Source organism: Coloeus monedula, assembly GCF_965178545.1.
Source record: "Coloeus monedula genome assembly, chromosome: 1".
Taxonomy (NCBI): Eukaryota; Metazoa; Chordata; class Aves; order Passeriformes; family Corvidae; genus Coloeus; species Coloeus monedula.
In genome coordinates this window covers 154,918,241-156,071,673 of record NC_138781.1, presented here as the reverse complement: position 1 = coordinate 156,071,673, position 1,153,433 = coordinate 154,918,241, and the positions used below count along the sequence as shown (strand labels likewise).

The 1,153,433-nt window shown below is 41.5% G+C and overlaps 6 protein-coding genes across 21 annotated transcripts; 4 read left to right on the top strand and 2 right to left on the bottom strand.

The window, feature by feature from the left end:
* The first annotated feature begins 56,620 nt into the window (after nt 1-56,620).
* PTK2 (protein tyrosine kinase 2) lies at nt 56,621-250,737 on the top strand. Of its 13 annotated transcripts, XM_082284813.1 has the most exons (37): nt 56,621-56,761; nt 72,186-72,244; nt 98,041-98,067; nt 98,808-98,941; nt 141,227-141,453; nt 153,763-153,929; nt 159,874-159,961; nt 173,620-173,699; nt 175,199-175,261; nt 179,871-179,925; nt 183,543-183,683; nt 184,408-184,485; nt 185,478-185,585; nt 186,526-186,643; nt 193,179-193,209; nt 195,643-195,695; nt 204,169-204,252; nt 205,408-205,425; nt 209,096-209,152; nt 210,523-210,543; nt 211,590-211,687; nt 214,401-214,485; nt 217,277-217,377; nt 218,659-218,774; nt 219,582-219,682; nt 220,567-220,656; nt 221,941-222,145; nt 228,213-228,324; nt 230,544-230,630; nt 231,794-231,931; nt 233,232-233,363; nt 240,600-240,662; nt 243,528-243,567; nt 244,235-244,341; nt 247,891-248,046; nt 248,502-248,582; nt 249,497-250,737. In XM_082284813.1, the coding sequence occupies exons 5-37, from the start codon at nt 141,259-141,261 to the stop codon at nt 249,704-249,706; spliced, it is 3,279 nt and encodes a 1,092-aa protein (XP_082140939.1). In that variant the 5' UTR covers nt 56,621-56,761; nt 72,186-72,244; nt 98,041-98,067; nt 98,808-98,941; nt 141,227-141,258; the 3' UTR covers nt 249,707-250,737. The 13 variants fall into 13 exon arrangements, with proteins under 13 accessions (XP_082140939.1, XP_082140933.1, XP_082140938.1 ...); XM_082284807.1 differs by lacking the exon at nt 98,808-98,941; XM_082284812.1 differs by lacking the exons at nt 98,041-98,067; nt 98,808-98,941.
* Nucleotides 250,738-251,612: 875 nt separating this feature from the next.
* RPLP1 (ribosomal protein lateral stalk subunit P1) lies at nt 251,613-252,883 on the bottom strand. The gene is made up of 4 exons (XM_082286123.1): nt 252,700-252,883; nt 252,531-252,605; nt 252,309-252,426; nt 251,613-251,730 (listed from the first exon to the last, which is right to left on the bottom strand). The coding sequence occupies exons 1-4, from the start codon at nt 252,769-252,771 to the stop codon at nt 251,651-251,653; spliced, it is 345 nt and encodes a 114-aa protein (XP_082142249.1). The 5' UTR covers nt 252,772-252,883; the 3' UTR covers nt 251,613-251,650.
* A 7,692-nt stretch (nt 252,884-260,575) lies between these two features.
* AGO2 (argonaute RISC catalytic component 2) lies at nt 260,576-317,707 on the top strand. The gene is made up of 19 exons (XM_082289410.1): nt 260,576-260,808; nt 278,279-278,474; nt 282,260-282,380; nt 288,143-288,324; nt 289,599-289,735; nt 289,874-290,008; nt 291,116-291,203; nt 291,884-292,031; nt 292,220-292,339; nt 292,470-292,592; nt 294,277-294,410; nt 296,728-296,912; nt 298,782-298,941; nt 301,562-301,652; nt 302,738-302,932; nt 304,103-304,237; nt 304,977-305,078; nt 305,437-305,636; nt 305,987-317,707. The coding sequence occupies exons 1-19, from the start codon at nt 260,778-260,780 to the stop codon at nt 306,093-306,095; spliced, it is 2,592 nt and encodes an 863-aa protein (XP_082145536.1). The 5' UTR covers nt 260,576-260,777; the 3' UTR covers nt 306,096-317,707.
* A 1,918-nt stretch (nt 317,708-319,625) lies between these two features.
* CHRAC1 (chromatin accessibility complex subunit 1) lies at nt 319,626-322,128 on the bottom strand. The gene is made up of 3 exons (XM_082293361.1): nt 321,965-322,128; nt 321,220-321,346; nt 319,626-320,468 (listed from the first exon to the last, which is right to left on the bottom strand). Exons 1-3 carry the CDS (start codon nt 322,100-322,102, stop codon nt 320,323-320,325), a joined length of 411 nt encoding a protein of 136 aa, XP_082149487.1. The 5' UTR covers nt 322,103-322,128; the 3' UTR covers nt 319,626-320,322.
* Nucleotides 322,129-326,991: 4,863 nt separating this feature from the next.
* On the top strand, nt 326,992-802,406 carry TRAPPC9 (trafficking protein particle complex subunit 9). 4 transcript variants are annotated; one of them, XM_082277955.1, is made up of 23 exons: nt 326,992-327,035; nt 328,662-329,262; nt 338,282-338,427; nt 340,558-340,686; nt 345,843-345,869; nt 347,018-347,139; nt 348,821-348,946; nt 354,610-354,826; nt 356,999-357,142; nt 371,572-371,698; nt 376,144-376,289; nt 382,481-382,566; nt 389,705-389,831; nt 391,405-391,537; nt 392,784-392,944; nt 399,916-400,068; nt 409,339-409,463; nt 496,449-496,591; nt 507,301-507,411; nt 553,679-553,832; nt 562,557-562,647; nt 792,011-792,234; nt 799,298-802,406. In XM_082277955.1, the coding sequence occupies exons 2-23, from the start codon at nt 328,679-328,681 to the stop codon at nt 799,475-799,477; spliced, it is 3,456 nt and encodes a 1,151-aa protein (XP_082134081.1). In that variant the 5' UTR covers nt 326,992-327,035; nt 328,662-328,678; the 3' UTR covers nt 799,478-802,406. The 4 variants fall into 4 exon arrangements, with proteins under 4 accessions (XP_082134081.1, XP_082134082.1, XP_082134080.1 ...); XM_082277956.1 differs by lacking the exon at nt 326,992-327,035 and adding an exon at nt 327,037-327,106; XM_082277954.1 differs by lacking the exon at nt 326,992-327,035 and adding an exon at nt 327,160-327,248.
* A 58,279-nt stretch (nt 802,407-860,685) lies between these two features.
* Nucleotides 860,686-958,454, top strand: KCNK9 (potassium two pore domain channel subfamily K member 9; the record flags this gene model as incomplete). The annotated part of the gene is made up of 2 exons (XM_082296081.1): nt 860,686-861,271; nt 957,613-958,454. The coding sequence occupies 2 exons, from the start codon at nt 860,686-860,688 to the stop codon at nt 958,452-958,454; spliced, it is 1,428 nt and encodes a 475-aa protein (XP_082152207.1).
* Between the last annotated feature and the right edge of the window lie 194,979 nt (nt 958,455-1,153,433).

Sequence of the window (1,153,433 nt, the reverse complement as noted above, 5' to 3'; positions counted from 1 at the left end):
CACACAGGTGCCAGACATGACCACCTCTCACCACTCGTGCTGTCCTGCTGCAGCTGGAGCAGGATATTTTGCCAGGAAGGAAATCACCTCCTCACCCCGGTGGGATTTCACCCGGTATGCAGATGGCTCTGGTGTGATGAGAAAACCCCACCACTTCCTAAGCAATTCCTCATCCCCCTCCTGTACCATCAGCTGCTGTTACCTCACTGCTGAGGCTGCCCACATTTTACAGGGAGTAAAAGGCTGCTGGGCAACTTTCTCAGCCCTGCCCAGGCAGCAGGATCTGTGGGATGAGTGAGGATCTGGCTACAACAAGGCGATCATAAGGCCTTTGATTTATGGTTGAGCTCTAGTACTCTGCCAAGAAAGGATTTCATTGAGTTATGTTCAGGACCACTAATTAGACTGTTTCCAGATGTTGCCCAGAGAGGAACTGTGAAGGATGAAAGGAGGTGGTGGATTTGGTATTTTTATAAAAGGGAGAAGTTTGTTTTCTGACAGCTGGATTGCATTTAAACAGCTTGGCAAAACCTTACCTTAGTTTTAAAGACACGCTTTACTACAAAGCGATTTCTGCTACAAAAAAACTCCACTGGGGAAATAGGTTGGAGTTTATACAAATATTTCAAATTATCATTCTAGCAGAGAAAGTGAGAAAAAGACCAGCTCAAAATTTCACATTGTCTTCTCCATGAATAATCCATCACTGTCTGTCACACACAGTACAGGTGGATGGGAAGGGAGGAGATGAGCTCCTGCTGGACCAGAACATGAGAGTTCAGACTCAGAAGAAAGTTCTTTGGTGTTATGGTATATGGAGACAGAGCTTTTAGCCAGCAGTGATGTCCCAAGAGCACAGAAAACCACAAGATTTTAATAACAAAGACAGAATTGTAGCCATGAAGAAACAGCTGGTTTAAAGGACAGATAAATTACAGTCTGGCCATTTACCTGAAGCCTCAAATCAACACATTAATCAGGTGGGGAGAAAGGAACAGATCCCAGCATGAAGGAAGCGGACAGTGCCAAACCCAGGTCTATGAAGATAAATTATCACAGAAGAAGAACATGAATATTAATTTAGTAATGAATATTAATTTGTGTACATGTGGTTTTTAGGTGCTTGAGATAAATCCCATTTGAGATGCATTACCAGAGTCCTGTGCAGTGCTGGGGAATTTGCTCCTTAAATTCAAGGCTGATATCAGAAACACTGTGTTCATACATATGAGAATTTTTGTAGATAAATAGATAGATAGATACAGTTTTTCACTTTGGAGAGATGGCAAGTATGGTCTGTAACAGCTTTAAATTGCTTAAATTTTATAGTGGACTGAAAATATGAGGTGAGGGAAATGGGCTGGACAAGGACGAATGACTCTGGACCAAAGGGTTTGAGTAAGGTAACTGAAAGTAAGGATTTGAGTGAGAGTTCCTAAAATACTGTATCAGGAAAAGAGGTCAGGACCTGGGAGATTCCATGTCAGAGCATTACTGTCCTTTCCATTGCAGCTGAGATAGCAGTCTCCAACTTGAGCTGTAAGCATGGGAGCTCATTCCTGGTGACAAATGTGTTTCTTTCTGTCCACCCTGCTGCTAGCATCCTGCATCACCTCTCACGTGGCTTTTGGACAGGCCCTGGAAGATGCAGCACTTGATGGTTCTGGTTGTGAACTGCCTCATGACTGCAGAAGCACCTTGTACAGGCTGTGCTGAGGTACCTGCCAGACTACCTGCCCTCATCCTTCTCCAGGCAGCAGCAGACCTTGCCTTTTGTGTGTGGGCCCTTCGGCATGTGGCCTCTCCCTGCTTCCTGCAATATGGAGGGAGATGATCTTTTCCTCTCCTTGGGTCCCTTCCCTTCCTCCCTCTGCATGGGCGTTGCTGCCCGCTCGTTGCAGCAGTACTGGATACCAGCACTGTGAGTAAAAGCTGGGAGACTACCAGCAGAGGAAATGCTTTGAAAATGAGATCTCCTACTTCTGTGCAGAGGAACAGGCTATTTTAGGAGCAGATTGTGTTGGAGATATGGGCTGGGACAGGATTACTGCAGCTGCTGAGGGAAGTGCTGCTGTATCCAGAGCTTCCCAATAAGCAAGGCAATAGATATCTCATAAAGAAACTCTCCAGTTCATCAGCTCCTCTCCTCTCTTTGTGGCATGGCCTCTGGACTCAGATGTGGTTTTCCCAACCACAGAGACCATTGCTGGTGTACAGCAATGTAAGAGACCAAGCCCACCATTCGTACCTTCCCAAAAGAATACAATTTCCACACAAGTTCCAAATTACAGCAGAAAGAAAGGGTTGTCCTGCTGTCAGTCTGAGGGCAGCACAAAGGAGCATGGTAACACAAAATTCCAGCAGGTCTGGGCACATTTAACAACATTATTAAGAAAAATTCAGTCCTGAGCAGCTCTGAAGGAAGTAACACCCCATTGTCTGCCTCAGATTCACAGATTCCCCTTCTAACTGCAGCTCCCCAGCCATTTAAATTACATCTGATAATTAAACATGCTGTGAAAGCAGCTTCAGTGCCTGTCAAAGCTCTGTTGAGTTTCACCACAGAAGCTTCAGCTGAAGCCTTCAGTTCTTAAATTTCTGGTAAGTGGTCTGTTGGGACTGGCAGTGCACATACGTTTGTCATCACCTGTATCTTCAGTACACAGGTCTTGCCTGCTGAGGCAGTGGTCTCCAGCCTGCAGTACCCAAATGCAATGCCAGTAGCCTGACCTGGTGTATAATTCTCTGAGCTAAATCTACAAGCAGGAGGAGCTGCAAGCCAGGCTGCAGAGGCCTGCAGACCTTTGTCGGTCAGTGTGCTGAACAGTCACTCCAAGAATTACCTGCAAATTTATTGCCCTTCACTGTAACTTGAGAAGAACGTTGCTGTCTCTATTCTCACAGAGATTTACAGCTCATTCTGACTAGAAATGGGGCTTTTTCTCTTTTTTAATTGAGTGATCTGTCTTTTGGAGAAATATTTTATTTTGTGCTGCATGTTTCAAGGTCTTTCACTGTGTCACTTCCACTTTATTTAGCCACCCTGTCACACCAGCCTTGTGCACTCCCTGGTCCACTATCCATGGCAACATTCACTGCTTGTACATTTATTTTTCCTTTACGCAGCTCCGTGATTCTTCCCAAACTGACTCTCAAGACTGGAATGTGGCCCTAAATTAGGACTTATCTACATGGGAAACCATTCCAGAGATTTTGGGATAACTCCTCTCTGTGGAAAGCCTTGGTGTAGCATACGTGTGCACAGCTGGGAGTTATACCACGGAGCTGTCACAGTTCAGTGTGCCTTTGTGCCACAATAAATTAGGATAAGCACTGACTCAGGAAAAGTCCTTGGCTATTACTGGAGAAAGGTCAGTTGAGAATTGCGTTCGCTGTGTGGCCGCATCCAAAAAGCAAACATAGATGAGGCTATATAAAGGATGGGATGAAGGGTTATATAATTCAGTTACACAATGTATGTGATTGCTGTCATCAGAAGACGGTCTTCAGTGCTTGTTAGTCTGCTTCAAAAATAAATAATGGGATTGGGGAGTTCAGGGACAAGCAGCGTTCTCACAGCCATAAATAAAAAAACCTAAAGGATTGGAACCATTTTTCTGGGAAGGAAGGATAAGATGTGATAAATCAAACTATGAACAGTCTAGGACACATGGATTAAGAGTGCCTGTCTTCCCTTTCATATAATAAAAGAGCAAAGTGTCATTCAAAGAGATGAGAAATAGCAAATTATGATTTTACAGAAGCACTTGCTCAACATAGTTACAAAACAAAGAGCACTGGAATTTACTGAAAACCAAAACATGAGAAATCTTGATGTGGTAACAGGAACATATGCAGTTGCAACATTGAAAACTAAAAACTTAACCCCCAAATCCAGAAGGGAGATAAATGCTTTGGTATCTATTTTATATAGGGAATTCTATTACACCATCAGGAAAAAAGATATCAGGGCTTGTTTCCACCCTCTATTGATATCTCCATTACTAAACACTCAGAAACAAGTGATCCCACCAAATGGCCATGGATCCAACAGTACAGTGATGTCTGTGTTCCCAAGGAACAATAACAGCTGTGAAGGCAAAGGAGCTGCCTCTTATTTCCAGAAATGTGTAACGTCTGTCTATTGTGCCCATGCTGGTGCTTGACATGGCCACACACACCAGAGCCACTGTTCAGAAACAACTTCCAAAGATGCCAGTTCAGTCGGTGAAAAATGTTATGTCTGAAAGAGCTCGAATTTGGTGAACTTTCATCAGAACTGAATTCCAGCTCTGGTTGCCCTGGAAACACTGGGATGCTAAAGACACCTCATCTCAGAGCAGCTTTGTCCAAGGGGTTTGCTCGGCACTGAGGCTCCTCTCAGCCTCTGCAGCACTTTCTGGCACATTGACTTCAGTTTGACTCAGCAACTGCAGGGTGGGTCATATTGCTCCTCCCTGGAATTAATACTGGTTCATATCCAGCCCAGACCTTTTGAGCTGAGTTTTCTTAGTTCAAGTGCACATCTGTGCCATATGGCAGCTGCACCTGACTTTGGATTCCTCACTCCCCAAGGTGGGTGTCTCTTATTTGCCTGACAAAGTGGCAGAGGGAGCTCAGACTGTTCAAACCCATCCCAAAAGAAAGGGAATGGTGAATAGCCTTCTGGCCACTGTATCACAGTTTGCTACCAAACACAGCTGCTCTCCAGTTGCATTGTGAGATGGATCCAGACTGACTCTGCTCAGCTCCATTATGAGTTTCCCCCGATCTTTCCAGCCCCCTGACCTCTGTGCTACGTGAAGCTGAGAAACTGCAGGATTCATAGATTTCATTAGGAGTTATGTGTGCTTGGTGCCTCTTGGACCAGGACCATCTTTTATCCTTTTCTAGAGGATATTTTGTGGCCAAGTTTCTCCCTCAATCCCAAGGTTTTACAAAACTCTAATGACAAATTTATGCAGCCAGAATCTATTTCCACCAGACATTATAGGAGTTAATCACAGAACCATTTAGGTTGAAAAAGACCCTTAAGATAATTGAGTCCAACCATTAACCCATCATTGCCAAGTCCACCACCAAACCATGTCCCTAAGTGCCATGGCTACATGTCTTTTAAATACCTCCAGGAATGGTGAACCCACCACTCCCTTGGACAGCCTGTTCAAATGCTTGACAAGCCTTTCAGAGAAGAAATTAAGAAATTTTTCTTAATATTGAATTTAAACCTCCCCTGGTGCAACTTGAGGCCACTTCCTTTTGTCCTCTCACTTGTTACTTGGGAAAAGAGGCTGAACCCCACCTGGTTACAACCTCCTTTCAGGTCATTTCAGAGAGCAATAAGGTCTCCCCAGAGCCTCCTTTTCCCCAGGCTGAGCCTCCCCAGCTCTCTCAGCCACTTCTCATCAGACTTGTGCTCCAGAACCTTCCCCAGCTCTGTTGCCCTTCTCTGGACATGTTCTAGCACCTCAATGCCTTTTTGTAGAAAGCATCAAGTAGCTCAACCTATTCCTCATCCTTTGTCATTTATGTTTTCCCCTGCATCCAATAAAAGATGAAGATTCTTCTTAGGTATCCTTCTGTTATGAATTTATTTACAGAAACATTTTTTATTGTCTTTTACAGAAGTAGCCAGATTAAGTTCTAGCTGGGCTTTGGCCCAAATTAGACATTTTCTCCCTGCATAACCTCACACCATCTTTGTGGTCTTCTGGAGTTGCCTTTCCCTTCTTCCAAAGATCATAAACTTTTTTTTTTTTTTCCCCTGAGTTCCAGCCAAATCTCTCTGTCCAGACAGGCTGGTCTTCTTCCCCTCTGTTTTGTCTTTTGGCACATGGGAACAGCCTGCTCCTGTACCTTTCAGACTTCCTTCTTGAACAATATCCAGCCTTCCTGGGCTCCTTTGCCCTTCAGGACTCCCTCCCAAGGGACTGTGCCCACCGGGCTCCTCATTTTGGGCCCTCTGTCCCCCTCAGAAGGGAGTCTCCTATGACAGTGACCCATCTTTATTTCTTTATGGAAGCAGCTTTGACTTAGGGTGACTTAGCCTTGGCAACACTTCCAGCCTGGAGAAACCATTAGCTCAGGAACACCTCCCACCTAGAGAAACCATCATGCTCATCATTGTTCAGTTCCACTTGCAGAGCCTCCTACCTGTTACACTGGGGTACCTGGGGAGGTGGGGCAGTCACAGAGGAGACGTCCCTGCTGTGCCAGGCAGGGGCTTAGTGCCACTGCTCCCCGTCTCTTAAGTCACTCAGTTCAGCCAGGCAGAGAGAGGACAAGTAATCCTCTGTGTCATCTGTCCTGTCTGCCTCTGGGCCTGTCCCAGGGAGGGTAGAGTGTGATTCCAACAGTCTGTTTCTCTCTCAGACTCCCTGATAATCCTCAAGCTCCTCCCCTCCTCCAGGAGCTCTGTCACTGGGGTGTCTCTCTACCCAGGCACACTCCCACAGGGATGTTCACTGGTCAAGCTGGCAAAGTCACAGCACCCTGCCACATGACTGCCTTAATTAATCATGATAATTACTGTTCTCTCTGGAGGGCCTTCCACTCCAGAATTTCCAAAAGGTTTTTCTGCACTTGTTTAATTGATGGCCCTGCTCTGTGAGGTACTTGATGCCTGTGACCATGGTGAGTCCCACGTTGATAGAATGAGGTTAATAACAACATCCTATTTCCCTGGCAGAAGGTTTCAAGATTATGGGATGTTCACCTTAGAAGAAGCAGTAGACCATATCAGTATCTAAGTAAAAAGAATCATGGAGGAAATAGAGGCAGAGTAAAGCACCGGAGTGGGAAGCTTGACTGTCCTCACTTGCTGTCAGGCCACCCCAGTGGCACACCAGCCAGAGGCCACCCAGAGGCAAAGTGGAATTGGAAACTCTCTGCAGGCAAGGTTTCCACAGAAATGTTTCTGGTAAATGCATTCAGACCAAACAGTCATTAGGACTAAACACAAGCTTTGGTTTAGATTTTTGTTTTCTCAACCTATCCAACCCAACATGGACTTCCCAGTTGTTCCTTAGTAACCAGTCCATATGTCAGGATAGTTAAGATTATTATGTATGAGGTAAAAAACTTGAGATTCAAACAGCAGCCCATATCTACCTCATTTAGTCAAGAAACGCACAGAATTTCCTCCATTTTTATTAATTCTTTTACATAGATGGGAAGAAGTATCATGGATTAAAAATCATGAAACTGTCATCTCTGCTGTGGATTTATTGTCTGGGTAGAGAAAGAAGCAATTACAGTTAAGGGAATAGTATGAAAAATAACTGCTTCTGAATATTTCTTTCCAATTTTAATCAATGTTAGATATAACAGTGGAAAAGTCAGTGTTTATATTTAATGTCTAAGTTCATAACTCTGCAAATTATAAATTTATTTTCAGGTAAAAGCATTGATAGGGAACACATTCCACATTTAGGATGAATGGCTAAGATCAGACAGCTATGCATGCTTGATCTTTCATGCCCTTGAATATGCAGGGAATGAAAACAGCATCACATTACTTCTCCAACTAGGTGGAAATAACACAGCCCTAATGTTGAATCAATTCACAGAATAAACCCTGTGAATAGCTGCTGAGGAAATCAATAGGAGGAAACAGTGAACTGAACATCTATTCTCCAAATGGTCAGAAAAAGGAAAAATAGATTGTGGCTGTCCTGGTTTTGGTATCCCTGGAAAATCTAGGCCTAAAATCCCCATCTAGATTAACAAACTAATTAAGAACCAAGTGAGGAGATGATGAAGAAAGAAACAAAGGAAAAATTGAAAATAAAATAACATAGAAAGAAAAGAAATAAAAATAAAAGAAGAAGGATGATGGAGGGAAGCTGGGAAGTTACAGAGAAGCAGTAGAGATGATGGGAGAAGAGTATCAAGGGAAGAAACTGTTCAAAAGAGGAGGGTTCAAGGCAGCAGGTAGAGAATAAGTTCAATATTTTTCTTTCTGATAAAAGATGGGAGTGCCAGCAGGAAGCATCCTGTAAGAGAAAAAACTGTGAGATGAAGAGGACAAGACCTCTGAGAAGGTAGAGGGAGAAAAGTGCCAGAAATAAGCCAGATGTGACCACTAGGTTTTATGTCCTATATAGCACAAGCCTTAAATTTCACCTTCTGCCCTCTCCCTTTTTGACAAATGGCAGATTTTCCTGAGGTGATACGGTCTTAAAGACCCAAAGAGCTGGAAAAATGCCTTGCATAGCTGTGATCTTGTCTGTGATAGATGAAGGATTCCAGGGACAACATGACCAAAAGAGGAGGACAGGACAAAGATGGTTGAAAGGAGTGAGAGTACTCAGAGGTAATGGAAGGGGAGGGTCAGAAAAGAGAGAAGTGTCACAGATGGGTCAAAAAAACTGAGTGTAAATAAGGTTTGCACTGGTGGGAAGAGAGGAGGAATGAAGCTAAGAAGGAGAGAAGGAACAGATGACTGTTCTAATGTGAATTAAGATGACATCAGAAAAACTGTCTGTGCATTGATACTTACACAGCAACCAGTTTGCCCAGGCTTGAAGCAGATGATACCATCCTTTGGGAGCTGCTGTTCATCAAAGCCCTTTAGTACAACCCCAGAAACTGCCAGTCTCTCCTTGCCCTTAATTTGTTTTAATGGAACACTTTTCCTGCCTCTTCCTGTGTTTTTTAGCAACTCCTTGCAATCTTTCTTTATCCTCAGCACCTGAAGCAAGTGATAAGCTGCTGGTAACCTTGTTTGCAATTTGCAGTTCATTAGAAGTTCAGCCTGCAAGGGCAGCACTTGTATGCAGGGTGAATTGTTGAGCAGGTTGTTTGATCTGAGCTTTGTCTCTGCCAGCCACTTTAAGGTGCTACCTAATCCTGATCCGTCAGCACTCACTGGGGTTTCCTGGTCTTCAACTCTGGTGTCAGTGGTGATAACCATCAAAACGGGGGAAACCCCCAAGTATTAGCTGCACAAAAAACACGAAGTTCAACACAACGTCAGTGAGAAAAACAAGGGGCAGCCTAAGATGAGCAATAAGATTAAGAGATTTATATATGAAAACACAGAGAACCCCATCTCCACCGGGTACACTGCCCTAATCATATACACAGTGTCCTGATCATATATATATATTGTATATATGTCATATATACAGCGTTCTGATCATATATACTGTGGCTTAGTTGTATCCAGGCAGAAACCTAACACCCTTCTCAGCCATTCTGGTTTCCACTGTTGCTCCCCAAACAACATCTTTAAGCACTGAAAAAAGATGCCAGAAGGAACAGAGGCAGCTCCCTCATACCCTGAAAGAGATGCAGGGTTTGAGCCTGTCACATGGAAAATGTGTCCTCCAACACAGAATTTCTAGAAAAGCTGTGGCTCAGCAGCACAACTCCTTATCCATAATCTGTGCAACAGATGCACCAAGCAAAGCATCTCCTATATTGTCAGCTGTTGCTTTAGACTCTTGTATCTCCACAGTTTGCTCTTTTTTCTTTAATCTGCTGGATGGAGGTAATGAATATTTAAGTACTCGGTGTAAACCCGTCTGTCCTGGCGGAGTGGCTGGAGCTGCACAGAGCTGCAGAGCCAAGGATCATTGTAATCTGCTTGATGGGTGGTTCTGCCTGTGGCCAAATGGATTCCATATGTGAGATCATCTGTCATGCAGAAGGCACCATCATTAGTTCCCTTTCTAGGAAGTCCTTCTGCTCTCCTAGGTGAAATACACTGTCACTGACCCCTACATGTTGATTTGCCATGACAGTGCCTTTATGGAATGAGCTCTTTGGTGGCTTTTAAAATTCAAGTGCTCCTGTTCATTTTTCTGGACTTCAGGTAGAGAATGTTGCTATTTCATTAATTTTATTCTTGATGCAATTTTAAGCCTCTGCACAGAGATCATTGCAGTGTCCAGATATCTTTGCAAAACATCACCTTGGGTAAGGAGAGTAGGCTGGATTAAAGATACACCATACCTGTGCTTTTAATTTCAGGCTTACATCATTACCAAAGAGCAAGAAGCTGATATTCTGCAGATCTGTGTAACATAATGGACAGTTTATAGAAGCCAACATTTTCACCCTTATTTCTCTTTTTATAGGGAAGGCAGGCTCTCTGGCCCAGAGCTGCTCGGAGGATTGTATATGAGAGTGGGCAAGTTGGCTGTGGAAAGGGAGACTGTAAACCACTCTCCATGTCTCCTGGGAGTGGGTCAGGTGTAATGAGTTTAAACTGAAGCCAAGTGGTTGTTAGAGATGGCAGAACCCAGTTTGCTAGAGAGGACAGTGGATGTGTGTCTGGGAAGAAAGAGTGTGAAAACTCTGGCACTGGCAGTTTGTCCAACCTATCTCTCATCTCCCAAGGATTAATTGGGAGCTATTTCATTTGGATGTTTTACCATCCAGGTTTTTAACTCTGCTTTCCACTGTTATTTAGTAGCAGATGTTCAGATTCTGATTTTCCAAAGCTACCCAGTTGTTATTAGGTATAATTAACACCAACATCCTTAATCCATAAGCCTCTTTTATGTTCGATTCAGTCCTATTCTGTTTACAAAATAAAATCTTCATGTGAAGACCACCTCTTCAAAAAGCAATTAGTAATCCCAGCTCCTAGGCCCTCCCTGTGAGGAAGAGAAATACTTTCAGAATATGGAAAGCAAGGAATATTACTAGGGCATGTAGCTGTTTGCTCTAACAGCAGTACAACCTAGCTCTTACAAGCTCTCCAAATTTATAGTGCTGAATTAATTACTTATCCATGTATCTAAACTCAAGTATTTAGTATTTAGTTCAGGGAAGTGATTAATATTACTCAGAAATACCAGTTTATGGATCATTGTCTGTAATCAGGCTGTGGTAGTTGAACAAGATCCCCATTTCCTGTGGTTGACAAAGGATTATTCACATAGGATGTGCAGCATAATTGAGTTAAGGTTATGGGAGCAAACACACCTTCTGGAATTTGCCCAAGCTGAGTCACATAGTTTGGTAAAGATAAAATTGCATAATTTAGGGGTATTTTTAAGCCCCTGCACTAAACAAACACCATGGTCATGCATTCTGAAGAACAACAATGTGATAGGAGCAGTCTGTTCACTCTAGGATCTGGTTAAATAAATTGGAAGTGCATTGCAGTGTTTCAGAGGTTTCAGTTCTAAAGCTATTTCAAGAAACCCATGAGGATTTCACTAAAAATCTGCAGCTGCAGTATGTACAGGCAAACAGGATGCTGTTCTATCACCAAAGGAATAACAAACAATTCCAAAAGAGGGGATAATTTAGTTAAATATAGCACTTGAAATAATATACCAAGAATTCACATCTTTTGTGATCATTCTACCTTTCTTATGCAGTGGATAGGAGGAAAATCCTCAATCTTCTAATGACTGCAAATGGTGTTCCCATAAAAGAAATGAAAATTTGGAAATAATAGGCCAAAGGATGGAATGAGCACAGGCTGATGGAAATGAGCTGAAAGAAAATAGCACCTGAATGTCTGAGATCATTGCATTATCTGCTTCCCAGGCCAGGTCCTTGAGGTCTGTGCTGGTTTTGCCTGGGGCAATTTTCTTCATAATAGTGATTATGGGGCTGTGTTTTGGATTTGTGATGAAAACAGTGTTGATAATTCAGGGATGTTTTCATTATTGCTGAGCAGAGCTTACACAGAGTCAAGGCCTTTTCTGCTCCTCATCTCACCCCGCCAGTGAGTGGGATGGGGCTGCACAAAGAGTTGGGAAGGAACACAGGTGGGACAGCTGACCCTAAGTGACCCAAGGGACATCCCATACCATAGGACATCATTCTCAGCATGTAAAGCTGGGAGAAGAAGGAGGAGTGGGACATTCAGAGCAGCAGAGTTTAACTTCCCAAGTCCCTGTTCCATGTGCTGGAGCCCAGCTTTCCAGGTCATGCCCAAACACCTGCCCATGGGAAGTAGGGAATTAATTCCTTGTTTTGCTTTGCTTGCATGCACAGCTTTTGCTTCCCCGATTAAGCTTTCTCTGTCTCAACACACAAGTTTACTCACTTTTCCAATTCTCTCCCTCATCCCACCAGGGAGGAGTGAGTGAGCGGCTGTGTAGGGCTGAGTTGTTGGCTGGATTAAACCATGACAAGGTTTTAAATGCACAGCAACACTGAGAAAAATGTGCAACACTGACCACTGTGAAGGTGCTGATGGTCAGCGCATGAGCTTAGTCCCTGATTTAGTGCAGCCCAAGAACCAGTTGTCGTCTCTAAGATTCCTTTTCTTATATCAGCCAAAGCAAATGCTTCGGGAAGAGAGTAAAAAGCAGACTCCCTTTTTGCAATCATGTGCAGTTCAGGGACTTCCTGAAAAGGTGAACTTGGTATGTAAATAGCCCTCAATCTCTCTTCTCCTCGAAGAGCCTGCTTGAAGGGGTGCTTTTGAAGCCCCATCAGCTTTTAGTTCCCCGCAACACACTGTGGCAGGAAGTTCCAAAGTTTAACTACAGGCATGAAGAGTCATTTCCTTCCGTTTCCTTTGAGCTTGTCCTCTCCCACTCAAAATCACTGCTTCCTTCTTCTTTTATTGGAAAGTGCAATGAGAAATCAATCTCTTCACCTTCTCCATGATGTTCATGATGTTATAGATTTATCCTGGTCATCTCTTAAATTGAAGAGATAACTTATTTAGCTCTTCCTTACATTGAGTAGTTATGTACTTCTTATCAGCCTTTTAATCCTCTAAATCCTTTTTCATCTATTGTTTCCTTTTCAAGTGAGTGGACCAGAGCTGCTCACAGGATTCAAGCTAGAAGAGCCATAGATTTATGTATTTATATAATAATAAATTATAATTTTTTAAAAAATTTATTTATTTAGCAACATTCTCTGTTTTGAGCTCTGTCCCATTTCCTGACAATTCCCAACATTTTATTTGCTTTATTGATTGCTACTATATACTTAGCTGATGTTTTCATGGAACTATCTGTTGCAGCCCCAGCTTTTCCCTCTTGGCCAGCTCAGAGCCACGTGTGAGCTGAGGGCTGCTTTTCCCCTCAGACATCGTTTCTTTGTCCAGTCACTGAGATTCTGCAATTCTTCCCACTTTTGATTCATCTTTAATACCCAGAGTACTTTAATATCATGACTAAATCTTGTCACTTTACTGTTTACTCCGTTCTGGTTCATGAATGAGTTTGTAAGAAAATAGCCCATACCTCCAGGGGACACCACTGCTGATCAGCCTCTACCACAAGACCTGACCATGAGCTCCCACTCTCTGTTTCCTGTTTTTTTAATTCATTCCTTTTTTATTCATCCAGGGACCTTTCCATTTACGCCTTGACTTTTCTTAAAAGCCTTTGGTGAGAGATGCTGTCTGCAGCTCTCAGGAAATACAAGCTGGTTATATCAACAGGATATCCTTTATCCAAAGGCTTGTTGACACCTTCAGAGAACTCCAGGGACTGTGGCAGGACTTCCCTTTATAAAAGCCATGCTGACTTCCACAGCACATCACAATTACCTCTGCATCCAATAATTCCTTTTTTTTCTGCTTCCTACAAAGCAGAAGCACAATACCAACCCTCTCTTCAGCTCCTTATGCTGTTGAAGAGCTTACACCTCATTTTAAGCTGAGGGGCTGGGACAAAGGTGGTCCCACTGGATCTGTATTTTCCAGACTGTGACTTTCAGGTGCTGGAAGTACAGGAGTTGGGATATTGTTTCCAGAGTTTCCCCTTAGTGTTTATTGTTGGATTTGGTCAGGTATAGAAGTGAGTGCATGGCACTCAAAGAGCATCACCATTTCCCCATGTCAGGATTCCTCTACCTACCCCAAAATTTTACATGCAAAATTCCATGCTGCAGTCAGTCCTTTCCATTTTGTCAGAACTGAAAGATGAGCACTTGCTTCCCTTTGTTTGCACCTCCAAGGGGCAGGAAATGCCTCTTTCTCACCATGTCCCCTAAACACCTGGGGGTGGGGAGTCCTGCCAACGAAGGGAGGAAACACCAGACAAGTTGGTTGCTGGCAGCTGCTGGTTGCAGTCAGTCCCCAGGGAATGAGGTTATTTAGAGTATGCTGGAATGAGTCTGCAGTGAATCAGGAGCACAGTCTCAGCTCCCAAACAGAAAAACCTCTCCGTCCCTTTTCAGAGGGAATTTCATGCAAGTGACAGTCTGGTTTCATCGAATAAGCCAACATGAATTATTTCCTGATCATATCCTTGATGATTTTCAGTTTTGAGAATGCTTATTCATCAATCAATTTATCTGCACTATTTGCCTGGCTACACCATCTTAGCAGTCTCATACCATTCTTCTTCTTGGGGTGGTGTGGTTATGACTTCTTTAAATTTTGAAAAATATTGAAAGAAAATAAATGATGGAGAAATAACAGCTGCTAAACAGCTCAGAAAGGTCATTTCCTCAAAAATAAACCAGAGAAAGGCAAACAAGCATGCTCCCTTCCCATGAGGAATACATCTCATCCTTCTTTAAGTTTGAACAATTTTTGAATGAAGTGAAATACCAGCACTTTTGAGATTTGCACTGACTGCAGAGATCTTTCTGGACCCCTGAGCTGCCCAAGGAATGTATTGCTTTGAGTCTTCTTCCAAAACCCATTCTCACATATTTCACTGGGCTCCCATCACAAAGCTGACCTGCCTGGGAAGTCTGAAGAGGTGTAAAAATTTTAGCAGACACTGGTAGGAACCAGCTGCCACACTGCAGAGTGACTCAGGCTACAGAGCTCTGCTGGCAGGAGCACAGATGTGCAGGAAGCAAACCTTGGTCAGGCTGAGTAATCCAGATGAGCACAAGAGCAGCACCTGAAGGCACGTACGTGCTGGGTGTGATGCACAAGGTTGTACCCCTGTTTCCTTGGAGAGATGATTTCAGTGGTCTGTGTTATGGCTGCCCAGTACTGTGGCTGTGAACCACTGTCCCCTGTCATGGAAAGAGCTTCCACCTGTCTGCACCAAGGGAATCGTGTCCTCCTTGCCTGCCATTCCTTCTATCTTTCTCCCAGCCCAGGGATGCTCTGATTAGCAATTCAAGAATCCTCTGGTTTGTCCCAAAAGTTCCTGAGATCAGGGTAGGCATGGGAGGCTGTGGGGGACATAGGATATGAAGGTTGGCAAACCTCAAGACTCACTTTATTGCTTATCTCATTCCCTTAAGAGGGGCAGAGGTAGCCTGAATACCACCTGATTTACCATCTCCCAAAGAAGAGAAAAGATTGCATTTGTTGAAACAAATTATTTTTGAAATCAAATTCAATACCTCACTTCTCACACTGGAACTAAAGGGCAGCTGTTACAGGATACGCAGCTCCATAGGGGTCTGGGTAACTGTGATTTTATTAAACACTGGAGCCAACCTACTTTTATGTACTGCCAAGAAGGATGTCCGGCTTCCTGATGTTGTCCCTGACCCCAACATGCATCCCACAACTTCCCTTTCACCTCACTGCTATGTCTCTGACCCACACTGTGCCAGTCCAGGGAGCTAAACCATCACAGAGCCTTCTGTGGTTTTGTGCCACAGAAGGTTTTTGCTGGTGCAGTTCCCAGCACCAGCATGCAGCAGAATCAACACATAGGACTTAGTGGAAATATGCAGCCTGGTAAGCTTGACCATCCTTTCCAACAACACCTACCTGTTAATTAGGATCACAAATATAATTAAATCTCACTCTCAGCCTCCTAATACCACTGTGCCATGCAGAGAACAGCAGTGGATGCCAGGGAAGAAGCAAAGGGCTGTAAGGGGAAGGAACATGCACTCATGAATGACTGTGAGAATTAATTTCCACCATAAAATATGGCTCATAATATGAAATGTCTGTGAACCATCTCAAAACCTTGTCCTCTAGCAGTTAATTTTAAAAGTATTAGTTATGGCTTGACATCACCTGGGAGCAGGGAGATGCCTCACTGCACAGCCTGACCAGGGCTGCAACCAGGGGAACCTGCAATCCCATTAAGGTGTGGGGGCACAAGGACCACCAGGGAGAAAAGAGGAAATGAAGGGCACCGGGTGAAGCTCCTGATGGCAACAGGTGCCAGCATGTGGCTTAGTAATGGGCACCATGTAATGGTTTGCTAGACAGGGAGGAGGGAGACCATCCCATGTCTGGGAGTGAAGGAACAAGGGGAATATCTGCTTGAAGGTTTTCTGGGAGCATTTCCTACTGCTTCATCTCATGGAGACAAGTGGAGAAAGGGCAGTTGTTAGGGAGGAATCTGAAGGAAAAGGGTCTGCAGTGTGTTACAGCAGGGATACTGCAACACATGTATCAGACAACGGGGCCCTGGAAAGAAATATCTATGGACCAATTCTTGATAGATGTTTCAGACAGATGTTTATTTCTGCAGCCGCATGGCCGGGTTCTGCCAAGGAGCTGCTCAATCACGGGACCCGAGGGTCCTTCTGCCCGCGCAGGGGAACACAAAACAACCACTGGGGAACGAGGCTGAGCAGGGGCAGGGAAACCCCGTGTCTGTGCCCTCAGGGCCCCTCTCCCAGGACCCCATGGCAGGGGGAGAGACCCCGACAGCCCTGCTCGCCTGGCTCCCAGCAATACCTTGTGCTGCTGCAGGCGTTGATGCAGAAAGCAAAGTGTGCCGAATCAGTGTGCAAACTAGGGGGTGACAGGGACACATCTGCTGCCTGGAAAACTGACCTGGAGGGACAGGGAGGGACATGAGCAGCTGGATGTGTGAGCATGTAGCATATTGATTAGTGAATGGGCTCCTGGAGCCATCACAGCTGCAGCACAAATTACTGAGAGACACTTCAATGAAGAGGAAACTCAGTAACCAAAAGACCTTTGGAAATACCATCAGAAGATGGTTATTTATAACTTGCTGCCAAAACCATTTCATATTGTTTGCATAAATTACCTTGGCTTGAAGCCGAAAGTTCAGAAGCTGCCAAGGGCAAAGCCAGACACAGGTGTGAGCTCACAAGAGGCTGCCAGTCCCATGGAGTTAAGCTGGTCCCATCATGGACAGGAAAGATCTAAAGAAAAGCCAGGGTGTGAGAAGAAGGTGCACGGGGCTACCAGCTTCCCTTGGGCATGGTGCTGAGCTAGGGGCTTTGTGTGGTGACAAGAAACACCTCCAGGGGAGCAACATGGCCTAATCCTGTGTGTAACAGACACTGTGCATCCTTTACATGCAGCCCAGTGGATCAATGGTGTTATTCTGCTCCAAGCAGTACAGCAGGAGACCACTCAATGCAGACACACTTTTACATTCAAATCATCCCACAAAATAGGAGGCTTGCTGTCATTCTCAGACATGCCACTAAAGTTGCACTCAACCCCCTAACCCGTGTTTAAAGAGAAATGATTCAGGTTTCTCCATTCTACTATTAGGCTTAGGAATAATCTCTGCTGCACACTTGCATCATCCCCAAGGTGTATGTGCTTTTCAAAGTCACCCAGTTCTGGCTCTTAAATAAGCTGTTATGTACTGACATCCTCTAAACCGAACCCAGAAGTGTTTACTGGACTGAAAAAGACATCACCAGATGGCTCCAATATCAGCCTAGAAGGATTTCTGTTCTTCAACAGGCACTAAATGTGTCTGAAAAAGCAGCAGGCTGCAGAGCGTCTGCATAGACAAATCACCTCTAAGAGGCTTTGTAATTGCATTCAGTTCTGCTGTGCTGGAAAATGAGGATAATAAACTCAATGTATTACACTTACACTGGGGCTAGACTCCATATAGAGTGGTAACAAGAAACACAGGCTGAGGTTTTAACTGCAGTTAGTGGGGCTCAGCACTTTGCTTAGTGGAAAAGGAGATGCCAAGTTACCTTAGTTCCCTTGAGAGTTACAACCATGAGCTCCTAGGTTCCCAGAAGTCCCCAGAGATGGAGGGTCACCTATTTCAGAAAGAATCACAGGCTCATAGAATGCTTTGGGTTGATACTCAATTTTACTATTTTTGTCTTGATTTGCCTCACTTTCATTTCTAGCTTTTATTTTCCAGCTCTGTGCACGTGAACTGCACTGAGGAGTTTACTAAGAGTTTTCCATACGATCCGCCAAGAAGTATTGAACACATTTTCATTAACATCTTCTCTGTGCATCAAGTTCTTTTCAACAAAAACTAAAAAAGAGCTGGTCTTCTACTATTTTTAGTCTGTTTTTACTGCACTGGCGATGGAGATCTGGGTGGATAAGTCAGTAGTAGGTAAGTGAGTGAGTAGACAAGTGAGTGAATAGATAAGTCACTCCAGTGAGTTTCACTTCAAAGGAGTCCTTTCCCTGCATGCCATAGGCTGGCAAACACTTTCTCTTGCTGCTATATCAATTTGAGCAATCCCAACATCTCCTCCTGCTGCCCACTCAGTTGTGTCAGTACAACATTCCGTGGCCTGCCCAATAAATCCTGCAGAGATCGATCTGGGATAATAATAACCTGACCAAACATGACTCTCTTTTTTTTTCTTAAGCCCTTTTAACCCTCATTGACTCTACTTAGCTCAGTGCTGCCACTGAAAAATTACACACCAAGCTGCACCAAGAGCAGAGGGGAATAAATTTGAAAGTTGGTTTCAAATTACCTTTGTGAGTCAACCAGCCACATTGTGGTATGGAAATTCAGTTCAGTCTCCTGTTCTCATTTACCACCAAACTTGGGTCAGAGAATCTGCAGCCCCACAAACTCGCACTGTAGTTGTAGCTCTGTTCCAGGCAGAGCCTATTTTTATGTGCCACAAAACCTTCAGCAAAATTGGTCCCACCACGGAAGCAAAAGCCCAGTGAGAGATGCTGAAATCCTTCTGCAGCCCCTGGGGAGAGCAAGGCATTTTGTACAGACAACATGACACCACAAACACTAACCCAGGGGATGGGTGGAATGAACCAAGAGGAAACACAAAACCCATGGCTGCACCAGAACATCATTAAGGTCCCTTCCAACCCAACCCATTTATGATTCTAAGACCTCCCCTGTGCAGCCCATGAGCTACAAAATGGGTCCCTCTTGTCAGCCTGGATTTTGAAGCTGCTTTCCGAGCCCCAGCACCAAGGTGAGGAGTGTGGTGTTCACCAAAGTCAGCTGGTTTGTCACCCTAAGTGCTCTCTCTGCTTTTGCTTAGGGACATTCAGAGGAATTCTGCAGAGGACTTTTCGGATCAGGCAATGACACTTGGAGTATGATTCATCTCACCTCACTTTAACAGCTCACGAAATGCAGGGCTGGGGTACAATTGTCCATCTGGACACCCAGTGCCATATGGGCTACTCTGTGTCACCCCAGACCTCTATCCAGGGCTGGCAGGTGTGACACTGAACACACAGGAGACCTGCACATTCTGCAGTGACAGCCAGCACAGCTTTTGTCACCTTTGCTGAGGCACTTAATGTCATCCAAGACATCCACATCTGAACTAATGGTCTGGGTGCTCATTAAAGATAGAAGTGGTCCAGTCATTAAGTATAGAGTATTGTTCACACAAACCATGCAGGTGTCTTCTTCAGGACATTAATTACACCCCGTGTTCAACTGACAGGTGCCTCTCACCCTACTGATTGCAAAAGTGACCAGGGTGAGTTCCCAGGACCCACCCTGTAGATCCACATTTAGTCAGATGGATTCTGGCACTGGAACAGGCCCTCCAGGGCAGTGGTCAGGGTACCAGTCTGCCAGAGCTCAGGAAGTGTTTGGATGATGCTCTCAGACACAAGGTGTGATTCTTGGGGCTGTCCTGTGCAGAGACAGGACTTTGAGTTCAATGATCCTTGTGGGTCCCTTCCAGTCCAGGATATTCTATGATTCCATGATTTTATGATCCTCTGTCCAGAAGTTTTCAGGATGGGGTAGCTGCTTAGGTGGGGCTGGCTGGACTGTAACTCCACCAGGATCATTGCTTTAACCAAGAAGAATTTGTGGCTCAATCATTTGAACCTCTCAGGTCACAGACTATCACCAGCTGTGATGGCAGTAAAATTGGATGTCTTGTAGTGGTCTTCAAAGCACTTGGCAGAGTTCACTACAAAGACAGTGCCTTATTCTAAAATAGTTGGCTGAACTAATTTGCAAGTTGCTGGTTCCAGTGCAGGACCCTCTGAGGCCTTTGCTCCTTGGATGTCAGAGGAGAAGGTCATCTTGGGTCTTTAAGTCTGTTGGTGGCTGTTACCTGACCACTGCCAGTCCAGTGCTCCTGAAATTGTTGACATGGGCCACAGAAGGTCAGGGTTCCTTTCCCCAGGCTTGACTGGGAGATCCAAAAAAGCCTGCAGAGAAAGTCAGCATGAGGTGCAGGAGCCACTTCTGACTTAGAATTCTGTCCAAGTTTGGCAGTTGTGCTCTCTGGGGTTTTCACCCTTCACATCTCCTTCTACGCTCATTTTCTCATCTGCACTGTATAAAACACTACAGGATCTCCCAGTGCTCAGAACTTGGATGATCTTTCCATTGCACTTACCTGGAGTTGCACTGCAGCCACCAGCTCATCACTGGAAAGTTTCCAGCCATGCAGCTCTCTCATGCCCCACATTTCCTTCAAGCTTGTGGGATGTTTCTGTACAACCCAGACTGTAAGTCCCTGCCTAACACGGACTATTATTACACTGCCTGCATCATCCGTTTGCGTGGCTCATTCGAGACAAATCAAATAACTGGGTACTGCCTCATGCTGCAGCTTAAATTAGAAAGAATAGACCACAAAACCAACTGCAGCGGTAGCAGAAGTGCCTATAAATAAAGCAAAATGTTTCTCTTAGAAACCTTTGTGCCACAGAGGGAAATTGTAGAAGTGGTCCAGGATATTTTTGTTGCTGCTTTTTAATTTGAAATTTCATCGTTGGAAGCGCCTGCAGACGCAGAGGGTTGTGCAATGTTTTCGCTGCAGTACGGCAATTGCTAAGATTAGCACAGTAACAGATCTTTTCAGAGTAAATTGCATATAATTAATAGGAAGCAGGAGGAAAAAAGGAATAATTGTATTTAACCCAAATGCAAGTTCAGTTCTCCCAGAAGGTGGAACCAGCACTAAGGCCATGCTGAAGACGGGCCCGTTCCATTCAGCTGGGTAAGGAACAACCATTATGTGCCCATATTGCAAATTTTCATTTCCAATTTGTTTTAAAAGTGCAGGGATGTTCAAGCTGGACTTTATTTTAAGCCTTTCCTAGCAACGGTGGAGATTATTGGTTTGTGCTTCTGGCTTGTCTCCTATCCAATGTCAAAACAAGTTAAAGCATTAAAACAGCATTTCCCTGTGAAAGAGCTATAAAACATCTGTGCAACACAACTTACATTTTAGCCAAACTCTTTTGGAGACCATGGTTAATAGGGGACCTAAGTGTCCAACAGGTCACGGGAGGTGATTCTTCAGTGAGACCCCCCACCTGGAGCACTGCATCCAGCTCTGGGGTTCCCAACAAAGGAGACATTGTCCTGTTAGAGCAAGTCCAGAGGGGGCCACAAAAATTATCAGAGGGCTGGAGCCTCTCTGCTCTGGAGACAGGCTGAGAGAGCTGGGGTTGTTCAGCCTGGAGAGAGATGGTTCTGGGGAGACTTTAGAACCCCTTCCAGTACCTAAAGGGAGCTTATAAAAGAGAGGGGGAGTGACTTTTTTTACATGGGCAGATAGTGAGAGGACAATGGGGAAGACCTTTAAACTAAAAGTGGAGATATTTAGATTGGATGTTGGAAAGAAATTCTTTACTGGCACTGGCACAGGTTGCCCAGAGTAGTTGTGGATGCTGCATCCCTAGAAGTGTTCAAGGCCAGGTTGGATGGGTCTTTGAACAGCCTGGTCTGGTGTAAGCTGTCCCTGCCCATGGTTGGAACAAGATGATCTATAAGGTCCCTTCCAACCCAAACCATTTGATGATCCTATGACCTGTTCTGAAGCCTCATGCCACATTGCATGATGAGCTTCCATCTTCCCTCCCACTGAGGCACACAAATTTCCCAGTGGATCGTTGTGTGCAGCAATATGGAGGGACAAGTCTACACACCTGCTTCACTCAACACATTTCTCAGCTCTTCATGTCCCCACACTGACATTCCTCCCTGAAGCTGCTGCAGCATCCCAATATTGCCAGATGCACAGCTCAATAAAAGTACCAAAATAAATCATTGCAGGCAAGGTTTCACTTAGCTGCTGTTATTAATCATTAGCAATAGCTATTGCTAATTAATGTCATTACACATCATGACTATTAATCACAATCTGCTGATGCAAGACATATTGTCTCTAGTAGATAAAGAGGAAGAAAGCAAGTGAGCAATAACCAAACTCGAAAATTTTGATGGGCAGCATTGGCAAATTCACATTGCATACTTCATGCTAAAACATATCAGACAATGTCCCTGCCTTGGTTACTGCATCTCAGCTGTGCTCAAGCAATGCCATTTGTCACAAACCCAACAAAAATGGGCATACAGATTTAATATATTAACTTAGTAGATGACATTTTTTGATGATACAAGCTCTTAAACCATGGGGGAATGAAACTTCAATTAAGCTATCTCATCGAAAGCACTACACTGCTTCCCTAAGAACACCCCAGTGTTGTCACCTTTACATCAAGGTCTTTCAAAAAGGATTAAACTGTTCAGTTCTAATACAAGCTGTTGGACTGTATGCAAAAATCCCCAAGGAAGTGCCCACGACATCTTTGCTAGGTAGAAGGTGTGATTAGCTGACCCTAAAGATCATTTGATCCATGAAGTCCACAAAATGCTATGGTGCAGCAAATCATAAAGTGCTGGGTCATTAGGATGTGTTTGTCATTAGGATTTAAGCACTCATTAATCACTTTCTTTTTTTCATTATAAGGAAAGAAAGGGAAATTTCCTTCTTTTTATAGTTTAATCTCAAGTGAAAATTTAAATGCAAGACTGGAATCAATTCTGTAGCTCACAAAATTGATTTGCCCCAGACCTGAATTTGCAATATTCCCCTTTAAGCAGGCAGTCAAAGCTGCGAGCACTCCTGGTTTCCCTGTGGTACTAGAGAGAGCTCATACAGAGCCTTCAGGTACCTGCCTTCACTCTGATGGACATGGACACTGCCTGCTCAGCAATGAAATCGCTATGCAGGAAGCTCTTGGTAGTGTTTATACAGCAATTCTCTGCAGTAGGAATCTCACAAAGGTGCAGTGCAAAGGGCAGGGCACATCTGCCGGCTTTGGGTGTGCAGACTCCGGGGGAATGCGGTGCCGAGGACAGTCATGTGGAGGAAAAGGAGTCAGCCCTCTGAAACGAGGTATTTCTGCTGCACGTTCGGACGGCCACGTCTCCATCTGCTGTGGGAGAAAGGGCTGTTGGTCACAGTGGTGAGCTCATTAAAATGAGATCAATAGAGATTTAATCTAATGCTGCGGATTACTCGAAGTGGAATGCTCAATTAAGTGTGGAGAAAAAAAAAAAGTAACACATCAAATGAATGGCCGGCTGATTCCCCTGCTTTATTTGGATTTTAGCCCAATATCGAGGAGGGCTGATAAGCTAAAGCAGAGCTGTGAAAAAACAGCTGATGCTGGGGGTAGCGGTCACCAAACACCAGTTAAATATGCCACATCATTACTCACACATTTTGCAGTGAACTCCACAGGTACAAAGAGTTTTGCTGGGATTATATACTTCCAATTTCCACTTCTGTTCACACCAGTGGCTCTAAGAATATTTGAAAGCTGCTAAGGTGAGGATTTGCATAAACAGGATTTGCCACGGCTTTTGGAAAATTGGAAGAGTTAAGTGCGGTGAGACAAAATTTGTCTTTTCTTTGCAGTTCTTCTGTAATCCAGCCCATTTCTCCCTCCCTGCTCCTCCACCCCCAAAACTGAAACTGCTGCCACTTCCCCAGCTCCCTCACCTCTCTGAGCAGCAGCCACGCGGGGACAAAGAGGATTCTGTTTTGAATGAAATATTTTATTCTCAAGGCACGAGAATGCGGGACCAGGCAGAAAGCCAGGAAAAAAGAGAAGAGAAACATATTCTTTAATTAAAACAAGCATTGCTTGCTTTGAACTATGAAAATCATGTTACAAAAAAACGGAGCGATGAATTCCTGCTTCTGGAAGAGAAGAACGCTCTCCAGCCCCACTAAACTGCAGTGCTGCAGGAGCAGGGAGGAGCACGGGATGCATTCCCCAAACTCCGTAATTGGCAGGCACGGGGCCCCCGTGCTGCTCACAGAGAGAATTCATCCCAACACGAACAGCTCTGTGGCCCGTTGGCACAATTTCACAGCATTTTTTTCTTTCATCAAGTCGCATTTAATCTTTGCCCAGACCTTTCAAGGCAGAGCTGTCTTATTTCTCCCATTAGGGCAGGACACCTTCCCACGCCATTCCCCGAAGTCAGAATTTTTGGGAGCACAGCAGGATGAGGTCCAGCCAGTCACAACCTCCCTCATAAGTCTTCTCTTCCTCTAGGAGCCTCACCATCCCTAAGGCTTATGATTGCCTCTGAGAAGCTCAGCAATTTGTCATCCTGAGTATTCTGCCCAAACTTTCTCACTCTGCCCCCTCTTCCCGACCAGGGGGGTTGAAAAGACCCTGAGGCTGCACACTGTGAGCAGGGGATGAAGCAATGCTGCCTCTGAGGTTCTCCATGTTCCTCTGTGTCCTGGGTGGGAAAGGCCAAGCACAGAGTTGTCTTCTGCTGCTGATTGCCACCTACCCATGTGTACTAGTTTGAAAGCAAACCACTGAGAGACTCAACATCAGAACTACAATTTAATAGGAAAATTAAAAATAAATGCAGCAGTACAGAAACACTGACAGAGTCAGGATACAACCTGACACCCTGTCGGGCAGGGTGGTGGTAGCAGTCCGATGAAATGGTGGCTGCAGTCTTCCTGAAGTGATAGATGTGGTGCTGTTGAAGCAGTGATCCTATAGAAGGGTCTGATCTTCCTCTGAAAGTCCAGTGGTGGTTATGTAGCTCTCGTCTTCGGGGAATCCAGTAGGTAAGGACTGACTGTGGTCTTCCAAACCTCAGATTATATCCAGGTAGGAATGCTTAGTTCCTCCCCCTGGGCGGAGCACCTCACAATGGGATGATGTAATTTTAGGAGTCATGCGGTGAAGCTGGATGGCCCATTAACAGAAGGTGTCTCCCAGAGGGAGTTACCAGGGATGTGTCATGGAAGAAATAAAGAACACTGCCCCACCTGGTTTTAACAGATGGTGATAGAATACATACTTTTGGTTACATCTTACATTGTAACCTGAGACACCATGGCTATTTCTTTTCTATTTTTCACTGTTGTTATGACTATTTATCACTATTATTGTCATTTCAATTTATCTGTGGTCTGGGGTGTGCAGCAGGAGTTTTCCTCCTGCTCCCCCCCTGCGTTCCACATACTAAAGAAGGAGTTTGTTTTCTAGAGTGGTTCATGATGGGCTCATGGGTAGGAAAGCCCAAGCAGCACCTGTGGCTATAGATTCCTCAAAACAGCTGACTTTGGTATGTTTTGTTGCAATTCCCCACCAACTGGGAACAGTAGTTTTGCAGATCCCCAGCAGCAATCTCTCCACTGTCTGTTCTTCTGCAAAGTTTTTCTAGAACTTTTGACAAAGTTTTTTTGAACTCAGAGGGACAAGAGCCACACTGGCACCAGGGGGTTGCCTTACCCCATCTGGCCCCAAACAGGGCAAAATGCCTGTGGTATTTGTCGGCTCTCCTGACACTGCTCACAGGAGCCTCTCAGCTGATCCTGCAGAGAAGAAACTGTTCATCTAGGATTACAATGCAGAAGGTGCTCAGATGGTTACTCCATATCAATGTCTCTATAGCAAGCTGGCAGAACAGCAAATGAAAAAGAGCTGTTCTAGGATGAAACAGAGAGATTTGATAGAAATTTCGTCCAAAGTCTTCTCATGTATTTACATGGAGGAAGAGTATCCTGTATTTGTGGGGTAGAGCATCCTGCCTTGTCCTGGCACTGCTGATGTCATGGGACCTGCTAAGCCTTGAGAGGAGCCAGCAGGGACAGGGAACCTACCACAAGAGTTTCAGTGGCAAAAATGTCCCCATCAGTGCTTCTGGTGTCAGCACACTGTCAACAGTTTGTAAAGCCTGGGCTAAAAGCTCCAAATAAGAATGACATTTGAAATGCAAAAAGAATTCCTACATTTCTTGAATCTAAGCTCCTTAACCCCATGATGAACACACTCCACATGCCAGCAGGTGTGATACTTTCTGTGACATGAATAGACATGCAAATGGAATTCAGCAGGACCTACTACAAGGTGCAAGGAAGAAAAGCTTGAGGGACTCACTAGTTGAGTGATGGTGACTACAAAACCCAGAAGGCTCTACCTTTGTACAAATAAAACAGATAAATTCAAAGCAAACAGTACTCCGTGGAAAAACAGGGTAAATTATGAGGAAAAAAAGCACAGCAAGATTTATATATAGCATAGATCTGCATGCTTGGTTTTTACAGTCATAAATTCAAGACTTTCTGTAATATTCTGGCAGTGTTTTGTCTCAGGGTTATTTTGAGGCTGTTAGGGACAGAGAGTGCCCAGATTTGATGAAATTTGAAGCGGAAGTGAAGGGTTGCTGGTTCCACCCTGACCACGCAGTCACCTTGCAGTGGCCAAAGAGAATAGGCACCGGCCCCAATGCCTGTGTGATGTCTGTCAAGTGCCAGGATCAATATCTTCATGCAGCAATACCACTGTGGCTCAACACTCCTTTAGGCAGCTGAGCAGTATCTGATGCTTCCATTCACCGTATACTTGCCAGAGTCAGCAGCAGGGGAAGCTTTAGGAGATGAAGAAAAATGCCCAAGCCACGGTGTTTTCAAGGAGAAGAATAAGTAGCAGGACTCAATCCTGAATTGGTACAGAATCTGGTAGGTCTGCACAGCCCCAAGCACCCTGCATTGTCCCTGGTCATGCAACTCTTTAAAAACAAGCAACTTTTTGCAATTATTTGCTGGCACTCCATGAAAAGCAATGCCTCCTCCAATTCTTTCTTTCTGGGTTTCTTTATTGAAACCAGACATTCAAAAAAATCCATTTCTATTGGAAACAGGACATGAGGACAGTTTTTGCCTGTGTGGCAATTTTCTTCTTGCGATTCGCTCCTGGGGACAGCCTATTCTTCGCCAGGACTTGAACAATGAAGGTCTCAAACAAAGGCGGCTCACACAGCTGGGGAAAGGATGCTCGAGGTCAGGGTTCCTCCCTTAGCCCCTGGTGATGTCAGTGGGATGGGCTGTGCTGGTCCTGCTTTCCTGGGTGAGACTTCTCAGGGAGCTGCTTCAGCAAGCACCAGGGTGGGAATTCCAAGGCACGAATTCCAAGGTCTCCTGCAAGATGGGGTTCGCAGTGCTCTCAGACCTGTGGGGTTCAGGCCCTTGTGCTGCAGAGAGGTCACTTCCACCAAGGTCAATCCTGGGCTGAGGGGTTCCCTCCATCACTGTAATCTGACTCCTCTGTAAGAGTAATTTTTAAGCCACAGGTTAGACTTTCTGTCTGTGTTGGGATTTTTAAACGTTTTCTAAGCCAAATCCACCATTTAGGAAAACACACACATACAGAAATGCACAAATATATATTTTGTGTGCAGCACTGGAATACTTAATAACACTTTTTTTTCCCCTTTGGACTCCATGCCCCTCTTTAACATGGAAAACCCATTTGTCTACCTCATTGGATACTGAGTGGATAAATACATTAACTGCTTTGAAGCACCTTGGCCTCTTTTTTCCCTAGTCAGAGCATCAGCAAATCTGCACCTCAGCCAGACTCTGGAAAATCAGTGAACCACGTAAACCACCACACTGTGGGGAGACTCAAGTGAGCTAATGCTCAGTTCACACAAACCATGTGGTTATTGAAACTCAAGATGAAAAAGAATTCAATGACAGAGCCAGGTAAAATTGGCACGTTTCAGTGTATTCGTGTAGTTAAACTCCTATTTTCCCTGGCAAAGCAAGACACATGGCAAAGACTGTCATTGCTCTCTCTGTTTTTATTTCATCTCTGTCATTCAGGGCCAAAATGCCATGTTTTGTGGGAAACTTTGTCCCTTCCATCCAAACCGTGGTGCCTGGTGCCTCCTCTTGCTGCTCTGGAGCCTTCCTGCCTCAATTTCACAGGTGCAGACATTTTCATAAAATAGTAGTGAGCAAAATCCCCAAAACAACCACCACAAGCAGACACATTTCCTTCTGCCATGTGACTTGGGAGGGACCTTGCACTTTCAGGACAATGATTTCAGTCCCTGGAATCTTCCATAGCGGGAGTTCAGCAGGACCTAAAGACACTTCTGTCATTTTCTAAGATGATGTGATTCAGGTGTGCAATAGAGCAGATTCTTGTGGCTTCATTTGGCATCAGCTTACTTTGAAATCTGGATGTTGATGCCCTGTAGGGGAGTTTTTGACTAAAGGAATGACCCAACATTAGGCATCACGTAGCTTGGGATGGCTGTGCCGTTATTTGTAGATAAAACCCTGGGTGCTTTCAGCTTGCACTCAAAGGACCCCATGACAGATAACAGAAGTCCAAAATGGTAGAAAAATTAAGCATTTTAAGCCTTTAACGTGAGAAGAATTTTACCCCAGTCTCCAAGTGTACAAGCCTGCAGGTATGCATTTATGCTGTTAAAGTTGAGGGGAAAATTCCCCAGTGGTGGTAGAAATAAAGATTCCTTCAAGCTCCTACACCTAGAAATGCTCTTGACTTAAAAAAGAGCGTGTCTGGAGCATGATCCTGCAGTTCAGGATGGACAGATATGGAGATGCCCTGTATTTGCCCCTGGCAAAGAGGTTGAGCTTTTTACTTGCAGCACTATTTGATATAAATATCCATTTTGTGGCAGCAGAAGTAACCTACAAGTCCTGGAGTGGCTCCATCCCAGCTTAGGACTCTCTCCTCACCTCTTACATTTGTGTATAGCTGGAGGCCAAACTGGAAGTATCCCATTCCCAGTGAACTGCTATCACAAAACCACGTTTATTTTTCATCCACTGTGTTTGCAAGTGGGATGTTTTGGTTCTTTCCTTCTGTATATTTAATGTATTTTTACTGCTGTGACAGAAAGGAGTTTGCTATCGCCAATGCATCAAAAATCAACTCAGCACTGGTGGGTTTGTTACCTTCTGGTAATGTCCGTGTGAAGAGTGCAAGAGAAATACTGAATCCCTGAGCAAAAAAAAAAAAACCATTCCTGCCTGCAAGGACAGGTCTCCCAGTGCCTCTTTTTGATGGTGCCAGCCCCAAAGCAGGTGACAGCTGAGCAGACAAGCATGGGGCTTCATTTCTCTGTTCAGAACAGAATGTGAAATGCAGTCACTTCTGCTGGTCGGGGGCTGCCTGTTACTCCTAAATTTTTTAATAACCTTCTCAACTGGAGCCAGCTTCCCCTTTGATGTGGTGCTGCTTTCATTAGTACTCGTTCAAGGTGAATACCTGATTAGCCATGGGGAGCTGAAGGGGTTTATTCTTCCCCTTTTTCTTTCAACTTTGATAACTCCTACTACAGACAAAGAGCCCCTGCACCCTTCCTGTGTTAGAAATAAAACAAGGGGTGTTAGGCCAGAGTGAGTTTGTCCATGTCTGGCAGTACAAATGAATTAAATCTCTCAGCCACAGATGAACTTTTTGTGCAAGTTTCTTCCATGCTGCACTTGGTGGTGTTTTCAGTCTTTTGGGGCTCTTCTCTCTCAAATCCAGGGCAGAATGGCTGGAAACAAGTATTTCAGTGCCCCTCAGCACAGAGGCACTTCTGCACGAGGACCATGAGGGATTTGTGAGCACACAAGATCTTACTGCAGGTCTGAATTCTACACCTGTAGGAACTGAGCTCTGCAGATGGATGAGTTTCAGCAAGGTCATTCTTCCAGTTTTCTGAAACAGACCTATCAACCCACTGGGAAATAGCCCTTCTGAAATGCCAGAGAGATCCTAAATGTCTTTTCATCCCTCCTTTCCCTGGGAAAGCACTGTAATAAGAGACAGATTATACAGTATTATATGTGAGTTCAAGGAAAGGGCTGCAATTGGGGGGAAAAAAGATAAGAAAGCTTTGTTTACCAGAGAACTCCTAAGAAATAAAGTCATCTGACCCCTTGCAAAAACTTCACAGATTTCTCTCTTTGATTTCCTTCATGATTTTGAAGACAGAAGACATAGTAACAAGTACTCAGAGGCTCTCGGAGATGCTACAAGCTGTTGCCTGAATTTCAGGCCAGTTTAGACATCATTTCTTCTGCCTTTCCAGAGCCCATCAATGTCTCATTCTAGATAAGTTCAATTATTGGTGCAAAGGGAAAGAAACTTTCTCCTCTTTTGGAATCATAATGTAACCACAACAGCAAGCACTTAAAGAGCCATTCTGCACAGTGCCAATTTGCTCTTTAAAATATTGTGTTACAGCCAGGCAATGGACACATGGGAAGCTAGTGATTTGCCTGTTGCCACTCAGCCTCAGAGATGAGGATACAGGTCCCCTGAGGGGGATGTAGTGGCATAGCTAGAGGCAGCTTTGTGTAAAACCTCCAGCCTTTTCCACAATATTTTGCCATTTCACAGTATTTCTGATTCTGAACTTATTTTTCCCATTCTCCTAGTAACATGCCAAGACTCCAGGACCCAAAATTCCCATCTACTGGCTCTAACATGGGGTTTGAAAGATAAGAGACTCCACACAAAAGCAGAGAGCTCGTTCCTCAAGTGCATCTTGCTGGAACCAGCCTCACCCAGCACCCTGCTGAGTCTGTTCCCTGTGGCAGACAATGCTGCATCATTCCAGGAAACAGTGTGGAACATTGAATAAACTTTGTATAATCAAATATCACCAGTGTTCTTACCAGCATCTCGCAGATTCAGAGGACCACCAGCTTGATTCCAAGAATGCACAGCACAATCCCCTCCTCTAGTCCCATTCCCGACCTGGTTACCTGGTGCTTTCCCCACAAAGCACACAGACACAGATGGGATGTCTGCCCTTGGCTTCTCTTGGATAAACTAAACAGACAGAGCTCCTACATCTGGCTACAAAGCATTTCTGGTGGTCTTTGGTGTTGTCTCCATCTTCCCACTTCCACCAACACCAGCTCAGCCCAATCTTCAACCTTTTCTAAACCTGAACATACAAATGGGATGCAGCATTTCAGCCATCAAAGGCCAAAATTCCCCCTGAGCTGCTCCCCAGCTTTCCCTGGCAGTGTGGGGATAGGGTAGCTTTGCATCAGTCCACTTTAATGTAGATTTTATTTGCCCCAATCAGTTTATTAAGTCATTTATCTCATACTGAGTGATATCCTGCCTTTTTGCAGGATGGGATTTTAATTGAAATTGCCCTCTCACATCACTGTGAAATCAAGGTGGTTGGTCAGCTGGTAAAATCCTCTTATAGAAAGCCCACCTTTCATTCTTTTTATGCTGCTTCAATCCTGGGAAATTATCCCTTTGGAGCTACCCAATATATTCATAACTGTGCCTGTCCATCCTCTGCCTCTGTTGAAACGGAGTCCCAGCCATATGTTCCTCAGATACCAACCAATCTGTCAAAATGGAATCTGAAATACTGTTATCTTGTGTTGGGTGCAATATCTCCTGGGCTAGAAAATGATCACACATCATTTGAGGAACTTCAAAGAGATTTATTTCTGGTTATATGAGACTTCCAGCATACATCTTTATGATTGAAATCTCCCATTACCTGGTATTTCTTTCCATTTATTACGGATAAAAGCTCCAGGAGCAGCTCACCTCTTAATGTGAACCCATGGTCTGTAATCCCCTTTACAGGCACCACACACTCACCTCTCACTACACCCCCCCCCCCCCCCAACTTTGATAGTTACAGCTTTAATATCTCTGCATTTAACAACTAAATGGGTCATGGTCTCTTTTCCTTTCTTTTTCCACCTTTTCTCTTAGGCACACTCTGCTTTTCACACACAAGTTTTAGTCAGCAGTTTTAATGCTCCAGTCATACACATCAGCATCCTCTCACTCCATTTTGCCAATTATATCCAATTTCTTCTAATTAACAAATATTTGCAATTCCTGTCATTGTCAGAAACATGAAGAATGAAGGAGCAAAGTGTTCCTACAGCCACTGGAAATTAAACTATTTGCTTGGGCACCTGAATTGCCTCAATGGATGAAACAAATCTGCCAGTGGCATTTTGGAAGTTGCTTTCAGGCAAACCACTGCCTGCTTTCAGGCAAACCCTGCTGCACCAGGCAGGGTGATTGAGGAGTGCTATTAAACATTGTCAGTCAGACATCTGGGGAGTAATAAATAAAATTCATAGAAGAAATAGGATAAAAGTAGAGAGCTACAGGGGACTCTACAGCATCTGCAGAAGACATTCAGAGCCAACCTTCTGAGCATCCTGCTCCAAGGAAAACCCTTTGCCTTTGTTTGGGCCCCAGCAGGAAAGGATGTTTATAGGTTGTGTCTTTTAAAGTACACCACCACTGAGTCAGAGCGTGTGTTTACATTTGGTTGTTGGGTATTTCAAGTATCAGCACAAAGTCCAAATAATAAATTACTACAATGGGAAAATAAAGCAATGCAACTTTGTACTGATGTGACAAATTTTAGTACTGCAAAGCTGATGGGCAGCAGGACAAGTCTGTGCTTGGTGATGCACCTGGTACAGTGCATCTGCAGTGGTTTTGCTCACAAAGCTGAGCCCTGGCAGGTCCATGGGATTTAGGGGCAGAAAAACACGTATGGTGGTACCCAACACCACCTTATCAATGGCAGCAGATGTAAACTGGCCAGAGAGGAGGTGTAGCAGTATTCGCTCCAGGAGTGGCAGGCAGGCATTACTGAAAAAACCCAAACTTCTCAAAGTCTCTGAAAACACTCTTCATAAGCACAGCAAGAAGGGAATGGGACCAGTTCAAACCAGCACTACGCCAGAAACTGGTATCCCTCTCCCTGAGGAGAGCTGGCGAGTAGTTCTCTCTTGTCAGACCAAAGCATCTTTGAAATCCTCAACCAGACCAGGAAGAGTTAAAATCTTACTGCAATTCATGGAATCTTAAAACAGTTTGAGTTGGAAGGGACTTTTAAAGTTCATCCAGTCCAACCCCCATGCAATGAGCAGGAACATCAACTAGATCAGGTTGCTCAGAGCCCTGTCCAGCCTGGCCTTGAATGTTTCCATGGATGAGGGATCCACCACCTCTCTGGGAAATATTTCTCTGTGTTTCATCTCCCTCTGAGTAAAGAATTTCTTCTTAATATCTAATATCTGTTTTATATCTCTATTTTTTCTAACCAGCTTCCAAGAGCCTGGGCCCATCTCAAGAGAAATTGGTCTCACCTTAGTGGAGAGGCTTGGACATTGTGAAACACAAATAAATGGGCAGCAGAACCAGGTAAGAGGGTTGGAGGTGAGATCTTTAAATAAGCTGGCCCTGTTTTCATCAGGACGGCCTTATGCACTGTTCAAAATTACTTCCTTCTGTTATGTTTGTTTTATTCTGTGTTTCTATACACCGCTGATATGGTGGAGCCCTGCCAAAAAAGGATGTTAAAATGCCAAAAGAAGGAGATGTTCTGCTGCAACCTTTCTAAATCAGTGGGAGCCAGGAAGCAGGGAAGCCACAGGCACTTCCCTTTGTGCACAAGTTCCAGCCCCAAAGTGCTGGCTCCAGAAGCTGCATTTTAGCTAACCATGGAATTAAACCCATAATGGTTCATCACAGCTTTAAGCAGGTGCACTTTTAGCAAGGCTACAATTGCCCTGAGAGAGCTGCAGCCCAAAAAACCTAAGAGAGTCCAAATCCCTCTGCGAAGCACTAACACTCAGTACTAATTTCACACAGAAGACCTTTTTTTGTTTGTTTTTAACATGAATACTGTCCTTGGCATCCTATAAGACATGCTACATTCCCATGGGGATAAATGGAGGTTTGTTGCAGCTTTGACTGGTCTCTTGTCAGACACACAACATCTAATTCACTGCAGTATTTCTACTTGTCCTGCTCTGGTTGGATGTAGATACTCCCACCATTACACTACTCCTCCTAGCTGGGAGGGTTCAGATCTTCTTTGATTACTTTATCTCCTGTAAAGCAAATGAAAAGGGAACGGAGCTGGAGATTGGTGTGTGGCTCAGCCCCAAGGCTGAGGCAACATATCTTGAGGGACCTTTCTGTTTTTACAGAATGGTATTGTGGGGTTTGCCCACAGGGAGCACCCAGTCTCTCTCCTCTCATCCCAGCCTGCAACTCTTCTATAAGTGTCTACATCTAGATTTGGTTTATGACTTAATCAGGAAAGAGAAGCAGGTTCAGGAAGGATGTGGTTCATCTCATCTTAATTTTGGTGTCTGAACCTGTTTGGGTGAACTGCCCCTGGGATGAGTCTTTGCCATCATCAGTGAAAAGGGGAGTCCAGCTGCTCAGATGGGGCTGTTCTCATTGTAGACCTCACTTTTAGGTTAGGTCTGAGGGAAAATGTAGAGACCTGGCCTCTGATTGTCCTTGCTGAGCTGGGAAAGAAAGACTCTCAGACACAGTGCATAAAACCCTTCCCTTCCCACAGCCTTTTCCTCTCTTGTCAGTGAGATGACATTTATATTCACACAGCACTCAGCACAAGGCACCCCCACCCCATTTCATCCTTGGGCACCGCTCTAGTAAAAATAATAAACAGCTGAGTGTGGCAGTGGGGTTTGGGAACGATTCCAGCTCACAGTTGAAGGACAGACCCGGTCATTCCTTGATGAATAACAGCAATTACAGAAGGCCTTTCACCCTGAGGTGCTTCACAAATTATAAACATATATCGCCACATCACAGAACAGGCTAAACAGCCAACTTCAAAGTTTCAGCTGGGAAAATCCCACAGCCAGCCCAGTGCAGGGAGACACCCACCTGCCAGATAGCAAAAGGCAAGGCAGTCCTACACACACGGAGGGGCTGCTGCTAGACTGGAGGCATGTCCAAGCTGCAAAGTAGACCATAGCATTATCTTTCTCCTCTCTGGAAGTTATTTGTATGGTCTTTAAACGCCTGTGTTTAAACAATGTCACTCCTCAGTGCCAAAGTTGAAACCATCAGTGTTTTATTGTGTTTCAACATGTCTGTGAGGTCCATGTGATTGTTCACCTTTATTTCCTCTCCAAACAAATGCTCCTCTCCATTTCCCTCACACGTTTGCACCAGCCACAAACGACTGCTGGTTGCTGCAACTCTATACCAGTGCAAAGACCCGAAGGAGAAACTAAAAATATGCATAAAAGATATATAAAAATGACAACTACAGGAACTTTAAAAAAGATGGCTCAGGAGTTTTAGCTGAGTGTGTCAGGAAAATGCAGCTTCCACAACTCATTGTTACACCTTTGAAAACCTCAGAGAGTGAAAGAGCCTGAACCTGAATATGGAAGTGAAGAGTGCACTCTGAGGGTGGGTAGGGAAGGACTTCAAAACCATCTGTTCCAGGGATCCAGCACCTTCCCTCTGACAGCAAACACGGGACTGAAATGTGGATACTTTTCAGCATCGACCATCACTGACCACCCACGTGTTTGTCCAGCTGTCTTCAGGAACCTGGAGAGGGATCAGCAAAAGGAACCTCATGTTCCAATTAAGTGACATTTTTACAGAGGAACCACAGGATAGAAAGTTTTTAAAAAGCCAGTGATCCAGAAAGAAACTTCAGCATCCAACTGGTATCCTTTAGTTTGCATCCACCAGTTTATACTGGGACTTTTTGCTTTCTACACAACCTGTCCCAGTGAAGATCAAGAGGCTTCAGAGCTGGTGGTGAGCACAGAGCTTTGCAACTGGGATTTTTCCCATTTTAGGTAGCACAACACAGGTTCATTCATTCTCAGCTGCAGCAGACTGAATCAGCAGACAGATGAGAGAGTAGCAGGATGCCATTATTATTTCTTTATTATTCCCCACTCAGGAGCAGATGGGGAATAATAAATTTAAATATTTGGATGTAACTGTCCAAAGAAAAATGCAGGTCATGCAAAAATAAATGCTTCTCAGGAGTGTAATTTATGAGACTAAAAAATAATCACAGAAATGCAATATGGGAATCCCCAAATTTGAGACATCTAGAAACCATCTGACCACTTTCTTCCCCCTCCTAGTTTTTCCCAGTGGTCTGACTGCACAGTTAGTTCTGCAAGGCCAGGTTTGGTTTGCGAGTGATTAATGATTACCAGTAGCAACAATTCTTTTCAATCCCTTCTGGAGATCAGGGGAGGAGAAAAAAATGCAGTTCTGCCTCATGATTCCTGCTCTCAGCAGAGTGGGACTCTTGGAACACCACCGGGAGCTACAGGTGCAGCAAGAAGATCACCAGGAGAGGTGATTTGCTCCATCTCCCAGCTGACCCACCTGCTTCAGAGCTGATCTTCCTTTTCTTCTCTGTTATTTATATGAATGAACTCCTCCCCAAAGAGTTTGCTGAGTGATAAGAACACAGATCATCCATTACCCACCTTCTGTTGGGTGGCTGCTGTGGTTGGAATGAGATTTGCATGTGGTCAGACACATGGTCCTGCAATCACAGCCTCCCCTAATTGCGGATTAGCATGAATCAAAGCCTGGCTGCAGAGATGTTGCCTTCCTGTTTCGTCCCTGTAGTGGTTTCTGTTCTGGCTGCTGCTGCTGAAAAATCCTTGCTTTGCAATCAAGCTGAACATGAAAGTGTTATTGGGCTTCACCAGAAACGAGTCAGTTCTAGGCAGCAGATCCAGTTCCCAGTGGAACAGCCTGGCCCTTGCTGAGTTATGCTCCCTGTGCCAGAGTTTCCTGTTATCTTATGGTCTTTGGAACTTTAAGTTATATACAAGCATTAAATCAGAATTTAGGTACACTAAGAAACATTGAAATTATAAATAATCTCATGCGAATAAATGTATAGAAATAAATAGCTATGGAATATTGAAAAGGTATCTCTAGAGTCTGTCCTCAGTGTAGCACAGTGTAGAAGACATGATTATGCATTCTTGTGCCAAGAAGTGAGACCATGTCATGCCTAGACATTATCTCATTAGCATCCTGTTCATTCTCAAATCTAAATCCAGATAACAATTGTTTAATTTTAATTTTGTGTCTATATATAATTTGTTCACTGTCTACCTTTAGGTGAAGTCAAGACATCCAAGGCTGCTGCAAACACATGAATTTCATTCCTGCAGCAGACGAGCAAATTCTACAAGTCCTTTCTCTGGGTTCAAAAGGTGTCTTTGAAAGGAACAATTTTTAAAATTACACTCTTTGCACTCAAGGAAATGACTGAATTTGTGCTGACCATACCACTTACACATCACTAAAATATGTACCATGACCTAAACCCTATTCCTTCCTTCTCCATCAGGGCAAATACATTAGGAGCATATCATGCATGTGAGATGCTGCTATAGTTGGAGAAAGGAAAGACAATCTGATTAATCTAATTCCCTGATAAAAATCACACCAAACACCCTTGGGGAAGAGGATAAGCATCCTGTCTCCAAGTTTCATTCCACTCATGTTGCCCTCCAAGTGCTGGAGCAGTCACTGAGGTGCTGCGCTATGTTGATACCTGAATGGAAGGCTGAGGTTACCTCCAACATGCCAGAATTTCTTTTTTAAACACCTTCAGCTCACAAATCCTTTATGGAATTACAAAAAAGAGGTTCTCTGGTTACAAAGGGGTGGCATTAGTCCTGGAAAATCAGGCTCTCCTCCAGGACATCTCTCCATGGATCATGTGGACCAGCTTCTGAAGAGAGAGCCTGAAACACCAGCACTGTCTGCAGCAACATTTCACTTTGCCAAGAGCAAGGCTGTGGGGGCAAAGATAACTTTTATAATACTGTGCTGCTGTGCCCACCTTGCTGCTGATACCCAAATGTGGCAGTTTAACTCTGTATCTCCCATTACCCCGGTTTTAATGCAGCTCAGGGTGGTTTTGTGTTAGATTTCAAGTCTGACTGATGAGGGAATTGATGTTGGGCTTCTGTAAGAAATTTGTCTTGTAACAGTACAAAATGTTGATGAAGTAACTAAAACAGTACAAAACCACTGTGAAACACATTAAGTGGATTAAGATTTGGCTAACTTCAGGTCTTAAATATTATTATAACCAGACAAATTTTCTTTGAGTGGGTGTGTGTTTGGACAGATCCCGTAGGGACTACTTCTTGGCTCTACACTATTGTATTTTATCAACAACTTAGGAAAAACCCCTTTAAATCATTATCAACAAATTTTTCAGATGAAAAAGGCTGGGAAAATGGTCAAAAGAAGGAATCCAGGTCACTGATGCCAACAGGTAGTTAGCAATCTGAAGGTAAGCAAGTACAACCAAGTTAAGTCACAACATTGGCCTGGTGGGGCTGTGGTGGTTCTATACTGGAAAGTCATGACCAAAAAAGGGTTGCAAGTCATGGTGAGTAATCAACTGTCCATGAACTGACCTAATCTTTGTATGTGTAAGCAGAGGAAATCCAGGGAGAAGAGGGTGATAATGTTGTCTGGGTATTCCCCGTCTCCTGAAACTGCTGCCAACCCATTGTGCCCTGCTCTTGCATCCGCAAAGCAAGGGGAGGCTGAAAAGCTGGAGACAATTCAGGAAAGAGGCACAAGAATGTACACAAGTCTGAGAAAGATGACTTTCAGGGAGCGATTTAAGAAGCTTGGTCCATTTAGCTCGTCAAAAGAAAGCTAAGGGGTGGCTGGACACTGATCCAAGAACCTCCAGGGAGAAATTCAGTATCAGTTGTCTTTAGTCTCACTAACAGGAATGTCCCATGCCACCAGCCTTGGTCTGAGTTCCCACACCAGGTGCACAGCTTGGCCATGTCCTGCCACCTTATCAGGGGGACATGCTGGCATTTCTCTCAAAGAGAACTCCAGGTGCCTGGTCCAACCAGAGCTACAGCACATTCTGACAGGTCCTCCCAGCTGATTCAGCCGGGGACCAGGAGCCTGTTGCACACCAGATTTTCAGTGTGAATGTGGCCAAAGAATTTGGGGCCAGGATTCTCCAGCTCTGTTTTCATTCTGTGGTTTTTGTCTCTGTTCTGATCCCGGTGCCAAAGAAATGTTGCATTGTTTGAGAGATGTGAATCTGGTGGCATAGCCCATCTCAAGACAAGCACTCCCAAAGCTCTTGTCTGATCTCTCAGGAGAGTAGCTAAACCAGGAGACAGAGATCACGGGCTCAGGCAGAGAATTGCTGTGCCTTTTCCCCAAAATCCAGGAAGGATTAGGCACTGACCATCTTGAGCAAGAGAAAAAGGAAAAGGCTGGAGAGCAGCAACACTTCAGAACGCTGTACATGAGAAAGACATTAAAAATAAGTTATTTACTGGCCCCATAGCATTTATTTCCCTCATCCTACCTGCCCCTTTTGGAGACCTCTTATCCCATCTCTTCAAAGGCCAGTAGCCAAACACGACAGATACACAAAGGTCAGACGGGTGGTTCACATCAGGATGACTCCATCTGGCTGCAGATCCTGCCTGGAGTGCAGTCCCTCCCTTTGTGTGGGGGTTTTCTTCTCAACTCTACTGGGAGATGGCTGGAAGCACAATGAGGGGAAAAAAAACAAAAACGGTGAATATGTAACAGGAACAATTTGTTCTTGGATTTAGGGCTGTCCTCGGACAATATGTAAGGCAGTGTTTGAGTGAAATATTTGACTAATGATCCCTACAAGGATTGGAGTAATTAACTCATAACTGGAAGTGATACACAGGGATATGGAGAAGTTGGAAGTGGGTGTAACAGAGTGGGATTACGACAGTAGCTGAGAAAAGCCCACACCGTTGGAGGTAGCTTTTCATAGGAGAACAAACTGTGAAGAAAGTACGTGTCGAAGAACAAGCTGGATGCTTTACCACACTTTAAAAGTGTCTTTAACACATTATAAGAATGTGCTAAAAACAATGTTCCTGTATTTTGCAAGCTGCATATTTTTAATTGCAGCAAATTACTGACTTGCACAAGCTTTAGGCAGCTCTGCTGAAACTCAGGCTGTTATACTTAAGAATGATTGCATTAACTACTTAAATATTCAAACACTGGTCAATAAACAAGTACTGTTCTTTGTAACTTCTCAAGAAATTGTTGCTTCTTCTGGTTGAACCTTGTGCTGACTGTAAAGACAACTTTCTTATGGCACTGCTAAAAGCTTCTGTGCAAGTGCAAGAGATAATTTGAGGACTTTTTCCTTAACTGCCCACTCAGCTGAATCCTCCACAACTGCTACATTCCAAAAAGGGCAAAATCGGAGCTGTTTGTTTATTTTCTCTTCAGAGGGAAAACGAAGCTTTCCAGGGAGGAGCAACTGCAGCTGAAATGAATTCAGCATCACAATGGCAAAACAAGAAGTGCATTCATGTAGCAGCACGTTCGAGCCCCTCCGCAGTGTGGTTGCTATGGCGTCTGTGGGTGGTGGTGGAGATGACAGGAGATTCTCAGCAGAAATGCCAAACCACGCTCTAATATATCTCATACTGACCTGCTATTAATTCAGTGGCTGCTCTTTTATCATAAAAGGAAAAAAAAAAGATCAGCTCAACTTTCACTTCCAGAACGAATGTGAAATTCAAACCAGCAGTGGCTGCAGGGGTGTAAATCATATGACAGAAACTTTAAAGGTTGGGTTTTTTTGTTGCTGGGGCTTTCTGAAACCATAGAAGGATTTTAAGGAAATGGGAATAAGCTGATTGTCACACTAAAAAGTGTGACAGTGCACTTGCCCATGGATTTTGCCATAAAATATAATGATTGCAAGAAATGTACATTAACTGAAGTACGATGTTTTACTTCCTGTGAGTTTTTCCTAGGTGGATATCAAACCTGTAGCAGAGCTGGGCATTTCTTTGGTCCCATTCTCTTTATTTACAAAAACTTAGGAGGTTTCTTTTCCTTGATCTGGAGAAGAATCAATAAAAAACCTTAATTCTTGGTCCTTTTTCTTGTGACTATGCTTACCACCTTTGTGCCAGTGGCTGTGACTTCTTTTTCAGCGCCATGGAAGCTGTTTTCCATCCATGTGTCCTGCACATGCCTTTGTTTGGGCAGGGACAGACATAGTTTTGTGTAATTTCAATCATCTGTATCTTTAACGAAGATGACTGGCTATTTACAGTTATATTAACTCTAACACAGCTCCACACCAGTCTTGTGTATTGAAACACAATTATATAGGAAGCAGAAGGTATGGATTTGTGTTTTCTATCCAGGTTATCCTTCCCATGAGCATCCTGTTTGGACCATTCTAGTGGATGATGGCTTTGTGCACGCAGGGAGGTGACACCCTTCCTGCAGGCACACATTTTGGAACTGCTCTGGAGTCTGGTATCAACAGGAATTCAGGTTCTGCTGGCACTGGAATCTTCCCAGGAGAGCAGCCTGCCTTAAGCCTGGGCTTCTCCGATGGTTGCGAGAGGCTGTTGTGTGGTGAAAGGTGAGAGTAGGACATTGGTGCTGCTTGCTCTGGGGAGTAAAACCACATAACAAATCAGCTCAGCAGAGGATGTGAAACCAGCTCAGAGGTGCCAAGGCTTGTCCTGTCTTTCCCTGCATAATTTCCTGCCCAGCAGATCCTGATCAAGGTCACAGCCCGGGATTTGCCTGTTTCCATCAGCCCCCAACCCTGGAGCGAGCCTGAGCAGGGAATACTGGCACCATTCACAGAGAGCACACAGGCTCACTGCACAGAGGCAGCCAGGGATTCTCTTGTTCTGTACAAGCATTTCAGTTCATCTGCCTTTTTCATTCAGGAGCATTAACCTACAGTCTAATACAATTATGTACTATATGCTCTTAAATTTTTAATTAGTTACATGAACTTGAGAGCAAATGGTCCCTTTTTCCCCTGATACACACATAGAACTCCTCTCAGCCTTAATAGGGATTACATGGGTTTATCAAGTGATAATAAAAGCCTAAACATTGGCTTCTCCTGACATTTACTGGGTAATTCCTGCTCTCAGCACACAGGGAGTGTAACTGGACACTATTAAGGGCAACATAATGAGGAGAAAAACCATTTAAGGTTAATGCTCAGCTTTACCCATGTTACATATGTGGTTCTTTTGGAAGTGTTACGACAAATCTCACAGAAGGAAGCAAATCATAGGAAAAACTGAACTAAAAGTCATGGGTGGGTGTTTTCTCCCCTGCAAAGGGCACATCTGTACCTCAAAACGTCTGGGTGAGTGTCTGTAGGAGGCTGTGTGTTGGAGGCTGCAGGAGCAGAGCGGGAGGCTCCATGCAGCACATCGCTCTTGCTCTGGGGGGAAACTTGAAGGGATAACAGCAGCTGGGCTGCTTTGAGCTATTTTCATGGGCCTCCAGTCTCTTGTCAGGCAGGCGTGAAGCAACAAGTCCTTCAGTGCTACCTCGGCATTCCTTGGGGCTGGAAACAGGGTTTGTTCCCAAAGGGTGGGACTTACCTCTCCCAGCTTCAGCTCTCTGCAGCACAGGTGCCTCCCATGTCCCTAAAGCCTTCTTGTCCCTAAAGCATCTAAAGTCTTTGCCCCATTACTAAGAAATGAAACTATTGCACCTAAAGTTCAGTGACAACAATTCCACCTGAACTGTGCATGAGTGTCCCTGGCTTCTCCATGATTTCTAGCTACAAAGCCATGGCCTGTTTGTCCCCCTGGAAGCACCCTGGTTTTTAATGGTGAGAAGAAACTGCTACAAATGGGTGTGCACAAGAACTCCTGTTCTGTCCAGGCAGCTTTGGGACAGAAAGGGCCACATCATAAACTGGATTATTGAGACACAGCCATTGCCACAGTTGTTCAAAACAAACCATTTAAAAATCTTTTCTTAATACCAACATTTTTTAATGCTTTGAGGTCTGAATTTTGTATTAAGAACTTACTTTCTGTGAGGGTTTCTCGTGCAACACATGGAAACATGGCCTGGATGTATTTGCTATGCAGGTTAAGTGCGGAGTCTCAATATTGTTCTCCCAGCCATTTCTGATGTGCCACATCAGAGCTGACTTACAGAATAACAGAATGGTTTGAGTTGGAATGGACCTTCAAGATCATCCAGTTCCAAACCCCTGCCACGGGCAGGGACACCTTCCACTAGACCAGGACTTTCAAAGAGGAAGCAGGATGGGAAGGGAGCACAGAAACACAAGAAAATGTATTCACTGTTCGTACAAACTCTAGTCACTGCTTAACCACCTCCCAGAGAAAATCAGATTGGTGTTAGCAACACCCTGCAGATCTGTTTATTAGAAAAATTGAACAGGAAAACCTCTGCAGTGCATGACTCCTCCAGGCTGAACTGCTGTTGGACACATGCTGAAAACTGATCTACCCAAGCACCCCACAGCTAGGAGGGACACACATTTATTGTGACGCCGTAACACAGCTCCATGGAATAGCCATGTGATCTGCTGCCTTTTATACAGTGGCTGAAATAAAACAGGAGAGGATTGGGGTTTTTTTAAACTTTCATATTGGAAAACTTGCCTGTTCCAAGGGGAATGTGGTGCAGGCTCAGCTGCAGGCAAATACAGCCAGAGGCATCCCACACACATACCAGCACATACACAGGGAGCCATACACAATATGCAAACACCTTGAAATCCCAAACAAATATCTCGAAAATCAGTTGTGCTCTAGAGGGAAAAGGGGCCTGCCCACACACACAGAATTAACAAGTTAATTAGTGTTTAAATATTTCCTTGCAAGCTCTGGCACTATTACTGCTCCAGTGAGTGTAAAACTAGCAGGAACAAGTGACTGGTGGAAGAAGAATGACTCTGGTTTTCAATATGCTCTGATAAATGATAAAAATCATGCAGGCAAACCGTGCATGGTTTTTATTACAGCTTTACTGTGGCATGATTGGGAATTGAGGGAAATGCTTCTTTTTAAAAGCATATTCCTTTTGATCTAGCAGTGACCTTTTAATATGTTCAGGTCCCTGCAGGGGAGACAAAGGTACTTGTGGTCTTGTGTAAGAAAGGATGAGGAAAAAAAGGCACTTCAAGATGACATAAAAGCAAGGATCAGCCAAGGGGAAATAAATTTTCACCCTCTGAAGTATTTCACCAGACCTGATGATTTATTCACTTTGATACATTCCCCTGTGTGACCTCAGGGTGGGATGGGGTTTGTTGGCTCTGCCAAGAAGACTCACCTGGAGCTAGAGGAGATTGGGGTATCTCTGTTCTAGCTGTGGGCAGTGAATTACTGCTCACCCCTTCCTGCAGTTGTTTTAATATTTATCCACTTGGGAAGGAAGCTGTGGTTTGTTTTGTTATCTCCTTTGAGTGCCACCAGCTGAGGTAGTGCTGGGAGAATCAGAGATGTGCACAGCACCTTGCTGAGGTTTTTACTCTCCCTTTACTGCTAGTGAACAACTCCCATGGGAATAGATGGATGGTGGAAAAGAGCATGGATTTATACCATAATCACCACACCTTGGGCTTTTGTAGTTTCTTTTTTTTTTTTTTTTTTTAATAGAATAGAATAGAATAGGACTATTTCAGTTGAAGGGGACCTACAATGAACATCTAGTCCAACCACCTGACTAATACAGGGTTGTCCAAAAGTTAAAGCCTATCTTAAGAACATTGTCTGAAGTTTTTTAACTCATTGGTTTTTAATTTACCCTTAGTTTGCCATGTTTGTAGGTTGCCTCTGAAGCAACCTTTTGCACCACTTGTGCTGCAGATATTGAAGCTGTACATTTCTTTTCAGGCCTCTGGGGATTGAGTTATATTTTAGGTACTTCTACTTTCAGAAACATGACTAGCAAGTCAAAATGCAGTGTCCTTGAATACTGCATTTTAAAAAAGCATGAGCAGTGAAGGGTTTGCAGGCTGAAGCACTCTGTGACCAGAATATGTGCTTACTGAGCTAAGAGTCTGGCAAATAGTTTTTCCACAGGACCAAGGCTTTATAGAAACATGCATCAAGGAGGGAGAGGGAAAACATGACCACTTTAGTGCCTAGCAATTGCTGCCTGCATTACAGTGGTGACAGCCCAACACTTCACAGTTTGCTTCTCTCGAGGGCTGATAAATGGTTTGATTTTATGTGAGATCCTTTATCTAAAGAAGTTCCCTCGTATCCACAAGAATCAGATCAATGTTCTGAGCACAGCTGCAGCAAGTCAGCTGGCTGCCATCAGGATGTATTAATTCACCTCTCAGTGTTCTCCAGCTTCGCCACCAACTCTTTTTCTGACCTTGAGCAAGGCATTTTATCCATTCAGGTACCTCCTGATGTGCCTGCAGATGGGCACATCAGGATGGGTGTCTTCCTTCTTTCAGTGACTGCTATCCATTAGCTAAATATGAACCTATAACGTGCTTTGAACTCTTCAGATGACATATCACAGTAGTGCAGGTGTTACTGAAACATGCAGGTAGAAGCACTGGATGAAAAAGTCTTTCTGGAAATGACTTTCATGGCCTCGATTGCCTGTGTGCAGGATTTGTCCTCAGTGGATTCTGGACACAGAGGTCTGAGTCTGGTTTTTTTCTTTTAGGCAAGAAGAAGAGGATCAGCAGTGAGAATATGGCCCAGAAAGCAAATTGTGTCCTGAGCTGCATCAAAAGCAGTGAGGCCTGAGCGAGGGAAGTGATTCTGCCCCTCTGCTCTGCTCTGGTGAGACCCCACCTGCAGAGCTGCATCCAGTCCTGGGGTCCAGCACAGAAATGGCATGGAGCTGTTGGAGAAAGGCCAGAGAAGGCCACCAGGATGATCAGAGGGATGGAGCAGCTCTGCTGTGAGGAAAGGCTGAGAGAATTGGGATTGTTCAACCTGGAGAAGAGAAGGCTTTGGGGTGGCCTAATTCGGGCCTTCTAGTACCTGAAGGAGCCTGCAGGAAAGATAGGGAGAGACTGCCAGGGCCTGGAGTGACAGGACAAGGATAAATGGCTTCAGACTGAAAGAAAGCAGGTTTAGATTGGATATTAGGAAGAAATTCTGTATTGTGAGAGTGTTGAGACACCAGAACACGTTGCCCAGAGAAGCTTCCCATCCCTGGAAGTGTTCAAGACCAGGCTGGATAGGATTCTGAGGAACCTGGTTTAGTGCAAGCTGTCCCTGCCCCTGGCAGGGGGATTTGGATCTGGATGATCTTGAGGGTCCCTTCCAAACCAAACCATTCTGTGAATCTATGATTCTGTGCATATTCCTTAATTTTATTAGAAAACAGTTCATCCATTTAACTGTAAGATAAAAAGTAAATAAATGGAAGTAAATCTTGAGAGTTTTCTCCTTCCTTCTGGTTTACACAACTGATAGGCACACTTGTGGGCATTTATCTTAAACTTTTAATTATATTTAAGAATTCTATAAGGCTGAGACATACAGTAATTTTTTTTTTTTGCCAGACTGGCTCCACAGCCCAGTTCCCAACCCCGTCCCTCAAGCATCTTTACTGACACTGTTACAGTGCCCAGGGCTGGAGAGAAAAGCCAGGAATGAGAACACTTTAACTGAGTATTACTTTTGAGGACTTAATATTTCCAAACCCTGTCCCAAAGGACTGTCTCATCAGGAAACTGCAGGCTCAAGAGCACTAAGGGTGCAAAATGTATCTGCCACAACGAATGATCCCTGACCCTACACAAGGAAGGCAGGAACAGGAGAAAAGAAGGGAAGGGAAAGAACTGTTTAACCTGTACAACCTGGGGGAAAAGGCAAACACAACGCCACAGACAGACTGTTTAGTGGTTGAATTCCAGTTCAGGATCAGGCTCATCCCATGAGGTGGTTGGTGGCAGCAGGACACTGCACCGATGATTTATGAGCTTCCTTTCAGTTCCAACACTCAGGATGGTCCCAATCTATGTCTGCCAAACTTTTATCAGGATACAACCTCAATCCCAAGTATTTCCTTGCATAAAGATAATAATGGATGCTAAATAGTAGCATTTATTGTAAAATAAATAATAAATATGAAAAAAAGCAGAAGATAAAAGTCTTGCTCCTCAACTGGGATGAACAGGGCCAGCTCTGCTCGCTTCTGTGTCCACACTATGGCAACGAAGGATTTGGTTCAGATAAAATTAAGCACCAAAAAAGGACTTGATCTTCTTTCCCTCTAGGAGTATCATTAGCTCCTTCCTTAGTCCTTTCTTCCAAAATTCTGCTGAAGAAGAGAGGAAAATGGATGAGTCATTGCAAAGCTGCAAATATTTGGCCAGTCTAACAGAGTAAAAGCCGTTCTCCTATAGAATCTCTTCCTCTGTGGGCTCACTGCGGTTTATTTTAGCTCATGAATGAATGTATCAAGTTGTCTCTTGAAATTCAAGACAAATACTTTAATTCAAAGTGAAAAGGCAAAATAATGAAGGATTGTTGCTCTATGTACTTAAAAATAAACATCATCAAGCCTGTATTTAAGGATGTCAGATATTCCACAGGTGACTTTCCGGTAATTCTAATACTTCACACTACAGCTGCAGCATGAGAAAGACAACAGAAGCCCAAATTCCTCATTTATTGTGGTCAATAGCCATGCATTTGTGTTATTTTTCTGAGGCGACATTGTTCAGCACAGTAGCTTAAAAATAACACTCCTACTGCTATTGAATTTGTTCTTTTTCATTTTTGTTTCCTGTGAAGTATTTCTCAGGCAGAGACTGACTGAAGTGGGGCAGGGACTGGATCTATCCACAGAAGAACAAGTGCTGAGGACTTTCTCCTAATTTCTACTAGATATAAATAAAACTCCTGCAACTCTTCATCAGCCCTAGAGAAAGGGTGTAGTCTGTGCTACAGGGAAATTACAGATAAATGTGAAATTCCAAAAGCTCCACTGCCAAACTTGATGTTTATAAAATTCTCTTCTCTACCTTTCCACAACCACACTGCTTTCAAATAGGCCAGTGGTTAAATCTCTCAGGTGCTGCATTAAAGCAACTTGTGTAAGAGAGCAACCCTGTGCACAAAATATTGGAAGTTAGACTTCTTTTGGGATACAATTACTTAGGAAAAACATAAATAATTGCTTTGAAACTTTTCAACTCACAAAGAGAAATCCAATGGTAAGAGTGAACACATGCATTTGCGATCAAAATAGCAACAACTGGAAAATTAATAACTATTTATATTAATACATTTTTGTAAAAGAGGAGTACTAATTTATACCATGAGTAGCTTTAAATTGAAAGAGAGCAGGTTTAGGTTGGACATTAAGAAGAAATTCTTTACACGGAGAGTAGTGAAGCCTTGGCAGAGGTTGCCTGTGGATGCCTCATCCCTGGGAGTGTTCAAGGCCAGGCTGGACTGGTCTTTGAGCAACCTGGGATAGTGGAAGGTGTCCCCACCCATGGCAGAGGAGTTGGAACTGGATGATCCTGAAGATCCCTTCCAACCTAAACCACTCTGTGATTCCATGATTCTATGAATGTGTACCACTACAGACAAGAATTTGCATTTTAAGCATGAAATCTGCCAAATGTCTTAACAGGATTTTTAATGACATATTTATACATATTTTGTAATATATTTATTACTTCTCTTTATTACATTTTGGTCACATTAATCTGATTTAAATCATAGTGCAAGACAACACTTAACAGGAGCATGAAAAATCTCTACACTTGCTGCACCTGCTTGGTAAATAAACAAAGCAGCTCAGCCTGTAACTAACTCAACATAAACAGATTTTTTAAAAAGTCTGATACAGGAGCTGATCTAGCAGCCTCAAAACAAAACAGTAAGGAAATCTTTGCTTCTCTGTTACACACAGCTCCAGTACCTCACTGAAACTAGAGGAGGGTTTTTATTAAGAGAAAGATAAGAGGGTTGGGAAAACAACAACTGTAGGAAGAAAGAGAAAAAATCTGACTTGTACACTTCGTTTTCAGTGTTCAGCAGCTTCAACCACTTTTCTGAACCTCTCCTAATTGTAACCCCTGGTATCTTCCCATAGGATCACATTGCTATGCCCTTTTTATGGACTAGAACCAGAGGCATCAAAACCCTAAATGACATTTAAGACCGCATGAAGTTCAGAGCAGATAAAAAGACCTAACACTGCACTGCTGGTTCTAACTTGTAAACAATGTGACAGCTAAAATCCTGTGTATCTGTTATGCTGAGAAGTAATGCTCTTACAAAGTTAATATTGTGATGTGTAAAAAACATGTTTCTAAATAAACAGGGTAACACTTCAAGAACAGAGGGAGAGAAACATTTCATGAACAACTTCTGATTAAAAGCTTTATTATAGAAGATACACCTGCTGTCAATTCACTTTTCTATGGCTAATGGTGACACTGATGCATGAATGTTAGATTGCCACAAAGTGCAAACCTTCAGTGCAAACTGAAATGCTCCTGGCAGGGTGAGATGATCTTTCAGGTCCCTTAGCACTCCATGTTTCTGTGATTTTAAGTCAAACCACAGGTCTTCTCTCTCACCTTTTTTTTGGTGTGCAATATTCTTGCTACAGAGTAAATAAACTCAGGTGAGGTATTGAGGCAGTCAGACACAAAGGCACTTCAGAGAACACCTCGGAAAATTGTTCTGCCTGTACTGAAAGAACCAGGGCAGAACTGTGAGCTACATGGAAACGAAAACGATGTCTTCTAAACATACCTGCTATGGTTTTTACCTCCATGCTTTATCTGTTCCAGAGGCTCTCTTCAAAAACTTTGTTTTACTGCAAGAGCAGTATCCTTTTTCTGCAGAACCCTAAATGAGAATAAATGATCAATTTTTAATTAGGCAACTGAAGAGCTCAAGACACAATGCTCTTTTATTCCATTTTGATTCCAGCTGTTAAAGTAGCACAGGATGAACAAATTAGAGGAATGAGAGAAATCTTTCTCCCTCCTGGCTAAGTTAAATTTATGAGGTTACTGATTCAGTGGTTCCCAAGTAATGATTTCAGGTGGACAGCAGGAACTCTATGCAGCCATTGTAAAATTAACTCATACAGGTCAGCAGCATCTTGCCCAGAACTTCGAGTAACTCTTTTTAATAAGAGGCGACTGTAATGCAGGAGGATTTTTTCTGAAACAGGATAGAGGATAGGAAACCCTGAGAGCTGGAGAGGGGCTTTTTCCAAGGGCATGTACTGATAAGAACAAGGGGGAATGGCTTCAAACTGACAGAAGAAATAAATTTGTAGGTAGTACAGATGAACAGACAGATTGGAAAATAAAGAAAACATTGGAAAGATCAATATTCATCTGCATTCAAAATCATTCACTAAGTGTGAGATTGATCAGCAATGACCACTAATTCCCACAGAAAATAGTCTCCCTACTTAAAGTATTTGGGTCTGTGTTTGAAAATAAATTTTCAGAAAATGATCCTCTGGTACCTAAAATGTCATTTGAAGCGTCCAAAAGAATTGCAGAAAGGGGATCTTTCCTTTTGCTGTTTGCTCAGATGTTGAAAAAAACGTGGAAGAAAAAAAAGACAAGTTTTCTCAGATGTGGTCATTGTAACCTTTTAGCTGATGGGCATTCAGAACAAGTTAAAATTATCATATATGGAGAAAGCTTAACACAGTCTTAAAAATAAAGAAGTGGAAGTGTTCTGCACCAGTCATCCCTGCCCTCCTTGCTCGCTAGATTGATGTCCCGGGGGCCCAGTGGAGATGGGAGGATTGGATCCACACACTCACATCTGACTGCTGTACGTGTGCTGAAATTTGCATTAAGTACAAGAATCCCTTTGATCAAAACATCGCACACATTTTACACATCAAGGGGCTCTAGGAAAAGTGTAAGCTTGCAGAGCAGCTGGAGGAATTTGGGGAGGGATTTGACAGAGAGCAGAGTATGATGCAACTGTCACAGTTCGTGCAATAACCTGACTTGATATTTTAATGACAAAGAACTGGGACAGCATAAGGACAAAATACATTTTAAAAATTAGATTTATTGATAGCAGTTTGAATAAATAAAAATAAAATAATCTCAGGTTGGCTCAGACCTGAACAAGCTGAAAGGCTATGTCTTTACTGGGAAAGCCACCAAGTGCAACCCTGGAATGTAAGCCCTGGGGCTCCAATGCTGGCAGTCCCAGGAGTGTGCTCCACCGACTGGGCACAGTCCTGAACACCCTCCTTCCCTCCTGAGCCTTCCTGGGAACAGTGGGCACCACAGCTCAAGGCAGCAAAATGACAGAAAACAGCAGAATGTAAGCCAAAGAATTCACATGTTTCTAAATGTCCTTAAGACCTTTGTGTTGCTGGGTCTCTGGAGAATGCAGTTTTAAAGTACATGGCTTGATTTGGCTCAGCAACAAATTTGCCTGAGGTTTGGTTGGGAAAGAAAAAAAAAACCCAAGAAGTTGACTTCAGTCTTGGAAGACAAAATAAAACACAAAGACATGATTCTGTGATGGGAAGTTCAGCCCTTCAGGATAGATCATGGATTTTACTTCCCTTGCTGTCGCACCAGGGCTCCACCTGAGAGAGTCCTGACTTCATTCCTTCCTTGGAACCAGTCTCACTAAGCCAGTGTGGGATCTTTCCTTTCTTTCTAGGAATCAAAGCTACCAGTCAGGAGAGGGATTTTGTTTGATTTTCTGGAAAGATAAATAAACTTCTGGGTCCCATGACTGCACCTGGTCAGCTGTGGGGTCAGGTAAGTGTTGTATGGTACCACTGGGGCAGTGATGCTGCAAACCCACATCAGAAAATGCAGACCCAGTACTGGGAGGGTTCCCTTCCTGCCATGTTTGGTTTCAGCCAGTTAAATCCAGAACAGAAATTGTCTTGTTTTTGTTTTGTTTTGCTTCCCACTGGGAAATCTAGGAGGTTATTACCCTGCCTCTAATTAACACATTAACATTTGCTTTGGAGGTCTTAGTTAATAACAGCAACTCATCAAGTGGGTCCCCCAGCTGCTGATTTGTTTTTTTTCACACCAAATTTTCTACCTGAAATTTCTTTCCTGATTCTGTGTGAGTTTTCCAGTTTCCCTTGAAGCTTTTCTTATGAATTTCTTTGTGGTTTTTTTTGTTTAATAAATTAGAAAAACCTCCACTGGTGACTTTCCATTCAGCTCCTACTTCAGGCACTGCCCAATGCTGATACAATGTTTTATCTTTTTTTTTTTAATCCAAAAAGAAGGATAGATGTATAAACATTCACATTTTGGTGCCTTTAATTTTATTTACTACATACTTTTCCTTCACCAATGCCAGAGTACTATGTAGACTCCTTATATATGCAGTTGACTTCTTCATCTGAGATTGAGTTAGGTGATTTAAAAAAAAAAAAAATCCTCTTACAATGAAGGATGTTCCTGTGTATTATGTGAAATATTTACCATCTTGCCATTTTTGCCTTTTTTTTTCCCCCCCAAATCCCCCTGTATTTCATCAGCACAGCTTGAAATAGCCCTGCAGTTCAGAGCTACCTGCTTGTTCTGGTTCCTTTAATGAATATTTACCATCCTGCAGAAAAGTGGAGGATGCCTGGCTGCAGCTGTGCTCCCAAACACCGGAAAGAACTCGTTCTCTTCAGAGCCATTACCCCCAGCTCCGTCACTTAATAGAAGGAAAGACAATACATGCTACAACATAATGAAATTTCCTACCTTTTTGTTTATACCAGGTTTAATAAGCCCTGCAAATTAAATGAGGTAATGGCATGGACTGCTCAAATAATACCAGTAGTATTAAACTAAATGTCTTTCCTCCATATTAATCATTTCATAATTAATTATAGGGGACAGTTGTCTTTTCCACCTACCAACAACCTCTGTGTAGACAGAGCAGGCAAGAAAATAATTTTACATTTCTACACAAGTTCTCAAGAATCAGAAGAAAACAAGGATCTTAGAAAACAGAGGAGCAAGTCACAACTTAGAAAAGTTTAGCTGAGTCAAGATTTGGGCTGATTACCAGGGCTCTCCCTCAGTTAATTGAGAAAAATAGGGGTAATCAGACAGCAATTCATTGGATTCTCAATAGGCTGGATGGATGGATGGATGGATGGATGGATGGATGGATGGATGGATGGACGGACGGATGGATGGATGGATGGACGGATGGATGGATGGAGAGATGGATGGATGGATGGATGGATGGACGGATGGATGGACAGACGGATGGATGGATGGATGGATGGACGGATGGACAGATGGATGGGTGGATGGGTGGATAAGCTACTGGAAGTGCCCTTCTCATAGGCAATTAGTTTGGATCAGGCCCTAAAGTTGGAGGGAAAAAAATGGCAGAGTTTTGTACATGGCTGCCTTGTAGCGCTGACAGAATCCCTGACTATCGCCCTGCTCGTGCCTCAGGAGTTTCTGCTGAGATATCAGTTTGGATAATGAAGTAACTTCACTGGACATCACCACAGCTCCCCTCTCCCACCTGAGAGCTCAGATCATCAGCTTTTATGGAGCTTTCTCAGCATTTGACTGAAACCTGCATTCTGTAACACAAAGGAGATTCCCTCACATTTTTGTCGAAGTCAGTACGTTGCTGAAGGCTTCTGCTTTTACAAGCAATTTTCTGATGAAGGAAAGGAACAAGAAACAAACAAAAAACCTGTCACCAGAACCTGAAATAGAGACTTTTCAGGATTTACTACAAACCATCAATTTGATAGATTATTTTGGGCTTGCCTTCATCCCATTAGAACCATTGGGAAATCTCCCAGGGACTTCAGACAACCCCCTTTTTTTTCCATATGAAAAAGTGAAACTATTAAAAGATAGAAGAGAATGTAAGGATCAGACTCACTGCTCTGGATTTAGTCTCTCTCCTCCATAAATCACCTAAATAAGTCTTTAATAGTTTTTCCACCTGCAAATTGGAGAGAATTGGTACCCTGATGTTGTCCAGAGAATCTGCAGAGCATAAAGTTCTAAAAATACAGGAATAATAACTATTTATTAAAGCAAGGACATTTGAAAAAAAGCCTAAATGAAGAATGTTTATTAAACCTTTATATGAGATCAATAGGACATAAAATGCATGACAGAAAGTAGGTATTGCTGCTGTCCCGAATGCACAGAATACAGCCCTGGAGAGGAGTTGTTTGCTTTTAGGCCTGTTCATCCAGGGAATTATGTGTGTTTTTGGCAACTCAAATACTGTCTCAGCTTTCCAGTGTGAAAAATGGGGATAAGTATCTTCTTCACAAGTTTGCTCAGAGGCTACAGCACTTTGACATCTTTGGATGAAGGAAGAAACAGAGGAGAAATGATCAGTAATTGGGATCAAATGCTGGGAAGGGTCATTTAGTGCAATTCCCTGCTGCTGGTAACAACTGTATCATAAAAATTTATGAAGCTCCACTTTCCCTTTCATTTTCTGTTTCCAGTATTTATACCACCCCTTCCCTGTATATTAATCAGAGCACACACTCCTATTTCACTCAGTCATTTCCTTCCATTTTTACCATTCCGGTCCTTAGAAGCATTTGATTTTTCTGGTGTGTTACCATGAATATCGTCTTTATTGATGTCTCCCAACTTTCTGTCATCAGTAATTTTAATTAGCACATTTCTACCTTTTCTGGCAAGAGCATCAATAGTGATCCCAAGACCGATAATTATAAAATAAATGAAATAATTTTTCCCTTCTTCCTTCCTTCCTTCATTTCTGCATAGTGGTCCAGCTTTGGTGGAAAGGGTAGAGTGTATTTGGTATCCTGTCTCCAGCATATCCAACAGCCTTCTGGTTATGTCCCAGCATTTCTGTAAAAGATGAATGGGGATTGCTGTACTACTGTTTAAAAGAGAGTTTCTAGGAATCATTTTTATATGGTGCTCAGTGCATTTTTATTATGCTCAGAGCTTACCTAATGGATTGGCTCCTGGAGGGGCTTGGGCCATTTCAGGTGGGATTCACCTTAAAAACTGTGTTTGCAAACTAGGTCCCTACATGTTCCATGTCTCCCTTGAGTTTCCTTTTGGTGCCTGGTAAACTAAATGTAGGTAAATAAATAAATGGAGGTAAGTTTAAGAGTGGGACTTGTCTTACCCTGAAGTAACTGCCCAGGTTTGATCAGTGAAATTCACATTCCAAACACCATTGATTATATTGAGTAGTTCTCCATCAACCTTTGTGAGATGCAGTCCAGGAGCTGGACTTGATGGTCCTTGTGAGTCCATCCAGCTCAGGATATTGTATGATTCTGTGCCCCTGCCTCCAGTTTCCAGACACACTGTAACTTCCAGAGGTGGAAGTCTGGGATCTGCTCAAGCTCCAGCTGCCTGGGGCAGGCAGGAGAGCAAAAACTGAGTTCAGCTGCCATGAGAGATAAGGGAAAGATTAATAGAGACATTTATTATTTCTGGCTCTTTCCCAGAATTACTGAATCATTAAGGTAGGAAAGGACCTCCAAAATCATCAAGTACAACCTTTGACCAAACACAACCACGTCAACTAAAACCACAGCACTGAGTGCCACATCCAGTAATTTCTTGAGCACCTCCAGGGATGGTGATTCCACCACCTCCCTGGGCAGCCTCTTCCAATGCTTGACAACCCTTTCCATGAAAAAATTCTTCCTGATGTTCAACATGAACCTCTCTTAGTGCAGCTTGAAGCCATTTCCTCTTGTCCTGTCACTGGTTGCCTGGGAGAAGAGGCCAACTCCCACATTTTATCTGGAATGTCCAGCTCTGGGCTCTTCAGTATGAGACATGGAGCTCCTGGAGTGGGTTCAGCAGAGACGATGAAGGGACTGGAGCATCCCTCTTATGAGGAAAGTCTGAGGGAGCTGCAGCTGTTCAGCCTCGAGAACAGAAAACTGAGAGGGGACCTCATCCCTGCCTGTCAGTGTCTATAGGGAGGGGTCAGAGCATGGACCAGGCTCTGCTCGGTGTGCCCAGAAATGGGACAAGAGGAACGGGCAGGAACTGATGCCCAGGAGGTTCCACCATTGCCCAGAGAGGGTGTGGAGTCTCTTTCACTGGAGATAGTCCAGAAACGTCTGGACACAATCCTGTGCCATGTGCTCTGGGATGACCCTGCTTGAGCAGCAAGGTTGGACCAGATGACCCCACTGCGGTTCCTTCCAACCTTTCCCATTCCATGATCCTGTGATTTCAGACTTATGTTATTAAATATACAGAATGACTGATGGGCACTCAAATGCTGCGGTCATTTTAAAGTAAATTCCAAGTATTTCCTTGAAAAGAACTATCACAGAGTCACATAACCACAGACCGGGTGAGGTTGGATGGGACCAAGTGGATCACAGAACACAGAATATTCTGAGATGGAAGGGACCCAAAAGGATCATCAAGTCCAACTTGGAGTGGCCCATACAGGGATCGAACCCACAACCTTTGCGTTATCAGCAGCAGGCTCTGACCAGGGTCATCTGGTCCGACCCCCTGCTCAAGCAGGGTCATCTCAGAGCACACGGCACAGGATCGCGTCCAGACGGCTCTGGGATACCCCCAGGGAGGGAAACTCCATAACTGGAATATCCCAGTGTTAGAACAAGGGAACAACTGTGCCAGCTGGTGCCACTGAGCGAGGACAAGGCGTCAAACTTCGTCTCTTCCCGAGCAAATTCGCAAATCCCGTCAAGATCTGCGCTGCCTCGGGGAAGGAGCGAAGGAGAGAAAGAGGGAGGGAGGGAGGGAGGGAGGGAGGAGAGAGCCCTTGAGGCGGGCGCGGCGACGGGACGCGCCTTCTCCACCTCCTCCACCCCGCTCCCTGAGGGGCGGCACCGTGACCCCCCCGCAGCCATGTTGGGGGGGTAGCGGCGCATCCCATGGTGCAGCGCGCCGGGAGGGCGGGGAGAGAAGGACGGAGGGAGGGAGGGGAAGAAGGAGGGAGGCGGCACTGCCCGCGCAGACCCTTCGGAGCCTTCTCCTCCTCCTCGTCCTCCTCCTCCGCCGCGGCTTCTCCTCTTCGCCGCAGTCCCGGAGGCGGCCGTGCCCGCGGCGCGGTGAGTGCTGGTGGCGAGCGCTGCCCGGGGAGGGGGCGGGCGGAGCGGCCCCGATTTACATCACGGGGAGAGGGTGTAGGGGGGCAGCGGTGTCTCCTTCTGTGTCCCCCGCCCCAACCCCCGGCTTGGGGAGCGGCGACGGCTCCGCAGGGAAGGGAACATCGTCCGTGGTGCCGCCCGTTCCTGTGTCCTCGGGGAGGGGCTGCCGCGGACACCGGGGCGCAGGAGGCACCGCGCGGTGGGCTGGGGGGTCTCTCTGGGTACGGCCGCTTCCCTCCCCGGGAAGGCAGAATGGGAAGGGGATGGGAGAGGAGGAGGCTGCGGGGAGAGGTCATCTGGTGCCCCGCCTGCCCCGTCCCCCTCCCCGGGGGATCCGGCCGCCCCCTGCGCCCTGCCCGCCCCGCAGCCCCGGCCGGTCCCACCGGATGTGTCGGGAGGCGGCGAGGTGGAGCGGGACGGTCCGTAAAGTAAACAAAGGGAAAGGGAAGGGAGGAGGAGGAGGTGTCCCCTCGCTGCCGGGGCCGGACCGCCTGGCTTTGCCCCTTCCTCTCCTCAGGCAAGCGCGTAAATCAGTGGCTGCCTCTTGGAGCCGGAGCGGGAGCGCAGGGGAAGTGGTTGAGGTTTCTTCTCTTTAGGATTTGGGGCTTTTTTTAGGTGTATGGGCTTTGGGGGTTTATTTTTGGTTTGTTCTGGTACTGCGCTCGCTGGGACCGTGTGATCCAAAGAGAATCGGGGCAGCGCTCCGGTCCCTTAACCCGGGGACAGCCCCCGGCGCCTGCAGCGGGGAAGGGGAGCGAGTGTCCCCTCAGCCCGGCTCATAGTCGGCCCGGAGGTGCCACAGAAGTTGGATCACACAGAGGAGCCTTTGCACTTCTTGGAGAAATCTGATATCTTTTCGTTTTCCGGTTGTAAACCTGATTTTGGAGTACAGTGAGAATTGCAGCTGTAACAGAGAATCGTTCTCCTCAAATCCCCGCGACTAATTCTGAAGCATATGCTGTACATTTCCAGTTCTCACATTCATTCTCTTCCCAGACCTCCTGTGCTCTGATGATGCTTTTTTTTGGGACAAGGAGTAGACTTTTTTCTTTGATTTCCCGTTCTTTTTTGTTGTCTTCTGGCTGGAACAGTGTTGGCTATGTTGTTTCTGTGTTAGCTGCCTCGCAGTCAGTCCTGTTCCAATGCTTTGGGAGCAGAGTATCCTGCAGGCCCTGGCACTGGAACAGCATCAGCCTGGAGCCCAGTTTTTGGCAGTTTCACTGGGATAAGAGCAGTGCTGTAGTAAAGGCATTAAACAAAAAGTTCACTTGAAAAGAGAAACATTTGGGAATTCATATTGAAGTATTTAATGCAAATGTTAGTGTAAGAGTGAAGTGATATTGCACCGTCCCTTTAAAATTCACATTCCTTTGGCATTAAGTTGCTTGATATATTTTTTCCCCCCTCGTGGATTAATTGGAAAAGTCCTACATTCCTCGAAGCTAATCTGCCTTTGTCGTCTCTGGTTCTGTTAAACCTGGGTAAGGTCAGGAGTGCAACTGGATTTGGGCCAGAAAATATTAAATGTTACACAGTTATTTGGAACAGTTTGTTATCTCACTGATGTTGTCCACGTCCAAAGTTCCACCGCTTCCTTTCTCTGCCTGGCCCTTTTTTTGTTACCCTTGAAATCAGGCTGTTACCCTACCCCCCTTTGTGGGAACACCTTTGTGGTGTGATTTGTGGATGGGGAACACAGCCCTTGGGTTTCTTAAAGCAGGGTTTGTGGCTAAGATTCTGTACAGAATGTGTGTGCGTCTGTGTATTCTTCGAGATCGATCCATGCAGGAAATTTAATGGTCCTAAAATCTGGGATCCTGTTAACAGAACAAAAAGGGAAGAGGCACTGGTTGCTGGAAAAATTGCCTCTCACAGGACTGTAAAACTCTACAGGCAACTCAGCAAGAGAAAAACAGTTCTGAAATTAATTTGTCTTTTGTGCTATTATGTCTTAAATGCAGTTTTCGTGGAACATGGCTGGGATTTATGTTTGTGTTGGTTGACCTTTTATTTTGCAGGAAGGTTAAAATGTATACATGAAAGGAAAATGACACAGTGCTTATTTGTCAAAGGCTCTAAGCTTTTTTTGGCCTCAGCCTTGGGTATTATTAAAGGTACTAAGCATGTGTAGTGACACAGCAATCAACTAGTAGCCTGTTGGAATACTTCATCCAGAAAGGAATATTCTTAGAATAGCACTCATGTCTTGAATGTGTAATTTGCTGAAATAGCTTTAAAAATTCTTTCAAGATATCTAGTGATGTGACTTTGCTTCAGACTTTGTTGTGGAAAGGGCTTTTTTTTTTTTTTGGTAATATAATGGTTTGCCATATGAGTAATAGTTGAATGGGGGATCTCAGTATTATGAACTCCACCAAGCTAATAGATATTTTGGGGAGGATGACAGGAGGAGAGAAAAGCAGGAGTGCTCTCTAGAGATTAAGTAGTACAAGAGGTGGCTTTAATGGTTTAGGAAATTATCTTCTGGTTTTTTTATGCATCTGTGAATGTGGTGGTTTGGAGGTTTTTTTCTCCACTAGGAGGGTAACTCAAAAATCAATAATTTATTTCTTGCCATTTGTATAACAAAATGATCTTTTTTTTTTTTTTTTCCTGGTAGGGACTGCTGTGTGTAGTAGAATGGTCTTTATTTTGATATAATTTGTAATAACAATACAGGCTTTTCCCATTCATTTTACATCTTTTAGGATTTATGGAAAAGTCCTTTTCCCTATGAAAAAGAACCTTCTGTCTTCTCAGAGCATAGTTTTGAAGACTATTGGTAACTATAAGTAGGTTGTAATTTTGCTATTAAATCTCTGTAAAAACATACAAGATTCGAACAGTCTCATGTGGTTTTATTTGTCTTAAATTGGACCTTTGTACCTTTGCGTTTTATGTAGATTATTGCCTAAAGTGTATTTTCACATTCTGGATAAATACCAGTAAATGGGCAGGAGGCAGTTTAAGAGGACACTCTCGTACTGGATTAATATTCCAGATCTATTTCCTTGTGTGACTGATATTTAGCTCCATCAGATGTGGATTCCAGACTAAAGGTGTGTTTCCCCTTGTCTCATGTTAGGGTAATAGTAAAGTTTCAAGTACCTCTGAAAACATGGACATACTGACTTAATTTCTTGAGAAGGTTTTGATTAGAGGTCAGAATTTTAAAAACTGCAATGAAGAAATCCTTACTGCATCACTTTAAGTCCTTGTATGGAATAAGAGCAGAAATGATGGAGAAACATTCTGGAAGGCAATTTAGAATGCATTTATTTAGCACCTGAACTACAGTGATCCTTGTCTCCCTGAATGATAACTTTTGCAGGATAGTTGTGTGCTAAAAGCTGTCTTTGTAATTCTAAGTGTGGAAAAAACCCAAACCTAGAACCTTGATGCAGATTACTGCAAGAGCAGAGTTTGTTGATTGTTAGCGATTTCAGGTGAATCTCTTGGTTTGTATATAATGCCACTTAAAAGCCTTGAAAGTTGTGTGTTCTACTAGTGTTCAATGAATGTGGTTTATTGTGTCTGTTACAAAGACATGAAGCTGAAAGAATGGGAAATTAAGTGGAAAACATGGTATCCATATAGATACCTGGTTTTAAATAGGGTTCTTTGGGTGTGGGAGAGGAAGAACTTCTGTGGAGATAGAGTAGATCTTTCTGAAAGCTTTCATCCTTGTGTCCTGCTCTCCATATTCAGGCAGTGCTTGATGGCTAATATGAAAAACTGTTGAAGAAAGTGGTTATTTAGGGGCTGAACAGTTTAAAAACCTGCAAGTTTGGGTTTGTAGGTTTAAATTTTTATGTTCTCTGTCCCATTCCTGTATAACATCTGTGTTCTTTCCACCATGTAAGCTTCCAAAATAGGAGTTTGTTGCTTGTTCAGCATTGTGTTCCTGGTGCTGGGATCCAAATCTTGTATTTGGGTAGACTTCTGAGTGTTAGGGCTTTTATTTTAAAAAAACCCACAAAAATATAATCAAACAACCAAAAGCACAAAAAACTTCGTGTGGCTTTACCTGGTTTTCTGGATTTGTATTAAAGCAGGTGCAAAAGAGACAGCTGTGATTACCCAGGTGTGTGGTAGCTTTCCAAGCATCTCCATGCAAATTTTAGCAGTTCGTGCACCTTTCAGCACATCAGAGGGATGTGTTCTTGGAGGGAGTTGACTCAGGGAGTTGTGTGTGGAAGAAAAAGTTTCAGAGGCGGCAGAAGAACCACAGAAACTGATTCTCTTTGGCTCTGACAGTGCTTGAAACGTAGAGATGCAGCTCAGTGGTGGTGTCAGTGGTTCAAGAATTGAGAAGAAAATGGAGAATAGTTTCTGAAATCTGGTTTACAGGGTTTGAATGCAACTTCTGTCAAGTGAAAATCAGAATGGAAGAGGTAATTAACAAATGCTGAAGGCAACAGGCTTTGTTAGAGAATGCCTGATTCACTTGCATTAGTGTGAATTTTGGCTGCATTTAAATGTTCTTCAGCTCTGCAACTGTCCATGGCTGAACTGGAAAAACTCTCCTGGTTTGGATTTCGTTTTTTGCCTATGACTTCAAGACTTTTTTCTGCCCTCTGATTTTCTGCATCATTCCTCTGCCCCTTTTTATGATGTTCAGTGCAGAAGGGGCATATGGAAGAACTTTAAAGTAGTTTTGGTTAGCTTCCTGTTGCATGGAAGCATTACTTCTTGTTTTTCTTCTGGGAAGGTGACCTCAAGCACTCAGCTCTGTTTCGTTTTGCTGCAGGGTTCCAACTTGGTGAGAGTGTAATATAGGTCAGTTTAGAGTTAATCCCTCTAATGCTGACCCTTTCCCTGCCCATGGAACTGTAATTTAACTCATTTCAAGATCCCAGACTAGTTTCCTTGCTTTTGCCCAGAAGCGTGTAAGCAAAACCTGTGCGTCAGTGTCCTGCAGCCACTACTGTCGTTCCAGCTATGTTGAACAATAAATTTGGAAACATTTAGCCTGTGTATGTGTCAAGAGTCCTTAAATGAGGCACTTGCTGTCTTTGCAGAGATAGAAGTGACTGAGCTGAAGCTGTTCCACTGCTTGGGACAGCGAGAAAGGGGTCAGAGGACTCTGCTGATTCTGAACTGCTCCCGCTTCCTGCTGCCATGCTCAGACCTTGCATTGTTTACCCACACATAAAAATGTGCGATTCCTGCTTTTGTTTTATTTTGGTTTGGAGGAGGGGAGAGGGAGAAGACTATCTGAGCCTCTAAAGTGTCTTTGGAACGCAGAGATAATTTTTTCCTGTAGTCCCATTGAAGTTTGTAGGAAGGATTTAAAGCAGCAGGGTTTTTTTCCCCCCTTTTCTTTTTTCCTATTTTCTTGCTGCAAATGATTAGGTTTAAAGGGGATACCAGAAGTTTAATTTAGCAGAGGCTCAGAATGAATTAAATGATGTATTTTGCAGCTGTGAACGCACCTCTTTAACCAGGTATCCACTTCTTTTCTAGGCCTTAAGCACACCTGGAATCTTTACTGATACAATCCATGGGATGTATAGTAGCCAGTAAGGTCTCTGCTCCATCAGCATATAATAGGTAATTTTCTAGCAGTGCATCCAAGGTTACTGCTATTGAAGGTACTGGTGAGAGACTTAGAAATCCCAATGTCTGAGTTACATCCAGTGGTGGAGATTTACATCAATCAATACCTGTTTTATCCCGTCTGTTGTAGGTTTTATGTTCAGCATGAATGCTGAGGCAAGTTTGTTCCCAGTAATACTTTGCAGCTCTGAGATTCAGAAATTCTGTGATCTTCAAAAGAGAATTTCCTCTTACTGATTTCAGGCAATCTTTTAAATTCTTTTTCTGTGAAAGTGCGAATACATGAAATCTGCCACCATTTTCCTATTTGCACACAGGTACCTGTTCTTGATTTCTTTTCCTTTGGAATTGGGCAGTTCCAATCTTTCTGTCTTCAGAGGGGAAAATAGTCTATGTTCTGGGTTAGTATGCTGGAATTTTTATTGCCTGCTTTTGTTCAAGTAAAGGTTAATACAGAAAGAAGAAAAATAAAGTTAGTGTTTAAAAGAGTACGGTTCTTTTTTATTTTTGGTTAACCAACCAAGTTGTTTACCAGTTTTTCTCCCTGCTGTTTCTAATACACTTTTCAAGTACAAATTCCTTTTGCTGGCAGCTGAATGCTCTTGTGGTTCTTTTATGCCTGAGTGTACCTCAGATTTTAGCAGTCTCCTCCTCCATCCCCTTTGCTGCTTTACAGATGCTCTTGTAGTGGAAGCTGTTTACAGGCGGAGGTAATTGTTCACAATGGATTTCACAGTCTAGGCACAAAAGGGATGTATAACAGGGACCTTTGTCATTCAGTTGGTGGAACTAAGTTTTTGTAAAGAGGTGAACTTCATACTTTATTGTATAAGTCCTATCCTTTCTTCACCCTTTTCCCTCACCAAGTTCTAGAACTTGGTGAAGGTGTTCTTGTATTTTTGCCACTGTCTAGGGCCCTTCATGCATGGTAATGCTGGTTTTGTCCACCAGTGGTGCAGAGAGGTGGGAACCACCCACACAGCTGCAGTGTCAAAAGTTGAGATGATTTTATTTCTCCTCCTGTGGCTTCTTCTTTTCCTTTCAATGGCAGAACCAATTCAGCTGCTGTGCTGTTGTTTATTCCCCTTTAATATAAGGGCAGTGAACCTGGCACAAAACCACCTCATTTCTGAGGTGCTTCCTGTGGAGGGTTTGAAGTGCCCATCACAAGGAGAAGCAGAAACAATTGTGTTGGATCCAAGTTGTTGATTTAAGGTGCCATCTTACAGCTTGGAGTGAACCATGGCATGGCCATTGCAGTTAATTCATGTTTGTTGGTGTGCTCGTTACCCCTCCTCATGCCTGACTCAGAACTGCGTTTGCTAAATAAAATACATTTTGTTTTACAGGTATGGCAGAAAAAAGGCTGATAAATAATATGTACATACAGTTGTACCTCCTGAGTAATGAGCCACAAGTTGGAGAGTTTTAATCTCTTGAGTTCCATTTTTAATTATATAAAAAACTATTTAATACTGTTACATTTTTAACTTGTTTTCCATTGCCAGCTTTCACCCAGGAAACCTTCACAGACTGCTGACATGTGTTGGTCTCTCGCTCTCAGTGAATCTCTTTGCAAATGTTACAAATTACAGTTTCAGTTCTTACTCTGGTGTTAACAGCTCCATTATGGGAACACTGTTAATTAATGGCTAAAGAAGTAATTCTGAATTTTTATCAGCTCTCATTTTCTATTTCAGGCTTAAGCGCTATATCCTAGAGGCTTCTAGATTTCAGTTAGTTTATTAATTATCTTGTCATTTCCACTTCAGTTTGTATAAATCACAAAGCCAGCTGTTTTCTGCACTTCTTCAGCTCTACAGCCTCTGTTCCTACTGTGTGTTTAGTGCATTTTGAATTTTGTTGTTCAAATGTTCTGCTCAAAATACACTTTTAAAATCCTACAGGAGCTGAGTGAACTGGGGAGTGCAGGTGATTGACTGATTGATGGGTGCTCAGTTTGTGATTAACCTTGTTCTGCTGGTGCAGGTAACAAAATGCTCTGCTGTGGTGTAGTGGGGGGGGGGGTAAATAATTTTTCTGCTAGATTCAGCACTGGTAGGTTTTAGTTAAAATTCTGTGTTCAGTTTTGGGCACTGGACATCAAGAAAGGTGTTTCCTCTTTTGGATGCTTTTAGTAGTAGATGCCTGAGAATACAACATCCAAGAACTGAACAAATTAAGATGTTAAGACTACAGAGAGATAAGAAGTTATTCCCATGTGTTAGGCCACTGTGAGGATGAAGATGATAAAGGATTAAAGGGACTAAAATGAGAATTAGTTGACTTAAATAATAGGACCAAAGACTTGGGCTGCTACTTGGGGAGGAAGACATCTAATTCCAAGAATAACAAACCACTGGAATAGATTAGGGAAGGGATTCATCAAGAACAAATTAGACAGCAGTCAGAAAGGGGATGCTGTTCATTCCTACCTTAGGAGTGGCAGTTTGACAAGGTCACCTCTTGAATCCTGTCCAGCACTGGTTTTAGTGATGAGAACAGGTAAAGAATGTGGGGTTATTTGCAGAACTATGGTGATAATCAAAAGGTAGCTGACAGTAACCCCAGCAGCTGAGAGTTCTCCCTGAGCTCATGTGCTCTCTGTTATCTCTCCGATTGCCCCAGACTGGGCTGTGGAACAGGGCTTCGGTGGGTCGATGCCGCGTTTGTTCCTGCTGGGTCCCTCATGGACCGCTGAGGCGGCGCTTTGCCAGCACCCACACGTGCACACAACCTCACCTTTGAGGCAGTCGCAAACAGCCGCTCACACGCACAGTCTGTGCACGAACGTTCTCTGCGTGCGATTCCGAGGTGTTTAATGGCAACACACCCGAAGAGAGCAGAGGCAAGAAGAACCGCCAAACCAAAAGCCTGTGCCAGTTTTATCCCGAAAACTCCCAAAGGCAGGCAGAGCATCCAAAACCTATAGTCTGAGGGGTAGGGGGCAGAGGCAAGGTTGAATGACATAACAGGGGCCAATGGGAAAAAGGATGGGAGGGGGGAGAGGACCAGCGACCAGCAGAATCCAGACAAAGAGAGAACTTTCTAGCACAGTGTTGTAAGGAGAGACCACTTTTAAGGCAACTTGGGGGGTGTAAAGTGGACTTAGCCACCGCAACACAGGGCAGCTTTGATGTGAATCCGTTGAAGGCAAAGCAGGTTGTGTTTCCTTTGTGGAAGGCTGGAAAGGTCACGGGGAGTAGACCTTTTCTGTAAATGAAACTGTAGTGTTCTACAGATGCAGATGTTACCTAGATATGGCTTGGAAAACAGAATTATAAACTGGTTATTGATGTTACCACAATTAATTTAGTTGCTGTTTAGATCCAATTTCAAGGAGTAAAACAGGTGAGACTTTTAAATTGTACAAACAAGTTGATAGAGTGGCCTTAGGATGACTTTTCTTATTTCTTTTAGTATTGTCCTTTAATTAATCACAGTATATTATTACATATTAATAAGAGGAGCTTTGTTTTCAGAATAATAGGAATTTCTGTTGACTCTTTCCTTTGTTTTTCTGTCAGTCTCTCACTCTTCAGTATAATTTGTATTTGATGTTTTACCACTAGGCTTTGTCTTAATCATAACTCACATGAATCTGTTTTAAATCAAGTCAGAATGTTTCTCTGCATTTTGCCATGGAAGGAACAAGTTGCTACTGACATTGGGAAGCAGAATTAAGTAATCTTTAGTGGAAATGTGTATGAAGACAAAATGTGGTGATCATGGCTGGCTGTACCTGGTACAGCTGCTGCTGAAAGCTGGGATTAATGGAGCTGCCTGCATTTGAGATGATCCTTAGGAAGGAGTAAATGCATGGATCTGGTAGCTTTTTAATCACTGTGTTAAAAATTAGAGGCAGAAGCTGTTGAAATTAACACTTCAGTGCTGCATCTGAGTCTTCATGGTGCCTTTAGGCTAAAAGGTGAGGCTAAGAGTGTGCGTCTGTGCAATGTGTGTGAACTTGTGTAAACTGCTGTGGTCTGGGGAAATAAATGTCATTTAAGAACCCCTGAATTGGTGTGGAAGTAAAGGGAAGCCTTTTCTTGTCATCTGCATTAAAACCTGTTTAATCAGTTCTAAAAACACATAGACTAGGTACCAACTCTTCATTATCAGGAAAATAATAATTTCAGATTTACTTGGTTTTTTTGTTTAGGATTGCCTTTGTAAATTGTGGGACTTCGACTGGTGGCTTGGGGAAATCTCCTCCAAGGAGGATTGCAGTTACTATACTCTTCAGTGCATATGCACAGAAACTGTTTTGCTCGTATTAATCAATGGTTGTCAGGAAAAATCAATCAATTTCCATAAGTGAATAATACTGTTTTTATTTTGCCCATGTATTTTGATGGTGCAGTTTGAGGATTGAAGTTTATAAGAGAAACAGTGGAAAAAAAAGTATATGGGATGTGGTTCTCTGGGGGAATATTCTGACCCGGTCTCTTCTTGAACACTTTGTGGATATTAGATTGAGTTTAATATCTCTGTTTTTTGAGTTGTGGATGGAAAAAAATATAGGTCAGAACCTCTGTAAAACTTAGTCAAAGAATGGAGTCAAAAGGAGGAGTGGGATATAAGACTGAATTCACTTCTGTTCCATTTCCTGCCTGGAGTTCCTGACAGTATTTCATTTGTATAAGAAATTGAGCTTCGGTACTGTGAAAATTTGCTACCTACATGAATTTATTAAACAACCAAGTGAATATTTTTAGAAGATTAGGTCCCTTTAGAAGAAGCTGGTGTGCGGTGCACATGATTAATCCTTGGCTGGAGATTTAAACGAAGTGAAAGTTTAGTTGTGTCATAAGCCCCAAGCCCTGCTCATTCAGCTCAGTGAAGGGAGGGTTTCTTTGTGTGACGGCAGCACTGCTCGTCTCACGCTGTTCCAAGGCTTCCAGCAGCCGGTGTTGGGCCTTGCTCTCCTTTCATCAGGAGAGGAGAGGGAATTCTTCAAGACAGGAGTGTGTAATGTTGGCTTCATTGTACAACAGAATCAGCTTTTTCTTCTCGTAAAGGCAAACAAAACCTTTAAACTGTTTCACAATCTGAAGAGAGTATTGAACAGAGCTTCCCTTCCTAGGAAACAGATTTTGGAATTCTATAATCTATTTATCTGTGTGACTTTTTGGTGTTAAATGGGAATTGCATTGAAGTTCTCTCTTTCAAAAGCCTTTGTTACCTCTGTTGAAATAGATACTGAGCCCCAGTATTCTCAAGTGGAGTAGGAACATTGGTCATATTATACTGAGGAAGAGATCATAGAGTGAAAGTACAAGAAGGGTGAGAACCGCACAAGTTGTGAAAATAAATGTACATAAAACACATTTCCTTTAATACCTTACTCTTGAAGTTGATAGAAGTAGAAAAACAAGGCAAGACTTTGTGGGCAGCTGGGTCTAGGTCAGTTTTGGAAAGGCAAAAGGTGAGTTAGAGAAAGGATTTGGAGCACAGTGAAAAGGAAGTGGGGAGGGGGAGAGTGGTGCCCATGTGCCTATAATGTGAGTACTTAATGCACAGCTGTCACTTGAAATATGATCGTTTTTTGCACTGAGTCTGTGTTGCAGCAGTTTGAAGTGTTATGTTGAACTTGTGTTCTGTGTTGTTAAAGCTTTGTCTCTTTGGCTCATTTTTTCTGATTACTCGTGAATAGGGAGTGTTAGTAAGTATGGACTCTTTTTTTTTTTTGGTGTGTTTTTCATATCATATGGAATTGACATCTTACTGAAATTTGCACTTCTTTCTGTGGTTTAGCTATAGTTAAAAGTTTCTGCAGAAGTAGTAGTGGTGTAGCTGACAGTGGCCATAGGGGACTGTCTTTTGGGGTGATGTGCTTAGGCTCTGTGTTTGGGTCCAGTGAGGTATCCAGGTTCTGCTATATGGACTATATCCTTCTGGTGACCAAGCCACTAAGCAATGGCAAGATGAAATTAGTGCTTGTGTGCTAATTATCCTGAAGCAAGACTATTAAATGCTCACAGCATTGTCCATGCAAACACTGCTTTTGAGTCGGTCTAGAATTCAGTAACTGCCCTGACTGTTCTGGGGCTTCTCCTGAAGGCTAGTGGTCATTTGTTCATAGATTGTTCTCAGGGCTGTGTTGTAATTATTCTTTTGCATGGGTGTGTTTTTGGTGCTGCTGCTGAAAGTGTTCCAGGCAGGTCTGCTGCCCTCATTGCGTGAGGTGTAGAGGAGTAGTGAGATAATCTATGGTTTCGTGTATGTACAAGTTGGAAGGCACCCAAAAGAATCACAGAGTCTGCCTAAGGCTTGGTGCCATGACTGCTTCCTTGGGGAGCCTGTTCCAGTGACTGACCACCCTCCCTGTGAACAACCTTTTCCTGATATCCAGTCTGAATTTCCCCTGATGCAGCTTCATCCCCTTTTTTTGTGTCCTATATATATATATGTTCATCCAGTCTGTATTTTTTCAAAACACCTATGGAATGCTTCATTTCTATCTTGTTAAAAAACTAAAGCTTAGTTCCTTTCTGCTTCCTTAAAACAAGTGACTGGAGAATAATTCCCTGTGAACAGTGTACAATTCCCTAATGGAAATTTGTTTGTGGTTGCTCAGTGACTGCCAAAGTTCACTTGATTCAGTTGTTTGTGCAAGATACAGGAGAGTACAGCTACAGGAATAATAACATTGCAGATAACTTGGCTATAGGTGTCTCATCTCTGCTAAAGAAGATATTACTTGTGCCCAGCAGTTGCTGTTCTCTTCTTTCCCTGCACTGACAGAGCTCTTCAAGTCTTTCCTGTCTTCTGTGATCTTTGTGGAGTTTTCCTTTGCCTCACTGTAGAGCCAAAGGGGCATCATCAGAGACCAGATTAAATGCTTTGTAAGGATAAAAACTTTGCATTGCATAAAATTGTTTATTTGCTTTCTTGCTGTGGATCAGAGTTAGGAGAGGGAAGTGAAACAAATAATGTTGGTCTTTAGTGGTCCATCTTTGGTTTTGTGGACATTAAGGTCATTGCTGTGTTGAAGTGGAGTGGAGAATCTGGGAAAGCGTTGAAGGAGAGGTATTTGTGCGTGAAGAGAGTGAAGAGGACAAGTTTTCTTGAAAAGTGTGATCAAAGAGCTTTAAAGCTCACTGGAAACATGAGGAAGCTGAGGAAGGAGCTCCGTGCCTAGAAGATAAATTTAGATTTTTACTCCTGGATACTGGTAATTGTCTAATAGCTCAGTGGTGTGGTTGGGGAAGGAGTCAAATTGGAAAGGGAATAGAATGATCCTGGAGGACAAAACTTAAAATTTCAGGCTTTGTACGTGGATGTTTAGATCTACAAGTAAATTGTCTTTTAATTACAATTAGGTAGGATTCTGCATTGATTTTAAGAGAAGAATAAGGTATTACAGTGATAGATAAAACAGAACAAAAAAAAAGAAGGAAGCAAAACTGGACCAAGTGGGTTATTTGCAGCTGGTTGGGAAAAGTCTTAAAAGGAATAGTTTTATACCAGAAAAAATCATTAAATTTAACATTTAAATATTGTCACTTTACTTTACTTAAAACCTTTCCCATGTGGAAAAAGGTAGAGAAATTTCAAAAGCTGTAAAAAATCCCCCTCCCCTCTAATTTTTTCCCCCTGAGCAGATGTACTCGTTTGTTTTTTTTTTTTACTTTAAAGAAACCATTTTGTAAGATAAGTAAGTTTTTTGTTTGGTTTTTTTTTTTTACAAAAGCTTGAAATAAAAGCACAAATCTTCAACCCAAACCATTTTTTACATTTAATCTCCTTTTGACCACTTTAGAAGCTTTCAGCATTTTATCCCTATTAGGAGGAGACTAATTGGTGTTTTAAGAAGTGTTAAAACTGGTGGGACTTGAGTTTAGCATAGGAGAGTTCTTGTCACCACTTGCTTCCTAAGTAATTGATGAATGAAGTAAATCAATAAGTAACCAGTGAAAACAAATACAGGGAAGGTATGTCTGGAAACGGCTGTTGGTGTAAGGGGGAAGAGATGATCAGTGTTTGGATTGTCCTGAATACCTTACTCGTAGCAGCTAATGAGCAAACGAGAGGCCCTTTATCTGTCCTCTGGGATTGCCTTCCAACATCAAATCAAATCACAGTGCCATGCATTTGTACACTGAATTTTACACACATGGGTGATTCTATTGAAAATCAGTGGGAGAATTTGTGTGGAAAATTTAACATGCCTGTAAGTGTTTGCATTATTGATGCCTCAGCAATTAAAATAATATTTTTCTAGTATTTGGTGCTTTTTTGCTGCTGCATGTAAGTCCCATGGTATTACACATACAATTATTTTAACAAATGTTTTGAGGGTGCTACTGATGTAACTTCCCAGAGCAGGGAAAGGTCATTACTACTGGCCTTGGAAATTAAAAGTAGCTTTTGCCTTATCAGAAAACATCTTTAGTTAAATCAACAAGTGCACGGGTTTCTCAGTGTGAGAAATAGTCTAATGAGCAATTTGCCTTTTCATAAAGGACTTGATATCATTCCCATTGTGTTAATCATTGGTGTTTTTACAAATTGTCCCAAATCATGACTAATTCCACAGAAATGTTCAGAGCAGACGTGATTCTGGGGAAAGCTGTCGTTTGCCACTCAGTCTGGCAGAGATGGTGGGACAATCTGACTTAGCAGATTCTGTGTTAACCATAAATCAGTATTTGGAGGCAGTGCCATTCATCTTATGTGTCACCATAAGAGCAGCTCAAGTTCCTGCTGATTTTTTTTCTCCATGGTGTGGATGTATGTTTCAGGTAAATGTCTGTGACTCTTTTTTCTGGTTTTCATGTTGAAATTAAAAATTAAATTACTTTTCTTCTGCCACCAGTTTATTACAGCTTAGATGGAAACTTAAACTGTGCTGATTTGAACTTTTTATGTTACGTTATGTCATGAGATTCTTTTGTGGATATCTTTTGGTGGCCTTTACGTGTGTGGAAAATTAAGTATCTAAGATGAATAAAGTTTGGGAAACAGTTCTTAGAAATCTAATTTTAAGTGCATAATATATAAGCTTGGGCTTTCTAGTGGTACTACCTTTGTCCCTATAGTATATATTTGTTTGAAAGGGAAAGAAGAAAAACAACTAGCAAAGGAGTAACCTCAACTCTCTACATTACTTGGCTCTGGATTTCTTTTAGATCAATTGTTTCCTTTTAAGAAACAAACCCACAACTTTCTGTGTATTATGTCTGTATTGAGCAATATCTGTATATATTTGTTACTTCAGCTGAGAACTGGCTTGGCTGCCCTGTGATGCACATACCCTGAGGAAATAAATGCTTTTCACTAGTTCCTCCCACACACTTTTTATTTTCCAGGGAAGCACTTTCTAATTCTAGATCTGGATGCTGCTAATGTTTTGAATCACCCATCAGGGTTTTCAGCGCTCACTTGTTTTTGCCATTAAATGTATATTATCAGTAATAAAGGTTCATTTCAGAATCCTTTAACCCTTCTCCTCCTTCAAAATAACAAATCCATATAACTTGGGAAATTTTTAGTTTGCTTTCATGGGACCAACAGGATTTCAGGCAACTTGCTTTGTAAGATGTCTGTTTTGAGTTCAAATATAAGTCCCTGGCTTCTACTTATACAAACTTCTTCTGTGTTCTGTTCTAGGGTGGGGTTTTTTTTTTTCTTTTCCTAAGGATTTCCAGCTAAATAATCTGCACTTGTAAAATAGGATATGTTCTGCAGCTGGTTCCTTAGGGAGGTTATCTTGTCTTCATAACAAGAATATCAGTTAATTTGCTCTTAAGTTTTTTGGATGTTTGAGTATTTTGACATTAGTTAAGAAAATATCCTAATGAATTCTAAATGTTTGTTTCAGATTGCATGTTTCGTCCTGTATTGAGCACCTGCTGCTGAGAGCTGGAAAGTCTACTTAGGGTATGTACAACAGCTAATGATTTCAATTTCACACAGAGGTTATTCTGGGTAAAGCAGGTCAAGATGAGATGTTGTTGTTCTTTCCTTGTAATTATTGTTGAAAATCCTGATTGTTAAACAGTGGGTGTTAAAACAGATTTTTTTTTTTTTTTTTTTTTTTTTTTTTTTTTTTTTTTTTTTCCTCCTGAGCCTCCTGGAATTGGCTTTTCTCTGACAGCCTGTTCATGGTCCTTCCATTCAGCCTGAGGGTACAGAGGTGGGCAGACCTGTGCAGCAGTTAATTTATGGTGTGTGGGAGGAGTTTGTAAGGTGTTTTATCACCTGCCAAAGTCCCGTGGCTGAAAATTGTCTGGCCAGTCCCATGTGCTGCCTTTTGAAGCAACATACTAGTAATTCTCTAGTTCTCATGTTCTGCTTTTCTGTAGTACAGAAAAAATGGGTCTTAATAAAGTAAAATCTTTGCTGTAGGGGCACTTGGCCTAATGGGAAGAAGTTTAACTGAAAGCAGGAGTAGAGAAGCTACAGTCACAGTATTCTTTGTATTATAGGAATTTATTCCTGTTCTGCATATTTTTTGATTCCTTTTGACCCCACCCCTCCCAGGGTGGATGTTTATACTTGCAAACTTAAGTTTTACTCCTTAGTATAGTTGGTATTTCTAACTTCTGCCTTTATTGCTGCTCATATAGATGGATGTTTGGAATATTCTTAGGTTTGAGTGTGGCTAGAATAACTTGTTGGATCCTTATTTTTTCTTTGTGGTTTGGTCCCCCCCCCCCCCCCCCCCCCGCTTCTGCAACCTTCCCTGTGGTTGGTGGTTTGGGAACCTGTATTAAATTACTGGGGGTTTTTTTCCTATTGCTTAGGCACTGGCAGGTAACAAAATTCATCTCCTGCTACTTCAAGAGCGCTTCTGAATCTAACTTGTGCTTGTGGTTACCCTTATTTAAAACTTTGATATCACCTGCTTTAGAGTTGTTAATGTTCTTGCCTGGACTGTGATACACTTGAGAACAAAGGAGATGTGGCTGCTTGCATTTCACATGGAGCAGGCCCCTAATAGGACTTCAGGCTGTGATCTTGTATCCATATTTTCATCTTCAGGAATCAGTAGAGGGTCATTTAATGTTTCCTGACCATCTAAATTTGCAGGGGTAGGTATCTTTATTCTTCAGTAGCTTACTTCTGGATGTTGTCAGCCTTTTTAAAACGTCAGTTTTCAAGTTTATGGTAAATAATTGCTTCTCCTTTCCAATTTCTCCCTTCCTTTTTCTGGTATGGGATAATGTTTGTTTATATTACGCAGTTAGTTTTTTCCAAGGAATTCCGTCTACTCTCATCACTCTGAAGAACAAGTCTGAATGGTTTAAAAAATAGTAGTATTCTGTTTTGTCACTTAAATGGGAAAAAACCCAAAGTATTTCAGTTGGAACCAGTACTGATATTTTTATCAGTTAAAACCAAAATTTGTAGCCTTATGCCTCATGTTCATTCTGACTTATGATTCAGATGGAAACCCAGACACTTGAAAAATATTTCCTCGACATGGAAAACTAATAGTGTGGGAAATCCAGAAAACAAGGAGTTGGGGGGGTGGGAGCAAAGCATTTTATCATATATAAAGGTGTGCAAATCAGATCTGTGATTTCAGGGGGTTTTAAATGCTTCCTTTAATTTTGTTTGACCTTTTGAAAGGAACAGCTCTGACTGTTGTGATATCACAAGCGAAAAAGTGCGCTTGTATGTTTTGTGAACTGAAGCCATTTGCTCCCTGGAGTACATGGTTCCAAGTGAGTCATATCCTGGTAAAACCATGACAACAAAGTATTTATTGGTCTGTTAGGTAAATATCTTGCAGTACCTGCCTAGATAAGACTTTATAGAAAACCAGCTCAGTGAATAATAAGGTTGTGTAATATAACGTAGAGTAAGAGGAAACAGTGAAAAATTATAGATGTAAATTGCAAGTACTTCTGACTTGTCAGGTTTACACTGAAGTCTGTGTTTTTTGGGTTTTTTTTCTGGCTGAGGATTTGGTAGGAGGAAGGAATTAGTGCTACTTGCTCTTTGAAAGTAGTATTGTATATGCAAATACTGAAATGACAGTTTCAGTGGAAGTGACAAAAAAATGTACTGCTTTATAAACTGTTACTTTTTGTATTCTTATTGCAAAAAGTCAAGCTGTTCCTTGGACCATGAAAGTCTTTTCATTATGTGATCACATGCTTTGTTCCACAGAATCACGATCTGTTTACTCCCGAAATACCCTGTCTATTCATGGCAGTCTTCAAGCCCTCCTCTTACAGGATGGAGTTTTCCTGTTAAGTGTGCTGTGGTAGTACTGCCTTCACCCATTCATCTTATGGCTTTATTAGTATTTGTACTGGATGGAGTCACAGAACTTAGGATAAAAGGTTTCAGCTTTGGGTCTGTGCTCTGACATGCCTGCTTTTGTTGTAGCATTTAAAATTTGCACTCAGAGCAGATCTCTTGCTGATTTGAACAGCACCTGAAATCACTTGGCAGTTCTGTGTTTAACTTCCCAGGTAGCAAGGCCATAAAAGAAAGCAGGAAACTTGACAAAATGACTCTGCTAACATCATCCAAAATCCCTGAATGCCTGGAGAAAAGGAGGCTCAGGGGGGACCTTATTGCTCTCTACAACTCCCTGACAGGAGGGTGTAGCCAGGTGGAGTCAGTTTCCTTTCCTGGGTAGCAAGGGAGAGGATGAGAGGAAATGGCCTCAAGTTGCATCAAGGGCAGTTTAGATTATGTATTAGGAAAAATGCCTTCACCAAAAGAGTGGTTAAGCATTGGAACAGGCTGCCCAGGGAAGTGGTTGAATTCCCATCCCTGGAAATATTCAAAAGATGTGTGGATGTGACACTTGGTGACATGGTTTAGCAGTGGCCTTGGCAGGGTTGGGTTGATGCTTGGACTCAGTGGTCTTAGAGATCTTTTCCAACCAAAATAATTCTATGATTCTCAATTAGTAAGTGCAGAAGACACATTATCAATAGGAAGAGATTATAAGCAGCAGTTCTGTTTAGCTTTATAATTCTGACTTATTCTTCAGGCCAGTGTTTGAGCAGGGAATTGGTGCAGGCATTCTGTAGATAAAAGTAGGTGTAATTTTATGTCTACTTATTGTGTGATTTCGAAGATGCTGGTCAGCCACTGACAGTAGGTGCAGCAGCACTTCCACCTAAGGGGCAGCTTCCAAAGGATGTTCTCTGGATTGTATCTCTACTGCAAGTGACTTCAGGTGCTTTCCAACTTCATGGTTTTATTTCAGGTGGAATTAAACTCGTATTGGATGAGAAATCTTGTATCCAGCATAGCACTTGTTTAAATACAGTATTGCAGATAGAGAAATTAATGTTCCTTTTTATCTTTTATGGTTAGAAATATTTTCCTAGTGAAATCTCAAAGATTGGGGTTCTTTATGTAGTTTGGATGTTATGCATGTTTTAATTTTGTTTTAATACATTCAGGGCTTTTTTCTTGATACAAAATTCGTTTCAGAAGATTTCAGTTGGCACTTTAAGGTGTAAAGAACAACCACTCTATTCTCAAGTATAAAGCTAATTAATGGATGTTGCTCCTTGCCAGTAAGACCTACATGCTTATAGCTCCTCCTGGCTTCTGGAAGTGGAATTTTGCTGGGCGTCCTGACTGGTTTGTTATTCTGGACTTCTGGCTCATTGCAGAGAGATTTACTTTGCCACCAAGGTTATGATAAACTTCAGCTTCTTCCAGGCAGGCTGGGCTCACACGTGTGCGAGTTCAGTACAGAACATCCTCTTCTCTCAGGCTGGGCCCTTCCAAGGGCTCTGTGCTCTGTCTGTGCTGACAGGCACCACCAGGGTTTTCAGAGCAATGAGTGTGGATGTAAGGAACACAAACCACTCCATGTGGTGCCTGATGCCTTTCTGAGCTCTGTCCTGGCTTTTGCTTGGAAAATAGCTGATACTCCTCAGCCTGTCCCCAGAGCAACTGTTGTCTCTTACAGGGAAGTAAGTGGGCTTGGGGAAATAAATTTCGGTGTTTGGGGTATTCTCCTTCGTTGTCTCATCCCTCCGTGGAGTTCAATAAAACTTCAGCCTGCCTGGAGTATCTTGGAGTATGTTACTGAGGTAGAATGAAGTAGAGTTTGTCTTCCCTCTGAAGGTGCCAAAGGTCTTCTGTATACCAAACAAAATATTTGTTTTGGTTGTTAGCCCACTGGTAAATGTGAAGAGGGAAACACCAAGCAGAAAACAAAGTCTGACTCTGTAAATAGTACTGCTTTGTAATGCAGCTTGGATGGGCCTGTAGCAGCACATTCTGATGATGCCAGGGATAGACATACAGTGCTGGTGCTGCTCCTTTCCAGGCTGTTTGAATGGCAGATTTAAATAATGATATTCTAGTTAATATTTGAAGTAAAGTTTGTAGCTCTGCTTCTTTGAGAGCACATAGCTTGCTCAGTGGTAATGTATAGTTGGCCTTTGATCCTGCATCTTGGTTAATGGGCTATAGTCTGTACTGGCTGTTATTTACTGCAGGAAATGCACAAAAATGTTTAACATTGGCCTAGGAAAGTTTCTAAAACAGCAGGATATTCTGAATCTTTGAACAAAACCATTCTTGTACAAAATAATGATAATGTGCTCCTCACTGCTAGGTGGTAGATTTCTTAACTTTCCAGTATGTCTGGATTTCAGATGCTTAATGAATCAACTCCCTATCAATCTTGCTCATCCAAGTATATTACCTTGATTTTGTAAAAAGAAAACCTGAAGAGAATTTTCTGAAAACATAAAAAGACCAAAATTCAAACCAGATGGATTCAAAGCTTTTCAAGGCTTCAAAATTTCATTTTTACCTGTAAAACTGAGTGAGGCTTTCCAGTCTTCCTGTTCTCTTTTATGGCAGTGTTTGTTACTGGTGTAGCATCTTGAGTTGTAGTTACGTGACACATTATAATGAGTGTCCTTGCAAGAGAAGGAACATTAGGAGATACAAACGTACTGACCTGTCATAAAATATTTGGGGAAAAAAACCAAAAAAGGCCAGCTTGGTAGGCAGCAGGATCAGCAAGTGACAGCCCAGGGGCTGCTAAGGTTGGTTTGTGTGTGCTGTGGTAAGGGAAGGATCTGGGTTATTTCCTGGCAGACATTCATGGAGAACTTCCTCTGAAGGGAAGCGGGCTCAAGTGCACTTCCTGAAGTGTGTTTTAATTAGTGCCTCAGAGGCAGGGAATTTCACTCCTGGTATTTTACCCTAGCCCTTATCAGCACTGTACAAAGAAAAACCATTACTTGTCTCCCTCCTGTTTGGCACACCCTGTTGACAAGTACCAACATAAAACTGCTTTTATATTTATTTTTCGCTTTATCTCAGTAGTCTCGTTAGAATCACAAAATACTCAAGTTTGAAGGAACGCACAAGGATCATCTAGTCCAACTCTAAAGTGAATGGCCCATATGGGGATCAAACCCACAACCTGGGTTTTATCAGTATCAAACCCTGACCAACTGAGCCAATAGTCCTTGTTCCCTTTTGATTTACTAAACCCTTTCTGTTTTCTCTGGTATTACTGTCTTGCTCATAATCTCATTTTGTTCATGCAATGTTGGTTATTCTTGCTTAGTTTTAAAGCTGATGGAAAACCATGGGATGGTGCTGGAAGCTTCTGATGTGACTCCTTTCCTTCTCGTGAGTTTCTAAAACTCATCAGTTATTTGTGAACACCCAGTGTAAAATGTTTCAAATCAGCCTGATTCCCCTTCATGCATGGATGCCTGTAGATAATTTGGTTTGGTTATTCTCTATTCCTTTGAGACATTGCATAGGTCTTCCTGATGGATCACAATTCCTTAGATGCCAAATTTTTTTGAAACTACTGCATTTTTGAAAGAATGCAGTGTTTTCATGTGCTTGAGTTTCATGAAATCCATTTTTAATAACAAGAATTAGAAAAATTTTTTTTTATGCTTTTGTGTCCTGCCTACACTTACTGCTGTCTTGGGTATAGAGTAGGACTATGAAAAGTGATTTCCTTTATTTCTTTCTGACCAGTAGCTGTGTATCAGTACTTTCTTTTCCAGGCAAGAAGTAAAGCAGACAACTTGAATTCCCTGACAAGAGTCCAGACAAATGCAGCTTGGGCAGCATTTTTTTATTAAGAAGGAGGAAGAATGCACAAGGAGACAGTAAGAGTCTATAACTGCACCTGAAAATGAATGCGTTAAATAAGATGAAAGCTTCCGTACCAAGAGGGAGCCTTGATCACCTAGCAGGAGTTAATAGCTGTTCCAGGTGCCACTGAAATGCTGCCCTTTAACAACAAGTGGAAGGTTTATTGTTAACAGTCCACTCCCAGCTGTGTTTTGGAAGGTGCAGTCTTTAAATTGCTAACCAGGTTTCCCATTAAAAAAAAGGTCATTTCTTATTTTAGTATTTAGATTGTGCAGAGCAAAAGGGCACATAAAAAGCCATGGTTGTCAACAGGACTCCAAGTTTGGCATTCCAGGTTATTTTTGTATGTATTGTAAGCAGGTGACTGTGTTGTCATTTCCCTCTTTCAGGATCAGTCTACCCAGCTGAACTTTTAGGATAGGAAGGTAAAAGCTTGGCAGAATTGTAGAGAGTTTTAAGGTCCAAAGGAATTGGGACGCTGTAATCATCGAGTTCTTCCTTCAGCCTATTCCTTTATTCCAAATGATCTCTGTTAAGAGCAATATACAAAAGGAGTGGTAGGATTTTTCTAATAGTAAAAATACATGAGTATTATACTTCCTTCTGTTTCTGAAACTCTTTTTGTGTTGTTTTGCTAGCAGTAGTATTCCTGGTAGTCTAAACCATATTGTATCCTAGTTATTTTAAACAGAACAATTCAGCTGTATTCCTATGCCTTAATGTGACTGATCCTGACTCTCATAAATCCCTCTACATATAAATTTGCACTGGACTTTTAATATGGTGAATAATTTACCTTAGAAGCCTCTCCATAATTATTTTTGGTTGGAAAAAATCCCAAGCAAGCAGGATGTAAATTTGCACCTCCCTTTTGTGTGATGTTTGGGGGTCTGTATGAATCCTTCTTTGATATCTTAAAAAAACTTCCTAGGCATTGGCTGTATTCGTATCCAGTTTGAGACTTATGCTTCTACTCTATGCTAAATCCTAAACAGGAGTGACCCTAAATGAAGGTGGTCATTGAACAGTGACTTCTGCATCTTCTTTTTGGGGGAAGGCAGTTTTTTTGGTGACTTTGTTTTTAATTTGAGGCCCACTTTCTCCAGCAGATCTGTAAGTAGTAAGTAGTCAATGATCTGTAGGAATGTAAGTAGTGAATGAAGAATAGAACATTTGGTGTTGGTGGTGAAATCTGGGCTTCAGTTCAGAGTTTTCCTCTTGATAAAGTCTGAAGAGAAGCCAAGCCAAAGCTACCTGGAAGATTTTCTTTGTGGGGGTTGTATGTGTGTATAAACATATGTGGTGTGAAACTTTCACCAGCTATTCTTCAGCCCTTTAAAGGGAAGGGTTAAGTAAGAGCTCCATAATAAATCCGGAGTTAGTGACATAAAAATCACTGAATCCTGGTATTAATACAAGGAATTTGTGGTTTTGGTGTTAACTTTTGGTAATAAACACTTACATTTGAAGACATTAACCTAATGCAGCTCTCCCCCCATAAAGGAGAAAGAAGGACATAAGGGAAACAGTAAATTACTTTGCTTAATGTCCTGAAGGTCTCTGTATTCATATATCCATATGTCCAAAGAAACCACGGAGTGCTGCTGCCATCTCTGCATTATCTGTGTACCAGGAATGTGAGAAGTAGGGGTCAGAAGATGCCAGTTTAGCTTTTCTGACTAAAACTCCCACTGAAGAATTAAAGAAGATGTGTGATTGTCATATTCAGGGGAGCATCACAGATTGAAAAAGTAGCTGAAATGTACAAATAGAGAGTTAATTTTTCTGTTGGCATCTAACGCTTTTCTGATGAAAGTTCTGCATTCCGTAATTTTTAGTGGGCAAGGTGTGGAAGCACAGAGGTGGGGAAAGGGTGTTGCACTCAGCTGGATGGCTCTACAAAGTCACTTCTTTAAAATTCCTCACCTGGTTTATATTTTTAAAGAAAACATTTAATTCCTCAATTTGCATCTGAAGTGTGAAATATTTTTGTCAGAAGAAACCCTAATTTCTATGTTATTTTGGTGAGCTAGGTGAAGTTTAAAATCGTTGCTTTAGTATGTACCTCTTTTTTCTGTTTTTTTTGAAGTAATTTTTCACGATAAATTAGTGTGAACCTGTGGACATTTGAAAAGCAGTTTGTAGGAAGGACACAAAGTTTGGCCTCAGGTCTAAAATTTTTCTAGTTAATTCTGGAAGATTACAGAAGCTGAACAAAAGGCTGGTTGCTTTTGGGGTGGTAGAATTACTATTTTTCTCAGACTCTCAAGTGGCAGCAATGTAGAATTTCTGCAAATTGGCCCAATTCAGTGAATCCTGGTTTTCATGTCTTCAAGCATCCATGTTTCTGTGTAGCTGATCTGGTGACTAATTGAGGTCACACATAGTCTGTTCAGAAAATCCTGGTAACTTTCCATTTTCTTATTTTTACAGTTCTCTTGTATCATTAAAATTGCCTAAAATGTGTTTTGAAGCAAGGACATATCTTGATCTGCCTGCTGTATCTCAGATTTCTGAAGAATGCAGAAATTTGAAGGAGGGATGGGGTCAGGGATGTGAACAGCCCAAGGACAAGAAAACATCTCCAGTCCTATGATACTCCTTGTGGTAAAAAGAGAAATACACAGGAAAAATATGGGCTTGGATGATGTAAATAATGATACACATGAACCATTTGTAACTTAAATGTTGTGGTTGTTCACATATATTTGTTAAAATCAGGAGGTGTTAAAAGAAATTACATTGAAATATTCATCTGTAACTGCTGAGGCTGTTGGTAGTGCATGTTGGTATTTATTGTGTTTTGTGGTTTATAATATATACTTTGTACATAGCTTCTGATACATTTTTAACTCCTACACTGACTGCAAATTAAATATTGATTTGTGCATTGCTGGGTTTGAGCTTCAAAGCACTTCTGAGTTGTGGTTAATTGATCTCCAAACTAACACATGGAGGTTCTGAGACCAAGGCATCTGAATTACAAATTACTGTATGTCCTACACATGTGGTTCATGTATTTAACCAGTTTCACAAACTTAAGATTAACTAGTTTTGTTGTGCAATTTGTTCTTTGAAATGCCTGTAAATATGAAGGGAAAATAAGAATAGAACAAAATAAGACATAAGCTACCGCTGGCAAGTTTTCTAATACAAAAGTAATTTTATTTGCATGTAAAATACTTGAAAATTGCACACTTTTACCATTGACACTGTTCCTCTTGTGTCATTCAGTTTCCTAAAGACCTCAAAAGTCCTTGATTTTTCTGGAGCTTTCAGTCACAAATGTCAGTATTTAGGCAGTAATCAGGGCTACAAATCCAGGAATGTTCCAAAGATAGGTTTCCACTCACTTACTCTCACGACTTAATACACAGGAATTAAATAAATTTAATCATCTGTCATGTTTTACTTGAATGAGAGGATTTTGCCCTAAAAATAAATTTTTTTAGCTGCTGAGGCCATGAGAGTTGTTTTTAATACTTTATGCTACTTTATTTGGTTCTTAATAATGTTACAGTTGGCCAGAGGACAACAGATGTAGCGCCGTCCAGTAGCAGTTTATAAGGAGAGAAAGGTGTCCATTCATGATCTGTATGGAAGGGGGCATCATTAAAACTGTTTTGTGGAAAAAAGTCTGTATTTGCTTACCCCCACTGCAAAACGCAACATATTTGCATTTTGAATGACCATAGTTTTAGGGTTTGGCATAGAGGCTGAGGAGACAATGAGGAGTCAAATCCTGTGGAACTTAAAAGTCCTGGCAGAATAAAGTCAGTCCTTTGTTTCTCAGTGTATCTTGGTATTTTTGTACTTTGAGGAAGATATGGAGGAGTTGGAACTTGATAATATTAGTATTAACTTCTTCAAAAGCCAAACTTTTCAGAAATGGACATTCTGGATGTAGGACACTTCAGGAAGGTGAAACTCAGTGGTTTTTGCATTCAAGTGCTTTGGCAAGAGCTTTTGGGTTGAGTGGCAAAATCACTGCCCAGCCTCAAAGCTGCACTTTGTGATTTTTTGAACAGTGTCTAATTAATTTGTAGACTTTAAATTTTAGAGCTGTAGGTAAAGCTGTTGACATTGTCTAATGTCTACAGACAGATGTGACAATGTCTTCATTAGAAAATTCCATGTAGGAAATACCTAAAATCTTTTTGGTTTTGTTTTTTCTGAGGTGAACTAAATGAGTTTTAGCTGGTACACTGTAGTCATACATCACTGGGTTAAGGCTTTTAGTGTCTGTTCTCTGTCAGAGGTAGTTTGGACCAGACGATGCCCTTGTTCCCTACGCAGAAACTCCCTCAGACAGGATGAAACAACTGCAAGTCACCACCCCTGACATCCCACTTTGCCTCTCTCTATGGTTGTTTATTTATGACAATATTGTCTGTTACCTTGGTTTCCTAAATAACGAGGTTTGTGCTGCTTACCATCTCACTGTTATCCTCTCCCCCATATTTTTTTTGGCCATGAGCTGGTTCCTACCAAACTCTGCACAGAGGCAGAAGCTTCAAACCACAGCTGAATGGAGCTGCTGATTTCAGGCTGCTAACAGCAGCATTCACACCCATGATCATGGAATCATTTAGGTTGGAAAAGACCTCTGAGATCATAAGTTACAGAGGTCTTTTCCAACGCAGATGATTCTGTGATTTCCCCTTGGATGTCCCCAAAACTTGGTACACTTGGAACTTTGAACCACCCAGAGCACTCTGAAGGAGGGGGTTGGGGAGTCAGGTGAGTTTCATGAGCTGTGCTGGCTTTGGGATAAAGGGACCACAGCAATGCTGGTGGTGCCTTCTCCTTGCTCAAGGGTGTTCTGAACACTGCCATGGTGTTGAATATAAGGGTGTGGTAAATAATGCTTTGTTAATATATTCAGAAAATTTTCTCGATTTTAAATTTAAGTTTGGCATTTTATAAGAATGTGCTGAAGTATTTTAATATTTTAAGGAGGCAAAATCATGTTGGTGGTGAGGCACCGGCAGAGGTTGCTCAGAGAAGCTGTGGATGTCCCATCCCTGGAAGTGTTCAAGGCCAGATTGGATGGGGCTTGGAGCAACCTGGTCTAGTGGAAGGTGTCCCTCACTGTGGTGGGTGGGTTGGAACTTGGGTGACCTTTAAAGGTCCCTTCCAGCCCAAACCATTCTGTGATTCCAGCCTTGCTGCATTACTGGGGAACGCTTTAGGCATCTGAAAGACCTAATCCAGCTGGGTCTGTTCCAAGGACCTGAGGAGTTCAGAGGTCAGAGTTGCCCAGTATACCCCAAACTCTTCTAGCAGATTTCTGTGGTTTTTCTCTTGGCTATGGAGGCACACTTCATAGATTTCCTTTGGGCCTCATGACTTTTGTTACTCTGTGATTCAGGAATTGGGGAAAAAGGAGATAAATGGGTTTAGTTAAATTGCGTTGAGGTGGCAGCAGAGTTAACATCCGTGTCACTTTGGTTGAAAATAATTCTTTTTGGTCCTTTGAACTTCCTGTGGTTTGCTCTGAGCTTTCAGTGTCCTGTTATTAAGAAACTTGTGCATTTCTTCTTCTGTGGGGCTGCAGCAGACAAATACAAGTAGAAATTATTCCAGCTCCAGTTCTCTGACAAGTCGTTTGCATATGCAGCCTGAAATTCCTTTGTACTGTCACAAATGCTTAGTTTGCAGGATGACAAAATAAATATTAACTGTACCAGAGCTGACACTGGCATAAGTACACACTGCAGTTCTCTAATTCGATCTCTTTCTTCATATCAATTAAAAAAGATGTGTTCAGAAGTTCCTGAAGTACCGGCATCCTTGTGCAGTGCCTCCTTGATTTTGTGCCAGAATTACTTTAATATATTCAAGCAAATCTAAGTTTGTGTCCACTCTGAACCTGCTTGGATCTTGAAGGGCTTGAAAATGAATCTCTTTAATAATTGTTGGAGATTTGAGTAAGGTTTTTAGTTTGGACCATTTTCTTTCTCATTTATGCCTCAAGCTTGAACTCACATGATATTTTTCAGGGTGAGTCTTATGTTCAGGAGCAATTTGGAGAGGGAAGATTGGGGAACTGCAGACCTTGATGAACTCAATGTTTTTTCAATATTTTAATTTTAAAATTTTAATAAGCATTGCATATGTATTCTGCACATTATGTGAGGCAGAATATACAGTTACAATGTATGCTAAATAATTTAATGTGCTTGGGGTACCTGACACTTCACACATGATAAATTGAAAACTAGAACATAGAGTAATTAGAAAATGTTCACCTTCTTCACGTTACTGAGGTTGGAAGAGCGTGAAACAACTGTCAGTTCAGCTCTGGATCATCATTGTGACTAAGTTCAGTTCTTTGTTCTCACTTGGGTGGGATTCAGTGGCATCTAACTCTGTCCAAGTTGGATCAGAAGCAGAGAAAGCTGGATCGGTTTCTTTTTGCTTATCTTCCTTGCTTCCGTGAGCAATGAATGATCAGAAATGGAAAAGCTTTTTAGAGAATAATCCTCAAATAATATATCCTTACTTGAAATAACCAAAGAGGTGAGCTGGTGTTTTTTCATTCTTGTGAAATGGTGGGGAAAGGAATAAACTACAGTATCAGTGAAGAATTTTAAAAGCTTACCAACGTTTTTCTTGGTTTAGGCCTTATTACTGTTGCTGTCCTTTCTTACGGATTATACTGTGGTACAAAAGATTTACATTTTTCTGCTTCCCAGTACTCATTGCTGAGGCAAAAGCCACATTTATACTGTACACTCCTTTGTGGTCTTGAATTCTTATCTTTGTGCAGAAAATACTTGTTCACTGAGTTCAGCCTACACAGGACTGTACGAAATATGCTTATATAATTAGGATATTTGTGGCTCTTTTCTGTTTATTCTTAAAGGACTGCATCATGATTTGCTTTATGCTCCAGCCAGCTTGGTTTACTGATAAGGAGTTGTTACACATCAGCAGGGTAGGTATTCACCATTAGTATTGCATTTTATATATCAACAAAGCAAGTTGTAGTAAGATGTAATTATACAAGTGTATATGCTATGTAATCCCTTGACATAAATTGAGAGACCTGTTACTGAAGTATTTGTACTTTTCAAGTGAAGCAGTGCTTTTTCTTAACATCAGCAGGAATAGTAAATTTCAGATTGTTTTAACAGTAGATGCATTTTGTATTTGATTTTTCTTTTCCAAGAAGTCATGTCTAGGTACAAAATTATAATAACTTTAAAATCCATTTCAAATAAACTTGTAATACTCTACTTAAATACTTACAAGGCAAGTCAGTTTCTAAGGGACTTAGTGATTCTTAGCTAAGAAAGTAATGAGTGTGCTTTGTGAGCAGCATGCTGTCAGGATTCCTCTCCCTGCCGCTGCCCTTTAAGTTGGCTTGTTAGTTATTTACGAGGAAAATTGGTTTGACAGCCCTGAAGGCAGAAGTGTTCCATTCCCAGTACAAGTAGTGCTGTCGTGCTGTAGCCCTGGCCATGGGATGAGAGGAGCTGCTTCTTTGAGAATCAGCTCCAATCCCAACCTGGGACCATTTGGGTACCTCCAGCTCTGGGGCTGAACTGTGGATGTGTCTGCTGAAACTTGAGTTATCTTGGAGCTTCAGACTGTCTGTAGAGACCTCCAAACATATTTATGTGGCAGCTTTCTGTCACTGTCTTTCCACCTTCTGTGGATAATTTAACTAGTTTAAATTGAGTTTTGGGCAGGGGTGTAAGGTGTTTGTTATTTCATCCTGGACCTAGAACGTGTTCTGTTCTGACCTGTGCCCTCATCCAACCTGAGTTTTGCCAGGAACCTACACAGGAGGTGTAAAGTGTATATAAATGAGAAGTTGTCTTTGCTGTCCTTGTTCCTTTTCCCTACTGTCTGTGGAGTTTGTCAGCATTGTACAAAACAGTGTTTTAGGAGATGTGATTTCAAAAATCACAGTCAGGGCTCGTGTAGGAAGCGTGACTTGGGTTAGCTGCTGGGGGGTAATTGCAGCATTAACTAAAACCCACAGCTTTTAGACTTAGAGTTTATAGCATATCTAATATTTATCTGCCACCCAACGTGTAATGAATCTTAAATCTTTCCGCAAATATTTCTGGTGGTCTTAATCTGTTTCATGCCAGAGGCAGGGAGAAATAATGCTTTCAATTTTGTCAAATTAAGTTTTTACTGTGCATTAAATTGATTAAATAGAGCAGCAGATTAAGGCGAAAAATACTATCTTAAGTTGCAATTCAGGGCTGATAGAATCTTAATGATGCCAAGCTGAAATTTTTCAGTGGGTTGTGGAAATGAGAATCCATTAATCATATGTGCTCAACTTCGCGTGGTGCCGAATTGGAAACAAACTTTGCCTTGTTCCCTTTGCTGAGATGAGTAATGGCTGAGCTGGAAAGGAGCAGCCAACGGGATATGGAAGCTGCACGTGTGTTGTGTTCTGTCAAACCAACTGGGTCTCCTGTTTGATCAGGTTCTTGCAGAGAACAGATGTGTTGGGGGGTTTCCTGTTACACCAGCGCTGCTGTCTTCTGAGTCGCTCTCCGACGGCTACATGACAGAACCAATTAGGAGAAGAAAGCCCGTCTCATGTTGTGTGCTGCAGTTCTGTCTGCACTCCTGTTCTCCCACTATCCCCTCTTTACCTTCATAATCTAGTGTTGTCAGTCATCTCTTTGGGTTTCTTTGTCCTGATGTATGTGTGTATTTTTCTTTTCATGATTTTTTTTTTTTTTTTATTTTGCCCGTGGTTTCTCCCTGCCTCACTTGTCATCTTTATTTGCTGTCTTAATTCATTTTCTGTCTATTTTCCATCTGAAAAACTTTATAAAAGGGGTCAGAGAAAGCAGAGGAGATGCCAGGGAAAAGCTTTTTCTCTATTTCTGCTGGTGCATCAGCCTTGTGGTGTGAGGAGGGAACCAGCCTAACACAACTAACATGCTAACATGCAACATAATAAGAAAAACCAATTTTGTCGGTTTAGATGAATACATAATGTATTGCTCTGTAATGACTCTTCTGCCCTTTCTTGATTTGTTGTCTTTACTTCTGTTGCCCCTAAACTCCTGTTTACACCCTGACGTAGGCTCTGTGTCTTTTTGGCTTACAAAGAGTTGTGTATTCTTGTGTAATGATAGAAATTTGGTTTTATCTCCTTGCTAATTCTTGTTGCCTTGTGTCTGCTGTGGTGTTCAACAAATAATTTACTTGATCTATATAGTTCTTGAATCAATGTGTTTTTGTAACCTTGGTTTTGGAAATATTTTTTGACTTTTTATTTAAAAAAACAAAAACAAAAACAAGCAAAAAAAAACCAAAAAAAACCAAAAAAAACCCAAAAACACAGAAAACCACCAGAATGACAGCTTGCAGCATGTTATACCTCCACTACAGTAACTGGAAGCGGTGTAATCTGTGTCCCTGGGAGGATGTGTAAGACTTGCGGAAACACCCAGATGACATTAAAGGAGTTGTTCCTGTGCATATGGTGGTGAATTTATTGGACTTTTTCTAGCACACTGAGTGTCCTCAGTTCTCTTATTTCTTACATGGTTAAGATCCAAAACTGTCATGTCTCACTGCAGAACTGATTTCAGCCTCTGTAGCTCTGGCTGTAAATGCCCATTTGTTGTGAAGGGATGCTGTGCTTCACTTTGAGAACAAGCTCCAGCTGAAGCAAATTCTTTCTCCATCCATAGTGTCACCGTTGGGCTAGGAAAACCCCGGTATTCTTATTAAAAATAGATTTCATCTTATTTATTGGGGCAGGTTTCTGTACAGAGTAAAACTTGTGCAGCTGCTGTCAAACTCACTGTGAACACTTTGGAGTAATCCCACTGTGAGCAACAAAATGTTATTTCTTAGGCACTAAGTCACTTTTTTCATGGATGGAAATGTTAAGCCTCTCCCCCCCTGCCCCCCCCCCCTTTTTTTTTTTTTTTTTTTTTTTGGTAAGAACAATGTGTGTGCAAAGGTGATAATCTTGTTAAACTTCTGACAAACTACTTCATATGTGTTCTTTACTGGAAAACTTTTAAATTTTTTCTCCCTTGCTCTGTGCTGGCTGCATCTGTTATCTTCAACCTCCTTTTACCCATCTGTAACTTCAAATAAGAAAAATTAAAACTTCAATTCTAGCTCCTGAAAAACTGCTGTAACAATGGAATCCATGTGTGGGCCAGAACCATGGAAACAGCATAATTTTACAGTGGTGAAACATGAAAGGAAGTGACTCGCCCAACTTTCTAAGAATTTGTGTTTAAACGAAAAAGCCACCCAAAACATGCAAAGTACTGGTCTAGTATCCCAAAAAGAAACTTTGGGTATTTTTTCTGTTATATTGTTAATCTGTTACTCTAAATCTTTCTAAATAGTTATCATTTTAAAACCACATCAAAACCCTCACCTCACCCCCTCTAAAAAAACTCCCAAGAAAGCAGTTTTCTCTTACCGTGTGGTCTGGGATGTGCAGCTCTGTTTTGAGCTTTTTAATATTTTGCCCGAGGTAATTTCTCCTCGTTTTCTCCCCTTCCTGGTTGTGCCCTTGGCACTCATTTCTGTACATGGAAACACATCTATTTTACATTCTGGAACACCTCCGTGCTCTGTGCTACGTTCCTGTCATACCTAAAGCACAAACCAGCCTTCGCTGACATGCAGAGCTAATTTGTATTTCAGTGCAGGAACTACACAATCCTGTCGCCTTTTGAAGGCGTGGGTGACTTGTGGTGGCACATTGTGTGTCACAAGTCCTTCACAGAAAATGACAAGGGAGCTTCAATCATAGCAAGCAATGTCAAGACAATGTTTCTTGAAAGAAAAACATCCACTAAAGCTATCACTTGGAAGAGCAAGCACTCTGTAGTACACGTACGGGGTAGCAACACACGTATAGAATACATGTCTGTAGCTTTCCCTAAGCCTGCCTGAGGGCCTGAATTGTTATGTTCATAAAATGTCACAATATTTCCATCAGGATTATGTGATCACAGATCACAGTGCTGGAGATATTCCTGATAGATCTGAACTACTGCCAGCACACACATGTCCCTGCTTAAACATCTTAAGTGCTTTTAAAGTTTCCTGGGCTTGTTTAAACACATCTCCTTTTGTGATAAGCCATTAAAGGGTAAGAATATTCCTGTAATGTGGCTGAAATCCTTAGAACAGTACTTTGGAATGAGTAGGTGTTCTTATAGTTGATGTTTAAACTTGTGAGTTCACAGAGCTACAACATGTTTAAGAATATGAGAATCATAAAATTATTTTAGTTTGAAAAGACTTAAGATTGTTAGTTCCAGCTGTTAACCCAGCAGTGCCAAGGCCACCACTCCACCATGTCCCCAAGTGCCACATCTACACATCTTTTAAACACCTCCAGGGATGGTGGCTCTGCCCCTTCTGTGGGCAGCCTCTTCCAGTGTTTGACTGCCATTTCTGTGAAAGAGTTTTTCCTAATACCCAGTCTAAACCTACCCTGGCACAACTTGAAGCCATTTCCCCTTGTCCCCTTGTTTTTTACTTGGGAAAGAGACCAACCCCGACCTGTCTCCAGTCTTCTGTCAGGGAGTTGTAGAGAGCGATAAGGTCCCTCCTGAGCTTCCTTTTCTCCAGGCTGAGCCCCCCCAGCTCCCTCAGCTGTTCCTCATCAGCCTTGTGCTCTAGCCCCTTCCTCAGCTCTGTTCCCTTCCCTGGACACGCTCCAGCACATCAATATCCATCTTGTCATGAGGGGACCAAATGTGAGCAGAGGATTCAAGGTGTGGCCTCCCCTGTGCCCAGCGCAGGGGGACAATCACTGGCCACAGTGTTGCTAATACTAGAGATGCTGCTACATCAGAGCAGTGACTGCCCAGCCCAGCACTGGGCCTCGATGGCAGAAGAAAATGTTATTTACATAGAGTTTGCATGCTTGGCCCAGTGGCTGGTGGCACCTCTCTCCATGCTTTCTCTTGCAGGAATTGCAGGGAGCTCAGTGCCAGCTGTGGGGAAGGCACTCTTACTGGTTTAAACCTAATCTCAAGTAGTTTCCTCAGATGCTCCCTACTGCTCAGACTACCAGGATTTGTTGAATGGTGGTGCTGCATCTATTTGCTATTCCTCTTCTTATTTTTTTCCTCTCTTCTTCCTCCACCCCCTCCACTTGTGCTGTGATCATGTTCACCCTGAGCCTCATGTCCTCCCTGCTGAGAGGCCCCAGATTTGATAATCTGGCCTTCCTTGGCAGCTGTTCCATCCCTCAATTACTTCAGCTGCCCAGCTCCCGACATCTCTTCCTCCTTCCGGTGCAGAGACCAGAACTGGACACAACAAGTTGATGCTTTATTGTTTTGCACAGTAATATGTTTAAGTACCATGTTTTCAATGCCCTTCCTAATGAGACACAATGTTTTATTGCCTTTGGCCAGCTACTCCAGTTTGAGCTGATGATTTCAGAGAAAACAGTGAGTCAGCCTTCCTCCCGCAGTTGGAACTGGAGAAAGTGCAAGTGTTACTTGGTTAAGGAGGTATTGCTCAGAATTCTTTCCCTAGATGCATTACATCACCGCTCTGTGCTGAAGCGTAGCTGCTGTCTTAGCAACTTGCTTCATTTTGTGAGATCCTTGTTGGTTTTTTCCCCCCATTAATAAGACTTTTGCTGACCTATAAGAGCTTAATATCACCTGCAGACTTGCAGAGTTCACTTACCCATTTTGTGATGCTGAATAAAACCAATTATTGGGGAACTACTCCATCCTCTTCTCTATCCAAACCTCTCTTGCCCATAGGCAAAAGGTGCATATAGTACTTGTGTAGATATGAGACTAAATTCTTTATCTGAGTTGCTTAGATACTGCATGTTCTGTAACTCAGTATGTAATGAGATTGATCCCGCCTGCCCTGAGTAATGACTGAGTGATTTCTCTTGCTCTTTGTAATCTCCTTAAATGTAACTTCCACCAGAACCTTTTCATTTAATATTCTACCGTTCAGTGTGCCTGGCTGAAAATTTGGCTCCTGGTGACTGCACGGATAACTCAGTGGTCATGCTCAGTGATGTGGTATAAATGAATTTGAAGTGTCAAGGTGCATGCAGAGTTCAGCTGAGATGGAGGAAAACACAGGTGGATTATTCTGAGGGTCTTAATCAGAGTTTGGATTTTCTCAATTTCAAAAATTAGTATTTAAGAAGCATAAGCAGAGTGATTTTGGAGGAGTATCAGTAGAAGAAGGCAAATTGAGATTTGAAACTGTTGCATGATTTTATTTTTTGTGTAGATGCTATAAATTAAGGAAACTCAATACTGATTTTGTTTTCAAATGGGCAGAGGAAAGCAGGTACAAACAGAAGAGTGGAGTAGTGAGAGGAATGTGATAAACTGACAACAAAATGAGAAGTTATTGAAACACATACAAACTGAAGGTGTTCCCGTTCCCCCATATGGGGCGAGTTAGCTGATGTGGTTTTACTGGTGTAAATCCTCAATGCTTTTGCATATTTTTAAAGCCATCTGACGTATATCACGATGTGGTGATCATCAAACCATAGACGTGCCTAGTACCTGTTTTATCAACGAAACGTATAATTTGAAAAAACCCTTAGTGTTCTGTGCAGTATTTCAGTTGGTCCTCTCATTTTTCCTTGCTAAATTCTGTGTTCCTTTTGTGTTTCAGAGGCAGCAGCTTGCCTTAGAACTAATAACTGGTTAAAGAGAACTTCTCAAAAGCACAGCACAGGCTGTGCACGTTGCAAGGTGTCACAGCAGTTCATTGTTGCCCGCTTGCTCATTAACCTTTTCAGCAGACAGAAATGAGAGCATTAAATCATTACTGCTGATACTCACAGCTGAAGCAAAGATTTAAACCAAGATAATAAGGAACTCCAGTGCAATGTGGATCTCCTGTGAAGTAGGGCTGTAAACACAAGATGTGTGGTTTTGTATGCTGAATTTCTTCTGATCAGGCCAAAGCACAAGAAAATTGCTGCCAGGTTTAGTGGGTGGAGGTGTCTGTCCTACAATTGTCCCCCTCCATCTCTCCCCAGGGTAACAGATGAAGATTTGCAGCTAAGCTGGATGTTCAGCTGCTGCTGTGCCTAAGGCAAATGCAATAAATATGTCAATTGGGGGAAAGACTCTAAGTAAGCAAATGGTGGTTTTAGTGCTGTTATGACTGACATATGAATACTGTGTCAGGTATTGGTGTTTGGAAATCGGGGCAGCTACTGAAAGCCAAAACAGCTGGAGCATTAAGACTTGTAAAGATAATAAAATGTTTAGGAAAAATGGGCCTTTACAGTGAGGCACTTCTGCTTCTCATTCTACATAGCTAGTATATGAAAAGATTTTATTGAGTTGCATTGAAAATTGCCCTAAAAAATTGTCTTAATGTGAAATGATATAATAAAAGGTTGTTAACATTCAGCCCTGCAGATTGCTAAATTAGAAGTAGGTTGGATGTAGGTTACAAATGAGATGCACTTCTAATGATGAAGGGGAAAAAATACATATATGGGACAATGCAACTGGTGGTTTATACAATCTTTTAATCATACTGTAAAACTTTTTAATAACTTTTCCTTAGTGGGTATGCTGTTAGGATGAATTCATTGCGTTTCCAAGGTCTTTGTTCGGTAGATCTGATGGTCATGGATAAATCCTTCAGTTTTTCAACAAATGTAATTTTACAAAGCATTTTTCTTGAAAGATGACTTGTGTTTTCTGCTTGCTTATTTGCTCTGTAAAAAAAAATTTTTTTTACAGATGATGAGATCTCAACTTCGTTAAAGATCAGAGGAACATCCTTTTTAGCCTGCAAGAGAATATAGGGAAGGAGGCTTCGAGGTGGTTGGATCCAGCCTCTAAGACAACATCCTTCAGGACCAGCCACAAAAGGCTAAAAGCTGAATATGCATCTGTATTCCTAAATTATTTTGGTGCTGTGGCTAAATAGGAAAATTGCATTTTATGTTGAGTCTGTGATATTCCTCATTTAGCTGGAAGGATTGTTGTCCAATGACATGTGCTGCTTGGCTTCTTGGAGACTGTGGTCTGTGGTTCCTTGTGTGCTGTGAGCCTTCACTCTTCCCTGGAAAGAGAGATGTTTGTGAACTGAATATCTGAATTAATTTCAAGGGAATGCTGTTAGGCTGGAGTCAGCCAGCTCCTGCTACAGGAGAACAGGATTAAATTTCTTGTGGTCTCCTGCTTACCACAGCTCTGGAAGGAGATCAGTGCTGCAAATGGGGCAGAGTCTCTGGAGTTGTCCATGGAGCCATACTCTCATTTTATCTTGAGTCAGGAATAGGAAGCTTGTTGCAACGGGGATGTTGCAACACACATATCAATCAACGAGGCCCGTGGAAAAGAAATACAAGGACCGATTCTTGATGTTTCAGAGATGTTTATTTCTGCAGCCGCATGGCCGGGATCTGCCGAGGAGCTGCTGCAATCACGGGACCCGAGGGTCCTTCTCCGCACAGGGGAACACAAAACAACCATTGGGGAACGAGGCTGAGCAGGGGCAGGGAAACTCCGTGTCTGTCCCCTCAGGGCCCCTCTCCCAGGACCACATGGCAGGGGGAGGGATCCCAACAGAAGCTCACAAAACATTCCTGTTTGTGATGATTAGATGTTACTCTTGGAAGGAAGATTTAAAGTTGCAGCTCCATTTCTAAGAAAACATTCGGTGAAACTCTGCAATGTAAATGGCATAGTTTTATAAAAGCAAATACAGTGGTAGAGAGATCCGGTCCTCAGGGCATCCATAAATCATAGAAAAAACTATTGGTTCTGGAATCCACACAGCCTGTTTGAGGATTGTAGTGCCCCAAACCATCTCAGTGCATACAGAAGTAATAGTAGTATTCTTTCTTTAAAATTCTGTCCTTTTTGTTCCTCGGTGAATTAATGGATATAACTGGTTTACTTGGCAAGTTTTCTTTACCTGAGGAACTTTGTTATTTTGTAGCACCTCTAAAGTAATTTCAGCTTGTTCCTGGTCTGTTATAATCATCTGTGTCCAGTATTACAGAAACCTTGCTTGGGAAGGAGCTCTTGAGGCCATCTGCTCCATCCTCCCAATATCTACATGGGGATAGAACCAGTTTCCTCTGAGAACTGATTAGCCTTTACAAAGTATGTAAAAGTTTGGCTATGATAAAGAATATGATGTGAAAGTAATTTTTCTTTCTGCCTGTTCAAACTGGCAGTTTGCTCCCTGCCAAGTAGCACAGTGAGATACTTAAGAATATAAATGCAGAACACGAGTGATCCCTTGAAAGGATCAGTAGGAGCAGAAGCACTTGAAATATGATTCATTTTAGATTTCACTTTGAAGAACTACTTTGGAGCAGATGAAAAAGTAAGATTGGTTCATGTTGTACAGCTGCTGTAAATGTGGTTTGTGTGACAGCGCTCCAAGCATTCAGAAACTGAGTTGTAGGAGGGAGAAAAGTCAGTCCAGGCCTCCCTGATATGAGGGAATCCTTCCCAACAGGACAGCTCTCCAAAATGCTCTCAAGCCTCTCATTTTAGTCACAAACCAGATTAAACCCCTAACTTTGGGTTTTCTCCTCTTCAAATCTCAGCACTGGTTGAATTTCTCTCTAGAGATTGAAATGCTGTAGTGTGCTTCAAAAAGAGGGAAGTTTTACACAGCAGAGGAGGCAAGTTTGTATATGCAACCTGAAATGAGTAGCAGCCTAAGTGTGTACTCTCAGTTTACCTCTCCATGAAAGAAGTTTTTAAAGTGTGGACAGAATCCACTTGTCTTTTTTCAGTGTTAGATGTTAAATGAAAAACCATATTTGAGAATAAAGCTAAGAGGTTTCAAGCCAGAAGAGAGTGAGCTGGGGAGATGAGGTAAACTCGGCAATAAGAAATTCCTAAAGTGACTCCACACTAACAGGAACACCTGAAGGTAATGAGCATTTCACTTATTGTTGTGGTGTCTGTATACACAAAGGAGCGGAATTGTTACTTTTATCCTTGGAATTGTGAAGTATTTATTTAATTTATGCTGTTATGAATTGACATTTCTGTAGTGGCTGGTGTTTGCTAAAATTAAGATACATCAGCCTGTAAGGACTTAGTGCTTAATGGAAATAATAGAGAAATACCATACAAGTAACCTGCTAAGTGCATATATGCAGTTTTGAGTATACTGATAGGACCTTCAGGCTTCAATTTCTTCTGTCCAACTTGTTTTTAGATCTAATGTATGTCAGTTAATGGCAGAAAACAGTCTCTTGCACTAAATTGTAATAGAAGAAAGTGCAGTTGCAGGAAGCTGTTCAGCAGACTTGTCCCAGAGGTGCAGGAGCTCTTCAGTTAATGCACTTGTGGGACTAATTTGCAGTGGAACATGGAAGTAAGAAATCTTCACAGTGTTTGACTTAAATATAGCAGCAGTGCTGATGGTGTCAGTGCCCCATTTGGGAAGGTCCTGGTGCAGTAACAGGATCTGTGTGAGAGCTGGCAGGGAGAGATCACAGCGGAAACAGCAACTCAGGTGTTAGGAACAAATGCTGGGATATGATCAGGTCTTTCTTAAAAATATGTGTGTGTGTGTCTTAGCTGCAGAGCTTTTCCCTGTTTAAATCCTGAGATGTAAACGATTGTTTTCTGCCTGTGTGTATATAATAACAATAATAACATATTTTTCTGGGGGTTATGTTTACTGTTATTTTCCTGACATCTGTTGTGTAGGCACATTTAACCAAATAATCTGCTTCAAAAGTAATAAATGCTGCGATAAAACATTCCCAATACACAAAAATTAAAATATTTTAATGCACTTTTAAGTGTTTGTAGTAACTTAAATCATTTGATAGTTGTTAATTATAAATTGAATTTACACATTAGTTTCTATCACTGTAGAAAAATTAAAATCAAAAATGGCATTTTCTAATCCACAGTTTTAGATGCTTTACTCATGTGGCTGCAGTTGTATTGTGTAGCCTAGTGACAAGCAGGAATTTTTTTGTGACTTCATAAAGAAAAAGAGCATGGAAACAATTAAACTTATACAAACTGAAGAAATGATGCAACATTTATCTTCATGTAACTTTCCAAATTAATTGTCACTGTAACATCTCTTTGTGATGGAAGAAAGCTCCATTCCGTATGTGCTGATTTGGATTCTGTGCAGGAGCTGTTGGGTTTTTTGCTTCCCCCAGTTCTTGTGTCTCCTTGGCTGCATTTCTCCTGTCTCGAGGCATTTCTTACATGTAAGATAGTTTTGTTCCTAACTAGACAGCATGATGAACATCTTTAAAATGTACTTTACTATCTTTTTAAATATTGTGTTCTACCAGACTAAGGCATTCAGTATTTTCTCTGGGGGCTTTTTGTGATGTCCTGTTGCCACTTTAATTTCATGCTTTAAGTGTGTTTCAACTTTGTGTTGCTGTTTCATCATCTCCTCAGAGCAGTGCAGTTCATTTTTGAAATGTTTAGTGGGCTGCCTTTAATTTCAGGTGTAATTCTCTTTGGTATTCACGTTTCATCATGTTTTCCAGCCACAGACATGAATTGTAACAATCTGTTGGTGAGAGCAGGGCTAATAAATTTATTGAGCCTCGTTATTTCTTCAAATAGGTAGCAAAGCCGTCACCATCTGCCCCGATAATCTCTGCATCTGTTTCAGCTGCTACACCTGTGGTTAAAGTTCAGTTTCCATGTGGATTTTGTACCCAGTGTGACAATTTATTACTCAACTTTGCTGTTTCCTTTAACCAAGTAACTGTGCAGACCTTTTCCTTAGGTTCAGTTCAGTTTTTCTCTCATTTGTTTTATTGGTTCCCCTTTCTCATCCCCTCTCACTTGTATTTATTTTAGTTTTCATTAACCCCTTGACCTCTGTCCCCAGTCAATGTCCTTACAGACTTGAGTAATTCTTTCTTTCTAGTTCTTTATGGGTTCCAGTTTCTGTTCTGAACTCTGATGGGCACCTCAGGTCCCAGTCATGATGATGTGTACTGAGAGGGCAATAGAAAAGCAGGCAGGGACAATATAATGACGTATAGAGTTTAATATAATGTATACTTCTTTAGTGTATAATTTTTAATATGTTCCATTTAGACTCTGAGACAGTTGTTATTGTTTGTAGCTCAAGACAGCCTTAGCATTTACCATAAAAATGTTCAGCAACTGTGTCTAATGTGCCTTGGTGACAAAAATCAGCATCCTTTCTTTTAATATTATTTCTTCTGTTCTATGCTTGTCCACTTGAAAGCTTAAATCTTTCTCTAAAGATTTAAGAATAAAGAAAACATTCTGTAGAGTCCTCTTTATTTGCAAAGACTATCCCTGACACTTTTGAGCTCTTAAATTTTGTAGGTGATGATGATGAACTTTGTATGTAACACTTAATTTGTGCGTAGTGACCTGTATTCTGTTGCAGTAATTACACTCATTGCCTTCAGTATAATCTTTGTCCTTCAGTTAGGTGAGCAAAGCATAATCCTGTTAATGAACAGGGTGAGACAAGGAAAATGCTTTTGATTTGCATGTGGCATTCCTGGCAGCCAGCAAATTGCTTCAGATAATGTGCTTTATTAAACAAGTATGGCCTTGCAGAAAAATTATTAGGCTAATGCAATTGTAGAGCTATTTTTTTCTTCCGTTTCCAAATGTATTTCTTTATTGTTACAGATATTTCAAGACTTCCCTTGCCAGCAGGTAAGTTCTCCTTTTTTCATTTATGTCTTGATGTGACAGCAGGCAGCTTTTAAGGGCTTGCTTACCATATAGTCATGCTTTTATATAATCAGAATATCGGTTCTTACTGGCACTGTCATGGTACTTAGTCATGTGAGGATCCGAGGTCAAAACAAAACCTGTTGAGGTAGAGATTTTTTTCCATTTAAATGGTGTATTTTGACAAGGGGAGGAGGTAACTGAGGTGTATTTATAGGCGGTTGTTAAATATGCGTGTGAGGTAGTTAATGCTTAAAGCGACTCAGCACAATGTGGGATACAGCTGTCAGGGGAGCAGATTAGGAGCAGCCACAAATAGTATCAGTGGTGGTTCAGAGGGACAGTGTGCAAGGAAATGGGGATGGGAGTTTACGGATGCAAGGAATTTCCCCAGGTTATAGTAGGGAAGGTAACAGAGTGTTCACTTGGCTGGGGTCACAGGTGACTTGTGTCCGAGCTGCTCTATTGGACTCTTCTATCAGTGGTGTTTAAAAATTAAAAAAAAGCCCTAAACATAAAGAAAGACAATAAAACCCACCAAAAACACACACTTCACAAAAAATCCTAACCCTGCTGACCTGATTTTTTAAAATAGCATTTTTTATTTATTGTTTGTTACATTTGGTCTTTAACAAAGTTTTACAATTCATGCATCCGTTTGTGCTGTGGGCTCGAGTTGTGATGCAGAGCTCAGAGTGAGGATGTCTCCTGTTCTGTGACAGATGGAATTCGTTCATCTATTCCTTGTTTGTGCTGTGGAATCCTGACTAAAGTGCACTTCTACTCCTGGTTGATCAAGGGATTGGGTGTTAGGCCTGCTGCCTTTTATCCTTGCCCTCTGCCTTGGTGATTTTGCGTATGTACCCATTCTTTCATTTCTCCTTGCTGATATTAATACCTGCTCTGAAGGTAGCTGCTCTTTCCTTTTGGAATCAAATGGCAATTTCAATTAAAAGCTTGATACATGGTACTTTGTAGTCTTTTCCACAAGAACTTTAGAGCAGCTCTTTTGCAAAAAAAATCATGTTTTCTTGGAGCAGTGAAGTCTAAATGTGAAAGTTTTCTTTTAAGGAAGACGTCTTCAAAATGATTTTGAATGCTGAGAGTGATTGTCAGGCAGGCAAGTGCTTATGGAAAATATTGGAAAAATAAATACTTGGTGTTTAGGTCAGGTTGACAGGAAGATACATATTGTTGTACGGGGTTTTTCTGCAGCTTCTAGGACAAGGATGTATGATGAAACAACTTCTGAGTTTATATTTGGGACTTGAAGAGTTTGGCTGGTGTGAATCTGAGTCACAGTGAGATTATTCTTTTCAATTTGAGTCTCTGTGTGGGAGTGTCCTAATTGTACTCCTTAACTGTGTCTTGGAAGTACTGATAGAGGGCAGAAGGTTTCCCAGGATTTCGAAAGGATGAGCTTTTCCCATGGCCTGGCAAGAGGCCTTTATAGAGGGTATAAAAACTACACACCGTGGCTTACCTGTAGCAGAGATCTGGTAGTGCCCCCTGGTAAGGGAACTAAGGAAACTTGTTTTAAAATCATGCTTAAAATACTGTCAGAAGGGAAAGATGGAGTCCCACAGAGGTCTGAATTGTCCTGTGGTATTTACAGTATTTTTATTAATGACCATGAAAATGGACATGTTGTGCCTTTATCTGCCAGTAACACCCAACACAAAGAGTTACGAGTGCACTGGATGATGTGATTAAAATTCAAAAGAAATTTGATAAATTGAAAAAGCAGCCTTGATAAAAGATATAATATAATTGAATAAAGATGAGGTTCTGCATTCAGATGGGAAGTTTTAATCAACAGAACTCATCTTTGCATTAAATAATGGTATTTTCTCATTTCAGGTTTTGAAGAACTTTTTTCTACTGGGTGCTGCTTTCAGCAGTGGACAATAGATGTCACTAGAAATGTTCTCACTTTGCCACCTGGTTTTAGTGCTCTAAATTTTCATCATAATATGGGGAGGTGGGGGCTTTTGCAGTGTTTGAAGACTTTGCAATAAGGAGGAGACTACTTCAGGTGGTGTCTTTATTGTAGTGTCTTCTTTGAGGTTGCGTTATACATAAATTTGGTATAGTCAGTGATATATCAAGGTCATCCAGAACACTTATTTCATAGCAAAACCTTGTAAAGAAGGATTGTTTCTGTGCTGGAGAATGTATTAGTTGATGAGGTCGTTAGTTAAATCATTACTCAGGAGAGTTATCCTGAATTAATCTGTATCCCTGCTTTGAAGTTCATGGGTAACTTGGGTTTTTACTGCCTTGTAATTGAGGCCATGAAGATGAGCTTAGAGGATTTTTGGAATGTGAACCAGGAGGGGCTTGGAGAACTATTTGCTAAAATATTATCATTTTGAAGGTGGATAGAGAACACAGTTCTCCTGTCTGTAAGGGAAGTTCTCTTGCAACACAAGTGTGTTCACAGCATCCCTCAGGGCATGGAAGACTGGTTTCCTCTGGTAAATGCAGTTAAACTTTCTCTGTTGATCCTGTTGGGATTAAAAACAATCCCTCCTGCATTTTGTCATGCTCTGAATTCAAAACAGCTCTAGCATCTGTGTGATGTAGGTGACTTTTCCTAAGAGCTGGTCTTTTGTTCCTGATCCTGCAGTGCAAATGTGTCTTCATTACCAGAATCAAGAAATAGTAAGGAAGCAAGAAACTGTATCAAAGAACTAGAGGAAAATAAAGACAAATATAAGAAATAAGCATATACTGGAATTTCGGTTAAAAATTCAATAAAACATTATGCCAAGATTGAATCTCAGGTACAGTTGTTTGTTCTTGATGACTCCTCCAGATAGTAGCTGGTGAGTCAAATAAAATCTTGCTGACTCCTAGCATAAAATATCAAAAAATTAATAGGAAATAAGCATCCTTTGCCTGGTTCTAATTTCAGATATACAGCACATTTTAAGTCTGATGGTTTTGTGTTCACTTTTTGCTGTATAATGTACAGTTTAGGCGTAAGCATCATTTGCACACAGTCATTGTTATCTTGAAATATTAAATGGTTTTGTAACTATTTTTACTTCCAAGTTCTCATTTAGGACAAAAAAAAAAGTTACATAATTTCAGCTCAACCTAAAGTTGTTTCTGAATTAAAGGCATGTCCTCATTCAGTCTGTTGCTGTGTTTGGCCTTGCTGCTTACACTGGGCCTGCTCCTGATCCACTTAATGAAATCAGATTCATCTCCTGGCACTTTCCACAGCCTTGGAACAACCTCCTGCTACCCCTTCCTCTTACCCACTGGGCAGGAGATGGGGTGTTTAATGCTGTGCTGTGTGATAGATCTCCCTTACCCTAAATCTACACCTGCCTGTGTGATGAACCTAAATACAGCAACCAGAATTTCCAAAGCCCCAAAGGGTTGGGTACTTCCTATGATGTTAAAAGATGGAAAATTAAAAATCGGTTGAGGTATTGCCAGAGTTGCAGTAGGCAAGAATTGACAGAAATAAGGTTATGCAGAATTCTTAAAATAAATGTTCACATGTATTACAGAGGGTAATAAATTATGCAATGATTATTCATGCAGCTGAGAATAAACTCAGTAGCATGAGCAGAGAACTGTTGATAATATCCCTGTTTAAAGGGGGGGAAAGGTAACCAACTGTGTAGGCAGAAGTGAAAGAGTATAAAATAGTGGCTTTTTGATTTGTCACTCCAGTTTTAAGTAAGAATTAAATACAAGCTGCACTAAGACTGAACAGTTCCTCTCATTTCAGAATGCCTGGCACTGTGCTGAAGGAACTATACGAGGAAACATGTACTTTTCCCTCTAAAAGCTGTATTTTCAGTAATCCCTTCAAAAGCCAAGTATTTTTTCTTCTAGGAATCGTTGTGAATGTTACTAAGAATTCTGATTTTCATGCAACAGTAAACTTAATTTTCATATATTTTTAATGGCTTGGGTTATGACTTTTATTTGTGTGATGAGTATGGAACTGAAGACATCTTAGTTTATGCAGTATTAGTGCTGTCAGAATAGCTGCCTGCATACCCTGTACAGCTCTGAAGATGTGAGAAGACTTTTCTTCTTTTGATGCAGATGTGCCCTATAGCTTTAATTCTTTTCACTACCAGTGAGGCAGGTGCTATTTCTAGATTTCCAAATGCCATATCAGGAAACTGCTATTACTACTGGATGAGGTTATTGCTGACAAAGCTTCAGTGTCACTTGGAAGAAGTTTCTCTTATTTGTGCATTAGATCTTCCTGTTTTAGAGTTCTGTTGAACAGTTTTAACAGGTTAATAATCTCTACCTCATAAAATGCATTTTCTTGTTGTTGTATACCTCTGATATTTGGAAAAGCAATGTATTTATCCCTTGTAAGCTATCACTGTTGATTATCTCATTTTTGTGTTGAATACTTGGGAAGATGACCACTAAGATCTTGACATGAAATCTGTGTATTTGCCAGCTTTTCCAGTGAAATTTTCTTGCCTTATTTTGGCTGTGCTTTTGACACTGCCCTCTTCCCTGCAGTCCCATCCATATTTTATGGCTAATTGCCCAGACAGGGCAAGAGCAACAGCATGGTTTGGTAAGAAAAACATCTTTATTAATGAGGCTGAGCTAAGTAGTAGTATTGAGGTGATGAGATGTATTAAACACCTAAAAAAATTTTAAGTTAGCTAAGTTTTAGTGGTTTTCCTTTAGAAATTTGAGCCTGACAGTCCAGACAGTTTCCAGGCCATCTCACTGTTCATTTATTCAGTACATAACTTCATCAGTTTGTCTGTCAGGATGTTGTCATGGGAGACAGTGTTGAAAGTCTTGCTGAAGTTAAGAGAAATGACAACTCTTCATTTGCCAAGCTTGTATTTTAATCAAAGAAGTTCATTAGGTTGATCAGGCATGTTTCCCCTTCCATAAATCCCTGCTGACTATTTCTGATCACCCTATTGTCCTCATTTGTTTAGAAATGGCTTCCAGGGTTGTTTGTTCCATCAGCTTGTCAGGAATGGAGGTAAGGGTGACCAGCCTCAGTTATCCAGATCCTCCCTTCTTCAAGTTCCATTTGCTTTCTTCTGGCTGTCAGGAACCTCCCCCATTTTCAAGGGCAGTCTGTAAAATGATTTGTAGTTAAGCAACTTGCCCTGGATGCAGAACATTGTTTTTCTGGGAGTGCGTATAGGGAGGGATGGAGGAAAAAGGAGGAGAGGGAGTAGAAGAAAAGAAGTTTCAATATAGAGAATTGAGAGTAGTATTATAAAAAAAAATTCAGGACATAAACCAGGTGTATTGGGAATGATGTGGCACCCCTGGTATCTGCTCTAGTCTTATTTGATGCTCAAAGAAAGCGAAATTTGATATATTGGTCTCTTAATCGGACTATGACATGGTTGCATGAGGGGTAGGGAGTAAGATTTGATGACATGAAAGGTCCTTTGAGTCCTCTGCCCCGTGTCCCTATGTATGTTAACAAGCTGGATCAATAAAGTCTGACACTTCAAAATAAACAAAAAAGTCAGCAATTCAGCACATTCCTCTACCATTTCCTGTCTGTAGCTCTGGCTTCCAAGGTTTTGGAGACATACACTGCTGTGAGGATTGTTCTTGCTTATTTCTGGGCAGTCATCTCAAAGTGGAAGAATTCCAGTAATCAAGGGTGCATCACATGTAAATGTATCACTTGAATGTATAGTATCAAAGACTTTTTGTTTGTTTGTTTGTTTTAATTTCTGGTTTAGGACAAATGGGAAATTATGCTTCTTTAGAAAATGCTTCTTTAGAAATTGATATTACAAATTATGTCTTTAGGAACCATGCTGTTTGGAGGGATAAGGGTACTTTTCCTAGGGAAAATTGTTCTACTTATTTTTGCAAGTGACAAAAAAAGGTATGGCTGCTCCACCCTGGATAACCTGAAATATCCTGAATTACAGTTATGCAGCTCAGCTTTGAATTAAGTCAGATGGACATACGCTTCATTCTTTTAAGTAGGGTATGTGTATTCCCTAGTTTGGGAAGTTTGTTTTAGAAATAGTAAGATTATATTTATTTTCTCGCTGAGGATCATGGACAAGAAGCTTGAGCCTCAGTGTCATGTGGGTACCTAGTGACACTCCTCAGCCAGGTTTACCAGGAAGAGGCTTGTTAGTCTTTCATCTGAGAGGTGGGTAATTTATGTCTTGTGTAAATAATGGTGTAGGGAATGGGGATCATCTAGTGCTTTATTTTAAACATCCTAATAGTTGGCATTCTTCTAAAAAAAATTAAATAAAGCAAGTTTTTGACAGAACTTTTGGACAAAATATAAAAGAAGAAAACCTTGAAAATTCTTAGGGGGTTATTTTTTGAGTGGGGGGCAAGGGGACACCTAGGACAGAAACTATTGAATCTGAACTACAGATTTTTGTTGGTACAATATCAGAGGAATTGCAGTGGAACTTAGAGCTCTGTACTACATGCTGTCAAAAAATAAATAACTTGTAGTAGTGTTTTGCTTGGAACAGGATGCTTATGTACTCTGAGAAGATGTTTACCTGTTTTGGTGTCAAAGGAATACAGAGTGAAAATGGTTCCTTGTGGGTTCTGTGCTATTTAGATATAGGTGGATATCCAGGACCTGGCAGTTCACACTCAGCTGAGGCATTCCCTAAGTGAGGAAGGTTCATTGCACTCTGTACAGCCACATGTATGTTCTTGCTGGCAAACTGGCTGGTGGTGGTTGTGCAGAAACAGCTGGAGGGGTGTTGGTAAGGGTTATTCAAATGATGTACCTGGAGATCTGAATTAAAATTTTTTCTGGTGATGCGTTAGGTTTTAACTTTCATATTTTTGAAATCCTGTACTGCCTGGTGTGTAACTCTGAAGTTTCTTGTAGCCTGTTGACTTCTGCTCTCTCATGCTAGGTAGCCATAATAAAGCCTCTCCAGGCCTGCTCTGCAAGGGCACTCAGACCGTCCTAGGCCCAAAAAGTATAAACCAAAAGCCTCTAAAGGGGGGCAAGCTTGGGAAAAGTACATCATTAACTGAAGGATAAACTGGAGAATGAACCCTGATATGCAAATGAACCGGGCTTAGAAAAGTGTGAAGAACCTGTGACCTGTTGTCCATCTTGGGGTCCATTTTTGGCAGTAGCCTCTGGGCTCCCCAGGGTGTACCTTTGAAGGCCCTTCAAATGAATACCTACCTTTATTCCCTTATTCTTGTCTAGTCTCTGTTTTTAGGTGGCCACTTCAGGCATCACTGGACTCTTCCAAAGTACAAAAATGGGACATTGTATGGTTGCAAATTTTAGAAGGACTTTTTAAAAGGGTTTTTGGTAAGTGGTTAGGAATTTCAAAATTGTTTTTTACTTTCATAGTAGAAGGTTTTTTGGTTCATAAAAGTTTTTGGATAGGCAAGTTAGGGGATGTGTATCTGCTAAGAGTGATTGGAGAATTCATCTATCTTCTTTTACAGGAGGAAAATCCAGAGCAGAGCCAGCCTCGCACATGGAGGGCAGTGAGCTCTGATCAGGGCATCAGGATATTGGGAATGAGACTCTGTTGCTCCTTTACAGCACACAACTTTCAGTGGCAGTCACTGAAAGTGTCTTGTTCTGCTGCAGAATTACTTAAGGAGAAGATGAAATTTGGCAAACTGAAGAGTCCAATAATCATGGTACCTAAATATGTGTTCTTTAGTCTGTTCTGCTGATGCCCATGATGCATTCACTCTGTTTTTATACAACTGTTCCACAGAAAGTGCAGTTTCTGTGAATTTCTGTAACCCCTTGCTGTAGTGTTGGTGTGTTACTACCCAGGGTTTTCACAGCAACAGCTATGGAGTAAAGGAAGGGTGGGGATAACAGTATGACTGAAAGAAAGAATTTGAATATCAAGCTGGATCTTGTGTAGTTGTGTGTGTTTCATTCTGCGAGACCTGGGCTGGGAGTGGCTTGGGATCTTCTCCCAAAATACACATGAGCTTGTTTGAAGAGGAACATCACTGACTACAGTGAACCAAGAGGAAAAACATTGCATGGTGAACTTTAATCAACTATTTTGTTGTAAGTTACGCCTAAAATGACCATAAATAAAGGATTATATGATCTTTCCTTTAGTTTATTTTTCTATCCTTTACAGCTCTTAATGTATGGTTTGAATGCTCTCCTTGTGTCCTTAGCTCATAACTTACTTGTGCTGGCTTTGTTTGCTCATCAGAAGAAAGGAAGTAATAACAAAAATTGTTACCTATGGCTTCCCCCCCCCTTCCCTTTTTTATTTTCAGAAGTTTAAGAATTTTAAAGTTCTTATTTAGGAAAATACCCCATCACCTTATGATAGCTGTGGTGTCTCTCGCAGGTCTTTTCCTTGGGGATCACTAATTTGAATATGAAAAACTGCAAAAATTATTTTGTCAGGTATAAAGCTGATGTTCTTCAGGTTTTCATGTAGAAGGGTCAAACTTAAAAACAACAAAATCTGTTCTTGTAGCAAGTACGTTTTTCCTCAGGACTTCACTCTGACGAAAGGTCAGGATAACAGAAGTGGGCTGTTAAATGCCTGTGCTTCCATTAGTGCGCTGGAATTACACTTGAGATGGATGTGAAACTTCCTAAGAATTTCTTACATTGTTTAACTCTGGCTCAAAGATGTTTTCCAGATTATATCTTCATGCACTAATTATTCCTTTAAGAAGATCATTAAAGGTTCTAGTTATTGTCCATTCAGATCACTTACTGGAATGGTTTCACATGTTTTTGTTGGGTTTCTTTTTTTATGGCAGTCTGTGAGAGTTATCTGTGATAACTCTTTTTTTGAAAGACTTTATACAGAGAAATACTAGAACTGTATTTCCAGGATTAATAGATTTTATGTTGTGATTCACATTGTCTTCAGATGTCTTAGTGGAGCAAATTTTCATGGATTTGAAGAGCAGCTTAACTAATATCTCTGATCTCTACTACAGATCTCTGTGGTGACAGTGACAGGACCCGAGGGAATGGCCTGAAGCTGTGTCAGGGGAGGTGTAGGTTGGATATTAGGAAAAGATTCTTCACCCACAGGGTGGTTGGGCACTGGAACAGGTTCCCCAGGGAATGGTCACAGCACCAAGCCTGACAGTTCAAGGAGTGTTTGGACAACACTCTCAGGCACAGGGTGGGATTGTTTGGGTTGTCCTGTGCTGGGTCAAGACTTGGACTAAATGATTCTTATGGGTCCCTTCCAACTCAGGATATTTTACGATACTAATGAAAGGTTAGAATGCTACTAAGGCTTTTAGTCCCAGTAAAAAAACATTGATTGATGAGCACTGAAATTCCTGCTGACTGTTCCCTGGTCATCTACGTGTCCTCCAAGAGGTGGAGTAAAAGGTATTACTGAAATTTGGGGCTTTACTATAGAGAAGGGTGAGGGAGCCAAATGATGCAGTGAGATGTTAGAGGCAGTGACTACCACTGAGGTTCTGGAAACATCAGTAACGTAATTATTGAGATTTTTATACAGAACTCCTTAAGGTAGGGTATTAAATAGAAATTTTAAGGACAGTGATCAGGCTTTGTCTAATGACCTGCATCCTTCAAGACTTGAGGGGGTGAAGGAATTCTGCTCTTCTACCCCAAGAGAGATGTAACTTAAGTCATTCCTTGACGATATTTAACCTATTAAGATGACAGTTTCACATCAACTTCTGCAATTTAAAAATTCTTACTGTGCATTTATTTTAGGGTTCTTGAACTTCCCTATTCCCAGTTTAAGTTTATGACACTTATTCTTCACGTCTGTGTGGCCGGACAGGGTTTATATTCTTCCTCTGTTTATACATTCACTGATTTTTTTTTTTTTTTTTTTTTTTTTGTCCTGGTCTCATGTTCACTTAAAAGCTTTAGTACTGAGTCTTGGTTGAAATCCATCAAATGGGGTTGTGAAGAGCAGTACCAGAGGTTTTTGGAAGTTGTGTTTTGCAGCTCAGAACTGCACAAGAGGTGAGCTCTTGGCCCTGTCAGATGCTATTACATGCTGACAGTGTTGGCCCTGTGATGTTGGGTAAAGTAGGTCATTCAGGCTGCCATCAGAAAGGGGTTTTTTTGTTTTTTGATGTTTTGTTTACCATCTGAAGGCATAAGGTACTTATTTAACATCCTTTCTTCAGATCTGAAGAAGGGCTGTGCCCAAACATCTCTTTCCCAGCTGTATGAGTTGGTTTTGTACATCTTGGTCTTGCCTACTTTCATTTTTATAACAGCATTCTTGCACATGTGTTTTCAGCTTCACCAGAGCGCTTCCTCTTGTGCTGAAGTTGTCAAGTCAGTGGGTAAAGTTTACTACACTTCAAGCTCAGCTGAGTTTGGAGCTACAGAGCAGAGGTTGCATTGGTCTGCTCATCAATTTACTGCTATGAAAGGATGCAGAGAGGGGATATGTGCTGTCTTTGACACACTGAATGTTGTTTCATCGTGTTTCACAGCTGGTTACCTCAACTGAGTTGAGTTGCATTTGGTGGTGAACTCCTGGAAGCCTTTTTTAAAACGAAGCAACAAGTTCTTGTGTTTCTGAGCTCTTTGATACCACTCTGCCGGCATTTTCCTAGGTAAACAGAACTTGTTCAGCAGAACTGTGCAGTCTTGTGTAATTGGAGGAGCAAATGAGGCTAGGTGGTGGATTTTGCATTGAGTAAAAGATTTTGTGTTAGCTGAGGATGACCTTTGATTCCCTGTAACAGCATAAAATGACACCCTGAGGAGCTGCTCCTTGAAAGTTTATTGCTGTTCTCATGAAGCAGCGATGTAGCTGAAAGCTCCTGAAAAGTATATGTCCCTTCTTGGTACAAAATAGGAAGAGGGGTGATTAAATTGAACAGGAATTGAATTTTCTGTGGCTTAGAGGTTCAGCTACACCTGGCCTCTACTAGAGGTTCTCCTAAACAAAGCATCAAACTATTTTTTGGAATTTTTCAATCCAAATTTTGCAAATTACAAAGGGAAAGGGGGATTTGTGCCTATTTAACAATATTTTCTTATTTTTTTTAAATACGCTTTTCTTTGCTTAATAGCTCAGGCACAGAATTTGCTTGGTTAAAAGAGCAGCCTTAATGTTAGTGTTATAAAACTTTAAAAAGATGTGTAAAAATTAATAATTAATTTTTAATTTTCTGTTTTCATAAAACTTGAAGGGTATGAGCACTAGCTTGTTGATTTATTCTGTGACTCTGGAATTTTAAACTTAAATAGCTCTTTGTTTCAGCTATAAGAGTTTGTTTATACATCAGGGATTTATGCTATGCTCATCCATCACTAAGAAATACGATATGAACTGCTCCACCAGTGTGTTTTCATATATAAATTGAATAATACTGCATTATTGTGAGGTCATGGGTTACTGTTTTATTCAGTTTGTAACGGCATTTAATAGTTTGGGAGTCTGAGGAGTTGCCGATGTTACATCTGTGGTTTATGTAACACTGGGAGTCAGGTATAACTTTTTGCTAGAAAGATGTTTGCAACTAAAAGTGGTTCGGTGAGCTGTTGTTCTAACTTTGTATTTGGCATCTGGAGGAGAAGCAGGACAAGGAAGACACGTCCAGATGACACCATTTCGGGTAAATAACTGGGCCCTACCTAACTGCACAGCTTTCTTACTTTCTTTTGTGCAATTGGTTCTTAGATGAGAGAGAAAGCCGCCCAGATACACTGAGAAGAGACACTGAAGAGATTTGCTGACCCATAAGCAACTTCATTTTCCTATATCCCTCTCAGAAGATGTGGCTAATTATTTCTAGGTTATCCTTGAATTGATAAAGGTTGATTTTAAGAAACATTTGTAAGGTCAACTGATCCACTCATGGATTCCTTCCACTGAACAAAAGTAATCCTCACAGAATGCAATTCCTTTAAACAGCATCAAAGGGCTCGGGTCCTTCCCCTTCAGATACCTTCTGCTGTGTTTACCTCATAAATGGAAGGTTTTCACCATAAAAAAGGGAAGTTTTATAAGGCTATAAGTCAAGAAAGGTTCTGGTGACCATTTGGATTGCTTTGTCTCATTCCTTCTCCAGTCACCCCACATCAGAGAAGCCAAACTGATAAGCACTGTGAATCTGTCACAGACCAGAATGATCAGATTTTATTTTGCAGTAAAGTAAGGAATGCTGTGTGTAGGATTCACTTTTTCTCTTTTTTTCACCTCTTCTCTCCAGGTCTCCATGAAGCAGATTTTAGCTTTAAGCAATGGAATAGTGAATGAACTTCTCAAAGATGTCTTGAGGATAGAAATGGTTTTGTTGGGTCGATTTGTTTTGTAAATAGCCTAGAATAAGAAGAAATAGAGATTTTGAATCAGTGTCCTAAGGAAGGAGTAATTTTAAACCTTTTTCAGCTTTCATGGCATTGACTTTATCCTTCTCTACAGTAAAGCCTTCAAAAAAGTAAATGGAAGGAAGTGGGAGAAGATGAGCGGCTTAGTCCACCCACAAGGAAATCTGCTACAGCTTTCATGCCTGAAAACTAATACAACCCATATGGGTTTAAAAAAATGGCTAGTCTTTATTTATGGAATAATAAAAATAAAGTTAACTTAGTGGTCCTTTTAACATCTGGTGTCTTAACAGCATAGGCTGGGAGGCTGCATTGCTGTCTGCTCTGCTGCACAGCATCACAGGATCCCTTGGGAAGGGGAGATATGGGAAACCTCATTAACGCTGCATTCCTCCTGCTCTCTCCCAACACCCTGATCTGTTTTGCTCCCCACCTCACTACTACCAATAGGTTAAGATTTGAAAATAAAACCAGTGAATTCTGTCAACTACTGTTTTGAAATGTAGCTCAAATGATCATAAGGCTAAACAGGTGATCGTGCTCCAGAAGGTTACAAAGTGTTGTTTTAAAACCCTGCACTTTTTGGGAATACCAAAAATTATCCTACTATTAAGCTTACCAAATGGAGAAATACAACAATAAATTCAGTATTGGACTGACTTTTTGCCAGAAGAATGTCTTAAGCAGAGATTCTCAGCAGTTTATATTCTAGAATGAGTTTATGTAAGTGGTCTCTATCTTTTTTCTTCAGGAGAAAAATGGCCTAATGTATTCTGGAGCATGGAATTAGAGTTTGCTCATATTGCAAAGTTTAAAATGAATTCACAGTGGTGATGCTGCTTCTCAGTTGCGCTGAATCATTTCTGTTGAAAAACTGGGCTTGGATTTTGACACTCAGAGTAAAAGATCATTTTTCTTTCAGTTCTGCCTGTCAGAATGCTCATAGTTAAATAAGAAAGACCATCTCTGGTGGCAGGGTAATGAGGACGGAGCTTCTCAGTCTTCAGAGACCCTTGGAGGCCATGGAGCCCATCCCCCTGTTCTCCTCTGTGTTCTTTGGCAAAGGGTGTGTAGGAGGGCAGTGAGCTAGAGAAGGTATGGGTGGGAGGGGAAAGGGGTTGCTTGTGGGCAAGGATGATAGCTTTAGAGACCAGGTAATCCAAGGTAGATTTCCAAATCAGCCTTAGCAGACCTGAGCTTAGAGTAAGGCAGAGGTCAGTTGTTGTTTCGGATTTGTTGTAATGGCAGTGCACCATTTCTCAGTAGTTCCTGTGAACAAAGATGATGCTTGTGTGACTTTGGCTAGGGGAAACTTAGGGCAGATAATATTTTCCCCTTCTAAATAATGCATACACCCAAAGAACAATTAGAATAATTAGAAAAAACCCACACAAAGAACTAACTTGAGGGAGTGAAGATGAATGAGGATTATGGTGCAGTTACAGTGTCTAGACAGCATGTTTGGGGAATTCTTGATACTAACATGGAAAGCAAATTAATTTGGATGCAGAAGATTGTCACTTGATCAATAAAAATGTTTTAATTTTTAGAACATTAATCAGGCACTCTCAGCTTTACAGGCTGCAATTGTCGTGGTAGAAAGCATTTGTGGCTTTACCAAAAAAATCCTGCACTTGTCCTGAGGGTAAACTTTGTTTGAAAACTTTATCAGCAAGATGAATGCAATGAACTCATCTTCCATCTCCTACATGAATATGCAGATCTCCTTCAAAACAATGCCTTTGTTCTTCAGCTTCTAGTAATTACTAGAGGGATGAACCAGTAGCCCATGAAGTGGCTAAGACTATGAATTATCGAGTCCAAAATAATAATAAGCATCACCATCATCATCACAGAATGGTTTTGGCTGGAAGGGACCTTCAAGATCATCTACTTCCAACCCTTACGGACACAGTCATCTTATACTAGACAAGGTTGCTCAAAGCTACATCCAGCCTGGCCTTGAACACTTAATAGGATGTGGTATCCACAATTCCTCTAGATGTGTATCATCATCCTCACAGTGAAGAGTATCTTCCTAATACTTAATTTATACACATATTCTTTCAGTTCAAAGCCATTCCTCCTTGTCCTATCGCTATGTGCCCTTGTCAAAAGTCCTTCTCCAGGCACTGGAAGGGGCTCTAAGTCTCCCTGGAGCTTTCTCTTCTCCAAGCTGAACAGTCCCCACTCTCTCATCCTGTCTCCAGGGCAGAGGTGCCTTCAGCCCTAGTGCTGCTGATGTTATTGCTGTGCTCTGGGCTGTAGCTCTTCATTTTTGTCATTACAAGAGAATGGGCTGCTCTTTTCTCTCTTGGAGGAGATCTCTGTTGCTGATACGTTCATCTGGTGGCTGAGGTGTTGCAGAAGAGGAACTGAAAAGCAAATTTCTGTTCTGCTGTCCAACACTGCTGTGGTACCGATCTGTCTGTTTACATCACAGTTTCCAAATCCTGAGCTGAGTTTTGTTTCTCAGGGCAGTGGAATTTGGACAGGTATTCTCTGTTTGGTTCTGTCCTGGTCTCCTTCCCAACAGTGCTCCAACTTGCCAGCCAGTTTGATCAAGATTTGATGAATAGAGATATTAACTGATGTGAAAATATTCAATTGAATAGCAGAGAGTTCCTAATAATGCCATTTACTGAGGGAGAAGCCATGGTCAGTTCTGTGCTGATGAGACCTCTGGGACACCCCAAGGACATAACTGTGGAGAAAGCCAAGGTTTGCCAGTTTGTCTGATGGGTGTTTTAGAGCTTTATTTTTGTTTGGATAAGCTTGAGTGGAAAAAATTAGACAACCTTTTATGTGTCTTGCAATCGTTAAAAAAAACTCCAAAACCCCCAAAACGAAACAACAAAAACCCCCAAACCAAAACTGTTGAACCCTTTGTTCCCCAAAGCTTTGTGATTTTTGAAGGCGACATTCAATAGGAGATAGGCTCAGTACTGCAAAGAAAATGAAAATTAAAACTAAATACCTGGATACAATTAAAAAAATGCTTGTGACTTTTCTCCTCCCCTTACTTTCTAAAAGATGATGCTGATAGTCAGTAGTCTTTAAAAGCAGGCCGAAATTGAGCAACCAAAATCATAATCACAGCAGAAAAGTCTAAACTTGAATTTCCTTGGGGCAAAATGCCATTTCTTAGTTGACCTTGGCCTGTCTGTTGTTATTGGGGTAGTCTGAGCATTTTTTCTGGTTAGAATGTGTGCTTCAGGAAAATGGCCAGTGCTTCTATATGTTCTTAGTAAAAACTTAAGCATTCTTTTTCTATAGTAAGTATTTTTTTAGGATTTTCTTTGATAGCTGCTATCATCATCGCTTACATAGAGACTACTATGCAGATACTATCAGTGTGTGTCAGCAGATGCATCTTGCACAAGAACCAACATTCCTGTTCCACAGTCCTAATTTCTGACAGATGTTTCTTACCTCAGTAAATGGTATAATCTGATTGGCATTACTTAAAACAGATTACTTTACATAAATGCTACTCAGATACGTACTTGATGAGCAGTATTTATAAAATTTTGTAAATACTCGATATTAAGTGTACTGGAGATGTATTTAACTTTTCAAGTTTGTTTTTTACTTTGTGCCTTGTCTGTTGCTCCATCCCTCCCTGACTTCCTCCCTGCAGCTTGGAATTTTGGAGTTTCTGAATATCTCCAGAATATAAATTTTATATTTTTGGTCTTTTTTTTGTGCAGGAGAAGATTATCATGTTATTTGAAAGAAGAGAATGAGCATATGTCTACTGTGTGCTTCTTACAGTAACAGATATTAAGTATTTCTTTAAAATCTTAGCATCAAGGAAGCACTTGGTTTATGTGAAAAAATGCATCTTGAGAGTGTAAAATTCTGGATAGCTTCTAAAATTTAATAAAAAAACTCTCATGCTATGAAGTACTTAGTTTTCACCTTCATTTTGTAGTCTAATACAAAAACAAGAAGGTATGTCCTTGAGAAGAATGAATATAATACTGGTATTATATGAGCAGGCAGTATCTCTTGACACTTGGATTGATAATCTGTATTAGCCTCATCTGTTAAAAGTGTAAAGAATACAGAGAGTCCACACATTCTGTTTATTAAAACTCTCCTTGGCAATGCACTTACCAGTTGATATCTAAAGGGTTTTGTTTTCATGAATAGAATTTAATTTAGACCTTCCCCGTTTTACCTCTTGATTTTTCAATCTGTTTTTCTGGAAAACATTTTCTTTTTATGGAAGAAACACTTTATATATACTTTTTTTTTTTTTTTTTTTACACCCTAGAGCACAGATCAAACCAACTTAAGGAAAACTGAAGAAGTATCTGCAGCTTTCCTTTTTCTAAGGAAACAAGTCTGACTTGCTCAAGGTCACCAGGGAAGCCCATGGCTGGATGTGTAAAAAGCAGCTTTCCTGCCCTGCCAGCTGCAGTGTGAACCAGAGGGGCACCGAGCATGTCTGTGCCCCTTCTGTACCCACACAACTACAGCAATTGGGGGTTTAAATATTACTGTAGCATGTTTTGCTTTATTATTGAAGGTAAATCTAATCGACCTTGTCGCTGGAAGGGCTTGTCTGTCTGTGTAGCACTGAGGGGCTTGGAAAACTTCATGGTGGGGGGAGGAAGGCACCCAGGCATGTCTTCTGTTCCCTTTGGCTTTCTTCAGCCCTAGAAAGAGCTTTGTGCCTGAGCAGTGATGCAGAACATCTGATGGGCCTGGTTGTGGCCTAATCTCTCTTTCTCTTTTTTTTTTTTTTTCCCAGTGAATATTTTTTCTCATTTAAATAGAGAAGCAGACAATACTTAAATGGAGTTGCTGCTTCTTTTCTTCTTTTTTTTTTTTTTATCAAGGATTTTGACATACACCACTAATTCTGCAAGGCTGGTCAGTATATTGAGAAATGAGATGGCAGTAAAGAATGGTAATTAAACATATGCTGTAGACGAGTGCATGCTGCTACAAGTAGGCAGATAGGTTAAGTTGAAGGCTGCTGGCTTTAGATTAATTCCCTTTTGGTTCTAGTCTTGGATAAGCCTTATGCCTTACTGCTGAGGGCTGGGAGTGAGAAGAGATTACCATGGAATATATAAAGAGCTTTAATGATAAGTGTGAGTTTGTTCCTGTTGGTTTTAATACGTATTTTAGCTGAATCAGTTACGTATAATTTTTGTGAAATACTTTGCTGTTAGTAAAACGGATATTTGCTTTATTTCCACATACACATTCTGCCTGTGTTTATTGTAAACATAGGCTTTCACAGTGTTTATACTCACCATTTTAGGAGAAAACTGTTTGTAAGCAGTTTTGATGTTAGGTGCTGCAAAGTTAAGAAGAAACAAAGGCCGTTCACCATCTGGGGGGATTGTTTGAGGTGACCTTTGCCTTCTGATGAGAAGTGAATAAAGAAGCCCCGGGTTTAGAGGGGGCTGGATGTGGTGGCACTGAGTAAGGACTGGCGTGGGCTGCAATATTCATTCTTTAAAGGCAAATCAGCACTGCTAGGGTTCTTCCATCCATAATCTCGTGGACTGAGGCAAGTGCTGATGGAGGGTGTGACCCCTATTCCTGCTGAAGTTTGGGGAAGTTCTCCAGGGTTTATAAGGAAATTCCCGTGCGCTTATAGGGAAGTTTTGCGCTTTTAGGATGCCTGGCGCTTGTGTCAGTAAGCGGACACAGCAGATGTATAAAAGCGATGGCAGAACGCGGGTGCGGGAGGGGAGGGGGCGGTGCGGGGCAGCCGGGAACAGGAACATCAGCGGCGTCGAAGTGAGGCCGGTCCGCAGCCGGGCTGGGCGGTATTTCCAGCGCTCCCTCCTTGCGCAGAGGGTGAAGCGGAGGCTGCCGGGCGCGGGCAGCAGACGGGGATTAGCATATTAATGGCAGCCGGGTAATCGCCTCCCGCCCCTGCCCGCCCTCCTCCGCAGGGCTCACTCCGCCTCGGCACCGCTCCCGGGGAGGAGGAGGAGGACGAAGAGGGAGGAGGAGGATGATGATGATGATGATGATGATGATGATGCTCCGGGGCGGGGGGAGATGAGGCAGCGGCGCGGCTTCCCCGCTGCGGAGCGCGCTGGAGCCCCGGGCGGGCCGGGGGACCGCGCTCCCCCCGCAGCCAGGTGAAGCCGCACCGCCCCGGGGAGGGCCAGGGCTCCCTCCTCTCCTCGGGATCCGGCACGTCCAGGCGGCTCCAGCCTCCCCCCGCAGGAGCCCGGAGCGCTGAATCGGGACATTGTGTGCCGGAGCTGGCCGGCATCGAGCACGCTCCGTGTATGTGGCTGCTGGAGGTGGCCGGGCAGCAGCCCCCGAGGCGGGCAGGTGCGGGCTGCATGGAGAAAAGCGGCTGCAGCCCATTCCCCATGTGCTGGGCTAAAGGTACATCGACCTCTTATTTACATATAAGTGCGTGTGTATATATAGATGTATGTATTTTCCTCTCCCTCTTTAATTGAACGTTTTACCACCTGTGGTTCTATGGGGTTTTTTCCTATCAAAGCCAAGCTAGAAAATAAAATATTCTGGTCATGTGCTTGCAGTGCGGAGCTGCCCCTCCGCAGGAACTGCTTCACCTGACAGCTGGGATGCTTCGGGTTTTTTTATTTTTTCTCCCTCTGCCTTTAGGAATGATTTGAAATGAAAAGAGCGCTTGAGCTGTTTGGTTTGTACTTGCCACTGATGTGAGGATCTGACGGCTTTGTTTGTGATCTTGGTATGTTTAAAGCTACTGCGAAGATGACTCTGCTTTCACTCACCTTTTAGAAGAAGTAGTTTTTTAAGTGTCTGATCCTGATCGTAGGGAGCGTTTACAGTGGAAGACTCACATCTTTTTACTTGATGTCTGAATTTGCTACCCCTGTTATCCAACCCCAAACCCAGACAATAAGTAGCCACAGAGCATGAATTTATTACAATGAGAGGGTTGGACTTGAAATTGAGGCATAACAATAGTTAGATGGACATGGGAAAGTCGTTCACGTGATAATCTTATTTTGCAGCCCAGGACATTAATATTTACCGTATTATCATCTGGACGGTATTTGTATATTGGAGTTGTGGGTGTGAGTGTACAGGGATTAAGGTTGAAATTCTGTTAGTAGCCATAGAATCAAATCTTCCTTAGATGGAAAACAACTGTAAAAGGTTGAGTGTTGCTGGTTGTAAGCATAACTTGCATCGTGCTCGCTTTCATTTCAATGTACTTTCTTTTTTGGAAGAGAAACTGGCAGTGAAGTATTGCGTCACCGTAATCTTGGATCACGGACAGCCAGTTACTTCAGAAGTTCAGGGCAAACGTATTTGAACTCAGGATGTAATAAGCATAGCTGTAGGCATAGCTGATGATTAGTTGTCTTGGGAAAAATAACATTAAATTAATTTACAATTTTTATTATCTCATGATTAGGAGGACACACGAAGAAGCATTTAACACTGTCTTTGTCTTGCCTGTTTTCTGCACCTTGCAGAAATATTCAGGCTAAACTAATCTTAGCCACACGTTGACATATTACAGTAGCACATAGAGTAGAAGTGACTTAGAAATGGGAGAACTTGAAGCACCACACCCTGGTCTCATGAAGTGCAGAACCTGTCAGCTCACTGGGGAATAATAGTTAGTAAACAATGAGTAATGGTAGCTGGAAACAAAGCTAAAACACAGTGTGCTTTGCTTTTAGTAAAACTTGTTTACTGTGAAGGGGTAACAACAATGCCAGATCTGTGTACCATGAATTGGATAATGAAAGTATTGGATGAAATTGGGATTCATCTCCCTGGACTATTGTGAGGGTCCAGATGAAGGTACCTCCCAGAAAGTAACTTTTAAAACTAGGGAAGAAAAATCTTCTGAAAGAAAAAGCAAGATTTTGCCGTCTGGTATTAAGGCTGGTTGGTATTGAGGTATCAGTTTTCTTCCCCTTACTCCAGTCCCAGAGGATGCCCCCAGCAGGGGATGGCTGCATTGGGCCACGATAAAAGGTATTGATTTCCCCCCCCACCCATTCTAGCAACTAAAATGAATGAAAAATGATCCCACCTCCTCCTCTGGTCGCCTGTGGTCTCAGAATATAACTTCTTCAGGGAAGATTGCTTATCCATCCCCTCTGCTCCAAAATACGGAGAGCAGCCCTGTAATCTCTTGGTTTTCATGTTGCGGGAAGAAGGGGGACACCAGGAGTTGCATAAGACGACAAAGGCACCAGGATCCTCACAGCTGCCAGTTGTGATGATTTCTAGAAAAAGCTACATTGCAGCCTCCCAAAAAAATAGGACAGATGAGAAATAGCTTGAGCTATATTTGTCATTGAATGGTGGCCATGCCTTAGTTGATGATTACTCTGTGTACTGTTCACCGGCTTAACCTTAGGGAAATGAGACAGATCTGGCCTACTTTGATAAGGGCTGTGAGATATCTGCAGTCCAAGAAAGGTAATATATTAATGAGAGAACCATTTAGTTCTGATGTCTTTATTCCGACTCTTTGGTTTTTCTGCTAAAGCTTCAGGTTACCTGTAGCAAAAAACGGATAAAACTTGAAAAGTATTTTATAATGTCTTAAAAAGTTATCTTGATGTGTATATTTTATTATCCATAACTTCTTTCTAAGTGCTCTGTTCTCTTTTGAATTGGACAGGTTAAGCTTTCATTGTACCAGGTGGGATCTCAGCAAATGTTTGTTCTTTGAAAATGCTTTGAAATATTTCAGTAAGTCTGTTCATATGGAGCTTCCACTTTTTTTTAGCATTCTTAAATCTGAAATTGTCAAATCTTCTTAGCGATAGCATGGGATGACCTAATTGCAGCCAGTTCTGTGGCTCTGTCTGTCGGACTGCACCAGAGAATAAGATATTTGCTTGTTTTAGAAAGTATTTGTGTAAATCTGTGATGTTGGTTTTTTTGCCTCCTCTTCACATCTAAATCTAATCTAAATAGTGTTACTGAATTGAATAATTTAGTCTGGATCTGCACACTCCAGATTTGAGGGTATTCTGATGGGTGAATGAAGGGGAAGTGTGTGTTTTGTTGCTGGTGTTTTTCTTCTCAGTAAGTCTGTATTACTTTAGTAAGGAAAGGAGTAAGACATTTTTGGCTGCTTCCTCCCTCTCATTAAGTAATTTGAAACTTAAAATCTTAGGCCTTGTGGAACAATCATCCTGAAGCTCAGTTTCAACTTTGGGGGATGCTGAAGTGGGTGTCTTGATCCCTGAGCAGTCACTACTCCTTTCCCAGCTAAATGCTGAAACTTTGTGCTGGGATCATACAGTGATGTTTCCTTTCTGCCTGTAACAACAGACTGGAAAGTAGTCATGGATCATTAAAGACTTTTGTCTAACATCTCTGAACTTTTTTAAGATCATTAGTACCATAATGTATTGCACTTTGACTTAGATACTTTTGCTGGTGAACTTTTTTCTTGTGTTTCCTGTGAATTCCTGCCACTTTAACCTTAACTATAACTGAGTGGAAGCAGTGTAAATGTGGCAGCCAGGCATAGTTGGACAGCTCTGCTTCAGGCCAGTGAATTATCCACCCCAAGGAGGAGGAAGTTTCTTTTGAAGAGTTCTGTGTAGTCATTTATGAAGAATTAATTGATGTAGTTCAATGTGTGGCATGTGAATTATTAGTGCAGGGTGACCACAGTCCTTGAACTCAGCCCTTCAAACTAACATGGAAGATCTATAGTGGCTTAATAGAATTAAGCCAAATTCAGTCAAAAACCTTGTCTTGATTAAAATAAATATTAAAAATTTTAACCTGTGTTGTGAAATGTATCCAATCTACTGGGAAAAAGTTTTGCCCTGTCTATTGCAAATCTTGCAATCTTTTTAAAGAGAGAAGCAGTTCCAAGTTAAATGTTGTGGGTTTATTTTCTGGTGAGCCCTGCTGATTCAGGGGGTGTGTTCAGATGGGACCTGCTTGAGATGTGTTGAATATAAGCAAGACAGTTGGATGCATAAGAGAAAAGTTCGGAGCTGTTTCTTTTTCATCTCCATGTCATAGATCTCTGCTGTTTTGCTAACAGAGTGATAACTTTCAGTCCAACAGGCCCTTAGGTTTTTAGGTGATAGGTGATCACTAAGAGGGACACGGTGGTAGGAAACAGAATAAGGGAAGTTGCTGATACCTTGTAGGTTTCAACCTGAAGGTTGTAGGCAGGTAAATAATTTCTAAAGCCAGGTTTCCTGCTTCTTTGACACAGACACTGTATATGTACCATAGAAACATAATGGCTTTTGTGTATTGGAAAAGGAGAAAAGCCATTCTGTTTGTATGAGTGTTCTGCTGCATCTTCACAGTGAGCTTCAGTTGAAGTGACTGGTGGGAAGCATCTACTCTTGCACTTTTAATGTATCTATAGGTACAGTTCAGGAGTGACATAAGGCGCTTTTTCTTGGTGTCTGGGGGCATTACAACTAGGAAAAGTCTGGTCTGTCATTTGACAGTGTTGTTGACTGACTACATGGGCTACATCATTCATTTCCTTCTAAATCGAAAACTTGTCTAAACTTTTGTTAAACTTAATATTAACTTTGTAGCTTCGTGGGCTGTGAGACTTGCAAATCATAAAAAGCATCTCTTCAAATCCTGGGGTTTTTTGGAGGTTTTTGTAGAAAGAAGAAAAATAACGTTAATCTCATCAAACCACTAATTTTCAAAGGCGGTTGAAAAAAGTTCATAGAATCACAGTAAGGTTTGGGCTGAAAGATCATCTGTGTAGTTCCAACTTCCCTGCCATGGGCAGAGACACCTTCCACCAGACTGGATGGCTTAGAGTATCACATTCCTGATAAGCCTGCATATATTTAAACGTGGAAAATAATCTGGAAAAGCAAGGGGGGTTCTCCCCTTCAGTGTTACAGCACAGCATGTGGTAGCTCAATATTCTTAAAAATATAGGAACTATGCAACTCTGGGAGTCTGCTGCATTCCCACCAGGGTGATTTGTTCCTGTATTCAGAGATGACTGGAAGATGGAGCTTGACATATTTTTACAAGAAAGGAAAGTGATTGTTTTAAGGACTGGGGGAGCATTTGGCATTCCCTGGGTAATGGAGATGTGTGATCTTATCGATTGTAGCACCTGGTAATGAGCCAGTGAACCAGCTTGGAATGAAATCCTGAGCTGCTTGGTAAAAACCTAAAACTTAAGTAAGGAAAACAAAATGTTGTAATATCTTTTTAAAGAAGCATTAGAAAAAAAGGCCTAAGAGAAAAGTGTGGAAGTTGGCACTCAAGTGAATGTTTCGTTGTTGGAAATGATGCATTAAGCAGAAAAGTTAACCAGGAGTCTGTAGCCCTAATAGCTTTCTTATTCAGTTTATATTTGAAATTTTTTTATCACAAGTCACATTGTGTGTGTATATATTTATTTTCTGTATGTAAAATACATCTACAGACATATGCATACTTTTCCTTGCCCAGTTAGCCTGGCAACAGTTGCAGTATTGCAAAATTAGCATCTGTAGATCCCAAAGATGATCTCTTACCTGTTTTTGTGTTTCTAGCAAATGCAATTCATTGGGCAGCTCCTCTTCCAGCAGAGCTTTTATTGAAAGAACTATGGTACTGAAATTAGCTTTTGTGATTGGTGTTACATTTGTAAGAAATGTATTAGCTTGTCTCAATCCTTCACATGCTGTAGTGTTGCTGAAATAGAATAGTTGCAAATTCATGTCTTGTAAAAATTTTGACGTGCCATCAAAGAGTATGTACTTTTTATTAATTACCTGGAAAAAAAACCCTCACTAATATTCCTAAATTCATGACCTGATATGGATTTCTCCATGTAATTATTAAAAACTTGAGACATTATAGATTAATATACACTATAACAATGCAGTAGGCAAGCCTGTACAAGCTGCTGCATTCTATAACCTGGCACAACAAACAAAAGCCAGACACAAGGAAATATTTTTGTAAATGTTACATTAAAAGAAGCTTAAATACAGGACATCATAAGTGTATTTGGTTATAGGAGTTAGAAAAATGTTGTAGCATTAATGAAGATTTCATTGTCATGCAAAATCAATGAGATCACTGCAATATCTCCTGTTGAATCCTTGTTGAGAACTGCGAGTGCCAGTTTTTCCTGTCGGGTTGTCAAGGGCAGAGGTTGCTGAGGTATGGAGGTAATTGAGGGGTTGCTGAGGTATGGAGGTAACTGGTGGTTGCCCAGCACTGGGTGATGCTGTATTTATTGGCATATGGAAAGAGGGTTGGATTTTCCTCTTCTGGTATTTAATGTAGCTTACATAGATAGTAAAAAAAGCATTTCTGTGTGTATTCAATCCTGCTGAGTCATTTCATTGAAAATAGCCTGTAAACAAGCTCACTTTTTTCATTTATTTGTTTGATAATCAAGGTTTGTTACTTTGCCAGAAGGGAGATTGCTTAATCCTTTCCCAAGCACCATCACTGCTTTCTGAAGTAGTGTTTCTCCTGCCAATGGTTGCAGATCCATAGCAGCAAGCACTAGGGGTTTGTGCTGTCCTTTTTGTTTAAATTGGAATCTGCAAATGAAGTATTGTCCCTTGTTTTACTGAGGAAATATCTAAGGAGAAACAGCTTTTTCCTAAGTCTCCTCATCTTGAATAAGTACAGGAGTAAAATCAGTGTGACCTTCAGTTCTGCTGTGACTTGGGACAGCTGCTCACAGCAACTGAGCACCTGTAATGCTCTGGACAGGGAGACATTAACAGGGGATGAGTGTAAGGACCGAAGTGTGGCATTTTGAGACTGAAAGCTGAACTTTTTAGTTCAGTTTGGTGTGCTGTAGAACTAAAAGTAAAACCAGACTTTCCTCACTTGAACAATACCTCTTGATGAAGCTAAATCAATTACTTAATTGCTAGTATTTGGTCATGGATTCCCATACTGGTTGAGTTTTCTCCTTTAACATCCATATAAAGGTCATGGAAGCAAGGAACATTTTCATCATAAGTGATCGCAGGGTGAGTAATGGTCTGTGGTCCTGTGAAATCTTTATTTCTGGGAAGGAGAGTGGGAAGGAACTGGGTGTGTTCCTGCAGCTTCTTAGCTGATTTTGGAAGATATGGGGCAATAAGATTTAAACTCTTCTCATAGGCTTTCTACTAAATGTTTGCAAGTCAGCAGTGATCTGTTCTTGCTGGTATGGGGAGATAGTAGGAATCATGTTCCTGAAATCTCAGTGTATTCAGCTCAAAGGAGGTTTTGTCTAGTCTGTGTCAGGATGGTTGGTCAAGATAATCTGAAGAATTGCAACAAAGATACTTTAGAGTAGAGCAACCTTTTCAATTTGATCCTAACAAATGATTCCCAATGCAACAAATTGCATTGCCAGGGAGTTGAGAAGCAGCTTTTTGTCCATTCAGGTGTGTGATTGCAGCAATCTTGACTCATCCTGGCAGAATTAAAACCAGATTTATGGTTGTATGTAGCTGTACCTGTCAAATAGGAGCATGTGTGTGGTGCAGATAACCATCCCAGCCCCTTCCCAGAGGGAAAAGGCACTGCTCAGGTGACAGGGAGCTGTGTATCTGTTCCCAGTACAGAGCTAATTCCTGTGTCATGTTTATCACACGAGCGGCAAAGAAATTAGGGTTTGCTCCCCAAGATGTTCAATCGGTGTCCTCTGGCACGGAGGTGAGATGGGCACGTAGTGGTGTGGTGCCTGTCAGGTCAGTAAGTTAATGTTCTATCAACTAACCAGATTTAGTAGAAGGTGGGCTTTTCTGCATGTGTTCTGAACCTAAAATTAAAGAGATTTTGTTCTGCTTATAATTGTGAGGACTTAATGCCTGGGGTTTTCTTACACAGAGTTGGGAGGATGTCATAGAATCCCAGAATGGTTTGGGTTGGAATCTCCAAGATGATTTCATTCAAACCCCCTCAGCCATGGGCAGGGACACCTTCCACTATCCCAGGTGGTTCCAAGCCCCATCCAACCTGGCCTTGAACACTTCAGGGATGGGGCAACCACAGCTTCTCTGGGCAACCTGTGCTGGGGTCTCATCACCCTCACTGTAGAGAATTTCTTCCTTGTTCCTGTTCTGTCCTTGAAATGAAAGATTTGCCCCTTGAATCTTTTGCTTTTACTTTTATATTTTTAAAATAGATAACACATAGTATTTCATAGAGTATATAATACAAAATATAAAGTATATTATATACTATAGATACTGTTTTATAGACATAGGATATATAAACTGAATATATGGATGCAAGGCATCATCAGTTCTTCAGTAGGAAAATACCCATTACTTGTCTTCTTTTCAGAGTAATTTTGGTGGTTGTATAGGTTCTGGTTTTATGTGATACTGAACAAACTTTTTGGTGGTTTCGGGTGCACTAATTTAGTTTTCCTGGAACAAGCTGTGTGACCTGCATTGACCAGTAGTGTTGGACTTCATGTTTGAAGTACCAAATCTGCACATTTAATATAATTTAAATATCTTTTGTCAGTCCGGAGGTGCAGTAAAAATGCATTTGGAATAATGCTGTTATCTGCCACATCTCACTTCTCTTCCCAGCTCTGGCTGGGATACATTTGTGCAGTTTAAGTACAGTGTCCCACACTGATGAAAACCAAGGTCTTGCAGTAGGAACAGGAGCACTTGTTGTGTCGGTCAAATAATTTCTGTGATAAACCCTCCTTCAAGTCATCTTCCACTCAGAATTATCCAAGTCTTTATTACTCATGCTGAAATCAGTCTTGAATCTCTGAAATTGCTCATCCCTAAAATTTGAAGGGAAAATAGTTGTACTTTTTCTGTGTCTGGTCTGGGAGGGAGCAGTGGCTGTTGGAGATGGGAGTAAGAATGAGCTGGAATTGAAAATTATCTGAAATCAGTAACAAGCACACCCTGGATACTCCTGGATATGCAGCAAGGTCATGTTCAAAATTCCTGTTTCATCCTGTAGGAAAAGCCGGGCAAGTTAAAACACACTTAATGTTTATCCAGTATAAAAAAGCAATGGCAGCCAGTCACTTCTGTTTAATCCGGATTTATCTCCAGTTTGGTTTTTTAATGTCAAGCCAATGTAAAATAAACCAAGGTGGGAGGTTTTGGGTGTAAATATCTCAGGAACAAGAAAAAAATCATCAAAATGGGGTCAAATCTCTTGTATTTGAAACTGGCTGTAAGATGGGCTCATACTTGGGTCTGTATTTATAATTACACAGAGGTCAAAATTACTGGCGGAAGGATTTTTACATTCAGATGTCTCTGGTTACTTCTGTGGCTGCAATGTCTTGTGCATCTTCAGGAGAATAAGAAATGAAGGCAGCTTTGAAACTTGCAGTCACAAATCTTCTGCCTTTCCTTAGCATGGTATTGGGAAATTCAGGAAAGTGTAGTTATGAGCACAGTATTTGGAGACATCAAAACAAGACGGAGAACACCAAACCTCAACTTGAAATGGTTTTTCGTGTCTGCCAAGAATAATAATTTTATTTTATGAATCAGTCACTGATGCCTCGATCCCATCAGTATTTTCCTGTTCAGTGGTAGCAACATAAACAAGAGGTTGCAATTTTTTGGAATAATGTTACATATTGGGAAGTGGGAACCATTCTCTTTCCCTAATGTGGGCATTATCATGAATTTCAGTTTTGTTTCCGTCCATGGTACTCTTGATTCTACAGCCCTAGAATAATCATACAAAGCAGTAGTTAATCTATAACTTTTTGTAGGTTATTTCCATAAAATTCGTGAATATTTTTCCTTCTCTTATTAGGACTTTCCTTGCTCTGTATATCCAGTCTGAACTCACATTATTAATGTTGCTCCAGTTTCCTTGTAAATGGAAATAAAAATGTGCTGGTCAACTTCTTTTCTCAACTAGGAAAAGTATTTCTCAGATCAGGCAGTAGGCAGGACGTGAGCTGTGCCCTTGTCTGCTCACAAGGACAGCCTCCTGCACTGCAATAAAGTTGCTCATAAAATGTGTCCTTTGTAACTGACTGGGCAGTTTTTATAGGGCCGGGTCCTTTCAGGTGCTGAATGCTTCCTCCTTCCTCATCCATGTGCACTCAGGTATTCCAGCACTGGACACCCATCCATTAACACACTTGTGTATTCCAACCTGCTGGGAATCCATAAGGATGGGCGTTGCTCTGCAGAATTAAGGCCCTACTGAAGAAGAAAAGTGGACCTTGAACACTTTAGGTTGTTGATTTGTTAATTATGGCCTGTGTTTTCTTTGACATTGGGGGTCCAGTGTAATTCGGCACTGAATTTTTAGATGGACTATTATTTTTTGCTTTAATTATTACTTCTTTATGTGGTTTTTTTTTTCCTCCTTCCTTTCAGGCCACAGAGGTGCTGTTTGTTTTATGACTGTGAACTGTTTTGTTTAGTGTGTAAGAGAAGATTATATAAATGTTATAATAACTTGATTTATAAGTTCAGAGATTTCTGTCAAAACAACATGTTCATAGGCATAGTCCCAGCATAATTTGTTATCGCTCTTTAATCTTAATTTTGTTGCATTGAAATAAACAAACAAGGAATTTAAGCTCCTCCTGCAAGATGTCCTATAAGAATTGACAAATTCCATCCAAAATAATTTCTCTGTAAATACCTTATATTGGTATACACCTTTGCTAGGTGCCTTTTAAAACATCAAGATCAATCTGTAAGTTTAATATATGCTGTACAGCAATATATTGTCTTTTTAAAATTAGACTATGAAAGAACAAATCCAATTTTAAATTTATGTCTTGCATCTAGAAAATGACGACAAAAGTAGCATTTTTTTTCTGGACGTTTGTGCTGTTTATAAAAGCAACAACTCTGATTTTAGGTTGTTCTTTTGAATATCAGATTTTGCAGGTGACAAAACTTAACAATGAAGACAGACACACCAGTGAAACAGTTTAAATTTTTTCAGGTCCTGTCCTTTTAAATGCTATTACAATGACTGAATTGCAGTAGACAAGGGAAGATGGATAAGAGATGTTTTTCATAAATTACTTTGTGTATCATAAAAGTGAAGTAAATAGAAACTGAACCAGGGTTGCATTTAGTTTTGGTATTGTTGTCTAAGTCTCCAAAATCTTCATGGTTTGAGTTTCTTTTAATTAATTAAAACAAAGAAGAATCTTGAGTTGTCTAGTTAAAAAAAAAAAAAAAAAAAAATTGAGCATGGATTGGTGTTGAGAAAAGTCTTCCACAGTTCTAGTTGGGTGCAGAAATTTCAAATCTAATGAAGAATTCTTGAAAGAAATGGAGCTTTCTGACCTTGAGCGTGGTAGAGGATCGTTAAAATGAATGGGGAAATGGGGGTGGGCTGTGCTGCCCCTTCTGCAGTGGAGAAACTGTCCGGATCTGGTCCTGGAGGGGTTTTATTTCTTAAGGCATCACCCTTTCTGTGCCTATCTCACTTCTGCTCGAAGTGTCACAGTCTATGCAGCTCAAGTTCTTGCTGTGAAAAATACTTTTTCCACTAAGAAGGGTGGAACAGGGATGTTTTCAGTCTCTGACATCTTAAATGAGGAATTAGTGTTGCCCATTAATGAATCAGAATTTGCTCTTTCTTAAAACTTTTTAAATGCGTAGCATTGCAGCAAGTGGAATGTAGTGGCTTGGGGGTGTTTGTTTAGGGTCTTGATCTTTATTTAAATTTAAAAATATATATATTTATTTTGCCTAAAGGGGTAGAGTAAACCATGAAGTCTCATCAAGTATGCTGCTCTGTACCCTTCTTTGTATTAGTAAAGGATTCTTCTGTTCACCTCTCAAAGTGGGAAAACTAATTTCCTTCTGGAGTGTGAAAATCATTTGCAGCTCATTTCTTCGGAGCAAATCATATTAACTCTTAATGTCTGATTTTCCTCTGAGTGGTGTTGTCTTTGACAGAAGAACATATCTGCGTTTTAAGTGAGCTTTTCTCGTCGAATTCCTGTCAGCCATAAAACTCACTTGCTCAGTGAAATATTCTGCAGCTGATTAAAATGTAATGAAATCATGTTTCTGACAAATGCTGAGCATCTTTAAAGACTATACTTTGATATTTGCAAAATAATGGGAAATAATTAGAGGTTAGTTGTGCTTATGCTGCCGTTAACTGCGCCAGGCATCGCTCAAATTAACCTTTTCCTTTACACTTCATTGTAGTTACTTGTTCCAGCATGTGTTCTAATGGTCTCTGGCCAAAAAGAAACACCGCATTACCTGTTAAAAGTTACTATCACCTCTTTAAATTCCAGTGCCTGGCACCTGTAGATGGTGCTATGATAGTCAGTGATCAGCTGTTTCGTTGATTTTGGTGCAAATTACAGGTGTTCATCAGGTTCCTTGTATCAGATGCAAACAAGCCTTACTTGTCTATTCTGTTCCTGGAGAATTCCATCAACTTCTGCCTGTGTTAAAGATTCTTGGGTTTTTTTATTGACATCTGTTCATTTAGTTGGGCAAACTTGTCTGGGTACCAGATAATAGTTGATACATGTCTTTAAATAAAGAGGAAGAAAAGAAGTTTGAAGTTGAAAATGACATTCAAATTTTCAATACTGGGATTTTAACCAAATTATTTTTGCCTTTCTTTAATTATTGCAGTGGAATAGTTTCTCTTCCTCTCATACCTGTTCTCTGTTGTCCCCCCCCCCCCTTTGTCTCTCCTCTTCACCTCCCTCTTGAGCAGGTATTGAAAATCAGTAAATGTTATTTAATAGTTTAATATTTGAGGCTCAGATACATCGGTTTTGGACTGTGAACCCTAAGCAAAACTAAACCCCCACCAAAACCAGAAAAAAAGAAGCCTGGACTGATTTATTCTGTCTTAATGTGTAAAAGCAACTCGAAAATCATTTAAACAACAGCAGGAAGACTCAGAGGGAAGCAAGGGCTCCATGGTTGGGAAAAGTGGATGAAGAAACCCTTGGCAGGGAGGAAAAGGGTAGCAAGTTCTGCAGCTTTGGCAGCAGCAAGGACAAATTATTAAGTTGGTGAAGCAGCCTGTGGTGACAACTTACTTGCCTTTAAAAAATTAGCTCAAACCTCTGTACAAATACACTCTTCAGAAATAATCATATATCAGTTTTGTAACTTCTTACTGAGGCATGTCTGAGAAACCAGACAAATTCCTTTATTGGTATTTGGACATCAAACTGTACATGAGAACTTAAACTGTGTGCAAGAAAATATTTTATATTTTTCTAAAAACTTGGAAAATATTGCATGAGTGATGGGACATCTTTAATTTTCTTAGGGCTTTTTTAAACATACTTATATGAATCCTTTTAAGGATTAGAATATACAGTGTAGGTTTTTGGATGTGTTCACAGATGGGCTTTTTTTATAGGGTTGATTATTTTTCTGATTTTTTCTATAATAAAAATGTTACTTGACTTCTTTTAATTTTCTGACTCAATGTCAGGCTTTTCCAAGCCTGGAAATCATCATCTTGCACTGGCAGCTATTGACTTGATAAATGTAGTCTATGAGAAAGCTGCCAAAGCTGGTGTATCTGTATTTTCATCTGAACTTTTTGGAAGCCCTAAGGGTTATATTTGACCTTTGGAACAAGTCCAGGGGAGGCAACTAAGTTGATCATGGAGCTGGAGCACCTTGGCTATGGAGACAGGCTGGGAGAGTTGGGAATGTCCAGCCTGGAGAAGAAAAGGTTCCAAAGAGACCTAGGAGCCCCTTGCAGTGCCTAAAGGGGCTCCAAGAGAGGTGGAGAGGGACTTGGGACAAGAGCCTGGAGTGACAGAACTCAGGGGAATCACCTTAAGATGAAGGACAGGCAGTTTAGATTAGGTATTAGGAAGAAATTCTTTACTGTGAGGGTGGTGAGGCCCTGGCACAGGTTGCCCAGAGAGGTTATGAGTGTCCCATCCCTGGAAGTGTTCAAGGCCAGGCTGGATGGGGCTTGGAGCAACCTGGTCTAGTAGAAGGTTCCATGGCAGGGGGGTGGAACTGGATAATCTTGAAGGTCCCTTCCAACCCAAACCATTCCAGGATTCTGTATTTCAGCTTCAACAACAGAAGCAAAAAGTTAAGCTTTTATGGATGTTCTTAATGTAAAAAATTTATCCCATCAGTGATCCAGTCTCTTGGACAGCATCTCCTACTTGTGACTCTCTCAGGAGACTGTGTGAGCAAGACTGCAGTCTGTCCTTATGTTTCTTCAGTATCCACTGCATTAGAGACTTTTAGAGAATCTTTTAATATCAGTTTATCCATCCTTGTGGATTTTGTAAATACTGATCAAGCTCTTGTCTGGAGTCCTGCCTTTTTTAGGTTCCCTTCACAAGGCTCCTGCTCTGCCCCTTCATTATTTTAGTTGCACTTCTCTAGACTTTTGGACAGTGCACAAGATGTTCTGGAAATTCCATTGACTTTTCTGTTGCACCTTGAGGCTAAAATAGAAAAAACTTAATCCATAATTGTCTATTGGCAAGGGGTTGTGTGGTGCTGAAGATACTAAACACCCACCCCTTGCCTCTAGTAAGCACTGACAGAACCTTTTCCAAGTCACAAAGATCCCAAAGACCCAATTTCAGGCTAAAATTAGTAGTGTGATGAAATACTGTATTCTTTAGTTGGAATACTTAATAGTTTCATCTGTTTGTACAGTTTTTCCTAATGCTAGCTACTGTTGTTTGTGTAGGAATTTGAGTGATTCTAGGTCCCTCTGACCTGTGAAATTCTTGCTGCATGTTTGTAGTGTGGAAGGTGTATTGCCTCAACAGCATCCAGGTTTTGTACAGAAATACTTTTATACATATTAAAGGCCACATAGTCCTTGCTGAAAAAGATTGTTCTTCTTTTTTCTCTCTAGCTACTATGAAGTATTTATTTTAAAATAAATTCAAGCACATTAAGAGCACAGATTGCAAAGATGTAAAAACTGCTTCCTGAAGCTCATGTGCAAAGGTGTTTTAATTGCCAGATCCTTTTGGATTGTATTCTCAGGCCAAGTCAATTCAGCATTTAAAAACTGCATGTGTTTAAGTGCATCCCCCTCCCCAACTAATATTCCTGTATGTTCTAATAGAGGCTTGAAAGAAGATGGATTGATAGCTGTGTTGGCTTACGGAGGTGTCTTGTTTGTGTAACACCGACTTAATTTATTACCACCTGCTGTTTCTGCAAATGGTGAGATTGTCGCACACAAATTGCATATTTCATCACTGTGATGGTGGGAATTGATTTATTGTTTCCAGGGAAATAATTGAATAGAAGAAAAATGCATTATGAAGTAAGTTGCATCTTATTGAGCTCCTTAATGCCTGTCCATGATCAAATATATTCTAAAAAGGTGCAGTAAATTCTTATGGGGGTAGTGAAACCTGCTGACTTGATGTCTTCAGGTTTGCTTGAATTTCTCATCCATGAAGATGTTCAACCAGTCACCCCCTGTCTCCTTTGATACCCTCCCATGATGAGGGTACATGCTGCACACTCCGGTGGTTTGGGACCTCAGTACTGGTAGGTCTGTGCTGGTGTCTGTGCTGATTCACCACAGATGGGCTGTCACAGAACCCTCCAAGACTCGATTTTACTCCTGTTTTTGAAAGCTGTAACAGTTGAATTGGATATTTCTGATATTTCTGACCCCATTTCCTGTTGTTTGAAATTATATAACTGCCACTAATGAATAAATATCTCAGGGTTATCTCAGGTGGAATGAGATGGACTAGATGGAACGACCCAAACAAGTTGCTTTAATGGAAGAGGCTGACGCTGGTTTTGGCACAGGCTGGGTTGTATTTATGGCTTGTGTGTTGCAAAGCATGATGAGGTTTTGACCCAGGATGTCTCCTGTCAGGGGAGGTTGGAGAGGAGATGAAAATAGTGCCACATGTACCGTGATGGATTATTCTTGTGGAGTTCCTGCATAATTCCTTCCACAATTGGAAGTGGCAAAACTGATGAAGCTTAATTGTACTGAAACTTACTGTAGGGATTGAACCCACCTCTTTCAGGTTCCAATTAATTTTTTTATCACAGATCAATATTTTATCCTTTTAAATACTAAATTTTACTTTCATAGAACTTTCTTGAAGGAGGCCCTAAAATAAATGTGTTTTGACTGGTTAATACAAGTTGGAATGGCTTTCTTCCCCTGGTTTAAAAACTTCAGGAAGTAGTGACCCAGTTGGAAGTAGAATGGTGTAATTGCAGCTGTTACCTTATTCAGCTCAGAAGTTTTAACCTTTCTGATGGTTTGTGTCTCATGCAAAGCAAAATTTTTAGCTGATGCAACATACATGTTGCAGATTGTTCTAGAAAAAAAAGAAAATACGTTTTCTAACATCACTTCTTTGGTAAGCTGTTGTCTGACTCCTGTCTCTGTTTACTGCATGTTGAGGAAACCCCCAAAACACACAGTGAATCCACTTTATATTGTAATCAGCTCATTTAAGTGAGAGCTTTCCCTTAAAATGGTGAATTCCTTATTTCTCAGTGCAGTGTAAATGTTGAACTTCAGGACCTGTAGTATATTAAACATGCTTTAATCACTCTAAACTCAAGGAAGGTTCAGTAGCCCTGTGTTAGTAGATTGAAGGTAAAAGACTGAAAAATGCTTTGGGTGGAGGACAAGGGTGTTTTCTTGGATGATGCCAATTTTTAGAGCTTTTCAGTGTTGATGGTTCAATTCAGAGACTTAATGAAGCATTCACTGGAAAACCCCACAAGAAACCTCACAACTTCATTTGGATTAAAAAGAGCAAAACTAGTGAATGCCTTTCCCATTAGACATGCAGTGCACAGTACAGAAGTCCCTATTTTTGTGGGGAGAGTGTGGGGACAAGAGACCATGTCCAAGGGAGAGTTCCAGCTGCAGTGAGGTGGTGAGTCCTGGGGTTAGATTCAGCCCTACACAGCACGTCAGGAGCATCCACCTGGGATGAAAGCCCTGGTAGGGAATTCATAAATCCTGTTCTGATACAAGGTGGTATGGAATCATTGGTGCTGACTCCAGAAGTCTGAAGAGGGCCCTGATGATCTGTTTGGAGTGGATGAAGTGTTTTAAATTGTTTTTTTAAGGCTTTATTATGTTTTGTTGGTTTTTGTTGTTATTCTTAATAAAAATCTTGAAATGGTCCATACAATTTATGTTTATCTGCTTCGAGCTTGACTTAGGTAGAGTACAGAGTAAAGAATCACTTTATTCTTCACTTCTACCTGTGTGCCAGAGGTTGTAGTAACTGGCTTTGGAAAACACCTGAGCCCAGAATAGGCCTAAGGAAAACTTCCTACAGGTCATTGAATTTTGTAATAGGCCATTGTCATGCAACAAAGCAGCCAGGCTGTTGTCATGCTGTCCCTCTTGAGCACTTAACTGCCTTTTATCTGATGGTTAAAATTATTTAAGAGGGTTAAAAATTAAAAGATAGTTGGAACATTTTGAATTATAGACCGGGATGGTGTCATTCAGTAATGCAAAACTGGGAAAGCCAGGGTAAAATCAAATGGTGGCCAAAGCCAAATGTGTCAAGCCTTGATGGTGCATAGCCAGGGTACCTCTCTGCTCTCCTCGGCAGCTTCAGGCACTTCTAGTTTTTCATTGCAGAGAGGCACACTTGCATCATCACCAATTCTCATTAGTTTTTAATATTTTAGAAAGACAAACTCTTCCTGCTTGTATTTGCTTCTAAAGCTGTTTAGAAGAAGAGCTTGGGCTATGTGGGCTCTCCTTGGAGCAGTATTTCAGTAAGGAGTGTTAGGAAAGATTATTTGAATTCATACAGCTTACTTCAGTCTCATTTCAGTGTTCATAGGAAGGGCTGCTGCCAATAAACAGTGCAGCTTCAAAATATACAGAAATTATTTTAATCTTTATTTTAAAATTGCACAGTTGTTACTTGCTCATTTCTGTGGTGACTTTAGAAAGAAAACTGCACCCCTCTAAGTCTCTAGAGCTTGCTAGAAGCAAGCAACAGAAAATTGAAGGGGAGATTAGTGTTTATTTGAATTTCAGTGGTGCCAAGGGACCACAGTGAAAGTTCAGAGTGCTGTTGAGAAATTAGACAAGTATCTAACTGGATACTGTGTTCTAATTAAAGCTTGTACAGACATTGATTTTCTTGTATTCCCAACATAACTGATGTTTCCTCACTATTTAATTTTTTAATATTAAAAATAGAAAATGGTGTCAACTCCAAAGGGAATTGCTGGTAGCACAGATTATGTAATGTTACAATAAAATTGGGTTAAACTGGGTGTTTAAAGGTACATTAGGACTTAATCCTGTGGATTTTTAGTGAAAAGGATGGATGGTGTTTTGAATGCAGGGTGGACAAGTACAAGACATCTTGGGACATTTGAAAAATTGCTGCTGGACAGGACAGTAGTTTAACCGTTGGTTAAACTATTTCAGTCCCCTGAAACTTTCTCAGTCCCTTCATCCCAAGGTGCAGCTACGCAAGTACCAGCTACTGCTTCTCTGGCACTCAGCAAAATCCACTCCAAGTTCTTAAGCAGCCTTTGTCCCTAGCAGCTGTACAGGGAATATGCCCTTGTTTCATTTAAATTAGGTGATATACTTATTTATTTATATTTTTATTAACTGTTGATTTTTAGTGAGTTACACTCATCTTACATTTACAAGCCCAGGATTGCCATATTGCTTCACTTCATGTGGGTCTGGTAGTTCACTCTGTCTCTGAATTCCTCCTTCATGGTCCCCTGAACATTTAATCTACTAAAACATTGTTATAATTGAAATAAATGTTCCCATATTGGCAATTTGTATTGCTAAACTTGTTTTGACTTTGGTCTGTATTATCTTTGAACTGTATTGAGACATAGATTTAGTAACTGTTCAGCAATATTCCCTGAGGGGGAAAAAAATGGGATTGCCAGTACTGTTTTTCCATTTCATACTGATATAGTGAAGTACTTACTGAGACGATTTAGGCTAAAGTAGATACTAAGAACTTGATTTTAAAATTGTTTTAATGTGTCTGGCTTTATACTTTGACCTGAGAGCCTTGATAAATGCTTTTGGCTACAACTGTTATGCTTGAAAATGCATATATCTGGAGGAGTGGGGAGAAAGCAGTGACCAGGAGAGGATTAAAAAGAGGCAGCAAGATAAATAAATGTGTTCTTGGATGTAGTCATAGTGAATATAACCAAAAACAGTGAACACAGCTGAAAGGCAGGGTAAAGTGGAACAAAGGATTGCTCCTTTTTTCTTCTGCTTTTGAACATCAGCATTAGCTGAAAGAAAAAGTACGAGAAAAATAAACTCAGCAGGGAACAAGCAGGGACATTCCAACGTGTCTTATGGAAATAGCTGAAATTACTGAATGTCTTTGAAGGCTAAAGTGATGATAAGAGGAAAAAAATAGCCCTTCTCCTTTCTTTCCACATTCGTCCCTAATTTGAAATCACAAACCTAATGGTTTTCTCAAAGTTTCATCCTTAAATGTGTAACAAGATGTTGACATCAAGGAAATGTTCAAAGAACTTGTTGCACACCTGGTGCATTTGCTGCTTCTTTCCTGTGGCATGATTGTGTTTGTATCAGGCGATGGAATACCAAAAGTCAGCAATGTGCTGACTCTCAACACAGGCCCCAAAAATACAAGCTTTGTCATGGGGACTGTAGTTAAAATTGTATTTAACACCTTTCCTGTCTGTGAGGTTGAGATAGTCAAGTTAATATTGGCAAGGTGAGTTACAACAGGATTTAATACGAGCTGTGAAAATGGATTGAGCTTGAAATGCACAACATGTTTACTCTCTGATGTGAGATGTATTATGGATAATTTATGGTTTTAGAGTGTGAAATAAATTCTTAATTTAGTTTTTATCGCCAAATAACAAAATTTCAGAGGTTGCAAGGCACCTGTGGAGGTCTGTCCAATGACTCTGCTCAGACCAGGGTCAGCTACAGCAGATTGCTCAGGACTGTGTCCAGGTGTGATTTGAATATCCACAGGTGGAGATTCCACAACCTCTGGGCAACCTGTTCCAGTGTTCAGCCACCTGCGTAGTGCAAAAACTTTCTCTTAAATTTTAAAATGGGAATTCCTGTTTGTCCCTTCAGGGCCATTGCTTCATGTCCTCACTGGGCATCACTGGGAACACTCTGGTTCCATATTTACTGGTATTCATACACATCGGGAAGATCCCCCTGAGCTTTTCTTCTCCAGGCCAATCCATCCCAGCTCTCTGAGCCTCTCCTTGTGTGAGAGATGCTCAAATTCCTGAATTGTCTTTGTGGTCCTTCTTTGGACTTTCTCCATTATGTCCTTGTCTCTCTTGTACTGGAGAGCCCAGCACTCGGTACATCAATCCCACCAGTGCTGGATAAAAGAAAGAATCACCTCAGCCTGATGGTAACAAAGCACAGAAGCCTGGTGGTTTGCTGGACACATTGCTGGCTCATGGTTGGCTTGTTGTCCATCAAGACCTCCAAGTCCTCTGGAAAGCTGCTTTCCAGTCAGTCTGTCCACTAAAGCAGCATTGTTTGTCAAAGGTACAAGCAATCTAAAGACTTCTATTTTAATAATTGTAATATTTGAAAGTATTTTAGGTCTTGCAGAAGGATTATTACACCAGGACCAGAGAACGAAATGAACTCTGAATTTTTATTGTACTTTTATACCTTCTTAACTTTTATAATAGATTTTATGGATTCTTGCGGATTTGTATAGGTTTGGATTGAGATGGACCAAGTTACTTTGCAGAAATGCCACCTGGAAGGGGCTTTAGCTCATAGATGTCAAATGCCTTCAAGCCTAAGATGGGGATCAGAATGTGGAGGTTAAGCAATAATAAGATTTTGTGATATCTACAAAGGACAACATGCAGTCACAGTGTGAATAATTACAGCTTGGTTCCTTGTAACATGAACTTGTTAGTGCTGCATTGTTGGCCATCAGCCAACACAAATAAGAGAAAGTGTTGTATATTTTTTTAATTATTTCTATTGTATTATCAAACTGCTGGTGTTGAAGACATTATTTACGTTGAAACCATTTCCCTTATGAGATGACTCTACTATCACTTTATTAACCAATTTGCAGTTAATTGATTTAAATATTTTTTAATGACTTCTGACTGTCTCATTAGTGGAAATTATTTAATTTCTTGAGTACTTGAAGCTGGTAGTGAAACGTGACTTCGAACTTTGATTGTGCTACTGGAAGTCGTAACACTGACTTCAGCAAATGTGGGAATGTGTCAGGAGGAGTCACATTGAGAGGGAATGACTTCTAGAAAGATTCAACTTGCCTAAATCTGCCACCACAGTACAGAAAATCCATCTGAAAAATAATACATCTTGTGTCGTAGTCTGGTAGCAACTGAAGCATCTCAGCAGACTCACTCCGTATCACCAGGCCAGGGCTGCCTTGCTTCACTCCTTCCCCAAACTTGGAATAATCCTTGACATTACTGAGAAATCCTGTGTGATTTCTCTGAAGTGCAAGCACTGGGAGAGCAATAGTCTTTCCCCTTGGAAGCTCAAAGGGATGCTGGCACAGAGCCTTGCATACAAAGTTTGACCATGCTTGACTTTAGACCATTAGCCTTTTATACCACAATATCCAATAAAATACAGTAGAATTAAGTCATAGAATCATGGAATGGTTTGGGTTGGGAGAGACCTTGAAGATCATCTAGTTCCAACTTCCCTGCCATGGGCAAGGGCTCCTTCCACTAGTCTGGGTTGTCCTGTCCAGAATTTCTGATTTATGTCTAATCCAAATCTGCCTTCTTTTAGCTGACTGTTGCTTGTTTCTGGCCCATGGCAGCACACACTGCTTGTCTTTAATACCAAGAGGACTAAAGCTGCTCATTTGAACTGAGATGTGTAATGGCAGCATTACACACCAGTCTGGTTTGAATTTAGAACAGCCCGAATAAGCACCGTGGTGTTGTTATCTGAGCTTGCTTTGTATTGTAAAACAACCTGGCAGCTCTTGTAAAATAGTTATTTAACAGCAGCTGTGTTTTACAAAGTTTTGGCCTGGGGCAGAGTTTTACAGTCACATTACAAGCTCAAACCCAGGGGCTGGTTTTAATGGGGATGTTAATAGGTCCATAACCGGAGATATGGCATGTGTTTCTATACCTGGAGCTATCAGATTTATTGCTGTTTTGGTGTTTCATAAAGTAAGCATTGGGCTTTGTAAAAGAAGTTACAAGGAACCCAGCAATGATCAAATTCTGAAGGAAAACTGCTATTCTAATTTTGTGGAGGGGGTTGTTTAACCTTAAAAATAGAGGTTTTAAAAATCTCTGTGAAATACAACCTTGTGAAAACTGACCCCATACCCAGTATTGTCAGTCTGATGTCTAATTCCACATTTTGATAAATATAGAAAAATTATAATAGTGTTTTGCCTGCCTATTGAAATTACACCTTGTAAGAGCACTTCAGTGTGTAGGTACTGGAGTCTTGAATTGCTCTTCTGTTTGCTGCTTCCAAGGGATGTAGATTGTCCATATTTAAGCCTGTGGCCAGACATCTAAATGCTTGGTTTGGTGTTTTCCCGCAGCTTTTCTCCCTATTTTTTCAGCCACATAAAACCTATGAATGTGTGTATTAAGTGGATGAAGTGTAGTGAATTAATACAAAAGCAAGCATGCTTTTGGTTGTCCTCTATGAAAAGATTACTCATTTTGCTTCACTTTTCCCTGCTGTTGGCTTATGTAAACTTTAAATAAAGCTCAGCAGTTTCACCAGTGACCTTGAGGTAGGGTGGGTTGTTACGAAGGAGGCAGAACATCCTGCACAAAGTCAGTGGCCTTGTCTGAGCCTGAAAACTGCAATTTCATTCCGAGCAGTTGGACTGTTGAAGGGCTCTGTCTGCCTGAATGTGTCCTGGTGAAACTCCCCACCCTGCGGACCTTTGGGGTTTAGCAATGGCTATTTTAACCTTACAGGAAAGGAGCCCTGCAGTTTGGAGCTTGCACAGTCTTGTCGGCTTGGTGTTAGTTTGCCAGAGGGGAGATTTTTGTGCCTGTTTCAGCTTTAAAGTCAATGTTTGTGTGAAAACAGCTCGCAGGCTCCTTTGGTGAGGAGAAGTCAAAGAGTTGCTGAGGGGCTCCCGGCATTTTCAGATCTATATCTGTTTGTGAGAGGTGAAGAGGAGGAGAGGCTTTAATGTGGGTGAAAGGTTGGCTTAATACATTTGTATTGATGGCCTGAAAAGAGGAACAATAAAGATGTAGTGGTTTCTTGAGTTTTCACACAGATCTGAAATTCTGGCAGGTGGGGGAAGTCCCTCAAGGGTCAGACACTGGGGGAGAGTTTGGGAAAAGTGTCTCCTTGGCTTCTCGTACCATCTTCCCTGAGGGCAGGACATTAGAGGCCTTTTGTCCGTCGGTGTTAAGTTCTTACAGTTCTGTTGGTTGAATGCAATCCAACCATTTATTCAAGAGGTAAGGACATCCTGCCTAGATGGGCTGTTGTTTCTTCTTCATCTGGTGAGTCTGAATTAGATAGATGCTTAAGACTTCCAGTCGGGTTTTAGCCTTGCAAATGTTGTTATCTACAGTCTGAAGATTTCAAGCCTTGATATTGCCGGTGCTAATTCCTGTTAGCTGAGCTCATGGTGTGTTTTGACGTGGCTGGTGTGATGACCAGCTGCTGCTGGGGGGGAGATGCTCTCGCTCACCGTGACTGCCGGCTGCTTCTGCTTCTCTTTCTGTTTGGCAGCTTCAGGCAGCCGTGGTATGAAATTAAGCCAGCCTTGAAAATCAAATCACCTGTTTTTATGGTTTGGGTTTTTTTCCCCCCTGGTAGTTTCCTGAGCCAGTTTTTGGGGAGGTCAGCAGAGCACCGTGGCGGGTGGCAAGGCGGTGGCTGAAGCTGTGAGGGACAGCCAGGCATTACGGGAGCTCAGCTGGAAGCAAGGATCTCTCTTGCGCCTCTCAGTGAAGTAAGCCAGGGCTCAGGCGTTCAGTTTACTACCAGGAAGGCGTTCAGAGCACTATGCCAAAAAGATCAAGTTGAATTTATTTTTAGCTTCTCCACATTTTCAAAACTGCCTCCCCGCTGGCTGCTCACTCTGAGGAGGAGGAGGAGGTATGGAAAGCTCTGTGCACTTGTCCAAGCCCTGGAGCAAAGCCCTGCTGTCCTTTGCTCTCTTCAGCCAGCAGACTGGAATGATGCTTTAGACTGGCAGGCAGGGAAGAGGTACTCTTTGCTCTTTCTCTCTTGGATTGCATTGATTTTGCAGACGCCATCTGCTTGTGGCTGACTAATTAGGAGCAGTAGCCAAGAGCCAATTTTCTTCTCTTTCCTTCGACATGCAGACTTCATAACATGATCTGTGCCTTTTGCCACCAGATTTTGAAATCAGGCTGGTGGAAGATAAAACTTAGTCACTTGTTCAGGAATTGTTGAGAGGAGGGATAGCTGTGTTCTTAATGGTTCCTCACTGAATAATGAACTTAGATCTGGATGGTTTTGTGTCCCCCTAGTTCCTAACATAGCATAAAATGAGTGAAGTTTTCAGTGTTTTAGCCTTGGAACAGGAGACCCTGGTGTTGGTGTGTGGCTTCTTAGTGGAGAACCTCCAGTTCAGTGCCGGGGTTTCCTTATGCCTCTTTAGAGTTGTAAGACCAGACTTGGCAGATTTTAGGGATGGAAACTCCTGTTCAAACTGAAAGCTGGTGTTTGGTCTTGAACTTTTTTTCTGGGACCCTGGGTTAAGTCATTGAGAAACAAACGGAAGAGGTTTTGCGAAAGATACCATTCTGTAAATGATGGTGTTGTTCAAGTTCAGGTCACTTGCTCCAGGAGGCTTGCAGTCCCTCTGATAATCAGCTGGGTAGGTTTTTATTCTTGTAGATATGTAATTTTTTCAGTTGCCTTCCAAAAAGGAAGTGAATCTTCATGGTTTTCCAGTACATGCCTCATATGAAGCAGTATAAGATTCACGTATAACTACGATTAATTTCTTTCTTGTTTCCCTTTCCCTAGAATATGACAGATACCTAGCATCTAGCAAAACCATGGCAGCAGCTTACCTTGACCCGAACTTAAATCACACCCCGAGTTCAGGTGCAAAGACTCACCTCAGTACTGGGATGGAGCGTTCCCCGGGGGCCATGGAACGAGTCCTAAAGGTTTTCCACTACTTTGAAACCAGCAATGAACCGACCACGTGGGCCAGCATTATCCGGCATGGAGATGCTACAGATGTCCGAGTAAGTCTGTTTTTAGCATTCTTGTGCCATTTTTAGGTTGTTAACTTAAAAAATGGGAGGTAAAAATCTGGAGGCAAAACCACTAGAAGTTTTGTGGTTTATTTTAAAAGAATATTGACCTGTTGTATATTTTGAGTAAATTCAGAAGCTTTAAGTGGTACCAACCTGTGTGACACCTCAAGGCAGGAATGAGAGCTGGGATAAAAGTGACATTAAAAACATTTTGCATGTTTTAAAAAAATAATAAAAAATGAATGTGTTTAATTGTAAGATGTGTGTATTTACATGTTTAAAGTGTTTAAATATAAATGTGTACATCACTTAGGGAAAAAAATACTGTTAGGAATATTCCCCATAGTGTGGGAAAACGGAGCTCTGAAGAGTCCTTTTTTCCCCTCAGAAAGTCCATTTGTCCATCCTCTCTCTCCTGGTGGTCACCTGCTGCTTGTATTTTTACAATATTGTTCTTCAGTTCATCTATGGGAAAAACCCAAAGGTTGTAACTTTTTAAAGAATAAGTGTCTGTAATGTTAGAGTTCTGTGGAAGTGTTATATATGCATGAAAACACTTTGTGACCTTAGATCCTTTCGAATGCTGAGGTTTTACCTTTTCTGCATTTATTTCAATTTTTGAGGTATTGTGGTATCTAAACTGTAATGAAGCCCAGTTTAATGTGTCAAATGCTTTTGTGGTTTGCTTGTTTTTTAATTATCCTCCCAAAGCAGAATCTTGCAGGGTGGTAGGTGGTGTGTGGGGTTGTTCTCTGCTGTGAGGCTCTTGCTGTAGAGGCAGGTTCCCATCTGCTCCTTCCTTCCAACAGTGCTTCAAATGCCACTACAAAGATGTGATTCTGCTGGAGGGAGAGAGTTGTCACAGAGTTAAGGAGACTTATTTTCTCCTTTTGCCCTCTATTAAGTTTCCTTTGCGCAAGAGAAAATGAAATTTTAAAATAAAAAAGAGTTTTGTGTGTTTATCTCCCTTTCCCACTGTTTATTTCCTATCATGGCTGCTTGTGGGAAGGCCCAAGAGCATTCCTCAGTGGAGTAGGTCTTGTGATCTTGATCACAGACCTGTGAAATCCAGGGATTTTCATTGGTGGTGATCAGAAAATCTGTTTCTTGTCAATTCAGTAAGCTCATATCTGTGGTCAGGGATAATTTGGTGAGTGGACAGATCAGAGAAACAACAACCAGAAGCATTATCATCAATCGCATACATTTATTTTACGTGGAATAAGGTTTTTTGGGTGCCACTTGAAACGTTTTTGCTCCCTGGCTTACGTACAATGGTTTGCTATCTCTAATCTGATTCATTTGTTTCATAAAGTGCATTACTTGGTACAAGAGGAGAAAAACTATCTCCGTTTGTTTTTAACCTCGCAAACCTCTCCTGTGGATAAATGTCCAGGGCTCTTAATGTGGTACTTTCAATAGAGGCTATCTTTTCAGAGAAGTATGTAAAATCCTGGAAAACAAAAGCAGAGATTAAATCTGTTTCTTTCCAGCTCAGAAATACCTGTGGTTATGGACTTTAAGGATACAAAACTTACAGTTGCTGTAAGAAATTCAGTGCTGGGTTCAGTTCACAGTTGTGTATCATTGTTTAAAGCAAGAATATGCCTTTTTTTATAAAAGCACGATCAAAAGAACAGGCAAGTAGCAGTTACTTGAGGCTTGCTTTAATTTTTAATTTTTACATGTACTTTTAATTGGATGGATGTTTCCAAAAGGAGTGGGATTTTTGTATTGTTCTGTCCTGATAAAGAACGTGATGGGTAGCTGTTAAGCTTCCTTCTTTTAACAAATGTCCTCCTTTTGTAATTTTGTTAAACTAGGACAGTGACTGTTGAATGTGAATGTGCAGGTAGTAAAGGTCTAGCACTGATGTATTACCATGACATTTATTTTAGAAACAGTAAACCCTTGTTGGAGTACAAGCCTACATTCCATTGGAATGACTGCTCTTCGACCAAGCTGAATAATTTAAGATGAAAATAGCCTGTAAGGTTTTTATGCCTCCTTTTGTGGAGGAGACTGTCTGCCATAGAGCTTCCAGTTCTTCTGAATTACAACCTGAGGGAGGAGTCTGGAGCTGGATTTGTTTCCAAGGAGCTCTGAAGGAATATTCAAAGGTGAATGTCTTTGAGACAGCTCTGCAATTAAAAGGAAAAGAAAAAAGGTCTTTTGGGACTACTCCATGGTCAGCACAGCTGCTGGGACGATAGCTAGGGAACATTTCCAGTATTTGGGGTACATTCCCAGTGTTCAAAGTCACACTTTGTCTGAAATCTCCAGATGAGCCAATTAAAGGTGTTTCTGCTGCTAAAGTCAGAGGACTTTATAGAACGTACCCAGGGAAAGTAAAGTTGGAGTTTTCTTTCTAAAAAAGAAAACTAACGAAATCCAGTTTGCTTTTTGTGAATGAAAAGGATGTGTTTGACAGCAGTGAGGAAAGGGCATTTTCCTGTCAAAAAGAAAAAAAGGAGGAAAAAAAATTACATCCTAAGAGCAGAGTAGAAACAGTGATTTAGCTGTATGCCTTCCGCACAGAAGAAGGCTATAGTCATGAAGGAAACACTTTTCATTAAAACTCAGGTGGTTAAGCTCATATGAACAGAACTCAGCTTTCTCTAGGAGTCCCTTAAAAGGCTACACTGTGATTTCCTTGCTGTTTGTCTTAGAATATCTTTCACCAAAGCAACAGTGTGGCTACATGTAGGCTTTGCTTTGAGGAGAACTTTGGGCTGTGGACTTCTGCTTATTCTGGACACATTTAGTCCCTTAAAGACAGCTGTTTCCTCAGAGGGTTGAAGGCTGTGTTCTGCAGTGGATGCAAGAGCAGCTTCTCAATTCTGGGAAATGCTTTCTTGGATTTCAAAGAACTGGCATGCTCTCTTTACCCTCTTTTTCTTTGGTGTTATACTAAAGGCATTTCCAAAAGAAAGAAAAAACTTTTATGAATGTGCAAACAGTGGTCTTCTCCTGTGAATGTGTATGTAGACACAGCCACGCATTTGCCAGGGGAAGAAAGGTTGTTTATCTTCATTGTTTATGTTGGTATGGCTTGTTTGGATGTGGTGTCTAGGTGCTTATGCACAAAGAGGGATTTCCAGGCTTCGGGCTTGGAGAGAATGCAGGACATGCTCTGCCCTGCTCCCTGCCTCAGGTGTGGCATGTGAGGAGGTGGGTGTTCCTGAGATGGAATTTTTTGGTCTCAAGTGCACCCTGAAAGTAAACACTGCCTCCAGGTCTTGATCAGCACTTGGGAGAATATGACCTCTGTTTTCAGATGTGGTTGAAGCAGAATTGTAACCGAATTTTTTAAAATAAAAAAAGAAGAGTGCAATGCATTTAGCAGATTGAGGGGGTAGGGAAGAGTTGGGGTTTTTAGAAAACAGGCATTAGGAAACCTTGTGTGAGTCCTTACAGGTGGCTTTTGGTGAAGTGCAATCTTCTGCGCAGTCTCCTTTTCCACCCCAGAGGTGGCCAGCTTGCATCCATTACACCTCCTTTTTTTAAACTTCCAGCCTTTAAAGCTTGTCCTTGATTCTTCACTAGTAGTTGTGAGAAGTAAAGACATTATTTATGTGGAAATAACAACCACAAACCTCAAACCAGGTTATTGCCAGACGTGCGTCGTACCTTGATTCTCAGAAAGTTGTGTTTTCTTCCAGTTTTGCTACACTGTCTAAAACCTAAGCTGGATAGAGATAGCATGAAAACTTTTAACCTGTCAGCTTTGTCCTTAGTTTTGTAGTTGGGAGAGAAACATGGTTAGAGCTCTTGAACAAATAGAGATAGTGTTCAGGGTTCACTGTTCATAATTCAAATGTCTTTTTTTTCCTTTTCTCTGCAGTACCACCTTGAAATGTCAGCTTCCTTAATATTGACAGAATAAGAACTTAAAAAGCGGAATTAAAAAAGAACATCCTTAGCTAACCTTAAAAAAATTGAATGCAAGGAGCATGCTTTGGCTATGTCCCATCCATCTAGAAAAAGACCAAAGCAAATTCATCAGCTTCCCTACCCACCTGCAAAATCTTACTTCTCACAGGTAGAAGGCATGGATGCTTGTTGGAAGTTTGTGTATTCCAGTCTGTTCCCTAAGCTGAGCTTTTTAGGGGAAGGGCTGAAGCACATTCAGCTGGGTCTTCACTAAAGCAGTTTATTCAGCTGTGTTACTGTGTTCGTATGTGTTGCGTCTTTTTTCCTGTTTGCCTCTCCCATTCAATGCATGCTGTACTTTCATCTATTGGCACAGGAGAGCAGACTATTTGATTGGAGATCCAGTTTATGGTGGAGGATTGGAAAGATCCTGTAGTGCAAAGGTCTGTGGTTCAAATGCTATCCTAGTTAAAATGCGTGTTTGATCTGGCAGCTGTGCCAGCTTCCTTCTTGCTGTTTGTTTTCTCATGCTACCACCGTAGTTGTGCTGGCATAGGTGGCGTGGCTGTTTTGGCAAACTCAGTCCAAGTTAAAATGAATTATTGTTTTGCTGATGTCTTAAATCCAGATCAGTTCTGTAATCTTGTTAGCTGCATTGTCTTGCAGACTAACACAGCTGAGAAGGCTGAGGGGGGGAGGAAATGCCTGCTTATGCTGGCACAGTGCTGCTACTGCTCCTACTGCAGCACGAGTGAATTGAGTATTAAAGCCTTATTGATGAACATCCCTTCTCATCCACAGCATCATTCCTGGTTTCCAGCATTTCCCAAGAAGGATATTGTCTGTTCGGGAAAAGGGCAAGAGGCTTGTCAGCCCATCCTCAGTTCCAGATGTGATTCCACTCGTTCACCTTCATCTCTGTCCTCCAAGTCTCTCCTCTCCCCCTTTTTCAAACCCATTTTATTTAGAGCCAATATCTGGACAAAAGGTGCCAGACATCTACTGTGGCTAGTCTGGAGCAGAGCTGGGCAACACAGTACTGATTCTGACTGACTGACAGGTAGCCAGAGGTTGAACTCACTGCTACCCAACTGTGGAATGGCCAGATGTGCTTATCGCTTCTCAGTTCCTCCCAAGCCAGAAGCTTGAAGAGGTGTAGGAGAATGGGCATGGGGTAGAGCTGCTCTGGTATATCTACTCCAATCTGTAAAGGAGATGCAAAAGTATTAATTGGATAAGTTTTTATCTACTGGGTTTCTCTTTTAAAATGGATTCTTATTAGATTTAGTAACAGGAGTAGCAAGTTGGTCACACAAAGTTCTGTGGAGAGAGGCTGTGAGCACTGGCAAGAGTCAAAGCTGGGTTGATATTTTTGGTGAAGTCCGCTCTTTACAGCACCTGTTGTGTATTCAAATCTCATTTCTACATGTGTACAGTGATACACGTGCTTTGAGGCAGTAGAACTATCTGATGTATTGAAGCAGACTGGAGTGCAGCGATTTAAACATCAAATAGATGTGTGCAAAAATGTATAAAATCATTCCTGGTGTAGTATAAGAGCTAGAAATTTGGTACTATTTACCTTTTTTTCCTTCCTTTTCTCCGCTGTGTGCCTGCATAAATTGTACCAGGTAACAAGGTGTGGTTGTATTGTTATTTTGTAGGTGCCTCCCTTCTGAGAACCTGAAAAAGGTAACAATAATTCAAAATGATGGATCTTGAAATGTAAACAAAAGGTATATGGTACCATGATAATCAGTATATTACAAGACAAAAGTACCCTTGGGCTTTAGAATGCCTCTTTTACTTGTGCAAAATACTCATGATACCCTTAGATGAGACACACATGCAAAATAACATTTTAAAGCCAATCTAAATAGCCCTTCGGCATTTTTCTGAAGAAATCTGTATCTGTAGATGGCTTCAAGTCAATGTCCTGCATCAGTGTTTAAGTGTACAAAAACTGGATCCAAGGGGGCTCTTAGACTTTGCAAGTTCATCTGAGGATAGGGAGTAGTGAAATAATAGAATCACAGAAAAATCTGGGTTAGAAAGGAGATTTAGAGGTTATCTATTCCAGCCCTGCTGCAACATTCTCAACTAGATTGGGTTGCTCAGAGCCCAATCTAACCTGGCCTTGAGTGTTTCCAGGGATGGGGCATGCACCACCTCTCTGGGCAACCTGGTTCAGTGTTTTATCACCCTCATTGTAAAAAAGACTTCTTCATAATATCTCGTCTAAACCTACTCTCTTTGAATTCAAAGCCATTTGCCTGTATCCTGTCACTTCATACCCTTGCAAAAAGTTACTTTCCAGCTTTCTTGGAGCACTGGAAAGGGCTTCAAGTTCTCCCTGGAGCTTATCTTCTCCAGGCTTAGCAGCCTCAACTCTCTCAGCCTGGCTCCATGGGAGAAGTGCTCCATCCCTCTTACCATCCTGGTGGCCTCATCTGGATTTGCTCCATCAGCTCCATGTCCTTCTGTGCTGGGCCGCCAGAGTTGGATGCAGCTCTGCTGGTGGGGTCTCTCCAGAGGGAGCAGAGGGGCAGAGTGCCCTCCCTTGCTCTGCTGCCCACGCCGCTTTGGATGTTAAGCTTCTGGAAAACTAAATTTATGGTCAGCTTTTAAAACAGCATTGCATTTATTTGGGAAGTGTGCAGTAGGATCAGAAAAGTGCTGATTAATCCAAGAAGACTAGAAAGCAGGGCTGTACCAGCTCTGCTCTGTCAGCACTGTCACCGTGTGCTTGGAAGGTTCCTTGTGGAATTCTGTGTGGGTGTGGAGGGGTATTTGGTATGACAGATACGACTGTGGCTTGAATATGAAAAGCTCTGAGGCACTTGGGTGGATGTGTCGCTTGAGCTGAGGTGTCTCTGTGCTGGAATGGCGACAGGATCCTGGCCACCAGGACAGCCTGTGTTCAGGCTGTGGTTTTGATATTAACTTGTTGGGCTTCAGGGGCAGAGTTCTTGTGCAGCTGCATCAGTTTCCCAATCTTGTTTATCATGTGATACACAAATGTGTTTGGTGGATAAGCACAGTAATGAGAGAAAGAGGAATGTGGGCTTTTTGCTTTGACTGTCAGACACAGTGTTATCAGAGGACAGCCCAGATTTTGGTGTTGTGAGCATGTTCTAGAGTTCTTCTTTATGGAAACTATAAATTAATTTTCATCAGACTGTTGCCATTTACTTTTGTTCAGCTTTTCATTTAAGCCCCCCATATAAATCTGTCATCAGGACTTAAAATACTTGATATATTAAATATTGTGTTTGACATACTTGAAGTGCTGCACAAACATTAGTACGCTGTGCCTATGTCAGAGTTGCTACTTAAAGACTTTTTCTGGTGCAAGAAACTTTCTCCTTCCTACTAAATAAGGAAATTAGGTTTGTAGTCACACTGGGAGTATATTATTCTGTCTTCAGTTTATTCATAGTAGCACATCAGTCCTGTTAATTTGAAAGCAAGCAATTCATTTTGACTCATTTACAGAAGCATGAAGTATTATTGATAAATACTGGGAGAGCCAAGGGTACTGTGTGCCTTTCAGCCTTTCTTTGGTCTGTCTTGATTTTTCAGCGTTCTCCTTGATGTACTGTACTGTAAATTCTATTTTTGGGCACATCCTCCTAATTTAGGGCAAATATTAATCTATTTTTTAAATTAGCTGTGATGTGTATCTGTGGGTCCTTTAGACAAATGAGTAGAAGTGAGTGCAATCCAGTTTTCTACCTATAGAAAAAGCTTCTTCTCTCTCGGGTAAAGGGAAGGAAAGGTCAGCTATCCCTTGCCTGTTGATAGGAAATTCCTGTGAAGGCTTCCCACTCTCTCTTGCTCAGCTGTACTAGTCTATTTTATGTTCAGGATGTAAATGTCAGCTTCAGAAACCTAATTAAAATCAGTGTGATTACGGTAAACCGCAGTCAAGTGGCACATGATTGTGTGACTGCCTTGCAGTTGTAGGGAGCTGCCAACAGACACATGAAAACTCCTCATGGGAATTTATATTCATGTCGGGATCCCCTGTACCCAAAGTGAAATCTCATTCTGGATTAGGTTTCTGCTGGAGTCAAGCTCTCCAACAAGTACTTCTAGCTGTGATTGAGGTCAGAAGTTTGTAGTCCAGGTTCAAACTGCTGGTCCTTACCTGTTTTTTTCCACTCAGTAATCCATCTGAGGAACTTCCTGAGCTGCAAGGCTGGTTGCAGTAGAGTCTGGAGAGATTTCAGATTTCTTTGGCCGTGTTTCCAGTTAAAAGATTGTGGTGACATGTCTCAGCAGGATGCTGTAGCTGCTACTGTGCAGTGGTTAAGCAGTTAAATTGTTAGTCTGGAAACTTCTGATTAAGCATTCTCATCACTGCCACAGAGAACATCGGGCTGCTTTGGCAGGGCTCCTCACAGAGCCACCATGGAAGGCACAGAGGCTGTCACCCATCCTGGAGTGATGGCAATGGCCTTGTTTGACACTTCAGGTGTCTCCACTGGGTCTGTGGAGGTTGCCCAGGACCTGAGGAGATGCAACATGTTATTTGCTACTTAAGGGAGTTAAATGCACTGGCCTGATGCTGGGTGCAGCTCCAGTGCAAGTCTTGGGGATTAATCTTGGACTGTTTGGAAAGAGCAGTGAGGACTGTGCGAGTCCCTGGGGCTGCATGAGCTGCCCTGTTCTGCTGCTGGGTTCTCCTGATGGGATGTGTGGCTCTAAATGTTTGAAAATTCAAATTCTCTGGTTTATTAATAAAAAAAGGTATATAAGCAAATAGATGTTTTACTAGAGAGCTCTCCCTTGCAAACCAGCCATTTTGAGCGTTTTAATCACCATGTTTCCTAATTTCTCCAGTTTTTGATTCTGACTGGGGGTTGATAGCACCTGGAATGAGCTCTGCAGCTTTCCTGAACAAGAGAGAAGAGAAGCACTTAATGTGTTTGTTTCACATAAAGCATCACTTCTTCCCTCCTGACAGTACATGGCTTTTTAGAGTATATTTTCCAACACCTGCACTTGACCTCCTTTGCACCCATTCTGCTGTCTCCTTAGTGTTTTTGCTGACTTTTTCTTGAGTTGCAATATGTACTAATTGTTGCCAATTATTTTCTTGGGGTGACAGCAGCTACCTCGCCACATACCCTTCTTATGTAATTCAGAAGATATGTCTATTTTTATTTTTTATTTTTGATTCTGTGATAGGTTGAGACTCACTTGATGATACAAAAAGGACAGAAGCTTAAAATCTCGCTTGATTTTGGCAGGAATTAGGACACCTGACTTCTTCAGTCCTTTTGAAATCCCAGCCTGAAGACTAGAGAGGGTCTGAGGTGCCCATCTTGATTCTTTCCTGAGTAAACACTAATGGTTTCAGCTGAGCCTTATGCATCAGTAGTCTTAGTGGTTCATGGTCATAGATAATTTTACTATAATTTTTTCCTTTCCAAAGCCATTTCTTATCACAGCAGGCGTAACTATCATCTAAGAACATGTACCATTTTCATTATCAACTGACAGTGTCAGAGATGGGGGGAGGGATGGATTTCCAAAATGTAATGCTGTATGTTACACGCTCTATGCAGGGTGCAGGAAGATATTAAAATGAATGAGTCTCTTCTGTTTGCATGTAGAAGAGCTGGCACCGTTCCCTTTGGATGAGAGCTGGCCTGCCAAAATGTTAGGCTTTACTAACTAAGCAGAGATTGTCCTTTGGGTGAAGAAGAGGTTAAATATGCCTCTGTTGCTTCTGAGAGTACTTGGTGGTGGTGAGTGTTTCCAGGGATACAGGCAACTGTTCTCCTTTGTAGTTTGCTATACAAAGAGCCTCAAATGCAGGCAAGAAACAAACTTAAACAATTTACATTTAATTCAGATTTAAAACCGTTCACTGATCTGATAATAGACCTTTGGAATTGCTGGGGAAGGTTGCAAAAAGTGAACTGCTTTAAGAGGAGACAGGATGAGTAATTGGAAGAGTTTCATTGTAGGCTGATGAATGACAGAAACAATGCTTGGCTTGGGAAATCCAGTGGGATAAAAATAGTCTGAGGTTAGGAGAGCACTTGGGGGAAGTGTTCTGTGTGCTTGCCTGGTGTTGCCTCATCCCCTGGCACCCATCTGTGGCCACTCCGGTTCCTCCTGGAGTTGTTTTACTGAGGTGCCTGCAGGGAGTTCTTGTTTGCATCAGACCTTTGTTCTGGCAGCTTGGGCACCTTCTGGCTGTCGGACAGGCTGTGGCTGGTGAGTCTGTGGTGCTGCCAGCTGCTTGAAAGCTTGGGTTTGCCAGAGTGTTGTGAAGTTCCCCTCCCACACAATACCATTCTCTGCAAGCCTCCTGCTTGCTTTGCTGCTGCTGTTCATCTTCCTTCAGGTCTGGCCTCGCCATCCACTTAGCACTGGATGTCCAGCTCCAGGGCATGGGAGACAAGGGAAATTGGAGGCTGTGGGTTCTGAAGCAAACTGATGCTTCTGAGGATGCTCACACTGCTGCTCTCAGACACAGGGTCCTGTTGGGCTTGATGGAACCTCTTCTAACTCAGTCCCCATGAACTTACTAAACATGGCTTGTGTTTCCTTCCTGTAGGCTTGAAAGAATTGTGTTTTATATTTCTCTGTGCACTGCGTTGCTTCTGAAAGATTATTTAAAGGTTGCAGTTTGAGGGGATGTGTGAGCTGATTTAACAGCTTGATATCACCTCACCAACAGCATGATTCCACTCCTACATGTGTCATCTTCCCCCTCTATTCAGATTTAGTGCTTCCTTAATTCTCTTTTTGCAGTTAGTTTTTTGCTTGCTTAATTTGTAGAATCAGGATTTTAAACAATTTCTTTGGGGTATAAAACAAATTTTGGGAAGCAATCAGAGTCATTTAGGTTGGGAAAGACTGCTTAGGTCATCAGATCCAGCTATGAACCCAGCATCACAACCAAGTTCACCACTGAACAATGTCCTCAAGTGCTGCATCCTCATGTTTTTTGCACTTCAAGAGTTGGTGACTCCACCACTTCCTCAGGCCAGCCAGTTCCAAGGCTTTTACCCTTTCAGTGAAGAAATTGTTCCTAATACCCAATCTAAATCTGCCTTGGCGCAGCTTGAGGCCATTTCCTCTCATCCTGTCCCTTGTTACCTGGGAGAAGAGTCTGACCCCCACCTGGCTACACCCTCCTGTCAGGGAGTTGTAGACAGCAGTAATGACCACCCCCCACACCCCCCCCCCCCCCAGGCCTCCTTTTCTCCAGGCTGAGCCCCCCTCAGCTGCTCCTCACCAGACCTGTGCCCCAGACCCACAGTGTCATCCTATAGAAAACCTCTCTAACTCACTGCAGAAGGCTCCTCTGGCTCCTGTAGAACTTCCACTGGTTATGTGGTGATGTTTATCTGGAATCCTGAGCAAGAACCAGCAACTTGTGCATCTCTGCGTGCATCTGTGTGCGTGTGTGTGTACTTATATGAGTGTTTTCAGTAGGAAATTTTCAGACCATTACAGGCCCAGAAGCAAAGGCCTGTGAATTCCTGAAAGAAGTGTCTGGGAGCAGCGATAGCCCCTGCTCCTGCTGAGCTCTGAGCTCCTGCCAGCAGGATCTGCTGTCTTGCAGGGAGACACGGCTTCCCCTTGACGGGGTTGTGAGGCAGCAGCTCGGAGCTCCTGCTGGCTCCCTAATCGGGATAAGAGCAGGACAGCCTGGCACGCTGCACCTGAAAGGTTGCTCATCCCTGCTCCACTAACACATTCGATTTTTAGTTACTGCATGTCAGATCTTTCTGATGTCTGACACGGCAATCTGCTACGGATTTATGTAAAAGGTTCCTTTCTTGGGCAAGAGATCCTCAAGCTCTGAAATCTACCTCAGGGCAAACAACCTTTGTTGTGTTTGAGAATGTTCCCAAATAATTGTCTCTTGCTTAGTTTTATATAAAACAAGGGATCTGTGCTGCATTTCAAATGAGTTGGGGAAGGAGGGGAGAGGAAACCAAGGGGCTGTGGTGTTACCTATGAAATCCTGGCTGTTGGGGCACTAAAGAGGATGAAAGTCCCAAGATGATTTTCTGCTTCTTGATGGAGAGCAACTTTTAAAGGCTGCTGGTGGGTTTTCTTGAGCTAATAAATCGAGCTTTCATCCACAAACCTGCTTTTAATATTTTGGCTTTTATGTTATTCTGTTTTACATAGAGGAAATGCTGGCCTAAATCTGATAAATGCATGGAACATATTTACTGATGTTTTCTGAAGCCGTGCTAGGAAGATTTCAGCCATTGTAACTAGATGTGTGAAAGAGTAGCTGACAAATATGTTTAGTATTCTTAATAAAGTTTCTATCTATGTGCTGCTTAGTGTTTTGTGTAGGGTATTACATGGTAATAATTAAAATTTAAAAATTTATATATATATTGTATTTTACAGCTTGTGAGGAGTGTGTGTTTTCTCTTTTAGGGCATAATTCAGAAGATTGTGGACAGTCAAAAAGTGAAAAATGTGGCCTGCTATGGGTTACGGCTCAGTCACCTGCAGTCTGAGGAAGTTCACTGGCTACACCTGGACATGGGGGTGTCCAATGTGAGAGAGAAATTTGAATTAGCCCACCCTCCAGAAGAATGGAAGTAAGAGTATAAATCTGTTCAATGTCAGTCATAAAAGTCTTTTTGCTTTGTTGTAAAAAATATTCTGTAATTTGTTTTACTAAGAAAGATCCTTTTGTAGTGGAATAGAGGTGATGGAATGGGGGAAAGCAAACCCACCAAACTTTTCACTAGGAGCTGTGAGCAATGTTTGGTTTGCTTTCAGAGGTTTTTGTTGTTGTAAGGGGTTTCCTGCAAACTGAGGAGAAACCTGGGATTTAGAGGAAGCATAAAATAGGAACAGAAATATCCTAGTCATTTGTGCTGAAATCTGCAAGTTTTGTCATACTTAAAAGTTTTAGGGCAGGAATGCTATTCCTAGTTGTGGTATAAGCACACAGCTGCAATTTTAAAAGGATAAATCTTGTTATTTAAATAAAGCCAAAAGGATATTGTTAAGTACTGGTTGTACTTATCTATAGACTGAGTAGGAGAAATGTGATTTGAAATGAGTGAAATGCAGTCAAAAATAATTTTATCCCTCTGCTGTTGAAAAACTTTTCGGTTGTTAAACTAACTTACATTGTGGCCCAGAGCAATAAGTGACCTCTGCCTGCCTTCTGACTGTGATCTTCTCAAGTTATACCAGGAGCAATGAACAGTAGAAAGATAACTGCAGAATTTTGGGGTTTTTTTCATAGCCTGGGCACATTTGCTGAGGTTTTTCATGATGCTGGTTAGTTGGTTAAAAGAAGTCTCATGACCTAAGTTTCTTCAGCTTTTTAGGAGGGTAAGCTGGTGGTACACACTCAGGAGAGGAAGGGTGGAAACTGTCCACTTTCCTGGTAGAAGGACAAGAGGAAACTAAAATTTATTTGCAGAAACACACAGTAGTCTACTAGAGAAAATGGGGAGCTCACAGTTGTAAAATACCAATAAACCAAATAGAGATTAAACCAAAGAATAGATTACTGTGGTTGCTAGTTCATTGCAGGGGTGTTGTGCATCTATTTCAGTGGTTTATGTTCATAACCACAATTTGTGCACAAGTTGCTGGCTATTTTAAAGGCTGCACATACCTTCTGCAAAATTACTGTAAATATTCTATACTTAATTTCTCATAAATGGAGTTACTATATTTTAGCAGATTTCACAGTTGGCACGCTTCAGTTTATAAATTCTCTTTAGGGTCCCAGTTTTAACAAATTCCACAAATTCAAAGAAATGAGGAATGTTTAAAACCTGGGCTTCAAGAATGTTGCATATTCTCTTCCATGCATTGTTTCTGTGATCTACATGGATATTTTCCCTCACAATAAGTTTTTCATTGATAATACTGTGAAATCACAGCTTAGAAAGGAGGAGACTCCTGAATTCTTCCCTTGCTAGTGGTGCTATCACATGGTAGATGAGATGTGAATAGTTAATGGTGTGGAAATTTGTTACTTAGTGTACCAGTCTCAGTTCCATTTTTATTAGGCAGTACAACTTGCATGGTACACATTGCAGAACACACTTAATTGGTTTTAAAAACAAAGTCAGATATTGTTTTGAAGCTTGTGGAAAGGAATTACGTAAAATGCTCATGAAAGAGCTATGATAAGATGTAAATTATTCAATACCTTTCCAAGTGTCATTTAATGTGTTATCGAATACATGCTGCCTGACATACCTTTTAAACCCTGAGAGATTTGCTGTGCATAATCAAAATGCTGCTGTCATATTTGTAATGCCATAACACAAAGTGTCTAAGTTCATATGACAGTACTTGTAGAAATATTTAGATTACTGAAGGGGAAGTAGTCTTGGAATGGTTCTTAAATTAAAAGCTTCCTATAGTGTTAGTAAACCACTAAATGCCTCACATGCAGTTATTTTATTTTTATCATCTGAATTAAAGGGTTGTGTATTCACAGTGTTCAAAAATTAGATCTTGGAATTCTCCTGGACTAATCCAGTTGCATGAATTGTCAGTAGGTTGCAGACAAAAGTTACCAGAATAAAATCTATCACTCATCTGGGTGAGCCAGAGTTAGCAGGATCTGGGGCTCTTAAATCATAGATAACACCAACCCTCATCATTTTGTGTAATACTGGGCCTTGAACAGCAGTCACAGCTGCTGTCCTTTATGTCTCCAAAACTGCTGTGTGCCAGAGCGCTGTTCCTTTTGCTGGTCTTTTGTGTCACACAAAACAAATACCAAGAGGTTCCCATAACAAGTTGTGTGTGTTGGAACACCCTGTTCCCCACAGGGCAGACACCTTCTAGCTCTCTAGTTCAGGTTTGTAAAGCAGGTCCCTGTAACCCAGCTGTGGCTCTGACAGGCAGGAGACTCCCTATGCTCAGCAGTCCTGGACTGTGAGTTTTGGTAGCTGTGATACAAAAGCCCTGGCAGAGAGGTCAGATCACCTGTGGGATGGTTTAATGAGTTGACCAAGTTGATCTAACAGATCTGTCCCTCTCCTCACTGCACTGTCTTCTCTCTTCTATGACTTCCAGTTATCCAGTCCTTTTCCTTTCCTTCTGTGAGCCTTAATACTTCTCTAATCCTTCAAAGAGCTGATTGAGTTCATTAAACTCACACAAGGCTTCTCCTTTGTCCACCCTTTTTGTTCTCATTTTCTATTCTGATTCCTTTCCTGTTGATGTGAACTGAATCAGAACCTGCTGGAGGCAAGGTTGGCATTGGCAAGATGATTTCTTTCAGGGGCACAAATTCTTAAGAGTTGGATCGTCCTTTTGTTTTTGGCTCCACCAGCTGCCCTGGTAATGCTTGTTGCTGACAGGGAAGCTCCCAGAACTGCCTGGTGGTGTTCACTCTGCTGTGGAGGGTTCACTTCACTGTACAATTTGTGAACTCAATTGATGCCCACCTTTGTGAGGAGTGGCAGAGTGTTTCTGAACTCCAGTACAGGGGCAGAGCAGTAAGAAGAATGGTGATCTTCTGGATATAACTTACCAAACATTAGGGGAGTGATCATCAGGTGAGATACTTGCTCTGAAAGCAGACCTGGTTTGTGAGAAAGGGACATGTCATCCTTGTCAGTTGGCTGCATTTCAAAGACAGTGAATTTAGAGGACATTGAATCGAGCCCATCCTTGAGTTGGCCTTTGGAAGTCGGCTTCTTCATTCCCACAGGCCCAGGCAGAGATTAGGTTATAAATAGGTAATGAAGGTCACTCACTGTGACTGTCCCAGCTGAGCTGCTTTGCCTTACCTGATTTTCTCATGAGATCCTGTTGCAAAAACCAGCACTTTCATGGCTGATCAGTTAAGAAGACACGTCCCTGTAGAGGAGAGAGATTGATTTTCATATGTTTGGTTTTTTTGGTTTTTTTTTAATCCCAGAGAGTAATGGTGTTCTGCATCCTAGAATCACAGAATCATTTGGGCTGGAAGAGACCTCTAAGGTCATCAAGCCCTGTGGTTAACCCAACTCTGCCAAGGCCACTACTAAACCATGTCCCCAAGTGCCACATCTACATGTCTTTTAAATCCCTCCAGGGATGTGATGCCACCACTTCCCTGAGCAGCCTGTTCCAATCTTTGACAGCCCATTAAGAGATTTTTTCTAATATCAAATATCCAATTTTCTGATCTGTAATCCAGTCTAAACCTCTCCTGGTGCAACTTGAGATGGTTTCCTCTTGTACTGTCTCTTGTCACTTAGGAGAAGAGCCTGACCCTTACCTGGCTACACTCTCCTGTCAGGGAGTTGTAGAGAGTGATATGGTCTTCCTGAGCCTCCTTTTCTCCCTCAGCTGCTCCTCATTAGATTTGTGCTCCTGGGGAGATTTTGGTTGGATATTAGGAAAAAATTATTCATGGAAAGTATTGTCAAACACTGGAACAGGCTTCCCAGGGAAGCAGTGGAGTAACCATCCTCGAAAGTGTTCAAAACAAGTGTGAATATGGCACTTGAGGGCACTTGTTTAGTGGTGAACATGATAGTGGTGCTGGGTTGATGGTTGGACTTGAAGATCTTAAAGGTCTTTTCCAGCCTTAAGGGTTGTGTTGTTCTAAAATGCACTGGATTATAAAGCCCCCGAAAAGGCAGGAAGTCTTTTACACAGACTTGGTTTTTTTCCATGTCAGTCTCTGCAGTTGTGTTCAGCAGTAGATTTTAGTGGATATGGCAGAATAAAAACCAAGAGAGGCTCTGCTTTTCTGCAGTTGGATAGTGTGCTCATGCTGCCTTCTCTCCCTGACACATAAATACGTGGAGGTACAATTTGGCTGATACCTAAATTTTAGTAAATAACTAGTTATCTGCTGGGGATCATGAAATATAAAGGCTGATCATCAATAGAAGGTGATTTCTGTGCTTCTTCACAAATGAGAGTTTGTCTTAATTGTGACTTTGAGTCTTTTTTTATCTGTGTCTGTTTTATTGTGTCAGAGAATGGTTTGGTTTGAAAAGGACCTTTAAGGATCACCTAGTCTAACTCCCTGCCATGGGCAGGGACACCTTCCACTATCCCAGGTTGCTCCAGGCCCCATCTAACTTGGCCTTGAACACTTAAAGGGATGGGGCAGCCACAGCTCCTCTGTGCCAGGGTCTCACCACACTCAGAGTAAACATTTTTTCCTTACGTGCAGTGTAAATCTACTCTCTATCAGGTGTTCTCAGCCTCGCCTGCATTTCAGTCTTTAATTTAAGAACATGTTTTCTGTGCACAGGAATTATGAAATATATTGCCATACTACAACAAGACCATTCTAGTATTCTTTGTTTATATACGGTGTGTGTGTGTGTATTTACAGTTTCCAAACTTTAATGGCTTCTAACAGGACAATGTATTTTCAATTTTTTCAAAGCAAATAATATTTTATATTTTTTTATTAGATATTGCAACTTCTGCTTGCAGTGGAATCCTAGGCAACACTTACCCCTAGGAAATTTTTACCAAATTGCCGTGTACATCTTTATTACAGCTAGATCACTTGCTGAAAAGAAGTTCTTGTCCTGCTGAAACCAACAGATTGAAATGTTGTAATATTTGCTCTTATCACAGGCAGATTGTTAAATATACTTACTTCGGGAAGCACTGCTAAGAGTGTTAGAATATGCTGTGTTGGCACAGCCCAAGGGATGGAGACATTTATTATTGGACTTTCATTGAAGGAATGTGTCAGAGGAGGAAGCAAACAGTCTGTGTCAAACATCGTGGGCTGTTACCACAGGACAAGCAATTATACTAAATTTAAGGATTGAAAGCAGAAGTTTAGGACAAGAAATAATACTAAATTTAGAGGTTGAAAGCAAAAGTTTAGGTTTGATAAGGGATACAGATTTAGTGTAGGTTATGGGTCAAGGCTCATTCTGAGTTTCCCTCACTTCTGGTGTACAGTTAACTTGAAAAATATGACTGTCAGGTTCAAAACTGTTTGGTTTTTGCATGTGTCTTGATGATAAATAGGGGAGCAGGAAACCTTTTTACAGAGAAACCTCTCCAAAACCTATGGAAAATCCAGAGGTGAATATTAGAGCATTGATCAGAGAAGGAGCGGAGTCCTGTTCCTTGTTCTCCTGTAGGATGTGGCTCCCTGGTGAGTGACACTGTTTGTCACTCCTGGAGCAGCGGGATCAGTGTTTTAAGTACCTGCTTTTGAGAACCAGAGATAAAAGCTGTTGCCAGGGGTCATGTCAGTGGTTCTGGCAGCTCATCTGTTGTCACCTAACTGGGGCCTCCCTTCCCATGGATCTGGAACTTATCTGCTCCAAGTCCTCGTGCTTCAGTCCTGTCTGAAGCTCTGAGAAGGCAGCAGAGCTCTTAAGTTTGCCTCTGTTACAAAGGTCCTTGGTAAGCATCTCTATGAAATGTCAGGTACAAGATAAATGCCAGTTTTGTTCTCTTGAGTAATCAAAAAGGAAATTTTCCATTAGTTTTCTAAGTTTGTTTTGAGTTTGTTTGTATTTTTAAGAATGTTGGGAGGAAATATTAATACTAATTCTTCTCAACACTCTTCTTCTTGCTTTTCAGGTATGAATTGAGAATTCGGTACTTGCCAAAAGGATTTCTAAACCAGTTCACTGAGGACAAACCAACTCTAAATTTTTTCTATCAGCAGGTATGTTCAGTTCTACTGCTTTGTCTTTTGCTGATTTTGCTGAATTTAGAAAGCTCGGGATTTGAATATGTGGGTAGGATATTACTGCAGAAACAGAAAAATGGAAAAAATTTAAGGTCGCATATATATAAAGCAGAAAGGCCACAAATCCCATGACATCTTTCTCCTTGAGAAGTTGTAAGGAATATGTTCCAAAACCAAGATAATTCTGCAGGTAATAATTGTTTAGATTAGAATTGACTGTTGTTCCACTGGCTTCTTACAGTTAATTCACATTTGATTAAACTGCTGAATTTCTTTATTTTTGCAAGTGTAACTGACAATTGCACTACAAACCATCAAATGTTTTTTCCACTCACATGTTTAGGTTATTTTTTGGGGTTTAAAATCTCTTCTGGATTACTAAAACTGCATAATAGTCAAAGTTTCTATAAACAAAGCATGAAATTCTAATTTTATTCAGTTAAATGATTTTAATCTGCTTTTAGACTGACAAGTTCACGGTAAAACTTCCTGGGGATATTTTTTAGGGGAGTCAGGACTAAAATGGCTACCCTGTCCTCTAACTTCAACAAGCACAATTGTGCAACGCACATTCTTGTCTTAAGTAAATGACTTTTAATTTTTTTTACTGTGTGATGCAGCTTTTGTATTGATATGATATTGATACTGATAGGATGAAGTTGACTTGTGGAAAGACAATTCTCTTGCAGTGCTTCTCTGGACTTAGCATTCTAGTTTAAGTGATTTGTGTAACATGGTTTCAGCCTAAAAATGTCTGGGTTTTGGTGAGTTTTTAGTGTAGTGCTGATAGGGCTTCTTGTACAAACAACAAAATCATGTTCCTTTTTCCTTTAGCATCAAGGGACTTCCTCCATACTGGCTTTAAACACAGATTTGTGTTTCCTGTGGTGCAAAAGTGGGTGATGAGCTCCACAATAATTTCCTAAACTCCATCACTTACTGTTCAACGCTGGCAAGCCTGCAGTGTCCTCTCGTTTCTGCCTCAGGGAACTGTTTCTTTAAAGCAAGGAGTTTGAAATCCCAGAGGAGTATTTGTTAACTTTTAACTAAATTTGTAGAAATTATTACAAACAGATACAAATGGCTCAGATAGAAGGTTTTTGAAGGTCATCAGGACCAGTAGGCAAAGCAGACAGCTGCTTGTATTGGACAACGCCCTGAATCACAGTGCTATTACAGAGTGAAAATCAGATTTTCTTCTCTCCTTGCTCTGCACACCATCCCATTTATTTTCTTTTCCCCTTTCTTCTTCACCTTATAGTGACGTATTTCTGAATCCAGTTCTTTAAAAGTCACTGCTCTTTGTTTCGGGGTGCTGTAAGGTATTTGGGTCTCTGTTGTCATGGAAATCAGGTGCAGAACTTTCCAGAGCTATCCATGATTCTGCTTTGCTCCATGAATTTCACTTGTCCTCTTGGATAAACTAGGACAATAACTTTTATCTGATAAAGTGTTGAGGCAGCAGCAATGACGTATGAAAAGAAGACAAGAGAAGAATTTGAGCAGTAAGTCTGCATCATAAACCAGATCTACAACAGAGGAGGGGTTAAAAGAACAAGGAAAGATGATTTTTCACATTCTGTTCCTATATCAGTGTCATTCCTGCAACATTTGAACATCTTTCGGTAACAACTGCTCAGTCAGACACATCATGTTGTGTGTAGGCAAGAACAACAGAATGAACAGAATTCGTATGTGCATACATAGATATCCTGAGCTTTCTGCACAGAAGTAACTGTCAGAGATAAGGAGCTAGAACCCAGTTACAAAATTTCAAAAATCTAACAGAAACACCACTTCTGTAGTTAGATTGGCTTTTCTCAATGTAAAAATCAAATACGTTGTTATCTTGGGTGTTATAAATGAGTAAAAAAAGATTTTTGTGAGGACCAGATGCCTGTGACTTTCTTGTCAGGATGAGACTGGGAACCTTATTGCTAACTTGGTAACATCCAAATGCATGTTTTCTGTCTTATTAAAAATGTATAGCATCAAATTGAAAAGTTCATGGAGAAGGAAAAGAAACATGGTTACCTCTGTCACCCATGGATTTTGAAATTGTAATGATTTTGTTGAATCTGAGTTGCACAGCTGCAGCACTGTTGAAAAAGAAAGTTTAAATCCTCAAGTGATCTTCATCTTCTGGAAAAGCACAGAACATTTTGTAAAGATAACAAAATGTTACCTTAATCACTGTCAACAGACAGGGTTTATTCATCCAGCTCACCCAAACCACAATTATCAAGCTGTTAAACCCAAAGCTGGCACACGTTTGTGCCCTCACATGCATGACTACTCCCATTCACTTCAGCGAGTGCACTGCCCTGTGCAAATTGGTGCATTTCAGGCTTCTCAGCTTGGGCTTGATAGGTGAAATCACTGTTTTCTCCTTGGTTTTTGACTGTTTTAAGGATGCTGTGACCTCTCTTAGTTTTCAAATATTCCTTATCTTCAAGAGTCTCTAACAAATCAAGAACCTGTGATCGTGGCGGTCGTTCTGCCATCTGCGGTGGGCGTGAGCTGCTCTTAATTGGAAGTGTAAAGTAGGGCACTTAATGAGACCTTTCATTCTGCAATCTGTACAGCAAGGGATTAAAATTGGTGTGTGAGAGCAGGGGGAAACCACACAACTCGTTAATAGCATCAGAATCAGTCCCACTAACGATGCCATGCAGTGCCTCTTGTGCTCAGGCTGTGCCTCAGCTTTGAGGCCAGAGATGGGGAGAGGCTGATCTTTAGGTCATTCCCCTTCACTGGAGGAGCTGTGTGTTCTAGTCATGTCATTTCACATCCCATTTGAGAGCTCTGATCAACAAACTAATGTTGGAACTGTGTCTTTTTGTTTTGTTACTGCTCTCTTTGGCAGGTGTCAGAGGTAGTGGGTGACAGGACTTCAGGGGTGTCTTCTCTTTTTTCAATCTGTGGAGCATTTAGGTGGCAATTCTGCATCAACTGCATTACTCCCCTGGGCCTAACTGCTTACAGTTTCAGCCAAATTAGGCAAATTGGATCCCACCCAGTGCTGTTGGAATTGTAAGGCTGAAGTATTCAAAAATCAGGAAAAGCCAGATTTATGGTTGTCTGCACAGTTGGCAGATGCTCACTGCATTGGTTTTGTGTGCCAGCCTTCAGTTGTGTCCTGTGGTATTGAATACCCAAATCTGAACCAAAGTTAGCTCTAATCCCATCCACAAAACCTTAAATGTGAAGTTCAGTGAGTAAAAATACTGTAAGTTAAGTTTTATCAAGAATAGCATCCTTTTTTTTGCGTGTGTGTGTTCTGATGACTGTTTTGTAAATCTCTAATGAAGATACCTGGTTTTTTGTATGATTTTTAAACATTTTTCAGAGAAAACAAGTGGAAAGGTACAAAAGGAGAATTTAAAATCGCAAGTTTTGAGTAATTAAATAGGATTTCACCATTTTCCCGTCCTTTTTGGGAGCATTTTCAGTTGCTTTAAGTAAGAGTTGGTGAAATTCATAGTGTCTTCCGTTCCCTGTGTTCCAGTGACATGGCTGTTGGGAAGTGGAAATAAAGGGGACAGGTTTGGTTTCTCTAATTTGCCTTAGTAGCTGAGTGAGGAATGAAAGCCATATCTCAAATCAAGATAGAATACAGCTTTTAAAAACATTCATGTAATGAGAATCAGACGTAAGCTACTTGAATTGCTTTCCTTTTGTTGTGGGACGAGAGCCTGCACACATTTATCCTTGAATAACATGTTAGCCTGCAGTAATTGGAGATGGTTTATCCCTTGATGAAAAGGGAGTAGGCATCTGTAAGGGGGGTGGGGGCAGCTCTTGGCATCAGCTGTTCCATTGTTGCTGTCCTTGTGCTTCTAACAGAAGACTTTTAAAGTAACTTTTTGGTGGGTTTTTTTAGATCCCAGTGAACAAGAAAAAGTTGTTTTTATCAATGTGGAATTTTTCTCTGCTGCCTCTTTTAGCCTGCAGTATGGAGCTACCCTGGAGATGTTCATATATATAATAAAGGAGACCATAGGACTGAACTGTGTTTTGAATTTGCTTTTTAAAATGAACCAAAGTTTGTGTAATGCATTAGAAGGAATTGCAAGCAGGGTGTGATCTCGAAGTTAGGGCAGGTCAATGATGCCCTGAAAAAACTGAGCTGAATTCTGTGCCACAAGGGCTCTGTGTCTCACCAGGCAAGTACACTGCAGGCTCATTTTCATAAGAAAACTCCTTTTAAAAAGAAAAGAAAAAAAAATTATGCTTTTTGTGATTAAAAAAAAATAAGGGAAAAACATCCTGTAAAAAGGAGGAGAAAAAGTTTATTGTGGACAATTGGAACTTTCTTCTCTATCCCTGTAGTGTCTGTAAAGATTATGTTCACACTCAAAATGTATTTCATTAAATGAAATATCTCTTTATATTGTGGCAGATAAATACATCATGCAAATTAAATTGTGTTTATAACTCTGTCCCTGACACATAGGAAATTTTAAGTCCAGGCAATTACTGTAATAACTTAATGATTAAAGTTTTATAAGGCTTAGGTGCATGATATGTAATTTGAAGTGCAGGCTGGGAATTAGACCCTTTAACCTAATTAAATAACAACATCTCTTACTCCATAATAAAAATAGGAGACCTAAAACAAATGACTTTGACAGGAAAAGCTTTGTAGGAAATGAAGGACATTGGGAGAAAAGCTGGCATTGTTCCTGATGTTGGCAGCCTATTTAAAACAAAAAGCCCCCAACAAGAAAAAAAACAAACCACCCAAAACCCAGCAGATCTTTCATGAAGGGTTAATGGCTGAGACATAAACTGCTCTACAGGGAGGTGGCAATCTAAGAATTGCAGCTGATTAAAAAGTTACTAAAAATTTATTTTTTGGTAAAAATACATATCAAATGGAACCTCTCCTGTCCTGCTCTTTACAGCTTGAAAAGACAATTTTAAGTGAGATTTCCTTGACCGGGTAGGTTTCTGAAGTTGCTGAAATTCACAGTACCCCATAAAGTACTAATTTTTTCCTGTAAAAGTTGATTTACACCCTCAAAACTATGCTGGTATTCTTGTTTTAGGCTCTGCTGTTTGTATAGTTGTGGAGCTACTTTGGCTACAGATGTTCTGTGCCCAATGTCTGCTTTCCCTTAGTGCTGTATGGTAGGAATGTGAAACTTCCTTGTATTCCTTAACACCTCCTAAACGGCCAGCCAAGCTCAGGCCAAAGGGAAAGGGCTGCGTTGGTTTAAAATTTCCACCTGTCAGCCAGAGTGGGCTTTTCTTGAATTGCTCATAATTCAGCATGATAACTTGAAAATGCTTGGGACCAGGTTTCCATGTATTGATGCGTGGATATGTCTTCATTAGTAGTCTGGAACAAAATGTTACTACAATTAGTGTATTAAGTTGTGTGTAACAACAAAACAAACACATAAAAAAAGTTGATTTATGTTGATGCTTGGACTTGCTTGATCTGGAAACTCAAAATTTTTTGTTGGAGAGGAGAAGTATAAAATTAGCTGAGAGCAAGGCCTCTTTAGTAGGTTGAGTTCTATATGGCTCCCAAGAGTCCAGTCCTACTTTGTGGAAAGTCTGCAAGGCAGCAGTGTCTCTTGCAGTGACATCTGGAGCTCAGCCCACTTGGACAGACGGCAGCATTTTAGCTGCTCTGCTCCTAACAATGCCTTGTTAGAAGTTGGTTTTCCCCCCAGCCCATCTCTAATGCCCTTATTATTAACAGAGGACCTTCCAAAATTAGTTAGAGATGTCAAAGATCACCCCGAGATAATATAGAGACTGTGACCTTGGGACATGAAGAGGAGGAGCAGCTGAGGGCAGATGGCAGATGAATGTTATCCTGATACTGGATCTGGGCTTTTAACTCCCCTAGATGAGGCCAAAGCCCTAATTTTCCCTAGTATTGACTTATCTCCTATAGCAGATTTCAAATGGGTAAATAGGGATGGGAACACATGTGTTTCCCTCCTGTGTGTATTTTAAAAACTACCATTATGATTATTAAGGTGGCTCCTAAAAATACTGATGACATTAGAAGCAGGCATTGGGCTTTTGTGCATATGGGGCTTCATTCAGAGCAGATGAGGCACAAATCTTTCAGGGTTAATGCTGCATTAGATTGCTGAAGCTGTAGTAGTGAGGGTTGGGACCCTGTTCTTTCAAGCTGATTTTGTAGTGATGAAAATTTGGTGTCCCACATGAACCTGCTGTTGGAAAACAAGGATGGAGGAGCAGTTTGTTCCTTACAGATACCAGGATTTATACTGGGTGACTGTTCCGCATTAACCCAGTCATGTGTCTGTCCTACTGTAATTCTGTGGTGTGTTTACCACTACAAGGAGCATTACGGCTGAAACCAGAGAGCATTTGAAATAATTCTCTTTGGTGGGATACCATGGAAGGAGCTTTGTCATGGATTGGGGTGGAATTGTGTGTGGCCTCTGCTGCAGGTGCAGCGCAGTGCAATGTCCTTCATTTTGAATGGGAAATTCTGGGGAAAACAAATGTGCTGTATACTTGGATTTTTATCTTGGTCACAAAAGTAGTTGCTGAAGATCCGTTTTTCCTATGGATATATTGAGATATTCTGGTCTTTCATTACAGAAGCTTGTACTGGTAAATTGCAGGAATCATTTCTCTTGATTATGGTAGGATGGGTGTCACCAGAAGTGTTGTGTGTTAGTGTAAAACAGAGATACTGTTTGAACTCTATAGTGGCTGAGGATGAACTATAACATACAATATCTAACACCAAATCTAACACCTCCAGAGTTAGAAACTTGAGTGTTTAAAAGCAGGTACCAGAATATACCTGAGCTGTTGAAAATAAATTCAGAGAAATTACTGAGAACAAATAAATTATTGCATATACAGGACAATTAAGAGGAAGGTTGTATATTTTTAATATAAATGACACCAACTAAGCAGAAGTACATTATTTCCCAATATTCAAAAGCACCAGCTAAAAATATTTGTGTAGAACAAATTGATAAGGAGAAAATGATGGAATATAAATCCTTGTTTTCCTGCTTCATTAAATGACTGTAATTACTATTTGTGTGCTATGTACTGAATGGAGTACAGAAGACATTTTCTTTGTTTGGTTGTTTATCTAAATATCTCATATGTTGTGATGATTCTTTTTGGGTAGGGTCTTAACTCCTCAGTAGGAGCTTAGTCACTGAAGGGTTGTTTAAATGCAGTGTTCAAAGCAGTGCAAGTTTGGGAAAAAAATAGAAATAAAAAAGGACTAAGTTGTTTAAGTAGGTCATAGACATTGAAAGAAAAGCAAGAGAAATAGATTGCTTATTTTTAAACTGTCCTCCTGAAAAATGGGAGTTTATCCTGTGGGAAATTTCTTGGTAACATTAAGCTGGGAAAGCCAGTAGTGGCTAATTATTGGTATTTGCCCTTTTTGAGACACCATTTGAGAGTACTGTTGTTAAAGAATTTCCACAGTATTTATGCTTGAAAACTCAATGTCAAGTTTTATAGTTTTATTTAATAATTATAAGGCTATAAACAAGTTTAAACCTGAAATATCTTTTAAAGATACAGTATCTAATGGCTTTTTTTTTTTTTTTTTTAAATCCCTAAACTGGAAAGCATTTGCCAAGTTCAGAATTATTTTACTGTTGTTCTTAATAAAGAAGTCTAAATCGAGCATGGTGTGTTTTTATGAGCTGCTTGTTAGCCTGGGTGAACCTTCTTCTGAAATACTGCAGCTGCATAAAAAACTTGTGTGCAGGAAAATGAAGCAGATGGCTTTTGAAAGTAGCAGCTGGTATATAGAATACGAGGCCAGTGCTAGATTTCTCCTTAAATCATAGCATAGGGCTGTTCTCTAATTTCTCCATCTTCACAAACGTGGGCTTTCCTCTGTTTGCAATTTTTATTTTAAATTGTTCAGTCTGGAATTTGCTACCCGTTTCTGTAGCTGGGAAACGGCCCATTATTTCTTAGTAAATTTGGAGAAGTTAGAAGTGACACCATCAGTAATTTCCCCATTCAAGTAAAAGAACAAATATTTTACAAGTCTTGACATCAGAAATGAAACTGGGCTTGTGTTTATGTGCCCAACTTCCATGTGGGAAAAGCTTTGTAGTTCACGTTGTGTTCACCTCCTTTCTTTTGTTATGATTTAGGAGTATCTTTGAACTTTTAATGCCCAAAAAACTGGAGATGGAAGAGAGATTTCTGTTCTGGCTAAAAGATGAAGAGTGATAAAAAAGTATTTTTAAAATATTACTAAGAATAGAAAGTATCTTAAATGAAGTGACTTGTTGAATATCAGGACAGTAATAAATCAGAAAATATGGTGTAGGATTGTGTTGGATTTCAAAATCCTTGTTTTGCTTTGGATGTGACTATCGCGGGGGGTCCGATGTTGGTCAGCACCGGTGTGGCGCGACCTTCCTGGAGAGCGTCCTGCAGGGAGCAGCTCTTCCAGGGGCGTGGCCGGCCTCGCCGGGCAGCCGGGGATTCCAGCAAGTGTAGCGATTCCTCAGCTACAAGTGATTCCAGCTCTTGTGATTCGGCTCTTTGTGAAATCTCCCGAGGTGGACTCGGGGACACAGATACCGGAGCCTCGTTTGCCTGTTCCGCAGAGGCAGCTTTTATTGTCCAGCGGCCCCTGTGAAGGGAAGGCCAGGGACAAAGGCTCCCTTCTCAGGGGCAGAAACAGGGGCTTTTTATGGGAATGGCAGGGGGTGGGGTAGAAACCGATTAGCCAACTGGGTACAGGCCATTACCATATAGAAACAAGGGATGCTGGGCGTGGCTCACTTCGTCACCATGACCCAAAGGAAGGTTGCTTATCTCTGGGGAAAAGTCTTTTTGCCCTCAGGCCTCTCTCCTCGGAGGGAGTGCAGAGGGCTCCTGCGCCAAGGGCTCACAACCCTCCGCGTATTACTGCCCTTTCTAAGCATGTATTCACTGATGGTGATGTGGATTCTTTGTGTGGGGGCAATGACAATTTTGTTTCATTTTTTATTTTATCAGAACATGTACAAGACTTCTTTTTCCTACCTCTGAGAGGTGCTTTTATGCTTGGCATTCCTATTTTCCCCACGCTGCAGCCCTTTTTTGTATCAGGCTGTTTGCAGATGTTGTGGCCAAGAAGTCAACTCCAAATATGAAGTGTAGGTTGCACTTTAATTCTTATTTGCCACCCTGTGAATGAGCAAATTTAGGTAGAGTTGCTTCCTCTGACACTGGCACTGCAGTAGTACTCGCCTGGAAGCCTGAAGCAGTTTTTATTTCCATTATTCCATGTTTAATGGAACTTAAGTAGACTAATCCTTTCTCCCCAAAGCGTGCACCTGCTTGACTGTAAATCTGATTTAAACTTGTTAGAACATACTAAAAAAAATCCGAGGGAAAAGGTTCTTGAAATCAACACAGCAGTTTGCAGCAATAAATTATTTTTGTCTCTTATCCTCCTTTTAACTGTTTTCCAATGTATTTTTCTCAGGGAGTTGAGATAAGCACATTATGTGGGAATACAGAATTAGTAAGTCAGTGGAAGCAAATGTGTTACAAGCAACATACATCAAAGTGACTCACTTCAGACATCATATTTTGGGTTTTGATTGTTACCAAATAAAAAATATATAGGATTTTAGCAGTGTTGATACTTGAATTCTTAATCCTAGTGTAAATCCAAGTGTTTGCCGTGTTGATATTTTTGCATTTTTATTGCTATAACATTATGACTATAAAGTATTGGAGATAAATACAGACTTAATGTAATTTTATCATTGCCAGAGCATCTGGTCTCTAGTATGGGGTATAAATGAAGTAACGGCACACAGGTTTAACAGCAACACCTTAAAGGCTTTGTTGGGCTCGTGAAAGGGATCACGGGTTGCTGTTTTGGTTTCTTGTTTGGCCACTTGGGTTTTTGGGGTTGCTTTTTCAAAACCAGATTTGTGTGACAAGTTTATATAAATTACTTTTGTCTTACAACCTAGGTAAAATTAAGGTATATTAAATAGCATCCTACATTTTTTTTCTGGTTTAGCCTTTGGAGAGGTCCCATTCTGAACAATTAAACCGGGGAGGAGACGTGCGGCAGTGGTGCTTGATCTGCTTGAAAGGGATGTGTGTGTGTATATATCTATCTGTCTGTCTATAAATAAATGTATTCTTCAGCTTCTCCAGGTATTGCACACTGTTAACTGAATTTCCAAGCCGTAGGTTAAGGTCTGCACACACTGTCAAGGAGTATGACAAGCTCACAGATAACAGGATCTCCAAACCCAACAGAGGAGGATTCATCCTCCCTCTTTAACATACTTCTGAATTTGTAGTTAACAGAAAAGAACTGATAGATTTTGTTAGATTTCTAAGAGTTCATTTTTTGTGCCTTTGTATGTATGTAGGCTTTGTGCTCTTGAACATGGGGCCTTTGTTTGTCTAACCCAGAAAATATTCTCATTTCTCTCAATTATATTAACAATAATAATAATAATAATAAAAGTTATAATTGAGCAAACACAAAAGACTTCTTGGAAAACTATTCAATTGCCTTGTGACGGTGCATTTAATTACCATTAAATTATCTCTTGTCTCTTCCACTTAATATTTGCTCAGGCATTTTCCTTAGGAGGTTGTGCTGAACCTCCTGTGAAATTCTGATCTAATCTCTGCACAGGCATTGGTTCATGCATTGATCTGATGCCATCTCAAAGAGAATAGTCAAGCAAAATTAAAGGTGATAAGAGAAATTCTCATTGGTATTCTGGGAGTAGAAATTGAATCTGCCTATTTTCCTTTTTTCTTGCTGAAATGGAAAGCAGAATATGTGCAGGCAGGTTTATGAAGAAAGGAGAAATATAGTAGGACACTGTTAAATCCAGACCACTGGATTCTGGCCACAAGTTTCCTGAAGCTTACAATCTCTCTTTATAACTCACAAAATTTAAATACTAAAATAAGTGGGTGTATATAATATAAAATACGTCTTTTTCCCTTTCCATTTTGTTGAAACAGGGGATGGTCTTTTACATTTTCTTAGTCAGTATCTGATGCTTGTAGTTGCAGAGTCACACTAGGAACATGACTGGACAGCTCACAAGCCACAGGGCAAGAGGAGATAAACCCCAAACTTTAAATACTTGGGTAATGTTGCTTATTTATTTATGGAACAGTAGGCTAGCAGTGTTTTAAAATCATGTTTGCATGAAACTGGAGATGCTCTTAAGCTGTTTAGTTTAACAAATTGAGTACTGGGATCCACAAGGCAATGAGTTGTGAAGATAAATGAATACACATTTGATCATGATACACTGGGTCTTAAATTAGCATCGTTCCTGCAGGTGGAAGTTCTGTGTGTCAGGACTTAAAAATACTTTGCTACAGCCAGTTCTTCGTGGTGTGGGAATGGGAATGGGAAAAGGAATAGATGGATAACAGCTCTGAAATTTCCTGGTGATGCAAAATTGTTGAAATGGTTCCCAAAATTGAACGTGTAGTTTAAAAAAGAAAAAGTTTTTTGAAATACAAGGAATCAGTCAATTGGTATTTTATTTGGGTGGGTGTAAGGCGGGTTGGCCAAGGGATTTTATGAACAGTTTTACTTGCTCGGTGAAGTAACTTTGACTGTACAGGAAGGTGAATTCTCAGGAAAAGGACATGAGCATTTCTGGAATTTGGGTATCCATGTACGATCTGAACTCATGTTCAACACTTCCTCTCCTTTTGAAGTATCCCCATGTAGAGCTGAGGGTGAGGAGGGCTGTGCTGTTGTTCACCACCCATGTGTGTTTGCAGAGGTCATTTATGGCAGTTCATGGAGCCTGAAATTCTATTCCTGATTTACCTGCCCTGAGCTTGTGTCTGACAGTTTTATGCAGGACCAGTTTGATGTCCTTTCTCGTGAACAGAGATCCTGGTGTAATTTATTACATTTTGCTGTTTATAGGATCATAGAACCGTTTAGGTTGGAAAAGACATGGAATATCAACCATTAATCCAGTGCTGCCACATCCACAACTGAACCATGTCCCCAAGGGCTCCATCCATACTTTGAATGCTTCCAGAGATGGTGCTTCCACCACTCCCTGGACAGTCTGTTTCCAATCCCTGACCACCCTTTCAGTGGAGAAATCATCCTAATATCCAGTCTGAATCCAAGTATTTAAAATTGTGAGCATAATGAAGAGGAGAATTATTAATTCATATTTTGTGTATTATTACTATGGGAATACAGAATTATTATTTCCATATGTGTGTACAAATAGCACACTACATGGTGCTGAAGGGCAATTATTCTCCTGTCTCATTAGTATTTGTAGGAATTGAATTGAGAAGAGTTAAAAGCTCATTATTTTGTCATGTTGAGTGTCTGTATGAATTCAAATGCAAGAAGCTTTTTTCTCATGTTTAAGCCATTGTAATAATTCATTTTCATTTTCTCACTCCTGCACAGTTTATCATATTTCTTCTTTCACGTCTTTTAATAACAAATTAAAACTTTCCATGCAATTCAGACCCAGGAAGTTTTTAGGGATTTGTTACTTTGTAGTTTGGAGCAGGGCCCAGCTGCCACACTGGTGCTGAGGGAATGCTGTGGTGGATTCTCACGTGTTCTGGGGAGAATGCTGAGTGGAGAACACCTCCAGCTGTTGGATCCATTGCTATAATTTCTTATCTTTTAAATTATGTATTTCCTAGCAGTAGTAGTTTGAAATAGTTGTTCTTACAACTTGTCATCACTCAACAAACCCACTTGGTGAAGTGTGTTGCTTTCATAGTGCATCATCTCCTCTTTGATCTGCAAGTCAGTCACGTGGATTTTTGTGGTATTTCGGGCCTTGCTGCAACTTTAGGATCTCAGTAGCAACTTGATGTTTCCATAAGAGGATAACAGCAGCTGTTAAGGAAAAACTTGAGATTTGTTACTGGTGCAAGATTTGCAGTGAAGTTCTTGGGCACTGGTTCTGTTCTCTCTTACTGCCTGGGTTTTTTTGTTGTTGTTAGTTATTGCATAAATTGCTTACTCTAACATGGTGAAAGTATTACCTAAAAAATAGGATTCTTCCCACAACCATGTTGGTAAATAAAAAAAAGTCCACGACATGGTGATGAAGATTTGAAGTGTTTGCTACTGTAGATTGTCATCATCCAGTGTCACTCTTGGTTCTTCTTGCTAGTTCAGTATTATTTTATGCCAGTGTGCAGTACAGTTTGCACATACTACTCTATTTACTTTTATTTTTATTTTCACTGTAATTCCCAGGCATTTATCAGTTTTATTTGCATGATTAGATCCACCTACACAATTAAATACTATTGACCAGGATGATTCAAGAACACAGCCTGCCTTCTCCTAACTGGAATGCAGGTACAACCATCTGCTCAGTCCTCTGTGAATTTTGATTATATTTAATAAAATGTAGCCAATATTGACATAGATAAGGAATTTTTCAATCAAGTTCATTGCAGTTCAAATGTGTTTCTTCCCAAAGTGCCGCTCATTTGTGGAGAATGTAAACACAGATTCTTTTTTCTCTCCCTGGACTGTGAATTGTCATTCCAGAAAATCAGGATGTATTCATTTGGAAGTTGTTTGGGGAGTATTTTAATCTGTGTTGGCACTGACCTTATCTTTCTGTGATGCTTACCTGCTTCTTTTGCTGTAGGTGAAAAATGACTATATGTTAGAAATAGCAGATCAAGTGGACCAGGAAATTGCTTTGAAACTAGGTTGCCTTGAAATCCGGTAAGCTCATAATTTAATTTATTATTCAACATCTTTCTGACTGAATATATACAGTAATTTTGAAACTGCTTAAAGTTCATCAATTTCTGACCAGTAGAATTGAATAAAACATTGCAAGACATTTTTCTTCTACAAAGCAGTTTGAAGAAAAACTGAATAGATTGTATTGTAACTAATTTTTAGTGATTCTTAATTAACATTATTTTAAAATTTTAATTAATTACCTCTTGATACTGCCTTTTGGGTGAATTCTTCGTCTGAATAATTCAAAGGCCTGTAGAGTACATGGAAATATGCTTAAAAAAAATGCATCTGTGGTGTTATTTAGCAAATAGTCTTGTGATTCTGCATATATAAATCCTACAGCTAAAGAATGTAATTATAGATAAATGCTGCTACCTTTCCTCTCTGTATTTGCTCAATTTTTAATGTGCTGTTTTGAAATGATTAAATCTTAAGGATCCTTTTGGGTGTTTCTGGTGTTCTTGTCAACTGTATAGACAGCTGGAAAATAAAGATAAGTATATCAGATTAAGAGATCCTTGAGAGAGTTCCCAGCTTTGAAATGCTTGTGTTGGGTTTTGCTAATTTATGGAGAATTTCCAGCCTGAAACATTTGTTTTAGTTATGCTGATGTCTCGAACAGGGAGATTAGGAAAGAAGTAAAATTGATAAGAAATGAATGACAAATGGAAACTTGTTAGGAGAGAATAAAAGTGTCCTTTGAACAGTTCTTTCCAAATTAAAACAAAATTAACAAAATTTAGGCTTATGAAATTTTCCAGGTATCACAGGAGAACCTGATGCCTTTGTTAAAAGTTTTGCTGGTAGCCCCAGAGAAAACAAAAATTCTTTGTGTAACTGCAAACTCCTTACGCACTTACAAAATCATTGTGCCCTATTTCAAAACATGTAATGAATATAATAATCCACGATTATGTTGTCAGCCAAGTCTTACCTTCCCTGGTTCTCAAGCTGTGGCTCTTCAGAGCATTTTGATGAGATACTTCTTGTAGATGAGCTACTGAGACTCTTAGAATGAGCATTACTGGTCCATTTTTCTCCCTGAAAATGATAATCTCAGCCTTCTCCTAACAAAGCTTTCTTATTTATTCATTTATTTTTTAATGTGAACGTGTTTGGATTGAAGCAGTTTTCATCACTGCCTGCTTCCCCTGGTTCTCCCTGTTCCGTGCACAGAGGACTCTCACAAAGAAGTGCAGGTAGTGCAAAGAAGTGAGGTAGAAGGAGCTGCTGAAGGGCAGCTTAGGTCACTTCTTTTTGTAGCAGCACTGGTTTAAAGTCGTTCTGAAAATGCGATTAATTTGTAAAATAAAAATCTGATCTGTTGAGGTAGAATAATGTACTTAATACTTAGCTTTTAATTCATTCTGGCAATGTTTTCTGATGCTGAGTAGAAGTTTTGATTATGTTGGTGTTGTAGTTTTAGGCTGAATTATCCAATAATTGTTGCTTTCAAATATTTTTCCTGTCTTCAGGAGATCCTACGGAGAGATGAGAGGCAATGCATTAGAAAAGAAGTCCAACTATGAAGTGTTAGAGTAAGTATTGTGTTCTAGCTTGAGGTTTGAACTATCCCTTCCCTGCATCAGAAACAATAAATTCAGTTCAATAACAGAACGTTGCTGTTGTAGTTTTCCTATCCCATCAAGTTTAAGATGCTTTAATATAAGAAAAGGATGATGAAACCCATTGAGGTGTAGAAGTAGGAAAAGTGCCTTTAACTCTGGTCCAATGGAACAGGTTTGGAGTTGTTTAAACTTGATCAGGAGGCTTATTATGATTTTCATCAATTTTCCTAATGTTTATGGGCTTTGCCAGCTCTGGTTGTAAGGTGATTTTGTTCCTCAGTGTTTTTTCTGTGCCCAGTTCCTAAATGTTCTTCTGTGCCCAGTTGCATTCTTCAGTTGTGACTCATCTGTGGTAAAGTTTGAGTTACTTGAAAATGTTTGTGGTATTGTTTTTCCTTCTGTTTGCTCCGTGTGGGCTTTTTCTGTGTTGTTACCTTGCAGTTAACAAGGTTAGTGTTTATCTGTGTATCACAGATTTTGAGGAGACCAAGGAGCATCCTTGTACTGAAATATTTTGTTTGCTTATTCATGTTGGACATGAGATGACTTCAGTTCAAACAAGCCAAAGTCCTTGAGAAGCTTCAGGGATTGAAAACTGGTTTTATTTGGATTTATATAATGGATAAAGTTTCAGACATACATGCACCAATGATATGCTCATCACTACTAATTACCCTTATGAAAATATGCTGTACAGTTGAACACAAAATTGGGATAAAAGGTTGGTGCGGCAGTGAAGTCTTTATTTTTTAAATCTTGTTTTTAATAACACGTGTGCTAACTTTTGGAAGTGTGAAATTGGAGCATTTGGAGGAGGAAGTTAAGATTTTATACCACAATGAACAAGTTTACAAGAATTTTTGAACCACCTATGATTTTAATAGGTAAAGATAACTTTGAGGAATAGCCTGCTTATTTGTAGAGTATTTGGTATTTCTGTAGTGCTCCTGTTTTATGCAGATTTTTTTTAAAGCTTTGGGTTTGTATGAATTAGGGATTTTTTTTAAATTAATTTTTTTAAGGACTTCAGTTTTTTGCCTGTAGCCACTAGTAGAAACATCCTGGTTGAGGAAACACATCACAAAATGAGAAAGGACTAATAAAGATAAAGGGGGTGAGCAGACAGACAAGACTAAAAGGGGATATAAAAAAGATCTGAAAGTATGTGAATTATGGTTGGTGCAGTTTACATATATATGTTCAGTAAGAACTTGAGCAGACTATTTTTAAGTCAGTTTTTTGGCAAGTCAGAAGCTACAAGCATTAGTAATTAGGTTAATGACTTTGGAAACAATGAGACAAAAGAAAGCTGGGTCATAACAGGTCACACAAAGTATAAATTAATAATTGTAACAGCTGAGAGATCCAGGACGTCTCATTGTGGTGCTGCTTCCAGTTTTACAGTGATTTCTTTCCTTCAGTCTCTGTGTTTGTTAAACAGTGACTGCTTTGGTAGGAAATAACTGCCTTGCTGCTGTGAAGGACAAAGTGAAGCAAAACCTTGATATGCAAAATGTAACAGCTTAAATGCCATACAGAATTGGACATGGAGATTTTGCATTTCAAGAGTTTTGGGTTTTTTTGAGAAGCAATATGTCATTTGTATGGGATTTAGCTGGGAAAGATGAAGGATAAAACCACCTTAAAGTGACTATAGTAAAGATAATTACAAACTGGAAAGGGTCTGCAAAAAGTGCCAGTGATCCCCAAAATGCATTAATTTGATCTTAGCACCTTAATAACCCATAAATGTTTAAGTGCACAAGTAATATTTATTGCTCAAGTGAGGCCTTTTGGGTTTTTTGAGAGGGGTGTTGCTAGTTTTAGTACATCATGAGGCACTTAACCAGCTGAGGGCAATTTTTAAATGGCCCTTTTTTGCATTGGGTGTGATTGCTCCTTGCCTGCCTTTGTTAGATGTCTATTTGATGTATATTTGTCTTTGATCAGATTGTCATACAAGAACAGATCTGGATGGGAAGTGGTGGATAGGATCAAACTGTTAAGTAGCCTTTAATAGTTGGGCCTTCATGGAGTGAAAGAATATTTTTTTCATAATAAATGTGAAGCCTGTTAGCAGAGAACAGGGATAATTACAAGTACAGAAGTGGGAGCTATAGGAAGGAACAGGTGCAGCCACAATTTGGTAAAAAGCATGTTAAAGTCTATTATGTTAATCTAACATTACTTTTTTTGTTGTAACTTGAATTGAGGTGAAAAATACATTATATATGCTGCCTAAAGCTGCTTATCATTGTAAGACAAGCAGTATCACCTATCCATAGTTGGTATTTTATTAATCGTATTGAAGTTTGTACATTTAAAAAATCGAATTTAGATTTAAGCCCACAAGTAGGCTGGAGTAGATGAGGTTAAATACAAAGCTGTAGTAGAGCTGTATGAACCAGGCTCTCAGTGCTCGTTATCTCTTGTTGGCAGTCAGAAACCAGATGTCTGAGTTCTTCATCCAGAGCCCTGAGTTGGTGTCTCCTTTGTTGGCCATTCCACCCCCACACAGCACAGCTGGGAAGGAGTTTGTAGGGTTGTGTGTGTAAAACTGTTTGTATGTTCCAATTTCCAGTGCTTATGCTCTTATTCATAGGTACCCTTAGGTTGTTGTTGGCCAAGGCATTAAATCTTTGTGGTTCTTTTGTTGAATTCTCCTCCAGCAAATAAATTTGCTGTCTCAGCTAAACACAGGAAATGCTTTATTAACAAGTTTTGTTAAGAGTTTTGGTCTGTTGTACTCTGCATAAGAATTTCTTCTCAGTTTGTTGCACCCCAATCTGTACAAAAGGCTGCTCTACAACTTGTTCTAGTAATGAGTCAAATGAGGCTGTGGCAGCTGTGTGCTGCAGGACTGTTAAGATGAGGGATACCAGGGTGATGGAAGGTGCTTCATTTCAGAAGCACCATCTCTCTCTCAGATGCTTAATGTTAAACTAATATATCCCTGTCAAAATGTCTTTGCATATTATTTAGATGGTAATAGTGTGTTAGAATCATTTAACTGTGTGGGATGATAAACCGAGTATCATTTGCATTTGAGAAGAAATGCATGGAAGGAATTAACATTTATGAAAGTTTTATAATCCTGCAGCTTACTGTCATTTCACAGATGCCAGTGCTGCACATGAAAATTCTGCTTCTCCTGGTTGAGGATGTTTTTAGTATGAAATTGTATGCTACTCATCTGCAGAGAGCTTTAAAAATACCCTGGTTTATTCTTCTGAGTGAGCTTTTTGTATTGACTTTACTGTTGGCTTTGTTCTTGTGCTGTTAGGTAGCAGTAAATAAATCCTGAGTATCTCCGCTTGCTAACGGCTTTTCCTTTCTTTGCCAAATGTAAGAATTCCAGATGTTCTTCCGTGTATGTTCAAAGCATGCAGTCATGGAAAGCTCGCTTTCATACTTGTTCCAGAGGCAGATAAGAATGTTTGAAAGAGATGGTAATGTCCTAAATTTAAAGGAAAAAAGTCAGTAACACCTGTGAACTATAAATCTTTTTCCTGTTTATACTTTTCTCTTAGTTTTTCCTTTTTTGAATGCAAGTTTTTTGCCCTTGGTTGTACAGTGATATCTTCTGCCCTAACATACCACTGGCAGCTTCTCGAGCACCTTGTTTTGAAGCTGATGTTCAGCTGTAGAGACACAAATGCATATCAGACATAAGCTATGTGCAGCACGTCAGAGCCATAGTAATGTTTAATGGCTCTGGCTTTCAGACCAGGGGTACAACCCAATTTAAAAGCGTGAACGTGAGCTTGATAAATTCAGTTTACAAAATCTGAGCTCACAGTCACCTGATTTACAGTTGCAAAAAGTGAGATTACTTGCAAGAAAATGCTGGTAATTTTAATTTGCTCAGTATGAGTTAAAAATAAATAGTAGAAATTTAAACAACCCCTTAATTATAATGCTTCAAAGGGTAAAACAGTAGTGAATTGCACTCAGCATGCTTAGTGAGGTGATATGATGAGTATTGCTCTATGGATTCCTGGATTCCTTAGGCCAAGTTGGGGCTCTGAGCAACCTGGTCAAGTGGAAGGTGTCCCTGCCCATGGCAAGTGGATGTTCATTATGGTTCCTCCCAGCCCAAACCATTCTCTAATTCTGTATCTCCTACTTCATTCTAATAGAGGTTTATCTGGGTTTTCCACTTTCATGTTGTTCCCTTCTCACCTGACTACAAGCTCTAAGAATATTTGTTCTGTATTCTTTAAATTATTAAAACATGTACAAAGAGCAGTTTTTATTCTCAAAACTCCTCTGTGCCCAAGCCAACATTTAAAATAACAGACTTTCCACACAGGTACCTGTTCAAATGCAAAATCCTTTGGGATTTTAAACTAGAAGATGCTGCTGTCCCACATTTGATGTGGAGTAGCTGTAGTTAGAGTTTTAATGGTACTGTGTTTGTTACTCTGAGATTGTCAAGGACATTGCTGTGAAGATTGTTTAGTAATGTATATGCTGGTTAAAAAAACAAAACAAAAAACAGACCCAAAACACCAGCCTGAAAAGAGAAATACAATATTGCACAATGGTTTTGATATTTATGCTGTATTTTTTCTTTCAGGAAGGATGTTGGTTTGAGACGGTTTTTCCCGAAGAGTTTACTAGATTCAGTGAAGGTAATTACAGCTCCAGTCAATCCTATACTGCTGTAAAGAAAGAAGTGTCAGAAATCTGAAAACTGCATTTTAGTTTTCACTGTACAGTCCTAAGGGAATTGCTGTGCAGTTTTGCTTTGTGAAAAAACATCCAAGCTGTCTGTCGGATTGGTGGGATCTAAATCCCAGTAATGTAGCTGGCAGGACAAGGATAAAGTGATTCACATGGCCTTGCTGAGCTGCTGTGAGAGGGGCACAGCTCTGCCTCTCAGACCTTGGGGGTAAAAGTACAAAACAAGTCCTTGGAGCCTCTTGTATCAAATAACTTTTTTTTTTTTTTTTTTCTTCCCTAAAAGAAAAATGAGACTTCTGGAGAAAGAGGAAGGGGACTTGTAAGAAAAAAGAATATTTTACTGGGAACTTGATAAACCATGTTCTGCCTTCCTTGCTCAAGACTATCCAACTTATTCAAGGAAGATTTCCAGTAATTTCTGCTTATGTTAATCCTAGCTGAGACTATTAACATTACTTGAATCTCGTTCCCATTGAAGTCCATATGTTCTCAGAGTAAAAAATGCAAATTTTTCTCAACTTGTGTTGAAAAGGAGAATTAAGAATGGTCACCAAGTATTTTACATTTATAGGTGCCTCGATATGAATGTCCTGGTAAAATATCTCTTACAATTCATACATGAAAGTATAAATCACAAATTGCTATTTTGGAGCTGGTTTTGGTAAGCAGTGCTTTATAGAAAGACTAAAATTCAACTTCAGATTTGGAAAGAATCTGCATTGTGATTTAAATGGGTAAACACAAAAGGTCTGTCATGACAGGGTTTTGTTTCAAAAGACTTGAAAATCAGAAGCTAATGAAGTCAAGTGGATTTAAGTAATCCCCTCTGCATTTTAATTTGAGCAATTATCTGAAACTGTATTTTCTGCTAACGGGAAAATTGTGGTAAAAGGCTCCAGACGTAAAAGTATGAATAACTGTCTCAAAAATAATATTATGGAGCCAGAAAACTGACTGACCAAGAAAACTGCACTTTGGAAATCCTGAACTGGGGAGAAAAGAAGTAGCAAGAATTGCCAGAAGGTAAAGCTGAGTGGAACCTTGTAAAGACATGAAAAAAATTGTTGGACATATGAAGAAGAAAAACAAGGGAAGGAAAAATGTGTCTGCTTTTTAATGAAAATGAAATCCCTATTCAAAATAACACAGGATTGGTCCAAATTCTTAAATTACTCTTCCACTTTGTGGAGACCAGGGAATTTGAACTGGCAGGCAAAGAAGGGTTCCTGATAGCCATGAAATATAAAAAAAATTATTTCTCTCAATTCTCTCTCCTTGAACAAACACAGAGAGGGAACAATGGTTCTTAGACATGCTTTTAAGAGCAAGTTTTTAGTGCATTTTGCTTGAAGTTGCCATTTGCAGACATTTCTGATAGATGCTTCTGTTGTGGAAAAGGTGTGTTTTGGGGACTGTTCAGCCTGGAGAGGAGCAGGCTCTGGGGAGACCTGAGAGCTCCTTCCAGTGCCTAAAGGAGCTAAAAGAGAGCTGGAGAAGGACTTTGGACAAGGGATGGAGTGACAGGACACAGGGAATGGCTTCACACTGACAGAGGGTGGGGTTAGATTGGATATTAGGAAGAAATTCTTCCCTGTGAGGGTGGTGAGGCCCTGGCACAGGTTGCCCAGGAAAGGTGTGGTTGTCCCATCCCTGGAAGTGTTCAGGGCCAGGCTGGATGGGGCTTGGAGCAGCCTGGGGTAATGGAAGATGTCCCTGCCCATGGCAGTGGGGTGGAACAAGATGGTCTTTAAGGTCCCTTCCAACGCGAACCAGCCTATGACTCTAATGGACTTTATATCTTTACACCTTGCTCATGATCCTAAAATTTAAAGTGACCAATTCTTCTTGGTGGACTGAAAAGAGTCAGATAATGTATGCCAGTATTCCTGGCAGTAAAAATGATGCTGGAATTGGTCAGGAAAACATGGGCAGAGCAAAGTATGTTTCATCAACTGAGTGGCTGAAATACTTGGGACACCTTGAGCTGGCAAATTCTTTCTTATTTTGTTGTGTCTTGCTCCTGGTATTTGCCAGTGATAAGCTAAGGCTGAGGGTTGCAGTTCCCTTGAAGTTGGTTTTCTCTGTAAAAATAAAGATAACAGGGAGGTACAATGGAGGGTGTTTGAGTCCTAACAAAGCCTGAGGCAGCTCTGGGTGCACGAGGGAAGTTTCCTGGCTGCCAGGGGCTTTCTTACCCTGTCCAGTTCTGCAGCCACCTTAATGATCCACCTGATAATTGGTTCTGCTAAATTGACACAATAATTGGAAATTACACCAAAGTCACAGATTTCTTTGTTAATTTGACAACATAGTATGTGGTAGAGGGTTTTTTTCCAACCTATATGTGCATCATTGCAAAGCAGATCATTTTGTGCATATGCAACACCCTTGGATCACTGCTACTGGAGTAACTCCCCCTGAACACTCCACATAAACATTTCTGGCTGTTTTGACTTCTGAGCGTTCTGTAAAGGCTTGCTAAAAATGAGTGCCTAATCTGGCTGGAAGTGCTAACGACAAAAGGAAGTTGGTATTTGTGTAGTGCCTGTAGCTGTTAACAGGCAGTGTGGGAGAATAAAGAGTTTTACTGCCGTTAAAATGGGACATTCAGATATGTTTGGATGGAGGACCATTGGTAATTCCTGTCTTAACCTTGACATATTGCAAAGAAAAGCATGGTTTTGCTTTCTGTCATTATTGTTAGTTGGAAGATGTATTAGAAATGGGGTTTTAAGCCCATTCAGTCACTTTATGCAGATGTTTTTATTCATAATTCTTGTTGGCTTGTTCAGTGGGGGAGCATCTTAGAGATACTGCTTCTCAGATCCTGTTTTTATTTTCATATGAGTGGCTGCCTTTCCAGGGATTATACATTATATACAGGCAGATAATTCACTTTTTTAAAATCTTAGTTTAGCTCTTCTTTGTGCTGCTCTAAGTGGTTATTTCTACCCTGAAAACAGTTAATAAAATGCTGGACAACAGAGTTAATACAGTTTAATTTGAATGTTAAGTTTACTTTTTACATGCAGTCTACTATTTAAATTTCATCTTTTTATATTGAAGCTTTTTTTCATATTATCAGACTGAAAGAGTCCACTTTATTATGGATAGTCTAAGTCATTGTGTGCAGAAATTAAGATACAGCTACAGCTGGCTTGTTATTACCAGCTAAGAGAGAGAATGGTGATTTAGATTTAAAACTTCATATGAAGGTATAAATTGCTGTGGTTTTGTATTGGGACACAGTTCAGAAGGTGGGAGAAATGAGGAACCTAGAGCAAATACTCCTGGAAGGGTTAACATGTGGTCTTTATTATAACTTACTCAAGACATTATTAGTTAGATATCCTTGCTATAATATAGCAGAAATAATTTTGATCTTAAGTACAAGTTAAAAGGCAGACTTGCTCCTTACATTTTGAAGCTCTTTTTTTTTTCCTTGAGAATTGTCTGTATCTCATTGATAAAGACACTGGTAGTGCTACTAAGTGACCAAGACCCTTAAAATGTCCCTCAGTGATTAGGTTTAAAATAATTGTTCTCTAAATGTTTCAATACACAGGCCAAAACACTACGGAAATTAATCCAACAAACATTTCGACAATTTGCCAACCTCAATAGAGAAGAAAGTATTTTGAAGTTCTTTGAGATCCTCTCTCCAGTGTACAGATTTGACAAGGAATGCTTCAAGTGTGCTCTTGGTGTAAGTAGAGGAATGTGACAGTCACCAGAATACGTTCTGGAGTTAGAAATCTAATTGCTTTTGCTTAGTTCTACAGTAATTGCTTGCTTAGTTCCTGTTTTCATATAGAAACATTAGCAACATTAGCAACAAGTCATATTTATTGATTTTATTTAGAACTTTCTCTGTTGACTGCTTAAAAAAAAATGCATCGTTCATTAGTTGGGTAAGAATTGTATGTAAAATTAAATATTTTTATTGATGCTTTGTTTGTGAAGGTCAAGCACTTTTTCAGCTGTTTCCATGAGGAAATGAGACTTCCCAACTTCTGTTTGTAAATTTTTCTCTAATGCCTGTTGATCTCTACCTATTTCAAGCAAATTTTGAGGAAGGGCCCTAAGTCTGGAGGGTTTGTGAAAATGGAGACTACAGCAGAAATTAAAACTTGAATATCAGTGTCCACGAGAAGAGGAAATGCAGGAAATCCATAGTTCTCATGTAGACCTAAGATAAAACACATGGAAATGCAGTTTGAGTAGCAGAGTTCCCCAAGAAACCAGTCATGAGGGCTTTTGCCACTTACAGAATTACTTGATTTTAATATAATTTTAATTTGTTTGAAGAATTGAAAAGCTTGTAGATATTAATTACTATAACCTGTAATTATAATTTTGGAGGAGAGTATTCCATAGCAAGGCCTTGTCTTACTGTTGAAATTTTGCCCTTTCTCCTTTTGACTCTCAAGTCAAGCTGGATTATTTCAGTGGAACTGGCAATTGGCCCAGAAGAAGGAATCAGTTACCTGACAGACAAGGGTGCAAATGTAAGTCTGCTTCTGTTTTGTGGGGCTTTTTCTCAGTCACTGTGTTAACAACCACGACCTGTTGTGAACTGAACATCACAGAAAGGGGAGTGACAAGTGTGATCTCAGGGTTAAACACAGCTGAGCTGGGAGCTCAGCATGTAGAGCTCTTAGTCAGATATTAATTTGTGATTTGGGATCAGAGGAGAGGCACTGGTGTTAGGTACAGAGTCAGTGTCAGCCTTAGCACTGAATTTGTTGGCTTTTCTACCCAGTGAAGTGCTCATTTGCAGAACTTGAAGCATTGGTGGGGACTTTTTACCAATGAAACGTGAATTATTCTGAGTTTTTCTCCTTCTTAGGAATGTGTAAATGCAGAGCTTGTTTAACCAGTTTGTGTGCCCATTTGTGCAGGCCCTGCTTATTTACTTTCTTCATACCCTTCTCAGCCTTTTCCTTACCTGATATTGACTGTATTGCAGTATTTCCTGTGCACCCCCACGGTGCAAGGGAGCTCTGTCCAGACAGATCCTTCAGCAAAGTGTTTGGGAACTTTACAACCACAACTTAAGCTGAGCCCATGTCCAGCTTTCTATTGTAATGAATTCAAAAGTAGTGAAAAGATGGGGGAATCAGGAATACACAGCTAAGAACATACCTTTTCCAGCAGTCTGGAGGGATGTTGGGAATGTGTCAGCACGGGTTCCGTGTGGCTTTTTACGTGTTTAGTTTTCTCTGTTGACATCCAAGAGGTTGTTCCCACTTCAGTGTGCATCTGGTGTTACTCAACAGTGACCTCTGTGGGCACAGCGGAGCTGGGCTCGTTTTCCAGACACTGGATATTTGTGTGTTGTTAGCCAGTGGTAATGAAACCCTAGAAAGAAACAGAGAACAGATCTCTGCAGGTGTAGTTTGGAGATCAAAGTCTCCCTGTGCTTTTTCAACACCAGGGATAAAGGCAGGCTATTTTGCTGTATTTTTTTTTCCTCACTTTTTGCACTGTCTTTCTGCAGCCAACCCATCTAGCAGACTTCAATCAAGTGCAAACCATTCAGTATTCAAACAGTGAAGACAAGGACAGAAAAGGGATGTTGCAACTGAAGATAGCAGGTGCACCTGAGGTATGTTATTGACAGTGGTGATAAACTTGCAACTGACTTTGTTTTTGCTTGCAAGGAGTGGGATTTAGTATAGTCTTAACGTGGATATTCTCTGTATTGGACTTTTGTTCCAAGTTTGGTTTTAAAACAGATTTAGAGTTCATTACATGTTTTAGGTTTTGCATCTGGTGCTTGTAGACTTTGGTATTCACAGAACAAGCTTGATATAAAACCAGTATCTCTTAAATGCAGTTTAATAGCAGCCTGTGCATATGTACTGCATCCTAGAGAGGAAGCAGCAATTCCACTTTTGTGTAAAGGGGAAATGTGAAAGAAGGAAAATTTGTTCCCTCATACTACATGGAGGCAGTGCTGGAAGTGAAATCAAATCTTTTCCTAGGTCCAGTGCACCAGTAAACAGTGGTAGAGCAGGATTGAGGGAGAGTGGCAGATCAGTGAAGAGGATGATGAATGTTGGTGGTATTAAAATTAATAGCTTGTCTGTGTGTCTCTCATCTCTTTTTCTACTGTACATATTTCTTCTTTGAAATTGGGAAGGGTTGTTTTTAGGCCAAGAATAAATTGCTGCAGAGGGCGGGGAGAAAAGATACCACCTGTAAGAACTTTAAGGAAAAAACAGCTCCTTCAGAGTTGTCTTAATTACAAGCCTGAAAGCCATAGCAGTTGTATTCAACAGTGATTTACACTTCATAAGCCCAAATTAACACTACATTTAGGTGGAGGGTTTTACCAACTGTGCTTTCTGGGCCTCCTGTTTGAAATTTGCTGCACAAAAGGCAAAGCAAGAATCTCTCTGGTGGTTCCCTGCTCACCCATATTCTTCTGTTTACGGTTTGCAGGCGTGTGTAAGGTTCTGATGCAATGACACAGCTGTTCCCCTCAGTGTTTGCAACTACAATAATTCCTCTTTGTTGGTGCCTTGTTTTTTTCCCTTCTGTAGCCTCTGACAGTGACAGCACCATCCTTAACCATTGCAGAGAACATGGCTGACCTGATCGACGGCTACTGCCGGCTGGTGAACGGAGCCACGCAGTCCTTCATCATCAGGCCTCAGAAAGGTAAGGAGAGCTTCATCCTCACGGCTACTCAGAGGTTATTTTGCATTTGAATACAAGACAAGAGGTAGCAGCAGGACCCTCACTTGGAGGCTCTTTTCTTTCTGGGAGGAGCCATGAGAAACACTGATAGTAAATTGTCACTCCATCAAAAATTGCTTAGTGGTTGATCGTTAAGACTGGTTTCAGTAATCCATGCTTTACACTAATTCCAAACTTAAATTGAAGAAGTAAATTATAATAATTAAAGGCACTCCTAACAAGGGTGCATTATCTCATAAAATGATTCCCTAATATACAAGTGGAAATTCAGAGAGGTTGGTTAGAATGCATTTGGATAAGGTTCTGACTGGTGATAATTATGTCGTTTCTGCCTTTTCCTAGATACTCAAAACATCTCCATTTAAAAAATAAAAGATCTTGAGAGGTCTCATGAGTTTCTCTCATAAAGTAGAAGTAAAGCAGAGATACATTTTATAGTGTCTGTCAGTTGTTTTTGTAGCAACTCACCAGGTAGAAGCAGTGAGATGAGGTTACAGGTACACCAAGTTTTAGAGAGAATTTAATTAAATTTATTAGACTTTTCAGACAGCTTTAATTAATGAAAAATTCTCAGGCAAAACTGTTTAAGAATGAAATTTTCTTCTTCCCTGTTGTTCTCCTTTTTGCTCGTGGAAATTCATCCAACTTTTCTGCTTTCTAAAACAACAAACTATTTCCTTCTTCCCTCTTTTAAAGGGAAAGAAGAAAGGACATAAACTATCCCAGCATCTCTTCAATGTGAAACTGAGTCTCTTTTAGCCACGTTCTTGCTTTTTTCTGCCACAGGTTTTCCGTGGGGTCATGTTGTTAACATAATTCAGGTCTTTTCCAGGTCCATGTATAACATCCTGCCTGTGCATGGCTCAAAAACTCCCCAAACTTACATTTGGTCATTCAGTAAAAAAGAGATGTGATCTTAGGGTGTTAGATGTCTTGACAGAAAATGGCAATTGTTCAAATTATTCTTAAATTTGCATGGATTTTGGTATTTCTGACCCTTAAGTGTGTGTGAGTGGCCTTTAGCTCCAGCACAAGCAGCTAAGTTAAAACCTGTGTTAGTTGTGCAACCTTACCTCCACACAAATGAAAATCTTCCCCCTCCACACAAGTGAAAATCTTCCCTCAACACATACTTAGCTCTCCAAGCCAACCTGGTGCACAACTCAGTGATGATGAACCATTGGTCCCAAAATCTGACACTAAAAGGATAAACTAGCTATCAGTGATAATAATAGTTTATTGTTCTAAAAATAAAATAGGCATCACAATCCAAGATCTTCATGTCACTAGACTTGTCTCTGGCTGTGAGTATAGGCCTTTTGTGTCTCTTGTTTTCTGAGAAGTCATGGTTTGGGGTTTCCTATAATCATTATTCACTCCCAGAACTTTCCTTCTTATGCCACTGGATTGGCTTGTTTTCCAACCTGAGCTGTTGTAGCCACAGTTGGTCTTCTAAAACTTTCTCATGTCTTTACACATGACCTCTTCCCTGAATTAATGGATAGCTCTGACTGTCTCTGCTTTTCCTTTAGGGGCACATGTGGACTTTGTTGGGTTCTTGCCACTTCCACACTGGTGGTGGTGCCCATCAGAATTGACTTGTTCATTTGCAGTTTTTCTTCCTAATTCCTGTCTTGTTCTGACCTTTCTTACTAGCAGCTGTTACGTCTTCTAGGCTCACTGAGCTCTCTGAGGGGCATTATCTCTGATTTGCCTGTGCCTTGCACTGAGGTTTGCTGGTAGGTGTGAATGCAGGATAAATCAGTGCATTTAATGCAGGGTGTTTATTTGTGTGCTATTCTTACAACACAGAAATTTAACATGGAGCAAATGAGCAGTGATTGAACAGGAACATCAGGTAGCACTTTGGGAATACTCCTCTTTATGCATACATGAAGAGAACCCCTCTAGTTAAAATAAATTCTGAGTTTCTTTTGTCTTGGGTTCCTTTTTTTGAAGTTCATATCAATACTCAACATATACATTAATCATTTTATGGGAGAGCTGTCCCCATCATGGTCTGCATTCCCAGATCCCTCCCACAGTGACCTTTGATTGTATAAGACACATCAGAAACAAATCATGAAGCAACTCTTGATCCCACAGATGTTTTATCCCCTTTTTGAGCTTTCCCATCCCTTCTTTGCTGTGAATTTACATTTATTGCAAGTGTCCTCGTAAATTGTCCTTCTTTATTACTAACAGAGCCTGTTTTTGTGAGACCTGTCATGCTATCCAGTAATGATCCAGTCCCTCTTAATTTGGGGAGAGCACTTGGTAATATTTAAGATGTGGACAGTATTTGGCATTTTCCCATTCAATTTATTTTTCATAAATATTTTGATAGCCCGGTCCCTTTAGACCAATATGGAACCGTTACACTTAACATTTTTATTTCCATTATCATACCTCTTACAGGCCAAGAACACAAATGAAAAAATTCATAAAAAGTTGAACTGATTATCAGCTTTTAGGTTATGGAGTGTTTATCACTCTCTACAACTACTTGAAAGGAGGTTGTAGCCAGATGAGGGTTGGTCTCTTCTCTCAAGTAACAGGACATGAGCAAACAGGCTCAAGTTGCTCCAGAGGAGGTTTAAATTGCATGTTGGGACAAATTTCTTCACCAAAAGTGTGGTTAGGCATTGGAGCAAGCTGCCCGTGGAAGTGTTCAAAAATACCAAAACTAAATAGTTCATGAAGTTATTCATTTAAGTGCTTTTTGTTTTACGCAGATTTATCCTGGGCATCATTTTCATTTTAATGGAATGGCAACATGTGTTTCCATTCTTAGGAATGTTACCTCTTTACCTCTGTTACCTCTTTAGTTTGACCCCTCACTGATTTTGCTTTCACAATAATTTCAGTCAGATGAGGAGAATTTACATTCCTCCTGGCTGGGGCCACTGGAGCTGCCTGGGACCTGCTGTGTCCAGCATGGAGCTCTGCTCCGAGTGGAAACACCTGGACAATCCAGTGGAAGCCCCACTACAGCCATGCATATCCCATTTCTTTAAAAGAATATAGAATTGGGCAAAATTGTTGTGGGTTTCAACTTGTGAAAAACAACATATGCCTTAACTGGGATGCTGTTAGTAAGAAATTTTGACTTCAGACCTGCAGGGGTACTAATGAATATTTGGTCTTTTATTTGGGATATAAACTGTAAAAGGATGAGCACCAAGTTGGGCAGCAACTCCTGAAGTGAGCAGTTTGTATCCAGAGAGCGCGTAGGCGTCTGCAAGATCAGGAGTTCCATGCAGATTCTTTTTTTCTTTAATTATATCCAGTGATCGAGGAGGGGAAGAATCACAGAAGAGTGACAGAATAGTTCAGGTTTGTGATACTTTTAAATTTCATCTAGTTCCAACCCCCCCCTGCCACGGGCAGGGACACCTTCTGCTATCCCGGGTTGCTCCAAGCCCTGTCCAAGCTGGCCTTGAACACTTCAGGGATAGAGCAGCTACAGCTTCTCTGGACAACCCCGTTACTACTCCTCTGTGCACCTCTGGTACTACTTAATAGTGCATGAGGTTTTTTTGATTCCTGGATGCCTTTTTGTGTTTTTTTTTTTTTTTTTCCAAACATCTGCCTGCTTTTTCAGTTTCCTTTGTCCTTTTACAGCCCTGCACTTGACACACATCTTCAGCAGCCGAGTGGGATGTGTTGTCCCTGTAGCCAGTCCTTCTGCAGGCACCAGGCTGTGGCTTCCAGGCAGTTCTGGGTGCTCCTTCCTTCTTCCCAGGGCTGAGCCTGCTTTGTCCAGATCTGTCAGCCCCATCAGCTCAGAGGACAAAGGTCCAGATCTGTTGCTCTGATGGTAATGAGCACAAAGCCAGTTATATCCGGTGGAATTCAGCTGAGGATGGTGAACAGGGAGATGATCAGGTGGAACAGTTGTGGATATGGTGGCCCCATGTGTGCTGCTCGGTTTCCCAATGGATCTGGAAGCAAATAACTCATTTAACTTGGGTCAGTCTTTGCTTTTCTCTGTCTATCCCTGTTTTTTCCTCACAGTTTTCCAGACTGCTTCAATGCTTGTCACCTTTCCTTCACTTCCTTCACTTTTCCTTCAATTCCTTCACCTTTCGCTTTTCATCTTCTTCGAACTCATTGAATGCATCATGCTATTACTCAACTTACTGTGTAAGACCACTTCTATTCACATTCTCCCTATCTCACAAAGTGCCTAGAAAGGATTTGCTCTTACAATGGAATCGAGATTTGGTTTTGTTATGATTTATTATGTTTTATTACGATCCTTGCTTTGCATTTTTCACTGATAGGAAGCTGTTCAAAAAGTGGAATGAAGGCTTGCAGGAACAGAATGAGATTCTCTTCCTTAAGGAAATTTAATACCACACTGGAAAGTCAGATTCTCTCTTTATCTCCTTTAGATCCTCTTTGATAGGTAGTATTTGACTTGGGCACACACTAGCAGTTGCCACCTGTGGTATTTCTCACTTTCTTAGGAGGCTAGAGAAGGGAAGAACAGTCAGATCTGATCTGAGCTCAGTACTTTGAACATATGAAGCATTGTGGCCCTGCAAGTATTATGAAATAATTCCTATCAAGTGTAATGAAATCATTCACTGATCTTTCTGAAGTCCCCAAATATGATACTCCACAAAAAAAAGCCCTAGGGGAAATTAAAATTCCATCTTTAGAATGCAGTTTGAATACTGTGCAGTTAACACGCAATAGAGCTACATATTAAAGAGCAAGGAGAATTATTTTGAATAGCTGCTTATTAATTGTGCATCCATTACCTTGATTTAAAAATACAGAATGATAAGGTTAAATTTACAATTTAATGAAGTTCTTTTAACACAGAGGGAGACTCAATGTTCCACCAGTAACACGTGTGATTAAGCAGCACCATCTAATCCTTAAATCCGTTGCCAAGTGTAGGAGCAGTGTTGGAATAACCAGCAGTAGCAGCATAACTTGGTGTAAACCAGAACACAGGATGATTTCACAATTAATAACTGCCAGTTGTAGGTGTGACATAGAATTTAAGGTTCTTTTGAGTGTTCTTCACAGCCCTGGGGAGGTCTGCCTAGCAGTGGGCAGGCCTCTTGTGCCTGTTTCTTCAAACTTGATGTCCAGTTTTCCTCCAGGTTGAATCCTCTCGTGCCCATTACAGTCTCTCTTTTTTGGGTACCTGCACTCCAGTCTTTCATTGCCAGGCTGCACCTTCACGCCATTGGTCTCTTATTTGTCACTCCACACTGCCTTGTAGGATCTTTGCCTTTTGTTTCCTTCCCCAAAAGGTATCATTTACGCTAACATACCACAGTACCTTTATCTTGCACCTGCTTATATAATCTTACTGTCCTTGCTCTGCCCCCCAGTTTCAGGTGCTTGCTCTTGTCACTTTGCTGAGCTGCTCCACATCTTCCAAATTGCAGCTTCTGTTTTCCCTTCTTTTCTGCAACTTCCCTTTCAACATCCCCCATCAGACAGATCAAAACAGACTGATGGTGCTGAGCCAAATGGTGCTTTTCTACCTGTAGACAGCAAAAAAATGTACCAAAACAGTGTATTTTGCCACTTTGAGTGTGGCTTTTGGGTATCGAGCATTTCTCTGCTCAGTCCCTTAATACACAAAGCTGAGACTGTCATTTACATCTATAATTTCTGGAAATTTTAATTTGTGAGAAAAGTGAGAATTTACATGATTTTGTGCAAACAGTGTATGTCACTATTTTCTGCAAGTGTGGCCATTCTCTCAGGTCACTTTATCAGAGCTACATTGATTTAGAGAGTGAAATACGATTTAATTACCCATCTTCTCTCTTCTCTCCCTCTCTGCATACTCCAAATATAGTGAAAAGGTGTTTTGCTAAAGGATTAGTAACTTCCCCACAGGAATACCAAGTGTTTAATCAAATCCAATAGGAAAGAAACCCTTTGAATAGGTACATCCAAGCTTTTATACACATTGCCATTTTCAAAGAAAGACTGGCAAGGATTTGAATATAGTGTACAAAAAGCTGACTTACTCCCTGGCACAAAACATTATTATTCTATAGTCTCAACCCAGTGTGAAATCAATATGATAATATGTGCTTTAATGATTTATTTCAGTTGTCTTACTTGGAAATCCAAGTTGGATTCAATTGTTTTATTTATATGTTAGCACTTAGGACATCTTGGAGATAAAAGAAAAGCATTTCTTACTAGAGAGATGAGATAGTGTCACACCTTCTGCAAGTGATTTATTGGAGTTATTTGTTAAGAATAAAAAAGAGCTTTTATATTCTGTGTATGTTGTTTCCTCAGATGAGAGTTTGCCTAAAGGTCTGTATCAATGGGTAGAAGGAGTTGTTGATATGCTGCTCTTTATATATGTATAGAGCATTCTTTTGAATCACCTCCGTTTCCCTGAGAGGTTGTGATGATTATTGTTTCAGGCACGTATATATGTCACTTTGAGAGAGGTTATTTGAAAACTTGTAAAAGCTTTAATCCTGTTTTCTTCTTGTTTACACAGAAGGTGAAAGAGCTTTACCATCAATACCAAAGTAAGTTCTGTGCTTTCTTTTCTTATGTATTAAAAAAATTGTTTTGAAAAATAGTAATACTTTTGGAACTTTCTGCATGTGTCTAACTTTTATTGTTGCTTTTGGATTCCAGGACAAATAGCAGGTAGGGCATAAAAACCTCACAGCAGTGTTAAACTACAGGGATACCAGAAAGAAAATCTGAGACAAAAAGTGCTTAATGCATCCATCATATTTGACAATAACAAAAGCAGGATGTTTTGGAAAAGACTTGACTGAGATTCAGGCTATTTCTTTTGAGTCCATGAGTAAATTTAGTTTATAGGAGTGATGCTGAACAGTTTGTGAATTGTGGTTTCAATCTGTGAGTCAGTCTGTGGTCATCTTTTTCCTAATTGTCCTCTTTTTGGCTTATGTGAAATACAGAAAGTACTCTTTTTGCTGCTATCATAAATCTGTCATGTGTCCTTCTTTTAATAAAACTTCCATAATGGGGCCAGTTGAAATTGGGATATAGGTTCAGTGTAATAAAGAATAGCAGTTATTAAATATTCATATTGCATAGTAAATACCTCATTATTATTTTAAATATAGAAAAATTCTTCTCCAATAAAATTGTGGATGCCTAGAAAACACCAATCCTATGTCAGGCAAACAGAGATGCATTTTTTTCCCTGGTTGGTTTTATGGTGATACTTTATTAAAGGTGTGCTGAGACAAGTTACCTGCAAGCATCTAATAATTCTTAAAAATTATGCTAAGACACCTCTCTGCATTTTTATTCTTCCCAGACTTTAAGGTAAATAAGAATAAATTTCTGATTTAGCTCTGATTCAGACAATTCCTTCTGTTGTTGGAGTTGTTGGTCTCTAATGTAGGCAAGCCTTTAATCCTTCCTGATGATTGTCTACTCCCCTGGTGTCAGTGGCTGGGTCTCCATCCTCTCTGGAAGCTATCATGTTTGTCTCACCTTTCCATGGGCAGTTCCTTGTTGTGGCCTCCTAAACTCCAGTCTTTAAAGCAAGACACTTTTTGGATTTTTTTTCCTTTTTTTGTAATCTGACTGTTCTCAGTGGCCACATCCAAACTGAGTTGAGAGTTATACATCAGCAGTGTCCTCCTGGAACTTTATCAGGTGGTGCCAACCCCTGTCCAGTAGCACGAGGTAACTGCTGAAAGACCCAGTGACATTTAGTGGTTGATGGTGTTTTACCTCCTTGTTTTTATTTTGGGACACAGGGGCTGTGCCTGCTTTGACCCAGTCACCTCATTTCTTCCTTTATTTCTGAAGAAGTTCAGAACTATTTTTATTACTTTCTTAACTACTGGATGGAGCATGGAATACAGTTTGTTCCTGAATTAGTGATTACACACAGGTTCTGCTGCAGCCCTCACTATTAGGCAGCTTTCTCATGCTGTAGAAAGAGAGAAGTTAAAATTCAGGGTAGAAAAGTTGAGGCTGGAAGCAGTAAAATCAGTAAATTTAGTGTGCACTCAAGAAGCAGGAAGACTTCTATTTACTTAAATAGGCACAAGTGAGAAACACAGGATAACATTCTAATTACATAAAGCTTAACCCTTATTTATTTGTAAGGATTTCTGGGGTAAAATAAAGTTTGAAGGAAAAGCTTCTTCTCATTTTTGGAGCAGTTTACCAAAACTAAATTTGTGCACTTGAGTCTGTTTAACAAGAGTACCACACATGCTCTGAGTTTGGCAGCAGAGCTTTTATCAAATACACAAAACTACCAACCAACAGCATCTTGCATCTGGGAAGATTTGCCTTTGACAGATGAAATTCCTGATTTCTGAAGGCATGAAGTGCAGTGCTCTCTTGACCATTGAAAATTTTGGTTATATATGTAAGTGATGAAAAATTGAGACTTCGTTAGAATTTCCTTTTGCACATTTATGTGTCATATAACATATACATAACATATACATAACATAATGAACATTTAAATGTAATGAGCAATACATTTACACATAATGAACAATATATAATATCGACATAACATAGTGAACATTAAAACATAGCTACATTTAAATGCAATTGGTTTTCTTTATTTAGCTGACATGCAAATTAATTCAAAATAGTCCAGGATAAGTAATCTTACAGACAGAAACTCAATTCACACTCTGTTTCCCACAGATCACACAGAAAGTAGAAGCACAGTCAGATTGCACACATCTTGAAAGTGTGCAGTTTAGGTTTTGTGTTTTCCTTCAAATTCACTTGGTTTCTGTGAACCATGCTAATTAAAAACCACTCTGGCTCCCCCAGACGGGATGAAGTGGTAGATTCCTCTCTGCCTTCTCTCCCCCTCTCATCCTGTGGCTGGGGGAGGTGGCTCAGCCCTGCTAATTACAGTAGGTGCCTGTTGGGATGAATTCCCAGTGTTAGTGCCTGTGAAGAATGTACAGCATTCAGCGCTTCCAACCTCTGTTTTCCAGGCTGGCCAACAATGAGAAGCAAGGAGTGAGGTCTCACACAGTCTCTGTGTCAGGTAAGGCTCATCCAAACCCAGGACCTGAGTTCAGTTCTGGAGCTGGCAGATGTGCAGGCAGCTTTTCCACTCGCTGCTGCTCCAGGGCTACTGACTGCTCCAAACTGGAGCTGTGCTGCCTTCGTAGAGCAGTTTCTAAAGAGAAACTTTTATGCAACAGCCACATCTGTGCAGTTACTTCAAAGCCAGGCTGCTTGTCAGTATTTCCACTTAACTTTGTGATGAAGTAGAATGTCGTCGGCTAGAAGTGAAATTACCTGAGTATGTGCTAATTGTGAAGGAGCAGCTTTGAAAAGGGAAAATATGCAATTAAATATTAATCGTTGCTTTACAGAAAGGAGAAACTTAATAGCTGTTTTTCTGTAGCTGTTTAGATAAAAGCATTTAAGTTTTGCTATTGAAAATGACAAGTTAATTGAAGGATGGGTATGTGAGGTAATACGTGTTATTTCTGTACCTTATAGGCTTCTAAGAGTCCTCTAAGTTACTGTGGGGTTTTTTTTATGCCTGAGGGAGAACATTTTTCTGTTACAGAATCTTAAATAATTTTGAAGAATTGATTCAGTGTCTTAGTAGGAAACTGTATTTCTAAATGGGTATACAAGGGGTATATAAGGGGACTTTAATGCAAAAATGTTTCTATATTATGATCTATTCCTATAGGTTTCTAGTATTTGGCCACAAACTTGAGGAACCAATACTGTGACTCAGTGGATTTCCCACCCCTGACTTAGAGGGAGGCTTCAGCCCCACTTTAACATTTACATGTGCACTTAGTGGCAAACACTCAAAGCCCCAACACATTTCATACAATGAGGAGGAAAGACATGTAGACATTTGACTAATTTCCTGCTTCTCAGATTCCCTTTCCCACCCTTACCCACTTTTAAAAGGTGTTTCAGATTGGCTCCTTGGCATAGGAAGCTCAAGTAAACAGACATGGCAAGAAAATACGTGAGAGGGTCTGGAGTTAAAATGAGGATAAAGTTGTAGTGGGGTCATAGAGCTGCACCAGTTACTGTGGCCTCTTGGAGTCAAATAGCAGCTCTTCTTCCTTCAGTGCCTGTCAAGCAAGTATAGTAAATCAGGTAGATAAGAATAAAGCATGGGCAGCATGTTCTCTTTTGATTCTTATATATGTGGTTCATTTTAGCTGTTAAAAAAGTGGAAATTTCTGAAGTGATTAGCACTGTGCTTTTAATTATTCCACTCACCCTCAAAAAGGCTGATCTTCAGGATGAAAACATCATACTGTCTGCAGCCTCAAATTTTCACTCCTTCAGTTTTCTGAGAATGCTGATAATACTTTTATTAATAAAACCAGTAATAAATGCTGACTTCACAATCGTTTCTTGCTGTCACTCTGACTTTACAAATTCAGGTATCTTCTGCTGATGTTCTCTGGCATTTCAGAGCACAAACACTTCTCTTCTAAAGCAGCATTTTGAAATTAGTATAGGGAAATCAGTTAGAGTACCCCAGCTCTGGCATTCAGGGCATCACATGAAGGTGGATGAGGGGGAAATGAGAGCTTTCCTGTAGCACCACAGAAGAAGCAGAAGTTGCAGTGCTGGAGGTGAGCTGGTTGGTCAGGTGAATGTCAGGGACACTGAGCTGCATAGCTGGCTCCTGTTAGCAGTGCAGTAAAATTAAACCAGAAAATATCATTCTCATTCTTGCCAATATCAAAATCAGAACCAATTAGGTATTAATTCTTGTGTTGTAGGAATGTTTTATATCTTTCCACAGTTAAACTACTGTTCTTGATGCTGGTTTTTATACCATGTTACAAACCACTGATAATGCTGGAAGGGTTCAAACCAGTGCATTTAATATTCAGTCTCAAGGGTTTTTTCTTTTTGTAATATAATGACAAAGAACATAAATATCTTTTTTGTTGTTGGGTTTTTTCCCCTCAAATTTATTTGAAATACATGGAGTATGTCATTGTATTAAATTTAAACCAGAGGCAGATTGCTGAGATTAACTCACATGACAGGGGTTATTCTCAGGAGCTGCTTTCTGTAAGAATCTCTTGAATCCCCAGAGGAATCAGTTTGCTATAAATGAAGTAATACTTGATGTAGATGTGGAGAAGTGTCACTCCTGTTGTCAGATGGAACCGATCCATCAGTGTGGAACAAGGGAGGCACCAGCCGTGCACGGTGCTCAGCTCAGCCCAGTCCCAGGTCAGCAGAGCCTGACAGCAGCCAGGGCAGAGCCAGCCGTGGGGGTGCTGCCGTGGGGTGCAAAACAGGAGCTTTTCTCTGGTGACATTGCAGTGGCTCAGAGCCAAAGGTTTCAGATAAGATGAGCTTTTGTAACTCTCTGACATCTGTTAACGGCTCCACGCCTTTGATGGTTTAAATTGTAAATTAATTCTGCTGTTTGATTTCACTGACATCACTCCCCTTTGTTTAGACCTCTCCTGATGCTGAAGATAAATAGCAAAAATCTAAAATAAAGATTCAGCAAAAAAATTAAGAAGTCAGGTATATTTATAGTATTAACACGCTTAGTTCAAAAGGGAAGTTTTACAGTGAGTTCCTCGCCACAGTTTGGGGAAACCAGCAATATCCAAACCCAGCTTAAAACATGATTTGTTGGTCTGAAAGTTCAGGTATTTGTCTGAAGCTTTGCAGGTTTAAAAAGGAACCTGTTAGTGAAAGACACCTTGTCTTTTTGTAATATTTATTAACACACCTTTAAATATTTCTTGTCTAGTGAAGTAAAAACTTGGGCTTTTCCAAGTGCTCCAGTATTCCAAAGCACACAATGATAGAAGGTTTGTAAATCCTCTTGATTTTTTTTTCCCTCCTCTAAATAAAGGCCTTTTCAAACTAGTGAAGGATGAAGTTGGTTTCAGGAATCCAAAGCAGCAAATTTCTGGATCTGGGAATCTGTGTGTCACTGAACCAGGTTTCACCACACACCTTCTGCTGCTTCTGTTTCTTCTGATGTTGTCTACCTTGCTTCCTCAAATTCTCTGTTCCTGCGGTGGACACTGTGTGCATCTGAGATGCCTGCCAGATTTCCCCTCTTTTTAAAAGCATATTTGTGTGGGTATAACATTAGAAGTAACTACAAATAAGCTAAATTAAATTAGTTGGATTTTAGATTTCTTTGGTAGTCATCTGATGTTTTCGCTGAAGCTGCTGTGATTTACCAGAAACAATGCATGTTTTTAGCTAATAAGTAATTGCAGCTTTTACCTCCTTGTCCCTCTGCATCTGTCTTAACATTAAAAAAGAGTTCTTTGTACTGAGCCATGAGTGTACACTCAGGAAATGGTAAGGCTAAACGATTTGCTCTGTGCAAATAGTATATCAAATGTGTAAGAAGCAGCACACCAGTTAACTCTAATTTTATTGACTGTATTTCCACTGTTTGGCTTGGAGACACCTTATTAAAATGCTCTGCTCTAGTCTAAAGGAACTTACTTTGGCCAGCAGTTTGTTTTTAAATAGCAAACATTAACCTTGGTAAGGTGATCTTGTATTTCCAGATACACATAGTTCCAAAAATAATAACTTACCCGGTCAATTATATATTACAAAAAGTTCTTCATAAAATGAAATCAGTACAGCAGTAGCTGCTTTCTCCCTTTTTACATAAATTCCTTCTGACACAGTTCTTTGGTTTCTTCTGCCCCTTCTGTGCTTATGTAAATATGACTAGGAAGAATAAATATGCTTTTGCATCCCTTGGCTAATCGCTGTGCCTCCTTTGCCCTAGAGAATTAATGAATTTTTTTAATCCTAGCTCAAATGCTACTTTCCATGCAGTGCCACAGAATATGACATTTCAGGCCCGTGTGTTTCAGTGAGCATTGAACAAGCAGAGTATTGAACAAGTCTTGGCAGGTTCGTAGCAGTGCTGGGGTGATGGTTGGACTCAATGATCTTAAGGGTCTGTTTCAGCCTAAAGGCTCCTGTGATTCTAAGCAGTCCCTCCTGGCATTTGGATATTCAGGTACTGTTATAAAATGATGTTTTTGTGGGGTGGGAGCTGTGAGTGGGAAGGTGGCAGGAAGGGAGAGATCAGCTCAGTAGCCAGCACAAGGAATGTGTCTGAAGGGGCTTTTAGGATGTGCCACAGGGTTAGTCCTGGTTAAAGCAGGTGCTGATTTTACAACTTTAGTATGGGCTTATTTGGTGAAGGAAATTAAAAGGTCTCTGAAAATATGGTCCCTGTTTCAGCTGATAAAGCAAAATGTTCAAGGCACCTGAGTAGCAAACCCCAGGACACATACCTTGAAGAGGGAACTAGGTATATTAAAGAGAAACTGGGTTGTTACTCTGTTGCCCAGCTGGTGCAGATGCTGTCACTAACATAAGCAACATTTTAAACTCAAAGGGGCATAGCTCTAAGTGCATCTTGAAATGATGGTAGGAGTTTCTAACAATTCTAGTTGTGCCATTGCCCCTCTATCCCATGGTTTAGATATATTCAGTAACATGCCCCATGAAGGAGAAATATGATCTCTTGGAACAAGTTTCTGTATAGGAGCTGAAGGGTTTTAATATCCTGAAAGAGGGGCTTCTCATCGAATGTCCAGGTTCTGCTTTAAAATCACAAATTTGTAACATTATATTGTTGCACTTAAATCACACTGTGATTAACTCTTGATCCTGGCAGTGAAGTGAGAGTTCTTCTCTAAGGTGCTGCTTAGGAGCAGATCCTGTTTAAGGGAGCTGCCAGTTTAGTAATGCCATTCACCTGAAATTTCAGTTTGACTGGAACAAAAATCCTGTTTTGAAGGAGGTAAGCCTGATTTAAGTGAGATTTTATCATGCAGAAAAAAACCTCTGTGGTATAGTTTGCGAGTAAAAGAGACTTTCAGGAGGTTTCCTGTAGAGCAGAAGCCAAATGTGAAAACACAACAAACAGGAGAGGAAAAAAAAAAAATCTGTTCACCTGATGTCAGTGTTACACCACTTCAAAGTGCTCTGAATGAAGGAGATGTTGGCATGTGAAAGGACCGACTGTCTGTCCCGGGGTGAGGCTGATCAGCAGCAAAGCTGTGAGCAGGGTGGAAAGACAAATACAATTTTATTGAATCACTTCTGCTTGCAGAGCACAGTGCACGCTGTGTGTCGCGATTCCTGTGCTCCAGATGAAAGTCTGCCCTGTGCCCAGGTCTAAAAGAGTTTCTTGTGTAGGACTTGTATTACTTAGTTCCTTTTGAGTTAGTTGGTGGGGAAAAAAAGTGTCCTTTGCTTGAGGTTGAAAAATTGGCAGTTTTTTAGTGTCCGTTTTGTCAAGACACTCTAAAAGCTGAGAAATGTAAGTAAATTTTTAGATGAAAAAATGTATCTTGAACACTTAGGACTGTGTCACAGCTCAGCTGTGTTGTACTCCACAGCTCACTTCTGAAAAGAAAGACTGAGAGTCTTGCCATAAATTACATAGTTATAAATTCAAATTAAGTAGTTATTAAGTAATTTGAGGAATATAAAGACTTTGTTAGAGCTGTAGCTCTGCCATATGGTCCCAGCACTGGGAGACATTCAGGCTTAAGGTTTACTGCAGATTAATTTTACAAACCTTGAGCAAGTCATTAGTCTCCAGGTTCATGGAGGAGGGAGTTGCTTCTTAACTCACCCAGCTATTTCACTGATTAATAAGATAATACAGTTGAAAATGCCCTTAATGCTAATAAATTGCAGTATTTCAAATTCCCATGACAGTTGAATAGACTGGTGCTGTTATTTTTTTCTATTTTATTCTGACTAAAAGGCTTCTTTTCATGCTTAAAAAGACCAGAATGAATTCTGGTAACATTCTAAAGAGATTCCTTCCATATTGGTGTACAGGAAGTTCCTGCATTGATTCCATCAGCCTGTGGTGCTGGTTAAGGAGTTCTTACTCTCCTGTGCTCCTCATTTGTGAGCCTCTCATTGCATTTGAGCAGACACTTCTGCTTTGCAAAGAGTGGCAGTGTAGTATGGCTGGAGAAATGTTCCATGCAGGTTTGGGGGTTTGTTGTTTGCGTAGAAACATATTTGACGTGACAACCCCATAGTGCTCATTTTAGTTCAAAAGCTCAAAAATCAGTAGATTTATTCTTTCTGCAGGTTTTTTTTCCAGAGTTTTTCCTTAGACTGGTTTAAGAATGTACAACCAAAGTAGAATGGGATATTATCAGGTTCAGCCTTCCAGTATTTGCTATCGGCTCATACAAGGAGCTCCAGTAGTAACTGTCCTGTAAACAAAGGGCAGTAAAAGCCTGGTTTCTTTCTTTCTAACATAGTTACTGCATAGCAAGTGATTTTTGCCTTATTTTTGCCATTTTTTTTTAACACAATAATTTTAGTGAATACTGAGTAGAGGAACTAATTAAGTAAAGAAGTCCTGTGCAGTTTTCAGCAGCGTTCTTGGGCACCAGTGATATCCCAGCTGGAAGCTGGTGAGAAATGGTGGAAATCCTTCTTAGTAGTACCCATTTCATTAAGGTATTTTCTAGACTTCTGGGAAAGTGATCGAGCTTCTGTTTTTAAAAATTTAAAATCAACTCATTCAAATCGACTTTCTTCTGTAGCTAGACTTGCAGATGTGGTAAGTTTAAGACATCTTCATTTAAAGCATCTTCCATTCAGTGTGACAAAATAGTTGAACAAACTTCAGACAGTAAATCATAAAGGCAGAGTTTGAAAGGCAAGGGAAGAGTAAGACCATCACATCACAGGGCATCAGGGCATGCACATGAGGAATTAAAAACACCTTTGCCTTTGCAATGTTCCCTTCATTTGAAATAGGTTAGTCAGGTTTCAGCAGCTTCTGCCAGCCACCTATCAGTGTGAGGGTGAGCAGCATTTCAGCACTTCAGGCTTAAATTAGCTCTGTCGCCTGAGCAGGCAGGTCAGGAGTTGAAACATCTCTTTCCTTTTAGATGGCTTGCAGTGACTCTATACCTGTTCTTCTATTTCAGTACAGAGTGTTGGGTTCCCTCATTCTCATGTCTACACCTTTTCAGTAGTTACTTAAACTAGGTGCAGTATTTTTACCTTTTCTTTCGTAGTATATCGGAAGCTTTTTTTGAGTGTTACCTGAGGCTTGTGCTAGAATGACAGTGCTGAAAATTGTCTGTCGTGATGTTAGGAAGAGAAGTCCCTTTGGGAGTATCAAGGGGGAGAACTCAGACTGTTCCCCCTTAAATTGTCTTAAACCAAGACAAATGGAAGTACTGATACACTGAGTCAAGCATTTTGCCCTCTCCTTGCACCTCTTTTAGTTTTTAACACTGAATCTGATTAATGTTCTGTCTGTCTTTCTGATATGATCATTTTCCCACTAGATTAATGAATCCTGTTTGCTCCATCACCCAGCAGTTTTTATGATGTTTTTGTTGGTTGTTGAAGTTTTTTTAATTAAAATGTAATTCTCCTTTTCTACCTTTCCTGCACTCTTCCTGCCACTGACTGGTTCACTGTCCCAGTAGCTGCTGCTGTGGTACTGGGCTTGTCTTTTAACACCTGAACCCCCAGCCTGTGTAACTCCAAGTGGCTGGACCTCACTCTTGAGTTTTGGCTGTGAAGAGCTACCAGCAGCAGGATACAGGTTTTTTATTTAATTGGCTTTTTAAACCACTTCTCACATTTCCTTAGAGAGAGGAAAAAGGGGGAAGCAGAGAGGAGCAAACAGGTAACAAGAGAAATAAAAGGAGCAGGTATCCTGAGGTGCTGAGTGTCATCTCGTGTCCTTTCTCACCTCATGGAATCAGTTGTGGCTTCTTTGTATTTTTTCCTACTCCACAATTTCCCTCATCCTGATAAGCATTCCTGATAAGCACTTTGCTAAAAAATGCAGTGGGGTGACTGGGAAAGGGGGCAGTGAGGACAGTGCTGTGGGGTGTTCACCCAGAGATCCTTGCAGAGCTAGAATATCCATTGGCAAGGCAGGTCTGCACTGGGAGTAAGACACCAGTGGCAGATTTGAGATCATAAAATCTGTCAGTGCTGTATTTCAGGAGATAGAAAAACCATGTCTTTTCTTGTTCTGTGTAACCCTGCTATGTGAAATACTTCCTTTGTGTTGTTTTAAGGGTTCAGATAGTCAATACATACATGTTTAAGTCTGGTGGCTGCCACTTGAACTGGAATATAGCTGTAACACCATCTGACAGAATTTAGATGGGAACCTTGGAAAAGAAGGTTGCACTTCTGGGGTAGACAATATTCTTTGTGTTGTTGATGAATGGTCTTCATAGTTGACAAAAGCTGACTTTTTAATGGATTCTAGTCTCACTTTTAAAAACTGAAATATTAATTACTGTAGAAAGGAATTTGAAGGAAAATACCAAAAATGCTTTAGAGTTTCAGCAACCTTCGTATTTTCATTTGGGTATACAGAATTGTAATGTAAACCTTTATGTTCGTTCATTGTAGATGTTCTCTTCAGTCTCTTCTCTTTTATTTCCAAATAATTTGTTTCTGTTTTTTTTTCTCTTTCCTTTTCTTGCCTCTTTGTAAAGGAGTCAATCACTGTCAGCATAAAGTAAAGAAAGCTAGACGCTTTCTGCCTTTCGTCTTCTGTGCCCATGAGTCGCCGCCCAAGGGTACTGCTCTGCTCTTTGTCTAGGCTGCCTTATTAACCCAAAAGCTGGATATACTAACTCAGTTACTGTTTGTAAACTACTTTAGCCTCCGGTAAACAGAGTTCCAAGAATAATTTCCTTATGTTTTCCTCCTGTTGGATTGGATTTGTGTGCAGCATCACCAGCTTGCTGGTCCCCGTTTTTATGGGGAACTTGTTTTCGAGCATCATATGCTACAATGACAAATATAATAAATTATTTTCTTTGTTTAGTTACGCAGCCCTTGTCTGCTGTCTTTTTTTTTGTTAATATATTTTGACTTCATTCTTGGACCCCTGATACAGCATGCTTATGGATGAAACAGAATAGCAACAATAAGCATCAGCTGAGATCACTTTGAATTAAACACAGAATACAGTGATGCTTTTGGCTGCGTACTGGTCCAACCCTGGTCTGGACCAGTTTGGCTTTATTAGGGGTAAGAAGAATTTCCTATTATCTATAAAATCTGTCTAAAATACTTGCCTTAGCTTGTGCTGTGGAGTTTGGTGTGCAGTAGGGCTGCTGCAGTACACGTGGAATCCAGTGTTTGTTTGAAATCTTCCTTGTAGATTTGCTCCCTTTCCCATAGTTTAAATTTCAGCCTTGTACAACTGCACAATGCTCTGTGTCATTAAAACTTAGATGGTTCCATTTCTTACTCATGTCTTGGTGATGTCTCAGGAGTGCATTTCTTCTGGGAGGGTCAACACCAACTCTGCTTATCCAAAGTCCTCAGTGTATGTGCAGAGTCAAGTTCAGCCAACTCATACGGCTGTAGGAGAACTGCTTTAAAGTATTGAATAAACCTAGAAATTGACTTTTCTTAGCAATGCATTAAAATAACTAGTTCCAGTTCCAAATTTAATTTTTGGGTACCTTTGTGTTTGAGAGTCATTAACTCTGTTTCATCATAAAAGCTTCTTAGAGTGTATCTCTGTCCCTTGGGTTTTAGGTGAGAAGTCTTAAATTCTGCTACTTTTCTGGTTTCTCTTGAGTCAGGTATATAAAATAACTACAGTCTGAATACTTTTGGATTACTCATGAATTTAATAGTATATTTTCCCCTCCCCCTTCTCTGTCCCCTCTCTCTCCCCCTCTTTTTTCTCTCTCCTTGCATGCCACCTGGATCTGCAGATGAAATTAGTGGGGACGGTAATATGTTTTCTAGTCTGTGTGTTACTAACGTGCAATATGCAACTCTTATCTCCATATACCACTTAATGAACTTTTCAGTAATACATTTTATACAGCTTTTAATGTTAAAAAGTGGTCTGCTTTGGGTATTAGATGATAAATACTGTACTTTACAGGCTGTGCAACTAATGCTTTCTGCTAAGCTGGAATTGGAAAAGGAAAAATTCTATTTCAAACACACAGAGATGTGGTGGTGCATGTGTTTGCAATGAGATTTGTGGCATGATGCAAAGGTTTAGAGGTTTGCAAGAGTGTCCAGTTTGATTGAAATGGTTATATCATCATTAATTTGGTCAGTTGGTGAGATCAGTGGATGTAACACCTGAGAAATGAGTCTACTGAGTAATGCTTTAAAGGCATCAAAGTGCTCCTTGCATTAAAAGAATCTGTACAAGATAGATTAATGCAGATAGAATACATGAATATGAACCAGGTTTCAGCTATTCAAACTAATTATTTTAAAGACAGATTTTAATGTTTGGGGTTAAAAAAACTTTGAAACTTACTACAGAGTATTTGACTGCTGCAGGCTTCGTAAGTCTTTTTTCCTCTGAAATCAAGTTGGGTTTTGTTTTTATAAAAGAGATTTTTAGCTATTTTTCTAAAGGATTCCATCTGATGTTGGGAAAGAATCAAACTGCTGCTACTGATAGCATATATATCTTTATTCTTCTAAGTAGGAGGCACTAAAAGGGCATAAAAGCAATATGCAAAAGAGGGTGATAAGAGGAAATAGAGATCACGTCTTGTGACCTTCCTTTCAGTAAAATATGAAGGGGGTATATTAACTTTTCATCTCCTTTCCTTCAGATATAAACTAAATATTAAACCACACAGTTTCCTTTCTTTTCTTAAACATCAAAAGGACATTTTCTGTGTCATAAATTTAAAAATTATATCTCAGATACTACCCCTACATAGCTTTTTATTGGAACTTACCTTCTTTTATAAATTACGAGCTTCGATAAATAGGAAAAATGATAAAAAAGGGAAGTTCAAAAGTGTGGTTAAGGTCATGGATTAGCTATTATGGGTTTAATACCCTAGGATGTTTCTCCCTACAGTTCAATAAATGCATTCAGACTTAGTAAAGCTCAAATTGGCTCATTCACGTGTGTGACCACCAGTACCTTTTCCTGAAAGCAACTGTTCATTTTGCTATCTCCAAGAATCATAACAAGTGATGGTGCTGGGTTTAAAAATCCAGGAGGACAGCAGTGATGAGCCCTGTTGTTAAATCTGAGTTTTTCTAGACTTGCCAAGGACATCTGGAATTGCTGCTTCGTTGGGAGTTTTCAGCTGTTGGGAGTGCTGTAACACATCCTCCTTTGTGGAGCAGCCTGGAGAGCCTTGCCCAGCTCAGTTTTGCTTTAGGCTCCATGTAGGTTCTGGAGTATCTCTAAGCAGACACAGTTCTGGATTTAGGAGAACTGGTTAGAGTCTCAGTCTATGATTAATCCTGGGCTCAAGCCCCTCTGTGAGGGAGGTCAATTCTCTTTAATTCAGAACACTTTGAGTCTATCAGTGTGGATGCCTTGACTGAATTTTCCTCTAATTCCCAGACACAATGCCAGATATATAAATGAATTAATTTTTTATATATTCCTCTCCAGAGTGCTAAATGTGGAACAAGAAATATTTGTGTAGTGAATTGTGTACATTTAATTTATTTGGCTTGATTATGAAGACACTTCTGGTTTCATGATGGCTTTGGGCAATGTATCAAAACCATGTAAAGTGCTCTGTGCTGTTCTGCGAATGCTTTTAGTATGAATTAACTCATTAATTTAAAACAGAGAGATGAACAAGCCCTGCCATTGATCACATTCTGAAAGCGCTGTTCTGTAACCTACTGTGACAAGCGTGCGGGTTTTTTTAAGTGGCACCAGTTCTGGTTTCCAAACTTTGAAAATTTTTCTTAAGTATGCTTAAAATAGCTTTCATCCAGCCCAATTTTAACATAGATAAAGAACTTTCTGATACTCTCAACAAAATCCTATCACAATATTAGAAGGAAGTAGAGTGATTTATCCCCATCATGTTGGGGATTTTTTTTTAAAGCTTATTTTTACAAAAAACATTAGTTTATAATGTAGGGAAGAAAATATAATACCAAGAAAGAGATAAGTGCCTCTGGAGCGTGCTGCCTGTTCGGAATTGTGCACTGTCTTTATAATTTACTGCATTTTTATTAGGTGACTTGTGTTTTGCTATGTCCCAAATAGAAATTGCTGAGCAAAAATTTAACTAACATGAAATTTCCCAGTTCTGCTTTTACAACACCTGGCATATTCCTACAGGAGTTCAAAAGAAAAACCAGCTTTAATTTTATTTAAGTAGTAAAAAACTAGAATCATAAAATTGCACTAACTCTCTGAAGTGTGTTGAACTTCAAAGGTTATAGGCAGCCTGTAGTTTCCTAATCATTGAATATTCAATTTACCTGAAAACTGAGCCTCTTGCTTATCTGTGTGTGTAGTGTTGATGAGCCTTGCTCTGGTGTCAGGGTTGGCTTGAGCTGAGGGACGATCCCATCCTTTTTCCCACTCACTGTAACTTTGTCCCAGTCCAAGCCATCGCTCTAGAAACAATGCCAGGGAGCTGTAGGGATGTATCCATATGCTCCAGGGCAGATGGGGGAAAAGGGGGAGGAAATAATGGCTTCCAGAGGCTTTCCAGTGTGTGATCACCTGAAACCAACCACGAAAACTAGGTTTGAAATTACTCAGTTTTGAGAACTTCTCTTTGCATTTGAAGTTGGTGAGTAGAATTTGACAGCCTTGAAGTGAAAAATGAACCCACTGTTGTGGACTGGCTTTAAAACTGCTGGAGGAATTGATCTGATCTTTAGGAAATGACCTGCGCACACACACTGGAAGTTCTTCAGGGCAAGAACCTTCTGATGTGACTTGACACCATTTAAACTATTTTGAGAACAGATGATGTAAAAGTTGCAAGTTTTAAACAGAGGAAGAAGTGCACTGTCCTTTTTCTGATAATTTTGGGAAGTTGTTTCCAAAACCTGTCCATGAAATCTTGATTCTTGACAGCAAAACTAGTGGTGAATCTCCACTAAACAAGTAAAATTGCAAGACAAATGGTTGTGAGAGTGTGGCTTTAAAAGGTCTTTGTGCTCTAGAAGACTCTGTGGTAAATAACTCACCTGGCCACACTGACAGTAAGGGGATGCTGCCCTGGAACATCATTGGTGTCTTCTGCCTGTTTGACGTAAAAAATAGCAAACTGTTATTCACACTTTATTGAAGGTAAAGCAATTTAACTCATTAATAATTTTTTCTTCTTACTGCAATGGAATTCGCTGTTAGAAAGATTCTAAGTCAACAGTTTAGATGGGTCCCAATTGCAACACTTGAACTTTTTTGAATACAAGTGAATCTCCCTTTTCTTCTTTCTTTAGTGTATCTATGTGATGTAATAAAATTGGCACTGAGATCATTATCATACCATAAATTATGCATGAGCAAGTTTTAGTCATGCTGTGTTAAGTGTGACCCAGCAATGCTGAACTTGGGGGTTGGGACATATCAGCCTTGATAAATTGGAGATGTTGTTCTGGAGAATTGTTTTCATCTGCTTTTCCCAAAACTCTTCAATTCCTCCTTTGCAGAGACTGATGACTATGCAGAGATTATAGATGAAGAAGACACTTACACAATGCCCTCAAGTAAGTGCCGTGGTTAACTTGGGAACTTTCCTATCCAAAAGCTTCCTTGGTTTAGCAGGGACTGAAATATTTCAGCCTTATTTAATAAATGTGCAAACAAAATGTTCTGGTTTCCTGCTCTCTGTGATTTCACAGTGAAATTCTTTTTTTATCACAAAATGTGGATTTTTTTTGATTGTTACGCTGAACATAACACTTAAAGATTGGATAAGATCTCTGTGATAAGAGCAAACAATGTGGCAAGCTCTGTGCATTGCTGTCTGGCTGTATCTCACCTTGCTCTGTGACAGACATGGCACTCTCCAGTTCCATGAGAGAGGAAAACTCAACTGTATCACATGGAATTTTGTTAAAGATGAAAGACTTGGGGAACAAAAACAAAAATTCAAAGTTCTGCTGAGTCTTCATCTTTGAAGTAAAAGCAGTGGTGCTGTAGCCACCACAAGGATTTTGTGTTGCAGCCTGTCTGAATTGTGATACAATCCTAAACTGTCAAGGCCAGTTCATTTAACGTGAAAGTCCAATATTCTGATTTTAAAAGCTGCATCTGGGAAATTCCAGTTGCATTTGGGCAACCAAGGATTTCTCTGGAAGCAGACAATCCATTGATGCAGAATCCTGCCAAAACATTGGGTTTGGTCAGTGTGAGAGGGGGATGGTGCTGAGCTGGGGGCACGTTCTGCTGAGGGACCATGAACTTACACGGATTTCTGAGCTCACCATGGGGCAGAATGTTTCATGATCACTTCAGTGTTCACAGCATCGTTTCCACTACTGTGGAAAATCTTTGAAAAGCAAGAATATATGTTTTGAAAAACATATATATATTTGAACATCAGTATTTGAAAAGCAAGAATATATGTTTTCCAGAAATAAACAGAGCATTTTTACTGTCTTGCAGCTAAGTTACTATATGATTCTATTAGCATCATTTCAGGATCAAAACATACTGTGATAAATTACATCCTTTATTTTGGTTAACAGATTCACTTTATGTAATTTATTCCCCCCCCACCCCCCCACAATCTTTTTATTTAAATTCTTATGGAAGTAATTACTTGTGGGCCCAGCCCTGGATGTGCTGAACACTTGAATATGGCTTCAATGCAAAACCCATGAGATGGGCTGTGGAGGGAAATTTCATTAAATGCTTTGCTGGATTGAAGGGGACTCAAGTGTTCAGCTCCCAAAGGACTGAGTCAGTAAAGATCACAAGAACAGACCTCTGACTTTTGCTAATGTAAACTTAAAATTGCATCAGTATATTTCTTCTTTTTTTTTTTTTTTAATGTTAAAAATGTTTGTCCTGTTTTGATTTTAAGAAGCTCTGTCTAAGTAAGCATTTGATTTTTCTCTTAATTGCACTGCAGAAAGCTATGGAATAGATGAAGGTAACAGGAGACCCTTTACCCATCCCTGTATGCTTGCAGTTTGGAATGATGTGGAATTTTTAAGCTTACTATTCACTTTCATTTAATAAACATTATTTATTTATAGTTAAACCAGTTAGCTTTGGGATTTTAAAGAGGAAAATGCAGTAATTAAAAAAAGAGATGAAAAAGGCATCACCTTGTTAGCCAGCTCTAGATAACATTACTTCTGTAGTGTTAATGATGTCAAAGTCAAGGTTATGAAGTGCTAAGCTGGTTGGTTATATTTTTTTATCTGAATGATACAAGTGGAGATGAAAACATATACTGTGCATGCTTTTCTGCTATTCCTGAAATATTTTTTCATGTCTGCTAGAAATTAAATTGCAAATGAAATCATTCAATTGCAATTGATTAAATGTTTTGCTGAAGTACTGAGCCATTTTTATCAGTAATATTCTCAGCCTGTTAAACCATGACATTAACAAAATTGCATAAGGCCACCAAACATCTCAATTCCACTTCAGTTGCACACTGGCAGAGGTGTAGTGCACTCAAAATTTCAGTCTTTCATTTTATTCTTATTTGCCATGCTCTTGTTCCTGTACTTTTTTTCTTGCAGTTACCTCTTTAAAAGTTCTCTGGGCTCTTTTGATGGTTCCAAAATCTAAAATACCACATGGTGGAGTTCTCTTAAACAGCCAAAGGGATGTGTGCTGAGGCTGTGTCTTTGGTGTTGCCCTGAACTGTTCGTGTGCTTTGTCTTTCACCAGCTGTAATTAAAAAGGATTTAATTACGGTAATTGCACTGAAATAAGTGCATAGTTAATTTAACAATGTTGATTTCACAGTTCCTTTCCCGTTGCTTTGGTTCAAACTTCTAAGAGGTTTGAGAGGTCTCCACTGTGTGTGTGCAGCATCTCTATAGGTTGGTGTGCAGCAAATGTTAATCTTAGTTATTCATATGTGAGACATTTGAGTGACTTACTTTGAGTTTTGTGTCTTGTGGATTATTTTCTTGCCCTTCAGCAAAAACTTAATATTTCAAGTCTGTTACATTCTTGTAGCCAGAGATTATGAAATTCAAAGGGAGAGGATTGAGCTGGGGCGCTGCATTGGGGAAGGACAGTTTGGAGATGTGCACCAAGGAGTTTACATGAGCCCGGTAAGCCTCACTTCTCAAATGAAAATAAGCAATAAAGCTTTTCTAGGTTAAAAAAAAAAAAAAAAAAAAAAAGTGTATTCCTTAGAGGACTTGGTCTGAATCTTCCAGAATGAATAAAAAATTGCTCCAGCGATAATGTCACCATCTCTCTCACAACAAAGCCTAATAAAGTTCCTATGTTTTACTGAAATAAAGTACAAAATACTTGAACACTGATCCAGCAAAATCCCAGTGCACAAGAATCACCTCAGTCAAACCAGGGAGGTTGGCAGGACTTGTGTAATTTAGGATGGTGCTTATGAGTTTTTCTAGAAAGACTGAGATTTCAGTATAAATAGATCAAAAAGGTTTGTGTAAAATGGTAAGAGAAAGCTGCAAAAAATAGTTAATTTCACCAAATTTCAAGGCTTACAATAAAACAAATATGTGATTGTAAAATGAAGATTTATTTCATGTTAGAAGAAATTGCTGGAATTTTTGATACATTATATAGGAATTCTTGTAGACAATAATCTAATTCTAACTTCAGAAACAGCTGGTTAGAGTCCTGGGCTTGGTGGGTTAAATAAGTCTTCAATGCAATATTTAAGTAAATAAGGGTAAATGTTCTGTTTCAGACAAGTTTGAAGTCTGGTCTGATACCCTTACTTAGAAAGCACATCTAATATACTTCGCATTGAGAGAGATTCTTATTTTTAATTTAATTCTGTCCAAGTTAACAGGAGTACCAAGGAGTAAAGTTTCACTCACTTGGGCCATGGTGGATAAATCTAGAGCACTGTAAAACTAATTAAAGACTCTTTTCTTAGGGACTGTTGCTTTGAAAATGTTGGCTGTCTCTATTATTTTTTGTGAATTGGAAAACAGATTTTACTCAGGCATCTGTTACAGTGGTATCCCCACTGTAACAGGCATCCTGTGCTGACATTTTTGAAGAACAGCCTGTTGATTTCTTTTATTAATAAAAGTTTACTACATTTAAGGCACTGGAATATGTGAAGGTGAAACAGAACAGTGATGTCATTAAATTTTAATGTTCTGGTCACAGAGTGTAACTTACACTCTGGGAAGAAATCTTACAATCAATGTAAGATTAGTTCCAGTAACATGGTAGTGCTTCCATGTATATGTTCAGCTTGAGTGCAAAGATACAGGGGGTATTCCATGCCTCTTGTTCTGCTAGCTCAAAGCTGAGTCTCAAAAATTCCAATTATCCCTGTTCATTGCACTTGTAAAGTCCTGATTCCAGTGACTGTGCAGCATCCACCTCTCCTGGCATGCTGCTTTCTCCCAGGTATTCCTGAAGGATCAGAGCCAGACTGTAAGTGTAGGGTACTGAATGGGAAATTGGTGTATAGATACAGGATCCTATTGGTCAGCTGTAAGCAGTCCCAGTAAGATTGTCTTTAAAGGCTGATTAACTGTGGAATTAATCCCAAAGTGTTATTTAAAGTACCATTTGCTGCTCAATACAGAAAGCGTGGCCAGTCTGATATATCCTCACTGGTTTGTGTCTTTATCCAAAACCAAAAGATAACAAAACCCCAGTATCAGGCCTTTTCCAACATTTATTCTGCAAAATGTCTTTGCTGGTTGCAGACACTGAGATTCTTCCTTTTGCTCTTGTTGGTTAAAGGATATTTCAAAAATTTGATGTGTAATACCAGGATAGGGATGGGTCTGGCAGGCATCCAGAGGTCTCATCCCCAGGCTGATTGTTCAATCCTGGTTTCATAAGGGAGTAAAATAATGATTTGCCATCAGTTTTTTTAGTTAGTTTATGGGCATTTGATGTGTGAGAAAAGGATTTAATCAATGTTTTCCTGCAAAGTCAACTTGAAGATCTCTTTTGTGAGCAACTTTGAAAATAAGACATGTAGCCTGCAAAATATAAATACTATTCTAATTCTGGTAATGTTTGTCTGTAAATAGATTTAAAACAGAGCAAGCATGAGCAGGCATAGAACATAACTCTGAATCTTCATCTTCTACTGGCCTTCAAAATTGGATGAGGGTATTGAACAAGCCCATACCTATTGCAGAAGCTTGGTTTTAAAACACTTCAGCTACTCTCAACCCATCAAGAACTTCTCATTTTTCAGTATTTGGAGGGTGAGAAATCAGATGGGAAAGTCCCTTTGATTTTAAATACACGTTGTTCTGTTCAACTTGGTTTTAAAGCCTTGATCTAACTGATTGTGAAGATAATAATGTAAAAATCTTTGGTTTACTTTCTATTGTAGTTTGAGTTCACAGTTACAGCCAGTCTTTCCTCTGAGAGTGCCACAGAAAGTCCTTCATTTGGCTTTCTGGGTTTCTTGCTTGTATAAGCCAAGTGTGGGTTTTAGCCATTATCTCTTTTTTTTCCTCTGTTTTTGCTAAATACTGTTAAGATTTTACCATCCTCAATGATGCTAAAAAGTTTACAGTACTATTCAGTTAAACTTACCATCTTTTGTCATAATTTTTCCACAATTTAACATGGTTTAAAACATATTCAATATTTCCAAGACACATTAGATGTAAATACTGTATGCAAGGTGTCTTGATTATAATGGTATTTTAACACTGAAGCTTTCAACATGTTATTTCTCAAATAGAGGTATTTTATTTAATAGTAATTTTTTCCAAAGCAGTTTTGCCAGAATTTTGAAGGATGAAGAATTTTGTTTGATGGGTTGTATTTCAGCTATTTCTCAATAATGTCTTTCAGGAAAATCCAGCTATGGCTGTTGCAATCAAAACATGTAAAAACTGCACTTCAGACAGTGTTAGAGAAAAATTCTTACAAGAAGCCTGTGAGTATTAAATGACTTCTTTTGGGATCACTTTTGTAACTACTCCTTGCAAAGACTGGGGCCACCTGTGCCAGAAACTTCTAACACTGATGTAAATATTTTATTGATATTTATTATGCCTGATGTTCTCCCCTCCTACAATATGTGCCAGGGGACTGCTTTACATCCTTGCATTACTACCCATGTGTATGATTGGATGTGGGTTCTTTAATTTTCCGAACTGAGTGGTGATGTCTGACTCCTGTAGGGCTTTAGAACCAGTTTTGGAACATGAGATCTGATCCTCTATTTCCTTCTTTTTTCCTCAATGAATTAAAAGACAGAGCAGTTTCTCCACTTTATTGCTTTGGAAGGTCAGGTAGTTGTCTTTGCTAGAAATGTTGTGTCTAAGAGAGATCTGCTTTGAAAATTCAGAATTAAAATCTGTGCTAGAATAGACCATTTTTCTAAATAATTGCCCACAAATGTTGCATTCCCCAAATAGCACATTTCACATATGGAGGAAGGCTTTTTGTTGAGGTGAATAGGAACAGAAACTTTTGTAAGAATATTGAAGTTACTGATTCCTTTATTGTTTGGTTTTGCTAGCAAGTTCAGATATGGCACTTAGGCCTCCATTTTTGCCTATTATCCCCTGCTGTTGTATACCTCTAAATGTTGTAAAGGTATTGTATTTTATCAATAAAGTAATTGGTTATGGTCAGATGTTACAGTATATTTTATTCACTAGTCCTTTATTCAAGGATTTTTTTCAACTTGTTCAGATCTGTGTTCATAGCTAATGGATTCTTATTTTTGAATGTCAGATTTTTTGTAAATTACTGTAATTTTTTCCATTGCATTTCTGTCTGTTGGAACAGTAAATACCATTGCTTACAGTAACAACTCAGCAGTCACAGGTAGGCTGCTGTCTCTTGGCAGTGTAGAAAATAATTGCTCATTGAATGCTGCTTGTTATGCTTCAAGTTTAACAGATTAGGAAATGCCACTGTAATCAACATGTAAATAATACTTTTCAATTTTGATTTAATAGTTTTGCCATTTCTTCTTCCTCTTTTTCATTCTAATTCCCATCTGTTGCCTTTGTCTTGTGTTCAGATTGCAAACTCGCTCAGAACAGTTGGTTATTTCACTGAATTAATAAATTTATTTCCTAGTATTTTAATACTAGGAATATTAAGATATTTTGAGGTTTGCCTATGGTGGAGTTTTCAACACTGAAAAGATTTAGCAGCTGTTATTGCCTGTATGACATTTCACCATGTTATTTATTGCCTTTTATTAATGTTTTAAGCTATGTCAATGATAGGGATGTTTGCTTTATTGCTTTTTTCTCTGTATTATTCATAACATTAATATTTTAAAGAATATATGAAGTTAGCCTATGGAGTTCCTTTGCAGGAAAGTATGTTACTAAATCATTACAACTTCTAGCCCTACAAACAGGATTGTTCAAGGATTTTTGTTGGGGTTGCTGTGTAACCATGTACAGAAGTAGAATTCAGAGCTCATCAGAGCAGAAATCCAGAAACACCTCCTGGTTTTTAGCTTGTGGTTAGTTTAAATTTAAGGCAGAAGAAAATGGGTTTTATTCCTGCCTAACTTGAGGCAGACTGAAGCAGACTTTGCAGTTTGGTAATTGCTGTGTATTTCTGCTGACACTACAAACTGCAAGTGTAGAAGAGATTCTATTGAAGGGTCAAATGAAGGATGTTTGTCAACAATACATAAAGGATGTTTTTACCATGCCTGTGTTGGGAGAGATTCTGCCCCTCTGCTCCTCTCTGGTGAGACCCCACCGGCAGAGCTGCATCCAGCCCTGGGGTCCCAGCACAGGAGGGACCTGGAGCTGTTGGAAGGAGTCCAGAGGAGGCCACAGAGATTCTCCAAGGGCTGGAGCACCTCTCCTGTGAAGCCAGGCTGGGAGAGTTGGGGTGTTCAACCTGCAGAAGGGAAGGCTCTGGGGAGACCTTGGAGCACCTTCCAGTGCCTAAAGGATGCCTACAGGACAAATGAGGAGGGACTCTTTATCAGGGAAGGCAGGGATGGGACAAAGAGTGGTGGATTTGCCTGAAAGAGGGCAGGTTTAGATTAGATTTTTGGACAAATTCCGTGAGGGTGGTGAGGCCCTGGAACAGGTTGCGCAGAGAAGTTGTGGCTGCCCCATGCCTGGAGGTGTTCACGATCAGGCTGGATGGGGCTTGGAGCAAGCAAACTGGGAGATTGGAACTGACTGATCTTAATGGTCCCTTCCAGCCCAAACCATTCTGTGATTCTATGATTCATATGTCATACTGCATAAAACATACTGAGACTGCTCTGCTGGGACTGAAATTAACTCCAAGGAAAATCAAATGATGTAATGATTAAATAAGATTTTTGTTTATGTCATAATCTGGCAGACATGTTTTTTCCAGTAATTGAATTATACTGAGTGTTCCTTCCTACCTCCTCTTCCAGTAGAAAGACACAGATTAACTGGTTGTGCACTGGTTTGAGAGGGTATTTTATTCACTTAGGTTAGAGGCGGAGCCTGACCTGACTGGCACCTTCCGCTGCAGTTTTCATTTTTGTGAGTGAAGAACAGCACAGCTCAAGCAATGAGTGTTTCTTATTGCCCCCAGCACATGGAGTGACCAGACATTACTGCTTGCAACAGTTGTTTCAAGTTGTTTCAAGTCCTGCGATTATATTCTCTGGCCATGGGCTAAATGCTTCTTAACCAACAGCTGTATTTTTGTTTTTAAAAACGGTTTTATGTAACACACTGAACTTTTTGATTTCCTTTCAGTAACAATGCGTCAGTTTGATCACCCTCACATTGTGAAGCTCATTGGGGTTATTACAGAAAACCCAGTCTGGATAATCATGGAGCTCTGTACGCTTGGAGAGGTATGAAAAATCCTTGTGCAGTCTGGTCTCTTTTAGCTCACTGAAAAGGCTGAAAAAACACAATACTAACCATACTATCAAGCAAGGTATCTTACTCCTTTGCAGACTTATGAACTCAGAAACAGGAGTGGCAGCTTTTGACTTTCTCCTCTACCGGGAGAACTGCATCAGCTCATTCCAGAGTGATTTAGTCAGAGTTTTCAGAGCATTCAATTGCAGTTCCAGAGTGAGAGCATGACCTCTGTCAAGCTGATGATAATGTGATAATCAGTTAGACAGCATTTGCAAACATACCTTCCAGAAGTGAAACTGCACATCTTTTATTCTTCCTCAGTAATGCTGCATTTTCCCTTGAAACATTGAATTTCTTACCTTTTTTTTCTTCCAGTAGAATATCTGCAGCAGAGGCCCTAGATAAGATGACTTCCCTCATTATTATGTTTTTTGGATGAATGCTTTAAAGAAAACTAGTTCTCACTTTTTATAATTGATTCGTTTTCTTTGAGCCACACGTTTCTGAAAATGTGAGCTGCGATGATGTTTCATACAGCATTATATGATTGTCATTGCAATTACCAAACCGCAATACATTTAAAAATAAAAAAAAAACAAAGGTGGGATGGGCAGAGCAACCTGTAGTGGAGAAGTCATTTTCTGTCAGTAGATTTCCTTTCCAGTGCCCAAGTCACTTTTCAAAGCCTTGTTTTGATTTATAAGGACACTCCAGTGCCACCTTCCAGGAGGTCCTGCCTGCCTTACACTGGGAATATAGCTTACAAATATTCTGCACTGATACTGGCTACTCTGAGCTAAATACGGTTGTTTCAGCACATGTAGGTTAAAACGAATTATTAAAATAAATGCTTCTAAAACAATACTGATGAATCTGTGTTTGGCTTGGCCAGGTGCTGTTCAGTTCTGAAGTGGTTTAGGCCGTAAATGGAGGCTGCACTAAGGGTTAGAAAAAACAAAGTCCAGGAATGCTTCACCCTGGAACAGCAACAGCAGATGCTTTTCAAAAGGAAACTGAAAGGAATGCACAAGATTACTAGTTATTTTTTTAGTTTAACAGTTTTCATGTAGAAAAACTGCTTGAATTCTAATGCAGTCACAGTTGCTCATGGGAAGTGGTTTTCTTATCCAGCCTTTAAGGGAAGGAAGTCAAACTCGTTATTTCATTGATACTCATGTAAACCTTGCAATTTGAAATATGCCTTTTTCAAATTTCTTATTTTTTTTGTCCTAATATCTTTCTGGTTTTTTCCTTCTTGGTGCAAAAAGTTGAGGTCATTTTTGCAAGTAAGGAAGTACAGCTTGGACCTGGCCTCTCTGATACTCTACGCTTACCAGCTTAGCACAGCTCTTGCCTACTTAGAGAGCAAAAGATTTGTACATAGGTAAGACTTCATACATATATATTGGTATTTTTGTATGTCACTGCTTAAAATTTTAGGGAATGTCAGTTTTGCAGCGGTTTCCACTAGAATTACACCCTTTTCAAGGGTGACACCTGCTGGTTCACTCCTGGATTGACTTGGAGCTGGTGCCGGATTTCAATCAGAAACGTTTTCAGTTGTTGCTTTGTGGTTACAGTATTTTTTCAAGCTGTGAGTCAACTGTAATCTTTCAAATACAGAAAAGCAAAACAAGGGCAGATGGCTTCTTAAGTAAAGAAGAGGGGAAGTAAAATATTTATAAAATACAAGTATTTGCTTAAAGAAAACGAACCTAAACTTCCTTTACGGTGTGTTTTGAATTTTATTCCCTTGAATGTGAATGTGAGTTTCTAGGGAGAAGAGACTGGCTTCAGCCTCTTACTGTGTGCAATTTATAGCTCACAGCACTCCAGTTGTTAAGTACAATTAATTTTGAACTTAAGAAATTTATTTGTGTTTAAATACTCACTAATTCTGTATATGTGTTATGATAATGTATATGCGAACACTTACATATAAAGTAATAGCTTTGCATATATATGTAGATATTTATATTAAAACATTGCAAAGAGCAATGGGGGAGAAAAAGAGGCTCTGGGAGGACCTTGTTGTTCACTGCAGTGAGAATTTGAGCTCCTTATTAGGAAACCTCATGCGAGACTGAGCTCAGAGTTCCTTACCTTTGCAGGGCAAATTTTCTTCAGGTGATGATACTTCACCACTTCATGTTTTAAAGTTGCTAGAAATACTGTCTCCTCTGTTTGGCAGGGATATTGCTGCTAGAAATGTGCTGGTATCTACCACTGACTGTGTGAAATTGGGCGACTTTGGTTTATCCCGATACATGGAAGACAGTACTTACTACAAAGGTGAGCTGACCCTCTGGATCCTTCTTGCAGGCCAGTGAGAATACGGTTGTTTCTCACATTACTGAGGAATTGACCAGATTTCCTTGATCTAGCTGTTGCATTTGTCTAAAAAGGCAAGTCATTCAACAGTTGAATGATGGCAGTAAAGTCCTGCATGTGCTTAAGAAGAAGGATCACAAGGTGTGATTTAAGGTGCAAAAGGTAGCAAATTCACATGTAGGTACAGATAAATGTTGAGTTTGTGTTGTCATTGTATGCTACATATTTCATATGCCACTGCTCTAGGGAGATTCAGTACAAAACTGCCTTTGAAGCCTACTTTTTTCCCCATTTTGGATGGAATACTGAGCTTTGGTGTCTCCAGCAGCTGAGAGATGTCCTGCAGTGCCTGATAGATGGGAAATGCAGCAGGAGAATAGAGATTGCGTGTTGGGTAGCATTCCAAAGCTGGTCTATATTATTAAACCATGAGTACATAAATCTCATCTTTAATATTTTTCTGGTTTCATATATTTTAAATTACCCATTATCTGTCCTCTTACAATGTGTTATGTTTCCTTGTTTCATTTGTCTCACTTTGCTGAGCTACATTTTATCTTTTTAATTGCAACGGTGGAAAATAATTTTGACGTGACTGTTTCTCGGTGTGTTTTGGGGTTTGTTATTGGGGTCTTTTAGGGGAGGTTTGGGGGATTATTATTATTATTTTGGGTTTTGTTGGTTCATTTCTCTATTTCATGTAAAGCCAAACAACCTATTATATTGATATTTTAAGTGCTTCACTTGAGATTGGTTTTGCCTATGAATTACTGCGTTGGGAACAAAATCTATTTTTGAGATTTGTAGTGAGGATAACAGCCTGCCCTTTCTTGCCTTCCCTGTAGCTTCCAAGGGAAAATTACCCATCAAATGGATGGCTCCAGAGTCAATCAATTTCCGACGGTTTACCTCAGCTAGTGATGTGTGGATGTTTGGTAAGTGAACTCCAAATGGCAAGGGTTCTTTGTGTCCTCTTGGAGAAGTTCAGTGTTTCATTTTAACTGCTGTAAATGAATAATTTCCAAATATTTGTCACAGTTTTGACTGTACATTCTGAAAATCCAGTTTCTTCCAGCATGTTCTCCATCTCTGTATTTTTCTTTCCTTTTCCTGCTCAATAAGCCTGAATTTTCATGGGCCTTTTTACCTCTAGGAAGAAGCTGGCAGAAATGAAGGTACAAGGAAATTACCACATAGTTATAACAGAGATTATTTTTATCTGTTGGTTTTGGTTATGTTTTTTTGTGTTATACTGTTGTCCTTTGTTGTTTTTCTTTTACATTTTGACTTCTTCTTTGTGTTCATACATGTTTCCTTGCTTAATGTGCAGATCATCCTATGAGATACCCAATTTCCAGATCCTTAATGCTAGATTCCCACTTAGCTTGTCTTCTATAGCTCCTGGCCTCCTACAAAATACAACCAGAAGCTCATTAAATATAAGGGTAAATGGACATATCCTGAAACCTTGATCTTTTTTCTCAAATATACATTTTATATGAATCTGATGAGCTGTGCTCAAGCTGGTGCTGACTGCTGGCCTGTACAGACAGAACACAAGTTGTGTTCGGGAGCAAAGGTGATGAGATTTGGAATAAGAGCAGGACAGTCAAGTAACAGGCTTACTCTCTTTACAAATTAAAATTTGAATGTTTTTAAGTGAAGGGTTTATAATAGTTTGAACAAAACTCTAGTACTGTCAGAGTTAGAAAAATGAAGCCTATGGAACATTCTGGCCCATCCTAAACTGATAGACCATGTTTCCCTTTGAGCTTTTAATGCAGTTTCAACAGAAACTGGTTTATTACATGTTTTCAGCACAAAAAATGTGGATCAATGCCAGCCCTAAAACACCCTCAAAGTGAAAATACACTTTACGTGTCGAAACAAGGCACTTGGAAGGTGTCAGAGGGAAAAGCAAACACATTCTGCCTCATAAGAAAGGAGATTTGAATATGAGCAAGCACTGATTTAGGGCAGGTAAAAGGCTGTGTGAGCCAGCTGTGGGTCACTCTGCCTCATCCATAGGTGAGGCTGGTGCTGTGTGTGTGATCCTGCTGTAGTCACTCCCCTGCTACAGGTAAGTCCAAAACGATTCCCTAGCTATATATTTTGGAAGAAATTGCATTATTAGTACAAAATTGGGGTTTGTTTCTCTTTTAACAGGTCTCATTGTTTGCTCACAGTGAAGAAAACGTGTTTTTGTGTGTGTTCCTCAGGTGTGTGTATGTGGGAGATCCTCATGCACGGGGTAAAGCCCTTCCAGGGAGTGAAGAACAATGATGTGATTGGGCGGATCGAGAACGGTGAGCGGCTCCCAATGCCTCCAAACTGCCCTCCCACCCTCTACAGCCTTATGACCAAGTGCTGGGCCTACGACCCCAGCAGGAGACCCAGGTTTACTGAACTTAAAGCACAACTCAGGTAGGGTTTGACTTCTGACAGGTGATTTCCTTTGTTCGGAAATACTTTTGTTTTACCTTCTGTTCCAGTGTTTTGGTTCTGTGGAAAATGCGAGGCACGGTGTATTGAGTTTTTATCTTCAGAAGGCCAGGTTGTTGCTGGTCTTTGGGAAAACTGGGCCTTATCTGTTAGAGAAAATTCGTTTATAAATTCAAATAACTGGAAATATGAATCACCTCCTTTCTCTCCCAAGAAAAACTCCATGTCTGACTAGCACTTCATTTATAATTTTAGCAACAGTCCTTGGGGAGTGAGTTAGAAAGAATTAAGAGTGATTATCTAAACAAACATGCCGTGAGCTTCTGGAGTAGAGGTGTATCTTTAGTTAAATAAATGAAGCATCAGGTGAATGCTCTTGGGATTTCTTTCCATGCCATGTAGCACAGGAGTTGCACAGAGACAGCTGTCCCAGGGCAGTTGCAGAGCCTGCAGTAAATGCAGCATCACAGACAGAAATTCCTTTGCCCTTTGTAAACCAGGATATAGGCTGCCTTGTGTTTATCTTGGAAAGAGTGTGAGCACACACCTTGGAGAGCAGTCTAAATTCACACCTTAGTTTATTCTGCAGCAATATATTCCAGTGTCCATATCTCCTTTCACCAGCCCCAAAGTGGGAATGATATTGAAACTTTGAAACATCACTGAGATAATGTGCAGGCACATTCGGTATTTGTGACCAAATTGGGTCACAGACGTGACTTTTGGATTTTATGACTGCTCAGGATGTGTTTGCATAAGTCAATACAAGCTTTGAGTACCACATAGGTTTTGCACACTGACAGTCCACACTGGGATTTGTTGTAATTCATTGCTTAAATTATTTGGTTTTATTTTAGGTCTTGCTTCAAAGTTGTGCTTTGTGGCATGTTTTATTTTCATAATATCATTTTTTTGCTTTCACTGAATGTGCACGGTTCAAGATAATTCACTGGTGATTAAAATGAGGAACAATTTCAATATATTTATGACGCTGATTCAGACCTGCTGTATGGAGAACTTAAAGGCCTTTAAAGTTCTTTACTAATTCTTAAAATTTCATACAGTTCCACCATCTGTTACTCTGGGAGCTCCTGTTTAGACTAGTAATTTGTAGAACTAAGGGAAGACAACTCTTCTCACAGATAACTTCCCATCCTCTTCACTGTGTGGAGTTAACACAAAGGGAGGAATGTCAGGGCTGGACAGGCTTTGCAAGGAAAAGATGTGACACAGTTGTGTGATTTAGGTAATAGGTGGAAATGGGTAATTCACTTGCTTTTTCTCTTTTTTTTTTTGACTCTGAAAGTACAGGATGATTAATAATTTGCAGCCAGTTGTACTGATAACTTAAAGCTGGTTGGCACAGATGAGAATGAAGCCCTAAAAAGTGTGACTGGAAGATGGCTGTGGTGTGTAACCCCAAGCCGGGAGTGTCTCACCAGGAAGGAAGGAGGATGAGTAAACCCAGAGTGTGCCCAAGAGCCTGGCTGTCCTCAGAACCAGCACTCAGGGCATGCAGGAAGGCAGGGTCTTGTTGGTTACACATGAAAATGTTTCCCAGTGTGCATGGGTGAGGTCTGAAACAGGTCACCCAGAAAGACTCTGGAATTTCCATGCTGGCAGATATTCAAATTTTGATTAGAAAAGGCTCAGAGCAGCTGGCCCTTGCTGTGCAGGGAGCCCAGCTTCACCAGGAGACTGGACTGGAGACCTCCAGGCATCCCTTCCATCTCATTCTATGTGAAAGTGTGGAGGGGTGTTTGCTCCTCTGGTCATGCTGGGAGATTGAAGCATTGTTTTGAGGGCAGCCTCTCTCCTGCAACCCTAAAAGTTTTTACTCTGTTCCCACAAAAGCATGGAGCTTTCTGCCACTCCAAACCAGTGACCTTTATCTCCCAAAGTTAGGCAGCGTGGTTGTCCTTAGGGCTGCTTTGCTCTGCTCCAGACAGAGTCAGCCTCTCACTGGAAAGGTTGCCAATTCCCTGATGCTGAGGCAGTCTCAGGCAGCTAGGGAAGATTGGGTTTCAAAACTCAAATTCCCATGAACTTGCAAAAACAAGCCATTTCCCTGGTGGCCTTTCCCTGTGGTGTTGCTGCTGCTCGTTCTGGATGCTGTCCAGAGTAGTCTCTTCAAGCTGAGAGCAGACTGGATGTTTGCTTGGAGCCAGATACAGCACTGCAGCATTCATTCCTCTCTGGTTTAATGAAAAAAACTCCTTGGCTTTGGGAAAAATCTTCTGCATCTGGAATAGCACTGATGGGAGCATAAGAGTTTCGCGTGCTCTCTGTTTTTTGATGCTTTTCCCGTCTCATAGTAACAGCTGCTTTGCCCAAACTGTATTTGCAGCTGATTGTGCAAGGCAAAGGTGCTGATTTCTGCACAATTTATGTACTGTTGTTTGTTGCTACATATGAATTTAAGTACTGTTATTAGGGTAGTAATTTTATAGCATTTGATCTGTCTGAAGTGGATGTGGTTGAGTCAGTCTTCCCAGCAAACACAGAAACAAATGGGTAGATTGTGGATTTCCAAATGTAATTTATCCTCGCATTCCAAGTCCCTTTTCAAGTGGTGGAGGGGGGTTAAAAGTCAGATTAGGTCAGGGCAGTGAGGTACTACCCTGCTACTCCTGCAGTTCTGACTTGGTCAGAATTAGAATATAGGGCATTTTTGATTGGGAAGCGTGTGTTGCCTTGCTGGTTTTGTGTAGAAGACATTTTTTGTCTTGCACGACATGGTAAATAATATAAAAGGATTTTGATTTTAATTTTAAACTTTCAAATGAATGTAATTTCATGACATTTTTCACTCTATCACTGGAACAAATTTTCTTTAAAGTACCTTTCATGAACCCTCTCTGCTACAAATAGCAAAACAAGCAGCAGTTGCATCATTGTGGAGATGAGTGTCCCTGTTGCCCATTGTTTTAACAGTGCTTAACCTCACTGGCATCCTGGAGCTGCAGGTTTTCCCTCCATAAAAAGAATGGGGGGGAAAAAAGAGACAGATTCTATGCTTTTAAAGTCTGGTTTTATGACAAGAGTGAGATAATTAACTGATGAGAACTGGACTTGAGCTTTTTGTCACTGCATTTGATGTCGATCCTGAAATGTTGCTTATAAATGAAAGAGAGAAAACTGGTAAGAGTGGAGGCAGTTTGAGTCCTCTTCTTTTATGGCATCCTGACAAAAAAATACTATAACACGTAATTGAAATACATGATGGCAGCTGCAAAATGCTTTGTTATTCTTCTGTTCTTTGACTGTGACCATTAGGAATAGTCCATAATCCATGTAAGAGTGCTTTCAGATTAGAACAGTATGTGCAGATATGCTCATCTGCATCCAACTTTGCATTTCTGGTGGCAGAGAGAGAGAAAGAAAGAAGCTGCTTGTTGGGGGTCAGCACTTAAAGTAGGTTCCCACACCACTGTAGCAGGAGACACTGGTGCTGCTGTGCCTTTCGGAATATGAGGATGCAGTTTGTTGTTTTAAATATTCCTACACTGAAAGTCCCCATAAATGTTTCCTTTTCACTGTCACAGGCCAATTTCAGTAAAAAGTCCTTTGTAAATTATATAAGTTAATCAATTATGCAAACTTGTAATAGTTGAGATTTTTCTTGAGCCTCCACCTCTCCAAGAAGCTGAGTTAAGTTTGTATGTGCTACCTCAAGGTTTGCTAGGGGAAGCATAGGGATAGAATTCCCTGCTTGCTCCTCTTTGCTGCTAAAAATATGTACAGTTTGGGAAACTATGCCTAGATCTGACTTCTCCTGACCTTCTGCAAATTCTAATAAACTGTTCAGAGAACTTGAGCAGCTGCACTGAGGAAACGTCAAAAATATCTCTTGGCACACTCTTACTTCATCCACAGACCGGTCTTCCCTTTTGAGAAAACAAAGACCTTTCTGTGAGTCATTTATATTCCTTGTGGCTTTTTCGAGTAGTGCTTCTCTGAGGCATTTCTATTTTATATTCTTGTCAGCAGAATCAAGGGCATTCAAGTACAGATGCTGCTGCAGCCCATCAGCCTCTGACCAGGCTGCTCTGGGCTGCTGGGAAAGAACCTCCTGATGGCGCAGGCAGTGGGAGAGCAGGGAGGATGAACTGCAGTTGTAAAGCAAAAAGCTGAGCCTGTGTTAAGAAAAAGAAATAATTTCAATAGAAATTTTTCATTTCTGGTGATACAAGATGATGGTTTTGGACACTGGGGCATCACAGATAAAATGCCTTTGATAGCAAAGCAGAGAGAGTATTGGGGTTTCATTCCTTTTTATGGAAAACCAGGACTGCGCTGTGACAAATTCCACGCATGGCCCCAAATTGTCAATAAGCCATCTCTAAATTTAGCCAGCTGCTACCAGCCAACTCTGGTTTTTTTAGCTTTAGCTCAGATTAGAGCAAATACTGTATCAACAACCTGGTTAAAAATCTGTATTTTCTTCATTTTTCATTCATTAATCTGGGCAAATTTTTTTTGTCTTGTTTTGTTGTGGGTTTTCTTAATCCTGAGGCTTGTCTTGAAAGATGATAATCATGGTTCATGGCTGTGGATATGTGTTGGCTGCTTTCTCACGCTATGTAAAAACACTGGATATCTGAAGTGTGACAGCTTTAAAGCAGGGCGTTTTTGCTGGTTCTTCATGGGTTCAAGTAGGAAATCTTGCATTTTCCTTACTCTGAGGGAAGAGAGAGGTAAAATAGAAAGATTCCCTCCGTTGAGCTGTAGCTGTGTTTCCATGGTAGTTCTAGCAAGGGTGACTCTTGCAAATAACTTGTCTGATTTTGCTTTTGTTCCACATTCTTGTGTTGCTTCAGCAGTGATGGGTTGAAATTGCAGCAATAGTTATAAACTTGATTTAGCTGCAGTGAGACGAGATGACTTCTCTGCTTTTTAGAAGTGGCATAGTTTGGGGTTTTTTTGGCTGACTAAGGAGAAGCAAAGTTCTCGTCTCCAGCAGGAATTTATTCTTGAAATAAGCAGTGAAGTTCCACGATGAGAATAGATTGCTGGAGTTGATCTCATCCCCTCAATGAGTAATTCTGGGTGGTTGTTTAGCAGACTGAACAGGAGACTATAAACTCAGAACTTAGCTTTGTTTCTGGAAACTCCTGAGTGATAAAGAAGCTGGAATAGCTCCTCCACAGGATTGTCTTTACCCTGGGGATAGCGATATGGAAATAATCTACCCTGCTCACATCTCCAGACTGTCCGCGTAGCGTGCGGCTCCAAGGAATTGGCAGCTCCCTCTTTCAAAGCTTCATTCTGAGTATTTTTCAAATGGCAAATATCCAACATTAATAAGCCACATAGCAGAGCTGGGAGGAGGCTGGCTGTGGGGGCAGCAGGAGCACATTCAGCTTCAAACAGGCTTTTTAATAGTCAGAACAGTGGTGAGTAGCAAACTGGTTTTACTACTGTCTTGTACTTTGTGAAAATGCAGCCTTTTGACCTGAATGCTTAGAAGCTGAGTGAATACTGTCAGATCTTTCTGTTTTGCTAAATTGCTTTGCTGAATGTGTTCCTGGTTAGGCTAAAACGTAAGAGCCGAAGAAGTATTTTTGACTGCTTTCTTTAAAAAAGGAAAAAAAAAATCCCAGTGATCTGAAGCTCTTAAGTTTCAGTAAAGAACATTTTCGGTTTGTTTTGAACCTTTGCAGCAGTTCAGTAGAATATTTTCTTGTGAAGATAAAGCTTTCATGCAAGTAAGTGCTTGATTGATTGTCTTTGGGGACTTCTCTGTGTAATTGCACATAAAAAGAACTGTTATGAAAAAAAAAATGTGTGCAAGATCAACCACAGCTTTCTGAAAATTTGATGCTGTTTTTGTTGTTAAAACACCCTGGTAATCCTACGGAAATATTTCTTTCTGATCCTGGTTTTCAGAAACAAAACCAGCGTATGTAAAAGAAGTTTGGTTTTCAGTAATTTTATAGCATTTCAAGTTAAGTAGTGTTTATTATTCTGAAAAATGCAGGAGCTGTGGGGAGAGGTTTGTTAGTCACTGAAACTGGAGTTCTACTTGATTACAATATGTTTTCCTTAGTACAATACTGGAGGAAGAGAAGCTGCAGCAAGAAGAACGAATGAGAATGGAATCCAGGCGACAAGTCACAGTATCCTGGGACTCAGGAGGATCAGATGAAGCTCCTCCCAAGGTAGCTAAGACTGCAAATTACGTGTGTTTAAAAAAAACAAACAAAAAAAACCCCAAACAACCAAAAAAAAAAAAACCAAAAACTTTTTCTGTTCCGTTTATTTCTTCAAAGCCTCCCCTGATGGGTTTGTTCAAACCATGGCATTCTGGCCAGTTCTGTCCCATCTGGGAATCCTTGCCTGAAATGACCCAGCTCTGCTTGAGCTGTGCTTAGAACTGAGCCGGGCTAGGATACTGCATTAAAGATTTTCTGTTTCTTCTCTAACTTGTAAAAGACACCCATAGCTGCCACAAAATCGTTTTCTGGCCTTTCCTTTTCCCTCCTTTCTTGTAGCACTCCTGTAAATTGTTCGCTGATGAGCTCTCAGGCCAGCGTGAAGTTTATTTATAACACATTAGTGACGGGACAGAAGTCAGCTAATTGCATTTTCCTTCTGCTGGACAGAAAATTAGGGGTGTGTTTCCAAGGAACGTACGTGGTTTAGTTTCCACTTAATTTTCATTTCTGTCCTGTTTGGATGTCACTGATGTGTTCTGCAGCTGTGGGAGTCCAGCCTCACCAGTTTCTGAGCCCTCTTCCCTCTAAATGACTTGTCTGCTTGATCTCAGAGTTATTTTTGCAAGTTGTTACTTGAAAGTTTGAGCCTGTATTTTGAAATTTAATTCCATGCAGTCACCACTGCATTGTCTGTGTCCTGAGAGTTTGTGGTGAATTCCTGGAGTTGTTACACCCAGGCTCTGGAGCTGATAATAATTCCAGGAGTACTTGTGTGGCACCTTGTGCTGTGCGCATTCCCCAACACTCAGAGAAAGGCAACTTTTTGGTTTTGGTTTGTTTCCTTTTGTTTTGTTACGTTTTGGGGGGAGGAGGGTGGTGGTGGTGGTGGGGGATTTTTGTGTGTGTTCGGGGTTTTTTCTCTTTGTTTCTGGGAAACAATGTTCCAACTTACAGAAGCAGATAAACTGCATAAATTGGACCAATATGCTGTTAATTTGAAATGAGCACCTTTGTGTGTGATGTATGAACTGAAACACTTGACCAAAGGTGTGTTAAAACTGCAGTTAATTCTGCCACTGGAGTTAATCTGTTTTGAAGGGGTCACTGTGTCCTCACTGTGTATATCTGATGCTGTTATTGGTTAGGTTTTTATACACTACTTTTGTGTAAAATATGGATGTGCTTAATAGTGGCATTGGAACAAGTTGAGTTTTGTAAATAGCAGTCTTTTAATTATTATCTAATTTTCTCATGGTGACAACTGATTTTTTTTTTTTATTCTTGTGATGATCCACTGTAAGAGTTGCATATGATTATAGGTCTTAAACTCCTACACATCCTCAAATAATTCCCAGCTATCACAATCCATACTGTGAAACTACTTGCGTCTCTCAGTGGTATTTCTGTTAGAAATCTAAGACAGAAAACATCCTAGTCCAGAATGATAATGAACTTTTTCCTCAAGCAATGATAAATTCTGCAGTGTCCATTAATGTGGTTGCCTTTAACTGCCAGAAGGACTGAGGGAGCCCTTTGCAGAATGTTGAAGTTTGGGTTTTTTTTTCCCCTCTTTGGTTGATTTTTCTCTTCCTGAAACATCCATCAGTGCTATTCCTTATTCATAAAGAAACCCTCAGCTGTATCTTTGGAGGTTCAGAATAGGATAAAAAGCACTTTCCATCTTGAGGTAATTAGTTACACAGAAGTTAATTATCAAACTAACTTCATACCTCAGAATACCACATGGAAATAGCCGTGCAAACAAACCAGTTTGGTTTGTGTTATTCTTACTGAAGCAAAAGGATTTACTTTTGGGAACAGTCACAAAAGCAACAAACTACCAGCAAAAATTGGAAACAAAGTTGTATTGCACCTGGAAATTTATTAAGAATTATGTTCTTAGCTGATGTTCTCTCTAGAGTTAAACAGCACAGCGCAGGTCATGGAGTGCAAGCAATTAAATAAACACAAAGAATTCACAGAGCAAGCATTATTTATTGACATCCTGAGCAAACAATTCAGCTTCATCCATTGCCAAGCAAAAATGGAGGAAAACTTACTTCTAGGTTTTTTTTAAAAAAAGTGTTTGTAATTATAGGAAATCTGTTTTGGGTTTTTTTTTGGAGTTTGCCAAACCTGTAAATATTTGTCTCACTGAAACATAATTTTCTGGTTTTAGTTTTGTGTGTTTAGTGATTCTAAAAATTCCTTTTTGTTTACAGCCCAGTAGACCTGGTTACCCTAGTCCCAGATCCAGTGAAGGGTTTTATCCAAGTCCACAGCATATGGTACAGCCAAATCATTACCAGGTATTACATTTAATACCGTGCATGTATTTTTTTTTCAAATGTGTGTTCTCCATCTTAGTTACAGCTGGTGGGATTGATGCACTTCTTTCATGGTTTATTTTAATTCAGTTCTGTTCACAGAGTTTTGTTTTACATAGAAAAAAAACCCAAACTGAGCCTGGTAGTTTTGCTCCAGATGGCAAATATTTCCACATCTGATGTAGTGCTCAGATTCCTGAAACGAGTGAAACATTTCCATATTTATTGATGGAATGTGGTGTTCATGTTAACATTTGTGCTGAGCTATGAAATCACTTGCTTTATAAAATGGCATTAACTGGGGGCCTTTCCTTGGGGTCATTGGTATTTCATTTTCTGTGTCCTGATAGCTGCTGCCTTCAGCTCTACCACGTTGTATACTCACAGGTTTTGCCTTTCTTCCTAAAACTGCTGAAGAAATTTAGAACAAAAGTTTGTCGTTGTACATCGTAGAGCAATTTTAGGTTTGTTCAAGGCTACAGCCATATACAGCTGTCTCAGTCAAGGGGATTTTTTCCATTAAGAGAAGGAGGTTTTCATTGATTTAATAAGTACTTCAGGCTCATTAAAACTACTTGGATTTTCCTGTGGAGAAGTTCCCAGGCCACTCAGCTCAGCACACTAATTAGCTGCCACTCAAGCCTTAAGCCTGTAACATACAGCAGGGGGTACATTTTTATGGGGCTCTGTAGGGTGATGTTTGCAGGCTCCTGTTAACTGGAACATGAGCCCTGCATGTGTAGCTCTTATATATGTATCTATAGATTTTGTTTTGTCCTCGGAGGGCTTTGATCTCCTCAACTGCAGAGGTTAGAGCACGTTCTGATGCCACTGGCTTGATAGGCACCATAAAACAGTTATCCTCAAAAGCTGTATTTCTGTACTGTTACACTTATTCTAAAATAGTTATGTTATGATGGGCGTCCTCTAAGACTTAAAACAGAGGTGTCATATTTTGGCTCAGCTTCTTTCTTCTGATGTTGCTTCCCCTTCCTCATCTCAGTGACTGCTTGAATTGAGTCATTTCTGTGCTTTCATGTTTGTTGTCTTGAGGGGGATGTTTTCATTATGGGGAAGCACAGGTCTTACTGATATCTCTGGTTTTCTCTTTGTTTTTGCCTGGGTGGGGTTTTTTGCCCCCAAAGGTGTCTGGCTACCCTGGTTCCCATGGGATACCAGCCATAGCAGGCAGCATTTATCCTGGGCAGGCTTCTCTGCTGGATCAAGCAGATTCCTGGAACCATCGGCCTCAGGAAATATCAGTGTGGCAACCAAACATGGAGGTATGGTGACCTGACACATCTGTTACTGTGTTCTGTACCGTTAAATACACTTTTTATTATTATAAATTGTATTACGTCTGTTATTTAGGTAGATCTGTTATAGGAAAATTGAGTTGTTCTGGTGCTTTTTAAAATCACCTCACTGCAGTGGGCTGGGAGTCAGGACTGAATTGTTTTTTAAACAAATCCTTCTATGTGAGGCTGGCCATGAGGTGTCACCTCACGTGAATTCTTGATGAAGTTGTTACTACTTACCTTAACCGAGTGATAGCAAATATTTGGTGTTAAGAGAAGGCTTTACTGGAACTTTGTGCTGTTCATAGAGTTGGGAACACTCATGTAAAAATACCTCTTGGGAGATATCCAGTACAGCTGAAGGATTGAGTCTTCTCTGTAACTTACCCAGTAGAGAAGATGAAATGGTCTGAAAGACTGTTCCTGAGCTGAATTCCTTCTGGGTGCTCTCCAGCCTGTCATGATTGCACTGAGCTGCTGAGGAACATCGAATTAATTCCCCCTTTAACCTCGTGTCTTTTTTTTTCCCTTCTCCACTGTTGTACACTTTTTTATTCCATTTTTTCCTTTCACAAAGATTCAGTTTCTGCAGCTTCTGTTTTAAATATTTTTCTTCTCTAACCAGCTCTATTCCCTGTGTTCCTGATAAACATTTAAGTGATAACTGAGATCTACATGTTAAATACAGGGAAGTTTGTTACCAAATTTCCCTTGGCTTTTTTAAAAATACTAACTTATACACTATTTCCTAATGATTTCCAGACAGCATTGGGGTATGGTGTGTGGAGTATTTGTAAGCTTAAGGCAGGCATAAATATTTGGTCAAAAATTCATTTAAAAATGCTTTTGTGACATGTTTTGCCAGTGTTGGCTAACACGGAATAGTACATTTGTTTTGATTTTAAAAAATGTCTCTTGCAGCATTTAATAACTGGATGGTTACATTATTGCTCAAGACCAAGAAAACAACATTGATATATCTGGGTTTTTTGTCCAACTTAAATGAAGTGCAAATACAGGAAGTGACAACATTGCTGAAAAACAGAACAGAATCTTTCAAATCATTTTTGGTTGCAGTGACTAAGAGCAAGGCAGATAAAAAAGGGATGGAAAGAGTGTCTTCTGCTGCTCTGCTTCAGTTTTTGAGGAGCTGAAGAAACTCTGCTTGACTGCTGCTGAGAATTTTGGCTTCTAAAAATCTTTTCTTTTGTAATCTCTTAAGTTCTTGCACCTGTTTATACAACTTTTAAATTGTGAGACTGAACAAACTTCCTCTGGATTGTAGGATTCAGGCACTTTGGACATCCGAGGGATGAGCCAGGTTCTACCCACACACCTCATGGAGGAGAGGTTGATACGACAGCAACAGGAGATGGAAGAAGATCAGCGTTGGCTTGAAAAAGAAGAACGGTTCCTGGTAATTCTTTGTTTCACAGAGCTTCTTAATTCCTCCTGATTTTTGGTTTTGTATTGCAGCTGGCTAAAACTGGTCACTTCTGTGGACTGAGAAAATTTACTGGACACAGGAGTTGCTACTAAAATGTGGGTTTTAAAATAAGTGTTCAGCTAGTGAGTGTGGTTTCAGATACCTTGAACAGCTGTGGCTTTTGGTGAATCTCATTTTATCCAGTTGAGTGTTTGTGTGGGGGAAGTTGTGGGTATAATTCTGTGCCCATCTAGAGGTTGCCTGTTTGCTCTTAAAGAGATAGATCTGTGTGTACTCTATCCCTAAAAAAGATGTAACCATCAGCCATCTAAGGGCCCTGGCTGTGCTCAGAGTTGTAACCAGTCTTGCCCTGGAGGAATAATGCCACATGTTAGTGGGAAGAAATAGTATAAGAGGGAGCTTTGTGAGGAGGGGAAAAGCTCTGAACCTCACCCGGAGCAGGAAGAAGAAATCATTGGTAATGGGATCTGCTGATGCTGTTTCTTTGCAATTCCAGTTCCTTGTTGTCAGTGCCACTGGTGTACGTTTTTTGGTTCAGCTCTGGCTATCCAGTTGTGAAAATTCGAGTTGTGTGTTAAATTTCTCCTACATGAGGCTGATGGCTACATATGGAGCAGAAGGTTGGAGTAGAATGTTACCAGGAGCCTGTGAGTGCCCGAGCCTCACAGGACAGGTGGATAATTCACAGTGCTGTGGTGTGGGTTGTGACAAACATCAGTCCTGTGCTTGATCTTAGGCATATTTCAAGGAATGTTTCAGTTTGGAAATCTCCTCTGTGTTAGCTACTGGTATATGCCCCCATGTCCATGACATCATCTAGCTGAGATCCACATTGTGCCTGAGCTAAGAAGTGACTTTTGATTAATGGGTGTTGAAACTGGTTTCCTTGTAAGTCCACATGGGAATTTGCAGTTTCCCATTGGGATGACAGCAAACAAACCACTGTACCCAGATTGCTTGGTCTGAAGAGAGGGAGGGGAAAGGAAAATTTCTTCCCTAATTTAGGCATTAGCTTTTCCAGTCTTATGTGGCACCAGTTGCTTGTGACCTACACAACCCAAGTCAGACTCATCCCACTGATGGTTAAAACTTTAAAGATGACCAAGAACTTTTTGTGGAATTATGTGTTTTCTGGGAATGAGGCATTGACATTGCAGGTGGTGGCAGTAGGTTGTGTGGGAACTTTCTGCAGAAAACTTCCTGATTTTTTCTGCAGAATAAATGATGATTATTTGTAGTGTTTGTTGATTCAGTCTCTGCACCATTAGGGTGTTTATCATCCCCTAAATTGATGTTGAGAAGGAACTTGCTGATTTTTTCTTTCATCTGTAGTACAATCGTAGCATCTGTTTGGAAGAGATTTGCTGTGTTTCCATTTTGTGTTAGTTTTATTGTGAGGAAACACCATCTCTCTTGCATCTATTCTGTTGAGGAGTTGGAATCCATAAGAGACTTCAGTTCTTTTTCTTTCCACATTAATATGTTGACTGTACAGACTTTGGGGTTCACCCTTGAATGCCTGTTACAGATTTACACCTCATGTCAGGAGCCACAAGGTGCCTGAGCCCATAGCAGGATGTGTGTCAGGGGAATCTTCAGTTTATAGATGGTTGTTTCTTGGAAAAGGAATGTGGCTGAGTTTCTAGGTTAGCCCTGAGGAAATGAAGATGTGGAAAAGTCATTGTGGGGAGTCACTCTTGGAGGCCTTGCAGATCTGCTGAAGGATATCCACAATTCAGACATGAGAGCTCAAACATGTAATAATAAGCCATTTATTGAGGCATTAAGGCCATATAATGATATCCAGCATAGAAATAAGCCAGATATTACACACACATGCTCCTTGGCTGCTGTCCTCTAGTCAGTGACAATTAACATTTCTGCTCTTGGAAGAAGAGCCTTCCCTATTTTCATTTCAAGTGATGTAGGGAGAAGAAATCTGGCCCTCCCTTGCCTGCTTTAGGCAGGCTTCAAAGAATATTTATCCTTTTGAGCACAGAGAATAACAGAGTAGAGCTGGATAGTAATATTTAACTTATGGAACTATAATATTTAACTTCTGTAACCATGTGTAGTGTTTTCAATGTAAAGTGTCTACTTCCAAAAGCAGCTCTATTTACTCAGTCCTCGGGCTCTACAGCACATCCCACTTGTACTACTGAGAGTTGGACTCACAGGAGATCACTGCAAATCATTTAATGTAAGACACTGCAACAAGATAAAAAAATCCTCTGTGGGTTTCTGTTAGTACAATTTTTGTTTCCCCAGAGTAACACCAACTTGCTCATGACTTGAAATTTATTGCTGCTTCTGCAGGGAGAAAATACAACTCACAGCATGTTATACAGGGATAAACAGCACTGATGCTGCTGAAAGGGACTCTGCAGATGGGGAATTCAGTTGCAGTGGCATTGAAATGGAAATGTGCAGGTCTTTGGGGAAGTTATCAGTGTAAGCAGTTTGCCTGAAACCGGTCCTTGGAGAACATGGGGATTAGTCAGTACTTGAAAGGATAGAAATGTTGTGCAAGCTGCAGCCTTACAGAATCCAGAATTGTGGAAATTCTGCTGTAAAAAGAGAAAACAAACAGGTCTCTCCTCGTGGGAAGCTCCTGAACAAAACCAAATCTATTGTGTAAAAGCTGAAGAGTGAAGAAGTGCTTAATTCTAAATTGTACCAAATACACTCATTGGGAAGTGAGGAGAGAATTGGTGGGGTTGATTTTGGGGGATCTAGGACTGACAGTCCCTCACACCCCCTGACAGGGAGGGGAGGCAGCACTAAGTCTGGCAGCTTTGATGGATGTTGATTAAAACTTTTGATGATTAAACTTTCATGCTGTCTTGATAGAAGTGCTGTGGAGGTGATCCTCTCCAGGAAGGACAGAAATATGTGAATTATATTTGGGAAAGCTGAAGTGGAGACACACAAAGCATTACTGCACCTAAAGTTTGATAGAGATCACTACAGGACACAGTCTCTGTCCAGGGCACATTCAGGTGGAAGATGAAATGCCTGCACTACAAACAATATAAAACAATAAAAAATTATCTTTGAACATTTTACACTTTTCTTCTTCTAGGCTTATTTAATTGCCTGCTCCTTCCTTTATATGGAGTTTCCAGTCTGAACCTTTCTTTCTAGCTGCACTGATGTTATGTGCATTATTTTTAATCATATAAATAAAGATATGTATGTGCATGCCTATTAGTAACTCCTCAGCAGACAGAACAGTTTTGTACTAAGAAATTTATAGTCCTTTCTGGGATGGCTTAAGAAGAAATAACTCACATAGTTTCCTTATCATGCTTGGGTTTGTTTTTTTTTTCTCTGAAATTCCCACATAGTTGTGGTTTTCTCCTATTTTGACACTGAGAACTGCAATTCAAGTGTAATTGATGTGAACTGTTACTAAAATAAGAATTTAATTTTTAGCCTGAGAAAATCCCACCAAGACATTGCAATTCAGCATGTCCTGAGAACTCCAAGGCTTGCTTACATGTTATTTTATTAGCAAGTAACCAGAAATACTGGAAATAAAGTAGATTATGTCCCAGTTTGTCAACGTACACATCCTGTCTGAAAATTCCTCTTGACATTTCCAAAGATTTCAGATAGTAGGCTTCTTTATTAGAAAAAAAATCCATTTACTTTTGAAGGACTTTGTTTTTCTGCAAGATTTTAACAACATATAGTTCTCCCTCTATGTGGTTTTTTGAGTGTCCAGAGCCATGGCAGGGACTGGAAAGATGGCAGGGTGTTCTTTGGGGCTGTGAAATGGTGTGTGAAGTACAGAACAGGTTTGGTGTGAGGCTGACTGTTGACCTAGAGAATGTTGCATTAAACAGCTCAAAGATCTCAGTATTAAAAGTTCAGCAGTGCATTGCTGTCATGGCAGCATGGGGGGCTCAAATTAAATCTCTTGCAACTGCACAAGAGTAAGAATTGCTGCTGAATAATACTTCAAAATATGATGGGAGTTTGATCATCAGAATCACCTTTACTGTAAAATAGTTTGCCTTCTGACATTTCCACATCTACACAAAAGAGTAAATCAGAATATCATTTAGTCAAATGGGAGTCGTTAGAATTTATTAGAACACTAAAGTCAATAAATATATAATTGTGCCTTTTCTTAGTCATTGGACACAAAAGTTGAACACTTTCCTGTTTTTCCACATGTTCCTGACTGCCCAAGTTTTGATGGGGCAGAGGAGAATGTTTGTGGAAGTTGAAAGAAGCTTATGTACTGCTAAAGGATTTTTTTCCTTATTTCTAAGGTGTAGCTGTGCAGGTCACAGGGGTGCAGCTGCTTGGGGTCCCTCAGGTTTGCCATCACCCCCTGGCACCTGGGATCTGCAGTTTAGGATCAGGTTCTTGGAGATGCCAGGGCAGCATCACTGCCCTCCACAGTCTTATTTTTGTGGGGGTGGTCAATAGGACTTGGTTTGGGTTTTTTTGTAATGTGTGAAGCATTTGTCAAGTTAATAATCATAATTTTTGTGATATTTTATGAGCATTTGCAGCCTTTCTGTGCAGCAGTTCCTGGGCTGTGGGTTGTGTGCTGTCCATGTATGGGGTGTCCTGAAGGGAACTCAATGTGCTGCATGTTGGCTGCTGGTGGAGACTTGGGGAATGGAATTGTTGCTGTGATGTGGAGACTTTGGATACTGGAAGGAGGGACCTTCTTAGCAAGATGAGGAGGAGGAGAGATGGATATTGTGTCTGCTAATTTAACTTTTTGCTTGTATTACTAGGAAAAAAACCCTGTTATTTGGACTAGTGTGCATTTTTGTGCTTCTGACTCTTTAAAAACGCTTAATATTTCATTGTCTGTGGAGTCTGGTCTGAGGGACATGGTCTAGATGGTCCAGGGGAAGGTGTCCCTTTCCATGGCAGGGGGTTAAAATGAGGTGATCCTGAAGGTCTCTTCCAACCCAAAGCATTCTATGTTTGAAGGTGCATCTTTTGAGTAATAAACTGCTATCAGTGCAAAGAGCATTAAAGACCCCTGTGATAAAATAGCCTTTGGTTATTTCCAAAGAGTTTGGACACTTTCCTGGCTAGAAATGAACATGAAATGATGACAAATTGTGAGCATCAGTGTAACAGAAATGTAGTTTATCATATGCTTTATATGGATATTTAACAAGGATAGCTGTCGCTGTTATTCCCAGAGAGATGGCAGCATCACGAAACAAGTCCAGGTCAGATGATATGGCCGAAGCAACCTCGTTTAATCACCCATACCTTTTATAGCATGGTTTGCAAAAGAGAAATTACATGATTGGCCCTTGGCTGGCCACCCACCGCAGTGAGTGGCTGAGCGGTATAACCACCCATTTCAAAATATTATTCCACAAGACTGGAAACAATTCCACTGTTCTCACAGCAGCCTGCAGGTGTAGAAATGGTTTACATTCTCTCAAACTGTTGTCCATCCACTTTGCATGAGAGTGAAAGCTTTCACAGAAAAGCTGTGAGAAGCTGGATTTCTCTGTTTCTCAGCTAAAGCATGAGAAAGGAAAAACTTCACAAATGCTTCAGTAGCTGAAAAATTCCTCTGCTCCTGCCTTTTAGCATCCACGGATAGCTATGTGCTTTAGCTGAAAAGTACGATGAGAATCACGACTTTACCTGTCTAGTGAAGTTTCAAGCATACTCATGTCAAATGAGACTTTAATCAGAAAAAATTCCTTCATCATAATAAGGAAATAAACTGGAGATTAGTCAGCGGTCTGTTTCATCTTAAAATCTGCCACAAATTCCTGGAAAAACATTAGGAGACCACTTGTGTCTGTTTCAGTTCTTAGTGTTTAAGATGGGGTTAAATATTTCCCTGTCTGATACAATTTGTCTATTTTTAATCTGCAAGTTCTTTCAGGGAGTGGCTGTCTCTGTCTGTGCCTCACTGAGTCTGCAGAACACTGAATGAAAACCCCAAATATAAGCCCTCTGACAGCCTGGCAGCACAACTGGACTATTTTTAATGACAAAAGATCAATATCAGTGTGTTTTTGCAGGTTCCTTCTGCCCTGCTGGCTTTTAGGGTCATTTAGCAGGATATGTGAGTTGGAATTATTCTTTAGTGTTCTTAAAGGAGGAAGGGATCTCAAATAGCTTTAAACAAGAAAAGGATATATTTGTCCCCTGAAATTAGCTCTGAGAGAACATGGGGTCAGTTCAGTGTGTTTAGTTACACTTACCTTTCTCTAAATAAAAAATGTTTATTCTCATGCTGTTTGTGACCATTTTATCCCTTGAGTTATCAGTGACTCCTCATCCAGTCTCATAGGAGAGAGTCAGATAAATCCTGGTTTTAAATGCCAGAATTGGTGCACTAGAAGCACACTGTAATTCTGCTGAGCTTGTGTCTTCAGATCAGTGTTAACCTTGGCTTCACATCCTCTATTCCTTTGTCTTTCCATGTAATCAGTGTTGTCCTTGAAGAATAAATATACCTGTATTTGCTGTAGAGATGAGTGGGGTTTTCCTGTGCAGGCCCAGGAGCTGAACCTTAGGGGTTCTTGTGGGTCCCTTCCAATTAAAGATTTTCTATGAAAAAAAATGAGTGGTTTCTGTGGGAAAAAAAAAAATCAAAATTGATGTGGTTTTATTTTTCCTTTTAAAAACAACCAAGCCCCGGGTTTCTGTATTGTGCTTAAAACACAGAAAATAGAAATTTGTTTGTTGCTTATATGGGGAGAAAAGGGCATCTGGATAGCTTTGCTGGCTGGCTGTATCCAAATGGAGTGTTTAGAGAGCTCCAGTAATTGGCCCCATTTGCTTGGAGAGGGAGCCAAGTACATATAAGCCATCCTGGGGCAGGAAGTGGGAATTAATGTGCAGCATTTCTCATCCTGTGGTTGGAATTTTGCTGTTGGGAAGCAAGCTTCTTTTTAGAAAAAAACCCAACTTTTGCTGCCTTTGAGAAAACTAAAATGCAGGTTTTCCAGTATTGTGTTAGGGCAGTGGTACTATGGCTATTTAGTAGAGCATTTTTACTCCTGTGCTGAGGGCGGGTGCTGGTGGAGCAGCCGAGGCCCCGGTGGCGGCAGCGGGGGCGCAGGGACTGCGGTGAAATGACATCTGCATTTGTCAGTGTGCATTTTTAACGGGATTTCCCTATCTTTACACTGCCTCCAAGCTGAGGGCACAACTCTGGGTAAGCAGAGCACAGAGTGAAACGTTTGATTTTTGTTTCAGAAACCCGATGTGCGGCTCTCCAGAGGCAGCATCGACCGGGAGGACGGAGGTCTCCAGGGCCCAGTAAGTGTGGGGGGGATCTTTTCCTCTCCCAGCTCTTCCTCCAGTTTCCTGGTGGAACATGCTGTCCACTGTCTCGGGTATGGGAGATGATTTAAAGGTTTTGCTAAACGTTTCCACTGTTATTACATGGTTGTACAGCTTTCCAAGAGGCTCAGCTTCTGTGGGAACAGCAGCCACAGGAAAGTGGTTCATGCAGCACAGTTCATCAGTTTGGGGGATTTGGGGTTAGTTGGTTGGGTGGTCTTTTTCCCCCCTGAAACTGTTCTTGAAACAAATATTAAAATGTTTCCACAAATATGTTGCAATAAGTGCTCATGTGCTGTAGAATTGGGCCTTTTGTTTAAAAATGTGGATTGTTTTCTGCAAGTTCTGTCAACAGGAAGCAAGATAAAAGTAACTTTTGCAGTTGTTTAAATATCTGAAGGGTTTTCTCACAAGGAATGTAAATGTTGCTGTTGTGTTACCCAGAAATGTGTTTGGGGTAAATGATCCACTATGAAACAGTTGGAATAAACTCCACAGCCATTCCTGTATTCCCAGACAGCAGCTGTAGCTTGGGTGTTCTTCCTTAGTGGCTTAACTCCTGTCTGTTTAACTAAAACCATCTCTTCAATTGTTTAATTGCCATTGGAATCTCTGGATCATACCGATGGAAAAGGGGGATTAGGCTAGGGACTGTTAGTAACACAAACCTGGTGCTTCATCCACTGTTTCTCCCCAGGGGTCACCTGTAAAGTAGTGGATATTTTAAATTCACCTTCCTGTTTCATTTGGGATACGACTGTAAACTCATACTTCGGCTTCAGCATTTCTTCACTACTTAAAAATTTAGGGATTCTTCCTGCATTTGCAGCCAAGACACAGTCATGAATGAGTGTAATAATGACACACTGCAGCATGGTCTCTGGAGACATTCATGTCTGGAAGCTCCTATCCATGAAATTTGAGAAGACTGTTAGTTACTGTTAGGTCTTGGCTGTTGTTGCGTCTTTATATAAGAGCAAGAAAAGTGTTGCTGCATTTTGTGCTGCTTGTGAAGATGCTTTGAGATGCCAAGGAGATTTTGAGGTCTTGTCACAGGTTACAGCCCCAGATCCCAAACTGTTTCTAGGGGAAGTCCTATCTGCCCAGGCAAGGTAGTACAAAGTAACACCCCATTTGAAAGTGTGAAGAAAACACTTCGTGATCATGGACAAAATGGGTTTTAAAAGAGACTCTAATTCATGTTAACTACGTTTCTAGTAATTTGATCTTGTAGTTCTCAGTAGATTCAGAACATAACTCTGGCATCATTTGCAGTGGGAAATGCCTAATGCTGCTGTGAGTCAATATGAGTTTCTGACTGAGAGGATGAGAAATTGGGCAGTGATACAAATGAGAAGTTAGCACTCACATTTTGGTAGTTCCTGACTGATCACATTCTTTTGACCTCTACTTTCAATACGCAATTTTGTGGAAGTACAAATGCAAGAATTGTTTTAGTGGGATTTTATTGTCCTCCCTCTCTTGCTCCCTTTCTTTTCCCGTGGGGTTATCAGATTTGAAGTAGGTTAACAGCACGAATCAAAATTAATGACATGACTGAATGTCTCCACTTTGTGTCCCTGTTTGTGAGGTGACCAACCTCACTGAGCAACAGACCAGTGTAATTTCTGGTTCTCCTATTGCTGTTGCAGTTTTTAAAAAGCCCTTTTTGTGGTGTTGTCCAGGTGAAACTGTGGTCAAGCTTTGTCTCACAAGTTCTCTCCCTGTGGTGGTGAACAGCATCTATGTAGGGATGTCACCTGTCCCTGTTTCTAAAGTCTGTACACTTCTTTGTCCACCTAAGTGCTAGAAGATCCCATCTCTGCCAGGCCCTGTTCTGTCCTGCGTGCTTGACTTCCAGCAGTCTGGAACTTCCCACTCTGTGCTCTTAAAGGATGGCTCTTAGAAAGCACCTGACATCCATGGACTCCAGTTCCTTCAAAAGCAGATTCCCAAGGGATGTCACTATTTCCTGGAAAGAACCCAAAGTCCGCTCTCTACATAGGAGAAAAAAATCCAGCAAAACTTTTGCTATCTCCAACAATTTGAAACTCAACTCCTTTGTGGTCACCATGACCAAGGCAGCCACTACTCACCACTTTGCCCAAGAGTCCCTCTCTGTTTACAAACAAGAATTCCAGGAATCACCTTTCCTAGTCAGCTTCCTTAATACCTGCACCAAGAAGTTACCTTCACAGAAATTTCGTGGACCTCTTTGTGTCCACTGTATGATATTCCCAGTTGAATTTTGGAAGTTAAAATCACCCCCAAGGGCAAGGGCAGTTGATGCAGAAATAATTTCTTAATATTGTGCTGACACTGGAGCTGCTCACCCTGGTGAGCGAGGTTGGCAGAGAGGATGTATGAATGCAGTTATCAGGGAAAGTCACTTCCATCTGTTAATAAATTCTTCCAAATGAATAAGCAAATGGACCTTGACTAAGAGCATTGCAACAAAACTAAAAAGCAACAGCAGGAAGTTCTGGAGCCTCTCGTTGTGTTGCCATTTCTCCTTCACCACCATGACCTCTACAGTTGGATCTGTGGACACAGACTAAAAATACCTGTGACTGTCCCACCACCTTTGAGTAGTAAGGAAGGGTGAACTGTAATGTCGAGGCCGGGGGTGTTGTGAGCGGTACAAAATACATGCAGATTCTTTTCTTACTTTCTAAGTAATAGACCTGTAGTGAAGGACTGATGATGGTGAATCAGGATGTATTTTTAACTGGTGGGAAATATGCTGAGAACTGTCTGCTCTCAGTATTTGAGATTGAGACAGTGCTTATGAAAGCTGTGAGCACTGCAATAACTACTTTATATGTTTATTTTATTTTATAGGCTGGTAACCAGCACATATATCAGCCTGTGGGAAAACCAGGTAAGCAGTAAATGCAGATGCTTTTGAATCCTTTTTTGAATCCTTGATTACAAATCTTGCTGCAGCAGTAATGAACAAAAGTTCATGGCAGTATTTCCATACAGGGTGAAACTCAGTTCGAGGTACTACACATTGATGTTTGTGTGCTGTGTGTTCAGGTTCCCCGTGCAGGCCTCAGACATACAGTCAGCAAAGCCAAGGAAGTGTTTAGATCAACAAGCAGGAAATGTCTAGAGGAGGCTGAGTCAGAGTGGGAATTCACCCAGTGTGGAGTTCAGACATGTGAAACAGCAGTAGAAACCTAAAGCTGGGTTTCTTGGTCTCAAAAGTGAACCACACCCAGGGTTGCTGCCAGGAAGAAGTCCAGTTTCCCCAGGCACACACAGCATGTTGGCACTCAGCTGTGGTACCAGGGGTGACACAGAGGTACCAGGTGTGCCCAGAGCAGTAAGCAGTTGCCCCACAAGAAGAGTTTCAAAGTATTTTACTAAAACAATCCTGTTCTCATAAAGTGCAGCTCCCACAAACAGTGGGTTTACTGCAGGATGCCTAAAGATGTCCACCTTTGCAGAGGAGGGCACGTGCAGCCTGTGCAGTGCTGGCAGACCAGAGGGTGCAGGTACATCTGACACGTTGGTGCTCTAAAACCACGTTTTTTGTCGAGCAGATCACGCAGCTCCGCCAAAGAAGCCTCCGCGCCCCGGAGCCCCCGGGCACCTGGGCAGCCTCGCCAGCCTCAACAGCCCCGTGGACAGCTACAATGAGGGTGTGAAGGTAGGTGAAACACCCCCAGCAAATGGAACATTACCAGGGCCACGTGAAACACCCCCAGCAAATCAAACATGACTGCTCCGAGGTAGTTTGGTGTTCCTGAAGTAGAGATTGTGGAAAGCAAAAGGCAACCAAACTTCACAAGTTAATGTTGTCGTGGGGCAAGTGTGCCCTGGCAGCTCTCCAGGGGAGTGGGGAGGGAACTCAGGTTCTCTCTGGCTGGGATTCAGTGTGTTCCTCACCTAGAACCTGCCCATAAGGTGAGCTTATTTCTAGTTTAAAGAGTGTATGAAGTGACCCAAATGGACCCAGCTCCCTGCTCAGGAGGAAGGAGCACACCCAGGGATCCCAGGGCGTGGTACCCAAGTCTCCTGTCCTTGGTCACAGGGAGATGAGATCTGTCCAAACTGTGGTGCTCAAAAAGCTCTTGCTGCAGCACCAGGGCTCCTCAAACCCTACCAGCTCTGGGAGACAAGGGAAGAGGGGAAATGGGCTGTCTGACCTGAGAGTGAGATACTTCCTGATGTCTTGTTTCATCTCCCATAAATAGCAGTAAAGCCAAAAACTGAAACTCAACAGCAGTTTTGTAGCAGAGGTGCTGCAGGGTGCTGTGTCCTGCCCCTGCTGCAGTTGGTGTCCACAGAACTGCTCCTTAGGAGCACTCCCAAATGTCAGGCACTCCCAAAATTATCCCTTTGTGTGCTGTTCCCTGCCTGTGGGACTCTGCCACCTTTCTAATCTCCAGGAAACAGCCCTGCCAAGCCTGTAGTAAAGAGCAGGAATCCATGGTGTGGTGGCCACAGCAGCTGGGATAAGTGACCCTTACTTTAGGTGCTTTAAGAAAATATAGAAAAAGCCCAGTTCATCTGAACATGAAATTCAAAACCTGCCATCAGAGCAGTGTGTTCAGCACAACTTGATCCTAGCCACTGCCAGCCTGTCTCAGTCCTGCTCTTGTTCTGGGATTATTGGAATGTTTAAGAATCAGTGTAAATGTCCAGCAGTGGTGAATTTGAGCAGGATTATTTATTATAATCTGATGCCAGTGCTTTATGAGCTGCCAAGCCTCAAAAAACGTCAAAAAGCAGTAACAGATGTGTTACTAAACTTGGCTTCTCTAAAATTTCCTTTCTAAATGCTGATACTGGAACATAAAAAATGTTTTTTGAAATACGTCCTTTTGAAAACAAACAAACCTGAGCAGCCAGAGACATCAGTAATGGCAAGTGAACAGGATTTGTGTACTAAATAGCTTTTTGAGTAGGAAAGAATGGCTGATTTTGTTTTTTTCTGTCCAAATTTTCTTGAAATTGGGTTATGTCCCTTGAAAAAAACAGCCCATTACTTTTTGGCATAGCTTTTTTAATGGCTGCAGTCCTTAAACTGAAGATGCTTCTAGGGTACATTTCAGACTCCCTTTTCTGTACACCCAGTTCAGACTCCCTTTTCAGGGAGAACACAAATTAAGAGGATTGGAGCTGCCTGCTGTCGGGAGCCTGCAGGGCAGGCTCTAGGGAGCTCCTGGGTGAGGCAGAGTCAGCCAGTTCCATGAGGAAACTCAGGACTTCTGCAGAGCAGTGGTGTTGGTTTTGGGGATAAACAGAGAGAAACCAAGTGCGAAGAAACACACTGTCCATAGTCTTTAAAGTTTAGGGCCTGGAATTCCAAGGGTTTGGGTATCACCTAGAATGGGTTCTTGGTAGTTCTTCACCAAGATTGTGATGAGTTACTGTGAACAAGCCCTGCACAATTAAATGACCGTGTATTTCCCATCATAACTAACCTAAACAAAAAGTTTCAGAAGGATGAATACAACATTTTCTTAAATGCATCGAGTCCTGGACTGTTTGTGTAGAGGGACCAGCAGTGCTCCCAGGACAGGTGGTTTCCCAGGCCCTCTGCTCCACTCACCACTCTGCTGCTCGCCAGACTGGCTTGCTCCTGTCCAGCTTTGCATGATCTCATGCCCATGTGTTTAGTCAGGAGGAAGCATGGGGTGCATGGCAAACCCTTCCACTGCCCACACGGGTGCACAGCAGTCGCTCTGTCACACAGGACCCAGAGCTAACCCGAGTGGCTGCCGGTTCTGGTGAGGATGCGTTTTCGTTGCAGGCTTTTTAACTGGTCTCTTATTGCTACACATATTTTGGGTTTGGTTTGGTTTGGTTTTTTTCTGTTTTTTTCCTGCTGAGTTTTATTAATACTGTTTTTCTTTTTTTCCCTTCTTTTTGGTAAATTTCTTTAACTTCCCCCCACATTCTGCTCAACCATAGCCATGGAGGGTAAGCAGTGCGTGAGCGTGTGTGTACGTGCCCTATTCCAAAATGTCTTTGCATGTGACTTTGCCAAATGACTGTTTTAACTTCTTGATTGCTGAAACTGATTCAAATCACAGTCTTTTCCTGCTGATTGAGGAGATTACAGTGTTCTTTCTCCTAAGGTATTTTCTGATCAATGCACTAGATTGAATCGCTGTAATAGCTGTTGGTACCCACTTAATGAAATGCTACAAAATGGAATCAAACCATGTGCTGAATGCTGCACTCCTTCGTTAGAGAAGGTCTCATCCAACTATTTCACAGTTTCCTCAGGGCAGGGTATCAGGTGCTTGCAGTGAATCATTTCTGGAGCTGGGACCAGTCCTGAGAGCAGCAGTAACCCAGTGTAGGGAGCTGAACCACCACGAACCATCTCAGATCCAGGAGAAAATCAGGAATTCTTTAACCCTCTCACACAGAGTGGTTTGGGCATCCCATAGTAGGGAATAGCTGCAGGAAACTGGGATGGTTATAGTTTTACAGTTCAGAGATACTGAAGGCCTTACAAAGGAAGTTGGCAAAGTTTCTTTCATTTTGGACCTGGGATTATTTCAGTCTGTCTTGGATTTAACTCCAGACATATCCGACTTTGTTGGAAGTTCTGCTTGAGTAAGGACCACAGGATTTTTAACTTACTAGTTTTTTTCTGATCTCTTGGAAATCAACTGTCTAAAAGCATTCCATGTTTCCCGCCTGTATTGGTGACACCATATTTGTTAACCTGCTGTAGATTTTTCTCTAACAATAATAGTATCATAGAATCATGGAATTAGGGAAGGGACCCTGAAAGATGATCTCATTCCAGTTCTCTCTTTAACATATCAGTATGTTACTATGTGCTCTGACGTTATTTTGGAGCACAAAAATCCCTTCTGGAATGAGGAACCTGACACCTGTTGCCCTCAGTGGAACTTGAACCACTGAGACCTGTGAAGTACTCAGTACTCTCATTCCTCAAATTATTCACTTCTCTGTTGAAGGAGTTATACTGGAAGCTTTTCAGGGAAACCCTGGTAGAAGTTGCCCAGTGTCTTTTCACAGGTTCAGTCAGAAGAACTAAAAGAAACTTCCATCAGCCTCTGGAGCGAGCGTGCTCGGCCAGCTCAGGGCAGCAGCGGGGCCGGGCGGGGGCTGTGGGGAACACGGGGAACCTGAGCCCCTCCCGGCAAGTTGGGAAGAGGCTGAGCCCCATCTGCTGGGCAAGGGAGGTTCAGCAGCCCCTCTCTGCTTGCAGATTCAGCCGCAGGAGATCAGCCCTCCTCCCACGGCCAACCTGGACCGCTCCAATGACAAAGTCTACGAGAACGTGACCGGGCTGGTGAAGGCGGTGATAGAAATGTCCAGTAAAATACAGCCGGCTCCGCCCGAGGAGTACGTGCCCATGGTGAAGGTACGGGGCAATGCTTAAAGTTGGGGTTTATTCCTTCCCTGAATGAGGTCTTCAAGTGGTGTGGGAGAAAATGTCTGGAAGGCTGGAAGTAGAAAAGCTTTCTGTGTTCATGGGATGGGTGACTTGTGGTCAGAGGTTGGAGCTTTGGATCCTGTTCCCAGTATTGTGGACAACAGTGCTTCATTCCCAGCTGGCCTGTGCTTATCCAGGGTGTTGAGTTGTGTGCTGTCTTCTCCACCTTTTCACTTTTTTTGAGAAAAACTTGCTATTAACCCTTTGGCATCTTGTTTTGATGGTGATAGACAAAATTGCAGGTGGGATTTTGAAGTGCCTTAGGCGTGTTCCAATTCACTCCTTATCCAAATGAGGAGTTAAATGTATCCACTGTCTCTTGCACTCTTAAAATTCTGTCATCCATTTCTTCCAAGTTTATTTCTTTAATCTTTTTTTCGTAGGAGGTTGGGTTGGCACTAAGAACTTTACTGGCAACAGTAGATGAGACCCTCCCAGTGCTCCCTGCAAGCACCCACAGAGAGGTACGTGGAGCTCTGCTCACCTGATGCTCAGCCATTGCCTTCCCACTCAGCCTCAGCCACTTGGGACAGGTTTTGGTGCTCCCTTCTTGGCACAGACACACTTTTTGGCTCCCTGAGCAGTCTGTACTCTTGGGTTATAATTCTGCATTAAATGAATTTTATTAAAATTGCTGCATGGACTTAGGCTTGGTATTAGTGAGGATTTTCAAACTGGATAGAGGTGTCACCCATAGGAAGGTGACATAAACCCCAATATTCCAAGGCAGGGAGACCATCTGGGGGTTAATTCTTAGCACAGATGTCATCTGTCATTTGCTTGCAGACCACGCCATTGAGCAGGTAACTGAGCAGAGCTTGGTGCAGCTGGAAGGTAGCCTGTAGCTCTGGATGAGGAGTGACTGAGAGCTTTCAATGAAGTTCAGGAGTAAAACAGTTTTTCTCCAAAACCATGAACAAGTGTGGTACTGAGAAAGCAGAGAATGGTTCTGGAAGTGCCATCTCAGAGGTTCATCCTGACTTAGCCATGTGCTTAAGCAACCTGTATCTGCCTTCTTGACCCATTTTATTTTTTAGAGCTACTTCTATGCTTTAGAGCTGCTTCAGTAATAAAAAGAGTGATGCTAAAAGGGACATGAAAACCCATAACAAGCTGTTAATGCCAAGTTGTGGTTTAAAATCTGCTACTTGGGTGTTGGTGCTGTTTTACAGTGGGTGGTTCAGCAGCTGGCAGGGCTGCTCCTGATCTCCACCAGGCATGGAGCAGCAGGTGCCAGATTCCATCTGCTGCTCCACGTGGTGCCCACAGAAACAGCCCAGTTTCAGTCAGGAATCCCAAGCAGGGGCTGTGGCTCTGGGATTGCTCTGAGTGCGGTGCTTCAAACACCCCCTGGGCTGATGGGGTTGTCTCGTTGCAGATCGAGATGGCACAGAAGCTGCTGAACTCAGACCTGGCTGAGCTCATCAACAAGATGAAGCTGGCCCAGCAGTACGTTATGACCAGCCTGCAGCAGGAGTACAAGAAGCAAATGCTGACAGCTGCTCACGCCCTGGCTGTGGATGCCAAAAACCTGCTGGATGTTATTGATCAAGCCAGACTGAAAATCAGCCAGTCCAGACCGCACTAAGCACTGAAGGAAGAGCATCATCAGCCTCGGAATTCTGCTTGTGACAGGATGTTCCTTCACCTTCCACCAGCAGTGAGGATTAACCCAGTGCAGTCCTGGCCTTCCAGCGCCTCTCGCTTCCAGACCTGCCCCACGGCCGCTGGTTCTCTCATTGCAACAGTTTAACCAAGTCTTTCTTGTGGAGCCGAGCTGGGCTGGGATTTAGAACGTGGCATTATCAGCAGATGAGGTTTGTACAGCAGCCCTCGGGCACTCAGAGCCGGGGGCACAGGGCAGTTCACACCATCGCATGGGACACGCTTCGCATTGAGCTGCCACCGGGTCCCGGTCTCGGAGCCAAAACTGTTGGAGCAGCAGATGGGAGAAAGATATTGTGAAGTGAAGAATTCGGGGAAACCTCAGGGCTGAGAATTCTTGCCCACAGTATATGAACTATCCAGACTGGAATTTTTTTATTAGAACACTTACTTCGCAATATGCTAATCACGATTTACAGAGAAAGAATAAAAAGCTATATTTTCAAGACTTCAGTCATTTCAAGACAAACTAAAGCCCTCTTCATCTTCCTGCCTTTTACTTTTATGTGACTGTGTGAAGCATTTGTTTGGAACTAGCTGTAGGACACAACCGAACACTCGTCTTTTTCACCAGGATAATGTGCCAGTTCTTTTGTAGCAATGTTGTTTTCCTTGGAAGTGAAAATGCTGCTTTGTACCAGAGCAATTCAGAGCTGCATTTAGAGGAGATCTGTAACCATTCATGTCCCCCATTTTTATATAATTTATGAAGACAGATTAAAGCCATGACGACTATTTTAAACCCACTGTAGTTAACTAACCCACCCTTTTGTCTTTCTTGCCTGGGAGGAGTTACAGTAGAGCAGTGTAATTAGATTTTCCTTGGTTTTCCAGTTATGCCATCTGTTCTGTTAAAATAAAAACCACACTCCCTTTTTGCTGTTGAGGGGTATAAATTATTCTCAGGAAGAATATAATGAACTGTACAGTTACTTTGACCTATTAAAAAGGTGTTACCAGTGAAACTCTGAGTCTGTTATTTTGTGTGTGTGCACTGCAGAATTCTTCCCTCGGTACCTGTGTCTTTTTATAAATGAGTTGATAATACAAATACCTACCATAGCATCATAAAGTTGTTATATAAATGTAAAAGATGGGACAGTGCAGAGTGCATCAGTGTTTGGTCTGGATGTGGAACAACTCTCCCCAACTTTGGAGCCCTTCTTACACACCTGGAATTTTGTAATGCCTCAATGCTTTGGAATACGTATTTGGAACACAGCCCTTACTTAACCTTGTTCAATTGCTCTGGAAAAGTCCTGTTCAGAAGTTATTTATGAAATATTCTTTTTAAGTAGCTCCTTTCTAGTGCAGCATTACATCACCTCCCACACCCACCCTTCAAACCAGTTTTCAGACTTTTAAAAGTCTGGAAAGGTAAATACATTCTACACCTTTCAGAACCTCAGCCCTTCACCTGAGAATTGCAGCCTTTTCCCCCACTGTGAAAAGCCCCCGACTCCGCTGTGCCACTGCTGCCCCTGCACAGGTGCCATGGGAGTTGCACTGCTGCTGAAACCAGAGATGTCACCACAGAGGCTGCAGCACTAGCAAACCCTCAGCCCTTTTACTGAATACGATATCCTGCAGCTCCAAGCTGTCACCACATCCCCGCGTGAGCTGTGCTCACTGGGATTTCATTCCCACCTTTGTCCAGAGGCTGTGGGTGCCTTTAGGAGCCTTAACTGTACTTCTGAAGCACCAAAAAAAACCTGACAAGTTGTAAAGCCCCCTGCTGAGGACTCATGACAGCGATTACCAGGAGCTGCAGGTAACCTGGCCATCGTCCACCCAGCCCCCTTCACAAACATCCACCTGAGAGGCACAAGTACAAGTAGATATTCTTTATTACAGGCAGGTACAAAACTTAGTCAAAAAGACCAAAGCCCATGTCATCATCAGATTCCTCTGATTCTTCCTTCTTTTCCTCTTCTTTCTTCTCCTCAGCTGGAAAAGACAAGATTTATCTTTTTATCTGCTCACAGAAGTCACTTGTCACAAAGGATTTCACATACAATGACTGTAACATCAAGCATGAAGACCTGAGCAGTCCTAACAAGCTAAGCCAGCAGCCCAAGAATAGTGTCTGCAGTATTAGCAAAGTGGCTTCAGAATTCATTTCTATCAAACCTTTAAAACTTTAAGAAGAGATGCTAATGTACGATCCTGATGACATTACAGGAAGAGCAGTCTTAATTCTGAGGGAACACTAATCCTGTACACTGACTTTATGTGCCAGCCTTTCTCAATAGGAGGGTGCTTTGACCGAGAACACTCACACAGACACTGTAAGGCAAACCTCATGAACACAGCTTGTGTCACTGGTTCTTGCAAGGCTGTGGCTGCCCCATCCCTGGAAGTGTTCGAAGCTAAGTTGGATGGGGCTCAGAACAGCCTGGTCCAGTGGAAACCGTCCCTACCCGCAGCAGGGGGGTTGGAGAGATACGACGTTTAAGACCCTCCCAACCCAAGCCGTTCCATAGATCCACGTTTCCGTGCCTCGCTCGGACACGGCCGCCACTTACCGGGGGCGGCTCCGCCGGCGGGCGCGGCACCACCCGCGGGAGCGGCGGCAGCCGGAGCCCCTCCACCGCCCGCTCCCACGTTACAGATCAGACTCCCGATGTCGATGTTCGCCAGCGCCTGCGGAGACCGAGAAGCGGCAGCGAAGCCTCGTTAACACGGGGGAAGTGTGCGGGAGAGCCCCACACGCCGCCCCTGCCCGGCCCGCGGCCCGTCTCGCCCACCTTGGCGAAGAGCCCCGGCCAGAAAGGCTCCACGTTCACTCCGGCCGCCTTGATGAGCGCGTTGATCTTGTCCTCCTGCAACGAGACAGCGGGGCTCAGAGCCCGCCCGGCCCGGCCCCTCAGGCGGCCATGCCGCGCGGCCGCCGCCATCTTGTGCGCCCGCACTCACCGTCACGGTGACCTCGTCGTCGTGCAGGATGAGGGCAGAGTAGATGCAGGCGAGCTCGGAGACGGAGGCCATGGCGGGGCGCGGTGCTGGTCGCCGGGTGGTTCGGCCTTAGCTTCGTACGAAGGACTCAGCACCTTGGGCCGCCGCGGAGCGAAAGGGGCCGGCCGCGGCGGCCGCGCATTTATAAGAGCACCGCGTGTTCGTCATCGGTGACGTCACCACCGAGCCGCCGCGCATGGCGGGTGCGGGCGCGCGCTCCTTCCGTTTTCCCTTCCCCGCCCCCCCCGCCTTTACCCCTCACCGCCCTCACAGGGAATAATTCATTCCTAAAAACCACAAACAGCCCTCCCCCAGCCGCTCCCCCAGCACTGCTAGGCCCACCCGTGTCCCCAGGTGCCACATCCACACGGCTTGTGTATCCCTTCAGGGGTGCGGACTCCATCGCTGCCCTGGGCAGCCCGTGCAAGGGCTGGAAAACTCTGGGGAGGCAATTTTCCCAGTATCCAAACTAAACCTCCCTGGCACAGCTTGAGGGACCCAAGCCCCTTCCCCCCGCCCCCCATTTCAGGTCTCACTGGGTCGCTAAACACTCCATTTTCTATATGTAATAAAATGGGAAGAAAAGGTGCAGAATAAGCCCTTGGTACAGAACAGTGTAGCCTGATTTTTTTCCACCTGAACATAAGGAACAACTTCTTTCCTGTGCAGTGACCAGGCACTGGACAGATTGCCCAGAGAAGGTGTGGAGTCTCCCTCACTGGGGATATTCCAGAACTGTCTGGACACAATCCTGTGCCATGTGCTCTGGGATGGCCCTGCTGGAGCAGGGAGGTGGGACCAGATGACCCCATGGTGGTCCCTTCAACCTCACCCATTCGGTGGTTCTGTAATTCTGCTATTCTGATGAGCCTGAGCTAATTCCAGAGTTTTGCTCCAAAGGAATCATCAGATTGTGAAAAATAAATATTCTCTGGGGGTTTTTTTTGTCTTCTTGACAGATATGCATTTGATGAGCCTTGGTGGCTGGGTAGATCATGGAACAGATTTCCTAGAAGCTGTGCTAAGGCACTCCTGGAGGACAGGGAGGTGATTTGGGACAGCCATGGCTCCATCAAGGGCAAGTTCTGCCTGACCAACTGAGGGGCCTTCTATGATGGAGTGACCACATCGGTGGACAAGGAGAGGGCTATGGATGTCACCTGTCTGGACTTCTGTAAAGCCTTTGACACTGTCCCCCACAACTTCCCTCTGCCTAATTGCAGAGAGATGGATTTTATGGGTGGACTGTTCAGTGGATAACTAACTGGCTGGATGGTCACATCCACAGCACAGTGATCAACTGCCCAATGAGATCAGTGATGCATCCCTCAGGGGTCTGTTCGGCACCAGTATGACTTAAAATCTTCACTGAAGACATGAACGGGGGGATCAGGTGCACCCTCAGCAGATTTGCAGATGACTCCAAGCTCAGTGGTGTGGCTGACATGCCTGAGGGACAGGATTCCATCCAGGCTGGACAGGGCTCTGAACATCCTGATCTAGGTGAAGGTGTCCCTGCTCATTGCAGTGGGGCTGGGCTATCTGCCTTCAAAGGTACCTTCCAACCCAAGCCAAGTAAGTCAAACTATCAAAAATAAGGAAAATTATTCTAAAAATTGCAAAAAACTTGGAAGCTCAGAATCCTAAAATGACAATTTTCTATTACCAGCAAAGTGTATCCAACAGCCTGTTTTTGAAGTGCTCCTTTGTAGAAATCTGAGGATTTATTAGACTATTACAAGTAAAAACTGAGGTAGGCAAGAAGGACTTGACCTCTAGTATCCATCCCTCCCTAAGGATCAGAAACAACTGCGAATTTCACTAAACAAAGACCTAACACTACTCACTGCTGGAGATGATAAATGCAGAGAGTTGCAGTGCTTAACTTGTGGGTGCTTATACCTATTAGGGAGGTCACCAGCTCTGAATTTAAGCATTTACTTAAACTCCTATTCAAGGCACAGGGCAATTGTCTACATTTTTATACCTAACTCAAAGTAGCAAATAAATGCACTTTTCCATTGGGATGTAATATCCTGGACCCTCTGTCATTGCTGTGTGCTTGAGGATAGGATTTCACGGGGACTTGCATGAGCGTGCCTTGTCTGTCCCTCACTCCAGGGTTGCCAAGGTCTCTTGTGCAAAAGCCCTCAGAGCTGTCCCAGTGGTCCATGAGATGATGATCTGACTGAAAAGTAGCAACAGAGAAATAGATTCCTTTTCAATCAAATAAACTTGCAAATGATGCTGGCCTGGGAGATGAGTACTGGAAGTGTGCAAGCAAACAGTGAAATACAGGTTTAGTAGACATGGTTTTGTAACAGTTCTGATGTAACAGTCTTTAAGGTAAAAATTATTAGAAATGCTGATGGGTTGTTAAAAAATAAAATATGAAGACCTAAAATTTAAATGTGGCATTCACATAAGCTTAGGCTTTGGCTGGCAAAGATGTTAATTAAATGAGATTTGCCTGCATCCTTGCTTCATGGCTGTCTTGCTGCATCTATTGAGTGACACTGATAAAGCTGCTCTGTAGGAGCCCAGAATAAAGTTCTGATGAAAACAAATCACTGTATAATAAGAAAGAGAAACACTGAAAGAAGCCCCAGTTTGCTGCTTCCTAAAGTTCTTGGGAGAGTAGGTATCTGATCAGGATTGCTGGTTAATAAAGCTTAATTAATTAATAAATATTTAAAGCTTAATTAATAAAGGCAGTTAATAAAGCAGACCAAGGATCTAGAAATTTGCAGTGGTGTGTGCTTTTCACCTCTGATCCTGTAACAGTCTGTACTTTTAGTGTCTAACATTGCCATCCTTTTGGAACAGAAGTCTCTGTTCTGGATGAATCTACAAATAGATGAGGCTTAAAAAAAGCAACAAAACCCCCTTACATTCTTCTGTGTATTCTACAGTCCCAGGGTAGTGAGTTATTTCCAGGGTGGTGAGGTTTAGGACGATGACACAGCTGTGTACTAGCAAGATGTTGCAGGGTCACACAGGGCTGTCTTCATGATAAACAAAACAAGTAACTTGGCTATGAAACTTCCCTGAGGTGGATCTTTGACACTTGGAGGATGGATGGTAAAGAGCAGTGGCAGAGATCTGGCTGGATGCACTTGTGCATTGCCAAGAAAGATGAAAACATCAGCAAAATCCGTCATTATTGTACAGAAAGCAGTCAGTCCTTAGCACCTCGTCCTAAATCATCTGTGAGTGTGCAGCACTACGGAGCTGATGCCTGATCATTAGAACATGACCAGGGCCACTGGTGGTCATCAAAATGGTCAAACTCAAGAGGTCTTTACCAAGGACACCTGAAGTTTATAGTTCCTTTCTCTGTCCTTGCTTAACTATTTTGTTGCTGCTTATAACCTTCCTGAGGTGACTCTTCCCTTCTTAAGTCGCCTCTCTCTGGCTCTCAAGGCTTCAGTTTATCAGTGAGCAAAGGCAAAGTGTGGCCAGCAGGACCAGGGCAATGACTGTCCCCCTGTACTCAGCACTGGTGAGGCTACACCTCGAGTCCTGTGTTCAGATTTGGGTTCTTTGCTACAAGAAGGACATCGAGGTGCTGGAGCCTGTCTGAAGAAAAGGAACAGAGCTGGGGAAGGAACTACCTGACAGGAGGCTGTAGCCAGGTGGGGGTCAGTCTCTTCTCCCAGGTAATAAGTGACAGGATGACCTCAAGTTGTGCTCAGGAAGTTTAGATTCACTATTAAGAAAAATTTCTGCATGGAAAGGATTGTCAGGCATTGGAACAGGCTGCCCAGGGAAGGGATTGAGCCAACAGCCTTGGAGGTATTTAAAAGACATGTAGGTGTGGCACTTAGGGACATGTCTTTTTCTTAGTGAACAGTCTCAGGTACAGTATTTGCTTCTTTAATCTTTTTGGAAACTCCTTTTCGTTCCTAGTTGGGTGTTTTGGTTGTTTTGTTTTGTTTTTTTTTCCTTGTAACCAGGTTATTACAATGAAGAACAAAACTCTGGTACTGCTTAAAACTGTAATAACCAGCATGTGTAACACATCCCCAATAGGTGGTGCTGCATCTTTTCCATCATGTTGAATTGTTGCATTGTTGGCCCTGATCATTTGGAAAAGTTGTGGGTTTGAGTGATTATTATCATTGGTAATCTAATGAGAATAAGTATTTTTCATTGGTTTTGTTTTTTAATAAATAATTACTGCAATCCATTTGACAAAAGAAATCAAATGCAGCTTTGTAACTTAGTAGTTGGGACAGTCATCTGATTATAGAAAGACATAAATCAGGTTTTGGTCCCTCCACCATGGATTAATTGTGGTTAAATAATTACTTGTTAAAATAAGAAACAGTTCCTGAGCAGGGGACCAGAACCCTCAAAGTCTTTGTAAAATGTGAACACATTAGAGCACAGAGCCATGGACTTCTTCACTTTGGTTCTGATTTTAAATTCTTATGCAAAGCAGAACACAGAATATATGACAGATCTAATGCATGTACTCCAATATAGCATCTTAAAAGTTAGGCCAGTTGAGAGATGGCAAATATAAGCTTAAATCCCCTCCAAGTCAAGAATAAAATTTACATCTTTCAGCTCTGAGCAGAAATTTTTGCTGCTGTATCATTGTAAGCAATGACTGCCAGACATTTATAAACTTTGGGGTTTTAATATTAATTCAGTTGAAAATGGTAGGGGTTGTTACTTAGGGAGGTCAATGTATGGTTTCTCATCAAAAGAAAAGCTTTATCATTTGTCACTGGCCTATTTGTATATAAAATATTTTCCCTAGATTGCTGCTGCTGCTATAAATGATTTTAAAATGCTGCTCCTAAATACCATCTTTGCTTCCAGAATGATTAGAACATTAACATGCTTTTTTCCAAAATTAATAATTTCTTCTGTGACAGCTATCAGTACTGGGAAATGTCATCTTGAAATCCAGCAGTTAAGACAGGTATTGTGCCCAACAGTCCCTCACTTTTTTTTTCTTTAGAAAAACCTAATTTTAAGTGTTTAAGCATCTGTTCTTATACTACCATATAATTGTTAATACAGTTTATAAAGAGCATGCATAAAAGAATGCTGTTACAGAGCTTTCAAACCTCTCTTTCAGAATAAACCTTTTCAAGAACTGAGGCCTTTTTTGAGTGAAATGGCCCAGTAAGACATAATTAGGTTTCACTGTGCTCCCAAACAGCAGTTGTCAGTGACAGAAGGCATTGGAAATAAAACAAGTGACATGGCCCAAAATGAGTGTGTGAAGAGAAGCAGAAGAAAGTTGGAACTCTCTTTCCTCAGATGCACAGAAATGGTGCTGGAAGTGCTCAGTACCATGAAAATATAGCTGAGGAACAGCAGCACTTCCACATGGGAGAACAGTGCCTAAATAAAACAATTTAACTAATTCATTATTTAGCTGAATGTGTAGTTCTACACAAAAAAAAAAAAAAAAAAAAAAAAAGAGATCCCTTTGCTTATGAAGTGCTAAATCCAGAGAAATCAGCTTTAAATCAGTACGAGTAGGTTGCACTCTAGGATGTTTGAGGCATTAATTGCCATTTTCAGGATCTCTATTTTTCAGGGAACTTCTGAAATCAATTGTAGAGGATCCTATGGAGCCAGAGAGAAAACCTCCTCTTATAAACCTCCCCTTATATCTCACCTGTCTTCTGAGGCTTGTTAGCTTGTTATTTTCAAACTGCTAGCACAGTATTGTAGTAGACTTTTAGCTTCAGTGGAAGTCAGTGCTGATAGTCAGGGTGACCAAATTAGTCCAGTGAACATTTCCAGAGAGTTGTCAGTGCATTTTTATGCCTTTTTTTTTTCTTAAATGCAGGCCTAACAGGCATGATAGAAAGTCTGATCTTAGAGGAAGTTACATTCCTAATCAGGTTGAAGAGATTGGTTTAAATATAGCATAAAAACCATTAGATGTTGATATAGAAAACTGCATGTTTTCCCCCTGCCACCGCAGCAGAAAGGCCAAATGTGCCTCTGATAACTCTCTTCTGGCTCTTGTTTCTGGGGATTTCCCCCCATCCACCCTCTTTTTCAGCCTCTAGTAAGGTTATATAGCATAAACTGGAAATTGTTGGTGGTTGTGCAAAAATGTTACCTAGCTCCTCTGAGAGAGGAAAACAGCAACCTCTTTGCCAGCTCCAGCTCCCTTGCTTATCTTTTTGCTAGAGCTGCTTGGCTTTACTTTAAAACTAAAGTTGACCCATAATTTTGTCCTTTGTTTATAGTTACGGGTAAATCTTTACTTCCCAGCAATTTGAGAAGCCTGGAATGGAGACAAATCCAAAATCACTCCAGTGGAAACTCTAGTGGTGACAATGGTTTCAGGAACAGTTTACTTGAAGTGAAAGCTGAGCTGTTAATAGCAGCCCTTGAATATCTGCAAGTTTGACCCAAAAGGAAGAGTAATATTTCGGAACAGTGAGATGCTTCCATATCACTTGAAATATGAATTGATGAAGAAGGATATTAATTGGCTTGATAAACACTACAAGCTGTATGTTTGCCTTGTCTTTTGGCAGATAATACTTGGTGAAGGAATTCAGTTGACTTTGACGGGGCTTGACTGTTCTGGATTGAAAACTGCATCAATTTTTTAAAGGCTTCTACATCAACATGGAGGAGGTGATTGAAAGTATAGATCATGGCTATGCTGGAACTCTGTAAGTAACTCTAGTGGAAGTGAGCATCATTAACTTGCTTTTTGCCTCCTTAGCAGGTTTAACTTTATTTTTCCTACTTTCTTCTCCTGAAAGGAAGAGGTACCAATTAGGTGAATACAAAAGGACGACAGTTCCTGCAGGAATTATCATCACTGATGTGGAATCATAAAATCATTTAAATTGGAAAATACATGTAAGATTATCAAGTCCAACCATTAACCCAGCACTACCAGGCTCATCACTAACCCATGTCCCCACATGCCACATCCATGTCTTCTAAATCCCTCCAGGGGTATCACCAGGTTCTCAGTGCATCATACCGATCAGTACTCTGCCCCTTTCACATAACTTCTAGTTTGTCTCCTGCAGTAGTAAACTTTACATGTGTACAACCAGACATTATCTTGTTGTACTAAACTTTACATGTGTACTGTACCAGGCATTATCTGGTTGTACAAGGCAATAAGGCAACCCGGCCACAGCTGGGCTTCATAGATATGACCAAAAGTGGATGTGGTATGGAAGTGTGGGATCCATGAGGTAACCAAGCTGAGGTTTTCACAGCAACAGGAGGAATAAAATAAGTTAAACAATCAAATCCAAATTTAATTAAAGATCCAGTAGTATATGTAATAAATATATAATATATATAGATATAATTCCAGCATTCCTTTCAAACGTAACAGGGAGAGGTAGCAGAGAGAGTGCTAGAGGCACACCGTCATTTCCCAAGGTCTCACTGAAAACTCCAGGATGACAGGACATAGTCTTAAACTGTGCCACAGGAGGTTTTTCCACAGCAAGGGTGACTAAACATTGGAATAGGCTGCCCAGGGTGGTGGTGGAGTCACCATCCCTGGAGGTGTTTAAGGAAAGACTGGACATGGCACTCCGTGCTCTGGTCTGGTTGACATGATGATGTCCGGTCACAGGTTGGACTCGATGATCTCCGAGAACTTTTCCAACCTGCCCGATTCTGTGACTCCGTGGTCAGAGCTCGGACGAGGCTGCAGGCGGGGAGCGGGGCCCCTCAGCTCCGCAGTTCTGCTGATCCTTCTCCTGCTGCCGCTGCCGCTTCCCGCCCGCCCGGGCCGGAGGGCGGAGCGCCCCTTCCCCGTGACCCCGCGGCTCCTCCTCCTCCTCCCCTCCCCTCCCCGCTCCTCAGTGCCGCCGAGGAACCTGGATTCCCGGCCGCCCTCCTCCTCCTCCTCCTCCTCCCTCTTTATTTTCTTTTTTTTTTCCCTCCTCTCCCCTTTTCTTTTCCTCCCCCTCCCCTCCCCTCCCCTTCTCCCGACAGCATAGCTGGGGCTCGGGCTCGTTCCCTCCCCCGTGCCCTCCCCTGGAGCCGCCGCCGCTGCCTCCGCCGCCGCACACGGAGACATGTACCCGGGAGCCCCCTCCGCCGGACCCGGTGAGGTTTCGCCCGGGTTTGTTTCCCTCCTCCGCTCCCCCTGGGGCGGTTTTCCCGGTCCGTGTCCGTGGGGAGCCCCGGGAGCGCCTCGCCCCCCCCGGCTCAGGCCTGGCTGGAGCGGCGGCCGCGCTGGCCGGGGAAGGAAGGAGGGTCAGGGCGCCGCCGCCACCTCGGGCAGGGCCGCGTGTCCGGAGGCCCCTCTGAGGGGAGGGTCGCCTTCCCTGCCCCGCTCCCCCCTCCCTCTGCCGAGCCCTGAGGCCGGCGCAGCTCCCGCTGCGGACCGGGGTCTCCATTTCCTCCCTCCCGGCTCCATCCTGGGATTCCCGGCTGGCCGCGTGTTCGTCAGCGGCCGCGCTGCTGTAGTTGTGCTGCGGAGGTGCGGGTGGAGCGTCCGCCTGTCGGGAGGGCTGGGAGAGGTGAGGGGCAGCGTTGGGTGTCCTCAGACTGTCGTGTGAGTAAATCTGGGAGCAGAGGAAAGGTGAACGTGCAGAGCAAGATTACCGACTCTATTAGAGACGTTTAATATTACTTTGGGGAAATACAGGTTAATACTGTGCGAGTTTGTGCAGTTCATATGAGACAGTGTTTTTTCCTTTTTAGTGTTGGGCTGTTTCTGTGGTGAGAATTCTTATGTAGAAACAACAGTGTTCGGGTGACTAGCACCTAGTTTTCTTCTGGAAAAGTTCCAAAATAAATGGAACTTTATTTTATGCTACTATTCTGAAGGGTTTGGCATAAAGTCTCTTTCCTTAGACGGATAATATAGCAAGGAATAGTGTAGGGAAATACAGGACCTGTAACTGAGATGTCTTACTGCTTCTCTTACAGACGTTTCTGTAAAAGCATTAATGTCTTGGGATCCGCAGTTAGGTGCTGGCTTTTTTTTTTTTTTTCTTTTTTCTTTTTCCTCTGATTTGGTTCTCTTGAAGGGCAATAATCAAGAAAGACAATCAGGATGATTATTTTCCTCTTGAAATACAGCTCCTCTGTTTTTATTTTCTCACCAGGCTCTTGCTAGCACAGCAGAGAGACAGGTCTCTACAGCTCTGTGTGTCCAGACTGATGTTCAAGATTCTGTTTTCATATGTAACATCTTTTGCACATTTCAGTGCCAGTAACTGTGTAGTGCTATAGATGTAATCCTTTGGTGGCTTCTGGTGTCGGGTTCTCTTGCTCAGGCACAGGTACCCTTGGAGTTTGCAGGTGCTCATGGTGGCTCATGTCAGGCTGTTGCTGTGTTCACCTCCTGGTCATAGATCCTGTTTGAAATTGTGCTTAAAGAGAGAGATAATTAAAAATATTACCAGCATATGGGCTGAGAGTAGTTTCATGTGTGGGAGTCTCTTTATCTTTATTTACTCTCTGTCCAATCCTACCACTTTCACTTGGAATGATCTCCCAGTTGGTGGCTGCTGTTTGCCATCAGAGGCCCATGTTCAGTGTGAAAGAATGTTTTCCCCTTCCTGGAACAACAACCTTTTAACCTCGGGCTCCTGACACTGCTGTACTTTCACCAAGTTCTAGGTGGCTGTGTGTTGTCATTGGTGCGTGTCTCGGGCTTCTGCTGTTCCGCTGCCTCCAGCCAAGCTCATCTTGTGTCTTGTTTACTTCCGAGTTTATCAGTGTGGCTCAGCCCTTTCCCCCTGCGCGGTGCTGGGCAGTGGCCGTCTCTGTGCCGGCGTAGGAGCTGCGAGTTGTTCTCCACATGGTGAATGAGGCTCTGCTTCCTTCCTGTGAAATCATCCACCGAGAGCCTCAGCAGCACGGTGACTTCTGGCAGCCCAGGCAGCTTCCTGCTCCATTCCACACACAAGGCAGGGCATCTTGGAGATTTTTATTATAGCATGGCTGTTCTGTGAAGCAGCCTGGAAGCAGGACTGGACTGCTGAGTCCCCTTCCACATGTTAATCTGAAAACTACAAAACCACTGTATGTGAAATCCTGCTCGGAGGAGAGAGCAGAAACGTGGTTTACAAGCTGTTCACAGCCAGAGCTGCTGTGAACATACGAGAGCTGCAGCCTCTCCAGGTCTGTCAGCACATCCTTGACACCAAGGAAAGGCTCCATTCATCTCTGCTGTATCCGGATCCTGCCGCCGCTGCCCTCTCCGCACGCTGCTGATTCGCGCGAGCTGCTTTTGCTCTCCCAGCTCCTGTTGCCGAGCTGGACTCTGCAGCCAAGCCCGTTCCGAGGGTGCCCCTGGTGCTGGCCTCCTGCCAGAGGAATCGCTCGATTTGCCACAGGGCTTGCTATTTTAGTCTTAAATCTTTTTCTGGAAACAGCATCAAGCAAGTTAGGAGGCCATATCTGACAGATTTCAAAAAGTTGCTGCTGAACGTGGAAAGTTTGTTCAAACATGATGTTATGTCAGGAGTGAGATGGGTTTTTTATATGTGAAGGGGTTTTCATGAAATCACTGTTTCCATAATTAGGAAAATAATGATCCCTTTTGCTTTCTCCCAAATACTGTCTGAATTCTTGACTTGGTGTCAAATTTGCTGTGACATAGTGTCCATACCCTTTATATTTAGCTTCAAGAAATTGTGAAAAGTAAAAAATCTGAAAATCTGAGAGGGAATTTTTTAAAGAAAAATTTTGCTGCTGCTACTTTTTGGTGTACCTTTTCTTGGACAAAAAATATCAAAGTGGTATAATAAAAATACTGTCATTCAGTTAAAAGACTTGAGTAAAAGCTGCATAAACTTCTGAAACTTGCACTTCTAGGTCTTAATGTATTTATAAATTCTAAACTTTGCACACCACAGATTTCTCTTTTATTCTTTGAAAGATTATGTGGGTTTTCCTGATGCTGAAGGTCTTAATTTATTGTTGAAGCAGCAGTTGTCTGAAAAAGAATGTGAAGTTGATTATGGCTTTGCATGTGAAATACCACCTTTTTTTCTTGGTACAAGAAGCAATTTTATCAAATCGGTGGAACTGAAGTTATTTTCTTGTCATTTAGTTTTAAGTTACTGTTTTAAAATTGTGAATAGACTGTTGAAACTTTTTAACTTTAAACTCTTTTGGTTTTCAGTGCATGTACTTGTTTTTACCTTCCATATATTTTCTTGAAGATTTTGGATGTTGGATGTTGTTTCTCTTTGGGAGTCTTCAGTCTCAAAATGTGGTGCAGGGAAGTGTAGATGCTGAAAGGGCTGGCAGAGGGATTTTCCTGTTTTTTACAGCTGCCTGTGGAAAGTCTCTTTTCTCACGATAACTAGCTGGGAAAACGGTTTGAGATTTTGTAAACTATATTGCAGGTGCAAGCTGTTTGTGTCGTTGTTTTTCACACTGGGAAAAATATTTTGGAAATGGGTGTTATGCTGTTCAGCCAATTGCTCTGGGAGGCGGATGGTCAAGCACCCCATGGCGTTATGCTACTCTTGTGAACAAAGCTATATGAGCTGATTTATGTAATTAAATATAGCCACTTCTGGCCTTTGAACCCGATCCTGGACTGTGTCGTTCCTGGTACAACAGCGACAGGGAAGGGTGTGCTCATGCCTTGACTGGGATAGTAGAAATGGCAACGTCTTCATCTGGTGGAATTTAACTCCACTAGTGTCCTCTTAGCTTGTGTTTCAGTGGCAGCAAGAGCTCCCCTGTACCTCCTGCTAAAGGTCTGCCCTTCTCTTCTTAAAAAGGCTTTTTCTGTTCTTTTGGGGGTGTATGTGAACCTGGTTCTGAACTCTGCTGCTGGTATCACAGAGTCATCCAGTTTCTTTGGCTTAATTTGAGACAGTACATTAATGCTGAAACTCCTTGTAAGCTGCCACACATAGAAGAGGGAATGAGAACTTCATATACAGCCTCCGATCTCTTCCTTTTTGCATGAGGGATTTGCTAAAATTAAAATTGCATTTGACAAAGTTACAGCCTACAAAACACAGCATGACTTTTTCAAATGTGTTATTGTCGTGATCAATATATTTTCCTAAGGAAAGAAAAATTCTGTACCATTATGTTGCCTCTGTTGTCTTCAGGTGGCTTAAAGATGAGGTGGTTTGATGGAAAGATAATTGGTGGCATCAGATGTGTCACCAGAGTTTCTCCTTTCCCTGGTGAACTGAACTATCCTAATTGCTCTTGAAAAGTGAAACATCTTTTTTTGCAGTGATTCTCTTCCTGACTGTGCAATTATATGGGATTTTGTGCACTTACTCTTACTTCATCTTGAAGTTTTTCACTTTTGTGGAATTGTTGCGTGCTTGTACGTACTTAGTAGTGCATTGTAATGTGCAGAAGCAGTGCAGAGGAACACCCAAACCTTCCTGACTTCCAGGAAAGTTCTTTCTTCACAATTTGTACCCCTTCCTTCACTGCTATCACCACCAGTCTGCCTCTCTTTGACAGAAGGGTGGGAAAGGCACATAAATGCTTTAACTCAATAAGAGGAGTTCTTCTACCCCTTAGAGCTGTATAGGAAGGCGAGATTTTTCCATTTCAGAAACCAGCCCTCCTGGCCTTCCAGAAATCACAGGGATCGAGCCGATGAATGCAGTAAACTTCTGCTAAATTGGCTTTGCAAATACAGATAGTTTTAACTAATTAGGGACTTTGCATGCCTGATGAAAGTCCTGGTCACGTTGGCTAAGCCTGTACTGACAACACCTTCACGGAACTTGTAAGGTCTGTCAAAATTTTGTTGTGTTTTGCTTCCCTTAGTTCATGTTTAAGCAAAATACTTGGTCCTATTTTTAGTGATGAAATTTCTAATACTCAGCCTACCAGAAATTGTTGCTAAATCTGAAAATGAAGAAAAGCCTCCACTATCTTATTTTTGGTAAGTTATGAACTGGAGGGAAAAAAAAAAAGCTGGTGGAAAATGTTGCGTAGTTTTAACTGTAGTGGCTGTGGGTAGGGATCTGTTCCATGCATTGTCCAATTAACTTGTTTTAAGTATCTTGCATCCTTTCTGATGTGCTCACAAAGCAGCCCACTAGAATGTTAAAATACCTCTTATCCTATTGACTAGGGAAGCACAACACTTTGAACTCAGTGCAAGGGGATTTTTGGTTTGTTTGGGTTTTTTTCCCCTACATACATTGCAATACCCAAATTTGAACTTAAAATTTTCATATATGTTTTATACTGCAAAAATTGGGAAAAGCCAGACCTGAACAATATCAACCCCAGGTAGACTGCATTTGTGTAGTGTTTTACACCAGAGCTGTAATTTGTGAGTCCCTTTGGTAGCCTTTTCTAAGAAGTTGTGCTTTGAAGGGACTTTCTAGTATTGTCCAGGAAGTGGAGTTTTTTTAACTCCTCGAGACTGAGGTGATGCCTGTATTTTTATGTACTCAGGCCTGTTTTAAGTGGTGTCTTTTAGTCTGTTAACTGAGCACCACAGATTAGTGCAATTCATTTTAACCTTTCAGTTTCAATTGTTTTGCTTTTACTTTTCTCTTTTCAGAGTAAACTTGATTCTTTCAGATAAAAAGTTTTAGTGTGAGCATTATTTCATCTGTTTCTGTACTCTCTCTTTGCATTTCGTATTAAGCAAAATTACTTCTCCTAAATACCCTGCTTTATAGCTGTGCTGCAGCTGTGAAGCCACGTGGTACCTGCTGCCCAGGCTTTCTAGGAAGGAAAGTTTGTTGGTTTTTTTTTTTTTTTTTACTGTCTGACTTCACAAAAGTGGATACAGCCATGGTGGAAGCAAACCATTAATTGAGATGGGAAAGTACTGTGGATCCTGGCATAATCAAATCAGTCCAAAGCTTGCTTTTTCTTTTGAATTGGGTTCTCATTGAGCTGTCCACAGTGCTACCAAATTTTGTTACTATTTGGGTTGCGAAACAGATTTATTTTTTTAATCACAGGTGTGGCAAGAGTAATTTGTTCTCTCCTATTGTAATTTGTTTGTCCTGTCCTGTTCTGTTCTTTGTAGTGCTGCTCAGTTGTGTTCTGTCTTGTTGTATGTGAGTTTATTGCCATCTGCAGTGAAGTTGCTGGGGACCAGGTCCGAACATTAATAAGTCTGCAGTCATGCAAGTCTCTATCTTTGGGAGAAGCATTAAAATATTTAACTTGATGCAGAATAACTCCAGACATCTGTAGTTTGGGCTCTGCGCTTTTTCCCAAAAGCTCTTCTAGCACAACCTGATTTAATTCCCTTGTACAAGCTCCTTTATAATGAGAAGGTGGAGAATATTCTTAACATTAACTCTTGCACCTGTGTCAAGAGTTAAATCCCATAGCACATCATTCCATAAAATATGTTAAGTCTGAAGACTGTGTGTTTAAGTAGTACTTGAATTTTATGCCTCATTGTGTCACTTCCAACCTGGGTTGGGTGTGACAAGAGGGGATGCAGAGCAAAACTGAAGTTTTCATTTTTTTGAGAAATAAGCTAATCTCAGCATGTTGTCTCGGGAAGCTTGAAAAAACACTTCTGAAACTTAGGTGTATCAAGTGATATTTGTGATTTTATATATAGTCCAGGAAAAAAGTAACTCTGCGGTGGCCGCTGAGGAGCTGCAGTGGCAGTGTTGGACACCGTGGGTGGCTCTGTTTGAGCTGCTCATGTCAGAGGTCAGAGCATTGCAACTTTTTGTCTCAGTGATGCTTTTTTATGTTCCTAGTTTAGTCATGAAATTTACAAAAGCACTTATTAATGTGAGAAAATAATGAAATTTAAATTTTAATTTAGTAGTAGGAAGTGTGTGTGGATGTGCTAATTTAGATTTTTTTTAAATAAGCCAATTTTAGAAGAATTCCCAAGAGGGGAGGTTTCACTGGCTTAGCTAGATCAATCAAAAAATTGTTTGAAGTTAAACCTGCCATGTAGATGAATAAAGTTTTAAAGCATAATTATTACTGGGGCCTTCTTATATACCTTCTAAAACTTGTTTAGCAAGTGTTTGCTATTAAAGGACAGGAATCTGTTCATACAGAGGGTGAATTCCTGTCTAAATGTTGCTGTGTTCTTCTCTTTGATAATGAACTTATTTCATTGTCCTTTCATACGGCTTGTGGTTTGCACTGAATGCTCCCTTCTCCTGTTTTTTTTTTTTTTTTTTTTTGTTTTTGTTTTTGTTTTTTTAAAATCAATTTCCTCTGTTGGTTGTACAGTCTTGCCCCATCATATTCCTCCATCATCTCTGAAATCCTCACAGAGGACAAGGCTTTGGGAGAGCAGGGGGTTTCTTGTTTGTGGTTTTTAACCACCAGTGAAACCTAAGGTTTCTCACATTATACTAGTCAACTTCAGCTCTGCTGACTTACATACTTCTGTTGAGAAATCTACTGAGAGACACAGGTTTAAAAAGAAAACCCAAAAAACCACCAGCCCTGCAAACCACAAGCAAAACAAAAATAAAATAGAGAAGAAATCCAGGTTCATGTAGAAATTACAATGCAGAAGAATTAATTTCTCAGTGAACCAATGTGTTTCATTTTGGGAAGACCTTCAGTGTTTAATGAGGGAGTGCTTAGGAATAACTCATAGGGATTCATAATATTTGCATAAGGGTGTGTTGTTTAAAAAGTCAGAGCTTCTTTCAGAAGGAGGAAACTTCCCACCAGGGCAAGGAAATGAAGCTTTGTTCCCTGCGTCTCGTTATGTGGTAAGAATACAGTAGTGGTGGGTTTTTTCCTAATTATTTGACTTGCAAATTCCCTTTAATGTCAAATTTCAGGGAGACCTCTCTGTAGCAAACTTGTATGTAACTTTTTTTACCTTTCATAGCTGAGTTTTAGTTTGTATCGAGTAATATGAGAACATCAGTTGCTTACGAGAAGCAGGTGGAGGAAAAAACCCTGAGATGTAATAGGAAAAAAAATTCTGCTAGGGGAGTTCTGCTGCCAGCCTACGCTCTGTAATGTCTCAGTTATTCCACTGTTAGGAACCTGCACTTTGCTCTCTTTGCAGTGATGCTGAAAACCACAGCCCTATCTCTGGAAACCACAGGAGATACTACTGGATTTTGAAGATGCTGCTACAGCTGCTTTCACTATCTAAAATGATAAAATAAAGCATAACCTCAGGTCTTAACTGGGAATTTTTCTATTCTGAAACTAAACCATGAGAGTGTTCCTGTGTTTGTAGATTAATCTAGTGTGGGTATGAGAAAAGATTTTTTTTTTTTTTTTTCAAAGAAGACATGACTTCTTCTGAGTTACAGCTCTACAGTTGAATTTTTATATTAAAACGTTTTTAGGAATGAAGACAACTTAATTTTTAGTTTTAGATTTTACACAAAAACAGTGCCAGCCAAAGTCTGTATGGGTATGAGATCTGATTGCAAAGGTAGAACACAAAACAGACCCATCCTAGCTTCTTGCTTTAATTAGCTGAGGACAAATCACTTCTGTGTTTCATTAAGTTGTGCACAATGCGAATCCCACAGGGAACTGGGATCTGGGGCCTCTGTGGCACCAGTTCCCAGCTGGTGAGGCACAGCACTTGGAAAACCACGCCAGTGGCCATGGAATAGAGCCTGAGCCATTAGAGCTCGTTAAGTTTAGTGGGGCTGGTGTGCATGTGGGCACTTTTGGCTCTGAAAGTGCAGGAGGCTGCAGGAGAGGCATGGGGTGTGATGGCCGGGGAGGGGAAAAGTACTGGGGGAGCAGCACTGCTGAGACCTCTGACTCTGGTTCAGGTGATTTAATCTATCCAGCATCTGCTAGGAGGCTGTAATGCAGAGACCAGTCCTTTCTATTTCTAAGGAAGAAAAATAAAAATCTCTGAGAGCCTGAGATGTGGAGGTAATGGGGTGTCATGGTGAGCTGTACAGTTCTCACAGTGTTATGTGATGGCAGTTGGTGTGTGCAGAAGGTGTTGAAGTACCTAATGATGGGGCTGGGGCCGTGTAGCCCTCGCTGAGCTCAGCTCTGCACCTGGCAGCAGCTGGATTGACTGTGGCTCCTGGGGGCTGAATGAAAGTGCTTGTCTGTCTCACATTCACACCAAGTAGTGATGGAAACTTCAATCTTGTATGTTAAATTTTTTGGGAGGGTCCGTCCTGATGCATAAAGAAGTCATGCTTTACCAGCCTTGTAGTGACTCAAAACAAAACAAAAATAAGTAAACACAGTGAAGGGTGGGTTAAGCTGTTTCCTACATACCTCTGCAGTTCCAAGTGTCAGGTAGCACAAAAGGAGGGGGAGCCACATTTCTTTCCTAACCTAAATGTAAGCAAGGGGGTAAGGGAAGCATGATGTGGGATAGTGAATTTGGAATTTCTGGTCTTACTTTCTTTAGGGGAGAAGCAGCCTGAAGGGAGCAATAGGTGCTAGTAGGTGGATTGGGTTTTTTTGTTCCCTTTTAAAAGATGTGTTTATTCACTTTGGGTCTTTCAAAATGGCAAAGAACAGAGATTGTATTGAATGGAGGCATTGCTCTTTATGAATGCAGAAAATACCATTATATTCTGTATTTCAAATTGTTAGGAAAGACATTTGGAATTAGTTCAACATAATTTTCTGAGGCATGGAAAAGGGAATGAATCATGATGGTCAAGTGTGATAAATAGCGCTAAGAATGTTCTCCATTTCCCCCTTCATTGAGTAGAGGTTTGTCTGAAGATGGAGTTTTTTTGTACTTTGAATTCACATTTAACTTCAGACTAGGCTGCTGACTTGTGGGTAAGCATCCCTCCATTGTTTGGATGAGGCTTGCTGTTTGGATGACTTAGTTCAAACTGCAGCTTGTAATTAAAAGCATTTCCCTGTGGCCCTTACGAAGGGTTGTGGTAGGACTTGGTAAAACTCCACGTGCAGGGATGGGTTTAGGCACCTGGTTTGTGAGCAGTGAGGATGGAAGTTCTGCACTTGGGTGCTCTGGTGGTGCTCTGCCACTGCTCACCCCACTTGTAGGTGTGGAGAAGCAGCTTATTATTCAAAAATCTGGAGGCTGACTTTGAAGGTCAAGGCTGCAAGAAGAATGTGGGAGGAAAGCAAAGTACTAACACTTGGTGTCTTTTGCTAGTTGACATTGTCCAGAAGCAGCTTGTGGGCTGGAAAGAACCATTCTTAGTTTCTTTCCTGCTGCTTTCTGCTGGAGCCTTGATCTCTTCCTCTTCAGTTCTTTTGTTCTTACATATTCTTCTTTGAAATGTGTTCCTGACTTAAAAGCAAGCTGGATTGATGTCTTGCTTCTCCCTTTGATCTGTGACTGCAGCTCACCGTTGGTGTGTGGGAGCGATTCTGGTCTCAGTGGATCACATCACTTGCACCGTAAGAGATTGTGTCTGTGTTTTACAGAGGTCAGAAAGGAATCAGGGTAACCAAGGGAGCTGTAGATCTGTAACTGCTTTTTTATTCCAGACGAAATAATCATGGAATGGGTTGGGTTGGACCTCTAAAGATAATCCTGTCCAGCCTGCCTGCTGTGGGCAGGGACATCTTTCAGTAGGTAAAAAGATTGGCTTCAGAGTTAATCTTGCTTGAATTCTTTCACAGGAAGTGAAAATTAATCAATAAAATTATGTCTGAAGTAGTCTACTGACCATAATGAGATTACAGTTACGAAGGAAGTGCTGTTTCTCTAATGCTTTTACTCTTTGTTAAGGTATTTTCATTTCATACTACAGCACTAAGAAATTGGAAGCAATCTGGCAGAGTAGCATCAAACATCTCAGTAGTCATGCAAGGAATTTAAAATATGAACAATTATGAGGACAACTCCTTCATTTTTGGTCATCAGTATTAAGCCAACCCTTTTTCTTGTGGCCCACCTTGGCATATGCGATGTGCTGTGGTTAGAAAGTGTGGTAGCTGCTCACTGAGAGAACCTTTAGAGAGGGGTTTCGTCAAAAATGATAACTGAAAATCTCATTACATCGTCTCCTCTGCTGTCCTTGTGATTTGTTGAATTCTTGGAGATTAATAGACAAGTCTGTAAAATTTTTTTATTGTGCATTATCTAATCAAGAATGTTACAGCTTGACTGTAGAGCTGCTGGTTTCCATGCTCTGAAACATCCTTAATGAGCAGCAGACAGACTTACAGGTTCCTTATAGATTCCTCTGCCCCCAAAATATCAAGGGACTATGAGCTGCAGCTTTGGGTTTCCCTTATCTCATAGAAAACACTGCCAGCCTCTCTCCTATCGTTCCCTAACGGATCTTAACAGAAAGCCAGAAGTTAAACTTCTTTGTAAAACCCAGACTGTCAGAAAACTTGAAGACAGCCCCAAGTTTTTCTTTAGTTGAGTCCTAAAAAGAAAAGGCTGAACTCAGTGTGTTTTGTTTTCTTGCTCTGACTATATATGTGTAACTAAAATACATAAACACTCTGTGCAGATCCTGTCAAGGATCTGTGCTGGGTGTTTTCCATGTTCTTTCTGAATGCCCTCTATTACTGGTAGTTGAATAACTATTTGTGGAAGTCCTGTTTCCCCTGATGTGGGCTGTCCCCTCTCCAAGTCTCCCTTTCTCCCAGTTCAAAGAGCACTTCCAGAAGTGGATATGATCCTTTTGCAGGCCCTGTGACAGGGCACTGAGGCAGCAGGGGGAAGGAGCACATAGCACACACCAGGAGAGGCGAAGGGAATCAGGTGTGTTCAGCCTTAGGAGAAGGAGGGTAAAGGATGATCTTCCAGCTTCTCCCACTGGCTAAGGGGAACCTTTGGAGCAGATGGAGCCAGACTTGTGTCAGGTGCACCAAGAACAGGGCAGAAGCTGGAGCACAGGAAACTTCACTTGAGTAGAAGACAAGTTTATTTTACCATGGGGGTGGAACAAGTTGTAAGATGTGTTGTGGAAACTCTGTCCTTTAAGATACTCAAAACTTGACAGGTCAGCCTGGTACCTTCCCACCTATGTTGCTCTGTGTTCATGATCTTCTGCTCCTCTGCAGCAGCTGCTGGAGGCTGTTCCTTTACCAGTCTTGGTTCTTTTTTGGTCATGATGAACACATTTGTCATTTTATTTATTTCCTGCAGTACTGGAGGCAAAATAGCTGCTCAGTAGTTGAAGACAAGTTATTAAATCCCTTTTTTTGCCCAAGGAGCAATGTATCCCTTCTGGATCTGTGTGATGGCCTCCGTGACTGACCTCGAGGCAGCAATGAATGTGCACAGTGTTTGTACCTGAAATCACCTGTAGTGATGATCTGAGAGAGCAGCCCCATTATCTGATATTGGAAACCTTAACCCAAAGTGATGCTTTCAAATAAGGCTTCCTTCACCTTAGTTTCATTTAGAGACTGTATTTTTAGAAAAATGGTTTTAGAGAGTCTTCCCCTTGGCAAACTTAGATTTCATGAGCCCAATGCTAAAACCTACGGAGACTTGTGAAAACATCACCTGATTATTAAATATGCGTTAGGACTTGCCACACAAGGAAACTTATTGATATAATTGCACTGGTATAATTATGCTCAGATGATTTCCTGTGTCGACAAGCCCTTCCATGCAACTCGTTTGGCCCCTTCTTATTTAGTAACTCATTAGGCCTCTGACTGCACATTAAAATTGCATAATTCTGTGCTAAAAAATCTCCAGTGTGCAAGTTTAATGCTGACTGGCAGCACTTCCAGCATGCTGAGCAGGCCAGCAGTTAAGCTTTAAAAAATGGTGAAGGACAAAAGAAATGAAGGCTCCAAATCTGGGAAGTGGTTATGGAGCACATGGTCCTGAAAAACCATCATTACATAATTGTGTGAATTTTGGAGCAGAAGCTCATCGAAGTGTGTGGCTCATTCACACCTTTTATAGACTAGGAGTGTCTTGGCCTGCTCACTCCCTGAGTCACTCTTATCTCTGATTTTGATCCTCAGTAATGTGCAGGAGTAAGAGCAGCCAGCCTTGTGTTTTTGCAATAGTTTTCAATTTGCAAAAATTATTTTTACTAACACAGTATTTCTGTGATTGTCCAGGTTTCCTCTACCTTCACCTTTCTTCCCCTATCTTTTGACAGAGTAATTTTGCTTGATTGTTAATTTTATTTAATAAAACTGCCACAAGACTTTTTTCTGATACTTTTCTTCTCCAGTCTTTTTTTTTTTTTTTGTAGAAATTGCTGCTTTTAAGATTGATAGCTATGAACATTTAGTTTATGTAAATGGGATGAATTATAATAGGAAGTCTGGATTCTTTCCTGGTAAAAGTAAGCCTAAAGACAGCATACGGGCACCTCATTATTCCACACCCAGCTCACCTTAATTCACACCTTGAAAATGGGGCTCTTGATGGTCTCAATCATCATATCAAGGCTGAAATGTTCTCATTATTCGTTTTATCATCTGGCAAATGAGTAAGGAGCTTCCAATACTTACCACATGGATGCTCCAGTTTAGTAGTCTTTCATCTTTTTTCTAATCCCTTCTTTCCTTGACAGCACTTTAAAAGTAAAATCTAGGAATGCATGTAAATTTTCCAGTGCTTTGAAATACTGTCTCCAGAAGCAGCATCTGTGTTCATGCAGGTGTCTCTGCATGAATTTTGGCTGGGTTCCTTGGGCAGGGCATCACTTCCAGCTGAGATGTCCAGTGATATCCTCTGTAACACACCTCACCAGGCTGCAAAAGCTTCCTAGTAGGAACCTTGGCACTAAGGAAAATATTCCTGTATTGATACAGCTTCTGTCACATTTAAAAGTGAGTGATGGGAATTCTACAGGGAGTGTTTGAACAGGGAGATGGGGCAGCTGTATCATTTTGAATGCAGCAATTGTGCCTCATGATCAAGGCTGAAGGATTCTATCATGTTTTGATAGAAGGTCAAGCCTTATTTCTCTGTTCTGTCAGCACCAAATTCAGTATTTTGTGATTCTACCCTTCACAGCTGCTTGCTGTAATAAGTTCTACATAAGATAGTTTGATTTTGCATTCTTAATTTGAGGCAGTAGTCCAAAAAGTGAATTCAGCTCAGTGGTTGCAATATTTAGTTCTTTTCCCCTGAAGTTTGGTTCCCACCCCTCAGCGCTATAGTTGACACATACGTGTCTGTTTTAGGCGGCAGAAATGTAGGTTGAGCGCTTATCGGGTCACTGCTGCTGTTTAATAAACACTACTTATCTCCTTGAAGCAACACCCTGCCCTAAATAAGTTTTGCCTTGGGAGTTGAGCCAGAAATAGCTTTCCCCCCCCTTTTTTTTTTCTTTAATTGGATCATAAAACCCAAATAATTGAAAAAACTGTTTAAAATTAAAATAAAGGGTGGCAGTGGTCGTGCTTTCTGGACAGCTTCGTGCTTTTTTATCTCTGTGAGTCATGCAGGTTATAAAACTGCGTTCACATCTTTACCCAGGAGTCTGTGCTTCTTTCAGCATTTCTTATTCTCAAAAATGTGGCTGAACCTTCACTTTTATTCACTGTCACTGAAACTCCAGTGGAGGAATGTAGTGGTGTTGTTGAGCAATATGTGTTCATGTTGATCCCTGAACACTTACAGATATGGCTTTGTTACACCCCTGTAAAGCAGTAAACAATCCCATTTTAAAACAGGAGGAGGATGTATTGCTTAATTACAAAATTACTTAATTTGGCAGCATAAGTAGCTTGGGGATGTGTGTCCCCTTCCCTCATGCTTGTCTTTGTACTTCCAATTTTTAAGTTTAAATTTTTTGTAGTTTTGAAAATCAGTCATTAACAAATCTGGCACTGAAAAGGAGGGGCAGTGGAATTAGAATGTGCCAGTAATACAGAAATTTAGAAGGCATAAAAATCATCAGGAAAGAGAAGGGATATCAATATATTGATAACACTTGGCCAGGTAATAGTGGTAAGGCAATGTGTGGAATGCAGAGTGTGGATAAGAAGAAATGGAAATGTTAAAATACAGGAGCCTGGACAGAAAATTAAAATGTTTTCTAATGGTAATCATGGAAATACACAAAAATCACAGAATAAAGTTAATGACTAGGACATAATTTTCATGGGAACATTGCTTTACGGAAAGATGGAAATAAAAATGTGTGCAGTGGTGGTCTGTGAAGGATTTGGCAACAGAGTGACTGAAAACATATGTGGGAGACACATTATTTTAAAATTTTTTTGAGGGGGAAAAGTGATGGCAAACAGGATTCTGGAGGAGTAGAGGTGGCTGCTTTGTGCACATCCTCCTGATGAGATTTGGAGGTGGATCGCAGAAACCTTTGGTGTATTGCAAGTACAAATATTTGTGGGAGTAATTTTTCTGTTCCTTCCCAGCTATAGTGATAATGCCATGAATAACTTTGTTAGGTGTCCTATCTACAGCAGAGGATTCTTTTCCACCTAATGGCACAGACAGTGTGAATTTGTCACACCAGACAGTGGGATATGGTGACTGCAGGGCCACCTGATCGAGTTAATCACCATCAGAAAAATGTAAAGTAAGCAGAGGGCCTGGAAGTGTTTGGAAGAGATGAAAATTGATGTCTTAGAAGTCAATATGTGTAGGAATTTAGAAAAAAAAAAAACCTAAAGGTTGAGCAGAATCAGTGAGCTGGGTGTTCTGTCTTCCTTCAGGGTTGGAGGTGGATAAGGTCAGATGCAGAGGCAGATGGGCTGCTTGTGGCAAGACTGGGTTACAGTTAAGAGCTAAGGTGATACTTGGCTCCATTTTTCAGGGTAGCTGTTGACACTGCAAAAGCAATGTGGATGAATAATACTCAAATGAAAATTGCTGTATTGCCATTGAAGGCAAAACTGAAGTACTGAAACATGAAGTTTTATGTCATGGAAATGCAGATCTTCAGCAAGAAGTGACTTTAATGTGTTGATTGAGTTAGTGTTGGAGAACCAGAGTCTTTAATGGCAATGTTTCTAAAAGGGAGGGGAAAAAAGGAAATTGGATTTCAGTAGCTTGAATTAAAAGGGTGAACGCCTCAGAATATGTTTGGGAGACAAGATCAGAAACAAGATTTTCAAAAAATAGTAACAAAACCGTCTATAGTTTTCCCACTGTCAAATCTGATTAAGTATTTGGTGCATGGGGAAATAGGTGCTGACAGTTAGTAGGGTGGTAAAAATAAGGAGATACTCATGAGTGGAAAACTGGGCGGTGTTGAGGGGTAAAGTGGGGAATTGATGCTACTAATGTCGGGAATGGCCTTACTATTTCATTAGCAAACATTGCATAAATTTTAGGAATAAGTACATGAAAATTCATCAAGAGGTATAGGAGGCATTGTCAGGAAAAGGAGAATCTGAGCATCATTGAGAAAGAAGCAGGGTAATAGGTATGGATTAGAAAAGTAGGTATATTAAAGACAATGTAGCTGGGAGTTAATAGGGAACTGAGGGATGATCATCAGCAACTGAAATGGGTGCACATGCACTGAGTGGTCGCTGGATGACCTTTACAAGGCAGTGGTACAGCAGGCAAAAGCAGTTTAGGGCTCCTTAATCTGCCTTTTCCAGTTGAGAGGTGGAAGCAGCAGTGTGGTTATCACTTAGTCTTCTCCAGGAAAGGTGAGCTCAAAATGCACTGGCTTGAAAAATGACTGGAAGGATGAGAATGATGAAGCCTGATTTATGAGCAGGGACTAACAGAAGGACTATACCCTAGAATTTAGTATTAAATGGGAATTTGGTTTGAATCTGAAAGTACAGTGAGGAGTACTCAAGATGAAGGCCAGCGAATATAACCTACCAATGAATAAATTAAAATGGAAGGATATTTTCTGAGCATTAGAGCATCACAGTTCTGGAACAGCTTTCCAGTAGAGAAATCCGGAGTGGAAAAGTGGTGACAGATGTGTTAATGAAGGCATGTGAATTGTTTTTGGTGCCAGCAGAGAACTGAATTTGATAATCCAGGAAACCACACCTGGATTCTTACATAAGTAATGAGAAACCTCCTGGGTTATTTCACATGTGAAGAGTTTGCTGCAAGTTCTTATTGCTCCAGAGCACAGAACACCTGAGCACTGAGGCTGCAGGAGTTTTGAATACTCAGTTGGTACCTTACACACTTCTCTGTGGATTTTTAGTAAACTTTCCTGGATTGAAACAACAGCAAGCGGCCATTGTGCTTCTGCTTCATGTTGTCTGAGCAACAGCTGATGTTTGAGCTCAAGAATTGAGCACAGCAGCAGTAGAGTATTTGCTCTGTTTTGTGTGTGAAGGAAGCAGTAAGATATAGTTTAGTTCTAATACAGGCTTTTGCAGAGAGCTGCAGCACAGAGGAACGTGGTGGAAACTCCATTTTATAGGTGTTTGCTCGAATAAATGTGGCTAGGTCTGTTTCGAAATGAAGATTCTTCCCTGCAAGGAAAATCTTGTTTCTTGCTTCCCTGCTTGGCCTGTGAAATTCCTACCCAGCTGACTTGTGGTATAGGAAAATGCAACTGATTCTAAGATTGTTTTCAGTAATTGAGTCTAGGAAATACAACAAATGGTGAACCAGCATGAGAAAGAAAGAGGAAAAAAGGGATTCATGGTCTCCTGAAAGTGGGGTTTGGGGTTTTTTTTTTTATTTTTTAGGTTGTTTAGACTCATGGTTTAAATGTGCTGAGCTTCACTGCCCATAGCCTGTAAATTTGTTGAAATGCCAATTTGAGACAGCTGATGGCTAACTTGTGCTTTCTCTCTTTTACAGTGCTCACACCTCCTCCCCCATTGCCACCACCAATACAGGGATATGCCTTTAAACCTCCTCCTCGACCAGATTTTGGCACTTCTGGGAGAACAATCAAACTGCAGGCCAACTTCTTTGAAATGGACATTCCTAAAATAGATATCTACCATTATGAGTTGGATATAAAGCCAGAAAAATGTCCTAGAAGAGTTAACAGGTAATGCTGTGCTTTGCCTTTCCTCAATTTATTTGCAGTCTTGTTTTTCTTTGAAAAAGCTGGAGCCACGTGCCCTCAGTGATGTCTGGGAAGATGTCTGGCTTTAGTCAGTGATTGTACTGATCACTTCTAAGTTTGCATATCCATCAACAAGATATGCATATCCTTTTTTATTTTTTTCCTCCAAATCTTTATTTGGATTGAATTTGTCAGAATCTTAAGGAGCTGCTGATTGAAGCCACTGGTGACAGATGGATAAACTGTATTAGCTCTGTTGAAGCTGGGTCAGTATAAGCCAGCTTGATGAACATGATTTAGTATTGCCTGGTTAACTATTGGAATGTAATTGGCTGAAATCTTTCATCAGGGAGCTGGTGTTACCAGCTTGTTTTCCCACCTTTCCCTACTCACAAGGGGAGGCAAAACCCATTTATTTGTGGGAGAGGATTGTGGAGTTACTAAAGCATGTAAGAAATTATCCTTCATCAGTAGATTCTATGTAAGGGAAAACTATGCTCCTGAAACAGATAGCAAGGTGAAAACACAGATCAGTTGGCCAGCGAAACAAGCAGCCAGGGCTTGAATTTGGCATCTGTACCTTCTTAGTCAGTGTGCAACTTCATTGACTTGAAAAAGAGTGGCATTGCCAGAAGTGAAACTTGAGAATGAGACTTGGCACCAACTGGAAACCACAAGTGTCATCATCATAACTGCATCTTGACTGTAGAGGATTGGAATGGTCTGTTTATATCTTCAAGAGCAAAGCCTTTCCTTGTTGAAAAAGGTCACATGGGTGGAATATGCAGTCATGAGAATGAACAAAGTGTAGAGTCAAAAAACGCAACCTGAAAGCCACGGTTTTCCTAACGTGAATTACTAAACCTGAGGGCATTCTTCACTGTTGCACTGAGGAGTTGGTAATGAGTGTTTTCACAAAGCAGCATCGCTGTGCTTTTCTGCCCTGTTTTTTTTTTTCCTATGGTGATCTATTATAAGTTTAATTTTTCAGCTAGTTGAAAAGTGAGGTTAATTTTAAAAGCAAACACCATTGTTAAGTGTATGAAGCTGAACTCTTTTCTTGCCCAGTTTTCTTGCTGATTTTACTGAGATGCCCTTTCTGCATTGGAGCACTGCAAAACACTTGGAGCAGTCACTTTTTTCAGAGTGGGAGCCGTGAGAGCTTTGCTTTCCTTAACTGATATTCTTGCCACCACTCCAGCCCTGCCAGCTGCTGCTGGCTGATCCCGATGGCCTCTGCTGCTCCTCTGGGAGCCAGGTGCTGCACAGCTTGTGTGTCTTCTGTGTGATCACCTCCCTTACAGTCTAGTGTATGGGTGCTTGCCATAAAAAACTAAAGCAGTTTTTCTCACTGGAAAGGCAGATTCTGTTCAGTAGCAAGGTCTTTCTCCAATGCCAGCTAATGACCTGCTCTGCTTTGTCAGGTTAGTCACTCCTCTTTTGTGCTAACAGCAGCAGGTACACAGATCTATGCAGATTAAACACCTTTTGCAGTAAGCAGAGATGCCATAGATGCATTCAGCAGTGGTGTGTTGGATGTTTCTCAGTGCAGTGTGGTGAGAATACAAGTTGGATTCACTTACTGAAGTGTGTTATATTTATTTCTTTTGAGTGCTTACTGCTCTGTGCTGTAGATGTATCTGCACTCACCTGCACCTGGGTTTTTGTGAGCTGTGACCTCTTGGCCCTGTGTCTATACCTGTACTTCTGTGTGTGCTTATATATAAATATATATATAGGATTATGCAGGATGCACATCTCCAATTCTAGATTGTTTTTTTTTACAGCTGGCTTACATGTTTCTAGTATTTTGGTGATATAATTCACATGTATACAGTAAGTGGTTTTTATCATTACTTCATATGTTGTAACCTCTAGAAAGGAGAGAGAGAGAGAGAGAGATGTTATTTTTTGCTCTACTCCCTCATCTGTACCAGCTTTGTTCTTCAGTTTTACTCCAGCTTGTACTGTGACCCTGCAGACCCCACTGCAGGGTGTATCCACTGTACATGCGAGTTCCACACTGAGGCATGAGCTGAAGCAGGACTGGAAAACACACAGCTGGGACAAAGTGCTCCTGAATTAGTACAGTCTGGCTACAATTTTGTACATGTGGCAGAAAGGCCAGATATGTTTGGGTAGTTGAGCAGGCAGAGTGGGCAATGTGAGTTTGATTCTGCACTATGGGTGCTCTCAGTTTAATTTTTGAGGACTTGTGCAAGGTGAACTCTGCCTGCAGTCGCCAGCCCAGGGTTCTTGGTGAGCTTGCATGAGCTTGGTAGAACAGTAGTCCCAAAAGGCTGAAGTTAGTGAAGTGGTAAATAACTCTTCTTTTAACTTCACACGTAGAAAATAGCTTATTTTTTATTAAAATACCTCCACCCACAGCTGAGAAGCACCGTTGCTAAATGTGGATGTGGTTTGAAGCCTGAAAACATTAATTAAGTGGAAGTGTTCATTTTTTATATAAAGCAGTTTACAATCAGAAGAACTTGCTCAGGAAGAGAGTGGGGTTTCCATTCTCAATCTTAAACTCAAGGTTGAAAAGTACCTACTTCCTCCCACCCTCCCAGTTATGTACTTGTTCAGTAAGATACTCAAACCTGAGGCAGATGTTACTGGGTCATGTTTGATTCATGCTTTGCAGGAGGTCAGAGTTTCTTTCAGTGGGGACATCTTATTTTAAGATAAACCCTGGGACACAGCAAAGAATTTGCCAATTAAAACAGTCTTAATTCTCTTCTTGAATGAGTTCAGTTTCATCTCAGATTTTGCAGCACTGTAGTACCTACCTGACTGCTGGGTTAATCACCGTGCCAAGTCAGGGTGCATGAAAGCATCTCTGAGCTGGTGGTTGTCAGCAGTGCTGGAGGAACAGTGGTTTCCTTCCTGTGTCACTTTAACCTCTTAATGCCCTTTTGCCCCTGGCTGTATGTTACGATTGCAGACTGCTGATGGATTTTGGGTGTTACAGGTAGCCTGAAGGATATCTCTCTGGGATATTGGGAACAAAAGACCTTCGGCATCAAAGGGTGTTATTATTCCAACTGACCTCTCACTGGCTGCTGAACTGCTTTGAATGACCAGTGTGTAAACACTGTGGTTTGACAAGAGCTGTGTGAGTGGTTTCCCCATTCATACAAACATGCAACTTAATTCCAGCTACTCTTAAATGAATGTGTACTTTTAATATCCACAGGTCCCACTGAACGCACATACCCAGTTCTGTTGGATGGATCCCAGTTTTGTTGTGTGTATGAAAACAAATGCATTGAAAAGTTATTTTCCTCAGTGAGCTGCAAAACGTTTCACTGTCATTGTTGGCATAAACTGTTGTCCTGGCACTGGGGCTGTAAGCTGGGATAATGATATTTTTGAAAGCTGCTCAGGCTTCTGAGCCTTTGGTCCAAGGTCCTCTGCAGAAAGGGCTGTGGGACGGGGGAGCTGAAGCCCCAGGGTCTACCATACACCTGTTTTGAGCTTGAGAGAGCACGAGCTTTCACTTCACCACTTCCAGTAGGTCACAGAAAAGAGGAAGGAAAGTTTAAATCTGAAAAAAACTAAAAACAGCAGCTTTAAGAAAACAGTCTGAGAAAATCTTACTTTCAATTCAAATCAGTCAAACAAATCTTGCCTTTAATAGACAGAAGTGGACAACCCTTTCAGTTACCTAATGCCTCTATTGGTAAATATTAGTGTTAGTATTTGTCTGCTACTTAACATTCAAAGTAAAAAGTTGGATTAACTTAATCTTTTTGCATTTTCAGAGAAATAGTGGAGCATATGGTTCAGCACTTTAAAACCCAGATTTTTGGGGATCGCAAGCCAGTGTTTGATGGAAGAAAAAACCTTTATACAGCTATGCCACTTCCCATTGGGAGAGATAAAGTAAGTTTTAAATAGAAAAATTTCTAGAGGTGTGGTTATTTGCAGAATATTTGCAATAACTAATAGAAACTGATTGTCTGTTTCTGATTTTCTATTTCTGGAATAGATGTCTGTATTGTTGCCACTCTGCTCAGGGTGTGCTTTACCAGGACACAAGCGTGAGCTTGTTGCTATCCCAGTGGTCACTGCCTGTTCTATATCACTTCATTCCTCCCTCTCTTTCTCCCCAGTGGTGTGGTTTCTTCTGCTTTGGGGAGCTGAATCAGCTGTCCCAGACAGCAGGCAAGCTCCAGAGTGGCACTAGGGAGAAAGTGAGAGCACTGTTAAATTTGGGAGAGAGGGAAAATGCTGCTTTGGGCAGCAAGAAGCTGTTGTGTCACCTCACTAATCTCATCAAGGCCCACTCTAAGCTTCTTCTCACTATCAGTAGCTGAAAGAAGCTCCTTCATCTCTCTGCTGCTTGTGTTGGAACCTCTCCTCCCTAATCCTTTATGACTGAGAGCCAGTTTACACCGCACAGGTTAAGACCTGCAATCTTTGCCCCGGGGCAGCTGGGGAGGACTTGGGTGGGGTGGTGACCTCTTTGGGCACTGGTTGTGGCTGCTCCTGTGCCCATTGACTGCTGAAGCAGAAGGGACTCTGTTAGAACATGCTAGCACACAAGCCCTAGAAAATAATTTAGTCTATGCACCTGTGATCTAATACCAGACTGAATTTTCTGTGCCTTTTTTTCGTTTAGGTGTGTCCCTGAGGGAGGGCACAGTCATTCTTGTTGGTACTACAGTAGTTCCCTTCTGCTGTGGGTTACACACAGTTACAGAGGAGGACTGTTCTATCTCATAGGAGTTGATTGCAACTTAAGTAGACAAAAATAGAATGTAAGGGGAAAAGGGAAATACAGAGAAATGTGGAAACTGGGAACCACTCAAGCCCTCTGAAATTCAGCTGCTGTGAAATAGTTCAGACTGGTCTTTGCTGCCTCATATTGGATGCCTGTGCTATGCTTGACAGAGTTAATAGGTCTATCTGAATCAAGCTCTTAATCTCCTATGTGTAATTTTTATTTTCCCCCAGTCTAAGTGAATGCCATGCAGTAAAGGTCAGTATCTACTCCAGTGTTAATTATTTTTCGTTAACTGATAAGGTAATGTCTGGGAAAGCTATAAAGGAATAATTAAAAGTCTTAGAGATTTTCTTCCCCTTGCTTTCACGTACAATATTCCAGTTCTTACAGGTTTGGCACACAGGATTGCAAAGTATTTGCCAAAGGTGGAAGGATACTTGATGAGAGTCCCTTAGGGGTTTAAACAACTCTGGATGCATGCAGAGTTGCCTTATACTTCACAAGCTATGGATGAGTAACAATAGACGTTATGACTAGTTCTGCATTTAATAAGTAAAGTTAAGTAAAAAATGGTTTATCTATAGAGGATGAACAGGGATCAAGTTAATTCTCAGATCTAATGAGACTTTATGAGATGCAAGTTGATCCTACTTGCTCTGATAACCATTTTGGGTGGGACAGAGTTAACAAAATCTTCAAAGCAGCCTTTTCCCAGGTGTAGGTTACAACATTCATTTGCACAGACACAAAGGAATTGGGGCATCAAGAGCATTTCCTGCTGGCACACTGTCCCTAGACGTCAGTTTTACCACATATAATTTAGTGTGTGTGGGCTGTAAAATCCAAAGCATCAGGAATGGAGTCCGATTTGGTCATCAGGCACAGACAGAAGGAACATCTCATCATTCCCAATCATGCCAGAGCAATGCTTATTTGGAGTGGGTGGTCACTGAGGAGAGTGTTTGTTGTGGAGTTTATCATGAGGGTAGTTCAGGTTGGTTTCATCTGTGGCTCACATTTAGGCTCACTTTCAATAAACTCCTAATTTTTCCCTGTTTCCCATGGGTATAGGGCTTTCTCAATTGTTCTGCTCTACATATATTAGTGTTACCCTGGAGGAAGGAGCTAATAGAGATAAATCTTGAGCTGTTTTAAATCAGATGTGGGGAAATTTAGCTTAATGAAGGGAATTTTTACATGGTGCTAAATTGGTTTAAGCATGATTTAAACCACTATAAAGCTTGTAGGTATTAGGACTTTCCTCCTGCATAATTAGATTAGGTTTCTTTGGTGGGTTTTTTTTTGACTGTTCTGTACATAACAAATGTAGCAAGTTTACTGCACATCTGATTACATTTAGGATCGTATTGAAAAGATTCATGAACATACAGTGATTAATCTAAGAGGAAGATCTTAATTTACTTGCAGTATACATTGGTAATGGAAGAACTGATGCTAAACAGAGAGGGCTGACACAAAATTGCCAAGGTTTTTTCCCCTCCTATTGCTCTTTTAAGTTAATTAATGCACTCTGTCCTCATCTCTTGTTGATAGTGGTTGTTCTGTGCTCGTATTTTTGTCCTTGCTGACAGCTCTGCTTTTTTTATAACTTTTTCTTGTATAGAAACACTTCTCTGCTTTGCTTTTATGGTTATCAAATCTGTTTTTATTCTTTCCTTATCGTACCTTATTTTCACTCTTTAATGTTTTCATTTTTTTTTACCTTTCAGAACAAATATGGAATGTGTAAATATTAACATGATCTTTTCTTACTTTTTACTTGTACACATTGAGAAGAAGGAAGTGTTTAGGACACTGCCAGGGTAGGAAGATATTAACAGTCTCCTCTTTCCTTGTAGGCTCTACACAGCAAACCCAAGTCACCTCTAACAGCAGCTGTGTATTCAATTCTTGCTCTACTTTTGTATTTCCCTAAAACGTCCTTTTACAGTCAAAAACTGGAATTTAATTTTACCTGAACTTGGAAGTTTTCTCACCTAGCAAGATTCAAGAGCAACTGATGTATCTTAACCTACATCTTAATTAGTCTTTTATTAGAAAAACAGTAATTACGAATGAACAGAGCAGCAGTTTGATACAGAAATCCTATGGCTATTCTCTTTTCCAGAAGGAAAATGTTAATCCTGTCTGTGGCCACAGACTTGGTCCTCTGACTTTGTCTTTCTGAAGTACTGCTAAAGACTCTGCACATGACAGAAGCAGAGCTCATTCCTACATCCATAGTTTGTTGTTAATCTGTTTTCCTCTGAATCCCTGGGAGGGAAAAGCTCTTGGATTAGTAGAGAAAAGGTACATTGTATGCTCAAAGCATGATAAAGTAATCATGTGATGTTTCATGTATTTTATGGAGAAGAAGGAATACTAAGAATTCCTCAGAAACACATGGTCAGGTTTGATCTTTATAATTTTTAAGCAGTGATACATTGATTTGTGTGGCTCAATTCAGACCCCATCAGCTTCAAGACCTATTCTTTTTAAGAATGGCTTTGACGTTTTTCTACAGGCTTAATGATTTTTCACATCCTGACAGTAAAATCCCTTTCATTTAGCTCCCTTAGCTGCAAAATTGTCAACTCTGTTGCAGTTTAGCAGTGGGTCTACAAGGTAGCAGGTTAGTAACTTTTTTTTTTATTTGGCGATAGATAATAAAACAAATCTTAAATTTTGCTTTAGGGTTTATCCCTAATAGTAAAGGAGATAGTAAAATTCCCATCTAAAACTACTTTGTCTTAATTTTTTTGTGTTTTGCTTACTTTGTCAAACATGAATGTGTTACTTTGTCCTCAAAAGCACAGAGTGGGATAAATAAAATATTACTGAGAGACAAAAAATTCTGATTAGCAGTGCTTAAAAGTATATGTGAACTTTTGGATGTGGGATGTGGATTAAGGACTTTTTTTTATATTTTTGAGATTTTTTTTTTAAATAGGGTGAGATATTTAATTACTAAAAAAAAAAAAAAACAAAACAGGAAAGTTGTATTTAAACCTTACTTATTTGAGCAGTAACTCTTAATTCAACTCATTTGGAGTTAGACCCAGCAGCAAAACTGGTCTGGGCCAAATTCAGCAGTCACATCTCTGCTAAAGTTAACTGGTGTTTGCAGTTGGGCACCTGGAAGAGATCCTGGGCTTTTTATTTCCACCAGGGACACCTGCAACACAGGTTCCTTTTCATCTCCCATTCCATCATAGTGAAGGAGTTTTGCAAATTGAAAACAGAAGAGGAAAAAAAGTAAAATTAAATCCTTTCTTTAGGTTAAGGGCACCATAGTGGTTAATAGTCAGATGAGTTGTGTATTAACAGTACTGGGAATAAGTATAGAATGGTTGGGATGGGAAGGCACCTTAAAAGCTGTCCTGTTCCAAACCCCTGCCATGGGCAGGGACACCTTCTTGCTCAAGCAGGAATTCTGAAACTTGATCTGGAGGAGAAGTTTAAAGGAAAATGCAGGTCAGGTGCAACAGACATCTTCCATCTGCTGTAAATGAGATGCAAGTTGAAGACTTTTTGATGGTGTGGTGGAAAAAAAGACTTCATGGAAAGCTTCCAGCATGTGTGAGCTGAAGACCTGTCCCTTTCTTTGCACAGCTTTCAGTAGGGTTGACCTTCTGGGCCAGACTCTCAGCAGTGACCCCACGATTAGACTCAGCTCCCAGTGCTCTCCCACAGCTGTGCAGCTCCTTCCTCTGCTCGAGTCTCCCTGGGGAATGGTGTTTGTGCTAGAGGAGAGATGCAGCTGTAATCTTAATTTTGTGTGCCTACAGTAGATGGTCAACTCATTTTTGGGGGCACACGGGAAGGCTTCTTATTTGTGTTTTATATTTCCTTCCTATTTTTGGACCGAAGAAGCAAATTGCTGAAGAGGCCAGATGTTTGCAGATATTAGTTTGCTGTTGGCCACCTATTATTTTTGCTAATTGCAGTTTGCCTGTTAAGTGGATGCCTTTTATATTTAAATTGCAAACTCCCTAGCAGGGGAAAATACAAGGTTTTTGTTTGTATCCAGTACAAAGGATACTCTGATCGTGGTATTTCCTGTAGTCACTCGCAGACGTTCTGATCATTTCAGACAAGCCTTGATTTTAGTCGGCTTAAGAACTTTGGTGCTCAGACTTTCTTTGTTTTAAGAAAGAGGAGAAATCAGCATTACAAATAATTCCAAGTAATTGGCTGAAGTAATTTACCACAATGTAGTTTGCCACTGTTTTTTAGACAAAAAATTCAAAGTAGGGTGTACCATGGGAAAGAAGTGCCCCTGTTTCTTGCCTGTACCATCACTGGTACTTGTGTTGTAGTTTATTCTTTCTTGGGTATTTAAAAGTAAGAATTTCGGCTTGGTAGGTTTTGTGGTTTTTTTGTTTTATTTGGGGGGTTGGTGATTGTTTTTTTGGTTTTGTTTTTCTATTGCCTATCTTCTCTTGTTTGAACTGTGTGTTCAGCAGTAGTATGTAGAGCACTCTGGTGCTCTCGAGAGCAAATACCAGAAATTCATGAATCTTGGCAGGTGGTGACAGCCCATGTTTTATTTTAGGCATGCAGGAGCTGACACGAGCGGTGATGCACTGGGACGTGTTAGGGATCTGCAGTCAGGTTATTGGGTCTTCACTGAGACCTCCCCATTGATCCAAGCGCCTCCAAATTCCAGTGTTGCCTCACAGAGGGAGAGAGATGCCAGCTGGGAGGCACTCCAGGCTTCTGAAATACCCCTTTGGGAAGATGTAGCTGTAAAAAGAGGCTTTACCTAATGTGTGCTGTTGCTTCATCATTGCTTTTTGTCTCCTCCCCTGCTTTGTGGCGCTGTTCAGAAGAATCCATCGTCCCTTCCGAGCCCCTTCCATTTTCCCCCCTTTCAATGGAAAGAATCATCTTGGTTTGTTGTTTGGTATTGTTGCAGGTGGAGCTGGAGGTCACACTGCCAGGAGAAGGAAAGGACAGAATATTTAAGGTGGCTATAAAGTGGATGTCCTGTGTGAGTTTGCAGGCTTTACATGATGCTCTCTCTGGCCGGCTGCCGAGTGTCCCATTTGAGACCATCCAGGCGCTGGATGTAGTGATGAGGCACTTGCCATCCATGAGGTGAGGGGAAGACCTTGATGTGGTTTAGGTGTGATGTGAGTGCTTTGGTGGCTCTTTGGGTAGGAGGTGCTCCCATAGACCAGCCACAGTTGTGGCCGTGTGGCAATGGCAGGCTCAGGCAAGAGACAGTCAGTGCTTTCCTGCTCATCTGGTGGAATTCAGAACTTCCAGCCTGGACCCAAGTCCCTTTCCCCAGAGGTTTTCAGACTGGGCCCATGTTTGTGTGCTCTCAGGTCAGGGGGGCTCTGCTATCTCCCTCTTTCCTCTGTAGCCTTGGAGAAGGAGGCTCTCCCCAAGTGGGAAGTGCTTGGAGGCTGGTAGATGTGGAAGGGTGGTTTTAAGACAACTTCTTACCCTGTTCCTGTGTGTCCTTGGGCAGATATTTACTGCCAATTTTGTATAAACGTTACCATGCTAGGGGGACATTAATGTCACCCCCTGTGGCTATTTTGATAGGAAAGAAAAGCTTGAAAATTATTTGGTTTGTTTTTCAAGTGGGACCCACAGCATTTTCAGTCATGCCCAGGAGATAACTGGGCTTAATTCTGCTGCCATGGAACAAATCACTTAAGACCACTGTGCAAATGATATTCAATTAGAAGCTAAAGAACAAAGTTTAGTAGGGCTGAACTTTCCCATATCAAAGCTCTAAACAGGTAATATGAGTTAAGTATATGTAAATGACTTTAAATAGCCTTATAGTATGTTGATTTTACCCTCAAGTTAAGGATAAAAAAAGTGAAATTACTTTAATCAGGTTTTACAGCACAGAAAACAGCCCAAACTGTCAGATACCTTTGTTCAGAGGAACACATTGGCTCTTGATATGATTTGTTTGCTATTAAATGTGAAGTACTTAATTATCAAGATGAAAGATGGATCAGAAATACTTGTTATATCACTTATTTACCCTCACATAATGTCTATAATGCGGAGTATGGGGAGAAATGATTACATTGGTATTTTAATAGCAGAGACTTTTAATTCTTTTCTTACAGAAGCCCAGCTGAAGTTATTAATGCTTTTCTGTTGGAATTAGTAGATATGTTAAGGGGTGTACTGAAAATAAATTTAAACTTGAGTAGTAGCCTATTTCTTACTGTAACAAGCTGGATTTTGAGAGGTGCAACCTGAGTCCTGCCAAGAATCTCAGATTATTGGTAATTTTAAACACTGACATTTCTGTGCTTTTTGAAAAGGAATTTCCATTAGTTACGGCTTTATTGCAATTTTTGCTTTAGTTTCCTGATGTGGGTTTATTTGCTTTCTTGCAGGTATACTCCTGTGGGGAGATCTTTCTTTACAGCATCAGAAGGGTGCTCAAATCCTTTGGGTGGTGGCAGAGAAGTTTGGTTTGGCTTCCATCAGTCAGTCAGACCTTCATTATGGAAAATGATGTTAAATATTGATGGTAGGTAGTACAAAATGTTTTCTTGTTTCTTCTTGCTCCTTAATGGAAAGGCAAAAATTTAGCTCCATTTGTTTTGTTGGATTTCTTGAGAATTTCCTCTGTATTGTTGTAACACATCATTAATGTTTTTGTCTGCAGTGTCTGCAACTGCATTTTACAAAGCACAGCCAGTTATTGAGTTTGTCTGTGAAGTTCTGGACTTCAAAAGTATTGAAGAACAACAAAAACCTCTGACAGATTCCCAAAGGGTAAAGTTTACCAAAGAAATAAAAGGTAATAAATTATATAAAGCTGTTTTATTCTGTCTGATGTGTTACCACTGCATTTTAAATATTTTCCACAGCAGTTGCCTTATTGGGAGACAAAAATTTCATATTTTTCGCTTTTGAAACCTATAAGTAGTGCCAATTGCAGTTTCATGGCAAAGATATTTCAGTTCCTAATCTGATGATTCTAAATGTTTACAAATGCTGGGATTTCATGCTTTTTTAATTACCCAATCTTAATTTTTTCTAGTTATTGATGTCAGGGTTTTCATATTTCAGATTTTACTTATAATTTAGCAATGTGTTTTTGCCTACTTAGGCATCTGTCCTGCATATACTCTTCTGGAAGTAAATTAGAGTTATTCTAGTGTGTAGTGTCTGAATCAAAGAGGAGGAAGAAATCTTACTGGTTTTGTTCACTGAAGGTTTCTTCTGCAAAATGAAGATCCTTCCTTCCCAGTATTCCTGGTAGAAAGCAAGCAACTTTAAAAACTCCACAAATCCATCCTGCACCTTCCTTTTGTGTTTCCAAAAAATGTCAACAAAATTATCTTTGCTCAACCAGAAGTTAGCAAGGAAAGTATAAATAAATCTTGAGTTTGCATTGGTTGTAAATGTTTTGAAAAAATAATCAGGCACCAAATTGCTTCACTGTGGCCTCATTCCCATGAGCTCCTAGAGAGGCTGTTTGGGGATTCTGCTCCACCCACACCCCCAGTTCATTAGCTCAGGCTCAGTTGCAGGAGTTGGAGGTCTTACAGACACCGTATGTTTAGACAGAAAGTATAAACAAGGGGTTTTGTTTCAAGGTTCTTTCGCCGTCCTGGGCTTCCTTAGAGGTACAGAACTGGAATTTGCAGAATGTGCTCAGCGTCATCATTGAGCTCTGGGGGCTTTGGGATTTCTTCTTGGCTCTGAAATTCTGGGTTGAACTTTGGCTGAAGCTCAGGAGTTTGAATTTTAAGACTGTAGATTGCTTTTTGAGTTCTGTCCGGGCTGCTGTTAGGGGCTAAATAGAATGGCTTTATTACACTGTTTTACAGGTCTTTTGTAGCAGTTTAGGGCTGACACCTTGATTTTGGAAAAATGGTGATTTGTGCTTTCTAATTTTTAGGTCTGAAGGTGGAGATAACACACTGTGGACAAATGAAAAGGAAGTACAGAGTGTGCAATGTCACCAGACGACCAGCAAGTCACCAAACGTAAAGTATTTTCCTACCTTTTAAGCATATGCTTCATCTCAGGCTGGAAAAATACCTTGCCTGCCTTACTGAGGTGGGAAAAGTTGCCTTGAAAAGTGATGCTTTCTTTGGTTAATACCCTTAAATATACCTCAAAGGATTTTCCCAATTTTGCTGTTCTTTTTGTTCTATTTTTATACTGTAATGAGTATCAGGGCATTTGAACCAATTGCTTTGGTTTAGATCTGGGAGGTTTTTTTTGGTTGGCTGGGGATTTTTTTCTGTCATTTATGGATTTCTTCAAAATTGGAAGAACAGGGTGTCCTATATGTAGCCTAAAGTTTCCCACAGCAGGAGTAGAAAAGTGGTGCCAGCTGGGATTGGTTTCCTAATGTTGCTTATTGGCAATCTATTTTTCCTCTGGAAAAAGTGTTTCTTTTTAATCACCAGCCCGAGATTTGCAGGTAGCTTGAATATGGAGGCATTGACTCCCATTTTTAAGGAAGTAATATAACAAACAAAACTGATATCAGCTTTATACAAGAAGATAACGGCTCAGTATCTGAATCTGGTGTTTAATTGCTTGGGCTTTGTTTCATCCTCTTCCAGTAGGCTTAACTTGTGCCCAGAAGTGTACTAAGGAACTGTGGGAAAGTATTTTGCATGGAGTAATAGCTGTTTTCATATTTGCTTTCCAACAGATTCCCACTTCAGCAGGAGAATGGACAAACAGTTGAATGCACTGTAGCTCAGTATTTTAAGGACAGGCATAAATTAGTTTTACGCTACCCTCACCTTCCGTGTTTACAAGTTGGACAGGAGCAGAAGCACACATACCTTCCTCTGGAGGCAAGTAAACTCATAGAGAATTCTGGGGGCTGGGGGAAGGGGGTCAGAGGGAAAAAGGGTTCAAATGTTGGCCAACTGTTTTTTTTGAGCAGCCAAATGTTGAGAAATTCTGTAGTGCATCAGTGAAAGAAAAGCCAAAAAACCAGTTGGACTGTGTTTATAATTTCGTTTCTGTGGGGATATTTCAGGTGTGCAACATAGTGGCAGGACAAAGATGCATAAAGAAACTCACTGACAATCAAACTTCCACTATGATTCGAGCCACTGCCAGATCAGCACCGGACCGGCAGGAAGAGATCAGCAAATTGGTGAGTGTTGTGTCAAATGGGAGTCAGATGTAGGAATGGGCTTAATTTTGCTCGCCCTTAGCAGGGCCTGATGTGTTTGTGCACTGCACACAGGTTATGAGCTTGGCTCTGTATATTTTTACAATTTCAGATGCGGAGTGCGAGTTTCAACACTGATCCTTACGTCCGAGAATTTGGGATAATGGTCAAGGATGAAATGACAGACGTGACTGGCAGAGTCCTACAGCCTCCCTCAATCCTCTATGGAGGCAGGGTATGTCCAGTGGGTTCTGTACAGTCTGTGATGGCTTCCAGCATCAGCTGGACCTGGTAGTGGCCTCTGTAATGTGTTTATTTTAAATTAATTGTGTTGTGTGCCATGAGAGAGCTGTCATAGGTGTAATGTTTGGAATTTACATTTAGGTTCTCAAAGTCCTTAAATGTATTGGCCATTTTGCATCTCCCTCAATTGCTGTTTTATTTCTGAAAGTAAAACTGGGTTAAAAATGCCTTTTTTTGCCTCAAACACTCTTACACTGTGTGTTGCAAGAAGCAGCCTGCAAATAGTGGTTCAAGTCAATGTGTATGGAGAAGAACAATTTCAATTATCACTATATATATTTGAAAATATACCGAAATATTCCTGAATTTCTGGTTGGTTTTGAATATTCTGGGTGGAGCAACTGTGTTTAGGGCAGCTGTCTTAAGGTATCATCTCTGTCTGCATATCTTTCTCCAGAGTCATCCCTTCCTGTTGGAGTATTTACCCACAGGTTTTTATTTTACAATGGCTTTTCAGATCGCCTTTCTGACATAGTCTTTCTCCTGTGATGTCTTTTAAAATAAGCTTGAGAAACAGGATTTTCCATCAGTTATATTCTGGGACTTTTATGCAAGATGAAAGCTTTGATAACTGGGATAACTTCATTTGTGGAGGCTTTTGATGAACCTCATGCACTGCCAGCTGAATATAATTCTGTCCCTGTGCACAACAGACTCTGGTGCCTCTGTAACCAATCATGGGAGAGGATCTTGAGTCTTTTGCCTAAAATTCTTTGGACAACTCAGGCAAATTAGCTCAAACCTCCCTTCACTGGCAGGTTGAGGTACCCCAGGCCTGACCCTGGTTAGGGGAGTGCTTTCATGAACTATTCTGGCACCAGCAAGTTGGGGGAACTTAATGGCAGATGAATGTTGGAAAGTCCAAGTGGGGAGGTACTGCCTTCAGCAGACACAGCTCTTTGCAAGATCCATTATCAAATTCATGTGTGTGTCCAGAAAAATTCCCAGAAGTTTTAGCTGTTGCTGCTAGGTGAGAAGAAAGACATCATGGTAACTTGTCTAAAACATCTATCAATATTTATTAATGTAATTAATATCACCAAAATTACTTCAGCTGCTTTATAACATCTCTTGTTCTCCAGATAATCCATCCCAGTAATATCTGCTTGGTGGGAGAAATAAAAGTGTTGGGCAGGGCCAAGTTGAATAACTGATCACCTTTCTCAGCTTGTTCACATTTTTTCTGGAGTTGTGTGAATGACATTGAACCAATATTTGCTTCTACTTAGTGATGTGTAAAATATTCACAGTACTTAAATGAACTTTTCCCCTTTGGAAAGTTCACTGAGCAGTTGTAAAGTCACGGTAGAAATTTAGGTTCTTGTTAATGTTCCATACCAAGCATGAATCTTACTTTCCATATATAAATACAACCAAAGGCAATGATCAGCAATAAAAATGAACAATGTGAGCTTTATTTTTCACCTGGCTAAGAAGCTGTCTTGCTACAGTGATAAAATGATTGTTACAAGATAGGATGGATGTTTGTTCAGGGGAGAGAATGACCTGAGAGTATAAATCACCTGCTGGTTGGGGGGAAACAGAAGCAAAGCTAATTTTTGTTTAGCATCAACCAAGTTTTGCATTAATGTTTAATTTTTACCTTCCACTTCCAGAATAAAGCAATTGCTACACCAGTTCAAGGTGTCTGGGACATGAGGAATAAACAGTTTCACACTGGAATTGAAATAAAGGTTTGGGCAATTGCCTGCTTTGCTCCCCAGCGCCAGTGCACTGAAGTTCATCTTAAGTAAGTGTGTTGTGTAAGATGGTGATTTTATCATTTATTATGGATGTAAATGTCATGATTTCACTTATTTATGAAGAAAATATTTTTGGCCAAATTGTTTAACATATGGCAATACATCTTTAACAGTGCTTTCAAAGTTCTGTCTCTGTGTTTTGCATGATGCCAGTATGATTTCAGTGCCAGCATCAGGAAATCCTCCAAATAAGACTTAACAAAAGCTGTTTGTGCTCTATGGCAGGTTTCTGAGCAGTGAGGCCATAGGATAGAGTTTAAGATAACTGAAATGATGTAATGATGGGTGTTTATCACTAAGTGTTTCTCAAGAGTCAGAGCTAACGTGTATTCTGTTAGGTTCCTTTCCTGGTTTTATGGAGTGGATTTATTCATGCAGAATTTCTTTAGAAGGAAAATTTTTCTCTAAAACTTCTTCCCCTTCAGAGTTCCTGGAATGTGCAAGTTGAATGGCTGTATTTGCCAGATCAGTAGGACTGGTTGTTCTGTTGACTTGAAGAGTTTGAGTGAAACTTTCAGATTTGGTTTCTTTGCCTTTGGATGAGATGTGATTGTTCAAAGCCTATTGTTAAAAGTGACATCTGCCATTGGCTCAGGGAAGGTGTGCAGGCCCAGATCAGTGTCTGATTCCTTCTCTCACACGCAGCTGCTTTCCCTTCGTGCATGGACAAGTGCAGCCTGTGGAGCTGCCCTGGCAGTGACTCACCTGCTCTCTGGGAGGTGAATGCAAGGCAGGGATTGCTCATGCCAGTGGCATTGCCACAGCAGTGTTCCTTCAGATGATTTGCCAAACAACTTGGGAATTTTTCCCTAACAAGTGATGAGCAAACAGTGAGAATCTTACTTTTTACTGCCCGTTGTGTGAGGAGGGGAGGGACTTGTTCTCTCCAGGCACATGTCAAGAACTGGGCTGCCATAGAATTTTCCCTTCCATACTGCTGCTTCTTGTGGTGGAAATGCTCTGTAATTCAAGTTACTCAGTTTTGAGAAATAGGCAGAAGTCTTCAACATAATGAGCCAAAATAAAATTATTTGAATGGCTTAGAATGAGTCTGTGCTTACCATGAAAGGACATTGCTTCGTGCTGGGAAAATGGCTGCATCCCGTACCACCTTGTGGCCTCTTGTTATGTCTTGTTGAGCAAGTTGGAACTCAAATGCTGTTGATTTACCAGAGTAAACATCTTCAAATGCCCTAAAAGTCTTCAAAATCGCCCTGCTTTACCTGTTGGGAACAGGGAGAGAAACTTTCCTCATAGGCATTGTAGTTCCAGATGGACTTTTAAAGGCTCAAACCTTGAGCTATTTTAGACTTGAATGTTGAAATCACAGAAGGGTTTGGGTTGGAAGGGACCTTCAAGATCATCTTGTTCCAACCCTCTGCCACGGGCAAGGATACCTTCCCCTATCCCAGGTTGCTCCAAGCCTCTTTCAGCCTGGCATTGAACACTTCCAGGGATGGGGAGATGTACTGCCATACTCTGCTATAGTGGGTGCTTGTTTTTCCGGAGGAAATACCCATTTTCTGCAAGGAGCCTCAGGCTGCAGGGCTGAAGCTCACAGCCTGTTATGATTCATGCAAGTTAACAATGGGTTTGGAAGAAACTAAATCTTCACACCCTCTCAGTCAGTGGCATCCTGTGGTGAAGATGAGTAACTTTTAAACACCTGTGGAGGGGCCACCCAACTTAATAAAAATGGGCTTTTATCAGTGAGCTAAAGAGGCTCACAGATGGAAGACTCTGAAGGAGTTAGGTTGTCTTCATATCTGACCAATTCCATCAAAGGGTGACTTTTTTTGTACCAGCCTAGGAGAAGGTTTGCCTTTAGCTCTGGGATACACATTTTCTCTGGTGTCTGTGAAATTGTGCATTATTATGGATGCTGAAGCAATTCACTGAAACAATTGCTGGTAACTTGGTTGCTTTCCTCATCAAGAAAAAAGGGAGGAACTCCAGCCCTTTTTTTAGTGGTAACACATGGAAGAGCAGGCTATCCTACATCGTAATTGTTGCAGTCTTTTTGCAAAAAGTAGTTTATTCTATATTTCCCATAGAAATCGGGTAGAATTTTCTTTGGAAATGAGTTTTTTTATTAATGGTGTTATTTATACAGCATATTTCCTGTCTTTCCTTCAGTGACTACACAGGCACTGTCAATTAAAGATGCACTTGGGGTTAAATTCCCAGGTTTTTGGACAGCACAACTCTGCAAGTTTAACAGGATTGTTCCATTAAAAATAAGATCAAATATCAAGATGGGTTTTTACTACCTGCTAATGTAATGTATTTGTTTGCATTCCTCAGGTCCTTCACAGAACAGCTGCGGAAGATTTCCAGGGATGCTGGAATGCCAATCCAGGGGCAGCCCTGCTTCTGTAAATACGCCCAGGGAGCTGACAGTGTGGAGCCCATGTTCAGACACCTCAAGAACACTTACACTGGGCTGCAGCTTGTCGTGGTCATTTTGCCAGGAAAAACACCAGTCTATGGTCAGTGAGTGGAAATGGTGCATTTCAGTCACAGTTCGTGTGGTTTTTGTGAAGTACCCAGAGGAGAGAGGTTTAATGCTGGTTTAACTCTACAAATTCCAGTTAGGGAATAGGCTGTAAATTAATTTTGTTGTTTTTCTTGTGCTGCATGGTGTTTTATATTAAGCCCTAATTATTTTCATTATTTTTTCTGTGCTTTTAATTTGCTTTTCCCTATTCTTCCTGCTGGTTGCATTTGAGGTGGAGGTTGTGAGAAAGCCAACCCAGGGCTTTGGTGAGATTGACATTGATAGGTGGTGAATTAAAATATACTTAATAAAACTTGTGTGCTGAAAATTCCAAGTGACTGAAGAAGTAATGACTTCAAGAACTCTGTAGCTTTTAGAACATCTTTGCTTACTCACACAATCTCCCTTTGGCAAAAAGTGTCGAGTGAAGGAGATTTCTGTCTATTTTTCCTTTTATTTCAGTTTTTAAACTCGGATTGCGAGGATACAGATGCATGGAAAGTGAAAACTCAGCAAACTAAACTGTTTTTTGGAAAGAGTGACAATTTAGTGCATTTTACATAGCATACACACATGGGTTTTAATATGTTTTGTATAAACCATGCATTTTTGTTTTAACCAGCTCTTCCTATAGGCAGGACCACTTGTTTTCCTGTCCTCCCTCCCTCTTTTTTTCACTTAACCTTGCCCAGCTGGAGCAGCATCCACTGTTTTTCTCTCATAGCTACATGGTCTCTTCTCCGGTGGATCAGATCTACCAAGCAGCTGCAGAGTTGTTTTATCCCATCCCTCACCAATTTAATATAGCACAAAATAATTTTCTTACTTTATTATTATCTCTTACAAGATGAAAAGAGATTAAGCAAGGAATCTTAAGGAAATAGTACCTTTTTCTTCCCCCTTGAATTCAGCCTTGCAAAGGAGGTGGCTCGTCTCTAATTTGTACAATAGAAATTTGGTGCAAAATGACATTTTTACTATTCCTGCTTGGCATTAAAAGGGAATTCTTTTCCTCTACTTAACCACTGAGAGGATGTGGTACCGCTCTCATCTTCTTTCCTTGTCATTATATTTAATTACAGTTATTTCTGCCCCCTCTAATCATCTCTCCTTATTTTCTCCCTATGCTCTTCCATACCCTGCACTTCCTATACCCACAGTCTTGTCTTTTCTCTTCTTCCCACCCTGCTCTTTTCCCCCTCCTGTTGCCAAAGAGAGGGGTTCATCTTCTCTGAGCCAGTCTTGGAGCCTAGATTTCTTCCCAGAGTGTGAGAGTATGGGGCTCTCTGAAAGCCTTCAAGTCTCATTTTTATTGTTAACAATAGGATTTGATTTAACCTTTGGAATTGTACAGTATTGAATGAGTTTCTTGGGAGTTCTTATGGACCATTGTCTGCTAAACTGGCCACTTTTCTATGCAGGTGATAAACTTGCAGTGATGAACTGATGATAAAACTGCTTGGCTGAATATTACTCAGCACTTTACTGTTAGGTTTTTGTTGCTAGTCCTGTGTTTAATAATGCAACAAGTGCTCATCATCCTAATATCCACAGTACCCATATCATTAGCCAAAGCTGATGATATAATGCTACATTCTAAACTAAGAATTAATTCAAAAATTCTTAGTTAATATAAGTGAACAGTGCCTTTAGTTACTGCATTTAGGACCCAGTTAGGTGGAGCAGAGCAGACCTGGGGGGAGGTTCTGGATTTGGGGAGTAGGATTCATTGTGTTCCTTTAAGCTTAAGCACCACTTTGCTAAAACTCCAGGTGTAGTGAATTGGCATCAAGTTTAAGTCTCCTCCATTGTTTGATTTGCAGTTTGCAAATACTTTTTTCGGTTTTTCTCCATTCTGTAGCGGAGGTGAAGCGCGTTGGCGACACGGTGCTGGGGATGGCCACTCAGTGTGTGCAGATGAAAAACGTCCAAAGAACAACACCACAAACTCTGTCCAACCTTTGCTTAAAAATAAATGTCAAATTAGGAGGTGTAAATAACATTCTACTGCCACAGGGAAGGTAAGCCATCTTTCAAAGGGGAAGAGGTTATTGTATTGCAGAGAGGGTGTGTGTCATGCTGAGATAACTGGGAGCTTTCATCTGCAGCCATAGCACTGTGGCTTAAGTGACTCTTCAGACAAACTGTTTTGGCTTCTAATAAATAGTCCTGCAAAAGTTAAGTTATGAAGACAGGAGAGGAATACTTGTTTCTGTTGAAATTTATAATAAAGGTATTGTTTTTACGATCTGACCACTGAAGTACACAGCTGTCACTAGAATGAAAAATCTCTAATATTCTATTTGCTCTGAGTTTTCAGAAACAGAGACCATCTAGAACAGTAGTGCCTTTTCTTTTGGTCCACATTCTTCTCTTTGAGACTCTTAACCACAGAGGAGATGTGAGCCTGCATCAGGCCCTGGACTGTGCTCTCAAAATTCCTGAGTTTGCTGGCTGTGGAGCCCACTGTCTCTCGGGTGTCCTCAACATTCAGTGTTGCCATGAAGGTGGAGTATTGGGATGGCCCTAGATGTGCCAGGTGCCCCAGTATTTCCCCTGTGACCTGACCTTGTCAGGGTCATTATCGTGCTGTCTGTCCCTTCCAAAAAGTACCTCTAGTGCTGCCACTTCTCTCAGCTGTTGGATCCCTTCCTCAGTGGTCTTCCAGGGCATTCTGTGATGGTGCTCCTACAGTCTGTCTCTCTGAACAATCCTCTCTCTTACATTCATTAAAAGTACCTCCCAGAGAGGAAGGGGTCCTGGCTGCCTCCCGAAACCTGATCAGTACTTGAGTCCTGGGTCAAGGATGCTTTAGGTGGAACCTTTAGGTGGACAGTTGTAATCTCTGTTGGTTCCATGGCTGCACCATCGGACTTTCCCTCTTTGAGGCAGGAAGAGGGCTTCCCACCAGCTGAGGAAGAGTATTCCCTCAGCACCCAGCCTGTCTCCTCCTATACCCCCATCCAGTCTGGGTGGTTCATTTCTAAGGTGGACTGTGGGGCAGGATCAGGCTGTGGGGCAGTGTCCCTGGCCCCTGTGGCCTGCTCCTGGGCAGCATCCCTAGTCTCTGGGGTAGGTGTCAGGGTGGTTACCCAAAACAATCCCCCCTTATCTCTAAATGCTAAATAGATTAGGCCTATCAGCAGCACCAGCCATTGTATGGTATCATGAGCATCTAGAGAAAATTTGAGTGCTTCAAAAGCTGGTGGAGTGCGTCCAAACAAATGGGTGAAGGATTGGGGAAACCCCCCTCCCCATATTGCTTCCTCACAATGGGTACCATTATTAATGAAACCCCAAAGACAATCTCGTCTGCGATACTCATTTAGCTATGTGCCCACGTTCCAGAGGAAGTTTAAAATCCATGAATTCCTCACCTTATTGACCCATAGTGCAAAGTGTAGCCTTAGTCAGAGGACCCATGCTTAGATAAGGAGCTGCAAATGGGAAAAATGTAGCCACAACCATGTGCCACCTGAAGCAGGGTAAGCTGGACCACAAGGTGCTGCCTAACGAGGTTTCTATATTCAGCAAACAAAAATTAGGTTACCTAGGAACTGTTGCTCCTTTTTCACCCTTTCCTCTCAGTGCCCTCAAGCCCCACATTGGGCACCAAAAACTGCTGGTTTAAGAGACAAGTGTCTGCCAAGGAAAGTGGGAACCTTCCTGGAATGGAAAAGATGACCCCCTCACTCCAAATTATTGTAACTTTGAAATTACGGGGGCTTTCAGGCAAAGATATGGGTAAAGTAATAACAGTTCTTTACTTGGATATATATATATATACACACAATATATATGTAATATATATATATATATATGGACAAACAACCAACAGTAACAGCAGTAACAAAAAAGCCCCAAACAACAGCAAGAAACTAACAGAATTCCAAGACACCCAGCTATGTTTTTTGTCTCTTAAGTACAGTCTATTCATCATCTTTTAGGCAAAAAATGGGAAGAAAATTCCCTGAGAGAAAAAAAAAAAGAAACAAGAAAAAAAAAGCCTAATCCCCAACATTCTCAAGATTTCCTGTATGAAACTGTGTTATTGAGGAATAGAGTTGAAGCTTAAAACTTGTGTTGTAGTGCTTTGGTGTTCCTCTCTAGGTGCCATGGTTTAATATCTTAACCTAAATATTTGTTTAAAACTTTCAAGCACAGTTTTAAAAAAATGTACTTTGCAAATAATGACTTTGATACCTACAAGTTTTGGACTTCCTTACCAAGACTGTTTTTTATTTGGAAAAAAAAATTTTATTCATAGGTTCTCAATATGTCCACAGTCCTTCAATTTTCTCAGATGCCTTTTGTTACTAAGGGATCAACCTTTACTCCTTTCCACGATCCAGTTAATAAAAACTGCAATTCTGAAAGGTAGAAAAAAACTAGATACATTTTTAAACTAATTTGTAATAAGAGCTACAATTAGCTATGCTTTCAAAATCTGCCTAAGTATTTAGCATGAGAACCTTAATCAGGATTTTTAATTACTGCCACAGGACAAGTGACCAACTCTGATCAAGTGCCAGTTGTTGATGAATTCACTGCAGGAGTACAGAGTACTGTTTATTTGAGTTTTAATGTGCTTTATTAAGCATAAATCTTGCTGCTCTTACAAATCTCCCTTCTCTTTGCCAGACCCCCAGTATTCCAACAGCCTGTCATATTCCTTGGTGCAGACGTAACTCACCCACCAGCTGGGGATGGGAAAAAACCTTCCATTGCTGCAGTGAGTAAATTGTGTCCTGGTCTTTCACCCCAGCTCCCTCCTGCTGCTCAGCTCTAATGCATTTTATTGCTTTCATTCCTTTTGTGGCCCATTGCATCTGATTGCCTAATTATAGCACTGTAAATTATTTTTCTGCAGGAATTTAATGAAACTTCAGAGAGCTTGCTCTGATGCTAATTACTTATATGTGTATATTAGCTTGTAAAATGCCAGAGCTGCTGATACACAGAGGAGCTTTTCTGGGAGCTGATATTTATCAGCAGCCTGTAATGAGCTGGTGCATGTTTTAATCTGCTTCTTCAGCACTTAGAAATGTTCAGAATTTCTTCATTGCTGATAGGGAACTAGGGTGGCTCAGTTGTGGTTTCTGGGGACTCACGCTTCCAGAAAACACAAAATGTGCAGTAATCTGTTGGAAATGTGCTTCTTAACTACAGGGAATGGTCTTTAGTTTGTGTTATGTAAACACCAGTAGTGGCTACTCAGGGTTGTTTAATAATGAAGATCTTTGGTGATGTTAGGCATCTGTTTTAAAAAGTTACACCTGTGTGTCCAGAGAAAGCCAGGTGGAGATATGCTCAGTGCTGGCTTTAATTTTTTTTTTTGTCTGTTTATTTTTAAGTCCCATTCCACTTTTACAGTATATGAATGTTGATGTTTCATAAACAGAAAAATCCCTTCCTTTGGTGAACAGTGTGGATATTTCTGTGGTCCCTCACCATTTCAGTTTGATGGATCCAAAAAACAGACTTGGTCTCCCAGAGTTCAAATTCCTGTGCTGTAGTCTGAACTAAATTAATGGTTTCATGGTATCAGTGCTCCAAACTGTATTTGATTTTTTAAGTGCTTGTAGGTGGAAATAGGGAATGAGTCTTTTAGATTTAAAACAAGTTTTCTTTTTCAGCAGGGTGTGCTGCCACAGGTGGACTAAACCCAAAGCTGTTTCCAAGCACATTTTGATTTCCACTTCATCTTTGCCAGGCCAACCACTCAGCGTGCAAGATACTGTTGAAGACAGTGCAGTTATCTCATGAAACACCTTTATTAAAGTGCTTTTTGGTTTGATGCTAAGCATTTTTCCCCAGGTTGTAGGAAGCATGGATGCTCATCCCAACCGTTACTGTGCCACCGTCCGGGTGCAGCAGCACCGCCAGGAAATCATCCAGGATTTGGCTGCCATGGTCAGGGAATTGCTTATCCAGTTCTACAAATCAACAAGATTCAAACCAACTCGCATCATCTTCTACAGAGATGGTGTTTCTGAGGGGCAGTTCCAACAGGTGATATTTGTCTTTTTGAAATTCTGATGGTGTAGTTTTGTGGTACTAATGGAGATTTATATAAGTCCACCTTTGTGGTTGGAGTTACAAAAAGAAGTACAACCTCAACAAATCTTCCTCAACAAATTTGTTGGATTCTAACCAAGCAGGCAGGAGAAGTGTTTCCATATTTTTCATGTGCTTTTTAAAATACTTTCCCCCTTTAAAATATTTCCCTGTTACAGAATTATAAGTGAAAAGTGTAGTTTTAGCACTCAAATTATGTTCCACATCTGCTTCCTATTTAGGATCTATTAGTCAGACTGTATCCCATGGAACTTAGGCAGTAAGGAAAAATAATGTGTTTTTTTTCAACCAGGAATAATAAATACTGGATTTTCAGTCGCTTTTATTCTGGATAAAACTCATCAGATACTTTGTCATATTTATTATGTTTGCTTGCAAGTACCATATTTTATGAAATATTTTTTAATATATTTTGAAGACCCTTATATACACTTTTCTTTCCAGTATTTATGTATGTAAATAAAAGATACAGAATTGAGTCAGCTTCTCAAAATCCAGGGGGAAGAGAGGAAAGGTCACTTGCTAAACTTGAATTGATAAAATCATCTTTGTATGAGATTTTGATGTATCCTTTTTTGAGTTATCACTGGTCTTCACTGAATTTTTCATGCATAATTAACCCACATTCCAAATCATTGCTTTTTGGTTTGTTCCACTTTCCTTATTATTGATGTCTGTAGTCCTGCACGGGATTGCACAGAGCTGGGAAAGAGCAGCTGAGCTCTTCTGGTTTTTATCCCTTGTACTAGTCTGAAAAATAATTAGTCTGTTGTGTATTCAGCAGCCTAATTAAATGTTCATTTGTATTTGGCAGTTAAAAAGATTTTGACATGCAGCTTGTTAGTTTGAAACTCGTGCTTGGAGCTGAACAAATATGGAAGCAGCTCTCTCCTGGCTCAGGAAACGGCTGATGTAATTTGCCCTCATCAGGGGAAGAAATTAATGTTTGATCCTGAAAGCTTTGACATCCCATTACTCTGAGTGACAGTGCAAGAAGGAACATGATAAATTATCTGTGGATAAACAAACCTGTAGATAAATAAGAGTTATTTGTATGATAGTAATGGTTCATGTTTATCACACTTCTCTCTGTGTGTGGCTCAGGTTCTCCACCATGAGCTGCTGGCTATCAGGGAGGCTTGCATTAAACTGGAGAAGGATTATCAGCCTGGCATCACATTTATAGTTGTGCAGAAAAGGCACCACACCAGACTCTTCTGCACGGATAAAAACGAACGGGTACGTTCTGATTGGGACCCACAAACATCCAGCAGGCAGCCAAGTCACCAATTCCTGTTTATTCTTGGTACTTACTGTGAAGAGGAGACTCCCAAAGTGCAGGATGGAGCTGTTGCTGAGAATGGAGAGTTCCTCATGGCAAAGCTCTGCTCACAGACTGGGCCTTCCACATTGTTTTTCCTTCTGCCAGGCTTCTCTGTGGGAGCACTTGGAGCCCACTAGGCTTCAAGGCAATAGTTAGTAACTCCCAAAACTGACATGAAGGTGGTTGTTATATTAATAAATGCTGTGATTATGGATGTTAAATTGTTTGAAAGTTAAGAATATTTATACATTCTGCTTTGAAGAGTTTTTGAGGGAAGAGGTGGCCTGTCTGACAAGGAAGGATTGTCCCCTCTCACATATAAACAGGAAAAGTTACTCCTGTCCTGGAGTGGGAAGGTGAAAAGAGTTTGAAAAATCAGTTGCAGGAACTTCTTTTTACATTATTCAGAAAAAAAATCTTTTTAGGTAATTTCTAAGAAGATTTTGCTGCTTGTCTCTTCTTTTCTTTCTCCATAGTAGAGACACTCCAGATTGTAAGCTGGAACAAAATTTCAGTTTTGCATATTCTTTCTTCACTTTTCTGCTTTTTATAGATGTTTTCCTTGTGTTTGTTTTCCTGGCTATATAGCTGAAAAGAAAAAAAAAAAGCCCTTTGTGTTGTGCCTCAGTGTCTTTGTATGTCCTGTTCACACAGGTTGGAAAAAGTGGAAACATTCCAGCTGGTACCACAGTAGACACAAAAATCACCCACCCCTCAGAGTTTGACTTCTACCTGTGTAGTCATGCTGGGATCCAGGTAGGACATTTTGTGTGGCATGGTAACTTTTTAGCTGTTAAAGTTTGGCCTAAAGCTGCTTTATCTGATGGCTTTTTGTCCGGTCTGAGGTTTTCAACATGAAATTGCATTTCAGTATGATCATTTAATTTCAGAGATGAAATTCTGGAAAACAATCCTGTCAAAGAAAAGGGGAAGGGATTAGTTTGATGGGGAGCAAGGAAGGAGGTGGTTTGCCTTTTGAAGGAAAAATTAGCTGAGATGTGTAGAACTGCTCCCTGTGACTTCGGAGGAAGCGGCTGTTTCACTGCAGTTCCCTGCAGGGGTGGAAGTTAGGAGATGTTTTGGGAATGCTGACTGCTCTGTGATCTGGCTCCAGGGAACAAGCCGACCTTCTCACTATCACGTGCTCTGGGATGACAATCGCTTCTCCTCGGATGAGCTGCAGATCCTCACCTACCAGCTGTGCCATACGTACGTACGCTGCACGCGCTCCGTCTCCATCCCTGCACCAGCATATTATGCACACCTGGTGGCCTTCAGAGCCAGGTACCATCTGGTGGATAAAGAGCATGATAGGTGAGTTCAGAGGTTTGAATCACTGCAGAATTGGAAAGCAAGGAGGAAGGCAGTGGGCTAATTAATTCTCAGATCAGTGGTGTCCTCAGCAGTTTAAGGGTGAATTTGCTCTCACCACTTAATTATGCTTCTGAAACAAAGCAGAAGATGTTCCTGTATGTGCTGTGTTCTGTTTGTTCTGTTTCAGAACCTCAGTGGTGCTTTAAGGGTAATTAATGTTTGACCATTCTTTTCAGAAGAAACGAATGATACAGAAACATGTCCAAAGAGATGCAGATTAAATAGGATTTCTCTCCCCGCCCCCCAACCTGTTGTTTTTTGTCTTCCCCTGCCCCCCCCTTCTCTTTCAGTGCTGAAGGAAGCCACACTTCTGGCCAGAGCAATGGCAGAGATCACCAAGCACTTGCTAAGGCAGTCCAGGTGCACCAGGACACGCTGCGCACAATGTACTTTGCTTGATGTGTTTCAATGTTCAGCGGCTCCGGACAAGGCAGGATTGGATTCACACCAGAGCAGCTGCACTTAGACCAACAGATGCCCCAGCCCAGGGACAGCCAGCTACGAGTGATGCATCTTAATTCCTTTCTTTCCCATTGCAAGGAAGCCTTCCGTCCAGAATTTCAGACTTGATCACAAACTGCATTCTTCTACCAAACCCTCCTATTGTCGGAAATGTGGTTTGCCAAAAATCTCTGAGCTGCTTGCTATAAAACAGACCCAGATTTTATAATTAAATCAAGAGCTGCGATCTCAGGACTTAGGGAAGAAAAACAAAAAACCAAACCAACAACCCAACCCACAAAACTCCTCATTCAGTTTGCTGTTCATGGAGTTGCTTTTGATAATTTGGAAAGATCTAATTCATACTAAGATTTGATGAGCTAAAACGCTGTGAATCAGCTTTTAATACAAAGGAAAGCAAAGCATCTTTTGAGTATTTATGAAGCCTTGATTATTCTGGATGCATTTACAAAATTTTTATTTTCAAAATAAGAGCGTGACAAAGTTCTGGTTTCTAATTGTCTTATAAAGATTATTCTCAGATTATTCTCTGCGTGTCTAAGGGCATATGTATTTTCTGAAGCTTGTTCTTGAATGTTTTTTATTGTGCTGCATTTTAAAATGTTTTTCATAGACTAAAGATGAATATAAAAAAAAACCAACCTGTAACTAAGCTTTTAATAGCTCCAGTTAGATCGGCAAAAGAGAATGTGCCATTCAAAAATTTGTAAAGTTTTTTTTAAATCATACTGACAGCTAACTTTAGGATTTGTCATACAGGACTGTGACACTTACTTTCCAAAGTCTCTAAAGAATACGGGTCTGTGGTGATAAATACAGTACAATCCTTTTTCACTGTTGTTTGAGTTAATGTAAATTTTATATATGTTTCACAGTATTAATGTGATAGACTAGATGCTATTATTTATTTTTATTTACTAAGGAGTGCTCATCATACTTCTGTTAACATATCAAGAATGCTTTGAACTTAGAAAGTAAAATCCTTTTTGTGGGGACATTACTCTTCAAATGCAAAAAAAAAAATATGCAATCGATGTGGTGAGAGGTCAGAGATGCAGCCAGTGTCTGTTGTAGCTTGGGATTTGCAGAAAGGCTTTTTCAACATGCACACAACACAGCAGGTTTTACCTCTGCGGTTCAGACGCACACAAGACCGACATCCTCCGTTCATTCAAGCACAAAACAATTGTATTTTATTTATATGTTGAGTAGTGGTGAAGCAGGAGCTCTGCTAGAGGAGAGTGGCTCGCTGGAAGTTAGGCAGAAGTCAGAGAATCTATGCAGTAAAGATAAAAATTAGGAAACTGAAGTTTACTTAGGGAGGGAGGTGAAACTCTCTTCATTATGCATAAGATCTGTAGGAGATGTGAGAGTTTGGCCATTCTCTTAGAAGAAGCATTAATTAAAACTGATAATTATTAGACAGATGCTTCTGTTAGTTTGCACACTGGATTCATAAAAACCATAACACACATGTAAACCATTGCACTAATGACAATGCCATGAGCAGGTTTAGCAGAAAATGGAAAAAGCCCAGGAAAGTTGTTTATGCTGAGTTGATCTTGTTTGTTTTTCCATGGGATAACTGAAATGACATGCTGAGAGGCAAGTTGGAAAACCTTTATTCTCTTCCATTGATGGATTTTGCTTTGTCTTTTCCCTTTTCTCTGAGCAGCTGCTCAGTCTCTGTTTGGACACTTTTACCTCTGGCCACTGGGATGGGCGAGTAGCTTTAACCCATGCAGAGCTCTGGGCCACAGAGCAGGTCATCTGCGACTAGGTGGTGTTGGATAAGCTAGAAAATGCCCAACCTTTGCTGCATAAAGATTTTTAGGTACATAATTCCAGTTCAGATCTTCCCCTTGTAGCAGTGTGTTGGTTGTCAGTGTTTTGTAGGTGAAATGTAGAACCTGTTAATGGAATAATTGTATTTGTTTCTCTTACTATTTGTTACTATTACTGTTGTAATAGTATCACTATTCTAATTGGTGATCAGGCTGCTGGCTCAGAGTGTCTTCTTGGTCATAGTTCTATAAATTCAGATTTCTGTAAATTTGAAGCAAATCCTAGGTAGCATTGTCTGTCTTGCTGTGTGCCAGCGAGGTTGTACCTACCTCCCCTCAAGTACCCCTGAGCTGCAGATCCTCCCCTTGGTGGGTGTGTTGCACTTCTCTGTGTTTCCTTGAGAGCTTTCCTATTTCAGTGAAGATATTAATTTGGCAGAGTTTTATATAAGAATTATTTTTATATGGATTCTTCTTATCAAATAGGATAAAGATCATCCATTTTAAGACATCATTTAACTTATTTGCTGTCTGTTATGCAGAGACCTTTTGGATGTGAAATTCATCCCCCTCTTTCCACGGAGATCTGGGACAAAGGAATTGTACAGGTGGTCAGATGGGGTGAGGAGACCAGGATCTGTCTTGACCTCAAATCTCATTTCTGAAGCAGCCTGGGATTGCACTGCATCCTGTTTAAGATGTTTCCTTTGTAAGAGAGTTTTAGGCAGCTCCTTAATCTGAGAGTAGTTGTTGTTTGTGTATCCTCTTGGAATGAGCAGATATTCTGTGTAGCTTTCTTTCCCTAAGTATGAAGAACTTGGGATGTTTATGTGCATTTCAGGATGTTTTTACCTTTTACAGATCTTTCTAAGCCTCTAATACTGCTAATCCTTTATGCCTTGGTGTCTCCCTCCTTTTCCCTCCCACCAGTGGTGAATTAGTGAATAATTTAAAACGTTAAAAAAAACCCCAAACAAACCCACTGATTAAGTACATGCTTTGTAAAGTACAGCATGCTGGCAGTCCAGCAGCTCTCCTTCTGGGAGTATTTTTAATATAAACTATGTATTCAAGAATGTCCAGAAAAACCCACCACAAACACCTAAGATCCTAGTATTATTTTTTATTCTGTACCTCCCACATGTCTGGTGTAGAGCAGAAACATCTCAGGTCAACACAAAGGTCAAGAAGTCTCAGTCTCCCACAGGTTGCTGCTGGAGAAGTGCCAGCTGAGGTCACAGCTCTGAGTCTCTGGGTCACTGTGTAGCTCAGGTCAGCAATAACCAAATTTGTGCCACCCTTGGGCACTTGGGGCATTTTCCAGCCCATGCAAAGGAGTCCCACTGCAGAACCCCCAAAACCAGCATAGGAAGTGTGAAATGCTCCTCTTGGGAGGTGGCAAGTACTGTCAGAAGACATGAAATACTGAAAAGTTAGGTTTTTTTTCCCTGATGTGCAAAATCTAATGCAATAATGAGGTTTGCTTAATGGTGGAAATTTCTGCTCCAGTGGCTGAACAGAGTAACGAGTCCACTCCATCTGTTCTAGCACCCAGGAAACAACTGAGCTGATCCTTAGGAGCAATGTCCTGTTGGGAAATGCTGGAAGTAGGTGGATTTGTCTCTGCCTGTATGTGGCAATTAAGACAGCCCTATGCAATTTAACACTTGTGTATGTGTGTGTGTGTGTTTGCACTGATGTACAGTGTGAGATGAGTTGTTTTATTAGAGCTCCTTATTTTGGCTCGGTTTGCTTTAGAATATTTAACTTAGTGAATTACAATCAATGATCTTCCATGTAGAAGCTTTGGCACAGGAATTCCCTTGTTTCTTGATCTGTCAGGTAACAAATACCATTGATCTCTATCCAGGCCCCCAGGCAGCGTTCCCTGATAGTAAAAAAAAAAAAAAGGTTGTGAAGGTTTGGCTTTGATTCTTCCTCTCTCAATAACTCCTGCAGCCTTTGTCCATTGTAACAGAGTCTTGTTCTTGTTGGATCATTTTTATAAGACGAGGTATTTCCACAAGGATTTTCAAATTAAAACTTTTGGAGAGTAGGTGTGAGGAGTTCAGGGGTTTTTCTGAAAAGATTGAATTTTCTAAGATGCTTCTTAGTTTTTGTTTCTGACTCAAGTCATTGGGGCCCAAAGGCTTTTGATTAAATAGCAGACTCAGTCAAATAAGCATCTCTGGTGGCATAAATAACCCATAAGGGACCTTTTTTTTTAAAGACATCTTTGACATCTTTTACACATTAACTAAACGAATGTAAGAAGAGTTCTCAGTATTTTTCACACTTGAGACCAGTGTAATTAAACTCACTTGTTTTCCTGTTTTTTTAATACTCTTCTCCTGCCATAGCATCTCTCTTTGTGTGGCTTTCCCCATTCCTAATGCAGGGCAGTCCTTTGTTTTTTACTTTCATATTCCATTTGGTAACATGCTTCTTGATGCACACATGCCATCTTTCCTAAGGAAAACTTCAAGTAGAAGGTAATTGCACTGATTTTTTGGGTTTTTTTAACCTCTCTTTTTACTGTAAGATTTTTTTTTTTTTTGCATCTGTTGTGGCTCTTTGAAAATACTGTAAATAGTGCTCTGTACAGCAAATACTGAAATGCTGGGGATACCATTCCTTGTTATATATTCCAGAATCCTGCCATATTTTCCAGTGTTGATATACGAGCTTTGGTGTCAAATGCTGTTAGCCTTTGTTTGCATTATAGTGTTAATCCAAGAACGGCACAGTTGCTTTATGACAGTGGAAATATTTAGGGTTTGTTGGAATTTATAAAACATTTCTTCCCTCCCCTGTGCACATTCCTGCCAGGCCACAGAGATGCATTTTTTCAGCTCTCGCTGTGCTCGTTGTCTGTGCAAGGTTCAAATGCCAATTTTGGTATCAGTTAGGTGACTGATGGCATTAATGTAATACCTGGATCATCAGCTGTACTCTCACAGGTTTTCCTTGGTTGCTTCAGCATCTGATTCTAGTGTCGTAGAAGCAGAACCAGTGGATGTGGCAGAATTAGTGGAATTACAGGGATTTGGGATCCAGTTAGGATGTCTTGCTGTCTGTCCCTGCATGGTGTGGGATTGGGGTGTGCAGTGGATGTTTCAGTGCTCTGAGCTAAAGGAATGGTGTCACCTCTGCCCATGGATCTCCCGTCCATCAGCAGTTGCCTTTTGCTTCCATAACCCTCGGGGACAGGACAGACCCCAACTCCAGCCCCACTGTCTGAAGTTAGGATGCAAACCATCAAGTCCTGCCTTCCGTTTCTGAGGGTAAATGACTGGAAAGATGCATTTTCTGAGAGGGTTTAATCCAGATTGTATGGGAGAGGGGTGCTGTGTGTGCTTGGTGTGGCACAGAATCTGTTTAATCTCATTTAGTGTTTCAGTTGCTTTGTCACTTCTTCGAAGTGTTAATTTGAATGTAATTGCTTGGCCAAATCACTACAAAAGTGGGTTTGTGAGAATCTTTAGTTACAAAGCAGGTGCAGTTCAAGGCTACCTCCAGTGTTCCTTCACAGAAGAATTCATTGACGTGAACCTCCCACTAAGCAGCCAAAATGCTCCCAGAGGGACTGGATTTGTCCTGGTCTGTTCCTTCCTGGGAAGTGGCAGTGCCATACTGTGATCCTGGGTGGCTGCTCAGCCTTCCCTCTGTCTTCCAGAGGTGCCCCTGTGTATTGAGAGGGTACCAGACCTGGCAAGAGGCACGTCTGGCACATCTGCTTCTGCTCAGGGTCAGTCCATCGCAGCAGTTCCCTCTGTGACCTGTCCCTTTACTTGAGTTTCTATACTGTTGTTTTCCAAATGAAAAATGTTTCTGTTCTTTACCTGTTGGCCAGAAAATGTCAGGTTTTCTCTGAAAGTGACGTGAAGGTGCTTGAAATGTATTTTGAGTCTGAGGCAAAAAGTAATTTAAAAATTATTTTTAAATGTGTTTTTTAGATGAGTTGACATGCGACTGTAAGAGTGAAAATACTTTATTCCTTGCTCGGAAAATTAAAAACTTTAAAGTGCAGGAAAAAAACCCAAACCAAACCACCAAAAAACAACCCCAAACCTGAGTATGTTCATCTTGGGACTGTTTAGTGTCAGTTCTGTGCAGAGCCTTGGCCAAAACTCAACCCCGACATAAGTGCACATGGACTGAGGGTGCTTTAAGTGACCTGAAATGAAACTGTAGAAAACTGTGTTAATACATCAGAATTTTGTTTACAATTATTCCAGAAAAGCTTCCTCATCTCAGAACAAACCACTCTGCTGACAGAAATACCTGTTGGAGCACCGTGTGCTGGTGTGGTTTTGTAGCAGTGTTAAAGTTGATTTTTATTTAGAGGTAACAGGTCTTTGTGCTATGGATTTTGGCCTATCACAGTGAGTTTCCTGGGATTCTGTGCTCCCTGCAATTTCCTTCCCTTAATCTCTGGCTGTAGACACTAATGGAGCTCATCCATGGCAGGAGATTGCTGATGTCCTGACTTTCGGGAGCCCAGATTTTGCAAGTGACTGAATAAATTATAAATCAGCTCATTAATAACTGAATGGGGCAAAATCCTGTCAGTTTGGTTCAGTTCTCAGTCATGATTTAACAAAGCCCCCCCAAAAGTGTGAAGTGCAGGGTAAATGGCTGCTTTGGAGATGTTTCACTATATTCTGCACTGCAGATCGAGGACACTATTGCTGGCAGGGCTTGCACTGTGCAGAGATGCTGAACAGCTCCTCTGTCTCTGATGGGAGCAGAGTTTTGTATACAGACAAGGCAGACCTGGGATCATCAGGAAGTTTAAGGAGCCCTGTGCTTGGTGCTGCTCATGCCATAGAGAAAAGAAAGACTGGGTACCCCAGCCCTTGGGGAAATGAGATGAGGAAGTGAGGGGAGACATTTCCTTGCAAAATTGCCAATTTAAGCACTTGTTCAGGTGACAGTTTAATTCTTAGTTTTCCTTCTGGCTTCCCTGCAAGTGCCCCTCAGAAATCCCCCCTGCTGCACCCATCTGCTGGCCCCATCCCAGAGGGGGAAGGTTGGTAGGGAGCTCCCCAAGTTGGTTTGTGGTGTCAGGGAGCTCTGACTTGGTTGGGGCCAGGACAGGGAGGGTTGAGAGGTTGGCAGGAGTCAGTTGTGGGAGTTCTGTACATGGCAGCACTACAGACCTGCAGCACCAGGTAAAGTCTGGCTGCTCCTTCCTCCCACCTAAAAATCCCCCAAAAAAGCAATTCCTTTGGATTTATCCATGCGCTGCCTCAGCAGATGCATCCTAAAACTGCCTGTGGCTGCTCTTCCACCAGCCAACCTCCCTGTGTGGTTTGAGGAGCCTTGGCTTGCAAGGCAGTTCTGTATCAAAGGCAATAATCCTTTCCACGGGCTTCTTAGGAGTGCACAGGTTTTAGTTGCGTTTTTCTCCTCACATTTTTAATGTGCTGTTGTACCACGGGCTTTAGTTTTGTTATTTTTTTCCTCCCTTTAAACACAACTAAACCACCTCCTGGAACAGCTGCTCTCTGCTCATCAGCAGGGATTGCAGATGCTGTCTGACCTGGGAGCAAGCCTAGGAGTTGTCCCCAAAATTTAAATTTGAACTTTTCTGGTCGTTTTATGGGGTTTTTTTGAGTGTGCATGGCAAGTGTGAATGGTGAACAGGTCAGCAGGCAAGCTTGGGAGTCTCTAATCCCCTGGCTGGTGCTGTTTGTGTTTGCTTTGTTAGGTTGGATTTCCTGTCAGAAAAAAAAAAAAAATTAAATAATGTGGACTTTTTTCTGTGTTTGTCAGCTTTTCCTGGTTTTAAAGCCATGAATAGAGGAAGCTTCACTCGTGCCATTATTTGTGAAATTGCATATTTTTGCCTGCCATGTACTTGGCTCAAAGCAGATGCTGTCTGGGCTTTATGAGCACCCCAAAACCTCAGCTGCTGTGGGTTGGATCAGACCTCTCAAGTACCAACATGAGATCCAGTGAATTTTGTTTCTAGATTTCCCCAAAGTTAATTCTGCATCAACTGTGAGGTGCTCAAACCTCACTGTTCTATAGCACTGTTTCTATGCTATAAAAACTATAAGGATTTGACCCAAATTTTGTCATTCCTGATACATTTTCTCGTGAAACTTAACATGACTGAGCCCTTCAATTGCTCATCTCATTTACACATGACGACTTTGTAATTGCATTTTAAAGAAAATAAGAGAAAAAAACCCAACTAAACCATCAAAATCCATTAAAAAGTAAGTTTCAGAATTATTTATCTTGGAAAATCAAATTTTCAGTGAGGTGCAATGAGGAATTACATCTGGCAAAGCTCTGTGCTGTCCTGAAGACTGTTACCACTTGCTTTCTGTAATTTGTTGATGAAGTTTAGTAGATTTGCTAGATCTGTGTGTGTGTCCCTTGCTGTGTGTGTACACACGTGTGTGATAGGAAAGGGGACAGTATATAGGCTGTCTGTAAAAGATAAAAAGGCAATATTTGGCTGGAAATAATAAGCACAATTTCCGTGGCTTTTGCAGTATTTTATTAGTTGAACAATCACAAAGACTTCAACATTTAGGGCAGTTGATAAGTAAAGGTCCAGCCCTGGATTTCTGTGCAGCAGAGTGGTTAACTTGATCTTGGGAGGGTGAGATAGAAAACAGAATGTATTGATTAAATCCTTTTTTTTTTTTTTTGCTTTAATTTTGGTACATTGCAAATTTAACTGACTTTATCTGCTAAGGTTTTTAATCTTTTGTTTTAATAGTATCAATTTTTAAAAATTATTTTTTATAAAATAACTGAAAAAAAAGAACCAAAAATCAATCCAGAAGCTTAATATTGTAAATGTTCCCTCCAATCAAAATGTTTCTATGACCATATAAAGTTTGCTTTTTTTTTTTTTTTTTTTTTTTTTTTTTGAGAAAAAAAGAAAAAAGATACGATGTTAAGGTTGTTCCAAGTGGTACTAAATGTGTGTTGAGTAGTTTTGTGTGTGTGTGTTGCATCTCTGTGGAACTGTCTCGTGCTTGCAGTATATAAATGATGTAGTGCTGGCTGGGGGAGAGTAGCACTTGTAATGCAAAAACCAGACCCAGAATTACTCTCAGCTGACTCTGAAGGGTATCCCTGGCACTGTAGGATTTCCCGTGGAGGTTGGAGGCATCACTTGGCAGTGCTGGGGGGTCACAGGGGGGTGGAATCAATCCATTGCTTCTCTCGCTGCCGTAGGTGAGCACTTGCATGATGCTGTGTGGCCACGCCACTTTAAACTAAGCCTTAACTAAATGATAAATGTGTCAGATTTCTCTCTCAGAGTATGCAAAAATACTGTTTAATGACAGGAGGATGTTCCTGTAGAGCTTCAGTGTTAGTAAAGGAAGTCTCCTGGCCTGAGAAATAAGGGATGCCTGTAGCTGTCTGTACTGTGATGCCTCTTTGGGCACTGGCTGTTGAGGCCTCTTGGGCCTTCCTCCAGCAGCTGACCCCAAACAGGCTTTCCCAAATCCCAAGCTTTTTGTTGTCCTTGTTGTCAGACATATTCTTCTCCCTCCCCCTGCCAGCAAATCTCTGCCTGAAGGAGGATTGTGATCTAACACTTCAAATTTTACATCCCAAAAAAAGCCATTCTTGAGTTCCGTGCTTGCTTCGGGTAGGTGCCACCGATTCCATTTCTTATGACTGACATAGGATCCTTAAAACATTTTAAATAGAGGCAAAAAAAAAGTGTTGGGGACCCAGCTTGCTTTTATTTTAGTATTTTTTTTTCCAATTTGGATCTACCTCATGTAACCAGTTGGGTGCTAATTACTCAAATTGTCAAGGAGATTTGACAAAGGCGACCAAATCGACCCCAACCATGGCCCAAAACCTTGGGTTTCTTGTTCTGAGACAACAATCTTGGATTTGAGTTCTATTCTTTGTGCCTTTGTGTTTTTTTTCCCCAGTGCACAACAATCAAAACTCATCTTGATTAAAAACAGCAAATGGATTTTAACCATGCCACAAAAAACTGAATTTGAAAATATTTTTCAGTGTAGCAAGTTGTAAAATAAAGTATCACAGCTGACCTAGGCAAAGAGAAATACCCAATAAAGAAGGTTTTGGAAATGTTTAATCCTGACCCCAGATCTCTACATCTCTGTGTCTCTATGTATGCATATAGCACACGACTTTGTGTGTGTATGTGTATATATATAAATTTGATACATGTGTAAGGGTGAGGGAATAAAACATCATTGACCTTTCCACAGTTTTGTATGTAACAGTTTACAACAATGTGTAACTTTTTTCTACTATGTGAACCTTTTTTACTCAAAAAGAATTCCTTTTCGGAAAGCTTTAAGTTGTGATATGCTATCATTTTTTGAAGTTTAATAAATTTTTTTAAAATCCACTTTTTACCAGTACCTACTACACAGGGGGACTCTTTGCTGTAAAATTGTATTTAGTTTAAATATTAAAAGAAAAAAAAAAAATCTATATATGGGATTGTAAAAGTGCTGACATTCCATCATGGCAGGACTTCCAAGCTGTTTCCTAAGGCTTTCTGTTGCAGAGAGACTCGAACAAAAGGAAAATGCCTCTGTTCAGTGTTTTTATAAAACTGCTCCATCAGGTCTAGACTTAAGCTATATTTTCTAAAGCCTAATCATCCTTTAATATGCTGCAGATAAATGATCAGCATGGTTGCACTTTCTCAGTAATAATGTTTGCCCTGCAATTGGCTCGTGATAAGAACTTTAGTTTTTTAACAAAACCAATCGTACTTTGGGCAGAAGGTAATATTTATATAGGTACCTCAAGATAAAAAAAAAAAAAAAAAAAAAAAAAGAGCCTGAATATGCTGCATTTTGTTTCTTTAACATTTTTCATGTAGCATTTGTTTGGTTTTCTGGTTTTTTAGGAGATGACTTAGCTACCTGTTTGCTTTGGGGGACCCCAGTAGCATTTTAGGCCATTGTATTCCTTGGGTCTCGCAGAATGTAGTATCCTGCCTTGGGATCATGCAGAAGTTTGGGATGGGATGTGCCCTGCAGTGTGTACACACAGGGAGGGGGACCATGGGAATTCGCTTTGTAGACTTCAGGAAAAGGAGGAAAAGGATACTATATTCCTAAAACAGACAATACATGTTCCTAATCTTAATTCTGTTGTATTTGGTTTTGCTCTTTCTGCTTTCTTGCCTCTTTTCTCAAATACGAGTGTGGAAAGGGGCAGTTTTTTAATGGGGACACAGTGACCTGCCCCATTGGTGGATGTTTTGGGGGTGATTCCCCAAATCCATGGGTAAGAGCAGTGCCCCATGCTGGAGCAGGACTCTCCTGCTCTCTGCCCACTCCCTACTGCAGGTCCACCCTCTACTCCTTCATTTCCGAGTCGGTGAAAATCTAAAAATGTGCAGAGATGGGGAATTTTTTGTTGAGAACTGTTGAAGGAAGCTTCAAAGGCTGTGAAATTGAGCATTTATTGTCATGTTTTTAAGCTTAGGTGGGTCCTTTTCCAAGTTTGTTTTACAGCTTGCAAGGTAAAATAGTTTGCACTACTTTTGCAATAAACTCATGAAAAACCTAACAGGTTCTGTTCTGGTTTCTTACTGTATGTATACAACTAATACTAAAGATTTAGCAGAGTGTTTTTCACCTCAAAACATAAGACTTGTAACAAGCTCAGAATGCTGTAATTCCTGACAAAATAATGATGTGAATGATATTTTATAAAGTTATTTTGTATGGTGTCAATTTTGTTTTGCCTCATAGTATGTCAATAAAATAAAATTCCTCATCTTTACAAGAGATTGTTTCATGTCTTTTCATTTAATATTTGACCATTTTCTGCAGTTAACTTGTGCACTGTGAGACTGTACCAAAATCCCCGGTCCCATTGGCCTCCCTTGCATTTCACCCCTTAGTTGTGTTCTTGAAGTTTCCCTGTGCTCCCACCTGCTCTGTGCCCAGCCAGAGACAATCCTTGCTGCTTTAACTGCTTATAAGGTGTAATCCTGGAGTTGTTTATGGAAGATGAACATTTTGGAAACCACTTGCTTGAAATGCCTTTTTTTTTTTTTCCCTGAGTGTATCCCTACAGTGATCAATTTTTAAATGAAGAAGATGTAGCACCTGGTGGTGATTATAAAGCATCCAACAGCATTGCAAAGATGCCAAGGAGCTTCCTTTGGGAGCCCAACTCTGCAAACAGATTGGTTTTACTCAATATTATGAAATACTGTCAGAGCTGTCTCTTCCCTTTATTTTTTCCCTTGTTTTTGAACCGCTGCTTTGAATTGGATGAGGTTTTGCTCTGTGTCAGGCTCTTGGGGAAAACAAATAACCCTTCACTGCTTTGATGGCAACAAGCTTTGGCAGATGCAGGGCCTTGGAGCAGGCTGTGGCAAATTTTGGCTGCTCTGACATTCCCGTTGAGGATTCTGGCTGAATGAATCCAGAAGGGTGTGCAAATTCTTTTGGTCTCAGTAATTCACAGAATATGTTCATCATCCCCCAGGAAACTTCTAAGAGGGATGAAATATGGCAATTTATACTTACTAACCACAGTTCTTTCGTCATTTTGGCAAGTTTAGGAAACTTCATGTCCTTTGAGCAGCACTGGCTGGGGAAGGATCTCCCAAGGTGGTGTTGTAGGGGGAAAAAAGAAACGTCTATAATAATAATAATTCATTCTGGCAAGCGTCCCCTGGCCTGTGTTCCACTGCCTAAAATTCCAGAACACCTTAAACAGGTCAAGATACTTGGTCACTTTTGAGGAAGTTCATGTTAAATGATGCAGTTTGACAGAAGAGAGGAAATAGGATGAGAAAGCTCATGGGTTGAGATACAGACAGCGAGCTCACTGAGCAGTTGCTGTCATGGGCAAAACAGACTCGACTGGAGGGAAAATTATATAATTTACTGACATTAAATGGAATCATATGGTGAGAAACTAAGTCAGAAATTAAAACCCCTTTCCACCCCTTTTCCAGACAACACTCTCCCCTTTTCCCTCTTGCCTCCTCTCTCCAGGGCGCAGTGCTGGGGATGGGGCTGTGGTCAGACCCCTGCCAGGGCTGGGAGGACGTTCCTCTCTGTGGCTGTGACCCACCCAAGGTAACCATGGTTCAGGTTTGTTTGAGGGCAACAGAGCTTGTTGCCCTCATCCCTGTTTATGCTGGAGAATTACTGTGCAATTTTGTGCTGGTTTATCTCTTTTTCTTTCCCAAAAAACTGTCACCCCCCCAAACAGCATTCCATGCTCAGTTTCCCCACACATTTCCATGCACTTTTAATATTTAAAAAAAAAGCACAAACCAGCTCTTTCAACAACGGTGTAGTTCCGCCTTTACCCACTTGGGAATATCCCCAGGGATCCAGCCCCACTCAGCACTCACTGCAGCATTCCTGCTACAGTATGATTTTCATTTATGATAACTTCAGGAAATTTTTTTACAGTGCAACATCCTCTGATCTTTACCCTGCCCTCCAAATTAGGGTGTTGCTTGAGTCAAATTTCCAGCTGGTTTTCTGCCCAGCTTTTTTGGAGTGGGAGGTTCTTATTCCCTGTCAACAATCCAGTACCTACCTGGGGCATTCCTCACACCGGGGAAGAGATCTCAGTCACTTCTCTCTCTCTGAGTGACCGTGACACTGCAGACATTGCCACACTGACCACGAGTGTGACTGAAGCTGGAAAGAACTACAGGAAATTTCTGCATCCATTGTCAGTTTTCATACAAAATGTTTATTTTAAAAAGTTGCATGTAAAGTTCTGCACAAGATGGTTGCCACTTCTGTAGTATTAAAAAAAAAAAAAGAAAAACAAACCAAAACCAAATGAAAAATCCATCTCTCTCCACATGGCAAAGGAGCTGCTCATTCTGAAGAACCCACAATTAACAGACTTCAATGTGCATTTTGGCAGGAGAAACTGCAGAAGTGGAGTTCATTCAGGAAAAGGGCTCTAGATGCAAGTATTTACATAATTTTCTATCCCATTTACCACCACAGCTACAGAACCACATTAGCCCTTGGGATGGATCTCCTCTAACACGTTTTAGTGCACACATGGCTGTTTTTACAGACTTTTTTCATGGACTTGGTCCACTTTTGGAGCTTTTGAACTGAAATCTGCTCTAAAGAAATTTTAAATTTGGGTAATGATTGTCTGACAAAGCAACTTCAAATCATCTGACCAAGCTCTGCTGTCAGGTTTGCACTGTCTCTTCCTACCCTGCCGTGTTTCTGAGGGAAGAATTCCATTCTCCAATGAGTATGAAGTTCAATTTCTAAACTTCTTTAAGCAAAAGCAGATGGCTCAGTGTATAAATAAATCCAGCATCTGGATTCTCAGTCACAAAAATAACATCCTTTATACAATAGAAAATGGATCAACTATGAAACAATTTTCCATTGGCCTTAAGATCCAACACTGTCACCAACAGCTTCATCTTCATCCTCTTCCTCCTGACCCTCGTCATCGTCTTCCCTCACTTCTCCATCTCGCTTCTCTTTTTCAAGCATTTTTAGATACTTGCTAGCTAGGATCTTCTTTGGCAAGATATCTGGAAGGCAGAATTGTGGCTTTTATAGTCTGTTTGAACACTTGTATTGCCTCATTAATATTATTGCATCCAAACCACTAATGAGCCAAAAAGAAATATTAATATTTTTAACAAACCTTAAGTGAACAACCAGGTAAGTTGGTCTGACTTACACAGCTGTAAGAGTAGGAGGGAGCTACCCACTTATGGTACAAGTAGCCCAAGATAAGGACTCTATTTAATGACTGATTACTGGTAACTATCTTTACAGTCTGCTAATGTAAATTATTTGATGTAAAACTGAGTGCTCAACTGCCTTAGATCCAACAAGCCATTAATATAAAACCCAAGTATCAGTAAAAACACATGTGTGTGTTTATATCTAAAAGGAGAGAGGGACCATACAATGAAGCTCTTTTTCTCAAAATTTACAGATTCCGACATGTCATTTTTGGTCCACATAACTTCTCACCTAAAGATGTGCAATGATCTTCTTTCACAGGCCTAAAGCTTTCAGATGGAACTGCTGGAATTTAAGAAATGCCTAAGGTAATATCCTGAGAACTGTATATAGTATAACTGCATAATTTAGAGGCAAGCAGAAAAATCCCCATTCACAAATAAATGTTCTCAGTGACGTAGTTTATGAGTTCCAGTTGAATGCTATGCAGGAGATCAATGACCAGTAGAAAAAATGGGTCCTCACAGAGCATTAAGAACAAGATTTCATTTTCCAAAGCAGACACTGGATTTACCCTTATGCTATCGATACCTGCAAGGAACTGAAAAGTCTCACACTCTTCTGCTGTATGAGACAGGTCAGTGTAAGTCAGAGCATTCTTCTCCTTCCCTCTGCCGTGTTTGTAGGAGTATGTAGCCAAATACTGAACAAAAAGCTCCTAAAAATTAAAACAAAACTGAGCAGTCAGACTAAGAATTCACATATATAGTTGATCCCTATCTAAAGGCAGAAGCACCATATTTAACTGCACATACACTAGGCACAGTGCAGAAACTCATTAAATTTCAGTAGCTGAAGGGAGTCTAAAGGAAGGATGGAGAGAGACTACTTGCAAGAGCAAGTAGTGACAGAACAAGGGGGAATAGCTTCGAGCTGACAGGAAGTAGGTTTAGATCAGATATTAGGAAGAAATTCTTCCCTGTGAGGGTCGTGAGGTCCTGGCACAGGGTGCCCAGAGAAGCTGTGGCTGCCTCATCCCTGCAAGTGTCCAAGGCCAAGTTGGACGGGGTTTAGAGCAACCTGGTCTAGTGGAAGGTGTCCTTGCCCATGGCAGGGGTTTGGAAACAGATTTCTTTAGTTCCTCCCAACACAAACCATTCTGTGATTCTGAACTCGGGGCAGCTTTAAGGTCAGTTCAGTCTCGGGATGCGGACAGAGAAGGGAAGCGGGAGCCCGGCCCGGGCCCGCGGGAGCGCTCCGGAGGCAGAGGCCCCTCAGCCGGGGAAGGGAGGCGCGGGGGAGCCCGAGGGCAGGGCAGGGCAGGGCGAGCCAGTACCGTGGCCTTGGCGGTGAGAAACAGCGCGTCCTGGTTGATGCTGGAGACCTCCGGGGAGCTCTTCATGATGACCCGGATCCTCGACAGGGGCAGCGACACCAGACGGTTCTCGGTACCGCTCAGCCGCGCCGCCGCCATCTCAGCCCGTCCCCGCGGCACCGCGGGCACGGCCCGCCGGGAGCTGTAGGCGGCGGCTGCCGGGACTACAGCTCCCTACAGCACCGGGATCCGCCCAGGACCCGCCCGCCCCCGCCGGGACTACAGCTCCCTACAGCACCGGGATCCGCCCAGGACCCGCCCCCGCCGGGACTACAGCTCCCTACAGCACCGGGATCCGCCCAGGACCCACCCGCCCCCGCCGGGACTACAGCTCCCTACAGCACCGGGATCCGCCCAGGACCCGCCCCCGCCGGGACTACAGCTCCCTACAGCACCGGGAACCGCCCAGGACCCGCCCCCGCCGGGACTACAGCTCCCTACAGCACCGGGATCCGCCCAGGACCCGCCCCCGCCGGGACTACAGCTCCCTACAGCACCGGGATCCGCCCAGGACCCGCCCCCGCCGGGACTACAGCTCCCTACAGCACCGGGATCCGCCCAGGACCCGCCCCCGCCGGGACTACAGCTCCCTACAGCACCGGGATCCGCCCAGGACCCGCCCCCGCCGGGACTACAGCTCCCTATTGTACCGGCGCCCGCCCGCAGCCGCGATTACGGCTCCTTGCAATACAGTTCCCCCACACAGGGACTCAGCGCCTCCTGTCCGCGGGTCCGGGGGCACCCGGGCACGCTGAGGCTCCGGCTGCCGAGTCCCTTCACAGAATCACAGACTCAAGTAGGCTGGAAAAAGATCTCTGAGATCATCGAGTCCAACCTGCGACCGATCACCAGGTGCTTGTAGAATGATAAGGTCACACGCCTGAGCCTCCTTTTCTCTAGGCTAAACACCCCCAGCTCCCTCAGCTGCTCCTCATTAGACGTGTGCTCCAGCCTCTCCCCAGCTCTGTTGCCTTTCTCTGGACATGCTCCAGCACCTCAATGTCCTTCCTGAATTTAGGGGCCCAGAACTGGACTCAGGATTTGAGGTGCGGCCTCACCAGTGCCCAACATAGAGGAACAATCACCGTCCTGTCCTGCTGTCGACACTGTTGCTGTCACAGAATGCCAGGACGCAACCGGCCTCCTTGCCCACCCGGGCACATGCCAGCTCATGTTCACCCGCGGTCAACCAGCACTTCCAGATCCTTTTCTGACAGCTCCTTTTGTGCTGAGCAGCTTTCCAGTCACTCTTCCCACCTGGATGGATTCCTGCTGCCCCAGCGCAGGTGGGAGCAGCCTTGGGGCTTCCCCTTCCTCACCCCCTCATCGTGGCTCTTCAGCCCAAGGCTGGCACAGGAGTGTGGGGAACTTGTTTTTAATGGCAACTGGGCATCTCCTGTGTGTATTCTGATTACAGGCCAGCTGGCCACAAAATTGTTAACCAAACTGTAATTACAGGATGCTCAACACCTCTGCTGCTGTAGTACAGTACCAGGGAATGCGTCTGGTCATCCTGACACTTGTTAGAGCTGTGGGGAGGTGTGGAGGGCATGTGTAAACTATGAAGTGATGATGGGGCTGCATCTTCAGTATTAACACATTCACCATGTTTATGCTGTGTGCCTGCTGCATAGGAAGGTTGTAACATGCTTGTGGATGGGGTTTTGCTGCTGGGAACGTTGGCTCCAGAAAGTCACCTGTGCCTGTTTGGGTAAGAGCTGCAGGGCGAGTGAGCACTTCCAGAAGTGGTGACACATCATTTGCATCAATTCATTAATGGTTTCAATAAAAAAGTTTCCAGTATGCTTTACAAACAACATGCCTGATGGTTTGTATTGGCAAGAAATCTGCTAAGGCCATTAAATTACCTCTACTTAGTATGAGAGAGAAGAGCAGGAGCTTTTTCAGAATACACAATAATAATTCACATGGAATTTAGGGGAGAAAGGAGCGTACCCATAAAGAATCATTAAATGGAAAACACAGGGAGTTTATTGACTGAATGTTATTATCTTATATAGAATTTGCCCAGTGCATAAGGACAAGGCTACAGATGATACTGATTCATTAATAAAATATAGCACCATAAGCAGTTGCAAGCACCTTGGTGCAAGGATAACACAGTATATGATAAAATTCCAAAATTATTGTATTTGGGGACATCATTTATAGTTAGCTATTGCTGATTATCTCTTAGGCTGTATAATTCCCTTGAGGTTAGAACTTTTGTGAGGCCATTCTGTGTATGGTATATCGGAAGAGAAGCACAAATATCCTGGGATGCTGCATGGATGTCTGGAAAGCTTGGTTTCTTTCTTCATCCTTACCGTCTTGTGACATCTTGTGGAGACAGCTGACATTACTCTTACAGTGAATTTCTTATAAATACTATCAGAGTCTGTTATGATTTCAATTTACAAATAAACCCTCGTCAAACTACCAAGATTTCTGAGGGTATTGAGCTTGGTGGTGGGAGAGCACAGGGGAAGGACCCTCTGAGCGGCTCAGAGCTCCTCTTTGCCCTGCTGCCAGCTGAGAGCTTGCCAGGTGTAGTTGCCTCTGTTGAGTCACTGTCTCCCAGCAAAGGGACAAAGGGAGCAAGAGCTGCCCCTGGCAGAGAAGGGAGGCCCTGAGTGACCGGGCTGAGCACACCCCATCCCTCTCTGGCCCTGAGGCTGCGCTGCTGTTGGGGTTGGTCAGCCTCTGTCTGGGACTGTGAGTCCAGCTTGTGCTTCTTGTCTCTCCTCCTCCTTTCCCTCTGGGCAATGTTGCCCATTTCTTGGAAGATAACTGAAGGTCAAGGCTAAAGCTTGTTCAGTTCCTTTTATGCTGTTGTTTCCCACACGTCTCTCAAACTGGGGGAGCCCAAGGGGAGAGTAGAGACCTGCCAGGAGCCCACAGCTTGTGCCACAGTGGCTGAGGAGACCTGAAAAGAGGTTGTAGCCAGGTGAGGGTTAATCTCTTCTTCCAAGTAACAAGTGACAGGACAAGAGGAAATGGCCTCAAGTTGTGCCAGGGGAGGTTTAGGTTGGATATTAGGAAAAATTTCTCCACCAAAAGGGTTGTCAAGCATTGGAACCATCTGCTTAGGGAAGCGGTTGAGTCACCATCCCATGAGGGATATGAAAGACATGTAGATGGGGCTCTTAGGGACATGGTTAGATGTGGCCTTGGCAGTATTAGGCTGGACTTGATGATATTCATGGTCTTTTCCAACCTAAATGATTCTATGATTCTACCTAAATGCAATTGCTCACATAAATTTTTCAAACACTGCAAGTTCTATTGAAGTTAATCTGTTGGTGTGCCACTACTTTAAGTCATGACATTCCCCCTAAGGAAAGGCTGCAATAAGGCGTTCCTGGACCCTTCTCTTCTCCAGGCTGAGCAACCCAAACTCTCTCAGGCTGTCTCCATAGGAGGGGCACTTCAGCCTTCTGACCATTTCCATGGCTTCCTTTGGACTTGCTCTAAGAATACCATGAGTTTTTTGTGTCCTGGGGATACCAGACCTGGATGCAGCACTGCAGGTGAGGTCTTGTGGATACTAAAAAGCTAGGAGCAGAGGAATTTTCCAGCTGCTGCAGCATCCTGTGAAGTTTTTCTTTCTCATGCAAGCTAGCTGAGAAACAGTTTGAGGTTTTTGTAAACCAAGGCTCTATCTTGCACCTGCAGACTTGTTTTCCAAGTATTATCATGGTACACTGAAGAAAATATTTTGAATAGGTGTTATAGCATTCCAGCAATCACCGTGAGATGTGGATGGTCAAGTGACCAATGGTGTCATACCACCCTTGCGAACGAAGCTATATAAACTGATTTATATAATTAAATAAGGGCCATTTAGCCACTTACCCTGAAACTGGACTCGTGTCGTTTTTCACCATTCTTGGTACAACAGCGACAAGGTCTCAGCAGAGCAGAGCAGAGGGGCAGAATCCCAATCCCCTCCCTCACCTGATGCCCACACTGTGGGATCAGCCCAGGTCATGTTTGGCTCTCGGATGCAAGAGCACATAGCTGGCTCCTGTCCAGCCTCTCATCCACCAGCACCCTCAGGTCCTTCTTTTTGGGGCTGCTCTCAATCCACTTATTCCCCAACCTGCGTTGATACCAGGAGGTGCTGACCCAGGTGCAGCATCTTGCATTTAGCCTTACTGAACATCATTAAGGTTCCCACATCCTCCACCAGAAACGCACCTGAACTCTCATACAAGGTTCATACTTTGGAGTTTTCATATTTCCAGAGTTTTCAAGATTTTTGCATTTAAGCTACATGACTGAGAAATCATGAGTTTTCAAGATTTTTGCATTTAAGCTACATGACTGAGAAATCCTCTCAGAGGAAGATCTCTCTTCTCAAGGAGGCTCAGGGGAGATCTCATTGCTCTCTACAGTAAGCTTAAAGGAGGTTGTAGTGAGCCAGGGTCGGTGTCTTCTGCTGTGCCAACAGTGTGAGGACCAGAGGAAACAGACTTAAGCTGAGACAGGGAAGATTCAGATTAGATATTAAAAAAACAGGGGGAAAAAAAAATCACTGTTCAGGTGGTCAGACAGTGGAATAGACTGCCCAGGGAAGTGGTAGAATCACCATTCCTGGAGATGTTTAAAAGGCATTTGTCTGGCAATGTGGTTTAGGGGTTACAGTGGCAGTGCTGGGTTGACAGTTGGACTGGATGATTCTATGACACCAGACCAGTTTCGGGTTTGGGAATGCCAGGAAGGATCACTTCGTTTTAAGAGCTAGAGCCCTTTAAGTTTTCAGAGTCGGCTGGAATTCACCACCCAGAAGATTCAACCATTCATTCACTCGTCCTAACGCGTTCCTCATGAAGGAACGCCTCGTGTTTACAGGCAGAGCCTTCCAGTCCCCGTGGAAGCCCCGGGACCGACACCGCGGACGACAGCGGAGAAGCGCCGCGCTCCCCTCACGGCCCTCCCGCCACGGCCCCCCGCGCATGCGGGGCGGAGCGGCCACTGCCGTCAGTTCCGGCGGCAGCGGGGCGGCAGCGGGGCGGCTCCTGTCCCGGCTGTGAGTGCCGCTTCCCTGCTTACCGCCCGCCAGCCGCGTCCCCCTGTCCTAGAGCGGTTCCTGTCCCGGCTGTGAGTGCCGCTTCCCTGCTTACCGCCCGCCAGCCGCGTCCCCCTGTCCTAGAGCGGTTCTTGTCCCGGCTGTGAGTGCCGCTTCCCTGCTTATCGCCCGCCAGCCGCGTCCCCCTGTCCTAGAGCGGTTCCTGTCCCGGCTGTGAGTGCCGCTTCCCTGCTTATCGCCCGCCAGCCGCGTCCCCCCGTCCTAAGCGGTTCCTATCGTGGCTGTGAGTGCCGCGTCCCCCCGTCTTAGAGCGGTTCCTGTCCTCGCTGTGAGTGCCCCGTCCCCCATTACTGCCCGTCCCCGCTGCCCAAAGACCGGCTCCTGCCCGGGCTGTCAGTGTCCCTTCCGCGGTTACCCAAAGCAGCTGCCCTGCGCCTTTCGCTGCCCGAGGGGTGTGCGCCTCTGCTACGCTTGGCTCTTCTGCAGTTTACTCCTTTTCCATGCTAAACTTGGCGGGCCCAGCGCGGGATATGCCCGGGGACAGGGAAGAGCGGGAGCTGCCATTCGCCCCCTGCCCGCCCGCTGCGGCCCCTGCCGGGGGGAAGTGCCAGGACGGTGCTGCTTCCCTGGGAATGGGGCTGCACGCTGGGAATGGGGCTGCACGCTGGGACTGCGGCTGCTGGGCAGACCGCGGGCAGTGCCGTGGGAGAGGGGAGGTACAGTCCATAGTTCTGAGGAGCCCTTTTCTTCAAGGCAGCTGCCTGTCTGTGCCCCCGTGGGGTCGGAACTCACTGTTCGGCTTGCAAAACCGATGTTGTCAAGTCTAAGCTGGGCTGTTTTTGTTTTGTTTTGTCCATGTGTTTGGTTTTGCGGAGAACTGGTTTGTTTGTGTTTTTTGGTGATTTTACGGTTCAGGGTGTGCTTTGGAGCTGAAATTCACCAAGCGATCCGTGGGGTCCAGGACATGAAAGGACTCAGGGATGTGCATCTTCGTTCAAGACCCAGCTGCAGTACAGTAATCAGTTTTAGAGAGCTCAGGAGAAAAGGAATTCTAAATACTTAAATGTAAAGGTAGAAAACATTGCCTAGTCCTTACCTATGTGTGTTTTGAGAAAGCAAGATTCCACTTTTCTTCAAAAATAGGTGTTCTGGCCCTGATTTTCCTCTGCTTGACCATGCACGAGCACTGACAGCTGTGTAAAGTTTGGTGATCCCAATTTGGTGCCTGTTTACATCTCACTCCACACAATTTTCCATATTTCCCCAAGAAAATGGGACTGAAGAGCCTGAATCTGACAGGCTCTTCTGAGCTGGTATTTCTTCCCAGTGGTTGTGGTAGAGACTCTGCTGCCCCATATGTGAACTGGCTTGTGTAGCTGTACAGGGAGTGAGGTTCAGTTGGAAAACCTTAATTTACAGATTTTTGTTTGACAGGTAACTAAAAGTACTCCTTGTGCGCAGTGTAACATCAGTAAGCTACATGTTGAAGATTGAATAAAATGATGAAGCAAATATTAGTATTGCAGCACATATATTCAGGATGGAGAAGTGTTTAGCATCTGTTTGATACAGCAACCCCGTGTACTTCTGAATGTTAAGAAATAACATGCGTTTTTCTTTCACTAGCGTGCAGTTGATGCAAAATGAGTGTTCCTGACTACATGCAGTGTGCTGAGGATCATCAGACCCTCCTGGTCGTGGTTCAGCCCATTGGCATTGTACCTGAAGAGAGCTTTTTCAGGATCTACAAGCGGATTTCAGCTGTGAGCCAAGTTAACGTGCGCGACTCGCAGCGAGTGCTCTACATCCGATACAGGCACCATTATCCCCCAGAGAACAACGAGTGGGGGGATTTTCAGACACACCGCAAAGTCGTGGGGCTGATCACTATCACAGAATGTTCTTCTGCCAAGGAATGGCCTCAGACTTTTGAAAAATTCCATCTTCAGAAGGAAATGTATGGCTCTACTCTCTATGATTCCCGGTTGTTTGTCTTTGGGCTTCAAGGAGAGATTGCAGAGCAGCCCCGCACGGATGTGGCGTTTTATCCCAGTTATGATGAGTGTGAAACTGTGGAGAAGAGAATAGAAGATTTTATTGAGTCCCTATTCATAGTGCTGGAGTCAAAGCGGCTTGATAGAGCCACTGATAAGTCTGGAGACAAGATCCCCCTCCTCTGTGTTCCTTTTGAGAAGAAGGATTTTGTAGGTCTGGACACCGATAGTAGGTAAGCAGCTACTTTTGTCAGCTTGCAGGTCTTAGAAACATACATCTGTGGCACGTGCCAGCCTTTAGAATAAGCCTATTAGAAAGGACAAGGTGAGCTTTATTCCAGCAGAGGCTGTGTCCTGATCTTACTGTGTCTGAGAATTTAACTTGTAGTCTCAGCATATTTGATGGTCTGAGCTTGTTTACATATATATACATTTAATTGATGAAGCTCATCAAATAGTAGGAAGAAGTCACAGGAGTGGTTTGACAGATTCTGTTGTAATGAGACTTTTGCTGGAAAGCTTCCAATGTTTTAAAGATACACAGTATTAACAAAAAAAATTCAGTTAGCATCAATTAAACTATTTTTACATTATGTTGAGTAGTATTTGACTAATTCTACTTACTGTATTTTTTCCTCTAAGCCTCTGTCTACTTTTTCATTCTATGAGACTGACTGTTTATTTTGATTATGAAGTCCAGCATCTTTCCCTGTCTTTCTTTGTTTCATGTAGTTATTTGTTACTGCTTTTTACCTGTCATGTTTTGCTACCTGTTTGCTACAACTGTTTGGTTTTGTGTATGTTAGAGTTCCCCCATTTTTCCTTCCTCCTCATTTGCATACTCATCTGTCAGATTTGAGTGTTGCATAGTTCTTGTGCAAGGGATAAGTAATTCTGGCTTGATAGCTACAGGCAGATGCAAAATCTGTTTGACTCTGCTGTTGGCAGTCAAATCCAGGCGATGGAAGCAACCACCTTTTGTCCTGGCAAAGACAGAGGTGTGGAAGCCCTATCAAAACACAGGGTGTGTTTGGAAGCAGTAGTGTTCATATCTGTGTTGTACTGTAGGGATGCCAGCAGAGGTTATTACTGTGTGTAAAAGCTCAGAGGTGTCCAGGCAGGGTTGTCCAGAGCTGTCCAGGCAGGGTTGTGAAGCTTTTAGATCACATGAATCAGCTCTGCCTGCATAGTTAGTCCTGGCCTTGGAAATGGGAAGAAAGCATTCCAGATTACTAATTAGTTTGAAGCCTTTTGTTAAATTATCTGTGGGTGCTTGAAGGACCAGCAGTACTCCTGTGCCCTGCTCCTTTTCGTGAGCACTTGAACTGGCTCTGACTTGTTGGTCCCTGGTTTGTCCCTGCGCTATTATTCAATTATCAGAATAAATTACTGTGTTGCTGCTTTTTGTACGTGGGTGGTAAAGTTGTGTACGCTGGACAAGCCTTTTTAGAATCCTGTCTTTAATTACTCAGTTTGAATGAAATTTGATTGAATGTAATCAAAATTTCCCATTCCAGTTAGATAGAAAATGAGAACTGTTGGCCAAGAATCTCAAAATCAGAATTAATTCTGCTGTTCAGTTGTGTCTTCTAAAAAACTGTACTTTGGAAATCGATTTCTTAGATAAATGACTTAATTCTGAGCAGTGGCTGTGCTGTAGCTAGTGGGAAATAAATACTCTTTGTGAAGTTCTGAACTGGTGGGGAGCTCGAGTGACAGCAGAATGTGTCCACACATCTCCAAGCAGGTGTTTTATGCTGTTGCAGTGAGGAATTCAAACAGATTCAGGGTGATGCTTCAGTTCTTTACAGAATGGAAGGTGTGTGACCCTGCCTGTGTAGACACAGGGGTTTATCCAGAGTTAATCACTGGCTCAGCTCTGCACACACCCTTGCTGGAAGGTTTGAATACCAAACAGGTTTTCAGTAAGTCTGGATCAATGGGTGTACTTGAAATGTTTGCTGCACCGAACTGCTCAAGGAAAAGTTGCTAAATACTCTTAATTGTTCCGTTCAATAGTAAGAAAGTTCTTCAGTTTTATTTTGCTGTGAAGTTAGTACTTCTGATTGTTTTAAAACTTAGGATTTATACATTAAAACTTCAGAAAGCGGAATGAAAATATATTTTTAGCTTCTCTGCACAGGAACCTTTCTAGGCACCTTTCAAGTAGCCTGATGCATCTCCTACCTCTGTGTTGTAAAGCAGAAATTCAGGTTCATGGAATATGGTTGAATTCAGATCAGTTTATTAAACTAACTAACACTGTCAAGCCAAAGTCTTTGGATGTGAACTAGTGATAATATTGCATTTTATTACTTGGGAGATTTTTATTGCTTGGCTTGCAGTTACAGGATTTTATTTTAGCACATTCTCTTCTGTAGTGACAGATTCACTAATTAAGGGAAAGCACTGCGTACCAGGGAGGCACAGGGCTAGGAAGGACCTTCTTCAATAGAAACCAGTTTCTGTTTTTGCAAGACTGGATGTAATTCTGTTCAGGGAAGCCTCAAGGTTGTTTGAGTGCAGGAAGTGGGTATGAAAAGATCTGGTAGAACAACTTTTGGTACTTCGTTGGCTTTGAGTCTGTCAGCATAGTAATTTTACAGAAAGAAAGAAAAACATGGTATTGAGATATTGAGGGAAATGAACAGCTTTTTCTAGAAAAGGTGGAAATTTCCCAAGGGTTAAAGGCAAAGAAAGTACCTTGATCTTTCTTCTACAGTTTCTGTCCATTTCCAATTTTTTTGTATGACGTATCCCAACCTCTGAGTCAGTGTGCAACCAATTACTTAAAAAGCACAAAAGTTCTATATTAAATAGATGGCAGAGAAGACACACTCTTTATGCTTGTAACAGAGAGTGTCTCTGCTGCTGTAATTGTGGATGCCTACTTAGGCTAAATAAGCATCTCTTTACCTATAACTTCTAAAATTGAAGTTAAATTTCAGTGTCTAGCAAGGGTCTCATTAAATGTGTGGTGCTGCTGTAACCTGGAGATATTGGGATGATAGATTGAGGGTAAATATGTTAAGAATTTACAAGGGACACAGTAATTCTGATCATGGGATGTGAAGACTAATTAAAACTGCTGAACATTGTTTGTTTCTTAAAAGATACTAGTCTCCAAATATTTTATTGTCAAATACTAAGGTTAATATTTAAGTGATGATCAGGGCTATATATATAAACCTGATCTTCTCCCTCACCCAGTTAGAAGACTTTCATTAGCTTGGTTACATAATAATTGCAACATGATTGGTTTCTTTTAAGATGCAAAGTTCATAAATTAGGAAGGTGAATTATTATGCTGCATTTCAAGTAAGTTAATTCTTGGAAAAAATGAGGATGATCTTTATCTTTTGCAAGTTGCTTGTGTAATGAGCAGGAGAGACACATTCCCAGAACTGGTACTGAGGTGACAGCATACTCACTGTTTTATGTGTGAATAAGAACTTTTTATGGCTGGTAGAAAACTTCCTGTATGAAAAATAGTGGATTAAGTCCTAAAAAGTTTTGAAGAAAGGTTGTTCTGTTAAACAGAAATTGTAGGACTGAGAGGCTGACCTTGGTTTAATTCCTGGGGCATTCAGCCAAGAGGGGATTTTGGCAAATTGATGTATTTTTTCTTTCTGTTTCTTCAGCTGTAAATTGGGTAAAATATTTATGTGGTCCCAGGGCTCCTGAGGACAATTGAAAAAGTTTCTGAAATCAGTTGTGCTTGATAGTTATTCATAGAGGCTGGGAGATTGATGGAGAACAATGGAAACACATGTTCTCATTATGATAAAAATGTCCTACCAACTGAAAACTAGGAAACATGAGCCAGAAATACTGAAAATCCCATTTAAGTTTTCAATTTTATTTCTGTTTTCAGCTAAAAAAATGAACATACTTAAGTATGATTGTAAATCTACTCGGATAAGCTCATTTTAATGTTGTTTACAACAGTTTGTGTCTTAGGTTCTTTCTATTTTAATACTGGCTTCCATTTAATGCTGTGGAGTGATGAGAATGTAGGGCCCTGTTTATAGATGCGTTTTTCTCTACACGGTGACATAGCTGGGATTTGAGCACTGATTTATCAAAGTTGATGATCTCAGTATCTGTATGTGGCTGTTAATTTTCTTTCTGTTCTCTGTCTTTCTAATTTCTGTTTTGTTCCTTTCTGTTTTTTTTCCCCCTTCTTCTCTCATACTGCCCTGTGAGTTTGTTGTTGGGTCTAAAAAGGTAGGCTGTGATTGTGTATCTTTGAAAATAGTTAGCTTTTTTCCCATCTCCTGCCTCTCCACTTTGCCTTCATTGCATATTTTAGTGTTGCTTTTTATCTTTATTTTTTCAGTACACACAAAAATAATTGCTGCCTGGAGCCTCACCACTGCAGTTGTCCCCTTTTGGTGCATTTGGCAATTATATTTGGTAGCAATGCTGAGTTTTTTTGTAGGACACACATAGTCTGCTTAGGTGGCTGCTGGCCTCTGGAATTTGCTTTATTTTTTAAACTCCAAAGCCATGAAGCTGTTGCTGCCTGTGTTTGGTTTCCAAAATCAAAAGTTCTGGCAGTTGATCCAACGCTGTAGCTGTGTCTCTTTAAGTCTGGATAATGTTATGATTGGTGATATCTATAGCTCTGCATGCTAACTGGAATTAGTAGAACTTGATTGATGGAAATTTTTTTTGGAGCATTTTGCATGTATATACTTTTGGAAATTGATTTTGCATGTTTCTTGTTTGTAAATTTAGCCAAATTTTGAGGATCCAGAAATTCTGTCAAACCCTGTTTCTGGATGGTTTGTAGTGAAAATAAATTCTGTCGTGAAATATAACACTGTTACACTGAATTTTCCTTCACATTATCCTGGGATCCTAGAAAAGAGCTGGAGATGAAAGAATAAAGCACATATCCTGTAGAGCAAATGAGTCAGAAATGGAAATTCAGTAGTTCTTTGTAGTTCCTTGAACAGATTCATTGCCCTCTACTTTGAAGTAGTAGCAGTGGTCACTGGTCATGATTGTGGTTATTCCTGTCAATATCAGAGTGTGTTTGGTAGAGAATTAACCCAACTAACTTTAGAAAATAAGATTTTAAAGTAGTTCTGTAGTCAATGGAATTTTTCCCTGTGGTGAGGACCTTCAGAAGAGGAGTTTGGGTGACTGACACCAAGGAGCATTCCATGGGTGGTCCTGCATGACGTACTGCCTTCCCTGGGGATGTTTCTGAGTGCATCACACTCAGGAAGGAGTTTGTAGGGGCAGACTTTAGGTGCTTCTTTGAAATTTAATGTTGTAAATGATCTGGTGGAAAAATTAATACGAACTGCTCTTGGCAGTAGGGTGCTACAAGGAACTGGCCTAGAAAAAGCTTGTGCTCTTATCCTAGAGGAAGTAGTTGTTAATTTACACGGGCTTCCCGTCCCTAAATAGATTAGGATGAAGCAGGAGAGAGCCAAAATATTTAAACAGTGTTTAAATAAAAAAATAAATCAGAATATATCTGTAAACGTCTCACTTTCAGGTTCTTCAGCTAAAATTGTGAAGCAAAACTAGCTCAGTATTAAAATGAGCAATCATCATTTTATGGTGATATATATATATCTAAAAATATATGTGAATATATATGCATATAGGACTTTTTTCCCATTAAATTTGCACCCCAGTACACACTGAAGAAACAATGTGTCACTTGGATGTGATTTTAAGGGCCTGATGTAGATACTGGATTTTTTTGAAAAGAGGCTTCCCAAATGTGAAGTAAATTAAGTTTTGCTGTCTGTGGAGAGTGTTTTTTGTCTCATTGAAGTCTTTGCCTTCTGTCTTTTTGGACATTCTTGAAAGAATTTAATTCATTGTACTTAATTGTGAGTGCCTAATTAAGACACAGTTTATACATCTGTTTGGTACTCTGTCATTAGTAAGAAAACATCTTCCAAGAGGATGGCAAAGACTTGCGGGGACTATAAGAGATGGATCCTGTCTTGGTAATACCTTGAAGAGCCTAAAAATAGGTGGAGTGAATTCAGTCTTTGAATAATTAATAGTAAATTTCTTCATCACTGGGAATAAATTATCTGTTTGTCTATAAATAAGGAGAGTTTCTCAAAGAACAGTGGTTTTTATGAGCAATGTTTATTGATGTCTGGGTGAATAAATGCCTTCAAACTTCACATATATTGACATGTGCATAAACCAGCAGCAAAATGAGGTTAGGAAGAGCTGTTGGTGAGGCAGCGTGATCGAAACGATTCCGGTATCAGGTCCTGATTTAGAAGTCAGGCATCATCTCCTTTCCTTTGCTCTATGACTCATATTTATGAACATAATCATATGTTAGCTGGAAAAACACTTACAAACTACAGTTTTGAGAGAATAAGAAATTTAATTGTCCATAAACATAGAGATTGCTTGAAAGTGTAGAGACAGGGAGTTGGAAGCAGTGGCATCTTTGAAAGGAATTATAGCTGTGTAAGGGAACAGTGATTCTCCAATCCCACTACTTATGTGAAAAACAAACAAAAAAATTAAAGCAATATAACATTTAAAATGTTATTGTCATTCTGGAGTACAGACATTAGGAAAATCTGATTTATAACCAATTTATATTCTCCTGTGCAATGAAGATTGCAAAGGAACTTTTTTGATGGAGTTATTTTTTTATAACTCAAAGCTCAGACTGAAATCTTGGTAAGATTTGGTGCCCTTCCATAGTTCATACAGAGCAGTTTTAGTTTTCACTTTAAGTTTCTTGTATTTTTTTCTTATACAGATCTATTAAATATATGCTTGTTGAAAAATAAAATATAAATATTTCAATTTCTTGACACATCTGAAAGATAAAGAACAACAGTTGTATTGAGCTTCATTTAATGTCAACACCTTCACATCAATTGTGAATATGGTGTGATAGATCAGAGAAGTGCATACATTTATATAGGAATTATTTTTAACTTTTTAGATGGAGAGAAGCAATAGGAGACATACTTCTTGTCTCATTTTATTATTTCCATTTTTTTTGTAGACAGTAATACTGGTTCCCATAGTTTTTCTCTTTAGTTTTTATAAGGCCATTGTCTGTACTTTATATATATTTTCTCTTTTTAAATTTCTGTCCTGATCCATATAAATCAGTTACTTTCTCTTCATCTCCTTCTTCCAAACCAACTGCAAGGAGTAAGACATTATTTGGTGCCTGAAAAGTTGCTTCTCTTTGGCCAAACTAACAGCCTTGAAGGCAAATAAACCAGTAACATGAAATTGTTTGGATTCTTTACATTTCCCCTGGCCTTTCTGCCTTAAAATCTAAGGGAAATAAATGAATATCCTTATTCCTACCATTATATTTTATATGTTCCGTGCCTCTTTCCCTTTTTTCATTTCTACATTACAGACTTCATTAAGACAATCTGTTCAGATGCCTTATGGAGATTATTTCAGTGACACTTCAGTTCATCTCTAGGGTCCTCTGGGAAGTTCTTTGCTGGAAAAAAACCCCCACTGCCCCAAACCTGGTTTCATTCTATAATCTTGGCATTCCTCTTATATTAAGTTCTCACTCTAGGGAATAAGAGTTTAGTATCTGGAGAGTGGGTGTTACCCTAGGTTTTTTGGGTTTCTTTTTTGTTTGAAGTTGTTAAGTTCAAATAGTCCCGGTAACTTTTTAAAAGATCACAGGCTGGTTTGGGCTGGAAGGGACCTTCAAGATCATCTCATTCCAATCCCTCTGCCACGGGCAGGGACACCTTTCACTAGACCAGGTTGCTCCAAGCCCCACCCAGTCTGGCCTTGAACACTTCCAGGGATGGGGAATCCACAGCTTCTCTGGGCAACCTGTTCAACAGCTATTCTGATGAACTTAATTAAATTGAAAAAGTATCACTACATCTAAAAGTGAAAAGTTTAGAACTATGTCAATCCAAGATAGCTCTTTATATTTTTGCCAGATTCTTTGGACTTCATGTATACAATAAAGAATGACATCTACAGCAATTATTTTCATTACAGTTTCATTTCTGATAAACTTTTATTTTAGTTTAAACCATCCAAAGAAATAAAAGTCTATTTTTCCTTGGTGTGATGTGTGGAAAATCAATTTTCATACCCCTATGTACTTAGACATTGTTAGAACAACAGGACATACTATTGAAAGTAACAGATAAATTAATAAAATATCTAAGTTGACATTTAAATTTCTCCCTCATAAAACAGTTTTATAATTATAGTGCAAGGGCATTCTTGCCATGGAATACTTTTCCAGGAGAGAGAACAGGAGGATTGCTCATAGACTTGGGAGAGCAGAGTTGTTCTGAACTGTCACTTAAACCATGGGGTGTTTTCCAAGTCCAGTGTATCTTGCTTTACATCTCTTATGTTTCTTTAGCTGAAACTTACTTAGAAAACAAATAAAGTAATAAGGTTAGTGCTGTTATCACACAGATTTATGCCCAAGTTGCCTTTTCAGCTGTACCAAGGTGTCTGTTGAATATCTTCAGTAGGCTTTGTCTGTTCATTTGGAAAGAACATCACCATTTATTTTAACATGTAAAAAAAAGAGGAGGAAGAGAAATCCTGTCAGCTGTTGCCTGAAGTGATTGTGCTTTTTCACTCATCATCCCTTTAAAAGAAGGGGCTGGGAGCAGGGGGAGGTTTGTGAGGTCTGGGGGGGTCTGAGGAGGTTCTGGGCCCCTGACACCTTTGGGCTGTGTGTGGAGAGGGTCCCAGCAGAGGAGGGCAGAGGGCTGGAGCAGGATTTTGGAAAGGTCACCTTTAATATGCTCAGAACCAAAATGTGAGGAATTCCATGGGAAGCATCCATGGAATGCTGGGATTTATTCAAGAACAGTTTCCCTAAGCACAAGAACAATCCATTCCCTACTGAGGGAAAGAAAGAAGGCAGACTACCCTGGCTTAACAATGAGCTTTTGGGTGTACTGAAAAAGCAAAAAAGCAGCATATCAGCTCTGGAAAGGCAGCCAAATACTCACTGTAGTCTGCAGGAACCTTGCTTTGGAGCTTTTCAGGGGGTGTGACTCTAGCTGTGTGAATGCCGTGTAGCCAAAACGTGATACGTTGCTTTTTTCCTCAAATGTATCCTCAAATTGTTGGTTCTTTTGCATATTACGTTAGTTAGCATTCATATTTGCTCAGAGAGTAAATTAATGTTGATCTGCTATTAAAGAGGAAAGAAAATGGACTTCAGGTGTTTATTACCTCAAACAAGCATTCCCTGCCAGTAACTGAAGTGCACCTTTCATTCTGCAGACACTACAAGAAGCGCTGCCAGGGCCGGATGCGGAAGCACGTTGGAGACCTGTGTCTGCAGGCTGGAATGCTGCAGGATTCCTTGGTGCATTATCACATGGCAGTGGAACTGCTGCGCTCTGTCAATGACTTCCTGTGGCTTGGAGGTAGGGTTAAGTGGTGGTAGTTGCTAAACCCAAGTAAATCAAACTATGCCCTATCATTTCCTTAGGCATCGTGAAAAGTAGGAATGATTTTGGTGACCAACATCTGAATATCAGGTGTAACAGTTAAGTTGAAGCAAAAATTGCTTAATAAAGATATGAGAAAGGAATGTGTTTAGGAAAACCTAAACAGGATAAAGTGTGTTACTGTAGTAAAGCATGTATTTAAAAATTGTGCCTGACTTTTTAATGATTCCTTGGAAAGTATTTGATTTCCTTCACTGGCTTGTACAGGTATTTTAAAAATATTTCCTATGGATGTCCAGTGTGGACTGTTAGGAAAAGATTTTTGCCTTTCCATCTACCAAAGCCACAAGTGTTAAACTTCCACTGGCATGACTTCCTTTCATAGTATGTCCTAGGATTTGCTTTTTTTCCCTGCCTTTTCTCCATCCTTTCCTTTTTTTCTGCTTTTTGTTATTTATTGGCTATACAAATGATCTTTGAGCACAATTTCTGCTTCTCAGTTTCACACCCTTTCAGGACAATCACTGTTTCCTGTTCTGCTTTTAGCTTTCTCATTCTATGTGGAAACCCATTTATATTCCTAATCGCCCTGCAGGTTACATACTATGAAAACCTTAACACCTTTTGACCTCCCACTTCTTTCCTTCTACAATTCCAAAAATTTAAATGGTCAGGATTCCTCAAATTATACTTAGAGGCCTCCAGAGGACTCTTCCAATCCAAATTATTTGATAAGTCTGTAAGTCTGATCTCCTGCTTATATCACATCCAGTTAAATCAGGTTGTTGAGGGACCTGTCCAGTTGAGTTTCAGGTATATTTAATGATGGAAGTTCTACAGTCTTTGAGCAACCTGTTCTAACATTTTGCTGGTTATAATTTGGAAAAACCCAACAACAAAACATAAATTAGTCCTACCTTAAAGCAGAACTTCCTGTGTCAGCTTGTGTTGACTCTCATCCGATCTCTGCACCTCTGAGAAGTACCTGCCTCCATCTCCTCTCTGCCTTCCCACTGGGTGTTTCAAAGGCAGCAGGGACATTGATGTTCAGCCTCTTGTTTAAGGCTGAGCAAGCCCAGTTCTCTCTGCTTCTCATATTCTCTGCTTCAGGAACTCCAGTCCCCCGACCCTTCTGATGGCCTTCCACCAGCCTTGCTTTGGGATGAGGCTCCTGTCAGGCCCTATCTCCAGCCTGGAAAGTTCTCTCTGCATTGAAGGCCTGCCCTACTGTTCCCCTCAATTTGGTATCACCCAGGAAGTTTCTGGGTGTGCTCTGTGCAATCATCCAGGCAGTTAATGAAGGCATGAGTATTGTCCCCCTGAGGGACACCACTGGTCACAGGCAGCCATTTGGCTGATCACAGTCCTTTGAGTGTGGCTGTCCAGCCAATTTCCCACCTACCTGATAGGCCAGCTATCCCAATCTTCCCGATTTGGCTGCAGGCATTCTGTGAGAGAGCATGTCCAAAGAGGTTTTGAAAGCCAAAATACACAACATCCACTGCTGTTCCTTTGTCCACTGAGCTTATAATCTCATTACAGGAGGCAGTGAGGTTGCCAAAGACTGACTTATCCTCAATAACTCAATGTGTGCTGTTCCCAGACACCTTCTTTCACTTCATGTGCTTCTAGAAGGGTTTCTGTGTAGCCTCTCCAGGGAGCTGATGTTGATCTGTCTGTACTGGTACTTCCTTCTCAAAGAAGATGACATTTCCCTTTTTCCAGCTATTAGAAACTTCCCGCAATGGGCATGAACCTGCTGGAGGTGATGAGAGAGTGGTCTCACCTTGGTCAGCTCTTTTGGCATCTTACCTGGTTTTGTGGAATTGCATCCAGTTGGATTAAGTGCTTTTCATGTGAGCTTCCTCTACAGTGACAAGTTCTTACTCCTGCAGATTGTTTTAGTAGGGTTGGGGCAGTGGGAGTTCCGAGGGTGAAACCAGAGGTGAAAAGCACATTGAGTATCTCAGAATTTTCTGTGGCCTTTGTCATTAGACCTCCAATTTCAGGTATATTTTGTTTGTGCAAATGGACTTTATGATGTGATACTTCACTTCTTGTAAATGTCTCTGCTAATCTGTTGGCTTTTTTTTCTTTTCTCTGCAGCTGCCCTTGAGGGGTTGTGCTCAGCATCCGTCATCTATCACTATCCGGGTGGCACTGGGGGTAAAGTTGGACCTCGCAGAGCTCAAGGAGGTTCTCTTTCTGCTGAGGCAGGCAACAGGCACAGGCCAGGTAAGAATGGCATTTCAGTTTTATTCTGTTTGCCACCACTGAACATCTGAAAAACTTCTCCCTATTTCCTAACTCTAAAATTATGCAGATGACAGGATTAATCAAAGGAGGGACGTTGGGGGAAGAGTTGTTGGGTTTTTTTTAAAGATTTTTGCAATTACGTTTCTGTTTTGGTGTTAATGTTAAGACATGTGCTTTGCATAGAATTGCAAAGCTTTTGATTTCTTCACCTGATTGTTAGTAGTGTCTGTGTTAGTTTGAATTTTGCTAGACGAGATGCAGACAGTTTTCATAAAATATGACATGGCACAGCTGCATGTATTAAGAAAAATAAGTTGGGTACATTTTATTAATAGTTTTTTTGCTATCCTAAGGTCAACGTGTAATAAATAAATAGATTTCATTAATGAAATGCCAATAAACCAGTGTAATTTTTAATGTTTAGTATACTTTTTCTAAACTCTTGGATTACAAAAGAGATGGCTGAGGAGAAACATGAGAGTTATCTGTAATACAGTGAACATTGTGGAAGAGGATGGGTAGGGATCGAAGGTTCAGTGTTTCTTTCAAAAGAAGAACTGGAGGACATCAGACAGCTTAGCAGATGTCGAAGCAGATGAAAGGAATGACTCTTTATCCAGCCTATAGGTATGACATGAAACTCCTTGTCATTCAGAGTGGTGTGACAGAGGCAAGGCTGCTGTAGCTCCATGTCCCCAGGTCTCGGCAGATAGGAGGCTGAGCAGGAATTCCCAGCAGGCCTGGAGCAACATAGAGGGTACACACACACAGCCTCAGTCTGTCCAGGAGCTGGCCACTGGACTGCACCAGTTGCTGGCACCTTGACCCACGAGGCTGAGACCCAGAGCCCATTCCCGTTGTTGTTTCTTAGACCAGCACACACACAATGCACTCCCCTCTGTTTTTCCACGCTTGTTACCTACGCTGCCTCAATCCCTCCTTCTTCTTGTCTTGGCTCATACCCTACACCCCAAAAAGAATCTTGTACAGTTCTAAGATGTTCTTTCCCTATAATGAGCCCCATATCCCTGTAGGCAGTGACCCCCCCAGTCTGTAAGAGGATCCAGAGAGCTGCCTGTGTAACTGAGCTGCTGGGCTTCACCCCCGCACAGCTCTGCTGGCTCTGATTTGGTTACTGGGGTTCAACTGATGGTCACTGATCCTCTCTGCTCCTTTGTAGTTGTGCAGATCAGCCTGTCACATAACCTGACACTTGTCACATGCTGTTACGGCTCCTGAAAGTTTCTGTGGCTTCCAGGAGAGGCTGGGCTGGGGTAGGGAAGTGAAAACACATTGACTAGTGTGAGCTGCAGGGCCTTTGGGCTAACCCAGCATAGCCGCTGCTTTGTATGTACTCACCCAGGACTGAAACATAGCTGGGTTTAAATGCTGGTGTAAAGTTCTCTTGCATGAAATGTGGTCAAAATTAAGTCCTTAATCTAAAGGAAGCAACCACCCATCTTACTCTTTTATAAGTCCTAATGTAGTTGTGGTTTGACGCTGGTTAGGCACCAAGCACCACAAATAAAACAAAGTGAAATGAGGATTGTTGAGGAAAATGGAAAGACTTCAAGGCAAAACAGGTCCACACTTAAACAGTTATAGTATAAAGAAGATTAATTACTAACAGAATTAAAAGTAAAAAGAAATAATAAGAAATTAAAGCAAACTCCCACACCACCTTTCTCTTCCAGTACCTCCCTCTTTCCACCAACTCGCGCAAAGGACACAAACATGGAGTTGGGTTCAGTGTTTAATTTCTTAAGAGTCTTTCTTTATGTTTTTGGAAAAGAGTTTCTTCTGCTGTGCCATGGGATTCATCCCATGGAAGATAGTTCTCTGCAAACTTTAATGTGGTTTCAAACTTCCACAAACAACAGTCTGCCTGAAATCTGCTGCAGTAAAAAAATATCCCTCCCATGAATCTTGCAGTCTTTCCACACTGCTAATCATGGGTCATAACAGTCATGGGGTTTCAGTCTCTTAAGGATGAGCTATTCCAGCCTGAAAGTAAAGGCTCTCTTCTCAATCTCTAAAAGTCTTTCACCGCATCTGTATACTCTGGTGTGAGTATTTCTCATGAACTACATGTGGATTTCTACATCCCCCCATGTACATCATCTTATGAATTATAGGGAAAACAAATTGCTATATTATAGTCTTCACCAAGGCTTGCAAGGAGAATTTTCAGCTCTGGTGCTGGGAGCGCCTGCTCTCCTGCCCTTCCTTTACTGCCCTTGGTTCCGCCATGTTGGCTTCATCTCACATGATCTCACTTTTCCTTTCTCTCTGACGTGGAAGAAAGCGGGTGCCTGTTAAGTTGCGGCTAAGAAGTTGATCGTGTTTCTTGTCCTGGCTCCGTGCTGGGGAGAAGTCGCCATGTCTCTCGTCGTCGGCTGCATGCTGTTTCTGCTCGGTTCGACACGAGCCGCGCTGGCTGCCCGGCAGGGGCCCGCCGGCCCCAGAGCTGCGCTGTCGTTTCAGGCTGGCCTCGGCTGCCTGCGGAGCTGGGACGGCTTTTCCCGACGGCTTTTCCCGGCAGCTTCGCCCCGCGCCAGGGGCACTCGGGCCCGCTCCGGGATGGGGCCCGAGGGCCTCCCGCGTTCGCCACCCCAGAGACTGCAACAGGGGGGGAAACAGGAACAAAAGGAACTTCTCGTCCTTGCTCTTTCTTTAAATATGTAAATCGCAGAGGCGGTACCAGCTTTTTCATTTGTTTAGCAACCTATCCATCGAACTAAATTTAAACTACCACACTAGTAAACACCTGCTGTGTATTATCTTTATTAAGAACCGCGTGTGTTGAACCCAGATAATTGACAGTAAAATTACCTTATTTCAGGACAGAATACTAATTTTTCATACAATATCTAGTCATTAAAACCTGTGTATTTGGTCCCATGACCTATGAACGCATTTTATGTTGGTTATTATAATTTCACCTGGTTAGTGACCTTTGTCTACTTTTCAATGAATATTTAATAGGAGATGTTGCGATCTATTTGTTTGTCATGGGTACTCCTTGTTACTAAAGAAGGTAACAAGTCACAACTATCAGAATAATTGGATATATTTTGGGTATATTATTACTGGGTCTCTACTTAAGTTGAGACTTAAATCTCTCTATTTCAAAGTCCTGTTTGCAAACTTGTTAGTGTAGTTGTATTTTATAAATGTTTTAGTTTCATATGACAAAATTTTTCAAAGAACTTTTCTGTGGAGAAAAACTGATCACAGTTTTTTTTTTGTCATCCTCTGCAGATGAAAATATTACTTTGTGGCCCATTAGATATTGTTCCCTAACTGCAGTTATGATCTCTATGATTTTAAGTCTGCACTGCTGACCTCTCTCCTGCACAGCTGTTGCTGTGATGTCATTTTCTTACAAAGTTTTCTGAAAGTTTATTTTTATTACCTTTTCTTGTCTCTGCCGTGCTTTTCATTTAAAATATTTTCAAACTGCACTTTCGGTTATAATCTGTTTCGCTGTAATTAATTTTGTGAGGACTGTTTAATCTGTGGAACAAATTCCACTGTATCTTTCTGTGGGATAAAGCCAGAAAAAAAAGGGTTTCCAAATTCTGCACAAATCAAGAAATGCCACACTTGGAACTGACATTTGTGCCTAATTTTGAGGCATGTAGATGAGAGAGTTACTTGTAGTGCATCCTCTTGTACCTGGAATCACACCTCTTCTTGTGCCTGTACTTCAGCCTTCACAGGATGAAGTTTCTTGCCCAGATCCAGACAAGAGAAACATCTTCCTCTGGAATCCATTGTGATTTCCATCATTTGACATTTTTAGGCTACAGCACAGGACCTGGCTGCTCAGCAAATATGGTGTCTGCTTTAGATAGAAACAACTTTGGAAAGAGAAGCTCCAAAATACAAATGAACTTCTGCTCTATACTGTGGCTGCCCATCCCTGGAAGTGTTCAAGGCCAGGTTGGATGGGGTTTTTGAGCAGTCTGCTCTAGTGGAAGGTGCCCCTGCCCATGGACAGGGGGTTGGATCTTGATGGTCTTCAAGGTCCCTTCCCATACCATTCTGTGATTCTGTGACAAGGCAACTTTGACTTCTCCGGTATCTAAACCTTTTAGTTTGCATGGGGACAGGTTTAGGCCATGTCCCCTTGAATTCCTGGATGTGTCTTTGCAGCCTTCAGTGTAAAGGAAGATTCTGAGTTTGCCAGTTCCTCCTGGCCAGGAAGTCTGGCTGTGGTCTGTCAGTTATGGGATTTGTATGTCAAACAAGATGAGTCTGGTTTGCTTTATGCTTAGGTCATTGTCTGTTTCGGGTTTCTCCACTGGATTTTATTTGTTGGGAGTTCTAAGCTCTTGATTTTGTTGCCTGACCTTCATCTTTCCCCAGGCACAATTAGGACACTTGAGTGAAGTGTTGGCATGTCTTTGGGTCTAGATCTAAATCTCTGCTTCACTTGTCTGGAATCCAAGCAAATCAACTGAAGGGAGGGCCTGTCTTGCTGATAAAATAATTGTTTTTGACTGCTTAACCCTTGATATTAACAATTTTATTGCCATGTTTAACCAAAGGTTAGGGCAGTGACGTGTTACATAACCTGATAATCTTAACTCTGCAATACTCTTGGCAACTCTTACATGGACAGTCTGGCTTATTGGGTTGACATGACTCAATTATTCAGAAAGTTTGACGGAGTGAAATTAATAACAATTAAAAGGGATAAAATTACTTGAAAATGTTATTCTAGAGTATTGTGCAGATTAAATGAGCCTCCCACAAGGAGATTTAAGTACTGTAGGTCCTGGTATTAAAATATACTAAGTGGACTGTGTTGGAAACTTGCGAACTAAAACAATAAAGATAAAGGAAAAAGGATATGGCTGTAAATGATACACTGAAAATTCTGCAATTCTTCTTAATGTATCTTAGAATTCATTGCAAGTTTATGGGACTTTTTACATTTATTTATTAACAAAATGAGATTTAACATACGGTGACTACTTGATTATAATTGGTAGTCCTTCAAAATAGCAGTGATGATCCTGATAAATCTGATTATTTTGTTCAAGCCTGATGTTATAAAACATTTTAAGAACTTACTTTGCTGGCTCTATTTAAGGCTGAAAAAAAATCATTTTTGTTCCTCCTTTTAGGGGCACAGGAAGTTCTCATTGATCCAGGTACATTATTTTCCTGCATGTTTCCAAAGTATTTTCTTCTATTACTTGATGTGTTTTGCTATTGTATAGATATTGCCACTTGCCAAAACTAGATTATAAATCTGGAGAAATTATAGAGACCGAAGGGTAACTGGCACAAAATAAATACTGTAGTTTGTGATTGTGTTTCCATAAATTCTAATCAACAGGATTTCTTTCCATGAGTAGTGAGGATTTAAAAATATTTTTGAAGTGACCAACCTGAATGGTCACATGTAGTCCTGTAGTGTCATGGTGCTCTCTCAGTCATCATGAACAAACATCTTTCGCTTCCCTAAAAACATTGTTAATCTACAGATGTGCTTGGTCTGATTCCTCAAGGTTAATAACCATATGAAAAAAGTTGCCTTAGCATTTAAGTATTTAAAGAAACATTCTTTCTGCTCCCTCAGTATATTCAGAAATATCTTTCACAGTAGCTTTTAGCTGTCTGTTGAGAGTTAGGGCCAGCTCTGAAACACAAGAGATTTTTTTTTTTACCATCTTAGCAGGGAAACTTCCTGGAGAAATAAATTACTGTATAATCCTAAATAAATTAGAGTAAAACCCTACAGATTAAGCAACACGTAAGAAGGTATCGAGCCTTGCCAAACCTTTGATGTATTTTCACTTTTATTATATTAACTCCTCAATAAAATCAAATTCTATAAATAAATTTTTCATGTTCTTTCTAATACCCCAGATTTCCTTGGCTTCCACTTCGCATTCTTATCCGTTATATAGACCCTTTCTGTCTCTTGCCTTCTTTCTTATGTAAGAAAACCAATTTCTTAGTGTTTTGTCTGAGCCTGTTTCCCCCCTAAGGTGTGCTTTAGAAACACAGTTGTAAAGTAGAAGGAGGAATAGTTCAGATTAAAACTGCGTATTCAGATGTAGCCATACTATAATTTTAGCAATCTATTACTTTATTCATAAACACTCAGATAAGTGCTAAAAATCATGAATATATTTGGTTTTTATTAAGTGAGAGATTATTTCCTTTTTTCTACGTGGGGCAAGTGTACTTTGTGTATTCTATGTCAAACCTACAGCATACCCTAGTTTGCTTTTTAGGTATTTAGCATTTGCCAAGAGTCATTGTGCTCATTTCTGACCTTGTTCTGTTCTAGGTGCTCTGACTTCCAACGGGATAAATGCAGATACCAGTGCTGAGATAGGACGTGCCAAGAACTGCCTTAGTCCTGAAGACATCATAGAAAAATATAAAGAAGCCATTTCTTACTATGGCAAGGTAATCCTGGTTATTTAAAAAAAAAAAATCACTGAGGTTCTTTTCGACAGTGAACTTCTGTGGCTTTGGTTTTGGAAGATCTTCTAAAGCAGTGAAATTTGTAAAACAGTTTCCAGCTCTCCTGGAGGAATTTTTAGGTTTTTGTGCAAATGCTCAGAGCCTGATACGGTAAAGGAGCTTAATGTGTACATTCATAATAGGAAAAGAAAAAGAATTATTTTGTACCGTGAAAATAGAGGCTCAGTGTTCACATCAACAGTAAAGCTAAGTTTAATTGTATTGCAGTGGAGTTATTTAACAACTTTTTAATTTCAGGTATTTTCAAGTATCTTTAGACTAAGCTTGTAAATATTTATTACAGCCATTTTCATGTCCAAGTTGAAGGGAGACTCTCCAAATGAAACAGGTTCAGTTGTGTGCATGAGTTAATTTATGATCAGGAGCAATTAAAGGTGATAGTTCTGGGCATAGTGTCAGATAAATTTGAATCGTTCAATAAAACAGTAATTGTCAAGGATGCAGTCAGCTTTTTAATGTTACCTTAAGGGTACCTTGCTCATCTAGAAAGAGTACCATGTCTCTAGAAGTATAAAATTATTGGACTTTGTTGGGCTTAGGGCAGGATATTTATATTTTGTTTATTTATAATATGCTCTATGCTCGCAACAAGTAATAACTGTGCTTCACTGTAGCTTCACTTGAAATAACAAAAAGCTTTGTGCCAGGACTGATTTATAACCCTGCAAGAAGTTACCTTCTGTCTGTTCCAGACCTACAGACAGAGTAACTCCTTGCTCTAATGCTGAGGAAGCAGCACTTTCTACATATTTCCTGCATTCTCACTGAGCTGAAAAAACTTTTGTAGCACTTTCTAAAATAGATTAAATCTCCAGTGATTTGCTTTTGCCAATATAAATGCATGAGAGAGGAATATGGGACAGCTTTGCTGGCGTAACTCTTGCATTTTGTTATGAGCTTGCTTTCCCCCATTAGTTTTCAGATATAAATACCTGAAAAGAGCTTAACTTCAGCAGGAGGTGGGCCAAATCAAATATCTGGTATCAGTGTTGTTTGAGGAAATCACCAGATCAGATTGTCTGGCTAGAAAATTGCCTGTTTGTTGTCTGAGCACAAACAGTTCCGTGGGTATCTGCATTGTCTCTTTACCTTCCTTAAGCAAGCTAAATCACTTAACAGTCGTTTACAGCAAGGTTTTGCAAACAGATACTGGAACACTCAGATTGGTTTCTAATTCTCTGGTCGTCAGGAATATTGTTTTAACTAAAGAGAAAATGGATGCAGTAATAAAAATATTTGCACTGTGAAGGTAGAATTTATTTGCAGATGCAACAACCACAACCAACCATTTATATGAGGTTATCCCAAAGGGTACCAGTATTCCCAGAGTTTCTCCTTGTCTGAACTTTCAGACTGAAGCTGTGCTGTGTCTCAAGAGAAGTGAGTGAAGAGGCTGAAAATGCTTGTTTTGCATAATAATATTTTAGATAACACCTTAATTTTCACTTGGGCATATGTTGATAATTTAACACTGTAGTCATTAGCATTAAGGAATTGCTGGGTTTGGACAATGTGACAGCTGATTTATGTGCTGAGCAGAAATGCTTATAAAATCTAACGGGTGCAATACTTCAATATTATTTTAATTTTCTCCCTCTCCAAGTACAAGAATGCTGGTGTGATTGAACTGGAAGCTTGCGTGAAGGCAGTGAGAGTCCTGGCAATACAGAAGAGGAGCATGGAAGCCTCTGAGTTTCTGCAAAATGCAGTTTATATCAACCTTCGGCAGGTCAGTTGGAAAGTCCAGGTATTTTTTTCTTTGTCATTCAACAGAATTTACTGAAAGTTACTTAGACTCAGGAGACTCCAGTTTATTTTCTGTATCACTGCCTTCCTTCTGATGAGAGCTTGACTTCTGAGGATTTTCACATCTGTGAGTCTGGTTTGCAAGGTATTGACAGTTCATCTAAAAACATGAGGACTTAGTTTGAGATTAAAGACTCTCTTGCTTGTTCTCCCTTGTGAAGGTAAAAAAAATCCATAGTTGTTCTCTTGTGATGTTGTATTAAGGAAAAACAGCTGCGGGGGACTGATCTGCATTGGATTTTTAAAATTTTCTTGATTGCATCTCCTTCAGTGAAACTGAACAAATCAGGAATGGCCTGTTGCAGAATGAGCTGAAGGGTCTGATTAGTGTTCTTAATCAACTGAATCTTTGTTGTGTAGTGCAAAGTCTTAATTAAGCCAAATCAGAAAGGAATTCAGGGGGGAAATCAGTGTTTGGAACTGTGGGGAAAGTGCTCAGTGTCACCACAAAACAACATTAACACTTGATCAGTGTCTCAAGCTTAGTGTCACTGCTCACAGAGAGACTGCTGTGTTTGAAAGAACTAATAAAAAGTTGTTAGGTTTCTTACTGATTTTTGCTCATTACATCTTGGTAAGATGAGCAGTTTAAGTCCACACCATTGACCTTATTAAGCACCAGGCAGGGACAGCAAATACATGATGGGGGTAGAATACTTTCTTTCATTTGCAGAGAATCCTTTCTTTGGCATCAATTTTCTAACAAAGTATAAATGAGACATTATTTAATTGATAAGCTGTCATAAAACTCATCAATTTTGTTACAGAGTCCCTTAATTGCCATTATCCTTGTAGCGCTAAGTGCCTTCTCTTTGATTCTGTAACCTGTTTTTTTGCTGGCAGTTCTGCACCCTTTTTTGTTCACCTGTCGTGTTCTAGTGCTGTTATTCTTGTTGCCTGCAAACTCCAAAATTGTTGTTTTTTCTTTTTCTGGAAGCAATTACTGCCATTGTTCTCCCTGACACCACTGATACTGCAACTTCCACTTTTTATCGGAAGAAAAATGTAAGACATAGTGTCTTGGTTTGAAAGGGAGGTGTCTGTCAAGGAAGGAAAAGAAAATGTGACCCCCTTCCCTCCAAATTATTATAGTCCGAAATTACGGAGCTTTCAGGCAAAGATATGGGAAAAGGAGTAACAGTTCTTTACTAATACATACATATATATTTGTGTATAACAAGGCAAACAAACAACAACAACAGCAGCAACAACAAACCAACCCAGAAACCCAGTGCCTGCCTCGCTCGGCTGTCGGGCCCTTTCCCCTCGGGTGCAGTCCCGCTCGCAGCCGGCGGGGGCGCTGGTGGCTCCCGGCTGGGCAGGGCGGGTGCGGTGATTCCCCCCGCGCCTGCAGGGGGCGCTGTGCGCGAGCTCAGCCGTGTCTCCCTGACGGGGTCATGGCGGGCAGGCTGGGTGGGGAAAGGGGCTGCAGCAGCAACCCCGCAGTGGAGGTAGGACGGCAGGGACAAGCAGACAAAATGTAACAGAAAACTCCACAGCCTCAGCAGGAGCCACGGGGGTTGGGTGGATACGGGTGCTGGGTTAGAGTGCAGCAAAAAAGCCGAGGCAGTGGCAGAAAGCAGCGGGGCTGTGCAGCAGCAGCAGCCAGGCTCCTCTGCAGCAGCTGTCGCAAGCAGCCTGGGAGATGCGCCCTCTGGGAATGGGGAGAGGGTCGGGGTCCCTGGTTTTCCCAAGGTACCCGAATAGATGGTGAGGGTCCTTTCCAGTCAGACCGGGTCTTAATAAGGTCCCAGTACAACAGCTGATCTAACCAGCGAAGCTCCACTCATGGTAGAAGACAGCAGGAGACGGAACCCCGCAGTAGTGGCGAATTCTTCCCACACCGACCACAGCCTGTCTCTCCTCCAATCCGAGAGACAGCAAGGAGCTGAGCCCAGCCCCTCACCTTCTGGCCAAAATCTCAGGGTATCTTTGCCCTTGCAAAGAGGAAACCCCCAGGTAAGAAAGGAGACAGCTGCACCCTTCCCCAGCCTTGGCCATTTCTTCTGTCTCTCTTAAGTGCCGGCTGTTATTGTCTCTTAGCAACAGATGGGACAAAATTCCATGAGAGAAAGAAACAAAAGGAAAAAAATCCTAACCCCCAACACCCAGTAAATGGCAAAGTACTTGTCACTTCAATAGCTGATAGCTATTGCTTAATAATACACAAGCACAAACGTTGGCAACATGAAAAACATGCCCTAAGCTGCCAGTGAACTTGCAACCAGTACAGCCTAAACCAGTACAGACTGGGATCTCTGTGTGGCTGGGGAGCAATGTCGCATTATTATGTGAAATAAGAGTAGGATAATCTTTCCTGGGCTCTCTCCAGGGCTGGGAAATGCATTTTCCATAGAGAGGTATGGCTGAAAATTTTATTTACAGCTTTTAAAAATTTACTGTATAAAATGGAGACAAATAATAGTTGTATTTATGATTTGGACTAACTCAGAGGAGGAGTCATCCTGTGATAGCTGAGGGAATAAACTGTAGGACAGTGTTTTTCACTTGCAGGTAAGTAGAACACCAGCACAACCAATATTCTACAGCAGTAAAAACACCTCACAGGTTAAAGTGTAAGACTCATAAACAGGAAAACTAGTTCCTATCCATAAATTCAATTCCATACTCAGTCTAGTAATATTATGTACTGGTATTTTCTGATGAGCTGCAGGGTAATAAGACTTAACTTTGCATCCAGTTATGAGGAATAAATTATAAAATATAATTACAGAGAAAGCGAGATTATAAAATTTTAATGTAGTAAGGAATAATTAAAAAACAAATAAAAAGCTGCGTTCTTGAAAGCCTGTCCTGAAACAAGCCTTAGAAAAAACCAGCTCTACTACTTGAATAGTGACCTACAGCCTTTCCAGGTGCAGTTGTAACTTGGTTTGGTAGAGCAGTTAAATAAAAATTAACCAGGTGGAAATGATGCTGTGCTTCAGGTGGTGGCTGTTTTGCAGCCACTTTACAGGCATTAAGCTTTAATAAATTTGTAGGGTTTGGAAAGATGTTTGTGAATGCTACATCCATGGCATGCAGAATGCCTGCTGCAGTCTTCCCAGAATTAATTACTTGGAGTATCTGTGTGGGTTTTTTCTCCTTTTCTCTTCTTTTAAATTCCTGAATGGTAGCACATAACTGTGTGTACTCAGGGAAAATGCAATTTTGCTGTCTTTGTGGTGATGAAAAAACAGTTTCCTGCAACTGAGGGAAATGCTTGAATAACTTTGGGAACAACCATTAAGCAACAAGTTGTGTAACAGTGTTAAAAACTTACATATGATGAAAATAAAACTTCTAGGAATCTGCTGCCTCTCTCACAGTTCCAATTATTAGTGAGTGCTCTTGGCTACCTAAATAGCATGACTCTGTCTTTCCTTATCTTGAAGAATTTAGTTGCCGTAAGTGTGTGAATGTTGTCAGAATTTGTATTTAAGGAATAGCTTTTGATAGGGCTTTTAAAAGCTTTTTTGCTTTATTTCCTGACTATGTGCTTGTGCCCTTTTCAACTCTGCTGCCTTATTTTTTTATTGTTCTAACGTGTTAAAAATGGCATAAATGGGTAACTAAAGTGTGACACCTCATGTTCTGAGTGATTGCTTTTGGGAACTCTGATAAGCTTCTTTAAAATTTTTCTGTATTTTCTTTTTGTGCCTTCTGTTCCTTCCAGCTGCACTGATTTCTGAAAGTGTTCACCTTGGTGCAGTTGCCTTTTTTCACAATTCTTGGTACAGGGCTTGGTCTTTTTCAGGGATGGCTGGTACTTTTGCATCTCTCACCGTCTTCTGTTGTCAGTTCTGAAGAAAATAGCAACTTCAGCTTCAAAAATTGTCTGAAATTCTCTAAAATGCTTTGCTACTCTCTCTCTTCATATCCTGAAGTACAAAGATTTGAACTGTCAGAGAAGGTCGTGGTGCCCTCTGAAAACTCCTTGTCGATGTCTCATACCCCTTTGCCCAAAATTAGAAGTGACCTTTGAGAACAGACTACTTTTTGTAATTATATCAGGACTTAAGTGACTAAAAGACATTTTGAAGCTCTGCTTACTAGACCTAATCATTTATGTAAAAGCCAACCAGTGTGGTGAGCAGCTTCCCTTGACTGTCCAAGTCTGTAAGCGCCTGAAGTTAAACACACTGATTGATACTTCCAGTTTTGAAGAATGAATTGCTGTTTCTGTCCTTTAGGGCTATTTTTGGGTGAAGTTTGTCACTTGAAACGCCTTTGCAAAACGTGTTGGCAGCTTTAGAGTAATTTAAAGTACATCTCATTGCTTTTGATTGTGCCATATCCTGTGCACTAGGTGTCAGCATTGGTCTGCACTGCTGGTTCCTGGGACACAGAGTAGGAATCATCCAGAGTTTCTGTGGCAGTTTCTTCTTGGCTGGCTGACTCCAAAACAAGATTATCATCCAGGCCAGAGGCAAAAAGAATTAAGTTGCCTGTGACTTACGCCAATACACTGATAAGCTAAAGAAGCACATGGTGGTAGTTCCTTACCAAGTTTGTTTCAACTTTAAGCCTAACGGAGCTTTAACTAAATTCCACCTCACTTGTTGGCAGTGTGCATATGTATCATGGAATTCTTTAGGTTGGAATAGACCTCAAGGCAAATCATTAACTCAGCACTGCCAAGCCCAACACTAAACCATGTCCCCAAGTGCCACATCTACATGTCTTTTAAAGCCCTTCAGGGATGGTGACTCCACCATGTCCCTGGGCAGCCTGTAACAATACTTGACTCAGTGAAGAAACCTGGGTCTGTGTCTTTCTATGACATTTTGCTACTTTGACATTATTTTTCACATAGTTGGGAAAAGCTCCCATTGAACTCACTGCTGCCCTCCAAAACTTGCTTCATGCAAGGCAGTGGTGAGGCACTGGCACAGGTTTGCCAGAGGAGCTGTGGATGCCCCATTCCTGGGAGTGTCAAGGCCAGGTTGGACGGGGCTTGGAACAACCTGATCTAGAAAAAGATGTTCCTGCCCGTGGCAGGAGGGTGGAACAAGATGATATTTAAGGTCCCTTGCAACCTAAACCATGTTATGATTCTGTGATTCAGTCTCACAGTGTATAAATCACAGTACAGTTTAGTGGAATGAAAATTTTGTGGTTTACAAGATTAGAGACATAAAAATTGAGACAGTAGTTTCTTGCTTTCATAGCCTGAGATTTTAAGATTAGATTTAATCTTAAAGGGATGAAAATCTTAGTGAATCAGTAAATCTTGGAAGTGGCATATTTGTGCACTCCTTTCATTCACATGACTGTCATGTTAAGTATCTTCCATTCCATGTGGAGCTGTTTAGCTGCTACTGTTTTCACTGTTTACTTGTTAGTACCACTTACAAATAAAGTTGAAGCCGCAGAACTCCATCTTTGCAGTTTTTGTTAACAGCTGAACCGAGCTTAAGTTTTCCTGGCTGTAGAAGCTGTCATGCCTGGGTGTGTGCAAATCCCTGGCCTTCTGCAGCGCCAATGTCTGCTACTGCGTTTTGCCTCCTGTTTGTTTTTTTAAACTCAGCACTTGAAATCTTTGATTAAAAACCAGTCCTTTTCTCTTTTCCCTTCCAACTCCAGCTCTCAGAAGAGGAGAAGATCCAGCGTTACAGCATCCTGTCAGAGCTCTACGAGCGCATCGGTTTTCACCGCAAATCGGCGTTTTTCAAGCGCATCGCAGCCATGCAGTGCGCGGCCCCCAGCATCCCCGAGCCCGGCTGGAGGGCCTGCTACAAGCTGCTGCTGGAGACTCTGCCTGGCTACAGCCTCTCCCTGGACCCTCAGGACTTCAGTAAAGGTCAGTTTGGATTACCACAGTTGGGCACTTAGCTGGCTTTCCATAATAATTTCCTTGAGAGATTTCGTACTAAACCTAAATTATTTACTAATCTGAAACTAATTCCAACAGATAAAGCAGTTGTTTAACACTATACCTTCACTTTCTCTTAATGTTGTTCCAATAATTCCAAATTTCTGTGAGCCACTGCTGAACCTGTTGCTGTGGTTCTCTGTTTGCAGGAAGTAATTGTTCTATTTACAAAAACTTCATTTCTAATGTTTTTCAAAAATGTCTTTGTTTTGATAATATGCTTCTCAGTACATAAAAAGGTCAATATATTATTTTGGATTTTTTTTCAGTTAAAGTGCCTTCAGCTGTTGGCATCAGAAATTGTATTTCTTCTGGTTTTGTAGTTGTTTGATCTTATAATGAAAGATTAAAAGGCCTTTTACATATTTTTATATATAGACACACATAAAGGTTATTTTACATATTTTTGTATGTAGACACACATACATACATATAATGTAATTAACAGGGTCAAGTAGGTCACATTTTCCCACAAATTAGATCAAAGACAACTAAAATGCTGCTTGGCAGCTCCTTTTGAATAAACCTTTCCAAAACTTTGTGTTGTGTTCTATAGCAGCAGTTTTGGGGACCATTCTCTAAATGTTGTAACTGCAGGAGAGGAGCAGGAAGTGATGGGCTGAGCTTTATTTGTGGATGGTTAGTGTTGGTTTTTTTTAACCTGCTGCAATTTAGCAGTCCAATTATATGTGAGGGGGGTAGAAAATGCCACGTGGACTGGGTGGAAAAATGCAGTGAATCTAATCTAGGAAGAAGGAATGTGCTGGGAAAAATATGCTGTGGTCTGGGATGGGACTGTGTTGGGAGAAGAGGTTGTGGAAGTTCTGCAAGAAACGATGATTTAAAAGGCAAAAAAATGACATGATTGGTGTTTATCTTTCATTTTTACCTTTCCTTCATGTTGCACTGAAATGCTTTGTCTGATTTTCACCCCCAAAATGGCACTTTTAGGGACATATGGAAAGATCACTGTACACTCTAAGATAGAAATGACATTTCACACATGAAAAATAATGAGACTCTCAAAATATAAACTCTCAAGGTTTGGTTGCAGTAAATATTCCTAAAATAGTTTGCCAAATGCTGATGGGTGATATTAGAAGGAAGGCTGTTGAAGTTTATGAAGTATTGCACTTCTTGAAATATCTGTTATTTAAAAATTACTGCTCTTGCTTACTACTAAAAGCAGGTTAAGCTTCATTAAGAGTGTTTCATATTATGGTTCTGAAAGGAAGGTTATGTTATGATCTATTTATTCTTTCCACAGATACTCTGCAAATATGAAGTAATTCATGGTCTGAAACTTAGTTTTAAATACTGAAAATCAGGATATGTGCCTCATGTTCTAAAGTGTTAACTGCTTTTATTGTTCAGGAAAGCATTTAGAGAAAATATCTCTTGCTTGATCTTTAAAGAGAGTTAAGAATTACAAGTTGTTTTGTTTTTTTTTTTTACAAAGACGTGGACTGACAGGACAAGGGGGAATGGCTTCAAACTGACAGAGAGTAGGTTTAGATTGGATATTAGGCAGAAATTCTTTACTGTGAGGGTGCTGAGGCCCTGGCACAGGGTGCCCAGAGAAGCTGTGGCTGCCTCATCCCTGGAAGTGTTCAAGGCCAGGTTAGATGGGGTTTAGAGCAACCTGGTCTAGTGAAAGGTGTCCCTGCCCATGGCAGGGAGTTGGAAATAGATGATCTTTAAGGTCCCTCCCAGTCCAAACCATTCTATGTTTCTATGATTTCAATTTCTGTATGAAATCTCATGTGCATTGTCCAGAGAATTTAAAAAATACATAAAACTTCAAAGGTTTTGCGTACCATTTTGGTTTCTGGGAAGTGTTAACTTCATCTTCTGCATTTTAATGGTACATTTCTTAGTCGATAGACAAGCACATAAAACAAAAATTGGTTTCATGTTTAGATATTCAAGCAAACACAATCCTAATTTTTGTGTTGAGTACAAGATTTGGATTTGTAACAACCTTTGGGTGATTGGTGTAAGTGCCATAAAATACTGCTTAGCATATGAAGAAAACCAAAATCAATGGGTTTGTGATGACTTCCAGGTTTAAAATATATTAAATACCTGTATTTTTTCCAGGAACTCATAGGGGATGGGCTGCAGTGCAGATGCGTTTGCTCCATGAACTTGTCTATGCTTCCAGGAGAATGGGCAATCCTGCCCTGTGTGTCAGGCATCTCTCCTTCCTGCTCCAGACCATGCTGGATTTCCTTTCTGACCAAGGTATGACTTTTTAAAGAAGAATATGTTTGCAGTTTCTATTGACCCGCAGTCAAATAATGTGACTCTGTTTTGAAATACAATTAATTGGAGAAGTAATGGAGAGCACAGAAGTTGGGGAATTCTGTGTATGCCTGAGGTGGGTTGTTGATGGTAATCAGTCAACAGAGAGTTGAAATTAGATGATCTTTAAGGTCCTTTCCAACCCAAACCATTCTGTATTTCTAACTTGTAGAGAATGAACATGATGGACCTGAGTTAAACAGTGTTTAGCTGTGACAGTGGCCTTAAATTTCTCTACATTTCTTCAGTTTCTATCTTTTTTTTAATCAGCAATAAATTTCAACAGGATTTTAATACATTTGTCTAAGGTTGACAATGCAAAGTGTCTGTGGATGATTTTCAGCAATGGGAATTTACAGAATCATTCACAAAGCCAAAAGTGACAACTGTTACGTTTGTATTACATTTCTTAAGAAAAATATTCCAGACTGACCTATCACCCAGCTCAATGAGACCAGTGATCTTAATTAGTGCTGAAAGATTTTAAAAATTGGTTTTGCTTCTCAGTAAGCTAGGTAAAAAAAAAGCATTTTTTTCCAGTTACTCCTTTGTTTACAATAAAGAGGATGGAAGTGAAAAAGGATAGGGTTTATTTTTTTTCTTTTCTCCTTTAGTTATGGCCACGTCTCCCCTTAATGACTCCTGCAGCCAAGAACTGTATTGGCAAACTTTAGGTTTTTGCTTGATTTTTTCCCTCTGTTTAGTGGCTCAAATCAGTGCTGGAGGAAGGAGAGGAACTGGACTAAAATGGATAAACTGGACTAAATGTGCTTTCTGCCTGTAGATCTTATTTGCTGTTAAAAGGTCCTTGGATTTTCCTGGACTTACAGTGAAGCTTTGTTAAGATGTGTATGGAAGGTTGTGCTGAAGACAAGGTTTAAGCTCTACCACTCTGCATCTCCACATGTGACATTGTTAATCCCTAATCCTAAAAAGGTTTGAACTCTTGAAGAAAAGCAACTTTTTTGTTTTTTGCCTTCACACATTGTATGTCTGAGTAAAGCCTCTGGTTTCATAAGACCTATAATAACTGAGATATTTAGTGCCTTTGAGAAATCAAACTGAATGTTCTCCCATGTGTTTGAAAAATATTTTTTCTCCTTCTCTCCTGAATACATCCAAAATAGAGCTTGCTGTTGAGTTTGATGTATTTTATTGATATGCTCTTGCTCAGACATGATGAGTGGTGTTCCAAAGGAGCTGAAGTGTGGATGACAGTGCCAGAAATGTATTTCTGGCTTGTAATTTTTTTGGTAACTCTTCTGAGATTGGTACTGTGTGACCATAGACTCATTAAGGTTGCAAAAGGCCTCCAAGATCATCAAGTCCAACCTGATGTTGTGCAAGGGTCCATTTAGCATAGAAAATTACTTTAAATAAATAGTTCTTTTAAAAACATCAGAATATTAGGAAAAAGTAAACCAACAAACACCCTTCAGTCTTGAGCTGTGGTAAAGAACAAAACCAAGACAATTGAAGGCAGAGGGTTATGTTACTGTTTTACTCACTGTGAACTGTTCTCCTTATAAACTGTTAAAAAGGTGTCATTAGTATTTTTCTCTGATAATCACAGTGAAACATCCAGATTTTCTTAACCAATTGAAGGTTTAATTAGAAAACAGAAATAATGCAGTGGTATTGGAGTTCAAATGTGCCAAGATTTTACTGTTCTTCTGTATGCTGCATAGAAAGTTTCCAGTTACCAAGGGTGGAAGAAAACTCACTGTTTCGAAAAGTCAGTTTTTTGAATGTTTTCTTTCCTAAATAAGCTTCATATTTTTAAAGCTTGTTACTGATTATGTGCTAAATCCTATTCTTGTATTTAAAGTTTGGGTAGTTTGGAAGTCATTGTAAAAATTAGAATAAATGGAAGTGCAAACTCTTAAGCTGAGAGGAAGTTACCAGCTAAACATTTGGCACTGGAACTTGATCTTCTAACCTTTTTCTCTCAGGATTAGCTGCCTCTAGACACAGAAAAGGAATATTTTCTATTTTTTTAATCTAATTCTGTTCATTTACTCGTTCAGTTGAAGTTGTTACACTGGGACTTCAGAGAACAGAAGAAGATTTATTCTCCAAGTAGAAATTCAGCAGATGAGATTTACTTGTTCCAGTGAAATCTAGATCTATTAATTAGAAGCTCTTGCTTCTATTAATAGAACACAAATGCATAGTCAAAACTCGTTTGTGTTTAAAATAAAATTTAGTGTTTTAATTGAATGACACATTTTAAAATACAACTTGTCTATGTTTACTTGAATTTACTTGAACCTCCAACCATGCAGCCTGGCAAAGCTAAATAAAGAGTATCATCAAGTAAATACGAGATGTCAGTCACTATTTTAACAACATGGAAGCTAAAAATTTGATACAAAATTAAGCTAGTTACATAAATACGTAAAATGCAGTCTTCTGCTAAGCAAAAAGAGGTACTAAATTCTGCATATAACCTCTAATCTCAAGCCATTATGTTTTAATGTTACCAAGCCCTTAAGAATCACTTTCTTTAAATAAGAATTAAAATATGCAGTTGCAAAGTTGCTTGGAATTAAACCTGTCTTTTGCATAATACTTTTTGAAACAAAACTGTGTACAGCTCCGTGAATTTGAATTGAGTAATGTCAGATATTTGGAAAAAAAGCTATTCTTTTATTGTGGCTCTTTACTGATAATATCCATACTAGTTGAAAGGACTGTGACTTGCACTGAGTGCAAATAATTCTGAGTTGGCTCATCTGTTAGGGCCTCACAAAACACAGAACTATTTGGAAACAGCTGCTAAGGGAATGTGACTGCCCACTGACCAAAGCATGTCCCTGTGGTGAAGGAGTATAAAGTTGGGAATGTGTCTCCATTGCCTTTTCGAAGATTTGAGGTTTGAAAGCGAAAGCTGTGAACTGCTTTACTTCAGAAAACGTGGCACCTGTTTGAAGGTCATTGAAAGACCTTGTAGTTGATACACCAGGGGAGTGAGCAATAAACTTTGGATACATCAGGCGAACTTGGCGTGGATACCACGGAGCAGCTGATGGATTTTAGGGGAGCAGAGATGAAGATCATCAAAGATGTGCTGTGACTGAACGGGAGGTTGTCACTCTCAAAACCCTCCATAAGCAAGTGCCCAGCCTTCCAAAAGTTTGGGAGGTCTACAAAGTGTTGGAGTTTTTGCTGTCTTGGCTGCCCTGGCTGCTCCTGCGAGGCTGCTCTTGCCCCATCCCACTGGTGCTGCTGCTGTGGCTCTGCTCCCTGGCTGGGCAGCTCTGGGAGGGACCCCGGGGAAAGCCCCATGGCACCCATGGAGATCTCCCCCATGGCACTCTGGGGGCCAGCACTGGAGCAGTGGTGGGGGTAACCCCTTTCCTGTGCTCCTCATCATTCTTGGCATTTTCCTACTTTTCTGTTCTCTCTTTCTTTCCTCTTTTATGAAAAAAGTTAGTGCTTTGGATCCCAACATTTAATTTCATTTGTGTTTTAATCCCACTTTTGGGTATGTTTAGAACCTTATTCCTTCCTGCAGTTGTGGATTAAGGCAAAACTTGCCTCTCCTCACCTTAAGTGGATCAGGACTGTCCCTCATCCGTGCAAGTTTATAGTCTTTCAGACGTTCAGCAGGTTTCCAGCTGTCATTCCTGCTCTTTGCTTCTGTGGCAAGGATCTTGTGCTGAGGTGACCTTTTCTCACCCACCGTGCATAGCATGGGATGAAACTAGGAGTATTCTATTCTTTTTTTTTTCTTTTTTTTTTTTTTGGGGGGGGGAGCACGGAGGGGGCTAGTTCCTTAAAGACCTTCAAGGTTCTTCTGTTTTGTTTTTTGGAAAATAATGTGCACTTTTCAGTGCTTCTCTGCCAAGATCTTCCTGTCTTGTGGTTATTGTTGCTGCACTTGAGTTCTTTCCAGTCTTGTGGTGAGGTGACAGCCTTCACATCTGAGATCCCAACTGCTCTGTCAAGTACTTAATGAATTAAACTACTCACTCTGTGACGATTCTGCATTAAACATGCAGAAGCAATTTTTCATCTGTTGACCAGGGGTTTGGATTACTCTTGAGCTGTAGGTGATGGAGGGAACAGTACTTCCCAAAATATCCTGGTGTGCCTTTCTGTCCTTCCTCTGTGTGGTTGATTCTTAAATCACTGGATTTAAGAAAGGTGCTTTTTCTCAGCCTTTAGTGAGATCATTGTAACTGATGAAGAATTTCTGCCCAAATTTCTGCTGAATGCTGTTTCAGTTCCCCTCATCCTCTAGATGAGTTGGGATGGACTTGTCAGTGTTGGCTGGGCAGGCCACCTCGATGCCTTGACAGCTTGGTAGGCAAGGGACTTCACACCATTAATCTGAGAGCACTTTCAAAACTTTCTCCTTTCAAGCCTGCTGTGCTCAGGTGATGAGTGAGATGTCAGCTGCCAGGGTGAGGATGTGCCTTTTGCAAAGAAGTGATGAGTTTGATCTAAGAAAGAAACTCCCAACCTTGTTTATCTTCAGAAATTATGGTTAAGCCGGGACTAAGCATAGTTTGATGATGTCAGATGTGGTGTCTTACAACTCTTAAAATACGTCTTTCGATCTTGCAGTTTGAAAGAGGAAATTATGCAGTATTTTAGACATTTTTATGTATAGAACAGATTGCATATGCATCCCCTCAGTGTCATTTAAATTTCAAATTACTATGTAGAAGTACGGGAAATAAGGAAGAATATTAAACTGGGCTCATGAAAATTGACAGCTAGACCACAAGTGAATGTGGAAATGGACTTTAACCCTTTGTAAGCCTCCTGCCCAGCAGCCATAAGGACAAGACTCAATTTCTGAGGATCTTTACTTAAAACTGTAACGTTGTCCTGAATTTCCGTCCAGACCTGGGAAATTGAAGTGAAGCTGCACAGGCACTTGGTGGGTTTTACCTCCCTGCAGAGATGGGACTAAATGGCATTTCAGTGGAGCTGGGGATAGGAGCCTATGAGCCTATAAATTAGTTTTGGGCATGGAATGATTTAAAACTGCATCTTTTTTTGAGGGACTGCTGGAGCAGCTTGCGACTCTGTTCACCTTACTGCCTCCTGTTCTCTTGCTCTTGTCTTGCTGTGACTTTCTCATTTCCCCATGTTTACAGAGCTGTAGCCAGAGTTGTTGAGCGTTTCAGCTCATTTCAGTTTGAGCTGGTTGCTCACCATTTCTCCCGTTTGCCACTTCTCCTGCCTGTTCTCATAATGTTGCTCTTCTTTTTTTTCTCCTGTTTTTCATATTTAGGTTAGAGGAAACAAGATTATAAATATTACAAATAAAGACATAAGCCCAGAAAAGATTTTGAGGTGTAACTTGCTCAACTCATGAAAAATAGTAACTTCACACAGAAGCAGGAAGCCTGCCAGAACTGAAGGATAATTGAAGTATGGAAAGAGACACTCAGGGAAGATTGAGCTGTATCAGAAAATTTGGATCAACATTTTTTGCTTAGGAAAGAAGATTCCAGTGCTGGTCCTTCCTCTACAGGGAATAAATCTGTGAAATTATCTTGAAATGTAATTAGAAGTGGTTTATGATAGGGAGTGATCTGAACTGTAAAATGAGTAGTAATAAATTTCAGGTATCAGATAAGGTTCAAAGATGCCAAAAGCATTTTAATTTTAAACAGCTGAACTACAGTTGCAGTTAATTTCTTAAACTTGTTTTTATCCTCACTTTAAAATTACAAATGGCAAGTGTATTGCTGTATTTTTTTAAGAGTTCAGGGAGAGATGGAAGTTCTTCCAACTGATATATATCTATGTCATAGTCTTCCTAATGACCCTGGCCATGCCAGTGGTTCTCTTTACAAGATTCATCACTCCCCTTATGCATCCATGGCCGTCTCAATACTGACTAAGTGACCCTTGTCATTGATACTTCTCTTGAAGTGAGGTAAATCAAATTCCATCCTTTGAACCCCTCTGGAGTTCAGTAAATTTGGCCTCAGTACTCAGAAGCTCTAGTAAATAGTAGTAGGTGTATGGATAATTGTGATATAATAGGAAGAGGTTGGAACATCTTTGAAGCATGACTTATTTTCAGGGAATGATGGAGCATTTAAATGAGTGTTTAGTTAATACAGTGTTCCCGAATTAAAAAGGAAAAACAAAAAAACAAACCAAACCAAACCAAACAACAGTTATTGGTACATTAATTCATTAATGATTAGAAGAGATAAAAACAATAAGTGAATGAGTTTAGGGTGTTGAGGAAGGAGATTTGTAGTCATGTGCTCAGCAATAACCAAATCATCCCTGTATTATCAACAGTTTTCAGCACAAATCCAAAACACAGCCCCAGCCCAGCTACTGTGAAGAAAATTAACTCTACCCCAGCCCAAAGCAGCGCTTGTCAAAACAGATGTAAGCTATTCGGGAACTGGCAAAAGTGACAATATCACAATTTGTTGCTGAGTTGGTTATTTAGAAGAGTTTCTAGAGTAGACTTGACTGTGATAATGTTACTTGAGAGTGGAGAGTAAGAGATCCTGTGTTGGAAACGTGCTCTTAGAGAGTCTGCTGATGCTGTCACAGGTAATCCCCCAGATCTGTGTGATGAAGGCACCAACTGCTCTGCTCTACAGTTCTGTTTGGTGCTGCAATGCTTAGAATACTTTAAACTGCATTTAAATTAGGGCAGCATTTCTCATAGGATCATCTGTAGTGTGTAAATTAATTTTTAGAAGGGTAAATGTTACTGATTGCAAGGGCTAAAAGAATGATGCTTTAATCAGATTGAACAGAGAATAAATGCAAGTTAAAACTTTAGAGTTGAACTCAGGTTTACTTAACTGACACTGATGAACTGGTTTTAATGCACTGTATTGTATTTTAGGTGACAAAGTACCTGCAAGTTGGTTTTGCCCAACCAATAAGCCTTTCAAAAGGGAGCTACTTTGGTTGGTCTTATAATATTCAGATTAACTGATTTCAGGATGAGGATGGGAATCTTCAGTATAATTACCAGGGACTATTTGTAGCAGCCTGGGTAGTTCTTAGCCATTACTTTGAAATATTTTGAAGCTTCACCATAGTGTCATATCCTGCCATACATATAAATAAGTGTACGTGTGTGTATGTGTAAAAATATATTAAATAGACTTGTCACCTCGTGTGTTTGATGTATAGCAGTGGCACAGTGTGGTGTAAGAATGAATATATTAAAAAAGCCTGAATGGAAATGCTTTCTGATGCGTTGGAATAAAAGACTTGGGAGATTGTATATGAAGTAAAAGGAAGCTCCTTAGAATCCAATTAACTCTTATTCATCATGGTACCATGACCTCAACTCTTGTATTCCTGCTCCCAAAAGTTGTTAATCTGTGACACTTCTTGCTGCTTTTTTGAACTCCTGCCCTTTAAAAATGTCCCTCTGGAATTTGTATTTTGTAGCAACAAGCCAACTTACTAAAAAACTTTCCTCAAACTGCTTTATTAAAAGGGTGTAATTTATTTTCCTGAATTACATGTCTTTTAGACTTCTAATTTTTTTTAGATGGAATAAATAAATACAATGGAGTAAACTGAGTAAACTAGCAACAGGAATAAAAGATTTGTTTTCTTAGATATGAAAAGCAACAATTTTTTAAGTCTCATGTTATATGAAGGAAAAAATTAAGTACTGTGAATCAAATGTTTAATATTACAGACAAAGCTGAAAGTCTCACACGTGATTTACCTTTGCTTAGACTTGAGTGTCAGTGAGGTACAGACAAAAACTCCAGCCAATGCCACAGCCAGATTCTTAGGCTACAATTAGCAGATCAATTGTTACAGTAAAATAGTGCTTTTTTATGACAGAAAAAAATCTGTTAATTTTTTTAAGGTCACTCATGAACAAAATGAAGTCTTTGAGCTTTAGCCCAAAATTCCTGTCTTCATGTAGGCAGCTCTGATCTTGAAGAAGTCTGATTTCCCTCAATTAATTGAGGGAAAAGATACAGGTGGGCAAATGGAGGCACATTGCCATGTTTTTATTCCAGAAAAAAAATTCCTTTGGGGAAGATCTGCTTTAATTGGCAAGATGAAGACATGAAGAATTAGTGCTGTATTATTAAGTGCTAATTTTTTTGTACCAAAGGAAGCTATTTTAGGAGGTGCTATGTTACTAAAATTCAAATACATTTTATATGACATTTAACAGACTCAATACTGCTCTCTCACCCTAAATTAAAATTAAAGCACTGGAATCAAGGTTGCTATTGAAATTGGCACTTTATATGGAAAAAGAAATATCCATGTTTAAAAATGGATCATCCATGTACCTTAGTGAACTTCCCCATAGGATGTCCATTGAGTGTGATTGGATGTGCTATGAAAAGATGAGTAAGATAGGAGTGATACTGAAGAGATGTTTTTACAGAAGGATGGGAAAACTCAACTGTACATAAGGAGAGAAAGCTGCCATGTTTTGATTTTAAGTTTTCAGACAGTTTTCCAGCTTTTTCAACAATTAAACCATCCTTTTCTCAAGCAGGCATTAAAATTTCGAATCCTTGTAAACCTTCCTAGCTAAATTCCTGTGACGTTGTATAACAGTATATTGGGGAAAATGTTCTGCAGAAATCAAGTGTGTTGTTCTTTCCATCCTCTGTCTCTGACTTTCCACACAGAATCCAGAATCAGATGTGTTTAACAGTTGTGCCATTGTATCTGCGAATATTTACAGAACCTACCTTGCCCAGCAGCAGCTTTGCAGCAGTCCTTAACTTCATTTATCATTATAGAAGTTAGCCTAATTTACTCCACTTTGTGTAGAAGTTGGACTCCTGGTACTCCTTAACATGAAAAAATTATTACTGATTTCAGTGGTTTACATACTGGTTTTGTGTGTACAAAATATATTTTTTAGTATTGAAAGTATGCATGCAGACATCTGAAGTTCTGAGATATGGTGGAGAGCCAGACACTGAAATTTTAATGGTGTCTATGAACTCTGTCTTCAGCTATGTTGATTTTTTTAATGAGGTTTTAACAAGAAATATTTTTGTTCAAACTGGCTGGGCCTTCATGTGTACACATTTTAAATAATTATTAAAAATCTTGTAATGGAAGACTGTGATGTGTTTAGTCAGTCTCTTCCCATTCTTTTTCTCTGTGGCAGTCACTTTAGAAGCTGAAAACATTCTGCTTCTAAAAGACAGCTATTTTTATTAGTCTAAAATACTATTTTCTTCCCCCTTCCTGCAAAGTTAGCAGTAAATTGAGAACTTAGTTTTCGAAGATGAGCTATTACACAGCAAATAACTGAATCCTTTGTGTGGATGGAGTCAGTCTCTGTAATATAGTTCATGATGCTCTATTCATGAAAGGAGGTCTTAATCTCTGGGTAGCATAGAATAATTATTTTCCTGTAGTTTCTGCTCTTTTCTGTGTCAAACAGTGAATTTTATTTGTCTCTGCTGTGTTTATTTAGAGATTTATGTTGCTTGATTTCTTAAAGAAATGGGATTCATACTCTCTGCTGACTGCCAGTGCCTTTCTCCGTAAGAACAGCTTTGGAGTCTTGTGTCGGGAACACACACATTTATTGCACTAGACAATGTTGGGATGAACACCCAGGGTTCCTGTGTTGCTTTCAAAGCAGCTTGTTCAAGTACCAGATTTCTGAGCACTTTGAAGTTGTGGTTTCTTGCTCCATGTATTTTTCAGAAAAATATTAGAGGTGCTGTTTGTTACTAAAACTGTAGAAAGTGCCATCACCCAATCCCCATCAGAGTTAATGGGGTGGAAAAAGCAGGTGGTGCTGCCTGCAGATGAGAGGAGCTGCTCTGTTCTGCTGAGCTCCCACAGCCCAAGTGCTGCAGGAGTGGATTGATTGTGCAGGTCTTGCTGAGGTGCTTTGCTCACACCTCTGTCCTGGTCGAGCTTGGGAAGGGGGATGCCCTGAGTACACAAATGTGGTGCTCCCTGTCTGTCTGCATCTGCCCAAACCAGAGCTCAGGCACTACCTGAAAGGGTCTGAGGAGCTTTGCACACCCCTGCAATCTGTGATTAACTGCAGAGTAAAAAGTGTGTGGTGGTTGCTGTCCGTGAATACTCAACTTACACTGCAGCTTTTGTGAGGGTCTTAATGTAGTTTGTGGCCTTTTTGAAATTCTTTAGACAATACACTGTGTCTTGATAGTAGGGAAGCAGATACAGACTTTTTTTCTTATCTAGTTGTCAAAAGGCTCACCAAGTAATTTTCATTTTTTGTGTGTGTGTGAAGGAAATATCACAGAATAGTTTGGGTTGGGATGGACATTAAAGATATCCCTGCCATGGGCAGGGACACCTTCCCCTAGACCAGGTGGCTCCAAGTCCCATCCAACCTGGCCCTGAACACTTCCAGGGACAGGACAGCCACAGCTTCTCTGGGCAACCTGTGCCAGGGCCTCACCACCTTCAGTAACTAGTTTTTTCCTAATACCTTATCTAAACTTGCCCTCTGTCAGTCTGAATCCATTTCTCCTTGTCCTGTCACTACATGCTCTTGTAAAAAGTCTCTCTCCATCTTTCTTGTAGGCTCCCTTTAGGCACTGGAAGGCCATATCTATGTTTATGGGTGCAAAAACTACTTTTTCTCTTTTTTTTTTTCTGTCATTAGACTGACTTTTCTGTCTTGTTATATATTACTATTAATTTATTAAGGAAATGTTTGAGTCTTTCCTGAAAGAGTTGGGTCGGGACTGTTGCAGAAACGCCCCTCAGACTTCTCCTTTGTGACCATTATTCAGTGTTTTCAAGGGAGAAGGAAAAATCTCAGGCAGCACAAAGCACCCGGGCAATGAGGGCTTTTGTTAAAATGTTGATTCTGTGCCTATCACTGAGGTAAAATTGAAGTCAGAAGGTATTTAGCTATTTGTTTTCAATATTTTAGTGAGCTGCATGAGGAAATGAAGTTGTTCCAATGTGATTGGTGGGTAAGACATGAAATGTTTCCTTTTTTTATTCCACCTGGCTCTAGGTGTACTGCAAGGGACACCATGATTCGATCAACACAACTTCAACCAGTTGTTGCCAAAGGACAAATGCTGCATTTTTACTATTTGCCTTAGTGTTCAATGGGTAGTGCCTGAATCCGAGTACAGCTGTTTTAAATTTTTTCAAATATTAAAGATCTAAAATGTACAGTTAAAGCAGCTGTGTTCTCATTTTCTGTGTTATCTGTCAAGACATGAACTGCTGGTTGTGTGATACTGTTAAATCACAGTTGCTAAAGGGCTTAAAAATGTTAGTCTATAACTGACCTTCTGTCCTGTCCTGGTCTGATTTTTTAGTGGCTCCATTATTGTGAAATACTGCTCCACATGACTGTGAAATGAGGAGAAAGTTGTCTTTTTCACATTTAGTAGCTTTTAATCACTAATGGTTTCTGACTGTGCACCTGAAGCTCTCAGATTCTTGTGTTCTCATATTAGAAGAAGGTTTGAAGCAGCTTGGACACAAACCCAATGCTCGTTATGTTGTTGTGAAGTAGTTAAGCAATGAAATTCCAAGAATATGGGTGGACTTGCTAAATTTCCAGTGGTCAGAAGCAGTCAAAACCAATTTGGTATGCAATGGGGAAACTACCATGGGGTTATACTGATCAAACTGAGCAGAATGTGTTCGAGTGCCAGTGCTGACAGTGGCTTTGCTCAGCTTTATTTGGTTACAGCCATTCTGTGATCCTGGTCTTTCAGTGAGTCTGGAGAGAAACTGCAGGGAAAAAAATTGTGAACATAGTTAATCCAGATGAGAAAATAAGCTGTCACTCCTCACTCAGTAAATGAGTCTCTAATACCTACACAACAGTATCCAGTAGTGCTCCCAGCTGCAGGACAGGCTTTTAAAGCTGTTGAGGTGAATTCACAGGTCACAGGATCAAGTGGTGGTTGCCTTCCTGCTGATCTGTACAAGCATGAAGGCACCAGATGGGTAAAGACCTCCAAGAGCAGCTGGTTTTTGTCTCTTCGAAAAGGTAAGTGCTGGGGGTAACAGCCACAGAAATCTCCTAATTGTGGGTCAGGAAGGCGGTTGAGGAGTTCAATGCATCCTCCCAGGAGATTCTATCAGAACACAATGACAGGCAGCCAGAAGCTGTGAGAATTCAGAGCTGCAATTGTTGTAGCAGGTTTTTGGCAACCATTAGGCCACACAGATCAGGGAGCTGAGGTGCTCCTCGAGGGAGAAGGCTCCAGTGTTTGCTTTCAGAACTGGCTCTCGGGCAGGATCAGGCAGCTCTTTTGCATCGTGAATACTTCTCATTGTGTCCTGCTGATGTGGATTCCTTCAGCATCTTGGCTGAGATGTGGTGCTAAGAAAAGCAACAGAACTGCTGGCCTGGCAGCCAGTGTTTAAAGCTGTGCTTCACACCACATCAACATGGAAAAATGGTTTGGTTTAGCTTTGTCTTCCCAGAAAGTATATGGAGCTGCTACCATGAAATCACCGCACGACTCAAAAATCTGTAAACAAATTCTTTTTACAAATGGCAGCCTGCTTTCTTTGAGCATGTTTCACACTAGGGAATGAGCCAGTGCTCTGGAATGACAGACCTTCGGTTTCAAGCACAATTAAGCACATTCTGTAGTGTTACCTTCATCATGTCTGGTAGCTTTGAAGATTTCCATCTCGCTGGAATCTGCTTGCACTATGTGCCCTTGCTCCTAATATGGCAAATAACCTGAAATTTTGATGGTAATACTCAGCCTTGAACCATGACAACTCCTGACTGTGCTGTGCTGCTCTGAGTGTATGTGGATGTCTAATTAATGTGGTTTTGGGAACATTTCCTACAGGCAATTAAAATGTGGGGAATGGCTCAAGAGACTGTTCAGTGAAACACAGATACAAACAAGGCAATTTGTCAGTTATGTGGCATTAATTCCATAGTGAAGGGGATTATAATCAATGTTTATTTGCTTTGAAGGAGTGTGTACTTGTGGCTGTAGAACTCACAGACCAAGCTGGATTGATGTGGGCAGTACAAGCATTGCTGGATGTTTGCGCTTTTCAAGGGCCAAGATGGTGTTTTAGACAGGTTTTGGTATTTTTGGCATGGTTTACAGGATGTTTCTTTCACATTTTTCTCACTTCTCCCTCTCACAGCTGCTATGCAGCATTTTTTACCCTTTCTTAAATATGTTCTCAAAGAGGTGCCACCAGCATAACCGATTGGCCCAGCTTTGGGCAGCAGCAGATTTGTTTTGGAGTTGACTGGAATGGGCTCTATCATGGAGATACCCTGGTGTCTTCTCCCAAAGGCCACCTCTTGCTACCAAAAGCTTGCTGCATTACCCAGTACACCTGTCTTAAGCAGTTTTTTTGGTACTACTAGTGATAACTACTTGTTATCACCCTCCCCTTTCCTATTTAGTTTTATCATTGAGTATTTTGATCTTTTAAGTATTTCCTAGAAACAGTTTAGATATTGAATAATTATTTTTATTGGTAGCACATATGTGGAACAGCCTGGTTTAGTGGAAGGTGTCTGTGCCCATGGCAGAGGGGGGTGGTTGGGGTTCAAGGTGCCTTCCAACATTCTGTGAATGTTCATTTTAAAATAATACAGGTCTTTTCAGCTGCCTCATTCTTCCTTCTAAACAAACACTCTCAGGCTTTTGTCTGTTTGCAGACTCCCATTTAATCAGAGAAAGAGGTAATCATAGAATCATAGAAAGGTTTGGGTTGGAAAGGACCATAAAGATCAAGTATCAAGTATAATTTTGTGCTGAGGCTGTGTATTTCCAAATAGACTTTTTTTTTTTTTCTGGAGACACAGATACATTGTTGAAAATAATTGCTGGATAAAGCTAATAAGCAGTCATTGCACATTCTTGAAGATAACCCCAATGATATATATTTATTTAAATGTTCTTATACTTTTAAGCAAAACCAAAGAAAACCTTTCTTACCAGTTGTGATAATTTAATAGCATAACACAGTACAATTATTTTGAGGATTAGATGGTTTTCACACAAGTTAACATCGAATGTAATTTGTTTCTCTTCATTGCCTTTGATATTATTTCATCTAATGTTTCAGAGCAGGGCCTGTTCCCATAGAATGCTACTATTAATAATATGTGTGAGGCTGATTGCTTTGTTTGTATATGAAGGTTTAATAGATGAAATTGTAGAAACTTGTACTTTGACAGTAAAAAACCTAACCAAAAGTAAGTATAGACTGGCACTTGAAAAATACTGAGAAATCTACCAAACTCTTTTCCTTAAGGTCACTTAATTATATTTGATCCATCTGTTGAGGTTGAGCTTAACTCCAAGTCCTGAATGCAGAAATTAGTTGGCATGCCATTAGAGTTATTTTGTACAAAAAAAGGCTATAACCTCATCATAATTAAATGTGAGCTTGAAATAATTTTAAATTTTATTTTCTAGAAAAGAAAGATGTCACGCAGAGCTTGGAAAGCTACACGGCAAAATGCCCTGGGACAATGGAAGTCATCACTCTTCCAGATGGTTTGAAGCTACCTCCTGTTCCCTTCACCAAATTGCCTATCGTGAAGTAAGACCAAAACACAATCTTTGACTTCTTCACAGTACCTGTCAAATTTTAAAGGATACTGAAAGGATGCAGTCATCTCACTTTATGCATGTTGATCACAGGAACATGAAAAAATCTCAAAATGTCAAATTGTTTTGAGAAGCTCTTGAGCAAAAATAGAGCCTTTGACCAGAAAATACTTCATGGCCTTTAGTTTCAGAAAGAGATAAGTTTTGTTTTTTGAAGAACTGTCCTTCAACGGTGTCTTGGTTTGAAAGACAGGTGTCTGCTAAGGAAGGCAGGAGCCTCCCTTGGAATGGCAGATGTGACCCCCTTTCCCTCCAAGTAATTATAATTTTGAAATCAAGGGGCTTTTAGGCAAAGATATGGGAAATAGGAATAACAGTTTTTTACTATTAATATATAACCAGTCAAACAAAACAACAACAACTATGGCAGTACCAGCAAACAATCCCAAACCCAGTCCCAGCCTTCTCGGCTGTCGGGCCCTTTCCCCTCGGGTGCAGTTCCGCTCGCAGCCGGCAGGGGCGCTGGGTGCTCCCGGCTGGGCAGGGCAGGTGCGATGGTTCCCCCGCGGCTGCAGGGGGCGCTCCGGAGCGAGCTCGGGGAGCACGCGGGCAATGGCGGCCTGGGATCCCGGGAAGGGATGGAACAAAGGCCTCACAAACCCCTGGGCAGCCGATCCCGGTGTCCGGCCGGACCCTGGGGAACAGCAGGCTGGAACGGCAGGCTGGAGCGGCAGGGACGGATCCCAGAGGACAGATGAGATGTATCCAAACGGGGAACCGCCCCGGAGGTCAGGCAGGCAGGGCAAGCACGGCTACAGCGTAGCAAAGGCTTGGAACAGCAGCAGCGGGGCAGGGTGGCCACAGCCCAGCCTCCAGCAGGGCAGGGAAAACAGCTTTGGGATCCCGGGGTTTTTCTCCAGCAGAAGGAAAAGCAGCTGAAGAAAGCAGCCTCTCTCTCTGTCCAAGCACCGGGGACCGACTGCCCGCACACCCAGGTGAAACGAAAGAGTAGCCAGATGCACCCCACTTCAGTGGCTAGCTCTTTGTTTTTCTTAAGTACCCAGCCATTTGTCCCCCTAGCAACACTTATGGGGAAAATTCCTTTAACAGAAAAAAAAAAAACAACCAGGAGAGCTCCTAAAACCCCAACAAACAGTTTCTTAGTCAATTGAAGTAAAGTATTTTGCTGAGATTTTAGTTGGATACTTGATCACTTCAGTACTGAGGATCCATGAGTTGGATGCGATCTCCATCCATGGAGCTTGGAACTCACCTGGAACTGATGCTTTTTGTTACTCTCCCTTTCCAGATGCTGCATTTTCGAGCTGGCACCTTCACTGACCTATTCTAAATCTCAGTTTCTTTCTGTGCCCAGGCACATCATACAGTCAGGCTAATGAATTATAACTTGTTTAGGTTAAAGCCTGGCATGAAGCATTAGAGAGAGTCAGAGAGAAAGCAGCCACTGGGCATCAATAATAGAAGACTGAAAGAAAATCTTTCCTTTTTGAAGGAAAGATAATGCTATTCAGAAAAGAAGATGCTGAACTGTGAAGAAAATTCAAGTCTGGAAGATGAGGCAAATGCTGATTGAATCCTTTTTTATAGGAGCCATGCATTTAGAATAATGGAATCAGAGAACCATGGAATAGTTAAAATTGGAGAAGACCTTTAAGGTGATCAAGTCCAACCATCAACCCAGTATCACCACCATGTTCACCATTAAACCATGTCTTCAAATGCCACATCCACACATTTTTTCAACGCTTCCAGGGATGGTAACTCTTATCACCTCCCTGGGCAGCCCCTTCCAATGCCTGACAACCCTTTCCATGAAGAAAATTCTTCTAATATTGAATTTAAACCTCCCTTGGTGCAATTTGAGGCCATTTCCTCTTACCCTGTCACTTTTTACCTGGGAGAAGAAATTGGAAGAAGAGCCCAGGCAAAACTGTGTCAAGAGATTCCCATGACTTCAGTGGGAGAGACTTTGTGTCATTTAAAATGTTTTGTATGCTGAGAGAAGGGGACAAACACATTCACTTGCATTAGCAACTTGTCTTGACCTGGCTAGTCTTAGAATGTTGGGAGTACTTGCTTCTGTTTTGCCATGGGGAGGGCAACCCAGCATCAACTTATTTAACATTTAAGAATTGCTGCTCCTCTCCTTCTCGTCTTTTAAAAGTTCTATAAATCCACAGCGATAAAAATTCATAGTCCAATAAAATTGTGTTTAGATATAAAGCCTCTGGTTACATCTACCCAGCAGATCTGGTGTTGTAGAGCTCTCCAGCCCATTGGGAACCAGCTGTGCTGCAGGACTGCAGAGCTCTCTCAGCTAAATTATGCTAATTTTTGTGACATCAATTATAAATGTGTGGAAATGTCATTTTGATCAATGTTGAATAACTTCAGCTTATGATTCAATCCATGCTAGAGCTCTCTAGAAACACACATTTACTGATGGGGATGACTTCTATTTACTGCTGGCATTTCATGGTCTACAAGTTTTAATCCATTTCATGTGGGGTGCTTATTTTGCATGTGGATTTCTTAATCAAAATACTGTCAGACATGGAAATGCCGCAGTGAAATAGGATCGCAGTGGCACTGTTACCTTTTCTCCCCAGTACTTCAAAAGCAATAGACGAGATTTGGCATGGCAAAACCTTTGTATTCTGTTACTCATGTTCATTATGAAATCATCTTCTAGTATTTTCTCAGATAACAAATGCATTATTCCCAGTTTTATAATTTACCTGTGTTAAAGGTAAATGTCTTACTAATATACTTAAAAGCAGAAAATTTTCTTCCTTTTCACCACTGCTGCTTTTAGTTGTCCTTACATACTTTTCTTACTACTTCGAATTTACTCAGTGACAGTTTTTCCCTTCCCTCTGTTTACTTAGTATAGTGAGGTCTCTTAAAAAAATATATTTTCCTTTCCCCTCTAAGTAAGGTTGTTTTTAATTAACATTTTCCAAATACAAGATTTTGATCTTCTCGGTAGCTAGTGAAATTAGTTAGTAATTCTTAATTGTCCCTCATTTGCATTCAGTGGTGTCAGGCCAGGGGACATGACTGAAGCTTTTCACACAAAGGAATTAAAAAATCCGCCATGTTCTATGTCTGACCTGTGAGGGTACAGCTCTCTGATATGTGGTTGAAGAACTTTCCTTCCACTGTCATGCATTCAGGTAAAGCAGGTTATCCACCAGTATTTATATAGTAACTATGAAGGAGCCAAAGCACTTTTCTCTGTATATAAAATACAATTCCTTTTTGTTACCTCTTTATCAAATTCAATGTTTCTTTCCTCAAATAAGTATAATTCACATTTTTGCTTTAAGTTGCATTCTAATTTGTCAAAAAATTCTATCAGAAGAAGTTTTAAATTATGAAATATCAGAGGTCTCTTACAATTTCTTTCTTATTCCTCAAGTTCATTGCCTGTGATTTTGCATATGATCTCGATGCTGACACTAAGTATCACCAACACATAATATATGGATGTGATTTATTTCTTGTTCCAAACTACTTTTAGTGTTATTTAGTAATTTCTTATCAGGTGTTTTGTTTCACAGAGAGAACTTGTCTCTGTAGTGCTACTCTTACAGCTTCATTATTTTTCAGGAGAAACATATTATCTTGGTTTCTTGTGTGCCTACTTTCTCTTAGTGTGATATTTATATATGTTTTTTATTGTGCTGAGTTCCTGATTTGAAGTAATTAGGTGTCCTACAGGTTTTTATAATGCTGCAGATTTTACTGAATATTCACCAATTTATTGCTTGTTCATCTGCCCAAAATTCCATCTTTAATTTCCCCTCAGCATTGGAAGAGCAGTGATTTCCTTGCATGGCATTGTAGGGAATTGAGTCTAACAGGGATGTAATCTAATAAATAATTTGTTTTCTGTCTATTTGTAATTGCTTTCTGGTTGTTTAACAAACCTACTCAAATTTCTGGGATATTTCCTTCCTTCCTTCCAGTAGCAACTCTGCATTTTCACTGTATTGAAATCAGCTTTATTCACTGTGGAGAAGCTTCTTTATTTGTGTTATGTTGTCCAGTGAAATTTTGTCTGGATTCTAGTTTGGATTTAAGTTAAATATTCAGCTGCTTTCTGCACTGGAGTTGTGGTTCAGACTGCACTCAAAAATTAATAGCTGGATTTCAGAACACTGTTCTGGCTAATTTTGGTTTTGTTGGTTTCTACAGAAGATTTTTGCCTTTGTTTCCTGAGAGCTTTCTGAATCTGCAGTTTCCTTGGGTTGGTGTTACTTCCTTTTGTATTGTAGATGTTTGCTTCAAGTGTTCCATTTCAGGTATTTTATTCTCAGGCTGGCATTTCATATTTGTCAGTTCATTTTTAACAGAGTCACCTGTTATAAAATAGAATAAATGAAATAATTAGAAATTATTTTTACTCAACAGATCTGTGAAGCTCTTGAACCTCCCAACCAGTCTCCGACCTCACAAAGTGAAAAGTTTACTTGGTCAGAATGTATCAACCAAAAGCCCCTTCATATATTCTCCAATTATTGCACACAGTCGTGGGGAAGAACGAAATAAAAAAATAGGTAAGAACAATTTGCAGTATTTTCTGTTATTTTGTTAAACGAGAGAATCTTCTGTGGTCAAGGAAAGCAAATCTGAACATTGTTGTCTTTTATTTGACATAACCAGTTCTTTAGCCTCAAGTGCTGAAGGAACAAATCTTTTTTCTCTGGGGCACAGTTTCATATTCAAAACAGGAATAAAGTCTCATAGATGATAACACTGATTTTTGAGAAGAGATAAACTAGTTTTATTTCCTTCTCAAACAAAAGAGAATTCAGGGAAAACTTAGTTCTGACATGCTCTGCTTGGCAGCCACCACAGTTTCAGCGCCCTGAGCAAAATGCACTGTCATGGTTTTTCCTTTTCCTATTCTGATTTAACATAAACTCAGAATGCTGAACTGTCTGATTAGTCCCTTTTACTTAAGGACAGTTCAGACAAGAAAAAGTTTATAAACCCTGTTAGGAATATTAGTAATTTTCTTTTAATGAAGATTATAAAGCTTTTCAGTGTAATAATCATGCCATTGAAAAAGATTAGAGGTTTGTTGAAATCCTGGATTAAGTTACAAATATTGGTAGTTCTTTCTGTGGCTTCTGTGTATATCACGTGCGTGGTAATTTTTACCACAGGCATTAATGTCAGCACAGAAAAGATTCGCGTGACCGTGGAACAGGACTGATCATAAAAACTTCAGAAATTTGCAGCATGTTTTATCTTAACTTGGCTCCTTGTTCATCTGGACTTTGCCTGGCCTGCAGGGCCAGTTCTCAGAGAATCTCTGTGTGGTTTCCTCATTCCAACATATATGGGCTATGCCCCTGCTGAGGACCCTCATTATGCTTAAGGTGATATCCCTCACCCTGGGAGGAAAATAGGCATGTTTTTTAGTTGGGTTTGTGGTGGTGCGTATTTTCAGTAAATAGCTGAAACAGGAACAGTTGGGATATGCAGAGGCAGGGATCATTATCTGGCAGTTTGCATGGACTTGGCTCAGTGTGACTTTGCTGCAGCACTACTTCAGTTTCAAAAGAGAAAGGATAAATTTAAAAAATGTACACATAGGGGAACATCTTAAAGTGCTCTCTTGATTTCTCTTAATAATTTATTGGAAGTTTGATCACTATTAAATTTTCAACATTTAATCTCTTAGCTATACTGTATCATGGTTTTTTTCATTTAAATTAAGCCTTATTCCTAGTTTTGTCACACAGTTGTATAATGCAGTATTTTCATTCCTTGATGGATACAAAAGGAACCTGCATTTTTGAACTGGTTAGGATCTGTTTCGGTGCTTTGTGTACTGTAGGAGATTTACATTTTTACAGTGAACTTTCTTCTTCTAGGTTTTTATTTAGCCTAAGGAGATGTCTGACTATTTCTGATCCTGTACAGCATTTGTCTTTTGAAGTATATACACATTGCAGTCACTGCTAAAAGCCTCTAATGTTTTAAAGTTCAGCGAACAAAAGAAAATAGAAAATAAAAGCAGATACTTCCTTTGAAAGAAGCTGAGGAATTACTAACTTCAAAATTAATGAGAGTATTTTAGTGGCATGTATTTAACATTAATTAAAAACAACAATAACGAACTGTTTTTCTTACATGGAGATACTACTCCATATTTTGGTTAAATTATTGTTTTACAGCAAAGCAAATCAAGCACTGACAAACCAAAGGGAAACAAAACCCATTTAGAAAGTCTTGAAATGTTTTCAGCTTTCAACTTGATAAGCTTTTCTGATTGGAAACAATAACAGGGATAATTATATTCTAGTTAAATTGCTTTAATAGCATGCTAGTTGTGAAAAATAAACCTACTGATTTTTGACATGAAGTGTTTTGTTGGTTTTGAGTGCTGATAGTCTAAAGCAGAAGGAATATATAATACAGTTCTGTTAGTAAATCCAGCAACTCTGTCATACCTGTATTAGCTGATACAAATATAGCTCATTTTACCTTTTCTTTCAAAACCTTTTCCCCCAAGGAAACAATTCTGTAGCACTGCCCTGGCACATTTTTCACAGGGGATTTCAATCTCATCTCAAAAACCTGTATCGATTCAGACTCCATCATGTCCCTGGGGAGGTTGTTCCACTGAATCACTGTTCTTACTGAAACAAAAAAAAAAATTAATAAGAAAATAAAACCTGTTTCAGTGCAACTGGTGTCTGTTACCCTTGATCTTCTTCCAGTGACTCCTTGTGAGGAAAGAGCTTCTGTCCTCTTTGTTGCAGCCCTTTAAGTACTGGAATATTGTGATGATATTGGCCCTGAGCCTTCTCTTCACCCCAGAGAAGAGATCTCACTCCTTTATTCTTTCCTTATCACTTGGGTTCCCCTGTCCTTTGATCACCTTTGTGGTGCTACTTGGGATCCTCTCCAGTCTGTGTCTTTCCCAACTGTGGGGATGTCGTGGTTTGACACTGGCCCCATGCCAGGCACCCAGGAGAGCCACTTGCTCACCCTCCCCTGCCACAGCTGGGCAGAGGAGAGAAAGAAAAAAAAAATTTATGAACACTTCATGAGTTGAGATAAGGACCTGGAGAAACACTTCAAGGGCAGAACAGGCTTAACTTAAAGTTACATAGTGAATTTATTACTAACAGAATCCGAGGAGGATAATGAGAAGTAAAATAAGACCTTAAAAATACCTATTCCCCCCAGCCCCTCCCTCCTTCCCACAGATAGCTCAGGGAGACAGGGCACGGGGGTCTGGTCAGTTCATCACCGAGATTTCCTTCCACTGCTCCGGGAGAGGAGTCTTACCCTGTGAGGCTGTGGGGTCCCTCCCACGGGAGACAGTTCTCTGTGAACTTCCCCGGCGTGGGTCCACTCTCAGGAGCAGCAGCCCCACCACCCCTGCTGCAGCCTGAGCCCCTCCCACGGGCACACAGCCCTCTCAAAACTGCTGTGCCGTGGCTCTCTCCTTCCACGGGGTGCAGTGCTCCAAGGACAGGCTGCTCCAGCCTGGGAGCAGGGCCCTCTCTCTCCACCGGGTCTCCCACTGGATCACAGCCTCCTCCAGGCATCCACCCGCTCTGGCACAGATACCTCCCCCACGGGCTGCGGGTGGATCTCTGCATCCCCCGTGGATCCCCAGGGGCTGTGGGTGGATCTCTGCATCCCCCATGGACCCAGGGGCTGCAGGGGCACAGCTGCTTCACCATGGGCTGCACCACGGCCTGCAGAGGCACCTCGGCTCCGGCGCCTGGAGCACCTCCTGCCCCTCCTTCTCCGCTGACCTTGGTGTCACCGGGTTGTTTTCCCTCACATGTTCTCACCTCCTCCTCTTCTCTGACTAGAAGCAAAAACTCCCTGACTTTGTTTGGATTTTCTTCTTAAATATGTCATCACAGAGGTGTTATCAGCCTCTCTCATTGGCCCCATTGTCGCCAGCGGCATGTCCACCTTTCAGAGCCATCAGAGATTGGCTCTGCTGGACATGGTGGAAACTTCCAGGAGGTTCTCGCAAGAGCCACCTCTATGGCCCTCCTGCTACCAAAAGCCAGGCTGAGCAAAACCAATAGAGGGGACCAGAACTGGACACTGTGCCTGACAAGCACAGGTTATAGTAGAATGATCACCTCTCTGTCTCTGCAGGGGAGAAGCAGATGGACTCAGAACCCACAGGGTGATGAGCTGAGGGACTGTTAGTCAGGGGTCTGTTACAGGTGAAGGATGGAACCAGGTTACTGCACGTATCAGGAGGAAGGTTCCTTCCCCTCCTCAGAATTTTACAGGTAGGACTGGCACCTTCTACAACAGGGGTGAGGCTCTGGAATGAGAAGGCCAAACAACTGATGAGGTGGGTGAAAGTCCTTCTGGGACAGAGGGGCCTCCTAAAGCAACACCACCTGGAGCCTGCATCAGAACCTCCTCTGTTAACAGAGAAGGGTGGTTCTAACAGGAGATTCCCTCCCTTCTAAGGGGAGCGGAGGGCCCCATGTGCAGACCAGACCCAACTCACAGGGAAGTCTGCTGTCTCCCAGGGGCTCAGGTAAGGGACATTACTGGAAAATTCCAGTCTAGAAAGACACTCTGATGACTGTCTCGTGTTGGTTGTTCAGACTGGCAGCAACAAAACAACAAAGAGAAGTCTGAGGCCAATCAAAAGGGACTTCAAGGCCCTTGGACAGTTCATGGAGGGATCAGGAGCACAGGGAGTGATTTCCTTGATCCTTCCAGTAGCATGGAATAATATTGATAGGAACAGGCAGCTCCGTTAGGTTGATGCATGGCTCCGAGGTTGGTGTCAATGGAAAAAATGTGGGGTTTTTTGACCATGGGATGATCTATAAGCACCTGGCCTGCTGTTACCTGACAAGATGAGTCTTTCTCAGATGGGAAAAAGAGTTCTAGCACAGGAGCTAGTAGCACTCATTGACAGAGCTTTGAACTAGCTTGGAAGGGGGAAGGGGACAAAACCAAGCTCTCCAGTGATGAGCGATGGGATTTTGTGCCAAAACTTGAGGATCCTAAAGGGATCCTTCAGTCTGCTTCACAAGGTACCACACCTGAAATGTTTCTACACTGATGCACACAGCATGAGGAACAAACACCAGCTGGAAGCTTTGGCCCAGTCCCAGAGGTTTGACATCATTGGCATAAATGAAACCTGGTGGGATGAGTCCTGTGGCTGAAGAGCCCTGTTGGATGGTTGTGTTTTCAGAACAGACAGTCCACAGTGTGGTAATTGCTAGAATGTGGAGATTCAGGACTGCAGTGCTACTGCAGGTGCCTCTGTTGCTGTAGTAAACCACGATGGTTAACTCTGTACCTGTGCAGAGCAGTCACTGGCTGTTTTGGGGGCTGCAGAATGTATAAGACATCATGGACACTAATAAGTAATTAAATAAGAAATGTACAGAGTGTGTCTTACCATGGTGAATTTGAATGTTTTGTTTTAATCAACAGTTTTGCTTTTCAGGTTTCAGGTAATATAACCCATTAACATCTGTGGATGTATGTGTTTAATTTCCACTAGCATTAATTGGAGTTAAATATTTGCATTAAGTATATCTCCCTTGAGCTCTCTAATATCGCTTGCGAAATGTAATCAGATAGTAAATGATTGTGAATGTACAATTAGAGTACAGATGGCTTCAACTGTGCATTAAAGTCTTAATATTGATAATCCAGGTTTTTGCTGGACATTTCCTAATACCCTAGTAAAAAACTGTTAGCAATGTATGTTAAAATCATTGGGTAAACTAGTAAAAACGAATCCATGTATGTTATAATTCAGCTTATAATCATGATTTATTTAACAAATGTAATTAAACCACCTTTTGTTTACTTGGACTGCAGATCCTCAGCTTGCAGGGAGAATCTTGCCACATTGAGTTTGAAGCCTGAACTTCAGGTGCATGTGGTTCACTGTGAGAAATCTGGAAGGTAGACAAGAACTTGAGGGCTGAAAAGATTATGAAGTGCTGATATAAAATAATCTTTCTGCATTGAACAATTACTCAAAATTTACATCTCTGCTGCTGACCTTCATAATCTCCCACAGAACCACAGAATTACAGAACGGTTTGGGTTGGAAGGGACCTTAAAGATCATCCAGTTCCAACCTCCCCTGCCATGGGCAGGGGCACCTTCCACTAGTCAGCCTCATCTCCTTAAATTATGAAACTCAAGAAAATATTAAAATTGTCAGAGTGAAGTATCTTTAAAGTTGAACATGTCTCTTGTGGTGAGATATAAACTGCAAGTACATCTTTTTACCTGACACACTTTACTTCAGTGTCTCTTTATATACTCCATATCATCAGCTGTGTCTATAGGAGGACTTGTAATTTCCTTGTTCCTGGTGTATTTATTTCTAACCTGGTTGATTCTTATGCAAGTCTCCAATGTCAAGGCCCTGTGTGCTCTACCTAACTCCAAGTATGGAAGCCTTGAAGTGTTGAACATGAAGAATGTGTTTAAGTAGTGTTTTGAATTGATGCCTGAGTTAATTTTGCCAATGAAGCATTGGGTCCTTAGAGCACTATTGCTGTGTTAATGAATGTTTCCAGTCCTTTAACCTATCCTTTGCCTGGGATTTACAGCCTGTGCTGCACAATGCTCTTGAGTAGTACTTGGGCTGTGAAGATTATAGAGAGATATTAAGCATTATAGCAATCTGACTGCTCAGCTGCTGCTATTTTTTTATAACACTATGATTAGGTAATTCCTGCCTTAATTCTGTGATTATTTCTTGTAGACTTCCAGTGGGTCCAGGGAGATGTATGTGAAGTTCAGTTGATGGTGTACAACCCTATGCCTTTTGAGCTCCGGGTAGAAAACATGGTATGCATCTTTCTAAATCTTCTCTTTCTGCTATTTTTCTGAAGAAGAATCTCATTTAGACTTCCAAATATGGTTTTCTATAAATACTTTTAAAAGGTGGTTTAAGCCAGCATAACCTCAGTTTAACGGTGTGGTGTTGTCAATTTTCTCATATTTGTTGGTGATGAGGTATTGAAAAGAAAAATTTCTGCCACTCAGAGTGTTTAAGTGCTTTACTGGCACTGACCCATAAATCAATTCTGAACATTTCTGCATTGAACAGAATTCCTGCTATGTGATTTACATATACTGGTTTTCAAGTAATAATTATATCCTGAAACCTAATAATTATTGTACACTTGCTACTGTAGTTTAAAAGCCCGCATTCATCCTTCCTTTGCAAATTCCTGTTTTGACCACAATTTAAAAACCTGATGAACTGAAATAGTTAGGTCTGAGAAGCTTTGGGTTTTAATAAAAACTACAGCTCATGGATTTGTTGTTCCCAGTGATTTATGTTATTTGAAAACACTTTAATGTCAGATGATCAGAAGGGAGTGAAAAAAAGGCTAAACCACTGGAGAAATATGTGAGGTTAGAAGGATCAAGCCCAAGCTCTCTACTGCTTCAGTTGGCTGCTTGCACTGTATCCCGAAAAAAAAGGCAGTTGTGGTAGATTTTTTTCTTTCCCTTCTTTATTCCAACTAACAGGATTTATAAAAAAATGTTACCCATTTAAAGGTTAAAAGTTCTCTAACTACCAGACCAACTTAATAGCCACTCAGTCCTAATCCAGCTTTTTCCTTTATTGTTAACTGTTCTTACCTTTAATATTGGTTTAAAAATAAATCACATCTCTTAGAGCCTATTGTTCTGTCAAGCTAATTGAATCAGGGTACATTTATTTGCTCATGATTTTTGTTTGGGTTTTGTTTTTATTGATATGTCTGCTGTGGTGTCTGGTCAAGCAAGTTGACCTAAATTACTGATAATAAACCACATATAATGAAGTGTTTTTCCATGGGAAATGAACATGCCCAAAGATTTTGTTTTTATAGCACAATAAAATTAATTTTTGGAAGCTTACATGCCACTTTCTCCAGCAGCATTTTCTCTCACCCTCACAGAAGTACTCAAATTTTTTAGGAATTAATAGAAAAAGTAGTTGTAAAGCTTCACATCAGAAAGGTCTCTGTGGGAATTAATTGATTAAGAACATTTTGATTTACAGTCTAATTTGTATTGTGTAAGAAATGATGTAGTTCTATATTTTAAAAACTTGGACAGTTTCTTAATGAGGAAATTTCTTCCAAGTGCTTACACACACTCAAGAACTCAGAATGCAGTTATTTGCATAGATCTGCACAACATCCATTCCCTGAGCAGTTGAGCTGTAGTATCACCAATGCTTCTCTTCACTGTTGTCGTGATAAAGTTCTGTCTTGGAATTAACACTGAATTCCAGTTCCAGTGGTAAGCACAAGAGGAATTAATTTGCAAACTAGATGCAAATAATTGAAGTGATTAACGTAATCAGAAATTCTGCTCTGCACAAATGTGGGCTCACTGGAAGAAATTGGTTGATTTTGGTGGATTTGTCTGCAGTATCAAGACTGTAGCAAGTTGAGGAAAGTGCCTGCTCCCCTGGATTTGGAATTCTAGAGACAATTTCTTTGGAATTGAGGCCAGTTTGGAGCTCCCCAAATGACAGAAACACTGACATCTGTTGAGTCTGTAGAGGAGAAGAATATTGGAGTAATTCCTACTGCTCTCCTCAATCCCAGGATGGGAAAGTGCAGTAAAAATGGGAGTTGGGCTCTTCCCAGAGATGCCCAGTGTAAGGTGAGAGTCATAGGAAACTTTTGTTATAAAAACCCTCTGTTTTTCCAAGCATGAGGGGGATCATACACTGGGACTGGATGTCCAGATGGGACCTCCATCTTCAGGAATCTTTAAAACTTGAGTGAACAGGATGTGAAAAATCTTAACTACTACCAAAGTTAGCCCTGTTTTGAGCACTGGGCTGAACAAGATAACCTCTACCCTTTCCTTCCAACCTAAGTTGTTGATTTTCCAGTCTCATCTGTGAACTTTCTAGAATGTGGGAATAGATACTACTTTATCATAAGAATAAACTCTTCTGTTTTCATTTTAATAATTCAAAGTGTTGTTTAATATTTTAAAAGGGTGTGTTTTATTATTAACATGTACTCATGCCTGCAGTCTCCATACCTTTTTCTTGTCTAATTTCTCATCACATACCACATTCTTTCAGATTATTGACTCTCACAGACTCAGTTTCATAGCCAGCATGTCCTTTTCTGTCATTTAGTGGCAGTTTCAGCTTGTTTGTCCCACAACTTTTGTCCTTCTGCCTGACTCAGCACCTCACCTTTGCAGGATGACTGCTCATTCAGGCCTGTTTCCAATCTTCCTTGAGTTTGCTCTTGCTTGGTTTCATTTTTCTTTGTCGTTTTCATGGTCCACCATTCAGCCATATGTAACTGTCCTGAAATCTATAATCTTACTTCTTTTTTACAATTTTCCTCTTTCCTTCAATTTAGGTTTGTTTGTTTTGATAGATCACTCATTCCATGTTAAATGAAATCCAAGCTTTTGTCGTGGTACTTTTCCTGCTATGTCTTTCTGTTTGTTGAATTTCTATTGTGATGGTAAACAACTTAGTATTGAGCACAGGTTGTTAAGGAGAATGATTCCCCATGAAAAGGCTTTCTGAGCTTTTTCATTAATTGAAGTATTAATGCTGAGTCCATGTAGGTTAATTGAGGTGTGCTTAAGTAAAAGGCATTGAACTTCTAGACTTGACATGAGGCTGTGGACACAAGACTTTGATTAGTGTAGCTCAGATGATAAACCCTGAAAAATCGATTTCTTTGTTGTTTTATTTTATTGTTCTCAAGGATCTTGGCCCATCTTTGTTGTTTTTACTCTTTATTTCCTGTCATGAATATTTTTGATTTGGGACTCTCATGAGGTATTTATTCTTCATTCTTGCCTGATTTCTGTGTTCCTTTTCTGTCTTTTTCTATTTCTTGTTTCTGTTTTGTCCATGTAGTTAGAAGGCTGATCCAAAGAAAGGTGCAGTAGTGTTTGTAAAATGACAAATGTTTAATTATGGAGCATGGAAGTGATTGGGTCCCACAACTGTGTGAGTCAATAAAGTGAAGTAGGAGAGATCTTGGGGCTGATCAGAACAAATGCTTTAATAAAACACTGCAGATAGCTTAGCACAATGAGAGACAAAAATGAGCCTTACTAGAATTGGCTGTGATAGATTAGACAGAATATTCTTGCCGTGCTGGTGCTGGAGCTCAGGTCACCTGGAGATGTGATGTTCAGCTGTAAATAAGTGCCACCACTTGGCCTTTTCTGCCAAGAATATTGATTTCTGTACAGACTTGTTCAGGTATGTGAGTGTTGGCCTCCAGCTTTTTTGTAGTTTGTTTTGCAGTTTCTGCCATTACTTTGGTTTTCTATGCAGGAAAAAATGACCTTCACATTTCAGGCCTTCAAAAAAATCCAAAAAATTCTGGGAAATCTCCAGTGGATTTATTCTGTATCTTGAGACAAATGCTTAAAGCAGCAAACCACAGTACAGTGCGGTGAGATCTACTACTAAAATACATGTGAAGATGCAGTTCAAAATACGTTAAGTTCTTTAAGATTTTAACTACTTTTTCATCTTTGTTTATCAAGTTTACTATTAAAACCAAGAAAAAAAAAGCTGAGAAATTTTGAGGCAATGTAACATATTGAGGGAAAGCATTTTCTCTGCTCCTACTGTAGAAAATACAGCCATGGTTCCAAGAAAGCTACAATATCTACAGACAGTGTAAACCATACTTAATAAATAGATATCAAGAAACAAAAATAAAACCCTAACCCATGAGAATATTGTAATTTATAATATTTAGTCTTTATTCAAGATTTAAGTATTTGTTCTGTAGTTCTCCCTCTGTTTGGACCTGTATTTAATTGAACATGATTAAGTGTGGTATTTTGATTAATGATGCTTTAAAAATGGCTGTTGCCTTTTTCTTTTTTTTTTTTTTTAAACTTCAAAACTGTGCTATTAGGCCAGAGCTCTATGTTGATGTTTAAAAATACCATCTAAAATTGATGGTTTAAATTGTTTCCATCAGCTGCTCTTTCCTGAGTTCCCATCTTTTGCTGTTTCTGCCATCTTGAGAGAATATTTACTTACTGCTACGCTGCATTTAATGGAGACTGTATTAGTCAAGAATGTACACAGAAAGGTGAAGGGGAAAAAAGAATAAAAATGGTTGTGTTTGGTGTTTTTCTAAGTCTGCTTAAAACAACCATATTAGAAATAGTAGGAGAAATTTCCCTTTAAATAAATATTTGACAGTTTTTGTGTAAAGTATTTGACAACATCGTATACAAGTATGTTCAGCATGAAAACTAACTCTGAAGGTCGTGTTACTTTAAAAAAAGAATGATTGCATTTTGGGATTGGTAAGTAAAGCCTAAAAAAAGCAGTTACATACTCATGTTATTTTAACAGCATCCCCAAATGCTGCCATTTACATGCAAGTTGTTTTGTTCCTCTAAAACTAAAATGAGATTTGAAGTGATTGAAAGACATGCTGTGATAAAAGCATGCATATATTCACTCTAAGACAATTTAAATTGGTTTGTAAGAATACAAAGAAATGTAAACATTTTTCCTGTGTGTGTCACTCATACATTCCCTGGAGGAAACCTTGGATTTGGATGATCTTTTCCTATAGGGTCACAAAGAGAAATGATTACTAAGTGATGACTAAATGATTACTAAGTATTACTACTTGAAATAACGTATAAAACTCTCAGGAGAAAAAATCTAACACATCTCCCTACTTTTGGTGGTGTGGCTGATATGTTTTATTTAATGGATGTGAGAGTACTTCAGCCTTGATTAGGCTTTCACTGTTAAACTGCGAAATTTTAGGCACCAGGGGGCAATGTTGGGCAAATATTGCAGCAGAATCGTCCGATTCAGCAAATTACGATCTTGAAATCGTCTTTCAGACGTTCTAAGATATGTTACTGTCTTTTAAAACTGACTTGTGTGGCCTAAGTTTTAACGGTAAGTATCTTGATTTCAATTTAGGTGTGGAAATCTGAAGTCTAGTTGATTTTTTAATATATATTTTTTTTTCCCATTTCAATGAGTTTTAATGCTTTCTTAATATCTTTACTTTTAAAAAATTGGAAGTTTTACTGAACAGTAGAAGTCTGAAAGTGGGGGAATTGAATGCTGCTTTCTTCTTTCTTCAGGCTCTTCAGTTTCTAGCCCAGGCATGTGGCCATAGTTTAGTGTGTGCTTAGTGCAGGTGTTTTGGCATTTGCATTGTGTTTGTTCTCTAAAAAATCCCTTTGTTTTCATGGTTTGCATTATATATTAGAGAATATTTAAGGGTCTCTGTCAGTTTTGTTTGTTTATATTTGCTACAGCTGATAGTAAACAATATATTGGAGGGCTTGTGGGTTTTTTATCACTGATTTTGCAGGACTTTAAGTCCTTGGATGAAAGTTTTTAGTTGAGGTGAATCCTGAATAATTCAAATGTATTTGAATATTAGGCCATTTGAATATAGGTGATAGATGATGGTTTTGAGACTAAAATAAAAAAAGCCTTCTGTACCTGTTTTAAAAGTGAGTTCTGGAGAGTGTATGGGGTCACCTTTTGTTTGTGTTCTAAGATTTACTTCAGCCAAAGCAAAAGCAGCAGGACTACATCAGTGTTGAAGTGAGAATGTTCATCCCATTTCTGTGGGGTGAATCCCGCTGGAAGGATTAATGTGGGAATCAAAAAGTCTGAGTGCTCTGGTACACTGGGTGGTGAATATATAGAAAGACAAAGTTAGGTTTTACTTATGTTTTTGTGGAATGTTTCTGACAGCTGAAGTCTCCACGTGAAATGGGAGGAAAATGAAAGTTCAGTAGAAATGAGGGTGTGACAGAGTATTTACTTACAACTCAAGTAAAATGGTGAAATGGAATTTTGTGCAGTCTCAAGGACAGAGTTCTCTAATGCAGTTTTCCACAAAGCCAGAGTAGCTTTGGGTGAATTAGCTGTTGCCTCAAGACTGTCAAGTCTACAAAGAAGTAATTGCTAGGACAAAGATTTTACAGATTTTGTGTATGTTATGTGTTTTTCTGTGGCTCAAACCATGAGTTTTTTTCATCTGTCTTCACAAAAGTAGCATGTTCCTCTTTAATAGAGTTCTCAGTTCTCATGAAGCATCCACATGGAGTTGAGATTTAATCCAGTTGTGCTTACTGCTTTACTTGATGGAGCTCTTTGTGTAACATCTTTATTTAAAAATAAATATGTGTATAGAAAAACAACTGGTAACTTTCCAAAATCAAATTTACTTTCAACAGTACATTCTATGCTCAAGCATCTTAAATTCATTAACCAAGCTTAAAGAAAACTTGCAGTCTACTAAGAACAGTAATGCTGTGTTCAGAAGTTTCTTCAATGTTTTTTTTTTTCTGCTTAGTTTCTTGTTTTGTCTCATGTTTTAAATTTAGGATGCTAAAAGATTTCTCTGACACTAAAGGAGTAACTGCAGGCATTTAGGCTTGAGAGAAGATCAGTTCAGCAGCTTTATTCCAACTCACTGAAATGTTTAGGTTGGATGGTTAAGCTAAACTTGCTCTGTTATCTGTAAATAAAAATATTTTTTTCCCCTTAGAAAACATATTTTGGCCAGGTAATTAAAGCTAAGCAAGACCTGCTATTGATGTTTGATTTTCACTGCCCAAAATCTATCACATATTCAAGTTGAAGTCACAGGTACAATTAAATGTAGGTACAAAACAGCACCATGCGGATGATATCTCTGACTTTTTTACTGTGCTTGGGTATGAATTTTTATTAGTTTTTCATACATCATTCCCAGCTCAGTTCCTGAAACATGTTTCCATGTTGAATACAAATCCTGCTGTAATTCTGGATGCACACTGCAGTCACTGTGACTTGAACCCCAAAATAACTGCTATGAGTAAATTGGAATAAATCATAAAAGTTTGGCTGATGTAATGCATGGGATTAAAATATAAGTATGTAGCATAAAAATGTAAGTGTATATCATAAATGGATTTATCTGTGTAACGTGTTTTTTTTCAGGGTCTGTTGACAACTGGAGTAGAATTTGAATCTCTCCCTGCTGCCCTTTCCCTCCCTGCAGAATCTGGTCTCTACCCTGTGACTCTCGTTGGTGTTCCCCAAACCACAGGGCAGATCACTGTCAATGGTAAGAGATGGCTCCAGTCGCTCTGCGTGGGCAAAGCAACCTGAGTTTTGTACCTCTGTGGCTTGCATGGCTTTGTTTGCCACGTGTGTGTTCACCACTCTGAATTCTCCTCAGTAAGTAAAGGAAAAAAGCAGAAGAGGGAATCTGTTCCCTGTACCAGGCTTCATTAAAAACAGCCTGATGAATCACTTGGTTGCAGCAGCAGTAACAAGCACATTCTTGGAGTATCTCATGTGTGAGAGGACGAGGATAATGAAATCCAGCTCCCCTTTATTAATGCTTTCATTTGGAAAGCTTCTGAGGAGGATTACTTGAACTTTTTTCTTGAGAATGCAGAAGATAATCTTGCAGGATTTTTTTTTTTCCTTAATTAATTGTGTTCATGTAAGATTACAGAAATTTTTGCCGATTGCTTCCGTGGAAACAATTTAGCCAGGGTGTATGGCCTGTTGTAGTCAAGATATCATTTCCTTAATAAGCCTAAATAAAACGGTGTTTGTAGTAAGGAAGAAAATTAAAGACCTTTTACAAAAGATGAGCAGACCTAGAAAAGGAGGCATATGTGGAGAGGATGGATTCAACATGTAGTAGGAGTGAATCATCTTACCAAATCACATTTTTAAATATGTCTTCCTGGAATACAAAGTTAGGATACAGGATAAGAACCATTTTAGTAAAGCTAAACACTAAAAGATTATGGCTTTGAACTTGAAGAATCTCTGTTCTCACTGAATTTTTCTTAAGTGCTTTTGTGTCTCCTCATAAAACAATTTTTCATGTGATTTTTTTTTTTCCCCCAGAAACTATTTCAGTGAATACAGAATAGCATCAAAGCATTCAGAACATTTGTACTGTAGTTGTCTCCTTTGAGTTCCACGTACTAAAAATGTATTGCAAGTAGAGGAGTTGATTTCTGTACTTGGCAGCTTTTTGTGTGTCAATGTATCAAATTTTCCTTCAGATATAACTCATAAATACTGCCTGGTAAGGAATCAGTGGAGAGGTATTTTTCTACTAAATTGAACTTTTCAGAAGTTGTGGTCTTCTGTGGCAGGTGTCTGTGTTTATGCATGCATATTTTTTCCATCAATAATTTCCTTTAGGATTCTTTTATCCTTCTGGATGCAGTTGAGATTCTTTCCTATAAACATTTTTCTGAGGAAATAGGGAACGTATGTTGGAGGTTGACATGTTTTATGTGCACCAGTGAGTTTGGTGATGAGGTATAAAATGGTGTCCATGCTATGACTTGTGATGTTGATCTTGTACAGAATTCTGCAGAAGTTACTGTAATGCAGAAATCAGAGGCTCTTTACAATTTCTTTTATTTTACATGCCACAGATGCAGAGGTGAACACATGTGTTGTTTGTACATTGTCAGGTACTTATAAATGTTGTTATTTCAGGGGTTTGAAAGTCCTGTACATATTATGTGTCCTGAGAAGATTTTCCTGTAGAGAAGGTGGTGTTTTGGGTAGCAGATGCACTGACAAGACCTGACCAGTAAACTTAGTACTTAAGACCTGCCAGAAAGCAGTAAAATTCACAACTGATGTTTTCTTCTAAAACTCAGGTTATCATACTTCAGTTTTTGGTGTCTTCAGTGATTGCCTTCTGGACCATCTGCCAGGAGTGAAGACCAATGGCTGCACTGTCGAAGTCATTCCAGCTTTGCCAAGGGTGCAGATCAGCACCTCCCTCCCAAGGTGAGAAATTAAATTAAATGATGATTTTGTTGGGTCATTTTAAGTGTTAGTCACATGCTGAATAAAAACTCTGCCATCTGAGTGTATAATCAATGCTTGACAATAAGACATAATCTATGCCTGGGTTCTTTGCTTCAGAATGCAAACCTGAGTTTTTTGTTCTACTGCTTGAAACCCTGGAATTTTATAGAAATATGCGGAAATAATTTGACAATACTCTTGTGCTCAAAACCTTGGTTTTGGGCAAAGAGGAATGCATCAAGCCAAGAATTCACAGTTTATATTTTAACAATCCAGTCCAGGTGTCCTTGTTAATTCAGATCAATTATTACAGAAGAAAGAAAAAGAGAGAAAAATACATGGAAGAATCACTAATGAATACATGTACATTTATACAGTGACTGAAAACATGATTTTTTTTGCTTTTTAATATGCAATTCCATGATACTTTTTTCAGAATATGAAGGGAAAAAAAGAAATTCCTTCTTCCCTTTCACTCCACATGCCTAAATTTCAGAGCCCTGAAATGCTAACAGTACATGACAGTACATTCTGTATGATCAAAAAATACTGGTTTGAAGTCCTCATCACAGATCTGTTCTGAAAGACTGAAATCTGCTCCTGTTTGTGGAGGCTGCTTGTCTTGTGGTAAGGAAAGACAGGATCAAAGGGAAGGATGGCAGGAATACCTGCAAAAAGACGTGGAATTATCGGTCATTAATCTCAGTAACTTTTGTCCTTGTATCCTTGATGCTTTCTGACCACTCTGCATTAGCACAGAAAATACAGTCAGGAATGGAACCTCTGCCCATCTGTCTTGTTCTGCAACCTCCTTCCCTCATTCATGCTCCAAAGAGTTCATTTCTAGTCCTTGTTTCACCTTTCACACAAGGAATTTTTCCCAGGATCCACTGCCCTGAGGTTTATGCCCTGCACTGTCCACTAAACCTGCTCATTGTAATGACCTGCTCTTGATTTTCTTTTTCCTTTTCACTTTCTTACAGTTTTTACAAGTAGTTTAACAAGCTTTCAGAGTTAGAATATATATTTTGTATTGTTTAAAATCTGACTTGTCTTATGCATAAATTATTAATTTTTGTCCTCAATGGTTCTAAAAAATGGGAATGGAAAATGGTATCTGGTATCTTCAGCAGAAGTTTCTGAGTCTTCCAAGAACAGTGAATACAGTAACCTGGACAGGCTTTTAACATTTTCATCATAATACTTTGTTTGGCACATTTTGTAGGTCTGCTCATACACTTCAGCCTTCTTCAGGGGATGAAATCTCCACTAACGTGTCTGTCCAGCTGTACAATGGAGAGACCCAGCAGCTCATCATTAAATTAGAAAATATTGGAACAGAACCGTTGGAGAAACTGGAGGTGACAGCAAAAACAGTCACCAAGGGTGTGTATGCTGATTTATATTTGGAAATAATCATGCTGACTTCTTCTCTGTTAAAAGGGAGATTATTTGTGTTATACTTCTTTTAGGTCAGTTTAGAATAAATATCATAGTCCCTGTTACAGAGCTGAAATAATTCAGTTTGATTTTATTGTAGGAATATAGGAATGAATGTAAAAGTGTAGAGAGATGAAAGGAATTGTAGAATCATCTGTGTGTTAAGGGTCACCTGCTTTTCAGAATTCTAGATCTAATTTCAGTGTTACTTGGGAAAAAAATCCTGAGGCAATTACTTGTAAAGAGGAAGAATCTTGGGTCTAAATTATTTTCTCCTTATGTCTAAATATGCTGATTAGTTCATTAAATAAATTACTATTAGCAGTAATGTTGTCCTACTTGAGGGAGTGGAATTAAATAAACCTGTTTCTATCTACTCAGTGAGCAGTAGGAAAAAAAATGGAGAGAAGACTTTAAAAGACAAAGCAATAAATAAAATAAGCTATTGAGAGTTAAAAGAATAATTGAAGCTCTGGAAGAAATACAGCACATCCCCTGTGTACACTTAATTCTCTTGAAATACTCAGGCCATGTTAGTATTAAAAAGTTGTCTGATAGATGAATCCTGCTTTTGTTTTGTGATTTTTTTTTTTTTTTTTTGGTTTGTCCTCTGAGGCACTGTTATGAAAATGATCTTAGCAGAAGAACTGCAGGTGACAAGCAGCATAATCTTTACTGACAGTAGAAATACCTTACTTTATTGCAGGTTTTATTCTGTCAGTGTCAGAGCATTAAAATGCAGTGTGATACGTTGTGATTTCTGTTCATTTCAGTATTCAAGCTCAGAATTTTTTTAGAAGAGAGTATCCCCCCCCTTTCTACAACATCAGAGAATAGGAGTTGCCAATCATCTCAAAATAGATTTTCGGTCTGAGACTTGTTACCTGGAATAATTTTAGGAGTTGAAACATATGATGACTTACTCTTCGTATTTCAGAAATTCCAACATGCTCCTCCTGGGCCGGGGGCTGTATGTATGGAATGGAGAGGACAAATACAGCATTCAGGTGAAATGGAAACATTGATGGAATGAAGTGTATTAAATGGTTGAATATATGGGCCTGTGAATCACATGTAAATCAGAATTCTTGTATGTAACATTACACAGTTAATGGGTTCACAGTGTTGAAAGAGAGACTTATGTCAGCTTTAAAACCACCATCTCTCTATGATAACTTCTGTTAAAAACAGTGGGGGAAAAGGAAGAGTTGATAGACTCGCCTCTAAGTTCAGTAAAACTTTTAATTGTAGTTCATCCTGTATTTTCTTTCTCTGTAGAAGATGCTTACAACGAAGTCCCTTTGTGTAGCTGGCAGTGTTTCAGATGTTATTAGGCATGATAACTGTCTATCAGAAAAAGGAAGATTTCTGATGAGTAAGCTATAAGCATGCATGCTCAAAAAATGCAATTTAAATCCCTATCTCAGAAAAAAAAAGGAATGAGTTTTGAGAGGCACTGAATGATATTTGTTCTGACAGTGTGAGAACTGTGCCATCAGAATCATGCAATCAGAAATGTCTGTGTGGGCAGAGACCTCTGGAAATCATCTTAACCTTCTTTTGAAAGCAGAACTTAAGGTGATCCAGGGTCCTGTCAGGCAGAATGTTCAGTTTCTTGCACCATCTCACAGAAGTGAAATGCACCCCTGTATTTGGAACTGTGTGCTTGAGATGAGCTGTTACTGGATGAAAAAAACCCAACTTAAATAAGTGTGACTTTTTACATGACTGTGCTGTGGAAACAATGTAAAGCACTGGAAAAGGCTGCCCATGCAAGAGGAGCTAATGGTCTACATTAAGCATGCAGTAATTATGTTATTTCAAATGTGATTGCATGGAGGTGTTGCAAAGTGTCATAGAATCAATCACTGAATGGTTTGGGTGGGAAGGGACCTTAAAGACCTTGGAGTTCCAATTCTCCTGCCATGGGCAGGGATACCTCCCACTATTCCAGATTGCTCAGAGCTCCATCCAGCCGGGTCTTGAACAGTTCAAGCGATGGGGAGTCCACAGCCTCTCTGGACACCCTGTGCCAGGGCCTCACAGTAAAGAATTTCTTCCCGATACCTAAGCTAATCCTGCCCTCTGTCAGTTTGAAGCCATTCCCCTTTGTTCTGTCACTACATGCCCTGTCCAAAGTCCCTCTCCAGCTCTCTTGGAGCCCCTTTAGGCACTGGATGGGGCTCTAAGATCTACCCAGAGCCTTCTTTTCGCCAGGATGAGCAACCCCAACTCTCTCAGCCTGTCTTCGTAGCAGAGGTGCTGTGAACAACTTAGTGGCCTCCTCTGGACTTTTTCCAACAGGTCTTTCATGTCAACAGGTCCAGCATGTCTTTCTTGTGTTGGGGATGGACCTTTGCTGTTTTTCATTTTAAGTCTCTTCCATTTTAGTTATGGCTCTCTTCCATTTTAGTTACGACCATAAATTTAAACAAATGCATAGGGATGGAGTGATGGTACAGTGACATGGGCTTGTGGTGGTCAACAGGGAACTAAAGTTTTGTAATGTCAGCAGCTCTGTTTGGTCTGTGAATACATGCATGGAACTCATGAAGGCATGACATTAAACCATCTCTAACAGCATCACAAACTCTTGGTGTTACGCATCAAGGTGAGAGGATATGCAGGTGCTTATGAACTATCCATAGTGTATTAAGAAGTTGTCTCTTGGTTATTCTGTACTATTCCTCACTGAAATGTGCCTGTTCAAACTGCTCAAGGTCTCCTTGAAAGCTGGTGGTCACCTTCATCTGCCTGACCACAGCTTGCCTGTCAGCTCAGGAGCCTGTCAGAAGCTGTTGTCCCATTTCAGCCAAACACACAGAGCTTTCAGTCAACCTTTCTTTCACCTGATTTCCTTTGGTTCTTTTTGTCTTGGCAGTTGCTTGTGAATCTCTTGCAACTGCTGCCTGCCTGACCCATTTCCCTACTTTCTGTGTCTGGAGCCACAGCTTTTAGTACAAAGATGAGTGTTGTAAATGGCAAACATTATCTTTTTTATTGCTGTTGGATTTACTGGATGGGATTTGCTGTTGCAGTGCAGTGACCTGACCCCCCTCCCTTGTTATGTTAGCATTTATAGCCAGTCACTTTCCTTGAGGAAGCCAACTTCTCTGGCATTGTTTTGAGTGGTGTCATGTTAATGAGAACCTCTGGAGGTAAGACTTTCACACTTGCCTTCCTTACTTCGTCTCCTCTGTCACTCTCAGGTGCAGCTCTTTGGGTTTTCCACCCTGGCCCTTAGATAAATAAGAACTTGAACCCCCCCCCGTGCAGTTCATAAAGGGCATCACAGGGTTTTCGAGTCCTTCAGCAGCCGTGTGTTGTGGAACAGATCCTGAGGCAGCTCAGCAAGAGGGACTTGTCATGCTGCCACAATAGACACGTCTGTCATGGCTTTTAGTGTCTCACTGCACTGAGCCAGGCTGTGGCATCTGTAGGTTGGACATCACATGTCCATACTGTCAGGGCCAACTCTGTGTCACCTTACACTGTCCCTCACCAGGTCAGACAGTTTAATCCTTTTTTTGGAAAGATGACCTGTGCAGAGCTGGATGCCTTCCCACCCTTTGGCTGCAGTCAGCTCTTGTTAGAAGCTTGTTATATCTCAGTTGAGGGAGTGCAGTCCAAAGGCTTTGATAAACCAGCTATTTGATCCACTCAAAATCCACTGGTTTTGAACGTGAGGCTTGAGAAGAGCCCATCAGGCAATCTTAGCACAAGTGGTGAGCCCAGCTACACAAACTGAATGAACCCGGATGATGAAGCAAATCCTCATTGATCTTTCCTAGAAGTGACTGACCTCTGGAATTTAAACATAGAGAAACAGGTTCAGCTGTCCAGCTGTATTCTTCCCATGGCCTTTGAACACATCTGCCAGACCACAAATGAAAAATCTACTCTGAGGTTCAGGAAGAACTGTGAATACCCAGGACTAGATCTATTTACCTTTTTTTTAGCTAAACAAAACTTCGTAAATTCTTTCAATTTGGAGTTGGGTTTTTGTGGTGGATTGACCCTGGCTGGATGCCAGATACCCATCAAAGCTGCTCTGTCACTCCCCTCCACAAATGGCCAGGGGGCAAAAATATAATGAAAGTCTCATGAGTTAAAGCCCAGGAGAAATCACTTACTGATTAGTGTCACAGAGACAACAGATTCAACTTGGGGATATTAATTGAATTCTATTGCTAACAAAATTGTATGGGATAATAAGAAATAAAATACATCTTAAAAACACCTCCCCCCTCCACCCCTCTTTCCCAGATTTTCCATCTCCTTGCACAGTGCCACTGGGAGGTGGAGATGGGGGTTATGGTCAGTTCATCACACATTCCTGCTTCTGTTCAGGGAGAGGAGTCCTTCCCCTGGCTCCTCCCTGGAGTTCAGGGGAACCTCATCTCTGGCACCTGGAGCATCTCCTGCCCCTCCTTCTCCACTGACCTTTGGTGTCTGCAGAGTCGTTCCTCTCACATATTCTCATCTCTCTGAGCACAATTACTTCTGTGCAATAACTTTTTTTTCTTCTTAGTGTCTTATGACACTGTAAAGAACGTAACAAGTCCTGCAGGTTCATTTCTATCTACCAGGTCTAGGAGAAGTCAAAATGTATGAATGCCAATGCCTGTGCATTTAGAACTGATAGTTATTTTGAGTTTATAAAATAAACTATAGCAAAAAGCCAGTTTTACCAGGGGATTTAAGACTGAAAAGAACTGAGGTTCTTGTGATCTCAAAAGAGTTTTCTATCAAGTTTCTCTATGTAAAATGTCAGAATGGATTTTTTCCTTGGCAGACCTTAAAATCTATTAAAAGTTAGATTGGCCTGGGATAACCCAAAGTTGGTTTCTGGGTAAGCTTTTACATTGTATTTGTTAGGATTTTAGTGATTTAGTATCCAGTAAAATGATGAAACAGGTTGCTATTTACAACTCCTGATAGCAGTTGCTTTTAACTTCAGATGTTTGCTAAACACAGATTTTGGACTCAAGAAAGACCTGAATGCAGGCTTGCCCCAGATTAGCCTTCCACTGAACTGAAAGGTCTGAAGCCAGAGTATAATTCACTGTAATAGTGATTACTGAACAGGGTCAACATTGTTAAACTATAAACAGTGTCAGATAAATATAAATTAGGTGTCTCTCTACAGTGTAGCTTTTAGCTCAAGCATTTAGATCTTGTATTGTAATTACTAGTGTTAATTAGAAAATATCTGCAAGGGCTATTCTCACTTCAAAAGTCTTTTCACTTGTAATGTCTTCAAATAAATCTCATACTTAATGAAAACATGTTTTGGAAACAGTTTGGTGCTCCACTGCTTGGGATAAGTCCTTCTTTGTTTACACTGAGGGAAAACATTCCTTTAGCATATTGGATTTTCACTTGTTAGGAAAAGGGGATAGAGATTGCCGTACTTTTTTTCTTGAAAGTAGAAGAAAATAATCAGAATGGTGATATGGTTCCAGCTAAATCATTGGATGAGGTGGAGGTGACTTTAAGGAAACAATTATTGGGAGGATTTTTTATTTTTACCTCATCTTTGTGTTTATGAAGAAATCTGTTCTATTGATTTGATGGGGAAAGACAACACAACACCTGGTGGTCTGTGAGAAGAATATATTTCAGGCAAAGCTGTTATTGTTTAGGTAGAAGTTAATGGAAAAAAGATTCTCTTGGTTTTCTCCTTCCCTAGAAAGGGAAACCAAAAGTTTCTGTGCAAATCAACATGATTTGGACATAATCTGGAATTCTGATTGCTGTTTTTGAAAGATCCTTTATTCCAGGTTTAGTTGTAGAGGCAGTCTGCCCACCCTGTCCCCTCACATGTGGATCTTAGATGATGGTTTTGGAAAGGTGCTGAAATCCCAGTGGATTTTAATTACCTTGCTCTTCCCAAGTAGCCTGGGAGGATGTAGAGATGAACTGTGTGACTTTCAGTGGTCCCTGTTATGCAAAGCTGTGCTCAAATAGCGTTTAAATGAGCTTTTAGAAGAATTCCCCAATATACTTTGGCGATAACATACATTGCTGTAATAGATTGATGTATTTTTAGGACTCTCCCAGTCAAACCGTCACTTTTATTTTATGTATCAATAGACTTTCTTGTAGTACTTTGCACGGTATGGTTGCATATATGAATCAATTTATGGATGGGGTGGGTTGACCCTGGCCAGAACTGAAGACCCAGTATAGATGAACAGTAAATTCTGGGGGCTTTTTTTTCTCTTGTTTTATTTTCTGGCATGTCAGGCTTATGAGGGAGGACTTACAGATCCCCTATCTCATATGAACCAATGATAAATAATATATTAAACAAATTTTCTTCTGTCACAGAATAATCCTGTCTGGCAGCATCCTTAATGTTTGGCTCTAGTAAAAAGCTGCTTCTCAGCTTTAAGGAAGGACTTTATAAAAAGATGAAAGCCAGTAGTCTTCATTGCCTTCTCCAATACTCAATAAATAACTGAATAATGATGTTACAGCTGTTTCAGAATTCCAACTGATTAAGTTTGGTGTATTTTGATGAAAAGTGCTTTGCATTCATGTGACACCTCCTGAGCTGAACTGTGTAAGATTCAAAACTACATGAACTTTTAGAACCCCTGCAGGCTATATTTAAAGTTTATATTTAATGCTGCCTATTGTGCAATTTTTTTTTTCTTCTGGTAGTGGTCTTCTTCACTTAAATTCGTATTTTGAGCTTTGTGATCTGTATGATTCCAGGTCAGTGTCAGTATCCAGTAACTTCTCTATCCTTCTAGTGTTACATTACATTATTTTTTAATACCTTAATTCTGAATATTTTAGATTTTAAACAGGACATGACAAATTGGTTCATCCTCTCTACAGCAGTTCAAAACTGAAATTTCCTTAATGCAGGACTTACGCTCATGAAAGATTTACTTACTTTGTTACAGAGAAGCTGTATGGAGATTTCTTGAGTTGGAATCTAGAAGACACCCTCTGCCAGTTTCCTCTAAAACCTGGAAAGATTGCAACATTTACTGTAAACATTAAAGTGAAGCTGGACTTTTCATGCCAAGAAAACCTTCTTCAGGATCTCAGTGATGGTGAGTTTTTCATTTCTCCTTGTTTAGGAGGGTTGTATGTGCTGCTGGAAACGCTTTTCTAACTGCTGTGCCATTTGTGTTAAACTGATTTGTGATGTGGCTGCGTGTTTGAATATTTGTGTCTTGTAAAGCAAAGACAACCCTTGGCTGAGCTCTACAGATTGAAGGGTGAATTTTTGAGACAGCTGTGGGCATGAGAATCTCACCCAACTTCCCCATCATGAGACCTTGCCATGGTATCTGTTAAAATATTTTTTGACAGTGTTTCTGAGGTATCTCTTTGTATCCTTACCTTATGAAGGTAAAGAAAAATAATTCACAAACATTAGTGGGATTTAAAGAAAAATAGCATTGAGTTGATTATTTAATTATCCAGGATTGCAGAATTCTGAAAGATTGCTGAGTGCAGTTTTGCCTAAAGTGACAGACTGAAATTTAAGGCATAATCCCCCTAATATTTGTACTGCAGAGAAAGTCTCTTCTGCTTAAACTTATTTTGAATAAAAGGAAGCTGCAATGTTTGCTTCTATTAGAATTATTTGGAATTACAAGTACCAGGTAACTTGTAATAAGGATTCCCTTTTTATGATAAACACACAGTGTTGCTGGAGTAATTACTCAGTAATTTTTTCGTTTGTCTGCTATGTTTACACTGATTAAATTAACTTGACAAAACAATATATTTCTGTATTAAAAACTCTCTGTTACTTGAATTTTTCCCCAGTACTCACTTGCAGGGATGCATTACCATTATAAGTAGTCTTTCAGTATAGAAAAAAATACAACAAAATTGCATGCAGAGCTTATTCAGGTTGAATAGGAATGATTTCTGCGAGTTACCTTGCAAATGCATGTAGACAAAAATTATAGTAATTGTTAGTAATGATTGAAAGATTTTGGTTTTGAAACCTCCCTAATATAAAATATAAAGGTACTTTAAAAATATTTTAGGACTTAACTGCACAAACCCTACAGTGTTGCTATACTAAGGTTCAATTTAGAACTTGCTGAAAATGCTGATAGTGAAGGAAGAGCACACCCTGATATTGTGAAAACACAGGTGCCTGGGAATTGAGACTTTGAGAAATGCCCTTGATAGCAAGTGAAATTATGTAGACTATAGATATGTATATATAGATACATAAACACACATATATATAACATTTCTTTCATTTTCCCAGTGTCCAAAAAGCTCTGAAGCTGCACTTGTCTAGGAGCTTTTCAGACGAAATAACATAAATCCAAAATATTCTGTAGGAGATAAAGATAACATACTTCTTGGTATGGATACTGAACAGTTGTGGGATTTGGGATCTGGATTTCAGCCTCTGTTGTTTACCTTTATCCAACTCTTATGGGACCACAGATGAACAAAATCTTTGAAAAACATTTTTACCTTACCATTTCTGCTTCCTGCTTCTCCGGAAAATTGTGTAACTGGAGCCTGGAAGCAATTCAGCCTTTCCTCATTCAGTGATGATAAAGGAGTAGGATCCATTAGTGCTTTGTTGGAACTTTGGTATCTGTGGGTGCTGTGTACTCTGTGTCCTTTGAAAGTGTTATTAGAGATGCTAAGTATATTGACTATTTAGTTGCTACTTTATTTTTTATGTATTGCTTTTAACTTCACAAATGCTGTACTTTCCAAAGAGTCAGGTAGGAGCCTGATGGGAAAAAGAGTAAAGAGCTAGAAAAATCAATGGCAACTATGACATGGCTTTTAATCATAGGGTAGCTGTGGTACCTTTTTCTTTTGAAGACCAACCACATTTACAGTGATGATCAAAATACTTTTGTCTTAAAAGTAATGTCTTTGGTAGGGCAATTTTTACTTTCATGTCTTTTCATTTGCTGCTGGAATTGTTCCCTTTTGTGCTGTTTGTAATCAGGACATGGTGCAGAAGGAATAAATTACTGATGTTTCTGATGATACACGTTCATCCAATTGGAAAGTAATCCAAGTTATCAATCAGAATTGGCTGATGTGTGTTGATGCTGTGCTGTCTCACAGAGAAAAATGTTGGGTGTGTTTCTAGATTAAAGGAAGCAAAACCACGAGTGGCTGTACAGGATCAGATCAGTGACCATCCAGTCCAATATCCTGACTGTGACAGTGGCTGAGAGCAGATTTCAGTGGGACAATACAGGAAAAATTGTGCACATACTTCTGTTTTCCTCTAGGCTTTTGGCCTCCAACTGTTGTTAGCTCAGGAGCTTCCAGGGCTGAATATGGTTTCTCTGGTTTTACGCACTGTTAGTCATCTTTAGTGGGTTTCTCTTTCCTAAAATTCTTCATTCTTCCTGTCAGCACTTTACAATGTGCCGTGGCAAGAAGAGTCACAGCCAAATTAATTTTTAGCAGCTTTGCACTTCCTGGTGTCCTTGTGTGTACAGGTTTTTGTACTGCATGAGAGAGGTAACAGGACGTCTTCCAAAGACGGTTCCTGCAGTGATTTGATGCATTTCCCCAGGGTATTGTCACAGCAGACTGGAGACTTCTACCTGGCTTAGTTGTCCCTGTTATGGAAACTGTTGCACATGCCAGCCTTGTCTCTTTGAACTCTCAGTTCTGTATGTTTGAGGGAGGCCGTACGCACTATTTGAAAGGTGATCTATGACCTTATGGTGCTCTTTATTTTGGTTTATATTACTTTCCTTATAATCATGGGGTAATGCACCATTTATCATTTGCTTTTTTGACTGTTGCTGAGCATTGATTTGGGAGATTCATGAATATCTGAACCATAGCTCCATGATCTTGCTTCTCAACAGAAATGATATGCTGAGAGCCTCTTATTACATGTATATGCTTAGGATTTTTTTTCCCATTTATTTATGCTAAATTTTGGTATTTTATTGGGTGTTTTCTCCTATGCAACAAAAGACAAGATGAGAAGAAATGGGCTCAAGTTGCACCAGGGGATGTTTAGATTGGATATTAGGAAACATTTCTTCACTGAAATGTTTGGAAAACATTGGAACAGACTGCCCAGAGTGGTGGTGGAATCACTCCCTGAAAAGTGTTCCAAAAAAATGTATGGATGTGGCACTTGGGGACATGGTTTAGTGGTGAACATGAAGGTGGTGCTGGGTTGAGAGTTGGACATGATGATCTTGGAGGTTTTTCCAACCTTAACAATTCTGTGATTCCATGTCTTAAAGTCAGTTGACCAGGATTTGGGAGATCCATGCAGAACATGTGTTTGCTGCAAATTCTAGCAAAATTTTGGATCTCTTGATCCTCAGCTGGATGGTGCAGGGTTCCTTCTCTGCATGTCCTTGGCTCTCTGGCCAGGAAGGTCAGTGTGGGTATTTAATTTTATTCTGGGGTAGCTACACTGAGTGAAGCAGGGGGAAGCCATCAATCTGCCCAGTACAGCCAGCTGTAAGGAGCTGAAGCAGTGAGGTCTCTGTCACCTGTTAAGGTGACTAAAAAGGTCAACAGGATACTCACATTATGAGCATAATGAATTCCCCTTTCCAGCTATTATACTGTAATTTCTGAAATTCAGCCTTCCCCTGACACTGAATGGGGTAAGAACAATAGCTGCTCTTTCTGGACTATAATGTACACGGTGACTTGTTTGAGGATTTTAAAAAAGCTCCTGTTACGTGGGGACAGTGTTTTGCAAAGTTAATGAATTAATTTACAAGGAGTACTTCATTATGTAGAATGTTAATGTTCATTTATTCCCTGTATAGGGAACCTAAAGACAAGTGTGAGAATATTTAAATTCATAAACTCATCAAAGGAACTAATTAATTACATGTTGAGAGAGAAGCAAATCTATGCCTTAAGTCTCTCCTTCCCTTCTCGGGGGGGGGGGAAAGGTTGCAGAGAAATAATAGCATATTTCTAGAAGCACTAATCTTGAATATTTTTTAACATTGTTTTGCAAGACCAGTGTATATTTCATACTCACTTTGTTGTTTTTCTGCTGAAATGGCCAGATTTTATCTACTTCAAAATGTCCCTGCACTTACATAGTGTATAAAGCATGACAAAGCTTTTTTTTTGTTGGTCGGAATGAAACTTGGTTTGGAATTTAAATGTGCACTTGACAGGTCTTTCAAGAAAGTAGCCTGGAGGACTTTATTAGGATAATGGTATCACTGATGATGAGGTCCTCAGAGATGTCCTCAGCGATAATACTCCTCAGAGTATTATCATTTCCATGTTACTCTGCTTGGTAGCCTTTGAAACACTTAATCATTCCGAGTATTCTTCTGAAGTGACTTCATTTCTAAGAAGTTTTTTTGTCTCTGTAGTTTGAAGATGTCAGGTTGCTTGTACTGTTAAAATGAGTAAATGAGTTTTTTCCTTCTGTTCAATTTTTAAAATACAAATGCTTCTGTGTCCTCCATAAATTCATCACTGTGTAACTTCAAAAAATATTCTTAATTTTTTGAGAACTTCTCATACAGAATTATTGAATTCCAGCTTCAGTAACTACAGAAGATAATTACAGAGGATAATCTTCCAACTGCCTTTAAGACAGATAAATAATCTTGTCTCATGATTTGACTAATATAGGGTGGGATTTTTTTAACAGTATATAAGTGCCATAGTACTTCAGCCTATACCAGTTGTACCAGCCACCAGACAAATACACAGAGGGACTGGTGTTTCAGACCCCAAATCTTGACAGTGTAAATCTCTAAGACAGACATGAGGCAAATTACAATAAATTGGTTATTGGCACATACAGGCTAATAAACCTGCCATCCTGTTATGCTGTTCCTTTGCTGAGGATTTTATTTTAGCATCTAATGTAATCTGCCTAAATAATCTCTAGTGTTTATTATGAATTTCTTTACACTTCCTTTGTTCTCTTTCATTGCATTCACCCTTATTGTAAATTTATCTCCCAATTTTAGTTCAGTTCAGCAACCTCAGGACATAAATCCTTTCTTACAGTGCATTTGTTATTGTTAATTATTGTCTTCAAAGGTAGTGGGGTTTCAAAGAAGTGCTCAAGTCTGGTACATATCATCTGTGCCCTGCTCCTGGGAGCCAGAGAGCTGATGCATTCCCAGGAACTTTGCCTGGAGTGCTGCTACCTGGGGTCCCTCCTTTGACAGTCTTGAGCATGTTCTTGTGAGAGGGAAGGAGCTGCATCTCAGTGCCCACCTGAAGGGTGAAGGGGATTATATTGCCTCAAACTGTATTCTGGTGTTATTCTACTCTTTGTTGCTGCACACAGCAAGTTTCTAGAATTCTGACCACTTCACAAGAATACAGTTCTTTTTCTAAGGAAAAAAAAAGGCATTCAAGTTCAGCAAGCAGAGTCTGTCTCCTGTCTCGAGTTGTTTTTTTTCTATTTTTCCACATGTTTAAAGTACTTTAAAGCTATTACAGTGTTCTTATGAGATATTGCATACCAAGAGGGTTTTGTTTTGAAATTTCAATCAGGGAAGGATTGACAAAATAAACAAATGGGCTGAGGTGGCATTTAGCTTTCATATGTTATGATCAAGCTGTGTACTTTCCAAAACCTCTAGGATTCTATGACACAGCATCATAGAATAGTTTGGATTGGAAGGGACCTTAAAGCTCATCTCATTCCAACCCTCTGCCATGGGCAGGGACACCTTCCACTATCTCAGGTTGCTCCGAGCCCTGTCCAACCTGACCTTGAACATTTCCAGGGATGGGGCATCCACAGATTCTCTGGGCAACCTGTGCCAGGGCCTTACCACCCTCTGGGTAAAGAATTTCTCCCTGTCAGTTTGATGCCACCCCTCCTTGTCCTGTCACTCCACAGCCTTGCAAAAACTCCCTCTCCAGCTCTCTTGGACCCCTTTTAGGCACTGCAAGGGGCTCTAAGTTTTCTGCAGAGCCTTCTCTTCTCCAGGCTGCACAGCCTCAGCTCTCCCAGCCTGTTTCCAGAGCAGAGGTGTCCCAGCCTCCTCTGGACTTGGTCCAGCAGCTCCACGTCCTTCTGATGTTGGGAGCCCCAGAGCTGGATGCAGCACTCCAGGTGGGACCTCACCAGAGCAGAGCAGAGGGGCACAATCCCCCAGGAAACATCCCTGGGCTGCGAGGGGGATCCCTGCTCTGGGCCAGCAGACCCTCCTGCCCTCCCTGGAATGGGCTGCTCAGGAACGTGGTGGAGTCCCCGTCCCTGGAGGTGTTTCTGGAAAGACTGAACGTGGCACTCCGTGCTCTTGTCTGGTTGATGTGGTGGTGTTCTGTTGTAGGTTGGGCTCAATGATCTCTGAGGCCTTTTCCAACCTAAATGATTCTGGGATTCCTCCTCCTCCTGCCCCTCTTGGGGTCCCTGTGCTGCTGTTCAGGAAGCTGCAGGAAGCAGATCTGCACTGCTGTTGGATTGTATGAAATTCTCCTGGAAAGAAGGAGCACTTCAGCCTAAAATCTTCCAGTGTTTCCATCCCGTGTGACATCGATTTATTTGCCTGGGCACTGCCTCAGAATCCAAACCTCTCTGAAGTCCTGCTGTCAGTGGGACAGTTTACAAGTGTTTCCTTGCTGTGGAGTTTGAGACCTCCATAGCTGTGATATACCTGTTGGAAAGTGTATCCATTTTTGTCCCCCGGATCAGGCCAGTGATCCTTGCACAGCACAGGACAGGAGCTGTCCCATGCCACCTCTTCCTTCAGTGCTCAGTTACCATGTTGTAAATCTACGGGTTTAACTCCCTGAATGCACTTCACCTCATTCAAATAAGAAATTGTGTGGGATTCTTCTGTGCAGTGTTGCTGGGAAAGTGGCTAATGAAGCTAAATTGACAATTTACTTAACATTTGAGAGGAGAGAGGAAATGCTGGTAAGAGATTTTGCTCTGTTGTGACAGCAGTGACTGGGATGTTAGAAAGGCAAGCTGTGTTTTTGCAGTTACCATGGAAAAAGTGTTGGTCATATGCTGTTACCATGGAAATATTCAATGTGGATTGTTGAAATTAGGAAAATTTCTGGACAAAGTAGAAAGACAATTATTCTTTTTACAGTACAAGGCTGCTCAGGCTGTTTGACAGTAGGGATTGACAAAACTATGGAGGATTTAGCATCTTCATCTCTTTAAACTTCATGAGAGAAAATAAAACATAGGAAGTATCAAAAAAGATAAGTATCAGTAATCTAAAACTTCTGGAGAACTGCTTCATTGATGCTCAGTTTTCTCCTGCCATCATTAAGTTCTGCAGCCTACCAGGGTTTTTAGCAGGATTTCCCCTCTTGTGACTAATGTATTGCAGAGAAGCTGGGCAAGGTCTTTCCACCATTGCTGCCTGGTCAAAGAATAGAAAAACCAAAATAATTTAAAAAATAAATTGTTTGCAGCAGAACGTGATTTTTTTTTTTTTGTCCTCTGGAAGAGAAGTTGACTTGAGCAGTCCAGGCTGTGAAGGGCTGAGTCATTTGCAGCATAACAAAATGCCTGGCACTGGCTCTGTGAGAGTGACACAGACTTGAGACAGAAAGTTCAACCACTACAAGTTACCTTGGACTTCCCTTTCATCCTGATGTCTCCTTTCCTAGAAAACCTCAGTTTTCAGATACAATTTAGAGATTAAAAAAATCTCTTCTTCCCAGAGAAAAGTTTTAAACTATTGTCTTTTCTTCCCCCCCGCCACAGAAAACAAAAATGAAATGGGGTTTTAAAGAATAAAATAATTAAGAAAGGCATTAGTTGTATGTCTGTGATGTTGTTTTAGGTATTATCTATTCCTCTCTCAAAGAAAAGAAAGCTCACGCCATATAAAACATGGAAAATCTGATTAATGTCATGCAGATTTTCATACTTGGTTCTTTTCATGTTTTAATTTGTAATTTTATGCACCAGTCAGTGTCAGTTTTTGTTCTAAATATAGAACTAGTGAAAATCATTTATCAGTTGGAGAAGAATATTTTTCCTCAATTAAAACATCTAATTTTCATTTTGAAAGAGTGGCTTTCAAAGCCTGTGATCAAATGTAGTTCTGTATTTATTCCTGTGTTTTGTCTCATTCTTGGGCCTGCTGCATTGCCACGGGCAGGGTACTCTCACCTGCCTGTCCTGCTCTCCCCCAGGAACTGATACAAGAGGATATTTATTCAGTGCTAAGGTGCATTTTAGAAGTAGTTAGTGAAGGGAGTTGCCAGTAAGGGAATGTGGGAATTTTCCCTTTGTTTTCTCATTTGGACACCTGTGAAGTTTAATGAAGCAAAACCCCTTTCAGGTTCCATCTCATTCTTATGGTTTCTTCTTTTGAGGACCATATCCTCAACATGTCCAGATTTCATAGGAGCAATTTAGGAAATATGTTTGGGTTTTGTGTAACACTTTGGTGTTTCCCATGCGTTCAGCTGTATGTGTCTGCTGCTGTACATGAGATCTTGCTTGTATTTAATTGTTGTTTGTGGATTGCAGTTGCTCTGCACAGCATCAAGGAACAAAGTCCTGCTCTTCTTTGGATGTAAATCTAAATAATAACAAATACTGAATATAGTTTTACTTTATGTTAAAGCTTAATTATTTTAATTTTCTTGTTCTTCTTTTTTTGATTCAGCAGTAATTTTCACACATTTTAAGTTTGTGCTGAGAATGTAGCCTTGGTTGGGCTGAGAACCCCAAATATGCTGTGGTGCATTTATTTACCTTCAAGTTACAGCTTTTTGGCAGTAACAGACACTATTAAGTTGTTCTGTTGTATCTTGCTGCCATCCTATGTGCCTAGTACCCAGACTGGGAGTAAACACCAAACTGGGGATTCCTGTCAGGGTATTCCTTAAGCTTTTTTGTTGACTCTTACAATGAAAATCTTAAGTTTCCATTTTACCTCCTTTATAAATGAGAACTATTTTATTTATTTTTATATCAGAAGCTGTACAAAATGTGACATCTCTATTTTCTGTCATTTTCCACAATATATGCTTGAAAAAGAAATCCTCATACCAGAAATTAAAGATCCTAAGGAGCTGATAGGGTCACTGTCATGGAAATCCACAAACTTTTATCTTTATTTTAATATTGTAAATGTTAAAATTAATTTTACATTATTAACTCTGACATCTCTGTTGTGATATTTCAAATGCAGTTGCCATCCTTCCCTGTGATCTTCACCGAATTTTTGGTGTGTTCAAGTTCCATTTTTTTTGGTGTCCTGGGAGAAACGGCCAAATAATCTTTGTCTTTTGTTTTGTCTTTTTGTATAAAAGGTTAATATTATTTTTTGTGTCTTTTCTCTCCCTTTGATAATACAGATGTAAATTAATTGGAACAAAGGATAGCATTAGATAAGCAAAGTAATTCAGTTTATTCTCTGTTCCAGATGGAATCAGTGTCAGTGGACTCCCACTCTCCAGTCCTTTCCGGCAGGTTGTCAAACCAAGAGTGGAGACCAAACCTCTTAATCCCCAAGAAAGCAGCAAAGTTGGTGATTTCAGTCACGTCAAGGTAAGGGAATGACATCAGAATAAGTAAATCCTGTGGTTTTTCGCTGTACTGTGCTATGGTTTGTTGTGTGATTAAAAAACAAAGGTTTCCTTGTCTCATAAATATTTCCCTTTGGTTTCCTTTAGCACAGCTTGATGTTCTGAGTTTGCATTGTTATATTAGAGCCAACAAACAAAGAAGATGAAGAAAGATCAGGCTAACAGTGGAAAGTGCAGAGTTGGTTATCACTGTGGTGTACTGGGGGAGCTGTCAGCTCACCTCATGGTGCTTTCTCATGCTGTTTACTCTGTAGGAAGGTGCTTCTCTATGAACTCGTGGCTTTCTTGCAGTGAGGTTTTTTCTAGTGGTGTGGATAAAGTAATAAAACAGAATAGTTGAGAGAGTCAAAGGAAAAGTAAATAAAAGTAGCAGGGTGGAAGGAAGAACAGTTGTGTAGGTGGAAGCTGCACTTTGCTTACCAAGAGTCTGCCCTGGACAAAGCTTCTCTTTGCTTTTTTGTGGCAGATCTTACCTGTTGAAGGTGTAAAGTTGTTTTGAGTATGAAATAAGTTTAGCTTCATAATAGCCAGATTTGAAGAAGATATAATTTAAGATGAAAATAAGAAAAACTATGTAAAAATATTTTGTAAAAATATGGACTGCAGCACTTCATTGGTCTCTTCCCAGGCTTTGGTGAATGTTGTGTTGTGTGCAGTATTTGATACATTCCCTCCACGGATCCGTGTTCTGCATCAGCTCATCCCATCAGGAATTAGAGCAAGTGTTGTACAGTGCAATATTTGGCCTCGCATGTGTTTGGCTGGGAAGCAAACACAGGCTCTGCTTTTCTCAGTGACTTGCTTTGCCTGTGAATTTGCTTCCTTCACAGTGAGAATATTCACAATTCTATCTGAGCAAGAAACAGGTGAAAATGTTAATTTGTAAGTGTGTTTCTTTTGGACCATTAGCACTGCTAATTTGTCATCAGTTGATTCTGCAGCACAGAAAACATGATTGCAGCATAGGAAAGGTGTTAAAAAATTCCTAAAGCCTTTGTATTTCATGACATAGCAATGTGTTTCCTAATTGTTTATAAATCAGTATGACTGAGGAAATAATTTGCTATTTAAGTGAATAAAATGTCCAGCATTAATTTTCAAGTTCAGAACTTTGTGTAGAGTGTCTGACCTGTAAATACCTCTGAGCCAAGGCAGCAAGGGGAGTGTTACTTCAACATAGGATTAAAAATCTAGAAATGGAGAATTTTGCACCAAATACATGAAGAAAAAAGCATTTTGGTGCACTTTTTACTTGTCAATCAGTTGTCCTGGCAACCAAGAACTTGCAGGTTCCCAATGATCTGTGTGATAATATTACAATGATGTTGGAGGGCTGTGAAGCAGAAACTTGGTTTTTAACAGTGTGTAGCAAAACAGTGTGATGGGAAGGCACATGCTGGATCCTGTTGCCAGGTTTATGGGATGAATTTTGATTTAATTGGTATTTTGTGATGGAAGAACCATTCAGATGATCAAAACTATGTTGAGTAGAGAATGCACATTGCAACAGCATCAAAGGGTTCTTTGCTGAGTAGATGTTTCTGTGTCCTGAGCCTGCTGTGTATGACTGCTGTACAGAATCTGTAGTGTGCCTGGAGTTTGTCCCAGCAATACTACTATAAACTACTATAAACCAGTAATTTGATCTGCTTGGATTAAAAATGCCTATGGAGCTCAAAACTGTTTAGAGCTATCTTAGAGAAATGTTTTTTGATTCACTGGACTATCCACATAAGTCTCTGTGTACATGGAGAGACACAGAAGGTAGTGGGCAAATGACCAGAAAAAATTACCTGTTGCAGCTGAGGAGATGCATTTGCCTGTTCAGCTGACTGCATTACCTCTGACTGGTGGTCATTCTGTGATAACAAGGTTTATCCAGTTTTGTACATTCACTCTTTCTCTGTAACACACGTTATTTCTACTTGTGACTTCTCTCTGTTTTGGCACTGCTCTTTAGTAGGAAGCAGCGTAAGAACCACCAGTAGCTTAAAATGAAAGCGAGGTAAGTTCCAAACCATAGCATCAGGGAGTTACTGTAAACAATCCAGTCAATTAAGCATTTAGAGATACAATTAGAATGTGCTGTGGTCCAGTTTTCTTGGCTGAGTTTTGAGAAATTTGCTGTGGTTTTGGATTTGATTCTCTCTGTTTTAGGCTGAGTGTCTCTGAGTACATGAATTATGTTTATTGTCAAATGCTTTTGCTCAGACATCACTGTCTGAAATGGAACAAGCTGGGATCTTCACACGAGAGATGGTCCCAGGTTCCCTTTGATACTGAGTCTCAAAATATTTGGTATTTATGAACCTTTTTGAGTTCCCTAGAACCTCGTTAAAAGATCCTTGGGTTTCTCCCTGTGGCAGCAGAACAATTTTGTGTGCTGTTGGTTTGTCCCTCACGGTGCAGTTCGGGATGAGTGCTGGGTTACATTTGGTTTATAGTTGTGCCAATTAGAGTGGTTTGACAAGGACTAATGTAAGAAGCAAGTGGGAGTTTTTAAGTTAAGAAGCAAGATGGAGCTTAAACAATTTGTATGTGTGGTGAAAACACTCTGCTGTCACTTTATTCATGATTTAACAATAGGTGTCTGATGTGAATATTCAGGAGTAGTGGTTATTTTTCAATCCTGCATGCTGTGCATAAGCTCATCTTCAAATAAAAGTGAATATCTGCAAATGAAAGTGAATGTAAATCAATGTTTCTCATATTGCTGATTCTGAAATGTCCTTGTTCAGATATTTATAAGCCTCATACTTAAACCTTCCCTCCCTACTTGTTTGCCTTACAATTTTTGTGCTTCAGTCTTGGATATTGCAGTCAAGCTTCTCTGCAATCTCCGTTTCCAATTTTGCTGCAGGCTCTCTCCTAATAAACCGGTCACTGGCTTCTGGAAATGACTGTTACAATGAGCTCATAAATTCAGTGTAAAAATTGCTTTATGACCTCATCATAAAGCTTGCTTATACCCTCAAGCTGAATAGGATCTCACAGTGTAATATTATGTTCAGATACTCTTTTCTGCTGTTCAGTGCTGGCTAGTTGTGCTGAGCCGTGTCTAAACTCCTTGGTTGTTCTAGGGTGTATCTGCATGAAAGGATGAGTTACCCTGCTTCTCTCTGCATTGCTGTGGTGATACTGGTGTACAAATGTCAGTTTGGAGGCTGAATCTGTTACTTTTTGAGTAACACTGCAGTGCGTTTAGAGATATTAAACAATTCTGTGTCTTAATGCAAAAGCTGCAGTGAGAAATTTAACCAGATGTCATAATCTCTCAGCAAACACAGTGTCAGTTTTAACCTAGGGAATTCTGCACTGCTTTTCATGCTTGGAAGCTGAGATTATGTGGTGTAGTCTAGTTCTTGTCAGTGATGGAAGAAACACGCTGGCACTTCACTCCATATTCCAAATGGACTTGAGCTTTAGAGATCTGTCTGACCCAAATGAAAAGTTGAAATGGACAACTCTTTTACCTGGGTCATGAAAACTTTGAAAGCATGTTGTGAGTTTTTTAAAACCTTGGTTTAAGCTGTTAAAAACACCCAGTGCTTGCCGGCCAGTTGCTTGGCAGACAGGGCTGGTTTATAATTTATGAGGGATTTGGCTGATTTCTCTATTTGTTTTGAGACTTGTTTGTTCAGGAGAATTTCCCTCAGCATCCTGAATGTGAGCTGTAACTCTGGAGATTCAGCTGCAGAAGCTGGAGAGATTTAAGGACTCTCATAAAACTGCTCTGTTCCTGCACTATCAGTAAATGGTAGGAAGTGTTAAAATACAGTATGTAGAGCTAATTTAATTTAACACACTGTCTTAATGTATCTTTTCTGATTTAGTCAGCAGTGTATTAAGATGAGATACAGGCCTTAATTGGATTTTTTCCTATTCAGTTCTCAGGCTTTACTCTTCTATTTGAAAGTGTGCTGCTAATAGGGATAAACTTTATATTGTTGGTACTTCAAGCTCTAACTCCTTTTACTCATAAGCCTTACATCTATTCTAAGTTTTAAGCCCTTAAACAGAACAAGTGGGATTTTTCTGTTGTTTAATTTTTAAATAATTTTGGGTGCTGCTGAAGTTAGTGTGGATGTTGAATCTATAGAATACAACTGAAATTTAGATTCCTTTTTATTGAATAAATGTGAATATAGGAATGAGATCTTAGGCACAAATATATAACCCAGTTTAGATGTTCTACTTCCACACTGTCCTAACTTGGAATTCAGTACTATGATTGTAAATTTCATGGCCCTGAGTTCTCCCTCAGCATTAAACATGTCAAGTCTTATGCTTCTATCTCTTGTTTCCCTAATAACTTTCAAGACGGTAGAAGAGAAGATAAAAAGTAAACAAAGCTCTTTCACTTCCAAATCTGATTTTTATCAAAATAATGCATACATTATTTTTTATAATTGACATTTGTGGTATGAGTGCCAGAAAGCCACTCACATTTCCTGAAGCCTGCTCAAATTGGAGCCATGAGCCACATCAACCTTTGCCTGGTCAGCAAAGTGTTTTTTCTTGCCTTCCTGGCCAACAATTGTAGTTTTCTTTGAGATAAAGTGGATTATAAAAATAGAGCCATTCTGCAAAAACAAGGGAGAGATGATTTTTGGCAGTTGGTACCTGTCTGGCAAAATTTGATTATGATCTGGATCTAGATGAAAGCTGGCAATTTCTGAGCTTTTCTGGGTCTAAATGCTTTGAACTTTCCTTCCCTGACCAGTTCAGCATTGCTTACCTTCCCTTGGGTTATATAAATAGTTGAATATTCCACACAATTTCTGCTCACCAGTCCTCTTCTTCTCTTCTTTTGTGAATTGTTCCGTCAAGAAAGGAACAGGCTGTTGTGCCCTAGAGAGGGCTGTAATTCAGAACACTAAGAAAATGTTTTACTAAAGCTATTCTTTAGAGCCAGAGGTGGAAAAAACTCTACTACCCCTTGGGTTTGGATAAATTCAATTCATTCAGCTTGTCTGGTGTTTTATATTCAATATTACCATAGTAGTATCTGCAATTTCAATGCAATATCTTTTAGAACTTGCCATTTTTCCCATTTTATTTGACATGAAAGAAGAATTAAAAATTTTATAAAGTACTAATAGAAAATTTTGGATAGATTCACTGCCTACCTGTCAAAAGCACTGTTTCTGTGGACTTTCTTCATTGTCACTTGGAAAATAAGTGATGATACCCTGCTTATACCCAAACCAATCTCTCATCAGGAGCAGCTGCAGGTTCAATCTCCTGTATAAACCACACTTCACCTCTCTTTCTTGTCTAAAGATGAACAAAGAAAAATTGAAGTTGACACCAACACAATAAACAGAGCTTATGTGAACAGCTGGAGGTGGTCACATCCATAATGACATTATGATGAGAAAGCAAAACTTAATACTGAGGTTGGCTTTTGTAGGAGGGTGTTGACTGTATAGAAAGTGAGGGGAGAAAAGGAGGGGAAGTTGCCTGGGTTAGAATAATGGAGAAATAGTATAGATGGGCTCATGGGAAGACCTGCTGAGCTGGAAACTTGAAGCAGAGGGAGGGTTGGAACAAACATCTGGAACAGGCTGGTGAAAGTTGTCAGCTCTGTAAGAAATTTTAAGAATAATTAGAAATGGAGATGTTTTCTGAATTCTCTGCTTGCATTGGATGATAAATTTTCTCACACTGTTCTTCCAGAGGTCAGAGAGCCCTTGCAGCCTGGAGCTCTCAGAATGTAACCTGCTGTGTGCCCCGTGGTCAGGTGTCACAAATTCCAAATCCCCTTGGGGTTTTAAACATTAATTTTGCACTTGCAAGTTCTTGCATGTTTAGTTTCCCTCTTTTAATGAGAACAGATGAGGTAGGTCAGGCACAGGGTTTGGATCAAAGACCACTCTTTATTTCAGGTGCCTTATTTACTTGTTTCTTACCTGTGTACATTTACACTGTTCGTGTTATAGATCCAGACATTTACTGCTGAAGTTGGTTTCAGCCTCATGCTACATTTTTGCTTAAATATTGCTCATCCTGCATATGATAATATTTTCTTGCCAAATGTTCAATGGAACTTTTTTGAAATTCCATAAATTTTACTGATTTAATAATTTTCTATGGTGTTTTACCCACAAAACTCAGTGCATTGACAAATAATGAAGAACAGCTTTACTGCAGGCTGTGATAAACACTGTGCCATAGGCTTTTCTCTGCATTTGAGAATAACTAAATCTGCAAGCAAGTTCAGTTTCTTAATATTTCAAGTAACTTTTTTTGTTGAAGTGTTTTCAATTCCTCCGTCACAGAGGCAGATCATAGTAAGGGTTGGAGTTTTGTTCTGATTTTTGGGCAGCTGGCCAAAGGAGATAAAGAGCATCTTGATTAAAAAAAAGTAGAATCTTTAGACTGCGAATGTTCTCTGTAGCTAGAAGTGGCATTTTTAATAGCTGCCTTCTCTGGGACTATGAGAAAGAGAATGAAGTTTAGTAATTTATCACTGTGGGGACTTCAGAAGAGTAGGTCAAATGTGGTAGTTTTGCTCAGAAGAAATGGGAAGTGCAGAATGTGATGGCTGTAATTGATGCCAAGGCATTTTTGAAAGGGCACCTCAGAATCTGCTTTACCAACTTCGTTTCACTGAGGGAAACAACAGGATCATCATCACAGCAAGCTCCACATTTGCTGTTTATGGGTAAACCAGGCTTTAAATGTCATAGCTTGCAAGTTTGTAGTAAGGTGGTCTGGAAGAGGGATTTCTTAAGAGAATTTCAGTTTATTTATGAGTGTGTTTAAAGCTTTTTGATTTAGTACTAAGAAGGATGATGTGCTAAATTTATCATTGATCAGTCAGAGGCTGACTCTTTGTTAGGGGGAATAGGACAAGATTGAGTTCAAAATACTTAAATTTCCAAGCAATGAAAACTATCTAAAATTATCAAAAGTAGAGGAGAGGAAATTCTTTGTAAGACAAACTCTGAGACTTAAATAAATGCAGCTTTTAATACTGTTTTAGATAAAACAGATCCAGCTCATATTTTGTTGGTCATTTTATGAAATTGGCTTCTCTGTGTTGTCATGAAATTGCTGATCTTGCTGTATATTGCAGTGACTGATGTGAGAGAGGGAAAAGCAGGTGATGAAAAAAATATGATGTGAAGAGGGAAGGTGTAGGAATTTGAGGATGTTGATCAAATAGAGTGTAATTTCTTAGATGTTTCTCTGTGATTCATTTAGACCTGATTTTCTGTAGGTGTAATCTTAGAGTAAATTAAATTCCTAATGTTCTTGAGTTTAAATGGAATAAAAATCTTGTTCCCTGGTAGTAGAAGAGAAAAAGTACTGTGAATATTACATTGGGAAATTGATCCTTTATGCTGGTGCATGTTATTTTTGTGTGTAGTATTTTCTGTACCACTTAGAGGTGTGTAGTTTGATGATGTATTGGTATAAATATTACTGCTAAGTGACTCAGATGTGCTTCAGCTGTCTGTAGCCATTAAATACAGTGAGCATAATGCATCACACTTTGCAGATTGGTGAGAGTGGAGAACTCAGAATGACTTGCTAATTTTAAATCTGGGGCTCTTAAAACATGATTGGTTTAGCTGAAATAGCTCTGAGAAGAGAAAAAGGCAAATGACAAGAAGCAATTAAAATACATATTTTGTAATAAAGTTAATCTGTGGAGCCAGGAAGCTTCTGGATTGCTTCATGGCAGTAACTCGTGTGTCTAAATTTTATCCAGTTTACTTTCAGCTAGGTTATATCTTTGTATCAAATGCCCAGGAAGGTGAGCAGTCCATGTCAGTAACTTTCTTGAGTAATTCCATGAAATTCCACTCATTTTTGGTTAGACATTGTGCAAATGCAAGTAATAGACAATTTTATTACTACTGATGCTGACAGTCCAGAACAAGGAATAAATTACTTGCCCAAGATCACACAAGATGTACAGTTGGGAGTATTGTCAAAATAACCGCCAAATGCTCCAGCCCATGATGAGAGTGAGAAACAGGTCATGTAATCTTCTTTCTTAAGAATATGAAAAAATAATCTAAAAGCTTGCATTCTTCACTGCTGGAGAAATTCAACATTAGGTTTTCTTTGCCTAGAACCTTGATCTTTTACCAAAAGCCATTTCTAGATTTTGCCCCCTGCATGGTGCTTGTTCCCAATGGGCAGCTGTCTGTATCTGTTTAATTCTTCCATGTTACTCTTCATTTGTTTTTCTACCTCTTGTTGGTCAGTGCAGTGCTGTGGGCAGTCCAAATCCTCTCCCTGTGTTTATCTGCTTGCTTAGTAATCACCTGTAGACTACAGGTGCTCCAGGCTAGAATAATGAGGGGAATAGCTACAAATGGAGAGCAAATGAGTTGAATTATAAAAAAGATGGAATGTTATCCAGATGCTGGCAATCTATTCTTGTAGCCTTGGTGGAAAACTTCCTACTGATGATCCATCTAATCTGATTCTCATAAATTTACCTCTGAGCTTCTAGCCAAGAACTCTGAGCTGAAACAGGCATTTTTGGAAGTTAGCCAATTTTATGGAAATATTTCAGTGGCAGAAAACTTTCTACGTCCTTGCAGCAGTTCCTGTAATGGTGAAATAGCCATGCCTTTCAAAAGTGCATTTTACCATTACCTCTAATTTGTCTTACCTTCAATTTCCACCACTGGGTTTTAAAGCAAATAAAGGGCCTTCTGCCCTAGGTATCTTTTTTCTCTACTTATTTTAAATGAGATAATGTGGGACCAATTATTTTTAGAATTTTATTCAGAACTTTTGTATATGACAGAAATGTCAAATTCCGAAGGAAGGAGGACACTGCTTTTCCTTCACTATTATACAGCTCAGTGATGATTGCCCCCAAAGTGCTGGTTTTGCTCTTGAAGCTGTATCTCTGTAAAGTTTTAAAGTTTTATGAACGATAACGAACATTTTTTTTTTTTTATGTTTCGTTTTTGAAACTGACCTTTCAGGTTTCCTTTGTGGTGGTACTGTCATGCAACTATAATGCATAACTTCACCATGACAATTTTTCTATCACAAAAGAAGTAAAATAATTTGAATTGTAACTGCTCTTTGTACTTGGTATCCAAGTGTGGGTTATGATCTCCCAGTCTGGATGGAATGGAGCTGAAATGGTGGGTGATCATTAGATTTTTAACTGAAAAATTATTAAAAGTAGAAGCAATTTCATTATCATGGTCTATACCACTTACTTCAGTGAATATTCCTGTGAGTGATTTTTATTCATATTAAGAGAGGTAAGTTGAGGAAAAGAAAAAGCTGTCCCCAAATTTGAGCAGTTATAACTATACTGTATAACTGTATTTCACTAATAACTTTGAAGAATAACTGACTATAATGTCTGTGAAGTAAAAATACTCAAACCCCCACAAAATCCAAACAATTCAATCCTCAGGTGTTTGTGTAGTGGCAGCTCTGCTCACCTCACCTCCTTTGTGAAAGGTGAGCAGAGTTTTAAAAGGTCCCTGATGGAAAAGGTAACACAATGAGCCTGTGGACATTCTTTCTTTATTTACTGTATACAGGGGACCTTGTTTCCCCCTGGATTGCAGACTTTATGACATAACTGTGTGCAAAACAAGATGTTTTCTGCACTGTGCAGTGCCAGGCTAAGTCCTGCTGAGCTGTGTGTTCATTACACCAGGCTCTCCCAGTTGTGTGTTGAATCTCCCAAGGAACAGGAAGGCATAAATAGGGGTCTCTAATTCCAGGAACAAACATCTAGGGAATATTGGCTGAAAGAGAAAGGGAGGAGGAATCCAGATCAACTTAATCAACTTAATAATTTTGCATTGAGAAAAGAACACATTCTGCATTCTGGGCAAAATTCATAGATGTTTCTCTAATGTCCATTATCATAATACCCAGCTCACTCCAGTGGGGAATGTATTCCTCATTATTATGAAAATAATACCAGCAGGAATCTCAAATATCTCTGCTTGCCCATAACTTCTGATTGCTGCTGTCCAGTGACAGGAGAAATGGCCTAGAGCAGTTCTGGTACCTGCAGTGTCTCCCATGCACAGGGAAACATAAGGAAGAGCAAGGGCTGTATCATTGATTTTCCTCCTCTGTAACACTGACTTGTTTCTACCTTTGTCTAGAAATGTTTTCGTTAATAAGTCACAACAAGCTCTTTGAAGCTGTTCTGTCCTTTTTTTTTTTCCCTTTTTGTTTATGTCTCTTCTCATCTCATAGTATTTTCTACTCACTGTTGCTTTGCCATGTACAAAATCCTGGCTGGCTTTTTCAGGAATTTTGCCATCTGTTGAGTACCTTGTACCAGCCTAACGTGTGAAAGTCAGTAAGGCTCAGCTCATGCTCTCTTTTCCTCATTTGTTCCACTTACAGACTTGCATCTTACTCAGAGAGAGAATCAAACTATGACCATCAGGCATTTTAAGGATATGTAGAAGAGCATCAAATGGAGATAGAAGTCCATCTGTGATTCTGATGTAGTACATTTTCATTTTGCATCTTTTTACCTTCCTTCCTCAGAGCAACAAAATCTCCCCATTTCAAAATACTCACAGTGTATATCAGGAAAAATTTATTCACTGAAAGAGTGGTTAAGCATTGGAAGGGGCTGCCCAGGGAGGTGGTGGAGTCACCATCCCCGGAAGTGTTCAAAAAACAACTGGATGTGGCATTTTGTGGTGCTGTTTAGTGGACATGGTGATATTTTGGTCAAAGGTTGGACTTGATGATCTTGGATTGGTAATTCTGTGATTCTTATCTGGCTCATGTACCTGCAAAAAAGAACTAAAAAGTAAAAACTTTGTGCAGTTGTCTCAATGAATGAAGGTTTAATTTGCCTTCAGAAGAGTTACACAGTCTTTCTGTGTATCTCGGGAAGGAGGAAGCTGCTTGGCCACTGCTCCCTGTGCTTTCCCAACAGAAAGTCTGAATTTTACAGAAGTGGAACTTGCTTTTGGACACCAAAACCTTCAGGTTACAGGACTAGGAAAACAACAGAAAAAGTCCTTTGTAAACTTAGTCTCTGAGACAAGAAAAGCTTTTTCTTTTGAAGGAGTTGAAAAGAAAAATTCAGAATGCAGCCAGCAAAGTGAGGAGCTGTTCATCCTTTGTGCTCAAATGGTTAAAATCTCCAGAACAGTGAAACACTTCATTAAAATTTTGTCAGCCAGGCTGAAGTGTTGGCCTTGGACTAACCTAAACAAATGTGCTGGATTGGCTCTGGAGCAGCGTGGAGTGCTACATCTCAGCACAGTTTCTCAGCTTCTCTAACATCTTTTCCTTTTCCCCTCTTTTTTTTTCCCCCCCCTTGCTGCATTCCTATGAAGGAAGGTACAGATTATTTTAGTCATTTAGTTCCTATGTTTTAAAAATATATTCCTTTCCATTTGCATGGTTACCTGTTTGGAGTTGTGGTGGGCGTTTTATTTTTTGGACCCTTAAAAATAAGCGTTGAATTTTAGCTCATCACTCAGGATAAACCGAAATTTTCCATACTTCTCTCCCTGCATGACCAGCTTGCTGGTTTACATTTTCCTGCTGTTTTATGAATTGGGAAAATCCTAAAGAATAGCAGCAGGTTTGAAACAGTGTTTTCCATGTTATGCTCTGTGTATAGAGGTTTGTCTGTGGGTTTTGTTAGGATCTATTTGATTTGAAAGCAATTAAATGAAAAATAGACACTACAGGTTTAGAGTTTCTCTGCAGCGTTTAATACTCGGGGAGTAGGTTTGGATCTGGAGTGGCTGCTCTGAAGTGATGGAGAAGATCAAGTATGGATTTTCATTATTTCAATTTTTAATCTAAGCACCAGGTTCTGAGCTTTTTCTAGGGAATTCTAAATTGAATGGAATATGGATCAAATCAAGCCTACAGTTAAATGAATTTTTAGGTGAAAAGATGGTGAATATCTGTATGTCTGTTTTTCAGTAATACATTCTTTATATCTCTAAATACTATTTTTTTTTTTTTTTTAAATTAAGAGACAGAGTGACCAAAATTGCCAAGACAGGAAGAATAAGAAAGGCTTTTCTGGTTATTGTCACACAAATCTGGCTACAGCTGAGGTTTTTCTCCATATTTGACTCCAGGGCATACACAGTTCCTAATCTGAGTAATGCTTTATCTGTGACGAGGCAAAGATACACCTTTTTTGTGAACTAACAGTATCAGGATGATGCTTCTCATCTCCTCTTTGTATTCAGTTCAGGATGTGTTTTCCTGGGTGCTTATCCTTGCTTTAGCTCAGTAACAATCAGTGGGAATAACTAAGGCTGCAAAGAAAATAAACAAGAAAATCTGAAATCTGAGTATTACTTGCCTTTTCCCTTATGTTCTGTGATAACGTCCAAGTTCTTTAAAATACTTCTGATTGCTTCTGGTTTCTTTTTTTAGTTTTATTTTTTTTCCTCCTGTCTCAGGAATTTCCCTAATTGCCTGCCAGTGTCACTTATTCAGGTCTTTCTATCTGCTTATGATCATATAATTTATTAAAAATTGTTTTCCTGCATCTTTAATGAATATTCAGAGCACAGAGTGAAAACAAATCTATGACATCATAGAAGGAATTAAGATTTTTTTTCTGCAGCTAGTGGTTTTAAGCAGTAGTATAAACAAAACTATATAGCTGCAAATAAACAGAAGGGAATTGTCAACATTCCCCTTCTTGATTGCATCGCTTCCCTTGCTTCTTTCTGGGAAGGTTTTTACTTCTCCTTTACTTTTTCACTTGGGGACTTAGAAGAACAAATTAAGGCTCTGAAACTTCTATAGCTCTGTATGGCTGCTGTGCTAACAATGTGCTGTTAAAAATGTCAGCAGTGTCCCCATCCCTGTGGGTGGCTCTACCTGTCCATGTCACAGGACCTCTCAAGGCTGGATCTTGCCGGAATCGTTCTTGGAAATGTAGGGATGCACCTGTTCTGAAATTAATTCAAGAGGACATTTCAGTGTTGTGGCAGTCTTGGCAAGTGTTACATGTGTTAATCCATATGTCCCACCAAAACTTGTGTGCTATTTGGATAAAATTCAGTTTAAATTATCACAGCATCCCAGCAACTTCTGGGTTTTTTTCCTTTTCCTTCTTGGCTTTTTTTTTTTTTTTTTTTTAACTGGAATCTGAACCTTCTTTTAAAGAAATCTGATTGAAAGTTAAGCCTTTTGTTTAATATGCCACCGTAATGAAGTTTCCCCACATTTCCTCATAGAGAGTTTAATTTTAAATATGTTTTTATTTTCCATTAATACACGGTTTAAGATGAAGCTGAGTTAAAAAATAATTAGTGACTGCTAGAGAATGCATGTGTAAATTAACTCATCTTTCTCTCAGTCAAGATATCCATGACTGAGTTCATGCAATTTACAAAAATAAAATCTTACAGGATACCTGAATTCCCAGTGATTTGTAACTTGGATGTTGCCTGTTCTACAAGCAACTCGTGATAGATTTTGAAGAGAGGAAATTTCAGTTTCTGTTGGAAATTGAAAAGATTTGCTGCCTACATGGAATTGGACCTTATTTAAGTTAAGAAATTGAAACATAATCTTAGCAGGAATTCCTAATATGAGTTTAATATTTCAAGAATGGAATTTAGACATGGTCTAAATATGATTTCCTCCTATTAATTAAATACCACAAGGTGGATAGTACTGTGAATGGTAAACTTATGTCATAAATACATGCAAATGTTTCATGTGGATGATTTGTTCACACTCTGTTGAAAGTAGTTTATTTTCATATCCCACATACCAGAGCGTGTGTTTTAAATAAAATGGATTTTGTGTGTGTCTATTGGAGGTTTGTACCATGAAATGATGGGGAAAACTCCAGAAATAACAGAAAGAGAGATCTTTTTCAGCAGACATTTATGTTTCTCTTGAAAGTACTTGATCTGTTGGCTTTTGAATAACGTTAATGAAAAAGACTGAAATTAACAGTTTTAAGGCCTTTATGCGTTTCTACATTTCTAAGACTTCAAAAAGCTGAAGAATATAATGCACTAAACCAATCTGGGAATAGTCAGACTGCATAATATGGAAAAGTGTTCAGAAAGATAATTTTTCTTAGATTCCATTACATGCAAGAATTGAAATAGCTCCATTTATTTAGTGCCCAACCCTGTAAACCCAAGTAGTTTACACTTTGTGATACCCCTTTGTGATTCCCCTCAGTTACTCAAATGTTTGAAGATCTGTAATATAAAAATGCAACAACAGAGTTTGCAGAAAGAAAACCACAAAGCAAGCAAGGCTTTGTGAGCACACAGGAGATAAATTTGAGTGAGTACAAATGTTTACGTGTGGAGCAGAGAGATTTGGAGCTGTTTATTTTTGAGGAATATTAATGAAGGCTACCTGGTTACTAAGCTGAGATGGGTGCTTGATGTAGCCTTCATGTTCTCTTGTTGTGTCCCATCTTTTTTTTCATATAATTCCATGCTGTATTCCCTGGAAAATTGTACTACTTTCATTAAATATTTGTATCGGTGCTTTTAATGTTCTAATCTGTGGCTCAGGTTTTGAGCTGCATAAGCTACAAGTAACTTGAAAACTGCAAGATAAAATTAATTCATTCAGCATTATGAAACACAATTTAAACTGATTAATGCCAGTTAAGATAGTATATAAACATGGAGATTTTAAAAAAGAGAACGATAAGTTCAGCAGTATGAAAAACAATTTTAAACTAATTAATGCCAGTTAAAATTGTATACAAGTAGGTAGACTTAAAAAAAGAAAAATAGAACATGCTTTTATAAATGAAAGTGAAGATATTTCAGTCTTACTTGATTTATATTTAGAAAAAAAAAATACTGTGACTGTTCTACCGCTTTCAGCTGTCATTTTTGCCAGTTCTTAATTTACTTCTTTCCAAACAAGTTTACAAATTTGTTCATTTAAAATGGAAAGTTGACTGCTGCTGTTTCTGTTTAACACATGCTTGAAAATGTGATACTTTTGAAGATGCTTCTTTAGGTGAAAGCTGAAGTCAAGCATTTGAGCTTGTTTACTTTCAGAAATCTGTTTCAGTTGCTGCCTGACAGCATCTTCCAGTGTTCCTGTTTGATTTTAACTTGAAAATGGAATTAAAAACAACCACCGTTATTTGTTTAATATGAATGTGGGGCTGTTTTATTTCCACTGAGTAAGAGATTGCATGCAGTTCTATACACGTAGATGTAGAAAGATTCTTCTCATTTTCTTCTGGGAAGTCCTGAAAAGCTCAATGAATCCTCACCCTGTTAGAGTTCTGTGAAGTGAATTTTTACACCGAGGTTCTGTGCTGAATGCTTTAACTGTGAAAGGTGACACGATAGGTGGTGGTTGGGATGTCATAATTTGAACGAAATTTTGTAACTTCCTCTTGTAAAGAGAAAATTTCTTGCTTTAACAGGCTGCTAATGCCTGGCACATGAATGGGCTGGTAATAGGGCGCTTGCTTGGAGTGCTTCAGCTTGAATCGAGCAGGAAAGGCATTTTGAATAGATTTTTCATTCATTATAAAAGTGTACTTTAAGGGTTGACTTTTGTTAACTGTTCTTTCTTGATATAAATATTTCTGAGGACTGTAGAAGACCCAGAATCTTACACAGTAATTTTGGATCAAAAGTCTCCTTTTCAAGACCGTAGCCCAATTCAGGGCAGTACACTCTCTTTGGAGACTACTTTGCCATTTTAGTGTGGGTTGCTCCATGCCATTTTTCATCCAAGAACTTCATGGTCAAATTGCTGAATAGGAAAAAATGGAAAGACATTTTTCAGAATCACACTGTATTCTTGTAGTTGTGTTATCATCTTACTGTTTTTCTTGAGTGATCTGCAGCATTCCTGTAGCATTTTTCACCGGTACATGAAAGAGTCTCAAGAATATGTGGTGCTAGGTATACTGAACATCAGTCATCACTGTTACGGTGAAAAACATAAGTAAAAGTACAAAACTGGAACTTTCAGGTTCTGATTCATTAAGGAAAATTAGCAGTTGCATTACAGAGTTGTGTTCATTGGCTAGGAGCTGCACAGCAAAAATGAGAACAGTATCTGCCCCAAATATAGCAGAACTGTAGGTCTAAGATAAGGCAGAAGAACACAGCACGGGGAGTTCAAGGAAACATTCCCATGTCATTTGTTTGTTTATCCCTCTATTTATTTGTAAGGCATCATTCACAGAATCAGACTCAGAATGGTTGAGGTTGGGAGGCACCTCTGGAAGTTACCTGATGCCACCCTTTATTGTTTTACAGCCAACGAAAAAGTTGCATCTTACATTGCTAAGCCAGTCCTTTAGTATTCGTACAGTACTTAGTATTGAAATTGTAACCTTTTAGTCATTATTAGTCCAGATTTAATCATTACAGGAAGACTAATAATACAGCTGGAATTATTACACACTGAATTCATAGCATAGGAAAAGGGGTAGGAATTATGCCACCCTCCCAGTGCTGTAGGGTTGATCTCTTCCTAGTGCTGGTGAAGTGTCCTTCACTGGCAGGAATACACCACAGGTGGTTTCTTTTCTAGGATGCACTTTCTAATGTGTTTTTACACCTTGCTTTTTCTTCATTGGTTTATGGTTCCTTGTTACATCCCAAATCAGTATGTGTTAGATGTTATTTGTTCTTGTTGTTAGCCCTGACCAGGGTTTTGTCCAGCTGAGTATCTGCATTTCTTTATCTGATTGTTGGTGAGTGATTTACAGCCTTTGGGGTTTTGCCTGTGCAGCTGTGCTGCAACCACCTCTCAAAGTGTCCCTCATCACACAAGGCCTTTATTTATTTATGCCACATTATTATCTCGTTCATAAATACTTCATCTCCATTGAATAATTGCCTTTTGCAACTCTGTGTGTAAAGCTGTGGGTGTCCCATGCAACTAAAACAAATTGGACATGGTATCCTGATCAGTTGGACAAATTGTTGTGGCAGCTACACCTCACAAAATAAAGTTGCAGCCAGGTCAATGAGAGCAAGCTGAGCAAACCTCAGTCCTGAGGCCTTGTGAGCTCAATACAATGCACCAGAAATACAAATTCAGGCCCTTCCCTGGCTAGGACACTGCAGTGTTACAGAACTGCCCAGCCTGGATGAGACTTGTTTGAAATGATGAGCACATGAGGGGAGTGGACATGAGTTCCAGTCAGTTCTCTAATGAATATTCATTCAAGTAAATAGAAAATGGTTCTGTGGCACTCTGGAATATTAATGAAAGAGAATAGATGAGTTTAGTTACAATTACTTGGGAAAGATTGGCTCTTTTTTCCCTCCAATTTATCAAATAGTTGTGTATTCTCGTTGTTGTCAGGAGTGGGTTGTATTACCGTTGAAAACCAAAACTGCTACCTTTTGGGGGTGAAGTCCTTTCTAGATAACAGTAAATAATGGCAAAATTATTAATAATATGGTTTATGGAAAGAAAACTTAATCAGAAATTGTTGATCTGCATAATACATTCAGAACAGTTATGCTTTACTGAGTGTGGAATGAGAGCGGTTTCTTCCAGTGAAACTATTAGAAGCAGCAGATTTGGGGTTTTGAACAACAGCCTTTCCTATTTTATGCAGTGAACTGCTGAAAGTTCTTCCCTAAATGGAATGTAACAGTGTCTTCCACAGAAAAATAGGAAATACTTACTCTCTCTGAGCATCCCAGCTGTTTTACTTACGAGATAGTTGAAGCATTTTGTTATTACTGGTACTGGTAGCAGCTGAAGTAATATTTAATGTTTTATACACAGGATTCCATGTGAATATACTTAATAACAAAAGAGATATTGGACTGGAAATTGAGGTAGTATCAGTGCTCATAAGAAACAACAATATGAATTAATTTTCTAACTCATCAGGTATGCAGGTTTATTGCATATGAAGTTGGTTATGCCTGTTGAAAGCCTGAAATAAGTGGAATATTACATAGAATCCTTTCATTCCAGAAGGAAGGAGAGACAGAAGTCTACTTATAATTTGTGTCCAATAGCTGCCTTTTGTTTAATATAACAGTTTTTGGCTGCATAGAATCATAGACTGGTTTGGGTTGGAAGGGACCTTGAAGATCCTCTAGTTCCCATCCCCCTGCCATGGGGCCTTTGAGGAATTGTCTCTACGGCCTTAACTTCTAATCAGGTATTTTTCTTACAGAATTATTTTATTAAGGAAAAACAGTGCCAGGTATAATATGTGTTCCTCTTTTATAGATATGCAATGTATTACAGTCTTGTCACTTATTTGGTTGTGAGAAAGGGTGAAGGTTGAATAATGATGGGAATATTTGTTGTGAGTTTGCAGAAGGGGTAAAACTAAAGGTTAACACCAACATAATTCTTTCTCCCATGTTACTGCCTTCATCAAATTGTTAGAACTTTGCTCATAACTACTATAAATTGTTAAAAGAGATAAAATATGTAACAAGCCTGGGAAGTCTACTTGAGTTTTTCATATGAGGACATAGTAAGCTGATCAATAAATTTAATACTTGATGCTCCAATTTATGTTCACTAAATTAATTTATCTGCCATTTTTCAAAAATGAATGCTGTGATAACTTTAGGAGTGGGACTTGAAAAGGAGTTTGTGCTTTTGCCCTTACACAGCTGGCTTTTAGAGGCCAAATTCCAGGGAAAAGCAAACAAAAAACAAACCCTTCCATGTATCTTGTTCTTGAGACCATTCTCTTAATTTCCAGCAATAGAAACTTCATTATTTTAAAGCAATATTCATATGCCTTAGTGGTTAAAGTCCTCTATGTTCCTGATGAACTTCTCATTTCACAACAAGAACATGCAAAATGGAAATCTTGAATCATTCAATTTCCCAGAGAACTGTTCCTGTCCTCACTTGCAGATCAAACTTAGGAGGAGGTTAATGGATGACATGAGGTGGTTGGATGAGCCTAAAAGATACCATCTATTAAAATGTATAAGAGTATAAATAGTCACCAGATGGCACTGTGACTGAGATAAAACACAGCACCCATAAATATAGTCAGCTACAGCTCGGAATAAATGTTAGTTTGCTCTGAAGTTGTTATATCAAATAGTGGTAGGGGTTTTTTTATTCATTTTTTTATTTTTTCTGTCTGTGTTGAACTTCAGTTGGCTCTGTTGGCTTCAGTAGCTTGTGCTTAGAAACTGCTGCTTTAACCAATCAAGACCATTTATGTCAATGGAGCCAGCCAATTGATACTTGGTAATGATTAATTTTAGACTGTCTGATTAAATTATAATAAATTCAGGCAACTTTTGGTATTCTTGTTTTACTTCTAGGGGAATACATGCAACAAATTACTCGAGGAGGAAAAATAATTTTGATCAGTCTCACTTCAGTGCCTGGTAAAGTTACGGAGAAGATTTTTCTGGGAGGTACTAAAATCCACCTGAAAGACAATGCAGTCATTGGTCACAGCCAGCATGGCTTCATGAGAGCAAAGTCCTGCTTATCGAACCTGATTGCCTTTCATGAGCATGTCACCCACCCAGCTGATCAAGGGAGGCCAGTTGATGTCATCTTAGTGGATTTCAGTAAAGCTTTCAGTGCTGGCTCTCAGAGTGTCACTCTGGACAAAATGTTCAGCCCCCAGCTGGGTAAACACCCATGGGATGGGTGAGCAACTGGCTCAAGGGTCGGGCACAAAGGGTGACAGTGATGGGAGTGACATCAGACTGGGGACCTGTCTCTAGTGGGGTTCTGCAGGGCTCCATCCTCGGCCCCGTGCTCTTCAGCATCTTCAAAATGACTCAGACACACGACTGGAAGGGACACTGAGCAAGTTCACAGATGATACAAAACTGTTGTTGACTACAACTGAGCTGTTGACTCCCTTGAAAGCAGGGAGGGGGAGGCCCTACAGAGAGACCTGAACAAATGGACTGGGCAATCACCAGCCATATGCAACTCAACAGGGGCAAGTGCCAGATTCTGCACCTGTGATGGGGCAACCCTGGATGTACAGACAGACTGGGGAATGAGGGGCTAGAAAGCAGCTGTGGGATGGGACCTGGAGGTCCTGGTTGATGGCAAGTTGAATAGGAGTCAGCAGTGGCCTGGCAGCCAGGAGGGCCAGCCCTGTCCTGGGGGCATCAGGCACAGCATCACCAGCTGGGCAAGGGAGGGGATTGTTCTGCTCTGCTCTGCACTGGGGCAGCCTCACCTTGAATATTGTGTGAGGTTTTGGGTGCCTCAATATAAGAAAGGTACTGAGCTGTTAGAGAGCATCCAAAGGGGAGGGTAATGGAGATGGTGAAGGGCCTTGAGGTGAAGCCACATGAAGAGTGGCTGAGTGTTGCAGTGGGGTCTCCTGCAATATGCATTAGACAGCGAGGCCCATGGAAAGAAATAGGGACCAATTCGTGATAGAAGTTTCAGAGATCTTTATTCTCCAGCCACATGGCCGGGGAACCGCCGAAGAGCTGAGCAATCACGGGACAACCAGGGTCCTCCCCGCGCAGGGGAACACAAAACAACCAATGGGGAACAGGATTGGGGTACATGTGACCAGGGAGCAGGGAGACACCATGCCTAGGCCATGCCTCTACCCCAGGGTCCCCTCTCCAGGACCCCAATGGCAGGGGGGAGGAACCCCAACAGCTGAGGACACTTGGTCTGTTTAGCCTGGAGGAGAACTGAGGGGAGACCTCGTTGCAGTTTCAACTTCCTTTTGAGGGGAAGAGGAGGAGCAGGCACTGATCTCTTCTCTGCAGTGACCAGTGACACAACTCGAGGGAATGGCCTGAAGTTGTGTCAGGGAGGTTTAGGTTGGGTATCAGGAAAAGCTGCTTCACCCAGAGGGTGGTGGGGCACTGGAATAGGCTCCCAGGGAAGTGGTCACAGCACCAGCCATGGCAGAGCTCAAGAAGCGTTTGGACAACACTCTCAGGCACACGGTGGGATTGTTGGGAATGGTGTTGTGCAGGGCCAGGAGTTGAACTTGATGATCCTTGTGGGTCCCTTCCACTCATTCTGTGATCCTGTGAAATGCCACTTTTAGATTTATACAGTCATAAAGCAATAGTCATATAGTATTCTGTTTAAATTTGTGGTACACGTTTAATTTGAGCTCTTAGCGAAGCTTTTACACCCTTGGAATAACAGCACTTTTGTAGCTGACATTGAAGTTAAGTGGAACAAAAATTAATTCTCTTTGAACAGAGGTTTAATCTAATTTTTGTTTTATTTGTAAAAATCAGTTACCTAAATGATGTTTTAAAGGAATGGTATCAGTCAAGCTATTGCTCTTTCTAAAGCCTTGTTCTGTCATTAACTTCTCTGTTTGAAGAAGTATCATACCAGATCTGGCATCACTTTTCTTTAGTCCTCGGCATCACACTTTGACTGGTTGAGTAAAGTCTTCGTGGTGGTAATACCACTTGGCAGATACTCAGAAATCCTCGAGACATGTGGAGTAGTACTGTCAGTATTTACATAAATTTTCAGAAGTTCAGAGTTGTAATGTGTGCTCTATGTTCTAATTCCCCTGTGATCAATCTGGAAAAAAGATTGGAAGTGTTTAAACTTTAAAGAAAGTGTAGTTGATAATGGAAAAATTTGAGTAGGAGTGTTACTTCTTTTTGCCTTGCAGCCTGAGTTCACTGCCATGGTCAAGTTGATCCATATGCCTTATGAAAACAGCAGTTCTAATTATCCCAAGAACTTAATTTTCTAGCCTGAATATTCAAGTCTAATACTACGATCGAGCTGACTTTCATTATCTAAGTTTTATATGTCAGATTACATTCCCTTACCAAAACCAAGCTTTAAAAAGGATACAACAGGTGGCAGTTGTTCTATTTAAATTGTAGTTCATCCTTAAATAATCCTCAAGAAAGATGGAAGGTGTAACAGAAACCTGTTTTAGAAGCTGCATTTAGTTTTGGCTGGGAGATAATTTTTCTTTTCCTACAGTCTTGTTTTCCCTTGCATTTTGAGGTGTACATGAAAGGTCTTACATTTACTGCTGAAGGACACAAATTCAGTGCATTTTAAGCTGTGTTTAATTTTTTATTTTTAATGTAGCTAATACCCTTCAAAACCACTGTTGATGAAACTTTATGCATATATATATATATATGCTTGTAAAATAAAATAAGATACTTACCTTGCACTAGGCAATGGCACAGGCTGGATGCTGACTGGATAGAAAGTCACTTTGCAGAAGAAACTGGATAGACGTTGATGGAAGAGGAGTCAGCAGAGTCTGTGTGCCTTTTCAGTGAAGGCCAACTCCACCTGGGGTGTACCAGGCAATGTGTAGTCAGCAGGCTTGGGGATGATTCTTCCCCTCCGGTCAGCACTTGGGAGTTTTGGGTTCCTCGGTGTAAGACGGACAAGGAGATGCTGGAGTCAGTCCAGTGGAGGGCAGTAGGGTCCACAATTGATGTGGTGAGTGCTGAGGTTTCTGCAGCCCCAAGTGGAGGAGGCTGAGTGCGTTACCTGATGGCAGAGTGTAGAGTGAAGGGAGCTGGGCTCATCTTGGAATGCAGAGTAAAAAAATAATAACAAAATCACAGAATGGCTGAGACTGGAAAGCACATCTGGACAGCATCTTTGTTCCACTGTGCTCAAGCAATCAGGCATCCAGGATCGTGTCCAGTTGACTTTTGAGTATGTTTAAGGTGGGAGACTCTAGAGCCTGCTGGGAAACCTGTTCCAGTGCTCTCACCCTGTGCTGGTTTTGGCTGCAGTTTGTTCATAGTGGCTGGTGTGGGGCTGTGGTTTGGATGTGTGCTGGAAACAGGTTGATAACTGAGGGATGTTTCCTGATGTTCAGAAGGAACCTCCTCTGTTTCAGTCTGTGCCCACTGTCTGTCACTGGGCACCACCCAAATTACAAGCAGTAGGAACAAGCTGGAACATAAGAAACTGCAGTCACATATTAGGGTGATTCTTGTTTACAGGGAGGGCACTCAGACACAAAATGGCTGCTCAGAGATGTTGCAGAATCTCCATTTTCAGAATTTGGCTCGATGAAACAACCTGCTGTAATTTAGCCCTGCATTGAGCAGAGAGCTGATCAGAGAACCTCCAGAGATTTCTACTCAGCTAAAATATTTTATGCTATATGACATGGTTTACTCTGCAAGCACTTCTTTGTGGAGACCTTCACCATTCATACCTTTTTTGGGTTTTTTGGATGAGTCACATTTTTGAGTGTACAGACAATTATTAGGAAATTAGCGGTCTGCATTTCTATTTGATAATTTATAGAAATGCAAACATTTCCCTGATAATACAGGATACTGGTTAGTTTTTCATCAGCTGGCTGAACTGGTCACAGTAGCATTACTGCACTGGTATCAACTGGGATTAAAAAGCAAGCAAAAGGTATTAATTGAGAATGTATGTCTGAATTCATTAAATCTTCTGTATTTAGAAATATGTTTTGAGACAATTTTTCTTCATATTGAGTGGTGTCTCATACAGTTGTTAGTAACAACTGGGTAACCATCATTTCCCTGTTCCAGTTCTATGGAATTGTATTAGAATGAAGTTGAACTCCAGCAGCTCCCACAGATTATTTGTGTGCTCTTGATTGCCATATGTTCTGTTTTTTCTCTCCTTGAAAAATCATTTTTGATTCTGCTTTTGCTTCATGTACTTTGAATTCTAGGCATCACTTCATGTTTTATAGCAGCCTTTTCAAGATTGTTGCTGTTGTGCTTTTATTTGTAGTGTTCTAGGGGGGAGGGAGGTCAAAAAAATGTCACACCGTCTGTCTCCTGTGTGCCACAGAAGTTCATTTTCAGCTTCATGCAGGAAAAAAAAATTGAAATTCGCTCTGTGGATGTGACAAAGTGTTTCTGAGGACAAGTGTTCAAATGCAATATTGTCAAGCTATTTTTAGCCAACTGCTGTCCCTATAGTGCTGTTTAAAGATTCAGCTCAGGCTGCTAATAGATATATTTATAACCATTCTGTCAACTGCCACAGCATGAGTGCTGTTACAGATGATAATTCTATTCTTGGAAGCAGTGCCATGGTTACCAGTCCCTGAGCTGCTCAAATAGAAGCTATACATCTGTACACACTTAGTAACATTTTAATATCCCAACACATTTTTACATTGCAAGAAAGAACAAAGCTAGACATGGTAATCAAAGAAATGATACATGCAGAAAAGCACATGAAAATTAAAATCAGAAAGAAAATACAGTAACTTCTCAAGTATTACATATTCTGAAGTCTGGGTGTGAAACAAACTGTAAGAGGTTTGTTACTGCATTTTACTGGTATTTATTGTTAAGCAGTTTGATTTCAGTGGGGTTTATTTCATGTCAGATTGGTAAAAGATTGACACCAAGTACAGCATGAATGTGTGTGGGCATGTACTTGGTACTGTAGAAAGTCATTATGCTGATGAGGTTAGTGTTGGGCCTTTGGAGAAATAACAGAATTGCACTAAATTAGATTCGTCTGCGTTATGGGGACATTTGATATGAAAGGTTTCCCATGGCTGGACATTCGTGTGTTGTGCTCCAAGCATGGGTTCTTGAGATGCTCTTTGCTGTGGAGTGTCAGCCGTGGCTGGCTGTGGCCTGGCACCACAGCTTGTCTGAGGCTGGGTATCCTGTGGAAGCCTTGGATACGCCTTCATTTGGGCCTAAACTGCATGTGATTCAAGGTCCTCTGCAGCTTTCTTATCTGACTCCCCATCCCTGGAGTGTTCCATGATTCTGTGACTCTTTGGGGTAAATATTTGCTAAGTGATAATACAGAGCCTGGAACTCGGCTGCTTTGTTTGATTTGTCTGAGCACGGAGAGGCTGAAAGTGTGACTGGAGTGAGGACATCAGGTCCCACGTTTGAACAGACTCTGTTTGAAATGCCTGCCCTGTAAAGGAGCCTGCAACATTGCAGCATGACTGAAAAAGACACCAGAGAAGACAGCGCAGATCCGCGTGGTAGTGGAGCTCTCAGGGCTTTGGAGATCCTTGGTGTATTTTTGTTCTGCTTGTGCTGTCAGGTTTGCAGGGAATTGCACTGTGGGACCATGAGTAGCAGTAACAGGCTCTGAACAATGGTTGTACTGGGCTTGGGATGATTTGTTATCATCCACCATGCTGGAAAGAGATGACTCAGTCTGGTTTTACTGCTGTGGAGCTGGGGAAGGGGCTTCTGTGATTCATGGACAGCAGTGGTAGATTTTAATTTGCTATTCAATTTTTTTGGTACAGATTAAAAAAAAAGCTATATTGATTTTTATACAATGACTGTAATCATAAAAATATCTGTGTTTTTTTAGTGCATCATCATTGTCATTGAATGTATCGAATTTCTGCTAGATGTTGGACATGAAATACATATCCCACCTGCCTGAAAAATGGAAACTAAAATTAACTTTGTTTTTGTAGGAAGATTTGTAGTAATACTAATATTTGGAAGAACACAGCACCAGTATTAATAGATTTCTTCAGCTGTGGTGAAGTTTTAATATAATCAAAAGGAAGTTTGTTTTCACAATGTGCATAATGTAAATTGTAGAATTCATTGTTGCTAGATGTTAGGAAGGCCATGACAATAGACAGGTTCAACATGGAACATGAGAAATGGAAAATTGGATTTGCTAGATAGCCTGCTATCCAGATGATCCAATGGCAGTGTCTGTGCTAAAAACTTGTTGGATACTGAGTATAAATGAAAGTGATAATTGTTTCATGCCTTACTTGTCATATTTCTCCTAAGACAGGTACTGCTGTCCAGTGTAGGATGCCGAGCTATGGGAATGCCTGGTTTGTTACAGTAACAAAAGCTCTGTATTAAGACCCAGAGCTACTGGGCTTCATGTGACCAAAGGACTTCATTACAAAAATTAAGAAATGGTCACAAGTCATCCAGTATATCAGGAAGCATCTTGCTAATGTTATATATAATACCAAAACCAAGTTTGTTTGGTTTGACTGCTCAGAAGAATTTTTAAAAAAATATTTTTCATGCTTTTTGCTTTTTTTCAGTTAAGCGGGCTTTGTCAAATCTAATGAATTTTCTGAGGAGTTTATTTCTTAAAAAAAGATAGTGCAGTGGCTTGTTACTTAATAATTTTACTTTGTGCACAGTTTTCAACAAAACTTTCAAAAACATTGAAGTAATCCAGATGTTTTTATGTAGCTGATAGAGCAATTATGTGTTTAACTGGTGTTCTTGGCAATAACTTTTGTTGTAATCAGTGAAGGCAAGTGGTCTGTGTCTTCTAATAGTGAAGATGGTAAGGAGTGAACAAATGCAAATCCAGATTCTTTTCATGGGTTTGCTCAAATTTTGCACCAGAAATGTGAATCATGCTGCAGTTCATCTTTCTCATTCAATACTAGAATTGTGATGTGCCTGATTGTGTCTAGAAATGAAGCAGATACCCAGCTTCTTATGGGAGAACTTGGTGTTTAGTCCTGGGAATGTATAGAAAGAGAAAGAAAAAATGTCTGAAGATGAAGTTATATTAAAACACAAAAAATCTGTAAAGATGATGCTGGAGGGCATGAAATAGTGTCTTGGTAGAGAGGGGAATTCTGAAGTAAAGTGTTACTTTATTGCTGAGTAGCATTCCATAGATGGCATCCAGGTGTGATTTTTGAGGTGATGCAAGCAATTTTTTCTTGAAGTCTGATGAAGGGCAGGGTTTTTTTCACATTGAAGGGACGAAATATTTGAGATTGGCGACTCAGGAAGGTTCCTGATGACTGAAAAAAATTCTATTTTATCTAAAGCAAAGATAAGGAGGCAGATTTGGGGTTGCATAGGTTGCTCAGCCTCACTGGAGTTTCTGATGAGATGATGGCGCTTTTCCAGATACATGAAAGAGAAGAACATAGTTGAGCACAGTCAGTGTGGAGTTACCAACCTTCGCTCAAGCTTGACTGACCTGTTTGTCTTCTTGGCAGAAATTGCTGATTCTTTGATGATGCTGAGGCTGATACCATCCAATACATCAAAAATCCAGATGGTGAAACAGAATGTGTCCTCAGCAAATTCCTGCATGAGACTTGAGTGTTGAGTAAACATTGTAAGTGGTAGAGATTGAGTGCAGAAGTATCTTGGGAAATTTGAGGCTGGGACCAATAAAAATTTCAGAAGTTCTGCAAGGAGAGACATGCAGAGTTCCGATGAAATGGTCTTTCTAGTCACAGTGGATGCCAAGTTTAGTATGAGCCAGGAGTGCATTCTCACTGGGAATTAGGGACAGCTGTTCCTGCTTCTTTATATTATGGAGTGTTATGGAGTCCTTTGTGAAGGTAAAAAAGTTTGATCATTGTCAAGTTCTCAAACACATTTCATCTACTTCCTCCAAACATGCAGAAATCACACTGGGTTTATTGCTTAATGGTATTATATTGCCAATGGGGGATGTGAAGCACAAGTGCTTTGTTTGGTTTCACTGGTCATGAGAGATGGTTGCCAGGTCTCCATGTTATCTTAGTGTTTGGCAGTTCCATGCTTTAATTACTCTTTTTTTATTCTCTTCCAGACAACTGAGTTATTTGAAGCAGTTGTTTCTTCTCTTCCAGAAGCTTTCTCATGGAATTTTTTAGATTCCTGCCAACTGTGCCTTTTATGTGAGACTGCAAAGGAGGTTGTGACAGATTGGTTTGCAGTTTCATCAATATGCTGCTAATACTCATTTTTACGTCTCTCTTTCATGCAACACAGATGGTCAGGTTTTTCAGATGATTAGTGTGTCACTGAAATTGGGTTTTGGCTAAGAGTGTTGGCTGAAACTCATCCTAACTGAAGCAGATGACAGTGATTGACTAAGGGGAAAAGATTAAAAGGTAGGAATTTGTTTCTTCAGGAAGGTTGTGTAGCTATTTAATTGTTAAGACATAGGGTGCTTGGCTTAGGTCATTGCTTTTGCTTTTCAGATATGAAGAAGAGGCATCCAATCATATTTCGTAATGTTAATTTTAAATGCAACTTTCTGCTTTTATTTTATGGATGAGATGTTGGTTTTAGGTGGTGGCATCAAACGTCATTTTTGTGGGTTTGTCTTTGGGTGTACTGAATTCCAGTTACCAAGAGTATCTGTGATACGGCACATACCTTCCTCTGTTTGGTGTTGTGCAAAGAACACATTATATACAGCCTTTTGCAAAGAGCATCACCTCTCACAATGGGTTTTGCTTCTGCTTGGAGTCCTAAAACAAACTTCATTTGCATTTGTGTATCTCAGTTTCCTATTTTCTTGACTGAGAACAGATAGAATCCTGAAGATACGGTTTGTAGATTGAGTTGCTGTCATTCATCTTCTGCTTGGCATATTAGTTGCTTTCCATTTAAGAAATAATAATTTCCATCACTCACTTACCGACGAGTGTGCACGGCCGACAGCAGTTCGTATCCCCTTGTACTGAGATGTTCTGGATGACGTTGGTTTTGGGAGCATGTAAATGCCTACAAGTATCAAGCAAATAACTGGGAGAATCCCTGTATTTGAACTGAGATTTAAAAGAGATATGAAGTTATATGAGAAACTTGGTAAGCCTAAAATATTACTTAGTCTTTGAAAACATTACTGACTTCATAAAGGGGTATGCAATTCTGTGTATTGGAGTCACGCATCAAGAGTTCCACCTGTGTGTGCATAGAAATGATCATTTTTTAGGCAACTGTGGCTGAAATTTTTAATGTACTTAGACAAAGTGGAAATTTAATTTGCAAAACATTCTTTGACAGGCTGTGTCTGGTTTCTGTGGTGATTTTTTTTGTGATCTGTTTGGTATAGAACATTGACAATTATGAAGGGATCCAAGGGAACAAGTCCTGTACTTTCTGAATGCTGTGGAACAAGTTAAAACCTATGAAACGCAGTCTTTGGAAAAGAGGAGGAACGTGACTCTCACCCTGCAGATATGGGCCATATTTTTGCATGCTCTGCCTAACATCACAAAGGCCTTTCTCTTCATCCTGGTCTTCTAAAGAAGATTGATGGACTACTGGGTCAGATTTCTTTCAGGTCATGAGTTAACTGAATAGGGTTCTCAAAACTTTTTTCTGAATGTCCTCTGACAGTGACACCTAAATTTTGGCATCCGCATGCACTCTTCCAGGAACCTTGAGTTCCCTGCTACATTTTTTTCTAGCAGAACTTGGCACTGTGATATTGCAAGAGAAATCCTGCAAATGATTGGTTGTCCCACTGCCCAATTCCTCTTAGTTTCAAAAATCCATCATTGGCAAGTTCTTGTTTGTCTGAAAATTTGTGGCCAGCTCAGCATTTATCTGGTCTATCTATATTTAAGAGATGATTATTGCTGCCAGACTCCTTTTAAGGACTCATCATGGTTTTTTTAGGCTGTTGGTTTTAGGATTGTTAGTGGAAGCACTGCTGATGAAAGCTGAATGCTCCATTATGAGAAAAAGGAGTAAGCTGCTTCCGAACGCTCTGACTCATAAGTACAAGAAACTAATTTTTATAGCCTTAACGAAAGGACATCCATCTTTCTTCTTGATAAAAGAGCAGCCAAAAATACACTGGTTACTTGTAAGTGCTGGGTAAGCAGATCAGTGCAAAAAGTATGTGTTTTACCGAGGTAAAAGTGTCTCGGTTTTGAAAGACAGGTGTCTGCTAAGGAAGGCAGAAGCCCCCCTTGAAGTGGCAGATATAACCCTTTTTCCCTCCAAGTTATTATATTTTGAAATCAAGGGCCTTTAGGCAGAGATGTGGGAAATAGGAATAACAGTTCTTTACTATATATATATATATATATATATATGTATATGTATATAACCAGTCAAACAAAACAACAACTATGACAGTAACAGCACACACAAACCCAGTCCCAGCCTTCTCGGCTGTCGGGCCCTTTCCCCTCGGGTGCAGTTCCGCTCGCAGCCGGCAGGGGCGCTGGCGGCTCCCGGTGAGCAGGGCAGGTGCGATGGTTCCCCCGCGGCTGCAGGGGGCGCTCCGGAGCGAGCTCGGGAAACACGCGGGCAATGGCGGCCTGGGATCCCGGGAAGGGATGGGACAAAGGCTTCACAAACCCCTGGGCAGCCGATCCTGGACTCTCAGGAGCAGCAGGCTGGGAACGGCAGGCGGGAGCGGCAGGCTAGAGCGGCAGGCTAGAGCGGCAGGGACGAACGCAAATCCCGGGTGGCAGGCGAGATGTATCCAGATGGGAGAACCCCACGGATGCCCAGGCAGGCAGGGCGAGCAGGGCTACAGCGTAGCAAAAACTCGAAGCAGCAGCAGTGGGTCAGGGCAGCCACAGCTCGGCCTCCAGCAGGGCAGGGAAAGCGGCTTTTGGGGTCCCGGCGTTGTTTCCAGCAGGAAGAGAAGAACGGCCAAAAAGAAAGAAGCAGCAGCTCCTTTCTCTGCAGCTTCTCTCTCCGAACGCTCAGAGCGAACTGCCCCCACACCCAGGTGTAGACAAAAAAGTAGCCAGGCCCGCCCCACTCCCTTTTTGTCTTTCTTAAGTACAGCTATTTGTCCCCTAGCAACATGCATATGGGAGAAAATTCCTTTAACAGAAAAAAACCCTAAGACTAAACTAAAACCCCAACATTATCCACCCCGAATTTTTTCCCATACTAACATGTTACATGAAACTTAACTTTTTTTTCTTAACCATATAAATCTATGCATTACCCAAATTATATACAAATATACATGCTGATAGTGATACAAGTACAGAGCCATGGGTAGTTCACCCTAAAACAAGGTCCCCTTGAGGTAAGCATCGGGTCTCTCCATCCTTTTGCATCACCCACCAGGTGCAACCTGGTCCCTGAGCAAAAACGACCCCACGGATGGGTTTGTCTTTGCTCAAGGCAGACTTTACCCAAACAGTTTGTGGTATTACAGTTTCTTACCACGGCATGCAAGAAGGTTTCTTTTAAGCTGCCCGCCAGAATCGCGGCACCGCCCTCTTTTCTCCCACCGCCATTTCCAGCTCCGTCCCATGTGACTCACTTCTCTTTCTCTCTGACTGACACTGCCATGCTGAAGAGTGTTTTTGTTCGGGCTTTACGGTGGGGAAAGCCTCGCTCCCTCTGTGCTGCTGGCTGCGTGGTGTCTTCTTCAGTTCAGCACGAAGTGTGCTGGCTGCAGACAGGAGGCTCGGCCGGCTCCCGCTGGCTCCGCCGGCTCCGCGTGGAGAGGAGAGGGACCCGCCGGTCCCCAGAAGCCGCGCTGGATGGGTTTAGCTGTGAGCAGTCCATGGCTGGTCTTAGCTGCCTGTGGCTCTGGGACAGTCCCCCCCAGCCACCCAGGGTCCGCGCCACAGCGTGGGGAAAGGGGGAAAGGGGCAGTGGCCCCGGCCCGGCCGAGCCCGGCGGGGCCGGGAGGCCCCGAGCTGCCCCCACCTTCCAGCAGGCGAGCTCCGACCAAAGGGAAGTCCCGCCTTTCTGTGCGGTTTAAATATGTAAATTGTGAGAAGCGTAATTGGTCTTAAAGACTGTCCATCAACTCAGGGTCAACCCAATACAAAAAGTAACTTGACATACAACAACAGTGCTTCTTTAGACAGAGGGAAGTTTCCAAAAGATTAGAGAAAGTAGGCCTGTCCAAGATCTGTGACAAAAAACTACCCTTTCCACAATCCAGAAATCTCATGGACTTCTTGTGTCCTGCAATGTTACCTTCCTTCAGTGGATGCTGGATGTTTTTTGTCCTCCATTAGAAGGAGGTGGAAGGTGACTTTGATTTGTTTAAATAAGACTATGTCCACTCCAGGGTGAGTCAGTCTGTGTTGTAATGTCAACGAATCATGGAATGCGTCAAGTTAAAAGGGACCATAGTGGGTTGTCTGGTCCAATCTCCCTGCTCAAGCAGGGTCATCATAGAGCATATGGCACAGGATTGTGTCCAGTCAGTCAGTGCTGGAGTATCTCCAGTGAGGGATACTCCACACCCTTTTTGAACAAACTGTTCAGTGCTCGGTTACTGCACAGTAAAGAAATTATTCCTCACGTTCAGGTGGAACTTCTGTGCATCAGTTTCTGCCTGTTGCCTCTTGTCCTACTGCTGGGCACCACTGAGAAGTTCTGTCCTCTGACACACTGCTGAGCGACAGTGATAAAGAACCCTCTCAGATGTTTCTTCTTGATGCTGAACAGGCACAGCTCCCAGAGCTTGTTTGTAAGAGAGATGCTCCAGTCCCTTAATCATATTTTGTTGTTTTCGAGTGGACATACTTCAGGAGCTCCATGTCACTCTTGTCCTGAGGAGCCCAGAATTGGACACAGCACTCCAGATACCCCTCTCTAGGGCTGAGTAAAGGGACAGGATCACCTCCTTTGACCTGCTGGCAATGCTCTTCGTAATGCACCCCAGGATCCCATTGGCCTTCTTGGCCACAAGGGCCCTGCTGGCTCCCAAATACTGCGATGACATGTTCTGATGCAGGATGAGCCTGTAGAAGACCCTCCCTGTGCTGTTCCCTCTGCTGCCTGCAGCTGCCTGTGGGTCACCTGTGGGAAGCAGGAGGAAACACGGGATGGAGGTGGCTGTGCAGGCACGGTATCCCCCACGTGCCAGCAAGCCCGGCCCTGGCCCCGAGGCAGGTGCTGGCCACGGCAGCCAGGCTGGGCTGGGTTGCCAGCTGTGCTCGCTGCCTCTGGGGCATTGCTGTGCCTGGCCCATGCCAGTGCTGGCTCCCCTGCAGAGCAAGGCCTGGTGCCAGGCCTGGCTGTCTCTGCAGCCTCTCCCTCAGGAAAAGGCTGAGGTACTTAATGCCTTCTTTGCCTCAGTTGTCAACAGTAAGACCAGTTACCCACTTGGCATCCGGTCATTAGCGGTGTCTGCTGGGCCCAGTCATGTTAAGCATCTGTACTGCTGATGTGGACAAGGAGACTGAGTGTACCCTCAGTAGTAAATTGGTGACCACACCAAGGTAGGTGTGGATATTGACGTGCACTGCAGGGGGATGTGGACAGGCTGGCCGGATGGTGTGAGGCCAGCGGGATGAAGTTCATGAAGAGCAAGGCCTGGGTCCTGCCCACGTGTCCCAACAAGGCCCTGCAGTGCTCCAGGCTGGGGGCAGAGTGGCTGGAAAGCTGCCCAGCAGGAAAGGCCCTGGAGGTGCTGGCCAACGGCGGCCGAACGTGAGCCTGAGTGTGCCCAGCTGGGCAAGGAGGCCGGTGGCCTCCTGGCATTCTGTGTCAGCAATAGTGTGGCCAGCAGGACTGGGCCGGTGATTGTCCCTCTGTGCTGGGCACTGGGGAGGCCACAGCTCAAGTGCTGTGTGCAGATGTGTGCCCCTGTTCAGATGCGGTTAGGGAGAGGCGCCTCTGCCCGAATTAAGGTGCCAAGGGAACCATCTACTAAAGTCAACAACAGGGATTGTATTTAACAGTGTATGTGGGGGAGGGAGATAGGGATAGGAAAGAGGAGGGTGAGAAGGGAAGAGGGGGAAGATTGGCAGTGGGGTGAGATGGGGAAGGGATAAAACAGAAGACATTCCAAGATGCTCGGCTCCAGCAGCGTCCTGTCAGTCCTTCCACGCTCTGTGATTCTCTGCACTGGGAGTGCCGGTGGTTCTTGTGGAGGTGAGAACCCTGGGTCATTCATCCGGGGTTAACACCTTTCTCCAGTCCGTCTTGTGGGTATCCAGGGAAGCATTTTCCTATTTGCCATGTGAAAGGAGTATGGGCCTTCATTTCCCTGCAATGCAGAGGCCCAAGGAGCATTTCTCAGCTCCTAAGGCAGCCTGGGGACAGGGTGGGGATGCACTCCCACAGTGCAGCCCAGGCCTGAAGTCAGCTTCTGTGGGGTTCTACAAAGACAGCGCTGCAATCTTTCCTCAGGCGGCTCTCCCTGACCAGGCTGCCTTGCTGTTATCTTGGGGGTGAAGGGCTGGGGCCAGCAGCAGGACCTACCTTTGGCAACTGGTTGCCTTGGGCACCATCCATCCATGCATTGGTGCCTCCAGTGTTTGTGTCCCTCTCCAGTGCTGTTGCCTCCGGTAGCTGCTGTTGCTCCTGGGAGCGGGGCATCCTCAGCATGAGCCGGCATCTTTGGGGATCGTCCTGGTGCTGGCAGTGGGGCTCACTCCTCCAGCCGCCTACTGAGGCAGCTGAAAGAGAAGAGCCGGCGCAGAGCCCGCCGGGCCGTCTTGACGACGGAGCGCCATCGCCGTGGGGCCGGGGGCCGCGGGACAGTGGCCATGCCAGCGGGGGGAGAAGGGCCACTGCGTGCCAGGGGCTGGGCAGGCAGCGGGCAAGCTCCTGCCGGCGCCCCATCCCGGCAGGGCTTTGCCTGGGGAGGGGCGGCCTGGGCACGGCCAGCCTCCGTGCCTGCTGCGTCGGCCTCGTCCGCGGGATCGGCAGGCGAGGCACAAACCGCAAACAGCTCTGGCTCTCGGGGCGGTGCCGTGGGGAGAGGCTCACTGTGCCCCTCGTCGCGGGGATCGCTGTCCACGGTAGAAGCTGCTGGCTCTGCTTCTTCCTCTTGCGGTGGGAGAGACGAGGCGCTCTCTGGCTCGCTGTCCCTCTCTCCTGCCGCTTCTCCTTCAGGGAGCTGTTCTTCCTCCCGCTCTTCCAATAGCTCCCTGATGAGAGCGTCGCAAGACAGCGAGTCATCGGAGACGGGGCACAGGTTGGCCAACAACTGGTCAAGAGACACAAGCTCTGAGGAGCTTTCTGTCTCTCCTGCGGCATCTTTGGTCACGCTGCAGGTGCTGTGCAGCACCGAGGGACCTGCAGCTGGCTCCAGGGTGGGACTCGATGGATCCCTGCGGACGCAGCTGGACGTCGTGCGGCTTTCGTTGTTGTCCAGGGAGGAGAAGATGGCTCTAAACCTCTCCTCATACACTTTGTCTTCCAGCTCCTCCAGCTGCTGTGTCTTCTCCCGCAGAAGATGCATCAAAGCGTCCTCATCCTCTGGGCACAGCTGCTTGCGACGCGCAGTTTGCTCGGCCGGCCGACGCGTTCCCTGCGCCCCTTGGTGGGCCCTCAACCACTTGGAAGTGCTTGAGGTGGAGCTGACGGACCTGTTCTCACGCAGATACGGGGCGAGCTCTCTAAACAGGTCACTGCAGGTGGTGCCAGCATGCCCCTCCTGCACCTTGATGAGCTCCTCTGTCTCAGAGTGCCCCAGGTGCTTCCAAGCTGGCTGGGTCCCTGTGCACATCTGCACATTGCGTGCAGGTTGCACGGGTGGCAAGCGATGGTCCTGCCTTGCCGCTGACCCATGCCAGAGCCCATCCCTTCTCCTTGCCAGGGAAGGCGTTACCCAGGCACTGCCAGCAGCCAGAGTGCCCCTTGGCAAAGGTGGCAGAAGCTCTTGGTGGCCACTGGCCACAGGGCCCACAGCACGTGCTGTGCCTCTGGGGAAAGACCCAGGGATGGGCGTGACGGTGGTCCAGGTGACCTGCGCTGCCTCCTGTGGCTGCCTGTGGGTCACCTGTGGGAAGCAGGGGGAGGAGCAGGATGGAGGCGGCTGTGCGGGCACGGTGTCCCCCACGTGCCCGCACAGCCCGGCCCTGGCCCCGAGGCAGGTGCTGGCCACGGCAGCCAGGCTGGGCTGGGTTCCCAGCTGTGCTCGCTGCCTCTGGGGCATTGCTGTGCCGGGCCCATGCCAGCACTGGCCCCTCCGCAGAGCAAGGCCTGGTGCCAGGCCTGGCTGTCTCTGCCCCAGGGCTTTCCCCGGCTCCCACTGCAGCCTCTCCCTCCATCCCCGTCCCTCACCTGCCGCCGCTGGTAGAGCAGTGGCTGCCCCTCGCGGGGCTGCCCGTGGGCATTCGCCTGCTGCTCCTTAGACATTGTGGGAGTGCTCTGATGAACACTGGCCACAATCACCCAGGGGAGTTGCTGCCTCCAGAGAAGCTGCTGCCTCCTCAGAGAGCTGCTCTCCTGGGAGTGACCGCTGCAGGGATTTGGAGCGCCCAGGGACATGACACAGACACACGTCACAATGGCCTCTGGGCACGATGCCACCGCGGGTCACAAAGGCCTGGTGGGCACGGCCGCCCCTTGTCCCAGAGGCCTGGCGGTTTCCATGGAGCTGCCCCTGGTCACAAAGGCCTTTGTTAGGCCTTTGCCCCTCAACTTTGCCTAAGTTTGTTCCTCTCCCCACGACCTGCACCTCTCTCTTGTCCCACCTTATGTTCCTCCCCTAAACATGCCCAAAGAAGCCCTGTGCCGTGCCAAAGTGCTTATCCCACCCAGCCCACCATGTGCCCAAGCCCTTGGCCCCAGCCTCAGGTAGAAAGATCATCAGGAAGGCAGAAAATCTGTTTGAATTTAATCTGGCCACCACTGTAAAAGACAATTAAAAGTCTTTGCTTAAAAAGATTCGGAACACAGGAGTGCCAAGGAAAATCGCCCTTCTTTAGTTGGTGCAGGGGTGAGGGGAATATGGTCACAACGGACGAGGAAAAGGCTGAGGTACAGAATTCTTTCTTTTCCTCCGTCTCCTCCAACAGTCAGATGGGTTATCTGGAGGATGAGCAGCCCCCTGAGCTGGCACACAGGGCTGGGGAGCAGACCAGACCCCATGCGGTCCCAGAGGAATTTGTCAGCGAATTTGCTGCGGAGCCACTTAGACACTGACAGGTCTCTGGGCCTGGCCCGGAGTCTCCCAAGGGTGCTGAGGGAGCCGGCAGAAGAGCTCGCTAAGCCACTCTCCCGTCCTTTATTATCATCATTCCCGGCCAGTCGGGGAGGCCCCGGACGACTGGAGGTGCCGCTGTGACGCCCAAGAAGGGCCGGAGGGAGGACGAGGGGAACTGCAGGCCTGTCAGCCTGACCTCGGGGCCCGGCAGGGTTCTGGAGCAGATCGTCGTCAGTGGGATCGCACGGCCCATAGAGGGGAACCGAGGGATCAGGCCCAGCCAGCGTGGGTTTAGGAAAGGCAGGTCCTGCCTGAGCAACCTGACGTCCTTTGAGAAGCGCGTGACCCACCTCAGAGCTGAGGGAAAAGCTGTGGATGGAGTCTCCCTGGACTTGAGCATAGCCTTTGACTCCGTCTCCCACAGCGCAGTCCGGGAAAAGCCGTCAGCCCAGGGCTTGGGCAGGTGCACTCTGCCGGCTTAAGAACTGTCGGGATGGCCGGGTCCAGTTGGCGTCCGGTCAGTAGCGCTGTCCCCTGGGCCCAGTCCTGTTCAGTGTCTGTCCTGCTGATGTGGACAAGGGCATCGAGCGTACCTCGAAGCCTTAGGTTTTAACTTTCATATTTTTGAAATCCTGTACTGCCTAGTGTGTAACTCTGAAGTTTCTTGTAGCCTGTTGACTTCTGCTCTCTCATGCTAGGTAGCCATAATAAAGCCTCTCCAGGCCTGCTCTGCAAGGGCACTCAGACCGTCCTAGGCCCAAAATGTGTAAAGCAAAGCCTCTAAAAGGGGGGCAAGCTTGGGGAAACTGCATTATTAACTGAAGGTTTAATTGGAGAATGAACCCTGATATGCAAATGAACCGGACTTAGAAAAGCGTGAAGAACCTGTGACCTGTTGTCCATCTTGGGGTCCATTCCTGGAAGTAGCCTCTGGGCTCCCCAGGGCGTACCTTTGAAGGCCTTTCAAATAAATACCTACCTTTATTCCCTTATTCTTGTCTAGTCTCTGTTTTTAGGTGACCTTTCAAGCATCACCCTCAGTAGTAAATTTGTGACCACACCAAGGTGGGTGCGGGTGTCGATGCCCTGCAGGGTAGGAAGGCTCTGCAGGGGGATGTGGGCAGGCTGGCCGGATGGTGTGAGGCCAGCGGGATGAGGTTCATGAAGAGCAAGGCCTGGGTCCTGCCCACGTGTCCCAACAAGGCCCTGCAGTGCTCCAGGCTGGGGGCAGAGTGGCTGGAAAGCTGCCCAGCAGGAAAGGCCCGGGAGGTGCTGGCCAACGGCGGCCGAACGTGAGCCTGAGTGTGCCCAGCTGAGCAAGGAGGCCGGTGGCCTCCTGGCCTTCTGTGTCAGCAATAGTGTGGCCAGCAGGACTGGGCCGGTGATTGTCCCTCTGTGCTGGGCACTGGGGAGGCCACAGCTCAAGTGCTGTGTGCAGATGTGTGCCCCTGTTCAGATGCGGTTAGGGAGAGGCGCCTCTGCCCGAATTAAGGTGCCAAGGGAACCATCTACTAAAGTCAACAACAGGGATTGTATTTAACAGTGTATGTGGGGGAGGGAGATAGGGATAGGAAAGAGGAGGGTGAGAAGGGAAGAGGGGGAAGATTGGCAGTGGGGTGAGATGGGGAAGGGATAAAACAGAAGACATTCCAAGATGCTCGGCTCCAGCAGCGTCCTGTCAGTCCTTCCTCGCCCTGCGATTCTCTGCACTGGGAGTGCCGGTGGTTCTTGTGGAGGTGAGAACCCTGGGTCATTCATCCGGGGTTAACACCTTTCTCCAGTCCGTCTTGTGGGTATCCAGGGAAGCATTTTCCTATTTGCCATGTGAAAGGAGTATGGGCCTTCATTTCCCTGCAATGCAGAGGCCCAAGGAGCATTTCTCAGCTCCTAAGGCAGCCTGGGGACAGGGTGGGGATGCACTCCCACAGTGCAGCCCGGGCCTGAAGTCAGCTTCTGTGGGGTTCTACAAAGACAGCGCTGCAATCTTTCCTCAGGCGGCTCTCCCTGACCAGGCTGCCTTGCTGTTATCTTGGGGGTGAAGGGCTGGGGCCAGCAGCAGGACCTACCTTTGGCAACTGGTTGCCTTGGGCACCATCCATCCATGCATTGGTGCCTCCAGTGTTTGTGTCCCTCTCCAGTGCTGTTGCCTCCGGTCGCTGCCGTTGCTCCTGGGAGCGGGGCGTCCTCAGCGTGAGCCGGCATCTTTGGGGATCGTCCTGGTGCTGGCAGTGGGGCTCACTCCTCCAGCTGCCTACTGAGGCACCTGAAAGAGAAGAGCCGGCGCAGAGCCCGCCGGGCCGTCTTGACGACGGAGCGCCATCGCCGTGGGGCCGGGGGCCGCGGGACAGTGGCCATGCCAGCGGGGGGAGAAGGGCCACTGCGTGCCAGGGGCTGGGCAGGCAGCGGGCAAGCTCCTGCCGGCGCCCCATCCCGGCAGGGCTTTGCCTGGGGAGGGGCGGCCTGGGCACGGCCAGCCTCCGTGCCTGCTGCGTCGGCCTCGTCCGCGGGATCGGCAGGCGAGGCACAAACCGCAAACAGCTCTGGCTCTCGGGGCGGTGCCGTGGGGAGAGGCTCACTGTGCCCCTCGTCGCGGGGATCGCTGTCCACGGTAGAAGCTGCTGGCTCTGCTTCTTCCTCTTGCGGTGGGAGAGACGAGGCGCTCTCTGGCTCGCTGTCCCTCTCTCCTGCCGCTTCTCCTTCAGGGAGCTGTTCTTCCTCCCGCTCTTCCAATAGCTCCCTGATGAGAGCGTCGCAAGACAGCGAGTCATCGGAGACGGGGCACAGGTTGGCCAACAACTGGTCAAGAGACACAAGCTCTGAGGAGCTTTCTGTCTCTCCTGCGGCATCTTTGGTCACGCTGCAGGTGCTGTGCAGCACCGAGGGACCTGCAGCTGGCTCCAGGGTGGGACTCGATGGATCCCTGCGGACGCAGCTGGACGTCGTGCGGCTTTCGTTGTTGTCCAGGGAGGAGAAGATGGCTCTAAACCTCTCCTCATACACTTTGTCTTCCAGCTCCTCCAGCTGCTGTGTCTTCTCCCGCAGAAGATGCATCAAAGCGTCCTCATCCTCTGGGCACAGCTGCTTGCGACGCGCAGTTTGCTCGGCCGGCCGACGCGTTCCCTGCGCCCCTTGGTGGGCCCTCAACCACTTGGAAGTGCTTGAGGTGGAGCTGACGGACCTGTTCTCACGCAGATACGGGGCGAGCTCTCTAAACAGGTCACTGCAGGTGGTGCCAGCATGCCCCTCCTGCACCTTGATGAGCTCCTCTGTCTCAGAGTGCCCCAGGTGCTTCCAAGCTGGCTGGGTCCCTGTGCACATCTGCACATTGCGTGCAGGTTGCACGGGTGGCAAGCGATGGTCCTGCCTTGCCGCTGACCCATGCCAGAGCCCATCCCTTCTCCTTGCCAGGGAAGGCGTTACCCAGGCACTGCCAGCAGCCAGAGTGCCCCTTGGCAAAGGTGGCAGAAGCTCTTGGTGGCCACTGGCCACAGGGCCCACAGCACGTGCTGTGCCTCTGGGGAAAGACCCAGGGATGGGCGTGACGGTGGTCCAGGTGACCTGCGCTGCCTCCTGTGGCTGCCTGTGGGTCACCTGTGGGAAGCAGGGGGAGGAGCAGGATGGAGGCGGCTGTGCGGGCACGGTGTCCCCCACGTGCCCGCACAGCCCGGCCCTGGCCCCGAGGCAGGTGCTGGCCACGGCAGCCAGGCTGGGCTGGGTTCCCAGCTGTGCTCGCTGCCTCTGGGGCATTGCTGTGCCGGGCCCATGCCAGCACTGGCCCCTCCGCAGAGCAAGGCCTGGTGCCAGGCCTGGCTGTCTCTGCCCCAGGGCTTTCCCCGGCTCCCACTGCAGCCTCTCCCTCCATCCCCGTCCCTCACCTGCCGCCGCTGGTAGAGCAGTGGCTGCCCCTCGCGGGGCTGCCCGTGGGCATTCGCCTGCTGCTCCTTAGACATTGTGGGAGTGCTCTGATGAACACTGGCCACAATCACCCAGGGGAGTTGCTGCCTCCAGAGAAGCTGCTGCCTCCTCAGAGAGCTGCTCTCCTGGGAGTGACCGCTGCAGGGATTTGGAGCGCCCAGGGACATGACACAGACACACGTCACAATGGCCTCTGGGCACGATGCCACCGCGGGTCACAAAGGCCTGGTGGGCACGGCCGCCCCTTGTCCCAGAGGCCTGGCGGTTTCCATGGAGCTGCCCCTGGTCACAAAGGCCTTTGTTAGGCCTTTGCCCCTCAACTTTGCCTAAGTTTGTTCCTCTCCCCACGACCTGCACCTCTCTCTTGTCCCACCTTATGTTCCTCCCCTAAACATGCCCAAAGAAGCCCTGTGCCGTGCCAAAGTGCTTATCCCACCCAGCCCACCATGTGCCCAAGCCCTTGGCCCCAGCCTCAGGTAGAAAGATCATCAGGAAGGCAGAAAATCTGTTTGAATTTAATCTGGCCACCACTGTAAAAGACAATTAAAAGTCTTTGCTTAAAAAGATTCGGAACACAGGAGTGCCAAGGAAAATCGCCCTTCTTTAGTTGGTGCAGGGGTGAGGGGAATATGGTCACAACGGACGAGGAAAAGGCTGAGCTACGGAATTCTTTCTTTTCCTCCGTCTCCTCCAACAGTCAGATGGGTTATCTGGAGGACGAGCAGCCCCCTGAGCTGGCACACAGGGCTGGGGAGCAGACCAGACCCCATGCGGTCCCAGAGGAATTTGTCAGCGAATTTGCTGCGGAGCCACTTAGACACTGACAGGTCTCTGGGCCTGGCCCGGAGTCTCCCAAGGGTGCTGAGGGAGCCGGCAGAAGAGCTCGCTAAGCCACTCTCCCGTCCTTTATTATCATCATTCCCGGCCAGTCGGGGAGGCCCCGGACGACTGGAGGTGCCGCTGTGACGCCCAAGAAGGGCCGGAGGGAGGACGAGGGGAACTGCAGGCCTGTCAGCCTGACCTCGGGGCCCGGCAGGGTTCTGGAGCAGATCGTCGTCAGTGGGATCGCACGGCCCATAGAGGGGAACCGAGGGATCAGGCCCAGCCAGCGTGGGTTTAGGAAAGGCAGGTCCTGCCTGAGCAACCTGACGTCCTTTGAGAAGCGCGTGACCCACCTCAGAGCTGAGGGAAAAGCTGTGGATGGAGTCTCCCTGGACTTGAGCATAGCCTTTGACTCCGTCTCCCACAGCGCAGTCCGGGAAAAGCCATCAGCCCAGGGCTTGGGCAGGTGCACTCTGCCGGCTTAAGAACTGTCGGGATGGCCGGGTCCAGTTGGCGTCCGGTCAGTAGCGCTGTCCCCTGGGCCCAGTCCTGTTCAGTGTCTGTCCTGCTGATGTGGACAAGGGCATCGAGCGTACCTCGAAGCCTTAGGTTTTAACTTTCATATTTTTGAAATCCTGTACTGCCTAGTGTGTAACTCTGAAGTTTCTTGTAGCCTGTTGACTTCTGCTCTCTCATGCTAGGTAGCCATAATAAAGCCTCTCCAGGCCTGCTCTGCAAGGGCACTCAGACCGTCCTAGGCCCAAAATGTGTAAAGCAAAGCCTCTAAAAGGGGGGCAAGCTTGGGGAAACTGCATTATTAACTGAAGGTTTAATTGGAGAATGAACCCTGATATGCAAATGAACCGGACTTAGAAAAGCGTGAAGAACCTGTGACCTGTTGTCCATCTTGGGGTCCATTCCTGGAAGTAGCCTCTGGGCTCCCCAGGGCGTACCTTTGAAGGCCTTTCAAATAAATACCTACCTTTATTCCCTTATTCTTGTCTAGTCTCTGTTTTTAGGTGACCTTTCAAGCATCACCCTCAGTAGTAAATTTGTGACCACACCAAGGTGGGTGCGGGTGTCGATGCCCTGCAGGGTAGGAAGGCTCTGCAGGGGGATGTGGGCAGGCTGGCCAGATGGTGTGAGGCCAGCGGGATGAGGTTCATGAAGAGCAAGGCCTGGGTCCTGCCCACGTGTCCCAACAAGGCCCTGCAGTGCTCCAGGCTGGGGGCAGAGTGGCTGGAAAGCTGCCCAGCAGGAAAGGCCCGGGAGGTGCTGGCCAACGGCGGCCGAACGTGAGCCTGAGTGTGCCCAGCTGAGCAAGGAGGCCGGTGGCCTCCTGGCCTTCTGTGTCAGCAATAGTGTGGCCAGCAGGACTGGGCCGGTGATTGTCCCTCTGTGCTGGGCACTGGGGAGGCCACAGCTCAAGTGCTGTGTGCAGATGTGTGCCCCTGTTCAGATGCGGTTAGGGAGAGGCGCCTCTGCCCGAATTAAGGTGCCAAGGGAACCATCTACTAAAGTCAACAACAGGGATTGTATTTAACAGTGTATGTGGGGGAGGGAGATAGGGATAGGAAAGAGGAGGGTGAGAAGGGAAGAGGGGGAAGATTGGCAGTGGGGTGAGATGGGGAAGGGATAAAACAGAAGACATTCCAAGATGCTCGGCTCCAGCAGCGTCCTGTCAGTCCTTCCTCGCCCTGCGATTCTCTGCACTGGGAGTGCCGGTGGTTCTTGTGGAGGTGAGAACCCTGGGTCATTCATCCGGGGTTAACACCTTTCTCCAGTCCGTCTTGTGGGTATCCAGGGAAGCATTTTCCTATTTGCCATGTGAAAGGAGTATGGGCCTTCATTTCCCTGCAATGCAGAGGCCCAAGGAGCATTTCTCAGCTCCTAAGGCAGCCTGGGGACAGGGTGGGGATGCACTCCCACAGTGCAGCCCGGGCCTGAAGTCAGCTTCTGTGGGGTTCTACAAAGACAGCGCTGCAATCTTTCCTCAGGCGGCTCTCCCTGACCAGGCTGCCTTGCTGTTATCTTGGGGGTGAAGGGCTGGGGCCAGCAGCAGGACCTACCTTTGGCAACTGGTTGCCTTGGGCACCATCCATCCATGCATTGGTGCCTCCAGTGTTTGTGTCCCTCTCCAGTGCTGTTGCCTCCGGTCGCTGCCGTTGCTCCTGGGAGCGGGGCGTCCTCAGCGTGAGCCGGCATCTTTGGGGATCGTCCTGGTGCTGGCAGTGGGGCTCACTCCTCCAGCTGCCTACTGAGGCAGCTGATAGAAAAGAGCCTGCGCAGAGCCCGCCGGGCCGTCTTGACGACGGAGCGCCATCGCCGTGGGGCCGGGGGCCGCGGGACAGTGGCCATGCCAGCGGGGGGAGAAGGGCCACTGCGTGCCAGGGGCTGGGCAGGCAGCGGGCAAGCTCCTGCCGGCGCCCCATCCCGGCAGGGCTTTGCCTGGGGAGGGGCGGCCTGGGCACGGCCAGCCTCCGTGCCTGCTGCGTCGGCCTCGTCCGCGGGATCGGCAGGCGAGGCACAAACCGCAAACAGCTCTGGCTCTCGGGGCGGTGCCGTGGGGAGAGGCTCACTGTGCCCCTCGTCGCGGGGATCGCTGTCCACGGTAGAAGCTGCTGGCTCTGCTTCTTCCTCTTGCGGTGGGAGAGACGAGGCGCTCTCTGGCTCGCTGTCCCTCTCTCCTGCCGCTTCTCCGTCAGGGAGCTGTTCTTCCTCCCGCTCTTCCAATAGCTCCCTGATGAGAGCGTCGCAAGACAGCGAGTCATCGGAGACGGGGCACAGGTCGGCCAACAACTGGTCAAGAGACACAAGCTCTGAGGAGCTTTCTGTCTCTCCTGCGGCATCTTTGGTCACGCTGCAGGTGCTGTGCGGCACCGAGGGACCTGCAGCTGGCTCCAGGGTGGGACTCGATGGATCCCTGCGGACGCAGCTGGACGTCGTGCGGCTTTCGTTGTTGTCCAGGGAGGAGAAGATGGCTCTAAACCTCTCCTCATACACTTTGTCTTCCAGCTCCTCCAGCTGCTGTGTCTTCTCCCGCAGAAGATGCATCAAAGCGTCCTCATCCTCTGGGCACAGCTGCTTGCGACGCGCAGTTTGCTCGGCCGGCCGACGCGTTCCCTGCGCCCCTTGGTGGGCCCTCAACCACTTGGAAGTGCTTGAGGTGGAGCTGACGGACCTGTTCTCACGCAGATACGGGGCGAGCTCTCTAAACAGGTCACTGCAGGTGTTGCCACCACGCCCCTCCTGCACCTTGATGAGCTCCTCTGTCTCAGAGTGCCCCAGGTGCTTCCAAGCTGGCTGGGTCCCTGTGCACATCTGCACATCGCGTGCAGGTTGCACGGGTGGCAAGCGATGGTCCTGCCTTGCCGCTGACCCATGCCAGAGGCCATCCCTTCTCCTTGCCAGGGAAGGCGTTACCCAGGCACTGCCAGCAGCCAGAGTGCCCCTTGGCAAAGGTGGCAGAAGCTCTTGGTGGCCACTGGCCACAGGGCCCACAGCACGTGCTGTGCCTCTGGGGAAAGACCCAGGGATGGGCGTGACGGTGGTCCAGGTGACCTGCGCTGCCTCCTGTGGCTGCCTGTGGGTCACCTGTGGGGGAAGCAGGGGGAGGAGCAGGATGAGGCGGCTGTGCAGGCACGGTGTCCCCCACGTGCCCGCACAGCCCGGCCCTGGCCCCGAGGCAGGTGCTGGCCACGGCAGCCAGGCTGGGCTGGGTTCCCAGCTGTGCTCGCTGCCTCTGGGGCATTGCTGTGCCGGGCCCATGCCAGCACTGGCCCCTCCGCAGAGCAAGGCCTGGTGCCAGGCCTGGCTGTCTCTGCCCCAGGGCTTTCCCCGGCTCCCACTGCAGCCTCTCCCTCCATCCCCGTCCCTCACCTGCCGCCGCTGGTAGAGCAGTGGCTGCCCCTCGCGGGGCTGCCCGTGGGCATTCGCCTGCTGCTCCTTCGACATTGTGGGAGTGCTCTGATGAGCACTGGCCACAATCACCCAGGGGAGCTGCTGCCTCCAGAGAAGCTGCTGCCTCCTCAGAGAGCTGCTCTCCTGGGAGTGACCGCTGCAGGGATTTGGAGCGCCCAGGGACATGACATGGACCCACGTCACAATGGCCTCTGGGCACGATGCCACCGCGGGTCACAAAGGCCTGGTGGGCACGGCCGCCCCTTGTCCCAGAGGCCTGGCGGTTTCCATGGAGCCGCCCCTGGTCACAAAGGCCTTTGTTAGGCCTTTGCCCCTTAACTTTGCCTAGGCTTGTTCCTCTCCCCACGACCTGCACCTCTCTCTTGTCCCACCTTATGTTCCTCCCCTAAACATGCCCAAAGAAGCCCTGTGCCGTGCCAAAGTGCTTATCCCACCCAGCCCACCATGTGCCCAAGCCCTTGGCCCCAGCCTCAGGTAGAAAGATCATCAGGAAGGCAGAAAATCTGTTTGAATTTAATCTGGCCACCACTGTAAAAGACAATTAAAAGTCTTTGCTTAAAAAGATTCGGAACACAGGAGTGCCAAGGAAAATCGCCCTTCTTTAGTTGGTGCAGGGGTGAGGGGAATATGGTCACAACGGACGAGGAAAAGGCTGAGCTATGGAATTCTTTCTTTTCCTCCGTCTCCTCCAACAGTCAGATGGGTTATCTGGAGGACGAGCAGCCCCCTGAGCTGGCACACAGGGCTGGGGAGCAGACCAGACCCCATGCGGTCCCAGAGGAATTTGTCAGCGAATTTGCTGCGGAGCCACTTAGACACTGACAGGTCTCTGGGCCTGGCCCGGAGTCTCCCAAGGGTGCTGAGGGAGCCGGCAGAAGAGCTCGCTAAGCCACTCTCCTGTCCTTTATTATCATCATTCCCGGCCAGTCGGGGAGGCCCCGGACGACTGGAGGTGCTGCTGTGACGCCCAAGAAGGGCCGGAGGGAGGACGAGGGGAACTGCAGGCCTGTCAGCCTGACCTCGGGGCCCGGCAGGGTTCTGGAGCAGATCGTCGTCAGTGGGATTGCACGGCCCATAGAGGGGAACCGAGGGATCAGGCCCAGCCAGCGTGGGTTTAGGAAAGGCAGGTCCTGCCTGAGCAACCTGACGTCCTTTGAGAAGCGCGTGACCCACCTCAGAGCTGAGGGAAAAGCTGTGGATGGAGTCTCCCTGGACTTGAGCATAGCCTTTGACTCCGTCTCCCACAGCGCAGTCCGGGAAAAGCCGTCAGCCCAGGGCTTGGGCAGGTGCACTCTACCGGCTTAAGAACTGTCGGGATGGCCGGGTCCAGTTGGCGTCCGGTCAGTAGCGCTGTCCCCTGGGCCCAGTCCTGTTCGGTGTCTCTCCTGCTGATGTGGACAAGGGCATTGAGCGTACCTCGATGCCTTAGGTTTTAACTTTCATATTTTTGAAATCCTGTACTGCCTAGTGTGTAACTCTGAAGTTTCTTGTAGCCTGTTGACTTCTGCTCTCTCATGCTAGGTAGCCATAATAAAGCCTCTCCAGGCCTGCTCTGCAAGGGCACTCAGACCGTCCTAGGCCCAAAATGTGTAAAGCAAAGCCTCTAAAAGGGGGGCAAGCTTGGGGAAACTGCATTATTAACTGAAGGTTTAATTGGAGAATGAACCCTGATATGCAAATGAACCGGACTTAGAAAAGCGTGAAGAACCTGTGACCTGTTGTCCATCTTGGGGTCCATTCCTGGAAGTAGCCTCTGGGCTCCCCAGGGCGTACCTTTGAAGGCCTTTCAAATAAATACCTACCTTTATTCCCTTATTCTTGTCTAGTCTCTGTTTTTAGGTGACCTTTCAAGCATCACCCTCAGTAGTAAATTTGTGACCACACCAAGGTGGGTGCGGGTGTCGATGCCCTGCAGGGTAGGAAGGCTCTGCAGGGGGATGTGGACAGGCTGGCCAGATGGTGTGAGGCCAGCGGGATGAGGTTCATGAAGAGCAAGGCCTGGGTCCTGCCCACGTGTCCCAACAAGGCCCTGCAGTGCTCCAGGCTGGGGGCAGAGTGGCTGGAAAGCTGCCCAGCAGGAAAGGCCCGGGAGGTGCTGGCCAACGGCGGCCGAACGTGAGCCTGAGTGTGCCCAGTTGGGCAAGGAGGCCGGTGGCCTCCTGGCCTTCTGTGTCAGCAATAGTGTGGCCAGCAGGACTGGGCCGGTGATTGTCCCTCTGTGCTGGGCACTGGGGAGGCCACAGCTCAAGTGCTGTGTGCAGATGTGTGCCCCTGTTCAGATGCGGTTAGGGAGAGGCGCCTCTGCCCGAATTAAGGTGCCAAGGGAACCATCTACTAAAGTCAACAACAGGGATTGTATTTAACAGTGTATGTGGGGGAGGGAGATAGGGATAGGAAAGAGGAGGGTGAGAAGGGAAGAGGGGGAAGATTGGCAGTGGGGTGAGATGGGGAAGGGATAAAACAGAAGACATTCCAAGATGCTCGGCTCCAGCAGCGTCCTGTCAGTCCTTCCTCGCCCTGCGATTCTCTGCACTGGGAGTGCCGGTGGTTCTTGTGGAGGTGAGAACCCTGGGTCATTCATCCGGGGTTAACACCTTTCTCCAGTCCGTCTTGTGGGTATCCAGGGAAGCATTTTCCTATTTGCCATGTGAAAGGAGTATGGGCCTTCATTTCCCTGCAATGCAGAGGCCCAAGGAGCATTTCTCAGCTCCTAAGGCAGCCTGGGGACAGGGTGGGGATGCACTCCCACAGTGCAGCCCGGGCCTGAAGTCAGCTTCTGTGGGGTTCTACAAAGACAGCGCTGCAATCTTTCCTCAGGCGGCTCTCCCTGACCAGGCTGCCTTGCTGTTATCTTGGGGGTGAAGGGCTGGGGCCAGCAGCAGGACCTACCTTTGGCAACTGGTTGCCTTGGGCACCATCCATCCATGCATTGGTGCCTCCAGTGTTTGTGTCCCTCTCCAGTGCTGTTGCCTCCGGTCGCTGCCGTTGCTCCTGGGAGCGGGGCGTCCTCAGCGTGAGCCGGCATCTTTGGGGATCGTCCTGGTGCTGGCAGTGGGGCTCACTCCTCCAGCTGCCTACTGAGGCAGCTGATAGAAAAGAGCCTGCGCAGAGCCCGCCGGGCCGTCTTGACGACGGAGCGCCATCGCCGTGGGGCCGGGGGCCGCGGGACAGTGGCCATGCCAGCGGGGGGAGAAGGGCCACTGCGTGCCAGGGGCTGGGCAGGCAGCGGGCAAGCTCCTGCCGGCGCCCCATCCCGGCAGGGCTTTGCCTGGGGAGGGGCGGCCTGGGCACGGCCAGCCTCCGTGCCTGCTGCGTCGGCCTCGTCCGCGGGATCGGCAGGCGAGGCACAAACCGCAAACAGCTCTGGCTCTCGGGGCGGTGCCGTGGGGAGAGGCTCACTGTGCCCCTCGTCGCGGGGATCGCTGTCCACGGTAGAAGCTGCTGGCTCTGCTTCTTCGTCTTGCGGTGGGAGAGACGAGGCGCTCTCTGGCTCGCTGTCCCTCTCTGCTGCCGCTTCTCTGTCAGGGAGCTGTTCTTCCTCCCGCTCTTCCAATAGCTCCCTGATGAGAGCGTCGCAAGACAGCGAGTCATCGGAGACGGGGCACAGGTCGGCCAACAACTGGTCAAGAGACACAAGCTCTGAGGAGCTTTCTGTCTCTCCTGCGGCATCTTTGGTCACGCTGCAGGTGCTGTGCAGCACCGAGGGACCTGCAGCTGGCTCCAGGGTGGGACTCGATGGATCCCTGCGGACGCAGCTGGACGTCGTGCGGCTTTCGTTGTTGTCCAGGGAGGAGAAGATGGCTCTAAACCTCTCCTCATACACTTTGTCTTCCAGCTCCTCCAGCTGCTGTGTCTTCTCCCGCAGAAGATGCATCAAAGCATCTTCATCCTCTGGGCACAGCTGCTTGCGACGCGCAGTTTGCTCGGCCGGCCGACGCGTTCCCTGCGCCCCTTGGCGGGCCCTCAACCACTTGGAAGTGCTTGAGGTGGAGCTGACGGACCTGTTCTCATGCAGATACGGGGCGAGCTCTCTAAACAGGTCACTGCAGGTGGTGCCAGCATGCCCCTCCTGCACCTTGATGAGCTCCTCTGTCTCAGAGTGCCCCAGGTGCTTCCAAGCTGGCTGGGTCCCTGTGCACATCTGCACATCGCGTGCAGGTTGCACGGGTGGCAAGCGATGGTCCTGCCTTGCCGCTGACCCATGCCAGAGGCCATCCCTTCTCCTTGCCAGGGAAGGCGTTACCCAGGCACTGCCAGCAGCCAGAGTGCCCCTTGGCAAAGGTGGCAGAAGCTCTTGGTGGCCACTGGCCACAGGGCCCACAGCACGTGCTGTGCCTCTGGGAAAAGACCCAGGGATGGGCGTGACGGTGGTCCAGGTGACCTGCGCTGCCTCCTGTGGCTGCCTGTGGGTCACCTGTGGGAAGCAGGGGGAGGCGCAGGATGGAGGCGGCTGTGCGGGCACGGTGTCCCCCACGTGCCCGCACAGCCCGGCCCTGGCCCCGAGGCAGGTGCTGGCCACGGCAGCCAGGCTGGGCTGGGTTCCCAGCTGTGCTCGCTGCCTCTGGGGCATTGCTGTGCCGGGCCCATGCCAGCACTGGCCCCTCCGCAGAGCAAGGCCTGGTGCCAGGCCTGGCTGTCTCTGCCCCAGGGCTTTCCCCGGCTCCCACTGCAGCCTCTCCCTCCATCCCCGTCCCTCACCTGCCGCCGCTGGTAGAGCAGTGGCTGCCCCTCGCGGGGCTGCCCGTGGGCATTCGCCTGCTGCTCCTTCGACATTGTGGGAGTGCTCTGATGAGCACTGGCCACAATCACCCAGGGGAGTTGCTGCCTCCAGAGAAGCTGCTGCCTCCTCAGAGAGCTGCTCTCCTGGGAGTGACCGCTGCAGGGATTTGGAGCGCCCAGGGACATGACACGGACCCACGTCACAATGGCCTCTGGGCACGATGCCACCGCGGGTCACAAAGGCCCGGTGGGCACACTGGCGATGTCCTTGCTTTTGTCCTGCTCATGGTACAGTGTAAGCCCCCAGAGAGGCCTGGTAGTACCCTCTTAGGCTGGATCTCTGTTTCCCCTCCTGCCATTGTCTTTGATGCTCCTTGGTGGGTGTTCAGAGGAGCTGTTTCTCAAGAGCCTTCTGGCAGTGACCAGAATGTTCTGTAAAGGATATTTTCTGACCTAATTACCAATAAAGAATATTACATGGAAGTTGCGGAGTTGAGTTTTTCCTTGACTGTTCTTGCACTTTTGTGTTTTGGTATACTTTTAGCAGTGTGATTTTTGGGAACAGAACAGAGCAATGCTTTTTTCAGGAAATGCTTGAGGGAGAAATGCCATGCTTGTCAAAGAACGAGGAATGTACTGAATAAAGGTTAATTACTTTGTGATTCACAAAATAACTGAAAGCACAGATGAATGCACCATGAAGACTAACTTTAAAGTCGGATCAGAGTTTACCTGAAATGCTGAAAGAAACAGTGAAAGTGCAGTTTTCCAGACTCAGAAGCAACGAGACAGAAGGGCTGTGGTTCATGTTCTGTATTTGAAAAGCTGTGCTATCTTTTTTACAAAGATCTCTTTTGTGTTATATTTCAGAAGTTCTTGCTTAGTAATTTTTAGACAAATACCAGTTACTTCTTTATTTATTTATTAACTGCATTATTAGACTGGAATGTTTTAAAAATTGTGTCAGTATTTTTGCACTAAGAGGTTTTGGTAATATATTCATATGTAAGAAAAGACTCTGTCCCAGCTGTATAGAAGCATTTATATCTGCAGACTACTTTGAGTGCTAGATCACTACCCGTTAAAAAAATAAAATAATACTACTTTTTTAATATTTGATGAGAAAAATGTGCATGCTAGTTCTGGTGGTTTTATTAGTCATTCACCTGCTGAAAAGTTGTAGGAATGGTATTTAATTTTACCAGTAACACTAGATTTTTCTTTTAAAATTTTAGATTCATGAGATGCTTTTTGGTACTTGGTGTTTCCTTGATCTTATGAATGGTTGACATAGTAATATATTCAAAGTTTAGAACTTGAAAAATTGCACATTTCATCACAGACAGGAGATGTCTGATGTGACACAGCATTACTAAAAAATGATACCTTATATTTTTCATCATACTTTACTCTGTCATCTTTCTTCTCATTGAGAGGTGAGGTTGTGTGGTCTGTAGCTGCCAAACACATTGATGTCCTTTTTGTAGCTGAGACCTGTCAGTAAAACCTAAATTATTTTAAAATTCCTAGTTAACCAAGAGGGAAAGTTATGTTTTTTTATGTTATTATCTTATGCCATTAAGGTAAGTTAGCTTCAGCTAATAATACTGCTTTATGATAAGCTTTTTTAGCATAACATTTTTTAGACAGCTTCCTATTTGACCTAATGGGAAAGCAGATTTCCTGGAGAAAGTAGGATTTCAGTTAGTTTGTTCTCAGTTTCAATACTGAGTTCTTAAACAACTATTCCTGCTGCAGCTAATGAATTTTCCTGTCCATGTTTGTAGAAGAGATTCTAAAGAGATCACAGAAAGTAGAGTTGGGAGGGACTTCGAAAGAACATCCAGTCTCCATCTTGCTCCCCCAAAGGTTGCAGAGCAGCGATGCCTTGGCCCTTCTGGAAGAAGATCTGCTGACAGAAGTTCAGAAGTTCCAGAGTCTGCCTTTAATCATCTCCAGCCCTTGCTATCACAGAAAACTGTAGAAGGCTTTTCCTCTTTTCTCTGCGAGTTCTTTCTCTTCAGGCTTTTCCTGTCCCCAGTGGAAACTGTTCCTGTCCTTTGCACATTGAGCTTTTGATGACTTAATAGCTGTTATTTGATGTTTTATGTCGAGACTCTCTGAGTTTTACAAGTTAGGATAAAGGACTAAATAGGAAATAACTAAATTTTTATCCAAATCTGCATCACCAGTTCATTTGTTGGTTTTGGGAGAGACGTGTAATACTGTCATTTCAGGGAAATCTTGACTGAAGATGAAGCTCTGCTACGTTTGGCTGAGCACAGCTAAATTAATTTCCTGGGGTTGGAGGGAGTTTCAGTTCTAGTCACTAAGCTGTTTCAGATGGAAGACAAAACTGAATTTTAAAAAACAATGCTAAAGTAACTAAAAACTATGGTCCATATAAGAACTAGACTCAGACAACTTTCATGGATTAAAAAACTTTAAACCAGCTTCTGGCATTCTCTAACTTTATGGTTGGCTTGGCAGATTTCTTGTATCAGAATGACTTTGATTATAAATACCTTAAAATTTTGTGCTTTTTTGCCATCAGCTGTCAGGTGTAATGAACTAGTTCATTAAACCAGAACTGATTCTAGGAACAGTAAAATTTTTAAAATTTCTGCAATTGTGGTATTTCTTTTAAAAAGGATTTTAAGAGGTACAGTATGAAAAAAGGTCAGTGAGCACTATTAGCATACAACTGGAGAAAGTATGGGAATTCTTTTTTCATCTGTGGTACAGAGTTTAGACTGCCTTTACTTTCTTGGGTGTCATGCAGTTATAATTTACTTTAAGGCTTTATTCAACAGGGCATTTATTTTTTCCTTTAGGCTGTTACAGACTGAGGTACCATATGGCAGATGGGTCCCCAAGCAATAAAATAATTGAGAAAATAAATGTATGTTATAGTATTGGAGCTTGAGAAAAAAACCATAATTTTTTTCTCCCCTTACATTTTTAATACTTTTTTTCACTAAACTGCAAACGGTAGGAAATCTGTGGAAGACTCTGAATTAAGAAGTATGACAAATTAATGACAGTTGTTGTTAATTACCTGGCGGAGCGGTCCGGAATGCTGACACAGCACAGACAAGAAATGCAGTGGACATGTGTGAACCAAGACAACCAGTAAATTTATTGGTCATGGAAACTCAGTTCAGCACAGAGTCCCTTAAATAAATAGTTTGGCCTTTAGTATATGGATTAATTATTCATAACTTCCCTTTCATTCAGTGTTTTTGGGTTTTTTTTTTAAACATCTATGATCAGTTTCAGCTGCATTAACTAATTACAATTTCTAAAAGGTCACAACTAAACAGGGATATGAAATTGAACAATACATTCTCCCATTTTCTTTATTTTTCCTTATGAAGATCCTAGATATTGTTGAAATGAAATGTTAAATTATATACAGCAGTTCCTTGCAGAGATGAAATGGTTAAAGGAATGTATTGGTTGCCTATATATATGTATTATGTTTTTTCAACTATGGATACTTTGAACATGGCCAAGTTAGCAGTGTATACCTGAAGTGTGGGAAGATGCAGGATTTATTTTATTTATACATGGTATATATGTTTATGAAGTTTATTTTTACTGCTTGTGAAAGATTTAAGTGCACTGAGCACTAGTTCTGTTATCTTTTGTAGAAATTGGCCTATTGATGGAGACATTTTAATTCAAAGAAGACTGATTTTTCTTTTTTTTTTTTAATTTGAAGTAGCAGAGTGATCTGCATGGAGGTGATTATTCAGTTTGCCAGAGCAGGTATTTTAATTTTAACCTTGCACAGAATATATTAAGTGATTTACTACACATGAAACCATTTCTTTCTACTTATTATTTGCTATAAATATTTTAGAAGACACTATAACTGATACACTCTGAACGAAAATTGCCTAAGTCAGTAATTTGGAAGTTGCAAAGGTTTTTATAGTAATGGTGGAAAATTTTACTGAGGATGAAATATTGCATAAAATATTCTTAAGTGTGAAAACTCTTGATGGATTTGATGTATAAAGTAAAGTCTTAGGGTTTTTTTTTGTGATGGCTTTGTCTTTTCAATGTTTTCTTGCAGGGAGAAAAGATTCATTACAATGCATCTTTTAGTGATGTTCAACTTCTCTGGGTGTAGCCAATGAGATCAATGTTTCTGCAGAGTTTTCAGGCTAAGCTGTATGTTTTAGTGTAATGTTTCTAGGTGTTAATCCTTTCACATGTTGTTAAACGTTTTTCAATTAATCTGGGTTTATATGAAGGCTGATGGTGTCCTGTAGAGTCTTAAGGATTATCTGAAGTTACTGTTCCAAATTTCAGCAGTCATCTATTTGCTTGTCAGTTCCAGATTTTCCTGTACATAATTACACAAAATAACCTGGAAAAACAGGTAACTTTTTCCTGTGTAGCTACATGTTTGCATTATGTGCACAGTAATATTAATGTATCTTTCATCTGATTTCCAGATGTAGAATGGTGAGAGCTTGTTGGTTTTAAGAACTTATTTAGGTAGGTTTAGTGGACTCAGCTATAACATTGTGCTCAGTTGACATTTCTGATTAGATTTCTTTTTCCTGGTTGCTGAAATAACCAGGCACATAGTTATTACCATAAAGGAGCAAAAAGTGCTTAAATTACCTGCACAAATAACAAATAAAAACTCTCTAGAGATTCTAGCTATGCTATGGAAAAAATTTCGATTAAGCAGGCTTTGAATAGGAAACACCTAAATGCGTATTTGTAATGTACATTTTTGTGCATCATGAAATGCTCAAGGCTGGAGCCTATTTTTTTAATCTGTCTAGGCCATGTATTTGGAATCACAGAATCACAGAGTGGTTTGGGCTGGAAGGGACTTTCAAGATCATCCAGTTCCAACTCCCTGCCCTGGGCAGGGACACCTTCCACTATCCCAGCTTGGTCAGGGCCCCATCCAGCCTGGCCTGGAACACCTCCAGGGATGGGGAATCCCTAGATATGCTTGCTGCTGTTTTTCTGTGTTGGACTTTGTACTTCTTGAATTATGTTGACTTGGGATGGAGCATTCAACTGATGCTCTGCAAAAAGTCTGTTTCTTTGGTTATCCAGATATGGATTTATCACAGGAACTTTGAGTTCTTTTATTTATCTATTACTTGTCTGTTCTGGCTCAGTGGCTTACACTGCTCTCCTTTTCTGTACTATGTTAGTTGTCTCAGGGCCACAACTTTGAAGGAACTTCCTGTCAATGGGTGTACTTATGGCCTTTAAATTTATTTTTCTCTCAATTGTGTTGTCCCTTTGACAGTTTGTGTTAGTAGTTTTTTTGAGAGAGGACTAACTGGGAGTTATACAGATGTTCAATTATATTTCAGTCACTACAGTTACTGGAAACAGTGTTTATTGGCTAAGAGCTTGTTTAGCAGAACCATGAAAACCCCCAATTTACAGATCCTGTTTTTGTCTCAATATTGCATTATGTCTCTTAATCCTTTAAGATGCACATTGACTTTGTCATATATAATAATATGATATCTCTCCAGAGAATGGGAGACAGGTGTAGTACTTCAAAACCAATATTCTGGGAAATTCATTGAGCCTGCTTTCTTTTCTGCTGAGATCCTTTGTTTTTTTTTGAGACTGCACGTGAACATCCTGCAAGATTGCACAGGACTGCCTGGCTTTGGCCTGTGTAATACTGCACTGGGCTGTGATTTCTGCAGTGTCAGTGCCACATCCCAATTCAGCCAACTTAAATGGGTTTGGGACTCACTTTACTCCAAGATTTTAGGGTTTTGTAGATGTGAAAGGTCAAGCAAACACCAGGTCTGAAGTACAGGCTTGGTTGTGGAAAATCTCACCAAGCTGTTGCTTTGAAGACAAGTGCTTTTTAAACAAAATGACAGCATCAGAACATTAATTTGATGAGCAATGTAATTAGATACATTTTCATTAGCCTGCTTAATTATTAGTCAGTATTAACTGATTATTGCATTAATAATACTCCAGGTATTGTTTTCATTGCCTGAACTTTAAATACCCTTGCCTTGAAGGGCTAAGGGGAAGTGGTGAGAAAGACCTTATGAATGTGCATCTCAGTCCTCTTGGGTCTTATCTAAGTTCACTGACAAACACAAAGCTATTTTTACAAAGTCCAAAGTTCTGTGAGGCCGAATGTCTGATTTTGAAGTCACTTTCTTAATATCAAGGTGAGCACCTCAAACACAGCCATTCTGCTTTCCTGTAAAAAACCTGTCAGATTTTGCAGCTGTAATGAACAAGTATAAAGGAAGGAATGCTTCTCCATTGCCTCTTGGTAGATGAAGGTTTGAAAGTTAAAGTTTTGAACAAAAACTTTAGAAATGGCTTTATTTTAGAAAATGAGGCACCCTATTTGAAGGTCACTAAAACAGCTTGTAGTAGGTCCATCAGGTGAGAGAGCAATAAACTTCCTGATCCATCAGGTGAACTTGGCCTGGATACCAAGGAGTAGGCAATGAACTTCAAGGGAGCAGAGGTGAAGTTCTCCATGGATGTGCTGTTGCTGTGAGGTGGACGTGAAGTTATCACTCTCAAAGCCCTCTGTAAGCAAGTGCTCAACCTGCAAAATCCACAAAGTGTTGGAGTTTTTGCTGTCTTGGCTGCCCTGGCTGCTCCTGCGAGGCTGCTCTTGCCCCATCCCACTGGTGCTGCTGCTGTGGCTCTGCTCCCTGGCTGGGCAGCTCTGGGAGGGACCCCGGGGAAAGCCCCATGGCACCCATGGAGATCTCCCCCATGGCACTCTGGGGGCCAGCACTGGAGCAGTGGTGGGGGTAACCCCTTTCCTGTGCTCCTCATCATTCTTGGCATTTTCCTACTTACCTATTTTCTGTCTTTCTTTACTCCTTTATTAAAAAAAAAAAAAAAAAAAAAAAGTTGAATTATCGCTTTGGATCCTAAGATTTAACCTTGTTTTTGTTTTAATCTCACTTTTGGGAGAGAGCTAATTCATGTCCGCAATTGTGGATTAAAGCAAAACTTCCCTTTCCTCACCTTAAACATATTGGAACATCTTCCTGGCCATGAAGAGGGGATTCCCTAAAAACAGAGTGTTGGTTCCAAAATGTTAATTGAATATTGTTATGATTCATCACATTTTTTGTAATAAGAAGTAATTAACATAAGGTAATTCTCTTGAGGTAAGGGGTGAAATATGGAAATTAATTAAAGTAAGGTACCCCTCGGAGACCACCCCTTTGTGATTGACTCAAGGTTGTCGCATTTTTGCTTACGTGAGGGAATCACACAGCAATTCTATTTAACGTATTTCTCGGACGAAATAAAGCACAAGCGAGACAAATATTACACCTGAGAACTGTTTACTGATAAGCAAGGGTATGGTCCTGACTGGAGAGGGATAGAAAAGTTACACAGAGAGGGGAAAAGAGAGAAAAAGACGACAGGGACAGAACGTTACCACCACAACGCCGGGGGGCAGCGTCGGGTCGGCGTCCGAGCCGCGGGTGGCGCGTGTGGGCTCCCTGCCGTGAGAGCGCGGCCTCCATGGCCGGCACACAGCGCCTGGCCCGCGGGGCTGGGCGGCGGGGCCCGGGGAGGACAGGCTGCGGAACCGCGGCGGCGATCAGAACCGGCGATCAGAACCGGCGACAGCGTCGTGCCGCGATCGCGGCAGCGATCAGAACCGGGGACAGCGTCGTGCCGCGATCGCGGCGGGCAGGCAGCTGCCGGGCAAGGGCGGGAAGAGCAGCGAAGCAGGGTCGAGGCGCGGCGACGCGCTATTGCCGCAGCGTGCAGGGAAAGCGGCCAAGGCAGGGTGCAGACAGGGAGAACAGGCAGGGACGGAGCAGGACCGCAGGGAGAAAAGACGAACGGGGGAGGGGGGCAGCCGAATGAGCTGAACGTCCAGGAGAGCTTCCACCCCCTCCAAAAACCGAAACGGTGGAACCCATTATGGTGGAGTTAACAGCCTTTTATGTGCTAAAGCTCTTCCCATGGTCTGCTCCTTTGCGGACGACTACTGGCCAGTCAGGGGAATTTTTCCCGGGCAGCAGGGTTTCCCTGCCTGCAGGGGAGTCGCTTGCAGCCCAATGGTGGAAATTTTCTCCCCTGATGGGCTGCCAGGCGAGGTCTGCCCAGGGACAGAGCTTCCCGTCATTTTCTGAAGGGGCTGTCAGCTTAGAGACTGTAATGTCAGCCCGTTCTGCCCCATCACGTGTCTCAGCTGCCTCCTGCACGCGTACAGCCCCTGCAATAATTAAAATCTGGACAATGTTGAGGCATAAATAGAAATTAAATTGTTTTTTCACAAAGGTGCCCCTGAAGGTGAGGTGTAATAAGAAATGTCTAAAACAAGGTACCACGTGGGGTGTGCGGAGTGGGACATTGTAATTAACTTATGTAAGGTGCCCCTTGAGAAGATCACTCCTGTGTTCGTTGCAATACAGAAGATAATCCCCAAAGTCTCGCTGATCTATTGAATGAGTTTGGTGCTAAACCATCCCCTCCAGGCTTGGAGTGGGTGCAAGAAAATCAGTGTAATTTCCAAGTGGTTGTTGGTCAAATCTCTGTGGGCAGGGGTGAGTCAAAAAAAGAGGGAATAGTAAGTTCTACTGTCCCTGCTGCAGCCCTCTTTAGCTAGAACCAGAGAGAGGGGATATGGTGGGAGAACCCTTTCCTTTGTCCTCAGTAGGTGAGTCAGGGAATAGAGGGTGTCTTTTCATGAGAAGGATTACCAAAAATTCTTAAGAAGGCTAGTTAATAACCTGTTGTCTTGGTTCCCAAAAGTTCCTATAACCGATTTAGTAGACACTGGAGCTCAAACGCCTGCTCTCAAAGTTGAAGATGCTTCTTTGTGTGGAATTATTCCATCAAATGAAGCAACATCGTAACATAGAGGTGACTGATTAAATGGGAAAACTGCTTGGAACCATAAATGAGAAGTCTTTGGTTTGGACTGTGGCTCACTGTTCTGATATTGAGTTTGTTGGAAAAGGTAGTTACAATACGTTGGTTTTGTTCATATGGTTATTTACCCTGTGCCTGTGCTCAGCAGGGCAGACCGCTAGCGGTGAGATTCATTGGAACCTCACCTGGGAACTGATCAAAGGGTTCATGAAAGTACGGAATCATAGTGACCAAGGTATATGTGTTGCCTTACCTGAATCTACTGAACGAAGTTTGTGAATTTATCCTTTACTTTTACTATGACCAATGTAACCTCTCTATTGTTTTTAGTTACATGTTGGGCTGATGAAAAGAAGGGAGTTTCAGTAGATCGGGAAGTCACTGCCATGGCGTGTGGAGCTTCCTGAACCTATGGACTTCCCCCTAATGCACTCGGTAATTTGTGTTTATAGCGGAAGTCCTGTAACTTGACACGCCCAAAGGCAGACATGACAATTTTGTCATGCATCAAGCTCCCTCATCCTACCATTGACAGTAGTGAAGGTGAACTGGGACCCAGAATACAACCTTTGAGGAATATAGTGGTACTGAGCCGTTTTATTTTTTTCAGTGGGATCCGCTTTTTGATCCACTGTATGCACCAGATCAATAATGAACCCAATTATGCTACAGTATTCAGTCCCCGTGAGTGTGTACAACTGCCTGGTGTAACAAACGTAATGCCAATTGACAGAAGTAATTTAACACGGGCATGTTCTGGAGAAACATTATTTGTAAAAGTTAAATTTGCACAGCCTAAATTTGTAGTATCCCAGCCAAAGAATGGCCCTTTATTTAATTGGTGAAAGGTTATATAACATGTAAAGAAGGACCAGGAGATCCTCCAAGAAACATAGTTTTTATCTGGAGTCCGAACATTGCTAAGGGAGATGTGTACTTGTTGGGGACACCCCTCAAGAGGGTGGAAGAGTCAAGATGGCCACTGTAATACTACCAGCTCCTGCTGTGCTAGCTGATGTGGGATCCCCATTACCCATCTCCCAGTCCAAGGTGTCCCCTTAGGTACTAAGCCAAAAGTCACCATTCTTGATTTTAAAGACAAAACTGATTGTAAAAACACCGAGTATTTAGCTCCCCTAGGAATGGCCTGGGGCTGCTCCAATGGGCAGTTTTATTCAAACCTGTCCCTGGAACGGCATGCTATATGACGGTGTGGAGTCATAATCCCTTCCCTTTTCCCCAAGCACATCTTCAGTTTTACTGTAATGTCCCAAAAATGCCAACACTGCAGTGTCCCCTTCTCTGCAGCAATGCGAAGACTGGAATGGCAAATCAGTGGGATTGAAGTTTCAAATTATTTTACCACTGGACAAACAACATCACCGATACTCGAAAACATCCTTAGCTCTTGTGTTACTTTAAAAAGGCACCAGTTTGTATTGGAAAGTATCACTTGGCAATTGCATTTATTAATTGTCACAAAATGCATTTGGGGAACTTGACACACAGGTCCAGTAGGCTTCCAAAATGAGTTTACAGAACAGGTTAGCCCTAGGCATGTTATTATTGGAAGAATAAGGAGTACACGGATTGTTGAATTTATTGGAAACTTGTCGCAGTGACCGCTGCTGTCCCCTGCCCAGGCTAGCTCCAGCGGTGTGCGGCAGGAGTGGGGAGCAGCTGGAGGCACGGAGCTTTAACTCTACTCTGCTCCTCTGAAGCCTCTGCTCTGCCCAGGGGAACTAAGGCTCCAGACACTGGGGCAGCCAGCAGCCCCCCACGAAGGGAAAGATAACAGCTAGCAGGGAGGCTTGCCAGGAGCTGCAATCCACGTTAATTGAAAGAGATCCATGGTGAACAAGCAACAATTGCCGTGCTGCTACACCTTATAAAGGAGGGTTGAACAAGGGGAGTAACCCAACTAGGGACCAATAGGCGGATCAGGAGGGAGGGACGCTGGATGGAAGGACTCACATGTGGTCCAATGGTCTTGGTGGCTGGAGGGAGAGGGGTCACATGCCCCAATGGGGGCTTCGAGGTTCAGGGGATTTCCAAGAGGGGAGGTATCCGAGGGGGCAGGGTCTCGGGGGATTGACGGGGACCAAATAAGGGTAATTAGGGAGGGCTCGGGTGACAGGCACAGAACAGTCCAGAACTCCGGGAGGGGTTTGGGTGATTGATAGGGAAGGTGCCAAAACAAGGGGAGGGGATAACCATTTTTGGGAGGACCGGGGGAGCGGCTTGGATCTGGGACAAACCAACTGAGAATAGAAGTGGGGAAGGTAGGGACGAACCATTAGGATACAAAGAACATACAAAATACAATAAAAACATTGCATCACCACAGAAACTGAGTGTTGCATTACCATCCGTAATGCCTCATCCTCCATTGAGGAGGCATGAGCTAAGATGAAAGAAATAAGTGGTTTAGCTGGAGAACTATTTCAGTTCATGCAACCATGAGACTGGTTTAGTGGATTAGAACCTGAATCATGGGTTACTACCCTCCTAAAGTCTTCAAGGCTTACGGGACGGGGGAAATGGTTAGCACAAGTTGAACTTGGAAATGTAATGAGATTTGTATTTATATTTGTTGTCAACATAATCACATGCTTGCTCATCTTGCTTCCCCCTCTGTTCACTATATTCGTATTACCAGCATGGGAGAAGACCATGTTCCTCAGGAAATGTAGAACCATGGGGTGGAATGTAGTAAATGAGTAAAAAGTACGGAGTGCTTCTCCACTGCCTCTTTGAATATGAAGGTTTGAAAGTTAAAACTCTGAACTAACTCTGACAAAAACTTTAGAAACTGCTTTATTTTAAAAAATGAGGCACCTGTTTAAAGGTCATTAAAGAGACTGTAGTTGATGTATCAGGCAAGCAAGCAGTAAACTTCTGATCCATCAGACAAACTTTGCCTGGACAGCGGCAAGCAGCAAATGAACTTCAAGGGAGCAGAGGTGAAATTCTCCATGGATATGCTGTTGCTGTTGTAAACGAGGCTGAGACTTTTGAAAGGAAAAGTCAACTCATTTATTTATTAACTGCTGAGAGCGGGAACCCAGGATAAGCCCAGGCTCTCCGCGACAAGCCAGAATGAAGCAATACACCAACCAGACAGTGAGACCCACTGGAGGTGCTGCAAAATCTACAGTGTTGGAGTCTTTGCTGTCTTGGCTGCCCTGGTTGCTCCTGTGAGGCTGCTTGTGCCCCACCCCACTGGTGCTGCTCCCTGGCTGGGCAGCTCTGGGAGGGACCCCAGGGAAAGCCCCACGGCACCCATGGAGATCTCCCCCTTGGCACTCTGTGAGCCAGTGCTGGAGCCATGGTGGAGGTAACCCCTTTCCTGTGCTTCTGGAACAATTGGCTAGATGGGCAGAGTCCAAGAAGATGAAGTTTAAGAAGTCCAAGTGCCAAGTCCTGCATTTTGGCCACAATAACCCCCTGCAATGTTACAGGCTGGGGACAGTGTGGCTGGACAGTGCCCAGAAAGGGACCTGGGGGTACTGGTCAACAGCCAACTGAATATGACCCAGCAGTGTGCCCTGGAGGCCAAGAAGGCCAATGGCATCCTGGCCTGTATCAGAAATAGTGTGGTCAGCAGGACCAGAGAAGTCATTCTTCCCCTGTACTTGGCACTGGTGAGGCCACACCTCGAGTACCGTGTCCAGTTCTGGGCCCCTCAGTTCAGGAAGGACGTTGAGATGCTTGAACATGTCCAGAGGAGGGCAACAAGGCTGGTGAAGGGCTTGGAACGCAAGCCCTACGAGGAACGATTGAGGGAGCTGGGGTTGTTTAGCCTGGAGAAAAGAAGACTCAGCGATGACCTTATCACTCTCTACAACTACCTGAAAGGTGGTTGTAGTCAGGTGGGGGTTGGTCTCTTTCTCCAGGCACCAGCTGACAGAACAAGAGGACACAGTCTTAAGCTGCACCAAGGGAAATTTAGGTTGGATGTTTTTTACTGAAAGAGTGATAAAGTTCTGGAATCGTCTGCCCAGGGAGGTGGTGGAGTCACCATCCCTGGATGTGTTTAAAAAAAGATTGGATGTGTCATTCAGTGCCATGGTTTAGTTGAGGTGGTGTTAGGGCATGGATTGGACTTGGTGATCTTGAAGGTCTCTTCCAGCCTGGTGATTCTGTGTGTGATTCTGTCTGATTCTCCTCATCATTCTTGGCATTTTCCTACTTTCCTATTTTCGGTCTTTCTTTCCTCCTTTATGAAGAAAAAAAAGATTGAATTATTGCTTGGGATCCCAACATTTGACATCATTTGTATTTAATCTTGTTTGGAAGCTAATTCCTTTCTGCAATTGCGGATCGAGGCAAAACTTGCCTCTCCTCACTTTTAAGTGGATTGGAACAAAGGACTGTGAGAAAGTGCTGGGAAATTCATCTTTCCTAAGCAGTGCATAGGTGTGTTTTATGAGTCTCGGATGAATGACTTGCATTCACTATGAGTAAAGTACTAATGTGCCTTTTAAAAATGTCTATAATAAAAATATAAAATGCGTTCATGGGGAGATACCATATTGCAGAGCAAATGACTTCACTGTCATGCTGCAAATGTCCAAATTTTTTAGAAGTGTTAAGGGTGAGCTAACAAATATATTCAACACGTGCTTGCAGTGTTTAGCTCCTTGTTTTACAAGGCAGTTTTGTATCTCAGGATTAAAATGGGTTGTGCATTTATTTACATGTTATGGAAGTGTTGAACAGAATAAGGTGTTATGGAAAATATTGTTAACTAAAGGAAAAAGTGGATCTCATGTTTAAAGAACAGTGAATTTACCATGAAAGGTTAAAAAGTAGGGTAATTTTAGTGGAGTCATTGAAAGGCTGGCTTTTATGCCTGTGATACCAAATGGAAGTGGTAGAATGTAAGTTTGAGGTGCATCAAAAACCAGACTGATAATCTCTTCCCTTCTAAAGGAAACCAGCCTTTTGGATTACTACATTAGGTGCTATTATTACAAAAGATAAGCATTATACACATTTAGTACTACAGAAAATACAAAATATTTATAAATCTACTCCGGGATAAGTGTATAAACTCCTCAGAGAGGGCTTCAGAAGCTTTTTCAGCAAGATGATTGTGGTTTGCTAGATGGGTGTAGTTAGATGTCAAGTAGTCAAGTGCTGTTTCAGTGGTTATATCTATTTTTCAGAGGAGTGATAGCTTATTTTAGCAGGATATTTTGCATCACCAATGGCAATGCAAGATGTGTCTTGAAAGTAATCTCAAGTAAATAAATCTAGTAAGAAAATATTGTCTTATTTTCCTGGTGTACTTTACGCCATAAAAGAAATACTTTTATACTTTTTTTTTTATCAGATATAGTCTATTGAGTGGCTGCTATCTTAAAAAACTGTGGTGTAAGTGCTAAACTTCCCTGTCATATTTTAAAAACAGGGTTTAGTTATTTTATTTTCTTCTTGTCTATTTCTTTTCTTATTCCAAAGTCTTTGTTTTGCCCTATTTTTTAAACAATCAAAACACCCTTGTTCCATTCCAATGCTTGATGCATGGAGTTGTTTTAAACATATAAAGTTCCAAAATAAAAAATTATAAATGTTATAAAAGACGCACTTTTTATTCTGACCCTTTCAAGCTTTTCTAATGAGTAAAATTTTACCTTTGATATTGTAGAATTAACTCTTCTAACAGAACAAACAAGTTTGCTGTATTTTTTTTAATCTTCCTAATATGTTCTAAGCAATATGTTGCTTTGACTTTATCCATTTTCAAGGCTATTTTAGGTAATGTTTTCATTCTTGCACTCTGTCAGTCATTATTTTGTACGATTTTTTTTTTTTTTAAACTCCTGGTCTTGTTCACCTCTTTCCCTCTGATCTAGTGTTTCTTGTGTGCTTATAGTAGTCCTCGTAAGGAACATTGAAGAATTATCCTTACTCCACTCTCTGGTGTTTGCAAATCTAGATTTATGCACATAAAACAGGGCTTTCTTTGGTCAAATTATAGAAAACAACTCCACTTAACATGGAAGTAGCTTTTATTAGTAAATAAAGGGCCCACTGTTTAAAACTTAATTGTATGGCTTAATGAATGCAGTCCACATGTGCCTATGACTTAACCAAAGATCCCATATACTTTTCAGCATAGTTTTCAAAAATGCTGCTTAATTCTCAGTTGCATTTTATATCCTACACAAATTGCCTTGCTGACATTTAAAACTGTCTACCCATACACTGCTGCTTATCTCAGTGACCTTCTAGTTCCTCATGTTCTGGTGTGAGAGCTAAGGTGCTGTCATTTGTTTTGGTGACTCTTAGACATTTGAAATCACAGGAGTAGTTAGTTGGAATGTAATTGTCCAAATGAAATTTATCCAAAACATGAAGGTTTAATGCTTCTCTGCATGTGAAAACGATCGGGTTTTATGTCTCATCAGAAATAGAATTCTATTCTATTTAAATACTACGGTATAAAGTCAGTGCCTTGTCCCAAAGTAAGAGTGCTGCCTTCTGAAAGATGAAAGATTTCCTTTCTTTAGACTGACTTTTAAACTATATATTACCTTTTTCCACAACTCAAATGCAGTTCTGAAATCTTTCTGTAACTTGATCTCTTTACATTTTGTTTTCTACTTAAAAAAATATAAAATATGAATAGTTCCTTTGGTTTTCGGAACTGGTAAGGGTGCAGTACAATCTAAGTGACATTTATTATGGTTCATCACCTATATTTAACTGAGATTTGGTGATGTTTCTGACAAGCTGCTTGCATTTAGACCAAGTCAGCAGTTCTCCATGATGACATGTGGGCTGGAACAGGAGAACTAATCATCTGAAAAGGACTGAAAGTAAAGGATTCAATGGCAATATGTTAGGAAAGACAATTTAAAGTAAATATTGAGAGCAATTATTATTGTTAATTTTAATCTGTCAGTTTGACATCTGTGAAGTGCTGAATGCTTCATTTTTTTGGGTTACACAAATACAATGACTGGAATGAGCCATAGTGTTGAAGACCCAGAAGGATTTAGTTCTTCATAGTCTTCACAAGTACAAGAATATATTGTTAAGTTTCTGCATGCTGTATTTTATTTATTAGCCTTTTTGAGTTCCTGTTATGATCCTGAATCAGATCTGTGTTTTTCTCATTCCAGTGCACACTTTATTATTAGTAAGTACGCTAGACTCAAGAATTGTTTAAAATTTTGACATCAAATGAATTCATAAATATGAAGAAATCAGGAGAGAAGTGAGTTTATGTTAGAGTGCTGTTGAGTGACTGAATGCAGTATTTTTCTGAGGCCATTTTAGGAGAGAAGAAAATTACCTGTTTTGAGGTTTAGTAAGAAGAACATTTAAATTAAAATTATGTTTTTATAGACAGTTCCAGTGTTGTGGGATGATTTTGGCTGGCTGCCAGACAACCCCCCCCAGTGGCTTCCTTCCAACAATAGGATGAGGAGAGAATAAGATATAAAAGCTCATGGACAGTGATAAGGATGGAAACAGGCAAAACTCGAGACTGCACATTGCCAGAAAGTGGAATAATTATGGGGAGTCTTTCATTGTGAGGGGACAAGGGTTGGTGTTTGTGTGTGTAAAGTGTCCACCTGTGTCGGTCATGTGAAGATGTTCCTTTGATTTTGGCCTAGTCCAATGAGCAGAGACACCTTGCACTACAGCAGGTTCCTTGGGGCTCCTTCTAACCTGGTCTTTGACACTTCCAGGGATGGGGCATTCATGACTTCCCTGGGCAACCTGTGCCAGGGCCTCACCACCCTCACAGCCAAGAATTTTTTCCTGTATCTAATCTAAACCTACTCTCTTTCAGTTTAAAGCCATTCCCCCATGTGCTGTCATTCCAGCCCCTTGTCCAAAATCCCTCTCCAGCTCTCCTGTAGCCCCGTCAGGCTCTGGAAGGGGCTCTCAGTTTTTCCTGGAGCCTTCTCTTCTCCAGGCTGCACAGCCTCAGCTCTCCCAGCCTGTTGCCAGAGCAGAGGTGTCCCAGCCCTCAGAGCATCTTTGATGCCTCCTCTGGACTTGGTCCAGCAGCTCCCACGTCCTTCTGATGTTGGAAGCCCCAGAGCTGGATGCAGCACTCCAGGTGCAGAGCAGAGCAGAGCAGAGGGGCAGAATCCCCCAGGAAACATCCCTGGACTGCAGGAGGGGATCTCTGCTCTGGGCTGGCAGCCCCTCCTGCTTTTCTCCTCCCCCTGCACCCTTCGAGGTCTGGAAATAATGTCCGCTCAAAACGGAGAGGATCCCTTTTGCCCCCCATGTTGGCTATTTGCTTGTCAGATCTTCCTCATAAAATTCCTTAGACTCTCAGGCAGTGGATAAAGTAACGGTGGATAAAGGGATCCTTTGTGAGCTGGTGCAGGAAAAGACACCTGGGAGCTCTGCTGAGTGTGTGTGTAATTAAAACACGAAAACATTGCTGTGCAAAACACTTATTATATCATCCATCACGATCACTCAAAGGAACTGCTGTTTTAAGAGCAGAACCAAATTTTGGTTTGTTTAGCTGTGAATTTAATGAGTAATTTGCTGTTAAAATACTCAGAAAATTTGAAGTGAGAACATTTGCAGGCCATATGTGGAACGTTGGGCTTTTATACAAGGAAGAGGTCTTTATCTTTCAGAGATAATGATTTTTAGGTCTCACACAGGAAATCAAACTACAGTCCTTTTCTCCTGTTCCTTGAGCTCTCCTCCGTGTGGTGCTGTGTGTCTGCAGCAGGACAAAGCTGAATTTCTGAGTAGTTTTTCTATACATTAAAACATTTGACGCCAACTTCTTAACTTGATTGAAGTAAACATTCCACATCTCTGGATAAATCAGCAACCTGGAACTTTGCATGCAGGAATTGTCTGTCACATCTCTTAATGTTTTGACTGATAGAACCACTTAAAAGCACAGGCAGATTAACGTATTCCATTAATAATGACTTAAAATATATTAGATTAATCCTGAATTTATTACCTGTCACATATTTCCAGGCTTAGAGATGAGTGCAGGACAGGTATTCCAGAAGTGAGGAAGACTCAGTGTGTTGTGGGATAAAAGGAGATCTTTTAGACAAGCTGTAGATACTTGAGCTTTGAAGTCAGTAGCATACATCAGCCATACCTTAGCATAATGATAAACTGCAGAACATAATTTTACAAATTCTGTTAACATAATTCAGGGTTTTAAATTATTTTTTTACATTACAATGATGGGCATTTCAGTGAATGCACAGAGATCTTTTTTAAGGTGGCAGATTGCTGCAAATCAGGGAAGATTTAAAGCAAAATGGATTAATAGATCAACCATATCACTGACTAAAACTGAATTTCATAAAATAAAGGAATGCAGGCAACCTGTTCCAGTGTCTTTCCACCCTCACAGTAAAGAATTTATTCCTAATACCTAATCTAAACCTACTCTCTTTCAATTTGAAGCCATTTCCCCTTGCCCTGTCACTAAATGCTGTTGTAAATAGTCTCTCTCTGTCTTTCTTGTGGGCTCCCTTCAGGTGCTGGAAGGCTGCAGTTAAGTCACCCTGAGGCCTTCCCTTTTCCAGGATGAAAAATTTTATGTTTAAAAGAATGTGGTGGGAGTGAACAAAATCACTATGACTGCACCCCGAGCACCTCTGTGAAGTGCTGTGATGGTTTAAGTTGCCAACTGTAGTTTGTCACCTCCCGCTTTCAGCCATCTCTGTGCCTGTGGACTGATTGACAGATGGCAAACATGATGCCAGTACTTTCTGAGAATTCCAGATCTGGGACACAGTGTACTGCTAAGCCTGATGTCTCTGTTGGACACTGATAGAAATTGTAGTGCAGAATTAGTGGACACATGAATGTGTCCCATAGACTGGGGACAGGCTTTTATTTTGCTTTTGAAGTCAGTGCTTCACAGTCCATATGCTTGACATACTGGAGTTCTTTGAAGATGTGAAGAAACACTTGAAGGAGAGAGATGGTGAAAATTTTTCTGGATTCAGAGAAACCTTGAACAGGATCAGAGAAGAGAGGATCAGTGAGGGTTACTGTCTACATAGAATTCAGCTTTGTTTTGTGCAGAGAAAGACATTCACACCCATTTCTCTTATAATTTTCAAGGAATCTCATGCTATTTGTGACTGTGAGAGTGGGTTGAGAGGTATTTTGTGTTCTTGCACTGTTCTTTAGATATCCTGTTTTGGCTGTTGTATGTGGCCATTTCTTAGAAGTATAAACTCAGAACTTTTCTCTGCAGACTGTACCATTGGTTAATTTTATCTTAGGATAAAGACTCTTTGCTTTTAGGTTTATAGTGGTGAATCTCAGTAAATGCAGGTGAGCAGGTGTCCAGCTATGGAAAACTTCAGACATGTTGTATAGTAGTTTTTAACTGAGAGAACAGCAGATGAGCATTTAAAACATGCTGCCTTAAATATTTTTGAAGAAGATGCATCCTAGCAAGTACTAAGAGATAGCTGTGAGCTGCAAAGAATCTGGAGTAAAAAAGCATCTATTGTAACTTTTTAGGGCATGGGTTTGTGTTAGAAGTCTTAGTGTGAGCCAGGATTTATTTTGGATTTATATTTGTATGTTCATGCATTGATTATTGCATCAGATGTTTTGAAGAAGCACTTCAAAATATGAGAGTACAGATAACATGGTGTTATTACCTTAAGGGAATGAGTGAAAACATGCAGCCACTTAGAGGACATTTGTGATTTAAGTTTCTATTACAATCTCCATTATACAGAAAATGGCTAACCCCCCTAATTATTCTCTCTCCAATCACCAAACTTAAGTTGTTCATTGTGGTGGCCGTTCTTTATCTTTTTAAAATAGCCCATGAAAAAATGAAATATTTGAATTTGAAGCAGGAGAAAGGGAGAGCAAGGCCTGAAACATCTGAGTAATGTGGGCAGTGGGTGAGTAGTGTATAATAACTTGCCAGATATTTGCTCTGTAGAACAACATTTTTCCTTGACATCATTCATAAAGCTGTCATCCCCACACCACAATAGAAAGATGCTTCCTTCTACACATTTTACAATATCTTGCAAGTTTGTTTGACAGGTCACATGACAGGTCTATCAAAACTGGGAGTCTCCTGTGACAAAATTCAAGACAACTGGCAATCCTGTAAATGGAAAATGTGGAATTTATGTATGTCAAAAGCAACCCCATTTTTATTTAAATTTCTAAGAGTTGTCTTCTCATTTTTCCTTCTCATTTTTCTATCTATAGGATTTGAAATATTAAATGAGAAACAGGCCGAAATGCTGTCTAGCTGTACCATGCTTTATATAACCTTACATGAACACTTGCTTGTCCTACCCTTGGATTTCTTTATGTCATTTAGTTGGAAAGAATTAAACTAGAGCAAAATAAAGAAATAAACATTAAAAAAGTTGTATATTTCCCTTAACACATCAGAGGTCAGTGAAGCAGGTGGCTGAACCTTGCTGAGAAAAGCTTGGGAGTTCTGCTTGAACATGTGCTTCATCAAGCACACAGAAAAGCTGGAGAGAAGCACAAGGTAGTGATGGATGTGGATTCCATCAATCGAGCACAAAAGATGCATTTCAGTGCCTGAGAGCATGAACAATTTATTTTTATAAATTGGGGATATACTTGGAATGGTGCAGACTGTTGTCCACAGTACTTTTGAAAGTGGTGAGGTTGATCATAATCCTTAAAAATGCTCAGTCATTCACCTGTGTCACACAGCCCAACTCAGAGGTGTTCAGGTAAGAGGAGCTGTGGGCTGTGTTCTTTCCAAGGGCTTCCCTGGGTGGCAGAGAAGGTGGCAAGAAGATCCCTCCCTGCCTGCTGTGTCTTGGCTGCTGCCTGTTCTGAACCTTCTGGAGAGGGAAAATTTTCCCTTTGTGGAAGTAGATCAGAAGGCTCACAAGGGGAAGTTTTGCAAGTGAGGACTGAGAAAGGGGAAAAAAGGAATGGCTGAAAGGATGGAAGCTCTGCCATCAGGACGTTGGACCTCAGCAGCCAGGGACACTCATGGGAGCAGCACGAATTGGATCATTACTTCTCTCTGGTGACAAAATGGGTTTACATTAGTAGGAAATGTGGCAAAAACCTGCAGATTTTTAAAGTGAAGCAGGGAGTGCTGAGGAAAGGATGTCTGTGCTGCCAATGCTTTTGAAGAGGGATGAGGGATTTTATTTCAGACTGTCTCTAATCTGACATTATGGACTTGAATGCTGGATAGTGGATGGAGTGCACCTTCCAAGTTAGAATCACAGTATCATTTCTTTTGGAAGGGATCTCTGAAGGTGGTCTGGTCCAGTACACCTGATCAAAGCATGGTCAGCTAAACCAGGTTTCTCATGGCCATGTCCACTCAGATTTTGGGTACCTCCAAGAATGGACACTTTATAAGCTCTTTGGGCAACCTGTTCTAGCATTTGTCTATGCTGACAATAATAAAGCCCTTCCTTGTGATTAAAGGGAATTTTCTGTATTTCATTGCCCCTCATCTTTCCACTGGAACCCAGTTGGCTCCATCTTCTTTAGCCCATCATACTGGGTGTTTACTTGCATGGGTATGATCTCCCTGAGCCTTCTCTTACCCAGGCAGAACATTCTAGTCTCTCTCAGTCTCTCCTCATGTGACAACTTCTCAAATTCCTCCGCCACCATGGTGACCCTGGACAGGACTGGCTCCAGTGTGTCCATGTCTCTCCTGTACTGGGAGCCCAGCACAGGCCACAGCTCTCCTGAGGGGTCTCAGCAGGTCTGAGCAGAGGGGAAGGATCATCCCTGACTGGCTGATGGTGCTCCTGATGCAACCCTCATAATTCACCCTGAAATGATCAAGTTTTATTCTTCTAGACCACTCCAGAATGTGAACAAAGACAATAATAAGAGTGAGGAGGAGACTGAACACAAAAACATCTCCAGACAAACCAAGTCCTGAAAATGTCCCCATAAAGTCCAGTGGCGGATTATCACCCAGGTGAACTGATAAAAAAAGTGTAAGAATATAGGGGGCAGAGGAAACTTACTTACAAAGCTTTAAAAAAATCTGTTCTATTTTCTACTTATTCATTTTTAAATGGTACCAGTTCTCAAAAAATTGTAACTTCTAGTGGATGGAAAGAGAGGATTGTAGGAGACAGAAGTCCAGATGATTCTGTTTCAAAATTTGGGCTCACTTCAGGTCCCATTATAATGTTGTGGTTCATATTATCCTGTGGTATTTTAAACTTGGTTGTTTTCTTTTTAATGTTTTGTGCTTAATGCAGTTACCTTGGCACAAGTGTATTATCAAATAATTGTAATATTACATGTAAGTCTAATAAATTTCATTTTTCAGAACTCGTTAGGGTTTCTTGTCTGCTTTGGAAAAGTTAATTGCCTTTTTATAAAACCATTTAGCTTCTTTTTCTCTCTGGCATGGGTTGAATGCGGGTAGGTAGCCTAAGGCAAACAATTACCAATAAACCCTCAAGCAGAGACCTTAGGAGTAATTTACACTTTTCCCATATTAAAGCTGTGATGTTAATATACTTAAACTGATTTCTTGTGTGTCTTGATTTCAACAGGAAAAAGTTACGCTCCTGCTACCTGGTAAAAATAGATCATAAGTTGCCAAACAGATTGTTTCCCATTTGGTGTGATAAAATTAAAATGTTAGAGGTGGACAAGAACAACTTGATTCTTTATAATGTTATTATTTTTTTAAAGCAGGGTGTGACACTTGTCATGTAGATGCAGGAATACAGAGTCAAGTATTGATGCTTCGCTGTTGCTTGACTTTTAAAAGCAACTTTTGGTTACTGTTTTTCTTCTATTAAAGAGGGTGTCATACAAATTTATTGCCAAACAATCCCTGACTTTTAAATGATACAATTCCTGACCATGTTTTAATCATGGAGCTTAAAAAAAGGGGCATAGGAGGAATTCTGGATGGCTGAAATTACACATTTTGACACTTTAGAAACAAATCTAATTATAATTTCTAAGAATATCTAATTTTAATGTAATTACTCTTGTCAAAAATACCCAACAAAACAAAAAAACCCAACCAAACAAAAATCAATAGCAACAACAACAAAACCCACCCACCCAAAAAATCCCAAGCCACCAAAAATCTCCCAAACAAACTAAAGACAAAAAAAAAAAATTGATTTGGTTTTAAATGAAGCAAAGACCCATCATTCTGGTTAAATACATTTGAATTAGAAAATAAAATTGCCAATCTATCATAATTCTTGTAATTGTCTTTTTCCCTACTCTGTTTTTTGTCTGAAAATCTAGTATTCCGTACTTCAAGAATAGGAGACTGTTTCTTTTGACTGTTGGCTATTGTGTAATTGCCTGCGGTCATACCAAAAAGTATTCCTGTCTTTTAACTCGTATTGCTGCAGCAAATGGGAAGCATTAACACTTCTGTGGTTTTTACAGTGAGGACACACTAAATTGCCTTTTGGTGAAATGATTTCTAACAAAGAAAGCCAATGTTTTGCTAAGATTTAGGAAAAAAAATTTATAAGCTGTTCTTGGTAATTTTACAGAAATCACAATGTTTGCCGTAATAACATTTTTAGTTATGTTAAAATTAAAAAAAAATCCATTGCAAGATTAAATAGAAGTTTTATGGTGGTGTTTAGCAGAGTAACCCATTAAATACGTATTCTTAGCATCGTAATTCTGTTAGGAATAGATAGCTAGAGCATCTCAGTGCATTGTCTAATCAAGACTAAATCAGGATTGTTGAGTTGCAGCTTTAATTAGTTGTACACAAATAGAATTTTATGGAGAAGAAACTTGGAGCTTGTTGCAGTTGTTTTTCTTCTTTCTAGATGAAAAAAAGTTGTCAAAGTTTGTTCATTTGTTTGTTTGTTTTCCTCAGTCTTTCATTCAAAATAAGATAAAGACAAAAGCCACACATGGCATCAGTTGTAAGGTAAAGAATGTTCAGTGTATGTTTATATAAAATACTGTTTCCATATAAGTTGTTAAGAATCAGCACTCTTCCCAGTTTTAATATTTTGGTTGTATTTTCCCATTGTGCTTTTTTCTGCAGAGGTTAATGGGTGGTCAAGTGGAATTCACAGAGCAAGGACAGTTTTTGCTTAGGATTTAATCGAGTATGAGTTAGAAAATTCATGATTATGTTTTAAACCTCTGAAGTTATGAGTCACTGTTTGGGAGTTTCCTGCTGCATATTTATGAAGTGCTCAGAGATGACTCAGTGTGTTTTTTAAATAAGCATTTGTAATCGTTTTAAGTGTGTGCTAACCACTTAGGTTGGGAATCAAGTTAACACACCCTTAATAACATCAAAATAGTGGTTTCAACATCAGGTACCAGGACCTACCTACCTTCCTTCCTTCCTGCCTTCCTGCCTTCCTGCCTTCCTTCCTTCCTGCCTTCCTATCTTCCTGCCTTCCTTCCTGCCTTCCTGCCTTCCTTCGTCTGTCCTTCCGTCCTATTTCTTGGAGAGAGAGAATTCAAAAGTAACAACATAAATTAAGCCTTTTTAAAATGTTATTTTTGTAGAATGATCTGTTATTTTTAGAGCATTATTGATGTATGTGAAGAATACAGATGTGTCAGTAGTGGCAGCTGGAAAACGGGGATGGTTCAAGTATTGTCTGAGCTCATGCTCAGAAAGAAGCACCAAACACCTGCTGCAGACTGGTCACTGACGAGTCCTTTATAAATCTCTGTTTCTGAGAGAGCATTTTGTTACACCTCTCATTTGCTTTGTGACCTTTGCCTCTGGAAAATTTGTCTGTTTTTTTGGTAACATCACGGAATTTAAAGTGTATTCTCAGCCTTCAGGAATCCTCAGGGCAGGTGGGACTGGAGCCGGCCAGCATGGGCCATGTCCGTCCACCTTGCTGAATTGTGCCAAAATGGGGTCAGTGAAGAGTGGAAATTAATTTTAGTGTCATCTCTATGTCTGATTCATAGCTGCAGTTATTTTTCTTATGTTTACTGAAGAGCTAAGTCCAAATTCCCTGCACTGAGGGGAAACATTTGAGGGAATTACACACAGAGAGTTTATAGGAGCACTGACTGTTTTAATAGTGTGAGTGAAGGTTTGGTTGCTTGGTATATTGACTTTAAAAGAGCCTGCCCAGGGAAAGACAGAAGATACATCAGAATGGAAAGTGTTGCTGTTCTGCAACTCAAAGAACTGATTTCTAGCCAGACTACAGGACAGATTTAATTTCTGAAGTCTTAGTTTTTGAAAACTGATTTCACTCTTTTCTAATTCTGTTAGTTTTGTTCATTGTATTAAGGAGTAGAAATCTGCAATATTCATTCCAACTCATTAAATCAGTGATAAATTTAGCTCAGTAACTTTACTGATTTTAAAAGTGATGGTGCTACTGAAGCCTCTGTTTCCAACCCAAGTAGCAGCTGAAAAATCTGAAGTGCTCAGTCTCTCATATTTATGTGTTAATGTCTGTGCTGAATAAACAGATATATAGATTAAGTTCAAGCATTCCTCTTTTAAAGCCCCTTTCTTCATTTGCTTATACTTTTGGAAATTTACTAGTTGGGCTTTTCCCTTCTAATCAGAGGAATTCCTGAAAAAATGAGGATTGTTTAACCCAAGAATTCCAAAGAGCTCTTATGTAAAAATCTGATCAGTTCCAAGGATCTTTTATGTAATTGATTTTTTTTCCTGATTTGCTGGATGCATTGTTTCTTTTTAAGGTACTTCTGTTTTTGCAGAGGAGGATTTTTATCTTTTTAGGGTGTGAGTATAATTTTTCTTCAGAGTGTAGTATAATAATATTATGAATAAAAATTATACACATAGTGAAGGGAGCTGGGTTCTTCAGCAGAGTGTTTTGAACAGTGAATGGATTTGAGATCTTCATGAAACCATCTGTGTGGGATGGAACCCCGTGTTGTAAAATAGAAACTCTGGGTTATTCTTACTTGGGTAACGGTGATGGCCCTGGACCTGTGTATGACCTTATGCTCATAGGGGGATACATGTGATTCTTCCTTCACAGTGTGGAATATTATCTTCATATTCTCTGGTGGTTCAAAAGTTTGTAACTTTGACAAGTCAAGTTTTATGTTGCCATTGTGGAAGCAGAGTAATTAACAGTTACTTTACACATTGTTGGTAAATATGGTAAAACCAGAAATGAAACTGCAGAGTTAATTATAAGGTACGAGATGTTGGGATACTGTTGTAAAAGGTTTTTTTAATGAAGGGCAGCATCACAGTAAGCAAATCTGTCAGAGTTCTTTGAAGCATGTTCAGAGCTCCTGAACAAAGAGAAAATCATTGGTACTGCTCACTTGATTCCTAAAACACTTCCAGAGATTCTGACAAAAAGCTCTTTGAGAGAGCCAAGTGTGCTGCGAGATAAAAGTGAGGTCCCATCATGAGTTGAGCTGGTTCAAGGTAGGATAAATGGCCCATTTACACACTGAGGGTGGTCTCCTGCCTAATTCCTTGGGATTGTGTTGTGTCTGTGCATGCTCATAAAGGATCTGGGCATTAGAATGATTAGGGATGTGCCAAAGATCATCAAGGACAGCACACGTGAAAATCAGCTCTTAGGGATTACAGGCTTATCCTGCAATAGAGGTGGATTGGTAAGTTTGAGGTGAAGATCAGCATTGATCCACGTGCATAGTAAAGTAATGCACATGAAGAAAATGGGAGTCTTAATTCCTAATGCACAGTGATGGACTCTGAATTAACCACTGCAGTGCAGGGTAGAGATCTTGGAAGCACGAGACATTCTACAAAGGAGAGTATTAGGAATAGAATATTAGAAAGTAAAGGAATAGAGAACAAAACCAAAAGTTTTTCTTCAAAGAGTCCTTACATCTCTTTGTGTGCAATCTTACCCTCTTTTCTCACAAAGGACGTGGTGGAAATAGAAGGAACAGAGAAGGGATGGACTGTGCTGAGGAAGAGTGAAACTGTGCAGAAATGTTTGGCATAAAAAACCAAAATTTAATAACTTTGTGGTGTTACCCAGGGACTTGAGGTTGTTGCAAATGAACTTATTCAGACTTGGTGGTGTTGCTTTGGTGGGAAGGTTGGAGGAAGACTCACCCTCACAGTTGCAGACCTTAACAGTGTTGCAGAGCTTTGTAAAATTCTCACTTGGTAAACTCAGATAAATTCTGAAAAGTTGTACTTGTTTGCTGAGTCTGGAGCAGCCAGATGTGGTATGTAACCATTAGAGAAAGCCCTGTGCTTGCTCTCTCCAAATGAGAGGTGACATTGTGAATGATCAGAGGTATCATTCCCAATTGGGGAGCCACTTCTTCAGCACTTGTTTCTGGTTTTTCCTGAGTTCTTTCTGGATTGTAGTGTTTTTATATGTTATTTCATTTATGGCTTCATGGTGTGTGGGGTTTTTAAGCTGGAGACATGGTCTTTGTTATGCCCACATGTTGGTTTTACCCACCTCTCATGGGGTATGCCTTTAGTGAGAAGGGATCTGCCAGCATTTGTGCCTTCACTCTTGGGGACTCTGCCTATAGGGTGAAATGAACAGGTTTCAGTGAGGAAATACATTCAATGATGCTGCTTTACAGCACCCAGCATGTTCTTAGACATTGCTGGGAGAACCAGGTGATCTACACACAGAGAAATTTCCCCTTGGAAGGGTGTGTGTATATGTCTGTGATTTGTTAATCAACCTCTGTCCCTGCATTTATTCTCTTTTTGTGCCTTCCTTCTTCAGAGTCAGGGCAGGATTTATCCAAAGCAGTGTGGCCAGCTGGTCAAGGGAGGGGATTCTGCCCCTCTGCTCTGGTCAGACCCCACCTGCAGTGCTGTGTCCAGCTCTGGGGTCCCAGCACAGGAAGGACATGGAACTATTGGAGTGAGTGCAGAGGAGGCCACTGAGAGGATTGGAGGGATGGAGCAGCTCTGCTGTGAGGAAAGACTGAGAGAATTGGGATTGTTCAGCCTGGAAAAGAGGCGGCTTCAGGGTGAGCTAATTGCAGCCTTCCAGTATCTGCAGGGAGCCAACAGGAAAGATGGAGAAAGACTGCAAGGGCCTGGAGGAATGGCTTCAAACTGAAAGAGAGTAGGCTTAGTTTGGATATAAGCAAAAACATTCTTTACTGTGAGGATGGTGAGGGCCTGGCACAGGCTGCCCAGAGAAGCTGTGGTTGCCCCATCCCTGGAATTGTTCTAGGCCAAACTGGATGGGGCTCTGAGCCCCCATGTCTAGTGGAAACTGTCCTTGCCCATGTCGGGGGGGTTGGGATGAGATGGTCTTTAAGGTCCCTTCCAACTGATGCCATTCTATGATTCTGTGATTTCAGAATCAGAGAAGTTACCACGGAACACGTGTTCCGCCTTGCCCTTCCGTTCCTTCCAGTCCTCCAAGAACAGTGTGCAGGGCTGCCTTGGTCCCTAGCACAGGTTTTTCTAACAGATTCTGCAGTATAGTGTCAGCAGACGGAAAATTCTCCATGGGAATGTTCCACATAAAAGTTACTTGTGTTTAGATTGTTTTTAATCTCTCATCTGTATCTCAGCCAAGAACGATGTGCTATGACAACTGTGGTCAGCAGTGCTGGAACCCAGGCTGAGGGAGGTAAAACCTCTGAGGCAGCTGAGAATGTGCATCAGCCCCTTGGCCATGCAGCTGCAATAGTGGGACCCAGGAAACCTGGATGCAATTTGTCTTTAATCAAAGAAGGCAGAATTCTGTGATTAATACAATAAAAAGAATTATGTATTGTATTTCCTGAATATTTCCAGAGGGGATTTAAACTCTAGGAGGGAATATTGTCCAGGGGAATTATTCTGTGTATTCCTGTCTTCTGTCTTTAGGAAGTAACAACTGGTATTCCAGCTAAAAAATGCACACAAAATCACTTGTGAATGTGTGGCTGCAATAGGCAATTAGGAAGTGCAGAGTTTAATGAGAAATGAATGCTCTTCAGTACAAGATTGCTGGATATTATATTTTATCTGTCAGCCTGTGTATCTGTTTGTCAGAGTGACCTTTGATTCACCCTATTTGTTAATGCAGAATGACTACACCATGCCTGCCTTTAAACTTAATATTATTCTGCTCGCATCTCCATTCTCATTATAAACACGGCTATTTTTAGCCTGCACCGATTCAGAATATGCCTTGTAAGCTTAAGGGGGATTTATTGAGCTCCTGTGTGTATTCACTAGAGATTCCTTGTTGAAGCTTACTGATATAGGATTGGGGAGGGGTAAAATGTACTATTTAATTCCCAGCATATGCCTGCAGGAGCTATATTTAGTATATTTAGTAGCTTCAGCTACTTGTCATTGCCATTGTGCTATTTTTACAAAGAGATGCAGCACTTTCATTGTTCAGGAGTTTAACTAGACAGAAATGTGGATGGATGAGGTGGTGTGGTGCAGGAATTGCTGCTGGAAGCCCATGTGTACTGGGGGCACCTGAATAACACTGCACCAGAGCTCAACACATCAGGCACCTTGTTCACTAAACTGGGTGTGTAAATTCACCTGGTTAACACAGGTGCTAAAAATTACATTTAATTGTGTGTTAGACAGATAGAGAAACTTAACAGCAGTGACAATGTGGGCTTTGTTTGTATTTGTACATACAAAGGTCTGACCTGCTGCAGAGGCACAATTTATTTCATTGCTTAACCACTTGTTAAGAATTTTATCCTGGCTTTTGTAGTTGCCATGTGTATTTTTAATGGAATACAGAGGAGACAAATTAGCATGGAGAGTGCGTGCTGCAGTTGGGTCCTGGAGGATGATTACATATGCACTACAAGATCATTACATATGCATATCCTTTTTAAAATGCATGTATCAGGGCTCCTGCTATCAATTACTGCGCTATTTGGTGCTATAAGGGACAATATCTGCAGGGAGAGTCTCCTTTTCTTGCTTGGGGAAAATTAGGAATTCTATCTTGATCAATGAAGCATTCCAGTAGATTCAGATTTGCTTCAGGACTGGCATGCAGAGAAATGTGTAGGTGCTTTCTGCCTTTACTTGGGTGTTGAATTTCTCTTTAAAACCACAGAATTTATGTTTTATCAGAAAAAATAAAAGAGGACAGTCATATCATTTATGAAAATGTGAAACCCTAAAGGACATTTTGTGTATCAGGAAATCAGACAGGTTAGCCATGAGTGAAGACACTGATATTGTCCAGTGAGCGTGCAACGAATAAATCTCTTTCTGCAAAGCAAATAGATCCCTTCCTGCCAGTCTCAAGTCCATAGTTGGACTTGATGATCTTGGAAACCTTTTCCAACCTTAGTGAATCTGTGATTCTATGATATCACTGTGCACTTATTCCATCAATTATTTTCATGTAAAAATTCAATTTATTATATAATTTCTTCTTTTAAATAATAATGAGGTAGTGTTTTCTACAGGCAGAAAACTTAATATATATTTGTTGACGTAGTCAAATTCTAATCTTCATTTCTTAACACGGACCTTTCTTGGGCAGCCTAAGATTGTGCCAGACACTAAAGACATTAGAGAGAGCCAATTTATTTTCAGTTTTGAAATAATACTCACCTTGAATTAACCCTGGTGTAAAGGCTTGATTCTCTCCTCATCACAACTGATAAACTCCACTTCTCCTCCCAAATGTCCTTTCAATACCAGCATTTCTAGTAAAGGAAGGTCTGAGTGTGAAGGAGTGATGTGAATTCCTGCATGGAAGAAGCTTTGAGGATATAAATATCCAAGTCCTTTGGGACTGAGTTTAGCAGCAGGAGACTGGTCCAGAGACTTGGTGCTAAGGAGCTGTGTGTATCTCAAAACCACAGATTCCAGTAGTGCTGTTCTTTCCTTAGGGAGTAGTAAAGACTTGATGCTACTGTCATTTAACTGGAGGATGTTTTTCCTATTAGATTGGGGATTTTTGTCCTCCCAAGGAGAATTAGAGAATTTGAAGTTAGCCAGAAGTGTCTCTGCTTTTCTTCTTCAGCAGTGTGGGAGTGGTTTTTTTCCTTTTATCCTTCTGAGAACAAATGGGCAGGAGGATGTTCAGCCCATGGACATAGAAGCACCAGTTGCTTCTCCCAACACTGCTGTTAAGCCTCATTCTTTTTACACAAATTTATCATTTAAGCCTCTTTTTTTGTACAAGCTTTATCCTTTGTCATGTTACCTTGTGGAACTGTGGGCTGTAGACTCAATGATGAGAGGAAGAAGCAAAAATGACAAGTATTTTTTTGTTAGACTATTACAAATGAAAGCTCAAGAAAGTGCTAACCTATATTAATTTTGATAGCCAGGTGAACACTCAGGCAGAGCTGTGTGCGTTTCCAAATGTCAGGACTGGACTTTGAGATCAATGCTAAACACAGACACAGTCTTTGTGTTCACAGGTTGCTACAAAGTGGAAGCTTGATGTATTTGAGTCTCACCTTCCTTGGTTTCAGCTATCCAGGCATCTCCATTTCCTTCCCAATGCTCACCTTTTGGCCTTTTCCTTAAAAAAAAGATTTAACTGTGTCCCATGCCCTGTATTTGTGTCTGAAACAGTTGCTGGACCAGCATATCCCACATGCTTGGATTAAAATCTTGCAGCTTGCAAGACTGGACCTTTTTGGGATTGATCCAGTACTGCATGTTTTTGGGGCCATCTCTGCTGTTGTCAGGAGCTTGGGCATTGCCAGAGTCACCTGCTGCCCTTGAAAAGAGTGTGGTTAATTGCAGAAATTCACTTTCTCCTTGTAACTGCCAGATAATTTAATTAGTTACAGCCAGGCAGGTGAAATTCCTGATCCATTATTTATTTACATAAAGCGCTTTAAAGATTTTAAGCATTCCACACTGCAGAAGAAATGGAGAAATTTATTTTGTTGAGACAGATCCTCTGGTGCCTTTTGCGAGATGAAACTGATGAAGTAGCACATTTAAATTTCTCTTTTTTTTACTGATGAGGATTTTACTGATTGCTGGTTAGAACTGAGTATGGGAGTAGAATGGTCAGAGAAGGAGAGGAATGAGGGAGGGAGGCAGAGAAAATTTAACAAAACTGGGGTTTATATTAAGTTTAAAGAAAAAATTCCCACACCCAAACAAACCAGAAAACAAAAGACAACAGGTGAGAAAAGGGGCTGAAGTCAGCAAGAATGGCTAAACACTCAGGAATGTGTGTAGTACTGTTAATGAAAATTTGGGTAAGAAACAGATCAGGAGCAGGATAGGATTTGGGAATAAATCAAGTTTACAGTTGGCCAAGTAATCTATAATTGTTTGTTTTTCCAAAGGAAGGTGTATTTGAAGCTTACCCACTTAGAATAAATTCTTTTTCAAATTTTGAGCCGTAATCACATGAGAAATTATACTCATTAATGAGAATTGTCTTCTGTAAGCCATTTGGAAGCTAAAATGGATAGATTCTATTGAGAATTTGTGTATTTTTGAGTCTGGTCTTCATCCTGATTTTTTCCCTTAGGTTTTAGTTTTTAAGTGTTATGAATTTAAAGAGGAGGCTGCAGTAGTTCAGTTTGGTATTTCTTTAGCCTTACTGCAGTCAGCGTCTGCAGTTCCTCAGGAGCAAACTGCCTGTAGCACTGACATTTCATCTTGTATGAAATGCTGAGATCTACTGAGTGTCATTTTTACTATACTAAGGGAATTTAGAAAACACCTGAAAACACAATGTAGTGAGCCTTGCTCACAAATTATGATTTGTTAATTTAATTACAGAAAACACCGATAATAAATATTTCAAAAATTATTTTTCAGTTTGGAAAAAAATTGAGGCCAAAATCTTGCCTGGCTCTCTGAAACACAGAGAGCAGGATGTGGGGTGATGGGATACTCCAAGAAAAAAAAAAATCAAAAAACCAGAATCTTCTGGTTCTTCCAGTAGCAAGGTACACACAGGAATAAAGTCAATTATTGCCAGTAAAATTGTTTAGAGATAAAGAAGCAAAGAATAAGGGAAGAAATTGACTAAGCAAAATAGATAATGTAGGAATTCAAGCCAGGAGCTTTTGATCTGAACTGTTTCCAAGTCAGTAAATTTTACAAAACCCAAAATTAAGATGTATAAAAGTAATTTTCATCAGAAATGAGGAAATTAAATGAACATTTTATTGATTGTTTGCTCATTTACAATATATTACTATCAATTTGAGTTTCCTGAGTACTAATTCATGCACTGTGTATATAATTATCACTATCGGTGGTTTCTTTGTTAATTATTTCTAGTTTTGCTGTTCAACAGTTTCTAAAAGTTTTTTTACAGCTTGCTTTTAAATTATTTTTGTTTAAAAGAAAATTACTTTTTAAATGCTTTTCATGTCTTGAAGATTTTTTCTTAAAAAAGGTCTGATTATGAGAGCTGTTAATATTAAATTAAGGTGATGCTTTGTGTTCTTCTATGGAAGTTTTATTTTCCTTTACATAGAGCATATAATGATTACGTCTCTGCAGGTGGGCCCTTTTATCCTTGATTTATAGTTCCTTAACTTGCTCTTGGTCTAAGAAAACTTCCTGAGTTATAATAATGTTATTCTTCACATAAAACTTTGAGCACTTTTTGGGTAGCAAATTTTCTTGAGTCTGGTATTCAGTCAACCATCCCTCACTTGAGAAAAAGCAGAGAGAAAGGACTGAGCTCCATATTTCTCTTCCCAGCACAAGAAATGCCCTTCACACAGCTTTTCCCCCATTCATTTCTGTATTTCTTTTGTCATTGCCTGTTTTGGAGATTTCTGTTCCCAGTCAGTAATGTTCTAGTTTCTTCATAAGCAGCAATAATCTGTAGAATCAGATGGAAATTCTCTTTAGATTTTGTTCTTTACTTCTGGGTAGTAGTTCAGTAGAAATACTTGCTCTGAGCTGTGGATTGCAATTGAATTGGCAATTAAAAATCAGTACTAAAGGTGTTGCTGCTCAGAGTCACCTCTGAGGTGTTGGCAGATGGGTGCTGTCTGTTGCCAGTGAATGAGGACTTTAGTTCCCAGTGGTTTGCTTTTCATTAGTGGCATCAAACAGCAATTCCTTTCTAACTTTACTTTAAATTTTATTAGGAAAGTGACTCTGGAATTGATTTCCATGAACAAACTGGTGCCAGATCTATGCCGAAAATAGTTTGAGGACAAAATGCGTGAAAAACCAAACCAGGAATTTTTCATAGTTTATCTATGGAATATTTCTGTTAGGTATCATTGGTAGTGGGTGCTGTTGGTTAAGAATGTCTCATTTGGAACTTAGATGCAGAAACACTTTTGTTTCCTTTCCTTCATCAATAGAAGGAAGGACCAGTGAAATCATAAAACATTTATCGAGCCAAAGCCATTGCAGTAAATATTTACTCTGAGTTTCCAGAATGGAGCTGTGCCTTAAAAATAGGAATGCCCCCAAGTCAACAGGTTTCTGAATTTCAGATGTGTTCAATAGTTACCAACAGGCTTCTTTTCCTGCCTGCCCTGAGACTCCGGTGTACTCCATCCTTCCTTCCTTTTCTTTTTCATGGATCATCTGCAGGCACAACGATGTTCACAGGGACATCCTACCATCTCATTCTCAGTCTGCAGTGATGCAATTTGGAGCAATCTAAGAGATGCTATTGGGATTTGTGAGGATGAAGAGAATCTGCAGCTCAGACTGTGATTTGTGTAGGTTTGACAGGGAGTGAGGATACAACGTTATTTAAGTAGCTTTTGGGCCGTTCTCTGCAGGTGCTGTGGGAGAGAGTGGTAAATTATTTTAAATTTGTAAGTTTATGAAAAGTGTAGGATTTCTTTTTTTCTATCATAGAGATAGAAAATCAATCTTTCATGTTACAGGTGAAGTAGTTTTTGAGGTTTTAAAGGAGATTGAATTTGTTGTTGTTGTGGGTTTTTTAAAAATATTTTTTCTGTTCATATTACATAAATCCTAAGCAATAAAACTTTCTCTAGTCACCTGAAGGCTCCTGAAGAAAAATAATTTTGTTCAGTCATGCTCCACCCTTACACAACCATCTACAGTCCTGATGTAAAGTCTGCCTGATGTTTTTTCTTTGTGTGCATGTGCACATTCATAGACTCCAGCAAATCATGATGGCCATAGAAAGAACAGAGGTTTGGGTGTGCTGCAGTTCTCAGAATCTCTTGTCTCCTCAGTGTTAAATGTACCTAGTTAGATCTGACATTTTGGGTGGGAAGGGATGTCCTGCTGCTGGATTAATGGAATATGGTTGGGTTTCCTCTTCCCTGTTCTCTCCCGTGGGGTTTGGGGAGACACAGCATCATCAGCAGGATTTCTCTTGCAAATTCCCCACTGCAACAGGGACAAAGATTATGAAGGTGCAGTAAAACTCTCCTGCTCATCAGTGGCACATAATGGTTGTACTTTTAGCCTTTTTTCTTTAGGTTTTTCACTTGGTATAGGATGGAAAGTGGTTTTGAATCTGAAACAGTGATGCTGTGTGACATTTCAAGTTCAAATGTGTTATGTGTTTACCTGTAATGACATGGGGCTGGGCCTGATAGAGCAGCTTTGTGCCACGGTCCTGTGTGGAGTGAACCACGGAGCTTTTCCCAGCAGGACACTGTGAACATTACAGCAATGATACAGAACATGCATAGAGTTTTCACAATGTCCTAATTGAAATTGAAGTCCATTCTCACATTGCAATGTAAGTAGTGTCAGATCCCTGCACTTACAGAGCCTGGCTCTGATTTTTATGACATGGTCCAGCTGGTTAATTAGGATGAAGTATGTTTTGAATGGATTTGTGCTTTTTTATTTTTGTCTTTAATATTGATTAGCTCTCCTGACATAACATAAACTTGAGTTCATTAACTACAAATTAGGAATTGACATAAACAGAGTAGATGGGTATGTCCAGAGTGCCCAGTGAAGGGTTTTATTTGTATTGTAATATGACTCTCATGAATTTTAATGAAACTAAATTAAGAATTAAAATTAGCCCACTTAAAAGCGAGTTGGAAATAGGCGGAACAGCTAAGTGCACACATGCAGCAAAACATTAAACTCTTGATTTTGGTATTCTTTAAATCACTGGATTGTGGTTATTTGAAGAAAGTGATTCTGTCTCTGTTTCTTTTCCTTCGGCTAGACTTAGGATGGTATCAAACAGAAATGGCTTTTTTTTGTAAAATCCTTAGATTGTTCCTTAAAGCTTATGAAAAAAACCTAACAGGTCTCATAAATTTTTTGTAAATCTTCTTGAGAGGCAGAGTGCTTTTACCTGTTTGAGGGTTGATGGTGTCTGATAAATAGATTTGCTTTCCTGGATAAGTTGTTGACTTGAGGGTTGGCATTTTTTTGCCTTTTTTTATGAAAAATGAGCTAAAAACCAAACAAAGATGAAATTGGTGTTGTTTCTGAACCCTTTTAGGAAGTGTCTGTGCTTCCAGATCTAGGCTTCAGCATAGTATGTGATGTCCATGTTTGGGTGCAGGGCTGGCTCTACCTCTGCCTGGCTCTGAGATGTGGCCATAGCAGCTGCCCAAGGACTAGAATAAAAACTGAGGAAAAAAAAATCCAGTGACGCTTCCCAAGTTCTCGCCTTGCTTCCAGCAAATTGTATTTCAGGAACATAATGAAAGACGAGGTCATGAATAATCTGTTTGGATCAGTCAAAGGGTTTTTCTGAGCTTGAACACTGATGTGACATGGGAACCGTGCTGGGAAGCTTCTCCCATGCTGTTCATCGAGGGGAAAGACACAAAGCCCAAATTTCCTCAGAGAAGTAAAGGCTCAGGGCTGCTGAGAGCAACACGTGCATAAGAGTCATGCTAGAGAATCACCCTCATTTTTAATATTTACTAACCAGCCATTTGTTATAAAACAAAGACAAGGTGCATGCAGTTAGGTGTTGTTTTAATCTGTTAGTTCATGGAGATGAAGTAAGTTTGCAGTGACTTGTTGAGAGACCATTCTTTTAGTTTTATGTGATCTTTATCTGCCCCCAAACTTTGAAGCTTTTTCATTTGATTTTACAGATCATGAAGTGGTGAATATTTTTCAACAGAATGAAAGAGTGCAGCATTTCATAAACACTAGTCTTCTAAGCAATTATAAGATCTTGATTTTTTTCAGTGTTGAATGTGGTATGGGGAGGAATTATGTAAAGAGAAGTCCAGCTGACTTTGTGCTGCACTCTAGTTTTTAAAAGGATTAGGCAACTCTTTGCCTAAGCTGCAGTTATTTGTTAGATTGCCTTTTTTCCTGAGATAACAGAACGGATGGGTTAGGAAAGCAAATTTGCAAATCACTTCTGTGGCCAAATTTAATTGAACTTGTGAAATGCACAGTAGTGAAAAACAGCTAACAAGGTATTGACTTTTATTTCTCTAGACACTGGAAGCCATTTTGAATTTCAAGTACTCTGGTGGACCAGGACATGCTGAAGGATATTACAGGAACCTTGCCCTGGGCCTCCATGTAGAGGTGGAGCCCTCTGTTTTCTTCACTCGCATCAGTACCCTGCCAGCAACAAGGTGAGCCTTGCCTTGACTCTTGAAATCTCACTCATTGTTTCTGTTCTATTGAATATAACTCAAAGACCATATTGGAAACATTTTCAGTATCATCAGCAACATGTAGGTAAAGAATTACATGAAGAAATTTTCAAAATTTCTCATTGAGGAGTTTATTGGAGCAATTCATGTTCATTCAACAGCTTCTGAGCTTCAAACATTTTCTCCTGATGATTTATCTTAGCAGGGACAGGATATCTCATGTTTATGGTACAGTTTGATGACATTTTTTCTGTATCTCTTAGCAGTTGTGGTGTGTTGTGCATTACAGAGTTTGGTGTTTGTATAACAGAATCTTACCCAAAATGCAGGTGTGAATGATGTGATGAATAAATTGTGACCAGACTCTGCTTTGGTGCTTGTTTTCTCTTGTAAACCACAGAGCAGTTTCACATATCATAGTGAAGGTTAAAAAACAAGGCAACACTTGATGGTGGTCAAATGTGATGACAAAATTTGAATAAAATTTGTCAGCCACTGAGTGCAATCAATTTTAATAATTAGTAGGATTATTGTAAAAAAAACCCTCTGTGTACAATGGGAGCAAGAATTTGGTTTGATTTAAATTCTGAGATTATTTCAATGCAGTTATGTAATGCAACACTAATAATAATAATAATAATAGTTGAGAGGGAACTTAATTATTCAAGAGATTCCTACTGGGCTGGGGCTGTTTCATGACAGACTTCAGAAATCTGAAGATGGGCAAGAAGGAAATGCCAGTCTAGGAGATACTGGGTGAATATTTAATTTTCAAGGGAAAGAATTCAGTCACCAGAATTATACCATGGCAAAAATGTCCAGGGATGGATGGACAGCCTGTGGCAGCAACATAGCCTGAAAAACAGGGCTGTGAGCAGAAGAATTAAAGCCTCAAGGGAAGTTTTTAGGCTTCAACATGAAGAGAAGTTGGAGAGTCTGGAACAGGAAGAGTGATAAGATGGGACTTACGTTAAAACATACATTTAAAGAAACTGCTGGTCTTGCTGAAGGAAAGATGACTGACAAGGGAGTGGAGTTTGTAATCATGGCTCTGCCAAGAAGAATGGGATTCTGTTTTTCACCACAGGTGATACAGCAAATAATGACCTTTGCAAATAGCAAGGGAATTTTAGGTTAGGCAAAGATAGTGAAACGCTGCAGCAGTTCTTTAAGAAAATGTTAAAAAATGAGACAAAGAGGATTATTTTTAGTGAGGCATTTGTGTCCTGCTCTTGTAAAACCATATGGCTCTATTAATAAGCAAGTTTCTTGAGCATTTTGCTGCTTGAAAGTGTAACATAATAGGCATGGTTTTATTATTTTAGGAACTGGTCAAGTAAAGCAAATTTAATGCTGCTTGGCAAAGTCAGAATATGGTATCCAGAACAACTGTTTGCAAAATCCTGGGCCCCTTTTTAATGATGTCCAGAGTCTCATCCCTGCAATGGCACATTCTTCAGCCTTTGTAAGGTTTTCGAGATTGAATAAGTGATCTCTCTTGAACAACCTGGAAGCACCACAGCATCAACTTGAAGTAGTTTTCAAGAAGAATCATCATACAGGTTAAAATAACTGGGTTTCATTTATTATTTAAATGCATAGTCCCCTCCATTCAGTGTCAAAAAAGCTCTCCATACTCTCAAAATGTGTGTTTTTAATGGTTTAATTTAATAGACTGCTCTATGGTTCACTGCAATTCCTTATAGTTACAGGGTGGATTGGGTGTGAAGCTGCAAACCTTCCATAAAAGCTTCAAATGCAACCTGATGGGTTTTTTTTGACTCCCCCTTGTTGGGATGTTGGCCTTTTGTGCTTGGCTTCCCCAGCTGTGTTTTGCGTAGGACAAGGTTATCCTACCCCTGCCTTGTCAGTCCGCTCTCAGGAGTTCATGATGTGGAGCAAGTATTTAATCCTGAAATCTTTAAAAATAGATGGAGGTGCTAATTCAAAGGCAGAGTTTCTGTGTTCAGCAGGGCACAGTTTCCCACATCGTGCGGCAGCTGGAGCTATATTTAGTGGCTCCAATTCAGCCAAGTGCTTCAGCTCACATTGTGTGTGTTTGCTTCATCCTTTGCCTGTTCATCACTCTGATCAGCAGTTAAGTCAGTGGAAACTTTCAGTAGTTTGCTGGCTGGAGATGTAGTTAAAGATGTGGCTGCTTTTAAGGGTGCCTAAAAGCTTTACTGAGCTGGAGAAAAAGACTGTAATATTTACATTTCTCTCAGAAATGTTTTCTTGCTAGACCTGTCAAAAGGCTTTTTTTGTTGTTGTTGTTACTTCAGGTATATATTGTTTGCTAAGTCATGAGTGCATTTTGGTGTTTTTATCTCTTCCTGCTTGTTCCACGCCATTGGCTTTAGTGATCTGTAACACTGTTCCTTTGCTCTTGTGCATCCCTGTGCAGATTCTCCATTGGAAGGAGAAGTCATGGCATTTGATATTATCATTTAGTGAAAAAAATGCCAGAAATGTGTATCCCAATCTGCTAAGGGTAACTGTTCATCATTAGAGGAAAAAAAGTTTAATTATAAGTTGTTTGTTTGTGTTTTGGTTTTTTTGTTTTTTTTTTTTTTTTTTTACTTTTGCTTGCTCTTGTAAAAACTCAGATCTGGTTTCCTTTTGATTTACAACTGAGACTTCATTTCTTAAATACTGTCTTAGTGTCTTAGGTGCTGGGATGTTTTTGTTTAGTCATTACAAGAAATTGTATTTTATCATTTACCTCCTTAGCTGTCATTTCAGAATGGAAGTTGTCATTGCTGTCATTATCTGGCTTAAATTTTTTCCTTTTCTTTTTCATTTTATTTTTTTTATTTTACATTTTCCCCCCCACAAAAGTAAGAAACATTAGGTTACTAACTCCTGGGCTTAAAAAGTCAAAGCAAACTAAAATAACTTAGAGCATTGATTCTTCCCTTAGGCCTTTAGTGAAAAAAACCTCAGGAAAAACGTTAATGAAAACACTTCACCCCCCATTGTAACATTAAGATTGTGGTTTATGTAAAAGTCTTCCAAACTTAATTGGTATTTCTTCTGTTTAGCTGCTTGAGCAGAAATGCATGGGAAATATCACTGAAACAACTGGGGATTTGGGCTTGGGTTCTGGTTTTTTAAATATCTAAGCAAAATTATATCTTTGACTCATGCACAAGCTCCTGCCTCATGGGGAGAAGTTTCATTAATCACATCTCCAGCAGATCTTCAGTTAAGTTTATATCATGACAACGGATCTTTTTAACCTTTGTGCTGGTCTGTGGGGGTGTTGAGATGGGTTGGATGCAGCTGCAGTGCCTGATCTGTGGCCTGATTCTGGTTCAGATCTCAGCTCTCCCCACACCTAATTCTGGTTCAGATCTCAGCTCTGCTGTTGGGGCACATGATGTTCTGTCAGTGAAGGGCCTCATCTGCTCCAAGGTCCTTCACTGTGCTCTGTCTGCTGCCTACATCCAGAGGGGCTGGCAGAGCAGCCTTGTGCTGGGAAATATTCCCTCTGATCATGTTACCCGTGATCCTTGGCTCTGCTTGTTCATGTGTGCAGGGAGGGGATTGTCCCAGGAGGCATCACCAAAACCACAGGAGTTTGAAGCAGCCCTGGAATGGGGTGTAAGAGATAAAGAGTTAATGATGTGAGTTCTCCCACTCTGTCCTGCAGCTCAATGAAGTCTTGAAGGGCTTCAGGAATCTACTTGTTTAACCACTTATTTATCAAAAATGCAGATACATCTCTATATTAAAATTGTACTAATTGTCTTCTGTAATTGGCCGTACCACGGCAATTGATTCCTTACCAGGGCTTAGCCCCAAAACACTGCTGTGCTTCCAGGCCTCCAAGCAGCGCAGTTACCAGCAGGTTCCAGACTGGTGGTGGGGATCCCATGATCTGATCCTAGACTGCCAGTGGAGATGGGATGCAAATGTTCAGTGTAAGGATACATTCTGTTGATGGTTTTGTGTGATTCTCCTCCTCATTTTGATATCCTGTTAGCTCTAAGCAAGTCTGCTGTTGAAACTTACCTAGGTTGTGTTGAACAATCTTCTTTATACCTGTTGTTTCTCTCAGAGGTGTTATCTGCCAGTTTTCATGGGCACTGATATCCTTCCTTATTGCCTTTATAAAAGAACATGAAAAAATGCCAGAAAAAATACTGCACGTCTGACAAGAATTCAAGTAAGGTGTGCTCTGCACGTTGTGAGGGGCCTGCTGGTCGCCTTGTGTCCCTTGCCACTGTGCCATCAGTACAAAAGTGTCTTAAGTGAGAGCCTAAGCCAGAAAATGTTGATTTTGTTTATTGCAAATGTGGTGAGACAGTCTGAATTTGTAGATGAAGTCAATCCTCAGGGATGGTGCCTTCACTTTTAAGCCAAGTTGGGAATCCAGTTAAGTAATAATATTCTTACCTGTAAATTCTACAAATTCAAGATGATAAGGTAATTTTTTAATCTTTAAGTTTTTTTGTGGGGCGGAATACTTTCTGTCTTGAAACCACCATATAGCTGCTGAGACATCAGCTGCAGATCTCTTCTGGCAAGCGCTGAGCCTTAGACTCTGTTCTTGTATTTGAGTCAGAGGGAAAAAAAAAGGAATTGTAGCAGGTTAACACTGTTAATTCAAAGTGCCAATTCATCTAGCCATAGGTTCAAGGTAATTTTCCTTTGTGTCATTAATGTAGATCATTAAATGAAATTATTTGGTTTTGTCAAGAAGGCATCAATTCAAAGCAGAGCCTGCAGTGTGTTCCCTAGTTTGAGATTTCTCACTGTTTTGTATTTAAAGTTAAGATGCATTTTTTTCCGACTTGATTTCACTGAGGGTTTGAAGACAGAGCAATCTTGGTTGTGCTGAGGGTTCTCAGGAGGTCCTCAGTTGGGTGGGTAGAACTTTGAGGTTTAATGAAATCAGATACAATTTTTAGAATTTCCGTTCCAGTTCCCAAGGTTGCCCCTGTTTTTGCTATAGTAAATCGCAACACATCAGGTTTGGATCAGTGATCCTGATTATTGTATATTTACAAATTATACAAGGGAAAGAGTAAACAGAATTGTTTCTTCAGTTGTGCTCTAACAGACCTGTTTGTTACATGATAAGAAGTTATGTAGCACTTTCTGAAACCCTTCTTGGTTTTATATAGCCAGATTTTTAAATTAAGTGTTCACATTTGCTACATTCAGAATGACAATCAGCCACCTACTGATAGGCAGCTGTTTATAGTCTTCTCTTTCTCAGTATTTTGGTGTTCAAAATGTCATAGAGCTTTGAAGGGTGGAGAAAAACCTCTTTTGTTTGGGTGCTTGAAGAGCAAGATATTTAGTTTGGAGGAAGACTTAAGATATGACCTGTTTGAAGTGATCTGCTGTTTCTACATGGAGAAAATAATTAGTATTAAATTCACTGTTTTGTTAATGAAAAATATTAATACTAAAAGTCAGTCAAAATGGGAACCAGGCAAATTCAACTAAATAAAGCAAATAGAGCTCTCATTTGGTGCAATTAAACTGACAAATCATTAGGAAAATCTGTCAAGCAATGGATTTATATCAATGTTCTCAGGACTGGATGTCATTCTAAAATATATTCCTTATTTATACATTATTGAGCTCAATATAGATTTTACTGAGTGGTAACTCATGACGCGTGGGAGGTTACACCCAATAGTTAAATTATCTTGGTAATCAGAGGTATTTAACTTCTGCTAATGGTGTAACACTGCAGTGAGTTCATGAAAGAGCAGCAAAAAGTAGCTTGCAGATTGAGAGAATTGATTTTTGAGATCAAAATGTTAAATATGTATGGTTTGTCATATGAAAATGTGAGAACATAAATCTGCAAATATTTATAGATGTGCTGGGAATATTTAGCATAAGTGAAAAGGTTTACAACTGGGAGAAGTCAGATGAGGACGCTTCTTGGAATATGTGAAAAGACCTTTTGCCAGTAAGGTGGATAAACTGACTTAATCATCTGAAGTTAATCTTGAGAACTTCATTTTTAGATCATTTATTAAACATTACATTAAAGAAGACCCTATTGAAGACACAACAGCACCAACAGAGGTACTGTAGGTTGTTCTTCTGCTGTGTTGCTCTTTGTGTTGGTCAGTGGATTTTGGAGGACAGGGTTGTCATGTGTCACACCACTGTCATCAGAGCCAAAGCTTCTCTTCCCTGTCTGTGTCCAATTCTGAGTAATGATGGCTGTTCAAAGAAAACAGATGAGAAGCAAAAAAACCCCAAAACCACCAAAAACCCCCGTGGATATGAAAATACTCCATGATTTCAGTTGATGGGAAAGTGAGATGAGTCAGGATGCCGAAAACTTACCAACCCCCCTGAGAGTTTCTTGTTTAAAGTGACTTTAAAACTAAGCTAGAGACAGAACTGCAGAGAGATTTTTCACTGAAGTGAGCCATCATTGCAACTGCATTTGGGGTTTAATTCTGTGTTCAGTGTTACTGAAGAATATCCTCTGCTGTCATTTCAAGTAATCACAATCCTCCTGAAAGAGATTTCTAGATCACAGTGTCATTGTCATTTGCCTGAAGTTCCCATGGCCCCAGTTTTGTGCCTGTTTTTGGAACCATAACTGGCATTGTAAGATTTTAAAAATACAGCATGATTCATTTTGCTGCTGACTTTTGCTTGTGCTATATTCTCAGTTCTGCAGTAGATGATAAGAGAAATTCATTTCTATACTAAATCTCTAAGACACTGTTGAATTAACTCAATTTTCAATTAAAAAAAAAGTTTCTTAATTTTTTTAAATATCAGTATTGACTTAAATTTGCTTGTTATTCTGAGATGTTCAGATGATAAATCAATCTGCTGAAAATATTTCCTTGTAATTCTGGTTTTCACCTGTACAACCTTCTGCAGTTTTGTCTCACTTGTAAAAGAAAATCTTGAACATGACATTTATGGAAGATTTTTCAAAAGCAAACATCATGACCATATAAGGAAGATTATCAAAATGGAAAAATGTTTGGGTGCTGTGATTTTCAGTAGGCTTAATTTATTGGACCCAGACTTATTTCCTTTCCATTAAATGGGAAGAAGAGTCAAACCCTTTCAAGAACGTTTGTTCTGCATCCTGGTGTCTGTACATGGTCCAGCACAGCTGATGATGGTTTCACGTTGTGGGTTTGACACTAAACCACAAACCCACCCCACCCAAACACAAACTGACTTTTCTGGATGTGTTCAATCCAAACCCTCAAAAGGAGCTGGTAACAGTGAAATAACCCCTAAGAAAAGACGGGGGAGCCACTGGTGACCCTTCACAATGGGCGAAATGTGGGAGATGGTGTTCTCTGCCTTCCCTGGGATGAATGGTAACTAACACCTACTTGACTAAACTTAGAGGAGTCAAAATCTACCCTCCTCAAATAAATATTTAGTGTAAACTGTGGCATGGTGGTGCATAGTTTGGGAAAGGGAGAAGAAATTGTGTACATGTGGGCAAGTCTTTCCAAGTTCGATAAATCTCTGGCTTATGACTGGTGTTTCTCTGTCAAACATGTATAGGCCATTATGGTATATAATTTAATCAACTTCAGATCCATTTATTATTTTGAGTGGTTTAATTTTTTTTTTTTTTAAGCTGGCAGACTTTAAAAAAAGTGATTTACATAGTGCTGAGGTCACCACTAGTAGCTTAAGATTTGGTGAATTGCCTTAAAATCCTTAAAACAATTTGATGTTTCAAATTTTCTGGTAAAGAGCTTGGTTTAAGCAACACATTTCTGACTGCACTTAAAATAGGGGTTCAGCAAAATCTCACTGGAGTTCCTTTATCACACTTACATGAACATGATTTGCCTCTCAAATCTCCTTTACAGACACGGAAATAGGTTCTTTAATTTCTGTCTTGCAAAGGATGGCCTTATGTATGTTCTTCTGGAGAGAAAATTGATATCAATTATTTGGTTTTCTTATTAATTCTTTGTTTTCCTGGAACCTTCATAACTCAGCATCATGAGTTCTACACAGTCCTACTGATTGCAGCATGTTAAAAAAAAATCCTGCTAGTTCTCAGGTTTTCGGCAAATTCTTCTTTAACAATTTGTGTGTTTCTTTTTCCTTTTTTAAACTTTATTTTGACAATATGTGTGATTTTCCAGAGCTTTTGCTTTCTTGGTTGCCTTACTTAGATGCAGTTTCTGTTTGAAGCTTGCTGTTTAAATGAAAATTTTTTTGTAACCTTTATTTGTGTTTGGTTTTTGTTGCTGTAATAGTCTCTTTGAAACTGTCCTGTATTTACTCTGAAGATCTAGTGCTATCTTTTTCTACAGTCTTAATGTTACTTCCATTTATTTCACACTAATATCTGATTCTTCTAAGTTTTCAAGGTACTGTAATAATTCTGGAACTTTGAGTTTTATATTTTTTTTAACTTAAAGATTTCCCTGGAGAATTAACTTAAAATTGACAGGGAAAGAATGATTTCTCCTACATGTCTATTTTTTGTACTGTTGGAAGAGAAAGAAATAAATGTCATGATGATGAATAATTTTCAAGAATTCATATTTGGGAATTTTTAATATTAGTGATCTTGTTTAATCCTGAAGGGCAGCTGCTTGTGTAGCTTCTTTGTGGCAGGAATTGTTTTATTTGCAAAACTTTGGCTCTGCTGCCAGAAGATATTGCAGGAGGCTTGAATGTTTTTTGTCTGGGTTTACTGTGGCAGAAATAAAAAATTCCTTCCATATTAAGTTTTTTAAACTTCATCTACACTGGAAGTTTCTCTTCCAGATCATCACGTTGTATCTACTGGAGATGCAGAGGTTGTCTGAGACTTCACAGGTCTCCCCCACTCTCCCGGTGATGAGATAGAAGCTGATAAAAGCTTTACCCCCTTTTCTTTTCCATTCCTTTCTGGTAACTGACTCAAGTCCTGCCCTTCCAGTTATTTCTTTCTTGTGAGTTCTAAGGGAGGAAGTTTCTAACAAGAACCATGGCTCCTTATTTGTTCTAAATTTTTGAGCTTTGACATGTTTGCTTCAGGCACTCAGCTGCCTTCCTGCATCCCCCTCTATATTCAGTAGTCATTGGGGTTTTACACAGAGAGAGAAATCTCTTAAAATATATCTGTAAAAGCCTCCACCCCCACTTTTGCTTTTTATTCTTTCTAAGAGACATGGTGCTGACCCCAGCAGTGCTTTCTTGTCTCACAGTGCCTGGCTGCAGGTGACATTATTGTCACTTTGTGACCTAAACCGTGACCTCCTGGGCTTATCCTGGGAGTGTTCCCAAATCAGGGGTTGGCAAAACATTTCCTCTTGTGTGTGCTCTGGAAGGGACATCTCTGATTTTCAGGAGAGAGTTGTATTATGGACCAGAGAATCTATTCCCAAAGTGGAACAGTTCTTAAACTCCTGCACCTCTGAGTTTAATGAATTTTTGGAATGGTGTTTCAGTTCAATTGTAAGTTATTGTGCAATAAATGGAAATATTTAAATTAAGTATTCTTGGTTGCCCAAGACACTCAACTGTAGCTTGAACTTGTACATTGAAGGTTGGCTCTGACAACTCTCACCTCACCAATATTCTTCTTTCTTCCCTTTTTGGAATATTTCTGGGTTGTTCAGTAGCTTCTTGGGAACTTTTGAATTTCAGATAGATTGGTAAAGTGTTTTTGCAACTGTCTGATTGTATTTGGTATTTTGGTACCTGGTTCCAATAAATTTTCATGTGTATTGTATTTTTATCACCAATGCTGCTATTTCTGCTTAGTCTCACAAGGAAGAAAAGGTTGTAAATTAGAATAAAATGTTCCAAAATATTAATTTGAATAAAACATTAATTGAAAAAATTAACATGTAATTGTATTAAATAGTAACTAAATTAGTAAATTGTTAATTTTAATAATATTAAGTTAATAAGACTGGTGAACATTATAAAATAATATTATTTTTACTTAAAAAGTTTATTAGAATGAACTTTTGCAGTAAGTTCTATTCTGTAGCTTTGACTGCATTATTTTTTGGGGTTACCAGTAATGTAGTTGGTGTATTTCTATCAAATGCCTCTGGGAAAATTTGTATTTGAAGGATAGTAGCTGAGAAATACTAAGGTTTTTTGTGAGAACCACCTGTATTTGCCTGTCTTACAGAGGGGAGAGAGTTCTCCCTCTCAGAGAAGTTCTTCTCAAGGTTAAGTGCTCTAATTCACAGCTTGTTTTGGTCTGTAGACAAGCCATGGAAAAGGAATTGCTCCTTGACAATAAATCCAAACCAATTAAAATTTTTGCTTGTGAATTTGTTTCTTAAAGGGGTAATGTCAAGGTAATTTAAAATAATACAACTCTTTTTTTTATGTAAAGGTTCAAAGAACTGAAAAATTCTGTGGCTTTTTCCACCGAAGTGGATGTGAAAGCTGTGAAGTGAGAATATAGATAGGTGATCAAATGTTGTGGATCTTGATATTGTGCAGGTCAGAATTGTCATGGAACTTCTCCTTAAGATGTACCCTTCTGCTTAGTTTTAGTTAAAAAACCCCCAAAACAACCAACTATTAAAAAAGGTGGCTTTAGTAATGGATAAGGATATTCTTACAATTGGAGTAGGAAATAAAACCTGTATGTGAATGTGTGTATTTTTTGCATATATATTTATATCCATGTATAAATATTAATTTTGATAGGCATACAATAATATCATCATTGAAATTGTGCTTTTGTCCCTCTATCTAAACAGCACCCGGCAGTGTCACCTCCTTCTTGATGTCTTCAATTCCACAGAGCATGAGTTGACCATCAGTGCCAGGAACAATGAAGATTTAATTCTGCATGCTGGGGAGTGTCAGCGGTGAGTGCTGTCACTGTTAAAAGGGCCTGGATTTAACCCTGTTATTTGTATACAGACAACTGATGACATTTGGGGGCCTGGTGTTCTTTTTAAACGTTGTACACATATCAAAGAATATAAAAGTTTTGCTTTCTTTAAGATGCATCACTAAGTTTTAGCAATATCTCAAGTAAATTTATTTTGGCTCTGCATGTAGTAGTCCTGAAAATAATGAAATACAAAACAGTTGGTACTGAGGTGTACAGCTCATTTAACTTTTGTACAGTGTTTGAATGTAATTTCCATGTGCTCTGAATGCAATCCTGGTGTTAAAACCTGATCTCAGTAGTTTGTTATCCTTTCCCAGTTCTAAATTTTCTTTACATGGTTCCCCAGCCATTTCCTCACTTTTCCTACAAAGAAAACTACAGGCAAGAAAAATAGAACTGAAGAAGAAGCAATTCCAATCTCTGTGGGAAAATATATTTCAGATCAAATAGGCTGTTGGGAGTATTGATTCTTACAACCCTACTGGAGTGATGTACAGCTCATTATTAACCATTATTTGCCATTACATACCTGCCTCAGGTTCCTGCTGCTGGCTGTAGCCTGGGGTTGCTTGGTTTATCTTCTTCAGATGATCATTGCATCTGGATTCCAATTTCATCCTAGAAAAGGTGATAATGTGAAAAAGGGAATCTTGCTTTTGAGTCAGGGGCTCCCTGCACCCCTCTCTTCTTTGGGAGAGTTGTGCTGCTCTCTTTAAGTCCTGCAAGTGAGAAACTTGCTTAAAGAGAGATGTTTTCATGTCTGCAAACCCCTGGATGAATATTAAGTTCAAAGTCAAACCACGTTAATTGCAAGGAATGCAGCTGTCAAAAAGAATTACAGAATAGGTAAAACAGCAGTAAATTTGGAATGCTTTTTGCCTTGGTGACTCCCAAAGCACAACCAAGTGGAAATACGTTGACTCAAACTCAGGTTGAATATTACTTTACCAAGCAGTGGACAAAACCATCAGTAACATACAGTGCTTGTTCCTTTTTTTTGGAAAAAAATGGCTTTTTCTCTTTTTTAAAAAGCAGTCTAAATAGTCACCAAAATGTTCTTTTTCTTATTCATATTGTTTTATAATTTTATTTTTACGCCTCTTGTTTTTTTGAATTGTTTTGTACTTTTCAAATCTCTTGAAAGTTTTCATTCCCAGTTTTTGGGACAATATATAACAGATAAAAATTAAGCTACAAATAAGGTTATAAAATTTCTTTGCATACCTTTGATTGAATTTTATTTTTCTATGGATTTAATATTTTAAATTTAAATATCCTTAAATCATTACATTGCAATGGATAGAAACCCTTTCAATCAGTCTTTTGAAACAGTTATTTTTCAAGGGAGATTGTATATGTGTTGGAGGTATTGAAACTTTTTAAGAATAGTGATTTTTATATTTATTGCAAAATATCTTTTTCCTGATGGTTAGAAATTGCACTGAGTTTTCTATCAGTTCTAAACTCGTTTATTATCTTATTTCTTGAATGAAGTGCTTTTAATTGTAAAACTGTGTATATGGCTCCTACGTTGCTCTGAGTTTTAATTTTTATTCTGATGGATCTGCTACAGAAAAGCAGATGAAACGAAACATACACTGGGCTTTAAAATCACCTTCCTGCTCCTAGAAAAGGGCTTTTGTTGCTCTCGGGGCGGGGGGGGGGGGGGGGGGGGGGGGGGGGAAAGAAGGAGAAATCTTTTCCCTTTTTAAGCAGTGGTTCCAGATCTTTGCTTTTTAACACAGGGCAGGTATGCTCTGGATTCTACTTTTGAGCCAAGGTTTTCAACCCAAACATACAAAGCTTTTCAACACATCCCTCTTTTAGATTTCTCCTTTTATGATATTTTTTTCTTTGGACATTGATTGTTATTAAAATCTGATTAATATTTAAAGAGAGGCTTTTCAATCAAGTTCAGGATTTCTTTCCCCTTCCCTGCACCTTCTTGATGCTGCCCTCATTCTTAATGTTTGCCTGATTCTGCCTTTATTTAAATTATGACTTTTTGCCAGCTTTGGTCACTTTCTCTTCCTTTTGTAATTTGGTCTCTCTCCATTCATCACCATCACTTTGAAATCTCCCATCCTGACAGAGTGAAGGTAGCAGGAAATTGTTTTCTTGGTTTCTATTGTTACTTCTGGGGACTGTAAGTGTTTTCATATTCTCTGCCTCCAGACCTACAAAGAAGGATAATGCTGCATTCTGCTTACTCTGGCCTCTTTGCTTCCCACTTTGAATGTTTAGAAAGTAAAATAACTGATGTGTTGCTTATCTTTCCTATATTACAGAGGGGTTGCTGTAGAATGTAAGTTTTTCCCTCCTGTGCCTGAGAGGGAATTTTCAGGGGATTCTTGCACTGCTCCCATGGAAAATGAGGAATGGTGATGGAAGTTCCTGGGTGCTGCACTTATTAGAACACTCTATGTAATATGCTTGATTTATAATGAAGGTATAAAATTGACCATGGTGCTGGCAATGGGGATGGTGGAAGAGATGGAAGCAGAAATGCCAAAAAAAGTCTGGGATTGTCAGCAGATCAGTGCTGGCACTGCCAAATCTTTCAGAGTCTGTGCAGGGAAAACCCTGGGATCCATTTTGTAATTATTTGGTACATTCCAACCGTGTCGCCTTCTCTGGCTTATTTGTATTCATGTAAAATGGATCAAATATGTAGAGTACTACACAATATTTTTGTTTTAAGGTCTGAAAGGCAGTTTGCTTCAATTAACTTAGAGATAGGGCAATAATAGCTGCTACAATAACACTGCATATGGTAGGAAAACCGGTATTATACTACTTAGGAAAAGTGACATCCTTTAGGCCGTTAAAAGACTATCTGGAAAATAGATGCCTTGTTCTACAGTAAGATTATTCTGCTGACTAGTGAAAATTATCATTTTAGCTTTCAGAAAAGCTTAAACTTACAATTTGCTGTACTTTTTAAGCCAATAATTGAGATTATTTACTGTGCGCATTGTAACTGTTCTTGGAGATGTATATAAGCAATGTTTCTGAGAAGTGACACTCTTTTCCCTCTATTTTAGGATAGAGAAACATTTTGCTCCCTGTCATTTTATAGTCAGAAATGATCATTTGGGCTCAGTGATTCTTTTGTTCACTCATCTTTCTGTCTTTCATCATTGCTTGTTTTGCAGACAAACAAATGAAAGGATCAGCCTTTTTTTTCCCCTATATCCCAAGATGTTAATTAGAGACTTCATATTCCCATCTCTGGTTTCCACATGACTTGCAATGTTCCTTTGTATCCCATTGTGGGACAATTAGTGACATGTTTTACTTTGGGGTCTTTTGTTCCCATGATTTCTTTGGAATAGAGAAGGAAAAGACAGGAGATTTGTCCTCCCTCTCCTGTGAGGTTGGTTGACAAAAAGAGAGGACTGAGAGTTTTGGAGGGTCATTTGTTGAATTCCTGAAAATAATTTCAGGATTCATTGCAAAGCTAGATTCCAAATAAAATTAATTTTTGCTGCTTTACATCTGCAAGAGTTTTTATGAACTTTAATATCCACAGGGAAATGCACTGAAGTACTGGTGTCCTCATGAAAAGATGTCAGCCAAGTTGCTCTACAGAAGTTCTGGCTGCACTCAGTGATGCTGGGATGTTGGCAATGTCTTCAGTTAATTTAAAATATGTTGTTATGTCACACTGTGGTATCAACATGTTTTGTTCATCTCTCCAGTTGAACATAAGACATGTGATGATGAGGGAAGCAAATTTTCTCGTGTTTGCTTCTGGAAAGTTCAGCCTTCAGAGATTTTTCTGGACTAGCTGAGTCTCCAGTTTCTTGAAGAAGAAAAAAGCTGTTTCTTGAAGCAGTCAGCTGCACTGTTAAAGGAGTTTTGCAATGAGGAAAGTGGAAGTGTGTTGAATGTAATCAGTGGGAAATCTGAGCTTGTTTATCCCAGCAACAAGGTAATCAACAGGTTGTTCTGACATGGAAAAATATAGCAGACAGCTCTTGGAGGGGAATTGTATTAATGTCTGTGAACAAAAAGTGTTGCCACTAGCAGTGATCTGAATTTATTGAAAAACCGTAGGTACGGTAATGATTGTGTTTCTTACTTGATAATCAAACCACTAAAATTAAATTTCATGACAGCCCTCATTTATGCGTAAATCACTTCATAATTTATGGTAATAGATGTTATCTCATTATGTGCCCCAGGATATCTCATTTTGTACAACACACCCTGCCTTGCCTTTCCATTCCCATTCTGTGCACGGCGTGTCTGGCACTCGGGAGCAGGGGAAGATTGATCGTGGGGATGGTCTGAGTAGATCAATCCTCTCGTCCGTCCTTGTGGGACAGCACAGCTGAGCTGCTGAAGCCTTCCACGTGTGTGACACTCCACTGTTGGGGTCTCTACATTTACACATTGGACTTTTCAGGCTGTTCTGGCCTTGGCGTGAGCACCATGGGGATTAAAGCTTGGATTGCCCAGAATAGGACTGGTGCGTGAAGTGAAAAAATGAAGAGCAAACAGGACATGGTAAACAAGGAAATAGTTTTGTTGGTAATTCAAATGGGAGAGACTTTTGTGCAAAATTTACATGTTCTGACAAGTGCTGGTGACCCAGGGGATGCTGATGTGAAAGAACATGGTGGAATTTTGGCCTTTTCATTTCGTAATTGGGAGTTGCCTAATTAAAAATATGCAGAAGAAATACTGCAGTAGAAAAGTCAACATTCAAGTTCAGGCTTCCTTTTTGGGTCAGCAGTTTTACCCTGCCTTTTAGCAGGGTTACAGGGTTAAATGAGCAAGTTTGCTTACACATATCCTCTACAGTAAGTTTTGTTGCATTTTTTTATAGTCAGCAGAATTATAGGTATTTTGCTCAGTTTTGCTAAGTGAACTTTTGTGTGTATTGACTTCACCTGGTTTGATTTTTTTCTGTTACCTTATAATGAGACAAGATTAATTGAAGAAACAAATTATTATTTTCACTTTTATACCTCTCATCATGTCGTGTGGTGCTTCTTTCATCCATGGAAACTAAAGAATTTTTAAAAGTCCTTTGTGTGCATACTAATTATGGGAGCCATTTCTGCTGCTTAATTATTTGATGTAAATGCGTTGATTAATTGAGCTGTGAAGTCTGTGCAGTGGTGCACTGAAATTTCTGCAGTATTAGTTAACAATGCACATTTTGAAAACACTTTGAAATAGGTCCTGTTTCAAAGGGAACAAGAATTAAAATTCTGTCCCATTTTGAACCAGAATTTCCCCCAATAAATTTATTGTCCATGTGTAAGTAAATGATGATTGTTATTTCTCATAGCTGCCAAGTCAGTGTTTAATTTGTGTGTCTGTTTATGACAGGACATGTTGTCTGTATGGGAGATTAATGATTTTTTCCATACATTGCTGTTACAGTTTATGTTTTAAAGACAAAGCTGCTATGATTAATACTTTGCCTGCTGTCAAGAGAAAGTAAAATTTCACAGCAGTTCCCCTTGGTCTTCATGTTAAATCTATGGCCAGCTGGATATTTCTGAGATACCTTCAAGTCAAACTGTATTAACTAAAACATGAAAATCACCCTTTGTTGTCAGGGCAATTTTGTCTCTTATTTGACAGTTTTTAAATACACTTCTAGTTTTTTTAAGGCTTGCCTTTTTCTAATAGCCAAATCAATCTTTTAACATAGTATGCAATTTTGAGTGAATAATTAGTTCTTTTAAACAAAAAGATTGTAAAGGAATTGTTAGTTTGGGTAGGAAAGGGTGATACATCTATCACTGGTCATATCCATAGTATGAACCAGTTGTGATATTCATATTTATTTCAAAGCACTTTGCAAAAATTGGAGATGCTAGAGTAGGATTCTGCAAAAACTATAGAACTGCAAAATAACAACCAATAATGAAAAGAAGAAGAGCAATAGAAGAAGTAATAAAGAGAAATTTCAGTTTTAGACTGTTTTGTCGTTAAAGTACTCAAAGAATTCATTTGCATCCCATGAAAAGCAGTTGCTCTTTTGAGGTCCCTTACAAGCTTGTCTCTTTCGTGGTCCTGGTTCTTTTGTAAGGCTCAAAGGCCCAGTGGGTGATCACAGGGGTTGGGAATCTTCGGTGTGACTGCACTGCAAAACCCAAATGTAATCTGAGAACAGGACAGGCAAGTAGAAAGAGGGAATGATAGGAGAGAATGATGATATTCAGTTCTGGTCACACACACAGGACAAAGTGGAGATCAAGTGGCAAGAGATGCAGGTGACCGATGACAATAAAAGACTTTGGTTTGATAAGTGCAATAAAATTTAAAGGCATTATTAATGAACTGGATGAGGTGGGGACAGAGAAGGGCTCTCCTGTAAAGGTTAAGGGAAGTGAACATATGAATAAAAAATGAACTTTGAGCTGTCTAGGAACACGTCTAGGAATGAAGAGATTTCAGGCCTCAGGCATCAGCAGACCATCTTCCTCATGGAGAAATGGAGGCAAAGACCTTCACAAAGGCTGGGACTGAGGTGTCCTCAGTGGAATCGCCAAAAATCTGCCTGCAGTTGCCACACTTCCCAACAGGAAGACCTCTTCCAGTGTTCTGTCCCTGTAATTGGCGATGAAAACAAATGCCCTTATCAGTTTTACGGCAGTATGTTCCTGTTCCTCTCCCTGTCCTGTCCCCAGTGCAATATCATCTCTTTCTTCTGATTAATTAGGATGTATTTCCATAGGGAACGTGCAGATAATCCTATGATTTGCATTTGAATTTAGCATTTCTGTTTCTGTCAAGAAATGTGTATTTGAGCACAGGTGAGCTTTCCTTCCTGTTGCTGGTACGGAGACCTTCCCTTTGGGTTGGCTTTCTCAGGGGGTTTGTTTCTTCTCTCCCCTTCCCTCCCTTTGCCAAAACTCAATGTACTGATTATCTCAATCCTGGGGTACTGCACTAGGTAGGCAACTCTTTTGGTATTACATGACTTTCCATAAGATTTTTTTTCCCCTGCTCCTTCAATTGCCTTTTCCTAAATCAGGGGTGACTAACTCACTGGTTCTAGCCTGCATGGCAATTTTTCTGACCTCTCTGAACAGTGCCTTGGCCTCAGAAGACCCAATTTGCACTATTTATAATATTTTGTGTATGCGGCTGGAGAAATGGGAGCTTTGTGAGCACAGGCCAAGTTTGTCTCTGACAGGATTTATTAAGTTTAATAGGGTACAACATAAACGTGGCTGGATGGTTTGGCCCTTATACAAAATATCACACATGTAGCACGAGTTTGCTGTCCCAGTTTTAAATGAGCTATAAATCACTCAGAATCCAAGCCAGTCATCTTCATTTTTCCCTTAAATCCTAAGTAGATTACAGGTTGTAGGACTTGCAGGGTTCAAAAACTGTCTCTTGAAAAAAATCAGAGTAATTGGTTTCAGGATTCAGATTTAGAAATTATTTTTTTAAGAAAAAGAACTTATTTTCTTATAGAAGAAACCAGACTTTTTCCTTCCTTAATTTCTTCAATACTTGGAAAAATAATTTATCTATTGGAATTTTTGGGTGCTAGGCACAGCTGTGGAAGCATTTGACAATGTGCAGGTCTGTTAAAAAATTGACTGAAGTGCTAATCTTTTTAATTGGGTTTTCACTTCTGTGCAAGGTATGTAGAAGAAAAAGTAAGAATGTAAGAAGATATGTGGTTGTTTTTTTTGTTAGATATCAATGGAGCAAAAAGCTAAACAGGAAAAAATACCTCTTCCTGAAGGAGGGCAGAGTTGAAATGGCTTTTGCTTTCCCTTAATTCACACATATTCAAACCAATAAATTCAGACTGGTTTTAGAAAATCATGTTTCAACATTGATGGGTGATGGAAAAAAGTGGGGGGATGAAGGTGAATGTTATCAATCTTTCACCATGTATTAATCTCCCTGCTAGAACGAAATACAGAAATACCAATATTCCCAGGAAGAAAAGATTCTATGGAACTTTTGGGTCTGTCCTTTTTCCAGTAGATTTTCTGAACATTGAAGGAGAAAGGAAAGTCATATTCATCAACATTGTTTTTTTTCCCCACATTTGTCTGTATTTCTGTGAGACAGATACTTAATCAAAATTTCTGTTTTGTCTCAAAGTGGCTCTGTGGTCGGCACACCTGAGATATTCTGTTGGCAGTCTCTCTTCATAAAATCCACGCTAGAAACCTGGGAGTACTGAGTGAAACGATGGCAGACAACCACGAGGCGGAAAGAGGTGCCATCCACAGGAGCTCACACAAGTGGGGGAGTGCAATTGTGCAGCTCCAGCACAGTTGGCATAGCCAAATTCGTCAGACTTGGCCTGCAGTGTCAGTTCAAGGCAGGATGCAGAGATTGTTATTGCAGAGATTGTTTCAGAATTCTTTCTTACTCAGTGGGATGCAGCAGTGCCCAAGGCAGGGCAGGCAGAGGGAGCTGCCCTGAGCGCTGTGCCTGGATGGGAGCAGGAATGCAAAGAATAATTTACTTTTCTGGTGCTGTGTTGTAAATGTGGGGCTTTGCGGCCAACTTCCAGGTTTGAGTGGATCCTTCCAGAGGGACTTTCCAGCCTACAGTTCTCTTTGATTTGAAAATCTGCCTACTCATTGGTAAACTTGCTCCTTCTTCCCAAAACCAGCAGTGTTTTGGGCATGTGTCCATATGAACTGGTTCCTCTGTCGCTTTCTTTTGTCCTCCAAGACTTTCTGTCTTTCTAAAATTTGTCCTAATCTGTCTTGGGTTTTTTTTTTTCCCCAGCCTTTTCCAGAGGACAAATTCCTTTCCTTAGCCTTTTTTCCTTGATTTTTCTCTTGTTTCAGATGGCATAATGCCACTTTTTGGTAAGGCTCTTGCCTTCCAGACTCACGTATTACTTTAAGCAGTGTGTTATTGTGAGCAATGTGAATTTGCACAGTCCTCCTCCACAGGTTCAGTTAGGTGCAGTACTTTTTCTGCTCACTGCCACCTGAACCTGGTGCCTTGTATGTTCATCTAACAGATGAAAAAAATGTGGAATTCATTTTCCTGATGAATTGCTCTATTATGATATGTGGAGACTTGGAAATAAGGAGTGAAGGGTATCTGGATGCTACCTAGGCCCCCTTAGAGATTGTAGGACAAAGTGGTGAAGGTAACTGAGTAGTTTTAGTCCACTTCCCAATTAACCATCATCTTTATTTTTTTGTGGCAAAGCTCCCTAACACATTTCAGGTAATTTTTGTTTATGCTGCCAGTAAGAGACTGAGCATTTGGGTGTAGATGCAGCTGCAGGTCACACCTGGTTTGATCGATATCTGTAGATAAACAGATTAATTTAGAGCATAGCACTCTCTGTATTTAGGAGCACTTGGCTGTGTTTTGTGGCTGTGGTGACATGGTGGCTGTGTTAATGGGATGAAAGAAGATTGTCTTGAGTAGCTGCCAGTTACGTCTGCCTTAATGGCCAAAGGATTTATGAAAGTTACACTCTGATGTTGCCCAGATTTGGCTTTCTGCCTGCTCTCTGAGGCTCTGTAAAAGATCATGACGGTACAGCATAGATTTCCTGAAGCTGGAAATTAAAATATCCAATTTCTATTAATTTATTTTAGATGATCAAAACTGTAATTAAAATAGCTGGTTTGTGAGTCTTTCCTTCAAAGAGAACACTCATTTAAAATTAGTGCTTCATCAGCTTGAATTTATTCCTCACTCTTGACATCCATTTAATTCTGCCTTCATTAACTGGAAACAAAAGCTAAAACAACAGTGATTTGAAAATATCACTGAAAGATGTTAAGTAAATGCTGTAGTATATAAAGGCAACCTTTCATGACATTTTCATTTTGCAGTTACAAAGTGTCTCTAGAAGTTGATTTGAAATGAAGTCTTGGTTTTCTTCCCTGCCCCCTGTCCCGTGCCAACATAATAACTGGGATTACAGGCAAAAAGTTGAAGCCTTCTTTGGAATAATGCAAGGATTTCTAGGTCCTGAATCGAAAAGTCAAACCAGTATTCTGCTAAGTTTGAAATCAGTTTTTGGTTTGCCCAAAAAAAGTGTCTAATCTTGTCAGGGAATGGGGGGATGTTAAGTCTGTTATCTTTCTTTTTCAACCTCTTTTTCTGTCCACTCCAGCCCACTCTTCCAGTAGCTGAATTCTCCTGAGGGAGGGCTTTGCCATGTTTGAAGTTTTCAAAAATGCACGCTCTTTCTAATGTGTTTTCATAACAATGAAGAATTCTACTCTAGCTTTGGATTGTCAAAGAATAACAGACAATTCTGTAACAAGATCACTTGGAGTTGTTTGATTTCCTGGCCCTCTGTGGGACTGTTTCTTGAGGGAGAGGAACTCTTAATCTGGATTGTGTAGTATTTTGATTTCTGCCTAGTGCAGGGGGTGTTTAAAACCTCCATGTATCACTTATCAAATTACTCCTTATCTTACATAGTGCTTTCAGACTATGCAAGACCCCAACATTATGGAAACGTTCCAGATTTGGTATGTTGAATCATAAGTAAGTACCCTTAGGTGAGAGGGTGTCTTGTGCTGAAGAAGGTTAATTACAGGTTTATTTCACTTTTATGTGTACATCTGCATCAAATAAGCGTGCTGAACCAGGAAAGAGTAAACAGGGCTTTATGCAGGGAAGATGTAGCTCATAAATCCATTAGAGTTCTGTTCAGGAATGAACAAAATTCTGGATCAGGAGGGTCTAATTAATGTAATTCTTGACATGTGAAGGGGTTCCACACCAGAAGCTGATAGAGAATCCAAGCTGCTCTGGGATAAGAAGGGGAAGTTATTAATTAGTTAAGAAAGGGAGTAGTAACTTGTAGAGCTCAGGTCCTCACTGGAGCCCCTCTGGGCCCTGAACTGCTTGGCTTTGTTTGGAACCGTGTTGGCAGAGGAGTGAGCAGAGGGCTGGGAAGGTCCCTGGTAGTGGATTGTAAAGGAGGGAGCTGATGTGAGGAATTACAGAGGACAAGGTGATGAATTGCCAGGTGAACTTCAGTCTCAGTAAGTGATGAACAGGGTGAAATAAGAATCTGAGCTTTAAATCGTGAACGATGAGCTCAGAGCTGCCTTTTACCTCTTAGGAATTGGATCCAGGTTTTGATACATCTGTGAAAATCCTACCTATGGTTCAGCAGTGGTTGAATACTAAACAAGCATCTTTTTGAGCAGAATTTTTTACACCAGCACAGGACAGGATGTTTTCACTTCTTTGGAATGATCTCACCAAATGAGAAGATGATACTTGAAAACTATTTAAGTTGAAAGGAAGTGCTAGAAAAAAAATATTTGCGAAAGGAAACTTAATATGAGAGAGGAATCCAGTGTTACACTTGAGGGGAAAAAAGAGAAAATAAAAGCAAGCACACATTGTAGATAGAGAAATGAATTATAAAACTATTTCAAGTTTAATAGTCCACGATGATTGGTAGTATATTGTTTTTTCCCCCTACCCAATTACAGGATAAAGCCTTGCTGTTTGGTGTAACTGTTGTTAAGGTGGTTAAATGGGAATGGGTTTATTGATTCTTGTCTTCACATTATTTACTTCTTAGTGAAAGTTTTGCTATTGTCCACAGATCTTTTCCTGACTCCTAACCTGAAGGTTTCTGGAGTGCTCCCGCACATGCAGTTGTTGCAGGATTTGCACTGCTGAGGAGAGGAGCTGGTTGGAGGCTGTTGATAATAGATTATTTCAGGATGGAATAGAGGTTTTCCTCACCAGTGGCAGGTGATCTTCTAGGTGCTTCAAATATTCTATTTCTCCTCTCCCCAGTTGTTTATTCTCCTCTTCAGAGTCTTCTTTCCCATAAAATGTGCTGGTGCCAAGCAGCTGGTTTTAGGTCTGTGCTTTAACTGAGAGGGGAAGGCAGTGGACAAGCAGGAAAACAACCTTTGCATTAATATTTTTAGTCTTATAAAGACTAATAAACTACGTAACAAAACAATTATAATCTGGATAAATTCAGGTATATGTTGCAACTAGATGAACTCAGTGTAGCAGAATAGAGTTGGGCCATTGGTTTAGTGTGCCTTTCATAGAATTAAAATGATTTTTTTCTTCTTGGCTGTATAAGTCTACTGAAACAAAGCTTGTTTTGGAAAGAATCTATGGAGTCATTGCTTGCATGAGGAAATTTTTCCCTCTAAATGACTCCTGCTATAACAGTTTACTAGGTCAGCTGTATTTTTCCTGAAGTGTTTATGCATTGTCTTTTTTTTTTTTTTAAAGTTGAAACGGAAGTGTAAGTCAGCTCTGCAGAACACATGGCAGAATATTAATTCTGTTAATAGTTGCTATGAAATGTGTGGTAAAATCCCAGCTGTGGGATTATCTCAGCTAAAACATTTTCCTTTGACAAATGAAGGCCTAACATGTAAATTATACTCACCACCAAAGTTTCCTTCCAGGGTTACTTCATCAGGGAAGCTTCTCAGCCCTATCTTTTATATCAAAATTGAGTTAATGAGTTGTGCATCTCCTGATGAGTTGGCAGAGCTTTTGCAGCTTCAAGGAGATCTAACATAACACCTGCTAATATCAATGCAAAAGCTTGGCTGCAAAGTTGCCAAACCCACATTTAACCTATTTAAATCACAAGCTACCATTGATCTGCTTTTCACAGTGTGTTCTCCTGAGTGCTTTGGGTTTAGATGTATTACTTAAAGAAAGATTTTAGTATTTAATTTGCAGCGTTTAAAAGGAAAGAAGCTGCCTCTTTGGCATTGAGAAAGGTAAAAAAATGCAGTTTAGTAATTTATTGATAATTAAGAGGAGACATGTAATAGGATTCTTCTACTGCCTGAAGATTCAGTTTGGTGTGAACAAAACCAGATGTGATCAAGAAAAAACTACAAGTGGTATGAGTGAAAAGCTTTAGGGAAGTGTATCCATGTTAACAGTGAGGGTAGGAGCAGGGACTGATACTGTGTATGAACCAGGGGCATTCCTGTGGGTCCAGCACAGCTGCATTACCACTGACAGCTGGCCCAGGCTTTGAGAAGGGTGATGGTGCCCAGGTTTTGAGAATGGGGATGGTGTTGAACAAACCTTTCCATTCAATGTGTAGTTTGAAATCCTAGAAACATAGAATGGTTTGCTTTGGAAGGGACCTTCAGGATCATCCATTTCCAACCCCTGCCATGGGCAGGGAACCTTCCACTATCCCAGGTTCCTCCAAGCCCCATCCAACCTTTAACACTTCCAGGGATGGAGCATCCACAGCTTTTCTGGGCAACCTGTGCCAGGCCCTCACCACTCTCATCATAAAAACCATCTTACTTACATCCAATTTAAATCTGCCCTCTTTCCGTTTAAAACCACTGTCCTGACACTATAGGCCTTGGTAAAAAGTCTCTCTCAGGTTTTCTCACTTTACTTCTTCATTTTAGGCACTGGAAGGGGTTCTAAGGTCTCCCTGGAGCCTTCTCATCTTCGTGCTGAGCCCTGCCCCAGCTCTCCCAGCCTGGCTCCAGAGCAGAGGGGCTCCAGCACTCTGAACATTTCCAAGGCCCTCATTTGGAGCCTCTCAAACAGGTCCACAGGTCTTTCATGTGCTGGGGAGCCCAGAGTTGGATGCAGCACTCTGAGAGGTACCAAGGAGTTGCAGCAGCACACATTTCATTATTTTTTCACAGTCCTGAAATAACATTATTTGGAATCCTGATGGGAACTGTGCCATTTTGTGTGTACTGTAACAAGTTAATCCAAGCTTGTCCTTAATAAGGGTGCTTGTGGTGGCAGCGGCAGCCCAGATTGGAAATAGACTTTGTTTGTAAACACTAGAAATGAAGTGGACTTTGTGTAGAAAAAGGAGAAACCTTATTTTTTAAACTGTTCACTCTTGAGTACTTGTCTGTGTGTATTAGGAGAAAGTACCAAACATATATCTGAGATAGTTTCCATCTAGTAAAATATATATATTTTTTTATGATAGCAGCTGCACATGGTATTGGCAAATAAGAGAATTGATGCAAGATTTTTAACAAACATTTGTCTTGTTTTCTTACTTTAAACTTGTGTCTATATCATTTTTCTAGGTAAAAACCTTTCACTCCTTGGAGTTTTGGATGACTTGTGAGCTAAATTTATCTTGCAAAGAGTAGGCAAAGCGTGGGTAATGTTTGTAAATCTAACCTGTTCAATTTGGATAAATCTTATGCTGAGATCCTAACAGTTCAGTGGCTGAAGAAGTGGGGAAAGAATAAAAAATTGAAAAAATACACATATTAAAGCTACTTGAGTCACAGTTTGTTTTCCTGCTGCTCTTTGAAAAAAGGGGGCAGGGGAGAAAAGTGTCTTTAAATAGCCTGTTGGGCTGCTGCTGCTGCATCTACTTGCTTGTGTGACAGATACTACATTTCTCATTAAAGGTACCTTGCAAGGGCCTGTGGTCGCCATAGTAACTATCTTGGAGCCTTATACCTTAAATTTATCCTGACAAAGGTTATTGTGGCAATTCCTGCTAATTGGCTTTTTTTCCCCCCTGTTGCTGCTATTTTTAACTCATCCCCTCCTCCTCCATTTAAGTTCCAGATCCTAAGTGGAATGAATTCGCAGAATTTGTGAGAAAATGCTTTACAGGATAGGACTAATTGGCAGCTAAACTCTGTGTTTTGTTCCTCAGTGTGAAAAAAATCTAAATCATAACTTTCAGTGGTAACTAAAAAGTTATCAGATTTGTTCTCCAAATGTTTTTATATGAAATAATATCAACGCTCTTGAGACACAGTTTTGGTTCATGCAGGCTTCTACTATTGTTTATTATCAAATATTAGTCATGTTGTTTATTAGCAGATACTACTACCAGCAGAGATAGAGGGAAACAAGCCATATCCTGAAGAGCTGAAAAGCTAATTTAAAGTAAGCCTCTAATAAACAGAAGGGTGCACAAAAAGAAGAGTTAGCCGTGTGCTGTGCTGTATTAGTACCTGGGACAGGTGCTATATTGGTACAGATGCAGCTACCTGGCATCTGCTGGTGCAGCTGGTTGAATTAAAAAGTTACTCATAGGCTGATGATATCATTGTTTAATTTCCTGTAGGTGTATTAGAGGATGACTGCTACATTTCCAGTAGCTAAGAAGTCTCAAATTTAATTGCTTGATTGACTCCAGTTCCATTTTCCAGGCCCAGGACTGAGATGGCAGAGTAGTGACTTGATGAGCACTCCCAGGGCACTCATTCCATGGGTACAGGGCAGCAGAGAGGAAAAGTTAGAGGTGGAATGGGGGCTGTCAAGCACTGTAACTTCTGATAGTGGGGAAGGAACAGTTCAGTTCTGCTGAACAGGGAGAAATGTGGTTGCAGTTATGACAAAGTGCAAAATGTGGCCATAAAGGCAACAAACTGGGAGGAAATCAGACCATGGCAGTGGGGGAAGGGAGGGGAAGGGAAGGGGAAGGGAAGGAGAAAGGAAAGGAGAAAGGAAAGGAGAAAGGAAAGGAGAAAGGAAAGGAGAAAGGAAAGGAGAAAGGAAAGGAGAAAGGAAAGGAGAAAGGAAAGGAAAGGAAAGGAAAGGAAAGGAAAGGAAAGGAAAGGAAAGGAAAGGAAAGGAAAGGAAAGGAAAGGAAAGGAAAGGAAAGGAAAGGAAGTCTCTGCTTTTCAGTGAGGTGCAGGACACAGATGCACATTCAACCACTGTTCTACACTCAGTCCATTTCTGTGTGGCAGAGTTCACCCAAAGGTGCAGCCAGTAGTCATTTGACCTTTTTCCTTCTCTTTGAGATGTAAGAAAAAATCTCTTAAAACTTCACAACCTTTAAACATTGAGCTTTCTCATTTTAGTATCAATTCAGTCCTGATGCAGATCAGCACTTAAGTTTAGCACAAGGCAAGCTTAAAAGATGTAAGAGATGTTTATTCAGTGTTGACTCCGACGCACTAAGGATGATGCATTCAGTTGCTTTGAAGTCCAAGAATAATGCACTAGAACTGGTTAGAACAATTTCATTTTCTTCCCATGCTTCCTCAGCAGAAATTTACAGGGACTGTAATTTCATGCCTGGGAATGGAAATTTGCTACAAAGCTAGAAGTTTTAAAAATAAATTAATTATGGAGGCCTGGGAATTGCATGCATCCTCAAGGGCTGTGCAGGGATATGTTTCATTTGCCATTGTTTTTTTCCTGTGTATAACTTTGAGCAAAAGCCTCTTTTTCAATATAAAACTGAAAAAAACTTTGGAAGACTGTCATTGGCTTTCAGCAATTTTAATTCTTCTTTAGCATGAAGGATAAGATGAAGGATTATTCTGTGCTAAGTAGATGGACGGGATTTATATCTTGTTGACAGTAAGTCTGCCTTTCATGTAATGTAAAATGAAGGTAGCAGAGCTTAGTGGTATCCAAAATTGGTATTTTGTCACTGTGGAGCCAGTTCAATGGGCTTTGTAGAAACCTTATTCTCTTTCCTGAGGTATTTGATGCTACAATTCCTGACACACTGTTGAGCTTTCTAGATTTTCCTGTATTCTTCACTTGGAATGTCTGAACAGGAACAGAATTCAGAACTTGCATTTTGCTCATTTCTTGGAATGTAACAAGGTGGCCCGGGATAACAAAGTCTCTCTCACATGTTTTTTCACCTATATGCTGGGAGTATGTTATTAAAGAGGTGTAAGGTGTAATGTGGAGCCTGACAGACCAAGTGGGGAGTGATATTCTGGCCATGGGCAGGAAAGTGCCAAGAGCAGGAGCACAATCTGCCTCTCTGGGTTTGCTGTGGCTGTTGCTGGTGAGTGCTGAATTCACTGCCCTGGCAGCAGTTGAACCTGCTCGGTCTGCCTGAGTGGAGATGGAAATGAACTGAGACCAGAGCTGGGTATTGGATAGAGCAGCTTCAAGGTTTCCAGAAGGTTTTATTTTAAATACATCAGCAATGGTGATCTGAAATGTAAATGATGACTTGGTCATGTAGAAAATTGCAACATTGTCCAAGACAAATAATTTCTTCCAGTGGTCAGTCCTGGAAATGCCTGAGCCCTCTTGGAAATCTGAAATTAAATGTGGGTTGAATAAAACAGCATTCATATGCTGTGATAATTTTTCAAGCTTTTGAGGCATTTAAACTCTAATTTTATGTAGCAAATTATACTCATTTGCTGCACAGAATTTCTAGCTGAACACCTACTGAAGATTTTTTCTTATTCCGTTGACTTTTATATTGTGTTGAGTATGACATTTTGACTATGGCTTTTGTTCTTTTCAGCTTTATATCTTCAGTTTTATATCTTCATTTTGATCACTGATCCAATGGCAGTGGGATGCCTTTTTCCTGTGTGTGTTTCCTCCCTGACACAAAGTGATTCTGATGAGTACTTACATTTGAACACTTGCTGCTGCAGGAATTACAAAAGATTAAGGGATAATACAAAATTATGGAAAAGAGGAAAATACAATTTAAGTTGTAGCAGTAAATGTTTTCTCATGTATTTGACTTAAGTGTACAGAATGTACTTAGTAAGTCATAATTACTGATCTTATTATTGTTGGAGGAACTAAAAAAAGTTTCAATGGAAGTTAGTCATATACCTGATTCTAAAAGAATTTCAGTTGACCTACCGAAAGTGTTCAGTGTGTTTTTTTCAGATTTTGCTTTGCAGTTTCTGTTACATTCTAAATCTGGGTATTTCAGGAGAACTAAGCAGACTTAGAAACTGAATGAAGTGCTCATGCTGTTAACACAGTTCTGTGCTTTCTTGCAGTGCGAATCCAATTTATGAATGGCTCGCTGTCAGAGGCTTGTGAAAGCTCATGGAGGGTAATGGTCTAATAAAATCTGCAGCAAAATTGCACTTGTTTAAAATGACATTAAATTTTATCTTCATGTGTTAAAAGTATGAAACATATGCTCCTGACAGCTTGAGCCATTTGAAGTTTTTTCTTTGTATATCATTAGTGACAGTAGATGTAGTTTAAATACTCAGGAAGTTTAAGACCATTTTGGTTTGGATGTGAATGCTCCATCAAAAATATCAATGAAATGCGTTGTCACAGCGTCATTCAGAGTCATTTAGGTTGGAATGGACCTTTTGAGGTCAGTAGTCCCATGCCTCTAGTCAAGCAGGGTCACCTAGCACAGGTGTAATCTGCTGCAGTGTTGTACCAGAACATAGTGGTTGCTAAAATATCTCAGAGGGAAGGATTTTGACCAAATACTTCCCGTGCTTTTCTTTCCTTTTTTTTTTGTTTTACACAAAAGATTCTGAGGTTTTATCTGCACCTGAGACAAGTTGTTATATTGACTGTAAGGAATACAGTAACTTCACAAAGAACAGAATCCCAGTATTAAGTGTACTGTTTCTCTGAAGAAGGAGTGAGTTTCCTAAGACATGATTCCTTTTAAGCTGCTGTTTCTCTCTGCTCCCACGTCTTTGAAGAACACTTTTAGAAGTCCAAGCATTTATCTCTGCCTCTGATGGGACTCAGTCCTGGATGATGAAAGGGGTATGAAGGGTCCCCACAGAGCAGCTGATGAGTGACTTGTGTAGATGCTGGAAGTCCTCCCTGAAATGACAATAATCAAGGAAATGTGGTGTCCAAGAAAAAATGGCCCTTCTGGGGGCCAGCCTAATGACTTCTGACCCTTACTTTTTCAGATCTGTTGCTTTTTAAAAGGATTTGGTTTGTTTGATGGTTTTAATTTTTTTTTTTTTTGTCTTTCAAACTTAGAAAATAGTTCCAATATTATATTCAGTTTCTTTGAGCTCTTCCTTATCCCTTTTAAAGGTGGTTTTGTCGGCACTGTTGATTGGATATGAAATCTACCTTGCCTTTTGCCTAGATCCAGAGAATCTGGAGATTCTTTCCCTTGTATCATTCTCCCTGTCTCTTTCATGGGTTTTCTCTTCCCTACCAAAGACACCTCACTGGTTTTAAGTATCTTAGGGGGAAATTTTCTCATTATCAGATCTTAAAATCAAAGTTGTATCTCCATTTATTGGTGAAGTTTCTGCAATTCCCTTTAATCCGGGTTTGACCTGTGTCGGAGATTGGTGCCTCACTCTTTTGCAGACTGTTACAGATATCTATCTATCTATAGCTATCTATATCTATATAAATAGAGAGAGAGATGTATGTATGTATATACATTCACAGTTACGTTTTTACACTGGAGACTTTTGAGATTTTTCATCTTTGTATCCCTTAGCTTTCCTAGCCTTTATTTGAGGAATGTTGAAAGTATATTAGAAAACCAGAAGTTACTTTTCCAGTTCAAAGTTTTCTTTTAGTGGTATATAGTAATTAAAAACTAATTAGATTTTCATAAGTTGAAAGTAAATTTGTCATTTTAAAATTATGGCAGCGCTTGTGGTGAATGTCTGATCTCTTAGATCAAAAATTATTAGGGTTTTAAGTTCTTTTTTTTTGAATTCCAAGTGATGTCTCAGTATCTCAATACTCTTAAAAGAAAATTTGCGTTTGGCTTAAGGTTTTTTGTACCTTCTTTTTCGGCAAAATATTTTACTTTGTTTCATTGAAGAAAAATTACAAATAGCTTGTGTCCATCTGTGCACGAAGACTGAATAGATGCTCATCAAAGATGAAATGTGGGTCTAAAAGAAGTTAAGAGGTTTTCAAAATTACTTTATTTACAGGAACATATTTGTGTGGCGTCCAAATTACAGCTAAGCCTCACAGGCAGGATGCTTGAGGAAACAAAAGCAGTGCAGATGTCTTTTTTCTTTAGTGAAGGTGAGATAATACCTCATAGTGTTGTGTTACAGAGTACCTGAGTGATTATTTGCTTTGCTTTATTTGGAAAATTTTCATTATTTTAAGATGATTCAGATGGAGATTGCATGACAAAGAAACATATAAAGGAATTACAGAAATAAAACATTATAGTAGATTTTTTTTTTTTTTTTAACATTTTCTCCATATGTAGGTGTGGAGCACTGTGGAATTGTTTAAATTGAAATGGTAGAAATTGTAGGAATTACTCCATGGACATGAGATTCTGTTTGTCACAGTAGAAGATTTAAGCCAACAGAGGATTCTGTGCTGTACTTCATTTCAAATGATTGCAGATAGAATGAGAAGTAAAACAGAGGAAGATGAAATGTAATTTTTTGCCATCCCTTAGGTGTGGAAGATCCCCCAGTGCCAGTGGGCACCTTTAGCAATTTAATGTGTGCTGGGGTCTTGGTTCTTGCTTGGAAGATATCAGAAAAATATTTCTGATTTCCATACTGGAATTTGGTGAAGGTTTGAGCTTTGGTACCTTCACTGCATGTCAGGTCCAGTTAAATACTGATTTAGCCACAATCCTGCATGCAACAAGCCAGTAGGAAATAATTTCAGTAGAATTTGGTGCCTAAGGAACATACACCAAATCTGAGGAACAAGTTGTAATTTTCTATTAACCCCTTTTACTCGGATAAGCTCCTAGAACAGTTAGACTGAAACAAGTCTAGTTTTGATTTAGGCTCCCAAAAGTTCTGTCAATACCAGGCAGGCCCATCAGTGAAGCCTTACAGGCACCTCTGGGTACGTTGCATGTTGTATTTTAGCTCCACATTGACTATCAACACTATTGATTCCACGGAAAGTATGTAATTACAATTCTGTGGTTGCAAATACATCGCGTTAAAAACTAACAATAAATCGAATATGCTTTTCTGAATCCACTGAAAAACAAACATGCTGAAAGCTGATCACTTGGAAGTTCATAATTTTTCAAGTCTGGTTCAGATAATTCAAATTAAACTTACTCTGCTAAGTGCAGTGTCTAATATGGTTACACAGAAGTTACAATCTTGCACAGAAATAAGAATCTGTAGGGGTTTAAAATAGTTTAATGTAAATAATACATATTATGTCAATATTCTGATGCTTGGCTGGGATTGTTTTTTTCTTAATAATCATCCTTCACTGTTAAACATGTATTTCATTGCTTTTTAAATGTTTTTCCTTGCTTCAGTTCAGAAATAAGGCTGTCAAGTTTCCAAACCCAGTGTTGTTCTCTTAGTGTTTAAAGCAAAACTAATTATTGTCAAAGATCTTGAATAATGTACAGAACATGATAAAGAAATAAATTATATAACCTAAGGGAAACAAAACTTGACTTTCCAGAAGGAGTTTTAGAAAACATTAATAACATGCCCAAGATAAAGAAGCAGTTTTATTCCCTTCCAACTCAGAATATCTGTGATCTGGAAATAAAGATTAAATATTTCTGGAAATAATGATGCAGATGGTCATATTTGGTGTTGATGAGGTGTTTGTAACCTCTGTTGGGACTGTGAAATGCAAGAAGCAGGAATTAGATTGGGGAACATGAAAAACTGATCCAAGAAAATGAATTCCAAAGTTCATGTAACAATCATTTCAGATTTACAATAGAGATTGTGTCCAGGGATGGAGAAGGCAAAGAGCTGGAAATTCTTAGAATGGAAAGAAACTTGGATTTTAGGGTCACAGTCTAATAAAGTGGAAAGGTAGAAAGAAAAAAATGAGTGAAATAAATGAGAATACAGGAACCTGAGTTCCTGTGCCACAGGAAGATAAGTGAAATAGCAGAAAACATCAGTTCAGGACAGAAGGGTTGATCTTACTGAGAGCTTAAAAAGCACAACATCCTCCTTTTATAGGGCTTGTTACAAGACAACCAAGAGGAGAATTCTGCCTGTGACCTCTGCAGTGCTCAGCAGGACCATCGTCCTCTCTGAGGTGCAAAATCCTTCCCTCTGGCACTGGGACCCTGGGCGTGGTCTCTGTGGTTTGTGCTCATCTTCTGCCTTAGGGTCTGTGTTCCTCAGTGCAAGTCTGAGTCATTTGTGAGACCTCGGTCTGCTAAAGCAATAAAAGATCCTTCTTGTCTGTGAAATAAAGGTTCAATTTTGCATGATGTGCCAGATGAGTGATTATATTTGACAGTTTCAATATTTTGATTTCACACCGAGCCCCATTTTGAATTGCATCTGTCAAGGTAAAAGAAAGACAATGCTCTCTGTAGGAGCAAACCTATGAGACAGGATAGTCTTTATTATGCTGCTCAGCAAATTCATATATTTCTTTCCGGCTTTGTCCTCACCAGGCAAAGAATCAGTTTCATTTTGGATATGATTTAAAAAAGAAAGAATCAATAAGGAATTAATTAAGGAATTAAATTAAGTCAGAAGTCAGATAAGGCCTGATAATGATGGAGAGTTGTATTACAGTTTTCTAACTTATTTTTTTGCTAACTAGTGGAATGAAAGTGCAAGTATGGGAAGTAAGAGTTAGAAAAGTAAAAGTAAATTAAAAGTAAATTTAAAAAAAATTAAAGGTAAATTTAAAAAAAATACCCAAATTTTCTGATTTGGTGTGATTTCATGGTGGGGTACATGGCCTGCCATTAGTTCTCTTTTCTTCTTGTACTCACCAGTAGTAATTAATTGAAAATAACTTGTTTTGAACATACTGGCATAACGTTTGAACACTGTTTTATTTGTTTTGGTAGTTTTCCCTTTATTGCTATTTCTGTGTTACTGAATTGACTGTTGTTAGTATTTTTGTGATCCTTGAGTCAGGTGTGTGTCAGAAAGAGAACATGAGAGCAAGAAGGTTTATAGTTCTGGTGGAGGAGTGTCTGCTCATGAAGAGTGAGTGGATGCCACATACTGAACATACAATTTTGAGTTAATATAAATGTTTCATGAAGTCACAGAATCACGGAATGGTTTGAGTTGGAAGGGACCTCAAAGACCATCCATTCCACCCCCCCTACCATGGTCAGGGAACCATGTAAGCACTGCATGTTAGTCTGTTTCAAGATAATCAGAAATCTGAGAAAGTAATCAAAGAGGATTTTCTTTCTTTCTTTCTTTCTTTCTTTCTTTCTTTCTTTCTTTCTTTCTTTCTTTCTTTCTTTCTTTCTTTCTTTCTTTCTTTCTTTCTTTCTCTTTTTCTCTTTTTCTCTTTTTCTCTTTTTCTCTTTTTCTCTTTTTCTCTTTTTCTCTTTTTCTCTTTTTCTCTTTTTCTCTTTTTCTTTTTCTTTTTCTTTTTCTTTTTCTTTTTCTTTTTCTTTTTCTTTCTTTTTTTTTTCTTTTTTCCTGAATCCAGTAGAAAATCACCCCTGAAATGCAATTTAGAAAGGACTATGTTGCATCCCAACTTGTAGTGATTCAGGATGGTGCCAGAAGATAAATGATACTGAGCTTATCTGCACTAACTTTGACCTTCTCAGATGGAAAGAGAATAAAACTTCTACTGTTGCAGTAAATTCTTCATCTATCTGAAATTTAATGATGTTTCATCTGAGCTATCCAGGTGTATTATGGTTGGTTTTCCTTAAAACTCTCTGACCCAGCAGCCTCCTCCTTGTGTCACAGAACTCGGCACTTCAGGAGATTCCCATTACAACCCAGTTCCCTGTTCATCAAGAACTCCATAAACAAAGTGATTTATTGATACAGAACGCTGCTGTTGAGTAAACTGGCAGCCATAAACACTGTAGTATCTAGAAGTCATGGCAAAATGCAGGTCTGCAATCATTGTGATGATTGGGCTTTATGGTAAAAGCTCTCTTTTGATGAAGTTCAGAGCTGACTTTGAGAGCTGTTTGCCACTTCAGAGGGTACCTGGATGAGGTCACTCGGGTTTGTGCTCTCTCTATTTTTCCCTCGGTGCTAAGGTTCCAAGTCCTGAAGACTGTGTCCATCAGGTGTTGAGCTGGAATGTGTATTATGTCTGCCTTGTATCAATTCTGGGTGCATTAAACCCCAGCCATGTATAAACCCCAGAATTATAAAATTCCTCAGGGCTTCTTTTTTGCAGCTTGTTCCCCTTCTCTTTCACTCATTTCCTGGTTTAGCCTCTGTTTTTCTCTCACCCCTTCACCTTAAGCTGCTCCCCATCTCAAATAAATATTTTGGAAGCAAAATAAGATTTTCCTTTTTTTTTTTCCCCTCTCCCTTTTGGCAATATTTTGTTTAGACATTGGGAGTAGCTGAAGGTTGGAGATTTCCTTACAGAGAATTCATTTTGGTGAATTTAATTGAAACAGCAGTAGGAAATGAACGTGCCCGAAAACTTCCATTTTTTGTGAGGGCAGAGATAATGAGCAGGAGATGATCCCAGAGGTTCTTGTGTACATTTCTCTTCCACTGTGTTAAACTTGTTTTCTGAGCTAACTCTGCCTTATGCAAGCAAACTTTCAAGTACTGAATGTAAAAAAATCCAACCAAACTCTGCATAACTTTACCTGATAAATAGAAATGCTGTCCTTCTGCAGATGAAATATTTTTTCATCTAGAGCAATCCTCTAAATGTTTTGTTGTGTTTCTCAGTAATAATTGGGAATATTTTATTTATTTTCCATTGAAGATTTCCCCCCCTTACTTTCTAATTATTTATTAATAAGCAAAATCTGGACTCGGGACGTACTAGAGGATAGGCATTCTGGAATAACCTTCAGACTGGTCTTTTTCCCTTCCAATCTTCCTAGCTAGTTTAAAGACAGAACTGATAATTTTATGAGCAAGGTCACAGAATCACACCCGCAGTCATGGACTGCAGAGCCTCCTCTAAGCAGTCTGTTCCAGAGTCAGACCACCCTCACAATAATAAAGGTTTATACTGTGTCCAGATGAAATTTCCCATATTTTGATTTTGCCTCTTGTTCTGTCACTGGGCACCACTGGGAAGAGCCTGGATCTGGCTTCTTTACTCCTTGCTCCCTTCAAGAATTTATGGGTAAGATCCTCCTAAGCATTCTTTTCTCTGGGTTCTCACCCAGTTCTCTCAATTTCTCCTTGTATTACAAATATTCGTATCCATTAATCATCTTCATGACCCTGGGCTGGACTTGTCTTTATTTCAAAACACTGCTGTATTTACTTTAAAGAGGGAATGCAAAACACTGAATATTTTTGCCACGTAGTTTCCTTTTATTTGTGCCCTTAGCTTTATTTTCAATGAAAAAACAGTCAGTTGTTGATTTGGAGCACCAGATCAAACCTCATTCCTTTCTTTTCACATCTTCATCTTTTTCACTGATAGTCCTTGGTCTTCAAAGGATCACAGAATCCTGGAATGGTTTATGTGGGAGGGAACCTTAACGATCATCCAGCTCCACCCCCTGCCTTCCACTAGGCCAGGTTGCTCCAAGCCCTGTCCAGCCTGGCCTTGGACACTTCCAGGGATGGGGCAGCCACAGTTTTCTGGGCAGCCTGTGCCGGGGCCTCAACACCCATATAAGAATTTCTTCCTAATATCTAATCTAAATCTCTCCTCTTTTAGTTTAAAACTATTTCAAAACTATTTTAAAAAGTTACCAATAGTTGAGTTAAAGTTTTTAATTTAGAAGAATATCTTGGCTTGTGGAAGCACTAGCTAATTCTGTGTTTTCCCTAGAAGTAATTATTCTGTAGTTGTGTCACACATTAAAGCTTATCAATGGAATTCTGCAACTTATGTTTTCTCCTCAGATACAGTATTTGTTTCAATTTTTTTTTTCTGTTCTGAGTGATTGATGAAATCTTCTGCCAATTAAGAATGGAAATGGAAAGTTGACATCTTGTAGAATATGTTGTTTTCTGAGTGTCAGTTAACAGTAAATCAATTTAGCTTTCCTGTTGTTGTCCCCACTTAGACAGCTATTCTGTAGAGCAGAAGCATTTATGTCCATTGCATCAAGAAAAATATTTATTTGAAAATAAACGTGCTCTTTTCAATGTTTTGTTAAGATTTCCACTTACATAAATATAAGGTATTTTTAATACATGGTCAGCTATTTTACTTAGTATAATATTCAGTTAAAAAAAACCCCAAACCAAAACAAACAAAAAACACAGCTTTTGATCAAGCATTATTAATCAGGTGCTGCAAACACTTTCTATCCTGGTATGTGCCAGAAGAATTCTGTTAACATGGTGAGAAAACTTCATTTGTTCATAGAATTATGGAATCATTAAGGTTGGAAAAGACCTCTAAGATCAGTGAGTCCAAATGTTAATCCAGCACTGCCAGATCCACCACTGAACCTTGTCCTGAAGCACCACATCTGCCTGTGTTTTGAGAGCTTCAGGGATGGTGATTCCACCACTTCTCTGGCCATGTCTGTTCCAGTGCCTGACCACACTTTCTACTTTGTTTCTTCACATTTCAACTAATTTATTTTGACATTATATCCATAGTTGACTGTATTGTTACTTCTTCAAGGATGTAACAGCCAAATTCACCTCATTTAATTTAATACCTAATTTTTAAGGCATTTTGTAGTTTCTCCAAAGAAGTTATTAATTCATCCAGTTGAAGGGAGACTTGAAACTGAGTTAAAAAGCTGTTTTAATGTTCATGACTCGTTTCAGGTTGTATTACCCAAACTTAACAAATCTTATCATTAACACTGAAACTGAAAATCAAATATAATTAGTGAGGAAAGTGGTATTTTTGTACATAGCTTTAGCTAAAAATATGAAAGACCCTCAGGATATGATGGTAAATCTATTTTTAAAAGAGAGCATTGCTATTTAATGAAATGCTGAGCCCAGGGAATGCAGTCAAGGATAATCAGAGGCACTTATCACCTTTGACAGACTGCAGTATTTCTTACAGCTTTGTTTCGGCCTGTGACTTCTTGCTTCAGTAATTGAATACTTTCTGTGCCCATTCTTAAGCAAAACGTTAAGCTTAAAAAAAGCATAATAATAATAATAATTTTAAAAAAACGTGTAGCTGCAGGGGATGGGAGCATGCTTGAAACACCAGATTTGAAATACATAGATTCCTTAAATCAGACTTCCAAATCACAGGAGGGTTGGCTCAGTCCTTCATCTTCTGCAAGACAGGTAAACTCAACTCAATGCAGAATCATTGAAATCCCTGAAGTGTTGTATCAGGGAATCACTTTACTGGCGTTCAGAGCACACTTATTGATGGTCTTGTTAGATTGTTTTTCAAGGTCTACAAAGAGCTCTCTCCACTGTGACATGACATGCTGCCAAGTGTGGACCTGCTACAACCAAAGAAAGGAAATTCTCAAGGCAGTCTGAGCCCCCATCCCTGCCACTATTTCCACTTTATTTTTCCACTCTGAGAAGTGTGAAATGTGTTAAAGGAATGGTTGGGCTGTGATGAGACTGATCCGGTTTCCATCAGGAGCTGGAGGGGAATCCATTAGCAGGTCCACATGGGGAAGTTTTCTGATGTAGCAGGATCAGCACTGTGTGTGACCTCTGCATTCATGGTAATGAGCCGTTCTGTACTACACTGAAATGCTGAAATTACTGGTTTCTGCCTTAATGCATCTCAAATATATCCATCTTCATTCTCCTTCAGTACCTCATTAGTAAAGTGTGGAAAGGACATGCAGCAAAGTTTATTTTCAGTTAATAAGTTTGAATAAGTGTTCTCTCAACACCAGCAAAGTGGTTCACTGATGAGAACTGCATGTGTAGAACTCAGCAGAAGTTGGTACTGAAGAACTGTAAAGAAATAGCTGTGGACCACTGGCAACGCCTTCACTTCTGTCAGTAGTATTTTCCTATTGGAAGCTCTTTGTAGAGCTTTATTTCTTTGCATCTGCTCCTTGTGACCTTGAGGGTGGGCAGCTTAAAGGTATTTTTAGACCTTTTGTGAGAGTATTTATGTGACACTGACTTCTTTTAAATTTGAAAGGCCAAGTAGCTTTTTATAGCATTGTTAAAGAGGCAGTGGTCATGGTTCAGTGGTTAAAACTGAATTCTATTTTGCACTTAAAAGCTGAGGTTTATCCCTTTAAGCCTTGTGCTGGCTTTATGATTCAATGCAACTGTATGTTGTCGGGGAAGCAGTTTCTGGCTGCTTTGGACTGATTGTGTGGTTTTCTGCCTTAAAAAAACCCAAACAGGTATAGTTTGTGCTGTGTATCATCTTTATGCCATATTTGTAGATATTTTTGAAAGTGGGTGCATTTTCAGGATAAAACCCAAGCCCCGGCTTTACCCAAAATAGCCTAAGGTTTGAATCAGTAATTTAAACGAGAAGAAAGAAATAGTTATGCTAACTACCTGCACATTAATCATTAAATTTTCAATAAATTCACAATTGAAACTGCCCAGACAAAGACTGATGTGTAAACTACAGGTAGAGGGGCAGTTTCACCAGCAATGACTTGCATTTTGTCCTTCTATTTTTTTTCCCTGATGGGATTGAGAGAAGCTTGTCTTGGAATCTCATAAAATACCTTGCGTCTTCTGCAGACATTATTTGATCAAAATCTAGGATCTGCAGGTATTTTTCTGTTAATGAAAACTGGCTGTGGAAACAATGCTTTACAGCAACTACGTCAGTTCTCTTTGTGTAGCTGGCCTTTGACGCATTTTTGTGTTGTTAAAATAAATATCGTTGGATTTTTTTTCCTCTTTCGGTGATTGCCCCATGTGTGCTTTCTAACAGGGACATGTGTTTCCTTCTGCTTGTCACCAAATACTTTAACTTCTCCTTCTCAATTAATTAATGCCCTTAAAATATGTGGGTATCTGCTGGAGGAGATTCATCTACCTGTGTCATTCTTAGCATGATATTGCAGCTGCATTTATTTTCCTTGCTGTCTCTTCTAGAATATTGCTTTGCTTATGTTCTGAGAGCTTTGACAAAAATATATACAGGGGGTTTGAATTTGTGTGTGTTGACTTTGAAGCTGTTGGGCTTTGAGGGTCTCACTCGATTTTTGATGTTTGATCTTGGTTTCCTCTATTCAAATGAAAACTACAAAAGTTTCAGAACACCCAGTCTTGAGGAAGGTCTCAGTGTACACAGGGAGAAGTGGAGCAGACCTCAGTCGAGCTGCATTTAGCAGCACCTGCCAAGGAGGAAGATGGTCCTCCTCAGCTTTGGTTGTGCCTGTGAGCATTTCTGCCATCGATGCCCTACTGCAGGCTTTGCCAGGTCACTGTTCCTCAGTAATTCCAGGAAAATCTGTCTCAGTCATTCCATGAAACTTCCACAGAACTTCCCAAAAACATCTTGCAAGCCTTTTCTTGGTAACACAATTATGTTGATAGAAGTATATAATCTCTCTGCATCCTTGAGATACCTGGAATTCTTCCCATCCACAGTGTTATTCCCAACATGTCTGTTGTTACAGCTGATGTGCTGAATTAGGGCATATCTGTGTCACTGCTGTGTCACAGGTGGGTGCAGTGGGCACGTCTTGCCACTTAAATCCTGTTTTGACAGAAGTGAGAAACAGACAAAGCTCTCTGCCAACAAGAAATCCCATTGTTTAAGGAGCTGGAGAAGAGGGAGATACAGCTCTTTGTGCCTAATGAGGGCCTCTGAGGTTTGACCTGGCTTTTCAAAAGCTGCCATTGGTTCTCTGAGCCCATGATGGAGCTCCTGCAAGGATCTTCAGCTTCACAAGGAGATTGTCAATCTCCCTTATTTGCCTTGGGGGCAGTTGTTGATACACAGCAGGAATGGGTGTATCATGATGGCATCCCAGATCTTCCAGGAACCATCCTTTTTGTGTCCTTCCCTCACGTTAATGGGTATTCCAACACCAGTGTAGACAGCACTGGTGGACTTTGCTGGTGAGAACAGCTGCTTTGCCCACCAGTTTTTCCTCCATCCTTCTCAGGAAAAGGCTTTTGAAAGCTGCCTGGAAACACTACTAAGTGTCTTCCCCACAAGGTTTCCTTTCACTTGAGAAGAACAGAGTTTTACAGCAGCTGTTTTGTGGCAACAAAGAGAGAAAAAGGACAGAGACTTATTCTGAATTTCAGAAAATTGTGGTTAAGTTAAGTATTGTGATTGAGGTTGAACTAGAATTGTATCGCTTCATGAGGAAAACTGATTTGTATCTCCATCTTCTGGGGGTGTGTGCTTTTGATATTTTGCATGTTCTTGTGTAAATAGAATCAGTTTTCTGTAGGTCAGGAGTCCTGTCTTTACCAGGATCTGTAATTGGATTCTCTGTAACTCCAAGGCTGCATATGGAGGTCTCTGCACCAGTGGATATGGGCACTTCAGGTTAAGTGAAGGGGTTCTTTTTCATTACTTCAAACAGGTACAAAGATTTCTAGAGATGACTGTGCAGCTGTTTCGCTTACTGGAGGTAATTTGAGCCGTGCTTTTTGTTTGATGATGAGTCATGGCCAGCATCTGCAAAAAGGAGCCTTTCATCTTCAGCCCTTACCCTATTAAGGTTTTTCCCTGGTTAGGAGACAGGATCTGTGTTCCGTGAAAGTGCTTTGGAGCTCTGGGCTCCATTGTGTTCCAGGTCCTGGTGGGTGCTCACAGTGTAAAGTGAAGCCCAAAGCATCTTGATATGCTTGAGTCATTTCTGGATTCCAAACAAAAACAATAACATCCAAAATAATGTCCTTTACTTAATTTTCAGCACTGAACACACCTGGAATTTCATGTGTGTGGGATGCCAACCAAAGCTTGGATTGTGCTGTGGGTGCTTTAGTGGCCAAGCCCAGCTGTGTTTCACTGGCTTGTGTTCCTGATTCACTGGTTATGATTAATGATGGATGCTTTCCCTCAGTTCCAGCTCTTATTGAAAATACCTTAGGAAGAACTCATTTAAGCTTCAGTAATTATATTCATATTATCAGAAGTGACTTTCCAGCAGCTGCTTGATCTTTTGATTTATGAAGGTGCCCTGTAGTTCAGGATGGAAGTGCATGGTCTGGGAGCCTCTCTGCACTTAACTGAGTGGTGAATTTACCCTGAATCAGCCACACAGGCAATAACAGCAGGAAAAGATGCAACTCCTCTCTTAATGGTGGTGGAGAGGCCAGAGAACAATTTAACACCCAGCTTGATGGAGCTGATGACAAACTCTCTTAAGACCTGCAATACTCAGCTGATTTTTTTCCTTTTATCAGTCTCATTTTTTTTGTATTGAATTCAGTTTGAACACTGAGAGAAGCTGAAGGGGGCCAGGGAATTACACTGTCCTTTTTTGGGTCGTTTTCCAGCAGCATGTGGATGGGTCAGAGCTTGAGTGAGTTGTTGAGTGAGGTTATAGGGCTGAGGCTAAAAAGGTGACTTAAATCAGAGTGTAAGCAGAACATAAACACTGAAGTGGACACGGACATCTTAAAAGAACTTCCAATTTTTGGTCAATAAGTTTCCATATTTATAAATATTAAACTGATTACCTGCTGGAGTGCAAGAATGTGATGTGGAGAGTCATTATAGCCTAGGCCATGTATTATCTACAGAACTTTTAACTAAATTCTGGTTCCTTGGCCAAATTTTGTCCTTCCTTTGCATTTCCTCTTCTTCTGGGAATAACAGTGACTTTGGAAAAGTTTGTAATTGATAGTGATGAATAGGAAAAAACTTTAATAATCTGAGTGTGGGGATTAGAAGACTGGAAGGAAGGAATTAAATGATAAAGAAAAGAAATTTGATTTGGAGTCAGCGAGCCAATAAACTGTAGGATAGTTTTATAGAATATAAGTGCATATTAAACAAATCATTATTATTATTATGCCTCAAGTTAACTCAGTTTAAGCAATGAGCATTTATGGACAGGGCAAAGGTGTTGTCTAAAGATCTGTCTATACTTTGAAAAAGCTTTTGTGCTAAAAAAACCCCTTTTTAATTATTAATAGAACTGAGATTGAGAATAGATGATTTCTTCAATGTAATATAAAGGATACATAAAACCACAAAATGTTTTTGTACCTTCACATCATGAAACCTACATCTCTCCTAAAGCTGTCCCAAGAAAGCGTAGTTTATTGTTGTAGAAAGGCTTATGACAATAAAAATCATGAAAGAATCAAAGTATTCACCCTTAGAGAAGAAACTGAATTTTGGAGTCTACCTAACTTTGGAGGAAATGTGAGTAAAAGAATGCAGTGACATTGGTAGACTTAGTAAATGTTTCATAATTTTTAAGTCCACCCACTTGCAAATCTTTAGGGTTTGGTGGTATTTTTTCTCTCCTTACGTATTTGATACCCATTATTGTTACAAGCGTTATCTTTTTAGCCGCTTGATCAGACCTTACTGTTTTGGATCCTGACATGAAAGTAACAACTCTGTTTCATTTTCCCCCCGAATTGAGTTTAGTTTTATTCCCAGGCATTACACTCTGTATTGTATATTATTTATTATCCGTTGGAGGGAAAAGCACAGTATGTATGTAAAATGAAATGAAAGGTGAACGTTAAGAAATTCAAAACCATTAGTTTTAAGGTAGAAGAGCATAGGCATCATGATGGAAATTGTGAGTGAAGTCCTATTTTTCATTTGAGTCTAGACTCATTAAGTAGTAACCCTGGAAAGGGAAATTTGTAGTAAGTCATTGAGATGTTTTTTAAGATATGAGTAATAATAATACATGAAATACTGAACTGTGCTGTGTTCTGTAAATAATGATCTAACCTGCTTCTTATTACTGTGTTTTGTGTTACTCATGAGCAGCCTTTACCCCATCTCGTCCTACATCAACTCTGCCAAGCCCAGCAATGGCAGGCACAATAAATCTACATCACACTTCACCAATATTTCCTTTTCCCCCCTTGATATATTGATGGAAAGCATCTCTTAAGATGGGCATCACTAGCAGCTTATTTCAAGGTGTCACTTATTTTCCTTCTGAATCACAAGGACTTAAATAGGATGGGACTTCAGAATAGTCAGTTGTGATCTCCAATATGAAATAGAGAATTTTATGAGAGTAAGCTACGGGGTGATTAGTGAGTGCTGATTACATGGTGACAGCAGGCAATAAATACATGCATGCAGGTTTTAATGATGGAATTTGAATTTACATGAGGAGTATTTTTACGTCAGTGCTCATTATTTGTTTCTGGGGCCGTTCCGTGTGGGTTCAGAGCAGGTTCTTTGTTGTGTTCTCTCTTGTATTTTGATGTTACGTCTCCCTTTCTAGGAAGAACCATCCATCTGTAATTTTGAAGGAGAGCCATCCATCTGTAATTTTGAAGGAGAGCTTCTTGCTGTTTATCTGGCATTATCTGAGAGGCTGTGCAGGCTGGACTCCTGTACAGAGATATTTGCAAGCACATGGTGACATTAGACAGTGGGTTATATCTGTACTACTTGTCCTCAGAACAGGCTCACCAAAACAAGCCCTGGTTTTTGTCTTTCGCATGGCCTCTTGCTTTTCTCACTGCTGCTGTCGGCTACACTAACTCACTTATATTTGATCCCTTGTGCACAGGAACTGGTTTATACAAATAATTAGCATTTTAAAATATCTATAATTCTTAAAAGCTGTTTGTTCTTTTCATATAAATGGGTTAATTTTTTTCCTAAGGCAATTTAAGCCATGCGTTTTTTAAATTTTGTGCATTTCCATGCTATTCAATCAAGAAAGCAAATCACTTTATTTCCTTTCCTATTTTAATTTGTGTACATGTATGACATAAACAATTAACTGATTTTTCCAATATTGAAATAATGATAATGATTTAACCAGGGTTTCTCAGCCTGCCTGGCAATTGTGTTCCTATAGGACAGGAACTTTCTTGAGACAAAAAGTCACAGATTTGCCATTGAAATGATATTATCTAAGACATGTAACATAAAAAGAGATACATAGAAAGTGAGTTATTGGGAATTACTGGGAGGAAAATACCAGTTTGGTTTAGGGTACAGAGGTTGTCCCAGGTTTGTGAAACTGTTTGCTCCTCTTGGTTGCTGGACAATCACAGAATTGATTTAATTTCAAAAAGCAGTTTGTGCTTAGAGCTGTCAATCCATTTCTGATATTCTCATTATCATCTAGAGAAACAATTAGTTTAACTAAATAGTGCTGTTCTCAAAATGGGGTGCTGATGGCTTTTTGCCTGCTTTAGCCAATTTCCAGATAGGAAAAGCGTGGAAAACCACCATGGGCAGAGGTAAATGTTGCTTCTCCTCCTCCTCTGGCTTCTGTAGTCCAGGAGAGTCCCTTGCATCTGCATTTTGGAATTTATTTTCATCCCAGCCTGGGCTCCAGCTCCAGGGGCTGTGCAGTGGCATGAGGAGAGGGCTGAGCTGGTGCCTACAATGAGCAGGTTTTGGCCTCAGTGCTGAGAATGGCAAGAGATGAAGAACCCAAATCTCGTAGATCACAATTGTTTGCACTGCAATTTTTTCTCCCCCACTGCATTATTCCTTTTGATGATGTTTGTGATTACAGGCCAAATTAGCCCTAGTTATTGTTACTCACATTTGGCAGTTCAGGTGGTGATTTGATCTGGTGGTTTCCTGTGTTCTGGGGATCTCGGTAAGAGAACAGTCCCACTGAAAAGATGCGTGTAGGTACCCAGCTGAAGAATATTACAGCTAAAAAAAGAGAAGAAAACCACTTTTTTATGACTTTGTACTCAATTACGCATCATTAGAGTCTTCTGTATTTAGGAGGGAATGCTGCTGTTTACCCAATTTTCTACCACCTGGAAGTAACCTGATTTACAAGTAAGAAAAGTGCTCTTTTCAGTAATATCTAAACTCCTAATATTAGTGATGTGTCTTACAATGTGTCATGTGCTGATTAAAGTTGAGTTTTGTCCTTTTTGGGAATGATTCTAATGTAGTCTAGTCAAAGAATTTAATTAAATTACATGTGTAATACAACTTTCTGCCTTTTACTTAATTGGTCTCGCCTATGTTGTTTCTGCCTATTAGATGACAATTTAGCAATTTCCAATTTGTACACCCCTGAGGGAGGCTCAATGGGAATAAATGGGAGTAAAAAAATCTCTGCAGCTTTATTTCTCGATTTACTTGCTTGATGGCATCTCTTTTGTAGTTGTATGGAAGAAGAGAAATGGAGAATAGTAAGTAATAAAAGGAAATCTTTTGTGTGAAAGGCTTATATTGAGAACAAAGCAGATTGTGTAATCTTTGCTTCATGTATTTACAGCATTATTTGCTTAGCATAGGATATATAAACCCAATTTTAATAATAATGTACTTTCAATTTTAATATTAACCCTCTAATCCATTTATAACTGTTTAATTGAGTAACTCAGGGCAAATTAGTGAGTCAGAACCGTGGTGACTTCTTAGCTGTGGATGGGGAGGTTTATAAAACTGCTACACAATTTTGGGGTACAAATTTTCTGGTAGTAGTAGCCTGCCATTTTGGGATAATTTGGGTCTGGAATTTCTATGTTAAATTGCTCTTTGTAGATGGAAAAGAACAAAGAAATGTTTTTTGCTTTAACTGTCAAATTGGCCCAAAGCTGTGTGTATGGTAATATCTGTGCCCTCTGTGTGTTTTTGGGGGGTTCTGTCTCCTTCGCAGGAACTGGGATTTTAAGAAAAGTCATGTTGGTTATCCATAAAAAAATGAATTTCAACTCTTTCATAAGCTGGAAGTGAAACTATGATAATTTTGCCCCTCTTTAAAGGTAGAGAATAAATCTGATTCCTAAACAGGGATTCAGTTTAAAATAGATGCCTAAATCTAGATATGCCTGTGTTTTTTATAGTCAGAAAAATATAGTCAATGAGTGAGAAGGATATGTAATTTTCATGAAAGAGATGGCAAAGCACTGTTTTCTATATTGATATCTTTGAATTTTACCCCCTTTTTTTTAAAGGAAAATTTGTCTTGCAGATGTTTAGATACCATCATCTTCTGGACTTTCATTATGTGTAAAGGAATATTATAAAGAAACAGAGAAACAGAATTTTGATTAAAATTGTTTCTTAGTTAATGAAATTTAGATTTAGGTGAATGAAAAGACTTTGTAAATTTCTATGTTAAACATAAATGCTGAAAAAAATGACCTTCAACATTTAAATATTTTAAAACGTTGCCAAAGCTTCTAAATAATACCAAGTTAATATTTTACTTGAAATAATACAGTTTATGAAGCATTAGCAAGATTAATATAAAATATTCATATTTTTAGAGGTAGGCATTTCCAAAGCATTATTTCAAGTAAATATTAATGAAATACTTAAATGAAAACTTATATTACTCCTTAATTCTGTGAGGGTATTCCTCATTTCAAGAAGAATACTTTCTCTTAAAAATCATAAAACTTTTGAAAAAGTTTAGTAGCAGACTTAAAATGATACCTTCAGTGTAAACTTTTAATGGAAGGGTCATATTTTGGGGGTTTTCTTTTTAATTGTTCCTCAGCTGGAGGCTTTTTCCTTGCAATGATAACAAAGGGTGCTTTGGGAAGTTGATTTTTAAAACCAAGGTGTCTGTCTCAGACACCATTAGCTGAGTGCTCATAACTTGTAGTATTTATAGTTCCCTTTCCCTCAGTTCCTCCAAATGTAGTGAAGAAATCCATTCTCATGTAAGAGATTTGTGTCTGTGAAGCTGATAAGAAAAGTTCCTTTATAAGTGGCACCAAAAATCCTGGGTTTACCTCTGAGTTCCTTTACACAGCTGCATATGCTGTGAAAGCTTCCCAAGCAGGACTTTGCTCAGGTGAAATTCCCCTGTCTAAAATTTAGACTACTGTGTTCTAACTATTTCTGAACCACAGGAAGCAGGAGTAAAAATCCCCTTGATCTCATTTGACTTTAGTGGGTTTGTTTAATTTGCTTTAGCTCTTTGAAGGTGGTTTGGTCACTGCCTGGACACCAGGCGACACGTGAGCAGGATCCACTGTCCATATACAATAAGTGGTCTTACACCATCCTAATTCACCAAGGGAGGTTAATGTGGCAGGAAACTGCTCCTAAATGAGTATCATTTCATCCCAATAATTAAATAAATACTGAATTTCTAGCTGTAGTGTTCAGATCTGAGTCTGGTGGACATTTGGCTTCACTGCCCTTTCCCAGGGGAGCTCAAGGTCAAGGCTCACTGAATAGGAGGGCACTTGGCAGGGCAGTTATCTGGGATGGTGATTTCCAACTGGGGAGTTTTGGCTAAAATAACAAGGTATTTTAGAGCTGTGCTCATTTTCTGATATACCAGTAAAGCACATCAGAAAACTAACACAGCTCAGCAATATGCGGGGCAAAATGTGCAAAGGTAAATCAATGTAAACGTGTTGGGATGAAAGTGAAGGCAATCCCAGCTCTGCATTTGGCTGAAGCTGGACCCAGGGCTGCCAAAGCTGAGTGTAACGAGCAACAGAAGCAGTAGAAGCAGGACCTTGGTTTGTTATCCATTATTTCCTTTAGTTTAAAACCATTACCCCTTGTTCTATCACTACAAGTCCTGCTAAAAAATCTGACCCCATCTTTCTTATACTCCTCTTTTAAGTGTTGAAAGGTTGCTTTGAGGTCTCCCAAATGCATTTTCCTCTCCAGGGTGAACAATCCCTGCTGGTTTGTTTTCTGAAAATAGCTTCTAAATGAGCATGAGCATGAGCATGCTTCTAAACATATGTACAGGTGTCATTGCTGGTGGAGGCATTAAATAAACTTCTAATATGTACAGTGTTTTTTGGGAAAAAAATTGTTTAGGTGAAATTGTGTGTGGGTGAGGGAGATGTGTATAATTTCTGTTATTAGTGCTGAGCAGTTGACTGCTATGGAACCTGTGACACACACTCCCTGTGAGCTAAGATTTCTGGAGCATGATTAAAGCTTTTGTGCTCCCACTCATGTCTGTGAACATTATTTCTGTCACTAGTTAAAAAATAACTTCTGTAGGTTGAACCTCATGGACCACATCGCTTTGTTGGGAGATGTTCATTGCTCTTCTGGTGCTTTGGTTTCTTAAACTGAGGATGTCCTGAGTGTCCCCCAGCTTTGCTTTTTGGCAGAGATTCTAGATTTCCTTGTTTAAGTAGGGTATCACTCAAAAACTTGCATCTGGGACTGGAGAATTTGTAATAAGATCTGTGCAACTCTGTGGGTGAAAAGAATCAATGTATTTGTGGCAAAATAAACATTGTAAAGTCAATGGACTGGGTTAATTTGAAATACAAGACTCTTCAAGGGACTCACCAAAGAGTGCTCTGAACAGAAAATGTGAAGGTTGCAGGTGTGATAAAATTATACAGGTTATACTGGGAAAACAGTGACTTGGAAAAGAATTTATTAATCACACTAAATCATCTTGAGGTGAACTTCTGCTGCAGTGCTCTGGGAAACGGGCAAATGTTACCTTTGTGTATAAAAAGAGAAGACAAGCAAGTAGATGGTAAATTAATAATTCATTATGAATGTAAAGTCTAATTGTATCTTGAAGTGACAGTCCATGGCAAAATGGGTATTGCACACTGAGCATTCATGCATCCTATGATTCTACCCAAAACATGTTTGAATCACCTCCTTTGTGAAAAACTTACTTCTTTCCTTATGTTGTATATAAAGCTCTGTACCTCTGCATTTTCCCTTGAGTAGCCACTGAGATGGACTCTTCATAATTTCCCATATGTACAGGCTGTTCTGGTGGGTTTTGCCCCCTAGTTTGGTTTTTGAGTAGGATCTCAGCATATTCTCTGAAGTAACCTTCCAGTCGTGTGCCACATCTCAGTCATACTCCTTTAAAGGAGGAGCACTGGGAATTTGGGAATTTTTCTTTTTTCTCATAGGCAAAAGTGAATTGATGTTCCAGGTTTATCATGTGCAGGAGGCTGTGCGATTCCTCTGAGTGCTCTACACACCCAGCTCCACTCCTTTGGATCATCCTGCAGGGCCCTGGGACCGGCAACAACCATCAGTGCTGGGTCAGGACAGAGCCCAGGATGGGAAATGATCCAGGGGTGATTCCTGACCAGCATTTCTGGTTCTTTTGGGATGTTCCAGGAGCAGAGAAATTTGGTGGTTGTCATACATGAAATCCCTATTTGTGCTTGGTCTTTGCATATTAAGTGCTTTAAATAATTAATTTTGAGTTAATTATTTTTAAATTGAATGTTACAATTAACCCATCAGCCCAGGTACAAAAATCCAGTTCCATTATCAGTGTTCCTATTTGTTTAAAATTTATTAAGAGTTGCACCCTTCCCAGTTAAAATTTTCCCAGTTAAAAATCACAAACTTGCCCCTTTTCAAGCTACAAACCACTGGTACACCATAAGAGTTACCTTTCCTGTGTTTACTGTATACTTTTACAAGTGTTCTGAGGTGTGTTGGATGTATTTTAATACTTTTTGTAGGTGTTTCACTTGCATTTTGATTCCAAGGCCAAAACCCCCCCACCCAGTCTTGATAGCCAGCAGCTATTTCTAGCTGCAGAGCCATTACTCTGCAGGCAAGTTCCATGGCAACCTGAATACCTGAATTTTAATGAAGGTATTGTTTTCCCTTATCTCTAACTGATACCACCCCCCTTGACAACGATGAGCCATTGGTGGACGGAGATGATCCATCAAAGGGAAAGCACCAATCGCCTTGGACCGAAGGGGCGGGCTGTGGGCGGACTGGGGGCGGAGCAAAAACTATAAAAAGGACGAAGCCAAGAAGCGGTCTCCCTCTCTCTTCCCCCTTCCCTCTTCCCCGCTTGCTCTCTCCAGACTAGCTGTGGGAGACATCGGTGCTGGGCATTAAAAGCCTTACCCCTTTTAAGGGGCTTTTAGTAATTTTTTTAAGTCAACCCAGCACTGCAAGTTTTTTCTCTACCTGAGGTCTAGTGCTGTCTCAGCCAGAAGATCTCAAATCCCTGCGCTCCTGGGGCATACCATCTACCGAGCCATAGGATCCCAAATTTTTATATTTTTCTGATTTCTGTAATTTTTCAATTTTTTTCTGTTTTCAATAAATTAATCTTTTTAAGAGTTGTCTCATTTCTCACAGTGGTTTTTGTCCCTTAATGCTCAGTGTGAGCAGAATCAGAATGAAGATCAGGTTTGCACCAGGTGAGCCCCTGATTCCTTCACTCCAGACTCCCTGGAAAAGATGAAATCATTTCAAAGTAACAGAGGTTTTTACTTTCTTCCACTCTATTTTTACTGTTTATGTTTTGTGCTGGGCAATCTTCTCAGTCTTTTCCTGGGGAGATTCAGACAGCTGGAGCGATAACTAGGCATGACTGTAGAATTGAGTTTTTTGGTCTTGTTTGTTACATCTGGCCCAAAATTCCATGTTTTTAATTTGCATATGTTTTCTTCTGAACTTCCTGCCATATGAAGGCAATAATGAATTACTCAAATGAGCAGCTGAATATGAACATATATATTTTGACATTTATTTCTCTGATTATTACTATTCCACTGAGAGAGAGGTAGGAGGTACAGAATGGCATTATTTTGGATAAAGAGACTTTTGAAATCCTTGTGTAGTTCAGCTGCGATGAAGGGAGGATAGTTAACTCAATCTTTAAGTATTACTGTACTTAGGCTTTTCCAAATTTCCTAATGAAAGACTATTGATTAATGGTCTCTTATGCCCCTATGGAAATTGGTGTATTCATAAAGTAGGCTATAACCATTATTATTATTATTATTATTATTTTAAATTTCTTATTTCTTTAGGTAGCTAACATCTCTGCTGCATGGTGATTGCCATGGGAATCCAAATTATTTAAATGGGCAAGTGAAAAAAGAGGCAAGTTGAAGTTAATTGTTCTGCCTCTTCATTTGCAGTTTATGGTTTTCAGATTTGGAGTTAGGAATTAACAAGCTATATGCCCAGCACGCATAGTATAATCACATTTAAGCAGAAGATTTATGTAGCCAACTATCTCTTAGCACTGCTCCATTTTCAAATATTACATTATATCCAGTGGAATGATTCTTTCCTGTTTTAACTTTTTATCGTCTGAAATGTTGTTGCTCAGATAAGTCTAAGCTGTTGAATATTGCAGACTTCAGCACTATAGTTTGACTTTTATCTCCTCTTCAATTATTTAAAATAAATAATTAAGTTCTAAATGCAAATTTTTAAATTTAATTGACCGTTCTCAAGATTAATGGAAAAATTTATCTTCTGCTCTGCATGGTTCAGATATTAAAGCCATTGTTTTTCTTTCTGCAGTCAGTTTTATGTCAGGAGGAGAGATCATTACTTGTGGGTCACTTGAGCTACTAAATTTTACAGCTGTATTTTGTAGTAGTGAATGAAATACAGGTTGTACTTCTAAATCTGTGAAAGAATTACAGGTAAACACGAGGTATATATTAATTTGCACTGCTTTATGTTATTATTACCAGCCAATGGTACAAATGTCTTCATCTCACAAGAGATTTGATTCTTCAGGTCCCTCTTTGCCTGTAAATTATTATATAGTGGGGCATCACTTCCAGTTTGGTATCAGCTGCAGGACTTGTATTTAGGGTGGAATTCAGGTGTGTACCTGAAACATAATGCTATATATTACTAGTGAGATTGCACAATGAAAGAATCAGGCAAAGTTTTTAAAGGAAACTTGTGCTTTTATGCATTTCTTTCCCTCTTGAATGTGAGAACGAGAGTATCATTCTCACTTCAAGTTTTCCTGAAATTTAAAATCATTGAGTGCACAGGGAGTCTTCATGCACATAAGCATTCTGCATAAGTGGCAATAACATGGTCTGGCACAGGGTCCCTCCTGTCTACTTTATATGTGCAAGGAGGATGAACAGGAAGCATAATATTGAATAAAGTCTCCAACTGCCTCCTGTCAGCTTCATTTTGGAAGCAGCTTGCAAACTCATCTGTGGATGATAGTATTTAAATAGGTAGTTAGCCATGAGGAAGAGTTTTTGGGTTCCTGTTATACTGTTTCTTCTTAAGGATAATTGAATAAGGACTCTCTCTATATTTTATTCTTCCCAGCTAAGCAGCAGTGTTTTATTTACTTAATGAAAGATGAAATCTACTTATGTTGAGCAGATTGCTGCTTTTCTTTTAATACCATGCCTGTTCTTAACCTTGTTTTATTTGGAGAGTATCACATAATTAATTTCAATTTATAGATTTATACTCTTAGAAGAGGACATGTAATGATCTGAGATGTGTCACTGTGGGATGGGATGTGCCTGGGACCTGCCCACTGTCCTGCCAGGAACAAAGGCAGGAGTTTGCAGCACCCCCAGTGATGCTGCCTTACTCAATTTTTCATCTATTAATTTTCTCTGCCAGATGGCACTTCTGTGAAGCTGTCAGTGCTGCTCAGTTTAACTGGCACTGCTTTGGGAAAGGGGGATATGGAAGGCACTGGCTGGGGAGCAGTCATGATGTCGTTTCTGGAAGTTATTTTCCTCCATGCAAAGTCCTTTCTGCTGAGCATTTTTTTGTCAGGGCAGGATAGGATTTCCAGTAAAGTTGCAGCTCTTTTTATGAGAAGAGGTGAAGTGAGCTGTCCAGTGCCTTTAGTAGCTCTGCACTGTGACTTTAATAGGACTTCAGGTGACTGTCATTGAGATGGTGGCTGTGCCATCAGAAGGTTTGTCACTTTTTTGCCTGTAAGCCATCCTGACAGATGATGTGAGAGGATACCATGCAGACATATCATCAGCACTGCTGATGAGCTGACCTTCTCCTCTTCATCCATTTAATTTGTATTTGAATAATTTGCATCCCTGTAACGATGCTCAGTTGTCTGAGGAGCTGTCACAACAGCTTGGGCTCGTTTCGTGACAAAACCCAGTAGTTTCAAAACACAATTGGTTCATTATTCATGAAAACTGTTGTTACTTTATTCCTCCTCCTGCTTAGACAAGGATGGCCAGAGAGAAACAATACCAGTTTTCCATTTGCAGGATTGGATATTTAATTTTTTTTTTTTGCATAATGCAGTGTTTTCAAACAAATATCTCATTATTTATTGAAAACTCATCTAGTAGGAAATTTGGATAGCTCCCCATGAGGCAAAGAAGTTAAAGTGGAATTCTAGTCCCTCTTCCTGGCACAAGTTTATTTCTAAACTTTTGAATTTTAAGATCTTTTCTGTTTTCCCTGATACATAATTCCTGTGAAGGGCAAGGAACAGGTGCCCTTGCACAATGTGAACCGTCATTACCCTGGCTGTTTGCAATAAATTGAATGCCTGTTTCAAACTGAATAGTCTATTTTTACCTTTTCCTATATAGATTCCATAGATTCTTGTATATCACAACAAGCAAGGACAAATTTGGGGAGAGGTGCAGAGAACTCTTGACAGGAAACAGGTTGCAAAGTAACTGCAGAAGACAGCAGAGAATGACTTTTTAGGGCTAAAATACATTTCAGTCTCATTATTCTGTTGCACAGCCCAGTGACAAAGTTGGTGATGTTGAAAAGGTTGCCTTTCACTGCCCTCTCCTTCTTCAGGGTGAGGTCCATGTGATCTCTAGAGATCACTTAAAAGTTGAAAAAAATACTTTTTTTAGTTGGTGATTGTAATTCATTGTCCAGCTTATCCATTTTCTCCTTCCATCAGCTGGCTCTGGGAATTGTTTGTCCACTCATTAACACCTCCCTGGTGAAATGCATCACTTGAGATGGGAGAAATCTTCAGATTTAAAAAGAAAGTGAAGGAGCTGGGTTTGAGTAGGGGTACATTTTTAAGGATGAATGACCGATTTAGGTTATGGTATTCATTTTTTGTTTGGATTCTTGTGCAAAGCCTTCCCATGTACTACGTGTTCCATAGGCTGAGGAATAAATACTGAAGTAACATTACAGATAAAAAATGCAGAGACAAAACTTGAAATGAATATTTTTAGCACAAGAGGAAGCAGAATATGGATGATAAAAGGCAGATAAGTTTAACAAAAAGAGCAAGGATTTAATTTTGTTGTGCTTTACTTTGAGAGGAACTATAGTCTTGAAACATTTTATCTGTTTATTGCTTTCATATATCCTACCCACTGCTGTGTTCATAGTACTGTTCTGTGTGATATTTTTCTCTCTGTAGTTCTCTTTTACTCAGACTCTTCACTTTCTAACTGGCAAGTGTGTTGTGGTGGGTGTTTTTGTAACTTCTCATGTGACATGAGGTGCCACTGTGCTAAATACAGTATAAACATTATAAATAAAAACATGGTTAGAAGATTCGGAAACAGTAGAGCCTCTGAGTACTGAGAGCCCTGTTTACTAAAGTTTTCCATAACTTAGAGCTTAATAAAAGTTACTTCAAGCAGAGATGCACAATGAACAGTTAAGAGCAATCTAGGCTCTATTCCTAAAGCTGATGTGGATTTATTGGAGGCTGTTGGGGTACAAAGTGCTTACATGCATATTTAATTTCCAGACAAAAATTACCATATTGCCAGCAATGATCCTTCAACAGAGGAATGCAATCTGAATGCTGCAGTTGCATATTAAATATTGTTAGGCTAGAATATTTTTCTCAAATATCTATCACTTAGAAAAGTGCAACACAGTAATTAGATGGGAACTGTTTTCCTGGTCCCTTTGGAGATGGATTCTAAATACTTCTGACTGTCCAGAAGCTAAGACAATTTATTAAAATATCGTTATAGGAAACTAACTGTATTTCTGTCAGAATATAAGCAGTATTCTGTATATAATAGAAATCAAGTCCTGGGTTTGCATTGGCTCACGTACCACAGAGGGATGGAGTGATCTTGGAAACAAAGACAATGAAATTCAAAATATTCCAGTTGTGTCTTCCACGTGCATTGCCTGTGCAAAATCCAGGAAACCCAACCTGCATTTGCAGAATCAAATCATACTTCAGTGCCAGTAAGAATTGATGTTGTTAGTCATAGTTTCAGGCCTGGTAATTTTTTTCAGAATCCACTCTTCAGATTGTATCTGGGTGTTTTTCATTATGGTCTTTATTTCTGGCTTGATTGTGGCAGTTCCTGTGATACACTTTTGTAGCTCATGTTTAGCTTTTGAATATGCTTAGCACTTGATGGACTCTGCATGTAAATGAAGAACTTCTAATGATCTCTTGCTACATTAAAAATAGCCAAAACAAAACCTTCCCTTGGAGAGGAACAGATTAATTCCTCTGCCTTTGGGATGTGAGGATCAGCAAAGATGCAGGCTGCAGAAGTGGTAGCTTACAGAAACCTTTGCCTGAGTGCTGTTATTTGTACTTTTTAGTCATAAAATCATAGGGTGCTTGGATTTGGAAGGGACCTTAAAGGCCATTTAGTTCCAGCCCCCTGCCATGGGCACGGCCACCTTCCACTAATGGTGAAGGGGGAACTTTAGAAGCTTCTTCTCAGATGTCAGTTTTTGCTCAGTCTTGATAAGGTCTATTGAATTCATCTTCCCACAGGAAACATCACAAGCTCTAGATTGTTCCTTGTAATTGCCGTGTATTTTCACCCAGTTTCTTTTAGGGTCAAGACTCTTTTAAATTAATGAGAATTATAGAAAATCTTTTCTGGTCTGAAGGGATTTCAAAGGTCTTTCTTGTTGACATTTGTTACTGGTATTTTCCTTTTGGCAACTCATAGAATATGTTTCCCTCTTTATACGAAGAAATAGATAAAAGAATAACAGCAGTCCTGTGCTTTTGTGAAATGCCCTTCCCAGACCCCTTTTCAGTTTGTAGCTGCATTTCATCCTGAATGGTTTTCAAAGCTGTTGCTTGGTCTCCTTAAGTGCAAAGTCATCTCAAGAGCAATATATTTTAATTCTTCCCTAATTATTTTTCTATTTCAGACAATTCAGGAAATTAAAGCTGTTTTGGCAGCATAGTATATTAGATCTTCCATAACCACATTTCATGTGATGTGAGCTGGTCTAAATTCCCTTTTATATTAGATTAGTGATTCTAATTTAACATATCAGTATTTAGTATGCATTATAGTGTACTATATTTAATTTGATTACCTTTTATGCCTTACCGTACATTTAATAAAGCAATTATTTAACCATTTACTACCAATGAATTATACTGGGATATTGAAATTAATATTGTCTGTAATTCATGAAGATGCACAAAGCAGGAGAGAAGTGTCTTCTTAAAAAAAAAAATCAAGGGCCACATTTAGGCCCTACTTCTGTGGTTATTTTGTCTTTCCTTCCTGAGTTTTGCAAGGAAAAGTGAGGAAGTTGGCTTGTGAAATCAATGGACTCTCCAGGTGGTTACAGTTCACTTCAGGGATGCTTTCATATATAATATTCTGCTTTCCTTTATATGGGTTGGTATTAATAAGCAACTTTAATAGTATATTCATCAGCTTTTGGCCCAGTCTTGTTGCTTTTATCAGCAAGTCTTGAGCACACCATGAGCTTTCACCTACCAAGAGTGGAGGCAGGTGAACCTCTACAGAACCACAATAAAGTCATCTACTTGCAACTGCAAAATAAATGTCTTATGCACCACTCACAAAGTCATTGAGATGTTGATTGATGATTTGTAAAGCATTTTACCATCAAAGGCTTAGACGTCTGTTTTCAGTAGAATAAACCATATGGTTTATGTATCAGTAATTACAGACTAGGTGCCACCGAAGCCGATATACTGATACTGTAGTGCCCATGTTTGCAGTGGTCTGCAGTTTCTGCAGAAATAATATCAGTGAGGATGATGTTGTTTTTTTTTTTTTCTTTCTTTCTTTCTTTCTTTTCCCTTGCTACAGCATAGCTATCCAAGTGGACAAGTTTAATTTTGAGAGCTTCCCAGAATCCCCAGCTGATGGGGCACAGTTGGCGAATGCAAAGCAGCTGGAAGAAGAAAGGCAACAAGCAAGAGGTCTGGAGATTAACAGCAAGCTGGATATTTGCTGGAAAATTATATCCTTTCATAAATACTTGCTTTAAAAGTATATAAATAGATGGCCTCTGATACATTTTATTTTATAATTCAACTCACTTCACAGCAGTGTTACTGAAAAGAAAAGTAATTAGAACTATGAAGCTTATCATAATTATAGACTGTTTAAGGTTAATTGTGCTGTATATTATTTAGGCGATGCTTGGGTCATCCTATAATGGCTTTTTCTGAGTCACTGAGCATGTCATAAATCCTGTGTGTTTTTCCCAGCTTTTAGGGAACTGAGGAAGTGTAGTTAGGATTGATGAGTAGTAGATTCATGGGGTCAAATTTTTCTATTCTCCCCCACAGCAAGTCACTGAATAATGAAGAAATTCATGAAGCTGGATTTGGAGAGTTTGCATATATTTAATTAAATTTGAGTAAATCAGAACATATTAGAATAATTTATTTACAAGTCCTCATTATAGATTTAGTAATGTATCTAATCTTGGGTAGCTTTTTAAGGCTTAGACAGGGATTGTGTGATGACTTAGTCATTCTAAACATAAAATCCCCACAATAATTCTAAATGCAGTAAAATATTGCCTTATGATTATTAATAAGAAATTGCATTCAGTTTAGAGTTAAAATAAACCAATGGTGTTGCTATAAATTTTGTGATTTCTATAAAAAAAACTTGTGCTTGGCTTGTCAAAAATACACTTTCTCATGATTTTCTTCAGGAAACATTCTGTACAGCAAACAGTCCCCCAAGCCATGTGATGGTACTCAGCACTTCCCAGGAGATTTATATTTTTCACACAGATCATCTTCAAATTCACATGATAGGGGGTGGCAGAAGATGAGAGAAGAGTGGCAATCAAATCATGCTTTATCTGTTTGTACTTATAATTGTACTTTTATCCAGTGATCTGAAATGATGTTTCATTACTAATTATTGTGAGGAAGAGCTTCTTTACTGTGAGGGTGACTGAGTAGTGACACAGGATGGCAGAGAGAGGCTGTGGAGTCTCCTTCCCTTGAGATATTCAAGGGCTGTCGTAGACACAGTCCTGTGCTCTGAGGATGCTGCTTGATCAGGGGGATGGACCAGACGACCTCCAGTGGTCCCTTCCAAACTTAACCATCCTGTGATTATTAAATCAGATCTGGATTTGTCAAAAGCAAGGCTTGAGACATAAATGAGATTCCTAGTGCCTGGTTCAGTCCAGATTCCCCAAGCAACATTTCAGAGAGAGCTCCTTTTATGCAAAAATGTCAATATTTAACCAGAACTCACTTAGAAAATGTCTATGTTATGGAAAGATATAAATATTCTGTGATAGCACAGATGAATTCTTACACTGGAATTGAGTGCATAGTTGTAATCATTTTGTCAAGGTGTAAAGATACATCCTCACTCCTTTCAGTTGCTGGGCAACACTGTTTACATCCATTCTGTGTTCTGGATTTAACCCCAGTTTTGGTCCCAAAACCGTTGTGGCTGACATGAAAGTCAGTACCTTAGAAACCAGTAGAACAGTGCGTGGATTCTGTGTGTTACATTCAGTGCAACCATTACTTTGTGTTTTTAATACTTGCTGTGATTGTTCTCTCTATTCCAGGAACTAAAACAAATCTAATTAATGAAAGGCAACAAGTTTCACATGTGCTTAAAAATCCTTGAAGAAATGTGTACATTCTTTTCCAGGTGTCATGTTCCAACTACAGTTAGTCTTTCCCATGGAATTGTAGAATCATTAATGTTGGAAAAGACCTCAAAAGACCTCCAAAATCGAGTCCAAACTTTGCCCAAACACCACTATGTCAACTAAACCACAGCATTGAATGCTACATTGAGTCCTTTCTTGAACACCTCCAGGGATGGTGACTCCACCACCTCTCCGGGTAGCCCCTTCTGATGTTTGACAACCCTTTCCATGGAGAAATTCTTCATGATGTCCAACCTGAACCTATCCTGGTTTAATCCTTTTATTTCTTGCAGCAACATTTAGATGTGAACCAGTAAATAAAAAAAAAAAAAAAATAGTCTTCTCTCCATTCTGCTAAGTTTAAGAAACTTGGTTTCTGAGATAATTTTCCCCCATCAGAGTAATTTGACACAGGCCAGCAGAGTTACTGATGGACAGACAGGCAGAGAAACAGATGGGTAGTTCAGCTGCATTAGCCTTGTTTTCCTTCAGGAGTCAGCCTAAGTGCACCCAAGAGAGCAAAAGTATTTGCAAAATTACAAAAGGGTAGAGTTACTGATATTTCCTGCTCGATGAGGTCTTTTAGCACATCTCTTGAATGGTAAGGCCAAGTGATCCCTTTGTTATCCATCATCTCTGAGCTACTTTGAACTCCCCAGATAACTTTTCTCTCCTGACTGTGTGCATGACATGGGAAAGTGATGGGCTGAGGTGAGTTAACATCACAGAATTTGCCCTGAGGTGTGATCCAAGGCCCACGTCAGACGCTTACACCAGGACTTGCAAAAGAATGTGGAGGGGAAATTAGAGTGTGCACAGGGAATTAGCAGGAAAGGAGACATGAGACAATTGAAAGCTTTTTGACCAAGGACAGAGTCATCCAACAGAGTGAGGAGCTGTGCATTTGGTACAGACCCCCAAACGAGAAGCAAAGCTGGATGAACTCTTCCTTTGATGACTGGAAGAAGTCTTCCAGTTGCAGGTTAGCTTATTTCTGGAGTACTCTAAGGACAACTTTGGTGTACAGGTGTTGGATGGTTTGATTTGGTATGTGCTGTGTGGGATCTGCTCCTTGAACAAATGATCCAGCTGCAGGGTTTGAAGTTTGGTGTCAGCCTTGGCTGCAGTTGTCCTGAGATCATGGAGCTCAATATCTTGAGGGAAGTGAGGAGAGTAAGTGGCAGAATAACCACTCTGGACTTTAGCAGGGGAGACTTTGGGGACGTGGAAGGCAGGATTGGAAAGGATGCTGGCCCAGTGGAGTTGCTGGGCCTCCAGGAGCAGCCTTCTCAAAGCCTGAGAGTTACAGCAGTCAGCAAAGTTCATCTGACAGCGAGGTGTGTCATGAAGGGACTGTTAAATTCCAGTTAGATACTAGGAAAATTCCTTTTCACAATGAGGGTGCTCAGGTACTGGAACAGGTTGTCCAAAAGTGCTGTAAAATTGGTATCTTTGAAGATGTTAAAAAATTCTGGGCAATGCCTTGAACAACCTGGTGCAATTTCAGTATTTTCTGTGCTTTGAGCACAGGGCTGGACAGTGACTCTGGAATTGCCTTTCAATATAAATTATTCTGTGATTTGTGCAGTTGGGCAGAGGGCTGGGTCAGAGAATGACTTTTGAAAAGTAAACTCCTTTTCCTTCCCTATCTTCTCCAGGTTTGATTGCAGCCAGAGAAATTTTCTAATGTACTGTGAAGGAATTGCTATTTCAGTGAAATGAGACTGTAACATTTTGGGGTCATTTTCTTGAAAATATTCTAAACCTGGCCTAAACAACCTTTAAAAAAGTGAGACAGACTTCCAGTGCCACCTTAAATATCACGTTCCTTTTTTAACTTTTCTAATAATTGGGCTTTTTTCTTACTTCAGCCTTAATATCTGTGATGTATAGAAGTCTGTCCTATTTGCAATGTTTCCTTACATTTTTTTAATTGTATTTTCTGCCCCTTCCTAATTTTTTTTGTTTTCCATATTTAAACCTAATTGCCAAAATTTCTTTCAAAGCACATTTTCTTTCAGTCATATTGCTGATGTTGTTCTGCAGTACAGTTCTATTTTTCTCAGTATGTGGGATGCAAGGCTGGAGGCAATACTGCAGGTCAGGTTTCTCACAGAAGAAAATGGTACCTTCCGGGTTTCAGAGATGATGTTTTCTCTGAGAACTATTGTCTGATTGATTTTTTTTTTTTTTTTTTTTAATGTGGTCCAGCATAACTGACTGAATTATTATTCCCAACTTTCATTTATAGATTTGTTGATTCCTTCTAGGGTGGTACTCGGAGCTTTTCTTCATTTCATCCCAGTGATCTTCGTAAGTTCCACTCATTTATTAGGTTTGTGAACACTGACATCTTTTCCAAATACATAAAAATTATGAATGTTTTTGTATTTCATCATCAAAGCAGCCAATCAGGATTTTGAAATTATTATCTATCAGACAGAAGCTTGAGTCATCTCAAGTGATTGCTTGACAGCAAATCACTGATAACTCTTATTGAAAATCATTTTTCTGTCTATTCAGCTTTTGATGACTTTATCTTGATCATAATTATGAATCTTCAGTTATGACAATATTACATCTTGTGGAACTTCTGTACATCAGTAAAGGTTTCTTTACATTTCTATGCTGCTTCTTATTGTTTACAAAAATAGCTATTATTTAAGACCCTAAAGAACTGTATATAATTAGTTTTAATAATAAAGTACCACAATAATAATCAAGCAGAAAGCTAAAAGTATGAATATGGCAACTGCTGTAAGTAAAATGTGCAAATAATGCAAATTTATTTTTAATTAGTATAATTCTTACTTAGGAACATTTGCTGTTTTTTATGATTATGTGCCTTCTTCCACCTGCATTTATTTGCAAAGGACATATATATTGAAAATAATTTTTTTTAGGATGCAAAATGTGGGATGCTGTGGGGAGAAAAAACATAAGTAACTTCCAGAGAGAAGCCATTTTTAAAAACCTATTGTTTTTTTAAGCAGTAGATTTTAGATAACAGACTGTGTTCTAATTGTGAGTACCCAGCTACACATGAGGCAATCAGAGAGTGTAAAAGACCAAAGTTTTCCCTGGGGAAATAACTAGTTCATTTGACTGTCATTTAGGTTTTTGGTATGAAACAGTTTATATCATATTCAATCTGTTGCTACAGAAATGTGAAATGAGGGTGTCAACTGTGAAAAATTAGGTTTTTAGGGTTTTTTTTTTTTTAAACAGCATCTGGTGATTGTGTTTGTTGGCTCTGAGGCCCCCACTGAGGCTTATTTGATTGTGCAGATGAAAATATCTTGAACTGTTAAATATGAACTATTGTGCTGGAAGTCTACTGTTTGAGTCCTGGCTGATGCCTGTGTTGTTAATAACAAAGATTTGACTGTAGGAAATGAGGCCTGGGTCAGCAATCTGGCTCCTACAGAAGAGCAGGTTTGTGATGGCAGCAAGACCTCAGGAAAACATGTGGAGATTTGGTTAAGCAGATAGATTCTGCAAGGTCAAACTTCACCTTGGCAGTCTGTACTCATGTTTATCTGGGTAGTCTTTTTCAATGAATTTTAAATCCTCGTTCTTACACTTGAGTCTTTTGTCAGCTTTGACTTTGAGCTAAGAATAAAAGGGTATCTTGGCAACCCCTGTTCAACTCCTTTGCTTTCATTGACTTTTAAAGGCTTTGTCTTAGGCAAACTCTGGAGTTAAGCTTTTCTCTCTCATTCCTTTGATATTTTCTTACCACGTATTTTGGTTGCTTTTCATCTCCAAGATAATGAGTTTGTAGCAATTTTCAGTTTCATATTTTTCCTATAATGAACAATTTTATGTAATTGTCTGATAATACGGTCAGGAGACAAAGATCAGTGATATGGAATTCCATGATCCAGATCCCTCTGTAGGTCCATGTGAACACATAATTCCTTTATGTGTTTGTTGCTTTATGTTTCAACAAGTCCACTTCTGTGGTTGCATCTCAACCTTGCCTTTCCCTCCTTTACCACCAGACTCCCTTCTGCTGCTTCATTCAATGATCTCATTGGACAAATGCAATTTCATTTCCTGAATACGAGTCAAATAATCTGTGCATGGCTAAACCATTTAAATGTTACATTTTGCTTTCACACAGAATGAACAATTGTGAAAATTGAAATTTCTCATCAGTTCTACAATCCATGGCCATGTATCTAAGATAAACTAATATCATCAATTTGTTTGGCGAATAAACAAATAAGACCCTGAACCTCCAGCTTAACATACAATAACATTCACTGAGCTATTTCCTGTCGATAGAATTTATTTTGCCACAAGATGACAATAAGCTGTGTGCTAAAAATAAGCTTGGTGCTTGTGATGGAATAAAGAAATTTATTTATCAAAAAATTTTGGCTGTAAAAGCTTAAAGCCCTTTTGGGATATTACATAATTTTCTCTGTTAATCAATTTGGGTGTTTTCCTTGTGCGTTTCTTTTTTTGTTGTTTGTTTGTTTGCTTTTTTTTTTTTAAACATTTTTTAGCTTTTGCAAAGAACCATTCAGTTTGATTGTTTTTTTCTTTAATGTGTAACCAAAAAACCACCAATAGTGTCACAGAATGGGTCAGGCTGGAAGGGACCACAGTGGGTCATCTGGTCCAACCTCCCTGTTCAGGGCAGGGCCATCCCAGAGCACATGGCACAGGATTGTGTCCAGATGGTTTTGGAATATCTCCAGTGAGGGAGACTCCGCACCCTCTCTGGGCAGCCTGTTCAGTGCTTGGTCACTGCACAGTAAAGAAATGATTCCTCATGTCCAGGTGGAACTTCCTAAGCATCAGTTCCTGCCTGTTCCTCTTTCCCATTGCTGGACACCAGGAGCAGAGCCTGGTCCATGTTCTGAACCCTCCCTGCAGACACTGACGGGCAGGGATGAGGTCCCTCTCAGTTGTCTCTTCTTGAAGCTGAACAGGCCCAGCTCCCTCAGACTTCCCCTGCAAGAGAAATGCTCCAGGCCTTTAGTCGTATTTTCTTGTCCTCTGCTGGCCCTGCTCCAGGAGCTCCGTGTCTCTCCTGTCCTGAGGAGCCCTAAATGGACACAGCACCCAAGATGTGCCTCACTGCCTCCCGTGGTTTTACGTTCTAGGGGGAATGTTCTACATCTGAATACGTGGATCTGCTTCGGTAGGATTTACCAACAATAAAGAATAGAGAATCACCTGTTTTATAGTAATTTTATAGCGTTATTTGAGACATTAAGCTTTCCACAAAGCTTTAAACAGTGAAAATTTGTAATATTCCAGGCACCCCTGTGAGTCTGTTGTAAGTAAATTACAGTAAAGTTAGTTTAATGTTACAGTTAATGGCAGCCACTCTGTTTTAAAGCATCTTTTAAATACTGCCTTTTTATTAGTGTTTTCTCTCACTTATAGTCCTTAGATTAAAGATGTGATAACAGAATTATTTATCTGCTGTTTCTGTGAAGTAATTCAAATTATTCTCTACCCTCTAGTGTGTTTTATGGAAAATACTGAGTTGTGCTAGTGTTCTGAGTCTTATTTTTCAGCAGCAGCACTCTTCTAAGGTGATACTCTGCTGTCTTCTGTTTTCCAAATAGATGCTTTTCTTTAATGGTGTTTACAGCTTTCAGACTCTTTGGGGTTTGTGAATTCTTTATTTGTGGTCTCTTTAGGAGAAAAAAAAAGTGCTACTTATGACATTTTTCAGGGCATAATGAGAATATTTTAAAAAATAATGGCAAGAATCCTGTACTCAGTATTGATTTTCCTCTTCTATCATCTTTGAGCTCTTGAGTCTCAATCACTTTAGATCTGCTTTTGTTCTGAGCTTTCAAGACTTTTCTTTAAATCTCCTGGCGTCCCTGCAAGATTATGTCCTGTCGTAGAAATTAGTTATCTGCAGTGCTTGTTAATTTTCTTTCAACTGACACAAGTGAATATATATTCAGCAGTCAGATGATGTTTGTCTCTTTCCAGAGTTTACAGAAAAGGGACTGATCACATTTAGAAGCTGTTTATAAAAGCTCAGATATTCTTTTATTTTTTCATGTATTTTTGAGGACCATGGTTCCAGTACTTTTGGAGTAGTTGGTTGAAATCTTGATGAATCTGACTAGGAGCTTATTCCTTAATTATGGTGGGACACATGGCTGGATACAAGATGGTGCTGACATCTGCATGTGCTCCCAAACCCTGTGAATTCAGTGCCTTTCTGCAGTCAGGGAATTAGAAAAAAGAAATCCAGTCCTCTTCCTGTTACAAATAAATCTAAATTATTTGTATAAAATAAAATAAATCTTAATTGACTCATCACATGAAATTATTATTAATTTGTTTAAATGGGTAATACTGTCTTTGCATGACATTGGATATTGCCTATGCTTTTATTTTAGCACTTGTGTACCCTACTTTGAAACCCTTTTAAAAGAGATTGTTCTGTTCACAACAGTTTATTTCAGTGCTTCACTGTCCTTAGAGTAAAAACAATTTTCTCATTTTTTCTCTTTTCAGTCTGGGCCTGTTTCTGAGCTCATACAGGGCAGAAAGGGAAGCTTGCAGGTTCTGTGCCTGTGGTTCTGGTCTGATGTCTGCCCTCAGTAATGACACTGTCACTGTCCAACATCTGGTACCTCCATGGAACTGGCCCTAAGTCAGCAGTCAGGGCTATCCTACCACATATTTGTTCTGTTTTCTATTGCCCTATCAAGTTTTAACCTTTTTGCTTTCAGATTGTTCCTAATTTATCATTCTGAATTCTCATCCATACTTAAAGGTTTTGCATTTTTGCGGCTCCCAGACTTTTTTACCCTCGTGTTTTATTATGGTTCAAGTATATTTTACCTTTACTTTAACGCTCCTCAGTGGAATTAAATTTTTATATTCTTAAGATAACAACTGGTGTAACTTTTACTGTTTGTCAATTTAAGGGTTAATAAACCATTTGTAACATTAACCTTTAATGAATCACTAGGTTGCAGTTTTGATTTGCAATAATAAAAGTTGTGCATATCACATGCCCTTTTCCTCTCTGAAACAAAATTTTCCTTAATTCCAATTTACCCTTCCTTGAAGCGTGAAGGGGAAGCAAGTGTGGAAGGGGTTCTTAATCAGCTGGTCCTGGAGCATCTACAGTTGGCTCCTCTCCAGTGGGGTGAGTGGTATCAAAATCGATGGATGATCTTTTTTAGAGAATGTACTGGCTTGTAATTTTCCACAGCATGAGAATGATAATGTTTTCATTTACTGACAATCTGTGATACTGGAGAATTTGATAGGAATTTTATTCTCCTTTAGCTGTTTTATTTAGCTGAAGATAAATGTAGAATTGATATCTGTTTTATTTTAAGTACCACTGTTCGGTGATAGTAAATATGAAACCTGACCATGCACTTTTTCCTGTAGTTTGCAGTCCTATCTGTCTTGTAGGAGAGGTGGTTGCTACTTAAATTTTCACTTTTTCTTACAGTGTGGGCTTTTAAAGTAATTTCTCTAAATTTTTTCTTTTGGAATCATAATGTACTTGTGATATACTTCTTATTATGGTCTAGAAAATTGCATTGCTAACTTTTGAGGTGCAGAAAATATTTTTACTCTGGGTAGCAGGGAAGAATTACTTGTCTTAACTTTGCATTTAGAATGATGTTCCCACAATGAAAAATGGAATTAATTTAATTTCTAAGAGTCGTAATAATGGGACTTCTGTCTGAGGTTCTCAACAAGGCTTGCTCAGAGGCTTTGAAACATGGGATGTTTTATCCCAAACACTTCTATGTGAGTTGCAAGTTTCAGATAAAGTCCCCAAATCATCAGTAAATTGTTTCCAAGCTTTTGCTTTTAAAACAAATTTATGCTCCATATTTTAATACTGTGATGACCCAAAGAGGACCAATTTTAAGGAACAATGATCCATCACTATTGCCTGTGTTAATTATTAAAATTAAAACGACCCCAAAGTCCATTATTTGTGTACTCTTTTAAGTGCTTGGGTTTTTTCGAGCCTGTTGACCATGCTCAACACATAGGTGAAAACCTGTGAGCACTTTGTTCATAGATGAGAAGATTAGAAATGGTTTAAAGTAGTTTGTTGTAAGTATGTCCAATTTTAGCCATAATCAGCTGCCTCTGAAATCATGCTTACCTGGCCTCAGTTCTTCAGGGGATTCAAGGATTTGGCAGCATTTTTTTGTATGATTGACAGGATTTGGCCATGATTGCCCTGGCCCTCACCAGTAGAACAAGTGGTTTGTGCCAGGTGTGTGTTGTGAGATCAGACTGGTCACTTTTTAGCTCTGCAGTGGCTTTGACCATCACCAGCTTTGGAACCTGGGCTCTGTGGTGGAAAATTGTCCTTTGGCACTTCTGCATAGGACCTTGCCTTAAGGTTGAAAAACTTAAACTCAGTCTTAAATGAGTAATGAGTATTATCTGTTTTGTATAACACACGAAGTGTATCCATGTGGAAGCTGTAGCTTACTGCAGAGATTCTGAAAAGGACATTTTGATTAAATGCCTGATTTTACTTGAAAACAAAAGCAAAAATTGAAAATTAAAGACAATGGAGACATTTTATCTTCTTTAAGTTAACTGTAATTTTGAATATTCAACAGCTAAATCTTTGCTAGTGATGTAGCCTGGTAACTCTACCTGCAGCTTCTGCAGTCCCTCCAGATGCTGTACCGTGGCAATACAGGATGATTTTTTCTTTACTAATGTGTGGGATGGAGGAGGAAGTAAGAGATTGTTATTATTGTTTGGGAGGTGGGAGTACTAAGGGGCTGTTGAAGTGTCTGGACAGCCGGGGGGGGGTGTGCCTTGTACATGCATTTAGACAATGTGACACACTGTCTGTTGGACTAGAATTCTCTTTCAGTGCTAGAATATATTTCTTATTCAACTCTTACAGGCATGGAAATATGTTAAGAGTTTAAAATACTGTCATATTGTAGTATCAGCCGGATTTTTTATTTCTCTTAATCATTACACTGTATTTACAACCTGGCTTTGCTTTGAGTTTTGTTTTTCTGTTTATTAACAATAACTTGTGTTTTAATATGAATTCTTTACTACTGGCCATCATTGTGACATAGCCTTTGCATAAATTGGCTAAAAATTTGGCTTAGTTTTAGGTAATATAACTGATTCTATGATTATTCAAGGATTTTGCTATATTGATGGTCACATTGAAGGGTTTACTTTATTATAAGTACTCACAGTGAAACATGAATGAATATTTAACAGGGTTTTGATTAAAAAAATGACTGGCTCTTATTCAAATTTGTAGAAGCTGTACTCCAACATTCCTTTTAAAATTGGCATATTTAATTCATATAAGAGTTAATATTACATCTCTAAAATTATGAAAGCCTATTGAAATAATTTTTCATGTAAATTTGACAATCCTGTCCTTTTTTCATTAAATGCAAGGCAAAGAGTAGAACTAGAAGTTGGTAACATTGAAATTTTGGTCTGAGGGTAAGAAGTTACCTTTAAAGTTGTCAAATAGAGGGGGAAAAAGTGGTTTGTAGTGAACAGTTTATTTTGATTTCATGTAATTAAAAGACTGGGGAAGGGAAAAGTATTTAAGGCATGAAGAATCATAAAAAGGAAAATATTTCAAAGGCTAGACTGAGAGTTCTTAATGTGTTGTTAAAATTGATTTTAAGATTTAGGACATCTCTGTAAAATTAAGTTGTCTGTTGGGCAGGTTAGTAAATCACACGTAATTGAAAAGCATCATCTTGCTCAACACCACCAAGTTCAATGGTCTCTAAAATTTATGATGTATTTTCTTTTTACGGCTGGGCAAGAAACCAAATGTAGGCATAGATGTGGTTTTAAGGTGAATACATTAATATCATCAAATCAAGGAAACAGACCCTGCAAAGTTTAAGGAGGAGAATCAAGTCTCCTCCAAGGTGTGTGTCATGCAAGCTCCGTGGCTGGGGTTGGAAATGATCCGATGGCATCATCTGTAGCTGCTGTCTGTGCAGGGTTTTTCAATCTTTATTTTATTTATGTCACTGAATTTGCAAGCAAGCAAAATCCCGGGACTGAACACTTACCAGTTTTGATGGTGCTCTTCTGCTTTCCACAGCAAAATTATCTTAGGTACAAATGCATGCACAATATTTTATTGAACTTGAAGTAGACTGAGGTTGTAATAGGCTCCTGATTGAACCTGGAACAGGCTGGGCTTGGGATATTCCTGCATTCAAATGAGAAATGCCTCTGAAATGAGAGTCTCCTGACACTTTCAATGCTGTAAACAATTTTCACAACAGAAACTTATTTTGAATTCTCCTACATAAAGCAAAATAAACATAACTTCCTTCACTGCCTGTGAGAAACAGGTATAGAAATCTTTTCCTGATGACCCTCATGTGTATAAGAGGGAAGATTTATTGGAGAAAATTGGTTTAGGAATTTAGAACTGTAGACACTGAAAAGTGCTAGAGGTTTTAATATATCAAGCAAATACTTTTCTTTCTCTATAGCAACTAACTGAATAACTGAAAAATCAATTATTATACATGAATTCTAATATTATTAACAGTAGTGTTCCAAGAAACATGCATTTGTCAAGCTTCACCATGGAAAAAAGTCCAGAAATAGCTTTTTGCTTTCATTCACTCTTTTATTTCATTCACTCATTTCATTAATTCTTCCCTTCTTCATAAAAAAATGTGAATTTCAATACAGTTTTAACGTTTAAATGTACTTGGATGCCTTTTCACAACACAGTGCATTTTATTTCCTAGTATGTGATTACAGGGAGAACAAAAATCACTGCCACTGAATGCTGCTCAGATCATAAATAAGAAAAGCGATGGTCAGCAAACAAAAGTCTTGATTATTTACTTATTGATAGAGAATGCTACAAAGCTTGTTGTGGGCCCACTGCAAATTCTGTGCCTACCAGCAGCATGCAGGAATATTGTACTTTGAGGAGACTAAAACACTCAGAAGTGGAGGTGGTTTTAAATTGTCCCTCAGAGGTAGCTGGAATCAATAGAAGATGTTGATTTAAAAGCCTATTGAAGTGTTTTATGAACATATGGTTCATGACAGCTTGTTTGGAAGTTCTGTCTGGTTGAGTTTCAAAAAGCATCTTATGGAAGCATTACTTAAAAATAAATTATCTTAATAATTAATTGTATGTTTTAGAGAGCACCAAGTCATAATCAGTTTTCACAGCTCTATGTTTCATGAATATTAACATTAATTACTGAAGCTACACACCCATTTTATTTTGCATTTTCCAGCCTGAACTTAGACAATAATGAAATCTTTCTTTCTGTAATTCAGATCTCTGCACACATGACCAGTTTGGCTTCAGTCAGGGCCATCCTATAATGTTGCTGCTCCCCCATATTTGAAATTCTAAGGCTGTCTTGGATGTGTTTTCAAAGACTGGACTTAATGGGGGACTGTAAGGAACTAGTTTAACTTTCTCTTTTAATAAATGCACCCCTCCTAGGCTCTAGACAGGATCATTTATATTATATAGATACAAGCTTGGAGATATGAAGAGATCAGCAGGGTATATGAGGGCCTTGAGAGAAATGGTGAATGTTACTGTGTTCATTTGCCAAACTAAAATATTCTGCAATTATTTCTATTTTAGAATTACAGTAGTCTGGCCATTGTCATCATTGGAAAGATGAAACTAAGACCATTAGCCAGGAAATCTCAAGAGTAAGCTGTCTGTAAGGTAGAAAATCACAGTCTGATTCACAGGACAACCAAAACTGATAAACAGTCTGGTGGTAAATGGATTTTGCAAGGTAACCGACCTTTCTCATCCATTTGGAAAAATGTTCAGGTTTTTGATTTTTATTTTTAAGATCCAAGAGAGGTGGGAAGACTTTCATATCTTAACAGCTTGTGTGCAGGCTGTTTTGGAGGATATTTTGGCAATGTCAAGCAAGAAACATGCTTTAGTTCCTGGGAAGTGTTGAGGGACTGGGGTAGTACACAGAAAAAATGGACTAACTTGATGGAACTGGGGCATCTGGCACAGGAATAATGGTTTTTTATGTCACTATTGTGTGGTGTGTTTTGAAGCAGCTGTTGTTTCTAATTCCTACCCAAGCCTTGGTTACTCAAAACTGAAAAGTAAAACTTGTGCAGAAAAGGTTTCAGACACAACAGATCAGTAGTGATTTCAAAGGAAAGATGCTAAGAATAAAGAGAGTACCCAAAAGTGAAAATAAATTAACAAAACCTCTTATGGAATGGCATGAGAGAGGTTGTGTGGAGTGCCAGTGGTCACTTCATATCAGATTTCTGAAGTAACTGGCAGCTGGAGCTTCAGGTTCAGCACTTCTAACAAAGCAATGAGAAGAGTGGGACAAAAAATGGGGTAATAAATCCTAATGGGAAAGTCTAAGTACTGGTCTAGGATCATCCACAGATTTTCTGGACAACATGTTCCACCCTCATTGTAAAGAATTGTTTCCTTAAGTCCAATCTAAGCCTGCCATCTTCAGTTTAAAACCTTTGCTCCTCGTCCTGTCACTGCAGGTTTTGGTAAAAAGTCTCCCTCTGTATTTCTTAAAATTTTTCAATAATCTCAAAACCCAAGTACCATAAATGAAATGGATGAAATGTAGTCCAAAAAAGGTGCTTATCTCTTCTGAGACAAGTAAAGCAGAAATCTGCTACAAGTTCAGCTGTCTGAAGTGATTGGAAATTATTTAATTAGGTGTTACTCAGAGCTGGCAGAGTAATTCAGCTGTGAGGAAAGGTGTATGTGACATTTGTCCAAACCTCTAATGAAACTTCTCACAGAAGAGCTCAAATCAAACCAGAACAGGAAAATGTAAAGTTTCGGAGGTGTTCTAGGAATGATGACGATGTGCAGGTTTATACTGTAAAGATACTACACTGAATAAAATTTGATCAATTCTCAAAAGTCGACTAAATCTGGCGAGTGCTATGTTGAATATTTAGAACATCTACAGTCTGCTTGATTTGAGCTGCAGTATCTCTGAGATGCATTTTTTTAATTAGCAAAATCAAAAGTTGACTGATCTCCAGGAATCCATCAGAGGACCAGGGTCTCAAGGAGGGCAGAAAAATTGCTGAAGTAGGGCAACTTTTTGCATAAGAGCATACATGGTTTTCAGCACAATGTTAAGGGTTTTAGAACAACATTACAGTAGAAATACTGGTGGAGAGAAATGTACCAAAAAATGGTGTTTAATCAGATACAAAAAAGAGAAAAAGAAACAGGACATTGTGGTAGAAGGACAATTAACTCATTCAAGCTTGATCAGGCACATGTGCCTAATACATTTTGTTGTGTTGAGTGACTATTTTCAATATTTCATTTACAAAACCATTCTATTTTTAAAGGAAAAAAAAAAAGCAGCCATGTCTTGTTTACTTCTTTATAGGAGTATTGCTTACGACATTTCAGTTAAGCCATAACAGGTGATTGAGAGACACCATAATGATGATAAATTGTCGTGCAGTTATGCAAGGTACTTAATTTTCTAGGTATTGTTAGGAGTAAATTGAATAATGGATTAAATGAACATCCAAATTAAAAAATGAAATGCTACTGTAATAATTATGACAATGGGTTACATGTTCAAAAAGAACTGTGTGAAGATAATTGTAAGGAAGACGACTGAAAAGACAGAAAAACTGTCTTGTAAAGTAGTTGGTGAAAAACTATCAGTGAATCTGCTGGGAAATAGATTTCTCTTACTTTGATGAACATAGAAGATACTATTTGAATAAAAATTCAGAAAAAATATGCTTCAGCTTGTGAACAATTTAAAAAAAAATGGAAATGAGATCAGAAGATGTATGTATTAACAAGAGAAGCAAGAAAAATGCTTTGATCAGGCAAGATTTTAATTGCCCAACAATTAAATGAATTGTACAGTAAAGTGTGCAGAGAATGAGAAATGGAAAATATGCTAATTGTAGTGGAGCACTACTCTGAACAGCCTGTGTAGGACAGGTTTTACATGAGCTTGCTTTGGGGCAATTAACAGGAGAGGAGACCTCAGTCCACAGGCCTACTCTGAGCTTTCCTTCTCTGGCTGCTGACACTTCTCAGCTTTCGTTTTATTTCACTTGAAAAAAAAATGCACCTGCTTGGAACTGAAAACCAAGAATGCTGTAAATGAAAGCAGTCGCCTCACTGGCCATATTGTACTTGGGATCAGACTCTTTTTCACTAAGAAAATTTGTCATTTGACTGGACCATGATGTCTGCTCGGTAGAAATGCTCATGTACTCTTCTGTAGTTTGAAGTTTGTACTTAAGATAAATTGAACATTTCCTGTTTATTTTATTATACTATAAGCAAATTTTCCTAGGTATTTGCATGAGTTCTTCCCCCACCTCATGTATTTTGACTCACTGGTTAAGGCCAGTGTGACCTTCCATCAGCAGAGGTTCTCCAGCAAAGAGATGTTTTGAGGGGATGGAAGTAGGCTTCATTTTCATTGCTCATTCTGAAGTAGTCCTTTACTTCATCAAGGAAGCAGAAATGAATTAACGACTGCAAAGACCATAAATCCAGCTCAATAAGCCATGTAATTCTGAAATTAATAGCTTCCAACTGTCAAAACCTCAGCAGTACAAACAGAGACCAGAGCAGACAGATTTGTATGAAGAAACATACGCTTTGACTGAAGTGCTCTCTTTCATGTTCTCTCATTTTCTCCTTTTTATTCTCTCTCAAAATTGACATCCAACTGTCTATTTTTTAGCATAGGAGATTTTTTTCCCTCCATTTTGTGATTTTTTCTTAGCCTATCACACCTCCCCATTGTCCCTTCAGTAAAACAGTATCAGAACTCGATATTACTTTTGTTTTATTTTCTATCCCAGACCTTTGGATTAAGAAACCATAAAAATTTAATTAAAATAATAAAATCTAATTTCATTTGGCTGATTTGAATCATTAATTGATTTGATTTTACAAAAGAAGCCAGTCAAACAGAAAATCTTTCCTGAGCTGGAATTCCGTGTATTTATTCATAATGTATACTCAGTAGGGAACTTAGACTTTTTATTTAATGCCTGTTTCCTTACTAAGCAGAAATCTAAGGTCACTTTAGTAACGTTTCTCCTTACCTGTGGATACACGAGAAAAAGTTACAGAAGGAGAAGAGACATTTTTTCCATCTCAGGATATAAAAGAGGAGCTGAGCAAATGTGTTCTGTAGGATGGCATTGTACAAAAGGGCTTTCATTAAATGATACTCAAGTTGGTTTTTATTACTCATTACATTTTGTATAGTATCATATGAAGTTGTGGCTCAGTAATGTCAGACATGTACAGAGGTATTACAGACCTTCTATATCAAGGCCAGACACATGAGATGGAATAAGAAAGAGTCAATTAAAAATGTTAGTAGGATAGAGAAAGGGTCAAGTGTCTCGGCAGTATCTGGAATTATGCAGAGAAATAATTGGTTGCCTCGTGAAAACTTCAGGAAAGAAAAAAAGGCAGCAGGAGCAATCCTCAATAATTAAAAGAAGTGTTAAAGGATAATTACATTTGTGTGCTTTGATAGAGTCAACTGTCAGTTTTCTGAGTGAAAGATGGGGTTGAGTTGTTCAATTCAAGGGAAAAAGCCAGGTATTAAAAGCATTGGAGACCATAAATCAGAAACCTCAGAGCAGAAGCAAGTGCCACGAGCCTCGAATGGTTCTGGTGGGAAGCCTTCCATCAGTGCTCCCAGCTGTGGGAGCATTTAGTAAATTTGTTTTAGCAGGACATGGAAGCCTCTGAGCTGGTTTGATGCTGCACACAAGCTGCAGACTCCAGCTGGAGGCCTGCAGGGGTGTCATCAGCAGCTCAGACCTGGCAGGGCTTATTGGCTGGGGCTTGGCCTTACTCAGAGCTCTGGCTGAGTAAAACATGACTTTGCACCTCTGCACTGGGCCACTTGGAAGCTGTTGCTCTTTCATTGTGCCCAGAAATTGAGGGTCATGTCTAAACCCCCCAAAACAGGAGCTGACCCCACAGGGATGGGTGGTCACACTGTCCTGCCCACTTCATGGTGCTTAACTCCCAACAACTGCATCACCTCTCTTTTTGAATACATGCTTCACTTCCAGAAAGAAAACATCCAGATTTATCTCACTAATCAAATAGCCAAAAAGTGGTTGTGAAGCACAGAAAATAAAAATGAGTGGTAAATGTAATCTAAGGTCTGAGACTGGGATGGAAATAAGATCAGTGAGCAGCTGTCAGTTGGAGTGAACAACCTGAACTTTGCCTGTTAAAGAGTCAAAATGACCTCTTCTGTTTTCCTAGCAGATATATTTTTGTATGTATTTTTGCTGGATCAACCAGTAAGTTTCTGAACATCTGTTCTTAATGAAGGTATTAATCAGCAATGCGTTCACCATTCACTAATTATGAACTGTTTTTGTTAAACATTTCAGCTGTGTTTGAAGGAGATGATTTCTGTTCATGGGTACTTAGTAGATTGTGCTTTGTCTGCATATTGCTTTAAATTAATCTCATAACATGAAATATACATCTTCATGTTATTTAATTCAGTAGACTGCAGAAGGTGTCTCAGTGTAATTTTGTTTGGAGAGCCTTTTGTAAACTTACTGAGCTCGTCTGAGATCCTTGCTGCGAATAGGAATTTCAAGATTAAATTTATTTGTGACTCATTTCCAGCTCTTTTGTTCTCATGTCAATATTGTTCTTTAGTTTAAATAGCTTTTCTCAGTCTCTGATGTTTGCCTTTTATCACTCTTGCTCTTTCTTTTGTGCATCTTGAGACAGCAGTCAGGACTAACTCTCCCAGTCTCTTTGATAGCAGAGGGGTTTTTTTATTTCTCACCCCACAATTATCTCAGTAGCCTTTGTCTGTGTCTGGTGTAAAGTGTGTTTTTTGTTTTCTTAGATCTCCTTGACAAGCTTAGATCTTCAGTAGAACTATTCATGACATGGATCCTTAATGATCTCAACCTTAAAGTGAATCTGTGCTTTTATTTCCAAGGCTCTCTGTTGTCCTTCATTAACCACCAAAGTTATAGTGAATATTTAGTATTTCATAGAACATGATTTAAGCTGTTGAAACCAGCATTGCCTGTTTCACAAACAGGAGTTCGAAACAGGCAATTATGGAGTAAATCCAGCTTATTAAACCTTGTGGCTCATATCAAAGTTTATGAATTAAGACCAATGTGAGTGTTGTTGGTGCCTGGATACAACACAACGTTTAGCAAGTTGCTGCTGTGTCTCTCTAGTGTATCTCTGGTAGGATCTAGAATGTTTAAGATGGGTAATAATGTAGTCACTTTGATTAAATACAGAATTATGAAACCACCAAAATCTTTAGAAGTCAATTTTGATTAAATTTCAAGTTTCAGGTACTCAGCACCATGACCAATAGTGTAATAGAGCAGTATTAGCCTTACCGGCTGGAAATTTAACAGTTGTTAGCAGCTCCAGATATGCAAGTGAATTTCAAGTTTATGTTAGTTTTCATTACACAATAATTCCACTTTTGGGAAGGTTGTAGTGCAGTTGTTTGGAGTCAGTAATACTCAGAAATCCCTGAAGAACAAATAGATGCTACACAAAGGTAAAAAAAAAACATGCTGGAATGAGACAAGGCAAAGAATGACAATGAGGCAATACAAGATGGTTTGCTTCTGAGGAATTGTTTTGGCTTTGTGGCTGTCACAGTCCATGGTTTTGTACCTCTGAGAATGTTGTGCATGAATCAGACAAGTAAAAATGATCAGAGGGGAGCAGGACTGTGACATGAAGTGATACGTGTCTGATGGGGAGGCATAATAGAGGCTGGCGATGATAATCTGGAAGCTGTTCTTCAAAAGGCATGGTGGCAGACAGTGAAACTCTTCTGTTACTTTGAGAGAGTGAAAAAAATCCAGCTACTTGTTCATCATGCAAAATTAACCTTCACAAACCCTTCTGTTAGTGTAATAAATCATTTCTTAGGCAATGTATTGAGTGAAATTACCAACAACTCTGGCATACTGCAGCCTTAATCCTTCCTGTTCTCCGTTAAAAGTGTCTTTTGTATTCCACTGGTGCTGGCAACTTGGTAATAATCCAGTCACTTTACCTAATTTATGTAAAATACCACAGATGGCATTTACCTCTGTCATTCATCTGGAGTTTCAGACTGTGGAACTGTTTGTTTGCCAAAGTGCCACAATAATCAGCAAGCCTTAAGTTGGATATTTTGATGGTATGAACTCAGCAGAAAATTGTTACATGCCTAAATTTAAAAGTGAAAGGACCAAAAAGTTACAGAAAACCAGAGATTACATTCAGCCCAGGAACGACATTTTATTCGGACTTAGTGGCCTGTAGGTACTAAAACATTGTTCCTTTGGACTTTTGAAGCAGGTTGGCTGTGTCATCAGTTACCTCACATTCTAGTTTATTCTTCTGATTAGAACCTCACTGCATGCTGTGTGGATTGTGGACATTTCTCAGTTGCACAGATTCCAAATGTGACCCTTGACTGGTCAGTTATTGTCTTTATGCCCAGAAATTCATGGTAAGAGCATTCATATTTACTGCCAGTATACCATTAGATAATACTGTTGGATAGTACTATTTATACACAAACTTGCAGTAATTAAGTTTTTGATCTACCTTTGAGAAGGAGCTTTAAACTGAAATAATGTCATGATGACTCCTGTGCCTTTCCAGACATGCAAAAATCTAGAGAGAAGGCTGTGTGAAGGAGTTTTCTGAGATAACACTGATAAAACAGGAGATACTTGTACAGCCTCAAATATTTCCAGTGCTAAAGTTTCTACTTGCCCTGAGCATTTCACTAGAAATTAAATTTGAGTACATGGTATGTGGCAATTAATAGCACATTAAAACTACCTTTATAAGCAGTGATTATCCAGTCTTTAATTTCATTACTTCATATTCTGATGGCAAACTGAATTTATTAAAGTCTGCACACAGTGGAATAAAAACAAGTAAATATTTTACTCAGTACAGTAAAATTGTACTTGTATGTAATAATGTCTAGGAGAGAAGTCATTGGGGATTCTTTCTGTTTTGAAACAGGGATTAAAATGAATCCAAGTAATCTTTCTGTTCATTAAGTAGTTCACTCATGCTCCACTATAAATAATAAATGATGTGATGGGGAGACTCATCACTGTTAGTGAAATTTGAATATCAGAAAGCAAGTTAATATATACAAATAAAAAATGAGCTTTAATCAGCATAAAATGCCTTGGAAACTTTTGAAAATTGTATGGTGAAAATCAGGATTGGAAACTTTCTGCTGCCTAAAAATGAAAGTTACCAAGATCTACCTGGAGAGCTGTTTCCTGATTTTCCATTCCCATACTCCACTCAATCTAGGTGTAATTGCCAAGACTAGAGAATATTTATTTTCTTCACCCCTGAAAATGGGTGATTTTTGAATGTACAGATAAACTCATTCTGTAAGATCCTTAAGATGTCAGATACAGCTTCAGGCTTCTTCCTTTTAGCTCCTGTTAACAGAGAAACCTCATTATGTTATTTATATATGTATGTATATAAATTTTTTCATATATATATAAATATTAAAAAAAAAAAAGGTAATTCAGTCAAGACAGTATAAATAGGTTTATAAAAAACCCCAGCTAAGATCCCCTCCCCATTTTTGGGGTTGAATATCTTAGACTTTAGTGGGAAATCCTGGGAGGTTAGAAGGATGGTGCTGTCAGTAGAAATACATTGTTCTTTCTCCTCACCCCCCATCCTCTCGATTTCAGTCTCCTGTATCTGGACGTCTCTTACTGAAGAGAAACCATGTTTGTGATTTGGAAGATGTGTGGATTAAAATATTGTAGGAGCTGTTGGATGCCTGAAAGCACTGACGACATGAGGAAATTTATACTTTACCCTCCTAATTGTTGGAAAATATGAGCCCTTGATTGGTATGCAATTAGAAGTGTAACATTCTGTTAAACATATCACACAGCATATGGCATGTTAGTAGCAAATCCTCTAACTTAAAATGAAAAAAAAATATGCAGTTCTGCATATTAGCAATTTTTGCAGGCAATCAAAATTTGCCATTTGTCCAAATGTCAGAGGGGGAAAAGCCATACTTAGTTATTTTGGTAATCTAAATTTGGTTTATGTTTGATGAAATTTCTGTTCTCTAGCAGTAAACAAATATAAAAGAGGAAAACTCAGAATATAGTTAAATGTGCCATTGGTTCCAACTACTCAGAACCATGGCTTTTATTAAAAAAAAAAGAAAAAAAAATTGAATAACAGTACCACATCTGCTTTAATTCAAACAAATTAAATGTGCTGAAGCAAAATCAAATTTGCAGAACCTCAGGAAAAAAGACAAAGATCAATGAGTGAAATTCACTGATGGGCAATCAGATGGTGCACTGGTTTGTCAATTAAACATACAGAATGGCTCCATAGACAGATGTTCCTTTCTTTAAGAACCTCATAGGGCTGAAGACCTGACTCACCCTTTCAGTACCTATCTTCTGACCACCTTCTGTTTCGTTTTGGGATAAGACGTTCACATACATATGGAGGTGCTACAAGAAACAGCCTTTGATTTGAGGCCCAAATCCTGCTTGTGTGGGCCCAGGACTGACCAGTACTTAGGACATGCAGTAGCCCATTTGTGAGATTAATTGTAAGCACTGCTAATTGTTGGCTAATGTGGCTCATGGAGAGATGGCTCTGTTGGCCAGGCTAAGATGGGAGCAAGTAAACTGCACCTGGGAATTGAATAGTTTCCTTTTTCCAGTGATGTGCAGGGTTGCTGCATATCTTCAAATGCCATCAGTCTCAGAGGAGTTGAATTGCCTTGACTGACTGCACATACACCACCATTTGTACCACTGAAGTTTAAAAATCTCTGAACGCTTTGGACACATTTTTGTTAACAGAGTATTTGACAAGCTTGTCTTTTTCCAGTATTTGTAGATGGTCAATTCATCTCATATTTGGCAAGTAATGTTTATCTTTTTCCTCGAAGTTTCTGACTTCCTGGTCAGTTTTTCACTGTTGCCATGTTAGGATAACTCATTGCTTAAAACATGTGCTTTATTTCTGCTTTAATTGCGTCTTGTCTCCAGTCTTCCTCCCGTGGCTGGGTATTTGTGAGGCATCACTCTAATGGTGTATTTGCCAGTGTATCTCAAAGTAATCCCCTAAGGCTGGCTTTATTAAGTGTTGACCCTGAAACAGGATGTGGGATTCCCATTGTGCTGCTCACCTTCTCTGGCTGTATCACCCTCCTACTTTGATCTCCAAATGTGACCCCTGCTGCAGCACGGCTGAGCTGCAGCCCAGCCCTGGGAGAATTTGTGTCCCTGTCTGAAGCTGGGCAGGAAAGGGAATTTTTCTGCTCTAGCAGAGAACTGATCATTTGTTATGCTCAAGCACTGATATCGGTTTTGTTGTGACTTTGTGCTCCATTTTGACGTTGACATTATACAGTCAATTTGGCATTGAACTGGAGAAAATGAGAATACTAGGAAGCCGATTCCTCAAGCTATTAATTTTATATCAAAATCAGCCCTCCAAAATGGAAGGGGGGAGAGGGTTCTTTTTCATTCTGCTTTACTCACCAAATTATACAGTTACTTCATAAACCTTAAAATTGAGTAAATTTACAATCAGCTTGTGCTACAAAGCCTGAGGTTTGGTATCGGCTGTTCCTGTTGTGTGTTGTAGTCACTAATCCTTTTAATGAAGAGCTTTTAGCAGTGAAGAGATTCTATTTATAGTAAAGCCATTAGAGCATAGAGCTCCTCATTGCTATTCTGCAGCATGGAGCTGTAATGTTTGTCAGTGGAGAAAAGCTATTTTTAGCTGCAGCATTGAAAACCAAGGCTGAAAGGTCAAGAATCCTCAGGGGGATATGTTCTGCTACATCAGTGCTATCACACAGCTGCTGTTTACTCTCTTATCGTGCCTCAGTAATAAGAAGATATTTTTATTGTGACACTGAAGGTATAAAGCATCAAAAGGATTTTGCGCATGAAATGAATACTCAGGGAGTGATGTATCCAATCACATTAAATGTTCTTCTTAGGAGGATGATTTTATTTTCCCAAAGACTGTCTCAATAACCATTCTGCAAAAGATTCATTCTAGGAAAGTATTTTTATTAATATATATATATATATATATATATATATATGTATATATATATATATATTTTTTTTATTTTTATTTTTTTTTTTTTTAAATAAAGGGGATAAGACCCAATGTGAGCAAAAGACAATATGCTGAAATAGTGAAGGGTTTCAGGCACACACATTTCTGCCTGACATCTACACCATTCATTTTTTTAGCAGTGTAGTGCATGGATGGTAGACATAAAATCAACGTGGAGTTTGTCAAAGGAAAAAACCTGGACATTTCTGTTGGTAATTTGAGGAACAGAATTGTGGATGGTGGGTGATTATATCTGGCACAGGACACTGGGTAGGTACTCAGTGAGCACAAAAAGATCATGTCGTCCTATTGAAACAAGATATGATAGATGATATGTGAAAGGGAGAAGGGAGAAAGGAGGGGGAAAAAGAAAGAATAATTATAGGAATACAAGTCTGCATATATTAGTTGAGCCTACAATGTGGAGGCTTCAGAGAGTTTTCTAATATCTTTATATAAAAATCAGGGGAAAAAGAGATTAATTGCCACATTGAGAAAATTAGGGTTGTATGATCAAAGGGAAGGCAGAGAGGAAATAGCCTGTTGACAGATGGCTTATAAAAATTAAAAGATTTTTCTGAGGATATCAGTTTGGAGTTTTGTGCTGCTTGGGGAGACGCAGGCACTGTCATCATATTTTAATAATAATAAGCTGCTATGTAACCCTTTTTATTCACCAAACATGTAGCATAGGAAAAGTATGAGTACAATAAAACACTGATAGGTACACTTTCTTCTCAGGGTGTAATGAAATTAACTGTATTTCTCTAAGAATTTATTTTAAATCTTGCTGCTGAAGGTTCCTGTCTTCTGACACATGGATTCCATTATCCCATACCTTTTAAAACAGTTACTTTCATATCAGGATATTATTTTGATTCTACTCTTTCTGCGTACCCAAGCCAGTTTTTAACACTATCTTCCCCTAGCTTTCTGTATATGCAGCATTTGGCTAAATCCATGTGGTTGTAACTGATAAATTGTTCCCTCTGCCAGGCAGCAGCACAGAGTGAGCACACGTTAACAGGCAGCTCCTGTCCTCAGCACATAAATAAACCAAAAATTGAAGGATTGTCAAAAAAGAATTGGGGAAACTGAAGGGATCTCAATTCTACAATTATTTTCTTTTAAAACGGAATGAGATTTAGGTAAATGGGCATTGGCTGAATGGAAAGACACAGAAAGGGAGTGGATGGCTTTGTGAAAAGACAAGGCAGTAATGGCTTGTCCCTATCAAAACTGCCAGATGTTGCTTAGTCCCATTATCTCTCATCTCTCACTCTTATGTGAAGGAAACTCAGGTGTTTCTGGCTGTGTCACTTCATGGCACAGTGACTCAATTCAACTCACTAAAACAGCAGGAGAAAAACAAACCAAAACCAAACCAGAAAAAAATAGCAGCTTCTGGTTTTGGGTGGGATCAGGCTGCGAGGTTGAGTCAGTGTGTCCTTCACCCCCCGGGGTGGGAAAAGAGGAAGGCAGGAGGCAGCTCTTAATTCAGCTTTACCATCATGTGGAACAGGAGCCAGTCAGAGGAACAGGGACAATGGGTGGAGAGAGGCTCATTTGGACTACGAAAAGAATCAGCAGAGACCATGATAAAAAATTACATAAGCTCATAACCCATGATCTTAACTGAAGATTAATAAGTTATTTGTTTATAGCTTTCACATTTATTACAGATTCATATGTTTGTAGCTTTCACTACAGGTGTTTTTGGGGAAAAAAAGGTAAGTACTGGGTCACAGACTGATTAGATAATGTTTATTTTCTGTGAAAATGCATATGATTTTGCTGTTCTAGCTGCTAGAGTATTGCTGTATGTGAGTTTTCCTCCACCTCCCTAGTTAATCTTGATGATTTTTGTACTCATTAGTGTCACGATCCGCTAATGCAAGCAGGGGTCGTGATGGTTCGTTTATCGATCTCAGAGTGTAAAAGGACACAAGAGATTTCAGTTTTAATCAAAACAGTGCACCTTTATTAAGTGCCCACAACACAGTAATGCAATAGAAGAGAGTAAGAGAGAGAGAGAGAGAGAGAAAAACAAAGTAGAGAGGGGGAAAAAGAGGGGCAATAGCTACCAACAGATGAGACAAAGTCCTCGTGGTCTTCCGCCAATAGATCCGTCTTCTTTCCGTGGGGAGATCTCGGACTCGGTAATTTCAGAAAGTCCCTTTATAGTCCTTTTCAGAAGCGAGGGGCAACTGGCCAAGAGGTTGGGAAATCTACAGCCATTGTTATGGGGTCCCTTGCTTTGGGAAGCAGGTACAGGACAGACGTACAAGACAGGTGTACAGGAGAGGTGTACAGGACAGGTCGTTCCTTTCCGCTTCAGCGCAGTCCTTCCCGCCTGAGCAGCAAGAACGGCGCAGTCCATTGGGACCTGCACTAATTTTCCTCAGGAATGCGTACCAGTTCCCAGTGGGCACACCCGTAGGCAACACTTGGCAGACATCCCACCTCAGCCAGGCCAGGACTCCTGTGTTCAGTCTCTATCCTTGGTGATGATCGTGAGGCAGATGAGGGATCTTCGGACCATCTCTTACAATTAGTCCTGTGCAATCCCATGTAGGTTTGCATCCTCTTTTGTTTTCTTAGACTATTTCACTCCTGTTAGGGCTTAGACCAGCTGCAGTTACTTCAGTGGTTGTGTCTTGGTTGAAATTTTACAATGACTATGACAGCCTTTTTCTTCCCCCCATAGTTGCTGTTCTCACAGTTATCTGTTCACATACCACCCAATTTGCTTTATTAGACAAACATTTCTGTGACAAAGGGATTTTTTAAATTGTTTTTTGTTTACCATTGGTGGTTTTGATTAGTTAAAACAAAGGCAAGTCTTTTGGAGTCCAATGGGTGAATGCTCCTGCTTGGTTGTGCCTTGGCCTGAAACTGAAGACTGGTAAATTTGGTATCTATTGACATTCAACTTCGCTGTAAATTTGTAAAATTCAGTGGAAGTCAGTTGCTAAAACACTTTGTTATCAATAAATTCTACCCTGAATTTCTTCCTTGTGCAGAGATAGGTTAAAAATAATCACAGAGCAAAGACTTTCCAGCCTGTATTGACATCAAGTCAGTGAACATGCAGCAATTGTCAGTTGTCTTTTACTGGTTTCATACTTTAAATACACAGTTTCTGTGAGAGAGTGGAAATGTCAAAGCTGTGTCTGTAGTGAAGACAAGAATACTTGCCTATAATTACTGTTCTCTGAATGATTTCCTTTTTCTGAGGGAGGTTTTATCTGTTCTCCTTTCTGCTTTATCTGAGACTTGTATACTCTTGTCTTCATTTGTTTGTTAACCAAGGGGAATTTTTATCTTCTTACTGTCATGTTTTGAGATTTATGTGATTGCCTCTAATTCGGAACTTGGCAAACCTTATGAAATATGGAAATGTGACCTAGTTCTGACCTCATATACCTACGTTGCATCTTGCAGAGATGCTCTTGGCATGTTTGATGGCCCTCCAAGTCCCTTTATTTGTTGTCTGTCATCACAAAATGGATTCTTCTGGTTACTCTATAAAAGGATTAACGATTAATGACACAGCTGAAGTTCCAGTTTAGGAATCTCAGTTTAAATCTCATCGCAACATCTGAAATCTCAAGGATTGTTATTAGAGACAGATGGAGTTGTTTCGGGAGGTGTGGGGACACCAGTGCAAAGCTGTGTATGTACATCAGAGGGTGTCATCTTTTCAGCTGCACTTTTTTAGCTATTACAGAGCAGTGTCTGGAGAGTTCAGTTTATCCACTTGGGTTAATCTGTGATTTCAGTTTATTGTATATACCCAGCCTATGCTGTAGATCCAATTCAAACTGAAACAAAGTGCAAGGTCTTGGCACTTCACTCCCATCTGAAGCAGAAGTTGTTTGATGGTGGCAATGTTGGGAACACTTTTGCAAATAAGGCTGCAGGCAGTGGTTAACATTTTAATTGTCCTGTCCTTTAAATTTGCTCATTTCGGGAGTCTTGTCAATGCTAATGCTGTCTCCCTCATACAAAGCCAGGATGACTTGTGATTCCAGTCCTATTTGTTAAGTGGATGTATTTCATTTGCAGCTAATGACTTGCTGCTGGTGGATGGTAAGTGTAAGTGCTGATGTGTTTTATTGTCTGTTTAAAGCTCTCATGAATCTCTGGAAGAGTCTTAAGACTGATTTTTGTTGTGGTTTCCTGCTTGTGGTTGGGTGTCATTCAAGATTTGTAAGGAATTAAGAGCTGTAAGGTGGTCTTGTCTGACTGCTTCTCTCTCTATGTGGTGTTTCAGCATTTAGGATCCAGTGCAATTCATGTTAACAAAATGTAAATTGGGTTACTTAAAGGGTAAAACATTTCTGGAAATGAACTTCATTGTTCCTGTTGTCAATTAAATGGGTAAATAGCATTGTAAAATCTTCCTCTTTGCTGAAGATTCTTGCTTGTGTGCTGTTGACATGCTGAAAATGCAGGTAAGATGTGATAAAAGGTGCTGTTACTATTGCCTGCCCACATGTGTAATTTGTTTGCTGCATAAATACCCCTTGCTCCATACAGAGGCCTAAGGAGCTACATAGAAACACGGATTGGTTTTGTTAATTCACAGAATTCTTCTGCCTTGTGTTCACAATAAATATAGATAAATAAGCCAAAACTTGATTAGGGAAAACTGTTTCTGCCAAGTTGTATTTCAGTAGGCCAAAAAATTTCCTTCCAAAACATTCCTCGACGCTTCTGAAGGGAATACCTGTGACTTCTAACATAATCAATCTGGTCCTAAGGAGTAAAAGCTGAAGATTAGAGGATATGTCATTTCACCCAATAACTCTGAGTCTCAGAACTGTACAGTGAATAATTCAAACAGGTTTTTAAAAACATGGAAGGAGGATGTTGGTATGGTGTGGGGGAGCAAAGCTTATGAAGATGTCTAATTTGGACATCATGCTTTGCATCTAAGAACAAAGTGAAATATGAGCTAGAAACATGATTCTATGAGTAGGTAAAATCCTTGATAGGTCAAGTTTCCTACTAGCTCCCCCTGCAAAGAAATTGCAAAATTCTCCTGCAGAACTGCTGGACCTCCTCTTTCATATTGTGCGTATCTGAAGAAATGTCATTATCAGTCTCTGCAACTGCACTGCTGACCAAGGCTCCAGGGGAATTTTGATAAAATAAATGAGCAAGTCTGTTTAACTGCAGAAGCAAATTCTGTCTCCATTTTACCTGGTTGCTTTCCTGAACTCCTTCTCCCGTTCCAGTTTTCCAACTCAGCTTGTTGGAGATGCTCTACAGCATCTCCATCATTTTTTGGGCTTGTGTGGTCCTCCTGAGCTGACAGAGCTCAAGTCTTGCTGTTCCCATTCTCTCAGGATTCGTGGGATGATGTGGAAGATCTCATCCCTTCTGGTTCCAGATTAGAAGTCCTGAAATAGTCAAATGGGTATCTTTCTCTGAGGGCAGGGTGAACTTCTGACTTTCCTCTTCTGGCCAACATTATGTTTCTAAGGCTGGAAGCTCTCTTGGGAAGATTTTTTATTTTAAAAATTATTTTTTAAATAGGAACCTTGAAGAATTTGATCCTGGAGAATGATATAATGCTAGGTAAAAACTTTGTTGCAACTTTTAAATTGTCCAGCTGCACTGGTATGGGAAGACAGTTGTTTTCCCCCGGCTGCTTACCTCTTGTGGATTTATGATGCTGTTTTTCTGAGAACACCGAAAAAGTTTTTTATCATCAGTGAACGAATCATATCCCTGTGAGAAGCATAATATGCATATTACATATAGACAGACTGAGAAAAGATCATTACTTTGCCTGAGGCTACAAAATAAGACAGTAATATAGTGGGAAGCTCAGTCTCACAGTCTTCTGGTTTAACCAGTGAATGACTCATTATACTGGCTGAAAAAGCACTAGGAATGAATGGTGGGGATAAAGCCTAGGAAATTATTGGTCAGAACAGAGTGTCCTGTTCAGGGTTTTTAATAACCTGTGACTTTCACACTTGTTTTGAGATTAAACTAAAACTATGTGACTGTACTTTGCTTCTGGCAACATCCCTGATTAATAAGCAAAGCAAATGCTTTTTGCACTGACCTGCTGTCAGTATCTTTAATTCAGTGTATAAGACCAGTCCTTTCAGTTGTGGTTTGGCTTTTTTGGCAGATCTTATTTTGTTGCTTCATTTACCTGCCACTGGCTTGGCAATGAGGTGGCATTACACTCTGTCCTTCTGAATGAGAGGACTTCTAAATATCCCCCTCAGCATCACAGCAGTATTTATATCCAAAGGTCTTCCTGATCTTGGAGCTGCAAGAAGCCACCTCTAGGAAGAGGTTTTATTTTTAATTGCAGTTAGAGGATGCACAAATCTGTGCTCAGTTTATTCCAAGCCCAGTTCATTATCAAAGCTCAGAGGAACTTCAGACGTGATGTAAAATTCCCAGTGTCTTCCTGACCCTGCAGCCTGCTGCTTTCCTTCTCCTTCCTCCAATGTAGTTTGAGGATGACTTTTTATTGACCCAAGACGAGGCCTGCTACAGTCTTTGTGCATCCCCCACTTCCCAGTTGTGTACTGGGTTTTGGCTCTGGTGTTTGTATTGCTGCAAGCTAAGTCAAATTAAGGAGTGGATCTCTCTGGAAACAGTTTTCACCCATCATTGCCAAGTCTTCCTCCAGATTATTTCCTCAATTACTTTGTGTATTTTTGCTACCTAGTTTGTTGCAGCTTCTCTGTACTGATTTACCAAAGAAGTCCCCCAGAAGACAAATCCAGTGAGAAATGCCAGTAGTTTTCTATGGCATCAGTGATTGGAATGGCTGGTGGGATGATTGCCTTGATTGCTTGGAGAATTGAAGAATCAGATCCTCTGTTCCCAAAAAGAGACAGGAAATAGATTGCTAAGGACATGGAATTTCCTTCATTCCTATCCAAACCCTTTTCTTTATGTGATCGTCGTTAAAAATTGGTGATTTATGATTTATGCCCGTGTCCCTGGGCTTCAGTGTGCCAACTTCAACACCTTCCAGTGCTGGAGTAATTTATAACCTAGGGTTCTTTCTGTGCACATGAAACCCTATGGCAGAATATCCTTTGGTCTGTGTACCTTTTCAGCTGAGTATTTTGAAATTCAAAGCTCTTAAGAGCTGACTGCTCAGTTCTAACTAGAATTTGCAAGTTATCTGAGGGTTTCGTTTTCCTCCAGAGTTGTATGACTAAGCACGAGAAGGGAAAACAGATTAATCATCACTGAAAACAAACAAATAATGACTTAATAATCACAAATCTAACTGAGAAATCAGTATTAATTATTCATAGAGGGTGATTTATCTTAAATCATACTGTTAGACTGGCAGCTGAAATAAAGATGGATGTTTCTGCTTTGTCCCACAGGGCTGGAAATACACAATTGGAGTTAAATTTGATACCTATATAATGATGTGGGAGGTTATGGAGGTTTGTATAGTTGGTATTTGTGTATGAAGTTTGCTGTGAATCGCAGATGGAAACACTTTTTTAGTATCTATACTGTTTCTAGTTTCTTAGAATTGCAGAATCATAGAATCATAGAATGGTTTGGGTTGGATGGGACTTTAAATCTCTTCTCATTCCACCTCCCTGCCATGGGCAGGGAACCCTTCCACTGGACTAGGTTGCTTCAAGTCCTGACCAGTTTGGCCTTGGACACTTCCAGGGATGGGGCAGCCACAGCTTCTCTGGGCAACCTGTGCCAGGGCCTCACCACCCTCACAGTAAAGAATTTCTTCCTAATATCTCATCTAAACCCTCTTCTCTATGTTGTGTAGAGACTGCACTGTGACATCTTTCATTTAACACTCTCACTGCATATTTTGGAACAGGAATAAAGACAAATGAAAAATGCCATGTATTACAATTTTAGTAGATAGTTTATAATTAAAAGTTCATTCCTAGTAGTTACATTTCACTTTCGAAGTGCTTTGCAAACACTCGTAAATACCATAAACCCATAGTTTCAGAATATAACAGACTAAAGGCGGAGGCCCTAAAGTAAAAAGGAGTGAAAAGGAAGGAATAAATTAATGACAAAAGCTTGGAGTTCCACATCTCAGAACATCTGATTTTGTCTTCTATCTTTATTGTAAATCTATTGTGATGCTTTGGAGAGGTTGGTTTGGTTTAGTGTTGTTGAAAGAGGTATTGTGAGTGAGCTGTTGAAGTTTTAAAGAATGTAGGTGGACTGGACCTGTGCCATCATCCATTCCATCACTCTGAGCGGGGCCAGTCCTATTCTTAAAAAGAAATGCCAAGTCAGGCATTGGAAAGGAGTGGTATCATCACTGTTTTATAACTTCCCAATGCCAACACGTGCACTAATGCCAGGTTTGATTCCGTGTTTCCACCCCAACTCTCCCAGTTAACATCACAGATCTCTGCAGAGGCCTCTTACATGCACTGAACCATTTCTTCAGTAGTTACTTTATTTATATTTAGAATTTAAGGTGAGAGGAAGGATTTAGGGTTATGGTGAGGAAAGGGAAAACAAGTTATGAGTTAAAAAGTGTTTCTAGAACAGGAACTCAGAATCTGTTGCCTCAGTTTAAGGTGTTAAAAAGGTGCAAGGTTAACACAGGAAGCCTTGTTGATAGATAACTGTTTCCTCCTCATGTAATTTCATCTGCTAAAGTATATGGCATCATCTTGGAAGTGTGACAACATGATCTTTATTTAAAAAAACCCCACAAAATAAGCCTTAATCCAAACCAGCATTTATTTATATTCAGTGCTTGTCCTACTGATCAGCACATACACATGAAAATAATCCAGATTTACTTGAGCCCATTGGGCAAATTTGTGTTATTTACAGTTGCGTGTTTGTATTTTTCATTGTCCCTGAAATTTGGGGTGTGTATTGCTTTAGAGTGTATTGATACATATAAATAGGTAATGCAGTACATGCAATAGCTTTTTATGTATTTTAATTCCCATTTTTCCTGGGTACCCTGAGAATGCTTCCTATCAAAATCTCCATCTCAGAGATTTTAATAATTTTCCTCCAATATTTTCTTTAGAGAGTTGGTTCTTTCCTGGAAGCTTCAGGAAAACTTCACAACTTCATTATGCTATTACTATTTAGGTTTTCCTTCCACAAAATAACACCAGAACTTCTAAGAACTTAATTTTGTGAGAATGGTTGACCTTTCACGATATTGAAAACCCACACACTTTCTTTGGGAAGATGGCTGCATTTTATCTGTCTGGACAGACTGAGAGAACTGCCTGAAAAGAACTTCTTCCAGCTACATTTCTGTATTGATGCCTAAAATAAAATTAGTAATAATTGCCAATGCCTCTTTGCACAGCTTAATAATAGAACCTGTGGCAGAACATCCTATCGGCTGGTGGCTTCATTTATCATTCCAAGAGAGAAAAGGCACATGGAATTTTAACAGCCTCAGGCCTTTTCAAAACAGGTGATTTTAAAAATTTTAATTGTCTGTTGAAGGCAATCATTCATTTGTTTCAGCATTAGCAATGTTTGGATCCCTGACTTAAATATATTGCTGACTATTAGTCTTAGCTTTTAGCTAGACTCAAGTGCCTGATGTTGTAGGAAAAGGGCTTTTGGCTCCCAGTTATGCACATTCTTTTGTATGTTTTATGAAAAAAATAATTTTGGAATTACACCCTCCTTGTCCAGGAACATACAACTTCTGTATATATCAAGTTAAAGCAAAACGAGAGACTAATGGATCTTTGATTTCCTTGGGAAAATAGGACTTTAGCACATAATGAATTCTGGGTGAACAACTATTACCTGTGGTTGTCACGCTGTGGCACATGTTCCTGCCAGCTAAATCAAATTGGCCAAGGTAAATGGAGAATTTTCAAGATTTAGTGATCTTTGTTCCTTTACCCTGATCATCCTGGTATTCATTTGAGGATGTTCATATTTTTGTCTCTGCTTTCAGATTTTTCCATAAAACATCTATGCTGCTGTTTCTATTTCTAGACACAGTTTTATGTGTTTGCATTTATAGTGTTCCTATTGCGTGTTTACATGCACAAAAAATGCACAAAGGCTGTCTGTAGGTCAGTTTCGTTTATATGATTAGTGTGTGTTTGTGAAAAAGGAGTTAAAATTTGGAGGGAAGAAAAGATTGTGGAATCCAGGATACAGAAACTTGGTAATTTAGTCTTTTGAAGAAACAAGTGGTATTTTCACCCTGCATCCACTTGCTGAATATTCCATAAATAGACCTTATTCATATCCCTCTAGGAGAAACGTGGCTGCAATTTATGGAAAGCTCATCATGCTTCGTGGAAAAGCTGAATGCTGCAGCTTTTACTAAAGCTCACTGGTTCATAAATGTTGCAGTGCTATGAGCAGTGTAGAAGTGCAGGCTTGTTTTTTGGTTTTGCCTTTCTGGCAGGCAATATGATTTTATTGCTTGAAGATAATTCCTGCAGAGTTCAAAGACGAAAAATGTGAATTCTCAATGAATTTTTGAAAGAATTTGATGTTGGATAATCAAAAGATTTTCGGTACAATTCGAGAAGCTGATTGACAAGGTGTGGTTTCAGTGGACTGTGCACTTACTTCTGTGGCTTCTGTTCAGACTTGTGCAGTGTCACATTCCAGTCAAATCATCCATTCTTGATTTGCCTGTCAAGGATTGAAGTTCAGGGAGAAGCTTATGCTGGGGCCCAGCTCTGGATAGCTGCAAACCTCAGCTTTCATATATTAACAATGGTAGGAAAATGGATCAACAGAAAAGAGCTTTGCTCTGTTGCGACTTTTATTTTCAAAAGATGAAATCTGTTGGTCACAACAAATCATATTCTCCCCTTATTCCAGCAACTGCTTCCATCTTGATTAGAAATCCTGTGACAGTGGGACTGGTGCTTTTAGTGTCCCTGCAGTGTCCTTGGCAGAGTGCTTGATGGATTAGCAAGAGAGTGGTTCTATTACACAGATTATGGGCAACTCATTCTTTATAATAACAGTTGATTATGGTGCACTGCTATTTACCATCCCAGGCATACCAAATTAAAGTTTGAATACGGTTATATTAAAGCCATATATTAAAAAAAAAGGAAAGGAAAAGAAAGAAACGAAAAGAGGATTCATCGTAGTTTTAACTTGCTGGTTTTGTGAAGCATCTCCAGCCTCAGGACCTTGTGTAGACACAAAGGATTCTGATTCCTGTTTGAGGTGAGAGCAGCTCTCTCAGTTCATATCTCGTGTGTTTAAGTGTAAATGACCCAGCATAAAGTAGATGTGAGAGTACAGAGTAGCCTGATACTGCTTTAGGTGGGATATAGCCTGCACCAGGCTTCCCTCATGCCTGTGACCCAACTCCCACCTCTGTTCCTTCCCAAGCTGAAAATAGAATATATACTTGTTGCTGTTGATTTTGGCTTTTCACTAAATGGAACAATCCAGAGTATCAGGAAGAGGTAAAAAATCCCTAAAGAAATATTGAAACTAATTAATGTTTCAAAGGAAGAACTTGTTTTTTGTCTTTCGTTTTCAGAAAGTAATTAGGTATCATTAATATTTTGGTTACTCTGCAATAAGCAAATCCTTAAGGGATGAAAATACGCTCTAACTAGCTGCTTTGCAAATGTATAAAATTCATAATGTGTTTGATTAAAACTTCTGTATTTCTTAATTAAGCTTTCCACTGAATTCTACAAACATTTCATAAAGAGTAGTTAATAAATCCTATAAGGTACCATCTTTGTCAAAGTCTGATGTATGGCGGTTGAGAATTAATAAAAATGTTCAAAACTAAATGGGAAATTAGAAACACTGTAAATAAACAGCTCTTTGTATTACTGGTACCTCGGGCAGTGTTGGGACTTCATATCTTTGGTTAGAATTGTCTTGTATTTGTGATATTTTGACATTCTTAAGTGTGCCAGAGATACGTGACAAAGGATAAAAGGGAAAGCAGTGCTGAAGAGGGCAGGAACATGGACCTTGGGTTCTAAGCTGGCAACAGGTTGCTGAAGGAATTTCTACTTGATCTGTTCTAGTATTTTTAATACAGAATAATTAGGATAATTTACTGTTTTTTTCCTGAAAATCTTTAACAGAGCCACCATAAAACAAACATTTTCTCCCCAAAGTCTGAATCTGTGGGTGAACAAACTGATGTGGTCCTTTCAGTGCAAACAGTGACAAATAAAGTCAGCAAATTAGTTTATAAATTCTTGTGCTGCGCACATGAATTACATAACATTTAGAGGTAAATAAAGTGAGTTTATCTAAATAATGCGTGCACTACCAAGGCTGGCTGTACAATGCTTTTCAATAACCTGTTTCTTGAATGATCATCCCTGGGTTACCTGAAGTACCCTTCTTCCCTCTTTGCTGAATTTTATTATACACCCTTGTGATTTTCCAACTCGGAAAGAGAAAAGAGCCATAATGACATTATTGCTCTGGTTTTTGTTACTGAAATTTTCTCAAAGCCCTTTAGCAAAGTGAAGCTGAACCAAAATTGGTGGCATTCATCAGCCCCAGTGAACAAGCAGGGATCACTCTTCACCTCAGAAAGAATTTTAATGTTTCATTGCAATCCAGAATTAAGGACTCGCTCTTTCCTCATCTCCCTCTCCCCAATCTGTTTACTTGGCCATTCATAATACTGACACTTGTGCTGACCTGTGTTCCTTGAAACTGTTTTGTAGCTCTTTAATTCCATTGTTCCAAGTTACTCTGAGGTGAAAATTTTTGCTGTTCTCTTCAATGACAGTGGCTGTTAAAAAAACCAGCTCATCTTAGTGTAAGCTTAATGTCAGAAATTAGCTCCAAAAGGTTTAACATGAAGAAATGCTGAGCAGGAAAATAGGAAAGTTGCACAGACAACGATGTATGATTTACAATTGAAGGGAAAGAAAAATCAATTGAATGTTTCCATGCATTACAAAATCTGAAATCATATGATGCAGAAAAAATCATAAATGGTAATTCTGCTTTAAGGAGAGGGTAAATAATTGGAAGAGGTTGATTTATACAGATTTAAGATCCCTGAAAAAAGGGCAAATAAAATAAAAATCAGTCTGCTTGCATTTTAGATTAAATTAAAAAGTGAAGAATGAAAGATATGAAGTTGAGACAAATAAAAATTCTATTCTAGATGTTTTTGAAAATTTTTGTAGTTGTCAGGTTATTCAGCAATTCATTCAATACTTTTATTGTAATAACATCACCATATTTGATAAAATCAGGTGTGAGAAAAATGCCTCAATGAGTTTTGGATTCCCAAATGCTCTTATGCTTGTGGCGTGAAAGCTGCTCTGAAGGGGCAAAAAGAAGGAAAGCAATTTTAAAAAGTCATTTATTTTCTCTGGTCAAAGCCAGTCACAGCTCTCCTTGTGCACTGCCCAGTGCAGCACTTGGAACAGCTGCTTCTGGTTTTCATTTTGGTGACACCCTCCAAGTGCCCAAGGCCAGGCTGGATGGGATTGAAGCAACCTGGGATAGTGGAAGGTGTCCCTGTCCATGGCAGGGGGTTGGAATAGCTGATCTTTAGCATCCCTTCCAAATTAAGTTTGGAAGCTCCAGATCTTACCTTCTTAATATAATTTAATGCACAGTGCTCCTTTTGAGCCAAAGTGTGACCAGCAGCAGATCCAGGAGAACTTGAGTTATGATGCAGATTTCTAAGAGATTTCTTTCAACCACAGAGGAACACAACAGTTGTTTATTTCAACAGAAATGTAAAATTCTGCAGAAGCTGATAATGTTGGCCCTGTCTTCTGATCTCTAGGCAGGGGAACATCCAAGACCTTCCAGGCATACAAGGACGATTTTTAACTATACTTGTCAACCTTAACAAAATCCTGCCATAAGAACAATTACCAGTTTCAAATTATAGATTTTAGGAAGATGGACACTTTCTTGACTGTTACCTTTCATGCTGATTTTAACTTGGTGTGATGCCTGAAGAATACCCTGTGTAGCTCATCTGCTCAGGAACTTAGTGCTGATGATGCTGATGGAAAAACAAGCAGTGATCTGATTTTGGTTCTGAAATGTCAGGTTATTCTTGATGTTAGATGCTGTGGCATTTGCCTCCTGATGACATTATGGAAAATTAGTTTTCATGTGTTGACACAGTTTCCCTTATGGGCCACTTCCAGTTGTGGATTGAAGTTCCATGAGTTAAAAAATGTTTGGAATAGAAGAGTGTGGAAATTTAATAGCTGTATCTCTGTACTTTGGAACAGTATTGAGGATTGTATGTATTGGACTGATTAATTTTCTTTGCTCTTAATTGCAAAAATCTATTTGAATTTAACCAACTTCTTATTCCAGTTTGGCAATGTGTCTGTACATGATGGCTAGCACAAGTACTTTTGAAAATACAAATCAAGTTGATTAACAAGCATTTAATCCCAGGGAGACTTTTTTTTTTTCCCTGAAGACTTTTTTCCCCTCCAGTAATCATTATAAGTATTTTAAAACCTGCTCTCTTTAAATGAAATATTATGCATGTTTATGTTCATATAGAACTAAAAAAAAAATTTTGCAATGCCTTTAAAAAAAAACCAAACCAAATATGATGCATTTATAGTTATGACTTATTTTGGTTATTTTCTAAACAATTTTATTTTTCACTACTTTTGCTTATACATTCCAATTTAGAGTCATCGAGCCTTATTTCAGAAGAGGAGATTGGCTGCATGTTCCCCTGCTCACTATGTACTTTATATTTAATTTTCCACTAATTCTGGCCGACTGAGTGGGCACCAGTATTTGTTGTGGTTACAGGAAAGTACAAAATGTAAAACTGTATTCAGAAAAGCAATTTTCAGTGAAAACATTTTTTACAAAGCAATCATTAAAAACAAAGGGTAAAGTGAAACACACACTGAGTCAAGTTCCCTTGTGTTTTTTTTTTTTTTTTTTTTTTTAGTTACATCTCTCTAATTTTCTGTAGTTCCTGTTCTGCCTAAGAAAGAAAGCAAAATAAAGCCATTTTCTCTATAAAAGATATCACAGGATAGAATCAATTTAGGTTTATTTTACCAGATTTCAGTTGTGTACCCACTCTGGCTGTCGAGCATACCTGGTAGATGTTAGTGCAAGCCATACCATGGAAAGTGTATTAAAAACATACCTTTAGTTACTAAATGCTTCATATTGAGAGAGGTCTTAATGATGCAGCAATTTTCATTTAATAATTGTACAGCATCAATCCAATATTATCAGAGAGCCTTTAGGTTGCACAGTGTCTCAATCAACCACCTTGATAAACGGAGAATATCCAGACCTTGAGTCGTTCTGGGGTTCTGCTGGTATTTTCTAAGGGAAAATTCTGATACGGTGTCAAAAACTTCCCAAATTCTGCTCCAAGAAATCAGGAACAGAGCAATAGTCCTTATCTGCCAGCTCCTCATTCTATCCCTTATCCTGCAAGACCAGCCCTTCTCTCATTTCATTGAAAAAATTGCTTTTGCCTTTATATTTCGTGCAGGAAAATTGACCTTTAGGAAATCTCCCACTGCTTCCCTAATTTATAAATCCCTGTGTGACAGTGTCGTTCTTTCTACCCTGTGCATAAATGGGACACAGATCTGTAGAGACAGATCCTAAAGGAGACCTATAATAAAATCAGAATTAAAACCAGAAGCAGTCTCACACTTGAGTGAACTCTTCTTTCTTAGGGATGCTCATTCAGGCATCTTCTCCTGGTGCACACTGAGCTGCTCGGACTTGTGTTGTCTTGGGCTTTTTTTGTGGGCTCTAGGCAGGCTGTAACTGCAGTAAAACTATCACAAAAGGTATTTCTTTAGGCTCTGTATTTTACTTTTTCTGTCTGCACCAAATTCTTTCATGACATACCAGGAGAGCTTATCTTCTCTGTGCTACTGCTTTCTCTGTCCAGACTAAAAATAATTTCCATGCCTACATTTTTTTTTTGCCCATTCTTCCTGTTTCAGGAACTGAGCCTACAGAATAGAAGTGGAAAGGGGAAATATGCATAGTATCAAGAATGGGTTCTTACTGAAATGTTTTACAAACCACATGAGTGACAGTGTAGGGGATATGAAGGTGAAAACGGCACAAAGAGGCCCTGCTGTACCATGCTTTGTGTAGCCTGTGGAGTGAAAAAGCACGTGACTATACCTAAACTTCAGCTTTCAGCTTATCCTTGCCTCATTTAGCATGTTTTCTATCTTTTTCCATCAATCTTACCAAGTTTCATAAATTTACCAAATGAAGTTCAATGTAGGGGTTTAGTCCAGGGCATAAATCTAGGCACCTGCCTAACTGAAGAACCTGGAGTCAACAAAATTATATTTATTATATAAAATGCTCAATTTAACATTCCATTTCTCCTGCATTTTTAAAGTTAAGTGAAAGGCAGCTGGTTCACAGTTGGAACATGCTGGTGTTAAACCAACAGGCTCCCTGCTCTAATTTAAAATTGTTTGGAAATATCTTAATTTCATTCAGAACCTTAGTGAGTGATAACCTTTTTTGGTCACCTGCATCTGCAGCCAAGTCCAGTGTACAGACATGGGTGTGAGAGTGACCCTGCAATGCCTTGGAATCATGGAATCATGGAATCATGGAATGGTTTGGTTTGGAAAGGACGTTAAATTAAATTAAAATCCTATTTAAAGAAAATTTCTAGTTCATATTGTAGTAAAATTGGTGGCAATTCCACCAGAAATTCTGAGGGTTGTGTCCTGTCTCACTTCAGCCTTTGCAATTATTTTCATCCTTGCTTTCCCTGCTAGCTCCTGCAGCAAACTGGGCTTTTATTACTGCATCATGTTCTTTCAATTTCACAATTTGCTACAGTAATATTTCATCCAAGACAAGGAATTTAACACGAAGCTTTCAGGGAAGAAAAAAAAAAATAAGAGGAAGATTCTCCTCTCTGTTATGGTCAGTGATCAGTCCATTCCCTTGTACAAAGCAACCCTTACTTTAGAGAAGAATTCCAGCAAGAGCTATCCTTGTTTAAGTACCATGGAAGTTCACAAAGCCATCCATCAATTGTTTTTGAGGTCCTTTTTAACTTCTTTCAACAACATCTCAGGCAGTGGCTGAAGTTACTTTGTTTTGGTCAGAATGTTAAGTGGATAATGCTGAATTTTTGACGTCATTGATTGTTGCTGAAGTGCAGAGCAATGTGGGAAGGTTGACAGGGATGATTTTATTTTGCTACCAAGTAACCATTCTATTCTATACTCAGAATAATTTTTTTTTAAAGCCGGAAACCTTTATAAAACCGTCAATATTTTAAACCTTGTGCATGTAGTTTGTGTCTGCTTGACAGTGTAGAATGGTTATCATGGCAGAGTTTCCCTTCAGAACTGGAGGTTAACAACCACTGTGTGCAGCTGAGGCTTTAAAATCTGGTCTTGCCAGGGGTATCTTTAGTGAGTTCACATTCAACCAATTGTTTCCCATCTGAGCATTCTGAGATTGATCTCCTGAGTGATGATTATCCCTATACCCCTGTGTTTTACTTGTATGCCCTGCTCAGAAGGCTTGGCACAAAGTCTGGCCTTTCTTCAACAGGCAATGTAGAAAGTAGGGAGTTCTTCAAACACTTAAAAGAGTGTTTTTCTTGTTTCCAGGTTTAAAGTTTCACTGCTGTCAGAGGGCTCAGTACCACTCCGAGATTCATTTTAGTGTCATCACCAGCTAAAGACGTGATAATACAACACATGTAGAGAGTTCTCTGTTAATGTCTGCAAAAGTAGTTGAAAACTTTTTTTAAATCTGAAATTGCCTAAATATGAATGAAATCAGCTTTAGATTACTGTACTAGATTGGCTGGCTTCCCTATACCTGAATTTATGTACCAGAGCTTTGACCTCAGTGACAGGTTGTCTGATTTCAATCGCATCCTGGCACACTTTCAGTGCCAGGATGATGGATTTTCCCACACTGCTGCATGATCCTCATGCCTGCAAGTGGGACCTGTAGAGACTCGGGATGGTTCTTCCTGAACACGTCAAACTGTGTGGCTGCAGGACTGCCAATCAAGAGGGAAATTAAAAAAAAAAAAAAAAAAAGACAATAATATATATTTTAACATATATTTTATGTTAATTTTTTTTTAACATTCATTTTTATGAAGCTACGGTAATAAGATTTTCACTTTGGAGTGAGAGTCTGAGAAATCCTTCATAATTACACTGGAAGATGCATAGCTTGTTAACAGGTGTGTGATATTTTGGTTTAGGTGCTTGTAGCGGATTTGGTTTGTAACCGGGCAGAAACACCAATTTAGTATAGGGGTTTGGACCAAAATACTCATTACTGTTTACCTTCTGTGAGATAAGAACTAGGAGAAATGCAAAGCAGGCACCAAACTTGAAAGAATATAAAGAAGTTTATTAACAGACCTAAAAGAGGAAAAAAATCATACCACACCTTCAGAACACTTCTCCTCCCCCCACCTTTCTCCCTTCTCCCACTGACAGTGTAAAAAGACAACCCTTGAGATGTTCAGTCTGTTTACCACTGCCATAATAACCTTGTTCAGTCCACTTAGGAAGAGGAGTCTCTCTTGCTCATGCTATGAAAACATTATCACAACGAGACAGCCGCTCAGGTTGGTTCTCTGCTCGCATGGGAGTCCCTTCCCCCCCCCGACTTGCAGCTTTTCCCACAACTGTTTTCGAGGGTCCACTCTTGAAATTACTGGGGTACAATTTTAAGGTTGAGCCATTCAGAAACAAAAGTTCTCTTCACCCATCTCTGGGAGCATTTAATCTCTAAGAACAGAGGCCCTCCTCCTTCCCTGGGAGCAAAGGGTCTTCCTCATCTTCATCTTCAGGACTATCTCTGGGAGCATCTCTAGGAGCTGAGGTTTTCTCCTTTTCCATTTGGAGCAAAAGTCCTCATTGCTTCCATCTCTCCCTGTTCAAACTTCTCATGAAATTACAGCTGCGTCAGCATCTGCCTATCTCAGTGCAGGTGCTTTTGCTCACAAGTACAAGTTGAACGCTCCACCCCCCCATGCCTTCATGAAATTACAACAGGTACTCTGATATATCATAGCTTCACAACAGAATTTCAGCTTTAAGCATCTCCTCTCTCTCTTCCCTCAGGTTTTCAGCTCTTCATAGCACTAAAAGGGTTAATCTCACCTAGGCCTGGCAGCTGGAATTTCGCTTATCGCTGTTGCTCACATGATCCTTTGCTGGACAGCAGGGCAGCTTCAGCTGAATCTTGGCTGCAGTGGAGAGGGGGGAGAGCCGAGCCGCTCCGGCTGCCCACGGCAAGGCAGTGGGGGGGGTTCCATGGCTGGAACAGGTCCATGGCTCCAGGATGGCCGTGGCCTGGCCCGGCCTGGCCCGAGCAGGGCCTGGGCTGGGCCTGCCGGCCCCTGCCCAGGGCCCGCAGCCACCTGTCCCAGCACCGGAAACGAGAGAGAGAGGCTCTGCCTCGGGGTTTTTTATTCTTAAGTGTACATCACAGAGGCGGTCACAACTTTAGGTGGCTTAAAGAATTGTCCTGCCCATATTCAAACTGGCCATCTGATAGGTTCTGTCAGGTCACAGAGGAAGCTGTAAGCACCCCTTGGCAAGAACATCACTTCCGGAGCTATGCTTGCTAACCTATGACATGCTTAAAGTGGTGTTACCTGGAGTAAGCATCAGTAGAACTAAAAACAATATACCATAAAGTCAGGGGATGGAGTAGGGATGTGGGAGCTGGTTCAGACTCGCAGTTTCATTTGTGCTGGTTTCAGGAGGCATTGCAAGTGCTTCTCCAGCTTCCCAAAGCAAATAGCAAAATCTTCTTACTCATAAAATATGAATATATTATAAATCTTTTTGTACTCATCCCAGTGGATGTTCCATTATATTATGTGTTCATCAATTTTTTATTATTTTTACCTTAAATTTGTCAGTGGTTGCACTTGTAGGAAATGTGTGCTCTTGCAAGAGGAAAAAAGTAAAAAGGATAAAGTTTTCAAATGTTGATGGCAATAGAAATGGATGAGATATACATTAATAATAGAAATAGGTTTTATTCATTGGTTTCAGACCACTGATGTATTTTACTGAGGATTTTGGTAGCAAAGGAAGTGGATAATTTTGACATTAAACAGTGTTGCCCTGGGCTCTGATTAAGCTGAAAGATTTGGAGAGATAAAGCAGGTGGTTCTTGTATACATTAATTCAGTCTTTCCTAAGCTCCACTGTCAGCTCCTGTGCGGGGCTTTGCGATGAGCTAAGGTGGAAGAGAGGGGCTGTGAGTGCCCCTGGTTTTGAAGGAAGTGTCAAATGCAACCACAGTTTTAAAAACTTGCAGAAAGAAATCCTATCCATTTATCAGTTTGGGGTGTCAGAGGGAAAGCAGCGAGTCTGCATTTGCCTTGGCAGGTTTGGTTGGCACAGAAAAAGGGATTATTGCAGAGGCCGCTGTGTTCTTTGCATCCTAAATTGTAAGAAAGGGACAAGATAAAGAAATCCTGTTTTCTCGAGGAAGCAGTCCAGTTCTTAACACTTCTAAGAAACCCCTGATATTCAAGGAAGGCGCAGGGGAGTTTTTCTGCAGTGCTTCAGCCTTGCAGACCTGTTGCAAATTGTGACATTTGTGTGAAGGGTGACATGGGCTTAGAGAAAACAGTATTTACTTTCTTATTTGAAAATCAGTTTTCCTATGAATTGCAAGAAGAAAGTATAATTTCAATTTGTTTTCTGAAGTATGAATTTTTGACATTATTTTTAGTTATGACAAATTTCAAGAGGTGGTGAAACAATGCCGGTGCTTTTGCTGGCAATACAATTTTTTTTTTTTTCTGGGGAAACACATAGTTCTGCAAATTTTTCAGGTCATTTGGTAATCTCAGCTCCTGAAATAAGAGTGCCCTTGTCTGCTCTGCAAGTTTACAAGTCAGCAGTTGTCCTGGATCAACTGACTTGTGTAGACAAAACAAAGATAAAAGTTCTGTTCTGTTTAAATATATTATGTGTATTGCTTCAAGTCTAATAATATGTAATACACCCACACAGTGTCAAGTGGAATAATCCCTCAGTGATTTCCAGGATGCTGAACCAATGACTCTTAGCTGTCATTTTATTGGTGGGATGAGAGAACACTTAATATGTTGGTTTTATTTTCCAAGTGTTCATTAGCATCATGAATTCCTCCTGGGGAAAAAAAAAAGTGAAAACATAAAGTGTTGACTTGAGAATATGTCATAATGTGGAAAAGGAGTTGGAGCTGGAAATGTGAAATATTACAGGATGCTGTGGATGCTGTGCTTAGTGCACATGAAAATATTAACTTACTGCTGTATGTTGAGGAAAGGAGTCTCTGGTCTGAAAATGGCACCTCATACCTTGGCAGAAAGGTCAGCATCAATCACCGTGGAAGGGAAATTATCAATCGAAAGTTCTGAAAGGTTTCTTTCCCAAATTGAGGCAGAATATCAGCAAACATGACCTCTGAAGCTCTGCTTTTAGAAAAATGTGCTTGCTTATGGTAGGCTGCTGCTATAAGGAGCAGTTAAAGTATTTTATTTAGGACTGCTTTAAAAACTGTCCAAATTGCATTCATTTATTAAAATAACTTAGCTGAGAAAATTTACTTTGAAGTATTTATCATGTTGCATGGCAGTAGAGGTCTAAATAAATGGGATTTTGTCATGATGAAACAAATGAAATGCAAATTAGATCTTTAAAATAATTAAGGAGAGAGATAGTTGCAGTAAAATGCATTGATAATAAATATTTTTTAAAAGACCTCTCAAATGACTAGACAAGATTTCAAATTGATAACTAACAGAAAGTATTAGTTAGTGCTAATTTCAGCACAGGAGGAGGGGCAGCTGGCTGAAAACAAGCAGAGGAAAAGTTTTCAGTCCCACATCTTGTCTCTAGTTTTTCTGCTGGTTATAAGGGGGAAGATTCAACACAGAATTTTTTTTTTTTTTTAATGTTGATAACGTTGATTTTTTTAAAATGACACAGGAACATTTTTTCCTTTTAGTTTTTAAAAATATTATTTTTCTTTTTCATTTGTGCCCTGAGTGTAAGAATGAAACTGAACACAAAAGTTGCTGTGGACTCTCAGGTAGTGTTTCCGACCTGAACCAACTCTGCTATCTCCCATTTCAGTTTCAGACACTTTAGAAAACAAAACAAAAAGCAGGTAACAGCTTTTATTTGCATTAATGTTATCTTGCTTTACCTTGCCAGAGTGCTCTGCACAAGTGATTCTGAGGTGTATCCCCAGGCCCATGTATCCTGTGAGAGCAAAATTGTGGTGTGCCTGATTTTGGGGAAGAAATGCAGATGCAGAGTGGGGCAGAGCCATAGATCTGACTGTTGGTCTTGCAGTAAGAGGTCCAGGACTCCTTGGTACTGTGAAGGACAAACCTCTTATCATTACACACAGCTATTGGGAGCCAATTTAAAAGTTATATTCACTGTATGGAATTGAAAGTATTTTTTATTAAAATAAAGTATGGAAATGAAAGTATTTTTTCAATAAAGATGCACTTAACATGCCAAAAACACAGTCTATATTTTATTTCAATTCTGTAGACACAAACATAAATGACTTAGGCAGCTTTTCCCTCCCAAGTCCCAGACTGAATCTTCTGGTAGAGATCTGAGAGATACTTTGTGCTTTCTCCCTTACCAGGCATGAAGAAAAGACAGAAAAGACTTGGGGATGCTTTTCCCTGCCTGTGGCCTCCTGCAGCCCTGCCAGATCTCTCCCTGAATGTTTTTCTTCTCCTGTCTACTGTAAAGTCTAACCCACATTTTACATTTTTGTCATTCATTCACAATCACCACAGCTGTGATACGAAAGTCAGCATGGTCTGCTGTGGAGTTTGATGAGCTGAAATTTTAAAAAGGGGGAAAAAAAAAAGAGGAAAGAAAGTGACAAAAAAAAAAAAAAAAAGGGAGATGGAACTAAGAGATATTTTTAAGCTTTTATATGAACAAGGGAAGATGCCAACCAGACATATTTTTTGAGAAGGTTTAACCAGATTTGACCAAGGATGGAAGGTGACATTTTACAGTGAAGAGAGGTTAATGTTGTTTTCCTTTGTAGGCAGGGATGAAGGAGGATACTTTAAAACTGAAGCATTGGATGTAATAGCTGAAGGGTATTTTCTTTCTTCTTGCATTTAGCTTAATTTGAGGACTGGTGAAGTTTCTCACCTCTATAACATTAAATTTTTGAGAAGCCCTTCAGAATATTGTGCTTTAAGAACTCTGCTCATTTTTTCAAATTTGGTTGAAATAATAAAAACTATTTAAGAAAAACGTTACTAGAAAGGGCCAGCTTAATTTGAAGATGGTGTGATTGACTAAACCTTGTTTTATTATAAAACCTGATATACTTGAGCAAATCTGAGTCAGATACACAGTGAGTTTTGCCTTTTCCACTCTGCAAGCATTGTCATCCAACTCAGCGGCATTACTCCATGTTTCCCCCCAGCCAATCAATTAGCAGAACATTAACTTTTTATAAAAGTCACACTGCTATAAAATCCCTTTCTGTCAGTTGATTTTCCCCTGGAACTAATTTCTATGGCACAGGGAGAAGTATTAAAGTGTGTAATATTTTGGATCTGAGCAGGATTGGTTACAGTAGCATTATAATCATATCCTTTAAACCAGATGGGATAAAAGTTATTTTCTTTGGGCCTGCTTTCTTTCGCCACAAAACTTCTGATGAAAAATATGATTGTTTATCAATAAAGTCTTTCTTCTCATCCATCCCCATGAGATTAATCATCACACATGAGAATAAATTCTCTGTCACAGGTCATCCTAAGCAAATACTGATTGATAAAATTATTTCTTTCTTACTAATCCAAGGAAGGATTTGTGTCTTGCAGTGTTAAACTGTTGCTACTTCTATTTTGCTGCAATTTTTGCTTTGGGTAAAGGAAAGAATTGGGAGCAGAAAGATGTCTAAAGATGGGCCATAATGGTTGGCTTCTGAGTTTTTTATCAAACCTGTCACATTTCCCTGATGAAATTTTAACCTCTGAAATTCTAGCTGATACATTTGGAATTGTATTGTGATTACAGGGAAATAATACTGATCTTCTTGATATTTTACTTGGATATTTGTAACTTCTTACTGTTGTAAGGTAAAGATGTTAAGAGCTACCACTGGGCTCTTCAGCACCCTGGAGTAAGTATGGAAAAACCAAAAATGGGGACCAATATTCACTCCTTTTCCCAGACTTCCTCTGTCCTTCCCATGCAGTGGGAAGTGTGTGCTGAACAGCCTTCTGTCAAAAACTCTTGTCTTGAAGAGACACTTTCTTAGCACCTCACTCAGTATCCACGGACAAACCCCCAAAGTTTCCTTTCCTTTTTGATGTGAGAACTCCACTGAGTGAGCTGTGCTAAAGGAGACCTGTGCTTGTGATGTGAAAGTAGAAAAATTCCTGTTTGCTCAGTTCTTAAAAGTGTGAATTCTAATTTACAAATGCAGGACAAAAATGCTTTTCTCACTTTCATCTGAATTTCTGCCTCAGAAATAAGTTAAAATTTTCTAAAATTTCTCTGCTTTCTACAAAGCACTTCTACAAAGCTCTGCTCACAGAGATGATGGGTGTACAAGGAAGTTTTAAAATAGTTCTGCAATAACATTCCCCATTTCTCCTTAATATTCTCATGCTAATTTTTCTCTACAGTGAATGTAGAGCTGCACTCACCTGGGAAATCCCAGTTTTTGAACTAGAATGTGTCTACCTGTTTGTGCAACTCGTGCTTCTCATTCTCTTTGATTTTGTTTCAAAACAACCAGCTAAAAGACACTTGGTACTTTTTCCTAAGAATCTGATTAAAATGTGGCATTAAAAAGAAATAATATTTCAGGAATGCTTTGCAGCTGTCCTGGTGCTTATTGGCTTTCACATAAGGTTGTTGGTTTTTGCTATTGTTAGTTCAGGAATATAAATCTTTTAAATAATGCTTTGTTTAGGTTTTTTGTATTGTGTTCATTCTTTATGACACCTATATCAACCTGAGGGTTTTTGAAGGTACATAATTGAAAAAGTGGCCTGCTGAGTGCAGACTCAGCCAGTTTAATCTGCAGCTATTGGCAGACAAGAACCTTGAGTCACAAAAATATCAATGTTCCTACAAAGCCATTTATTACTGTCTTTGAAATAGTCTCATAGGGCAGAGCCACAGTGCTCTGTGCAAAAGGAGGCATAAACCAGGAGTCCACCAAGAATGAGCACTGCACTCACACTTTAAAGGGGTCAACAACTTATTTGCCATGTTGGGTTGTAAAGAATATGATGTATGCCATGTTTCTGCTCTTTCAAGCAGCTGAATTTTCTGGGTGGTGTTGGTTTTTGGCATTTTTGGTGAATTTTGTATGTGTGCTGCTCATCAAACTGACAGTAAATGAAGGTTCTGATGTGTTGATATGTCCATGTCATCATTTGGAACTGTTGCACAGATTAAAATTGTTGGTATCCTCTTGAGTTGCAAAGGACTAATCAAAGGCATTAATACCCTCAAACAAGAGAATAAAGTTAATGAGCAGGAAGTAGTAAAAAAAAAAGTCTGGTTTTGCAGGAGGAAGTGACAATCCCTAAGGAGAGAGAAGAACCAGGTTACATATTTTGAGGAGTTTAGTAAGGTTTTTGACATTCCTTCTCATAACACTTGAAGCTGAAGACACATGGTTTAGATTACTCTTCTGTACAGGAATGCAGAACTCCTTGGAAAACCTCCTGTAGAAAAATTAGGCATGGTTCATTGTGAGATTGGCAGGATATGTGAAATGCAGCTCAGCAAAGACTCTTTCTGATGAGTATTTTCATTACCAGCCCTGCTGGTGGACTAGAAGACATTCTTATTAAGTTTGCAGGAAAGCTGGGAGAGAAATTACTTGAAGAACTGGACTGAAAAAATGTAAGAATTTTTATAGGAACGAGGACAAGCTCCTGAGTTTAGGAGAGAACCCTCTGTTGATTCTCTGGTACGCCTTTCCAGCAGGGTACACAGAGAATTCAGAGCACAGTCATGGTTTCGATTAGACATCTGCACAGCGTGATCTGAGAGAAGAACAAGAGAATCTTTTTTTGACTTGACAGAAGACCAGGAGGTACATGACAGCCCTCTTAATGTGTTACTTCTTGTACTGATTTTGGCTGGGATAGTTAATTTTTTGCACAGTGGCTTGTAAGGTAGTTTGTATTTGTGATGAAAACAGTGTTGATAATATGGGGATGTTTTAGTTATTGCTTACAGTGCATCAAGGCCTTTTCTGCTCCTCATTCTGCTCTGCCAGAGGAGGCTGGGCGGGGACAGGAGTGCACCAGGAGTTGGGAGGGGACACAGCCAGGACAGCTGACCCAGACTGACTCAAGGGATATTCCATATACCGTATCAGGTTGTGCACAGCAGTAAAATCTGGGGGAAGAAGGAGGAAGGGATGATGTTTGTCTTCCCAAGCCACCGTTCTGTGGGATGGAGCCTGGCTTTCCTGCACACCTGCCTGCCCATGGGGAGTGGTGAATGAATTCCTTGGTTTGCTTTGCTTGTGTTCAGAGCTTTTGCTTTCTCTTTTAAACTGTTTTTGTCTCAACCTATGAGTTTTCTCAGTTCTACCCTTCCAGTTCTCCCCACATCCCAGTGAGGGGGTTGAGTGAGCAGCTGTGTGGGGCTGATTAGCTGGCTGGGGCTAACCACAACACCTCTGTTGTAAGAGAGGACAAAAATAATAGATTTCTTGTTTTTCTGGTTAAAAAAAAATAAGTTAAAATAAAGTTCTATGAAAAGTGTTTTTTTATGCAGTGTATTTGAAAAATAAAAAAGTTACGGGAAGAGGTTGTCTTGGGAGGCCATGGTGGCTTCACCGTGGAAGCCTCTGAGATCCAACAAGACAGAAATGTCTCAGAGATTATTAGGTGTAGCAAGACGCTCATGTGGGAAAAGGAGATGGAGCAGATGTCTTTTCCAGGATCAAGATCATCTGATTTTCATGACATCCTCACGAGGTTGCCCTGTGTGGTACACCGGCAATCTATGTGATCATCCATCCTCAGCATTTTAATTGGTGGGTGTGTGATCAGGCATATAAACTTGTCAAGCTATATCCTCCATTGTTGAGTGCATAAATTAGCTCTTTTATTTTTACATTTATGAGACTATAAAGGCTTCCTTCACATATCAAAACAGAAACTTACACATTTCCTAATGGCTTGTAGGAAGCAAATGAAGCTTGAATTCGGTTCTTTTTATTTTGACAACTGTTATTGATACGAAGTGTAATGAAAGCAGCCTGTTGTTAGGCTTTCAGTTATTTGGTAGGCTGTTTCCAGCCTTTAATTTACAAGGATGCAATAATTGACCCTGTGTCCTTACAGGACTGACTGGGAATTAGTGGCTGCAGTTATGTTCTATTTAACCAGGAGTGCTGTGCCTGTGAGAATAAATAGACACTTGTTTTAATAAACGCAGAGGATGGGCTGGTTAAATGGGTAAAGATTTTTGGTGCTTGATAACCCTCTGATTGTACAAGTATGGACTGAAAAAATCTCATGAATGATGAGCAGCGTTGAAGTCAAAAGAAATGATGCAGAAAATATACATTAATATAACTGCTGCTGAGTTTAGGTTCTCATGGCAAATACAGAACACTTTGCTTTACAGTCCCACAGCCGAGCCCCAAGGTACTTGTGGAACAGCATGATTTTGGGTGTAATAATTAGAATTATTTTAGTGATATTATTGTTTCCTTTGGTTGGATCTGATAAACGCACAGGTCAAAACAACGTAATAGTTGTTATCATCACAGATGTGAATATCCTTTGAAGAGAGTTTGAGGATTACTACTAAACCTTGCAGAGCTCCCAGGGCGTAGCCACAGCATCATAGAAAGTTACTGGCCTAGTTTTTGCTGTTGTTGCAATTAGGATCAGATTTCTATCAATTTAGCAAAATTGAGTTGCATATCAGTGTATTGCATTTAAATTTTGGTGAGAAGTTTATATGAGCTCTGTGATTGGCAGCGTGAAGGATATGACCTGGTGAATTTGAGACATCAGAAAAAACACTTCTTGCTGACAATAATTTGACGCCTCCCTCTCCTCTATACACACATTTTCAAGCTGTTCCCCATTCTACAACTCTGATCTTATTTGGGTATGTCTAATCAGAATTTCTACATAATTATTTTTAATTATTAATTTGGAGAGTTATGTAAAGAGTGGATTTTCTTGTGTAAGAAAGGTGCTGGGCAGCTGTTCACAAAGAGTTTTGCTAAATTCACTATGAAGAAAGCCTCGCACAGTCACTTGGCAAGGAATAATCTAAAATTAAAAGCCTAAAGATAATCACTTGAAGCATCAAATTGCCTTTTGCCATCCCATTATACCAACAATCATCTTTCATTTGTTTTGATTCGTTATAAATTATCCATGTAATACCAACCTTTCCCATTTCCCAAATAAATAAATAGATTATGTGTGCTTGGCGCCTAACCAGTGTCAAACCACAGCAGCTCCACAGCAACCTCCCTTGCTCCTAGAGCCTTTCATGATGCCATCTCTGTTTTTATTCCCTCTTGGCCTTGAGTACTCATCCTTGGCTTTCCACCTCCCCTCAGCTTGCCAGTGTGCACTGTATTTCCTTCTTCCTGTGCTGTTCCTGCCATACCTATTTAAATGTTCAGGTTCACAACACAGGAGAAGGGGATGGGTGCATCCTGTTCTATCATGGATGTCTTGCTGCAATATTTGTCACTCTTGGTGTCCTCTCTCCCTTACTCCCAGGGACAGTGACCCATGCCAGGTTATTTTCCCTCTAAGTGTTGACTTTGCTGTTAACAAGCAAACCCATACTGGATAAAGTGTTGGTAGTTGTCTGCTGAAGCTTCATTTCCCCTCTTCTTGCCATGCATCTGCTCTTCCTCTTGCTTAAAGTCTGCCTGCTCTCTTAAGCCCCTGCCCAGTTTGGCAAACAGATTTATTCTTGAAATTGTATTATTGGTACGGTCCTAACACAAAGCCTCTGGATGGCACCACAGCATGAATAATGATAATTATAATGAGTTGAGTCAGCCATTAAATCACTTCACCTTCAAATCTTGGCTATGTGTGGAGGCCTTTTTTATTTCTAGAGCTGACTTCTTCCAAATCTAAAATTCATTACTCAGTGCATTTTTCATCTCCACAGACGTGCTGGTGCTCAGAGAAAATTGGGCCGCAAAAAGAGACTGAAAAAGCTTTAATTAAAAAGCAAATAGCATTTTTCAGCAGAGAGAAGAGGTGGTGAGATCTCCCCCAGGCTTTTCTTACTATAAAAAGATCCTTCTATTTTTGTTTCACTTGCCTTTTAAAATCCACCACCTACCTTGTTTATTCATCCCCGTTTGGAGTTTACTGATCCAGATGTAAGAGAGGTATTCAAAATTAGCAGCTGTTCTGTGGCAGCCTTAAGGGGTATATGACTTCCTTCTGTAAAAATAAAATTTGCAGGCTCTGCACATTACTTGTGCAGCTACTCAACTGGGGGGAAGAAGCTCTAATAGTGTCAGTACCTTTTATATTCAATATTTAATTGCCCAGTGTGTAAAGATGGATTACTTTTTGCAATAAGTAGAGCAGGTAAAATGTGGGGGAGGTTATTTATTTATTTTTAATTTTTTTTCAGAACAGACCAGGGTGATTGAACGAGAAAAAGTGAAATGCTGTGGTTATCATTTTTCTTCAATTTTTGCAGTTTCATGTAGGGTGGTGTGGGTTATCAACCCTACTATTGCTATTTTAGGGAGAGTTAGGAAATTCAGCATATGTATCTTTTAAAATAAAATCACATTATGGTGTTTAGGATGTGGTTTAGTGGTGAACCTGGCAGTGTTATGTTTAATAGTTGATCTTAGGAGTCTTTTCCAACCTTCATGATTCTCTGATTCGATGAAAAAATAATGTATTTATCACATTTCCAAACTTGGCAGAATTGGCTGAGTTGTGGTACAACTGTTCTGAAAGCTTTTTTCTGCAGTTTACTCTCCTGTATTCAAAATCAAAGCAATGAACATCCATTACAATTTATTAGTTATTTGATGACCAATTTGAAATGAGATGTGATCTTTCTTTGTACTTCACAAGAACATATTTTGTTCTGTTATATTTAGCTGTAATTGGCATCTTTATTGGCAGTCTGAAGAAAATGAAATGGTGAGGTGGGTTCTGGGAGCTGATTAGACCCTCTTAATTACTGAATATTTGTACTCCTGGGAGACACTCAACTGTAGCTGTGGTGAAGGGGAACTTTACTCTGCTGCTCCTTTTTATCTTTGCAAAATTCAGCAACTGATACTGCTGAGCTTTCAGTCCATCCTCCTTCATGTGAACGAAACCCAAGAATTATTTTCCTGAAGCAATTTTAATTTCCATTTGAATGTTGTACAGTGTATTTCTAAGTGCTTCCTCTGGTGCTGAATGTTTCCCTGTACTGGAACATGTCATCCATCCCATGGTGTGGTTTTAATTCTCAGAGATAAAGTTCCGGTTTTACTTTAGTTGTTAAGAATTTGATTTTTGGGTGAGTGACAACAAGGATTTCACCTGTAATGCCATATGGTCTAGCCATCAGATCATGTAATGAAAGTTTCCTGGATTTAGAGAAAAAGGTACCCTTAGTATTTTTTCTTAATTAAAATTTAAAATTATTGTAGTCTTGCACTGTTTTTTCTGAAATTATGGTTTATGAAATTCAGGAATGGCACATAAACATTGACTCCAAAGCAACTGCAAGCTATAAGTTGATTATTCTGAAAACTACACTCCTTTTCAAATAATGTTTGGGATTTTGAGAATTTCTTCATTAACAGGCACAATTTGGTTGCTGTGGAAAGCTCTGCTCTCTCTGTGAATGTTTAAAATGTCTCTGTTCACAGTCTCTCTTGAGAGAAGATTTGACTTTTTAAATGCTCCTCTTTACAGCTGTTTTGAAATGGAGAATTTGCACTTTCTGGCATTTTCCAAGCAGCAGGGACATTACGTACAAATGTCCCTTTTTGAATAGCATGAGCTCAAATCAATCAATCAATCAATCAATCAATCTCTTCTTCAGCATCAGGGTTTTTCTTCACCCTTGTAACTGAGAGCTGGCTTGGTCCTTATGATCAGAGTATGCAGTTAGAAAAAACTGCACCTGGAGGTGATTTGACAGCTTATTTTTTAAAATCTTATTTTTCTTTTAGCTCATTACTTTTGATAATTGAATAAAAGAGACCTTCTCCTTTTTATGGATGGAGATGTTTAGTATCAATCCTTCCAAGCAGTCTCTTCATAGCTGGTTGTTTTGCATTTGTGAGACTATAAACCCACAATGGTTGGCAAGTGCATTTAACCTCCTGCCACCCAATGTATGCATAAAACTTTAAGACTTGTGGTATAAAATCTTTTAGCTGTATAAAAGCTCTTGAAGTCATCAGTTTTATTATAGACCTCTAGGTGCTTTTTAAGTCTTCTGAGAGACATAACCTTTTTCTTGTCTGGTGCACTGGAGTGCCTCTTCCTCAAGTCCTTTAGTACATAACTCTTAGTGGTTCCAATGAAAATTGCTTCTTGATTGATGTTCTCATATCGAAGACTGCTGATGAAATGAATTCTGAAATTGTATGATAGAGTGTTGAAACAAGTAGCTGTTCAAGTTGGAAACTGTACTCAGAATTGTTGTGGTAATGGATAATATATACTTCAAAAATGTCTTTTTCTTGTCCATCTTATAAGATAGTCAACCTTATTATAAAAATAAACTGGTACTGGATGTGTTGAACAATAGAGTGATTTATGTGATTAGAAATAAGTTTGCTGTGTTACTAGATGGAGATATTTCTGGTTCATCTCTTAAACACTTACTGGAATTCTTTCATAGTGGTCTTGGACTCACAAACACGATGTCAGCTCAAATCATAAGATGTAGGCTTTAAGTCTGCCTCTGATGTACCTCATTTTCATTTTACTGCCATATAAATTATATTCTCTTAGCTTTCAAAAGTTTTTCTCATCTTGTAGTTTGAAACAGACTATTCTACAAATACTTTGATTTTTTTATAGTTCCTTTGTTTCTAGATTTTCAGGCAGTGTACATCACTTTTGTTACATCGAGTTTCTTGCCTCTTTTCCTTGCCTAACCATCTGCCATAGTCTTTATTTCACCTCTAACCAGGCCCATGCATACTCTCCTTGTAAAATTGAGATCCCCTCAGAAGATTTATTTCCATTATGATGCTGACAAAACTGTAGACAAATTATAGCACTGCATTTTATAGGCATTTATTTATTTTATAGGCATTTACTAAAAAGGGGGGTGTAATCACAGTGCCTGTTTTATTTATACATGTGACATTTTTCTCTAATTCTCATCTGGTTTTAAATGCCTAAATTTGCACATTGATTACAGAGAGGAGAAAAAAAAGAAAATAATGGGAATTTGAGCATTCTCCATTAATTGTCGTCTTTCTGAAGTAGTTGCCTACAAATTACCTACAAATTGTTCAAGTGTCTAAACTCAACTGCAACAGTAGGAACCATCCCCAAAATCTCCTTAGAATAGTGCTGGCAGACCTATTAGGCATTAGCAGTAGTACTCTAAGATCTGGGAAATGATACTTTAAAATCATCCTCTGTAATTTAAATATTATTAAAGGAAAAGAGAGGGGAAAGATAAAGTGTCAGCAGAAGTTAAAGATGTGTAAGGTATCCATGTTATTAAATATGTATCACAGGTTTAAAATTTTCTTAGAAATTGTCATAATGGAAGTCCCAAGCAGCAGAATTTTGTATCAGTACTTTAAAAAAGTATTTTTCACTTGTTGGGATCAGTGATCTCAGCCTCTCACAGGCTTCAGCTCTTAGACTTGGAGACTCATAACAGCATTTCTTCCCAGTGATGAATGACCACTTAGATTTTCCTTTTAGTTAAAATTACTTTTGTGTAAAATACTGTAGATTTTAAATTGGGAGTGAAGAGTATCTATCCAGCCCTTGCTATCTGTTGTATTTCTCCTTTAATATTGCTTGGAGAAATGATCACCTTTACACAGAAACAGATTGTAAACATTAGACAATTTGGTGTTGTAAACCACATTTCTACCCTCAAAATATTCTCTCGGGAAAGAAGTGACTGCCTGAAGTTCCCCAGAAGCAGGAAGATGTATCTGTGATATCAGAGGCTCAGTAAATTGAATAGGGAAGTGAAAGGATCACACAGCACTGGAGTACTTAAACTAGGAGGAACTGTGAGGTAACTACTCAGTACCTCAAAGTCAGACTCTCCTTTGCAGACAGAAGCAGGGAGGAGGAGGATGGGGTTGTGTAATGTGCCCTATCAACTTCCCAGTTAAATTGTGTTACCCTTGGGACATTCCAGTTCACTTTCTTGGAGGCTGGGCCTGGCTTTCAGCAGGTGTTTTTTTCACCAGCCCACAGGAGCAGCCCTGCAGGAGGAGGACAGAGATTTACATCTTCTGATGGCATAGGTTGTCTTCTAATCCCAGCTGGTGCCTGGTTGCTCAGAAGGGAGTGTAAGGAACAGGGGCAATGCCACATGATCCTTCCCATGAATACACGACCAGGATTTACATTCCCAGCTCCTGGGAACAAGGAGGTTCAGGACTTTCTCAATTGCAGCTACAGTGAATTAATAGCTGCTAATGGTGTGATGCTACAGAAGTGAGATTGATGTCTTTGTGAGCTTCTGGACTCATGGCCCCTGTAGCATTTGGTGGTGGTAAAGTCCCACAGCTCATCTGTGCTGTCTGAAATGTATTTTTGAGGGTTTGCTTTACATTTGTCACTTGATAACTTTATTCATGTCCCAGTTGTGTCATGTGGAACTGTGGAAGAATTAGTCCCTTGTCATCTTTATTTTATAATTTGTGATTTTATGCATCTGTATCAGATCCTGTTTTACCAGCTATAGAATCAAAATGCTTGGTTTTTTCTCATGTTGAAAGTCCTGTGGGTTTTTTGGGATTTTTTTTTTTTTTTTTTTTGTTTTCTGGGTTTTTTGGTCATACCTTTTGTTTTTTTTTTTCCCCTGCTCACTTTATTATTGCCTCACAATAATAATTCTTTTGTGTTGTCTGCTGAGCAGTCACATTTGCTTTGGTTCTCACAGAGCTGTTGGCCACGTAGCTGAGATTGCTTTCCAGAGTGGCGATGAGTAAGAAGCTGTCAGTGCTTACCTTATACTTCAGACCTGACTGCTTCCCTTTGCATTCCAGCTGCTCTTTCATCACCCCATCCTTTAGGTGGTTTATCCAGGTGGGTTGACCCTGGCTGGACACCAGGTGCCCACAAAGGCACTTCGTCACTGCCCTCCTGAGCTGGACAGGGAGAGAAAATATGATGAAAGGTTCACGGGGTGAAAAAAGGGCAGGGAGTGATCACTTACCAGTTACTGTCACAGGCAAAACAGGCTTGACTGGGGGGAAAAATGTAATTTATTACCAATCAAATCAGACTATGATAATGAGAAGTAAAAAATAATGTTAAACACTTTACCCCAGCCCTCCCTTCGTCTTGGGCTTAACTTCACTCCCAAATCCTTTATCTCCTCCCCCCCAGCAGTGCAGTTGGGGCTCCCATTTTATCTCCCCATCACTTGGGTGCCTTGTGTGACGCTACAATTTTTTGCAATAGACTTTTGATTTTGATTATTCCAACTGATTTTTTGTTGTCAGCAAACTTCATCCCTATGCTAGTCAATCATTTTCCAGATCATGTGTTAATCTTTCAAATCCACAGGTCCCCTGTGTGTTTACCTGCTGTGGAGAACTGATAAGTGAGCTATAATTTTAGAAAATGATAGATTTTTTCCTGCAATATCCAAACATGTCTCTTTTTGAAGCTTTTTGTTGAACTGCATGTAAAGCATTTGGTGGTCTTTGGTCTTCCGCACATGGCTCTCAGCACCATCAAGTTACAGCTGAGCAGGAACTTGAGTAGGTGTTGAAGGAACCTCCCTTCATCTGCTCTGTGCCTTTTTGGTTTGGAGGGAGGCTCATGACTGCCTTGTTTGGGACAGATTCAGCCCCCCTTTTGGGATTAGATGGACATTTAAGGATGAATCACCATCAGCCTTGAGGCATTGCTCATAAATGAAAAATGTCTTTTTTTTTAGGAAGATTTATGAAGCTGTGCAATGATTTTTTGCTGCAGCCATCACAGTGTTATGATTCTTTAACAGAAAAATAGCAAGCAAATAACTATTGATCATCTGATAGTCCCCATATTTAGATGCACATAAGTACGATTTCCCGTTGTTGGTTTGCTCTATGGCCCTAGTCTGGCCATCAGGATGAAGTAGTGTTTACATATTTCAGTTTTATGGTCCTTTTTTTCAAAGGCAGAACTGTCTGATCAATGCTGCTGTATTTAATAGCTTTTGCTGTATTTTCTTAAATTGTATGATAGTGTATGCTGCTGTGGTGGAATAAAACTCTAGACAACATAATGTATCAAAAGTTTATATTAAAATATTTTTCAGTTGTATTCCAGTGATAGATTTTAATGGCCATCCTGTGAGCTGTTCACCAGATGCATTGACATATTTAGATTGCAGGTTTTTTTGTTGTTTTTGTCGTTCTGCCTGTTTTGGGGGTTTTTTTAAGAGAAAGTCAAATTCTGTAAATCTGAGGAAAGTTGCTACAGAAATGATGGTAGGGGGTTGGAATGAAATGATCTTGAAGGTCCCCTCCGACTGAAATCATTCTGTGATTCTATAATAAATTAAGGTATTCCTGCAAGTAGATAAGGGGCAGGGTAACAGTAAATCAGCACATTATTTGTGAGCTAAGATACTTTATTGTATGGCAGATACTTACCCATGTGTAGTTAAATTCAAGGAATCTCACGCAATGTGTGAAGTTTTGCTAGAGGCACTGGCTTTCCTTTAGTTTGGTACTTTTTGTGCAGGTAAAAGTGGAACCCTTGGAGACTCTGCTTATTAGTGTTAGGGGTTGAATTTATATCTTCTTGGAAGTAGCTAAAAGGAAAAATAACAAAAAATGAATATGTGAAATATTTTGTGCAAAAAAAAAGTTCAGTATAAATGGTAATTAGACCAAAATCCAGCTGGATTTTGAAGACTGGTACATTTATTAGAGTTTTGGTACAGAGGAAACTCCCATGTGAAAATACATATATTGAAGTTTATTAAGTTAATATAACATTGTACCTAAAGCTTAAGAGTGTTCCTGTAATGTGAAATGGCATGGAGTTTTCTGTGTCTGTACATTGAAAATGTTCAGGGAATCTGGCAGGAGTCACATGCTGTGGCACTTCTGGCAAATCCCAACTGCTGCTGTTCGTGTTTGCATTGAGGATGCATTCTGTGAGCTGCTTCTGAGTACTTGCTACTTCCACTCACACGTAATTTTGGTTTGCTGATGTATTTGGCGACTCTTCCCAGTGCTGGAGATGAGGATCTTAAGAGAATGAATTACCTTGGCAGGGTTTTGGTCTGATGAGCTGTGAAGAAGACTTTTTGGAAGACAGTCTTGAATCAGGGTGCGGTTTACTCCCCACTTGCTTCTTCCCCTTGAATTAATGCCAGTTCATTCCTTTCTCTTCTGAAAGTTGTGATCTCTCAGCTCTGAAAGGCTTTTGAAAGAAGGGTTCATGCTGGATTTGAGGGGGAAAAGCTTCAGTAGTACTTCTGAACTCCACTAAGAAAAACTGAAATGGTACACAAAATCATGAAAACTGGTTTTAAGATTTAATACAGGGGGCAAACGTGGTGTATTTTTTAGACATACTTCAAATCACAACATGTCTTTATCAAAGAGGTGCAGTGACAAATTAGTGATGACACCTTTCTGACACTGTAACGTTTGTCACTTTGTAATGAGCGACTGAAAATTTGACAGCTTTTAGAGCTATTCATTACCCTATGGACTAAGCCTTGTGAACTACTTGTTCTGCTGCAGGTCAGGCAGACGTGTTGCTGTGGATGCGAGTCCTGGTACAGATGAAGTTGGCGCTTTCCTTCCCAGTCCTATTAGCAGTTATTTTCCAGTAGTTTCGCTCTCCTGTTTACTCAGTTACCTGTTAGTTGAGTTGGCAGCTCCTGTTTCCCAGGGCCCAGTGCAGTTATTATGTGGCTGCAGAATTAATTCTAAAATTGCTTTCAAATGCTTTCAAGTCCTTTTTTTTTTCCTCTTCTCACCAGCCTTGTTGCAGAGCTGTGGTTAACAAACTTCATTGCAGAACATGCTGGAAGTGATCCTGTACTGAGAACAGCAGCAAGGAGGCAAGGGGGAATGGCTTCCCCTGGATATACCTATTACCACAAATTGGAATCACAGCTTGGAGTGATTTTGACACTTCTGGGGGAGGTCACTTGTTTCTAGATACTGCAGGATCATCCCTGCAGTGAACAGTATGGCAGGAAGGCATGTGCTTGTCTAGAAAGTAATTTCCTAAAACCCCTTTGTCCTGCTCCAGATTGTGTGCAAAGTGAACGAGGAAGGAGGGTAAGACAAGAGTGGAGGGGATGTGACTGTCTACTAATTTTATTTTCTTTACCTTCCTTCAAAACACAAAACCTGAATATTAAGTTGTGCAGTAACATTCTGCAACTATTTTCAATATGCATTTGCTTGAAAAGAGTATCCACAGGGCTTCCTCAGTGCAAGGTGTTGGGTTCTTGGGATGGGCGATCCTGCTAATCAAAGGGGAGATGATGCCAGATTCCCTTCTCTAAAATCCTGCTACAAACATCACTGTGATGACATCATTTTGTTGCATTGCTGTAATGCTCAGGTAAGTGTTTAAAAACCAATTTAAAATTGTAAAAGCCAGCATTTTGAAATCTACAGTTAGCTTGGTGCCTGGGTAAATAAGTAATTGAAAGCCTAAATAAGTAAACAGCTTTCAATGAAGCTAAATCCCAGTGGCTTCCATTGACTCAATAATGGTTGTGGCTGAATTCAGCTCCATGCCATTACAGGTGACTTGGACTCCTTAATTTGTTAGATTCCAAATCTCAGAGAAGATTCAGCATTTAATAATGTATTTGTAGGGCTGGATGAAATTAGTTTGCACTTGCATGTTATTTTTCTTCCCCTAATAAATTCAGAAATTAGTAACTAGGGTGTATCCAGAGACCCTCAGGAGAAAATATCCCAAGGAACAGAGGTTTATAGCATGGGATGTGCTCATTTAATTTCTGGCTTATAGTGTATTAAGCAGTGATGTTCTCAGAATTTTCTGGGACTTCGCAGCCAGACTTTAGGTCTGGCTAATTTTTGAATTAGAAGAATGTAAAGACTGGACAGAGGGATTCTTATGAATTTTATCAGGATGCCTGTGCATTAGACATAGATATTAGAGCCAGCACTTGCAGAGACCTGCTAAATTTGCCAAGAAGCATTAGCAATTAACGTAGTTAATTAAAAAGTAGCTATGTTAAAATTAATTTGTGGGGGGGGTGGGGGGTGGGAAGAGTGAATTGTAATTAGAACAAAGAAATCACAGCTGCTACTTAGAGAACTGGTAGGGAAGTTCCCAGGTCTGGCTGTTGGGAGAGGCTCTGCATTGCGGCTGTGCCTGGTTCATTCATTACATCCTCAGTTTTCTAGGAAAGAGCTCTTTGGGGTTATGTATCACCATTTCCAAGCATTATTGACTACCCTAATCAAATTTAACTTCTGCAGGCTAACACACTAATAAAAAAATGTACAGGTTTTTTTTTTTCAGAACTTCTCAGAAAGGTGAGGCTCTGAGTGTTTCTTGAGAATTTAATGTTCAACGCATTATGGTAATTTTTTCCAGTTAAGGTTTTGGATCCTGCTGAGTAGAATTGGCTCAAAGAAAAATGCCGCCTTTCCCAGCTTCTATTACCCTGCATGCTGTTACTAAGCAGAGAGGAAAAATCAAGGCATTTATCTTGGCAAATTGAAATGGGTTCCAAACTAGAAATTTGTGAAAGTTGCTAATGAAGTAGTGAATGTCTTACACATACCATTTTATTTTCCCACTGAAAAATGAACTACAATTAAATCAATAGATTATTGAATAGGCCTGATGTGAGCTCAGGGAATTTTCATGTCCTTCTCATATATATTTATTTCAAAAAATAAAATCGGGCATATGGATTATGATGTGTGAATCAAGCTTGAATCTCAGGTTCACTGTGGCACAATGAGGCACATGATCAATAGTCTACATTGCAAATATTTTAGTGGGCTGCTCCTATGGTGGTACAGAGGAGATATAATTTATCCTGTCAAAAATTATTTTTTCTTGGCTAGTGTGATTAAACATTTCCAGAAAAGATACCAAACTTTGATAGAAAAGCATCCTCTTTTCCATGTGTTCTGCTTAGAGGGGAAAGGATTTCCTACTGTGTCCTACAGTCAGAGTTGTAATAAAATCAATTTAGCTTCAAGAATAAGCAAATGCCAACCTTGCTGTTGAGGCAGAAATGCGACCTGGACAAATGATAGTCTGGACTCTCTTGACCATCTCGAGGCTGGATTTAGGTGGTCACGGCTCTGAGGTTACCTCTCTCATGTGCCATTCATCATTCCAACTGAGGCAAATTCAAACCTTGTGCTCCTTCTACATTACCTTGTGGATGATCCCCACTGTCCTCACTGTACCGAGTGTGTGAGTGCACCTGAGGTGTAACAGATGTTTGTGCCAGGGCAGACCAAGGATTGGATATACACCAGGTCAGCCATGCTGCCAATTGGTAATTTTTAAAGAGATGCTGGCAAAAGCTTTGCAGGATAGTTTGGGGCACAGATTTTGATAATATTTACATAAATGGAGCCTAGTCACCAAAGGAATGGGACCTTCTGTTTGTGCCCAGTCAGTTTATAAGTGGCATCACTGAGGAACTCTCTTGTAGATCTGCAGAGACAGTTACCTGTGAAGAGCTCTGGATACTGTATTTATATCTTTACTAGCAGATTCAGTTCGTAAACTGGGCAGAAGTACCAATTAAGTGTAGTGGTGTAGTTCAAAATATCCATTACTTACTTACTTTCCTTGTGTGAGATAAGAATTAGGAGAAAGCAAAGCAGGCACAAATCTTTAACAGTTGCAGTACAAAGAAAGAGTTTTATTATTAATAGAATTAAAACTAAAGAGAAATAACAAGAAATTAAAGCAAACCCCCTCCCCCCCCTTCCTTCCAGCACTTCCCTCCTTTTACCCAACTCCCACAAAGGGTAACAGAACATGGGATTTTAGTCAGTGTTGCAGTTCTTGAAAAGTCTCTTTCTTATGCTTAAGGAAAAAAGGGTTTTCTTCAGCTGCACATGGTTCCCAAACTGCCACCAACAGCAGACCCGCCTGGAAAGAAACAGTCTGCTGTGGTGTAAAACATCTCTTCCATGAAAATCTCACAGTTCCTTCACACTGCAAAACATGGGCCATCACATGGGGTTATTCATCTTTTTAAGGATAAGTTATTTTGGCCTGAACACAAAGGCTTTCTTCACCACAAGTCTTTAAAAAGCCTCTCACTGCTTCTATATAGCCTGGCATAGGCACTCTTCACAATCTTCATGGGCCACACGTGAATTCTCCATCCCCCAGTGTACTCCAAATGGATTAAAGAGACAAACAGTTTGTGATAGTACAGTTTCTTACCACGGCATGCAAGAAGGTTTTTAAGCTACACGCGAGAATCGCGGCCCCGCCCTCTTTTCTCCCATCGCCGTGTTCAGCTCCGTCTCACATGGCTCACTTTTTCTTTCTCTCTGACTCTGAAGCCACCATGAAGAGTGTTCTTGTTCAGGCTTTACGGTGGAGAAAGCCTCGCTCCCTCTGTGCTGCTGGCTGCGTGGTGTCCTCCTCAGCTCAGCATGGAATGTGCTGGCTGCAGACAGGAGGCCACGCCGGCTCCCGCTGGCTCCGCCGGCTCCGCGTGGAGAGGAGAGGGACCCGCTGGTCCCAGGAGGCCGCGCCGGGTGGGTTTAGCTGTGAGCAGTCCATGGCTGATTTGAGCTGTGTGGCAGTCCATGGCTGGTTTGAGCTGTGAGCAGTCCATGGCTGGTTTGAGCTGTGTGGCAGTCCATGGCTGGTTTGAGCTGTGTGGCAGTCCATGGCTGGTTTAGCTGTGAGCAGTCCATGGCTGGTTTGAGCTGTGTGGCAGTCCATGGCTGGTTTGAGCTGTGTGGCAGTCCATGGCTGGTTTGAGCTGTGTGGCAGTCCATGGCTGGTTTAGCTGTGTGGCAGTCCATGGCTGGTTTAGCTGTGAGCAGTCCATGGCTGGTTTGAGCTGCCTGTGGCTCTGGGACAGTTCCCCCCCAGTGACCCAGGGTCCGTGCCGCGGCGTTGGGAAAGATGGGTGGGGCAGGGGCCCCGGCCCAGCCCGGCAGGGCCTGGAAGCTCAGAGCCCCCCCACCTTCCGGCAGGTGAGCTGGTACGAAAAACCATTCCTGCCTTTCTGTGTGGTTTAAATATGTAAATTGTGAGAAGCGTCATTAGTCTAAAAGACTGTCCATCAACTCAGGTTCAACCCACTACAACATGGATGAGGAGTCTGATGGCTCTGTGGCTCTTGTGAAATCCATACCTAGGTAGTGAAGCTAGCTTGGTGTCTTCTAAACACCTCAGATCTTATTGCTTGTTTCTTTGGTTGCATTCAGGAAAGGTTAAAAGAGATAATATTTTTACTTTTTAAAAAAAATGATTGGCTTTTTAGTTTAATGTAACATTTGTTCGACTTTTTAATGCAGTCGATATGCCCTGAAAAGGTCTGTATGTACAAGCAGTTCTATTAAAGGATTATTAGAAATTAATAGCAAGCCTAGTAGCTTGCTTCCCATTCTCCCCTAGAAATCATGATCCTTTGTTTTTGCTGACATAATTACCTCCATATGAGCCAGTTCTAACAAGACAGAATTAAGAGTTCACATTATAAATGAGCAGCAGGAACAGATGGACTGAGAAAGTAGTCAAGTTCCATGCAAATATCAATAAAGGTGATTAGGAAAGCAATAAAAGCATTTGGCTAATATATTTCTTTGTATTAATAAAGACTGCCTAACTGGAAAAGGCATGAGGCCAGTTAGGGGTCTGGAATGTGAGATGTTCTGCTTCTGCACATTGCAAAGCCAAGGTTTGGGTTATGAGAAGATGTCACCGCCCTGAGTGGTGTTACACTGCCAGGCCTAATAATAAAATTCTTCATTTTTTGTTTAACTTAAGGGCTGATAGCACCACATTTCATCCAGTGAATCGGATACTGAGCTGAGGAGCTTAACTGTGATTGAAACACTGCTGTAACTGGGAAAATAGGATTGGAGCCTGTTTTGCCTGGGTTTCTGTTTTCTGGTTTGTGAACCTCCACCTGCAGCTGTGCTGGCTAAAAGCCTTCCTCCCATGCCTCTCTCCTTACTCTTCCTGGTGGTGTCGGTCTTCTGCAGTGCTTTGCCTTGGCTGTTTCGTGGTGATGCTGGTGCATTCCTGCATTTCTCTGCACCACATGGCTCTCTGCTCATTGGGAGATCTGTTTGTCCTGCACCCGTCAAGAGCCAGAGAGGAGAGCAGCAGAGTCTCTGCAGCATAGGAGATGTGGAACAGCTGGAATGTACGTATCAGATGTATAGCACGTGTCTACATGTTCCTCTACAGGATTTTTTTTTGAGAGAAATTTCATTGTGCATTATGTAGCATTTGCACGTTCCCTCACAGGTTTCTGGACTGATGGGAATATCAGCACACACTGCTGGATGTTGTTTGCTGGGTTATGTGGAATTGCTGCCTGTGGAGTTGATGTGCACGTGCACTGGGGGTTGATTTTCTGGACACCCAAATTTGAGTCAGTAGCTCAGACTGGCCTCTCAGCTATCTGGAAAAATACCTCAGAATTTGTCTGAACATCATTTCCTAGCAGAGATATCTGGAAAAACCTCATCAGCCCTTATCTAAATCAGAGGGTTAAGGCTGCCTTGCCCTTTTCCTCATATGCTCAGAACTGCTAAGAGTCACAGCAATGTCAACATGTATTTTTTGTGGGGGTTACTAAGTGTATGTGTAAAATGTTATATTTACCCTGAAGATGAAAGTAATTTCCCAGTCAGATAAAGCACTGTATGAAAAGGCATTCAATGACTTCTTTTCCCCTTATTTCTTATTTAATAATGAATGAACACTTGCAAGAAAGTAATTCTGTACCTAAAATTCAGTTGTAAATACAGGAAATGCTCATTGCTCTAAGTGAGTCCTTAAGCAGAGTAAAGTGGTACACAAAGATCTTTGATGTCAATAGGCTTTTTCATTGAATGTTTTAGGTTTGCCTTCCTGGAAGACAATCTCTTGTGACTGTCCCTGACTGGTGTATGTATTTCTAGCTCTAAATGTGGAGTCTTGTGATGAATTCAGAGAGGCCTTTGAAAAATAATACTGGGTTGCATTTGCATCTCTTGTTATATTTGAGTCACTTTGAAATACTGTACGTTTAGTTATTTTTTCTTTCACTTAATAACATTTTTTCTCCTCAGTATTAACAATTGATATTCAATCTTGGCTGTAGCCTGGCTTTCCTTAGTTTTGCTCTAACAATGAGGATTTCCAGTCAGAGCCCACTCTCCTTTATGCAGGCTGCTCTGGGAGGACAGGAGAGCTTTCTCAGCTGGAACCAAAGCCTCATGCATTTCACTTAGCTTTTGATCGATTCTGTTGCTGCTCGCTGTTGGTACTGTATTGAAATAGTGTTTTTATTGTTGTAAGCTCCTATGTGCTGTGGTGGTTGGCAATCTAGAAATGTGTTAAATAATATTGATTTTTTTTTCCCACTTGGCAAGCATCTCATTCCACTCTGTCTCTAATAGTATTTTAAGTATCATTTACTGGTTTTATTTTCTTTCTTATTTATGACTGAGCATCTCGCAGAGCAAGGGGCTACCACAGTGCCTGGAGAGAAGTTCTGAGAGAGAGGGCACTTGTAAGAGTATACCTTCCAATTCTGCTAACTGCCTTTATATACCAAGATAAGTTTATGTATTATAGTCCTATGACATCATTCAGTAGTTGGTGTGTGTCAGAAAAATAAAAAATACTTTGCTTTTCAGTGCAGTGCATATAACCTGTCAGATAGTCACCCTAAATGACAAATACACTTCCAGAAAACATCCAGGTGATAAAGCTGTGGTTCCTAAAAGTGATTTTCGTTGCAGCTATTAAGGGAGCACAATGGCCTTTTCAGCTGTGGTAATTGTCTCTTTCTGTTGAGACTTGTCTTGAAGTGATAGTGGGAGGTCAGTTTTAAATCAAAAAGAGGTTAATATGGTTGTTTATTGTCGCCATTTATTTATTCCACTTTTGCTCTGTACAGATTTGCAAAGCTCTGTGTGATTTCTGACCATGTTTCTGAACATATGAAATGTTTCTTTGATAAATAGTGCTTCTATCCCAAATTTCACACAACTGTTGAAGCGTTTCATGTTGGAGCTTCACACCTCAGGTCAGGCTGTTATGGTGTCTTCTCTAAACCTCTGTGGGTGTGAGGGGAATGGGGTGAATGTTTTTCCTGAAAAGATTTCTTTAATTTAAAATTCTGAACAAAAATTTTCAGGCTAGGTTTCCTAAGTATGGTAAAATACTAGCAATTCTTTTTCCATCTGAAAAGCTTGTATCTTGCTGTATGGGAAAGATGGGGCAGCCACAGCTTCTCTGGACCAACAGTGCCAAGGCCTCATCATCCTCACAGTAAAGAATTTCCTCTTAATACCTAATCTAGCTCTGCCCTCTTTCAGTTTGAGGCCATTTCCCCTTGTCCTGTCACTCCAGGCCCTTGTCCCAAGTTCCTCTCCAGCTCTCTTGGAGCCCCTTTAGGCATTGGAAGGGGCTCTGAGGTCTCCCTGGAGCCTTCTCTTCTCCAGGTGAACACCCCCAGCTCTCCCAGCCTGGCTCCATAAGGAAGATGCTCAGCCCTGTTACCATTTTTGTGAGTGGGTTTTTTTTTCCCATAAGTTATCATTAGCTGAAGTGTTAAAAATTCATCTCAGTCTTCTGAGTAATAAATCAGGTATTTGGAATGAAATATCTCTTCTCAGTAGACACCACACTTCATCTTACTGAGGCCTGATATTATCTGTGTTTGAATGTGGAGGCACTGCTCAGACAAGTTTGTAGCATCACATCTGTGTAAGTTACATTGACACCACAATGTGAGTCTCACTCCCTTTTACTGATGTAAACAGAGCCTTTTTCTCAGCTCTGTTATGCAGCTCATTTACAATTTTAACGAAGGAATGTTGGGGGAGTTAAATTTTGGAGATAATGTTCATGCAGAGTGTTATTTTTGTCTGAAGCTACAGTTGTATGCACGACAATTTACACATGAATGTAAGACATGAATCCTAATTAACTTCTAGTCCAAACTGAACACAATGCAGTCTGCAGCACCGGGACAGTGAGCAAAGGGGAGAGGCAAAGCATATGGTGACATTATGATAATAAAATACTGTGACAAAGGTCTACTTCCAGTATCCATTTGAGTTTCACTGACCTGTGTTTCTAAACCTGCCCCTTGGAACTCTCAATAACAACCAGTGTCTTGATGAATCTTTGCCACAGAATCTGTTTGATAACCTAATTCTCCTCAGTCAATTGATTCCTGACCTGACTTCCATTCTTGTTTCAAATGGTTTTCTTAATAGCTCAGCTAACTACAGTTGCCAGCAGTTGATACTTATTAAACATTTTTTTAAACATACCCCAGCATTTTCCCACCATCTGCTTTTAAACTGCCCATTTGTGGGGATTCTTTGCATAAATATTTTGTGGTTCATTTGATTCTCTGCATAATTAATTAATTGCTTCTTACTTAGTTTTCTGCATAACTAATCTACTGCCACATAATTAACAAACTCTTTAATTCCTTAATAATTATTTGCTGTTCTTTTGAATATATGAATTAATTGACTTTAAATTTGCTGCTGTGGTGATTTGACATCTAGTTAATTGTTTTGATTAATCAATTAATTAGCTGCTTAATCTCTGCTTAAAAGTATAACCCCATGACTGCCTTGCAAATGTTCTAGCACCCTTCTCTGCTCTCTTTTCATTCAGTGCTATCATCTCATCCACATCTGGATGCTCAAATTGTTGTCCAGACACATGGGCCTTTTTAGTTGAAATGCATCCCTCTGATAAAGCCATCTCTATAGCCCCAGTGATGCTCCTTATGTTGGATCTTCCTCCAAGTACGATTTTTTCCATGTTACGCACTGCTCAGGCACTGGAACCTCCAGATTTGACTCTGCTTGGTTATGCCAAAAAGGGGAGAATCAGGGAAAAAGGACATTAAGATACTGAGTTATGAAGACCCATGAAATAAGTATGATACAAGAACAGACTTTGAGAATTTTTCTTGCACACAGGTTGAGGATGTTTACGATTCAATATAACTGCTGAAGAAATTTTTGGTAAATTGATGTGGCTGATAAAGTTCCTGAAACTTCATGTTTATGTATGGTTCTTTCACTAGACCTCGTTGAGGCTGTTTTTGTCTGGTTCTTTATAGTAGAAAGGAACCTTTCCCTTCACACTTTGCTTTATTTATGTGCTAATCTTGGGCTTAAGATTTCACATCTGGTTGCTGTAGAAATTGCTGTTCTCTTTGAGAACAGGATCTTCAAAAGAGGAGTTGCCTGAGCAAGTAGTTTGATGTTATACTTCATGAGTAAGCCAACAAAAAAACATACCTGACATGATGAAAACTCCTTCAAAATGGAATGTTTTATTTAAGTTTTCCACAAGGTGTCAGCTGTTCTTCGAAGGTATTAAATTGTGGCTTCTTATGCAAGTGGAAGAGTGGGAAGTAAAATGGTTTTATCAGATATGGAATGTGAAATGCAGGGGGTATGTTCAGGAGCATTACATTTAACAGCAAGAGAATAACCAGGTGAGAATCCAAATAGTTTGGACTTTTTGTTATGTTTGATGGGCACTGGCCAAATTTATTGCCTGATGTTGATCAATCTACAGACTTAATAGTGGGAGAAGTTACCAGAAATAAAATACTTCTGAAGCACATGAGAATGCCTTAAAACTTACCAAAGAACAGTCAAATGCATATGATAGGTTATGCTGTTATGTGTGTAAAAAATTGCAGTATCAATGATAGGTATGTTATAATATATTTTAAAGGGATTTTTTTAACATGATCAGGTGCCTGCTGAATATTAGTAAAAGGCTGGAGGTGGTAGAGCAGTTCCCAGGAGGTTTTGTCCTTGTGCTCCTCCTCCTTCTGCATATCATCAGCTTTGGCAGGTCCATCTCTGTTTCATGGGGCTGGAAACACTGACTGCACGTGGACAAACCTACCTGCAGCTGACTAAATTTAGATGTCTTGCTCTGGAGCTGAATCTTACCCCCAGGCATGATTTTGATGAAGCACTTTGGTAGGAAGGCACCAGCTGGTCCATGAAAAGTCACCTTTAGCAGTGGTCTCCATGCCCAAACGTGTGGGACTCTCTCCTCTGCTTGAAAACACTGGAAAATATGCAGAAGTCGTTAATATTTCAAGGGAGTGGAAGCCAGAGTCTGCTAATCTTTTTTAGTCTCCAATTTTTCTGAAACTGATTATTGTGAAAAGACACTTGGCAATAGGCACAACCTACGAGCCTGTGTTTTTGCTGGAAGTGTAGAGGTGAAGGATTTAAAGTAATTTGGTTTTCTTTATTTACTTTAGGCAATCTGGCTTGAGGCTTTTTCAGGGCTGTTTTGCAACATATTGAGTTGCATTCATAAAGAATCTGAAACAAATGGATTCCCTGCACATGTAGTGAATAACAATGAAAAACTACAGTCAAGGTTGTTGATATTCCATATTCTGATGCTGTGTTAGTGTGTGATACAGTGAATGTGCTGCCAAGAATGGATCATCTCTTAGCCCTGTGTGTATCATATGAATATAAAAAGTTATCTAACTTGGTGGACCCAAGCCCTGACAATATTCATATTTGAGATCTGCCTTGGCAAACAACAAAAGAACTTTGAGAAGAGGTGCAACCTGAATGAAAAATGAGCTTTAAAAAAAAATGAAAAAAATTGCAGGAGAGATGTCCTAATGTAAGAGAAATATGTAAGGAAGTGGTATAGGTGGAAGTAATTAAAATTTTTATCATCTCAATGTATATACATACATTTACACTTATCGTCACCATTTCTTACTAGTGAGAAAAAATATGTCAACAGCTCAGTCGTCTACAGGTATTATTAGAGAAGGTGGAATAGCTGAGCCTGCAGGAATATAGTTCCCATTCAGCTCTGTCTCATTTCTGTTTTATGTCAGTATAAATTTACTGATTCAGTGAAATTCAGCCCACACCTTGATTTCTGTGTCTAACTAAAGCTGTGTAAGCAGAAGGTTGAAAATTTCTGTTTCCTCTTTATTTACTGCTGATAGAGTATTATTCTAGGATGGTGCAGAAGATAACATGATTATTCCTTTTAATACTTTATTTTTTTAATAACCAGAACTTCTTCCTTGACTTCCTGTATGTTCAGTAGCTCATTCTCAAATTTAAGGTTACTTTCATAATAGTGTATTTGATTTGAAGTATTCCTTAGTCTTATTTTTTAAGTGTAGAAGAAAAAAATATAAAAACCCTGTAACTACTGACTTGTTTAAAGATCTGTCACGATTTTGAGATTTTGCTATTGATTCCATCAGCACAATTGAGAAACAGCACTTCAAATAAAACCATCTAAACCAACGGCTTTTCATGTACACAAACGTGTTGAATACTGACTGATTTCATTTTTTTTTCCTGGTGTTTCCCTTTCTATCTTCCTACTAGAAGCAAAAGTTTGTGAAAATAGGTAAAATGTAAAACATGCATCTGTCTTTAGGCAGGATTTGTTGTTTTTACATGTGATTGAGTGATTGCAATTGACAAAAAAGATGGAGGCAGAATACCAGAAACCACTGATTTATCAAGGGCCTGTGTTGCACCTCAGCTTCAGTGGTCGGTTTTTTAATCATTATATTTACTTTTTAACATCTGAAAGCAGTAAGAGAGGATGCAGTGTTCATACTGGAAATATATCAGCCTCAGAATTAGATTGGCAGTGTTTTAGCAAAACTTTGAAGAAGTAAGTCCTAAGTGAAAATTGGTTTTCTTTGCTGCTTGCTCCTCAATTAAAATTTTATTTAGAATTTCAATTTATTGGAAAATACGATATTGGAGAATCTAAATCTTTAGCAACCTAATACTTTAATTACCCACTATTAAATTTTGCTTAATTATAGAACAACACATAGAACTGTTTGACATGTGAATAAAACATTACCAGAGGCTTGCTTTTAAATCTAAAAATCCAAAGGAAAAAGCAGGTGCTAAGACATTTAATAATGCTCAGACATTTAAAAAAAAAACTGTCTTGAAAGACAATGGAGAATTTTAATGGAATATTTAGAAATAATTTAGCTGTTATTAATCAGCTTATGTAAGAAGCTGAACAGCAAATTATTTTTGTAGCTGGGTACATGCTGGAATGCTTTCAGAGAAAATAACAAAAATCTGTCTTTGAACTTGTGTTAAAGTAGCCCAGTGTTGTCTTACAGCTTTCCAGAAACTAGGGAGTTGCCTGTACAGGCAACCCAACAACATCCTTTGCCCTACTGCACTTGAGCATTCAAATCAGGTAAAACTGAAAAAATAAAAGTCTATATTGAAACACTGAGCTTGATCTTAGAGGGTTTCTTTTGCCCAACTCTTGTGTAGAGCATCAATTACCAAAATAAACACTTGTCTTTTCACTGTGCTTAGAGATTACCTATTCCTCATAATTCAGATGTTTGGAAGAGGAGGTAATTGATTTTCAAACCTGTGGAGTAAACTGGAAAGTGCCCAGAGAAGTTGTGGCTGCCCCATCTCTGGAAGTGTTCAAGGCCAGGGCTGACTGGGCTGGAAGCAGTCTGGGTAGAGGAAGGTGTCCCTGCACATGGCAGGGGGTTGAAACAAGATGATCTTGAAGGTCCCTTCCAACCCAAACTGTTTTATCATTCTATGAAAAATACTGGAGCTCTCTCTTAATCATAATGTTTTGGTAGGCTTGTGATTTGAACGTTCCAAAGGACAGCAGTTCTTCTATATAACATGGGAGGTTGGAGTAGACCCCTCCCAGGTCACTTCTATAGGAGATGTAATATTGTGTGTGATTAAAAAGATTCCTGAGTTACACTTGGTTCTGACTTGAGCTTCAAGAAATGGAGAAATCTGTTTCCATTTAATTCTCCTTTCCCACTGTCAGGTGGGAGCTGCAGAAACCATAATGAAATTGGTCCTTTAAGGCCCTATCAAGCCTAACTCTGAGTTCCTTCATTTTCTTCAGCTCCTTTAAAACCAAGAGGCTCCAGAAGGACACACAGCAGTGCTGGGTAAATGAAGCTCCACATCAGAGGTGTTCTGAGAACTTTGCTTGCATTTCTTGAGAAGAGGCAATAAAGCACAAAGCAAAACCTTCCACCACGGTGAGCAGCACTTGAGTTCTGCTCCTTCACTCTTTGGCAGTGGCTGCCTCAGCCACAGAGTGGGGACTGTGCTTCGCTGTGTTAGACCTCATCACTGTATCCCTCTTTTCTGTCCTCATTCTTTCCTAGAAATAACAGATTTTACCAGGAAAAGTGTCTGTCAAGGAATTGGGGAAAAGATGAGGGAAATGACATAGGACACAAGGCCTCAGGGAGGATTCTTTTAACAGGGGAAATTAAAAAAGGTCATTTAGGAAAGAGGAAGAACATGGGGATTTAAGAATTGTTTTCACAACTTGACCATGTGTTGTATATTAACATTCAGAAATAGATTTGCTTCTTAGTCATACTGTTCAAGGCATCCTTCTAAATTTTAAATTCCCCTTGTTGGTAACATCTGTCCCTCTGGTTATTGTTCTACTAGCTGAAAAATTGGAATTTGAGCCCTCAGTGGATGGATGCAGCTAAGTATCAGTAGCTTTTCCCCCTGTCTGAGGCACCATCTCATTTCAGCTGAGTCCTAGACTGCCAGTTGCTGTCTTTGATCTTTGATCATCCTTAAATCCTTGGGTGTAACACCCTGTCCCAAAGTCGGTGAGTGCTATTGTTTTTCTGAGATTGCTGCATACAGAAAAGGACATAGCTTTTACCTTTATGCACATAAATAATATGTGGCAGAACTATCAGCCTGAAAGTTGTTGGGTTTGACATTGTCCAGTAGGATGACCACATTGATTTCGTTCCTATTTTTCAAGATTTTAGGTCTTTTCATGAAACTTCTTCCATCCTTGAGTGTGATGATTGTAAATGGAAAAGGCACAGCAAAACTGCTGCTTTTCCAGTTTGCTTATAAATATTCATCTGCCTTTTGTAGCTGTTATGTACATTAGGACTAAACTAAAGTACAAGGATTTAATGCTGTTAAGAGCTGTTCCTTTGCTTTGACTCATTTTACTACCAATTTCCAATTATTTTTTACTCTCCTTCCAACAGATATCCTCTTTTTGGTCCCCAAAATATCTTCTAAGCTTCAGTTGCCCAGTAGGTATTTTCTTCATAGACAAGTTGACACTGCTGGTTGGTCTTCTGCTTGGTTTTGCATTTTAGTAACAGCCTGTCTCAGTAACTTTGACTTTTCTGCAGCGTTTTTTTTCTATAATTATGTTCCAGGAGAGTTGCAGAACGTGAATGTCTTTATTTTAAGCTCTTAATTAGCAGTGGAAGCAGGAATGTGTAGTAAGCTTTACAAATTTAACATCTAATTTTTAAATGGTGAAGTTATGTTTCAAGTCCAGCAGAAAGCAGAAATAGGAGAAATGGAAAGTTTTCATTTTTACCTTTTCTTCAGAAACCACACACTGAGGTACAGGAAAGTATCTAAGGATAAATGGGAGAGCAGGAAAACAAAGAATGCCTAAGCCTCATCAGGCTGGAGTTTAACAACCTGAGAGATTTTCCAAAGATTTTGTTTTAAAAGTTCCTTCAAATAATGGCTGAAAGCAAGCACAGCCACATCTCTGGCAGCTTGCATTTGAGTGACAAATGACAATACAGAAGATCTTGAAGCATTTAATGGTCTTAGTTGTGTTTGCATGTTAACACTTACTTTTTTTAATTTTCTAAAAGTGAGTGAGTTGTTATTTTCATTTCCCTCAGCATAAATAGGACCATTTTTAAAGTAAAAAAAAAAAAAAATTATTATTACTATTTTTAATAGCTTTGTAGGGGTTCCAAGCTCCTGGCAGGTGATTGCAGGAGTGGTGCCAGCTCCCCTCTGAGTCCCAGGCCTGAACTCTCCCTGCAGCCTGTGAGCCCAGCCTGGTGCAGCAGCCTGGTGGAAGGATTTGCTTCCAGCTCTGGTGCTGACACCCCTGATTGTCCCTTAGCTGGCTTTGTCAAGCAGCATAATATTTGAAGATGACTGTTGTAATTAAGGCTGCTGTTTCTATTATATTTAGCTGATACTTTGCCTTGACAGGAAGGACCTGAGCTTGTTTTATTTTTATTATTATTATATTATATATATATAAATATATAAATATATATATATAATATATATATAAAAATATAAAAATATATAAATAAATATAAAATATAATATATTATTTATTATTATTATTTATGAGGAAAATAATTCTTATTTTCCTCATTTTTCATGTCTGCTTTTGCACCCCATATAGCAGAATTCATGGCTTTCGTACACCCATTTAACATCACTAGGTTTGATAACACACAACAAACCAGAAGATGTTGATAAAAATCCCTCCAGAGCTGTGAGCCAGGAGACATTCACAAAACCCTATTGCTTTTTGCAGGTGAAAAATGAAGAGATTCTATATACCAGCCTTTTCTACAATGGCTTCTACTTTTGGTTTCAAATTTCATCAAATACTAGCTTTTTTTTTTGTAATCAGTTTCAAATCCTGATGAGTTTAAAAAAAAATGTTCAGCTTGTTCATGTTCGTGTTTCAGCATGTTTATGTTTTTCCTTCTGCACTTCTCCTGCTTGCAGTGTAGTGCATTGGAACTGTGTTTGTATTCAGGACCTCTTGATTTTCCTGCAATTTCATAAAGCTAAATAAAGGGACAGTTTTAATTAGCTGGGTACATTGTCATTACGAGTAGTGCTTTGTGCAGGGGTTTTCCATATCAATATGAAAACAATGTTCTGGGCTTAGTGTGCTCGTGGCAACAAGTTATGGTGAAAGCACCCAAAAAGGAGAGATTTAGGAGCTGCTCGTTCATTAGGTGATGCAGTTTTATTTATTTCTCTGCTTTCTTTTTGCTGGTGGCCATTTGCTGTTGTGGACAGTTTTGGGAGCTGCTTCTTGTAACAACAACAACAACAACAACAACAACAACAACAACAACAACAACAACAAAATTTGTTAGTCCTATATTTTAAATCTCACATCCTTTGTAAGTTGAAATGTTCTTGTTTGCGCCAGGACATAAAGATTTTGCACAGCAGGGGGCTGTCAGGTACCTGTTGGGTGAGGAACCAAAAAGCCATTCCTTTACAATGGGATGTTGTGTTTCCAAACTGTGCCTTCTCACTGCTGGAGAAAAAACGGCTCTGGTGGATCACTCAGAGCTCTTTCAATGGTACAAAAAGCCAGACTTAGAAAGCACTTGTGGTCTGGAGATGGAAAAGGAGTTCTTGTCTGTGTGCTCTTGCTGGTGCTGTGATTGAATTATCCTAGGAGAGAGAGAGGTGAATCAGCCCATGGTACCACACCACTGTGGCCAGGCTGGGCAAGAAGATTAAAGCTGCCTTTGGGGCTCAGACAGGCTGAGAGAGTTGGGAATGTCCAGCCTGGGGATGAGAAGGCTCTGGGGAGACCTTAGAGCCTCTTCCAGTGCCTAAAGGGGCTCCAAGAGAGGTGGAGAGGGACTTTGGACAAGTGTGTGAAGGGAGAATGGGTTTAAATGACAGAGGGAAGGTTTAGTTTGGATATTGGAAAGAAATTCTTCCCTGTGAGGGTGGTGAGGCCCTGGCACAGGCTGCCCAGAGAAGCTGTGGCTGCCCCATCCCTGGAAGTGTTCATCAGGCGGGATGGGGCTCTGAGCAACCTGGGCTAGGGGAAGGTGTCCCTGCCTATGGCAAGGGGGTGGAACTCAATGATCTTTAGGGTAATTTCCAATCCAAACCACTCTATGATTGTATTATATATGTCTGATATTGGATTCTTTACACTTTTTGGATGGTGGCATTGACCTGAGGTATGAAATGAGGCAGTGTCGGCGCAGTGTTGACCAAGAAGTTTCGTAAGGCCCCAAGTAAGTGCCTTGCTCTGCTGGCTGGAGGAGCAGGTGTTTTTCCATGGGAATCAAGCTCCCTGCCTCTGTGGAACTCTCTTCACTCATACAAATCCTATAAATATATCCTGAAGAGGCAGTTTAACAACCTGAATGTGCATCTTGTATCCTATCTAGCAAAAATCAGATCTAAAGATTTAAATTCCTGTATTTTTGATACTTCACTACTAAATAGCATTTTTGTCTTCAAAATATTTTTGAGACTCTGTGTAGCTCACGCGCACAATTTTTGGGATGCAGCTGCTGGGAAAATATTAAGCCAAAACTGAAAAAGTACATAGAGTTTGCACCAACATGAGGACTCAAAAACTGTCCCTTTATTACTCTGTTTTCCATAAGGAAGAGAGGGAGCAAGATTTACTTTCATGTGATAGGCTGGATATTTTTGGTACATATAAACCATAGTTCCTTTGAGAGCTATGTGATTGCCCAAACAGTAAAGAAAGATGGAAATTTTGTTTAACTCTCAGCAGGTGGGTGTGCAATGTCCAAAAAAAGTAAATCACCTTGAAATCACAGAGTTAAGCAAGAACAGTCAGCTCACTGCTGTCACGGGCTGTACTCTCAGAAACGGGGAACAAGATGATAGCTCTTCTTGGTTCAAAGCTGAGCCTCAAACTCCAAATATCTCAAGGACTTTGGATGAATTTGTGTATCTTTTATGTGCAAGGTAGTTAAGGATGCTTGATATTTGTAACAGCCTTCAATATTCAGCTCTTAAACTAGAAAGAGGTTATAACAGAAATGCCACAAAACTCAGGTTTTTGTCCAAAAAATTGAAGCGGACAGCATGAATAAAAAGAGTGAAACAGGTTGAATTTATAATGTGGATTACTAATGTTTGCTTGGTCCTAGTCTGGAGAGACAGGAACCCTTGATTCCATGGTCAAGGTTGGTCTGAGCACAACTTTAGGATGCAGAAATTTTGGAAACATACAGGAATTCCTCATAGGTTACTGTCTAAATTTCCAGGGCAATAAAAGTCTAAATAACACTGCTGAAGAGACCAGCGATTTTTTTCTACTTCTTCTCTTAAAATATTGAACTGTTCCCATATTAATGTCTTTCAAAACCTGAAGATTTTTTTTCCTTCTGTATGTGTGGAGTGTGAATCAAGGGTTTTTCTTGTAGCTGTCATGGGGTGCACCTACCCCAGCTATGAGCTGCTGTATGGAGTGAAGAAAAAGTGTTTATACATGCTCACTGTTAATGATAAAAATAATCAAAGAAGGATCAGATAATCCAACAAGAAAACAAAAATTATGGAGTTCTGTGTCCGTTACCTAAGGATAGTTCTAAGCTGTATGGAAGGGCTGGCAAGATGAGCTTTGATATCTCTGCTGGTTCCTCAGGGCTCCATCCTTTGCTCAATTTACAGAGGATAAATATATATAGTAGATAGCAGGAAAAGGCTGATTTTGGTCCTTGCAGTAGCAGGGAAAAGGTTCTGTGTCTTATCTAAAACTAGAAATTGAAATTGCTGTTTCTTGTTTTCTGGATTTAACTTTCTTAATGGTGTCTCTTTGCTGTTCAAAACTTCATCCTTTTCAGGAAAATATGTAGTTCCTCCCAGGAGTGGCAATGCAGGAAAAACTCCTTTCACTGATGGTGCAGGGTGTTTCTGGGAATCGTGCCCTAGAGAGCCTGTTCCTCTTCCTGGACAAACAGGGAGGCTCAGCTCCTGGCATGGATCCGCAGGTGCATAATCATTCACACATAATGATTTCACTTGAGGATGTATTTTATCTAACAAACTCAAACTGAAATGGATTTTATCCCATCACTAAAACTTAAAAGAACAAGAAGTCTCAAAGCCAGCAAACCAGCCTTCGGAGAGAAGTTAACTGTGCTCATTTTGCAGCAAGCATCAAGTTCCCCAGTGTTGAAATTTGCTTGCCTAAGGTCAAAGTGAATTGACAACAGATCCCAGACCAAGACCTAGAAACAGGGTTTCAAGTCTCTAATTACAAGCTGGAAAGGGAATAGTTGTCTTAAGCTGTTTTATTGCATTGCATTGTTGACCTGAACATAGTCAAGAAAAATCAATATTTTCCATAGACTTCTGGAGTTGGCCTTGTGGGTGAATGAGGACAGGCTGCTTTATTTAATGAAGCTGATAGCAAGAAGTAAATGCTGTCACAGAGTTTGTCACCACATATTGGAGGGAAAGCAATGATTTCTAAAGAGGCTGCTATTTGCACATTTATTGATCTCTTGGTGGAGCCGTAGCTACCGGTCCCTTTGTAATGCCAGATTATTTTATCAGTGACACATCATGTGTTTCCTCCTCAGTCCATTTATATTCCCCTTAGGCAGTGGCAGAGCATGGCAAAACAGCCTCAATTTTCTGGCAGAAGGTGGCATTTTCTTTCAGAGTTGGAGCATTCACCCTCTATTTTTGCCATGCTAAAAATTTCTAATAATTAGAATTTCTATAAAAATAATTAAGAGCTGATGTAAGTCTGCTTATAAAGAGCCAGTGGGTTCTGACTGCAGGCTCTAAGGTTGTTACTTTATATGCTGTGTCTTTCCAACACAAAAATAGGTGAGTCTCAATCTACTGTTCAGTGAAGCAAACACTTCTCCGGCACTCAGAGGATCCCAATAAGTCACAAAAGGCTACATAAGAGAATATACATCATTGTTCTTGACAGCCATAAAAGACAATTTATGATGAGTTTTGGCTCATGAATTTAAACACCAGTGGAATTAAGAAAGTGCTACCAGAATGATGATTGCCAGTTGCAAATGACAGGGCTTTTTAGATCTGCTTGCTGTGCAATGCAAGTCACTTAGAGAAAGATTGACTTGATGGTGTATTTTAATATTGTTAAACAGCTGCATGTACGGTATAATGAGTCCCTAACCTTGTTTGATCAAAGTGAATCAAGGAAACTTGTTAAAGTCCTTAAAGTCTCATAATTTATGAAGTTTAAAAATTATTTTAAAAATAGAGTCTAATTGAGGTACATATTGCCATTTCTGTTTCTTCATGCTCCACAAAGCCAATTAATTCTCTGAGCAAACCAAATGTGTGACAAGGAGGAATTGAGCACAGCTCAAGGGTACTTATATCTTTGAAGGCTTATTTTTGGATGGGATGCTGGCAAGAAACTTTTGAGCCTGTGAAATTCCAGAAGTATCTAGGTGGCACCGAATGCCATCAATGTTTGAGCTCGGGGAGATGGATGGGATGGGGACGCTGTCTGAAATGGGGATCCGAGAGGTTGGGTGAGCTGGTGGAGGTCATTTGGTGGTGTGAGTTGACTGTGCAGATGTTGATATTTGTTAATCATCTATTGCAGCACAAGCAGTTTCTTATCTGGAGTGGGCAAGCACAGTTTTCATGTGTGACATCTCCTTTAAGGGGGCTTGGAGAGATGCAAATCTTCTTTCCTGAGAGTGTTTCCATCTGTCACTGCACCACTAGGGGGAAAAGGAGGCTGGTCTAGGGAAATCCTGATCCAGATGGCTGGTGGAATTTTATGGTCCAGATTAGAATGGTGCAAAAGGTTGCATTATCAGCAAGAACTTGCTGCCTTAGAGACAAGTTTTTTAGCTTATCTTTAATATTCATAACTTCCAGATATTTAGATCAGTTCTCCTAACTCAGAGACAATAAATAAAACATTTCAGCAGTGGCTTATTAGTGGCATGTGGTATCATCTTAATCCTTTCCCTCCTTGGAGAATTAATGTTTAAAAAACAATAGTCCCATAAAACACTAGGCTTGCACTCTGGTAATTATGTAATAAATATCTGTTTTCAGTTCCTCTGTGTCTGTTACTTGCAGATGTTTGCATCTAAACGAGGAAAATTGTCTATTTACAGCTCACAGGATAATTTCTTTCCTACCTGGCACAAAGACTTTGGTCCTTGTGAGCAGAATAAAACAACCAGCTGCCTCTCTATCCTCTGGTGCTCTATAATCAGCGTACCATCCTGTTTTCTGGCCAGGGTTTTCTTAGTACTACCAGTCTGATACTCTGAAGGTAGATATCTTGTTTTGCTGGTGTCTCTGTAAAATGCCTTGAGCACAAAGTCGTTATCTGAGAGCTACAAACTAAAATTGATCTGGTTTAGGCTTAGCATAATTTCCGTGTCTGGGCTGACCCGAATGGTATTGTCCAACAGGTTTCTGAAAATGTCAAGAGCCAGAGGGGAGGTCCCAGTGAAATTGAAGTTCTTCCTTCCCTCAGAGTAACTTAATTTTCAAGTCCCCAAGCCCTGTAAATAAGAGACAAAAATTGGTAATAAGAAAGGGAATTAATAGGATAGTCTTTCACACGATTTATATAACTTTCAAAAACTGTTGCTTCATTATGTTTAAAAGTGCTGGTCTGCAGCACTTTCACACTAGGAAGATAGGATTAAAAACTTGAAGGGGCAGCTCTGGGAATTAGCAGCCCAAAGAGCTGATGGATTTGAGATGAAATAAAAGCTGCTATTGGGGAAAATTTATTTTGAAACTAAAATAGTGCGGCTGCCAATAAAGTATTCAACAGACTCAAATGTTTACCTTAATATTGATGTCACATTTCCATTTAGTAGGAAAGTACTTCTTTTCAGCTACTGTTGTCATTATGGAAATCAGCTGAATGAATCTCTGCCATGTAATCCATTATGGAGTAAATTGGAATGTGAGGCAAAGTTACTGTTGGGCGGATGTGAAATCCTGTTAGGATGCATGTGCGAAGTCGTGTTATTGTAGCCCTCTGCAATACACTGCACTGGGATGGGAAAAAACTCATGCAGGAGTTAGAATGGTCTTTTAATTAGAAGGAAGAAAAATGAACAGGCACTGATGCATCTGCAGAGCATCTGTCTTTATTAAGGATTTCTCTTTCAGGGGAGTTATTTATTTTAAACTTGTAGAATTTATATCTTTGCAGGGAGTTTTATTTAAGGCAAACAGGGCACAGGTTCTAGTCTCCAAGGTGGTGTTTTCACCCTTCATGGCTTTATTTGTAATTTGTTTCTGTATGTCTGTAAACTCTTCTCCCTCCTTCTGTCAAATGTGTCCATGTTCTCATTTATTCTGTAAAAATGGCTGAGTTTGTAGGCACATGCATAGAAGCGTTGTCTTATTCACAGTTTTACTGTGCAGTTCCTGCATTGGGGATGAGATTGAGTGGATTGCTTCTGAAATAAGGTACTATTGGAGCATTCCAAGCTCTTACAGCTTTCCAGTTTTTCCCAGAAAATCTTCCCTTTGTGTATGCATTTGCAACAAAAATCCCAACATCGGTACTTTATTTTGAGCATTCCCTGCATGAAAACTCATGCAAAAGGGGTCAGTGTTACTGAAATAAGGAGAGAAATGCTGATTATTGTTTTTAAATGAATTCATAGGCAAAAAAGAAAGCTTCCAATGAAATGACACAGTTTGCTGTAGGGAGTTTTTGCTAAGGATTTCTATCTCCCAATATTGTTGAGGCGTCTGTCTTACTTTTTTCTTCCCTTATGAGAGCTTTAGAAGTTCTCTGGGCAAACAAACTGATTGTTACACTGCAGTGTGGGAGGATTTTGTGTTGCATTTGTTTGAAAATGCTATTGCTCCTGGAGCTTCATGTTAAACTAGCAAACTTCTGTAGTCCCTGCTCTGTTTTCTGCTCCATTTGCATTTTTCTTTCCGACTCTACAGTAATGCTAAAAGGAAGTTAATGAACAAAACATGAGAGTGCTGCAGGAATTAACAGTACTGTGAGTAGCAAATGCATATCCTTAGAAAAAGTTTGGTGTCAGCAGAATCCAGGATCACAGGATGAATTATTTCTTTTCTTTTTATTTGTTCTCAGGCTATTTATCTACAGTATTTAATACAAAAGGAAACAGAATAAAGTTTCTACCAGAATTTCCAGGGAAAAAAAGAGAAAAATATAAGTTTTATTTTGCCTATTAAGTGAAGCAAAAGCATGTAAAGCAGATTTGGCCTAATTTTTAAAAGTTAACCTATTTTTTTTCTTGGATATGGCTGCTATGCTGTTCACTGGTAATTAGCCTAGTCATACCATATAGAATACTTAATGTTAGGAAGAAGTATCTGTATGCTTTACACCCAATAGTTCCATAAGGTGCAGTGGATGACAAAAAAATACATGCTTTGCAAGAATCTGTGTGTCTGAACATGAATTCCACCCATCAGCAATGTTCCTCCACAAAAATGAGCTGCATTTTGTGGCACAGGCCACAAAGATGATCAGGGGGCTGGAGAGAATCTCCACTATGGATTCAGGCTGAGAGAGTTGGGGTTGTTCAGCCTGGAGAAGAGAAGGCTCCAGGGAGGCCTTGGAGGCCCTTCCAGTGCCTAAAGGGGCTACAAGAGAGCTGGTGAGGGACTTTGGACAAGGGATGGAGTGACAGGAGAAAGGGGAGTGGCTTCAAACTGAAAGAGGAGAGATTTAGATCAGATGTTAAGGAGAAATTCTTTACCCAGAGGGTGCTGAGGCCCTGGCACAGATTTCCCAGAGAAGCTGTGGCTGCCCCATCGCTGGAAGTGTTCAAGGACAGGTTGGATGGGGCTTGGAGCAACCTGGGATAGTGGAAGGTGTCCATGCCCATGGCAAGGGGGTGGAACTCGGTAATCTTTAAGATCCTTTCTGAGCCCAAACCATTCTGTGATTTTTCCTGAGCTACAGCAATTCACACAGAAACACAACACACCACAGAAACAGAAGGTCCCATTGACCACAGCTGGTGTTTGGAATGTGTATTGAAATCACCAAATAATCACAGCATATGCTGGAGGAGGGAAAGCACCCGCTCTCCCACCTTTCAAACACCTCCCCAGCACTGCAGATGCATCACCAAATGGAGCCTTCACATCAGTGCCAAAAATTAAGGACTGAGTACAGCTTGTTGGTACTTCTTAAAAACGATCCTCAGTGCTCTCTACAGAATCATGAAATTAGTGTTTTAAATGTGGAACAAGCTCAGAGACCCGAGGTGCCAGGTAAGGAGCCAAAGAGGTTTCATATCTGCCTGCATGAAACAGCTTCTTTCTCCTCTGTTGGGGTTTATCACCTTTGTTAATAGGACAGTAACACAGAGCTAATTAAGAGTTTGTCTATGTCTTTGCTGTAGTGATGCCAAGGACTGTTTTGGTCCTGTATCTTTGCCAGCTGAGAAGAAGCACCATAGATGCACACCACCAATCATGGACTCATTTAGGTTAGAAAAGACCCTTAAGATCACTGAGTCCAACTGTAAAATTGCCTTATTGCTCATGTATGCTCCTACACAAGCTGGTGCTTTTCAAAACGCAGTGTTTGCGCAAATAGTTAATAGTTAAATCCATTTAAAATAGCCTTTCTTCAGGCAAGTTTTCAGTCATTTTTGTGCATCAGCTAATCCTAAATAAGGCAATTTGTATATGGCAACATCCCCTGGAGCCCCCATTTCTATGGGCTGTTCAATGTTTTTCGGTAATCATGTACATTTTATTTCTGGTTTGGTGTTTGCTATGGTTTGGGTTGGGGTTTTTTTGAGTTGAAATATTGATCTTATTATGTTATTTGGTTTTCCTGAATGATTTTCAAGCATGGAAGGCAGCCCCAAACTAACTTTAAATTTCAGAAATATTACACTTTGTGTGTTAATCATAAGGACTCTACTGGTAGCATTGGATTTTTTCGGTTTACAAATAGATTAATGTAAATCAATTTTACCAATATTGTAGTGCTGAATTACAAATGGTAAAATCTTTTGTACAGTGAAGTTGCCCAGGGATTTGAAAAAAACTCACCCAAAACCCACCCCTTGCAGTTCTGTTCCTGAATTCATGTAGAAATTATGGTCATTACAGTGCCAAGCAGTATTTTGGGACCTGCTGGATGCTCGGGACTTCAGACTATCAGACAATTTATCTTATGCTTAAAAATTAAACCAAAGCCTTTTCATTTTTCATTTGAATTTTATTTTAAAAATTGTGATTTTTTTTTTAACATATTAAAGTCAGGAACCCAAAACAAGACAGTTAAAAGGTCCTTAAATATCCAGAGGAGTGGGACTTTCTCCTCACAATTTATCCAGGGACCTCTTCATGTGTTCCACGGTTCAGCAACGACTAAATGAAGTAAGCAGGCTTTGTTTTAACTCCCCTGTGGACACAGGGGAGCTCCCAAGAGAAAATGAGGGTGTCTTTTCTGCATAGACCTCTAACTATCCTCTACATGTTGCATCCAAGCCTTGAAATTCATCATGTCACCATGGTTTATGCCCTGGCTCTTATTATAGAAGCAAAACTTTTTACGTATGAAGGGAAGGACAGAATTTGTTTTACAGTTTATGCAATCAGTTTGAAGTGTTTAAAGTGCTTCAGAACCTGTTTCCAGTAAAAGTTTGTATAAAATGTAAGAATTTTAGTTAATCAATTAAATTAATTGGCATTAATTTCTTTGTCAATGCCTGAGAAGATGGTAAAGAAGAGTCTTTATCTGATGGCATGTACATCTGCAGGGGCAAGAGGACAAATTGCTCTGTTGGGAAAAGAAAAAGGCTTCTGAAGTGCTTTTTGTACTTCTTTAGATCTTCAAGAGAGGCATGGAACAAGACTTGGAAGTCAGCATAGTCTGACTAGCAGATGAATATAGAATGAAGCAAGAAGACTGGTATGTGTGGGATCATAGAATATCCTGACTTGGAAGGGACCCACAAGGATCATTGAGTTCAACTCCTGGCCCTGCACAGGACAGCCCAAGAGTCAGGCCATGTGCCCAAGAGCATTGTCCAAACGCTTCTTGAACTCTGTCAGTCTTTGTACTGTGACCACTGTCCTGGGGAGCCTGTTCAATGCTCAAACATCCTCTGGGTGAAGAACCTTCTCCTACTATCCAACCTAAACCTCCCCGAGACATCTGCATGCTAAGCATACTGTCATAGTTAAAAATAGGGATCAGTGGTTTGATAAGTTTCATGCTGCTGTGGCACGAGCAGCTCTGAATTACTGTGATTAAGTAAGAGACTGTTGTCCAAACACAGGTGAAGTGTTTGAGCACATTACTCTCAAAGCAGTGGTGTCCCATGTTTATAAAATGCTACCCTGCCTCCTGGAAATTCTCCAAACAGGACTGGGTGCTTTAGAAAGGATGTTGTTAATGACTTGGAGGCTTCTTCAGCAAAGGGATAATAAAAGAACTGATAGGAGGATGAAAAAGTCCATTTCATGGGACATCTCACTTTGCTGTAGTTGGGATGAAAGGGTTGACCATGCTTTAAATATTTCATACTTCCCAGTATGAGATGAAAAAGTAGATGTCATCTTGACACACACAGGCAATGCATATACACAAGGTAAGTGGTACATGCAGTACTTGTGCTTTTGTCTTGCAGTGCTGCTGTATTCTTAGTATTCAATTTTATAGTGTAACAAGAGAAAATGTACTTGGATTCAGAGTAAATCAAGCCACACATAATAAAGAATGTTTTTCTGTGTCTGGGCATTCTGGGTAGCAGATCTAAATATTCGTGCTACAGGAAAAAAATGCATGCCTTAGACTGTCATCTGTACTCTGCCCTTCCACCCTTCCTGCTCTGAATATATTCTGTATCTGAAGCCCCAGGCATCAGTCTGACTCCCTAAAAATTATTCTCATGTCCTGAAATTTTCAGCCCTTGTTATCTGAAGGAACTGGCAGTCATGACCAGAAGATGATTCCTGTGCTTAGATTCTGTACTTTAGTTTTCAGTCATTTGTTATTTGTGCTGCTTGGTGGCAGAAATAATCAGTATATTTGGCAATTGCTGCTATCACTGGTGGGTTTTCTGACAGTGTACCTGGTACAGAGTGTTGCCTGTCTCTAAATTGACTATCCTCTCATTCCCACTTGTCTTCTGTTAGAGATTTCCTTGCTTTGCCCTGCTTCCATCCCCTGTTTGCTCTGTAGATCTTCCAACTGAAGTTTGGATATTTCACCCCTTGAAGAGGCTGCAAAGAGATTGTCAAGATGATGATAAGTGTGAATTGAGATGGGAGACTTTGATGTGAACCACAGGTGTGCTGGGATTTGGGCACTTTTTGGCAGTGCTCAGTGATCTCTCTTCATGGGTGAGAACCTGGACTAATTTATCTTCATACTCTGGCTTTTTTTTCTGTATTCATATGAAGTTGTTTTAGTGATGGGGTTTTCTCTCACTTGCAAGAAGAGCAGTGTTCAAAGTCCCCTGAGGTGTATCAGAGGTGTAGGCAGAGAATGAGCAGGTGTGGGAGCCCTGGGGACTCCACTGCCCAGAAAACTCTGCAAGACAAGTCCTGCTAAGAAGAAACTGAGGTTTTGTTTAATTATACCAGCAGGCAGCACATGATGTAGTGGGTAACCTGTCCTTCAAGGGTGATTTCCCATACATGTCAAAAGTTTCAACATTCAAGAACTCTGAGCAAACTGTGGGAGAGTTGGGCACTGTACTAAATCTTCATAAAAATCAAATGCAGGCCTAGCATTTGCAAAGAGAAACCACCAGGTCAGAAAGCCAGCAGGGGGGATATTTCACTGCAGACACATGTCCTATGAAATCATAAAGTTCTTTGAATTATCTGATGTGCTGTGATTAGCACTGGACCAGGCTGCCCAGAGGAGCTGTGGCTGCCCCATCCCTGGAAGTGTTCAAGGCCATGTTGGACAGAGCTCGGAGCAACTTGGGATAGTGGAAGGTGTCTCTGCCCATGGCAGGGGATTGGAACTCAATGATCTTGAAGGTCCCTTCCAACCCAAACCATTCTAAGGTTCTGTGGGTCCATGATCTCCCAGATTGACACAGCACAAGAATCTGTTATGGACCAGCAAACTCTTGGTGATGAGAACAGATTTGCTCAGAGAAGCAGATGAGTGGCTTGGCTTGTCCTTTGGGCAGAGCTGGGCTCCAAAAATGAGCTTGCTATGTTAGACAATTCTAAGAAAATAGCTTTTTTTTTTTTTTGGTAAATGAAGCTAAAGCTTTCATTGGCTTTAGAAGAGAACAAAGTCTACAACATATGTATTCTGAAAATTCATGAGGGAGATAAAATGCCTGTCATGGGGAGAACTGATAGAAGCATTTTCCTGTCCCTGCTACAGTAGAAATTCAAGAAAGTCTACATATGGATTTTGTTTTTAATCTAACCTTGATAATGTTGGATTTAAAGAACTGGATGAACTGTGCATCTAGCTAATGCTGATTATAATCCCCCAAATCAATACTGAAAATGCCTTGCTTATTTAGTAGAAATGTCTTAATTGGGACATTCAAGGAATAAAACAAAATTAACCACTTCCTCCCAAAATATATTTTGAAAGGTGCATGTGTTTTCTGACTGAAGTGATTTATGTGAGAAGGGATTTAACTTAATTTCAAGTCTTTAGGCAGTCATCTCAGCTGAGAGCAGAATCCCATTCTTTCACACCTGTACTATGAATTCAGTTGTTATTCCCTGCATTTATTAGTATTTTTTGACTGATGCCTGTGGAATGAGGCTTTTGCTTATCTCTGTTCATCCCCACTACGTTTTAACCTATTGAGTAACCAACCCCAAATTTAAAAATAGTTGAGAAGGACTCAAATGTCGTTTAAAGATATACCAGTTTTACAAAAAATGGAAGAAAAGGACCCTAAATGGTATTGAACTTCAGAAGAATCTGGAGAATTTGTCTGGTTTGTGTGGATGTGGTTCTTAGGGACACGGTCTAGTGGTGAACCTGGAATTGTTAGGCCGATGTTTGGACTCAATGATCTTAGAGGTCTTTTCCAACCTTAATGATTTTATGTTTGGCAGCAACTATTTGTAGGTCCAAATTAACCCCAGTGCTTAATTGTTTCTGCTTAGTGAAGGTGACCTTGTAATGGAGAGGATGGAGAGGCAGAGCACACATGTCCTTTGGCATTTCTCCTGTTTTCTCTGGTGATTTTTAGCAGCTTGGACAAGTTATTTTGTGTCTCAAGGCAAGCTCTGAACAAAAGGTGTCAGAAATAGTGACTATCTGGTGTGGACAGCTGAAGTGCATCAAGGACTCCTGCACAAGGCCCTGGCTGTGCCTTACTTTCTTCTCAAATTCTTGTTTTTAAAACCAGTTCACTCTGCTGGTTCTCTACTAGATGGTATTTTTGTTTCTGTTGCTCAACACAAAGCCTGGTTACTGTTGTGGGTAAATGCTGAACAAAATTATTCCCTTAGGATTGATCACCAGTATCCAATGGTGAAGTGTCTCTCTGATAGAAGTACCTTCTATACCTACTTAAAAACTGAACAAAACTCACATTCTAAAGCCTACTTTAAAACTCGGGTACATGCCAAGAGCTGTTTTGCTTGCTCCTGTCCTTCAGTGCAGGCTGAATTACTTGGCTTTGCATTTTGATATTCCTTTGTGCAGTAAAGGATTGTGCACTCAAGTTTGATGGGGTAAGGGGGCCTCATCCTTTACAAACCAGTACAAAGTGATTGACAAGGCTCCAAAGACATCAGAAATGCAGTTTCTTAACAGGAAGGTGAAATGAGCAAGTGATTTGTTGTGATGGACATTGAGTACAGAATAACAAAAGATATCTGTGATTTTTTGCCAAAACAGTTATGTTTTATTCTTTACTACATGTTGCTCTTAAAAGTAAAAAAAAAAAAACCCTCATCATTTGTTCTGAATTTTGGTGAATAATTCAAGCTTCTGCTGAGATGACAGTAAGCTGTACTGGGCTGGTGGTGTACATTAATTTCTTGGCTGGTGTAATGAGGCATAGAGTTGTCATGCAGGGTCACTCTGGGCATAGGAAATGGTGCCAGTCGGAAGTGATAACTTGCATTCTGTCCTGCCCAGGTGGAATCGCAAAGATTTGGCTGCACCAGCCTGGGCTGTAGCCAAGAGCTCATCATGCATGCAGGAACTTGAAAGATCAGATGGTGCCTTCTGTGAATGGCAGGGAAGCAGAGATTAGTCAGGAACAGATATAGTTCGTATGTCAGCGTGTTTTATGTTTCCATTCTTTATTCTTGACTTCATAATTCAAATCCATTGATATCTATCATGCCATCTTCTTCCTATTTCTTCAGCTTATTTGGCTGCATTTTAGCCTTCGTTGGCATTGCGGTCCCTTCACTGCTGTGCCGTTAACACAAGCCGAGGATGCATCATTTAGCATGATCCTGTCTTTTGCTTTGTTCAGTGAAATGACGACAGTGGGATGATGTATGTTGTGCTAAATATATCCTCAGGGTTTAAAAATGGCATTTGGTTGGACATATGGGGCAGTGCTGTACGACATCAAAAGTCATGCTTAAAAAGATCACGCTTCTTCGTAAGGATCATGCATTTCTGGCAGTTCTCAAGGTGTGTTACAGACCCAGTTATTTTGTCACTGATGTGAATTTCACAACCTGCTTCCTTGGGACCTGACCTGAACTGTCATATGTGGTAAAAAGATGTTCAAGCCTGTATATCAAATACTGGAGGACATCAGTATAATCAACAAGAGGTCTTTTTATTTTTAAAAGCAAATCAGAGTGTTTTCTTAACACCTGTTTAAGAACTCAGTCATGTGTTAATTGACAGACCATAAACACAGGCTCTGATTTTTAGAAGTACTTTGTTTTTCATGCCTGATTGGCCATATGACTTTGAGCTGTCATTGAAAGGCTTCTTTGCTGGAATCCTTGAGTTAGTGAGATCCAGTGCAATATGCTTTGGGTTACCAGAATATTTCCATGACTTGGTTATCATAAAAAATGTAAGGAATTATTCTTGGCACTTTTTGTAGTGAAATGAAAAGAATAACTGTTATTTCAAAGGCATCCTGCATTCTTGATGGATAATCACAAATAGCTATTTTGAATTTAGAAATAAATTCATAAAGCAAAAAACCCTGTAAATCCATTTGCCAATAGATCCAGACTTAGGCTTTTGAGAAGATGCTTCATGTTTCTTCTCATGAGCTCACACAGCTGGCACTTGGCTGTTCACCTGTTCAATTGCTTTTGAATCAAGTTCATGTGGGTTTTTTCAATGTAATTTTAGTACGTGCTTGTGAGTGTATTGCTCATTGACTGGTGTATGAGAACATTAAATGCAGTTTAGAGGTGCAGAGTCAATCCTCACACACTCGCTCAGCCACACTGGGACACGACAGATTGGCAGCATGTGCAAAGTTATTTGGAAATACTGTTTTGGCTTCTATCCGAGCTACTGGACAATGATAAAAAAGGATGGGAAAGAAAAGATTTTTTAGGTGGGGGCAGCCCAGAATCCTTTATCCCATAGGGCTTAGAAGAAAGCGTGTTATCCCTGGGGAAATAACATGGCACACTGGAATGGCAAGGTCACTGAGCTGAAGGCCAGCACTCACGTGGTCCTAGCTGGGGAAGGCAAAGACACAGTGAAAATAAGGAAAGGAGGAAAAAATGGCTTTCATTCTCAAAAAGAGCCTTGCTTTTCAGTCTGGTTTCACTTGCAACAGCAGAAATCAGTCACTGCAGAGCTTTGAGGAAGGTATTCTGGTGAGTTCTTTTAGTGTAGCTCATATGATGGGTTCACTTCACGAAGAAACAATTGCAGGAATGAGTGGCAAGTAGAAATAAGCTGTTTTGAGCCTGACAACACTCATTACCCTGCTTGAAGCTTCATTTGAGAGCTCCAAAGTTCAGCAGTGAAAAGGCATCTGCTGACTGCAAGGTGAGTGAGATTTAGGGAGTCATACTGACTTTTTTTCACTCAAAGATGTTTCCTCAAAAAAAAAGCCTGTGCCAAACTGATTGTCCCAAACAGGCTGAAGTTTCTCATGTCTCTATGTTCTTCCCCTTCTCCTGTTGTGGTACTCACATTCTAAGTACTTGTATAAGGATTTTGCCCATTTTAAATTTCTGCTTCTTGAAGCAAAAGAAGAGGTTTTGCTATCATACATGAGGGATTTTTAATTCCCATGCAGAGAACAGATCAAAGTTTTATTTTGGTTGCTTTGTTCTTTATTCACATAGAAAGAGAAGAGTGCAAACACAGTCAGGTTTATTCATTTCTATCAACAGACTGAAACTATAGTCTGGTGATGAATTGAGAAATCATTTAATCAAACTTCGTCCTGATGGATTTTCCTGTGATTTGTTATGCTTAGGGGCTGGGGGAAGAGGAAGCAGGAAAGCTTTAGCATATAGACTAAACTGAATTTGTGAGTGCTTAAAAATGGGGAAAAAGTTCTCTGTCAGCCTTTTGGTGGGAAGTTAAAGAAGCCCCAGGCATGTTGAGCAAGCTGTTGAGATTACGTAGTAATGAATAATACATGTGTACCAGTGGAGAGATCTCACTGCTGATTATTTAAGTGAGTATTTCTGTGGCCAAACTACTTGTGAAATATGCAGAGGATTTATTATTAGCAGAAGTGGTAAAGAGAAGATTGGACAAAGCTGTTGAATGGTGGGAACAGGAGTGATTTGTTACAGGAGTGGTTAACCACACCAGCTGCATGAGTTTTGGAAGACTGGCCATGTGTGTTTGAAAGCAAAATTGTTTTCATGAGCTGGAATGTAGAGATTCTTCAACATACTGGGCTTGGAGAATCTTACCTGGAAGGTAATACAGAGCATCACAGCCATTTTCATTGTCTTTCCCTTTTTTCTTGAGTAATTAATACTTTTTTGTCCCAAAGATGCAACAGTGGGAGAAGGGTGGGGTTCCTGACACAGATTTTTCATGCTGGGGGCAGTGGGAGAGGCAGACTCCTGCATTTTAGGAGTATCCAAGAAAGGCAGAACCAGTTCTTCACCCTGTGACTGTTTCTTCAGAAAGGCTGACACTTGCATTTCACAAATCAGGGTTGTAGCTTTCAGTGAAACAAAACTGCTTCCCTGCTGTTTGAAAGGATTTTGCTCTCAGTGAGGGGTAGGATGTAAATATGCACCTGTCACCTCCACACTTTCTCCCAGCTGAGCTCAGTGCCTCCTCTGGAGCTTCCCTGGATCTGTGAAGTCCATGCAGCAGCAGCAGCTCATCAGCCCAGGTGTCCTTCACACTCCCCATTCAGGTGTGTGACTCCAGCCAGTGTGAAATTAGATGATGAGAGGAAATACTCTAATGTGGATCTATTTATAGGTGCCTTCAAGTATTACCTCAAACAACAGCACTGTGCTGAGTCTTACATTTTTCACTTGTTTGGACTTTTGAAAAAATTTAATGTGGTCAGTGAGGTAGTCATCAAAACCAATTATTTTAATATGCTGCGAGTATGATTTTATTGTAGTTTACTTTCTGTATCTCTTTTTGACCCATGTAACTCTTAGAGAAAAGGCAGAGAATGCATTTAAGGTTCCTTATTTAATAATTTTATTCTAATGTATGTTAATGACAGAAGCTGTGGGTGCAGTAGCTGGGCAGTCTAAATTCCACTTCTTCCACACGGCACAGCAAGCATTCCCCAAATCCAGCTCAAGGGAAGTAACATCAGGTTCTTCCACATGTGCATTTTGATTTGGGCCTTTGTTTTTATGTTAAGGTCCCCTTGTGTATTATTTCACCCAGTGTTATTTCAGCTACCATAGTGCCCAGCCTTTGGATGCAGGATGCAAAAGACATTAGGGAATTCAGGTTGTTGGAGAGATTCATGGTAGTGTCCCTCAGCTGCTCATAAATGCTCTTAACTGACCCTCTTGACACTCCTTGTACCCTTCTGATATCCTAGGAACTGAAATGATTATAGTGAACATCCTTGCTCATGTATTTGACTTTATCAAACACTTCACACATGGGTTCCAGTTCATCATTTGATCAGATAACAAGAGCTTTGTCTTTGCTTCTAAAACTGTGTGGCTGTCACTTCTCAAACCAAGTTCCTCATTCTCTGCTTCGCTTTTATTTTTTCAGCTTTTCAGCTAATTGCCTCCTTTTTTCCTCTTATGTGATCTCTAACATATATTGTAGCACTTTTAGCTCACGTTTAAGATCATGTAGATTCCTTATCAGAACTGTTTCGTTTGAATTCAGATTGAAAGGGTGGTTTTCCTTTCCTGAGCCTCTGTTGACCAGACTGTAACTCCATGAAAATCCTGTACCAAATCTTTTTTGCTTGCGCCTCACTTTAGTTTGTGTGCCTTGGCCCTCGGCTTTTGTGTTTCAGTTCTGCTTTTGGTTCCAGAGAGCTTCAGAGGTTTTGAAGCTCATTTATAAATTTGCTTCATCCTCAGAGTGTTTGCCTCAGACATTGTCATGTTCCAGTAGCAGAAGACTTAATCTTGTACATTGTTTTTAGTTAAATGGTGATGTTACTGCTGGGAATTCATTCTATAAAACACTGCATGTGATTTTTTTCAAGTTCTTTACAAGTATGACACAAAACTCTTTGTAAAATTGCATCCTGAAAATGTGACAGTGACCAGGAGCTGGACTTCAGTTCTTGACAGAGATGTGGCACTTTGGCATTCATTGTCTCTGTTCATCACTGCATATTATTCATAGCAGAATAAATACTACATTGCTTTGCCATGGTTCTTACCATCTCTGGCTTCTTCGAGTTCCCTTCCTCTTCTGTACATCAAAAGCAGTGCACAGATAAGCACAGTTTATAAATAGAACAGAGATAAGTGGTGGGACTGGGGAAGAGTTTTCAGCATTCTCATGGCTTGGTTCATTGGTGACAACTAGATTTAAGTTCAGGAAAAATGATTTTAACAAGAATCTTTGCAATTTCTTCTCATTGTTGTCTGTCCCAGGAAATGTCTTCATACTTCAGAGCTTTCCTGTGCTAGTCTGTGTCTTGCTTTTGGGTGAATTAATGGAATTTACCCTGCAGTTTCAATGAGCAGATATATTGCTTTTCTGTTTTGTTTAAGTTATGTGAAAGAATTGAGGAAGTAAAAAGCTGTGCAGCCTTTTTAGGGGCAGAGATTGTTAGAAGCACAAATATTCCTAGAATTATGTTATAATAGTTTATTTGAAAGAGCATGTCAGTTGTAATGGAACCAAGTCCTTACTAGATATTGATTTTTGTTTTGTGTCCTTGCACACTATTTAGAGTAGCAAGTTTGTGGTTTGTTTCTCTGTGGGTTTTTTTAGTGTTCTTTTGGAGTCTTCTAACAGGATAGTTATAAGTAGAAAACCCTTTTGAGAAACATACCATAGAGAGATGGAGACATCACAATTAACTCGATGTATAAAACAGCTTTAAATGTGGCTGACCAAAAGGATGGATTTAAATCAGCCTGCTGATAAGATTTAGCCATCAACATGGGACAGAAGGTATTTTTGGGAACAGGAACAATAGAGCCTGAGGACCTGTTTGGTTGATCCCCTCTGTGGTTTTACCGATGGCTTTGTCCTCCTGACCTTCAGTATTACATTGTTTAGAGCAGCCTTTTGTATGAGGCAGGAAGAAGTTTTTCTGTGGGTATTTATGAAAATGTTGGTATGTTCCTATAATTTCAGCTTCCACTGATCTGCAGACGTTTTGGTGGCCCCATGGTGGTCATGCAGTCCCATCTCCCACTCAGGGAGAGCTGTTCCCAACAGCCAGGTCAGATGTCACTTGTCTATTGGGGGGGCTTAAAGTCTCCTCAGAAGTTCCTGCACCTTGATCTCCATCCTTCCAATCACCCGTCCCTGACCCTCTAGGAGAGCTTTTGGATGAACAGTTCTCCAGCTGCTGACACTGACTGCTGAGTTTAACCACAGCCTGTGTGAGGCCAGCTGCACCCTCTGAAAGTTTCAGCACTCAGGACACACACAGTTTGTACCAGGCACCAAGTAATAAATATCAAGTGCCTCACTGCCAGGACTGGAGCACTCGGGAGGAATTGATACAGCTGGGAGAACCAGATCATTTGAAATAACAAGTCATGCCCCATGCTGCAAAAAGCCCTGAGAAAATAAATCCAAAGCTTGTCTTTGCAAAAGATTGACTCCCACATCATTAAAAAGTCTGATTCATTGGGTACTGCCATGCAGCAACCAATGGCTACTACAGTAACATGAAGCAAGTTCAACTCTTTTTCACTCAAAACTCTGTGTTCTTTTGTTCTGCTTTTGCTCTCTAGCCCAGTTTTTTTCACTCTGTTTAATCATTCAGGCTAAATCTTCTGAGAAAAATTTCTTCATCCCCTACAATAAGACCTGGATGACAGGGGTCAGTTGACCGTTTTAGAGGTTGCATAGCAGAAGAAGGGTTATATAGAATAATAAAATCGTATAATAATAATATCTCAAATTGGAAGGGATCCATAGGGAGCATTAAGTCCTGCTCCTTTCAGAGCTACCTAAAACTAAACCATAAGACTTGACTTAAAGCACCATCCAGATGCTCCTTGAGCTCTGGCAGGCTTGTGGCCACTTCCAGATACAACTCCAGTCATCAGCTGTAACAGTAAAGAGGGGGGAAAAAAGCGACCTCAGTGCCCTAACAGCAGAGTGTGATGGCTGCAAGAGGAGATGCAGAAACATTGTATATGGAATATAGTGACAGTTGGCTCTGGAGGCAGGTATTTTCACAGAGCAGTATTTTCCAAGACAGTGGCCACTGACAGCTGAGTTACGAGAAGGCAGCTGGGTTTTGTCAGGGTAACCTGCTCCAGGACTACTGGAAGGTGTTATTTTGTATGAGGTGAATTTTCCTTGGCTGTTGGCAGATTGCAATAATTTGCAGTTACCCTGGAAAGGAGGAAAGCCTGTCTCTTGCTGTGTAGCAAGTTCTCAGCATCCTGTTGATATGGAAGAAGTAAACTTTGGAATCTGTTCAGTGTTGCCTGCTCGCCCTCCCTGGTTTACCAGGGCTGACTTGGATGCTTATAAGGTCATAGCTGTGGTCTTGTGAAAGCTTGCTGCAGGTTGTGGTTAGAGAAATCAGTTTTCTCTAGCAATAGGTAACAAAGTGAAATACCTCTTCCAAGAGCCCTCTGTGATCTGTAATCATCCTGCTTGTCTGTGTCTGGGTTTTGCTATGCTGGATGTAGGAGGCAGCACTTGAGATTTTAATTTTGTGCTATCAGGAGAGTGCAGTCTGAACTGATGGGTCCAAAATAAAAAAATATGATGAACTTGCAGCCACTGGACAGATACTGAGCAGAAGCAATTGTTAGCATTTCCAGATTATTTTATATTTAGAATCTGAATAAACTAAATCCAGGATGAAGGATTACAGCAAACCTTTCAGATGGAGCACTACAACAGGCCCTTTTTGAAGAGATAAAGAAACTGTATTTCTGATAAGGTTTGCATGCAGAATCCTAGAATCTTTATGCCATTGCAAATGAAAACTCAGTTTATAAGAAAAAAAGCCAATGTAAAGAACACTCCCATATGTCAGAAAACTGGGAGAGCAAAACATTTTCATAGCCATTCATAGTCATAATGTGCTGAAAGAACTCTATGTACATTTGTAAATTGTCTTGAAGCTGGAGAAAATTAATCTGTGCCGCTCCTGACCGTGCCTGACGCACTGGACAGACGTCAGGGTTTTCCACTGACTTAATTTCTCCCTGTCTGCACTCTTGATGTTTTCATTTCCTTTGAAGTAAACTGTAAGTCTGAATTTCCTGACTTTCTGATACTTGGAGTTTATTTGGTGTATCACTATAGAGTTTAAAATTACAGAAATTTCCAAAATGTGCCTTCAGGCTTCACTTTGTCTTAGCTTTTATTTTCAGGCTTGTAGCATATTATGGTGCATCCTGGTGGTACTATAAAGTTCAACTTTGAGCAAACGCTAAGCTTTTATTTGTAAACATCTCATTTGAGCAGCAACAGTCAGAGTGAAAAAATTTGAGTGCCACTTGAACTTTCACTAGAACATTATGAAAAATGGATGAGACTAGAGAAAATAATAGGTATTGACAATTACCTCTTTGTCAGATTTTCCACAGAAAATCTCCTTACTTTGCATGCTTTTCAAGGGAAGAATATTTTTTTTTCCTTGTCCCTAGTCCATATCATTTAATCTTGGCTTGTTGTGTACCGGCTCATAGAATTTCAGTTATAGTTCAATAGCTTTTGTCTAAAGCTCATTATCTGTAATTGAATGTATGCACCAAGCTGAATATGTTTATTTGTGACTTGATAATTAAGCTGCTGCAGATGCTTATTCTGGGAGGAGAGGAGACAGGCAGCCTTGTATCCCACAAATGCTGCTCTGGCCTGAGATGGGAAAACCAGGATGTGTTTGAAGGCGATCAAAGTTCACCTCCCAGCATGTACAACCACTGGTCATATCTCCCAGGGGGTTACAGTTTTTCTTCATTAATTTTCTTGTCTCCAGAGTAAGTGAACACTGAAGAAAAGAGGCTTCATTGTTCTTTTTGTTGATTATGCTGGCCCAGATGTTACTGAAGACCAGTGTCCTAAGGTTGTTTAAGACTGATGCTGCCCAGTTTTGGTCTGCAGCTTCCTCTTGAGGGGAAGAGGAGGGGCACACACTGGTGTCTTCTCTGTGGTGACCAGTGTCAGGACCCGAGGGAATGGCTGGAGCTGTGTCAGGGGAGGTTTAGGTTGAGTATTAGAAAAATATTCTTCACCCAGAGGGTGGTTGGGCACTGGAACAGCTCCCCAGGGAAGGCACCAAGCCTGACAGAGTTCAAGGAGTGCGTGGACAACTCTCTTGGGCACCTGGTGGGTTGTCCTGTGTGGGGCCAGGAGCTGGACTTGATGATCCTTGTGGATCTCTTCCAACCTAGGATTTTCTATGGTTTTATGTTTCTATGAATTTTTACCACTGTAGATTCTGACTTTAATCTACCCTGCAGGTTAACGAGTACTGATTTCACAAGTTCTTAGGCAAAAAGGGTGGGATATGTGGGGGCACTTTGCCATTGTTGCAGCTGATACTGAACTATGTAAAACTTCTATTAAAAAAAGAAACAACAAAAAAGGGAGAGATAAAGTTTAATGGGAGCGTATTGCATTTTGGTAGTTCTTGGTGATGAAAATGAGAGTGCACTGACGTCTGGTAGCCATGGTTGCTAACATTTCAGGAAGCACAAAAGCAGGGATGAAAGTAAAAGTCTTTTTTTTTTTTTTTTTTCCCAGTTCCTCTGAGGTTTTTGAATAAATCAGAAGTATAATGCCACCTTAATTTTTACTATTTTTACTGAATTTATCTTAGTTTGCTAATGCTTTCTGGGAGCAAACCTGAGATGGCGTTGTAGAACATAACTGCTTTGTTTTTGCTCTAGTTACCCTGATGCTTTTTTTAAAGTAGAGCATGTTTGGTTGAGTTTTTATTTTCTGTCAAGTATAAGAGCTGCTGCTACATTAAGACCCATTAATCATGTTTTAAAAATAAGTCCAGATTCTGAGAGGAAAATCACTACATTCACTGATTGACTTTCTGGGTAACAAAACAGAGAAAATAAATTGCCGTGGGAAGAGCTAACATGCTGCAAGGTCCTGATCACTGGCCATGTTCTTGCAAGGTAATAAAAGGCATATTTAATGTCTGTGCCTAAGCTGTCCTTCTGAGGCCAGTAGGAGCAGAGCTTCTTTGAACCTGAAGAAAAATAAAATGCTGTGACTCCTCCGAGAAATGTGGTGAATGAGACATGGGCCCTTCTGCTGTTGAGTTTGAAGCCATCCTTACACACAGTGTGCAGTATAATCTGAATACACACAGAATAAACCAAGAAAGAAATTTATATCACTTGGTTCCCCAAGTAGTCTGTCTTAGGAGTATCCTTGCAAATAGTAAAACATAGCAGAGATGAGTATTTTAAGATGGGAATGTGATCGCTGAAATCTGACTGCCAGGTTTGCCAGGCTGTGCTGGAATTGTTGATCTGGGAGCCTGCAGCTGTTCATTTTAAGCTAAAATGGGCCCTGATACATTGATACAGAAGGTGTTGAAAGCTGCTGAGTGGCACTTGTGTGCAGAACATCTCAAAAAAGGTTTTGGTTTCAGGCTGGGCTCCTACCAGACTTCTCATTAGCCAGGTAAAAACTGGTTTTGGATCTGGACTGTCATTGTCCATGAGTTTATTTCACAGGAGTAAAAAAATGTATCAGAAAGGAACAGATGTTGGGAAAATGAGCAGTGGTTGTAGAGAACGTGACAGAAACTGGAAGGATTTTTTACCTAAAATTTATGGGGTGTACGTGTATAAATCCATGGACAAAGTTGCACCACGTCTTTTACCCTAAGGTAGGGTTTATTACCTAGTTTTGATGTATTTCCTGCTTGGTTCTGGGCAGCTCGAGGTGCTGGGTACGCTCAAAGTTGTGTGAGGTTTTGTACACACCTCTGTCATCTCCTGGGTGCTGTAGCTGCCTGTGATGATGGCCTTGGGCCTCCAGTTTTGATGTCAGGACTGCTTTCTGCCTATTTTCTTTAATAACTGTTGTTTGGGGTTGTTATCTTTGTGTTTTGAGCTCAGGGATGATTGTTTTGAATCTTGCCAGCTTCTCTTGGTATTTATTTTAGTTTTCGAGAAAAAATGTAGCCAAAAGTCATTCTGAGTTAGAGCATCTTTATGGATAAAAAGTGCAAAGGGCAATTGTATGAGGCTGCAGATGGATTTGTGGCTTAATTTCTTCATTAGAGACCCAAAAAATAGGCATTAATGTTGAACTGTTGCATTTATAATCTCTTAGAACTAGTGCTATATTTTGAAATAAAGTGGAATATAAGGAAGAAATAAATAGCTGTCTCTAAATTCACTTTCTCCCCTTAAAGCTATGCAACTCGAATCTCTGCCTGGCATTGTGTTTGAAAGACCATTAAAATCATCCACTTGATATGCTCCTGTGAAAGCTTTTTTAATTCTGAAAGACTGTGTTAATGCAGAGACATGAGCTTAATATATAAAATGATTAAAGCTTCTGAATTTGTAGAATCTTTGAGTACAGCAGAATTTTGCCAGGAGTGACCATTGCACCATGCTGCTATAAATTATTCAAGTACCTGGGAAGATGTTTTCTCCACAGGGATTTACCACCCTCAGTTCATCCTGTAAAGTCATTGCTTCCTTTCCATAGAATAATTTCAGTTCCAAAGATGACAGTCTCTGGAGGTCATCTCACCTACCCTCTGACTGTTCACCAGTCTTAATATATATATATATATATATATATATGTTTGCATATAACAAAAGTATTGTGCCAGTTTAAAAAATATGGATAAGAAATCTCTTGTTTTCTTACACCTGGATTTCCTCAATGCTAATCTGTAGAACTTCTCAGTGAAATATTTTCCAAGAAGTGTCTCTGTATCTTGTGGCTTTCTTCTGTGGTTTTTGTGTTGCCTATGTTTTAAAATAGTTTTGAATGTTGCTCCTCTGTTCATTTCAGCTTAACCTGGAAGTCTGTGGTGTTGCTGTTTAGTATTCTTTAGTGTTTGGAAGTGGGCAACAGTTAGGATTTATTTGTGGGTGGGAGGGAGTTAAGAGTTAGCCTGTGGTGGATTTATTTTGCCTGTTTGCAGTGAAAATAATTCACTGAGGGATTACTGAATGCTCAGGAAAAGATTTAAAAAAAATAATTAAACCCTTTGAGTATTTTCTCTCTTTTCACAAGGATGCTGTCTTAGCGACAGAGATAAAATGACACAGTTTTTGAAAGCATCCCTCCCAAGCACAGCAGCATGTAAGCTGAGAGCCAAGAGTGGAAATGTGTGTGGAGATCTTTATTGTCTCTCTATCTATGCATGTATACACACACGTGTGTGTGTATTTGAAGTTGTGTAACTCACATGTCTACTTCCCAATTGGATTCTTTATCTCAAACACCATTATTTAAGTGTCAACAAGCACAGTAAATTATATATGGTGAACTCTGATGTTGTGGTAACAAACCAGTGAAGCAACCAGTTTTAACATCATCTATTTCCTTAGATTAAAAAAGATCCAAGACCTTTCCTGAGCAGTGTTGTCTGTGCACTGTGTTTTCTTTTATTGTTAACTTAGTAAGGCACTGTGGCAAAGGGGTTGTGAAGCTGCCTTCGGGGTGGGTTTTAGGGTTAAGAAGACTTGTTCTGTGCTCCTTTCCATTTGAGGGGGGAGCAGAACGTGCCACAGCTGCAGCCTTTCAGCCTGGGACCTCTGACAAATGCCCACAGTACACCAAGAAATCAGCTGAGATGGCTTCTAAAGGAGATGTTCTGAGTCCATGAGGCTGCAAACTTAAATTGTCAGACAAAATGCTTGACCTGTTGGCTTCATAGGCATCTCACAGCCAAATATCTCTACAAAACCTGGGGGGATTGTTAATTTTTTTTTTCCTTCTGCCCAAACAAATGCTCTAGTTTTGTATTCTTTCTTGCTAACAGGGCTAAAATCTGTTGCCCAAAATTTCTCCACTCTCTGTCATAGTACAAGCAATTGAAATAGGGTTTCTTTCCACATCTCTCTTTTGCTTCAGTCTCAGGTAGACTGTTGCAAACACGAGCTCTGGTAGCAACTGAACCCATTTTTTGTACTTTTTTACTGAATAATAATGAGAGATGGACCTATTTGGTGATTCTTGGATGGGCATTTTTTTCTTGAATACTTGTCCTATGATTTCCATGGTGACTGCTGGTGATAAAGTGGCACCACCAAAAAAATCCCAATGCAACAACTACAAACTTGACCCTACGTGAGCCATTTTGCTCATAAATTATGCAAAGAACATTTTCTGTCTCTTGCTGTGAATATGGGGAGAGAGCAGAATGAGGTGCCCTTTTTTCATCTGAGTGTTTGAATGGATGTTGCAGACTAGGATGAGGCTGAACAGCATTTTCAAATGGGAGGGAAGAGGAACTTCCAAGTCCTCTAACTAAAGTTGGGGTTCCTTCTGAATTCCTGGCAAGCTACTAATGGCTAAGTTTGGATGGCTTTGATAGCTTTGTACATATCAGAGTTCACAGTACATTTTCCAGTCCTTTTGGAGCAACTGTCTGGGTTTCTCTTCTTGCTTGAAATGCAAATGTTAAGATGTATTTGTTGCCAACTGTCAAAAAGCAAGAAAAATTATTTTAGAAGAAAGAAATCAAGCAAGCAAGCATAGCCATTCATTATTTAAATGACAGTCTTTCATGGCAATTTTGTCTTGAAATAACCTTCTGGGTTTGCAAATTGTGCAGCACTATTTTTCAGTAGCCAAAACTCTTTGTCACACACTCAAAACCCCTTTGTGATACATGCATTGCTATCTCAGTAATGGAAAGGTAGGAGCAGATAATTGGCAAATAGTATTAACCATCACTGTGTTCCAGTGAGGGCAATGAAGCAGTATTTTGCTTTGGTAAATGCATGTTAGTGTCCAAGCAATTTGGCAAGCCTTTAGATTTGACTTGAGAAAATAAGTGGAAGAGGACTTTTTTTGTGTGCCCCCAAGAGTTGTCTTTCCCATCCTGCCCCTCCACTCAGAAATGTGGAATTGAGAGGTTTTCCCCACCAGTGCAAAGTTTGTTTCTTGGCACTGGCTCCTTCATTAGGATGACTGTATAAGATGGACATTCTCAGTAAGGGTCAGTCCTTGGGCTGAAGTCGTGGGATGTGCTAATTTTTGAGGCTGCCAAGGTGTTTCAGGAGACAAGTAAGAAATGGCCATGTTGTACATTCAGGGTTTTTTTGGGTTTTTTTTTTTTGCCATCTGCCTGAAAGAAGTACCTTTGAGGAGATTCTGATCAGGGAGGAAGCTACTTGTACTAGAAGAGAGTTAATATCCAAAAATTGTTGCAACAAACCTCCATGCAGCCACCTAAACACCGCTTGTGCTCGGATCTTGGGGCAGAATGTCTGACTTTGAAAGCCACTTCTAGATAACAAAATAATTGCCTTGGGACTCCAGTTGTCTCCTCGTTGCAGATGGATTTCTCCTGCTGTACCCAAGGGAAGCTGTTGTTTTGTTCCTATCTTGGCTCTTTCATGATCTGGCTGATATTTCCCGCGGTGTTTCGGCTCGCAGCGAGGTGCCGAATACGTGTGCTACTGGAGCACTCTCCCCGACAGTAATCGCTGTGTCTGTTCTGATAGGGATGAGCCCCACAAAAGCTCTCATAAACACTGGGTGAGAATAAAGGGCTCCCCACGAGGCCTTGTTGAAAAGGTGTGTTGTGTTTTTTATGTACTGTAGTTTTCAGACTCTCAGTTCAGGAGTGGTTTACTGAAATTGATTTTATTTTATATCTGACATTAAGGAAAAAAAATGTCACTGGTTGTTATTTCTTTAAGTAGGCTTTTATTTCGATAATTGAAGTTTGGAGGAGAGGACAAAGCTGTGATACACCTGTTTAAGAGCCCTCAGTTATCTGTGATGACTGTAATGATGGTGTGCATTGCCACAGGCCTTACTCATCCATGTTCCCTATCAAATCAACCTTGTTTAATGGGTTATCATAGCCATTTAGTAGAATAACTTTCTGTTGAGGAGCAGGAATTGAAGCTGTTGCTCTCTTGTCCCTTCCTGGACTCTGGGCATGGGAGCTGCCCCTTGGTGTGCAGCTCTGGAGGAGCACTACAGTATTTATCCATGGAAAGTGATAATATATGGTGTTTGGATTCAAGAAGTATTATAATAATGAAATTTAGCTACCATGCCTGTTCTGTTTCGTGACAGTGCTATGCAGGAGTATAAATAAAGAAGTGAGCACACAGAAGGAAGGAGAAGACATGGCTGTCAGGCAGAGCCCATGCTGGCATGATTTGTACCCAGCCCCTAAAGTCATGGCTGTGTCATTTGTGGGGCCTCTAGGTATGGTCATCATTCAAAAAATCAAATAATCTTTCTCTGTCACTATCTCTGTCTTATCAAATCAGTGTTTCATGACTCTACGCAGCAAAAGTCTGTTGTCTGCAGACAAGTGGGACGCATTTTAGACCTAAGAAGGGAAATTAAATTAATGAATTAGTGATGATACCCAATTTGATGTTGTCTTTTGGTTTTTTGTCCTGATGCTGAGATTAGCATCTTACACAGATGTATCAGAAAACACCTGGTGTTGCAGCTCAACTAAGTGCGTGCTTAATGTTCCACAACAACATGTGACTAAGGCAGGCAATGAAAAAAGTTAGTCTGTTATCGGCAAAGATTATACAGACAAAATACATTTCCTTCATGCAGCGGGAAGGAAAAACACCAGCAAGGATGATGAAGACTTTCTTAATAAGATTTTGTTTTTAAATATTCCACTTCAGACCTCTTAATAAAATGAATGCACACAGCTAAGATTACTGTTGAGTGAGATTATGTTCTCATCCATTTAATAATGATGCAGTTGTAGATTTTTTCCTACCTTCTCTTTTAACTTTAAATATTTAGTACTGGGAAAATTTTGCCTGGATTTAAGTTGGTTTATAATTATTTTTTCTTTTAAATAAACTTTCAGTTTGTGTAATCTGAATGGAACTTCATCTCGCAAAAGTCTGAACATCATTTTTTCTAGTCATCTTGTGACTTCAGTGTCTATGTACTGCAGAGGCCACGTGGACAGGAGCCTTTTTAGGACAGCATTTTGAAAATTGAATTTAAAGAGAGCATTTTGGTTTAATTTGCTGGGTCAATTTGCTTAAATGGGCAATAATCTTGTATTTGTCCTGGTGAGACCTTGGACAGAGAGTACATTTGGGCATCATTTTTGATGCTGCAGAATATAGCACTTATGCTAATAAATGCTGGTAAACTGATAGGTTTATGTATTTTTACTCAGAATGACTGATTTTTGGCTTATGTATTATTTGTGATTGATTACAGGTTGCCTATTCATTTTCTTTCTGTCTGGGCTATGGAAAGAGAAATTACTCTTTCTCTTTACTTCCTCACTCCCCTCTGTTCTCAGCCGCCTCCCCAGGAGATCAGCTCCAATCTTGGCACTGTGTGACAGTTAGCAGTTGTGACAGGCTAGCCTATTTTTGGAAGTCTGTCCCCACTCTTTCCCTGCTGGAAAAGAAAAGCTAGTTATCTTTAAAAATTAATTCATTTGGAAGAGGAGGAGAGAGCTTTAGGAAGCACTCAGTGCTCAGTGCTCGGGCTGCAGTTCTGCTGATGGTGTGTTCAGCTCATGTCATGGGCTGGGAGAGGTTTGCACTTGGCCTGGCATGGATCACCTGCCCTCAAGCTCAGCAAAAGCCCTTCTGTTCTGCATGGAAGAGGCAGCAGGCTGAAGTGCAGCATGGAGCTGCATGGATGTTGTCCAGTCATGTCTTATATTTCACACATTCCTAAGCTGCTTCTGCAAACCCAGAAATACTGCTGCTTGTCTCCAAGGAACAGAAACAGAAGTTCAGAATTTGGCAGTTAGGGTGGAAAGACTTTTTTTTTTTTTAATCTTTTATTTTGACCCTCCTTTAGGCTTGCAGACTCTACAACTAGTAGAGTACATGTGTTGGATTGTACTTGCAGTTGGATAAGATCCATAGCACTGCTCCATGGGAAGAGTAACTGCTGTGTGCTCAGTGATTACATCTCTTATTTTTATATGCTCTCCTTATAATCAAACTGCTACATCTTAGTGCATTACAAACTCATCCTAAATCAGGCAGATGTAGTCCTGGAACTTCCTCAGGATTATCAATTAAAAAATATTGAGCAAATGTGTCCTGGTAGGGAAAGTACGGCAGCAGAATTACATTGTCAGTGGATGGTTTCTATTGTATCAAGAAAGCAAGAACTTAAAGTACATAAAACTATGACGAAAATAGCTTCTATATTCTCATCCTATGTTGCCTGTGTCCTTAAAGCTGAGGAGCACACTGGGCAGCCGATGTTGGGGCTGATCTCCTAAAGCACTATTGGTTTGTTTTTTCATAGGTGGTTATTACTGGAACTTTAAAAATAGACTCTGCTGTCTGTCTAATCTATTCATTTAATCTTGTTCTCAATGCTTCACTTTTTTTTCCTTGTATGATGTGAATACCTCTATGCCCACACTTCATGCTCCTGTAATCGCTATACAATATCAGAACACCTTTCCCTGGAAAGTCAGTGCTGAGTCATCTTCAGAAGGTGACCCTACTCCCCACATCAGCTTGGTATGCAAGCAATTAAGTATTTAAAATACCATCTATGTAGGGGCCACAAAAGGAGTGGGGAGCACTTGGCCCTTCAGGGCTGATCCTGTATTTTCAAGGTCTGCGGAAGCTGCGTTGTTCGAGGCTCCTGAACTGCAAGGCACAGATGTAAAATATTAGTGAGCTCATGAGGCAGAAGCCATAAAATCTATAAAATAAAGTACCTCTGGAGGCAGGACTGTGATACCTAATCAGAGTGGCCTGTTTACATGGACACCATCCAGCTCTGGGTCCCCCAGAATGCTGGGGGGGGAGGCTCCAGACGAGGCCACAAAGTTCATGAGAGGGTTGGAGCACCTCTGCTATGGGGACAGGCTGAGAGGGTTGAATCTGTTTGGTCTGAAGAAGAGAAGGCTCCAGGGAGACCTTGGAGCACCTTCCAGCACCTAAAGGGGCTCCAAGAGAGCTGGAAAGGGACTTTGGACAAGGGCATGGAGTGATAGAGCAAGGGGGAATTGGCTTTAAACTGAAAGAGGGTACCAATCAATAGCCAATAATCAGTCAAGAGATAATTGGATATTAGGAAAAAATTCTTTGCTGTGAGGGTAGTGAGGCACTGACACAAGTTTCTCAGAGAAGCTGTGGCTGCCCCATCCCTGGAAGTGTTCCAGGCCAGGCTGGACAAGCCTTGGAGCAACCTGGTCTAGTGGTGGAACCTGGCAGGGGGTGGAACTCGATGATCTTGAAGGGCTCACCCAATGCAAACCATTCTGTGTTTCTATGGTTTCCTGAGTGTGGCTTTCCCTTTGTCCCCTTTAAAGGATCATGGTAACACTCTATGGCTCCTTTTGTCCCCTACACCAACTGAAGCTCGAAATGTACATGGGCTTGTCTGGGTGGAATGGGTTAAATTGGAAGTGAGGCAGTACATTAAATTACAGCTACAGCAAAGCACATATTGATTCCTCCCAAAAAAATATATCCATATTTTACACTTTTTAATCCTTCAGGTTTAAGAGTTTCCTGAGGAAGATAACTCATCTGATTATATTCTTACCAAGAGGCTTTTCTTTTATTATTGTGTTACATAAAATTCCCACTTCTGCCTCATCTCTGCCTTCATTACCAGAAGGAGAAGCCCCTGAGTGTGCAGGTAGACACCCCACATTTGTTCTGTTTCCTGTCAGCCAGTGGAATGCACGTGCACACTGCAGAAGTTCAGACTGACAGAACTAGCAAAAAAGCTCCACGTCTGTACATCCCTAGTGTGAACCCTGCACGAGCTGAGGTGTGAACTACACATGTGTAATTCTGTGGGTATTGGGAAAATTTTATCATAACAGATGTCTCCATGCCCATGGCAAGAGGCTTGGAACTAGTTGACCTTTAAAGTCCCTTCCAGCTCAAACCTTTCGATGTTCTTCTAGAACAGAAAATTTTCATTGTGGAAGACAAAGAAATGGGAGAGGAGAAACAGTTTTTAGATCATTTCTGGTACATATATGCATGTATGTATGTATACATTATCTGTTGTTTCACAAGGGAGATCAATAAGGGGAAGCTTTCTTTGGATATTAAATTCCTTCTGCATGGTTTGGTGCATGGAGGAAAAATGTTCCCTTAATTCTACCCCTCGTCTCATTTCCAGAAGATTAAGCATAATTAGGCCTGTAAATTGATGATCACTCTTTTGTATCCATCGCTGCTAGGATGCAGCATTTTAAAATATTTATTTAAAGTACATGTGAACTAGCAGAGTAATGAATGGGCTGGACTTTATCTTTTCATATGCTAAATAGTAATAGTTAATCAGCATTGGTATGTGGTGCAACATCAGATCATCAGACCAAAAACATCCATCTGCCTCTCCTGAAGTGAATCATCATTGTAGCATCCTTGCTCTGTGTCTTCTGTAGGAGAAAAATGAAACAAGCATCTCTTAGCCTACAAAGTGTTTGCTTACCTACTGTAAATGGATATGTAAGAGGAGGGGGAAAAGAAGTGAAGCAGTACTGGTATGCATTTGTATAAGGCTGGAGGATCTGTTTGTTTATGATTATGTTTTCTCTACATCCTTTGTATCAGTCCATCAAAAACAGATGTGCTTCTCCACACATTGGCTTGCATGGACACGTGGGGAAATCTCTGTTCCTAGAAGTTTTACACTGCTCTGAATTTGTCTCTCTAGTGAGAGACTCCAGTCATCTAATCTTTCTAGTTTGTATACTTTTTAAAAAATATGAATTAATTTAATGTGATTGCATGCATTTCAGTTAATAACTTCATGCGCACAGTGATCAGACAAGAATTTTTTCCTTTTTCGCTGTAACTGTAGATTTTATCTCTTTATCTGCTTTTCTCCAAATGTTTCCAGATAGACTGGTCTGAGTTTTCTAAATCATTTCCGTGGCTATAAAGTATCATGACAAATTTCAAGGCATTTTGTATTTGGACACACAGAGCAAGTCCTGGGAAGTTGCTGTGATCTATTTCCATGTTTAAACTATTGTCCTTGACTTACAAAAATCATTCTTCCTGCAAGAGTTGAGGGCTTTGTCTCCACCACTCTACAGTTGTTTTGAGAATAAATGCTACTTGTACCTTCTTTTTTTCCTGTGGTCGGAGTACCTTTTTAGTTTTGTAAATAAGTGTTTAAGACAGATAATTAAAATAGTTTTTGCTCTGTATTAGACAATGGCCAATTAAACCTATCAGCTGCAAGGAGTTGCAACAACAGCTATTTTACATGTAGGCATATTGACTGTCTGATAGCTGTAACAAAAATGTAGCCCAATTTTAGCCATTTTTTCTGTCACAGGATCATCCTGCTTTGTCTAGTCTGATTTGTGTGTCCAACACCATTGACTGGCAGCCTGGATGGAGTTTCAAAAGACTGTCCTGGTTTGTTACTGCTGTAGAAGTGATCAAATGGTACATATGACATTTATTAATAGTCAGTAGAAACTTAGCCACATAATGATTATCCAGGACAGTATTTTATGTGTTGTTAAGATGCTGAAAAGATGTTTTGTATCTATTGTATATCAATAGACCCCACCTGGAGGACAGCATCCAGCTTGAGAGCCTCCATCATGAAAAGGACACTCACTTGTTGTAGCAGGTCCAGAGGAGGCCACAACGATGCTCAGAGGGCTGGAGCACCTCTGCTGGAAGGACAGACTCAGAGAGTTGGGGTTCAGCCTGAAGGAGGCTCTGAGGACACCTTAGGACACCTTCCAGTACCTAAAGCAGCTACAAGAGAGCTGGAGAGGGACATGCGACAAGGGCATGGAGTGATAGGACAAAAGGAATGGCTTCACTGACAGAGAGCAAGTTTAAACTGGGTATTAGGAAGAAATTCTTTACTGTGAGGGTGGTGACGCCCTGGCACAGGTTGCCCAGAGAAGCTGTGGATGCTTCATCCCTGGAAGTGTCCAAGGCCAGGTTGGATGGAGCTCTGAGAAACCTGGTCTAGTGGAAGGTGCGCCTGCCCATGGCAGGGAGTTGGAACTTGATAATCCTGAAGGTCCCATCCATCCCAAACCATTCTCTGATTCTATGAAATTCTGTATGTGCTGGGGTGGCCACAGCAGACCATGGTCAGCTTGATCAAATGAGAAAAAGTAATTTGAAGAGTCTCTTGACTAACTCACACAACTTCCTAGAGGAAGTTTTGGAAATGTTGGAGAACAAGGAGGCAAAGCATTTATGTAAGGATGCAAGTTTGAGTTGATCATTTTGAGATCTGCGCAAAAAGATTTGTAATGTGCCTCTGCACTCAGCTGAGGATGTGTGACTGTCACTTGGAGCAAGTGAGAAAGTCTCCCCAAAGCATCTGGCAGAAGTTGTCTGGTTTCCTCCTCTTCCTCCCACCTCTCCTGGTCTCCAGCATGTCTCCTGCTGGAGTTCCCTCACCGTGTTTTGCCATAACAAGTGCAGGTCTGTCCTCTGTCATTTCCACTACTTGGAGCCTGAACCAGGGAGTTCATGGTGGGTGCATTTGAAAGTGCAGAGAAAATCTCACTTTTGCCAGGCTAAGGTGGATTCTCCCACTGGCCAAAATTTGTTATTTCTGTCCATATAGATGTTCATCTGGCTTTAGTGTTAAGTACTTACCACTCTTGTTCTCTTTTCATTTATTGTAATGTCATTTAGATATAAGGCATTGCTTGTTTTTTGTAATTCTACTGTTTCGGTGGCTTTCTAAGGGCTAGTTATGCATATGATTGTAATTCTGCAAACTGAAATTCCAGATTATTCAAAGTGCTTCCATGTGGCCACCTTGGCTTTAGCACTTAGTTAACCAGGAGAGAAAGGGGTCAAGATGTTTTGGTTTTTTTCCATACAAACATCCATTATTGTCCTTATCTCTATGACTTTAGCATCATCATACTTTGCTCTGGCAATTATCTGATTGCAAAAAAATGTGTCTTGTTATAGATTTGGTCATTATACTTCTTTCTCTTTGATTACCAGCATGCAAAGCAGATCAATGTCAAGAAGCTTCCATAATATTTGTAATCATACAAAGTAAATCAATATTTGGTGTAAAGGAACAAGGATATATCCATTAATATTGTGAATTATGGTAGTGTCTCTGATGTTGCTTAGTATTTCTGTATTCCAGCCCTTCAGAAGTCTGGAATTATGTTGACTGACAAAAATTATATTAAAAAATGCTCATGTAGTGTTTCATTGCCTGGGATGAGGTAAAGAGACTTCTTTGTCATTTGTGTAATGTTTTAACAGAGTAAACCAGGGTGCTTTATGCTACAATCTAAAGCCCACTGTGAAGGCAGTTAATTTTTATTTATCTTGCACCTATGGGGAATATGCCATATCATCTCCACCCTTGATTAAAACACTTCCATATTTACATTTCCACCAAACACATCACAACACAAGTGAAAGCACTAATTTCTAATAGCCAAATATCTCAATATTAATGTTCCTTGTTCTCCTGCCCTACAGACTAATAGTGACGAAAACTAAAATGTCATTGTTACACTTGCATATTAATGTGCAGAGAGCTGACTGTGATTATGTTAGCTGGAGTTACCAGATACAATGATGATAATAATAAGCAAATACGTCATTTTCCGTGGTTTTACCTAGAAAGGAGTTATGTAGAAAGGAACTTTATGTCACACTTCAAAGCTTGCTCATGACTCTGCTTTCTATGTAGTTACATTCGCTGAGTGGTGTGGGAAAGTGTTTTTCTTGCTTTTATTGCTTGGGACTCTGGAAGGCAGATCACCAAAGACAGCCAGCTAAAGCCTGTGCATCATCATCATGAGGCTTTATAACCTTCCTGGGAGGGCTGTGCTGGGATTGTTGGAAATACAGTCTTTTGTTCCCTTTGATGCCATTACCTGTACTGCATCCAGCATAACATCTCACGTTATAAACACTACTGGTGTTCTTGCCATGTTCTCAAGAAAAAAACAGGTTTAAGGAAATACAGGAGTTAGTTAAGTGAATAATTCATTAACATGATATATTTCTCTTAGCAAAGGCAAAGCAGTTTGAAATGTGAGGGCATGGCTGGTGATTCTTCAGCTTTGAACTATTTTGTCTTGGTACTATTGTATCTGAGGAATGGATTTCTTATCCCTAAAGTAAGTATTTGGAGATAATCTGGATGTCTGCAGATCCCTTGGAGGCATTAAGAACCATAGGGATGTGTTAATTAACTGGTGTTGATGTAACTGGTGGGATCTTTGCTGTTGGTGATGCTCTGTGAGGAGAAGATAACACAGGTTGAGTTTTAGATCCATTTTAGATCCTGGGTTGATCATGAAGCACCAGCTTTTAGGGGAGAGCAGAATTGATGTGCTCAGCGTGGCAGGATGGATTCTTAGCATGGAAAGCCATAAGGCTGCTAGTCTAGGAATATTTTTCCAAGTAGAGTGTGCTTCTCATCTCCAGTGTCCTTCATATCATGTACTTTTATTAGATATTCAGGTAACATGGCAAAGGATATCCCAACCCTGCTAATTTGTTCTCTGATCTTTCAAACCCTTTCTTACATCCTTGTGTTTATTCATGGAGATTGTTCATTTGACTGGACTCATTGCAGAATAGGAGATGCATAAATAGTGCATTTTGAGTGTGTTATGCAAAGTTAAGGGAGATGAGGGAAAGTGTGTCTATGTCATTGCAGACTCATTTATTTCAAGGTGTACTGTACAGAGCATACCAGCATGTTCTACATCACAATTTATCCTTGTGCTGCTGGTGGTATAGAGGAGTGAATAAAATACATTGTTAGAACATAATAAATCATATTAATATCGAATAAAATAGCATAAGGATCTTGTTATAGATACTGTGCCTGCAATATAACCCAGGGCAATATGGGAATATGTAACATTTATTACTAAGTGTAATTTTTATGCTGCTTTGAAAGTGACAAACATTTGACATGTTCAGTTAATAGGTTTAATTAAAATTCAAGATTAATTATGAAGATGAGTAACTCTCCTTCATTACCTTTGTAGGAACAAAAGGTAACATTTCAAGAAAGAAAATATGATTAACCCAGTAACATGTATCAGACGAATTGCAAATACTCCCTTACAGGAGCACGGATCATGAATATTAAATTCTGCCTCCCCCAGCAAAGAGGGAATGAGATTCAAAGCAAATTTGGTTTGCAGAACTGCTGGGTTTCGAAAGAGTGATTTAAAAATAACTGTAAATGCACTTGTCAAAGAGGTAAACTGTTGCTTCAGACAGATCAGAGAAGATTAGAATAGGGGAAGGTGTTGGAGTCTTGTAAATTTCAACACATTATTGAAGAATAACTCAGGTGTAAAACATTGAATGTGGGATTAGTTCCTTGGGTTTAAGTTTCTGAATATTCATCCCATAGTCATGTAAAAAACTTGAAAGAGGCTATTAGACAACTATCCCAATTCTTCCACTGTTTCCAAGAAAGTGGCAACACCAGCTGATGCATTGTAATACATTATATTTATAGGTCAATTTAGCAGCTTTTCCTATTAAGCCTTGTCAGGCTCTGTGATTTATATGATATTTGTTCAGCATGCCTGTAGCAGATATGACTGGCTAAGCTGAAATATGTAATGTGTTAACCTCTGAGCTGAGCTAATGATAAAGTTGAATTAGGCTAGTAACAGTTTAAAACAGACATATGTTTCATTTCAACTTTGTAGACTTTCAGTCTTAGATCTGTTTTAGCCTCATATAAAAGTACAAAACGTTATTTGTTGTTCTGAAGGGTCACCTCCAGGCCTTCAAATTAGAAGCAGAAGAAAAAGGGGTTTGTTTTTAGTATGTTCTGAAATACCAATTTTTTAAAGTTGTCTCCTTGTGTTTCCTGTGTCATTCATCGATATTCAGCTAAGGTTTCTAATCAATTGCCAGATCTCACAGCTGGTTGAAAATAACCAGCAGAGTTTTTTCATCTCGGCAATCTTTGCTCTTGGCTTCTTTGAATTAGCTCCAAACAAGCTACGAGCACCACAACTCTCACATCCTTTTATGGGTTTGATGTGAAAACAAAGCAGTGCTGTAGTGGGCATACAAAGAGACTCTTGAAACTTACCTGATGAGAGAAGAGAGCACATTGGCCAGGATTCAACTCCTGCCTATCAAACTTGGCAAGCAGGTTCAACTTTCCAAAGCTGCCCTCACATGGGTGACTTCTTGGGTGGTTGGTGTGTCCAGTCTTGTGTGTGCTGCAGTCAAACTGTTTTAAATGTTAAATACTATTGAGCACCCTTTTAAAAAACAGAGTATTCTGTTTTGCTCATAAGTGACAGAATTCAATTTCTAGGAGCGATGTTGGTGTCAGTGCCATGCCTTGAAGGACACAGTGTGTTTAATGATGTCTTGTCATTGCTATTCCTTTTTTCCCACTTGTGTATCCCACCAGTCTGGATACAAAGTCCTAGGGAAACCCACATTCGAGGGCCTCATTTAGACCTTGCTTCATTCATGACATATGTCTGGCAGAGGGGAATTATTAGTGGAGCTCCTGGACTGGGAGAAGGCAAGGTGAGGATCTGAAATGGTCTCTTCTATTCTACAGGTTGAGAAATTCTCATTGCAATTAGGAAGTCCCTGCTGGTGGCTCCTTCAAGTGCCATATGAATATCCAGGTGTAGAAGTCCAGCTTTTTGTGTCACTGAATAAACAGTAATGACTTGAAAATGCAGAAAAGTTAGAATATCCCTTACCCTTTTTCTCTTTCCAATAATTAATTTATGTACAAAATTTGCCCTGTTTTCATTGTCTTGATTAACAGCAATATGTTTTTATTCCCAGTAGCTCTGCAGACAAATTTTTATGAGTAAGTCTAGACTGAGCACATTTGCCAGCGCCCAGTGGTCATGAAGATTGGCAGTGCTGTCTGGTATAGAGGGCTTTGAACAGAATTAAGTTCCCACCAAAAAAGAATGGCCTCTGTTAGCTGGCTCATCCAATGTCTGGAGGTAACTCCTAAAATCACACGTGTTTGTTCTGTGTAAATGGTGTTTGTCAAAATGTTTCTGTTGGGGGATGTGGGGTTTTTTGTGTGGACAAGGTTCCTGCTTGGGTGCCTTAGCAGAGAGCTCTGTTTTGCCACAGGCAGTGCAATCAGCTTCCAGGTCTTGGCTGTTGCAGCAGAGGTACCAGTCTAGGGTGAATTTAGGTTGCTTTTCAGCACATGACTGTGGGATAGGATTGGAAGAGCCCAGGACAATCTTTAGAGTGGAGTGTATCAGCCACCCCCTGTATCCAAATGTGTTGGTGTCTCACATTAAAATGTCCTGTAGTGTTAAGCAGTGACTACAGCACAATTCTTGGGTAAGCCACTGCCTGGTGGCATGTGGTATATTTGGCTAAAATAGAGATTGTCTGAATCACAAATAAAACCAGAAAGGAAATACCATAGTTGAACACAGCTGTGCTGCAAGTTGATCTTGTGTGTCATTGTCGCCACTTCTTTCTGATGTAAATCCTTTATGTCAGGGGCTAATGGTCACTCAGTGTCCTCCATCTCATCAGGCCATCTCAAGTGGTTTCCCAGCTTTGAGCAGCAGTGATTTGGAAGTTGCTCAGTTATTCCTCATTGGGATACAAAATGGAAAATCTGATGCATTTACTCTCTATTTTAGGCCAAAAATTAGTTGTTTTCTTGAGAAACATAGGTCCTAGTCCTGCATCATGGCAGGACACCAGCTTAAGAAAATGTCTGCTGCCACCCTATACAGGGTCACCTCCTTGGCTTCACTGAGATATTCTCAATCCAGTGGTGCAAACGTCCTTACAGAGGATTCATCACTTTCTGGAACCCTGGTAGAATCTGCTTTCTCACTGTCTTTCAATACGAGGCCAGTCATTAACTCCTGGGATCATTATCACTGCTCTGTTTTACTTTCGGATCTGAGGAAGAACTTTAGATGTCTGTGGTAGCCAGCCATGGTAGCCAGCCGTGGTAGTTGGTCTAGCCAAAAAGGATTACCTCTTCTAGAAAGCTTCCTCACACCAAAGAAATTATTTATTCCTAAAGTTTAGAGGCTCAGCTGTTGTTGGAAGCTGTCACCTGATGCTGGAAGTTCAGCAGGAGAAAGTATAAAAAGGACAAATATGGAGTTCTTCATCTGCAGATATATTGAATATAATAGTGCATTTTGGGGAAGAAATAGAAAACTTCCATGTTTTTCAATGTAGACAATTCTAGGCTGAACAGGAGAGATTGCAAGGTCACATGGTTAGAGGCAAACGCTTGTGTGGGAGGACAAATGATAGCTTTTATGCATTGTTTTACTGTTGATATTTTTTGTGTTAGGTAACAAACACATTTAAACCCCGAGCACGTTTGGATTTTTCCGAAGTGCCTTAAAACACAGAGCTGGGCTGCATTTCAGTCTGCAAGGCAGAGTCTGGGAAGTTGGCTACTCAGAGATAGAACTGAGGTCTGCTTTTAGCTCTGAGGATTTCTCAGAACACAGAAAGTTTTCAGCAAGGGACGAAGTTCATCCCTTTTACATTTGAAAAGTTCTAGAAGCAAGTAAAAATAAGGATTGGTCTGTGCATTTCAGTCCCTCAAAAGGGGGTCAGCAGAGGTCTCTCGCATATTTATTTCTCATTTTTCTTTGGAAAACACTGGAAAAGAAAAGTTTTATGTAATTTGGGATATTGTATATTTTTCTTAGTAAGATTTCTTATACTTTACCGGGGAGGTTTGGACCCCAAAGAGTCAGATCATACCTCCCTTAAAACTTTCATTTAGTAGGAGAACATCATAACTTCTCATATTTAGGCAGGGAAGTGAAGGCATATCGAGAAGAAACTGGGGTTTCATTTATTTTCTAGACAGAGTGATCTGAATTTTTGAGATTTGAGATGACCTTTTGCCACATTTGTTCTCTGTCTGGTGCCTACCTATGAATAACAAGCCCTTTCTTGCATTTTACTGTTGAACTTCTCAGTAGCATCCCCTGTGTCTGGGCTTGTGGGATGTCACATATCAGAAAGTCTCACCTTTGACCCTCCTGTGTTTCCATCCAGCAGGTATAAGGCCTTCATACAAATCAAAAACAGGTGCCCATAAGTTACACTGAAAAATAAACATTTGCGTAGAGCCCTTAAATATTTCTCTTCTCTTCAGCTTTTTGAGGTGTAGAAAGAGCAGCCACACCAAAAGCTTTTTTAGTGAGACCAGAGGTTCCCCCCCAACCCAGTGTCCCTCTTCTGACAGTGGCCAGTTGCATTAAGGCTTTTTTAGGAAATAAAATGTCAAATCTAAAGTAACACTTCGCTAAATGAGTGCCCTTCTAGTTTTAGCAAACCTCATCCTGGGCACTTTTTGAGCTAGAGGTGGGATACACAGCTTTGTGTTTATTAGGTCATGCTGAACTTTCTCAGATGGATTTACTTAATTAGTCTTTGAAACCACTTGTACTTTTCAGTGCCTGTATCACAGGGAGTGATTTTTTTAAGGCAGCTTAAAAGAGCTCCTATGATTACCTGTAGTTGTGGGGTTTTTTGTTTACCGTAAATCCTTTTCTAAGTGCATAAATCCAATTAGTATAGCTTTTATTCTATCTGTTGGCATTTTAGTAAGCGTTTCTGCATCAACATTTTTATCAACAGATTTATGTAACAAGCTGTTGTTCCAGTTCCTGTGTACAACTGTCCTTAGTTATGGGAGAAGGAAATGTTTTTACTTGCTAGATTTTATAAAAGAAGCTTATTAAAAAATGTTTTAAGCTCTTTTAAAACATGTAAAATCAGATATGAACTCATGTAAAACTGGATTATCCAGCCTTATCCTCTCACCTTCTTGTTTTTACTGAAGCTGGTGTCAATCCATAGCCTGATTGGTTGTCTTTTGTGTGAAGATGTATCTGTTCCACATAATCCTTTATAAAACATATCCAAAAACTTTTACTGTTTGTTCTGGACTAGTTACCACGTATTTCTTGCTACTCCTAATGAACTGAGTTTCCCTTAAGCTTAGCATCCTGCTGTTTTCTTTACCTCGTCTTTTGCTGTTTCTTCCTCCCCTATTTTCTTTGTAAAGTTTTAGATCTTCTTGTGTTTAAATTCCAGGAATAATGAGATTTTTGTCAGATAGAATTGAGTGCCTGAGTTTTAGGATTGGAAGCTTTATCAATTAAGGGTGCTTTTCATCACAGCCATGCTGGTAGCCAGTTCTGGTTTTTATGTATTTCTCCTTTATCCTTCTCTTTCAGTTCTGAGAAATCTCTTTCATAATTTTAAGAGGCTGAAACTCTAAGAGTATTGCTTGTTTTTTATTTCCAGCCTCTTCACCCCAAATTGGTGGGTGATCTTGTATCTACAGTTTTCAGTGTATTTCTTACCAGCCAGAAGGGAATAATGGGCTTACTTTAATATTTAAAAGGATATCTCCTCTGGAAGCCTTATAACATACAGCTTTTCTTCTCCATGTTCTCTGCAGGGCACCTTACTTTATTTTTTTTTTTTTTTTTTTTTTTACAATAATTTTATTTTACTGGTCCTGTCTTAGGTGTAGCTTGTAAAATGCATTTATCTCTAGCTTAAAGCTAGGACTGTACTTGCAGTCCCTCTTTGATTCAGTTTTGGAGTTTGGATTTCTGCTCTCAGCTTGTCAGGAGCCTCTCCCCTTGTAGAGGCTCTTTTATGTCTCTTCTCTTCTGCATTTTCTGTTTCCCACTTGAGCAATCTGATTTTATTTGCCAAATCCCACGTGGTATCCAGAGCTGTGAGCCTTCCTGGGAATTTCTTTTGGGAAATAGCACTTGTAATTGCTCCCTTCCATGGAGTATCTATTTCATAACCAGAAGAGTACAGGTAGGGAGTCAACAGGGACTGGTATTTTTGGAAGATTTTGACTTCTCCCCCTTCAAACTCCAGCATCAAGCAGTGGCACTGTAAGCTCCTGGTCTCTTTAGTGATCCTTTTCCTTTTTATATTTTTAACAATTTAAACATAAAGGCAAATTCAGAAATTAAACAACTATTTGGATGCAACTGACAGGCAGTTGTAAAAGGTGAATACCAGAGAGACTTTAAAGTACCTGAACTTGCTTTTAAATTGCCAGTCCATGCTGCCAATGTCCCTTAATATCATAATATGTATCATTATAAACCCCAAACAAAATTGTAAAACTTAGGCAGGTAATGATTTCTGCACAGGACAAAAATATTAATCCAAAATTTGTTCTTGTTCTAAAGCACTGGTTTTAAGATTATAGCATGTTAAGTGTTTCCCTCTTTTTCTATTTGTATATATACAATTTGTCTGGAAATTGTTGAGCTTTTCCTGCAACGAAAAGTCTTTTAATGGAAAACCTTGCAGCAGTATATACTCTTCAGCTCCATTGGTGGAAAACTGAGGGAGGATAAAAGAGAAACAATAGGAACAAAAGTGAGGAGAAAATAAAGTCTGTGGGCTTGGCAGCTTCAAGAAGGACCAAAGGGGCACAAGAAGGAATAAAATCCAAGATACAAAGCAAGGATCAAGAGCCAAGAACATGCACGTGCTGCTTTTAGAGGTGACATATTGGGTGGAGAGGATGACTATGTAAAGTAATAGTTTAGGTAGCTTGGGAGGAAGGGAAGGATATTTCCAGACCAGCAGACTAGGAAGGTAATTTTAACAGCAGAGGTGAGAATTTACATAGGCAAACATTTTGCAGGTGGGAGAGTGAAATAAGAGAGAAATTGAACAAGTGCTCAGAGAGGAGGTGAAAGTTTACCTAAACTTATAATCACACTATCAGCCCATCCCACAGCAGAGAATGAGGCTTTTCAGTCACAACTAATACTATTTCCTCCAGCAGGCTTTGATTTTTTACCAAAGTAAGTGTATCCTGTGTTTCCAGCTGGAGGGGAGTGACATATGGTGTTGTTTAATAATTGAATTTATTTTAGAGCATCGTGTAACATAATTGCCCTGGAAGTACTGAGCACATTGCAGAGCTGGCTCTGAGAATGGAGAGCAGTGCTTGTGTCGTGCCTGTGACTGTGCTGGGGTGGTGGTGCAGAGCTGTGAACATCGACAAGTCAGATCAGTGATCTTCAACGATGTGAATGACTCTGGAAGCACTGAAATCTGGGGAGGTGAGAGATTTTTTCTGCCTCTCTGCTTTTCTTGTCAGCTTGTTGTGACCATTTGCCAGTCACGATGAGACCAAGTTAAGGCACCTGATTGTCACTGGCTATGAATGCAGTAAATAAATACCCAAGAACTTGCTATTCTTGACTCTTTTTTGTCCATTAGTACTTTCATTGTTGAAAATAGCTAGAAAAAAATTGTCATTTACTCCACTTATCCTTCCTGCATCTACAAATTTTTCAGAGTGAGCTTTTGCTTAGGCCCCTTTTGCCCTGGCATCCTGCTTTTAACAGGGCTGGTGTTATTTATTAATATATTTTTAAAAATTTTCATTCTGCCTCTTCATAAGATTGAATGTGAGCCAGAAGCAGCAGGATTGATATTCTGCCTTGGTTAGATATAAATTTTTTATCATATTAGTAATTTTCTTTGTCATATTGGTTTTCTCTCCCAGTACAAGGCGTTCAGATGTTTATTTTCCTTTAGAGTTATCTGAAATAAATTATAATCTAATGAATGCAAATAGTCGCATAAAAACAACATTAGGACTGAGGGGAAAGAAAACTAAGAAATAATTAATATAGAGGTAAAAATTCTGGGTTTTTTTCCTCCTGTTCCCACAGGGTCCCAAAATAGACATTCCCATTTCAAGTTCTGCTTTGGTTTTTTGCCATGCAAGAAATTACCCTGTGGAAGTGACCACAATATGGTTCTTCCTCACACTGCTCTGAACCAAGCAAGGATGTTATTCAAACAGTTTCCTGCCCTCTTGGATTTGTGCTTTATTTATGATAGCATAGTATATAATCTATCGTATTTTATTACCCATTATTAATGCTATTAAGTGCAGCAAATAACTTCATTTGTAGCCTTCTACATCATGCTCGTAGGTCCTTAAAAAGGTAAATCAACTCTTTTAGAAACCATAGTGGAGGAAGTTGTGTTGCTTCTACTGTTCAACTTTGGGTCTTCAGAGCCTCCATTATTTTTCCTGGTACTCCTCATTGCTAGTTCTCATTTAGAGGGAAATTCCTAACTGTCTTTGAAACAGCTAAATAAATATTTCTAGACAATTATTTGGCTCCGCAGTGTGTTTTTCCAGTTCTGAATTATATCTGGAATTGCACTTACTTCGGGGGAAAACAGTCCTTTTGCCGAGCACTCTCAGGAAAGCATTTTTGCCAGCAGATGTTTCAGGAAGCAAAGCCAGAAAATCAAAGGCATCAGTCCATTTTGAGCTATTAACCCTGTGCCACAATGGCTTATTTTAGCTTTTTGCTGATACAAGAGGCAAATAACAGAGCCAGAGTAGCTGGCTCCTGCTGAGGAATCACCCCTTCCATCCCTGCCTTCCATTTCCTTCAGGAGAAAATGAGGACGACAGTATGGAACATAGTGCCTATATATGTAAAGGTCTCTCCAGCAGTTCTTCTAGTTCTGTAATCAGAAATCATGCATATTGTCAGTCTTAAAGGGAATAATAGGAGCTGTGAGGATGTACTGTTTTGGGGAGGAAGGGAGTTTAACCCTGTGTCCGTGAGACTTGCCATTTCTCTTACCTGCCTGGTCAGGTTTTCTTTCTTTATACAAATTTAGTGTTTGAGGCCATTAGAGATCCTTTAGAAAGCGGAATTTCCAGCATCTTTCAGGAGAGATTAATTTCATCTCCAGAAGACCTGTGGGGGAGATTTGAGTCCAAACACAAGGGGCTAGAGTTTCAGGAGGAGAAAGAAATGAAATTATGTGTCCTGGGAAGTACAAGAGGTCAGAGAAGAAGAAGATATAATGTTACCTGTTGGTAAAGTGTGTGAATCAAGCTCCCCAAGGAAACATTCATAAATCTGAGCAACTTCCCTGCTGAATTTAAGTCAAACTGCTGGGTTGGTGGTTGGCCTCTTTGCACCATGAACAGCAGCAAAGTCACTTCACTTGGTATGTAAGAATCTGAAATCTCAGATTATCTTTGCAGAAATGATAAATGTTCCTGCCTGGTATTTTCCCACTGATCTGCATGGCTCCATAAAATCCATAAAAGAGGGGAGACCATGCATGGTAATTTCTTACTTCACGGCCTGTCCAGAGTTTACATGACAGGTTAACATCACATTGTAGTGTTTGATGAGGATGTGTGATGACATGCTACTATTTTTCCCTTTCCCTTTCTAGCCAACAAACACTAGCAAAAAACACTAAAAAAATCCTCAAAACCAATCCACCCTTTGGCATTAGAGGTGCAAAGGAGGGCTATTGGAAGAAAGGCTGCTATAGGCTGTGGAAAGAAACAAACAAATCAGCAAATTTATTCAATTCTAAACAGGGTTTGTGATTTGGGTAGTTAAGAAGAAAGTAAACAGCAGCCTTGTGTTCATTAGAAAGACTCTTCATTTGTTTGTATGAACATCCAAGAAAAATTACATGTATTTTTAAAATTATCTCAGGTGATATTTGGTGAAAGGAAGATGTATTCAAACAGAAACAATAAGGACAAGATTCATGTTACCCTGTGTAGTTGTCTGTATCTGATTCTGTTCTGTGAGGCTGCCTTTACACTGGAAGTGTAGCAAGAAGCACTGGCAAGGTTTGAGTTGCTTGGCCTGTGTTTTTGTCTGGGTCAGGATGTCTGTGTCCCCCATCAGCCTTGAGGGGAGCATAGGGAGGTGTAAAACTGGTGAAACCCAGATACATTTGCTCAGCTGAATTTTGCCTTAATTACTTCCCGTATTAAGGAACTAAGCTTTTTTTTTTCCCCAGCTCTTTGAGTCGCAGAATACAGCACTGGAACAACTCCAGCCATGCAGCGTGCTTTAGGGTGGCGTGGTGATGAAATCTTTATACTTTTTAATAAGTTAGGCAAGGTTTGCACTAGCTACCAGTCCAAATGTTGCTTTACATCCTGCTAACAGCCATTGGCGTGTGTTCCCTCCCAGAGCAGTACTGGTATATAAATATTTAAATGTTGAAGGGAATGTGGAAGCACTGTGCCTATAAACTATAAATGAGATGGGATTGGTAATACCAAAAGGTGATATCATTTGAAGAACTCTACTTAAATAGTTGCTTTGTGCATTAAAGTAATTTAGGGAATGTTTATTGTCTCCGATAAAATTTCACAATGGAATTTGCTTCTGGGAAACCTGGAACGCTCTGTAATATTCATAAATGTGTCTGAGGGTAGGATTTAAGGAGCACACAAACTGCTAAACACTGAAATATGAGCAAGCCCTTGATTCATTGAGTAGGAAAGTTATTAAAACTTCAGCATGCAGCATTTAAAGGATATTTGAAGGATGCAGGTTAGTTTTGCTGTATCAGACCCAAACCAGATGGGATGTTTAATACACAAAATTGAGAGGAGGAACAGCTTTGGAGTGTGTCTTGATATCTGACAGCACAACTACTGTAGTTTGCCCCTGGAATATTAAAACACTAATTTGTTTTCTGAAAATGTGAAAGTAAATGAAACTGGCTGCTAAATTGTTGATGTTTGTTTGCTTTTCTTTGTTCCCTTGATCTTTGGAATTGAGTAACTTTCTTTATTATATTTTATTTTAAATTGTAGCCCAGAAATCAAATATCAGATAAAGATAATAGATAATTAAAGATAATAGATATTAAATAGATATTAAAGATAATAGATAATTAAAGATAAAGATAATATCTATCAGATAAAGAGAGATTATTTTCAAAACACATGAGATCTCCTGAGCTGAAGCCTCTGTTGACAGCTCTGTTGAGCTCTGTCTAGAGCATTGCAAAAGGTAGCTGTAATGCATTTTACTGAATTTTTGTAAATTCAGTAACAATTTTCCTTTTTTTCCCCTGTAATACTGACTTTCTATCATTGCAGATTTGCTTTTCAGCAGAATGGACCTTGAATTTTTATGTGATGCAAAGGAATGTAATTAAGAGCCAAAGAAAAAGGAAAATTCTGTATGTTAGGTCTTCTTGTAAGAAAAGTTGTGGTTATCCCATCACTGCAGGGCCTTTGTCACTATTTAGGAAAAAAAATGTGGGAAAATATGGACCAACCCTTTTCTGTTTCATAAGCTTGAACTCCTCAGTGTATTTCCTACCCGAAAATGAAACTCCTTTGGCCTCGTAAATTCCTTCTCTTGCTTCCAGTTGACTGCTTAGCCTGGAATTCCTTTATTCCTCTCGCAAGGCTTGAGTGTCTTACATGACACATTTGGCCACCAGACAATTCAGATAAAATATCATCTGAAATTATGGATCCAGGAATTTAAACAAAACCCTAAACATAAAATCAAACCACCCTAACCCCCTTTATTCTATATATTTAGAACTGATTGAGCTCATTAGCACTTTCTAAATGGACAATATTCAAGGTGCCCTACCATGGGATTCTCCACATTCTTGTGGCTCTAGGAGGGATTCTTTCACATGTTGAGCAAGGAGTTGTCTGATTTAACAGAATATTTTTCTCCTTAATTCTCAAGATTTTTTTTTTCCTCATGAGCTGGCATATGTCTGAGTTTTAGTAGGCTTAAAATTGCTCTCCTTTGAAGGTTCATTTGGTCAACAGCCCCTGCAATGTATACCAGCTGTAAAGTGTTCATAATGACTAATGGCCTCCTTCCAGCAACCTATAATAGTGCTGCTTTTTCTGTCCACATCTATGAACCTGGTGAGGATTTTGGAAAACCAGCCACTAGGCAGAGATATAAATCTTTCCTATTCGACAATGAAAATCCCCTTGGTATCTTTGAGCTAGACTGTATGTCCATGTGTCTGTGTGTAATATATAGAAATAGTTTTCTAGTGTATAGAAATAGTTTTAGTGCTAATGTTAGGAATTTTTTCTTCAAAAAGGAGGAAAAGTAAGAAGAAACCTAAAATAAAGTATTTTTACTGAAAGCATTAATAAGTGCTAAAGTGGGAAAGTAAATTAGAAAATATCATCCCTGAAAACTGGAAAATTTGCTTATTTATTTTCCCAAACTCCTAGTCAGTTAATTAGTATTTCTTATTTGTACAAGCATGGAACCTATAAATCCTGCTAATCCTGCTGAATAACTGGTGCACTGCAAGCAATGAGACAAAAAAAGGAGATTGTGTCCAGAAATAACCATCTGTGTAAAAGATGAAAGGAAATTACTGAATGAGCTGGGGACGACACAAGAAATCCAGCAGATGCTGTGGCTCACCACAACAGGCAGTTATCTCCAACACGTCAACAGCACCACCCTTCACCCAGCGAAGCCAAAGAAATGCTGCAAGGAGGGGGTAAAGCGGCACAATTCTTCCAAGAGCCAATGGGCAGCATGAGCAACAGATTGAAGAAAAAAAGCTTGATTTAAACTCAAACAGATGGGCGATAGATGTTCTTAGACGCCTGCTAGAGGTGAGCACAGCCTCCCAGTGCAGAACGAGAGAGGAAAAGACACAGGAGGACAGACTGAAGGAGAGGCTGAGAGCAACAAAATGTGGCAGGCATTACATTTCCATACTTCTTATGTGGTGGGATGAAGTCAGAATTCATTAAAGCCTTTTTATAGGTACGGTAGCAACACCATATGGAGTATTTCTGTCTGGCTGTAGCCACATGATAGTCTCTGAAGAATACCATGTGCAGTCAGTGTGAAGTCTGTGACACTGGAACTCTAGATGTGTGTGGAAGGGATATACACACAGAATTAAGTTTAACTAGCACACAGAGGGAGTTGTGTAGTGGGTTGACCATAACCAGCTGCCAGATGTCCCCTCAGCCACTGAATTGCTCCTCTACCTCAACAGGACAGGAGAGAGTAAGAGATAAAGCTCATGAGGTGAAATAAGAATGGGACATCATTCACCAGTTACCATTACAGCAAAGTTCATTAAGTGAGAGCAAGCAGGCCATGTTGCCATGTCTCATTAACAGATCTCTGCACCTCCAAAAAATATTTGTGCTTCATGTGCTGCTCCTTAAAACAGTGTATAAAGCACAACTGTGCCCAAATATCCCCGTTCCAAATGCCCATTCAAGGGAGGTAAGAAGCATGGGAAGGCTGTCTGTAGTGTCCTGACTCTGGCTATGTTAGGTGTGGTAGATCCCATTGGTGAATTAATTTCTAACAGTGGGGAGGAGCAGCCTTGGGTGAAAACGCCCAGTCTGAATTTAATATCTCTAAATAGACAAAATCCCGCCTGCCTAAACAGCTATAAACTCAGAAATGCAAATAACCCAAAACATGGGTGGTGGTTGTGCTGCTGCCATTGTTGCTAAATATCAGAATACTCCAGTTCTACCAAACCAGGGAGTGTTTGCAGCTCTTCATCACGTGAAACCCAATTCAAAGCATAAGATATAATAAGAACACTGATGCAAGTCTCAGTGCAGATTGCAGATCTGGGCTGAAACCATTTCCATTTTCAGTTCAGCTAATTGGTTTCCAATTGCCTCTTTCATTTCACTGCACCCAAATGCTCATTTTCAAATCTGGGAGCAGCTAAGTCTGTAAACCAGAAATATTTATACTTAGCTTGTTGATTACCTGAAGCATTTTTCTGATATCATTGAACTTAGAGCTGCTTATGAGACTGATAAACCAGAGTTATTTAATTAACATTACTCCTGTAAAATGTAAAGGGTTCCAGTTGGTTCCTGCTGTGCTGTTGTAGTCATGTTGTAAGCTCATCTCTTGAAATTACCATTAAGGCAGGACAAATATTTCGAAGTCAGAAACGTTTTAGATTTAAAAGAAATCTGCATCAAGGAATGGTGCGGGTTTTGCAGGCTGTCTACACCCATATGGTGTGTCACACATGTGCCTCAGTTGCACGTTTGATGTGTGTCTTTTAACCAGCTATCCCTTGCCAGCCCAGAATAAGAATTATTTACAAATTTTTTATGATAGACTGTGGACATTTTAAATCTTCTTAGGTGTTTGCATGCTAAGGAAAACTTGTTATTTGTTAAAGATTTACCCCACTGTCCATGTTTTCAGTTTGTCAGGCTGAGGTTGTCTATGCCCATCCTCTTCTCTGAGCTGGCCCTGTTCCTTACAAAGAAACCGTTGAGAAAATGTTAACCAGAAAGATTTCATTGTTAAAGGCAGCAGACATCATGTACAGTGCATAAAATTCAGTCTTTTTCCAGTTATCTTATGTAACAGCATTATGGAAATCTGGATAAAATCTGAATATGGTAATCCAAATATAGATATATATATCTATCTATATATATATCCATTTTATATATACTCTTTGCACATTTTCAGTTGTAGGTTATTTTTATGTTTCTTTTTTTGTCAAGTAATACTTTTATTATAAAGATTTTAAAATGTTATGTTAAAGCTATATAGGTTCCTAACATATTAGCAGATGTTGATGTACTTACATATTTAGACCATCGTAGTCACATCTAGCTTGTTGATATAAAGAAAAATAGAAATAGTTTTGGAAAATTGAATGGGATTCAGAAATGCTCAGATGACTAGAAAAATGTGTTAAAAGGATTGGGAGGGAGCTCAGTGTATTTTGTTGTCGGAAGACAGGGATCTGGGCGGTTGATTACGATATGTGCATATCTTTTTTGAGGAATAGAAAATTGGTGATGGAAAAAAAAAAACCCTGGTGGTGACAAAGAAGCAATCCACCAAACTGGAAACTGAAGCTGGACTTCAGACTTGAGCCAGGTTGCTTTTCTGAACGGAGGGAATAATTCAGTAATCACAGGGGCACTCACAGGAAGAGTTTGGATTTACCAGTGCTCAGCGCCTGATGCTTTTCTAGAGGTTGTTCCCATGTGAACATAGATAAATCAGAGGAACCTGGTGGTGTCTGTTGTAGAGGTCACACTGCAAGTTCTGAGAAAATCTGTTTTCTCCCTGAGTTGGGGCCAAGTGGGTGGGTGTGTTAGAGATGGTGCAACCTGTGGAAGTGGCAGTGTGATCTCTGGATGAGATCAGCCATAGTTGGTGTCAGGTCTCCTCAGAGTGGTGATTGTTCTCTGAATTCTTGATTTTTTTGGTGATAGTCCTTTATGTGAAATAGGCAGACTGGCAGGAGCAGTTACTGCTCCATCATGAGAAGAACATGAAGTTCAGTTGTTCTCTTCATTACTCAGTAACATTGTTGGTGGGAAATCACTGTAGCCAACATACCTAGGTAATGATTTTTCAAAGTGACAAGCTTTTCTGCTCCACTCTCAGGCACATGATTCATCCCACTGCATGACTTAGATTGAAAATAAGAATGCTACAGTTTGCATTTTTTTCCCAGTGCAAGCTTAATGCCACAGGCTGAGTTCTTCAGAGAAGGTTAAAAAAGTACATGCTTATTGATGGCAAGAATGGTGCCTGTTATATGTCAAGACCTTTTGTACAGATTTGGTTTATTCATTCTGTTTTATTTTCTTTCTAAATTGAGATCTCCTTCTATACAAGTCTGCAGGGATCAAAGAGAAGGATGTGGGATTTCTTTAATCTTTTTTCATTCATCCCTCACTGGAGTTAGTACAATATTGGAAGAATGTTACAAAGGGTCAGACTCTTGGTTGGTTATTGATTCCATGCTACCAGTGAACCTGCTCTCCTTAAAATATTGTTGCTACTCTGCATTTTGTAATTGCTGAAAACAATTCAGAGAATGGGGTAAATGAAGCTGGAATATTAAATACTTAAAAGGAAGTGGGGGTGATTTAAGTCACAGGGTTTTTTTGTTGCAAGTGGACAACCTATAAGAAGCAGAAATGTCTGTTTCGGATATAGAAGGCGTGAGGATTCTTCCTGGTAGGCAGCATGTACATGATTATTTTTAATGTAAATAGAAGTGACTTTACAACCTCGAGGAGAAGTACCTCTGTTTCACATGTGGCATCTCTCTTTTGCAGACAGAAACCTGTAGCAGTGGCACACACATGCAAATATATCCATATTTGTGAGTTCCTGTGAATGTAGTTTGAAATATTTTAGCATATGCTTATAGTATATACTGCTATTTAAAATAATATTAAATGGGAAAATTATTAGTGACCAATGAATCATAATAAAATACACATTTACTGATCTGTACTTGAAATACTGTGTTTTCTGTACATTGTGTCATCCATTCTAAGAATAACTCAGATACCACTATGTTACAAACTCCAATATGGACTTTCAATAAACATACACTTCAAAAAAATTTATAGTCGTATTTCTCCTTCAAATCCCACATTTGGGCTAACCGTGATCAGTTTGCTACCGTGAAGTTTTAAACAAGAAATACCAACTACACTCCAGGGACAAAAGGTTGACAAGTTACTGGAAAAGGGAAAATAATCTCTTTGTAGAGATACAGAGAAAAAAAATTGAAGTTTGATCTGGCTTTTAGCATCTTCTTCTCTATTTCAATCCCGAGTTGATTTCAGCAGTTCTTACCCTCTTAAATTTTTTTCTTATATATGTAAATACATATTTCTCCTATAGTCTGAGTTGAATGGTGAACCCAACAGTAGGAGCTAATAATCATGTATATTAGAAGATATACGCTGAAATTGAAATTGATTTTTCTGGAGGAAAAATACTATAACTGGTTTTGTATTCTTAAATCTGTGCTTGGAAGTGCTAAGTCATACTGATCAGCATGGGCTTATTGCATTATTTCAACAGTGGAGATAATTAATGATGGCTAAAAGAGGGCGTTTATATGACATTCAATTATTTAACGATGTAAACTGTCAAAGTTTTTTATTCCAAGACTCTAAAAGCTGAATTTGGAAGCCAACCTAGTGAAGTCATTGGAATTGAATTTTTCATTAGCTGTAATGACTTTTTTCAATGGTTGTTGTATGGGTCTTCTGCAAAACGCAGTAATTAAAGTACTGATGGTAATTAGAACTTACGGAAAATAAGTGAAGCTGAATTTGTGTATCTTTCTGCCACAGGACTAGAGCAAAGGCAGCTCTGTGTGCTCTGTTTTCAGTTGTCTTGATTTCCTTTCTCTGGTGGAAGTCATTGGGAAATAATTTCTCAGAAATTTTGTTTGCCTTCCACCACATTATATTTAGGATTCTGTTGAGGGTTTTTTTGCTGGTAAAATTTGAGTTTCTATTACCAGGAGTTTGTTTCTGTGCCAGATAATGCACTTTCTCAGCCTTGGACATTCTGTATGAACGCTTCCCACACACGGCCCCAAACATTTTGACCATTAATAGTTCTGTGAAAAAGAGTACGTGTCCATTTTCCCCTTGAGCCTTCATACTCCATCACTCTTCAGCCTTGCTTTTTAAAGGTATAAATATTAGAAGATGGCATGAAGCACCTCACCTCAAGGAGGCTGGTGCATATCCTTTGATTCCACAGTCTTCGGTGATTCAGCCTCTGTTTGATTTTGACCCCATATGATTTATTGTGTTTGCACAATATTAGTATTGGAGGACAGTCCAGTGGATAGGGTGCTAGACTATGAGTCAAGACACCTTATTTTCCAAGTTTTTCTCCCCTCTACTGAATGAACACAAATTTCTGTGTCTAAAAGAGGGGAATGTCTTCCCCTCTGAGGTACTTTGACATTCCCTCTGAGGTACTTTGAGTGTGCCAAAGAGAATAAAAGAGCAAAAAGTAAGGAAGGAAGGAAGGAAAGGAAGGAAGGGAAGGAAAGGAAGGAAAGGAAGGAAGGAAGGAAGGAAAGGAAGGAAGGAAGGAATTCGGAAGGAAGGAATTCGGAAGGAAGAAATTTGGAAGGAAGGAATTTGGAAGGAAGGAAGGAAGGAAGGAATCTTTGGATTTTCATAGTGTTCCCTTTCAAGGGTTAACTGTGAAGTGAAAAGGTATCTAATGTGCCTGTTGAATAAACTAGAGAAAGCTAAAGGCAGTGGATAATTTTCGTTTGTTTTCTTTCTAACATCTTGCAAAATAGATGAGATTGTCTTGTTTGTTTCATTAATATACAGAAATTATAAATGTCTTAACTTTGGGAGAGTTCCTCAGGAAATACAGTTATTGTTTTGGTTTTTGCCTGGGTTTTGAATCATCTGTTAAAGTGACAGGCCCTTGTTGACAAATCAAAATCCCAAAATGTGAAGCATAATTGTAATTTTTTGGATATCACTCTTATTTTTGCTCATGTTCTTACAAAGCAGTCTTGTCTCAGGGAAGGGTATACTAATAATTAGTATTTCGGGGTTTAATTTTTTTTTAATAGTGTTTGGCTTCAATAATCAGTACAAACTCTTTCCTAGTTAAGCCTGTTTTGAGTTTATAGTAAAACGGGATTTAAAGTTTGCAGATGTTCCAGTTTTGGACGCAGGCCAGACTAAAGCTACAAACTTGATTTCTACCCTATAAGGGTAAAGAGATTTGAGAGCTTTTACCAAGAATACTTTACCAACAGATCGGGTTTCCCTTCAGAGAAAGCTGCCAATTAAAAAACTCCCTGAGTTATTTATTTATGGATTTTTGGTTCTGAATGGCAGAAGTGATGGGCTCAAGCCACGTTCCTGTTGAAATTAAGGGGATCTGCCCTTCATCAGCGTGTGACATTGTGGCTGGGAGGGGCTGTTTTCTCTGCCAGTGTGTCACCAACACCCAGGAGCCCAGCTCTGAAAATGTGACTCAGAGTCTACCTCAGGCAAGAGTAAATGGAGACCTTGCCTGAGGAATGACTATTTCATATAGGAATTCCTGGGATATAATGTGATTTGTAGCAAATGAAGGGAATTTGATTCCTCATGAACTGCTGACGCGCAATTCCCGTTGGCTCATCCAGGGAGAATTTATTTCTTCCTGTCTGATCTTGTCTGCAGACCCATAAAAACCCTGTTCTGTGCCACTGGCATGCTGAGGGGGCAGTTGCTTTGGGAAGGAATGCCTTGGTGCAGAGGAACCTTCATTAAAGCACTTTATGCCAACCTGAGTGGCATTTCAGAAAACTGAGGAACTTTTGGGAAATGGGTAAAGTTAGTTTTATTAAAAAAATGCTACTCACTTTATATTTCATTGATGTTTTATGAAGAAACTTTTTAAAAGCTTAGTACCATTTTCCAGCCTCTGTTGGAAAATTCAGTGTTTTTTTTTAAATGCCAGGTTTCTTGGGACCAAGGCAGAAGAATTAAAGGGTTTGTTGCCACTGTACCAGAGGATGAAGCTCTTTCCTTTCCTGCTGGAGCACCTGGTGCAGAGTTAGTGCTGGTCTAGATGAGTCTTGTGTGCAATTCAGCATCAGATTTCCACACACATGAACTTCCAGGAAATTACATTACTGATGTGTCATGTACTGAAACCACAGATTCCTTCTGACAGAGGATGTAAAGACGAGTGAAGTTTCAGGTTTCTGAGACATATTGGTGGGAAAATCATTATTTCTTCCCATCCTAAGAGAAGAGATTTCAAAGAACCAGCTGAAAGCTCCAGTTGAGGTGGTTTTGTCTAGATAGTGAGGGGTTCAAATCTACCTTGCATCCTAAAGTCCTTTTTAACTTTTTCTTTTAAATGAATTTCAGTCAGGAGGGTAAAAGAGAGTGTAAGTGGCCTTGTGGCTGGTTTCCCCAGGGGAGAATGCCTTGAGCAAGCTGCCTTTGTCTGAACTGTGAACTTAGTCCACCAGTAAGAGAGCAGCAAGTGATTGCCAAGACAGAACTCAAGCAAGTAAGGGCAAGAAAAGGGCAAGAAGTGTCTCTAAGGATGCTTTCCCAACTACCCCCCCAAGGAGTCACTGGCATCAGTATTCAAAAGGATGGATAACGAGACAGTTTTGTGAAAATCTACTGAAAGTTATTTTGGGTAGAAAAAAAAAATGTATCCTGAATCCCTTCTGTTACTGTGCCCATAGTTGAAAGAGTTTTTTGGCCACCAAATTCTCAGATAAAAAAGTTTGAGATTTAATTGGAACCTCAGTTCTTTGGGATGATTTTCTCCCGTGTAAGTACAAACTGTCAAAAGTCAATGTTTGAAGTGTTTGATATCTGAAAATTCTGTTTTCACTTGATATTTGGAACTGCCTCTGAGGAAAGGTAGCATTGTGCACCATTTTAAATGTATAGATTTAGACATGTAGGTTCTTAATTTGGAAGGTAAATTCTCTCCACAGTTATGATCATGTTTAACCTATCTGCTAAATTATTGCGCTTGCTTTCACTGTTCCTTAGAAAGATTGTTTTGGTTTTCTGAGAGAATGATGACCGAATTTATGACTGTGTTCTCTATAGCAACATCAATTATTCCAATAAAGGCCAAATAAAAAGAGCTATTTACTTGTTTTCTCAGACAAAGACTTGCTGTGACTTTCAAGTAGCTCAGACGTCTGGCTCCCAGCAAGCCTCTGTAACACAATGAGTTCTCATGCTGCCTTCACATATGTGCCCACACTCTTCATTAGAGAGGTCCATGAAAAGGCAGTTGTTGATGCCCTAGAGACCAGCTTGCTATCGTGCTTTTTGTAGGCTGTTTCCCCAAATAATGCAGTTCGATGCAGCTCAAAATAGGAGTCAGCAGTGTTGAAAATGGCTTTGGTGTTTCATCGAGCGAGTGTCACTTTAGCAGGAATGTATCTTTGGTCTGCTGGACTAAATGAAATTCATTGCTGTTGAATGTGAAAAACTAGGAAGCTTCCTGCTGCTTATTTTACAGGAGCAGGGATTGTCGTCTTGGTGTTGGAGTTTATAGTGTGCTCACACAGAACAGAGAGACACGAAGGGAAATGTTTTAAAGGATGGAAAGATGTTTGTTTCTGCTGATAGGAGGCAATTCTGTTCTGTTTGAAAAATGGAAAAAAAGGCCTTATCCCATGCATGTGCCAAGTGACTGCTTAAGGCTAAGGGGTAAGACAAGATCACCTGGCTGATTCACTTGGGCTTTTTAAGTTAACACTTTTGCTCCATTTATTGCACAGCTGATGATTGCTTGGCATCAAACTTACACAAGTGATGTCCTTTTTAAAAACTGGAGGGAGAATTAGAATTAACATGGGATTTGGTTAGATTTCTATCTTTTTCTGAGAAACTTCACTTTCTGTAAGTGTCACTTATACTCTGACCATTATTTCCCTTGGCCTAAAACAAGGGAAATTATCTCCCCAATTTAATAATTTCCTTTGATTAAAATTGTGAGTAGGAACATGTTTTATGCCTTTCTTTTCTTTATCTGTACCACTCAAAGGGCTCCATAAAGAGGCAGGTGGAGGCTGAGGTACCGTATTGGACCAGTGGCTTTAGATCTGCTCTGGAGCCTGCTGAGGGTTGATGTTTATGGAACTCATTTTTCAGTCATGCATTGCTTTGTGCTGGTAAGAGATCTTAATCCACAGTATCTTTTAAGCACTGAAGGTGAAACAGAATTTGAGTTTCTCTATCTTTGCTATTGTCTGGAAGTAAGAGGTCAAAAGTTGGAGCCAATAGTACAACAGTACAACAGGGGTGGCCTGACTCTTTTTGATACCTAATGATATAAATGAGATAAAGTTTGTAAGAAGAGGTCATCTCTCTCCAAATCCTTCATTCTCATTAATATGTATTTCTGTTCCCTCTTCTATAGAAAACATAATCATGAACCAAAATGACTGTTCCCTTTGAGCTTTGTCACCTCAGGCTTTGCAGTGTTATTTCTTTTTGGTTCTCATTTAAGAAACTACTCAAGTACAGTTTCTGAGAGAAGTTTGGAATGTTAATTAGGTCCAAGAGGTCTGTACTGAGACCATCAAATTAATTTTGCTTCTGTCCTATGTAGATATGAATCTCAGCTTCCTGAATTGAAAAGGCTATTGCGTTGTATGCCCTGGAACGTCTCAATGTTTATAGCACTTATCTGCCCCAAAGAAATACTTCTGCTCATTCAGGGTGTTTAAAACACCTACTTGACAGAGGAAGGCAGCCTTCTCTTTTTACTTCTAACTTGTGGCAGAGGTCTAATTAAAGTTAAACTGAAATAATAAATATGTTTTTATTAAAACTGTAAGACTTTTACAAGGGCTTCAGAATTCCTGGACATTAAAAATACAATGAGTAGAGTCCAGCATACAAACCACATTTAAAATACTTTAAAAAGTTGAATGTTAGCAGACAGGAGGAGAATTAATGTCCTGGGTTTCCTTGAAGGAGAGGGGACTTTGTGTTATTGGTGTTAGAAATGCATTTGGATCCTGCCAGAGAGGTGGGTGCAACGTTACTGCTGCTAGAAGATCTTATGACAGGTTTGCATCTAGGGCCAAAAACAATGAAAATCATAATCAAATCATAATCAGAAACCTAATGAAAGCATTGTTCATGGAAGCCAAAAAAGGCATATAAGGATGTAACCTATTGTGTAAATGAATGAAATTACGAGTTTCAACCATTATTGCAGCTTTCCTTGTAGAGGAACTTTGGACCTTGTGGCTGTTGTGCATTTTATGAGATAAGGAGGGTTACATTGATCTCAAGACTCCTTTGGTTCACTTCTCTGCAGTGCCTTTGGCTCTGAGCTGCCTCGGGTGTTCAATCATTTGTGTGCACCAGCTTGTGCCTCACATCTCTTTCTGCCTCACTTAACTCATCAGTATCACAAATACCCACCTAGGAAACCTAATTCATTTATAAAAGTAATGTCAGTTGGGAAGGACACATTTAAAATCTTCCTAGAAATTAACTGTCCCTGTCCCTGATTTGGTATTTACTAAGGGGAGATAAGCAGTAAGGGCTTGATGACACTGGGGGTTCTTACAGTTTAATGAATGAATGACTGTAGATGCACTGAGAACCTCTGATAAAAGATACCCAAGACATAGAAGATACAGTTGTTTTAATGTCTTATTGCCAGGACCCTTTCTTCAAATGAGTATCTCTGGGGTAATATAATTGTCGTGATAGTCAATTAAAAGTCCATGTGCTTCCTCTGTAATTTTTTTTTCTTTTCCAATTGTCACCTCAGGAAGAAATTATTCCAGTTACATTTTTCACAGTCAAGCTGTAAACTTTAAGTTCAGCTTAAAAGAAACTAGTAAAGAAATACAGCAAGAAAATGCAGTTTAATGTGTGATATTGGGAGATACAGCATAATTGGGATTTCTCTCGGAGAGAGGAAAAATAAAAGTGCTAATCTGTAACACAAAAAGAAGACCAGAATTTTAGCTTCTGATATTTTGAATGAGAAGGGAATTAAGTAAAGCTTATTACTGAGCTGTGTACTAAGAAAGACAGGTTATCCAGCGATAGGAGATGTAAATAGGAGCTTCTCACTGAGGCCTTTTCGGGCCTTGAAAGAGCCATTGAACTGTGACTTGATTTCTTCCTCAGCAAAATTAAATTAGGGATTGACATTTTGGTTCAGAATGTTGTGGTAATCATAGGTGAGTAAATTTAATTAGTTTTTCAAATATGTTTGCCAGTAAGCTGAATTTCACCATCCAGGTAATTGCAGCTGTTATTAGTAGTACATCAAGTAAATTTTATTTCATGTGGGGTTTTTTTAATCACTCAAAACTAAAGCAGTGTTTTAATGTTTTTGAAGTTCTACTTGGGGACATACTGGGATTTTTTTGACTGCTATATGCCCTACTATTCAGCAAAATAAATCACAGTTCCTTTCCCTCAAAAGTTTACAAGGTAAAACCATGGTAAAGTCAGTGATATGTTCATATTTTGATTTCATATGTGTCTGTTCCCCACAACCTTTGATGTTAATTCAGAAGACAAATTTGTTCAGTTTCTTTTGGGGGATTCAGGTCTATGAGGCTTGGTTTTCCCAACAGCAGATGGATTTTCATTTATCTGTTCCATTTAATTCGTGGTTCTTATAAACCTGATCCCTGAAGGTATGGAGCAGTCGAGAATGCACCATTCCTTATTGCTTTCCTTTCCCAGCGGTAAAGATGCCAAATACATCTTCACTAAAAGTTGTTTTTATATAATAAAAACCCAAGGAAAAGTTAAACATCGCTGCAGAGACGCTTGACAAAGCTGGAGGTGTCTGCCAGGGGAGTGACCATGGATGGAGAGATGTCTTTAGCTTTGTAAATGCTGTGACGTTGGAAGTCGGAGATTAAAAACCTCTGTGTCATGAGCCCAGTCAGCATTTGGGATGGGAATGCATCTGTCATCAGTGCAGTGATTTAAAAGCATAAAGTGGCATAAATCCAATAAATTATTCCAGAAGTTGGTGAGGTTTTTGCATCTTGTAAATATGAAAACTTATGGTTTTCCTTGTGACAGGGGTTAAGAAATATCTTGGTGAGCTACAGAGTAATAGATTCTCTACTTAAAAATTACGACCCATATTGTAATGAATTTATGGCAAAAAAGTCCCCCAGCAATAAAAGGAGATGTCCAAATCCATGGCAAAAAAAAAAAAAAAAACAAAAAAACCCAAAAAAAACACCAAAAAAAAACCAAACAAAAAAACCATGCCCAGTAATTTATTAAAACCAGTACCTGAATTATCAAAGCTAGAGCATAAAAACTGAGCTGGCTCTAATGTAAGTAAATGGGGTGTTTGAGGTAGTAGCAAGGACTTAGGTAAATGGATGCTCCAGGGTAGAGCTGAGCTGTGCTGCCACATCCATCCGTGTCCACGCTGCCTCCAGGGATTTGTATTTCCACATTTTGCTGATGATACACAAAAAGACTACAGTCAATATAGGTTCTAGCATAATGTTTTCTAGGTGTTAGTTTTGATTAGAAGGAAAAGAGAATACTCTTTGATCCCTGTATCTTCTGAGAGAAACTGACAGCCTGTGGGTTCTTGTTGTATGTATTAAAGAAACAAGAATGTGCAAAGAAAGGGCTTTGGAACTGGCAGTGGGATGAAGCATTGCCCTGACTCTGTAGAAAGCATGTCCAGAGCGAAAATAAGAGCAAGTTCAGCACTAATTACTCATTTGAAGAGTTCTAATCTCCAGGCAAATTGCTGTTAGGCAGATAAGAAGTTTTCAGTGTAGATTGGACAATCAAAATTAAGGCATTTGAGCCTCCTAAAATAATGTCTTTGTTAAAATGGAAGGTGTAGAGATGCCTGAAACACGTATGAGGAGATTATGAGGAACATCTCTATGTCTTCAAGATTTTTAAGGAAGTATATGCTGAGGTAATAGGAGTATTTGGCACTTAAGCAGTTTTACATATCTGATGCATGGTTAAATCATGAAGGGATCCTTATGATATGTCAGTGAATAACGATTAATTCCTGATAAATTTACACTCTGTGGCTTAAAAAAGCGTGCTTTGATCTTTGGGAAAACATGTAGCTCTCTGTTAGTGAATTAATGGCAGACCATGATTTTAACTTTGATGTGTTTCATATCCAGTATCTCCTTATTTGAGCTGTGTATGTCGAGAAACCATAAAAACCTACTTGGCTTCAATTAAAAAAAAAAAAAAAGGAAAAAAAAGATAAATAAATTAATAAACATACCCCAAGGCAAAACCCCAGTATCTTCATGGCTACGAATATAAATGCATTTAATGATAATACTCTTTTCCTATCTTGTTTTCATTGTTCTGGATACTCTAAAATGTTCTTTCTGTGTTGAATTCATGGCTTCAAGTGGTATGTCTGCTGCAATGTGTTGAAAATACAAGATGGAGTCAGGGTGAAAGCTTAGTAGGACCATCTCCAGTGAAATTCTTTCATTCTGAGATCTAGAAAAAATTGCAGAAATACCAGATTTGAGCAGAATGGTTTGGCTTTTTATTTTTCACTGTTCCTTTGGCAAATGAAGGAAGTTACTGTCATCCTCCAGCAATTTTTTTGCAGCACTTTATTTTTCAGTGGCAGAGAAGCAATGTATGCTTGTCATTTGGGGAAATGTGTAGTCTAATGCCTTGAAGACCTTGTGTAGTTTGATTATTTTAAATTTACTGCTCCAAAGTCAACTCCCTGGACATTCCCCTTTTGCCTGTCCTTCAGGGCTGCTCCACGTAGCTTTCAGGTCTTGAACCTCATGATGTTTAAGCCAATGTCCTCAGACAATATCTCCAGCATTGTTGACAGACAGAGGAAATGTAAAAGCTGACGTAGAGGCCAGCAAGGAGTTTACAGCTACAGGTGCTCACAGCTTTCAGCATTGCTGCCAGTGGTTACCTGGCTCATGCCCTTAGAGTATGAATTCTCCCTTTAAAACCTTTGAGGAATCACACCTTTGGCATGTGTGATTTTGTCCTCTCACAGGTATTGGAAATGTTTTCAGGGTTCAGCTTTGATAAAACAAAATGTGACACAATTGGAACAAATCCTGTCTGGAAGATATTTTTAAAAATTCTCCAACTGAACCAGTTTGAATCGCTCCTGTAATTCCTGCGCTAACCAGGAGGAGCATTTGTTTAATACTTTTCTTGAATGACTCTCTTGAATTCCCCCCAGAAATGCTCTTTTAGGGGGAGAGTAGTGAGTCCTTCAGAGAGCATGTGGCTTCTGAGGGATTTAGTTAGAAATTCTGTTGCTAGGAGGCCTGTAAAGAGAAATGTGGTATGAATAGCATGAATGCATACAGTAGTTCTCAAGTAGCCCTTGTATCCATCTGTCACGTGTCAACATTTGTTTATGGAAATATCCTTCCCCAGATGTCAGTTTGCTTCATTCAAAACTTCACAAGTTCGCTGGAAAATTGTTTTCTTCTGCTATGCAGATGAGTCCCAAATACCTCTAGTGCAAATAATAAGCTTTGACCTCAAGCAAAGCACTTTTATTGTTGAGTTGCTGTACTTCTCCTTTAGCTTTCTCTGCCTTTGTGCAGTTATATGTGTAATTTATTCTTAATTTAAATTTTTTTCTGCTACAGATTTCATAATTGCAGTTAAATCATTACACTGGGACAGGGCAAAGATTAATTTGATTTTAATTCATTTTTTAATTGCAGTTTTCTCCAAAGCTTGAGTTACATTTCTTTGTGTATTTAGATTTGCTACACTGGTCTAACATAAATATTAACCCACTTAAAGCTACATATTACTTTTAATCTTAGAAAAATCCTCTCTTTAGTTTGGAAGACATTTCATCTCTGTTCACTGTGAAATTGCCACAAATGAGCAATGGAGATGTGTTGTTAATTTCATGTGCATGGCATAGAATCATTATTCTTGAAGGCATTTGTGAATTATCCTTTGAGTAAGGAATCTAGTTTTCAAATAAATTTGTGCATTTAATGTTATCTCATCTCAGAGATGTGTCTGAATTTTTCATGTTCTATATCCACACTGTGTTTGTCTAGGCAACAGCTTTCTGCTGTCCCTTTTGGTCACAGGAAAAGGTTAAACATTTGCTCTAGAATCCAAAACAGACTGAAGGAATCACAGTTGTCACCAAGTTTCCCTGCTGTCCAAGTGTGCTTTACAACTCAAAATCCATTTTGGAATATAAGTTTACAGCAGGATTTCCATCTTTGCTGCCAGGTACCACATGTAAAATAAAAAAAAAAGTGGATTAATCATGATATTGGCACATGGATAAATTGATAATATGTGCCCATGTTGGTGCTGCTTCTCAAAAGGCTTCACAGTTTAATGTTCCACCACCTATGTTCTCATGGGAAACATGTCCCCACTGTAAATTGCTTTCTTTCCTGGAAAGCTGGTTGGGTCAGGATAGGTGACAAAGCCAGGAGCAAAACAGATTGTCCAAGTCTTGTTAGAGCAGAACTTGTCTTCTAAATTTGTCTGAAGAATTAAACCAGCAAAATGATAGTCAGTTACGATAAAAGCCTTTTTTAATTTCTATGATCTTGGTAGTTTTGTCGCTGTGTTTTGGGAAATGGTGCTTTTTGCCTCTCACATAAACCTCAGGACCACCCAGAACATGAACCTTTTCATCCTCATGTTAGCAATCACGCTGCTGTTAGTAAGCACGAGAATTCCAGTTAATAGCTCTTTGTTCCAGGAGCAGGCACAGGTAATGTTTGGTGTCACCTCCCGGGGTTTGCAGTGTTACTCCAATGAAATCGCTTCAAAGGAGCAGACAACATCTGTCAGCCCTTAGTCATGGAACAAGGCACCAACTGCTGTGTCACACCATGATCCCAACATGCCTTCCCTGGGTTTGCTTTGTGCTCAGCAGCAATATTTCAGGAAGATTTGTGAGGATTTCAGGTGCCTCTTGATGAGGAGTGATGCTCCAAAGGCCAGAGGGTGCAGTGGTGGCCAGTGGCTCTGCCTGGAACAGGTGATGGCAAAGCACACAGGAGACTGAGCCAGGATTGGGTCCAAAGGCAGTGCTCAGCATCACACACAGCCCAGGAATCCACAGCCTGGAGACAGCTCTAGGGCCAAGCCAGGAAGCCCAGGGGTCAGGTCCAGGTCTGGATGGAGGAGACAAGAGACCAGATGCAGACACAGCTGTTCTACAACTGCAGCTTGAAATCAGCTCCAGCATTTTTATTGGTTTCACCCATTTCACCACCTTCCTTTTCTGCTGAGAGCAGCATCTCCCAGCTTCCCAGCAATGCCATGCCCCTGCCTGCGTGCTGGTGTCTGCCAAGGGTGTAGGGGACAGTGGAGCATCAAAGATCATCACAGTAACCAGAAAGACTTACGGGAACTTTTCAAAGACTTGCAGGAACTTCAGACAGGTTGTTGTAATGGGTTCAGAACATTATTTAACAATTCTGAAGTGTCTGAGAAATGCATGTATTCCCCAGCAACTCAGGAGCCATTAATTAAGATGTCACTCAAGTGGATTATTTGTGCTTGTACAGTGTCACCTAAACACTGGCCCTGCCTATGATGTGTCTGGCTTGGTGACAGTGATGGAGCTTTCTGATGTTGTTAGGAATTTGACTGTGTACTAAGCTTTTGTGTAAGTACCAGTGTAATTCCCATAAGTTTCCTGGATTTTATGTGCTGTTCTGGGTACTGGCAGCTTAAGTGCTTTTATGGGTAGTTTGTGCTGCCGTTATGACATTACAGCATTTGGAAAGATTTTGGTGAATCTCTGCCCAGTACTGTGCCCTTCCTTTATAGAAAAGCTTTTATTGGTGGAGATTAAGTAATAATGAAGGAATCTAAAAATCCTATGTTTGTTTAAAATAGGAATATATTTATTTATTGAACAGGTAATCAGTCAGAAAAAATATGAAGATATCATCTCAATGAACTCACTTTCTAGACAAGGTTTCCTTCTGCCACATGGTAATAACATTGCAGAGCTGCCTCTCCAGCACATCTCACTGCAACCTTGACAATGTTTTAATAAGGCAGCTGGGAATTACTGTGTTTTCACACTGCATTTAGTGCCATTTTACACTTAGGCTTTGTAAAAGAGAAGTGAAATAGGTAAGGATTAAGTGTTAGTACAACTGTAAGGCAGCACACGTACAGCAAGTGCTGGTAATGTGCCCAGTTCTTGCTGCTGTAGATACCAGTGCTGAGCCTATTTTAAATTTGCTTGTGTTCATAGTCATGAACAATGAGTTGTGGTTTCATATTCCACAATAACAGTAAAACCAGAGCTTTGCCTAAAGTTTCTGTGCATGAGCTCTGGGCTCTGTTTTTCAGGTAGTTTAGCAAAGAGATCTAAACCAGCATCATAAAAATGAATTTGAATTATTTTGGGAAGTGCAGTGCAGGTCTGCTTGTTTGATTCCTTGTGCTGAAATGATTTTTTACCTTTCTTTTTCTGCTGGTTTCTTTTCCATTCTACTGGTTGTGGATTTGTCTTTCAATGAAGTGTTTAGAGTTTGATATATGCATGAAAGGATGTCTTCTCCAAAATCCGTGTAGTCCATATTATTTGGTATGTGTCTTCAGCCTTCTGTGTAGTCATCTGTATTCATTCTGGAAAGATGACAGAGAGATTCCTGGTAAGAATCAGCTGATAAATCAGGATTGCACTTGAACTAAGATAATTGCAATCCTGAATTTGCTCAAGTGTTTAACTTCCCATACTGCTTCATTCTAAACTTCGAGGTGATCTGAATGTTGGGTTTTCAGCTACCAAGATGAATGGAAATACTTAGTATGTAGGTGACTGGCTATAGAGTTTTATCACATCTCTAAAATAGAAACAATATTCCTTTTCATTTTTGTGAAGACTTTTGCCTGAGGATGTTAATGTAGCTTTATAACATTCTTGGGAAGGAGAAGAACCTTATTAAATCTAGTCTGCCACCAGAGTAGATTTTGTCACACTCTAGCAGAGAGCATGTACCCCAGTGGGGAGGATATTTTCCCTGTCTCTCGAGTTTAGAGCTTATATTGAACAAAGTCTTGGTGGCAAATACATATTTATTTGCAGATAAATACGTGCTTTGCAGCATTCATTTTGTCTCGTCAATATGATTCATCAAATCAGAGGAAACTGCTTGCAGATCATTGGGATCAAACTGGGACTAATGTAAATAAGCCTATGTCATCCTGACAGCAGTTCTCCCCATTTAATATAGTGATTAAATCTGACTTAAATCAGGGGATGTCTTTTGTGTGGGATAAGTAAAGATAAAACACCACAGCATTTCCAGGACCTTGAGAAAGCCGTAAGAGCTGTCTCATTCAGAAACCAAAGTTCATGGCAGAGGAACGCACAGGCTCTGTTATGATGTTTTAAAAGCCACAATATGGGTTCAACTTAGTTAATTATGAAATAGTGATTAACATCCTCTTCTAATGTTAGCTCGCTGATGCTGTGGGTAGCTCCCTTTCAGAAATGTATTTCTTTTTCTCCCTTTGAAACACACTTCCCTCCACTTCTTTCTCTTCCTCATCTTATTTATTTATTTATTTTTTTAATTTGACACTTAGAAATGGAAAGGTTTGTTGATTAGAAACTGAGATGATACTGTTTCTTTGGTACATGGCTCGTCTGAAACTCCTTTTCCCAGTGGTCTTGACCTCATTCTTCCTTTGGAATATGTAGGTCAAATTTGATAGAAGATTTTGATAGAAGATATCAAAGCATCTTGGCTTTGTCCCTATGTGTCTTCCTTGTGGTCTAGTAACTATCACTGTAACTATTTTCAGGTGAAGCATACAATGAACACAACCTATTTAAGGCATTTACTGAGCACATTGAGGAAAAAGCACCTGGAAATTGTTTCTGTCTGTAATTCCTGGAACTTTATCAGTTGACTGAGAATACATGGAAAATTAAATGATCTTACATGAGACAAGGCCTCAGAAAGAGGGGGTGAAGAACATGGTGGGAAAGGTGGTGTTGGAGGCAAGATGGGTTCAGCAGTGCTGTGAATCAAGTCCTGTGCTTCAAAGGACTTGGCTGTGTGCTTCCTCCATAAGGCCATTAAAAAAAGCCTCCTTTGCCTTTCTCTCTTTCTCTGCTTTCTAGAAAATACCAACAAACTGTACCAGCCTTTGAAATGCCTTGTTGTTTGCAGGCAGGATTTTTTTAAATTGATGTATTTATGTGGCAGTTGATAGAAAAAAAACCCCATCTAAATAACTACCATCTATGTGATGAATTCTATGTGCTTGCCAGAGGAATCAGTGCCCTCTTTGATTTTCACAATGTGTTTTCAATTATTTCTGACTCAGTCTGAGAGAGTTGGGGTTGTTCAACCTGGAGAAGGAAAGGCTCTGGGGAGCCTTGGAGCCCCTGCCAGTGCCTAAAGGGGCTGCAGGAGAGCTGGAGAGGGACTTTGGAAAAGGACATGGAGTGACAGGATGTGGGGGAATGTCTCCACAATGACAGAGGACATGGTTAGTTCAGATACTGGGAAGAAGTTCTTTACCCAGAGGGTGCTGAGGCCCTGGCACAGATTGCCCAGAGAGGTTGTGGCTGCCCCATCCCTGGAAGTGTTGGATGGGGTTTGGAGCAACCTGGTCTAGTGGAAGGTGTCCCTGCCCATGTCAGGGGGGTGGAATGAGATGATCTTTAAGGTCTCTTCCAGCCCAAACCATTCTGTGATTCCATGATATGCGCTGAGAGAAGGAGGAATGCACTTTCCTAAAGAAAAGAATGATTCTATAAGTTGTTTTTTTTTTTTGCAGATGAAGAATATGACATGTAAGTGTAATGGATCTGTCAGCTGCAAGTGATTTCTATGTATATAAAGAGAGATCAAAGATATAACGTCCCTAAAATAGACCTCTTTATGTAATCATTAGAAAGTATTACCACAGGCAAGATAAATAGAGGCTCATCATGGTGATAGAAAGTTGAGTTCAAGCCTTATAAGAAAAATATTTTGGTATTATTGCTGTTTATGTATTTTAATAATTTATAAGCATACTATCAAGAACAAGACAGGGTCTTTATATGTAAAAACATTAGAAAGCTGATGTTTTTTTCCTTTTTCTTTCTTTAAGGTTTTGACCAGCAAAATGTTTTATGCAGGCTATCTGTTAGGAGTTCAAAGTGGGAAGAAAATGAAAATAATATAAGAGAGGTTAGAGTATTTGACAGAAGTGAAAGGAAACAACAACTTAATCAGTTTATAGCATGGAGCATCATTTCACTTGCTTTTGCTAAGGAAATAAGGTATGAATTTTTAGATTGTGTTTTATGAGCAGCTTTATAAATCCCATGTAAAGTTTCAACAGAGGTGAAGAAAGCTGATCTTGGAAACATTTTTGCAGCAACCTCAACTTGGATGTGTAGAAGCAAAGATTTAGTGTTGTTTATAAATGTTTCTACGTCTAGGCTCTAAAGAGAGAAAATAGCTAGTAGAGGTTTTAATTCACCTTGTATCCAACAGAGAAATGTCCAGAAGGAGGTGCAGTGGTGAGAGACACCTCTGCTGGGTCCTGCCCCTCTTCCTTGAACCAAGGCCTCGTACCGTGCAGTCATTCTGTCTTTTTTTTTTCCTTCACAGTAGTAATTTAATTATTATTTGGGCGAGCTGCACTTACTGCAGTATCTTTCATACTAATTTAGGCACTTCAGCTCTTGAATGATTAATGTTGACTGCGCTCAGAAATCTCATTGAACCTTTCCAGCCCTGAGATGTGTTGAAGTGTATGAACTGGTTTTGATGTGAAGTCCTCTGTGTCAAAGAGGAATAACTAATTTGGGTTAATACATGTATCCCATAAGCAGCCAGTGACCTTGCTGCCTTGGCCAGTTTAAGGCTGCATCTGAGTTATTGTCTGTTGGCTCTCTGGGGGCTCTGGGGTTGCTGTTTTCAAGAGTTTTCTCTCCTCCCAAATATCTTTTTGATATTAATCCCCCTCTTGCAATGCTTGCTGTAGATCTAATTCTGATCACTCTGTATTCATACCTGTATTTTAACCTTTCCCATCTTGATAGTATTGGCAATGCTTACTCCAGTGACATATCTGAAACATTTCATTTTAACTAAACCCAGGTCCAGCATTTGCCTCACAGCCCTAACATTTATTAATAAACCCATTGACATCTACCATTACCACTCCATATCTCTCCTTTGATCAATTTCTGTTTCTAAATAAAAAACATAATTAATGTTTCATTTCAAGCCCAGTAACTCACAGTGGAGAGAGCGCTTTCTCGGAGTCCAGACAGGCAGTCAGATGCACCATGTCCTCTTCATTCACTAATTTGTGTAGGCTGATGAAAAATTGCTTTCCACGTGAAATTAAATATCCTAGGAGAGAAGATGTTTTGAAAGCTGTGTGGCAAGAAATGTTCGTACAGTAATTAATATTCAGTGCAGAAGAGAAGTTGACTGTTAATTTTCACAAGTGTTTCATGATGGCAGGAGCACTTTAATACAGAAAGCACTTCATAGGTAAAAAATATAGATAACTATTATCTGTGAACAACAGTAGAAGCTATACATCAAGCTGTTGATGTAGCCATCCCATTTTTAAGATTTAGTGAGGCTTGCTTTTAATTTTAGTCTCTACCAAGCCCTCCTGACATATGACTGCAAAGTCTCTCAGCTTACTGTAGTGCTAAACTGAGTGCAGTCTCCCCTCCATGAATAAACACACCCCATTATTGTACTGTCTGGGAGTACAAAACTCAAAAGTAATATTTAGGCAATAAGCTTTCATAGAATTTGCTTGTTGTCTTCTCCATTTTTTTTCTGTCTTCTCATTAGCAGACCAATTGACAGTAGATGTAAAATGAAATAGGAACAAAAAGTCTCTCTTACCAGCTTGCCAGTGGTTCTTCCCACCCACTTTTCCCAGGCCAGGCTCTTCTGGGTCTTCTGCAAAGTTGAACACACCTAAGGTCAAGCTTCTTTGAAAATTTGACAGGAGACAAAATAGCTCCATAGCCCTCCCACAGTCTCACCTTCTCCTCCTCAAGGTAAAAATGTGCATCTCTAACACCTGTTCTTTATTAATTGAAATAATAACCTATTCCTTTGGTAGAGAAGGGAAAGTTTAAAAAGTCTTACTGAGCCATTGGATTAACTTTGGAGAAACAGGTTTAAAAGACTTGTATGAAGTTGCCTTTTGATTTTACTGCATCTAAAATACTAAGCAGCTAGTTGGTGTCAATGTGGGGTGTTTTCATGTGTGTAAAATTTGCATTTGGGCTTTTAATTTTTTTTTTTTAAATCAGACAGTTGACAAATGGCTGCAGGAAAGTCAGAGCATGGTGAGCTGCTCTCTCTGCTTGGACTTGCTTGAATTGTGATGCCCTGCAAACAATTCAGGTCTTACTTTTTAGTGGAGGATACTAATATTTGAGTTTACTTAATGGCAAGTCAGTTGTTGAGGGGAAGCAAAAATCCACTAAAAAAATGATAAAATATTAAAAAAGAGGAACCAGGTACTGATGAATATTTGTTCTGCTCTCCCACACACACGTGTTCTACCCTGGTTCAGGACCTTGTCATCAGAATTTGATTTAAGCTGTGGTTCTGCTCTCCACAGAAGAGGTAAGGTGAAACTATCCTGTGCCTGGTGGGAACCTTTAGGTCATACAGCATCCCAGAAACGAGTTGTGAGTGTGATGGGTTGTGTTGTGCATCCCCATTAGACCAGCATTTCTCAGAGTGGGGGGAGAGCCTGGCAGAGTAAATGAAAATGAGTTCATTGCTCAGGGAGGAGAATTTGTGGTTGGAAATGTTTAGAAACCACTGCTACAAACTGTCATGACTTTGCATCTTTATCTCCAGACAAAGGCAAGGGCCACAATTAAAAGATAATCCAGTTCTTCTAACAACTTTATACCTTCTGGATACTGTGGTGGCTCATCACTCTTGTGTTGGTGGAATTGGTCTCTTCTCAACACTGATCCTAGTGTTCTCTTCCATCTTCTTTTCTGGAGGAGTGCTGTGATGGATTACTGCTTGTTGGGCTGGTGTCTCAGTCATTAAACCTGGCAGCAGTGAAGGATGGGCATCTCCACAGGTCTCCTGAGAAGACTGGGATGGAATTTCTGCACAGTCTCCTGTAAATTTGTCTTAAGCTCCTTGGGGAGGTGCCTTATGTGTGGGTCAGGCTGGCTCAGCCCAACATGAGTGGCCAGAAGAGGACATTATTCCATTTGTGTTTCGACTTATTGCTGTGCTTCCCCTGAGTCTCTGTTGGGGGAGAGAGACAGGTGGGAAGAGCCAGCCCTACCAAACACTAAAACGGGGGAGTTCTGATGTGAAGAACTGATCTTACAAGAAGAAAAAATTCTATTTTAATCCAACTAAAGATGATTTTTTAAAAGAAACCTAGTGATGGGGAAAGCAGGAAAAAAGAAAAGACAAAAATTGTTGATACAATTTGCATGTTCTGCAGTAGAACAATGAGAAGAAAGTTTGGTCTTTAAAATGTTGTGGAGGTGAAAGCAAGATCTGCCTGCATTAAAGAAAGACTCAGTGGCACATGGGGTTTAATAAGGATTTATTTTCCTGGATGAGAGCCCAGCCCTGCTGCTGGTCATGTACCTGCATATGCAAAGTGCTCTGTGTGATGTGGTACCATCAGGGACACCTGGAGAAGATGTGTTTTGGTTCACAAAAACATTACCAGTGTCCTGAGGAGTGGGAGACCAGTGGACATCCAGCTCTGTGTGTCTGGAGGGTGGATATTAATGTAAGAAATTAAATTTGGAGTGCTATCAGTTTTTGAGACCTGAACTTTTGAGACTCTGAAACAAAACCTGGCCTATTCCAACACCTCTGTGGAAAGCTGACTTCTTTCTTTGTATTTATTTTTAATCTACTCTTGAGATCTAGCAATGGGCTTTTTACCACTTCCTCAGCTGGTGGTTTGGAGGCTCATCTATTATTTCCAAGGTGTTTGCCAAAATCTGAAATAATACTCAGAACTGTCCAGTTCTTCCACATCCTTAATTGAAGTTATAGCTACAAATTTCAAAGATAATCATAAAGGTTCTGAAAAAAAAAGAGTATTTTTTAAACAGCTGTACTGCAGCCTTTCTCTGAAAGAGGAGAATGAGGAAACATCAGTATTTTATTTCAAGTAATGGAGAGTATCCCTGTTAATGATGGATAAAAATATCATTTTTTTTACTTGATTGATAGCTGTTATTTTAGTATTCATAAAACATGGAAATATTTGCATTTCTCTTGTAATTTTTGGGCCAAAAAGCCCAATTTTACAGTGGCCGCATTATGGCAAAGGTTTTTTTCAGTCCTCTCTTGAGAGAAATAAACTCGTATTAGGAAAAGCTGCAGGTATTGGTGGTTCTTCCTAGCCAAGAGCTAAGGCATTCAGCCTCATAGCTACAGGGATGAACTGGGCTGCAAAATGTGGATACAGACCTGTGATGTAAAACACTTTGAAACCAGCTCAATTTCCTATTTTGCAAAGCTGTTTTTAGCCCTTTTGAAGCCTGGCCAGAGAAATCCCGTCACCACTTGGCAGGTGAGGGGCACATTTTGAAACATGGCAGCAGGACAGTTGTGCATCCTGCTATACAGAGCCCTCTAAATGCACCAGAAGGATGCTAATGTGTATTAAGAAAGAGGTCTAGTCTTGTCTGTACTCTGGGGAGGTGATATTTGATGAAATTGCATCTGTGCTTCCTCATGTTATTTATATCCAAAGATATTGCATTCTGATACAATCTCTGTGTTATCTCTGGTACATAGAGTCTCCCTCAGGCTTCTCGTGAAAATGAGGCATTTATGATTTCCCTGGAAAATTAGATTTTACCTAAATACATCCACACTGATTAGAAAATGCACTGCAAAAATCTTCACGTTTAGGGTTGCGTGAATATTTCCATCCTAATTCCTCGACTGTGACATTAAACCTTTCTGAATATTTCCTCTGAGGAGAATTTCTTCCCAGCCCGATATCTGCCTGAGGACTAATACATGGCTTTTCAACTTTGAGTAAAACTTGTTCATCTACTTTTGAACAGAATGGGAGACAAAAATAGTATTTTTCTTCTTATTAAATAAGCACAAGCAAATAGATCTTGCAGCTCAGATTATATCTTTGATTGTATAGAGCACCATCAGCCACAGCTTGAATATTTTTAGAGGCTTTAATAATTCATAATTATTTTTAAGGGTACTTAAAGGGATAATTTAACCCTTAAAGGGTTAAACAGAATTTGTCTGCAGTATTGGAGTCTGGACCAGATGACCCCACTGTGGTCCCTTCCAACCTTACCCATTCCATGATTCTGTGATTCTGTATTAGTTTTTTCTTGCTTTAGACTTTGCAGTTCCTTTAAAAAAAGTATCCTTATGGCTAAAGAGAAAACACATAGGGCTTTTAGCTATTATTTCAAATGTGACTGCGTCTGAAAAAAAAAAAAAAAAGAAAAAGGCTTTTGTGTAGAAATTGAGCAGTTTGGCATCTGCTTTGTATCAAAAAATGGTACCGTGCGTCCTGTAGGCCACAACATGATCTTGAAGACAGTAGTTTGCATAAAAGCAACCCAATCTCTAATTTCTGTTGAGAATATTCAGCCTCTTTTATCTGTATTAAAGTACCACCTTAGGGGACCACCAAGCAGGGCTTGGTCGAGGAATTTCTTTTGCTAAATGCCATAACAATAAATGCAATAGTTTTGTTGTGGAAAAGAAGTGGGGCAGAACTTGGAAAAGAACTGTACTTAGCTCAGTGCAGGTGATATTTTTAGCAGGAAAGCTTTGGGGTTTGATCACTGGCAGGATGCTCAGAATTGACAAAATGCTTGGAAGTTACAGGATTCGTCTGGATTTGTATTGCTTTGCTCTGTAGGAAAGGGGCCAGCCAGGAGATCTCTCTGTCTCCACAGAAGGAGGAAAAAGTGTGTTTGGCCAGACAAGATGACTGCTACTGAAAAAAAGCATCCATGGCAATGTGCTGCTCCTCATGTTTGTTGAAATGCAAGGGAACAAATTCTTACTTCACTTCTAAGTCACCACCAGTGCATGAAGTCATAAAGAGGGGGGTATTTTGAGTTTTGGCAGCTGTGAATGGAGAAGGAAATTGTTTTCCAGATTTATATTATCTGTCGTGGTTCCACCTTTCCATTTTTTCCTATTTAGCTCTTGTGAAGAAGGGCAGCCTTTAAAAATTAATAAGTGCAGTAATGATAAATGCAACAGTGGACGGGAAGGGAGGGGAGATTAGTTTAAAGGGAGAGCTGCCAATCATACAGAAACATCCTTATGCAAAAATTTAGAATTTTTATGAAAATTTTTTATGAGCATCTAAAACCACTTGAAACAGAATATAGAACCCAAGCAACTGAAAGTTAATTTTAATTTTTAATGATAACATTTCTGAAATTTACTGAGCAAACTTAAGCAAAGTGCTTGCTTTTCAACAGCAGTATCTGCTTTATCCTCAGTATGTATTTGAAAACTTCTCTGTGCCTGGTAAGAGAGAGCTGCAATGCTTGTTGCTGGCTTCCAGCTGTCCCATTCAATGTCATCAGAGCATCTTTGAGATTCGTGAAGAAATTTTAACTTACTCAAAAAATCAGCACCTTCCAATTTCATATGTTAAATTATTTAAACAACTAGGGGAAAAAAGAGCATTGGAGATGTATGTTGGTAAAGCAGAGGTATGGTACACCAGCTTCTATGAAATTCAGTAGATTTGCATGCATAACTAGAAATATGTCTAGCAAAGTGTCTTAGCACAAGTGTTTTCTAGCACTCTGAATATTTAAAGTAGAGCCTGGTTGCAAATTCTTACATGAAAATGATCACCAGGCTAATTGGATGGAGGGGGAAAATACATAATCACAGAATTACAGAATGGGTGAGGTTGGAAGGGACCACAGTGGGTCACTTGGTCCAACCTCCCTGCTTGGCCAGGGTCATACTGGGAGGTACTGGACAAGGCAAGTGAAAATGGAGGTAAAGGAATGTTTTGCACAAAACCACACTGTTTAAGAGAGGTGGGATGATGTGAAATAAAGGGGCTTAGGCCAAAGAACACAGTTCCCATTTTGGACACCTTGGGACGTAGGAGGCAGCTGGGTGCAGTGGGTTTTGAGGGCAGGGTGGGGCGTGGTTTTACGCTGAGGAATTCACAGACAGCAAATGTAGGCATTCTGTAGAGGTGGGGAAAGAGCTCCCTGCTCCTTCCACACCTCTGTGCTTTGGTGTGTGGTATGTGTGGGGAGTTTTCTTAGAAGTCCATCAGTAACTTGATAAGAGTAAACGGGCACAAAGGGAGCCTCTAAAGCACATGGGTGAGTGGAATAAAGATGCCTTTAATCAGTGCCTGCTTTTCTGTATTGCCCAGTCTAGAGCAGGCATGGAAAGACATATCCAGTGTCTGGTTTCTGAGTGAGTCCAAGGTAAAAACAATGTGCTGTGGTTGTCACACCTGTCTGACTCAGAGAGGCTTTAAGGTACATGTTTCATCTGCAATAAGTTTCTTATTTTCAATAAGTTGCTTCATTTTCACCCAGCAGAAACTGGCTTTTTGTCCGCTCTGCAGTTCCTTCATGTAAATGGATGTTAAATTACAAGAACCTTGTCCTCCTTGTGGGAACCCGGAGTGCAGAGAATATTCCTCTGCCTGTTTTGAAGAATTTTACCCCCCTGAACAACACTGTTTTGACCTCCATCCTTGGAAAAAACTGCCTACTCTTAGAGAAGAACTAGAAACTACACTAATGTAAATTAGGTGATAGACTACTATGTAAGATTGTCACAGGGTGAAAAATTTAGAGGTTTTGGGTTTGTTAATGTAGTAAATAGATAAAAGCAAAAAACATCAAAATGGAGGATTGTTATTGTTCTCCAAACCTTCTTCTTCTTCTTCTACTACTACTCCATATTCTGCAGTAAAAGTAGTTTGGGATGACTGGACAAAGAATTCTGCAGTTCCTGGCTGTGTTACTAAATAATTGGCAGAAAAGTAAAAATAATGTACGTTTTTAGTAACCAGTGGTTAATTTATCTTTAAAAGGCTGTGTCAATCTTGATAATTGGGCTTTCTCCTGCATTCTCTGCTTTCTGCTATGTCTGGATCATCCAGTGACTCTTTTTCTCTGATAAGACTTAATAAACAACTATCAAGAAGCAGCAAAGGCTGAGAGTCCTGTTTGTCTCTCGAACTCCTGGCAAGGACTTAAAAAACTCTCTCCCATCAGGAGAGGTTTGATTACGGGACGATCAGTGTCACTCCTCTCCAAATTATGGGAAAATCCACACTATTGATGGCAGTTTGATGAGGAATTCATACATAAGGTTGTTTTCAAGCCCCAGGGATGGCAGGGGTTCATCAGGCAGTGGTCTGGGTGCAGCACTCAGCTCCTCTTGCTCAGTTCCATAATGGGGCAACTCCAGTGGAAATTAGGTGCTGAATTTCAGATCAAAACACATTGTGTTAATCTCCCTGTACTACCAGTTTGGATTAGAGTGGTTTCTTTAATCATATTAACTAAAACCTGTTAATTGCTTTCTCTTCTTGAATGGTGATTTGGAGAGAACTTCTACACACCTCATTTTTTGTAAGTGATACACTGAGGAGCTCCATGCAGCATCCTCAAGGGATCCAAGGGTTCTAAACACCTCAGGGTTATCTTTTCCATTGGCTTGAGGAATCCCCATGAACACAGGAGCATACCTATTCCTTCATGGGGTCCAAAATAATTCCTTCATGAGCAGCAAGCTAAAACCCATTACTGTAAATCTGTTGTTTCATACCATGGAAATGACTAAACTGGGTGTGCTGATAGTTCACGTGCTCCTGTGTTGTGTTGCTTATACTAAATTAAATATGCTTTTGGACATCAATTAACTTCTCTGGGTAGTTTTGCCTATTTTGAGCACTTTACGGGCACCATACAGAGGTAGTGAACCAGCAGTGTTAGAGACTAAGAATTTGGCACTGCTTTGCAAGAAGTACAGTTTATTCTTTTACTTCAACTCTTTGTCATTGGTGTGCCTGGGCAGAGATTTACTCTGTAGCATTTGTCACTATGGAAGTAGGCAAAGGCTGCAGATTTTACTCCTTAGATTAGTGGTTTAGTTGTCGCAGAGCAAAGGGAAAAACTGCCTGAAGCCTGTAATGGAAGCCTTTGCTCCTCTGAAGTGCACCAGCTTTCATTACTTTGGAAACTTGTCCCATTATTGTTAATGGAACCTGTTCCTAAAATCTGTTTCCCCAAATGCTCACCAGAAACAAAGCATCACACAACAAGATTTATAATTATAGAGAGACGTGTCTTCTCCTTTTTGTACTTCGTAGTTTATTTGTGGTTTCTCTGTTATACAGAAACATATGGAAGAGAATAAATAGAAAAAAATCATGTCATGGGGGAAGGCAGAGAGAGATTAGGAGACACAGCCAAAAGAGAGAAAGTGTGTTTCCATGTATGTCACTTCCATCATTACAATACATCAAGTCAGTTTATAATCTGTCTTCTTGTTTATAAGAGTATCACAGTCTCAGCCAGAAGACGATGGACTGAAACACGGACTCTTGAGCTGACAGCACTGACAATCTCCCTGCTACAGCCTTTTTGGGTCGTGTCCCAAATGGTGAGCAAGACACACCAAGTGGAGCAGTCTGTGGCGCAAAGTGGTTGTTGTAACAATGTCCAGGAGGTTTTACTCTGCTTCCAGGGACAGGCTATTCCACAGTGTTTCAGGCTTTCAGGTTGACTGTCAGACCAACTTTGCTTTCTGAAGACCTTGCAGAGATTTATAATGAAGGCTGGAGACTGAAAGAAATGGGAGGAGAAGAAAGATGATGTATTTTTGTAGCCAAGAATTGAAACACCTGCCCAGTGCTGAGTTTTCCTGGCAAGCCAGCCCTGGTCAACACAAGGCTCTGGGAAATTAAAATAGCTCCTCATGACTAGCATGGATTTATAGCTCTTCATCAGTTCCTGTTTAGCTCATAAATATCCTTGAAATATTTTTAAGATACATACCTTGCATAAATGGTGCAAATAATAAAATACTGCAAATATTTAGAAAAATTTGAGCTTTTTCATTTCATTACTGTGTGTTGCTGAAGGACAGTGAGAACAGAGGGAATTTAGATAGGAAGAGCTGAAGCACAGAAGCCTGTTGAATTTTTTCAAATCTCTTGTGCAATACAGAAACCCTTGTAATATCGATCCACTGCTTTGTATTACTTTAAGTGGTAGAAATGCCCCTTCTGAAAATTTCTGAAAGTACTTGAGAAGTATCAAGACTTAGCTGTAGGATTATTGTTACCATTGATTATAATTTAAAGTGACTCATCTGCTTGCCTTTATATTAAGGCATGGGATCTCTTCATTTTGTGTACAGATCCACTCCTCAGCTTGCAGCTGATGAAATGTGGACCCTTTGCCTTAGGAATAAAGAGGCAGCACGAAATGCTGAGCATTAGCTGCCAAAATAGCTTCTGCACTGTTGTGTTTAGGACTTGCTTTGTAGAAAATAGTTTCTTTTCACTGTAATTTTTCTGTTACAGAGGAAAGATAGTGGCACATTGTGCCAGAGCGGGGCAGTCCATTAGAAATTTCTCTCTTTGATCAGAGGAAAAGCATAACTAATTGCACCTTGTCTTGTCACCCAGTGGATTGAGGCACTTCAGGTTGCAGTGGCCTCTGTCCTTTTGAGATGTGGTGTGGCCTGACATTGATCCTCTCACTTCTAATTGAGCAAAACTCCTTTGTTAGCAACCTGTAAAATGGAAGTGATAATTGTTACCTAGCCAGGAGGAGTGTTATCAAGTCTAATTAGTGAATGTTTTGGTGCTCATGGGGGCAAAAAAAAAAAAAAGAAAAAAAAAAAAAAAAGAAAAGTACAAATGCTGCATTGATTTTTCTCTTTTAAGACTATTAATTCTGCTGTTGTGGATTTGTTCTCAGGGCTTTCATGTACAAGATGGGCAATCTAAGCAGGCTTTGCAATCCTAAAATATTGTGTGTCTCAACCAATATTAAGTACAAAGGCTTTTTCTCACAAATGTAAGGAAAATAACACTTCAGAGCCCTTCTCTGCCTTTCAATAGGATGTTCTAAAGGGAAACTATTTTAAATAGAGATGCAAAGCAAATCACAGCACTTCAATAACAGCCTCATCTTGTTGCTTTTCATGGATGTAACTTTGCACTTGTGAGTTTTCCTGTAAGTTTGCAAGGTCTACTTGAGTAAAGTGTGTCCAGGACAGGGAATGTTTCCTACCTTTCTGACAAGCTTAGATGATTCTGCCTCTGTTCTTTGTTCTTTTTGGTTTGAGATTTTTTTTTTTTTTTTTTTTTAAGTTTCTGTCAGGACTTCAGCACTTCTAGGTAAATTAGACTTACCCACAGCAAGCCTTCCAGTAGACTGCATGGACTCTTCTTCCAAGTGGCTTTCTCCTTATAAATATGCTCATTAAGTCAGTGTTCTATAAAGTGTGGGCAAGCTTCACAAAAAAACCCCAAACTACAAGTTGTGTGCTGATAGTAAAACATCTCTGAGCTTGGTGTTCTTAGGGAAGTTGTCTGCTGGTCAGAAGTGCTGTAGCCCCATCTCTGCTCTGTTTCATACTGAGCTGTGTTAAAAATATCCTCCTTAAGAAGTGTCATGGATTGGGAACAATAAAAACAAATATATATTGCTAATGAAATTATAGCCCTGATAATATGAATAGTTGAAATAGAAGAATCAGTGGAAATGCATTGCTGCCCAGTCTTGAGATTCCAGTACAGAGCCAGGTAAAGGGCTGGCCAATGGTTTTGGCCTGATTTGGCAGATAACTTTAGCAGACTATGAAGTGTGTGGTCCCTTCATGCGGCAGCATGACTGGGATTTTGGAATTACAGCTCTAGTTTCTGTTGGGTGCTGTTAACCCTAAGAGAAACTTAATGAGATAGGTGACCTCTTTGCCTTCTCTCTGTCCATCCTCTTCCCTCACTCCAGTTCAAGAAATCCATGTGGGATTTGTTTCTATTGCTGTAGCCTGATATCCAGCACATGATATTGACGGGGGCACTGTCTGAGAAAAGCCTGGCTAAACCAAAGCCAGCCTGGTGTTCATTTACTGAAGTGCAGGTTTCAGTTAGCAGAGGTGCGATTGCAGCTCTGCGCTGTTCTCACACAGCGCCCCTTTCCATCTGGGGTATATAAAATAATGGATGGGCTGATTTTACTTGCTGTTGGTCTAATAATCTAATCATGTAAGGGCAGAAGACATTTCTTCCACATCTCTACATTTAGGAACAGTTTTGCTTTGGGATTTCGTTCACTGCAGTCCACTATTTTGTCTGTCTGTCTGTGCATTTATGATTAAGAGCATCTCCCCTGTACCTTCTCTTACTGAAATGAAAAACTTGCAAGGACATCTTGAAGTTTAGTGAGGTGATTGTGGTTTGAATTTAATTGTTAGACAGGCCGTAATATAGTTATTATTTAATTATATAATTGCTTTGCATTAACTTCAGAAACCATTAAGGAGAAAGAAGCATGTTTAAATATTTTACCATAATTTTGACAGACTAATCCTTGCCTAGAGCAAGGGCTTCTCTTAGCTGTTCTGTCATTCTAAGATTATGCAAGCTCCTCCTTATTTTTAATTTTTCCCTTGATTAATTCTACTTTGTTTATGAATTTGTTATTTGCGGCTGACTCCCCAGGATGCTAATTGCTACTGTAAACTACAGATACTGCTGAGCTAATGTATTCTGAAAATATCAGGAAAAGATGTACAATTAAAAAATGAACCACTGATTTTTAATTTTCAGTTCTTTCATATATCATAAAAACACCTTATTCTTTGGTTTGTTTGGTTTTTTTTTAATCTGAGAAAACATCAATCTCTTCTCTGTTTATATCTATGAAAGATAAGAATGGATCTGGTAAAAGAAGAGGTTTCTTTACAGTATTTGGAGTTGTATTTGATCTGTTTTATTCTATGGTTATTAAGAAGACAGGATGACCTCACATATTCCAGTAAAAAATTAGAGGTTATCTGGAGTATAATATTTAGGAATTGGGTCCTAGACAAAATCATAATCTAAGTGAAAGGAATAGAAAAAATCGGTGACATAAAACTTACAAATTCTTTGCATTTTCCTTTCATTGCTGACTCTTTCCTACTGAAGAAAAAGTGAGATGATCAGTGGAGTGCAGATCAGCTCCAAAAAGACAAGTGAAGGTACCAGTCCTTTCACAGGGAAAGTTCTCCTGTTGGGTATGTGATGATCTGGATGAGGATCAGAAAAAGCTTTTGTGGCTATATTGATCTTGCAGACCAAGCCTGACAGCCAGAGAAGTTCCCCGTGAAAAGGTTGGCTTTTGATGGAGGTCTCTGGATGGACACCCAGGTGTTACGAAACTTTCAAATGGCCTGAGGCAAATCAGTTTAATCACTTCGACTCGTATTTTTTATCTTACCAAATGTAGGCATGTTTGTGCTTCTCGACTGTTGTAAGATCTCTCGGGGAGCTCTCCTTCCCTGCCAAATGTCAGAGAAATCTTCAGTCACACTGTCTTTCACTGTTTCTAATAGGTTTTAGGTGGTATCTCCTTTTCCTGATTCAGGATGGATTTTGTCTCCCTTCTCCACCTTTCCCCAAAATACAACTTGTCTTCTATCCCACCCTCAAACAGAACCTTATCTTCACCCTCTGGGGAATACTGAGGTTTTATTTCCTGCTTTCTTGTGGCTGGACAGTAGATTGCTGTGTGGCAGTGAGAAGTGCTCTGTACTAGCCTTTCTCCTTCCTCACTTTTCATTAAATACCTTAATTAGCATTAATTAGTCTCTGTCTTCAGGCTGCCTTTTCTTATTTGAAGAAACTACTGAAGAAACCACTGGTAATACTTTCTATGTCAGATTATCTCAAATATTTAGACAAACTTGTATTCAGTATTTGACTCTTTTCTTTATGTGAACACTGGAGATCTCATTGCTCTGTACAACTCCCTGACAGGAGGTTGTAGCCAGGTTGGGAGCAGCCTCTTCTCCCAGGCAACCAGCAACAGGACAAGAGGAAAGGGCCTCAAGCTGCACCAGGGGAGATTCAGGCTGGACATGAGGAAGAATTTGTTGACTGAAAGGGTGGTCAGGCATTGGAAGGTTCTGCCCAGGGAGGTGGTGGAGTCACCATACCTGGAGATGTTTAAGAAACAATTGGATGTGACACTCAGTGCTGTGGTTTAGTTGACGTGGTTGTGTTTGGTCAAAGGTTGAACTCGATGATCTTGGAGGTCTTTTCCAACCTTAATGATTCTGTGATTCTATTGATTAAAGAAAAAAAAGGGTGGTCAGACCAAGTGCAGTGTCCTTCTCCCACCAAGGCCTCTGGCTCATCCCAGTCCTCCTCGTACACCCACACTTTGAGTGTGTGCTGAGATAACAGCAAGCAGTTGCAGTTAAAAGCATCGTGTTACTTCTCAACAGGGAACACATAAATTAGCTGTAAAATAGATGGTGATCCTTATAGGAGTTGCTTAGATGGCCGTGACTGTCCCCAGTGGGGTTTATAGAGTTTAATAATCAGGGCAGCAAAATATATGCCTGCGGGAGCAGACAACCCAGTTGTGGTAGCATCTGTCAACTGCAGGAATTTCATTTACAGCCCGGAAGAGCTGCACTGGGACACCTCTTATCAGTGAATTGCTGAAGCAAAGGTGCTAATAGCTCATTATACTGCAAACAGGTGGTTCAGGCTCTTGCTGTTGCAGCTGGAGAGCCTGCAGAAATGTGATGATTCACTAGGCAGGCACTGCTGGCCACTCCAGAGTCTTTGTGGGTTCTGCATGTATCTAAGCAAAATGCTGTTTGTGATGTTTGTCCAGGAGCTAGGGCTGTGCACTGTGTTTTCATGCTGCGTTTGGGCTGAGTCTTTGAATTTTCATTGGGAAATATTAGCATGCTGTAATATCCTGAGAATGAAGCAATTACCTTAATAGATGCTTCTGTCTTATTGTGTGGTCTAGAGTGTGCTACTTGCCATCCCTTTCACAGTGTTGCCTTCTGTAAAATGAAATATTTACCACCAGACTCTTGCAGAGTGTTCAAAATTGTGGAAAAGTATTATACTGCATATTAATGCAGCATAATAATGATAGTATTCTAGTATTCAGAGATTAGAGGCTGACTTAGTTTGTGTGGAAGGAAAAAGAAGAGTTATTTCATTATCTTCATTTAATCTTGCAAATGGGAAATCTGTGTGGTTTAACATTCATCTCCCTACCTCTGGCTTTTTGTTTAACTTGGGTCCAAATGGGCTGATTCTAGACCTTTGATTGCTGATAGTTCATTTGCCTGATAACTGGGTTCTTACGGCCCTTGTCCTCCTCTCTGGCACCATGCAGTACTTTGAGCTTCAGGCCCAATAAAGAAATATGAAGTTTTCTGCTACTGAAATCAAAGCAAACGTTAAATCAGGATGTGCCCAGTAACTATTTAACTTGATTAGCATTTTGACTGTATTGGAAACCTGAAAAGTGCTTGACAGATGCAATACAACGCTTTGCAGTGGCAGCAAAAGATATTACTTGTTTAATGTCAGCACTAAATAATGTAATGCTGTTGTCAAATGTCAGTTTTCATTGCTGTTTTCAGTGCAGCTTGATTTCTGGAAAATTAACCCATATAATTTTCAAAAATTGTTTCAGCTTTTCCTTGAAAAAGTAATCTTTAGACAGAGTATTCTGAAGAAGAAAGGCTCCTTCTCTCCAGACACCAAGTTTTGAAATTCTTAGATTTTGTTTATTAAGGTCAACAGGGAGGCAATAAATCTCAGGCTTTCAAATTTTAGGTTATAATTTTGAAAATCTTGTGATCTGAGACTGTTTCATAGGAAAGAACTGCAACTCTCGCTTTGCATCATTAATGAAGTGTCAGACTTCTCATATAAATAATATCCTGTCTTAATTAGAAAGTGTTTAACCAAATATTTAAATCAGAGCAAGTGTAGGGAAAATAACATCCTGATTTAATCAGAAAGCAGTTAAGAGTCACTGTAGGTCTGAAAGGTGAGGGAAGTATTGGAAAGTATAAATGGACTCCTTAGGAACATCAGCTCCTTGAGAGTAGCTGTACAAAAACAGATTCATAGAATGGTTTGGGTTGGAAGGAACCATAAAGACCATCCAGTTCCAACCCCCTCTCATGGGCAGAGACACCTTCCACTATCCCAGGTTGATTCAAGCCCTATCCAACCTGGTCTTGAGCACTTCCAGGGATGGGGCCTGGCCAGCTTCTCTGGGCAACCTGTGCCAGGGCCTCACCACCCTCACAGAGAAGAATTTCTTCCCAATACTTTCCCTTCTGTTCTCACTGCCAAAAGCCTCTGCCTTTGTATGGACACATCAAGTACCTACAATTGATTTTGTTTGAAATTAAACCCTAACACTGTCTCCTGGGGTGGCAGCTTTCCTTAAATATGTTTGTGTCAGTTGTTTGCGTACATACATTACAAATATTCAGCGTATTTTATGCTGACATAATTTCATGGCTTTCTTTCAAAGTACAAGTGAGTATTAGCCTACTAAATTGCATTACTGCTTGGGAATTCCCTTTGGTAGTTTTTCTTAGTCATTAAAAATACCACAGTAGTCTAAAGCTGCATTTTGCTTAAAAACAGCCTTTACTCTCTAAAGTGGAGCACAGGATCCTCAGCTGTAATGTGGCCACATCAGGTTCTGCAGACAGAAGGAAAATTTCAGTTGCTTTTATCCAAGACACTTTCAAGGTGAGGCCATGATTTGTGTGGCTATAAATCTCAGCAGTGAGGTTCTTGTCAGCTTTTCTTTGATGCATCATCAAAACATGTTGGTGATGAGACACCCAAAGCCAGTTTGCTGCTGGACTCAATGTGTGGCTCCATGATTTCTGAAAATGACACTGAAAGAGGGTTAGGCCAGGAAAGGTAAGACTGAGTGGCAAAGTCAAATCCCCAAGGAGTCAGGAAATGGAGAAATTAAGATTTCTTCTATGACTTTGAATCTTGATGGACATCAAAGCTTTTCATAGGCCCCAGTTAATGGCCTGGCTCAAAATACTGATATGGGACCTGCCATGGCTTCATGTTAATTCTTATTATTTTACATGTGAACACATTTTGTTTGAAGTCTCCTTACTTTTCTTTCATTATCTTAAATGTGGAATTTATGGAGAAAACAACATTTATGCGAAGCTGACAGGACTCCTGGGTTTCCTTTCCTGAGACTGGTTGTGTTTGTGTGTGGGGAAGCACCTTAGAGAGGTTTGGAGATGCTTGACAGCCATCCTGCTTTATTCCCACTCCTGCCATTGCTGAGACCTTGTGACCAGCATCCTTTTCCCTTCTGGAATGGACATGCTACAGATGTAGTCCTTAAAGGAGCCTTGGATAATGACGCTTCCTACAGCTTTTTGCTTCCCTGTGTATACATGAACAATTGTTCTATCTATTTGTTCTGTGAAAGCGCTTTGTGCCTCTGTTATTTGTTCTTATCCCTCCCAAAGTTTTCTTGACAAACTCCCTTCCGCCTTAGCTTCTGGAAAAGAGAGGAGGAGGAAAGCAAGCAGACTGAGGATTCCTGCTGACTTGCATGGCAACAGCAATCTCCTTCCAGTTCAGTATTTTTCAATTTTGTGGCTGTGTGAATCAATTTATCTGCAGCATGCTGTCAACTTATTATTAAGGAAGTGAAAATGAGTGCTAGATAATCACTTAGAACAGCTTGGAGCAGCCTTGGTAGTCACAGAAATAAAATTATGGAAGACATTTTCTCAATACGGTGCCTTGAGATGCACTAATGGGCCAATTGGCCACACAATGAAGTTGCTTGCAATCAGTGCTAGGATATTCTTCTCCAATTCTGAATGAAGACTTCTGTGAATTTGAGAGAATTTCAGGAGAATATGTTGCTTTACATCTCTGATCAGCTTAGGGTTCGATGTTAGGCCACACATTTGAAGCAAAAAGTGCAAACCCAAGCACCACTGCGGCCAAAAGGGGATCCAAGGCTCTCAACAACCTTTTCAATTTTAAAACTCCTGGAGGAAAATAGCTCCTTACTTTATACCTTAAATAGTTATGGTCTCCATCTACAAGGAAGATAAACATAACAAAGGATACAACATAGGCACTACAAAGACATAAACAACAGCTGAAGGAAGACTATTAATTTTGGAGATTCATGTAGGAAAATGTTTTAGAGCTGCTGTTACCAGGACATTACCATTCTTGGTTCAAAAACATGTATTTTTAGGGGGTGCCAGAACATTTCCCACTTATCCCAAGATAGTACATTAAAATTCATTTTGTAACTATCATTATCTCTGGAAAAAAATTATTTGAAATGCTGTGGTTTAGGAATGGAAACTTGGTGGATCTCTACAAAATCTCTTGTAGGGACGCTGACTATTCACATTCAGGTGATTCAGACCTTTTGTTAATAAGTAGGAGAACCTGGAAGGGAAATTAATGGGAATGACATAGCAGAGGAAAATCAGCCTTTGGCAGCATATAGAAAGCAACCAGAAAAAAAGTCAATGTTTTCTACAACGTGAAGTTATGCAGTGTGTGGATTCTGTGCTTCCTTTAAAATATAATGGTAATTGTAATAAAGAGTCTCTGACCAACCTGGTCTAGCGGAAGGTGTCACTGTCCAGGGAAGAATGGTTGGAACAGGATGATCTGTGAGGTCCCTTCCAACCCAAACCATTCTGTGATCTGTAATATTAATGGTAGAGAGAAATTGTTCATCGTGTTGGTAGTTCACCAGAAATTGATAGAAAACCTCTGAAGAGGTATCAATGACAATAAGTGTAATATCTTCAATGATTGGGTAATGAGAAATAAGAGGAACTTGAAGTAAGACTGAAAACAGCAAAAACTTGTAAGGAATATATTAGTTTTGCTTTAAAGGGGTCTTATTACCAGAAGGATAATACATATTATCCTCTTTTCCCCTATTTTTATGTAGATAAAGAAGGATGTTTTACTTTTAAATTCTAGAAATTCAGAATTGTTCCATATTCTGACACTCCAGGAGTTTGTTCAGCCAGTGTCAATGATGCATCATCATAAATGGGGATACAGAGGTGCCCTCTGACTTTATCAGTGGCTTGTACCAATGTCTTCAAGAGAACACCCCACTGAGACTGGCGCAGACATCCTATGTTTGGATCAGCATCTTTTCTGATCAATTAAAAATACTGTACTGTAAATGCAGTGTAAAATGTTATGTGTCTCTGCTAGTATGTACTGAGAGCATGTGGGATATTGTGCAGAGCTTATGCTGTGACAATCAGTTAAAAAAATCTGTGAACTCTTCAGATTGAAGCCAGTTCATCAGTTTGGTTAGGGCTTCTTTACTAGCTTAAAGTCCATGTGTTTTTCCCTGTTTTGTTCATGTTTGATGCTACAGAGAGCTTTAGAAAACAGCTCTGCAAACCAAAACCAAAACATAACATTAGAAAGAATAAAACAACTGTTAAGATTATTGAGGATATCAGACAAACAACCTGGCAGGGAATGTTTGCTGATATATAGGAAATAACCAAAAAGAGTTCCAAAATGCTGCTAAGATAAATCCAATTTTTGGGGTTTTTTTACTAGGAGAGGTTGAAAGTACAACAGGCATATGATTCAAAAGTGATGGACATGAAGCTCGCTAATACCTTCATGGCTGGACTGTAGCATATGAGATTAAATTTCAGTGGTGAAGAGCAGATAAAAAAAATGTTTAACTGTCTCTGCATGTTGATATCTGGTTGCAGAGGCTATCCTTCAGCACCTGATAAAAAGCAGGCTGGTTATAATATAGTGATGGTTTGGAAAACTTAATTTTTTTGTTTCCTCTGGGCGAGTCACAGTAACTGAGACTACGCTTGGTTTGCTTTAAGTATTAAATACTTAGAAATAATTAATACTTGGTAATGCTTGTAGCTTGCATTACACTGAGCTGAGTAAATTGATTTATAGTTTAGAGAATTTTGGTACAAAGTTATATGAAATGGAAAGGAAATATATATGGACAGACAGATTCTTGGTAGCTGTTTCAGAGATGTTTATTTCTCCAGCCGCATGGCCGGGGCTCTGCCCAGGAACTGTTCCAGTCACGGGACCGAGGGTCCTTCTGCCCGCGCAGGGAACACAAACCAACCCATGGGAACGAGGCTGAGCAGGGGCAGGGAAACCCCGTGTCTGTGCCCTCAGGGCCCCTCTGCCGGGGCTGCACGGCGGGGGAGGGACCCCAACAGTAGGGTCTTGTTTCTGCTGTGTTAACTATGCCAGACTAGTTTGGAAGTTCAATTCCTGGACTCCTTTCTGCTAATTTTTCTTTTGACAGTTTCAGGATTTTATGTGCATCTTTAGGAATTAATGAACATGCCTTGGCTGTATTCGAGATGTTGTTTAGGACAGTGAATGAAAATGTGCTGAAACTGAAGTGCCCTTAAATTATTTATTATTCCATAGTGGTTTAAATAAACCTGTGTATTTAGCTTGTACTTTAACATTGTTTTGAATACAAGTCCTTTCCTGAATTTTTAATTTTGATTTGACTTTTTACGGTGTGGTTATGTCTGAGCACCCCCTGTTTGATTTTTTTTGGCTGACAGCACTCTCCTAAATTAGGGAGGAACTTTTATCTCTGCTGTGCAGCTGAGAAGTAAGGGGAGAATTCATGGCATGCCTGAAGGTGTGCAAGAGCACTGTGGCAGAGCAGGGAAAGAAGCTTGGGTCCCCCAAGTCCTTGACTACAGCAATCTGATGAAATTTTGCAGCTATGAACTACCTTCTTGATTTGTTTCTTTTCATGCAGCCTTTCAGTCCCACTTGGACTGAGGAATGAGAACTCATTTTAGGTATGAACATTTCCTCTGACTCTGATTAGGGCCAGAGAGGAAGTGTTCAGCGAGTATGAACAATTGTAGCCAGCACTTGCAACTACTTCTTGTCTCAATGATGGAAAAAAAAAAAGAGCCAGGGCTGACTACTATTGCCTTTTATTAAGCTTTATAATCCCCATTGAACTCAATGTCTGAGTTCCCTGGGCTAGCATTTGTTATCCCAACTCTGGGCTAAACCATCCTTCTCCAATTATAGGCCTTGGCATCAATGTTTTTTTATAAATCTTCTTCTTCAAAAGTTTTTTTTCCCCATGGATAAGATTGGGATATTGAATGACTACCTCTCTGTAAGCTAATCTAATAATGCAATGATTTTCAGACTCTTAGGTCCAAAACGAGAGAAAAGCCTCTTTAGACTTCCTGCTTAATAAGATTTACAGTGTTTTTTATTATCCACAAACTTAGTTTCATTCCTAGCTTGCAGTATGTTCGCTTCACAGTTAGGCTTCTTAAATTAATGTCTGGTTCTTTTTCCAGCAGTTTTTCATCTCTTTTAATTGGCCACTCTTGTCACATTTTGCTCCTCCACTCCAGCACCAGCTGGCCAGTGCTGCCAGAGCTCATCTGTTAACCTCCGCTGATCCCCACCTTTCTCTCCTTCAGCCCTTCCCTTTCCATCCCACCAGCTCTGCTCTCTGCTGGCAGTACAAAACTTCCAGGGTTCATCCTATTCCTTTTCATGTACACAGATACCTGAGAAAGAAATGGCTTATTTCATTCAGTTTACCTTGTTTAGGTGAAAACACCTTAAAAAAGGTGAGCAAGGTCCAGCAGTGTCTGCTTTCAAATAAATCTCTGATCTTTTTAGATGATGCAACTTTTAGGATGTCAAATGTTGAAATCATAGCTGTAAGAGCAACATTGAATTTTGTAATATTCATCCTCTGTGTCCTGTGAGATTTATGTACATAAAAAATGTCACGTATGTAAATTTAATTTTCAATTAGATTCTTAAAATGACATAACTTGCTGACACACAGTTTTACTATGTAACTTCTCATATGTAAAACCATATTTTTTTAAACCAGATCCTAATTATATCAATAATGGCCAACACACACCTACACCCCTTTTCTTCATGTAGGTGGTTGTTTGTGCTTTCTAGCAGCAAGACTGTGGTCTGTTTATTCTATTTTTTGTATTTCCTCCTTTTTTAAAATAATGCTGTAGACTTTACTCCTGTTTATCTTACCTTACACTGACTTAACTGCATTGACTTCAAGAGAGTTAACCATAATCTTCATCTACGTAGGAGGTAGATTGTGCACATTTAGCTAATTCTCTAGGTGTCTGGGCTCAAAATGTAGTGTAATGGATCTTAGTCACTGCTGTGTTTTCATGCAAACTGTTAAAACAACACTTTATTTGCAGAATTTCTCAAAGCAATGGAAAATAAAGACATTCAAGAGTGTGCTTTTGGCTCCAGAGATGCAAATCTAAAATGTTCTGATTTCACAGTTAATAGTCCTGGAAGGAAGGAAGGACACTCCAATGGTCAACAAACATTTCTAGATGTGATTCCTTGCTAAGTATTTTCTTAATATTTTTATGCAGCCTTTTCTAGTTTTATTCTCCATGTGGAGCTGAGGTGGGTTAAGTACGATCCCTGCAAGTGCAGTTGGGAAGCACCGGAGTGTCAGTAATAGGAAAGATAAACCAGAGCACTTTGTCACTCTCTGGTTTTAATACCAGAAATATAAAACAAACCTGTAAGTAGTGCAAAATGTTTAGACAGGAGGATGTAAACATAAACTGGTGATGAGACAGCTGGGGGCTGGTGGGTTAGGTTCAGAGGGAAGATGCTGTGCTGGGTGTCCCTGTGCAGGGAGTTGGAAAGAGTGGACAGGCACTAGTCCTCATAGGGGACCTTAACCATCCCAAAAAGTTATAGAAGGACATCAGAGCAGGACAAAAGCAATTCAGGAGGCTTCTGGAGTACATTGATGCCAGCTTCCAGACATAGGTGATTGAGGAGCTGGTGGGTGGGCATGATCTGCCTGGACCTGACCCTCTAAACAAAGAAGAACTGGTCAGGGGTGTGAAAGTCAAGGGAAGCCTTGGCTGCAGTGACCATGGGATGGTGGAGTTCAGGATCCTGCGGAGATGAGAAAAATAGTAGTTTCACTGCCCTGGATTTCAGGAGATCAGTTTTTGACACAGTTTCCCATAACATCCGCACAGACAAACTGGACTACAGAACTGGGCAGTGAGGTGGATATAGGGTTGTAGGGTGGATGTGGGATATAGGGTCTGACAGTCTCAGAAAGCTTCAGAAAGCCTAATGGCCCTTTCTTTCCCATGTGTGTTCTTGGGTACTGCTCACTGTCCAAGAATAAATTTGGAGAAAGTTTTCTATGTTAACTAATTCATCCCTGCCCACTGCTGAGTTGCTCCCAGAAATCTTCAAAGTTGCATGGGAAACTATAACTTCACACAATATGATTATATTTGGAGAAAGAAAATGAAGGAAACAGCTGTTAGTGAAACCTCTTGGTCCACAGACCAGCCTGCACTGAGACCCACTGGGTGTGGTTATTTAAATGTCATGAGCCAGGATAGGAAGCACAACACAGAAATGGAGTAAGAGGCTGCACCTTAAGCTCCACTTAGCAGGGGCAGCAGCAATGCCTTCAAAACCATACTCTACTCACAGGAGCTGCAGACTGGTTTTGGCTTCTGCCTCCTGCATGATACAAAGATTAAGATGCTGCTTTAGACTTCTGAGGGATGACATCTTCGTGTTGTAGCACCAGTTCAGACATTCCCATCCCTGCTTCCACATCACCTCTGTCTTCAGACTGCTCTGCCTGGCTTCCTTTAGCTCCCATTTGTTTTCTGATGCTGCCTTCTTTCTTAGTTGGTAATGAATATTTTTATGCTCTTCTATTTGTTGTGGGGACGTCTGGATGAGGCCCTTGCCATTCCACTCTTACACTGCCATACGAGCAAACCATCCATCATTCCCTGTTTCCAGGTTTTGTCTCTGCTCCACAGTCATTGTTGAATTGAGATAGCTTTCTGGGGAAACCAGGCTGCCAAATGAGTAAATATGTGAGAGGGTGAGCAGTCAGTCAGTTTTATGAAAAGGTCTGAGTCCAAGAAGATGAAAAAATTCCTAGTTCTTGCAGAACTCTGACTGGATCTCTCCTCCCTTTTACATTCAAAACAGGCTAATGTGGACTTGATGTCTCATTTTAAAGCATTATATTTAAGAAGATCTTTGGAAATGATCTCCTTTTCTGCAGAGAACTCTTTGTTAATGGCTATTTTGACCCAATAAAATTAGATCCCTGTCAGACACTCCCTGCTTTTCCAAAAACAACTCAGATATCATCCATTTTATATCTGTGATATCTAGAAAAGCTATAATTTGTATTCGTGTTTTTAGGCTTATTGCTTTGTTTGTCTTCTGTGTCTTCATGGACATCTTTAGGAGTGTGTGTTATCCCAGACTCCTGCCCTCCCCCACTGCTCATCTCCAGAAGGTGACTAGGGAGCAGGAACATATTCTAAACCATGAGGGAATGAATCTCTGTCTCAGGGTAGGGGCTTGTTCTCCATATTCCCTGATTTAACAACCTGCTCTTGTCATTCCCTGCTTGGGTCCCTTCAGTAATTGCTTGAGCTGCAGTTATTTGCATTCACCCTTCATATCCTTCACTCCTGATCCTCCCACCCAGACATTCTAGCTTTGCCCTTCACAGCTACTGAGTGAACTTTTTGTCAGACTCTTTCCCCAGTTTTGACAAGAGACTTTCTTATATCCCATTCTAAGCCCCAGCTTATTGCTGTCGTTCCCTTCTTTCCCACTAACCACTGCAAATGGATCTCCTTGACTCCATGGGATTTATAAACATCTTCAGTAAGAAGGTGCCATTCAGTCTGATCTCTTCCTTATTCTGGGAGCTTATCTGGTCCCCCTTGCTAATACATTGTGCTCAGCAGCTTGGGTTTGGTTGTAGAAAGGCCCTGGTCTTCATATGAAGAGGTAAGGATAGGATTAATCTTCCTGTTCCCTGCCTAATTTCAACTTCTGCTCCAGATTCCAGCCCTTACTTTTAGTAACAGGTTTCTCCACTAGAGAGAAAATAAAGAGAGTCCTTTATTGCTCTTAATTTTCTCTCTCTACAGATATTTACACACTAATCAAGTATTTTTTTTCAATCCTTCTGATAAACTAAACAGATTAGGCTTTTAAAGTCTGTTACTGAAAAATATTTTCTCCAACCTTCAGTTATTTTTTCCCCCCTCTTTTCTGCCTCCCTACTGTCCTGCATTCTATTCTGACATCAGAACAGCATTGTGGTTATGGATTTAATATTACCAATGGCAAATACAAAATTAAATTATTTCTTTCTTCTTGTTGCCTGTTTATGCATTTTTAGAAATTTTTTTTAATGCAATGTGGTATTGGGAGGAAGAGTTACCTATTTAATAAAATGGTTTGGATTGGATGGGACTTTAAGGATCATCTCATTCCACCCCCCTGCCATGGGCTGGGACACTTCCACTAGACCAGGTTGCTCCAAGCTCTGTCCTACCTGGCCTTGAACACTTGCAGGGATGGGGCAATATACATCATCCTTTAATGTAAAAGATTACTACACCTAATACTTATAAGAAACTCTATGAATTCTTCTCTTTTAGGGAGGCAGATTAGGAAGGCTGCCATATAACTCCATGACTTTTGGTGAATTTAACCCCCTGATCTGCTGTTGCTGTAATATTTTATTTTCCATACTTAAAATGCATTCTTATCCATGTAAAATATCAAGGGTTCACTTTAACGTGGAAAGATGAGCTCTGCAAATGCTGGCTCATGTGGAGAGGATCAGTTATGAACTTCTTGTTAGAAAAGATTAAAAGCAAATCTTGCCCTTCTTGGCTGTGTCACACACTGGCACAAAGTCACCTCCTGAATGAGAAGCCTGTTCCATAGTCTTGGCCTCCTAAGGCAACAGCCTTGCATATAAGGGTTTCAGTGGTGCAGTGCTTTTTAACATGATGCTGGTGATAATTTGAAAGAAACTAACCTGCAAAGTATTTCATAGCCCTAAAAAGAATCTTAGAGTCAAAATCAATTATTTCAGTTCTGTTTTCTACTATTAATACAAAAAAAAATCTAACTAAAATGGGAACACAGGAAGTAATGGGCAATGGCTTGGCAGTGGTCTGTTAAAAGTGTTGAGAACATAGTGCTGAATGCTCCTTCCCAAGGAATGACATAAGGAAATCAGAGAAAAGCAGTTTCTTGCAGTCTTGAAGAGGGGATATCCTTCCTGACTTGGGTCACTCAGTGCGTCCTTGGACACCTCCAGGATTTGTGTTATCCAGAAGATGCACTTAAACAGACTTTTGACTCCAGTGAGTAGAACGGGGGCATTTCCATGTAATAATTGGGGTTCTGTGCGATGTTTGCTTCTTATGATCCTGATACAAATAGGACTAGGTTCCTTTAATGAGAACCTGTACAAAAGCTGGAAAAATCTTACATAGAAACTTGGAACAATCCCTGCAATACACTGAAAAACATTTTTAGAGCCTGACCACAGCTCTCTGCCAGTGAAGAGAGAAGATGAGTCTTTCACACACTTGTGGCTGATACTTGGGGGAGGCAAATGTTCACCAGTTCTAGCAAGAATGACAGAATTGAAGCTTGACTTGTGGAGCTGTTATGTGTGAAACCACAAAGTTCAGTATTTCAATGGCCCCTCTCAGATCTGCACAACTTTATAAGGCATCATTTAACCGTGAGCTACAGCAGCAGTGTCTCATGAACCTGCCCTGCCTTTTGTATTTGTTTTTTTGATTAATGTGACTTCTCATAAAGAAGTAATTTTTGGTAATCCAGATGGATGGTGGATCTCAATATCATTATTGTCCCAAGTAGTGACTTTGGGATTTTGAGAAGGTGATTTTCCTTCTTGGCACATCAAAACAGCACTTAACTTTTCTTGTATTAAATTGAGTTACTGGAATAACCAATTAGTCTGGTTATCCAGAATCATAAGCCATTTTGGGAGTGAGAATAGACTTGGGTGTTACTTCACAGAAAAAGAATAGATGCTGTGAGAAATTCATAGTTAACTATGAACTATTTCCTACATAGGACCTCACTGGGACTGATTTAAACTTTCCTAGGTGCAGCTAAATGCATATCAGAGTAGAAACAGAGACTCAGAGTTGCTCTCCCACTTTCCTCTTAGTTTCCTAACTTCTGTTTTACCAGGAGGAAAGGAAAAGTAGATTACTTGCTGTATAAATTCTCTGTCAAAATTTCTATGAATTAGGGCTAAAAGTGAATAATGAATCTTTCTCCAGCTTTCCCCTCTCCTGTCTCATACATATACATTCGCACTCAGAAATAGCATACTCTTTATGCAGAGGTTCCTCTCTTTTCAAATAAAACCAATACATTTTTTTAACATATCATCCGCTGTGGATAACTTGATTACCTCATGCGCCTAAATTCAGCTGTTAATTATTTATTTGGAAGTGTTGGGTGGGCTGCACAATTACCCTTGACATATTAAATAAATAGTTTTTTACGGTAATTGGGGGTTGATGCCATGCTGCTTAGAATAGGCTCCAGTATTTCGTTCCTGTCTTGGAGCTAACTGCAGTTTTTAATTTCGTGAAACACTTTAGGAGACCATAAGAAAAAATAATCACATTACAAGTGAGAAGTGTTGAGTAAGTTTCTTTTACAAAAACCACACCAGTTATAAATTTAGCCCTTAATTGATGGCATTATGAAGGGCTGAGATGGAAAACAAGCAGTGGGAAACCCAATAATCTGAATGTCAGGAGCCTGCATGGTCTGCTTGCCAGGCTGTGCACGGGCTCTTGAAGAGGTAGAAACTTCCAGTGGCAAGACAAAATAACCTTCCAATACTCTGTGCCCGAGGTGGAAAGGTGTCCAGCTGAGGAAACAAGAAATAGGCAATGCCCTTTCCGTTCTAATTCACTTTTGTCGTCTCAGCCAAAAGGTTTTCCCGTGCTGCTGCTTCCAAAGAAGCAGGGGAGGGCATTTTTTCTCCAGGTTTTCTTCCTGCCAGGCTGCACTCTTTCCATGGACAAGGTGGCCTCTCTGTTTTATCCTGTCTGTTGTTTGCATTCAGCTCTAGGCACACAACTGGGGCTTCTCACATCCTAGTCTGCTAGATGGAGAGAAAGCCCCATATATGGCTGCTCTGGGCTGTGCAGGGAAGAAGATCTGGCTCTGCAATATCTTCTGACTGACTGGAAGATGTCCAAGCTGAAAGAATCCTTCTCACCTCACTCTGGGTGTCTGGTCAGAACAAGGGAGCAGCAGGATTTGGGTTTGTGCAGCAAATCTACCCATCCAGGAGCTCATTTGGAATTCCTTATGCTGATCCTCTCCTTCCATTGCCATGCTGGGAGTCTCTACCCTGAAGGATGCACAAGGAGGATAAAAAGGGCACTTTGAGAGCTTTACTGTATCAGGCTTTTGTACCTCCAGTAGAGTAAGACATTATTGATATATTTTTGTTGACATGTTTCTCAGGGAGCTTCAGCCCTCCTGTTCTTCCCATTTTCCCTGGGTTCCATGAACTTCAGAAGCTGCTTCCTTTAAGTTTAGGTTTGAATCTGTAACAGGATAATTGTCCATTGTGGTGGGCCCTTTCTGTAGCATGTTTGGGTCCAAGTTTCAGGCATATGGTCCTGGATTACTCACCTTTTTGAAGAACAGTTTTGTCTTTGGAAGTTCTCCAAACTCTCCATCTCCAGAGAGCTTCTGGTTGTTCTTTGTGGACATTACTTGGGCAATTGTCCTCAAGCTTCTGAAAAATACTGAGATCTAGTTAAAAGTCCCAGAACAATCCTTTTTATACTGAAAGTCTTTAAGTTGTAGAGAGTTGATGATATTTCTGCTCTTTTCTGCTTGTAGGAATATGCCTTTCAAAGGCAGCCTTGAGGGAAACGGTGCTCTCTGCTCCCCAGTGCTGGAGGTTTGATGGGTGCACATTTCCAAATGATGGACTTTGTGCAAGGAGATCTGTGTCTCAGCATGCTCAGAGACCTGCTCATTACCATCCCTCAGTAGCTGACATTAAAGAAGAATTTTTAGCACTTCCTCTCCTTACTAATCAGAATTCTGTTTCATTTTGCAAAATATGTAGTAATTTCTCTGTACAGCTAAAGCATCTGACCTTGCTATCTTTAAATCCAGTATAACTGTATTCTGAGAGGCTGAGAGACAGACTTTTTTCCTGATACATCTACAATTCATCTGCACTGCTATCTGTTAAACTTCTTCATCGGGTCCTTCTTAAGAAACAGTAGCCGCAAGCATATTTTATAAAGAGCAGCTAGATTTTGGGGTGGTGTTTTGTGGATGGGTAAGGGGAACTGCATGATAGGATATCTAACGTAATATAAAATAGAGGAACTATATAAATTCTTATTGAAGGACAAATTAACTTCTTGAATTTCCAGAAGGCTTACAGTTTTGTTTTTTTTCATTGTCCTGAAGAGATGAGAAGTTTTGGAGGAGAAGATATGGAAATGTGAGGGATGGGGGCACTGTGATAGACTTTGCTGCTTCTTCTACCCTTTTGCAGGGATAGTGTCTGACCTGGGAGGATTCCTGTTCCTGTAAGTCCCTGCTGCACCAGTGATTTGTGACAGCAATTCTGTTGCTTAGTCAGTGGAGGGAACAAGAAGAATCTACTTTTTTTTTTTTCTCTTTAAAACTTCCCAGTCAATTATTTTGACTTCTTACATTGAGTTGTCTCTCATTCTCTGCTCCCTTCACATACTAAACTGCCCTTTTCAAGGGGATGAACTTCTTTTGAGAGAAACTTGTGAACTGACTGACAGAATGTTGTTGTCTAATACTGAAGGAGATAAGGCTTTTTTTCCTTTATCTTTCCTTTAGGCATCTGTATAAATTCAGACAGTGGTGTTTGATGTCATGATTGGTTGAATTTTAATAGAAGTTTAATTAAATTTTAGTAAGACTTCTATAGTGGCAAATAAAGACAATTACATAGTTCAGGAAGCTAAAGTCATCTCTCCATTCACCCAGGGGATGAACTAACTTCTGCCCAGTGCTCTGGGAATTTGTTCCCTTCCTAAATAAATCTATTATGTACTTACTTGTTTCTCTCTTTGAATACTCTCCTGTCTCTACTTGAACTTTGTGAAAACACATAGAAAAGTACCTACCTTACAAACTTTACTTGTGTGTAGTCCTATGCCAGCAGCAATTATGGGCTATAGTGCAATAATAATATAGTGCGAGTCTTAGAGAACATATTTTGGTGGGGTTTTTTTTGGTGTTGCTGTTATTGTAGAGGTCCCAGACTTACTGCAGTAGAAATGGCATGCAGAGGAGATACAGTGAATTTATCATCTAAACACCAAAAAAGAGACTCCAGCTGTTGACAGTAAAGAGAACAGGGAGATGACAAAGATGAGCATAATCTGCTCTTTCTTCTGAGTACACGTGGCCTGGCACGGGCACTTGGGTGAGACATCCATGAAACTACTGCTGTGAACAGGGACAGCTGTCACAGGAAAGACTGTTGCAAGACTGTTTAGTTTGAATGCAAGGAGGAATGGGAATATGAATGAATTCCATGAAAAGATGATATAATCTGTCTCCAGTGTCTCACATGTATTATCTTTCCACTTTTCTGTAAACACTTGAGAATGGATTTTCCAATGAGCAAATGAAAACCCTGCTGTGACATCTCGTGCTCCTGACAAACTCCTGTCTCCCTGTGTGATGATTTGGTGCTGTCACTGAGGGGATAAGTCTGGATTCTGTGGACTTTATGGCATAAACACAGGTGTTACAATCCGGTTTAAACACAGGTGTTACAATCCGGTTTAAACCCAGAAAAGCAAAGAAAGCTAAGTCTCTGTGCATAAGCCAGAAAGAACTTAGAAGGTTCAAAATACTCCCAGAAACAAGATTAAAACAAACGAGATTAAATGTCGATGCCAAAAAATTCATGTATTTTATTTAATAGTAAAAGAGGCAAAGAGAAAGGAAGAGAAAAGAAAGAAAGAAAGAAATGGAAAAAGAAGTGTGCGGGGGGAGGGGGGTTGGGGGGACAGGGAGAGGTGACAGGGGTTAGGTGGAAGCAGATCACCCATCCGAGGGTCCCAGTGATGTCTCATTGCTCCCCTCCATCTGCTCTGCTGGTGGTGAGGGTCTCCCATCGCTGCCGTGGCCACGCCGCCACCACACCACAGGCCAAAGAGTGCAGAATCCCGGGGATTAAGACACGCTTTGGGCCAGGTGGGAACGCCCACGTGTCTCCTTGCGGGGGCTGGCTTGACACTGTCCCTTGCAACACTGAGGGTCTGTTGCATCATCTCTGGTGCTCTGGTGCAGGGTCTGGGGACCCCTTTGAGGGGGGGCCCCTTTGATGGGCCATGTCACCCCCTTCTGCTGTGGATAAGCTTCCCCCCCAGTGAGCACCCCTCAGCTGGGCTCCTCTGCACAGTGGAGGATGGGAGTCACTGCACCTCTGACCAGAGGCTTTTCCAAGACACCCAAAGCCTCTCCTCCCTCCACCCTTTGGTTTGAGGGTCTGTGGGAGCCTGGCAGCTGATAGCCCTGGGGCTGTGGTCTCCACCTTGGAGGTGTTAAGCCTGTGCTTTGTGAATGTCCCCAGCCCTGGGCTGTTACTTTATTTTATCTTCATCAGGGAGCCGTGTAAGGCCTCAGTCAGGGCCCCATTCAGGGTTCGGTGTCTTCTCTGCAGCTTTGTAATACAGTTTTAAAAGTCCTCTAAGAAAAATGTTTAAGTCATAGGCTACAATATTTCGGTCTCTGACAACAATCTTCTTTGATGTTGGTCTGCTTTTGCTAGAATGTGACTCTATTGGTTGGCTTTAAGAGCATGTCTGAGAGGAAAGTAATCAAAAACTGATAGCAGCAAAAATTAATGAAGTCAGAAGAAAATGCTGTGCCTGTGACTACCCAAAGGGAAAGACACAAATTGAAATGCAGCATGTTGATGAGGACTGCAGCAATCTTCCTTATTCATTTCTGAGCTGGGTTCTGCAAACTTTTGTGCATTCTGGACGTAACTCCGTTAATTTAGATGCGGTTTTGGGTATCCCCAGGTAGAAAGATTATAAAATTAATTTTTTTTTTTTTCTTTTAATAGTGGTACCATTTTGGGTTAAGGAAGGGAAATTTTTTACTGCAAATGATGGGAGCTTATTTTGTAGGTGCAGCTCGATCCTCCAGTGTGTTGCATTTCCCTTGATAAACCAAATGTTAATCTTTAAGTCACAAATGATAAAAACAAGTGAGATTTTTTTGTTCTTCAGGTCTGCCCTAATATTAGGTCTCCTGTTTCTGATAGAGGATTGGTCCTTTGATGAGAGGAGAGGTCATTAATATGTTGGTGAGAGCTTTCTAAAAACTCTGGTTTCACTTTTCCAGCCTCATGGCCTGGTGAGGTGCATTTGTGTGGCAGTTAGTGTTTGATGGGGAGGATTGCCAAAGTAAAGCTGACACTTAACAATTGGGTAGGGTCTGTTTGTGCTTTCACCATCTGTACAATGAACAGAAATGACGTGCAACTGCACCCAAAAAATCACTTTGATTACTTAATAGCATAGCCAGTTTTTTTTCAGGATGGCATTGCACATACTGAAATACATCTTCTGTGATGAAAGCCTGCTTTGCTGTAGGAACACATTGTTTTTCAGAGACTCGGTCTCATGGATCACTTTTATGGCTTTCCATTTCTGTCCTTCTTCCGTAGCCTAAACAATGAGTCGTTCTATCCACAGGCAGTTTGTGCTGCTTCCTCAGGGCCCCCATTCTGGGGTTTGCTTTTTACAGGGTTTTGTGCTGCACTAAAAATGAAGATGAAATAAACTGTCCAGATGGGACTTTAAAGATATGGACTGTGGAGATGTTCCATCTACACAGGCCGTGAGTGGTTTCTGATAGTGCTGCAGCATTATAAGGGAATAGCACTTTTTTGTGCTTCCTTTAATAGAATCATGGAATGATTTGTGTTGGAAGGGGCATTAAAGCTCATCTCATTCTAATCCCCTGCCAGGGGCAGGGATACCTTCCACTAGACCAGGTTGTCCAAAGCCTGTCCCTTGAACATCTTCTGAGGTGCTGCTGGAGGGGTGTGTGTGAAATAGCTTTTATGATACTTCACACAGAACTGCACGGAAACATCTCAAGATTTTCATACTGGGCCCTGGAGTTGTTTGAAAGTGATTTTAATTTGGTTATTTAAAGGTCCAGGTCATTATGTTGTCGTTACAAAGTCTCCAAATGCCCAACTCTGCTCTGACAATCTCTGTGCCCATCTAAGCTTTAAATGGAGTCTTCAAATGTCACCTTCTAAAATGCTTTCTGACTTTAATTTAAAATCTCAGGATTTTCATGAAGTTGTGTTCTATATTTCTCAGTAGTCAGATTGCAAAAAGCAAGGGAGCCATGGTGCACTCCCAGAGGATCCTGGTTTAGGTTTTGGGGGACCAGGACTCTGGAGTAGAGTACCTGTGTTGATCAGCCAGGACATAATTCAAGATATAAATCCAAACTCTAGGCCCATAGATAAGATAATTCAGTTTTTGAGTGCAGGATGACCTTCCCATCAAAATGTAATACAGCAGTAAAATCTAGTAAAAGAGCACATCTGTCCCCGAGAGCAAACCTGAGCCTTATGTTTTGCTAGAAACCTAAATTCTATAATTCTTCAAAAGCCATTTAACTTATATTGGATAATTTCTTAGTCCAAGCAAATGTCTCTTTGTACCAGTAATATGTTCTCCTGAGTGCTAAAAGTTTTGCTTTTACTTGCCAGCACATCAGTACAAGGATAATAGCAAAAAATGTCAATTTAATTAATTGTGTGTCAGAGCATACATTGATTACCCTAAAATAAATCTGTAGCCCAAGTTCAGGCTATTGAAAGTTGTAATTTACACTGTTGAAAGTATAAAATCATGTAAGGTGGGAAGAGCTGTAATTTGAAAGTTGAAGATATTTTTATTTTCAAAAGGATATATAGGTTTGGTGACTGCTAACATAAAGGTGTTAAAATATATAGAATGGGCATTTTGCTCAAGGGAATAATGCATCTCATGGATTTTAATATCTTTTGATGAACTATCCTCAGAATTTATAAATACTTGAGAATTAACTCATAAATAAAATAATATTAATTGAATAAGTTAGTAAATTACTTTTTCAGTGATTATCACTGCATCTCTGTTCAATTACTTGGTGAGCTGTCCTGGGGAGTTCCTGTCTGAAGCTGCATTTTTCTACCTCTTATTCCAGGGCTGATTTAGAGGAGAGTGAAATAATCTTTTACAAGTTTATTTTACAGTCTGGTCAAAAGGTTGAGAGCTAAAGCTTAAATTGATAATGTCTAAGTGAATGAAGGCATAAGTTGGAATATAAAGCTTTACTTGATAGACATATCTAAAAAAGGGAAATGAAACATCATTTTAAGCCCAAAAGCTTGCCAGTAAGATTTCTAGGGAGTCAAGGCTGATCACTGAGTGATCACCAACTGTGTAGGAGCATGAGCAAGAGGAGAATGTGCTTTTTGAAACAGCACTGTCTCACCTCAGCCATCTCTTGGGCACTTTGCAGAGAAACACAGGTTTGTATCAGCAAATTGGCTGGGAACTGCCTGGGGCACCTGGGTTTAGGCTGAGCTGTGCCTTGGATTGGAGGGGCCACATTGCCCCTCAAGCTGGAGGGGAATTGCAGAGGTCTTGGGCTTCATAATTCAAACACCGGGTTTGCTTCATGAGCCTGGCGCCCCCAGACTAGAGAGTGGAGAAATTGGAGAAATTTACTGTCCTGCTAAGTATCCGTTTTATGAGTGCAAAGGGTGGTAAATTCTCCCGCTCTGCTTTTCTGCTTCTCTTCCCTGGCTGTCCCAATGACTTGTGGGAATGAATTATTTTTAAAGTTATCTTTTAAAAAAAAGTAATTTTTAACTTGACAGCCTTCCTGTCAAGCACGCTTGAGCGGAAGGGACTGCACAGGGCAGTTGCTGCCGCTGAACAGATCAGAAAAGATGAAAGTAGGGAGTTAGAAGTCTGTTCTATTAAAGACCTTGGGGTTTTGCATTGTTGTTTCTTCCAACGATTTATTTTTTAAATAAACTTTCTGACTAGAGCAGTGTTCTAATGTCAAAGCCTGATATCTGTCCCCTTAAAATGCCCTTAAAATAGTAACCAGTGTTCTGCTTGCCTGTTAATCTTAGCCAGGGTTTTCTTCCAAAGAAAAGATACATACGAAATGCAGTTGATCTGAATACAGGTAATTTGGTGTCTTTTGCAGAAAATGTAGCACAAAATTTTTAGACAAAAGAGACTTTCAAGTTTTCTGTGTCCCACAGAAGGGGAGGAACTGGAGGAACCATTGTTAGGTGACAAAAGCTTAACCAAATTCTCACTGCAGGAAAAATGAGGGTAAGAAAGAAAATATCTTCTGTAAGTTTTTGAAAAAGTTGTTTTTCTGTTCATTATAGGTGAATGGAATCTGTGCATTATTTCACAGTGATACTAAAAGATGTTCCCAACCGAACATCTCATTTAATGCTTGATCAGGGAGCCTCTCCGCCTGCATTCTGGAATCCCTAATTAAATGTCAGGCTGTGTTCAAAGACTTAGGGGATTGGCCACTATTGGTTTATTTTAAAATTGTGGGTTTAGTTGTATTAATAATGATATTCTCATTGACAGTATGTACAGCAGTCAATAAAACTCTCACTTGTTTAGTTTTCTTTCACTGTATAGGAACCGCTTTCCCCACACACTGATAAAAAGCACTCTATAAGTATCTTTGGCCTTTGGAAATAAGAGACCCTTTTTTGCACTTTATATATCCTCACAGTATTTACTGAAGCAGAAGTGCCTCCATTTCAGAGTGCTTTGCTCGTTGCACATTTCCCTCCCCGTTTAACAAGATATTAAAAAGATATCCTTCAGGGCAGGCAGTAAAATGTAATGGCAGAAAGGTCACCCAAAGAGCATGAAGATGGCCTTTGAAGAGCTATTTCTGCAGGAAATAGGAAAGAGAAAAAATTGCTTTCTAACGTTTCGTTTCAGGAATAAGAAGTTTTCTTGTCTTCCCCACTTTCCCCTGGTTTTTTTGAACCCAGCATCGCCAGTTTTCCCTCTGCATGAATAGCAGCTTCCCTGTTTTAAATTTTTAGGATACTTTTCTTAATATTCTGGATATGTTGGAGGGGGCCCAGAGTGCTATGGATTAAAGTTGTACCTAGTGCATCTAATTTTGGGTTGTACTTCAAAGGCCTGCTTTATCTTGTGGAGAAATTAATAGGCCTCTGTTTTCTTAAAATGCCGTTACTTTTCATAGCTTTGATATAAACTTCCCTGCCTGATCATATTAGCAAGAGGATGAGTCTTTCTAACTCTGAAATAAAGGAGTGCTGACAAGGTCTATGTGTGTAACTAGGGTCAGCTAGAGTTTTAAGACTGATGGTGGCTGGTTTGTCTTCAAAGATCCTTTCTCCTGAGTAATGAACATTTGTTCCATGGTGTTGTTAATCCTTCAGTTCAAATGGAAGTCATCACACTTCTTTGTGTATGAGTACAGGAAAGAAAGTAGTGCACAGGAGAAGGAACTACATCCATGCTTTTGCTCTTTTTTAGTTGCTTCAGTTCACCCAAGGAATTTAAAGATATTGTAGGTGCTACATCATCATTTGTTGGGAACTGTATGTCTAATTCTAGTCTCAAAGTTTTAGAGGAAGAAAATGTTCTTCATGTTATCTTTCTTCCTAAATTTTCAGTTCACTTTGATACTGCTTTTAGGGCCATGAGTTATCAGAAATGTCTTTCCACAGATGAAAAAAACAAAGAGTTTCTCTTGTTTGAATATAGGTTAGATATTAGGAAAAGGTTCTCATTTTTCACCCAGAGGGTTGTTGGGCACTGGAAAAGGCTCCCCAGGGCAGTGGTCAAGCACCAAGCCTGACAGAGCTCAAGGAGTTTTTTGACAACACTCTCGGGCACAGGGTGGGATTTTTGGGATGCCCTGTGCCGAGTCACTTCAAACTCAGACTATTCTGGGATTCTGTGAAGTTTTGCACCCCTGGATACCTTAATAAAGTAATGAAGCGTGAGGAAAACAGAGGAATGCAATACCCTAACTAATTAATCACTTAACAAAGTAAATCAATAACAGAACCAAAGCTGTTTTGATGCTCCAAACAGATTAGTCAATAGAGCAATGACACTGCTCTGACTCACCAGTTAAAATTAGTAAAGTAGTTCTGATAGATTAACCAGAAACTTTCCATTTCATTTTTATACTTTCTTTTTTCTTTCAATTTTCTGCTACTTATATAGAAATAACTTTCCTTGGGGTGCTCTGTTATTACAAAGCAGCTGTGTTCATTTCCTCCCTACTGTTTTCAGACTGCCTCTTTAGAAGTTTTTTACTGGAGATCCCATGTGGAAAGCCTGTATATATTGTGCTTTATAGAATACAGCAATTCCAGTTGCTAAATTTGGATCAAAACCTATAGACATCTAGGTATGCCTCTTTGCTAAGGACATACCTTTCATAAAAATAAAACATGATCCACGATCCCAGAATGAAAAGTTTTTGAAAGAAATGGCTAACTCTTAGTTCAGCTGCTGCTTCCTTAATTTCAAGTTTTGGGGATGGATGCTGCAAGGCACTAAAACTGTAGGTGTTTTGTTTTGCTTTGGTGGCGTTTTATTTTATTTATTTATTTTTAAATATTTCCCTTTAAGAATTGGTATTTCATACATGATCTTAATACCTTGGAAACTTCTTAAAAGCCCAGAACAAAATGGGTGTTGTTATACTGGTATGTGAGTGACTTTATTATGAATAAAAAGGAAAAGTAATTTTACTTTTGCTACCCAATTACTGTTTCAATTAGTAGTCATAGGAGAAGGGGCACAGATACTCAAAGATCTGCCTTTCCTTTTTTACTCTCCTGATCTCCAGAGCTCAGTCCTTCCCCATGTTCTGTCAATGATCATTTCTACAGTGATTTTACATTCCTCTTGAATATTTTAAAGGAATTAATCTAACTCCATATAGTCTAAATTCAGGAATATTCTTTATTATTTTGCTATTTGTAAATTCTCTGCTAAACCTTTGTTGAGGTCATTAAGACACAAGTGTTATTGAGGGAAAATGCTAAAAGTAGGATACTACCATGACAACATTTTTTGGTTTTATGCTCTATTGCTCTTAGAGTAAATCTGTCTCTTTGTCAAAAGATTGTTGACTTAGCAAAGCGTGCAGATGCTTAATTACTTACAATTAAAGGTACAAGATAGGAAGTGTTCAGCACAGTCAGAGCTGTTGTTCCCCAGCCCAGCCTGTAGTGAAATTATTCTCTGGACTAACCAGATAAAACCACTGTGCAGGTTTGTGGTTTTGTGCTGTTCTTCAGAAAGCCTGTTGTTAACTGTGAGTTCTGGAATCTGACACCATGACCTAGAAAACACCCTGTTCTTTGATCTCTAATTTTTTAACTTGAAAAGTAGGAGTGATTTTCTGACACTGTTTGGTTGCTAAAGTTGTGCTGCTGCACGATGTGCTCCCGGTGTGCAGCAGGGTGCATAGCAGGGGTGCTGGTTTTCAGAATGATCTAAGCATAACACAGTGAAATAGAGACACAGCTGCTGTTGTGAAGAACACAATAATTCTCTCTGTGCTTGCTATTGCCCTCGGTATTTTATTTCTTTGTTCCCCCAGAGGGAAAACTGGGAACTGAGTCACAACAGATCAGCTGCTTTTGGTCAGACTGAGGTCTCCTGGTGGTGTGGAAGCTTGAAGGTGCCCTTTTTCTTAACACCAGAAGAAACTCATCTCTAATGAGCAGAAAGATTTTACTTTCCTTCTAGCCCTTCATTTCTGTCCTTACAGATGTAGATAAGTTGTGCCAAGTCTAAGTTGTACCCTTACCTCTCACTTCTTGAAAAGCAGTGGTGGAAAACTGACTCTCTTGCCTGGCTCTTCCTGTAGCAGCTGTCACAAAAAAATAGAATGCAAGAATGGAGATCTAGATATCAAGCGTCATATAAAATTTTTGTTGGGAAGGGACTTCTGGAAGCCAGCTGCTCAAAGGAACCCTAACCTCAAGGTTAGATCATATTGCTCAGAGATAGCACCAACAAGTTTAGCAAATCTCCAAGGATAGGGATTCCTCACTTTCTACTGGTGTGCCTATTTCTTTTACATGTCTCTGATCAAGATTTCCTTCACTACAACTTTTAACCATTGTCCTTTTCCTTCTCCTCTGCATCTCTGAGAAAATCATACGATCTTCAGTGTAAGTTCCCCTTACGTCAGAACATTGATGGTGAGAAGCCCCCTGAGCCTCCTCTCCCAATTTGTTGAGTCTTTCTGCATCCATTGCGTGCTCCAGCCCCCAGCAATGTGAGTTCATTCCACTTTGTCAACATCTCTCTTGTACTGGAGGCATTCCAAAACTGGACATTGTATACCAGGGGAGGCAGCTGAGCAGAGGGGAATAGTCTCTTCCTAAGGACTTGCAGACTGTGCTCTCAGGAAAGCAATCCAATATGCATTTAGCTGCCTGGACACCTGTCCTGAAATTGTTCCTTCCCGATTGCAAGACTGCCCTTTTGCAGTTTCTGGAAGCCCTTTCGTCCAGCTTCTGGATGTCCCTCTGAACAGCAAAATCCTCCAGTACCTTGACAGCTCTTTCCCCCCAGTTTGGGGTCATCTGTAAACTTGCTGAGAGCTCCTTGCATCCCATCAGCCAAGTGTAGATGGGAAATAGTATCAGCTCTGGTATTGGCCCCTGAGAAATATCCCTTGGAACCCTGTGAAAGTACATGCTCAGAAACACCACTCTGGTTATGCTCAGCTTCTTTCTATCTGAGGAAAAGGAAAATAACTATAGGAAACAGAGGCTCTTTTTTACTTGAAATGAGAATGTCCAATTCTTAATGTCAGATGGGGGCTTTCTGAATGAGAATTTTCTTTTCTGAGTATTATGGCAATGTAGTAGAGTGAAATTATTACATAAAAAAGCAGAAAAGGATCGTCTTGTAATTTTTTGTATGCAATGTGATAGTCAATTTTGCCCTAATTGGCTTACTATTACTTCTTATCTATTTCAGCTCAGCTGCAAAAAGTAAAAAGTACTGCTGCAGTTATTCTAGACAAAATGTCCTTTCAAAGACCAGCTTAAAGCTTCACAGAACTACTGGTATGGAACTGCCAGTACTGGTCCTGGTCTGCCTTATATTGATGTGTCCTTATGCCTGTGGAAGATGAACATGCTGAGTCTCAGATGAGTTTGATTGGCAGAAGGTTGTGTGTGCTTGGTTGAAAAATTTGGGGAGAAAAGAGTATGTTTTCAGCATGTGGCTGTGGAGAGAACTGCCTCATCACAGCCTCAGTCCCCTGTGATTCTTTTCACTTAGATCAATTTAATAACCTGACAGATACAAATTTCTTTACTGTCAGCGTGGCACAGCCAATATGAGAGTGAAGGATCAAGCAGAGCTTGGTTGTGTCTCTGGACTCCTCAGCACTGGGATGAGGATGGAATACTGGTGGGAAAAGGTCACTGGTTGATCTTTCAGTGTGCCAGGCTGGGCTTGCAGGCTGGACAACATGAAATATCTTGTTTTGATTTGTAAACTGAGCAAGCAGAGAATGAGACCCGTTGGGGGAATAGCTCTGAGACCACATAATGCCGCGGCCATGTGTGGCTTTCATACACAAAGTCAGTGCTTCTCCCTTTGCCTTATAAATGTCTTCAAATAGACCAAGATGATTTTTTCTCCTTAATGACTCCCTAGGCAACTGGCTTTTGCTGTGTGGTGGGGATTACAGCTGGAGGAAATCCTCTTCCCCTTGCACATCCCTACGAGCAATATTTTCCTCTCCTGGGAAAGCATATGTGTGTGCCAGGTCTGTCCACCGACCCACCCAGGACCAGCTCAAGGGCTGACTTGGCCACCTGTGTTTCTGTGGATGCTGTTGAGTGGTCACAGTCCGGCCTTCAAGCCCAGCATTTGGCTTTTTAATTTTTATTGTTTGAATGCAATCAGAGGTGCTGAATGACTGCTTGTCAGGAGTGCAAGAAGATGGTGTTAGCTGTAGCCTGGGCTGGTTAATCATTGATGGACAGGCGATAGCTCCTGGCCTGTCTCCTCCTTCCCTCCCCTTGCTGTCATTCCCTCTCTTCCCCACATGAAACTGAATGAATATGCCACATTATTTCAGGACAAAACCTGATCTTAAAATATGCAAAATAAAATTCTCAGTTTTATTTCTTCAATCACCTTGGCAGGGGGTATTTTTAGCCCAATTTCCACATGAATATTGTATCATAAGAGGGCTGATTAAAATGAGGTAACATGACAGGGTTGGCTCCTAGTGAATGGATATGTTATTTATCCTGTTGAAAGGACATTACTGTAACCTTGTCTGCAATCCTACAGAGTGGTTCCCAGTAAGTTATGTGTCATCTAACCTTCCCTGAAATTTATTCCTAACAATTGGCATGTATATTATCAATGCAGAAGAAGTCTTTTATATTCTTTTCAGATCGGAGGTGGCAAGTAAGCAACCTTTCAAACAAAACTCAGAGGTGTTCATTGATAAAACTGGAGATACATAATTTAAAATTTTGTTTTAATTCTGGATTTCAGCAGAGGAGTAAAAGAAAAGCATTGAAAGAATTTGGCAGTCAAAAAAAAAGTAAGCTTTTTGTTCTCTTTTCAAAGGGTTTTGCCTTCACTTTGAGTAAGGTGTTTAATTTCCAAAGCAGATGCCAACTATAGTGTGAGCCTATTATTTTAGGAAAAAATGACAGACTTATCTTTTGTATTGAAGATTTACAGTTAACCACTGAAAAAGTGTCCTGAGTGAACAGTAACATCATTTCATTGAAATACTGTTCAGCAGTAGACCTTGAAGCACTAAACAGAAGACCTCCAAGGACATCCTTTGCACTTGACAGGTGGTAAGAACAAAGCTCACAGTGAACCACCAGTTTGCCCAGCACACCAGTGGCACAGCTCTGCCCCAGATGCAGGGTTTCAGAATTCTTCTGTGTCACTGGGTGCTCTACAGTGCCATGGGCATCATGCTCTGAGGCACAGGGAGGTCGGCAATTGCTCATCTCCTGTTCAAGAAACATCAAAGAAATATTGGAATTACAAACTGTGTGTGAAATCTCTCTGCAAAAACCTGTTACCAGAATTCTTAACCAGTGTAGCTTTTTCCTTGAAGGCATCCTGTTCCTCTCCCTTCTTTTCACAGATCTGGTGACTGGGTCTGAAGGAGAATTGCTGTGGTCATTCTGTTCCTAAATATCATAGGTACTACTACTTAACTTCTTCATTCTTCACTGGACCCAGTAAATTCTGCTTGATGTGCCGCAGGATTTTCAGACAAATGCTGATTTTGCTTTGAATTTTCCACGTCCTTTAAAAGTCAATCACCCTTATGATTCATCTTTCATTTCCCATTTTAATTCCTCTAGGTTTAAACTCTGCCAGTGGATGTCAAGCTGATTTTGCTAGAGTGGAGCAGCTTTTCAATGTCAACTAAATGAAAGTAGACTCTAATATCAGTTCCCTGAGCAGATATGGTGACCCAGGTGATGGTTTGTTTTTTTTCCATTCTGCCTTTCAATTTGTGCCCAACAGGAGAAGACTAGTTGAGAAAAGGACAAAAATATTCTCTGTAATCAGAGGTGAAGGGCTTTGAGAAAGGCCCCAATGTAGTATTTCTTCCCTCAAAACTGTGACTTGTTTCTCTGCTAATTGAGAATTTAGAAAACAAGGCCAAAGGATATTTGCAGTTCTAATGATAAACAGATACATGGACATTGTGCACTTTCGTTATCAGCTGCCCTTGTGTTAATGATTGATGTAACTAAGGCTGTGCCTTGTTTCTTTAGCTTGCTTCTAAGTTAGGATTGCTGTAGGTAGAGCTAGAGACATGGGGTTAAGGAAGGGGGAATTCTGTCTGGCAATACAGTCAGGAAGCTGGTTTTTAGCTTTATTTCCTAAGGAAATTAGTACCTGCAATGCTGTCTGTATGCCCATCCCCAGTAATTTTTCAAGTTAGTGATTGATTTCAACAGTATCTGAAACAGGACAGAAATCTCAAAAAGTAGTTATGCCCTACAAGTGGGCACAGGTGAAGATCTCAGTGGGACAGAGACGGTTTCTTGTACCCTTGATGGGGTCACAAGAGACTGGGTGGGAGCCAGGGGCAGGACATGGGGCAGTGACCATAATAACCATTTTGTGGGAAATTGGGCATTTTTTATTCTCTTGCTTGCAGGAAAACATATTCTCTGTGTGCACACGGGAGGGCGTTGTGCAAGGGCAGAGCTGCTGCTGCACTGGGACACGGTTTACCGCAGCTTTCTCACTTGCTGTCCTTTCATTCTCTTTCTGTGAAGGAAAAAGTGCTTGTGGGAGAGGATTCACCTGACTCTAGGTCTGCAGCCAATAAAGCCAGAGCATCCTTGGGTTGACTGAGGCTGAGGCTCCCGGTCAGGCAGTAATGTGCTGCTGCTTTTGGCACAATTGTTCTTCCTCATTTGGTCCAACACATGGGGAAGGGAAGTAGGTGCCAAAGAGATGGTTAGGACAAGCTGTTTGTATCTGATCTTAAATAGGGAACAGTTTCTCCATCCTTGATTTCTTTCTCACTTTATTTGAGCTATATTAAGTGAATGTTATGCACAAGCTATTTTCAGAAAGTGGTAATTATATTAAATTTCCTTCTTCTGGTATTCTTTCATTTTGTAATGTATTCAAATGCAGCTAAGATATTGTCCAGACAAGATGACGATAGAATCTGATCATCTGTTACTGTTTACTAATGAAAGCAAAATTGGAAGATTATGTAGCAACTTTGAAAAGGGTACTTTGACAGTTTTTATTTTATTGGAGTTGTTTTAGTCTATTATTTAACAAACCTTTTCTTTATTGCTTAAAGAAGTGATTGCAGTATTTCACAAGGAGCTAATTTTTCTTCAATTTCTATTCACTTGTGCAGTGTTCTTCTGATAGCTTTGTGCTCTGATTTTCATGCTAAATCCTTTTAAAGCAGTTGCTGGATGAAGTGAATTAATGAAATTTGGCATTCCAGCCCCTTTCATTGCCTGAAAATACAGGGCCCAACACAACCTGGGTTGAACAGATGTGTTACCATTTCAGCACAGGCTGATGGTAAAACTGGCCACTCCTGAGCCTGCAAAACTTTCATCAATGCTCTTTATTTATATGCATAGCCCTTTTTTGGGACACTGCATAAAGCAAATACTAGAACATCTTTTCAGGACTAAATTTGTATTGCTCCAGCAGTGGCCAAAGCTAAATATTTGTACCAGAAGAAAAACACCTATCAGCAATTGTAAATACTGTAAACAGTGGTAGAACATTGCTGCAGGTATTTGATCAGAGACAACCATCAGTTTGCTCTCTGGTGCTGTAAATTATTCTGACATTTCAAGTCTAGTGAGTGATATGGTGAAAACTGTATTAATACACATGAAAATCAGCCCTGGTTTGAAACTCTTGGCAGGGATTTCTGCAGGTTAATTGAATTAGAGTCTGTGTATGCTGCTTCATCCTATCAATTTTTATCTTTTAGTTTTATTGATAGATCATTTGCTTGTGTAGTCAGGACAAAATGAGAGTCTAACCATCTTTCTCATTCTTTTTCTGCTGTTCAATCATCAGTGTGTTTTCATTCCTTATCTATAAGGAATTTGATGAAAATGTTTTCTACATTCCTGTAAACACAACCAGGCAACTTTCATTTAGGCTGAAAAGGTTTGTTAGGTCTAGCTTCAACCTTCCTGCTGTACATCTGGGTGAAAAGAAAATATTCTTGTTTTCTTTACCCTTAAGGATATATATGAGAATATATATATGAATATGTATGTTTTGCAGAGATAAGAAATTTTGGAATTTTATAGTTGTGAATTCAAGGTGTAGCAAATTACTTCTATTTGCTGCACAAGCTGTCAAAGGAACTTTTATAGAGGTTAGGAATGGAATGGAAGGTAGAAGGATAACAGTGGCAGTGTATTCTGTCATTGTCTCTGCAGGGCAGCTCTTAAAAAAGAATTCTCCTCTCTATATCCCCAAATCTAGAGTGAATGAAAAGCAGCCCTGAACAGAAGTTGGCAGTCAGTGGAACACAGAGAAAGCCTTTCTTCAATGCCTTCTTCATTCTGATTGTTTTTTCACGGGCCCAGTGAAGTGAGAGAACTTGCTGCCTCTTGCTCCTTCCTGGCACCAAGAGCCTGGCATGTGCCAGGGAGGGACCTGCTGCAGGGACAGAGCAGGTTGGGGTGTGACTGGGGAGGTACAGCTGTCACAGCCTGATGATGTGGGTGTCCTGAGGGAGCTCAATGGGGACAGAAACCTCCCATGGAGCAGAAGGGCAGAAGCTGACTCGATGTCCATTTTCAGTACAAATACAGACTGTGAAAGTGGGGCCTCATGATTCTTCTGCCTTTTGGTGTTTCAAGCAGGAGATGTCAGAAAAGTTACCACAGGGATGACTGGCTTGTGGCAGCCAAGTGTTCATAGCAACATCGCTGTTTGATCCTTCCATCTTGGCTCTTCCTATTGATGTGAAACAGAATTCACCAGACATTGGACTGTTCCCCCATGATAGGGGAGGTGAGCTGGCATGAGATCATTGTGAGCTGAGATTAGATCTTTGTGAGACAGGGTGGTTTTACCTACTGATGATGCATTATTGCAAAAACAATCCTGCTCAGTGCAGGGGGAGCTGCAGGTCCAGCCCCTGGTCTGTATTCTTGAGAATCAGCCCTTGGCACAAGCTTTTGGAATTTTTCACAGGTTGCCCAGAGAGGTGGTGGATGCTCCATCCCTGGAAAAATTCAAGAACAGGTTGGGTGGGACTCTGAGCAACCTGTGCTAGAATAAGATGTCCCTGGTCATTGGGTTGAACTGGGTGACCTTTAATGGTCCCTTCAAACCCAAATAATCCTACAATTCTTAAACCGGCTTGGAAGTCTTTGCCACCAAAGACCCATTTTATACTTGATGCCCTGTTTCACTTACCTGAAAGACAAGCCCATTGCAGGGGTATTTAGCAACCTGCTTGCTTTTGTCCCTGCTGTTGGTGTCTTAATGTTTCTCTTCTCTGTCAGGTCCCGGGCTCTGCCTTTTTGCAATAAAAAAAAAAGTACGTTCAGTTCTGTACTGTGGTCTGAGGGATTCACAGCTTGGTGTGTTTCACCAGAGTATTTGTTCCCAACCCTCGACTCCCAACTCTATACTCATGGCATGTCCATTTTGTACTCACAGGTTGAAAAAGTTGAATACAGAGATGAGGCTGCCCTGCCCTGGTCTGAAGGTGAGCCTGGGAGGGGAGAGTCATGCTCCAGGTTATCATCAGCTTCCCAGCCCTCCTGCTCAAGGAGTGCAGGGGATGTCTACAAGCAGAGTGTGCAGTGTTGTGATGTTGCTACGGTGCTCAGGAGCAATTCTTGTGGAATGGTGAAAGGCACTTTTAATAAAACCCCAACCATTTACCACATGCTTTTTTTGAGGAGCCGGGTTGCCACTGGGGTAATCACTCTAATGGAACTGGAAAGGTATCATGCTGCAGTTGTTTTCATATCTGTGTGGCCTCTCTTTATTACTTTACTTTTACTGGGTCCACTATTGTATTTCCCACTTGGAGCTAAACACTCCTGAGCCCTGGGGATTTTTTGCAATTATTGCCACTGACAGAGCAAACAGGAGTGAGGAATCTGAGCTGTTGCTATAGAGGCTGTATATAACACCATGCCCGTGAAGCCCTGGGCATAATAACCATAACATGAAAAATGAGCTATTGATTCTCTGCCCACTTCCAGGGAATGAAAAATTTCCTCCCAATCTGTAATCCAGTGCACTGAGAACATCATCCTCCCGAGCGCTTGTCCATGGAGGTCTGACTCCATTCTGTGGGCACCATTTAGTTTAGACTAATGAAAAAATGGGCCTATTTGAGGAAGAAGCTGCTCACAGGCTTATTTAGTATCTGTGCAGTGTAATCTGTGCTATGATTTCATGGCACTTAGGCCTGCGAGGGGCTGTTTTGACTTTGGGTGGTTACCAGCCTTGCATCTCAGGGAGCAGCCAGGGCTGAATCATGGAAAGCATCAAGGGGAAATTTGGCATCCTTACTCATTCTGAGCATTGTTTCAACCCCTGCATAAATATCCTACTTGATGTGAGCAAAGATGTCACAGTTTAGGTGATTTTGGCCTAATCATGGCGGAAATGTTCAGGAAAGATCAGGCCCCAATCCTCTGTCATATGCAGAGACTATGTGAATAGTGATCCATCCATCCATCCATTCATCCTCATGAGCTAAAATGCAGCTGTTTTCCTTGATGTGATCAACTATTTAGTCATTCTTGAAATTTTTCTTTTGGTTCTCATTGTTGGGATTTTTAACATTGCCCAGTGAAGGCTGGCTCCAGTCTCTTTTGTGTGCAGTGGCCTGGGAGATCGTGACCCTGCCACAAGGATTGACACCAGTTTTGCTTCCCATGACATCGCTCTCATTGGCTTTAGATCCCAATTTACAGGGCAAATAGCCCACACAAAGCAATATTAGTTCTTTGTGGGCAGCTGAAAGAGAAGCACCATGTGGATATCAGCAAAACTTGGCTGCTTGTCTTGCCAGCATCAGTGCCAGCATTTTCTTTGGTTGGCTCCATGCAGATCTGGGACGTTGTGTTTCATTTGGAATTTTGCTCGGGACTCAACCCAAGGTTGGGAGATGATGCTGCCAAGTTTTCTCTGGTTTTGTATCAAGAGCAACTTTGGATTGAAGCTGGAATTGAACCAGGCACGTGACCTAACTCCTCTACTGTCTCCTACATTGAGGAAAGCCAGTCCTGTCTAGCCAAAATGGAGTCAGACAGAGGGTGTTATGGGTTCCTGGTGTAAGATCAAAGTAGCATCCATGGAGTTTTTCACTCTCCCATTTACTCTCAGTCTCACAAAAGAAATTTTGTAGAACAAACCTTCAAGCACAGGTCATGAATGTTCTTTTTTCCCCTCTGCCTTTCTGAAGCAGTGGGTTACAAGATGACTCTGCCTTTTTTGAGTGTGTGGTTGAAAGAAAAGGATGCAAAGGCAGCAAGTGAAGCTCAGTTTTTGAATGCCAGGTGCCTGGAACTGCTTCATCTCCGCAGTCTTGGGGAGAGGTCTCCAAAGCAGCAGCTTTAAAATCTTTGAAATATTTTTCTGGGCACTGAGCAAAAGGCTGACACCTGAGGGTAATATATAAGAAGCCAAGTAAATTGTTTGATGTGTCGGCATTTCTGTTGATACAAATAATTAATGAGAAAATTGATTTTTGGACCAAATTCCTTCTCTCAAGGAGAGAGATTTTCTCACTAAAGGTATCTTGCTCTGTATTTAGGTATTTCTGCACTGTTTGTCACATACCAAAAAAAGGCATTGTGAAAGAGGATTGGGATGGCATTTTTAAGCCTGTTTTCAACAAAACCTATAACACGAAATTCTTGAATGTGAGCATGGCTCTGTGTAACCCCACAAACAGTTGGGAGGGACAGGCAAACGACCTCTGTATATCTGCAAACACATTTTTGTGCCTCGCTGTTGCCTCCCTTAGATCTTCATCCCTTCATTGGCTCGTGTCTGAGTGCTGCTGTGCTGAACATCTCTGCCTTGACACTGGGTCTAGAACCAGAAAACCCCTTCCATGGTCTTCTGCTGAGCTTTGCCTTAGCAGAGAGGGTAGACCTTGGGCATGGGCCATTAGGGTTAGTGTTCTCAGATGGAGCTCCTGTAATTTTAGCTCATGCGAAATACCTCTGCTGTTGACAGGAATTAATTTGCCCAAACTGGGAAGAACAAAGAGAGATGTTTTAGGGTATATTTTTGTTTTGGATGGGGATATAACTTCCACCTATTCATAACCAACAGGATTTATTTTCAGCATTTGGATGCAGAATGATAAGCAGGGGGGAAAAAAAAAGCCACCTCAAACTCTGTTTTCAAATGTATAGACAAATCGGTGCATTTCATGTAGTTTCAGCTCTCATATCAGCTCTCCAAGTGTGTGTTTCTGAGCTCAGTGCTGAATCAATCTATTTGCTTTCCATCTTGGGCTGCCTTTCAAGCAACACCTGACCGATGCTGATCAGCCTGGAGAGATGTGATATGTGACCTACCCTCTTGACTTGCAGCAAATCAGGCTCCACACTTCTATTTTTAGAAGTCTGGTTTCTGTGTTAGGCTCCTGGAATTCTGCATTTGCTTCATCTGGAGTACAACAAAAATCTTTTGATTAATTTTAGAGGCAAAGCTCCTTGGAATAAAATTTGCTTTAATAATGGAAGTGCATTAAAAATTTATATGAGAAGCGGGAATTTATGTCTCTCTGGGAGCTGAGATTTAAATACAGTCTTACCTGAAACAGACTTTCAAGATGTAATAAACACCAGATTCTCATTGGACATCTGAGCCCTGTTGGGGTCTCCATTCCCATCCTGTTTAAAAGCCTTTCTGGTTGGAGCTGGCTTCCCACTCACAGCTCTTCTCTGTTCCCTACCTTAACTAAACACATTCCCTCTTGGTGAAGTGAAAGCCTCTTGCCTCTCTTGTTTCCATCTTTCTGACCCCTTCTCCTGCTGATCTCTGCTGTCTCACAGTGTGGGCCAAGCCCAAAGCTATGTTGGTGCTGAAACTCCAGCAGTGCTGCCTGGGATGGAGCAATGCCCTCTCAGACTCTCTTGAACATCAGCACAGCCCAGAGAAACCTCTGGTATTTTGCTTCACAAGCCACTTGTGCCTGATTACACAATCTGGACCAGAGGTGCTGGTCCCCAAGCCAGGTTTTTGGGTAGGTTTCTTTTTTTAGCCTCTAGATATTTACATTTGCATTCTCTTGCTGAAGATTTGTGTATTAGCATTTTGTCCTCATCTTCAGTGAATTGCATTTTGCTGATTTTTGGGCTGTTATCAAAATCCTATTGAATTTTATTGTCTGCTCCAAATCATCAGTAACACCTTCTAAGTTGAATTAGTTTTCCTCAATTTTTTAGATTATTTTTTCCCCACCTCCTCGAACTTAAATTCTCAGTGGAAATATTGGCTAGATCTCAGGGCTCACCCTCATCAGTTTCATCTCTTTGAAATATTTTTTGAAAAATAAATACCACATTTTCAGTGATCTCTCTCTGAAGCCAGATTTTCCATTATCTTTAAATCACATGAATTACACACAGATTCAGATCACAAATGGAAAGACAGACAGTGAAATGCCATGGCAAGGGCTGTTGCTGTTCTTCTTCCATCCCATTTGAAAGCAGGAAATTCTCTGATTATCAATAATTATTGTCTGGGTCAGCTGGATTTTGTAGCCCTGCCTCAGACAGCCTTTTGAGTTCAGAGTGAGGATTTAAAAGCAGGTAACCTATAAAAATGTTATATCTGTGACTGTATGAAACAGGCACCCTGAGGTAGTAGGTATTTTTGAATTTGGGTTTAAGAAAATGAAAGACGAGATGATGTCATTGAATTCTGGGGTATGAACACAAGACTGAGAATCCTGAGCCTTAAAACTTTGCAGCTGGCTCGGTGACTCCACATTACAAAAGGGAAATGGTGTTTTATATCACTTTGTCTTTTTTTTTTTTAAGGATATGTGTGGGCAAAATGCACTAATTTACCACTGTGAAGGCATAACATTTTTTAAACTTACTTGTGCCCACACAAATTGAAATGGAAACTATTATTTTCACATTAAGCGTTACCTCTTTTTTTGTTACAACACAAGGTACTCTTTCTCAATGAGTGCTTGCCCTAAATCAGATTTCAGTCTTACAAATCAATCTTATTTTTTCTTCCAACTATCTTTTATTCTGGTTTGTTTCTTGCCTTTTACAACCCTTCCAAAAATCTATTTAGTTTTTGTGTTCTGCTTAGTATACTCTCCCAATATTCAATTTGTCAGAGGTTAAGAACATTCTGATTGAAGTTTCCATCAGTTCAGAAATAGTATCAAAGGCAAAAATTATAAACTGGGGAAATCGAGGGTATTTTTAAATTTAAAAGGCTAATTTAGGCTAAATGGAAAATGGGTGTGAACAACTGCCCTAGCATTTTCACAATAGCCAACCAGATGCTGTCTGAAAAAGAAATAGTCTTAATATCCTCATTTCTTTTTATGCTAAAACATTGGCAGGTATTGATATAGGAGGCAAACTAACTTATTTGCACTAAATTGGGCAGTTCACACTGCACAAAAGGCTTTCAGCTGCAGTTGCATAAAATATGGTACAGAGGCCCCTGGGTCCTGGAAAGCAACGTGTGAAATTGCCTCACAACCACAGGTTTGGCAAATTACTGTTTGCCTGTAAATATCACCCACTTCTGAGTTGGTTTTTACTGAGATTTTTCTGTCCAACTCCTCTCACTTCCAGGGGTCAGAGTGGAGTAATTGCATCTAAAATTTGAGAGCACAGGACTTGGAGTAAGGAGTGTGGTACTCTGCTCTGAACAGCCTCTCGGGCAACTCATTTGAGGTACAGAGGAGAAAAAATAACAAACCACCACCACCACCACAAATAAAACCCCAAACCAATCCCCACAAACAACCCCCCAAAACACCAGCACAGCAAAATGGTTTGAATATTTGCCTGGAGATAAAATTGGGTTTTGCCATGGTAGCAATGATTTGCATGGGAGAAGAAAATTTGTCTTGGTTAAGATGGTTCTCTTAAAACTGCTGGAGATTTAAATCCTCTGTAGAGATGATTTTCATCACAGCAAAGAGGCTCCACTGAAATATTTTCTATGGAAGTGAGAAATCTTTGGGTACCAAGACTGCCTTTTTCTCTGATGTATTTTTAGCACTGATCATTATCTGTTAAGAACAGGAGTGAAACACTGGGTAGGACATGCCAATTTGTTTTTATTTTATACCTTATGAATATGCCCTGTGTGGAGCTGAAGCTTCCTGCTTAGCTCAGTTAAAGCCCTCTCCAAGGATCAGTCCTTCTTCCATCCCTGACTGTGCTGTAGTCAGTAGTCATCTCATTTGGGATTTTTTTTCCCCCATAATATATCCATCCTGAAATACTCATCCTGTTGCTAAGAGCACAGTCTATTATCGAGTTCAGTCTCTAGACAAGCAGACACAGTGAATGACTGGCCTGATTCAGCTCTGTTAATTCATTAACTACACATATGTACAGCAGTTGCACAAATATATTATTATTGCAGGTAACACCAGAATTAAGTCTACAAAAAAGCCATCCCACAGTACTTGGAAGGTTCAATCTGTGGATGCTAGCAAGGGCTGGCAGAGGAATTTTCCTGTGAAACTTTTCTTTCTCATCAGAGGGCAGTTAGAGAAATCCAGCTTCTCACAGCTGATTTTCAGCTCTGTGAAAGCTTTCATTCTCATGCGATCTGGATGGACAACAGTTTGAGAGAATGTAAACCATTTCTACACCTGCAGGCTGTTGTGAGAACTGAAAATTATTTTCCCTCTCTAAGAATAATATTTGGAAATTACTGCTTAATAATAAGTACTGCTTACTGCTCAACCTATCACCTTGAGAGGTGGTGGGTCAATAGGCCAATCATGTAATTTCTCTTTTGCAAACCATGCTATAAAAGGTATGGGTGATTAAACGAGGTCACTTTGGCCATATCATCTGACCTGGACTTGTGTCGTGATTTTCAGTGTCTCTCTGGGGATAACAGTGACATCAATCAATCTATGGAATTCATAGATTCCATCAATAGATATTTGAGGTCATATTCTGGAACTTTTAATATCAAGAAAATTCACTCTGGTGAACTTCTGGAAAGTTCAGTCACTTTCTGATATCAGGGTTTTGATCCAATCCCATTTCACAGGGAAAATTATCTTAGATTTAGTTGGCTAGCACAAGTCACACTAAGGATGATGAGGATTAATTGTCTTTGTGCATGAGCTTTTTTGGTCTGCCAAAGGCCTTTGCAAGACGCATCACGTAAGACCAAAAAGAAAAGGAAAAAGCATTAGGAAATCAAAAGAGGAAGGAAAAGAGAGCCCACTATGTGGTGTTTGAGTTTCTCTTTTGTAGCATGATTTATTGGTCTCTCAGTTTTGTTTCAGGCCCCAGCTTGGATGACAGGAGCTTACAGTGAGCCCACATAGGCTGGCTTGACAGAGATGCATATGGGATCTGTAATGTGGAGCAAGCTGGAAGGAAAGGTGGCTGAGAGTTCAGGGAAATAAAGCAGCCTTTTTTTTTTTCTTCCTCTTTCCTTGTTTCTTTCTTTTCTTCCTTTTGTTTTTATAGGAGTTTGTGCATAACACCATGCATTTGCTAAACCATTTGTTTTCCCTAGGCTATGGAAAGTTCGTTATCTGCTTGTCCTCATTATATTTTGGCATTGCTTACTACTTATACAGAAATATAACTTCATGCCACTGATTTCTCTTTAATGACCAATAAGCCATGAATCAGCAGCAAGATAAACAAGTTCCAAGAGCATTGCCATGCATTGATATTTATCTTTACAGTGGATGTGAAACAAGATGAATTACAGAAACCCCACCTACACTTGCGACACCTACATATTTCTCAATTGCTCTTATGCGCATGCTATCTGAAAATGGATTTGGTGTTAGAAATGTGCCTTCAGAATATTGATAACAATAAAAAGGCAGCCCACTGAATTACTGTTAAGGTTGTGACTGTAGGAGTTTGTGCGTAATTAGCTCACTTGTGGACTATAGGTAGAGATACAGATATTAATCTCCTTTAATTTGAAATGCCTGAAAGTCCAGGCTTTGCCCACTGTCTGTGGAGTGAGATGTACAGTCCCAGGGCAATTATTCCCATCCTGCAAGAGCTGCCCGGGGTAGGTGGAGTGGAAATACATTTGGAAGCATATTTATCTCCATGAACTTAGAGAGGATCTTGCTTTTGCATGGCTGCAGTTTGAGGAGATGAATCCCATTGATGGGAATGGTTATATTAGTTTATATGCCTTTTATGTGGAAGACATTGCAATTGCATTTGTTTTATGGGGCAGGTCTGAGGAAGAAGTTTATTGTACCTCACCAAAGAACCCTCCTGTGTGGAATTGCACACAGAGATTCAGGAGAAATGAAGGACAGATCATCAACTCTCTTTGTCACAGCCCACTAAGTGTCACTCAACTACAATATTACCAGCCTGAAGACATTAAGGATATATGTTTCAGTCTTCCAGAAATTCAAATGTGGGCTTCAGGCAGAAAAAGAAGCAAGAAAAATCCTGGTGCCCATGCCCATGGGCCATGTTAAATTACTGTGTAGGTGGAGTTCCTTCAGGATATACTATCCTCCCATCTTCCAGAGAAAGTTGAAAAATCCCCAAGCATGGGAGGCACAGTCTGTGCTCCAGCATCATTGTAGATTAAAAATAGCAACAGCTGTCTCACATGATGCTCTCCTGGCCCTCATCCTCCTGGTTTTCATTAAAATGCAGAATTTGTTGCTGCTCAGTGTGACACCCCTTGGAGGAGAGGCTGTGGTTGCTCCGTGTGGCTCACTCTTCCTTCTTGATATTCCCACCGTGGCTTTGCATGGGATGAATAAGTTGGGGGGGCAGTTCAATGGGAATTGTTTGAAGCAAAGGGAAGATCATGATTTTCCACAGCAAATGAAAGTCTTGGCGTTGTCAGACAATAACTCATCCTCAGCTTTTCTGACAGATTGGCTCAACGATGGCTGATGAGGGCTCTGTAGCCACAGTGGCAGTGAATCTTTCAGAATCGTTGCAAATGAGTTCAACTCCAAATAAAGTGATGGAGAAGACTTTTTTTTTTTTTCAGTGAAACCTCTGTGACTGATGCCACAGACTGGCCTGGCATGACTAAAAATTTTCTCTGTCCATTTTCATTCAATAGTGCCTATTCAGCCTCACAATGTCCCTTTAATGAAACCATTTAGGAAAATGATTCTATTTTGCAGTAATACTGGCAGGCCAGGGAGGTTCATGCTTGTAAAGCAAACTGGCTCACACACTGACCAAATCACTTCTGCAATACACTCTTGGAGAAGGCATTTATCACTAAGTGTTTGTTAGCACAGAGAGAACCCAAGCTGTTTCTAAACCTTTGCAAATCTAATACTGACAAGGCTTGTCCTAGAATATCTTTTTAGGAGGTGAACTCAGGAGCTATTAAGAGGCCAGGGTATTGTTAGCAGAGAGAAGAAAATAAAATACATGCTGAAAAGAGAAAATATGATTAAAGATAATAGTTCTGCTGTAGGGGCCCCTTTAGGCGATATGGAGAAAATAAGGTTTGTAATGTTCTGCTCCTTCTCTCATAGCCTAGAGAAGTCTTCATGTGCAAAATATTTTTAATCTCGTTTTCTATTCCGAGACTCTGTTTCACAAAGTCATTTTTATGCATCCCAGTATAAACACTGCAGCAGATTTAAGAGGGATTTTGTGTCTGTCAAAATTAAGTGCATCAGTCTGTGTGCAAGGCTGGGAAATGTTGGGAGGCAATCATAGTGGAAAACAAACATACAAAAAAGGCAAACATCAAGTAAGGAATAGTTTCATTTCTCAGATAAGTGACTTTATTCCCAAGGCTGACTAGTGATGAAGAGAGAGGTTATTCAGTGGTTATCACAGACAATGGATGATTGGGGCTTTGGGGTTCTTTTTCTTTGCTGACTCATTTTCTGGCCTTTAATGAGTCAAACTCTGTGTCATTGTAGTCTGCAAAAATGGGTGTAATAAGGATGTGTGTCCCAGAAGGATTCTGAGTCTTTATTGACGTGGGTAAAATATTCTGATATTTTTGTTTGGAGATACAAAAATGAAAATAGCATCACTAAGGGAAGCGCCAGTGCTTTCCATGTGAACACTTCTGCATGGAACCACACCCTTGTGGACCTAAGTATTTTGGATTTTCTTTGCTTTCCCTTAGTTTTTATACTTCATGGATTTTGCGGACAGCTGAATGGTTCCACTACTGCATTCAGCAATTCCACTTGAATTGGACATTCATTTCTTCCCATGTTTCTCTTTCATTCTCCAGCAGAAACGCTTTTATATTGAAATTGAAGGTTTATCCTAACTGAGCTTTCTCCTTGACAGTTGCTCTGCTTTTGTATATGTTGCTTGTTAAGTCCCTTTCACATGAAAGTCTGAGACAAAATTCCATTGATTTTCAGTAGGGCAGGATCAAATTCAATATTAAGAAAACTCCATTTCCTGCTAATAATCTATTTTGGTCTCCAGACAATTTGCAGAGTTGTCTTTAAAACAGATGTCTAAATCTGATCGTCTGCTTGTTTTGTTCTCTCTAAATAACCTGCAAAAAATTGCATTTATAAGGCTCAGTCCTGCAGATTTTTATCAGCACTGCTGCTGCTCATTCAAAGGTGACCTTTTTTATAAATCAGGATTTCTTCTTAGAATGAAGACTGGCAGAATCAAGCACTGAAATTTTCACAGCCATTTGTATTTCAGACCAAATTTCATATTAGTCACCTGACTGTGTTTGCTTTGACTGCAACAAAGCCTGGCAAATAGAAAGTAGATGAATTAATAGTGAACTCAACTAAATCAGGAAAGTTTGAAGAGATGATAAAGGAAAAAAAAATGTCTTAGGCAAATAGAGCTGATGGCTTCAATGAGAGAGCGTTTCTATCCTGTTGGAGGGCACTTGGATTACTTGGTCAGTAATGCTTTGTGCAGCACCAGCCCCATTCTAAGCAATAGCCTCTAAATTGTATTAAATAGGATATAAACAGGATCTACAAATGATTTCCAAATAGGGATTGCATAATTCAAATCAAGGGAAGCATTAAGAAGGAGGAATAGACGCTGTGAAGTGGAGACGTGGTGCAAGTTCCAGGAAAGAGACACTGAAGTGATGAGTGTTTCTTGCAGCATCCTTGATGAGATGTTGAGAGGTTCAGGGCTGGGCAAACACAAATCATAGGAGAAAAACTGGCAGAGATGTGGGGCCATATTCAGACTGTTTTTCTACAAGAGCCTATCTTTAGCATCTGAATTTGGGAAAGTGATCAGTGATTCAGGCCACCTACAATCGAGCACTGCCAGACCAGGCTGGCTGTGCTGTCAGTGCAGAAGAGCAGTCATGATACCTAAATTAGCTAGTGGGAGCAGATTATTCTGAATAGAGCCCTGAATTTAGGAATGGAAGGAAGTTCTTGTATGGTTTAACTAAAAAAGGTTGTTGAAACAGCTGGAGACCCAAAAGGATGGAAGTGTGCAGATTGCTTGGCTCCGTTTCGTAATTTAATAGCTGTGGAGGAACATGAAAATGTGGTTAACTTTAAGGTAAAATTTAGTGGAAAAATTATAAGGAGAAAATAGGAAGCAATGGTGCTTTCCCTAGTGCCCATGCATATTTTGGGAAGGATTGAGTCATGCACAATGGGAAAATCCTAAGTGTTCAGTCAGGAACCATAAAACAGAAGTGAAATGAACGGCAGAAAAAAAGTCCTTGTATTGCAAGTGGGATTTTGTTTAGCTGATAATGGTGATGCCAATGAACATATGTAGCAGAGCTCACCTTATTCACTGTTGCTCTTTATCTTTTTCATATGGTTGCTTTTTGTCAAGGTGGCTTTGCATTGCTTTGCCTTTTTTAGTTGTATGTTGGTTTTAACTCATTGTCACGCTGTAAAATTTTAGCACTAATAAATATTACAGACACGTTTTAATTGTCCCGTGTGGGTCCATTATGCTCACTCATCCTTGTTTGGGTTTCTTCCCTCTTCTTTAGTTCGTGTGTTGTTGTTAGAGTTGCGTTCAATAATGTCTAATGAATTTCATGGGTGAATATAAAATATTGTGCAAATAGGAGACAAAGAATAGAGAAAATAGGGATGCTTGAGCTCAGAAGCGTAGCAAAAGCTAAGAAAACTAGAATAAAACATGCATTACACAATTCTCTTGCATATCTCTGACAAAGATGATTTTAGCCTCTCGATTAAAAAAAAAAAAATTGGAAGTTCGTGGGTGGTTTTCTAATGGCTCAGTGGGTTTTAGCTGACTAATACTCTGAGTCTTAAAGAATATGAGCAAAGTACTGTTGTTATCTGTGTTGTGGTTTAACTGTGTAGCACTCCCTCACTCCCCACTCCCCAGGGGGATGGGGAGGAGAGTCGGGAAAGGTAAGATCCGTGGGTTGAGATACAAGCAGTTTAATAATTGAAATAAAGTAAGATATGATAATAACAATAGCAATCCCACCAACAAAACCAGGAATAATTAAAACAGTGAAAAGCAGAGAGAAGAATAAAACCCAGGAAAGACGAGTGGTGCACAATACAGACACCCAAATCCAAGGGGGAACCTTGTCAGGTTTTTTTTTGTAGTGGGACCCCTGAGGTCAAGCAGATGAATGCTGTCAGTCTCTGATCCCACACTGGCTCAGAGAGGCACAAAAAGACCTGCTTGGTTTTGAATGGTTCAGTATAACAAGACTTCTGATTTTCCCCACTGTAAATCGAAGGAGTAAGGTGGGTCAGAAAGCTCTGTACACATTCAGCTGTGGGTGAGGAATTTGTGACAGTAGAGATCTGTCTCTGGAATGTGCCTGTGGGCAGACGGTGTCCACATAAGTCTTGACCATTGCTCAGAAATTGGACTGAACTTCTTTCAAAAGAGGAAATTAATGAATGGCATTCACCGTGCTGCTGCTCTCTCTTGCCAGGCAGAAGCCAACCTTGTCAAATAGTGAAACAAAAGAAAGATCAAACAGCTCTCTCTCATTTAGGGTTGTTATCAAGACAGGGGTTGCTGCCAAGAAATCCAAAGGACTTTTGGTATTTATTTTACATGGAAGGTTTGAGGAGGTTTTGGTGAAAAGTGGTGGTAAGTAAAAGACATTTTATGATGGAGTCAGAGCTCAAAAGACTCACTGGAGTCCTGTATGTCTTCTTTCCCATAGCAGTTGGGCCAGCATCTCTGCCTGGGAGTGTATAATGAACATCCAGTCTCTTCCAAGAAAGCCGAAATTGTCTTTTCTCAGCCCAGTTGTGGTAATGGCTGGTATTTCAGATCATTCATGCACTGTGTGGGTGCACATTGTGTTAATCATTAAGTGTGGAAATGACCAGTTAAATACATGAAGCACTAAGTGTTGCAGCTTCTCTCCTCAATAACTGCTCAACATGGGCAGCTAGATCTGTCCCACTGGACTCTCTGCCTAACCGTGATGCCTCGAGGTGGCCACTTAAAACACAGAGACTAGACAAAAATAAGAGAATAAAAGTAGGTATTTATTTGAAGGGCCTTCAAAGGTACACCCTGAGCAGTCAAAAGGCTACACCCAAGATGGACCCTGGGTCATGGGTTCTTCAGACTTTTGTGAGTTTGGTCCATTTGCATATCAGGGTTAATTCTCCAGTTATAGCCTTAGTTAATGATGTAATTACCCCAAGTTTGTCTCCCCTCTACGCTTTAGTCTGCACATTTTGGGGCCTGGTGTCCTTGAAGAGCAAACTTAGAGAGGTTTGTTATGTCTAACCAGCATGAGAGAACAGTAGCTAACAAGCCACACAAAACTTCAGAGTTACACACTAAGCAGTACAGGATTTGAAAAATATAAAAGTTAAAACCTAAGGCATCAACAGTGCTGCTATTTGTGATGCACAGGAACATCTTTCACTTGACATTTTTATTTGCTAGCTTCGATCTCAGCTTTAACATTTTGGAGAGCCTGACATTGTAACTTTTTTTCTCAACTCAGTCTTTACATGAGGAGAAATACCACCAGGAGGTCATAACTTGCTGTTCCATCTGCTCTGTCCTGCCCTATATCGTCATCTGGATTTGCAAATCAGGTCATGGACATAAATGTTACATGGGAGCCAGAACATAGGAATTACAACAGCAGGTCAGAGCAGTTGTCTGCCCTGTCTGGGATCCTGTCTGGCAGAGTTGGCACCATAGGTTTCAGAAAAAGGAGCCTGCAGGAGAGTAGGACTGTACATGTGTTGGGAAGATGAATGGTGGTTCTGTGCCTTCATATGTCTATGCTCAGGACATCCTGAAGAGGACAGGAATTACCACAGGCACTGGTCCCTGGAACCATTTTGTGGGAGCAAAACAAAAATTAAATGTGTGATCATTTCTATATGGAAAAAAAGAGAAAGAGTGTTTGCATTCCTGACTTTCTTTTCTCCTTCAGTCTCCCCAAATGTCTTTTGAATTTTTTCTCCATTTTTTATGCAATTTGATAGAGGTACAGAGCTTAGTGACAATGAAATTCCTGCAAATTTGCGAAATCTGGAGGAGAGGAGACAGACTTGAGGAAATGAAGGAAAGGCACTTATGAGCAAGTTGCATTTTGGGCAAAATCCTTTGCAAGCACCACCAAGCCCATGTCGTAGAAGGTGAAAATGTCCCTTGGAAGGGGCTGCTGGAAGTCCTCCAGTCCAAAGTGTATTAGGTCAGGTTTTCCTGGAATGAGTCTCAAATATCTCTTAAGGCTGGAAATTTGACCAGGGAGCAGAGATTTGGTCCCTCGATGACCATTTCCAGCACTTCACTACTCTGCAAGTGAAGAATCATTTCCTGATACCCAGTCTGAACCTCCAAATTCTGGTCTTTTGCCCATGACTGAGAAGTCCTTGTCTCCATCATCTTTGCAACTCCCCTTGGAGTAGTGATAGGCTTAGATTACAGTCCCCCTTAGCCTCTGCTTCACAAAAGAAGCTGATGTTGAGTCAATCAACTACAAGGAAAAGAAGTTGTAGGTAACCAGTACCCTTGGAATTACTTTTTCTTTTCTAAATGTGAAAGACAGAGGGATGAGAATAAGATATTTCTTCACTTACTGCAAAAATGCATAAATACAGCACTTCAGTGCATTGATCTCTCCTTTTTCCTGTCGTCCTAGAAGAGTAACCACTGCTACAAGAACAACTACAAATGCCTTCTTTCTGGACAAGTGATGTCAGCATTATAGAACAGAAATCCGTCATCTGTCTGCCAACATTATCTATTCCATGGGAAGTTCAGATACTGTTCTCTCTAGTGCAGTTTCAAATCAGCACCTCATTTGCAGAGTTTATGTAATGGCTCATTGATCTACCATAGTGGCCCCTTAACGTTTGGAAGTTTGAGTTTCAGTAGATGGGTTTTAAATAATTGCAACATTGCAAACTTAATTGTTTTGTCATTTCTCCCATCACTTTAAAAAAATCTTTAAAGTATTTCCATTTTATTTTTTGCACAGAGATTTGTAACAGCCATTGGTTACGCAGGAAAATAAAGGCACCAAGAAAAATGGATAATGTCAAAGCAATGTAGAAATTTGCAGTATTTCTGATTAAATGTCAATTTGCATTGTTGGGCCAGGGATGGGATAGGATTTAGCAACCCTATTCCACTGCAAGCTAAGAAGGTTCCACTTGATGGCTTTTGTATTGTTTATCCTCAAAGTTGTACTCTCCCCTCTATTTCCAAATAAAAAGGGATGCTTGCAGCAGTAAATTCAGGAGGTGAATGCAGCTAGAAGAGGCAGCCAACAGATGAGCAGTTTCTGTGCTTTCCTTTGAGGTCTCCTGGGAACTCTTCAAGGATTTTCAGGGTGCTGGGTTGGGATTTTGAGGGTTGTGAAAGGATAGCTATTAGAGGCCTGTTTTCCAGCAGGCTCTAGCAGTTCTTCCAGCCACTCCTGATCAGAGTGTGCTTCAAGTTTCTTTTTTTCCGGCTGACTCCTGGTTGGGGAAAATCAAGCACCATTTCAGCAGGTGCAATGGAGAGGCCTATATGGCTGCTGGCCTAAAAGCACAGCTCCCATGTGCAGCACCTGGTGCAGAAGTGCTTCAGAAAGAGAGTGACTGGTTCTTCTTCAAGACCCTGAAGCTACAAAAATCTTGAGCTCCCAGCTGTCCTGAAGAATGTGCTGGGAGTCTGTGCTAATCAGATTGGGAAATGAAGATTTCTGTGATGGCAAATGCAGAAATTTGTACCTTCTGGCCTCTGGAGGAACTCTCCTGCTCCACCTGCAGATCTGCAGCTCCAGAACAGCTTCTGGGTGTGGATGAGGGGCTGGGAGCTCTGTCCAGTGCAGCATCTGAGCCAGCTGAGCCTCTGAAGGGGGGCTGATAGCAGCAGGTGACTCCCTCCTGTGGGGATTGTAGTTCCCATCTCAGCCTGACCTGCTGTCCTGGGATGTTTTCTGCTGACCAGTGGCTCAGTTCTGAGGTATTGTAGACTAACTGCTGAGGCCTGTCCAGCCACTGGGCTACTGTCCACTTCCAAGTGGGCACCAGTTATCCAGTCAAGGAAACCTGGAGCATATCCGGTATTTCCAGATGGTTTCACAGGTTGTGGTTGAGCATATATGGCCCAGATTTTTGTTTTCTGTTTTCTCCTTAAGTAAGGTGGACCAAAGGAGAAGTGGACAGATCCTGTAAGTCAGCAGTTGTTGTCAGCAATGAGGATTTGGCTTTCAAGACTATGGGATATTCTTTGGAAGTCAAAGATGGCTACAGAGAGACAGGATCTGCCTGGCCAAGTGGGGCAAAAAATAGGAACAGGAATAACAGGTGAAAGCAGTAAGGATCCACAGCAGGTTTTGCACTTTACATGAGAGTGGAGGCAGAATTGATGGAGCTCTGCCTTGAGATGGATGATGGATCAGCTGGGAGCTGCTGGGTCACTCTCAGAGAGCAGAGCAATGCAGCTGGTACAGTGGTGAGTATTTACCACAGACTGACAGTGAAGGCAGAAGGAGATGAGGCCTTCTTTGGACAGTGGGAAGAAGGCACCCCAGAGAAGGGGATTTTATTCATGTGTATAAATATCTGATGGGAGGATGTAGAGACAGCCAGATTCTCAGTGGTATCCAGTGAAAGGACAAGAGGTGATGGGCAAGAGTTGAAATTCAGGAAATGCCATTTAAACATCAGAAAATTTTTCAAAAATGAGGGTGTCTGAACGCTGACGCTGGCTGCCCAGAGAGGTTGTGGACTCTCTGTCCTTGCAGTTATTCAAACCTGGGCAAACTGCTCTGGCTGACCCTGCTTTGAGCACAGGTTGGCCTGGATGATGCTCAGAGGTCCCTACCAGCCTCAGTGTGACTCCACAGCTCTGTGAAAAAACACATTCCTTCTTTTCCTTTATACCACATAGCCATGAGGAGCAAAGCTATGTCATTTCTGGGGATGTGCTTGGAGTTTCCATGAAGAGACAACAAGTGGGAATGGTTTGCAGCACAACTTTCCCAGGGCATATTTTCTTAGAGCAAAATGTAAATTTTCATGAGTGAAATAATCTACTTTGAATCACTTAATTATTGGCAATAAAAGAAACCACAAGACCAACCTGAAAATTACAGGGATAAAAAACTAAGTGCAGGTGTAGACTTCACTGAAGCTTTGTTGAAACTCTGCAGGTATTCCAAGTGTATGTTTAAGAATGTCAAATGAATAAATAACAGCTACTGGAGCTATGTACTCTTTTTAACTGCAATTACTGTTACACTGCAATCTGCTTTCTGAAAGTGTTGGAAATCTTCCAGAGACAGAATAGGCCACAGCGTTTTGGTACAGTTGGTAGAGATGAAGTGATGTGATGTCCTTGCAAGGTGGAGGAAGGGAAGCAAGAAGAGAATGACCAGACAGATGCTGGATGGTAAATATCTGGATTTTAGCTCAAACTGGACAAAGGAAAAGACTTCACAGTCTCATAGTCAGACAATAGCTGGTGTTATTCTTAAACCAATACTTTGAAAAGATCTTGAACATCTCTTCTGAATAGAGCAGCATAAAATGAGTAAAAAATTCATGTATTTGAGTAGCAAATTATCTTAAATGTAGGTCATTTTCTAAGTGCTCAAGTCCAGTCATTCATACACTGTATTCAGTTAAACATATTTTAGGATAGGTAGGTTTAACACCTGTGGGAATGTTTTAAAGACCATTCAAGGAACACAGAAAAAGAAGCTGTTTGGTTAAATCAGAAATGGTAGCAAAAGGGAAAGTCAGTGTCATGGTAAACCTGGTTAACTGAAGAAAGGCGTGTTTTGGACTGAAGGCAGCCCTGGAAACAAAGTTCCTTTAGAAATTTAGAAAATCAGAAATTCAGAAATTCATCCAACTTACCAGCAGTCAGTCAGAACCATGTTGGATGGTAGATGAGATGGCCAGAGTCTTGACCAGAGCAGCTGTAATAAACAGAAGTGTTTGCTTAGTGCTGCTGAGCTGCCTTGCAGACAAATGGGATCAGTTCTTTCTGGCTGTGCCAGGGGAAGAGGTCCAAGATGTGCCTCTGGGGTGCAGGATCACCCGTGAGGGAGTGATGTGAAATTGTGTGCTGGGTTTTTCAGGTGCCATTAAGATCCTGCGAGTTTGAAGCAAAGCTACAGCCACTCACTGAGCGACAGGCCTGGTCTGTTCCCTCTTGCACAAATTCCTGAAGTGTGAATGGTGGCTCATCCCCACAGCCTCCCTCCTTGTATCGCCAATTGCAAGCTCTGGCCAGTGTTGATGTGATGACCAGCAAGGTTTCCTTCTTATCTTGCTCGTTTTTCATTGTCCCATTACTCTGTCACTGACAGAGACTGACCACTTTCTCTTTCCCTTTGGAACCTGCCTCTTTGGCCTTCCATTGGAAGATCATTTCAGGGTCTCCACTCTTGCACCATCTCTGTTACTTCTCTTCACCTTGACATCAAAATTTCATGTCTTTCTCCTTTCCTTCTTGTCATTTCGTGAAGTCTGCTTTGTGCAGGGCTGTATTTCCTTGTCTCCACTTTGATGATTCCTAGAAAATCCATTACTGTTTATTATTGTGTTGCTTTGAAAGTTAGCTGTGAAAGTAGATGCACTACAGTATTTACAGAGACATAGAAAATAATATCCTGAGTCTGTGCCAGACAGCTCTACTAGAGCTCACCCTTTCCTGTTGAAGGCGAGAGAAGAATTGTCTATGTAGCTAATGCCAGTGTGGGAAAAAGAGAGCAACTTCAAAGGAGGGATCAGTCTGTTGGCTGCTATACTGAAAGAGAATAAACTATGAATGAAGTGAAAACAAACCTCAAAAGGTGACATTCTTCTGCAGAAAACTGAATAAAATTGTTTTTGCCTAGCTGCAAGTTCTTTGCTTCTGTGAAGTTTGGAGCAATTATTTCTTATGTGTGTTGAAAACAAATTTGTTGTTAGAGGCAGCATCAGACGGGGCAGAGCTGAGGAGTTTGGGGGTCCTCTTTCCACCCATAGATTTGGTGATGGTGTAATTGTAAGCAAATTGTTTCCCTCCTCTGTGCCTGTTTCTCATTATTAAGTAGGGCTAATTATCCTTCCTTCATAAAGCTTTTCAGTCTGGTTGGAGAGCCAAGCTATGAAATGTACATATCCTGCTACTATTACACAGCAAAATATTTTGAAGGCTTCTTTTAAAATTTAGGAGAGGACACATCTAAGTATATCCAAAGGCAGGATGAAGCATTGCAGCTGGAATATTAAGACCTAAGAATCCAAATAAATAGGAGTTGGTGCCCAATCCACATTTTTATGCTTTATGTGGCTGGTTGTTCATATGTAGAAGAGGATATTTCTTCTATTACCCACCATCCTCTTTTGACTGTGTAGATCTTTTTAAATTGCCAAGAATAGAAATGAGTACATAAATGGATGTATTTCTAAACCACCTTCCTCTCCTTGCGGAATGTAAAATGAGGTTATTTCTGCTATGCTATAAAACATGTGTAGTTGCAGTGGCTTTGAGAGGCTTCAGCACCATAAGCTTTACAGTTAGCTTAAGGGATGTGGTTCTGTTACTAGGACACCACAGGATCTACCAAAAAAGAATCAAAAATAGTCCTTTTATTTCTCCAAGGCATTGTATTTGTATTACAGTACAGAGTGATGTGATCTGATTACTTCAAAGGCAATCTAACTTTGAGCTCCTTGTGTCTGTAACCATTTGGTCATCACACATTGGTCTCTCTGAAGGTCTTGGGTAAAGATATTGCCATCAGAACTTTTATCCATGGGTTAAGCATTTTAGGGAATTCTTTGAGCTCTGCTGCAGAGACAGCATTGATAATCTGTTTTCCCTTTCTGCCTTGCTGTTTGCCTTCTGAGATAACTGTATTTTGAGTGCAACTCTGTGTGTGTCTAAACAAAGAGCTCGGTCACTGTAAATATATGCAGGAAGAATGAGTTCTGCAAACAAAGCAGACTTTGCAATGCGACCTCTTTTTCTGAGATGATCCTTGGGGAGAAATATAGATGAGTAAAAGTAATAGACTTCTCAGTACATTGACTTTCTGGAGGGGCTGTAGGCCAGCCTGACTAAACCTGCGATCTCTTGAAAAAGATGACTAAGGAATAATATTTCAGGTGTGTTTTCTGCAAGGGCCAGCATGAGTCTCAGCATTGGAATCTGTGTGTTAATCTCATCTTAAGCTCTCTGTTGGTATTCAGTGCAGATTTGTTAAGAGCTGTCTTCTGAAAAATGGTTGAAGATCTCAGTACTGGTTGTCCACCTGATGTCTGTACCTACTTTATTTGCTGTTTTAACAGAGAGAATAAGACTTCATTGTACACAAACACCCCCTTTTGAGAGCTGAGCTTCAAATCCAAATTCATGTTGTGCTTCTGGGGCTATTTGTGGTCACATTCCTACCCATGATGCTTGGGGGATTCAAAGGCAAAACTAATTTATAGTTTGAAAAGCTACAACTCCTACTGCCTTGGACTATGTTTTCATCTTTGCGTTGCATCTGTCTAAACAGAGAAATCTTATACACAATTGTCTAATGTGTGACCTGTAGATTCAGGACAGCTGTAGATTCAGGACTGGAATCCCACATTGGGATGTTTCTTTGCCAAGGTATGCAGTAAAGTTTCTTTTTTCTTTTTTCCTTTTTATTTATTTTTTTTATCCTTTTTGTCTATTTATTAAGCAGGGAAATAATTATGAAAAAATAAAGAGAGTATTTCAAATGTTCTCTGTAAAGAAGTGAGGCTTGGTAGCGTTCTCTCCTCAAAAGTTAAACTAAAAGTTTAAATTCTTAATTGAAACTGTTTAATAGACCATTATTATTAGTCAATTCATTTCTGAAAGGGAACAGAGGTTAGGAGATATGTAGTCTGGTCATGCCAATGAATTGCTTTCAGTTGTGCCATAAATCTGTCTGAAAGCAAAGAAGTTGTAGAGCTGCCTCTAAGTTGATTCACAGCTCTTAGAGATTGGGCTGGACATGGAGCTTGAGAGGGAAACCTGGTACTGGAAGTGGGACTGCTCAGTAAAAGAAACATAGAGGGCATCTGGATAAAAATTCTTGATTACAAATACAGAGGACAGTATTTTACAGAGAGTATTATTTATAGGAATTAGGGTTGGGAAGGAAAACCATCATGCTTAACATGAAGGCAGCTGTACCTCCCCAGCCAAACTTCAGACCCTGCCTGAAATGCCTGAAAATGATAGAGCTGCTGAAGAAAAAGAAATCTGTGCAACTTCTAAGATCAGATTAGAAACTTTTGAGTCATACTAGGAACCATACTAAAAAAATCCCCCTGCTGTTATTGTGCCAAAATGAATTCATCTCAATGGTGAAAGACAGAACTGGCATCTTTGGTCAATATTTATCAAGGATTATTGAAAAGAAAAATCACTCTGCTGTCACTCAGACCACTGTTTCATCAGAAGAAATTTGTGGTAGCATGCAAAAAGCAAAAATTAACCAAAATAAAACTCTCCTTCTGGAAAAAAGCAATTTACTTTTTTAATAAAAAAAAGTAACTTAACTTGAGGTGGTGAATCTGCAGCCTATCAAGCCTGCCATATAATTTTAAATTTTATAACTCTCATGATTAGAAAATGTCAAGGTAATCAAAATATAGGGGAAAATACAGCTGCTACAGTAAATGAATGCTCTGAAAGTACTGAGATTGTGTCATGCTGTAACCACATAACAATCCTGACTTTTAAAACACTCTTGTCACACAGTGTTTTGCTTATACATTGCTTGAAGATAGTGAGGGTTTGGGTATGATTTCACAGTTGATCTTAAGATTGAGTTATTAAATTTACATTTTACATTTGATACACAGCTCTGATAATGAACCTGAGCTGCAGAGAAAGTGTCAAAAAGTTTAATTTCTTTTGTGCTCAAACCCTCCTTATAAATCTGCGTGGGTAATAAAATTATAATCACATATTCATGCCTCTTTGCAAAATAAGTGTAATGATACTTTGTATTCCCTCGACGCCAGCCCTCTCAGGTTCTTGAGGCACTTTATAAACATTAATTAAGACTCGCACCTCTGCGTTGTATGAGCACTGCTCTGATGACCTGCATTGTTTTGGAAAGTGTCTGCCGTATTTTGATTGCTCCAGAGCCACCTGTTAATATTGTACACATCAGTAAACTGAGGCAGGGCAGTTAAGTTCACATGATAAAATTCTTATAGCAGATCAGTAATTAAGATTGGGGCATTTCTGGAGCGTTTTGCTTTCCAGTTCCCCATTCTAACCACCAGAATTAACTCCTATGGGCACTTGAAAGTATTTTCAATGATTCAAATTGGTTTCTGAGCTGGAAGAGATTTAATTCATGCCATTAATGGGTGTAGGATTGTCAAAGCATTGTCACCTGGTATCTCTTGAGGGCAAGCATGTGACAGTAGGACAGCCATGAACTGAACCGTGGCACCATTAAAGGCTCTTTTCCTATAATAAGCTGTGATAGGCAGCTGTCTGCAAGCATAACCTGTTTTATTATGGTGAGTCTGTGGCTCATTTATGACTAAATGGACTCTTTTTCTGTTGGTCCTTAGCTTGCAATGTGCTACTTTTTCCTCATTTTCCAGTCAAAAAAATTGTACCTTCTCATGGAATCATCTCTGCTCTCTTGCCCAAGGCTGTTTTATTAACTCCTGTCCAACTTCCATTTCCTGTCGTTTTCTGCTGCTTTTCCAGCTGAAAGAAGACAGTGGTCATATCATGTCATAATTATGTTCCTTAGTAATTGCCACAAAGATGCTGAGTGTTTCCTAATTAGATCAGGCAGCATTCATAGTGAAACCTCAGAGATGCTGTCTGAGGACACGAGTTTCCTTCAGGTCTTGGTAATTGAGTTGTACAGCCCATGATTGTGCAACCCGAGTTTCTCCCTGCAACTCCCGAGGCACATCAGGGGATATTTTAAGAGAAAGTGCAAGGAAGCTTAATATGAGAAGTAATGGGACTTTTTTTCCCTCCCTATTCTTTACATATGCCACGGTGTGGAAATCTCCTTTGTACCTTTGTAACTTTGTACCTCATTACAGTCTCATTTTGCAAGTAGAAGACTGGAGCTTGTTATATTATCACCTATTGTTATAGGTGAGGATCAGCTAAAAAAACCTGAAGACTTAGACTGGTTTTGGGGGCAGATGGATAAAACTTATCCAGGGGTTGAAAAACCGTTTGCAAATGTACCATTATTTTGATGTGAAATAACTCTACAGAATGTTCCAAATAGTGCCTTATTTTGCTGCTGGAAAGCTGTAAAATTGTAGATCATTGCACTGCAGATGAGATGTCAATACAGGGGAATTTGTGAGCAATATAGAATGGCTGGATATATTCAGTGTGTGCTGCTTGCTTTCATTTTTATGAGTCAAAATGAGCAGGGTAGTCAGCATTTGAGAGCCTTAACAGCTAGGGTGTTCCACGCTCAGGATTAGTGTTCATGGCAAATGTTGGAAGCAATGGGACAAATGGGAAAATTGCCTTTTATCCAACACTGTAGTAGGGGGGAATGTTGCCTTAGCCCTGCTATTTGTGTTAGGAGCACCTCCCTTCCACCTTTTTGGTTAATGGATAGGGATGGGACATTTATCTGGAGATGGGAATTGGGGTATTTATCCAGGGATAAACCCCCAGGCACCTGGGGGGCCGTGATCTGATCCTCTCTTTGGCCACTGATGTGCATTTCCTGTGCCAGTCCAGCACAGTGGCTGCTGGGGCAGGATAAAATAATTCTGTGCTCTGTGCAAGCATCATTACAAAACATATTAGGAGGGAGGGAAAGCTTGCTTTATCCAGCTCAAAGTTGAGGTAGACCAAACAGCTTCTACCAGCCCTCAACTCCATTTTTCCCTTGAAAATTGTAATTTTAGTTGTAGATTCTTGGTGGTTCTTGAGGCTGTCCTGTTCAGGGCCAGGAGCTGGACTCTATAATCTCTGTGGGTCCCTTCCAACTCAGGATGTTCTGTGGTTCTGTGGAAACAATTGCAGCTTCTTGGCTTCTTGTCTTCCATGTAAAACCTGCAACAACACTGCCCAGGCCTTTTCTGGGGAAAAAGGGCACATTTTTGCAGCACAGTGTTTCCCCGAGCTCTCCCCATTGTGTGATGGTCAGACCCTGTGCAGCTTGGCTTATAACTTTGATTGAACTTTCAACTTTACATGGCTAAAAGTTATTTTGATCCTTAAAATAAAGTGTAAAAAATTGAAAGTATCAGTTAAAAAAGTGGTCTTTTTGTGTTGGCAGGTAAAATGCTGGAGAAAAGAAAACCATAGGTTAGTCAAGAAAAGGGGATAATTTAGGTTTATGTTAATAGCTGTGCTTAATAATAATTATTATAGCAGATGATACTTTTTGCTACAATGATAAAGAAACCAAACAAAGTCTGGTCTTCTCAGTCTGGAGTGATACTTAGGTACCTTTTTCATACCAGTTATTAAACCCTTTATTTGATGAGCTACTTAGTGTAAATGCCTTGATGTAGCATCTAAAAATAACATGAATCCTGAGGGACAGGCAGAACACAGTTATTTTGCTAAGGAGGAAAAGGGAACCATCCCCTGGAAAACAGGTAAAAAGACAGGAGAAAGGCATGAGCTATCTGCTTCTCCCTTCTCAGTCCTTGTTTTTGATTTAATGATACAAAATGCTGCAGAAGGACACCAAAGCAAAGTAGCCTTTCCTTTATCCAGCAGGTGATGGAAAACATTGCTGTCATTTCCAGAGCTCAGTGGATTCACTCTGCTCACCAAAATCTCAGTCTGTGTGCAACACAGTAATGGAGGGAAGGTGGTGCAAGCTGCGCCAGGAAGAGGCAAATATCAGCAACACAGCTCTGCTTTGGTCTGCTGGTGCTGGTTTAGTCATCTTTCTCAAGAAAGATTAGGAAGAAATTGAAGGAAACTGCTCCTTCTCACAGACAGAAGCCACTGTGATATATAAGATGGCAGAGCTGTGGTGTATTAGCAGGGGGGGTTTTTTTGGCATTTCTCCACATATCATTAACATAAATAATAAAAAAACCCCCTTCAACCTGATTCTACCTGGCTTTCCAGCAGAAGAGCAGATAAATATTTGTGAGATTCTAAAACTGTCATAAAACAGAGTTGTGGCTGGATTCTTCCCAGTGGTTTGTGGTCTCTTTGCCATTCTTATCTGGTTTGGCCAGTTAGATTCTCCCCAAAGTCTGTAAGGTCATACACATACTTGAGACTTCTAAAATCTCACTTTGATATGAAATAGCAATCACTTGACTAGTAATTCACAACAAAAATAAAGTAGTATGTTTTCCTGCAGTGTGTGGCAACAGAGAGTGAAGCTTCTTAAACACAGCCCATGACTCAGGAGGCTATTTGCAAAATCCGGATCAAAAGAGTTGGAATTGATATCAAAATTATACCAGTCAGACCTGGTTTAAGAGTTTGTTGCAAAAATAATTGGCCCTGGATTAAAATTCTGAAAATCTTAATTGATCCCTTTGACTTTCCAAAGATTGGTGAGCATCCAAAATAGCGTTTGGGGCATGCAGTTCCAGCTACAGTCTGCCAGACATATCTTGAGGGAAAAGTACTTTTTAAAAAAAGTTATTCTGGACTCTGCAGGCTTTTATGATCATGAATAAAAGCTTTTTTCATTTATTCATAACCTATCAGATCTCTTTCCCTGCAGTTTCCAAGTAGAAGGTTTCATAATTGTTGCTGTATACACTACTTTTTCCTTAAAAACAAGAGTATTGTTATTCAAGTGCTTGCTGTTCATAGTGCCTGAAAACCAAAACAGCAAAGCAATGATCTCTTAAACCAGATGCCAGAGAAGCACAAAGCAAAACACAGAATCACAGAATGGTTTGGGTTGGAAGGGACCTTGAAGATCACCTTGTTCCAACCCCTGCCATGGGCAGGGACACCTTCCCCTATCCCAGGTTGCTCAGAGCTCCATCCAGCCTGGCCTTGAACACTTCCAGGGATGGGGCAGCCACAGCTTCTCTGGGCAACCTGTGCCAGGGCCTCACTGCCCTCTGGGTAAAGAATTTCTTCCTAATATCCAATATAAACCTACTCTCTGTCAGTTTGAAGCCGTCCCCCCTTGTCCTATCACTCCATGCCCTTGGAAAAAGTCTCCATCTTTCTTGTAGGGTCCTTTCAGGTACTGGAAGGCCATGATTAGGTCACCCCAAAGCCTTCTCTTCTCCAGGCTGAACAATCCCAATTCTCTCAGCTTTTCCTTGTACCAGAGCTGCTGCTTCCCTCCAGCAACTTGGTGGCTCATTCCAACAGCTCCAGGTCCTTCCTGTGCTGGGAACCCACCAAGCTGAAGGTGGGGTCTCACCAGAGCAAAGGGTAGAGTCACCTTAATGAAAAAATGGGGACACCTGAACCCAGCCTGGCTTCCTCATGCCTGGCTAACAGAATAAAAATATCCTTACTGAAATCATTACACATGGCATCAAATGTCCCTCATACAACAGGCATGAAGAGGCTGCTAATGAAATAAAGGAAGGTAATTTAGCAAAGAGATGAGACACTTTGGTTTTCCCTTGTTGGTTAGCAATGACTGGTTTTTCCTGCTTTGTTTAAGTTGCTAAGGAACCTTATTTGCTCTTGAATCTATTTTTAATTGACCCCAAAATGAAGAGTTTTGTTACAAGAAAATGCTTTCTTGAGTCTAGGTTTGTGAATCAATGTCATTCAAAGGAACAGAGTTCATTCTGGACTGAGATGTCTGATGTTTTCAAAGCAATTTTTCAGTCCTTCAGAAAAATGTTTAGAAGTAAATGCAGACTGTAACACACTGAAGCCTGTTAGATATTTTGGAAATTGACTGTGATTTATTGGTTTAAAAAGTTTAGTAACAACTTTACTGCTCTTCCCTGAGGGTCCTATGTTGAAAAAAAAGGGAAATTCCTTGTATCTTGAGCTAATTCAGGTATAACCACAAAGAAAACTAAAAGAAAAACCCCACACCAAACTGAAATCAAGACTGCTGGTGATCACAGTCTTGCTACATGGTATGACTTTGGGAATATGTATTTAAGTTTATATTCCCTTTAAAATAACTTCCACAAGACTTACAGGTTTGAGATTTTGATGTATTGCTGTTTCATTTAGACCATCTGTCTTCTGATGTCCTGAAATGGTATTTCTTGTAGCACAGTTCCTATTAGAGTTGTAGGATTATTAAAAATCAAATTTCATCTTTTTTTTTCCTTTTTTTTTTTTTTGCCAGGCAGAGCTGCTTGGCATCAACACTGTTGGTAAACAAACACAATCAAATATTCTTCCAATACTGCATTCCCATGTGTGTTTGTTGAAACTGCAGCTCAAATGAGGTTGGATGCAGGAGTTGTACCTGACTGCAGACAGGCACAGCAGTATTTCCCTCTGCACTCAGCTTGGAGAAAGCACAGGCTCAACAGGCAACTTAAGTCATGTCCAAGGTCTTCCTATTGGAGATGAGTTTGCTGTAAGACAAAGTGCATCATTTTTAAAAACAAAATTAAGTGGATTTCTGAGAAATAAATTAACACACCTTTGGGTGCTGCTGTGTAGCATTTTGAGATACGGTATCCAGGAAATTCTAAATTAAAGAAGATATGCAAGATTCTTCTTGACCTTTTGTCTTAGATCACATTTAGTGTTGGATTATTTTAAGGTATCCTGTATTCAGGGATGCATTCGGTAATCTAATAGTCCTCCTCCATTTTTAACTGCTCTAATTGTATTTATCTTAAAATTATCTGGCATTCATTGGCCTTCCTGACAATTTTAATTTATTCTAGTATATTTTTCTAATGTCTTCCTTTGCTGGAGGGTAGAGGAGGATAGAAATATTAGGATATCAACACCATGTGGGAGTGGAATTACTCTGAGGCCAGAATATAGGCTATAACTAAGAGTAATGGGGTAAAATTAGGATGGGAACATTTAGACTGAGACTGAAGGAGCCTTGACAGTAAGATATATTGAACTGTGGAGGTATTTCCTACAGGATATGGTGGCAGTCTCATAATTTGTAAGTTGAAACTAGAATAGATAATTTAGAAGAATTACTGTACATGGAGCAATTGTAGTCTTCTTACAGTTGGAGATTACCTGTCTTTTCAATCTCAAATTTGGCTACTTCTCCTCCTTTGCTTTATCAAGCCCCTACAGTGGGACTGGAAAGAATTTAGAGAAGAGAGTTTGCTGTGTTTGTGTAGAGAGCTACCTGAGAAAGCTGTACTGCAAAAGACATCTGTAGCTTTTTCCAGTGAGTCCAAGAAGCACCAGAGCTCTGATTTTTCTCCATTTCTACCTGCTGGGGAGAGCACTGCTATGCCTGTTCCCTGCCTTGCTCCCTGAAGAACTAATAAGACTGGTTGTTTTCACTGTTAACAAAATTTTTTGAGACAAAATATGCAGAATCCAGAGTAAGAGGTCTCTTCTTTGCATGGCTGTGATGGCATCCATTATATGATAACATTGAATTTTGATTCTTCGTTTGAGAAATGTGCCTTTCTGAAGAGCTGGGTTTGATAACAGGTATTTTAGGAGAAGCTGGAGAGGAAAAAGCATTTGAGACCAATCTTGGTGGGAGGACAGAGTGTGAGGAAAACCAAGGCGATGGTCATGGATGGAGATGGGGGCACAGCAGTGTGGACCAGAAGGATTCTGTGATTTTAAGTAGCAACTGTGACTTTTTTTTTGCTGTGAAGCATAGGCATTGGGGCCAGGATCCAAAGACAGGGTCATATGACCAGAAATGATGGGCCAGGACATAAAGTCAGGCTATTTTGCCACTTTTGAGTCTTTTTCTTTGAGCCCATTAACAGTCTTGTGTAGTGATCCCTGGTTGTTGATGTGTTAGATATGTGATACCAGCTTTCAGTAGGGATTCGTTCATTCCTGAGGCATCCTTTGGGTGCTGCCAATTTAACAGACCCATAACAGCAATGCAGTGAAGATAAAGGAGAGAAATGTAAAGAGAAAGCAACCAGACAACTATATAAATTTTTAGTCTTTGGAGAAGAAAGGAATTTTTATCTCCCCCTAACTTGAGTGATCTTTCTGAATAATAACTCTTTCAGAAGTAATAGGACACACTTCATATAATCGCTGTTACTTTCATTGCTTCAGGTCTCTCTCTGCAAGGCAGCAGAGAAGCTGGAAAAGCTGCAATCATAATACTGGCTCTGCTTATTAGTGAAACAACCTGCAGATAAACTTTGGCTGTTTCATTAATTAACAGCTGTATTTTTCTCTCCTGGAAATCTCAACAGAAAGGCCATTCCTGTGATTGCCCAGGACAAATTACTCAGCTCTCAGAGCCAAAGATGGCAGGTGGCTTTCCAGGGCTCTCAGTACAGCCCATGTCATAATTTTGTTCTACCCTGGACTTGGTGAGTGGGCAGTCAGGGAAATGGTGTTTGCTGGCTTTGATGGCATTTCACGCCATGGCCAAGCAATAAAGAGCCACACTTGCAAGAGAACATTACAGTCCAAAGTTCCAGACAATGCATATTCTCATTACAGGATCCAAGTATTTAGGCCCACATTTATAAGTCTAGGCAAGGTAGATTGCTGCTCAGTGTTATTAACAGGCAAACAGCATCACAGAACAAAGATTTGTGTAAATATTTCAGCAGATTGCAAGAAAATGAACATCATGCTGTTCTCAGAAGGATTTTCCAAAGTGATTCTGCCATGGTTGCTTTCAAATATTTAGATATATTGCTGGGGTTATTGTGAGTCCATGAATTCACAATGTATGAGTAAATATGTGCATGAAATACTCCTTCATTTGCAGGGGAAAGGCTACTGAGCAAATGAAGCCCTTTTTCTATCTTGGTATCAGGTAGAAATATTCCACATAGTACTAGACCTCATATTTTTAGGCATAGAAAAGCTATTACTGGAATAGGAAGGAGTCCTTCTGGACAGGCATAATTCAGAAGAAAATTCTGTATTTAGTGAGATATGGACAGGGATGGGCAAGGAATCTATGAGAACTCCCAAGATCTGAAATGTAATGTGACTCTCAAATGTGTGGTCAAAGGGCAAAGGAAGTTGCCATGGTTAAATGTGCATGATGTACCTGTTATATATAGATAGCTCCCAGACGTTAATAAAATATTAACTATTATTAATAGTTAATCAATTAGCTATCTTAAAAATGAACTTGATACCTGGAATGAGTGATTACATGTATTTCTCTATAAGCCTTGTGGATACATACATGGATAATTATATCTATCTTGAGTTCAGCAAGGTCCTAATACCAAATTTCAATAAATGCAAATGGCCCAAATGCCAAAGCCATACAGGGTGTACAGTTGTGTATATTAATTACAGTATCTTAGCATAAAGCTGGAAGACTTTTCCTTTCTAGACCATCATACCATGGGCAGGACAGAAATGATCCCCATGGACCCCTGTCAAAAAGTATCTGCATGTATTTTTGACCAGGTTAATTACTATTTACTCACAGAAGACATAATTATTTTGTTAACCAAACTGCAGCTTACATTTTATGAACCACAGGCATGCTTCTAGGTTGAAAGGAGGTTTTCTTCTTGTCAGTTTTGTTCCTCATTCCCACTTCTCTGAACTTTTTAAATCATGTTTTCTCATTAGCAGAATATACTTGATTAACTCACTCATTTAATGAGGTGCTTTGGGATGATAAAGACAGCAATCCATTCTGCTGAATGACTTTGAGATGTTAAAAATCAAATAAAACTTCAAAATACCAACAGACCTCCTGCTGGTCTTTACTGGTAGTTGTTCTCTGATGTGAGAGAATATTCAGTTCCAGTTAGTGCCATGCCTTCAAAAAAAGTTGATTTTCAGATTGTTGCTGATAACAAGTGTTGGCATATTGTGGCAGAAACTGGTTTCTTTTCTTAGATTAGTTTAAGAGTAGCTCAAGCTTGCCTGATTTGCAAGCAATTAACAATTTTATTATTCTTTTATAGAGAGAAGATAGTGATATTTTTTATATTAGATCTCAAAGAAAAGTTAGATCTCAAAGAGGAAATAAACCTTTGCTCATGCAAAGCATTTTTTCTTGAGGCTGCCATGCTCTGGAAGGTAAAAATGGAGCCCAGCTACAAATAAAGTTGGGAAAACAAGAGGGTGGATACTACAGTTGAGTTTTATATCATTCAGGTCGTTAAAGACAACTGGAATTGATCTTTCCTGTCAAACACAATTCTCCTCTATTTTTCTGTAATTTTTCAGTGCTTTGTTTTGTGGGTTTGTTGTTCTGTACTTGTGAAGGAAACCCAGGAGTAGCGTTACTTTGTCGCATTTTATGGTGATAAAGGTCTTGGCTCAGCATTTTTAAGACAGGGAATGAGTTCCCTTTTTCCTGAAAGGTTGTGTGTTTGGAGTGCAGTGTGCACAACATCTGGATATCGCTTCAACAGCTGGCAAACTTGTTGGGGAGCATCTGCCTCCTATTGCAGCTACTTTTCATTGAGGCAGATTGAATGTGGCATCTGAAAGGGCTCATTGCATATGTGGAGATTTCTCTGGTCATTACGTGACAAAGTGATTATTTAAGGGCACAGATTTTGCCTGTTTTCACGGAGAGCCTGGTGCACTGTAGACACTGTCAGAAGCAAATGCAAGAGACATTACAAAATGATCAGGAACAACATGGATAAAGGGGAAAATAGGGAAGAAAATTCAGCAGAGTCCTACATTTGTAGATATTTACTACTGAGCTTCTAAAATGCTTGAACTGAACTTTGTAGTTTTGAATGAAATGCTTCATTTAACAGATTATTCTACTCTGATGGATGTTTAAGATTGATGCAATTTTTACAACCCTTTCTAAGTCAAACCTCTCATGAAGTTGATTAATTCTTTACCTCTGGTTTTCCTTTCTTTTTTTTTTTTTTTTTTTTTGATCAGGGATACTCTATTGATCAATTTGGTAACTAAATCTAATGAAATCTCACTGTGTTTCTACAATATTAACATGTAGTTATGTGCTCTTATCACTAGATATGAGTTAGTGATACCTTTATGGAAGAAGTAATAACTTAGATTTGGCCAGTGATCTTCCAAAATTATAATCTTCTGCTGTTGTTTCTCAATAAAGGTTTTTAACAGATCCTTATTGAGTGGGCCCAACTGAAAAATGCCTTCAGAGGAAAGGTCTGTGAATGGTTTCCTTATTATGTAGCTGTGGACAGGAGGCTGAAACCACCTGCACCTGCATTCTATCAATAACATTGGGACTATGGGTCAGGACATTTTGCTGACTCATAGTAACATCCTTGCCCATCCTCATTTGTTCTGGGAATTCCATCTCTATTTTAAGAGTGAAGAAAGAGCTCTCTAGATGTGAACAAAGACATACCAGCAGGATGATCTGCTGAGCCTGGTGCCAGCACTTAGTCCCCTGGAGCTCATAGGCTTGTGCTGTGTTTGATCAGTGAACCTCAAGGGAATTAAGATTTCCAATGAAATTTCCTAAAGCTCTCAGATATCTGAATGTGAAGAACTTCTAGGAATTGACTGCAAGTTGTTTTCTTCCTACTCCCTTCCTGGCATTTGACATCCATTTTAAAACTTAAAGCCAGGAACCACAGTTTGCATTCTCTGGGTGAGCTCACTTGTATCCCTGGTTTACAAGGGGGAGTGGAATATCTATTCAGGACCTCTGTGGAAAAATAGATCCATTCTATTTCGTGTGTTACTGCTTCCTTGTAGCTGTTATCCAGTTGTTCTGCTATAGTCTTGCCACCAAGCATGCTAATGCCATTAATGGAAATGGATGAGAGAACTTCATTTGTTCCAGAGAGTTTTCCAGGAGAGGGCAGCCATAGTTAATTCTGGGTCAGTTCATGCAATACAATGTGAATATAGATTACTGGCAGCGTTTGTCTGTGGCGCTCTATTGCCCAGCATGGTTTCTGTGCTTAGTTCTCTTAATTTGTTCTTTTGTTTAGATTGCAAGTGCATAAAAGATGGACCTTTTCACAAATTAATGCTGGAAAAGACAACCCACATAATAGAGTGGTTAACTCCCAGTGCTGTTTACTTGCTGAAATCGCAAATGCTCTTGGGAACAGTTTCCATTATATGTCACTGTTTGCTTTATATACTTTCCAAGCAACTCATGAGCTTCTCTCCGCTCTTGTACTTCAAAGATATTTTTGGAAAAGCATAGCCTAAACTGTTGCTAGAGACCTGAAAAGTTCTGGAAAAAAAATCCCTGGCACCAAAACCTTCTACTTCTTTTGTTTAGAAAGGATCAGGACAAAATGATCCTCTCTCCTCTCCTCTTTGCATAATGAGGATGCATATAAAGCCTCTCTTGGTTTGGATGTAAGGATGATAAGTTGGCACTGAGGGGCATATCCCACATGCACAGTTTGGAGCTGTGCTTATGCAAACAGCAGCACTGATGTAGATGGCATCAGGAGGCTTTATTTAGTACTCCCCTCCCAGGGCTATGGCTTTGGCACAACTTCTGGGGCCGGGGTGACAACCAGAATCCCTGGAAATACACCCTCAGGCTTTGTATTAAGGCAGCAAGGAAAAATTCCTTTTAATATGATATAAACTTTAATATGATAAACTTCCTTTCTTGGATCAGTTAAAACCATCAATAGCTATTTTTCTTTTATCCTTCTTCTTTTTAAAATTTTAAACCCCCAACTTAATTTTCCTACACAGCTAAGTAAAAACCATTTGCCAGACCCCTAGGTAGTGTAAGTCCATGGATTTTTATAAAGTTAAAAACCTGATCCCAGCAGGTGACAGGACTTGAGAGGATCTTCTGTTCCTGTTTTGTAGGTGGAAACACGATGCAGTTCTTTACACTTCACATGTACATTCAGAGAACGATACGTGACTTCAGAGGTAGACTAAGGAAGACAGAAAGTCTTTCCATGCACTGAATTTTGAAGACTTTCGGCTTCAGTTTTTTCAACTTTGTCAACTTCCTACACTTTACAACCTCTCCTCATTTCCTAGGCATTCTACTAATGTGTGTCAAATGTACTCACATAACCTCAAAATACATAAACCATGGAAAGATTGTGCCAGAGAGGCCTTGTCCAATGATCCAGGACTCTTTGCCTGCCATGGAGGGTGAGGAATTAATAATTTCTCATCTCTGTTTCTACGTCCATGAGTCTCTAGAAGGTGGAGCAGCCACCATACTGTGTCTGCAGATGAGCTGATAGCTCTGGCTGGCCTGTGCACAGAGCCTTGCGAAAATAATTCTTAGAAAAGGGACTTAATCAGCTGCCGCAGTACGCTGATTTGCACATAATTGTGTCTGTCTTTTAAAAGCCAGAGATAAAAGGACAGAATTTGACACCTGCTCATTGCTCATTTTCCCAGCAGCTCTCCAGGCTGGAGCACAGTTGCAGGATTTGAGCGAGGAAAAAGGTTTTGCCACCCAGGTTGTCAATGAAAAGGAGACGGGTTTGCAGGAATGCTTTGCAGCACTTGACAGATGAAGGCCAAGGCATGGCTTGCAGTCTTGGGTATGGAGAGGATTTAATTTTTTACTCTGTCTGGCTGAACTCAGTGTTTCTTTTCTTCTCTTCCCCACAATGTCATACTTGAAGTTTTATTTAAATACAAAGTTTTCATTCTCTGTGCTGATCTCTGAGGTCTCCATTCCCTCAAAATTCAGTGATGGGAAAGAAAGGATTTCTAGGCTATTAATTTAAGTCTTTTCTCAGAATTCTCCTTTAAACAGCATTATTTGTATTTCAATTTACTTTTCCTTATGGTTGGGTTTCCTTTTATCCACTCTACACCGTTCCTCCATGTCCTGTAAAATCTCAGGCTTTACCTTTGGTTTAGTGTGACTTACTCCCATAAAGAGCTGATACCTCAATGACCCAGCATGGGGACTTTGAAAACTTACAATTCAGATGTTTTTCTCTATTTTCTGGAAGTCACCTTTCCCTCTCAGTTCTTTTTGGTAGCTTATTAATTCATTTCTGCTTAGTGAGAAGTCCTTGCTTCACTTCCCAGGACAGCTTAACTCCTCCCTAAAATGTCTCAGTGTCCCCTCATGGAAAACTGGTGCAGTGCTCACTTCCTTGCTTTAGTTCAACCGGATTTGAGACTTGAGATACAAAAATAAAGATATTTTTAATTTATTTAAGGTTTTTTTTGTTTTGTTTTGTTTTTTAATTTAATTGTTTCTGATTCTCTAGCAGTGCTGTCTTCACATCCCAGGATAATAGGTTTATGTAGTTCTAGGTGCCATACAAATTGTTCTGCTAAGCTCTCAGGAACATGAGTATTGTGGTCCCTAAGAGCTTATAGTCTTTGTGTGTGTTGTATGCTATAGAGATATATATGGTATATGTAAAAAAAAAAAAAAAAAAAAAGTGAGCAGGGAGGAGGAATAGGAAAATAATATAACAGAGTAATGAGGGAGAAGTAGTTCTGCACACAGGTTGTAGCCCACAGGTAGTAGTGAGCACAATTTGCCACCTCTGCAGCAGTCACCAGGTTTCTATGTGACCTCGGCAGCAGGTTTCAGCTGGCACAGGAAAAGATGGGTCAGTATGTGGGAATTTAGCCTGGGCTGAGCTTTACTGCTGTATCCAGAAAGCTGGGAATGAGATCCATGCAAGGTTCCTTGTGGACATAGCCAGGTCATGGACCTACAGGATGCTATTTGGTGCAATGGCTTCAGAAGAATAGAAAGTTTGGAGGTTTCAAAAGCAGAGATGAAGTGACTTTAATTGTTAAGGCTTATAATCCAATTAGATCTTGGAGGAGGGCTTGGCAGTGTAGGCAGAGCAAAAAGGTCAGTGTTGGAGAAGTATTCTAGAAAGTGGCATCAAGATTTAATCACAGGCTGGAAGTGTGAGTCATGAGAGGATATCAAGTGAAAGTGAATGCCGATATTGGCAGGAAAGAGTCTGATTTTATTTCTGAAATTAAGACAGGTATGGGCAGGAAAGGACTTCATGAAAAATTCAGGAGCTAGGTTTTGAGCACGTTCAGTTTTAGAAGCAGTAAATTATTAACGGAAATATCTCCGAGAAAAGCCAAAAGTAGTTTGGTTTGATGACTCTAGGCTTAAAGATTTCTTGTTTTCTGTAAGCCTGACTGTTATTTGAGTGTTCATATCCAATCTAGCAAGGAAAAATACGGATTTGTGTCACAGAGGACGACTGGAAACTTCCATCTACATGTAGCTATTACTGAGGTTCTTTCGTGCATTCAGATTGGATATTGAGCTAGGTCATGATATAGAAGCAGGATGCAATCAGAATAAAGAAGTCATAGTAGGGTTTGACAGTTTCCATCTCACATCTGCCTGGATTATTGTCTCCTGTCTTAATCCAAAAGTGGACTAATCATACATAGGGAAAATGGGAAAAAATTCACTCAATCCATTGGCAAGTGAAACAATTAAGAGTCATCAGACTGAAATAAGCTGTGAGTGAAATTTAAAGAAACTTCATTAGGAATATGTTCATTTTAGTGGGGATCCCTGCTTTTGAGCACCCCCAGTGTGTGGCCACTGGGCACAGGTAGTCTGGTAACCACATGTCACCCCTGCCCTGCACAGAGAGCAGCATTTGTGCCTGGGCTTGTTTGATATCTCTCCTTTAGCTCTGCTGATTGCATTTCAGTCGTGGCTGGGCTAAAGGAGGCCCGTGAGGCTCAGTGTCCTACTGCTCATATTTACACAGCCACTGAAATGTGGTAAATCATCTACCTGCCTGTTAGTAGGGGGTTATCCATTATCTTGTACCAGGCTTTGGCTGCTCTACAAGGACACAAAAGTTCTTTTGGCCTGGACAGCTCATGCAGTGTTTCATGGTTCTATTTTATGACAAGCATGGAAAATGAGTCACAGACCCACAATTTTTCTTCAAATAATCAATATAACTTTTTTTTTTGCTTACTTAAAGCATCTTGCACCAGTGTCTCTGTACATCTGGACATGGAAATACTGCTGTCTCATCTCTCTTCTCACCTGCATTTGAGTTTTTTCTGCTTCAGACAGTATCTCACAGATTTCTTCATACAAGCCTCAAATAAGACAATTATACTACACATAGGATTAGTTTAACTAGCAACTCAAAAAAACCCCCACCCTTTTAGGTATTACCTCTGTAAGAGTCCAGGGCACCACTGTGTGCTTGTTGAATGGGTAATGCAGAAAATACTGTTTCCAACTGAAATGGCGGAAAATTAAAAAAAAAAAAAAAAAAAAAAAAAAAAAAAAAAAAAAATTCCACTTCCATATTGCCATATTCCGTGAGTTTGGGTAAGTAAACTGTGTGACTGAACCCACATGTTTGACTTTGCATGCATAGAATTGAGTTCAGGAGCTCAGTTTTGTGTCTCTGCTGTTTAATAGGCATTACTTCTGTTGTGAGCAGTTGTAATTCACTGCCATCTCCACAGCAAATGTGCTACAATCATCACCCTTATCACTGATTTCTAGAGCAGGTAACACTCCCTAGAGCTCTGCACAATCTATCTAGTGTCTAGACTAAACCTGCTTTGAGTTTGAGACATGCTCCCAAAACAGCACAAAGTTCTATCTGCTCCTTTTTACCATTAACTTTTGCAGCCACAAGTCAGAAACTCTGACAAAGTTGGCATGAGGCTTTTCAAAATCTCTTCTGCAGAGGGAGAGGTTTGTCCCACATCCCTCACTGCAGAATGGCAGAAAAAATAGGAGAAAATTTAAAGTCTCATTATGCAACCAGTGAGCAAAAAGGTGATTTGTTTTCAGTAAACTGTAGGTTAAATCAAGTCATGGTGTGACTTTTGTCCTGTGCAGAGCCAGAAGTTGGACTCAATGATCCTCATGGGTTCCTTTCTTATTCAGGGTATTCTATGATTCAGTTCAGTTCCTGCAGCACAAAGCTACCAGTATACAAAAAACAGTGTTATATGAGACATCCTAATATGTTTTAGTTATCTTTAAATGTAATATAGGGCATTTTTCCCCCTGCTTTTATTTCCCCCCCACAGGGCAGGGTAAGAATGCTCTGAAAGTCGTCCTGACACAGACAAGCTATAGAAGTAAAGTTTTCAATAACCTGAAATAACATGCAGATCCCAGGCTTGTGAAATTTCGAACACAAGACGCACACCATATGCCAGCCTGACCTCCTGGCTGTGTAGCAGATAATAAAAAGAAATTTTGTCAAACCTGCTTGTGATGAACAGATAAAAAAGGGTTGGCCCACATTCGTAAATGAGACCATTTAAGCAAGCTGGGGCCATGTCATGGTATATTTTAAAATAAGTCAGAAGAAGCTCAAGATTACTGGAAAACAGAGCTTTGAGCATCTTAAAATTTTAGGGATCTGCCTTTGTGCATTTAGGTTAGGACTGGACACAAGCAATACAAACTCTGAAGGGATTTTCACTTGATAGCACATTGGGCAAACCACCAAATCACAGGTTATCTTGGCTGCCAGAGGAGAGATGAGACAAGCAGGTGCCATCCATGTGCCAGCAATTTCTTAGGGAAGGAGAAATGTCTGTCATAAAAGGCATGTGTGAAGTAAAATAACTCCCACCAAAACTAGGGAGGTTAAACTGAACTGACACATTTCTGAAATAAATCTGTGGTTAATGTGCATTCAGATTTTAAGATCCCAAGTAGAAGCTGGAGGCAGTAAAATCCTGGAGAACGAGTCATGTTCCTGCCTCCCTCCCCAGCCGGTGTGACCCTATTTTTTTGAGTTAATGGAAGAAGGTTGTACCACATTTAGGTGTTCATAGCCAAGATCAAGTAGTGCTGAAACTGAATGCTGAATCGCCTGTCTTGGAGATTAAAATTGGACATAAACATTGTACTGATTTGGAGGAAGAAATCTTGCTCAGGGCAAATGACAAGGTTGAGGAATCCTTTTGCAAGCAAGTCCCACGGGGATGCTGCAGCATCCTCAGCCCGTTGCCATCACAGAGTTAAGAACAGACACAAGCTGGGAACAATTTGGCAAGAACGATAATGGGACCAGTCGGGATCTGTCATCAGCATACTGGGCACTGCAAAAGAGTGATTAAATAGGAAGACACGGACAATTATCAAAGACTAATTGCTTATTGTTGCTAGAACTATATTTTAAATGTGTTTTTCTTTTTAATTGCTTTTGGAGCAAATAAAGTGTCCTTAATTCAATTCTAAAATGTTTGGGAATGGGAAGTCTGCCAGGAACTGGGCAGCTCAGAGGTCCTGTGAAAGCAATTGCCTCTTTCACCAGCCTGTATTCATGTCCAGTTATCCCATCCTCTGCCAACTTCCCTGTTTTCTGGTTCATGCCCCTAGGTTGGCTGAAGGTCTCTGGGTTGTTGGTACTTGCAGGAAGCTGCAATAGCTTGTTCATATCTTTTTCTGTATTTTTCATTCATCACTGTCCAAGGGCCCTGACCCAAAGAGGAGCTGAACTCTTCAGGTCCACAGAGGGTTTGGAGCAGCAGCTCTGAGTATAAGGGCAGTTTTTAGGACAGGACTAGCCATGACTGACAAGGTGAGATATCTGTGTAGTTTGAACCTGTTACAACACAAACATCTTTATGCCTCTGTGCTCTGGTACTACTGACTGCAGGGAAATTGAGCAGGGGCTGGATTTGCCTCAGTATTGTGTCAGTATAACAATGAATGAACATGAGGATGTTATTCCAAATTAAGATGCTCAGGTTTGGTGCGAAGAGCAGGTCCAAATCACAGACAGAAGGTTTAATGCAAGTAGCTGGGAGGATCTTGTGTTATTAAATAACCATTCAGCATTTTCCTGATGAAAGTGACAGGGAACACAGTTTTTATATTCATAGAAATATTATTTGTATGGATGTATTCAGCTTTGAAAGTACTGCAGGACATCATCATGGACAAATGAATGTAACCAAATCTCCTTCTCTGTGTGCAAATAATTTGCAGGAACAGTTTGGAAAATGAAAGAAAACTGGTCTGCATTAAGGAGAACAAGTGAAAAGAGGGGAAAGAGTGTTTAGGTTCATATTTTAGAGGAGACACACAGGAAAATCCAAGGACCCTGTTTTCTCAGCAGAATGCCACATGTCACCTGCTCCTCTAAGCATCCCCAAAAACCAGGCTGATAAATCTGTTGCTAAGTTGACACAGAGCATGAGGGGAGGGATGGGAAACCTGCTTGTTTGGAGATGAGCAGGATCAGCTTGCTCTGTACAGACAGTTTGCCTGCAGTACAGGTTTTTTCCTCCTTTCTGATCTCTTCTTCTACCTGCATAAAATGTAAGATCAGAAATGGACAGAATTGTTCAACCTATTACTGAATAAATGATTTCAAAAAGAAGTCCCTTTTCATTGTAAAGTTCCTTGCAAAATCCTGAACAAACTCTCTTGCAAAAAAAGGACAAGGAAAAAATAAACATATATAAAGAGTTATTCCAGACACCATGGCTGGTGCTTTCTGTGCTCTTTTAGGGCAATTAGAAGGAAAGCTGATCTGGGCAAACATTTTAATCTGCACTTTAGATTTTTTGAACACAGAAAAACTGAATCATTCTGTGAGACCTTCATTGCAGCTTCATCTCTGCCTTGGGCTCTGGGTCTTTGGCTTTCCTCCAGCGAAGTACCTGATGCACATTATCCATAGATGTTGGTGATGCTACTGCTCCTCTCCCCTCCCCAGGCCATGGCTCTCCTGGTTCACAGACCAAGATGAGTAAAATTAGTATTTTTTAATTAACAAATCTAGCAGCATAGCAATGGTTGATTGACAGAGGACCCTAACTCTTACAGTAAAGCTAGGCATAACTTTCTTTTCTAGTTTCAAAGCTCTCTTTTACCTTGTGTGTGAGAGGTATTTACTCATCTGTGCATCTCATGCCTTGAGTTTTGCTGGCCACCTTGTTTGTGCCATTCCTCTGTGAGGTGTTTGCTCAAAGTCTCGGTCCAAGTTCACAGCTGCAGAGAATGGCAGAGGCCAGTGCATGTGCATCAGCTGGGGCTTCAATATCCAGTTTAAAAGGAAATATTTAATGGAACTTTCTCCATCCATTCCACTTTCCCCCCCGCCCCCCCCCAAGATGAGCAGAACCACCCTGCCTTTGTCTGCAGCCTGTTTTTAAAAATCAGCTCAAAAATTAGTGAGGAGAGAAAACATTACTGGAATATGCATTTCCGTGGAGATTAAATGTGTTTGTATGCAGCTTTCCAAAATTAAACTTTGACAGGGGCAAAGAGGGGCTTTGGTGTGAAAATGCAATTAGCCATGACCCAGAACTCTTGATATACAGGGGGACCAGTGAGTTGTGAGCTCTTGCACAGAAACTTGACAAAGTGGCAAGAACAACTTATCATGTGTTAATATGAGCAGAGTAAATAACACAAAATGTTATTAATTTTTGGTATTCATTTCCAAGTGGCTCCTTTGGGTGATGTAGACAGCAGTGCACCTGGGAGGTGATGGTAAATGATGTTTTTCTTGTGCAATAGTCATTGTCTTCCTGTTAGTAACATTCAATCCCTTTTCTTGAGAGTTCTGAGATCTTGAAAGAAAGACATTATAAGAGTACTGATGTATTATTTTCACATAATGGTCTCTCACAGACTTCCTGTGGTGTCAATAAGCATCACCCATCAGCCGGGCCATGAAGCAGTTTTTCCATCTTAAAGATTTAATTCATGGAAATCCTAAAACACTTGGCAAAGGCTCTCAATGAAAAAGCAAGGCTTTCCAATCACCCTTCTCAGTGGTGGTAGCAGCCTCATCCTCCACCTTCCAAAATGTGTTGGATAACATTTTCTCCCTTGATACAAGAATCACTTAGGGAGAGTCCCAGAGAACGGCCCTGTGCCTGTTCATGAGTGACTGGAAGAGACAATAGCTGTCCTTTTTTCATGGCTATTGGGTATTGCAGGGAAATTTTGGCACCCAAGGATGCCACCGTAGTGGACATTGTAGGTAAATGAACAGGAAAAGGGGTGGGGAGAACAGCATTCTGTTGGCTTATTGCATTACTTCAAAAATGATTTAATTAGGAGATTGGGAGATTTCTAGGTCTTTATGCCTTTTTTTTTTTCCCTTCTGTCATCCAGATTTCATGCTGCCACTTTTAAAATACAATTTATATAAGCAGTTTGAATTAAACTTGGTCCTTCTAATTTTCTGAAGTGCTGTTTCTCTCGTATCTGAATCTCTGTAGGATGGAGATACAGCCACGACTGATTTCTGTGCTGGTGACTGCATCTTCTGATTCAGAGCTCCTGTATTCTGAAGCCAATAATGATTCACTCTCACAGCAGTGGTGTGAGCAGTCTCAGCTTTTATATGCCATCTGTGTGAGCGAGCTGAATCTGCAGAAACGGGACCCTGTGCACATGGCTTTTCCTCTGCTCATGGATGAAAATATTAAAGCAAATCCGTATGGTCCGTGAGATGTTTTCTGTGTCAGGAAGGGAGTAAAGCTGCCTGTCAAACCAAGCTGTTCTCTCTGATGAAAGGGGGCTGTTTTTAAACACTCCTTTCCATAGTATTTTGCACGCCAGCCATGTGTGCTTTCTCATCTGACATCTCATTGAGATCCTTGGCTCCGGTACTGCAGGAGGGAAGTGTGTTCTGGGAAGGAAGGAAATTATCTCTCAATATGTACACAAACATGTGTGCACACACACACACTCTTCAATCAATCTAAATGGATTGCAATTTTTTTTTAGGAATGTGAAAAAAAATTAATCTGGTTGAGCCAGACTTAATTGCTTCCCTTTTGTTTGGATTTTCTATTTCCTCATGAAGATATTAGAAAGAAATTCTCTGAGCTATTACTAGATACAAAGGTAGAGGTAGAGGGCAAAGGGTTCATTTGCAATTCTGACAGCAGACCATTGAAGCTAAAAGGCAACTGATGAGCAGCTTAAAAATATAGATTCATCCACTAAGCTCGGGGAGTATTTCCAAAGGTTTGTGCTGGTCTGGGGATCTAACCCTTTGTGCAGCTGTAAAACCCACTGGATGGAGAAAGCAGAAAAAAAGTGGGTTTGCTTTTTTCTTTTTAGTTAATGAAAGGAGTTACCTTGAAGGGAGAAGCTTGAAAACATGAACTGATATAAAGTAATGAATTTATATAAATGCATTGCTTTTGTAGGAAGCAACTGGACTTCAGCTCTGTGTCAGGAGACTGGGAAGCATAAAGGTTATCCACAGACACACATTCTTTGTGTTTTGAGAAACTCAAGTCAGTTAATCCCTGATAATGGGATGCCATTATAACCACTACTTCACCTTCATGATCTTAGGGCAATACTGCAAGAAGCAATTTGATCATGTTGGGCAGAAGAGTCCACAGCATTAGAGTGTGCTGTTGCAGAAGAAATCCAATGCCAAAAAGGTTTTCTAGCCCTCCCCTAAAATGCATTGGTGATTATTACTTCCTTTCAGAGAATCACAGAGATGGGCAGGGACCTCTGGAGATGATGTGGTCCTATCCCTGTTCAAGCAGGGCCACCTAAAGCCACTTGCCATGGACCACGTCCAGATGGCTTTTGAGTATCTCCAAGGATGGAGACTCCACAACCTCCCTGGGAAACCTGTGCCAGAACTGGGTCACCTTCACAGTAAAAAAAGTATTTCCTGATGTTTAGAGGGAAGCTCCTGTGTTTCAGTGTGTGCACATTGCTTCTGATCCTGCCACTGGGCACCACTGAAAAGAGCCTGGCTCTGTCCTCTTTGCACCCTCCCTCCAGGTGTTCATCAACATTGCTGAGATCCCCTGGAGTCTTCTCCAGGCTGAGCAGTCTCCGTTCTCACATCCTGTCCTCACAGGAGAGGTGCTCCAGCCACTTGATCCTCTTCCTGACCCTGCACTGGAGTCTCTCCAGTGTGTCCATGTCTGTCCTGTACTGAGGAGCCCAGAACTGGATACAGCACTCCAGTTATTCCTCACCATGTTCTAATTGTCAAAAAAAAAAAAAAAAAAAAAAAAGGGAAATTTTGGAACAGGGGCTGTTCCAGCTGGGACACCAACCCTGGCTTTGGATAGCTTCAGCTTGAACACTGCAGGGGTTTTTGTGCTCTCTCTGCCAAGCCTCTTGTGTCTGGAACTTGTTACTGTGTTTGGGCAGCTTTGGTCAAGGAGGGGTTTTCATCTGGGTACCTCAGCTTTGCTGACCTGACCTCTGGAGTAAATGTTCCTTTCTGAACTTGCTTCTTCTTTAGCAATAGCTTTAGTTTATTTTTTTTCCAGTGACTGCCTTGAGGCTTGTTCAGTTTGCCAGGCTAAAGGGCATCACAAGAACATGCATCATTTTGTACTTTTTGTCTAAGGCAACAAAACAAAACTAACTTAAAAAAATCACTTCGGTGTAGGTTTTTTTTTTGTGTGTGTGTAGTTTTTTTTCTCTGTGAAAACTCCTGAAGCATAAAAATAGTGTCTTTCCTTGAAGAGGGGATATTACTAATGTAAATCCAATGCAGAGGAATAATATGATGTATGTCAAAAGGCAAGCAACCGAGGAGGAGCTGGAGTGATGGAAGTGCCTCCCGGGCAGATGAGATTGTGGGGATAGGTGTTCACACAAAGGATGCTTTCTTACATGTGCCCAGGGCTTTCTCTTATCTCTGAACATGAACCCATAGTGAAATAGAAATGTTCCTGTATTAATAGTGCATTGGAGATAACCCTCTGAAAAATACAGTAATACTGCACAACTGGGAGCCCTTTGAGAGCAGGGAATTGGACTGGCAATTTCATAGCGTGTTGATAATGAAACATTTTGGTTCTGTATAAGCAAATGGGCAAGGTTAATGGACACATTACTCTGGCTGTCATTGTCCCAGCAGTAACCAATTTAGAGGCTTTATATTTTCTGCTGTCCCAGAAAGGGAAAGAAAAGTAGAAAGTTAAAAATAGAAATCCCAGAGTGATTTAAAGTGCAAAGAGTGAACAAGCTTGTGTAGTCCGGGATAGTTTTAAAATCCCTTTTTTCCTTATAATCTGGACTTTAATATATGTATTACATTGCAAATTCTGCCAGTGTCTGTCCTGCTCCAAAAGCTCACTTCCTTACAGAAGGATTTATTCTGGCTGTAACACATGAACATGTGCCTCCAGCCCTGGATCTCTCTAGCTGCTGTTTGTACTGATGGTTTCTGTTTGTATTTCCCTTCACCTGATGCTGGTGATTTGCAGAACCATGAGAAATTGTCTGTGGCTTTGGCCTTCAAGGGAGGAGGTTAAGAAAATATCTTCTGGTGCCTGTGTATAGATCATAACTGGGTTTTTTTTAATAACTCTTTCAACAGTGATGGGCAGATATCCGGCCTTCATGAGCTGTTTTTTCTCAAGTAGGTGCCCTACACAACAGCACAGCATTGGGTTTTCTTTCCCAGAATTAACTGTCCCACACTCTCGGTTTCATTGGGGTTACTTTTATGTTGTTGAGTCTCCTGTCAAGATTAACAAAGTCTCTGAAGCAGGTGTCCAACCTAATAAGGACTTGTTTCCTTGACTTGCAGACATCCTGGTTGATGGCAAGGTCTGTGACTGCGACATCGTGGTGACCTGCCAGGTGGGGGACCCTGTCCCCTTGCAGGTGAAGTTGACCAACTGGAGCAAGCACAGCGTAGGGCCCTTTGCTCTGACCATGATGCCCTACCAGGATTACCAGAATGGGGTGCACAACTACGACCTGCAGGATGCCATCACTTTTGTGGGGTCCAACACCTTCTACATCGACACCGTGAGTTATTTTATCACATGTATCAGGATGTTGAGTGATGTGCACTTAAAAGGGGCTTCATTACTCCATTGTGCATTTTAAAGCAGATTAATTGTTGAAAAGCAGTTATTGCTAACAGTGCTGCTGGGTTAATCTAAAAGGATCTCTCTGAAATTGTTTAAAACTGCAATTTCCTACCATGTAAACCACTAGTAAATTATCAGAGGCAGGCAGCAACTTCTGGTCTCTCCAGATCTGACTGAATGTGAACGGGTAACCCTAGATTGAATGTTCAATACCATATTGCCAGTCCCTCGAGTCACCAGTGCAGCCTGCAGTAACAAATTTTAAATAACTTTTCTTTTTTTCTTTAGTCCATAAGAAACATTCCACAGGCTGAGCCAAGGAACTCAGCAAATCAGTTTTAGTCAGGTCCTGAGGAAATGCAACAGACTGCAAAAAGAAAATGCTAAACATTAATGGCCAGTCTGATGAGCTGGTTCATTTCCTGGATGCTTAGCATACTGTTATAAAACCATAAAGAAATGCTTAAAATGAGACAAAAAAAAAAAGAGAGCCCCTTTTTAAAACAATTGAGATTATGATTTTTCTCTCAATTTCTCTAGAAAATTCAAGTCTAGGAGCCTTTTGCTTTTAAGGCAAGACACTGAAAATACAGATAATGCTGCTCTCTCCCACATCCTTCCCTCCCAAAAATACAACAACAAAATACCTGGAATGAAAATTTGCAGGCAGTGCTGCAGAGTGGGATGAGCAGCATTTCTGGTAACTCATGAAATAAACATGAAGAAGGGGGTGAGTGTTTGGGATAGTGCTTAGGACCTTTGTTTAGGTCAGCTGTTCAGGTTGGTAACAAAATGTACCTGTCAAAATTAAATATATAAGTGAACCTTAGTTAGAAAGAAATTAAAGGTTAACCACAGGGATAGTTACCATGCATATTTTTCAATTACGCATCATAGAAGAAAATATTTCTAAAACCTAATGAGCATGAAATATACCATCAACTTGAATTTTAATGGGGGCTAACTGCATTCTTATAGCTGAATAATTTTAATATGTCAACAGAAATCATCCAGGGATGGCTTTCTTTGTTTCTGACAAAGTGGAGTTTTTAATCAGAGTGGTGGTGTTTGGATGCCCAGCTGCCAGAGGGCCTGACCCTCCAGGCTAATGAGGGAAAAGGGAGATGTCAGTGTGATGTATTCTTACCTTCTGATTGAGTCTCCTATGGGGCAAAAAGTCAGGAGGTCACATCTCTGGTGTCTGCCCAGGCAGCCTTCTCATACATTACGGTCCCTGCTTTTGCCCCACTGCTCAGTATTTTGACATTTCTCCTGTAAACACAATCCCCGAGAAGTTAAAAATAGAATTGTTTTCTGCTGCTTGTCCTCCTTTCCGTACAAAAAGGTGAAATGAAGAAAATGTCGACTCTTAGACAAGAAGTGTTACATTTCACAGTGTGTAGGGTTGATACTACACAGGCTCCTGGGGAAAATGCTTGGTCATGTTTCTTTGGGGCATAGAGCCCTGATCATGGAAGAAAATCCTTCATGTCTGTCAGAGGCCCTTTCTTCCCTCATAATAACTAATTTAGGAATAGAAAATAGATTTCAGAAAGTGCCACCTGTTTGGGGGACAAGGGGAAAGCCCTGTTTTGTGCATTTGATGTTTCAGGGAAGAACCACCATGCTCAGAATTGTGCTTATGCTCTGAGTTTGGCCAAAAGTCAGACAGACACTGGTTAAAAAAACAAAGAAGCTCATGGTTGGGTGAGATGAAAGAGAACGAGAGTTTCTCTTTTTTATAAATGAAAGTTGAGATAGTGGACTAGATTCCCTGCTGGTTTTCAACTCAGTGCTGCTGTGTGGAAGCTGTTAAAAATGCCCCCATCATTTTTTTAACATGAGGTCGTGAGCACTTGATTATTTTTCTTGTTTAATGGAGGTGGTTTGTGGTGCTGCCCTTTCCCAGCTGCTTGAGAAAATGCTCCCCTCTCCCCCAGCAGACCCATCAGGACAGACATTGCAAACACTGGTTTTTGTGCAAAGTTGTCCAGTTTAGCAAAAACTACATTGGTCAGCAGTTTAAGTTAATTGGGCTGACTTCACACTGACACTGGCACAGAGGTGCTGGCATGATTTATTGCAGGGCTGAGCTGGGTGGGAGGAAGGACAAAGAATCAAGTATGGTTTGGTGTATCGCTGGTGCATGGTCAAGAACGAGTGAGATCATCAGGTATTCCAACAAGGGCAGATACTTCTCACACCCTGAAAATTCACTCTGTTGTCATGCAGAAACTTCATTATTGGTACCAAAAATCCCCAACAGATCCCTCTGCCTTCCTAAATGTTAGTTTCATATTAAGTCTCATGCTCAAAAATTCACCCTTTTTTTTGATTCCAGATTCAAAGCAGTTTCTGCTGCTGTCTGGAAGACAGGGGGTATATACAGGAATTTTCAGGATGCACATGCTGCTTTGCAGTGCGAATATAAATTGTTGAAAGGGTAAAAGTCACACAATTTTGCATTTTCCTTTTTTGTGGCTTGAAGTCCAAGTTAGAAGATCTATCTTGGAAGTAATGTAATGATGCTTGTTCACCTCTTTATGCTTTTACCTCAGTGCAATGCAGCAGCCTGGGTTTGTGTCACAAAGTCTGCTGGGATATGCTACTTCAAAGAACAAAGTCTTTTCTGGAAAGTTTTAAAGGATATTGAGCTATTTCCATGCATTTTAAATTAAATAAAATCTGTATTTTTAAGCACGACTTCTAATTTGGCTAACCTTACTTTTCTCTGTCTGTATTTGACAGAAAAAGTGACTTTCTCCATTATGATTTAAATATTTGACATTTTTTGTTCAGTGGGTGATTTTGAAACTTGAGTTAATATGGTGGAACCTACCCATTAAAATACAGTGCATTGATTTATTTTTTTTATCTCGCTTCACAACATAAAGTTTATCTTTCACCATACTATTAAAATTTTTAGTTCTTACCAATGTTTTTTGTTGACTTATTAGCTGATCAGACAGAGCTGCTTTTTGCCAAAACTGAAACCAAAAATATTGTCTTATATGGAGATTCCTGTAACTCCCAGCAATTCATCCTCCCTTGTTGTCCCTGCTTGTGCCATTACTTACTCTCAAGCAGGATGTTTTCCTGCCTGTGTTATCACACACAAGCTCAAGCGACTGGTAGTGGGAGATGAGGAGAAATTCATTAGTAGATGGTCATTTTGAATCAGCTCAGAAGCCATGATGAACATTTGCTCACTTCTGGCAGGTCCTCTGTGGCCCATCTGGAACAAATTATTTTTCTTGGCACCATTTTATTCACACTGTAAACTCTTTGGGGCAGCGAGCAGTAGCTGGCACCAGCCCTAATCTCCAACTGAGCTCCCTAAGTACTACAGCAGTATAAATAAGTAGTAATTAGTTCTAAGCAATCGCAGTCCCACATGGTAGCCTAAATCAGGGAAGGATTAGGATGGAGCTAGAAACTTAATTTTTCTTCTATCTTGGTGGAACAAAGGAGTAATGTGGTTGTTTCTTCCTTGATTTTCGATCATTATTTTCTGGGGTACAAGCTGCCAATCTTTGGTTTCCATGAATGGTGGAATTTTAGTAAAACCTGCTTTAACTCTGCCTTGACTCAGGAATGTCAGCATCCTGATGAATGATTCAACATGCATACAGGCACATATCTGGGCAGTGACACCACCAGAGCTGTGTGCTGCTGAAGGACAACACGAATTTGGTCTGGGTCAGGCACAAGTCATGTTCTTTGTAGTTCAGCTGGGTCATGCACTGCAGTCAGTGGGATGGTGTGTCCTGCCAGCTACAGTGGTGGCCACCTGAACAAGCCACTCTGACTGGCTGAGCAAGTCATCAGAGCTTATGCAGTTTAGGGAACATTTTGCCTCATTCTGCATTTGATCAGGTGAATCCTTGTGTTGAACAGCTGGCTTAGATGTGAACATCCACTTTACAGATATTTGGGTGGCTTCAGTTCCAGGCTGAAACACCTGAATTAGGAGGTGTTACCAGGGGTGGTGGCCCACTAAGCTCCCATGAGTCAATGGAGATGTGGTCTGCAGCAGGTAGAACCTGGCTTATAAATACCAGGGCTGAGATTCAGTTGCCTAAAAGTGGATGGTTGCCATCATACAGGTGCTGTGGGTATCCTACCAGCCTCCAGATGCTGTACAGAAATCCTGTAAGACATCCTAGGTATCTTCCCAGTCCTGTGCAGGCATCTCAGTGCCTTAGGCCATCCCATTACCTGTGTTTGGGCAACTCTGTTCTGGCTCTGCAGGCTGCCTAGGGAGACCATTCTGTGTTTGCTCCACTGTCTGCACTGACTAGGTATCTTCCTTTTGTAGTAGGAGCTTGAATACCTCGTGTGCAGAGACACCTAAAATTAGGCGGTTTAACCTCAAAATTAGTCCTGTGCCTAGTGTAGCAGCTGGGCTGGATGTGACCCTCTACTGACCTGACTGCTGCTGCTGAATGTCTTTTGGGAATGTTTGTAGGCAGCCCCACTGGAGAGGCAGCCTTACTTTCCAAAGCTGGTTCCTATTTTGAAGGAAACTTCTTGTAATTCCTGCAGAGGCACCTGCACCTCAGCAGAGTGAAGGTCTCAAGCTCCTTTTGCTTCCCTGTTTCTTCTACAAACCACAAGTGTTGATACAGTGATGGTGATACAACAGATGTGGGTAGAGGCCAAACCATGAATGTGATGTCTGGTGCTGATGCTGCTGAGCCCGAAGCCACCTTCCTGCTTGCCAAGGGCTCTGAGCTGTGCTGTGACAGATATTCCTTCATGGTACAGTGAGATCAGGAAAGATAGACCAGGAGCTTGGAAAATCTAAGGGTCCTGAGGAGGCTTCGTTTGCTGTTTGCCTGCACCCACTGCTGACATAACTGCCTGCCTCTGCCCTCCTCTGGATGCAAGTCCAGTGAGGCAGAAATCAGGCAGGCAGCCCTGGGAGAAGGGGAAGGAAGCAAGAGGGGACATGGCTTGATGTTTTTGTGCGTGTCCAGACGCAGTGCCAGAGGGCAAGAACTTGTACCCAGCACGGATGGGAGATGCCAAGGATGGGGTCAGGGGAACAGCTGTGTCTGCTCTGATCATTCACGTGGATGACACGATGCTGATACCAGTTTGCTGTAGTCAGCAAAAGTGCTCAGCACCAAAACCAAAGAAAGCCTGGGCTCTCCAGCTCTGAGGATGTGGCTGCTTGTGAACAGCCAGGCCCTTGTGCAGGAGCTGCAATTTAGAGTCACAGAAGCAAGGAATGGTTTGGTTTGGAAGGGACCTTAAACCTCATCTCATTCCAACCCCCCTGCCATGGGCAGGGACACCTTCCACTAGCCCAGGTTGCTCCAAGCCCTGTCCAACCTGGCCTTGAACACTTCTAGGGATGAGGCAGCCACAGCTTCTCTGGGCAACCTGTGCCAGGGCCTCACCGCCCTCACAATAAAGAATTTTTTCCATATATCTAACATAAATATCCCCTCTTTCAATTCGATCCCTGTACTCTTTGTCTTATCACTACAGATCCTGATGGAGAGTCTTTTCCAGCTTCCCTGTAGCCCCTTCAGATGCTGGAAGATGCTGTGAGGTCTCCACTCAACCTTCTCTTCTCCAGGCTGAACAACCCCAACTTTCTCAGCCCTCAGAAAAGCTGCTCCAGTACCTTTAGTGATTTCATGGCCCCTCTCTGGACTTTTTTCCAGTTTAGGGAGGTTCAACAAAGCAGCCTGATACCTCAGGCTATACAGAATGCACATCTACTGGCTAAAGAACCCAGCAGTGAAAATCCAAAAAACCCCTAGAACAGGAGAAAATGGAGACAAACAGCTCATTCCCTTCTGAAACCTATGGAGAACCTGCCTCATGGAAGGTGGTGGCTGGAAGTATTCAGCGCTATGGAATATTCTTGAGTTCCCCTGAAATCTTCTGCTGATCATTTTCCTCTTCCCCGCTATGGCCTTCCCATCATCCCTGTTCTGGACTTCCCATGCAGTGGCAAGTTTGTCCTTCAGCAAAGGATGTCCATGGGCACTTTTCCAGTTCAAACACCATTGTTCATGTCCCAGTTTACCTTATGATGAAATTTTTTGTAGTGAGGAACAGTCCTGATCACCTGTCTCAGAGCCTCAGCCTTTACTGGGACTTTTCTGCTGGGATGAATTTGCCTGTTCACAATTTTTGGAAAAATTCTGTCCAATGGAATGGCTTTGTGTTGATTTGTATTTTGCATTTGCTGTAACTTCATCTCAATTCTAGGCATCCTGAAACTGGATTTAACATCTTGTGGAAGCAGATACTAATTCAAACATTATCACATGCTGAACAGTGGTGGGAGTGTTAAAGTTGGAAATTACTGAAGTGTCTTGCTGAAATGATGGACTGAGATATATTATTTGTTGTGAAGATATGGATTGTAGATGGATTTGGGATGAAGGAAGATACATAAATGTAGAAACAGTGCGAACTCTGCATTTAATTTGGACAAGTAAAATCAGGATGGCTACTGATTCTGGGAAGTTTCTTGCTAAACTTCATTATTTCAATGATAGTGAATATTAAAGTTCCTGATTAGAATTTGCAGTCAGATTGTGTCTCAGTAATAAGTGAGAATGAATTTAGTTATTGCTAAGCTGTTAAATGGTGTTTAACCATGTATTTAACATGAATTCAGGGACATGATTTAGAACTTCAATAGAGATGTTGGTAAATGCAGTCTGAGGAGAGATTTGGGGTGATCTCTACCTTAAACAAATTCTGTTTTGGAATCAGTGACTCCTAAAGGTTCATATTCTGTTTTGAGCTGTGCCATAGATTAACTGCATGAGTGAATAACAGGATTTATTTTTTAATGTAACAGTTTAACTAGAATAGGGATGAGATCTTTACTCCTTTTTGTATGAAAGCATTATTAAGATGTGAATCTACAGTACTCTGAGACCATTTGAAGGAGATAATGAATTGCAAACTGCAATTAATTTGCTTTGTTGATGGTTTATTTATACTGATTTTTATGTTCTCTTCGCCAGGTAAAGCCAGCCAAAGACTCTGTGTACTTTGGAGCACTTCTCTTCCTCTACACAGGTGATTTCTACCTGAATATCAAATTCCATGAAGACAACTGCAGCAGGGAGCTGCCTCTGTCCTGGCTCTGCCTTCCCAGTGTCCACATCCGTGCTACGGAGCCTGTGGCCCCAACTAAGCTGTAAATGAAGGCTGTGCTACTTGATTAACCACAGCACACAGCAGTGCTTGGCACATCCTCTGCTTGACCCCAGCTTGTTTCTGTCCAACCCCAGGCCACAGTCTCTACTTTGGAGGAACAGCTGAACACTTTCTGAATTGGCTGATAGTCATTTGGACAGCTGCTTTGGCTAATTTCAGAGGGAGAGAGAGAGAGATTATAACTATGCTGAAGTTTTCCTCTGTTTCCAGAAATCCTTTGTAACTACTAATACATGCATTATACTTCAGTATACTCCATTGATATCAGTGGTTTGAAAGGGTCTTGAGGGCTGAATTTTACCATGTGTTTGAAGGTCTTAAATCCAATTTGAATAATCCTGTTTGATCATTTTTCAATAAGATTTGTGCATCTGTATGAAATTCCTCCTGGTTTATGCTGGACCCATGGCATGTTCCCTTGGGGTATAGATCTCTGTTAGATTTGTTCACTGGCTTGTTCTTGTTCATTTGCTTGCCAAGAATTTGGTGTCTTTGGTAGTAAATGGCAGTAGTGGTGCTTTTTAGTGTGTTACTGAAAGTAAGAATTGCAAATATGCCTCCAGTTATTCTCTGCCTCCCCTGAGCCCAGTGCCTCTTTTTCCTGGTAAAGTCACTGCCTTTAGTTTGGCAGATCTGTGAACTAGAATGGAGAGAGGGTGAGGAAGAGCAAAAGAGTTTTGTCCTTGAAAGAATAAATAAGCCAATTTTTGGGCTGCCTAAGGCTTGCCTGTGAATTTGGGCTTTCACAGATCTGTTTTACACAGTCACAGTCACTTGAAACTTTTGCAGACACCTAAAGATCTACCAGAATTAATCAGATGATCATTAATATAACTTTTCATCAGTTTTTGCAAACTCTTCTCCTCAGATTTTTCATTCTAATATACTGCTTTTTGAATGTGTCTGTTTTTTCCTTTTTTGTTTACTTTCAAGTTTGGGAGTTTTTTAAAGTTTAATTATTAGGCAGTTAAGGCCATGGAATTCCTGAGTGTAAAAGTAGTTGTTGAATGTACTGATAATTTAGCTTGTTTTTCAGAATAATGTTTTTGTATAGTGAGACATGTTTTTACCCCATGTAAAGCAGGGAGCTGTCTTAGCTGTATGATTAATACATTATTTCATGGACCATATGTTTAAAACCTATCTCAGTCTTTTCTTAAATACATAGTTAAATTTGGTGGTAGTTTGCTTTTGGGGGTGGATACACCAAGATGTGGCAGGGACACTCCAGTTAGCTCTAGATGATTTAAATCTACATGCACAACCTCTTTGCAGATTCTTTGTTTCTTTAGAATTCATCCAAACGTGGGCCCCCACTGAATGCCTGGCCTGGTCCTTCCTGCTCAGTCCTGGTTCTCTGCACCACTCCCAGGGGTACTTTTAGATGTGACTGGTGTTTTCCATAGGAAAGGCAGTGCTCAAAACTCCATTCATTGCATGCTTGCAAATGACTGTTCATCCTAAATATATTCCTCACCTGAGGGAACTACAGCTGTAGCATGGTAGCTGTATTTCCAGTGTATGCAGGGTGTTATCTCTAAAAACCTGTATTGTGGCAGTGTTATCGGTGTTTGTGCTTGAGCTGTGGCTCTGTACTCAGCCTTGAAAGTGGAAGTTTTCAGTCTCGACCTGATGAAAATCTGAGCCCTGCTGAAGATTTATTTGCAATGATTTACTGCTCTGTCAGGTGCCAGTCATGTCCAGTAACAAAACTGTTCCTTAAACTGGCACAGTGGCTCTGGGCTAGAGACACCCATGGAAAGAGGGTCCAAGAGCTGAGTTGGGCCTGTTTTTCTGTGTTGGTGGAGCTTTGCTGACCAGATTGTGTCGTGAGGCTGAATTCTCTGTCACTGGATAGGCAATACATGGAAAAATAAGATCCAAGGACAGCAGGAACTAAACCAGTTCATCTTCTCCATAAAAGCTTGATTTTGACATGTGTGTCTGTACTATGTTGCACAACACTCTTGCAGCAAATTCCAAATTGGGTTTCATTCAGCTTTGCCAGAAGATAATCTGCAGATTCTAGGAATACAGCTGCTTCATAAGGACCTATTGTGTTTGAAATAAAAATGTTGTGAAGTAGCTGCTGTTGCAGTCAGGATGCTTCAATTTACCTGGCTAAGGGATTATTCTCTAACTAAGTTTTGACAATGTTCTCTGAGAAGAGAGGGTCTTGTTCTGTGAAACCTGTCCTGGGACGCAACATTCCTGTGCCTTTTACACATAAGGGATCCCGATCCACAGCCCACTGAAGCTGTTGGAACAGGAACAGGTTTTATTATAACAAAAGCAAGCTGCATATTTTCTAGGTATACAACATGCCATTATAAATCTGCCATATGTGCACATAAATATAAGTTCTTATGTGTGAGCTGACCCTTAAAGGTCTATCTGTTCATTATATAGTATACTACTCTGTCCCTTGTCAACTTTGATGCTTAGTTGCTTTTGGCATTTATGATGTCTTCCCCAATTTTCTCACACTTCTACTTGTCTTGGTGAGAGAGATGAAACACAAGAAGTTCTTCCTTCTGGGGATCATTTTTGACTTGTCCAGAAGGAAGCTATTTAAGTGTTAGTGTAATTTGGAGAAGGGTTGAGGGAAAGGTGCTTAAAATCACTCGGGTTGCTGTCAGAATTGGTCCTTGCAGTGCTTGAAAGAAGGATGATACTTGTCTTATCTGCTTCTGGTACTGAAAACTTCTTTTTCTTTCTCTGTAACACCCAGCAATTATTTTGAACATGATGAGCTGAACTGTTCATTTTAAATCTGATACGAACCAGTGGTTGCAATGAATTATTCCTAATTTAAATGGCCATTGCTGAGAGCAGATGTTGGTCCCATATATGAATTCACTGGAGAAGCATGAGTTATGTAACTTTAACTGAATAAATACTTGTGTCTTGTTATTTACATGTCTGCCAGTCTCTTCTGTCTGTAGTTCTTGATTGTGTTCTTGTGTGTTTTTGCTGAGAATAATGCATATCTCTTGATGCTGTATTGTGTCTCTGAAAGCATGTGTTTGACCCTGGAACTGAAATTTCAGCTTCACTCAAACTTTCACTTCCTAGCTGTTTCCTTCTGGGGTTAGGTCAGTATTCTTGGGTTGTTCAGCATCTTTTTAGCTCTTAGCTTCTCATCTTGCTCTTTCTCACCTCATCCTTCCCACTGACTCTTCCACTCACTGCCCTTTTCTGCTTTTCTTTGTTTGGTCCCTGCAGAAAGGATCAACTTGTCCCTTTCTTTTTTTCCTTCCTTTGCATCTCTGTTAGAGCTCCCCTAACACTTTGTTCATGTTGGGGAAAAAATTGCTTCAAACCCAATTTCATCTGCTAAACTGGAGTTTGACTCTCATATATCCTCTCTTTAAAGCATCTTGAGCTATTTCAGTTGAACAGGATTTTGTCTGTTTTGTTACAATCTGATGTTTCTTGTTGGAAGGATACTTTAGGCCACTGTATTCATGATGCATCATTTCCATAACACCAGTGGGACTTTGTGTGTAGGTGACATGTCATTTAACATACATTGCTTGCTTACTGTTCCTGATTCAGCAAGATATCCAAGCATGTGCTTAATGTTAAACACATCAATAGAAACACATTAATAGGCCCTCTTGTGAAAGCTAATTCAGTCACACATTTCCCTGGGAAAGTTGCTAAACCTGGACCCAGATGTGCAATCTTCATCTGAACCTGAAAACTTGGCATGGAGGCCCACTTGCCATTGTGTTGCATGGGTCATCACCACTCCCTGGAACCCTGGTACAAGAAGGCATCTCACCAAAATCTGGCACTGTGTCTGTCCAAGTCTGGGAGTGCAGAAGATCCTTCCAGGCCAAGATGTGTTCAGTGTGTATCTATACCAACCACAGCAATGCACCTTGGGGGTGTAAATCAGATGCACAGGCTTGCCCACATTGTCCCCAGTGCTGTGTCCAGTTGCTGTGCACCAGGCAAAGCAGTGCTCAGCCACCTCCTGCTTGCAGTTGCGCTTCCAAGTGTTTCTCTCCCAAGGGCTGGTGCCTGCACATCCTCCCAGCCTCTTCATCTCCACAGCCACAGGAAAACTCCTCAGGAGCTGCTCAGAAATCACTTGGCATAAGGGAGGGCATATGTTCACAAAGAGGCAGCACAGCACCATTTCTGAGATGAGGGAGCAGTGGATCCTCTGCAGAGAAGAATTTGTTATGGCCCAGCATTCTCTGATGCCATGGCTGGAGAAGGGCGATTTCAACCCCTCTTCAGCCTGGATTCAGCTTGAAAAAAACAAAGTAGACACTGCCAGAGAGAAATCAGGCCAACTATTGAAACAGTTTAACAATGAGCATCTTGTTAATGACTATGAGGATGTCATCACTAATCTGTGTCAGAAACAGGGCCCTTCTGCTCTCCAAAGTCTGCCCATGCTCTTACAAACTGGTCCAGGCTGGTGGCTGAAGTGACGCCATGGTCTAATTCAGGCATCTGCCTTCCACCTCCTTTCCCAGCAGCTCAGATCCAGAGCAGAGATGCCATTCCCTCCCCATTCCTTTGCCTGATTCACTTCTTTGTGTGGCCACAGGAAGCTGAACCCATGCAGTGGGTTTGGGTTGAAAAGGGGAAAGAAAAGGCAGAGGAGTGTTTTCCTTTAGTGTGTGCACATGTGAGCGAGTTGCTGATGTGAAGCTGCATCATCATACAGAAGCCTGTGAGGTTGCAGCATCCCAGACCAGAACTTTTGGGGCAGAACAGGGATAAATGAGCACTGGGAGGAAGGGAGGGAAAAAAATGCAGAGGGAAATGCTACAGGGCTACAGAGACACCTCCATGAGGTGCCCAAAGTTAACTGGGATGAATCAAGGTGAAATGGGTTGTGTAACTGCCACAGCATTAAAAATAGGTTACGCTGTATATTAAGATTTCATTTATAAATTGTTTATAGAGCATTCATAAATGTTAGATGTGGTAAGCACGTTATGCACACAAACACTTTGTGTTCCAGCATTATCGATGGCCGTGTCCACAGCAGCTGCAGGTATTATGGATGGTTAAATCACAGCTCTGGAGACCAGCAGTTCAATAGCAATACACAGTACATGATTCATCAGTCACATCAACGTGTATCAAGAAATTATGTGCTCTTTCTAAATGGAACCTTAGTATGAAGTGTGACCTTAGGAACTGTGAAACAGAGAACTTTTGCCCCTTTTGTCCTTTTTTTTGTTCCTAAAAAAACCCAAAACAAACAAAAAAACCCCCACCAACACCTGCCCCCCTCTCTCCCCCCCCAGCTCTCAATTCACCAGTTTAATAATGATTGTTCTTTTCCTCACCGCTGGCTTGAGAAAGGCCACAGGCTCCTGAGAATTATAAGGATTTATGGAACACATACAGTATTTGGATGTGCTCCCCTCTGCTGCAAATGTGATTTGTGTGTTTTGGGGGTATGGACTCCAGGGATGCAGAAGGATGTCACCCCAGCAGGATGTCACCTTGCCAGCCAGGGTGTCTGCAGGTCCCTGGAGAGAGCACAAGAACAGAATGTGAATGTTAATTAAGCAAAGAGAAGAACAGAAGAGTGATGAAATAAGACTTGGACAGGAGAATTTAATTTATTCAAATGAACCCTACAGCCAGCTCTGGGCATTTGCTTACATGGAAGATGTCACCAGAGAAGATGCCACCATTGCCAAGCCCCAACACAAGGCAGACCAGCTAAGAATTGTCCTTCCCTTCCATGGCATCCTCCATAAACCTGGAGGAAGGCATAAAGCCTGCCCAGCCCATCCCATCCCATCCCATCCCATCCCATCCCATCCCATCCCATCTCTCACTTCCATGCAGAGCTGAGTCTCACAAGACTCTCTTTATAAGTGGAAGAGAAAGAAGGTGCTCCTGTCTTTCCACTCGTGGCTGAAGTCCTGGCCAGGGCTGTGTCTTTACAAGTCTCTTGAGGTGGGCACCTGCAGGGACCTGGCCCAGGTCTGTAGTATTTGAATTGTGTATCAATGTAAGCCACTTGCATGTGGTGATAGGTGGATAATGTGCATTTAATTTAGCACAAAAATAAGACAAAATAGGTGCAAATGCTTTGGGATATTATTTTCAACACAAATATTGGGTAAATCTACCAGATTTTCCTTTTTCTGTACTCTCCAAATGTTGCTGCTGTTGGTTTCAATATAAAATCACATCCTCTAAAGCTTGTCCTTGCTGGGGGCTTGGGGTCACACAAGCTCTGTTGAGAAAAACAGTAGGAGGGATCAGTGGTGTTGTTAACACAAACCTCTTTATTTAAAAACACTGGGTATGAACAGGAGCCACATAATCTGTGCTTCCCAAAAAATCCACAGGACAAGGGGCTCTGTAAGGAAACACCCACCCTGCATCAGGAAAATTTCCAATCTGAAATGCCTGGGTTTTGCCAGTGGCTGTAAAGAGAGGCCATGGTGATGAGTTGAGATGGAGACATGCACTAACCAGACCAGTGCATTCAGATGAGATAAATCAGAACCACAGAATGATCTGGGTTGGAAGGAACCTTAAGGGTCTCATTCCAACCCCCTTGCCATGGGCAGAGACACCTTTCACTAGACCAGGTTGCTCAGAGCTCCATCCAACGTGGCCTTGAACACTTCGAGAGATGGGGCAGCCACAGCTTCTCTGGGCAACCTGTGCCAGGGCCTCAGCACCCTCACAATAAAGAATTTTTTCCTAATGACCAATCTAAACCTATTTTCTTTCAGTTTAAAGCCATTTCCCCTTGTCCTATAAATTGCTGTGTCCTGTCCCATCAAACATGGATGAAGTGAGCAAATGGGTTTAAAAGTTTCAAAGGACCCAGGGAGATACCTCTGAACACCAACTCTGAACACAGGAGACTCATTTCTTTGGAGATCAGACAGAGCAAACCCCTTTCCCTCCCCCTCCAGGATGCAGTAGTGTGGGATTCAGGTTTGTACCTGGACTCTTCAGCTGCTATGGTACAAACACGAGGACTGTGGCTCATTCCCAGTACTTTTCCTTTCCACTACACCCACCATGGGCCATGTGCACAGTGACCTTCTGGGTGAGCAGGGCACCAGGCAGCATGTCAGCAAGGAGCCACATGATGGGGAAATACAGCTCTCCTGGGGACCACCCATGTGAAATGTCCGGGGGAAGAGGGAGACCTGCTTCCTGTCAGCTTTGTGCAAACCTGCTCTGATGAGACCCTTGGCTGAGAGACTGTTCCCGAACGAGCATGGTCATATTTTCCCTCTCTCTGTTCCCTGCACCCCTGGCTGCACTGTAGATAAGGCAGCAGTGCTTTGGCAGCTGGGAGGTGATGCTCTATCTGTTTGCACATGCAGGACACTAATGGAAATGTGCCACCCATCGCTATCACTGGGGTCACTTTGCCTCTGCTCGTCGTGCTGGGGACATTGGCTGGTTGTTTTGGTGGCAATGCAAAGAGCAGCGATGCTGGGCACTGATCACAGACCAGGCAAACATCTGCTTTCAACACTGACAAAGCCCCTGCACCAGTCTTGCTCACTGCTCTGTTGGTCAGTTCCAAACCTCTTTTTCCCCTTGCTTTAGATTTTTAGTTTCAGGGAATTTTTTTCTGACATCAGATTTATTTGTTTCATAGTCCCTCAATGTTCTCAGTGTCACTTTTCTGCAAGTAGACTGTACCATTTTTCCTGTTCATTCAAACCCTGGGTTTCTGGGTTTGGAATGCTCAGACACAGTCCTGAGTCCTGTGCTGTGGATGAAGTCCACCTGATGCCTTAGGTTTTAACTTTCATATTTTTGAAATCCTGTACTGCCTAGTGTGTAACTCTGAAGTTTCTTGTAGCCTATGAACTTCTGCTCTCTCATGCTAGGTAGCCATAATAAAGCCTCTCCAGGCCTGCTCTGCAAGGGCACTCAGACCGTCCTAGGCCCAAAATGTGTAAAGCAAAGCCTCTAAAAGGGGGGCAAGCTTGGGGAAACTGCATCATTAACTGAAGGTTTAATTGGAGAATGAACCCTGATATGCAAATGAACCGGCCTTAGAAAAGTGTGAAGAACCTGTGACCTGTTGTCCATCTTGGGGTCCATTTTTGGCAGTAGCCTCTGGGCTCCCCAGGGTGTACCTTTGAAGGCCTTTCAAATAAATACCTACCTTTATTCCCTTATTCTTGTCTAGTCTCTGATTTTAGGAGGCCTCTTAAGGCATCACCCCCCCTCTCAGTGCCTCTCATGGCTTGTCCACCTCCTGCCCTGCTCAGCTGCCTGCCTGAGTTCAATGTTAGGCACTGAGAGGACAGTAAGACTCCTGCCAGTCTGGGCTCTCCCTTCACACCTGGCACATCTGGTTTGAATCAGTCCACAATACTCTTGTCCTCTCTTCCCTCATCTCATCCCCAGTCCTCCCACTGGCTCCCCACCAGCACACAGGTAAGACCGGTTCTGGCAGCCCTGGTGCATTGGAGAGGAGGCAGGAGGAGAGGAGGTTTAGTATCACCTTACTATCTCCTGCAAAATCCGTGTTTTGTTGCTTAGTGACAACATCTTTATACTTGGTCCCAGTGCTTCATGTGCAATGCTGAATGTGAGGCGCTGCCATGCAGCAAGAAGTTAAGCTTTGCTAAATGCCACATGTCCCTCAGCACTGTGATGGGGTTCCCAGCTCCTCTTCCAAACACTTGAGGGCACATCAGGCCCTGGCACTGCAGATGGGCACAGCCACCCCCCACCTCCATGGCACCAAAGCAGTGGTGGCTCTCTACCACATTCAGAACATCCCAAATATTGCTTGTGTCCAGAGGAGGGTGGGATGCGGTCTGGGGGCAGATTCTCATTGCCTAGAAGGACAGAGTTCCTCAGACCAACCCACAGAGCTCAGGAATGAAAGACAACTGCCTCACACGTGTAGCTACAGCTTTGCTTACTTTGACCCAAAGTTTATTTTTATTCCACAGTCTTCCCCAGGAGGAAACACTTCAGCAGCTCTTTTTCTCACTTTTACCTGAAGATAAAAAGGCAACTCCTAACAGTTTTCAAGCCTCTGTCTTGTGGATACTGTAATTCACATTAAGAGAGGAGGCTCTGGTGCTGCAGGCAGTGGTAGCCAGAGTGTGCAACAACCCCAATGACATGAACAAGGGAACACATTGAGCAGCCACCCTCAGCTTGTGTGTGTGGTGCACCTTGAGCTTGTGGGTCCAACAAATGCAAGGGAAGGGAAGGGAAAGGGAAGGGAAGGGAAGGAAAGGAAAGGGAAGGGGAAGGGGAAGGAGAAAAAGGGAAGGGAAGGGGAAGGGGAAGGGGAAGGGGAAGGGGAAGGGGAAGGGGAAGGGGAAGGGGAAGGGGAAGGGGAAGGGGAAGGGACCTATAATGGTCATCCAGTCCAAATGCCTGACCACTTCAGGGCTGACCAAAAATTAAAGCACGCTATTAAGGTTGTTATCCAAATGACTCTTAAGCACTGACAAGCTTGGGGCACTGACCAGTTCTCTAGGAGGCTGCTTCCAGTGTTTGACCTGACCTCTCAGTAAAGAAATATCCCCCCCAAGAAAACCAAGGCATTGGGAATTAGGGACAATCAATGACTCAGAATTGGACCAAAACTAAAAGAGTGGCAGAACTCCCCATCTGTATGAGAGAAGAGCTCGGGGATGAAAGCCTGGTTCAATCAAAATGAAGTGACTGCTGTATGAAAATGTGTATTTCATGGGCTACCTATGACTGACAATGCACCGGATATATTTTGGATAGTCTGCCTTGCTAGTAAACCCTGCCTAATCCATTCAAGGGACTGGAGTGGCTGCAGCAGCCTTGTCTACACCAAAACAATATTCCATTTCTGTCTTGTTTGATATTGTTTCATAGAATGCAGCACAGTCTCAGCTGAAAACTGCATTTCTGTTCTTAGAACAAAAGATCTCTCCTTTTAGGTAAAACATCCATTTGCATTAGGAAGACCCAGGGGATGTGGGTACAAGAACATGCTTTATCCACAGGCGAGGTTGAGCAGGGCTCATGGTAAGCCCCAGCTCATCTGTCTCAAAAAAAAATTAAAAAACCAAGTCAGGGCTGTAGCAACACAGTTGGACAGTATTTTATCTGCCATGCTGGGCAGCAAACCTGCACCTGCAATGGTGCACAGGAGGGCTGTAACAGCGAGAACATACCTCTGGAATGGATTTAGAGATAATAAGAAATCATCTTAATGCGACTGTTGAATGTACAAGGGATCTGGTAATAGTTACCACAGGTACACTTTCATTAACTCCCTTTAATTTAAAAGCTCAGTGTTTGCAGGAATCTTTTACTGGCAAAAAAAAAAGTGAAATCAAATGAAAAGCAATCCTTCTGAAAAGCAGTGCTGCTGTTTCCCCCAGGAGCTGCACAGCACAGCCTGAAATCACCTGCACTAATCCTCCAGCCAGCTCCTGCAGCCCTTGGATGGGCCAGACGAGCACTGCCTGTCCTGCAGTGCCATCCCAGTGTCACCCATTCCCCCTTATCTCTACAGCAGGGACACCCCATGTTCACTGAGTACAAACAGGGCTTGGGTGGGATCTTTCCAGTGAGCAGAACACAAATGACAGCACCCACCACATCACCAGAGCTGCACCTTTTCCCCGCGTTCCAGGTGAGACTGGGCAGAGTCCAGGCTTGCAACAATAATGTTCCTCCACCCAGGAATAACCAATGTTCATACTCATTGGAAAAAAAAAAACTAAAGAGGTGGTTTAGTACCCAAACCTGGTATAGCTCTGCAACAAATGTTATAATCAGTAAGAAATGTAACTCCCCTGAAAGTTTATAAGCTATTTGATCTACCCAATGCTCTATCTGCTCAAATCAATAAACACACCATGAAAATTAGGGATTTCAAAACAAAAGCCTGTAGCTGAAACTTGTGATGGCTGAGTTCGGGGGAGGCAGAGCATTGCTTCAACATAGGGGTGCCCCATTCCCTCCTCCACTCCCCACCCTCCACCCCACAGAGGTTTACACCAACTGCTCTCAGGGAATGAGGAGCAGAGCTGATGGTTGACTTTTCAACATCTTGCTGAGCTCTTCTCCCAGATTTTCTGTGAGCTATTCAGCTGTGTGAAAGCCTTCATACAGATTCAGGCATTTCAGAGGACAAATGTTAGGAAGGCTGTAGGAAATTTTGGTGCAGTGATGGAGTATTCCTGTGGCTGCAGTAGGAAATGCCTTTATTGGTGGAAGCAGGATGAGGGGTGGGGACACAGAGAGGAAAAATAGTTGGGTTCAGGAAAGGTTTATTAGAGGAAAATAACCCAACCATTAGATGCTATCTGTCTTGTGAATCATATGCTTTTCCAGCTCAGCTTCAGTGGAGTTCCATGCTCCACAGAGTGTGGTGTTTCAGTGAGGTGACCTTTGGGCACGACTGGGGGCTTTAGGGCTAAATGTGCCAAAATTGCTTTGCTTAACCATGTCCCCTCAGCTTGCCCTTGAGACCTCTGTCACAGGAGAATTATGAGAAGCCATAGCTGTGGGGTTGACTTAAAGTTTTTATTAATGATCAAATGATGATTGGATGGAAATTAATTGGTGATTGAGTGAAAATCAATTGGTGATTAAGCAATAATTGGATGTTAGTTAAACAGTGATTTAACAATGAGTTGACAATTATTTGAAAAATATTTAATGGTGATTTAGGTGATGATTTGAATGATAATTTAGACAGGGATATGACAATGATTTTGAAAGTGGTTCAAAAAGTGGTCAAACACTCTACTATTTACTTCACTTCAAATAATTAACCTACAGCTGGGTATATGGTGCCAGCATACAATGGACTTGTAGGCCCAATGTGAAATATTACTTATCTCCATCTAGATATCAGATGTTGGGTAAGGGATCTCTCAGCCTCAAGAAGTAACCCTGAGAAATGTCTCTGCTGAAGAGATAGATCAGGGCTGTGCAGCCCACTGCCATGCAGGAGATGGGGCATCACTGAGCTGGGGGATTTCTGTCCTGTGGTTTTAGGTGGAGGCACAAGAAGTGTGTTTGGTGTCCCATGTCTATCTCCTTTTTCTTTTATTGACTTACAGGATGCAGTCCAAAATAACCTGCAAGAAGCTTTGGCTACACTGTAGGCTGTTAACAGAAGGATATGTCTAGGTCTTGATACCTTTCAACCTCTTCATCCTTCCCCCCAGCATTCCCACAGGCTGGAAGGACACACAGAAAGTTGATGTCTTTCCCCACCCCACCACAGAAGTTTGTAGATGCTTTCAGCTGGGCCCACCTGGAAAAAGCAAAGGGTCCAGGGCTGGGAGTTTTTATGGGATTAACCAGGAATGCAAAAGTACTTCACAGGAGAAGAAAATACATATCTATGAGTGACTTTGGGTGTTTTCTCTGTAGTGCATCCAGGGCATCTCCTTGCCCTTGGCTGACCTTCACATCACCACAAGCTTGAGCAGAAGCCCACATGGGCTGTGGAATGGGGAATGTGAGTTGAGGGGCTGCTCTGCATAAGAAAGAGCTGAGATCTCTTACTCCTGAAGACACGAAGTTGGAATGAAATGGAATGGCCACTATCCATTGTTGTGCATCAGTTTGCAGGCAATATCCCAGTAAGGGTAAGGGTTTAGCATCAATGAGGCTGATTGATTGATTGATTGATTGATTGATAGCTAAAGCAATATTTTATACTAAAAATGGTGTCTGGAGAAAGGACTTTGCAAAGAAAGTTGGGTCACAAAGTGAACCTCACAATGAGGCATGCAAAAGTGATCAACACAGTTAATCGGGTCTTTACTTCATGTACTGGAGCCTTCCCAGGGCTACTCCAGTCATGGTAGCCTGAAGTCATTGCTCTGTCCTCTCCAGCACTTGCGTCGTTTTCTTATTTCTCATTTCTGACTTGTTCACCATCCAGTTTAGCCCCACTTTGCCATCTGAGGTGGCAATATCACCTTTGCAGTTGGGTACCAGGACTCTCTGGGTGCACAGGAGCAAAAGGGATCCTGTGTGGAGAGCTGGCAAAGACCAAGCTGCAACAGGAGCCCAGGCAGGCTTGAATCCAGCACCTGATGAATGGGTGGGAATCCACCTGAGAGCCTCTGGTCTGCAGGCTGAGCATGAGAACAGGCATCTCAAAGGAAAACAGCTTTGAGAATGCTCCTGGTCTTTGTGAAACTCATCCCACCACAGGCTGTGACTCCCACAAAGCATCTCAGCATGTGAAGTGAGTGACTGCTTGTTGCAGTGGGGATACTGCAACATGCATATAGCAAACCAGGAGTCCCGTGGAAAGGAAATATATATGGACAGACAGATTCTTGGTAGATGTTTCAGAGATGTTTATTTCCCCAGCCGCATGGCCGGGGCTCTGCCCAGGAACTGTTCCAGTCACCGGACCGAGGGTCCTTCTGCCCGTGCAGGGAACACAAACCAACCCATGGGAACGAGGCTGAGCAGGGGCAGGGAAACCCCGTGTCTGTGCCCTCAGGGCCCCTCTGCCAGGGCTCCATGGCGGGGGAGGGACCCCAACACCTCACCCGTTTTATTTTAATAAAAGGAGAATGAAAACAACTGGATAAACATAACAAGAACAGTTTCAAAACAAAACAAGCCACCCTCCTGAGTCTTTAAATGTCCAAACAGATTCTGTGGAACATCTTAGGGCTGACAGAAGGGAGACAGGACTCTCTGAGCATGCTTTGTGGGGAAACTGAGGCAGGAGAGGGTTTAACTTCTTCCCTCCCCCTTTTCATCCCCCACTCGGCATTGGAAAGGGATTTTCGGGGAAACAATTGGCAAAAGCATGGTTTTGTGAGGGAAACCATGGATGAAAAAACGGATTGGGAATACACTGGGGGTAATAGGACATAGGGTAAAAGGGAAAGGTGGGATTAGGAAAGTGAGACTGTAGGGGGGCTTACAATGGAGATACTGTCTAACATGACTACGATTTTTTGCATATATACTGCCTTTTGCATGAACACCATCAACTGCTCATCCAAACCCTTCTCCCACAACCTCTGATGCTTTGCCCCAGGCTCAGCAGGAGCCTCAGAGCCATGTGCAAATTAAGGTGGAATTAAATCCCCCTTCTCCTACAAGGAGCTCTTTAGGGAAAGGTCCCCCCAAGGATCTGGGTTTCATCCCATAAACTCAACTTTTCACCATCCTCTCCTGGCCTCAGGTGCGTATGGAAACTCTCCCTGTCCCTCGGTACATCTGGCAGTTCTGGCTGCATTTCTGCAGGAAAGGAGAGCTGACAGCCTGTGAAGGGGCCGTGCAGGGCTGCATCTCTCTAAATACTGATTTTGCAGCAAAGGCACCAGCGCTGCCAGAAACTCCTGCAGGATTCAGAACCATTAAAGGATCACAAGCAATGCAAGTGTCACTGGGTCCTTCTGTGAAAGCTGGAGGGAGCCTGTCCCCATTCAAGGAGCAGCTGGCACATGGAATTTGTCTGAGCAAGCTGTAAAGGATCTCTCAGCCCTGCAGGGTCTGTGCAGAGTGGCTGGCACGGCTGCCTCAGCAGTGAGTCACACCTGTACTCCACTTTCCAACACAAGGCATTACATGCAAATGTTCTGGGGCGTTTTTGGCAAGCAGCTTCATCTTGGTACCCCCTTTGCCTCTCCCCTTAGCTACAGCACCTTGTGTAACTGAGAAATATGGCATATTTATCCCATTCCTCAGGCTGTCTCTATGCTCTTTCACTGTACCTTGGAAACCAAATTTCTATTCTTGCCAACAAATCACTTTCAGACAAATGGGGGAGTGTGTGGTAGCTTGGATTTCTTTTAAATTTTTTAAGAATTTTTTTTTACAATCTAAGTAAAGACTTTAGGATCTATTTTTAAAGATTATATTCCCCCCCCCCCCCTCCACCCACTGTGCTGCAACAACTGAACACTTTGGCTTGATGAGAATATTAGTAAAGCAGTCACAATCTGTAGGGTGCACTTCTTAAAACTACATTGCATAATGGGAAAAGCATAACACAACAAAATGTGGTGGGGGCTGGGGTTTTCTGTAGTATGGGAACTGAAAAGTCATGTCTTCAGCCAGGATTGATCACCAGCTGGTTCACAGTAACCCACGCCCCGACCTTTCCTGCTTTTGTCTCCCAGATAGAAATCTATCGATTTTAGAGCTATGCTAGAGCATGGTTAATACAATGTTTTGTGGGAAATGTACCTGCTTAAACAATCTCGTTCTCTTCCTTGATATATTTTGGTATTTAAAGAAACCAATAAGTACAGTAATGGCAATGATACGCCTGTAAGATGATTTGAAAATTGTGGTTTTACCATTAGAGTCTGGGGGAATTGCATTAGCTCTAATAAAATCCTATAGAACTTCAATGAGGGCAATAACTTTAAAATGTTTTTATTAGCAACATTGCCAATATCTATTCTGAGATCTGCAGTGTTAACAAATTAGACGTAAGAAAAAAATTCCATTTCATTTGGATGAAGGCTACTGTGTTCAAGGAAAAACACAGCACTTCCTAGATTTTATTGGAAGTCCTTGGGAATTAGCCACCCACATGGGATGTAATGAGTGATTAATGCTGGTCATGTGCTATTTATTCCTTAAAATGTAATCATGAGCTGATTATTTTGTGATTTGATTAAGAATCTGCATGGACTTAGATTCAAAGGAAAACACATGGAAGAAGAGTTGAAAGACAAAGGTTGCTGCTAGGTAAGGATATTCTTGGGATCTTGGTATAACCAAATATCTCTGATTAAGATTCAGCTTTTGCAGTGCTTTAGGCTTCTGTGCGCGTGCATCTGTCTTAGAAGAACTGGGCTAAGTCAATGAGGGTAGGTGAGTAAATTTGGCCTTATTCTTCAGATCTTAGTGCAGCTAAAAGCAATAACATTGCACTTCAGGGCTCTGGAACACGTGGGGGAGAAGGGACAGAAAAGGTGAAGATTTGATATGGTGTTTAAACTTTGAAAAAGAAAGGTGTTCATTGTGAACTGAGCTCCCCTGTTTGAATAACCACCCTTTGGGAGTGCCTTGGGATACAGCAAACAGGAAACTTTGGATGATAACAATGATAAATTAATAGTGTCCTGTGGCTCTGTGCTTTGGCATATAATGAAGGACACTGAAAGACAGGTACAAATGACTATCCCTGCTACTGAGATGGGTAACAACCACAGCACCACCAAGTCCTGGGATAGATGCTTTCTTGGCCACTTCTTGTTTCTGATTTCCTAAACTAATCTGGGCTGGCCTACAAGAGGATTGAAGCTATCTGTTTGGGGCAAGGTGAAAAAAAAGAAAGATGTTTTCTTATTTAACAACTGTTTTTTTCTTCATTCTTGAGTAATTTCTTGTCTTTCTTTTTTTTGGTAGGTTTTTCTTTTGAAGGCCTGAGATGTGACGACCATGTTAACTGAGAAGCCTTCTCCAGGAGGTGTTGGATATCAAAGTCTAGGAAGAGCCTTGTGTGATCCAGAAGGTGATTTTGAGTTGAGCCACAGAGAAGCCACAAGGTGTATGTCTGCAAATCTGCTGGCCTTCTGCTGGTAATTGCAGGGAGAAGAGGAGGAGGCCGTATCTGTGTACGAATGCAAAACAGTTGATGTGAGAATGGAAGCTTATCCTAATTAACTGAGTGGAAGCAAATTCAATTTGTCTGGCAAATATGTGCATGTTGAATTCAGTTTGCTTTATAATGGTTTGAGTTCAACGCTGTTAAAGGACTGTGATCCAGGACATAATGCCTGGAAGTAGACAAGAGACTTCACCAGTGAGGAGTCTGTCCCTGTCTGAGGAAAAACTCAGGAAGAAATGTAGAATAAAAGATGAGGCAAAGAATTCCCAATTCTGCTGTGTGGCAACCAGTTTTGAAACAGACTGACTGCCAAGTTTAAAAGATGGTCAATGTTTAGAGGTCCACAGACAGTAAACAGTCTTTAGCCCTTTCTGGCTTTGCATGCGCTGAGATGACATCAAACATGTCATCAAAATGTTGTGTTCAGCCTGCTGGTTGGAGGACAGGAGAGAGGGGTTGACAGGCCTTGCAAGTAGCTGGTGTTTTAGCCTGAGAGTTAAAAGGAGGTGAACTTATTCACACAAAATCCAACCTTTTGTTGACCCCTGTCATTCATAGTTTCTCTGAAAGCTCTTTGATTTGGAGGAAGTTATTTTGTTGTTTTCTAAAGTGTTCCTTCTGGAAGTGGCTCCTCTTGGCTTCCTAAGCATTGATGGAATTTTTCCTTCTGAACAAATGTCTCCATCTGCTTTTTCCATCTTGTATCCCTTCCTCATCACCACTCCCGTGCCCTCTTTTGTGGTTCCTCCTACCTTCTACTACTTGCTACTTTTTGGATGCTTTTCTGTGCTATGGCAGACACACAGCATCAGATAAAGACTTGGCAATGCTTCTCTCCTGTAGCTTTCTTTATGTGTCCCACACTCCTTGCCTCCAAGCCCTCCCAGTCTTCTCCTGCCTCACCTCAGGTCCTGTGTGCAGTTTTGGGCACCACAATATAAGAAAGATACAAAGCCATTAGAGAGTGTCCAAAGGAGGGTAATGAAGATGGTGAAGGGCCTTGAGGGGAAGCTGCACGAGGAGTGGCTGAGGACACCTGGTCTGTTCAACCTGGAGGAGACTGAGGGGAGACCTCATTGCAGTTACAGCTTCCTCGTGAGGGGAAGAGGAGGGGCAGGCATTTTTCTCTTTGGTGACAGTGACAGGACCTGAGGAGATGGTTGGAGCTGTGTCAAGGGAAGTTTAGGTTGGGTATTAGGAAAAGTTTCTTCGCACAGAGAGTGGTTGGGCACAGAACAGGCTCCCCAGGGCAGTGGTCACAGCACCAAGCCTGACAGAGCTCAAGGAGCTTTTGGACAACACTCTCAGGCACATGGAGTGAGTCTTGCGGTTGTCCTTTGTAAAGCCAGTAGCTGGATTTGATGATTCGTGTGGGGCCCTTCCAGCTCAGACTGTTCTATCATTCTATGATTCCTGGCCATCCCACTGGCATGCAATTTGTCCTCCATTTCCCACTTTTTAAACTTGAGCCATACAGAAATCCATTCTCTTCTCACAGTATGTCCAATCAGTGACTTCCCTGGATCCTACAGATGACATTAACATTTCTATCTGGAAGTTTTGTAGGTGCTCCACCTTCAGACTGCTCCTCCTGTTCACAGCTGCTTCTTGAATCGACTCTGTCATACTGCAGAGCTGGCTGTGAGGGATGATGCAGGACTTTTTGTCTGCTCTCTGTCAGGCCTAAAGCAGCACTGTTTTCCCATCACTTAGACCCACAACACGGGTGCCATGTTTGAGTTTGGCCACCCCTCCCCCTCAGACCCTTGCCAAATGACCAGGCCACCACACTGATGTACTGCTTGCAGTCCCAGCTTTACCTGACAGGTTTTTTTACTGAAGATTTTGAGGTAAGAGAGAGTCTGTTTCTTTTGATTAGTGGTGGGTAATGCCTAGAAGAGTTTGGCATGTCATTAAAATAATAGAAGGCAGAGTTTATTTCTCCCTGGAACCCATAGTAAGGGACAACCTGCAAGAAATATTTCAGGAGATGGCCAGCATGATATCCAGAGCCGAAATGAATTAAATACCCCAAATCAGAGCTGCACTTGGTGTAATGCGGCATGACTTCCATTTAAGTGAAAGGAAGAGCTCAGATTCAAACCAGCTGAGTCTCTGCACCCCCCAAGAAATTTCATACAACTCTAGAGGAGGCTAGTTTTGCACTAAACAAGCCAGCAGTTCATACCCAAGGTCTCTCTCTCTTTTTTTTTTTTTTTTTTTTGTTTCCCAAAGAATTTTTGGGAAAAAAAAGCTGCTAACAGTGGTACAGAGAACTCCTGTAATACAGGAGGAACCCAGCACAGACTCAGTTACAGCAGGGAGGGGATTTTGAGACAATTATTGCATCTTGTGTGAGATCAAGAGGCTTGTGGAGCATTGCATGGCCCAGCGTGGGACCTGGGGAAGGTTCTGTGGGGAGCAGGACGTGCTGATGCTGTGCTGACTTCAGCTCAGAGGAAACACGACAGAAGCAGGATTTTCAGCTGCTCGTCCCTTTGAGAGTGCCCTGTGTCACAGGGTGCTGCTGGGATGTGCATTAGTGAGCTGCAGTCAGGGATCCAGGAGTGTGCTGGGATCAGTCAAATAAATCCAAAGCTGTAACTGAGAACCAGAGAGGGTCTTGCTAGTACTGACTCCTAAATAATAAAGAAGGAGGGTGAGAGATGAGAAACCAGAGAGTCTCATTTATTGTTGCTTAAGAGAGAGGAAGGCATGTTCAACATGGACAAATTTGCTTTTTTTTTCATTATTCTTTTTTTTTTTCTAAGGCTGGAGAAGCTGTTTCAAAACTATTTCCTGCAGAACTGCAAGATGCTGGAGTGGAGGAGACGGCTGTAATTTCCAGCAAACCCAACTAAAGAATTATTATCGACAAGGCTCTTCTGGCAGACCATTAAAAAACCCAGCAGCCATTTTTTCACTCCTGATATTGTGTGAGATAATGGAGTCAGCGGCTGCACAGACAACTCCTGCCTCATTACTCTGACACCACGGTCAATAGATTCAAAGAAGCAGCTGATGGAGGTGGGACCAGGGGGTCTGCAGGGATGGACTGACTGAGGCACAGGGGCCACACAGGCAAAGCCTGGCTGGAGACTTCTGCCAGCAGATCTGTTTGGGCAGCCAGACACCAAAACCATGGTGGGGGTGGGTGGTGGTGGGGGTGCAGTCAGGGGATAAAGGTGACCTTGGGTCTCTCTGATGAGATGATAGAGCTGCTTCTTTCTTTGAGAAACCAGTTGCTAAACCATGAATTTTCTTATCCCCTCTAAATGATAGTTTAAACTCTTTGCAGCTCTTCTAGTTACTTTAGTGAACAAAATTCTGTGAAATTTCACATGATTGCTTAAACTTTTTTTTAAAGCATGATTTGTTAAGAAAAACAAGGCCTTTTTTAATTTTCTAGAAGCAAACTCTAATAGGAGACTTTGCTGGAGGACGTTCCTGAGTAAGGACAAAGCTCCTGAGTGATGATCAGGGGAAGAAAACACAACACGTGATCTGTGACCCTAACCCATCTCTGACCACATAGATTTGGTACTGCACCAACTGAAATTATAGAAAACTCCTATTACTTTTGGTTGAGTTAGATTAAATCCCTAAGGAGAATGGTTTGGAGGTAGAAGCTTGGTCCTTTCCCTTTGAATTCTCCTTAGGATTCCATCAAAAGGAGTCTGACATGGGCATTTATCTTCTGAGCCACAGGACTGGAGACAGTTCAGAACAACAGTGACTGGATCAGTTGCCCTCTCCTGTGTGATCAGAGGGACTCAAGACATGGACAGATAGTCCCAGGGCATCTTACTGCTTAGATGTCCACACCCTCCTAGCCAGAGCCTTTGTTCTAGGCTCAGGGGTGCAATGAAGATGTGGCTAGCCATGCATGCTAAATTATCCTCTCATCCTGTAGGTGATCCAATTAAGCCAAATCTGAAGAGAACCAGAGAACTTGATGCTCTGCCTTGCTGTGCATGAAGTCAGCAAGTTAATAATGGACATTGATCTCTAGGGCTGTCAGTCTGTCTAGGGCTGGATGGAAGAGTTTGCAGATTTTTTTCTCATCACATCATTAGGTTTCATACTGCAAGCAATAAACTCTGTAGCCTGCAGCTGTGAAAACACTAATTTGAAAGCTATTCTGTTTTATATTTTTGAGGAGTTGCAGCTCTATTTTTTTAATATATGTTTGTATTTTTCTCAAAAAAACTCCACTAGTTCTTTCAGTTTACTTTTCCCATTTTCTGATTTTCTGAACTTTCCTATCAATTAGACTGTATTTTCTGCTCCTTCCTTTCATTCCCCCTTCTCTTTTTTCTCCTTTCCCTCCCTTTTGTTGCTAGAGCAACAAAAACCTTCAGAGCAGAGGGGATTTACACAGTAAAGACTGTAAACATACGGTGACACTAAAGTTTTGCCTGTTATTTATGAATATAATATGAAATTTTCTGGATGTCTACACATCCATTTTGGGTGTGTTAATCTAATATTGTCTTCCCGCTTTCCAGGACTGTGATTTCCCAGATCTGTTGGCTTCATTCTACATCTTCAGCCTTGTAAGATCAAAAGAATTGCCCTTGGCTAGGACTGTGACATTATCTGGGAAAGGAGCGGTCACCCTTCAGTGGCATGTGTAAGAGTATCTCCCTCCTCTTTCTGTTGTATTTCTTTCTTCACCCTGTGTTTACTCTCCAGAGATCTCTCTGCTTTATTGGTCCCTACAGCTCCTGAGTCCTGTAGTGGTTAGTAAAGCAAATTTTTATGGGATAGTTCTTCACCTAAAGTATCAGAGGGACATCAGCACAAAAGCTGGCCCTGGGCGTAGATGTTTTGAAGGCAACAATCATGTGAGACCTTGAGACTGTTTTATCAGCCTGAGTCTTTTGCATTAGTGAAAGAAGGTGCAACACCTGCCCTTCTGCTGTTGTGGGAGGTTATGGTTAAACATGCTGGCAATATTCCACTGGGTGAGAAAAAGGCACATTTCTGTCTGAGTTAAACACAGGCTTGGAAAATAATAACAGGAGTTAAAGTGTGACTAAGCACTTCCAAGGGCTGTTATGCTTGACACTGAATGCAGCTGGTCATGCCCTTAAAGTCCTTTTTAATATGATTACTGTGCTGCTCATTATTCTAGGGGTCTAGAAAAAGCAAAAATTTTTATGTTCTTACAAAGGTAAGTATCTACTCAGGTATGTCCTTATTCTTCCTGCACCAGTACCCCTGAAGAGCCCTCTCTGTCATGGCCAGGTAGGACCCATGGGGTTTAATTTAGGATTCTTTCTCAGAGATGAGTATTTTATAATGAATCCAAATCCTTAGGTTTGTGCCTAATTACATCTGAAGCCAGAAGCTGATGCTTTCTCTGTGTTACAGAAGACACAATGGTGCCACAGGCACTGCAGAGCAGCAGCTGGGGAACTTCCAACACCAATCCTGAGTGGCATCGTGTGGTCACTGCTGTCCAGGACAGGGCAGAGTCGACAGGAAGCGGTGCTGGATCTGCCCCTGCTATTAATGAACAAAAAGAAATTTCTCTCCTGTCTGAGCTGATGCTGGGCTGGAGAATGAACCATACAGGAAACTCTACTTTAATTTCCTTTTCAGTCCCCATGTTCAAATCTCCATGACTGTGATTCATTACTGCAAAATGACTCTGTCCTGCCTTCGTATGTTGTAACTAGATTAATACAATCATTTCACATATATTGGTGATGATGGCCAGTGCTTAACACACCTGGGATTGAATTAAAAGCTGCTGGGGCTGAGACCATGAGTCACAGATACAGGCTGAGCTCGGGAGCCAACCTTTGTAGCTGTGGCTGAGAAACATAGCTCCTGTGGATGAAGGAGGTGTGAGGCCTCTGCACAGGGCTGGGTGGTAAGCTCATACTCATCCTGTTTTTATACTGCAAAGGGGAGTTGTTGGCTCAGCACTAGCACATTCATGGGACTGAGAGCCCAAGCAAGTGGGGATGCTGGGGCTAGCAATACTGACTCCTCCCACCCTCTGCCAGGCTTTCTGGAAAGGGTAAATACATTTTTGATTAATTCATGGAAAGGTTTGAAGGTGTAACTTTAGTTGCCCATAGACATTCACAACATCTCCCAGGGCGAGTGCTGCTGTGGGTACCATCAGGGAGACAGTGAGAACCAGATCTGTGTGAAAATACAGGGTCAAACCAGTCACAGAATCACAGTACATGCTGACTGGAAGGGACCCACAAAGATCATCGAGTCCAAACCCTGGTCCTGCAGAAGACAACTCCAAAAGTTGCACCAAGTGCACAAAACTAAATTTGGGAGAGTAAAAGAGCTGGGAAACAGAGTTTGTCATGATTGTCTGAGATTAACTTAAGCAATTAAGAGGTTATTTCACCTACCCTAGATAAAGCCAGAAGCACACTCCTAAACTGGGGCTTGTGAGAATTAAAGTGCTGGTTGTATTCACGTTTTCTCTGTTCAGTGGCACAGGTCCAACATTATTTGCAAACCGCAAGCAGCAGAAGTCACTGTGAATTTTTAAATGAATTATCTCCTTTTTTTAAATGGATTAGGCTGCTTTTGGATACAATGAATTCAGGTTCATTTTCAGCTTGTACAATGGGAGCTTAAGCTATGACTGACTTCTTTGAATCTGCAGAAATAAGAATAAAACATGACCCTTCATGTCCTCAATGGCTCAAACTGAACTGAAGTAGATGATTATTTAGGGTTCAGAGCAGGTTAGATATCTCCTGTGTTTTACTGTCAAGTCTGTCTCTCTCTCTCTTTCCATCTTTTTCATACTTTTTCTTCCTCTGCACTCTGGCCAAGCCCTGGAAAAAAAAAAAAGACATGCCAAAAATAAAACCAAAAACTTGGATTATATATGTTCTTAGCCAAAACAGGGTGAATGTACCAGAAATCCAGCAGGAAAATATATTCTCAGAGGCCAAGTGATCTGGATAGTCAACAAAGCTTAGGAATTACTTAGTGACTAATGTTTATTGTCACTATGGATTTTGTTTGTTTGTTTAAAGCTGAAGTGTTTGGTACAGCCTGGGCTGGGCTTATGTTTGTTAATAAGCAGATAAAATTTTCAACAGAGAAACTGAAAAAAAATCACTGCTGTAGTGTGGCCCTATCCATCTATGATGGACACAGCCTGCAGATCTGAACCTGCTGTGGAATGTTACCATTCCAGCACAATTATTAGCTTTATAAACATTTTTCTTCCTGTCACTGGGAGCCTCTGGTATTTGGGATCGATCTGTAACAACTTCTAAAATCTGCCCTTTGCATGCCAGTTGTTTCTACTGCCTCTTTCTAATTCCTCTGTGCAGAACTGGTGTTGAAAATATTTTAGTCCAGACTCAGCCATCACAGACCAAGACACACAGACCAAGACACAGCCTTTTTTTGCAGTAAAAGGCTGGAGCATTTTCTACTGTTGCATTTAACTAGAAGTCACTCTCTCTGGTTTTTTTGTGGCAGAAAATCAATGCCATAATAGCTATTCCTTTTTGGCAAGAGACTGATAGCATTGGCCAGCACCCAGAATAATGCAAGCTGGAGATATAGAGCTCTGCCAATGTACCTTAAATCTCCTGACCTTCAGCATCTCAAGATTTCCAGCCCTGAGAGGAGAGCTTTTGGGAGAAGAGATTGATAATTCTGCCTGGCTGTGAGACAGTGTCCAAGACAGAACTCCAGTGGGAAACTGAAAACCTCCTCTGTGTTGCTGCTTCTTTCACCGTAAGGTAAATAATGGCTGATGCCACTGAAGCCAAGGGAACTGATTACTCAAACTAGGGCTAAAGACAGCAAAATCAGTCCTCCCAGGCACGTCCTGGCTCCAGGACTGGCTGCGCTGGGCTTGCTCACAAATGTCTGTTGGACGAAAATGAGGATGTGCTTGGGGTGATTGTTCTGCCCCACAGATCAGCCTGCTTTTTTGGGAGGGACTCCTTGTGGATGCTGAGGTGCTGTTCCCCTGTGGGCCACCCCCCTTGAGTCAGGCTGGCTCCCAGCCATTCGGGGCCAGCTGGGCTCTCTGACCCTTGCAGGCTGTCACAAGACTGCAGCTGCAGTTCAGCATCTCTTGGCTTCTGGGAGTGCCACTGTGCTGATGTTACCCTGATTAACCTGCGGTGCTGCTGATGTGCCGAGGTAAACTCTCCCGGCTCCTCAGACATTAACATTTCACTTCTTGCTGAACGGGAGGGTTTGGTTCACTACTCAAAGCACGGCTCTGGGAGCCAAAAGCGCTGACATCTCAGTCTGCCTTGAGCAATGACTTTACCGCATGACCTTGTCCCAGATGCTCTGCCTTTATTTTTCCTTCTGTAAAAATGGGTTTGTGAACTCTCAGGGATCCACCTTTGCAGGACTGTTTACTAACATGCAGAGCAGTAATTTTCCCTTTTACTGCTGACTTGCTTCACGATCTAGAGCGGGCTGCTGGATGTAATGATGCAAAAGAAACGTCGCCCCAAGCTGATCCCCATAATAAAATTCCACCATGAAATGCGGCTTCTGAAGAGATATCAAACATGAGGATTCTTAGACATGGTTATATCTTTTCACTCCTTCCAGATTTAAGCTTGCAGTCCTGTTGTCTACAACACGGCTGCTGCTCTAATCCTTCATGTATTACTTAATCTGAGAAAATTCCTTCCAGGGGTTATTTTGTTGTTCATCTGTACAATTTTTTTCTTTATAGTGAGTAAAACCACCCTGCCCACATGCAAGCAGACTGATGAGGAGTGAAGAGATACTGTTATTTCAGAGGTCTTAGATCAAATGCATCCATTATTACTATTGAACATGATCTTCTACATAGTCAAACTATTTTGCCAAGAGATTTTTGCATGCTTGTGTCTTTTTATATAAATAATATCTATTTAATTTTTCTTTTCTGAAAAAAACCCCAGCATCAAGCAACACCTCTTCAGACACAAGTGTCAGGAAAAAAGGAGAAGCAAGAGTTAAACTAAACTGGTAAGTGACAGTGTACCAGATGCATTGACACTAATGTGCCTCTTCAGAGTTCACGCCTAAAGGCTTTGTGTACAATGATAAATATATTTGTTTTGGTTGCTGGAGGTGCCCTTAAATTATTAAAAGACAAAACAGAAAAGGGACTTTTCATTTTCTAGCACCATTAACTTGTTTCACTGGCCATGAGAGACTCAAAAAAGGGTTCAGTATTGAAAAATCAAGGTTCAGACAGCCCTAAATTCAGTTATAATTTTCAACCTTTTGTTGTATTTCATGTTCCTATCTGTCTAGGCCCTGTTAGCAGTGTTGCTTAATCATAAACCCCACAACCTCTGGCTGCTGCAAAAGTCTTTTTATAATAAAAGAGGGAAAATAGGACATTTTCAATATTTCTTTCTATTGATTTTGTGTATGTGAGAGAAGAGAAAGGGAAAGAAAAAATATGCCATTGTGATAATATAATAATGCAGTACCAGTATAATTTTAGCTAAAAGAAAAATGTTAAAGGGGAAAAACTTCTGTCTCTATGAAATGCTTTGACATAGTCAAGGACGTATTTAGGGCTAAACTTTTTAAAGTGGAGATTCACCTCCATCATGTGTTACTTTTTATCTATTCAGGCTGCATTTTGGCTGCCGTTGCCCTTCATTTAACCTGTTGCTCCCTCTGTAGCTTTCCACATCACAGAGCTCTTTAAAAAGGCAAGACCTCACCTCGAGCTTGTGGAGCTCCATAATTACATTGGGTATTTTTCCTGAGTTGAAAAGAAACCATTTGGTTTCATGCTGCAGATCCTTTTGGCATTCCTCTGGGTACACTGGACTTGTGGCTCAACTCAGCCTGGTAGTGGTCAGTGTGATGAATGTCTGCCAGCCCTGTATGTCCTGCACCTCTGTCCACTTCCACTCAGGTACAGACTAGCATTGATCAGTAGATATCAAGATTTGGGTCTCTCAGTTCTGAAAACAGCCGTTTTTTGAAAAAAAAAAATTACCATGGAAAACATCACGAGGTACAACATTATGAGACAGGTAACAGCTTTCCAGGCTCAGTTAGTAGCTGTCTCAAGGTCCTTGGCTGTTTCTTACAGCAGCATCCTGATTGATGCCAAAAAAAGGACAATATTCCACACCCTTCTGGAGGAAAAGCAAGTAAATCAGATGCATCTGCTCTCATGACTTCAGTGCAATGAAGAGGGATGAATCTGTGCAATCAAATGCTACACAGAGTGACACAGAGGACTCAGTGTCTCTGCAGTCCTACATATTTTGATGCCAGCTCCTGCCTACCCATCCTGGAATGAGAAGTTCTTTCAGGGCTAAATAACACTAAAGACAGTGTCCCTAGGTGGGTTCAACTGTAAGTAAAGTCTCCCACAAACTTTCAAGAAGCTGGCTTTTCCACAGAAAAATCTATTTCTTTATTTTTAAAAACTCTGTTCTTTCAGGCTAAGAAAGGTTCTTAACTGTGATAACCTATGGTGATCTTTATCCCATTAAATACATAATAAAACATGTCCCTTGTTAGTGGTTTGCTCAGCATACAGTGTTTTTAAATGTCAAGTCTCATTCATTTCACATGTAGTGGAACAACAATTTAAAGGTGCTGCAAAAGAAAACCCTGGCAATCAAATATAGATACACTTGGATGCAATTACAGCAGCAAATGATTGTGTACAGTAAATCTTTGTTTAACCTAAGCCATGCAATCACCTTCTGAACCCTTTCCAGTATCTTATTATTAACCTCTTGTCTATGGAAAAGCCCCTCTCAAAATGAAGGAGCAGATGAGAGCAGTTTTAATGTGAGGCTTTAAATCTTAGCTGGGCCTTTATTTGGGAACTAGAACAGGCAGAGCTCACAGTGCAGCCCATAAGGCTTCCCAACACTGTCACTTCTGCATGACCCCTCTTTTTGAAAGTTTTGGGAGATTTTCATATAACCATGGAATAGCTTTAACTGCCTTGACTGAAATATTGTCTGCCTCTTTACGAGCTATTTCTTTCTGGGGTTTTTTTCTGATTTGGTTTGGTTTTTTTGTTTTGTTTTGTTTTTTGTTTTTAATATTATTATTATTTTGTTGGTTGATTTGAGGTTTGTTCTTTTTTAAATATTATTTCTTTCCCCAAAAGCCTCTGTCTTAATTTTAGCAAAAATGATTTGGCTGTAAGATATGAGAAGGAGATGGAAAAACTGCTTATTTTGCCCAGTTTCCTGGGATTTGTTGGGAAGTGGAGCATCCAGATGTTCCACAGCAGACACGATGTCCCCCTTGTGCCAGGAATGTGCTTCCTTCTGCTACTCCTATTAAAATTCATCCCCATTAATTTTAATTATTAGCTGCTGAAATATGTTTGCACATCCTCAGGAGGGATATGTTGCAGTCTGCCTGCTAAGATGCCACCCACCCTGAGTGTGCTCTGCTCCCACACTGGGCGTACAACTCCCTAAAATACATGTGGCTACATATGTTAATCTGCATTTTGGCCATTCCATCTCCACCTGAGCAAGCCTCACGCCCTCTAAAGGTATTGCAGAGATGATCCATATGGCCAGTAGAGCTCAGGATATGATAAATTTCACTATCCTTGGTGAAATGATCATCTTTGGTCGGAGTTATGCTGAACCCTGAACTCTCCATGGGAGGTTAAACACCTGGGTACAGACATCTGCACTGTGGACAGGAAAAGTTGGTGGACATGAATTTTATCTGAAGTAACTGATTAGTCCAGTACTGAAGGGATTGAGCAGGAACGTGTCCTGGGAATCTGTCATGATGAAATATTTAGAGGGAGAAATTTCTTGCCTGAACATTTGTTTAGCATCATTTCTGGGTGGAATTTTTGACACTATTTCTTCCCAAATTAACTCAAGCTACTAGGGACTTCAGGCCAATTCCAGCTTCTCTGGAAGCTAATTCTGATGGAATTAGCAAAAGGAGACAGAAACTGCAAACCTACAAAAGCATCAAGCGAGCCAGATGCAGAGAAGTGCCAGTGGAAAATTTTTGTTGTACAAGGATTAAGAAAAGAATGTACAGTGCTATATAAACTGACACTTTTAAACAGACTCATATTTCTGTGATGGAGAAAAATTCTGTGATAGAAAAAAAAATTCTCTCTCAAGAAAAAAAAGAATGTATTTTAAGAAAATACTAAGAGTTAAAATATTTGGAGGATACTCATGAAAATGGGTTCTAGGGGGGGAAATACAAGACTTGAACTCACATAAACTCAGGTGGGATTGCCTGCTGTTAAATACATGTCTAAATGGAATATGACAACCAAATTCAGGTATCAGTTTATATTGTGACTCTGGACTTCCTAGATTCAAATTCTGCTGATGATTTGAACGAATAGGTTTGTTAAATTAACTTGGATGTGCCTTATTAACAGCAGGAAAGCCTGCAGGTAGTCATTTTCTGCATATGCACTGAGCTTCCCTGCCCCATCTGCTTTCATGATGGACATTGCCCAGCACTCAAAAGGCTAAAATGGCACTCCAGAGGTAATTGGTGAAGCACCAATAGTTCCTCAAGACTCTACATTATCCTTCTCCCAAGCCTGTTAAATTAAATTTAGTTCCTTCCCCAGTTTCTGATCCCTGTGTGAGCTCCAGAAAGAGTTAAGCATGAGGATGGTTCTCTCTTCTCCAACAGGCAGGGAAAGCAAGAACTCCTTTATAAATACTGCTTCTTTAGAGGTGGACATACTCCTACCCCCTCTGCACAAGAAATAGCTGTTATTGGATATTCCACTCCAAAATCCAGTGAAAGAGCAAAGGACAGTCAATCCACAGGGACTCTTCCTAAAGATCTGCTAAGGATGACAATAAAAAATGGGCAGATGTGTGAATTTGTCAGAGACTGAGGGTGCAGATACACATCCAGAAAATTCCCTGGTCTCCTGACACATGGCTTGTGCTCCCCTGTTCTCTTGGTTTTCATCTGTCTGCATTTCAGTGCTGGGGGAGCCGGGCTCTTGATGAGTAGCATCTGCAGAGAACCTGGGAGAAGAGATCTCTGCCGACAGACAGTGGGAAGTCTGACCAAGCCAGTAACCTCTGCTGCAGCCACTGTGAACTGCTCATCCAGAAACTTCTCAGCTGTTTGTTAGCTACTGCACTTGAGAACATGACAATCCCTGGTGTTGCTGGAGAGTCTGTTTGCTGCTACAACCCTTAATGGGATGCAGCATGTCTCTGCTGCGTGTTCTACCAGCCCTGACTGCAAAAGGGAGGAGGAGAACCAAGGGGAAGGGCTTTGCTCCTGCTTTTTTCCATTTAGGACAGATGGGAGGGAAACAGTCTTCAGTTGTGAATGAATGCTGGGCTTTGCCAGTCCCTTCAATATCTCCACAGTTTGCCCTAAAGAAAACATATGGAAAGGCTTTACTTAGGATTCAGTAGCACTGGCCAGTTCTAGGCATTTCCAGCAGCCTCAACAGGTTCATCAGTAGCTTTATAATGTTTGTCATTTGAATATTGCTGCTCATAACAATGCAAATGATCATCATGGCTTTGAGAGTTTGTGCAGGGAGTCAAGGAAGGAAGGGAAAATACCTGCTCACGCATTTTACTTCAAGGTCCCTTCATCCATGGGATTGTAAACTTGGAAGCTTAAGGAAGAATCAAGACTGAAATGAACTGCTGCAGATGGTGAAAGATCTCATTTATTGGTCACCACGAGTGAAGGATGTGCCTCAGACTTCTGCTGTTCTCTACTACACTTGCCTGCTCTCAGGTTCACAGGTAGAGGTGAAGATTATTTATTTGTAAAGCTGAAAAAAATATGCTGAGGTGTTTCAGGGAAAGAAAAGTAATAGTTTTGATGTGGTTTCTATGCTGGAAGACTTTGCAACCTGATTTAAATATGATGCTCAGTGAGTGAACAATAGGAGGAGGGTTGACGTACTCAGAATTTGTGGTGAGTTATTTTGGCATTTGTGTGTGTCTGTGGTACTCCTTCTTTTCCATCCATGAGATGGACATCCAAAACTAATGAGTTTGGCTAACCCAAGCTATACTCTTCCTGCCTCTTAAAAGGAGAAGTGTTGTCTGTGTCCAGAACAAGATATTTCATTTGAAAGTAAAAATAACTGGTTTTGTCCATGCACAAGGAACAGAAATTATCTCAAAATGCATCCTCTTCTCTGGCAGCCTAGAGAGGACTTGTTTTTTTATCCACCAGTTGATCTTTCCTGTAGCTCTTTCTACTGTTTACTGCACTTCCACACTCCAGACTTTTCTTCATTACTTCCGTGTCCCTCTGATTTCCCTATACCTCCTTTATCCTTTTCTTTTTTTTCCCCCCAGTAGCAACATCCTTCCCTAACTCCTCTCACATGTGTTTCACAGGGTTCACAAGACTCCACAGTCCTCACACCACCATGTCCTCCCTGGTCTTTTCTGGCAGGGATTTTTTGCATGTCAGTATGAAAACCATCAGGAGGTGGTAACCACCTTCTAGGTGTAAGCAGGTGTGTTTTCTTGGGAAATGTAATTCAGATCCAAACTGGCAGCATAGCAATAAAATAACAAGCAACCCAAACTGGATCCACACCGTACAATGTGTCTGTAGACTGATCTCAGAGATTACTATTTGTGGCTCAAGTGCCTGAGGTTTTTCAGTTCTTTTGGTTCAGTTTAATCTAAAATGAAATAAATTTCAGGTGCAATTCCATTCTGTGTAGGGAAGTGTGACTGAGAAATGCACTTCCAAGGCAAATCCTGATCTACGCTACAACTCCAATGTGTACAAATCCAGTATGTTCATCTTGACTACTCTAGTAGAAAGGTGATAATCTTCAGTTATTTTACTATAAAAGGCATTGTAAAACATGTTATAGGTCCATCTTGAAGGTTTCAAGGAGCTGTAATTGCTGGAGTATGTCTTTCAAAATGATAAAACAGGTTCTCTTGGCAATACATCAGGAAGGTATCTCTTCTGTTTTCAAATTCAGGTGCCTCGTGGCCTGATGTTTCCCCCTTAGATAAACTTCTTCTGACTGGTCACACTTCTGTGAGACTTAATACCTTCAGTTCAAGAGAAGCTCCAAACTTTTCAAACCTGCAGCCAGATAAGCTTCCAGATATGGGCTGCTCACCCCAGTTGCTTGGTTTTTAGGGCAGTAGCAGCCAAACAGAGCTACTGAGGAAATTTGCTGAGCTCTCAGCTTCCCTTTAGCTACCTACCCTGACTCTGGTGGGGGGACATGACCTAGTGGTCCTCCTCTGTCTCTCATCTTGGTGAGCCCTGCCTTGTGAACAGTCTGTAGACCAGGATCCAGAAGTAAATTGGAAGCTAAATTATCTTCTAATGGCTCATCTACCTACCTCAACACATTTGTGAAAAGGAATTTTTAGAGCAGAAATTAGAAATTAAGATGTTATAGGATTTTCTGTATTAAATTTCTATAGGGTAGGGGAGGAAAAAAAACCTTAGAAGCAAGGATGCTGTAATAGAAGATGTTTTACTTTTTGTTTTATTAGCTTTTCTAATGGCTTATTGCCATTTGTCCAAGGTTTGTGCTTGTCTGTTTAAACTCTTAAAGAGCAGTGCAGTAATGCTGCACTGATCTATTGTTGGTGGGTGGCTAAAAGTAATTCCAATAAGTTTGTCCAGACCAATAATATTGATGATTTTTTTTGGAAAAACTTCTGAATATTTTTTTTCTGCAGTCAAAAACATCTCTCTCAGAGGATTTGCAGAGATGTTACCTTGAGAAAGAGGAAAAGCTTGCCCCGACCAGCTTGGCTTTATCCTAGAATGTGCCATACCAATGAGGGGAAAGGGCTCTCTCCAGCTGGGTGGGAAATTGCAGCTCTGAAGAAAGTCACCACATCACTCCTTTTCCCTGCCATTCAAGTTGGCAGAAAAGATCTGCATAATTACTAAGCCTCACAGCCACCTATACACTCATAGGGTTATTTTCCAACCTAGGAAGTCCAGTTAGATGGAAAATATTCTTTTGATTTATGACCCTGAGGTAGTCAGCTCATAAATTAATGTTTGCATTGGCAGCTTCAGTATGTGCCTTTTGCATCTGAAGGCTGTGGGTAGCAGAGAGTGACAGGAAGGCATCAGAATAAGATGTGTAAAACATACAAAAATTGTGTTTATTTTCTGTCTCAAGTGAGAAGGCATTTCACTATGAGTGTTATACCATGGCTCTTTAAATGCTTTATTTTTTGCAGACATGACTGGGAAATTATCTAAAGCAAGATTTCTGGGTGACAGGAGTGGGTGAGGAGAGGTAAACAATGAAGAACAATGCAGTCAGACACAGAAGGTCTTAGATCATTTAAGTAATTGGGCAAAAAGGTGACAAATCCAGTTCAGTGCAGATAAATGTACAGTAATGACTCTTGGAGCACAGCAAATAAAGACAGAAAATGTTAAGCAGGAGACTGCAGCAGCTTACTGACTAGCAAAGAGATCTGGGGAGCTAATGGAGAGAAATCTCCTTAATGATTGGGATATAACTGCTCCTGAATGGGTGGAATCCAATGGAATAAGAAAAGGGTCAAGAATTTAATTTTTCATAGACATAGAACTCTGTTAGGTTATCTTGTCCATCCTCTTGCATCAGCTCAGAGACAATTCTTTCTGCAAAGAACCCTATTATGTTGAATTATGAGGACTGTCAAGGTGATTTATAAGATAGATTTAGTTAGTGTGAACATTTTTGCTAGCCAACACAAAAACTGGAATGCTTTGGATGAGATTCTGGCCTCACTGACACAGATGTAAATAAAATCACCTGTAAAATTTTCGGCAGAATCTTTCATGCTCTATGGAAGTAAATACACACTCGGAACTGGAATTTTACTGCAGGCTTTGTGGTAGTGGGAGATGGGGAAAGGTTTTTGAGGATTTTAGCTACAGCTGGGACAATGCAGAATCTGGTGGAGATGGGTTTTCCTCCAGGAAAATTCATCAGACTGTGAAGCCCAAGCTGACTTAAGGCCGTTGATTGGAATCCCACTTCACCTCTTTCATGGCTGCTGCCTGGTGATTCAGTTCAGATGTTGATCTGAATAAAAGGTTATCTGCTCTCTCAGCAGGCTCACTGACTTCAGAAGGTACTATTGGAAAGTGAAAAGAGTAGGAGTTGACTCTTGCAGTAAGTATATAAACACGAAAGGCAAGATTCAAAGCCTAAAATTAGGAGCTTAAAACCCTGTGTTCAACTCACAGTAGAAACATACACATCTATCAGTGATTATTTTACAGCACTGTTTTCCAGGTTCTGCTCTGTTCTTGTTCTCTTGCTTCTGGAATCTGCACCAAAGTACATCTGGGATCCAGATCTAGTTGTGATCTTCCTCCAAGAGCTTATCACACACTTTACATTTAACAGGCACAGAGGCAGTGAGAGGAACCCAGACCTCCACTTTCCTCATGAAATAAGAGCAGACCAGTCCTCTTGTGCTTTTGCACAATGGGCCAATGGAGATTGTGCCTCCTCTTCTTTTGACACAAGGGGTGAAGACTTCTCCTTCTGAAGCTTGTAGTTACAGACATGGGCAGGATAGCTCCTGGTTTGAGGAAAACATTGATCCCAACACCTTTGTTAAAGAGCACGACAACTGTGAGAGCTACAGCTTTGCTCTAAAATGGAAAGAGCCCCTGCTCATTGCTTTTAGGTGATGGACTATGCTGTTTCTTCAGAGACGGATGGGGGGCTTCAAGACTTTGAGTTCTGAGAAGACAGAGGAACCCCCCACTATCCTGTGCTGGGTGAAGGACCAATGAAAACAGGGAATCAGTGCTGGCTTCTGGATCTGGGATCCTGCAAACCAAGCAGGTATTTTGTTGCCTAAATCTTTCCATGAAAAATCCAAGTTCCACAAGTGACCTTAGTGCAGAGCTAACAGGGCAATCTAATCAGAGCACTGTCATTTTGTTAATTCAGCCTTGGAGAAACTTACCTCTAGGTAAGAAATAGCTGTAATATTATTTTTTCATATCAGTGAGGTGCATCTTCATCTACACCATTTGCCTCTGCCAGTTCTTATTTCCCGACCTTGCTGAGGCACCAGAAATTGCTTATGCTGTTAAACACCAGCAATTTAAGATGCTAGCACTCAATTGGAATTTGAGATGTTAATTAAAAGTTTGATTTTGTAATCTCCCAGGGGATTTTTGTCTTCTTTTTGCATCAGTCTGGGCTGTACTTCTGAGGGGGTAAAACTGAGGCTGGGTGAAATAGAAATAAATGCAGAGTGGGATGGAAGCAGGATGGCTGTACTACACAAATCACAATGTGGTGGGCCCAAATCAGCTCCCTTTGTATAAAAAGGTCCATTTTGACAGTGATTTTCAAAGAGATGGACTTGGAAAGTGGAAAAGAGAAGATGTGGAAATGAGGCAAATCTTTGATCCTCTTCAAGCTTTTCCATTGCAAAGGTATTTCTGTTTTCATATCACTGTCTACAAAACATATCCACACACAAAGATCATGCATACAGAGCCCTTCCCCATCTCCCAGGGGCTGGATATCAATAAATGCATTAAAACTCTCTGCTAGCTTGGTCTTGGAATCTGTTATGACCCACCCCTGAAGGCAAGAGTAACCCAGGTTCCTGTTAATAGATGCCTTGAGGTGGATTAGGGTGAAACAACACCAAATGATTGGTGCTTGTAAATATATATATATGTAAGGTTTATTTTAGAACAATTTGGTTGCAATGAAAATCACTTATGTAGCTATTTTGGTTATTATAATCTGTAGTAATATAGCAATATAAAAACATAAAAATATCACTTAAAATGTATAAGAAAGAGAAAGAAAAGTTAAGAGTAGAAAGATCTCATCACCCATGGACCTCACAAGGAAACTTGGTTGCAGCAGTTTCAATACCTGTTGGTCAAAGTGATGGTCACAATCTTGATCTGTTGGGGTGGAGTAAAACCAGGGACCATTGAAGTTCCATGGGTTATAAACACTCATGTTCAGGTAGGAATGCCCAAGTACCACACCTCAGGTGGGGAGTTTCAACTTAATGATGAAATGCTGTGGATCAGGGAACAATTTGTGAGTGTTTGATGGTTGATGACACCTCCCAAGGTGCCAGAGCTGCCTCTCAAGTCAGCAGAGTTTGGTGGGCCATCAGAAGGCGTGAGAACGTTCAGGCTATGCGTGACTGTCCCGGTGCTTTCCAGGAGGGAAGTTTTCACAGCTGAGCCATTTGTGTAAGGACTGTGGCATGATAGAAAGCATTATCCTACCTTGAAAGATCTGCCTCTTCTCAGCCTCTTCCCTTACCTTGTTCAACACACAGCTGTAGCCAGAGTGGGGGGGTGTCTTCTCACTCTCTGCACCTGGGTGGTTAATTTGCACATCATTACCCCCTTATTGTTTGAGTTTACCCCCTAAGTTTTTGAGCCATCAGCATTCCAGTCTTTCTCAGGAGCCTCAAAAGCACTTGGAAGAGATTTTTGAGACTTAATTCCATTTTTTTAAGATGTGTGCTCTTTCAGTAAAATGTGTTGTTCGGGGGAGACAGTAGACTCAGCTGAAACCACATGCAACTCTGATGTTTTTGGAAAAATAATTTTCTTTCTGATGAGTTGCTGACTTTCTGGGGCAGTGCCAACAAAATTCTATTTTATTTATTATTCTAATTTTCTTTCCAAGCTGGGGTTACTCTCAGTGTCTACTCTAATAAGCCTCTGCAACAATTTTTTTCCTTCTGAGGCCTTGTTCGCAAGACCTTTGAAATGTTTGACATCACACTGGCTTTTCAACATACGTTTTTTGGTGCTCTTTGATCTGTTATGGTTTCCAAATGCCTTTATATTTTTATCAAATGGCTGCCAGTGTTCAGCTACATGATTATCAGCTATTCATTTAACCTTTTAGACACACCAAAATGTCAAATGCTTCACAACGCCTTTTTGAATACAAAAGGCTACAGAAGTTTCTTCTAAATTCTGATGTGTCTTAACAACTCTGAGTTTCTGTTGTTTTAAATATTATATATGGCTTTAAAATAAAATCTGGCCCTGCTTAGTACTAGTCATAGAATCATATAATCATTGAATTATTTGGGGACCTTAATGATCATCCATTTCCTTCCCCTCCTGCCACAGGACACCTTCCACTAGACCAGGCTGCTCCAAGCCCATCCAACCTGGCCTTGAACTCTTCCAGGGGAGAGGCACCCACAACTTTTCTAGGCAATCTGTGCCAGGGCCTCACAATCCTCTGGGTAAAGAATTTCTTCCAGAAATCTAATCTAAACCTACTCTTTTTCAGTTCGAAGCCGTTCCCCCTTGTCCTGCCACTCCGTGCCCTAGTAAAAAGTGCCTCTCCATCTTTCCTGTTGGCTCCCTTCAGGTACTGGATGGCTGCAATTAGGTCCCCCCAAAGCCTTCTCTTCTCCAGGCTGAACAATCCCAACTTTCCCAGCCTTTCCTTATAGAAGAGGTGCTCCATCCCTCTGATCATCCTGGTGGCCTCCTCTGGACTTGCTCCAACAGGTCAATGTCCTGACATGGGCATGAACAGACTTGGGTTTCTGTGGGTATGGGAGATCTAATGAACAAAATGGAGCATTTTTCTATGAGGTTGTTGTTATTTATCACCTTGTCCACCAACGAACTCTTTCTACAGTGCTGCAGATAACATTTCCCCTTTCAGATGTGAGGTTTCACCACAAACATAATCTCCAGTACATAGTGATATTCACATAGTCACACCAAGATCACATCCCACCAGCTCAGACCCTGGATTAATGTCACTTGAGAAAGAAATTCCACATCTGAAGTACACAAGAAGATACTTCCTAAGGAAAAAAGAAGTCTGATATGTCTCTGTGGGATGATATATTGTGCTGAGGGTACAGGACCAAAAGGCAATTGAATACCCAGGGATACACAGGATAGCAATTTCTGTAGGATTGGTGTGTGCCATGTGGCATATTTTACTGAAAACAAAAAATGAATCTCCAGCAAGTAACTACTAGGACAGTTCTGTAGAGGGAAAATGGTGTCCTTTCACTTTAATTTTTTTTCACTGAAGAATGGCTATCTTTCCAAAAAGTATTGCTTATTTCAAAGAGGAAGGAGAAACTCAGTGCAGCGTTTGCTGGCTGGAAATGATGATAATGGGTTACAGTCGTCCCCTCTCAATTTAAAACTTCTGGGTGAGGTCCTGGTTTCACTAGAACAGATGGGGATGGGATTTTACCACATCAAGAGATGCCTTGTACATCTAGAAGATATATACACACATATCTGTATTTTATATTAAACCAAAATTTGAAACACAGTTAATTTGGTTTTTATGACTCAGTGCAGGGAGAAGTCCAGAATCAGCTGCAAGAGGCAAGTACAACCAGTATTTGATGGAAAGTTGTCTGGTATCATCACAGATGGATAAAGATAGAAGTTGCTGAAATGCTGGAGTTGAGTCAGAAAGGCCAGAGGATACCATCCACAGGACTTGCTTCTGAACTTTGATAACAGGCTCAGAGCAGGACTCCAAGCAGGGCTGTTGTAGAGGAGGACATTGTGGGCTGATTTTTGAAAAAAATGAGCTGAGCTCAGCTGCAGCTCTGTGTTTAGTGTCAAAGCAAACCTCAGTCTGGGACTGTGGTAGGACATATTATCATGCATGGAAATTGCTGTAGGCTTGAAGGAGAGTGAATAAAATGTGTGATAAATGTAGTCTGTGTATGTATATATATATAAAATTTGGTTTGCATTGACTATGTGGTGTTTTAAACACCTGAACATGAAATGAATGTACATGGGGCATTTGGACTTCAGGCACCTGTCTTATATGAGAGTGCATGGGGCTCCAGTGAAAAGGGAATTAGATAAGAGGTAAATTCGACAAAGGAGATCTGAATTCTCCTACAAGCTTTGTTGGGATAACCTGTCCTATGGAAACATCTTGGGCGAAGTGAGCGCGAATCTGTGCCCATCATCTTTGCAATCAATAGAATGGGGACTTAGCAGCATGCTCAGTGAATGTAGTGAGCTCCACAGTAACCAAAACCTTGATGTCAGAGTTATGAGGCTCTGGAGGGATCTTTGGAGCACAGCCTTAAGGATGAGCAAAGGAGTCACTACTCACTCCAAAAGAGGATTAGAACCTTCTCGTGCCTTTTACTGCTCCAGCAGGACATTGCTATTGGTGAAGCCTCTGATTAAGAAGCAGTACTTGAGATAAAACAAATTTTCAGTGATTACCATGGGAACCACAAATGATTTCATAAGGGTGGAGAAATTATAAAAAGTTCTAATTGAGAGAGAGGATGAGGCTTAAAACAGTTTCTATGGAAACCAGAGGTGGCATCCAAAAAAAGTGTGTGTACTAATCTGATAGTCTGATTGGCAGGTAATTGGTGCAGTGCTGGAGTGGGGAAGCCTTGGGATGTGAGATGAAGTGTCCATCACACAAATACATAAAACACACAGCCTTCTGCATAAGAGCTGGAGCTTCAAACTCTTTCCCTCCCAGTAGAATACACTCATCCCTCAATGGTGATTCCTTTTCATTCCTGTCTCTGTACTGAGTAAATCTTTTTTTTTTAATTACAGCACAAAGAACTTCAACAGAGCTGATGGATGGAGCTGTTCCCTCACCTTACCCAAAGGGCAGAAGTCATGAAGGTGCATTTATGGATAGCAGACGTGACCTCCAGTCTGCTTCTCATCTCAGGCAGAAGAGAGTAGTGAACACAGACTTCCAGCCTTCAGTAAAATCTCTGAATAGTTGGATGAGATACTTGCTTGTGTTTTCCAGGACTTCTTCAGTTTCTTCTGACTGACTGGCTAATATCCAGCTACGCTCGTTTCACAGAATTCAGAACTTCTGCAATACTTTTTCTTGTCAGATCCCAGCAGAAATTCCAAGGACACAATGTCCTATATCACCTATGAAGGAACTTACAGGCATACATTAAACCAGATAACCAAGTATTTATATCTACCAGAACTATTTGCTTTTAGGGCAAATGGAAAACTCTTGTCAAGAGTTTTGTGGAAGACATAGGATGAGCAAATCCAATCTTTGCTTTCTTTCACAGGGCTACAGCCCAAGTACACCATGATATCTTTCAGCTTGATGTCTGAAGAAGGAAAATATTACTGTTGTCAATTAATCACATAAATAACAGGCCTTTGGCCAGCTGCAAGTTGCTGAAGTCCTCAGCAAATTCTTTGCCAGCTCAATGGTTTGGCAGACACAGATTTTCCTCCAGTATTCTCTGAGCTCACCAAATTAATTTCTCTATTCATCAGATGTACACAGAAAAGCCCACATTTAGAAATATTTTATGGATCTGAGGTGTTTTGAAAGAAGATAAGCCTTTCTGTTGAAAGATCTAGAAGGCTGGTCTGCAATCTCTGTGACACTGGGGTTCATGGCTCCTGAGTGTTATCCATAATCATGACCTAAATGAAGTACTGAAAAATATTAGGTGAAAAATCACCCTATAACTTAGAAAATGTGCATTTAGAGAATTTACTTTGTCCATTTTCCGATCACAGAACTACCAGAGCCAGCATGGTCTAGCCTGGAGCCATCTGCAGAACGGCCACACTTCCCAAGGTCAGCAGCAAAACTGTATCCAGAATGGCTGCCATGTGGTGACTCTGTATACTCCAGCATAAATTGGATTTGAAGAACAGTAGACAAAGATAATCAAGGAGATCAGGAAGAATTCTAGTTCCACTTTTGATCTGCCAGTTTAGATGAATTCTGGGTCAAGCAAAACTCTGTTTTGTATACAGGACTAAGGCTAGGTGAGTCTTGTACATGACACACTTCTGCAAAACTTTGAAATGTCTGCCTGGATAATAAGCTTAAGCTGTAACCTTTCAAGGATTCTGTCTTTATAGTGTGATAAAAGAATTGTTTTCCATCGACTGAAGGGCTCAGAGATGCTATGAAGAGAGGGGTGACATGCATTAAAGAAGGCTCAGAATAATACCACATTAATAGTTGTCATGTAACTGAAGAGGTTCTCAGGTGGTCGCCCCTCTTTGTGGTTCAGTAAATCCATCACTGCTGATACCACATCTTCTTTTTAAAAATATTTCACAAAAAAATAGGGCAGGGAACTAAACAGAGCGGCTGAAGAAAATGACAGAAGGTGTAGCTCAGTTCAAGAGCATCCAGAGCTCCACCCTGCTCACTCAGCCTGGGTAGCCTTATCGTTGTTTTCTTTCCTCTCAAAAATTCTGCATTTTTGAATTTTCACATATGTTTTCATTTCCTCTGCTGCCATTGGGCAGGGAGACAACCAGAGAAACAAACCTGGCCCAGTCACACTTCTGATTGGGTGCTTGCACATCAGCTGTTTTTCTGATTCATTCATGGATGGTGTTGGTCTGTGCCCTCTCTGTTACGTACCATGCAAAATTCTGGCAACTGAATAATTAATCCATATTTCATTTATTTAATGTAATTTTATTTTATTTCATTTCATTTCAGGTCCTGCATTTCTCGGAAATGCATGTCCATGTGGTGGAAGGTGTGCAATAACCTGATTTATACAGATGTTCAGTAGAAAGAAATAATGCAAGTTCCTGATTCACACAGATGAACGTTCCTGTGTGTGTTTTGCAGGTGGTGCTTCATCCTTTCTGTTATAACATGCCAGTAAGTTTTAAGCCCCTCTGAAAACTCTCGCATTTTTCCTATGCAAAGAAAATGTTCCATTAACTACAGATATATCAGAGTCCTGTAGATGCAAAAAAGGCAGCAATCCTTCACCATAGTGGACAGAAGACAGAATTTACCACCTTCAGTAGATAAAGAGGACCTGAAAGAGAGCTGGAGAGGGAATTTTGACAAGAACTTGCGGTGATAGGACAAGGGGGAATGGCTTTAAACAGAAAGAGGGAGGGTTTAGATTAGGAAGGAATTCTTTACTGTGAGGGCGGTGAGGCCCTGGCACAGGCTGCCCAGAGAAGCTGCGGATGTCCCATCCCTGGAAGTCTCCAAGGCCAGGTTGAGTGGGGCTGGGAGCAACCTGGGGTAGTGGAAGGTGTCCCTGCCCATGGCAGGGGCTTGGAACTGGGTGATCTTTATGGTCCCCTCTAACCCAAACAATTCAATGATTCTGTGATTATGGGGGATCAACATGCAGGAATCACCACTGGGTCAGGGTTAGGCTAATTAAATGAAAGAAAGTTTGCAGGGCTTAAACAGAAGATGCTTAGTCTGTGGAGATACAGAAACACTTGAGCATGTGCAGAGCAGTGCTATTTCACTTAGAAGCAAAGTTTTGAGAGTAGAGTAATACTTTGCATGAAAACATAACTACTGCTCCACAGGGGTCAAAAAAACAAATCAGATGTTGGAAAAAGGAGTTGACACCATAAAAGAGAACTTCATTGTACCTGTGGTGACCCCACATTACTCACATCCTGATGACTGTATGGAGTTGTGTCCCATCCATCTCAAAAAGGTATAGTAGAACCGAATTTCATGGAAAGGGTGACACAGCAAGGGATAGCAGTCTGAGGGATGATTAAAAGACTGAGAATCTTCTCCCTTAAAAGTGAATAGCAGAGGAGGAATTTTAAAGAGGCCTTTTAAAACCTGAGAGGTATGGAGAAAATTATAGTTTACGTCACATCTTCTTTCAAGACAAGAATTAGGGGATAACAATGAAACTACCAGGCTGCAGGTTCAGAGCAAACAAGAGGATACTGTCCCTTGTGTAATGTATCATTGTGCTGTGAAATTTCTTCCCATGGGATGCTGGAGATGTTATAAGTTTATGTGGGTTCAAGAAGTGATTAGGCAGATTCATAGAAGAAAACATGTGGTAAGGACTATTACATGCATTCACACAATGCCTGTCTCAGGAATTCCAGGATGACAAGTCAAAGAAGACGGGCAAATGTCAGCACATGCTGACTCAGTTCTTTCTCTTTCTTAGGAATCCTCTTCCAGCCAATGTCTGGGGTGGCATAATGTGCAGAAGAAAATTTGGGTCCCACCTGAAAAAGTTGCTGCCTCCTGGAAAAAGTGGACTTGTGCAGGGATCTAACTGTGAGACAGGCTGAACATCAAATGTGGAGCAGAAGGTGCTAACACAGGATAACGATGATCCACCGACGAGAAATGCAGTTCAGCAGTACCAGATCATCCCTCCGAGCACTGCTTACTTCTGCTAGAGCTGGAAATCACAAAAACTGCATTGCAAGCCCTTCAGAATTCTTGGCAGCATTGTGAATACACAGTCCAATAGATTAGTGCTTTGCTGCAATTTTTGGAGCTCAGCTAAAGGCATATTCAAAGACCCTGCTGTTCAGATTGTGAACAGTCTCATCCCTGTTCAATAATGTCTGAAGCCCAGGAATAACCAGCACCCTGTGAGGAAATTCAGTTGAAAGGAGTTCACATCCAGATGTTTGTCTGATCCATATATCCAATGAAGAAATTTTATTGTCTTCTTTTAAACTCTGTTTTCAGCTCTCCTTTAAATCACAGTGCAACTTATGTGCTCCAGAGTAAAACTTCATGGGTTTTGACAACATTAGAATCATAGAATCAATTTTTGGGGGAGGGTAGGGTGAGGCAAAGTCTGTATGTAACCATGGCTTAGATAGAACAGGCACTTTCAAAATGCTAAACCAAACTTAATTATAATTTTGTTCTGAACTTAGATGTCAATTAGGCCTTAATGACCTAATGATGCCTTTATAAATATTTGTGCAGACTTAAGCTAAAAGCAAAGATTTTAACTTTTTATTAAAAAAAACCCCAACTGTGAACATGAGTGTCCACCATCAAAGCAATGATAAATCAAACTTTAAATTAAACAGTGCCAGTTCTATTTGCCAACATGCCAACAGTTACAAGAGAGTGAAGTCAAAGTGCAGGTTCTTGAAGATTGCTTACAGTGATCTGCTTGCAGAGTTTGCAAATACAATGATTTCCTCATTTGCTGAGTGACAGCTAATGCAGGAGCCTGGCTAACATATACCAGCCTTCCTTCCTGCAAGCTCTGAGGTAGGGTAACATTAATGGAGGATACAGAACAGGCAGTTTTGGGAGAGTAAATTGCCATCAATAATTTCTCTGATAATGGTTACTTTTCTCTTTTTTTTTTCTTTTCTTCACAAATTGTCCATGAATAAGTTATGGCTGAAATAATGTGCTGAAGAGGAAGAATTTCTGCCACTGTGTCGATCATGAACTCTTTTCTATGAATGTATGATTGACTAAGGTCAGGCAGCTTTGCCTACACACATATGTTATGTGTATTGTTTCTTTTCCATCATTGGTTGGCAGGAAATCTAAGAGTAAAGTCTTCTGGAAAAACAGCTCTAAAACCAAATTCTGAGTCTGTCTGCTGATTGATTCAATTATATTTTGCTGTCTAAGCTTTTTGAAGTGCATCACATGTTGCTTTCCAAGAGACATCATTCACAAGGAACCTGGTAACTCCTCATCTCAAAGGCTGAAGAAAATCATGAACTCAAGTATAGAAGCCTTCAGATCCATCTTCCATGCCATTTAAAATGAATAGCACTGCTCTCACAGTGCCTGAACACGCTGGACAATACATTTTTCTTAGATTTTAGAATCAGAGATTGCTGTAGATTAGGAAGTAGCTCTGGAGGCCTCTATTTCAACCTTCTGTTCTAAGCAAGATTCATCTCATAGCTGGGTCAGTTTGCTTGAGGGTTCCTTCCAACAGAGTTTAAGATATCTAAGAATGGAGAAGTCACAGTCTGCCTGGACAGCCTGTTCCAGTGCGTAGCTGGAATGTTATGAAAAATGCTTCCTTGCAAATAGCAGAATTTTCTCTTACTGCAGCCTGATGCTTCTCACCTTTTCATGCTGCACCCCTGAAGAGAATTTGTCTCTATCATTTCTATAAGCACACACCAGGAGTTAATGAAGTCTTTGGCTTTAATAAGGGCAAATATGAAATACTGGAAGCAATACCTGTCTGGGTAAGATTATGTCAGAAAGTGAGCTACTTATAAAATTAATCATTGGGATATTTTTCTAGCTTCTAATGGCAAAATTCATCAGCACAGATGTCATTGTGATGAAATGAATGTGAAAACATAAAAGTAAAGAGTGTAAACAGACATATTTAATGCACAGTGTAGTTTCTATGTCTGTTGCAGCAAAGTTCTTCTTCTCTCCAAAATACCCTCACCCCAAGGCCACTACTGTGTGTGCATGCCATGCTCACAGAACCTGTCTCAAATATCCTTGGTTTTCTGCAATCTCTGATACTGTCATGGCGTTAAAAGATTCCCATATAGAACATCACAAAAAAAGAAGCAAAAACCCACCCTGTCCCACTGAAACTGCAGTGCCTTCATTCTGTAGGAAGCAAATCTTCTCCATAGGCCACAGCATAGGCAGCATGATAGCAGGATAATTTCAGAGGGGTTTACAGTAGTCTGGGCAATGCTTGTAATTACCAAGGAAGATTTTTCAGATGAGGTTAGCATAGACATTGGGGATGTACAGTTACAGAGTTATGGGCTTTAATGGTGCCAGTGGTGCAGAGTACTCTGCCTGCTCACTGATGCTGGAGCCCTGGGGAACAGGGCTAATGCTGCTGGGGGCTTTGCTAATGCTGCTGTAGGGCATGGGGGTGGTAGTTTTCCATCCTCCTGAAGGCAGTGTGAACACCAAGTTTAGCTGTCCGAGGGACTTCTCAGCCCTCTCTCCCAGCTCCCCTTTCCCACACTGGGAACAGCAAGACCTCGGAATGGTCATTAATGGTCAGATTTGTTGGTGCAAAATTAGTTTTACCCTTTATGGGGCACGCTTGGAAAAGGACACTGAACGCCTCAGAAGACACGCTCAGTTCAGTTATTACTATCAGTAGAGAGATGTTAATTTCTGAAAAAACAAGAATACACCAGTATCAAGCAATTCATTTCTGCATAGGCAAAGATTAAAAAGCCCTGTTAAATACCAAAGCCCTTATTCTCCTGTGTGTGCTCACCTAGCCCTTCAAGGAAATTTTTGGCACATGTGTCACTAATCAGACCCATTCTCGTTACAGTACAGCTGTTTTAGTGCCTCCCTGTAGCCCTCATGGATCTCTCCTAGGCACTGAGTCAATAAGGGCTTTTAAATGAACTGCTCTATCCAGCTCATGCATTAGGAGTCTGTGAGAGGTCTCACAGGGAAAAGGAGGTCACGGGCAGAGCAGTGCTGGGTGCTGGCCCTTCAGGGACAGTGGGATCTCCATTAATTACCTTGAATCTCTTTTAACCAACACTGTGAGCAGATAAGGGGCCACCATGTGGACCAGGAGTGCATGAAGGTGGGTTAAAGCAATCTTGGTTCATACCAGCTGTTGTGATTAATTCAGGCATCTGGAACAGGAACTAGGACATATCGTGTGCTGTTGGTGAATGGAGGCACTGGAACACTTTGCCCCAGATACTTAAACTGCAGGATCCAGTGTAAAGCATTCTTTGCTGGCTGACAAATTATTTCAGTTAGGTTCAGAGCTAACTGGTATCTATTCCAGCTGGCATAAGTTAAGTGCTAGGCACCTTCATTGCACTGTATGCTGATGTTAAATTACACTAAAAGAGGGGCACTGTTAGCAGTCTGGCCATTGACTTTAATGAAACACCTAATTTGATCATTTTAATTATGAGCCGAGGCAAAGCAAGAGCATAAATGTTAAAATATCATTTCATGCCAGTAGAGAGAAAAGTTGACATTTACCTTAACTAAGGACTAGATTGCTGAGAACGAAGGAGAGAGATAATGAGCAAATGCAAAGGAAAATAGGAATGAAAAGGTGAGACAATCTGAAAGCTGACAAGACACTAGAAGGACATGACCTGGAGCTAGAGAGGTCTGGAAAAACCTTCAGACTGGGAGAACATGAGAAGTTTAGTGAAAAGGTTCCATGTGCTTCTTTAGTTAGGAAGAATCTCGATGCTGAAAAATGGAGCCTCTGTTTCCTGCAATTCTGAAACAAAGCATTGGATATCATACAGACAACAATATCTCTGGATTCTCTTCTGAATGGAATTATTTCTGCATTTATAAAGCTAAATTTGATCAAATTCCTACAGGAAGAAAAGCAGGCACACAGTCTGTCTTTTTTTTCGTTTGTTTATTTAAACAAATAAAGCCATACTTTCATTGTGACAGGCCAACAGCTACAACAGGCTTCCAACAATGTTAGCAGAAAACAGGTTCCTAAGAGAGAAGGAAAAGCAGGATTACACAATCCCTCTGATACCAGAAGCAGAGCAGAATTACCAAAGCACTGCAATTGCAAACCATTGTGGCACCAAAGTACCTCCTCCTCCACAGGCTGAGTTCTTCTTTTGCTTTAGCCCTTTAAGAGGTGTGTGGACTTTATATGAATCATCCAAATTCCCTAAGTAAACTTGTGACATAGAAATTCTAACATTGGTCTCCCCGAGGGCCAAAATGTTGGTGCACAGACTTGGCAGGGGTGTCAGTCGCTCCCTGTTTGGTGCTCATTTAGCACTTGGATGGACATGGGGCTGTGAGGAGCTTGGCTATGTTTGAAAGGTGGGTGAACTTCTGCTTTATGTACCTTATGATAGAGCCAGATTTTCCAATATCTTTTTTATTTTAACAATTTTTTTGTCTTTATCAAGAAGTAAATTGACTGCAGTGAGCTGTGTCAACACCTTTGCCCAAAAGCTAAGAGGTGCAAGTCACCACGAGAGCTGGGGCCTGGTGCTGCCGTTCCCTAGCCAGATCTAACATGGGTCTGGGAAAGTTGCTGTTAATCAGCATCCTCATCAGGAGATCCTGAATGGTATATGATGGGAATTCAGAACTGGAGGAATGTTTCTTCATCAGAAATTTCTTATGAGAATATGTTTCCTTACAAAAGAAATCCTTTGTTTCTAGTAAATTTAATAGCAATATTGCAAAAAGAGAATACTTGCCTCACATTAAAAATCTTTGTTCTTCTCAATCCAGCAGAGAGAAATTCCCCAAGATCTTACAGTCTAGAGGACTCCTTTGATCTTCCATTAAAGGTATATAATATCTGACAATTTCAGTGGTTTATTGTCTGCATAATTGGATGCGGTCAATGGATTGGGTCAAATTCCCAGCAGGTGTAAATGACATTTCTGGCAGCTTTGAAGCTTCATTTTCTCCAGTTTCTGTCAGCTAAAGATTTTGGTTTGGCTTTCAGTTTATCATACAGTGGTTTGAAATCTTGTTTGTGTGGGCCTGGCTGGGGAGCATTCTCAGGGAAATCTGGTCCCTGTAAGTGCTGGGCAGGTACTTGAGGGAGCAGATTTGGCCTTTGTGTCTGCATTGCTTTTGACTGAGGTTTCTGATCTGCACAGGTTTCCTGTGAGCACCCGGTCAATGCTGTAATTTGTCTAAGATGCAGTTTCCTGTCTGTAGGATGAGGGTGGTAATTCAGCACTGAATTTCTCCTCAGTCAAGTGATGCAAGGAGAAATCCATTAACGCAAGGCATTTGGGTAATAGGGTAATGGTGACTATGAGCAACATGAATACCTGGATTTAGTCCTGGAGAGATGCACTCTTATATTTATATGGAGATAAGAGCCATGCTTTTCTATCTGTTACTGCACCATTAGACATTCTGTGTCGAAAAAGCACAAGACAGGGAAATAAATATCCTAATTGCAGTTCCACAGAAGAATCATGTGGAAATAAAGAATGGAAAATTGAAAAGTGCTGTTTTAACTTCCATTGTCATTTGTTCTTCCATTGTCATTTGTTCTATGTGAAGGTTTTGAAAAATAAAAGTGCTTTTTTGTGGCTCCTGGTCTCCCTCTGTAATCATCCCCTCTCTCTTCTCTAAAGCATCATGACAGTGTGTCAGTTAATAGTAATCTTACACAGAATTAAATTCTCCCTCTCTCCTCAGACCCCCCAGATTCAGCTCCAGGTCAGGCCTGGAGCTCCTACCCTATTCCTTAACTGCAGAACTTGTGCTAGAATGGATTTAATGACATTCATAATAGATGCTTTGGGCTAAATCCTAAATGTCTTTTCATTCATTCTCATTCTCTGCTCATGCAAACTGCCAGTGAAACCAGTCATTTCCACCAAAACCAGACTTAGATTTTCTAGACTTCAAGACACACAGAGAATCAAGCCTTGAGGCCCAGAGGAGTGCAAAGAGCTGTCCCATGCTACACCACCACCTTGCACAGAGCCAGGAACATGGACCTCTGCTAGCACCCCACAAAGGTCATCCTGAGCTTTTGTCTTGTGTCATGACAGAAGTGATTTTTCCAGAGGATTTGTGTGAGCTGGTGGCATCAGGGATCAGCAGGCAAACTGAATCCAGGACAGTGAGAAGCACAGAAAGAGGCACGGAGTCAGGAGAGGAAGAGCAAGATAAACAGAGTACGAGGGCCAGAGTAACTGCGAGGTGGGAGTAGAAGTTGAACGATGGCGGAGGATGTGATAACAGATGAGGCTGCTATAAGAAGCCTCAACTATTAGTAGTATATCAGTCTTCTGTTTTACTTAGCAGTGTGCTGGAAAGTGTGATGAATTCAATCTTGGGTAGCTTGTGGAGGGACGGTGCTGCGTACGTTTGAAACGCAGAAGGTGCCACGATCTGAAGTGTACCTCAAGCCCTGTTTTATCTTGCACACCTGACATTTACTGCAGTAGGAAGTGGTGCACAGTTTATTTCACAATATATGAAAAACATTCAATCATGTGCCCTGCTGCTCATACAGTTGCTAAGAGGATGAGATTTGTAGTAAGTGGTCTTATGAAGCTATCAAGCTGCTTCATATTCAGAGCTCAGATTTCTGCCTTTTCAGTCTGTTCATAAAAGGCCTTTTCAAGACTTTCCAATCTGCCCAATAGGTCTTTTCAGTCTGCCAGAAATTATTAACCTTGCCAAGGCCTGATCTTCAGAGAGAACCAAAAAAGTCCCAAGCCCCTCCTTCTCCATCTCCTTTGCCTGACTCAGCAGGCCAGAAATATAATTTACCATTTTCTCATAGACTTTTGACCTGCAACTCTTGTGGGTTATTTAGTGTGACTTCAGAGCAGGTTCAGCAAGGAAGAGCCTGGCAGTGCTCCGAGCACACACTGGAGCACCAGGGCCGGCGCCAGTCATGCTCCTTGGCTACCACTAACCACAAGCTTTTCACTGGCCAAGCAACATTGCCCGGGGGTGTGAGGAGGGGTGAACAGTCGCTGTCTAGCTAAGCTGGCACCAAGTCCTAAAAGCAGTGTGGTTATCCAGCAGACTGTGTGCTGCAGTCAGACAGCTTGCTTTGCTGGTGGGGAAAAGCTACTAAACTTATGCAAAGCTCTGCTCTGCAGGCAGGTGTCTGCAGACACTTGCAAAGATGCTTTTCCACTATAGTTTAGCAGTACAGAAATGAATCCACTGCAGACATAAAATTATTCTCAGGGAACGTCTATGTAAGCAGCAAGTTTTCCTACTAAATTGTCTTTTCAGGAGAAAGGCTGGGAGGTGTGTTAGGGTTAATGCCCCTCAGCTACTAGCACACACAAGGATTCTCCAGCTGCACTAAGGCAGACTGGGAACAGACAACAGAGGAGCTGGTGGAGATCTGTCTCTTTTTCTCTTCTCACATATCTTCTCTTGACACGCAAGCACAGGCAAAAGTCTCTGCGGTGCTATGTCCGCACAAGAAAAATGCCTTAGAAAGAGATGTGCTCAGAAATCTTCAAGGCGCACAGTTCAGAACAGAGTTCGGGTCTGAAGGCCCACTTTATTATGCCAGTATCACACCAGTGATAACTTCACTGGACATAATGTGCCTTTCCCAAGAATCCCCTGGGTTTGGAACATTGCATGACAGACTATCTTTCCCCATGGGGAAAATAAAATGCGGGTGCTATCTGTTCCCTCCTCTACTTTGTTGCCTTCAAGAGAAAATGCCAAGAGGATTCATCCAGAGTCTCCAGACAGCTGGAAAAGCTGCAGACACAGCTGAAGTGGACATTGATAAACATTTTCTGAGTTCTGACTGCAATTTTTTTCTGCCCAGTGTCAAATGACTGATTGCACCATCTCCCTCCTAGCCCCACATCCTCAGCATCCAGTTTCTCTGTCCACTTCCTTCTTCAGCCTCCTACACCTTCTTCCCAATCTGCTTTTTCCCCATCTAGGTTAGATCCCCTTTGTGACGACCTTTGCTGTCACTCTCTTCACTCTCTTTGTGCATTCTGCCCTTATTACTGATATTTTCTGTCTTGCAAATGAATACTGTGAGCTGTCAGTGGCAGCCATCCCTTTTCTTGACTGATCCTTCAGGATGGCCTTACTGAGCCTGGCTGGCAGACGACTATCTCTAAACCTTCTGGTGAGCACGGTTTTTCAACTTCAGTGAAAAATGCATTACACAGAATCACAGAATCACAGAATCACAGAATGGGTCAGGCTGGAAGGGACCACAGTGGGTCATCTGGACCAACCTCCCTGTTCAGGGCAGGGCCATCCCAGAGCACATGGCACAGGATTGTGTCCAGAAAGTTCTAGAATATCTCCAGTGAGGGGAGACTCCACACCTTCTTTGGGTAATCTGTCCAGTGCTCAGTCACTGCACAGGAAAGAAGCTGTTCCTCATGTTCATGTGGAACTTCCTGGGCATCGGTTGATGCCTGGGCATCAGTTTCATCAGGAACAGAGCCTGGTCCATGCTCTGAGCCCTCCCTGCAGACTCTGACAGACAGGGATGGGGTCCCCTCTCAGTTGTCTCTTCTTGAAGAATAGGCCCAGCTCCCTCAGCCTTTCCTCATAAGAGAGATGCTCCAGTCCTTTAATCATATTTGGTTGTCCTCCAGTGGCCCAGATCCAGGAGCTCCTTGTCACTCTTGACCTGAGGAGCCCAGAACTGGACACAGCACCCTGGATGCCCCTCACTAGGGCTGAGTAGAGGGACAGGATCACCTCCCTCTACCTGCTGGCAATGCTCTTCCTAATGCACCCCAGGATCCCATTGACCTTCTTGGCCACAAGGGCCCTGCTGGTTCAGGGACACCAGAACCCCCAGGTCCTTCTCTGCAGAGCTGCTTTCCAGCAGGTCAGCCCCCAGCCTGTGCTGGTGCCTGGGGTTATTGCTGCACAGGTGCAGGATCCATTTACCTCTGTTGAATTTCAGACAGCTCTTCCCTGCCCATCTCTTCCACCTGACAACGTTCTTCTGCAGGGCTGCACATCTCTCTGGGGTATTGGCCACTGCTCCCAGCTTTATTTCATCAGCAAACTTCCTGAGGAGGCATCTTCCCCTTATCCAAGTAATTTGTAACTAAGTAAAAAAAAAAATACCAGGCCCAGTATTGAACCCTGGGGGTATTGTGGATTGTCAAGCAAAGCCATGGGCCTCAGGATGATGAGATGTGACAACATGCAGGTATAAGGCAGCAGTACCATGAAAATGCTAAGTTGTCAAGTTTGGTAACCAAGAGACACAAAACCACAGAAATTCTCACTGTGTTATGAGCAGCCAAGGAAGAAATGCTGTCCCAAAACATTGCTCTGTAATAATCAGGATATAGCAATCTGCATTTGGTTCATGCTCTGCCACTAATTCATTTGTTGGGCTTGTAACCATATAGCAATGCTGTGCTTCAGAGCAACCATCTGCAAACTGAGAGTAGTACTTACTGAATCACAGGCATGTTGTGAGGCTTCATCAATCAATTGTGGTTTTAAAAGGAATCTCAACTCCTGGCCCAAAAGTGTAAATCATCATAATTTATATCCTTGCTAGATTTTTTTTATACAGGACTTTTTTTTTTCTATTCTTTTCTCATAACAAATGTACATCAGGTCAATTCTCAGTGGGTTATTCCTGATTTAAATGTGTGTAAGAAAGCTGAGAAGCAAATCTCTCATCTTCAGACAGAGGAAGGCTCTTAATAATGTAGCCATCATACCCTTGAAAATGGAAGCTGCTTAAGAGCTTTGTTTGACTTCAACAGCAGGAAAGTGTGCACCTCACTTTGCTCAGCATCAATCCTTTTTAAAGCATATTGTGTGTTTACAAGCTGTCTTGAGCACTGAAATTGATTTTAGATCTGGGTAGTTATTAAAGGTTCACTTTTCTTCCCTCCTCCAGTTTCGAACTAAGTGATAATGCGAGGTGGTGGGAAATTGTCTCCATGACCTGATACTGCCTTTTCCCTGACTCTGAGTTCCTCAGGAAAGGTTTCCACAGCAGTAAATATCCTACCTGATCTCTACCAGTAACACTATAATCTTCCTTTCAAAGAAACAGTTTAGCTTTGTGTGTACATACAGGTTGGAATTTATTTTGGAAAATATCTGTAAGAGACTCTGGCACAGCTAAATGTAATTGAATTAGCTGAGGTTTAAGCTGCTGCTATGGTCTTACTTCCACTTCAGTACAGTCAGATACAGTAAAAACAGTATTTAGCACCAGGTTTTTAATTGCTAGTCAGTCCAGCCAATGTCTGAATTTGGTGACATAAAGCTGACACTCCCAGCATGTCTGTGGAGATGAGGGAAGAAGCTTTTCTTCCACTTGCTCTACAACAGATTGGCTTGGCTGGCCTTAAGGTATCCTAGGCAGAGTGCAAAGTAGCACCCACAACTGGAGTATTCAGGGATTATGTTGGAGTATTCAGGCCATGGACCACTGAGGCAGATTGGCAAGAGCTGCAAGTGGAGGCAGTGGGACACCCCACCAGGTGCCATCGAGGTTTGTGTAAGATCAAGGCCAACACTGCAGCTGGGTACCCCACCTTACACAAGCTTTCTCTGCAGCTTTGGTAAAACTCTCTGCTCCCTACCTGAAAAATGGTATATGGAAGAGGAAAATGTTGGTTGGGAAAAGTGTTTCCATTACTGGGAAGTAGTCAGGTCATGAATGATGGGAGTAGAGGCCAGAAAAAAACATGTTAGAACAAAATGCACTGTGAAAATTATGGAGGTAACTGGAGGGTGAGTGTACTCGTGTCCTCTAACAGGAAAAAAATAATCGAGGGAAGTGTGGAAGACCCCACTCAATCTCTCCCAACTAAAAAAGGATGAATATACATCAACCATTTATTCCGAGGAGATAAAAGCTGGATCCTGCTGCTCAAGCAATCAACAGACAGAAGTAAGATAAACCAGAACATTTCATTCACATTTTATTCAGTGTTATTCTAAATACTCTAAGCAATTTTTTTTCTGGACAGAACAGGACAATTCCACAGCAAATATACATGATAGCTCCTATTTCACCTTTACTGTGGCATTCCATTAGTAACAGTTGCAGCTTATTGCACTACCCAGCAAGCCCCCTCAGCAATTGCTTTCCTTCTTCAGTGGTGATTTTAACGAAATGCACATTTTCCACCAATTCATTCAGAAATTGTTGCACCAAAATACAGTACCCGTTGCTGCAGGAAGATGTCTCTCCCAGAGCTCTGCATCTTTGCAGCTCAGTTACCTCTGGTGGTGATGGCGAGGGCTGTACCTGTTCAGGGATCTTCCCTTCTACCTTGCCACGGTTTTCCTCAAAGACTTAATCAGGGGCAGGTTTGGTACGTGAAGTATTAATCTAAAATATGCATTAAATATCACATTGAGGCATCAGCTGCAGTAAATGCAAAAGTGACAGTCACACTGTGAGCATTCAGTAATCTACAAATAGAGCTGGAAGTCACAGTGGCTCAGGAAACTTAGAGACAATTCAGTAACAAATGCATCCACATCCAACACCTTTGCTGCATTAATTTCTCCAAGCAGCCTCGCTCCTCTATAGTGTGCCTACAAGACGTGCATACATTACCGTCAGTGACTGATACTGTCCCCGTGGCTGCTCATGTTTAATGAAAGCTTTGTGCCTATATATAAATTCTGTGCTTGAGTGAAATATCTTCCAAATCCTTCACAGCAGGTCTGGAAGAGACCTTTGGCTTGTACACTGAGAAGTGAACTCACCCTTTCTGCCACGCACAGGCTCTGCAGAATAAAAATGATACATGAGGATAAAAATAGAACAGAAGAGACTATTTAGGTTGGACCAGATGCTCACATTCCTGCCACCTAGGTGGATTTAATATTAGTGAATTCCCTGTAAAAAGAAACGAGTGTGGGAAAAATACGAAGCGTAGGTCTGATCCTGTTCTTTTTTTTCTCCCACGTGTGAAGTTGCTTCACACAAGCACCCTCTCCCTAAGTCAATGAGACTCTTCGTGCATGTTTTCTGTCACTGCTGATTACTTTCAAGAGGACTGTCATGTTGCAGGCACAGGGGGGATGGAGGCAAGAATTAAAGGACCAGTGCCCTGTTCCACCTGCTTCTGCACAAACACTGCCTGACGAAAGGAACGCCACTGAATCATGTGAGTCCTGCCCGAGTGTATCCAACAGAGGTTGCACTCCTTTGAACATCAATGGGAAAAAGGTACAAAGAATAAAATGAGAGCTGCACAGGGAAGGTTCCCTCCTCCATCATTTTCCTGAGCTACTCCTCTAAGGACACAGGTGCATTCACCCAGTAACCCGAGCTCGGCTTCCTCTTGCACTCAGTCGACTGAGTCCATGGTCCACAAACACTTCAGTGACTGTGCAAATGCACACAGCTGGCGGAAGCAAAGGACATGAAGACAGCTTGTGAAGCTAAAGGGAAGTCTGACTCCTTACGACCCAGTCACTAATACTTGTCATCATAATCTTTGCATTCCTGATAACAGCCTGATCCAAAGGCCACCAGAACTGATAGATATGGCTATGACATGCTTTGAATCAGGCATTGCATTTTTAACTCAGACACTTCTCAGTTCTTAAAATTGCAATGTTTACTTCTCTGCTGCAGCTGCATTGTGAAGGACAGACTTAATTCACAGCCAGATCATTTAATGAATGAATTTTGTAGACTTGCAGGGAAGAATTTTTATGGGGGACCTCTGGTGATTCTTAAGGACTGAAATTGCAGTGTCTTTCTTATGTATTGCCAGTCTCACTAGGTATTGGAATTGCTACAGATTTGCAGCCCTCCTCTCATGTGAACAGCATGGCAACAACTACTCCTTGTGTGTGACCACCTTCCATGAATTGTCACTTAAAAGAACATCCACAGCAAAATTCAACACAGTGACTCTTTTATAGTAGTAATACAAAGAAAACCCCCAATGGACCAGAGACATTTTATAGGGCAAAGTGAGCCAGGACTACACCTCTGCCTTGCTCACCTGTACACATGGACCCTTTTCCTCTTATGTAATAGAGACGGGAGAGCCACATGGAGACGTCATTTTAAGGCTCTGCACTGGGAGGAGTGGCTAAAAAGTGGGGCTACCTTCATGAACTTCAGTCTTTACCAAGCCCTGATGGCATGGGGACATTGCACACAGTGTGTTCTCTGTTCCAGCCCAAGGCCTGGTAACCACTGAAGGAAGCTTGGTCTAAACAGATAAAAGGGAGTGCTCTTCCTGCTCTGAATAACAGATCCATCAGTCCATTCATCTTTGGGGAGGATGAGAATTTGTCATAGAATCATAGAATTGTAGAATGGTTTGGGTTGGAAGGGGACCTTGAAGATCATCTGATTCCAACCCTCTTGCCATGGGCTAGGACATCTTCAACCAGACCAGGTTGCTCAGAGCCCCATCCAACCTGGCCTTGGCTTGAATTTTTGCTGAGGAGGCAAAAAATTTCAGCTGGGTTCAGGAAGAGGGAGGACAAGTGTTTGGGAGAAAGATCTGTTATGACTCACTGGATAGAGCAACTAACTGACAACTCAGAAAATCCACTGATTTAAAATAGTCTGAGGCTGGGAGAGTATTCAAGGAGATGAAAAAGAACCACTCATACTTGTCCCATTTGCTTTTGTCCCTTGTGCCTGTACAGCCTCTGTGGATGAGGAGCTTCTGGGCTCAATGAACCTCAGCCTGAACCAGAACTGCTGTTCTCGTCATCTTCATGCCACCATTTTCATAGAAAGAAAGTGGTTTCTCAATGTGTTGAAAAAGAAACAGGTTAAGTCTTCTTTCTAATATCGATCATTTTTTTCTTTTTTTTTCTTTTTTTTTTTTCTTGTTTTGAGGGCTTTTTTCCTTTTCTGGTTTCTTGTGATTCCTGTGGTTTGTCTGGAAGATGACTCATGGATTGGCAGCTCTCAGCCCCTTCTTGCACAGAGAGAGACATTAGATTTCTCTCAAGGAGCTTTGTCGGTTCCAAAGGATGGAGTGGAGAGGTCCACAAAAACAACTCAGAATCCAGGTGCTTTGCTGCTGGCTCCTGCCTTTGTTGCAGAGTGAACTCAAGGTAAAACAGCAGAGCTGCTGTGACAGAACAGCACCCACATGCTCCTACCTAAAACGTGGGAGATTTCAATTCCCCTTGGCTTTTTGTGGAGATAGTAGGTGCAACTTTGGGTTAGCAGAGCTGTCAGCAGCCAGGGCACCCACTGCACAGCTCAGATCTGTCTTCCAGCCTGTGTTCCCTCCCTCAAGCTGGGCTTAACCCGAGAGGAGCTAAGTTATGAGTTGTCCCTTTGAGTTAACTTTCCTTTTGTGACTAAACATGGTTTGCTCCTTTGGCAGCTCCACTTATAGCAGAATAAAAGACTATTTTTTTTTTTTTTTAAAATCTTATGGAGAAAATTTTTGTCCAGGAATTTTTAGTTACTTCTGTCTATATTAAAGAAAAACTCTTTGCTCACCACTTACCCCCCAATCCTTTCCTGACAAAGATATTTTCTAGATTCTTCATTTTTAAAGTTCCCTTTTCTTTCAGTCATGCTGTACAGCCCAGGTCCAAATCCTGAACTCAGTCTGAAAATGAACTTTCTGTTCCTGGTTGTGTCTCTGCCTCTCACTTGGGTGAAGCCAGCTCAGCCTGGCACTTCAGCAGAGCCTGTAAACTGAGCCACAGACCATCCTGCCCAACGTCAATTCTTCTCCCTGGAGTTTGCCTGACAGCTCTGCTGTAGATGGAGAGATTGAAGGACACTCCTCTTTGCAAGTTATTTGCTCTGTGGCTCAAATACTTATATGGCGTTGAGTCTGGATGAGCAAAGAATGGTCCTTGGAGTGGTGGGTACTTCCTCAGAAATAGGGTCAGCAAAAAAGAAGAAAATCCCAGATTCTTATGGATGTAAACAGATGTTTAAAAAAATGACTGCTACTCTTCTCTAAGCTGTGTTGAAAGCTTTGTGAGTACACAGAACTGCAAATATTTCCTGTTCCACAACCCCAGTAAAATGTTAATATTCAGATATTTCTCCAGAAAGCACCACACCAATCAGCATCTTGTCACTGTGGCTTGATCAGAAGAAGGCTCTGAGCTCATGGCCATGCCTGTACCCCCACAATGTCACACCGCTCTGTGTCCTAAGTCCCATGGAGACCTCGTCCGTTCCCAGCTGCACACAAGCCCCACTTTGGTCCCACACTAACCATCACTTTCAGCTAAAGGTTAATTACTGCAGGGGACATTTCCATCCAAGCTGTTGCCCGCAGGTTGCAGTCCCTGCCTGAGTCCTATTTTTAGACCATCTCCTTCCTTGCTATTGATCCCAGTCACCCTCTGTTAATTAGATACACACAACACACACGGCATTTGCAACTCATTTATCAATTCTGTTCAGCACCTCCCTCCCCTGAGATGTAATTTGGAGCCCTCCTTGAATCATGCTATTGATCTTTCCCAGCAACTTTGCTAAAGGATTCTCTGTGTTGCAAACTATTTATAGATTCCTCTTCTCCTTCTCTCCCTTGAGGAATCAGAAATGGGCAAAAGTAATCAGACTTCTATTTTTAAGGAGTTGATCGAAACCAGATATTTCCTCTTTTCTCTACCTTTCCCCTCCTTTCCCCTGTTGCTGCTTTGTACAGGCTTCTTTTGGCAGGTGCGACCTTCTTGCTCCATGTGGTGCTGTAACAATTCTGGTAACACTCAGGTGGTGTGATTCAGAACTTGCCCTGGGTGAACTCTTGTTTGCTGAATTGATAAAATGAAATCTTCCTCCTTCCTGCATCCAGGAGTTTCCCAAAGGGCCTTGTGACCAGTTTCATCTGCTTAGCTTGGGGTGCACCTTTCAGAGGGCTTCAGTCTTGGAGACTGACTTCTGATCAGATCCACCTGCAAGGCACTGCATTCCCTTTGTCCCTTCATATCTCAAAAAGGGTATCCAGAGTCTTTAGACAATGTATAGCCAGGAGTAAGACAGACAGAGTTGCTTTTACAGATGGAGCGTTACAGTAATGAGCCCTGCAGTCCTAGGATTTGAGAAAGACCTAAACCAAGGGAATGTAACCTGAGGCTCAGAGAAATCAGGACCAGCTCAGCCTTCACTGAGTAAGGCTGAAAATCCCAGCTCTAACACAGGAGGATGCCTACAGTTACGGGCAAGGCAACACCAGGAGGGACAGCCTTGTCTCGGAGAGTACACAAAAGCAGCCTCAGGCTCCTGTGGTAACACCTGGTGCTGGAAACCTGATGGCGAAGGGAGAGGCAGGATGTGACCTGAGGGACTGCATCCTCTCCAGGGTGGTGGCTCAGGAGCCATGGGGCTGGGGAAGGACCCTGTGGAGCCGGGCTGGCTCCTCTGAACCATTGGGAACATTTTGCTGCATCTATGTAGGTTGTATGTAATGAGCATAGAATTACATAATGACTTCAGTTGGAAGGAACACTAAAGATGATCCAGTTCCATACTCGTGTCATGGGTCTGAGTGCATGCCTGTGCTTGGGGTATATGCTGAGGCTGGGGAATGGGCTGTGCTGCGTGTGGGTGGTGTGTGGAGGGCCGTGGTGTGGGCAGGTTTTGGAGTGTGTGATGCTGTGGTGCATTTGGCTGCAGACCTGAGGGAGTTTTGGTGTGTGAGGCTGGGGTATGTGTGGCTGTGGAGTGTGGAGGTCAGTGTGTGTGTGTGTGTGGGGTGCCTGAGCGGAACTGCAATGTGTGGATCTCTGTGTGCATGGAGTGCCAGCACAAGATGTGAAGGTGTGGTGAGTGACTGTGGTGTGTGTGACTGTGGTGTGCAATGCTCAGGGTGTGTAGGGCTATACACGTGTGTGTAGGGCTGTACAGGTGTGTGCACGGGGGCCACGGTGTGTGACGCTCACGGTGTGTAGGGCTCTGTGTGTGTGTGTGGTCGGTGGTGTACAACGCGGGATGTGTAGGGTGACGGTGTGTGAAGCTCGGGGTGTGCAGGGCTCTGCCTGTGCGTGTCGGTGGCGTGCGGGGCTGTACGTGGCAGTCTGTGGAGGGGCGGCGGTGCGCGGACCTGCGGTGCGGTGGAGCTCAGCGTGGGGCCGCGGAGCCGCTGTGCGCCGGAGCGGCGGGGGTGGCACAAACCTGTCCCGGCCGCTACGCGCGGCTCGGCTCGAGGGTGGGAACGGCGCGGGGTTGTTCCTGCGGGGACTGCACGGACCCGCCCCGCCACCGCCCGGCTCCGCTCGGCGGCCGGGGCGTGGCTGAGCCCGGGGAGGCGGGCGGGAGCCGCAGCCGCGCCGGGGGAGCTCCGCGGCCGCTCCCTGCCGAGGCGGCGCCGACGGGGTTAAGGCGCTCCCCGCGGCGGCCCGGGGCGGGCTCCGTATCCCGCCTCCCGTATCCCGCATCCCGCCTCCCGCGCCGGAGCGGGCACGGGCACGGGCACACGCACACACACGCCCGCACACACACGCTCTCACACACACGCGCAGGCGATGGCTGCGGGGCGCGGGCTCGCTTCTCCCCGAGATGATGTCAAGAGCCCGGGAGAAGGAGGAGGAGGAGGACGGTTGCTCTTTTTCTTAACGGCATTGTTCTAAAACCATCCTAAAGAAAGCAGCCCCCGCCCCGACCGCCAGGGCAGCAGCCGTGAAAAGTACCCTTTCATTTTTCCCTCCTTTTTGCCTCCTTTTTTTTTTTTTTTTTTTTTTTTTGTCTTATTTTTCAATTTTTCTTCTCGCCTCCGTCTTTGTGTCCGCCTGGGGGCCGAGCTGCCCTCACGCGCTCCCCGGGGAAGCCGCCGGCGATTCTCCGCTCCTCCCGGCAGCTCGCGGCCGGAGCCAGCGCCCGCCGCCGTCCCGCCCCGCCGCTGCCCGGGGCAGGTGCTCGGTCCGCAGCCGCCGCCTCCCCGCCCGCCGGCCGGGGCGGCTCCGCGCCGCTCCTCCCGCCCGCGGGGCGCCGGCTCCCCGCCGCCAGGGCCACGCCGCCGGCCCGGCGCCCCCGCCTCCCGCCGGAGCGGCGGCGCGGCCCGGCGCGCCCGGGGATGCTGCCCCCGGCCCCGCGCCCGCCGCCTGACACCGCCGCCGCCGCCCTCGCCGCACCGGACGCCGCTCCGCTGCCCACGCCGCGGCCACCTGCAGCAGCAGCAGAGGCAGCAGCTGCCCGGCTCCACGCCGCCCTCCGCGCACCGCGGCGGAAGGAATAGATCGCCCAGCCCGTCCCGACCCGCCCGGCCAGCGCTCCCGCAAGCAGCCAGGGCCGGGGCGGGTCGGGTCCCCGACGGCCGGAGCCCAGGCGCCCTCCGCCCCTCGCCCCGCTCCTCCTCCGCGGATGGGCGCGCTGCCGCCGCCCGGCCCCCTCCGTCTCCGCCGCTCCGCCTGAAGAAACTTGGGACGGCGGCGACCTCCGCCTCCCCGCCGCGCCCCGCCCGGGCTGCGGGCGACCCTTCCCCGCGCCGCCGCGCCGACTTCGCGGGGGGACCCGCCCGCCGCAGGACTCCGTGCCGGGGCCGTCGGCCCCTTGGCGGGGACCCCCTGCCCCTGGCCTCGGTGCTGGGGAGGAGCGGGGGGTGCCCTGGATGGCCCTGCGCACTGGGACAGCTTGGTTTGGGCAGGTCCTGCGCAGAGTTTCTCGGCTTCAGGGCACCTGGTCCCGGCGCTCCAGCAGCCTCCTGTGCCTCTCTTCTTCCCAGGAGCCCGAGCAGGCGGGCGGGGAGCGACCGCCGCCGCAGCACAAGCTGCCCCGGAGCAGCGGCAGCGGCGGCGGCGGGCGCCGCCGGCCCCCCCGGCAGCTGCTCCCCTGCTGTGGCTGCTGCGGCCTGTCGGAACCCCGGGCGGCCAGGGGGGGACATGGTCCCCTCACTCGCCCCTTGCTGGCGGCCATGAAGAGGCAGAACGTGCGGACGCTGTCCCTCATCATCTGCACGTTCACCTACCTGCTGGTCGGGGCTGCCGTCTTTGATGCCCTGGAGTCCGACAACGAGATGCGGGAGGAGGAGAAACTCAAAGCCGAGGAGATCCGGCTCAAGGGAAAGTACAACATCACCAGCGAGGACTACCGGCAGCTGGAGTTGGTGATCATGCAGTCCGAGCCGCACCGCGCCGGAGTCCAGTGGAAATTCGCCGGCTCCTTCTACTTCGCCATCACGGTCATCACGACCATCGGTGAGTGACTCCCCTCGGGGAGGACCTGTGGGGTCAGGGCCCGGGCTGGGGCAAGAGCTTCCCGGGCTGGAAGAAAGGGAGAGGGGCAGGGAGGCTGTGGCATGCAAAGGTGTCTGTGCTGGATGAGATTTTTTGCTTCCCTCCTGTGTTATGTAATTTAATGCTCTTCCTTGGCACTTGTTGGACTTGACAGTGTCCCGCACCACTTCTCCTGGAGATGGATCCTCTGTCTCTTGTGTGGGACTGGAGAAGAGTGGGGCTGGTCTGGCTAGGGGCATTGGCACTGGCCAGGTGGCTACCACGGTGCTGTGGCTTGGATGGTGAGGAAGAGGAGGAAGAGGCAGGGTGACACTCCTGGGGCTCCCCTCAGGAGGAAGGCCCTGTTGTCACATTCCTTTTCCACCTTAAGAGACATGGGGAAAACTTAGGCAAAAGGCAGCTGGAGGAGAATGAAAATGATGAGGGCATGGGAACTGGATCAGCTGGGAAAGCCCTTAATGTAGCCAGGCATGGACAGACCTGCTTTTGTAAACTTTGTTTTGGTGTTGGCAGTGGCTGTGGTGGTGGTTCCCACAGCCGTGGTCAAACCCTGGGCATTGCCAGTATGTTCCTGGAGTTTTTATTGCAGCTGGAGTGTCTGATGTGATAACAGGTCACAGTCTGCATTTCCCCTTTGTGGGCACATGGTCTGACAGGCAAAACGATGCCTGCTGTCACATTCATGCTGCCCAGCTTCCCAGATGTGCCGCTTCCCAGGACGGTCAAGGGACAGTCAGTGGACACAGCCACGGGCTGTCATTTTGTACTTTGCTGCTTCCCACAGCTAAAGCTGAGCCTTTTTCACAAAGTTTGCTTCTCTGCCATAAAAATAAATACCACAGTGATTAGAGGCTGCGGAGTGCACACAGAACTGTGCTACAACTCTGGCTTTGGCTGGATGAGCACGTTTGCTCGTGCTGGTTTTGTGTTCTTTAAGGTGGGTTTACTAAGGCAGTAGATAATGTTCTTCTCCCAGAACTTCTGGATGTTACCCCCTAACATCTGTGGAGATCTGAAAAGACCCCTCTAACTCAGTAGCTGTTTGATAGTGGCTCTGTTATATGGAACAGGACACGAAAGTAGTGCTCTTATTAATACAGAAGGACTTGGTCTTTTTGCCATTTAGGGATTATTACAAGAAATTTTCACACTGCCACCTGAGATACTGAGTGTTCAGCAGAACATGCTGTCCACTGCCCTTTGAGAAGTGTCTACTTATGTTTGTGTTTGACTATATTCTACCTGGGGCAGTAAAAAATTTTCTTTGAAAGACCGTCTGACAGTATAAAGTGTATTTGCCCTTACAAAGGTAAGATTTTTCAGGGTTAATTTCCTCTTCCTTTCTGTTATTGGATACATTACTACAAATGCATATATTAACAGGTTATGGAATATAAAGTAGAATGCTACTTTGGGTGATGATTTGTATTTCCCGCTGTTCATTACGATGTCAGAACTCTCTTTCCTACTTTGACCACTGAGTCTCCATCAGCCTGTCTCTTGCCACTTATTTGTGCTAAATGAATATCTCTCTGTCATGCTCCTCTGTGTTACAACAAACCTTCCACACACACATCTGTGTACTCACAGTGCCCTGTACTCCTGCCTGGGAGCTTCCTGCAATACTTGCTGCGTTCTTAAGCTCAGTTGGTGACAGGTAGAAAGGGCTGTTTGTACAGTAGTTTGCTGTTTTGCTGGTGTTTTACCTGGAAACAAGTACAACTTGCTTGGGAAGTTGTAACATTTTCTCCTTCAGAGGGCTGGGATTTGTTTAGCAAGCTCGGCATACCTCAGCATGCAGAGGATAGAATGCATTTCTGTAGGCAGGGGCTCTTTCGGAGGTATGAATTGTTTAAATTTAAAAATGTGTACAGCAACAGGGAACCACTGGGACAAAGAGTGATAATAAAGAATGGTGCAGAAAGACAGACATTCTATAACGAATGTTCATTTGGGAAGCTGTGCTCTGGGAGGATATCTGATCCGTCTTTCAAAAGTTTATTAATAGTTGCTCTCTGCATCTTGCCAAATGCACTTCTATTTTTTGTACCATCTCTTCAGTACTAAAGTGGTTTCATGATGTTATCTGATCTACTGCTAGTCTGTAAAAGTAAGCATGGAAGATTTTTCTTTAATTTCTTATTTATCCTAAACTAATTTCTCTCACGTATGGGAAAAAAACTTTCTTTGTTTAAGTTATTAGGAAAATAAGGGTTCTTACCTATGTTTTTTTGTTTTTTTGTTTTTTTTTTTTTTTTTTGTACAAGGAAGTGATCTAAAATGTTCATATTAATTTTTGTGCTGGTTCTTTTTTTCCAAATCTGTATGTGTGTTCTCATATACATCTGTCTCCCTCTAAAACCTTCTGGACGGACTTCCAGAAGCACATGCAGTGGGGTATGCATTGGTGAACGTGCTGTACTCAGAAGGTACTCCTGCGAAAGTGTGTCTTACAAATCATTGCAGGCTGACTTTTAAAAGAGAATTTACAAAGACCTTGCCTAATCTGGAAGGGTACCTCTATCTCCATAAAACTTCCCTTCAGAGAAAACAGTGATAGGAATTGGCGGACCACAAAGTCAAGCAATATGCATATGGTTGCAGACTAATTTATGTCTAACTTAATTGTACTCCGTGATAGTGCCGTGCTAGCAACATGTCTGGAGCGATTACCTCTTCGCTGTGCTGATTTCAACTACTGTGGCTTTAATTTAATCAAAGGCGTTTATGGTTGGCTGTGGCCCATCAGTAGCCGGGAAGAGGCTGTTGCTTCTCTGCCAGTGCTAGGGGACAGTTGTCCCCAGACCGTAGGACAGGTGCCTCATTGCCCCTGGGATGTGGGGCTGAAGGGACAGCTCTGGTGCTGAAGGGACAACTCTGGCAATTCCCCCAGTCTACGGTGCTGAAAGGACACCTCTGGCAGTGTCCCCAGTCTGTGATGCTGAAAGGACACCTATGGCAGTGTCCGTGGTATCAAGGTGTAAGTCCAGCAGTGTCCTCAGTCTGTGGTGCTGGAGGGGCAGCTCCGGCAGTGTTCCCTGTTCATGGTGCTGGAGGGGCAGCTCCGGCAGTGTTCCCAGTTCATGGTGCTGGAGGGGCAGGTCCGGCAGTGTTCCCAGTTCATGGTGCTGGAGGAACAGCTCCGGCAGTGTTCCCAGTTCATGGTGCTGGAGGGGCAGCTCCGGCAGTGTTCCCAGTTCATGGTGCTGGAGGGGCAGCTCCGGCAGTGTTCCCAGTTCATGGGGCTGGAGGAACAGCTCCGGCAGTGTTCCCTGTTCATGGTGCTGGAGGGGCAGCTCCGGCAGTGTTCCCTGTTCATGGTGCTGGAGGGGCAGCTCCGGCAGTGTTCCCTGTTCATGGTGCTGGAGGAACAGCTCCGGCAGTGTTCCCAGTTCATGGTGCTGGAGGGGCAGCTCCGGCAGTGTTCCCTGTTCATGGTGCTGGAGGAACAGCTCCGGCAGTGTTCCCTGTTCATGGTGCTGGAGGGGCAGCTCCGGCAGTGTTCCCAGTTCATGGTGTTGGAGGAACAGCTCCGGCAGTGTTCCCAGTTCATGGTGCTGGAGGGGCAGCTCCGGCAGTGTTCCCTGTTCGTGGTGCTGGAGGGGCAGCTCCGGCAGTGTTCCCTGTTCGTGGTGCTGGAGGGGCAGCTCCGGCAGTGTTCCCTGTTCGTGGTGCTGGAGGGGCAGCTCCGGCAGTGTTCCCAGTTCATGGTGCTGGAGGGACGTCTCTGGCAGTGTCTCCAGTCCGTGGTGCTGGAGGGGCAGCTCCGGCAGAGCCCTCAGGCTGTGGTGCTGAAGGTTCGGCTCCCGTCCATCACTGCAGGTCCGGACTCCCCTCCTCGGGCAAGCTCTGCAGCTTGTTGCTTCCCGTGGAACCACATCCTTAAAGACGTGTTTGGAAGGGACCATGAAAACCTGAAACTTTCCTGTGTGAGATGAAGTGCTGAGATTCAGTCAAGTCTCTCATGTCCTCTAATCTATGGTATTTGGCTTTTATTGGCAGGTTTTGGGGGGTTGTTGCTCACTTGTGGAGCTGACTAATAAACAAAAAAGTGAGGGCTAATCAGACAGGTTTCTTATTAACCTGGGGCAAAATATATTTTTCTACTCCCCAGGTGCAATGTTCTTGTTCTTTCTTTCTTTCCTTTTATTCTTTTTTTTTAACCAACACAACAATGGAAAGGTTGACAACTGCAGGTGCTACAATATTCGATGAATCTGCTCTTAAAATCACTTAGCAGAAAATCCTCTCTCCCTCCTCTCCTCCACCCTCCTCCCCCCCCCCCCCCCCCCGCCCCCCCAGCTTCTACAAAGTTTTGTTTATGTTTGGATTCTGTGAAAGTTTTTAGGTGATAAGAAAGAACTAATAAGCTCTTCTTGGCTCTCACCAGGTGCTGAGTTTATTTCAGGATTGTTCTCATTTCGGAGTCAGCTACGATGAATTCCTTACCATTTCCAGTTACACAGTCAAAATGATGAAAAAGAGTGGTTTAATGACGTTCTTCATCCAGCTATTTATCTTTTACAAGATACACTGTAGAATATGCCACAGAGTTAATCTAAAGGCTCTATACTCTGAATGAAAACACCAACTTCCAAAAATAAAGGGTTATTTCTAGGATTCTTAGTAAGTAAGACCCTTTTCTATAGGTCTATAAGAGTCAATAAACTCTTTCTGTGTAAGCAGGTGTCAACACTGTCAAAATGTGTTATTGGTATGGGTATCGCTCTATCATTTAGGCCTTAAAGGGTGATAGTAATACTTGATTTAACACCACTGAGCTCTAGTAAACACTGAATATTTCTGGAGGCTTGTGTAGAATGTAAAGAACTGAAAGCTGTTTGTGTCACTCTAAAATGAACTGAAACAACAAACAGATTGAAGATTGTTATTTATTTATTTTTTCCCAAGAAGTGACTGTAAGGGGAGCAAAATTAAGGCAGTTTGTGCTGTGAATTATGAGTCTCTTTTTCTGGCTTTTAGGCCTTTGTTTTTGGTTTTGAACCTACCACAAGCAGTGACTGAACTATTCAGACAAAATACTTTTTTTAAGAACGCCGTGCAATACCTGTAATGGTGAATGGAACATCCACCTATTGACAGCTGGTTGGCTGCTGAGTAGCCAAACACTCAGGAACTGTCTGCATCCAGATGAGGACATTTCATACTTCTGGCAGATGGTGTCCTGACAGGGAGTTTGAACCTGCATTAATGAACTAAGCAAACACATGCTTAAATCCATTTTGGGGTAGTGGTTGAGTCTCAGTGTTCGTTCTCTGCATCATTTTACCCTTCTGTAAAATGGATGTAAAAACACCAACTTGGTTAGTACAGTGATGTCTCTACTTTGGGTTAGAAAAAGACTGAAGTGTTCTCACAAGTGAATTATTTTGTCTGTGTTGCTCCTCCTTTAAGACCAGCCTCTGGTGTTCTGAGTCTGCTCTTGGTTGGATGGTAGTATTTAGAGCCAGTCCATTGAAAAGGTTTGAGTAGGGAATTGTGGCAGATGGACAACCTGCAATTGAAAGAAGAGACAGGAAGAAAACAAGACATGTAAAGGAAGAGATTGAGAATAAAGACACAAATGTTTTGGTCAATTAACTACTGCATTCATGACTTGCCAGGATCATGAAGGTCATATCTCATACAAAAAAACCAAACAAGCACACAGTAGATTAAGCCAATCAATTATTAATAAACTCAGGCGAAAGCAGAGAGATTTTCTGGTGAGACGAATGCTTGCCGATACACTGAAGTAACAAAACTCTTCATTCATGCCATCTGAAGCTTTAGTGGAGAATACTGGATGATCAGGACCTGAATATCTGCTGGTGGTATCTCCTAAGCAAGAAAGAGGTGAGCTACAGTGAGCCCTGTGAATATGGACTGTGTGTAGGATTTTGCTCCCCTGCATAACTAAAATAGTCTGCAAGATTGTTTCACACTATATTCAGATTGTATTGTCTGACAAAAATTAAAAAAAACCCCACTAAAATAGTGTTCTGCCAACAGAGGAGACTTTGAGGCTACTTTGCTCACATCTGTGGAAAAAGTTCTTGAGGTCTTTAAAACTGTTTTTGCAATGATACCTCACATTCCTGCCGGAGGCACTTTAGCAAAAGCTTTTTAGAAATCACTGATAAGCACGGAAAAATTAGAACTCAGAATGATGTTGACCTGCATCTTCCCACTGTATGGCTTATTGGCAGTGCAAATGTAATAGTAAGAATTGGAAAACAATTTTGGGGAAATATTGAGAAACCTCTGGCCATTGAGCTCTAGGTGGAGGTGTCTGCAGATTTCCTTACTGTAATGACACTGGAGAAATTAGTGTCTTGTAGATTTTTAGGATTTGGTGCTCTTTCACTTCCTCCTAACTACTCATAAGTTCTTTTTTTACCTGAAGCAAGTGAGATTTAGATTAAGCATGAAGAAAACTCTTCCCTGCCATCAGGGTGGTTGTGTGCAGGTAGAGACTGCCTAAGGAGACTGCTTTAAAAAGAGATTAGACAAAAATCTCCCAGGAATGAATAAGATGTAGCTGCTTTTGCCTTTGGGGAGGAAGATGGACTGGCTCACCTCTTGAAGTCTTTATCAGCCTTATGTTCTATGATTTTCTGAATCTTCCTTTTTTTCCTACTTCTTGAGCCCTAATAGTTCTTGGGTTAACTTGTTTTTCTTGAGGAAAAAACCCCAAATATCTTTGAAATTCCATTTTCTCCACTTTATGGTCTTTGCTTATTGATTATTTTTCTAGCCAGTAAACCCATTTATGTACCTTTGCAAGTGTCAGAATAGAAATATCTGCGTTTACCTACCGTCAAGGTTACAAGCTAGAGGTGTTGGTGAGTGTTTTGGGAAAGAAGTTAGCTGAAGGAAAAGATGATCCTGCTGATATGAGGATGCCAAACAGAAATTCACAGGGCAGAACTGCGAAGGTGTTTTCGACTAAATTTTCTCTTAGCAATGGACTTATATCTGCTTCGACTAAAAAGAATAAAAATCCTTTTGCTTTCTCTTGGGACAGCTTCACAACTATGAGGCTTGACCAAAGGAACACTAATGGAGAACTTGCCTGTTGGACATCATGAGTTTTGGGACAGATGTTGCTGGTCTGGCATGAAGGACAGCTGAGAATGCTGTTGTGTTTCCTCGAATGTCATCTGAACTGAGGTGCTCAGTTCCTTCAGTGCAAGAGCATATTCCCCCATAAATGCTGAAATCCATTCTCGTGGCTTTGAGCTGGAGTTGCACAGCTCTTTATATTCAGAATGCTGTACTGACATTAGGTGATTCATCTTCACAACACCTCTATGTAAAAATTATCCTCAATTTAGAGACAAGAAGAGAAAACAACTTTCTGAAGATTCAGGTTGGGAGCTATTTCTAATTGCCAAACTGCTCACTTCTTTCTCTTTCGGACAACATGATATGACTTTATAGCCAGATTAAACAGTGGAGATGAACCAAAGGCAGAGATCCATAAGGAGTTCAAGGTGATACTGGCAAACTCCTGCAGATTAGGTCTTTTGACATGCAGTGATAGCAGAACCTGGAGCTTTATTTCATGAAGGTTCATATACGATTCTGGCTAATTATCTCTGTTATTACTATGTGTCTTCTGTCAAAGGCCCTTTAGGCTATCAGGTATCCACTTGTTATGGATTTTACTGAAGATCCTTGGCTGGATATAGTTAAAGGCCACATGAGATACCCCTTCCCCTCTAACAGATGCTGGCAAGGACACTTACTGATGATGCAGAACTAACGAGTCCTTGGTGCCTGTAAGTCGAACTAAGAGGTTACTGTGGACTTGCAACAGATGTTTGCTGTGTGTAGCAGGCCTATTCCCCTCTTTTTGGATAGTTTTGAATGAAGCCATGGGCTGCTTCAGAAATTTCACACATGGACATTGCTGCGATGCAAATTAATTATAATTTGTTATTTTTTCAGGATTATAGTCCATGGAATCTACTGACTTTAGGTAGATTACCAGGTTATTTATCCCCCCCCAAGGTGTCTGTGACTTGATTAGCTACAACTAACATCGATATTGCTGGTGTTGTAGCTACAGCACTTCCTTTGATTGAAGTGAGAGTGTCTATGGAAAAAGGACTGTTCAGCAAAAAAAAAAGCAAAAAACCCCAAAGACAGAAATAAAGGTCTGATCCAAAGTTTATTATAAGTAACAGAGAGAATATTTTGAGTCACAGTAGTTTAAGATCAGGCCATTATTTGATATATTCTCTAGCAAACCAACTAATGGAAAATATCTTCAAAAGCAGTTTTCAGATTTATTTATTTTTAATAATGAAACAAAAAATTTTGAAGTTAAAGTGTATGCTGATTTTGGCATTTAAACTGATTTGTGTCTTTTTAATTGAAAGTCAAACGCTAAACTACGCATCTACTGCATACCTCAAACTCAAGCAAAGAGAAATCTTGAGGAAGGATGTTGATGTTTTTATTCTATTTTTTTTTTTTTCTTTCAGTGGTGTGTGGTTCTTTTCTTGTTGTTTGTTTGTTTTCCTTACTTTCATGACTGCCAGACAGTTAAGAACCCCTTCTGATCTATCATCTTCTAATCCACTGAGATGCTTTTTTTTTCTTAAGTGTAACATGCACTTACTTTTTTTCTGTTTCAGGGGAAGAATCCCTGAAGTTTCTTAGCAGTTTTTTTCTTTTTAAGGAGTTCAATGACTTTTTTTTTAATACCTGGCCAATTGCCACAAGAGGCTTATGCAGTTATCAGTTGGTTAAAGGGTTCAGTATCCTCTTTAACTGCTTTCATTATGGAGGTGATTAGGACATGCCAGTGAAAGGAATCTCTCTATTAAGGACTCATGTATTTGTTACTTATTAGGATGATTAGGAGGGAGCAGACTGCATTGTCCTTTCAGTTCCCTGCACCAGCAGGAAAAAAGAGCTTCAGAGAAAAGCAGGCAAGTAGTGGGGTTAAAAGGTATCTGATGGGAAGCTGATTGTCTCCTTGCTCTCCCATCAGAGAAGAGGACCTTCTCAGGCACAAAAATTTCACAGAGAGCTTGAGGGCACAGATTGATGAATGAAACCTGCTGCAGCTCTCTCTAATTGTGTAGTGCAGGAGATTAGCTCTAAGGAAATGCTCATAGACTCCCAATTTAGAGATATTCTTGACATATTGAAGGGAAGATAAAAATAAGAGATCTACTCCCAAGGCAATTGGCAGTGTCAGCAATTTCGGATGCACACTACCATAAACTCATTTCAGGAGTGTTTTGGGAGCAGATAGAATATTTTATTTCTTCCACCCTCTTTTATTTTGATGTCCTCTGGAGAGGATGTCCTCCTCCTATGTCTAAACCAACACAGGCTATGGGAACTGTGGCAGAAATTAAATGTTGTAACAAACCTGTAACAAACCTAAACCAATTGAGTTTTGATTTGTCACTCTGCTGTATTTCACACCCATATGGAACTTCTCAGGACCAGACACAGTAGGAAAAGGTGTCAAATATTCTTGTTTCAAAGGTCTGTATCTCCATTACTTGAACTAATGAAAAGTTGTTGTTAGTTGTTAGTAGTTGGAACTGTTATGGTGAAACAAGGCTGACTTCACTCAGTGAAAACAGTGTTTGCAGCAGTAATAATCTTTAAAAATCTGCAGTTTGGTGCTTAATTTAACTTTGCTCTGGATACATATAAAATATTGTACTGCACTAAAAGGAGCTCCAGCACCAGGAAGGACATAGAGCCCCGACCATAAGGCTCTGCATGCAGACTGTGTCATGTAAGATACTGCATCAGGAATATTTAAAAACAGTTCATGAAATAAAGATGATTGAACTCCCTGTTACAATCTTGCATCAGAAAAACACCTCATACTTGCAGAGGTGACTTGAAGTCTCAATGCTTGCCCGGAGTTTTTCTGGCCTTTGGGGACTTCTTTGGCTTCCAGAGTAAACCGTGAATTTTAGAAGAGTTCCTTACAGGATAAAGCATATAGTATTTTCTGCTGAGGACTAGAAACAGTAGAAGGATGCTATTTCAGCATTATTCAGGATCATCTAGGCTGTCAAAAAAACTGGATTGCCCCAGACTGCCAGAGGAAAAAAACCTCTATTTTGGGATGTGGAAGTCTGGAGACCAACATTTGGGTTGTGAAAGTCTCTTCCAACATTTAAAGTTATGAGCCCACCATCACTTTGACATGTCCTCTATAAAAGTTCCTGATACACTGCTTGTTTGCTTCTGGACACCAAATATGTATTTTTAAAATTTTTTGGTATTATTTTCAGTATTACTTAGGTGTGTTAGAAATGACATAGGTCTGGTTCTAGGCGCTTGATAGTTAAACAGCAACACTGGATCTGTGCCATCGGAAGCACATGGAAATCCCAGTGATTTGACCTGAACTCTTCAGTTGACCTTTCAACTGATATATTGAGAATTCAGTGATCTTCCAAACTTCTCTACTTTAGAATTTCTCCCCTCTTTTGCTGTTCCATGTGGGAATGAAGATCCCAAGAAGAGGAAGGAGGTGGTTTCTATTCAGTCAGTACTGATGCTCTATCAGCTTTTTTGTTCATTTCTGGTATTTTTCTCTGACAGACGAATAAATGATCATCCAGTCTTTTGGCAACAAAAGCTTAAGCTCTTAAAACACATCCTGCCTAGTAGTAAAAGGCCTGTTATTTAAAGGGCACTTTTCAAAACGATTAGTACTTTAGTAGCAATGTGTTTGCCTTAATGAGTGCACTCTGGCAGCCAGAGGAAACAGCATAAGCTGATACTTAGAGATGTAGGCTGACATAGGCAAATTAGCAGTGCTACAAGTCAGTTACCAAATGTACTGCACATCCAAGAGGTTTATTTTAATGAGTGAAAAGTGCTAGGTATGATTCAGAACGGCTTAATTTTTGTTCTCTTCTGAAATATCCACCTCCTTTTGTATTTTCATTCAGAAGGCCTCGTACCACTCCTCTACTTGTGATAGTTTGTGCTGTATGGGTTGCATTCAGGTCTGGTTTGACTTGCTGAACTGGCACCAGAGACAATTTTTCATAAAGTTTCAGACTTGCTTCATTGGTGTTGCTGATGTTTGAAGTCTGTTCTTGTGATGTAGGTAGGTCAGCTGCTGGGATTTTGGTATAACATAGATTTCTTTTTAAAGGTTTCAGCAGGTTTTTCCTTTCCCAAGATGGATAACAGTGAAGGCTGTTGGTATTGAAGAAGAAGAGGCACGGGATGCAAGCTCTGAGTATCCAGCAATAGGTGTCATGATGGAAGTTGCTGGCTCTTGAGCATTTGTGGTGCTGACTTGGATAACTAGCTGGAACCTGACTGCAGGTTAGGTGATAAGGAGTTAAAAGCTATTTCCATGGTCTCTTTGACAAGAATCCAGCCTGTGGAGCATTTCAAACCTGATCAAAACAGCAGGTCTGTTCCTGAAGACCTTGAGTGTGGTGCAGTGAATAAGGAAAGGTGTTAAACAACAGCAAGGAAGTGTTAGAGTGGCCACAGAGAAAAAACCCTTTCTAGCAGTGATACTTGTGAAACACTGAAATGCATTGCCTGCAGGAGGCATGGGCTCTTCATTGCTAGGTCTTGCAGAACAGGATGGACAAGCATCTGCCAGGAATGACCTATGCATTCTGTCCTGCCTTACGGCAAGGTATGGACTGGCCTCCTCGTCCTGTATTTTTAATGGCTCCCTAAACACGCAGGCTGTTTGAAGTTTGTTTTGGACCTTGCTTGGATCTATGTAAATTTATCTTGTCCTTTTTTTTTTTTCTGAAGGTTTGTGCTTCCCTTGAGGGATTGTCAGTGCACCCTACAATTCTGTCTCCAGCTGAATATCTGGAAAAGAATCAAACCTCTTCTCTAGGCAGCAACTGTTTGGTGTTAGCAGTGTCACCAGCTTTTTATGGCTGCTGTTTGAACAGCTCTACCAGTGGCTGTTGCAGGGAAAAACAAACATGCTACCTATCTTTAAAAAAGGGACAGGAGAGAACGTGGGGAGTTAATGCTCAGTCAACCTAAATTTGATCTTTAGAAAGATATTTGACCAAGCTGTTAATCAGCGTGAAAGTACCTAGGGGATAACAAGGGACAAGCTGGAACAAACCCAAATTTTTCCTGAGTAACTCACACTGGACTTGTCTGGGTTGTTTTTATTCCAGCAGATAGCTGATAGAGGGGGAAGCAGTAGGTTATGACATTTTTTACATATGTGGCATGATAATAGCATTGAGTTCTCGTAATTGCAGTAGAAAAATCTAGACTGGATTGAACTGCAAGATGGGTGCAAAGTGTGGATGGCACACGCCATGGACCAGAGGTTGGACAGTGGCTGGGCTTACCACATGTGTGAAAAACACATACACTGTGCAGATGTAAATGGGGCAGAAAATACAGATTCACAGATCTGCTCAATTTACCACCAGATAATTTCACAATGGGATAGAAAAAAATGCAGAAATATTTATCACTGGTTTTCTGTCAAATTGGATGGACATAGCATATGCAGTCATACAGGGGTCTGTCCTGTGGCTGGTACTATTCAAGTTTCCCATTAATGGCTTGTCTGATAGAACAGAGAGTACACACATTTATTGTGAGGGGTGGCTAGCACTGTGAGGGCAGGAGCAGAATACAAAACGATTCTGTTAAACTGGAGAAATGGTCTGGAATCAATATGATGAAATTCAATAAAGTCGAGTGCACAGAATTACATTGAAGAAGAAAATATCAAAGATACAGATTTAAAAAATTATATAAACTGACTAGGTGCAAGTACTACAACATCATGCTGATAAAGTGGTAAGGCTTCAGCCTGGAAACTGGGTGCAGTTTTGGGCACACAGAGATTTGAGAAAGGATGAGAAAAATTAAAATGCTGAAAGAAAATTTAACCTGTATTCGGTGTGAAGTAGGCAGAGATTGTTTACCCTATATGAAATACACGAAGGAGGGGAACAATAACAGCTTCAAACATGGGAAAGATTGTTGTAAAGAGGACATTGATAAGTTTTTTCTACATACATACCCAAGGTTTGCTTTTCAGCACTGCAGATGCAGGTTTATCATCAGCTGTGAAAACAGCTGTAACATGACCTGTAAGGAACCTTCAGAGTGTCAGCAGTGGGATATTTGTTTGAAGTGGTTAGACAGTTGTCCAAACACATGGGTTTGGTTTACTTCAGCCTGCCTCAGGTCTGAATGGGCTTGGTTACCCATTGAGGCCCCTCCAGCCATGTGTTCCTAGGTGGCTGGGAGCTGCTCTACAGGAGCTGCCTGGTCAGTTGAGTAACCCTAAGTGATGGACTGAGGATCTGAGCATCCTGCAACAGGTCAAATGGTTTATTGAGGTTTCTCCCAGCCCTCAGCTTCTGGGATTATGCACGCAATGGATGTTTCTAAATGCTGCACTGAATGTACAGCAACATTTGCTGTCTGACAGTGGACTTTGTGATGGTCAAGGCTCTGAACTTGCCTTCAGGAGAGCTGTTCTTCTAGAACAGGCATCAATATGCATCTTGCAACCCCTGCTCACTTGGCATTTTGGGTTGCACATTCTCTCATGCTGAAACAAAGAGGTTCTTCCTCTTTCCCTAAATCCCATGCATACAAACCAGCAATTTCCATAGCACAGACAATCATCAATCTGTTATCTTGGCAGACACCAATGCCTTTCTACTTTGGAGGAAGGAAATCTATCCCATAATACACCTGTGCAATATATGGCAATGGTGATTTTGTTGCTAACCCCCGCAGCAATCAGTTTATGCCCTCAAGCATGAGATTTGATTATCCTTGTCATTATCTAAGCTACAAATGTTATTAGCAGCCATAAAATTGTCCATTAAAGTGAGAGGAATTACTTGCCTGCACCAGGGGGAGAACAGATAATTTACCACACAGATTTAAGCCCAAAAGCACTTTTTTCCCCCAGAAGGACACGCTAAGCCTTTGTACAGCCTCCATTTTTGCATTTCAAAACCTACTTCCCCCTCCATGGCCCTCAAGTCTGGGTCTTTTACCATAACAGTGACAGAGATAACACCTGTTGAAATAACCTCAGAGATCATGACCACGTATTTATTCTATGTTCCATAGCTTGAATGAATGCTTCCCTAATTCTGGAAGTGCAGACGCTCAAACTTTGGTTGGGTTCCATATTTTCTAGACTTCAGCACTGGTCTGAACTTCATTTACACGAAAGCAATTCTGGATGCCTTGGGCTGACTTGGCACCCATGGACTGACCCTGCATCATTGGTTGAGTGTAGGATCTGTTGATTTGCTCCTAGCAGGGCCATTTTCATAGGTTTTCTTGATCCTGCAATATTAGGTTTTTATGAGAGGAAGAAGTGATGTATCACAGGGGCCAAGAAAAGATGCTGTGTCTGAGTGGGTGAGATCCAGGGTAGTGTCTGAAAAATTTCTTTGTCTTCCCTGGGACTGGCTGATTCATCCCCTTCCCACCACCCTGCTAATTCCTGTTCATATATCAGTTCACCGTAAAGCTGCATTTTTATTCCCATGTGGTATTGTGTTCCCACCCCCTTCCAACAACAGGGAGTGGGAGAGAACACCTACAGCTTTCCCAACAGACGAAAATGGTGGATCCTGACAGACTGGAACAGATTCTGATCACAGCCTTTCTCTGTAAATCCTGTGGAACTTGGTTGTTTTGGTGTATTTGTTGACTTTAAAATAAGAGAAATGTGTGCAGAATGTGGTCTGGAGAGCCTGTATTTTGAAGGAAGTATCTCCTCCTACTCACCCAACAAATTTACACACACACGGTGTAGCATCGATATTAGCTCCTGTAGCAAATGGAAAATATGTCAGTAGCCCGAAAGGAATAGAAAATGTTCTCAAACAGGGCTTAAAAAAGTAAACAAACATCATATAACCAACAAAATCAATACAGTTTCATATTAGCTATTACAGATATCTCTGTATTTGTCTACATCCTACTGTGCACATTTCAGTGCTGTGGAAAATGTAGAACCCAGGGGACCTAATTTCAGAACTTGGAGATGGTGTATTGAATGCAAAGCCTGGGATAGAAGGCCTGGAAGAGATTTATGTTGAAAACCAGGAGAGTTTTCCCCCTTGAATCCCCCAAAAGAGCATTAACTGAGTCAAATAAATGGAAATATATACAAAATTAATATATATTAATGGGTGTTACAACATTAATAGAAACAACTCCTTGAAAACTCTTTTTTTTCTGAGTAATCTCCACTAACTTAAGAAATGACTTTGTGAGAACTAATGTTAGGTTCAGGATGCCCAAGAGGGGACAGCCTTTCAGCTTTCTGCATTCTAAAATCTTTGTCTTCCTTAGATTCTCTTCTGCTTGGAAGGAGTTTGAGATGGAGAAATGTCTTTATGTTTCCAGCCTTTGCCTCATGGCCTTCCTTGACTTGTCATGTCTTCCAACACAATCAGTAGTATTCAAGCTATTCTTGTGGGCTTCCATATTGAGTTCCTTCAAGCCAAGCTGCTTTTCACTGCTGAAAGCATTCCCTCTTCTCTTGTTCCTTTGAGAACTTGATATACCTCTTTATCAGGAAGCAAAAGTTGAGGCTGCAGACTAAGCAGGTAGTTGATGCTGTTCCTAACCAGAAGAGCACATCTCAGTGGAAGCTGTGTGAGATTTAATAGGAGAAGATCCTCCTGTGACCCAGTGGCACTCTTTGGTTGCTTGTTTAATGCACCTAATATTGGGGGAACATCCTGTGTCTTTTGGATGGTGACTTTTGCTTCCATTCACATTCTCTTGCCAAGGAGAAGCTGGCAAGATTTCCTGCATAGCACATTGGTAGGGACTTTGAAGAAGAGGAAGAAGGTGGAAACAACTATTAGGACAAAATGGACCATTGCTTGGAATCCTACATTCAGGTGACTTCCTGAAAGAGAAATGTTTGGTTTTTGGTGGTCTTTGGTCTTCTGGAGTTTTAGTTGCATGTGTCAGCAAAGCTATGAATGCTCACTGAGTGTGCTGGAGAGCCACAGGAGCTCTGCCTCCCTGTGTTTGCTTTTCCATTGGAAAGATAGTATGATCTGAAATACAGATTGATTGATAGACATATGTATAGATAATTTACTTTCTTTTAATGTGATGTGCTCCAACCCTTTTACAAGTGTCCGTAGGCCCTCTGGGAGGTCCACAGCCTTTCATCCTGAAGGGGACACAGAAGGTTCTTGTCTCTCCTCTGCCTTCTATTCCATCTCTCTACAGTGCTGGATGTTGATCTCACTGCTCAGAGTGCCTGCAGCATGCACGACACCCAGGGGCCTGGGTTTCTTGTCTCTTGAGTGGCATTCTGTGAGCTAGTGTTCAGAGAGAGACATAAAGATCAAAGGCTGTGCAAGTGTACTGTGCTTGATTTTGCTTACACCAATACAAATCGATTGACTTCACCGAGTTATGAAGGATTTACAGCTAGGGGAGAACAGATTCTGACCTAATGGCTCCAAAAGAGGCTTTTCTTGGATGAGCAATGTAATTAGAGCACTGGAACAGACAGATTTCGTGACTCATCTGTGGGTCTGCAGTCTTTTCTTTGCTTCTAGTAGGGTGTTCACTAATGTCACCACACTTTCATTTCACCCGTGGGCTGATCTAATGAAGGACCAACCTTTGCTTGAACAGAGATCTCTGTTCAGCTGCAAAGCATCCTCCGATCTTCATGTCACTGTGAAGACTTCAAGCTTCGGACCAGACATTGGGGTAGTGGAAAATTTCCACTCTCTTTGTTTGTTGTACTGAAGCAGAGGATTAAAATAACTAGAAGAAGCAAAGCAGGGGCCGGGGAGATGACTGAGTCCACTTACCAATCTGAAATATGTGTCCTAGCAAAGGGCAAAATCATCAAGCATATGAGCCGCCATCAATCTGCTCTATATATCCAGCTGGAAAACACTGCATGCATTTTTAAATCATAAAACTGCTTTTCAAGCTGGTTGGAGGTCTGAGAATGAATTATTTTTGTTAGAAAATGCCGCTTCACCGAGACTACAAGACATTCATTTGGGAAATTTTGTTGAGAACATTTCCTAAGTTTGGGGATGAGGAGGTGGTCATGGTTAGTGTAAGAGGGACCTGGCATGTATTATTGAAGACTGGTGCTGAGCACAGTCACAAGGCTCATATCTTACAGATGTCTGGGGGCTATGTTGGGCACAAGGGCCTGGCAGAGAGGTGACAGCACTCAGGATATGGAGGTGGTGCAGTTTTGGCTGCTGGTTCTCCTTCGGTCCCAGTGCAGCAGGAATTGGAGTCAGGGGCCAGCTGTTGCAGTTTGGCTGGTGGCCATGACTGTGACAATGATGGCAGAATGTGTCAGGGCAGAAGCTGTCACCTTGCTGTGTGTACAGTGCCACCTCTTTCTCACCCACCTCTCATTTCTGCTGAGCTTGAGCTGTGAGATCCCTTCAACACAGTAGTTTCAGGAAAGGGTAGGGAAGCTGTGATGCAATGGATTGGAGTTTAGCATGGGACAGGAGACGTGAGACAGTGGCATCATGTCTGGCATCACTGATGGTTCCTTCAAGAAGATTGGGGGCCACTGACATGGGGAGCTCAGTGGAGTGCCTACCTTACAGGAAGCCTTGTCCTTTGTGTCTGTGTGCTCTCTTCTGAAGCCTTCCAGGTGCCAGAGTGCATCTGCACTCCAAAAATCACAACCTACTGCAGCCATTCCTCTGCTAGATTTAGCCCTCTGAAGTGGGTTGCTGCTGGTGTGGTTCACATTCAGCAGAGACTGTAAGACCCACCTGGGAAGAAGGTGAACTTCTATGTGCTGAATCATGTGCCTCACCACTTGGCAGTGACAATAGTACAGCTATATGTGCAATTGGATTTGATGTCAGTTTTCTTCTGATTTGCCACTCATTGAAACTGAGAGCCAGTCACGATGATTGGTCCTGTCCTTGGATTCAAGCCCTGCTGCACTGGGCTCTGTACCAGCATGAAATTCAGAGTAATTTCAAAAAAGTGTCTAGAAGACCACAGAACTAAAGCTCCATTTTCAAAAGTAGCTTTTGCACTTAGGAGGCTGCTTTCCAAGCCAAGGAGCCTCACACCTGCCAAATATGGGTTTAAAAAACAGGTTGGTTGGAGTGTGAAGTCATTGAAGAACATGAGAAAAATATGCCTTTCAGGACAGTTAATAAAAAAGGAGTCTGGTAACTCCAAATACTTTGGTAATCCACTTCTTCAGCTATCTGTCACACAAATGTCCCTAGGAAGATTTTTCTCTCTTGTTACACCTGAGAAGGAAGTCACCATGTGAAGTATTAATGAAAGCTACAGTCTCTTGCACATTAAAACTGCTCTTTCTGCCTGTTGACTCATGAGGTACCAACTCATGTTGATTTTCACTTGATGAATAACTGTAAAACACAGGAGTAAGTCTATGCCTTAGAGAAATTCCTGTTACTTTGAGACAGGTCACAAATGAGTGCAACAAGTAATAGGATGGAGGGAGAGGAAAATAATAACAGTTACATTCTGCTAATTGCTATTAGTTGCCACCATCACTGATGAGATGAAGAATTTATCCCAAAAAAGATACTGGGCTTGTGGGTTAGTTCAGGGACATGTTTTGCATCCAAGAAGCTGTGAAGAACAATGCCCAGAGATCTGTTTTGAAGAAGCCAAAAAATTGTAGTCACAGCTGGCACAAATAGCATTGCAGATGGGGAAGTGGGTGATGAGAAAAGGGAACTGGCAAAGATGGAACAGGGTTGTGTGGTCATGAAAAGCTTGAAGATGTGGGAAAAGGAGAAGTTAGTAGAGAGGAAAGGGTGAAGTTCTTGAGGTATTGTGCTGCTCAGAAGAGAAGTGTTTGCTTTAATGTTTTGTCCAAGGTAGATAAGGATATCCCACCTGAACGGGGTAGCCTGCAGGTATAGAACATCCCAGCTTATGCAAGTGCAGTTTAGAACAGTCACAACTTGATTGACCTTCCCTGGGATGCTGGTGGTAATTGGACTTGGCTGAGGGTTTTCTTTATGCCTTGAATGATTGTAGGGATCTGGATGCAGGATTCACTGTCCTTTCTCAAAGAGTCTGAAGCTACGTATTTTATTTTTTAAGCCTCCGGAGATAAGCACTACCATAGGTCCCCAGGCTATTTCACTGCACAGCTATCTATAATATGGTCTAATACAACATAAGAGGTTCACACAGCTCACAAAGCTCCAGTACAGGCAGGATTGAAGAATCCCAGCACTGTTTTGCCTGAACCTACAAGATTTGTGTGCTCTCTACACTGGTTTTAGCATCAGCCTCATTAGTAGCACAGCTCTTTTTAATGATTGCCAACACTTTAGCAAACTTTGGGGTTAAAACTCTGACGAGAGAATCATAACACTCTTTGTGCTGTTCTGACCTGTGGAGGTATTTGGCTGTGGGAACAGTTATACCTCAGCAGGATTAGATAATGTAGAAATGCTAGACCTATGTCATTAAAGCCATCGATCAATAATCTGCAATCTGAATTTTCCAACCTCAGAGGTTTCTTAATGACTTCAGATGAAATTTGTGGACACCTTCCAGCTCTGGGTGTTTCGAAACAGACCTCTAAGGAGGGAAGCTGCTACTGCAGTATGTGGCAGACATGCTGATGCTTCTGTTTTCAGCCTGGGGCAGGGCCACGCAAACCTTTCTGGAGCTGTTCTCTAGGTTAAACCACGCTCGGGGAGTACTAAATATTGTCACTACTTCTTGTGTGACAAGAGAGAGCTGAATTACCTTGGGGAAGAAGGAACTGGCCAAATCCATTCTCGCGGCTGCACCGCCCCAGAGAAGAATTTTGATTGTGAACAGCACAACTCCAAACTGCCTGTGATGTTCAGCGGGCGCCAGTGCAATGCTGAGGCAGACGTGCCGCCTCCTCCCTGGATTGTGTATTTTGAGCACGTTTCGGTAGTGCTCCAAGTTAACATTTTTTTTCTCTTCCTCTACAGTGCCAGTCATTGCCTTTTCTTCATTTTAGTGATTAATTGCTCTAAATACTCCTGCTCCTGGACTGCAGGAGTACAATTTCTGTGCTGTATTTCATCTGAACTTGCTATGCAAGTACAGGCGAACTTGGGGGAGTGTGCACACCCACGTCTTGCTAGGTAGAGATGGTTGCCAAAAGGACACCAAGTAAAAGAACAGTTAGTTCTTAAACAAGGGTATAATCTAATAAGAGAAAAAAAAAAGAAAATTACATACTGGAATCTTCAGTGCCTTTCCCCTCCCCCCAGTTTCAAAATTTACAGCTAGTACAACCCCTGACTAGAGCAGTGATTTAAATATATATAGGCATCTGTGCTTCTAAGAAAAGGAAGTGTGTCTGTTTGGGGAGCTGTGTGGAATGAGTTGGTGGATCTCAGTCCAACTTCTGGCAGACAGGTTTTCATATTGCTCAAAGTCACCCTCTCGCCCAGCCCCCCTCCAGGGCTTGTGCCAAGGGCTCTTTAGCTATTCCTCATACGATCCCACCTGCCTTAGCATCTTCTGCAGAGATGGAGAGCTCCTCATGTTCCATTGTGTGCCTTCTGGGCCAGCACTGTCAGCCCTGCATGTGGAGGGTAGGGCTGGCTGTGTTCTTGATTCTCCCCAGTGTCGCTGCTCCTTTGCATCTTTCTCCATGTGATGCCCATGTGTTAGACACTTTTAGCCATCCACATGACTGGTTTTGCCTGGCATGTGGCATCATCTTTTCATTGTGCTGAAAAGAGGCCAGCTAGAAGGCACAGCAGTGTCTTGTGCCAGGACCGTGGCATGGCTGCTGTCACGGATGTGCTGATACACACCTCTCCTGGGGTCACTCTGCCAAAAGCATCAGGACCCTGGAATTTGTCTGGGGTGTTGTAGCACAGTGTTTCTTCACCTTTTATATACCTGGCTCTGTTTTGTTACAGGCAAAAAGCTTCAGGGCTTGCAACAAATTTAGCAGCTCAAAAATAGATGGTTAATTTCTACTGCCTGGACTTAACAATTTCCTTTTCAGTTACTGGGTGGAAAACCCATGGCTTGCTGCTGGCCTCCTTCACCTGTTTTTAGGATGTCCAGTGCCAGGATCCTCAATCTGGTCCTGTTTATGTGCTGCCTTCCAAACCTCACTGTGTGAGTTACTCACAAAGCTGTTGCTATGCCTGGTTGTATCCATCTGCTTTAAGGATCCTCTTGTGCCCCTTGAAATGCACAACAACCCTTTCTGATGGCAGCCACACTCTTCAGGCTGAGTGCTTTTACCTTGACTCAAAAACTTTAAATGTTAATTGCTTTAGTGGTGTTACTGTGGAAAAAGGCACACCAGGCTGACTAGCTCAGAAGGATGAGTCCTGTTGCTGATAAGGGACAGAACAATCTATGTGAGTCCATGAAAAGTCTGCAGTGCCCAGGGAAAGCTCAGAAGTGGAATGGAAATATCTCAGTGATTGTCTTCCTTGTTGCTTTTGTCTGGAGATGGCAGAGCTGACTGACATCTCAGGGCTGCGTTGCTTCTGCAGTGATTTGTCACAGGCTCTGGGCTGCCTCGGTGTGCTGCTGCCTGTGCTGCTTTTCCCTGTGGTGGCATGTGGCCAGCTGCAATGGAAATGCAAAGGGAAGAGGGAAAAGAGACTCTTTAGGGAACACATTAATTGCAGGAGTCATCAAGGACATGGGCAAGGTGCGTTCTTGCTCTTCTCCTAGACTTGGAGATGCTGTGGGTGGAACAGCACAATAAAATTCAATATTCATTCAGCCCTGGGGGTTGAGTAGGTCTGGAACAGGTGGCACAACTCTCTGGGAGCCTGGGTCCAGAACCAGGGCATACTACTCCAGGAAAATGAGGGTGTCCCAACAAGTTCTCTTTCCGAGCTCCCATCTACCATAAAGCCAAATCAACATGTCCTTGTAGTTGTTGGTGGTTTGAGCTGTAGGTGATATGTCTCCATGTTTGGGGCTGGCTCTCTTTGGTGCTCAAGTGACCTTACTTACACTCTTCTGGTGCCTCTGCTGTTTCATTTCTTTTTCTTTGAATTTTCGTGAAACTTTGAGCTCTTCCAGTCACAACAGCTGCAGTTTGGCGTGTGTGCAGAACCAGCACTCTTTTATCAACTCGGCACCTAACACACATGAGGCATCCCCAGGATCATAAATTGAGGTTATTTGGAGCAGGAGAAGGTGGGAAATGAGTACTTTCTCTGTTTGCTGTTAAAAATGAGCCATTCTATCAGCAAGGATCCAGCAAGAGAGAGCAGAAGGGAGAGAGCATGTGATGCTGTAGAATGGTGATCAGATGAGGAGGGAGCCTTTGACTGTTTTTAGTTCCTTGAACTGATTGTGGATTTTTTAATTTGAATAAAATACTGTAACAGTCATGACAACCACATCTTCCAAGCCCCTGAGAAAAAGTTTTGGGTTTTACTCTGTAAACTTGACACAAAAAGTATGCACATTGCTATACCACTGTTCTGGGTGCCCAAGGACCATTCTGCTTCTACCGTTAATTTGACTGTGTCCAGTTTCCTACAAGTGAAATAGTTATTGGTGCCTCCCTCTTCCCCTGCATGTGCAGTCTGCCCTCAGAATGAATCCTTTCCTTGTCTTTTGCTGCATTTGTGGAGCACAAAATATATAGATGCTTGGCTGGGGATTTAAAAGCCCAACTCAAATCCAGTGAACTAATGTGTTATTTCAATTTCTGTATGCACCTGCTATTGTTCTCCAAATTCCTGGATTTTTTTTCTTTTGCAAATTCATGCTCATTCTCCCCAAAGAGGTTTTAATGGGAAAGAGAGAATTAAGGTAGACAGCCTGTAAAAAACCAGACACTTAAGAAAGAGCAGCAACCTAAATTATCATCTCAAGTTATTGCTCTACTGTGTTAGTGCTTACACTACAAAGTGCTTTGAGCTCTGAGGAAGCAGCTGGTCTGGAATAGTGTAGCTGACTGGTATCAGGCAGAACCAGAAATGCCCCATTACATGGTAGGCAGTAATGGTGGTCTTCTGCATGAGAGAAATGCCGGGTGTCTCATGTGGCCACAAACAGGCTATAGATGGCATTTATTTAACAGTATCTCTGGCTCATACAACAGAATAATCAAAAAGATATCTTATAATCAGTTATTCTTTATGCTGGCTTGTGGATCAGGAATAAAACAGCATAAAAATCATCCTACTTAACAAAGCACAAAAGAAAGCATCTTTGGTTGGTAGAGTAGGAAATAAAGTGGTCTAACCAATCTTGGAAAAAATGTAACCTTGTCATCTGCAGACTTCCAGGCTGATTTTTTCTTGCTGTAGCACTCACTGATAGACTCAGTCCCCATGCATAACATTTTTTTTTTTTTTTTTAAACTATATCTCAAGCTAACTGCCCCTATTCTAACCCTCCAAACCCTCCACCATCCCAATCTGCCCTTTTGATCCTTAGCCCATGTTGCATGTAGTTCATAGAATTTCTACCTGGGCTCTGGTGCTGATGAGTTATACAGCACATGGCAGGTGAACAGTGGTGGCTATTAATAAGTGCCAGTTAATGCTTGCTTGAACTATTCAATAGCTTCTGAAACTGGCCACTAGCCTGAGACATTAAAAATATTCCCAGAAAAACCTGGGCTTCAGGTTTCACAGACAACTGAGAGTATTTAACCCTAGCACGGAAGAATGCTTTTCCTGCCCCATGGCTTTTTTATTCCTGAGTAATGAAGACCATGGCAGTGCTTTAATAGGACCGTGGCAGAATGTGGTTGCTTGGGTTTAACAGCACAGATGTGATGGTGTTTGCATGAGGTTCTCTTGGTTTTCATATCGGTCTCTTTTTCTGGGATGGTCCTTCATTGTACCTGTCACGGCTCCAAAGAGAACAGGAATGGATGGACTAGTCTGGTAGTAAAGACAGCAACTTGGGTGAGATTCATGTTGTCACTCTGCTGATGGCTCTGTAAGATGCAAAGTGAGGAATAAGTTCAAGGGATAGGCAAGGAAATAGTATTTTTGGAAGCTTGATGGTGGGATCAAGTCCTTTGTGAATGGAATTCAATCTAATGATGGTGCTTTTCAGCCTGACATTTCATCCTGGTCCGAAGGAATGCTCTATGCCAAAAGTGGTGCATTCCTAAGCAGGGGAGCAAGGGCTGAACTGAGAGTTTAACTAAGAAATACAGTGAAATGACTGTATATTCAATATCTGTCCTTGTTGCTGCAAGGGAATCCATCTGGGTGTTCTGTGTGTCTCTCTGCAGAAGCAGCAACTCTTTCTAGCACTGAAGTTAAGTACCATCCCAGTGCAGCCAATTTTGTTCCTAAAATGAGTGAAGGCTCCTTAATATGTCCCTGAAAATGCAATGGGAATTCAGAAGTGCACCCTGAGTTCTGCATTCTTTGGTAAAATCTAAGCAGACAGAGAGATAGAGAGAAGAGTGAATGGCTTGTACAGCTCAAGTGATGGAAACAGGTCTGTCCTCACAAATTTGCTTTAGATGTATGCATAGGCAGGACAGTGACTGCTCCTGGAAGAGTTGTTAACTGCTGGGCAGCCCCAGAAGTTAATCTGAGTATCTGTTCCATTATTACATCTACTCGAGGAAGTTAACCTTTTATAGCCACTTATAAGCCAGGGCAACTCTGAAAGGAGCCTAAGAAATTGTTTTAAAAGCTGTGGATCCAGTGACAGGGATCCTGGACATGGGGGAGGCAGCTGGCAGGTGGGACCTCATGAGCAGGTGAGGACTTCCCCAGAACATACCCATGGCTATTGAAGTAAAAAACTTCAGGGAGCCAAGTACTGTGTTTCAGCCAGTGTGAAGTAATTTAATACATTTTCCAATATTCTGTGAGCAGCAATAATGTAACTGTAGTGCTTTTTCTTTTATCCCTGATATTCATCACGAAGATGAAAGCAATGATGTTGTGACTCAGCCAACCTGAACGAGCCTGACAGTTCGTCTCTCTGATGGGCTGGGACCGGGTTATGATGCGGAGTCATTTACTCTTTGTTGGCTTTCAAGCCATAAGGACTCCAGAAATGTCCCTGGCAAGGTAAGGATTTGGGAACTTAGGAAAAGCTGATTCTTCTCTAACTGACCAAAAAAAAAAAAAAAAGCCATGAGGATCTCCTTATTCCTGGTAGAAACATAACATTGACACAAAGAAGGTGGAGTGGGAAAAATGCCTCATTCCAAAGTGTGTTTATCCGTGGTAAAGTGCTTCTATAAAAGGCATCTTGGGACTTCATGTTTATTCCCCCTCAATGACTTCTAGGCTGGGTTTGCTCAGTTTTCAAGTCAACAGTGGTGATACTTTTTTTCCCTACTGCCAACCGTATAAACTTAACTAGGTTCTGGAAATCAAGCAGTGCTTTCTCACTCACAACTGTTGCCTCCGGTAATATCCTGCAATCAGCACATGGGAAGCATCTTTATTGGTGATACGTGAGCCAGCTTAGATACCAGTTCATTCCCTACCCCAGTGACCATACTGTGGTAAGAATAGTAAAACCTTGTCCCTCTAAATGAAATCAGAAGAACTAATTTGGGCACGTGCCACCTTGAGAAAGAAGGAATTGTTTTTTTACTTTGGCATGGTGGTAACTGTTGACTTACCTGCTTTTTCCCTGGTTCCCACACTCATATTTAAAGATCCCTGTCATGGGAAGATGATGCATCTGTGCCTATTTTGTGGTGAAGAAGAAGGAAAGCCCCTGTATGTATGTATTTAGGTATTATTCCTCTTTTTGGAGGGTTGTATGTAATTCCCACTTGTACAACACAAAATCTTTAGGTTGGGAAGTGCTGTGTCCTGAAGCTCAGAGAGTGATTCTCAAAGGTGAGCATGCAAAGGTAGCATTGGATTTCCATTTGTGTCTGAGATTTTGGGTGGATGTTTGGGTCTTTAACAATCTCATGGGGAGGGGAAGAAGAATGATTTCTTAGGGTTGTTTCTGGTGTAGCTCTAAATCCATTTTGTACTTCTGAGGGCACTTGCTCCTGATTTTGCTGTGTTCTGGTTCAAGTAAGTTCCCTACGTAGAACCACAGAATGACATAGGATGGAAGGTCCCTCTACTGGGCATCAGTCCAAACCTCTCTTCCAATTATCCCAAGTCCTGAGTCAGGTTGGAGCCTTTTCCAGTTGTGTTTTGATCATCTCCAAGGCAAATTTTTTCCCAGCTGAGATGGCACAGCTTCTCTGCCGCTGTCAACTGTTTGTTGCAAAGATTTTTATGCTTAAACTTGAGTTTCTCTGTCTGCAATCTGTCACCACTGCCTCCCATTTGACAGTGCACCTCTGGGTACGCAGCTCTCCCTTCTCTTGACCTGCCCCTGATGCTCTCCCTAATGCAACCCGATGTGGTTGGCCCTGGTTGCTGCAAGGACATGCTGCTGGCTCCTCTTCAACTTGCTGTCTAACAGGACCCCAGATCCTTTTCTGCAAAGCTGCCTCCTAACCAGCCATGATAGTTTTTAGACCCCTAATGACTGTCTCCAGCCCTTTCCCTTCCAGAGGGTCACAAAGGTGAGAGAAAGGGATCATGAGTCCATCTGGGTGAATATTAGAAAAAAGGAATGCAAATCCTTCAGCGAGGGATCTGTCAATGATGCTTCCTTTTGTAGCTGGAGCGATGTTTTTTTCCTGCCTTGGTGTAGAGCTGCTGAAAAATTGCACAGTATCAGTTGTAACAGCAGCATTACAATTTGCAAACATGCTATGTTAAGCAGTTAGTGTGAAGCTGCACGCCGGAGTCTGAAGGTTCCTCCGCTGATTCCGGCTGAATCCTCGCAGATGTCAGACTGTTCTTAGACACTACGTTTTCATTAAATTAAATCTTTGCTTTTTCTGGGAAAGATCGCTTTCCTTGACAGACTGTTCCACTGATGCATAAACCCAGAGTTGGGAGAGAGATTCTAATTTTTAGCTGGCCTTTTGTATTTCATAAATTCTGTCAGTTCTTGGTGGTTTTACTGTCTCTAGTAAAGTGTTTGCATCTTTCCAATATTTAGAGGCTGCTATAAAATCCTCAGCATAGGTTATATTTAGTCCAAGTATATGTGTAATTGGCTGATTTAATCTCCCCTTGTTAGCCAGTTCTTTCCAACACTGAAATAATTTCTCTTGCCTTTCTTTGGAGTTCCTTATCTCCTACAATTCTTTATCCTCCCTTTCTGGGCCAGGGAGTACTCTGGAGAAGCAATCACAAGTGACCATTTCACCTCTCATTTTTCCAACGGGACATTCATGCTGGTTATATTTAATCAGTGATTTAAGTTTCTAATTTTGCCTTTCCTGTTGAAAGTGTGAGTGCAAGAGGGGTGCAATTACATTGGAAAGTGCTACAATAAACAGGAGACTTCTGGAACCAAAAGCCACGTCTGTAGTTGAGGCTGAAGTGGAGGAGCCAAATGCTGGCCGACTACCTCCTAAAACCTCTGCTTTTAGGAAGCATGCCTTTTCCCAAACTCAGCTTAACTAACATCACAGACCATCAGAGTTAAATCCCACAGACTGGCAAGGACTTTGGGGATAGGAGGGTCACAGATTTGCCTCCCCCTTCAGTGAGGGGATGCTTAATGCATATTCCCTGTGGGCTTTTCAGAGCAAGAGGCGTTCAAGGAACTTTGTGTCACTAAGGCCAATGAACACACTCCTCTAGACCTCAGTGACAATACTGATGGAATTAGATGGGATGGGTGCCGAGTGATGAGTGTAGAAAATTTTGAGGTTGATTAATTCAGAAGCCGTTCAAAATTCCTGAGGCTCTGAGAGATGGCACAGGAGCTGGTGGATAACGTACCACCAACCTCAGTATCACTGCTGGTGCTTATGGCAGTGCTTGGGGTGCCTTGGGGTGCCTTGAGGTGCCTTAGTCTTCGTGTGCATGATCTCAATCACAGGCACAACTGGCACAACCCAAAAGAGACCCTGTTGTTGAGAGCAACATTGTAGACGCTGAATGGGGTTTGCTCAGCCTTCCTTTTTCTGTTTATTTCAAGCAAGCTGACAAAACGCTGTCAACCAGGCACCTGCATTTCCAAACTGAATTTCCAGGGGAAGAGGATGTTTTTTCTATCGAGCAAGAGACAAAGGGGACAGAAAGCTGCTTTCCCCTCCTTTCCTAATTTCACGGCGAAGACGGCGAGATGGAGCCGGCCCCGTGGGGGGGGGAACCGCGGTTCCCGAGCTCCCCCCAGAGGCACGCCGGCATCCCGCTCCCTGCCCACTCCGGCAGCTTCTCAAAGCATCTTTTACTTATTTTTTCCACCTCTTTTTTCCTTTATTTCTCTCCCCAAGAAAGCCATAGGTAAGTAAAGATTTTCTGATCTTCAGCACAAACGTGCCCCCTCCTCCATTTCCCCTCTCTATGGGTTCTTTGTAGAATTTTTTTTAATTTTTTGTTGATTATTTTGGGTTTTATTTGTAGAATAAGGTGTCCATTACCACCTGCAGTGCAAAAAAACCTGAAGCCCCAAGTACTCTCTGGTCAAACACTTGTTAAACCTGTTGTGGACTCTGGGATAACAGGAAAAAGATACAACCGAACAAAAACCCAAACACAAAACAGGAAATAAAATCCCTAAAACTGTATCTTAAACAATTTTTTCTGCTTTATTTTTAGTGTCAGCTTTTGTAGGAGAAGCTTCAGGGTAAAAGAGACTTGCTGATGGCTGAGAGTGTACAGACACTTGTCATTTAGGCTGCCTGGTTCAGTACAAGCCATGACTGGAGGGAGGGTACAGAAGGCAGGAGGGACACTTGTGCCTAGTCCTTCTGTGCATCCTCCTGTTGGGTGTTCCTATTAACTCTGGATTCCTGGCCAAACCAAACTCCCACTTTTTGGGAGTGCATTCTCATGTTTCTAGGTAACGCTTATTTCTGGCTGAGTTGTTAGGATTTGTGCAGGTTTGAGGGATGTGATTGATTAAGCCTGTGTTTTTCTTCTGGTTTTGCTGGGGAATTTTGGATCAATTCCTCCTACCATCCCACTCTGCTTCCCTTCTTCCCCAGAAGGGTGGGTTATTTTGATAAAGAAAAGTGAGGTGCAGAGAATAGCAACATCAGTTACACTGAAGTGTGGGGACTGTAGGGTCAACCTTGGGGTTGTCCTTTTTTTTGGACAACCCAGTGGGTGCTGTGGAGAAGGGGGATGATACAGCCACTAAACCGGTGTTTTGTAGGGGCTCTTCAAATTACATGGGTTTTATATCAGGGATTATCGGAGGGGCTGCTAATCTATTGTCAGCACTCATCTCCCAAACCTGTGTTACTGTGTTTGGTTAACATTGCAGTGACTTTTGGATGGTGTCATTGGCCTTGCTGAGATGAAGGAGGAGAAGACAGAAATCTTTATGTTGTCAGCAAGGCCTTGGCCAAGTCCTGGTATGTCAATGAACAGAAAGCAAAGTGCAGCTGGGAAGATGTGGGGGTGTCAATTTAATTGTAAAGAGCTCCCATTTCAGAATGGTGGCATTTTCCTTTCTCACCTTCTATTTTCTTTGCCATAGACACAGTCTTTCCTCCTTTTTAATGTATTATGTATTCAGCTGGGACATGCACAGACTGATGGATTCTCTATTGGATTTATTTTTGGCACCTGGGCTAGATTTTTACAATGGACTGTGTACTTTGCAAGGTTTATTTTCTGGTATTTCCTGCCCCATTTTATGCAGTCTGACTGTACCTGTCCTGCTTGAGCACAGGCTGGAAATCTCTCACCCAATGTGATTCAAGTCACTTAAATGCTTTTAATGGGCAGGGAGTAGCATTTGGGGTGGTTTATTCTCGTCCAGTGAAGAGTTTCTGCACTTGATAGTAAACTTATTTATTCTAGATTTGAGGCCGAGTGGGAGCCAGTGTGAGACCATTTGGGAAACCTGAGTTCAAGCTCTGATGAGTAACCCTGTCAGTGAAAATGTTCTCAGGACACTTGCATGTTCCATGTGGAAAGCTGATATTTTCTGGTGAAAACTGCTCATGCTGTGCGTGTCACCCAAGGCAAATCTCCAAGATGGTCTCAGGAGGTTCTCTATCAGCATGAGAGGAAAGAGTAGGCACATTATGTTCTTCTACTCAGTGGGAGTTCTGTAGGAATTTTGAGTGCAGGAGCGTGTTCTTCAGCCACTACATTTGCTGTCAGTTCAGCCCCCCTGAAGGCTGTGCCCTGGGGTCACTGCAGCTGCTGGACAGCAGAATAATACTGCTGGGCATCAGAGAGGCTTTGACATCTGTTGCAGTAAAGCATCCACTGGAGCAGAACTGATCTGAAATTGGCTGGTCTGGCATTTCTTACCAATAAACCCACCTCCTTCTCTGTAACCATGGAGCTCAGTGGGGATGGAGTTGGAGCGCCTCACTTTTTATTCTTTAAAGAATTTTTTCTAAATTTTTGGTAAATGATAAAAAATTAACAGACTTTCAGGCAGTGATGTGTACATGAGAAATAAATTGGTTGTAGTGAAGACATCCAAATACCATAACCAGCAATGCTGTGTTAGATTAAAATGACAATGATACCATGTAAAACCTTTCCAGTATGTGTGGATCTCATTCATGATAATATATTACCTTCAAAAGGTGCTGTTTGTTAGCCAGCATCCAGTTAAACTTGGCCTGTTTAATGACGATGAAAAAAACCCCCTCCTGTACCTCATTGAATGTGTAAGTATAAATCATATTTTATTCTGATTAAAAGAAGTTTAATGAAACAGGATAAAAAAATGATGCTTTTATAATTTTCATCTTGAAGACTATAAAAAGCATAAAACACTGTGAAAAATACATGTTTTAGAAAGATACACTGCTTCTAATTCAAGGAGGTTTTAGTACAAGAATCACAAGAAAATATATGTTGAAGTACTTCTAAGTATGTAGTAAAAATGTAAAAAACTCTTCTAAGTATGTGTTCAAAATGACCAAAGAATTCCACAGGAATGATGCAGAATTAAGTCTCTATTGATATTTTGTTAAGATAATGATTTTTTCTTTTACTTTACAGACAATAAGGTTTCAATAAAAGAAAGCAAAATTGAAGAACAGTGACATTTGCATTCTGATGGCATTGACTTAAATAATCAATTCCCTTGTCTGAATCATTAAACTTTTCATCAACAGATTCATTTATCTTCTTTTTCTCCTTTGATTTGACTATTCAAAGTGCCGCTACTTTATCATAATCATAAGACACCGTTTTTAGTATCTTCAGCAAAACGATGTTTGGCGGGAAGAGAAAATTAAATAGTGAATCCTAGCAAAGACAAACAAAGATGTTCAATTTTTTTTTTTTTTTTTTTCTTCTAGTAAGGGTGCTACTACAACGTTAGGTGAAAATTTTGAGATGTTTGAAATTGAAACCAATCTTGCAGTTTGCTCTTTCAATTAGGAGTATCAGTCAGTCATGTTCTGACTTCCACCTCAAGCTCTCAGTTGGAACCAGTCCCACACATGGGATCAGTAGTCCTAGAAGTACCTGCACTGACACAGAATCTTAGAGCAGTCTCATAGAATATCTCACTTGTGAAAGAACTCAGTGAGTCCAACTCCTTGCTCCTTTCAGGACTATCTAAAACTGAACCATATGAGAAAGATCATTATCCAGACACTCCTTGAACTCTGACAGGTTGGTGCCATGACCACTTCCCTGGGAAACCTGTTCCATGACTGACCACGCTGTCCATGAAGAACCTTTTCGCTGCCGGGACTCACTGCTGACTCACATTCAGTTTGTCATCAGCCCAAATCTCTCCCTGCAGAGCTGCTCCCCAGCCTCTCATCCCTCAACTTATATTTATAATAATAATTGCTTCTTACACAAATGTGTGATTAATGCATTGTTAACTTATCATCTTCATTTTTGGCACTACCTGCCAAGCTCAGGAAGCCTCTCAGGCCTTACAACTGAGTCCTCTCTTGGGACTGTAGGACTAGGAAGGGAGACTGGGGACAGCCAGAACTGCTCTGTGCTCCAGTAAATCTTCCCCTCCCTATAAAAAGAGCCTCCTGGACCTGCAGCAAAATTAATATTTGTTCTCAAAATCTGGAAGGAGGAGGTTTCTCTTGGAAGCCATGTGAGAAGTCAGAACTGCCAGAGTATCCATGCTGGTGTTGTCCTGCCTTTATCTTTCTTTCTAGAAGCATTTAGAGGGACAGACAAACCTCCCTGAAAGGTCAGACTCTGACCTGACAGTCTGGTTCAGTGGGTAGATTTGGGATGGAAATCCTCTTAGTTTTGCTCCTTCTCTCCTTTGTTTTATTGGGTCATTCTAGACAATTGGCTGAAAACTGCTGCCTCTGATTCCTTCTCCAGCTGTGACAGTACCCACTTCCTGCCTTCCTGAATCCTTGCTGAGGATTGTTAATGGAGGGAGTGAAGAAATGCCTCCAAAAGTGTTAATTGTTAACTCAAGTGATGAAATGCTGTTGTGTACAATAATTGTGCACAATAATTTTGCATTTGGGTGAATTGGCCAGTGTCAAAATCAGCTGATGTTCAGAACAATTCACTCCAAGGCCCTGCTTAGCTGGGTTTATCAGCCACTGAGTTGTGAGCCTGGTGTATTGTTATGTGTTGCACAGTGAAGGCATCATAGCTGCACCAGCAAAGCCTCTGTTAGCAAGGCAGGCTGACTGTGAAGCTGTGAGCTGCAGCCAAGCCCAATTACCACGCGAGAACGCCTCTCCTGTTCGGAGCCTGCCAACCATTTCCTTTGCATATTAACGACATTTATTCTATTTAAATGGCTTCGCCATCATGTCCCCAGCTTCCATTCCTCTAGCTGCATGGCTGTAAGCAGTGGCAGGCATGGGCAGAGGTTGTTCCAGCTTGAAGGTGGGATTAGTTGTCCTTTGAACACAGGGCAGGGGTTTGGGATTTAGGGTTTTGACCATATTCAGGGGTTTGGCTGCACTCAGCAGCACCAACCACCTCTGTCATTTGCCTGGGGTAGGAGTAGCAAGGTTGGTCTGTCCCCCTTCCCCCAAAATTTTCCTTCTTACTCCCATATTTCCCCAGATTTCTGCACAGTGCTCTCTGGAAGAGCTCCAGCTTGGCTCCTGACTAGAGGAACCTGCGCAGTCAGGCTGTACCAGCCTTTTCAAGCCCCTGTGAGGTGACCCCTGTGATGGGGTGTCCTCAGTGTCAGCCCTCTGGCTGCTGGTACAAAAGAGGGATTAGGCCCGCATCTGATCCCCCTGGTAATCTGAGGCCAGACATGGTCTGTTCTTTCAAGAACAGTTGCTGTGAAGATTTTAAGGATGTTGTCACAGCTACACTCATGGGCAAATGGAGCAGTTCGTCTGCTTCAGGCTGTGAAGATTTAATTGAGCTCCAAGGGAAGGCTCAAAGCTGAATTAAATCTTTTGCTGATGGAGAGCAAGGTCTGCCATTAAGAAATTCTCCTGATCATTGTCTTCCCTGAGTGCTGCTATACCAACCCAGGACCAGCTCTGACACAGTCCAGAGCAGATTTGGTGCTGAGAAAGGGGCTGTTTACCCTCATGGAGTTACTTTCAACAACAAAATAAATTATTTCATTCTCTGTTCAGCATATGTAGAAGACTTCCAGTGCAACTGAATTGCTGATACTCTGTAACTAGAGATTGTGAGATTTGCAGGCTCTCAGTCGAAATGTCATAATAAGATTGTTCCTTGTAATCGTGTAAGAAGAAATAGCATGTGTGGGAGAGACAGACCAAGAGAGAATAGTTTATCTGTTTTCCTTAATAATGTAAGTGTGACACGTGTATTAATTTTGGAACAGATTGTGGAGATCTGTAGTAGAACTCTATGGGTTTTACTCCTGGAGTTTAGTCTTCAATAAATAAATACTCAAACTCAAGCATGTTTTGGGTCTCAGGCCATTTTTTCAGCCTCCTTGCTGCCAGAGGTACCTGGTTAACCTGTCTCTGTAAGGATTACACTTGGAGATCCTAAGGCACAAATCTTGTGCTGGTTGCTTGGAATCAATTCCCCTGAATTTCTGCACAGTAAACACCTCTTAAAATGGCTTTTAAAAAACGCCTTCAGCCTTGTGTTTCTGTTGGTAGGTTTGACAAAGACATCCTCAGCAGCCAGGAGTCCAGTAAGGAACATGGGTTTGTGGGATCCTCTGGAGATAGACAGATTTAGTCCTGAGCCTCAGAGATACCACAGTATCTTTAGGAATATGTCAAAAAGTGCTTCCATGGAAGGAAATATTTATGCAGACTGTCATCTGCTGCCTTGGCTTTGTCTGTGCTTTGTGGACAGGAGAATTTGGGTTCTTCTGTGAAATAGTGTTTTTGTTTAGGATCTGTAATGTTTTTCACATGAAAAAAGAAATACTGAAAATCTCTTAAAACCTGAGGAGGGTCAGATGTCTGGGTAAGGGGCAGAACTACAGGATATTGGTGTGCCTCAAACTTCTGGGAATATGTAGAGTATAACGTTTTGTTACTTACAATAGAGAGCTGCTTGCTGAGAAGACATTTCTGCAATAACACAATTATTTCCATGGATTTCACAAGAATTCAGAGGGGTCTTCTGCTATCAGATCAGTTCATCAACATACCCCCAAACTTTATTGTTCTATACTTCATGTATTTTTCACAGATACTCCCTTCTTGTAATGTGCCTGAACACATTTTTATTCAGACGTAACCAACCTGGGACCAATGCTAAGGTGTCAGACGTGGTTAAACTAGAGAACAGTTATTACAGAATTCAACCTTGAACTGCCTGGGGTTACAGGAAAGCACAGAACAAGCCATGAATTATGGGGATATAGGTGTGAGGTGAGTGACAGGTAATATTCTTGGAGGCTTTAGGATTCCGTGAAAAAGGGAAATGTGAAATGCCTGGTGAGACAGAGACCCATCAGAGACGCTAATAAATCTGATGGGTGTTGATGAGTGCAAGGCTTGTTAGCAGCTTCCCATCTTTTGTGCAGTCGAGGGAGAATTCTTTCTGACTAAGTGCATGGTAACCTGGTTCTCACCTTATACCATGACTTTCACAGGTACAAAAGGTGGTATAAGTCATAGAGATGGTTTGTTTTAATAGCATTTTACCAATGCTCTGGATAGAAAAAGGCGAAAGTAGCCATCATGGCAGCTATACTGCTTTTTGTCCTGTGACTGGGATTTCATTTCACAGTTCTAGGTTTTAGTTCTTTTGCATTTCTCTGACATTACAAAATGAGAGGAGTCTAAACCACACTAAGCTTCACCCATACCAAAACTTGAACCAAATCCAGTGCAGGAATGAACAGACTTGTGCCTGTGACTGAAGCTTGTGGATGCCTCACCCCTTCTTAAGCCGAAATGGCTCTGGAAGGGTTTGCCTCTCCCCTAGGAGATCCAGTGTCCTTCAGTGCTGTAATTCCTCCTGGTGCTTTAGCTATCGCATCAAATAACTCTGTATGGAGACGACTGCTGGAGCTAAGGCTCTCTGTGACCTTGGTGAGGCTAATCCTCATGTATGCTAACGTAAAAACAGCATCCAGTCCATATGTTCAGTGTCGCGTGTGGCTCCGGGAAGTGCCTTGGGTGGATTCAGGATTAAAGTCATATCTCTGCCTCCTCGGGTAGAGGGAAGCTTGCCAGGATCTGGAGGGGGAAATGTTAGTTCCTGAAAGCAAGGACAGTCATGATTTTTCCTCCTCCCACCTAGGTTAGACACTTGGAGAACCTTAGGACTTTTCTGTTTATCTTTGTTTAATGAGCAAAGAGAAAGATCGATTTTGATTTAAATGTCAGATGGCAGAATTATAGACTTGCCAACATCTTGGGTGCCCTTTTGTTTAAAAGAAGCATCTGTGCAAGAATTGGTACTCACAACAAAGCCAAGGTCTCAGGCAGAAAAATTAAAGTGACTCTAAGAAACTGGTAAATGCAAAGAACAAGGATGCCGGAATCTGCCTCAGAAACTTTAACTTCTCTTGAAGCTGCAGGATGGAGGCAACAAAATTTTCTAATCCTCTGATTCACGTACCAAATATTTCTGCAAAGCCTGTGAGCCACAGGATGTATCATGGCCTCTAAGAGATGAGGGGATGGGAAGATTTAGGAATAGTTTAAAGTGGGAGATGATTGTGGTTTCTTAGGGAACAGTTGCTCATTTGGCCCTGCTGGGTAATCAAATGGGGCTGATCTTGAGTCCTGGGTAGTTTCAGGGGTCCTGTGTCCACTTGTGGTCTTTGCAGTACAAAAGAGACAGACATATTGGAGACAGTCCAGAGAAGGACCACAAGGGTGATTAAGGGACTGAAGGTTCTCTTCTGTGAGGAAAGGCTGCAAGAGCTGGGAGCTCAGGGAGAAAGGCTGCAAGAGCTGGAAACTCAGGGAGAATCTCATCAATGTGTATAAATACCTGAAGGGAGGATACAGAGTGGACAGACCCAGGCTCTTTTCAGTGGTTCTCAGTGACACGACCATAGGAGAGTCTATCTGAACATTGGGAAATACTTTTTCTAATCGAGGGTGACTAAGTGCTGGCAGGGTGGTTGTGCAGTCTCCATCCTTGGAGATGTTCAAAAGCCACCTGGACTTGGTCCTTGGCAGCTGGCTCTGGATGGCCCTGTGAGGGGGGAAGGCAGGATGATCTTCAGAGGTCCCTTCCCACCTCAAACATTGTACGGTTCTTAGTAAAACTTAGGATTTACCAAAAGGAATTACATCCATCAACCACAGGTATATGACCACACCTATATTTTTCAGTACAAGAAGTCTCTAACAGAGGATATCTCAGGTTCCAGAGTTCCACTTGGAAACATGAAGCTAGTCCAGACTACAAAACAAGGATGTGCAGGCTGGAGATGAGTTACAGGCTCTGTGAAGTGACGTTTCACTGTGCTTTGTTCCCATAAATGTGCTTTGACAGAGGAATTTCCCTGGCAGCACCTCAGGTTGGGTAGTGGCAATGTCCTCATCCGAGGGGTGAAGCTGCAGACTCTCAACCTCCATCCCATGTGGACTTGCTTGGAGCTTTGCAGCATACCCAAAATAGCAGCATGACATGTCTGACTCATTTTCTGCACCACTGAAACACTGTGCAGCGTTGCAGTTGACCCAGCAGTGGCTTAATAATATCTGCAATTCCAGTGATGTCTCCTGGAGAGATCTGAACTACTGACACCGTGTAGTGCAGTGGAATAATGGGAAATGAGTTTTGATGGGAAGGAGGGTAACAATAAAGACAAAAGTCCCTTATAGATCAAGAGGTTAATGCAGGCCAGGCCAGTGAAGTGTTGCTGGTGGAGGTGCTGATAGGCCATGGAAAATTTACAAGCTGACATCCTGAGCCACTGTCAGGCTGCAAAACATTGAACTTAGTCCTGTGAGCCTGTCATGCCATAGCCAGGCAGATGACACTGGGTGCTGATGGTCAGTCAGCTTTCCCTGCAGTGTTCTTTTAGGATCTGCTGATCTTTGCGTCACACTCGGTGTCATCCTGAATATGGCTGGGTGTCTGATCTGTTTGCTCAAAAATGCAGAGCCGAGGCCTCACTGGAGGGTTGGCAGGGGGCTGGCTGGTCTCTGTGCAGGACTGGCTGAGCTGTGGGCTTCACTGGAAACATGAAGAATACATCTAATCCTAAAAGGTCCTTAATCTGTCCAATTTCTCATCAGGCAGGGCTCTGTTTGGCATAGCAGTGGCTTTGTAACTGCTCAACATTTCATTGTCTTCATTGATGCTTTTCCTTCTTCATAAAATTACTGAGTTTGCTTCTTTTTGTCTGAAGGAAGGGAATATTCTAGCTCTTCTTGATTATCCCTCTCGAATACTAACTTAACATATGCAAAAATTCTTGTGAGGATACAGGTTTTATACCATGTATCTTGTCTAAGCCCTGGGTGATGTGCCCAGTGGAAAACTGGGAGTCTCCCAAAATCTCAGTCCCAAAGAGGAAAGACTGGTTGTAGCACCAGGCTAAAAATTAGCTCAGCTGTGTCTTCCTTGCAGTTCAGATCCTGACTTACCCTGATGGTTGTAGAGGTGCTTTTCTCCCCCTCCAAAGCAGCTCACTATCTCCCTGGTGTCAGAAGGTCTGGTTGCCTGGTGTTTACAGAAATTGGAAGTCCTCCAGTGAAAGGCTGAGTGCTATTTCACTCCTTTAACAACCCACCATCCTGTGTGAGCTGTAACCCCCATGACAACCATATGTCAGTCTTATTTTAAACCTAATCTGGTATAAATTTGCTTATACAAAAGCAGAGAGAGAGATGAGGAGAGCTGACCCCCCCCCCCCCCCCCACGTACCTACTTAGATTTCCAGTTCGAAGGCAGTGTACATAAGTAAAGAGTAAAACCTGAGCAGGGTCTTCAGAGCTTGGCCCCTGGGCAGCCCTTTTCTCCCCCACAGAGTGAAAGTAGCAGTAATGGGATTTCCTTGTGTCACATCTCTGGGCCCAGCTCTTCCTGTGCCCTTGGAGACACAGGTTGTTGTCAGCTCTCTGAGATCCAGCCTTCTCCACCATGCACTGTCTCACCTGTGCTCCACTGAGCTGGGACACAAAAGGCCAAATCTAGATGATGCTTTGGGGCCAAAGCTGGCAACTTAAACTTGTCAGCACTGAGAATGTGGTGGTCTCCAACTGTGTGCAAGGCTCTAGCACTGGAGATTTGGGCTATGCTGCCTGGCAGAAGGTTCTGTAGGTGAAAATGATAACAGCCCAAGCCAGCTGGGGTCCGATTATGGGTCTCCAGCCCTCATAATGGTCAGGCAGCTTGTTCATCTTGTGAAAGATGGTGCATCTGCTTGCAGGGTAAATCAGACAGCTAGTTGTGAGATAGCCAGCTGAAAAGTCTCCTAACACATGCTGATTGAGTATTGGCTAATAAAAGCGTGGATTGTATGGCTCCTACTGAACTGTGTGACCAGAAACCTCAAAGATTTTACTGCTGGAAGTCAGGGGAAAACTTGGGTACATAAAATGGCAATAAATCAGAGCCTGAAAGGTTTTTAGATTTAATGGGGCTGTGAACAGCATGGAAACAGGACTAAGTATTTCCCCTTCTTCCATATTTCGTTCTCTCCCCATCTCCCTTGAGCTTTTGTGCTTTGCCATAAGGGAGTACTGAGGGAGGCTGCACAACATCACTTTTCCTAAGATGAAGTCCCTAACTGTTGTGTTTTGTTCCATTCTGCAGCCAGAAAATTTATGGTAACAATAAATCGAAGGTGGTAATATGCTCCCCAATTTATCGGTGAATTCATGTATAAAAATGAATGTGAAATACAGCCTTCCTGCTGCTGACTTGGAGTGTTGTTGCAAGGCAGCCAGAAGCTGCAGATCCCTTCTCCCTTGCAGTGGGGACCCCTCCTACTGGCTTCATTCATACAGAGGTGATCAGGCTTCTCATAAAGCTTTGCAGGCTTCCAAGAGATGCATCATTTTCAAATTCATTTCCTGCTTGGGTTAATAAACAGTTGATTCATCTCCTTGTTCCCAGTTATGGACTGGTTGTGGTGACTCTAAATACTAGGTTGTCAAGGTGAGAGGGAGGCAATCATGGGCAATACATAGACTGCAGAGGAGTTCAATTACTTGTTTACATCAATCTTCACTCCAAAGCTGTGTTCATATAGGAAGGGGTTTGGGCGACAGGGTGAGAAGAGATGTGTGGGAGGGAATCCCTTTCCTCTTCTGAGTTTTAATTTCTGAGTGTCAGTGAACTATTCCCACAAGCAAGGCTCTGTGAGCCAGAGCTTTTCTGACACAATGTCTCCCGTGTGAGTGCATCACATCAGAGCAACCAAAAGACTTTCCTGACACTGGGGCTGCAGGTAATCCAGGATCCCATTTTGGAGAATTCTTCCTTCTTTGCTCATGCTTTGTCAATAGGCTAATTAGATGGGGAGGGCAACAGAGAGAGAGTGAGAAAGGGAGCCAAAATCAATATGGCACTGGAACAAATCAGGATTTTAAGGCTGCTGCACAGTAGGGAACACATCATGGGTGCTTCTCTCTTGTACCTTGGTGAAGCTGGCTGGGTGCAGCTTTGGTTAAGGACCAGGTCCCAGAAAAGAGGGACAGATCAGAGCAGTGGGGAAAATCGAGGTGTTCTGAAAGAGCTGAGAGCTTCAGTATTACAGAAAATGCTCAACCATGCATCAAAAGTAGCTGCAGAAACAGAATAATGCTGCAGTTAAAATACTGGGCTTGGGGTTTTGTGACTGAGCTCTTGACTTCACTATGCTTTGCTTAGTTCTCTTCATGTTGTTTGCAAGTATGCTGAGAGCCCCAAAGGATTTGGAAAGATATCTTCCAGTCTTCAACTTCCAGTGATGATAAATCAATTTATCATTGATTTATCAATGATTTTCCTCTGTAGTTTGTGGCTTCTCTATTGAAACAGTTACAAAAGATTGTGGACACTGGGAACCAACCGGGAACCAACCATTGAAATTGAAGAGTCAAAGGAAATTATTTGCAAATATCTTACGTCTATTTGCCAAGTGTTGATAAAAAAATCAATACATTTAAAGAAAATCAAGATGGTTCCCAGACATTCTGCTAACCAAAATGGGGCTTTTTTCATCATAAATACTATTTATGATGAATAATTTGACTAGGGAGAACTGGAGAGAGGCCAATGTATCTATCTATTTAATACGAACTATGGGTGATCCAAAGAATTATAGACTTCTCGGTCTTATTTCAGTTGCTGAAAGAATAACTGAGAAAATAATTAAAGAACAGGCAGTAAAACACCAGGGCAAATACAAGTTGAAAGTAGCAAAACTCCATAGATTTTAAGTGTAAAGTCACACACGCTTTCATTCACATTTTCTAGTCAAGGTAGGAATTACTCCTTTCACTGGAATTTCTGTATCTACTAAGATCATGAACAGAGATGTGGGCTTTTACTCAGTGTCAGGAGAGTTTAGCACATTGCCACCTAATCTTTGGTGATGTCTTAGAAGGCTGCAGCACCTGAATGCAAATAATGTTACATGTCTGATGTTAATAACCCCTCAATTTCTTTGGGAAGATTAAGAGCAGAGCAGATAATGGATGACTGGCAAATACAGTTAATTTAGATTTTCAAGATGTTTTTGAAAAAAATGCATTACAAGAAGCTATTAATGGGATTTGGTGAGTACAGAGGAAGAAGGAAGGCAGAGGCACAGCTTCAGCAGTGGTGAAGAGGAGGGACAGAAAGACAAGGGCCAAGAGTTCAATTCTTAGCATGGGAAGAGGTTAATAACAAGTTCCACCCAGAATCAGGTTTGTGAAGATTTGTGAGGAACAAAAGCAACTCCATAAAGGCCTAATAAACCATAAAAATTGCCAACACAAATTTCAGTATGACCAAGCACAAGGCAGTGCTGTTCAAAAGGACTGATTTAAAGGTTTTGTACACACTGATGATTTCTGCATTCAGTTTAACCCTCCAGAAATAGGGACATCATTGCCAGCGACTGAAAGAAGGGATTCAGGCAGCACACAGCAGGGCTGGCAGCAGTGAAAAGCCCACTCAGCTGAATTAAGGAATGGGTGGAGGAAGCTGTGTCCAATAATAATGATGTGTCTATTAATAAAATGATGAACTAATGCTTCATCTGTGCCACCTGCTGTATTGAGTCTGATCACCCTTTTGTTGAGAAGAGGAATGGTAGAATCAAAGAATCATGAAATTGTTAAGGTTGGAAAAGACCTCTGAGAGCACTGAGTCCAACCGTTAAGCCAGCACTGCCAAGTCCCACCATTAAACCATGTCCCCAAGTGCCACATCTGCATGTCTTTTAAATACCTCCAGGGGTGCTGACTCAGTCACTGCCCTGGACAGTCTCTTCCAATGCCTGACCACCCTTTCAGTGAAGAAATGTTTCCTAATACCCAACCTAAACCTTCCCTGGCACAGCTTGAGACGATGTCCTCTTGTCCTATTACTTGTTAGATGGAAGAAGAGACCAACCTACAGCTACAGCCTGCTGTCAGGGAGTTGTAGAGAGTCAGAAGGTCCTTCCTGAGCCTCTTTTTCTCCAGATTAAACACCCCCAGCTCCTTCAGCTGCTCCTCATCAGCTTTGTGCTCCAGACCCTTCCCCCACTCTGTTCCCTCCTCTGGACCTGCTCCAGCACCTCAGTGTCTTTCTTGTCCTGACAGGCCTACAGCTGAACCAAGAACTCAAGGTGTGGCCTCCCCAGTGCCCAGCACAGAGGGACAATCACCAGCCTGGTGCTGCTGGCCACACTACTGCTGACACAGAATGCCAGGAGGCCACCGGCCTCCTTGCTCAGCTGGGCACACTCAGGATCACGTTCGGCCGCCGTTGGCCAGCACCTCCCGGGCCTTTCCTGCTGGGCAGCTTTCCAGCCACTCTGCCCCCAGCCTGGAGCTCTGCAGGGCCTTGTTGGGACACGTGGGCAGGACCCAGGCCTTGCTCTTCATGATCCTCATCCCGCTGGCCTCACACCATCCAGCCAGCCTGTCCACATCCCCCTGCAGAGCCTTCCTACCCTGCAGGGCATCGACACCCACACCCACCTTGTGTGGTCACAAATTTACTACTGAGGGTGATGCTTGAAAGGCCACCTAAAAACAGAGACTAGACAAGAATAAGGGAATGAAGGCAAGTATTTATTTGAAAAGCCTTCAAAGGTACGCCCTGGGGAGCCCAGAGGCTACTGCCAAAAAATGGACCCCAAGATGGACAACAGGTCACGAGTTCTTCACACTTTTCTAAGGCCGGTTCATTTGCATATCAGGGTTCATTCTCCAATTAAACCTTCAGTTAATGATGCAGTTTCCCCAAGCTTGCCCCCCTTTTAGAGGCTTTGCTTTACACATTTTGGGCCTAGGATGGTCTGAGTGCCCTTGCAGAGCAGGCCTGGAGAGGCTTTATTATGGCTACCTAGCATGAGAGAGCAGAAGTCAACAGGCTACAAGAAACTTCAGAGTTACACACCAGGCAGTACAGGATTTCAAAAATATGAAAGTTAAAACCTAAGGCATCGAGGTACGCTCGATGCCCTTGTCCACATCAGCAGGACAGACACCGAACAGGACTGGGCCCAGGGGACAGCGCTACTGACCGGACGCCAACTGGACCCGGCCATCCCGACAGTTCTTAAGCCAGCAGAGTGCACCTGCCCAAGCCCTGGGCTGACGGCTTTTCCCGGACTGTGCTGTGGGAGACGAACTCAAAGGCTATGCTCAAGCCCAGGGAGACTCCATCCACAGCTTTTCCCTCAGCTCTGAGGCGGGTCACGCGCTTCTCAAAGGACGTCAGGTTGCTCAGGCAGGACCTGCCTTTCCTAAACCCACGCTGGCTGGGCCTGATCCCTCAGTTCCCCTCTATGGGCCGTGCGATCCCACTGACGACGATCTGCTCCAGAACCCTGCCGGGCCCCGAGGTCAGGCTGACAGGCCTGCAGTTCCCCTCGTCCTCCCTCCGGCCCTTCTTGGGCGTCACAGCGGCACCTCCAGTCGTCTGGGGCCTCCCCGACTGGCCGGGAATGATGATAATAAAGGACGGGAGAGTGGCTTAGCGAGCTCTTCTGCCGGCTCCCTCAGCACCCTTGGGAGACTCCGGGCCAGGCCCAGAGACCTGTCAGTGTCTAAGTGGCTCCGCAGCAAATTCGCTAACAAATTCCTCTGGGACTGCAGGGAGTCTGGTCTGCTCCCCAGCCCTGTGTGCCAGCTCAGGGGGCTGCTCGTCCTCCAGATAACCCATCTGACTGTTAGAGGAGACGGAGGAAAAGAAGGAATTCCGTAACTCAGCCTTTTCCTTGTCCATTGTGACCATACTCCCCTCACCCACCCCCACACCAACTAAAGAAGGGCGATTTTCCTTGGCACTCCTGTGCTCCTAATCTTTTTAAACAAAGACTTTTAATTGCCTTTTACAGTGGTGGCCAGATTAAATTCAAACAGATTTTCTGCCTTCCTGATGATCTTTCTACCTGAGGCTGGGGCCAAGGGCTTGGGCACATGGAGGGCTGGGTGGGATAAGCACTTTGGCACGGCACAGGGCTTCTTTGGGCATGTTTAGGGGAGAAACATAAGGTGGGACAAGAGAGAGGCGCAGGTCACTGGGAGAAGAACAAGTGTAGGCAAAGTTAAGGGGCAAAGGCCTAACAAAGGCCTTTGTGACCAGGGGCGGCTCCATGGAAACCGCCAGGCCTCTGGGACAAGGGGCGGCCGTGCCCACCAGGCCTTTGTGACCCGCGGTGGCATCGTGCCCAGAGGCCATTGTGACGTGGGTCCGTGTCATGTCCCTGGGCGCTCCAAATCCCTGCAGCGGTCACTCCCAGGAGAGCAGCTCTCTGAGGAGGCAGCAGCTTCTCTGGAGGCAGCAGCTCCCCTGGGTGATTGTGGCCAGTGTTCATCAGAGCACTCCCACAATGTCGAAGGAGCAGCAGGCGAATGCCCACGGGCAGCCCCGCGAGGGGCAGCCACTGCTCTACCAGCGGCGGCAGGTGAAGGACGGGGATGGAGGGAGAGGCTGCAGTGGGAGCCGGGGAAAGCCCTGGGGCAGAGACAGCCAGGCCTGGCACCAGGCCTTGCTCTGCGGAGGGGCCAGTGCTGGCATGGGCCCAGCACAGCAATGCCCCAGAGGCAGCGAGCACAGCTGGGAACCCAGCCCAGCCTGGCTGCCGTGGCCAGCACCTGCCTCGGGGCCAGGGCCGGGCTGTGCGGGCACGTGGGGGACACCGTGCCCGCACAGCCGCCTCCATCCTGCGCCTCCCCCTGCTTCCCACAGGTGACCCACAGGCAGCCACAGGAGGCAGCGCAGGTCACCTGGACCACCGTCACGCCCATCCCTGGGTCTTTTCCCAGAGGCACAGCACGTGCTGTGGGCTCTGTGGCCAGTGGCCACCAAGAGCTTGTGCCACCTTTGCCAAGGGGCACTCTGGCTGCTGGCAGTGCCTGGGTAACGCCTTCCCTGGCAAGGAGAAGGGATGGCCTCTGGCATGGGTCAGCGGCAAGGCAGGACCATCGCTTGCCACCCGTGCAACCTGCACGCGATGTGCAGATGTGCACAGGGACCCAGCCAGCTTGGAAGCACCTGGGGCACTCTGAGACAGAGGAGCTCATCAAGGTGCAGGAGGGGCACGGTGGCAACACCTGCAGTGACCTGTTTAGAGAGCTCGCCCCGTATCTGCGTGAGAACAGGTCCGTCAGCTCCACCTCAAGCACTTCCAAGTGGTTGAGGGCCCACCAAGGGGCGCAGGGAACGCGTCGGCCGGCCGAGCAAACTGCGCGTCGCAAGCAGCTGTGCCCAGAGGATGAGGACGCTTTGATGCATCTTCTGCGGGAGAAGACACAGCAGCTGGAGGAGCTGGAAGACAAAGTGTATGAGGAGAGGTTTAGAGCCATCTTCTCCTCCCTGGACAACAACGAAAGCCACACGACGTCCAGCTGCATCCGCAGGGATCCATCGAGTCCCACCCTGGAGCCAGCTGCAGGTCCCTCGGTGCCGCACAGCACCTGCAGCGTGACCAAAGATGCCGCAGGAGAGACAGAAAGCTCCTCAGAGCTTGTGTCTCTTGACCAGTTGTTGGCCGACCTGTGCCCCGTCTCCGATGACTCGCTGTCCTGCGACGCTCTCATCAGGGAGCTACTGGAAGAGCGGGAGGAAGAACAGCTCCCTGAAGGAGAAGCGGCAGGAGAGAGGGACAGCGAGCCAGAGAGCGCCTCGTCTCTCCCACCACAAGACGAAGAAGCAGAGACACCAGTTTCTGCCCAGGACAGCGATCCCCGCGACGAGGGGCACAGTGAGCCTCTCCCCACGGCACCGCCCCGAGAGCCAGAGCTGTTTGCGGTTTGTGCCTCGCCTGCCGATCCCGCGGACGAGGCCGACGCAGCAGGCACGGAGGCTGGCCGTGCCCAGGCCGCCCCTCCGCAGGCAAAGCCCTGCCGGGATGGGGCGCCGGCAGGAGCTTGCCCGCTGCCTGCCCAGGCCCTGGCACGCAGTGGCCCTTCTCCCCCCGCTGGCATGGCCACTGTCCCGCGGCCCCCGGCCCCACGGCGATGGCGCTCCGTCGTCAAGACGGCCCGGCGGGCTCTGCGCCGGCTCTTCTCTTTCAGCTGCCTCAGTAGGCGGCTGGAGGAGTGAGCCCCACTGCCAGCACCAGGACGATCCCCAAAGATGCCGGCTCACGCTGAGGACGCCCCGCTCCCAGGAGCAACGGCAGCGACCGGAGGCAACAGCACTGGAGAGGGAGACAAACACTGGAGGCACCAATGCATGGATGGATGGTGCCCAAGGCAACCAGTTGCCAAAGGTAGGTCCTGCTGCTGGCCCCAGCCCTTCACCCCCAAGATAACAGCAAGGCAGCCTGGTCAGGGAGAGCCGCCTGAGGAAAGATTGCAGCGCTGTCTTTGTAGAACCCCACAGAAGCTGACTTTAGGCCCGGGCTGCACTGTGGGAGTGCATCCCCACCCTGTCCCCAGGCTGCCTTAGGAGCTGAGAAATGCTCCTTGGGCCTCTGCATTGCAGGGAAATGAAGGCCCATACTCCTTTCACATGGCAAATAGGAAAATGCTTCCCTGAATACCCACAAGACGGACTGGAGAAAAGTGTTAACCCCGGATGAATGACCCAGGGTTCTCACCTCCACAAGAACCACCGGCACTCCCAGTGCAGAGAATCGCAGGGCGAGGAAGGACTGACAGGACGCTGCTGGAGCCGAGCATCTTGGAATGTCTTCTGTTTTATCCCTTCCCCATCTCACCCCACTGCCAATCTTCCCCCTCTTCCCTTCTCACCCTCCTCTTTCCTATCCCTATCTCCCTCCCCCACATAGACTGTTAAATACAATCCCTGTTGTTGACTTTAGTAGATGGTTCCCTTGGCACCTTAATTCGGGCAGAGGCGCCTCTCCCTAACCGCATCTGAACAGGGGCACACATCTGCACACAGCACTTGAGCTGTGGCCTCCCCAGTGCCCAGCACAGAGGGACAATCACCGGCCCAGTCCTGCTGGCCACACTATTGCTGACACAGAATGCCAGGAGGCCACCGGCCTCCTTGCTCAGCTGGGCACACTCAGGCTCACGTTCGGCCACCGTTGGCCAGCACCTCCCGGGCCTTTCCTGCTGGGCAGCTTTCCAGCCACTCTGCCCCCAGCCTGGAGCACTGCAGGGCCTTGTTGGGACACGTGGGCAGGACCCAGGCCTTGCTCTTCATGAACCTCATCCCGCTGGCCTCACACCATCTGGCCAGCCTGCCCACATCCCCCTGCAGAGCCTTCCTACCCTGCAGGGCATTGACACCCGCACCCACCTTGGTGTGGTCACAAATTTACTACTGAGGGTGATGCTTGAAAGGTCACCTAAAAACAGAGACTAGACAAGAATAAGGGAATAAAGGTAGGTATTTATTTGAAAGGCCTTCAAAGGTACGCCCTGGGGAGCCCAGAGGCTACTGCCAAAAATGGACCCCAAGATGGACAACAGGTCACAGGTTCTTCACGCTTTTCTAAGCCCGGTTCATTTGCATATCAGGGTTCATTCTCCAATTAAACCTTCAGTTAATAATGCAGTTTCCCCAAGCTTGCCCCCCTTTTAGAGGCTTTGCTTTACACATTTTGGGCCTAGGACGGTCTGAGTGCCCTTGCAGAGCAGGCCTGGAGAGGCTTTATTATGGCTACCTAGCATGAGAGAGCAGAAGTCAACAGGCTACAAGAAACTTCAGAGTTACACACTAGGCAGTACAGGATTTCAAAAATATGAAAGTTAAAACCTAAGGCATCGAGGTACGCTCAATGCCCTTGTCCACATCAGCAGGACAGACACCAAACAGGACTGGGCCCAGGGGACAGCGCTACTGACCGGACGCCAACTGGACCCGGCCATCCCGACAGTTCTTAAGCCAGCAAAGAGTGCACCTGCCCAAGCCCTGGGCTGACGGCTTTTCCCGGACTGTGCTGTGGGAGACGGACTCAAAGGCTATGCTCAAGTCCAGGGAGACTCCATCCACAGCTTTTCCCTCAGCTCTGAGGCGGGTCACGCGCTTCTCAAAGGACGTCAGGTTGCTCAGGCAGGACCTGCCTTTCCTAAACCCACGCTGGCTGGGCCTGATCCCTCGGTTCCCCTCTATGGGCCGTGCGATCCCACTGACGACGATCTGCTCCAGAACCCTGCCGGGCCCCGAGGTCAGGCTGACAGGCCTGCAGTTCCCCTCGTCCTCCCTCCGGCCCTTCTTGGGCGTCACAGCAGCACCTCCAGTCGTCCGGGGCCTCCCCGACTGGCCGGGAATGATGATAATAAAGGACGGGAGAGTGGCTTAGCGAGCTCTTCTGCCGGCTCCCTCAGCACCCTTGGGAGACTCCGGGCCAGGCCCAGAGACCTGTCAGTGTCTAAGTGGCTCCGCAGCAAATTCGCTGACAAATTCCTCTGGGACTGCAGGGAGTCTGGTCTGCTCGCCAGCCCTGTGTGCCAGCTCAGGGGGCTGCTCGTCCTCCAGATAACCCATCTGACTGTTGGAGGAGACGGAGGAAAAGAAAGAATTCCATAGCTCAGCCTTTTCCTTGTCCGTTGTGACCATATTCCCCTCACCCCTGCACCAACTAAAGAAGGGCGATTTTCCTTGGCACTCCTGTGTTCCGAATCTTTTTAAGCAAAGACTTTTAATTGTCTTTTACAGTGGTGGCCAGATTAAATTCAGACAGATTTTCTGCCTTCCTGATGATCTTTCTACCTGAGGCTGGGGCCAAGGGCGTGGGCACATGGTGGGCTGGGTGGGATAAGCACTTTGGCACGGCACAGGGCTTCTTTGGGCATGTTTAGGGGAGGAACATAAGGTGGGACAAGAGAGAGGTGCAGGTCACGGGGAGAGGAACAAGCCTAGGCAAAGTTAAGGGGCAAAGGCCTAACAAAGGCCTTTGTGACCAGGGGCGGCTCCATGGAAACCGCCAGGCCTCTGGGACAAGGGGCGGCCGTGCCCACCAGGCCTTTGTGACCCGCGGTGGCATCGTGCCCAGAGGCCATTGTGACGTGGGTCCGTGTCATGTCCCTGGGCGCTCCAAATCCCTGCAGCGGTCACTCCCAGGAGAGCAGCTCTCTGAGGAGGCAGCAGCTTCTCTGGAGGCAGCAGCTCCCCTGGGTGATTGTGGCCAGTGTTCATCAGAGCACTCCCACAATGTCAAAGGAGCAGCAGGCGAATGCCCACGGGCAGCCCCGCGAGGGGCAGCCACTGCTCTACCAGCGGCGGCAGGTGAGGGACGGGGATGGAGGGAGAGGCTGCAGTGGGAGCCGGGGAAAGCCCTGGGGCAGAGACAGCCAGGCCTGGCACCAGGCCTTGCTCTGCAGAGGGGCCAGTGCTGGCATGGGCCCGGCACAGCAATGCCCCAGAGGCAGCGAGCACAGCTGGGAACCCAGCCCAGCCTGGCTGCCGTGGCCAGCACCTGCCTCGGGGCCAGGGCCGGGCTGTGCGGGCACGTGGGGGACACCGTGCCCGCACAGCCGCCTCCATCCTGCGCCTCCCCCTGCTTCCCACAGGTGACCCACAGGCAGCCACAGGAGGCAGCGCAGGTCACCTGGACCACCGTCACGCCCATCCCTGGGTCTTTTCCCAGAGGCACAGCACGTGCTGTGGGCCCTGTGGCCAGTGGCCACCAAGAGCTTGTGCCACCTTTGCCAAGGGGCACTCTGGCTGCTGGCAGTGCCTGGGTAACGCCTTCCCTGGCAAGGAGAAGGGATGGCCTCTGGCATGGGTCAGCGGCAAGGCAGGACCATCGCTTGCCACCCGTGCAACCTGCACGCGATGTGCAGATGTGCACAGGGACCCAGCCAGCTTGGAAGCACCTGGGGCACTCTGAGACAGAGGAGCTCATCAAGGTGCAGGAGGGGCACGGTGGCAACACCTGCAGTGACCTGTTTAGAGAGCTCGCCCCGTATCTGCGTGAGAACAGGTCCGTCAGCTCCACCTCAAGCACTTCCAAGTGGTTGAGGGCCCACCAAGGGGCGCAGGGAACGCGTCGGCCGGCCGAGCAAACTGCGCGTCGCAAGCAGCTGTGCCCAGAGGATGAGGACGCTTTGATGCATCTTCTGCGGGAGAAGACACAGCAGCTGGAGGAGCTGGAAGACAAAGTGTATGAGGAGAGGTTTAGAGCCATCTTCTCCTCCCTGGACAACAACGAAAGCCACACGACGTCCAGCTGCATCCGCAGGGATCCATCGAGTCCCACCCTGGAGCCAGCTGCAGGTCCCTCGGTGCCGCACAGCACCTGCAGCGTGACCAAAGATGCCGCAGGAGAGACAGAAAGCTCCTCAGAGCTTGTGTCTCTTGACCAGTTGTTGGCCGACCTGTGCCTCGTCTCCGATGACTCGCTGTCCTGCGACGCTCTCATCAGGGAGCTACTGGAAGAGCGGGAGGAAGAACAGCTCCCTGACAGAGAAGCGGCAGGAGAGAGGGACAGCGAGCCAGAGAGCGCCTCGTCTCTCCCACCACAAGACGAAGAAGCAGAGACACCAGTTTCTGCCCAGGACAGCGATCCCCGCGATGAGGGGCACAGTGAGCCTCTCCCCACGGCACCGCCCCGAGAGCCAGAGCTGTTTGCGGTTTGTGCCTCGCCTGCCGATCCCGCGGACGAGGCCGACGCAGCAGGCACGGAGGCTGGCCGTGCCCAGGCCGCCCCTCCGCAGGCAAAGCCCTGCCGGGATGGGGCGCCGGCAGGAGCTTGCCCGCTGCCTGCCCAGCCCCTGGCACGCAGTGGCCCTTCTCCCCCCGCTGGCATGGCCACTGTCCCGCGGCCCCCGGCCCCACGGCGATGGCGCTCCATCGTCAAGACGGCCCGGCGGGCTCTGCGCCGGCTCTTCTCTTTCAGCTGCCTCAGTAGGCGGCTGGAGGAGTGAGCCCCACTGCCAGCACCAGGACGATCCCCAAAGATGCCGGCTCACGCTGAGGACGCCCCGCTCCCAGGAGCAACGGCAGCGACCGGAGGCAACAGCACTGGAGAGGGAGACAAACACTGGAGGCACCAATGCATGGATGGATGGTGCCCAAGGCAACCAGTTGCCAAAGGTAGGTCCTGCTGCTGGCCCCAGCCCTTCACCCCCAAGATAACAGCAAGGCAGCCTGGTCAGGGAGAGCCGCCTGAGGAAAGATTGCAGCGCTGTCTTTGTAGAACCCCACAGAAGCTGACTTTAGGCCCGGGCTGCACTGTGGGAGTGCATCCCCACCCTGTCCCCAGGCTGCCTTAGGAGCTGAGAAATGCTCCTTGGGCCTCTGCATTGCAGGGAAATGAAGGCCCATACTCCTTTCACATGGCAAATAGGAAAATGCTTCCCTGGATACCCACAAGACGGACTGGAGAAAAGTGTTAACCCCGGATGAATGACCCAGGGTTCTCACCTCCACAAGAACCACCGGCACCCCCAGCGCAGAGAATCGCAGGGCGAGGAAGGACTGACAGGACGCTGCTGGAGCCGAGCATCTTGGAATGTCTTCTGTTTTATCCCTTCCCCATCTCACCCCACCGCCGATCTTCCCCCTCTTTCCTTCTCACCCTCCTCTTTCCTATCCCTATCTCTCTACCCCAAATTTATTGTTAAATAAAATCCCTGTTGTTGACTTTAGTAGATGGTCCCCTTGGCACCTTAATTCAGGCAGAGGCGCCTCTCCCTAACCGCATCTGAACAGGGGCACACATCTGCACACATCTGCACTTGAGCTGTGGCCTCCCCAGTGCCCAGCACAGAGGGACAATCACCGGCCCAGTCCTGCTGGCCACACTATTGCTGACACAGAAGGCCAGGAGGCCACCGGCCTCCTTGCTCAGCTGGGCACACTCAGGATCACGTTGGGCCACTGTTGGCCAGCACCTCCCGGGCCTTTCCTGCTGGGCAGCTTTCCAGCCACTCTGCCCCCAGCCTGGAGCTCTGCAGGGCCTTGTTGGGACACGTGGGCAGGACCCAGGCCTTGCTCTTCATGATCCTCATCCCGCTGGCCTCACACCATCTGGCCAGCCTGTCCACATCCCCCTGCAGAGCCTTCCTGCCCTGCAGGGCATCGACACTCCTGCCCGGCTGAGTGCCATCGATGAAGTTGCTGAAGGTGCCCTTGATAACCTCGTCTAGATCACCAATAAAGATATTAAACAAGACTGGCCCCAGCACTGAGCCCTGGGGGCCAGGAAACAGTAGTGACTGGCTGCCAACTGGATGTAGCACCTTTCACCACCACTCTTGGGCTTGACCACCCCGCCAGTTTTTTACCTAGTGAAGACTATGTCCATCCAAGCCATGGGAATTCAGTTTCTGCAGGAATATGCTGTGGGAAATGGTGTCAAAGGCTTTACTGAAGTCCAGGCAGACACATCCACAGCCCTTTCCTCAGACACCAGGCAGTCACCTGATCATAGGAGATCAGGTTGGTCAAGCAGGACCTGCCTTTCATAAACCCATGCTGGCTGGGCCTGATCACCTGGTTGTCCTGTACATGTCACATGATGGCACTCCAGATGGACTTCTCCATTATCTTCTCTGGCACTGAGGTCAGGTTGACAGGCCTGATGTTCCCTGGATCCTGCTTCTGCCCCTTCTCAGAAATGGGCATCACATTTGCTAACCTCCAGCAAACTGGGATCTCTCCAGTTAAGCAGGATTGCTGGTAAATGATTAAAAGTGATTGGTAGTGCAAATAGGAAAAAAAAGACAGTGATCAGCAACATGGGATTTTTCTGTACACTGTAAAGGGAAAATACTGCAATTTAATCCATAAGGAAAGAAGGTAAGTTAGAACTGACGTATTTTACAGGGTTAATACTCAAAGGGAAGAGTTTGTCTGCCACTCTCCATTTTTGCTTTTTGTATTTTAATCCTTTTTATGAAGTAATGAGTACAGAGAAGTACAAAGACAGCTAAAGGCAGTTTGTTTCAGAGAGGAGAAGTGTTCAGAGTCTGCATGACAGAGGCTGAATTTTAAGTTTGTGGACCTCAGTGGGGAAAGTATTTCTTGGAGGCAGCTCTATGCTTTTATAATGTATGCTTATATATATATGTATATATATATGTATTTCAGTTAAGGATTGAGTACTTTCAGGATCTAGAATTTTAGTACTCTAAAGGAAAGGAAATGTCTTGGGCTGTGAACATTCAACATGCATACTGATCTCAAACTGGGAATGGAAAGGGATGTCATGCTGTGGAAATACCACCCTGCTCACAAGTGCTGCTCTACACAAAATCCCTTTCACACTGCAGTGATTGTAACATGGATTGTCTCCTTCCAAATTGCACAGGGTTCAGATCTGTCGGCAGTGTGGGGCTCTAGGTCAGGCTATCTTGAAGTTGCCCAGTGTAGTGTCCCAGACCAGTCTGAAATGCTAGGGCAGAGGTGTGAGGCTTTGCCTGTCTGTGACTGCAGTTTTCATTCAGTCTGAAGCAGTTTTTGAGCTCATTTGAAACTAGGAATGAAACATGGGCAGGTCTGATCATTCCAGCTCTTGGGCAGCAAAGCTCCAGATCTATTTTTTCTGAAGAAGCACGAAGTGAAATCCCCGCAAAGCTGAAGAGTGCCATGAGAAATTGCCTCTGACCTGACACTCCTGGGTGTGATGACACAGCCCAGGATGTTGCTGTGCACATACACGTGCTGGCCTGGGAGGGACGGCAAGCTCCAGGCAGCTGTGAGGTGCTTGCTGATGGGTAGGGCTGCTGCTGTGAGCGAGATGTCAGCATCCTGTGCCATCAGTGGGGATCAGTTGCTGGAGAACTGAACATGTGCTCTCTATTTTTCTCTTTTTTCCTGAAGTCACTTGGTATGCATGTTACGGTGACCACCTGAGGCACCTGATCTGCCTGTTTTGCCCATAATGGTGCTTGCTGGCCCAGTCTTACACTAATTGGAGTCCTCCAGCTGGTGCTGAGAAGTCACCTGCTGTTCTTTTGCCTCACCTCCTTTTTCTGCAGCACTCTTACTGGCAGAGGTAGCAAACAAGACAAGGAAGACCTATCTGGATGCTAAATAAGCACTTAAGACACTGATCAAATGTGACACAGGGATCACAGCTCACCTTTGCTTGAGAAGGCAGGGAAGTGCTCCAGCCTTCAATTATCACTGGGCAGCTGAGGCACAGAAAATTTCCTGGTCACACCATGAAGAAATTCAATGGCAGCAACAGACTCCAGCTTTCCTGGAGCCCAGCCCTGCCTGTAAAGCAGAAGCCTGACCCTTCAAAGAGGCTGCTTTTTCCTCTCCTGCCTTTTTTTTCACTGTGTCTCATGGTGTCATGCTTAGCATTAACATCCTCATGTGCTGTGGACAGGTCAGGTGTTTCTGGGGTGCTCTGTGGGGAATAAACCTCACTTCAGGGCTTTTATGCAAATTCATATCAGCAATGATCCAAAAATAGTAATCCTTAATCATGGGTAATTTCTAAAATGAATCAAGCACATTCTTTTCCAATGAATGATTCTCTTAGTAATGATAAGGACTTTCTAATGTCCCTACAATATGCTTTTTAAAGGCATTAGTCTCTCCTTTTAATAAATTCCCTTTGGAAATATTGTGTGCAATTTGAAAACCTTAGGAAAAAAGAGAGTCTGGTTGAAAGCAGTCACTGCTGCTCAGCCTTAATCACATCAAGATGGTTTTTGTCTGCAGATTTCACTCGTGTGTGTGGATGTGGGGCTCAGACCTTTCCTTAGGCAGGCACTGACTTGATAAGCTGTAATGAGCATGTCAGTGATCCATGGATGATGGGTCACTGGGAGATGGGGCATTTTGGAACTGCGCCTTTGGGGGATTTCTGGGGCACCCACAGGAGCTGGCCAGGAAGCAGTGATTTTGTACCCACCTCAGAGCACCCTGGAAACACCTTGGGCAGTGACTTTCAGCATACCCCTGGCCTTTGAACTACTCTGAAGGACAACTCTAAACTGCAGGAATTTGTGCAAAATCAGAAACCAGGGGATGTAGTAATGGACCACATTGCCTTGCAGTGGTATTTCTTTGCTAACTGGGGATAAGGCTGTTGTGGGTGTACTGAATAAGCCTAGAAGCAAATGGAGGAGCATAGTCTGTCCTAGAGGCACTGTGTGGAGTCAGTGGAGGGATCCAGGAAACATCTGGCTGGAGATGTTTCCATTGAAGTGCTTGGACTCTGAGAGGGGACGTAACTGGGCCAGACCAGAGAGACATGGGCAGTCACACGTGTGCCACATGTGCAGGTGCCCTCACTTTCAGGAATGTAAAACTTTCAGCTAGTATTGAGCTTTCCTTACTATCTCCTAGTCTTTCATTCTGCCAATCTAGAGGAAAAAAGCATAGATTGTTTCCTTAGAGTGCTGACACTGGGAAAGCTCAGTTCTATTTCAGGGAGACACAGTTACACTCAGGAGTTCCTGGCACTTTGATTCATGCTTCTCCCATAGGATGCCGTGACCACCTGTGCAGTAGTTATTTTACCAGCTTATTTTTGGTAAGTAAGAAGTAGGAAGATGTGGAATTACCAACAGAAAATCTTTATTCCTTTCAGGAATATGTTTCACCAGGAATTGAGAGCTTGTTCCAATGTGAAGTGCTCAAGACCCAGGGCTGAGGATGCAAAACTTCCTGCTCCTGCAGCATGGTTGCACTAAATATCTAGCATGAGCAGCTGATTTTGTCTTTTCCTTCAGTTTTCACGGTTGTCCCACAGACAGAAGCAAGATGCCTACATGGCAACGCAGCACTAGGGTTGGACTGTTGCTCTGTGATAACGTACAGTTCTCTCTTGCATTTACAAGTGTGTTGATGGGGGGGGGACATGGTCTCGTGTTGCAGACTCATGACTGTGAGTTAGAGCTTCCCTTTGTGCCCCTGCTGAAGGGCAAGCAAGTTTCATGGTGATGTGAAGGGAAAGTTCCCTGTCTGAAAAGCTGATAGTCCAGAAAAACACCATTCAAAAGCAAGGGGTGTGAGGCAAGTGAGCATCCAAACCAAGAGCTGAATTTGGAAATTCATTGCTCTTCTAGCCTGTCCAGTGTTGGTTGGATGTGGTCTCAGTGCTTGGATCACTGGAACTGGTAGTTTTTAATAAATAAGCTACAGGAAAGCTTACATAGCTTTAGCTTTTAATATACAGCTTTTTTATAGCTTTAGCTTTTAGCTTTTAGCTAAAAGCTAAAGCTAGCTTAAAAAATGCATATGCCTATGTTTAAAGGTGAGGAAAAGGTAAGTAGGTTATGGTGAAGTCCTGTGATGTGATTGACTTGTTTTTATAAACATGTTTGTTTACTTCTCCTCCTGAAAGCGTGGGTGCTAGAACACAGGAACTGTGGTGTATTTTGTGGAAGAAAAAGGGATGGAGGCAGGCACACAGAAATATGTAGTGGAGGCATGCAAATCTTTTAAACTGGATTTATCTGTGGAGATGTGACATGAAACTGGCCCCTTCAACATCAGTGTACTGGGATGGTCATCCTCCTTCCCATATCCCTTGGGACGACCCAGCTGATGTTGCAGTGGTTTGCTGCAGCTAAACAGCAGCTGCTCCTTGGCTTTCCATGTGCTGCTTCGTGCTGCACAGAGCATGTAGATAATTCCTGGGCAGTGCCATGTTCTTCTCTCTGTCCTCTTGTGGCCCTGTTCCCCTTGCCTGGTATTGCTGTCCCTGGGGTTCATGTGGGTTCTCTGCCTGGGTCTGCTCTCTGCCTGTTCTCTCCCTGCCTATGATGAAGAGAACCATTAACTAGCAGAGTTAGTGGGGTAATTTGACTGAAAACTATCCTTTGATAATCCTGATTTGTATGTCATGCAAGGTCCAAGGTGGTCCTACAAAATGCAAGAGACAGTGACACTGTGGAGCCATGAGTTAAGTATTGCATGGGGCTTAGAGTTGCAGGAGGAAAATGTGTGCTGAGGAATTCTTCTTGTCCCTTCATCTAAATTTCATTCTGTACATGCTTTCTTACAGAGAAACTGTTTTGCAAACACTGTGGAGAGCTGTAAGGTATTAAAATTGGGTTTAGGATAGCATCCTCCCACCTGGAAATCCAGGTGCTTTACATATCATGACTTGAGCTCTCTGGAGCTTGGAGACAACCATAAAGCTTCTGTGAACATCCTTAAATAGCTGTTCTGCGTGTATAAATTCTGCTCCTAATTTCCAGAGCAAGTGATATGTATTGCTGTACATAGCTCTCTCTTTCCCTGGGTATTAATTACCCTATTCTTCTGCCGAAGAGCATGGCAGCAAGAGTGGCAGGGTTTGTGTGACATACTTCTGTCTGGTCAAGTTCTCCTTCTCTATTTAGTAGAAGGGCCAAGTGGGCAAGAGAGAAGACATGCTGTGTGGCAGAGAGAAAAAAGGAAGGAAACAGTGTGGGGAAGATTTAAAAAATGATAATCAGTGGTAGTCATTGGAGGTGTCCAGATAAGGTGGTGGAGGGGAAACATCCCAGTGTGTCTGTGTTCTTGTAATCCTCAGTGTTGTCCTAGCAACTCTCATCTCAGGGAAATCATTTTTCCAGTGTTTGAGTAGAGCAATTATTTTTAAGGCCACGCTAAAATCTAAGCTCTGTTTTCAGCTGGTGTGGGGTGGCATAGCTGTGTGACCTCAGAAGAGCTCAGAGGATTCAGTGCAGCCAAAGTCCTAGTTTATGGTCCTATTGCCATAAAACAGCCCACAGGTCGCTTCTGGGTGGTGAATACAGGGTGCTGCATCCAAGAGGCATTTTAAGGGAAGTATGGGTAACACAAAACTCACTCAGTCTGTCAGGGTTCTGGGATTAAGACAGCAGATGCTTATAAACAGTGTGGCTGTCCCTGGTTGTAGCTTTCCCCTTAATCCACACAGCACAGTTCCTCCCAGGAACCTCCTGAGCCTTGGGGTCAATGCTGCTTCTGAGGAAGAAAAGCTGCCAATTAAGGGGCTGGCTGCCTGATGTCCTTTCCTGGTTTATGTGTTGGTAGGCTAATTGCAAAGTTGTCTTCTTGGGGGAGGAAAAGGTGGAAAAGACAAATGGGGAAAGGCTGATTGGATTTTGCTCTCAGCCTGAGGACATGCATAGTTGGAGAGTGGAGTTTAATGGGAAATGGAGGCCTAACCCAGTGGCCTTGGGAATCAATAGGAAGCCTCCAACTGGCTTCAGTGTCTCTTTGTTCTAAGCAAACAGAAGATCGTGGAAATAGGAAAACAAAATTATAACAAAGCTGCAGAATACACATTTATCCTGGGCTCTGTGGAGATACAATTATCTGTCTAGGCTTGTGGAGAGACAAAACAGTGATGTTTCTCTTAAGGGAAATGACTTAAACAGACAAACAAACCAACCTAAATAATGCATTCAGGGGAATTGCATGGAGTAGTCTGCAAAGGATGAGGATTAAAGGCTTGATTCTGCCAGTTGCAGTCCTACCCAAACCTGAGCTTAAAAGCAATGTAAAATAGTACAAGGAGCAGAGGAGGCAGCCCCAGTTCTACAAGGAGATGGTAGCTTCATTAGCCAAAATGTAAAGGAGAATAAATAAAAAACCAGCTAAAAACTTCCTAGTGTAGAGTAAAAGAACTGAGATCTGTTAGAGCTGTACAGGAGGGAGCAAACCCAAGTTGGCAATAAATTGAAAACAAACAGGTTGTCTTGGGAGTCTTCAATCTACCTGGTTCTCTGTGAATGTATTTTATACCTGGTGCATTCTATAACTACAGTGGAAAATCAGAATAGTCCATGATGTACAGTGAGGGTGTTGCTCTGCATATGTATTCCTGAACAATGCCTGGTTGCTATGGTGATAGGCAGTACAGAAAGTGTTCATATGGAATCCTTGACAATTTCTAATCCAGTGGGGAGAGTGATGGTCTGAGAGGGTGTCTCTGCCAGATGGAGAGCCTCCAGAGAACACCCCTACAGGGACTAATGGGTCTTCGCTGGAAATCTTTGATTCTTATGTTGAATTAATATATTTTGAGAGAAATAAAATGAGGTCTACACACCCAACCTCTGCAGCTTTGCAGACGTTGACTCAGAAACTTATGGACACCTGTGTAAGTACACTGGATTTAGCATTTAGTGAGCCTGTCAAGTATTTGGACTTGTATCTGCTTTTAAACAGCTAATTCTCTCTGTAGGGAATATTAAGAATCTTGACCAGCTGATGAACTGGGGTGAGACTCGTGAAATCAGAGTCTTGGAGGTTTGAAGGGACCTTGGGAGATCACCTAGTCCCCAGCTCAAGCAGGGCCAGCTAGACAGTGGTTCCTGAGTGCCACATCCAGACGGAGGTTAAATATCTCCAGGGAAGGAGAGCTGCTGAGCAACTTGTTCCAGGAGTGACCATTCTCATAGTAGATAAGTTCTTCATGTTAAAATGGCATTTCCTCTGTGCCACTTTATGCCCATTGCTCTCTGAGTGGGCATAAAGAAGAGTCTATCTTTGTCTTCTTTACATTCTCCTGCAAATACTGAGACACATAGATAAGGTTCCCCCTGACCTGTCTCTTCTTGAAAGCGGAACTGTCCCAGCTCTCTCAGCCTCTTATTCTGTGACAGATACTTCCATCCTTTATGGCACTTTTCTGGGCTCACTCCAGTATTTCCATGTCTCTTGTATTGTGGAGCCCAGCCCTGGAGAGCTTGGCCACAGGCATTGTCCTTTGGACACCATCCACACTGTCCATCAGAAAATGATCAAAGGCAGGATCTGGACCTGTGTGTCCCAGCTCTCCGCTCTGACAGCCAGGCCGTGCTTTCTAGCCAGGCTCAGAGATGGTTCCTTTCCCTGGCTTCTCTTCTTTGCTGCAGTGAAAGCCTGGTTGGAATGATTATCAGAAGTAGAGAAGTTGATGAGTCACTGTCTTGTAGAGCAGTGCAATTTTGTGTGGAGCGCTGCGCTGATCTGCCCACCCATCTCGGGTGAAGATTTATTTATGGTGCTCTCTGAAGTGATACTGTAATATCCTTTCCTAGCCCACATTCCCGCTGGTGCCTGCTCACTATGAGATTTCTTTTTTTTTTTCCTTCCCACAATGTGTTAAATAAGATTATAGTGTATTGAGGTTGAAGGGTGCAGGATATTATTAGGTTTTTTATCATCAAATTACTACTTTAAGCAATTTGGAAGTTTCTGATCAGTCATGTAGAGCACGATGTACTGGACCTGGCCTTGACATCCTCTCTCAGCACCAAGGCAAGATTCAGTGATCGCCCAGAGGTTACACAGGGTAAAGGTGGAAAACACTTTGGTGTGAACAGCTGCTCCTGGTGCTTGCTGGCTGCTTCACTCTCAGGGAGGGTTCAGGGACATTGCATTTGTCTCAGTGAAGCACTTCCCCTGCTTGGTAAGTTGTGCTTCACTAATGTACTCATCTGCCAGGAGGCTTTTTGCAGTTTATGCCCATTCCAAAAAGGAGAGCACATCTCCCCACTCCTTCCCACCTCCTTGCTCTGCCCAGAGTGAGCTCCAGGGGCTGGAGGAGGCATCTGGTGCCTGCAGGGAAATATGAGTGCTTTGCCATCTTTGTCTTGGATGCAGTGTGAGATAAGTGATCTACTGAAGGGGTCTATGGAAGGCAGAGTTGCTCATCCACCACTTTTTCCTCATCTGTTGCAGGCATGGAAGTGGTCCAGTCATATTTAATTGTGGTATGAAATTAGATTGTGTTTAGAGGCAAATTCAGTGGGTTGCCTGGCACGGAATCTGGATTACTCTCAACGCTGATAAGTTTAAGTTGATAAGTGCAAGTGATAAAATGCTACCTTCCCTGTTTCAGAAGAAGTTAAATATCTCTATTTCTGATAATTTAGAAATTTCATTCTATACTTCTCTTCTAATAAAATAACCATATTTGATAAAATCAAAGATGATAGAAATGCAACAATGAGTTTTGGATTCCCAAATGCTGATATGTTTGTGTCCTGAAAACTGCTCTAAGGTGGCAAAAAAAAAGAAGACTATTTCTTTTCCCTGGTCAAAGCCAAGCACAACTCTCCTTGTGCACCGCCCCGAGCAGTGCTTAGAGCAGCTGCTTCTGGTTTTAACTTTGGTGACATCCCTGGATGTGTTCAAGGCCAGGCTGGATGGGGCTCTGAGCAACTTGGTTTAGAGAAGGTGTTCATGCCCTTAGCAGGTGTGTTGGAACTACATAATATTTAAGGACCCTTCCAACCCCAAACCATTCTGTAGTTCTACAGTGGGCTGGTGAATGCATGGTCGTGATGCTCCTTTCCTCTGCTGAAATACTAAATTTTGACTTTTTGTATTGGCTCATGCCCCCTTCAACCACTTTAGAGGGGCTATTCAATCTAACACTCAAAAATTAACTCTGAGGGCAGCAGTGAAGTGGTTAACAAGAAGGGCAGGGGGAGCATAGTGATGGAGATAAAAGGGAGATGAGACAGGATTATCCAGGACAAGTTTGCGTTTGCCGCAGGGGGATGAGTCAGTGGTGACGGTGGCTAATGTAGATTTCGAGATGCGAGGGATTTTTTCCAAGTGAGATTTTCAATGGAAAATATGGTTTAAATGTGGACTAATGTGAAATGATACAACAGGGACAGTAAAGTGCATATGTTAAACAGGGCAGCTCTGCAGCGGCCACCCGGTGAAAGGATTGATGGGTTATTTATTGCAGATTATATGACAGAGAAAGAAATCTGGCTCATCAGAGGCCAGGGAAATTAAATGTTGTCCTCTTGTCATGGTAGGTGCTGAAATCGATCTGTTACCTCCTGTTACATCTTTTGATGAGCACACAGAACAGCCTGTTGCTTGGTGGATGAGGTCAGCTTTTAGAGTTGTAGCTGACTAATTTCTAGGCCAGCAATAACATTTTTGGTTATGATTCTATCATAAAATCATAGAATGATTTTTGTTGGAAAGGACCTTAAAGATCATCTAGTTCCAACCCCCTGCCATGGGCAGGGACACCTTCCACTAGACCAGGTTCCTCAGACCTGAGGCCAACCTGGTCTAGTGCAACCTGGCCTTGAACACTTCAAGGTATGGGGCGACCACAACTCAATTTCAGAACATAAAATGCTTTCTCCATAGATAAGAAAAAGAGCTTACCAGATAGAATATTGATTATCCATTATGGAAGTGTTTTTACATAAAGAGAACTTCTTAGTACTATCAGATAATGGTGCTACTAGAAGCATGATAATAAAGCAGACCTGCCTTTTTTTTTCCTGTTTAGTGCAAAATTTTGACTTCCATAGGTTTCAGGAGAGGTCACCCAGTTTACAATCCTGTGGGGCTTGACCCTGTTTGCATGTCACTTAATTCTGTGCCAGTATGTGAATACCGTATCTCTGCTTCCCTGTGAACATGTGACAGCACTTATCAAAGTCCAAAAACATGTGATGGGAATGTGTTAGCCCAGGCAGGTAAAGTCCTGTGCTTAACATTCTGTCAGCAGTAGTGCTCCCCAAACCTTTCTTAGATCTTTGATGATGGAACTGTTCAAGGCCAGGCTGATGGGGAGTGGACCACCTTGGTCTACTGGAAGGTGTCCCTGCCCCTGGCAGGGGAGTTGGAACAAGATGGACTTTAAGGCCCCTTCCAGTCCAAATCATTCTGTGAATCTATGATAAAAGTTCACACACAGTCAGTGCCGTTGGTGACTGATTTAGTTGGCCCACATTTTCTAAAAGCAGGAAAATATATTTCCTGCTCTGAAAACAGTAGTCATTTCTTTGCTCATCTGCCAACATCTGTCTGTGTGTGCCAGTCACAGTTTATGTGTTTTAATCCAAAGTATGTCATGCTCTAGCACCCACCAAGCCCCAGACCTAAAGGGCCTTGTCTTATGCTTGTGGCTTTTGGAGACTGTTGCTAAACAAATGACTAGAAGTGACAGCATGTATGCCGTGGCCCTCCATGGCTCTTAATGCCAATATTTGGCAGATTTTGGCAAGAGTGCTGAGCATTGACAGTTTTGTCTTATGGCCACCCTTGATGTGATAAGTGGCACAGGTAGTGCTAGTAAGTACCTAAGCGGGTAGAGCTGGAGAGAGGTGACTACTGCTTTTCCTGTGTAGAGGCAGAGTGGAAATCTAAATCTACTTTATGGTAACATACAGCTAAATTTTTGGAGGACTTTATGTGCAAACTGATTGCTTTTCACTGCAGAGACATTTCTTCTGTTATAAAGAACCTGGTGGCTGGTACCTGACAACGGGGTTCATTGCATTGGGCTTATAAAAATATTGCTTGTCTATTAGCAAAGATTAAGGGCCTGAATCTGTTCCCACTGAGACAGCTGTGAGGTTACCAAGCAAAGAGCACTCAGCATTACAAAATGATTCAGTAAATCTGAGTGAGATCAGCAGTCACTGAGAGCTGCCTGAAGAACACCACAGATGAGGCAAGCTGAGTGCAAGCGGGATAGGTGCTGTTGCTTTGTGCAAGAGACAGTCATCTGGAGTCAGGACATGGGCAAAAGCAAGGCTAACCAGCTTAGTAGACAATTAGGCTGTGGTTAAACGGAAGGAAATGCTTGTGTGATTTAAATGCCAGCAGAATTGTTGGATTGGGGTTCTGGTCCTGACTGCCACAGTCTCTCAGACTCCTTCATTCACTATCAGTGCTTCCCCCTGCACAGCCTTGTTGCTGCTTCACTGCTGCTGAGGTACAGAGGTGGCTGTATGAGCAGCAAAATGTTTTACTGAAGACTTTGAGCTCATGTCTTTGTTGAGAGAGGGATGCTGGTGGCAAGGCTGGTTCCTACAGTATCTATAGCTATTTATGCATATAAATACATATATGTATAAATATGTATATATATGTTTTTATATAGCTCTGTGTGTATGTGTGTGTATGTATATATATGTGTAGCCGTAAGGTTTGTCATCTTTGTCTCTGCTTACCACAGACTTGGAAGTGCTTTTTGGAGGTGGTAGAAGAGGCAGGAATAGGAATGTAGATGTAGCCTCATCTTCTTTACCCTGATCTCTCCTGATGTCTTTGGCTGGCCATGGAGAGGACATGGGGGAGAGCTGCACCAGGGTCTCCATCAGGCTAAATCAAAAGCTGAGACTGCCTGCTTCGTAAGAGAAAACGGTTGTAAACAGAGTTGGTGATCTTTTGGGTAGAGGAATCAGCCTATTGTGGTCATCTAGCAGAATGGTGGTCCTTTTGAAATCCCCTGGAATGTGACACACTCCTATTGGGAGAACAGATCAATCATCTACTCAAAAGGCAGTATTTGCCTCAAGGTTTTATGCCAAAGTGTCTTAGTCATTGTTCTGCTGTGGGGAGATTCAGGTTTTCCCAGTGCAAGCCCAGTGGCTGGTAAAGCTCAGGGACACAGAGGCTAGCGCTGGTCTTTGGAAGTGGCCAGTTTTCCTGCAGCACCTTGGAGGGGCTGAAACCTTTTGGACAATGACCTCAGGAAGCTCAAAGTCATTTGTGCTTGTCTTGTGCACATTGAAAGCTCTCTAGGAGCACACAGCTTGCTGTGAAAAGGGAAAGGGAAAGGGAGGGACAGATGGCAAGGGAAGAGGCAGGAGGGAGAAAATGGATAGGGCAAATTCAGGCCAGACTTGGAATCAATGGCGGCCAAACCTGCTAGCCAGAACATGCCAGGAGGAAGCAGAGACCATGATCAGCCATCAAAACATCCTTGGTATCCCTTGCCAGACATTTCTCCCTGAAAAGACAAATAAAATAGGAAGCTGACTGATTTAATGTCATCCCAGAGCCTTCAGCACAGTGTCATCAGCATGGCATGCCATAGGCTGACCTTCCCTACCCTGAGTCAGACTTTGTCCTCGCTTGGTTTGGAGACCCTCTCTGAGATAGGCCAGAGAAGATCAGACTGCCAGAAGCCAGAGAGTGAAGGGCTCGACAGGCTGTGACGGCAGTGTCCTGCATGGCCAGGAGCAACAAGGAATGTGACACAGCCCTCCAGCTGAAACACAAGAAAATGCAAGAGCACTGTCCCTAATTTGTCAGTCAGGAAGAGCTCTGGTGACGTGAGGAATGGGAGGTGACACCCTGTGGCACAGCCACTGTCAGGGGCTCAGCCCTGATCTGCATCGGTGGATGGTTATTTCCTATTGGTCCCCTTGCCCACAGACATACCTGAAAAGATCTGCTAAATATGCTGAATTATCTGTTTGCCTATAACAGCCAGCGAAATAGTAATTTTGGCAAAGAACAGGTTTTCAGGAAATCAATTACCTAAAATTCAACCTCCAGCTGAGTAAAGGCCTGTGGATTCCAGTATAGTGTTTATGGTGCCTAATGTATTTCTTGTGTTGGGGATTGCTCTCTCCTCATTTTAATTATGACCACTTTCCACAAATGCAGCAAGGAACAGTCAGTTCCTTTAAAACCCAGTCAGTCAGCTCTTCCCCATGCACCTTTCAAATATGGGCAATGAGGCCGCTCATCTCCACCTTGTTACAGCCAGAGATCATAAAATGAGACTTGTGCTTAAGTGGATTATGTAGTTTTTCTCAGTGGCTTCATGTGGAGAGTGGAGACTGTGAGCCAGGATTTCTGGTTCCCTGCACTGCCTGTTGGCAATGGCTGGGCTCTTCCACAGTGTGTGGCATGGCCACCTGTTTCATTATTTGGTAGGAAACTGGAGCTTCCTTTGAATGCACCTTCCTAGGGGACTGTCCTGGATCCCTCCCACAGAGCTGGATTATTTCCTGTTTATTCCTTTCCTGCTTTCATTATATGTTCCAGTCTTTAACTCGCAGAATGCAGCTGGAAAGATGGTACATAGATGAACTTAGAGGTTCCAGCTTGTGTGTGAATCTCCCTTGACTTTTGGCATGACCTCGCAGCTGTAGGTGCTGGGAAAGGAGTAGATGGCTTCAGACCAGGATATAAAATGTGCAGCGTTCCCTGCAGGCACAAGCAGAGTAGGGGGAAGCAGAGTAGGGAATGCCAGTACAGGCATTGGGAAGAAGAAAGGATGAGACTGAAGATGTTGTACCCTTTTAAGAAAGGGAGTTTCTCATAGCTCTAGTAAGGGCAGATATTTGGACCTTCTTTTGTCATTACCATAAAAAAACCCCTGGATTACCAGGAAATGCACAAAAAAACCAGTGGGAAGGCACTGTAAAGTACTAGTGAAGGGTTAAATCTGGAACGCTTGGCCAAGGGATGAGTAAAAGGGCTTGTGCTATCTAGGTACAAAAAGTTAATGGGTGTAAAAACCAAAGAAAGGGGGAATGATTTGGCTTAGCAGTAAGGGGGGGATGGGGGGGTGGGGTGGAATTATGGAAGGTTTCAAACAAAACCAGCCTGAGTACAGGACAAATTTGCAGTCAGATGTGTTACTTTGGAGAATAAGCTCCCAGGGAGATGTGTGGCACTTGGTTGGCAGTTTGTGACTCAGTAAGTGCACAGAAGGGATAAGGGCAAATGGACATCTGGAGAAAGAAATCTGTGTGAGCAAGTCTGGTGGGATATGAATGCATGTGAAGCTGTGTTGTGAGGACCCCTGGGTACTTTTTCCATAAATAATATGGACAGAAGAGCAGGGAGAATACAGTGGGATGGCTTTCCAAGCAGCTATCACAAAGGAAGACTTATGAGAAAAATCACAAATCAGCAGGGTTCATCTGAACATTTGTATGCCCAGGGCTTGCTGTTCAGGGATCCCACAAATGTTTTCACTTACTGATGGACAGACACCACTCTTCTTAATTGATGGAGCCACTAAGAGAAGACTTGGAAAGGCAAGGCTCTCCGTAGTCACTTAGTTGGTTAATGACTGACCTGAAATAAATTATTCTCATCATTTAGGCGTTTCTCTGAAGTGTACCATCTCTGAAGCTCATATATACATGTACAATTTTTATCCTTTTCCTTTTTATCCTTTTCCAATCAGTACTGGAACCTGCTGTACCCAAAGTGCTGCTGGGAAGCTGTCTCGTGTTTGGGGATCTCCGTCTCCATCTGAATCACAAGAGAGATTGTACCTGTCAAATTTACTTCACAACTTTGGAGATTCTTTTAAAGACTTTTTCAAAAATATTTTATGTTGTAATGGTTCTTCAGGCCCAAATGGAGAAATATCTGAGGTCTCTTTAGCAATCACTTTTGCAACTTAAACCAAACAGCAGCTTTGTTGGCTTCTTGTGGTGCCTGTTGTTATACTCAGTATGAAGGAGCTGCTGTATTCTGAATTTACAGGAAGCCATAAGTTCATGTGTTCATTCATTTATTTTTCATTCATGCACTGAGCAGGAGTCAGCCAACAGCTGTTGACGCAGGATTCAGTGAGCGAGAGAATGGCAGCAAAGGAGGGATTACAAATAAGTCCCTTGTGAACAAGAAGCAAAATTTCCAGGTGAACGAGACAGAGACAGAAATATCTGTAATGGTTAAAAAAAGTAGTCCCTAACTAAGAAGTTGGTTTCATGAAGAGTCAGCCTGGAGCTCCAGAGAAATTTCCTGAGAAACAAAACCATTTTAAATCTGCAAATCTTGGAATAGCTGTGGATTTGTCCTGAGATGGATAGGTCCAGTGGTGACAAGAGACATTACATTTTCTTTTCTTTCCTTGCTCATTTAATGTGCCTGTTTATTCTTAGCCACAGTCATTTTCCCAATCTCTTTAGTGCCCCAGGATCCATTTCTGCTCATTCTTCATTCTGTATTTATTTAATATGTGCAAGAAGAAGTTGGTTGATGAAACATACTACTGAACTGAATGAGGCCATCAGAGGAGAAAATGGGTTTATTTTTCTCCTTAATGACAATTCAGATAAGTAGGCAATGACTCTTGGAGGATTTTGCATTGAGATCATGGAGTTACAAGCAGTTCTCCTTCTATAGTTGCACTAAAGCCTCGTCCTTGATCCTAAACATGGAATTTCAGAGTGATTGAGGTTGAAAGGAACGACCAGTGGTATCATCTGGTCCAACCTCCCTGCTCAGGTGGGGTCTTCTTGGAGCACTTTGCACAGTGAGGGACACTTGTGTGTGATGTTCATGTGCTTTGTCCTCTTGGTACTGATGGTGTTGTTCAGTGAGATGCACTGGGAACTTGGAACAAAGCATGGACTTGATGTTCAAAGATCTCCTGTTGATTCCCAGACCCATGAATGTCAGTAGAAAAGTACCTCCCAAGCACCACACCTAAACCTGAACTAAATCACAGAGCCAAGCTTTCCCTTTCCATCTGGGTGGAGCTGATTGATGACATCAAAGGAGGCCATATCTCTCTTCCCTAAGGCCCATGTTTGAGCACAGTGGTCTCCAAATTAGTAGCTGGAGAGACAGGGCCCCAAGTCCAAGAGGATACAGAGGTGCTAGAGTGATGCTGGTGTGAAGACAGGCTTTGGCAGATATTGAGTTGCAGTCTCCATGAGCCACCTGCTGCAGAGGGGAGGGTTGGTGGTTGGTGGGCCCACCAGAGCAGGGCTTAACCAGCTACACAAGGTAAAGAAAAGCTACGTAGTGTTAAGACTCTCATACCTGGCCATTGAAGAGGATATGTAACACACATCTTTATGCCCCTAGGTCTGTATATGGCTGTATCTGACATCTTCTACTGCTCAACTTAACCTACAGACTTTGCAGGAGCAAATATCTTAGGCATGCAAGGAACAAGATCTCCTTCCTGTCTGAGATGGGATTTTTTTCCTAATTTGGTTAATGCCAATTGCCCATGCTTCCTGATAAGCTGAATAACTGCAGTTGGGATCATCTTCATGGAAATTTCCATATGCCCCTTGCAGAGAAGCCAATAACCAGCTGTCAAGCAATGAACCTCAGCCCAAACATCCGACCAGGATGGCTGCTCAGTGGGTGTGGAGGGAATGATGACTCTGCATCCACATCCTGCCTCTGTGTGGTGACAGGGTTGCAGGGTTGCATGAGTGCTGGGATTGCTGAGGAGTGGCTGCCCCACCTATGCAAGAAGCTTCCAAGAGGAGAAATGGGAACTGCTGCTGTCAGGTTGCCCATAAATTCAGTCCAGTTAGGGATGGAGAGGATGTCTGCTTTCTTTGGTCCTCATCCCTTTCTGTGCAGATGTGGAATGAAATGCTGTGATCAGTTCTGGGATACTGCAGGTCTCTTTTTCTTTCTTTCTTTTTTTTTTTTTTTTGGTGGCCAGCAGTCTCTAAAGGTGGTCTTTCCTCCTTCAGCCCCTACAGAGTCCCCAGGCATGACAGCAGGGTGAACTTTGCTTTTGTTATTAGCTTCTCAGCAATACAATGTGTTTTAGAGCTTTGTTCTTTCATTCCTTGAAACTTGGGCTGGTGTCTCCTCTTTCCTTTCTGCTGCTCAAGGAGTAGTAGAAGTGATGGACTTGGAATATTTAGAGCAGAAGTTTACAGTTATTTAATCTGTAGCTTGAGAGAAGTAGTATATATCATTCAGGAGTGCAGAGAGTTGTTTTGTTACTATTTTATTAAAAGTGCATTTTTTTGGTAAAGGGGATCCTTAGCCAATAATCGAATAAGAAGCAGCACATCATTAGAAAAACAATAAAGGATCAGACTAATGACTCTTAGGGCCTCATTTGCTCTCCAGTTAATTAAACAGACAACACAGATGCTACTGCTGTTAATAATATCATTCAATTACAGTGCTGCTAAGTATTATGGTCCCTAGGAAACCATTACCCAGTGCTGATTGAGAAGAGGAACTGTGAAGGGCTACTTAGGGGACAATAAACCATGTCTCTGTTGAAAAGGGGGCTGGAAGCAGAGTTTTCTGGAGACACAAGGTGCTTGAGTACAAGTAGGTGCAAGGTTGTTTGAGGTGATGGAGGAGAGGAAGAGGAATCTGAAAAGCTACATTCCTACCCCAGGTGTGCTGATGAAACTTGGAGCAGCCAGGTCACTGGAAGACATTTTATGAAGAAATAGCTGGGGAGGAAGGCTTTTTGTTTGCAGAAAGAAGAGAGTACGTGCTTATAGCAGCCAGGAGATGGATGGGAAATAAAAGGGAATTGGAAATGGAAATGAATGTATCTCAACACCCCAGAGTGTACTAAGCATCTCTCCAAGGGGAACAGGGAATATCATAAAAACCTCATTGAGCAGTGCAGGTAATAGATTCACTTCTCTGATATTTCCACTCTCCTACTTTGAGGGTGAGTGAAAAATTGAAGGCTGGCAGGAGAAGACCTCATCTCAGCTGTGGGAACTTCATCAAATTCAGCTTTCCCATCCAGGCACTGCAGCAACAGGGACTATTAAGCTGAAGGAGCACAGCCCAGCATGGTCCCAGGTGACTCCCCATTCATGGCACACACCTGCCTCCCCCAGCATCCTGGGAGGGTGCTGCACAAAGCTGTGAGAGGGCAGAGGATGGGTGTTGAAAAAACCCTGGGCCTTCCTCAGAGTCCTGATGTCTCTTTGCACCATTTCCCCTATGCCAATCCATCGTGTGTCCCTCATTTTCCCCACAAGGGCTAGATGGTGCTCATTTGTTTTTTCTTTTCTTCTTCTTTTTTTTTTTCTCCTTACTTTTTTTTTCTTCTGTGTTTGCTCATGCAAAAGGAGCTTTTGTAGTTTTCATATATACTGGAGTAGCAGCTGGAGACCCTGACCAAGGATGTAGGGAATCTTGTATGCTGTGATGCTCAAACTGACCATTATCAGTCTGGGATTAATGGTCTGTGTGCTCAGTACATTCAGCTGTTCTCTGATCCCCGGGAAGTGCCTTGGGTCACGACCATAATAGTTTAAGTAATATGAAGATACATGTTGGAAAATGCTTGGCAGTAGCTCTGTGTAAGGAAACCTCTCCTGCATGTCTGCACCGGTATTTCGAGTGCAAGGAGGAGTTTAGGTCTGTGTAAGGCCTCTTTGTGTGCTCTCAGGGTAAGAGGGTGGCTATGGGTGTTTGGGGTGCTCCATCTCTAAGGAGGTGTGGCACTGATGGGGCTGCACTGCCCCGTGGTGACACCAAGCTGCATTCATTATACCTGGGTTTGCAGAGGGATCCTTTAGTGAACTCTGCTGGAGCGTGGTGCCAAGATCAGAGTTTCAGTTTGCAAATTAAATGCTAAAAAGAAATGTATATTTGTGTGTGGATTCCCACATGATACAAAATGATTCAACCCCAAACCAGTAAGAAGGGAGTCATACTCGATTCTGAAGGATGCTCTGGGGAAGGTGGTCCATTTTCTTTAAAGCTCAATTTAAAAAAAAAACAAAAAACAACATACATAATTTTTAACCAAATGTGCATTTATTCATTCAGGTTCTTTTTATCACTAGATTAATAGAATCGGGTCATTAATAGAATAGAGTCATTTAAGTTGGAAAAGACCTCTATGACCATTGAGTCCAGCTGTTAACCCAGCACTGCCAAGTCCCAACCACGTCCCCAAGTGCCACATCTACACATATTTTAAATACCTCCAGTGTTGTTGACTCAGTCACTGCCCTGGACAGTCTCTTCCAATGCCTGACCACCCTTTCAGTGAAGAAATGTTTCCTAATACCCAACCTAAACCCCACCATGGTGCCGCTTGAGGCCACTTCCTCTCATCCTGTCACTTGTTAGTTGGAAGTAGAGACTGACCCCACCTGGCTACAACCTCCTGTTAGGGAGTTGTAGAGAGTCAGAAGGTCCTTCCTGAGCCTTCTTTTCTCCTGGTGGAACAACTCCAGCTCCCTCAGCTGTTTCTCATCAGACTTGAGCTCCAGACCCTTCTCCTGCTCTGTTCCCTTCTCTGGACCTGCTCCAACCTCTCAGTGTCTTTCCTGTTGTAATGTGCCCAAAGCTGAACCAGGAATTTGAACTGTGGCCTCCCCAGTGCCCAGCACAGAGGGACAATCACCAGCCTGGTCCTGCTGGCCACACTATTGCTGACACAGAAGGCCAGGAGGCCACCGGCCTCCTTGCCCAGCTGGGCACACGCAGGCTCACGTTCGGCCGCCATTGGCCAGCACCTCCCGGGCCTTTCCTGCTGGGCAGCTTTCCAGCCACTCTGCCCCCAGCCTGGAGCTCTGCAGGGGCTTCTTGTAAATGAAGTGAAGGACCTGGCACTTGGCCTTTTTGACCCTTGTCATGGTTCAACCCCATTTGTCAACTAAGCACCACACAGCTGCTCATTACCCCCTGCTCCTGCCACCCTGGTGGGGAGGAGAGTTGAGGAACAAAGGTAAACCTCGTGGGCTGACATAAGAACACTTTAGTAATTGAAACAAAATAAAACGCAATAATAGCACTAATCATAAGAACAACCACAATAATAATAAAAATTGTAATGAAGTTACAATTACTACAATTTTAATTGAAATGAAATGGAGAGGAAGAGAGAAATAGCACTCAGTATAAATAAGTGATGCACAATAGCATTGCTCACCACCTGCTGACAGATGCCCAGCCAGTGCCTGAGCAGAAACCAGTGCCTCAAAGCCAGTCTCCCCCAGTTAATTAACTGGGCTTGATGTTCTGTGGTGTGGGTTATCCCTTTGGCTAATTCAGGTCGCCTGTCCTGGTCATGCTTCTTCCCAGCTTCTTGTGCACCTGCTCCCTGGCAGAGCATGACACACTGAAAAGTCCTTGACTTAGGACAAATGCTGTTTAGCAACAACTGAAACATCAATATTATTCTCATACTAAATCCAAAACACAGCACTGTCCAGGTATTAGAAAGAAACTGAACTCTATCCCAGCTGAAACAAGGACAGAACCTCATTCTGTTGGCCTCAACCCATCAATCCAGCCTGTCCAGATCCCTCTGCAGATCCCTTCTACTCTCCAGCACATCAACACTCATCCCCAATGGGGTTTCATCTGCAAGCTTACTGAGGGTACACACGATGTCCTTGTCCAGATCATTGATAAAGATATTAAACAGGACTGGCCCCAGTTCTGAGCCTCAAGGAATCCCACTAGTGACCAGATGTCAACTGGATGTGATTCCATTCACCACCGCTCTCTGGGCCTCACCATCTGGTCAATTTTTCACCCAGAAAAGAGCACACCTGTCTAAGCTGTGATATACTATGCCCAAATATATATAATATATTATCTATTAGAGATAATTGATGTGATATGCTATATATTAAATGTATATTATATATCTGACGTACTATAATGCAATATTCCCCAAAAATGTCAAATGGCTTTAGTCCCACAGATACCCGCACTCCCCCCTTAAATTCAGAATGGAGAGACTGTTCTGCTTCCAGGGAACTTTCAGCATGACAAGATAATTGGCATCTCTGCACTTCTGCCACAAGGAAGGTATGGAATTGGGAGTACACCAGGATCTGGGACCTGGACATGCACCAGCTGTCTGGATGTAACAGGACCACAAAGACTGAGACTAAGCCAAGTCTGGTGGTGTTGCCAGGGAGTGGACCTGTTATTTTTTCCTTAGAATGGCACCATCCAGATGTTTGCAGCAGCTCCAGCTCACTGGCACTGTGTAGCACCTCTTTCTGGAGAGTAGGAAAGGGTCTTGGTGGCCAAGACTCTGCACGTTCCTTGGCCCAAAGCAGTGGCCAAGATCAGTGCAGTGTGAGACTGAATCTCTCAGGATGTGTCCTAGCACTGGTCAAACTCAGGCTTAGACAAGTTTAAACAGGAGAAGACAGTGCAGTAGTTTCAAAGGAAATATGAACGTAGTTCTGTGCTTAAAACATGGTAAAATGGGACTAATAGCAATCAGGGGAATTAAATGCAAGAACAGCCCAGGCCTTGCAATTGTCACTGCTGAGAAAGGAGATTTACTGTGAATGAAGTCCTTCTCTGGGATGCTTTGATGTAAGCAAAGCATCTCCTTGTTTCCACACAATTTGTCTCTTCATGTCAACAGGACAGGAACCCCCTGGAAAGGGGCTGGCAGCCCCTGAAAGACACCTTCTGTATGGTCAGGCGTGCTTGGTGACCAGGCAAACTTTCCCAGTGCTCCAACTTCACTTCTTGGTGACATTAGCCACAGACCCCTCCTTTACTGCATGTGTATTCATGGCTTGCTATCTGGCTCATCTCATCCCTGGCATCATGCTTCTGTCCCAGTAATGGAAATATTAATTAAAATCAGCCCCACTGTGAGTAACTCCACATGTGCTTGCAGGGATGGGACCTCTCTCCTGCAAGGCTTTGGCACTTCTGCCAGTTGCACAACCACTGTCCCATGTCTGCAGCCTGCTGAGATCTGAGATGCCTCATTTTCATGAGGGATTCCCTGTGGAGCATATTAATTAATCTCACTGAAGTACTGTAAGAAACACACTTGCAAATATTTCTTTTTTCTTTTTCCTTCCTTCCTTCCTTCCTTCCTTCCTTCCTTCCTTCCTTCCTTCCTTCCTTCCTTCCTTCCTTCCTTCCTTCCTTCCTTCCTTCCTTCCTTCCTTCCTTCCTTCCTTCCTTCCTTCCTTCCTTCCTTCCTTCCTTCCTTCCTTCCTTCCTTCCTTCCTTCCTTCCTTCCTTCCTTCCTTCCTTCCTTCCTTCCTTCCTTCCTTCCTTCCTTCCTTCCTTCCTTCCTTCCTTCCTTCCTTCCTTCCTTCCTTCCTTCCTTCCTTCCTTCCTTCCTTCCTTCCTTCCTTCCTTCCTTCCTTCCTTCCTTCCTTCCTTCCTTCCTTCCTTCCTTCCTTCCTTCCTTCCTTCCTTCCTTCCTTCCTTCCTTCCTTCCTTCCTTCCTTCCTTCCTTCCTTCCTTCCTTCCTTCCTTCCTTCCTTCCTTCCTTCCTTCCTTCCTTCCTTCCTTCCTTCCTTCCTTCCTTCCTTCCTTCCTTCCTTCCTTCCTTCCTTCCTTCCTTCCTTCCTTCCTTCCTTCCTTCCTTCCTTCCTTCCTTCCTTCCTTCCTTCCTTCCTTCCTTCCTTCCTTCCTTCCTTCCTTCCTTCCTTCCTTCCTTCCTTCCTTCCTTCCTTCCTTCCTTCCTTCCTTCCTTCCTTCCTTCCTTCCTTCCTTCTTCCTTCCTTCCTTCCTTCCTTCCTTCCTTCCTTCCTTCCTTCCTTCCTTCCTTCCTTCCTTCCTTCCTTCCTTCCTTCCTTCCTTCCTTCCTTCCTTCCTTCCTTCCTTCCTTCCTTCCTTCCTTCCTTCCTTCCTTCCTTCCTTCCTTCCTTCCTTCCTTCCTTCCTTCCTTCCTTCCTTCCTTCCTTCCTTCCTTCCTTCCTTCCTTCCTTCCTTCCTTCCTTCCTTCCTTCCTTCCTTCCTTCCTTCCTTCCTTCCTTCCTTCCTTCCTTCCTTCCTTCCTTCCTTCCTTCCTTCCTTCCTTCCTTCCTTCCTTCCTTCCTTCCTTCCTTCCTTCCTTCCTTCCTTCCTTCCTTCCTTCCTTCCTTCCTTCCTTCCTTCCTTCCTTTCTTTCTTTCTTTCTCTTTCTTTCTCTCTTTCTTTCTTTCTTTCTTTCTCTCTTTCTTTCTTTCTTTCTTTCTTTCTTTCTTTCTTTCTTTCTTTCTTTCTTTCTTTCTCTTTCTTTCTTTCTTTCTTTCTTTCTTTCTTTCTTTTCTTTCTTTCTTTCTTTCTTTCTTTCTTTCTTTTCTTTCTTTCTTTCTTTCTTTCTTTCTTTCTTTCTTTCTTTCTTTCTTTCTTTCTTTCATAGGGATATTTAGTTTATACATTTGAGGACATGGGGAGTTTTTCAGGACTTGTTATCAGTTACCAGCATTAATTAAACTTCTTTCTGCTGGAAACAAAAGCAACATATTATTCTAATATATAGCTTATACTCATCCTACCCTTGCTACTCAGCTGCTTTCTTTCCTTACACATCTAAAGAGCCCTCTTCTGTTGTTTTAATGTTTCTTGCACTATTCTTATATTATTCCTACATATAAAAACCTGGACATGGATTTGTTGATTTATCCTTTTCCCACTCCTTGCAAATGTCCCTGACAATTCTTCCCTTGCAATAAGTATTACTGCAATCTTTCAGTAAGTTGCAAGATGTATTGCAATAAGCATTATTGTACCCTACTCTTGGTATTGTTTGTGCATTTGTCATGGAGAAATCTCAAGCTCCTTTGTTACCATCTCTGCATTCTTAATACCAAGTGACTCACTGACTAATCCCTTTAATTCTTCACCCTTGTGCTTCAGCAATTAAGGACTTTGATACCTGTTTTTGCTTATCCTTCTTTTAGTTTCAGCAACAGTAGTGAACATCTGATCAAACACTTTTCCATAGCATCCTCACTGTTGATCTAAACCAAGTCTAAAATAAAATTGCTTTTTTCTGGTTCTGATGCTATTTCAGGGGAAAAAAAACCCTATTGCCTATTACATCCAGGAGGGGCTGAGCTAAAGTATCACTCATAACAGTAATTCTCCACTTGCCATCTAGAAAAATGCAAAATGATACATTTCCCAGAATTTTTCTTTCTAATGGTTTCCATGAGATCTCATGCCATGTCTGGATCCAGTGGCAGAGATCTGCAGTGACTTCCTAGGAAATGAATTATATTCAGATGGATCCTGTTATGTGCATGGTCTCATCTTTTAAACTTGTATGAGGTACCATGTTATTCATCTGCTCTGCAGCTTTGTGGTTACTGCCTTTATTTCCCTCTAATATCACATCCCTCAGCCTTGCATACTGACCATATAACGTTCCTGTTGTCACAAAAATACTCTGTTTCACATCTGATACCCAGAATTCTTGTTTTTCTAAGCATCCACATTACACATCTGCCATTTTTGGTGGGCAAGGTTCCCTCATATTTTTATTTCCTTCTTACTTTCCTTTTTTTTTCTTTTTCTTCATGTCATGCTTTCTCTTTTTCACCGCTTTGCTCTGTCCATTTAATCTCTTTTTTTATACCCTTTCCCATCTCATCTTATTTTGCTCTTTCCCCACCCTCCTTTCCCTTTTTCCTCTCTCACTGTGAAATAACTTCCGTGTCTTTATAACTCCATTTGTGCTTCTCTCACTTCTTTACGTTAGGCTGCAAAAGTGTAGCAGGGAATCATGCTTTAGAGGCATTTAAGACATACCTAGTCTATAAAATATGGAGCACTCTTGAACCCAGTGACTCTGTCTCTGCTCATGTCCTGGTGCCTCAGCAAGAGATGATGTGCACAGCCTGGAAAATGGAGAACGATGTCTAAGAGCTGATGAGGAATGGGGCACGAGAAGAGGCTGGAAGATAATGAGGGTGGAAAGAGGTAATGAGCAAAGGAAGTTAAGAAAGTTTGGGGGGAACCATGCTGGCCAGGACTGGGTAAGAAGAGCTGTTTGGGCATCCAAATGGTTCTGGAGATAGTGCCATAGCCAAGACAGTCCTGTATTGCATTCCAGGTGGGAGTCTGCCTCTTCTTCCAGACAACCAGCAATAGGACAAGGGGAAACAGCCTCAAGTTGCACCAGGAGTGGTTCAAGTTGAATATTTGGAAAAATTTATTTGCTGAAAGAGTGATTAAGCATTGGAACAGACTGTCCAGGGAAGTGGTGGAGTCACCATTCCTGGAAGTGTTCAAAAAACAAACAGATGTGTCGCTTCATGATACGGTTTACTGGGCATGGTGGTATTTAGTTGAAGGTTGGGCTTGATCTTTTCCAAGATCAATGATTCTATTATTCTGCATGCAAGGCAAGGGAAGGAAAGTGGGCAGGAAGCGAAGAGGAGGCAGTGCATGAAGGTAAAGGGATAGGAAAGGACCAAGAGTTGTAAAATGAATAGAATGGGCATGAGGTGAAGGAGGAACCCGCCTGATACCCCTGCATGAATCTCTCATTGTGGGAAGCCTCTGTTCTCCCCCCAGGTTCCACTTGATCTCTGGGGATGCCGGCACCGTTCCCTGCCCGCTGCACCCTCTGAGCGCTGCCTGGCCGAGGCGTCGGCACTCGCTCCCTCCAACAGCAGCAAAGTGCCAGAGTCAGCTGCTGGCAAACTGCTTTGGTTAAATAACAAAACAACAACAAAAACAAATTTATATACATAAGAAAAGGAAAATGAAGCAATGATGGGTCGGGCAATTAAACTAAAAGCATTTTAGAGTGTAATCCAGCTCTCTCTATCAATAATTCAGGAGGCCAAGATTGGTCAAATTGATTGAACACCTTCCACAGTAGTCAGCCACTAATAAGACAAATGAAATGTCTTTTTTATTGTCAAATCTCCATCTCACATTTGCTCAGGCAAAATCCTGCAGGGCTTTCCATTTGAGGAGCTTGGGTATTTTTTTCTCTTGATGGAGATAAATTGAAGGCCAGCGTCTGTTTTTAAAGAGCAGTAAATTAAGCCTGTCTGCTCCTTTGGCCGTGGGTGGGTGGAGAAACAGAGCTGTGCTGAGCAGGATTCACACATAAACCGTGTGTGGGTTGTCAGAAGTTGAACCTGGTTCCCACAGGATGTGTTTTCACTGTGTAATGGTTTGAGTGCCTGGGACACTTGCCCTTGACAGACTCCAAAGGACTGCAGATCCTACCTAAAGCTGATGTCTCTCATCTCCTTTCCTCTAAAGAGGAACCTCATTAGGATCCTTGGTTTCCCGATGGTGATATTAATGCTTACCTTTTGACATGGCACAGGTGTTTAGAAGGAGCTGAGCGATTGTTTAACTTTTCTAATTTATGTGACCAAACCCCTCGCAGGTTCTGGGAGAAAAAAAAAATGTGAGTAGAAACTGGTTTATGTTTTATAGCTTTCCTCCAAAATCATGCCAAATGCAATGATTTGGGTGACATCTGTGAAGGCAAACTAGGGCATGCCCAGCAAATTTGCTTGATATTGTTTCCTTTGGACTGTGTCACTGAGTGAGAGGGTGATTGCCCCAGCAGGATGAAGCTTGTGGACACCAGCTTCAGAGCACTGCCCATCTCTAATCAAAAGATGATTTGAAGAAGAGGTAAAACTTGAGCTACCACTGATGCACATAAAAATGCCTATCTGCAGGGTGTAAGTCTGTGTGTGAGAGGGCTTCTTTAAGCCCAGATACTCACCATTCTAAAACATCCTCTTGTATGCACAGAGGCTCTGGGGCTGGATTTTTAGCCAATATAAATCAAACTAGCTCCTCAGGGCATTCTGCTGACTTACACGAGCCAAAGATCCTGCCCTGGGGTGAGGAGAGAGCACTGATTACAGTGTGTATGTGTGTGTATTTAATTAGGAAGGACTTCAAGCTGTGTCTGTGCTCTGGAGTCCCCACTGAGTTAACTTGGTGTGGCACAAGTAACCTTGTGAGCAAACCCAGAATCTGGAGATCTGGTAATGACTTCCCTCATTTGCTGTTATGATATGTGTTTCCCCACAGGCTAGATAAGGAGGGAGGGAAGGAGGCAAAGTGCCTGAGAGGTTTTGTTTTGCCTGTATTGCCTTTGAAATATTGTATAACATGTTTGAATGCTTGATCTAACTAAGGAGTAGTTGTTTTACTTCCCAATCTAATAACTTCCTGATGTCTGTCTCCTCTTAGCTTTGCTCCAGCTCGACTGCACAAATACCATTTAATTGTGTTCTTGTGGAAACTAAAGGCCAGCAGCTTTGCCAAGAAGGTCGGATTTTATAATGCCCCATGCCAGAATTAATCTTGATGGCACAGATAAGGCTGATGGTTTATAGCTGGCAATTATCATCACAGGAGATCTGTTGCATAGGGTGATTACAAGTTATGGAGTTCTCTTAAATATGGGGCATTGCCTTTGCAGGCAGGTGTTCGCTGTGGTTAGACAGATGGGAGTGAAAGAAAGTGGGTGACCAAGAGGAGGAAAATAGAACCAAAGAAAAGGTGATAACAGCAAATGAAAACAAGTAGGGTGAAGGCACGAGAACAGCAATGGAGTGATCTATTGGTGGAGCAGGCAGGGAAGAGGAATGGATATAACCAACAAAAAGGGAGAGGTGTGGAAATGAAATTGAAAGAAACTGATGGGAGAATTAGGCCAGTGAGTATGGAAGTCTATCTGAGATTCAGTGTAGTCAGAGACCTTTTTTTTTGTTTTGAAGGAAATTTTCAGCTTCTGTCTTTAGGCTATGTCCCACCTGTCTGCCTGGTAAGAAAAGCAACTCGGTTACCCAGTAGATGTGCTGGTGCTTACCAGAGTCTTCTCCCTGGGACAGGTTCTTCGAAGCTGAAAGCTGGTCCTCTGCAGAGATAAATGAAACCTTGCCAGGTTTATAATGCTGCTGCTGCTACACAGCCAGGGAGTCAGGACTCAGGAACAGCTTCAAACTCAGTGTGAGCACTTGAAGCTGCTGACAACAGCTCTATCAAACTGTTAATGGTTTTGCAAGGCAAGTGAGACCCATCAATGAATGAGGTAGCAAGTCTGAAAATGAAGCTGTTTCTTCCAAGAGTTGTAAGCAACCAACCAAGCAAATATGAAATAGCTGTTGGTATGTATTTGGTTTACATGGAAAGGTTTTGGTAGTCATGGCCTGCAGGGGTGGCGTCTATGAGAAAACATGGGAAGCTGTCCCCATGCTGGAGAGAGTCAGCTCCAGCCAGCTCCAACATGGAACACGCCAAAGCTGAGCCCATCAGCAATGCTGGTGAGACCTCTCTGATATATTTAAGAAAGGGTATAAAGTGCCAGACAGCATCTGTGAGAGAGGAGTGAGAATGTGAGAGAGAGGAACAACTCTGTAGACACCAAGGTCAGTGCAGAAGGAGGGAAAGGAGATGCTCCGGGTGCCGGAGCTGAGATTCCCCTGGTGCAGAGCATGGATGTCCATGGGGGAGCAGAGATCCACCTGCAGCCCTTGGAGAACACCCCAGAGCAGATAATCTATGCTGAAGACTTTGGAGGACCCCATGCTGGAGCAGAAGGATTTGCCCTGAAGGAAGCTGTAGCCCTTGGCAGGCACACACAGGAGCAGGAATTCCTGGCAGGAATGGCAGCTCATGGAGAGGAGCGCATGCTGGAGCAGGTTTGCTGGCCCGTGGGGGACCCACACTGGAGCAGTTCCTGGAGAACTGTGCCCCACAGAAAGGACCCACACTGTGGCAGTTCTTGAAGAACTGCAGCCCAGAGAAAGGACCCATGCAGGAGTAGTTTGGTAGGGACTATATCCCATGGGAGGGACCCCGTGCTGGGGCAAAGGCAAGAGTGTAAGCAAGAAGGAGTGGCAGGGACAAAGTGTTATGGACTGACCACAACTCCCAGTCCCCATCCCTTGTGACAAATTGGGAGAGGAGGAGAGAGAAGACTTGAGAATGAAGGTCTGAAGTTGAGAATGGGAAGAAGGGAGAAGTAGGGATTTTGTTTTGCCTTTGTTTCTCACTGACCTAGTCAGAGAGTAAATCGCAATAAATGAAATTACTTTTCCCCAAGTTGAGCATGTTTTGTCCATGATGGTAACTGTTGATCAATCAACTTGTCCTCATCACAAGCCACAACTTTTTCAATCCTACTTTTTCCCCCTATTCTATTGATGGAGGGGAAGTGAGAAAGCAATTTTGTGGCCAACCAGGGTCAACCCACTGCATGATAATATATATTTATTCCCAGAAATGTACAGCTGAAGAAACTTGACTTCCACAAAACTATTCTAATAAACTTACTGGTAGTCCAAAATTGAGCATGTGTTTGCAACTCCAATCCCAGACTGACAAGTGTGAGATGATAAATAAATCACATTGTAAATACAGGCCCCTTGTAGATTCATGGGACAAGTGGAGGGACATTATGTCTATTAGGCAGGGTCTCCAGTAGACCCTCAGCAGTGCTGCTCCTTATTTATATAAACTTCAAAGCCTTCAAGTGAAGCTGAAATAGAGACTTAAATCACAACAGGAATAGTTCTGGAGGATGTTTTGTTAGAAGAAGTTTTAAATAGGACAAGAGGGAATGGCTTTAAACTGAAAGAGGTAGATTAGATTAGATATTAGGAAGACATTTTGCACTGTGAGGGTGGTAAGGCACTGGAAGAGGTTGCCCAGAGAAGCTGTGGATGCCCATCCCTGGAAGTGTTGAAGGCCAGGTTTGATGGGGTCCTGTTCAACCTGGTCTAGTGAAAGGTCCCTGCCCATGGCAGCAGATTGGAAGGAGATGATCTTTAAAGTCCATTCCCACCTAAACCATTCTGTGATTTTATGAAATAACCCTTCTAGTGTTTTTTCTCTCATTTTGAATAAACTAATAACTTCTCTCATTAGAAGGCCCATTTGGGGGGGGATATCAAGCTCTCTCATCTGTATTCTTCATGACTAGGCATTCTCCCTCTCTGGGATCCATGCTTGGAAAGTGCAGATGGTAATTCCCTGTGTCAGAGCAGAATTGTGAATAGTTAGGAACCATCTCATGTGTCATTTATAGAGCCCCTGCCACTGCAGGGTCTTGGAGCACAGTGGAGGTTCTCAGGTATAAAAACTGTGCAAATGATGTTTATGACTGCTCAGAAATGTTCCATGAAGTACTTTGTCAGTCTGATTTATTGAGCCACCTTGTACGGAGGAGTTCAGCAATGAAATAAAATGAAAAACACTGGTTATGATATTAAAATAATATAGTAGGTCATTGTTTTCTACCCAGCAGAAGATAAATGATGAGGAGTTTGAAGAAGTTTTTCTGAGTGACTTCCCATTTCTTCCCACTCAGTTTGACTATTCCTGTTGGCTGGGAATAGAAAACTGAAGTGATGGATGGCTCTGATTATGCCTAGTCAGGTGCATTAAATGGTGTCTCACTCTACTGCCTCCTACAATCTTGCTGCTCGCTGTGCTTATCAGGGCTGGTGGGGAAGAAGTAGATGTCTGTAAACAACAAAGAAATAAAAGGGGAGGTGAAAGAGCTCAGATTGGTCTCAGCAAAAGGATTTTCTGGGCACTGGAAATGTGTTGAGGAGTTTGAACAGATCCACTTTTAGAATAACTAATTGGGATATGTCTGTCAGCTTGAAGACTCAGTAGCGCACATGAACCCCATCCTGCTTTCCATGGGTCATTTCATGGGAAAGATGCTTGCAGTATATGGAAAGTTTCTTTTTAGCATCCATCTGTTTAATGCTAGCATGGAGCTTAGCTCACATGCTTGTCTCTGGTTAAATCATGAACTTGTGTACTTGAGTTACAGTGCTGTGAGTTCACAATCACCAAGAATAATTACTCTATTTTCATCAGTGTAGGACAAAATAAGATTCTATGGATTTTTAGCTACGCACCAAGGACGGGTAGGTTTGAGATGCAGTACTTCATTTCAGGTTTTGTGTCAGTGCTGTATACAAGAGCTGTCTAAAGTTGTATGAAATACAATTTGAAGTCTGTACAAATGCAGCATTGAATTTCTGTGGCTCTGTATCTAAATTTGGGTTGTTGATGTACAAGAAAATTGAATTCAAGCTGGAAAGGTGCAAAATGCTGTCAAAGTGACCCTGTCTAATGTAACAGACTAGCTGTGACTGCTTTATTCCTCCTAGGAAAAATCAAACAAACAAACCAGGCTGGTGAGATATGGCTGATCTTTATTAATCTGTAGGAAAGGTGAACTAGGTGGGTTGCTGTTTGAGCTAAGAACTTCCATGTGAAGAATCAGACCTTGAGCAAGTTTGGATGGGAAACAGGAAAACTTTCAGCTGTAAGAGCACTGTGTTTAGGGACAGCCTTTCAGCTTGATTAGTGGAGATGGAAGCCCTAACTGAGGTGTACCTCTATGTTTTTAGGAAGGAGATTTTCTATGCACATGAGTTCAAGTTCTGGGTTTAATATCTCTTAGGCTCAATTTCCTGACTTTCCTTGGGCAGTTTCTGATGGCTGGAACAGGATCCCATGAGAAATGCCTCTGTCTTTGTCTTGTTGGGGAAAGGTACCAAGGTCTCTACGTTCCTGGTGAGTCCTTTCCTCTGTGAGATCAAAGTTGCTATCAGAAAAATGTATGAGATGGCTTCATTTGAAAGTGTCAATGCAGTGAGTTAGGCTGGTGTAATTACCCTGATACTGCAATTCCAGCAAATCTTCCCACAGCCAAACCTGAACAACATTGCAAAACGTTGACCTTCATGTTTTAGCTCAGCTTTTCTGTCTTCATGTGCCTCAAAGGTAGTACTGGCTCAGTGGAAAGCTGGATAGGACAGTATCATTGGGCAATATATTTCCATTAACTTTCTTGGTTTCAGCTTCAAAAAACGCTTTCTCAATCAGAATTGAACTTCTTCCTTCACAGAAGTTTTGACTGAATGATTTCAGTGTTTCAAAGACAATTGGCAGAACACGCGTTAAAATTCGTAGAGGATAATTGAGGCATTTCTCTTTGTTTGTATTATCAAGCATAAGGGTTTTTTTCTTGGGGAATAAGAGCAAGAGAAATAAAAAACCATGTACATTGGTAAAATAAACTGAACCCAAAGCATTTGAGCATTATTTTTTTCTTCATTTTTAATGAAATCCATGTACCTCATTCAATGAAATCTATCTGTAAGTCCAGTTGAATTACTACTCTGCCTATATGTGATGTAGTGGGGGAAATGATGACAGATTCCGCTGACTTTCACTGTTAGATCACTGAAGCCAGGTTTCAATTACTAAAGCTGCTGCAAAATTAGAGTGTCTGCATGGAAAATAACCTTGGCCAAAACTGCAGCCAGCCAGAATTCAGAAGACATGTTTGGGGATGCTTTTCTTCAGAGAAGAGTACAATAAAGGCTGAAACTGATGTAAAGAAGTCTGTGATTGCAAAGTTCTAGAGGCAGGAAAACTTGCGCCATTCTGGCTAATTTCTTTTTTGTGGTCATTAAGGGACAGAGAATCACAAGCAAAGAAGACGGAAGAGGAATTTTTGGTTCCTCCAAACTCGACTGTTCACCTGCTGACACAGAGACTTCCCTGGAGGAAGTGATTTTGTATCTGTATAACTTTGTCTAGATCAGCGCTTTTTCTGTTTTAGTCAAAGTTGTGTCTCTAAATTGATTTGCTGGCATATTTTTCTAGCAGGGATTGAACCTAAGCACAGTGGGAATAACTAACCCTTCCTTTATCTGCCCTTTAGGATGGGGAAAGTCCTGGTTCCTCAACAGCAGAAAGGAGAATCTGGTTAAAATACCATAGGCCTATTAATGTTTTTTAAAAGTTGGAAAAATACCCTTTTTTTTAATCTTCCACATGGGAAAAATCTGCAGTAGAAACAGCACAAAATTGAAACAGATACATGAGGGGAACTCATGGCAAGTTGTGTGTGCTCTTGTGTGTCTCTTAGTTGCATAAAGGGGAAAGTTGTAGAAGGAAAAATACGATTGCTTCAGTGCAAACGCATCTGAACCACTTCCCTGAGTGTCACCCCGTGTCTCTTGCTGGATGTGCTGTGTTTTACCAGCCCAGCCCTGACAGCATTTGGCATCACACAGATTTATGAACATGACTCTGTGAACTGCACTGGACGGTGACATCACAGCTTCAGAGGACGTGGGTGCTACGTCGTTAATGATCTCAGACACTCTGCTCTGTACTGGCCTTTGGTAATATTCGTTTAACAGGGTTTTGTTGAGGTACAGCTTCTTGAGCCTTGGCAGTGTCAGATTGAGAGCTGAGAGCAGGATCCTATTAACCCTGTGAAGACTCAGACCTGGTGGTTTGAAAAGAACTAACTCTTTGAATAAAGTGGGATCAGAAGTTTCTTGTGCCCCTTTTTTATCAAGCCATCATAGAAGAAACCCATTAATTTTTGGTCTTTTGTTAAGACATGAGCCCCTGTGCTTCTTCCTGATGTATTTCCCCCTGATCCCTCAGAGTACTGTTTGGATCATCCTGCCTGCAGGTGGTGAGTCCTTCACCTTCCCCCCTCATGGAGAGGACTCAGATAATTGCCAATAAACTGTGAGCAACAAAAATCAGTTACAGACAACTATTAATATTGCCCAAGAAGTCAATTTATAGAGGTGATTAAGGAAAAAATGCTTCTTGCAGTCACATCCATGGAGTAGAAAGAGCCTTTGTGATGTACAGAAATGACAGCATCAGGAAAAGTTTGCTATACAGTGAGGACATAATGTTATGGTGATGGTCAGTCAGACCTACATATGCAAAAATGACAGTATTTTGCAGTCCAGGGAACTGATGACGCTGATACCATGGTCCTACAGCTAGAAGGGCTGTGCACAGCTCTAGAAAAGATCCTGAAAGTTTTTGAACAGCAAGAGTGATCTCAGACAAGTACAATAAAAGTGATCATATAAGGAGCTGCTTCTAAAGAGACAAAATCTGAATTGTATAATTACATGTATCTGTACATATGTATATGTTATAAAATGCCTCTTTTCTTCCTTGCTGCAGGACTCTGCCTCCCAGAGCTCTGTTTATAACTAATATTAACTAAGGTTTGAAGCTGTGACTACCTCCAAGAAGTGTAAAGGAGTGAGCAATGATGGAGAGAAATGGGGGATGTTGGATTGAGGGCTACAGAAGAACAGTGTGATAAAAGGCAGCATAGAATAAGAAACATACAGGCTGTGTATCAAAAAAAGAACTTCCTAATAGCTGGATCTATTGGACAGGGCAACAACTTCCTAAGGCAGAGAGCAGAAACTCTGTTAGTTCAATCATTTAAACAAAACTGGACAAAGCCCTGGAGAATATATTGTAAGGAACAATCATATGCCATCCCCTGGGAATGGATAACACAACCTGATAAAGTCTTTCCCTAGTGGTTGTGACGATGCTCTTCAGACTGAGAACTTGTTCTGGGCATGATTTGTCTTGGGACTAGATATGATGTGAGCCTCAGGTCAGTGTTCTGATTGATTCAGAGAACCAAGCAGAGAGGACGAAAGGGAGGAAAAGAGTGCAGGGACAGTAAAAAATAGAGCTCATGGGAAAATATTGACTCAGAAGTCAACTGTCAACTGCTGCCCAGCTGGAAATCCAGCACAGAGCTGCTGTTGGTTTTGGGAGGAGTCAGGAATGGCACACCAGACACAAATCTGGTATACCAGAATCACAGCTGTTTAAATGGTTGTTTCCTCACAGAGCTGGAGAGGAACCTCTCCTATCTTCCCAGCCTCTTTTCTGAAGCAAAGGAAATTGTAGGGATGAGCTGAGATACTTTTCTATCTGTACAAAATGAACTGGTGAATGTTGGCATCTTTGATTTCATGGGAGGTGGTACCGCAGCTGCTCTGTTACCTTATTGAAAAGAGTTGCCAGGGACTACAGACATCTCCTGTCTAAACAGTAAAAGTAGTGCCTAAGTTCAGCAAGAGGATGTTTGAGTTAATCATATTTTCTGTGTCAGATAGATGAGCAGAAAGGTTGTGATTTCATGGGGCCATTTGAAGTTTTCCAATTTCCCTCATTTATGTTTTAGTAAAACCCCTTATAGTGTAAATTTTAAACAGAAAAAAAAGGGAAAGATTCACATTCAAAAGAAAAAAAGTAACAAGCACAAGCAAATACAGAAGTCTCAAATATTTTGGGGTATTTTTTTGAAGCAAGGTTTTTCACATTTTGTCTTTTGCTAGAAACAAGTTGTTCCTTGAGCAGCAGTGGTAGTCAAGCCTGGTTTCCTGTGAACTCAGAAACATCCCCAGTTCTCTTGAACCCTGATTTGCATCTTCATCCTTGCAGGCAGACAGATATTCCATCACAGGCTGCTTTATAAGGTGATGGAGACATGACATTCCTTCAGTTCTCTCCCATGCTACTACATCTCAGCCCACCATGAAGGACCTCCAGCTCTTGTTTCTTTCCAGTAACTGGCCAGAGAAGGAGCTGATCCCAGCTGCACCTGAGCCTGCACTGTGTGTGTGTTGATTTTTAGGCCCTTTTATGTGTATTCACAGATTGGCCAGATGGTAGGCCCAGCAGAACAGATCACTATCAAGTTCACATTACAATTTCTTCTAAGTGGTGGAAATTGGTGAGCAGCTTCAAAGTTATTGTGGAGGAAAAACAGATGAGCAGAGATACAGATATAGACGGCTCATCCTTACCAAGAAATGAGAAAAACACAGAGCTAATTAGAAAAAGGAAAGTTTTTTATGCCTTGGTTTAAACTCGTAAGTCTATTCCTTACTGCCATAACCCATTGGGTATTTGAAAGGGCCAAATGTGACCAACTCTCTGTTTTTGCATTATGCAGAAACAATAGGTCTCAAAACAGAGGAGCTGTGTCCTGCTGGGGTCTAAGTCCAGGAGGAATACAAGGTCTTTTTCACAGGAAGCAAAGAAGCCCCCACGTCTCTCCACCTGGGGAAGGGTGGAAACTCTGTGGGCACAAGCCTCTGACAGGAGTGTGGCAGAATAAGCAGCACCTCCAACTGCTCTGCCCCAATGAACTGAACAGATTTGTGTTCTCACCTCCCCAGGGAGGAATCCAGCAGGGAACAGCAGAGGCCATCTCTTGTACACGCTAGTGGTGGAGTCCAGACAGGGAAGGAGGAAAGTGCAGTCTAAGCAGTCTGAGAACCTCTGAAACACAATTCTCCAATGTGTCTCATGAACGTGACCTTACTGAGAACCTTGCAGGGACTGGGACACATTATTTGCCTTGACCCTCTAAGAATCCAAAGGAAATCTCTTCAAGAGGGTCAGCTTCTTACAGGGAACACCTGAGTGTATTGCATGTGATCCCCAGTCAAAACCAGCCAAACCTGAAGTCCTAAGTCCTACCCTGAATCAGAAATGAGCATGGCTGTGTTTCACTAAATTGCTGCCTTTGGATCCCTATCATTTAAGCTAATGTGGGCAATATAACTGTCTTCCCAAGTGCCACCCACAAGAGGACTACCCAGAATGCTCTTACAGCTGATGGCCTCAGTTCTTGCTCCATCAAGGCTGTAAGATTCAGGGCTGTGTTCTTAAGCAGTTGCCCAAGCACTCTTGGTACTTTTCCTGTGGTTGAATCTTCTGATGGGACATGATTTAGCCACATCTGGTGATGGTCAGGAGTAGGAATTGATGCCAACAGGCAGTTTGGGTGATGCAGAGCATTCACCAGGCCAGTATTTACTGCAACTTGGTGTGGCTGGAAGAGAAGCTATGGGAAGAAATTGCTATCAGTAATGCTCCAAAGTGGAAGGTTCAGGTTCCATAACGAAGGAGATAATGTGGGATGGCTGCAGACCAGAATAGTAGAGGGAATAAGGAAATGTGGCAGAGGAATGAGTGGCAGCAGTAGTTATCAGTCTCATTGGTTTTGGATGAGTCCTTCAGGTCTGCTGCTGGATGTGCTGACAAGCAGTAGATTCAGCATCTCTGGTGAGCTTACAGGAGCCACTGCTGCAGAGGCAATTCCTGAGGCCAAACACTTCTCTGTCCTGACTCATGATGTGCATAGGTGGCCTTCCACCTGCAAGACTGGCTTTGGCTGTATCTTCACCTGCTGCTCAGCAGATCTCCTCCTTTTTCTCCTTATTTCCTTGCTGCATGTTGCCTGTGCCTGCCTCTCCCATCAGAGCTGCTTTTGAAGCTGTTTTCCTTGAGCACGTGGGAAGTTTGATTTCAAGATCAAGAAGAAAAGAAGTCTGTGCTTATGGTGGGGAGAAAAAAATCCATGGAAGCCTGTTGCATCCCTGCCACCCAGAATAGAAGATCATCTTCAGGTTTGATACAAAGCAAAGCAGTTAATGCAATTTCCAAGGTGTCATGACATTATTTCTGCAGCCAGGACATGGAAGCAGTTGTAACAGACCAGGGATGAGCCAGGATGAGAGGCTGTGCCGAGCTTGTCGAGGGATTTAGGATTTGAAGTTGCATCTGGGGAAGTCAGATTCTTTTTCCTCTCCCTGTCTTCTCAACAAGACATGATATAATCATGTATTGCTGTGTGTTCCTTAGGGAGACATGTGCCATGATTTATCCTAACTTTAGAGACTGTCTTTTGAGCATGGAAGGGGAGGATGTCTTTGAGGATGGAAGAGGATGTGCAAAACTAAGGGAGATTGTTGGGCTGAAGTCTACAGCAAGATCACTTGACAAGGGAATAAAAGAAAAAAGAGGTCATGGAGATGTTTGAGAAGAAAGGCAGCAGATTTCAGGGAGAGGCCAGATATGTGTGAGAGAGAAGAGGGCGCAGTCAGCAGTGCCCATGTGCCAGGAGAGCGGTGTAGTTACACAGCAGCTTTCATCCAGGTAACAGCAGCTCTTGATTACCTTACAGGAGAAAGTCTTTGTCCTCATAAATGAGTTACTACCAGTTAGTTAGATAAAATACCTCCCTGATCCCTCCTGAAAACCTCTTTCATCTGCACCACAAAGGCCACGTTGTTTCTTCTCCCTTCTGAAAGCTGAAAGCACGAACAGCAAATCCAGCGGAGAGACACCCTGATCCTTGTGGCAGTTTCTCTGACGTAGATGAACCTCTGAAGTGAAGTGTGTTACATCAGGAAGATGTTTTAATCTGAATTACGCTTTCCCATCTGAAGAATAGGTGCTGCTATCCTCTCTTCATTATCTCCTGGCCTGGGCTGCTGCCAGCATGACTAAGAAGGGTTTGAGTCACACAGATAGAGAAGTTAATTCCTGTCCGGAGACTGTTGTCAGAGACAGCCAGGCCCAAACGCCCATCACTGGGATGAATGATGTGTCCATGAATGAGGGGAGAAACCTCCTCCTAAGAGAAATAAAGCATCCCTCATGAATAATGTAGAGCATTGCTTTGAGATTCAAGACATCTAAGACTTGTTGCACATTAAATGTGAATGTGAATGAGGCTTAGCTGCTCTGCAGATACACTCTGGCCTGAGCATGACCCATAACTAACTCACCACTGTCACAGTTTGTTTTTTTTTTAACACTGGCCATGTACTTGGCCTGGTACCAATGCACATCTAGAGACAAACCTCTCTCAGTCTCTGGCAGAGCCCAGCGTAGAAAAACACTCAGAAAACCCATGCAGGCTCTATCTGTGCTCTTAAGTGAAGCAGGACCTGTGTTTTGTAGGACACAGAGGCCAACAGACAGACACATTGAATGCCAGTAATAGACAAACACAAGTACTGCCCCAGGAGAGTGCTTATTTGCAGTGGTCCCTGGTGAGCGTTAACTTCCATGTGTGGACCAGGCATGGACTTTGCCTAGGACAGTGCTGCTTATTCCAGGATGAAGCCATAATGGGCTGGGCTGGTGATAGAGTGTGGACATGAGGGGCTGGTGGTGGAATTCATCCTCAGAATCACAGAATCGTTAAGGTTGGAAAGCGACACTTAAGATCATCAAGTCCAATGGTCAACCCAGCACCAACACCGTGTTCACCATTAAACCATGTTCTCAAGTGCCACATTCACATGTTTTTTGAACACTCCACTGCTTCCCTGGGCAATCTGTTCCAATGCTTCACATTCCTTTTCATGACATTTTTTTCCCTAATATCTAACTTAAACCTCCTCTGGCAGAACTTGAGCTCAGTTTGGTTTGCTAGAGTAGATACCACCTTGCAGTGTTGGAGATGGCTACCATGTAGATGAAACACACTGAATATATTCAGGTTTTTTTCCCCTAATGTTTTCTTTTTCTTGTGGATTTACTTATTCCGGGCAGTCTGTATCATTGCAATAGCATGAATTTGTTTAAGACCCTTTTTGCCCCAGAAACAAAGTGTTATTCCAGGGAATTTGTGTTGGAGGAGAAGGCAGATGTTATGGACCTGTCAGTACCCTTCAGCTGAGTGTGGTGCCAAAATCACTGGTGTAGATCTAAGCAAGCTGTTCTGTCCACATGAGGATGCAGAGTGCCAGAGATACTTGCTTGGGGCCTGAATACAACATGGCATTTTTGTTGATCGAAGGTCTATAAAATCATGAGTGGCACAAAGAAAGGGAATTGGGAATGATTGTTCCTGGTCTCTTCCAAAAAGGAGATACCATTACCATCAGATGATAGTAATGAAAGGGAAGTAAAGGAGCAATGGCAGTTTTTTTAGAGAACACATGGCTGATCTGTGAACCTTCTTGCCACAGGATGTTGCAGCTGCAGAAATTTCAGACACATTGAAGGGACAAGCCCAAACTCATGGAAGAGAAATCCATTGTGTGTTACTAAACCCATCAAAAACTGGCTTAGGAAATCCCTGAGCACCAAATAATGAAGCTGGGTATGTGAAGTCTTGGGGGAAACTCACATGTAATTACAGCATTCCTATGCTCTTCCTCAGCCATCTGCTTTTGGTCAACGTTGGATTCAGGTAGCTGTGCTCAGAGTTCCTGTGCACATTCTGGTTGTGGGCTGGTACCCCAGCACAATGTCTCTTTACAACCCAGAGAAAAATACTGGGGTTGTCCCCAGCTGTACTTCAGAGAGATTGTAATGAGTAGTTTCTCTCTGAGTAGTTTCTCTCTGTGTCTCATCTGAAAGGCAACAAAGAAAAATAAGCTTTGAAGAAGGCTCTAAGTGGGTTTTCCTCAGACCTTCATAGCTACACTCTGGTAAACAAGAAAATAGAATTCCTTTTTTGTTCTAGAATTACATGTGGGTGCACATGGTCTTTGAGAGTTTTTCATCAGAGAATGGACAAGGCCCAGAAAAACCAAAGGCTGGGAAGTACCCCAACAGAGTACTGATTTGGTGCCAGCCTTTACACTGTGATTCTTTTCTTCCTTTACTTACACCTTCCTGCAATTCTGCTTGGTGTCTGTAGCCCAGCTGGTTCATGACTGGGAGGAGATGGATTTTGTGGTGTATTGGTACTCCACAGTCCAGAATTGGAGTAACACTGAAATATGACATTTCTTCGTGCCAAGCTATCGTTCTTGATCCCAGATGAGCTCTGTCTTGAAAGCCTGAGCAGTTGAGAGGGGTTATGAAAGTGAAGGATAGTAATAATGATATTGCTTCCAATCAGGGTGAGAGTTATTTAGACTTTCCTTGATCATTCAAATGATCAGGGATCATTTGCCTCATTAAACATCAGGCAAAACTGCCTGCTGTGGTCACATTACTGTATTGTGGGACCTCATCAAACCAGTTACTATACCAGAGTAGGGTAGGCAGTGTTTACTTAGATGTGGTCCAATATAAGACTCCATCTATACCTTTCTCACTGTTAGCTCTGTGGCTTGTTAAGGGATGCATTTCCTGTACCCAGTACTAAGGTCTTCTGCTCAATCTTTCTTCTTCACCACAGAAGAGAGAGATGTCCTGATGTCATGATTAACCTTTCTATTTCTCTTTAAGCCTTGTGTTTCTTATGGATGACACAAAGTCATCTCTTTATACTCTGCTAAAGGGCAGTGACATTCGTGTAGAGGAAATGAGGAAGAATTTTGGTAGCTGAAATCTGCTACCAAGGCAGTTGCTTCTGCTTCTGCCTTTACTTGATACAAGTAAAACCCAGCTGCTTGGAGACTGACTCTGTGACCTGTGTGCTTTTCCTTTGTGCCCCTCTTCCTTGGGCAATTATTCACCTTCCCCTTTTTCCCAGAGGCAGTCTCTGATGTTAAGAAGACAGTGGCTCGTTTTAGATTTGAAAAATACTGAATTTTAGAGAGCATGCACTGCTGCAGTTTGCTTTCCATGCATTACTCTGTACATTGCTGGATAGATTCTGCAGTGCTTAAGTAATAGAGAGTTAAGTCTGTCTTTGGTCTCTCAAAACCCCTCATTTCAGAATGTTTAGGGCAATGGCTAAGGTGTTCCTTAAAGCCATGTTGCATAGGATAAATACGTGACTCTGATCCCCTATACGTTGACCTCTTTGAAAAATCTTATTCCAGCTTGATTAATAAAGTGCTTTCTTTACCCCAGATTCATGGTGCAAATACAGTGAGAGATATTTATCTGACATTGTGGAATGTGAGTATGACTTGGGGCAGGATAGAAGTCAGAATTTCTGAATATTCTATCTACTTATGTGAACTGTGGAAAAATTAAAGCCTGCTGGTGTCTCTGCTTCCCTATCTGCAAAACAGGAATATGGGTATATTCCTATCTTATGGGACACACAATTACAAAGTCTGTGGCAATTCTCAGAAATTCAGTTGTGAGATAGCGTGTAAGCACATAATATTAATGTTTTATGATCTCTCTAAACTGTTTCTGGGGATATCTTTAATGATAAGGATATAGTGGGATCCAAAGAAACCTTTTTTCACCCCCAAAATTTTTTTTTAGAACCCAAAGTATAAGTTGTTTCCCCCAACTACCATCTCTGCAACCATGTGGAAAATCACATTTTCTGAAGCTTTCCTTCTCTTTATCATCTGTAACTAAAGCTATAAAATGGGAAGACATCCCTGGTTTAATTAACACCCCTGTAGTTCTAAAGCTGATCTTAGTAATGAGAGGAAATTACAGCCTTTATTGAGGGACAGTCAGGTGGAACTAACCCAGCATCAATCTGGTGAAGACACTTCCCTTTCCAGGTAATTTGGAAACTGCTTTTTATGATGAACAGACTACCTGGCTCAATACAACAGGTGAATCTGTTTCCTTTATAACCCGGGAAAGAACCTCCTGTTTTGAGTTTTGTGCTTCTTTGGTAAAGTGGTTTTTACATCCCATCTGTCAACAACTACTAGCTGACATAATTATAAACCTGTTGCTTTTTGAAGGGGATTCTTGCTGGTTTTCTTGTTTTCTTTTCTTTGTACACTCTTGCTTTACATTTTGAAGGTTGCCTGGTGTTCATATTTTAGTTCTAGTAAAAGTGCAGACTCTGAGGTGCACCGCCATCCTGATGGGAAGGCAGAGTTCTGGTTTCTGCATCTCAAAAGTGGTGCGGCAGAGCTACAGAAGGTCCAGAGAAGGACATGGAAATCATCAAGGAAATGTGGCTTCTGCTAAATGAGTGAAAAGGCTGTGGCTTCAGTTTAGGCAGGAAAAAAATGAGAGCAGAGATAAAGCTGAGTTTAGCTGAAGCCATGAAGGTGGTAGATAAGGAAGATTTAGAACTTCAACACTGTAGCTAAGGTGTTCTAGCTGAAACAAGGAGATGTCCTTGAAATTAAAATGTGCCTTTTTAAATAGCAGATAGTGAACTTCTGGAATTTGTCGTCACATGAGATTGAGGAGGTGTGCAGTGTCAACAGTTTCAAAAAAGGATTAGACATATTCAGAGCAGCAGGTCCATGACCTGAGTCTAAATGCAGTGGGCAGGGCTCCTCAGTGGTCCTGCCTCAGTGGTATCTTAGGTCAGGTCTGTCCTCCAGCTTCAGATCTGTAAGAGTGTGGGTCTGCTGAATGCCCTGTGTTTTATCTACCAGCTGTCTGTGGTATCTTGATATATCAGGGGCTCTTGTATGAAGCTAGATGACTCTTTCTGGAAAACTGATTTAAACCCTCAATATCTACAGTGCAGGCACCTACACTGGAGACAGTCACTCAAGGTGACTATCTATCATGATTAGGATATCCTCATTTGGCTGTTTATAGGTAGTTGTCTGCCAGTTCTGTGGGTGTCTAAATTCTTCTGCAGTCAACAGATGTCTAGTCAGTCTAATGGGGACCTAATGAACATGATCAATGAACACTCAGAACTGTCATTTCATCTTGCCAGACTTGGGATGTTCAGTTAAATAACTCACTACTGCCCGTTTTCATAGAATCTTTGTTGACTATAGTGGGAGTTTGGACACACAGAACACATGCAAAATACATAAATGTAGGTATATTAATTTTGTACTGAGTTCTGTCCCAATATTCTGTTATAATAAATGTAGAGAAATAGTTTTCTCCTGAGAATAACTCACTGAGCTCATTTAGATGTCGCTGTGTCACAACAGGAACTGCCCTTGTGAAGTACATATTTCCACTCACTGACTTTAAAGGGACTCTAGATTGTGGTACCCACATGGTAAATGCACACCATGGCCAAGTGGGTACCAGCCATCCCATTTTGGAGACTTTGATACAGTCCCTTAAAATATCAGCTGTAAGAAATGTAGATTTTTAGAGCAATGTAATGTGAAAAGGTGTAATTATAATATCAAAACAGCTCCCTGCTTATGGTTTGATTTAGAATAAAGGCTTAGCCATGATTTTACTATCTGAAAACTGTGCTGTGAAATGTGGTCCATCCTCTGTCCTGGATTAGTTTAACATCCTGATGAAATTGCCTTTGCCATACTATCTGTCAAAGCTGTAAAACTATGGCACAAGCTGGTAAGTTGTTTATTCTTCCAGTAAGTAAAGATAGAACAGGCATTAAACCCCTGAATTCCTATGATGTTCCAGTAAGGAGTGACTTCCATAAATTGTCTAGGAGAAAAGCTTATTCAGTATGGAGGATCCTGTTTGAAAAGGAATTTCTTTGGGTGGTGGATCTGGATGTTGTTAACTTCATGCTGTCGGCAGACACAGAATTTGGATGCCATCACTGTACTCTGGTTTTGGGACAGGGCAACACCAGCTACTGTCAGAAACACTGTGGGAGAGTCTGTCTGTTTCCAAAGTTTCCACTGTTGCACATGAGACTGGACAGATATGAAATTTCTTCAGTTAATTAATGTGATATAACCTTATTTAGGTTATATATCAGCATTGTTTGAGGTAGAATGGATTGCCCATTCTTTCATCTTCCCCACTCCTGTGTGAACAGCTTTGCTGTTCTTTGCCTTACCTACTTCAGACACAGGGCGTGGGTGAGGAGATGTGGGATGATGGTGTGACTGCAGTGTCCCTGCAGCTGTGGATCTGGCTGTGGCATCAGAGCGATTTGCATGGCTTGCATGACGGGAACCGTGGCCATCACCTGCCCTGCTGACTGTCCTGTGTTTCCATCCCCCTTCCCAGGTTACGGACATGCTGCCCCCGGGACGGACGCGGGGAAGGCCTTTTGCATGTTCTACGCGGTCCTGGGGATCCCACTGACACTCGTCATGTTCCAGAGCCTGGGCGAGCGCATGAACACCTTCGTCAAGTACCTCTTGAAACGCATCAAAAAGTGCTGTGGCATGAGGAGCACCGAGGTCTCCATGGAAAACATGGTCACTGTGGGTTTCTTCTCCTGCATGGGGACACTCTGCATTGGAGCAGCAGCCTTTTCCCAGTACGAGGAATGGAGCTTTTTCCATGCTTACTATTACTGCTTTATAACATTGACTACTATAGGGTTTGGAGACTATGTGGCCCTGCAGACCAAAGGGGCCCTTCAAAAAAAGCCTCTCTACGTGGCTTTTAGCTTTATGTACATTCTAGTGGGGTTGACAGTCATTGGGGCATTTCTAAATCTGGTTGTTCTCAGGTTCTTGACCATGAACAGTGAGGACGAGAGGCGGGATGCTGAGGAACGGGCGTCCCTGGCAGGGAACCGCAACAGCATGATTATCCACATCCAAGAGGACTCCCAGCATGGTCGGCCACGGTACAAGGCCGAAGTAACAGACCTTCAGTCAGTTTGTTCCTGCATGTGTTACAGGTCCCACGAGTACACCAGCCGGGTGGTGTCCCACCAAAATTCGTTCAGCTCGAAGCTGAACCCCCAGTACTTTCACTCCATCTCTTACAAGATAGAGGAGATCTCGCCAAGCACATTAAAAAACAGCCTTTTCCCATCTCCTGTCAGCTCCATCTCACCTGGGTTGCACAGCTTTACAGATAACCACAGGCTGATGAAACGGCGAAAGTCCATTTAAAGGGATTTGTCTTGTTTTGCTTTCCTTGTTTTTCCCAGTTCTTTGTTGTTTTGGGTTTTTTGTTCCTCGAGTGAGACGGAGCGAGGCCAAAGGGAGTAGAGCAAGCTAGTCCTCCTCTGAGACTCAGCTCTTGAGCATGAAGCATGGATTATTACTGTTCCAGCAAAGTATGCCTTACATTACCCCCTTGGTGGATGTCAGAGGATTCAAGATGACGTGAAGTGGGTACCAAATCCAAAGTTGCACACACAGCTGAGAGCCTTCATGTGCCACTGGCACTCCTGACCTAACAAACTTTTTTCCTCACGAGCAGGTTGTAGTGTGTGTGCGTGTGCCTGTGTGAGTGCCGGGTGCGTGTGCGTGTTTGTGCGCGTGCAATTCCACAACCAGTGCCATGTGACAAAAATCAAAGCATCAGGTATTACTTTTTCTTTTGCCCTTGAAGCAATTGTGTTCCAGCCTGCTTTTTTAGATTGCTTCCAAAAGGAACGGGGAGGGTGGGAGGGGAGCCAATTTGTTTCGGGTTTTTTTTTGCCAAGACAAGCATGCGCCATAAGCAGTCAATATACCAGGTGTATCATGGTAAATTTTTTAATGCTAGATTTTAGATTGTATTAACATTAAAAAAAAGGCAGGAGAAGATGGATCATTTTAGCTTGCCAGTTCAAAATTAAAAAAAAAAAAAAGCATGCACTTTGTAAAACTGGTATGCATAATAAAAACACAAGAAAAACTAGCAATGGAATTAATAATCAAAAGCAAATAATCATATTAATTTAACTATATTTAATTTTATAATTTTCAACTGTTCTAACAATTTGCAAGCAGAATTTCTAAGATGAATTGGGAGAATTGTTGGAACAAGAGAGTGTATTTTGTTATTTTTATTTTATTTTATTGATAAATTATTATTATTATTATTATTATTATTATTATTATTATTATTATTTTGTGCAGAAATTACCTGCATGAATAGGAATTATATTTTTTGGAATGCTTGGTTAAGATGGGTATAAATAGGAGGATGTATATTTTTTCTTACATAATAGTGACAGGGCATTCCTTGTTTTAAATAAAAAAATAAAGATGATTGTCTCTAAATGCTTTTGATTTGTAAATAATGGAAAGCCTTTGTTGGTCTCAGGAAGAATTCAAGGGACAGTATCTTGTGTTTGGCTCACTGGGAACTTGTGAGATTAGATGTGATATTGCTTTTTCTGCTAGGCAAAGGCAAAATGCATTTAGCAGTAACAGGCAAAAATAGCTTTACTCCAGTGTTTGGAGGGTAACAGTGGGAGCAGTTGTGTTGGGAAGTTGTAGTGGAGGATGTTAAGACCATGTCATAGAATTGTTCCTTGAACATTGTCCATCTGTGAGTTGTTCATCTGGACCAAACAGACTTTACAGAACTGAATTAGAGGCCTAATCCAGCTCCCTTTTAAGACAATAGGAATTTTCAGTGATTACGTGGGATTTAGTGCTTTTGGAGATTTATCTTTGATTTTACAAGGGTAGGACTGGGAGTTTTATGAACCTGCACTGTTGTCCCTGATTTAATTCTATCTTTTAAATCGCTTTCTGTGCTAATTTGCCATACAAAACCCATTTCTTTTTGGCACTAATAACCTCCTGCTGATTCTACCATTTTGTGCTCTCAGTGTAAAAGCAATAATCCTTTTTTTACCCTTAAAACTAGAGGGTGTGTGCCCAGCTCTGAGTTCTGTGTGCTGATGGATGTTGATACCCTCTCAAAGAGGCATCTATAAAGAGCATTAATAGGGAGAAATAAGGAATGTCATTCCTCCTCTGTTGTCTTCTCCTTGGCTTTAAATTATTAACTATCAAATATGCTCATGTTCTCACATCTGCCTTTCAATAAGTAAATGACAAGCAAGTTATCCATGACTTTGACTTCCTTTGGGTGTAGAAACTGCTGTGGCATGAAATCCTCAATTAAGATTAGTGAAGAACTAACAGGATTCTTAATGAGCATGGATGAGGCTGGACTTCTTCAGAGTAATGTGTGGGGCGTGCTGGGTGCACCAATGCTGTGCTGCCAGTGCCATGTCCTAGGGCAAATGCTGATGGCAGAAGGATCGAAGCAAGAACACCTAAAAAAGCAGTTCCAGGATGTATTAAACCACCTCAGTGTTTGACACAGAGAAGCTGCTTCCCCTGACAGCCCATAGGGTTCATGGTGCTCTCCAAATTCACTTTTTTCATCTTTGCTTGTGTTATCCCAGAAGTGCAAATAAATGTATGTCTCTTTTCCTGCTATGGAGATAACAAAAAGTATGCCTGGAATATGCACCTCTAGATCATGTACAGCTGCTGGGTGTATTTGACACTGGAGAGAAGCAGGAAAAATTTGGGGTTTTGCAGAATTTGAGTGGAATTCTGTGCCTAGCAAAGGAGAATTTTGGTAACAGGACTTTTAGCAAAAACTTTAAAAAGAAAAAATCAGTTGCATCTTATAAAACATTGCTTAGATTTTTTTTCTCTTTTCCTTTAAGAAAATAAGAAATTATTATTTCTGCTGCATATAAAAATAGTCTTTAAATGTCCTATAAAACATGTTGAACTGGAGAAGCTGAAAACTTTACATAGTCTAGCTGATTTGTTGCTAAATCTTCCCTTTGGAACCATAAATAAAGAGTAAATTTTAGTACATGGGGTATTTAAGCAGGGGAGAAACTTACCTCAGCATGTCATGGGTTATCTGCCACTTAGAGTCTTTGCATTAAAACTCAATGGCTTTATAACAGTTCTGCTTTAGCTTAGTTGAAGTTTGTAGATGTAGGAAGAAATCTGTGTATGTTGATATGAAGGAGCCAGAGTAGGTGTCCGTAGCCTTACTTTTAAATCTAAAAGCTGTAATGAGTGTGTTTGTGGGAAAGTGTTTTGCTTGAATGTATCTGCATTCCTTGGGATTTTCAAACATGTTTATTTATTTTATTTTCTGGCTGAAGAGCCCACAGGTCTGTACAACCTGCATTTTGAAGAGTTTTCTTTGCAGGGAAACTCTTGCAGGACTTTGCTTTGTGAGCAGCCAGGCACAAGAAATCTCATGTGTGCACATCAGTACACGAGGCAAAATCTGCCTCTCTCTTTAGTCATTTTTGTGGTTCTTGACTGATGGGTGAATAATGGCTTGGGCTGTCTGGAACTGGAACAGACAGTATCATGAAAGGGAAGCTTTTGTCCAAGGTTAATCCCAGCTTTTCAGTTAAATGTGAAAGGTCAATCAGCGAAAGTTGAGCATTTGTCAGTTCTGTCTCTGACTTCTTATTGCCCTACGTGTTTTCTTCTCATAACACTGCTATTCACAGACTATTTTCGCTGGTACATTATTGGGTTTATTCCACTTAAGACGTTTTTTCTTTCATAACAACTTCTCTTGCTCCCTACTCGCTCTTTTGAAATTCAGCTACGAGCAGGTAGTAGTGGTGATGCTTATGACTAGACATCCTAATGTCTGCTATCACTCTGTGATGCACTCTCATTCCCCAGAGTCTCATTTCCCCTACCCTTCCCTATTATTAAGCATTAGAAATAATAATAATAAATCAGATTAGTCTATTTATGTCACGCTAATGTGCTCTTCATCAAAACAACACAAATTTAGCTCCCTGCTGTCGACTTTGATTATATAACAACCCTATTATCCTATAATATTTCATATTATCATCAAAGGGAAAAATCAGTTTGATCAGTGAAGCACCAAAATAGCTTTGACTGAGCTTGCTGTGATATAGAAACAAGAGGAAACTTAATAGAACAATGCAGGCACAAGTCTCCACTTGGTCTTCATTACTGTGTAAGGAATATCCTGACTGATCTAACTGGCACTGCTTTGCCAGAACTTTGGACATGCACCTGTTTTACAGGGATGCCTGTAGTGGGGCAGCCCTAGAAGGGGTCTTTGGATGTTCCTTCAAGAGTCCAAAACAGCTTCTTGGTTGTTAATGAATGGAGAAGATGTACAGTGACCTTCAGCAATAAACTTCTGTTTGAACTCTCTGTAACAGCTCATTAGGATGAAATAGACATTATTAAAAAAAAAAAAAAAATCAGAAAAAAGATAAAGAAAAGAGGGCAGTGACCAAGTTAATCTGCTGTATTGTACATTTTCTCATTAGTTCCCTAGTGCTTCGATCAATAAAATGCCAGGTCAGTAATCAAGTTTATTGTGAATCTGACCTAAGCAAGGTAATTCCTTGTTTCCTCTGACAGATTTGTAAGTTTTGTTAAGGAAAAAAAAGCTTGATTTGTTGCTAAAAGCTTAAAAAGGAGCAGTCAGTGGAACCAAGATGGAGCATGATGTTCCAAAGCTATTTGGTGTGTGCAGACCAGAGGGCAGAGGTTTGGGTAGAAGTAGCTTTCAGCTGAAGTTTATGTCTTCATTTAGCTTTATGTAATATTCCTGTTAATATTAAGATCTAATTAAGACAGTCATTTAAAATCTTTATGAGGAAGCCGGATGAGAGAGATGTGTTGGAGTGTGTCCATTACAGTAATGTTATGGACTTTTTCATGCATATTTCAACAAGACACTATTACTGACTGGAATACTGCACAAATTACAATGAGAATTGCACCACTGCTACTTTCATCAACCAGAGATGTGTAACACTCACAGAACTGAAAAAGAAAACAATGCCTTTCTGACCAGCCTGCTCTCATCTAACTTGTATATCAAACTTTATTTTGGGAACTTCAGCAAGATAAATTGTAGAAAAAGGATTAGCTATCATAAAACTGCACCAAAATTGAAACAAATTGAATAATGACATCGGACGCAAAGAAATTGATTACAGATGGAAGGTGCCCTGGGACTCTTATGCCAGTTAGTCTGAGCTCAGAGGCTGAATTAAAACCATGAAAAACTGATGAAACCCTTTGCCAAAATACAGTTTTCAGTTCTTTAAGATGCATATAATAAATATGGCAAAGAAACTTTTACCCAAAAAAGTAGTAGGAAGGCAAAAAGAAAGTTGGGGGAAAAAAAATAGTTCTCAGCAGCAGGAGTAGTTCTTTTATTTCCAGTTGAAACGGCTGTGAGGTGATGCTGAAGGACTGTTGTGCTTTTCATCTGTGTAGAATCAGTCAAGGCCCACCCCAGTGTTCCACTGATTACTGCTGATGAGGAGATTCATGGAGTTCCTGGCTCTCCAGTCAGGTTTTTGCTGCTTTCTCCATTGAAACCAAGATTTTATTCAGCCAGCCCAGCCGAAGCAGAGCTGGTCCCTGGGATGTATTATCTTAGTGATGCTGTTTCCTCCTCCTCGTGCTCCCAAGTGCAAGAGGACATGAGCAAATCCTCTCCTTGTCTGAGACGTGGGTAGGGCCTTCCTCTGAAGCCAACTGATTTGAGTACTATGAAATTAGTCCTGATTTGTACCTTTTTCCTGAGACTGGAATGTGAACCTTTTTTCTGTTTACTGCTAGATACTCTATCAACTACTGCTCAACATGAACAGTCTTTCCTAAACCTAAGGGAAAGCAGTAAGACCTAAACCCAACAGTTAACCTGTATAATTTATGCAGCTGTGTTTTGCTTTATGGAATCCAGTCATTCAAAGCTGCCTGCTAATTTTAGGCTGGAAATAGTATCCCTGGAGCCTTCAGCCTTCATTTGTCTCTCCTTCTGTGAATATTGTAATTAACAAATATCCCAAAGCCCTCCTTCACCTTGCTTTCTGTCAGTGTAAGGAGTGCTGCCATGAATTAACACCCAGAACAGATTGGGGGAAAAAAAAAAGGAGGGGTAGCGGGGAAAAGATTAATGTTGCAATTTTATTGATAATTAATATTCACAGTTCCAAGCTGCGTTGTCTTTTAGTTCACTTTGAGAAACACAGAGCAAACAACAGGATGATAACATTTATCATAGCTGGCAAATTCACAAGTGGAGCTGGCAAATATAATAATTGAAACTATGCTCCATAATGCATCTTCCTCATGCATGAGTTCTGATACCACCATCCTGGCTTTGATTCATTGTTCATCTGGCCTGTGGAACAGCTTGCAGTAATTGCTGTATCCAGAGCACTACACTTGAGGCTAGAAGAGAGATCCATTTCACAGACAGCCACCCTCTGGCTTTCTCCATACTCACTCCCCCCTTTCCCACCCAGACATTAACTCATTAGCCTGCCATTTCATGGATGTATATGCAGGCCCAAGATTGCCACATTCTGTACTCTGTCCCCCCATCTATTAATGAAAAGTGTTATGCTACACAGCTATACCCTGGAAAAGGAAGTGTTCCTCTCTAATTACGACTGACAAAAGAAATCTACAGATTGATTAAAAGCAATATGTAGGGAATTAAATAGGAAATGCAGTGTGCATGACCTTGAATGGGTGAGATCCTTTCTTCCCTGGCTGGGATGCAATGCATTAGCCTACGAGGAGAACTTTGGAGTGTCTTTGTTTGGGAGAAGGCCATCAGGAGAATGGCCAGCACAAATTACATAAGCAGGTAAAGAGCCACAGTAGTTTGGCTCCTTGTCTGTAGATCATTGGTGAGGTTTCAGATTAAGAAAGAGTCATGGCCTTCTGGCTTTAGTTTATTTTCTAGTCATCTGCCAGCATCCTCCAATGCAGGAGTGGCAGGAGGTGTGGGAAGGATGGACCAGGGCTGGTTCGTAGTGGAGTGGATTGTCGTGGTAAGACCACCTTACCTCAAAGGGAAAGTAGGGGAAATTGGGTCTTCTAGAGCACCTTCTGTCTCCTAGTCCATGGAAGAGATAAGTTACACCAACCATCCTACTGCCTGCAGCAAATCCAAAAGTCTTGAACTGTGGAGTCCTTGTCCATCTTCAATAGCATCTCCCCAGAGCCACTGGTATGTGTGGGAAATACTAAGCTTCTCTAGCTGGGTTCAGGAGGTCACAATATAGCAAAGAAACCTCTTCATATTGACTGTGTTTGAACAATTTCTACATGTCAAAATATCATCAAAACTGGCCTTTAGAGAAATAACATTACTTCATTATTGCTGGCTCTCTCTACAGAGTGGGTATGCAGCTCCTTAATCACAATTATTGTTCAGAGGATAATTAATCTGGTAAAAATGTTTAATTAGATTATCTGAAGTAGACTGTGTAAGTGAATTTGGCCTCCCAGAGTCTGAAGCTGTAACTCTACAAAACAGTTTCCAAAAGGCCTGTTTGATAGTATCACTTCTGACATGGGGGTCATGCCTCAGCTGCCCTATTGACAAGCATCATCCTGGCATGTTGGCTGGAGCTGGTGTTGGAAGAATTTGGGGAAGGGATTTTAGCTCATCACCAATGCAGTGAGGCTCTTAATTCCCACTGAATTCAGGGCTGATATCTGACTTGCACTCTGGGTGAGAGCTCAGGGCAGCATTCTCCTTAGAAACCAAGACATGGAACTTCAGTGGCAGTGCCTTCAGATAGATCTACAGCTGTTTTTTTAATGCCTCCTGTGAAGTAACTATCACATTTAACTCACCTCTCTGATTTGAAGGTCTTCTCAGAACCCCTTCTGAATGGTGAAATGGGTGGTGAAGTTTCTTGTGTAGCTTGCAGCAGTGGGCACATCTCATTGTCTTCATTAGGCCAGTCATCCAAATGGATCTGGGGGCCCGGTCACAGCAATTCATCGTGGTTGTGACTACCAAAACTGTCAAATTCTTCTGATTGCTCTAGCAGCTGCTGTCTTCCCAAAAGCCTGGCCAAGTGGGGCAAAAGACATGTATATGAGATCCTTCTAGCACTGCAATTAGTTGGGTTTTTTATCTTCACTGCACATTCCTTTCAAGTTCTTCAGCATTGAAGTTCCAGTTGCTCTATGGTGACTGGTATTTCCATGTGACTTCTCTTTTCTTTGAAGAATTCATTACTGCTGTGCATGTTTTCTAGAAAAGATCCTTTTTAGCCTATCTTCTCAATGCCTAACATGGAGAGACACATGTCAAAGGCATCAGTGGGAAATTCCTCTTGATTGTTGATACTGTGCCCTTTTTATTCTCTTGGGAAGAGCTGAATCCTGTGTGGTCACCACTGACCAACACAACTGGTTTGCTCAACACAACTTGATGTTCTCGTGGCAATTTCTCTCCTTTTCAGCTGTTCAGTTGCATTTACATTGTGGCAGATACTTTCTGTATAAATTCTTAGTGCAGGAATTACTCAGCTAATTGGAGGACAAGTGTAATACCTGCATAACAAGAGGGGGATGCCAGTGTCCAGGTCACAAGAGGTTTAGGACAGTTTATCTAGCAGCTGGGTTTATTAAGTAATTTCTTGGTTACCACTCTGAACTGCTTTTTTGGACCTTAAAAAAATTGTTTAATGCCCGCAAAGTTAGTTTGGGTGTAGGTACTGTTGGGTTGACCTTGTCTGAAAAAAAAGCTAATATCTGCTTCAGAAAGAGTCCTGTCTACTACAAACCTTTTGAAAACTAAGGAATAAGCAGAAATTATGAGGCAGTGGCAGATTCTTCAGAATGCAAACCTAATCTGTCTTTCTTCTACAGAATGCAGATTTCCTATAATATGCTATACAACCAATAATCCATCTGTTCTTTTTTTTTTTTTTTTTTTTTTTTTGCAAGGTCAGGAGTGAACTGTGGAAGAAAAAAAAATGCTTTATTTTTCCTCTTCCCTTGACTTGTTAAGATTTGTGTGACTGTTTGTCGCCATTGAGGAGTATCAAGTAAAACTTTTGATCCTAGTGACACGATGGCAAAGGAAATGAATTGGAGCTGGATAGGTCAATGGGGAAAGGGAGGGGGGCTTAACAGTTGTTTCCAGTAGGCCAAAAGAATGTGGATACTGTCTCTTCAAGGTGCAATTTCTTACTTCAACAAACTGTTCATCTATGAGAAACAGGGATAAAAGTGTTCAATTTGGGACCTAAGGAGTTTATATGGAAATTCTTGGATTTCTTCCAAACACACATACATGTTGAAATTAAATTGTGAATCCTGCTTTGGAGACTGAGCCTTCCTGCTCAGACAGAAGCGTGCGTGTATGTGTGTGTTTGTGAGTGTGTGTTGATGCTGTGTCTCTTTTGGATCTCTTGACACTTTTTGGTGCATTTTTGTACTTCTTTGAATGTGCATATGCGGACTTACCGACGGTGTATTGACGGCATTCTAAAGGCCCTCAACAGCCTGAGATAGAGCAAAAATCTAAATTTCTACCCTGGTTGATACATTTTCTGTGCAGCACACAGAGCATTAGGGGAATGGTCATCTAGAAAGAGGGGCTGCTTGGCTGTGGAGACTGCACTGGGAATTTACCTCCTGGAAGCTGCTTTCTCTGCTCACTTCAGACCTCTAAACTTCAACATAGTTGTTGAGCTGGTCCTAGCAAAGGAGAGTGATCAGGTCATAAGCATCAAGATGTGATTTGTTAAACCAGTGATAACTTGATTACAAGAACCAAATTAAAGACTTTTGTGTTTTCATTTCTTCTCCTGGCCTTCTCCGTCATGGGAGAGGATGCCTTCACACATGGCCTTAGAATGCCGTACTGGAGTCAGAATGCAACAACAGTGAAATGAAAATAAGATGTATTGCAGCTTACTTAAAGAATGAAAACTGTATCACACAAATGTTTACAAGTCCAAGTAGACAGCGAACCCCTGTACAATATGTAATTTATGCAAGGGATTGCATCTTTTTTTTGTAATGAATGCACTACGCAACCCTGTATATATTTTACAATGTCTTTACAGAGAAAAAAAAAAGAATCATTTACTGTAGTGTTGTAAAATAATGCACTTTTCTAATTTTTTCATTAAAAATCCTATGGCACGTTTTCAAATGTATATTGTTTCTTTTATATTGAATGTGGAAATGTTAACTTCCTGTAAAATTGCACTACAGAAGTAAAATCCACTGATGGAACTTATTTTGTTAAAGAAAAGTCCCTTGACAACCAACAGATGTTTATGATTATATGATATGTATGTGTGTGCATATATGTGTATATAGTGTATATGTAATGTATGTATATGTATATGCACACACACACATATATCCAGTGATATGTGTATATATAAAATGATATAGGTCCAGATTTATATATGATTGTATTAATATAATATCTATAGATTGATAGATATATAGATATGTATATATATTCATACATACACACAAGAATCACAATGTACAAACCCAGAAAGGATTACTCATTAAATTTAAGGGGGTTGGGGGGGGCAGAAAGATGTCATATACAGAAGATATTTTGCATTGCAATAAAAGCTTTTTTGACAAAAGTACGTGCAGAGTGAAGTATGAACCTTCATCAAATACCCAACGGTGCTGTTCCCAAATGACTGCAGTTCAGTATAAGCAAAAATAAACTGCTTAGGGGAGGCATAAGAGCAGAGTCGGTGCATGGTGGGCTGGAGCTAGCTGTTGAGACTCTCCCCTTCTTAACTTTGTGGAGCTGAAGGGCAGGATCTTAGGATATCAAACTGAAAAGCATGACTTCTCCTGACTTGAGGAGATCAGTGTTTCACTCACAAAACTATTAATCCAGGCTGCCTAATAAAAGAGGGGAAGTGGGTCTCAGTGCTAATTTTAGCTGGCAGATATTGCACTGAAGCACAAGCATGATTCCTTGTTTGGGATGGAGTGTTGGGCAGCTTGTACTGTTGTTGCCATCCAGGTAAGTCACCAGGGAAGCCAGGAACAGGCCCTCATTTTGTCCTTATGATGTGATTTTGTCGTGAATGACTGTTTTAAGATCACTTAAAGAATCACCATCAAAGGTATCAGTAAAGACAGGTTTAATAGAGAAATGACAGCATGACAACGTTCATTAGCAAGGTTCACCACTTCCTAGACGGTTAAGGCACACCGAGGAAAAGAAAACAAAAACATCCAGAGTTAATGAATCCAAACCTAAATAAACCCCAAACTATCCATGTGGAGGTGGGGTGGGGGGAGGCACAAAAGGATAGAAATGGTAAGGATGAAAATAAGCCTGAAGGCCCAACAGCACTTAACAGCATTTAAGCTGAACAGTACTGTACTTAACAGCACCTTAACAGCATTTCACTTAACTTATAACTTAAGTTAAAAAATTCAGCAAAGGATTCTCATAGGATTTACTGTACCACAGCAGTACCTTACTTACAGGCCACACTTACAAATCCAAAGTTCCTAAGAATGCAGGAGAGCAGCATTTCTTCCATTTCTCCCATTTGGCATAAGCACATTTGCATGCACACAGACAGGAAGAGCCTGTACAAGGTACCTGTGAAAAATTGCCCTCCAAGGTAGAGAAATACTCCAGATGCCTTTGTATGTCCTCTGTGGGTGAAGGGTTGAGGAATGGGGGGTATCGGGCCAGGATCTGTCATTGTTCAGTGATCCCCCAAGTACAGCAAACTTGAGAGTTCTCTGTCTCAGAGAGGTGTCCACTCAGAGAGAGATGCTGGTCACAGCCCTCTGTAGGCCAGGCGAGCTCGAAGGGTCTCAGTTTGGGCTGCTGTTTGTTGGGCCACAAGAGAGTCTTGGGCTTTGGTCATAACAATGTTTCATCCCCGCTGCAATTCAGGTCGGTGGCTTTCTTTGAAAGTTTGAGAACAAAAACATCATCCCACTTGGGTTGTTATTCAGGAAAATTTGTTTCCAAGGCTGTTCATTAAGGGAAAAAAAAAAAAAGCAGGAGCTCATTAGACAGCACAAGTTCCTGGGAGCAGACAGTGTTTCTGATAAACTCAAGAGGGTCTCAGCCCAGGTGCTGTTCATCAGTACTGAGGCCTAATGAGCTTTTCTCAGATTATAATGTGGTTTGGGGGAGGAGGCACCACCAATACTACTCCTACATGGGCTTCACCACATCCTGCTACTCATGGAAGGATTGTAAAAATTGCCAGAGTTAATATTTCATGTTTGAGAAACATCTCACTAACGGGAAGAATCCCCTCTTTTTTCTTCTTTGTGTTGGTGATGCTGTGGCCAGAAGCTAATCCCAGCTGCAGTGACAGAGAGTGAGAGGTTTTATATTTTCTTCCAGCAGCCTTAATGAAAGGAAACATCTACATGAACAGTGAGAATGGTTAACTATTAGAATAAAAGGCTGGTTGCAGCAAATTTACCACAACATGCAGTGATAAAACATAGAACAACTACGTGTTACCATATAATCATGGAATTGTTTGGATTGGAAGGGATCTTAAAGATCATCTCATTCCAATCTCCTGCCATGGTCAGGGACACCTTCCACCAGACCAGGCTGCTCCAAGACTCATCTATCCTGGCCTTGAACACTTCCAGGGATGGGGCAGCCACAGCTTCTCTGGGCAACCTGTGCCAGGGCCTCAGCACCAATTATAGCAAGACATTACAGCGACAGTGAGACGAGTTTGTTGTCATAGCCTTCATCTGCTCTTGCTGTGCATGAGTCTCACTTACAAATGAGTGAAGAGCCAAGAAGTCCTGTGTGTTGGTACACAGTCAGTGTTCTACACATCTTTATTTAGTGCCTGGCCTACATTAAAACAATAAAAAAAATATGCATGTGAAATCTTCATTTTCTGGTGGAGACAGAATTACTTATGGCACAGAAAGGAGAAAAACATCAGTAACTGAGAGAAAGATATACAAACAATCTCACATATGTTTTCTGGGCTGCATCAGAGTGGCACCGGTTGCCCAGAGAAGCTGTGGATGCTCCATCCGTGGAAATGTTCAAGGCTAGATTGGGTGGGGCTCTGAGAAACCTGGTCTAGAGAGTGGCATCCCTGCCCACGGCAGGGGGTTGGAATTAGATGACCCTTAAGGTCCTTTCCAAACAAAATGATTCTATGATTTCTATGAACATCTCTGTTAGCAGTCAAGATCAGCTATTATTTCTTTTTGGAGTGGTATTTGAAAGCATATTTTATCATGTATAGAAAAGCTGAAATGTTGTTGAACCCCATTTGCTCCTTTTCCAAAAACCTTTCAGAGTAATTAATGAAGCAATCAATAATATAGACTAGAAGACAATATTTTAAAGGGGTCCAGGTAGTGCAGGAGAATTTGAAGAAGAGTTTGCATGTTGAGCTTCTCTTAACAACCGCAGGAATGTCAGACTTCAGGGGATGGGAGTAGAAATGAAGGAAAAAACCTTCCATCTTTCATCTATAGGCCTATAAATATCTTTATAAATTTGAATCAAAGTCTGATTTTTCAGGGTTTGGCTGCTGCCATGTGCGTGGGTCCTGTCTCAGAGGAGGAAAAGAATTAAGCATCCTGCAGCAAAAAGCAAGAGCCTGCTCAGTACTTATCAACTGCTTGGTTGACTGCAAACCAAATACTTCAGTCACTGAAAACAGGTTTGTGTTTGCAATCATGCTGTGACCAAATCTCTGCATCTTTCTCACCTAAGGCAATGTCTTTAGTTCACTTGTCTGTTGTAAAAACAGTGACTTTTGAGAGGGAACAAATGAGGGAATTGTACTGGAAGTGTACCAAATAATGAGCAGTACAGAAGAGGTAAATGAGCTCTTCCCTGTTGTGCTCTCTCACTCTCCCAGGACAAAATAATACCCAATTAAACAGAAACTAAAACATTTAGAACTGAGAGAAGAAAATATTTTTATTTCTGTTATTAAAAGGATAAGTTTAGGAATAAAAAAAAGCGCATATTTCTAGGATCTTCAGAGCCAGGAAAGAACCTGTTATTTGATTAAAATGCAGAAAACAAAAGCTCTGAAAGACCTGGAATCAGTGCATGAGTGCAAATTCAGCCACTGAAGAAGGTATAAAAGACTAGTTTGATGCTGTGACATGATTCTGTCTCTCTTCTCTGCTCCTATGGACCTCACCTGAAGCACTGTGTTCAGCTCTGGAGCCCCCAACACAAGAAGGACATGGACCTGCTGGAGTGAGTCTGGAGGAGGCCACAAAGACAATCAAAGGGCTGGAGCACCTCTGCTGTGAATTCAGCTTGAGGGACTTGGGGTGGTTCAGCCTGGAGAAGAAAAGGCTCCTGGAAGACTTTAGTGCCTCTTCCAGATCTAAAAGGGCTACCAGGAGAGCCAGAGGTGCAGGAGAGCCAGAGAGGAACATTTGACAAGGGCTTGGAGCGATAGGACAAGGGGGAATGGCTTTAAACTGAAAGAAATTTAAACTACTATTAGGGAGAAATTTTTTACTGTGAGGATGGTGAGGGCCTGGCACAGGTTGCCCAGAGAAGCTGTGGCAGCCCCATCCCTAAAGTGTTCAAGGCCAGGCTGGATGGGGCTCTGATAAACCTCTGGTCTGATGGAAGGTGTCCCTGCCCACATCAGGGGGGCTGGAATTAGATGATTAACTTTAGAGTCCCTTCAAACCCAACCATTTTATGATTTTATGATTTTATTCAGACTATCCTGGGCTCCAGAATTTTACTGCTGGGAAATTCTGACTGCTGAAGAAAAGGAAGAAAATGTCCTTGTAGATGAAGCCAATGCACTGTGCCACTTTCATAGAAGCTGTTGATGAAAACTCTTGGCTTTAACACTTGTCATGGAGTCAGATGACCTGTCCTGACTTACTTCTGGGGTTATTTCTTCCAGGTCTGGTTGAGGTGGGAATGTGTTCCTTCATTTCTAAGAAGGTGGAAATGCTAGAGATAGAAACTACTGACCTATACTACCCCATTCTATACTGAGTTAATCTTTCCCTTCTACCTTCTAGTCAAGGTTGAGAGGCAGGAAAAAACCTTCTGCTTCAATACCCATTTTTCTCCTACATACCTCCCACACTAATGGTCTTGTGTCACAATAGACCCCAGTTTCACTCTGGAAGTTCAAGTCATATGAATGAATTTGGTATTTTCAAAGGGAGCAGCCAACAGCTGTGACATTCAAACTTAGGTTTGAATAAAAGGAGAACATATGGTATGTCTTGGTCCTTCTCTCCATAAAAGCCAGCAGCTGATTTTTCAAGGAAGAAGAGTTTAGTCCACCCTCTGGTGTGCTGTGCTGCCCAGTGGAGCGGAAGCAGGAGCTTTTTTCTTGCGTTTCACTGTTGTAGTGTCTGATGAGTGTTTCCAGCTGCATTTTGAGTAGTAGGATGCAGAGGCAAACTGGAAGATGCTGACATCTGTGAAGTTTTATGACAGAGGTTTCCTGTGTTATACACAGAAATGAGAGGGAAAAAGGCCAACTCACAACCTGAGTGACCTTGATCTCAAACTATGAGTGATGCATCTTGATGATGGCTCACATTTAGTGAGAACAACTACTGCTGTGCTTTTGTTATTTCTACTTCATAAAATGTAAGAAATTCCATGTATAAAAAGGGAGATGCTAAGACAGTTTAAATAATTTTACCAAGAGATAAAAGCAGACAAGGAGCAGAGATGAAGCAGGAAGACAATGTCCCTCCATTCTAGATTCACGTTAGAAGTGCACAGTAGAAGTGATCCCAGTTTGTATTCCTGTGTTAGTCTGTCTCTCCCTATGCTGTGCATGGGCTCTGATTAACATTGTATGGACTCTGCATTTCACAGTAAATCTGATATAAACTCATGGAATTTATATTACAGTAAACAAGAGGAATATTTGGACTGATGGGTTAAAATAATCCATATTTTGGTGCAAGAGCCTATGTGGTGCTATGGGACAAACTGATGGGTGGTAGTGTAAAAGCCAACACCACTGAGATAGGACTCAGCTGAATACAGATGTGATGAAAAAGAAAGGGTGGGGGGGGAAGGGCAGCAATTAACGGAGTCTGATTCTGTTCTCCTTGTCTCTGATTTCACACTCACGACCCACTTCTCTTCATAATGCTAACACAATTTTCCCTATTCTTTTTTCCTTCCAGAAACGTCTTCAGGAAAGTTTTTTCTATTCATGCTGTAAATTTACCTGCCCAGAAGTTGTGGTCATGAAGGAAGAACCCTCCTGCAACTCTAAAACGTGTAGATAGTGGATGTGGATGCTAATAGCTTCTGGCTCATTAGCACAAGAGCAAGTATCTGTGGGAGGTAATTGCTGTAAGGATAATAATGTAGGAAACAGCCAAAACATCGATCTCTGTGTGAAGGTTAATCCCCAGGTGCTAAATCATTTAAATTAATCACCCAGTGCTGCAGGCAATGATTAGTGTCTGCTCCCCTGAAGGAGAGGGATGAATAGAGAGAGGGAGGAATCTAGAACACAAATCACACTATGTTTGTTGTCCTTTGGATGTTCTCCACTTCCTTGCAACTGCCTGTAGGCCAAAAGGGCTTTCCCAGACGTGGTCTTGTCAGGAATCTCAATGAAAAAATGTCAGTCAAGTCTGGCAGTTCTTCTAAAAAGGAGAACAAGAGGTGACCAGATGTTTAAGTGAAAGGGAGAGCTCTGGGAGCCCCCTTAGTAAGTGGAATCCCAAACACAATCTGTGGCGATTGCACTTGGATAATTTCAAGATTATTTTGGCCTGCCTTTGATCATTTAAATCCAGCCCATGTTGGTAGTGGGAGCGCTCACCATTGAGTGACCATGTAGCTTCTTTTAGTGGATGAATTTTTAAACTTGCCATTTCTTCCCTGTGCTTCATTAGATGATCTGAAGTGGTCCAGGGCTGAATGAGTTGTAGAGACAGAAGGATACAGTCATCTTGCATTTAAAACAAAATCATCATATTTTGTGTATCTTGGCCTTTAGTGAAACAGCTAAAGGAAGTGATGATCTGGAGGTGTTCCTGAGCTCCCTCCAAACTTCCCACAACCTCAGAGACAGCACAAGGGGTCACATCTGTCATGAAGTCAGGGTCTTACCGAGCTGTTGTGTAGCAGGTGAGCTGCAAAACCTGGTCTCAGGTCTCTCCTCAGCCCATGGCCTTGCTTTGTGGAGTTTCCAGTTGGTTCTGATGGAGTGTGTGTTTCTGGACAAATACATAGAGGCATTTATTCTACCTCAGATTTACTGGGGAGCTACATGGCCTTCTCTATGCCAGCTAACCCTCTGTAGAAAACTGGCATATAAGAAATTATATTCCTTCAAAGACCTTTTCACCAGGTCAATCCTTACACAGGTTCAAAACCCAAAGACAGTTAACCAACCCAGCAGCCTCCTAGCAGGGAAACATCAGGAGTGAAGGGTGCTAAAAGGGGCTGTGATGGACTGATCTCAACCCCATTCCCATTCCTCTTCTCAGGGAATGAAGAGGTGAAGGCATGATTGGAGAGGTATGGGGGGAAGGTGCTGTTTCAGTTCATTTCTCATAATCCAAATTTACTTTAACATGCAATAAATTAATTACATTGGTTTGAGACTACTTTTCCCATGACTATAACAGATATGTGATCTGCCTGTCTTTATCTCAATCCACAAGATTTCTGGTCTTTGGTTTTGGGTTTTTTTTTCCCCCATGGTGTCCTGTTGAGAAGTGGAAGAGCAGCTGTGTGGGAGCTTGTCTCTAGCCAAGGTTAACCCACCACAGCACCCAAGTGGAAACAGCTGTAAACAACTTGGTCTGACTTTAGGGTTGATCCAGCTTTAAGCAGGAGGCTGGGTTAGAGACATCCTGAGGTACCCCCCAGCCAGAACAAGATCGTGACTCTGCATTTGAATCAGTGTCACATGAAGGAGACACCTGCAATCAAGCTTTATCCCATAGATAGAACAGCAGTGACACAATGGATACTTAAATATAGCCTCTCAATATCAGCAACACTTCTCCAGACACAACACGACCGAATGGATGCTGTGAAGATTTGATGACCTGATGCACATGAAAGAAGAGTAAGCTTTAATGAAGCATAATCTAAGCACACTTAAAATAAATCTTGTGCAAAGCTTAGTCACGTATGGACATTTTCATAGCACCCTGGACTTACCTAGTAATGATCATTCATACCCATCTTCCAGTGGGCCCAAAACACCGCACATGCAGCAGCTTCAGTGCCTCCCAGGAAGAGCTGTGCAGGCTTAGGTAGGGAGACATTAATCATTGAGGATGGTGAAGTGACGGATGGCTGAGTGAACAGGGCACAGCAGGCTTTCCTTCCCAGACAAGCCTGTGATAAGCAGGAGCCAGGGTTGTAAGGACACGATTATTAGTGTAGCTGTCTGATTACCAGAGAAACAGCAACAGAAAACACAATCTGGTTGCAACTGCTACCTGAGCACCTTTTCCCTGCAACAGCTCTGGGAGAGGCAAAGTCAGACAGGAGATGGATGGCCCTGCAAAGGCTGCAGCCCCGTGAGCTGCTTGTGAAGCAGAGTTATGTGCACAGTGCAAGAGCTAGGAAGCTGTGCTGCTCCCTCTGCTTCTAGAGGAAGTGCTGATCCTGTACCTAAAGAAAAGTTGTAAGTCAGCCTCTGCTAGCCAACCTGAGTTTGTGGAAACTCGTAAAGAGATAGAAGCTCTTTAACCATTGATTGGGGAAAGGGCTGCTGTGATCAGGGCAAAGAAACAACTGCACTCATCAGTGTTGCCACATCTTTTCACTCCCCTGCAAAGTTGTCAGAGGTTCAGTGGTGTGTCTGGACTATCTCCTCAAGTCAAGGGGAATTTCCTTGTGTAGCATCACACTGATGGCAGTGCAGAGAGCAAAACACCACCTCAGAGAGACAGGTTGCTGACAGGCAAGTGTCTGGGTCATAAAACCAATATTCAAAATATGACAAAAGTTTTCTTCAGCAGAAATCTCAATAAAATGAGAGAGATCAGGGATGTGAAAAGAGATGATCTTCCTTCTAGCCACCTCCTAAGATGGATGTAGGTCTCTGCTGTGGCACATAATATGAAGGGAATCTGAGATCCTGTACAGATCTCAGCAGGAAGAAATGGTGCCTTAGACAGACCCTTTACCTTCTCCAGCTAGCTGAGTGAGATTTTATAGCTCCTTATCTCCATTGACTTTATCAAGAACCATAATCTGGTGCCCCTTATTAGAAGGCAGTGTGAATAAATCACAGTCACAACAGCTGAGAGCCTCATGCTGCTGCAAACAGAGGACTCAGCCCTGCAGTTTAGTGGTGCTTGACTCAAGTGATTCACAGAAAAAATGACCACAGAGGGAAAAAATGATACTAGTGTGTTTGTGAAGACTCTCCTACACAGTCCTATCATATGTAAAAAATTACCTTTCCCCAGAAATAGCTGGGAGGCTGTGTGACTTATAGAGCCTAAATTCTGTTCCAGCAGCTGGTTTCACGGCTCTGCTTGTGCAGTACACGTTGCCTTCCATTTGGGTTCAGTCTGTTCTTAATCTGTGCCATCCCTGGCTGAAGGACAAGGATGTTTCTTATCACCTTAACTTCTGGACAGGAAGCTGCAGGAACTCATGCACCACCTGTAAGGATGCTTCTGAGAGGATACATCATGGCAGTGATTTATTGCTCCAGAAGAAAGAAAAGAAATATTTGCATTCAATTTTCAATAAGCAGATGGCACACAGCTTGTTTTATACTGCAGTAAGTTTTGAAGTCCCTACTGAAAATTAAGAAGAGTGTATTCACTTTTATTTCAAACTTCCCCTGTTTCCATGGCAATATCCCAGTGAGGTACCAAGAGTAGATGCTGGGATATGAGGTATTAAACAGTTCTTTCTCTCTGTATCATGAAGGTGATGCTGAGATCCCTCTGTAAAGAAAAGTGAATTGTGAACGACATGGGGACACTGAAGAATTATTACACAGAGGAGGAGAAAATTTCAACACCCTGTGAATCCACAGAAGGAAAATGTAGATTTGTCCTTTTATTTTAGCCCAGGGCAATTCAACTGATTTTCAGTAGAGCTGTACCAGCACTAAAAAGATGGGACCATTCCCACGTGGTATGGGTGGTTGGATGGAGCCAGACTCCAGCTGGAGCTGTGCAGCAAAAGGATGAGTAGCCACAGACATGAACAGCAGAAAGTGAAATCCAACAAAAAAGGCATCACAATGAGAATGGTCAAATCCTGGAACAGGTTGCCCCAGTGCTAACCTTGAAATAATCAAAGTCTGAGTGGAAAAGCTCTTTAGCAGCTTGATCTAATTTTGAAGTTGGCTCTGCTTTATTCAGAGGTTAGATGATCAAGTTCCACATCCACTCTAAATTGTTCCATTATTTTATGTTTCCCTGTCATGGGCACTTCAAGAAGTTTCCTTTTTCCTTTCATGCTGCCTATTTAGCCCAGTCTGTAGGAAAGGTAAATGAAATTATTCTACTTCTGTTGCATCCTTTTGCAGATCATTCTGTTTCACAGACTTTGGTTATAATGAGTAGGAAAGTCAAATTTCTCCACGGCTCCATTCTCCTCAGATTTAATGTTGCCCTTGGCTGACACCTGACTGAGCTCTGTATTTACTGTTTACTTCAGTAATTGGAGGCCTTTGATGCCACAACAACCAGAAATGTGTCACCTCTTCAGACAAAATGTGTCACCCAAGCATCATTAGCCAATTGAGCAATGTAACAGGATCATATGATAATTCACTTTGGAAGGGACCTTAGGAGACTATCCAGTCCAGCCTCATGCCTGGAACAGGACACAGTGAAAGTTGATTTATACAGACTCACTGGTTCAGGGAAGGGTGTGGAGCAGAATCAATGAATCAGAGGACCTGAATTATAACAGGCATTGGATTGTTTCCTCTAATAACAATGAAAATATACATAGTGATCTGGTAGTGGTAGTAGTAGTAGTAGTATGCATTGAAGTCCTAAGCCTTTAGATAGAAAAATATTTCCTTATTATAATCTAGATGGGGGAAAAACCAAAATGGACATTAAAAGAAGTATAATGGAATAATAATTTTACAAAATCACAAATTACATGACATTTCTGAAAGATGCATCCTGATCACACAGCTGGAAAACATTCACACTGTCCTCAATCCCAGGCCAGTTCCCTACAGCTAAGACCACTCTCCTCTCTAATAATAGTTTTTGTCCTCTGAGGGGCAGGTTTGCCCCAGCAGCATTCACAAAAGCTTAGGATCCTTCAGTGGGGAAGATGATAAGAACAGGATTTTCCCTGTGACTTGGGAAAGAAATTGAGATCTCTTTTTAACCTGTTTGCATGTGGGAAACCTGAAGGTTATTCTTTAAGTGGGTCAAACACATGAATGTATTTATTTTCCAACTTCCAAGTTGGGCCAAGATTTCAAGTGCCCAAGATTTCAGTAACACTGTCTCTGCTGTTAATGTGGGGCAAAGGAATGAATGAAAATCTCTGCAGCACAATGAAGCCGTCTGTAGCTCTCTCCTCACAGTAAAGTCGTCGGATCAGATCTTACTCAGCCCTTACAAATCCACCTATAGTGATAGGCCACCTTTTGTAATAACTCTGAACTGGCTACCAAGAGGAAAAGTAGCTGATTTTCTGAATTCTACAAGTCAAAGTCTGTCCTGCTATGGGTTCCAAGAAGTGCATTCCCTTTGCTCTTGTTCTTACTGTACTTAATTTATTACTGTCATGTTTTCATTATTGTAATCCCATCAGTCCCTCATGGAGCAGCCACTGCTTTGTGCTTCAAACAGTGACTCTGATCATGAGCTTGTTTCCTTCTTTAGTTACTCCTGAAAGAGAGCTGCTTGGAATGCTCCCACCTTCCCAGTGCTTCTACCTAAGGTTTGCCACAGGCTGGGAATGCTTCCTTTTGCAAGGAGATCCTAAAACAAATTATGACATTGATAGTAGTGAGGAGTTTTAAGTATAATCTGAGCCTACTTTGCCAGGGAGGGAGGCACCAGCTGGGGTCTGAGGTCCTGCTAAGTCTTTTAACCCATCACAGGAAGCACTGAAGGATCCCCATGGGTCTAAAGCTCAGGGAGGGCAAAACACATTCTTGGCCTGCAGAATGACCCATCAGAAAAGTGATACTGAAACCCACTTGGCACAGCTTGTCACACACTTGTCTTCATCTCTAGTGCAAAAGAAAACCACAGCTCGTGAGATGGGCAGTGATCCACGTCACTGGGAATATCTGAGTACTGAAATTGATTTGGTTGAGACTGCTTTAGTTGTTGAGAAGAAATTTAGAAAGAGCACAAGTCTTGTTCTGATTTCAGGAAAGGCATTTCTAGATTCAGCTGACATTCACTGTGATTCCACTCCGGATGGATCCGGAGGCTGGGTGTGTTTTAGCAGAAAGACTGAAAGTATTGGGCTAGACAGGTCCTGTATGAACACTGACCACCTTCCAGGAGTACCCCAAACACCAGACAGCACCAGCTGTTCTGTAACTATTTAGGAAGAGAAATGCTTGCAGCAAACACTTTCTTCTGTAGCAACAGATGGCTTGAAGCCGCCATGAGTAAGAATTCCTAATGAGGTTCTTCCAGAGGAGCTCCTGCAAAGGGCAGAGGAGGGAGAGAAATGTGTCCTAGATTCAAAAAAGTGCTCATCTGCCCTCATGCTGTCCTCCAGCTGTAAAGGGAGAAGCAGAGTCTCACTTCCTCCTTGCAGAGATTACTCTCATTCAGTGAGCCAAGCCAATTAGACAATTACAAAACCAGAGAGTTTTTTAGAAGACAGGAGCTGTAAGGTGGCTTGTTTTCAAGGTTCATTGTTGGTATATTTTTGTGGCATGTGGAGGACGAGGATGGAGCTTTCATATTTGCAGGAACAATGATGTGTGAGTGGAGGGCCGTGCAGAGAGTGTGAGGCAGAGAAACACCTTTGCCATCTCTGCTGAAATCTCAGAATTTCAATACTAATAATATTAACACACACGGAGGCTGAAATAAAATGTATGCACCAGGGCTTTGATATTTAAATATGGTCTTTTCAGTGAGCAGTGGAGGATAATGAGATATGACAGGGAGAGCAGTTCTCAGAACTACAACTAATAAGGAATTCAGACCCCTGAAGTTACTTTGTGGGATATCTAATTTTCACTCTTCTGGCTCTAAAAATAGAACTGAGATGTCCTGCTTGAGATATACAGGTGTCCTGCATTATGTACGCAAAGTTGTGATTTGTATTTGACAGACCAGAGGGTTCTGTTGCCTTTCAGAGTGACATCAGCAGGCTGGAGAAATGGGCTGACAATAAGCACAACAAAGGGAACACCAAGTCCTACCCCCTGGGGAGGAATGACCTCAGACACCAGTAAAGGCTGGGGAGCACGCAGCTGGAAAGCAGCTTTGCAGAAAAATACACAGAGGTGCTGGTGCTCAAGTTGCAGATGAGCTCAAAATGTGCCCTTGAAGCAAAATGAAAAGGCCAACAGCCTCCAGGGCTGCATTAGGCACTTCTGGCAGCAGATCAAGGGAGGTGGTTCTTCACTTCTATCCAGCACTGGTGGGAACCTCCAGGAGCGCTGTGTCAGTGCTGGGCTCCTCAGTACAGCAGACATGGACATGCTGGAGTCAGTCCAGTAAAGGGCCGCAAAGATGGGTCAGGTGTTGGAGCACCTGACATATGAGCAGAAACTGAGAGACATAGTCAGCCTTGAGAAGAGAAGGTTCAGGGGGAATCTTGTCCATGTGTATAAAAATTTGATCATGTGAATTAAAGAAGATGGAGCCATCTTGCAGTGTCCAAGGTGTCCTCGGTGGTGTCTAGTGACAGGACAAAGGGAATGACAGAAACTGAAACAGAGGAAATTCCATTTAAATGTAAGAGAAACATTTCTCTTGCAAGGAGGGAAATTGAGGGAGCACAGACTCTGGAACAGGTCACCCAGTGAGCTTGTGGAGTCTCTGTCCTTGGAGGTATTCAAAATCTGAAGGGACGTGGCTCTGAGCAAATTCCTCTGGCTGATGCACAATCTTATGGGCTTAGAGAAACAAGCTTTTGAAAATGCAAACGGACAATAAAGTCCAAGATTTTTAGAGAATAAATACGCTTTAAAAGAGGTGAGCTATAAGCAGTCCATTTGCAAATTCTATGCTAAAGAAGGAGTAATGCCCAATGCAGAGATGGGCTACTCTGCACTCAATGTTCAAAGAACTGAATGTGCCCAGTGAGGTTCCTGGTCAGAGTTTCTCTGCAGACAAGTATTTTCTGATGGCATCCTCATATTTGCCATGAAGAACCTCACCAGCTGGGCTGCCATGTGATTAGGGTTAGAGTGGGATCAGCATGGTTCTGCTGATTTCCCTCAAAACCAGAATTCATGGATCCTTTAAGCACAAATTCCCTAATAGCTCAGCACAGTCTTGATCAAAATGCAACCGTAGGCCACACGCATCAGTAACATTTATTTAGCTGGATAAAATGTGGTTGTCAAATTACATGGCCCTGTGGAATCTGGAGATGAATTATGAGGCTTCACTCTGGCATTTGACTATAGCTGTTGTGGGGAGGGAGATAATTTTGTTTTACATTGACTTAATAATTTATCCCCTGACCACAGGAATATTCATTAAATAACTGTATTGTCCATCTGGGCAAACAGAAGTCACACTAGGATATATCCAAAAGACATTACTCTATCAAAAACTACTGGGGGCAGGCCATGGTGTGGGGATGGGATGCTGCAACACTCTTCTTGATTAAGAAATCTTTGGATCTGAAAAAACTGCAAACTTAAATTATGAAAGAGCAAAGGGATCTATGCATGGGTTGCCTTTTGTGAGGCAGCCAGATGGTGAATGGGTTGTGCAAGTCCTTGAATAAGAAGCCTGAGAAGCATCTTTCAGCTTATTAGCTGAATCACAGAGTGTGAAAGAAACTTTGAAACCTGCTAGACTAGAAAGTAGCATATTTATAGAAACATCTCTGTGCACTGCATTATCTATTCCTGCACTGCACACTATGCCTGGTATTACTACTATTTGCTCTTACCTTAGCCCAGCTTGAAATGAAGTGATTTAGAGATAATGGGCTAATACCAAGACTTTTCATCCTTTTGTCATGCCAGGCCTTAAAATGAAGATACTGAGATGGTCTAGCAGTACTCAATTCACAGAAAATCACAAGAAAATGGGAATGTACACCGCCCTCACCTGCCACAGGCTGCCTGGCAGCATTGTACCTGGGAGAAAGGGGAATCTTCTCATGGACACCAGTAAGCCAGAAGGTCTTTGATGTGCAGCAGACCCAGGAGCTTTGTGTTGGGACCACTGAGTCTGCAAGGGCTCTAAGGTAACACTGCAGAGACACAGAAAACAGGCTGATACAGCAGGAAGAGACCCATTCCGCTAAGACTTTGTCCTGAGAAGATGGTCCTCTCCTGGGAAGAGTAGCTTGACCCAAAGCCCAGCTGCTTGGGTTACAGGAGCAGCCCATGAATAGCCTGGGTTTAGGGAGGCTGCAGTTCATTTATTTCAATTTGCCTGAGAAAAAATGTCAGTGAGTGCAGCACCTGCCACAGAGACAGTCCTGCTTTTCCATAGTGCAGTTTTGGAGCAGATTCTGTTAACAATATAACAAAAGAAATTGGGATCTATCAGGCCTGATTGTGGATGCATATGCTGTGAGACTTTTAGCTCTTTCCCTGAGTGTCTCTGTACATTTCTTGGTGCCAAGGTTAAGAAGGTTGAGGATAGTGTGAGAAACAGTTACATCCTTAATCAGTCAAAGCCAATTCAGTGAGAAACAGATCGGTGCAATGCAGAGGATTAGTCCTAGCTAAGGTCCACAGCACTGTAGAACAGAGAAGCCAGCTCCCATGGTCTTCAGCAGATGTGCAGATAACTATCCCTGTAGTGAACCAAATGTCCTGGTACAGAGAATAATTCCCTTGAGCAGTATTCCCCAGGGAAATGGAGCACTGGAGAGGCTATGAACTGGAGGAGGCTCCTTATCTGTCTCTCCTTATACAGGGAGGGGTGGGTGTGACTCAGAGTGATGAGTGGGGGCGGTGGTGGGACAAGGGAGGGATGTATCAGACCCACAGCATCCCCTTTCTGGGTAAGGAACAGCTCAGTGCCAGTGCAGCTGGGTGGGGTCTTCTCAGGGAGCTCCTTGGTGGACAACACAGCCTTGCTCTGCACTGCTGGGATGGACAGAGAAGCAGCAGAGGAGAGGAGCCCTTTGTGCAAGGGCTTGGTTCATCACTGAAAAACCTTTATCTCAAGCCTTTTCTTAGTGTGTGGTATCAATTAATTAATCAACCTGTGCCCTCTAGCAAAATGGTTCCTGCTCTTCTCGACACATCCCACACCCACCAGCTGCTTTCAAAGCCACTGCTTTTCCCACCAAATTGCTGCCATGTGGAGGAGGGGAATCAGCATAATACATGTAACCTTTGTAGATGTTTTAAATCAGGTCTATCTTGTGGCCACATCTTGTTATGGGGGGATTTGGGGGGATTATTGTGTTTCAGCACATTGGTATATTATAATGACAGAGTATAATGAGTGACTGCTTGGGGTGACGCTCTACTGCTGTCTTCTGTCACCACTCAGGGCTGGAGAATGAGTTTTATAAAGAATTAAGATCTGCTATGGAAGGAAGAGGTATCTGGCCACTGTAGGGAACTATTACTCTGTGGAGTTTTCTTGAGATTTGTTCCTTTAAAAGCAGTTGTGGTGTTTAAAATCAAGAGAAAAACTACTCCTTTGTGGAAAAAAAGACTAGAAAAAATGAACTAGTTTAAAACTCAGAACTCAGGGGATAAATCTCTACCTTACAGGCTTGCCCTGAAACCACATGGGACCTTGGTCCTTTGGTTTGGAATGTCTGTACTCTGCTGAAGACAAAAGCCAAAGCCAGACCTCCTGGGGCACTGGCAATGCTTGTGTTCCCTCACACATAACCCAGCACTGCTGAGCAGAGGGTCCCCATCCACCCCAAACACCAGCTGCAGATTCAATAGAAAGAGGCATTCCTTGATGTCAGGAAATTTTCAAGTCACAAATTCTAGGTCTGCCATGATTTCCGTAGGTCTCTACAGGGACTGACACCTCCTGATCTGTCCGTTTGCTTCAAATCACCTGCACCCATGCAAACAGCAGAGGAGATTCAGCAGCCTGTTCCATGGAGTTGGGTCTGGCTCCAGACTCTTGAATATCAGGGTGGGCAGCATTGGATACTATCCCTCCTCGGTTTCCCTACTTCGTTATGTGATACCAAGGGGGTTTAGAGAAATGTTTTACCTTCAATGCTTGTCAAACTACTGAAGCAGCTGAGGTTTAGCTGCTTGAGAGGAGTAAAATGCTACACTCAAAACCATTAAAGAACTTTAAGTTAATAATTCAAGCAGCACTGTAAGCAGAGGGGATTTAAAGCCAAGACCTCACAGAAAAAGCCAAATTTTGGGTGTAGAATTCTGGGCTATGTTGGATTTTTCTCCCTCAGTGAGTATTTTATGGGTAGAGCTAAGTTTTCTGCCTCAAAATTATTTTTTACCCAGACAGAATTTGGTCTAGTTCATTAAATGTAATTCAGGTTGTCCAAGGAGTATCATGTGTCTCACCCAGACTTGTGCATTTGTACCTTGTTTATCTCCCTCCTGCAAGATAAATATTCAGCTTTTACACTAGTAGGTGGATAAATTTTCCCCAAAGAGCCAAACTCAGCTCTGGGAAATGGGCTTGCAGCAATATCCCTGCACAAGGCTGACAGGGGTAGGGAGGATGGGACCTTTTGACTGAGTAGGTGTTTGAGTTATTGGGGAATTTAATTTCTTTTCCCTAAGCACTCCCTTCCTTTCTGCGGAAGTTATTTTTTCACTTGCTATTTAAACGGATGCAAAGTGCCTAACATAGATACCAGTATCCAAGCCTGCTGCAAGTATTAATGGATAATTGAAACAGTAATGCAAGTGAATGGGAGCATCCTCCAGAGTGTAATTGACTGATGTCCTTAATTCTACAGAAACTCACAGATCACCAGCTGGTCCAAGGTCTGCTGGGGAGGAAGAAAACCCACCTACAGACACAGACATAGATTCTGCTTTGTTTTAGGGCTTCCTGAAGCTTACAGTGACATTTGAATGAAAAATATTATTTCTGAAAATAATAACTTCAGTAGTTAAAAAGAAATATAGGAAGGCAATGAAACATCCCTGCAGGTGCAGATAACCTTCTGGGACTTACACCTGGGACAGAGAAGGTAAAGCATAACTCACAGACAATGGAGAAAGGATGAAAAAAAAAAAAAATCTGAAGAGCTTTCATCAAAGAAAATTGAATTTAGGGGATGAATTTGCCCCATAAATCTAGGAGTAAAAATAGCTGAGGCTGGCTGATAGTGGTCTGAAAAATGAGTTCAGTTAGAACGGTCACAGCTGTGATGGATAGGGGAGCTGCTTCTTATCAGGTCAGGCCAGTAATGGAAAGGCAATGGAATAATCATCAAATAATTCTTTTTACTACCTATCAGTTACACATAAGTGGTTGCCTTACAGAACCAGTTAACTGGTGACAGTAAATCTGAGCAGAGCCTGTATGCTTCAAATGAGGATCTCCTTGTGCTCCTCCCTTACTCACTGGAGTGCATTTTTCCATCTCTGATGTTGCTGGGTTAGCTCTGATTAAGTGCTGTTGCTGTTTGATAGCGTCCTGGTACCTACGGGAAATGTGCCAGGGATGCCACAGTTTCCAGAAGACATGCATCACCAGCAAGCCCCTCTTCCCAGACTGAACTGGCTTTGCCAGCACAACTAAACTGAGATCCCGTAAGAGATTTATTTTTCAGATAAAAGCTGAAGTCATAACTATGGCTCCTAAGAATAATGCTCTTTTTCACTATTGTTACTACTACTACCACTTCTACAGGTGATGTAGCATAACCAGTAGTGCTAGTGGTAAAAGCAACAAGGAATAATCATAGTAAAGACATTTTCCTCATTCTTCCTGAGCACTAAAACTCCCCTGGAAAGAATAAAAAGAATGGCACTGACTGCCCAGCACCGTCTGATCTTGGATGGCTGTGGTTTATCCACACAGGGATTCCTTAGGGTGTCACTTTGGAGCTGGTGTCCTTCAGATTTGCTGTGGGGTTGCCTTTAAAATTAGGTTGAAGACGGTGGAGAGGAGGTGTGTGTGAAGATAAATCACCAGGTGGGAGAGGCTGTGCTGGGGCTGTAAGCAATTGCATCAAAGCATTAGAGTTTGTGATAAAATTGTGACCATAGCCATGTTCACAAAGATGTGGAATATGTCTCTGAAGATCACTTAAAATTTTCGGAGCAGAAATGATGCCCATATAGGCAATTACCTGGTAGCTCCCTGTGTTTCCAAGTTGAAATATAATCCTGTTTTGTAAAACCTTGACCTTTACAGTATTCTGAGTCACCTGTTGTACTGAGGCATGGTGAATACGTAGAATAGCCAGTTCAGGATCTTTTCTGACCCCTGACACTGATTGTTTTCACTTTAAAAGAGATAACCCCAGAACTGGGCAGAAATGGTAGCTACTGGTATGGCACAATCTCAGTTGTTTCTGTTACTTAGGAAGGTCTTCAGAAAATTTTAGGCTAATGAGCTGTTCTTGGTCATGAGAGGGTTTCATCACCAGTGAAGGTACCAGGTATCTGTGAAGCAAATGGAAACCTGCAGCCATGCTCTCTTCGGCTGCAGAGTAGGAGATACTGACTTTTCTTAATGAAAAGGAACTGGGTTTTTTTATTGCTTAGTAGCTTCTTCAGTGGAGTCCTAATTTTATTTAGGGTTTTTTCATGAAGGGGAAATGTTTACTTCTTTTTGTCTCCCCTTTCTAACACTAAAAAATTTGCTGGAAGACAAATACTCACCATTTGCTTACTAGTGATGTTGTCTTTCTACTCTTCATCAGTCAATCTTCACCTTCAGAGTTTCAGCTATTCACAAAGCTTTGCAGCATTCCTTCCAAAACACCACACTACTCAGCGAAGCTTGAGCCATGTGAGTTTAATTAGTTATGTGACTTAAAGGAAAACACGGTTGCAGTTTCCCACATGCCATGTCACACTGTGCATCTGTCAAAGAGGCGGTGGGAGTCTTCCAAGAAGTGCTTGCCTTATTATTCAGAAAGCCAAGGTCTTTTGTTCCCTTCAAAGGCAGCTTGACTTAATAATTAATGCCTTGCACTATGTAAACATGAGTTAATGAACCCTCACTCTACCCTAAGGCTAAGGATTAACGTTTCCCTCACATGGAGGGGGAGACTGGGCCATAGCAAATCCTGTTGTGTCTTCTTTTCTGCTTATGATTGTCCAAGAAACTTCAGAACTCTGATGTTCCTGTAGAAGAAACTGGCTTTAGGCAATGAATTGAAACAGGAGATTTTTGATTCAGGAACAATATCAAGAAACACTGAGTGGAGTGGGTCTGTGCTTCTGGACTCTGCTTGCTGGTAGAACAGAAGGTCAGAAACAGAAACAGGCAGGAATTCAAGCTGCTGTGAGTGGGGCTGGCTAACATAAATTCAGCTTCCATGTCAAACTCATTCTTAAGGGACCATGACTCTCATGGCCTCCTTGACCTTTCTGAAAGTTTGATGTCATAGACTGAGATACACAGAGATTAGTCAGGCTTGTCACTCCCTCTCATCTCATAAATCAAGAGAAATGGAGGATCCTTGAAAAATTCAATAGTTAAGTGCAGGTGCCAAAGTGAAATAGGATTCGGGCCAAGGAGAAGAATCCTGGCTCAAAAAATAAAAAGAAAAACTTAGATAATAAGCCCTTGACCATTTCCTCTTAGGAATACAATACACCAGAACACCAGAAGAAGGAGTCTCCTGCTCCACAGAATAACACAATGGAGTTTAGAATGATGCAGATGATGCCAATGATATTCCTTTTCTCTTCCCCTTCATATCTACAAAAAGCCCTAAATATTCACCAGTGTTCCTGTGCTGTAAGACATTCAAAAAGATAATACCACACCCAGACTTCAAATCTACTGATAAGATGAACAGGACAAATCTGGTCTCAGACACCTCCTCCACAGTCTTGCTTTGGCCTAGCTCTATGGATGGCTCATCAGCTGAAGCTGATGGACAAATACTGGGATTTTTGGAGTATGTCTCTGGAGGAAACTTGTGTTCCCAAGGCACATAGGTTAGGTGAGGCCTGGTCAGTGGTTTTCAGTGTGTTGATGATTGAACCATAGCTAAAAGTGCCTACAAAGATAGGGGAAAATATCTCCTATGTTCTACAGCTTTGTTTCTGTGCCTGATCCCAGGAGGTTTATTTCCCTGGTTCACAGAATATCACAGCTGCGGTCCTTGTCATCAAACCATTGCTGAGATCAACATCGCAGAGTTCAAAGCTCTATCCAGCTCCGGTGTCTCTGCAAACAATATTCAGCCAAGGGGATTTTTGAACACAAAGGATATTGTCACAGTCATAAAAACAGGAGGCTTCTCTATTACAGGGTTTTTTCAGTATTTTCTGCAAAGTGGTGTTCTCATCCCTTAATGGGAGTCATGTAGACCTCTGTAAATACATTCCATAGCCTGAAGAAAAGGAGACTCAGGGGAAACCTTATCACTCTCTACAACCACCTGAAAGGAGGTTGTAGCCACATGGGTGTTGGCCTCTTCTCCCAGAAAACTAGTGACAGGACAAGAGGAGACAAGGCCTCAAGCTGCATCAGGAGAGCTTCATGTTGGACATCAGGAAGAATTTCTTTATGGAAAGAGTGGCCAAGCATTGCAATGGGCTGCCCAGGTAGGTGGTGGAGTCACCAACCCTGAAGGTGTTAAAAAAATGATTGCATGTGGCACTTAGTGCCATGGTGTAGTCGACAAGGTGGTGATCAGTCAAAGGCTGGACTCGATGATCTTGGAGGTCTTTTCCAATTTTAATGATTCTGTGATTCTGATTCTAAGAAGAAATGAGTGCCATTGGTTTAACCAAGTCAATCAAATCTCTGGCAGAGCCGATAACTGGATCCAAATCTTCCGATATCTTCCTGTGTCTGCACATCTGGCTGGGCATAAAACTGAACCAGGGTTGAGAGTCAGTGCACCTTCATCCTTCTTTTTCAATGGCATCAGAGGCTTAAATACCATAGCAAACCCCTCCTTTCTTATCAGGCTGTGGATGCAAAGCTTGGCAAGGAAGGAGCTACAGGGGAAGAGGAGACCTCTTGTTCAGCTTAATCCTACCAGGGAATTGCTTCTGAGCCCAGTTCTGAATGTCATCCTGCCCTGCCCACCCCAGCACTCTGGTGAGGAGTAACTCCATGGCTTAAGCTTCTCCCTGTGACTTGGGATTCTCCCCAGTGATTACAGTGATGACGCAGCAGCAGCAGCTCATCACTGACTCATTCATCGACGTCTGAGAGAAGCAGGGGCATGAGGGAGACCTGCATTTCTTTCATTAATATTCCAGATTTCTATGAAGCTGGCAAGGAATGCCTGAGACCGTCTGCTTGTTGTGTGAGAGAAACCTTCACCCTCGCTTCCTCTGGGAAGCTGCCTGTGGCATCCCCCTCTCTTCTGAGTCAGAGCTGGCAGCTCCTCTCTTCATTTGTTCCACTGAACATAGACAAATGCTTCATGTAGGAAAATGGGAAATGAAAATATGTTCAAAGGAGGGTCACTGGCACACTGGTGGATGCTGTAGCTTTCCACACAGCACAAGGGAACATAAAAAATAGCAGCATTAATAATGTATATGTGTGCCAAAGCACCATGAGCAACCATGAAGAGCTGCATGTTGCACAGCCTTCCCCAGTGCTCTGTGGCAATTGCCTTGGGAGGTCTGATAGCTCACCTTTGTCTCCAGCTGAATTAAAAAGGGCCTCTTTTGTCAGTTCATGTGTTACTACAATGTTCCCAGCACCCTGGTTCATTGTCTGCAAAGTTACCATGCAGCAGAGCCTCCTGGAATACTTATCTTGGTGTCTGACACGGTTTTGCCCTGAACATGTTGTGCCTCTGCAAATTATAATCCGATTTGTAAGTGATGCTTATCTAAAGTGGGCTAAATGACTTACAGTTCATAATCCTCGACTTCAATGGAAGACAAGGCATCAGATGCACAATATCTCTCCGTCCAGAATGTAGTGTTACAGTCTGTCAAGGGCCCTTATTTGGGAGAAGGGATTGAATTCTTTGTGTGTAGCACAGACATCATCGCTTGCATGATCCCCAGGCTTTCAAGTCATTACACTACTGACTGCTCCACTTCTCAAGCAACTTCTCAGCTCCATTTCTATGCCTGATCCCAGGAGGTTTATTTTCCTGGTTCACAGAGCATCACAGCTGCAGTCTTCGTCATCAAACCATTGATGACATTGACGTCTCAGAGTTCAAAGCTCTATCCAGCTCCAGTGTCTCTGCAAACAAATTCAGCCGAGTTTTTTTGAATAGAAAGGATATTGTCACAGTCATAAAAACAGAAGGCTTCTTGACCATAGGGTTTGTTTTTTTTCAGTATTTTCTGCAAAGTGGTGTTCTCATCCATTAATGGGAGTTGTGCAGACCTCCACACACACAGTTTTGTTAGTACAGTGGTCAAATATCTGGAAGACAGCCTCGGTGTTCTGGTGATGATCTGCATTGTCTCTTGCTGTCACCTGGTGGATGATACAGTGCCTGGAGGGGGGAAACATTGCTGGTGGGGTGTTTCTGGTAATTGAGCAGCAAGACCAGGCTGGATGAGGGTCCGGGCAACCTGGTCTAGTGGAAGGTGTCCCTGGCCATGGCAGGGGGGTTGGAACGAGATGATCTTTAAGGTTCCTTCCAACCCAAATCATTCTATGGTTCTATGAGTCTATGACCCTTTCTGCTCTACAAGCTCCTGTGGTAACTGACCCTGGGAACAACCTGGAAGGGCAGCAGATAAATTGTGGCTAAGTCTGTCTACACTGCCATGCCCTGGCACTGCACACATTTTACAGCTCCCAAAGGAATTTTCTCCAGGGGAAGGAAAAGCATAATCTGTATTGTGAACAGGAAGAAATGCTTTGCACTGGAAGGCAGCACCAAATGTGTTTGGCCATAAAGACCCTGTGAATATAAAGCAGGGGGAGAGCAACATGAGGCAGGAGCAGACAGATGAAGAATGACTGAGGCAGTTCTGGAGATTTGGGTTGAATGTGAGCTTTGCTGCATCCAGGCATCCTCGGACTGTATGAGGCCCTGCCTGGCAGGAGTTCAGGGCCCCCTCACATTACAGAGTGCAGTCACCTGCAGACACTGCTGAGCTCAGCCTAGGCTCCAGATAGACACTGGATTCACTGCTGATGATATTGCAATACTTTGTCATAAAACAAAATGTCCCTTCTTCAAAGCTGGACAATCTTGAATAACCTTTCCCAACCTGCTCTCTGCCTGATTTTGAGTCTTTTCATTTTACAATCTGAAAAGAAGACAAGTGTTTCCAGTTCTAGACTGACATTGTCCAGATGCATAATGGAAACACTGTGCTTTGTTTCTTCTCTCTAGTTGTGGCACATAAGATGTATTGAAACAGGTCTCAAGAAAACGGTATTGAAGAGGAGAAGAATAGAACAAATTTTTTTTGCCTCAAGTGGGCTCCTGACATGAATTTGTCTTCCTTTGCTTTGGGCACTGCCCCTGTGGCATTAACAGGGTGTTTATACTCCACTGCTTCAGGACATGGGAATGATGTATTCTGCTTGTAAGACCAAATTTATTCATATTATCCACAACTGTATGAATCCCTAGCAGAATGATTTCCCTACCTCCTGCAGATCCCACCTCTGTTTTCTAGTGTTAGTGCTGTGCAAGACATCAGATATCAAACTAGCTCTTGCAGAAAGTCTTGTCCAATAATAGGCAACAATGGAATGGAATCCCACATTTTATGGGGTTTAATTTTTATGGCAAGCAGATTGGTTTCTTCCAAAGATATGTGCTTGACAATGATAAAATTGAATTTTGGAAATAAATTAGCTGGAGATTAACTCATTGTTTGAAGGCAGAACAAGGTTCCATTACCAAAACTGAAGTAAGGCTGTCTCTAGGTGTGGGAGATGTGAGGTCTGTATCTGGAGGGAGATGTGGAGATTCCATTTAACCCATTACAGGTTTCATGGAGAAGTTCAGGACAGCTGTATTATTCATGAATGGCTCTTATCCTCCTGGTTTGTTTATGTACAGATTCTTACAGAAATATTATGAGTTAGAGAGTTATAAAAGACTTTATGGTCTTCACATCCCGCTATAAATCCAGGTTGCCTCAGTTACCATCTGGCTAACTGCACAGGTGAGGGGAAAGAGAGGGACTGAAAGGGAAAGAGAGAAATTAGTATTAATACATTTTTTAAATCTAGAAAGATCTTGTGAATTCTAATCCTGTGATACAACAGAAAGCTTTCAAGACCTGCATAATACCAGAGGACTATGAAAGCTAGAATTCAGACTGGCAGCTCTTTGACAAGAACACACTGATGGGTCTTTTTGCTAAGAACATCATGAATTGCCTAATCAAAAGCTTCAGCAAAGCTAATACTCAGTCTCTTCTTGAATACTTTCTGTATTTGGGCTGAAGAGCTGTGTCTTCCTTGGTAATAAAACATGCTTGAGGCCTGGGGTAACCAGGTAACTGGATTGTAAAGACTGGATGCAGAATGGTATGATCTGGTCCTTGTCTGGTCTGATTTAGGGTAAATGGAGGCACAGGAAGAAAACACATCTTCCCAATGTCTTCAGAAAAGGTCTGTCTACTTGAACAAAGCAGGCTGAAAGGGTGGCACTGGTATTTCTGTGAAGTTTTGTCACACAGCTGTGAGTCACATATTAGTTGACTTTTCTTAGAGCAAGTCCCACCTAACAGAATCAACAGCAAAGACTTGACATCCTCAGCCTTCATTTGAAAAGGCAAAAGAGAAGATGAAATCAAATACTTCTAGCACATGCTGTTGTGAAGGAGAGTTTACATGAATGGAGGTCCCCTCCTGTGGGAAGATGGGCCAGAACTTCATAAAAGCTGTTATTAAAAGCCAAGTTTGTAATCTTGTGAGAACAGACTCATTTCTTTGTGAGCAGCATTGCTAGTAGATGCCTCTGAGTACTAGTGCTTTCTTCATTCCACTGCCCTATGCATCTAAATTTGCTGCTGTTTCTTTGTTTTGTTTTTTGGGGGGGTGGGGTTTAATCTGGTTTTGGCTTTGGTTTTTTGTTTGTTGGGTTTTTTTTGGGTTTTTTTTTTGTATAAGGCAAAATGCACCTAAGCTGGAAGAAGTTTGTAAACAAAACCAGAAGTGTCTGTCCCATGACAATAGTCATGGCTCATTAGGCCCATGGCTTGGCTTTTTGGTTAACTTCTCCTGACTAATGTGATCACACAGGTTGAGAGCTGGGTATTGACTTTTGTGGGACTCTAGGACTCCAGGGATGCTGAATACAGATGTTTGCAGTCACTCTTCTCTAAAAGATACCCTAGGGAACTTGGCTATTAGTGATGAAAGCTCCTGTGTCCTGACAAAAATAGTTTCTCTAAATTAGAATGAGGAAAAATGGGTAGAAATTGTGACACCTTTTTTTTAATTTTTAGTCTGAATTTATACTGAAATGAGTAGGAAACGTGGCTGCATGGGCACACTGGCTGTTAGTCAGTATCCCCTAACCCCTATAAGTTTTAACCTGATGGCTAGATTCCCTCCTTCTGCACTGGTGTGGCCTCACCTTGAGTCCTGTGTGCAGTTTTGGGCACCACAATATAAAAAGGACATTAGGCCAATAGAGAGTGTCCAAAGGAGCCCATGAGGATGGTGAAGGGTCTGGAGGAGAAGCCATATGAGGAGTGGCTGGGGTGCCTTGGTCTGCTCAGCCTGGTAAAGAGGACACGGAGAGGAGACCCCATTATGGTCTTCAACATCCTCACGAGGGGAAGTTTAGGATCAGGGACTGATTTCCTCACTGTCATGACAGTGACAAGACTGGAGGGAACAGCATGAAGCTGAGTCAGGGAAGTGCAGGTTGGGTAGCAGGAAAATTCTCACCCAGAGGGTTGGGCCCTGGAACAAGCTCCCAGAGAAGTGTCAGCCCCAAGCCTGGCAGAATTTGAGTGTTTGAACAATGCTCTCAGGGACATGGTGTGACTCTTGGGGTGTCCAGCCTAGGGCCAGGAGTTGGACTTAATGATTCTGATGGGTCCCACCCAGCTCAGCATATTCTATGATTCTCTGGCTCTGAGATTCTTCTTCCCTCTGGTGCTACTTGCTGAGCATGAAGCCATATGATGTGGGACGCCCCTTTGGTCAGCTGTTGTCCACTATCCTGGCTGTGTCCCATCCCAGCTCCTGTGCATGCCAGCCTACTCACTGACAGGACAACAGGAGAAGCAGAAAAACCCTTGATGTTGTATAATCACTACTCAGCAATAGCTAAAATATCCCTGTGTTATCAACACTGTTTTCATCATAAATTGAAAATATATCACCACATGAACTACTGTGAAGAAAATTAACTTTATCCTAGACCAAATCAACATACTCATTAAGGAACTTGAATTTTGTGTGTTGACTAAAAAATGCCCCAGATCTCTTTCTGCACTGGTAGTAATAGTAATGATCCATAAGTAAGAAAAGGAGGAATGCTAAGTTGATGTGTTTCTGGGAAAGAAGCAGGAACCTCCATTTGGATCACAGAAGAAGGTGAAAGGAGAACTTTGGCAGACACTTGCTCTTCCTGAAGTAGCTCTGGCTGCTTGGTGATACCAGTTTTCAACATAATGCTCTTTCACAAAACCTGCACTTGGTCAAGCATGTGCTTCTTGGGATAATAAGAGTAAACCAGCTCTTGTGGCTTACTGAAGTGTATATCGAAGGCAGAGTTATTGAGGTTCACCCACAGGCAGAACACTTTGACATCAATCTTTATTCTCAATTATGGCATTGACAATGTGGTTCTTCAGGGCTTCTTTTCACCCTTCTCCATCATGAATGCAATCATAACTTACCTGTCTCAGCTCTTGAGATTTCAAAGTGTAACTAAGAAATCCTTATTCTCACTGGTCACTGAACTAGGTGGGATCAAATATTAGATTGAAATACAGAGTTGAGTACAAAATAGCACTCATTACTTTTTCCATGGCGCTCAGTTTCCTTTTTAGACTTGATGTCTGAAATATACTGGACAGATAATTTTTCTAGCAGTGCTAACTATAGATGAGAAGATGAGTTATTCTGATGGTCTCTAAAAATAGCTCAGGCAAAAGACTACCCATCTACACAACTAATGCACTTACAACCACCACATCTTGAAATCCTCTGGTTCCTTTTAAGGGCTCCCTATTCCAGCATTTGAAGCTTAGTGAAACAATAAATATGGCAGCACTGCCATTTCTGATGGGGTGAGAAGCTCAGGACTGGTTACTGTTAATTTCCTTCTTGAGGTGGTTTGATTTTTGACAAAAAATGTGGTGTTTTGCTGTTGCTGTTTCAGTTTGCTGCCTGAGCATTTTTGTTAATGCTTACTGCCTCTGCTCAGCAGTATAAAAGCACGATTGCTTTTTATTGCCATTCTCTCCTAGCACAAGATTGTGTCTGTGTCTCTCACAGACTTGTCAATCTGAAAACTTCATTTGTAATTTGCCAGAAGGCCTCAGGGCATATTTCTTGCAGTAGTCTAGCCCTCTGTCTTGCAGGAGAAGAGAGAGATTCACCCTTAGCTGTGTGGGATGGCAGAGGACCAACCTGCATCCCCCTGTGAGGGTTCTGTGGGGGCTGGTGATGATGTGGTAGGTGGGCTGCGTGTTTTTGCTTGTGTCCCATTTTCAGTGGGACTGTGACAGCAAGCTGCAGGATCCCAGGGCAGTCCTATAGCTCAGGGAATTGTATTTGCTGTTCTAGGAACTGTGGCACTGCCTGAAACCAATCCTCTGCTCTTCCCTCTGCTTTTTCCTTCTCCTTCCTTAGGATCCTCTGGCTCCTCATCACATTTTCACTCCTAGCTGGGTTCTGGGCCCTCTGCTCCTCTTGGCTGCCAACCTATATTCAGTCCCATAATTGTCCCTACCAGCCAAAAGAAGCAACCTCAGGAGAAATTTGGCTCAAAACCTGGGATGGAGTGTGCTTGCTAGACTGAAGGTTCTAGAAGGACCAAGAGACCCTGTGCAACATATTCTGCTGAAACTGCAGTTCACCAGGCCCAAGGAGAGTGGACAGGACACTGCTGGTAAGTGAAGGGTAGAGGTGAGCATGAGGGTGCTAGAGAATTGCCATGAAAGCAGTGAAATAATTGAAGTCTATGGAAGATTTACTTCCCTAGATTAACTTTAAATTACTTATATCTGCTTCTTCCCTTTGTGTTATTCCTTCCAACAGCAGAAGCAATTTTGCTGAAATTTCCTAAGGACCCTCCTTGTCCACAATCAGAGCATACATTTAAGGGAAAATGTTTAAGCCTTCTAAGCTTGCTGCTTGCAAATAACAGGGTGTGATAAGAAACTTTCTGTTGATCTCAGTGGAAGTTGAGGACAAAGAGAGAAGACTGAGGCAGAAACACAAGCAACAAAGACGAGAGATCAGTCAAAATTTGTCAGATCAGTGGACAAATGCAGTCGTGCCTTGATGGCTCAATTTTGCTTGCTTTCCTCCAGAAAACAAAAGGTGCCTTTTTCTGCTCTGCAAGTACAGCCTGTGTCTCAACAGAAGATGCTGAGCTAGGGGAGGGGAAGGTTCAGAGAGGAGCTGAAAAGTGAAGGAAAAATTCTGCTCATGATTCATTTCTATGCTTGAAACTTGAAATCCAAGGTTCAAATGTCATTTAAAGGACTGTGATTAAAGCTTGGGGTGTTTATTAAGGGATTTCTGCATACAGAGATGAGTAAAGGTGCCACACAGAGCTTGCAAAAGGACTGAAGAAGGATGGGTGCCTAATCCTTTACAATTCTCTTTTTAGGTTCTTTTGTAGGTCATACGGAGTACCTATCTCACATTTAATATGTCTTTGTAGACCTTACTCAATCTTGTATTCACCAAATTCCTCTGCTTGGTTATAAAGTAGGCATTTATTTTCAGCAATACCCAATGAGAACAGCAGATGCTTTTGATCAATATTTTCCCAGAAGACTTTTCATTCTATAAACTGCTTTATCATCCCACTAATGCCAGAAGACCTTTAAGAAAAGCAGAACATCAGGGCTTTGTTGATACTGAGCATTCCCTGTGTATGTTCTGCTCTGGGGTCAGCGTGGTATGAGCTGTCTCTCACTTTATCCAACAAAACTCCAAGCTGGTACTCATTCACCAGCCACTGAAGCCTCTTTCTATGACATCTTCTCATCATACCACTTTTATTTCTCACTTCCCTTAAAAAATGAGCACTTCAGAACTCAGCTGTTCTCTGATTTTGGTAAGTCTGTATCCAGAAATTATGTAGGTGCATCTTTTTTTTCCCCTCCCAGATGCATTATTTGAAATGACAGAATAATTTTTTTTCTGAAACTTTAGATATATCTATGCATCTGTATATCTATATATTTGTATCTTTCCCCATTCTGTGGGCTATTTTTAGATGCTACTGCTGAATACCATGAGCTACTGCATGTGAACAGGTTGATGTATATTGCCTTTCCTTTGTTTCTCATCTTCTACTGCAGCTGTAAAGAAGAATGTGGCTTGAAATAAATCTGAGTTACTCACATTATGATTACTTGGTAGAACCAATCAGTTTTCCAAAAAAGTTTTGATTGATTTTATACAAGAAAGTAACTCCCTAGATAGAGGACTAAGTGGAGAGAAGTCAGATTTATTATTGTATTTGTCTGTATCTCTTTTTAGAGCTGCCTGAGTCTCAGACACTGAAAAAAACCAAAGCAAAACCAAGCAAAATAATTGCAAACAATGCCAAAAAAAGGTCTTGAGAAGCTACCTAATTACCCCTTCAAAGAAAATAAGGCTAGTAGATGTTTTTATAATGATTCTTGGGCATTAGCAAAGTACCTGGTTCCTCTTGTGCTCTATGAAATGCGTAAAGGCCTTTGGTGATAAAAGTCCATCTGGGTTTTGCATTTTTACTGCACTTTTTCTTCAGTTTACCTCCCTCAAAGCTTACTCCTCTTTCACACTCATGAAACAGCTGTGAAACTTAATTGGGAAGATAGGCCGAAACCTCATTATTCTTCTCTGTGCTGGTTTGGAGTTAGTTTTCTTCACAGTAGTTGGTTTGGTGTCATGTTTTTGATTTGTGATGAAAAGAGTGCAGGTTACACAGTGATGTTTTAGATATCAGACTTCCAGGACAGATGAACCCAACCATCCCTTTTTACAACCACCTGAAAGGAGGTTGTAGCAGGGGCAGGGATGGGCTCTTCTCCCAGGCAGCAACTGAGAGAGTGAGAGGAGATGGCCTCAGACTGCACCAGGAGAGGTTCAGGTTGGACATCAGGAAGGATTTTTTCACTGAAAGGGTGGTCAAACATTGGAACAGGCTGCCAGGGAGGTGGTGGAGTCACTGTCCCTGAAGGCATTTAAGGAAAGACTGGACATGGCACTCAGTGCTCTGATCTGGTTGACAAGGTCGTGTTTGGTCAAAGTTTGGACTTGATGACCTTGAAGATCTTTTCCAACCTGAATGATTCCATGATTCTATGAACTGTCCAAAGGAATGTTCTCTACCATATATTGTCATGCACAGCACATAAAGCTGGAGGGAAGAAGGAGAAAGGGAGGGACGTTTGAAGTTATGACATTTGTCTTCCTCAGTCACTGTTACATGAGATGAAACTGTGCTGTCCTGGAATTGGCTGAGATGAGCACAGTTGGCCAGAGCCTGGTGCTCATAACATCAAGGTTGTGGGTTTGATCCCTTTATGGGCCATTCACTTAAAGAGCTGGACTTGATGATCTTTGTGGGTCCCTTCCATCTCAAAATATTCTATCATTCTGTAATTCAAAAGTCTGCCTGCTGATGGGAATTAGTGAACAAATTCCTTATTTTGCTCTGCCTGTGCACACAGTTTTTGTCTGTTTGTCTGTTAAGCTGTCTTTATCTCAACCCACAAATTTTCTCACTTTCACCCTTCCGATTCTCTCCCCCATCCCACTGGAAGGGAGTGGCTGAGTGTCTCTGTGGTGCTCAGATGCCTACTGGGCTTAACCCAAGATATTCTTCCCATTTCCATGTGCTTATACTCCTCTGCAGCTGAGCAAGCTCAGCTTGGCAAAAGTGCTCTGATGGCTCTGAAGGTGGGAAGTGAAGAAGGCTTGGATAGCTGTGAGAGGAGTGAAGGGCCACGGGAATCCTTGCCAGATGTTGTACTGGAACTTGAGTGTGGCTGTGAACATGCTACCAGGGGCTATTTTGTAAGAAGCTGGGCTGACAGTCTTTTTGGGAAGGAAATAAACAGATTACATAGCCACAAGAAGATAAATGTCTGAAGGACAGAACGTCTGGAACAACCAGAGGGTGCAAGTTATTTGTGTGGAAGAGGGTGGAATTGGATGTTCCCAAGTTACTAGAAAAAGAAGGTGGGAAATGTTGATACGAAGCAGAGGTAAAAGAAGGTGGGATGAGTCGTTGCATAACCTCCACAGAAGCCTCTCCTGACATCCAAGCCCACCCTAGATGTTCTCTTGTGGTGTTTCTCCATGTCATATCTGTCAGCCCCTGTTCTGGTTATGCTAGAATGCAGACAAGAAAACTGTACTCAGCACTGCAGTAGTGGTTCCTCCAGTGTTAGTAAAAACAGGCAATTCTTCACTTCTACTGCTATTTATGTTCTCATATGAGTACATCTTATACCTGAGTTGGGGGAAAAAAAAAAGTGACACTGACCACACCATTGTAATCTCTCAGCAAAGTTCTTAATGAATGTTCTTTGCAAAGAAAGAAAGAAATGAAAACCACTGTTTTCTTCCTTGGTTTCCTTCTGCAATTTTTCCAAGAAGCATTGCTCTACACATTATCAGCACTATAAATCTAATACTCCTTAGAAACACTTGTTTAAGAGATAAGAGCAAGGGACAAAAATATATAAAACTTGATGCTGGTTCTGTAACCACTGCTTTACAACAGATCATAGGAGGGATTTGTTTTTCTGTATTTCTCCTCTCAGGGAATTCATAGCTTTTGCTATGACAGATAAAAATATTTTTAATAATCTTGCAACAAGGAATTTGGTGTGTGATCCTTAAAACTAAGGCAAGACAAAATCTTCTCTGCTTCAGGAGCATGAGTGATCAAAGAATGCATCTGAAACACCTCTGGTGCTGCCTAGTACAATTCCACTCTTTGGTGGCTCACTCTTTTCATATGAGTGCAGAAAAAACAAGCAACATTTAATGCATTCATATCCCGTCCCTTCTTTACACTTTGTTTCCTGTTCTTACTATGAAGCATTGTCAGACAACTGGATCTCTGTACTTCATGGTTCATTAGCCCCCTTGCCAAAGCACTCACAGGATTACCAAGAGCCAAGGCAGACTCACTATTTGCACAAACACACACACACAGGCTATTTAGATGGAATTATTATTCATAAATTACTCTTAATTTGAGTGTTTGTCAGTCTGAGTGACTGTGCTCCCCTGTTATAAGTAGCACTAAATTACTTCTTGAAATTCATTACCATTGCTTGTTTTTCCATGTGTGTTTCTCCCAGTTTCAAAATATCATCCCCTTATTGCTGGAACAGTTGATAAGATTTTGACATTGCTCAGCTTGGTGTTACCTCCACACCCTGGCTGCTGCCCCAGTCAGGGCTCCTCACCTTTCATAAGAGGGAAACAGTATGGGACAAGATCTTATGGAGAAAACATGTCTCACATGTTAATAATAAAATTATTGGGATCTGCCTTGGCTTGCATTCCCAGAGGTTTCATACATGTGGTTCCACATCTGCATTCCAGGCTGACCCTTGCACTTCCAGCAGTGTCTTTGAAAGGTGGCTCCTATCTTAAGGAGGGTGGTTAAGTCAGTATTGCACTAAGACACTTAGATCCTGAAGAGGAGAAGAATTGTCATTTCCCATCTCCTACCATGTGTGCTCTTGGCTTTCGTGTGTGGCTTTTACAGATCTCTTTCAGAAAAATTCTTTCCCTGTGCCGACACCCTGAGTACCTTCCCAAGTGCAAGGTTTCTACTATAAAACCACCCACCAAAATAGGATTTGCCATTCTGAATCTCACAGTGGCTGAATGAACCTTTGAGAGGTCTTGGCTGGAGACAGAGGGTCAATGCAGAGGGTGGGGGGAGTAATTAGTTTTTCCTATGGGCTGCCTTATAGAATTTAATGCCTTCTCTTCACAGTGCAGTCTCTGCAAGCAGTCCAGGCTCTGTGTCTGGAAATGGGTCTTTGGATCTGGCACCTTGTAGGGTTTTTGTTCAAAATATCCATTACTTACTCATTTCCCCTCTGTGAGATAAGAATTAGGAGAAAGCAAAGAAGGCACAAAACTTAAACAGTTGCAGTACAAAGAAAGAGTTTTATTACTAATAGAATTAAAAGTAAAGAGAAATAACAAGAAATTAAAGCAAACCCCCTTCCCTCCCCCCAGCACTTCCCTCCTTTTACCCAACTCACACAAAGGGTAACAGAACATGGGATTTTAGTCAGTGTTGAAGTTCTTGAAAAGTCTCTTTCTTATGCTTAAGGAAAAAAGGGCTTTCTTCAGCTGCACATGGTTCCCAAACTGCCACCAACAGCAGACCCGCCTGGAAAGAAACAGTCTGCTGTGGTGTAAAACATCGCTCTCATGAAAATCTCACAGTTCCTTCACACTGCAAAACATGGGCCATCACATGGGGTTATTCATCTTTTTAAGGATAAGTTATTTTGGCCTGAACACAAAGGCTTTCTTCACCACAAGTCTCTAAAAAGCCTCTCACTGCTTCTATATAGCCTGGCATAGGCACTCTTCACAATCTTCATGGGCCACACGTGAATTCTCCATCCCCCAATGTACTCCAAATGGATTAAAGAGACAAACAGTTTGTGATAGTACAGTTTCTTACCACGACATGCAAGAAGGTTTTTAAGCTACACGCGAGAATCGCGGCAGCGCCCTCTTTTCTCCCATCGCCGTGTTCAGCTCCGTCTCACATGGCTCACTTTTTCTTCCTCTCTGACTCTGAAGCCACCATGAAGAGTGTTCTTGTTCAGGCTTTACGGTGGAGAAAGCCTCGCTCCCTCTGTGCTGCTGGCTGCGTGGTGTCCTCCTCAGCTCAGCGTGGAATGTGCTGGCTGCAGACAGGAGACCACGCCGGCTCCTGCTGGCCTCACTTTGGGCGCCACTAAATATTTGTGCTGGTTTGGACAAATTTGGAAATACATCCTCTGAGAGAAGGCAGGTTACAACCATCCCTCCCCCACCAGGTTCAGAAAAAAAAAAGAATTTTTTCCTCGGAGGAAAGGGAAATAGATAAAAACTATTTATTTAACAAACACACAGGAAAAGGATAATAATGCTAAATAATAAAACCTCTCGCTGTGGAGAGAAAAACTTGGGAAAATTTTTAGAGTCCTTCCGTAGATTTCTCTCCCTGTCCTTGGAGCTGGGACAGGGTGGGGCCACTTCCGGGCCTCGGTGGAGAACTCTCCCGATGTGTTCTGATGTTGAAACAGTTCAAAAAGAAGAAGCGAAAAAAACCCAAAGTCCCAGGAAAGCAAAGTTCAACTCTGTCTCTCTCTGGAGAAAAAGGGCCGAAATCAGGCTGAGAAAGCAAACAAGCTGCTTCCTCCGCTCCTCTCTCCAACAGAACGCAGAGAGGAGTCTGTATCTCTGTGTGTCCTTGAAACATGAAAACAAACTGCAAACTGCTTTGAAGAGTTTGCTTGGTTTTTTCTCTCCCCCCCTCTCAGGCTCAGTTTAAATGCATAGAAAGGCACAAAATTAACTTCTGGGCATAGGGCAGCAATATGGGATACACATCATAAAGTCACCCCAAGACACACCTGCAGAGGCAGCTGGATCTTTCCCCCCATTTTCACTAGAAAGTGTCTATCTGTGATGCCTTCACCTGGGCAGTCAGTTTGCCCATCTTCCTTAACAGACTGCACCATCAAATGTTTTATTGTTTTTAGCTTGTGTCATGGTAAGGAAAGAGGCAAGAAATCTCAGGAAAAAAAAATACAAGCAGCCAAGAAAAAGAAAAAACAAAACAAATCTTCCCACCGAGGTAGAGATCTCAGAGCTCATTTACTTCAACTTCCAACTTCCAGTGAGATTTTCCAATTTGCTGACGTTGAAAAGTACATTGAATCTTGGCTGAAGTACAAGTTCTAAAACACTTATTTTTTTTTTAAGCAGAATTTATATCCACAGTTGCATGGGAGACAGATAAAAGAGCAGGGAAATGAAGCCTGCCCTATCCAGGGTGGGGAATTTGCAAGCACTGTGATAAATTTCAGAGGAGAGGTGTTTTCTTTGAGTTTCAGTCATATTGTGGTATTGAAAACCTTCACAGCTAATTTCCTTGTTGTCAGAACTGTGAGGGAGGAAAGAGGCATTGCTGGGCTATTTACTTCATTGCTACCTTTTCCTTCCTTGTGCTTTCAGCATCTGGAATCTTTCTTGATGATGTCCAGCTTGTCTAACTGTGATATTAAAGTGTTCTGCCAATCTATTACCTCTCATCAAATAGGGCTTCCAGGTGAAAGGAGAACCACAGACCAACTGTCAAAAGTGTGTTCTTCTCTCTGCTGTGTTTTAAACTTGCTTTTTCTCCACTTGAGAACTACTTCAGCCACTTGCCATGCATCCAACTCAGCTGAGCCCAAGCAACACAGCAGGAATCAAATACTGGGCAAACCAAATTAAGGGTCTGACTCACAGTTGCTCCGAGGAGCGAGCTGAGGGGTTATGACTGATCCTTGTGGCTTGGTTCAAGCAGTCTTTGTCCACATAAGGAGAAGGACTTGCTGTGCAGTGGTTGCCTACCTTGCCTCATTGACATACCCTGGTGCTGGGCTTCATGAGGTCAGTGAAAGGCAGTGGGCTCATTTCCCAGCTAAAAAAAACCCTTATACTTATTTGTGTTTGCTTGAGGCTCATATGGATTTTTCCTGACCTTCATCCACTGAAGATGATTAGAGCTCTGCCACTGCCCTTCCTGCTCCACAAGGCACCTCTGGAGTTCATCTCTGTGAGCCCACAGTTTGAAGAGATGAAGTTGAACCTACCCACAGTCATGTTTTCAAACATCCAAGTTATGAATATCCTGTAAGACCCACAAAATGTAAATTTCCTCTAATTATATAATTCTCCTTCAATTTGTTCTGCTACCATCATATTCTTATAATTAATTTTTAAGCTAAACCAGATATATAGTGCTCCTTAAACTTGAAATGCCATAGCTCTATTTCAAGACCATTCTTCTCATGTGTACCAGGTTCACATGCCCATGTCCTGGCACTGGGGCTACAGGGGGTCTCTGTGAGGAGAGTTCAGGGCTGCCCCATGTCAGACACAGATGGTCCCTGGGGACTCCAGTGGTTCCACCTCAGCCAGTCTGGGGGTGCTGGGGGGCAAACTGGTTCCAGAAAGGACCAAAGGCAGCAGTGGCAGAGCAGGAGGGAGCAACTGGGTGGAATTTCAGCCCTTAGCCAGGGCTAATCTGACACATGATGACAAATCATGTAATTAAAAGCACCTATTAATTTTCTTTGCTTCTTAGGCAATATCTTTCCTTATGATTGCATGTGCATAACTCCAGGGGATCTGCTCAGTGTTGGCTCTTCTGTTGGCAGCAAAACCCCATCTCCCCAGTGCTGTAAGATGGAATGACTGAAGATCTTTGCTGTATTAAGGTAAAAGCACGAGGAAAAGCGAAAGTTTGCTGGTAAAGCAGCTTGTGTAGAGAGACACTCAGACCTCTTGAGAAATGTGTAACATCATGAATGCTTTTGAAAACACGAGTGACTGACACACCCCTGAGGACCTAACTGGTCTGTCTGTCTCTGGGAAGTCTTACAGACTTTGTATGATGTCTTCAGAGTGCCCTTTCATGACAATATTCCCAATAGGAGAGCATATTTAGCATTTCGTGACCCTCTAAGGACTGGAACAGGTTAACTGCTGCAGCTATCTCTGTTTTCTGCTAATGCAGTTTCTTTGCCTGACTGCTCATGCTTTCAAGATCAAGGGACCACATCCTTATACTGGCCATTTATCTTATTAATTTTCCCCTACAAGCCAGAAAAGGATCTGTGATGGCCAGAATTTCTCCTGAAAAGCCTAGAAAACATTCTGTCAGAATACATGTTTTTTCTTGCTCAAATCTCTATCCTAGCTGGCTGTATGGATTAGAGGAGATGTTTTAAAATGCTGAGTTGTTGCTCCTCTTCAGCAGCAGAAGTTAAGGGCAGCTGAGGATCCAAGGGGCAGAGGGGTCTCAGTGATGTCAGTTTGTTCCTTGCCAGGTATTCAGGAGATAACAGCCTGGGAAATATGATAAGCTAAGCTTGAAATTGTGTCTTGATACACTTCTGTTTTGGGCTCAACAGGAAAGGGGCCACAATGCCTGATGAAAGGCATCTAGGGCCACTTCAGAGTCCCTAACACATCCTGCCTGAATCTGCCTGTCCTGTAGCTCCTGGGGCATACCTATGCAGCAATCCTGAATGTCAGTGGCATCTTAAAAGTTGCTACACACTTTTCGGGCAACTGAATCAAGCCCAAAAAATCCAACTATAAAAAAGAAGCATGTATCTTCCACTCAGGCTTTCCCCAGAACTCACGCTTCCACTTCCAAATTTTAGTGTAAAATAGTAACAGTCTAACCTTTTGCCAGTGTTGAGATTAACAGAGGAGGTTAGTATAGTTCAATACACAGATTCATAGCAATCTCAATAATGGAAATATCTTCATGACATTGCCATGAATGTGATTTAAGAGGAGCCTGACTGGAGTTGCATATTTCATGGAAAGAGGATTGTATCAATAGATGACGAAGGTCTAGTGCTGAGCAATATGTTATAGGCCCCCAAAGGAATGATTGGACAATCTATATAAAACCAAGATAAACCAAGGATTAACATAATAAAACATAAATAAGAAACACACAGCAAATACTGTGGAAAGGCTCATGCATTGACAGTGGAGTGACTGTGCTACACTGTCTGTCTGGAAGTTTGCTGGTCTCATACTGATGGTTCTTTCCTTGGTTGTGTTCTGGACAAACTGGTCAAGGGCAACTGGAGACAAGCAAACCCTAAAGAAAATGTGAAGAAATGAAATCCACAGTGTTATTTTCACTGGGGGCCAATAGCAGAAAAATACTTTAGTGAAGCAGAGAACAAGGTAGAAGAGCAGGAAGTCCAGGAAATTTCCCTAGGAGTGAGAAAAAGGCCCAGGTGAAAAGAAAATAGTGTAGAATAGGAATGGATATGGAAGACAGGTTAGGTCAGGGAGAAAAAGACTAAGTGGCAGGATTAGTGGACATGGAGCTAAGATATTTTGTTGGGACACCTAAGATCTGTCACGAGTTCAGCCATAATTTACTCTCAAGTAAATTCATTGTTTTTTCTGGACATCTATTTCCTTTTCTGCCCTTTATTTAAAGGCCTTTAGGTGTGAGATTCACTACAGCAAGACCCCTCTCATGTAGCTGTCTGAGGACTGGCCCAACAGAGTCTTGATCAGTGACATAAATAGCAAGGACAGAGTAGAGCTGAAGGGAAGCCTTCTTTGGGGAAGGGAAGCCTTTCTTGGAATTATCTGGGATCCAAAGCAAGCAGGAGGAGGGTGGGAGTGAACAAGAACAGCTTGTTATCGAGTCCTTACCTTGTTCAGCACACCAAGATCCCTCATGACTTCATGGATCAGGAGTTGTCGGGGGCTGGCAAATGCATCTGTGACCCTTGGCAAAATCCCAGAAGGGCTCAGTTCTGCAGAGTGGCTTCAGAAGGTCAGGAGGAAGACAGCCTACTTTTCACTTTCCTAGTGTTACTCCAACATGATTACTATCCAAGAATCTGCAGTAAAACATCAGAAAGTTGCTGGATAAGGAGCAGCACCTCTACCAGAAGGAGTGGTGGAACTTACCTGTGGACAAGTCTGACTACACGTGATCACAGACTTCTCTCCCATCTCTACTTGTTTCCTTTTCTGAGTCCTTCATGCTGGAATTTTCTGCCCACCTGTATTCCAGGCATGCTCTGCCTGCCTGGATCATATGGTTTTAGAAACCTCCCAATGTGAAATAATAATAATCAAATGAAAGAGGTTATTGAAAAAATTACAGGCCATAATTTTAATAAATGTTGGCTCCTGTCACTATGTTCTCTAGTATTTATAGTTTTATATACTGCCAACAGATCCAAATGTTTTGTCTTTTTGACAAACATTTCATGCAATCATAAATTAACTCATTTCTCAGCAAAATCTGACATCAGCAGTTAAGCTGTCAGTATGCAGAAGTACTAGCGCTGGCAAATCCTCATCTCATAAAGAAAACAGAGAGCTTAAATGCATCCCAGACAGTGAGCTAAGTGTGCCTGAGCTGAGTCTGCTATCAGGGGCCACATTGGTCATGGAGCTGACAGGTGGTGATTCTGCAGCTCAGGCATCAGCTGAAATGGCTCTGGAAGTGTTGGCCTTATCAATAACCCTGCACAGGTATGCAGGAGCAGCTCCTGGGCTTTCAGTAGAGCCAGGGATCTTAAAGCCTCTTAATTGTTTTCTTTCTGACTTGTGTTGAGCTCCATGTGTTAATGGTGTAGATCTTAAGAGAAGTTCTGCACTTGGTAGGTTTTTTCCAGATACAATGCTGATAAAAACAAAATATAGACCAATAAAAAATTAATTTATCCCCTTGATCCTGGGACTTACCCCCTTTCTAATTGAGTAGGACACTTTGGGCAGATAGATCTGCTGCCACATCTTTTGAAAGAACTGCAGAGGAGGAGTCAGATCTGCCCTGAGCTCTGTACAAGCTCAGGAAGAGCTCTGTTTATAGCTATAATCTAAAAGTATCTTTCATTCTGAGCAGAAATCCATGCTTAAAAAGAACCTGTAGTTTAGTCTCATTAGCTTTTCCATTTCTCAGACTTCCTTGGCAGGGGCATCCTTCCCATGGAAACTCACCTAAGCATAGTGCTAAGGCACTCCTCAAAAAAGGGGGAATATTTCACCCTACTGAAAAACACATATCTTATCTGCATAAAGAGGGTAAATGAAATTATGAGTGACTCCTTGGAGGAGCTGGAGTGGAAGGCAAGAGCAAGGAAACATACCCAGGCCACCCAGGCAGTTGTAGTTGACGTGGAGATACAGAGGCTGCTGAAAGAGCACTCAGCAAGCTTGAGACATTTGTGTGCCTACAGACCAACCTAAGTTATTCCAGAAGCCTTGATATTAACAGGTATCACCCAAACTCAGACTTGAAAGTCTGAGATTAAAGGTGAGCAGGAATTTATTCTCTGCTTCAGGCAGGCAGCTCTTACAGAAAATGTCTGCTGTTAATACAAGGGAGTGATGTACAGGGCCAGTCCGGCTGACACTGGCTGGACATCAATCTGGCCACAAGTGTGTCAGATCCAGGATATATGAGCATGCATATGGATTTATTGGGAGGCTGATTTTCCTGCTGTAGCACTGCACCAGGACAGCCGCACATCTTCACCTGGCAACGGATTTGTACCAAGGTAACTGTGAGCAGGACAGAGCAAATTTTGTTTACTGCTATATGATGAAAGGAACTGATTTTTATTTGGAATGGGCAGTGTGAAGGGATCGTGAAAAAACTCTGCTCATAATTCATTTAGTGCCCACTGCGTAAACTTCAGTTCTTAGCACCATCTTAGACTTTTTGGCCCATCCCACCTGGCCTCTGTTGGGTCGTGAGTCTCCCTCAGGACCCATGTCATCTCTGGATGTCAAGGATATGGTGTGGTATTTCACAATGTTTGCAGAACTGAACAAAACCTGGAGTTCTATGGAAACATCACCAAAAAACTTTGCTGTGCTTTGGAGCCAAGTTTTGAATGACTAAGGGATTTGTGACCCAGTAAAATCCTCCAGTGAGGAAAAGGTTCCCATAACCCTCTTTAGGCTGCAGATTTCAGCTTGCATGGGGAAGAAGAAAATGTTGGCTTCCTGTTTCGGGAGCCAGGATGGAGCAACTCCCTTCTGCCTCTCAGGAACGAACCAACAACAGTCCCCGTATATTTGTGGTTTCCAGCCTGTTTGTTTGGGGACTGGTGTGACAGAGATAGACATTTAATTAAAAATAGCCAGCATTCAGTCTATACAGAGTTAAGTATTAAATTGAAAAGAAATAAATGCTTATCCTTTAACAAGTGGCAGCCTTCAGATTCTCTAGTGACAATAAAAACAGTATCATGCCGATGCTGGGCATTTTTTGTTCAGTGTTCCTGCTTCAGCTAATGTCTACACTCATTCATCATATCTTTTCAACATTTTGGCTTTCCTCCCAGGCAGGATATGTTTGATTTTTTTTTTTTTTCTGAAAGGAATAGAATTTAATAGGAACCATTTTTGTTTAGTTGCAGGGAAATATACATGGAAATAAATAGCACCTGAATCAATAAAAGGTGAGACCACAGATCTTACTGTTTAAAGCTTTAAACATCACTTATTTATCCATTCTTCCAAAGTGAAAAAATTATGATTCTTTAATCATTTGACAATGGTTATAGACATATGTTCAGAGAAGGCCTTTGTTTGTTTATCAGAGTCTCTAGTGTGATATGTTCCTCTTGTCTTCACTTATTTAATAAAAAGCCTTTCAAGATCTTTTCTCTCAGCTACTTTGTTGAGGAGTGCGTGGACTACTTAATACAGTATAATTCTCAAAGTGCCATTGACATCTCGCTTATATGATTATAAATGAAGAACTTTGATATTTTTTTTGCTTAGAGAACCAAAGGGAAGCCAGATGGAAAGTAGGGTGCAAGGACAGGTAATAATTTCCTGTAGCAGAGCTAGGCTAAGCACAGATTTGGCAGGTCTTTGCAGCTTTGGCTCCAGAGATTATGGATCTCTTTTGACTTCAGACCCTGCTGAGAAATCATCACCTGATTTGCACTCTGGGCTTCTGCTGTTGACCACCAAAGAGGAAATAAAGAGGAGCATGAGAAAGATGTTACCAAGAACATCGTTTTGGCACTAAAGGAGTATAAAAAGGTTAGTTTGGCTTGTGCCCTGTCTGCTCCCTAATAATTTCTGTTTTCTAGTAACTTGAACTACAGCTCATTCTAACAATGCAATGGATTCAAACCTCCCACCGGAAACTCCAGATGTTGCCCAGGTATTAACCCAGTATCTTAAAGGGTTAAAACAAGTGTAAAAATCATAGCAGAATTCAAGAAAAGAAACTAGTATATTCATTTCCATTTCCCATTCCACAATATATAAAGTGTGGGAGTATTTAGAAACAAAAGTGACTTTTACTCTCACAAACTGCTTTGTTTTTACCACAGCTTGGTGGTGGGCAGTTTTGTGCTATTTCATAGTGTAGAAAAATAGAACTGAAGGAAACTAAGAGACTTGCCATGGTATCACACAGTGGGGAAAAATAAGACCATCCTCCAAACCTTTAGCATTATGGAACCCTTAGAAATTCCAAGATCTTCTTTAGAACAAGTCTGAAAAAACCCAACACAGCTGGAAGTGATCACGGGGTGAGGCCAAGATCCATCTTTGCTGTAAATTCAGCAACCCAGATGATCAGGTAGAGTTACACCACAGCCATTAGTATGAATGCTTTCTAAGGTAGTGCTTTCCCTTTTCCACACAGTAAATCTATGCCTGGTTGCTTATTGAGTTCCTTACATTCTGATGCATCTGAGAGAAGTGTTGGTCACACAGTTCCTTGGTGCTCCATTAACTGTAAACATGGGAGGAGGCTTTGGCTGCATTATTCCAGTGTCCTGTTTATCTTGGAAATCCTTGCAAATCCTTCATAATCTCAGTCATTGCAAGCAATTATTCTGTGTGTTTAAATGCTCCCTTGAAATGGGATTGTTTCTGCAACTGGGCTCAAGTGGCTTAGCTAAGTGCAGACTGTACTGCAAGTTCACCACTTCAACAAGTGGTCACCATTTGAACTTATCCAGATTGCTGTATTTACACACAAATCAATTGCAGAAGGAGAGTTGAAGAATCCATTGAAAGTGTCTAGCTGATTAAAGCACTGGTCACACTGAAGTGAACATGCAAACACTGGACTGGATTAGTTGGTTTAACAAGTTCTATTCCTTACAATTATTAACAAGTGTATAATAAATGTATAGTACAGAAAAGTCTATAAAAATTTATTCCTCATGGCTTCACAGGCCAATAAAGCATTTATAAAGTCTGTGATAAGACTTAAAATAAAAAATCAATTGCCAATGCTATAGTATGGTAAGGAAAGAAGACCAAAGGCTTTGCCATGACATCCTCCAGTACTCAAAGGAGCCAGGCAGTGCAAAATTATATGGACAAAAGCAAAAAATTCTACTCCAGCACCCTGCACCACTCTGATCTGTGGGGTATCCTGAATACGAGCTGGTGAGTGCCCAGCTGGGCAAGAAAGCCAGTGGCCTTCTGGCATTCTGTGCCAGCAATAGTGTGGCCAGCAGGACCAAGGTGGTGATTGTCCCTCTGTGCTGGGCAGTGGGGAGGCCACACCTCTAGTGCTGTGTCGAGTTCTGGGCCCCTCAATTCAGGAAGGACATTGAGGTGCTGCAGAAGGTCCAGAGAAGTGCACCAGAGCTGGGGAAGGGTCTGGAGCACAAGTCTGATGAGGAGCAGGTGAGGGAGCTGGGGGGCCTCAGCCTGGAGGAAAGGAGGCTCAGGGGAGGCCTTATCACTCTCTACAACTCCTTGAGAGGAGCCAGGTGGGGATTGGTCTCTCTTCCCAGGCAACCAGTGACAGGGCAAGAGGAAATGGCCTCAAGGTGTGCCTGGGGAGGTTCAGGTTGGACATCAGGAGGAATTTCTTCACAGGAAGGGTTGTCAAGCATTCGAATATTCTGCTCAGGGGAGGTGGTGGAATTCCCATCACTGGAGGTGGTGCTCAGTGCCATGGTCTAGTGACATGGTGGTGTTCAGTCAAAGTATGGACTTGTTGATCTTAGAGATCTTTTCCACCCCAATTGATTCTGTGATTCTGATATTCTGAGATCACTTATCACCTATGCCTGTCTGTAGCAATCTCAAGTGATTCAGAGAAAGGCAAAATCTTCCTCTAAAATATCCAGGAGACAAATTATACCAAAGAAGGAAAGAGTTCTTTCATCACCCCTCTAGGCATCTGGCAGAACCCCAGAAGAATGATGATGATATTATTTTTAATGATTTATTCTTCATTCTCAAACCAATGACATCACCTGAAAGCGCAAGGTATTTCAAAAGAAGTTGAAAGGAATGAAGTTGACATCTAAACAGAAATGAGAGGATAAGAGGAGTGGGAAAAGCTACATCTGATATGCAGGCCCAGATCATCTCCAGTCCTCCTCTAATACGAAAATACTATGGTCAGATGATCCATGAAATAGGGAGGAAATAAAGGAAAGAAAAAGACAACATACTAACTGTTTTATGAGGAGATAAAATTACTCCACGGTTCTGCACTGGTAAAAGTATGGCATGGACACCTGAAATGTTTATATATATGGATGTATGTTTGCAATTGCAAATATGCACCAAAGACATTTAATCAGAGCAGAGGCAGTCTCAGAAAGTTCCCGTTAGTGAATTATCTTCTGATTGCAGAGGCTTATAATGAAGTTAATGAGAATAACGCTTTAATCATAGATAGCTGCTGCAGTGGAGAATATAATAGCCACATTATTTAGGCTGGATTTTTCCACTGACAAACACAAATTTAGATCATAATGGTCAGAGGTTTGGTTCCCAATTCTCAACTGAGTCAATTAAAAGTAGAGAGAGTAGGAGAGTTCTTGCTGAGAGATGAATGGACACAAACTCCTTTGAAAGACAAATCTTTTTTGTTCACATCTCTACATATTGATTTAGGAACTTAACACTGGCTACTGAATTTAAACTAGGAGCCAAAAGATACTGTTCTGCTTTCTGAACAGAATTAATGAATTAATCTTCCCAGTATGCCCTCAAGGTAAGTACCAATCATTATTTGAATTTTAGAAATGCAGATAGCTAAGGCCAAGTAAACTCTGAAGTATCCATTATGTGCCTACTTCAGGATACCTGCCCTTTGGGTTTTCAGAGGCTTGTTCAGCATTCCTTTGACAGAAGGTGCACAAATTAAGCCAAAGAACAATATCTGGAAAAACACCATAAGCATTTCCACTTTGGGTGTCATGGGATGCAAACCTGGATATCTGTGCCTCCTGCCCTGCCAACTTGCATGATGTATAAAAGGAAGCAGGTGACATCATTTTGAGCTGTTTGGAAGACCAAAATGTGTTGAGAGGAAGGTCCTTTATCAGTCAGAAGACCAGCCAATGTGGAAGAACTGGTGTAGCCTGGATGTGAAGTTGGTGTTTGTCCTACTCACATTTATGAATCCAACCTAAAGCTTCAACATTTTCCACCAGAAATCTTCTCCAAAAAGAAATGCAATGAAGATATTGAGCTGGTAGAAAAGGGTCACCTTGCAAATGGAACTTATTGTCTGAAAACTATAAATATATATTCTGACTTATGTATGGCATTTGGATTTCTAGGAGTGTGGCAGCAATGGAAATTGAAACTGTAAGAGGAAAATTTGAGGAGAAACTGAAAAAAGCTGGAAGCCCCACGCTTACTGTCTTCCTCTTGGACAAGTCAGCAGCTGCTGTCAATGCAGCCCAGAACTCACTTGAATGATGCCCATGGAACTGGGTTAAAACTCTAAGAAAAAACCCACTGGAAGGAAACATTTTCTTGCTATCCATAAGGTAGATGGAAGACATGAAAGTGCTCATTCCTCAACTTGTTTCAGTAGCAGCAGCTGGTGGTTTTCCCTTGCGTGAGTGATGACGATACTGCACTGGAGTTATCTTTCCAGGGTCCCTAATTCCCTGCTAAGGTTAACAGCACTCCTTTGGCACCACAGACCATCCTAAGGACAGAAAATTTCATCCCTGTCAGATTCCATTACTTACATTTTCAAAATTATCTTTTAATAGTGCACATTACAGCTGCCTGCCTTCTCCACACAATAATGCAACAAAAAACACTGACAAGATTTCAAAATCTTCTTCCAGAAATATGGCACTACTTGGATGAGAGAAGTGAGCAGTATGAAGGACTCAGTCCTCCACATGTGTCTGGTTTTTGGCTTTAATTTTTGAGCTTACATCCAAACGTAAAGACCTTAATCTCGAAATTCAAGGTTAAAGTAAAACAGACACAACTTTATTTCATCAGTAACTGCTTTAGGAATGAAGCTCGAACTTAGTCTAGTTCAAAACAAATTTATTTTTTCTACATTTCAAAAGAAAGTCAAAGAAGAAACAAACTTTCCTAAGATGATGTACTCAGAGTATTTGGAAAATGTTAAGGAGCATTTTAAGATGTCACTTTCTATCTTCAGCTACAATACACCTCTTTGCTAGTTTTGTGGCTGCTAGACTTATATGCAGAATTCCTAATCAGATTGGAAGTGTCTTGAAAATAAATGTCATTGAACTGGAATGGAAATCATAACCCTGCAAAAAGATGTGCAATTAAATGCACAACCACGACAACTATATTTTCAGCCATTACTGGAAAAACCTCAGCTTTCTCTTTCATAGCAGAGATCCCTTTTGATTAAGTGCCTCTTTCAGGTCAACACATCTGAGTGAAGCTTAAATTTCCATGATGAAAATATCGAAGTCCAAGTTCAGGTCTGTCTTGTCAGATGACCTCCTTAATGACTGCAGACAAGCAGCAGCGACACATTACAAACCCTGAAAGTTGACTGAGAATATGCAATACTGGAGTTCTCATTATTGCTTCTCTGAGAGCAATTTTTATGACACTGATGGCAATGATATACCTTTAGCTCTATGACTGCACTATATTTTTTAATGTAGTGTTATGAGGAATTTAAAATTATGAGAAGATGAGTTAATTATTAGCCACGTATTATTTTAACCTCCCATTTTTGTGCAATGTGCAGGTCTCACTGAAAAATCTCACCCTGGTGCTGGCCCTGAAGAACAGCACAGAGGAAGCACAACCCAGTCACACAACACAAGTCATAGAAGAAAATTAAATGTGATCACAGATATCAGTGTTGAAATAGATTTATTGGTGATGAACCTGAACTAACACTTCCCCAGGCCCACTGGAGTTTATGAACTTGACTGGTTTGCTCAGGGAACTTTCTCTCTGCAATACACTGTATGCTGTGTTTGCACCCAGGTCCGACCCAGGTGTCACTTGGTCAATACATTTGTTTATTCTCCTAGTCTAGTTCTATGGTGGGATGAAATCAAGGGGGTGGTGGGGGGAACCCCCAAAAACCTGTGCTGTGGAGAGTCAGTCAAGTGAACAGTGCTGCCTTCCCGGAGCAAGCTGAGCTGGCCATCAAGCGGTCGGGGGTCACATTTTGTGAGCATCCTTGAAAAGATGCGATGGATCTGGAGGACACAGAAGTGGTGACGGCACACTTCAAAATTATGTTCTCTTTAGTAGAAAAATGTGATTTAGGAGGAGAAACAGGTATGACTTGATTGGAGGATAGATGTGTACAGCACAAATATCTGCACCTTGCTCACAGTGACTTTTTGCCCCTCTTTGCTTTTTTTCTATGGCCTGGATGTGTAGCTCTGTCAACTCTTCAGAACTTGGTTGAGGTGCACTGTTACCTGCTCTGCTGAAAGGTTTGAGGAGCCAGTGACATCTATGGAGGTGGAAAGCCTGGACATGCAGGGGTGATAACCTCTATCCCTACCTGAGAGAGATGTTATTGAAGGTCGCAGGAGAACAACAAAAACTTAAACTCCTCATGGCTTTCTTTATCCAGGGGAGTGATTGAAAAAAAATTTTTTTGTCTGTAAAAAGACTTTTATATCTGTATCAACATAATCAGAAAAAAAGCAAATGAAATGAGCTTGAAAAAAGCCTCACTGAGTGTTCTGAATGCAGAAGCTCTACAGTCTGTTGTCAATGGCCTTCCAGTTTGACAGAAACTATTGTTCTCATGTAAGTATTTCATTAACTCAAATTTCTACCAAGCTGGTGAGTCACTCCTGGCTTCTCCTTTATGATTTGTACCAGATTAAAAATGCCTCAGTAATAAACACCTGATTTTAATCGCAGTGCTGCAATAATGTATTGTGAACATACATTAGAAACTATTGCAAAATGTATTTACAACACCAAGCAACTTTAAAATAAATTATGGAAGAGCCCTGTCATAAAACATATAAATAATGATTCTTCAGATGAGTATGCCATTGATATTTTTTCATTGTTCATTATGCTTTATAGCACAGTACATGGTCATAAATATTGCTCAAAAGACTAGCATGGCACGTGACAGGTTGTACAACAGTCTCATTGATATAATTCTTTTCCTGCACACGGATTAGAAAAAATTATTTAGAAGCACTTGAGCTTGCAGAAGGTCAGTCCAAATAGGGAAGTCACTCTTATGTGAGCAGGGCTTTGGGTAGATGCCTGATGAATGGGAAATTCCTGTGGGACAAAAAACCTTTGAAAGACATGATGTGACTGCCTGTTTTTCCCAAGCCAGATCTAACGCAGTGTTCCAATTATGTGGTAATGGTGAATGTATATCACTGAGCAGTACACATTGTATATGTTGTGTGCAATGGGCAAAGCGAAGGTCAAGGCAGCAAAATCCCTTGGGCTTTCTGCAGGAACAGCTCTTGGCTGTTCTGTGCTGATGAAATTCCAAAGTTTTGTTACAAACAAGCAAGAGGAATGGAAAGTAGTTTCTCCAGCTTCCTAGCATTGAAGCATTCCTGTCCCCAGTATGACTCTCCCTAGGTACTGGCATGTTTTCCTTCTGCTACAGCGTGCTCTGCATTATTAAAAGGCTTCTTGTTTGACTTAATCATTAGGGTTTTATTTTACTTTTTGATTGTAGTGACTAAATATAACAATAAATGATTTAAAGAGGAGACAGAAATAAGTGTTAGAGAAAACAAACAGCCTCCCCCCTGCCAAAATGCTGAGTGGCACAGCAGCGAATGGTTGAAAGAATCAGATTTAATTAGGGCTCCTTTCAGCACTGAAGATTCCATTTATGCACACTATTAAAATAATCTTCCCCATTAATACTAATTTAGATCATCAAAATAGCACTTCATCTATTATTCATATGGCATTGTAATTTCTCCCGACTGAGAGGCTGAAGCATGGTAAGACTCTTCTGCTAAATACTGAGCAGATATTAAGATGTCAGTAATGGCTTCAGTTTTCTTTCTATCACATTAGATATCCCACATTTTCCTCCCTTCTCTTGCATATGTGCAATGACCACTGAAAAGACCATAAAAATATGCTCTTTTTATGGCCCTTAAGGCCAAAGGTCTCCCTGTCACAGGTGTCATGTAAAATCAGTCTCCCCTTGCCTGCTGTCCAAGTGCAGCCTCATTCAGGGAGGTGCAAGAGCTGCTTAATCAAGGAAATAGCTCTTGAAGGAGAACAAACAAAAATCTCCATTTTCTCAAGTTTGAAGGGTGATGGGAAGAACTGATGTGCAGAGTGGAACACAGCTGAAATTTCATGCATTGTCTTGGAAATGGCAAACTCTTGCTTTCTGTACAAAAACAAGTGTCAGACACTATTCTTCAGCTTTTATTCTGTGTACCATGTTCTCCACATCTCTGTGTGTGTAGGATGTTGGTGCAACTCCCTGTTCCAAACGGGCATCATGGTCCCAGTACACACCAGGCTGGGGCCTCTGGCTTTATGAGTACCAGGTCCTGATGGACAACATGATGGTTTTAGATTTCTGAGCCTGACTCTTATTATGCTAAAAAGACAGACCAAAGCTGTCTTTGAGACTACTCTGGCAATATAGAAGGGTCTTTTATCAGTGTAGTTCTCATCTACTTGAAATCATGATTCTCTGAAATGCTCATTTATCCATTTCTAGAAGTGAAAATGAGAGCTTCTAAATCACCAGTTAAGGAGAAAATTCCCTGATAACTTGCCTATTAGGATGAAAAAAGAGTTGATAGAGATATCTGAATATCAATAATTGAGCCAATTGAGCATAGGCTTATACCTTCTGCTCCAGCGGAGGGAAGGGCAGATGACCTAGCAGGACTTTCATATTTATTGGTGGAGTGAGTCACTCTGCTCCTACTGATTAATGTAAAGGAAGAAATAATTGTCTGCAAAGACTGCTGTTAATCACTGAATAGCAATCTGGAGGGAGGAAGGGAGGTAGGTGGGATGTAATTTTACTTTTGGTAAAGAAAAGGGGCCTAAATGGAAGTTTCATGTGTCAGTTGAAGATGGATAAAAGACCTCACATGGAATGCTGTGGTTTTGGGACTCCAGCCTTTCAGCTGCTTGCTGGTTTAGAGGCTGCAGCAAAGCACAGTATGACTCTGCAATGTTTAAAGAACAGTAACCGTGAAGGCTTGGAAATCAATAAATAAGACAAAAGAATTCCAGCCTCAATAACCTTAAATATCAGAAATGTTATAAAAGGGATTATTATTTTCCCATGAGTTGAAAGGATTTGCTTTATTAGCCTTGTCATTTTATTAATCTCTATAAAGCTTTTTTTGCACCTAGGCTGGTGGTATTTAGTAATTCCTGTTTGTCATATTCTTGGCTTTTTGGAATATGTTAAATACTATAGAGGAGATGTACAGCAAAGTTTGACTAAACTTGACTGGTCATCATGAAACTGCTTGTGGGAAGGATGCTTTGGTATTGATTTAAATGCAGAGGCACTGTAAACCTCTGGAAACAGACTGAGTTTTCAATACACTTAGAAAACCATTAACTAACGTGTTATCTATAGATTTACATCTCTGATTTCATGCTGCTGCATGTGATCATAATAACATAATAAAAGACCTCTGACAGAGTCAAAATTAGGCTTTAGAATGGATTTATTCGATTTAAATAATATATGAGGGAAAAAAGATATGTTAATGTGCTCTGCATTATTTCTCACAGTGTGAGTTCCATGAACTTCCTGAGATCTTTGTTAAGTTACGGATGCTTGGCAATGCAACAACAATGTGCACTTGCAGCCCAGAAAGCCAAATAAATCCTGGGCTGCAGCAAAAGAAGGGTGACCAGCAAGTTGTGGGAAGTGATTCTCCCCCAAAACTCTGTCCTGATGAGACTCCACCTGGGTCCTCAGCACAGGAATGACACTGACCTGTTGGAGCGAGCCCAGAGGAGACCATGAAGATGATCTGAGGGCTGGAGAACTTCTCCTGTAAAGACAGGCTGAGAGAGCTGGGGTTTTTAAGTCTGGAGAAAATAAAGCTCCAGGGCGACCTTTTTCAGCCTACCAGCACTTAAAGGGGGCCTACAAGATTTCTGGAAAGACTTTTGCAAGGGGCTGTAGTGATAGGGCAAAAGGGAATGGCTTTTAGCTGAAAGAGGATAGATTTAGACTGGATATAAGGAAGAAATTTTTCCCTGTGAGGGTGGTGAGGCACTGGCACAGGCTGCCCAAAGATGTGGATGCCTCACCCCTGGAAGAGTTCATGACCGGGCTGGATGAGACTTAAAGCAACCTGGTCTAGTGGAAGGTGTCCTTGCCCATGGTAGAAGCCTTGGAATGAGATAATCTTTATTGTCTCTTCCAACCCAAACAATGCTATGATTCTGTGAATTAGATCAGGGTCCTCACAGTAAGATATCCTACACTGGTTGACTGTTAATTTTCTGTACAGCCAAGACCTTACCATTCCAATAGTAAAGACAAGTAAAGGTAGAAGCTGTGTGAAATGAGTTTGGGTAAACAGCTGGGTATTTGTAGCAGGAGATATGCAATTACCTTTTCCTCAAGGTCTCAGAGGATATTTGTGAAAACCAGAAGAGGCTACTTGGCAAAGAAATCCAAATTATATGGTAAGGATGAGTTAAGCAGCTGGGTTTCACAAGGTTTGGTTGGCTCGGAGCTGTAATGACTGGACAGCAGGGAGTGGTTTGGGAAAAGCAGAGCTGCCTTTAGCAATTGTCAATATCTGTAACAGAGAATGCTTGAACAGATGGTTAAGCTTTCCCTAGACCATTTTCAGAACTTTCAACAAGAAGCTGAAGGACCATGTCTTCACATTATACTCAAGATTCTCAGTGAAAATAAAGATTATAGTTTCCAGCCTTTCAAAAAAATTTAGCAACAGGTTACTAATGTAAACTAAACCCTAACAGTGATAGATCTCCCTATATAAACATACTGGAAACAGTAACTATGACCGAATTCACAAGTCACTGTCTCATCATGGACACCCAAGTCATCTACTCAAGTATTAAACAGAAAAGTGCTAAATTCTAGTCCTCAAACCATGGTTACAACTCTTGAATGTCTTGCTCTTTTCCTACTGTAGCAGCTTTTAAAGCCAGAAGAAACTATAGCAATTATCCAGTGTAAAATGCATAAACCAAGCCATAGGACATGCTTTAACTGATTCCTTTTTCAAGACCATTAACTCTCCTTGAGTTGCGATGGAGCTTTCAGGAAAACATTCAATATTTATTTAAAATTTTCCAGGGATAGAAAATCCATCATAGCTGTTGATAAGTTGTTCCTATGGTTAAGTACCTTGCCTGTTGACAGTTCATGACTTATTACTTGTCTGAGCTTTTTAGTCTAGGTTAGATCTTTCTGTTCGATTACCTGGGAGATAATTCATTTTTCAGATCTGTATGTGGTAACTGGTGGGCAGTGTAAGTTACCCATGTGACCTTTCTAATATTTTGATATCCATCCTGAAATGGGTGAGTAGAGACCTGAACCAGAAGGAGCAATCCTACAGCTGAGATCCTTTATCAAATTGAGAGGCTGTGTATTTTCTGTTCATGCACTCAAAAATCCTCAAATTTATGTATCCAACAGTCATATTATCATTTATGACTATGTTACACTCAGAAGCCATGATTTCTTCCAAAGTCACTAATTTCCAAGAGGAAAGGGGCCAATACATTATTCTTTATTCTTTCATAAATAGCTTGACAGTTGATAAAAGCAAACTTTTTGTGTGTCTCAGTAACCTTTCTATTCAGTATATTCTGCTTAGAAACCCAACTAAATATACACTCTGTTTGCAATTTCATGTCAAAAACTATCAGTCAACGGGTTGTAAAAAGTTCAACATCTACATATTCGTTTCATATCCTCCTAGTTCTTGTACAAGTTGTTTCTGATGTAAAGTCAAATACTACAGTGATTTCTACTGTTTTGACATTATTGTCTTTCATCCAAGCCTGATGTCTTAAGAAAAAAAACCCACACTAGATCCTTTTAGAAAGATCTACTCTCACCCTTAGAAAAAGGTTCTTCACCCAGAAGGTTGTTGGGACTGGAGCAGGCTCCCCAGGCAAGTGGTCACAGCACCAAGCCTGACAGAGTTCAAGGAGAGTTTGGAAAACTCTCTCAGGCACATGTTGTGACTCTTTGGGCTGTCCTGTGCAGGGCCAGGGGCTGGACTTGATGACTGTTGTGGGTTCCTTCCAACTCAGATTATACTATGATTCTGTGATGGAACTCTGATTTACATATCACCAATTAAATTCCTTATTAAACAATTCACATGTTGTTCAGGCTATTTTTTTAGTGCTGCAATTACTGTTACTCACATTTTTCTTTTAAGATATTGGGTCATAAGAATTTTACCCTAGTTCATTGGAATTTTCCCTGTATTCTAAAATATTTTTGAAAAGAAATAGTACAATGTTTGGCCAAACATCTCTTTTAAGAAGGTTGGAGGCAAAAAATACGAACTAACAGATTGAAAATGTTTTAATTTAGTAGCTCACATTCCAAAAATCCACCCAAGCCAATAATACTTCTACGTATATGAATAACTTGATCATTCATAGCTTTTAAGCATAATAAATTTAAATAGATTAATTAACATATATATCACTCTAATGCCAAGGAAGATGGGTCATTATGGCATTAATAGTTTGTAATCACTATGGCTTAATGATCAGGTGCTCTGCTATATTTCTCCTGTATTCCTAATACTCTGTTCATTAGGAATAGGCTGCAGTTTGATGTACCTTCTTACAGCAGTGATGGTAAAAAGGAACTGTGGGTTAATAGGAATTTAATAGACATTTATGTATTTTTTCATTGTTAATGTACTTTTTATTTTATTGATCAAGTATAAATCAGAATAAAGTAATAGGGTTTTAAATGGTAGGTGATGAATGTCTAATTTGCAGGATGTACTCTTTAATTCCTGAGAGAACAAGGGGAACAGAGATCAGCTGGTCTAGGCACTAGACCAAGTTTTAAATAGTTTGTGTGTTCTAACTGCTAGGAGATGGAGGGTTAGATGCTCCTAAATGTAATATTTCTTTTTTTCACTTCAGCAGATCCATTTAATAATTTGTTTTCTCTTTGGTTGCTTAGTATCTTGAAGACAGTCAGTGCCTGGTATAAGCAAAGACAGATACATCCTTGATCAGAATAGGAGAAATGTGGAACTGCGTGGGAGCTCCCACATTATGTGACAGGGAATGGGTTTGCTGAAGAGAAAATAAATAGGCACTATTAGGCAAGTTCCTCTGGCTGATTTAGACCAACTGGGCATTTGCCCTTGATTGTGTCTTTACAGACTAGCCTTTCTTTTCCTTTCTTCTTCTTCTTCTCATTCTTCTTCTCCTTCCTTCCTGCCTCTCTTTTTTTTCCTCTTTCTCCTTTCTCTCTTTTCTCACAGAATCATGGATATTGGAAGGGGCCTTTGACTATCCTGTGGTCCAACTCCACAGCTCAAACAGGGCCCCCAAGATCTAGTTGCCCAGAATGGCAAATGTCCAATCAACTTTTTAATATCTCCAAAGATGGAGACTCCACAGCCTACTGGGCATCTTGTGCCAGTGCTCAGTCACCCTCACAGTATAAACTGTGCATTCTTACGTTCAGAGAGAACCTCCTGTGTTTCAATTTGTGCCCATTGCCCCTGGGTATGACACTGGGCGTCTTTTAAAAGAGCTTGGCTAAATCCTATTTTGCACCGTTCCTTCAGGTATTTATGTACATTAATAGCAAGCCTACTTTAGATTAAAGAGTCACAGCTGCCTCTTCTTCACCTGTCTCCCTTTGCTTTTCTCTTTCTTTGGATACAAGTATCAAAAGGACTTAAGCACAATGAATCATCTCATATTATGGAAGAGGTCAGGTACAGAGACTAGAATTACAGCTGTCATGACTAAATTACAAAATAATATTTACAGAGCCATTAGAGCCTTGTGAACTCAAGATGCAACACTGCTATTTCAGGTGAAAAGGGATGCATTTTCCCATCTGTTCTTTCAGTCCCAGTAGCTAAACAGATTAATTACTGGCATAATTCCAGCACATTAGGGATTGATTTGCCTGATTTATTTGTGTGTGTGTGTTACTGAAGGGTTGCAATGAAGCATATAGTACTTTTAAAATAAAAAGCCCTAACCTATGAGCTCTAGAGAATATGTTTCAAATCTACCTTAATTTACTAGACATTCACTGTCTGAAGCATGTCCTTGATCAGCATTTACCAGTGTCAAAAAAATCACCAGAATATGATCTGTTGCAATTATCAGAAAATCCTGAGGGCTGTAACAAGGCAGAGGGATGTCAGACAGGTTAAAATGCAGATTATTTTTCTTTGTCACTCCCACTGTCTTCTAGTATGAGAACCTAACTGAGGCATACACAAAAAATAAGCAACATCTCCAGGCTACGCTGAAGACTTTAAAAAGACACATTTGAATGATACCTGTTTAAACAAAGGTGTGGAATACTCACAGCTTTTTACCGGCGCGCTCGTAGTTCAATGCCTTAGAAAGCCTGGGGCAGCCTAGAGAGGCAGCACGGGCAATCCAGCATTTCAAAAGCTCTGAAAGTGGCAAATGGTAGCTGCAAAGCTGATACCATCAGCAGAAGCAAAGAGGGAGAAATACAGCCTTCAGTTTGCCTAATTCCTGCAATTACAAGCTTTCAAACAGAGACAGACAAGCAGATGATGTTCGCAGAAGGGATGCAAAGCCACAGGGTGGGCCTCCTCACGGGTCCTTCTTTTATTCGGAGAAGGGGAAAGGGGCGGACTGGGGGTGGGCCCGGGGTGACCGGCCAGTCAGACACTGCTGCTAAAGAGTCTGAGCTACATTTGGTTTTGCCCGCGCTTGGAACAAAGGGGTTCAGAGCACATGGCAGAGGCGAGTCCTGGCTTGTCTTGGGGAGGGGGAAGGGAAGCTCGGAGCAGGCAGCAACACAAAGGGACTGTCACAACATTCAGAGGGATTCAGTTGCCCCAAGCCCTGGCTAATAATGTCTCATTGGGGCCCAGCCCTCCCAGCTGAGGAGCACACCTCTGACGTCTCTTGATCTGATATGGGGTGAATGATTCATCCCCGTTTCTATTTTTGCAGATCTCTTTGGAAAACTTTCTCTGGTTAGCTCGGTTCTCGAAAACCCTCAAATCCAGACAGCTATTACACTAAAATTAGAGGATATATGTACTGATGGAATTCATAATTTACACAGTAAAAATGTAGGAAGTGAAGGTTTTCTTCTATGACTGTGCATATATTTATTCACCTTGAAGGGATTCACTCTCTTTCAGCATACTTGTTCAGCTCTCCCAGCTGTGATGAAAACCCTTAGCAAGGCTGTAATATTCCAAATTTCTTTCACTGATTGAGGTCTTGATCTTCTTTGTCTTTGGAGGAAAACATTTCCTTAGAAACTCACTTTGTGCTTGGGGTTCTTCTCAAGTTCAAACCTTGCCCCTTGAGCACTTTCTATCATTCATAAAAATAATATATAATGGAGATATTACATATCCACTTGCCTTCTGATGGGTCTTTCCTGCACATGCCTGCCTTCAGAGGTGCTGGTGTATTTTGGGTATGGATATCCATGCAGATAGATCTTCTGGAAGACTAAACAAAATTTTCTAATTACAAGTAATTAATATACTTTGTGAAGAAAACTCACAATGTGCAGTGAAGTTCAAACACACTAATGGTGTCTATAAAATACTGAAAAGTGCCACCCATAGAAACACTGACTGAGGAAAACACTTACGAAAGCATGCATAGGAAAACACTGTCTGCAAGTGATTATTTTGATTGTAACTATACTCTACAGAAGCTAAGTATCACTTTGCAGAGGGGCAGACACTCACTGGCCTGAAGTTGTGTCAGGAGAGGTTTAGGTTGAATATTAGAGAAAGGTTCTTCACTCAGAGGGTGTTTGGGCCCTGAACAGGCTCCCCAGGGAACGGTCACAGCACCAAGCCTGACAGAGCTCGAAGAACGTTTGGATGATGCTCTCAGGCACATGGTGGGTTTCCTGGGGTGTTGTGTGTCGTGCCAGGAATCGGACCAGGTGGTTATTGTGGCTGACTTCTAACTCAGATTATACCATATTTTAAACATATTGAAAGAGGCAATAGTTGACAGACTTTGTTACCATCAGGTGGGCGAGGCCCTGGCACAGATTGCACAGAGAAGTTGTGGATGTCCCATCCCTGCAAGTGGTCAAGGCCAGAGTGGATGGGGCTCTGAGCATCTTGATCTAATGAAAGATGTCCCTGCCCATGCCAGGGTGGTTGGAATGAGATGATTTTCAAAGGTGCCTTCCGAACCAAACCATTCTATATTTCCATGAAATACAGTTTAGGTAAATTATATTGGTTTCCTCTAATACAACTGAACAGTTGCTGGCTCTTCTTCCTCAGGCTCTTGCCTGACTACTCTTTATTTTATATTTGCAAGTGGTCAGTATTTGATCTTTTTTTTCCCTTCATATCTATTACTGGAAAATATTTAATCTTTAGGCTTGCCACATTGATAGAAAAAGGCAGTTACGGGAAATCAAAAAGCCTAAGGAAAAAGAGGAAGAACTCATCAAACACAGTAGCATCACTGCCAATCTGAGTTTTGGCAGCTCTCTAAATTAAGCAAAACTAGTACAAAACTAAGCTGAGATAAACTAGTACAAAATTATAGACTACCAAAAAACCCTTGACTCACTAAGCAGCACTTCATCTTTTCAAGCAATTTAGTTCAGCTCTTCCAACAAAATGTCATTACATGTTATGCTTTTTTGAGTGAATAGCTATTGGAAAATAATCATGCTCAATTCCTTGTTGCCTTTCTTTTGTGTTCATTTTTATACAAGGAAGACTTTTAGGTTCAGGAAAATTAAGAGCTGCTTCAATATCCCAGGTTCAAAGAGTAGCTGTTAATGTCACTATGATGCTGAAGTAGAGTTTTATGTCTAGAGTGATTTTTATGCACCATCTCTTATTTAATCCTTATGAATATTTCCCTTCTTAGAGAAATGGAATTCACAAGCAGAGAATTGACTTCAGCTTGAACACAAATGAAAACCTGATTTAGAGCCATATCTTTTCTGGCACTGAAGAACTGAATTGGTCAGTATGAAATATTTTTAAAAAATGATTCCTTTTTGGTTTCCTTTTTTTCTTTTTTTCTAGAGATGGAGCTAAAGTGAAACCAATCCTTTAAAAAGTGTTGAATTTTTTTTGTACTAAAACAGAAGAGCTCAGGTCATGGTTGAAATAAGTTAAGAGCTGAATAAAGAGTTTCCTTGTGTGATTCCTTGTTCACAACTTGTAGTGGTTTGGTCCAAAATACTCATTACTGTTTATCTGCTGTGAGGTAAGAATTAGGAGAAATGCAAAGCAGGCACCAAACTTGAAAGAATATAAAGAAGTTTATTAACAAACTTAAAAGAGGGAAAAAAAAAAATTATACCACCTTCAGAACTCTCCTCCTCCCCCCACCTTCCTCCCTTCTCCCACTGACAATGTAAAAAGACAACCCTTAAGATGTTCAGTCTGTTTACCACTTCCATAATAACCTTGTTCAGTCCATTTAGAAAGAGAAGTCTCTTCTTGCTCATGCTATGAAACATTATCACAATGAGACAGCTGCCCACTGCCAAATATCGTTCAGTCCATTTAGGAAGAGGAGTCTCTCTGCCTGCGTGTGAGTCCTTTCCCCCGACTTGCAGCTTTTCCCGCAACTGCTTTCGAGGGTCCACTCTTGAAGTTTTTTGGGGTACAATTTTAAGGTTGAGCCGTTCAGAAACAAAAACAGAGGCCCTTCTCCTTCCCTGGGAGCAAAGGGTCTTCATCATCTTCATTGTTAGGACTATGCCTGGGAGCATCTCTAGGGACTGAGGTTTTCTCCTTTCCTGTTTGGAGCAAAAGTCCTCATCTGGTTCATCTCTCCCTGTCCAAACTTCTCATGAAATTACAGCTGCGTCAGCATCTGCCTATCTCAGCTCAGGTGCTTTTGCTTACGAGTTGAACACTCCACCCCCCATATCTTCATGGAATTACAACGGGATACTCTGATATATCATAGCTTCACAACAGAATTTCAGCTTTAAGCATCTCCTCTCTCTCTTCCCTCAGGTTTTCAGCTCTTCATAGCAATGAAAGGGTCAATCTCACCTCGGCCTTGCAGCTTTGCAGCTGGAATGTTGAATTTTTCTTATCGCAGTGGAGAGGGGGGAGAGCCGAGCCGCTCCGGCTGCCCATGGCAAGGCAGTGGGGGGGGTTCCGTGGCTGGAACAGGTCCATGGCTCCAGGATGGCCGTGGCCCGGCCCAGCCTGGCCCAAGCAGGGCCTGGCTGGGCCCGCTGGCCCCCACACGGGGCCCGCAGCCACCTGTGCCAGCGCCGGAAACGAGAGAGAGCTTGGGGGGGGGGGGAGTTTGTCTATTCTTAAATGTGGATCACAGAGGTGTTCACAACTTTAAGTGGCTTAGAGAATTGTCCATATTCAAACTGGCCAGCTGATAGGTTCTATCAGTTTCCAGAGGAAACTGTAAGCACCCCTTAGCAAGGACATCCCTTCCGGGACTATGCTTGCTAACCTATGACACAACTAAAATGACCTCCAAAGCACAAAAAAAATGCAGGCATATGTCAATTCTGCAAAAGCAATCAGCAGTGAGAAGGGATTTTCTTTGCTCACATACCAACACAAGAAATATAATTCCTTGTGCAAAGAGAGTCTCCCTTTACCTGGTGTTCCTCTGTCAGGGACTTGCCAGCTCTCAGTAGGTTAAATAATGAGGGAACTCAAATGTGGAGAAGCTTCATTGAAAGCCTGTCAGGTGACACTGTTCATTGACATCTCTGATGCTTGGTTCTGGCTCTGTGACCACAAGAGCATCCAAACTCTGCTAAAGGGTTTGGTCTGACTCAGTGGCTTCAGAGGCCCCAAGGGTGGTATAGTTTGTCTTCCCACTGATTTTATCTGAAAAAAGTTAAAACATTGTCCTCAAACAAAATGTTTGGCTATTTAAGCATCACAGTAATCGAGAATGCCACATTCCTCAATTATTGTAGCTACTCCTGGGGAAACTTTATTAATAGGATTTAACAGTCTGTTGCACAAGGAAGCCAGCAGCATTTTAAAAAAGCCAAAAACTTTGTTCTTCTTCTCTCCTTCCTTTGTTTGAAGCTGCCAGATTGTAGTTTAGTCAGTGAATATGCACAGACTTGAAATTACCTTTCAGTTAGCATGTACTGGAATGGGAAAAATCTAATTTGCTGCCAGTATCGAGTGTCAATAGAAAAGAGTCATCAATATGACGTGCACATGAAAAATAATTCATTTCGCTGTGTTCCCAGGTGGTTGTGGTGCAGATGCAGTGGTTGCTTGCATCCCATAATTAAGCCCGAACAGCTTTGCAATTGTATTATCTCTTACATGCATTATCCTCAAATCATCTCCTTTCCTGTGTTATATCTGACTGATAACCCTGTGCTGCTAAACAGCTATGAGGATGATGGTGCAGCACTACCAAAATGAACCATTCATGCAGGCACTGGGATTATATATAGCCCTATAATGGCTCTGTTTAAACTGGGGAGAAAGAATTCAAGTGGGATGGAATGACACAGGTGGAGCCTTTTGTGCAGTTGGGAACAATCTCCCCTTTAGGCTCTCTATCCAGCACCGTTTCTGCTGATTTTATAACAGTGGATTGCTAAACCTGTCTGATTTCTCTCCCTCCCTCTGTGTTTAGATAACAATATTTAACTTTTTATAGCACTGCAGTGGCAAGGATGAACTACAACAATCGTTGCTGAAAATGAAGAGAAACTACAAAACAACCCTGTTTCACAGAGGATGGCTGTCAGCTCCTGAATCAGCAGTCCAGCATGTTAAGCTTTCTTGTCATTCTCCTCAAAGCCCTGCAGAACTTTTTGCTTCCCTACAAGTCCCTGTTGCTGGACTCTGAGTCTTTGTCACCCCCATGACCACTCTCCCTTTGCCAATGCTTCTGGTTTTGTCAGGTTGTTGATCAAAACTCCCCCTGTTGCCCATGAGCCCTACCAAATACAGGCCCTCTATATAAATGGCCTAACTTCCACCCAAGTCTTAAAAACTCCTTTGTGTTGTATTACTCACAATCAAATGATTTGAATATACTCTGCCTGGGTAAAGTCTTCAAAATTTGATAAAGTAGATGATTTCTAACGGAGATATTAGGTGCAGCAAGTATTTATTATTTGATAACAAATATACCTCACTAAAATTTGCTAGGCTGAAAAGTCTGATCCTGTTCATATTTAGTCCAAAAACCTGGCATAAAATACCGGTGTCTGCTCTCAAAATAGGCTAAAACTGGCTGTGTGCCTGGCTCTCTTTATCTCTTTTAAACTAAATCCATCCTCAAATCATGAGCTCCTGGGCATAAAACACCCCCATCCTCAAACAAGTAAAAATTGGGCATAACTTTAAAGAAACTTCTGGCTTCTATATAAATGATCTTCCATACTGCTTTACTGCTTTAAGGGAAGATACTTGGTATTGAAAAAGAAAAAAAAAAAATTAGGGAAATTTAGAGTAATGGTGGAAAGTATTTGTAGCTAAGATTTGAGATGAGAGGTCGCAGGGGGACACATGGAGGTCTATATGGAATGGGAGTGTTACAAAGGAGTGTTTGAGATCACTTGAAAAATCATTGGCAAGGGTATGAGCAAAAACCAAATTTAATATTAAAGGACAGCATGACAAGGTTTGTTGGCAAGATTCACTCTACTACTTACAGGACAGTAAAGGCACACTAAGGAAAAACAAACAACAACAAAACCAAATAAAATCCAGGCAATCAAAACAGAAATGAACCAAGAACTATGTAGGGGTGTGTGTATATATGTGTGTGTTTATGTGTGTGTGTGTGTTTAGGTGCCTGTGGGAAAAGGACAGTGAGAACAAGGATAAAACGGAATGTGGCCTAAAAGATTAACAGCACTCAAACTTAGCAGCACTTTAGCTTAACTTATAGGTTAACCCTAACAATTCAACAAAGAAACAACACTTAACTTATACCTAACTTATAAGTTAACAATTTAACAAACAAATAACACTTAACAGCACTTAACCTAACTTATGACTTCAAAGTCAAACTTAGCAACTTAGCAAAAGAACAACACTTAGCACCACTTAGCTTTTAAGTTATGTTAAACTTAACAACTTAGCAAAAGAACAGCACTTAGCAGCATTTAAGTAAGGTTAAGTCGTAAGTCACAAGCTTCCTTACAGGCCTAACTTACCTCAGTATCCAAGGTACTCAAATAGAAGAAAGCAGTATTTCTCCCAGATTTGCTATAGCAAATGTTCATGTTTGTGCACACAGACATAAAGTCAGTGCAAGCATGATACCTGTGAAAAATTCTCCTTGGAGGTTAGTGAAATACTCACTTTGGATATTTTGCAGCTCCTGACCGGTGAAGCGTCTGGCCTTGAGGAGTGAGGTATCAGCCTAGGACCCATCGTTTTTTGGAGATCCTCCAAGTATAGCAAATGTGAGAGTTCACTGGCTCTGACAGACCCCACTCAGAGGGAGGTTGCTGGTCACAGCCCGCTTTGGTTCCAGGAGAGCTCAAAGGGTCTCATTTTGGATCGCTGTTTATAGGGTCGCAAGAGAAGGGCTTTAGTCGTAACAACGTTTCATCCTGGCCACAGTTTGGGTTGGCACTTTCTTTGAAGTCAATAGAAAAGAAATACTACACCGTTCAGACAAAAAAAATATTTTCCAAGGCTGTTCATAAGGAGAACAATGCTCATTAGACAGCAGCAGGTTCTGGGAGTTTCTGATATGTTTAGGAAGAGCTGAGCCCAGGTGCGGTTTTTCAAGGCTGAGGCCTAACAAGGTTTTCTCAGATTACAGCGCGGCCTGGAAAGGAGAAGCGGATAATGCACCAAAACAGGGAGTTCAGGTTGCTGCCATGGAAGAGCTATCATATGCCAGAGGGAATAGTGGTAGTGAGGAGGAAAGACTCTGAGTGAAAGGACCGCTGAGGCAAGTGGATGATTGATTTGAAAATCTAAAAAGAAATGATTGAGATGGAAATGCCCAGTTATAGGAAAAGATACTGTGAGGAGGTTAGGGAAACATTGTCTCAGGTAACATTCTAAGGGAATGACAGTGAGGGTCTTAATGATAGGGAGTTGTGCAATGAAATAAAAACCAAACCAAACCAACCAACCAAACAAAAAAAGACCAGTATGATTGTAAATTTTGAGGAAATGCATCAAATCTGATTATATACTTCTAGACTTAAAAGATAGGAAAAAACCCCAGGATTAAAAAATTACACAGTATGAGTAGACAATGCAAATACCATAGTTATTCTGGATGATATGGAATTAGTCTGTCTATGGGCTTTTTGTGCACATGGTTCAAACCAAGTCAACATAGTTGGCAATTGCCAAAAAACCCACCTATGTGGTAGTTACAAGGAAAGGTGGGATGTTCCCAGGCGGGCTGTTCCCAGGTGTCTCATTCCATGTTTTTCTCATAGCAACACTGTGGTGAAGAGGAAAAAAGCCAAATGAGGAGCACCTGAGGTCACTTGGTCTGTTCAGCCTGGAAAACAAAAGACCGAGGGGAGACCTCACTGCAGGTACAGCTTCCTCACAAGGGAAGCAGAGGGGCAGCACTGACCTCTTCTCTCTGGTGACAGCAACAGGACCTCAAGGAATGCCATGAAGCATCAATGAAGGTTTGGGTTGGTTATTAGGAAGCGATTTTTCACCCAGAGGGTGGGTGGGCACTGGAACAGGCTCCCCAGGGAAGTGGTCACCGCAGCAAGTCTGAACTGTTTGGACAGTGCTCTCAGGCACATGCTGGGATTCTTGGGAATGGTCCTGTGCAGGGTAAGGAGTTGGACTCGATTCATCTTGTGGGTGCCTTCTAACTCAGGAAATAAGAAGCCCCCAATAAACCTAAGAAAAACCCCAAATGACCAACAAAATAAAATCCCCACAGATTTGAGACTTCAGAGGGAATTATACTGGAACTCTGTTACTGTCTTTTGGTAATTTTTTTCTTGGTTAATCTTCATCTAGTTGTTCCATGATGCCTTTGGGCCCAATCCCAAAGCAATGCAAAATGAAATTGAACATTTTTATGAATTCAACAGATTTTAAGTCATACCTTCAATGTCATGAAAAAGGGATTTAGGATCAACTTTACTGTTTGTTCATGGGACGAGGCTGAGGGAATGGCAGATTTCTTATTGTGTTCCCAAGGTCAGACTACAAGACACTTGCTCAAACTGAGCCCAAAACTTCAGAGCCAGTACTTTGGTTTCCATTCTTTTTTGTTTGTTGGTTGATTTTTCTCTCTGGATTAGAAGGATCTGCAGGAAACTTAGGACAAGTCACTAAAAAATGAAATGACTCATCCAATAAGGCAGTAAGAGATTTAATTAGATTCCAAAATGAGTAAATCTGGTTGGTTCATGGCAGTATGAAGCAGGTGCCAAGCATGACAATCATCTTTGTGGGGGTGGAAAGCCCTTTCTGTTGGTACAGAACAAGGAGGTTGGGGGATGGAGGGTGCCAAATATCTGTCGATAACTCTGTAGAGGGAACACATAAGGGGAGGCAGACACACGCCATCAATAACTACAGCTCACTGTGTCTGCCATGATCCCTGGTGCATGCAGTGTACCGTGGGATCCTCCTCCAGGGCTAGTAATTTATCTTTCTCTGTGGCAACCAGGCGAAAAAGAAATGAAAACTTAAACAGTGACAAGTGGAAAATTCAAGAAACTGGAATGTTTGACAAATATCAGTTCAAAGACATTTAATGAACTGTGGTTAAATATTTAATGTTCCAATTAGGGCCTAAATGAAACAGAATCCAGGTCCACACAAAAGCTACCATTGTCTTCAGTTCTGGTCCCTACCTTAATTTTTAGGTTTAATCTGTATGTTGCATAGGAAAGCTTCAAGCTGGGTTCTGACCTGGAGGTTTGCTAACTTTGTTTTGCACATTGATGTCAGAGGAAGCTGAAGAAGGATGGTTTTGTGGTGCCCTTCAGGCACTGCCTCTTGGTGGAAGGAACAGGTTTCCCATGGTTTTCTCAAACCAGGTCATTCCTGATCCCTGAAACAAGTCATGTATGAATAAGGTAGAAACTGCAGGTTGATGTCCTAATAAAAAATAGAGTGTTTAAATTCAGGCTGGCACAATGGGGACCCTGAAAAATTCTGTAAACTTAAACGCACTTTTGGTTCACTTAATACTTGCTTTGGTGAGAGGAGTGAATAGCTCCCCATTTCATTCAGCTTAGATAAATCTATGTTTACAGCAGGGGCCACTTGAGGCTCATCTGACTCAGAGGCTTTTGCTTTGTTCTTCTCCCTGCCGTGGCACTGAGGTGCATTCCATGACTGTTTTATTTCCATTAGACTTGATCAGCCTTTCACTTCCTGAAACAGCTGCCACCAGTTAAAATTAAATAACTGCACATATCGTGCCTTTTAAAATTTAGTCCTGTTCAGTTTGCCATCTCTTCTTTTCTAAAATCTGTACTTTCAAAAATCACATATTGGAATGTGTAAGATATAAATTTATTGTAAAAGGAAAGTGATTTAAAAATTTCAGTATAATTTAATGTAATTCCAAACACTATTCTGTATCATTTTACCTATAATAGCTTCTTTTTGATGATGGAAAATTTTCTGTAATTCTGTCCTACTCTCTGGCAATAATTCATATCCTGGTTGAAAGGATTTACATACCTATTACTGTAATCTTTTATATTAATAATTTGCACATCACCTACCCAGTAATATTTTATAGAGATATCCTTCTCATTCTACAAAATTCCCTCCTTTCTTTTATAACTATTCAGAAACCAAAAAGGATAAAATGTGCCATTTGGAAAGGAACTTGTTGATACCCCTTACCGACTGGACAGATTGTCATCTGGAACTTCCCCAAAACTGACAACAACCTTCATTTCGTAACACACCATTAGCCTCAACTACAAAGGCACCGAAATCAGGATGCAGTTAATTTTTTCATGGAGTTAAAGATTTCAAAAAATAGACTCTGGAATGGTTACTTGTTCACAAATATTTTGAAAACAGCCAGAAGCTGTTTGGGGCACCTATGCTTACAAGGACAAAAGGCCGAGAAGAGGTCACTTGTTCTGCTTTTGTTGTCACTAATGAGGTTTTTTTTCCCTCATTGTAAATGACTTTGCACTTGCTGAAAAGCAGAGTTAAAGAAGACTAATAGGTGAGCTTCTAATGAGTCACTGTCTCCACATGACTTCAAAAACTGTCAGGCACAGTGCACAATGTGTCTAGGTGTTGTTTGGTGTTCATCTTGTTTCACTGTTGGAAAGGAGAGCAGTGTACACTGCTTAGGCATGTTCCATCCACGGTGGTTTCAAAGCAAGTGTTAGAGGAACCATTTATTTCTCCTTCCTGAAGGGATTTCTGATTGTGGACCTTGACATTGATGTAATAGAATTATTTTTATTTGGAGAGACTGAGTACCCTGGGGTGAAGGTGAAGCTTCCTTCAATTTGAAGTTTTGTGTCCTTTATGGGACCATGTTGGTAAGTACTGCCTAGAAATGCTTGGAGAATAGCACAAATGAGCAGTTCCTCCACACATGGTACATCAGAGTTATTAATTGTATGAGTCTGTGTCCTACAAATTCCTCTTCCAAGAGATTAATCAGACTGAATGAAAAAAAGGAATTTTACACTTCAAAGGGTTGTTGTCAAAGTAATAACATCATTGTCTAACCAATTAAAATCACTTGTATTTTAAATAAAGTAACATCCTTCCTATAAATGGCAGCTCATTTTTTCAGTCTCTCATATGCAGTGGAAGAGAAATTCATGCCACTCTTGTAGCAATTCTGTAAACAGTAATTCAGATTGGCTTTATCCTTCAGGATAGAAAGGGATTTCAAATATACAAGTGCAAAATGGAGTCAGACCCATTTACCAAGGCAGGGGAACAGGACAACATGATCATTTCCAGAGGAGTCCTAACTTAATTTTTCCCCATTCACATTTGTGTTCTTAGAAAGTGATTCAAGTTATCTAGTAATCAATGAAGGATTCAGAGTAAATTCCAATTATTGATTTTCCTGGTACTTGAGAACATCTCTTCTTTCTTTTACCATGCTTCTAATCTTAAGCTGAGTTTTCTTACCTTCCAGCACCACAGCTGCATGGAGCATAACTGGTATTTCTGATTTAATCATGCACTGTAGTGCACATGGAGCTAACCTTATGGATTTATACCTTATTATGAGGAACAGGATCAACTGCAGGCTCACAGATTCCAGGATAAAAGCATTCAAGGGAACTACTGTATTCAGGTGGCCTGACCTGTGGTGTAGTACACACCTATGGACCTCCCTGAATTTATCTGTGTTAGAAGAAGATAATATAGTTTCCAGGTCACTGTGATTTTGCTGTAAGTGCTGTAGAATCCTTTGCAGTTGGTCTTCCAATCTTTCTGTATTTAAATTGTGGGTCTCAGCCTAGCTTGGTTGTCCAACTACAGACTTTAGTCTATAACATTTGTCTGCACGATCAAAGATCTCATTATCCACAAATATGTTCAGTTCCTACCCATTCCTACAGGTGAGAAAGAATAGTACTCAGATGGAGAAGAGGAATATTTGAAATATTAAGCACAATATTTGTTCCAATATTGCAATGAAAGTATTGTGACTCCCCAAAGCAGCCACAACTGAATTTTACCAGTTGTTCACAAACTTTTTCATTCTCATTTTTTCAGTCTAGAAAGGACAGTTATGCTTTTGGAATTTGCCTATTTCCTAAATACTGGAAATTGCAATCAAGTGAATTGTATATACAAGAACTTGTCTGCTGAATATATCCCCTCTTGAGCCACAGGTATGCTGGAAAATGGGAAAAGGAAAGTAGAAGTCCTATGTCCTGTAGCCTAAGGGTCTGGAAGTGGGCATGTGAGAGGGTAAAAAACCCAGGAAGTTCTTTAAAATGCTCCAAATATATCACTTCCAAGACTGCGGTCATTGTCAGCAATATAAGCCATTCTATTGCAGTCCAGAAAGCCAACCATGTCCTGGCTGCATCCAAATCCAAAAGGATTCTTCCCCTCTGCTCCACTCCGGTGAGACCCCACCTGAAGGGTGGAGTGGGACTTTTGACAAGGGCATGGAGTGATAGGAGAAAGGGGAATGGGTTTAAATTGAGAGTAGGTTTAGACTGGATATTAGGATTAAATTCTTCCCTGTTAAGATGGTGGGACAAGAGAAGCTGTGGGTGCCCCATCCCTGGAAGTGTTCAAGGCCAGGTTTTATGGGGCTCTGAGTAACCTGCTCTAGTGGAAGGTGTCCCATGGCAGGGGTTTGGAGTGAGATGATCTTGAAGGTCACTTTCAACCCAAACCATTCTGTGATTCTATGATTCCCCATAGAAATTCTGTTTAAAATTTACAATATTTCATGTTCTAATGAAAAATGAAAAGATAATTTGTGTATCTGGACTCTGATTCTCTTTGGTTTTGTGGTATCTTGGTTCTAAGCAGTTTTCTTCTATCACTAGAGCACCGGAGAGTTTCCAAGGGCTAAGAGATACAAGACAATTAAAGCAGTAAGTGGGTGTAATACTCTCCTTCTACTTTCATGTACATCAGTCCTTCATTAGGATTTGAAACAGGTGAGAAGGACAGAACAGGAAAAACTGACACCCGTTTATTGCCATTAGGACTATGGTAAGTGCATGTGACTGTTCTGGAGACCTGGTGGCCACCAGGAACCCAAGGCTGTCCTCCAGTTGCCAGCTTGTGCTTTCTAAACAAGACAAACATGAAATGAGCCACAAACTTATTTTATGTCAGGAAAGAAAAAAGTGTTGGGTCTCTGTACTGCCCAGTTGCACATCAAAACTTGTATTTAATCTTGCCAATAAAAACCAAAAATTTAAAGGGGAATAAAGATTTTTATCATCCAGGAAAAAAAAAAGAGAATCTCTGAAGACTCATGCTGGAAAGTGTTTGGCTTTTATACTGTGCCAGTTAGCAAATAGATGATGTTATTTTAACTTATATTGGGTTTATAATTTTAAACTGCAATAACATCAGTATCAAATTAAAACTTCAGACAGTACTATTGCGGTGGTGCAGGTGGCTCCAGCTGCTCTGTCTCCTGAGGAGAACTCAGACAATCAGCTCTGGTGGTCAGAAACCCAAGTTTAGTATATAACTTTGCAGTCATAGTGAGAACCCATGATTCCTTTGTTCCGCTGTTTGCATGTTTTCCCCTGACAGGTTAATGTTTTTCCCTCCTTGCTTTATGGATGAGGTTGTGTATATTCATTTCCCAAGTTTAATATGTATCAGTTCTAGAAAGTTCTTTGTTCCTCGATGCCCCATTGGTTCCTTCCCTAAATCCCTCCTTTGTGTTATTTCCATTGGTTCCCTTGTGCTCAACCCTGCCTCCTGTCAAGTATCCCATCTGCTGTATCCCTTATCCCTGCCTTTCCTATCCCCACTATAAAATCCCTGGACCCTTGTCAGATCCTTGGCTCTCCATCTTCCCCCTCTGTTGCCTCACCTCAGTAAACCTTCTGTGTAGAAATTACATGGAGAGTCCCCTCTCTCTCCCTTCTTTGCCTCTGCCTGCGTGCCCTCACACCCTGTTCAGGGACGGCTCCCTTGGGTGAGGAGCGCAGCCCCATCTGCCTGCGCTGCTGTGTGTGTCTGTGCCTGCCGCAGTGCAGTCGGGTTGCGGCTACACCTCTGGGCTCTCCTTGAGCTAGCACGCAAAAACCTGACATACTAGCTTTTGCTTTAAGGACTTGATTGTATCTTGTAATGCTCAAAAGCATGTAACTTGGAAAACCATCATCTTCAAGCACTGGGGTTTTCATTGTTTCTACAAGGCCATGAAAGTATATATTGAAATTTCCCATAAATCATGTGAGGCCTGAGATGAATCTTTCATGCTTGATGTTAGATGTTCATCTTGTCCCTTGTGAGCTTGTGATACGCATTCCTTTTTGGTTTTCACTCCAGAAAAAGCTGATCCACTGCATGCACGATGGTTCTGTGGATCTGCCTTAAAATACTACTGAAACATCATGTCTAGACCTCCTTTAGCTGTACGAATGGTAAATGTATATTATACCTTATAAAAGGTATTATAAAAGGCAGGAGGAGCATTACAGAAGTTCCCTTCTGCCTCTGGAGCCGCACATGAGTCTTGGCCTTCACATTTTCAAGTCACTATTAGGATACCACGTGGTCATGGTTTTTCTCCAGAAAGCTCTGTTATCTCATTTCTGGCAACAGCCAAATGTATTTATTGAATAAGCATTGATTCCAAGACATTTCAAAGACATACAGGAATAAAACAAAGCCAGCACAAACTGGAAAAAACCCCAGGAAATGCTTATTCCAAACTTCTCACAGTTGAGAAGAATTGTATGGAAGGGAGTGTGTTTGTTTAGGAATTGTGCATTGAAGGAAAGTCCTCTCAATAGATTTTTGGGGCATTTCTCTGAAAAATACACAGGGTTGCTGCATGTCAGGGATTTCAGCTGGATTGCTGTCTAAGCAGTTTGTGGTGGAACAGATTCTGTCCACCCAGTTCCTCTCTGAGACAGCTCATGAGCCACTCTGCAGGGGCTGTGGTGTTGCACCAATTAATTTTTGTGTAAATAGGATGAGGATCTACATTCCCTCCATGAGCTTAACGTGATGAACAAGTAAAATACAAACAAGCAACACTTTGCAATGGTGTTTTTATTTTCTTTATCCAACCACCTGTGGTAAATCTGGGTGGAACTCTCCTCACTAATTGCCGTTCATTCCAAACCAATCTTAACCTCCAGCTGGGAGTGCTGAAGGGGTCAACAAATCTTTAGGCACCTCACTAGAGTGAGTCTGATAGAGCACACACCAGTGTTAGTATTGAGCAGGAAATTGCATAAACAAGGAGTACGTGGGATCAATGAAAAGGTCTTTCAAACTATCAAGTTGCACAACAGCTTTTAGTGAAGTAAGATACATGGATATATTCCCAGGAGGAACTGCTGGGAAGTCTAAGCTAAGCAAGAAAGGTAAGATCTCTGGAAATGCCATGGAACCAGTGGGGCTCTGAAATACTTAGGGATGTTTCTACCAGAAAGCAATTCTAACTACACCAAGCAGGGATGGACACGGAGAAAAAGTGGAACAGCATCAGTCATAAGATTGTTGTGGTTGTTTGATGGATCTGTGAAATACTTAGCAGTGTAATACACAGATAATCTACTTTTGACATGAAAAGGAGTTTTTTGAATGGATGAATGGCAAACCTGCTTATTTCCAATCACATTAATATAAACCTGAAATTTAGTATTTGTTGTCATATCTTTTCCTGTCTGTTCTCCGAAACCCTTTTGAAACCCATGTGCTGTGATGTGGAAGGGTAGAAGGAAAATGAAGGCCTGGTTGCAAAATAAAACCCATGCTTCACAATGTGTCAAGAATCTCATGGTTTTTCCTCTAGTCTTTTGAAAACCAGTCTTTTATAAATTTCTCTCGAAGGAATGTATGAAAGAGATGCATCTTGAAATATTAGCTTGGCTACAGCAATAAATTGCAGCTTCATACACATTTACAGTGAATTTCCTACCCACCAAGCAATTAGTTATCTGGTGATATTTCCCCTTTGTCTCACTTGTACCCTGATATGATACCTTTGTGTTTACTCATTGGCTCACAACTGAGATCTAGAAGACATTATTGAAGACTAACTGTACAAAGCAGACCATTAAAAAATCCTGACCAGTTCTTGCACATTCATTATAAGTGTAAAACACTCCTTTCATCCTGCTCTGTGCTATTTTGTCTAGAAGGTCTCCAAAGATGCCCTCTTTGAAGACTAAAGAGGTAATTTATTTGTTTCTCTTTGGCTTGATAGAATATAATTAGTTATGATAGTGTGCATTAAAATTGGGAGCTGAAATTGCAATACAGGCAGGAATAAATGTAGTAGCAGCAGTATTTTCCATGCAGTTTTTAATTTCAAGGGAGGACTGGTTGTACTTCCAGGTGATATGTGAAATATATTAGACTCAATTCTTCTTTGTTTTACAGTTTGTGGCATCTTCTTCTCTGTAAGATCCGTGTGAAAAGCTACAAACAGGTGTGATAAAATGTTACATCTGGTTTAAAATGTTATGAATGAGTTCACTATAAGGCAAGCAAAGATGGGCTCCAAAAGCTTTGCTTTCAACTTGTCTTACCATTCTGGTTTGAACCCATTTTTTCATATAGGCCTTACCTCTCCTTGCACCTGCATAAAAGATGGGGTAAAATGAGACCATGTTGCACCAATTTGCATTTTATCCTCCCTCCAGGAGAGGTTACTTGCTTACATGAAGTACCATGCCATTGGCTTCACTGCTCTCAAGAAAACTCGCAATGGATCCAGATTAGAGTTTAGGTTTATAAATATTGTATTTCAAGATCAAAAGTAAAGTACGACCTATGCCTAACAAGGCATTTTTAATTTAGAAAATAAAGCTAAGAAATAGAGTAGATAGAAAAGGTTGGAGAAGAGTTAAAAAGGTATATTTTCCATGAAGACAAATAATTTCTTTGTTCTTAGCATTTAATTCTCCTTCTCCCTTGGGTGCAACCTCTTCCATCCTAGTATCAACAATCCACTGCATTAATATGATGCTTGCTCCCTTTTCTAGATGATTAATGAAAGTACTCAATCTCCAGTTCACTAATTAAAGTTGACCTTGGTAAGGACAGCCTAGATGGACATTAGGGAATGGAAAGCAAGTAGGAGGAAATCCTACTTGGTGAGGATTTCTGGGTAGGAAAAGTTTATGTGATGAAAATTGACTATCTGAAGTAAGAGAAAGTGCTGAAGTGTTGCGGTGGCTTTGGCTGGTAAAGTGCTGCGACCTTCCCAAAAGCGCCTCCAAGGAGGAAGCCGCTTGGTGCAGCCACCGCACTCGCGCACACACGTACACACACACACACACCCCGGAGAGCTGGCAAAACAGCTCGACGATGAAGGAGCAGGAAGGGTCTTCACATGGGGTTCTATGGGAGAGATTTAATGCAGCCGCACTCGTGCAAGGTTCCAGAGAAGGAGGGGGAGAACAAGGGGGGGTCCAAGGTTATGTAGGGGAGCGGAGAGAGCATCAGAGACAATGATCTGAGGGCACGGGGGTGGTACAAAGGTGGGACTAGGGAATGGGAGCCAGTGGGGAAGGTCTGGGGGTATATAAGGTAAGAAGGGGTGTGGTGGCCAAAGGAGCCAACCAGGGAAGCAGAGCTGGTGTACATTAACGTAACAGAACAGAGAGTTCTGGGGGAAGCTTTTTCAGTCACCCTAAGCTAGAAAGAAACCTAGGACTTGTCCCACCATAGGACTCCCCTCATTCCTTGTCCAGCAGGCCTACCAGCCCCCACAGTGAAGTTGCAGAAAACCTGGGGATGTGTCACAATCCACCAAAAACCAAACAACTTAGCCTATGTCTAGCAAAGAAGATGTGGACAACATCATGGTCCAGTGTTTACCAGGCAGGAGTATCTGGGATTCCACATTCTGAATATGCCAGCAGAAATGATTGCAAGTTTTTCAGTAAATCTCAGTTTACACAATGCTTGTGAAGAGTAATTAAAAGGGTCTTCATTTAGATGACCATATTCAGGAAAGCAAAATAGGATTTGTGAGTAAAGCAGGGTCTTTGCCCAGAAAGACAATTGTATTGCATTTGTCATTTGACACTTTTTCATCTGAAATTTTCATTACTTAGACAAGAAAAGGTACAATTTATAATCAGAGTAAAAGTAAACAGAGTAATGCTGAAATAAAATCATTTATTTGAAGCATGCCATGCGAAAAAAAGAATCATATTTATCAAGGAACACACTGGTGAGGAAATACGAGCCCTTTAGCCCACACATTCAAGGAAAAGAGGAAATATCCTCAAGCTGTGCCAGGAGAGGTTTAGGTATTAGAAAAAACTCCCTTCCTGAAAGGTTTATCCAGCACTGGAAACAGCTGCCCCATCACCATTCCTGGAGGTATTTCAAAGATGTGTAGGTGTGGCACTCAGGGACAGGGTTTAGTGGTGGAATTGGCAGAGCTGGGATAATGCTTTGACTATATGTTTTTAAAGTTTTTTCCAACCTAAAGCATTCTGTGATTCTGTGATTCTGTGATTCTATAATTTTTAGTCTGCTACCTGTCTCCCACAACTTTGCAAAAGTTGCCTGCTGTTCTCAAAAGAAAAAAAAAAGTAAACAAGCTTAACAGCTTGCAGCAAGTTATTAGAAGACTTGAACTGCAAAAGCTGATATATCAGCACCAGATAAGAAAGTGAACAGAGTATGTCTGGATTGAGTGATAATAATTAAAAAAGAAAATCTTAAAAATTAACCAGATGATTTTGTGGCAATGAAATAGTACAATTTATCTTCAGTAAAACCTCTGCAGTGTGCTGACACAGGTTCTGTAGCTTCAGGTCAGCCTTGGTTTGCTCAGTTGCAGATCCATCTGGCTAGCAAGTTTCCTAGCTCAAATCATAAATCATTAAAAAGTTATTCTGTTATTCCAAGCACTGATATTCCAGTTTGTTGGTGCTCTTCTCATGCAGGGGTGCAGCACATCTAAAAAGGTCATTGTTTGACTTATGCAGCAATTCTGTGAGAGGCTGGTAAAATATTCAGAATCACTAATGCCTATTTTGTGTCCACTGGTGATGACCTTTCTGTGAGAGGCCCAGAAAAGCATAGCTTGTGCTGAGATTCACCACTAGGAGCAGCTGAAATCTCTGTGAGGTAGATGTTATGGATGAAGGCAATGTTACCTGTTAGTTAAGCAGAAATGTTCAGCATGACCATATCTCTGATATTTTGTCTTTTCCACCAATCCCAATAGGCACTGCAGATATGTGCTGGAATTTTTCTGGAGACATCCTGCATTCTTGCAGCCTCCCTTTTCTGGTAAACACTTACTGTGGCTTCCATTGTAGTGGTTCCTGTACAGCGATGACATCTCCCTCCTATAAATTCCCAGATACATATGTAGGAATACAAGTGGGGCAAGAGAAACAGGAGCAATGACACTGTCTGTAAGAGCACTGTGAAAAGCAGATCTGACCAGTGTTAATTACAGAGAACCTGGCTACCATGTCCTAATGTTGTACTGAAGTTTCATCAAGACAGCTTTGGTTCTGGGGTGGAAGATGAGGGGGAGGTGAGCATAAAAGCTGTCATGAACCTTCACAGTGTTTTTAACTAATTCACTAGACCTTTACTGCCAATTGTTGATGTTAATTGATGCTGTTTCTACAGATGATTCAATGAGCTGTTGTTCAGGGCCAGCTGGCTGTGTGGGGGGAAGGAAATGGGAAGGAAGGGCTGTACATACGTCAGAGAGTAAGAAAGGTCTCATATCTTAAAAATGGGTCCAAACAAATAAGGCCCTCTACCTTCACTGGCCTGCCTAAGAAATAGGGCCAAGTTGTTTAGTATGACTGAGATGTAGAAGGCAGCAGAAAAACCTTGAACATACGTCAGTAGTGCATAGTTTCCTATACAAGGGTAATGGAGGGACTTTCAGACATGATATATTTGGAGAAGTCAGTGAGTGACTAATGGATGAGTAACTGCATGCTGGCTTAATTGCAGTGCCTGGATTTGTGCATGTTGAGTCTTTGTGGAGACCTTTAATATGTACCTTCAGCTTTCAACCTACTTCTGAGCCTCCCCTTTGACTGTTCAGATCCTCCCTCTACCTCTAGTCCTCTGAAGTACATGCAAATAGCACACAGGAAATACCCTGGGCCATGAGAGGGACAAGTTTGGCTAAGTCTGTAATATGTCCCTCAATAAAATTCAGAGTAAGTGACTTTATCAAGCTCCCTTCTCCTGCCTTTGTTCCAAACACACCGACACCAGCTGCATTTTGTATTGTGTCTCTGGGGCAAACTGCATCCTTAAGTTATTCCCTGGAGATAAAGAATGAGCAATGCCAGAAAGAGATCTGGGACTGCAGAGGAAATATGAAAGTAAATGGAAAAAGTTAATGGGTGGCTGCAAAGCTGCAGTACCTGCTTCAAGTGTGTGACATCAGCCAGCACTGGAAAACACCAGCTCAGAGGGGCACTGCTGTCAGCTCATGCACTTCAGAAGACCACTTTTCTCTTGGATCATATTTTTTAACAGTAGATCACAGTGTATAAAACTGACTCTGCCATTAAATCAAGAGTCAGATAATCCAGCTATTCACTTGGAAGGAAACTTTCTTGATAATTAACATAAGTAAAGCCTTTGAGGCTTGTAGGTGTCAGAGCCAAGGCTCAAGGGAGACAGGGATAAAGGAAGGCAACTGTGGATGGCAAAACAGGAGGATCATAAAAAGGGTTGGAAACGGACCTGTCATATTTAGTTTTGTTGGCAATTTGGTTATTAAAGGAATTAAAGTTTGAGGATGTTAGAGAATAAATGGCTTCTTTTACAGTGCTGTGAAGGGAGCTGCAGACTCCAGTATGTCATACTCATCTCTTTTCAGAAATCTGGAGGAAAGGCTGTCCTCTTGGTGACTGCAGTTTGCTCACTAGGCTTCATCTTTGGAATTTAAAAAATTGTCTTATCAATGGCTCAGATTTTTTTGTTCTTCCTCCATCACACTACTTCTGTCATAAAAGTAACACCTGGGACTAGTTCAAGAACCAGTGAAATTCCCTGTTGTGGAATATGATCAGTGATGTTTTTCCGGGGAAAAAAAATGATAGAGCAGGTTATAGAGACTGATTCCATGGTGGTAGAGGGTAGTGGGGCAGTGCAGGTTTAGTGCACCTGAAGCAGTGAGAGGCAATGGGGCAGTTGTCCCTCACTCAGACCTGTTGGTGTCTCCTCTCCACTTGGAAAGTGATGGTGATGTACACAGACAGGATCTGGGTGAAATACCTGTACTCCAGTTTGGGAACACCAGGTTGGATGACACCAACTTGCAAGAGCAGCTCAGATCAGGATGGATGTTTTTAAATATCTCCTGCAGCTGCAGATTTGCAGCAGCTGTTTCAGTCCCTCTGAGGACTTTTGCTCCTATATAATCCTCCCTGTGTGAATACCTGAGATGACTGTTCTTTTTTAGGGTGCTTGGAGACATCATGGATAGAGAAAGGTGTTACCATGACCTTCAAAAAACATGTGAGAAACTCAGTCAAAATTGAGTTTGCACAAAATTCTTGTGCTTTTAAATATTGCCTGAAGATTTGTGAGCCCTAGATGGGAGACAAGAAGACATTTCCCGCTACTTGAAATTGTAAAGCATCCCCCAAGGGTGCTGGATATAGTCAAGAAACAAACCAGGCAGAGGAGTTAATGCAGCTGAATGTGACCATCCTTAGTAGCTTCAAAGAAAACCCATGAAGAAGGGCTTCAGCTCACAGGTGTCTGACAGTTTCCAGGCTCTGTCTCATCTGGCTTTGGAATCAATCCAATTCAAGGGCAAAACTGGCACAATGTGCTTGGGAAGGCACCCAGAAGCAAACAGGATGGTGCCAGGACCGTCACCAAGGCATGGCAGGGAGATATCAGGCTAAACTGAGGCACAAGCGTAAGAGTGAGGATCAAACAAGAGTTTGCTTGGCTTCTCTTTTACTTTTTTTCCCTTTCACTCCTTTGTTTTCAAAGAAATGGTAGGAATCATTAAAAAAAAAATCTCTTGACCTAAAATCCTAGAGAGGATTGATTTTTTTTTTTTTTCCCATGCTTTGAGAGATTGCTGGTGTTGGCAAGTGACCCATTAAACAACAGACTTCTCTATGAAGCATTGCTATGCCTGTGAGAGGAGTAAAGGAGGGTTTTCCTAGAAAAAAGTAATTTGATTTTTTCATTCAATGTATTTTAAATTTCCTTTCTTTCATTTTTTTCTTGGTGTACTTCAAACTGTTTACAGGGATTGCTGTACACCAGCTCCTATGAGAGAAATTAGTCTTCTTTTTTTAAGTCATCAGTTAATTATTTGATATTTTAACAGTGGAAAAAACCCTTATCTTTTAGATAGAGAATTATACCCTTTTTTGTAAAGTTTTTTTCTTTTAAGCCTCTGAAAATGGACAGAAGATGGAAAACTTGAAATCAAAATCTTGCCTATGAAACAAGTAAAAGTTTTGCAGTGTATTTCTATGTTGAATTGTCTCTATTTTGTCCTCCATGATACACATCATGGTGTAATTTTGCTTGAGACAATTTGGTTAATTCAGAGTGACAGCATCCCAGAGCTTTAATTTCAATTCATTCCTTGGAGGACTCTGGTTGACCTGTCCTTTTATAAACCTGAACTTACCTGGAGTGAAGGTCTGTCAAACTGTCCTTCTTCATCCAGCAAGAGGCCTTCAAAAGGGTTTATGGCTGCTCTCCACAGTGGAAGAACTGACACCTTCATTACGAGGTGGCCATAACCATTAGGTAACCTTGCCAGAAAAGCCAACTAATAAATGCTCTGATAATGGTGACAAATGTTAATGTTCCACTTTTTCGGATTGCTATGGAACACTGAATGGAGAGATGTCTGAAAATTGTCTTCTGTCTGAGATTTCACTCTGCCCTGGAAGTCTTTTCCAGGACAAGAGAGAATTTTTTGCAATTCTGAAACTGTAAGTACAAAAAAAAAGAGAAGAAGTGTAATATAAGCAGAGTATAAGGGAAATGTCTTTTGATGGACTAAAGGGGTTATTTAATTGCTGCTTGGAAAATACCACATCTCTTTGAGTGTGTGTCCTGTTTGAAGAATGACTTATGCTCCAAGTTTCTCAGTTTAGGAAGTTCTTGGGGTGTTCCCAGAAGAGGAAAAAACTGAGCATTAATTTCCTCCCCCAGCACTGGCCCAGGAAACAAGAGACATCATCCTCTCAAAATCTGTCTGTAAAGGCACTGGTCTGATTTTGGTGGTCTTGGTCTCACTTAAACTTTTTTGCTTAGTGCTTTCTACCAGCTTGATGTGTATGAAGCCTGGACTCAGCCCATGGGAAGCATAAAGTCCCAACCCATAGGTGGGGCTTGGGCATGAAACTCAAGGCTGGCAGACACCAGGCCTTGTGCAAATATTGGTGGAGAAAGAAACTGGAGGTTCAGTCCCCAAATACCATGGCCCATATGGGACAGGCATGTAAGAACTGCTCTTCTAACTTGATGACAAACTGTCACAGAAGGAATTTCACTGTGGATCTCAAAATCTGTGGCAATGATGTGGAAAAATAAGACAGTCCTTGCCATACAGGTTCTAGGGATATGTGTATCATCATAAATGCATGGACAAACATGAAACAGCATCTCCAGTTGTAAAATCTGATTGCAGTTTCGTCAATGCAATCTTCTCAGCTTGAAGGATGAAAAATATATCAGCGTAGAGGTGGAGGTGACTGGGCCTCAGGCAGGTGAGGAGACAAGGGAACAGGACCAGGCAGGTCACAGGTGTTGAAGATCAGAAGCTTTCATGCACACAAGAAATGATTGTGGTGTGAAGTGTGCTAATTCAGAGGGAGAGGTTCGGGTACGTGCATAGTGAGAAAATGAAAGACACAATTCCTCATGGATCCTTTGACACCACAAATGAAGATTTATTTTATTGCAGCCACTCTGTGGGAGCTAAATTGATTTTACTAGAAAGTCTCCAACAGACATTCCACTCACTTTCCTCTAGGCAATGAAGGACAGTGACATGAAAACTTCTGAAGGTAGATGTAGGAAAGAGATTTCCATCTGAGATGGGATTTTGGTTCAGAGTCATGTTTGAAATGAAAAAAGACTTTTAAAATCTTTTAGTCAGAGAAGGCGGAGTAGAGAAAGCAAATAAATATTGATGAAGAATGAAACTGAGCATATAACGCTGCATTCATTAGGTTGCTCTCTCCTGAGCTTCTGGGATGTTTTATGCATTTTAAATTAACCAGTTTAGCAGAGGCCAGGTTAATTCCTACCACCTGGAAATGTGCACATATGTATCTATCTATTGATTGTGTTTCTGGAAGCAGGAGGTATTCATCAAGTGTATAATTAGCTCTGTAAATTTTCATTTTAAATTGAAAAATGTCTCATAAATAATGATTTGAAGCCTCAAGAACATGAGGCCAACAGTGATATAAAAAAAAAATGAAGAAAATAAACATACTCACATGCAGAGAGAAACTACCACAATGAGGTCTATGGAATGCATTAAAGCAACCTTATGGCAATCTTGTTATACCATTTACATCCCAGTTCTGCAGGGAAACTATCCATTCAAAGTTTCCTGTTGAGTTCTCTGACAATTTTTATGGCAAATTTGTATTGAAAGAAGTTTTAAACATTTTTTCCACAGATGTACTTTTATCCCGGCTTTGACACTGACTCCTTCTCTTGCCTCAGGCAAATTCCATCCATTGATTAAAACTTTGAGCTTTTCCAGAGTTGGTTTGCTGCCTTTGTGAAGGCTATCATATTTCTGGAATAAAGTGGTTGGATTGTACTCAAACTGCATACAATGGAAAGTTATCCATGAGACTCCTTGTACCCACAACAGTCTTTGTTCCTTGACAAATGAGAGGTGCACCTGCTGTTCATGTGTTAATCTCATGATCAGGGCTCCAAGCTCATATGCATCGATGCTTTCTGGGTCTTGCTGTTCCTTTGTGGGTTTTCTGGAGTTATTGGCCTGGTTTTAAAGCTCAGGCTTTACCTCTCTTGGAGCCCGTACCAAAGTACCTTGTTTAGTTAAGGGGGTTGAGTGCATCCATCTGAGGTCTGCACAACTGATAATACACATTTACAGTCTGTTTTGATATTATCCAAGCCTAATTAAAAATCAGAGGATTTTCTGACCAGCTTTTCCATAGGAAATAATTTGGGCTCTAGATACAAGCTGTGACAATGTTAGAAATCCTTGAATGCTTCACCAGTTTATTGCTGGCATTCCCATTGGCACATCAGTCCCCACATCATTGTGAGACTAAACTGAAGTCAGTTCTGACAGAGCTCAGCTCGTTGCTTTCACCTTGAAATGAAAGTCAGCTTGAAAAACTGCTGAAACCAGCTGTTTGTTGCAGCTTTTTCACAGTGCCTGATTGCTTCCTGGATGTCTGCAACGCTAGAGCTGGCACATTGGCCTGATCCTGCCTCCTCAGCATTTGGGTCTGGGGGAGGACACAGCAAAATTTAACATGACAGAGATACCAGCACTCATGTCCTTTGATATCTCAGGCTGTTGTTTGCCTTCATTCATGTTTTTCAACCTTGGTGGTCTGTTTCAAGCAATGGAGCAACCCCTAAAATTAAAGGGGACTTGTGCGTGCCCAGAATTGCTGCCTGTTGCAGTGTTATCGTGGCTGGCTCCTGGCACTGCTTTCAGATTCATGTAGCCTTGTTACTCTCTACGACTCCCTCAGAGGAGGTTGTATTCAGCTGGGGGTTGGCCACTTCTCCCGGACAACCAGCAACAGGACAAGAGGAAGTGTCCTCAGGCTGTGCCAGGGGAGGTTCAGGTTGGACATCAGGAAGAATTTCCTCACTGAGAAGGTCATCAAGCATCGGAATGAACTGCCCAGGAAGTGGTGGGGTCACCATAGCAGTGACTGGACATGTAACTTAGTGCCATGGTTTGGGCTCGATGATCCTGGAGATCTTTTCCATCCTTAATGGCTCTGGGATTCTATGATTCTAAGGTTCTGTGAAAAGCCAGGCTACACAAACCTGTAATGCTGTTGTTCTGACTTGTTTCCTTCTGTTGGCATTTAGGAAGTCCATGTGCTTTCCATTAGAAAAGGAGGTGTTAGATACCAGAATGTGGGGATATCCTGCATTGTACAATCACTCTCACTTCCCCTATATTATACACAAAAAGAAATTAACCCTTTGGCATGAAATTACAATATTTAGTCACCACAGTGAGCACAGAGGTCCAGAAGTGTTTGAGGTACAACCAGTTAAGGATGAGATTCCAGCTGAAAGCTTCACGTGTTTAAATCCCACTTTAATTCAGGAATGTTTCCTGACTTTCACTAATATCTGTGTTATTTATACGCTTTTGCTAAATACCGTTGACGAAAACTTTTCAATCTGTGCACTGTTTTCAAACTATTCCTTTCAAATCATCACTATTCATCATATGTGTGAGCTCACGTGGTCTGGTCCTTTGCAACCTGCTTGGATGCCTGAGATACATTCATAGGAAAATAATGAGCAGTATTTCTTCAGCGCAATCTGTTTAACATTCAGAAACGTTTTCAGATTGGGAAACAGTTCTCCAATTCACAGCTAAGCAGGAGAAGAGTGAGACCTGTTGAATAGAAGAGCTCTAAGTTAGAATCTAAATTAGATTTGATTATTCTGAAATACATCCATGAATATTTTACTTAGCCAAAAGTACGCAGTAAAATATTTAAAAAGGTAGGCCTGACCCAAGATAGAAATAACTTCAATGTTCAGTATGAATAATGGCAGAGACTTGATGTGGTTGGTATTCTCTCTGCATTTATATTATGCCCTTGGACAATACAAGCATTTTTCATTATTGCAATACCTGATATCACAAAGATGCATAATCTTTACAAGTGAATGTGTTTGAAGACCCAAGGTCCATCAGGAATAAAACATGGGTTTCTTTCCTCAGTTGTGTTAGGTTTAACATAAAGATTAGCCTGACCACATCCAAATTTCCCCAACTGCTCTTTCACAGAATACCAGAACTAGAACCAGATTCCTCAATTCCCAACACCATGTTTTGAATTTAAAAGGTACCTTCTCAAAGTTCTTAATTCCAATCAAACTTAATCTAAAATATGGGGGGTTTAATGTTTGAAATTATAAATTTTTTAAGACTTATAATGAAACAGTTGAATTTTGTTAATTTTCATTATCTTTTATTCATTTAATTTCATTTATAAATTGCAAAAATGTTTTTGACATAATAATTTTGTAAGGGCAATAATGTGAAACATCAAACATATATTTGTTTGAAGAAATTGAAATTTACTCAATTATCAAAAGAACTACATTTATGCAAGTGCTTTTGCAATTTTTTTTACCAAAAGCAGTTTGTGTAGAAATTCTGTAACAAAAAAAAGGGAAAAGGATTTCAGAAGGGAAGAATTATGTTTTGACAGTTGCTTGAAAAGAAGAAAGAGATTATAGTGCCAGAAAATGAGAGTTGTGAAGTGCTGAGCTTTCAAAAATTATGTGTAGATTGTATTGAAGAGGATGATAGAGTACAGAAGACACATAGCTGAAGAGTGGAAACTGGACAGAAAGTGTGCCTTGGTATGGTAATCTGTTGAAATCCTCAAGAAGTGAATCAGAGCTCTATTTTCATAGAATATGAATGATTTATACATATCTCACAACCTACTCTCAAAAAAACATAAGCAAAAAACCCCAAAACGTTCTTAACCTTTTGACACATTCAACTCCACATCACATCTCTGCTGTGAAACTTTAATGTTCCTTCAGGCTTATCTCCATCTGCAAAATGATTATGGCAAGTACCTGAACCTCTTCAGCAAGTCTTACAACAGCTCTTTTTATTTGTTCCGCTTTGTGGTTTCTGCAAGTAAAGTACACAGTCAGCACCATTTAAGGCGGCCGTTTGAAGTCAGATGCCTTGTACTTTTTTTTGGTGGCAATAACTATATATACTCCAGTAAATAGAAGGTATAAAAGCACAAGTGTAAGTGGAAAACCTTGATCTATGCAGGCTTCTGAGAAGCATTTAGGCATTAACTCAGGAAGGAATAGTGTGGAAATCTTGCACGTTCTTTCACTCTTCATTTCCTCGGTACCTAAAAATATTCCTTAGCTTCACCATTAAGCCAGGCATGATGAGGGGAAGGTAAGCCAGCATGAAAGAAGAGGTTGCTCTTCTTTTTCAGAATGAAAATATCCAAATAAATCAGTACGTACTGACATACATAACCAAGGATCTGGGTTGTGTTCAAGGAAGCTGTAAGCTGGGGGTGGTTTCTTGGAAGTGGAAGAGGATTTTGTGTAACATTGGGGAAGAAGCACTATTTTGGGAAGTGTCTCTTTCAGCTGCAAGGAACACAGAATTTGGAGACTCTCATTGCTCCGATAAACCTCAGTATCCAACAATTAGCAAATCCTTGTTAGGAGCTTTTTTCTCTGAATGTATTCTGCACGTTTGTGTCTTCTGTTTTATTCATGTACAAATGAAGACTACAAAGATTATTCTTTTTCTACTCCTTTCTTTTTCAGGGAAACAAGTTAATCAAAACTATTTTTAAATTTTATTTTCTCCCCTTCACTGCTCCCTCTCAGCTTCAGTTGATAGGTTTCCAAGCCTGCTTTCTCATGTCCTGTAAATAAAACCAAGGGATGAGAGTTGGAATATTTCTGATACACTTATATAAGATGCATATAAGAGAACAAATTCCAAAGGAGACAATCACAGATGTCCTCAGTACGGAAGACTACATTTGGCTTAAGTTCCAGAATTAATGACTGTGCAGTTAGTTATTGTTAAAATTGGATTTACTGCCAATTTTGTTAAAAAGGACCAGTAATTAATATTGAAAATATTTTCTTCCCATATAAACTAATGCAGTCATATCTTGGGAGTCAACTTGCATCGTGATTTGATTGCTACAGCCCAGATTTATTGGCATCTTTGTTTATTCTTTTCAAATAATTGTCTTAGTGTTTTCATTTGATCAGTTAAATTTTTAGTTACTAAAAAAAACGGTATTCTGATGCCAAGTAGAAGGAGCTCATGTATAACAGAAGCTGATAATTTAGTGGAATGACTGTTCTGGAGGATGAGCAGAGCTTGGAGAGAAAAGCTAAGGACCACAACAGTCAAAGCTGCTCTTTGGAGTACAAATGAGGTTCCTTCACCACAGCATAATGAAAGAAATGGGACTCAAAGTTACTCAAAGAAACCTTTCCGATTAAGAGAGGAATTTATTACACTTGAATCAGATGCTAACAAAGGAAAAAAAAAAGTCTAATTTTCAAACTAATTTCTTGGGAAATTATAGAACCAGAGAATCATAGAATATTCTGAGTTGGAAAGGACCCACAAGGATTATCCAAGACCAGCTTCTGGCCCTGAACAGGACAGTCCCCAAGAGTCATACCATATGCCTGAGAGCATTGTCCAAATGCTTCTTGAGCTCTGTCAGGCTTGGTGCTGTGACCACTTCCCTGGGAAGCTGTTCCAGTGCCCTACCACCCTCTGGGTAAAGAGCCTTTCCCTAATATCCAACCTAAACCTTCATTGCCAGGACTGGACTCCTTGGATTCTTATCCATGGTCACCAGAGAGGAGAGATTGGTGCTGGCCCTCCTCTTCTTGTTAGAGAGCTCTTGACTGCTATGAGGACTCCCCTCAGTCTCTCCTCCAGGCTGAGCAGACCAGCTGACATCAGCTGCTCCTCTGCAGCTTCCTCTCAAGGTCCTTCACCATATTCACAGCCCTTCTTTGGATGCTAAAAGAGACAAATATGGTCTGCAAGGCTGTTAACAAATACTCATGTTAGGGTATGCAGAGAAAGCCACAGCAGGCTTTTTTAGCCACAGGAGGACTCCACTCAACCTCAGTCAAGATTATAATGATGGCAGGAACTGTAGACCCCCTTCTCCTTTCTCTCTGCTCTCTTGGGGAAGACACTTGCTTAAAAGACACCCTTGCTACATCCTGAGCAGGAGTACATGAGATCATCAGCTTTAAACTGACGGATTTTCTAGCTGGGTTTGTGTGTCTTGTTGGTTGTTTTTTTTTGTTGTTTTTTTTTTTTTTTTCCTTGTTGCTGTTGTTGCAAAACTGGGGGATTTTATGACTGTTGGATGTAATGGTAAGATTCAAGTCCCAAGACCATCACTCAGAGACTCTGTGGTCTAATAACTCCCAAGAGTCAGCCAAAACTCTTTATTGAACCTCATTTTCTGATTTGAATTGTATAGATACGCTTCTCTTCCTGCTAAAACTTTTATGAACTTCCCCTCAACAGCTGCATAGAAGAAATAGTTGATGTAAGGCTCGATTTCAAACTGATGTAATAGACTCCAAACTATCTTTCCAGAACCCAGGTCTTGCTAATTGCCCTATAGCTTCTTCTTAATGTCTGCAAATAAAACATTTAAACAGGTTTCAAATTTCTTCTCTTGAGAGCTGGATATTAATTAAGTTTGTTCCCATGAAAGCACCTTATGCATCTTTGCCCACTCACTTTCTTATTTGTTTATGCACTTGCACTATAAAAATAATTCATTAAAAGAAAAATGGAAATCATGTTCAGATGCAGAATAAAGTCTCCTCAGTTACTGAGCTTGAAATGCTGCCATAAAAAGCAGTGCTTTCTGATGAGACACATTTTGTAATGTTTAATGAAAGGTAAAATGAAGACTTAAAAAAATGATAGATCGTAAAAAATCCCATACTTAATGCAGCACAAGGGAGAGAGATTCATGGTTCTGGTGCATGCACATTTAGGAAGGGTTTTCTGTGGCATATCTTCTTTGACTCAATTGACTTTGCAAAATCTGTTTTAGGTGCAGAGTAGCAGTGATTCCATTTTTTTTTTATCCTCCCTATTGCCACTCAATTATCCACCTTTTGTTATTTTTATATACATATATACATCATGTGTATGATATGTACATATGTATTTGTCATATTCAAGTAGACTAGACTGACCCTTCTCTGTTCTAGCATCCTCTAAATTTCTAAAAAATGTGGTTTATTCCTTGTATTTTGCTTTTTATTTTGATTCTTTGTTTATTTAGCTAGTGACTATGCTTTTGTTTGAGATCCTCTGAATAGGGCATCTCGTAGATCCCATGGCCATGACAGGTAGAGGATGCTTGAAGACATTCAAAACTTGATGTGAACAACCTGGTCTAGTCTAACTATCTTTGAGTAAGAGTTTGGATTAGGGACCTCCAGAGGTCCTTTCCAAACCAAATTACCCCGTGATTCTGTGATACTTTATTTTCTTTAGGCCAGGTGGGACAATGCTGGTATAAAGCTGGTAACAAAAGTAGATTACCTGTATGATTTAGTTTGGAAGGGAAGAACTCAGCAGCCTTTGCCCCAAATGCAAAGGAAGGCAAATCAGCTCTTCTGTAGAAAAGACATGAATTGATTGTTTCAATCCTTATAATTTAAAATTAATAAGAGAATGATGATATTTAAATTGTGCAAGAGATTAAAAATGAGTGGACTTCAGAGACAACTGACTGATGATAAAAGGAGGCAATAATAAGATTATGAATAATGAAGTAGTTCTTTTTGCTCAGAAAGTCTTTTGCTGAAACTGAGTGAAGTGTGAGGGCAAGATTTTGGATCTAGGTTAGCAGACTTATTATTTGGCTGCAAAGGATATATATCCAATCTTGTTTTGGATAACTAGTGACAAATTTATTCATTCTCTCTTATTCCAGTCACCAGAACAGAAAAACATTTCAACAAAAACATCTGCTCAACTAAATGAATTGAGCTGTGTCATACACTGGAAATGTTGGAGTTCCTATGTCGTATATATGAACTTTTTCCTCTAGTATAGCATGTAAAAAGTCCAGGTACTTTTTCTAAGTGGCTATAGGCTCCACATTAAAATTCGTCTCCAAACAATTCAGTGTATAATTAATTTAAAATATTGCCAGAACATTTCTGTGAAATTTATCTGTTAAGTAAACATGGTCTGGCAGTCTCAAAGGCCAGATTATTTCCAGAAGAGAACCTCTTCAGCCCTCAGGGGCACATTTGAGAAGTTTGGGTACAAAACTATAAAGAGGATGTAAAGATTTTTAAACGAACTAATAGGTCTAAGAAATTAATGCAATGGAATTTGAGAACTTTATAATTTATAATTAAAAGTTACAGCTTAAACTTTATAATTAAAGGAGACTCATCAGATTAAGAACATTATTTCTGTAGCTATTCAAAGCTAGTTCTTGCAGCTGTTGCATCTGTTGTTGTCACCAAAGATAAAAAAAATAAGATCGTATCAGCAGAAGTGATGAAAAAAGAAATGAGGTTCATTATCAAGGTAGAGGAGTATTAGAATAAAATACAAAAAGATTTTCTTCTCATGAAGACTAGAAAAACTGCCATAGGATGCAATTTGGAGGAAGGTTTAGCAGTTTTAAAGGTCTGTTGTAAAACCAAGTATTCTCAGCAGAAAACAAAAGAGAGGGAAGATGCACACCTTTAATTGGCTCACAATGACTGTGACCCACCAGAACCAGGCTTCCAGGAGAAAACATACTGGGGTGTTTTAGGTGGGATTTCTCCATATCCAGAGGTAAATTTTAGTGCCATTGTAACTGACCTGGAATATAATTTATATCTCTCACAAGCATTATTCAAGAGGGCTATTAAATTTAGAATATGGTTATTAGAATGGAAGAATAGAAATACTATGTTTAAAAAAAAAAAATATATATATATATATATATATGCGCATCCTTTCTTCTGACCAGCAAAATGAAAGCTAAAAGGGGATGTAATTATTGTTTATAAATATCTCCAAGCAGGTAAATTCCAGGAAGAGATAGAAGCCAAAGGACAAATTGAGTATAAATTGATCATAAATATGGTTAGGCAGGGAATTAGAAGCAGCCTTGGAGGAAGGATATTAATGCAGATCAGCCGTTCTCTTGGAGCAGTAGGTACAGATCACATAACTAATTTTAAGAGAGAGTTTGATAAATGCATGACTAGTGTGATATGACATGACTTCCTGTGATGATTGAGGGCTGGAACTGATTACCCAGGAGATCAGTTCCTAAGTGGATAGATAATTGGTGGAGAGAAGAGGGAACAAGCCAAGCAGCACATAGAATTGGGACCTGGATAGAGAGAAAGACAGGGACTGGAATGCATTTACCCATTTAGAAGGTAGATATACGGTTTAAGAAGAGTCTTCTATGTTCACCGTGTAGACAACACAGAGGAATCAGCACTTTCAAAGGGCAATTCATCCCACCACAACAGCAGCACATAAAATCAGGGTATTTATCCTGTGCAACCTGCTCTAGGTGAACCTGCTTAGCAAGGTTGGTCTAGGTGATCTCTGAGGTCTTTTTCAAACTCAGCCATTCTGTGATTCTGTGATTCTTTGATTCTGTGACTTATCTGGTGAAGAGAATTATCTTTTTCCAAGTCCTTCTTTGTTGAAAATAGCAAGAACATAAAAGGCAATCTTACAAGCCTAGATTTTCAATGGCTGTAGTTCATTGAAATGAATCTTGCCATATCTAAAGGAAAACGTGTGAATAAATGGGGAGATATAGAGGGAGATGTGAGAAATTCTTCTGCAGAGAGGAAAATGAGGACAGTGATTTAACCTAATTTCTGTAGTTTTATAATAACCTTGATATTTATTCAACATATAAATTACATTTGCAAGTGATTTCCTTGGCAATAGAAGTGAATTGATAATGACAGTGTGTGCCTCAGAGAAGTCCTGTTAAATATGTGTGTTGGAAGAGTTGAAAGGTGAACACTTCATCTAAGTTTAGGAAAATCATTCTTTTCTAATTTTCTGTCAATGTTTCTTAAAGTTACAAAGCTGTTGCTACCTAATTTTCAATGCATTTGTCCTGAGCAGAAATGGAAGCTTATACATCTATTTTAAGAAATTAAGTTTTGAACCAACTAACTGTCCTCTACCACATTTACTATAAACCCACACTTGTTTCTTCGGTTAATCTGGGTGCTGAGTTCTGCAAAATTCTGCAATTTGTCCTCTGGTGTATCCATAGAATTATGGGTTGTATTGGAAAGGACCTTAAGGATCAGCTAGTTCCAGCTTCTCTGGGATACTTGAAGAGGGTCTACAAGAGGCATAGAAAGGGACTTTTGATCTGGGTATACAGGGGTAGAACAAGAGGTGATGGCTTTAAACTGAAAGATAACAGGTTTAGATTGGACATAAGGAAAAAATTCCTACTGTGAGCATGGTGAGACACAGGAAAAGTTTGCCCAGATACACTGAGGATGCCTTATTCCTGGAAGTGCTCAAGGCCAAGCTGGATGGGGCTTGGAGCAATCTGGTCTAGTGGAAGGTGTCCCTGCCCATGGCAGGATGGTTGGAACTGGATGGTTTTTAAGGTCCTTTCCAATCCAAACCATTCTACAATGGTTCTGTTATTCTTACTGCCCTTAACATCTCTGGCCAGAATTATTTTTATATGGGCATTACTGTTTCTAACCTAATCCCTGTTTGCTTAGAGAATTTCTCTGTATTCTTTCCAGATTACCTGTACTCACTTCAACCCTCTTCAGGCTCCTTGTTTGTGTTAAAGTTTGTCCGGGATTACCTTGTTCATCCATGCAGGTGTCCTGGCATTTTTGCCCAACTTCACTGGGATGTATTGTTCCCAGGTTTGGACCAGGTGATCCTTAAATGCTCACAAGCTTTGTTGGGCCCCTCTTCCGTCCAGGGCTTTATCCCATGGTACTCTACTAAGCATATTCCTGAAGAGGCCCAAGTCTGCTCCCCAGAGGTCCATGGCAGTGAGCTTGTGCACCCTCCACACTGTTCTAAGGATGTTGAACTCCACTATTTCATGGTCACTGCAGCCAAGGCTGCCCTTGAGCTTCACATTCTCCATCAGCCCCTCCAAGGTATTCCAGGAACCTCCTGTATTGCTTATATCCTGCTGTTTTCTTCCTCCAACAGAGATCAGAGTGTTTGAAGTCCCCCATGAGGACCAGGGTTTGTGAACATGAGGCTGCTGCTACATCTGCTTGATCTTTCTGGTTGGGTGTCCTGGAGCAGACCCCACTATAATGCCACCCATTCTTGCCCTTCCTTTAATCCTGACCTGTAGGCACTTGGTTGACTCCTCATCCATCCCCAGGTGAGGTCCATGCACTCCAGCAGGTCATTGGCACAGAGGCCTCCTCATCTCCCCTGCCTGTTCCTCCTCAAGAGCCTGTATCCTTCCATCCTAACACTGCATTGTCATAGGAGCCATCCCACCACGTCCCTGTGGTGCCAGTAAGATCACAGCCCTACAGGCTTGTGCACTGCTCTAACACCTCTTGTTTACTCCCTGTGCCAACTCACTGGCTAGAGGGGCTGAAATTCCTTTGTGGGGCTCTTCAGGGGCTCTTCTCTTGACCTCTCCAGTCTCTTGGCATCTCCTGCTGGCACTGGCATCCAGCTGGTGGGATGGATTGAGGTCCTTTTCCCCTGCCCTATTAGAGGCAATTACTACAATACAGAAAGTGCACTTATAAGAGTGATTTGCAATTTCCTCCAAACCACACAGACATCAAAGCTTGTGAGACATGAATGAACAATTTCAAATGCATGCCAAATTGGTCAAAAAGACAAGGGGCAAGATCAATAGCAAATACCAAACAAAAGGAAAATGTTTCTTTCTTATGTAAAGGAACAGTGACTCTTAGCAAAGATCATTAAATGTCGCATTGTTCCTGCCATGCCATGCAAATGAAAGAATTCTATTTAATTTCTGCTGGGAGTTGTTTGTCTGAGAATATTATTTTCTTAGCTGTGACCAAAAGCCAGTTCAAAGTTACTTTGAAAATACCTGTCAGACAAGCACACACATGCATGCCCTTTGTCTTTTTGCTTTTCTAGAAGTCGCACACTTCACCTGCATCTTCCTCCCTCCCACACTACCTTATGCAAACCATTGAAGTGGAAGAACTACTGATACCTCCAGACTGAAATACTGGTATCAGCTGTTACCCTCTCCCAAGGCAGGTGCCCACAGCAGTGCTGGTCCCTTGTGTCAGGTGGCAGAAGCCAACAAATAAAACTTCTACCACTGCCTTCCACGGTTGCCCTCACCTTGTCACAAACTCTGTGTAGTCACAGCTGAAGTGATACAATCCCTCACGGTAGAAGTGGGCTCTTCTCACCAAGAAGGTTAAAAATCACAAACTTCATGTTCTGACAATCACAAGTGATGTCTCAACTATATCACACTTCCTTCCAGAGAAGAAAATTTGGGGATTTTGTCATTTTAGAGATGAAGGAATTGAATAGAGGTGTATGAGGTACTGTTGCTGCCTCCACTTATTCCACTATTTCCATTTCACATGCAAGCAATAATTGAGGGACAGAATCAATATAAAACTCCTTCTTATGCCCCACGTTTCAAGCACTCTAACTACAGCAGGTAACACACAGGGCTATCTCAGCTAGAGTTATTTGTCGTTAAAGAAGTGGATGTCCAGCTGGCTTCCTAGCAATTGGCCATTACAATGGAATATTCACTGCACTGATTTTACTGAGCCTGGGCAAAGTTGGCTTGGTTGGGTTAGTTTGTTGGCACATTTGCATTCTGCAGCAGACAGAGGTTTGTTTTAATTACTTAGAAGTGTTGCATGCACACAAATCATTACCAACCATTTGCTTGTAATGCAGACACACTAGGCGAAGAGCTTCTGCCAAGCTAGTATGACTGGGCCAGTATTTTACTGTGACTGATAACTTGGAACTGAAAAATCAGAGGGTTTTATTACTTTTTTTGATTGTTTTTGGCCTCTCAACTGCCCCTAGCATTCTGGCATATATATTTGACCTGAACATCTGCAACAGAATGAGAAAATGAGAGGACTCCCTTCACACAAGCCACCCTTCCTCCAGCACTGGAGCTGCAATGTATTTTAAATGTTTAGAGCAAAGGAAGACATTAGGTAGAGTTACTATAAAAAAAAAAAAAATACAGCTGGTGTTTAAAATACGTCTAAAGCTTTGTCCAATATTCATCAATACCTAGTTGGAGTCACAGAATATCTTAGGTTGGAAAAGACCTTTAAGAACATCAAGTCCAGCTGCTAACCCAAAATTGCCAAACCTGCCACTAAACCACGTCTGTAAGTGCCACATGTACATGCTTTCTAAATAGCTCTGGGGATGGTCACTCAACCACCTCCCTGGGCAGCCTCTTCCACTGCTTGACAACACTTTCAGAGATTAAATTCTTCCTAATATCCAATCTATAGCTCCCCTTCAAGTCACAATTTGATCTCAATTCCTCTTGCCCTATCACTTGTTACTTGGGAGAAGAGGCCAACACCCACCTGGCTACAACCTCATGTCAGGGAGTTCTGGAGAGCTGTAACATCCCCCCTGAATATCCTTTTCTCCAGGCTAAACACTCCCAGAGTTCTCTCAGCATCTCTCTAGATCCTTTCCCAGCTCTGCTGCCCTTCTTTGGATATGCTCCAGCACCTCAAAGTCTTTCTTGAACTGAGGGGCACAGAATTGAACTCAGGATTTAAGCTGTGGCCTCACCAGTTCCAAGTCCAGGGGGGTGATCACTGGTCCTGCTGGTTCCAACTGTTGCTGATACAATCCAGGATGCCATTGTCCTTCCTGGCCACCTGGGAACACTGCTGGTTGGAGATACCTGTGGCTGGACAGTGCCTGGGGCAAGCACGAGTAATAACTGATGTATAAAGAGAGCCTGTGTTCTGACATCTATCTGCAGTCATGCCAGTTGTACAAACACAAAGTAAATGGTTGTGCCTACTCAGAGCCATGTAAGTGGTTTTGACTTCTTTCTCGATGGATGAGACATAGAAGTTGGCTGACACAAACAGGAGGACTGCATGGAAGGGGAAAGGAAACGCTTTTGGCTGTCACAAGCTGCAATAATACACCCCAGCTGTGTGCTCAGTTTTCAGTCCGTTGGTAGCAGAAAGCAACACCAGCTCCAGTTTACTGCACAGACAATCTCTGATGTGATAGCCATGAATTTCACAGCCTCGTACAGTTTTTTCTCACAGCCTGCCTTTTTGTAGGATTTGTGCCACTTTGGAGGGTGGCTGAGGCCAGACTTGGTGCAGAGGCTGACGAGATGGAGTCATTTGGGCTGGACCACTGCATTGTTTTAAGGGGGATGGAAATGGTCAAATGTAGCACTGCATAATGGATTATAGCAAGTCCTTGGAACTGTGGTAGCTGACTGTGCGTATCCTCTTAATCCATTGCATTTTGTCTTTGCTAGAATCCAGGTTTGGTTAAATCACTGCAGGGTAAGAGCATGAACAGACTTGCTGAAGGCAGAAAATGTGTTGTACCAAATCTGACTGGCAGAGGAGCTGCTCTGTTCTGGAGAAGCAGCAGGATGATCCACAGCACCCAAAGTGACTCAGAAGGTTGTGTTTGGGCAAATGAATTTTATTCTCAAAGTAACTGAGTCACAGGAAAATTCCTTGGCTTGCTTGAAGCACCCCACAGCACATAAGACATCAGGATTGACAGGAGACTTTTGATTGCCCAGTGGTGGTTAGAGAGCAGCCAGAACATGGAGGGGCACGAGAACCTGGAGATGTCCTGTGTGTTATGATGTTTAATGTGATGTACAACATGTTTCAAAATGTAAACCCTCAAATGAAACCCTCATGTTTCTGGCTTTTTCAGATCTTAAATCTTTAGAAGACTCATCTTTGTCCTCTCACCACACTTTGGCACTTTAAGCTTACTTTTCCTCATAGTCCCAGCAACTTCCAATGATGTGACAGGTATGAAAACTCCCAATTAATTTTATGCAAGTCCTTCCACTAATTCCAATAAAAATGCAAATCACCATTAGCAATTTCTTTGCATGGGTATGTATGAAAAAGGAGCAGAATGGCACTGCTGTTTTAATAACCTAGAATTAAAATAAGGACGTACTATGCTGATCAGAGGTTTAAAATAAATGTACCTGCTCTAAAATCTAGGCAGAAGTTCACTGTACAAGTATGCTATTTAATCACAGCAGGGTGGTCAGGCTTCTGGGGATGTTATGGCTGTGTTAAGACTAAAAATAGAGATGAGTTAGTACCAAAGTACCAACCTGCTTTTTCAATGATGTGTACTCAAATGTTAAGCACCTTAACCTAGTACCATAGAGACATGTGGCTTGAATATTTATTATATGCAAAGTGATAATAACATTTCATGTAGTGAATGCCTCTGATAGAGCATTAGCTGGTGGTAGAGCTCTTGTTCACCTGGGGAAACAAACTCTTTAGATCAGTTTGGGTTTTTTACTCATGCAATCTGCCTGTCCTTGGGTGGCCTCCAAGCTGTGTGCAGAGCTTGAAGGGAGTTTGAACACTGAGCCAAGGTCAGGAGAATAGATGGGAAGCTTGGAAGAGGGAGGGCTGAGGTTGGCTGAGCCTGTTCCTCAACTTGCTTTCCATGAAGCAGGGACAGGATAGCCACAATGTGCTCCTGCACAGGGAAAACTATGCCTTTAGGCTCTCTGATCTGCCTCCTGCAGCCATTACCTCTGTGTGCAGCTTTTGGCAGGACCACTGGCTTCCAGGAAGTGCAGGAAAGATATACTTAAGGGCTGGAGCTGTTTACAATAAAAATCCTCCTCCAGGGAAGATCGAAGTACATTTACCCCCTCTTCTCTGAGGCAATCCTTAAACCTCTGTATGCTCTTCTCCCCACCGTGGCAGCAGAACGTTTGGGCTGCCTGACTGTAATTAGCACTTTGCTGCCAGTACAAAGTGAGGAGCAGCACTTTGTTGATGGCTCATGAAATTATGTGGGATAGAGCAGAGCCATGTAGGTGGTTCTGACTGGAGCTGCCAGGACCAACTAGCAAAATGACTCTTTCTGCAGAAAATGAGGAAAGGGGGGTTTATTTCATGTTAAAAAGCAAACTACAAAACCTAAATTGCTCTTTTTTGGAGCCTTCATCTGGTACGTTCTGGAGAAAACAGAATTATTCGTGTTCTGTCTGGCAAGGAATAATTTCATCTTACCACTCTATTTTTTATGAGAGCTGGAGATAGGACCTGATTTGGGAATATCTTGAGGAAACTTCCAGGCCTTGGACATATAGGATGAGTCCCCATGTTTATGCAATGGAAAGCCCAAGGACCATGCTTTAGTAGCAGTTTCTTACATCCTTCCAGAGCCACTACTGGAGCTTCAGAAGGATTAATGAGACTAACAATGTGTGGGACCTGAGTTCAACACCTTTATTGGGGAAAGAAAGTGCTGAATTCACTTCTGCCGTGATCATTTCCTTCTGTGTTTGCTTAAGCAGACCTTTTAGGGAATAAGCACATCACCACATTGTTACATGACGACATTTCTTTCCTAAGTTTCTTTTAACTCAGCATTGACACTTTAGAGGCACTTTAGCACTTGCAAAGAACCACAAAGGTATTTAACTTGGGCCTGATTGTCAGTTTTTCTACCTGGTCTTTAAGTGGATCTGGGTTTGTTTGTTGCTTACTACCTAAATTTTTAAAATTTCTATGATATGTCCTGTTGAGGAAAGTGAGGTTTTGTGTCTTCAATTGCATTTCAAAGTGAAGGTTCATTATTGCTATCTCGAGCTCTGCAGCTTCTGTGCTGGAGCGCGAGGTGTAGCGATCTCTAAAAAGCGTCTCCAAAGCGAAGCCGCTCAGCAGGACCAGGCACACACTCACACACGCGTGCACGCACAAACGCACGCACAGCTTCAGTGATATGGCTCGGCAGCAAAGAGGCAGGAAGGGTCTTTGCACAGATTTCCACAGGAGCAGTTTATTGCTCCCACACTGCGAAGGGTTCTAGAGGCAAAGACAGAGAACAATGAAGGGTTTAGGTTTAAGTACGGGAGTGGGGCTGAGGGCATGGGCGCGGTACAAAAGTGGGACTAGGGAATGGGAACCAATGGGGGAGCTCTGGGGGAGTGGTGCGGGGCAAAGGCCAATGGGGAGAATAGGGAGGAGAAAACCTTCTAAGGTATGAAACATATAAGGTAACAAGGGGGTGGAGTGGCCACAAGCCAACCAAGGGTGCAGAACTGGGGTATATTAACATAACAAGGCAAAGCATTCTGGGGGAAGCCTTTCTGGTCACCCTAACGTGGAGGATTCCCTGGTACCAGGGACTGTCTCACCAGCAGACTCTCTTTGTCTCTTGTATCATAGGTTCAGCAGCCTCCACAGTTCATGATTTCTGCACCTTTTTTTTTTTTGTTGCTGTTGCTTTGTCCCATTTCTTGATAAGGATTACCTGCAGACTGATTCTGTTTTAGTGTTGGGCTTGCTCCATTCTGTCCAGAATTTCCTACACATCCTAGTAAATCCTTACCCTTTTTCTCACAGCTTCTTTCAGCTTGGCATTGGGACTTTGCTCCTAGTCGTGTGTGGCTGACCCTGGGAATGGTTCAGAGGATGTTCCTGTGGAGTCCTGCTCTATAATTCTTACCGGCTTCTTAAGAGTTTGCTTTCAAAACCACATTTTCTCCCCATAATTTGTGAGCCTTCACAGACTAAAATAGAATAGAATGGACTGTTTCACTCCTAAGTGAGAAACCACATTGATCATCTACGTCATCTGCAAATACTATCCCTGAGCCAGCCTGCCTGCTAATGTAGCGAAATATACAGGAATGCATGCAGGAAAATTGTGGTGGTTGGCGAGCCTATGGAACAAGGGACAAAGAGAGTCCACTGGTGAGATAGTCCCTAGTATCAGACACCCTCCCTAGGTTAGGGTGAACAGAAAGAGGCTTCTCCCAGGATGCTCTGTTCTGCTACGTTAAGGTACCCCAGTTCTGCTTTCCTGGTTGGCTTGTTAGCCCCTCTGCCCCTTGTTACCTTATATGTCCCATGCCCTAGAAGGATCTCGACTCCAAGTTCCTCCCATTGGCCCTTGCCCCATTGCCACTCCCTCAGAGATTCTCTATTGGTTCCCATTCCCTAGTCCCTCCTGTGTACCGCCCTCCTGCCCTCAGGTCATTGGTCTCTGATGCTTGATCTGCTGCCGTACTTAAACCTGGACCCTCCGTTGTTCTTCATCCCTGGAACCCTTCACGGTGTGGCTGCAATAAACCTTGTCCATGGAACCCCATACGAGGACGCTTCTCGACTCTTTGCTGTCGACCCAGTTTACTAGAGCTACCTGTGCGTGTGTGTGCGTACACGTGTGTGAGCGTGTGGTGGTCCTGCTGAGCGGCTTTGCTTTGGAGATGCTTTTAGGAAGGTCGTGGCACCTTGCACTCTGGCACTGACAAGCCGTGCAATCTGCAACAGAAAATGAACCCTCCTATTGGATTTCCACCTTTATTCTGGTTCATTGTGAGGTTTTCTGTGATGTTTTTTCAGTTTGTTTCTCCCACCTCACTCCTCTTACTTACGTGGATTGGGACAGAGGGAAAGGGAGAGGAGTATTTTCATGAGTAATGAACGGTTCTGAAAACTCGTCCGAGTTGGGAATGATATACCAACAGCATGCAATGTCCCAAAAGCATCACTGGAGAGACATGAGTGCCATAGCTGACTCTGAGCTCCCCTTATTGACGGGTTGCATGCTAGCCAAAACAGAATAAACCCGGAGATCTAGTGCACCCTCTGGTATAAGGTGGCACTGAACACAAAATGGGTTAGAGAGTGAGCTCCTCACCGGATGGAGCTACTCCTGGGCAGATGGGAAGGCACACACATGCAGAGCCCAAGAGGGAGGGAGGAGACTCCCAGAGAAGGTTTATTCTGAAGGTACCGGGAACAAAGAGCCGAAAATCTGAGGGTGTCCAGGTATTTTCACAGTGGGGATGCGAAAGGCAGGGATAAGGGATACAGCCAATAAGATTAAGGAAAGGAGGTGGGGTTGAGGTTGAGGGAACCAATGCGATTAACACATAGGAGGGACTTAGGGAAAGAACCAATGGGGTGTTGAGTAACGTAGAAGTTTCTAGAACTAATACATAGTTAACTAAGGGAAATGAATATTTATAAACTTGTACATAAAACAGGGCGGGGAAAACAGAAACCAATCATGCAGAACATGTAGATCACAGAACTGGGGGATTATGGGTTCTCACCCTAACTGTAGTGAGTTGTTAAACCTCAGTGGCTGACCGCCATGCATTGGGCTGGTTTGTACCCTCAGGGGTCAGGGTGGCTGTAGCCTACCTGCACCACCACACTTTATGAGGTGTTTAATCCTCTCTGTTGACCTGCACTGACTTGATTACTGCCTAACTTAGATGGCTGAAAATGTTCTGCTCATTAAGCATTACAATGGATGCCCAAAGCAATCACTTTATATATGGTCCTTTTTTCCACAGCAATAAGTGGGTATTTCAGAATTCCTGTGTCTAATGGATGTTATTAGGATACCATGAGGTGCTTTGCCGCCTGTCTTAGAGGAGCTGTATGATAGCTGAGACTGATGTGTGTTGACAAAAGAGATCATACCCTGAATTATTATTCATATTACAGTGAGATGTAGAGTGCTCAGCTCCATTGTGTTAAATCATGCACGAAGTTAAAACAAGAGAAGATTGCTGCTTTTTGCAGTCTTGGAATAAAACAAGCAAAGGATACAACAAAGACAGGAGGAATGTTACCTGGTGATCATGGGATAATCATGGTCACTGTGATTACTGGACTGTTGAAAGAATGTCCTAATTTTTCACGTCAGAAACTATTTGCAGAAATTATGCAGCAGAATTTTTAACGTAATGAATTAAAATGGACTACTTCTTTACTCACAGGGAACAATTCATGAAAGGGAAGTATCTAAATTTGTTAAATAAATTATTCACTTGGAAGTAATTGGCAGCCTGAGTTTTTCTGATGTCCTTCCCAGCACTGAGGTATGAACTCATAGCTCAAAGACAATCAGGAGCAAATTTAGACTTAACTGAAGAACAGCATTCTCCACTTAAATGGGGTGTTTCAGTGTATCTGCCAGTGTGACCTCATTCACAGCAATGTGATGGCACTGCAACTTCATTACTTTTCAAATTAACAATTTTCATGAGCAGATGAACAATAAGGACTAGTTTCCTCTGGATTAGTAAGGGGAAGTGGATTCTTTAATTTTTTACTAAGAATGAGGCCAGATTGTAATGACTGATGGGGTCTCGTTCAAAGGCTTTCTAGACAGTCAGGCAATTGAGACACAAATTTGTGCTTGTATTCACTTGCACAGCACAATGGCTTCACCTTGTTTTCTTGAGAAATCAGACAGAAAATGTCAAAACCTCCCCACTATTTCTTCCAGTCCTCACAATTTTATTCCTCTCCTGTGCAGTGTACCTGGTAGTCATTTGAGTGACTGAAATTTTTAGCTTCTTTGTAAGCTCTCTTACAATGAGAAGTACAGACTTCATGTCTTGCACTCAAATTTGTCCTGTATTTTTGCAACATGCTTCTTCTTGAATTAAGTCTCTGAAGAGTAGCAATAAAGAAGAAAGGAATAAGAGGAGCATGGTCTAATCTCAAGTTCTAAGTAGATTTCAAAGGAAAGGATGAATGAGGGGTGAATGTAAGGGTGAATAAAGGGTGAGAAATGAAGAAAACAATCTGGATTTGAGGTTAGGATTGTGTCAAATTACCCAGTAGTTTTCTTATGGGAAAACTGGGCATCAACAGTGTAGTGTATTTCCTAAAGTTTTTAAATGTAAATTAGCATTATAATTGTAGAAATGGAGATGTATTTAAAGAGCTTGCAGAGAACTAACTGGTTGCAATGACAATGGTTGATGTTATTAGCAGAGTTCCTCAAAGACACATTCTGAGACTAAGCATGCTTGATACTTTCTCAGATGGGAGAGAAGATAAGCAAGGCATGATTCAACCACTATTTTTGGTGACAGGTCCCACTTGTTGTGCTACTTCTGATCAGCAAAAAGCCAGTAGTGAAGGACTTCAGCTTTTCTTGGGGAGGCAGAACTGGGCATGAGGGCTGCGTGTGTCACAGGTTATTCCATATCAATGTCAAATGTACATTCTGCAAAGCTCCTTCTTGCTTTGACCATCCCTCACTGTAAGTATTCAGTAACTGTAAGGGCATTGTAAAAACAGAACTAGGAATTGGTAGGAATTCCTGCAACAGACCTCCACTTAGAGGTTTAGAGAACATTTCACTATGTCTATCACTCAGAATCAATTATCTATAGCCCTTTTTCTGTTCCATCCCAATTAAGGGAGTCAAACAGTCCAGAAGAGAGACACATATAGAAGAAAAATAAGCCTTCTCATTTATGTGAGAATAATACAAGAAAGTTATTTAATGCAGATTTAAATTGTATATGAAAATAGCTTGTTGCCACCATTGCTTGCATTCAAAATGGTTTGTAACAACACTAATTTTTACCTCTCACTGATATCTATGCTTTAATCTGACCACTTCTTTTACCTTGCTATTACAGATCAGGTCTAGATTTTGGCCTCAAATATTCCCTATTAGAGAAAAATCTGTCTAATCTGTTACGTTTTATTAGTTCATGTGAACCATTGTATAGCTGCTTCCTCAGTCCACATGAAGTGTGGGTGTGTTGTGTAAGTTGCACTAAAGCAGGAGCTCTGGCAAGTGTTGTCACTTCCACTACACGTTCTCTGCCTTCCCCTTGTGTAACGTGTCTCAGTCTAATGCTTGAAGTTTGGAACAGAATAGCTGAAATAAAAGGTTTATTATAGCATTTTGGGAATTATTGCTGCTTTCTGCGTCTTCAGTTCCTCCCTTTGGGCTCTTTTCTTTTTGTGCTGTTTTTCCTTTGTTGTTTGAAAGGGCTGGTGTTTACGAACACAGTCATGTCTTCTCAAGTGTGCTCACGGAAGGGACTTCCACCAGCTCCCTTCAAAGCGTGTAAAAGGAGTCCTTCCCTCCAAGCAGTGACTTTCAGAAAGTGACTGGAAATTTCCCTAAGGTCACCTTGTTCATCCTTGCCTGCAAGAGCTTTAATGCTGTAAAATCGAACTCTGAAATATGACAATCCATAGCTGTCTTTCCTTTTTACAGATTACCTTTACTATAAATATTACTTCTCTTATCCCAGACCTTCCCCCATTAAGAGCTATTAATGTCTTAATAATGCTGGCATTCACTAGGAAAATGCACTTCACCTTCTATCATATTCTCACATCCAGATCAGAATGGATCTTTTCAACTTCAGAGAAAAGATTTTTTTTTTTCCAGGAGATGCTTGCTATTCAGAGATTGTATTTTGTATTGCAATTGAAAGGGATTTAATGATCCATTTATAATAATTAGAGCTGTCGTGTTTTTGTACTTAATATATTTTGTGAATGACTAACTGCAGCACCTCCCAGGTGGCCCCAATAATGCTTGATGGGGCTCTTTGCTCTGCCAGGTCTGGAAAGTTTCATAAAAAGAGTAATTTCAAATAATGAAAGTTATAAGGGCAATGTGTAAGTCTTTGTATGACACACCTATTCAAATCACTTGTCATGCCATGGAATTTCTGGAATAGAACTATCAGAATGAAAAGTGTTATGCTGTCTTCCACTGAAAAGTGTTATGCTGTCAGTGTTTTATTTACTCTATGAACTTATTTTTCACTAACATTTTAGGTCTACCAGACCTAACACAACTAGAAATTGTAGCCTCTGGCTGCATTTACCAGTTAAATAGCATGACTCTGTTATACCAGGGGAGTCTATAATGGTATAATAGTTTCATATCCAGACTAAAATGTAATTAATCACCTATTAAGAATGGGAAAATAACTGTAATTGGTCACCCTGTATAGCAGGAGCTGGTTAGGCAGAGAATTAATGAGTTTCATGTTAAGTCATTTCTCTCTCCACTTTACCTAAACATCTTACTGTACTCATTTACTCATACATTTATTCACCTTTTCATTCATTCATTTATGCTCTCAGTATCAGCTAAGCATCAGTCTCTTGATCATGAAATCTTTGCTTTCCTTTATTTCTGGAAATTTTTAATGTTACATAGGCTTGTACTTAAGTGCTTTGATGAATGGAATATGAAAGTGCTAATGGAAGAATAACTCTTTACCTGACAAATCACACTAAAATTCAAAGAATAATTATACAAGGATGCCAGTGTAAAATATGAATGCCAAGTGGCTTTATCAGCACCTAAGGCATGCCAAACCATGCTGGTTGCCTTCTTGATAAAAAAAAAAGTCTTTTTCTTTCTTCTGGATTTCAGTAGTAATTGAATTGATACAGTGTCAAACTTCTCTAATGATGCAAGAAATACTGGGAACTGACACATGCATTGTAAAATGTGTAAAGAATTGGATAAATTGGGGATGAATTTGGGTTGTATGAAAAGAGATAACTTGTTTCAAAAGGTAGGTTGATCCATTTCCAGAACAGATTAGATCATGTGTGTGTCCTGCTGCAGGAGGTTTGTGGATCTGGAGACTGAAGAGATCCTTCCAAGGCCTGTCCTACCGAGGAGGTGACATATTTGGTCACAAAGCAGGAGTAAAACTTCAACAGTAGCATACTGAACACAACTGTGGAGCTGGGGTTTTAGTAGACAAAGAGAAAACTTTCCTGAGATAAGGGACATGTGTGCACCTGGACATCTGCTAGTTGTATGGAATCTGAAGAAAGGTGTGTCCTGGAGGAATTGCCAGAGCAGATGCAAAAGTTTTCAAGAATTCAGCACAGATCTAACAGGAAAACCAACACTCAGATATTTTAATGTTGCAGTAAGTGCTCAACATGCATATTAATGTGGGGTGTCACTGGATCCTTCAGACAATGCTGGGACACAAAGAATAACCACAATGAAAACAATGGGAGGCACCAGCAGGCTTTGTTAGAATTTTCAGGAACTGTCTTATTCTCTTCCAGTCATAAGCAGATGAGCATAAATTGAATTTCATGCTAACTTGCTTTGGGCAATGAGCACCCAAATTTTTAATTAATTTTAGTGAATTGAGGTAAGTTAATTAATTTTTTTCCAACAAAAATGTTTTGATAGCATTATTAATCTGCTCCATGGTCAGCATATATGACAGGCAATGTTGATGGTATCATCAATGATACGATGAAATAACTGCATAGCGGCTGTGAAGGCTGGCAAAACCACAAATAACTAAATACCTTGGTATAGAAAAAAATGGTAAAATCTCCAGAATTCAAGGATTTAGAAACAACTAGATGGGAATGGGAGGAAAACCACTGGAGTTGGGAAGAAGAATGAAACTTTTTACTGTGAGAGTCGTTGAATATAGGAACAGTTTGCCCAAAGAGGTGGTTGAGTCTCTGTCCATGGAGATATTCAGCCCCCAACAGAACATGTCCTTGAATGACCTGCTTTACCTGTCCCTACTCTGAGCAGACTGATTGGACTAGATGATCTCCAGATGTTCCTTCCACCTTCCAACTTCAATTAATCTGTGTGATTCTGTATGAAATTATGGTTGCATGGAAACCTTCACTATTGATGTTTGCTCATTTTTCAGTGCTTGATTTAGTAGCACTCTGGGTGTTTTACTATCATGGGTATATGTGCATGTGTAGGGATGGGGAATGTGGACATGAACACATATAAAAAAAATTAAAATAGTCGGTGCAGTATAACATCTGACATATAAATTGCACATCAGGCTTGACTGCCAGTCACGTGAAGGTTAATTTTTTTTCCCTTAGGACAGAGAGTGGGGAAAACTCTGATTTAGAAGGAAGAAAACCAAGAGGTTTTCTCCAAAATCTGTTTTCTGACTTACAGCACAACCAGGCAAAATCCTCTGAGTTTATACTCTCTATTGCCAGAAAATCAACGTGTGCATGGAGTAAGATATCCACACCTGCGGGAAATGCCAAAGTACCTGGTATTGACTTGATCTTTGATCCTCTGTAGATGAGAAGAGCAAGGAATTGCTCTAAAAACAAAGCCATGTTGGTCCATTCACCACATCAGGATATGCTTGAGGAAAGGTTTTGTTTCTGACAGATGTCATGAGATAAGGGCTGAGGCAAGAAGGTAGGTACAGCCCCATATATTTGTGTGCAGGGTGTTTGGGTTGCTCTAGCCTGTCCTTGTATTCTCATCCAGATCCATAGGGAATTGAGCAAACAGCTGGCTCAAAAAGGGAAATAACTAGTCAAATAATTTTTCAAATATAGACAGCTGAGTTGATGTCCTGTAAGCTCCATCACCTTTTCTCTTCTAGAGAACCTGTTCAAATCTAGAGTGGCTCAATGTTGACCAAATTGTCTTCATCTGGGGAGAAAATGAATGCATGACTAGGTCCTGTTTTAATGGAGTCTGTGTCTCCATACAGAGATTGCTGCTCTCATCTGTCATTCCTACCAATCTTTACCTGACCACACTGAAAGATTTGGGTGCAGATAATGGACTGTGGGGCTGCAGTCCAGTCTATGTATTTTGTTCTTTGGGATATAGAAGAAAAAGGGGAAGAAATGCATTTCCTGGAAGTAGCCAAATGGCATAAAAATAGAAGAAAAGAGGAAAGAAATGAGGGTTTATACCTTCTGATTTTTTTTTCTGTATTTTTCTGGTGAACTTTGAAAAAATGGCTGAATATTTTTCATATTCAGAGACATGAAAAGTATGAAAAGGAATGATAAGCATGGCCGGAAGTAAAATAATAATAATAAAAAAATAAGAACAAGCTTAAACAAAATTAAAAAATGTGAACAAAAATCTTGAGAATTTCAGGAGAGACTTTTAGCATTAGGGTTTTTTTAAACTGGGGTCAGGGAAAGCAAGTATTTTTCAGGTACAGGAAACAAATAGAATTTTAACTCATATAGATGAGAATGCTGCATGAATAAGGGACAAAAAACTGGCAGAACATGGGATCTGAGTGCCAAAGTCACAAAGGAGATAAGGAATAAACGGCAGCATCTGCAGACCGGCTCAGTGCCATGGAAAGAGAGACAATCCTGAATTTGAATGGGGAACCAGATTGCAGAAAGAGTCTCATCTGGTCTTCTGCAAACATTCAGCTCTCAAAAACCAACAGAGCTGTGAGTTTCCATTTGGTTTTATTGTCATTCCCAGTGAATAGAGGGAGAGAAAATGGCAGAAAGGGAATGAGGATGGTACAGAAAGCTTTTAGATAGTACTTGGACAGTCCTGAGGGCTTTGGAGTCAGATGAGAAGGGAGTCTGAAAAAAAATAAAGCAAGGTATATCTCGTCAATTGAAAGTAGCTTTCACAGAATCATAGAAGAGAGAAAAGCAGTGAGAGGAAGGATGTGGAGCTTGTTCTGGTGAAGATGTGGAGCCTAAGCTGGGAAAAGTCTGGGAAAGCAGTGCTACCTGTTCACATTACAGCATTTTAGGCAGGAACAAAAATAGAAGGAATAATGTCTTCCAGCTTCAAAGAAGACTACCTGTCCAAAGAGAGATCTAAGGAGAGTTCTGATCTATTATGTTGAACTAGTCATTATTAACAACCAGGCTGATTTAAAGCTATTAGCAAGGATGTGCCCAGGAGCTAGGGTGGTGTGAAATGTGAGTCAAGATTACAGTTTTCAAAAAGAAAAAGGAGACTAAAACCTGATGGGACACAAATCAAGGGTTGTGGAAGAGAAGCCATGGGGTGAGGACAGGGAGGGTGGACCCTGAAGCAGGAGACGTGTCTGAAAAACCCTTGAAAGGGAGAATAATAAAAATAAAGTAGGAGTGGCTGTTTATATCAAAGGGAGTTTACAATCATATATGCAGAAATGGAAAAAAATAAACTTAATTCTGTCCTTGTACAATAACCTTACAAAATACATAGAAAAACAACAGCATTAAAAGCAAAGAAAATGGGAAAGAGTAAAGCATGGGGTGAATATTCATTAAGCGAAGAAAAAAAATCTTGTGCCATTAGAGATTTGCACAGAGTTGGGCTGTTGTCCTCCTGCTGTAGTTGTTACAGTTCTTGGACTGAAGTCCAAAACAAAAGCATAAAAGGAAGATCCAGCCAAACTACAGCTGGCAGATTATTGCATATTCCTGGCAAACTGCTGTGAATGTGCCTCGCTTGCGTTTTCTTTACAACCTTCACCAGCAGCTACTTCAGCCTCTCCAGTAATGAAGATGTGACTCTCTCATTTACACATATTGAAGCTGTTCCATTTTAACATAAATAATTAATTATTCATTGGAGCAGGAATTAGGAGAAAGTGTCCAGCATCCCCCCAGGTGAATGCCCAAACTACTGTATTATGGAGAAATTCCCATTTTCTCTTGCTCATTAGGTCTTAATTCAGCTATGCAAAGCAGAGCAGTGTCAACAGAAGTAAATTAAATGGCTTTGTCCCAAATAACCACAGAAAGCACTGAGGAGGGCATCTCCAGAGAAGGTGAAAAGCCTATGTTCATTTGAAGCAGAGCTTTAACACATAAGAAGATGTAACCACATGAGTACAGAGTTTTCTTGAGCCAAGTTTCTTCATTTACACCTGGGGCACCAATTGGTTAAATTACAAATTTACTCATCCATAGAACATCAAAATGTCTGTGTGAAAGGCTGCCTTCTGTCACAGAACTTGTCTTTCATCCTTAAAGAAGAATTTCTAAGAAAAAGAAGAGAAAGTGTAATTCATGGAGACCTACCAGCCACCTGCAGAAATATCAGCAACTTCTGTCTGCTGACTCTTTTTCACAAATGAAGAATATGGGCTTAAAAAAGAAACAAAATAGCAGGATATAAGTTAGTCAGAGTGACACTGCTTTAAATATCAGTGTTTCATGTGCCAGTTGTACCTCCCAGTGTCTTGGTACATTGCCTAGAGAACTGTGAATACCTTTGCAAAAGATAAAACTAAAGGACAGAACAAATCAGGTAATTTACACATTTAAGCTAGTCAATTAAATAAGGTCATGTAAAACTTACATCAACATGCCTTTGATTAGCATTTTGTGGAGAATCAGATGTAAAATCACTGTTTCTGTGAAAGCCAACTCTTTGGGAGCATGAGTCACAGAGAGATTGGTACAGAGTGCATCTACCAGATGCCACAGCTGAGAAAAAGGCCCTGGAAGTGCTGGCTGGCAGAGGCTGAACTTGAGCCTGCGTGTGCCCAGCTGGGCAAGGAGGCTAGCGGTCTCCTGGCCTTCTGTGTCAGCAATAGTGTGGCCAGCAGGACCAGGGCAGTGATTGTCCCTCTCTGCTGGGGAGGCCACAGCTCAAGTGCTGTGTGCAGTTCCGGGCCCCTCACTGCAAGAAAGATTTTGAAGGGCTGGAGTGAGTCCAGAGAAGGGCAACGGAGCTGGGAAAGGGTCTGGAGAGTCCTGTGAGGAGGAGCTGATGGAGCTGGGGGTGTTTAGTCTGAAGAAACAGAGGCTCAGGGGAGACCGTGTCACTCTGTACAACTCCCTGCAAGGAGCTGTAGCAAGGTGGGGGTCGATCTCTTTCCCAGGAAACCAGTGACAGACAGAATGAGAGGAAAAGGCCTCAAGCTGTGCCTTGGGGGAGGTTCGGGGTCGATATCAGGAAGATTTTTTTTTACTGAAAGCATTGTTAAGCATTGGAACAGGGAGGCAGTGCAGTCACCATCCCTGGAAGTGTTCAAGAAACAGCTGGACGTGGCATTTAATTTTATTGTTTAGTTGATTTGGTGGCATTTAGTGAAAGGTTGGACTTGATGACCTTGGAGGCTGTTTCCAACCTTAATGATTTGATAATTCTGTGATGGATAAGATCGATGACATCAATTGTACATACCACCAGTACTTCGAGGTCTGTCAGATTCCTGTGCCTTTCTTTCCCCCTTTTTATCCTGGGTGAAACTGAGAGATGCTGGATGTTTGTTGTCAGGTCAGCTTCGATTTTGCAGCCTTTGAGGAACGTGAAACAAAGAAACCTGGACATTTCATATAAAATTCATCAACCGAGTTCATATTGAAATTTGTATCCCTCTTCCCTGATGATCAGGGTAGAAAAATTTTCAGAAGGTTACCTTTATTTTTTAACTGCATTTGCTGTTGCACATACCTCCCACACTTTTGTTTTCTGTTTCTCATAACAGCCTACAAAGCTTTCATCAGCCTTCCACTGCTGTGTTCATTTAGGGCTGTCCCATGTGGTGTAGATGCTTTTTTCAGACAATGCCAGTGACAAAAAAGTAGATTTGATGATGAAGGCAGTGAAGCAAAGCTTTAGCAGTAGCTTGTTACTTCTGGGTTATGGTACAGAAGAATTGATAACACACCCACGTTTTAGGATAAAAGGAATCCTTTTCTCAGAAAAAAACCACAGTGATTTTATGCATTTGATACTTATGGTTGACTTTGAATGAATGATACCCAACAAAACAATCATCCTGAGCCCAGTAAATGGTAATGCTGGGGGTTACAAAAATCATTTGGTTAGGTGGTGTCATGGGGGAAGAGAGAAACAGCTTTACCCTCTGCAAAAATGAGGATACCTGGGAGTGCTCTCTCAATATGGGAAGTTGCTTTGCAAGAGAAAATTCTTGCACACCACAGTATCAGGATATTGCTGGCTATGTGACAAGCTTTGAAAATAGTTTTAAACATTGTCCAGAGCTGACTGCTGCATGCAAATTTATCTAATACATGCAAGGAAGTGCTGTCAAAGAGATGGTGCATGTCCCTCTTCCATGTCACGCAGCATCCTACACACTGGTGTAGGATAAAGGAACTTTTCCATTCTGCACTGTGATCTGGTGGGTGAAAAGGCACTTAGACTGCCTGAAATGAAAGGCTTTTAGTTTTCTTTTTTTCTTCATCTACTGAAACATTTGCTAGCCTAGTCTGTTTATGGTCACACTTTCTATGAATTTTTCATTACAAACAGCTAAAGGTTTAATAAATAATTAATTGCTTCTATAAGCATCTTACAGACACAAGCACCTGGATAAGAAGCATTTTTAATTATGAAAAAATGTGGTGTGAGCAACATATTGGGCTGCTGGGCTTTATAAAAGCTAATTTCAGAATGCTTTTTAAAAGATAAGTGATAAATTAAACCTTTATGGGTAATCTTCAAGGAATATTTGACTACATTTATTTTCAAAATGAGTATTACAAGGTTTTGGGGCAATTTCTCTAGGTTTCTTCTTTGTCTGACCATGAACAGTTGTGAAGGCTCTGGTTTGTAGCCAATTTCAGATCAAAATTGGCTCTATGAGCTCTGAGTTGCCACGGGGCTAGGAGTGCTGTGAAAATTTGCATTGTAGCTCTGTGGAGTTGTACATCCTATGGAGGTTCTGGGGGTTAAACAGTTGAGGTCTTGGTCTGGAGAGAGAGGAGCAGCTCTGGTCTTCCCATGGCACTGCAACACTCAGAAAATGAGAAACTGAAACAGTCCTTTACCCTGTTTGTTCTCCCTCACTGCAACCGGCTCCACTGAGTCACGCTTCCCTGTGAAACCTCGGAACTGTCCTAAATAAACAAAAATCTCGTGACAGCAAAGCAAGTGCAAAGAATTAGATCACAGGAGGAAAAAAAGAAAGTTCTCATAAAAGAGGAACCCAAACCAATCCCAGCTAGATATCTGTCTCAAGGATCCTTCTGCCACAAACAGAATCTTTGATGGACTTAGACAAATGCTCAGTTCACTCCTCGATCCTATTCGAAGGAGAATGTGGTGAACTCAGTTCAAAACATAGGTTTGCTGCCAAACTTTAAAAAAAGTGTTCAAAGAGTAAATTATTTTCATTACATAAATACCCAGCACATCAATTAAGTAAACTGAGGATTTCACAAAAAAATTTCAGTCTGCGTGCAGTATTGTGAACCTATTCCATAACAACCACTTGTTTCTATATTAAAACCAAACCATGAAATTGTTTAAAACTATTTAGAAACAAAACTGTCCTGCCTGTCTCACTTACCCAAATGCATCAAACTGGAAAGCACAAAGAATACTAAACCAAACCCAACTACAGATCTAGCCCAAAATCCCTTCTGCCACAACCAAAATCTTTGATAGACAAAGACTTAATTTAACACCAGTGTTAAGTCCACCCCCTTGCTCACACTCAGAGAAGAAATTCAGCACAGGCACACCCATGGGAAAAGGACAGTAGCTTTTTCCAGGGATTCTTTAACTCTCTGTGAGGATGGGGAGGAACCGGCACAGGTTGCCCAGAGAAACTGTGGATACCCCATTCCTGGAAATGTTCCAGGCTAAGTTGGATGGGGCTTTAAGCAACCTGGTCTAGTGGAAGGTGTCCCTGCCCATGGCAGGGGGGTTGGAATGAGAAGATTTTAAGGCCCCATCCAACCCAAACCATTCTGTGATTCTCTCTCCACACTAACCCAGGGTTTCTCTCATGTGGAACTCCTAAGATTCTATGGTTACATGGAAGGGGCAGGGATTAGAATCCCTTTCTAGTGTTCTTGATTGGGAGATCAAAGCTGTAGAAAACCCTTGCATGTTTTGAGTGCCTGCAGTGGCTTCAGCCTCATCTTCTTGTGGACTGGATTTTTTCTTTTATAATCAATCTCCTTTATACATTGATAAATGGAGGCTGTTTGAAAATGTAAGGGGAAAAAATTATAAAAAAAGAGAAAAGGCTCCTCTCACGTTTGAAAAATTGCTTCACAGTCCAACAGCCTCCTCTCTCTTCTCCATCCTCCCTCCTCTCAGTGCCTCTCAGTGCACTGCCTGGCTGTGTTACTCCCGGTTCAGCTCCCTGCTCCTGTGCTAGGGCCAGTAACCTTCTGCAAAGTCAAGTGGCTGCAGAAGTCACCATGTGGGTCAGTGCCTGGGCTCTCTGCTCTCAGGGGGCAGATCCTGCACAGAGGCTTGGCTTGGGCTGCTCTGTTGGAGCTTCCCTCAGGATCTCTCCTGCCTGAGCTAAAAACACGAGGCCAGATTGATGGGGACGTCAGAAGTACATTTTCCCAGAGGTCAACTAAATCCTGGTAATGATGCAATGCCGCAGTGCACTCCTCCTAATCCAATCAAAGAGCACACTGGTTTAGGCCGTATCAAATGAAGTTCAAGGTAAGCATGTGAAACGTGGCTGCTCCTCAGCTGCTGGCAGCTTTCCTAAAAGCTAAGAATCAGATCAGAGCAAGAAAAAAGCCTCCCATCTCCGAATAGAAACTTTCACACAGACATACACTTGGAAAAAAGATGATACTTGAGTTCAGCTTTCTTTGCCAGACTTTTTTGTTTTCCTTTTTCTGATTTTAAAGCCTATTTGTTTTGGCTCCAGATTATTTCTAATATTGCTGATTAATTTTGATGCCTCATTTAATGGGTTGAAACCATGTCTGGAGTGGGAACTCCTGATTTGTTCTCAGGCGTGAACAGACTCAGTACATTGGGGAAACTCAAGACCTTTTTAAAAGACCTCAAGTTGAGTGTCCAAAAATTAGCATGCCAGAAAATACTGTTCATTTCTGGAACTCTTTGGTCTTTGCCTTTGAATATGGTGCTAATAACACCAAGATTCAAGTTCAATCCCCGTCCAGGCCATTCACTTAAGAGTCAAACTCAATGATCATTGTGGGGCCCTTCCAACTCAGAATCTTCTGTGATCTTTGCTCATTTAAGGCATTGATGTTCAAAATATCAGATCAGGGAATATAAGTCTCTGTAAAATTAATCTGGTATTGGGTAAGCACTGCAATATTTCTTCTGTATAAATTTAACCCATCGAACAGTAAATGCACCAGCAAAAATTCACATAGCTATTGACCTGATTTATTCCTTATTAAATATTAATTGTGGTTTCTTCATCATGTCCTATTGAAGTTGCTCAGCTGTGTGAGAGATATATACGTATTTATCTTTTACATAATGCCTTGCAGAGAGCACACAGAATTGATGGACACACCTGTTATTTCCTATGCAGAACACCTGAATAAGGCAAATTAGAAGTACCCTATAAACCTATCTGCTACCTAGTTTAACCCCACCCAAAAGAGATTTTTATTGGAGAGTGGCTGCCCCTCTCTTTCTTTGCATGTTCTGGTCCCCAGTGAAACACCTTGCACTGAGGTCACTTATGTTTCTGTGGCTGAATTTTCAGAATTAGGCTTGCGATGAGCAGGATGTTGTGGACCTTTCTCAGGTGGTTCCAGGATATGGTCAATTCTTAATTACCTGTGAGGGGATTACCCAGGACATGGATTAACTCTGCTGTGGCTGCAAACCACTGAGGCCAGACCTGCCTGAGCTGGCGCAGATCTGCAGCCAGCAGGACTGTGCTGGCTCTGTGCTGTGGTTCTTTGCAGGTCTGACCTTCCCTGGGATACCCAGCTGCTTCAGGAAGGTTAAACTTTTGCCTTGTTTGGTTTCTTATTTGTGTGTTACCTTGCAGAGTAAGGATACTACTGCAAATCACTGTCATGGCAATGAGTTAATAGTATTGAAATCCAGCTAAACCCAACTTATTAATATAAGACCTGCTTTGAAGGAAAATGAAGTTCTGAGCTAATTATTTAAGACTTTGTGGTGATGTGATACCTTTATTGTATTTTTATATAAGTTTTCTGTACCCCAATGGTTCATCCCTACCTTCCCCACTCCTATTCCCAGCTGGTTTGCCCCAGACCCAAGCCGCTCCCCCGGTGCTCCCTACATGGTTGTTCTCCTTCCCTTGTTCTAGCTCTTTCCCTATCAATCACCCAAACCCCTCCTGTTGTTCCCGAAGGTCCAGTGTCCATCATCTGAAACCTCCCAATTTACCCTTCTATGGTCCCCATCAATCCCCCGAGACCCTACCCCTCTAGATACCTCCCCCTTTGGAAATCCCCTAAACCTCGATGCCCCATTGGGGCATGTGATCCCTTTCCCTCCTCCCCTTGAGGCTGTTGGCCCAAGGAAATGTCTATCCTCGTCCATATCCCTCCCTTAGAGATTTCTATTGGTCCCCAGTTAAGCCATCCCCATTGTAACACCTCCCTTTATAAGAGGTTTCCTGGAGGTGCTCGAGGCTTGTCTCCGACTTGCCTTCAATGAAGTTGGATTATCCCGTGTGGCAAGCCTCCTTGCTACTTTTGATCCTCTCCCTCATCCGGACTGCTGACAGCCACTGTGCCTGGAGCTTCAGCTCCCCTGGGCAGAGCTGAGCTCCTGAGGAGCAGCTTTAAAGCCAAGAGCCTCCAGCTGCTCCCCACTCCTGTTGCACACCGCAGGAGCTGGCCTGGGCAGTGGTCAGTGGTGGTCATTGCGACAAGACTTGATTCTTTCTGTTTCAGAACCCCTGACTTCAGTTTTCTCATGCACCTAATATTCTCATCTGCTGGTTTACAAGCAAGTTTCTGCAGTGTTTTTGCACTGGTGTCATGTATAAGAAGTGAATCAGCTCCTCTCTGGTTTATTTGACATTCCCAAACTCTGCCTGAGCAAGTGTTTCTTTGGAATCTGGTTGCTCTGAGTGAACTATATTCTTGCCACGGTTACTGAAGGGATTTCTTGATTGGGAAATGCAGCTATTTTTTTTCACATTAATTGCAACTCTTGCCAGCCAGTGTTTTGAACTGTGTGTTGTTTTCTGAAGAGCTCATTACCCTGGCCAAGCCTTTTGCTTCACTAAAGTGCAGCTTGGAAGTCTCCTATGTGCATCTCAGTTATTTCATAGAATATCCTGAGCTGGAAGGGTCCAACAAGGGTAGTTGTTTGTTTTGTGTTTTTGTTAGCTTGTTACTCTTCAGAGCTATAAAAGATTTGACCATAGCAGCTCTGGTCATCCCAGAGCTAAACCTGAATGGTCATAGAGCAGTGGATAATAGACCAAGCTCCATTGTCCATCCAGACATGATCCCTTTTGAGCACATCTGGGCACTTTCAGGGGTGTTCCAGATGCAACAGTCGTAGAATCATAGATCAGCAAGGTTGGAAAAGATGTCCAAGAACATCAAGTTCAACCAACCAGACTAGATCTTCAATCTTCTGATCTGTTGTGCTCCCCCACTGCTGAAGTACTCCAGCCTCAGCTGCAGGAGTGCAGGGGAGCCAGGGATCAATCTTGTGGTCCATCTGAACAATGCCATGGTGGGGGTAAAGGGCATGAAGCTGTAAAAGCAAGTGTTAATTCAGTAAGGGCAATGCAAAGCACTTGTGTTAGGAAGGAGTCCCAGATTAGTCTTCAAACCAGACTCCCCCTCCCTTGCTTGCTTAACAAAACACAGTATGTCCTGCTAGGAGAGGAGCTATAGTAGATGCTACAATTGTTCTTATCTTTTCCTAAAATTTGGCTCTATCAAGGAGTAAACAAATGTGTTCCAAAATCTGAGAAATCTGAGAGAAGTTGATTTCAGCAAAGCTTGTTTGTTTGGAACTGTCTTTTCAAGGAATGCTTTCTTTGGTGACATTTAGTTTCCTAAGTATACTCCAGGCTTTTTAAGGAAGGAATGCATTTACAAGTAAATTTTACCCTGATATATTCCACTGTAACGTCTTTTGCATGGTATAAGACACAAGAGCAGGCACAGCAAGTCAGAAGCCCCCTGTCATTTTTCAGAAAATGGACATTATGGTAACACGACCTCTGTTTTGTTCTTGGGAGGAAGTAGCTGGGGCAGCTTTAAAGTACTGCAATAGCCATACATGCACATGATTTAAATCAGCCCATTCTACTGACAAAATGAAACCCACAGGAAATGTTTTTTACTTGCTCTTTAAGTAGATAATTTGGGGAGGAGACAGGATGTGAAATGAGGGAATCTGACAGGAGCAGCAGTTGAGATGGTGACAAACTTCATAAAAAATATGTTCAGTAGGCATTCAGAAATAAGAAATTCTTTACTTACAGAGTAAAGACAACATTTTCAGATAATATCCCTTGAAGGTTGACTTTTGTATTGTGTTATTTTCTGACAATTTCAGGTGTGAAAATTTCCTTACCTGCTCCCATTTTTACTAATTCTTTGACTTCCAGGGTAGGCAAAAGGTGACAACACTTGAATTCAAGGAATAAAGGATGAGCGGTGCAGAAACTACACATATCTCAAGGCCACATGCAATAGATTACCCAAAAGCTTAGAGGAGTATCCAAAACATGCTGAGGGAGGAGGGGTCTGTCTTCCCTGTGCTCAGCATACAGCTGTCCAGAGCAAGCCAGCAGAACATGCTGATGAGGGATTTTAAAATCTGGCTATCCACTGCTTGATTCAGAGCTGCAGAGAGCCACCTCTGTTCCCTCTGAATCCAGCCTTCATCCATCCCTTGTAAATGTTACAGCTCCTTCCTGGCCTTTCACTTTGTTTAGCCAGGTGATGTCTTTCTGGTTTCTCCATTTTGATTTACAGGGCTCCCTCCCAAGTGCAGAAGTAGAGATTTTGGACATGAGGGAGAAAGAAGGGAAAGGACGTTTCTTCACCCAGGGATGCAGGGCTGGAAGGATATTTATTTCTACACAGGTCAGGATTAAGCACATCTTATCTCATCAGTGATATATATCTGTCTAACCTGTTCTTCAAAAGCTCTGTAGGAGGAACTCTCCAAGTTTTCTGAGGGATTTCTGCTGCCCTTCTTTAGCACAATCTGTCAGTCTAATGTGAAACATTTACTCTGCAAATTTTTCTCCCTTGATAGGCCTCTTCCATAACCTTATATGGGCTGGGAGACGATATATCTCTCCCCATATCATGATTTCCTAAACAAAAGGAAGCCAGTTTTCCCACAGGCCATTTTTAAACTTGCTATCCTTGCTGTTTTCCTCTGAACTCTCTCCAATATTTCTACATCTTAGTGGGATGCCCAATCTTAGACACAACACTCCAGCTGGGGTCTCACCACCAAGACAAAGGAGAATAATCCTAATTACTTCCTGTGTTTTCCATATGTCAATTCAGTCAGGAATGAGATGTGCTTTTTCTGCTACATTGTTGAGTCCTATTTAGTACTCGGCTCTCACCCTGACTTATTTTCTGAAGCATTGCTGCTTTGCCAGTTATTTCCTATTTTACATTGGAATTCTCCTTCCAAGCAGAACACTTATTTATTGATTTTGTTTATATCAGAGCAATTCCTCAATATGCCAAGACCATTTTTGTTTGTCATCCTGCCCTCTGGGGTCCCTGCAACACCTCTCAGCTTGGCTTTATCAGCAAATTTTATGTGTCTTTTCTGTAATATCATTCAAGGTATTAAAGATAATATTGAATGAGCCACATGCATGAAAGACCCCCAGAGGACCCCTTGTAATGCTCTGAGTTTGATAGCAAGCTGCAATTTACAGTTGAAATGCTGGATTTACCTAAATCCAAGACATGCCTGTAATCTAAACTTCACCCTTGTGCACAGGGTTCATTAAAGAGAAAGGTTTAATGACTGGACACAACTCATTAACTTCACCTGGGCAATGGCCACTTCCTGTGTACAGAGGAACAGACAAGCGAGGTTGGGAGTTGTTTTGCACCTCCTGATCTGTCATTGGAAAGAAAGAAGTTATATGTTCTCATCCAAGGTAAAAGATGATAAATGACTTCTTTAATAGAGGGGTGAGGCGCCTCCAGTTGCCTCACATTTTTCAGTGGGAAAAGGCCAGGTTTTGTGAAGCAGTTAATGCATGGCAGCTTCGTGTCCTGTTGTCTGTCCTCAAAGCAGCTAAGATAGTCTGACTAAACAAATTTTCAACATTTGACCTTCTCAGGGCAGAAAAAATAGCATCTGGAGTGTGGATAAATATGTTTGCAATGACAAAAAAACATTTTACAAATATTCTCTGTCCTGTCTTCCTCTCAACTGCTTGTAGGGTGTTACATGAGACTTTAAGAAAGCCTCACTGAAGTCAGCTGAGAACATATCTACTACCTCTGCCTTCTCATCCAACACTTGGGCTACTTTGTCAAGGAGGAAATTTGGTTGATCTGACATGATATATTCTTTGCAAATCTGTGATGGCTGTTTCCTGTCAGCTGCTTTTACCAAGGTGCCTGTAGATTGTTCAGTGACTCCTTCCAGAGGCAGCCTAAGGATAAAGGTGAGGCTGACTGGCCTCATGGTTTTGGGTTCCCCTTTGTCTATGTTCTTTGCTCTCTCTGCTTTAGTACTCTGGCCTCTCTTGTGTCTTCCTCAAGTCCTCAGAGGTAATTGCAAATGGTTCAGAAGTTATTTTGGTGAACTCCTTCAAAACCCTTTGAATTACATGACACCTTATGAATTGGAATAACTCTATCTTATCTACATAGTCTTTAACCTACTAATTTTCTGTTTGAGCTTTGTCCTCTTATCATCTTGTTCAAATTAATTGCCTTAAGTAGCTGTTCATAATTTTTTTAACATAGTCTTCAGCAAAGCACTGAATTCTTCAGTCTTCTTTGGATCATGTACTATTTATTCTCCTTTTCTGTAAAGTAATGGACCAGTAATTTCCTATGGTTTTTCCAACTTTCAATGTATTTTTAAGACTGTTTTGTTAACGTTACTCTTTGTGTTCCTTTCAACCCGCAACCCATTTAATCCCAAACCCTCACTGAGGTTTTATCCCTCATCCTTAATGATACACACTTTTTTCCCCTTTTGTGTCATTATTTCTTTTTCTTAGTTTATTTTCAGGCCCTTAAAGTACTCCTGATGCAGTTGTAGTGGCTTTTCACTGTGCTCTCTGTCCTTCCCCTGTATCAAGATAGGCTGCTATTGTGCCTTTAATACACTTACTCTAACTGCCAGCTCTTCTGCCCTCCTTTATTCCATAAATTACCTTCGCAAGAGACCCTACAGATGAGTTCCCTGGGCTTGCCGAAATTTGCTATTTTAATTTTTTTTTTTCTGGAATCCATTATCCTTACTCTTTTTTCTCCAACTCTTTCCTTTTTTCTTAGAATAGAGATTCACAGCCCTTTCACCTCCCCTTTTCAGATTCTTTTCCAGTTCCTCTCTACTTGACAGAACCAAATCCAAAACACTTCTATAATTTCCTTTACCTTTTGATATGTCCCTGATTCATTTCAAGGATGTTACAGATAGTTTGAACCCACCATGCTCTCCCAGCAAATATTTGGGCACTTGATACTCCTTATTGACATTACAACCTCTCCTTCAGGTATTCACAGATCACAGAAGATCCCGCTGCTTTCCTTACTCCCCCTCAGCCTCACATGGAGAGAGCAGCACATCTGCATTGTGTCAGTGCAAGCAGCTCCAGCCATTCTGTCTCCTGGGGAGAACTCAGACAACCAGCTGTGGTGGTCAGCAACCCAAGTTCAGCATGTAAGTTACAGTCATGGTGAGAACCCATGATTCCTTGTTCTGCTTTTTGCATGTTTTCTCCCAATTGGTTAATATTTTCTCCTCCCTGTTTTATGTATTAAGTTATGTATATCCATTTCCCTTCTGGAATATGTATCAGTTCTAGAAAGTTCTTGTTCCTCGACGCCCCATTGGATCCTTCCCTAAGTCCCTCCTATGTGTTGTTCCCATTGGTTCCATTGCTGTCAATCCCACCTGCTTGTCTCTATCCCATTGGCAGAGATCCCTTTCCCCACCTATTCTGTACCCACTGTAAGATCCCTGGACCCTCCTACTGCCTTGGCTCTTTGTCCCTGTCATTTCTCTGGAGTGAACCTGTGTGGAACACATATGGAGAGTCCCCTCTCTTTCTTCTTTGCCTGCGTGCCTGCTTAACAGTGACAGGAAGATACGGCCCCTTTTGGGTGAGGAGCTCTGCCCCTTTTTCATTGTGTGTTGGGCACCGAGTGCCGCCTTCCAGAGGGGTTTCAGCATTGACCTCCGGGCTTCTTTGTGTCGGCACACGAGGGGTAAAACCCCCTTCTGCCAGCTCCCAGTGGCTGCGAAATCCCTCCACTGCATCATTTCTGAACTTCATGAGAAACACACATGCTTTTGGCATAAAATACAACACTGTCTTTCCTTCTTGTCCTTCTAGAACATGCTGTCCCCACTGTAAATGTATTCCAGTTTTCTTGCTTATTGCACTGAAATGGGACTTTCTTGGGGTAACACCTCACATGCAGATGTATTTGAGGTTCCAGGGCTGGAGTTAAATGCCAGAGAATCTTGTTGCCTCAGATGGTGGTCCTTTTAGCCCAATAACCTGTATCTGTCCATGGTCATGGAAGATGCCTAATGAAAAAATACCAAAATAAAGCAGGAATATGCTGATACTGCCCCATTTCTGTGGCATTTTCCTCTACCTTTGGGCAGACTCCAGCTTGTGGTTTTCCCATGCTGCCAGTTGTATCTCTGCTTTGAGTTTGACAGGCTCTGATAGTTCTTTCTTCCACGCAGTGCCTAATTGCTTTTTGAACCTATTTATAACTTCCAGAGCATCTTATTGTGATGAATCGCATGATTTAATTATGCACTGTGTGAGCAAGCACTTCTTTGTGTAAATCTTTTGCCTGATCATTTCATCTGGTACTCACTAGTTCTTGTGTAATGACTCCATGCTGAGTAAAATTCTGTTACAGCAACTCCACATCTCTTGGTTTTCAAGGCTAAAGACTCTTGTCATGGCTCAGAGCTGTTTTCTACTTTTGATCACCTCTCTTGACCTTTCTTTTAGTAATTCAAGTTCTTCTGTACCTTTCTTAGATGGGATAACCAGAAACATACATGCTGCACTGGCAGTACAAGTAGCAAAGGTGCTTGTTTGGGGTGTCTTTTCTAGACCCACCATGCTATTTTAATATATACTATTTATATATATTTATATATGTATATATTTTTTTAAAAATATATTAAGCTGCAGAGTTTTATTTTCTAGTTTCTTTCGCAGCATCGTAATATCATTCTGCAATGTTTTGCAGCTTTTATGACAGCATGTAATATCACATCTGAAGTAAAGTTTGTTGTCCTGTTGCTCAAGATTTTTCATCTCTAGCCAGCCGTTGTCTCTATTGATTGTGCAGTTTTGTCTCTATTGATTATGTGGTTATTCTGGAGCCTCACATCTACTGACTTTATTATTTTAAATTTTTTTTTAAATCAATCTAAAAAAATTGATTGGGAAGAGAGGCTGCTTGCAGGCACTGTAGACCTGTGATCAAAATTCTTGAAGTGCTTTTCTGGAAGCCCTCAAATAATCCCCATGAAGTAGAAGAGTTTGGCTTTATGTGTGGCCACTCAAGAGCAGCTCAAGGCTGGTACTTTCAGCAATCTGCAGCCTGATGTAGCTTTGACTTCCATAACCTGCACTTAATGATGAAAAGGTTATTTTTTCTTTAAAAGTTCATGTAGTAAGTGTTAAGGACACTGACAACAAGGAAATTATTATCTTTGCTTTGAGGAACTGTGGCATTTTTTGCAGCTGTGATTGCAAGCAAGTGTTTAGCAAGTGGGAGGCACTACAGAGCAAGTCCCTTTATCCATCACATTACCCTAATAATTAAGTTGTCAGCCAGGGAAGTCAGGCTTTAATAGGAAAAAAAAAAATGCAATCAAACAGTGGCAAAAAAATTGTGACTATTTCTTCAGTTAAGCCTATAATTTTTTTTTTTAATCATGATGTTTGCGTAAGACATTGCTCAGAACACAGATTTTTAAATTTTTTAATACTTTTTATATGTTTTAAAATAACAATAAGTTATTTTAATCACTCCCCATTGTTCCTGTGACTCTAGGAAACAATTACCATAAGAATTACTGGTAGTTTCTTTACTGTGATTTATTTCCAAAATTAACTCCAGGGGTTTCCTAGAATCTCCAGGTACCTTTTCCTTCTGGATGTAAATCCACCTAATGGTCTGCTTCTCCGGAGGTCTCCCTGTTGGGATCATTCTCCCGGGTGTTAGATTAAAGGTGAAGTCACCCAGCTGCTCTGGTCCCTTTGTGGTGTGACATAGACATCTGACCTCTGCATTTTTTTCTAATTTTGGATTTTCCAGCATATTTTTCCTGCTTTCTGTGTCCCAGCTTGTGGTTTAGATAACAACATACTTGTCTATAGTGAAATGGGTGGCCTGGAAAGAGCCACAGAGTCTCAATACAGGATTATGAAAAATGTAACAGTGAAGTGAGATATTTGCCCCTGGAAGGTGGCTCTGCCCTAACTCAAAGGCATCATCCCTCCCAAAGATAATTTTCTTCTCTCTCTCTCATGTTAGCTTTCAGGATCTGTCCTGATAAATGTTGCTTGACTGTAAAGATAGACTTTGGGATAAGAATAATTTTCCTCTGAGAAAGAGACACCCCCCCCCCCCCCCCCCCGACCTTTATCTCTGATTGGTAAGGACACTGGGCACCATCATGCCTGGCCAAAAGCTCTTTAATCCAGAAGTCTCAATGGTGTATCCAATCCAGATGAAACCACTGGCCACAGAGGGCTGAACAGAATTCATGAATTCACCCCTAAAGAAAAAGAACAAGAGTCAAAACTATCATTGATCCTTGAAATATCATGAAGAAGATAATAGCATCTGCTTCTATATTTTGACCCATATTTTTCTACACTTGGACTAATAGATGAATACAGCACACACCACACTGTGAATAGCTGGAAAAGGCTGATTTCTTTATGTTAGTACTTTCTTTAATGACTCCCTGTGGTAAACGACATTGCGGCTGTCATCGCCTTTGTCCTCTTCCAACCAGGCCCAGACAGAGAGAAGTGCAAGGCTTTAGTATCCCATTACCAATTTCCTGAGCAACAGAATGCCAAGTTCCAATTTGTGTTCTAATTTTAACTACACTATAGATTTTTAAATAAGTTTCAAGCTTCCTATTAACATGATCTGTCTGCTCCTTTGGTGCTCTCTCATCCCATTCTGATCGACCCATGAATGGGCTCCCTGTATTATTCATTGTACACTAAATTAAGCTTTTAGTGTTAAAGGCTTTCAAGTGTAGCTTTCTTTCTGTAGGACTCATTACCTGTGTCAATACACAAACCAAAAGCACTTAATAGATTTAAAACATCCAGTATCTTCCCTTTTTTACAGCTGTTATTATGACTCAGGAGCATCTGTTATTCTGGTAATATTCCTGATTGTCCTGGTACTAATTTCATTACACAGCAAGTGTGTGCTATAGAGTTTCAAAGTGTCTTTGCATCACATGAACTGTAATTAGACTTCAGTTTTTCTTAAAAAGGTTTAGGCAAATGAAACCTATTATGGGTGGTCATGGCTTTGTACACCTTCAGAAACTAGGAAACTTACTGTCATCACCTGTGGAAAAGCTGGAATAATAGCATAGAAAAACCACAAATAATAAACCACAAAAAAAGCAAAAATGAAATGCAGGTTTCAATGGTATACTGCTGAGTTTTGTCATGCTCTTTGAATTTAGATTTTGTGGGTAGACATTTGAATAAGTGTATAATAGAATCTTAGCTGCATTTCCCTGCACTGCTCACTGAGGCACCCCACAGAAGGTGTCTCCCACAGATGTGTGAGCCCCGCATCACTGTGGCAGGAAGAATCAGAATTATCTTGACTACATGGTTATTAACCACTCAGGCAGGACTACCTGAAAGTGACTGGATGGGTTACTTCTCTCAAAGCTGTTGTTCCAAGCCTGTTTAGGGCTGTGGCTCTAGTAATACCTATCATTTTCTTTCCAGCTCCTTCAGTGTCAAAATTACATGTCCATGCTCCCAAGCTGCAATGTCCTGTCCCTTTACAATGCTACCACTGTGGGACATACATTAAACTGAATTACTGAACCCAAAACTTTTAAAACCTTGGTCATTTTATACAGGTAGGCTAATTACAGTGATTTGGCTTTAACACACTCCTCTGTTCCTGTTGCCCAAAGAACCAATTTCCAGCAAAGCCTCAGAAACCATTTTAGCAGCTCAGCAGAAGCTGTGGAGTTGAAAACCATCATGGGGAAGAAAAGGCCAGCAGGGCTCAAAAGGGGACTGGGAAGATGTGAACTTCTCTGCTCTGGGAAAGAAAGAATAATGGAACAACACCCTCAGACACAGCCCTGTGAGTGAGATTTTCTTCACAGGCACAGCATGCAAGGGTTATGGGCATTTGGGGGTTTGCTTCATTTTCAAAGAAAGCTGAGATACAAAAGAGCAGCTTGCAGAGCAAATGAACATGACCAGTTATCTCAGAACTTCAGTCTGCTGTGAGCCAAAAGTAAACCCTCCTGGATTTTCTACCAAGCTGCTTCACTTCTGTTAGTCCAGGAATAATCTCCCACTGTACAAATAATGGGCAGACAATGTCTTGTTTAATTGACCTTGTTGTAAATGCCAAGGAACCAAGCAGAAATTGAGCTGCTGCATGTCAGAGGGGGCCAGTGCATGGGAAGGGTAGAGCTGGTACTCAGAGTATGAATGAGCAGGAAAAGTAAACCATTTGCCTCATCTCAGCTAATAATGTGAATTTATTTTTTGTGAAAGAATGAAGAACCATTGAAAAAAAGGTGTACTAAGGGTGTCTATGTCTTGTGGTTAAAGAACACAAATCTTCAGGTTTATGCCTCAGGGTCACAGCTTCTGTGTCTCACCAGTGGTTGTGATTAGACACTTTTGTAGTGGATTTGGTTTTTTTTTTTCAGAGAGGCACGTACAAGTTCTTTCTTCATAAAGATGGAATTTGTAATAGAGACAGACATGTCAGGGATAGCCTCCTCCCAGAAAATTCAAGTCCCTTCCATTTTTTCCAAGTTAATAGCTCCTGTAAAACATTGAAATTGTTAAAGCAAAGATCAACTTCCTTATTTTCTTCTTTTAAACAAATAAAACTTGGAGAAAGAAAACATGAGCGGCTTAATGACTACATTGTTTGGGAGTTGGTAGTCAGATTTCAGGAGCTTAGATAGATGACCTAAGAGAGGAGGTGGGTGTGATGCATTCTCTAGTACTGGGTAATGTATTCTGAGACTCTTGGCTCCAGGGGAGAGACTGTTGAAAAAACAAAACAAAACAAACCAAACCACAAGCAAAACCCAAAACAAAGACCCAGAAATAATCCTGGATAGGGGAAGAAGTGATTTCAGCACTGTTGCTGTTGATCAGCCCCTCCCTGCTTGTCCCCATCTTCACTCCTATACCAAGGTGAAAACAAAAAATCCATAAGCCAGGAGTAGTGTCAGCGTGGAACATCTTTCAGGCTGCCTTTGTCTGCTTGCTAATAATGAAAGTCTATTTATAGCTCAGTGCAGAGCAGGGAAAGTGTGCTCTGGGTGACAATGTGATATGGATTTCACAGTCCATCAGTTTGGATTTCAAGTTTGCAGTCCTCTCTTGGACTAATTGAGAAGTCAGACACTGTTTTGGGATGTTACAGGCAATGCAAAATAGGGCACTTGGTGCTTGTTTCATGAGCATTTGGGGTCAGGTTGGCTGGGGCAGCATCAGAGCACTCTCAGATCAGTCAGGCTTTTCACAGTGGCCTGAGAAAACCTGTCTCACAGAGAGGGGTTTTGCATGCTGAGCATCAGTGTGCTCATGGGCTTATTATCTGTCACAGCCCATCATTCCACGTTAATAACCAGAAGAAGTCCCAGATTAGAGTTCAGCCTGGCCCTGGGACCAGGCACTGCAGACACAGTGGGAGCACGGTTACAGCCATGCAGCAGAACTCCCCAGCCATCTCTCTTCTGCCCCTCCTGGACCTGACTATTTGGGTCCCCAGTGCCTTATCCCCCCAGCTGTTTCTGGGGTTTCACTGTGAAAATGTGCCAAACACCAAACAACAACTGAAGGAAAAGGGGAGGAGATGCTTTGGCGCAGCCCAGCTTCATCATTCCCCCTTTGCTGTACCAGCACAGTCAAAGGGTGGCATCAGGACATAAATGGGAAGGTACTGGGAGAGAGATGTGGTTGCCCTCAGGGAGGAAAGGGGACACGGTGGGAGCTGGTGAGCAGCAGATTGCACCAGTGGTACTGTCTTGAAAAACAGCTCCTGCTCCAGAAGAGTAACCTCTGAAGTTGACAAAAATTGGAAAGAGTAATAGAGGCACAGAGGCTGAGTTGTTATCCTGGCAGAGTGAGAAACAGAACTTGTGTATTTCCTACTCAGTCAAGTTTGTAATTTTGATCCACTGAAGAACAAATCATACCACCACCTTACAGGACCAGAAATACACTTGGCCTTTCTGTGTAGGGGCAGAAGAAATGATCCACAGGGCTTGTGCCCAATCTCATATAGGACCACAGTGAACCAGAATGCGCCCAACTGTGACTGCTGGTGTGGCCATGTGGGTGGATCTCCTCACATCTGCAGCTTCATTGTTGTGCCAGTGCCACAAGGCCAATGGATTGTGCTCAGAGCAGTGCAAAGAGGGCCAAATTAACAGGGAAAGGAAATACTCAGCTTGGATATTGAGAGGTCCTGAATCGCTCCTAAACTGCTGGGAGCAAGCTGCTGTCTTTTTGGGGTGTTGGGACTTGGATGTTTCTTCTTATACTTTCTCTTGCTACAAGTCCAGTCCTTTGGTCAAAATTCCATCCAGTTGCCTCTTTCTAGACATGTTTTCTTTCAGTTCTGTAAGACAAGTGTCTTGATGAGGCACTCCTGCCTGGTTCTTAGCCTTTTACCTTTGCCATTTAAGCTGGCAACCACACAGAAGGTGCAAAGCATCACAAGTTACAGTGCTTTTGCTTATGTCCAGGCACTCCATACCATTCAGCTCTGGCAGCTTTAAGATCTGGTGTCTGTGAAGTGAATGCAGTGCTTAATTTTAAGCCTACAGGTTTCAGAGTTTTAGTATTTGCTTTTCAGGCCTTTCCCTCTTGCAAGTCTGTCTGATGTTATTTTAGGCAGACCATATGCTGTCTTAGGGCACAGAAAAAGACTGCATGACCTCCTGCATTTTGCCCCTTTTTTCCAACAAGAAAGATGATGGAAGTCTCTGTAGTTTCATATAAGAAGAATCTGTCTAAAGCACTGCAAGAACTTTATTTAAGGATTACTTCCAAACTGGTTTACTTTTCACTAGTTCTTTAAACACAAGGTAACATAAGCTCAGTTAACCATTTATGACTGCAGCAATGGCTGCTGTCAGCTTCATGGTCAACTCTTGAGGAATTTTGGGTTCCTGTGGGATCGTGAACTGAGTTTTAATGCAGATTTTAATGCAGGATTTAGAGTCCCTGTTGCCGCTTTCAACTTTCATCTCATTCCCTTGTCTATGTTTTCACTTAAGTTCAGACCTTCTTCATTGTCATGTCTGTAATTCTGTCTACTTGACATAGTCCTGATATCTGATAATAAAAAACTTCTTGACTGTGAGAAAAGCAAGAAAATTGTTGCTTAGCCTCTTGACATTCCCACCTTTCTCCTCCTGCTCAAACACACCCACACACAGTAATTCTTCTGCCTTGGGAGGAACTACTCTACAGCCACAAGTTACTACTTTCTTGAGGTTTTAAGGTCAATTAACTGATAAAGCCTCCCCACCTTGGATTCGATGGTGGTATTTGATGACAAAGACCCTGACTTGCATCCAGTAAGGGGAAAATTCTGGATTATCCTGCACCCTTGCTGCCTATGGCTTGCCATACAGACATTAAGAATGGAAAAAGGATAGCTAATTTATAGAGTGAGGTCAAAAATACACGCTTAGAAAATGGAAGAAGCAAATTCCAAAATTGTTACGTGTTCTGATAAGAAGTCTGAATACAGAACGCTGTCCCTTGTCAAAAGCAGTTTGCTTCTTCCCTTTTCTTAAAAGCCTTTGGCTTCTGCTTTTGCACTGGATAAAATGAGACCTGGATCACCTGGTGATGACTGTACCATTCCCTTTCTGTTGAAGAACAAGCAGCCTGCTGCAAGTGAAAAGCACAGCAGCACGAGTTTATCAGCTGTAAAATCTGCAGTTAGCAGGAGCAAGGTGAACAGCTGTATGGATTATTCCAGAACTGGGAGGATGTTGTGATCACTCTCAAGCCTGTGACACTAAGAGTCGAATTTTGCCTGTGTCAAAGACAAGATTCATCATTCTCATTGACTCTTCTCTATAGTAACAATTGCTAATTGATCAAAGTAACTTGGTCTTGTTCTAAGACACTCATAACCCTCTCATAGGACTCTCCATAAAAACAATTGTTTGAGTGCAGTGCATGATGATAAGCAGTCCTGATTTCTTTGTTCAAGCCTTGAAACTCAGCCCATCACACTTTTCCGCACAGCAACAAGTGCATCAGACCACTTCATATCCCTTCTTTTGAGAGCTGCATCCAGAGAGTCTTCAGAGGCCACTGGTATCATCTCCATGCTTTATATACAGATACCTACTCATACACAGAACTCTCTTGTACGCCTTGATTTTAATTAACAGGCTGTCACTGAGACAATCAGTCTGTAGCATCAGCAATTACCAGGTTAGGGCCATCGAACAGATACAGGGCTGGGCAGTGTGATGTACAGAAATCAAGTGTAGAGCCAGGCTGGTGCAACAACAGAAGATATTGAAGAACACAAATATGATAAAGGTCTCGGCAGCCACACTGGCAGGACATTATGTTAAAAAGCTCTGTTCTATAGGTCCATCATTTCTACTTTTGGAGTTACTCTGAGCTGTGTCAGCTCAGATGCCATGAGACACCCCAGAGCTCAAGCAAGAATTTATGGGTTCCATAGGAGGTTGTTTCCCAGCCAAAACTATTGGTGTTGGCACACAAGGTGAGGCAAACCGAGGTGGGGGTAGTAATTTTTTGGCTTTGCCAATTTATTTCTTCCTCTGTGTGTCTTGGACAATGTCAGTGCTTTGTGGTTACAATGCAGAGATGGCTGGGCTGCTTCATATCAAGGGTTTCTCTTGTTACAAGTAAACTCCTACTGCTAGGAGGTTTGTCATGAGGAGGCAGAAGCATGCCTGGGGGGACAAAAATTGTCAAGGACTTCTGATTATGTTTTTGGTAAGTTTTTTGAAAGCTGTGTGTTGCACAATTGTGTGGAAATAGTGATCTGATGCACTTAGCACAGGCAAGATGTGTTGGCTGAGCCTCATCAAGGATAAAATAACTTCTTTAATCTACTCAGGATCTTGCTTTTTATTGTATTTTCCAAATCTGCCAGTGGTGAGGGGTGAAGGGGAGAGAGGTGAGGGGAAACCTGAGAGAGCTGGCAGTAATAACAGATCCAAGCTTTGACAGACTCTGGTGGAATAACTTAATTAACTAATGGCCTGCATAGAGCTGTAATGGGATCCGAAAACAGAAAGCTTTTAAGCAAAACTTAAAGCCAACAGCATCAATAACAGTGAGCGGAGGGCACTTTACTCCCTGTGTTTTTTCCTGTAAGAATGGTGACACAGCCCCTCACCTACTCTCTATCCCTAAAGGTGTTTCTCCATCTAGTGTCCCTGGGCAACAATTACAGCCAGTTTGATCCCAGTGTCCCCCTCCTGCTCCCATATGGTTCAGAGGTTTCCTCACAAATACACAGAAACAGAGCAGAGAGAAAGAAGATGGCTCCATGGAGCTGGCCTGGGCTGCGCCATCTCTGGGAATGGTTCCAGTCACTGGCTGCTTCTCTGGTGTTTGGGGGTGATTTGCTTTGTCTTGCCATTATGGAGCACATGTAAATTTCTATCTTTCACTTTTCCTCACCCCTTTGAAACTCCTGCTCTCTCAAGTCTCTATTTGGAGTTGCATCACCAAGCTGATGTGGAAGTCAGGGTTTTGCACTGCTGAGACGTCCCCTTGCCTCCATGCATTTATTTTCAAGGGGGATGTAGTGTATGGGAACTGCCTGCTGCTCCCCAGCATATCCTGCAAACTTCCTTCAGCATTATCCCAGCCTGTGGTGTACACGTGTTTGTGCACATTGCTGTGAAGTCCAATGACATGTTTTAGGCAAAATCATGTTTAAATCAAGTAGGCCAGCAGAACCTGTCATGTCACCTTCAGTACTTGCCTTCTCTGCTGAGCTTTTAATGTGAGTAATTATACCACAGTCTTTATCTGCACCACTATTATTAATTTTTTGGATGAAGATGCTGTCTCTCTTCCAAGCACAGTACCCCTGAGGCCCTGCTGCATGCACATATGGTGACACATCTCTGTTCCAGCAAGGTAGGTGGTCAGGCTGTTCTTCCTCTTCTCCTTAATTTTCTCTCACATCCCTATCTCTTTTTGAAAACTGAAAGTTCCAGTCTTCTTGTCACATTTCCCTCTCAGCACCAGCTTTTTTCTGCAAGGTCAAGAGCAGTTCATTCTACAGGCTCATGGGAACTTGCTGGGCATCATCATCATCAGTAGCCGAAAGTGAGTGTGGACAGATGGCTCTGGGCTGAATCTCCTGCCTGTCAATGGCTGGCAACTCCTCCGATTTCTGTGGTGCTTCAGGGAGGGCAGGGCACTGCCAGATTCTTCGTTCAGTCTTGCTGGTTGCACCTGCCAGGAACAACATATGGTCCTTGGTACTTCCAGAGAGCATTGGACAGGACATGGCTGCAGGTCCCTCACTGCCACTGGAGGCTTGTCTGGTCCTGCTGGCTGGCACCAGCTGAAACGCTGTACAGCAAAGTGCCTTGGAGTGCCCCAAAGAGGGCAGCCCACAGTCAGCCAGAAGGGCAGTGAAGTCATCAGGCAATCAAAAATACCAAGGCTTCATTCTGTCCTACTCAACACCACTTTATCAAAGGCTTTTGGGAACCAGGCTGTGTTTCTAATGGAAATATGACACCTGAGGATGATGTACTTTTCCTGCCTGTAGCTGAGAAGAGGAAAGCCATGATAGAGCATGGTCAGAGTAGTACCATTTTCTTGCAGAATGACATTCACATCCTACTTTGGGACAAGTATTCCTGCTTGAGTGTCTGTCAGCTCTACACATCAAATCAGAATATAAAACTCTCTGTCTCCTTAGGATGCAAGAGGGCTGCTAGATTGGTTCACAGTGCTTGCATCCCAGCAACACAGCCATGCGTTGGAGCTTCAGGAGCTCCAGATCCTTACCCTGGGGTATGTTAAGATAGTCTCTGTTGTGTTATAAAAACCCTGTTTTAAATATGGGGCGGCTCTGTCCCCTGCCTCTAATGGAATTGTTATTCAAGGGTCTGAGAGAGCAGTGAGTCCTGGACTCTTGTCTGGATCCTGGATGGACTCCTTGCATGGCTTGGCAGATGTTCTTGGAGGCTAAAATTCTGTTCATTTGGGTGCAGGGCTAAAAAGTACTTTGTTATTCCATGAAAATGATCTGATTCTGTATTCCTCCCAGAGGAAGCCTGAAGCTGCCAAATTCAGGGAATTTTGATTCCAAAGTTGCATTCCACAGCTGATCACAAGACGGCAATGTCCATACCACAAGCAAAGGGACAGAAACTCTGCAAGAGAGTAGCAGACTCAGAGGACAGCTCTGATGAGGTTGGTTCATATTGCACACAACCCGCCAACAGCAGGAAATGAAAAGCTTCATAATATGGGTAGGACTTGTATCAATCAAAAGTGTGACTGTGGCTCTGGGCACATACCTGAAACAGCATTTGATTGAATAGCATCAAGGAGTTCAGCATGAGATGATTCCAGAGTCCCAGGGGGTGGAGTTATGACTACACTGTAATTAGTATTTAAGTTATCTGGTTTAGAGTTTAGAGACACCTGTCTCCTGCTGTACTCACCATGTCTGTGTGGACTGGGTATCTCCATCAAAAGAAGTCGTGTGGCATCCTGGGATTCCTCTCTCTACAACCCACTGGCAAGAGAATAAGATAGTCTTTACTATCCCACTGGCTGGGAGGAACAGTGTTGTCAGTCTGATAGCTTCAGTTCTCTAGTCCTGAATCTGCTTCATCGTGTGAAGTGACTCTCTGCAAAACAGTTAAAAGTCCTGATTTCTTTCCCAATTTTTGCTTAGGTTAGACAGGGCACCTGTCTTTCTGTATTGAGATGCAGAACTTAGCACATTATGGTTCAGATCTCAGGTGGATAAAGACTGTATTTCAGCATAAAGATATGATGACAGTAATTGTCTGGATCAGAGCAATGGAGACCCTTTGTGATAGTCAATAAGATTTCCACATGCCCTCAGGTTGTCATTAGGCAAACAGCTTTGAAAGCAGCAAGGAAGTTAGCAATTCTAGAAAACCTGAAAATCATTAAAAAGGTTAGTAAACAGTTACTCATAATTTCCAAATGAAAGGTGAAATGCTAATTATTTCCCTCTAATTACACTAACATCTTCAGAGGATTCAAATACTGGCATGACCTATAGTTTACTGGGACCCAGATGACACCCACGTACAACCTAATTAGCAATGACTTCCCACAGAAGACACCTCTTTGAAGTATTACATTTTCCACATGCTTTTCCATATTAACACTGCAGAAATAACCTTCCCTACTTGCTACAATAGGGGATGAGTCAGACACATCATTGCAGAGCACCAGAAACCTTCCCCGACCAGAATAATCCTTGTAACACTTGCTAATGAGTGAAAGAGGAGGGGGTCTGTTCTCATCTCCCTGTCAATGGTAGTTAAGTGTGCATAGGGAGGAGAGAACACAATTAAAATCATTTGAATCATTTGCATTAGATACACTTTATAATGAATACACACTAACCATCAGAGAATAATTACCTGATTTTATTAGTAACCAGGTCATGCTTTGGTCTACGGCCCTGCACCCAGAAGCTATGACTTACCTTGGTTTCCAAAAGGCAGCAGTGCTTCAGAGATATCCAAGCTGAGCCCACAGCTGCTGGGGAGAGCAAGGCAGGCAGTTAACCATCAGTGTCAGACCTTTGTGTATCCCTCAGCTCAACTTGTATTTTTTTCTGCCCTAGCAGGAGACAAGAAAAGTGGAACTTCACAGACACAGAGGTCACGCTTTGGATTCATTACCTTATGGAGCAGCATCTTCTTTTCCCATGAGAAGCCTACAGAAAGGAAGCAGGGGCTTCACTTTGTGTTCTCACTGGATTTGTCATCTCCACACGTTCAGTTTTGTCTAGGATTTAGTCTCCAATGAACAATGTGAATAAATCATTCTCATGACAGCGCAGAAATACAGTCTCTTGTGCATGCTTGGGAAGCAGGGGGTAAACAGGTGAAATTGGAAGTCCCACTGTATGGAAACATACGTGTCTTTGCTGAAGGCATTTTCTTATGTAAAGAAGATTGATGTTTCTTGCAGGTTGATGTTCTTAGCTGCAGTCTCATCAGTAAAGAAAAATCTCTTGGTGTATCAGACACTGCCTAGGGAACTAGCAGGAGAGAGAAAAGCTATGAGTGAAGTAGGGTAATACAGAAAGAGTTTGTGCTTACTCCCCAAGCTGTCTCCCCAAATCTGCTTAACACAGGCAATAAATAAAACCACAAGGAGAAGGCACTTCACTTACACAGCTTTTGGCTTTCTAAAGCTGCAGTCTAACAGAGAAAGTGCTTCATGTTTTCTCCACTTGCTAATCCTAGTGGCAGTACAGGACATGGTACAGCAGCCAGTGCAACTGGGATCCTCCGTGTAAACATTTCCCTTCTGCAGAGGACCTTGGTGAGGTAAACACAAGCAGGAGTGGGGACTTGCACTTGATTCTGAAAGATTATTGTCCTGTAGCCTGGTATAGAGTGGATTCATCTGCCTTAAATAAGATCATCACAGGTAAAACTCCACTGCAGGAGAATGGGAAGTTTCAGCAACAAGGTAGATGGTAGTTTAGGTTGGGATCTATCCTTGCTTTCTCATGTAAAGAAGCAACACATGTAGAACTCATTCCAGGATGAAAAAAAGTGAAAACAAAAGGTAATTTTCCTGGGGAGTATTTTTAAAGTGCTAGACATTGGAATCCTACAAACACACCATCTGAAACTTTAAAAAATATGCACTATTCTTCAGGTGTTGGTTGTATTTTCCTGAATTTATCTCAACCCACCAGTCCTTGCACATTTGCCCTTTCAATTCTGTCCCCTGTTGCACTGAGCAGAGCACTGAGTGTCTGTGTGGTGCTCAGCTGACCACTGAGGTTAAATCACAACATCCAATAACATAAATCTCTGAGGTGTGGAATCCTGGGCACCCCACAACCCATCACTCAATTCAGGTCAGTAATGACTGGAATCCTTCAAGTGTTATTTCATAGAATCACATAATGTCTGAAATGAAGAAGAACCTCTTGAGATCTCCTCTAAATCCTCTGCTGAAGTGGATCAGGATGTCCAGGACTGTGTCTGATTTGGTTCTGAATATCTCTAGGGATGAAGACTGCACAACATTTTCAGACAGCCGGTTCCTGTTGCCTTCCATACTGCCCTCACAGTGAAAAAAGTTTTCTCTTGTGTACTCTCTTTCTGTACTGAAACGTGCATGATCTCCTCTGTTATAAAGCTGGTGAGTACCTAGATTCTTGGGGGAAATCACAGGGAAACAAGCATGTACATCAGTGAAAAGAGATTCCTGTGCTGCTTGGTGGCTGCTTGTTTTAGTCCTCATCTTGTAAATGGTTTCTCATGTGGTAAGTGGAGGTGATTTGCTCTGTCAAGTTTCTGTAGCTAGATGTGCACTCTTCTGTATGAAATAAGAGAACCTGCACTTTTAGGTAACAATCTAATAAATCCATTATTAATGAAAATTAAAAAATCATATTCTCTAGAAAAAGGTGATTTCATAGAAACTGAATCCTACCATCAAGGATAAAAACCAGCACATTGGGGCTGGAGCATCCTTTACCCCAAAGCAAAGCAGAAGTAGAAAAATAAACTATATTTCACCTTATATTTGAGTAGCACTTAATACTGGCAGTTATTATAGATTTTACTTAACATGGAGGTACCATGCTGCTGTGAAGAAGGAAACACAATGAGTATCTAGGATTGTGGATTAAAATGTACTGTTGATCCTGGAGAGCCTGTCCCTGTCCCAGAGACAGGAAACGTCCTGGATATTTTTAAACCAGTAACTATGTTTTCTTCACTGGGCTAATACTTCTTCAACAGATTGCTCTGTGAAGAGCTGGGTTCAGTAGACATGTGCCTCCATCTGAAAATCTTAGGATAGCACAGTCCACTTCAGCAAACCTGCTGCAGTTTAGAGTCAGAAGTAAGGTGATAAAGGATGCATTTTTTACACTTTTTTACGTATTTGGCAAATGGATTATTGGATGTGTTATTAGTTTTGCTCTGTAGCTTGCACAGTCCTATTTTATTGAGTAATTTACATGACATATAGGAGTCATATTCCAGTATATATTATTCTGAGCTATTTTTCACGTTCTTCGATTTCCTCTTTTATCTTCCATCTGCAGAAGTGCTTACACCTCTTACACACAACATCCACGCATTTTAATTTACCCCTCCCTCTAAACAAAGTACTTAAAGAAAGAAACAATTGTTTTGAATAATTAGCATCATTAATCCTTGGCTGTTGATACCTGAATTGTCACTCCAGCACATAAAATTGCTTAGATTGCAGCTTTCATGCAATGCATCACAAAACACTTTACAAATAATAGCTTAATGAAACACAAGAGAACAACAAATCATCACCAGAGCAAAAGGACATGTCATAAAATCTTTTCTGAACAATGCAAGTGATATCAAACTATTTTAAACCAGATACAGCCTGTGTGCCACGCACTTCTCAGCAGAAGGAAATTCTGTGCATGAGGTGCATACCAAGCAAGAGCTTTTGAGCCATGAGGGTTCAAGCAAACTTTTCTGTAGCAGATTTTCCTCTGATCTAAAAGGACACTCACAGATTTAAAGAGAAAGATTGTGCTCCCATGTAGGACTTAACTTTCTAAGAAATATATGATTTATTCATATCTGAATATAAACAGGATGAGAATTTAAGTTTTAGGAGTATACCTACCTAAAATCCTTATATGTGGCCTTTAGTTAACTCTGAGCACACCATTTCCAAAGTGGGGAAGCAATTTTCTAGTTATGGGTGTCCTGGTGGAACCTTAATGCAAAACAATCTGGGAACTGTACATTCAAGGACCTGAATGCATAGGGACTTTAACCTTCAAAGATATGTCTGATCTGCTAAATTTCACGGAGTTATTTATAACCAGTGGGAGAAAGCATGAACCTCTTGTTCTTCTGGATCTTAAGAGACAAGAGATAATGCTGAAAGTGACTTAAACCTTCTCTTTCTATCTGCTACCTTGTGTGAAGGCAGATCTGAACCACAATCAGTCATAGATGAGTTGTCTCTTTGAGTTTCTCTACTTTGTTCAAAGAGGTGGAAAAAAGCCAAGATTCAGTGACAATCACCCTGACAAAGCCAGAATTTCACCAGGATCCCTGATCCACTCTATTGGATAAAACATTGATGTTGTATATCTTTTTATGGGAAGAAACTTAAGAGGGATTTTCAAATCTGAAAGATTTCTCTCCTGAAATAACTGAAAAATGCTTATGATTTACAAGGCATGCGGAAAACACTTCCCAGAGGCTACAGACTGGTATAACTATGGACAACCTTGACAATTAGTCCCCTGAAGAATTGTAATAATATCCGTGAAAAAATGCATGGATAGTATTTCCAAGTCCCACATTAGACATCGGTAGCCACCACCCAGCAATCTGCTTTCAATAAGAAAAAGGTAATGGGGGGGAGGGATGTTCAGGATGATCACATTTGTCTTCCCCCGTCCCTGTTAGGTGTGATGAAGTCTGGCTTCCCTGGGGATGGCTGAACACCTGCCTGCCCAAGGGAAGTGGTGAATTAATTACTTATTTTGCTTTGCTTGTACATGAGGCTTTTACTTTACCTATTAAACTGTATTTACCTCAACCCACGAGTTTTCTCACTTTTACCCTCCTGATTCTCTCCTCCATCTCGCTGTGGGGGAGTGAGGGAGCAGCTGTGAGGGGATGAGTTGCCAGCTGGGGTTAAACCAGAACATTATGACATGTAACTGGTTCCTCATCAAAATTATGTAACTTAAATGGGAAAGTGGCAATAGAGGGCATGGGTTCCAAGCCAAGAACATGTGGGAGTTCTGCTGCAACAGGGTTTTTTTGGTGTTCTAAAGCAATTTCTTATAGCACTATTGACCTGGAACTACTGTAGAGGAGCTGGAGTTGATTATGAAACTTGGTGCAACGGATGTCAATTTAATTGAATTTTTCTGTGAAACTGGTGGACACTTTATCAACATGCCAGGACTCAATCCTCTTCTTAAATTCCAAGGAATCATAGGACATAGAATATGCCAGAAATATGCCAGCTCAACACGTCAGTAACACAAGATGGAGGAGAACAAGCACCTTTATAACCATGAGTGGGCTCGAGTACATTCAGCAGTGTGATATAATCTGGAGCTGGTGCCGTCCTCCAGAAGGGGTGGAGGATATGAGGGGAGCAGTGACATAACTCATATAAGCAGATTTTCTACTTTTATAGTTTTCTATTATGCTCTCCACTCACACTGGCTATACTCAATAACTTTATCTACTTGAATTTCAGAAATATGGTCTCATTCCAAGCATAAAAGTAAGGTAGCAGGAGATAAAAAGCATTTTGACAAAGTCAAGGACAATGAACTCAAAATGTTGATCTATGATGGGGAGAAAATTCTCCCTTTTTTTTCCTCACTTGTAATGGATTTGAAGAACACTGTTATATGTGTGTCCTTCCATTGAACAGCAAATCAATTAAAATATTTTATATTCTTTTCAAATTACTTTTTAAAATACATGAAATTCAGCTTTCAAAAAAAAAAAAGGTATTGAAATAAAGCAAAAGAAACCGTCTTTGTAATTGAAGTGTTTATGGAATGATTTGAAGAGCAACACACTGGAATCACAGGCTCCTAAATCCTATCCAGCACCTACTTTATCTCATAAACAGGAATGTGGTGGTGTTGATCCTTATCCTTTACAGGGCAGGGAAAAAGAAATTAATATTGAATACACAATTCTTGTTTTCCTCCCTGGAGTGAAAAGGCCATTGAATCTTCTGTCTGACAGTCAGGCAGCAGTGGTCTTTCCTTTTACTTGCAGTGGCTGGATGTCACATCACTTCAGGGGGTTAGACTCATTATGAACTCATACACAGAACTGAGAAAATAACCTCATCTATCATGTAACAATCCCAATAATTATCTGTGCACCCAAAGCACTTCCACCCACTTCCGCAGATGTTTCTGCATTTGAAAATACCAGCAGATTCCTATCTTTGCACAACAACACAGGCCAGCTTAGAGCATTGGCTCATCAAGCTTAATATTCTCTTTGTTTTAGGGACCAAGTGTAGGTTTTAAGATGAAAGAGCCACAAATCATCCATATGACAACAGGGAAATTTTGTTGTGCCTTCTCTACCCATTGACTTATATGTAAAACAGGATGGGAAAATGAAAAACAGCTGGGTACTAGCAGGACTTCTCTAAAGTGGGTACCATACAACTCACTCCGCTGGCACAGCCTATTCTCCATTGCCACTGGAATGATTCATCACCTGTGACAAGCAACTGGAAATAGGCTGGAATATTGGCATATCTGGGCTGGTTTGCTAGCATGTGTCCCCCAAATACACCATTCTCCTGCTGGAAGACCTCTCAACAATCAAGACTGGTACGTTCCTCACCTTAAGTATGGCAAAAGCTAAAAACCAGTCAGAAAACTCTGAAATCTCCTCAAAGCTCTTACATCCAGGGAAACACTCTTTTTCTTGGGAAAGGGGTGTTTGAGCCAATAGTCCTGGCTATGTAGTTGCAGTGTTATTTTCCTGCAAAGCCTGTGGAGTGCCTTGCCAGCTGTGAAACAAATCCAGGCAAAGGTCTCATTGACATCAATGGCCACTTAGTCAAAGGTGACGCTTCACTGGGATATGGGAAGTGTACAGATATTTTTATTCTGCTCACATCCAGCCACATTTGGGGTGATAATTGAAAGGGAAGTAAAAATGGTACAAATACTGAATAGGGAGTAAAGTTAGGAAAAAGAAAAAATATATGATACTTAAAAACCGAATGCTTATCTTTATGAAAAATCTCAGAGACTGTTTACTTGAAAATATAATTTTTTTCATTCTCTTTAACTAGCTGTTAACTAGTAAATATAAAATGATTTAAGTTTCAGGGGATTTAGACAGTCTGTTTATGCTTTTTGTGTCTGACGCATACAACCACTATGCAAATAATTGGCAGCATACAAATGTTTATCTACATTAAAACCACCTGGTAAAACTTCTACATTATGAATTTCTCCAGAATTAACAATATTCATAATTCCCACTTTCCTCCTCCATCTTATTCAATGTGCAGTGTGCTGAAGCCGTCACATGTTTTTCAAATTGGTTTAGAACTGCCCTGTTAATATTCTGCAGAATAGCAAACCCAGAATTTCATGGACTCATATCAGACAAGGTGTCTTCAAAAAAAACACCCCGTGGATGCTGATAAAAATCAACAAACCATACTAAAATTAATAAACTGTGAAGGGCAGGGTTTATAACCCTGTTTGTACAGTGCCTGTGTCAAGGAAACTTCTTCCAACATCTACAGTCTCTCCTGGGAGGGTTTGGCTGGGCTCATGTGGCACTTTCCATGAGATCAGCCAGGAGTGATTATAAAGTCTGGTCTCGCCAGTAGAAGAGTCAGGGGCAGTTTTAAGTAAGCAGAATGCAATTGAATGTGGTTATATTGCTGTAAGTAGGGTGGATATAGATATTCACATCTATTTGGGGAAAAAAGACTCAGAAGGGTGTTAAAAGCTACCAGTCCTAGCAATGGACATGAAATGTGTCTTGGTGCTTATTTAAAAAATATATATGGGAGTGAGAGAGAGTGCTATTACAGGCAGGCACTGGGTTTTTTTTTTTTAGCTCTGGCATTAATTTTTCACCCTGTGTTCCTTCTTTTCAATTTCTAGGAGGAAAAGAAACAGATATAACCATGCAAATGTCCCTGTGCTCTGCCTCCGGCTATAAGCTTAAGAATTATAAGCTTGACAACGCTGAGTTGTAGACAACACCCCTTCAATACTTTCTGGCTCAGTGGCTCTGTGAAGACCTCTTTGAAGGTGCAGCTCTTCAAAAAGACTCTGCGGCAGCACAACTAAATGTTTGCTGCTAAATATAGAAATGCACTTTCTTTGAGCATGGCTGGTTTGCTTCAGGTTCACCTTTGGAGCTGCATTTATAGATACAGTATGGATTTTAAGGAGAAAAAGTGAGAGTAAAGAAAGGAGTAAGAAATCAAAGAATTAGACAGTAAGGGTGCCTGATGAGGAGAAAAAGGCTCTGACAAGTAAAGCTGGGCAACAAGTCAATGATTTGATGTGGCCATGGAAAGGCAAACACATGGTAAGATGTTAGTCAGAAGAGTGGATTGATTCACCATAGCCAAATGCAAACCCTATGACTTAAAACACTGGTGAAATACTATCTGAAGACACTGTGTACAGGTATCCACAGCAAATTTGAAGGAATACATGTTCAGAGCAGAAGGAGTGTAGGAATAATAGGAATTATTATGTGGGAAGGCAGGCAGAGGTCAGTGAAAGCTTGGGTTGGGGTCTGAGAGAATCAAGTCTCAGGGCAGGAATAATTGATGGAACAATCTTCTTTTAAATGGTTCCTACCCCTTTTTCCCCACTGGAAAACAGCCCTTTTCAGATAGTTGCAAACAGGGGTGATATTCCCTGTGTTATTTTTCCTTTTGAAGAAGCCTTGTACTCTCAGCTGTGATTGTGTCTGGGTCTGGCAGCAGATATTTTAAGGCAGGTGAAAAAAACTGAATGCTTGAATGATTCAAGCATTCACATTGCTCACTACTATTTCATATCAGATCCCCTTCTTGGGCAGCAGCAGAGTTTTCAATCTGTTGAGGAGAAGAGAAAAGGTTGAGACAAGTGACCTCTGAGAGAAATGAAGAACAGAATTTCTGGGTATTTTTTTCCTGTTTAATAGAGAAACCTCAACAAATCAGAGAGATGGGCAATCACCAAACATGAAGTTCAACAAGAGCAAGTGCTGGATTCTGCACCTGGGATGGAGCAGCCCTGGATGTAGGGACAGACTGGGGAATGACAGGCTGGAAAGCAGCTCTGGGAAGGACCTGAGGGTCCTGGTCAGTGGAAAGTTGAATAGGAGTCGGCAGTGCCCTGGCAGCCAGGAGGGACAACCCTGTCCTGGGGCCATCAGGCACAGCATCACCAGCTGGGAAAGGGAGGGGATTGTCCCACTCTGCTCTGCACTGGGATGGCCTCACCTTGAATGATGGCCACACCCTTGTGTGAGGTTTTGGGCACCACAGTATAAAAAAAGACATTAAGCTTATTAGAGAGCGTCCACAGCAGGGTAACAAAGATGGTGAAGAGCCCAGAGGTGAAGCCTTATGAAGAGCAGCTGAGGACATTTGGTCTGTTCTGCCTGGAGGAGACTGAGGGGAGACCTCATTGCAGTTTCAACTTCCTCATGAGGGGAAGAGGAGGGGCAGACACTGATCTCTTCTCTCTGGTGACAGTGACACGACTTGAGGGAATGACCTGAAGCTGTGTCAGGGCAGGTTTAGGCTGGATATTAGGAAAATGTTCTTCATCCAGAGGATGGCTGGGCACTGGAACAGGCTCCCCAGGGCAGTGGTCACAGCACCAAGCCTGACAGAGCTCAAGAAGCATTTGAACAAAACTCAGCCACAAGCTGTGACTCTTGGGGCTGTCCTGTGCAGGGTCAGGAGTTGGACTTGATGATCCTTGTGGGTCCTTTCCAACTTGGCATATTCTGTGTTTCTGTGACTCAGTGTTGTTTTGGGGCACGTATGGGACTGGCAGTAGAAAAACCAGACATAAGCACTTGCCTAATATCACATGGAACTGGGTTTCTGGCTCCTTTGACGCTCAAACTTAAGAGACTCAAGAGACCTCACAGAGTAACAACAATGAGCCACAAGTTTGTCAGAGATCCCTGGGTTTCTGAATGGATCTCCTCCCCAGTACCACAAGCCCTTCACTCAACTCTCCTAAGCATTTATATCTCATTTTAGATATTAATTGTGCAGAAGCAGGACCCATTCAGAGGTGCAAATCATCCTTTGCATCACAGTGCCATTTGGCACCTTGCTCTGAATCAGAGCTGACATATCATGCCTGCACCTTGCTGATGGTTTTGTGTCTCTGTGTGATCTGCACTACAGCCTCCTTTACAGCAACCTCGTGTAATTCCTATTTACACCCACATGTTCTCAAAGAGTGGTTAAAACATCTGAATGTGTAGAGAATTTGCTATAAAAAAAAGTAAATAACAGCACTTGACTCATCACCCTCTTCCCATGAAAGAATGGGGGCCATCAGGTGAGGAACACGGGAAACAGGGAAAAATCAATGGGAAGTGATTCTTCATGGAATGATAGGAGACCTGCACAATTCACTAGAAGGGGTGCTTGTGTGCAAATCTGCATGGGTTCAAGGGAAAAATGCTTGGAAGAAAGAGGAGAGGAGAGGAGAGGAGAGGAGAGGAGAGGAGAGGAGAGGAGAGGAGAGGAGAGGAGAGGAGAGGAGAGGAGAGGAGAGGAGAGGAGAGGAGAGGAGAGGAGAGGACAAAAGACTGCTAAGAGTGCTAAGGGGACAGGGCATACGTCCTTGCTTTGCTCTGTTAATTCTGTTAATGAAAATTATTTTCTGTGCAGATGAATCCCCCTTATCAAGGAACAGGTAGGAGCCAGGACAGTGGTGATCAGGGAATGAGGTGGATACACAGCCTCTGTGTCTGTGTGTCTGTCCTACCACTGCTGTCTGGGCCCTTGTCATGAACAGTGTGGCTGTCCATATGTCCTTCAATTTCCTTATGTTTCTGTGTGGAGGTTGAAATGTGACACTTCGAGTACCATTAAAGGAGTATTTTTACTAACCAGTGTCCTTTGTGGCTGGGTGGTTGTTTGGGGGTTTTTTTTGTCTCTTCACTTCTTTAGCTTATTTTGGTATTTGTTATGAACAGAAAGTTCCATCACAATTAGTTGCCTTGGCTACTAATGATTTTCTTTATTCATATATACCTCCTTGTATTTAAACACAGCACCTAATCTGTCTGCTTTGTGTTGCTTAATGTGACAAGGCCCTAAGCCACAGTGGGCTGCTGGTTGCAGCTTTGATTACGCTAATGGCATCTTCAGTTTGCTCTTGGGGGAGGTGGGGGTGGTTTTTCTGGGAGCAATATTTAGCAGAGAGACTTGATGAGATCACACTGAAACTCATACTCTATTGACAGTGCAGCATGGGAGGAACTATTCTGTGTGATTAAAGAAATGAGGGGAGCTATGTCTGTGTGCAGCTGCCTGGTGCCTGGGAGCTCACAGGGTCTGGATTTCTGCTACGAGTTACAACAGGAAAAAGGTGATGGTCAGCAGTGTTGGCACCCCACAGACCCAGCCACCCACAGTGTCTCCAAGCATATCCTGCTATCTGGATAAACAGCGCAGTCATTTCCAAGGGGAAATCAAGTTAGCTGAGGAGATGTGTGTGTTCACTGTGATTAAATCCATGTCACACCAAATGTCTGTAACATTTGCCTGGGTCCTCTGGCCAGGCCATTGTGCTGGGGTTTTAGCACATGATCAATTCTCTGTCTTAGAGCTGTGCACTCAAGGGAACAAATATTAATGTGATTAATGTCCAGGTTAACTTGGTGCGACTTATGGGAAGGAAAGATCACTAAGGAGTTATGGCCTGATATTTTCAGTGGAAGAGAGACTAAGGAAAGAGTCTGCATATTCAGGTGCCTGAAGTCAGTTTTCTACATTGAGGAAGTGAAACCATGGCCCCAGAAGTGAGACACAGATGTTGTTCCAGCTGAAGTCAGTAGGAGCCAGGGAGCCTTGGTGCCTTAGAAAACGAAACTGTTTAGTCTTAGCAGAGGGAGGTGAAAACAAATGAGACAGCATATTTTCTTCAAAACAGTGCCACAAGAGTTGCTCAGCTGGTGCCTGGGACCTCCTGCCAGCAGCACCTGTGTCACCAGCTCTGTGCCTTGGCTTTGTGCAACTCCAGCTTCACATCATTTGAAGAAAAGTGTGAAAAAGCTTTTTGTGAAGTTTTTGTCTGCTGGGTGAAATTATTACGACGAGAGTAGGCAGGAGCAGTGTAAAGGCTTTCCTACCTATGTGACAGTTCTGTATCACTAGTACAACTCATTCATCCAGCTTAGGAAGCAACACAATGTTTTGGTGAACAGAAGCAGAGAAAAGTAGAGATCTTGGATCTGGGATGGATCTGCCCAGGCTGTATATCCCTTGTTCGACCAGATGTTAAACTTTTGCCCTTGAGCATTACCTATAGCTGTGTTGAATCAGGATTCCCTCTGGAGGTAAGGCTGTGGTCAAGGCTCATGACTTGTTAGAAAAATAAACTTGCAGCATGAAAACTTAGCCCTGCTGCAGTCACGAGGAGGTTTGCCCTTAAGCTGAGTGAATTGCACCTAAGGATGGAAGCAGGGCTTCTTTATGACCACAAAGACCTTTACTCAGCAGTTCCCTCACCTCTTTCTCATAACACATGGCTGAGCCCAATGCATGGTATCATCAGATTACCTCATTAGCAGTTGATAGGCCAGTTAGAGAGGCTCCAAAGCAGCAGCCTTTAAATTGATGCTACTGACTGCAACAACCAGACCCTGGAGCAGGGTTCAAGACTGGAGGTCTGCTGCTTCAGGTGAGGTCTGGTTTTCTATCCGTCCCTTCCAGGGGAAGGTTTGAGGAAATTGTGCATCTAGGTAGAAGAAAAGCCTTGAGGGTGTAGAGGCTTCATACCTGCTCCTCCTGTTTCCCTGTCTTTGCTCCTTAATCAGTAGGCACAACAAGGCCCTTTCTCTGGGCAATTCAGTTCAAGGCCAGGTTGGCTGGGGCTTTGAGCAACCTGGTTTAGTAGGTGCTGTTCTTGCCCCCATTGGAGGTTGTAACTAGATGATATTTAAGTTCCTTTTTTAACCCAAACCATTCTGTGATTCTATGATTTGGGTGCCTACAATCAGATAGGACAAAACCAGGAACAAAGTATATGTCAGTCTTTATCCTGTGGCATAAATGTGTTTCTTCTCCGAACTTCTATAAAATATAAATGCTCATAATTGCTTTTAAAGAAATGTTTTTTTGCAGGTGTAAAAGAAACCTTAATGCCTGCAGCATTGCACTTGTGATGAGCAGCCCTTCAATAACTAAACAATAATTTATACATGTACCCAAGGAAAGAGGGCTAGTAATAAGTTAGTGACAAGCTTTTAAGGGATTAATATATGAACATTAGGTTAAACATGCTTTATTTTTAAAAACACTCAGGCTGCCTCTTTCTATGGAGCATGTTATTAAAATTGACGTGATTGACTATTAACTACAGTACATAAGTACACTCATGTCATAATTCATGCTTTATTATCCAACTACAGGTAAGTACATAAAATTCAGTGTACCCTATTGCATCTTATTTAGATCGCTGTTCCAGTGAAATATAAAGTGTCACCGATAGATTTGCTCTAGTAGTAATTCCATAGTAAATTACAAACAAACTCAATGAAGCAAATCCTCTTGCAATTTATTTAACATGATATTTTTCATTTATATTCAAGGTACATTTTTGCAAATATGCTACGTCTTTCAAATAAAAAAAACCCAACCAACCCAACACTTAATCTCTCAGGAGGACTGGATTAAAAAGCTACTGACCTAGAACCTCTGCATTTAAATAAGCTTCAAGAGAGTGCCCTTCATCTGTTGTGTTTGAAGATGAAGACTACATGAGAGCACATATAAGAACCACCACAATAAAGGGCTGCCTGGTTCATGGCCCCAGGGAAGTTCAGAGAAAGGATATTTCAAACATAATGAGCACCAAGGGAGTCTTTCCCTCTTGGTGTGTAGCAGTCAATAACCTGACTTACTTCATCCAGATCATTGTACTCAGCAGCTTCAAGTATCTCCTGTAAATATCTGTAAACCCCACATGGACATTTTCCCAATTTAGGTACAATTTTATTGTCCTGTGGCAATAAGTTGGTCATTTGGTCATGAGCTTTCTGAAAAAGTACCTTCACTGGTTTGCTTTTGTGGATACAAAAATGCTGCTAGCAAGAATTTTTCTTGCTACTTTCTAAGTCCATGGGATACTTTTCTCTCTCACAGAAGATATTCTCAGAGTTTATAAACCATGAACACCTGTGACCTTGCCGAGCTTTGTTAATAGTACAGTAGGAAAATATTTTGACAATGGATGTTTTAGGATTTTAGCCAGTCACCCCCACGGGGTGGCTGATCCTTTCTCAAATTAGACCATGAAGAAAAAAGTCTATAAAAGAGTTTTTAAAATAATTAAATAAATCAATCTTGCTGCACAATTCATGCCTGCTGGATATCTCTCCTCCTCCATACAGCTACAGGAGGAGGTAATAATTGGTGTACGCTGACGTGATCTGCACACTGCAGCGTGTCCTGCACTGTTACAGTGCAGATACGGCAACACAATGTATCAGACAACGAGGCCCGTGGAAAGAAATAGATATGGACCAATTCTTGAAAGATGTTTCAGAGAGATGTTTATTTCTACAGCTACATTGCTGGGCTCTGCCGAGGAGCTGTGGCAATCACAGGACCCGAGGGTCCTTCTGCCCGCGCAGGGAACACAAACCAACCAGTGGGGAAATGAGGCTGAGCAGGGGCAGGGAAAGGCCGTGTCTGTGCCCTCAGGGCCCCTCTGCCAGGGCTACATGGCAGGGGGAGGGACCCAACACTGCACGCTACGAGCCAAGCCGAATTTCTCTAGAGGTACACTTCCCCTCCCTCCCCCCAGGACCGGGAAGTCCGACAGGAGAGAAAATGGTGAACAGCGGCTCACAAATCGACGCTGTGCTAACGGTCTGGAAAGGTGTTTTCAGTATAATGCACATCTCAGTTCCTGAAAACTCACGTTGTGAGTTACTAGACTGGGCTGCCTTGCATGGCATTTCCCCGGACAGAGACACTGCCCTGGACTTTGGGCTGTGGCAGGAACAAGGCTGTGCCATACGGCATGAGCTCCCGTCTGGGAACCTGGCAGTGTTAGAATTATTCCAAACTTGGCGTTCGTTATTTATTCTGCTGACACACCTTGACTGTGGCAGCAGAGCTGGCTTGCCTGTCTCGGTGGCGAGTGAAGGAGATACCCGAAGGGGACCCCACTGATCGGGCTTCAGAAAAAAGTCTATAAAAGAGTTTTTAAAATAATTAAATAAATCAATCTTGCTGCACAATTCGTGTCTGCTGGATATCTCTCCTCCTCCATATGGCTGCGGGATGAGGCAATATGCTTTAAATCTACTGCTTGAACATTTCAGGTGGTTTTAATCCTTGTACATTGAACGTAGTTCCAAATAATTTTCTCCTACCCGTTCATGAATTTTGGTTGGTGTTTGTTTTTTTTTTTTGCTTCAGGCGCCATGTTTCATAGAGTCATAGAAACAGAATGATTTGGGTTGGAAAGGACTTTCAAAAACATTTTGTTCCAACCCACATGTCATGGACAGGGATACCTTCCACTAGACCAAGTTGCTCAAAGCCCCATGCAACCTGGCCTGGAAGACTTCCAGGGATGGGCCATCCACAGCTTCTCTGTGAAACCTGTTTCAGTGCCTCACCACCCTCTGGGTTAAGAATTACTTCCTAATATCCAATCTAAATCTACTATATTTCTGTTTAAAGACAGTCCCTCTGTCCTGTTGCTCCTGGCCCCTATGAAAAATCCCTCTCCATCTCTCTTGTGGCCTCTTTAGGCACTGGAAGGATACTGTAAGGTCTCCTCTAAACATTTTCTTCTCCAGGCTGGATGATCCCAGTTTTTCTTCAGTTAAATATGTATGCTTGTATAATTCAAGTATTCCTTTTGCTGTTCTTGGAGTTCTTGGGAGTTAAAAGGAGATACATGAGGGCAGACTTCGGCTATGATTGTCCATGAAATAGCTGCAGTGCATTTACAGATAAAAAATAGGTTTGCTCCAAGAAATGCTATACCAAATGGAAAGATGGCTATGGACACAATTTTTCACCCATAAAGGTGTGGTATCCTTATTATATTCCTGCTTTAAATATCTAGGTAATATAGTCTAGGTAAAAACACTACAGTTAGGTAGGGATTAAATGAGACCATGAATTCGCAAAAAATTTCTCTAAAAACACATCAGCTGAACAAAAAATCTTACAGATCAAAAGAAATATGAACCACCCCCTCCCCCCCACCTTCCCCCAACATCCTACAGAGGAACCTGAGAGATCAGTATCAACAGTTCATCTTGATGTAGATGAAGCAGCAAGATGCTCTTTTGGGGCTACATTGATAAGAACCTTACAAAACACTGTCCATGAATCATCACCAGATACAATGAATGTCTTTTGGGAACCTTGGCTGTTATAAATAACAATTTTTACAAAGTAAATTCTGAGTTTATAACTAATGAGAAGTGCTGAACTGATCAGGTAAAGACTGTGGTCCTGTCTGTGGTTGTTCAGATCAGCCCATTGTAATGCATTGCTGTTCCCTGAGATTTCCCATGTGGAAATTTAGTGCCAAAATCCCATTAGAATTTCATTGCAAACAGTCACTTCAACTTCCCTGGTTGTCTGGAAAATCCCATTCTTGGACTTTTACAGCAGTACTATCTTTGGCTGATTTCTGCATTAAGCTGAGTGCAGAAATGAGCTGTGAACACTTATTTGAGAATAGATATAAAATCTGCTTCGGAAAAGTATGCAGGCAACTATTTAGTCACTTTCCTTAGAGACATAATTTAAATGTTCATTTATTTATTTAAAAAATATTCATTTGTGTATATACAGTAATATCATTATAACCCACTCAATTCAATTAGCAGCACCATGAAAAAGGGATGGAGGTTTGCGTTTGATTCAATTGTAAGCAAATGAAGCAGTAATAAACCCCCAATTAATACTGAGGAAAATAGGTTGAAGGATTTTTTTTTCCTAGCATTTCACTGTAAATAAAAATGTGTGGCTGGTATTCAAGAGGAAGGAAAATACAATTTGAAGACACTTTAAAACTTCAGTGATTAATGTCATGCCAAGTGACTCATTAAAATTCCCATAAAAATGTGACCGTGGAAAAGAATTCTCTTCTGAAGAAAAATCAAATCTAATTAAGAAGAGATAAAGAGAAGAACAGGGGAAGAATTGCCAACCAAAATCAAGCTAATATCAGCTGCCATAGAACAGGTTTCAAGGGGTACAACCAGACCCTTGCTGAGGGGATCAGGATGGCACTCAGGAAGAGTGCACCCAGGTCCCAATTTTGACACAAACAATTCATGTGACATCTGTCAAATTGCTTATTGGCATCCAGTGTCTCAGGAATGAAGTGGAGATAGTGATAATTCCCTTCTCCCACCTTTGGAAGGTCTTGCTGATTTTGATTTGCTTTTGGTGGCAAATGTGTAGAAGATTCAGGATGAGAAGCTGGTAAGATTAGAAGCACTTTCTTGTGGTTTGATAAGACAAAAAGTGGCTTGGTTGCAAGGTATCTGAGATGATAAGACCTCTTCCTGCCAACAACAGGTTTTGATCCTCAGATTCCCAAGTATCACATTCCCCACTCCTATAATCTGAGTTATATTCATATTCAATATATTCCCAAACCTGTCTCGTAGCATCACAGCTTGAGCTGATGCTGGGCTGCTGACTTGCTCTGCTGGTTGTCCTTCAGGGCTCTCACCCCTTCCTGATGTCACCGCTGTCAGGGAGCACACGGCAGGACCAGGTTTTGTCAGGAGCCTGGCACTGATGTACCCTGCTCTGAACACTCACATTTTTCCTCTACAGCCCCCAGCAGTTGGTAGAAGGTTTGACTTTAATCATGTTGTTCAGCATACATGCTAATTCGTGTCTGACTTCAGCAGGCTCTATTCTATATTTGAACCAGGAAACATATCTTATTAAAGTGACAGGTGGTCTGGCACAGCAGAGACAGGTCTGTTGCTTGTGGCATAAAAAACTCCCAAACAATAAAAATTTATCTTGATTTCATCATTTCCTCCTTGTTTTGTGAATCCTTCAGTCTTACTATCCTGGGAAAAATGGTGATCACATTTAATTTCCCACTGGTTTGGCTTTTAGTTTTTTTGTTTGTTTGTTTCTGAAGAGAAAAATAAAAATCAATTTTATAAGTGGTTTCATGTACTGCAGATCTCCTGTGAGGATTCAATATGGGAGAAATACTTACAGAATACAGATTGCAAATAGGGAGGGGAGAAGGAGAGGGACCAAGTGCTATTTATAGCCTACATTCAATTCATCTGGGCCAAGTATTGTGACTAATTGTGTCCAGTGACAGTGGACCTTGGCACTTGGACTGGGAAGCCCAAACTGGGCTGTCCACAGTGCTCTTGAACAGATACATCACGACCTTTGTATGTCTAAACAAAGCAGCTTTCTCAGGCTGCCTGATATGGCCCCAGGACTCTCAAGCTACAGCTAACACCAGCCAAGGTCTGTTGTTGGCCACTGAGGTCAAACACATGGCACAAACCATGCTCTGAGACACACGCCTGCCTCCAAAAAGCTGTTTCAACATGATTCTGGCTGTGACAGTGCCTGCATCCTTCCTGGGCATCGGCTAGGAGAGCTTGTCACAGGCTGCAAGCCCACTGGGGTCGTGATAAATGTTGAACTGCCTGGGACGATCAGAGCACTGAAGCGCTCTGTAATATGAAAAGTCATTTAGCTGTCAGACCAGAAGTGGCAGCTTAGATACTGATCTTGAGGCCAAATATGGTTGACACAAATAACTCATGCCCCTTGTAAAGTGAAATTTTCCTTCATTAAACATAGATGCATGCAGTGCAGTGTTCAGCGGTTTGCTCTTTCATATCCAGGCTCTGATTGTTTTATTTTTATCCTTTAAGAGAAATCAGATGTTAGAGAGGAAGCTATTCTTAGGCTGACTGTGCAAGTGATCAAGCCAAGCATATCCATATAAGACAGCTGCTGGCAAATGCCAGTCTCGGGTTGTGCTTTCATTGCAGAAGCAGCAGTGTGAGTGCTGGGCATGCAGACATGGAACCCTTGGGGAATAACAGAGGAGCTGTCACCATGCTTGTGGTTCTCATATCAGGTCCTTGGCAGTGTAGGAGTCTCTTTATACCAATAATTCATATGAGAAAACGAATTCCTTGATGTCAGTGCCTCCTCTGCACACCCCTACTGTGGGGGCTGGCTGCACCCGTGCTCGCCCTAAGGTGATAAATTTTGCTGGATGATGCTTCCTTGAATTAGTCAGAAGTCTCTGCACCACAGTGCCAGGTTGGTCAGCACAGACCCAACAAACAAAGTGGAGTCAGCAGTGCTGTGATGATGCTCAGGCTCTGTTCCCCACTTGTAATTGCCTGAGTCTCATCAGGAAAAAGTCTGTGACATGGTGGAGACCCACTGCTCCTCTCTGCTGTCAGTAGGACCAAATCCCTTAGGAGCTGGTGTGGAGTGCAGACCACAGAGGTGGCAAAATGAACTCCGTCAGTTTGTAGGTCTGAAATGGAAGGGAAACACTCATGAAAGGGCAGGTTTATGGTGGAAATAGTTCCAGGATCCCCCTGCTGCTCTGGGCTAGATGTTGTTTCCCTATAGTGAAATATAAATATTAATTGTTCCTTTTGCCTGTTTGGGGTAGACTCCATCTTTTCTCATGTGCCCATACACTCTCTGGCCCAATGAATCTTTGTTCTCATTCAGAGATGAGGCTGGATGGGCTCTGAGCAACCTGGTCTTGTGGAACATGCCCCTGTCCATGGCAGGGCACTTGGAACAAGATGATTTTTAAGGTGCCTTGCAACCCAAACCGTTCTAGGATTCTATCATTCTATGATTTGGGGTGCTTAATATTGCTGCACCAAGAAGAAATCCAACAACAAATGTGAGCACAACAAATGTCCCCAGGCACTGGGAATGGGCTTTGTTCAACATCTCCTGATGTCTGGTTGACCCACCCTGTCCCACCTCAGGACTGTGAGAGCAAACACCTTCTGCAGACCAGAGTATCCTAGGACAGTCTATCACTATGTGCATGGTGCAGCACAAAGGATGCTGAGGCCTGAAAGTCTCAACACTGAAGCAAACAATTGGTACAGGGTCCTCAGAGTCTATAAAAATTAAGTGTTGTTTGTTTTCTTGCTCCTGAAGAGTCACTGATGACATACTGCCCTGTTTCTGAGCTAATCATAATGAATCAAATCAGCCTAGGTGAAGGTAATTAAAAATATTAGTGCTTCAGCAAGCCCACACAGGGCCATATAAAGGGTCTTATATATTTTCTTACTGGAATTTTCATTGCTTTGGCTGTTCTTTTTTATTAAACTCATCGTAGCAGCAAATCAGGCAGGTAAATGTGGTTGTAAATTTGCTCACAGAGACATGTTTAGCTTCTAAAATACGGACTACTAGCTGTGAAGCTTTGCAGTATTTCAAAAACATTTTACCTTTCATAAATTTTAAGGATTCTAGTTTTTATTGAAATATCTTTTTTTTTTTTTTTCAGCTGAAGATTTTCAGGGTCTCACTTCTATAGATAAAAATCTTCTGCTAGGAACATGCAAAAAGGGGAAGGAAAAAACATGACAAAATGGGTCAAATAAAACAGAATAAGGGAAAATCTGGAATAACTTGAGTTTCTTTACAGCTGAACATTTCATAATTCTTGCAAGAAATGCAATTATTGGTGAGCAGTGTCTCATTCTTTCACCAGATCCCTTTTGTCAGCCATTCATTGCACATGGCTAAACTGGGTTTGATGGTGCTCCAGTAACACGTTTGCTTTATGTTGTTAACTGGGGAAATACTGGAGATCAGAGAGTGCCCAGTAGGCAATTACTGAGCCAAGCCCAAATTATTGATGAAATTTGCTTTAAGGCTTGAGCGAGGAGAGATCCAATGGCAGCAAACATGGGGAGCAACAGATCTGCAGGGCTGGAAGTTCCCCAAATCTGAGTCCATAAGGCACAGCCATGGTTGCAATGGTGTGTGAGGATAGCAGGAAATGAGTGAGGAACCAAATCCCATGGAGGCCAACGGAGTCATGTTAGAGGGGAGAATGGAGTCAATCCACAACAGTGATGACAAATCCATTCCTACTGCTCTTCATTTACCACTGACCTTGAAAAAAAGATTTAGAGGAAAAAATATTGGAAAAAAAAGAATTATAGAAATGACCAGGCTCCTCTAAGGTACATTTTTCCTTTGGGGACAGTGGCAAAAAAAACCCAAAAAAACCAAAAAAACCAAAAAAGAATTGGGTTTTCTCAAGTTGGAGAAATAGAGTCTGAAATAGAAATTACTCTTGCTGCAGAAAGTAACAGAATATACTACTCCCCAGGGTATATAGGGCAAGAAGTAGAGGGCTTAAATCATAGAAGATTTTTAGATGAGGAAAATGTTTTCTAACAGTAAAGATAACAAAGAACTGGGAAAGAGAGGGGCGTTTTTAAAATCAGTGTGAATGAATACTGGGTAGAAATAGATTATGTGTATCCAATCCCACTTTAAGGAGGAGACATGGATTATACATGAGTTCAGTTTTATTTTCTATAGCCAAATCTTCCTAATTTGCAAAGCAATTTGGTGTTTGGCTCCAAGGATTACCTTTAAAAGTGCCAGACTAAGAAATTCTGGGCATTTTTGCTTATAGCTTCACAACTACTACATTAATAGGAGTTAATCATTAGTGTGTCTACTCAGCTGACAATTTACTTACTGGCTTTTGCCTCTGGAGGGTGTGATCCCATCACACACCAAGGTCTGGGTGCTAAGCATTAGTGACTTGCCAAGTCAACAAGAGTCAAGAGTCTTCAGTCATGTCCCTGACCATGCCTTAATTTCCATTAAAATCCTTAAACACTTTATTTATGTCTAGAGATAATATCATATGAATCTCTTAAACTACTACTCTGCTGATGACACTTTTGGGAAATTACCAGTAGAGATGTATTCTTGCCCCTTAACTGGGTACAAAATTGTTTTAGATTAAATTAAATTAACCTCAGTTTCTTCACCCTAACAAATCCTATATTTAACTTGCTTTTTATCCATCCAGGGGCTTACCCCCATGCATGAGAGTACTGATTATTCACATGACCAGTCCTGCTGAAGTCACTGTGTGACTTGTATAAGTCTTGCTTCCAGGAACAAACTTTCAAGTTCTTTTCCCTCCATAGCCTTGTTTCAAAATGTGATCCCATTTTTGGGTTCTCAGTCTACAGCTACAAAAAATGTGCTCTTGATTTTCAAAGGAAGCACTGGTATCTCACCGGCCTTCTTCCTCCAATGGTTTCTGCGGCTCCTTATTTTGTGTTGGATAAAAGCCAGAGCTCGTGAATTTTTTTCAGTTCCCAGGCTCTCCTGCATGGGCAAGTTCCTTCTTATCTTTCAGAAAGCCGGGGTAATATCTGCCATCTCTTGATCTGTAATGCAGGGAATTGGCAGAAATATCTATATTTAAGTGGAATGTCTGATTCCTCAGGGTCTGACTGTTTTGGTTTTCTCTTTTTTTTTTTTTTTTTTTTTTTTTTTTTTTTTGTGTGAGTCTCACTACCTAACTTCAACAGAAACTTTTAACCACAGTCAGAGGAGCTCCAGGGGTTAAACTGTTCCCATTGTTTTTATTTAAAGTCTTTCTATTTTTCTGATGAGATTTCTGCTCATTAAACTCACCTCTACCACTACATTTCTCTGGTGTCTTTTACTGTCAGTTCTGGAAAACACATTCAGAGGTGGAAATAATCCTCCCCCTCTATCACCATATCTGTGAGGGAAAGTGCCAACATTTTATTTACTGCCTGAACTGGCTCTTCTGTCTCGTTGAATGAAGCCTTTTTCCATCACCTCGTAACCTGCACTCTGCATTTGCATGGTTTCATATAGATAATAAAACCACTCATCTCCATTTATCTGAGCCCTGCTGTAAATCTCCACGTAGTGGAGAGTGCAGCCTTTTGGTGGGAGCAAAAGCACAGTGCAGTTGCACACTGGAAAAGAGCATTAACTGCTGCCCACATGCCCGTTCAGCAGGAGCTGTTGGGAGTTAGCTCATCATCCAAAGCCAACTCTCTGCCTTGTGTCTGAAAACCTCTGAGATTCCTGTTAAGAGTCAGGCAGAAGTTGGGAATTGATTGCAGAGGTTGAAAAAAAAGCTCAAAAATGTCAGGTGATGTCTTTGGGGAGGGAACTATTGACTGGGAGGAGGGAGGGAAGGTTATTGATTCAGATTTTTTCCTTTTGGTAAGAGTTTTGGTCTGGTTCCCCCCCCTTCCCTCCACATATCCCCACAGACCTGAGCTGCTGCCAAACCACTTCTCCATTGCAAAGGTTCTCCAGTTTATATGATCTGGGTTTGTATAGATGGCAAAGGCACCTAAAGCTGTCCTTAATGCCCTATAAATCTGAATAAGGGAAGTTTCTTTGCCCTGCTGAAAGGTCCTTTGGCAGCCTAAAAGGCTGAGCACTGGTCAGAGGTTTCTTCCTGCGGAGCCCAGGTGTTGGGGAACCCTGTGCACAGAAGGCAGGAAGATGGGGAGAAGCACTCAAAACGTTGAAGGATTTCCCCAGTCAGAAATACCAGGTTCAGAAAACTCTAGAAGCACTGCAGACCGGGAGGGAAGAGGCTGGGCCCTCATATTCAGAACATGCTCTAAGTTTGTGGTCCACAGAGGAGCCTTTCCATGGGCACAGTGTGTCCATGGTCTGTTTCAGTCTCTTTGATGCTCCCACAGTATAAACCAAAATTTTTAAATTATCTAAAATGTTTCTCCTGTTTAACACCACAGGGGCTGGTCCAGGCCACAAGAAGTATCCGATGCACCAAATCTTTGATGCCACCCTTGAGTCATTCATTCCCTGTAGCTCTGTGAACTATGTTTTATGGAGTCACTGAAAATATTTCCTGGCAGGGAATACAAATCTTCTGGCTCCCCATTCTGATTTAGCAACTCTCCATAATACCTCTTTTCTGTGTATGTTCCAGCAACCTGGGCAGGTGGAAAATTCCTGGGAAATACAAGGTTACAGGAGCAAGGCACTTCTGTGGAAGGGAAAGGAGTGGGCCATGCCCTCCATGGGCATCTGGCACACTCTCTTGGGTGCCAGCAGTCAGCAAAATGTGGCAGCATTGGTCTGGTTTGAAAATGTGTGCTGTACTCTGTGTCCTACATCTCACCCAGTCACCTTTCCTTTGCTTTGCCTGGGGAAAGTGTGTCAGCCACAAAATAAACGCACACACTTGTCAAAGCAACCCATTTTGCATTCCTGTAGCATCCTCCAGCAATCAAAAATTCACTTCCCCAGCCATAGGGGAATATTCATTTCTGTCATGTTGCAGATGGGGAAAATGATGTGTGCAGAGGTGAAATGGAAGGCTGATCATGTGTCTTCCTGCTGCCACGAGCTGTGCAGGGAGTTACATCTGAGCAAAGAGAAGGACCTGCTTGCCTTGCTGTGTGTGTACTCACAGCTCTTGCTCACCCCTGCTCTGGCTGCTTCTCCCTCCACTGTTGAACATGTTTGTCTCCAGCTTTGTTTTCCTCTCCCACTTCTTCCAGCCCCATGTACCTGTACCAACTCTCACAGCATCTTCCACACAAAATTCAACGGTCCTGAACTTGTCTGCTACATCCCTTTCAAAGTTTCATGTTGGTTTCCTGCATAAATACGTAAAAAACCTCAACCAACCAAAAACGACTCCAACAAAAATGAAGTCCTGTTTCTCTTTAACATCCCCCTGTCCCTGTCATTGGAACCATTCCATTTGGTACAAAAGGAAAATCTCCAGTGATCAGCATCACCAACAAACCCAGTGGTGTGTGCACATCCAGCTGGGTATTCACCACTCAAATGAAGATCATGAGTGCCAGTGAAGAAGGAGTGGGACTCTATAATGCCCTGGCCTGTGGTGACATTTGTCTCTTCTTTCAGATCATCTTAATTATTAATTTACTTGAACATATAGAGAAGTTTAAACCTTCCAGGCACTTTGAAAACGTTAATGCAATTAATTTGTCATCCTTCATTGCTAGAGATGCTCTTATACCTCTGGCTAATAAAGATCCCTCTGAGGGGCTGTGTCTTATTTGTTAAATAAATAAGAACTCCACAAAGGGCAGGTGTTCGGAAAAAGATGGTTTTGCCAGAGAAAAACTGTATCCCAACCCCCTAGTCCCCTTCTTATGAAGAAACAGCATCTCCAGCACAGGGCCAAGCAGCAAGACTGGGAAGGTCCTCTCTGTGTGGGAAGGTCAGAGTGATCTCCATGGCGAAGACTGTGTTACCCACTGGTGAAAATGTTATCTAAGAGGACAACCTCTGTACTATGGACCTTGCATCGACCTGGGTACTGGAGGACAACAGATGTGCTAGAACTCTTTGCCACATCATGTTTTTCAAACCATCACTGGGAGATCTCTGCCCCACTACAGCAAGTGAACACCTCAGTTACAGACCAGGACCCATCTGTGCCAGGTTTTGCAGAACTCAGACTGTCCCAGAGGGTTTATAGCAAGGGGCACTGCAGTCTGCAGGTGCTGCTGTAACACTGAGCTAGATGGTTCAGGGATAGACTTCAGCACATGGAATCTGACAGAGCTGACCCCTCAGGATTTGGTAGGGCCCTGGATAGGCTCTGGGCACTGTGGACATGTGATGGTTCTTTAGCCTTAACCCCTGCTATGTGGCAAACACCTCTCTTCCGTTACTTCTCCACAAACTACCGTAACATTACCAGCTCCATCCCATTTTAAGAGCTTAAAATGTGACTGCCACGAATTACACAGTACAGTTTTAAATTTTATGAGGTCCCCTCTAGCCTCATTGTTTTGCGGTTCACTACTCTTACAATCTGTAAGGCTGCAAGAGTGCCAAGTAGCTATACTATGCCTAAACTGAGGGGAAACCTCTCTGTGTAGGCTCACCAATGGGTTTGCTTCTGATTAAACATCTCATCAACAAGTTAACTGCACTACCTGTTCTTGAGGGACTCTGCATTAAAAAAATTCTAGTTCTCATGCAATGTCAGCTGTTTCTCCTCAGCCAACCAGCTGCTGTACTTACAGAAAAGAGACTGCAGCTCAAGCCTTCTTCAATCTAATTTTAAATTCATTGGCACATGGTCCCATCTGGTCTCCCCCCCCCCCCCCCCCCATATCATGTACTAATCACTGTTTGGCTGCTACTCCCTTATCTTCATTAGAATGACATGTCAGTATTCCTGCAGCCATGTTTTGCTGTCTTTGGTTCCAGGCAGTGACATTTTAGCTTTAATCCCAGAGTTAGTGGCCATTACTTTAGTCTTTAATCATCATGAGAGACTAATGAGAGGAGATAATCCTTGTATAAATCACTGTGTAACAAGAAAAGCAGTTGATTTTTTAGAAGACTTAAAACTTAGAAGACATTCTTGGTCAGATGCAGAGGTCTGTTTACAATGATTTGGAGAAAGGAGGAACTCAATTTGGTGTCCTGAATCCCCACAGCTAAACAATTAGACTTTTTAATAATACTTTGTTTTTCTATTACAGCACCTTCCACCTGAACATCTGCCAGCTTTGCACAATGTGTCTGCTCTGGAGCCATTTACTGAAGTGAGTTTTATGTTTCCCATCCCTGACTTGGTTGATGCTTTCATCCTGTTTAATATGGAAAAGCAGAGGTTCTTCAGCAGGAGCACTTGGTGACACCAGTACCAGGTACTCATGGCCACAAGGTTTTTTATCATATCAGTGCATGCTGACCCCAAAGCAGCCTGGCTTCTGTCTACCCAGGCACTACCTCTCTGCCAGTGCAGCATCCAGGGCCTGAAGGGTATTGGAGTGAGCAGCTGCCTGGCTTTTGTTGGGAAGCTCTCCCCTGTGCTCACACCTTCCTTTATTGCTTTTGGGAGAACCCAAGCTTGTTCTTGGGATTTCTGGGTGCAGGGGAATGTGAAGGGCATTTCATGTGCAGGAATACTCTAGATTTGATGTGGTTGAGTGTGTATTGAGAGATTTTAGAAGGTCCCAGTCACTGCTTTTGGTAAATTGAGGCCCACAAGAGCATGGCTCCCTAGACCTAGCCTGTGCTCTGTAGGATGTCATAAGCAGCTCTGTGTTAGGCAGGGAATGGAGTTTAAAGCCATAAGCACCTCACTTCAGAAACATATTCCCATGATTCTTGTGGCAGGAAAGGAAAGGGAACTGTGCAAATAGCAGGGAACACTTTTTGGGCCTGTTAGTCATGGGCAGTAACACTTAACCAACACTGTAACCAAGACTTTGTCTCCTGCTCTCCCCTCCTGCCTATCCCATGCTCCTTTCGTGCAGTGACCAAGCAGAAATCCTGAAGACAGCTTCTCCCTCTTTGGGAGCTGAGCCTTTCTCTGCTGGTATTTCTCCACGCAGCACTCAATCCCCCTTGGCACATCCCAAGCCCCACTAGTGTCAGCATTGCACGAGCTTGATGGGAGAAAGGCACTCCAAACTCTGAAGGCTGAGAATCTAATTACTTCAAAAGTGTCTTTATGCCATTATATTCCCATTAAAATAATAATTTTTCACTCTTCATTGTATTCTTAATGATGCTTGAAAATAATGGGCTTCAATCAATACTGTGCCCAGTGTAAATGTGGTGGAAGAGCAGGGAGGATCTTAGCAAGGCTGATTGCATTTCCATTATTTTTGGCTGATTTGGTGTTTTGACAGAGTATCTGCACTCAGCACAAGCTCCTGCCTTGCAGGTTTATCCTGCTAAGGGGCTCAGTGTGTCCCAGAAGTTGCATGTCCAATGATGCATATTGATGCATCTGGGGCACTTGAGCTAAGGGCACATGTAGTGAAGAGTTAATCTGGATATACAAAAATCCTCATTTTTTTGATAAAAACCCCTGCTACCTTGGTTATTGAATAGATTTAAAAGCAGCAACAGATCCTTTGAGCAGCTGTAGTGTCTGGAGTGTGAGGTTTCACACAAAGCTCATCTCCCAGTTCCCTCTGCTTCTCTGTGGGCAGTGGAAGTGTCTCTAGAAGATGGTGAAGAGTCAGTGCAGAGCAGCAGCTCATGAAGACTCAGGAATATTTCTGCACTCATGGCAGTTTTCAATGCTTGGATTGCTTTGACTTTGAAGCCTTCCTCTGTAGAACAGCTGGGAGAAACACAGCCCAGAGCAACTTGAACCCCACAGCAGGTCTTTACCTGCTTGGCATCAGAATGGCTCCAGTCAGGGTCTGTGCAAGAAATCCCTTAGCACTTTTGGAGAGTATTTTTTGAAAGCATGAGAAACTATGCATATTTATTCTACTCTGGCACTAACCCTACCTCTACCTGCAACTATGCCTTTCAGAAGATTGATTAGGTTTTGCTTTACCAGTTTCTCATCCAGTCCAGTCACATCACAGTATTTTCCTCCTTCCTTCCATGCCCTGAGCCCTCATTTTTGATACTGAGTGTGGCATGGCAATGCTAATGCTTCCCCTGATAGCAGGCTTGGAAAGAGAGGTGGCAGAAGTGGATGGTGGGGGAAGATCTGCTGGCTGAGATACCAAATAGCTTGGAATACGGAAAGACACAGGCCTCCTGACAGCATCCTATGGGAGGGGAAGCACAGTTTTAGTTTACTATTTACCAGACTGGGGAATGAAAGGGATACTATCCTAACTACCTGGTCTGACCACTCACCTTCCTTAGCTCCATCTATGTCAACAAGTAGAAAGAGCCGAGGGCTGTTTCTGGCCTTCTGGTGAGTGTCTGAGATGTGCTTCTGTGGGTGAGCAGGGTGGCCGTGTTCAAACTGCTTGTTGGAAGTATCCCTTGATCCTGCGAGCTCCAAAGTCAGCACAGCTTTGTCTGGGAAAGGGTGGTCAAAACTGTTATGCACATCATGGCAACAGGTAAACAGGGATGGGCCATGTTCAAGTCTGTGCTAAAGACATGTTTAGTTTAATGTGAGATTGTTTGTTGGTCTTCAGCATCCTTTGTATGAGATCCAAACAAAGAGGACACTTTTTTTTTGCAAAGGAGATCATTGGTGACCTATTAACTAAAGCTTCTGACAGATACAGACCTTCACCTCACACTCAGCCCAGAGAAGGGGCCTTTGCATCAGGCTCTGGTAGTGTTTGTGTGTGTGAAAACCTCCAGTGGAAGGTACTAAGGAACCTTCAGCTGTCTGGTGGTGGATAGTCTCCAAATCTGGGAAATGACTTGGGCAACCACCCTGCAGCTGGACATGGAGAATTCGAGTATACAGGCAGGTAATCAAGGCTCTATACTATTTTTAAAATTTTTCTTTTTTAAATATGTGGCTCCTAGTTCACATATTCCTGGTTTGGTTGACCTGTTTTTGCTTAAGGAAAAGTTAAATCAGGGGTAAGATGAACAAATTAAAGACTTTAACTTATCCCTGCTCAACTCAAGTTCTGTCCATTACATGACCTGATGTGCTTCAGAAAGTTTTCAGCTAAAATTTGGGTTTAGCAAAAGGCTTCCTAGCACCACCAAGCTGGGTAAATGACACACAGGATGCTGCTGGGGCTTTGACTCAGTCAAATAGGAGCAAATTAGTCGCTCTGCTATTCATGTGTGTCTCTTCCCCCAATTTCAGTTAATTAAATGCGGGGAACAGTATATTTTATTTATTTATTTAGTCCTTTAACACAGTTTGTCGAACTTTGCTAAAATCAGCTGTCTCCGATTTCACAGTTAGCTGCAAAAGAATATTTTGTATAAGCAGACCTACTTCTTCCCACATCCATGGTTAAAAAGCAAATGAACCTATATATCCGCATCTCTGAAGGGAAGGTTTTTTTCCCATGTGAAATCTGATATACCAGATCTTAAAGCACAGTTTCACTGAAGCTAGAGGAGGAATTTTAGGAGGATGATGAAATATTTATTCCAGGTTCAGACTTTAAAGTATGAGTTATGGTTTCTGGAATGTCCAGGGTACTTTGTGATGGTGAGTAATCAGAGTAAATGGGGTAGGGATATCTGCTTCATACTTTCATGTCTTACAGCCTGATTCTTGCCTTCTTATGGGAAATGTCTTTGAGCATTATGGGAAAATGCATATTGATGAACTTCCCAATGTATGGCCAAGCTTGTCTGCATTCTCTATTTTTTCATTAGTCACTAACCATTTCTATTAGACAGAGCATTAGCTCCCAGATCATAAATTCAGGAGAGGAGGTGTTGTCCCCCTCCCTGCTCTGCAGTGGGATCTAATGGCTTCTTTGCTGCAACAATAGAGAAAGCATTTAAAGTAATGTCCCTTATGGATAGTCTCCAGCACATGGAATGACTTTTTTTTATAGTACTCAGTATATTTAGCAATGAAGGAGAGAAAAATTTTGAGCTCTTCTTTTAGAAAGACCATGGCTTAAATAAAGCCCAAAACCATAGCTTTTTTTTTTTTTTTGGGCCTTGTCATTGGAAGCTGTGGAAGGCAAAAAATGAACATGTGCAGTTGATGAATCCTCCCTGTCCTGTGCATGGCTTAACCTCACCCTAAAAACACCTCTGCACCATCATCTGCCTTCAGCAGATCCTGTGACTACTGTACAGAGCTGCTGTTGTTTCTGGCTGGAGTTACACTTCTGATGCCTCTGTGAATAGCAAAGCAAATACATATGGGAACAGCAATGTACAGAATCCCTTCCCTGCCATGTTAAAGCAGTGGGAGCAGAGAAGGTAAAATATTTAGACTCCAGATGTCTTTATTTGCCAAAATCAAAATTCTTGCTGCAAAATATCTATAAAATGTAATTAAAATTGCCAATTATTTTTCTCACTGTTGCTAACATTGCTGGCAAAATTGAGTCACTCAGTGCTGCCAAATATAGCATTCCAGGTGTAAAACACTCTCAGATGTTCATGACATTTTGCACGTAAATACTGAGTCATTGAGAATGATCTGGTACTATCCATATGCCTGATACAGAAATACTGCCATGAGTGGGAGATCAGTATACACACACAGCAGGATAATGTTTGAGAATGAAAAAATTGTGGTTTTGCATATTTTCTAATAGAGATGCTGGACTTTTCATGTACTGGTACTTCTGCTTTCAAGACAGTTTTACAGAGGAGGGTGACCACAACCCTCCATCCCCCTACTTACTGCTCCATCTCTGAATACCAAGTTGGAGATTTCTTTCTCATAGTGTTTCCTTTCTCTGTTTCTTTTTTTTTTTTTTTTTAATGTAGCCTGTGTGAGGGATTTGCAAACCTGAACTGTATATGACATCTGAATATACAGAAGGTAAAAGCCCAGTGCCTGGTACCATTCTCTTCCAGTCACTATTCCCATCTGCCTTTTGGCTGCTGCTGCTGCTGCTCTGCACCAGACAGCAATACAGGCTGCATTTTCGGGCATCATAATTTCCTGGAAAAATGGATGTGTTTCTGGAAAGCATATGGGAATGGTGCACCCTGCAGTCATGCTTGCCCTGGAGAGAGGCAGTGCTTGCTAGAATATAAGCCACTGAGCTAAGATGAATAATTTCTGCCTGACAGAAATGAGTTTCCTCACCAGTTACAGGAAGAAAAAACATCCTCTCTCGCCACAAGTGTGTGAGCTTACTGTCAAGCTTGTGCTGGGCCATACACTGTGGGCCACCAGATTCTGTCCTTCAGTGAGACCCTCATGGGCCTTGGAGCAAGCTCAGGCACCTGCACTGCCTTCTTGGCACTCCTCTGTCTTCCTTTTTCCATGTGATGGTTAAACCTGCCATGCTCTCTCCCACTCTCCTTTGAACCAGTGACAACATTTCATCTGTAGACTTTGTCTTGCTCAATAAAGCAAATGTACATGGCCATGTACATTACACCTGTTTCGAATGGAAAAAAAAGTGCTTAACTTCTTGTTTCCCTCCTTATCAAGGGAAATACACTGAATTGTGCTAATGCAGCATCACTGACCTGCTTGCTGCAGTTTTCTTTGCTTTCTCTCTGCTTTCTTTTGCCACAGGGCGTTTCTTCTTGTTACCATCTTTTGTGTTGCACTGTTTACTCTGCGTCTCCACATCACTTCTCCTTCCACCAATTCCTTTTTTTTACCCAGTTTTACTTTCTGTTTATTCCTCTTCTTCTTTCCCCTGCTCATGCATTTCCCTGATGTCTTACCATGTCCATCCTCTTCTTTGTGCTGTAAGGAAGAGTCAGGCCAAAAGGCAACTTCACTGGTGCTATCAGGAGTTCATTACATTGTAGTAAAGATGATAGAGTCTGTAGGAAAGACCATTAAATTGGAAACATGATTTTCTTATTTTGGATGAAACACACGAGCACCCCCATTTCCCTGTTCAGTTCTGTGTTCTCATCTGTCTAACTCAACAAAGTTAAATGGTTAGAGACTAGGCTTGAAATACGTTTATAAATTAAGTAGAATGAGAAGGGGTGGATGAGAAGAATTCACCTTTCCACACTGCAGAAAAATGAAATAAATTTTGGCCACTACTAGCAGAAATTTGTGTAACATCTTAGGTGAATCTTAGCTTGTAGTCCACTGCCTTCTGAGGCAAGTAGTATAAGAACTCCACTGTCCTTCATGTTAAAAAATTTCTTGCCTGTTTTCCCTTTCTTGTTAGCTGGCCTATGCCTGTGCTGAAAACCACTCAGGTTTTCTTTCCCTCCATGGACACTGAGAACAATGAATCAGAATTGTCTTGATATCAACATTTTAGACACTTGAAGGTGATTAACACACAGCCACAGACCCACAAACCAAATTATTTCATTCTTTCTTCATCATCCATATTTTCAGCACCTGCATCACTCCTGTTGCTCTGGGCTCCCTCCAAATTGTCAAATTTTTGACCGTGGAGCAGTGCTGAGTACCAGACACAGTTCTCTTGCTGGAGTCTCCACCCTGTCAGGTTCAGTGAATAATTCCACCAGGGGCCCTAGGTAAATGATGGTGTATAAGAAGTCCCTGAGTGCCATGTACCTTGTTTGCAGCAGTGTCACAGGGTTTGAGTACGGAATAGAGGCACTGTGAAATCTGTTTCCGTATGCGATACTCTGGCTTCTCCACAACAGTTCCCTGCAGGGACTCTCCAGGCTTGCATTAACAGCAAGTGCCTGATTTCATTCAAAAGTGAAATTGTGAACAAAGGTGGAATTCAGTCCAGATGAAGTCCTACCTTTTTGTGCACACAGACAGGTGTCTGACTGTCAGCAGGGTGTCTTAATTTAGCCACTCCAGAGGTATGGCAAAGTTTGAGTGCCTAAGGAAAGCCACCCAGGACTGTTGAAGCTGCCCAGGGAATATCAACTCACCTCTGGCCACCAGTCCCAGCAGGTAGGATTTTTATTAGGTTCTGTATCATGTCTCTGGGTACAAATGAGATGAACCCTGGTGTCTGCAGTAGGGTGAGCTGAATCTCTTGCCAGGAGCCATGGACTGTGTTGACTAAGGAGCCATAGAGTCCTGTGGAGGTGTTTCTGCCACTGTGCAAGTTAAATTTCTAAGATTACATTTAATTTATCTGATGGAGATAGCACACACCCTGCCTGAAGTCTGTCTCCCTTTGAGATGCCCTTGATTCCCCTCCCTGGCAACAGCAATCTGCAGTTTACAGATCACAGGGCATCACCCAAATGGTAAAAATGTGCACAGCCCCATGGGCAATGAGTGATTCCCCCATTTGCTCTGCTCTGTCACTGTATTGGTTGGTTCTCCACAGGGTACCCAGGGCTCGGCTCCATTGTCCACACATGGATGATAAGTGTGATTTGAGCTGCCTCTGGATGGTTTTCTGTCCAGGAATATGTGCATGCTTCTTCTCTGTGGACAAGGAAATGTTCTCCTTCCAAGAAATGCATCTGTTTCAGACTTATTTATAATGCTGAGGCTGTATCATTCCCTTGGCACCACTGACTGGGTAAACAGGTAGATCTCAAGGAAGCAGCGCCAGTACTTTAATCACCATTACATTAACTCAGAACTGCAATAAACTGGGAAATTAGGCAGCAAATTTTAAAAGAAAAAAAATCATTAAAATTTAAACTAAATGAAAAAGTTACAGTCTACCCAGAGGAGGTTGCTGAAAGTCATGTAGCTACATTTCTACAATGTGAGAATCTGGAGAATTTACAACATTAACAATGATGGTGGAGCATAGCTGTGAGAAAAGTCAAACATTTGTGCTTCTCCTTACTAACTAATGTTGTCCTGTCTTTGGCTGGGTGGAAGCAATCTGTTTTTGACAAATCAGTGTTGGATGTTTCTTTATCACTTTCCTTGAGGTACCTATGTATCAACTGGTTTTTTTATTTGATCCAGTTTCTTTCCAAGCATCAAAGTTAGGCTGACTCATCTGGAATTCACCTTTCTTTCCATGACAGCACTGTTTGCCCTTTTTTTCTCTCCTGATAATTTTCCTCCACAAGATCTTAAAGACAATCTCTTATCATGCAGTGATTCCTTTTGGTAGTTACTGATGCACCCTGCAGCGCAGTTCGTCAGTCCCCCCTGGCTTGCAGGCACCTAACTTAAATATTCTTTAACTTATGCTGACCTGCTATTCTTTCTATGCACCATTTATGTCAATTAAGTTGATAATCTGATTGTAGATAGTTTTGGGGTTTTTTTTCCCTTTTCTCCAGTCTGGTTGAAGCAAAAAGACACTGTACCAAGTAAGAAAGATGAAACCATCACATAGATTAAGCAGCTCAGGTACATGGTTAAGGAGTTATATAGCAACAGCTGGTCATGAATTACAGGGAGAAATTCTATGGCTCCATTCTAGATGGCTCCATTCAGCTGCAAAGTGTTACTCTTCCAAAGCTAAAACTGACAGAAAAATCAAAGGGGGCCTAAAATTTAATGGTGCTTGGAGGGAAGGGAGGAGCTTGGGTAAGTAAGGTTAATGTGAGTTAGTAAAAGGCTGACAGTTTTCCGGTCACACAGAAAGTCAGGGAGACAAAAGTGTGGTGAGAGAGTGAGATTTCTACCTCTAAGGGATGAAAGGATGCGAATTTATGAATGTGAACTTGCTCTTAGCCTGACTGTGGTTGTCATACTTCGTTCTGAAATCTTTGTACCTTAAAGGAATAAATAAATAATGTTTTGTGCTGAAAGCAGTTGCTTTCGTCACTGCAGATCTATGCAGCCATAGGCAGATAAAAGGCAATTTTACAGGGTCCAAGTACCTGAGGGACCTATTTAGGCAGACAAAATGAGAACTTGCAGGCTCTGAGGAAGATTTTGGGCTGAGAAGGATACCCAGAAAAGCAATGCCATTGGTTTTTTGGGAGCAGGAGATGGGGAAGGAGTCAAGCCCTTCATCAAGCCCTTCAGCCACTTACCACGACACTGGAATCCCGGGACAGCTCAGCTAAGAGCTTAGACCGATAAGATTTTGTATGTGTAGGCTGAGTTTTTCTGTAATGGACACTCTTTATGCAAGAAAGACAGAAACAGTGACCTTGCATCACTCTCTCTGATCTTACATTGTTATAACTTGAAATCATAGAATCACAAAATGGTTTGAATTGGAAGGGACCTCAAGGATCATCTGGTTCCAAAAATCCAGAGCTGCCCAATTGTGTTTTGCTTCAATGTGGATTACTCTGTTAGACATCAGATTGAATTCCTCATGAAGATATTTGAAGACTGATTCACTTGTTTCATAAAGACTCAGCGGTAACACTGAGGAAAGTTGTTTTTTTGAGGCTGGGATCTCTTTCTGTATCTTTGAAAATCCCTTTATTTACACTGTGGACATCTTGGGGCAGAGACTATCCAGGTGTAAACACAAAAGAATAGCAGTTATGGCCCTAGAAAATAATAGAACTAAATTTTTTTAGAAGTATTTTAAATATTTTCATAATCAGTTAGTATACATCAGGTTTCAAAAAGGATAATTTGCCTATTTTTGAGCCTGGTTCATTATATGATATTATATGAATTTGCTATCCTTGTACTATGAGTCTGTGGTGGCCTGTTAACCCCCTGATTCTGTATGTTCCCCCTGTCCCTGCCCTAGCCTTGGCCGCTCCCTCGGTTTCTCCCTATTTGCTCCTGTTCCCCAACCCCGCCCAGAGACCACCCCTGGGCCCCTGACAAAACCACCCCGCACCCAGCCCACGTTGTCCCTCTACCTGTGAACATCGCAGGGACAAGATGTGATTAAAGCCATCTCAAACCCTCATGAGAGACCCTTATCTACCTTCTTTCCCATCCACTGCATTGGAACGCTGCTGGCTGCCGGAGCCGGATTGCAGGGCTGTCCGAAATGGACTCCGGGATGCGATTAATGGCACGGCCCTAGGAAACCCTCACTGAGCTTCCACACGCAGCAGCCTGCTAGGCTGAGTCCAGCGATTACAACATGAGTCCTCACTGCAACAGCCTCATCTTAAATCCTACAGAGATTATAAACTCTTCAGTGCAAGGGAGACTTTTATTTGACACATATAAACCAGCAAACATTCTACTGGAGCCAAGAACTTCCTCTCCTCACTTCATTATGTAAACAGCAACAATAATAATGATGAATTAACTAAGGACTGTACAATGGAAAATAACTCACAGTAACAGGTTGAATCTAAAATTGAAAAAATGAATTTGATTACCAGCACAAGCTCCTTACAAAGACACTGATCAGGATGTGTCATAGTCTCCCAGGAAAATCACTAAACCAGTCATTTGTGTTCTCTTTGGTCAGATTGGATAATATTCTGTGTGGAACAATCAATCCTGTATTAGTCCAATGGGAATGGACAGGGATTTTCATCTATAATTTCAAAGATGAATAGAGGGTATTTCTTTGTATAGAAAGTGCAGAAGTTTGTGAAGGGAGTTTTATACATCTCCTGAGACAGCACAGATTTGGCTGGAATTAAAAGAGCAGAGGGCAGGGGAAGGAGGGAAAAAATGATGGGGACGCCAAGAGCTCTTTATATTCTACTACAATTGGATCAATTGTTGGTCTACTGTTTTCCTGATAACAGAATCAAGTTGGTAAGGGATCAAACCTTGGACATTTTGTCTAAACAATGTGATAAACAAGTAATGAGGAATGAATGCAGAGGCTCAGGCTGAAGGAAACAGAGGAGATGGATAAATAAGTAGTCTGGCCAAGAATGTAAATTGGGTGAGAAAAAATAGGCAAAACCCAGTTTCAGCTATACTCAGGAAAAGGAGAAAACAGGTGAGAAACACAATCACATCAAGGTAAAGCTCTAGAAGCATAAAGCAGCCCTGATGGAGGTGTTGAGACTGTCAGGTAGAGAAAAGCTGCAATATGGATTTCTCAGGTCTTTTGAGATGGGCACGAGAAGCTGTGCCCTATTTACTTGGAAGTTAATCCAGCCATTCTAGTGGAGTAAAAAAATATTGATGAAGAAGGTGGATGTCTGGTTGTGAGGACCAGAGTACAATTAATAAGAATAAATGCACTTTTCATCTCCAGAACATGGAGAAGTTTGTTTGTGCCTATTAATGAACAGCTGTGGCTTGAGATCTGACCAACATCAGATGTGGATGCATCTTGTAGATGTCCAGCTAGTCCAACCCTCCGCAAAAGATAAGGAAAACAGCTCCAGGAGATAACTGCCATCACAGAAGACATGTTTGAGATAGTACTAAGAAATAACAAAGTATCTGGATGTCAAACATGGGACATGTTATAAATCCTCAAGGATCCCCACAGTGATTTAACTGCTGTTTGCACACTCATCAATAGTGACTTTGGAGGGGGATGTTTTCTGTGTCAGCTTGTACAGTCCCAGAGTCCTCCTCAGTGTGGGAAATTTGGAAGAGGATGGGTGCTTGTGAGCACTCTCAGTGTGAACATTGATAAAGCACTCAGATGTAAAGGATAAGGGTTCAGCTTCAGTCCAGTGTGCCCTGGAGGCCACCAAACAGCATTTGAACTGGTAAATTGTAGGAAATAGAAGAAAGTTGGAACAAGTGAGCATCTGCTTGTGCTTGTTAGCTGGTTTAGTTAATAAGAACATAGATGCTCTTCTTCCCCTAATTAACTTAGCTTGAGTGTGATATCTTAATATTAGCATTAAGGATAATCAGCAGCAAGCAATAATTTCAAAAGACTTCACAGTAACATGGCAAATAGAAGAAGGCCAAATTTTTACACTCTTTTGCCTTCTCAAAAAACCAGAATATTATGTGGTCCAGTGAGCCCACTGAAGGGGAAACTGTCATCTCTAAAATGAGACATCACTACATCAGTTAAAGCAGCACTGTAGGAGAATGAAAGCCTGGGGACACCAGCCCGTCTCCTGAGTATATCACATACACTGTACCAGCCATCAGAGAGTCCTGCAGGCATTTTGATTGCAAATGACAGCATTGTTTTAGGGTAGGGAGGAGGTTATCCAGAGCTGTTACCAAAATGCAATATGAGATCAGAAGAAGTCACAGCACAGAAGATCAGAGTGACATCGTGTCAGAAGGCTCTGGGCTTGGCAGGGTCCCAGTCAGTCCTTATGCAGAGGGCAACAGCAAGGTCACACCCCACACCAAAGGATGAGCGAAGGCATTCAGGGATTCATAAAGCTGTTGACTCTCCTTCTACATTCTGCAGGTATCCACACAAGAACATATGAAACAAAATACTAGCACTGCCCTCAAGTATGCAAGGAACTGCTTTTTGAAAGGATTTCTGTGGCCAAACTGCACAGCAGCCTGAGCAGTGCCCTAGAGCTCTGAGCTGAGCTGTGCTGTGAGTCAGACAGTGCAGGGATGTGGATGCAGCCTTGAGCAACCTGCTCTAGCTGACCCTGCCTGGAGCAGTGAGGTTGGATCTGATGATCTCTAGAGGTCCTGTGATTCTGTAATTCTGGGTACTTTCATCAAAAAGTTTCAGGAAACTTCCAAATCACTAGCTTGGTTTGATTTATTATTTACTTATTTGTTTGTGCGGTTTGATCTGTGGCATGGGAAGTCTCATTTAAGAATTTTATTTTATACCTCGACTTTCCTTTGACATAAAAAGAAGAAAAGTACCAAGAACTTAATAGGTCTAGGAAATGAATTTTAATTTTTGGAGTTCAAGAAGTGTTTGGACAATACTCTCGGGTACATGGTGTGACTCTTGGGGATGGTCCTGTGAAGGGCTGGGAGCTGAACTTGATGATCCTTGTGGATCCCTTCCAACTCAGCTTAGGCTTTGATTCTGTGAATTCATATGCAGTTAGTGAGCCAAAGTACGTGATGTTTAATTAACCTTTCAGTTCAGTGAGAAGTTTCTTGGTCAAAGACTTTGGGAGCTGTTCTGTGTAACACTTTCAAATTTATGAATAGAAATGAAAGAAACTGCTGAAAAGTCAGTGTCTGCTTCATGGCAGCTTGCACCCACACAAAGACTGGAGTACTGTAGTGAGACAGAAACAGACAGAAGCAAGAGTTAGTTAAGAGGATTATGAGGTGAAGAGTTCTTTTATTAGGTTTGTAATACAAGGAAAGATATAATTTACAAGGGCATGTAGTGACAGGAAAAGTGGGAATGGTTTAAACTGAAAACAGGTAGGTTCAGATTAGACGTAAGGAAGAAATTCTTTACTGTGAGGGTGGTGAGGCACTGGAACAGGTTGCCCAGAGAAGCTGTGGATGCCCCTTGAAGTGTTCAAAGCCAGGTTGGATGGGGCTTGGAGGAACCTGGTCTAGTGGAAGGTATCCCTGCCCATGGTGGAGGGTTGGAACAAGAGGATCTTTGAGGTCCCTTCCAACCCAAACCATTCCATGATTTTTTGATTCTACGATTTACAGACACACAGAAATGCAGGAAGAACCACAGAATTGTATTGCAATTAGAGGCAGGTGAGATCAATGCTAAAAGTACAAGAAAGCATGGCAGTGTAACATAAAATTCTGGCAAACCAACCTTATGATTAATCCATTAGGTTAGAGAGGGTCTTTTGCGGTGATTAAAGGCTGCAGATAAACTCTTAGAAAGTGGGGAGATTTTAAAATCCTCCTCCTGATCTTGTGAATGGGAGCCAAGCAGCAAGAGAGCAGCCAAGGAGCAGCCACCTGATGTGAATTCAGGGATGCTTTGGTACCACAGCTGAGCTGGTGGGAGCTGCCAGGGCTTATCAGATGGTTGGGGCCTACAAATGGCAACATCCCAAGAAATGTGTTCTTCTAGAGTTTTCTGTGACAGGTCTTGACATATGTAGAGCAGAGAGACTTTGCAGCCCGGTAACTCTGATTTCTGCTGATACAAGTTAAAGACAGGCTTTGCCCTGACCTTACCATCGAGGCTTGGTCAGTCCAGACTGATGGCTAGTCTTTTCTTGCCAGGCTGAGTTGATTTTAACTTTGTTTTTTTAACAGTAGCAATTGTCTAACAATCAGGTAAGTATGGCCCATGTCTGTTTCAGATCAGCTTCAGTTCACAGTGATAACAAGGAGTTACAGTGCAGATTCAACAGCCTGTAAGTTCAAAATAAAATGCGGTGTAAAAGATTACAGGCATGGGATGATAACAGAGATCCCAAACTGTAAGCACAAATCTCAAAGATCAGTCAGTGGCCACTGCAAAAATGCAGCCCTATGTTGCTCAGGTAAAGGCTAATTTTGGAGATAACAAAAAAAGAAAAACTGCATAATGAGCATAATTAGAAGAAAGACTGTGTTAAGAAAATGTATAAAAATAAACCTAAGCAGACCCTAAACTGAGGAAGAGCAAAGTATCAGCATCAACCTCACACATCTCCCAAAGGAAAAGGTGGAGAAAGCCCCATCACAAATACTATACGTCCTGTGACAGACATCTCAGGATACTGGCAACATGTCACAACCCATCTCCCATTCTTCCTGAGTAAGGATGAGAGGGTCAGCAGCCATAGGAGCCAGACAGGCATTGAAAGAATGAGCACAGATACTAAAAAAAATGGAGTTTTGTTTTGGTTTAAATTATGAAAATTTTGACTGGATTAACAATGGATTCATGTAGCTCCCTGTCTGTGTGAGGTATGCTCCCTCCTTACCCGTAGCAGGATTCTGAGTGTGACAGCTTAGAAGTCCATCATCAATCTATAAAAAGTACCAGTGAGCATTCTGGTTCTTTCTTTTCCAGTTCCCTGGGCTTCACACCAGAGACCTGTGAGTTAAGTAGTGGCCTGGAGAGGAACTGTATGGGAGATTAAATCTGATCTGTCTGTTCTGGGGAGTGGGAATATATTGTATGAAGTCTTAGCCAGCAAAAATCTACCTGTGCAGACACTCTGTTGATATTTCTGGCTAGCTTTCTGTTTAATTTATTAGTTACCATAAAAGTGTGAACTTTAGCCAAGGAGAGTGCACTTGACTCTGCTTTTCCTCTTCACGCCTGCTTTCAAACTTCCTAACTTCTGGCTGCAACAACATTTAGGCCGGAGCAAAGCTTTTAGAAAAGGAAGAGAATAAGTCCCCCTTCCTTGAGCAAGCAGTTCATGAAGTCAAACCCACATAAAAAACTGTCCTTGACTTGAAAAGAAAATTCATGTGTATATAATAATTTGTTAACTTAATCATTGTACATAGGTGCCAGAGGTCATCTAGACTTCTTTTGTGCAGATAGTAACAAATCTGTAATTTAGCATACAGTCTGCAACAGATGCAGCTGAAATTACTTCTCATTTTCATTATAATAGAAGACTCTGATCAGATTTGCCACGAATGTCTATAAAGGTGCAAATGAAAGAAGAAAACAGAAGAGGTCTGCTCTGAAGAGCCTCTGCTTACATAAGGATGTTGTTCGAAGGTAGTGAGAATTGAAAATGTCTCTGAAAATTACACGTGGTTTTCTCTCTTGTATGAAAGCAGCCCATAAGCTGATTAACCCCAGCTTCATTGTATTTCAGTCTTCAGAGCAATTTGTCTTTTGCTATTCCTTTATTCCTCACGTATTCTTTGGAACAAGATTGTGTATAGTGTTTCTTTTGAAAAACTGAAATCTTTTTCTTTCTAACTTCTCTTGCAAAAGCCTTTTCTTTTCCCCCATGTAATCTTTTGAGAGCCATACCCACTTGTGCCTGAGGCAATTTCTGAATATTTAGTTCTCAAAGGCAGGGGAAAAGCCAGGAAAGAGCACTGACTTGAGACCCCCAAATGTGTCTGAGCTCTTGTTGCTCTGTGTGTGTCCACACAAGCACGAGCAAGAGAGTGACTGTGCCTGATGGAGTGGGTTTGCTGCTGCTGTTTCTGAAAAAGCTGTGAGGAGCCAGCAAGAATCACATAACCAAGGGATCATAGAATGGTTTGGGTTGGTAGGGATCTTAAAGTTCATTTCATTCCAACCCTTCTGCCATGGGCAGGACTTCCACTAAACCAGGTTGCTCCTCGCTTTGAACACTTCCAGGGATGGGGCATCCACAATTTCTTTGGGCAACCTGTGCCTTACCACCCTCACAGAAAACAATTTCTTCCTAGTATCTTGTGCTGGTTTGGGTCCAGCCCAAACCAGCACATATCTAATCTAAACCTCTCCCCCTTGTCTATCACTATCTGCTCATGTAAAAAGGTAAAGCCTTCAGTAACCCTCTGCACTGACCCAGAGATGCTGACTGCTGTTTCCACAATGCTTTTCAGATATTTTAAAGCCTGTGATTTAAAAAAAGAGATCGTTTTATTATACACATCCATGTTAACCTACACATTCATGTTAATTTACACAAGCCATGGTTCCCCAAAAGTTTTGGTGAAAATGCATTGGCATATCTTGATTATTTTTGTTTGACTCCCAATCCAGAGAGTCTGTTCCAAGCTTTGATTTAGGAGGATTTTAAACATTAATGCACAATGTTGAATTGCTTACTTCACCCCCTGAGCTGCTCTCATTAGAAAGAACAATTGATTAAAATAACTGCTTAGGCATTTCAATCTTTCTTTTTGCTATTGAAAACTCCCCACCTCAGCAATTCCCTGCCAAACTGTAAGCACATATCTCTCATCTGTTCACTTCAGTGCAACTTAGTGAACTCTGGACAAAAAACAGAAAAACACATCAGGGATGAAAAAGTACGTCATTTTAAATTAAAATATAAATCAATAGCCCATTTTCACAGGGGTTGAAGGACTTGCCTTATGGACTATTATCTGTGGAAAGGACCCTGGCACAGTAAATAGAAAGTCCTGTAGCAAAGAACATACTCTCTTAAACAGCCATTTTCCATAGTGCTGTGCTTAGCTCAAATCATCATGTTAACAGCAAAATGCAGTATTTTATTTGATCTTTATTTCTAGAAAAATCATATATCCTGGTTTTGTTGCTTTTTTAAAGGGACACGGGGACTACTGAATCTTTACAGCCATTAAGCACCACTGTTTGGAAGGATCTGTTACAACACAGCTTGGGAAGTCATTCTGGTCCTTCTGGGAGAGCCAAGCCCTGGGAACCTTCAGGAGCATCAGGTCCTCACTGGAGGCAGGGCTGGCCCAGGATTGAGTTTTCCAAGGTTATCATGCACCATCCAGCTCATTCAGGATAAAATAATAATAACAACAACAATAATAACAATAACAATAATAATAGTAATTATAATAATCCAAAGAAAAATGCTTTTGTGACAAGTAAGAAGCAGAGTCCAAAGGGTTAGAAGCACACAGTCCATATCAGCTGGGGAGCTGGAAGGCAGCATCATCTGGGCTGGCCGAATGGCTACAATTAACCTCCTGTGGGGACTGGAGTGGATCACCTCCCCTCTGCTGCCTTCACATCCTCCCCCAGACTCTGCATTTTCTATTTGGGTTGTAAATGTTCAAGAGGTTGTTGTTCAGTGGTATTTAGACTGTGCCCAGCATGACGGGGCCCAGGAGCTTTTGGGAACTCCTGGTGGCCGACTTGACCACAGGAAAGTTGGGGGTTGCATGCACTGATCCCACATCAGCCAACAGCTGGACATTCAGGTTCTGAAATCGTTCTTGCTCTTCATGTTTGGGTGTGTGAACTGGATGAAGCTGGCCTTTAGGAATTGGTACTGCTGTGAATTTTTCATTCCTGAATGAAACTGTCCAAGAACAAAAGTATCATTAGCCCTGATTTTCCCAGGTTGATATGCAGACAGAAGGAACATGCACTTAAGCAAGTTACTCTTCAGAGTCCTAATTTGAGGAATATTATGGGTCCTGTCTGTGCTGTCCCACATTGTTTGGGTGATGTGGTTTACTGTGGTTATTGGTGAAAGTCAAGGTTCATCTGCTGCTACTCAGACATACTCGCAGCTTCCCTGGCTTGCATACCTGTGGCAGAGTAATCTTCCTACCCAGTGATGGATGGGAAAGGTGGATACCATAGCAGGAGTGATGATATAGCCTCTATTTATTTGCAGAGAAGGTGACTGACCTTTCAGAATAAAGAGAATATAGGGAAAATGTTGGATATTCATTTATCTCCCTGTAAAACACTCCCCTATAAAAGCAATAAAGTCTCTTCAGATTAAGATCATGGACTCTTCAAACCAGAAGAGAGAGGGCACTGGTCTCCCCAGTGGCATTAGTGACAACAGACGTTGTCCTTGGCTGTATAACTGAATTCTCTCCATGTACAATACCACTGTGATCAGCAATCCAGGCCTGGCAGGTTGCACTTTGAATAGCTGTCTTCAGTTTGAAAAAAAATGTACCAAAGCCTATTTAATTTATTAGTGTATATTCAGCCTGATTAAATTCCAGAATGTTTCTGAAGTTCTCATGTTTCCTTTAGGCTGGATGCCTGGTACTGAATTTATCTATTTCTGCTGGTGCTGATAAAACCCCAGCTCCTGTAGCTGTTCAAGACAGAAACAAAAATAAATAGGCTCAGGAACCACTCTAAGGCTATACCCACTGGTTGACAGCAGTTGTGAATAGGCTTGCTTGCCACAATAGCATGGCTTAGAAAAACATTGGAGACAAGACTGCTGCAAACATGACATTCATCAGTACATCTGAGGAGAGGCTGGAAATAAGCACTGACGTTGCCGAGCATCTGTCAGTGGATACGTGGAGGCGTTGGCCAAATGGGAAACATCTGCATCTTCTCCAAATGAGGATCGGTGGAAAAAAATGAGAAAAAATTCTGAAGATCAGGCTTTTCTTTTTTAAAGACTCATGATGTGAGGCAGCACAGACCAAAGCATCTGTGTACTGTCAGGAGATCCATGTAATTCTGACGACCTTGACTGGGACTGTGTTACGGGAAAGTAAAGCCTGGAGGTGGCAGGACATGGGAAGAGGACAATGCAGAAGAGCTGGGCATAAGTGACACTGAAGGGTAGTTAAGCAGCACCAAATAAACACAGCCAAACAATACAGCAAACTGAGGCTGGTTTAAGAAGTGGGAAGGATCAGCCTAAACTCAGGTGCCCATCTTGCTGCAGCAGAGCTATCAAGTAACAGCAGGGATTCACATGTCATGCCTCCAACTGGTGCTTTGTAAGGACTGCTGGTGGTGAAAGATGAATGATATAAGAAAAGATTTTGCACAGTGAATCACAGAAAACAGTAGAAACTAACCAGCAAGGTCTTGCAGAACCATTTTGGAACAAGTGAAAAGATAACATGAACAGAGACCTTGAATTAGACATTCGATTCTGTGTTTGGCAATGTACCATAAGTTTTATGCAAGTTAGATAAATCAGAAAAAATTGTGTCCTTTAGATGGACTTAGCTCATTACATTGTGAAAACCACACCTCTTAGTTTGTCCACTTCCAAGTGAAGACCCTGACCCAATGAACACATAAAATGAACTTAAAATGCACTGTATGTCTCTGTTAACTAATTTAGCCCCTACCTGCATTCCTGCCATCTCCCATATGTTGCAGGCTAGGTGATCTCGTGGCTTTCATTGCCCACTCATATTGCCTTGCTCCCTTTTGGCACAGAGCTGGGAGTGCTGTCAGTGGAATCAGGGCTGTTAAAACTTGCTACACCTTCAGTATGATCTTAGAAAACTTCTTATACTCCATGCAATGGATGTTCATAATGTATCTGAGCAAGTAAGGTTTGCTAAGGCTTGAAGCACTTCTCTCTCAACCTTCCTCACTGTAGGCTACCAGATTTCCCTGGACTTAGGCCCCCCAAATCATGCACTGCAATTAGGATATAACATAAATTACTAGGCTTTCAGGACCCAAACATGCCCGGAATCCCCATCACTGGTTCTGCAGAAAATCAGTTTCTACTCAGATGTTGAAACACAAATGTGGGGGCATAATTTTAGGAATCAACACCTTAATTGCAGGGCACACAAGATGTGAGGATTTTGGGGCCAAGAAGAGAGCAAAGACAAGGTAAAGGACAAGCAGGGCACAGAAGAGAAGCAAGAAGAATGAAAGGATGGAAAAAGGACATGATGGAGAAAGGTGGAGGAGGGGGATTCTTTAAAGAAATGTACTTAAAGTAAGAATACTCCTCTCTTTAAAGGAACGAGAAGAATACAACACATTCACAGGCGCTTTTTTTGCCACAGGAATCTGTTCAGCCCCTAAGTGCCTGCAGTAATGCTGACCCTAATCTCCCACTTATCTCTCTGTAAGATTTCTGAGCCTTTCAGTCCTCCTGAGCAAGCAAGGCACCTGGTCCCTGCATTCCCTGCCATAGCAGGCTGAGTATTGCTGAGTAAATCCATCTCATCAGGAGGAGGAGGAAACACTTTTGGGAATGATAAAACAACGAGCAAAGCAAGAGCTGCCGGGGCGGCTGGTAAGTGTGGAAGTGATGAGCTTCTTATTGATTGCACAGGAGTCTTGCTTGGAGAGATGGCTGGAAATTTTTACCTTTGAAAACATTACTCTGAGAAAGCTGAGAAGTCAGCAGGAGCCAGTGCTGATAAGAGGGATCAATGCAGAGCATGGGTGGAATGAGGTTATTAATAAGTAATAGGATTCAACTTGGGAGCTAATGAAATAAAAAAAACATTTTCTAGTTGGAGCATCTGACAGGCACTTGATTGCTATAGCAATGGCAATGGGGAGATTAGGGACAATGAACTGTACAGCAAAAATGGGCCAAAAATCCCTCCTCATGGAAGCATCTAGTTTAAAGAATGGCTAAAACAAAACAGTTTTCTAGAAGAGATGTATTTCAGGATATTTAACAGGGGCTGTGAACAGGAACCTGTGATCTTTGAAGCATGTAAAAATTGAAAATTGTGCTGGTAAAAAAGATGCCAGATAAGTTTTCAATCTCAATCCTTCTGATTATTATGAACAGCATGACAATTTCACACAGCTGGAAACTGGATATTTAGGATCTAAAAATTTCTTCATCTGCAGAGGCTGTCTCCCATTATACAATATGATTGTTCAGCCTTTGGCATCTTTCCATGAAGGACCACTTGGTATCCTCTTTAGAGGAAGAGGCCTGTATCTGTGAAAGCAAAGTACTTCCCCTCAACTTCATTGAATCCTAACAAAGCTGAAGAAGGGTAGACTTAGACTGGGTATCAGGAAGATTAGATATTAGGAGAAATTCTTTATTATAAAGGTGGTGAGATACAGGCACAGGTCGCTCAGAGGTTGTGGACTCTCCTTATCCCTGGAAGTGTTCAAGGCCAGGCTGCATGGGGCTCTGAGCAACCTGGTCTAGTGGAAGGTGTCTTTGCCCATGGCAGGGGGTTGGAACAAGATGATCTTTAAGGTCCCTTGCAACACGTTCTATGAATCTATGAATGTCTAGTCTTCCTATTCAGTCCTCTAGGATGGGTGCAAAACTGAGGAGAGCTCTACTAAACTCTGTGTATCTTAAAGATGGTGGAAGTACAACTGTCCTGTATCCTTTCTCACGACATTTCCTTAGGATTTTTCTATAAGTAAAGCATGCTTATAGCTTTTCATGATGTATTTGTCTTGAGATCTCCACTATCTTCTGATAGATTAGAAAATAGCTACTAAAATAGACCAGCTTATCCCATCACTTATGTAACTCTAAAGCCAAGCTGCTAATAACAACCACCATCAGATTTTCACTATCAGGGAAAGGATTCAGGAGAAATTTAAACCTGATTTGCCTAATTTCCTTAAGGAGATCTTCAAGATCAATGAATTGAGCAAAGAAATTGATGGAACACAGATGAAAATACTGGTCTTATTTCTACAATATGAAAATGCAGATAAGGAGGAAAGCCCCACAAGAAGGTGATTACACACAGGGATTTTGTAAACTTGGGGTCTTACTGGGTGGTTTTCCAAATGAGGAAAGCATTTCAGGTGCTTATTGGAGTAATGGGGAAAGAGCTGGCATTTCTATTCTAATTTCAGTGATGCTGCTTTCCCAGCAACTGGGAGAGCACTCAAAAAACTGTGAGAGGCCTGGGGCTCAACGCTGAGAGGGAATCTGTGTGTGGCAGAGGGCGCAGGGGACGTTCTCTACCTGAACTCCACAAGCCTTCCACAGCTCATGAGCATAAAGAAGCCCTTCAGGACTGTGTTGTGAGACAAAACCTGCACATGTGGGATGTGGGGTGCTGGTGGCTTTGCAGGTGTGTGGTACCATCTGAATTCTTGGATAATACAAGGTAGACTGGCTGTGGTGCTGCTATCACAACATAGACAATGATGATGGTGTTCTGGGAATGTTTCCTCACAAACTGACAGAAGTAAGACCAATCCACAAGAACACCTTCCCCCAGTATACACACACACACACACACACACTTTTCAGTCAGCATCTTATTTTTATGAGATGATGGTTTGATGTTAGCCTTAAGACCCCAGAGATATTTATTTAGTTTGCTTGCAATATGGGAACCACATCAAAAGATGTTGTCTCCTTATGCTTCTGAGTCTGAGCATTTGGAGATTAAGAGCTGATGTCTACTAATTCCTTCCTTTTTTTTTTTTTTTTTTTTAATCTGCCATGATGGACTGGACCAAATGTCCTGCAAGGCACCAAGAGGGCTTGATTTTTAATTATTCAAAACAAGTAAGAGGTATGGCTTATGCCCAAAATTGGTCTGGTATGGCAAGAGGAACTAAAATCCCTGTGTTTAATATACAGTTTATACACACCTCCAGTACACAAGGTGTTGTTCATTGCTCTAAAATGGCTGAAGATTACCTTGAATGATGCTGACAACCTTCCCTGATTCCCCTGAATACCTTCACCCTTGCTTCAACCACTCCTGGGAAGGAGATGCTTAAAAAAACCCCTGACCAGGGACTTACCTGAGGGTAATAAGATACACATTGTACCAACTATTTAATCAAGGGAGCAACACTCATATGGTCTAGCTGCCAAATGAGGTATCTAGGCAGGGTAGTGGGCTGGGCAGGATGGGAAATGAGTAATAATTCAGACCTGAAGTTTAAGGAGGGAAATTATTGCGGTAATTAATGGCAGTAGCCATGGAAAAATTTCTCCCTATCACTATGATAGAGCTTCTCAGGGGAGGAGCTCAGCCAGGGGATACAGTGCAGGGCCATGAAGGAGACAGCAGAAGGAGGACTCTCTGTTACCTGATCAGAGGATAATGCCGGGAAGCAAATATTGTTTCAGTGAGGCCTCCTTTTCACAGGAATGATGTCCCTTCCCAGCTCACTCTAGGCTTCTCCATGCCTCTATTCCTTTCTACCAGAAACACAATTATCAGGAAGGACAGCCAGCACATGTCTCCATCGAGAGCGGGCCCTTTCCCCTGAAGATGTTCTAGAGACAGGGAATGAACAGCCAGTGCTCCTCCAGAGCTGGTGGCCTGCCACGCCTGTTCACATGGGGCTCTGAGCAAGCTGTTCTAGAGAAAAGTGTCCCTGCCCATGGCAGGGGCTTGAAACTAGAAGATCTTTAAGGTCCCTTTCAACCCAAACCATTCCGTGATTCTATGATTGTGTGATTCTATGTATCTGTGCTTTTTTATCCCTTTCTTAGTTACTGATTGAATGTGCTAACAGCATCTAAAGCTATCTAGAAGAGCTGAGATTTAGTTTTTATTCAAGCCTATAAGGAAAGAAAATGTATCTGAAGATGATTAGAGAGCTCCTCTTCTGCCCCCTGACCCGCTAAGAATCTGCTGTTAATAGCTTTAACTTCCCTTCCCATTATGCTCTGATAGGATTTGCCTTTCAAAACACTCTGACTCGATAAGGCAGTAGGCTGCTGAATTAGAATAAGCAATACAGGCACACAAAAGATGTGTGGGTGTGCCAAGACACACCACCTCAATGGCTAAGGTAGCCCACTGTACCTCTCATCAGAGAAAATAAATCCCAAAAGCATTCCAAGTCTTATAGGGAGAAATTGCCTCCTTCTCAAGTAAATTGCAGGGCTCGGGAGCGGAAGTTGTGGTGAGACAAAGCAAGAAGAGCCACAGATCTGAGGAGATGGACTCAAGTTCCATGAGCTAAGAACAAGCTGAGGTGCTTAACAGTGCCAAGAGCAAGCAGCTGAGTCTTTGGGAGATAGTGCTGGTTTGGGTGACTTTTTGAAGCTGAAAATAAAACTGTTGGTATAGACAGAGATATTTTTAACAGACCAAAGATGTTCATCCTACTGAAACTAATGAGTGCACAGTTCTACTGATGAGGAAAACCCTGTGTCTTACCAGAAAATCAGGAGGAAACAAGACTGTACTAACACTTGCATGGAATTCTGAACAGGGACAGGCTTCATATTCACTTTTCTCCACTTTCAAGAATTCTTGAATGGACTGTTTGCACATATGTAGTGAGTGAGCTTCACTGGATCCTCAGCTGATAGACATATGGAATGCTCAAGAGGAATATGTGTGGGAGGTATCCTTGTTCCTTAGCCACACATAAAATGGGGTGAAGACTATGTACAACTTGTAGAATTGTCCTGGTGAATTTGAAACAATCCCCATCTTGATTCTGCCTCTGTTGAAATCAAGGGCAGTACCATCATTGGTTATAGAAGGGAGCAGAATCAAGTCCTTCTGGGATCTGGAAGGATTTCCCAGGGTGTAGCTCTGTGTTACAGTACAGACATCCAACTTTGGATAATACTGAAGATTTGCTTGCTGGTTTACTGCTAAAACCCACCAAAGTGAACAGAAAGATTTCCACTGAGAGGCGAATTTCTGAACACAAGGGCAGAACAAAACCAAATTTTTATCAGAGTCTTGAAACCTATGGACAATACAATTACCTTGACTGGTGGTATGGACCATACTGGAGAAGGTCTAACTTTAAATTATGCTCTCCAGGAGAGCTGAAATTGTCTCCATGACCAGCTCACTTAGCAGAAAATGTCCTTGTGAATTTGAAGGACAGCAGTTTACCTGAAGAAGCACACAGGTGCCTTAGTCCTGGCATTGTGCTGGAAAGCTGCTCTTTTTCCAGGCTTTGTTTGTCCTGTGCAGTGAGATGTGCTCAACTTCCATGAGAAAAGCTGCTGCTGTTATTCCCCAGAGAATGGTGAATCACGACACAAGTCCAGGTTGCAAGGTATGGCCGAAGAGACCTCGTTTAATCACTCATAACCTTTAAAGAATGGTTCACAAAAGAGAAATTACATGATTGGCCTGTTGGCCCACCACCTCCCGAGGTGATAGGTTGAGCAGTAAGACACCCATTTCCAAATATCATTCTCTCAAAACTGAAAACAATTGTAGTGTTCTCACAACAACCTGCAGGTGCAGAAATGGTTTTGTCTTGGTTTGAAAGACAGGTGTCTGCTAAGGAAGGCAGAAGCCTCCCTTGGAATGGCAGATGTAACCCCTTTCCCTCCGAGTTATTATAATTTTGAAATCAAGGGCTTTTAGGCAAGGATGTGGGAAAATAGGAATAACAGTTTTTTACTATTGTATATATAACCAATCAAACAAACAACAACAACTATGGCAGTAACAGCAAACAATCCCAAACCCAGTGCCAGCCTTCTCGGCTGTCGGGCCCTTTCCCCTCGGGTGCAGTTCCGCTCGCAGCCGGCGGGGGCGCTGGCGGCTCCCGGTGAGCAGGGCAGGTGCGATGGTTCCCCCGCGGCTGCAGGGGGCGCTCCGGAGCGAGCTCGGGGAGCACGCGGCACTGGCGGCCTGGGATCCCGGGAAGGGATGGGACAAAGGCCTCACAAACCCCTGGGCAGCCGATCCCGGTGTCCGGCCGGACCCTCGGGAACAGCAGGCTGGAACGGCAGGCTGGAGCGGCAGGGACGGATCCCAGAGGACAGATGAGATGTATCCAAACGGGGAACCGCCCCGGAGGTCAGGCAGGCAGGGCAAGCACGGCTACAGCGTAGCAAAGGCTTGGAACAGCAGCAGCGGGGCAGGGTGGCCACAGCCCAGCCTCCAGCAGGGCAGGGAAAACAGCTTTGGGATCCCGGTGTTGTTTCCAGCAGAAAGAAAAACGGCTGAAGAAAAAAGAACCAGCAGCTCCTTTCTCTGCAGCTTCTCTCCCCGAACGCCCAGAGCGAACTGACCCCACACCCAGGTGAAACAAAAGAGTAGCCAGGTCTTTTGTCTTCTCTTAGCTACAGCCATTTGTCCCGTAGCAACATGCATATGGGAAAAAAATTCCTTTAACAGGAAAAAAACTAGGACTAAACTAAAACCCCAACAGGTTTACATTCTTACAAACTGTTGTCCATCCAGTTCTCAAGAGAACTAAAGCTTTCACAGAGAAGCTGTGAGAAGCTGGATTTCTCTAACTGCTTTCTTATGAGAAAGGAAAGTTTCACAGGAAAATTACTCTGTCAGGCCCTGCTAGCATCTGCAAAAA

What these genes read in the sequence shown, in the direction of transcription:
- TRAPPC9 (XM_082277955.1), top strand. Translation starts at nt 328,679, where the DNA reads ATGAGTGTTCCTGACTACATGCAGTGTGCTGAGGATCATCAGACCCTC. An exon ending in CCCTCAGGACTTCAGTAAAG is followed by an intron (nt 354,827 to 356,998) that starts GTCAGTTTGGAT and finishes TATTTTTTCCAG; the next exon opens with GAACTCATAGGGGATGGGCT. An exon ending in AGCTCCGGGTAGAAAACATG is followed by an intron (nt 382,567 to 389,704) that starts GTATGCATCTTT and finishes GTTTTTTTTCAG; the next exon opens with GGTCTGTTGACAACTGGAGT.
- PTK2 (XM_082284812.1), top strand. Translation starts at nt 141,259, where the DNA reads ATGGCAGCAGCTTACCTTGACCCGAACTTAAATCACACCCCGAGTTCA. An exon ending in TAAATTTTTTCTATCAGCAG is followed by an intron (nt 159,962 to 173,619) that starts GTATGTTCAGTT and finishes CTTTTGCTGTAG; the next exon opens with GTGAAAAATGACTATATGTT. An exon ending in GAACTTAAAGCACAACTCAG is followed by an intron (nt 222,146 to 228,212) that starts GTAGGGTTTGAC and finishes TGTTTTCCTTAG; the next exon opens with TACAATACTGGAGGAAGAGA.
- CHRAC1 (XM_082293361.1), bottom strand. Translation starts at nt 322,102, where the DNA reads ATGGCGGCGGCGCGGCTGAGCGGTACCGAGAACCGTCTGGTGTCGCTG. An exon ending in TTCTCACCGCCAAGGCCACG is followed by an intron (nt 321,347 to 321,964) that starts GTACTGGCTCGC and finishes TTTAATTTTTAG; the next exon opens with GAGCTTTTTGTTCAGTATTT. An exon ending in GACTTTTCAGTTCCTTGCAG is followed by an intron (nt 320,469 to 321,219) that starts GTATCGATAGCA and finishes TCTGCCTTCCAG; the next exon opens with ATATCTTGCCAAAGAAGATC.
- AGO2 (XM_082289410.1), top strand. Translation starts at nt 260,778, where the DNA reads ATGTACCCGGGAGCCCCCTCCGCCGGACCCG. An exon ending in AAAAACCTTCCATTGCTGCA is followed by an intron (nt 301,653 to 302,737) that starts GTGAGTAAATTG and finishes ATTTTTCCCCAG; the next exon opens with GTTGTAGGAAGCATGGATGC. An exon ending in GTAGTCATGCTGGGATCCAG is followed by an intron (nt 305,079 to 305,436) that starts GTAGGACATTTT and finishes ATCTGGCTCCAG; the next exon opens with GGAACAAGCCGACCTTCTCA.
- RPLP1 (XM_082286123.1), bottom strand. Translation starts at nt 252,771, where the DNA reads ATGGCCTCCGTCTCCGAGCTCGCCTGCATCTACTCTGCCCTCATCCTG. An exon ending in ACGACGAGGTCACCGTGACG is followed by an intron (nt 252,606 to 252,699) that starts GTGAGTGCGGGC and finishes GTCTCGTTGCAG; the next exon opens with GAGGACAAGATCAACGCGCT. An exon ending in GGCCGGGGCTCTTCGCCAAG is followed by an intron (nt 252,427 to 252,530) that starts GTGGGCGAGACG and finishes CGGTCTCCGCAG; the next exon opens with GCGCTGGCGAACATCGACAT.